Below are 828,752 nucleotides of genomic sequence, written 5' to 3'. Positions count from 1 at the left end.
TTTTCCGCAGATATAAACAATATCCTTGTTTAGCTCACTGACTAAACCTTAGAAACAAACTACAAATCTCGTGAGATGCACGAAAACGCATGGAAAAAATTGGGAGGATGCTTAAGCTTCGCCTTTAAGAGTGGAACGTGATACTATTCAAAGATACCTGGCTGCTACTCACACTTCCCGGCAAATGCAGCTGATGTAACCGTAAAGCTCAGACCAGGCGTACGCTTACGGGCGCGCATAAGCTCGCGTCCGCGTGCCCACGCATGCGCAGACGCTGCGGCACGGTTCGGACTTGTCAAAACGTGGCGCGATATCGGTAAACAGCGCCTCTCTGTTATCGCGCGCTTGTGCTGCCCCGCTTCGGCGCGCCTGGCTACGTAGCTGCGATGTGCTACATTCAACTCTCACTGAAGCAGATTTATATCATGCAAGAAAGCGCTTCTTCTTTCATTTTTGTGCTCATCTAACAGCTATAAAACTATAATAATTACGTTTTTAGATATCGACGCATTTTGAAAGGGTTCTGAAACACTATCATTAACAAAGTAGGAAGTGGCATCTGCCAAGGCGTCTATGAGTCAGCCAAGTAACGGCGCGCTGTCGCGCGTCTTTGTGGATGCAAACCGCCATTCCTCGCGAGCCGCGACAGGCGCAAGGCGCGTAGACGCGATCTCGCGCGCGTCCGCAAGCGCACGCGCGGTCTGGGCTTAACGGTTACCGGGAAACGCTGTTGCTGAACGCTACACACGAAGGCGAGCTTTCTGGTAGAAACGACACGCGATACGGCGGAGACGAGCGCCGTCTCGAGGGTGTGCAAGGGAACGGGCGCGCCGCTCCATGGCCTCCGTAATTGGCTGGCGTGTGCGTGCCGGCTGACGCGTGCAAATCTCGGTGGCCATAGCTGCTCTATAAACGGTAGACATGCTGCAAAGGGGCTGCATGTTTGAGTTTCCGCGTAATAGAACTATCTTTCCTGGTATCTTCAAATTCCAATCCGACACTATCCTGCCTGTAGGTGGTGTTTAGGTTGCATTTTACGATTTTTCTGGCGCATCTTACTCTGATAAATTCAATTAGTTCAGTAACGGCCCAGCTACACGCGGGCGGCTAGGGTGGTTGTGGTCCGGAATGATTTTTCGCGACGCGACGTCCGAAGCCGATATTGGGTTTTTGGCGACACAAGGCCCTTAACGCTGTCGCGTTAGAACGATGGTTTAGTAATGATCTGCGACAATTGCGTTTAAAATAGCTAAGTGAAAGTTTTGCAAAGCAATGAGCTTAAATGTTTCCATATTTTCGAGAAATTTCAAGTGCGCGTCTTGTGCTGTTGTTTTAGGAGTCTGGGAAACATCTCGATTAGCGGCAGTATGACACCCTGGAATGCTTTGAGGAGTAACATTCCATGAAGGCTGTGTTGAACCTACACAGAATGAACAGTTATTGCTCACCACTCAGATCATTGCTTCACACGTGGAATAAATATAAACACAGTGCCCCACATAGTTTACCGAAGATACCGAAGGAAACAACTAAATGCCGTGTATAACCATAACATTTCGGAGAAAGCGAGTATTCTTCAACTCTTTCCAGAGCACATAAGCAACCTACACAGTTCAAACATTCCGTAGACGTCTCCAAATTGTGGCCATAATTTTTCCTGTTTTCGCTTCTTCCTGGGAACAAGTGATGATGTTGCTCTATTTAGAAACACTCTGAAAATGAAAACTGTCAGAAGTGACATATGCCTTTCAAAAAAATTCAAGTATGAGTTCTATTGGTATGGCGCTGCGCGATCACGATGCACGATCGACTAAGGCCGATGCACGATCAACGATGCACGACAGACTAAGGCCATTTTCCCGAATATATTTACGATAACTCGTGATTAAGCAATGAAATTGGAGAGGTATAGCTGTAAGAGATTTGATTATAATTATGATGGCGATAAGATACTTAGACAGCAACACTGTGGAGGCTACCTCTAGACAGAGATTCAACAGTTCCAGCATTTCATAATCGAACGATTTTATGCCGTAAGACACACCAGTCGCTGGGCGCGGCTGATTAGGGTGCTTTATCCTTACCGCACCCTCGCCCGCAGGATAAGTATCGGCAAGCTGACTGAGTGAGCAGATAAACGGCATATCCATCACCCCCCCCCCCCCCATTTTGACAGTGAGAAGGTAAGTCCCCCATTCCCTGTCCCCCGCTCCTAGTAAATACGCCAATGCCTGAAGGGAACAGAATTCAAGCGGTCAGCTCTTTGTATTGTACGCGCTGAGAAGCAAAGAAATATCGTGGGTACGTCGACGAAAACCGAAACATATACAATTTTGTGCAACATTATGATCCATTCACACCTGCGTATATGTGCCAAAGGCTCAAGTGATAACAGACCAACATAATGCGAAGGCAAGAAAGTGTGATCATATCCATCAACATTAAATCTAACAGCTTTGATACATCAGATGCGCAGTGAGGTGACAAGACAACAGATGTATATTCTAGAGCAGGCCTCACAGGGAATTTCTAAGCTGTTAGCTTGAACGCCTTGGTTGCTCTTTTTAGTGTTCTTTTTATATAGCGAAGTCTCTTTGCCCTGGAAGAAATTAAGTCGACATGTGAAGACCACTTTAGGTTGAAAAAGAAGCGTTACTCGAAGATACTTGAACTCGTTGACACAAGTAAAAGTCTTGATTAGTGCAGGTGAACTTCAAGGGCTGTTGTTTGTTCAAGAAGGTCATGGATACTGCTTTATGGAAGCTAATTTCCATTTGCAAAGGTGTTTCTGCAGAAGAAATGGAACACGTCATTCAGCATCTCCTGGTCATCGATGCTAGTAATGCTAGAGAAGAAGTCACAGTCATCTGCATACAAGCGGAGCCTTATAGCAGTGTTAGTAACAACGTTCACAATATCATTAATGTAAGTATTAAGTAAAAGTGGTCTAGAACGAGGCTTTGCGGGACGCCGGATGAAACACAAACTGGAGATGAGTGCGCTCGATTAAATGAAACAATCTGGGACCGCAGATGCAAGTAGTGCCTTATCTAGCAAAGCAAAAGTTTTAAATGTATACCTCAGGGAATTGTGTGAAGTTTCATAAGTAGCTTGCAGTACTATACCATGTAGAGCCCTTTAGATAATTCAATAAAACTGGCGTCAATCTGCTCACGAATATCAAGTGCACGTGCAACATCGTGAGAGAATTGGATTAGTTGCGCAAGCGTAGAGAAACCTGATCTAAAACCATGCTGGTGGTGTGAAAGGCTGTTATCATCCGGACATTGAATAATACGCTTGTGAATTATATGTTCTAGTAGTCTACAAAGAGATAAAAACGAAATTGGTTTATAATTGCAAATTGTTTACGTGTTTCCAGATTTGTGTACTGGTACAACCTGAACAACTTTCCAGACATGAGGAACATTTTACGAACAAATTTCTGGAAGATGATAGTCAGATACCGCACCAGTATTCCAGAATAACTATTCCAGAATATTCCAGAATAACCAGAATAACCAGAATAACTATTCAGGAACATTTTTTTATGATATTGAAGGACCTGAACATTTTCTAGGGTCAATATTTCAAAAGTATGAATAATATTGTTATATTCAATAAAAAAAAAAGGTTTAAAATAAGCATTGAACACTACCGATCATGAAAACATTTAGAGCAAGACTGTCCATTAACAACCATAGAAGTTGAGTAGAGGACAGAGGGGGAACTATTGTTCTCCTCATCTTGCAGGGGTTTTCTTTTAGGAATGCCATCAGAATATTGTTGTAGTAGAATTCGTTTTTCTCGGCAACCACTTCATCAAATTTGGTGAGGTTTGTTGCATTTAAAGGAAACATTTAAAATCTAGTGACTGTTTGTTTCGAATTTTTAGTTAGGTCGTTAATTTTTATAAAAAATTGACAAAAAGACGAAAATTTTCAGAAAAGGATGCTATCAAGTTTACAACTCTGTGATTCAGCAACAAAAAATGATACCACAATTCTTTGAATTGCATGCAATAGTGTATCAAAAGCACACAAAATTGATATGTTACGCACGAATATAAAAAATTGTAACATGGAAATACAGCTTTTGCAGAATCCTCGTAAACAACGCAACAAATTCACGCAAGATATAAAATCACATATCGAATTCGTCCGCCTTCACTGATCTAATTGGTTCCGTTTACAGAACCACGATATCTTTTCTTGATGCAGAGCTCTTAATTTGTAAATTTGTTACTTCTATATTTTTCAAACTTTCGAATTTTTGAAAATTCTTGCAAAGAAATTGAGGCCCTAAACCGAAATTCCACTCCAACGGTCCCTAGAATTTTGCTTTCTTTCTCAAATACAACATATTTCTTTAAAATCGGTCTAGGGGTTACCTCAGAAAAATAATTTTTTGTTTTACATGTATTTGAATAGGCCGCGCCGGAATTGGGCGAGAGTTAAAGCTTCCTCTGAAGAATATTTCTTAATGATGGCAGCAGCGAGATTTGTCCGGCTTTCTGCGAGCGCGAGGCTAACTGTATGTACAATGGGTGCTTCAGATGTTGCTTTACAAGCTTTCTTTTTGGGAATGAACTTATACATACACTCATTGACAATGTTGTGAAACATTTTAACTAAAAAGGTAAAACTTGAGTCATCACCCAAAAACAAACTCCTCATATTATGATGCAAGCAGGGCGACAATGGAACTTTCGACAGTACGAGAAAAATTGTGAACAGTATTACAAGTTGACTTATTTGGCGCCAGAGCAAGAATAGAGGTGGCTTTAGGCACCCGCTGGGGAGTGATGATCCTGCTAGCAGAAAAATCTGACAACTTCGGTTGTGTTATTCTGCTAAGCCGTGTTCGACGGCTAAACGTCTCGAATTATTTTGTTCTCTATCGACAAATGACATAGGAAGCGGCTTTTCTATAAGATTGTCCTGCTTTTAGGATTTCACGTACAGGTATAAAACAAGACTGGTTCGCACTGTGGGATATGTAATGGGAAAACACAGGAATGCCAAGAAGACAACACTAACCATCCCCGCTAAGGCAACTCGACTTCGTATCTCCAAACCTTCGTAACTCCAACTTATCCATCTCATATAAATGTTTATAAATGTCGTTCTGAAAGTTACCGCTGAATCCCTTTGACCAAAAATCCTGTTGCCCTTCCTGGTAAACCTCCCTCAGGCACTAAAAAAAATTACCGACGATTACGTTACTTCCTAATGCGAAATTTGAGCGCAGCAAATAAGCTGTTTCACCTTTTCGATAGATTGAGGCAAAGAAATCGAGCAACACATGTATGCGCTATCACAGAATTTTTTTTTATTTTTCACACGTATTCCTTTAACAAAGACTCCACTAACAGTTCTTGACAGTCATGAAGGAAGCTTTGTGGTCGGAGAAATAGACTGATATATGTTCGACTTGGTACACCAATGCTTGATTCTCAAAGACGAGATCTATACAAGTGCCTCGCGAGGTTGTCACAGCCGTGGGACGCGTTACGAGCGAGAGGAACGGGATGTTCTCCCGCATAAGTGTTAGGAAATTGCTGTTTGTCTTTATGTCAAGCCGCCACCGATCTGGCTCTCTGATTGCCACCGCACAGGGCGAACGGCAGCGGCAATTTCGGCTCGGGCGGTGCACATATACAGATCCGCCGCCACCGATCTGGCTCTCTGATTGCCACCGCACAGGGGTTGCATTGGAGGAGGAGCGAAGAAAGGAATTAAGTTCGAGCCGGCGCTTTGACAACCGGAGACTCGCAGGAAGAGGGGGGAGGGGGGCGGCGTGTACACCCAGCGGCAAACGATGGGGGCAGAAGCGCGCGCAGCAAGCGGACAACACGATAAAGGGAGGAGGGAAGAGATAGCAGCGACTGACTGATGCAACTGAAGAGCACCCTATCCGCCACACAAGAACAGGGGGGGGGACCCTTTCCTCCTCTTTCTGCATGGCGGCGACGGTGTTCTATGCAGTCACGTTATCTTGACTCTCTAGCGGCGACAGCGGCATCCAGCGGTATCAGTCGGTCGCTGCTAGCGCTGGGGGGATGAAAGGGGGGCGGAGCTGGTTACGAGGCCGACGACAACGCCGACGACGACGCGAAACCCAGGAACGGACGCCAAAGAGCTGCGCTCTAAAATATCAATAATAAGCTTGGCCTCTGTAGCCCCGCCTCAGCCTCACCTGGCGCACAATGAGAGCAACTTATATTCAGCCTTCAGTGATTGACTCCAGATGGCACCGGAAGCATGGTTCCTAATAAGATCCCTCAGTGAAAAACAATAGCGCCGTTCTTTGAACTCTGTCGCCCTGGTGCCGGCTCTGCGCAAAATGCTGTCGGTCGTTCTCCCTCACCTAGAGGTGAGCGCCGTGTCGGCAGGCCCCGCACACTCTCAAGTTCAAGGGATCGCCACAGAGGGCGAAAAATCAACTGCGGCGCATTCCAGCAGCAAGCGCGCAAGTGGAGCTGCTATAATTTGGTCAATACCTTAATTTTGTATTTTTTCTGCTAGGGGCGCTCAACGCAGCTAAGTATCTTTTCTGTAAATGCTCATATAGTAACCGACAAACATAATTAACGTGTCATTTTTTACAAAATAAGCAGACAATTGTTTTTATTGGACATACGTTATTAAAGCCTGTGCTTTATCACTTGAATAAAGGTTTTTGAGACGTCACTGACGTGTGATGAGCAGCAGCCCACTAGTATCGATTGCAATCCGTGCCTTTTATCGATTCAAATTGTACAGCGGTTATATTTGCGAACGGGGTGGTCGTTTCCTTTGAGCAGCATCACGCGGGTTCGTTTTAATTAGATAACAATATCTAAGCTACTTTATCTAAGCGTAATGACGTGTTGCTTGAAAAAAATGTGCTAGCTAGCGTGAAAACTCGTCGCTCGAACCCAGCACTCTGTTTGCAAACTACCCAAGAAAACGGATTAACCTTGCAGCCTCTGGGTGTGGCAACGGTGAGTGAAAAAAAAACACTGCTTCGCATTTTCAACTTCGAATTTTTTCGCGTGCGGGGCAGATAAAATAGATTATTGTCATTTTTTTTTCAAAGTAGAAACGAATGACGAATTTCGTGCTCTTCAAAGGCAACTCAAACAAGGCTCTTTTTATTTTGCCACGTTGCTAAAATTCCTAACACGGAGTACAGTATGAAAAATATATAGTTTTCGCTCTGTCTGCATGAATAGTATACTGCGATAAATTCACTGAACATTAGGGCAAATATATTTCCGATGATACAGTTGGATTAATAGCATTTGATACATAATAATATTACTGTGTTTATTACGTAGTATGTGGCGAAAAATTTCATCTAATCCAGGCTTCACTAACACAGCCCGCACAAGAACACCATTGAAAGAAATGCACACTCAAACCAGTCAAGTATTTGTGTGCTTTTCTGTCGTACAGCGTTTGTGCACTGTTAGTCATACACGAATCACAAACTCACCCACGCTTCCACCATAGTAATTGAGGCTCTTTCTTCTTTGCGTCCAGCATCCAAGACGCTACTCATATTTGTTCACCCCTTTGGACTCTATTCTCTCGACGTACAAGTAAACAGTGAATGTGTCACCACGGAGCCAGAATCGTTGCAAGGTATGTTTCTGAACACTTCAACTAGAATCGTAATTTGTTCATTTATTCGACTAACTTTTGTTCCACCATTTTTGCCTTGCAGGTTTGTCATGACTTCACGATTCCTCTTTTCAGGAAGAAGGACTAAAGAGAGATTATTGGTTTTCAAGCTGCCCACGCCAAGCCATAAGGAGCTCAATGGCCACCGTAATCACAACAGTTCCTCTTGAACTGCGTGCCTCACCATGATATCTTTGCAATTTTACCAGATAGAGGGCTGTGAGCCCTATCAGGAAAGCAGCAGTCTACAGTTTTGTATCGTACCAAAGCGGAATGCTAAAATTTGATATACAGGCGTACTTGCTTTTAAGGGCGCTTTATGACAATCGGAGAAGTAACATTTTCAGTGCGAACTTGTTTTTTTTCTCGTCGTTATAGTCATGACGACGAGAATAGAAAGAATGTGCAAGCTCCTACTTGCTAATGCACAAACTCTGTCATCTGCTATTTGCAAGTCAGGTTGACGGGCGTTACCCCCTCATAGCTCCCTCATAGCTTTAATTTCTTACACGAAACTGCAAATAATGTTAAAACCTTCAAAACCGCTCAGTGAAATTTTCAGGAAATGATGGTTAATGTTGACTGGAACTCTGGCAGTCAATCTTCACTTTATATTTCTTTTTTTTTATTTAAGGTACCCTCAGGGCCATATGCAATTAAAGAGGGGAGTGGTTACAAAGCAATAGGGTAAAACAAGCGAACAAGAGCAGCGAGTTCTGGCAATGCAGTGATTCTCCTGATTATACATTGTTAGCTAATGTTTTGCAAGAAAAGTTTGTTGTGGCAGATGGCTACGATTCTTGAGGGAAGGTAGTTCCATTCCGGAGATGTACGGAAGATGAAAGATTGAAAGATCTCCTGTAACAGGACTCAATTCCTACCTTACTGCAATGATCGATGCTGTTTGACATGTACTTGAGGCCGCGGTATGAAATCGTCGTGAAGGTGTGGTATGATGGTAAATTTTACGAAATAGCGAAACGCGGTCGACTGCGGCGATTAGCTAGGGGAATAAGCGCTGTTTAGTTTCATTGAGGTTATACTCGCGGTACGGTTATAATTAGAAAGAATGAAACGAGCAGAGTTATTTTGTACTAATTAAAGTGAAGGAATAACATTAACGCGACTGGGATGCCACATTGCGGATGTGTATTCAAGTTTCGAGTTTATTAAGACTCTTGTAAAGGTGTAATTTTAAAGTAGACAATGCTTTGGAAAAGTTGCGCCGTAAGTACCCAATCATGTAAATAGCATTGTTAATTACGTACTATATATTGGTCCACTTTAAGTTATTTGTAATGTGTATAGCAATGTATTTATAGGACATCAAGAAACCCAAGGAAACGTTCTTAAGATGGAGAGTGTTAGGATTAGAATTAGATCTGGATATATGCATTATTTTTCATTTGTTAACTACAAAAAGCTCATGTAGAGTTGGCATGCAATCAGTAACTAGGCTAGCCCTGCACCGAAAGCGATGGCTAGAAAAGGCAACTTCACACAACTGGCCTACTCCACACTCCTCAACCATGACAAAGTAATAAAAACAATTTTTCTTTCATTTCAAACAGCAGATGCCATTGCTGAGGAACGTGTGTGCACAAAAAGTTTTTGAAATATACTCGAAGTTTGGCTTAACATTCAGCCAATGAACAGTGGACGAGCAAAGGAAGCCTCAGCGTTGGAAGATGTCTTCGTAACGGCCCTCACAAATATGTTTGATTGTTGAAATGTCGACTACAGATTGAGGCTTCACTTGCTCACCTCTGTTACCCAACTGAAGTCCTCGTCTCCATGTAACCTTCTTGCATTGTTTGAACACACAAACCGTAAATTGCATTTTCCAAGGATCCGTGAGCATTCATTGAGCATACGTGTATGTTTATTTAGTGTCCTTGTTTATACACAATATTTGCAGAGGTCTTTTCAAGCACTATTGTCTCAATAACGTTCCTCGCTCTCCTACGAGTACTCCACCTGTGACAAAACCTTTACTCCTGCATCTGAACACTAAATGTGCAGCAGAAATATCAAGAATAGACTACGTAATGCCAAATTTAGTACACGTTTTCTTTTTCCCTCTACACTTCGTGCCTATAGCCAATGTGTTATGAAAGCAATGCAACATTGCAACTCGAGCTTATCTTGCTGACCATACATCTTTGCCGAGCACGTCTTCTGTTTCTTCCTTTAATTGAGCTGATATTGTCGAAGGCACACAAGGTACATATAGCATGAAACACGTCAAACAGCACTGTACGCAATACAAGTACGAGTGCAGTGGAGCACAAATATCATTCTCTGAAGCTTCGCTCTCCTTGCTTTAGAGGCACGGCAAACACGATGAGAAAACTTCGCTCGATTTCAACTTTGAATTCCATTAAACAGATTATTATCTCTATTTCTGTATGTTGTAAAATCAGTTACTGACAGCATTAGCTCCACCTGACCTGTACGAAAATTGTGGGCGTGTACTGCTTCATACACCCGACTGACAATAAACAATCTAAGCTTACTTGTCTGACGTGTTTTTTGCCAGTTGAGGCCTCTCCGTCACCTGGCGATAAAGATATCTGTAGTCATTTTAGAGTACCATACACACGAACACCGCCCCGAAAGTGGTAACAAAATGCCCAAAACCAGCGAGCGAGCAGCGCAACGAGCCCCACCAACCGCTTTTGTAGCGGCCATATTGCAAACTACGTAATGATGATAATATTAGTTTTGATTTTGCCAGCACCATCTCTCGGTCGCATACTATAGTTCACAACGCCACCGCTACTCTTACTTCCGTTGCACTGTGGAAGGTACAGTTGCACTTCTCTAAGTTTATACAGGTGTTCTGTGGTGTCGGTTTCGACGGGCGGTGGCGTGGTGGTCGTTTCTAGTCGGCGGCGGCTCACGGCCATTTTTCGTTGGTGGCGGCGGCGCCGGCGGCGTGGAAACCGAAACCACAAATTTAAGAAGCCATTTCGCTACATCATTCTTTGCTAAACTGGTTGAAATTCTGGTCTTTTCATACTACGCGCTGAGAGGACCGAATACACAGGTGCTGAAAGTGAAAGACGTAGAAAACGATTTGCAAGTCTTCTGCTCTTCAGCCCACATATTTAAAAGAAATTGGGCACATATCTAAAAGCGTCTGTATTGAATGTGTTTTTATATTCCTTTCTCCACTAATATGCAGAGCCTTGCTGTTGCGTTGTAGTCGCAATCGTTTTCATTTTTTGCTATGCCACGGTTTATATGAGATATTTTTGCACTGAGCAAAGAGTCAGTGAATTCATCTAGAATTGCTAAGCCAGCAGCGACGCCCGCGACACTTTCTAGAAATGCTAACCTTGCTTCCACTTGTTCTCAATGAGATAGTGCTTACACGATATGCTTCATGTTTAAAAAAACGATCCCTTCTATGACCAACGTTTGCTGGGTTCAGCCCTTAAGCTGTCAACCACTCACCAGATGTTATAACGTACCTTGCAGACTGCACAATAAGTGAAATCATTTGTTCTGAATATTAGTCACCCTTTGCTTATGCAACTTTTCTTACAACGTCCTTTTCCCTGAGAAAAAAAGAATCAAAATACTTTTTTTTTTGTGCAGCAGCTGAACATTTTTTTTCAGCGGAGACATGTTATGATGCTCCAATTTGTTAACTCGTCCTCACCAAATTTAATGAACGAAGTGTGAATTAGTAGAAATTAAGGCATTGATTGGATGCACAATTATTTCCGAAAGAAAAAAGTTCTTTGCTATCCTGCACGTTGAAACTGTTTTATAGTTCAGCGCAGCTATCGGTTCAGCTGCATTAATTTTTATATGAATGCTACAGAGAAAGAGCACCACACAGCAGACATGTCAAAATATTTTTTTGGATGTAGAAATGCATAAAAAAACTCTTTTGGATGGAACGGTCGGAATAATGCGATAACTTCCAATTGGAATCTTAAACACATCGGGGCCAGAAATTTATATCTTGCTATATGTTGCATCCCTCGCGTTGATGCCGCTATCAGACATATCGCCGATTCTACTTGCAACTACAGTGCCCGCAACCCTCAAGCCGTGATTCAGACGTTCCGAGGCTGCCGTTTCTTCTCGTTGCACCATATTACGCTTTTGGAGAAGTTTCGGAAACCCTCTTTGCGCTGAGTTGTGACGACACGCATGCGCAGACGCGGGAAGAGCAGGGTTACTTGTTTGATATGTGCTATTCATTGCTCCTCTGCTTGACATGAATCTATGCTTGAGACAGGCAAAAGAATTAAGCAAAGCAACACAAAATCTCAACCGAAGCTGAATCGACTTATGACATTTTTTACTGGTCGCACTGGAGCAGGATTTTTGTCTCCACGGCGGCGAATCCAAATTTCACAGGTCGACCTGGAGTGGCTTCGCGCTTTCCGCTGGTCGTTTCGGATGAACCCGCTCCATGCCGGATCGCCCTCACTTGCTGCGCTGCCGACGCGCTGAGTCGGGTGGAAATAGGACGAGAAGAGTACGTCACTTTCGCCCGCTGTGGGACGGCGATTTTGGTGGCCATGGAAACGCACAAATCAGAAGTCAGTTTGTGTGACGTGTGCGCACAGAGTTCCTGTACGACCCACCGCGGAGCATTTCGCTCTCCGCTGGCAGATTCGGATTGGTGAAACGCGAGCATTCGCTCCAGGATTTTGGCGACCGCTTCAGATCGTCCAGTGAAAAACACAAATAATAAAGACATCTTTAAACCTATTTAAATACCGCGCCGATCTCGGCGACAAGAAACATCGGTGGCAAGGCGCCGATCAGTACATATGCGTCGATTTGCGTCGGCGGCGGCGGCGGCGCGCACGACCTCTCGGCGCACACCTCCACCCTCACCGCACTTCGAGCTGGTCGCCTGCTCCTTCCTGTTGAAGTACCGGCGTCACGTGACACGCATGGTTTTGATTTCATTGTTTCTTTTTTTTTCCTCCCGGAAGGATAGCGCTCGCTTTCTTAAATGGCTCTCTATCGCGATTTCTGCTGCAGCTGCCTGCATACACGTCGGCGGGTACCGCGTGCCAGAGGGTAGAACACCGAGAACCTGCTCCCCCTCACCCTAAAACATAATTTATGTGTTATTGTGCCGCCTGCCCAGCCCTCCTTCTCCTGCTCACCCCTCACCCTGACCGGTCCAGTGCGTGCAACCCCGAAAAAGATTTCTGGCTACGCCAGTGGCCGCGTGCAATGCCTCCAACTCCGTCCTTGCGCTTCGTTCCGGAGCGCACGTTCACCCGGCCCGCAGAGTGAGGAGGAGAAACGTTGAGCCCGGAGAAGCCACAAGGGCGGCGGGGCCCCAGCGACAATTCTTACTCGGCGGTACAACCGCACAACCTAGAAGATTGGCAGCTCACATAGCTGTATGTCGTAATTCAGATAAAAAAGACCACTTCAATCTAGTATCCAGCATAATTTCTGCCACAGGCGTCACGTGTATGTGAACTTTTTGGGTGATGGCAACTGGTCAAGAGAGAGAGAATGAAGAGGAAAGGCAGGGAGGTTTACCAGATATAAGTCTCTGGTTTGCTGCCCTACACTGGGGATGGGGATAGGTGTTAGAAAGATGACAGAGAGGAAAACGCTAAAAAAAGTAAAAAAGAAACGCACACATGGAGACACACACACACACAAAAGGCGTTCCAGTTAAAGGCGTTCGCAAAGGCCGGTAGATCCCAAAAAGCGCAATAGCGCTTTTACGGCCTTATGTGACGTTAGCTTCCTTCGATGTTGTAGAATTCTTTTTTCGGATAGCGGTTGGTCGTCCAGTTGGTCAAGTTCGTGGCGAAGGCATTCCCTCTGTGGGCCGTACTGCGAGCAGGCGCACGAAATATGGCCAACTGATTCTTCATGGCCACAGTGGTCACAGATTGGGGTGTCTGTCATCCCTATGAGGAACGCATAGGCTTTGGTAAAGGCAACGCCCAACCACAGTCGATGCAAAAGTGTGGCGTCTCCACGGCGAAGCTGTGATGGCGCTCGAAGACTTAATGTTGGATCAAGTGAGTACAGTCGCGCAATTGTTAAAAGGGGGTCATTCCATTGTGACATGGTGTACTGCCGAGCAAGCAGGCGGAGTTTCGGTGCTGCGTCAGTTCTGGAAAGTGGAATTGGTACGTGGTGCTCCTCAGTATTAGCTGAACGGGCAGCTTTATCGGCCCGTTCATTGCCGATAATCCCGCAGTGGCTTGGAAGCCATTGGAAAGTTATTTTATGGCCTGCATCACTTATATGGTGTAACGTCTCTGTAATGTGAAAATTAGCTGTTCGTGCGGTCCACGTCGTAAAGGTGACAGTAGCGACTGCAGTGCCGCCTTAGAATCACAGAATATCGGCCACTTGTGTGGATGTTCCTTACCAATGTATTGGAGGGCACTAAACATCGCTGCGAGCTCTGCTGCCGTCGACGCTGTCGTGTGAGTCGTCTTAAATTTGATTGTTGCGACTGTCGCTGGTATCACGATTGCCGCCGCGGAGCTGTTTGGCAAGACAGATCCATCAGCGTAGATATGTGCAGAATCACGGTAGTTCTCTTACAGAAATAGTAGCGTGAGCTGTTTAAGCGCTGGTGTTGATAGATCAGTTTTTTTCGTGATGCCAGGTATTGTGAGATTGATTTTAGGCTGAGCGAGGCACCATGCAGGAACTGAAGGTCTCGCAGCCGGAGTGAAACAAGTTGACAATGATTCATCATGTGCGGTAATTGTTTGGCTGAAAGATGTGCGAGGTCTGTCCGCTGGTAGAGAGGCTAAGTGGTGACGAAGAGTCCTGGTTAGATGCCTTAGATGGGTCCTGAGCACTTCGATTTCAATGTGGGTCTTCACAAAGTGGTCTCTAGCCATTGCTATCGTAGCCGCTGTTGATGCACTCTGAGGTAAGCCTAGACAGATCCGGAGCGCTTGAGCTTGAACACTTCGTATTATACGTAGATTCGTTTTACCTGTGTTGGTTATTGCTGGCAAGCTGTATCGCAGAAAGCCTAGAAAAAGCACCCTGTACAGTTGTAACATGTCACTTGTGGACATTCCCCAAGTCTTGCCGGTGAAAAACTTGAACAGGTGGCAGATGCCTGTCAACCGTTCTTTTCACGTATGATACGTGAGGGCTCCATGATAAGTCCCTGTCGATTATGACGCCTAGAAACTTGTGCGATTGGACATGTGGTATTATTTGGCCATTTATCATTACGCCGTAGTTTGTCATGGGTTTGAGCGTAAATGGCACTAGTGCGCATTTCTCGGTGGAAATTTCCAGGCCTCGATTACGGAGGTAGATAGCAGTTTGGGTGGCGGCTCTCGGAATTCTCGCTCGCAACTGTAGGCGTGTTACTGCAGACGTCCATATGCAGATGTCATCCGCGTACATTGATAACCTGACTGTACTTGGCACGTGCTCAAGGAGAGCAATTAGATTTAGGTTAAATAACACAGGGCTCAGTACGCCGCCTTGGGGGACGCCACGGCAGCTATAATGTTGAGAAGTATGGCCTTCCTTGGTGCTTACGAAAAAGGATCGCATGGAGAGATAGCTCCGTATCCATTGAAACATCCGACCACCCACTCCTACGTCTGTGAGAGCAGAGAGGATGGTTTCATGCGTAACGTTGTCATAAGCCCCTTTGACGTCGATGAACAAAGAAGCGCAGAGACACTTACTTCATTTCTCATGCTGAATGTAGATGACCAGGTCGACGACGTTATCGATCGATGATTGACCACCGGGTATGACAGGATTGACACCGATCGATGGCATCCGGGTATGTGTTGTGGTACTCCAAGTGCCACTGCAGACGTCCTAGGACCATCCTCTCCATTACTTTGCTCACACAGCTTGCCAAAGCAATCGGGCGATATGACGAGGGTTCCAACGACGACTCGCCAGTCTTCAGCAGTGGAACAAGGCGACTTGTCTTCCAGCTCGTTGGTAGCGCACCATCTCTCCAAGATTCATTGTACAGCTCAAGGACAGCACCTCTCGCTCGCTCACCCAGATGACACAGAGCTCGGTAGGAAATTTCATCAGGTCCTGGCGCTGATGGACGGCCACACCAAGCTAATGCTGCCTTGATTTCATGGATTGAGAATGGTAGATCCATGCGGTGATCACCTGGTGGCGGACTCGAAGGCGTTGGAATGTTGGGAGGTGTTAGTTGGCCAGATAATCTGGCGCAGAAATCCACTGCCACGTCAATCTCCGGTCTGTTTTGAGAGAGGGCAAGAGCCTTGAATGGGAACCGATGTACGGGGAATGTCCGCAGACCGCGCACCATTCTCCGTAGTTAGGATAAAGGCTTGCGTGGATCTAGCGACTCACAGAAGGCAGTCCAACGTTGCGATTCGAGCTTGTTGAAGCGGCGCTGGATCTTCTTTTGCGTGCGGCTGGCGGTCCGTAGATCGTCCATTGTCTTCGTACGTCGGTATCTTCGTTCAGCACGTCGTCAGATTGCTCGAAGTCGTTCTAGTTCCACATAAAATTCCGCGAGTTTCGAAGAGCATGTGAGAGTGCGCGTAGTGTCTTGTTCCGCGCTCCTGATTGCCTCTTCCAGGTCGAAGGATGGATTGGCGTCGCATTGTTCTTCCATCACAGACTTAAATTTAGACCAGTCCACTCTTTGGATTGTATCCCGTATTTCGGAAGGGGGCAATCCTCTGATCTTGACGTACGTGGGGATATGGTCGCTCCCGTGCGTCTCTATGTCCGCAAACCACCCAACACGTCTGACACGGCTTCGTGAGACAAGAGCCAAGTCAAGACAGCTGCTGTATGTGGAGCCACGTAGAAACGTAGGGTTTCCATCATTCAGCAGCCAAAGTTCATTACTGGACGAGAATGACACCACTGCTCTGTGTCTCCCGTTGACCTTCGAACTTCCCCAGAGTGTATGATGGGCATTGAAATCTCCAATAATGACCCAGGGACCGGGAGTTGAGGATAGGATGTCTCGAAGTCTTTTGTGACCAAATCGACATGACGGAGATAGGTAGTCGCCCACAGAAGTAAGCGTAAAGCTCTTTTTCCTTACTGTTAGGCATATATATTGATTATCGTCGTTAGGTGGCACAGGATGATGAATGTAAGTGAGGTCACGGAGAATAAACACCAAAACCTTACTGTTTTCATCAACAGTTGACGACATAAACGATTCATATCCAGAAAGCCTGATCGGGTTGGATAAGTTCCGCTCGCAAATGACGATAATGGGAAACATATTGGCATACACGAAGCGACGGAAATCCGAAATGCGCGCTTTGAGTCCGCGGGCATTCCACTGAAAAATAGCTGCTTGTCGGACCTCATCCCTGAAATACAGTGGCTGGGGAGCCATGATCTACTCAAGCGTTGCCAGCACCGGACTCAGAGCGTCCAGTACTTGAAGTGCACTTCTGGCAGACGGTGTGTGCATGTTGCTTAGTAACACGCGAATGGCATTCATTAAAGGCCTAATAAGTGCTATCACTTGCTCATCTGTTTTCCGCGACTTCTCGGATACAGCACCTTGCTGTACTGGGGGCGGCTTCTTCTGCGGCTCTTCTGCCAGTCGTGAACGCGGAAATGGCGGCCACTCCTTTGTAGAGAGATCTGGCAGTTTTCTGCCTTCCAACATCGGTGTTTGGGGTGCTTGAAACTTCCGCTGATGGTGCTGCTTGGCGAGTTGACATTTCTGGAAAAGTTGATATTCTCCGTCGTGAGGTCCTTCCATGGTGACGTCTTCTTCGCCGCACTTTCACCGCGGCCTCTTTGTGGATAGAGTTGTCTCTCACCATGTGTTTAAGAATGGTGGTCGCTTTCTTGATCTGGGGACAGTCTTTGGAAGAGGCGCCGTGATCACCCTGACAGGACACTTCAACGTGGTTGCGCTGCTGTTGCCTTCCCAGTGGGGTTCGGCGCATCGAGGGCACACGGCGGAATTTCTGCAAACACCCTGCACATGGCCAATCTTCTGACAATTGAAGCATTGCATTGGTCTTGGACTAAATGGTCGAACCTGGTGGTGAAAGTGGCCAACCTTCACGTAGGATGGAAGGCAGTCACCTTTGAACGTTATCCTCACGCAACGTGTGTTACGAGGCGACCAACATGCACAATGACGTTGTGTTCACTTGCTGGTTTTATGAGAACTGGGAGGTCTGCGTTAGGTATTTCATTAATCAATGTCATAGATGACTCCTGTTACTGTGGCACCATTCGCTGGCACGATGGAGCAGACTTCGATGTTACCCAGCTGCGTTGCATGTTCTAGTATGTTCAGCGCACTCCGGTTCATCACATCGATTGCCAGGATGTTTCGCTTAGCGTTTATCCTGACATCCTTGATCTCGTTCGGCACGGTGTTCTCTAGAAATACGGAGAGTGTGTGCCTATTGAGGACGCGTAGCTTGTGAGTGGCGTTCTGTGGCACAAACAGGATGGAGTGAGGCCGTCGTTTAGGTGCAGTTTTCACAGTGTTCGAGCTGTATGCCGAAGATGCGTTGAGAATTCTCCGTTTGGTCTTGCGGTACTGGACAAGTCGAAAACTTTCTTCCGAGGACTCGTCACCTGATGCGGAGTACAGCTCTGAGTCCTCGCTATCACTCGATGTATTTCCTTGCTTCCTCGAACCGATGTCCGCAGGTGAACGGGCACCGTGATGGTCCTCGGGGTGGTGTACATCCATCACCGCGATGCAGGGGCGGTAGACCCCACAAGTGCAGCGAGAAGTCCAGAAAAGCTAAGAGACGGGCGAGATGTGTTCCACAAGAGAAGCACTTCGTCTTCCTCCAAATAACTGGTCCAAGAAACTGGTCAATATACCCACACAAGGTACCTGAATGCATCAATGCTGCCTTCAGAAAGAATGTTCCGTATCCGCCGCCAAAGCCTCTGAGTGGTGGAGCTGGCTAACACTCTCAGAGTTAGTTCTAGTAGACAAACATAAAATACCCCAGAGAGGATGGGAGAGAGGCGCCGCGGTAGCTGAATTGGTAAGAGCATCGCACACGTAATGCGAAGACGTGGATTCGTATCCCACCTGCGGCTGTTTTTTTTTTCATACACTTTCATTTCGATAATTTTTTCACGCCTTTAATTCGATTATTATGTAAAAGTAATTTCCCCTATGCTGTCCTTGGTGGTTTTGTTTGTTGGCTTCTTATGATATGACTAATAACAATCGGGCCCCTTGGCTTCCATTCTTCTAGTTCATAGCCTAAGGTTAGTTCATAACAATCACAATTACTAGCTTGATGTTGGTAAATACAAAGACCTTGCTCTTTAAGAGTCGTATGTATTACCAGAAATTCGTTCAAAATAATTTACGAAGTTACATCGCTAACTTCATGAAGCTCCTAATTACGATTCACCAGCAAGATCATCCTAAATATAGGTGGCAACACCTTCAGGTTGATTTCGGGGTATCATTCCATGGAATAACATTTCTGCCTTTGATCGATGCGTACTGAAAATGACCGGAAGTAATCCACATGTAATCAGCCGCATTAATAACCACCACCAAAGTGTTTCACATGCTATTTACAAGATTCGGGCTTCTGGAGGGAGTCGTCATGGACAACAGCAGCCAGTACGCTACTAGCTAATTTAACAACTGCGCGCATCGTAATGGGGCTGAAAAATCTTTTACATCGCCAAGTTATCCTGAGACAAATGGCGCAGATGAGAGCTTTTTAGGCACGCTCAAGGGATAAGTCAATGTAAGCCTGAGAGCAGAAACGGCCGCAGACGACGCGTGTAACAAATCATTTGCCCGCTTGTAGAAGGATACCTCACCTTAAAGGCGGCTGCACTCCAGCTAAACTTATGACTGCAGGGGAATCACTCACGAGCTACGGCCTTCTGCTACAGTCAGTGACAGACGCAGTGAAGAAGAGCACCCGCTACGGCCTCTAATGAATGTCGTGTTAACAAAGGTGACAGTCTGCGTAAGGGGCTATAGAACCAACAATAAGAGTACAGTTATAAGGTACGAGAGCAGCGCATAATTAGAAGCAATATCTACTAAGTACATAGTAACCTAGCGCTAGTACCAACTTAGCACTTGAGCTGAATGATTCAAAATGTAATGGCGTTACTTCGGACGAGGACCAAAATCAGACGTCCCGGTCTGCTCTCAGCTTTTTATTACGCTCGTCACAAGAATCGCTGTTACGTTCTGAATCGATAATGGACGTCGGTAAGGCGGGAGCATGTGGAAACGCGACATAGAACAGGTCCAGCAAGAGAGTGGTTGAAGCCATAAGGATTCAGAAGAAAAGGAGACACAAAGTTCGCAAGCACAAAAATAGCGAAGCGACAACTATCATACAAGAACTATCATACAACTGTCTAACAGAAGACAAACGAGCCCGCTTTCGAAACGATGGCACCGCAAAAAGGAAAGCCCCAGCTAAGCGCGAGAATCCAAACCTAACCCAGCAGCGCCTTCCCCGCGAGTCGAGTTACGAAAGCTAAACGCAAACTAGACCAGCTCCGCAAATGTTTGAAGTGCTAGCCACCTGCGCGTTTCACCTCGGGAGGAGCGTATACTGCGCGATATATTAAGCATAGGAACGTATGAAAGTAAGAAAGACATGCGAAAACATCGTCTGCGCGGGCCGCGCTGAAGCTCACTTCAACCAGACATGCAGCTCGAGGACGGGCGAGAAGCAGGATGAATCAGGGTGGAGCCAAGTGAATAGCGGGCCCCCATCAGAATGTTTATCCTGAAGTAAACCCAGCTCCCAACTCCATCCAGCTCTTTGCAACGTAGTAGGCATATTCACAAGCCTCGTGCATACGTTAATCTTTCACCTTAGTGCTGAAAACTCCTCCAAAGTTTTCTACCAACCCAGTATGGTAATTAGGGAATCACTGCTTTGAAACTAACGCATTATCACCACGAAGCATTAATAACAGATTTATTCTACTGCAGTCGGTTTTCCGGCTGCCTTTATTTATTCAAGTGTCCACGGAATTACCGTTGAGTGCGTCGTGTTCAGTTCAACTGATGTTAAAACACTTTGCACAAGCTCTATTCTACGCGTATATAGAAAACTGGTTGCACGCGAGAGGCGGCGCAGGAAAAGTATGGGCGCACAATCAGAACAATGATCATCTTTTATCTCGTTAAGTGTAGCACATCATTATAATTACAGAATGAGGTATCAGATCATAACACTGTGAGGGGACTTCCTCTTAAGTAATTGAAAAACCAATAACAGTATTACGCAACAGAGTAGAAATAAGCAAACAAAGGGAAAGGAAACAGTAACACTTCTATATTGAATTGTACAACATAACTTCGCTAACACAAAAAAATGTTACAAAGTGATGCTAGTTAAAAAAGGATAACACAAAATAGTATATACGAGTATTATTGTGCACAGGAAGATAGGAGAACGGAACAAACAAGATAACAGAATATGAGTAACTACCACTAGGATGTACGTAGCTCACTTAAGAATCAAGCAGATATATTTTTGGCAAGAGAAAGAAAAAGAATGGGGTATATCTAAAACAATAACTATCAATAAGAAGAGCATACTTGCGTTTTAAAAATAGGTACTCACGAGGATTGTATAACTTAAGTCGGGAGATAATAACGAAATGATATGCTAGAAAAGGAGGCTGTCTGTCTGCCATAATTATTTCGTATTAAGTGTAAGAGAAAATTACGATTGAGAGAAAATATTGAGTTATTGTTCACAATCAAACTCAACTCAACTTGAAATGTTACGTGATGTTTATACAAGATGATGACGATATTAAGTTAACACAGTAGACCAGTTGGTAATATTTGGTAATCGCGATGTAGCTGATAAGCACGTGAATGAAATGTAGTAAAGGTAATAATCCTAGTTTCCTGACTTTGTATGTGCTCAAACTTGGCTATGTTGGTAGGATAAGTACTGCCCCCGTGCAGCAACTAAAATGACCTGCGAATAAATACAAAATAAAGGATGAGCAATGACGAAGTACTCAAATAATTTCGAGTTTTTACCAGTACTTTTATTCCACGAGCCGCTTTACTCCTTAAGTTGGCGATGTCAGTAGTATACGCTAAATGCAAATCGAGTATGAGGCCGAGAAACGAACCATGGTTAATTTGGCGAATGGAGAGTGATTTAAGGTTAATTGCCCGGGTATATGAAATATGTTTATCGGCAGAATAAGAAATCATGAATGTAGTTTGGAGCGGCTAAATTAAAGCAAGTTACACCAGCACCATGCTAATATATTATTTAGATCGGCGTTTAGTCCTGTTGCAAGAGAAGTGGGTGACCGATCAGCAGCAAGTATAGTAGTGTAATTAGCGTAAAGGAATGGTTCATAATGAGTTTGTAAGTTAATTACATTTATTGCGGTCCCAACAATAGCGATAGAAATAAGTTTATCAAACACGCCAGGACAGCTAAGCAATTCTTATGAGTTGGTAATGCGAAAGCATTAATCTCTAATTGAGCGCCGCTGAACTGCCTTACGAGTTGCGAACTCGCGGGCAAGCAAGCGCGTTGAGACGCTTGGCCAACGCCACCTAGATAGCACAAGGCCGGCACACTTCGATCCGTGACGTCATGCTACCTTGTCCGACTGGCATAGAGTATAATGGGACAAGCCCGAGTAAGTCGCGGTGATTTCTACGTCACCGCTTTAGTCACGCCGGGCTTGGCAATGGATATTTCCGTCCAAGTAGCATGACGTCATAAAGCAGAGTGCACGGGTCTGCTGTCCCGTTCGCTTGGCGCGTTTCCGTTTGGCCTTACCTAGGCGCATTTAGAACGTCGGCGAGAGCTTGCGCTGACAAGGAACGCGCCGATAACACGGGCTTCCGAGAGTGCAAGCGAGGGCGACGTGGAGCAGCGGCGATGCCCTCTCTCCTCACGCAACACCCCGCGCGATACTGCCACAGCTGCTGTGCCCTCTCCGCCGCTCTGCTCAGCCCTGGCGTGCTCGTAAAGCGGCGTCGCAGCCTGTGGGAATTTAAGTGCCGTTTTTCGCTTGTCCAGACGACAAACGCCGGTTTTTTCGGTGAATGGGCCATTTGATACTTTCGCATCAAAAGAATCTCATGATCTGTGGTGTTACCACATGAGTTACCGCTCGTCCTGTATGCTTCCACTCTGTATCCGTGTCACTTTGCGCTACAATCGAAGAGCATGTTAATCGCCTTTATCGGTGGCACGTTCTATTTCCTTTAGTTAAGGAGACTCAGAGGTTTAAGCGGCACTTAGTCTTCTGGAGCAGCTTTCGGAGTAGAAAAAAATCGCAGTTTGTAGCAGAACTATATTGTCACGTAGTAATGACGGTAAAGAACACAGTAACAAGACACTGAATTGACGAAACTAAGTTTTTATGGGGCGAACCTGTGCCCACAGAAATAGGCTCCACTCAAAGTACAACGATAGCAGCTAGTGCAGTCTTCAATCGTCGAAACTCTGATCTGCGGGTCAAGCGCGTCGGCTTCATACATGAGTCTTCGAACGTTCCAGAGTAATTGCTGGCGTCCGGGGATCTTCCAGAAACTACCAAAATACTACAGAATTTGCGTCGCGCATACAATCAGATTACACAAGCTGCAGCGACAACAGACAACAGATATAACCGTCGATAACATTCGAGAAAGTTCCGATACAAGCAGGCGCATCGGCGTCCAGCGATAACATTTGTTAGACGGTGAAAAGCGGTCATCCGAAAAAGATAACGAAGCGCACGTGTCAATATGCTTTTGTAACAGGAAAAATTGTTGTTTGGAGCAAGAAAACAATTCAAATTTTTAGTTTAGTGTTTGCAACCAAACGTCACGCATTACGTACATAAAGAAATAGCGTTGTCGTCGCTGCACATGCTTTGAAAGTTATCGCGTTTCTGCGGTCTACGTGCGCTATGATAACGTACGTTATTCGGAGACTTTAAAGTTCGAATGTTTACGTACGCTAAGAAACAGCGTTGTCGAACATGGCGGCACCCATGACTCCTGCGTCAGCTTAAATTCTGGTGATAGCTGCGCTCTGACTCTTGTTGATGGCCAGTAACTATTGAAATGAGCTTTCGCTTTCTCTAAACTCACCCGAAAGGTTAGTTATGAGCACAGAGCGCGTCCAATTTCTGAGATCGTTCGGTGATTCTGGCGCCCGTAGGCCTAAGGAGACGCGTCGACAAAGCAACACAAGGATGATTGCTAATGGATTGTCTAGGCTTGAATACGTTTAGCACAAGGCACCAGACGGCGCCCTGTTTTATAACATATTCCTAACGTTTGCCTTCCCGTACGGCAAACTAAATGCATTGAAAGGACGCGCACCACAACGTCCCGCAAAGGTGATTACGTTTAATGTACGTAAGGCGACAAACGGTATTCTACAACTGTCTAATGGTTTGCAACAGTTACGTGTACAGCTCTGGTGCAAAGTGAAAGCTGTGCATGCAGTTACCGAAAAATATGCTATACAAGTTGGTACTTCTTCAAAACCTGCACGCAATATGTCGTATATGCTAAGATGGAAAATTTTTACTCGCACTTGCTGTTTTATATTTAGATGAAGATAAACCAAAATTTAACCTGAATTCAGTGTTAATTCTGCATTTACATAGAGTTCATTCCCCCCAAGCTGTCTTTTTCTTCGTTATCTCTTTCGTGTACTAAACGTTTCACCTGTTAAAGCATTCAGTATCCTTAACTCATGTCCAGAAGCTGAATACCTGCAGCCACCGAATCCTTATGACATATAATCTGTGTATGGTATTCACAACAACACATCTGCCCTGCTTCAAGGCGCTGACGCACTTTCTGGTCAGCGCTCCTGCGATATTATTAAGCAATTGGGCGGCTGTAGTACGTCGACACTGTATATTACCACGATTCAAATTACTACCTGAGTGCGTTAGTAAGGGTTCAGAAGCACGAATCATTAGCGCAAATGGAGATGGAACAGAAACAAGGGCGCTATACATTCGTTGTCGTCCTCGCAGGCATAGATGGAACTGCAGCTCTGTTGTGTAGTTTGTGCGTCCGTGTCGACTGACCTGTCTCATTTTAGCTGTTTTTTTTTTCATGTCTCGGCTGCCCAGTCGTAATAAAACGCGCCGTACGCACATGTGGAAACCGCTAAGCGATCGCCAAAAAGGCGTATCGAGCAACTGGGCACTCAGAATAGCGCGTCACCATAATTGCATAAAATGATTCCTAAACTACACACAGCACATGTCAGCCACTAATCAAACGCGTGTGTTGCGATGCGACTGCAAATATCTAGCACTATAGGAACGAAAAGTCATGTGCCACGGAAGTGCACACAGCAACAAGTGGGAGTCAATAAATGTAAAACAAAAGGAGTGTATTTATTGCACTCCTTTCTGTCCCGAAAAGGCCATGTATAGGCTCTGTTGCAATACGTACGTCGCGGATGTATTTTGCGTACCTGCTCCGATTATCCGGACTTTCCTACGGCGTTGCCGTGTTGTCCATACACAGTGGCGGATCCAGAAAGGGAGGGAGGTCTCAGGCCCTGCCTGAAGGATGCTCATATATACTTTAGTGTCGACAAAGTCGAATGTGCAATTCCGTTCCCCTCGCCCCGACTCGTCCTTGCGGCTACTCTGGAACCACCCCTGCTCGTAGAAACAATACATAACAACGGCGCGGACATGTTCCGCGCACTCGATGTCGCAAATGCGGCGGTTGTGATCAAAGTTGCCGCCGCTCCCGTTGTCACCCTAACATTCACTGTAATTTAAGCGAATTCGTCACTTTCAGAATTCCACACGGCTGCTGCTGAGGCATTTTCGTCGACTCCGCACCAAACCGCAACTTTCACCGCAGGGTGCTGACGAAGCGGCACTGTTTAGGTCTAGAGGCATGTGGACGTGAAAAGTCGCCGCCGACCGGTTCCCGTAGTGGCGGGCGGCAAGCTGTCACGCAGTGGTCGCCGCCTGTATGTACCAGAGACCTCTTCGGCAAACCGACCTGGGATCACGCGTCACAGTTCGAACTGGCGGCCGAAGTGGCGGAGATTGGGTACGCGGACGGACCGCCCGGAACTACACCGCGAACTCGCCTATACCATAGAGTAACATCGTAAACGACAAGAGTGGACACTCTAGCCGTTTCGCGGCCCAGCCATGGTGTTTCGCTGATTCCGCTAGGTGGCAGAGCACATCAAGAAAAATGTGGCTGTGGCTGCGGCTGCGGCTAGCAGCTTGACAGGCGGCACTACCCAACACGTGCGAAGCCTAGTCAGGACCTCTTTCTGTAAAATGCGCCCGAGGATCGTTGTTGGGTTCCTCTGCCAGCGTCTGGCATTACTGCTTGGTCGCCGTTTCATGCTAAGGCCACAGGAAGTTCTTCTGCACCTTGGTAAAGACTTATTCGTATTTCGTTATGTCACTGTTAGCCGCATTAACGAGTGGCGGCGGCCTTGAAGCCATAAAACAGCTGCTGTCCATTTGCTACGCTGGCTTTCATTGCGCACTCATTGTTTTTGACGCGCAGCAATGAGCGGTGATGCTAGCGATAACCGCGACGCGGCAGCGTCCGAGCTGCGAGGCACGTTCGATACAATGATGAAGTTAGAAAATAAAATGGTTCGTTAAGGAACGCGGCCTATGAACAGATGCCGTTCGGTGCAGAGAGCTTCCTGTTACGCGCAACGGCGTCTCAAAAAGTAGGGTGCTCCACTTTTGCAAAAGAAATGTAGCTATTTCTACAGCGGTACTTGTGCAATATTTGCAGTGTTGCAATAATGGGCACTCTGTTAACCTCTGTAGCGGGCTATATGTGCGCTCGGGCATTGTTAGTTGTTTTGCATGGGGTGAAATACGTGTTTTCATGTTTTAATTGTGTATCGAGTCCTTAACTTAAAAAAATTATTTCTTAGCATTTATAACAGCGCTTCCTTGACCTTAAATCAGAAAAATATCCATACGACGAAGGAACGCAGTATATCTATTCTAAAGCTTTGAAAGCTTCATCAGTATTGCTTATACGAAAGAACGTAGCGTCTACATTCAATTGCTTTGAAGCCTCTTGTATTGTTTACCTTCTGCCTGTCATTCCACATATTGCAGGAATCTCCACTATTTCCTCAAAATACATTCTACAGCCAAAGGATATCATGCATATTCAAGGGCAAATTTCGAAGCATCGGAAGACGATTGCAAGGTTTCGAAGACTGCAGGTGAAGACTCCTAACACAAAGTGCTTAATTGCAGCTGTTTAATGACGGACGCACTGGCTTACACATTCGAGATGAGGATGTCCGTGCGTGCCCAATTATTTTTGCAGCCATTTTATTTTGGCACGCAACCATTCACATAATTTGCTCCTTAATTCACCTTCCTTCGCAGAAGTACAAGAAAAAGCGTAATATTTTTTGTCTTCTAAAACAATCCCATTTTATGCAAATTAATTGCTGGCGTGTCTGTGCAGTTTTTGCTTGTTTGTTTTTTCATTATAAGGATAGTTGCAACGCGTCTTGTATGTGTTTTGCTTGTGTAAAGTTATTGCCACCACGCCATTACTTTCCGACTATTCTCTAATATACCGGTGTCACACGACCACTTTCGATCGCGATCAAGCCCGATCCAGATCTAAATTCTCGACTGCGATTGGCTCCCTCGCCCAGCTTGCGCAAAGGAACCAATCGCGACCGAGAAAATCAAATCGGATCGGGCTTGATCGCGATTAAAAGTGCGCCGTGTGACACCCGTATTACTTGCATTTCGCAGTTTCTTCCAGTTTTCAATAATAATAATAATATTTGGGGTTTTACGTGCCAAAACCACTGTCTGATTATAAGGCACGCCGTAGTGGAGGACTCCGGAAATTTTGACCACCTGGGGTTCTTTAACGTGCACCTAAATCTAAGCACACAGGTGTTTTCGCATTTCGCCCCCATCGAAATGCGGCCGCCGTGGCCGGGATTTGATCCCGCGACCTCGTGCTCAGCAGCCCAACACCATAGCCACTTCCAGTTTTCCAGTTTTTACAATCTTGCCGCAATAAATTGTTGCCTGCTATTTTCGTGTTCTTGGTTGTGCAGCAAGTTGATTTGTATTTAAAGAACATAGCACATTTATTTACGATACTCCCTTTGGCGTGAGTTACTAGACGTACAATACCACAAGCGATAAAGTTCTACTTCCTCAACAGTTCGCATGATTGGTGCGCTAATTTACAGCTTGAAGCAGCAAATATAAATTTAAATGAAACTAGCATAGACTGAAACACCTTTGCGCGCTCGTGATCGCGCACCATATAAACAGCGGCTCAAGCGCCTGCATGAAGCCACTCGATTAAAGCAACGCTAAGAGTCACAAGAAACAATAAAAAAATAAACGAAACTGAAATCATGGCGTCCGAGATTTGCCGGCGTGCGGCTACTATCTTGGAGGTTGATGCGTTTCGCCGATTCCGCTAGGTGCGCTGAGAGCCAAAGTCGGCCGCAGACGCCTAAGGGAGTGTCCACTCTTTACGTTTACTACATTACTCTATGCAGCTACTATGTGCTTTTGCGCTTACTGAACACAATGGTGTAGGCACAAAGACCAAAACTAACGAAGTTGCGCGCACTGCACAGACCGTGACGACACGTGACGTACATCAGGCTTCGCGACGGCCTAGGGACGGGCGAACGTGAGATGCCCCTAGTAAGGTTTTCTCTTCTCTCTTCCTCCGCCGGGTTCTTCTTTTTTTGTTTTTTCGTTCGTTTTTGGCTCTTCTTAAGCCGCTGCACTGTTCTCTGGTTAGGTATTCCGGGACTAAAGATGCTGGATGCCAATAATTTGAACTGAATTTATTTACGGACAGACATTAGCGGGGGTTACACTGAGTATATAGTAAACAAGGACAGAAGGTTCACATTAACGAATGCGGCTGATCAAAGGCCTCGGGACAGTCCGTCGTTCCGATCGGGCACATGACGAGATCGGTCCGTTGTCTCTCAAGTCTACGACCACACTGGAAGCTTTCAGTATATACTAAACAAAGTAAACGAGTGAATACTAACGCATGCGGCTGAGCAAAGGCCTCAGGGCAGTCCGTCGCTACGATCGGGCACTTGACGAGATCAGTCCGTTGTCTCTCAAGTCTCAGACCACACTGGAACCTCTCAGTATTGTAATGAAGAAGAAGAGCACAAGGACAAGGCCAGCCAGGTCGTCTGTTCCGTGTTCCGGGCCAGCCGGATCGCCAGTGCATAGCACGAGCGTGAGTCGTTGGGGCAACCAGCTGTTCCGGCTCTGCGTGACCTACCTTCTCGATTACCAACAGACACTACCAACTGAACTGTTCAATACACTTCATTACAATGGGTGGAGGTGCTGTGTATTCAAGAACATCTACACCCTGGAACTCCAGTCTCGGACTCTGCCTCCCGTCATGCCTGACTCTCACCAGCCGACGTCGCCGCCACTCTCCGTTGTCTGCTCTGGCGCTGTCCCGCAACGCCATCTAGCGGTTTTCAGCGGTAGGGATGAGCAGGACGTCAATGACTGATTGTCTGCATACGAACGGGTGAGCTTGCACAATCGATGGGACGATACCGCCAAGTTAAATGCCGTCATCTTCTACCTTGCGGGAGTGGCTCACCTGTGGTTTAAAAATCACGAAGCCGACTTTCAGTCCTGGTCCGCGTTCAAGGCCAGTTTCGCTGAAGTTTTCGGTCGCCCCGCCGTCCACAAGTTGCGCGCCGAGCAGGGGTTACGAGAGCGAGCGCAACAACCTGGTGAAACATTCACCTGTTATATCGAAGAGGTTCTTGACCTATGCAGACGTGTCGATGCTTCTATGCCCGAAAATGAGAAATTGAAGCACATTTTGAAGGGCATCGCAGATGACATTTTGCAGATGTTGATCCCCAGGAGTCCGCGCACCGTAGCAGAGCTCATAAACTTGTGCCAAAGCTACGACGAGTTGAGGAGGCAGCGCGATTTGACCAGGCGCCCCTCAGTGGCTGACGAAGCCCTCTCTTCCATGACAGTCTCCCCTGATCGCTCCCCCCTGCTCACACAAATCCAAGCTTTCGTGCGGGAGGAAATTGCACGTCAGCTTTCTCTACTGCCCTTCGCTGAGCTACCTCAACAGCAGCCGCTGCCGTCACAGCCTCCTACACAGCTCGCCCCTACGCTCCGGCGGGTTATTGAAGAGCAAGTTGCTGAGGCTCTACCTATGCAGCATCAGCAGTACCCTGTCGCCGCGCCACCTACTTACGCATCCGTCGCCGCGCAGCCTCCTCGTCAACCACTCGGTGCGCTACATCCACGGCCGCTACCACCCGTTCATCATCCCGTTCATCGACCTGCTCCTGCGTTTGCTAATCCTTGGCGCACACAAGACAACAGGCCCATATGTTATGCCTGCGGTGTTCCCGGCTATATTGCACGACTCTGCCGCCGCCGCATGCTGCACTCTGATGGGTTGGTGCAGTCGCCTCCCTACGCCGCCGTGCAGCCTTTCCACGACACTTACTTTAGTCGGCAATCGAACAGGCCACCAGCCGAGCGCCCGGTCCTTACACGTCGTTCGCCTTTCCCGCGTCGCCGCTCGTTATCCCGCATGCGTCGGCGCCCTTCACCCGCAAGAGGAAAACTAAGCGTCGCAGTTCAGGAGGCAGGAACTGCGTCGCCATTGATCTGTACAAGTCCTCCATTGTCGCCTTCGAACATTGTCGACCTTACTGTTGACGGCGTCCCTACCGTTGCGCTAATTGATACTGGAACAGCCATGTCTGTCCTGAACAAACGCCTCTCTCGCGCCTTACGAAAAGTTACGACGCCACTTTCTGGGTTTTCTATTCGCACACAGCAAGCGCCCAGCTAATTCAGCCTTCAGCAGCATGTACAGCTAGAGTTTTTATTGAGGGCGTTCTCTATATTGTGGAGTTTGTGGTTCTGCAGTCCTGCTCTCACGACGTGATACTAGGGTGAGACTTTCTTTCGCGAAATAACGCCGTCATCAATTGTGCACGTGCTGAAGTCGAATTATCGCCTCTGTGTGACGTGCCCCTCGTCGGCGCCCCTTCTCTTCCCGCTAAGCTAGTTCTTCGAGAAGACATCGCCATACCGCCGTACTCGTCTGCCGTTGTTCCCGTCTTCTGTGGCGCTATCTGTGAAGGCACTGTCCTCTTCACTCCTTCGGAACTCTTCATGACCCGCGAAGACGTTCCCCTCCCTTTCGCCACGCTTGACATTTCAGCCGGTCTCAGCGCCATCGTTGTCTGCAATCCGCTTCCTACAGCCCTGACGGCTCTTTGCGGCAAAGCACTTGGCCAGGTTCAGCCTCTTGATGACATGTTTATAACCGACGTGCCAGATGCTTCGTATGCAGAGCTCACTGACTTCTGTGCACTTTCCACTTCTGCTTCGCCATCACCTGACTTATTCACACCTTTCATTGCCGATAGCCTTACTTCCGAACAGCGCTCCCAGCTTCTTCACCTGCTTGCCCAGTTCCGTTCTTCTTTTGATGTCGCTCAGCCTATTCTGGGTCGCACGTCAACCGTCAGCCACCAAATCGACACTGGCTCCAACGCGCCATTGCGGCAGCGCCCGTACCGCGTATCCGCCAAGGAGCGTCAGGTGATCAGTGAGCACGTGGATGACATGATTCAGCGCGGCGTCATTCCACCTTCCAATAGCCGGTGGGCATCACCGGTGGTTCTCGTCACAAAAAAAGATGGTTCTATTCGGTTCTGCGTCGCTTATCGCCGTCTTAATAAGATAACGCGAAAAGACGTCTACCCTCTACCACGCATTTACAACGCTCTGGACAGCGTGCAAGGCGCTGAATTTTTTTTCTTCGTTGGATTTACGCTAGGGCTACTGGCAGGTCTCGATGTCAGCAGTTGATCGCCCCCAAACTGCATTCATTACTCCAGATGGTTTATACGAATTTAATGTGATGTCATTTGGCCTATGCAATGCGCCTGCTACGTTTGAACGAATGATGGGCAATATCTTGCGCGGTCTAAAATGGAGCACGTGTTTATGCTACCTCGACGACATCGTTGTGTTCGCCCCTGATTTCAGCACGCATCTTCTTCGCCTTAGGCAAGTGTTGACGTCCTTGACCAACGCAGGCCTGCAACTGAACCTGAAAAAGTGCCAGTTCGCCGCGCGCAAGCTCACGATTCCAGGTCACGTCGTACCACAAGACGGCATTTGCCCCGACCCATCAAAACTTCGCGCTGTGGCAGAGTTTCATAAACCTAAGACACTCAAAGAACTCCGCGCCTTCATCGGCCTCTGTTCTTACTTCAGACGCTTTGTTCGCAATTTTGCCTCAATAATATCACCTCTGACACAACTCTGATAGGTCGTTGACACACACAAAAGTGGCGCCAACGACCTATCCTCCTGGTCTCCAGCATGCGACACCGCGTTCGTGACCTTACGCCGTCTCCTGACGTCTCCGCCTATACTGCGACACTGCGACCCCACCGTCCCAACTGAAGTTCATACCGATGCCATTGGTATTGGCCTTGGCGCTGTTCTTGCGCAGCGCAAGCCTGGCTACTCCGAGTACGTCGTTGCTTACGCCAGCCGTGCGCTGACCAAAGCTGGACGCAATTACAGCGTCACAGAAAAAGAATACTTGGCCATCGTTTGGGCACTCGGGAAGTTTCGCCCTTATTTATACGGCAGACCTTTCAATGTGGTTACTGACCATCACGCCCTTTGTTGGTTATCCTCTTTAAATGATCCATCTGGGCGCCTTGTCCGCTGGGCTCTGCGCATTCAAGAATACGACATGCACATCATCTACTGCTGAGGTCTCAAGCACACTGACGCTGAAGCTCTGTCCCGCTCTCCGCTGCCAGCCGACCGGGCCTCCCTCTCCACCATTCAGGCGGTATCCTCGGTCGACATCGACACCTTCGCATCAGAACAGCGCAAGAATCCTTGGGTGGCCTCTCTTTTGGATCGCCTTTCTGGCTCGCCTGCATCTCCCAATTCCGGCTCCCTGCGTCGCCAGGCTGCCCATTTTGCTGTACGGGATAAACTCTTGTAAAGACGCAACTACCAGCCCGATGGTCGCAAGTGGCTACTGGTTATCCCAAAGACTTTGCGTTCCGACATATGCGCGTCTTTCCATACTGACCCACAACGTGCACACGCAGGCGTTTTGAAGACGTATGAGCGCCTGCGACAACGTTACTTCTGGCGGGGAATGTTTACTTTTGTCCAAAAGTTTGTCCGCTCGTGCCCACAATTCCAACGCCGCAAATCTCCGCCTCATCCGGCCCACGGTTTATTACAGCCGCTTCCGTGCCCTGCTCGTGCCTTCGACCGTGTGGGAATTGACCTGTACGGGCCGTTACCGCTAACACCCGCTGGCAAACGATGGATTATTGTCGCAGTTGATCACCTTACACGCTATGCTGAAACCGCTGCTCTACATGCAGCGACCGCCAGTGACGTTGCATCCTTTCTGCTCCATCGTTTCATTCTTCGTCATGGCCCACCTCGGGAGCTGCTGAGTGTAGAGGCCGTGTGTTTTTGTCACAGGTGGTTGAAGCTCTGCTTGCTCAATGCCGCATAGTTCACCGGACCACCACGGCGTACCATCCTCAAACTAACGGGCTTACGGAGCGTTTCAATCGCACCCTTGGTAATATTCTCGCCATGTACGTTTCATCGGAGCATACAAACTGGGACATCATCCTCCCATTTGTCACGTACGCATATAATACGGCTACACAAAGTACTACAGGATTTTCTCCATACTTTCTTCTCTACGGTCGCGATCCTTCCCATACCATCGATACGGTTTTGCCTTATACACCAGACACGTCAGAGTGTGCTCCCGTTTGAGCCGTCGCCCGATACGCCGAGGGATGCCGTCAATTAGCCCGAAAGTTCACCTCCGACGACCAACAACGACAAAAAGCCAATCGTGATGGCGACGCTACGAATCCGAACTTCGCTCCCGGCACACTTGTCTTGTTGTCCGTGCCTCCTACGACGCCTGGACTTTCGACAAAACTTCTCTCGCAGTATGATGGACCATACCGCATCGTCGAACGCACCTCTCCGGTCAACTATGTCATAAAGCCGCTTACACCGACATCCGACAAGCGCCGCCGTGGACGGGATGTTGTTCACCGCCTGAAACAATTCTATGACCCGCTCGTCTCCACGTCGCAAGTCGCCAGGATGGCTCCGCTTTGCACCGGGGGTAATTGTAATGAAGAAGAAGAGCACAAGGACAAGGGTAGCCAGATCGTCTGTTCTGTGCCTGCAGTGGAACCAGTGGGCCAGCCGGATCGCCAGTGCTTAGCACGAGCGTGAGCCGTTCGGGCAACCAGCTGTTCCTGCTCTGCGTGACCTGCCTTCTCGTTTACGAACAGACGCTACCAACTGAACTGTTCAATACACTTCATTACAGTATATACTAAACAAGGTAAACGAGTTCATACTAACGAGTGCGGTTGAGCAAAGGCCTCGGAGCAGTCTGTCGGTCCAATCGGGCACTTGACGAGATCGGTCAGTCGTCTCTCAAGTCTCAGACCACACTGCCCGCTCAGCTGCGCACATTCTAACCCCCAGCCGCGAGACCATGTGTCCGGGCTGCGTAACTCGCACCGGCGGGGGCCACCGATCGGACCACCCGCGCCGCCTCGGCCCGACCCAAACACTCCCCAAAGACTCCCTTCTCCAGGTGCCGCTACACGGCTCGCGGCGCGATTTATGGCGCTCGCCAAAACCAGTGCGCGAGAAATCCTGCCGCTCCCTTTTTCGCCGATCAGCGTCCGGCCATCGCCTTCCCAAAGCAGGCGTTCTCTGGAAGCGGCCCGGGTGCGAGCCAACAACAGAACACTGCAATGCAACAGATACACAAACACAGAGTGGATACCACAGAAGTCAACCAAGAACACACTTCAACCAAACAAAAAGGATGTACACATGAGCTTAACCAAGGCGAACATTCACAACGACCTTACACCCCCTGTGTGCGCGACCACCACGTTATTTTAACTAGAGCCGTTTCTTCGCAGTATCGGTGTTTTCTTCGTACCTCTGGCGTTGTAAAATACGACGAAATTTATTTTTACCGCAATAGTTTCCTTCTTTTTTGTTTGTCTGCTCGATTATTCGGAGCAAGTGCGCGTCGGCCTAGGGGGGGCGCAATACCTGCGATAAACGAGCATTAGGCGCAGTTTGTAGCAGCATTTCCTTCACAGCGCATTTCGGCGCAATTGGGGCTGCGCTGGCATCACTGGGGACTATGCACTCTAACATATTCCACGCTTATTCTCACGCTAAACTTCAAGTTGAAGCGTGATGCGCATGTAAATGAGGTGCGGATGACCTTCCAAGCACCTCGTGACCGAAACTAAGCGTGACATTCCTTTATGTAAGCGTGAGGGCAAGACTGCCTGCCATGGTTCTTTCTTGTGCGAGCCTGAGCGAGCCGCGTACGCGTGAAAAACGCACAACTCACGTTTAATGTCCCGCGGAGCGCTCTCGCGGGAACTTTCCATCGCGCTTATAAATATCCGAATAGGGGATCAATGGTATATCACGTGATCTGAGCGGTGCGTGGGCGAGGGAGAACAACGCCCTGCTTCTCACTACCCTGCGGGGAATGCGAAACATTTCTTGCGGAGGCTGTGGGAGACCGTGGTGTTTTGAAGACTGCGCTCGGCCATTTTTGGTGTGGATTTTCTGGCGGACGGCCACGTCGACGTTCGTTCGTTGCAGCACAGAGCTTCCGGTCTAATTGTCAAAGTTGGTGTGTATCGCCATGTTCACTTCTACAGACATTCATGGCGTACGAGGCGGGTGGTGTACGCATGCATCATGCAATGTGCCGAGTTTACGAGAGAGACTCCACCATGGTCTGACGACTGCAGAGCAGCATTATCATATGGATAATGAATATGTTGTGGTCCCTCGCCTTCTATTCATGGACAATTGAAATACAGAGGTACGAACATTAGTTATGGTCCGGTTTTTTTAAATTGCGGCTAACTGCCAATTTGTCATGATTTCGTGCATGTGCTAGTATGATGTGCGGTGTCAAATTTGCTGTAACGGTACATTTATTGGAAAACGATAACCTTTTACGCGAGCAGCAGCGCTGATAGAAATAAAGAGCAGTCATCTTCGTGCTTTCTTAACAAGTTTTAACACCGGGCTGTTGAATTCCTCTGAATTGTTCAGTTTATTGTGCTAAAGTACAAAGTTGACCGTTCTCTCTGTGCCCGCTGCTATTTCCGCTCGGGTAAGTGTGTTGTGCTGGGCGTGGCCACTCTGCATTTTGCACCGTGCTTCTTCTCATGATTTAGAACTCTGTTAGTGGCGCATCAATGTGGTATGCCGTGTATGCCGTGTACTTGCCAGGCATGGCGCCCATAATATACCACTGCCTATAAAGTGAAAATTCATAATTTTATTAGGTATTTGTCGACTGACTGTAAGTAACCTGCATCTCCGAAGCGCTGCATGCGAGGTTGCAACCACACGTGTTACTTAATTTGCAACCTCAATTGCGCTCGGAATTAGGATACCTATGTAGTGTAGCTCCGCATATTTTACATCTTGTTCCTTGAAAGAGAGAAAGTGTGATTGTTCAATGAACATGAATATACTGTGCCCGTTGCAGCTCTTGATTTCCAGCTGCGAACCCGTATATGTCCGCAGAGAGAGTTCACGTGGGATAAATTCACGTACAATGACATTATTGTCAAAATTTTCATCGCCATTGGGTTGGGAATGAACGGTAACTACATTTTTCTGGGTCATTTTTGCTTAGGTATTAAAAGGTTTTATTGAAAGCGTTGCCAGTTGTGTTCGAATTTTTAAACGTTATTTTTATGAAGAGCATGATGGAATAAAATGAGTTGCAGCTATGTGTCTTGCATAAATGCGTCTTGCACATTGTTTTATTTTTCACGTCACATTTCAAAGCGAATAAAGGTTTGGAAGTAGGACTGATGAAAATGAGCAAAAATTGAAAAGCTTCTGATCTCATCAAAAATAGTGAAATTTTCTAAGACGTCACTTTAGACGCGTGCTTGCGACCCAGGCTTGCAATGAGTGCTCTAATTACTGCAGTAATTTGATTATCTTTCCCATATCGCTTACTTCTAAGAACTTCCAAACCGCAACATTTTAAGAGCAGTCAGTAGGAGAAATGTCAGAAGTGCGATCAGTCTTAAAGCAGTGAAAAAGCAAGCCGTCTTCGTTACCACATTTAGTCTAAAAGAAACATGCTTTCACCTCTAAAGTGTTATACGTTGGGTATTAAGGCATTGTTTTTTTTTAGATAGCGAAGTGACCTTATAAGACCATGCATTGTCTAGGGGAAACAAGGCTCCTTATCTGCGGCTGTGAGCAGGAATGCACTGAGATCATGATGACAATTCCCTAGAAAAGGTACTAGTGATGTGCGTATACCTTTATTGTAGGTGATATGTAACATATTCGGCGGCATATAGCCAATTTTTTTGCAACCAACTTAAAGCCAAGAACAAGCAAAGAAATATCCTGGGCGCAAACAAGGTTAGGACGATTTGTTCATTGCGTTGCGCATTTAAATTAAACTCATATAAGCACTTACGCTTTCTCAGTGATGTCAAAACGATTTAGCTCCGTAAGTTTTGGTCTTAAGCCTGTACGTTTCACTGTGTCATATTTTCTGGGAATGAATATCATGAATAAAATATTTACCTCAGGAAGAAATGTGTGTGTCATGCTTTTTTAGCTGCCTAGAATATTCGGCTTTCTTAGAGAAAGAGGTCAGTGAAAAAAAAAATTCAGTGATAAAGTATTTTGGGCCAACAATCGGAGAAAGAGTGCAATGGCATGATGATTTTAATGCAGGAAATCCTGTCCTGACGTTTCTATCCCACACAAGGCTTGCTGTATTCGAACGGGCGGCGCCTCAGAGCACGGTTGAGAGGGCATTCGTCCTTTTGTGCAAGAAAATGTCGAGGGGCTTCTTCACGTTTTACATTCCTTGGCATTGTTTAAATGTGCCAAGGCTTTGCAAAGCCCCTTCTTAGTGGATTAGCTTCAGTGTCACCGGCGGGAGCATCTTGCGGAATCTCTCTGCAGTGTAAGTACTTAGCTTCTACTTCGCCGGCGTGCTGCCACTGTCATAGCGTCTTGGTTCGTTACAGTCTGCGCCGTCGAAGCAGAAATTAAAGGGGACTGCGAAGAACTTGGTGAGCAGAGGTCGCTTCAGAGAAGCGACCCAAGCGCCTAAGCCTACAAGGGCCGGTGCTTCTTCGTTGCTTCCAGCGCATGCATAGTAGGGGCTAGGGGGGATAGCTCCTCACTCCATCCCCTTGCCCCCTCGAGAACTCTCTCCAAGTGTGGATATTCGTCACGCCATAATAAGCGTGGGAACAGGTGTCCTTATCACGTCTGCTAAGCTTGAGGAGGGGTTGCTGATCACTCCTAGCAGGCGTGATCGGTAAGCGTGGAGAAATATCAGGCTTAGATTAAGCGTGTAAAAAAACTTAAAACGCACGCTTCGATAAGCGTGGATTTTTTTAGAGTGTAGTGCAAGGTCAGTGGAGTAGCCGGTTCTGACCATGAGTCCATTAGACGACGATATATTGTATTTAGATAAATACCAATTTAATAGCTTTTTCATACGTTTCTTCCTTTCTATCACCTTACTGAAAAGGGGCAATGTAGAAATCGGTCGGTAATTAGACGTGCAGGTTCGATCGTCCCTATGTATCGGGATTACTGTTGCCTTTCTTTATTTGCTCTGGAAATGTTGCTGCCCTCAATATGACATTTATGATATGTGAAAGAGGGACATATATAAGATGCGACATACCTTTTACATTAGCGCAATGAATTTCATGAACACCTGCATTGGTTGCCTTTAGATGATGGATTACAAGAACTTCATTCGGGTCTGCAGTAAAGAAAGGCAACACGATTGTGCGCAACGCTGGCATCATTCTTGAAGTGTGACCACATGACTCGACGTGTTGCTGCATACGAACCCGGTCAATGCGTTGGGATATCTGAAGGATTAGTAAGTCAGAAACGAAAATAATTGGCTTATTTAGTGGTTGTTTTGTTAGTGCTTAAATTCAGGACAAAATGGCCGACGAGCCTGGCCCTGTAAGCTTACAAAAGGAGGTGGTATACTGCATTCCGCACTATTGTGGCAAATGTTTCGTCCGCCATACTGGTCGATGTGTTAATGCCGGTTTGAGGGAGCATCGAGCATATGTGCAGGATTTTGTAGCGGGGGCTCACTTGGCTGACCTTTGCAAAAGGTTCCCGTGAACTCCAGCGTATATAGGCACTTGTATACTCTGAAGTTTCAAGGCTCAAAAAGACAGGGAAATGTTTGAGGCATTTTGTATAAAAAAAGGAGAAGGTCGCATTAGCACCGCGTCACTTAATACGACAAGAAAAGAAGAGAAATATCTGTGCAATAAGTATCGAAGTCCACAGGTATGAAGAGCGTAGAAGTTGCTATAGCATGGTTAGCATGCTATAGCATGTGTCTTCAATATTGCGCAGATCGGGAGTTTCACTAGTGATGTGATCGAGACATGATGATTTGCTTTGGTGCTGACAAAGTGCGATGTTTTGTTTCTAATGTTTCTGCGCAGCAACTGCTGCTCGTGTAATTTTTCCGCAGTAAAGCTCAGTTGAAGTTAGGCGACTGTCCTGGAGTGATTTCCTTGAGTGTCTTGTCTTCAAAACGCGCCGTTATAACCATGTTCCATCATGCCCTACCTGTATATACAGTGAGAGGAAAGCACATGTCGCCTTCAAAAAGACAAGTCCACTAGTCGAAACGTTGGTTCCCACTTTGAACTTGTTCTCATTTTGCTCATTATTCCTTTAAACGAGCATTACTGAATTTAGAGTCGCAGTAGTTTCTTTCAGCTTGCTTACACGATTTGTTAAGCGTGTTGCAGTAAATGCTATAGAGTGTTTTCAATCTACGATTCAACGGACGCTTTTTGCCCTTTTTGTAGAAGTTATCCTTTCTGCGCATGCATTTCAATAAATTGTTAATCAGCCAAGGGCAGTGAGTAGCTTAAAAATATTGTGAGGCTGCAGTACTGTACAAGATTGGTTTATACGCCGCCACCGTGCGGAAGAAAATTCGTCCAACGCAGCGTTGCTATTTCAGTTATTTTTTATGGAAGACAACTCTAAAGGGGCAACACGGTCAATTAACTCTTCTTGTTTGTTATGTACTGTTATCTCACACGAGTGAATAACCTTTGCGAAAACGCACTGAAAGCTGAAGACTATTCGAAATGATCGCTAACGTTGAGTTTAAGAAACCGGCAGTTGTCAGGTGAAATGAAACAATAAAATATCCGGACCATCAGGGTGCTAGAAAAGCAGGGAACGCATTCAGTAGGGAGTGTTACTAATGGCTCTAATACATATCCTAAGAAACATTTACTATATTCAGTGGAATTTGGATCATGGTCACCACGGATATATATTTCGATATCGACCACAATTACGATATTCTTGTTTTCAAGTGATAGGATATTAAGAAGTGCGTTGAGATCAGCGCAATACTCTTAATGCAAAGCCACGTCTCTAATGAAAAAAAAAAGTTACGAACGAACCACTGCGAATCCTGCCCTGCTTATCCTTATTCGCTATCATTAGCATTTCTGCTGGCGGATGAACTCTTCTGCAACTGTTGCCTTTTCTCCCCCGTCTTGTCGCGTCCCCCATCATTGAATTTTCGGCTGCACTTTCCATTGGCCTTCTGATCTTTGCGGCACAAGCTGTCGTAACATCGGGGCCCTTCCTTATATATTTAATATTGCATTTCATTTTACGATCCCCTTTTAAGGGAAGACCTTAATTGGCTCGTTGCAATGGCTCATACGCGAAAAAATATGCGCCTGGCTCTGTGACAATAAAGAAACGTGACGAGTGGTACAAAAGTATCATCAAGAGCAGGGGTTCATACCCGAAAAAATTGCATAATCTGGAATGGCTCATACCCCTGTAAGCAAGCAAAGATACAATGGCTGAACAATGAATGACGAAACGAAAGAGAGAACGAACCAAAGAACTAAAAAGAGACAAAAAGGAAAGAAAGAATAAATGAAAGAGAGAGAAAATTCGGAAAAAAGAGAGAATAAAAAAAGAGTGAAAGACCCTTTAGATAGTCCATCAGGTGCTCGCTTGTGTCGTTGAGCAGATTGACCTACAGTGCAATACGTTTACTTCATACTGCACCTGATTATGTCGTGCAACCCGTCCGATTGAACAACTTAATGCATTACCAGCTGTGCAGCAGGCTTTTTTGCCTTCACGTGTTACAGGAGTGTGACATGCTGCCAATTATTTTTACCATGCGTCAAGCTTAGTGGCCGATCGTTACAACATACGGCCCTTGCCCTCGAATTGACACGTCTCGCTAGGCCGCCACTTCTGGCTTTCTTGCGCTACACCACTTGGCGGATGTCGGCAACGATACTGGATCTCCTCTGTAGATGCTTCCTGGTGCTCACGATTTATATCCTACTATAGCGTGTTCTTAAAGGTCCGCTGAAAAGAAACACCTAAATGAGTTCTGACTTACCCAACAATACATAAACACTTCATTTTCGTGAATTTCCTGTAATAAGTAAATTATTAGCAGAGTAAAATGAAGGCGACAGTTCAAATATTAGATTTACACGCGAAAACCCCAGTGGCAGCAGACCAGGGTGTCGCCAAGAATTTCGAAGCGTTATTTTCTCCTTTTTTTGCACTATCGGCATTTTGGCCCTCAAAATGTTTGGTAAACTTACCGAGCTGAGTTTTTGGCTAATTCTGAGTAAATTAGACAGCATGTCTGCCAGTAAAAAATTGCCCGAGGAGACGCCGTCAAAATGCATAACGGCACGGTGCACAGGTTCAAGGTATTTCGGTTTTCTGAATTTTTTTGGGTGTGTGTTTCCTCTAGAATTGCAATGTACTAATAGAGCTTCAAGTAATTTTCTCGTTGGTGTTAATTTAATGTTACACATTCGCCAGTTTTATTGAACGTGCTAATGTCAGATGTGAAAGTGTGGCTCGCACCGATAATGTGGGCTTCTTGGTGGACGCCCTGATCGCTGCAAATTATAGTAAGAGACTCGATATAGCTTTGGCATTTTAACTAGCTTGTTTAATTCTTGCGTTTACTGCGGACATTTATGCTTGAAGACAGTCGTACTCTAAGACTGCTTCTTTTTTTCCCCTGTACTCTACAAGGCTCGCTTTCTTTAAACATATTCGTCCCCTAACCTGCCGCTCTGTGTGGCTAATTTCACATTATGATGCGGGAAATTTGGCTGTAATATTGCGGGCTTCTCACGGCTCGTCGCGAATTGCGCGCCGCTCTGAAAGCACTGCCAAGCCACTAACAGAAACATTAACAAAGGGGGTTAACCGAGGGGCCCGATTTTTATTAGTCATACCATAAGAAGCCAACAAACTCTGACACCAAGGACAACATAGGGGAAATTACTTGTGCTTAATAAATGGAATGAAGAAACGATAAATTAATGGAAATTAAAGCGGATGAAAAAACTTGCCGCAGGTGGGAACCGAACCCACAACCTTCGCATTTCGCGTGCGATGCTCTACCAATTGAGCTACCGCGGCGCCGTTTCCCCATCCACTTTCTTGAGTATTTATTTGTCCTAGCAGAACCCTGGGAGTGTTAGCCAGCGCCACCACTCACAGACCTTGGCGGCGGACGTGAAACGTCCTTTTCGCCGCAGGCGTCACGAGAACGTGTTTTTTGGTAGAGGCAACTGGTCAATAAACCCAAACATGCTACCTGAAATCGTTTCTTTATTTCATTTATTAAGCGAAAGTAATTTCCCCTATGTTGTCCTTGGTGTCAGAGTTTGTTGGCTTCTTATGATATAACAGACACATTGCCACTCACGCGTGGCAAGAAGAAAAAAAAACTATATTGCCGACAAGCTAAATCATTGCGGGCCGTGCCGGCGTTATGAAATTACTGCATCAGAATGCAAAATTAACGGCGATACATCACAAATTTCTTGATAACCTTTTCTGAACACTATCCTTGACAAAAAACAAAAAAAAAAGAATTTGCCTTATACATGTAGATTTAGGCTGCCTTGAAGTTTAGAATGTAAATATGAATTTTAAGGATAAAAGAAAACAATTAAAACTTGAAAAATCAGTTTCAATACATTAGGCACTTACTAGCCGCATTTTCCAATGCCTGATATATACCTTCCAGGGAGCAAACAACATCTGTACGAACAATGTTTACGCCACGTGGGAAGAAAATTAGAGGCCCTAATAGCAGCACTGCTGCACTTCTTACGTGCGATACTGCTCCTAGAACATGCGTTCCTTACTATTATTCTGTTGCTTGGCGACAGCGAAACAACAGTGAAAGTTTAACGTGGACGGCAGTCTCAGTGACGCCGTGTGCAGAATAAACATAATTTGCTGCCGGTGTCTCCTTGTGTTTGCTAACTCGCTCTTCTTTCAGCTGCTTTCTGTGTGAAATGCAGCCCACGAGCACAAGCCAGCACCTCACGAACTGCATCAAGGAAGGAATAGCCAATGCGCGGTTGCCTAGGCAATAAAACTTTCAACCTTCTGGTGCCTGTCGTAGAGGGTCAGCCGTTCCCCACTCGAGCAGTTCCTCTCGCGGTGAGTTTGTGAGCGTCCACCGCCAGAAATGCCAAGATTACATCTGTTCCAGGCATGGAGACGACGAGCTCCCTAAGGTGTTTTTTTTTTCTTATCATCATCTCACAGATATTCTAGATGTCATCACTTGAGGATAGAATTAAAGCGACGTTTGGCAGTTCCGTGCTAAGGGTTTTTACTCATTAGACGCGTACTTTGCCGCTGAGATAGCACACACCTCGGAGGTTAAATCGAGCTGTTTGGTGTTTAACAGCGCCTCTAATCGCAGTGCACGCATTTTATTAAACGTCCAGAAGTAGAAGCCATCAAAATAGTTGTGTTCTGCATTGCTCTTAGATCACATAACTATTCAGAAAACCGTTTCCTGCGGCGTTAGTTAGGCACAGTACAGGTGTGCGTCTCAAGCGATTCGTTTTTCCTACGGTGCAGCGCGTGGGCCATCGTGGCTATCGTCGCCAGTCAGGAGGGTGCGGCTAGCCGTTACTTCTGAAGTTTTCACTACACACGCGTATCGACATTGGTATTCTTTGCAACTGATAATTCTGCGGGCAGGGCAAATATGCAGCTTTCCGCTAAATAAAAGGGAAGCAGGGCGTTACCTTTCCTTGGGCAACTGCTTCCTGTTACCGCGTTGTTTTGTGCTCGCGTAATGTAATCGTGCGCACCCGTCGCGGCACCCATACGCTCACTGAAAGCCGAACTGTTGGACTGGAGAGCACTGCAAAACAGGTACTGCGAGATTGATAATGCGACTGCGTCGACAGCAGCGCATAGAGTATCTTTTCCCACTTGTAGTTCGCGATACGCGGCCCAGATTTGGTGTTGGCATACTGAAGTGCAGACTAGACAAGGTCGGCCAGGCGGCACTGCTGCCCGGTTGATAAAAGCACCCTCTTATTAAGATACTAAATAAGCGGAACCTCTCTTAAAGGGAACTCTCCTAGATATACGTAGCATTAGGTGGCGGTCGGCGTGGTGCGGAATGTGTTATGCGTAGTAACCATTTGTGTGGGGGCTATGCTGTTGTAGTATGCGTTATTTATGTATATATGTGTGGGGATTACGAGCATACAGATGGACATAATTACATTGCCCAATATATATATATATATATATATATATATATATATATATATATATATATATATATATATATATATATATATATATATATATATTCCGCCTCAAGCTGATCACCACATAATGCTGAGTTTATATTCGCCTATTTCTGGTAAGGGAGCTTCTGCTTAATTTGTTTGCCTTTGCCTGGCGTGATATTGGGGGCTGGCTGGCTGGCTGGCTGGATGGATGGATGGATGGATGGATGGATGGATGGATGGATGGATGGATGGATGGATGGATGGATGTTATGAGCGTCCCCTTTGGAAGAGAGAGGTGGGTTGTGCCACAAAGCTCTTGTTTTTGTACTGTCTAATGTCCTACCTAAGTTAAAGAAGAAAAAAAAAAACACTATGAACTCCCACAACCAAATTTTCTGACCCCCTATTGCGAACTTAGCTTTTGTACGTCGCCGTATTTTGTCGTTTCCCTACTTTTCGTCCACCAATCGTCCAATCACATTTTACTAATGCCTATTGCTCACATGTTTACTTTTCCACTGCTCTCGCTGAACCCAAGGGCTTCAAGGAGGTGCCTAAATTGACCGTTGGGTAGACGTCTTCACATTCTAATAAAAGATACTCCATAGTTTCCCTAGCTTTACCGCAGCCAGCACATGCTTCTTCTTCCTTCTTAGATCTTGCATTATAGGTGCGTGTTCTAAGGCATCCTCGTCACACTTCGAAAAGTAATGAGCTTCCCTTTGACTTATCATAAATCGTTTCTTTCCTGATTTCGTTTTTTCCTCTTAAGTATAGTTATTCACGGCAGGTTTTTTTTTTCATTGCCGCCACCCACGAGAATATTTCAGCCTCTCTGACTTTCCACTTGACGTTCTTTGTTGCTGTGTTGCCCACTTTACAGGCCGCATATTTGCTGGTAAGCTTCCTAGTTCTTTTCCTCCAATGTGAATCAATATGGATAGAATTGAACATGCTCTCAGGAACGGAGGAAGCCTAAAAGCAGTGAAGAGGAAACTAGGAATTGGCAAGAATCAGATGTATGCGTTAAGAGACAAAGCCGGCAATATCATTTCTAATATGGATGAGATAGTTCAAGTGGCTGAGGGGTTCTATAGAGATTTATACAGTACCAGTGGCACCCACGACGATAATGGAAGAGAGAATAGTCTAGGGGAATTCGAAATCCCTCAGGTAACGCCGGAAGAAGTAAAGAAAGCCTTGGGAGCTATGCAAAGGGGGAAGGCAGCTGGGCAGGATCAGGTAACAGAAGATTTGTTGAAGGATGGAGGGCAGATTGTTCTAGAGGAACTAGCCACCCTGTATACGCAATGCCTCATGACTTCGAGCGTACCGGAATCTTGGAAAAACGCTAACATAATCCTAATCCATAAGAAAGAGGAAGCCAAAGACTAGAAAAATTATAGACCGATCAGCTTACTGTCCGTTGCTCACAAAGTATTTACTAAGGTAATTGCAAATAGAATCAGGAACACCTTAGACTTCCGTCAACCAAAGGACCAGATAGGATTCCGTAAAGGCTGCTCAAAAATAGACCACATTTACATTATCACTTGAAGGTTGTCGACAACGGGAGCTAAAAAGATTTGACGCTTTAAAAAAAAAGGGCATGTCATTCTCCGAATCCCTCCACAGGGCATGAATGGAGTAAAGGATACATTATTTTACACTATTTTGTGAAGTTTACCCTATTTTTAAGCACAATATCAAGTAATCCCATATAAGCAATATAAAGGTTCCCATAGAAAGGTATATGTTAGCATAAATCATATTAGACATAGTATATGACAGTGAAGTTTTGTGCGATGTTGGATCCATTGTGAATCGGAATCCGAATTTTATTATCGATGAATTATTGAATTTTAGCATGGCAAATCAGTTCTGCCGAATTCCTCAAGTTGGAGAAAGTATCTTGAAAGGGAAAAATTGTCATCCGCCCGAACGTGGCACGAAACTACAAAGGAAACCCGTATGGGTTTCCTTTGTAGTTTCGTGCCACATTCGGGTGGATGACAATTTTTCCCTTTCAAGACACTTCCATCTTGAAGGCGTAGCGCAAGACGACAGAAAGTAGGAAACACACTGGACGGCGCTGAACTCGCAAGTAACTTTATTAGAAGGCACACACAAACTTAAGTACTACGACCAATACCCACGTGCTCTCCCATCGACGGCCTTATTATCAGTGCACAGGCAAAAAAGCAAAACCATGTAATCTAATGATACACTATGAAGCGGTTTAAAAAAGCGTTCCGCACATAGCAATCAGACTACCTGGGATATTGCTGGAGGCCTACCATATCAGGAAAAAAGAATCACGTTGTGTAAGCATGGCTTCATTGCATTTGCATGACGGTCAGTTTGCATTTTTAAACTACTTCATAGTGTAGAATTAGATTAGAGGCTTTTGCTGTTTCGCCTGCGCATGCACTGATAACGACGCCATTGATGGGAGAGCACGTGGATATAGCTCGTAGTACGTAAATTTGTGTATGGCTTCAAGTAAAATTAGTTCTGTGCTCAGCGCTGTCCTGTGTGCTTCCTGCCTTTTGTCTTCGTCGTCTTGCGCTGCGCCGTCAAGATATTCAGCCCGCACAAACTTGCCCAAATGTCGATTCCTATACTTCATCCAGCTTGCGGGATTCAGGAGAATTGAGTTGCCATAACCAGTGTTCCTGTGCTTGGAGTTGTCAATTAACTGGCCCTCGGGATGCGACCTGCTAGCCTCCTGGTTAGCTCTTATAGAAGAGCAACTGCCCCGAATAGGCTTTGGTCCCGGGTTCGTATCTCCGACCAGGACGAATGCTTCCTCAACTGCGAAACGTTATTTCTAAAAAAAAAGAAACCGTATGGGTTTCCTTTATAGCCTCGTGCTACATACGCGTGGATGACAATTTTTCCCGTTCATCAAAGTCAACATATGACATACAGAAAAAGATATCGTATAATCATACAGCCGAAAAATGAGCCTCTTGCTTACCGTAATTGGTTTGGACTTGTGGCAAGATGAAGTTATTGGTGGAAGCAAACTTAGTAATATTTTTATTCCCTAGAGATGACGCAGAAATGGAAGTAAAGACGGTATGGTGAGTTACAACTTTAAAAACAAAACAGAAGAAGGTTAAATTTAATCAGTACATTAACGGAACGCATGCCATTAGAGTGCCGCAATGGAATTTCTCTGAAATCGCAAAGACATAGAGCTAGTGTTCTAATGGCCTAATTTCGTAGCGTATGAAGTGCAGTGAGTGTTGTAATTCTTCCCCCCCGCAACTTATGCGGCAACTGATATGACAGTGAACGAAGTCTTAATGTAAATACATATCACATCTCCCCAGACCAAAGTTTGATGGCTTTTTTGCAGGGATAAACACATTCACCACAACGACACGTACGTTATAACATCGCTATTGTTTATTTAGCGTTCACACTAAAACGAGGCACAAAGCTAATTACAGCCACCGACGACGCAGCGTGCGGGTCGATAAGCATTACGAACAGAAAGCGTCTTCCCAGGTGACTAGGTTCGTTCGCTGTGACCTTCCAGCGTCTGAACAAGTGGGTTTCGCGTGATCAGCAGTCGGCATCCGCCGCGATTTTTCAAGGGCTGAACAGCGTCGTTGTTATTAACGCGCTGATTGCCAATGCGGCGGCCAGCGCGCAAGCACCTGCAAGAGAGAAAAGCGCCATGCCGTAAACAGAAAGATTAGCCGTCTCTTATTGGTGACGCACTTCCGGGGCGCTTGAGGCATCGAGCTCAAGCTAGTAAGCTGGGTGTCCAATTACAACACGCTCTGCGAAAGAAAAGCCCAAATGACAACACTTGGCGTCGGTCGTCCCAAGTCACTGGGGACGCGCCTCGATTGTCAAAGAAAGTGTGAAGCGATGCAAACACGTGGGTGATAACCGAAGGCCCGCTTGAAATGGAGGCCCTACGCGTCTGCTATTCGACTGAAGTGTGAAGGTGCGACAGGCTTTTCAGTTTATTTCTGAGGGGCTGGTGGCTGCATCGGGAGGCCACAAGTGACACAGAAGAACGTTTCAGAGGACTCTAACGAAATTGAGCCATGGCACATTATGAACTCTGGTATTTAACGTACAACTGGGAAACCGCAGACTTTCGTAAGGACCAAGTACTCCAATCGACTTACGACTCTTTAACGTTCAGTTTGGCTTTTCAAACAATGAAACACAAAAACGAGAAGAAAAAAAGTGTGTAGGAAAAAGAAGCGCTGAAATATTTTGTCGAGTCAGCATAAAAAACATTTAGTTGAAGGGTTCGTTGCCGGTGCACTCCGCAAAGAGCATCTCCGGCCATTACAAAGATGTCGCGGTATAATCTTAGATCGCAAGAAAGCCCAAGTATTTCAACATTGAGGCAGCCTAAATAGCGTGGTGCAGGTGGCGAACAGGCCAGCGGAAGCTTAGCGGATGACGAACTAGAAGAGAACGAAGCATAGTGAATCCGGTAATTTGAACGGAAAACTACTTTCACGAAGATAAAGAACACTCTTCCTAATGATGAACGTCCGCCCAACTAGCCCCGTTCACTGCTTTACTCTTCCTAACTTACAAAAAGAAGGTATATCTGGCCAAAGCAGGCTTGTACCTGCAGCTAGGCAACCAAATCGGTGCTTGGAAACGAATCATTGCGAATAAATTTCGCTGCTCTTTTTGCGTGTACAGGCCCATTGATGCGCTCAAACACAGTCCTTGAGCCACGCGTGTTTAAAGTAATGTGTCCGTCTTCAGTAATCGTTTCTGGATTTTCTCTTTTACAAGAGTTCCTATCTTTATGCTAATAGCTGCCGCGGTGACTGCTCCGGGGAGCAAAGTAACGAACCGCATCACCAGAGTCAGCGGTCATACAATGATACGATTTCAGCTTTCTAACAATTCAGCGTGCCGCGTGCAGATGTCATTACCTTTTGATAAGCAACAAAAGCTCTATCTCCGAGAATACTATCAATGAGCGCGAAACCTGCCATTATATCTTTATACACGGTAAGCGCATGAGTGCCACGGGCATTCCAATACTACTGCGACGCTTTTCTTTAAAAGCAACCAAGAATAAAAAACAACATAATGTATTTGCAACTCTAGATGGTTTTGTCAAAGTCAAACTCAACACAGCGCCGTTACCTTCACATAAAGAAGCCCTAATTACAATATTTCTTTCGAAACAATTATTTCATGTTCTTTGAGCTGCACAAGCATCGCCGACACAAGCTTTGTGGAGTTGTTGACTGAACATAAACCTTTGTATTAACGTGACATGACCCATATTGCGTTAAGGTAGTTTTCTAGATTATAAGGCGGAAATATCAACACACTCATATCAATGAAGAACAAAGGCAAGAACGTCAAGCACGTATAGCGGCATCAAACTCTTGAAATGCTTAGAGAGGCGGGTGCAGGCACACTGGTAAAAGGCATTTTTACGTCAGCGCGATAAACAATGCGTTCAAGCAAAATAATACCGCGCAAGAGTTAACATTGTAAATGTAACTTATTGTCTTGGATGACCGACGATTGTTCACTCTATACCTCTTGACAAGTACATCGCAAATGAGCATCCAATGTAGCCAGAGCGCACGAACAAAACTGAAAACAGACCGCTAAAAATGATCGAGAGCGACAATAGCGCTGTGAAAATGTTACAATATTGCAGCATCCAATATTCAAAGCCCTGAGGCGATGGAAATGTGCCTTTCAAGTATTGAATGCGTAAGTATTTTATGCCTAGCCAACAAGGACACCCGTCCGCCCGTCAGGTAAGACGAATTGCTATTAATAAATTAACCTACATAACAAAGTTAATACGAAACGAAAAACATTGGCGGCGGTGAGTTTAGAAACTACGATCAGCCGTGTGTCTTACCCACTGGGCCAAACACCCACGCATGCAGAAGGTGAAGTTATATGAAGTATGTGAATGTGATATACCGGTGGTACAAAACAAATGTCATAGGAGAACACTTTCTAAGAAGGCTTTTTTGAAAGATTTGGCAATGGAGGAATAATACCCATCTCTCGGACCACATGTACAGCCACCTTTGGGCAGTGTATTCATCCGGAAAATTCTGATTTTTGCGAAATTTTTATGCCAAACCCGCCACATCCTCGATTCGTTTCAGTGGTTGCGGGATCCGCCTTCCGTTGGGACATTTCTTCACCAACCGAGCTGTCACCGATATCTGAAGGTTGATGCGCTTCAGGTCGCGCAAACCACACAAAGAATCAAGGAGTTGATAAGGTATGTTGAATGGCTAAATGGGTTTCATCTCGGTTGATAACGTTTCGACGCAGATGAATACGGTACTAAAAAGCGATAAGTGCTTATAATGATCGGAGCAATTCTGATAAGGTTAATAATTCTAACAATAAACTTCAGTTTCTAGTTTGCGCTCCTATAGTGTTTCTTTCTGGTACCTTGTTTTTTGCGTAATTTTTGATCGGTAAGGTTATAAACACCAATAAGGGTCAGCTCAAGTCCAATAAGGTTGATAATTAAGGACTGATAAGAGATGATAAGAACCGCATCACGTCCAAAAGGTTGATAAGGGCAAAGCCTTGATAAAGCTCGGATTGAGTTCGATAAGGTTGATAACTGTTAAGGGATGACAAGGGTCAGATCTTGTCCTATAAGGTTGATAACCACCGATAAGGGTTGACGAGGGTTGATATTGTTCGGACCAAGTTTCATAACATTGATGATCACTAATCACACCGGGCTACGTGTAGATGAGCGAATGGTAGAATGCTTATGTATACTTAGGCAATTCCCAGAGGAGTTTCTGTGTGAATTTTTAAAACTAGCTTTCAATGCTCGTCATCTTAGGGCTAACTAGGGACAACATTCGAGGACACAGGAAGCTGCCATTTCTTAAACGTTGCTCACTGCGAGAAGCGCGGATGAAGGCGCCGATTTGCTATTTTTTTCTTGACCAACCAGGCAAGAAACAGCGCCAAGTGCTATAATGAAGAAGTAAAACCATAAAATGAGCCCTTCCTACAAGATTTGAAGAACAGAGAAGCGGTAAGAGCAGAACTTTCTCTACAAATTTAAGAGAAAGGAACAGTTTCCTGCACTTACGATTTTCGGAAGCAGCGTTTGTGCAGTCGCAGACTTTGCACCCGCCTTCCTCCACCACGAAGTTCCCGCAACTGCACTCTATGGACTCCGGGCAGCTGGCGGACGCCTTTGCAACGGTGGCCTGGACGCCTGCGATGCGGAATTTGCGCACTTTTCACTGCACTTATAGATTACAGTCACGCGATAGAGGCCCATAATTTTGGGTCCTTCCAAGTCAAATAAACCAGTGTTCTTTCGTACATCACAGATATAGCTGATGAAAATTCCACATGTTTGTTGAAGTCCAAACCACTTTCTCCGCACTTACAATTTTTGCCGAAATTATTCTGCCATTTTCGCGACAACTTATTTCGTTCCGCAGCTGAGCAATAAAGGCTCAATGAAGATTTCTTTCGAAAGCACATTATATGATCAAGTCCTTCAAATGGTGTTTGTGGCAACAAAATGAATTGGTGTGACATAGCCCAATGAAATAGCCCATTTTTCAAATGTTCGAATACATCGAGTGCTTTTGGTACCAGCAAAGTCGACTAAAATTGTAAAGTTCGATGTTTTTCTTGTAACGCACGAAAATCCAGAAAAAATTTAGAAAACGAATGATAGCCTAGTTTACAAAGTATAGCCGAAAAATATTTGAAGCTTTGAAGGTTAAGCCGATCACCTGAAAGAAAAAACTCAGAAGCTGTTTTTTTTTTTGCAAGAAGCTTTGTGTTCAATGTCAAGAAAGTAGATTTGGCGTTGGGCATAAAAATATATATGGTACATCAATAGATAGCTGTACATGTCTGCTATACATGTCAGAATTTACATGTGTAGATATCGCCCTCTGCCACTCAAGCTCTTCCAAAATAACTCACTCCTGTTTAATGTAACGCAAATGGTTTCTTGTGCCTAAATATATTTGCCGGAATACTTTTAGGAGCACTTGTTTTTTAATATCTATCCTCAGTGACAAAACTACCTGTGCAAAAAATTTAAATTATTGTTGATGTCTACGGTTGCGAATACTATTCTCCAGTAGTGAGGCATTGCTACTGTAGATAAATTGTATTTGTGAAATGTTTCAAAAGAGGCAGAAAATTTTAAATATTCAAGGTTAGAAGATATATAATTCTAAGAACAGTATACTAACACTGTGTGGTATGCGCGGAACACAAACTTTACCTTATAATTAAATAGTGACTGAGAAAGTTTTTGACAATATAAAACGCAGTTTAGCAAGTGAGTCACCTGCTCTGTGTCTATTAAGACTGCTTCAGTGCATAATTTCTGCCTCAGTTTGAAGGAAACCACAATTTTTATGAAACTTGTGTTATTTCGAAGTATATTTTTCTCGCTATACATATAATTTTAGTGTGGACAGCGTGCCCTGACAAAATGCTGCATGCCAATATTTCCTGTAAACCAATTTTTTTTCTAACGATACGTCTTAGAAACAGAGATGTTGTTCTTCTGTTTTATGGAAGAAAAAAAAATAAGCTAAAATTTTTATGGAGCATATTTATCTTTAGCAGTGTCTGAAAGTTATGGACCTGAAATATTTGCTGTCATAAATTTAACAATTGGTTTATAAATATTTCTATAACAGGCGGCTTAGCCCCTCAGTGCAACATCTAAAGACAGATGGACATCGACTACCTTCATTGCGTTAAGTACCCATGGTGTTTCATTGAAAAATTATTTGAGCACATTATGCTCGACCATGACCGGGGTAGTTGGAGAAGTATGGGAGAGGCCTTTGCCCTGCAGTGAGCGTAACCAGGCTGATGATGATGATGATATTCGACCATCACATGTTTGAAATGATCCACTTGCATGCACTGCCCATTTTTTCTCCTCATTATCCTATGCGTGTTTCTATTTTGTTCCAGCAAGTATATTTTGTCAAGATTAATCGCAAATTGCTGTGCTGCAACGAACCTGATTGCCATGTTTTCACTGCATTAATCTGTTGTTTATATTTCTCACTGCCCACTATGCTGTCTGTTATTTGAGTTGTCGTCCAGTCACCACTTGTTTTCACAGCATCAAGTTGCGTTGTTATTTTTTTTTTCATTGCTCACAGACCGCTTTGCTGCTGAAGTGGTGGAGATGTTGGCCGTCCTGGTGAAAGAAAAAACACACTTTTTAGAAGGGCCGGTAAGAAATGCTTTTGATTTTATATTTTACTCTGGTGTGCTTACATATTTTGAATGTTATTACAGGATGTTTACCCGGCACTTATAAGCAAGGATTCAGAAGAAGGAAGAATCTTGTATGCAACATTAGAAGGGCTTCAACTAAAAGTCCTTGATTTGATAGGAGTATTTGTTCTCCTCGTGGAACGTTACTGGATTTTAAATGTCAAGTACACTGAAAAGAACAAAAATGTTTTCGCGTTCGTTGAGCAGTTCTGTGGTTTGGCATCATCAAGACCGGCAACACTTGTTACCGTACAGGCAATTTCTGGCATTAAGAAGGTGCAGGAGTGATTCGAAGCAATAAAATTCAATTCTACAGTTCCTGAAATGTCTGCTTGCTTCCTCTACTACATTGCAACGAGAAACCTGATATGTCTACGTCAATGCACCATTCCTGCGTTTTGCGTGTGCATGAGATCCTGATAACATGCTTGGACCTAGTGATATTTACTAGCCTAATGTGGCAGTGATATTACTTAGCTAATTAATACTTTCAGCTACTAAAAATGGTAGTGCTTTTAACTAGCCAGTTAGTATTTGGGTTAGTGTTACTTACCAGGTAGTTAGTACTTTCAACTGTCCTAAAAGATAGTGCTTCTAACTAGCCAGTCAGTATTAATTACTAGCTATTTAGTACCTTCAAATACCTTAAATGTCAGTGATTCTAACTAACCAGTTAGTGCTACTTATTAGCTAGTTAGTACTTTCAACTACCTTAAAGGGTAGTGCTCCCAACTCTCCAGTTATTGTCATTTACCTGCTAGTTAGTACTTTCAACCACCCTAAAAGGCAGTGCTTTGAATTAACGAGTTCGCATTGATATTAGTGTTGCTTACTAGGTTAAGGAGGTTAGGTTAGTGTTTAATACTACCTTCAGGAGGTAGTGGTTTTCACTACCACCACTTTTACTACCAGCATTTACTAACTTGGTAGTGTTTTGGGGAAAAGTAAATTGTTAGTATTTGGTTAGTGGTCATGCTTTCCCTTTTTTAAGAATGTAAGCCACAACGTGAAGCAGTGTTTTGTACAAATGCCCTGTCCACCACAGAGCTCTTGTTCTTTAGCTCCTGCGCTCTACAAAGGACTACGGATTCGCTGGCCGCCGAGACGCGTCATGCATCATAAATCGGACGACTCAGAAGCTTAGCTTAGAAGCAAGGCTTGCTACACTTCACTTCTTCGCGGACCATCTTTCAGCGCAAGAAAGGGCGCTTTCTCGCATTAAACTGCATTTGAGAGCACTTGAGGAAGCGAATTCACGTCCCTCTTGCGCAAGCTAGCACTGGTGTGCGTGATATTTCACATCGGTCACTTAGCCAGTTAGACATTGGCACACTTGCGTCGGAAAGGCTCAGAAACTGTGTGTTGTGGTGAAACCTCCGTGCGTGCTGCGGAGAAGCATCGCGACGCCGTCTAGTATGCACTCGGCTAATAGCGGCTGTTGCATTCGAGGTTCAGGTGCAAATTATTATCTGTTTTGCTCACCGTCTTACTTTTTTCGGTTGTTAGACAGATAACAGAAAAGAGGCTTCACATAAGACAGCACAAACCGATGCAACCACAAATTTGCACTTGTCTTCGCAAGCCAGACTTACCCACCGTGGTTGCTAGGTGGCTATGGTGTTGGGCTGCTGAGCACGAGGTCACGGGATCGAATCCCGGCCACGGCGACCGCATTTATATGGAGGCGAAAACACCCATGTGCTTAGATTTAGGTGCATGTTAAAGAACCCCAGGTGGTCAAAATTTCCGGAGTCCTGCACTGCGTCGTGCCTCATAATCAGAAAGTGGTTTTGTTACGCAAAACCCCATAAGTTTAAGCCAGAATTTTTGTATTCTTACAAATGACGAGATGTTTCAATCAAGAGGCTTCTCGAACCAGTGCTAACAAAGTGAATGAAGTGCAATACAGAGTGGAAGGGAGTGATTGCAACAAATACAACGCTTAGGTCGGCAAGCTGACATGCTATCTACTCACTCGGATTTAAATTTTGCGGTTTATCGTCCGGAAACAGCAAACGCGTTGGAGACGTCGCGGTGCGTTCGCGGCTTCGAATTGAGTTTGGGGAAGTGAAGATTTTTTTTTTTAACAATTAGGCAGCCGAAGCATGGCACAAGCGAGTCTTTGCATTCTGGCTACAATGGAGCCTGCTGTGGCCGCGCATCGAACACGCGATCTCGTGTTACTCAGCAGAATGTCGCAGCCACCGGGCAATGGCTATCTGAGAATCACCCGGAACCGCGAGGCTGGCTGCACTTGTGTGCCACGAAGTTCGAGTGCGTGCGCGCATGAGCCTGCAGTGAGTCTTAGTAACGCGGATATCATGCGCATCTGAATGAGTTCCAGTAAACGTGATTTGCTGGTGTATCCCACGTTCTTCAGAGTCCGGGGTACTGGATGGCAGCCTGAATGCGCGTGATTCAGAGCGCATCGAAATTTTTATCTACGAGCAGTGCCCACAAAAGAATGTAGCCTGATAATTATGCCAAAGATTCCTAACAAAGGTGAAGGAGCAATTAGGGAGCCTGGTTTTGCGATAAGTGTTGTCGGCAAATTTTTTGTTAGATGTGTGCACAGCAATGATCTATTAGTTGATTCGTCTCCACATTCAGGGTGATTCAAATCATCTGTTCATTCTTCTTTAGCACCCTTCTGGCGAAAACTGAAAACTATTAGGCAGACCGAGCCGCGATAATTGCAGGCATGCCACGTACAGCTTTTATAGCACGCGATTCCTATAAAGCTTGCGCGGCCTACAGGTACATTGAAGGATGAAGGAAACTCCGCGAAATGTGCTTCTTTCAGACCTCGATACAGACCAATGAAGCATAAAGAACCGTATTGGGCATATGCACGTCCTTATCCTGGGGGACCAGAAAAAAAGGCATTGCTAGATAACCTACGGGCGAACACGGGATAAAAAGATAGTTAATGGTTCTGCCATAAAGATAAACTATGTTGTAAAACCTCTTCAGTTTCAGTCCACCAAGAAATGTGCCTTTCTAGGGAATATTTCACAACATTCACGCTGACGCAAACAAGTAGGAAGTTGACGTATCCAAGATGAAAAAATTAAGGGAAAGCCCCGTGTAGACAGGCAAGGCCTTCACTAATCTTTGAAGTGCCAAGGCAGTCATTCATTCATTGCCTTGGAGCTTATACGAAGTGCAAGCAGGAGTAAAGCCGCTCGATGAAAACGCACAAAGTGACGTCTGTCGCGTGCGCCGGAATTCGCGGCAGGGAGCCTAGTTCCTCCAATCGCCACCGCGACGCCACCAGTCGGGGCAGGAGGCGGCAGAGTGGCAGCGATGTCACGACGCGAACACGGTCTGGGGCAGGTTTTGCCAGTGTGCAACGTCCACACAGCCGATAAATAGAGCTCGCTAAGCTCGCAATCAATAGAGATATGCTAGAACTTGACGGGACTGCCTTAGAGAAGTCGTTTACCTACCCCAAAATTTTCATTTAGCAGCCCTGGACACATACTATTTGCGACCGGCAGCGTGGGGAAATCAATAATAATAAAACCTTGCCTAGTATGTATGCTTATAACGGGTGAGCCTAATATTCCAGATAAAATGCCATGGAAGCCCTTTGATAGAATGATTTAAAGGCTCTTCACAATTTGTAAGCATATTTTATCGTCGCTCTTGTGTTCGAATTTGCTTCCACAATGTAGCGCTTTTGTGAGCTGGCAGGAAAGCTATCTACATTTAATTTAAAAACATCCCAATATATACATCTGTGACCACTGTATAGAAAACTTGATTCCAGACCGAATGAACAAGAGAGAGCCCTTGGTTCCCCAGAGAACTATTCCAGATAAAACGTCGGCTAAAGTGTTGCAGGAAAATAAAGTGCACTGACGACAAGGTGCTTAAAGAACTCAAAAGTGCCTTTGAGTGTAAAATGTCATGAGGCCCGCGAACGGTATTTCGCTGAAATACTTGGGCGTTTTGCATCAGAAAGCCTGCTTGGCGCACAAGGGCCATCGACGAATCCAGCAGGTGGCGTTGGGCACGACTTTCGCTACAGACAGCTGGCAAATTGCGCAAACATTTAATTACCACTTTCAAAGTGTGTTTTCAAAGCCGCACAACGATTGTGATGTCGCTCCCACAATAGATGGATCAAGCGGTCGGTCGAGAAGTCCCTCCAAGCGGCCGCTGCTTCTTCGGTGAGATACTATTTCCTGTTTTCTTCGAAGAATCAGTGCTGTGTTGAGACTTCGCTGTTGTCCAGAGACAACAGACATCCCGTGGGATACGTATGTGCTAAAGATCACGCACAATATCGCGTGGTTTTGCTGCGCTCCACAGCGCATCTGCGCCTACCACGGCGGTAGGCAGCAAAGAACACCGGCACGAGCCATATGTCCGACAGCGCGTTCCTAGGCGCATGAGTGCCGCAAAATCGGCACCGCACTCGGAAGTGCCACAACACGCGCCTAATGTCATCAAGCCGGCGACGCTAGTTTTCAACGCTGCCCTACCTTCCAGCGCACCTTCAGGGAATATGGCTGAGACAAGCGAAAGTGAAGCCAAGAAACCACGGTTTGACGACGACAGGACATCTACCTATGAGCTAAGTGAAGATGAAAACATAGACTGCGATGAAACGCCGTTCTCCGTGGCAACGTGTAAAAAGAAGCGACCTGAGGGAATTCAAGTGGTTTTTCGACCCTCACAGGAAGGACGAAACTTCTGGCAAGTGAATCCAAACCGCGCTGCGTCGGAAATTGTCTCCGCGGCAAAGGAAAAGGTACAGTCATTCCGCGTGAATAGAGATGGAAGTTTCTCTGCCAACGTTACTTCAGTCTAATCTGGAAGACATCTACTGTCGATGAGCGAAGTGGCTGGTTTGGGAGTCAAGCCATTGATTCCAGCATCTTATACCAAGAATGTTGGCAAGATACACCATGTGCCAGTTGAGTATACGGAAGAACAACTGGTTGACTTCCTGAAGGATTTTGGCGTGACATCTGCCCGTCGTCAGGCGCGCTACAATCGCCAAGAAGGCGGAGCGGTCGAATCACGCCCTCTGAGAACCGTCATCCTCCATTTCAGAGAAGACAAACCAATGCCACAACGAGTGCATTTAGGTTTCACGAGTCATCCCGTAGAAGAATATCATGGCCCTGCTCTGAAATGCTACAAATGCCAGATATTTGGACATTTATCGAAGAATTGCCGCAGTCCACGTAGCTGCAAGACATGCCCAGAAGACCACAACCATTCAGAGTGCAAGTCTGTGTGTCAGCCAAAGTGGGCCAACTGTAGCAGAAACCATACAGCAGAGCTGCCTCAAGGTTACGCAGACATGAGTTTAAATATGGAAGGCTGCCTCCTCGTAATGCGCCCCCACCCAACCTTGATGCTGTAAGGTGCGCGCCTCCAACTTCCAACAAAGAAAAAGAGCAAGGGGTCAATATGAATTATTCTGCAGCTCTAAAGCACTCAGGTCGACAACGTTCTGACAGCGAGCGATACGGTCCACCTTCAGAGAATGCTACTCACGTTGCCCAGGCTTCGAGTGAAATTCGCCGACCTTCTAAGCAACGCCCTCTGCAATTGACACAGCAACCTCATCTAACATCTGAGCGACTACCTCAGCAATCGCCTCAACCAAACCAGTCATCCCAGCGACCATCTCAGTCAGCTCTTCAGCGACCTGCTTCGAGCACACATGGAGCTTCAGCGTCGTTTGGTGATTACGCGTCTTTACCCGTGGCACAGATGATCCTGCCCGTGCTATTCACAGCTCTGCGTGCAATTCTCAGTGCCATTCCACACGCAAACAACCTTCCAGAGGTAAAAGCACTGCTTTCTATGGAATCGTTGGTGCTTCCACAACCACCAACAGCTCCACTGCACGCTTACAATGAATAATCGTTATAACAATGTTTTCATATTTCAGTGGAATGCTAATAGCCTTCGAAATAAGTCAGCTGATTTTCGCAAACTACTAGCGCAACATAACTTTCCTGTTTTATGTATACAGGAGGCAGGCGTACGAGATGGCTTTCGTCTTTCAAACTATGTCATATATAAATCATCGCGCATTGCTGGAAGTAGGAGAGCGATGTTATGGGTGAGAAAATACCTGCCGTGCTATTTAATACAGTCGAGTGATTTAAATATACCGGAGTTCGTAGCATGCAAGACATCTTTTAGTAATACAAAATGTCACACTGATCAGTCTTTATCTGCAATGTTCTAGCAAAATATCAGTAGACAGCTTGGTGAATGTGTTTGGTATCGCAAACTCACATGTGCTGGTTTGTGGGGACTTCAACGCACACAACGTCATCTGGGGCAGTGAATATAATGATTCCCGTGGAAGCATTATAGAGTCTGCTGCAGAAAAAAAAGTAATCTGATCGTGCTAAATGACAGCTCTCCAACGTTCTTGCAGGGGTTTCGTTATTCAAGCTGTATAGATGTTACGCTCTGCTCACAAGGCCTTCTTTACAGCCTTGAATGGTCAACGGACTTAGAAACGCACGGTAGTGATAATTTTCCGATCCTCGTAAATTATCGCCTTATACGGAGTGACGGGACCCGGCGCTGATCAAAATATACTAATTGGCAAAGTTTTCGTCACCATTTAAGTAACTCATCTGGTGAAAGTCCGAACTTTCAAAGTTTTGCAAATATATTGTGTCAGTCTTACAAGATCTGCACAAAGCAAGTCATTGTTCCAAAGGAATACGCTGCAGTCGACGTGGAATATGAATGTCTAAGAGCAATTAGAAGACGTGCGGAACGGGCCTACCGCCGCAGTGGAAAGCTGGATGACTACAAGATGGCATAGAAAGTTCAGTCAACTTCGCGCAGGCGCTTACAAAAATTAGGTACGAGAAGCTGGCGAGAATACTGCGCGTCGTTGACTCCGTTTGCTCCAGTTCCCAGAATATGGTAAGTTGTCCGATCTTTTAGTGGTCCAGTTACCCAGAGCCATCCCTTCCGAGCCCTTGGCGTAACTCGAAGCACTCCGGAAACATCTGTTGCTGACAAATTCTGTCAACTTATATCCAGATCAGGAATTCCGTTTACTTGCCCACAATTTTCAATTTCGACAACACTAGCAGAACAGAAGGTTCGTGCGTGCTTTATGTCACAACATCCTCAACTTGATTGTGAGTTGAGTTTAAATCAGTTGAAATGTGCTCTTTTGTCATGCCGTACAAAGACAAGCGCAGGCTCAGATGGTGTTACGTATGTGATGTTAAAGAACCTAGGTCCAGTAGAAAGAATGGCTCTTTTGGAGCTACTTAATAATATCTGGATAAAAGAGAACCTTCTAGTTTCATAGAAATTAGCACGGGTAATTCCAGTACTAAAACCAAGAAAGACTCTGCTTTGTCTTGACTCCTATCGACTCGCCAGTCTCACAAGCTGTTTTTCCAAACTAATGGAGATGATAGACAGTCGACTGCAATGGTGGTGTGAACACACAAATGTGTTTTCCAAGTACATGACCGGTTTTCGACAAAATCGGTCTACAATGGATGCAATATTAGACATTGCCACATGCGTAGAACATGAAGGAATTTGCGGAAATGTTACAGTAGTAGTATTCTTAGACATTCAAAGAGCATTCGACACTGTAAGCCACATACACGTCCTTGCTGGTATGTTAGAGCTTGGCCTACACGGTCGAACACAGCGATGGGCATCAAATTTCTTGAAAGATAGAAAAATACTTATGAAAACAATCGAAGGAGCGAGTAATTATCACCGCATCACGCAGGGCGTTCCGCAGGGCAGTATTCTCAGTCCGTTTTTATTCAAGTGTGTAATCGCAGTCTTGCCACAAAAACTCCCGTCTGGTCTACAGTATTCTCTGTACGCAGATGACATCTGCATATGGGCCTCTGGATATCATACACAATAGATTCCAACAACGCTGCAAGAGGGTCCTGATAATATCGACACCTTTTTATAAGAAAGAGGCATGAATCTTTTATACGCAAAGACAGCCGTACTTCCTTTCACTAGACGACAGCTGAATAATTTCCAACTTAAGCTTAATGGGCAAACTTTGATGTTTCTGAAAGAGCATAAATTCCTCGGAGTTATTCTTCACCGCCAGCTAACAAGGGCATCACACATCCGTGCAATTGAAAAGCAGAGAATTCAGTAATAAACGTACTTCGGCGTCTCGCTGGCACAACGTTGGGGGGGGTGGGGTCAGTCTCTTCAGTACTACAAGTTCATAACGCACTCATAAAACTAAAAATTGCTTACTTATTGCTTACCTATTCACCATGGTTTATCGCAAACTTCTGAGGAACATCTTCAACGTTTACTGGCAAGAGGGCTGCGAGTGTGTCTTGGGGTTCCGCAGGCTACCTCGAGTTCTTTAGTAATTTCTGAAGCTAGTCACTCACCATTTTGAGTCATACGAACGCTTGAAACATGCCGACATATTTATCGCATCTTAACCCAACACGCGAAGCATCCTTAAACCTCGCGCTTACCGAAAGAACCAAAAACAAAATTCACGATGTTGTTCGAGAATATATAGCACTATTACCAAGATTTGAATTGTGCAAAGTGGATGTTAGTTACCGTCCCTGGATGTTAACATGTCCTAAAACAGAATTATTGGTTGACGGAATTATATCTAACAGAGACATGTTCATAGTAGCCGCACAACTACTGGCACTCTTCCAAATTTACTCATTATATCCGCAGTACATCCACGCATATACAGATGGTTCGTGTCATAAAAATTCCTTGACTTCAGCATTCGTCATTCCGCATTTAGCGCTAGAGCAAGCATTCAATTACCCCGAGAGATATCTTCCACCGTGGCAGAACTGATTGCAATGCTATGTGCTTTGCGTTTCAAAACATCAGAAAAACATTCTCAAAATTGGTTATCTTTAGCGATTCGCAAGCCGCTCTCACATTACTACAGAGCAATAAGAAAAATTATTTGAACACTTTGCTATTGTATGAGACGCTCAACAAACTTACAAAAGCAAGCGCAATGAACCATGTAATTGCATTTCAGTGGATACCTGGGCTATTCCTGGTAATACTGCAACGGACGCAGCTGCGAATCGGGCACACAATAACGCAGAGACAACCAATCTTCCCCTATTGCGTAGTGAAGTCCGTCTGATTTGGAGACAGATTTCTTGTCGCCTCAGCAAAACTACCTGGTTTGATCAGCAAACTAAAAACTCGCAGTTATACTTTATAGAGCGATGTATAAACTTATCAATGCCGGAAAATCTAAGATACTACAGAAAATTTGAAACATTGGTACACCGCCTGCGTCTTGGTCTTGCATTTACGAAACTCTTCTTCTACAGGATAAAACGTGTCTAGTCCGCAGCGTTCTTGTGGCCATCCACACGAAGATGTGCATCATCATCTCCTCAAGTGCACGAAATACGATGCACAAAGAAGGGTACTGCAAACAAATTTGTTGATATTAGACAGAAGACCATTCACTCTAAAAAAGATACTTGGCCCATGGCCACCTACGGGCCATCAAAAAAGCACTTCTTGCTCTGAACAAGTTTTTAGAAGACACCAACATTTTGGGAAAATATTAGGTTTCAGATGATCCGAATACGCTAAATGATTAATATAAATGTTGTTCGTGGTTCATAATTGGTTTATGTAGTGATTGCCACTTTTACGCAATATGTATAATTCTGTTCTGTACTTGCAGTGTAGTACATGTGTTGTGTTTTGGCTGTGCAAAATAACTGACTTGATATATGCGTACGTGTACTGAATTAGTGCACGAAACTTTGCGACTCATGTAGTGTTGGACTGTATGTTTTTTATTCATCAAGCGTTCTACTGAGTGTCATATCTTGTGTCGCTATTCTCCCTTTTTACGCAAATTCGTTTCCTTTGCCAAGTGACAAGGAGTAGCCGGTGCCACCATAAAGGCACCAACCTCTCCTAATATTCATTTGAATAAAAAAAAGCGGTCTGTCGATAACCTTGGAGGGTGTAGTTCAACTACGCTTTTACGGTTAGACGCAAAGGAGTCAACAGATCCAGATGAAATTCAAGTTATTTTTATTAAGAGATACGTACAGCTGGTAGGCAAATATCGTCTCATAATATTTATTAAGTTCTTCAAAACTGGTAAAGTACAAGAAGATTGGCTCCTGCCTCATGTTCTGCTCTTTAATAAGGGTAGTCCGGTAGAAATGACAAATTATCGACCAATTTCACTTACGTGTATTTCTTGCAAGGTGTTAGCGTATATTCTGGTGAAATAGACAAATAACTTTTTGGATAAACACAATCTCATACACAATGCGCAGCATGGTTTCCGACGAGGCTTTTCTACTAACACGCAGTTAAAGCAACCATTCATGAATTTGCAAAAGTTCTAAAAGTCAATGGTCAGGTGGTGTACATAATATTTTTTTGGCTTCTCCAAAGCTTTTCATAGGGAGTTTCACAATAGACTAATCCTGAAGATGAAAAAAATTGGCAAACCTTCCGAAATAATAAACTGGGTTATATCTAATTTGACTAGTAAAAAATGATATGTAGGTATAGACGAATCGTGCTCTGGAAATTTAGATGTTTGCTTGGAAGTACCCCAAGGATATGTAATACGAACAGTCCTGTTTTACATATATATCAATGATATGGCAGACTCTGCCAAATCAACTGTTTCAGCTAAATTTTTTGTCGACGACTGCGTCATTTCTGAAACCTTAAATACTGTTTCTGATCAACTTGAGTTAAACGTGAATCTAAAATTACTAGCAGAATGGTGGGCTAAGTGGAATCTGATTATTAATTTTGTATAAAGAACTGTAATGATATGTCTTCCTTATGAAAGAAACAAATTGTTGTTTTCGTATAACGTGAACTGCAACATGACCATACCAGTAGAGGAATAACGGTATTTAGAGATTACGATTATATCCAGGCTTAAACGGACCGCGCACATTGATAACGTATGCTCTTGAGCTCATAAAAAATTTGGCTTGCTAAAACACAATTTTGGAAGATCATTAGACGAACTAAGAAAAAAGGCGTACAAAGCCGTAGTAAGACCTTCTCTCGAGTACGCAAGTATTGTGTGGGACCCTCATACAACGGTATATATAGAAAGGACAGAAAACATTTCAAAGAATAGCGGCTCGTTTTATATATAAGCGCTATAAACGGCGGCACTCTCCGTGTGCTATGTTGCAGGAAGCAAAGCTGGAATGCTTAAAAAACGCAGAAAATTTCCTAGAATTAAGTTTCCTAGCCGCTTATATTTTTCAAAACTAGGCATTGATCCCCAAGAATACATAACTAAATAATCATTTGAAAACTCCCTTGAGAGGTATCAATATTTTATTGTACTTACTTTTGCTTGCACGTATGTTTGTAACTATTCATTTTTTTTTCAATACAATCACAGGGTGGACTGCATTGCCCCATGATTCTCTTCTCCTTGGCCCTGATAGGCGATTTGGACCATCAGAATGCAATGTCTGCGATGTGCTATGTTGTTAACATTGAGCGTCGATTCTTTTGTTTTAGATTTTTTCTTATGGGTGAAATATCTCGTTCAATGTTATATAAGTATGCATTGTCCCTTTTTAATATCTTTTTCGTCAATTACGCGTTCTTTTTTCAAGGTCGAATAGTTTTGGCCTTTTTGTATTCTGCCTCTCCCGCTTGGACTGTGTTCGGTCCGCATTATGTGATAAATAAAAAAAAAATCAGCGTCTAAGCACTTCGTACAGATTGTTAAGAAGCGAAGCTGAAACGTGCGGCCCCGGTTTTTATCACCGGGTCAATCCCATCGGTTCATTAAACGATGGCTTGATAAGCTAACGGATCCTCGGGAGGCAGTTGCTGTTTGCGCTCGGCTTCACGAGCCTGTTCTTGAGCCCGGGCTGCAGCATCGGAACGGCGTAGACGAGCTCGTTCCCTGTTCTTTTCGCAGCGTTGCTGATCGAAAGGTGCCTGCTCTTCAAGAGTATGTATAACGCGTGGCGAACTCATTTCTGAGCCGGACAGAAACTGCGGCGCACCTACTCGGCTGCGACGGAGAGCAGCGACGTCACTACTGGCGCAGCTAATCGCATGCCTCTTTCTTTCTTTTTTTCGTGCATGCGCATGGGATTGCGCCGTAGGAGTTTTCGGCGTACATGCGGCGGATGGATGGACGAATCGGCTAGCGATGTACAGCTTCGCTGTAATGAATGAATGAATGAATGAATGAATGAATGAATGAATGAATGAATGAATGAATGAATGAATGAATACTTCTAATCTACAAATTTATTTATGTTTTTCCTTGCGTATTTTTATTAAGGCATGCTGAACAATTGAGCTAGCTAGGAGGCGTTCTTAAACAGAAGGCACCAATCGGTGTCTGTACAAACGAATACTGGAAAGGAAAGGGCACACTGCCAAGAGCTTAACTTTGAAACAGAATAAATAAATAGACACCTGCCTATAGCAATTAATCTTTGCACATGGTGTACACAGCGTCCGTGCAGGCTATCATCACGCAATGAAGAGAATGCTTGTTTTCCTCGGTGAACGGTGCCATTATTGAGCAAAACTCCACCCTTTCTACCACAAGGGTTTGATTTCTTTGTTACAGTAATGTTCTATTTGTTTCTGCAGCAAAAAGGGCAAGCCACGGGCTGTTCTCGCGGCGCGGCGATTCAATGAAAACGTCTGCGGGGCTCGTGTCCTCAAAAGAGCCAAACAAAGAAACCACACGAAGATAATTGACACCTTTTTCCCACATAAGGGTTTAAATTATTTTACAGTGCAGGGGAGGAATCCACCTGGCTTCTTTTCCCACCTGAACCCAGTCTACGAATGTTGACCAGTCACGCTTGCCGCCGTTCTGGTCGGACGGAATCTCTTGGTAGCTCAAGTCAGGATTTTTTATTGCGTTGGACGGACACGGTACACAGCGGTTTCATGTAATACTCACATATGGCAGAAGGTGAAGGATTCAGCGTGAATGCCGCAGTTGTAAAAACGATCGTGCATTGTGCACTGCGCGTTTTAAAGCGAAGCTTTCTATGTCTCACTGATTTGTCGGTGAGCGCCGAAAACGCACTGCAGGAAAGCCAACTTACACCTCTGCGTGGAACACTATACAGTTTACATTCGCACTACCGCGCAATCGTCGACTGGCTGGCTGGTCAGTGCGTGATAAGGGCGCGAAGCGATGAGCTCAACAAGAGCAGCGTATGCGCACAAAGTTCACTGGAAGCACAAGTTGCCTCTGCTAGTCATGACACCACCCCTGTCGTGATTAACTGAGCTTCCCTGCTCATCGGAGACAGCAAGTGCGCGTTAACACAGACTCGTCTTAGGATCTGGAAAAAAAAAATCTAAGCCCCTTTCTTAAGGAAAGGTGGTTGAACGCCAGGCCACCCAGACGAGCTGTATATATCTGCATTGCATTACGCGGCTCACGCAAACCATTCCAGGCTGTCACCATGGATAGGCCGCAGGTTCAGCGCACGGCAGAAGAACAACATGCCGCGCACGAACGTAAGCACGAGCGCGATCGAGCCCGTAAGGCCGTTCCCGTGTTTCGGCAACTGCATGCAGAAGCCATGTAGAAGACTTCTGTGCAGTCGAGATGCCTACTAGTCTTGTGATCGTCAGCGTGTATATCGGACCGAGCAGGTCTCGCTGTGACGCGGAAACGATGAAGACCTTCAAGCCACATAGTACGCCCATCTTGGTGTGCGGTGACATTAACATCCATGTGGCGAAAGAGCACGGCAAACGGATCGAGAGTTTCATGCTAGATCGCTACTTGTTGAAACTGAAGACACTACAGAGACCCACGACGCCACATTGTTCCTGAATTGATCTCACGTTTGCAAGCAGGCTGTGTCACGTTATGATGACAGAGCCTCTGACCGTCTACCACAGCGATCACAAGGCAATACTGTGCAAATGTAGAGTAGTCCGTGAAAGTGTGAGTGTGCGCGCGTAATCAACGGCTGTAAGATTAAAAATAAAGGCTTTGCAACTTAACGAAATGTGTTTTCATTCAACTTCAATGTTGAAAAAATACAATCCTAAAGAGGCAATCAAATAACATATGCACGGCATTTCTTGGGTTCGTTGCGTGGTCGCTGGCTTTGACTTTGATTCAGTTTGCATTGGGGGAGAGCTTTGCGTTCAACCATCATTATCGAAGAAAGGGGCTTTGATTTTTGTATATCGGCACTGCGCGCAGCGTTTCAGAAGCGCTGTTCCGACTACGAGCGCCAACGCAGGTGTAACTGCGCTCCCACCCGTGCTCGTGCCCGCCGGCGCGACGCAACACACCGGAACTTGCGCGTTTTTATCAAACGGCCATGGTGGGAGTTTCCACAGTAGCAAAAAAAAATTATAATAAATTGCGAAATGGGACATTGCACACTTTGTTGGTTTCAATAACCGGATTCGCGAACTAAATTTATAACTCCGGAAGCTACGCAGCTTGAAACGGAGATATGAAACGGAAATTCGATGTTATAACGTGTCCGCTTGATAAGCGGGGACGTAAAGTTAAATACAGGGAAAAAAAAAACACTGACGGGAGCAATTGAATGAACAGTGTTTGTCTGGTACTTTCTTCCTTCGTCCACCTGCTTTTTCATGCCAAGTTTTTTTGTGCGCTGACTAACCGGAATCCATTCGAATTTACACATTTTCCGCTATAGCAAGTAATGAAAAATACCCAATGAAATGAACAGGAACATCGCGGAAAGGCCGTGCAATTTTCCCACAGTGGATTCAGAACCAATCACTACGTTCGCAAACTTCCCTCCCAAAACTCGACTATTGCGCTGAATAAAAGAACGGTAAGAAAAAAACGGGAACAATGGTAACTCATATTGTCAACGACGCTATTTTTAATTTATTGCGTTACCCACAGCGCCCAAAGGGCGTTATAGAGGTACATGGGGGCTGGGTACATGTGTTTACAGAAATCACACTACCGTGTGCCACAACGTAATTAGATCAATCAGAATATTTAAAAAATTAAATCACACTGCAGGTTATTCTGAGAGGTGGTCAATAACTGAGCACTTCAATGACAATGCCGTAAACAACATTATTACAACAGGTAGAAAAGAAAGAAACAAATTCTATAATGTTCAGTAAATTCATTTAGATTAACCTGTGTCTACTACAGGAACCAAGATTGCGCCCGAAGGTACTTATAGGAAGTTACGTCCTCTAGTAATGCGCCATTAACTTTACACGCAAGAAGTTCAGCTGTAGTGTAACGGCGAGAAAATGTCATACTCTTACATTTATTAGTTGACTTATTTAGATTCTACGTAATAAAGTTTCTTCTGAAATGAAAATACAATATTTACCGGCGCATATGCATAATTTATGAAAAGACAGGAAAGTCTCGAAAAGAGCCATTTGTATTATGAAGTGCGACAAGGAATTCTAGGCCTCCTACTCAGAACAACGGCTTACGCTGGAATTATTGAAAGAGCAGGTGCGCCGATCATACTGCATGGCAGAACGTATTTTATAAGGCGGCAGACTAATGTGAAACAGCACTCATTCACGAAAAACTTGAAGAATTCGGTCCCATAGATGAGTAAAGTCATACAACAACTTTTTGGTGCCGGCAATACGATGCGTTTGTGTAGCTGTGGCAGGTTGGATGGTTCGAAGCCAAGCTAACGACAAGATTTTAGCTTCTCGTTGTTGCCTACGGGGCCACTGGAGAGTGATGAGTACGACATGTGAGCAAGGCAGCGAGAGTCTGATTTTGACCTGATAAGTGTGCGTGGCACATGTGAAAGAGTACAACGACAGTGAAGGAATTACAGCGATCAGCGTCTTCACCCCGACGCAACTACGCGAGCCGCAGTGGCGTCACACGAATGAGGAATAAAGTATACACTTGAGTCAGCTGGTGCAGCACAGTTCAGATTCGGTAGGATCAGCGGACAACTAAAAAAAAGAGAAAAAAATGAACGAGGGAACCGCAACTTTGCGCTGACTGACAACCGTGCGAGTTTGTCCTCTTCTCACCCGCCGTGGTGTCGTAGTGGCTTAGCCGTTCCACTGCTACGCCCGTCCGTGCGGAATCAAATTCCCGGCCTTAGCGGCAAAATTTCCATGGAGGCGAAATGAAAAAACAAAAACAAAACACCCGTGCACCGAGCAGGCTAAGGAAGCACAGGTCAAATTTAATGTGCAGTCCACCACGGCGTGGCCTATAATCAGACAGTGGTTCTGGTATGTAAAACTTCGGCACTTAAATTATTTTTTCGCTTGCCTTGACATCTAGAAAGCCGCTAAAAAAGAAAAAAAAGAAAGGAACCTCTCCTTTTTTACTCGTCAATTTCTCTGCAAGAAGCAATAGAATCATGGGGTTGTCAATCAGGGCATTGTGTTTCTCCCTTTTGTGCATTTCACGTGCACGGTCTTGGAAAATCTCAACTTAACGGGGAAGTTTACGCAATGTAGCGCAGTCAATGAAAAGCCGCGCGATTCATACGAGATCACAGCTTTCGAATCTGGGGCATTATAACCCAGGTTGTTGGTAATTCATACGAGATCACAGCTTTTGAATCTGGGGCATTATAACCCAGGTTGTTGGTAATTCATACGAGATCACAGCTTTCGAATCTGGCGCATTATAACCAAGGTTGTTGGTAATTCATATGAGATCACAGCTTTCGAATCTAGGGCATTATAACCCAGGTTGTTGGTAATTCATACGAGATCACAGTTTTCGAACCTGGGGCCTTATAACCCAGGTTGTTGGTAATACATACGAGATCACAGCTTTCGAATCTGGGGCATTATAACCCAGGTTGTTGGTAATTCATACGAGATCACAGCTTTCGAATCTGGGGTATTATAACACAGGTTGTTGGTAATTCATACGAGATCACAGCTTTCCAATCTGGGGCATTATAACCCAGGTTGTTGGTAATTCATACGAGATCACAGCTTTCGAGTCTGGGGCATTATAACCCAGGTTGTTGGTAATTCACACGAGATCACAGCTTTCGAATCTGGGGCATTATAGCCCAGGTTGTTGGTAATTCATACGAGATCACAGCTTTCGAATCTGGGGCGGTATAACCCAGGTTGTTGGTAATTCATACGAGATCCCAGATTTCTAATCTGGGGCATTGTAACCGAGGTTGTTGGTAATTCATACGAGATCACAGCTTTCGAATCTGGGGCATTATAACCCAGGTTGTTGGCAATCCATACGAGATCACAGCTTTCGAATCTGGGGCATTATAACCCAGGTTGTTGGTAATTCATACGGGATCACAGCTTTAGAATCTGGGGCATTATAAACCAGGTTGTTGGCAATTCATACGAGATCACAGCTTTCGAATCTGGGCAAATATAGCCCAGGTTGTTGGTGATTCATACGAGATCACAGCTTTCGAATCTGGGTCATTATAACCCAGGTTGTTGGTAATTCATACGAGATCACAGCTTTCGAATCTGGGGCATTATAACCGAGGCTGTTGGTAATTCATACGACATCGCTGCTTTCGAATCTGGGGCATTAAAAAAACCCAGGTTGTTGGTAATTCATACGAGATCACAGCTTTCGAATCTGGGGCATTACAACCCAGGTTGTTGGTAATTCATACGAGATCGCAGCTTTCGAATGCAGGACAACACAACGCAGGTTGTTGATAGTTAATCTACTCGACAACAATATTTTTCATATGTAAGGCTTAGTGGAAAACAAACGCTTGCAGCGGACTGCGGGATTTTTCAGACAAAGTGTATTTTCGTCAGTTACCACCACCACCACTGTTACGTATCGGGTATATTTCTAGCTTCTAAACGTGGGCCGATCCCAGAGACAGAGCAGCCTAAAAATGTGGGCTACTACGAACATCGGTCGCCGTGATATTCCATATATATATATATATATATATATATATATATATACACACAAACACACTCAGGGTGTTGGAAGTGAGACTTTCCGGGTTTCTAAAAAAATGCAGAGGAGTACACAGAAGCCATTCTTCTACCTAGGTTATGCGGCCAGGCCGTCGCAAACTGTGACGATAATTGTCGTAATGTCAGTATTTCATTAATTTTGATAATTAACTTATTTACTGCAGTTAGCACGTATATTTATACTGAAAACTCAGAGGCGGTCCTATTTGCTGACTATTCCGTTTTGTACAATATTTGTAACGCGCAAGTTTCCCGAGTTATGCACGTCTGAAATTTCAGCCCAAGCCGTGTAATTACGCATGCGAGGCCATTCCCTAGTGTGACGCAGCTATTGCGTATGGCGCTCCATCTGACAAGAATGTGAGGTGATAGGCGACGGTGATTACTTTTCGTTCTCGGCCAACGTTCCCGTTATTGGCCAGCGAAATCGAAGAATGCCTGTGCAGGCAACTTGAGACGAACCCTGTTTCTTTGAGGAATTGCTAGTAGAGGGGGTGACAAGACGCAGTGCTGCTTAATACTTCTTATGCACTCAGCTGCAGTGATACTGTTCCGAGTTCCTCTATAATAATGGAAGCTTTGTTTCCAGAATGATTGAAATTCCCCCTTTACTGCACCTTGTTGCGTTTACGCAATATTCCAATGAACGGCGTCGAAAACAGAGGCAAAGTCCGTTTGGAGCTGCCTGTACATGTTGTTGCATTTCCGCAACATTCCACTAAAAAACGCGCCGCCTTGTGCTGCCCCATCTGTGCTTATCCCTCTCATCTTCTACCAAAACAAACGTGGCCGAGGGTGCGCGCGCCCGCGAGCCGTGATACAGGTAAGTTTTGAGAATTTTAATTGTAGTTCTCCATGAGACAAAGCGAAAGAAAAACTCTTACGCTAAGCTCCACGTGATCCTGACTCTGTAGATTAAAAAAAACATTGTTCTGTAGGAATAGTTTGTTCCTGGCGACGGAACGCGGCTATGTTGCGCAAATGCAACCAACATGTTTATGGTTTATTTTCTTCTTAAAAGTGAAATGGCTCCTAAACGCTTTCATGGCCGAGCAATTCCTTCCGATAGTGAAGGCAGCGATCTTTCCGGGAGTGACGACAACCGTGAGTGTAAGTCCGTTTTGATTCAATATGTGTGCAAGATGTTTTCTGGTCCAATTTCCTTTTTTTTTTCAAAAGGATGCGGAGTATCCGTACGCTGACGTGTCGCGTTGTCACGGGCGTGCCCTTACACGTTTGCTTCTATGTTCTAAATTCCGATGATAACACGAAAACACTGCATTCTTTCCTGGCTGCACGGGAATCGACATGACGTACTGGAGAAAGTGCGGGAAGCCCCTGTGCTGCACAAGCAAGTACAATTGCTTCTTTTTGTTCCGCAGTAAAACATAAGCGCGCCAATGCTTGTCACGTGCAAATAAACATATGAGTATGAATGGCACTAAGTCCATCTTGAACCTTCAACTTTTTATTTATTTGCACGTTGTTGCAAATACGCAACATACACATTTTCTGCAGATTCAAACCACAGCAATTCGCTAAATTTTGTTGCCATGGGAGTACAGCTACTGTTATGCTTGCCTACAACTCCATGAATAATATTATGAGGAAACAAAAAATTGTGCAGTAAAGGGCTAATTCAATCTCACAACATAAAACGACAGCTGCCATACAGCAGACCATTAACTGCTGTAGCGCGGGTAACAACAGACGCAGCAAGTGCGAGTAATGGAAACGTTTATTGAAGATAGCGTGGCTGCTTTTATTCCGTACGAATCAGTAGGTGCATGCGCACTTCGTGAAGCGATAGGCGGGCTTGCAATGACGCGATACGGCATTAACCACTAACCTTTCCAGGGCGCCTTGCACATGCGTAAAGAGAACTTACCATCCTGCATTGTCAGCGCTTAGGAAACGCGGGTTCATGGACCGTATTCTCTATGTCAGCTTTGTAAAATTAGTACGCATCTACCTGTCCTCATCACAGAGCATAAAATTGTGCCAACGTAGTCAAATTTATATTTATTTACTTACACACAGCTCTGATTCCGGCATTAATTCGGAAGAAGAGGGAATACAAGAACACCAGCAACAAAAACCAAACAAGTACACTGTAAATCTATGGCCTACATACAAACAAAACATACAAGCATTTCAGAAATTTGCTTCAAATTTACCATTGCTTATACAATATTAGTTTCGAGTGTTATGAAATCTTACTCAATTTAGGATTGTGACAATCGCCAAGAAACCAATGGTTCAAAAACGTTCCAAATGCTTGCCTTCCGCCACAACACACCCCATGAACCACTTTTGCGTCGAGTCGACAACTCTGCGCTGCATTTCCGGGTAGATGTTTATACAAGCGCTAACTATTCTCATCTTCATGTCGTTGACACGGGTGGGCTGAACTGCGTAAACGCAATCTTTCACGTAGCCCCACAAAAAGAAATCCAGTGGAAAGAGATCAGAGGATCTCGGCGGCCAAAACATATCTGCTTCGCGTCCAATTCACTGCCGTGGACAGGTACAGCTAACCAGTTCTTTTCAGTGGAGGAGAAATGTGGTGGGGCCCCTTAATGCTGGAACCAAACTTGCCGCAGTTCGTTGAGAGGGATACTCAAGGCAAGTTTATCGACGACACCAGCAGGAATTTCGTGCCCATGGTTCTTTCCATCGAGGTTCCCTTCGAAGTGAGGGCCAATGATTCTGTCCCCAAGTATGCCACACCATACATTAGGCCCCTGCAAATTCGATTGTTGTGTTGCCGCAGCCAGTCAGGATTTCCTTGCGGCCAGTAGTTAGCATTGTGAACGTTCACTGTGCCGTTCCTGCAAAATCAAGCCTCATCAGTCCAAATCACTCTTTGTACGAAATCCTTTTCTTGGTCAATCTTTATTAGGGCGCAATTACGAAAATCTGCCTGTTTTTCAAAGTCTGCCTCACTTAGGTCCTGATGAAGACTCACAAGGTATGGATGAAATTTCTGCTTTTTTAGAACGTTGTGCACTCTTTCCACGCTTTTCACGCATTGTTTAGACACCTGTCTGATGCGTGCATTTGGCACTGCATGCATGCAGGCAAGGACGCCAATTTCAAAGTCCACATCAATGATGCTCTTCTTGGATGTATTTTTTGGTGAACTAAGCCTGTTGTGCGAAAACATCTGAAAATGCTAAAAAATGTTGCTTTGGTTGGAACTCGCCCATTCGGATGGCGAGACGCGTACAGACTCATTGCTAATGAAGCATTGCCATTAATCTCCGCCATTGATATCACTACATCATTTTTTCTGCTGTAGAATATCACCTCGACCCAGACGAAGCAGCCATTTTTCAACGCAGAAGGTCCCCAACGCAGGACATCCTTCTTCCAACGGCCCAGCTTAGTAGAGGCAATCAGTGACAAAGGTAAAGACACATAATGGAAGCTCAGGGGTTCATGCACTCGATGCACTTGCAAGGCGATGCCTGATCTGTTCGGCACTTTCGCAAAACCGCGAAGAACTAAAAAAATCGTCAGCGATACAACATTGAAGTGCACTACTCACGCTAATTCACAGTCGTCCTTCTATTTCACAGCAGTTGTTCAGGTGTCGGCAATGCAGGGCCCTCAAATCACACACTCCGGACAGGTACTGTCGGTCAAAAAATTGGAGGACGCTTAAGCTTCGCCTTCAAGAGTGGAACGCGACAGCGTTCGCTTCGACTCGCCAGGGGTTGTAAGACATTGCGCTACGGCGCAGCGATCACAGATGAGGCGCTCTACATCGGACTTTGCACCCACCAATCACGCGGTGAGCGCCGAGCAACGCAGCGTTCGGCGAGGCAACGAAACGTGCGCCTGAGCAAGCGGAACGAACCAAAGAACTAGGTGTCTCGCAGGGAGAAACGATCTACGCGAGCGAAACGTCGTGATCGCCACGGAAAGCCGGGCCGCGACGCGCCATGAAGGCCGACGCGATCATGGGGCTGGCGCCTCGATGGGACCGTCCTCTATCTCGCTTGGGAGCACCACGCAGACGCATGACTCCTCGGAAGCAGCTCGGCACACATCGCAGGGGACGCTTTCCCACCAGACGCGCTACAGCTCAGCGATCACGTCAGAGGCGTCCCGCATCGGACGCTGCACCTAGGAATCGCGCTGTGAGCGGAAAGAGGAGCCACGTCGCCAAAGCACGACGGTTCGAGTGACGAGTGAAGTTTAGAAGGGGAGAGGGCGAGAAAAAGTATTAAACGCAAGGGTAGTGGGGCATCCTCGCACCGGTCCCCGCACGGCCCGAAGGGGAGAAGCGGGCGAGTGGCGCGCCACGTGTCGGGGCAGCGCCGCACATTGCGAGGAGGGGGTCTTCTGTGTTTGCCGCAAGATGACTCTGCGTGTGCGCAGAGCACAGAAGAAATGTAGTGGAAACGTACTTCGCTACTCGTGTAACTGCGACTTCTGTAAGTTACATGCTCATAATTACCGATATACACCGCAGCATAACTTTCTACGGCACGTTTCTAAGGCAACACCGCATTCACTAGAGGTGCTTTTGTACCGCTTTGAAGCGTCGAACTCGTGGCTAAGTGGTAGCGTCTCCGTCTCACACTCAGGAGAGCCTGGTTCGATTCCCACCCGGCCCATCTTGCAAGTTGTTTTTAATTCATGAAGTGTCTCCCGGGATTTATCGCTCACGGCCAAACGCCACCGACGACACCCGCGCCGGCAGTAAAGCTTGGTGCCTGCAAGCGCGCGCCACCGTAGCCGCCGTTGCGGCTCCTTGTGTTCTAATATCGAGCAGCGGTAGACGCTAGCGAAATGCACTAATATGAGAGGTATGGTGAATATAGGCAAAAACAACATTAAGAACGAGCCTTCGTTCCTTCTCAGTGCCGCGGTTTGATGTCCCGCGGCCGTCCACAACTGTTCGACAGCGCCATGTGCTAAACTACCGGCGATGCACAGTCCCCTTCGTCGCGACCGTCAGCCGCAGAGAAACCCAACGGCGCACTAGAAATTTATCAAGCGTGACAAGACCCCGCGCGAGAGTGAGGGCGAAGTCTGGCGTCACTAGGGGCACTGTCGCCGTCAGCGCGCGGAGCTAGGGTGCCTCGATGCGCGCGCCCTCTCGGAGGGTGGAGTCATTCTGTGAAGGGGTCAGTGCCGCCTTCCGACCGCCGGCCGCGGTTGCGCTCCCCACATTTCATTACGGCCGGTCGACAGAGACACGTGCACGGTGTTTTCTGGTCCGAAATGCCCGGGTGTTGCGTGCGCCAGTGCACGAACCCCTCACGGAATGAATGGAAGAAGCACTGACTTCATTTGAGTGCAGCATTTTTCACCGTATTGGTGGCTTTCTTGTGAAAGGAATTTTGAAAAAAGAAACGAGAAACTGCGAGTAGTGCAGGGCTGCAATGCTGGGCTCGACGAGCCATGAGCATGCATATTTAACTGCGCTAAAAGAGTATGTTCATGATGGTAAGAACTTATGTTATCCGAGCGGTGAAGTTATGAGCATCTCACATCCTGCAAAGAGCACTTTGAAGGAATCACGTCCTGGACTGACAACCTGTTCACCCTGAAGTCTCTTCTAAAGGCTGTGACAGAATATTCAATCAAGAAGGCTCAGTGCAGTCTGGAGGCAGGCCAACGACACAAGGATTCTCTGGAACACATGCTGATATCAGGTTATGCAAGAAGAGGCTACGCATTCACTTGCGCCAGCTCGAAGCTGCGAGAATTAGTGGGAATGGAAGCAAGACATGCGCTGCAGTTAATTTGCAGTGAGTTTTAGCGCTTGTTGTTTTTAAAATCCTCAATGTCCAACGCGGAGCGAGATAGCAGCGCCCCGGTGTGGCCCCGCAGCCGCTCCGGCCACCTGTGCCGTGGTCCGTTTACTTTTTTGGCCGACAGTACATACAGCGTCCCTGGAACACCACTGGCGACTAAGGTGTTGCACGGCAGCTGTCACCTTTGTTTCATCCTTAGCGCTTGCATGACTTCGAGCCTCCGAAATGCAAAAATAAATAAATAAATAAAACCAAAGCCTGTATCGTAATCCTGCACTTGATTGCTTTGACAGTATGTGTACGGCTGCACCTTGCTTTGTCACCAACTCTGCAAGTCATCACTTCAAAAAAGAACTCGGCCAAGCCTCCACGCAAAGTCATCCGTCGGTTTCGCAGGCATGAATGAAAACGGTGGCCAAGAACGTAAACCAATCACCACCGCTTGTCACCACGCATTCCGGTCAGACGGATACACAACAGCGGCGTCACACTTGGGAGAGGCCTCATAGCGGGCGGGGCCGTCTCGCATGGGTAATTATATGGCTTGGGCTGAAATTTCATACCTACATATCTCGGGACACAGGCCGGTTACTAAAATTGTACAAAATAGAATAGTCACCAAATGGCACCGCCTCTGAGTTTTCAGTATAAATGGCCATGCTAACTGCAGTAAATAATAGTTGATTACCCAAGTTAATTAAATACTGACGTTACGACGACAATTATCCTCATACGCGCCGTGGTTGCCCAGTGGCGATGGTGTTGGGCTGCTGAGCACGAGTTCGCGGCATCGAATCCCGGCAACGGCAGCCGCATTTCGATGGGGACGAAATGCGAAAACACCCGTGTACTTAGATTTAAGTGCACATTAAAGAACCCCAGGGAGTCAAAACTTCCCGAGTCCTCCAATATGGTGTGCCTCATAATCAGAAAGTAATTTTGGCACGTAAAAGCCCATAGTCTTTAAGTATCCTCACAGTTTCCGACCGCGTGGCCGCATAAGCTAGCTATGCAGGGTGTTGAAAGTTAAACTTTCCGGGTTTTTAAACAAACATTCGAAGAGGCGTACACAGAAGCCATTTGATACCTAGGTTATGCGGCCAGACGGTTGCAAACTGTGCGGATAATCCGCCTTTTCCATTTTCCTGTGCTGCCCTCTGCCGCACGCCGCTGAAAACGTTTTGGAAGGGTCACGGGGCTTTCGCCTGTTGATTTGTGCACCTGCGCGCACGTTGCCTGCGCGTCGGTTGCGCGTTTCGTGGATCGCGAATCATTATTAATGGCTTCTTCGGGGCAGCATGTCGTTCCTGGAAGCCATGTAGCGCTCACCAACTACTGGGTGAGCAGGCCTGAGTGCGCTGTTCCGCGAACAGTGCGGTCGATAAAATCACGCCGAGTTCCGTTAGGCAACACGGCTGCCTTGGAATTTGTCACTGATTTCTGCACTTGCACATCGCTTTTTGTATTCTCTTCACACATTATTTAGACATTTCGCTTATTCAAGAAGTCTTCGAGTGCAGCCTTCTGCGTCGGATTTATTAAAGCGGTGCACTTGTTTACATCGACATCTACAGCCGCAGATCGTTGTTATCATCAAATATTGTGGAAAACGTGCATCACTGATATGAAATAGCGTCAAAACGTAGCAAAACATGCATATCTGCGCATATGCGCCGTGTTGTTACACCCCGAGATGAGTCAATATGAGCGGGCGAACTACTTAAACAACGGCGACTGTGATCGAGATACCTATATTACGGGCGATTAATTAACTCATTCATGCTTTTCTTTCACTCCATCATACTTACAATTTTAGAGTGCCATGAGCGTTATTAGCGAAAACTGTGCTCGCATAAGTGCTCATTTGTAGGCCGTGTTGTTCTCACGAAAACGCGCGGATGCCATCGCTCACATTGCGCTGGTATAACTGAGCGAGGCGGTTGTTTATGCTGCTGTATACCGAATACACAGTCTCTTGTTTGCCGCTAGACGCAGAGGCAAACAGTGCATCTCTGAAATTGAGAAATGTGTTGGCAAAGCAACACGTACAGGCCCACCCATATACGTGGCGAATGCGACCGACAGCCTACAAGTACGGTGACGTACTAATGTTGGCACAGCGCTGTGTCGCCACTTACCGCTTATTGTGTACGCGCCATGCGAAGAGAAATGTGGTTGATTTCGAATCGCTAAGGCCAGAACTGAACTATGAAAGCAGTTTCATTAGACCTAAGCGCTCGCAGTTCAGTTCCGGTCCACCGGTAGCGGTTGCACGAATTCGACGGCGCCAGGCTTAGCCTTCGCTGAACAGGATCGACATTGGCTCAAACTTCATGGGTACGGCTTGAGAGGGTTAAAACTTGTGTAGTTCAACTTGGCAGGCGTGTTTGACTCATTTTGAGCACGATTAATTATATATACAAGCGAAGACGCTGTCGCTGTTGTGTTGTCGGTTCGACGGCCGATCGCGCTGGGTTCCGTCGCATTAACGATGGTCGTCACGCTGATTTTGCCGATGCCGTTGGCAAGAAAGCCCGTCGCAGTAAAACTCGCGCTCGTCGGTTGGGTCGTTGTCGACCTGGTATGATCAAATGGTATCAGTGACGGACAATAGTCGGTCGATCATTGGAGTGAGCGTCTTGTTGGTCTCGTATCGGCCCAGAATTTGCCGCGCCTTACGAGTACGTGCAGTCAGGCACGCGCTGCCATCGCCAGCAAGCGAGGACCGACGCTGCAAGATTTCACGGGTTTTTTGGTTAAATTTGCTAGCCATCCGTTACCTGACTCACGGTGCTGTCCGGACAACTCGGACGATGCCCTGGCCGCTTTCTCTTATAAAGTGGAGTTGCAGTCTTACGCGACGCACGTTTTCGGCCCCGTACCGACGTCGCGCTACCAGTAGAGTTTCAACGCGACTGGTACACGGCACGAGTGTTTGCAGCGGCGCGCGTCCCAGCGCTTTATTTTTCTGAGGCGGGGGGGGGGGGGGGGGGGGCGGCGGTGGGTTGGCGCGCGCCCCCGCGCGCGACCCTTCCAAAACGTTTCGCGACTAATCCGCTAGGGCAGGGCGCATGCGCCGTCGCGCCATGAAAGAGGCGGATTGTCGACGTAATGCCAGTATTTAAATAAATTCGATAACTATACTTTTATTTACTGCAGTTAGCATGTATATTTATACTGAAAACTCAGAGGCAGTGCCATTTGGTGGCTACTTCATTTTGTAGAATTTTAGTAACCGGCCTTTGTTCCGAGATTTGTACGTATGAAATTTCAGCCCAAGCCATCTAATTACGCATGCAAGATGGCACCACCCGCTATGAGGCCCCTCCCAAGTGTGACGCAGCTGTTGCGTATGACGATCCGTCTGACAAGTATGCGGGGTGACAGGCGGCGGTGATTACTTTTCGTTCTTGGCCACCATTTTCATTCGTGGCTAGCGAAACCGAAGGATGACTTTGCGCGGCGGCTTAGCCGAGCTCCTTTTTTTAAGGAATGACTTGCAGTGTTGGCGACAAGGCGCGGCGCAGCCGTACACGTACTGTCGAAGCAATCAAGTGCAGGATTACGTTTCTGGCCTTTGTTTTATTTATTTATTTTTGCATTTTGGAGGCTCAAAGTTAAAGTTCAGGGGTATTATGCGCTAAAACCACTTTCTGATTATGAGGCACGCCGTAGTGGAGGACTACGGAAATTTCGACCACCTGGGGTTCTTTAACGTGCACCTAAATCTAAGTACACGGTGTTTTCGCATTTCGCTCCTGTCGAAATGCGGCCGCCATGGCTTGGATTCGATCCCGCGACCTCGTGCTCAGCAGCCCAACGCCATAGCCACTGAGGAACCACGGCTGTTGGAGGGTCAAAGTCATACAAGCACTAAGCAGGAAACAAAGGTGGCAAATGCCGGGCAGCACCTTAGTTGCCAGTGGTGTTCCAGGGACGCTCTATATATCTGTCCGAAGTGTGTGATTTGAGCGCTCTGCATCGACGATATGTATACCTAGAAGGAGGACTGAACTAACGTCCACACGTGCAAATTTAGTCATGTCCACCAGGGAAGCAAGGCGAAACACGTAGCCAACGGAATGTAGGGGAGAGGGGTGACATATCAGCAAGAAAATGCGAGGGGTCGCAGGTGCCAGGAAAGTGTTCGTTTGGTCTTGCCCTGGCAGCCGCGTTCCTCGCGTGTTTCTTGTTAACATGTGACCCCTCTCCCCTAGATTCCATTGGCTACGTCTTTCGCCTTTCTTCCCTCGGGGACATGATTGAATGTGCACGTGTGGAGTTGCGGCTTCTTCACAGACTCTACCTGGTTCGCTTTCCTTCTGTTTTGTTTTTCATAATGCTACTGTATGTACGCGCAAGTTTGCATTAGCGCTTGTTTTCGTTTACTTAGGCATGAGCCAATGAACGTGTTGGTATTCATGCCTTCACTAAATGTACGCATATTTTGCGGTCATATACTACTTTTTATTAATGCCACTGCTTGTACGCGCATACTTGTAAAGTTTGTATTAATGTTTATGTTGTTTCTTTTTCGCTTCTTTCTAGTTTTTACGGAGAAAAATGTGAAAAATTAACTATGTGTGCTTGCAATCCACTCTTAATGAAGACCGCACCCCGGCCGAAACGTCAGAAAAGTTGTGGAATTTTCGCTACGTGATTCTAATCTTTGAACTATTTCTATGGCGGTTCCTGCTATCCTATGCAACACTGATATATATATATATATATATATATATATATATATATATATATATATATATATATATATATATATATATATTGACGCGGAAGATGAAGAAGCGTAGGAACCGGGGCTGAGGGGAAGAGAAGAAGGAAGTTAGAATAAAAGGTAGACAAGATGGACGCCAGTTCCACAGCAATATTTCCGTCTATTCTGTCCTTTCACTAGGAACACTACATTATTTTGGCGCAGTCGACAACTGACTCCAACATGTGGGTGACATTTTTCCTTGAGGAGACCTCTGCAGAGAAGATAATCTTTTCGACATACCAAGCTCAAGATGAACGAGCGGTGGAACTACCTCGCGAGCTCGACTCGCCAGAACTCGTGAACCTGGTTTTAGAGAAGGCTTCCATGAACACTGCTGAACTACGTCGGAAGGGTGCTGTGAAAGTTAACTTGCGTCTGGCGATCTTGGACGAATTAGTTCTTCAACCGATGCGTCGAAAGGACTCTGGATCACAGTCGTCGGCGGAAGAGGTGAGCCTCGTTTTGAAAGCTCTTCGGCTACAACAAGAACAGATTTCGCAACAAAAGCAACTGGTGACATCACTTATAAGCTCTCTAAACGCTGAGAAGCCGGTGACTAATTTTGTAGAAGCCGATGCGTTCGACGGCATGCCTTCAAGTCCAGAAAGTTGGCTGGAATTCTATGACAATGCCGATGGGTAGAACAACTGGCACTCTAATGAGGACAAGATTACTAACATGCGTCGTTACTTAAGAGGTGTTGCACGGAAGTGGTATGATTTTCACATTATTGAAGAGGCTGGCAACTCTTGGAACCAGTGGAAGGAAAAATTCTTGACGACATTCCGAAGCAGCCCAGTGCAAAAATGGGACGCTGCGCTTAATTTCAAATTCAAGCAGGGCTCCCTCGTCGAGTATTTCTTTGAAAAACGTCGCCTTTTAAAGCTGGCCGAGCCTATGCTTCCTCCTTCTGCCGTTGTAGCACTAATAATGCACGGACTGCACGCGCAAGTCCTGAGGCAAGTGCAAATACGATCACTTAAATCTATGGATGGTCTCCTGGAGTGCCTTCACGACATACCATCTACTTGAGAAGAAAATATATGCACTAGCTCAAGCAGTCACTTGAGACGGTCCGGCGCGGATTGGTCAAGCCGTAATCAGCGAGAACCGAGCCGCCTTGCAGGCGGCCCAGAGAACTTTGGTTGGCGCGCTTCCAGAGGTCGGGTAAATGACGTCGACAGCGACCCCGTTCCCCTACTTTCGGACGCTCAAGGGTCTCCGACGACAAAAAACTAATAAACAAGGGTGATCAGTCCGACCCGATGACCACAACTGAGACTGTTTATTTAACTTGCTCTAGCCTACTTCACATTCCTGTCAAAGTGGGAAACAGACATATGATGGCTTTGGTTGACAGCGGTGCTTCTGTGTCTATAATAAATGCCAAGCTGGTAGATTCAAGTCACCTGCATAGTGGAAGAGTACTATGGGTGCAAGGTTACGATGGAAAAGTGGCGATGCATAATCGGTGGGCCTCAGTAAACATCGATATCCAAGGTCATGAAATAGAGAGTGAAGTACTGGTGATAGACGGGGTGACGTATTCTGCTATCCAGACCAGATATAAAGAAACTAAACATCAGCGTATACTGGGACGATGCGGTTTTAGTGGAAGGGCTATCAAGGGAAGAGAGAAAGCAGGATAGAAAAGATAACCTGCGAGTTCTCAAGTGCGCGGAGGATATTGGAACGACCTATCCTGAACTGGTATGCATAGGAAGCTATGCATACCAGTTGCCTATGCATACACAAGGTGCCTTTCGAACTAAGTGACAAGACCGTCATCCGGAAATCACCTTATAACATGTCAAGAGAGCGCAAGATATGGTTGAAGAAGGAAATGCAGGAGATGCTAGACGCCGATATAATCCGGCCTTCGGTGTCACCCTTCGCCTTTCCCATAACTTTTGCGCCGAAGGAAGATGTAACTTTCAGACTGTGCACAGATTACAGGGTTCTCAATCACCAGACAGAACTTATACCATTTCCCGTGCCGAAGATAGACACGATTATAGATGAGACAGGTGGCTGCCGAAGTTTTTCACGGATTGACTTGTGCAAAGGTTTCTGGCAGATCCCGCTAACCGAAGAAACAAAAATGTGCACTGCTTTTATCACGCCTTACGACCTGTATGAGTACAACCGGCTTCCTTTCGGCTGGAAAAACTCGCCAGCATGGGTTCAGAAGATTATGAACGAAGTCCTGAAGCCTTTCCTAGGTGTCTTTTGTAACGTGTACATAGACGATATTATTGTCTTCTCCAAAACAGAGGCTGAGCATCAGGAACACCTGTCCCATGTATTAAATGTCTTGAGCTAGGCACACCTCAAGGTTAATTTTAAGAAAAGTGCGTTCTTTCAAAGAAAGTTGTGTTTCTTGGAAGAGTCTTTGATGGAATTACCAAAAGCACGAAACAAGAGTCCGTCGAGAGGATATCCCAACCGGTAAAACCATATGGCGTCCACTCATTGCGTGTGTTTTTGGGATTAGCAGGACATTTCAGAGCCTTCATAAAAGACTTTGCCATAAAAACAAGATGCCTCACGCGCCTAACGCAGAAAGAAGTTAAATTTGAGTGGGATGAGGAATGTGAATTTGAATGAGGATGAGTCTACCGTGATCTGGTGCACAGAATCTCTGCTGACCCTATTCTACGCATACCAGATTTTACTTTACCCTTTGAACTGAATACCGACGCCTCAGACTATGGGACAGGTGCAGTCCTGTACCAGAAATGTCCAGAAGCATCCGGCCGAGAAAAGCGACACGTAGTAAGTGACTACAGCTACACCCTCAAACCACCTGAAGTCAACTACACCACTACCGAAAAGGAAGCTCTTGCATTCCTTAAAGCAATTCAGTACTTCCGTACGTACCTAGAAGGTGCGAAGTTTACTTTGTTCACCGATCACCAGGCCCTCACTCATCTCTTGAATATGACCCAACCTAAGGACGTATCGCCAGATGGGTGAATTACTTGCAGCAGTTCGATTTCACGATCTCCCACAGACCTGGACCCCTTTTGACTGATGCAGATGCATTGTCTAGACTGATGATACAGGCCAACAAAGAACAATCGGAAGAAATCAATGAAGTTAAATTGTGGCAAGGCACTGAACAACTGATTTTTGTGGAAGGTCGCTATCAAGTACCGCCAACGCTGGTTTCCAGGGTGCTTTATTTGTAACACAACAGCCCAGAATCTGGAGGACACTACGGATTTTGGCGCACCTACAACAAGCTAGTCAAGAGATTTACGTGGCCTCACATGAAAGAAGACGTCAATCATTACGTTCGTTCATGCCACATTTGTCAAGTCAACAAAGTGAAATATAAGCAGCCTACGGACGCCATGATAATACCTTCCCACTCGAACGTGCCCTTTGTAGTTATACATCTGGATTTTGCCGAGCTAAGTAAGAGACGAGAAGGAGTCCGAAAAACGCAAGCTTTTCTTCTGGCCATAGATGAATGCACCAGGATGGTCGCGGCACGGGCAGGAAAAGAAGATGCGAATAGTGTCATTGCGCTCCTCCAACGGGATATGTTTAGGACAACCAGGACGATCGTATGTGACAACAGTCCAGCGTTCATGGGTGAAAAACTAGCAAGATGGGCTCGAGACCACAACATATCAATTAAATTCTTTGCGCCATACCATCCCGCGGCGAATGGGCTTGCAGAGCGTGCTATACGAGATATGAAACAATACATCAGGATGTAGGATAGTTTCCCTGGTGGATGGAAGCGCTCTTTAGGAGCAGCTGTAAGGCATCACAATCGCTCCTACACCAGTGGCTTGGGATGCAGCTCGTAGTTCGCTTCTTCAGGAGAAACTCCTATTCTTCAGGCGGACCGTGAACTAGGGCTGTAAGAAAATCTCAAGATCGTCGAGGACAGGAAACATAAATCGCAGGAGGAGAGGTACCGTGAACGAATGAAAAAAAAATTTTTGACAAGAGACATTGCTCAGATATCCCAGACATTCAAGTCACCGACCTCATTCTAGTTAGGAAAGGAGTAAGAGAATCCAGTGCAAAATTTTATGGTCCTTACTCTGTGACAAAGACAGCCACTCAGAAAGGAATACTGAAGACTGTGTGGTACATTGGTGAACGTGGCTCAGTTGAATGTGCTTCGATTGGAAATGTTTTCAAGTATTACCCCAGGAGGGGTTTGCAAAAGAAACCTGGAAGGGTGAAGCGGTATGAGCCTTCGAATAGAAGATGAAGAAGCGCAGGAAGTGGAGTTGAGGGGAAGAGAAGGAAGTTAGAATAAAAGGTAGACAAGATGGACGCCAGTTCCACAGCAATACATTCCGTCAATTGTGTCCTTTAACTAGGAACGCTATATATATATATATATATATATATATATATATATATATATATATATATATATATATATATATTATAGGTGAAAAATAGAAAGCCAACAGACAATGGCACGCAACACACCATAGGAAATTATTTGTAGCGCCTATGTGAATTAACAAATGATAAATTAAAGTGGAAGAAAAATAAGCTGGCCGTGGATGGGACACGCATTACGCGTGAAATGCTCTTACGAAATAGCTACTGAGGCACCGCTGACCCCATCAACTTTTCAGGGTATTTATGTCTATCTCGTAAAAGTAACCCTGGGAGTATTGGCCAGAGCTACCACTCACGACCGCGGCACTGGTGGCGCTGGCTAACACTCCGAAGGTTATATATGGGAATTTTATTTATGCCTATATATATATATATATATATATATATACATAGGCATAAATAAAATATTACGATGGAAGGATTGAAGCGCAGCACCCCTAGCACGCTGTAGTAGATGGAGTACATAAACATTTGCCGCATGCAAGGCGGCGCGTTGAGGCTCTTGGTGCGTTTCATGGCATTTCATGGCAATATGAGCACTTCATGCGATACTTTGGCCGTCGTCGATATGTCGACATAACAATACCCACTTCTTTAGTTTTCTGAAAAACATTACTCACACTAACTGTACACCTTCCATTTGCGTCAGAACTTGAACGCCAGCTGAGAAAATACGCCCACGAGCGTTCGTGTTCCCATTGCACAGACAGGTGCACAGAAGCGACTCTATTGTAAGACCTTAGAATAGAGAGTTTTAGTTTGCTGTAGCGAACTGTAACACAGCTAGGCAGACCCTGCATGGGTTTCTCACACGCAGTAGTCATGGTAGTACCCATAAGTGCGGCGTTTCTATAGCAAAGCAGCGCGTCTCTCACATCGCGCCAACATGCGTTCCCGTGGTAATTGTCCGGAACGCCAGCAGACAATATCCAGCGACACGCTAATAGCAGTGAAGCAAGGAGGGCGCACATAAGGTACAAGAACACTCTGTGGTCCAGACGCAAGAACAACGTACAGCTGCGTTTGCGGCGCACGCTGCAGCTACGCGCCGGGAGCGCCCAGACGCGGCATGAGGAAACAGGAGTCCGTGAAGGAATGCCTTAGAACACACTTTTCCAGGAGTTTTCTTGCTGCCATTGGTCCGTGAAGGCGAAAGTGAACCACCAAACAATACTCGGTCCGCCAAATGTGTCTCGCCTTCCGGACGCCGCAGCTCTGTCCGAGGGTGACGCATTGTTAGCTTCACGAAGTGATTCGTCGCAGTGGAGGAGGACAGGCTAGAAGGTCACTACCCCCGTTGGCCCATCGTAACAGGAGTGACGCGATAACGTACGGTGCGTAGTGACTCCGTCGCTATACCCCCCCCCCCCCATCCCCCGACCCCAACCCTTCCCGGAAGACTGTCGTTCATCGACTTGTACAGGAGGTTGCACCGCCTTACTACTTTTTTTAAAAATTCGTCTGAAACATTTTTTAGTTTTTTTACGGATTCACAAAAACATTCTGCGGAGTGTAAGACGCGTGAATCCTGTTTTCTTTTTTTTTGGGGGGGGGGGAAGGGGGCGGGATTCTTTGCTTTAGCGAAATAGCAGCAATAATTTTCACATTTTATGTCACTGATAGCTGAGACGGCCTAGAAGGCAACATTGATGCCTTTAGGTAGCGTGTGTGGGTTTATTGACCAGTTGCCTTCACCCAAAAAGATCACGTTCTCGTGACGCCTGCGGCATAAAGGACGTTCCACGTTCGACGCCAAGGTCTATGAGTGGTCGTGCTGGCTAAGACTCCCAGGGTTCTACTAGGACACATAAATACCCTAGAAAGTGGATGGGAAAACGGCGCCGCGGTAGCTCAATTAGTAGAGCATCACACGCGAAATCCGAAGGTTGTGGGTTCGGTTCCCACCTGCGGCAAGTAGTTTTTTCATCCACTTTCATTTCGAATAATTTATCGTTTCTTTATTTCATTTATTAAGTTAAGCACAAGTAATTTCCAGTACGTTGTCCTTGGTGTCAGTGTTTGTTGGCTTCTTATGATATAGCTTAGACGGTTTGATTAAATGGCGATTAACAAAAGTTATCGATGCGTTCCGCACTTTATAAAAGGAGAGTCGCTTTCTTTTGCAAGCATCAACAAGCGAACGGCATTCTTTACCTTATTATCGCCAATAGAATATAGTTCGCATATTTGTGAACCTTATTACACATGCATTTTGCCTCTTTTCTCTCGTGCACTTCAGTTTCTCTAGCTTTTGGTGCGCTTGCTGCCTTTTGCAGTTATTGTTTTGTATCCTCTCTGCATGTTTCAGTTCTTCGTTTTAACGTTTCTCTCCCGATCTCAAACACATCAGCGAAGCGTTGTCGAAGATTTCCACCAAAATTAGGACCGCGGATGGCGCCTTTGTTGTTTAATTGGAACAGTGTAAGTCAGGCAGAGCCAACTACAAAAATTAACAACTGTTCTTTTTTTTTCCGTATTAACCATTTCATGACTGAAGCTGCTGTCGTGCAGCCAGATGACACCACGTGCAAGGTAATCGTGCCGTACAGTTAAGATTTCTTTTCTTATACTTGCAGCTTAGAAACGGGACTCTTACCAAAGCAGGTCAAGTTGCATCCACCCATGGTGCGGAAGTTGTTGTCGTTGCCGCCGCATCCGTGGTAGTTGAACCGCACGCACTCCTCTTTCTGCACGTCGTAGTAGAAGCGGATTTCCTGTAGCTTGGCAGCTGCGCCGTCACCGCTGGAGGGGTCGCAGAAGCCCTCTTCTAGAGGCAAGTGGCAAAGTCCTGAGTGGCAGGCAAGGCATCCCGGAACGAGAAGAACGTGGAATAGCAGATTACTTCAGAGCGCTCGACAGGGAAATTGTCTGTTAGGCGGCGCTTCTTACAATTTTGAGATACCCATGCACTCGTGAGCTTATCGGGGGATGAGCCATGGGCTGCAATCATAACAATAAAAATCATACTCGTGCAAACGGCTTCTATCTGTCGCTTCCTGAAGCACGTTGAAGGTGTCAGCAGGTCGAGTATTGTACCGTTATATTCTGTATTCGCGCAGATCCACATAACAGAACGTTCGTTCATAAACTCATGACACAAAGTTTCGTTAGGAAATAGAAGTGTCATCATCGACATTGAATGCGGCTTCCAGCAAGACGGACTTTAAAAATAAACGCAACACGTACTTCCACTGCTCTATACGAATACAGTTTGCGTGCCTGAAACCTGAACTGACTTCAAGTAGGTCCTTCAGCGAGCTACTTCAATGGCACTTTGTATATGATCAAGTATTAAACAGTCGTGTTGCTGTCCCTTTTAAACTGGCACGCACTTCGAAGCACACGTCTGGATTACGCACTACGACAATACTAGGTACACGCTTAGGTGGCTATGTTTGAGCAGAGCTGTAATATTGGGCGGAGTTGGTTCATGTTGATTTTGAGCGCCCTTGTGCCATTGGATGCTGTAGCGAAATTTGCAATGCTTTCTCTCAGGAAAGGCGTAATATGCCTGGCCTTACTGTCAAAGTTTTTCAAGTGCATTTGTGAATAACAACCGTCATCACTGCACTCCTGTGACAGCTACCGAAACACGTCGCGCGTAGTGATAGTGCATAGTGAGGAAATAGTTGCGAAAATAAAAGAATACACTGCTAATAAACCAGCACAGGTGACGCTCTGACAAGGAAGGTATGTTATGTTGTCAGCACAGATATTCTGCGGCTTCTTTTGTATTTCAATCAGTTTTGCACATCAGTCAAACAGACGCCACCAAGCCACCGCTATAGCTAGGATCAGCCCCATGGCACAGTAGGTGATAAAAAAAACGTGAGTGGATAAACATTTAAAAAATGGTAACCAATACTGCTATGAAACAAAAGCAAAGCCGCCGCCGGTTTCACGATGCACTTCGGCGACAACAAATGCTTCATAACCGCCAATGAGTCCTCCCTGTTGTAATCACAGCCGGCCGGCGGCCGTTATGTTTGCGAAGCAGTTCAGCCTAGAAGTAGCTTTTTGATCTGTAAATCAGAGGCCGCGTTTGGTTATTCCTTACAAAGGGTCTGATGTCCCAAAATAACAGTGCGGCTATGAAGGACGCCATAACGAAGGGCTCCAGATTCATTTTGAGCGCGTGGGAGTGGAGTTTAGCGTTGTTGGTGCGCGCGCACATGTAAGGACCTTGTAGCGTGGCCAAAAGAGACGCGCGGCTCAACAAGACGGCGGAGGAGAGTAATAGCCGTCGGGCGGTGGGGAGCCGCGGTTTAAGGAAAGGGCGTGAGGGGGGTGACTGCGACGCGGGGCTTCCGCCATTCGGTTCACCGAAGCAGTGCCGTGGCTTTCAACTCAACCCATTGCCGCTGGACAGCACCGATTCCGAGACATTCCGCGACCCTACCGGATTCTCCACGTGCGTGGAAGTGTTTTGTGCGGGGGACTGTGTCTTGCGAAGTTGTGAGACAAGAGAACCAGCGCAATGCACGGTATTTATGGCAAAGGCCTCTAGACATTGGAACTCCAGGTAGTGTCATCCTGGTGGCCCGTTGTGTGCACACTGCTCGCACCGAAGTGTGATTGGACGAACGATGGGGCGGGGATGACGTTGGGGACGTGTTTAAGTAAGTGCAGTGTCGTTGAAAGGGGGATTCGGTGGACATTCGGCTAAGAGAAAAAATATAAAAAATTATGACATCATTGTAACTTTTGACTCGTAGCTTTTCGTTGTCTGTGTAAATAGTTTCCATTTCATCAGTTTCCTGCATAAAGAGTTAGCCCCTTGAAATCAGCGTCCCAGCCTTGCATACAGTAATCTGATTCGCGACATCCACAACATCTTCAAGTTTACTTCAGTGACGTTGAGGCGATTATCCCCTGTGGAGTTCTTAAAAGTGCAGAGAAATCTAAGCACACAAGCATTTTAGTATTTCACCTCCATTCAGAATGCGCCAGCCGCTCACGGGAGTCAAACGCGCTACCTCGTGCCCAGCAGCAAGGCGCCATAGCCCCTCAGTCTTAACGACCTGCTTCATTTTTTCATTTACTTAATTAAGTGAAATTGTATGGTTTTACGTGCAAGACCAGGATACGATTATGATGCCGGCTGCAGTGGGGGACTCCGGAATAATTTTGACCCCCTCGGATTGTTTCATGTGCACCGAATGCACGGTAAACACGCGCTTTTTGCATTTAATCCAATCTAAATGCGGCCACCGCTGCCGGGATTTGATCCCGCGCTCTCGGGCTTTGCAGCGTGACGCCAAAGATAACACCGCAGCAGGTTCATTTTCCCCCCTTCGTCATTAGTTCTGATGACGCCGTGCCGCCGCTATGGCTGGAAGTGGCTACTATAAGTTGGACACATAACATGACAGGAAATAAAATGAAACACTACAAACTAAGGGTGTCATGTTCGAACGACGACGCTCCACAGGCCTGATCAGGTTGCCTTGACCTGCTGGCCCTGGCACCATGTAACCTCAACACAACGATCGTAAGCGTTACAAGCGATTATAAGATCAAAAGGCTCGAGTGTTGAAGTAGACTAATAAAACCTACTTTTTCGAGGAAAATAAAAACAAATTTTTGCCCTGTGGACCTCGCCTAACGAACGTTTTAAGTGGGAATAGGCATGAGTGACATGAATAAAAGGAACACAACAAAGGAAGACAAATTACAAAAATTATCACTGGCACCCAATGTGCTACACGAAAACGGCGTATGGGGCAGCCATATGTCGGACGTGAAAAGTTCTTATATAAAGCCCAGCAGAGTTGAAATGTGCTCTTCAGCGAGATAATTGTATGCTTATGTAATGGGAACAGCGTCTTAGAGACTAGTAGTAGTAGAAAAACTTTATTAAATACAGAACCTGAAGGGGCTCCTACCTAAGTCCCTCAGAGGAGTTAGGGAGGTGAAAAACGGAGTTTGTCCGGCAGGGTGGTGCCCCTATTCCAAGGCCGCACTGGAACGGTCCATCCGCTCAGCTCGTTGTATCAGTCGTAGCTGATCTTCCAGGGCTGGGTAATAAAGCAACGCCTCCCATTCGTTCTATGTGCCGTTTGTTTCGTGTCCTTCTCCGTGTTCTGCACACTCAGACGTCATGTGAAAGAGTGTTGGTGTTTCTCCACACCACGGTCACATATCTCTATATGCCATGGGGTAGATCAGATGGAGAGAGTGTAGATATATGTAGGGGTTCGTCTGTAATGTTCGGAACACGGATACCGCGGCAGCGTTGAGTTTGCCGGGCGGGGGTAAATAGATTTTTCTATTTTCTCTATAGTAAATAAAGGGTTTCCTTTGTAGCAATTGCTACGAATGGGTGGATGTCTGATTTTCCCTTTATTCATTACTTCTCTCCACCTTACGGGTTTCCGCAGAACTACTACGTCAAACTCTTGCCTTTGCTTCGCGTTGTCGACAAATTCGACTTCGCCCTGCCTTCTGCTAGCCGCCTGGTTAGCTCAGATGGTAGAGCGGCTGCCCCGGAAAGGCGGTGGTCCCGGGTTCGAGTCCCGGACCAGGACGAATTTTTCTTCCACTATGAGGCTTTTCTTTCAAGGAACCCGTATGGGTTTCCTTTGTAGCAATTGCTACGAATGGGTGGATGTCTGATTTTCCCTTTATTCATTACTTCTCTCCACATTACGGGTTTCCGCAGAACTACTACGACATTCTCTATAGTATATCAGAATTGTTGCGTAGCAAGGGTCTAGAGGTGTTGGGTCTTCTATCGCCGGGTACGGGGGTTGCCCGGTGATTTTGTAAAGCCTCCAGCCGCCTCTTCCGCATGCAGGTTCCCGGTGACGCCCTCGTGCCGCGGTGCCCATGTCACAGTTCGGATGTATCCAACCGCGGGGTCCCATGCAGTCCCGACAACTATCGCCTGTGCTCCAATTTTGCCCCTGAGATTTTGCCCCAGCCCACTTTTATTGCGAGGGCAATTGCAACCTTTTCCGCTTCAGTTGTAGAGGCGCGAGCTATTGAAGCGCCGGCTGCAGTTTTCCCTCCACGGTCCGTGACCACTGCCACCACCCTCCTTGCATCTGTGTGATAAGGCGTAGCGTCAGTGAACCTCGCCGTACCGTTATATTTTTGTGATTTTGTCAATGTATTCTGCCTTAGCCTTTCTTCTCCTAGAATGCAGGGTAGGATTCATGTTCTTTGGTATTGGGGATACCGTCTACCATTCTCTAAGCCCCTTAGTTTCATGATGGTTGTGTATTAGGGCACCGCGCTCTAACATGCATAAGACATCGCTGCCTCTTGGAGTCTAGAGCGGACGATTTCGTTGTGCTCGTAGCTGTTCTTCGGTTAATTCTTAAATCATGTTGTGTAGGCCAAGCGCCAGTAGCTTGTCGTTTGACGTATTCCGAGGTAATTTTAGGTCTGTATTGTAGGCCATTCGTATTATTTGGTTTGCTTTTTCTTTCTGTTGCTTGTTCATATTATGATAGGGAAGTCAGTATATGTTGTGACTGATTACGAGACCTTTCACCATACGGAGGGTACCTTGTTATCCCCATACGGTTGTTTTTTATTCGGGCGATCATGGGTGAGATCTGTTGTACCGTTGTTTTGAGTCTATTGAGTGTGCACGCATCTCTGGTTACCTTGCAGGCACATACCCAGTATTCTTATGGTATGGTATGGTATGATGAACTTTATTTAATGTCCTGAAGATCAACCCTTAGGTTGACGCAGGCGGCTCCCACGTCGGGACAGTAAGGTTTAACTTTACCGCCGTATCATGGGCCTTCTGGACGGCCTGTACTTGATCGAAAAGACCTCCACTGTGTAGGACTCGCTGCCACCAGTCTCTCTCCTTGTCACAGTCTGTGAAAGTCACAGGACACTGCCAAAGCATGTGATCCAGAGTAATGATGCCATTACCCTTCTCGCAATTGATTGGTATCTCTCTTTCAGGATATATCTTGTTAATAAAGTTTGGACTTGGATAAGTTCCTGTTTGCAACAATCTCAGAGTCACCGCTTGAGCTCTATTGAGCTTAGCGTGTGGCACTGGGAATTCCCTTCTGTTGATGTAATAATGCCTCGTGATTTCATTATATGTTAGTAATTGGTCCCTGTTCTCCTCCTGTATATTATTAAGGTTCTGGTCGCGTAGTGCACGGATAGTAAGTCCTCGTGCAGCTGCGTTAGCCATCTCGTTTAAATTCTTCCGAGATGGATCGACAGACCCCATGTGCGCAGGAAACCAGCGGATTTCGATCTCTTGGCTGTCCAACTCACCGATCAGCTGGGCAGCCCTTTTGGTTACAAAGCCATTGGTAAAGTGTCTAATAGCCATCTTAGAGTCACTGTAAATCTTCGTCCACTTATTATTCCTTAAAGCCAATGCTATCGCTACTTGTTCCGCGACTGTCGTGTCTTTAGTCATGATTGTAATAGCATCCCGAGTGAGACCATCTGCATCTACTACTACTGCCGTAAAGGCTTTCTTTCCTCTGACCCACGCAGCATCTACAAATGCCGCATGTTCTCTGTCGTGTTCTATCTCTTGCAGGAGAGCTTTGGCCCTTGCCTTTCGTCTTTCCAGGTTGTGCACCGGGTGCATATTTCTGGGGAAAGGAGTCGTCTTGATTACCTTTATTATGCTATCTTTTAGTTCTACTGTGCCTTCACCTGAAATTTTGGATTCGGTTGGGCACCATCCTACCTCTTCTAGTATTGCTCTACCTGGCCTTGTTCCAGAGAGCCTCTCTCTGTGGGCAATTTGCTGAGCTTCAATTATCTCGGCTATTGTGTTGTGGAGCCCGAGTTTCATTAATTTGTTATCCGGAGTGTTAATCGGTAACCCCACTGTTGTTTTGACTAGCCGTTTAATTAATCTGTTCAACTTGTTTATCTCTGTCTGTGTCCAAGTGAGCATCCCAGCTACATATGAGAAGTGACACAAGGCGAAAGCGTGGACCAGTCTCATGGCGCTCTCCTCTCTCAGCCCTCTGTGTCTGTTAGTGATTCTCCTTAGCAGTCTTATTACCTCCAAAGTCTTGCTTGTGATGTGTCGTATTGTTCTTCCATTTGCCCCGTTTGCCTCCAGGAATAACCCTAAGACTCTAATGGATTCTACTTGCTTAATAGATTCGCCTGCCTTCGTGGTCAGTACTAACCTGGGTTCTTCCTCGGGAACGTATCCCCTCGGTTTTCTACCCCTTCTTCTGTTCTTGAGTACAAGGAGTTCAGACTTATTAGCAGAGCATTTGAGTCCCATGCCTTCTAAAATAGACTCTACCTCATAAATGCTCTTCTGAAGTCTACTTTCCGCATGTCCCATACTTCCTTCAGCGGTCCATATAGTCACATCGTCTGCATAAATGGTAAAGTGAATGCCCTCTATCCCTTTTAGTCCCTTTGCCACTTTTGACATGGCCAGGTTGAAAAGCATAGGTGACAAGACCGACCCTTGTGGCGTCCCTCTGTCACCGAGATCCATCTTCTTTGATTTAATATCCCCGAATCTAAGGTGAGCTGAACGATTGCCAAGAAAGGTTTTGACCACTTCGTAGAGTTTTCTCCCCAATCCCAGTTCGGAAATCACTTCAAGTATTGCTCTATGCTTAATTCTGTCAAAAGCTTTTTCGACATCTAACCCCAAGAGAGCTCGAGTGTTTTTTGGTTTAGCTAATAGCAGTTGATGTTTGATTAACAACATGGCATCTTGTGTGGACAAGCCTGATCTGAAACCAATCAGATTGTACGGTAGGATGTCATTGTCCTCCACATATTTCGTTAACCTGTTCAATATGACATGCTCCATTGTCTTCCCTAGACATGATGTTAACGAAATTGGCCTCAGATTATCCAAGTTGAGTTGCTTGCCCGGCTTTGGTATTAAGATAGGACTGGCCGTCCTCCATTCTTCTGGATATACCCCATTTTTCCATAGGTCATTAATGTATGTGGTCAGATATTTTATTGAATCGTCGTCCAAATTCTTAAGCAATCTGTTAGAGATGCCATCCGGGCCAGCTGCTGACCTACTATTCAGATCATACAGTGCCGTGCGTACCTCACTTTCGGTGAATTCCTGATCCATATATTTGCATTCTACCCCTAAGTAATCGGGATAACTCACATCCTGATCTTCTTTCCTGAGTGGTGCCTTTCTCTGGAATGATTTTTATTGTAAAGTTGGTAACTACAGACTTTTCCGTTGAGCATTGGAGTCCCAGTACTATCGTGCACTCTTCTGTTGTGCTAGCTGCCTGTTGTAGCATTTTTTTCTCGGCTAGGCTGACTGTAGTTTTAGATACGGTTATGCCGTCTGCATATATCGTATGTTGTAGACCGGCGATTTCTTGGCTTCCTTACAAGGCTTGTTATGGCAATATTGAAAAGTGTGGGTGAAATTGCTACCCCTTGTGATGTTCCTTTGTTTAGTGGTCAAATGGTGTTGGATTCACAACCTCCCATCTTCATTAATGCAGTTCTCTGATTAGGAAAACTCGGGGCGTATTGAAATATTCTCTGTTCACAGTTAGTTTCCTCCATCCCTTCAAATATTCCTTTGTGACTGATGCTAACGAAGGCTCCTGTTATGTCAACGACCACGATGACATTTTCCCCCAACTTTGAGATGTCCTACAGTACTTCTTTTAAGAGTGGGAGGATATTTTATATTGCAAGGTGCGGGCGAGAGCCAAATTTTGGGCATCAGCCCATGGTTCTCAAGATGATTTAGGAGCCTGGTTTTGACCAGTCTTTCAAAGGTCTTTTCTAAGCAGGACCTGAGAGCAATCGGTCTCAGATGGTCTATTCTTCGCTTTTTTTTCGTGGGTGAGGCACCATGGGACCACAATCGCACGTTTCCATTGTCGTGGCACAGTACCTTCAAGCCACGTTTGTTTGTGTATTTTATGAGAGCAGCAATGGGGCTTCATTATTTACGTTTCTGATCATACCGTTCGTGATTCGATCGGCACCCGCAGCCATGTTCTTTTTCTATAAAGATGAGTGTTCTGACTTCTGACTCTGTGAAAGGAATGTCTAGCTCTGATTGTGGTGATCCTTTATACCTTCCTTCGTATGAAGGTATCGTCCCGTCTTACGCAAAACATTTTTTTTTATTTATTGCTTCAGTGACATCTTTTGTACCAGAGTATGCGTTTATTAATCTCTCGATGGCTTTACTTTTTTCACTTTTCGTTTTTGTTGCGTCAATCATGGCTTTAAGTATGTTCGATGTTTTGGCCCAGCCAGGGCTCCGTTGAGTGAATCACAGAATCTGGCCGAATTGGTAGAGGCTAGTTGATTCGCGTATTCTTTTGCACACTGGGTGACATCTTCGATATTTGCTTTTGCTTTGCTGCTATGCCTCTCCCTTTTCCATCTTTCTGTAAGGGTTCTCCTTGCTTCGCAGAGATGTTATACGTGGGAGTCGACCTCAGGGACCTGGCTTGATCTTGTTATTTCGTTTGTATACCTTTCAACTTATTTCATCAGACCATTGATTTAAATTTGCTATGCCTGTGGCGGTTATCCTTTCTTCCAATAATTTTCTAAACGCATGCCAGTCCGTTATTCTGGTTTTATTTTATGACACCTGGGGACCAGAGACAAAGCAGGGTATTGGACTACTCGACACCTTCACAATTTTGCACATGGTTAGAGCCGGACTTGTGTCATTGCATTTGCTGTTGCCTATTCTTTTTAGGATTGTTGGATCTGTTAGGAGTGCCGTGGCTGTGACTTCTATTATTTAGCAGTGTCCTTCTCTTCGGCATCCCGCATTAGTTATCCTCAACTTGGATTTTTTGCATTAATGTCGCCCACTACAATTAACGAGTTGTGTTTCGTTAGTTTTACTGTGTCTCCGAAGAGTTGCTTGAAGGTTATCTTCCTTATTTAGTTGGTCTATATATGTTTAATACGAACTCATTGTTCTTGTCTTTACATAACATTTCTGTAATGGTATGTGGGATTTCAATTCCTCCTATAGGTTTATGCTCTATTGCCGTTATGGATTTATGAACAAATGTCGCTGCTTTTCATTTACTGTTTATTGAAGTCTTCCCCGTGAGTACCGTAACCCTGTAATCTTGGCTTCACACCAACCTCTTGTTTGGCTCTGATCGCTGGTGGCCTCTGTAGCTTGGCCACTAGCTGTACAAGCTGTTCCTTCTTCTGTCGGGATGCCCAGCAGTTCCATTGCCATATGTCGCACTCTTATGTAGTTTTCGCTGGTCGGTTAGGCATTTTCGATGGTTTCTTGTGTCATGTTCATTAGGCCCTGCCTGTTGTATGCTTTCCCTGCTCTTTCGCTTATGTGGCTACCATTGGTGTCATTTCTCAACACCTTTGTGAATTCTATTTGTTGCACTTGGATTTTAATTTCCACAGCTTCTACTTTTCTACCTATCTGCGCCACGACTTGTTCGACGGCTGAGGGAACTATATATTTTCGGGGTTGTTTCAGAATCGATATCTTGACTACAGTGTCTTCGATCAATCTTGATGCGTTCTGTTGCTGCCCTGCCAGGGAGGTTTGAGTGGTGCTCTTGCGGTTGTTGCTGCTGCTTTTGTTGGCTTCTAAGTTGCTTATTTTCCCTTTCTAGATCACCCATCCTTGCGCACATTAACTCTAATTATCGCTCTAGTAGTGAGAGCTGTGTGTGTAGTTGTTTGCATTTAGTGTGGAGGAGGTTGGAAGGCTGCTGCTGCCCAGCTTACCATATTTTTCTTCTGTTGTTGTTGTTGCTGCTGCGATGTCTTCTTGCTCTTCTTATTCTTGTTCTTCATGTTATCTTGTTGCCATTGTTGGGCTATCACAGGGTTCTTTCCTCGGTTGCCATCGCTTGAGTTGGAGCGGTCCCCGGAGTTGGATCTGGATCTTAATCTAGAGTGGGATATGGATCGGGATCTAGAGCATGATGCCGCGTCGGTCCCCTCCGATAGGTCGATTGCCTTTCGATCCGTACTGAACCATCGCCACTTAAGAATGCCATTGGACTGCTGGCCGTACTGATGTTTCGGTTGCTGTTGCTGTGGTTTGCCTCAATGGGGGATCCGCTTAAGTGTCTTGGTGCATTTCACTGCCTGTTTTGGGATGACCCCCCCCCCCCCGTATACAGTCACTGTACACATTCACCGTGGATGTCGGACAGACGTCTGTTCTGTGTCCCTTGCTTTTACAAAGCTTACACTAGTGCCTCATGGGTTAATAAGGTACACATCGCGCCTCACCGCCATAGTATAATACATGAAATGCGGCACAATCGATCCGTCAAAGGTTATCATTGCCGTCTAAGATTATCCCAACATGCGCATGTGGACGATTTTGATGCCTTGGATGAGCAAGGTTAGGCTGTTTAGAAGTTCCTCTTCCAGAGTTTCACGTTCGCTAAGGGCACCCGAAGGGTACCCTTAGCGTACCCTTCTGGTGTAGAAATGGAAGTATTCACAGGTTGGGGGGGTCTGCTGTTGTGGAATTCCAGCGCCTTGATTTTCAGTACCTTCTCTGCAACTTGCTCGTAAGGAGTACTTGCGATGATGATGTTGGATCCATTGTGGAGAGGCATCAGGAGTTTGTCACCTCCGCACGTTTCGGGACTTCACTTGCACATTCAACCGCTCTTGCTACTTCATATATTTTTAAATCTCACAACGCGAGCCCTGGTTTGGGCCGTATTATAATATTCATATCGTTCTTGAGTAGCGGCGCCGCTTGTGAGCGTCAGCGGTCTTTTGGCGGACCTGTTGCATCGCGCCTGCTGCAGCGCTCCTTCACAGATGTTCCATTACTGCCGCAGGCGTTCTCGCTACCTCCGCGGGCTTCGTCGGCCACCGACGCCAAGTTTATCATTGTTCTTGCGTTAGGCATAGTGATACCGCCCGTTAAAAATCACTGGCCTGCCTGACTTCTTTGAGGGTCCGCGCTTGCTTCCTTAATAGTTTTCGCTCTCTTAACGATATAGCGAGCTTCCACTGACCTTTTATGGATTCGTCGCTGTCTGCCTATGACGTTTCATATTCTTCGCTCACGTCGCTGTTGGCTGACTAGGATCAAAAGCATAGTAAGATGGACGGAATTCGGGTGCCTCTTATTTTCTGGCAACGCTGGTTTTGAAGCTAAGCCTGCAGTCCTTTTTGAACGTGCCTATGTGCCTCGGTCTCACTGAGTTTGTGGCAAACAATCTTTTATATCAGGAAGCGCGCCCACCAACATTACCCAATTTGAGGTGGGCGAAAATCCAATTGTTTTAATTACGAATAGTAATAATCAACTACCGAACAGCCAAACGCAGATTTATTTTTGCATAGTAAGGTATAACGCCTTTCCGAAACGCCTATAACGCCTGTCGAAAAATAATACGGCAGACTTCATGTCACACAAGGTATCGACGGTAATGCTATTAGCATTAAAGCAATGTAGCCACACATGATATTGCTGAAGTCACGTTTACTTAAAATAATTAGCGGTTATTCTATGAGTTACGTTGCTTTCGCCGCATGCGGCATTCACTGTCCTCGGTATCGCTGCACTTTGCTATGGCGCTCGCTTGCCAAGGCCACCCATGGGCATGAAGGCATGACGACGACTGTATGATAAAGGCGCAATGCACATGGCGACGACAAAATGACGAAAAACGAATGAAATCGACGGAACGACAAAGGCATTATGATCACAACGGCATAGAGACAAATACATGAATAATAACTGCACTGACATTGCCAGAGATGTTGCAAATGAATCCTTGAACGCTACGCATTGTCAAGGAAAGTAAAATATGTATTTTTTCATTAAAAGATATACTCGTATGTCCCAAAAGTTGTTCCAGAAATAACTGATATCAATGATTCCATGTTGTTTGTGTATTCATTAAGAAAAGAAAATACCACACTAACTTTAGAACCATATCAATTTGAAACCAGTAAAGTTGTGCATGCCGCTGATATGAAAAATGTAAAGGTCACAAAATGAACAAGTTGAGAACAAACATTTTAATGAAACCTTGCCATTGAAGAACCTTGCTTACATTTTTGTAGATATACAACAGCCAGGAAAAAATCTTAATGACGCTGCCCTTTGTTCCAATGCATTGCACAGGAGCAGCTGTCACCGGTGGTGTATTGTAATTGCACCGAAATTATAGTCGCAACAGAGAGCACATATAAAAAGCAAGAGTTCTGCCAAATATACGAGGGCTAGTCAAATGAAAGTGAGCCAGTGCAAATATATGACTGATGGGGTACATTATTTAAAGTAGCCTCCATGAGCATTTAGACATTTGTCCCACTGACAAACGAGTTGCTTCATTCCCGTCTCATAAAACTCCTTGGGTTGCTGCTTCAGAAAGTCTGTGACTCTTTCACGTCATCGTCCACCATGAATCTAGTTCCCTTGAGCTGTTTCTTCTATTGCCCCAAAATGTGGAAGTCACAAGGCGACAGGTCTGGGCTCTATGGCGGGTGTTGCAGCATTTCCCACTTGTACTTTGCCCTTTTTATGTCAACCACATCAGCGACGCGGAGACGGGCATTGTCGTGGAGCAAGATGAGCCCATTCGTTGATTTCGCACGTCGGTTGTTCTTGATTGCGACAGGCAGTCGATCCGGCGTTTCACAATATCGTAAATGATTGATAGTCTCTCCAGGTTTAGCAAATTCGATCACTAATGGCCCCTGACGATAGAAAAAAAAGTAAGCAACACCTTTGCGGCAAAAATGACGGCCTTTGATTTTTCGGGGAGGTGGTGAATTGGAATGTTTGCACTGTGCACTTTGCCGTCGTGTTTCAGGCTCGTAGTAGTGGCACCATGATTCGTCCCCAGTCCCAATTGCAGACAAGAAGTCGTCACCCTCATTGTGATACCGGATCAGATGAGTCAAGGCTGTGCTGAACCTGTCAGTCATCTGGCAGTGGTTAAAAATTTTGGACATCTATTGCGCACACAAGAGCCGATAACCGTGATGTTCATTAATTGTGGTATAAACCGAACCGCGACTGACGTTCACACACTTTGCCAATTCATCGATGCTTATCCTCCGTTCTTGTCTAATCCGCTCATGAACATTTGCAATTGTGTTGGGGGTGATTGAACAGCCGATTTGGTGCGGTCTTCGATCGTCTTTGCAACTTTCACATCCTTCTTTGAACCGTTTGCGCCGACGCTTCAGAGTGGCCAATGAAATGCAATGTTCACCGTAAATGAGATATGCCTGTGTGCTACGTGCAGGCCCCGCAGAGAATGAACTGAACAGTTATTGCTCGGGGTGGGTTGGCTCACTTTCATTTGACTCGCCCTCGTACATTAGAAATCCGAAGTTACAATGGAATATACGATTGTGAAGATACAGACTGATAAAGGTCAAAAAAGTGTCACTGGAAACAAAGTTCACTGCATGCATACACAAACCCTCGCAACAAGCTATTTAAATATACCTATAGGTCTCCAATACATCTACGTATCTAAGCAATTCGCAACTACGGTGTCGATTATAAGAAAGCTAGAGGAGAGATGCTGGTAGAATTCGTGGAAATGAATAAGCTGCGAATAATGAATGCCTTCTTCGGGAAGCGTAGCAACAAAAAGTGGACCTGCAATAGCCGTAATTGTGCAACAAAAAATGAAGTAGATTCCATACTTTCTACTGATCCCAGCATACTGAAGGATGTTGTAGTGTTAAAGTGCAGTGATCATATATGTGGGTGAGGTCTAGGATTTACTTCAATTTGATGAGATAAAGAGTAAAATTGGTCAGACAGAAACAGGCCAACCTAGACGAAGTAAGGATCAGAGGAGGCCAATTCAGGCTGCTGCTTCCAAAGAAATATGCAGCCTTAGAACAGGGAGATGAAGATGACACAGAGGTAATGAATGAAACTGTAACTAGGATCGCTTCACAGGCAGCAATTGAAGTGGGAGGTAAGGCAACTAAGGCAACTAGCAGGCAAGCTCTCCCAAGTAAGAAAGGACCTAGTAAAGAAACGACAAAGAATGAAAGCGTCCCACTCAAGAGATAAAATAGAATTCGCGGAACTGTCAACACTGATGAACAAAGAGAAAATAAGAGATATTCGAAATTACAACGTGAGAAAGGCTGAGGAAGCCGTAAAAAATGGACGCAGCATGAAATTGGTGAGAAGGAAACTTGGCACAGGACAAACCAAGATGTTTGCACTGAAAAATAAGCAGGGTAATATCATCGGCAATCTCGAAGGTATGGTAAAAGCAGCGGAAGAATTCTATACTATACGAAGCAGTAATTAACAGGTTGCAGAGACTACTGCTATAACTAGCGATGAGGTTAGAAAGGCCTTGAAAGAAATGAAACGGCGAAAAGTGCCACGAGTAGATGGAATAACAGTCGATTTAGTCAAAGATGGAGGAGAAATAATGATTGAAAAACTTGCGGCTTTCTTTACGAAGTCTCTATCGGCTTCAAGGGTCCCAAACAACTGGAAGAATGGAAGCATTATACTAATCCACAGAAGGAGAGACGTTAAAGAATTGAAAAATTATAGGCCCATTAGCTTGCTGCCAGTATTATATAAAATATTCACCAAGATAATTTCCAATAGAATAAAAGCAGCCGTTCAGTCAACCAAGAGAACAGGTTGGCTTCAGGAAGGGATACTCTACAATGGATCACGTCTATGTCTCAATCAGGTAAGCGAGAAATGTGCAGAGCGCAGTGAACCTCTTCATATGGTTTTCAAAGATTATGAAAAGGCATTTGATTCATTAGAGATACCAGCAGTCCTAGAGGCATTACGCATTGAAGGAGTAAAGGAGGCTTACGTGAATATCTAGCAAAATATCTACAAAAATTCCTCAGCTACCTTAATTCTCCACGAGAAAAGTTGGAAGATACCTAAAAAGAAAGGAGTCAGACAGACACAATCTCTCCAATATTATTCACTACGTGCTTGGAAGAAGTATTCACGCAATTAAACTGGGAAAGCTTAGGAGTAAGGATCAACGGTGAATACCTCAGCAACCTTCCGTTTGCAGATGACATTGTCCTGTTCAGAAACACTGGAGACGAGTTACAACAAATGAATAACAGAGAAAGTGTAAGAGTGGGGTTGAATATTATTATGCAGAAGACAAAGATTATGATGAATAGCCGAGCAAGGAAACTAGAGTTCAGAATCGCCACTCAACCTGCAGAGTCCGTGAAGGAGTACGTTTACATAGGTTAGTTACTCACAGGGAACCCTGATCATGAGAAGGAAATTTACAGAAGAATAAAAATGGGTTGTAGCGCATGCGACAGACATTTTCAGCTCCTGACTGGAAGCTTACCATTACCAATGCAAAGAAAGGTGTACAGTCAGTACATTTTACCGGTGCTAACATGTGGGGCAGAAACTTGGAGACTGACAAAGAAGCTCGAGAACAAGGACCGCACAAGGAGCGATGGAACGAAGAATGTTAGGCGTAACGTTAAGAGACAGAAATAGAGCGGTTTGGATCAGAGACCAAATGGTATAGCCCACATTCTTATTTACATTAAGAGAAAAAAAACGCAGCTGGGAACGTCATGCAGTGCGCAGGTTAGGTAACCGGTGGACCATAAGGGTTACAAAATGGATGCCAAGAGATGGGAAGCGCAGTCGAGGACGGCAGAAGACTAGGCGGGACGATGAAATTAGGAAATTCGGGGACGCTAGTTGGAATCGGCTGACGTAGGACAGACGCAATTGGAAATCGCAGGGAGAGGCCTTCGTCCTGCAGTGGACATAAAGTAGACTGATGATGATGATGATCTAAGAAAGATGCACTGTATATAATGAGTCAAACAAGGCAAATAAACATGTTGCGCAATCACATATTAACAGATCACAGAATACCTAAGGCATGCCCCCCGCCCCTTCGCTCCCTCTAGTCCCCCTGATGTATCGCGCGCGAAGAAAGGCTACGCGTTTCCTCCCCGCTTGCGCAACAAGACTTGCGCAACAACAAGACGCAACAATCCCTTGCGCAAACAAGACTGAGCCACCATCGTCGGCTCACCCTAATTACCACCTCCCTCTACGCTTTCACTCGCACATACAGCATGCGGCACGCGGTCACGAAGTTATAGCATAGGACTTTATACGGAATATGAGGGCGACGGCGACGGCAGGAATGCGCCTGGAGTGTCTATATAATTGTTATCGCAATAATATAATAAGAGTATCCGGCGAGTGAAGCGCGCGGAGGCCCATTACTTTCCTGAAAAGTAACAAAACCGAACTTTCACCATGCGACAATTCGCTGCGCTGCAAGAATATCTTTCTTCTTTTGTGGGGCGGGGGCACCGAAATGAAAAAAAAAAGAAACACGCGAAGGGAAGCGTGTTGGCCACGTTCGAATACCTACTTTAGGTACCTAATGTGGCTGCTGAAGGAATATCGAAGAAAAATATGAGACGCTTCGTCCACAGAGAACCACACCCATACTGCTCGGTATCCTACACCGGCGAGACAAGACTTTCCAGGGAGGTTGCGCTCAAGCGAACGCGTTGCAAACCGACGAGTCCCCACAGTGGTGGCGGCGAGCGACCATTGTTTCTTTTTTCTTGTCTGCAAGCCAGAAAGCGTCCAAAACTCTGCCAGGTGAAACTCCACTCGGTGAGAGAAAAACTAATGCGCACCGAAGTGCGCTGCTCGGTCGTCGGAGCAGCACGAGAAAAACCATTGTGCTCTGGCTGGCTCTGGCAGCCCACGGGTATCGAGAACAAGAAAATTGGAGAGGCTCAATGTGTCCTCGCGAATAAAAGATAGAGTAGAAAAATAAATGAGAATGTAGTTACCTCCGCTGGGTTTAGTATCTTGACGTGGATTCCTTGCGCACGTGAAAAAAGTGTTGATTTTATTTTCTGTGATATGATGCCACGAATGAACCACCACAACGCTTGGTCACATCGAACCTCCCTGTGTGCTTTGTCAGCTAGTCTGATAGTATGTTGATTTGGTTTGTCTCATTGTATGGTCCGATATACGACTTTAGAAAAGTCAATGCAGTTTGGCGTCAAATGTTTATAACATTAAACTCACAAAGTTCCGGAATTGAAAATCGAAAGCACGACTTTGGGAATGTGAATGCACCTTTCGCATCAAAAGTTTACGAGAACCTTATGCCAATAAAGTTTCGGAATTGAAATCCATGCGCTCCGTACATTTCGCGGCCTCAGCGAGATGCCGCGACGAGCCAGCTCGCCATCAAAACGTCCTTGAAACTTTTTGCTGGGATGGAGCTCCTTGCGTTATGTGACTCCCGGTGCATGGGCGTTCCTAAGAAATCCAGCCCGAGTTCGCCATTTTCGCACCGAAATGTCTTTTCGAGAGCGAAAAGAGACATTCTAGACAAAATCCAGAATGATTTCCGGCGCCGGGGTTGTTTTGGTAGGCGGCGCATGACAGCACGAAAAAATTTCGCCTCACTCCCCTCACATTTATGGTGCCGGCTCTTGGTTGCCCAATGTAAAGATCTTGCATAGTAGAAAAATACGTAGGCAATGGCGTATGTGCTAATGGGTACGTACAACGGGGTGTGTGCCTGAATAGAGAAGCACAACCAGAGGAAAAAAAGCGAAGTTGGACACGAAAAGAGCCGAGTGTGGAGGAAAAAGTAAAGCAAAATGCGACCAAAACGTGCATTGAGGGTGAAAGGGGTGGAGGCTCGGAAAAAAACTTGTGTCCCGCAGAACAAGGACGTATTCGTCAAGCTGCAAAGAACGGTGCAGAACTCGAGTATCCGTTATCGAGTAAATACGAAGCTGAATAACGACGCTTCGCGGCGATGAACAGTGATAAACGTGACGATTATATAGATTACAAGCGTGAGGCATCGAGACGTTGAACGATATTTTTTTGCGTCTGGTATTTCTGGACGCACGCACCGATGCTCACCGTTTTGCCAAAGAAACAACGCGATCAACTAGAAAATAATCCGGAAGAGGCGATGCGCGACTGCGTTCGGTGCGTGACACGGCACTCGTGCAACCCTGTGGCACTACTCGAAGTCGCATCGCCGATTAAAGGGCACTGACATACTTGCGATGCGTTTAAATGTCACTAGACATTGCTTTATAAGTAGTAGAATTGATGTGAAGGGGGTGGGGGTGCAAAAGGGCAGCAGATACATGTGTCCCACATAATAAATATGCAGGGCGTTCGCGTCGCGTTGATAGCCGTGCCGCCCATATAGATCAAAATATTTGGTTCATTATGTTACTTTTTCGTGATCGTACTAGCGTTTCATAGACATTACACTTCACGTTCGCCATCAGCGTTTCATTTGTGTAAATTATTTCGCGTTTGCGTCCCTTTTCTCAAAAATTTCAATATTTAGTGTTACATGTCGACAAAGTTTGCTTTACATATTCGTGAACATCCACAAAAGCTTTGTTTATCAATCATTCCCAAACATGAGCGAAATCTGTGAATGCTTAGTACCGTATAAATCTGAATATAAGTCAACATATTTTAGAGAAAAAAAGTTCACCGACGATTACGATACTGCCTAATGCGAAATTTGAGCACAGTTGCATACGTGTTTTCATTTCGCGATATATTCGCTGGAGCGGACAATCTTCCTCATGCGGCGCGTTGCAAACGGAGCGAAGTGTGGCGCGACAGCCTCGCTAATCGGGAGATGGCGAAAACCTGCACGTGGGTGACGCGCAGTCATGATTCACAGCAGGCGCCGCAGACAATCCTCCGCTCATGCAGCCCTTTATATATATATATATATATATATATATATATATATATATATATATATATATATATATATATATATATATATATATGGTAGCGATGGGGGACATCACCGGTGAAGAGACGACGCGCGCTACTCTGGCGCCATCTCGTAGCCATCGTCGCTGCAAAGCCGGTCTTGCGCGTCACTATGCTTTTCTTACGGTTTCGCCATACCGTCCTCCTCTTCTTTCCTCCTCGCACACTCTTCGCTATCGCCGTCTTTCATCCGCGCTGGGCGTTCGCTCTTTCTTTCTTCGCTGTGCACGTTCGCTCGGTCACGACTACACCGGCTAAAGTTACCCTCGTCTTATTGGCGCCATTTAGCACAACGTTAGTCGTCCTCTGCAACCTATGACATGCATGTTGGCGAACGCATAGCTAAAGCCGTATTCGTATACAAATGTGATTGCTGGCATTTTTATTTTACTTGAGGCTGTGTCTTTTTTTGTGTGCGTTATTCTGTCGATTTCTTGTGTGATGTTTTTTTTTTGTTTAATGAGCAATGAGTAACGGTACGGGGAGACAGTTTTAAGCGGCGTCGACTTCGCCGAACCAAACGCCAACATGACAGGTCAGCGCTAATTCGGCGGTCCTGAAAAAAAAAAGAAAGAAAGGCTCGCGATATTGCCGACAGAAAAAGGAAACCCTTCAGCATGTGACCCAGGTCACTTCAGGGACGTCCTGCAAAGCATCCACAAGTTCAAGACGCACTTGTGGACTTTGTGCAGGAGCTTCGAGCGCACTCGCTAACAGTGAATGTGCCTTTGTGAAAAGAAGCTGGTTTCTGTGATGCTTTGTGTTATTTATTTTAATCTCTTTTTTTCACTTCAAAGCAGGGGTCGGCCTTTCTTGCCACTTGACCTATATTCATATTCCAGTTTCTACGGTACTCAATTGTTTTTATGCTATGCTTCTTGGCCTGTCGATGTGCCAACATTACACTATTTTATCTTTTAATTGTAAGGAAATGTGACACAGTTGTGGGCACAACTGGAGGTAAAACTTAAATATAGTTAGTCTTATGAAGTTAACTCTAAAGTTGTGCGTCATTAAGTTGGGTCAGAGGAAGTCGCTTGATAAACCGCGTGTACCCGTAAAGTGTTATACCATTATCCCGTATATCTTTGCACTCGTTCCACGCACAGGCCTTAGTTTTGTATCGTTGTGCAGAGCACAGAAGCCGTTACACAATCATGCATTTGTAGTATACACGAATGACACCATTGTCGTGTCACACGTGTATATAAATATGCTCGAAATAAACCAAGTATAGCATACCCAATTAAACCAAGCAGGCTAGGCGACTATTTGTCATCGCCCCATTTCAAAGGGGAAGCCAATAAATAATCATCATCAGCAGCAACAGCGCGACGCAACGACGCTAAATTTAACGCCTCGCTCAGCTTTCACAGAGGCACAGCTCGGCAGCACATTTGCCGTTCCAAGCGGGAGTGTTCGCCCGTTTGAGAGCAGCTCACTATGTGCCATAATAAGCACAATTTATCAAACACAAATCAGTGCTCATCACGAGTTATGGGTCAAACAAGTGCGCATTTTCTTTTCAGAAATTTCGCGCTTGCTCGATTATGGCGCGTCCGCGTTGTACGCGCAGGGTCTAGAAATGGCTTGGAGAGACTCGGACAGCAAGACAGAGGGATGTCAATTCCACGCCCGCCATTTCTGACCACGGCGGGCTGACTAAGAATAGGGAGCGAGCACGATGGCAATAATACACCGTAGGAGCCCCGCTAGGTGCCCAATAACGTATAAAATTATTCCAATCGGTTTTTACTACAGTTTATAGCAGGTCACCTTTGTTTGATTTCAAAGCTAATAGCAGTGCCTGGGTTTACAGGTTTTTCTTATATGATTGGCTGACAAGAACCGATGAGCACGCGGAAATGGAGAAGGTTTCGATGGGGCCGAGGTAGCTCAGTGAAAGTAGGTAAATGGATGAGAAGGGAGGTGCCGGCGTCTGGGAATGGGCCGCTCTCCCTTGCTTAGCTTGCGGTGGCTGCTCGAAAATCGCGGAGGTGTGCAACGGAAAGTAAAAACGAAGTCCTTCAAACAGTTCCTAAGCGAAAAAAAAAATCTCAGTGCACTTCCACTCTGTTAAGAAGGATGACTGGCGAAGCTGTGTATGTGGGCCCCTCCTTAATTGCGAACTGCACATTCGCCGCGGGTCGGCCCGGCATTGCACTATCTTCGGCATCAGCCCACGTATGGGGAGTGCTTAACGCCTGCTTCGCCTCCGCCGCGGGTCGGGCCGGTATTGCACTATCTTCGGGATCGGCCTACGTATGGTGAGTATGTAACGCCTGCTTCACCGCCGCCACGGGTCGGCCTGGCATTGCACTATCTTCGGGATCCGCCCTCGTATAGGGAGGGCTTAACGCCTGCTTCACCTCCACCGCGGGTCGGCCCGGCATTGCACTATCTTCGGCATCAGCCCACGTATGGGGAGTGCTTAACGCCTGCTTCGCCTCCGCCGCGGGTCGGGCCGGTATTGCACTATCTTCGGGATCGGCCTACGTATGGTGAGTATGTAACGCCTGCTTCACCGCCGCCACGGGTCGGCCTGGCATTGCACTATCTTCGGGATCCGCCCTCGTATAGGGAGGGCTTAACGCCTGCTTCACCTCCACCGCGGGTCGGCCCGGCATTGCACTATCTTCGGCATCAGCCCACGTATGGGGAGTGCTTAACGCCTGCTTCGCCTCCGCCGCGGGTCGGGCCGGTATTGCACTATCTTCGGGATCGGCCTACGTATGGTGAGTATGTAACGCCTGCTTCACCGCCGCCACGGGTCGGCCTGGCATTGCACTATCTTCGGGATCCGCCCTCGTATAGGGAGGGCTTAACGCCTGCTTCACCTCCACCGCGGGTCGGCCCGGCATTGCACTATCTCCGGGATCGGCCCACGTGTCGTTGTTTACAACGACACGAAAATTTGCAGAGATAAATTCATTCTCGCCAGCAGCTCCGAGAAGCCAGTGCAAGAGCGATCGGTGGCCAGACGTCTTTTACTCCTTTCAGAATGGGGCAGTCTCCGGGTATTTCGAGGAGGAGGAGGAAATAACTTCATTGTGTGCCCTGTGAGTTGGTGGGGAGGGCCAGAGCGCCCGCCTAGGTGACTTTCGAAAAAAGCAAAACTTTCTTGGCATACTAATGGATCTTTAATGCGTACACGTCACTTTGACGTGGTGAGTGTTCGCGGTTTTCTGATGTCGCGTGACAGAAATGCGAAGCGGGCGCCGCGAGAAATGTTTTGACCAATAGCGAAGGGCTTATAGTGCAAAATGTATGGAACCACAAATAATTACGTTTTTTGTTCAGTCTAATCATGTGTAATCAATGTGCACAACACCTCATATCGTATGGGCAGTTTTCGCGCTTTTCGTGAGGTCGCGGGACAACCAGCCGGAGCCGAGGTAGCTCCGAAATGTTTTCGGCCAATCGTGGAGAGCTGTTGGCTGAAATCGAATGAAAACTGTTTTACGTGATAGAGCCCAAGCTTGAGCACGGAAGGTTTCGACTGCCTGAATATATGACTTGCACTTTACTCGGGTATCACAGTGAAGGGGCAAGAAGCCACTACTCGATCATGCATGTGTAGCAGCATGCGTCACGTGATCGGAGCTAAATTTAGCCGCACACGCGGCCGTACGTTTGTCCATCTGAGCAGTACTGGTCGCCTTTGAGACAGCTCACTATGCCACAGTCGGCATAGCCTATCGAACTCAAACTGGTGCTCATCAGGAGTTATAAGGCCTACAAATGTGCAATTGGTCGCAACAAAGCCTTTGACTTTCGGATCTCATTTTGTATTCTACTTATGTAAAAAATTGTAACCACTATCTGGAGCAACATAACACCATTGTGTTTCAAATTGAAAACAAAAGCGAGCAAAGGCTGAATAGGATTCTCACGTGATGATACCGTCTGATGGTTTATAATTCCGCAGGGAATTCGGGAGCCGTTTTCGCAAAGCGTCACTATCAACAATGCGGTCTAGCAGTTCGGTGACACTGACACACAATGACTAAAGAGTAGCCAGAGCATAATTTCGAAAGCACTTATTTGGGGACAAGATTTCCTGGGCGTTTTTTTTTTCTTCTACTTTAAGATAGAATCCGTCACCCGGCCTCGAGAAACGCGAGAAAAGATGAAAGGCACACCACTACGCTACGCACCCGCTATGGCACAATTTGAATGACCCGCGGAGGAGACTCTTCATATTGTGAGCGCCATGCTGAATAAAATATTCGGGAGGCCTCCCCGTGATAATATCGATGCTTTTTCTCACGAAGTGTACACAACGCGTCGATAGCTCGGCCGAAACAATACCGCTGACGCTCCGAAACCGCTGGCGCAAGACTGTGCGAACAATCATCTCGTCACTGGTCCACAGATTACAGTGCCCCAAGGGTTTGAAGCTGTACATGGAAAACTCAAGTTTCGATGAAATTTTCAAGCATTTATCTGCGAAAACCATAACTTTCACCGAGCGAGTGTAACTTTTCTCACATTGCGATTTGAAATGATAATGGTGTTGTACTTTCTAGTCTAACTATATTGATGCTCGGCGCGGTATCATGACGTGTACGCTAATTGTTATTGTGAATCACAGATGCACGAAAAAAGAGCGAAATTTTCAGCCCAATAAAATAACTAGCAAATCATCGTCGCTGTAACAGAGCTGCTCTTCATTAATGACTGTTATGCCTCAAGCTGAAGAGAGAGTCACAAGGTAGGAACTAAATGAATTCAGAGTAAACACTGGGAAGCATGCGTGTGCCGTACCCAAATACCATTGCCGATTTAAAATGAGGATTCATCACTGGTTACTTCATATTACGCTTGTGTTGGCTGCCGTGCAACCTGGCAGCACTGAAGAAACTATCACTGCAACAATTAAATACTTCTATCACTGTCTACTTTCTTTCACCTCCATGGAGAACAAGATTACAACTTCTTCACCTCTTGTTGTCACGGATGCTAGCAGTGAATTTAATATGTGAATGGACATTCCGATGGTGGATACTATAGAAAACGCTACATAGACGGCGTAGCGACAATGGCGAGGTGACGATATTGTGTGCTTCCCAAGCATGCTCACTGACCATGCATGAAATAATTTTTCTTCATCAAACGCAACAGCGTACTTGAAAATCTCGCCGCCGCGACCCACGCAATGTTCGGCGCGCGTGACAAGCGGCATTGAGCAATGGTCAATGCAGTCGCTGTCTTCCGATCATTCACCGCATTCGTGCCAACACACAGCAGTCAAGAGTGCCAATTGTTAACTGGCTGCAAGAGGGCAAGTGACGCGGGGAAAACGTTGGAATCAATGCGCTCGTCTCGCATTCCGCGTCAGACCACAGAGTGGTGCGAATGAACTCGACCAGACGCGGTCCCTGCAGAAAAAAGAATGCCAGATGTTTTGTCCTCATCGTATTTGCTCTGTTGTCTTCGCAGACCACTGAGTACCGCAAGGAAAGGTGCCTCTCAGAGAAAATTGCCTGGATTGGGACACATTTGTCAGAGACCGTGGCACGAGACAGGTCCCCACTGCTTTTCTCTTTCTGCGATGGCCTTCGATCTCCTTCGACTGCGACCCTGCGCGTTCATTTGGCGTGATGTAAGGCAAACAAAACAAAGGCAGGACTGGTTTGCCGGGACGTTAATGACCGATTCTGTGATTGACGATGGAAGCTAACGGAATGCGGCATGATCGTGAACGAATTGTGGGTCTGTGTTCGCTCGGGTCAAGGACCTGGGTAGTGACTGAGCCACCAAGTTTTTCTTGATTCATTGCGTGTATTCACAAATGCATACGCTTTCTCCCCTATTGCCCACGTGCAATGACAAGCAGAGATAACTGTGAGTAATATTTCACAAGACTGAACGTCTCCTCTGATCTACGCACCGACTTCTTTCTATTCGTCGCTCGGCAGCATAAAACATAGTCAAAACAAGTAAACTTTCATAAAGTGAAGGTTTCTTTGCCTTTCCCTATTACTTTGAGGAAACAGTCTTGCCGAGTAGACAACGGGAGGCACTGTTTATATGCCACTGGTATGTGCCGCATAGACAACTTCGGTCGCTGGGCAAGTGGAATAGTTCACGTGAGACTGGGTGAGTGCCCATTCTTAGCAAATGTCCCATTGGACAAAATGAAACTAGAGAGCGCTCTGAGCGTGAAACACTGAGCGAGAAAGAGATGGAAAGAGATAGAATAATGGGGAAAGGCAGGTATATTAACCAAAAGAGAAAAACCGGTTCCTTATCCTACACTGGCGAACTGGGGAGGTAAAACGATAAAATAGGGCGTGAGAAAGAAAGGCACGGAGAAGATACACACGATCACAGCCGGTCACTATCACCGCAGGCTAACAAAGCAGAGTATCACTTGTAGAACAACGAACACCATATCAAGCTAGAGCCACTTGTGCAAGCCTGTTATCACTAAAAACTGCAACAGTGTGCTTTCTTAAGTGAAGAAGTCAGCAGCAGAACCAGTGAAGTACACAGCAAAAAGTGAACGCAAGTGGACCAGACTGTGCACTGAGCGAGGAGTGTTGAGTTGCAGAGAAGCGAAGTTGTCACCAAAGTAGCTGAATTTACAGGACATGAGCGAACTATAAAGAAGCTACAAAGAAGTGAAAAAGACAGAAACAGAAAATTGAAAAAGTTGGCTACAGAGAACTGAATAAGTGTGCAGAAAGGAAGGAAGGAAGGAAAAAGTGGAGAAGGAAAGGCAGGGAGGTTAACCAGTTTAGCTTAACTGGTTTGCTACCCTACGCATGGGAGCGGGATGGGGGGGATGAAAGATGGGGAAGGGAGAGAGAGAGAGCAGATAGCACAGCACACACACATCGTCCGTTAGAGTCCATCACTCTGGCGTGGTACGTGATGTCACTGTCACAGCCGCTTGTCCAATCCCGTCTCTTACAAAAACCGAAGTAGTCCCTTCGTTGCCTTCAGCTGCGATGTCTTCTGTCGGCGGCATGTGAAAATCGTGTCGAGGGACAATGGTCTAGCGTCAAGGTGCACTACAACGGATGCCAGGGACCGTCGCTGAACATTATATTCAGGACAGTCGCACAGAATGTGTTCCAGCGTCTCCTCGCAAAGACAGGCATTGCAGAGAGCGTTGTCGGCCATTGCAATGCGAAATAAGTAAGTTTTCGTGAAAGCCACCCCTAGCCATAAGCGATAAAGCATTGTCGCCTCTCTTCGGTGGAGTCCAGTTGGCATATAGAGATGCATCAAAGAGGGCAGGCGGTATTGACGGTTGCTCCGGTTGGTCTGGCTGTTTGGTGTGCACCATAGAGACAGCGTGATCTCCTGTGCAAGCACTCGAAGTCTGCTAGCTGCGTCGGATCGTGAAAGTGTTATGGCCACTTCTCGTGCGTCTTCAAGAGCTGCCCGAGCGGCATTATCGGCGTATTCGTTTCCTTGGCAGCCACTAAAACGTCACGTCGTGTCCTTTCTCCTGTGATGTATCGAGTAGCATCTAATATCGAATACGAGCTGTTCGAATGGCCCGTGACGCAGAGCTGATAGCACAGTTTGTAGGGCTGCCTTTGAGTCGCTGAAGATTGACCATTGTCGAGGTGGCTCCCGATTGACGAAACAAAGTGCAGCGCGAAGAGCAGCTAGTTCAGCAGACGTCGATGTTGTTGGGTGGTCAGTCCTAAAGCTGATGGTAATAGCTATTGCTCGGACAACCATAGCACCAGACGAACAGTGGATATTCGTGGAACCATTAGTATAAATGTGTTCACTGTCCGCGTACCTCTCTTGCAGAAGAACCAGACACAGTTGTTTCAGCACAGGCGACGACAGTTCAGACTTCTTCCCGATTCCTGGTAGTACACTGAGATGGTCGGTGGGGCTGATAAGACACCAAGGGGGTATCGATGGTTTAGATGCAGCGGTGAAGCCCGAGGGAAGTTTGTCGTTGGACTTGACGATAGTTTTAGAGAATGATGCTTGGTGCCTTTCTGAAGGTAGTGTCGCAAGGTGGTGATAGGGGGCACGTGTAAAATGTCTGATTTGCGTTCTCAGGGCATCCACCGTAATGTGAGTTTGCATTGGATGGTCCCGAGCAATCGCAAGAGTTGCCTCTGTTGACGTGCATTTGGGCAAACCAAGGCAGACTCTGAGTGCTTGAGCTTGTGCTGCCTGCAGAACACGAATATTTGTCTTGCAGGTGTTGTTCAGTACAGGTAGAGTATACCTTAAAACCGAGAAAGAGAGTTCTGTAGAGTTTAAGCATTGCGTCTACTGACATCCCCCACGTCTTTCCTGTCAAGTATTTAAACTGGGAAGTTGCTGTCAGGCGCCGTTTCATGCAGGCCACGTGCGGGCTCCGACAGAGATCTGGGTCAATAATTACGCCAAGAATCCTGTGAGTTCGGACATAGGAAATGGTCCGCCCTTTGATTGAGATGACATAAGGCGTCATCGGTTTGCGAGTAAATGCCACTAGTGCGCATTTTTCTGGTGATATGCTGAGACCCTGTTTACACAAGTAATTCGCTGTCAAAGTAGCCGCTCTTTGAAACCGCGCACGTATCTGAGCACGTGTGACTGCCGAAGTCGAGACACAGATGTCGTCAGCGTATATTGAAATTTTGATGGTAGTTGGCAAGTATTCAGCAAGTCCAACAAGAGTGAGGTTGAATAGCGTCGGGCTGAGAGCACCGCCTTGAGGAACGCACCTGCTGGTATAGCGTCGCGTAGTTGGGCCATCATCAATTAACACATACAATGATCTTGCAGATAGGTAACTTGCAATCCACAAGAAGACTCGACCACCTAGGCCAACCGTCGCAAGAGCGTCGAGAATGGCCTCATGTAATACGTTATCGTATGCCCCTTTCACATCTAAGAATAAAGCTGCAGATAAACGCTTACGGGACCTTTCGTGCTGGACATATGAAACGAGATCAACTACATTGTCGATGGAAGAGCGGTCACGTCAGAAACTAGTCATGGAAATCGGATAAATCTTGTAGTATTCAACGTACCATTCCAGGCGGCTAAAGATCATCCGTTCCGTTATCTTTCCTACACAGCTGGCCAGCGCTATTGGGCGGTAAGAGGTGAGCTCTAGTGGGGATTTGCCCTGTTTTAGGAGTGGCACCAGGCGGCTTACTGTCCATTCGTCAGGAACATTTCGCTCCTGCCATGAGGAGTTGTAAAAGCTCAACAATTCTATCCGTGCGGATTTTCCGAGATAGCACAAGGCAGGGTATGATATACCATCTGGACCCGGAGATGATGAGCGCCTGCAGAGAGCTAGTGCCGCTTCGAGCTCCTCCATTCTAAAAGCAAGCTAGGTCAATGCGGTAATCAAGGGAATGGGGGACGTCAGCTCGCGCTGGAGGATCTGGACGAGTCGCTTGATCTGCGATCCGCGCATAAAAGTCTTCTGCGACATCGATGTCTTGCCGCTCTTGAAAAAGCGCTAGCGCCTTGAATGAAAAACGCCGTTCCGGAAGGCAACGCAGACCTTGCACCGTTTTCCAAATGTGAGACAGTGGCTTGCGGGGCTCGAGTATCTGGCAAAACGTTGCCCAACGTTCCGACGCTTATCTATCCATAATTTTTTTATTTTTATTTTTTATTTATAAATACTGCGATCTTAAACAAGATCTTAGCAGCGTGGTACACGAGTAAGTTCACAAAACAAAATAAATACAAAAATGGGGAATTGCACTAAAAAAATTCGTCATACAAGCGCTTCACACAAGCGCAAAAAACAGGCGCAAAAAACAGGCGCGAAAGAACAGGCGCAAAAAAAAACAGGTGCAAAAACAAGCGCTTCACCGTTACTTCAGCGATCTTTCGCAATCATACAGTCAAACAGTGCTATCACTAACAATCTCAGCAAGTGCAAAAAAAAAAAAAGTTATAGATATGTTTCGAAAAGTGATAATGAGTCCTGTGTTACAGTTTTATCGGCCAGCTTATTCTAATCTACTATAGTTCTCGGAAAAAAGGAGTACTTGAAGCAGCTGACACGTGTTGTAAATGAAGTTACAGCTAGTGAGTGTCGCTGTCTGGTAGCGTAACCTGTTGCATAGGTGATAATGTGAGACGTGTCGATGTTGTAGTGACCATTTATTAGTTGGAAAAAGAATTTTAGACGACATGCACGATTTCTGTCACCTATAGAAGGCAAGCCGCTCCGAGATAAAAGGCTAGTAATAGAACTACGCCCACATGTATTGTAGATTGTAGATGAATCAGACAGCTTTTTTCTGTATGCTTTCTAGCTTTCCAATATCGCTTTTAGTGAACGGGTCCCATATAACTATGGCATATTCTAAAACGGGGCGGATTAGTGTTTTGTATGCCAATAGACGTACTGTGGGTGTGGAGGATTTTAATACGCGTCTTAGAAAAAACAACTTGCGGCGACAATTTGCTATTACTGTGTCAAGGTGCTTTGACCAGGAAATATCCTTTGTTATGTACAAGCCAAGGTACTTATATTGCGCTACCTCTGACAAAAAAGCGTTTTCTGTGCCATAGCGATATACCAGTGGCTATTTTTTAAAGTTATCCGCATATATACTGTCTTTTCGAAATTAATGCACATTTGCCATTGTCTACACCACTCAACTACCTTATTAAAGTCCTGTTTAACCTAAGTTGGTCTTCCGTTGTTATTTCATCGTATAGAACGCAGTCGTCAGCGTAAAGCCTGATTTTACCAGAGAGGTTAGTGACAATATCGTTTATATATAACAAAAAGAAAACGGGGCCAAGAACGGATCCCTGAGGGACACCAGAATTGACAGCAGCTATATCAGAGGTTGTTTTATTTACAGTAACAAACTGATGGCGGTTTGTAAGGTAGGCTTTAATCCATGCTAGTATTTTATCGTTTTTAAGCACAGCTCCTAGCTTATGAAGCAATTTAACATGAGACACCCTATCAAATGCCTTGCTGAAATCCATGAATATCGCGTCTGTTTGTTTCCCTTTGTTTACAGTGTTAGCAAAGTCATGTATGATTTCAACTAGCTGAGTAGTAGTCGAAAGGCCACTTCTAAAACCATGCTGCATGTTTGTGAAAACGTTATGTTCGTCTAGAAAACCAGTTATATGTTTATGAATTATATGTTCTAAGAGCTTACAAGATGTTGATGTTAATGAAATCAGTCTGTAATTTTTGATGCGAGATTTATCCCCCAATTTATGTAAAGGTTTTATTCTAGCAATTTTCCAGTCTTCCGGTAATGATCCCTCGTTGATTGACTTCGCAAATAGAATGTACAGATATTTTGCACACCATTCAGCATAACACTTTAGAAAATACGACGGTTAATCTTCTTTTGCATCCTCCTGGCTGCCCTAAGGTCATGGATTGATTTTGTACGCCTGTATCGATGTTCCGCCCGGCGACGAAGTGCTCGAAGTCGCTCTAATTCTATGTCGAAGTCATTTCGCGTGGAAAAGATCGTCATCATGCGAGTGGCATTTTGAATCGTAATTTTAATCGTTTGCTCTAACACAGAGGGTAGGCCCTCGCGGCAGGCATCTTCCATCTCAGATTTGAAGTTGGCTCATTGAGTCGACGGAATGGTATTCCGTCGGGCTGATCTGGACGACAAGCCTTTGATGTTCAGATAGGTGGGAATGGGGTCACTCCCATGTGTCTCAATGTCTGGAAACCACTTCACACATCTGGCGAGAAAGTTGGAGACGAAAGCAAGGTCGAGGTAGCTGCCGTATGTCACGCCTCGAAGAAAGGTGGGGCTACCATCGTTCAGGTGAGTAAGGCCATAGTTGTAGGCAATGCTTCCTGATCTTCGTCCTCTTGCATTTGTCCTTGTACTTCTCTATGCTGGATGGTGTGCATTGAAATATCCTATGATCACCCATGGGGCGGGACAAACAATCAAGATATCCACAAATCTTTTGGTATCGAAACTGCTGGAAGGCGATATATACACGCCTATGAGAGTAAACAAGAGCTTGTTCTTTTTAACTGAGATGCATATGTATTGATTGTCGTAGTGGGGCGCAATTGGTTGGAAAACGTAGGTGAGTTCACGACGAACAAAAATGACGATTTTGCTGCACGCGCCATTTGTTGAATACATGATAAATTCGTACCCCGACAGCCTTATTGGTTTCGTTAAGTTGGGCTCACAAATGACGATGAGTGGAAACACACTGGTGTACCCAAATTGACGAAAATCTGAAATTCGTGATTTTAGCCCTCTGGCGTTCCACTGGATGACCGACGCTGCCTTGACTTCTTTCCGGAAGGATGGGGTATGGGAAGCCATCTTTCTAGTTGAGGGATGCAAGCACTGGGCTTAAGGCGTCCAGCACTTTAAGTGCGCTTCGAGCAGACGGTATCCCTGTCCACTAAAAGTGCTCGAATGGCCTCCATGAGAGAACGTAGCACCGAGATGACTTGACGGTCTGTTTTAGGTGAATCATCCATGGCCGGAGAAGGATTCGGTGGGGCCCCGACCTTCTGAGGTTCCTTAGCAAGGGAGCGGCTCGGTAACGTAGGCCATTCCTCTAAAGAAAGAGTCTTTTCTGCGTCCTTCATGGAAGTGGTGGGCCTTTTCACTGCGCAACTAACCGGCACCGCAGTGGAGTGGGTAATGTCACTTCGCGCACGCACCTTCTTCGAAGACGTACGATGGTGCCGACGTCGACGCCGACGCCGGACTACTTAGGCTGCCTCCCTGTGGGCCGAATTGTCTCTGGACATTTGCTTGAGAACCGCGCGCTCCTTCTTGATGCGGGGACAGTCTTTCGATGAGGCCGCGTGAGGGTCGCTACAGTTGGCGCACCTCAGACCTGTGGCGCCGCAGGTCTCTTCTGTATGAGGTTCAGCGCAACGGGGACACATTAGAGAGTTGGTACACACGCCCTTGGCGTACGTGTCTTAGCCTGAAACACTGATGGCATTGAAGTGGCTTCTGGATGAATGGTCGAACCGGATGTCGGAAATGTCCGACTTTAACGTGGTATGGTATACGATCTCCCTTGAAAATTAATTTTACGGAGCGCGTATTCCCAAGGCAGCGCACTTGCGTAATGATCGTGCCCTCGTTTGCCGGTTTGATGAGGCTAGGTAGGTCCTCATTGGGAATGGCATTGCCAATGTCGTAAATCACACCTGCTATGGATGTATCGTCGATCGGGATAAAGGGGCGCATTTTGATTCCGCCTAGCTCCATGATTTCTTGAAGTTTTGCAAGCGCACTCGCGTTGTACACGTCTATTTGCTGTACACGTCTATTATTGCGTGGATTTATTCTTATGTCTTTAATTTGATCCGGCCCCGCACATTCCATAAAAATGGATAAGGCTTGCCTGTTCAGCAATCGTAGGTTGCTTGACGGTTCTTCCGGCATAAAGATGATGACGTGGGGCCAGCGCGCAGGCCTTGACTTCATAGTCGTTGTGCTCGCAGGAGTTGAGGGCGCTCTGTTGACGATTTTTCTCCTCGCCCTCTTATCCGGACGGGTATGAAGCCGTCGTCGGATGAGTCGTCTTCCGACATAGAGTACAGATCGGTGTCTTCGGGGTCACTGGGGGAGCCAACTCACTTTCTTGCGGTTGACGGCCGTGATGACTTCTGGCCAGGTGGGACTCTGGCATGCTCCGCGTCCATGGCTGCAAGACGGGGAGACGAGGCACGACGAAAGGCGGAAATTTTACCAAAAATTCACAGAGGACAGAAACAAGACTTCTACCAAGAAGACACTTCGTCGTCTTCCTCCAGTGTGCAGAAAGAATTCAAGTGAGCCAATGGGAATAGATCTGTCACTCAGCGAGGGACATTGTGGGACAAAAAAAAAGGAACAAGTCGGTAACAAAAGCAGCCATACGTGCAGGAAGAAATAGCGAGAAAGCTAGGCCTAAACAAGTGAAGAAGTGACCAAAACAAAATTGAAGAAATTGGCTACAGAAAACTGAAAAAGAAGTGAAGAGAAAGAAGTAATGGGAGCCCAAATTCAAAAATTTCGTCTGACTTCATTCTCTTTAGCTAATCGAACATTCTCAATAGTGCTTCTTTTTAGACTCACATAATTTTTTTGTTAAATCATGCGATTCTTGGCCAATGCCCCACAGTGAGTATGAGCCAGTCTCAAAAATAAACAAACATACAAACAAATAAATAAATAAACAAATGGGACCAGACAGGGCGCTGAGCGTTCTGCTACACAAAAGTCAAGAACACTGCATCGCATATGCGCTAGTAGCGCTACATTTGCGTATATTCGCGTAATTTTGTAGAAACAGTTCTGTCATTACCATTATGGTTGCTTAACGTTTGCTTTATATTGAGCAAACGTTAAAAACAGCTTCGCTCAACAATAATTTCTGCATAAGCGTGGGGATCCGTCGAACTTTAGACCATGTTATTTAGCGAAGGGGGCTGCAATTTTCTCCTCGATTGCGCAGAGAATACGTCTTTTCTCCCACGGCATAAGCAGGTGGCGACAGGCATAGGCAGTTATACGCCATTGACTGCATAAGTAATTATATGTTTAACTTAAATTTTTAATTTGAATGCCAGGATTTTACGTATCAAATCCAAGATGTAAATAAGAGTCACGCCGGAGCCAGGGGCTACTGATTAATTGAGAGCATGCTGGAGTTCATCAACGTGCCACTATGTTCGGTACACGAGCACGTTTTGCACTTGTGCCCACGGAGAAATGCGGCCGCCGAGGCTGGGAATAAATCCGTGACCTGATGCTTAACAGCTAACGCCACAGCCACTAAACCACCACGGCAGGTCGTTTAATTTCAGCGATTTATCTTCATACTTGTACTCATTAAAGATCTGACATACATTCTGGGGCTGAAGCCCGTCATTTTTTGAAAGCATGTGCATTTAGCTGCAAGTACAAGCCAGTATCCAGCTCTCACGCCTGATGTTTCGAGAAATGCTATGGCGTTCGATCCAAATCAGATAGAGGTGCGCAGGAAGATTCTTGCCTCCGATGGTAGAACAAGGAATGTCGCTCGAGCCAACATTTCAACGAAGGCCCCCTTGTCGAGACTATGGCTACAACGACGTTTTTTGCTCGGCCACTGCTTATCATTGGCGTTCGATGTATCACTTTCCTAAGATATAAGCGTTCATAGCGCACTGCTGAGACGACACTGCCGGTAATGCCGGCATTTTTCGTGATAGACTTTAACGACAAATATCATGAAAGTGGTAGTGCTTGGGGATACCTGCTAAATGGACCTGCCTTCTTTTTTTGCCACTGACCTCATTCATTTGCATGTCTCTGACATGCACCTTAAATATAAGTGATTAAAAGTGTTACCTGCATTGTTAGTAAGTGACTTTCGCATTGACCTTCGGAACCGCGAGTAACACGTCGCTCCTGAAAGAGCTTTATCTCCTACTTATTACCACTGACGTGCTGGTAGAAAGGCCGCTGCCAAAAAACATTGCACTATACGTATGTACGAAAGTTATACGTACTCAAACACCATGGCGCAGCTACGCTCGTACGACGGCTGTGCTGGTCTAGAAATTCACACATTTAGCTGTGAACAATGCAGTACGCGAACGAAACATTAAAACTATACTTCTAGAAGTTTCCAAACGGCACGCCTCTGGAAAGTAATCGTACAGCGATCATGAGCCGCACGTCGTCAGCGGTGTCGCGCGCGGTTGTTTCTCTTTTACTTAGCTGCTTATGGACGCTAACAACTATCCGTCGAAGAAATATTGGCTTTGTTATGTACCGTCGTTCAGGCAAGATAATCAATAGCCAGCCTCTCGTGAACTCTGCACGAGGCACTGAAAGGCGCGAATCGGCCGTCATAAACGGTAACTCATGAGAATTACTCATGCTGGGCACGCACGCGAGGTTGAGGCGACAGCTATTCTCAGATCTGCTGCACCAGCAGTGTTTCGCGTAAAGTCGGAAAGCGATGTCCAATGCCACAGAACTTAAATAGCGAGACGTTTCATGCAAACAGTCGCGCGTCGTTACAGGATGCAAATTCGTTATGTTTACGCGTGTTACCCCGGTGCTAGGTGCAGTGCATCGCTTTTGCGTGCTTTTATTGGGTCGCGAATAACTTGTCTGCTTATATATGTCGTGCCACCAACTTGCCTGTTGTCCAGCGGTCACCTACACAACGTAACGAGGAGTTGTCGCTACAGAGGCAAATCCCACGTTCGCGGCTCTACGTCAACTTCACGAGTGATTGCTTCGTGGACAATTTCAAGACAAAGCGCTATATACTTCGTTGACATGCTCACCCATGCAAATAAAGGCGTCACGTGATCGAAATTTCGTAAGGTTGCACACGGCGGTATATTGGGACGTTGCATTTACGACTCTAAGAGCTTAACATCGCACCTTGACTGTAATAAAACACGCGAAACTAACGGAAAGAAACAAGTTTGCCGGTCTTGCGTGCAACGAGCTTAAGCGGCGTCTGGTGCTTCCTTTTTTTACGTCTCTTTCACCTGCTTAATGCGTACATCAATCTTTCACTCAAATCTTTCAATATATGCGACTGTGGCAGGCAGATAGGCTCTTTCCGCTGTTTAGTGGTATGTCAGGTAGACGCAGGCACTTTGCTATATTAAGTGCCGCAATTCAATAGATTCACTCATTATATGATCAATTGCTCACTCGAAGAGCGCGCTGAAATCACGATCGCTAAGTTGAGCATATCTGAAGTTAGGCCTGCTTAGCATAAATACAGCACTCTTTCGAGATATCCGTCGTGAAGATATCGCTCCAAATTCATTGGCGTTCAAGTTAACAGTTTTCCCAAAATGCCACTCAGGCAGCTAGTACGACCCTAATTGCAAAGTCAATATGCATGCTAAGCAGAATGACTATATAAATCTCTGAGGACATGTTAGAGTTAGGATTTCTGTTACGCAGACATGACTTTCACACTCCTCGACTTCAATTCCGAATTCGCAACACGTGTCCTAAAGCGAATGTGGAAAAACTGAGTTATTATGAAATACCTATAATTGCCAATCGAACCACTGCGCATTCGTGTATTTAACTTATAAGGCCTGATTCCGCTATAGCATGCGATCATGCTTGAAATTTGTTCGAAGTACCAAGAAAATTCACAACATCTACAACAGGCCCAGGTTGATGAATAGGGGTGATACATCTATAACTACCACATCACACTTTGCCCGCATTATGCAGAACGAACGAAAAAAAAAAGACAGTTCCTCAGGTCATTCCTCCATAGTGTGCCCTCGATAACATCACGGATGAATTCCATGGATAACTCCGTGGAATGGCCAAGCAGCAATTCCCGGAACGTTTCCCGTTGCACGGTGCGTAGTTTTCAAACTTGTTCTCGATTTGCGGAACTAAATGGCGCGGCACAACATGGCGTTTCCTCGAGTAGCAGCGAGAGTGTCCCTAAAGAGTCGTCTGTGGTCGGCTTCCTCAGTGGCTTCTCAATTGCACCGGCGAATCCTTTCACTTACCTCTGTCCATTACGAGTGTGCCGTCTTCAGCGATGTGGGCTGAAAAAAAAAGCAAATATAAATAAAAGCAAGAAAAATAAAATACAGGAACCATTTAATAAATGCAGTAACACCCCGTGTTATACGTTGCAAGGGCACCTCGAATGAAACTGAAACGACAGACAATGGTTGGTACTTAGACAGGTATTGCCGGTACTTTACCGAAACAGTACCATGCACAGCGGTCAATGCGATAAGCGCTTCCTCGCGACTTGCCTGGCGCTTTTTTATTCCTTTGTGAGGTTAGTTTTTGCTTTCTCGAGTCCCATTTGGGATCGCAGCAGGCCAAATCACGTACGCGCAGTTAGCAACGGCAGAAAAAACCACTAACCGCATCTAACGCAGTGCATGAACGCGCCGAGAACCAGACCAAAGTATCTCCACAGAACACGAAATTGCGTGGGGCGCTGAGGCAGTGGCGTCGAATAGGTACGCGGAGATAAGAGATACTTGTTCGATCTTCCTCGGAACACCCCAAGAAGCTTCAAGTCTTTCAAGAAGCGTGCCAGGAGGTTACCGCTTCTGTGCAGTAGAGACCAAGTAGCGAATCTCTTTCAACGAAACGAGAGAGTGTGCGTTGCCGTTTAGATACTACGGTGTGGATGCCAGTGCGTAATGGTGCCTCATCGCTTTCGACTTTCCGAAACGAAAATGCTACTCAGAGAAGCCTATAAGAATTTGCAACAAACGTTCCCTCCTCCTTTTTTAATATTTGTACTCCTTCTGCAAGGGAAGAATTGTTCTGAGTACATTGCGTTTAAGGTGTTTCAAGTCATACCAAGAATGTAGCTCCAAAGAACGTTATATGGGCCAGGTCTTTTGGCGTCGGTGAGATCAGTAAACAACACTCTCAATTCGTTTTGGATTTCCCTGGTTCAAACTGAACTTCTTGTTATATATAGAAGGCATTCGGGTTTCTTTCCTTGGATGAAAAATACTTTTGATGAGGCAAACAACTTCACCAGTACTTCCAGGGAAATTTTATCACATTTTCCGAACAGGGTTGTGCCTATCGTCGTTTAAGTTTCCCGAAAGAGCCAGGAATTTTGACTGTCCGCATTAAAGCAACAGACGTCTACGAAGCGGACCGACAGTTCATTGAGGGAGAAATCATACGCGATGCGCGAAGGAGATCAGCCTGTTGTTGTCAGAGCCTACGTGCGAATTGTTTTTTTTTGTCATAGAACTTTAATTGGAGGCTGCAGGCACATACGGGACATCAGATATTTTTGTTATTTTCTCAACTTGCCCTACTAAAGGGAACATTGTCATCCACCCAAATGTAACACAAGGCTACAAAGGCAACTCATACAAGTTTCTCAGAAAGACAACGTTGCAGTTGAGGAAAAATCTGCCCTGGTCCTAGATCAGGGATCGAGGACACGGGGTGCTATGCAGGATGCGCCGAGTTTGGGAAAACTCGGGATCTTCCCGAGCTCTCGCGACGCCCCAAGGTGAAATAAAATAGCGCCAAGACAGAGTTTGTCCCTCGGCACACCTTCAGTTTCAATGGTTCATCTAGATTCAATCAGAGTGGCTATCATCCCTCGGGCGTTGCTTATTGGCGGTCGACAAAGTGGAGGCTCACGTGATCATACCATCGGTGCCTTCTTTCACTTGTTCGTAGTTCCACCGAGTGTTTTACATGCACAAGAATGTTACGCAATAAATGCCTTTAGGACGATATTATGTGTCATAAATATTGTTATGTGCCCTAAATATTATTAGTGCGCGAAAGAGAGCCTATATGGCTACGATGCGTCAAGAAAGTGGCGCCGACGATGGATCACGCAACCAACACAGTGAAGGAGACAGGAACAAACTGCACATAAGTATATTTCTACTGTTCCATATTTATCATAACATTATTGCACAGATTATGTCACTTTCATAGTAACCAACTGGTGATAAAGTGTAGGGACAGCTTGCGGAGCTTCTCAACGAACGTGGCGCCGCAAGGAAGAGTGCGACAAGTTGGCGACAGTACTGGTCCGAGCTTGTCGTACAAATTAAACGGGATGCAGTCGTTGTGTAAAAAGCTGTCACGTAAGTTACACTACTATTATAGCCATTTAAGAAAAAAGACGTTTCTCTTATCGGTCTGCGTTATGCTCACAATCAAATGTCACCTTATTCGTTACTTAATTAAATGTTGACCAACTTAGAGTTGCGGCGCCGTGGTGTCACAGCAGCTTTCATTAGTTTTTAGTCATGTTAAATCCACTTCAGTAAACAACTGACCACAGTTGTTTTCATGAGTAATATTTTAATTTGGAAATTTTAAGCGTACAGCTTTCTTATAGACGTTTTCACCTGAATTTCAGTGGCAGAGGAGGTGGAAAGCTACGAGGGCTTGGAGGGAGGGCGCTGTCATTGATTGGCCGTAAATGTGCCGTGGGCTTGGGGCCTTCACTGTTGCTTGGGGACCCCAACACCGCTGAGCGCAGCACTGCGTATGCAGTTTACTTGTATTCGTTTAATCTCTATCATGAAAGTGCGATCGTTAGAGTGGATATAATCTTCCATTTCCACTCGACTACAGCGAATGCCATATTCTCCATAAGCTCCATTAGCCCTCACCCGTAGAGTGTTACGTCTCAACACCACAAAGGCGTTCATTGGACGTCTGCCACAAGACAAACCGCCACCTGTCGATCAGCACCTATATAGACGTCAACGCAGCGTGGGCACCGGCTGTTGAAGACTTCCACGAAAGGCCCTCACCCCGCTCTTTACCTGGCAGCTTGAGCGAAGGACGAAAAGGAGCGGAACAACGATGACGACTTGAGAGGCGCAGGTTGCTTTCTTGCCACATATTCCAAACCAGTCTCCTCGGAGGCGCAATTACTGCGGTTTATTGCGAGCGTAGGCGTGGTTAGACGATTACGATTTGCTGCTCCACGGTCTTCAGATTGCCTAGTCAACCCGCCTAGGGAAGACGACGATATTAAAAGCGAAGACTTTTGGAGAGTGAGGACAGAGGGTCCTAATCGGAACTCGGACATTTCACTTGCTCCTCAATAGAGTGGGCTTCTGTATTGGAGCCCTGTAACTAAGCGAATAAAGCCTTTTGCTCCATTTTCTAGAAGCTCATGTGGCAATCGATAGGCTTGGTGGATTCCTTGCCCTAACACCACGTTAGCCGCACCAAGAGCTTGCACATAACTGAATAACATACAGCACAGTTTAGAATTGTCATACTTCAAATGGGTTTGCTTTGTTACCTTTATTTAGGCGACCTATATATTTATTTTACCCTTGTTCTGCAGGAGTTCCATCCCACGGCCAGCCAGATGGACCCCCCAATGTTCCCACCCCGTTGCAGCAGTAAACTTGCGGCGCGTCATTGGCATTTTGTGCGCGAATTGTGCAGAAATTACATATATCGCTTTATTCATGCGCAGCTTACCATTTTTCTTTTTATGAGCGAACTCAACTGTACTAGCCGATCCATTATTGCTTGAGTGCATTCTTGCTCTCTGTAACTAAACATAAACAATAAGCCTAAATACATCGTACTATGTCGTACTGCATATCCATGGTAACCAGTAACAAGCATGCGCATAACTTGCTATACCGTGTTGTTTGAATTCCTTGTTCGTTTTCTCGTCTTTGTACACCAGAGTGCCTCACACTAACACAACGGCAAAAAGCTGCCCGGCAGGCTCGCAGACACCGCCAAAGGTAGGTATTCTCCAGACAGTTGCTGCAGACCAGAATAGGCTGGCCGACGAAGTGGAGCGTCCGCTGGCTCACACGTTGCCGAGATGCGATGATTTCCACCAGCGGCCAATTTTGAGGAGGCCGATAGTGCGATTGCTAGTGCCTCGTCGTTACGGCACAATTATGACTATTGCCTACGTCGACTTTAATGCGGATCTCGGCGCTATAAGCATTGTCGGACTAAGGTAGTGGACCATTGAATGGGGGGGGAGGGACTAAGAGAAAAGTAGTGTATGCCACCGATGGAAGAGTGACAAGTGTAAAGCGTCACGAAGGAAAGTACTTATGTCGCCACTTCAGAACCTTTGTCACTGCGAAAGAAAGTGGCACATTTCTAACGCCACGACAGAGAGTGTCTGTCTTCACTATAGATAGTTGCTGTCGCGACGTCAGAATCGCTGCGGCGATAGGAAGTTGTTGCGACTTGAGAACTCTTGTTGTCACGGCAGAACCTTTCTGGTGCAAGTTCAGAACTCTTGGTCATCGCGACGGAATGTTTTTGTCGCGACGTCAGAATTTCTGTCGTAACGTCAGAAATGTCTATCGCAACAACAGAAACGTCAGGAAGCTTCTGTCGTACGGCAGAAATTTCTCTTGTCGCTAGAGAAATTTCTGTTCTCTTTATCAACCGGGTAGAAGGGGGAAAGAGAATGGCGTTAATATTTACGAAGCCAGAAAACATAGCACTTACGTACTACCCTATGTGGTGTATGCAATGAGAGGGCTGTTGCATCTGAACTTAAAACAATAAGACATCTGAAAACACTATTGAAAGTGTCCAGCGAAACTGCTCATTAGTTGCAAAATCTGGACGAAACTTTCGAGCAAGGGAAACAGAAGGCATATCCGCATATCGGCACAGTCTAGAAGTAGTTCAGTGCCTTCTGCTCTATGCAGCTAGTGTCACCGCTTTTATAGAATACGGCATATGTGACCCAGTTTATACTACGTCTTACAGGCGTCTTTCATTTTAGTTTCGTTCGTCTGCGAAAAAAAGAACTGTTCTATTGCAGCTACGGAGTGTACAGTATTTCATTTGTGCTGTGTTTCGGGACGTGGGAAAGCGACGTCTCCTGCGGCGAGCAACATGATCGTTGACATATTTGTAGCGCTAGCAAAAAATAGACAAGAAACAAATAGCAAGATGACTACAACATAACGGCTGCAGAGCAACTGCACTTGATGTTAGGCTACCGTTATTTTTTTCATGTTGTCAGTGCGTTTTCTAGCACTGTAACTATGTCACAATGCTCAAACCAACTAGCCCAGCTTTCTACCTCAGCAGCTTAACTTCCTCGCTGAAAACGGACACTTATGTTGCGGCAGAAGTACACAAAGAAGGAGGAGGAGTACAAGAAGCAAGGAAAGGTAGGAAGGTCACCCAGACGCACATCCGGTTTGCTACTTTACATGGGGGAAGGGATTTAAGGGATAACAAGAAAGGAGAGGGCGGGAAGAAGGTACTGTCGCTGTGAACGCATGCGGTTGTCCATTATTTCACGCCTACAATTGGTCAGCATAACCAGGTGGGCTTGTTGGTTGAACCTAATAGAAGGCTACAGCGCGAGAACGGACAGAGACAAAGGAGGAACACAACGTACACAAAGTACATGGCTTAGGAAACACCAGAACTATGTTAACACTGTTTACTGTCCTCTAGGCGTGCAATGTCGAGACTGTGGGTACAAACCTGTCTTCTATAAATGCAAGACTGTATTTAAGATCAAATCAAGCCTTATTAGAAAAATTATCGAAGCCACCGAAATTTTACGAGCATGAAATTACTGTTTCAGTTGTCCATCGATAGCCTCGTGTGAAAAAGAGCTCACCTTCCTAGATTGAAATGCCAGGGTGCAATAGCGTTATGAACATGTTCTCTGCGCATGTGTAATCTTGTAGTTTTTTTTTGCCAAGTGTTCATTGTAAAATTATTTGTGCACAGGCAAAATAAAAATTTTTGTTGAAAGTCGGCGTTGCGTCTGTGTACTTTGTGTGCCTCTTTTGTCACCGTCGGCTCCCGCACTGTAGCCATCTGCTGCAATCGGTCACTGAGGTGAGCCAATTTCATGACATGAATCGTAGCAAGACATGAATCGCCCGCATTGCTTTGGAAGCCTGCAACGCGTAGGGCCACGGTCTGAGAATCTTTATCTCTGAAAATGATCTGCTGTCTAATCGATTTCATAAAGGTTTCATTGGTTTCATAAAATTGATGTTATAAAGATCAGAAAAACACAAGTGCTCCATCGCCTCTTCACACCTGCATGAGTCACAAATAGGTTTGTCCGACATCGCATTATGTAATGAGTAGGCTTTCGTAAGAGCAACCCCTAGCCAGAGGCGGCACAGTAATGTTGCATCACGGCAGGGGAAGTGTGATGGAATCTGTAGCTTCAACGTAGGATCAAGCCGGTGGAGTCGACAGTCAGACAAAATGCGGCTGTTCCGCAAAGCTCGAGTCCTGGATTCAGCATATAAACGACGACCACTCGTAGCATCTGTCCTGGACAAGGGTGTAGGAACCCACAGGGTGTCTTTATGGGCTGACCGGGCAGCATCATCAACAAGCATACTACCGACGATGCCACATTGCCCCAGAAGCCATCGAGAGATGATGTCATGACCGTTTATGAGGGCTTGGTGGAGAACATGTCTAGTCTCAAAGACCAGTTGCTCATGGGTCTCGAGCCATAAGGCGTTGACTGCAGACCCTGAAGGGCTGCCTCGGAGTCAGAAAAAATGACTCACTTTCGAAGTTTTGCTTGTGCGGTGTAATTAACAGGCGGTACGTAGTGTGGTAATTTCTGTTGCTGTGGAGGACCTTATGTGGGACACTTTGAACTTCATTGTGACTTGTATGGCAGGGGTGACAACAGCATCTGTGAGGCTGGCGGCTCACGCAGATCCATTGGTCTAAATATACGTTTTTGTTCCTGTTCCTTGTTCAGTAAAGTTCATGTGCCTTGTCAATGTCTACGTGGACTATTGTAGAGCCACTGTGAAATGACGGGTCTTCTTCGTAATTCCCGGGATTGTGAGGTGTACTTGTGGCTCTCCTGGGCACCACATGAGTAACAATAGCCTTGCTGCTGTTGTAAAGCCCGACGAAAGGGAGCCTTGTTGTGTCGCGACAGGTTTGGAAAATGCGACTTCACGTCCTCGCGCCGACAAAGCAAGCAATATCGTGACTGGGGACGTGACACAGAAGTCGAGTGTGTGCTCTCAGGTTGTTAACTGTGATGTATGTTGGAATCAAGTCGTATATAGCAATCATGATTGTTGCATAAGTCGAAATGCATCGTGGTAGTTCAAGACACGTGCGCAGACCTTGGTCTTGCAAAATTTCGAGCATGTGAATACTTATTTTGAGTGTGCTCGCTAAAACCTGCAAGCTGTACCGTAGAAAGCCCAGCAACTGTGTTCTGCACAGCTGCAGCATGGAGCATACAGACGTGCTCCTTATTTTTCCGCACAGGAACTTTAATATATGTACAACCGAAATTAGTCTCCGCTTCAAGTAATTGCAGCGAGGGCTGCATGCAAGGTCCCTGTCAATAATCACACCTAAAAAGGGTGTGACCTCCTCGTACTTCTCGTGACTTCTCGTATGCGATTACATGGCTATTGAGAGAAACAGAGTACGGTGTCATTGGTTTGCGCGTAAAAACGATTCACGCTAATTTTTCAATACACGCACTAAGGCCTTGTTTGCGGAGATACGAAAGAGTTAGGGTGGCTGCCCGCTGAATCCTTGCGCGCACTTGAAGACGAGTCACTGCAGAAGACCAAAGAAAAATATCATCAGCTCACATTGACAGGTGAATTGTCTTGCGTAAAATTTCAGCAAAGCCGACCATAATTAGGTTAAAGAGAATAAGACTCTATAGCCCGCCCTGTGACATGCCACCGTTTGTAGCATAGCTGGCAGTGAAGCAATCTTCACTATGCACAAAGAAGGACCTTGTCAAATAATCGCGAATCCGCTGAAACATTCGGCCAATGATTCGAACTGCCTCCAAGGACTCGAGATCCCTTCATCTTTGGCATTGTCGTGCGCCCCTTTCACATCAAGAGACAGCGCCACCGATATGCACTTAAGGCATTTTTGTTATTGGGTGAACGCTGTGAGGCCAGTAACTTTGTCTATTGATTCTATGCTTCGCTGAATGCCTGTCATGAAGTCAGGGTACACATTGTGGCATTTAAAGTACCATTCTAGGTGCGTAAGAATCCCCCCCCCCCCACTTTGTCCATAACTTTCCGAACGAAACTTGCCAGGGCGATAGAGTGACAAGATGTCAGGTTAAATTACTTCTTTCCTAGTTTAAATAGAGCTACAACGCGACTTGTCTACCATTGCTGAGGAACAATGCTGTCATACCATAAGCCGTTGTAGTAATTCAGCAGCTCTTGCCTGGCCACTTGTCCAAGATGGGCTAGAGCAGCACAGGTGATGGCGTCGTGTCCGGGTGAACATGAGCGTCGGGGAGCAGTCAAAGAGGCATCGAGTAAAGTAAATAGAATAAAGTATAGTAAGTACTATAGTAGTATAGTATACTATACTATATACTATAGTATATACTATAGTATATAGTATATACTATACTATAGTATACTATATATACTATAGTATAGTATAGTACTATAGTAAATAGAATTTCCATTTCTGGGACGGATTACACAAGGACGATACTCATCTTCAGCGTTGGGGCTGACACACAAGCCAGCGATCCGCGCACAAAAATCATTCGCCATCTCAAGTTGCGTCCGGCAGTGATGTACGGCTAAGGCCATGAAAAAATGTCACTGCTGCGGAGACGAGTGCAGGTCACGAACAGTCATCGAGATGTGTGACAGTTGTTTACGAGCGCCCATTGATCCACACAAGTACTTTCAACGGTCTTCCTGCAATTTGTGCAAACGGCGCTGTATTTCCTTCTGTGTTCTCTGTGCCATTCTCAGGTGACCAACTACCTTCGTGCGCCTGTATCTGCTTTCAGCTCGTCGTCGAAGTGCAGTTAGTCTCCCCAGTTCTACGTCGAATTGAGAACCGTTCGCTGTCAACGTTAGAAGGCATCAAGCTTCTCTAATTGCCTCCTCTGCGATTGCTTCTTGCAGGCTAAGACCAAGGTCTTCCCTGCATGCATTTTCCATGCGCAGCTTAAATTTACGTCAGTCGATTCTGCGTACTGCATTCGATGAGGATTAATTGTTTAGCCCCCTGAGCAGCAAGTAAGTAGGAATATGGTCACTCCCATGCGTTTCTATGTCTGAAAACCAATAAAGCTGCGGACTGATGCATCGTGATAGCAAAGTAAAATCGAGGCAACAGCTGTACTTAAGGCCTTGCAGGTACGTAGGACTGCCATAATTCATGACACAAAGGCCGGGATCAGAGGCGCATGACACTAGATTCCTGCCCCTGGAATTGATTTCTGAGCTACCCTTGAGGAAATTATGTCCGTTGAAATCTTCCATTATAATCAAAGAACCACTGGTCTGTAACAATATGTATCGCAGTCTACCGCGCTCAAATCGTCCTGACGGGGATATGTAGACACCAATAAGTGCGAATGAAACTTGATTTTTTCTTACACGCAGGCATAAATATTGACTGTTATCATGTGGTTGTACTGCGTGGTGAGCGCACTATAATCCATACGGCTCTAAACGACGACTGCGCTGCGTTCCTCGCACGTCGAAGGAAGAAGTGGTTCGCACCCTGACAGTTTAATGGGAGTCCGTACGTTGGGTCCGCCAACAACGATTATGGTAATCATATTTGTGAAAATATATTGACAGAAGGATGAGATGCAGGACCTCAATCCCCTGGTGTTCCGCTCTCAAATCGAAGCTTGTGTGACCTCCGTGCGAAATCACAGTATTGGACTAGCCATGGTATCTATTCAAGACTTTCAAGTACTGGATTTAGGGCATCTGTAGAGCACTTGTATTTAGAACCCCTGTAGTACACTCTGAGCAGACGGTGTCTCTAGCTTTCTTGGAGCACGGGAATGGCGTTCGTCAGTGATCGAAGCATCACGAGAACTTGTTTGTCCTGTCCAGGCAGTTTATCGGTGGGAGGCACAGAATTCGGGGTTGCCGTCGTGCGCAGCGAATTTCCTGGTAATTGTGACTTTGAAAAACTCGGCCAAGCTGCATCAGTAGCAGCCTTCCTTCTTTTTTTCACTATTCTGGGGCGGAATAACTAAGTGAACGCACGAACAAATTTTGGTGAAAGATAAATTTTACGAAAAAAGGCATTCGCAAAGCTAAACCTCTTCCTAACATCAGCAATCATCCGATCCCCACTGCTACAATGATAAGTGCTGTAGTCGAAAAAAAGGTGTGTATGTAATGGTAGCCCAGGTGCGAACTGCAGTATTTGGGCATGTAGTAAGCATAAGCCGATTGACAAAACGTAAACAACCATTGCAGCTGTCGACGTACGACAAACTTTTATGATAGGAGGGTAGCATTCTTAATTACATAAGTATGGTTATCTGTGCCGCTCAAGCTGACGCGGGTAAGCGTCGGAATGCCCTGGTGTGGACAATTGACCAGAGGCCACAACTGATAGAGGAGGATGGCACGTGCTTATCTATTTGTAGCGCGCTCTGATTTGTCATCTCAAAGTGCATTGAGAAGTTTTAGTGCATAATTATGTCGGGCATGTACTTCTGTGGAAGTCAGTAAGATTAATGCTTTGCTGCGAACTTCTGCTTATTGTCGGGTAGGTTGCATTTATCTGCGCAATAGGCTGACTTTTCATACTCGTCATGGTACTCTATTGGGCGGTAGCAAATAGAACTCTGGTATCCGTCCCTGATAACCATCAAGTTTGTGATTGGTGCACTGTGAGCGCATCTATCGTTTATTTTATCTAGCTTCAGCTTCGTTTCGCGCATACGGCGGCGGCTGATCTTTCAAGGAACTTTTGAAGCTATAATTCTCGATGCGAGATGAAGCAACGAAAGAGCGCATAAACATGTCTAAATATAAAAACTTGTTGCTGCTGTATAATTCGTTGTCGTCTTCCGTGCTCTTAGCCTCAGCCTTCTATTATATTGCTCATATTTGCAATTCTGCATTAAGTCGAAGCGACGTGTTGTCTGTGCTCACGGTTTCGCTCATCCTGTAGCCTGCGGTGTGAGCGAACGTATGCGTATCACGGGCGCCCATCATGTCTAGGATATCAAACGAGTCGTTTCGATGTCATATAAGAAAAGATATGGCGAATAAGATCACGTACCCCCGCTGATACGAAAATCATGTGAACTGCTCAAACAAGCCTGATGCCGTGAAGTATAACACACCTCACGAACGGAAAGAACGATCATCGTATGAGTCCTCTTGTAGCCAATCGTGTTAAAGGAAAAAGTACGAATATTCTTTGCTGTGAGTAATAACTTTTCTGTGAACAAATGCTGTCAGGTTTGCCTATAGACCTTCATTCTAATAGACAATAAACATCAATACCGCCATGAATCGCCGTGCAAGAGGTGAGCAAGGTGTCGTTGTAAAGCGGACTGCGATCCGATATGTAGAATGTTACAGCATGCCAAACCTTCATTGCTCCGAATTGTTAACGTGCGTTCGGTGTAAAAAGAACTACAGCCTGCAGGGTACCACCTCATATCGAGGCAATTATGCGTGCTCGTGAGACATATATTTCCCTTTTTCTCAATTGCTATTTATTTAGCAATGGACTGAAGATGCGCACTAGCAGTATTTAGGAATGTGCATATAAGTCCCATGAATTTACCCGCCGCGGTGGCTTAGCGGCTATGGTGTCGCGCTACTAAACACAGGTCGGAGGATCAAATCCCAGCCGTGGATTTCGCATTTATATTGGGGTGAAATGCAAAACGACCGTGTACTGTCAATTTGCGGGTACGTTAGAGGCCACCTGGAGGTCAAACATTAGCCGCAGTCCCCCACTACGGCGTGCCTCATAATGAAATCAAGGTTTTGGCAGGTAAAAACCCCAGAATTCATTCAAGTTTAACGAATTTAGTGAGGCTTCAGTTTTGTCGTGTCCAGAGACTCGAGGAAAACAGATACACACACACGCACATTTATATACACAACCACACTAACGCGTATCACAAAGTGCAGCATAACGCAAATGAAACTGCCACTACACACAGCCAGTCACCGGGCACCAGGCCATGGGAAGATCAGACGACAAAGAAAAGCGACAGCAAACGGCAGCCACCGTCGTACTATGATTGGCTGGAGATGTTCATTCTAATCTCCATACCAACATCCAACCTGGACGAAATGCCGTCAATCACGTGTTTCCGTCACTTCTTGGGATGTTTTTACATATTTTCCTCCTCTCACTTAAGCAAGCCTTCACAGGTCTTTGTGAATTCAGCGCACGAAGTTTCTTCCGGCCGGTGACGGTCTTGCGGTGCTGAGCGCCTGCGGCGCAGTAGTCAAGTCAACATGACGGCTTGAAAAAGTCGGCCATCGTGGCCTGCTATCGCAAAGTGAACAATGCGAAGCCTGCACGACGCTAAGCGCGGTCACTAAGACACGTCATCTAAGAAAGATAAACATGTGCGTCACTCGAATTATGCTGTCTTTTTGTGCTCTGCCGGCGGCGCAGAGTTCTATCACTTAATTCAGTGCGTTTGGATGAAGCTACGACATCTGTGTGCATTTAGCGGTGCAAGTGGATATCGAATTGATTGTGCTGAAGGACTGAACGAACTTCACATCAAGGTCGTAGTGTTTGCAGCATTCAGCCGACAACTAAAAAATTCTTTCATTTATGTGGAACTGCCATATACACGTTCAGTCACAGGGCACGTACCTGCAAGTCCTCAGACTCGCCTCGACTCAGCTTCAGTGATAGTTCCGTCTTCACGTATTTTACATATGCCTAAAAAAAGTGCCAAAATAGTTATGAAGAAATGGGTCAGGCAAGGAGGCACAATCTCTCCAATGATATTTACTGCATGCATCGAAAAAGTACACAAGCTGTTAGACTTGAAAAGATTATGCGTAACTATGAACGGTGAATGTCTGAACAACTTTCAGCTTCCTGATGATATTCTCCTGTTCAGCAACGCTTGGAACACTTTGCAGCAATTCAGGGAGGACTTTAACTCAGAAAGTGTAAGAGTAGGTTGAAGATAATTGCGCAAAAGAGAAAGTAATGCTGAATAGACTGTCAAGCGAACGAGAATTCATGATTGGTACTCACGCTGTAGAATCTTTGCAGGAGTATGTTTATCTCGCTCAATTACCCAAAGGGGATCATGATCACGAGAAAGAAATTCACAGAAGAATGAAAGTAGGTAGGAGCGCATACGGCCAGCATTCCAATTCGTGACCGGAAGCTCATTCCTGTTGTTGAAAAGGGTACAATCATTGCTTTCTTCCAGTACTATCATATGGAACAGAAACTTGGAGGCTAACAAAGAAGCTTGATAACTAGTTAAGGACCGATCAACACAAGCGATAGAAGGAAAAAAAAGGAGCAGTTTGGTCCGAGAGGTGAAGCACCGATTTCGATAGCAAATTGGTAGAGAGCTATATGAAGTAAGGATAGTAGTTTTTTCGGCCTCATAAGCTTGTAAACATTCCATTACTAACTAAACAATCATGGTGTTACGAATGCACACAAAAACATGAGCACATCTTACTCTATGACCGCGGAAACTGGCTCTCAAAACGCTGGAGTGAGAAAGCGCGGCACCAGCAGCGAGTGAATTGACCTTCGTGCTGCTTCTCGCTTCAATTTGAACTAGGTAAGCGGCGAAAACACAGTGCACGCAAAGCTATCAGCACTCGGCCCCCACCGCAGATCGCTTTTAAGATAGGGGCCGTGCGGCCGCGCATACGCAGCAGCCGTCGGTGTAGATCGCCCCCCCCCCTCCTCGGGTGCCTTGCGCGCGACGGAAGACAGCGCGCTTCCTCCCCGCTTTCCTCCCATGCGCGCGGGAGATTGATCCGCTATCGTCAGCTCGCGCTCGCAAGCTTTCACTTGTATTTACAGCATACGGTACGCGGCGACGATGTTCTACCTTTGGACTTTATACGGACCATCAAGGCGATACCGACGCCGACGGCAGAAATACGCCCGGGGTGACCATATAATTGATATAGCAATAATGCAATGTTAGGCGTAACGTTAACAGACAGGAAGAGAGCGGTGTGGGTCAGAGAACAAACGTGGGTAGCAGTAGTTAACATTAAGAGCGAAAATTGTAGCTTTGCAGGTGATATAATTCGTAGGGCAGATAATCGGTGGTCCACTACAAATACATAGTGGATGCTAAGGGAAAGGAAGCGCTGTCGACGTCGATAGAAAATTAGTTGTGACGAAGAAATTAGCAAAATTGTAGCACATACTGGTATCAGCTAGCGCGGGTCAGGGACAATTATAGATCGCTGGGAGAGGCCTTCGTGACGTAGTGAACATACAGATACGCTGATGACATTTTAAAACCTCCAAAATTTATCCGCAATTTTACCGCACTTTTTCCATTGAGGCACAGTTTCCTTTGTACTGCGAGTTCGCATTCGTATGTTTACAGAACGGCATCGGGCGACGCTTGGTTACCACCATCACCCCTACCTTGGAATCGTACTATATACAGTATGCGCAGATGAAGAAATTGCGGTCACTGACGTAGTCAAGGTGAAAATAATACAGAGACGTTTCGGGACCCGTACGGGTTCCTTGATCACACTAAAAGCGGGCAAGGAATTTTGATTACGACGTCTTGCCCGTAGTTAGCTCTGTAGGAAATGTAGTCAAGAGATCGACGATCTTTCGTCGAACTCTTGACTATATAGTATGTGCAGTGACTGCTCTGAACAAAGTGCGTCAGTGTCGCAAGATCGACGACTTGAACCGATTTGATCCAAAACCAGCTCGAACGTTGAACAGTGATGTGCTTTGCGTGTGGTGCTGTGCCGTATTATGACGTGCACTTGAGCCTCTGTTCTTCATCATCATCATCATCAGCCTGGTTACGCCCACTGCAGGGCAAAGGCCTCTCCCATACTTTTCCAACAACCCCGGTCATGTACTAATTGTGGCCATGCCGTCCCTGCAAACTTCTTAATCTCATCCGCCCACCTAACTTTCTGCCGCCCCCTGCTACGCTTCCCTTCCCTTGGGATCCAGTCCGTAACCCTTAATGACCATCGGTTATCTTCCCTCCTCATTACATGTCCTGCCCATGCCCATTTCTTTTTCTTGATTTCAACTAAGATGTCATTAACTCGCGTTTGTTCCCTCACCCAATCTGCTCTTTTCTTATCCCTTAACGTTACACCTATCATTCTTCTTTCCATAGCTCGTTGTGTCGTCCTCAATTTCAGTAGAACCCTTTTCGTAAGCCTCCAGGTTTCTGCTCCGTAGGTGAGTACTGGCAAGACACAGCTATTATATACTTTTCTCTTGAGGGATAACGGCAACCTGCTGTTCATGATTTGGGACTGCCTGCCAAACGCACTCCAGCCCATTCTTATTCTTCTGATTATTTCCGTCTCATGATCCGGATCCGCCGTCACTACCTGCCCTAAGTAGATGTATTCCCTTACGACTTCCAGTGCCTCGCTGCCTAATGTAAATTGCTGTTCTCTCCCGAGACTGTTAAGCATTACTTTAGTTTTCTGCATATTAATTTTTAGACCCACTCTTCTGCTTTGCCTTTCCAGGTCAGTGAGCATGCATTGCAATTGGTCCCCTGAGTTACTAAGCAAGGCAATATCATCAGCGAATCGCAAGTTACTAAGGTATTCTCCATTAACTTTTATCCCCAATTGTTCCCAATCCAGGTCTCTGAATACCTCCTGTAAACACGCTGTGAATAGCATTGGAGATATCGTATCTCCCTGCCTGACGCCTTTCTTTATTTGGATTTTGTTGCTTGCTTTATGGAGGACTACGGTGGCTGTGGAGCCGCTATAGATATCTTCCAGTATTTTTACATATGGCTCATCTACACCCTGATTCCGTAATGCCTCCATGACTGCTGAGGTTTCGACTGAATCAAACGCTTTCTCGTAATCAATGAAAGCTATATATAAGGGTTGGTTATATTCTGCACATTTCTCTATCACTTGATTGATAGTGTGAATATGGTCTATTGTTGAGTAGCCTTTACGGAATCCTGCCTGGTCCTTTGGTTGACAGAAGTCTAAGGTGTTTCTGATTCTATTTGCAATTACCTTAGTAAATACTTTGTAGGCAACGGACAGTAAGCTGATCGGTCTATAATTTTTCAAGTCTTTGGCGTCCCCTTTCTTATGGATTAGGATTATGTTAGCGTTCTTCCAAGATTCCGGTACGCTCGAGGTCATGAGGCATTGCGTATACAGGGTGGCCAGTTTCTCTAGAACAATCTGTCCACCATCCTTCAACAAATCTGCTGTTACCTGATCCTCCCCAGCTGCCTTCCCCCTTTGCATATCTCCTAAGGCTTTCTTTACTTCTTCCGGCGTTACCTTCGGGATTTCGAATTCCTCTAGCCTATTTTCTCTTCCATTATCGTCGTGGGTGCCACTGGTACTGTATAAATCTCTATAGAACTCCTCAGCCACTTGAACTATCTCATCCATATTAGTAATGATATTGCCGGCTTTGTCTCTTAACGCATACATCTGATTCTTGCCAATTCCTAGTTTCTTCTTCACTGTTTTTTTTAGGCTTCCTCCGCTCCTGAGAGCATGTTCAATTCTATCCATATTATACTTCCTTATGTCAGCTGTCTTACGCTTGTTGATTAATTTCGAAAGTTCTGCCAGTTCTATTCTAGCTGTAGGGTTACATGCTTTCATACATTGGCGTTTCTTGATCAGATCTTTCGTCTCCTGCGATAGTTTGCTGGTATCCTGCCTAGCGGAGTTACCACCGACTTCCATTGCACACTCCTTAATGATGCCCACAAGATTGTCGTTCATTGCTTCAACACTAAGGTCCTCTTCCTGAGTTAAAGCTGAATACCTGTTCTGTAGCTTGATCTGGAATTCCTCTATTTTCCCTCTTACCGCTAACTCATTGATCGGCTTCTTATGTACCAGTTTCTTCCGTTCCCTCCTCAGGTCTAGGCTAATTCGAGTTCTTAACATCCTGTGGTCACTGCAGCGCACCTTGCCGAGCACGTCCACATCTTGTATGATGCCAGGGTTAGCGCAGAGTATGAAGTCTATTTCATTTCTAGTCTCGCCGTTCGGGCTCCTCCACGTCCACTTTCGGCTATCCCGCTTGCGGAAGAAGGTATTCATTATCCTCATATTATGCTGTTCCGCAAACTCTACTAATAACTCTCCCCTGCTATTCCTAGTGCCTATGCCATATTCCCCCACTGCCTTGTCTCCAGCCTGCTTCTTGCCTACCTTGGCATTAAAATCGCCCATTAGTATAGTGTATTTAGTTTTCACTCTACCCACCGCCGATTCCACGTCTTCATAGAAGCTTTCGACTTCCTGGTCATCATGACTGGATGTAGGGGCGTAGACCTGTACAATCTTCATTTTGTACCTCTTATTAAGTTTCACAACAAGACCTGCCACCCTCTCGTTAATGCTATAGAATTCCTGTATGTTACCAGCTATATTCTTATTAACCAGGAATCCGACTCCTAGTTCTCTTCTATCCGCTAAACCCCGGTAGCACAGGACGTGCCCGCTATTTAGTACTGTATATGCTTCTTTTGGCCTCCTAACTTCACTGAGCCCTATTATATCCCATTTACTGCCCTCTAATTCCTCCAATAGCACTGCTAGACTCGCCTCACTAGATAACGTTCTAGCGTTAAACGTTGCGAGGTTCATATTCCAATGGCGGCCTGTCCGGAGCCAGTGATTCTTAGCACCCTCTGCTGCGTCGCAGGTCTGACCGCCGCCGTGGTCAGTTGCTTCGCAGCTGCTGGGGACTGAGGGCCGGGGTTTGATTGTTGTGTTCATAGGAGGTTGTGGCCAAGTACTGCACCAGGGTGGCCAATCCTGCTCTGGTGAGGGAGTGCGTTACCGGTTCTGGTCACCGGGATCAGGCCACACTCCAGGCCTGTTTGTGCAATTTTATCAACACGCGGATTTCTTTTTTTTTTTAATCCGGTGGAAAATTGCCGGCACCGGGATTCGAACCACGGACCTCTTGCACGCGAGGCGGGTGTTCTACCTCTACGCCACCGCTGCAGCTTATGAGGCTGTTAAGTTTCTGGCAACGCTGACGCTGTGCATCGTGGTGATGACTGATTGGCCATGACTTTTACGATGTGCCACTTGGGCTATGACAGACAGTATAGTTAGGGCCTGACATCTTCAACCTATGATTTATTACCGGTCTCAAAAATTGAAGTGTACGCGCATTTGTGCATTTACTGTCTGTCGGAATGCGGCAGCCTGAACCTGCAAAACAAACTCTTGACTTGTTGCCAGATATTATCGTGTTTTATCAGCTGCAGGCAAGCCAGAAGGGGCAAACGGTGATGCAATGTAAAAGTTTGATAGGCAGCGAAATTTGCATTTGCGCAGGCTACGAAGTGAAGTTTTCTCTCACAATTGGGGAGTGTCCGTAGCGACGGCTTCTTTAGACAGTTCTTTTTTAGGGTTGCTTTCATAGCTCTCCGTGCCCTTGACAGGGATTGAATTCAAAGGGATGGATTGTTTTGTTGGCGTTGGCGCTAGACGACATCGTCGACTAGCCCCTTAGACGGCACCGGCTGCCGAGGGAGCTGATGTTAGGCCTATGCGCGGCACTAGAACCGCATCTGGATCCGTGTACACCGCGATCACATAGCATACCAATTAAGCTTCGGGTGCTCGTGACCTTACTTTGAGGCCACATCAAAAATTTATTATACAGTTTGCTTTTATTTTTCTCTCCGTGGTGGTGGTGGCGTTGCTATACCGGCAGGGTTAGCCTGGCAGACCTAAGCAGGAATTGCTCCGTTTGAGCGTTTCTTTCTGCGCCAAATATGTCACCATGTGCCCATCAGTACGAATGCAAACACATGGGAAAAGTATTATTCTGCCGAAAAAATGTACTTATCTGCTGTTCGCAGCGCCAAGCACACCTTTTTTTGCATCGACTTACCGAAAACGCTCAGAGATAACCCCAAGAAATTCTGGGAAGTAATAAACCCCCCTAAAGCTCGCGCCATAACTCTTGCTGACGATTCTGGAGATATCATGACTGATACCGACTGCGCCATTTAGTTCAACAATGCCTTCGCTTCAGTTTTTACTAAATATACTAGTTCTCCCCTACCATTAATGTCTAGTAACATAGCATCTGTAATGCCACCCATCTCGTTATCCGTAGATGGTACCTCCAAAGTAATACATAACCTCAAACTACCTTCATCGGTATCGCCGGTATTAACTCGAAACTGTTAAAGAATACTAAGTATATCTCAGCTGCATTTTTTGTCTTATTTTCTCAGTCACTTTCAGCAGGTTGCATCCCTTATGACTTGAAAGTAGGAAAGGTCACTCCTATCTAGAAGGGAGGCAACAGGAATAACCCACTAAATTATCGCCTTATCTTCTTAACGAATCTTCCATGTAAGATAATGGAGCACGTCATGTACTCACTCATCATGGACCAATTAGACGCCAACGATTTTTTTCATCCTGCACAGCATGAATTTCGCAAGCGATTTCCTTGCGAGACCCAACTAGCCCTTTTCCTTCACGACCTTCATGCGAATCTTGACTGTAATCAGCAAAGTGATGTTAGCTTCCTCAAATATGAAAACGCTTTTGATAAAGTCCCTCACCGTCACTTATTACATAAGGTTTCGTTCTTGAATTTAGATATGGATGTATTAAAATGGCTAGAAACGTTCCTCACTAATAGCGAACAATTCGTTACTATCAACGACCAGTCCTCCGTCAACCTTCCGGTATCTTCAGGTGTCCCTCAGGGGTCTGTTCTTTGACCACTTCACTTTTAATATACATCAATGACTTACCCCTTCATGTAACTTGCAAAATTCGGATATCACTGATGACTGCGTGATTTATCATACCATTAACAATGACACTGATGGAGATCATTTGCAACAAAATCTCAACCATGTACAGTCTTGGTGTGCCCATTGGCTAATGACTCTTAATCCAAAAAAAATGTGAACATATGTCATTTACTCGTAGTCGTACATCCTTCTTGCCTTCTTACACAATAGCCAACAATCGGATTGAAACAGCAAAATCATTCAAGTACCTAGGCGTCTTAATTTCCTGTGATCTTAACTGGGGCACGCATATCAACAGCATAGCATCATCGGCGAACAAAACAATCGGCTTTATGAGGCTCCACTTGCGTCATGCGCCTCAGGATGTCAGACTTGTGGCGTACAAATCCCTTATCAGGCCTAAAGTCGAGTATGCGTCGCCAGTCTGGAACCCATATCAAAATTATCTCGTTAACGCACTTGAGCGCTTCCAAAATCGTGCAGTAAGATACATTCATTCATCCTATTCATAGGACGTAAGCATATCATCCTTAAAAGAGAAATCTGAGTTAGAGTCACTCTCGCACCGCCGTAAGATAGCCAGCGTTGGTCTTTTTCATAAGTTTTCCTACAGTTCACTTAATCGTGTGGCATACATCATTCCACCCGCAAGAATATCGCAACGCGCTCGTCATCCGATCCAAGTTTTAAAACCACGCTCACACACAACTACTTTCTGTGCTTCTTTTTTGTCTCGAACAGCAACTGATTGGAACGCCCTTCCCCACCATGTCGTATATACAAATAATCACCATGTCTTCATTGCTGAGGTTGCTTCAATTTTGTCAAATTAATTACCTTTTGTACAAATTCATCATCTACCGTACGTTTCTGATTGTATGCAATGTATCTACCTTTCTTCAAATGTTCCACTAATTACCGAAGTGAATTGTCCATTGCCACTCTTTCTTCTTTTCGGCCAAAATAACTGTTGCTTTTTTCTTCTAATTGACAATTTGTCACGAGTATGTACTTGTTCATACAGGGTATCTACCACTTTTCAAATGCTTCGTTTGTTATCACGTTGAATTGTTATTGAAAGATGTACCCCACCCCTTATGTAACACCCCTGATAAAGGGGTCTTTAAGGAAATAAACTAACCTGACCTGATCAGTCCTGTCTCTCGCAGAAATGTGAGAAGAATGCGTGCGAGTTCCACTGCCCTTCTTTTGACGCCAGTTCGGTGAACGGGCGAGCGCGGTTGCGCTTGTCGGCGCTGTTGCAGGCGCCCGGAAAATGAAGCTCTCGGAAAGGGCGTGTGCAGTGATTTGCTGTAAGAATATAGCCTCAACTACAGACGCGTGATGTGCGATCTTGCTATCAGTTGACCGCCCTTCTTTTATTCCTTGTCTTTTAATTCGACCATTGTTTCATGCTTGTTCTCACAACGCCGCAAGTTAAATGAGCTGCCACTTCTGTTGCACAGTTATCTTAGCGTAAGAATTTTAGGCAAATAAATTGCGTGCGCGCAGCTTAGTGAATTCCACCCCTTGTTCCCATCAGACGCGAACTGTCCGGGCGGCAAGGGGGGAGGAGTACAGGGCCTACGACGGACGCGGTAGAGGCATTGAGTTTGCTTAACAAACTTCCGCGACGATATCACCGCTTTCTGATGGTTTTGGCATCTTCCTGACTAGATGAATGGTCTCTCACGATTTATTTTAAAACAGCCAGCTTCTCTTTAACATTTGGGGGCTCCTTTTATGAAGCTTCATAGGATCCATGACAATTCGAGCATTTAAGAACAGTGGCCCTGCTCTCATCCGTGGATTGGTGTTCAGCGCCGCGAGAACAATGCTTTATTCTTGCATACGCTTCTTAGTGATCCAGCTTCTTGCAGTTGAGGCACTGTCGTGGCTTCGGTACGAGAAGTCACACAGGATGTTGAAAATGGCCCACCTTTATATTTGAAGGTAGGAAGTCTCCCTTGAGCAATATCTGTAAATAACATGAGTTGTCCAGGGGGCTAACACTCGCGATGACAGGAGCTTCACTGGCTGGCTTTACAAGAACTTCCAAGTCGGAGCTGGGAATGACGGCATCGAGATCGCAGATGACACCGGTGATGACGCCGGAGTCCAGTGGATGTGGGAACAGACATTAATTTCATCCAGGTAGGTGACGTTGCGGAAGTTATTCAGCCCGGCTGCATGCGGGACATCAATCACCAGAGCGTTCTTACGTGTATTCACTTTGATGTCGGTAATTTCATTCGGCAGCAGTACCTCCCGTAGCATCGAAAGCGTTTGCCAGTAGACGCGTTACATGTTCCCGTTGCGCACAGCAGGAACAAAAGTATGGCGTTGGTCACAGGCCTCCATTGCGGTGGTTCATTCATTGTGCTCGATGACGAAGAACTACTGTTGTTACGTGTCTACGGCTTGCGGCTCGCAAGTTCGAAGTCGTCGTCGGAGGCCGCTTCGCTGCTCAATGTGTAGGAACGGGTGTCCTCGCTGTTAGAGTCGCTGTGAGGACCCGCCGTGGTTGCTCAGTGGCTATGGTGTTGGGCTGCTGAGCACGACGTCGCGGGATCGAATCCCGGCCACGGTGGCCGCATTTCGATGGGGGCGAAATGCGCAAACACCCGTGTGCTTAAATTCAGGTGCGCGTTAAAGAACCCCAGGTGGTCGAAATTTCCGGAGTCCTCCACTACGGCGTGCCTCATAATCAGAAAGTGGATTTGGCACGTAAAACCCCATAATGTAATGTAATGTAATGTAGAGTCGCTGTGAGGGCCGGTACGCTTTCTTAACGCGGCCACCGCTGGTGTCGCCGGGTCTGGCAGACGTCCGAGGTGGTCCGCGTCCATCGCACACCAACATTGAAGCGACGTCTCAGAGGTACAAATATAATTCCGCAAAAAAAGGCAAGCGATACTTACACAACGCTCTGCCAAGCAGATATTTACACACTAAAAGTCCTTGAATTTTTAAGGGGGCTGCTCTATTCCATGTATGAGCTTTCTTACACTTAAACGGTAACATCCTATTGTCGATGGGGAGAAATGAATGTTTCTTTTTTAGAAAATCTCTCAGGCAAGTAAACATGACGATAGCTGCGACAGCAGACACGAAAACTTTGCGAAATGAATTGTAATAGCTATCGCTGTCAAAATCGGCTATGATTTATTTCTGCGCGTACCAGGTTGTCACAATCAATACAAAAACAACTATACAACTACGGCGTCCTTCATCACAGCTATTGTTTGACCTGGCTATCGTCAACAGTAAATAGTAACGGTTGTAGTAATGAGACAAACCAGCATCCTTAGGGTGCAAAAATCTTAATTGTGCAAAGTCATCTGCAATCGCAAATTCCGGGCGAGGCCTTAAGCAATGTCTATAATCAAGCAGATGGTCCTTATTTTCGATGATCTAACGAAAGCCAGCACACTAAGCGTGCCGTGCGCAGAGTAAAAATCCACGCGAAATTGGAAGTGGACGCCCTGGTTCAGAATGGCATATTTATACGCAAGAAAAATTGGGACGAAAACATTTCGGCGATTTGTGATCGCCAGTGCGACGAACGGAGCAGCCTGCTCAAAAACGATAAAACAACACAAACGCTACCCCCGAACAAGAAAACGCGAAGGCACGCGGAGACGCGCAGTTCTTGTTCTGGTCTCATTCTCACTTGTGCCGATTTCACGCTTCAGGTGCTGCTTTGCTCCTTCTGGTTATGCAACCGCGTATGCATTGAGGCGTTTCTGCAGCTTCAAAAAAAAAAAATAAGAGAGAGAGAGAGAGAGAAACGCACAGGGGCTGCGGTACACGCTAACGGGAAGGGCAGGTACTAATAAATAAACGATACTTCCTGCTCGCTCGCCCCACCGCGCACACTCAAAACTGAAAAGACAAAGTGGCTCACAGCGGCAGTGACGATTGCACTGGGCGCTGGTGTAGAAGTTGTTTCCGTTGCCCAAACAGCCTCCGAAGATGAACGGCAGGCAGCGGTCCTGGCTTTTGTCGTAGTAGAAGCGGCGCAGGTACGCGTAGCACGGTCCGGGGTCCTGGGGCTGCGAGCACACGTCTGACCCAGCAGTCCACGATGAATGCACACAGCGGAACAGACGCACCATACGAGCAGAAACATTAGGCAAACATCACAAGGTGACGACGAAACATCTGCCTGAGTGCGCACAACGCGCTATGAGAGATCTGGGGCCGCATTCACAAAGCTTTCCGTTTGTAAGTGCTATTTTTCATTGGCTGATCGCCTTCGCTAATAATATGTCCTACATCACTATTCGCTGGCACGAACGATTTTAGCGTAAGAACATTTCGTGAATACCAGCCCTGGGGCCCTACAACGTAAAACTATTCCAATATGTTCTTAGTCCAATCTCGTTACATCAAATTTGCGTAACCGCCGACGCAAGCATCAGGCGATGACCCGCAGGGTTGCTTGAACAGCCCAATCAAGCGCTCTCTCAGTTTATAGGAGCTGTGTTTTCTTTGCTTTCAAAACGAATAACATTGCCTACATTGAGTGGTTTTTCGTCTGTAATTGGCTGCCAGGAGACACGGAGCACGCTCAAGTATAGAGGGTTTCGATGGAGCCGAGCTAGCGCACTCAAGATATATAACCGGATGAAGAGGGTGGTGCGGGCGTCTGCGATTGGTCCGATTTCCCTTACCTATAGATTGCGGTGGCTTGTCTAAAATCACGGCGGCGTGCAACAGAAGGCTGAGAATGCCACTAAAACGGAGCCTCCGCAAGGAAGAGTAGGTAGAGCGAATTCGTAAGCATGCTGAAAGTGCGCGAAAACGTTACGCGGCCACGCATAAAATTTTATTACACGCAAGTAAACACATGCTCTCCGGCAGGTTCGAGTTGCCAGCGCCTGAGCGATAGGCGGCAGCCATGTTTTATTCCTTTCGGAACGGGTTAACCTGCAGCTATTCAGAAAAAAAAAGAATCATTTTTGTTCGGCATATTAATGCATCTTAACGCATACACGCCACTTTGACGAGGTGAGTTTTCGCGGTTTGGTGACGTCGCCCGACAGACAGGTGAAGTGGGTGCAGCCTGAAAATTTTTGACCAAGAGCAGCGGGCTAAAGATGAAAAGGCGTCGAATGAGAAATAACTTTTTCTTTTGTTCGGTCCAATCACGCATAATCGGTGTGTACACGTCATATCAGATGGAGAGCTATCGCGGTTTTCGTGACGTCGCGTGACAGACAGGCGAAGTGGGGGTGGTCCAAAAAGTTATTGACCAATCACGGAGGGCTGATTACAGAATAGAAATAGAAAAGTTTGGCATAGCTTTACGTTGTAGCGCCGCTGATCCCTTTAATGCACAGACAAAAGGTGTAGACTCGAACAATGTGCCTCCCACAGCGGACAGGAGCTGAAGCCTGGTCGCGCTTTTATGGGCGAACGCGGTCTTTTAATGGTGGAATGGAGACTCACAAGTTCAAAATTCTTCTCGAGGTAGATTCTAAATGATTAGTGGTACATATCGCAAGCCGTGAGATTGCTTCAGCACGCCTAATAATAATATTTGGGGTTTTACGTGCCAAAACCACTTTCTGATTATGAGGCACGCCGTAGTGGAGGACTCCGGAAATTTTGACTACCTGGGGTTCTTTAACGTGCACCTAAATCTAAGCACACGGGTGTTTTCGCATTTCGCCCCCATCGAAATGCGGCCGCCGTGGCCGGGATTCGATCCCGCGACCTCGTGCTCAGCAGCCCAACACCATAGCCACTGAGCAACCACGGCGGGTTTCAGCACGCCTAATGTTTCACTGATACGTGCGCCAAGTTCAGGCTATGGCGCCGTTCGGAGTTTGCATACCTTTGGACAAAACAGCAACAGAGAAAAGAGACCGATAACAAAGGAGAAGGTTATGAACGCTAGATGAATGTTTAACGATGCCGAAAAATAACGACCATGCCGAACTTGCGAAAAAGTTTATTAAAAGAGACTCGAGTATTTGCATGATTTTACGAAAAAAGCAAGATGATACACGCAACATTAAGGTAAGCTCGTTTCTAATTTCAGTTGTTATCATTTGAGTTGTGAGATGTGAGGCGCCCCTGTCTATATGTCACCGCCGCGGCCGGGAGCGAACCCGCTATCTCGAGCTGAAGAGCGCAACACTATAGCCACTAAGCCACCGCGGCGGTCAATCGGTGCCCCTCGGCGTGATGAAATGCTGGTTTACTTAGCGTCATTTATACCTAGGCCATCTCCTCCTACAGACACCTAGTTTTCGGGGAGAAAAACTGGCTACCTTGAGGTGCACCGTGACATATACGTATCTGCTCGATACGTGCACCGACCTTCACAGCGCGCCTTGCACGAATCCAGTTCGACGAAGTTGTTCTCGTTTCCGTCGCAGCCGCCGTATTCAAAGGTCTCGCACAGCCCCGTCTGTGAGTTGTAGTAGTACCGCTCCTGCGTGTCGTTGTTGCAGCGTCCAGGGTCCACAGGCAGGCGGCAAGGGTCTGCGAAGGCATCCGCATTAAGTATCGTGGATTTTCAAAAGCCATATTTATTTCACACTTCTTAGGCGCCCGAGAAAAGCTGTAAGAGTTTTTAGCCATCTTGGCTGCTATTAGGGTACTAAAGATATTCCCACATGCTCAAGAAATTGACGCCTGCACTAATAAAGAGCCATGTCTCAGGCATATTAGGTGATTTTGTTTACCATTAAGCCACCGATATCTACAAAGAAGGTTTACATTTATATATCGTGTACTTCATTGTAGCAGTATTGCCAAAAGAAGTCGCAAGGCATATTAAAAGATAACTGTGACTGCACAATGGTGCCTTTTGGATATTTTTAACAACGTATGGAAACTTATGCAACTACATCTATCTCCAAAAAGACGTGATTGAGACACTTGTAGCAAAATGAACGAATTATTTTACTAAAGTCTCTGAAGCACTATATACTTTTAGTATTCTTTATCATTTTTAGCTAAGCCAAGTGTCATTGGTTATCCACCTCGGCGCAGTAAATGTACGAAGTTCTCAGTGTCTCCAGTAGACGAAAAAAACGTTTCGATTCCTCCCTAAGTGGCGGCAAACAAGTTAAGCGTCTTCGACGTGATTATTCTCGTATTGTGCTCTGTTTTGCATTATCATAATCATGCATTTAAGTGTTACATTTATAGCGAGGAACACAAATACAGGTCCCTAGGAATCGATTTCTTAGGCACCTGGCACCGAAGCTGGCGCACAAAGTCAGGAAGGACCGGCAGTTATGCTTATGCCTCGCAAGTGTTTATTAGAGATCCGCTGAAATTTTGTCACTTTTGCGTGATTTGTTTCTTTATAAATTGATTTTCTTCTTGTTTTCATTTTTCCTTTCTTCATATCGCTTCAATCGCCCAGGCATAAAGTACCATGCCGGGCCCATAGCAGTGATGACATCTTGAACATTTATTAAAACATATCTGATGTGTCTACACGTCGCGGTAATAGCGCAGTTCTTATACATTACCGATGTTATAAAATTTCATTTGACATTGCTATATCATAAACCTTTGCTCATACATAGCAGTGTATGAGCATGTTTTGTTTTGTTATGTTTTGTTATGTTATGTTCTATTTTGTTATGAGCAGTTATGTTTTCACAACTGAAATCTTGTGATATCTTTAAAAAATTATTTGGAATTTTTATTATGTCTGAAACGCAGTTGCTTTTTTTGTGTGGCCTCCTTCCTATATGAGATGAATTACAGCTTTAAGCGAGCTGTGTAGCCCCGGTCAACGACGTATCGCCAGTTGGCTCCAGGGTCCGAATGTGCCATCTGCCGCAAGTGAACATTGTTGGAGAAGTATTTCCCGTGTTTGTACTGAGCATGATCGAAGTTGCCAGTGTGGCGTTACTCCATTTGCGTGTTATTGCCTTCCATAGTTCATCGCGTCCCTGCAATGAAGCTTTCGCAAATTCAAGGCAGTGAAACTATGTGTCTTTAATCCTTACGCCTGTCCTGTCATCCAGTGTTGCGCTAGTTCTCGCTGCAAGGTGAGCTCTATGTTCAGCGGCTGTCGTCCATTCGGCACAGCGTGCTACGGCAGAACTCTTTCGGACAGAGGACGCATGCATCGGGCGGGCAGAAAGCGATACGTTCCCGACGTCGACGGACCTCAGTGAGCGACTGCTGCTCCAGTATGCACCTCCGCACGAAGCGACGCCCTTAGAGCTTTCTTTTTTTTTTCACCCATTAACCCACATCTCCTGTCGCAGGTAGCAAACCGGACGTGCGCCCTTGTTGATCTCTCTGCCTTTCCTTCCACTTTTGTCGCTCTATCTCTTTCTTTCGCGTCACTGGGGCTGTGGGTAGACGACAAGGAAGCTCAGTCAAGCACAATGGGCGGTACGCCCATTGCTTTTACCTACACTAGTGCGACAAAAGTTGTGGCAGGTGAAGCTGACAGTTTTGGGAGATAAAGTGTTTTCTGCGCAATATAATCCACCTGCAAAAGCATAGCGTAGCAACACTCGTAGAATTCGTAAAAGCAAACAGTTGTATGCACGAGGGTCGTCAACGCGGTTTGCTACTTCGTAGGCAGAATAATTTTTCTCTATGTAAACCATTATATGCTTCTACCTCTACACAACGACGGGGTGCACAGAAATGGTTATTTTATGTCAATGGAGTAATCTCAATGGGACGCAAATGCACCTACGTTAAAAAAAAAAAACATTACTTTTTGTGTCAACGTTCACGTATGCGCCCTAGTCGTCTGCACTAAAACTTTCACTGACTATTACGATACATGGGGCCCTAGAACGCAAAACGATTCCAATATGTTTTTATTCCTATCTTCTGACGTCAAATTGCGTAACCGCCTACGCAAGCATCGGGCGGTCACCCGCAGGGTTGTCTCAACACACCAACCAAACGCTTGCCTCGTTCATAGGAGGTCGCTTTTGTTTGCTTGAAAAACGAATAACATTGCTTCTGCGCATAGCAGTGATGACACTGCTATCTTACCTTATCTTATCTATTCGGCTCACAGGAGGCGAGGAGCACGCTCAAGTGGAGAGGGATTCGATAGGGCCGAGCCACTGAACTTAATATCGATAACCGGATGAAGAGGGCGGTGCCGGCCTCTGTGATTGGTCCGCTTTACCTTACTTAGCTTACGGTGGCTCGTCAACAATCGCGACAGCATGCAACGGAAGCTTAAGAATGACGCTAAAACGGATCCTCAGCAAAGAATAGTTGGTAGAACAAGGTCGTAAACGTGCCGAAATTGCTCCAAACGTTATATGGCCACGCAAAGAGTTTTATTACACGCAAATAAATCTATCCTCTCCGGCAGGCGCGAGTAGCCAGTGCCTGAGCGATCCGCGGCAGCCATCTTCTATTCCGAGCAATAAAACAGCGCTAAACGACACGACGAGTGAAGGGACACAGACAACAGCGCTGTTGTCTGTGTCCCTTCACTCGTCGTGTTGTTTAGCGCTGTTTTATTGCTCGTAATCAAGAACCAACCAGCCCAAATGCGTACTCTTTTGCAGTTTATCTTTTATTTCTTTCGGACCGGGGAAGCCTGCGGCTATTCAGAAGAACATTCAGTTTTGTTCGGCATATTCGGCGGCAGCAGCAGCGGCAGGGAAACACCGAATCTAAGCCTGTGCTCTGCTTTTTGCAGTCGGGACCGTCGACCTTGGCATATCGTCACATCGAGGCGCATGCGGAAGAGCTTCCGCACCGCCCTGGCCTGTGCACAAGAAGCTGAAGTTTGGACTGCCTACACGCATCTGTGGCGCTCGTCATCAGCATGGCGTAGCGGCATTCGGCGGCAGCAGCAGCGGCAGGGAAACACCGAATCTAAGCCTGTGCTCTGCTTTTTGCAGGTTGGTACCTTTCTGTACGGCTGTCTTCTGAGTATATACTATTGCTGCTGCTGCCGCTGCCATTAGACTACTACCAGTGCTTATGTGTTACATGTCTGCCTCTATGCCCTTCCTTCTTGTTGTATTTTTGTAGAAATGTATTAAGTTGCATACGTAGCAATGACAACGAAAGAAATTTGTTGCTTTTCCTGCGGGGCCGAGTTTGAACCTGCTGAGGCAGTGATAGTATGCGCAGACTGCGAGCACCAATTTCACGTGGGAGATTGCTCTGGCCTCACAGAAAAGCAGTACAAGAGCAAATCAGCGTCTGCTAGACAAAAATGGTCGTGTCTCACCTGTAAGGGCTCGAAGAACGCGAAAGAGGGCCAAAAAGTTGCAACCAGTGACGATGAGATTACGGACATCAGATCCCTGTTGCTCAGCATTAACCGAAAGCTTGACGAACTTATGCCCCTTAAAGAAACAGTATCCAAAATTGAAGAATCAGTTCAAATGATGTTGAGAAATACGACGAAGTTCTTGAACGGGTGGCCACACAAGAGCGGGAAACAAAGGAACTTCGGAAAAGAGTTGACATGCTAAAAAAAGAATCCAAAGACACAGCTGGTGAGACTGTTCAAGTACAACTGGAGCTACATGAACTGGAATGGAGGAATCGAAGGCAAAATTTAGAATTTCATGGAATTCCTGTCTCTGAGCAAGAAAATCTTCTAAACAAAGTGAACAGTGTTGCTAACATGATGGAGGTTCCCGAACTTACGGAACTAGACGTTAGTGCCATACATCGCCTTCTAGCAAGGCCTGGCAAGATCCCCGGAGTGATCGTTAGGTTCACAAGGCAAATGGCACGAGATCAGTGGTTTGTGCACAGACATAAATTGAAGGAAAGTAACTCCAGTATCTTTGTACTAGAAAACTTGACCAGTCACAACAGGCACTTGCTTGGTATGGTGAAAGAATGGGCCAAAGAAAAAGGGTACCGTTACGCGTGGCACCGAAATGGCAAGGTATTTCTGAGGCGGGCAGATGGCGACCGAGCACTTGTGATACGAAATGCACATGACCTTCCCGCTTAGTTTGTGCTTTGATGATTGCACATTGCTTTGTTAAATGTCCAGTATGACACAACACAGATATTTTCTTCCGCAAGAATTAGATGCAGCTGGTATAACTGAACATAAAAATTCCTTGAAATGTCTGCACTTGAATGCGCGCTCGCTCTGCACTAAACTAACAGATATCGTGGATTTCATCTCCGGTTTTTCCTTTTTGTTCGACGCCGTCATGGTCACGGAGACGTGGTTCAAAGATGACCGCGACGAACTTACCTTGGCTCCTTATCACTGTTATTTTTTAAATCGTCCAAATCGTCGAGGGGGCGGTGTTATGTTGCTATTGAAAGATGCAATGAATTGCGAATTGCTTCCATCGTTCTGTAGTGTATGTGACGACTTCGAAATACTTACGGCACGTGCTGGCAAATACGTGTTCTCTGTTTGTTATAGGCCCCCAAATGGCAGCCTTCCTAGCTTTTTCTGTTTCTATGAGCAGTTTCTCCGTTTTGTTTCCGAGAATAACTTGTTCTTGATATCTGGTGGTGATTTTAACATAGATCTGTCTGTAAATTCCACGTACCAGAAAGAAATGATCACTATAATAACGTCATATGGTTTTGAAAATCTGATTGCTTCGCCAACCCGAATTACAGACAGCAGTGAAACTCTACTCGACTTATTCATAACAAATATGCAAAACGACAGCATAACCGCCGGTGTGCTATCATACGACATAAGCGACCACCTTCCAATATTTATTATGATACCTAAACATAGTTTTCGAGACAGGAGGGATGTGAGATGCTTCACTTATCAGCCAATCACAGCAGCCAACCTTGAAGCTTTTAGAACTCAGATGTTAACCTGTGACCTGGAAGTTATCGGTCAAATCGAGAACGCTGAAGAGGCATATACAAAGTTCATAGATATAATTTCTGGTATATACAAGTACCACTTTCCTGAAAAAAGAATTACCTCAGGCAAAAAAATTCGTAAACCTTGGATAACGCCTGAACTGCTTGCAAAAATACATCGCAAAAACGAATTGTATCATAAATTTATTCAAAATAAGGACCCAGATACACTGAAACAATTCAAAACTTATGGAAATAAACTGAACAAAGAAATAAAACTAAGTAGAGTGCGACACATTCAGTCTGAATTTGAGTGCTCTGCACCAAAACCTGACTTCTTATGGAAAAGTTTAAATACTGTCCTTAATCGTAATAAATCGCATTCTCGTATAGAAAAACTGAGCATAAATGGCAATGAGATATCTGGCATCCCTCTCGCCACTATGTTTAATGATCACTTTGTTAGCAACAATCAAAACAGTTCATCTAGGACATTGCTTAAGTTGAAGCCTGTAGCTAGCCCCTTCTCATTATTTCTTGAGCCTGTCTCTGAACATGAAGTTTTCTCTGCTTTCACGTCACTGCGAAATAGTTCCTCGTGTGATTATGAAGGCATGCAAATTAGACCGATAAAGTACGTGTTAGATATTGTCACACCGTACCTTACATATATTATTAATTTATGTCTATCCAGTGCAACTTTTCCGAAAAGAATGCAAATCGCTAAAGTGAGTGTTTTATTTAAAAAGGGAGACAGAAATGATATCCAAAATTATAGGCCTATATCCATATTGCCCATATTTTCTAAGGGCCTGGAAAAAATCTTACATCGCCAATTTAATAATTTTTTCGAGAAGAACAATATAATATCACCTGCCCAATTCGGCTTCAGAAAGCTTAAGTCCACCGAATATGCACTGTTGGAACAAAAGGAATTCATCTTATCCCAGTTCGAAGAAAGAAGGCTTGTGCTTGGCGTCTATGTGGATTTTAGCAAAGCATTTGATAATATTCACCATTTAACATTGATTGAAAAACTTCATAGCTATGGCATTCGAGGTCATTCTTTAGCACTAATTAAATCTTACCTAGCAAGCAGACAGCAATTTGTTCAGATAGATATGCATTGTTCAAGTATGAAGCCTATTTCAAAAGGAGTTCCGCAGGGAAGTGTCTTGGGGCCCCTTCTTTTTAACGCCTATATCAATGATGTAACTAATATTTACCTAAACGCGAAATATGTCCTGTATGCTGATGACGCCAGTATATTTGTTTCAGGAACAAACTGTACAGATATAGAATATGAAACGAACCTCATGCTCTCTAAGCTGAGGGACTGGTCAATAATAAACCAATTAGAAATAAATACAAACAAAACCAAAGCTGTGCTCTTTAGGCCTAAAAATAAGCCAGTGAATTCAAATATTAACATTATGTACGGAGAAAAAACGATAGAAATGGTTACTAGTATGAGAACTCTCGGCGTAACGTTTTCGAGTAATATGCTCTGGGACGAACACATTGACGCAGTCACAATCCAGTTATCTAGGGTCATTGGCATGACGTGGAAATGTAAATCACTATTGCCGTTTAAAGTTAAACTTCTCATTTATAACTCACTTTTTTATTCGTACCTCTATTATTGCTTATTGGTATGGGGTACAACTACCTTTGTTAATTTGCATAAACTACTTGTCTTGCAAAAGAAGTTTGTTCGGCTACTCTTCAATGTCCCCTACAACTCCCATACTATAAACTTATTTCAGGAAGCCAACATAATTTCTGTGTTAAGGTTATACCAGTACACGTTAACAACTGCATTTAGGCGGGAAGCAAAACTGAACTGCTCCTTTCTACGAGAACTTTCTAACCTTGAACTTAATGACAAATTTTATGTTACCCGTCATAAAGAGATATGGCGGGTGGTCACACCCAGAACAAATTACTTAAGGGAAAAGCTGTCACACACAATGCCAAAGCTTCTAAATAAATATAATAATCTAGGCGTTGATATCACCCAAATAACGGCCCAACAACTGAGAGACTTGTATATGCATGATTTTTAAATTACTGGTTGAGTGTACATCCTCTCGGCTAGTATGTATATAAAGTGTGTATATATGCTTCTGTATATGTGTGTGTGTGTAGGTGTGCATACGAGTGTGTATGCATATACGGGTATATGAATGCATGTGTATGTGTATATATATGTGTGTATATAATGTTCAGCGGCGTATTCTTGTCTCATTTGTATTCACCACGAGAACCACACAAGCTACCCTAAGTATTTTTGGTTTTGTCACCAGTGGCTCTGTATGGATATGGGTGTGCATGTGTAAATGCGAGTATGTGGGTTCATGAGAGTATATATGAGTATGTGTATATGTATGTATACATATGTATATGTGTATGTGTATATATGTATGTATGATGCATATGTGCTTGCATGTATGCTGTTGCCGAATATTCTGTAGAGGGGGCTGCGGGCCTCGTCAAGCTGCTTACTGTAGCAGCTTTTACTTGCAGCCTCCTCCATCAAGTAGATGGAAATAAAGCTATTCTATTCTATTCTATATTAATGCATCTTTATCGCGCACACGTCACTTTGACGCGGTGAGTTTGTGCGGTTTTGTGACGTCGCGTGACAGGCAGGTGAAGTGGGTGCAACCCGAAAACTTTTTACGAATAGCCGAGGGCTAATGGCGAAAAGGGGTCGAATCAGAAATAACTGTTCTTTTTTCTGTCAAATCATGCATAACCAGTGTGAACACATCATATCAGATGGGCAGCTATCGCGGTTTTCTTGAGGTCGCGTGACAGACAGGTGAAGTGGGCGTGGTCGAAAAACGTTTTTGACCAATCGTGGAGGGCTGATAGCACAAACGGAATAGAAACGTTTGGAATAGTTTTACGTTTTATTTAAATCATTTAGTAAATATTGCTGATTCCTTTGAAATAATTGTGCATACAGACGACGCAAACGTATTCTTCGCCTTGAGAGAGCTACATCCACTCGAAACGAATGTAAACCATTAATTGTAAGCTATTTCACGCTGGCTAATGGTCAATCGGATACAAATGAATACAGAAACGACCGCATACATCATACTTCATACAGTTCACAAAGTGATTACCGCATTGAAAATTACATTTGAAGGAGGGTCTATTACTTGAGTTAACACACAGAGATTTCTTGGCACAACGTTTGAAGAGCACCTATCTTGGAATGTATAAGAATAGTTTAGTAGTAGGACTTGCAAAGTGTGTGGGTATCTTTACAAAGCGGCTGTTTTCATTCCTGTGTGAATTATGCACTGTTTTACTTCAAGTTTAAAATTAAAATTAAATTATGGGGTTTTACGTGCCAAAACCACTTTCTGATTATGAGGCACGCCGTAGTGGAGGACTCCGGAAATTTCGACCACCTGGGGTTTCTTTAACGTGCACCTAAATCTAAGTACAATAGTGTATTCGCCCCCATCGGAATGCGGCCGCCGTGGCCGGGATTCGATCCGGCTATCTCGTGCTCAGCAGCCCAACACCATAGTCACTGAGCAACCACGGCGGGTTTTCCTTCAAATTGTGCTATGGAAATTTAGTATGGGGAAAGACAACACAAGGTAATTGCAATAAATTACTGGTATTCCAAAACGAATACTTCGCTGCTATGATCGATATAAAAGGAACCCCCGGAACCTCAGAACGCCACCTTCATTTTTGAAACATGATATCTGCAGCGCTGAACATGTATTTCATTACCAGTTAGTTGAATTTGTGCATCATGAAAAATCATACATAAATAGCAGCATTAATATATCGTCTTAACCCCTGTAAGAACAAAAATCACACACGTCAATAACACGGACAAAGTATGGAAAACAATGCTTGATATATCAAATAACGTCGCTTATGAATAAACTCGAAACAGATTTCGACTTGGAAGTTAGTCCAAACCTCTTTATGAAACAGCTAAAGAAAGTTTATTGAAAAATGCGTAAGCTTTCACTTCATCCGATTAAAATAAAATTTATTTCCTTGTACAGTATGTATTTCTTTTTGTATTATCTAGCAAGACGTACTGTTAAATTGACTATTAACACTGTGTGTACGAAGCTCTACTAATTCTCACAAATTGCGAACTTCTTACTATGTATGTAAAATACCACATTTTCGTATAGCCAGTGCACATGCCTCTGTTAGGTAATGGTGCCTTTAGCTTCTGTACTTTTCTTGGAAAAAATTTATGATAAATGAAGCATCTGTGGCGGAACCCACAAAGCTGCGCTATTCGCACACAATTTCTTAGCCAAAACGTTCTTACGTCAAGATAAGGCTGCAACCGAAGTGGAAGCAAATTAAGCTTACGGCGTCGTACGACAGCAAGCAGGAAGCAAAGCTCGGACTAAACGACAAGAAGTGAAAGAAGTGCGTTCAAGTGATAGCACGATCACACATCGTGCATCTGTAGGTGAAGCTCCATTCTTACCGCAAATCACTGCACACCCCTATTCGACAGCTCCTTCCTCCCGGCATCTGCTACAGCGCGGACAAGCGCAACCTTGCGCGCCGACTCACCGCACCGCCGTCAAAAGAATGGCAGTGGAAGTGTCACGTATTATTATATTTTCTTCCAGAGACAGGACTGATGGGCACATGGTGAATGGTGACATATTTGGCCCTCAGGTGGAGCAATTGCCACCGACGTATATGGCAACATGACCACCACCACCACCACTTAGAGAGCGACTATGTGTCTTTATTTCGACACTAATTATGGACATGAAAAATAAAAGCTCCATGCCTTACCATGTCATACCTTACCATACTGTAACGATATATACTTCATATGGGCTCATTGCAAGGAGCCCAGCACCCGTACGTCCATTGGTATGGTATTGTGAGCGAGCAACACATGGTTGCCGGTGCGGTTCCAATGCTGTGCATGCATAGACCCAGTATCAGCTCCCTCGGCTGCCGGTACTGTCCATAAGGTGCTGGTCGGCGACGTCGTGGACCGCCAACCGACGACGCCTTCCCTTCGCGTGCGACCCATGTCAAGGGCACTAAGAGCCATGAACGCAGCTTTAAGTAAGAAATGCAGAAATAATCTGTGGCTACCGACGCTACCAAATTATGACAGAAAACTTCACTACGTAACATCCACACCTACAAGCTTCGCTGCCTATGAAACTTGACATCGTATCGGCGTTCGTCGCATCTTCTTGGATTCTCTTCAACGGACAAAACACGATGATGCCCCACACCAGGTCAACAGTTTGTTTTGCAAATTCAGACGGTCGCATTCCGATGAGTAGTAATGCCGAAATGTAGTAATACACCTACACACTACACAACCTAGACCAATGTTCATCGCACATGTAAATTTTGGACACCAGTAATAAATCATAAGTTAATGACGTCAGGGACTAGAGCCCCTAAACACGCTGGCTGTCATAGCGCAAGTGCCACCTCATAGAAGGCACGGCGAATCGGTCAATATCCCCACAATGATCAGCACCCAACGTTTCCATAAATTTACGAGCCTCAAAAGAACACACGTCCAAGTGAACGTCAGTATACTGCACAGCACCGTGCATAAGGCGCATCGCGGTTTACCATTCTAGCTGGTTTCGGATCAAACCAGGTCATATCGTTTATTTTCCCACAATGACACACTTTGTTCGTAGCGGTCACTGCAGATATATTACGTGGCCAACGTAGGCGTGATGTTATTCAAGCGGCGCCCGATAACGTTCTCTAAACATGCGAAAGCGGCTCCGCAGCTAGTACGAAGGGAACTGCGATCTCAAGAGCAACCGTCCGTTAATTTTCCAGCGATTTTAGGATGTTGTAAGACGTCATCACCGTATTTTTATGTTTACTTCAGGACAACAGCCTCTCCAGGCGATCTCTAATTACCCCTGACCTGCGCTAGTTGCCTCCAAGCTATACCTGCAAATTTCCTTATTTCATCACCCCACCTAATTTTCTGGCGCCCCCGACAGCCCTTGCTTTCCCCTACAACCCACTCTGCATTTCCAATGGACCGCTGATTATCTGCCTTACGAACTGCATGAATCACGTGGCCTGCCCAGCTGCAATTTTTCCTCTTAATTTAAACTACGACTACCCCGTTTTCTCTGTGAACCACACCGCTGTCTTCCTTTCTCTTAGTGTTAGGCCTAACAATTTTAGTTCTATTGCTTGTTGGAGCGGCCCTTAACTCATTCTCAAGATTCATTGTTCACCCCTAAATTATCGCCCCGTATCATAATACTTGAAGAATGGAATGATTTTACACTTTTTTTTCCAACCAAATGTGGAAAAATTTGAGAAAAGGCCACGATTTGATATTACCAGTCGCATGCGCTCCGACCCATTTTTATTGTGCAAATGTCCGTCTCATGATCATTGTTACCTGTGAGTAACTGACCTAGATAATCTTACTACTGCCCACACTCTATAGGCTGACTGCAGATCATGAAGTTTTGTTCGCTTGAGGGGTTACTGAACATTATCTTTGTTTTCTGTACATTAGTCTTCAACCTACTCTTACACTATCTTGGTTTAGCTCGTCAATCAATTGTTGCAAAGTGTCCCCAGCGTTGCTGAACAGGACAATGCTATTGATCGGCAGGCTGATGATGCATGACCCGCCGTGGTTGCTCAGTGGCTATGGTGTTGGGCTGCTGAGCACGCGGTCGCAGGATCCAATCCCGGCCACGGCGGCCACATTTCGATGGGGGCGAAATGCGAAAAAACCCGTGTGCTTAGATTTAGGTGCACGTTAAAGAACCCCAGGTGGTCAAAATTTCCGGAGTCCTCCAGTACGGCGTGCCTCATAATCAGAAAGTGGTTTTGGCACGTAAAACCCCAAATATTACTATTATTGATGATGGATAGGATATTCGCCATTGATCGTCACTCGTAATCTTTTCCAGTCCAACAGCTTTTATATTGCTTCTAAATATCCAGTGAATATAATTGGAGACAATGTATCTCCTTGCCTGGCCGCTTCCTCGATAAGTATTTTTTTCTGGCGTATAATTAAAGCATGTGAAGCAGAAACTATCCTTGACGCAGAGTCGAAGCGAGTCTGAATAGTTGGGCATAAGTGCACTGCGGCTGAACGTAAATATGTAAGTTACACATACAGGATATAGTTGTGCTCAAAGCCGAATGCTACAAGCACCACGGCCTTCATGTTAGGTTTTTTCAGTCCTTCAGTACAATACATATAACATGCACTTGCACCTCTAATTACACACAAATGTCGTAGCTTCGTCCAAACGCGAATAATTATGTGATCGAACGGCGCGCTGCCGGTAGAGCGCGCAAGGCAGCATAATTCGAGAGACGCAAACTCAGACCTTGCTGATACGAGGCATGTCGGTTACTGTGCTTAGCGTCGATTGTGCACGATTCACACATGGTTCACTTTGCCATACCAGGCCACTGTGGCCGCCTTTCTCATGCCGTAACGTTGACCTAACTTTTGCGTAGCATCCGCGGAGCACCGCAAGATTGTATTCTTGCATTCTTGCATTGAATTCACGGAATTCATTGAATCCTTGCACCGCTATTCAAATTCTTGCATTGAATTCACAAACCTTTATTATGGCGCGTTCACACTGAGAAATTGGGCGTCTGGAGCGGCGCCCAGTTCGCCTGAACCAAGTTCAGCGGCGGCGAGATCCGCTGGAACAGCCCCTTCCGCGCGGATCGCTCCCGGACCGATTTTTGCGGCAGCTGCTGCCGGATTCCCTCACCGCGAACCAATCCGAGCGCGTCTCAGCAATTCGAAAGATGGCGGCCAAGCTCGACGCGCTCGTCATATCGCAGTCTTCGAACTTATCGCGACATCGGAAATGCTCATCGAATCGGTGCGTAACCGCCCCGTTCTTTTCGACAAGTACCACGGGAAGCACAAGGTATAAGCGACCTGACAAAGTGGCGTGACCAAGCTAAGCGCGCTCTTGCAACGCAGGGCGAACCCACCAACCCTGTTGGCGGCGTCTCTTGGGCGAATGCTTCTGCGCGTCACGCTTCGACGGAAAGGTGCTCACCAACAGGGCTAGCAGTACTGCCTCTTCTTGCTCAGGGTTCATCATTGCCTGGAGACGCGCAAAACTAACACACGAACTCGACGCGGGCGGAGACAACTGCGCAATTTCGAGCCGCGCGAACATCCGGGATTGCCCGCGCTCGCTTGGAGGTTAGCACATTATAGGGCAGATGGCACTGTATCTCGTTCCGGCGGCGCGCTGTGCAAGCAGCGTGAACGACGCGATTTTCGGCGGCAGAATTCCATTCGCTGTAGACGCCGGATTCCTCAGTGCGGACGTGCCATTAAGCGTTTCTTAAGTGAGAGAATAAAACTATAGAAAGAGCATTGCACGAAGCGACTGAAAGACGTGAGTGACGTCATTGCGGCAAGGACTGATGTTAGTCTGCGATTTAGAATAAGCCTCTCAAGCCAATAATAAGACTCCAGTGGCTGTCGTCTGCTGTTGCTTTTCTTTGTAGTCTGTTCTTCCCATGCCTTTTGCCTGTTACAGGATTTGTGCGTGCAAAACAAAAACTTTGTGGCGTCTTTATAAGCGTAATGTTGCGCGCTTCTTTTTTACCAAAAGAAAGGTCTCTCCAGTAACGCTCGTTCACACATGCGCTTCGTTCGTGAGGTATATCTTATTTCATAGCGTCACTCTTGTTTGAGCAGTCCACATGATTTTGGTATCAATGGTGGTGAGTAATTGTATTCGCCATTGCTTTATTTTAATCTGTTATATCGTTGACGTCCCGCTTCATATCATTGACGGGATTTCCATTCGACGTAGGCATTCATTCGCTCAAACCTTAGGCCACCGGACAAGCTAAACCGTGTGCACAGACACTACGTTGCTTAGACTTCGTGCTGAATAGAAATTGAGCTATACAATACAAGGGGCTGAGACTAACAGCACAGAATTGTGCAACAGTAAGATGTTTTGATAATTGGAAACGTTTAAACTGTTTTTATTGTTTCATCTCGCATGGAGAATTGTAGCCTCAAAAGCTTTGGAAAGAATAGCCATCCACAGTCCGATGAGCAAAAGAAAGCTCAAAGTAAAAAAAAGTGCTAGAAGTGCTCCAAAACACATCAGTAACAAACACGACGGTTTTCAGAGACGGCCACTAGACTTCTATTTGCTAACACCCAATAGATTGTCACAAGGAGTGTGAAAAATCAGGCTACTGCGCACATACAGAAACACAGCCTATCAGACATTAAGCAGAAGTTCTAAACACAGCAAGAATGTTGCAGGCTTCTAGAGCAGTGCACGGCCAAGACAGTTATGCACTGAAATCATCCAATGCACTTTTAGATGACAAATGAGAGCGTGCCACAAAATATAAGTACATATCATACTCGGCTATCAGTTGTAGCCTCTGGCCAATCGGCCGCAACAGCGCGTGCCAACGCTTACTTTGCATCCTTTCGAGCGGCGCAGATAGACATAAATATGTTCGTAACACTGTTATCCCCCGATCGTCGAAATTTCTTCTGATGTCGGCTGCGACGGCTGTTGTGGTTTTACGAATTGACTTACACTTACTAGTGGCCAAAAACTGAAGTTTCCACCTGCGCTATGCTTGCATACACGACTTTTTTAGACGATAGCCATCGTCTTTGGGTGGGGGTATATCAAGCTTGCTGATCCAACGAACAGTTCTAGCTTTATGAATACACTTCTTTCGTAAAAAATTTCTTATGCCAAAATTTGCTCTTAAGTTCGCTTAGTGAATTCCCACCCTCACTCAGATTCTTCAGAAAGAAAGCGCGAAGACGGGAACGCGTGATCGCATTTCTAGCGGCGGCGCGGCCGTATGCAAAGTAACGCGTGCACAATGGGTCCGGAGCCCACGCCAGCGTTGTTTCAGCGCATGCCCGGTCGCCGCCAGCACTTCGCTTTCCTCCTCCGCTTTCTGCCTCATGGTTCCGATGCACCCTCCTCTCCGCTTTCCTCCTCGGGCCCCTTCACTCTCGCCGCTTTTTATGCGAAGCATATTACTAGAGCTCAAGCTAGCTCCTCAGGCGCGGCGGTGTCGCCTTCAATGACCTTTGACCCCATGCCATACCACGTGGCACCGTGACGTCACGACAGAGGAGAAACGGGGCTCCAACTCGCGCCGTCGCTCGCGGCGTCGCCTTCAAGGCTGACCACGTGACACCGTGACGTCACGACAGAGGAGAAACGGGGCTCCAACTCGCGCCGTCGCTCGCGGCGTCGCGGCGGTATATAAGCAGCTGCGCTTGTTTCTAGGTGGCTTTGGCTCAACTCTTGCAAGATGGGCTGGGTGGGAATCGAACCAGGGTCTCTGGAGTGTGAGACGGAGACGCTACCACTGAGCCAGGAGTGCGATGCTTCAAAGCGGTACAAAAGCGCCTCTAGTGAATGCGGTGTTGCCTTAGAAACGAGCTGTTTCTAAGGCTCAGGCGTGCGTCGCTTGCTCAGGCGCACATTTCGTTGCCGCGCCGAACACTGCGTTGCTCGACGCTCACCGCGTCCAATGCGGGGTGCGTAGTCGCTGCGCCGTAGCCCATTGTCTTACACCCCTTGGCGGGTCGACGGGAACGCTGTCACGTTCCACTCTTGAAGGCGAAGCAGAGTAACGCATGAGTTGTTTCTTCGTCTAGCCGAACCAAATATAGCCAAGCAACAGCAGTTCACCAGGCTAAACAGTGGTTCAACAACTAAAATAAAGGCTAGTATGCTTCGGATCCTGGGCTTAACCTTAGCTAAGCCACAGCCATTTTTTTTTTTCATTCCACGCTGCGCGCCGCATTTGCTTTGAACTTTTGATGTGCCCGTTCGCTCGGTCACGCCGGGAACGCTGACGCTCGCTACAGGGACGGGCGCCCAAGAGCTGCGTTCGACGCAATTTTTCTTGAAACTAATGTTTTCCAGTAGAAAACTGAAGCACAAGGTATGTGTGTCTATGTCTACACAGACACACATACACACACCTTCAGACCGAGTGCTGTGTCTGTGTATCTGTCTTTTTCTACATCCTCGTTCAGTCGCGCTTATACACTCTACCATGCATTCGGTCCAACTAGCCCGCCAACGTGTTTTAACTAGGTATATAAAATTATCAAAGGTGTGAGAAATTGTTTGAAGGAAAATAAAATGCCTCCTTTGCCATCATGCCATAGTTACAACGCTGATAAGCGTAGATTGCTCGTAATTAATAAGCTACGGTATGAAAAATTTCAACATCAATCCCTTCAATCTTAAACAAATGTACACCCTTTCAGGTGTATATCTGCCACACAACAATAATCGTCATCTGTCTTGCTGCGTTTCCTTTCTTGAAAACGTTGGGCTCGCTACTTTCCTGTCGAGAATGCTATGTGATGCTGATAACGCGCATTGCGTTCGTGACTTGAAAGTACCGGGCTTACAACGTTAAATAAAGGAAATGCGGACAATACAGATGACGATTATTGTTGTGTGACAAAGTACGACCCAAAGAGTGTAAATTTATTTTAAAGTGTAGTCTCACTTTGGCTACACCGGCTCCATTATTAGGTCATGGCTGTGTCGATTGGTTGAAGTCTGCTTCCATGAGTTCGACAATGTTGCATGTTTTGCTTTGTTTGCTTGTTTGTAAAGTTTGTCACGGGACTGGCTAACAGGAATTTTTAAGCAAAATGGGCAGGTGCAGGTCGGCGACTAGTCATACTTTGAGGAAAGTAACTGTGCTTTTACTGCAAGTTAAACAGCCCGAAAATACGAAGACAAAGATCCGTTGTTACAATTTTGACCGGGTGAGGTGGGGCTTCAGCGCAAAAATCAGGAAACGACGACGAAGCCAGGCATTGTGATGATGAAAAAAGTAGAAAAGTTTGTATTCACTTCATTGGAACATGGATGTGACTCTCATCTCAGTATCGAGCGGCTCTCATTAACCCAGGGGGCCAGCACGGCTTTATATAACTCCTGGTGGTCCTGTGGTTGCTGAGGTCTTCTTCGGCAGCCTGTGGAAGTATTAGTGCTTTTATCGTTCATCCTTTTGTTTCAGCTCGGGGAAAACGAGGTGACGCTGTCTTGACCTTCGGTTTGTCTTTCTTCATCCATCCTTTTGTGTCGGCTCGGGGAGAACGGGTAGACGCTGTTTCGGAGAAGAGTGCAATTATGTTGACATGAGGACGCCCGTTTGAACGCTTCTCATACTTGACAGGTCGAGATCCAGGCTTACCGTAACAGCCTTTTCTGGGACGAGGCATAACATCTTTTCGTGGGAACGTACGCCTGAATGTCTGTCACATTTGAGAAGTCGATCATAACAACGTACACGGTACATCCGGGCATGCATTCATCGGTTTAGTGCTGTTTGTTGCGAGATAGCACTTTGCTTTGAGTTACAGGCAACCAACTTTCGCCGGAGAAACCTTAAGCGTCCATTGGTATATGATAGGGTGCACGCAGGGACACAGTTCTGCGCAAGTTGGCACCCGACGTAAATGCTCGATCCCAAAGCCCAAGTTCGCGCCGAAATAGAAGGCGTTGTGAGCGCTGTCGATATGCGCCTACGGGACAGAACGCTAAGGATTTGTTGAATGAAATGCGCGGTTGAAAAAAAAATATCATAGGTTTGGAGCAATGGCTTCCGCAAGGTTCAGCAAAGACTGCTGATCTACAGAAGGATATAAATCAACAAGGCTTGCTAGATCAGCAACGACGAGCACTGAAAGGGCTGAAGTTGCAGTAGTACAAGATACACTTGGTATTAATAGCCATGAAGCACAGGTAGCAATGGCTGCCTAAGAAAGGAAGCAGCGGGTTAGGCAGTCACAAATTCATAAATAGAAGGAAAAATCTGACAAATAACAAAAAACCTACCTTCGCACTCAGCGAGACAGTCTTCATGCGAAGCGAAGTTATTCTTGTTGCCGTCGCAACCAGTATACGTGAACACGTCGCAGAACCCGGATGTGACGTTGTAGAAATAGCGCGGAATCTTCTCATTGCAGCTTCCTTCCTTCAGCGGAAGCTTACACACGCCTGTTGTACAGAAAGAAAGAAATAAGGTGGGTAAGTGATCATAATGCCAGGGCACCTGTCCTCGGTATAGTACACAACTAAGAGAATATGAATCCTCGGCTTTAGGACGCATCTATAACGGCAAATATTACACAAACATTAACGCACATAATTAAAACATATGTGGGTGTAGGCGCACTAATGATGACAATTCAAAGAGTTGCTTCATTAGCTTCTGGCCAGCTTGCGGGCTTCGTGACAGCTAGGCCACGTACAGTTAGTTATCTGATCAACTCTAGAGGAAGAGCTCCCTATAGCGACCGTGTATTAAAATTGGCAACATTAACTGGCAATGTTGCTACTCTGTGCATGTACGCTGGCGCATACGACGAGATGCGGTCCAGATGAGACGCGCAATCAACGCGTTTTCGAGCCTCCCTCAGTATGGTGGCGCCATGTAATTCAGGTGCCTGCAAACGCATGCTTTCGCGCACCGTACATTTTCCATCAAAGGTGTACGTATAGCCATTGGATATCAAAGGTATACGGAATGAACTTTAGACATTGCGCATACGCACGTTCTACGTGTAACTTCTTGTTTTTGCATCATTCCTCAATTATATTTACCTCTTAAGAAAATCAAACCGCCGTGGTTGCTCAGTGGCTATGGTTTTGGGCAGCTGAGCACGAGGTCGCGGGATGGAATCCCAGCCACGGCGGCCGCATTTCGATGGCGGCGAAATGCGAAAACACCCGTCTACTTAGACTTAGGTGCACTTTAAAGAAGCCCAGGTGGTCGAAATATCCGGAGTCCTCCGCTACGGCATGCCTCATAAACAGAAAGTGGTTTTGGCACGTAAAACTGCATAATTTATTTTTTTCTTAAGGAAATCAGAGGTAATAATACCACGGTCCCTTTGCGATTGCCACTTTTGTTGCAATAGCAATTATATGAGCTTCGTAGCGCATTTCTGCCGTCAGCGTGGGTGTCGGCGTAGGTTCAGCATAAAGTCCACGAGCGAGAACACCGGCACCGCGCGCCCTACGCTATATCCGCGAGTGAAAACTTGCGAGGGCAACAGTCGATCGCGGCCGAATATCGCCCCCGCGAAAGGTACGAATGCGAAGGGGAAGCGCGCCGTCTTCTACCGCGCGTGAGGCACCCAACGTTGCGAGGCGCCGGCAGGAGGGGAGAGAGAAAGAGGGGCGTTTTCTCCGGCAGCAACTGCTCATGTGGCGGCTGCGCGTGGCAGCGCGGCCGTATCTTGAGAGCAATCTGCGTTAGGGACAGCGTCTAGGTGCGTCGGCGGCTCGTAGCTTTGAGCATGCTACGTGTTCTCGGCGCTCGCTCTGAGTAGAAGCGATAGACAGCACGAATGTCACTTCGTTAGCTGCTGCTGACGCGTTTCCTCACGCCAGCGATTTGTCAGCGAGTGTCCGCAGTCATCGAGTGTGATGTGTTCATGTTTGCTGTGCGTGCTGACACCAAGCTTATTCATTTATTTAGCAAGCGAATATTTACGAATGTTTACGAATGTTTAAAAGTAGTATACTTACTTCGTATGCCCGTTTGCTAATTTGCTATTGCAATGGATGCTTCGCCTTTCGGGCGAAACTGCGTTTTTTTTTTTCACTAAGCTTTTCCTCTACAGTCTGTATAGTAACACTGTGCTACGGCTTATAAGAAGGCCCGGCGTATGCTTGCGGCCCATCATGTCTCATTGTCAATGAGTGGCATGCCCAGAGCAAAAATATAGTCTCTTTTGTGGAGCCTACGTCCATGTTAAGTACCTCTCACCATCCCTGGTGCATTGCGCAGAAACTAAAATGCCATCTGGTTCTGTCGGATGCTCCACCTTAATACTATGACATAATCTGTGCAGCAGCTGCCTACGCATGTAAACCGATGATCTGGTGACATGTTAAGCTGAACCATCTCAACTTCCTCGGTGGCGATACAGCTTAAATTTATGGATGTGCATTAAAAAAAAAAAAACATACACTGTCACACCGACGAAGCCTCCTCAACTGAACATCATGCGTGTGGCTTTTCAGATCGTTCATCATAAAAGAAATTAACGCATGGGTCTCCGTTCTGCCACTCCAAAGTTGCCCCTCAGAAGTCTAATAGAACAGATTTTACAAACGCCAGAAACGTAGCTAAACTTTGTACTTAGACAGAATTGAAGCAAGCATCCGCCATGGACGAGCAATATAATTTGCAGTAAAATTCATCGCCTCATTACGATCCCTAATGAAATCTTAAAAATAACAACGTACAAGGAGGAGCAAATGTTACGAACGAAAGGAGATTGGCAGTTTCACCTGAAGGGGTGAAGCATTGTCAGCGATACCAAGCTTTAGCGTCGTCCTTGAACTCGTTGTACTGTGTTCTAACTATGCGCGGGTACGACACGCCGGCGCCAGGCACCACACAAGTCAACTTTTGCGGGGCAGAAGGAACAGCACCTCGGCAAGGTACCAGGCGTCTCACAACGCTGACGTGATGAGGAGCGCCTCCAGTGGCGTTGCAGGCGGCCCACATCGATGGTGAAGGAGTTGAGACTGATGGAAAACCGTCGGCGTTAAATCGGTGCTCGGCGAAACATTGGAGAACATTCACTTGACGCTCATTGGCCGTTCTGCCTCCACAAGTGCGCATACGGAGTGGCCCAGCAGAGATGCGAGCGTGCTTAATTCGCTTGTGCACAACGCTGACGCCAGCAGCCGAAGGCAGAACGCGGCCCTGGCTGCGCCACGGAGGTGACTAAGGGTAACACGAGTGGAGCGTTTACTTTGTTTCGTCGCTTTTGAAGCAAAACGCGCCCCGCACCTCTGGTTCCTGTGCCACGGATGCCCAGCCGATGCGGGACGCACGGCAAAGGTGGCGGCGGTCGTGCCGGCGGCTTGAATGTCCCTCGATCGCCCCCATTGATTGCTATCGCAGAAAAAGAAGCATTCAACGATTCACAGAATACGGCTATCTTGGAATTGAAAAATAAAATAAGAAGTAAAAGTAAACTGCGTGTAGTACGAGACCCAGAGGAGTAGTTAAATTAAGTCCTCCAGGCAGTGGTTGTACATGCAGTGGTTTTCAGAGTGGGTTCGATTACTCAGCGATGTTTCCACTATACGCAACACGGAACTACTACTCTTATGGTACTTTGCATTTCTGATTATTAAGCCAAAACGGTTCTTCCAGCAAATAGCAACAGAGGTTTAGGAAGCGCAAAGCAGATCAATGTTAAGTGGTCGTGCGCGACGTGTAATAAGATCTCGGTGCGTGTTCTAGCGCGTTTCCCTTGAAAGCCCGGTCTTCTAAATCTGGCTAATATTTGCTAATGTCAAGCTTCCATGCGAAGAGGAAGAACTTTAAGGTTTGGATTTTGTTTAACAGATGTGCATTAACGGAAATTCCATCTAGCCTTACAACTGCGGCATCGCAGTTCATTTTAAAGCAATATTTATGGTCATACGATATATACATATAACATACGTTCGCACCGTTCGTAATAACCAAGTAAGCACAGGCGGTGGATTGCACAAAGTCGTACAGAAAAAATATGAGGGAGGAGGAGGGAAGGCTGTCCATTGAGGTATGAGCATTTCTCACGCACCATTGATTAATCAGACTAGTTTCCAGCGCAAAATAGACAGCGCTTTGATGTCGCCGCATTTCAAAAATAAGTGTTCTTATAGTTTTCTGGAAGCACTCGCCCCTTTTGCGCTTATCAATATGGAAGTCGCCAAAAATTATACTGCTTACAGAACATTTTGTCACCTCGTTGTGACGTATGAAGGCTTGCTACCCTGACATATTCCACTTGCTTTTCATTATGTTATTACCTGCGCTGCCATAAACCTCACCTGAGCTGTCGCTCCTTCGCGAGTGACAAAAAAAATTGCCATGAAGCCAGACAAGGAGAAATATAGACGTTCATTATGGTAGAAAAGCTGAGAGGACGGCCTGAATAAATGTTCTGATCTGCTGTTTAGCATTAAGGAAGGTAGACAAGAGCAAAAAGTGATAGAGGGAGCGATGTGTTCAGGATGAGGGTGGAGATGATGGTGAGCGAACTTGAACAGAAAGGGCTCTTCAACGTGTCAAATGTAGAGCGCTCTCGTGCGAGAGTTTGATGACAGCCTTTACAAATTCACGCTACAGAAATCTGGCCAAGGTCCCAATAGAATCTTTTCGGACAACGGTTGATTGCTAAACTTGAGCGAATCTCGTAGGAATGATAGTCTTCGTACAGCATGTTGCGGGTAAGTGCGCAAGACGTGTTCAGTTGTCTCAGGTTCCTCACAGTCCAGACTGTCTACACAGCCAATAGGGTGTAGGTATCGCCGAGTGAATGCCACATGTAGTCGTAACCTGTGAAGGAAGCTTGCATAACTTATTTTGATCGTGCGCGGTATTTTCAGTTGTATGTTCGGGTGAAGTTCATGAAGGCGTAGATGAAGGTGAGTCTGCAGAGCGCAGCATGTTCTAGTTTTTTTCGTATAATCATCTATAAAGTATATCATAATTGCCAGGTCAAGAAAACTGGATGGACACTTACGTGGCATTATTTTTGACTATCTTCGCCAATTCATCAGCCTGCTCATTTTCTTATAATTCACAGCACCCAGAAATTCATCTAAACGCTATAGGATGACATGTTCTCAAAGCGAAGTCGTGAAATTCTAAATCTCGAGCAGGGAGATAATAAGGGCATCGTTTATTGACAGAATCTTTCATTTGCAGCGCTGGTTTCGCGCCACAAAATGTAGTCCAGACTTGAGGCGACTGGTACGATATTGACGCGTGTACTTATATTTAACGGGCGACCACGTTTCGCCGCCTAACAAATGTTATCGCACAGCGCGGGACGCGTCTGCATGTATACGAAGTTTCTGGAAAGTTATCGATGCTTCTATCCGCTGTCTGTTGTCGCCGAACCTTGTGTTATCTGACTTCATCGCGTGACTCGAATGTTGTAGAACTTTGTGGAAGGCATGCGGGTCCCAACGATTAGTCTGGAACATTCGATGACTGCTGTATAAGCCGACGCACTTGACCCGCTGATTAGATTTTCGACGATCGCCGACCGTGTTCGCCGCTATCGTTGTGCTATAAGTGTAGCCTGTTTTTGTGGGCACAGGTTCGCCCAATAAAAGTTAGTTTTGCCTTTCACAGTATTTGCTACTGTGTTCTTCACGTCACCACCACGTGACCATATAAAACGGACTGCTTCACGGATGGCTACACTCTCCGCGCCCGTTGATGCAGTTTGGTGGTCGAGTCGCAAGCGCTTACAGGTCGTTAAATTTGGCATTAGGAATGCCCCTGTTGAAGTAATTAGAGAGGCTGATCTGTCAGTAGTATCCGTCGTTCTAAGCATATGCTTAGAAGCGGTATAATCTGTAGAAATATGGTATAGAGCAAATTGCCAAAAGCCACATGATGGTATACGTCACGTTATAGATCTCCCGGTTTGGAGAGGGGCACCACAGGTCTTGACAAAGGCCCTGCTGGTACACTCGCTATGCTGGCCGCCGTGAAACCTCAAGGAATAGTGAAGTCAATATGCAATAGAGATTCGGAAAAAGAGCTGCCTAGATATGAAATATGAATCGTCTAAAGCGGGTGACGTTCGTCTCGCCTCAACAGACGAAGATAGACTTCGATGTTCGCAAGAGCGGCGAACGTCTATTGGGCAGCCACGTGCTTCAGTAATCGTGCCCTAAGTTGAGGTAGAGCGTGGCAGACATACACATATTTGCAATGCTTGAGCTTGTAAGCTCGCCAATATTCGTTGGCAGGAAGGGTGAGTAATCGTCATGATCGGTAAGCTGCATCGTAGACCGCACTACTGCCGCAGCCGATCGCGCGCCTCTCTTTCTCGTTTTTTTTTCGCGTTGGCAGGAAAGGTGAGTGTTCGTCATGATCGGTAAGCTGTATCGCAGACCTCACTACTGCCGCAGCCAATCGCGCGCCTCTCTTTCTCTTCTTTTTTTTCGCGTCGGCAGGAAGGGTGAGTATTCGTCATGATCGGTCAGCTGTATCGTAGACCTCACTACTGCCGCAGCCAATCGCGCGCCTCTCTTTCTCATTTTCTTTCACGTTGGCAGGAAGGGTGAGTATTCGTCATGATCGGTCAGCTGTATCGTAGACCTCACTACTGCCGCAGCCAATTGCACGCCTCTCTTTCTCTTTTTTTCGCATTGGCAGGAAGTGTGAGTGTTCGCCATGAACGGTAAGCTGTATCGTAGACCTCACTACTACCGCAGCCAATCGCGCGCCTCTCTTCTTCTATCTTTTTTTCGCGTTGGCAGGAAGAGTGAGTATTCGTCATGATCGGTAAGCTGTATCGTAGAGCTCTCTTCTACCGCAGCCAATCGCGCCTCTATTTTTTTTTTCGCGTTGGCAGGAAGGGTGAGTGTTCGTCATGATCGGTAAGCTGTATCGTAGACCTCCTTACTGCCGCAGCCAGTCGCACGCCTCTATTTCTCTTTTTTTTCGCGTTGACAGGAAGGGTGAATGTTCATCATGATCGGTAAGCTGTATCGTAGACCTCACTACTGCCGCAGCCAATCGCGCGCCTCTCTTTTTCATTTTCTTTCACGTTGGCAGGAAGGGTGAGTATTCGTCATAATCGGTAAGCTGTATCGTAGACCTCACTACTGCCGCAGCCAATCGCACGCCTCTCTCTTTTTTTCGCATTGGCAGGAAGTGTGAGTGTTCGCCATGAACGGTAAGCTGTATCGTAGACCTCACTACTGCCGCAGCCAATCGCGCGCCTCTCTTTCTCTATTTTTTTTCGCGTTGGCAGGAAGAGTGAGTATTCGTCATGATCGGTAAGCTGTATCGTAGAGCTCTCTACTACCGCAGCCAATCGCGCCTGTCTTTTTTTTTGCGTTGGCAGGAAGGGCGAGTGTTCGTCATGATCGGTAAGCTGTATCGTAGACCTCCTTACTGCCGCAGCCAGTCGCACGCCTCTATTTCTCTTTTTTTTTCGCGTTGGGAAAGGAAGGGTGAATGTTCATCATGATCGGTAAGCTGTATCGTAGACCTCATTACTGCCGCAGCCAATCGCACGCCTCTCTTTCTCATTTTTTTTCGCGTTGGAAGGAAGGGTGATTATTTGTCATGAGCGGTAAGTTGTATTGTAGAGCTCACTACTGCCACAGCCAATCGCGCGTATCACTTTCCGTTTTTTTTTCGCACAGGCCCATGGGGTTGCGCCGGTAGAGTTTTTGGCATACAGGCGACAGAGGGACGGACGGACGAATCGGCTAGCCATACACAGCTTCGCTGTAAAATCTTGTTTCGTGATTGACAGTTCTACTGTACTGTGTTCTTCACCATCACCACAGTGACAATATCCATGCATTATATTGCGCGTAAACGCAAGCGCGGCAAATTTTGCTGTCGCTAATTGTAGTGCTCGAAGGCGGAAACCCTTTGACGTTGCAAACACTGAACGTTGCAGTCTCGCACGAAGTTGTGGTCGTGAAACACCTGAAGTCCATACGCGGATATCGCCAACGTATAAGCTCATTCTGACGAGTTCTTTTACTATAACAGCAAGTCCAATGAGGGTTACATTAAAGACCACGAGAATGACTACGGCTCTTGAGGAACGTCGCGGCCTACTTGATGGCGACTGGTCTTCCCATTCGTCGTCGTCATAGAGATGGTACGGCCTGTAAGGTAGTTCAAGGTCCATTGAAACATTGTAGATTTTATGCATTGCTCCTCATGCGCATCGATAATTGCCCTAGGAAGGTGTGTGCGTAAGTTCATGGAACTAATGGTCTTGACGAGAGCGGAAGGGTCTCTTGAGAAGTGCGACCTCTGTCCAGAGATGACGACGGGTTTTACAACAAAAAAAAAAAGGATCCTCTACTGACAGCGTAATCGACCTGGTTTCCGCTTTCGAACAAGAAAAGAAGCGTCGGCTCTTGTTGGGAGCACTTTTTGGACGTCGAAGGCGCATAATTTGTTACGTGACTTGAGGCTAGGTTAATCGCCCATCATATCTTATTGATTTACCTTGACTTAATGGCGAAACTCACCCATGGAATGCCTTGAGATGATGGCGCGCAGTAAGATGCATCATGAAAATACGAGCCATACGATTTGGATCCTCCAGCTATGTGTAAGGAAAAGCAGCAGCCATCTTTAGCTGAACAAACATATTTTCTTCTAGTCATTTCTTGTCGTCTTAGACAGGGCTTTACCCGATCGTGCATGTTTTTGATTGAGAAGCACCTGTCGACGAAATCGTGTGTACAGCATGTGATTCAGACTTGTACGTGACAAATTACAGTTAGTTAATTACTTGTAGTCAGTTATGTTTCTGGTAATTTTACATTTCTTTGCTGAGTCAGGCTCAATGTAATTTAATTATTTTTGCAGTAGTGAATTACTCGCAGCCAGTTACATTTTGACGAAACGAGCTTTCACAGGCGATGCAGCTTTGAGCGGAACAACAGAGTCCCAAGAGATGAAACCATTAACACTGTTTACCTATGTTCATGGCTTCATGACTGAATCACCCCAATATGGTATGCTTGCACATTTGCACACTTCTCTTGAAAGTCCGACGTCTGAGCTTTGCTCTTTTAATAAATTTATCTCCCTCTCTCCTAGAAGCTCTTATAGGCGCCCTTCATGGGCGGTAAGAGCTACTGCTCAATTGCTGGCTTAGTGCAGTCTATCACTTCTCTTAGACAGAAGTTGTTCGCCGTACAACTCGCACGTTTATATTGGTTCGATAATACGTGACTCACATACACCTATATTTCTGACTGTAACGCAGTAAGAGTATTTCTGGAGATGGATAACACGCATCATCGTGATGAATCACAATACAGATTTGGCCACTTCTTCAAGGAATGTGAAGGTTTCCTGCCGTCAGTTTCAATTATTCATTGAATTCTATATGACTAACAAAAGACGAGCACCGAGAGGGGGTCCACCAGATGTTGGCTATTAAATTAAAGCGGCGCTTCTGCGGCCACTTCGGACCTTCACGATCACCGAGCGCAATTGTTCAATTTTTCACTGGCCCTCCCGAGTCTTGCCTTAGATCTAGCAACATTGAAGCGCTGCGCTTCATAGACAATCTATAGACCCGAACATCACCCCATTAAGCAAGCACAACCTTGTGAGAAAGGTGTTCGTATGTTACTACACAGCCCTTTTGTACACGCATTGAGCGAGTTTTCAGTGTCTTGGAAGATGTTCGCACAGGAAAACCAAGGAACATTACCACCTAAACTTTTGACATACAATTATTAGTGAATATATGAATGAATTAGTGAATTAGTGTGGAGGGCTGCAAAGGACGCATCGAAAGAGCCAGACCAGCTCGTTCTTTTACTACATTTGTGCAACGGTAACAAAAGTAGTGAGGAAAGTAAGGTTAATGTAATCGAAAACGTTCTAATATTTGTTCACTTACTTTCGTGGGGCAGTAAAGAGTAGCCGTAATCGATTACATGTTTGAAATAAGTGATTGTAGTTGTAATTGGTAACATTGTTCTGCAACGTGTACAAATCTGATGTCATTACACAATAGTAATTGCAGGCTGCCACTGCAAACCACGATTCTTCATGGCTGATATCGAACCTGCGTTTACCGCCTGTTGCCAATGTGGTGTTGTATGAAGGATTATAATTTTTTTGCTCAAAATGCAACTGATAACTGCCCCAGAGCGTAAGTGACTACTGAAACAAAGTTATTGAGTCACGACTATGTCCAAAAAATATAATTTAAAAGTTGATATTCGGCACAAACAGTAACTGACTAGTGATAAATGTCCGCCTTTAACCCGGTGCACGCAAAACTTTATGCGCACATGGGAAAGTTCTGGTGACCACCATACGACATTTGAACCTATCCGCAGCAGTTACCTCACGCCCGTACACATGTAGAACGCTTAAAGATTCAACGAAAACAAATTTGTCGACGCCGATACGTATGGCTGTGCTTTCTTGTCAGTACGGGCAAGGCCTTAGGAAATGCAAACGGTTAGCATCGGAAGCGGGTTACACAGCTTCTGCTAATTTTTAGCTGCAAGGACAAGTTTGAGAAACGGTCGTTGCTTTAACAAGTAGGGTCTAAGTTTTTATGCATTTGTTAACTTTATTTTTGCATATATAAAGCTATCAAAAAGCAGAGTTACTCATACGAGCTTTCTGATAGGCATTATAACGATAGATCACTTGTTCAATTTGAGTCGGGGATTACGGAACCAGCGAGGAATAAAAGCATTGATGTGGTAGATGTCGATCGTGCACATCGAAACAACGTCCGGATCACAAGTCCTTGTTTCTCTTGTTGAGATAGCAATCGTATGGACACTGCAAGCGCATGTCGGACGTCGGCGTAGCCGTGATGTTCCGTAAAAGTACAAGCGGGAGAACACCGTCGCCACGTGCCGTATGCTGCATGTGTGAATAAAGGCGTGCGATGGTGAGCCGACGATGGTGGCTCAATCTCGCACGCGCAAAGCAGGAAAACGGGGAGGTAGCGCGACCTCTTCGATCGCGCACAAAGCACCGGGGCAGGGGAGGGTGGGGGGGGGGGGGGTGTCCTAGTCAGGCGGCGGCTGCGTATGCCGCGGCCACGTGTGTCCTATATTGAAAGCAATCTACGCTGGGTCAGAGTGCGCCAAGTGCTCATAGTTGCCTGTGCGCTGTGTTCACGCCGCTTAGTTCGCGCTGAAGCAAAAGGCAGCAAGAATGCCAATTGGCTCGCTACTGCAGCCACGCTTCCTCGCTGGCGCATTCTGACAGCGAGTGTGCGCGGTCATTGAGTGAGATGTGTTGATGTTTGCTTGTGCGCGCGTGACACCGTGCTTCTTAATTTAGGTTAGTAAGCGAAAGTTTGTAAGTTAATATGGCCCATAAAACTACTATCCTTACTTGGCATAGCTGCCTAGTAATTTTCCATCGCAATCGATCCTATGCCTTTCCGGTGAAACTAGGACTTTTTCTTTGTTCCATGGGATTGTTTTTCGCTGCGCAACCACCTCAGATAATAAGCAACAACACATCTCAGTACCGTGATCAAGTGCACGAAGCTCGTATTCGAACCTCCATTACGTACGAACTACTCAATGAATACGGATGCCCAAAACAGTTTCTTGTGTCTGTCCGTCCAAACTATCGTTAAGCCCATGACTACTACCACGGTCGTCATTATCCCGTCGCCGTTGTCGTGAAGCCACATCATCAGCTAAAAATAAAGCTTTACTGCAAACCGTCCCCGAGGTTCAAGCTCAAGCGCCTGCGGCCGCGTGTAGTCTGGATCCCCACACGCCCACCACTGCGCTACTGCTCAGCCTGGCTCTCGGTAATGTGTGTCTCGCGTATTTTTTTTAGTGGCTCTCTTTTGTTTGTGATGTATTCACATCAATTCGCGTGCTGTCACGCAAGAACAGTAGGTGCTGGGTATTGCGCACGACGTATTTTGTGAGATTTCCGTAGTATAAAAACATTATAGGTTATTACGTGCCAAAAGCATGACATGATTGTGAGGCACGCCTTAGTCGGGGACTTGGAAAATGTTGACTGTTTTTGATGCAAAAGCATCAAATGGCTCTTTGAGTAAAAAAAGCCGGCGAGTAACACTGGAACTGCAGCTGAATTTCTATTGGCTGCGACGCCACGCCACGCGCACGGCTCGACGGAGCAGAGCGGGTGACAGACTTGCTGGCGCGCACGTGTTGCGTCAGGGCACCTTTGCCAGGCAACGTCACCATCGCTCTCGGAAGCCTGTGTTATCCGCACGTTCCTTGTCCGCCCTAACCCTCGCTTGCGTTCTAACTTCGTATCGGTAATAGCTATAAAGATAAATAATGTATGAAAATAAAATAAACGTAAAAGGGAAAAAAGTTGGTGGTAACGAGTTTAGAACCTACGGACCCTATGCTCAGAAGCCGAGTGTCTTACCCACTGGGCTAAACCACGCCTGCTCAAGGAGGCGGTGCCTGTGCACTCTGTTTTATGACATCATGCTACCTGGACCGAAATTTTGGCGTCACCCTCTAGTTGCGCCGGGTTTGGCAATGGAAATTTCAGTTCAGGTACCATGATGTGATGTAGCAGAGTACACATGCCTGCCAAGGTCGATCCAAATAGATCGCGAAGCTTCGGAAGAAAAGTGGTTCGGAAGAAATTGTCGCCGGCATCAGCAAGGGTGGTTACGGGAGCAGCAGTTGAAGCGCGATTATGCTTGGAGGGAACCAACATTGGGGAAAAAAAGTCGTTTTTTTAATTAAAGTGAGGCACAGATACATTCAACGAAAAATAAATTCTTAGATAATATTGACGCGTGTATTCTATGCAGACGACGACGACGACGACGACGGTTGGAGCACTAACGGACTCCGCCTAGTGGGTCAGAGTGGGATTGGGTGATGACAAAGAAGACGTGTCTCTGCGCTGTTTGGTTTTGAACAGGTTATCCCGTTGTTCTTGAACGTCTCCCTGTCTTCTGTCCGCGTTGTACTGAGACATTGGTGGAGGTGCTGGGTAGTGAGTTCGCCTGATGCTCCGGAGTCCTTCTGGGAGTCGTTCATGTAGCCCGGAGGCATTGTCACCAGTTACGACACCCGTGCATCGCTTTAGTCGCCTACTGCTAGGCCTTGCCCCGGAGTTTTCCCCTCTTCAACCACCTCTCTTCGGCAGCACCACACATCTCGTAATGGCCGAAACCAGCTCACCGCAAGCACCCCAAAGCGGCCGGTTTCCCAGTCCACAACACGTAACCGTTCTGCATCCACTGGTTCCCGATCGCTATCGCGGTGCAGCCTTCGAAGACATTGAAGACTGGCTTGACAAGTATGAACGCGTCGCACAGATTAACCAGTGGACTGAGCAGCAAAAGCTTTCCCACGTCTATTTAGCCCTTGACGACAATGGCCGTACTTGGTACAAGAACCATGAAGCTAGCCTGACGACGTGGAATGACTTTCGGCAGAGGATCACGGATACTTTTGCAAGTGCCGACCGACGCGACCGCGCCCAGCAGATGATGGAGCTACGGGTGCAACAACCTAATGAGTCGGTCACAATGTTCGCCGAGGACATGGCTCGCCTCTTTCGTAGAGCCGATCCGAACATGACCGAAGATAGGAAGTTGCGCTACCTCTTGCGAGGTTTAAAAGAGCAGTTGTTCCCGGGGCTTGTGCGGAATCCAGCAGTCACCGTCGCTGACTTTATCAAAGAGGCTACGGCTATCGAGCGGGCCCTTCATCAACGGTGCAGACTGTCCACCAGCAATGCAATCAATGCCGCCGTAGGGACTGCCGAGTATCAGAATTCCTTCCGTGAATTGATCTGAGGGCTTGTGAGAGAGGAAGTGCGAAAGATTCTGACACCGACGTTGGATAGATCTGTAGCATCAATCGCCGAAGTGGTGCGTGACGAAATCAGGCAGGCGTTCCCGGCAGCCGATTTTCAAGATCACCAGCGTCCCATGACTTACGCCGCCGCTGTCCGATGTCTACCACCCGTCACAACCACACCGCCGTACCACCAGCCTCCAACAGCCGCTCCTTGGTCGCCGCCCAAAGAGGATGCTTCGAGGCGCGCACCCGTAATGCCGCTACAGTCACACCAGCAGCCGTCGTTCGCCGCCCCTTAGTCAACGCCGCAAAATGACGCTACACGATGGCCGCAACTTCGGAGAACCGACGTATGGCGCACTGTCGATAGGCGCCCACTCTGTTTTCACTGCGGAGGCGCCGGCCACATTTCGCGTCATTGCTGGCATCGTGACACACCATTTCGACCTCTTCGTCCGTGGTCCTATGGTCGACGTGCAAATGAGGACGCCATGCTACGCCGCGACGACGCTGCTCTTCAGGGACCCCCAATAGCGCACCCGAATGACGAATCCGTGCCCAATGATTGGTCCGATTTCAGCCATCGGTCGCGCTCTCCAACCCCTCCACGTCAGATGGCTTCATCTACTGGACGTACTTTTGCGGAGCTCCGAGGACGAAGGTCGCCCAGCCCCCGTCGGGGAAACTGAAGGCGGCGACCTCTGGGGGCAAGGTTGCAGGCCCGCCGCAAAACACAAAAAATCCCCCAACATTCTCGCTGCAGAACGACGTGAAGCCGATAAACATTCAAGAAATGGTGAGCGCCGACATTGATGTTTTCGTGGATGGGCAGCCGGCGACAGCGTTAGTCGACACTGGTGCCGACTTCTCCATAATGAGTCAGGAACTCGTCCTCCGCCTGAAGAAAGTAAAGACGCCATGGACGGGACCTTACATAATGACGGCAGGCGGCCAATTACAGATGCCTACTGGAAGATGTACATTCTTCTTTTGTGGCCGCTTTCATCGTCCTTCCTGTATGCTGCAAAGATTTGATTATTGGAATGGACTTCCTAAAAGAATATGGCGCCTTAGTTAACATCCCGGAACGGATGGTGACGCTTTATAAGAGCTCCGGTTTAGTCCATTGCTTATCGCCGCAACACAACTCCTTTCGTCTAACAGAAGATGACGTCGTCATCCCCCCTCGATCGTGTGCCCTTGTTTCGGTAGCATGTGACATACCGTTTTGTTGCGAAGGAGTTGCCGACAAAATAACCACGTTGTTGTTTACTCACGGTATCTCCGTCGCACGAGGAATCGTGAATGTCACCGACGGGCGCACAAACCTGTTGCTAACAAATTTTAGCACAGAGCGACGGCACCTTCCCAAGGGCACGGCTGTGGCTTATTTTGACGGCGTTGCGGATGTTCGTGGCTGCTGTTCACTACTCGAAGAAGCGCCTATGCAAGACCCGGCTCCTGCACTTGACGTCAGCACTGCTTTGTCGCAGCACGAACGAGAGCGGCTTCTGACGCTATTGGCCAAGTTCAACGACTGCTTTGCGTCGGCGTCCAGCGTCGGTCGGACGCCTCTAACAAAGCACCGGATAATTACAGAGAATACAGCAAGACCAATTCACCATAATCCATATCGTGTGGCTCCTAGAGAACGTGAAGCCATACAACAAGTGACAAAAATGCTTGAAGATGATGTGGTCCAACCATCAACGAGTCCCTGGGCATCTCCTGTAGTTCTGGTCAAGAAAAAAGACGGAAGCTTGCATTTCTGTGTGGACTACCGAAAGCTAAATAAGGTGACAAAGAAAGACGTATACCCGCATCCCCGTATATATGATTCACTCGGCAGGCTTTGACAGGCACGTTACTTCTCTTCAATGGACTTAATAAGCGGATATTGGCTAATAGAAGCAGACCTGAGAGACCGTGAAAAAACTGCTTTCGTGACGCCAGATGGCCTATACGAATTTAAAGTCTTGCCTTTCGGCTTGTGTTCTGCCCCTGCTACGTTCCAACGCCTCATGGACACTGTACTTTCGGGTCTGAAGTGGAAAACCTGCTTAGTGTATCTCGACGACGTCATCGTCCAGTGTACAGTGTAATGCAAGTACAGTGTAATGCGATGCATCTCTTGAAGCGTGTAGAAAGGCACGCTCGTAAAGTTCACCTTACGCCCTCCTTCACACGCTGGGCTGTTTTGCTTCTCCACGTTTGTCTGAATTTGGTGACGCGGGTAGCTTCATTGTTTCTCATACCCCTGAAACACGGGAAAAAGTGCTTTGCAGTGAACCTTTTTTGTTATTTTGAAGCAACTTTTGCAGAAAGGAGTTGCGCCGATGACACTGGGCACAGAACTAAGTTCTTTAGGTGGTTCCTCAGATAAACGTTGTAAAAAATCCACTGCTTGTTAGAGCAGCAAGAGAAAAAAGCTGCGTATGTTTATTAGAGTTAGCGATTGCAAAACAAAAAGAAAAACAGTTTTTTCCACCGTTGATGGCTTAGAATGCGCATATTCGTTTATTTTGTTCATGTTTTTGCGTTCTTAGCAGCAATTTAAATTGGCCCAGCAACTATAGACAGTCGGTGTTTTGCTGTGCACGCTGTTTATTATGGTGCTGCCATCGCACTGCCCAAGTTTCTGCCGTCCTTTTTCACGTTTGTTTTGTGATACGAACGACGTGATGCTAGCGTTTGAGAGCATAGCTAGAGTGAATGTTCGCTGTTCCGACAAATCGCGTAACCGCTAAAAATTGGAACACTTTCGCAAGGTGAAAAAAGAAAGTATTTATGGGGCACCGTAGATTTGTGACATTCCTTCTATCGAGGAGTTGCGCGCGCTGAGAGTGAGAGTAACTCCCTTTCCGTTCGAAAAGTAGATGCACGATCTCCTTTCCCGCAAAAGAACTTTGCCGTAAGGGAGATGCTCCTTTGTTATGTGTCACTGCCCTCGAACGCCTTCCTGGTAGATGTCCCCTTACCTAAAGGACTTTAGTGTAGCCGTGTGCCAGGGGCATTAACCTGTTCAGTCAAAAGTAGTGAGTTATAACCGCTAGAAAATTGCTTACTTTAGTTGTTTTCGTGCGACTGCGCAGGCCGACGGCCTTGACGTCCGAGGATAGGACCAGCACTCTACACATAAAGCTTTCGTCGGCCTCCGAAGAAAGTACGTTCTGTACAGGGGTGCGATTTCAACACCTGTACGGCTGGCCTTTTCCTACATGGCTTTCCAGACCGAAAGCTCGAAACGGCACTCGCTCACGCGAAGATGGAAGCGTCAATGTCGAAACAAGAAGCTCGTCAAACGCATCGCGATACTCAACAAACAGATCGCTGAATACGCAACCAAGCTGTGTCGAGAGAACGGGATGAGTACGTGCGACGGGCTCCAGAGAAAGCTGTCGGCGTGCAAGACCTGGTGCCTGCTCAGACACCTGATCGACCCGTTGAGCAGCAAGACCGCAACAAACCGTAACCTCACCAAAGTTCTGAACGCTTACGATGGCAACGGCCAAAGGCTCATTGAAGACCTCAAGGCGATCTACCTCAAGACGGAGAGAAGGCGATTTCCGATACCGGAGGAGTACGTGGGACCGGAAAATCCGGCATTGGATGGACCGTTCACCATCACGGAGTTATTACCAACCATAGACGAAAGTAATAAGACGAGCGCACCCGGAACGCACGCCATTACATACAAGCTGCTCAACAACATGAGCGATGCGGCGGCACGCGGGCTGCTGGGTCACATCAACAGCACCCGGGAAAGCTCGCAGTTGCCCGCAGAATGGAAAGAGGCCGAGGTACGGTTCATACCGAAACCGGGCAAACCTCTGACGATCGAGAACATGCGCCCGATCTCGCTCACATCCTGTGTGGGCAAGGTCATGGAACGCATGGTTCTCAGAAGACTTCAAGCACACCTGGACGAGACGTGTCAGATGCCTGCGACCATGTACGGCTTCCGCCAGCACCTGAGCACCCTAGACGTCCTGATCCAATTACACGAACTAGTGATTAAGAGAGCAACGAGGCACGCGCGCCGGGCAATACTGGCTTTGGACCTCAAGGGGGCCTTCGACAACGTGTCCCACGCCAGCGTGCTCGAGAACCTGCGCAAGACGGGGTATGGTCCCAAGACCTACGGCTATATTAAAGATTTCCTAACCAATAGAACGGCGACTATCCGGATAGGAGAGGAACGGTCCGAGCCTGTGAAGCTCGGAGACAGGGGTACCCCACAGGTGTCGGTCCTGTCGCCTCTGCTTTTCAACCTGGCCCTTCTGCCCCTGACCGAACTACTCGATCAGATCGAAGGCGTGGACCACGCGTTCTATGCCGACGATATAACGGTGTGGCCAAACCGCGTGGGCTCCGATGGCTGGGCGGAGGAAGCCCTGCAGAGAGCTGTAACGACCGTCCACGAGTATGCCACGACCTGCGACCTGAGCTGCGCTCCACAGAAATCGGAGCTGCTCATGGTACAGCCGGGAAGACCAAAGAAAGAGCCGCCGCCAAACATAATTATCACCATCGACGGCACAGAGATCAAGCCAAAGCAGATCCGGATACTGGGCCTGCTGTTGCGCAGCGATGACAACGCGCACGCAGCCGTCAACAAAATCAAGGCTACATCAGAGCAGGTCCTGAGCATGATCCGGAGAGTCCCCAAGTGGAACAGAGGGATCAAAGAAGAAGACGCACTGCGCCTGCTGCAGGAAGTCGTCGTGTCACGCGTAACGTACTCGGCCCCGTACCTCCAGCTTACGAAGGTGAACCGCGAGACGCTGAAAACGACAATAAGGAAAGCAGTCAAACTCGCCATGGGCATCCCAGTCTTCTCGTCAACGCAGAAGCTGCTGGACATGGGTGCCCACAACACGGTGGAAGAGCTGGTGGAAGCACACCTATCCCACTAGAGGGCAAGGCTGAGCCGGAAAGAGCACGGCCGGGCCGTCCTACGCAAGATAGGATGGCAAACTGAACAGTAACCGACAACGGAGCCGCTCCCCATAACCTGGAGAGACATTATTAAGACCAGGCCCCTCGCCCGGAACATGCAGCCGGGCAGGGACGATGAGAGACGCTCTGCGCGGGCCAAGGCACTGGCTCGACAGCTGGAAGAGGACCCCGAGGTTCTCTACGCGGACGCCTCGCTTCCTAAGCACGGCACCAGAGCAACGGCGGTCGTCGCCACCATTGATAAACTGGTCACAGGCGCGTCGATATGGTCGACGAATTCAGCCGTAGCAGAAGAAGTGGCTGTGGCCCTCGCACTCGCACAACCGGGAGTGAGGACCGTGGTCACAGACTCCAAGACCGCCTACGCAAGCCACCGCAATCACCGGGACGGGCCGTTGAGCTCCATGTGGGTCCCGGCTCACTCGCAAGTGGAAGGCAACGCACTCGCCGACCACTATGCCCGAGAACTGTCAATCCGGGCCGAGGACGAGCCAGAGCTACTGCACGCCGTGACAAATTACAAAGACATCACCCAAATGTACAGAAGCGGCAGATGTTGGCTTCCCCGTCCGCATCCGCAACTCAACCGAAGGCAGCAAACGATTGCGCGACGCACGCAAGCGCGGCCGCTAGCGTATCCCGTGCTCTTGCACAAGATGTTCCCAATACAGCATGACACTTCATGCCCGTTTTGCAGATGATCAGAAGGCACTCTAGCACACATCCTTGCAGAGTACATTAAGCTGTAGAACCCCCCACCATCCCTACCCCCCACCCTCCCCAGGCCCAACCCCCACCCCCTCCCGATCGATGGGAGACCTTGTTGTCCAGCCCCGACCTACCGACCCAGCTCGCGCTGGTGGCTAGGGGCCAGGAACTGTTGGACGCATATGGGACCTGAGAATAAGGTTCCACCCCATCTGATGCAAGCGCGCACCAACCTTTGCTAAGGGCTCAATAAAAGTTAATTCTAACTCTCTCGAAACGCCCATCAAGTCGAATGGTGGGGCATTTCAATATACAGCTCTATTGGCAGGCCACCACAACAAATTTTGCGCCTTTGAGAAGAAAATCACGTCACTTCTGCTTCTAATGGAAATGGCACCACATCATTATTATTTCCGCCGGAAGTGTTCCCTCGTCACAACGATGGCGCACTTGCGACTTGGGGTTTGAAGATGTGAAATTCACTTTGCTCGTGGAGGAGTAAGGGAACGTGAGGCTGGGCCCGATATTCAGGACGTTTAATGAACACGTTTATATTTACATATTTACAAAAAAATTCAAAGCAATACAGAAAAACTTCATGACGAAGTTGTAGCAGCCCGTGACTCCCGCCGTCCGTTGATCATTTTATGCCCTGCGTGGTTATTGTTCAGTCACTTCCCCCAGTCCGTCCTCGGGAGACCGATGACGTCAGGTCCCACCAATCCGGAGGTCGGTTGCCCTTTCCCTCCAAAGGTAGCTAGGTCGGAAACGCACGCACATCATTGGGCACAAACAGGGAAACGGGGGAACGTACGCTGACTCCGATCGTACACTGACTCCGTCCCAGCCGTGGACACGCCAGTTTGGGCGGGTGACAGGTGATAACTGTATCATTGCACTGGTCGCGTCTCCGGCGTGGACGCGCCAATTTCTGCGGCTGACAAGTGATGGCTGTATCCTTGCTAATTACCCAAATCTCTCCTGACCGAGGTACTCCCGCGCTGTTCATAAATCAACCGTTTTGAGAACCATTTTGACGAGGCCGTCGGCCCGTACCCCATAATCGCGCGAGCCGTGACGAGAGGGTGTCGCGGGGTGAACGAGCGAACAGCGCTAAGCCCCGTGAACTGCCGATAAATCGCCATGTGTTGAACGTATGGGCTTCTATAAAAGCTTTGCTACCAGGTATATTTACCTCGCACCTGCCATCTAGAAGGAGTTGCGCGTGGTCCGTACCTCTGTCTCTCGCCCCTCCCCGACGACTAGGGTTAGCTACTGCGTGCGCCTGCCAGCCTTCGTGGCCGCTAACTCGTCGCTACTCGGTCCCTCGTCGCGCAGAACGTCGTTGGTATGCGGCGTTGGCACCGTATGCTGCTGCTGCTTGCTGGCTCGGGGATCACGTACCGCTATGGAGTCTGAAGCATCCGCATTGTCGGCGGCCTGAACTTCGGCAGTAGAGAAACGTGTCCGTCCACGCCTGTACACCGCAGATGAAGCAAGGGAGTAGAAGAATACAGCAAAGCGAGCGAAGAGGCGGAGGCACGTCATGCGATGCCCTTTCCCCTCACGCACCAGCTGGCGCGCAATCGCAGAAGCAGGCAGTCCGTTTCGCCCGATCTGCTTCGTCGAAGTTTGCATGTGCCGGCCGAGTTCATCAAGCGCCGCTTGCTCGCGCGTTAGTCATCGCCTTCTCCCACACTTGGGTGCGATGCCGCTCATCATGACAGCGTTCCCAGACAGCCGTCGCGCTCGTGCCACTGCTCGCGTGTTACTTGTCGCCTTCTTCCACACCTGGCTGTCATGCCGCTCATCATGCCAGCGTTCCCATACTTCCCTTCCCTCTGCGAAGGTGTTGACAGCAGTGACCCACTGCCAGTCGGTGATGTGATTTCCGTCTCAAATTTTTTGCCTCAAGCTATTGCGAAATGAAAACACGTAGCGAGAGAGACATAAGCTTTATTATGCCCTTGACGTGGTCCAACTACGCTCAGACTACGCATTATGGAGTGTCATAATCGTCGGAATTTTTTTTTTCATCTTATCGCCATGTCTTAAGAGGAAGCGTTAGTTCGGCCCCAACTTACAGGCCACCTATCAAGTACGTGTAAAACACAGAAAGTTTTTTTGGGGAATAACCACTATGCAAACTTTAGGGAAATGTTGCATTTGAGAGAGAAAGTTAAAATCTAGTGAGTGTATGGAGTGGAAATTCGCCTTAGGGCAGAATTGTTTCAATGAAACTCTCAACAGATACGTAATTGTGAGAATAACAGGAGCAGGAAGTTTACAGATTGATACCTCTGCATCTAGAAGAGATATGCCAGTTCTGTAAGTTGCACCCATTAGAGCTTCCAAAGGTCTCAAATTTCATATGTCATTTTGTACGTTACGTCAAATTTGTAACATTATTTACAAGGGTTTTGTGAATGGCGTACCCACAAATTAGTGGTCCATTTGAAAGGCTTGTATAATATATCAACTTCGTCCGATTTAGATGCACTATTAGGTGCAATTCACTGAATCCTAATATCTTTTTCAGTGCGGAGTTACATAATTGGAAACTTGATAGTTTCGTTTTCTAGAAATTTTACATTTTCGCCAATTTCTAAAGAAATTGACGACCTAATTCAAGAACTCTCAAGCAACAGTAACTAGATTTTAACGTTTTCATTTAAATGCAACAAACCTCATCAAATTTGTTGCAGTAGTTGCGGAGGAGAAGAATTTCCCTTTTCCCGTTTATATAGGAGGCGCCGAAACAAAGCTTTCTCTTAAAGACAGAAGTGAAGCCTTTGCGATAAATACTGCTTGAGCGAAAGAGGCGAGACGAAAAAAGGAAGGACGTCTTTTTAATAAACTTTCGACAGTAGAGCGTGTCGCTCTTTTGAGGAAGATATTCCCCCAATGCACATAGAATTATTTGCTGCGTAGCAGAACATTTCTATAATCGCGACCAGCCGCCACGATAACCCTTAAGGATTCCACGTTTGTGGTTTGTGGTATTAACAACTCAAACACGCATTGATATGGCGTCGATTTCGTCAGCGATTTCGAAGATGTTATTTTGAACTGTTACATTATTTCTTTTTTGATTCATTGGAACTATCCGCGGCAATACTTCGAAGTACAGTTGTTTAATTTGCGCTCGTAACTCTCACCATTTGAAATCCAAACGCCGCACACGCCAGAAAAATAAAACACCCCCAGAACAAGCGTTTACGCAATCAGCAGCAGGCGGAACAAAGGATGTCTTTCGCTCGGGGCCGCAACAACAGATCCCTCGTCGAAACGTTGAAGCTCCAGCAGAAGCCACCCTTTGTTTGACCACTGTTGTTTACTTGTACTTCGATGGACCTGTGAATATCTTCAAGATTAGCCGCGTTTGAGCATATCCGTGCAAAGCGCCCACCTAGGAATGCGTAGGCTAAGTCACTCCATTGAATCTAATCAATCACACAATGCCTCAATATTGTCAAAGCTATAAAGATGTGCCTTGATCATGATCTAGCTTAGACCTTTAGTTTGTATAATTAACTGCGCTTGTTTAGATAGCTACCGCTAAGAGTAAGAAATGCCCCGATTAAAACTTAACAAAAGTAAGCTCAATTTTGTTTTATAAAATTTTGGCCTAGCTTGTGTTCTGTATATGAACTTTCAAAAAGGCGAAATTTTACATACAAACTGCAAAAAGTCTTGTCTTACTAGTTCTAACATTCTACAGGACAAGCGTAGCATGTCGCTCGTATGTAAAAGATACGACGCCTAATGCGGGGGGAAATGGTAACGCTAGCAGTAGGGTTTACAATTTCCTCATGTTTATGTTGAATTCGCTGTATTCATCAGTTCAAATATACATTATACACTTTTGAAGAATCAATAGACTAGCGGTGCTCGGCACCGTTCGAATAGCTACATTTTTTCCTAACAACCAAACTTTTAGTTCTACTCGCGTGATTAGGAAAATTAAAACAGCCACTGTCATTCGGGACATTTTGATCATCGCTACTTACCGTGAGACGGGCAGTGGCACCTGGGCACACCAAGGCTTGACATTTGCTTTACGCAAGTCATCGGGCACGACACAGGGAGCTTAACAGTGATGTACTCTGCATGCCAAAAAGACCAGAGTAAAAGAGTCCGTAAAGTGTTCCGGCACTGAGTAGATTTTAAACAGCACATTCGTTAAATTTAACTGCCTACTGCTGTCACAGTTAGGTATCGAAAGTAATAGGCGGAAGCCACAATAGTCAGTGTATGAAAACTTCCAAGTTATATCCGCCAGATATGCTTAGCACTCTAACGTTTCCTAAAAATGCATTCCGGTCAAATACCTTGAGCTTTCCCCAATCCCCGTGCATGAATAAATGCTCACACCAAAGACATAAGTTCAAGGAAAATACTGGGACCGATCAACCGTGGTAGAACATAGAATGCTGCTGGAGGCAACGTTCCAATAAAGGCACTAGACAATAGGGCTCCCGCCTTAACGTTGCTGTCCTGACGTTGCTGCTCTGACGAAGACAGGTGCTCGTCTCGAAACGGGGCTTCGGCAGCAGTATTTCTTCGGCCTCTGTGAATCACGCGAATATAGGGTATTTCTCAATGTATGAACAAACGAGAAAAACAAAAAGTGCTGTTGCTACGCAATGCGGAATCGACGTTCATGAAGCGTTGTAAACGACTACAACGTACGCTACATATCGAATTGCTTGTAACTTAGTTTATTGGTTTCACTGGGCCGCCGATACTAAATATTTTTGTCACTCTTTGCACATGCTCTGTGGTGCTTCTTCACATCTTTTTTAGATTCCACTCGCGCTTTCTTGATCGAGTATCACATGTTTGCACGGCGCATCGCCTCTATGACTCCGGGTCTAGCGTGCATACCGCGCACAAGGAAATATGTCAGATAATATCTCGTCTTACATATAGCACCAGCGTCCAGAATGTTTCTTCTTAGTAGGACAGGATGGCGCAAAAATCACGCCGTGATGACTGCATTGTGGGCGCGTTCCACTTTGTGGCTGACTATCTTCCGTTTATGGAACGGGGTCTCACGAATTTCCTCTTTTAATATTTTCGATGCCTTAAGGCAGCCCTTTTCGAAATAGAAAAAAGAATTACAAAAACTGGCATCCGGGACGAAATTTTTGTGTCACGCCTCAAAAGCGACGCCAAATCAATGAAACTATCACGCGGGCAACGAAGACATTTGAACACTTAACAAACCCGATTCTCATCAAATGACCACTCCATGAAGTCGATTTTTTGCGTCATTTACCCTTGAACGCCATCACAGCCTGGTAACCATCGCACACTTGTTGAAATCACAAACGACGACAGCTCCCCGTTTAGTCAGCTGTAGCAGCTGCTGAACCAACGTGTATTTTGTTTGACGCAAAACGGAAGCAAAACTCTGGAAACGAACAACATCCCAACTTTGCAGCAACTACTGATTCGTTTGGCGTCACCAAAAGAAGAGCCGGTAAGTGCGACCGACCGAATTCGACAAAGAGTCCAGTGTTGGGACCCCCTCATAATCGCGGGCATGTTCTGCGTTTTCTGTTTGCTCCCTACGACGTAACAACTTCTTTAATGCACGCAGGACCAACGTTGAAGTCACTGTTGCGTTTACACAGACCCTGGACGCGAGGCCCCACCATCGCCCAATTGAGACGACAGATGCGAAAATCTCCCTGAGTGCGGCTGACAATTACCTAAAGTTTGTGCGTTTGAGCTTTGGAAGCTTCTTTCAATAGATAATGAGTGCAACCGAGCGATTGTATTGTCGGCCCTTCAGCAAGAATGTCTGCCAAATTGAGAATACTTCCATTTGTGGGTCGTGTTGGCATGATGGGGCGTATTGGTATTCCATCCAAACTGTCTATCGACGACTGGGCTGGTTGTTTTCAATAGGCGTCCTGACGGCATGGGCGCAGTGCTCACTCATGGCACATTCGGGTGGTCATTTCAGAGTACTCTAGGAGCGCTACAGGGGTAATGTAAAACCGCAACTAAGCATTAATGCTAGCGTAAGCGGGCTCCACTTACAATAAGAAAGCGGGATCATCACTTCCATACCCGGTCATTCTTGTAATGCAACTGTAACTCTGTTGTTCACCACATTTATAGCACGGGCAATCAATGCAGAGCGCTCTCAAACGACCACTTATAGATTCCATTAATTCGACTGTCATCACACAAAGCGTCGATGATGTAATTTGCATCTGTTGGAAAGTTTAGACAATAATACTTTACTGCAATGTACTACATACATTGCCAGCAACTCACTGTAGTCGTATGATCTAGGCATCTTAGCGACACACAGGTGAACCGAGGTACTGACGTATAAAGCTTCACATCAACATGAAGGTCAATGCCAGTGCAAGGTACTTAGAACTCATGACCGCAGTGGCCAATTCTGATTTAATCTAGCCAGCTTAGCTCTGACACCTCTGAAATAGCTTCCGTGTTTACATTACAATAATGCATAACAATAGTATGTCGATAAAATGTGCCACTTTGCTTTGAGTAGTGCGTATCAGCGCATATAGGCCCTCGTGTGAAGCGATACCCTTTGTCCGCGTATCTATTCAGGTATGCCTAAACTTATTCATGTATAGAAAGCGTTAGAATTAGTACAAATTTTACGCATACACAAATTTAACGTCATATGTTTTGGTGAGACGGCAGCCGGTTGAAAATATTTTTGTCACGCTAAGTGCCCTACGAAGAAAACCTCTTTACCGCGAAATGCACCTGCTTTAGTTTTTCACGCAATAAATCGCCATTTCTTGCGCCCCCAGCGGGCTTTATCAGTTTATTGTCGTCACTTCTGGCACGATGCGCCATGGCTTCGTGCACATGTGAGCTTTTACTAGCCGCCTCCTCTAGTTGTTCCACTTAAGTTGGCACTTACAGGACCAAAATTTCTGTTAAAAAGCAACACGGCACTGTCCAGAGGTGACAAGTGTACAAAAGGACAACAGATTATTCGTAATTCAATCGCACTCGTAATTTCTGGCGAAGCAGTTACGTCTACCCTAAAGATACACTTCTAACGCCGCATGCTTACATTTTAACAGAGCTAATGAAACTATGCTAGATTATAATTTGTTTCTACGTACAGAAGCGGTTACTCGCAAACAGCGCCAGCAGAAAAGATGTACCCCGTGACACAGAAACTCACGTATTTCCGTTTTGTTTCGTACCCAGACCGCATTGTGTCATATTCTCTTTTTCTTCTGCGACCCGTACAACACTGACACATACCGTACTTTCGCGATTCTAAGCACCCCCCCCCCCCTGACTCTAAGCACCCCCTCTATTTTCGCGAAAAAATTCGGAAAAAAGTTTGCATGCGAATCTAAGCCGCCCGCTATTTGTTAGGAAGCGCGCGTAGCGAAGGCCGCCAAGCGCGCTCGCTTGCTCACTCTGTCATCGAGCCTCAGCCGTCGGAGTCCCGAGGTGGCACGGCGTCCGCGGCGCGAGTACGCCGTACAGCCGGACTGTACGGATGTATGGCGAAAGCTGCAGAAAGCGTCCCCATCAACCATCTCAAATTGGATTTCGGACGCTTGGAAGCGGGTCCAAGTGGACGTTGTGGTCAAATCATTTAAGAACTACTCGACCACAAACCACTTCAACGGAAGGGAAGAGGACCTGCTGTGGGATACCGAGAGCGGCGGTTCAAGTGGTGCGACGAACTCGAGTGGCAGTGATAGTAACTGAGCATTCGACACAAGCGGTGGGTTCACTGTGTGCACCGATTTTTCTTTTGAATATTTGCAAAATAATATGTTATTTCTCGCACCCGTCTCGTCGTGATGTCGCAGCGAAAAGAGGGAGGGGGGGGGGGGAGTCATTCTAGATTTTCGGAATCTAAGCACCCCCCTCCTCACTTTGGGCATCGCGATCGTGAAACAAAGGAGGTGATTAGAATCGAGTAAATACGGTACTATGCGCACACTACTCCCGCCTACACAGAGAAATGTGAGCAAAAGAAGACCAGTGCTTCGTGCCCTGACATCGGCGTTCAGGTGCACTCGGCATCGGATCCGCGCTTCTTTTACGCTCTGTCAAGCTGGTCGGTGTACCGGCCGTGGCATATTACTGTGAGCGTAAAACAGCACAAAAGAGCCAGCTGAATGTCACATAGCGTTGCACGTCAGAACGCGCTGTGATTCGTGCGTCTCGGCGTGGCTGTGCACACAGCTTTCAAGACACATCACTAGCATTTGCGGTCACAGTTATATAAGCTTAGTTTCAAAATACAGAAGACACCGTTGTTAAAGTGATAGAACTGCAGCCTTGAGGGTTTGGGAGAAAAAAAATAGTATCATATCAATCATACGTCGGCTGCTATCATTCGAAAGTGCAATGACATTTCTGTCATTCCCGTTAGAGGAGAAGGCGCCATGTTTTCATTTGCATTTTAACGTACTCTGACAAGACTGCCGACGCTTTCCTCGGTGACTTTAGCACCTTTAGCTTTTTTTTTTCTTCTTTGGTAGCAGCATGAACGCATTACATATTCCTGTATTCTTTTCTCAATCGGACTTCTGTGCTGTGTTGAATACATAAAACGGTGCTGTTACACAATAACTCTGAAATACCCGCTAGCAACCGTGTCCGATCGCATTCGTCTTCACACTGTTTCACACTGTTTAACAACTAGTATTTACATCAACTCAATTTTTTTTAGTTTTCTTGTATAATCAAAGTTGCTTAAGCTACCTCCAGAGAAAATACAGATTTCGTTAGGCATCATTTCCTGAATCTCTCCAACAATTTATTTACTTCCTGAATAACAAATGCGACATGGCACCCTAGCTGGACGTTATAATATTCCTAGTTTACTCTCAAAAAATAAATAACTCTAAGCAAGTTTGCAGGTAGATCGAGGCGTGATAACTTAATTTTTCATGGTCTAATGGACGCTAAGGAAACCTGGAGCGAAGCAGAACGTAAAATGTCAACCGCGATAAAAAGAAGTGTTCGAATCCTTCAGCACCGACTCGGTTGATGGCACGCACCGTTTCGGTTCGTTTTCACCGAGAAAATGCCGTCTCATCATACTCAACTTTGCGAGGCTCAAGGTCAAACAAAACATTCTTTCACTTCGCAGCCAGCTGAAACAACAGAACAGTTCAGTGAGCGAGTACTTCTCCCCCAGCACCCGCATCAAACGAAAAGAACTAATCGAATTTGGCAGTATTCAACCAGATTTACCTCAGTTCACATTGCGCTATAACAGATTGTTCACGCATAACAAATGCTTAACTACAGCATTGACCTCGACCGCGTTCAAGAGGTGAATATACGTGGCTTCCACTTACCAGGAATTAGTGACCACATCTTATTCTATATCATAATTAACGCTCCTTTCCCTAAAAGGTCCAAACACCGAAATAGGAAACGCCCCTATCAGAAAGTTTACTTCGTAGCAACAAACGTGGAACTCTGTCATTTATACGATGATGTTGTTTAAAATTTTGATGATCGTTCAGTCCAATCGAACTGGGACTTCCTTGCACGTACAGTTTAATGATTAACTGATAAATACATTCTTAACCACACAATTACTTCAAATGCACAATAGGCATGGTACTGCGGTCATCTAAAATGCTTATCCAAGCGGAATAAGCTATTCTATCACTTAGTGAAGCCATATCCTACTGGCGCGCGCTGGGCAACTTATAAATCCGCTTCAGATGTCTATATAGCAGCTCTAAAAACGGCTAAAGATAACTACTTGTCTAGCACACTACCTGAAAAAAAATCAAATCTTAAGAATTTCTGACAAGTATTAAATCGAAAACTAGCAATGCAATTTCATTAAACCATTAATCTGTAAGTTCTGTTTCCGACAACATATGCGCAACCATATTTAATAATTCATTTACAGGTCAATTTTCGAAAGTTCGTCATGTTGAACTTCCTATGGCATACCAACACGAATACTGACCAATGCATCCTGTGCTTGTTGAGGTACATGAAATTAACAAGTTACCAGAATGTTCACCGTAACATTGATCAACTGGCTACGACTGCATTAACGGCAAATTCATTAAAAGTACTATCCTCTTCAGTTCCATAATACTAACAAACATTTTCCAACAATCCCTTAACTCATGTGAGTTTCCAAATAAATGGAAAATTGGAAACGTGTTCCACTCTATAAATCTAGCCCCAGAAACTCACCTCTTCATTATCGGCACACATCCCTTACAAGCAGTTGCTATCATTTATTAGAGGATGTAGTTTTCACAAATCTGCCTAGCTTTATAGAGTCTAACTCATATTGTACTAACGCACAGCATGGTTTTCGAAAATCATATTCCTGAGAAACTCAACTAGTATCTTCATCACTCATCAGCTACATTGTATCCTGGATTGCTCATAACACGCTGACAGTATCTTATTAGATATTAGTAAAGCATTTCATAAAGTATGCCATAAACAACCACTTTTTAGCTAAGCTCACTAAACATTGACCCTAACCTTCTAAAATGGATAGAGCATTTCCTTAGTACCCACTTCCAATTCCTTACTGCTAATGGTCGCAACTCGCCACTCGCTGAAGTCCAATCGGGTGTACCACAAAGGTCTGTGCTGCGGATAATATTATTTCTTATCTCCATTAATTATCTGACCACTAATAATCTTCTAACATACACCTTTTGGCAGATGATTGTGTTACCTGCCGGCAAATTAACAACACTGAAGATACTATAACACTCCAAGCTGATGTGGATAATACAGATGAGTGGTGCGGGAAGTGGTTATTGAAATGAAATAACAAATACAAAATAATGCGTGTACCCAGATCTAATTCTACTCCTAGCACCTATCAACGTAACAGTGTTCCCATAGATTTCGTCATGTTACATAAATAGTAGACTTGAACTCACTTTGTCCTCACAAATAGCCGTCGCATTCTTTTTACGCAATTCCTCTCGACTATTACGGCTTTACAAGGCAAAAAAGGCAATGCTGAAGCGCATAGCTCACATATGTATCATGCTGGGTCACCAAGCGCAGTGATCGCTGTGCTGAGCAGCGCCATTGGCCTCGTACAGGAGGCTAGCGTAGACATACAGGAGGCTAGCGCAGACATATCATAGTGAGTTCAAGTCTACTAGATTTGAAATGCGTGAGAACGATGTCGGTGTATCCCAAACATTTCATAACGCCTGGTACTTAGATGTTTCGGGGTTGCCTTAAGTTGGCTGTACAAGAGTATGCGCTCTTATGTCTTAGTTCTTGCGACGAGCGATCAGACCGTGAGCACATTTTCTATTTCTTGGCAATACACAGATGCCAGTTCTCTTCGTTGAATTAAAATCTATACACCCAAAATATATCACAGCAGATACACACATCGCGGATGACGATGCGCGTCACATATTTGCTCCCCTAAGAGATATTTACGCGCACTGTAGTGACCGATGCACCGAAAGGCAACACATTGACTCCCCGACGACCTTGTATGAACAGACATTGCGTGAATTTCACAAAGTACGAGTTAAAACATCTGCAAGTCCTTTTGCAGCCCGCGACAGCAATACTTTCAAGCAGAACCTCGTCGGATCGCAGAAGCTAGATAGGAGGAAAGGCTCGCCGCGCGCTCTTCCCTCTTCGACCGATGAAAAGGTCCATGGTCTGGGACGCATCTCTAGCGGTGATGTTTTACTTGCGAACCGCACGAAGGCGCGGAATATGTACTATGAAATTGTAATTATTATCCACGGTTGCCTATATCAACCCTAGCGAACAGGCTATAGGGTGGGACGTCACCAAAGGTCATGTTAACTTGAGCGAACAGCCCGTACACCGATTATGGTAAGGTGTAACATGAACTAAAAAAGTAACCGATACTGTAAAAGTCTTATTGAACCAGGATTACTTGCCGTCTATAGATTGACTATAGACAATCCACCAGGCCACCGAGAGTACCATGGTCACGAACTTGCCCTTTCTGTACAGGCCGCCCCATTGTGGATCTTTGCCCCACCGTTGGTCTGGTTGGGCCATGCCGAGGCGCTCACGCTGCCTCTCACGGACCAGCAGGACTACCTGACCCTTCCACCGGCAGTCAATAGTGTCAACTACGCTCTGCCACCGGCCACTGCGCAAGCGCGCATGCTCGGTTGGGCTCCTGGCGCCACCACCAGCACGGACTATTCTGCACACCCATTTAAACCACTGCTGCTCTGTTCTCAGTCGGCGCACGCCACCTCGAGAACCAAGGTCATGAACTTGCCCTTTCTGCTACAGGTTAGTCACGTCGGCAATGCCGCTTGTACCCTTACGTGTGGCCCTTTTTCATTCGCGGTGTCGTGCTCCCTGGTTCATTTGAGTGTCGCCAAAGACTACCGTCCGTGTTATGCTGTCTGTACACTCTAAAAACTAGGAAGGGTATCGCAGGAGTGAAGCTGCCGGTTCACTCTTCAAAGCGTCGTTTTACTCTCGCAAAATGTCGAGGAGAGTGAAATGCATTGTTCACTCTGTCAGCAAGGAGAGAGTGAAATGTGCTTTTCACTCTCCCCTTCAGAGAGAGAGAGTGAAAAGACTCTTGCGACAATAGAAAAGAGAGACTCTTGCGGCAATAGAAAACAAAACGTAGCGTAATCTTCTGCTTCAACTGTAGGTGGCTGGCCCCGAACACGGCAATGTATCATTCATGCACGCTGAGCAAAGAACACATCGTTTTGCTTCTAAGAGAACAGGCCGCCGCAGTTCAAAGGAACGCGTAGCGAGCGCTCTACTTTTTCACTCGGATGGCTCCACCGCGCGCGCGCGCGCTCAAGGTCGCGGAACAACACAGCACCGGAGAAAGGTGAACCGTCCAGCGAGCAAAGGCCAGCCGAGGGAGATCGTGTTTCAGCCATCTCGCGCCGCCACGAAAACACGACAGTCGTTCGTCATGCCTTGGATATAACAACAAATCCTCCACGGTAAGTGAATTCTAACTTAGGTGCACATTCTCCGTATATCTCATGCTATCGCCAGGAAGTCGTCGCTGCGCTTAGCCGACGCGATTGACAAAGGACTAGGCGTACGCGCTGTCTCTCGATGTCAATCGAAAAAGCCAGTCGTTGCGATAACTGCATGTGATTTTATCACTTTGCCGTTGTCCGTAAGAGCTTTAAAAATCGCAAACGCTGCCAGAACTATGGTATGTTCAATAAGACGCCAGGCGAGAGGACGCTTAAAATGGTTAGTTCACCAGCCCGTGATTCCGAGCCTATGCGGAGCGTGATTAGCGTGCGTTTTGTGTGTTTGAATTTATTCAGTTTGGCAGTCTACTGTGTACGGAACGCTGTTGAACTAAGGAATCACATAACAGAAGGCGTCATTTTGCTGGCAGCATGCTTTTTTTTTTATAAATAAACCGCGCGCTTGACGGTGTCTCGCGCAGGGGGAATCTGCGACCACTGAAGTTACGTGCAGCACCAGTGCTAGTTAGAAACTTTGCCGCAGGCATTCAGCTGCATGCTGCAAGAGGTCAGTTGGGCGCGTTATCTTGAACTTACTGAAAACGCATGAGGAATCCATGTTTTATTCTGAAAAAAGTATAAACCCCATATAAGCGATCTTGCGCGCGGCAGCTACAAGCGACGCGACGGAGATGGCTGTCGCGTTCGCTCGTCGCCTACAAGTCGTACTCCGTGCGAGCGACGATTTTGAGCGACGCCTCCCCGGTTTTGCCGGCATGAGGGCTGCAGTCACGCGTGACGCGTGCTTTAGTAATTTACGTTGATGGATTTTACTATAAAAAGTAGCATAAAATATTTCCGGAGGTCTTGCAGTACGTCCTTATCCTTGCACGTATAAAAATTGAATCATTTGCTCGTTCCGCGCGACAATCGGTAGTATTTGAGCGATGTATGTACATCCAGTTCCGGCTTCGCGCTATTGGCTAGTCGCTCATAGCACTTCTGGGCGACGAGCGACGATTTTTAGATTTCCAGAACCGAGCCACCTGTTCAAGCGACGGCCCGTTTTGTCGCTCGAAGCCGTCGCTCGTCGCCGTCGCGCACTAAATCTCTCTCACTGTGTTTATCCCTAAGACTGAACTGTTTTTGCTCATGTTGAAATGGTGTGATTATAGGTCTGGTTTTGTCTCCTGTTGCGGTTTTCGTGCACGGTGTGAAACTGAAAGGATGCTTATGTCTACGAACTCGGTGAATTGTCGAGCAGCTAGTTACGCATCGGCATCGAATATAACGGCTGCTGTGTGGAATTACAATTGCAGGGGCGCTTTGCATACGCTTATTGTTTTGGACATGCCTGTGCATTTGCTAATATGAGTTGGCGTGTCAGAGTTATGTCATATGAACAGCTAAATCAGCCTTCCTCTGGGGGTTACAAGCGTAATGTGTGCATTTTGCTATAGCATGGCAGATCAAGATGTGCTTATCGCTTGAATATTTTTAGTAGAGAAATAAAATATCAAAATAAAATGTTGCTTTAATTCCGTGTTACCAGTCTGTCGTACACAGAACAATAGGTTGGTGTAATAAACTAATAACTGCGGTTTAACTGCAACTTTTAGTAGCCCACAGGAATCTAAAATGCTAGATTTCAAACTGCAGCAGTAGTCGGGTCTGTCAAAAATGAACTCCACTGCGCACCTCATGCATGAAAATAAGTTCATGCCTTTTAGTAAGCTTAGATGCAGGCCGCAGTGAACTTGTTAGTATTGAAATGTGGGTAAGCTTGCCATAACAAGCCTTGTTGCTCTTTTTTATAGGCACATCCATATATCCATTGAGCTGAAGGACAATATTTTCATCCCTACTGAGCATCATGTTTGCAGCTATAATCCTAAAATTATGGCTTCAGCAGTGGCACAACCAGGGATGGTGCTGGGGGGGGGGGGCACACTGGGCACGTGCTTAGGATGTGTCACAAGTGGTGTTTGCGATACACCAGACTCATGACAGACCTATGACGTCTGAAAATGACCAATATTCTATTCATTAGCAGGAGTATTCTAACATTCATGAAAAACAAGGATGAACTGTGGTTTATTTGTTTTTTTGCTTAAATCTAAAAATTGAAGTTAGTTTAGCAGTTGACTGTTGCAGTCATTTGGATGTTTTGCATGCATTTCACTAGGAAGACTAAGAGCTAAGACTTTTTTATTGCCATGGCGTTGACTGTCTTGATGTTGTTTTGCACCATGCCCTTGTGTTGACTTTTGCATACGATATTTTTCAGGCACCCGCTTTATATAACGCAAGAAGGCAGCTGCAAGGACACGAGGATGTGAAAGAGCCAGTGCAGCGCGACTTCACGTAGTGCAGAGGAGCCAATGCCAAAAAATCAAAATACATTGGCATGTTATTTGGACAAGAAAACTATTATGTGGGTATATTGGGTGTACCATTTGACCAAATGTCAACAAAATCAAGATACAGTATGTTACACGAAGATGAAAATTCTCACGTGCTCCAGGCAGTCATCTAAACATGGCATATTTATGTAATGTCTCTGATTGGAAAGTCAAATCAAGTATGCTCTCTGGAGACAAACACATAGCAGCAAGTGTCATTGAAAAGTTAAAAATGTGTTTTAAGAAAGCTGATTAGTTCTGAGAAGTGACTGCTTTTTGTCTTGCCTCTCAACAGATATATCCATGTGATAAAAAAATAGTGGTACAGTGAAATTGCATATTTGCTTAGCGACATGATACATACTTGCAATGAGCATGGTGCCTGTGTTTACTATAAAAAGCAACAGCCCATGCTTGGTTAGGTTAGGCCCACTACAACATGCAGGCATGGGTGATTGGCGCTTTTTTTATTTCTGTGTCGTGAGGTTTATTGACGTGCGTATAGGTGCAATGGCACGCAGTATGGCTAGTACAAAAAAGGGGGGGGGCAGATATATGTAGCTCACTGTACACGACACAGGGCAAAGGAAATCCGTGTTCAGCAACTATGTTAAATGCCATGTACGTAAATTTTACAACGCTACTCGTTCGAAGCGCGCACAGGTGCATATTGAAGAAAAGTTTCCAGGGTAGATAATTTAGTTCGTAATTTACACTAATTTTGCTCTAACCAAGAGACATAATAATTTGAATATACTGCATGGAAAAACCTAGAGCGAATTAAATTGTGTGTCAGCTTCGTGTGTATACATATAGTCTTTCCTATGCATTAGGTTTTTTGCGTAATGCATTAACAGTTGAGAGCCTATCTTATGATGTGTACTCTGTTTACATTACAGTTGTTTATTAGTTTACTCGTTTGTTTTGCGACTGATGAAATGCCGGCATATATATATTTTCAACATTTGACATAACCCTGTATGTTTTGCAGGGACAACCCAGGACGTGCATTTCTCAGCACCCAGTCAACTGCCAAAAGTGACTCAAACACAGGCCACCAGTAAGTGGACATCAGTTGCAATTTCACATTATCCAGTTGGCGGCTGCCTTGTACGGAGGCTTTTTTTTTAATGAGATGGTGATGTCGTTCTAATGTACATTTTGACCACAAAGGTGCGATCATGTCTCACAGAGGCATATATGGTTGCTATTCTCTGCGAGGGACGTGTTCTCGTGTTCGTGAAGCATTTGTGTTTGGCAGTATTGTCGCCCAATGAGTCGGATATAAACACTAACTCGCCACTGCCGGCAAGTAGTTGCGAGAAACGCATTATGACACTGTAAAGTTATTTCATTAATTCGAAGGAAAGTTTTGCAGCAGGAAAAAAGGTTGCTATTCCAGGTAAACATGTCTTTTTCTCACAAGTTATTTAGCCAAACTGTGGATGCATGAAATTCGTGACTTATGAATAGATTTTAATTTATTCTTTAGTAATGCTTCCAAAAGAGACTAGAAATAGCATGTGACTACCTCTGCAATCAGCAGACCATACATTTACAGTCATAAGTGGCAGTTCCATGCAGTCTCGCACTTTATATTACCTTTCCTTTCAGCAACATTGGAACTGGTGGCTGCGTTTTCAGAAGGAGAAGTGCACTTGACACTGTATATGTATGTGTGAATTCGGTTTTCTTTGTATGTGTCGGCTCACTGACAAACAGTGCAAAAATCTGTTGTACCATGAGCCTGACGACGCCTTCTGCTGCTAGAAATGCGGCACTTCGTATTTTATAGTACTGCATGACATTTAAATCAAAGCTACCACATAAAATGATCAAGAAAACTAACCGCTGTTATAGCTGTTTTCCTCAAAGAACGCTTGTCCTTTATGGGCTGTGTTAATCTGAGCTCTCCACCGATGTTTCCGTAGTATTATCCCTTAGTGAGTGAGAGATTGGGGGCAATTAATCGTGTTAGTGTTTAAGTGGTGTCCTAATTATGTGCATTTGTTCCAACAAAGTTGTCTAGATTACTTTATTGTGTAGTGTAAAGCTTATGAAACCATCAGCAACTACTGCGTTGCTAACACGCATATGGATTTGTCACTATACAGGTGAAACTCGGCTGTACCACTGCAGTGCTGCGGAAATTGCCTTCACCAGCGGCTTTGCAACAGCTGTTTCGTAGCATGTCGGTATGTGTTAATTTATAATTATGTTGGGATGGGCTAGTATTATGGACCACTGCTACTCTGTATTGTGACAGATCCATATGATAAGGGATGTAATGGGCACAGCGAAAACCTTTGAATTTTTTACTATGGTACATAAACAGGCTCTCCTTTTCGTCACTGGAGCAGGATAGAAGGGCATGCAGGCACTCCTGAATGTACATATATTTCAAAACATGAGACACACACACACACACACACACACACACACACACACACACACACACACACACACACACACACACACACACACACACACACACACACACACACACAATTAAACTAAAGGCAGGGACGTTCCATCTTTCATCTTGAATTGAATTGTGCAGCGCAAAAATACAACACAGACCACAGAGAAGCACACATGCTAACAGGTTTGATACACACGTTAGTTCAACAGATTTGATACTTCAAGTGTGCTATTTTACACAAGGGGGAAGGGAAAGGGGAGAAAATCTGAAAAAAAAGTGGAGTGGAAAAAAAGGAATCATGCCAAAAAGCATGAGAAGCATCGCGCAGCCAGGTTCACCAGCAGGACAACCTTACGTATAGTTTGTTTCAATCAACTCAGATCACATGCAGCCATTGCTGCAATCAAGTTGTTTCCTCATGTCATATGAGGGAATGATGTGGGCCCAAAAAACTGTTTAGAGCTGAAGGATTATGTTCCATTCTAGCCTCATTGCCTGCTTTTTTATCATATTGTTATGTGGTGGAGGTGCTGGGTACTTCGACCAAGACGACGGAGCTGCTGCAGCAAGCACCACGCCGGAGCCGACGCCTCGCTCAACTGCCCGCAATACCACTTGAGATCCCGATGTCCCACAGCGGTGACCAACAGCCTTCTCTGGCAGCTCCAGTTCGAACAACCGGCGCCTGGATGCATCAGATGGAGCCCCGCCCTTTCTCAGGCAAATTCGGCGAGGACGTGGAGGAATGGCTCACCCACTACAAGCGTGTGAGCAAGTACAACGGCTGGAACTCCACGGCTCAGCTCGACAATGTGGTTCTGTTCCTCACAGACACTGCGCTAGTGTGGTTCGAGAACCATGAAGATATCTGCACAACGTGGGACAGCTTCGTTACTCACCTTACTGAGTGCTTCGGCGATTCCACCACGAAAAGGAAGTGGGCGGAGCAGACATTGCTTCAGCGCGCTCAAGTCCCAGGTGAGACCTGTACTACGTACATTGAGGCAATCCTGAAGCTTTGCAGAACGGTCAATCCTCGAATGTCCGAAGAGGACAAGGTTGGACACCTTCTTAAAGGCATAGCCGAGGATGTGTACAATTATTTAATCGGAAAGGAGAGTCTCGCCTCGGTCGCCGACCTCATCAAGCATTGCCGCACATTTGAGGCCTTGAAGCTGCGCCGTATCACGCCTAAGTTCGGCAGGTTAGCAAATGTGACAACGGTGGCAAGCGTTGAAGACAATGACAACTACAGTTTTCAACTAGACCTTGCGGCAACTATAAGGCAAATTGTTCGCGAAGAACTTGAAAGACACACCAAAGGGGCGGATGCCGACCAGCTTGGGTGGGTTCCCAACCAACCTCAAGAACATGCATCTGCTGTGTCCGCATTGTCCGCCATGCCAGGCGTTGCAGAGTGTCGAGTAGATCAGCTGCGACAGCACCGACGTACCTTTCCCGACGACGTGACGCACGATCAACGAACTCGTGCAGCTACCACCACGAATCGGAATTCGGAAGGTCGCATTTATTATTCGCAGCGTCCCAGGATTGACCCCGAGGTTTACAACGTCGATCGCGCATCGCCTGTGTGTTACAGCTGTGGCGCCTCGGGACACATTGCTCGTTTTTGTCGCCGGCGCCGACAGACAAGATATGGCCCACCACCAACTTGGCCTACTTTTGAACGTGACAGTTATGACGACCGTTGGCCGACAGACCCTGATATTGCAACCATCACAGGCGCGCCACCCCGGAATACCTTCCGTCATTATAGTAGAAGGAGTGGCTCGCCAGCTTCAGACCGTAGCCTGACGCCCCCAACCAGTCGCCAACGCCGTTCACCGTCACCACGGCGACGTACTGCGTCACCACCGCCGTCGGGAAACTAGCCGGCGCGACCGATGGAGGTAAGGTCGCCGGACAGTCTGCGTCTCTGCGAAATACTCCTCTGCCTATTATGATGGTGAAGAACAAAGTGCGTGTGTTAATTGATAGTATACCTGCAACAGCATTAGTTGATACTGGTGCTAGCGTTTCCGTCATGAGTGTGACATTCAAAGAGAGGCTGGGTCGGAAAGTTATGTTCCCGTGGAATGGTGGTGTGACGTTTCGTGGTGTCAGTGGAGAGTGCCTAGTTCCCCTTGGTATTTGTGTTGCAAGTGTTTTGTTCGGAGCAGAAGATCTTATAACAGAATTTCTCGTACTACCGCGGTGCACTCACGACGTGATTCTCGGGATTGACTTTCTTCAGGATTGTGGTGCATCCGTTAACTGTGGCACAGGCGAAATTACTTTGAATAGCGCGCTTCTCGCCACCCTTGCCGACACATCCTTACCAGTGAAAAACTATTGTGTTGTTTCGAAAGATTTGCTGGTACCACCTTGGTCGCTGTCACGTATCCCTGTCAACTTCGCTGCTGCCGACCTTTCATCGTTTGACGCGCAAGTCCAGCCACTTACGTCGAGCTGCGCAAAGAAAGATGTACTCGTACCACGCTCTGTCGTGAGAGTAGTGAATGGCGTCTCAAATTTGTGGGCTTTCAATTGTTCTTGCGTCCCTGCTGTTCTTCCGCGTGATATGAAGCTCGCTGAATTTGACGAGATTACTTACAGCTCCATTACAGTTCTAAGCGAGGAGGAGCAGTCTCGTACTAGCGATCCTCACCAAAGCACTTCTGAAGAGCAGATCCTATGGATGATCAACAAGGCGCTGCCCTCACATGAGCGCCGCGTTCTCGCGGAAGTTTTGTGGGCACATCTTTCTGTATTCGATTTCGCACAAGGCGACAAGCAGGCTTCACTCCCTCGTTCTCGTGCTCGCCACAGAATTGACACCGGATCTGCGCATCCCATTCGGCAAAAGCCTTACCGCGTTTCTGCAACAGAGAGGACAGTTATTGCTGAACAGGTGAAAGACATGCTGCGGAAAAGTGTTGTTCAAGAGTCCTCTAGTCCGTGGGCAGCACCAGTAATCTTAGTAAAGAAGAAGGATGGATCGTGGCGGTTTTGCGTTGATTACAGGAAACTGAATGCAGTCACCAAAAAGGATGTGTATCCACTTCCTAGAATTGATGATGTCATCGATTGTTTACATTCCGCTGCCTACTTTTCATCACTGGATTTGCGATCAGGGTATTGGCAGATACCCATGCACCCAGACGATAAGGAGAAAACGGCCTTCGTGACACCAGATGGTCTTTATGAATTTAACGTTATGCCGTTCGGCCTTTGTAACGCGCCAGCAACATTCGAACGATTCATGGATACTATCCTCCGAGGACTTAAATGGGAAATTTGTTTGTGCTACCTCGATGATGTGGTGATTTTTGGCAGCACATTGAGTGAACATAACAGCCGTCTCAGTCTTGTTCTGGATTGTGTCAAACAAGCCGGCTTGATCCTAAATTCCAAGAAATGTCGTTTCGGGGAAACGGAGACGTTAGTACTTGGGCATCTGGTCGACAAAAACGGTGTGAGGCCAGATCCACGGAAGATTGAGGCAGTCAGCTCCTTCGAAGCACCGAAGTCAGTGCGGGAGTTGAGGAGTTTCTTGGGCCTGTGCTCGTATTTTCGGCGCTTCATCCCAAGGTTCGCCGACGTGGTGTACCCCCTAACATGTCTTCTCCAAAAAGCCGTCCCCTTCAACTGGACATCGGCTTGCGACGACGCGTTCCGCCAGCTAAAATTTCTACTAACGTCAGGGCCCGTATTGCGTCACTTCGATGCATCCGCACCTACGGAAGTGCACGCTGATGCCAGTGGCATCGGCATCGGTGCCGTACTAGTGCAACGTCAAGACGGACCTGAACACGTTGTGGCTTATGCTAGTCGCTCTTTGACTAAGGCGGAACGCAATTACACTGTGACCGAGCAAGAATGCTTGGCAGCTGTTTTCGCTGTCCACAAATTTCGGCCCTATATCTACGGACGCCCGTTCACTATCGTTACTGACCACCATGCGTTATGCTGGTTGGTGAATCTCCGTGACCCGAGTGGACGACTGGCACGTTGGGCTCTTCGACTGCAGGAGTACGACTTCGTTATTTTCTACAAGTCCGGGCGTCGCCACGCAGATGCGGACTGTCTCTCCCGCCTTCCTCTGACGACGACGGAGTGTGACGCCGACAATTTTGATAACTGTTTTGCTCCCATTTCTTCTACATTCCCAGACTCGACGACTTTCAAAGCAGAGCAGGAAAATGATATTAGTTCGGAACCTCTATTTGTAGCCGCATCGCGTCCTGGAGCAACTGGCCGATTTTGTGTCCGCGACGGCCTGCTTTACAAGACCAATTATTCAGCTAAAGGCGCACGCTTCCTTCTGGTGGTGCCGCAGAGTCTGCGAACGGACATACTGAGAGCCATGCACGACGATGTGACCTCTGGCCATCTAGGATTCATCAGAACTTTGAACCGGACTCAGGAGCGTTTTTACTGGCCCAAAATGCGGGACACAGTCAAGCACTACGTCGCCAGTTGTGACCAATGTCAACGCTACAAACGCCCTACGACCGCTCCGCCAGGTCTTCTCCAACCTCTGCCGCCGCCTCGCCTGCCATTTGAACAAGTGGGTATCGATCTTCTGGGCCCATTTCCCCGATCATCTAACGACAACCGATGGGTGATCGTATGTGTCGACCATCTGACCCGTTACGCGGAAACGGCGGCCGTACCATCTTCAACAGCTGTGTCCGTTGCAACGTTTTTGCTTCGATTCATTATTCTTCGACATGGTCCCCCCCGTGTCATCATTAGCGATCGCGGTCGTCAGTTTGTTGCGGACGCCGTAGAAGAGCTGCTTCGTCTCTGCAGTTCACAGTTCCGTCATTCAACGCCTTATCACCCTCAGACAAATGGGCTTGTAGAACGTACGAACAGAACTCTAACTAACATGCTGGCCATGTACGTATCTTCCGATCACAAGGACTGGGATGACGTACTCCCCTTCATCACCTATGCTTATAATACTGCAAAGCATGAGACGACCGATTACAGTCCTTTTTATCTCCTTTACGCACGTTCACCGCTAAGCTGCATTGACACTATACTACCGTTTGACTTTCACAGCGAGTACTCTGTTGCCAAGACGCTTTGTCTTGCCGAAGAAGCCCGGCGTATCGCTCGCCTTCGTACTGTGGCATCGCAACACCGATCGAAAGTGCGCTATGACAGCCGACACCAGTCTGTCTCGTACGCTAAAGGAGACTTTGTGTGGTTGTGGACTCCGGAACGTAAACGTGGCTTATGCGAAAAGTTTTTACCCCAGTACACGGGCCCATTCGTCATTGTAGATCGCTTGAGTGACTTGACGTACGTGGTGGCACGCTTGACGTCCGCTGGTCGTCGGTCTAGCCGGACCCAGTTAGTACATGTTGCCCGTCTTAAGCGGTTTCACCCTGCGCTTTCCGAGTGATTTGGACTTGCCCAGCGGGCTTCGTCTGGCAACCGGGGATTGCTACGGCATGAGCCGGGCGAGCAGAAGAGGAAGAAGACGTTAGCGTGTGCAGCCTCGGGACGCCATCTTGACTTCACCATCAATCTCGTCCCTTAAATAAAGCCGGTTTAACATTAACCGTAACAATATTGTTATCAGCTGCTTATGTTAGGGACAAAAAGTAAGAGTACGAACTGTTTCCCGATTCGCCATTCCACACAACATGTCTTTGTGACTATATATACATGCAGATGATCCATAGTTGAAAAATATTCAGTACAGTAGAATCTCACTACAAGATGCACTTGGTTGTAAGAGACATCTGAAAATGGTTTGGTTGGTTTTCCGATGTTTGCCAGTTAACAATACTGTATACAAGAGACACCTTTGTTACTAAGGATGACTTTTTAAGTATTCACTACTTCGAAGGCACACAACCCAGACATATTCACTTTGTGCACCTTGTGTGCTCCGAAGGGCGTAAAGATCACGCAATCCTTACACAAGTCAATCGCGCATGTCTCTTTTAGCATGAACCAGGAAAGGAGGGCAACGAGGACAGTGCAGGGCAGAAAGTGTCGGCAGTTGAAGCTGACGAGCGTCTAAGAGCACCTCAAAGGTACTGCGAGCAACAAGGCTTGCAAAGTGAAGTGTTCAAATTCCAGAAGTTGGGAAGGAAGCTAACACAATCTACAGTCACTAAAAAGCTGTGAATGTCTTCTTTAAAGGGCCTCTAAACCACCGAGGTTGAAATTTAGCTGCGGTGTTGCAGTTCTACACAATAAGGCAATGAACAGGTAGCCACGAGAATTTTTCGAAACGGTGCAGTAATAGTGGAGCTACGTGTGTTTGATTATCGAAAAGTAGTCCCCACTCATTTTACTCTTTCATCGGGTACACGCCATATGGACAGTGTCGTCTTTTCCTTGCCTAGTACACCTCCAAATGTTACGGGACAGGCCAACACCAACGAGCTCTGTTGCTGCCGCACTGGCCCGTCGTCCTGCGAGGAGTGGCGCTAATACAACGGAACTGTATGGTGACTCGTGTTGAAGAGCCTCATAGGGAGACCCTTCTGTTGGCGTTTCTGTTCTTTGCCCCCATTGGCTGCCCACAATGGCATCGCGCGCAACGCGACGAGGAAGAAGGAGTGTATGTATTTGCTTGCAGGCCTTGCCGGAAGTCGTACACTTTCGTTCGACCAATCGACAGCACCGGAAACTGGTGACATCATCAGAGACAGCCTGGTGACGTCAGGACAAACTGGGAGGTGCAGGATAGGTCCAGAGAGGCGCACGGGGTCATTTTCTTCATATTGTGGTGCTCCGGCAGTGCTACGCACTCTGGCATTTGGCTTCGTCGATCGTGACGGCATTCTGATTTCGATACGCGTGTTTACTTGAAATGTTCAAAAAATGTCGAGAAGTGGTTTAGGGGCCCTTTAAGCCACCCTGAGCATTTATTCCTTCAGATATATCAAAACATACTTTAGTGATGATGCATAATAAAGTGATCTAGTCTGGCTCCTCAGTGTCTTAAAATTTTTTGTTTCGAGAGACATGTTTCCCGTGCCTCTTGAATATCTTCTGATGAGGCTTTACTGTAATATACACAAACAATTGTGTAACTCCTCCTGCAAGTATTATTCATTAAGCCCGGTCACTTATGTGCAAAGCTTGTGGTTAAGTCTTGATGTCCGTACTTTTTAGAGCTATGTTTATTAATTCATGCTGTTCTTATTGGTTCTTCGATGCAGGAGACAATGCCTACGAAATTATTGGCCCTGATCATGAGAGCCCTCAAGGGGCAAACAACATCTCTGTTGCAGAAGTGAGCCCGATACCACTTGGAAGTTACCATGACAGATGACACGGCAGCAATAGATACAGAGACTGCCATGTCTACTGCAGCTGCAACAGTGTACGAGGCAAGCAGCAGCGCGTCATCATCAGCAGCAGTGTCAGAAGGAACCACACCAGGCCTGGTAGAGCAACATGTGTGCTATCACTGACTTTTTTTGTAGTGGATACAACTCATTTGCTCAACATACAAAAGCTTTTCACCACGACTGTGAGCCAGTGTTATTGTGCAGCAAGTGCAAGACTAAGTTAGGTGTTATAACACAGTACAAGCATCACTTTAGTATATGCAAATGCAAACATATTACAGTTGTTGCCTCCCCAGCCAGCCCACATAGTGACAATGTGAAACACATGGTGGGACACACCTCTCTCCCATTACAAGATAGTAGAGACTGTCAGTGTTGTTGCTAGATTGACTGGTCTTTGTCGGCAACTAGAAGGACAACACAGGTGTCATAAGATTGTTGTTGATGTTGTTGTTGAAGAGGTAAAAAAGAAGTTTGATGCAGCTGAAGTGCCAACTGATATTGAGCAAATCAAAAGCAACCACCTGAGAAAGCAACACTATCGAAATTTGGGTATCTATGTGCCGCCAACTCTGGTAAGAATGGCATAGGATGGAAGTGTGATGAAAATCACACAGACACTGCTGTTGCATCACTGGCCACAGTGAGCAGCGACTTGTAGGGCAAGAGAGTCAACTGAAACTAACATTATGATATAGTGTCATGCTCCCATGTGACCACTTTTCAAGCTATTTTCCAAGATACAGCTCAACCTCCAGAAACGAGACTGCAACTTGTCTGTAAAAAAGCTTTCGCAAAAAATTATTCATAACACTATTAACATAGCAGTATCTTTATTTTTGTGTCGGTTCGAGGTTCCCGGCTGTCCATTAATGCAAAAATTCAGGAAAAAAAGAACATGTGTCGTACTTACACCTTTTTAACAAGTACGAGGGGGACAGAACTTTTCTAGTCATGCATCTTCATCATACTGTCAAGTTTTTAAATGCCTTTTATAATTATTATTACCGGTTATATCTGAGTGCATTGTATGCATGTAGCAGGTGTAAAATCAGGTCAGTTGGATCAGATGCCTTATCTGCAAGCGAGCCCTATATTCAAGAAATTTGAATTAAAATAGTTACGTTAGAGACGCAGTCTTTCAGCACTTTATTGCCTGTGGTTTAAGCATTGCTCAATACTTTTGTGGGTGGCAATTTCAACCGGCACAGCACTGCGCTTTGCCACAGTCACATTTGTCTTCAAAGCGGTGTTTACCATTTGTGTTGATCTGTTTGTGTATGCATAGAGCAAGTTTTTAATTTATATTTTTCTGCATTCTTGTGCTTGCACTAAGCTTGTATAAGGCAGTTACAAAATGTGCGTCACTATAACGAACTGTTCTGTTGAGCTTACACTTGCAAATAATCGTGTTCAGATGGCCGCACTTCTATGCGGGTGCACCGCTAGCTTTGTGTATGTTCTCATGTTTGTATAAAGCTTATATAAGCTAGTTAGAAAATGTATGTCACTAAGCATTGTGATATTCTTTAAAGAACTGCTTGGTTGGTTTTACACTTGTGAATTAGTATTGAGGCGGTGGTATTCCCATGTATACCCACTGCTAGCTTTCTGTGTCCTCACGTGTTTGTATTAAGTTTCTACAAGGGAGTTACAGCATGTACGTCACTAAGAGCTGTGATATTTTTTAAAGAACTGCTTTGTTGGTTTTACACCTGTGAGTAATAGTACTCGGGTGGCACTAGTCATGTGTAGGTACACAGGGACCATTTGTATACATTATGCTCATGTAAAGCAGTTACAAAGTGTATGTCACTAATTACTGTGATATTTGTTGAATTGCTGTGATGGTTTTACACATGTGAATAATAGTGGTCAGGACACAGTACTTGCGGTGTATAGTTGAATTTATACACTGCCAGGACATGGGCTGTATACGTACCAAAAGAAATGTATGTCATTATATTGTTGTGATTATTACTGTTTGGATTTTATTAAACTGTAATAAAATTGTTTCTTGTATCTATTGAGGTATGGCAATTTGTCATGCAACCAAACTGAGGACCTGAACTTGTGCATACAAATAAACAGCTAATTTAAGAGTATACTGCTCATATTCTGCTAAACCAGTTTAACAAATCTTGTACTACAATGCTGGAAAAATGACAGAGCTGACTCGGATGTACAGAAAAAGTTCTGCTCTGGCTGAAGGACTGCCCCACACTGGAGTTCGTAATGTTGCGTTTATTGGAGTAGAACAGAAAGTGCACTTCTATTAAAAATGCGACAGTCGGTGCAGAAACATAAGGCAGACGAGCGGATGTGGCACATTTTTTTCAGGGCCCTCCGTGCCTACTACTGCATTTCTAGTCTTCCTGTGCTCTGCGTATAAGCCCCTGTTCAGCCAAGGTTTTTACTCCATGACAGTTGTTGTACTGGGTTCGTAGCAATATTGAAGAAAAAAATTCAATGGTTTTCAAGGACTTTCGAGGCCCTGACACAGTAACTTCAAGAACCTCGTGCAATGTGTGTAGTAGTTTGGACAGGCAATAACTTGTTCAAGAACACCGTTAACTTTAATGCAAACAAAAGAAAACAAAACAAATCGCATTTCAGTGATTTCAAACATTTGAAAGACTGCTAATTTGCCTTTCACCGCCCACTACTAAACGCACACAAGGAAGCATTTCAAGAAAGCGCTCAAAGTTTTTCTGCAATAGCACAATTAACTACTTGGACCTGCAACATTTGCAGTTTTTGAATACTGTTTGGTTTGACAGTGTATGTGATGTCATCTGTTGCCTCAGCTTTTTTTCACCATCAAATAAGCAATAGTCATTTCTAATTTCTTTTTATTGTGTCTGTCGCTCTCAATTTACTCTTCACGGCTTCTCTTTGAATGCCTCAACTGTTGAGCTTCTTGCTTCTGCTCCTCCAAGCACATTTGTCGCCGGTTCCATGTGCATAAAACTGGTATCTGCAGCTCCTTTGTAATTTCAACTTTAACGATGTCGCTTTCCTTCTATTACCTCCAGAGACAATTTTCTGTGACATGCGAAAGAGTGTCACAGAAGGGGAAAAAGCGCTTGGCAATGTCTGCTAAGTCTAGCCAAGTGTACAAGTTTAAGGACTTTCCAGTACTTCTAAAAATTCAAGGGTTTTCAGTGCCTTGAAAATGGCATTTTAGAAATAAAGGATTTTCAAGGCTCGCTACAAACCCTGGATTCTAGCACCTAAATAATTTTACAAGCTTATTTTGGCATGGAGTTAGGAAATTCATGCTTTCTAGCTAACGCTGCACTATCTCTGTACAGTGAAGCCACGAGAGCGCAACTATTTTGGAGTAAAGAAAAATACTGAAAGCTTTTAATACCACTCTTCTTTTTACTATGGAGCTTCGTATTGCCTAGTTAAGTTTACGAATGTGCCTGGTTTTGGCGGGCGTTTCTTCGACATTTTCTGGAAGAAGCAGATGTCTAGCCCCCGTATTCAGAAATGTATCTTAATACAAAGCTCATGCTTGACTTGATATAAACGACGCCTGGTGCGAACGTCCCCCAAGACGCTCACTGCCTTTCTTTTGGTGCGTTCACGACTTGCGTCGTTTAGATCAAGTCAAGCATGGGCTTCAAGTTCTGATGCATTTCTGCATATGGGGGTAAGCGTGCACAATTCCGGGCAACGCACTGTGCCATTGACACTGAGAGAAAACGGGGAAAACAGAGTTAACCACTTATGCTCCTAAACTTTCGCGTACCTGTGGTGTGCGTGTATCGTGGAAGAAGAAACAGCGCAAACACAAGGACGAAAAAAAGCATCAACCACACCAGCGCTTCGTGGTGTGGCATGTTTTTGCGTCGTCCTTGTGTTGCGCTGTTTCTTCTAAAATGCTCAACCAACTAGCCGGGAACTCCATCCTCTGCATATATAAATTGAACACACGCATGAGTGTAGATGGTCTTCGAAGCTTTTAGAACGAGCACTGCCACAGGATACGAGCAGTGCACGCGTAACAAGTGGACACATTAGTCATTTAAACATGCGTGCCAATGCATTTGACGCGGCTATTGGCATAAGCAGTCTCCAAATGCTGGAATGCATGCGCTTCAAAACGCTAACGATCCGCTGCTAATGCAGGACAACAGCTCACAGCGGACTGAACCAAACTCTAAACTAATGCACTTGAAAAGAACGCCTACACGGCAGCGTGAGGCACGTCGAAATGCCTGGTACTGGCGTCGCAGTTGCTCACCAGTATACGCGCGAATTAAATTCACATACGTGGATGGTTGGCGCAATACTTTGTATCCGCGTATTTTGGAGAACATATAATGCATGGACTGGAAAAGCACTCGATCATGAGCTGAACGGCACATTTGTTATTTTCCTGCGGTGACGACAAGCCGTGAATAGTTCTCACGTTGTCGTCTACGTTGTCTTCCTTCGTTAGTCGTAGCAAGGAATGGAAATGATGCAAACGCACACGTATTCCAGTACACAACAGCACAGCACACTGCAGAGAAACCGCACCCACCACAGCCGATTCATCAAATACGTTTGGTATATATATAACCTCTAAAAGAATGCGACTGGGCGTGGCGGTGCTGTGGTGTAATGGTTATGATGTGTGTTTTGAATTGTACAAATGCGAGTGTACGCGGGTTCGAATTCACATGATGTATAGGGCATCGTGATTCTTCATAAGTACGTGATTCCCTTGACAATTGTATTCTAATTAGATTGTGTGACTCCTGATTGTGAAATTTGCGAAGATATTTGCAGATTAAGTGTTAATTCGCTTTTTTTTCTCCTCAGTGGCGTTCGTGACGCATACACATAGGCCGCTTCAGAGCAGTCACGCCTCACGGTAGGCAGCAAATAGCCAGGAAAAAATGACTTTAAAATCCTGCATAACTTTGCTCACGCCTATTCTGAAGGCCGCTTGGAATCGGGCCAGTGTCTCTGAGCAGCCGCCTAGGGAACAGTATATCAGCGGCCCTAATTTGATCTGATTTCCTGCCTGCATGCGTGACCAGGACTTGGCTAAGAGGGTATTGGGAAGAGTACTAGCACTCTGTTCTGAAGGAGTACAAGCACACTGTTTGGGGGAGTAGAAGTACTCGGTCTGGCGGTGTACTATTAACCCTGCGGGGAGAGTATTCGCACTCTGCGGAAGAGTACTAGCACTCCCTGTGGGAAGAGTATTATCACTCTGCGGAAGAGTACTAGCAATCCCTTGCGGTGGAGTAACAAAACTCTGTCAGGAGGAGTTGACCTACTCTCTCTCAAAGAGGGTCGATCTACTCTCGAAAAGAGAGTGAAATATGGGACAAGCAGCTACTCCCTCAAAGATAGTGCCCGGTACTCCCTTAGTTTTTAGAGTGTACCAAACTTTTCATATCGTGTGTGCTCTGCTTCTACTGGCGGGCGATGCTGAGTTAAATCCCGGCCCTGATACTAATGACATATCCAATTTCCTTGAATATATAGCTCAAACGTTTTCCCGTTTACAACAGTCTCAGAACGCTGCACTAACTGAATTTTCCTTAATACGCTCTACCCAATCAAATATGGCAAACCTGGTTAGCGGATTATCGTCCCGGGTCGATATCCTTGAAAGGACTGTCGAAAACATGCAATCAACTGACTCACCTTCTGCTTCTACTATTGCTGCTTGTACTCGTCCCATTATTGTTAAGTTCGCTAAGTTAAGGATAAAATCATTGTCCTTTCTGCTGCTTGGAAGTTAAAACGCACGAATTTTTCGTGTACTTGAAGATTACTCCGCACGCGTACGCGTTGACCTGCAAATTTTTTTTTCGTATGGACCGCGTACCAAATCGTAAATCAAAATTGTTTTCGATAAGCTCATAATCTGCAGCAAGAAGTTCGTTTCCAACGCTGAACTAGACGCAGTAGCTCGAAACATCGCAATAGCTACAAAGACGTGCCCCCTAGGCCTGCACCCCCATGTCAGGGTAAGATTAATCCCAATACTTTCCATAATCTATCCACTATGCTAACTAACGCCCGCAGCTACATGCCTAAAAAAAGAAACACAGGAAGCCATTATTACTGGTAACAATACTGCTTGCAGCCGATGCTGCAGCCCGGGCACAAAAACAGGCTTGTGCAGCCGAGCGCAAGCAGCAACTGCGTACCGAGGATACGGCAGTATACCAAACCGTTGTTTAATAAACCGTCGTGATTAACCCCGTGATAAACACCGGGCAGCGTGTTTCAGCTTCGCAGGTTAACCATCTGTACGGAGTGCTTGGGCGGTGATCTTGTAAAACAAACCAATCTTAAATTTTACCACCAGGATCTGTTAAATATTCTTCGTGATAACCCACGAAAGTTCTGGAACATACTAAGAAACAACTCTGCTACTTCGGAACACATCCCCATACTCAACCCAGCTGGATCTCAAGTCCCCGATCATCAAGGCGGCAGTGCCATTAACTCTTTTTTTTTGTTCGAGTTTCCCTCGGGAACCTAACCAAGTAATACCTCCCTTACCGCTCTTCAACCTCTCGCAGATGCCACTCATAACAATTACAGCCGAGGGTGCAGCCAAACTTATTGGTGGCCTGAAGACTTCAAGCACGCCTGGCCCCGATAACATACCCGGTAAACTCATAAAAGGAACCAAATCCATTTCAAGTGCCATTTTGTAAATTACTTTCGATCAATCGATTACTACAAGCTCGATTCCCAAAGAGTGGAAGATCAGTCATGTCGTTCCGATATAAAAATCTGGCAGCCATTCCGATCCATCAAATTATAGCACCACTTCTCTGAGATGCATAGCTTGTAAACGCTTAGAACATATGTTATATACTTCCATGCAGCTAACTTTCCATTTAGATAACCACACGTTCTACATATAATCCACAAGTTTATATGTAGCTCTCAGAAGCGAAACAACAGCATTTACTGTATTCCCTAAATTCGTTGGTCCTCTCATCCACAGATACATAACGCTACCGAAGCGTTACAATATCAACCAAACTCACCTGGTTTGACCACATTTTACAGCTAGCGGCTGGCCGTTCAAAATTGCTTAGTTTAATCAAAAGGCCCCTATCAATGTCACCCGCACCTATTCGCAAGCTTGCCTATGAAACTTTGATCTGCACTAAACTCGAATATGCGTCCCCAGTTTAGAACCCCCATCAGACTTGCTTGATTAACGCATTAGAACCTGTACAGAATCGGACTGTGCGATTTTTAAGTTCGAAATACGATTCGCACACAAGTATCATTAGGAATATATCTGCTCCTAACATCCAGGCCTTATCAACTCGCCGCTCGATTGCACAAGTGTGCCTTTTTCACAATCTCCACTACAATTTTCCCCAGCTGCATACAACACTTCGCTTCCCTCCTAAGCGCACTTCCCGTCGACTTTTCAGCAGCCTAAGTGTACAGCGTCTTCCTGGCACTACAACCGCATTTCATAAATGCTTCCTCCCCATCACGATACAGCACTGGAACGAGCTGTCATATTCAATGGTTGATGGATGCGATGGCTCAAAATTTAGGCAGCTACTGACTGCCCATTTTCAAACCTAATCACCTTATTCACACTTGCGCCATATTTTATTTTTCGCTGTTCTACGTTTTCCTTTTATTTATTTATTTTTATTGCCATTAAAGTCCACATCACTTTTGTTATCATGACTACTATGCATTTCTGTTTTTGTCCCCCCCCTCCCCCCTTTGTGCAATACTCCGAAAGGGACCTTTAATGCTTAATATATGATGATGATGATGAAGTTGTTATTCTCGACCCAACCCATGTGCGTTGTAATCAAGCAGAGGTATTGTTGGATAATGCGAAGCTAGTTTATATATAAGCTACTGGGGTTGTATACTGCTGAGATCGCTTTAAAGGGCAGCCGAAGCACTTTTAAAAAAAAGTGAACTTTCAGCAAATTATTAAAGTTTATGGCCCCCTGAATACGAAAATCATAGTTTAACAAGCCAGAAATCAGCGCTACGCGCTTTATTTAGCAAAAACAAGCCGCTGCCTCCGTAGGAGACGCCGCCCGTCGGTTGACGGGCTCTGATGGCGAACACGATCGTGACGTCGTCATGGGTGTCGGCGGCATGCATGATTTGATGAGAGCTCACGTGACCCCTCTATTGAGGTCAACCTCGCGCGCCGTCTTTCACCGCTACGCTTGGCGCGCGAGGGTGGGGGGGCGGAGACTCGACGAAAATTTAAACGGCGTTTGCAGCACTGCTACGTGCACAATCGAGAAAATAACTTCAGGGTGTTGAACTATACTGTGTAAGCCTTCGAAATCACCGTAACTTCGAATTCTAAAACCTCTTCAGCTTCCCTTTAAAGGGCCCCTCACCAGGCGCCATAGCAAATTTCGCTTATATGCTGGAAGTTGTCACGTGTCCTATGGGGAGCATTATGCTGCAAAAATTTTTGAAATCGGCTCATTAATAGCAGAGATAGAAATGTTTCGGTGACGCGAAACCATGATTTCAGAAGGCGAGCTCCACTGCATAGCGACACGCTCTCTCCACTCGCCCGTCTAGCCTCCGCAAGCGAAATTCCGTTCCTGCGGTCTCCCATACCGGACCCCGAGGATAGCATGACGCATACGTCACGGGCCCCGCCTTCATTTTGTTTTCTCCTAACTTTTTTTTTTTTTTTTTGCGCCGCTGCGCATTTCCGCTGACGGCGGTGCGCGTGAGCTGTTATTGTTTCGCGCAGCGCATGATTTTGCGCCCTGTATTTTCGGCCGCGTATTTTCCGCTTTGCGGAAAATACGCGGCCGCTTGGCTGGATCGCGCACGGACCGATTTGCTCCGCGCGGACAAGTTGGCCACTTTGACCGAAGCCAATCAGAACCCGACACGGCAGAAGCGCTGGTGAACGAATGTAAACAAATGTCTTTCTCTGAGCTTTTCGCTTCTGTTCTTGAAAAGCGTCAAAACGGCAAGTTGGGCCAGTTGGTTGGGATTCATAGTAAGGTTTGCTACAGCGCAACACAAGACAAGGACGAAAGAAGGTATAAAACGATGACACGGCGCCGTGTCGTCGCTTTATACCTTCTTTTGACCTTGTCTTGTGTTGGGCTGTAACAAATCTTGAAATGCGACTAGACAAGCGGCTAGTAAAATGCCAATGATCTCGTCTTCTTCGTCTGAGATCATCCTTTTGCAGAAGTAGATAGCGGACGGGAGCGTGCCAGCCCACGACGAACAAATTTCGAAAGCGCGCGTACCAACCCAAAGTGCCGCGAGATGGCGGCACGTCCCTGAAATTGCTAAAGAAATTGCGAGATGCCCCGCCTTCCCGGCGGCGCGGGAAGCCAGACAACCCGGCTGGTCTGAACAGGCGCGGCCGCTCGCCACCTCGCCGCTTTGAAAATCCGCTTGTCCGCGTAGACGCTCCGCTTTCGGTGTGTGCCTTTAGAGGTAACTCAGAACGGGTGGCCGCGCCACGACGGGCGCCCCGCGAAGTATTGCGGCACAAGCGCAACCACGCGCCGGAGGCGGAGTTAGCTGCGCGTCGTCTGCTACGCTTCCTTACTTCGCCGCGAGCGGCGAAACCTAGATTGCGCGCGCGCTTTGGAGTACACAAACCCTGTAGCAATGGTGCGTCAACAGGTAGTATTCTAAATGAGTTATCAAAGCACGCAGCCATGCTGTACACCTAACATTTTAACTGTACATTTTACTTCTAAAATGTTCCTTTTGTCACAGAGGGTCGATTTCAGAAGTAAAAAAAGAATCACAAGAGAAACAAGGCATATTTATAAATCTATGCTTCAGATTTATTGTATGGTAAATACGAGGAAGCCCAGACAACGGCTGCAAATGAAGCTTCGATGAAGGTCTCCTTCCTTACGAGCAACTTGGCTACAGTCGTTCGTACCAGAGTGCACGTGGCGAAGTGGGAGGAACCGTAGCAGACGACGCGCAGCTCACTCCACCTCTGGCGCTGATTGCGCTTGTGCCACAATAGTTCTCGCGGCGCCCGCTTGTGGTTCGAGGAGCGCGGCCACGCGCGCCGTGTTACGTTGAACAGTGGCCGCTCCTGTACATCTCTCTTGCTTCGGTGCGAAGTAAAACAAAAAACACGCAGACATTCCAGTTGCGTGTTTTATTATTTCTGTAAACTTCGATTCCTCAATTCCACCAACATATCACACAAATAACAAATGTTGCCTTGAATATTTCTCGAAGTCACGTGTCACCACGAGCAACGTCACACTGCAGACCCGACTACGTAGGCGTCACCGTCCGACTTGGAGCGCGGTCGCCGCGAGAGAAAGCGAAAACGGCATTCGGATTGAAATTTCGGACCTCTCCGTGGTGCGTAGCGATGTAATTCTTTGCAAACACGATCGTTAGCGCGCATTCTATGCTCTGCACTTGTCAGCTCAATATGGCCAGACCTGGTGAGGGGCCCTTTAAAGCTTTTTTGTAGACTTAACTGCACGGGTTATCCCAACTATCATGCACCAAGATTTAAATATATGCAAATGCCACATAGCCCAACAGAACCAAGGTAATGAGGCTTGCCGTCGCTTGGATACTCATATTATTTTTTTTTGCTTTCCGCCTAATTACACAGTTAGTCTTAATGATTCAACAGTTGACATAATATAACTACATGAAAAGTGTCAATGAGAAAATTGTAGAGCAACATGAAAACCTCCCAATACAGCTTTCTCTTGCTTAAAGGGAAGCTGAAACGGTTTTCAATTTCAATGAATCGCTGGGATTGGGAAGAACAGACCTAATAATTTACGGTTCCGAAATTTTTTTTCGTTTTGTTAATATAAGGGGCGGAAATCGCTTTCTAAATCACCCGCGCGGACACGCCCCCATCGCTTCCCGGAGCGCCGGGTGAGGTTGTTGCCAGAGGAGAGAACCGGCGAGAGCGACGTCATGGGCGGAGACCGAGCCCACCGAGCTGCGCGCCGGCGTGCTGACATGTGCTGGCATGCCTCTTTCCGTCCTGCGCTTTACTGAACGACGCTACGAGAGATCTGCCGCCGCCGCCACTCACGTTTGTTTTGCGATTTTCGTAAACTGTTCTTTCTTTCTGTGCTGCGTGAGTGCCTACAGCCAAGGGCGCCCAAGATGCCCTCGTTCTGTGCAGCATTCGGCTGCGCGGACACAGGCGGGCGAGACGATGTGGTGTTTCACAAATTCCCGAAGGAAAAGCAGCTTGCAGCGCAGTGGGTACGTGCGGTGAGGAGAGATAAGTTCGTGCCGACGAAATCAACTGTGCTGTGCTCGGACCATTTCCGCGACAGTGACTATCATCGGAGCTGGACAACGATGCGGGCAATCGGTATTCCAGTTAAATCGGCGCGACTGAAGCCCGGCGTTCTTCCGTCTATATTCTGCTACAAGAGAAACACCTCGCCACCTCCAAAAGCGGCCTTCGCCAAGAGGAGAAAGCGTGAGGTAAGGGTTTTAATGTGCACACGGGCAATTTTTTACCAGATGATCACCTTAGTGTCGAACAAACGGTCTACGAGGAAGGGAGGTGGAGGCACCGCCGGGAATATGCACCTACGTGCAAAGTGCTTGCCGTTTTCATCCTGTTTTGCCTCTCCGCTTTGTCACGGAACACTGTACTACAGCTGTTTGTTCGGCGCTGTTCTGATACGGTGAAATAACTGGCCGGGGGTACGCTTGCGCATTCAGTGATATTTGTTATTCGTCCTACCTCGCGGTGCCCGCAGATTTAGCTGTTCAGCATTCGTGTTCAAATCGCACGACATGAGGCGTTACGGTAATATTTTCATGCTCGCGTTAGAGTAGTTGAACTCGGCGTGTAAAAACTTCGTTCCGTAGATTTATACTTATACGGCTGCTAACACGTTCTTTAAAAAAATTTTTCTTTTCGGTATTTTTTAATTGCAGCCCGTCGCGGTAGCTTCACGTGCATGCTCGCGCGAGCAAACGCCGCTGGCACGCTGCGAAGCATAGACGGAAACGCGCGCAGTAATAAATTTTGGTGACCGGACTTCGAGCGTAGCTTCCACAGCGTTGCACCTGAGGTATCAAATGGAGTGTAGGCTTGCCTAGTGACATTCGACGTACGGTTCAGTTATCGTGTTTACCACACGGCGGTGCTAAAACTGCCTAATATCTTTATGTCAACAGTAGCATGGAGCACGCATACCGATTCTTGATCGAGCCACACTCGCAAAGTCGTCGAACCATAGTATGAATATTGCACATATAATACCTCTGGTCATCTCTGGATGTGTATGATAAGCAACTTCCATGACTGTACCTCCCAGCACTGCATGTGCGCGCTTTGAAACGCGGCACTTATGTTCGCGATCGTGTATCAACGCTGAAAAAACCACGGGACTTTAGACAAGCAGCGGCAAGGTGCTTGAGATCGCGGAATTGCACCCGTGTTTAGAATCTAATGGGAAGTTAGTGCTTCGGCATTCTTCCAGCAGCATGTTCCCAGTGACACTTTAGCGCATTTTTTCTCCCGTCATTGCAACGTGCAGCTACATGAAAAAAAAAAACATACGTACCAGCTAAGATTTCCAGCGCGCGAGAAGGTGCACACATCGCTCTCGCTGTTGGCACACTCAACATTGCCGTTGCCGCCATCGTTTTCCGTATCGACTGTGGGTTCAAACATGTACGGGGAAAATACAAGCTGTCGGAGACAGCGAGAATGTTCCATCTTACAACTCAGCTATGAAGTCAGAACAGCAGAACCGCGTGCTACCAGAGAGAAAGGAATGGAGCTACGCTCTGAAACGGAGACATGCGGCGGCGGCGACCGGCGACTACCGCCAACGACGTCACAGCGGCCCCGACCAATCACAGGCAACAGCGGCGTTCGCGCGATGCCCTGAGGCGCTGGTGCGCGTTTTCTTGAAAAAAACAGCCGCTTGCGTTTGTTTCCGCCCTTTTTGAACCAGATATTCGTGTTCAGGGGACTCAAAACTGTACAATGCCGCAGAGAACTCATTTTTTTTCGAAAAGTGTTTCAGCTTCCCTTTAATAGGTGCTACACAAATGTGTTTTTTCAGGGCATGAAAGAAGCCCGTGAATACACGCAAAGTGTCTCGTTCGGCCAGTCGCACGACAATCTCGCGTGTATTCGAGGGCTTCTTTCACACACGGAGAAACACATTTATATAGCTCGTATTTAGCAACAGAATGCTTCACCGGGAGCTTTTTATGTGTTATACAATTTTCTCAGTGTCATTTTTCATTTGATTATAATATTTGACTTAATAAGACTAATTATGCAATTAGGCAGAATGTAAAATGTAATATGAGTATCTCCAAGCGACGGCAAACATTTACCTTGGTTCTGTCCAGCTACGTGGCATTTGCATATTTTTTAAATCTTCTTGCATAATAGTTGGGACACCCTGTATACATAGTGTATACCTCCGCATTTCTGGATCACCTTAATGGCCTCTGCAGTCGCTCTCGGCAATCCCAAAATAGCCTTCACAGTTGCCATACCATGACTTTTGCGACACTAAATAAATCAAAATGCCGATCCAATCGTGATAATAGAAGTTATGAATGCCAACTTCAGCGAGAAACGGATTTCAAGTAGGCACCAAGCTAACAGCATAGAGATGCGTAATGTCTGTAGCTGACAACGCAGAATTTGCCAGTGTGCGGTCAACCGATGTCGCGCATGTGGCGTGCGCATTGTGTCGTCCGATTTTCACACACGTTTCACGTTTTGGTCATATGTCGGCTGCGTCACTAACATCGGGGGATTTTTCGTAGGCTGACGTCCTGCGCTATACTCTCATCGAAGGTTCTTGTTCAGTTAAGGTAGTGCCAAATTCTTTGAACCCACCTAGTGCTTAGGAGGTGGTATGCGTCGTCATTACTATATTGACTGATGTGAGATATCACCGGAACAGACAAATGTGCAAAACGTGTGTGCAGGAATCCTTTTTTGGCGGTACGCTGCAAGATATGCAAAAAATGCGCTGTATCACTCATCGTCGCTGGCGATAGTACAAGGGCCTGATACGCCGTCTAACGGCTTTTACAAACAGTGCATTCATCCAAGTGTGCCCTCCAGCTCCATACGATAGCCCACAGCTCTATACGAAGCCCCATAAGCCCCCACCCTGGCTACGCCCCTGCCCGTGACGTATGCGTCACGCGATCCTCGAGGTCCGGTATGGGAAAAGGCAGGGAAGGAATTTCGCTTGCGTAGCCTAGACGGGGCGAGTGGAGAGAGGGTCTCGCTCTGCAGTGGAGCTCGCCTCCTGAAATCATGGGTTCGAGTCACTGAAAGATTTCTATCTTGGCTATTAATCAGCCGATTTGAAAAAACTTTTGCTACAGCACGCTTCCTACGGGACACGTAACAACTTCCAGAGTATAACAAAAATTTTCAATGGCGCCTGGTGAGGGGCCCTTTAAGGCGACTTGCGGATTTCTGCGTTGATTTACTGGGTAAATAAATAACGCAGTGACTTGCGGGAGAACCAAGCAGTAGGCTTAGGAACCCTTGATAAATATTGAAAGACCACGAGCGAAAATGATTCGCCACGACATGCGTGCGAATACTTCAGCCGTTGTGTAAGTCCACGTAATAATAATAATAATAATCATCATCATCAGCCTGTCTACGCCCACTGCAGGACAAAGGTCTCCCCCATACCTCTCCAACTATACCCCGGTCATGTGCTAATTGTGGCCATGTTGTCCCTACAAACTTCTTAATCTCATCCGCCGAACTAATTTTCTGTCACCCCCTGCTACGCTTCCCTTCCCTTGGAATTCAGTCCGTAACCCGTAATAACCATCGGTTATCTTCTTTCCCCCTTACACGTCCTGCCCATGCCCATTTCTTTTTCTTGATTTAAACTAAGATGTCATTAACTCGCGTCTGTTCCCTCACCCAATCTGCTCTTTTCTTATCCCTTAACGTTACACCCATCATTCTTCTTTCCATAGCTCGTTGCGTCGTCCTCAATTTAAGTAGAACCCTTTTCGTAAGCCTCCAGGTTTCTTCCCCGTAGGTGAGTACTGGTAAGACGCAGCTGTTACACACTTTTCTCTTGAGGGATAATGGCAACCTGCTGCTCATGATCCGAGAATGCCTGCCAAACGCACCCTAGCCCATTCTTATTCTTCTGATTATTTCAGGCTCATGATCCGGATCCGCGGTCACTACCTGTCGTAAGTAGATGTATTCCCTTACCACTTCCAGTGCCTCGCTACCTATCGTGAACTGCTGTTCTCTTGCGAGACTGTTAAACATTGCTTTAGTTTTATGTAGGTAATAGTTTGCTGTATAGCAGCCGGCACGGAACCCGTACTCGACAGCTGTTAGTCCCCCCGTTTTTCTTGCTGAACCACGCGTGAACCGGCAGCAAGCGGCGCCAAAACAACAATAAAAAAAACGAAAGGAGCTTAGCGCTGGAATGATGTATAAACATGGCAGCCATGACTTTACAATATCCTCCAAGTTCCCACTTTACCCAGCCTTCGAGATTGCCTACATAGCTTTCTAGCAGCAATGAGCTTTGGGTGGGTTATCGTCAACCTGCGTTCCCGAATTTCGTCAGTGTTGACGTGTCCTTGGGACTAGGAAGTCCTTAAGACAAAAATAGCCCAAATATATCTATGTAGCCAACTCGGAATTTTCGACGCCAACCTGTATAAAAAGTAGCCCAATTTGGCTATGATAGCCCAATCTGGCAACCCTGACATATGATTATTAATGCGTAAGCGCAGATGAGAAGCAGCAGGTACACATGCATAATATACATTGAACATTTTTTCGCTGTCAGATGTAAGAAAAAATTTAAACTAACCTGTACATAGCAGATAGGTAACATATTTTATTCAAGCGAATGCATTGCGCGCGACTCTATTATTTCTGAAATGTAAATGCACGCAAATGCTCACGCAGCCTTACCTAAAGATTCACGGCTACACGCATATTATATTTTTCGTCTGCTTCCATTCGCATGCATGCTTTTCTATTTACGGTTCCCTATGTATGTTCCCATATGCATACTGGATGCAATAATTTTTTATAGACATTTTAAGTAGACTGCTTATTAACAACTCCCAGCGGGGAGTGTTTATAGATAAGCAAAATAAATTGTCTGCAAAATATAGCTGGTAAGATGCGGTCTACATAGCTGGTATATAGCGTATCCGAGCTATTTAAGTCAAGCTAGTGAATGAAAATAAAGGATTGAAAAAAATACGGTGCCAGATATGCTATTATAAAAACAGCTACAGGTCGTACCTCTGGCGGCCAAACACCATAGGTTTAAAGTGGTATGTTATTGCGTTGTATTTTTTAAATATTATTTTGCGTTGAGCAGCTTCGCTTAACTTAGGTGAGACACCCTGTATTGATAAGGGACGACAAAAATTGTAAGGTTAAAGTCTATAGATTTGCTATAGACTGGTCTACAGGAACTGTCTATACGCCGTTTGTGGACCACAATATATAAAGAGTGTAAGGCCATAAGTCCATAGGCAGGTTATACACTGGTCTATAGGAATAGTCTACACTCTACGGACATTTGCCTGCAGATATTTCATAGACCACAGTCTGCAAAAGTAGACCTATATTAGCCTATACACTTTTGTCTACAGACACTGTGGAGACATTTGTCGACAAAAATTATTTTTCATTAATCTATAGACCGTCTATAGCCAAACTATAGACTCAGACATTTTGTAGACTAGTCTGCAATAAGTGTAAGGCCATAACCTTAGACTGCCTATAGAAGAGTCTAAAGAAATATATATAGAAATTCTATTGACTTCATACACACATGTCTATCAACATTTTATAGACTTTCTACAAAAATTTTTGTAAGGGCAGTTACAGTCAACTATCGCACTCTAGTTAGTTGCCTAACATAGCGTCGTAGTTCGTATTGCAAGAAGTGCCTGCCACTTCACGTAACTCATCTGACGCGATATAATGGGATAACTACCTTGATTCGTCGCAGTATGTGGCGGCTACGGCATTCCGCTGCTAAGCTCGAGGTTGCGTGTGCAACCTCGGCTGCGGCGCCAGGCTTTCGATGGAGGCAAATGCAAAAACAATCGTGGACTCGGTTTCGCGTTAAAGCAGCCCACTCGGTCAAAATTAATTCGAAATCCTCCACTACGATCTGCCTCATAATGAGATAGTGATTTCGGCACGTAAAAACCCAGAATTTGTTTTTAATTAACTAATTATAGCTCAGAAGAACTTTAAGAACCTCAGACGAACTTGAAAGCTATTTTCATAAAGTATATTATGTTATGAAGTATTATTATGTTTCAGCGCGCGCCCGGTCCTTTTCAATGTCTGGTGTCTTTGTTACTGTATTATTAGTGTTCTATTTTAATGTCTTCAACGGTCTCGCTAAGTTGCCTCATTAAGCCACAGCGGAGCGGCGGGCAATTTTGCCGTTTCAGTTATGCGTTGCGCCGTTGAGCGGACCTTTCGTAGTTGCAACGCCCTCTGGTCAAATTCCGGGTAGCGAGACAAAATAAAAAATCCCACTGGTCACCTTGATAAAGTAAAAGGAATATGTGTAACTTATGTCGGTGAAGTAGATGGACGGGCGCTTGTAGAGCGTTACCGGTTCATTTTATCGAGTGGAAATTAAAGCGTCCACTTTCGCAACGCCAGGGGATAACCAGCGAGCTTGCATTCCGCATCCGATCCAGTCCTTTCTGACGCCAACGCGCTGCACAGCGCGCACCGGATTTCGCAGCACCTCCTCCGACCTGCGAGGTCTTGAAATGGGTCGGCACTTTCAGCTTCTTTCAGCAAACATAGATCTGCGTTTATGCGAAATCGCGTTCGTGACGTGCGCTGCGCAGACGAACATCATGGCGTGGTTGAAGTGGACGGCATGGTCCACAACATCTCGCTGGAGGCAACCATCTGGGAAAGAATGAGGCAAGCGAGGCGCCTCAATGCGCGCGCGAGAGAGGGCGCGCTTATCGATCGCCCTCGCTAGCGAAAGAGGGAGGCGACGCTCCGCGCTCTGCTTAAGCAGCTTATAATGGGACGGTGTTTTTCGCTCCGCTAGCCCGCTTGCGGCTAAGCGGACTGCTCATGCGCATTTGCACTTCAGCTACAATCAGCTGCTGAGCGGAGCGTGAAAACGCTGAATTAAAACTCTCCATCGCAAATAATTCCGCGCTTTTTGTGGTGATGTTTGTTTTCACTCCTGCAGAAATGTCCATATCGACGGCATCAGTCTGGTTCCGTAAGGGCGCGCACGAAATGGGGAAAGACATAGTCGATCTTTATTAGTATAAATTTACTTATTTAGAGAACAATGAAAAAGTAACTCCCATAGCGAGAACAGGCTTCGTTGACCAGAGAGGGTGCAATAACAGCCTGGCAGCTCCAGCTCCCGGTGAAGTCAGGCGCGGCGTCTGCTCGGTCATTTCATTTTTATCGCCAAAGATGGACTGTATTTTGTTCTAAAGGAACTAGAGACTGATCAAAGCAGACTTTTAAACTTTTTCAGCACCAAAAAGGCTGAAATATTAGAAAATACTCTGAAATCCGTGATGTCACACTGCCGTACCTGCTCTGGGGTTTCGGCGCGAAACTAAACAATGCAACCTTAGCCATCTTTCGCTCTTCTTCTCTCACTGCGATGCTAACTAAAATTCTTTTTATTGCATGCTTTACGAGTGCAAACGATTTCAGTGCTTCTATATTAGTGAACTCATCCAATGTCTGCACAACTAAGTCGCTCTTGAATTAAAATACAGTTTTCGAACGCCGGTGGTAGCGATGAGCAAACACGCCAGCCACGCGAGCTCCTTCGCAGAGAGTTCGCCGCCTGCGAGTTGAAATCGCATCACTGATTCACTGCTGTGCCCAGTGTTTCATAATTATACACAAGAGAGACTGCGGGGACGGATTTCTAATTGATAAGCACATAGCGTGCGACATGGATGAATTGTTCAGCCTTATTAAAATAGTACCAATCGTCATATTAAAGCTAAATAAGACATATACATTGAAAGTACTGCAAGCCTACGCTCCAATGTCCAGTCATGATGCCGAAGAAATGGAACAGTTCTGTGAGGATGTTGAATTAGCAATGAGAAATGTGCAAACTTATTGTCCCGTAGTCATTGGCAACTTCAATTCGAAACTGCGACAAAGCGGGCGAGCGAGCAGACAATTAGCAACTATGGCATCGACTCCAGGTATATTGAAGGAGAGATGTTGGTCGAATTCGAGGAAATTAATTGAGTCTCAATAATGAATACTTCTTCAGCAAGCGCAGTAACAGTAAGTGGACCAGAAAAAGCGCTAACGTGCAGGCAAGAAGTGAAATAGATGTTATACTCTGTGCAAATACCGGCATAGTACGGGATGTAGAAGTGTTAAGATGGGGTAAATGGGCACTACTGATGGGTGCTACTGATCATAGGTTAGTGAGGTCTAGGATTGATCTCCATCTCAAGAGAGCAAACTCAAGATCAATGAAGAGGAAACAAACTATCGATGCCGTCAGTAGAAGCAGATGAACTTAATTTCGTGCCCATAAACAAAATATGACGCTTTAGAAACAGGGGATAATGACTAAGTAGAGGTAATGAATGAAGCCGTAACTATGCTGATTTCAGAAGCCGCAAATAAATTGGGAAGGCACAAAGCATGCAAGTAGTTAATGTCTCCTAGGTAACAAAATACCTAATAAAACACGACAAAGCTACAAGGTGTCCAGCTCAATAGATCAGATTAGATAAACTGAACTATGGAAGCTAAAATTAAATTATGGGTTTCACGTGCCAAAACCACGATCTGATAATGAGGAACATCGTAGTGTGCGACTCCGGAATAACTTGGACCACGTGGGATTCCTTAACGTGCAACTAACTCTAGTAAACGGGTGCTTTCGCATTTCGCCTCCATAGAAATGGGGCCGCCGTGGCCGGGATTCGATTCAGCGACCTCATACTTAACTACCCAACACTTTAGCAATCAAACAACCACGGCGAGTGAATTGTGAAACTTGATATACAAGAACGAAATAAGTGATATTTGAAACTATAACGCCGGAAGCATTGAGGAATCAGTAAAAACGGGGACAGGATGAAATGAGTGAGAACGAAACTTGGCATAAGAAAGCGCTAGATGTATGCAGGGAAACATAATCAATGTAATTTCCTTCAGCAACTTCAATGACGCAGTAAAGGCAGCATAGCACTTCTATGCTGACCTCTACAGTACCCAGGGCAGCCACGCAACCTTAACGGTAAGTAGTGACAAACAAGATTCAGAGGCTCCATCTGTAGCTAGAAATAAGTTAGAAGGGCTTTGCACAACAGGTTCTGGGGAAAAGCGGCAGGAGAAGAGGGAATAACAGCCTATTTATTCAGCGACGGAGGATATATTATGCTTGAAAAGCTTGCGGCTCCTTATGCGAAATACCTCACGACTTCAAGTGTAAAAGAGAGCTGGGAGAATGCCAACATTATACTTATACATAAGAAGGGAGACGTTAAAGAATTGAAGAATTATAGACCCATTAGATTACTTTGAATACTGCGTAAAAAGTTCACCAAAGACGTTTAAAATAAAATCAGGACAACACGTCATTTCAATCACCCGAGAGAACAGGCTGGCTTAATGAAGGAGTATACGACAACGGAGAACATTCATGTGATCAGTCATGTAATTGAGAAATATGCGGAGTACAACCAACATATCTATATGAATTTCATAGACTACCAAAAGCCATTGGATTCAGTAGAGATACCAGCAGTCATCCAGGCATTGCGTAATCAAGTTGTACAAGAAGCATACATGAATATCTTGGTAAATCTTTATAAAGACTCGACGGCTTCCTTAATTCTCCACAAGAAATGCAAAGAATACTGATCGAGAAAGAGTTCAGGCAAGGGGACACAATCTCTCGAATTGTATTCACTGCATCAGCGGCGAATATTTCAGCAACCTACGGCTTGCAGATGACAGTGTCCTGTTCAGCAACGTTAGGTCTGAATTGCGACAAATGATTCAGGGCCTTACCCGAGATAGTTAAAAGTGTACGGTTGAAGATATACATGCAGAAGATAAAGGTTTAATACGCGGCCAGAGAACAACAACTCGTGATTGTCAGTTAGCCTCTAGAATATGTACAAGAGTACAGTCTATCTGTCAATTACTCAGTATGAACCCTGATCATGAGAACGAAATTTACAGAATAAAAATGGATTCAAGCATATACGGCAGGTATTAGCAAATCTGACTGGCAGCTTAATGCTATCCTTGAAATGTGTACTGTGTACAATAATTGTGTTCTACCTGGATTAACATATGGCGCACAAGTACAGATACAGGAAAGAAAAGCTTACAATGAAATTAAAGAGCACGCAACGACCGATGGAACGAAAATTGTTAGGCGTAACGTGAGGACATAGGAAGACAGGAAGACAACGGTGTTGATTAGAGTGCAAATGCGGTAGCTGATACTCTAGTTGACATTAGAGGACAAAATAGAGCTGGACGGACCATGTAATGCCTACGGCAGATGACTGGGGGCATGTTAGAGTTCCGGAATGTGTGCCTAGGAAAGGGAGTGCAGTCGAGGACAGCAGTGGGTTAGGTGGTGTGACGAAATGTATAAATTTTCAAGCATAGTTTTGCATCAGCTAGTGCAAGGCAGGTCTATTTGGAGAACGCCGAGAGATGCCTTTATCCTGCAGTGGACTTAAAAGAAGAAGAAGAAGAAAAATATGACGATGATGATGACGACGACGACGATGATACATTTTTCCTAGTCATGTTATTTCAGTTTGTCGTGTCAGAAAGAAATTGCAATGGCTTTTTGTGTCGCCGTCAGCCAAGGCCAAGGTAACTAGCAGGGCTGAGACAATAAAATTGTACTCCATCCGAATGTGTATTTCCAATAGCCTTTTTAAAACTAATAAAAACGTTTGGTGTCATCCCTGTGCTCTGTTTTGTTTTGTTCTTGTATGCAGATGAGGGGCGTGCATCAGACCTGTTGCTGTCGGCCCAGGCAGGAAGTATCGGTAGCTAGCCCGCAACGTAGGTGCAAAGCATACTGATAGTAAAATAGTTTATTCAGTAATTCCCACTTTGTACTGCAGGCTCCTTAAAGCCCGGTTGCTTTTTTTCTCTGGGCAGGGGACAAACATACGACAGAAGTGCAATCTGACTTCCCTGTTTATTAACCGTCACGAAGAGGGGACATATTTCTAGAGACAGGATATTTGACAAGTCAATGTGTATTCATGTGCACAAAGAATTACCACGGTACACCACAAATTAAACCTAGTTATCATTCCCGTGCGCATCCAAGCACTATGCAACATGTTCAAACAGAAATAAAAGGAAACGAACAAAATGTGAAACAAAGTACTGACTAATGCAAGGGTTGGGTAAATATGCTATAAATTGGTAATGCCCTTGTAGCACGACACAACGCGAGGAGAGCAGGCCACTGAGGACAGCGAAATCGACGAGCAAGCACAAGTGGCCATTTACGCTAAGAAAAGACGGCGACAAGTACTCGCTGCCCAAACAGGTATGGCAAACTAAACTGCATTGTTGGGAAAAGATGAGAGTTTCGTACATCACAGCCGTACGAAACTAATATGGTGTTCATTATGCTAAAGTTCCTGCGGTTAGCGTTTTCTGAGCCATTGAATTCTCTGCAATTCTTAATAATGGCTAAATGATTTCGTGGTTTCCTGTCCAACTGCTATGGTCATACAAAATTCAAGTCTTTTCTAGCCAAGCTAAATGGTGGCTTATGCCAGTAGTGTTATTATTGAGGTCTATTCAATTAATTCAACCATGTTTCTTTGCACCTTCTCCACCTGTGTATGGCGCAGAGCACCTTGGTCCTTGATTGTCCTAGGCACAAGAGTGCGCCCTACAGTGCTTGTCGTCGACTGCATGAGGTGCAAGGCAAGGCGCTGCCACAACGCTGTGTACCCTTTAACATTCCATAGAGTGGGAGCAGCAGAAGTCATGCCATCGTCGAAATACGATAGAACACTAAATATTATTCAAGTGTGACTAACAAGAAGGTCATTGCAAGGTAGTATGAACAGACAAGGCACCAACCGCTTAGCCAATGGTGAACGCTTCAAATAAATAAAAAGCAATCAACCGCGTAAAAAAAAATCCACAACATGCGTCTTATGGTGTGAGGCGGGTGGGTACGTAGAAGTAGGTGAAGCGAACAACAACTTAACAGACAGAACACTTTGTTTTAACATATGAGAATGTAAAAAAAGAAAAATAAAGAAGTCAATCTAACGATTATATTTGCAGTTGTGACTGATTAGACAAAAATGAGTTGTGAGTCAAAAGAATAGGCATGTCTTGATATGAACGTACTTTGATGTTTCTTCGCTATTTTTTTAGGAATCTGAGGCCTACAAGGTATGGGGCTGGAGCTTCTGACAGTCAGCGAGGAGAACGAGTTCATCCTTCGGCTAAAGGAAATTAAACTTCAGCACCGGAAGCTCGAGTATGATGAAAAGCGGCTGGCCTTGGAAGAAAAAAAAAGGTCTCACTATCTGACTAAAAACTGCAAAAACTAGAAACTCAATGTCAGCAAAACAATGAAAAGATGCTTGAGAACATAAGTCGTATGATCGAGCAGCATGAAAGCAAAACGCTGAGCCTTGTCAAACAGCACAGCTGATAAGTTTGGCAAGTAGGTGTGGGATTATCTTTCAATAAGGCTCCGCAGAAAGACACGAATGAGGTGTCTTTGTGTCATTCCGTGTCTGTCTTTCTGGGGAGCCGTTAAAAAGAAATGAAGAAATAAAGTACGTTCACTGTGTTGAAGAAACACGAGTCAGCGTTGTGGCCTGAAATAATTATTTAGCAGCAGGGTTCAACTCCCAAATATTGTGAGACCTGTGAACCGTACATGCAGGTGCGACAGTTCTCAAGGACAGCACCAACTTTGTACATACGTGAAGCATTTTGCCGGTGCAATTTCTGATCTTATAGAAAATCCGTAAGAGCAAACAGCCTGCTATCTTTCCGAAGGCCCATTCATCTGCTTGCCTTTAAATGCTCATATTTTTGTGAAAGGCGCACTGCTGCGCGGTAGGGCTAGACCTGCCATTATGTTTCAGCAGCTGAGGTCGCAAGGGGTAGGCAGCATCACCGCACAGGCGAAGACATCGCTGTTTCACAAGTTTCTCAAGCTTTCGGTAAGTCTTCCTCCTTCGGAGGATACCTGTAGTGATAGGAGCACAGAGAAACACTTTACTAACTGAAATTACTTCCGTTAGCTTTTAGCAAATTCTTGCAACGTGTGTCTGTAGGTAGGTTGCCATTAAGTGTGTACACATGTTGAGGAGACTGCTTTCTGCATATTTTTTAGATGCACATTTATTCATGCAAGAAGGCTAGGCTTAAGGTATACTATAAATATTTTAACAGAGTTCTCCCCATTACCGAACAATCAGATTTACATATTTCCACTGCTCTTTAGTGAATGAATAGTCTTTCATGGGCATTATTCCTCATGTAAATGTGATATACCCGAAACATGTACAATTACAAAGCGAACCAGTTTATGACACTAGTTCTAATTTGGACATGTCGCTATTTTAACATGTTGGCCTTCCTAATATTTATAATGCCACCTTTTCGCAGTCACACTATATTATTACTATGTGGTACAATGCCTATTTATCTCACAGACCACCTGTACATACAAAACCAAGCCATTATAATACTCGCATTCAATTATTATATTATTATAACAGCAGTGCCTCTTCGGTACGTCACAGCGTTAGTATACTCTCAATTACTGATCTGTTGAAATATCATCTCGCAACTATGCTGTTCATATCAGTGAATCATCTTTACACCACGACGCGTATTTTGCACTGTTCTTAATACCACTCCCACTACATTTGTCAGAAAATAAATGCTGGTCATAACCTAGTACACTTGAAAACATTGTTTAAAATTTCGTTTATGATATGGTTAATTGGTTTTGTAATTTTTGATTATTTTGTGTTCATTTTGTCGTTATGACACAATGTTCACAGCTATCTTGCAATTACTTTAGCATTAGATAACATTTCCCCAGACAGCCTTGTGTTCTCAGACCTGTTTTAGTATATTTTTTTCATTGTTATTTTCTGCTGTGAATCTAAAAAGCTTAACCTGCGTTTGGTCTGCAGTTAGAGTTATTCACAAACGGATCGCTTGTTGTTTCCTCAAGCAACACGAAAAGTTTGTCTTGTCTCGTATAGGTGTGACTGTATACTTGTTTGTCTAAGTCACCTTATGCAGCAATTAACTGTGTATATTGACAGTCATCAATACCGGGAACTTGGCCGCATCATGACGACTGCCCATGTATGGGTCTTTCAACAGGCAGATAATCCTATTGGGGCACATGAAGGCCTGATATTTCAGCGCGTGAAACCGTTTGTGCCCAGACAAGAACAGCTTGTGGTCCTTTGATGGTCGGCAAATGGCCCACGCTGTACCATCGATGAAGCTCCAGCAGCCTCTTTGGAATACAAGACCAGCAAGTAAACATTGCGTGAATAAACCACACATTGAGACAGTACCGAGAACGTACCTGGGGAAAGTTTTCCAAACTAGCGAGCTCCAACCAGAAGTGGTTATTTACGTTGTGCAGAAGGTAGTCAAAAGCACTCTCAAAGTACCGCATTTGTCGCTGGCGAAATCACCGAGTAACGTCGTCCGAAGAGTGGCTCCAGTTCACGCAGCCCGTTCAGATATTCCAGACGCCGCAGAGTTAGGTAAATACTCTCATCTCCTGGAATTTTAACGCACTGCGGTGTCGACACAACTTCCGGCAGTAGTAGTGCACTCTGCAGCCTTCGCACATGGTGTTTTTTCCAAAGGAAAGTTTGTGCGGATTGGCCCGCTGTCCATCCTATGTTTAGGTAGCCTGAGAGCGGGTCTGGTTGCGTGTATTCGAGCACTTCGAGGCACAGCAAATCTTCCTATTTCCGACCACTTCAACCGTGGACATAAGTCAAGGGTCATGTAGTAAACTTTTCAATGGCATCGCGTGTCGCGCGAGCGCGAATCGCTTAACAAGATGGTACAGATTCCACAAAAACGTCGCTACTACATGGGCACCTGTCACCAACGCTTTAAACAGGCCTTGGACTGGATCCGGAAAGCATTCCGTGACGATCACGAAGTCGAGGATTTATTTTTCGCACTGGAAACTACACCACTCAGGCCTTAAAAGCACATGCCTACATGTTATAGAAGCAAATAAGTTATATATATATATATATATATATATATATATATATATATATATATATATATATATATATATATATATATATATAGTATATACGTGTTTCGCTTCGTAAAAATCACATAGAGTGATGTTATTTTTATTTCACTACGCAGTATTTAGTCCGAGGGCACTGCAAGAACGAAGGGCCCGCTCCGCTAAGCTAAATGCATAGCTAAAGCGTGAAACTCGCGCGCGGCTCCACTATGGCTTCGCGCGGCAACTCGAAGCAGAGCGGACCGTAAGGACGCTCCACTAAAACACTCTAGTGTTTTCGTGATGCTTATCGTTATTGCAGGGGGTAGAACTCGCTGAAGTTTCTACCATTCTCGTTGTATATTCACTCCACTTCCCTATAGAGCCACACAGATGAACTTATTCTGTGTGTCAATTTTGGGGTTTCAGTTAACTTGTATGACTATTTTTGCGTGTTAATTGTGGCGCCGGTATGCTGTTCTGATGCGGGAAGGCCTACCTGACCGATTGGCAGGGTATTTTATTTCTTCGCTGTCCGTGTTTGCAAGTACTACAGTGTACAATTTGGTTGGTGCAAGGTATGTGCAACTTGGGCCAAGAGTGCGTGCTTCCGCAATTTGTCAGCTAGGAAGCGGAAGAACGCAATCGCCGTCCGAAGATGCCATAAGCGCTGTCTCCTAGTTATTTGCAAACTTCATGAGCGTAGTCCGTCAGCGCGCGTGCGCCCTATATACAGGCTGATCATTCTTAAGCTTTATTGTTTTTTCATATCGCCTCTTTCAGATGCCATAATGCTTGTCCTTGAACTTGATTCTTAAACGACGCGTAAATTACTTGCATGACAACCCGAAACACGTATTTAGCTAATTAACAAAATTCACAAATGCCTTTGTAATTAATTACCTTACGGCACATATTTGCAGTTCTTGAATTGTATCGGGCGAGATTGCCAGGTGTATTCATCCGGAATGAATTTCCAAGGGGACACCAGTTTGAAGGTATGCGCCATCAAACTCACCGCAAAAATGTATCGTTGGTCTACTAACTTTTTTAACAAAATGCTCTTTTATGCAATAAAGCACAAAATAAATGGAACACCCACGTATTTGGTCTCGCACTTTGGAAAATAATACCTCGAAACTGGTATAATCCTGGCCATTCATTTAAAGTGCATGCGTCCTGCCAACTCAGGCTACAATTAGTAAATTGCAACATGCGCCGTGAAGTAATTGATCTAGAAGTAAAGAAGTGAATTTTCGCTAATTAGTTGAGTATGTGTTTGGATTTCGCGTGCTAGTAATTTTGGCCTTTTCGGATAAAGGTAGGTTGAGCCTAGGTACGTAATGTGCAGATATTTCGCAAGAAACGCAGCTTAATTGTCCGGACTACAATCGTAGGAATCATTAGGAGCGCAACAGTCGTAACACATGCGCGCGTATTTGTTGGAAGGCCCGCCGCTACATTTACGTTTCGTACAGATACGACAGTTACGACGTGGCCAACAAGCGCCGCAGTTTGCCTTTTAAATTTCCCGTGACGCAACTTCCGGCATCCCGAGTTAGAGCAACAGCCATGACTGCGTATGCTATGTGCGTTGTTCGAGCTCTAATGCTGCCCGTATTTGGTGCCTTCGCTTAGAGTTTTTTTTTTCGTAGTATCGCCATGTTGAAATCAATTAAGACGCAACTGGCCAGCTCACGTTTTGATTTGCATGTGTTAATAAGCATAACACATACAACTTACAATGTGCACTACCGGCATTGTTAACGATCTTAACGCAAGTAACGCGCGATATGGGCTTTACAACAGGTGCGCGCTTTGCTAACGTTATGACCGCAGGCTGAGCATACCTTAATCCAGCTTAACGGTAAGAATTATGCTACCTGCCACAGGCCATTTTTAAAAGTTCCGTAAAACTTAAAAAATAGCACCCTGAGCGTGCAGATGCCCGGTAAGCTTCTTATAAAGTGATTGTATCGCCGCATAAAATCAATAGTGACGTTTTAATGTTTCTAATCGCATTACTGCGTTTGAATAATTCCGGCACATTCGACGCGCGACTACAGCTTATGTCGTCATATCAAGGTAGGTTTACTGTACTTAAGCCGATTAGCAAATGGTTATTACATAAGGATGTTACAAGCATCCAAGTGCTAAGGTGAGCTTATCTGCGGTGGTTCTAGCGCACCGCTAAATATACATAAAACGAGCCCACCAACGAAGCGCAAATTGAATGCCAGGGATTACGACAGTTTAATTTGGAATGTGATAGCAGAACACGAGATTTGTTTGTAGCGCTAACAAGCATGTAAAAGGTGAACTTAATGAGAGCAGCATTCCGGGCAAGTTGGTAATCCATTACTTAATGATTTTGCGCGAAAAAAGCTTCCCGTCTCTGGCTCTCACAGAAAAAGAACTAAGTTTCTTGGAGGCGGCATCACATGACTCGTAACTATGTTACATGAATTCGCACTTCATTTTCTTATAAGCGCATGCGCGGTCCACACTGCTTCCCATGTATAAAATCGACGCAGTGGCACAATAAACTTAGTTGAAAGTTTGCGTTTGGTGTGTCGTCTTCGCTCACGTCCGTGTCGTGTTTTGTCGCGCAATATCATTTAGGTAATGTAAAAGGTGTAATAAAACATACGTTTCGATAATTTTCGATGAGCGAGAATCTGAGGGCCGCGCTGAAACTTAAGAGGCATTTCGAAATGCATATGCTGCCGTAGGAATCTTAGATTCAGACATTGTCCACTTCTAAGTAATCAAGACAACCTTCAAAGGAGATCAACAGAAAGTGCCGGAGTTGATGTCGCAAGAGGCATAAACGCGCCACGATAGATATACGACCCGACAGTTATGCTCATTCCGGTATGTGTGGGACCCATGCGAAAATTCATCTAGTAATATTTTGTCATGTTTAGTCATGTTAAATCCATTAGATAGAATGTCCATGGCGAGACTGAGTAGCAGCATTCAAGTGTACGATGCGCCAACGTCCTTCCCCTCCCCCTCCCTTCCACTTCCCTCCCTCTCGCATGGCGCATGGATGCTCGAAACCAAGGTTGCTCAATTACCGTTGTCACGGCGCAGCATTGTTCGAGTAGGCGAAGCACCGATCAACGGGCGCCAAAAGGTCGCGGGAGGAGGAACCGGCGAGCAAGGCGAGTATTGCCGGCCACTCGGGCAAGCGGTGGAAAATGTTGAAGGCCTGTGCAGAGATTCTTTAGAGCGCAGCTCTTTGGCGCCCGTTCCTGCGTTTCGCGGCGCCGTCGTGCCTAGCCGTAACGAAGGGCGTCATCCACGCTCTTCTGTAGCTGCTGCTGTTGTCATCTCTCGCACGCGACGCGAGTCTTGCTGTCCCCTTGTCCTCGAAAGCCGGATCGCGCGTTCTCGCCTATGATCTCGCCCCCTTCCTCCGCGCGGCGCCGTTGCGGTGACTCCAGGCCACTACCATCCACTCCGCCCTTCTCCCGCTGTCGCGGCACTGCCCCGATGCCGGCGGCGGGCGCTCCCTGCCCCCTTGCGCGTCACCCGCGGCTCTCCGCTCCTCCGGCTCCACGTCGCGTGGCTGTACGGATCTGAACCGTATCTCTCGCTTCTCCGTTTTGCGGGGCACATTCCTCGGTGGCATTAGTCGCCTCTGGTAATGCCGCTGCGGTGACTCGAAAAACAGTTATGGCGTTTCGTCCCCTTACTTCTACTTACCACCCCAGCCTTGCGCGCCCACAGTGAGGTCTCTCTGTGAGTGAATGAGTGTGTGACCTCTACTCAATACCCCTCTTTTCCAACCATTTCCTCATCCCACCTCAGAAGAAATATTAAATAATAATTGGTAATCTACACCCGCCCCCCTCTCCGCGGCGGTGACTATACGTTGGCTCGATGGCACGTCACCTGAGCGCCCGCTCGATAGCGGCGGATCGCGGTGCGTTCTGCCCAAACCAAAACGCAGAACCGCCTCCGCTCCGCGCTGTGCGTTCTGTATGCGGTTGCCTGTTGTTGAAATAAGGCAGCAGCTGCGCTCAAGGATCGCATTACCAAGAAGCGTAATCGTCGGCCATTTTTTTTGTTCTTCGCGCGGCCTTGACGCCTCCTGTGCATTCTCTGCCCCACAAGTGAATTGAGAAGGTTGCTAAGGCTATAGGGGTTACGAATACCCCGACATATGTGGCATCTCTGTGCAATAGTGTCCCTGAATTGCTAACCGTGTATGTATTGCCATAGGGTATACGCGCCGTATGGCCGGCTGCCGCTGTTTCTTCTGTGTTTGTCAACGCACAATAGAGGTCCGCCACGGACTCTAGGGTGTGTGTGTGTGTGTGTCTGTGTGGTGCAATGCAAGAGCGCGACCGCTAATAGCAGGGAGGAATGACCTGTTCCCCAGCGACTAACTAAAAGAGGACGTGACTAAGACCTTCGGATGAGTCGTGACACAAATGGGTGAACTTGATTTGATCGTCACCAATATCTGCCGTTCCCCGACCCAGGAAGCTAGCGAAAGGGGAAGTAATTCAAACGCAGCTTTCGGTCCATGCTAGTCAGTCTAGAATGTGAGCCTATAATCGGCTGAGAAGTGTCGAGGGGCTACTGCCGTGCAGAATCGCCTTGGCCGCGTAGCCGCGTCTGAACTCCGAGTGACTAGTTGACGTAAGAGAATACAAACCAACATCTGCCACGAAGCTCATGGTAGTTCCCCTCAAGTTAGCTGAATCTGCTCGAGAGAAGTCGTCAGATCTAGACTCCTAGGAAACCGAGCACAGCAATCGAATCCACCGCAACAAGATCTGCTCGCCAGCGTTCTTCGGGAAAGCTCTGCAGCCGACTCCACTGTTTATTTATTTATTTATTTATTTATTTATTTATTTATTTATTTATTTATTTATTTATTTATTTATTATTATAAATCCCTCAATCGCCGAAGCTTTAAAGAGGGGAGTGGGGTTCAAATTGAAAAAGCAATTGAAAATTCAGAAAAACAAGGTGGCCACATTATACAACTATTAAGAAAAACAAGAACACTGGGAAGCATTAATTATAATACACAGTAAAGATGGTCTGACATTAAGCAAGTATAGTGTCGAGTAAACCGAAAGGAAAAAGAAAAGAAAGACACCCGCGTTTAACATTATGCCAGATGCGTACATAATGTAAGATGCCCAGTGAATGTGCACCATGCGAACAGATCTATATCTTTATTGGAGATGCATATGCTACGTATTGGAACAAGAAAATAAATATGTCAGGTGTTAATATCGCAAGCAAACTAATCAAACAAGCATTTTGAAAAAAAGCGTACTGTCGGTGACAGATGCCATAGAAGTCGGCAGTTGGTTCCAGTCTATAGTTGTGCGTGGCATGAAAAAAAAATCGAGAAAGTCTTCGTATTGCAGCGGATGCAGCCTACTTTATTTTATGGACTTCCTGCTGCTGTCCACCCATGCGTATGTAACCATTTTTATTTTTAATTCTGCTTTAGTGGTTCATTGTTAAATGTATTCTTGTGCAGCGTTAGTATTTATATTCACTGTTAATTTCAAGTTGTATTTCTTTTGTCGTACTCATTGGTTTCTATTAAGTGCATGTGCTTTAGTGTTTTTGTGCCATTAATTTTATTTTTGTATCGTTGTCAGTCGATAAATATTGTTTCTTTTTTTCTTTCTCCCGTCTATGACCCTTTTACTGTGTTCGCTTGGGTATGGAACGACCAACCGGCTTGTATACCCGTTGGCGACTTCGCGCCGACGGCGAACGGGTGACAAGCCGTGACAACCGTACCGACACACCTAATATGGTATGTTGTGCATAACATCGGAAGTTCGACTTGCCCTGCACCTCTCCTTCACCCGCCCCGGCTGAAAAAAAAGAAACCATAAATCTCCGTATTCTGAGATTTCGCCTGAAGTACGGGTTGAAACGGTGGAAATTATCGAGGAGCCAGACGTTAGAATTCACCTTAGGGCCAGGCCTAGAAGTTAGCCGGTGACAGTGCATATATAACCATTCTGGCATATGCAATTGATTTGAATTCAAGCGGCTGGCTAAGGCATCGGGTCGCTTCCGAATTCAAAAGTTCTTTAGATCTAGGTACAATAATGCGGCTTAATTTACTCATTGCAAATGAACGGATAGGTGGGCTAGTTCGTAATGCGTTGTTATAAAAACTTTGAGCGCCATAAACACGCAGGAGGTAGAAAAAGAAACCCACACCACACGCACTCGCTCGCAACATCAAACATCAGTTGTGAATGAGCACGTGTGGTGTGTGCTGGTTTTCTACGTGCTGTGTGTTTACAGCGCTCAAAGTTTTTATAATATTTTAATTTACTCCGAAGAATTTACTCACCTTCTAGCGCCACCAGAAGTGCGTTAAACATATTGCAATTGGTGTATATTGAGCATTCTATATGTGGTCTATATAGCATTCTATATATATATTCTATATGTCGTCACAGGCGTTTACGCTGTACTATGTGCTAGTTCAGTGATAAGCGATTCAAACGCGATATTCGCACAGCACACCGCACGACAGCCGACGCTTTTTGCGTCACTGGTGACTGCTGGGTGAGAGTCGAGGAACGAAATGCAGTAACCATGCACCACAAGCGCTACCGCCCTCATCGTACAGCACGATGCGTCAGCTCGGCTACCCCAACGTCACCCCGCGCACGGCAAGCACCGACAGCCATGCTCTCCGAGTATCGTTTAGCTCACTGAGCAGTCTGTATTCTAGAAGTACGTATATAGAGCAAAATATGTGTGCGTTAGTGCTTTTTCTTCTGTTTTCTGAGCAAGCGGTGGGTTTGTGAACTAGTATACTGCAAGCCTGGAAAGCCCAGGATCATCATATAAATATGTTTCAAACCGTTATAGCTAGACTTGTGTATCTAGGAAGCCTATAAACATTAGAAGGTCACGCTTGGCACCGCGCACTGCTTTGGCCAAGCGATCAAGTTCACATGGCACTTATTCGAATGATCTTTGCAAACAGGTGATTAGCGACCTATCCTGAATACGTGCTCAACTGTGTCCTCTTTCTGTGTTTCTTGAGTAGGAACTTCAGCATTTCGTTATGTGTATACGCTACATGTAGCATGTAACACAGCGGAACAGAGACTCCTTACGGCACTGGTGCACCCACTGTTTTTCGCATAGCGATGCTTTAAAATTTACCTAGCCGCTTTGACAAAGAACGAAGGCAGGAACGTCCGGACTGCTAGTTCTGCACTTCTCTGTTAGCACCTAATGCCCACATCGCGGTTTATACATACCGTGACTGGCACTCTCGGCAGACAAATCGCACGATGCTGGTGGGGTACACGGACAATACATATTCATACAACGTTGCCCAAAATAATATTCAAACACGCACCACGTGCGGAATTCGCGGCGGCACGGCTAGATGGCGCAGCGTGTCCAGAGGGAAGCGCGAGAGAGGAGCCGACTGCGGTGCACGCCTCACATACATCATGCGTTTAGGCGACTGCAATACAGTGCGTCGCTAAATTGTTTCAATGCTAAACGCGTTAACATCGACATTCGTCGCGCGATGAGGTGTGCTGGAATTTATTTTTTCTTTGTTGGTGATAAGGTTACCATAGATTTAGCCAATATACCGCATTCCTTGCTTTGTCCTACAGATTCCATAATCGTTGATTGCGTTGGCCCATCAACCGCTCAATTAATTATCAGCGTTTCCTCTTCCTATTACTTAATTTTCACATGGTGAGTTACAAGCAAAATGCTAAAATGTACTGCTCTGTTTCGATCTGTTGTTCTACCTAAGCTGCTTACTCTGCCGTCGCCGTGCTCACCGCTTCGACAGACTAGACAACGGCGCAGGTGGTTTCAGTGCATAAAACAGGTAATGAGCCTTGTCGTGAGAACTACCGCTGTATCTCGTTGATGTGTATTGTACGCAAACCTTTAAAACACATAATATATTCCGCCTCATCGATTTCCTGGAAAGCAATTCGTTGTTCCATGCTTGCCAGCATGGTTCTGAAAAAAAAAAAACATTTCCATGCGCTTCTCAACTTGTTTGTTCCGCTAACAATGTGTTCTCCACCTTAGTTGAAGGGTTTGATGCCTACTGCATTTTTTTTACATTTAGACTCAGCATGTCATGATCTAGTTATTTATAACCTTGGTCAGCTTAATATGATCGAAATGTGTTGTCGTAGATTAGGACATTTTTTTCCAATCGTACTCCGTATGTTACCACTAATGATTTTCATTGACCTCGTCACCCGGAGTGCAACAAGGATCAGTCTCGGAGCGGTTGCTTAATTTATATTGACGATCTCTCGAAATATGTAACTTCATCACCAATTAATATGCTTGTGGGTGACTATGTAATATGCGGAAAAACTGCTAACCCTGATGATTTATGTAAACTGCAAGGGGCTATCCACAACATGTAACTGTTGTGAAACAATTGACTAATAAAGCTTACCGCTAACAAGCATAAATTGATGCGCACATAACGTACACTCAGCAAAGGCGATCAGCGTGAATGGATACTCATAAACGCATTTCTATCGTCAGTTGACACTGAAAAAATACCTTGGTCTACATATCATTATGCATGCGCCACTAAACATGCATGCTAATTATGTTACTGCTAAAGCATAGGCACGTTGGGATATCTCCGCCGTAGTTTTTTCCACTCTACTCCCCTTCTGATAACGAGCGTCCTCATCGTGGTCGTTTACTGCCATTTGTTTGGGCTAGTAGTGCATGGCTGCAGCTTGCACCACGATAACTGGGACAGTGTGCTTACCATGACGGCCAGCCTCCTGAAGAGGGAGCAATGTTTCGGGTATGGAAGAACAGTATGTCCGAGCAGAGAAAAGTTGGCGCGAAGTAGTGTTGACGGTAACATGGCCATAACATTATTTTCGCGTTTCTCTAATATTCAGTACGATGTCCCAGTGCGTTTTTCTGTCTATGCGGCGCTCATTTCGCTGGCATCATTTCGTTCCTCTGGCTCCTATTTGGTATTCACCGGCCTGCGCATGCCACCTTACCTAGAGCTGGTTTCATAGTGCCGTCTGGAGCTAGACATTCACAGGCGAAGCACGACTCGGAAGCCTCCCTGCTCTGGCAGCCGCCTGGACACTGCTCCGGGGTGGGGAGACAACTGGCCTCCTTCAGCGGGCCGTCTGGGCACGGAACGAGGTCATGAAAAGAAGCAACAGCCTGTGTTAACGACTAAATGCAAAAGCACGAACTTATTTTAGTACCTTCCGATTCACTGGGATGCAGAGCAAATGAACGCTGCGCCTTCAAACGGAGAGTAGCCTTGAAATTCTAGGCAGTGCAACTCATTGCTACAAGAACAAGGTCAAAATATCGCGTGCATTCTATCTTTAATGTCCTATGAACCGCACAAATATTCACTTCTTCCACAATACACGTGGTAGACTTTAAAATGAAAAATTAATCTTGAGATCCAATGCACATGTTTGAATTATTGTCAAAGGAAACTTTCGTAAAACCTGTTAATTAAACACTACAAAATAAAAAAGAAGTACGACGCTCACAGTTATCTTTATTGTCATTATTTCCAACGATTAATCCCATACAAAGTTTCTGTTTATGCATTGCACAGGTCGCAATATTAACGTCACACGATGTTCAAGTTCACGCCTTACACCGTCCACAAGCTATGCCGAAATGCAAACAGCAGTTCATGTTAATGCACACTGGGATGTCGATGCTGAGATGAAACAACGATAGAGGCCACCTGTGATGTTTGCCGGGGGAAGAATGGTGATGAGAGTTGTATGGACAAAGAGAAGTACGACGCGGAAGCTAGGGGTAACGTTGACTACTATTCGCGTGTTTTATTCCCCCGTCACTGGTCTAATGAAAACAGGCGCTCTCACACGTGCGACGCCACGTGACGTACACATGCGCAAATAATTTCAATGGTCACCAAGGTAGAGCTTTGGACTAGTGGCTGCTGCATAAGGAACGATTTTCCCAGCGCATTAGACAAGGACGGCAGAATAGAGACCCATATCTCTCTCTGTGCGTGTAGATTCTGGCATCCTTGTCATATACACTGGGAAAAAGAGCGTGCATAACATAGAAATAGTTGACGTTAGAACGAGAGAAGTATGCGTGCGATTGTGGCCTGATGAAGAGAACAACAGAATATATTGTGGTTCATCGCACTGATTTGCTGCGAGACCTAATTTTGATACCTAATTTTGATATATATATATATATATATATATATATATAGGAGGTTTCTTCAAAGTTCAGCACGCAGGACCCGACGTATCATACGCAGGAAAGAGACGACGAATTTTCGGAAGACTTATTTACTGAATTTTTTTGGCCGCTGGACCAGCCTTCGTCAGAGTACACTGTATTCTGATGAAGGCTGGTCCAGCAGCCGAAATTGTTCAGGCAATAAGTATTCCTAAAAGTTGGTCGTCCCTTTCCTGCGTGTATATATATATGGACGACGAACTTTTAGGGAGACTTATTGCCTGAACAATTTCAGCTGGTGGGCCAGATATATATATATATATATATATATATATATATATATTCGGCCGTACAACAACAACCACGATCAGCAAAGTCCATGAAGGGTTTTCTAAGACAGCGCCCCTTTAAGAATACCAATGTAGGAAGTATATTGGGTTATTCACTACACGAGCGATTACACTTTTGTCTCACTCTAAACACAACAATCATATGGCGCCATTGTGTAACAACTTTCACATATTACCATTTGATTGTCTACATGAACAGAGTATAACATTGTGTGCCTATAATGTCCTAAATTACAATCGCTATTTTAATATTTCAATGTTTCATTCTTTATTACGCGAAACGTGTTACAGCTAGTGTTGCGGCTCAGGGTAGCGCTTATGCCAGGAATCCACCTGGCACAGGAATGAGTACGTCCGGTAGTAGGAATGAAGAAAAAGGGGTTTATTTTACTTTATTTACACTTGCTCCAGATACGGAAGCCAACACCATGTAGGAGCCTATGAAATGTCTCAGTTGACATCAGAACACGTCAGCACACCTCCGCTGCACGGAAGATATCCGCTTTTGAAACCAGTCGTCTTCCCTAGGAAACTCGACTCAAGAATCTTATGACTATATCGCGGCCAATAGCAGTCGTCCAATCGGTCGCAATATCCCTCCCATGATGGCGAACTGTTCCGCCGGATTCCGCCTCCTATGTTGCACCTTCGCACCCGCATATGGCGCAAGGGTGTAGCAATCTGGGAATCCGAGGCTGATGCTGTTCCCTAGGTAGCTTTTAACGTTTGGCCCTTTCACCAAGTACTTCAGCCTGTCAGGGTCAGGTTAAGGCAGAGTGATCTTCACGGTAGTCGGCACCTCGAAGTGAGCTCCTTTGTTCGCGCGTCACAGTCTATGTCGGGTATGGCATCGTCTGGGCGCGCGCTAATGAAAGGACTGCCTCTTGGGAAACGGCAAGAAGTGTTCTAGAAATGATGGCTGATGACACACTGCAGCTTGAGGTCCGAGCCTTCACTTGGTTGCGGTCTAGTACCTGGGAATACACAAGCACACGAAACTCTGGTCGGCGTGCCCAAGCGAGACGACCACCGGGCGGCATGATACCCGCATCGCTTTACAAAGTTCTACCCCTCTCTCTGTCTCGCTTTTCTTTTTGTCGTGGTCAGCCCTCGGCAAGGCAGAAATTAGTTGCCCTATCTCAGTAACAACGACAGTGATACGCACAGAGCACTTTTTCTTTAATTCACCCTGAGTTCGTTGCTTAATACTTCCGGCTCAGACCATCTGCATTCTTACTGTGGCTCCCTTTCCTATGCTTGATCCCGTAGTGCTGTTCCTGCAAAATGACACTCCATCTCAGCAGTCTTCGTTTTTTTTTCTTCGACATTTGCTTTAGCCATGCCAGAGGGCAATGGTCTCTCTAGGCAGTGAATTTCGTGCCTTGAATGTAGCATCCTAGCTTTTGTATGGCCCGTAGTATGCACAAACATTCTTTCTTAGAGGTACTGAACACGTCTTCTCGCGGTGTCAGTTTTGGACTGAGGTGTAGCACGGGATGGCGTTGAGCCGTGCTCCCGCAAGGGTAGCAGGAGATATCACGAAACTTTCCTTTCTCACAATGAACCACTGCTCGGCAGCACCGGATGCTCTTAACCGCTTTCGTTAAGTTGGGCAAGGGCGACACCAAGACAACGGTTGCTGGCGTCACACTAGAGAATTAATTTGCTGCAAGAGTCTGGCGAGACAAGCACAGTCCATGAAGACAAGGTTTTCCTCTCAAAACAGTCCACATATTCAGAATAAGGCTCCGTAAATCTTCCACATTCGTGCGACTCATGCACTAAGATTTTCTTTGTCGTGTGCGCAAGGCACCCGCACTAAAGAAATAACAAAAAAATGTTGCTTAAAATAACACGAAGATTCTAGCTGATTTCTAAATACTTCCACGTACGCTCTAAGCGGTGCTCGAAACGCTGCCGTCTTATGAATACACATGCCAGGCACGTACCAACGCTTTGCTTCTCTGTGTCTGCGCAAGACAAGGCTTAATGGAACGGTACAAACACTTTATAAGATTGCGCTATTAAACAACGGCTCCTCCAAATAACGCGTCTCACTTTTCAAAGAAAAAATATCGTGAAAACTTCCGAAAAGTTAACTGATACTCAATCGTGCCACTACAGGCTTCTAACAAGTAACCTAAGCTTCAAGTTGCAAGGTTATCTAAAAAAAAATGAAGCCTATGTGCTTAAAAAGAAAGAACGGCACATGGTGAAAACAAAGTTTCCAAAAAATTTATGCGCGCGAACCATCTCTTTCACAATGTCAGTGAGCTCCTACAACAACCAATATAAACACAGTGCAACACTTGCTCATCGGAACCACCTATAGTTTCGCATATCTCAAAACGTTTAACCAAACTCTAAAAATAAACAAACAGACAAACTGTTGTTTCCACAAAACCCAGTATCGCCGTTCTTCATTACGAATAGCCGACGATTGCGTCATCTCTATAAGCTGTACTCGAGGCGGGCGCGGTCTGCAAGCACTTCTTGTCCATCTTGTCAACCAGGGAATAGAAAGGGCACGTAGGTCATTCCCTTCACTGCAGACTCCCGACACTTTACGTACTGCCAGCATGCAGTCTAGGCTCTGCACTACAAGTTCACTGCCTGGTATGACCACTTCACGTCGCCTTGTCGCCGCGGTCTCCTGTGTCCTGCAGGTCACACCTAGAAAGGAACTCAACGAGGGGGAACATAATTGCCCACTGGCGTTTGTCCTCCTCCGCGCCGAATGTCTCCTTATTTTCGTGCTCTTTTGGCGGCTCGGACGAGCTCTGACTGGAAGCATTCCAAAGGACAAACGCACCTTTCCAATTATTTCACTGCGCTCCCCAGAGGTTTTGATGGCTTTCGCTCTATACAGCCGCATTGCCTTCTCTGCCAAATTCCCGACTCCGCGACAGCTGTTTCTCTTAGCCCGCTTTCTCGAGCTCATTTCTGAGCTCCTTTTTTTTCCCTTCCCTTTGGCGGCTGCTCAGCCAGATCCTCTTCCTGATTTTTTGTCGGGGCAATCGGAAAGATTTCCTCCTTATGCTTAACTATGTCTCCGGAGCCAGCTGTTTTATCCGCTTTCTCTACACTTTGTTCAGCGTCGTAACTCAGCGCCTTACCCTGTTCCTAAACTTCTTTCATGGAATTTGGAAAGACTTCCTACTCCGGCTTAACTACGTCTCCGGAGCTAGCAGTTTTTTTCTTTGCGCTTTGTTGATCGTCCTAACTTAGCTGCTGAGCTAGCTTGTGTGTTTCGGACGCCGTGAAAGCCATGACCTGGGCTTCAGCAAATGTGCACCCGCTTTTATTGAGTAGCGGCTAAGAGTTGTTCGAGAAAAGGTAAGGGTAGCCTACCGGTAGCCCGTCAGATACTGCTGCTACTGTCTGGGTACTGCTACTGTCTGGGTGTACTATCTGGGTGTCTCAAGGCAAAGTTATCACGCGGAATTCGGAAAAGACACCAGCTTTGCGCATAATGTGTGAGGAGGACCTGGCGCAAGTTGTTTAACAGGTCGTCACGGTGCAAAAATGGTTTTCTTAGTTGTGATCCTGCATGCCATTTTCCTTTATTTTTCTTATCACTTTGTTCAACAGGATAACATAATCCCGTCCTTCTGTAGAATGTTATATGTGTCTAAACCTATTCCTTCATATTACACAGCTTTTTGTGTTACCAATGCCCCTACTTGTTATCTACATTATGCAACTGAACATTTGTATAAAACCTTCAATATTGCTGTGTACTGGATTAGTGCCTTATACCACTTCTCTGTTGTTTTTGCTAGTTCTTCTAACATTGTACAACGAAACTATGGATTCGTAACGATTCAGCAACATCTCTTTCTGAGTACGTTTACACTTCTCAAAGGCTGCTGTTTTGTCATACTTGCTATTATTAATTTTTGTATACATATGTTATCACCACTGTCTACTACTGGATTCAAATAGAATGGGTTCTAGTTCATCGGAACTAAATTTACGCATTGTAGACCAGCGCATATCACCCATAGCTGTGCTTCAGATTAATATGCAGTCTGCTCGCTGCAAGGACAACCTGTTTATTCTTCTTGATGAGTTTAAATTTGATGTCTCCATAGTTATGCTAACAGAAACTTGGTGCCGTGATGACTCGGACGTTATTAATATCGAAGGTTATAATCCAGTTCATTTAGATAGGAAAATAAGGACAGGGGGTGGCGTATGCATGTATGTTAAAGATGATATGAGATACGAATGGCTTAACGAGTGGTCTCAATGCACGGATGATATTGAAATTGTATGTCTTAAAGTGGAAAACTGTGTGTTTGTTGCAGTATACAGACCACCTGATGGCAGCATAAACAATTTTATACAGTTTTTAGATAACATATTGTTACGAAGACTTGCGAAGAAATGGTTTTATTTACAGGCGATGGATGGAGGATCGCAGCGTGATCGTAGCGCAGGCCGGCCTCTCAAACTCTTCGTTCTCTTTGTCTTCTCTCTTCTTGTCCGCGCCTTTCGTATCGGTTACATTTCCCCGCACGCAGACGAAGCCCGTGGGGCGAGTCAGGATGGACAAGCAGGGTAGAAAGGCTTCAGGCGAGCAATATGAGTCAGCTGAGTTCTGCTTGATCGCCGACCATTGCACAGGAGGCGAGCTATGATGTAAGTGAGTTCGCTCAGGCGGTTCACGACTAAAAATGGGCCTGAATATTGTGACAAGAACTTTTGGCACAATCCACGCTTGCGTTGCGGTGTCCAAAGAAGAACCAGTCACCTTTTTCCAACGATACTTGTACGTGACGGTCGTCGTATCGCTCTTCCGAACGACTTTGCGAGGCCAGAGTACGAAGACGAGCCATTCGACGGGCTTCTTCGGCGAGACACAAAGTCTTTGATACAGAATCGTCACTGTGCAGTACGAAGGGTAAGAAAGTGTCCAGAGGGCTTCGCGGTAACCTTGCATACAGGAGATAAAATGGGCTATAGTTCGTGGTTTCGTGTTTCGCCGTGTTGTATGCGTAAGTGATGAATGGAAGCACGTCGTCCCAGTTCTTATGATTGGAGGAGACGTACATGGCAAGCATGTTGGTCAGCGTTCTGTTCGTCCTTTCAACGAGGCCATCGGTCTGTGGATGATACGGCTTGGAATGACGGAACTGTGAAGTGCACAAACGAAGTAACTCTTCAATGGCATCAGCAGTGAACTGGCGACCACGGTCGCTGATGATGACACGTGGTGGGCCATGATGAAGGACCACGGAACGCAGCAGGAAGACCGCCACGCAAGCAGCGGTAAAAGACGGTATAGTTGCAGTTTCTGCATACCGTGTAAGATGGTCTACGTAGACAATTATCCAACGGTTCTTGTTGTTAGATAACGGGAATGGGCCCAAAAGGTCAATGCATACTTGCTCAAACGGTGTACTGAGCGGTGTCAATGGCCGAAGGGGACCCGGAGCTGCGGTGGTCGGTCGCTTCTGACGTTGGCACGTTTCGCAACTAGCGGCATAACGCTTGGTTGTTTCGGACTTCTTGGGCCAGTAAAAGCGCTTCTGAGTGCGGTGCAGCGTTCGTACGAAGCCGAAATGGCCGGAGGTCACATCGTCATGCATGGCGCGTAGAACGGCGGAGCGGAGACTCTCGGGGACAACAAGCAGAAAACGCACTCCATGCCCGGAGTAATTAGTTTTGTAGAGCAATTTATCACGGACAGTAAAGCGAGCGCTGCCTTTAGAAGTACGGGCGGCGACAAAAAGCGGATCGAGGGTAACATCCTTCTGTTGTTCTCGCTGAAAGTCTGCCGCGTCAGGGAACGTAGAAGTAACAGCAGCGAGACAGTCGTCAAAATTCTCAGTATCGCAGTCGGTAGTTCCAAGAGGAATCCGAGAGAGGCAGTCTGCGTTAGCGTGACGACGGCCACTCTTGTACGATGCCACAAAGTCGTATTCCTGGAGGCGCAGCGCCCAACGTGCGAGACCACCAGAGGGATCACGCAAACCGACCAGCCAGCATATAGAATGGTGGTCGGTGATAATCTTGAATGGTCTACCGTAAAGATAACACCGAAACTTTTGTATGGCAAAAACGGCTGCCAGGCATTCCTGTTCCGTAACCGTATAATTGCGTTAAGATTTGCTCAGGCAACGGCTGGCATATGCGACAACATATTCTGCGCCACTGTGGCGTTGTACAAGCACCGCTCCTATCCCGATTCCACTAGCATCAGTGTGAACTTCAGTCGGGCAAGATGGATCGAAGTGACGCAAGAGGGGTGCTGCCGTTAGTATGAACTTCAGTTGAGAGAATGATGAGTCACACTCTGGCGTCCAATTGAAGGATGCCTTTTGTCGCAAAACACTTGTCAACGGGTAAACGATGTCGGCAAACCGGGGAACAAAACGACGACAATACGCACATAGGCCAATGAATCAGCGGAGTTCTCGTGCTGACTGCGGTGGCTTGAAGGAGCTCACCGCTTCAATCTTATGAGGATCGGGTCTGACGCCATCCTTGTCGACTAAGTGTCCCAGGACCAGTGTTTGACGTTCGCCGAACCGACACTTTTTTGAGTTTAGAACCAGTCGAGCTTTCTCAATGCAGTCGAGAAAGAGCTGAGGTGTTCGTTATGTTCTTCAAACGTGCGGCCAAAGATTACAACATCATCGAGGTAACACATGCATATCTCCCACTTTAGACCACGTAGTACTGTGTCCATGAATCTTTCAAAGGTGGCAGGAGCACTGCAAAAGCCAAAAGGCATAACGTTAAATTCGAATAGGCCATCTGGAGTCACGAAAGCGGTCTTTTCCTTGTCGGCAGGGTCCATAGGTATTTGCCAATACCCCGATCGCAAATCAAGTGTTGGAAAATAAGAAGCAGCGTGTAAGCAATCAATGACGTCATCGATTCGCGGTAGTGGATATATATCCTTCTTATTCACTGCGTTTAGATGTCTGTAGTCCACGCAGAATCTCCAGGAGCCATCTTTTTTTCGCACAAGGATTACTGGGGCTGCCCATGGACTAGACGACTCTTGAACAGCACAAACACCAAGGGGTTGAAGCCGCTAGCCGCCTACTCCACGAAAGGTAATACCGTCGTTCCAAGAAAACATAACTTTGTGGCCTAGACGGTTTTTGAAAGCGAGGCTCATCACAGACACAGTCGCCCCAGTATCAACTAACGCCATGGTCGGTATTCCGTCAATCGAGACATTCTTTGTTTTTGAACATCACAACAGGCAGAGATATTTCTTGCCAAGACCGTCCGGCGACCAAACCTCCATTGGCCGCGGATGCTAGTTTCCCAGTGGCGGTGACGAGGAACGGCGCCGAGGGGACGGAGTGCGACGGGGACGGTTACTTGGTGGCGTCAAACTTCGCTCAGAAGCTGGCGAACCACTGCGTCTGGTCGCGTGTGAGAAGTGGTCCATTGAAAGCAAGTCGGTCGTCCGCAAGTCATATGAATTACGGGTTCTGGGTGGCGAGAACATCGGTGGTGTCCTTCGTGGTTGACGGTCTTGGCGACAATACCAAGCTATTGGCCTGGAGCTCTACCACTGAAAAGCTGGCGCCACCGTCGGCGTGATGTGCTAGGAGGGATCACGTGGACATAGCGGCCGCGTCGGCTGCTTCGGGAGCGCCGAAGCGAGCTGAAAACGAGTTAAAATCCCCTCGTGCGCTGCGTCCTCATTTAGTGACGAAATTTTCCCGCTTCGAGTGTCTCCTTTACAACGCTTGAAACCACTACAATAGGTAGTGGCTGCCTTTGAGGCGCGCAACATAATAGGCTACTGCTCGGTGCCGCAGGGCTGGACGCACGTAACGGAGGCCGGTGTCAGCCTTATTCACACGTCCTCAGGACAAGAAGCTGCGTGAAGCTTGGCTCGCGAAACTTAAAACCCGCAAACAGTCGTCGGCTACAACTCGGGTATGTAGCAAGCACAGACGCAAGGAAGATTTCTACTACGGCGCCCGGTCTGCGATGTTCTGAAAACGCGCACTGAGGCGCTCGCCCGAGCCCGCTGCCCGACTAATGTCATGACGGTGTGATCTATGAATTTGTCGATGCTATAGATACTGGCAAGTTCAGTGGAGTGGAAAGGCAGCGGTAAGAAGCACATTTAAAAAAAGCATGGCATATGGTAATGTTTATGTTATGAATTAATGCACTGGATACAAAAAAGGAGCAGCGGGAAATTGCACGTTGAGAGCACCGATAAACATACAGTGCGACGCAACTCGAGAAATAATATTGCAAGGTCAAAGAATTTAGAAGAAAAAAAAATTGAATCATCGCGACGGCACATTACAGTCCCCGTAGGCATCGAAGTCTCTACAATGAAATTATTTTTGAACAGCTCTGATAGCGCCCACGTAACAATGGTTGCTTCTATACTGTCAAATGCTCATATTCTGCGGCCTAACGCTCATGGCATGATGCGAAAAGGCGCGCGCGGAGAAAGCGAGACATTGCGCGGACAAGCATGCAGACGCGCAGTCGGTCGCTGCGAATCTGCGCGATCGCTGCATTGAGGCTTCGTTCTATTATGCTCCATATAGTTATACAAACACTATAAGAACATATTTCACATAGTTTGCTCTCAGCGTTTACCTACCTTTCACGCAAGAAGCCGGTTCGGGAGACCCCATCGCGGCTACCGCGCTCAGTGGCGTTCACGTATTCGGTAAAGAGATAGCGTCTGTAAACGATTGTGTGCTTTCAGTTCGCCCAAAATTATTATTTAGGCAGTAAAAAACTTCTCTCGTTTCGAAAGTACTTACAGAAATGTCCGGGAGAGCCCGCGCGTGGTTTTTTCAGTGAGCGCTGACAGCAAAACCTATGAGGAGCGCGCCGCGTGATCCCTCATACTACGCCAGCGAGGCGCTTCCGATAGATAGCGACACCGTAACTCCTCGCCGCCAATATGGCCTGTGGAACCGCAGTTGTAGCACACGGGAGGGTCGCGGTTCACAGCGTCTTCCTCGAAACGAATGGCAGACGGCTGCGGGCGGCGAGAAAGTTCGTGGTCATGTGGATAACGTGTCTCTGCTGCTTGCTGAAATCCGTTATATCGTTCATAAGTCACGTCGTGGTAGTAGGGTCGGTGCTGTTCTTGTCGCGGTCTGACAGAAGTCACAGGGCCTCGGGGGTAAAAAGGCGGCTGCTCTCGTTGTGGCCGAGCGTCGTAAGTAGGGCCTCTGTCGTAGAGACGTAGCTGCTGTCGGGGCGCGAGTTCATCATCCTCAGTGCCCCTAGCCGCAGGATACGGGGAGAAGGATGCCACGTTTGGCTCGAAATCTGGTGATAGGCGGAAGCTATGAGTGCCTGGATGTGTCACTTGCGCATGCAGGCTGGGCTCTTCCTGTTTTGTCGTATCGTTGATGCCAGATCGAGGGGCTGGTTGCTGTCCACGCTTGCAACTGTCGTCACATTGGCTAGCCTGCCAAACATCGACGTGATGCGCCTCGTCTTCAGTTGCTCGAAAGTACGACAGTGCCGAATGATGTCAGCGACGGAAGCCAGGTTGTCCATTGCGATGAGGAAATTATAAACGTCTTCGAAAATTCCTTTCAGGATGTGCCCAACTTTGTCTTCCTCAGACATTCCAGAGTCTACCATCCTACACAGTTTTATTACCGCCTCATGTAGGTCGTGCAGGTTTCGCCTAACACTTGCGCACGTTGCAGTAGCGTCTGTTCTGCCCTTTTCTTTTTCGTCGCGGAGTCGCCGAATCGCTCTTTTATTTCGGAAACAAACCTTTCCCATGTTGTAAACGTTTCCTCGTGATTGTCGAACCACAACAACGCAGTATCCGTTAGAAAGAACACGACGTTCGAAAGCTGAGAAGCGCTGTTCCACTTGTTGGCGGCACTCACCTGGTGATAATGGATGAGCCATTCCTCGACGTCTTGGTCCGATCATCCGCGAAGGGACGCGCATCTCTCAGTTGTAGAACAGAACTGGTCGGCGCAGCTGTTGGAATGGGCCGTTGTTCGTCTGCGTCGTGGGACATATTCAACTCCGGTAGATTCGGTGGGAGTCCAGCAAGGTGACGGCTCCGTCGAAGAACTGCTTCAGCCTCCGTCTTCGGGTGTCGATTACCCCGCACCTTCCACCACAACTGTTACGAAGAGTTGCGAAGAAATGGTTTTATTTACAGGCGATGGATGATGATCGCAGCGTGATCGTAGCGCAGCCCGGCCTCTCAACCTCTTCGTTCTCTTCGTATTCTCTTCTCTCTTCTTGTCCGCGCCTTTCGTATCCGTTACAATATTTTCCTTCGTTAATGACAATGGATATAAACTCGTGTTGGGAGGCGACTTGAATATTGATATGTTAGCAAGCACAGGTAAGCAAAAGTATCATTCGGCGCTTCTTGATTCCCACTTTTTATCGAATGTTATTGTCACTCCTACTCGTATTACTGACTCGAGTGCAACATTAATAGACCTGTTCATAACAAACTTTCCCTTTGATTCCGTATTTTCTGGCACTATGTCTGGCACTTTCTGGCACTATCAGTGATCATCCACCTATGTATTTTATTTGTACACCAATTCCACTGCACACTTAGACAGGCTGCTTCCCGTATATATCATAGAGCTGTAAATTTAAACTCTCTTTCGCGCTTTCGTGATGAAATTGCGCACACGCAATGGGATGACTTATTGTTTTTCTCCTGTGCTGACTTAGCTTACAACTTTATCTGAACGATCATTTCAGTCTATAATAAATATTTCCCACTTCAGGTTTTTAAAAAACCAAAACGTGCCCGCAAACCTTGGATAACCACTGAGATCCTAAAAATCATGAAGGAAAATGATAGGCTTTTTCATGCATTCCTAGTTAACCGAAATCAAGATGCTTTGAGGATGTTTAAAAAATGTAGAAATTTGATCATTAAATTACAACGGCAAGCAAAGCGAAATTACTATTATAACATGTTCGAAGGCGTGCGCAGATATCAAACAAATGTGGAATAAATTACACTTCATCTTAACTCTAGGTAGAGGAAGAACTAGTTTAGAAGAACTTGTAGTTAATAATAGAGTTGTCAAAGGCAAAGAGTTAGCCGACAAATTTAACGAATACTTTGCATCTGTAACTGAGAGCTCACATCAAGATAGTGCCTTTCATTACTTACCCGTGCCGCTCAAGGAATCAATATTTTTTTACCGAACTGATGAAAACGAAGTATTAAGGGTAATTAAAAACTTTAAGATGAGTAAGAGAGAGGACGTAAATGGTCTAAAAATCGAGCCAATTAAATATGTTATTGATCTACTTAGCCCGTGTGTGACACATATTTATAACCTTTCCTTACAAACTGGTATTTTCCCAGAGAATATGAAGAATGCTAAGGTGACGGTAATACACAAAAGTGGAGATAAAAAGATTCTCGGGAATCATAGTCCTATTTCAATCCTTCCCCTATTCTCCAAAGGACTTGAAAAAATTATTCATCTTAGACTGTCAGATTTTTTTTACAAACATTCCATCATAACTAAATCGCAATACGGATTTAGATCAGGTTTTTCAACAGAAAGTGTTCTACTGTTTCAAAAAGAATTGATACTTGAGAATATTGAAGCAAAAAAATTCACACTCGGCATATTTTTAGATATGTCCAAAGCCTTTGACAAAACATCCATGAAACATTAATAGGAAAGCTGAAGTGTTATGGAGTTCGTGGTGTTGCCCTAAATCTAATTCAAAACTACTTAACAAACAGAAATCAATGTGTATCGATAAGCAGAACACTGTCTTCTTTCTATGCAACCTATTAAATATGGAGTTCCCCAAGGCAGCGTATTGGGCCCGCTTTTGTTTAATATATTTCTTAAGGATATTGTAAATGTTGACCATTCAGTCCAATACCTAATCTATGGTGACAATAGAAGTCTTTTCTTTTCAGGAACAAATATACATGATCTTGTGAATCTAGCTAACTTGACATTAGAAAAAATATGCAGCTGGACACTTAGCAATTCTTTACAAATTAACTGCTCAAAAACTAAAGCTAGTCTTTTTCGCTCTAAATCTCCACTTTATGAGCTCTCTTATACTTACAATCTCATGTTGAATAATATTAAAATTGAATTTTCTTCTACAGTAAAATCTCTAGGTGTTATTTTTCACGAATATATGAAATGGGATCACCATACGGTACATTTACAAAACAAACTTTGCAAGGTCCTGCACGTACTGAGAAAATGTCAGCGTGTATTGCCACTTATTCAAAAGCTTTCGATATTTAAGGCACTTTTCTCATCACATCTGCGCTAATGTAACTTAATTTGGGGTAACGCAACACAGCAATCCACAAATAATCTTATTATCCTACAAAAAAGGCCCTACGTTCTGTTGCAAACCTACCATTTAATGCACATACTTCAGAACTATTCGTCAAATATAATGTAATTAAATTAAATGTGCTATATGAATACACTTTATTAGTTTCGTTTAGATCCGATAGCGTAATAGATCGCGGTTATATACACAGTGTAGCCAACCTGCAACTAAATCCTTCTTCGCGCCTAAACAGACACACGGAAAAATTGTATGTGCCACGGCCGCGCACAAATTATGGCTTTCAAACATTAAGTTATTGCTTGCCAAAAATATTAAATAAATTCCAGATTTCTTATGAAAACGTTCGCACACTCTCCAAGACTTCTGTTTTAAGCATGCTCTGTTAAATATGTTCAGTTAAATCTCACTTTTTGTAAAATATGTCTTCTGTGCATATCATGTTTTCTCATTAGACACCGACGTTGAAATGTAGTTCTCTTTTATTGCCATGCTGCCTTAGTGAACCGGGGACGTGGGGCCAGATAAGCTGTTTCTTATGCAGCTTTTTTTCCCTCGTTCCAACCACTCATGTGAAACTCCATGTATGTGGTAAATAAATGAACTTGAACTTAAACTGTCTCGATATCGCCGAAAGGTCCTTCAATCTGTACCTTTGCCATTGGTAGGCGCGCTGAGTCTTCGCCGACGGCCTACCTTATCCAGGCGCATTCGAACCCGTAGTCTTCACTTTTCAGATGCTTCGAACAGACGAGGTCAATGGTGGCCGCGAAGTCCTTCAGTACCCGACACTCTTTGTCATTCATTTACCATTAGATCCGTTATGCATGGCTTTAGATTATTGACGTTACAAGAGTGAGTGCTTATACAAGCGAATACTGGCATTTTATATGCGAAGTTCCGGCGAGGTGACCCGTTTCCTTACAGTTATAACATGCTAGCTGAAGTCTGGATTAGATCGCTTCCGAACGATATCCTGGTTCCTTTCTACCACTTTCAGGTGATTTCGCTATTTCTTCGACGCGCGCTGAACTGAGACTAGCGTCGTCTCATTCCTTTTGTGTGTGTGTGTGGTTTTCTGCCCTCGAGGGTAAGATTTTTGGCTGTGGGGACGGCTTTTGATAGTGATACGCGTTACTGTTCTGTGGCCCAAAGCCATGGCTTGCCACTTACTCATCGGCCAGCTGTGCTGCACCCATTGCAGACACACCTCCCTGCCTGTCCTTAACCCAAAGGGACACTTCATCTGTTAGGGTCTCGTAAAACTACTCTAAGTAGATTAGGTCTGTGAGTTTACTGACGTTATGCGCCCCTGTTCCTTTCACCCGCTCTGAAAAATTATCGTTCAGGCTACACGAAAACTGAACAAAGTTTTCATTCGGCCTCTTTCTCTGCTGTGGAAATCTACTCCAAAATTTCACTGTGGAAAGCCTGCATTTTGCGAGGGAACGCGAATTCAGGGAACTGTACACGCCTGCCTCGGCTACGCTCAGTCGTGCCACGACTTGCGAGGCTTCTCTCGGCAGCAACACAAGCAACAATTCCGCCATGTGTATTGCTGAAATGATTGCTTCTCACAAATTCGTTCAAAATTAATCAGGTACAGACTCATCGCCTCTTTTGTACGGCTGATGCAAACTCTTCATTATCACGCTTTCCGTTTGTGGCGGCGCCGCATCGGCACTGCGCGCTAGTCTCGCCTGCTGCAACTTTATTTTCTCGAGCTAAATTTTTGCCTGGCTTCTCTTTTCTTCCTTCTCGCTCGCACTCATTTCCTTCTCGCACTACTTCTCTTCCGCTCTTTCCTCTGGCGCTCCTTCTCCTCCTACCTTTTTTTCCTCTCGCGACATACCTTTTCCGAGGCATCCGTGAGCTCGTCCTTCTAGAAACACACTTCGTCATTCGCAATACAAACTTCAGGCTTCTTCAACTTATGGTTAATCTATACCGAGCTCTGCTGGAAAAAGCAGCAGCTCTTGTTGTTTTCACAGTGTGATATCCATGCTTTTCTGAGTACCTACTACAACTTCCCCTGTATTGACCGCACACCTGTGGAGACCAATCGGAGCTAACTGCCCGATAGAACCCTGTCCTTATCGTCCGGCAAAACCTAGCAGTCACCCAACCTCGAGCTTGCAAAGGTCGTGTCTCCCGCAACAATGTTCTCAGGTGCGCCCATCCCAGACAGTTAGGAGTGCCTTCTGCTACTCTTTCTTCAAATTTCCTCGACTCGTTCAAGTCTTCACGCCGTTACTACGACAGTTGCGCCTGCCTGAGCCACGAAGAGGAACTCTGTTGATCCTGGACCCACAGAAGTCACTCTTCCATCCGCAGCTTAACTTGAGCTTGCGAAGGTCGTGTCTCCCGTAGCCACGTTCTGAGGTCCGCCGATCACAGATCGTAAGGAGTGCCTTCTTAATCTCACCTCCGTCAACCAGATTTTTGCGGCTCGGGGTAGTGCTTATGCCAAGAATCCACCCGGCACAGGGATGAGCACATCCAGTAATAGGAATGAACGAAAAATGGTTTATTCTACATTATTTACAGTGCCTCCAGATACAGAATTCCACTTCATGTAGGAGCACATTAAACCTCTGAGTTCACATCAGGACACGTCAGCACACCTCCACTGCACCGAAGGCCTAGATCTCCACATTTAAAATCATCCGTCATCCCTAGGATCGTAGGCTAGAGAATCTGATGACTATATCTCGGCCCATCACAATCACCGTATCGGTCACAATATCCCTCCCATGATGTCGAACCGTTCCGCCGCACTCCGCCTCCTATGTTACATCTTCGCACCCGAATATGGCGCAAGCGTGTAGCATTCTGGGAATCTCAGGCCTACGCTGTTTCCGCAGTAGCCTTCGACGTTCGCCCCTTTCATCAATTAATTCAGCTTGTTAGGGTCAGGTTCAAGTAGAGTCATCTTCGCGGTAGTTGGCACCTCGAAGTGAGCTCCTTTGTTTGCGAGTCAGTCTGTCGGGCCCCGGTGTCGTCTGGGCACGCGCTGACGAAAGGATTGCCTCGTGGGCAATGTCCAAAGAATTCTCATCGCCGTATTAAGACGTAACACGGTATTTTGCTGCATGATATAACGCACGCCGTGTACCCAATGTTTCAGGCATGAAAAGTGGAATAAGCTGCCAGTTGAAGTCAGCAGTTCCTCGAACTTACAACATGATGTCCAACAATACTACACCCCCCCAAACGTATATACGTCACAATAAATGTTTTCCGGGTTGTTCTTCCTTGTTGTTCACAAGCTGTACTTCACTGCACTGCCAAAATTCAAACTATCTTGTTTTCATTGCTATTTTGATAGCCATTTTAAGACATTCACATGTATTGTACTGTTATTACGTAAGACTAATGAATCTAATATTGCGGTATGCCTTGGGATACTATTAATTGCTGAATTATATTGAACTCTTCAAACGCTGCAAACTGTATAATTTAGTTTAGTATTTCAATCATGGTAATGTGTGTAATTCAAAGTAATAAGGCAACTAGTTATTGTTCATCTTAGAATTGCGTTAGCTACACGCCCGAGTAGGATGTTTGCTGCTGTCAATTGTTTATGCATTCACTATATTGAGGACGCTATCTTAGAAGAACTTGAATTTCATTGTTTCTGTAATTAACTTCCCTGTGTGTATTACTTTTTGTAACGTTTCACGGAACGCTAGGCTTCAGCTGGACTTTATTTATTGGAGCTCTGACTAGCCTTGTCGGGGGTGAGTGTTGTGGTTTCGGCAGTCAAACATAACATAGGTCGCTCTGGCTAGCCTGTGCTATCAGTGCGCCTAGAAAACGGCAGCTGGTCTACTTTACTGGCGTGTCACAGCGCAGGCACAGGTTCCAGAGGGGCCCTCGCCGTACCTTCAAGGTAAGAGTGGATAGTTCGTGAGGCGTTCAAGGAAGGCGAGCTGAAAGAACCGAATAATGGGTCATTTTACATATTTACTGGAAACGTTTACAGGTTCAAGGCTTTCCTTGAGGAATAATTTAGGGTGTGCTATATGTATGCTATAACTCCAGCGTTGTGCGTAAAATCAAACAGTGTTCTGTTGGACTTGTTGTGCACCCAGCGATCATAGCTGATCGGGGCACTGTAGCGTAAGCCAGCTTAAAGTAGGAGACGGAAGCCCTCCGTCAGCAAGCCGGGACACGTCCTCCATAGGCATCTGTTCCCGTTACTGGAAGATGACAGTATGGGCATGTTGTAACCAACGGAAGCTGCTACGAGTCGCATACAGATGTGACAGACGGTGTAAGGGCCACCCGAGCTCGAAGCATCCTAAGCACAATTTCTCCCGCCCTAGTTAAATGACGGGGGAGCGAGCAGACACGGTGAGATAAGGGCGTATGTGTTACACCTGAGATAATGTTTAGAGGTGCAGGGTTAGGTGAGGGGTTGAGATAGAAGTAGAAATGACGGAAGTGTTTGGGTAGGAGGCCTGTGCGACAGCTCGTCAGCAGCAATGTTGTGGGGATTCCGAGCACGGCCATGAATCCGGTGTACCTCGACGCACGGTCCTGCATTGCAATTCAGGGTTTGCAAAACGTGCCACAGATTTCCATTGCTCTGTGAATCTTGAGTTTTTGAACGCCGGCTAAGGAGTCAGCTAAAATATCAGTTTTCTGATTGTAGGTAGCCTAAAGGTAGCATCTTGCACATCATTGTGGATGGCTTGATGTTCTCTTTCTACAGTGCATGAAGTGAATCTGAACTGTAATGAAGCCGTACGAGTATCAAAAGTATTTTTTTTGAAAACGTCAATGCTTCGAACAGCGCTTATCACTGAGAATTCGACAATTTGTTCACATTTACCAACTCTATTTGAAAGAAAATAGTTTTTTTTTCGCGATACAATAGCGTCCAATCTGTTAATGGAGAGGCACATTTATAAATGAGTATCTCGATTTCAACATTTCGGAAGCTTCTTATCGCGCTGCACACTGTCCACTAATATTTACACTTTCCTTTACAAAAATTTGCATTACCCATCATTATTTATGTGAGTAACTTTTATTTTGTAACATAAGAAGCCAACAGACAACAAGGACCACACCAGGGAAATTACTTGTACTTACTAATTGAAATAAAGAGAATATAAATTAACGTAATTGAAAGTGCATTAAAAAACTTCCCGCAGTGGGGAACGATCCTACGTCTTCGCATTACGCGTGCGATGTTCTGCCAATTGAGCTACCACCGGCGCCGTTTTCCCATCCACTTTCTGGAGTATTTATGTGTTAGTGCTACGACTAACCCTCGGAGTGTTAGCCGGCGCCATCACTCAGAAACCTTGGCGGCTTGGTTGCCGGATTCGAGACCCTCCTTATGTATGAAGAAGAAGAAAGGTGGTTAACCAAGGGGCCTGATTTTTATTAATCAGATGATAAGAAGCCAACGAAGACACTGAGTACACTACAGTGAAAGTTACTTGTACTTACTACTAGAAATAAAGAAATTATAAATTTTAGAATGATTTATAAATAATTTATTTACAACAATTATAATAATTTATTTACAATGTCTTTATTTTAATTAATAAGCACAAGTAATTTCTCCTGTGTTGTCCTTGGCGCCTTTGTTTGCTGGTATCTTGTGATATGATAATTAAAAAGCGGGCCCCTCGGTTACTCCTTTATTGTCGTTTTATTCCGTTAGAAATTCGTCGTTACCAATACCTTCTCAGTGATGTCACTCCCGGTGCTCCCCAAGATAGTGTTTATCTCTGTCCTCTAGTTATGTCATTTCGTATTTATGTAATCTCATATCGCTTTTAACATACGACTCTTAGCAGGTGATTGCGCAATCAATCGTAAATTTCATTAGCCAGCAGATCATTATGCTCTTCAACAGGGCCTCGGTCTCATACCTAAATAGCGCTCCTGCTGGCAAATCGCTACTGGTAAATGTGAACGAATGAATTTCAAATTAAATTATAATAAATTATGTGGTTTTACGTGCCAAAACCACTTTCCGATTGTGAGACACGCCGTAGTGGAGGACTCCGGAAATTTTAACCACCTGGGGTTCTTTAACGTGCACCTAAATCGAAGCAGTCGGGTGTTTTCGCATTTCGCCCTCATCGAAATGCGGCCGCCGTGGCCAGGATTCGATCCCGCGGCCTCGTGCTGAGCAGCCCAACACCAACAACGGCGGGTACTAATGAATTTAACCCGCAAGGAATAATTTTCAGTTTTCAGTAATGTTCAGAGCCATGCAACTGGCGCAACATCCTACAGTTAAGCTGGCGTGCATGTATCAGTGTAACTTTCATGGAGACGCCATACCAATAAAATATCTACAACAGCATCCCGCACACTAGGGTATCTAAAATGCAACATTCATAAAACACGCCGTTCGACCCTATGACTCGCATGCTCAGGACTCATTAGTCCGCAACTAGAACATGCGTCACCCGTTTGTTCACATTACCAGGCCCTTGAATCTGTTCAGAATCATGCTGAAAGTTTTACTGCTAGACACTGCGGCCAAAAGTCTAGTATTGCAAACATTAAATCATCACTAGCACTGCCTTCCTTGTAATAACTTAGAGCGATCGCTTTTAATGCGATTAGCGTTCTTGGGCTACTTCACGCAGTTTCTGCCTCTCGGATAATCGGGGTATCTAACCATTTCTCCGGCCACCGAAATAAAAAAAGAAAGCCCTTACGAGTCCTACCATGCTGGGGGGAGCCGAGCCCACGGTCCAGGGTTCCTCGAGTGCAGTGGCCCAATGCCTTAGTTATCTGCATCGCGAATGCATTGGGTGTCGCTCTTCAATTAATCTCTTCCATACCAACTTGAGTTACGTGCTGCTGGGTGTGCGGCAAGTGGGGCAGGAATTTCCAGCGTTCGCACGCGCCGGCACACAGTGGCACTCAGAGGCCACGCGCGCACTTCTCGGCAGAAGTGCTAAACGGTAAAGTGTGTCCAGAGAAAAGCGCGAGAGCGGAGCGCAGATGCAGTACACGCATCATACATGGCGCATCTCTCAGTGTTTCCGCGCACCGGCGCGTCATACACTTCGGAGGCCACATGCGAGCTTCGCAGCGGCGCCACCAGATGCCGACGCGAATCCAAACGGAAGTGCTACCGAAGATCCTACCTGGAGTACGCGGCTCGTGCGCACCGACGCGCCACCGATGCAACCTCGGAGACCACACAAAGGACTTCGCATGGACTTGACGCGCTTCAGCCAGATGAAGCAGCTGGTTTGAAGTGGCGAGAGAGGAGCCCAGTTGCCGTACACGCCTCATACACGACGCGTTTCTGCGGTGGCAATATGTCGTGTCACTACATTGCTTCAGTGCTCATTGCGTTACCGCCGACAGTCGTCGTAAGATGGGCTCCGCCGGAATTTGTTTTCTGCTTACTTCATAAAAGCCACTCAGCGCCCCTCCAACGATATTCCCCCTCTTCCTTCCGCTATGAGGATCTCGCTCGTTTGCACAACTGTCATAGCTTCAAAGGCATTTTCGAACGCACCAACGCTTTCTATTGATGAGCCCAACCGCATTCCCTTGAACTGTGGAATGGGCTTCCTGATAACATAATTACCATTCTTGATCCTATGTTTCAGCACGAACTAGCTCCCATATTTTCCTGACTATCAGTTTTCTAGTTATTTTCAGTTTTTGCTTGTTTACCACGTACTTGGCCCACCCTAACTGCCGTGTAACTTCCAACTTTTGAACATGTGCAGCAAATAATTTCTTGCGTGTCGGCACGAGTGGTATTTCTTGTATCTACATTTTCACCTTGACTAACTACCACGCGATTTCCCCGTATCTCCACATGCATATTATTGCATACCACGCCCTGGCGAGGCAATAGCCGTGCTCTCGTACCCTCCCCTGTAACCCCTGTCCTTGTAGATAAGGTGGCTTCAAAAAATAGCGCTTCGCGCCAGGTACGGGACTCACTTCTGTTTGCATAACCATGGAATAAACGATTCCATTCAGTCAGCGTGGTTTCTTCGTCGTGAACAGAATATATGTGAAAACGCTTTGCTAAGGTGTGACAGTTTTTGTAACTTTCTAAATGCGTAACGCTTTTAATTGTACACTTCTCCCCACACCCGCTCCAACCACCATCATGAAAAATTTCTACTGGAGCATGTCACGCTCGGTAATAAATAATAAAATAATTAATTAATTATTTAACTAGGCAAAGTGAGCGGGATGATCGGTGCAGGTGATGTGACTCAATTGTCGCCTGGCAACTGAGTGCGTAAGTTACAATCACCATTCCCCGAGAAACATATCAGTAATAGATAAAAGTTTTATGAAAGCTGTTTATAGAAGTGAGCATTAGACTACACCAAACTCTGCTTCAAAAATGGAACCCTGTCTGCATGCGCAGACTTGTTGGTCGCCACCACTAAACTACTGCTTACCATGCAATCTTCAATGGATGCATAAACCATATCAGAATCATTTCTACTAAGTATAGCTGACAAAGTGGTCTAATGGGTGTTCTTTCTTACCCATTTCAGTTGCCAGGCAGCTGCAAATAATGCAGCCATCTTCCTCACGGCGTTGGCAGCAGTGAGGACAGGCGAGGCCGCACGCCGATAGCTTGGGGCACTGAGTTGCTTCGGGTTCCGCTGGTTGAACTGCAACAGGCGTTGAAACAGAAAGTGACCCGGTAACTGTGCATATATATTTGCGTTACTCCTCTTATTTTGTCGCTATTCTGAACCTTCCAGAATAATCTGTTGTTTGTCCTTTACACCCTTTCTCGCGAAGCCTGCATGCACGCTGTCCTAAGATATGAGCCGTTGCAGTTTTAGCGAAGCAGACCTCTGCACAGAGGCACTTTTTTCTGTACTATCCACATCGGAGTGCGACAACCGCGGCTAAGCAAGAAAGAAAAGGTGAATTCAGCCCTTATGTGGAAATCGGTGTTCAGTCGAAGGGTTGGGTGATGTTTGCGCAAACGGCAAAGTAAATGTTATGGAAACGTTATGCTAAAAACCAAAATGCTTGCAGAAAATGATGTGTATTTAGTGTTATTTTACGCAAATAATATATTAACGACGCAAGGGATGTGCAATGTTTAAGCAAACGTAAAGTGGTAAAGCTAATGTAATGTATAACAAAATGTTTAGGTGCAGGCGCGGCCTCCATTTAAGGGCGACAAAAATACTGATTAAATGCGCATAGGCACTACGACGATGGCTTATAGGGCCAACTTTTTGTGCAATTCTCTATTGCCGACTTCTGGCCTCTGGTATTGAGTAGTGGGCATTGATGGCAATGGGATGAGAACGGCATAATGACGATGGAACTATCACCATGGATCTACGACGGCCTGACAAAGGCGTTACGACTTCACATAAACATCTATTGGCGACGAAGGAGTGACGAGACAATGGAATGACGTCATTTGGACTGAGACAAACGACTGAGCGACGATGAAAAACGTGAGTGACGGCGGAACAATGACGATGAAACGATGTCTACAGAATGACTAGCGCTGCCTGACAATGATGGCATAAGGACGACTGTATTATCACGAATACATCCCGAGGCATCTGAAGAAGGAATGACGATGAATCAGCAAGAACAATAGAACGATTACACTTGAGTGAGGACGACTGAGTCACGACAACAGAGTTAGTAAGGATGACATATTGACGCCAACGGAACGACGACAATAGAGCCATGACGGAAGTGACGACGACAGGGTAATGACGAGAGTCTGAAGACTGCGGTACGGTAACAATGTAATTCCGAAGCCCTGCATACCACAGCATGGGCACGACGAAATGATGGCGATAGAATGACGATGACTGAGTGACGACGAAAGAGTGAGTACGATTACACACTGACAACGGCGGAACAGTTACGATAGAACCTCGATGGGAATGGTGAGGACAGTGACGACAACACACTGAAGACGGCCGGACGATGATAGAAGCCACGAAAGCTCCAGTACCACATCATGACCACGACGGACTGACGGTAGCAACATGACACTGACGGAATGACGACGACTGCATGATTACTATTGGGTGATGCTTGCACGACGACTGCACGACGACGTGAAGGTGACTGAATGATAGTGGCGCGACGACGACGAAGTGACGAAGACTGCATGGGACGACCAAAAGACCCCAAAGAAATGACGCAAAGGGAATGATGACGACAGGGTTATGACGACAGTGTATATTGGGTATTTGTTCTGCGCTATAACTGAACGACGAAGAAATGGCCGCTATGACGTGGCGACGAAACTGTTTTTGTGTTAGAGATTATGTTGGCGCTTGCGTAATCATCTATAGCCCAGGCCACTTGGCCTTGCAATATATACGATGCTGGTCCCGGCTATACGCGGGACGGCAATCATGGAAGTCAACAGCCTGCACTGAGAAGCCAGCGCCCGATAGAGGGCCAGTGACATATAAACAGTGAGCATAGTTGTATAATTGGCAATAGACAACAGGAGCTTGAACCCGAAATCTGGGTAGCCGCAGAAAGCTTCGCTTTAATAGACATGCTCACTGGCGCACCGCTCTAGCCACTGAGCCGTCGGTGCAGCGTTTTAGGTCGGTAAGTTGGAGCTGTCCCTTTCTCCGGGACACTTAATCCTGGAACTATGAAAATGCTATTTTCTTTTAGAGCCGTGAAGGACGATTATGTTCTATGTTTCAAAATACCGTTACGACGTGATGGCTTGCTTCGCAGTGCTGACGACCAAAAATACTTGAAATACGTTGCCGCAGAAACCATCTCACGATGAATGTCGAGGTTAATGCGATTAACATTGTAAGAAAGAAGAGACAATGTATTGCCACCACAGCGTGGCGTCATATATAAGGGATGTCTGTAGCCTCTCTCGCGCCTCCCTCCGGCTATGCTTGGTCATTCAGCTGAACGTTTGCGAAGTGCACGGGTGATATTTATGTGAATATACATACAGAGAAGTTTGAATATATATGACGCGGGTGCGATTGCGCCCAGCGCCAGATAAATTTGAAATGATGTTTTTTTTTGCATTGAGGCCGAACATACTCCGTGGCTCATGACATTGAACAGGGTCATTGAAGAGCGGCGCGTACCCTGAGGGACACGCCCAGTTACCCAATTGGAGTCAAGACGGTTCACTGAAGAGCGATGCGTGCCCAGTCGCACGCTCCAAGTGACCCAAGTCGATGTCAAGGAGGTTTGTGGAAGTACGCCACGTTATTGGCGGCAGATAAACAGAAAGACAAGTTGGCAGGAAACGGGATAAATGATGAGCGTCACATATCCAGTTTCACATTCGCTGTGACTCAAGATGTGCCGGCTGTTGACTTCAAAACCGGTTCCCTCTGCACAGCAGCCTGATTTTTATTTGTTTAAGAGAATGTCAACCCCACGGGAGTTTTTGCAGCAGTGGGTGAACACACTTTGACAGATATATGTGCAATACAGAGTAGTTGGGAACAAATAAAGAAACTCAAATAATATCAATAAGTAAAAGAGAGAACTGCCTTCTCAGCAAACTCAATAAACTTAGGAAACGTTGTCTGTTCAGTGACATACGGGTTCAGTTCATTCCATTCTCGTGCAGCTTGCTGGAAGTACGAGAACAAGAACGCGTTATTATTGCAGGAAAACTCTTCTGGTATGTTTGGGTGCATCTGTCGTGTCTGGAGAGTGAATCTAAAGTTTGTAAAGTCTGAATAGTTCAGCTTAAATTAGTTGTGGAGTAGCATATACAAAAACTTCAAACGCTGTAGTTTCGCTCGGCTTCCCAGAGCGTGAAGGCCTGCACATTGTGAGAGCTCAGTTGGTGAATCGGTACGCTTGTAGCGGTTATAAAACAGTGACATCTGATATTGATGACGATGCTTTATCCATTAGAATACGGACTTCATATGGACCCAAGTTGGCAGGAAAACAGTTACAGACAGACATATACAGGGAGGTAGATAGACAGACCACCCCAGAAAAGTGGTGAAGCACACTAATAACGATAATCCCACTGAAATGTGCGACAGGGAAAAGACATTTCTGGAGCAGGGGAACGGCTGCACCCACAAGCCTCTAAACTTTCTTTAGCTCTGGCTCCATCACACTACACTGCGACTATATTTAAGCGCGGAGTTATAGTAAGGCACAGATTCCACGACGCTGAGTTCCATCATTATATATATGCAATAGAATTTTCTTCGTCATCCTCGAAAGCTTCAAAGGTTTAGTGCATACCAAGGCAGTCCGGTCACGTGACCCAGAGTCGCTTACGGTCACTGACGTAGTTCACTGTAGAGATTTAGATGGATCTTAAACTTCAGATTGGGATGAAGAGAACTCAGTTGACCTGTAACTCATCGTACACAAATTTCCTGAAGGTGTATTTTGAGGCTTTCTTCAAAGCGAGCGTAAGAGCAACGTCGTAGTAAGCAAACGAGTAGCTCGGTTGGTAAGTAGAGTGTTGGAAACAAACCCACCGGGAAAACAAATTCGGGGCGTATGTCCTCAAGACGCACTTTCACTATTAAATTTAAAGTCTGGAGTGCGTGGTGCGAACTATCGTTTTCATTATTGGCAGGATAGCCGCTTTTAATGGAGACCACAGTTTCAGGTTATTTAGGAGAGACGAGTTATGCTCATAAATGATGCCAGTGGAAATACATAATTCAGATGACATTCCTATGAGGCCGAAGTCCGACCGAAATATTATTTAACGTCTTTGAGAACTTCATGAATTATCCGTTAAGGTGATGCAATTCTGCCGCAGCTTTTACTTTTTACAAATACCCATTCCTTACTTATATCTTCTGTGAATAACGATATACGTTAAAAAAAATCAAACGGGACAGTTGCTGTTCACAAAGGGAAAAATCGCATGCCGCGCATATCTATTAGACGGCCCTTCACTGTTCTTTGAAAGTCATCCCAACAGAAGACAGTATTCACAAGTGCGCTCAGCAAACGTTCGTTTTGTTGAGACTCTTGGAACTCTTAAGCGATGCATTGAAACAAGAATGTTCTGAAGATTAACTGCTTTCTACATTAGGTGAAATTGAACAGTAGAAAGTCCATACGTAACTACAAACACGCGGTTACGGGCTCACAGGAAATCTGCGCATGTATTTCTTGCAAAGATGTTTTCGTTACGTAATAGCACTGGTATCTTAGTGGTGAAGTCTCTTCCACCAACGCGGAAGCTTGCGTGCGATTCCCCATCACCACTTTATTTTACAGCGAAACCTTGTTTGGCAACCCTTGTGCCAAGCCGTGGCGTTACGGAAAGGACTGAAGTATATATGGACGGACAGAACAAACTATAGTTTCCAGCTTTTAACCGCTGTCGCAGTCGCTGTCACAACTTCCGCTTGCTGTTAACACCAAAATGAAGTACAAATTTGACTTGCATTTTTTTTCATTTAACAACTACATACAACAACAACAAATGATTGAGGACCTTAACACAGAGAGTGGGGTTGAAAATTCATTTGCAGAAAACAAAGCTAATGATCAAGAGCCTGACATGGAAACAAGAGTTCAGGATCGCCAGTAAGCCTCTAGAGTCTGTAAAGGAATACTTTTACCCAGGTCAATTACTCACAGAAGACCCTGATTCTGGGTAGGAAATTTACAGAAGTATAAAAATCGGTTGGAGCGCATACGGCAGACATTGCCAGATCCTGACTGGAAGCTTACGATTATCACCAAAAAAGAAATGTGTACAATCAGTGCATCCTACCTGTGCTAGAATATGGGGCAGTAGCTTGGAAACTGACAAAGAAGCTCGAGAACAAGTTAAGCACCGCGTAAACAGCGAGGTAACGAATAATGTTCGGCGTAAAGTTAAGAGACAGGAAGAGATCGACGTGGATCAGAGAGCAAACGGGGATAACCGATATTCTAATTGAAGAGAAAAAATGGAGCTGGTCAGGTCATGTAATGCGTAGGTTAGATAACCGGTGAACCACTAGGGTTACAGAATGGGTGCCATGAGACAGAAAGCGCAGTCGAGGACGGCAGAAGATTAGGTGGGGTGATGAAATGGACAGGGGTAAATTGGAGATCGCAGGGAAAGGCCTTTGTGCTGCAGTGGACATAAAATAGACTGCGGCTGATAATGATGATGACAGCCATTTACGTATGCTCCCCACATCATAAACCCAGCTCTAGAAGTGCGAGCCGATGTGTATTTGCTAAGGGAAAAGAGCTAGGGTTCAATGCGTACTTTGGTCGCACATCCATTCGATGTCATATTTGTTGAAATATTAAGTATTCTTATACTATTCCACATCTCAGGCATCCCAATTCTTTCTTTGAAGTCCTCGGGCAGGCTGTACACTGCACTTTATTTGTAAGTCTTGAGTAAGATTGAAATGGCATTAACTTAAAAGTTTGTTAGAACTCAGCTAACAAAATCATACCATTCTGCTACGCTTTCTTGCCCCATGGTGTACAAATATCACAAAAAGCTGCTCAAGCGTTCATTGGGGAAGCTTGCTTAAGAGAATTGCTTGATCCTGCAGAACCCAAACACAGTTCTACGTCAACAAAATTGGAGAAATTGACTATATTTGCTTATTGGCCACAGATAGTTCATTTTTGAAAAAGACAAAAAACTATTTTTTTCAGTGAAATCATAATTACGGTATCAATTATTTCAACAGTTTTTTGTTTTCTGAATAGCCATTGCCAAAACTACACAGCAGCGTATCAATGACGTATCAATGGCTTTGCATTACATTTTTCGCGCTTCATTGAGCATTTCTGAGGCATCAAACTCAGTGCAACATACATGATAGCTTAGAAATTAGAGTTAAGGCGGAAAGTGCGAACATGGGATAAAGTGTAAATATTCATGTTTCTAAGTGACTGCAAATTTCGCATGTGTACTTACCGCGTGCTTCTTCCAGTGGCTTTTCGCACTTGTCCAAACATTCCTGTTGTGTTAAGAAGTGGTTGTCATTGGCTCCGCAACCAGTGAATGAGAAATTTTTGCAACTCCGTGAATGTCGGTCGTAGTAGTATATCATCTGCTGGTCAGAACAGAATCCCGCCTTGGGGTCGAGGAAGCACATTTCTTTGCCTAAACATGCATAAAAAAGTCTATTTATAACACAACGCAAAGTATGAACTACATAAGGACCAAGCACAGTTTGCATTGACGCAGGCGCATGAACAACTTCACACGATAATTTGCCGACTGCATATATACTTCAATGAGCTTAACTGTGCGAAAGCTACACACATCTTCTTCATCTAAGTTCGCTAGTGTATGACCGCATTCCACGTTGTGCACCGAAATTGAGCCGAAGATACACGCACTGGAGACTCTGTACCTCCGAACAGTCGTCGAATTACCAGTGTGCCAGGCAGCGCGATAACTTCAAATTAAAAAGAAAAAAGAAAAGCCTGGGCCGTGCGTCTGCATGTTTCGTTGCCAATGACAACTAAACGAGACGGAACAATGGCGCCGTAGCATTGTACACGCAATCGCTTAGCAAGGAGCTGCAGTTCGCCGGAAGCTGGTTAGCGATTCAGATACCAAGCAATAATGAAAACGGAATGTCCACCACAAGTTGCTTTTCGCAATCCTACTAGCACCGGCATGTCTGCAGGTCATTATTGACATCCTCCATGTTGCTTGGCTGTGGGGGTGAACGGAAATGTCTTCGAATCTTTAAAGGGGTAGGGGGGCACCGAATCGCGTTTTCTAATGGGTAGATTATCCGCACATAAAATAGCTGTTAGAACGATGGGCTACGCATGCTACGATATGGCGCACGAGAGATGGTTTAGTCGACAGGAATTGTAGACAAAAAGTTTTCCCAATAATAGGAAGTGTATGAGAGATGCTTTTTTATCAAGCAGCGAAGGATCCTAACTTTCGAGTACTGACGGCTCAGCGGCAAGCAGAGGTCCTCGCTGCTCGCGTAATCACCTTATTCGGAAAACAAACGTATTATATAGGATAGACGCTAACTTTTAGCCTCATAAAGTGTCGTCACTGAGTAGATTCGTGCTCTCTATTGAACGTTTCTAAAACTGGCAGGCTAACTGCGCCATCCTCAATTTAACGAGCATGTGCGGAACATTATTCGCGTCAGCTTCCAGCATATTGCCGTCAGCTTTAAACAAAGGCGGGACATCGTGAGTTTACGCCAAGTACGATTCAATGCATGGATGTGCTAAGAAGCCACGGTAGTTAACCCTTGCCAACAGCTTGAGAAGCTTTTTCATCAGGGTTGTCATCTTATTAGCTTTTGATCATGCGTCTACAACCAAACTTAGGCCGGGCTTTGGGCTCTTTCGCTGCAGAGTGTGCAACAATATTAATATTTCGTTCGCAACCGTTAGGACCTAGCAAAACTCGCCATACGAGCTTAAGCGCTCGTAAGGTCAGTCCCGTTCTCAACACCAGTCGTCATCAGTTTCTGAAAGCATTCGTTGCTCGCGCATCTGAGGAAGCTTCGCAGGGTCTGGCGGCGCAAATGATACTTCTCCGCTGGAGGACATGCCTGGATGGTAGAGCCCGCGACTACTGCGTGCTTCGTTCTGTCTGGCCACTGTGGCTGTTTGATGGCGTTGCCATTGCTAGCGCGCGCGTGCTCTGTCACTTCGTACTTTCCATATTTGGCGGGCTTTCAGTCTTCGACGAAAATATTATAAACACGCGGTGGGTAGCATTCCAGAAACATATACTTTTGAGCTCTATTACGATTCTCTACAACCCCTTGATTGACACTTACAAGTAGAACAACAATCGAAAAGTCAGCTAATTGCTTTTGAACATTCTGTTGGATGTCAGGGAATGAAAATTATTACAAGTTTCCCAATGTGAATCTGAACAACGTACACTCGGTCTTATTCGTGCAAAAAATCTGTTTTAACTCGGTGAATGATAGCTGGGACACCTCGTACAATTATCTTCGCATTGAATTTGAGCGCATCCCCTCTGATATGGAAGTGACGTGTGTTAGGCTACGATGGTTACAAGGATTCAACGCACTTGACCAAAGTGCTGAACCAATAGGCAGAGAAAAAGGGACACATACTGACATTTATTCATCACCTAGTACTCTAGATTTCATATTGCCGTTCGAAGAGTGAGGTGTCAGTAGTAATGCTATCATGATAGGAGAGGGCGAGTCCCATGACCCTCTGCACCCTTACAATACAAAGGCAAAACATAATAGAATAGCACTTTGGCAAGTTTGTCCATGTTCATGTTTGAGGGTCACCTCAAAGCTTGAAATGCAGGAAGAGATGTGTACGCACAGAAAGAATGACCTGTTGTTTATATATATATATATATATATATATATATATATATATATATATATATATATATGCGTTCCTCGTAGTACAATCAAATTTCAACTTGTAATATAAACAAAAGAACAGTGGTCGTGCTTGCAATTATTTCGCTTCACCTTATACTGCTTGTCCGCGACATTCGCGCTCTGTGCTGCCTTTTGAATCGTGGAGTCAAAATTGCGTCTCGGCTCGTTATCGTATAAATTGGCAGCTCTATTATCAAGAGCATCTGGCCGTAACTTTGACGGCAGGCTGTCATTTTGTAAGGCGTACACCATGACATACTACACGCGGCCCGATGATCTTTCGTCCTTTACTGACGGCGATAGAAACTTCTTGTGGGTATGACGCAGCTGGCTTGTGAAAAATGATAAAGAAGACCGCTAAACTAATGGGTAGTTTTACGGTGTTGCATGTATGTAATCTACTCATCAATACCGACTTCAATTGATGTTTTACTTTCTTGATTTTTTTCTTTTGTAGTGAGCTTACACGCAGCCTCGCTTACCTGAGGGAACTTCTGTCAAGCTTGGATCTTCTGCAGATGGCAAAGGGCATGCTTCTGCGCAAAGAAAGAAAAAAAGAAAGAAATAAAGAAAGAAATATAATAGAATATACCATAGCGGTTCCCACGACGTGAAAATTATCCAAAAAACGAACACATATATATTGTCTTTGTGCACGGGCACTTATTCCGCGATGTCATGCCTTCGCGCCAACAGTTTTTCTTGAGGCCGGCCAAGCGCACCAAGGCACGGACGGCAAAAAGAAGACAGGCAAGGCGCTGTCGGTGTCTTTGGGTGCTTGACCTGCTTTAACGAAAATGATGCCCTACCGACTAGCTCGGATCAAGACCCGTGTTCAGTACATTTTTTTTCATTACCGAAGCAAGGATAATAAGATGAAACGGGCGAGCCTTAAGTGTTCTGTTTCTTTTTGTGAGGGATTGTTATTTCTATGTAGAGTGCATGATTTTTTTCTTTCCTGCGCCACACGCCAACGAAATGGCAGTGGCCTTGTGCACACTGCGACATGCTCCTGACTTACATAACCAATATTATGCAATACCTCTGTTTTGTTCTTTTAACAGTGTGTGAAGTGGCGTTAGAAAGAAAAATGGCGCATATTAAAGATGCAATATTCAGCAATCTTAATGATCACTGTGCTTGTTTATGTGAAGCTTGCTGAGCGAGAAGTCCTTTTTCATGCATGTGCGACACATGTATAATTGACGCTTCGTGTTCTGCTCAACATTCAGTGGAAAATATAGATGAAACTTTGATTGGAATGAAAGTTTATGGATCCAAAGGACTGCACCAAACAAGCAAACAAATGTAGGCAGTATGATGTACGGAGTCGTAATGGGGTTGGGCGTTCTGCGTTCTGCAGAAGGGGATGGGCACTAGGGCACAGAAATGACTTAGACAAGTACCCGAAATGCATTTATGAATGCATTAGAAAGCTTCATGCTTAATTTACGTCAGGGTTAGCAGGGGTCTTACGGTTTCATTTTGCCATCGTGCTCGTTACCTATTAGAAGTGAGCCTGTTTGTTTTGCAGTGGGTTGTAAGGGCACTAGGCTAGGAAAATGTCCCTCCTACTGGTGGCGCCCCTTGTGTCTTTCCCACTCGTAGATGGTTGCTGCGCTCAATCTCCTGCGTTTGCGCTCCCCATGAACACGGACACTTTCCTCCGTGGTCAAAGGGGTTGGGTGACCTATGTTGCTGAACGAGTCCCTCCACACAATTTCTGAGCACTATGTGTCGAACACGAGGGTGCCATAGCCGATCAAGCATGAGATTTCTACAAGAAATTGAACAACTGCATGCCTTATAGCTCCCGATGAGCGAACACCTCCTATATACTTCACAAGGCGTGCGCTTAAAATTCTGACGTCACAGCCCGCCGGCCGACAGCGTAACTCCTGCGGCAACGACGTCAGTCTGCTTGCTTCCAACGGCGTCACTTCGCTTGGCTGTTAGGGTTCGTTGCTGCCGCTGAAAACGTGGTGTCTTTCTTGTGTCTTGTGTTGGAATTGCGCTGTGTCCGTAGCATCGACCGTGGATATATTTTCACTTCTTTTGACTTTTAGGGTTCGTTGCTGCCGCTGAAAACGTGGTGTCTTTCTTGTGTGTAGTGCTGCGTCCGTAGCGTCTACTGTGGATATTTGTTCGCATCCTCATGTGTGATGGCACGCACGATGCCGAACAAGTGTTAAGTGACGGTACGGACCGGCAATTTCAATATTGGGAAAAAGTTGCAACCTTTTCTTTCCCCAAAGATAAGGACACGCAAAAGAAGTGGATGCGTGCCATTCCCCGAATTTCACATCAACCGCATATATACAGGCAAAACTTTTTCAGTGGTACTCATGCTGCTGTATTTTCTCAGCGCGCATTTTTGTTTACAGGTGAATATAATTAGTGTTCGTGCAGTTAGCAAACGATACAAACCGTTGCAAACTTATCGCAATTCGTGACATCGCTACTTTTGTTATAAATGTTTTTCTGTTTGCAAGTGAACGTTTTTCTGAAATGCATAATTTTATATGTTCAGGTATTGCGTAGCAGTTAGCCTGTGCAGGCTTTTTGTGTTTATTTGTGTATAGGGATCTCCATAGCAGTTAGCCAGTTTGCTAGCGAAATGTGCGACTAGCATACTTTTGAGCATCCTTTGCAAGCAGAGGAATGGCATTGGACAGGTTTCAAAGGAGGAGAACACCAAAAAAGGCAAGCTTGTATCTTTACTGAGAAATGAATATTGGTGAGTGCACTGAGTGCATTGTCTTGCAAGGCTAAATTGCACATTTCATTTATTTTGGTTGTTGAAACAGAATCATTGTGAATTTGATGTAGTTACTGCTTTTTTCTGAGCCGTTTGTGTTGTCTGTATTGTGTGCTCTTGGGGGCAAGTAAAAGCTGTGCTTATTGTGCGCCTTCGAGTGCCCTCATATATTAACTGTATATAGACTGTTTTTTCTTCTCTGCTCTCGGAATTAATGCACACTATTTGAAAACTACTATGCAGGGGTATAGCGTTTAAAGATTGAATGCATTTGAGTGTTACTCTGGGAAATTGATAACTGAACGTCGTGCACTAAAGAATCACTATGTATCTCATTTATATACCGTATACTTGTGAATGTTTTGGATATGTTCAAATCCTCACTTCCTCTCTGAAAATCCGTGTATGTATGGCTTAAAGAATAAAGTAATTTGAAGTGAATCTGGTATACAGGAACATTAGGTTTCAGGGCACTCATTCCACGGTGCTAAATTTGCAAATTGTGCCATTCTGAACAATCCTATTGCTCTGTGATGATGTTATTGACCCTAAATCATTGTGAATAATCGAAATAAACGTTACGCAATGCGATTGTGATACGAGTACATTATTACGCGTGGGCTGATTATACCGATAGTTAACAATGTCACTTTTAAGAGACAACTCAGTGAACGCCACCCGGTTTCAATCAAGTAGCGAACAATGTCTTAATCCTGCTGACAGCCTCTCCAGCTTTCATAATAGCCCCAGCCGCACTCAGGCACCCTCCGTGCAAGTGTATTGTTTTATCGAATGCTAGTGCGGAACACAACTCGGATATTCAATTGCTTGTAAAGAGAAAAAATAATGTTTATGAAACCGGATGGTATCACGCGTTCAATGCATGACTCACCGTGCACGAGCGGGAGCGAGCCGACCGGTACGGCGTGACGTAGCCTACATCATCTCACATGACACGCAGGCCTGAAAACCTGTTTGGGAGATGTTGGATGAGCGCAGGTTTCAGTTTCGTGGATCATACATACTATGGCTGACTAAGCTCTCGGAGATACGACCGCTCCCGCTCGGATTCACAAACCTCATTTCGAACTATGCCTCTCTGAATGCCGAGAGAGCGGCTAAATTGAGCTCCTATTGCGTCATAGGCGGCGGAAAAATGGCACTATCTCCTGACGCGACACATGCATTCGGTTTGATTTCGTTTTCTTTTTTTGAAGACCCCGTAGTTGGGGTATCACATAAGGTGTTACATGCATTATTGAGTAATGGTTTCTTCTACACAAGAATATCAATGTACGGCGCATAGGTATGCGGTTGCAAAGATAGAGGCGATCACAGTATAACATGTTTTTGTGACATGTGGTTTCAGTAAATGACCCGCTATGACCAAAGTGAAAGTCGTTCCACGTCATAACCTTAGCAACTCAAAACATTACACGAAGAATCTCCTTTCAGAGTTGCCCGAATGATGCGTATACATTTGTTACTAATCACCTGCTGTTTCGTCGTCGAATGCTCCTGTTTTTGGCATAATTGCGAGAAACACCCTGAAAGAATCTTAAAACGGAGAAGCGCGGTTGCAACACCGAAGTGTTAACTGAGACCAGCATGATACGACGAAAAAGATGCGAGTAGCAGGAACGCTCATTCAGGTTATAGACAACTTCCGGAGGATTTGGACGTGGGATGAAATGACCTAGATTTTCGAAATGAAGCAAATATATACAACATTAATTATGTGCACTGCATTTTGTTTGGCCCTTCTTGTTGCATTTCTTCTTTATCTTCAAGTTGGATGATGGAGCGTTTGGCTGATGCCGCTGCTTCGTGAAGGTGAGCAATGGCCGATGCGTGCGTAGTACGTGACGTAAGTGAACAGTGTCACGTTTTGTAGACGTAGTCGGGACCCTAGGAGTCGCAGTGCAGAGCTAGAACAAGAAGAAGACCAGCGAAGCAGGCTTCTAGAACAGAACTGCCCATGCTGTGCTTATGCATCGAGCACACGCGCGAAGCATTCAACATGATGCGAGCGGGAACTTTAGTCCTCGAGTGGATGAGAAGCACTGAATCGGCGACGGCTTGTTTAGCAGCCCTGAGAGCAGCTTGGGCTTCGGGAGACCAGAGAATTGCAGATGAGCAGCTCTCCGTTGCACGAAGGAGGTCAGTCCGTGGGTGCAGAAGTTCGGCGCAGTGCGCAATAGAGCGGCAAGAGAAATTCACTACGCCCAGGAATTCAAGCAGCTGGCGCAGGATAGTGGGTGCTGGGAACACTTGCACGGCCTGGAACTGGGAGGGCAACGAACGGATTCCTAGCGCCGAGATTTGGTGACGCAGGAATTCGATCTCGGAAGATCCAAAGACGCATATCTGCGGGTTGACAACCAAGTCAAATTGTTGAATGCGTTCAAAGAGTTCCCGGAAGTGACACTCATTATCTTGCGGAGTGGAACTCGCGACGAGGATGTCGTCCATGTAGGAAAGTATGGCGGGAGGCCACGCGTTACCTCAGCAATGAATCTTTGGAACGTTTGAACTGGGTTTCAAAGCCCAAAGGTGATGCGCACATACTCGAACCAACCGAACGGTGTAGTAATGGCCCTTTTCGGTATATCGGCAGGCTCAAAGGGGATTTGGTGATACGCCTTGACAAGGTACACTGTCGTAAAGATCTCGCATCCTTCCAAGTGGCCAATGAAATCTTGGATTTTTCGAAGGAGATAGCTATCGTCGACCGTGTGAGCGTTGAACGACCGGTAGTCGCTGAACGGACGGCAGTCACCGGTCCTTTCTTGGGCACAAGATAGAGTGGAGAGGCCCAACTGCTGGACGTATGAGGAATAATGCGGAGCTGGGACACGTGATCGAATTTCCATTTAGCAATGGCCAGACGCTCACCGGAAAGGCGGCGTGGACGAACTGTGAACGGTAGACCACGCTATACAATGTGGTGGATTAACGCTGTGGTTGGACGATGGTTTATGTTGTAGGGCGTCGTGACCCCAGGAAAGCCTTCCAGGATCCTAGCGTACGGGTACGGCGGCTTCAGCGTGCGGATCACATCAGGGGATCACGTCAAGAGCGGCAGGCCACGACAAGCCATAAAAATGGTTCTTGTCCACGGTTCTTAACATCGTAACATTTTGGTGTCTAAATAAAGTGAACTAAATGGAATTGAATGCCAGTGTGGGCTACCGCCGACAGAACGCCACGAATGGAGGGGCGCGTCTTGCCGCCATTAAGACCATGGCGGCACAGGCTAACGTCAAGGTCGAAACAGGGTTAAGAAGTCGGAGCAGAGGATGGGCTTATTGACGTCGGCTACGATGAAGACCTACCACAACGTGCGCCATGGCCAAGGTCGAGTGTTAGGGACCACAGACCAAACGTGGCAATGGAGGCAGAGTTCGCCGCACGGATCGCAAGCCCAGGTGACTTAGAAGTGCGGTGACACTTTGAGAACAGCAGTTCGCTGGCCTAGGCACCCGTGTCTACGAGGAACTGCAGGCCGGAAACGCGATTCATGACTAAGAAAAGGTGGCAGCGTTGTAAGGCCAGATCACATGCCGCCACCAGTGATCTCTCGATGCGTTTCCCGGCCAGCTGCATGAGGACTTGCACTGGCGGGCGTGCTGCTGGAAAGTGTGATGATACCAGCAAATAGGCGAGCTTCAAGAGCTGCGCGAGCGGGGACAGCCCGAGGAAGACGAGTGGCAACTAGGACGTGAGGAGAACTCGCGCTGATTATAATAGAATGTCCGCAAGGCGTCGATGGCAACGGCGAGCTGGTCGATCCGGGACTCTAAGCGGGACATGACTGAGGACTTTGGTATTGAAGAGAGGGCAGCGACCGAAGGAGAAGTCGCGTCTTGGACTCGATCGGCGAGCTGGGCGAGGCGGTCATGGATCAAGTCCCCTGCAGCGGCTAAAGCAAGGTGAGCGGAGTGCGGCAAGCGATGCAAGAATATCTCCCTCTACAACGCACCGTTCGAGTCGACGTTGTTTGTGCCCAGGAGCTGCCGCATGCTCTTAAGCTGCTCGGATGTGAGTAGGTGCTGCAGGTGCGCGCTCTCAGACGCCATGGTGCGATCTAGAGTCATCTTCTTGATTTGTTCGTGCGCGGCATCACCCATAGGTGCCGCGATCACGTCCCCTACCTCCTGAGCCACCTCACGAGAGAGGTCGGAAAATAAGTGGCAAAACCGAGAAGTCTCCGAGGTGACGTGGTGCAGATCGAAGGCGGCTGGGCGAAGCAAACCTGTCGGTTATTGAGCAAGAACGTGTGCAGGTGGAGCTGGAGAGCTGCGACGTCCCGTGGACACGAAGTAGTGTCAGACAGAAGGTTGTGTGTGGGCGGTAGATTGCTGCGGTCGGTCATTTTTTAGGCCGGAGTCACCACTGTCGGGAACCGAGGGATCGCAGCGGAGCGCCAGAACAAGAGAAATAGCGATAAAGGCTTCTAGAACAAAAGTGGCCGTGTCGTGCTTGAGCATCGAGCACGCGCTGCCCACCTTTATTTTTCATGTCTATCGCAGCCGGCCCATTGGCGACGGCTGAGCGTCTCCGTGTTGCAAGGTCGGTGGGCGCAATAACCTCGTATGTAGAGAAGGTCTATGACAATGCCGCCTCTCGATGCGAACCATTATAAACTGTGATTAACCGTACTCCGGCAGCAGATGCGTATGGCGCAGCCGCGCGGACCCTGTCTTGAAAGCTATGTGCGCCGCGGACTCAGTGCGCCGAGTGTTGACAGCTTCGGGTGCTCTGTTTTCGCGCCGCTTCGTTGGCGTGGAAACTCGAGGCAGCACGAAGGTCAATTCACTCGTTGCTGTGGGCTCTATCTTGAAAACGATCGTCTTACGTGATGGATGGACGGGTTTCCTCGTTGCGTAAACACAGATATGCTTACGCATTCAAAGCTCACTTGAGCATACAGACCGCAAGAGGCGGCTCGCGGCGGTCCGCGGTGGGAAAGTCGGCGCACCGGCACTGGCCTTCGGTGCGGTGTGCATCGCTGTACACAGCGCTTTACTTTTTAAAAATAGATTTCAGGTTGAAGCTGCGACTTTATTACAGCAGGTACGTCAGCCCGTACAGAAACTCGGCACGGACTAACTAAGAAACTTGCGGCACGCAAGTTTGCTGCTTAGTTGCAAGTTTCACACCTAAATATAAAGATAATGTGTCATACTTAGTGTCCGACATGAACAGTTCAGGGAGATATGCGGGTCAAAAATTAACATTTCCTTTTTAAAAAATAGGTTTTCATATCTTGGTTGCAAAATTACCCTCAAACAGCCCATCTTCGTGAGTAAAAAAATAAAGGCAGTTTACCAACCAGGAGACTGCGAGAAATTATACTACGCGAGTCACCGTAGCTGTAGGGGCTTCATTTTCCATTCAGGTTTGACTGATCAGGCTCACAACCAAAAGTACTGCAGAGATGATAAGCTTTCCTGATCTAACAACAAGCGAATACTAGCCCTGGCTGAGTCGGCAGCGGCTCATTTTCCCCTTTTCACCAGTGCTCAGGCCAAGGCTATGCTTCGTACATATGAAATGCTGACAAGCGAAAAACCGTTGCCGGCTGATGCTAAACTTGTCTAGCGTCAGCCGACCGCAGTCTACGCCTGCCAACGTTCTGCCCACGAATCCGTCAAATTCTTTGTGGCGTCCCATAGGCCTTTCACGTCCTAGGCCCCCATCCTATTAAATCATCAGCTATCATTGCTACGGGATATACGATCTGCAACAGTCCATTTCATACTCGTAATTTTAGTCGCATCTGGTAGTTGGGTTTGTTGAAAGTATCATGTACACAACTGTACTACTGCCTTCTTGCCCTCTTCACGTTTTCGAACGTAATCATCGAGAAATCGGAGCTGTCATAACCAACTAACCACTGGGAAGGTAGTAGGAAGTGATTGCCCTAAAATTAAACTCGCCTTCACTCGACAGACTTCCTACACTTGAGACGTAGACAGAAACGTCGCCACTTCACTGAACAGATAAGTGCACTTCAGTTGCAATCCTCCCCATTCCTCCGCTAATGTTTCGCAAACAAGCAATCTGAACGTCCTTCAGAAGACACTAGAGCACAGTAGACACGTGTTTCTCAAGCGGACTTGCGTCGTCACTGATTATTTTGCTAGCGGCGCTTGCGTGATGTTCGGTCTCAAAATGCCTTTATATTCCACGCTTCCCGGGTCTCAGCCAATTGCTGCAACTTAGCACTCGTGTGTCTCAGTATTCTTTCGCCGTCCTCGTCTGGTTGTGTGCTTGAAGATTCCTCATGTTTAATTAATACGCCGAAACAGCCGCCCTTTTTTGAATCGGACTACCCTCTCAGCCAACACCGAGGAGTGTTAAAGAAGCACAGTGTCCTCTTCAGTAGAGGAGCAGGCTATCTTAAGCTCGGATAATCGATGAAGGGCTCCCAGTTCAGGCGCTATAATGAATACGGGAGCGAGTTTATGCAAAGAGCCGTGTCGTTTTTCGAGGTCGCTTTGTAATTGATTACGCTACCACCCCTACACTTTGTACAATACTAAAATTTAAGTGAAGGCATACTGCTTTGTGGATGGGATAGTTGTTATTGCACAAGTTTGAGGCAGTCATGGTTTCGGACACTTGAGAGTATTTCTTGATGCCGCTGCACGTGAATACCAAGAACGCGGCGGGATTACAGTCGAGTGTTCCACTGGCTGGTAGTACAAAGTGACTAGTAGTGCTTCAGGAAACACAGAATCAAATGTAGTAATACAGGAAAAATCTGCTAAGTGACTTCCAGGCATCGGTTTTTTGATAAGCAGCAGGCATTTAAGAGTGAATCAAGATCAGTTATTATGAAAATCAGACTAAATAACTTTTTTACCGAAAGAGTCGCGTGATCGCTGCTAATGTGCTACATGAAGCCGAGTCATCTGAAGAGTGTTCATAGGTACTTCCATGCAGGTAAAAATTTGACGCTGAGCAGATTTCTGCGGAATAATGTATTGCGATAGTAGACGCCACTGAGCGAAGTAACTGTGTCAGCCCCACCATCGCGCGAGCATGAGCGAGCGCCTTGATCAAACCGACATCTCCTTCGGCTCACTTTGCAAGCTTCAATGTTGAGTCACACCAATAAATGCGCATACAATATGCACTGCTCTCTAGTTTGCCTAGTGTAAAAATTATCAGCCATTCCACTCTGTGAAGGGGAATTACCAGCGAAACTCTGAAGCAAACGACAAAGAGGTGACACAACTTTGAACAAAGGTGCGAACATATTGTCTTGATCGGTGGTCATCGTCAGACAAGGTACGCACATACATTTATTTTACAGCGAAGCTGTATACCTCTGCCGTCCAAGGAAATTTTCGTGTCATTGTGGTAAGCAAAAAAAAAATCCCCATACGTGGGCCGATACCGTAGATAGTGCAATGCCGGGCCGACCCGCCGTGGAGGTGAAACAGGCATTAAGCACTCCCCATACGTAGGCCGATCCCGAAGATTGTGCAATACTGGCCTGACCCGCGGCGGAGGTGAAGTAGGCTTTCTTTAAGTACTCCCCATACGTGGGCCGATCCCTAGGCTAGTGCAATGCCGTGCCGACCCGCGGCGGAGGTGCAGTTCGCCATAAAGGGCCCACATACATAGCTTCGCTGGTCATCCTTCTTCACAGAGTGGAAGGGCACTGAGATTTTTTTATACACCCGCGTTCATTCGTGTTATACATTCGTTGTATACATTCGTGCCACATTGGCTGGAGGCATTATATTCCGCCAAGGGTTATTCAAGTGGTAGGAACAATTTCAGCGTCGACGAAAAATTCCTAAGGTTAATTGCACCGTAGTGCCAGCACCTACAACCCTAGAAAATTGTTAAAAAATATGCTAGAAAGCGCGCCATGCTGCGCTAAGCTCACTTTTGACGTTAAACAAACTTACCACCGGCCTGGCGCTCTTTGGCCACATTTGGCCGTTGCGCCACAAAACACCACATTCATAATCACGTTAAACAAAGACAAAAATTTCGCTGGTCTACCGAAAAACTCGCTGAATTGGTAACACTGAAAGGCAAAACTTGGACAATCAGCGTTGGGCGCAACGCATTGCTCAATTACAATCGATATATGACTGTTAGTTAGCAGCCCATAAAGGCCATTTCAAATGTTATCACCGTAAGCTGATGCTTGTAAAATAACAATGCAACTCTGTACTAACTTAAGGATTGAACTTGCACGACATGGTAAATAATAACCTGAAATTTTGGACAGCTACTACTTCACGTCTTAAAATTTGCCATTCTTTCAAGAAGAAAGCGTACGCGTACGTACGACTTATGTAATTTGAGAGGTCATTGCGCTGATTCATTGCATAGAAAATTGTCCATCGGTGGCATAATTGTTTTTCTTTTCGCAGTTGGCTTCCAGACTAATTCCTTATGCAAGACCTTCAAAAAGAGCTGTTGGCAGGGCTTTTATTTTTCTGCAGACTAGCTTCTGCAATAAAAACATTGGCAGAAATGTGTGCGTTGTTTTCCCTCAGATCAAACTTCCCTCCAGGGCGAAGAACAATAGCCTTATCAGGGGAATGATTTCATCATTCCAGTGAAATACAGGCCGGCGTTGTTTTTTTCTTTGCTTTCTTGCGAGGAAATCATGGTATGCAAAGATTACAGCGAGGCAGAATTGGAAGAAAGACACCCTCTTATCTGGAGTATTTATGGGAGCGAGGAGAAACTCGGTCCCTAGGCAGTGGTTAGATCCAATATAACGTCTGCCTAATGCCGCACGAATACCGAAGATAAACACGCGTAGAAGTTAAAAATGTCACTAACTTTCGGACGCCTCATTAAGTAATTAGTCGATGTATTGCTAGCAGCGGCAAAGTGCGGGATTTCGCTCATGCAGACTTCGCGCCAGACTATTAGCTAGCTGTTGCTATACGCCTGAGATATTGACAGAGCAGTTCACACAATAAGAGGACGGTGTAATGCGTCTTCCGGGAAACCAACCGCCACCCTGCCTTCCATACTGTGGTATGCAGAGACGCCTACTATACGTCCACAGACAGCCTAAGATTGCTGCAGTAAATGCAGTGTTGTCCAAGACAAAATATAATTGTGTAAATGGCATTAGTCAGGTACATTTGTTGATACACCTCACTTCGTTAGCAATGCTAACTATTTTCAAAGTGGCGGACCACCTCTATCAACAGCTTTGTCTATGGTACCTGAAGATACAGAGAGCTTTTACACACACACACACACACGCGCGCGCGTGTGTGTGTGTTTCGACTACGTGCGATAAATAACAGAGTTGACAAAACACATTTCACTTTCGATCACGGTAGTTCAAGATTAATAATACGTAACATACAAACGCATGAGTACCGTGGAAGGACACGGTCGGAGGTCCGAAGTAAAAACTGTCCGGTATTTCTCATGTCGAAATGCAGTCAGGGGTTTAAAGTAGAAAGGAGACAGTGGCGGGTTGCTGAATAATAAATATAAAGCAACATAAAATGTATCCGCGAATATTTCAGGAAGAGATAACAACAAATAGAGGTTGTTTGAAGAAAGAAAGCATCAGCAGAAACTTGCTAAAACGATAAATTACCTAATAAGTAAATTTTTTAGGTGTGGGCAAAATCAGTGCAATTTGTAAATGATAACATGTTCCAAATGACGCACAGAGAAATGTTGCTGTCACTCTAGCTTCCCTTTGTAACCAGTGCACTTTGGATATACCTTAAAGGATTCATCCAGTGTTTTACGCAGGGTTAACTCGCCGGCGAAGTTTCAACACTAGCAGTGCCTTTCTCGTACCTCATGATGATGAATGTGGTGTTTTGTGGCGCAAGGGCCAAATGTGGCCAAAGAGCGCCAGGCCGGTGGTAATGCGTTCACAATGGAGCTATGAATAACGAAGGGCAGATGTTACGGTGGCTGTAAAGAGGCCAAAAAGAAAGTCGTTCTAAAGTGCATAAAACCTATACAAGATAAAACTATGCCGATGGTTAATGGACTGTACAATGGACGCGAAATACACATTGTGAGATAATGATGATTTAGTGAAATATCTCACAGATACACTTTTTGCAATAAGGACTACTGCCTTAACTTCCTTGGGATGCAAGGGCCTGTAGGCATGTGCTATGCAAGACTACCATCACAGCGGCATCCTCTAGAAAGAGGATGTGCTATGAATTTCTGGGGCTAAAAACTTGCAAGTCAACATCGTTCAAGAAACCCAGAACTGCGTTGGTGTCAAAGAACGGTTCTTCATCAAGAAACATTGCTGGATGGAGAGGGGTGGGCTGGCGATATACAAGGGGAAAATGACTCTTTCTCTCAGCTTCGGCTTCCCGACTGTTACGTTTCGCCTACAACGCGCGGTATAGCCGGCGCGGATGCAACGGACGCCGGGGCTTCGTTCAAAGCGGCGGACATTTTGGCCCGTTCGGCGCCGCTGCTACGCCTCCCCGCCAAGCGCGTCCAGGCATGTTCCAATGCCACGTGTCTTCGTGTGTGCGTGTGTGTGTGTGTGCATGTTGGTGCCCACGCTTGTCAAAGCGCGGCAGCCGGGGAGAGGAGCTCCCCCAACTGTGAAGCGAGGAGGTCTGATCGGCGCCGGCCCGGCGGATGCGTCACCTACTCGTCTCAACGTGCCCGAGCGGCGCATCACGTGCCCCTCTGACGAGGCGTTCCTTCTTGCCCTCAACTGCGAGAGTATAAAAGCAGCTCCCCCGGACGCCAAGAGAGAGGCTCCGATTTCTTCTGTTGAGTTACGTGCTCTCCCGTGTCTCCACTTCGGTCGACCTGACCGCCCGCTCTTTTGCGATGCTAGAATAAACAAGTTGTTCTGTTACCAGTCGACTCATGCTTTGCCGGGACCTTCGGATGCTTCCAGTTGTGCCCCAGGCCTCCAGGCCAACGCTACCCTTGGGGCTTGCGACCCATTTGCAACAACGGGTGTCAGCACTGAGATTACAACAACTCGTGCCAGCGGTGCGATTCCAACAACTGTCTGCCAGCGGTGAGATCGCGACAACGGAGGCCAGCGGCGAAGATACGCGGTTGACTGTATGCTGAGCAGCACAACGACCATCCGGGAGCAGTGCAACGAGCCCTGTGTGATGACTGGTTGCCTGCAGCGGAACGACTGCGCTGAATTCTTGGCTGCGAGGTTTGGTGAGTGCGGGACTTTCTTCTTCTGAGTTTTGCCAGGCTTTTGTTAGTGTCAGAAACAGAGCTGGTAATTGTGGTTGTCGTTGCTGCCGGGTTAGTTTGCGGCAAGACAATAGTAGGCAGTAGAGAAAGCAGCATTCAGAGCAGCCATGGATTTGAAGTCGTTGCGCAAACCGAAATTGCTGGAGCTTGCAAGAGAGTTGGGTCTGGATGTCTCAGACAAACTCAGAAAAGCAGAACTGCTGAGGGCTATTCTTGAGTTAGAGGCTGAGGATGACGAGCTGTCGGAATGCCTTGAGACCATTGAGGAGAGGGAGACGGCAAAAAGACAGGAGCGCGAACTTAAAGAGCAAAAATAGAAGCAGGAGCGCGAACTTAAAGAACAGAAAGAGAAAGATGAGCGCGAACGAAAAGAACAGAAAGAGAAAGATGAGCGCGAACGAAAAGAACAAAAAGAGAAAGAAAGAGAGGAGCGCGACCGTCAACACGCTTTGGAAATGAAGCGTCTCGAGGTAGAGATGGAACGCGCTCGTAATGGAAGTCAGGCACACGGTGCAGGAGAACGAGTATCGTTCAAAATGACTGACCTGATGCGGCCGCTTAAGCTTGGAGAGGACATTGGTTTGTTCCTGGTTAACTTTGAGCGAACGTGCGAGAAGCAGGGGTTCTCTCGGGAAACGTGGCCACAGCGCTTGCTCACTTTGTTACCCGGCGAGGCGGCCGACGTAGTCACTCGCTTGAAGAGAGAGGAGGCAGAGGATTTGGACAAAGTGAAATCGAGTCTGCTAAAAAAGTATAGGCTGTCAGCGGAGGCGTTCCGTCGGAAGTTTCGGGAAAATGAGAAAGGCAGAAGTGAGTCATATACAGAGTTTGCGTACAGGCTTATGTCAAACATGCAGTAGTGGCTCAAAGAAGAGAAAGCGTTTGGTGACCACGAGAAAGTTCTGCAGTGTTTCGGGCTAGAACAGTTTTATAGTCGGTTACCTGAGAACGTGCGGTACTGGGTCTTGGATAGGCCAGACGTTAGTACAGTGGCTAAAGCCGCTGATCTAGCCGAGGAGTTTGTGACGCGTCGGGCTCGCGGAGCTAAGGACGGTCAAAAGGGTGAATATGGCTCCAAGTTTGAGAGGCTGAAGTTCACACCCATGAGAGCAAAGGGGAACACACGTAGTGCGGATGCGAGTGAAAGCAGTCCGACCGAACCTAAGGAGACGGCGGCAGCCGAAGCCGAACGCAGAAAGCGGTTCGAGACGAGGCAAGCGCGCGTGTGTTATACGTGCCAGAAGCCGGGTCACTTTTCGGCGCAGTGTCCGGAAACAAAAACAAAAGTCGTGTTTTTGTCATTATGCAGCACTGACGAGAACATGAAGCTTCTCGAGCCTTACATGCGAGACCTCCTCGTGAACGGGAAAGAGTGCCGAGTGCTTCGCGATTCCGCAGCTACAATGGATGTAGTTCACCCCTCTTACGTAGAACCCGATATGTTCACGGGCGAGTGTGCATGGATCAAGCAAGCCGTGGAAGCTCATAGCGTGTGTCTGCCCGTAGCAAAAGTGCTTATTGAAGGACCTTTCGGAGCACTTGAGACGGAGGCCGCAGTGTCATCTATGCTGCCCCCCCCCCAGTACCCGTACCTATTTTCGAACAGGTCCGATCACCTCCTGCGCGAGAAGGGGCTTTTGTTTGGTGAGGCTAGCGTTCAGGCCTTAACCAGATCGAAGGTTCGGGAGCTCGCTGCAAAGGCGGTAGTTGCGGGGCCGACGTTGTCGAACACTGAGAAAGGGTCAGAGGCGCAGCAAGCTGATATTCAGAGCACGCCCGAACTGTATAAAATTGAGCCTGTAGCGTTGAAGGCACCAGATACCGGAGAGGAAATGCCCGATAAAGGAAAGTTAGAAGAGCTATCTGCAGATTTGCTCATCGCGCCTACGTCAGACGGACTTAATAGGTTGCTAAAAGTCAGCCGGTCGGCTTTGATAGCCGAGCAAAAAAAGGATGGCAGCCTAGAAAACATACGCTGCATTGTCAAGGAAGGTATCGCCAAGAAAAATGCTCGTTTTGTGGAAAGAGGTGGGGTCCTGTACCGGAAGTATCTAGACCGCAGGGGAGTGGAGTTCGATCAGCTGATCGTGCCTCAGTGCTACCGTCAGGATCTGTTGCGCTTGTCGCATGGGGGTTCGTGGTCCGGACACCTAGGAGTTAAGAAAACTAAGGACCGTCTCTTGCAAGAGTATTATTGGCCAGGGTGTTTTCGGGACGCAGACCACTTCGTGAGGACATGTGACACCTGTCAGCGGGTGGGCAAACCAGGGGACAAATCGAGGGCGCCGTTGAGATTGGTACCTATCATTACGGAGCCTTTTAGACGGCTCGTTATTGATACAGTGGGACCTCTGCCGGTAACAACCACGGGGTACAGACACATTTTGACTGTGGTCTGCCCAGCGACAAAGTTCCCTGAAGCAGTGCCGCGTAAAGAACTCAGCTCAGTTGAGATAGTCAATGCACTACTGTCCATATTTGCGCGAGTTGGTTTTGCTGTGGAAATCCAGTCAGATCAGGACACAGTGTATACTAGCGCTTTGACGACAACTTTTCTCGAAAGGTGTGGGGTAAAGCTGTTACACAGCTCAGTGTACCACCCACAGTCGAATTCCGTTGAGAAGCTCCACTCCGTCATGAAGCGCGTGTTGAGAGCATTGTGGTTTGAACAACCAACTGACTGGGAGCTGTGTCTGCCTGGGGTGAAGTTTGCAATAAGGACCGCGCCGCATGCGGCTACGGTGTTTTCGCCAGCTGAGCTAGTGTACGGTCGCTCGCTGCGATCTCCGCTTCGCATGCTTCGAGACGGATCACTGCCCTCTCCAATGACTGCAGAACATCTCTTCCACAAATGGCCGCCTCCTGCACTGGAGCCTCGCTTTGCAACAATATTCCTTTGAGGTGCGTTACAAAAAGGGGAGTCTCAACGGTAATGCCGATGGCTTATGTCGAGGCCCCTAACGTGGGAATCAGCCTCAAAATTGTTTGTTATTGATGTTTTTCTTCCTGAGGCAGGATTTTTTAACATATTGCTTTTGTTTAGTGTTTAAAAGTGATGACGTGCTTTCTAGTGCAATTTTCCAATTTGTGAACGCGTTCTGAGTGCTGCTAGACTACTGTAAGGAACTAGGCAGTGGTATAAAAGGGGAAAGAGCCTGGCAGGGCTTAGTGAGGGTTGTGTCGTGCTTGCTGACTGAGTGGTTGAGTTTCGGCGTAGTTCTAACGCTAGCTGGGGACGAGAAACAAAAATGACAACTCTCCCGAAGTCACTTTGCAGTGTCCTGTGTGAACCTGAACGTGAGAACGAGGCCTTCTCGGTGCGCTGCGCTCAAGAAACGCCGAGGGACGACCGACTTCGGTTGCGAGCATCGTCGAGCGACATCCCTCCGGACAGCGGATGCAGTCCCCTGACCATCGGGATCTCCTTCCCCCGGCGGGGCGGTCTGTTACGTTTCGCCTACAACGCGCGGTATAGCCGGCGCGGATGCAACGGACGCCGGGGCTTCGTTCAAAGCGGCGGACATTTTGGCCCGTTCGGCGCCGCTGCTACGCCTCCGCGCCAAGCGCGTCCAGGCATGTTCCAATGCCACGTGTCTTCGTGTGTGCGTGTGTGTGTGTGCATGTTGGTGCCCACGCTTGTCAAAGCGCGGCAGCCGGGGAGAGGAGCTCCCCCAACTGTGAAGCGAGGAGGTCTGAGCGGCGCCGGCCCGGCGGATGCGTCACCTACTCGTCTCAACGTGCCCGAGCGGCGCATCACGTGCCCCTCTGACGAGGCGTTCCTTCTTGCCCTCAACTGCGAGAGTATAAAAGCAGCTCCCCCGGACGCCAAGAGAGAGGCTCCGATTTCTTCTGTTGAGTTACGTGCTCTCCCGTGTCTCCACTTCGGTCGACCTGACCACCCGCTCTTTTGCGATGCTAGAATAAACAAGTTGTTCTGTTACCAGTCGACTCATGCTTTGCCGGGACCTTCGGATGCTTCCAGTTGTGCCCCAGGCCTCCAGGCCAACGCTACCCTTGGGGCTTGCGACCCATTTGCAACAACGGGTGTCAGCACTGAGATTACAACTACTCGTGCCAGCGGTGCGATTCCAACACGACACTCCAGGAGGACGTGGAGAACGGTCAGCCTCTCACCACTTCTACCACACGTTGGAGGCTGATTTCCGGTCAGTAAAAAATTGTGGGTGTCATAGGTGTGTCCTATCCTGAGTCGACAGAGCAGGACATCAGTTCGTCGTGTTTTCGTTTTCGGGGGCCAGAAACCTAACTTTGGCTTAATCAAGTGAATCTTATTCGTAGTTTCCATGTCCCACAAGCGTTGCCGGTCACTTCGCAGATTCTTACGTAAGAGACGCTTCAGATCTGTGACAAGGACAGCAGTCGAGGAATAATAGCTTGCGAGGTGATTGATGTAGCCATTGCGTCAGCTAGTGCATTCCCCTCGATGCCTCTATGGCCAGGTACCCAGCATATAATGACATGCTGGTTAGATATATACGCTCTACAGAGAATGGAATAGAGCTCAGTAAGTACGGGGTTTTTGTGTTTACAGATTGGCTTCAAGGATTTTACGACGCTTAAGGAGTCTGTAAATATAATTGTTTTTTGAAAATTTGATTTTCTGATATGTCTCACAGCCGACAATAGTGCATGGGCCTCAGCCGTAAATATACTTGTTTCAGGGTGCAGTACACCGGATTCCGAGAAGGATGGACGAATGGCTGCGTAGAACACCCCGGCATGCCACTTAGAAGCGTCTGTGTAAAACTCTGTGCAAGAGTACTTGTACTGGGGCTCCAAGAAATGCATTTTGATATGTGTCTCTGGAGCATGTTTAGTGATCTCTACAAAGGATGTGTCACACTCTATCAGCTGCCACTGCCATGGCGCCAGCAGTTTCACTGGAGCCATAAGACAATGTTCATGCACCGGAACACCCATTTCCACACTGAGGTTCCTTGCGCGCAAAGAGAACGCTCTTCTCGCTGCAGGTCGGTTATTGAAGAATATGGCATCGGTCATATCGTTTATGCACGGATAAGAGGGGTATTCGCGGTTAGAATTTACTTTGAGAAAATATGTAAAACTGCTATATGATCTCTGAAAATGGAGTGACCATACATTTGCTTCTGCATAAAGGCTTTGTACGGGGCTTGGCCTGAAGGCTCCGGTCGCGAGGCGGATTCCTAAATGATGGACAGGATCCAACATCTTTAAAGCACTTGGTGTAGCGGACTAATATACTATAGAGCCGTAGTCAAGACGTGAGCTGACAAGACACCTATACAAGTTTAAAAGACATTTCCTGTCACTGCCCCATGTTGTACTCGATATAAGTTTCAAAAGTTCATTGTTTTGAGGCACTTAGCCTTCAAGTATTCAATATGCGGGATAAATGTCAGTTTCGAATCCAGTATGATGCAGAGAAACTTGTGCTCGGCGCTTACAGGCAATCTGCTACCAGAGAGCTCAATAGCAGGACGTGGTGCTATTCCTCTCTTATTCGTGAAAAGAACGCAGGTACTTTTCTGTGGGCTCAACCTGACACCGTTTTCGTCAGCGCATTTTGCCACTTTATTTAAGGCATGCTGGACATGTCGTTCGCAGATAAGTTGCATGATTTAAAACCTAGCTGCACACCATCTACATATACAGAGTATGACATCGTTCGTGGGATAGCCATGCCCAAAAATTCATTTTCACAATAATGAGTGTGCAGCTTAGCACGCCACCTTGTGGAACTTTCCTGGGTGGGAGACCTTGACAAGGCATGGACCACCCTAACCCGAAATGTGCCGTTAGAAAGGTAACTTTCAATGATACTTAACATACTCCCGCGGATACCCATAGCGGAAAGGTCTCGAATAATGCCGAAGCGACATGTGGTGTCCTATGCTTTCTCCAAATCAAGAAATACAGAGAGAAAAAACTGTTTGTGTATGAAGGCATCCCTTATATTTGCCTCAATGTGGACGAGGTGGTCTGCGGTTGATCTGCCTTCTATGAAACCACACTGGTAAGGATATAGTAGTCTATGGCTCTCAAGGATATAGATTAGGCGCCTGTTTATCATCTTTTCAAAGAGTTTGCAGAAACAGCTTGTCAAAACGATAGACCTGTAACTACTAGGTAAGGACAGGTCCTTACCTTGTTTGAGTATGGGTATTATTACAGCTTCTTTCCAAGAGGATGGAATATACCCAGCGGCCCACATGACAATAAAACGTTAGAGGAGTGTTTTCTGTGTTTCACGATGCAGGTACTTGGTCATTTCATAAATGATACGGTCACCACCTGGTGCTGAGCTGTTGCAACAAGCAAGAGAAGTTTTGAGCTCAGCTAAACTGAAGGGGCGGTTGAAATCTTCATTTTGGGCACATTTCCGATCAAGGCGCTCTCGCTCTGCGCCTTGTACCTCATGACAACAATGCATGTACTATGGTCATCCGAAAATTACGACATTCGGTGAAATTGCTATTCGTTTGGGTTTGATAAGACGTGCTGTCAATGCGATGAGCAGGTGAGTTGGCGTTGTCGTTTTGCTTCCGGCGAACAGATTAGCCTTCACACTTGGCATGTATGCATGCCCGCTTGGAGTCGTCCATGTATAACGCAGAAACTGTGATGACCTTCCTTGCTCTTACTCGTCTGAAGCGCCTAAGCAGGTGGTTTTTTACATAGGACGGGGTGGTTACTAAGCATCGGACAAATCATGTCACGTTTGTTATATACTTTGTATATAGTGTACTAGAACAACGACGGTTGGAGAGCCTGCAAGTATTAGGATTTTAAAGAGCCGCTAATAGCGGCAACGATGGGAAATAGTGAATCATCCGCCTTGACTTCGTTGTTTTGCATGATATACTAACATACAAGTGCGAGGCACGTTTCCATCAATGAACACATTGCGGTGTCATGCAAAATAGACGTTTTTTTGAGCGTAGAGTCAACGAGAGGAGGTGAAGTGTTTTTTTGTCGGTCGTTGCTATTACTGAGATCTATGGTTGTCATCGAGTAGATACAGGGCCATGAAAATTCAACTATCAGTCATTTTAACAAAAAAAGAAAAGACTGCGCTCGCTATGCAAATGATACTTTCGCAGGTCGATTACGTTTATGCGCTTTGGCGCACACAATTTTAGCGAACAATTGGGTACAGTAGCAATTACGTAAATCGTAACTATTCGTAATTCATTCCTAAAGTTTGTTACTGTGATTTATATTAATATTCAAAACTGGAAAAGAATTGCAATCGAATACAACCGCATTTTGTTTCACAACTCTGCAGAGTTTGCGTTCCGAGAAATTAGTTATCATATTTAACCATTAGTACGCTTATTTTTCACTCAGAAGTGAGAGTCTGGATAAAAAGACGCAGCAGATCCTGGGTCAGAGCGGGACGCAAGTCTTGTTTCCTGGTCTGAGAGCACGACGCGACGCGTTTGTTATCAGCTCTCCTGGGCTACTATACTGGCGTGCATGATGTCCAGGTGCGTCACATGGCGGAGGGGTGAGGGCCGAATCCAGCCTTTCTCGTGGCGAATCCAGCCCCCGAATGCGGAAATAGTGCAGTGAGCTTCTAATGCGATGGTGACTATCTGGGAACGCAATAACGCAAGTATGTATCGTGCAGACTACACATGCGCTGCACGTAGAAGCTTGCATCGACTGACAGCATGAACGTTACGGCAACACGTGTCTGTGATCTGTGAATGCCGACGATTATATATACTCTGGGCGGCTCTTGAATGAGCGTTCTTTTCCTTCTACGGGTCCGTCTGAACGATACAGAGTCTCTAACATTAACACATTCTATAATCGTAAAAGTTAATAGTTATTATACAAATTTTGGGTAATTAAGGATTTGCTGACATTACTTAATTCTTCGTAAGAATTGTTTGCCGAAGCACATAAACCACCTGCACAAACAGCATTTGCTTAGCTAGCGTACACCTTTCAATAAAATTGCGGATAAATTTTCTGCGGGAACCCTTTTAGTAGCGCTCTAAAAATTAACTATTGCTGGCACCAAGATTTTCATACGAACAAATAAAGCGCGAGTTGGCAGGTGGCTTTCCACATAGCAACCAGAGCATCATAAGTTAGCTCCTACATGCGCCAAAGGTAACGGGAAGGGGGCAGGCATGTCGCTGTGGGCGTAGCTTATCCTTCCGCGGCAAACAGCCGTCTTTGTGGGACACCCATAGCCCCCTGAGGGACCGTGAATACCGCCGTGACCTCAAGACCACCACCCTGTGTCGACTTGGGAAACGAAGAGACGGGAGACTTGGAGCAGGCGAAGAAACGAAGACGTTTAGCATTAATTTACAAGCTATAGTCGGGAAATAACATTCATAGCGGAAAATATAGCTCACGATAGCGACGGAATAGCCTTCAGAGACCACCAGACCAGCCACGGCCACTGGTGGCGAGCATGACGACTTCTACCAATAGACCGGTCCGGTCTTAATTGTCCTTGCAGACGCAGGTTTGCTGCTCTATCGTCGCCTCGAAGAAGGCATGGCGTGGCGTCACCCGCGTCCCATTCCTTCTCGTTAGGAAACAATATCCTTGAAGATTGATACCCCTTCACCGTTTCATCTCGTGCGAGGCATCTTCGAGTCATTAGTATTGGGTATTGGCTGGGTGTTTCTCCCCGACTTGCGTATAAAACGGTGCAGCTAGAAGAAATGCGGGAAGCTCAAGTCACTGAGATTCAACCCCGCACTCACAAACGCACCTCGACTCGACCCTTCACTTGAAATGCTCCTCGAGGACTCTTTTTCATTTCACTCGAATCACGCCTCAAGTGAAGCTCAAATGTTTCACTCGATTCTCAAGGTAGCCCCGCAGCTACCTTGAATTGCTCCTTGAGTGCAGTTAGTTCGTGAACATGGCTGCCTTGTGATCTGTTGCGCGCCTCATCGGCTTTTTCCGATGAACGCCAATTGCCTCCGTAGCTTTTCTTTCGTTATCGACACTGCGCATTTCCTAGGGAATCGTTTTAGGAACCGGTGCAATCCTCTGGAGCGCTTCGGCAGCGGAGTAATTCTGCAGAGGCGCTGTGACAGATCGGCCGTCTTGTCAAAAAGACCGCCAGCTAGTGCAGTGATGTATCGACTTATTCTGTGCATGAGCCAGTTGATGATCTGCACACGGGCGTTCTTTGTGCGATTCCTCCAAAACTACTATCGGTCCCATTGCATTCACGTGTTTCTCGCGGCTGATCGTACAAAGCCATATGAGTTCAAGCACGGCGCAATACTTTCCAACTGCGGTGGACTTCGAACCGCTGAAGGGAAAGCAACTGCGAAGATTCGCACCATGAAATCGTGTATCGCCTGTGTTTTTGGATTGCTGGAAGCGCATTTGGCTGCCCGAGCGCTGGCATTTGCCCCGAATGCGTGGTTTGTGCTCGGGCAGATCGTCACTGACTACCCTATAATCCACGGACGGCCAAGCACACCGCAGCAGGGGGAGGTTCTCATAGAGCGAGCAGGTGAGACAATTTATATTTTTGCAGTTTTGATTAGTTTCATGCCGCCACTTGAGCAAGAGAAAAGGAAACAGTGACCTCTAAGTTTGTGTGGTAAATGTGTAATCGGTGGCATTTAAAGTCATAAGCAAAGATTACATGAGCCTTGCTTGAAAATGTTCAGCTTAATTAGCTTATCATGCCTATGAACATCCGAGCACAACAAGTACGTGACCAACCACAAAAGGGCATTCAGAATGATAAATGCACGTACACAGAGTGATGGGAATGTTTCATTTGAATACAAAACACAGGATAACAATACAACATAGTATAGCTCTTGTACATCGCAGTTTTTATTGTGATAAAAAAAACTGTAGCTTTGCAGTGACAGCTCCTAATGCAGACAATGCTAGCAAGTGGCAGCAGATATGTCTGATACATTTCTTGCAAGCATTCCAGCCATTAGTGGGTGCTTTTTGTAGGTGTTAAACCCTTGTATATCTGGCTGCGCAAGCGCCAGATGAGCTTAAAATGTTTCATTGCAAATATTAATGAAAACAGTATACGCTCGTTAATGTAAAAGAAATCGTGTTCTGGAACATACACAAAAGCAATCCTAAACCAATGTATTTAGTACGAGAAGTAAACTGAAAAAAAAACACAGTAGCTAAGCTACTTTTGGTATGCTTTAGCATGATTTTGTGTTTATCACCGAACCCTTCTCTCATGCAGGAACGAGGCTGCCAACACAAGCACGCAGAGGAACCGCCTTTCCAAGTGTGCTGTGCGGGCTGCGCTTGCATTAGTGTGCAAGTGAACAGCTCCAGTTAATGTGTGCTTCTGCACAACAGTAGTCGTCTCACTATTCTGGCTAAGGCGTCCATTTCCTTTCTGACGTCTTACCAGCTTGAATATCACCACTAAAAGCAGTTTGACTGCATGCATCTGAATTCACACACACCTTGTAGCTGAAGTCCTCGTATGTTTTATTGACGTTTCTTTTCTTCACCCATTTTGTAATAAAGCACTACGTACCCCTTAATCATTTCTAATGAATACAAGTACCAATATCTAATACAATAAATTAACATAATCTCGTCTCTCTGTGTTCTTACAGGATTGCAAAAACAGCGTGAACTCTGATCCTACAAATAGAAGCAGTACTAGTACTACTGAAAAAGATATTCCAGAATAGAACATAATCCGTGTTCTAGACAGTAGCCTGTCGGGTGTAGGCACCCGACCGTATGCAGCAGTAAACCAATGTAGAAAATATGCTGTTTCGGCTCTGGTTCTAGCTTCAGCTTAAGATTAATTATGAAGGCTGGAACCATAAATTTCTTCCATTGCATGCGGGTGACAGTGGGCGTGCATGGTGCTTGCAGAAGTTCAGCAATTGACCGATGAACAAAACGCGGGGTAGGAGTAGTGTAGGATCCCCCAAAACGCCAAATTATAATGCAGACTGTCACAATGGCGATGCTGAAAATACAGTATAGAGCGCATTACTACCATTCTTTATGAAAAAGTGAGATCAGCAATCAAAATTAGGGTATATTTATTGATGTACTCTTGCTCATGCTAAATCTGCCTGAGCATACCACTAAATAATAAAGTGCTAGCTGTAAATGTTACCGAATGACTGTATCAGAAATTGTGGGCAGTAAAAAAAGCCCACATCTCAACCGTAACACATTATGCGCAACTAATATTCACACATCCTAACTCATAACACCTCATAACGTCATAACTACGCTCCTCAAAGCAAGAATATGTGGCTGTTGAAGAAGAATAAGATATGAATTTGATTTCATAATGGCATGGCTGTTTCATGTCTGTGGATATAAGCAACAAGGTGACCATTTTGCCATTTTATCAACTCCGCCAGACGTAACATCAATATTATTATACGGTTTATGTAAACAAGCACAGACTAATTAGCGGGGAGATTAGTCAAGTACTTTGACAGCACCAATGCTCTTTCAGGGAAGCAAGATGGTGCAATTCCGACAGGCAAGCACGATGAGTTTAGGTCTGCCACAAGGATCACTCTGCAGCATAGACGATAATTTTTTTTATCAGCTGGTACTTTCAAGGTATAGATCCTGCAACAGAATGCCAAAAATGTTATATACACAGGGCGTTCGTGTGACAAGTTGAGTGCAGCCAACGAACTAAATCTAAAAATGTAGCACAAGTAAAAAAATTTGGCCGTTGCGTGAACTTGAAAGCACTGTTTACGAAACCTGTATCAGGTGCTGCCACATAGCACATTAGGAAAGGTAAGGCGAAAGAAGACTATTGCTGGGAATGAACTATTGATAAGGGAATTTCGGAATGTAAAAACATTCGTTAGCGTATATGCGAAGGGAGGAAACATTGGAAATACAGGCATCATTCACCGTATGAACTACAATTTGATCAAACCGACCAACAACCACGGCTTGTAAAACAAAGAAAAGCAAACAAAAGCCCTTTTTTTTCAACTTGCCGGGGCTAAACACTCCACCATATACATTCTATGCTAAAATATTCGAGCACGAGTTGTTGAGCAAAAGCGCAATTGAGCACACCATGGTAGAGGTGGTTACCGGGAAAAAGCAGAAGGAAATCACTTTTCTGATCAACGTGTACAGTAGCCCGTCACACGGAAAGCAGAAATTCAAACCATTGTTACACAAAGCGTGCAACGTCGCGGGGCCCGACAACAGGCTGGTAATCTGCGGGGACTTTAACGCGCCGAATCAAGCCTGGGGTTACCCCAAAACATTGGCAAAGGGCAGGGACTTAATGCAAGATGCTACCGACTTGGGACTAAATCTAATCACCGACCCAGCATACCCTACAAGAATCGGCAACTCTATCACCCGAGACACAACGCCCGATCTCACTTTCGTCAGGGGTAACGGTAGCGGTATGGCGTGCTTTGAATGGCGAAACACGGGCCACGAATTGGGCAGTGACCATTACATTGTGGAGGCCGCTGTTCCGCTCGGTGGTAACGAAGAAGTCGGCAGAAGCTTTCCGAAACATAGATTTACTGATTGGGATGCGTTTCGAGGATTGTTACCCGAGGAGCAGACCGAAATTACAGACATTTAGGAGTGGACCACCGAGATTGTAAACAAGGTAGAAAAGGCCACCAAGGAAGTCGAGATGGACGAGCGTGTCCACAGGGTCGACAGCCGCCTGGCTCACGTCATCGCAGCCAAGCAGTACATCCTGTCAAGGTGGAAGACACAGCGGACAAACAGAAAGCTACGCAAGAAGGTCGCCGAACTCAACCGCGAAATCGAGTCCCACAACAGAGTGCTATGCACTCAGCAATGGAATGAGGTTTGTAACGCAGCGGACGGCCAAATGCACTGCGGCAAGACGTGGAGTATGCTGAGGCATCTTTTGGATGCGACCACGACCAAGTCTCATCAGCACCAAAACCTGGCCAAGATCATCCACAGGGCGCTGACCGAGCACGGGGAAGACGAGGTGAAGGAACGCCTCGACGACAAGTACCTGCGGGTCACTTTTACAGAAACGCCCCCGGACTACCTAGGCGAAGTAAACGAGTGGCTAGATCGAGATATTCAAGTATGGGAAGTAAGGGTTGCCCTGCACGATTTCAACAGCAACTCCGCCGCTGGTCCCGACCGCGTTACGAACAGAGCGCTAAAAAATCTTAACGAAGCGGCCATCGAGAACCTCACGGCATATTTCAACACTTGCTGGTGAGCCGGGTCGCTACCCTGGCAGTGGAAAGCCGCCAAGACCATCTTGATTCCCAAGCCGGGAAAGCCACTCAACATTGAGAGCCTCCGGCCGATATCGCGTACGTCCTGTGTGGGCAAAGCGTTGGAGCATGTACTCATGAACAGGTGGCAGAGGTACCTGGAAGATTCGGGACTCTACCCAAACACGGTCATCGGGTTCCGAAACGAGCTCGAAACTCAGGACGCCATGATACAACTGAAAAATGAAATCCTCGATGACACTACCAACACAAAAGACAAGCGAGCCATCTTGGGTTTGGACCTGCAGAGCGGTTTTGACAAAGTGAGACACTCTGCGATCCTGGCCCAGGTGTCATGGCTAAACATGGGAAAGAGAACATATGTGTACATCAAGGATTTTTTGACGGAGCAGACTACCGAAATCATCGCCGGTGACCTGCGGCTCTAAAAGAAGAAGCTCGGCAGTGTCGGGACCCCCCAGGGCTCGGTCAGCTCGCCATTGCTTTTCAACTTTCCAATGGCAGGGGTGGCCGAGCGCCTCTGGCGAGTCGCGCGGCTCCGACACACCATCTATGCCGACGACGTAACGCTCTGGGCCCCAGGAGGAAGCGACGGACACACCGAGAATACATTGCAAGAGGCGGTTGACGCTATCGAGGAGCAGCTGGACGGGTCTGTGCTCGTCTGCTCTCCAAGCAAGTCTGAGCTGTTCGTGATTCCTCCGAAAAGAGCAACTAGGAAGACGAAAGGCAACGAACCTGCGAGAGAGCAAGAGACAATAAAGATCAAGACGAGCAGCGGTCACACGATCCCGGTTGTGCAGAAGATCCGAGTGCTGGGGATGCTGATTGAGCGCAAACCAGTCAAAGGCGAGACGGTCAACCGTCTCGCGTCGAAAGTCACCACGGCCATCCGCCTCATCAAGAGGGTGTCACCCGGAACTGCAGGCATGAAGGAAGAAAGCCTCACCCGGCTAGTGGAATCCTTCGCTATAAGCCACGTTACATACATTGCTGCTTTCTACAACTGGAGGCAGTGCGAGCGAAATAAGATCAATGAGCTCATACGGAAAGCGTACAAGGCTGCACTCGGACTTCTCGACTGCACAAGCACCGACAAGTTCCTGGCCCTGGGAGTGCATAACACCCTGGAGGAAATCGCCGAGGCGCAGAGGACCACTCACCTCGCGCGGCTATCGGAAACAAGATCGGGCAGACAAGTGCTGCGTGACCTAGGCCTGGGGCCAAAGGAAAAGGGACCCGAAAATACAGAAGTGCCTATACCGGACGCAATTAGTAGACGGCTACGGGTATGTCCGGTGCCAAGAAACATGAACCCTGAGTTCCACAAAGAGCGGCCGGTAGCGAGGGCCAAGGCGCTCATCGATTTCCATGCCAAAGACAGGGGTGCCGTGTTTGTGGACGCGGCAGAGTATCCACATGACAGAAAGGCATTCGCCGCTGCAGTCGTCGGGGCATAGACCAGTGCAACGAGAACAGCGGCGAGTGTGCGGGCTCGAGGGGCGCATCCAGCGGAGGAGGCGGCCATTGTCCTGGCCATCGCCGACCCCGAGTGCACGACTGTGCTCTGTGATTCTAGGACGGCAGTGAGAAATTACGCCAGAGCAAGGGTGTGTGGTGAAGCCGCGCGTGTCGCGTGCAGTCGATCTCGCGAGTGAAAATCGGTGTGTCGTGATAAAGTGGTTTCCGGCACACGTGCGCAGTGATGTGTCGGATCGCGGCAACGCAAACCACAGCGAGACGGCGAACGCGGCGGCGCGAGGACTAACCAACCATGCCGCTGCTACTGCCGTCGGCCCGCCGTGGTGGTGGGAAACCAAGGACAAAATTACTTCCTACAACGAAATTGTGAAGTGGTACAGACTAGAGCGAAGGACTATGCCGCCACCTCATCCGGGCTTGACCCGTAAGCAACGGGTTTTATATCGACAACTTCAAACGGCGTCGTTATTCACCCCGGTGCTGATGAGGCACGTGTGTCCAAGTATATATGTAAGTGACCTGTGTTGTGTGTGCCGAAAGGAAAGAGCCACTGCAGCTCACACTCTTTGGGACTGTGCTAAGAATCCGCACGAAGCTGCAACGATAACAAGGATCCCGCCGCGGCTCGAGGCCGCAACGAGGTGCTATGATCAAGATGTCCAAGCCCTGGCCGTCCAGCAGATCTCTGCGGTCCTCAAAAGGCAACGACCGAGCGAAACCGGCAGGAGGCTGCCACCCACGCGCCGCGAAGACGTCATGGCCGCGTCACGGTGACGCCCCCCTAACAGGGGAAGGCTAACCATTCTGCAGACATTCATAACAAAGTTTCTTCTTCTTCACTCGATACTAAAATTCTCACTGGGCAGAGGCACCGAGCGGCATCTTCTGCAATTCTGTTTTAAAAAAGCGGAACGGATAACAGATCATCATGCCGAATCTCCCACAATCTCAAATTTGCGAACAAAAAAGGTTTCACGCAGGCTTATTTCGCTTCGAATGATATGCGTGAGGTGATAATGCTAGCAGCATGATCAACTTAACTGGAGCCAGTCATGCTTGGACACATTGGAAAAGTTTTATCGACAATGCGGCGGCAACTTCACGAAAACATCAAGGCAAGGTGCTTCCTTGCAAAAAAGAAAACTCTCACTTACGCATATTTTGCGTCCTGTTGTCGCTTTCAAAAAGATTTCAGGAAGCTTTCAGAAAGTTTTCAGCCGCACTCGGTCTTGAAGGTAAACAAAGTTGCCTATCGGTCGTTCCCTCCGTTGTCTCATTCGAAGTCAATCCAGCCCGGTCACAAAACACACACGAATACTATCACCCATAATAACCACAATCAATATGCACAATGTGAACTACAAATTAAGCGCATGGAAACAAATAGTACAAGACAAATTCGGCCTCAAATTTTCTCGTTTCTCAGCCATGCGCCATGCTCTCAACTATTGAGGTGCGATGGTAGCGGGACCTCAAAGATAGCTCCCGCTTGATCGATCAGTCTAACGCTCACAGTTGCAGCTTTGCCCTGCTAAAGTTGCGCGTTTAATGGAGTTTCCTACAACATACTAGAGGGAACTCTGGCGCTCCAGTCGTTGACCCACCATGGGAGTGATGAAAAGTACGTGGATTTGTCCGATCTTCGTGCTTGTGAATTCAGGCATTCTTGTGGCTTTGTATATTAAGCGTTATATGCCTTAATTGTAATTTTCAGAGCAATCTGTATTCTTCGAACTGTAGATGACGCTGCGAACAGGAAAAAGCCAAGGAGAAAAAAAAATGAAAGCCGGGCCTGTGACGTATGTGTCATGCGATGCTGGAGGTCCGGTATCGGAGAACGCAGGGAAGGAATTTCGCTTGAAGGAGGCTAGACGGGGCGAGTGGAGAGAGCGTCCTGCTTGGCAGTGGAGCCCGCCTGCTGAACTCATGGGTTCGCGGCACTGAAATATTTCTATTTCGGTTACCAATCAGCCAATTTGAATATTTCTTGCGGCCGAACGCTGCCTAGAGGACATGTAACAACTTGCAGCATATAACCAAAATTTGCCATGAGGCCTGGTGAGGGGCCCTTTAAGTTTCCAAGAGGGGTTGTATAAGCAATTCGCTTGCTACGTTGTGGGCAGCTGTACATTGGACAAACCGAGCATTGCGTGAATGACCGTTTAGGGGAACATGCGCAAAAAAATAAAGAAAAGAAATGCCGACGATTACGTTACTTCCTAATGCGAAAGTTGAGTGTAACTCTTCAGCTATTTCGGGTTTGCGGTATACTGAGGCAAATAATTCGAGAAAAACAAGTGTGGACAGTTACAGACAACTTCTAATTCTTCGCGCATATTCCTTCTTCAAGAAACACTCCACTCCCAGTTCTTGATTATCATGAAGAAAGCTTTGTGGTCGGTGAAATAGACGGATATATGCTCGGCTTGCTGCACCAATGCTTAGTTCGGCGTGGCGCACCTGTGGATTCTGGCGGCGACGGCGCTAGGCCTCTGCTCGGGCAGCTCGTTTAACAGCAGCGGCCAACGAAGGCTTCTTCTGGTTGCCTCGCTCATGGCTCAGAAAAAACTGGCTAGAATGAGCTATCTATACAGGCAGACGTATGATATTATAATATAAATCGTTTGTGAGCGTCGGACAATCCCTCTCGTGCGGAACATTTCGCACCAGCCGCCGCAAACGGGGGGCGTAGCTTGGCGCAACTGCCTCGCTTGTCGGGAGGTCGCGGGAGGCAGCGCGTAGGCGGATAGGAACGTTGCGCGGTGAAGAAATGGCAGCGACTGACTGACGCCGCTGACGCTGCTAGCATAGAGAAAGAAATATAACAAGAGGGAACACTCGGTGAAAGGTGGCAACAGGAAATACGTCACGTCATAGCATTAACGCCGACGGTTTGCTACCGCGAGCATCGAAAAAAAAAAGAATGTGAAATGAGATTAACAGAAATAGATTTATATTTTTATTCGACTCTGCAGGCATTTTCAATAAAGTTGCTCTCTCTCTCTCTTCCAGGTAAACGTAAAAATATCTGCGTATAAATTAAATGAAAGTTTGCGGCTTACTTCCGTTGCCTAGCGACAGGCGAATCGGCTAATGACGAGCCAGATGCATCCGTCATTCGTCAGACACACCGCCGAAGCGAGAGAGACCGGACGCACATCTGAGCGTCGGCCTGTTCGGTCACCCGTCTGCCTGTTTTTCTATTTTTGCATTTAGCCTGGTTTGGTGGGCTCCCGGCGAATTCTTGTGATCCTTCTGAACTTCGACATGACACCACTGCACGACTGGACTACGGCAAGCTGAGAAACCTTGTTGGACAGTCCTGTAACGCATTTCAGGCAATATGGCTTACGGCACGGCACCTAGGCTAGACTCGTGACGCAGTTAATGAAAAACAGCGCAGCCGTTGTGGCGCACTTAATGAATCGTACTGGGAGATGTTTGCGGCGCTTTCTATGAGCCCCAACATTATTTTAACTTATTTCGGTAGCTTATGAGCATGGTGGGCCCACAGGGTGCTTTGACGCAGTTTCGTGTGGACTGAATCTTACTGCGACAAGTTTTGGTGCTTTCTCTCACCCCCAAGATTATTGTAAATAATTTCGTTACTTTTTCGGGGAGTTTTCAAGCGCAGTGGGAGCGCCTGGCGCTGTGACGGGGTTAGTGAAAAGAAGATCGACCGTGATGCGCAGTTAAGTTTCGCGCTTTAATGCACCGACATGTTCATGGCGCTTTCTCTGACGCCCAACATTGTTGAACATTATTTTCGGTGCTTTTTTTTTTGTTACTTATGAGGCACGCTCGCCGCGCCTGTCGTGACGCAGCGAAGAGCAGCTCGGCCATGGTGACAGTTAGTTTAGCGCATACTGAATCCTACTGCGACAAGTTTATGACAAATTTTATGGCCCCGCAACAATTTGTCTTCTTTCAGTACTCACGCTTGTCGAAAACGCGACGAGCGTTTTCGCAAGAGTGATAGCACGGCAGCGTGTTCCTTGCGCCGGCAGAACGCGCAAAAGATAACGCCAAGGAGATCAAACGCCAGGAACTTGTAACTTGAAAATTCTTTCTTCCGAACGACTCAAGACAGGATTTGCACCCACGCATTTGTCTTGAGTGCGAGTAGAAGGAATTCTGTGAGGGTCCAGCATGGTCTGGTTGAGAGCGTGTGCTGTGGCCAACTGTGTATTCGAAGCGTACTATCACGCCGGTTGTAGCCAAGTTCTGGAAACGTGTAGTAGCCCGTGTATTCGTGGTATTAAAGTGCAGGAAATAAGGCCTGGAAAATGGGAATGCTTGGAAATAGAATGCTTTCATGGTACGTACGGTATTGTTTGGGATGAGTCGGGTATTTTATACGTCATGTATGTAAACGCAAACTGCTTTTGTTTGTAATGCCACGCATTCACCACTTTCGCTCGCTTCGCCTTACACGCATTATTCTTGCATGTTAATACCAAAATGACACTTGCTTGTAATTTTGGTTTTTCAGCTGACGTCGTCTGGTGGAGCTTCCTACGGGAACTGCTGCTGCTTACCTGCTGCCACAACGTTGCATGAATGGACGAAAATCCCGCAACGAGCATTTATATCGAATAAAGCAAACATTTCCTAATTTCAAAAGGCGTCTTGCGTCTTTATGAAATTGCACGTGGCAGGTATTCGATCGAGGCTTGTAAAGGTAGTTCGCAATCAATTTTACTTAATAAACGATTTCGCGCGAATACCACGCGCGGTCGAGCTGTAGAAACAATAAAAAAAATACAGTGCAGCCGGCGTGACGCGTACCAGCTAGCATTCAAAACGCGCGAGCAAAATACTGAAACCGGAAGTGTGGTTCAGGTATTCACGCCGGAGGCTTGGTGCGCTGCAGTCAATTGGGCCGCTGGGCTCTATGGGAGTGTCCGCTCTTGTATTCCCTTGTTCATGCTGCTTGCAAGTCAACAGAAGGTGGCTCTGCGTTTCGGCTTGGGAAGCGCGCACCGTGATCCGCTGATACCGAGCCTGCGCTTCGGCAACCGGAGAACACCTCGCGCGGTCGCCGCCATGGAGGAGGGTGAGGGGGGAGGGGTAGACGCAGTGGCAAACGGCGGCGGCTAGGCGTTGCGGCTTGGGCAGCGGCCCATTATCGATATCAGCAGCCACCGAGGCGGCGCTCCTCCTTCCTCCATACGGCGCCCTGCTTGCTGCCGCACAGTGGAGGCATTGGAGGAGGAGGAGTGAAGAGAGCAAGGCTCGCACCGTGTGTAAGGGATGACGCCAGGAGCGCGCGCAGCTAGAGCAGCACGCTGGCCCCGGCTATGGAGCTGGTTACGGCGAGGCACAACGGCGAAGCGACACGCAGTAACGGGCGCCAAAGAGCTGCGCTCTAAAAGGAGGATAAGGGATCATGTTACCGCGTGGTGGCTGTGATGCTCGATTTTCCGATACCACCATTCTGGGCAGGAGTGGCGACACATGCACCGGAGGCCTTTTTGAAACGAAAAGCTTCACTACGCTAGCCAACACCGTGCTTCGCGCGAGCCGGTGTATGTCGGAGTGCGAGTGACGTCACGCACGGCGCAGGTGGCCGCCGCCGACTTCGTCGCCTGACCTTTCGCCGCTGCCGCGCGTGACATCACGCGCGGCGCAGGTGGCCACTGCCGCGCGCTATGCGTCATCGTTTGATGTTCGCCGCAAGCGCGTGTTTATCGCGGAGGCCGACTATATAGCGCTTGCCAGAGAATAGGCGTGCACATTCGACATGTAAGGAGAAGAGAGTGATACTACCGATACACAAGTGCCACTACGGGAGTTGGCTGAAAAGGAGTGAAGAAATGAAAGCCTGAAAGCTCAACGAGCGTCCGAGACACCCGAACAACGAGAAGAACGTCTCGCTAAACGATGCAGCAAAGCCGAGTCTGAAACGCCAGAAGTACGACAGGCACGTCTCACTAAACGGCGTGAAAAGGAAGCTGAACAGCGACGTTCGGCCATGTCAGCTGAGGTTAGCCAAGATGGTGAAAGTTCCAGAATTGCTGAGCAGTTGCGAAGGAAGAATGAAAAAGCTAGAGCCGAACGAGCTAGTGAAACACCCGAGCAACGAGAGGAGCAACCTTTTACCGCTTCGAGATATCCAGGCTTAACCTTAGCTAAGCCCCAGCAAATTTTTTATCAAGATGAACACAGATAGCAGTATAAATGGCACTTTTATCTCAATAACTGATGCTGATTTTGACTTCCTGTGCAGCCGCCTTTGATGTACACGTGCCTGTTCTTAAGGACGACGGATTTGTGCGACCATCTGTGACTATTAATGCAATTTCTGTAAAACCACACGCATCACCGAACTTGCCGCAATTTCCTACTTTCCTTCCCTCCTCTCTCTCCCTGTGATCTTTGTTTTCCCCTTTCCCATTCCCCCGGTGTAGGGTAGCCAACCGGACGTTATCCTGGTTAACCTCCCTGCCTTCTACTTTTTTCTTTCCTCCTCCTGTTCTTTTTTCTTTGTACGCGCATGCGTGACAAGAGAACATACATGTACGATTCTATCCTTCCATTAAATAGTTGTAAGTACCACTTGTCTTTGTTCACCTTTCTTGTCTTTGTGGTTTTTACTGCGCTAAGTTACTAGTTCAATTATGGAAAACAAACTAACCCAACAATCAACTCTTCATATACGTGCAATTTAAATGGCATTGGCTCTAGTCAGGCCCTTGCGGAACCCCATATTTAAATGGCCGTAGAGCACCATCTGTGTCGCCAAATTTAACCATCGGTTCTCTGTCACTGAAGTAGTTTATCTTTAGAGTTTGAAATTGTCCACGAAAACTCAGTTTTTCAAGTTTTTCAAACATTGTATGGTCAATCGTGTCGGAAGTATTCCTCAAACTGAGGAAAACCCCAAACACCACCTTCTTTTTATCGAGCAACGTATTGAAGAAATCACTAAAGTTTTCGAACAAAGAGGCAGTTCCCCGACTGCGTCGAAAGTCGTGTAGTGATTCGGAAAGTATTTAATATTTATCACAATACAGACAGCCTACACTGGTAAACTGCTTTTTTTTTACACACAAGCAAGTGATGAAAGAATGGCTACTGACCTATAGTTATATACTGTTCCTTTTTTTACAGCTTTTTTAAACTGGTATATAAAGGAATACCTTGAGTGCATTAGAAATTCTTCCAGTTTCCAGAATATTTGCGTTAATATCAATGAGAAGGTTTTTAACTTTATTGAAATTGTTTACTATATCCTAAATGCGGATGCCGTCGTAACCTGGCGCTCTGGTGAGAGAAACTGCTCTAAACAAATTATGCACTTCTATATCCGTCATTTCAGTCGTGTAGGCTGAGTGTACGCTTGAACGCAATTTTCGTCGGCCACCGGCTTTGGTCCCGTAATCTCTAAACACTTCCAACAATACACTTGTTAAATTCATCGTTTAATTATATCTCATCTCTCCCTGGAAAATATCGCCTATGCTGCGTTTGTGTCGTCTTCCTAAGAATTCACTTCCCGGGATTTCGTTAGATTTCCCTTTACAATGAGAAAGCTTTCTTATATAACATCTGTTTCTCATTACCGTTATCATTGCTATCAATTTATTTCTCGTTTGTCTGAATTTCTGCTTAAATAGTAAGTCTGTTTCATTAGTTTTACTTCATAAATTATCTTTCTCAATGTTTGGTCCCAAAAGTTCTTGATTTACCCATGCTTTGTTGTTCTTCCTTGACTCTTTTGTACTCCTACTTCGATTTAGCATAAAAACCATTACTCCTGAATACAAGTTTTTTAACAAGCCTGCATAAGATCTGCACGATATTCCAATTATTTTTAATATAAAACTTAATTGGCTAATTACTTAAAATTGTTATCTTTTTAGTGTGCTCGACGCGTCTTGCTGATATTCTCTAGGAGCTTAAGAGCAAAAGGGGGAGTTCGGTAGTTCATGTAGAGTGCAGAGCATACAACTGCTGCTCACTTCGCACAAATTTTGTGACTAATGGAATGGTAACGCAATAGAGAACGAATAAGGATTAGGTGGTGAGCCGATATTAGAATAGTGTTGGCCGAAGTTACAAAGATGTCATTGGAGATCCCTGCGAATGGTTTTGGTATCGCAGAGAATGCAACTATGATGATTATGATGATGATACACTATTGAAAAGAGCGTGCTACCCAAAATTATTTGTATTGTTTCTCAAAAACACCACGAAGGCGTTTATCTATCTACGCACTTCCGTGACGTGCTCTGACTATTCCAGGGTGTGCACTTCGATTCGGCTGCCTGCAGGTATTGTGCTATCCTTGCGACCAATGGCTGTGGCGAAAAATAAATCCGAAACAAACATTCCAGAAGGCGGCCCAAGTTTTTCGGTAATGCTGCGAAATATTGATCTCTGTATAATTGTGCGTGTGTATGTGTGCGTACATGGATGTGTGTCTGCGTGTGTGCATGGACTCGACGATATTAGGACAAAGCGAGAATAACGAATTTCCTATGCGCATACATGCCACATCTACTTGTTCTTTGTGGGTCACATCGTGCGCTAAAAACACAAAGAAAAGAAGAGAAATGGGTAACAGATTTTTACGGCAATTTATGCACGCAAAATATTACGTGTAAGTTGGCAACTTTGTATGTCAAATCTAGACATAGAATACTGAGACGACGGCCGGCGTAACGCAAGGATCTTATTCCAATGGGAATCCCTTTTCTCGCTTCATCAGTGGTCACATTGGCACTCGGCCTACTTGGACAACAGGATCCGCCGACCATGAATGGTGAGGCATAAAAGTAGCGTAGAATCGAGCGGAAGGAATCATTAAAGAAGTGCGGCGGATAATTCGCAAGTACCTAGGGCCAGTATAACGTACACATTTCTTCCAATCGATTAGGCGCCCCTGCTATCATCCGTTGGTCACAGCCGGCCGATCCCGTTCATAATGAAGGCGAAACGCAGCTCTGACCAGTGATGAAGAGCGAGAAGGCATTACAATGGCACAGAATCGATATAATAGCGTCACGTAGTAGGGACGGTGAAGAGAGCAGGAAAACTTAGAATGACGAAACTAGCGTTTTATTGGGCGAATCTGTGCGCTCACGAATTCCGTTCACGATCTTGACATGGCTCAATGCCGCCACATAGCGCCAAACACAAATCGGCCGCAGACAAGCTGCTGCACTAGCCGGCGGACAACTTTCTGACGCATAGAAGGGAAAGCTACGGGAGCGCAGCTTTTGCGTGTGTTTCGCTGCGCCAGGTAGTTAGCAACGGTTTACACCACTGCTCGTTCCTTAGATCAAAACGCGGAAAAGAAAATCACAAATATGAGTTCCATTGAACGCCCAACGGTGCATTTTGTCCTATTGTGCTGTTGCAAATAAGATGCTTAGGTTTCCTCTTCTGCAGCTTAAACTGACGCGGCATGGGAATGTGTATTTTTTTTCTTTTTTTTCTTCAGGAGAGCTCTTATTTCTGCGCGATTCGCCTCCGTACCTTTCCATTCATTGCATAGCAAAGTCGCACGCGATTACAGCGACACTAATAGTTACAGCTCAGTCATATCAGCGAGCGCTTCGGTAGTCACAGCGCAGAGGAAGCTGCAACACGGTGTAGCCTGGTGTGGGAGGTGTAGGCCTTCTGCTGAGGTGATGACGCAGTTTTCGCACATGGTTTGTCGTTCGCGAAGGCTTAGCCTGTGACGCCTCGACGCCTACGGAGTGCCGCTTGAACATGCATACTGCTTCGCTTGCGATGGCACAAAAAAAAAAAACTGGGGCAACGAGAGACTATGGCAACGACAAAGAAAGGCAGCGACGTGCACGTGCGAATCTCGCTTTGGTCCGGCGACAGACAGGCCAGGTGAACAAGAACACATTTGGCGCGTTAGCGGCACACGCTGTCCACTGTGCCACTCGCATTCCTGAAGCTGAGCGCGTCGGAACTCAACGGGCTGCCCAAGACACTACGCAGCTGGACCAAAATATCGCACCTTCACTGAAGCGACTTGGCAGCAGGACGCCGCGCGCCAAGCAAACCTGCAACACAGTCGCCGACCCGCAAATCGTGCGCCTTTCGCAGCAACGAACCATGAGCTGACCAAGTCATTCACTAACAACGCGTTTGCCTTGTACGGTCTGCGAAACGCCTGTGGTCTATGGCGGATTTGCTCAGTGCTCCGGTGCGTGCGATGAACACCTTCTGTGAAGACACCTTTGACTTTCGTTTTCTGCCGATTCCTATGAAAAAGGGGAGAAGCCGTAATTTTTTTATGCTTTTAGTTTCGAGAAGCTAGAGTCATGTCTTGCAACACTCGCGTCCCCCTCTAATCTTTAGCTTTGCCCTCGGTTTGGCTAACCAGCCACCAATCACGCGCCATTAAGCTTTTGGGGAAATCGTGAGCGGGAAAGCTGTGCGTGCCACATATATGAACTAACCAATCAACCAATAAATAAATAAATAAATAAATAAATAAATAAATAAATAAATAAATATAATGCTATTATAGTTCCCGGGAACAGGAACGTATCGTTTTTAGTGGTAAACTTAAAAGGTTATACGCAAGACACAATGTACAAAGAAGGCAAATGCGGTAGACAAAAACAATGCGAGATAGAGAAAAAAAAATACGGTAAAAAAAGAACGATGAGGCGGGCGTAAAAGGGAATTAATTATGCAACGTCATTATCCACACATGCACAGAACACAGGGAAGGAACTCTGAAATATGTCAACAGATGTAGAATACTTATATATATTTTATGAAATCGGTGGCATATAATAATGACTACTGCAGCAAGAATAATAATCATAACAGTAATTATAGTAACAAAAAGTCGCAGTTTCGACCGACAAGGGAAGTTTCACTTGTGATAGCAAATTAGTAGACAACTAAAGCAGTTTTATGGGCTGTATAAGCAGGTAAACATTCTATTACTGCCTAAATTAACAAGCATGGTGTCACGCGCCAGCTGGCAAACGTACAGGCATACCACTCGATGAGCGCGTACACTCGCTGTCGAAACGCTGGCTTGAGGAATAGCGGCAGCGAGCGAATTGACCTTCGTGCTGCCTTTCGCTTCAACGCGAACTAAGCAGCGAGAACACATTGCGCACGAAACTATGAACTCTTGGCGCCCCTAGACTCCCTGTACTCACCGCAGATCGCTTTCAAGAGCCCCGCAACCGCGCTCAGTCGCACCATACGCAGCTGTCGCAGGAGGGGGACCCTTCCTACCCCCCCCCCTCCTTCCCCGGTGCTTTGCGCGCGCGAGGTCAAGCCAGTGTCATCGGCTCATCCTGCGCACTTTCACTTTCACCTACAACAATCGGCGCGCGGCCGCTGTGTTATCGTACTTGCACTTTATACGACACATCACGGTGACGCCGACGGCGAAAACGAGCCTGGAGTGGCCATATTATTGCTATAATAATAATAATAATAATAATAATAATAATAATAATAATAATAATAATAATAATAATAATAATAATAATAATAATAATAATAATAATAATAATAATATGCACCACTGAATTTCCGGTATGGGTCCCCAGTTTCAAAAAGCGAGATCGAAGCAGGACTGGAATATCAATTCTGCACATCGGTCGAACACCTGGAAGACCTACAGCCAGAAGATGGTTTGGCTCTTCGTAGCGTTCTTCAGAAGAACAATTTCAGTTGTCTATAGTTCCATTATTTCTCAATGTTTTTAGGTGTTCTGGCACGAAAACGCTTCTTTGACAGTCACTTCTCCGTAGATAGACTTCTTTCGCCGTACATATCACGCATCACACACAGCTGAAACTGTTTGATTATGCTAAGGCAACGCTCACGCACAACTCACCGTCAAACTCGTGCGGCTCGAGCACTGAGCTGGGGACACACACGTCGTCCAGGTGGTGCGTGATCTCCCTCGAGGTGTCCTCCTCAAGTGCGTGCCTTGCCAGCACGCTCACGTGAGTGGCGTCGGGCGCGCAGACGGACAAGTGCTGCGCCCCTTCCCCGTGCTGCCCGCAGCGGTGGAGAATGGCGTAGCTCCCGTAGTCCGTCGCAACCACGGCCAGCGTCTCTGCGTCGACGCGTAAAAACTCGTAAATTCAATGCTTAAGGATGCTCAACGGCAAATTCAACAAGGCGTAGGTGACGCTTCGCTAATCAAGCCATCAGATAGCGTAAGAATGGACGAGTAAAGAGATTAACGAGCTTGTAATCCTAATGCCTACCTTATCACTACTATCATGCGCCAAGATTTAAAAATATGCAAATGTCCCGTAGGTGGACAGAAGCGAGGTAATCTCGTTGGCTGTCGCTTGAACATACTCAGAATATCTTTTTATTCAACCTAAATACATAATAAGTCTTCATTAATTAATCAACTTCACAAATATTGTAATTAGATTAAAAGTGTCAATGAGAAAATATTAGAGCAACATGAGAAACTCCCGATACTGCTTTCTGTTGCCCAATACGTGCTACATAAAAGTATTTTTCCGAGCGTAACGGACCCCTGAAACCATGAAAATTCGGACAAATTTTGTAGACCCGTATGGTACAGCTAATTTTAATCACTCGCACCACAATTTTTGTGAAGCGTCTCATATTAAGAGAGCTACGGACGATTACAAGTTACCCTCCTCCATAGCCATGCATTTCCTTCTCAACTCGTTCGCCGAGGGATCGGGGCTAAGCTCCACCTTCACTGGCCCTGCGTCACGATGGCACGTCGTGTCGTCTACTTACGTTTCTCGAGGAGCGAGCGCGCGAAGCCTCTCTAACCTCTCCGACAGCTGCTTGGCAGTCGACCCCAAGCGACAGCTACCGAAGCAGCGTGCGTTGCGAGCGTTCTGTCGCAGCGCCAAACGTGTCTGGTATTCCGGTAACCACAGGTGAGCTGGGCATATCGACGGATGGGTGGAGACATAAACTCACGCTGCTGAAGGAACATTACCGTAGGCGTACGTGAGCTGCCTGATCGGTCTGCACGGTCCAGCCATCCCATGGCGCATAACCAGCCAAACAAAGAGCTAATTTTGCTCCAACCAAGTGTAAAACATTTGAAACATTTACAATAACAACGTGTTAACTATTCTGCTCCTGCGTAAAATTTACACAAGCAGCAAAGAAGAATACACTTCGTTACTGCTGGTGTGTGCGGTTGAGCTCTGTGCCACCAGGTGGCTGCAGAGCTTTTACGTTTTCGCTTCTGCTCGTCCTGTGAAACAGCACGGTCAAACCGCCACGCCGTGTCTCCTTGCGCTTGTATTCACCTGAACACCGGACTCGCGAAACGCTGTTGTGGTAGTAATCTTACGGTGTAAAGAGAGGGGGGGGGGTGCGCAAACGCAAGAGGGGGGTGCGCAAACGGCGGCCGGATAGCGACAGTCCGATGTGCTGCCGCCACTCCGCTCCTCTGCTTCCTTGCAGAGGGACACGATGTCGCAGCTTGACATATTGTGAGTCGCTATGTTTGCAGCTCTGAACTCAACAAAGTTGAATCATGGTGTTCGCCAAAAGACTGAGACCGAGTCTGACCGCAGAGCTCTGGTCAAAACGGAGTACGTTGTAACACAAGCAGACGATAGTTGCTGTGTGCCAGATGTGCTTAAGTGTAGTGAGAAACCGTTCTTGTGTATTTTGTTTCTGTTACTGTCTTTTTATAGAAACAAATTAACTAACATTCCAACTATTACGAACAACATTTGTAAAAAATATTGATGACCCGCCCTCGGCAGCCAAACGGATAGCTCGCCCTGCTAACGTCATTGGGGCAAATGACGTCAAATGGGTAGGGGCGGCTTAAACTCAGCCGAGCGACGTGCTGTTATCGGCAGCGATGTAAATTTTTAACACCTTATCATAAATTGCACGCTTTACGAGGAGCCGTTAGATGCCTCGTTAATCATCAGAAGGATTTACTCCAACGGCTCAATACGTTTGTACAAAGTCGTCGAAATCGTTTCAGGGTCCCCTTACTTAAGCCCTCGAATACATGCGAAGTGCCTCGAGAGGCCGCTCGCACGGAAATTTTGCGTTTTTTCACACTCAGAAAAGACCCTTTATGTAGCACGTACTGAGCACCAAAAAGCTGTATCGGGAGTGTTTCATGTTGCCCTACAATTTCATCATTGACACTTTTCATCTACCTATAAATTTGAGAAGTTGATTAGTTAATTAAGACTAATGTAATTAGGCTGAATACAATGTATTATCTGAGTATCTTCAAGCAACGGCAAACAACATTACCTTGATTGTGTCTACTTACGCGGCATTTGCATATATTTAATTCATGGTGAAATAGATGGGACATCCTTTGTATAAAAGACGGATAAAGCGGCTGCGGGATGCATGGGCGTCCAGAATTCCCCGGAGCACGCGTCGCAAAAGCGCTGCCTGGAGCATTATGCTCTCATACAGAAAATAAAGACACAATGAAATTCCATTTATTATTATTATTATTATTATTATTATTATTATTATTATTATTATTATTATTATTATTATTATTATTATTACTATTATTATTATTTTTATTATTATTATTATTATTATTATTATTATTATTATTATTATTATTAGTCGGCGGCAATTCCTTGCCACAAACTGACGTTTGTCTCTGCCCAGGAAATTCGAATGACCATGCGTCGTCCAGCCCGGTTCATACAGCCATCTTCCGCCAGCGTCCAAGTGCGATAATCGTGGTATCAAGCCTGCTCAGCAAGATTGCTACCCCCCCCCCCCCCGCCCCCGACAGGCCAGGGCACCAGAGGGGCGCTAATCGTCTCACCGTCACCTATAAATGCACGGACTGATCCACAGCCTTCTGCAGTCGGCGGCAATTCTTTGCCACAAACTGACGTTTGTCTCTGCTCAGCTGAGCTAAGGCTCGTAACTGAATTGTTTAGTTTCTGCGTGCCGCCGACTGCTCTAGAGGGTCTATTTTGTGCATTAGGGTTTGTGTAGCCTCCTGCGACAGCGCCGTGCCAATGTCGTCCAGTGCAGATTGCTCTCATCCTCTTCCTGATGATGGCCGTTTCATGTGTTGCAAGGAGTGCAAAAAAAACCTTTCTTTTGCGCTCATCATGTTCAGGAATCGCACAATCAACGTTCATTTCGATGGGTTTGTCCAAACGTGACACATGGAAATTTCATTGTCGACAGGGAAAAACTGACCCTCGGCTACAGATGCATCTGTTACTCTTGAACTTGATGCTATGCAAAGCCAAATAGGAGCTATAAATAAAAAGCTGGACGGTCTCTCTTCCCTTACATCTGATATCAATTCATTGTTATCACGTCCTGCTAAAATCGATCAGGTTTTCGGCTGATGTCGACTGTTGATACGCTCCAGTCTTCCATGAATGAGATTCAAAATTCAGTTACATTCATGTCAACAAATTACGGCGATTTTCCGGTTAGAATAGAAGCAAGTGAAAAGAAATCAGAAAAGCCAACTCGGAGGTTTCATCACTCACGCTCAAAGTGCCGGAGCAAGAGATCAAGATCCAGTCTTTGAAAACTGAAATGAACAACCAGGAGCAGCACAGTCGCCGTTTAAACCTCGAAATCCACGGCCTTCCTGCTGCACCTAATGAGGACTTGCGCACTGCTGCGGCGAATCTTACCAAAAATTTGACCATCAAAGACTTCGACAGCTCTGGCATTCTTGCCATCCATCGCTTACCGAGCAAAAAGAAAGATAAAAGTCCAGTCATTCTGCTTAAATTTGCTTCTGTATCTGTGAAGGAAACTTGGGTGGCTTGTCGCCACTTATGGAAAACTGATATTGACCACAAGCTTTATTTTAATGAGCACCTTACAGCAGCAGACCGGGAACTGTTCTGGTTTGCCAGGAAAAAGGGAAAGGAAAAGAAATATAAGTATGTTTGGACCAAGGACGGAAACGTGTTTGCTAAGAAGGAGGAGGGTGGGCCTCTTTAATCCGTGTGAACGACGTGAATGATCTGTTGCGCTTAACGTAATTGTTTCAAAGCGGTCTATCATTCACTACGGCGATCTTTTTCAAAACAATCTCATGGCTCTGTGTGAGAGTTTGGTTGACTTTTAAGCACTCGGTCGTCAGTTTACCTTTCCACCAACAGTTACCACAGTTCATGTTAATATCCGCAGTTTGCGAAAGCATTGGGACAGATTTTGTACTTGCGTGGATAGTACTTTACATAATGTGGACGTTTTTGTTCTTACTCAACTAAATATATGCTCGCCGAGATTAACCTTTCCACTCTTACAGGATTCGTTTCCTTTTGGTTCACTCGAGACACTCAAAGAGGTGGGGGGATAGCAATTTTCGTACAGGATACTTGGAGTGTGGAACAGGTAGTGGCTGATTTTTTTAGTGCGGATTATTTGGCACTGAACATTTGAAACCAACTTAGCCATATGTCACTCTTGGCAATATATAGACGTCCCTCAAGTAACCTGTCCTTGTTTCTCAATGAGCTGGAGGCACATTTACAAAGGACGACGTTAGGACGACAAAGGACGAATTTCAATATACATATTGTTAATCCAACTGTAACCTCGGTATGCGATTAATTAGATATCATTGCAAAACATGGCCTTGAAACTATTGATATTCCAACTAGGGAAGAATTACTTCTCAATAATTTAGTAAAGTCTTGTATTAACCACTTCAACATCCACACGGAGTCTGCTTCAGTTCATGGTGCAGTGTTACAACAGAAAGTTGCCGACCATTACTTCATAGCTTGTCAGTTACGCTTTCCTTCTCGGTCGTTATCATGTTCTAGCCCCAACACTTGCCACGCTGTTACGGATACGGCTACTTTTGATAAACTGGTCGCCTTGTTCGACTGGCCAGGCCTGCTTGAAAATACCGACAGGTTCGAGCTATATAATGAATTTTCACGTTCGATGGACATTATTTATAAATCCAGTGAAAGGACAATTTAGGTTCGCCAACGCCGCCCGAACGAGCCCTCGATGAACAGTGTGATATTATCCGCTGTCAAAGAAAAAGACCTGCTTTGGCAACGGTGCAGACGTTCGCCTAGTGATTGCATTCTGCGTACACAATTTAAAACTTCTCGAAATAAAGTAAATGCCCTTATCCGTGCAGCCAAGCGTTCGTACAACAGAAACCGCTTTTATGATTCTCGTAGAAATCCTCAGAAAACGTGGTCTCTGATAAATGAGGTGAGAGGATTACCTTGAAGTTCGGCTAAAGATATTCAGAATCACTTTGATTCAGATTTATCAACAGTCGTTGACAATTTTAACCAATTTTTCTCTTAGTTCTCTGGTGTGTCTAAGCAATCATGTTATACTGGCAGCACTACTACTCCTGTAATTAAATCCGCTTTCCTACCCACTATCACGGAAGAAGAGCTTTACTCGTTATTCGGCAGCTTCGGCCAGCATCAATCACCAGGCATCGATAAAATTCGCATGTTTGTTCTTCACAGGAACTTCGGCGTCCTGAAGAATGTCTTGCTAGAAATCCTAAACGGGATAATTACAAGCGGAAGTATTCCTACGCGGTTAAAAACGACCGTAGTTCGACCGCTTGTAAAAGCTTGTGATGCTAAGTGTGTGCATAATTATCGCCCCATTTCTATCCTGCCTAGTTTAGCAAAAGTTCTAGAAAAGCATATATTCTTAGTAATGAACAGCTTTATTAACAAAGGGGGGTGGGGGGTTCTCCGACTGTCAATACAGTTTTATTAAAGAAAGGGGCGCTCAGGCTTTATTAGAAGGATTGAGTGACCATTTATTTTCTTCACTTGAAAAAAATCTTGTACGTTGCGCACTTTCTTTAGATGTGGCAAAGGCCTTTGACACGGTTTGCCATTCCATTATGCTAGAGAAACTCTACAAATTAGGTTTTCGAGGACCTTTTTTCCGATTGTTACACAATTTCCTTACAGATCGCTCCAAGATTGTTTCCATTTCAGACATTTGCAGTTCCCGTGTTTTTCTGAAGGCCGGTGTGCCACAAGGTTCCATACTATCTCCCTTACTTTTTAATGTATACGTTGAGTACATGTGCTATCTGTCTGCAAGTCATTTCAATATGCCAACGACACTGCACTTCTAGCCACACATGTGAATTTTCCAGACGCATTCTCAATGCTTAAAGATGACGTCTGGAAATTAATGGATTATTTTGGTGCAAATGTATTCGATATCAATCATTCTAAATCAAAGTTGGTTTGCTTCCATAGCCCACTCAAGCGTGTTTCACTTTCTTCTTCACTATCTGCACAGCTCTGGATGTATTAATTGTTCCTGCCCTCCAATAAATTTTTTCGGACTCTGAAGTATTTGGGCATATGGTTTGATTCTGGTCGTACTTTTTCTACTCCCTTATCTTACATAACCCGCCGTGGTTGCTCAGTGGCTATGGTGTTGGGCTGCTGAGCACGAGGTCGCGGGATCGAATCCCGGCCACGGCGGCCGCATTTCGATGGGGGCGAAATGCGAAAACACCCGTGTGCTTAGATTTAGGCGCACGTTAAAGAACCCCAGGTGGTCAAAATTTCCGGAGTCCTCCACTACGGCGTGCCTCATAATCAGAAAGTGGTTTTGGCACGTAAAACCCCAAATATTATTATTATTATTATCTTACATATGCGCAAGACTTCGTAAAATCGTCTGTTTACTGTACCGCATCAAAGTGTTTTTACCCTTGTCTCTTGGGAAACTTTTGATCCACTCATTAGCCTACAGTGTGCTCAGATAGGGGATAGCAACATTCGTACATTGTTCTCGTACCTGGCATCAACGTGTAAATAGGTTGCTAAAGTGTATGTTAAAAAGTGTTCTTTATGACGTATACAGACCACAAGAGCTGAACCTTTTTCAGATGCTAAAAATGCCGAACAGGCGCTCACTGTTTGTTCAAACACTGCTACTGAAACAACGTCTGGACGGACACCTTTAAAATCCCCACTGTGCCTTGTCGTCCTTTACGTCGTGCACCTGCTTTTTCAGTTCCTCACACACGTACCAGATTTGGCAGATATACTCAAGCCTTTTATGTTCCAGCTATATTCAATGCTCTTCCTTCTGAAATTCCTTCCTGTAAGTGTGTACGCGACAATCGCAAAAATTTAAAGGCATTGTACAGGGAGTGATTATAGGCGTCATATCTTTATTTTTCCTGTCATTGTGAAACGGTGTCTTCGCTCTCTGGTCGTTCTTTTGTATTCTTTTTTGTTTTCTGTGGTTCTTTCTTTTCGGCCTTTTACTTTATCGCTCGCTACCTTAGTTTACAATGTGGTTTTTATTTTATTTTCTTCGAAAAGAAAGAAAGACAAGTCACTTTTTCTGGTTGAGTCTTGTTACTGACTGCCAGGTTTCGCGTGACAAGCCACCGTGATGGCTTAGGCGAACCCGATTTATGTACTTGTACTCGCAGATTTGATAATAAATTATTATTATTATTATTATTATTATTATTATTATTATTATTATTATTATTATTATTATTATTATTATTATTATTATTATTTGATGTACCTTACATGCTCGTAAGGCATTGTGTAAGGGCGGGCGAAAAATTCCAACACTGCATGCACAACCAGATGAAATAAGTACAATATATGGTAAATAAAATTTGTGCACAATAATAGCAGTAATGAAGAGGAGACTAAGCAAAACCGAAATAACGACAAGAAATATGGTACATAGCTTAAAGCACACGATAACATAAAAAAGCTCATGGCGCATGAATAAGTGCGCAGTTCATCAAGCGTGTTATAGCAAATATATATTTAAAAAAAGGGGGGGACAACGTAATTAACTTCAATATATGAACTGAACCATGAATATCAAACGTGAATAAACATGAGCTGCAACATGAATATGAAACATGCTAAACGTCGGCTTCAGTGTAATCTGTAACAAGTTGGTGATGGAATGTATCAGGATTAGATATATATAGAGATGCGACGCTGTCTGGTAGATTATTCCATAATCTGATGGCTCGTGAAAGTGCTGATGACTTAAAAGCTAAAGTGTCACCATAGATGCGTGTAAGACTCAAGCGATTGTGCAATCTTCTGGACGTGCGGCATGGGACATCGAGATGAAAGGAAAGCGATCTAATGGAGTGTACATACTTGTGAAATACTGTTAGTAGAGCGATGTCACGGCGTACGCCCAACGACTGGAGAAAAAGATAAGTTTTAATCTGAGTGACGCTTGAATGGTAGTTATAGTTTATTGCGATGAATCGTGCGGCCATATTTTGGATAGATTATAAAGTGGTGATCATGTTGTTATAAGGAGACCAAACGGAGAAAGCAAACTCCAGTTGAGGGCGAACAAAAGTAAGGTAGACTCGTTTGCGAATATTAGCAGGGGAATTTCTGAGGTTGCGGCGTACGTACCCTAAAGACTTAGAGACGACGGCGCATATGAATGTGATATGAAATGACCATGAAAGATCTGATGAAAGGTTAACACCGAGATATTTGTAATGGTAGAGGTGAGACAGTAAGTAATCTTTAATATGGTATGTATAACAATAATTGTTACATTTGCGGCTGAATGAGATTACCTTGCATTTCCATACGTTAAAGGTGATTAACCACGTTTTGCACCACTCTCTAATAAGGGGAAGATCGGATTGGTGTGCCACGTGGTCATTAGGGCGGTGGGTCAATGGGGCACATGACACAATCGTCCGCGAAAATTCGCATACAGGAGGAAATGTTAGTAGGTAAATCCCCCATTGATATAAATAAGAAATAAAAATGGACTGACTATTCTGCCCTGCGGCACACCTGAGGTAAGAGGTAACGGAGGTAACTGTAACACACGAACAATTTCTTATTTATGTTGCAAGCATGTTAGTGGAGTGGATACAATGATTGGAGCTTCACGCACGCTTTCGCAGCACCTTTACTCTACGCAACGACGACCGTTCCTTGAAGACGTTTATTTTACAGAGGTCATGAGCCACACCTCGAACTTGGTGGAAAAACAAAGTTTGCATATGGTAAAAGCTGCTGTTAACATTTCAACCAAATTTTGCAGTTGTGCGCTGCGTGTGGAGCTAGCAAGCGAAGCTCCAAGTCGGATGTTTTTTCGCATACCCTCTTTTCAGCACAAAACTTCTCACTCCTTTCGGGGCAGCCATATTTCACCATATAGAAAATTACCATACGCCGCTGTCGTTCGCTAAACCCTGACATCAATCAAGAAGTGCGCTATACGCAGCCGACTATCGCCTGCTAACACTCGGTCGCGCCCACCCGTGTAGAATGAAACTTTGGCCACACTGCTTATCAGTTTCCTAGCCGGCTGTGGTCTCGCTAATTTCATTTAGTTTCTAGCACTAAACTGGCCTCGAAAGCTCGTACCACACGCACGCTAGCCAGCGCGCGATCATTTCTGGCGGCTTCTGGCGTGACACCTTGCCAGACTTCGTTTCGTAGCAAGCTATTGCGCAAAATGCGCAATTGGGTGTGCCTACTATGCGTCCGTCAAGGTGGTGCAGGACATTGCTGATCCGCACCACGTAGCACGGCCAGATTGGAGCACATGATCGAGCGCGAGCGCTTCAGCCCTGTCGTGCACATAGTCAGCCACTACAGTTGCGTGTAGCTGCATTTGCAGGGTACGGTGGATACCGCGGCCGCCGCGGGGTGCGGCGACGAGCGCGCTCACTGACCTGCTATGGTTCACTGAGGACAACAGCGTGCTATGATTGGTATCTGGGGGTCACGTGACTCAAGGCCCGAGCACCAACGTCTGCCGTGCAGATCACCTGCTTACCGAGTTGCACACCCTCGAGGTGCGCAGCCATCATGCTCGAAACTCCTTACGTTAGGAATCCTTTCAAAGCGAGTCTGGAGTGCGGCGTCCATCGCGTAACCGATGCGGGTGCTACTGATTTGTACTCGCACGCGTGAACATAAAGATAATGTTTGTTCGACCCTGGGGAATTGTGCGATCGTCGTAAATGTAAGTGCGAAAGAAATCCGCTACTCATGTCACTCGTTGCGAGAATAGCCACCCGTAGCAATTTAGTACACTGTAGCACAGCAAAGGGATGACACACCGTGAACTCATCCGTAAGCTGAAGACAGCGTCTGTGTTTCGAGCGTTGTAGGCGACAAAATAGGAAGTAGTGGCGTCTATGTGAACGTCTAAACTCTAACCGGTCACTGGTTCTATCCTCCACGGAATCAGGCAAGGAAACAATAACTGCCAGCTAACTATTCTTACTGGAACAAATATATGGCTTGTTCACTTACGAAGGGACAATCAGGACATAAGCCCAGCCTTTTCTATAGATGTAGAAGACTTTTTTTCCTCCATTCTGCATAACGATCTGTTCGTTGCGTTCAGGATATACATCGAAGCAAATGACATAATTTTCTGCCAGAACGCAAGTGGTATCTCGGTGGTAGATTATTCAACGCTGTTAGAAACTTACCTTATTAGTAATTTTATCAGCTTTGACAGAAATCTTCTTCTGTAGAAACGTGGAATCTGCATCGGGTCGTGCATTGTGCCAATTTTGTTGCAACATCTTTTCTAGCTGCAATTGACACGGCGCTTGATGAGGCGTTTGAGGGTAGCGCGTATTTAAACGTTTTGAACGTTTCTATATACATGGATGACCTTTTAATTGTTTTTAAAGGCAAGACACTATAACTACTTGTGACAGCATTTTAACCGTGCTCGGAAAACTTGGTAAATATGTTTCTTTTACCCACGAATTTTCACTTGAGAATTGCCAGCAATTTTCGCACCTAAGCATTTCCTTTGCGTGCTGTCATGCAGTCCTTTGCGGTCATGCGTGCTTACAGAATTTCCCTCGGGCACACAAGGGCTTGGCGGCATATGACTGCTCCTAGAACGAGATTGTAAAACGGTGAGTCGCTATGGTCTGTTTAGAATCGGCTCTGCGGAAGTGGTGCGTGCAGAGGATGCAGCTTGCATTTCCCTTATGAAAATGACTGTTGAAAAGTTGTTGGCATATTGTTGACGAATTGTTGACTCAATAGCCTTTCAACAATACCTCAACAATTATTGAAACCACAGGCAATAATTCAACAGTAAAGTTGTTGGGCAGTTCACAACAAAAAAGTCGTTGACTAAATTCTGTTGGTATATTGTTGAATAGTATTGAGTATTATTGAGCCATTGTTGAGCAGTTTTCAACAGTAAAGTCATTGACTAAATTCTCTTGATATATTGTTGAATAGTATTGAGTATTATTGAGCCATTGTTGAGTAGTTTCCAACAATAAATCCGTTGACTAAATTCTGTTGATATATTGTTGAATAGTATTGAGTATTATTGAGCCAATATTGAGTAGTTTTCAACTATAAAGTCGTTGACTAAATTCTCTTGACATATTGTTGAATAGTATTGACTATTGAACCATTGTTGAGTAGTTTCCAACAATAAAGTCGTTGACTAAATGCTGTTAACTTATTGTTGAATAAAATTGAGTCACGAGCAATATTGAGTTTCGAAGTACATGTGAAACACACGCACATATGTATGTGTGCGTCTTTTGCACATATATGTTGCTTTACTGATCACTTGATCACCATTGCATATATACAGGGTGTTGTTTCACGTTACTTGAACCATAGACGTATATACACGTGTTTCAGCTAACTTTACTCAGAGTTTAAAAATATGCCGATGCACCATAAGACGATGCGACCAAATGCATGTTGCTCACTCTTGTACGTGTCACGCTATTCTTGTATTTTTCCTAAGTAGCTAATTAGTCAAGAAAATTAGCCATTCTGAAGGAACAAAGTTAGGCGAAAAATTCGAATTAGAAAGCTCTAGAGCACTTTGCAAAACGTCCTATTAGGCAATTTCTCACTTTCTATCTATTAAGTGTTAGTGTTTTTCAGCTTACTGCGGATGCCCGTGAAATACAAAAAATATCACCTGACATATCCGCTTGCGCGCCGTGCTTGCAGCGCTCCCAAACGAGCATACCATCGAGCAGGGTGTATTGCCCCTTAAAAGGCGACAGGGCAGTGACGAAGGCGTTGGCTGTGGTATTGACGCCAGCGACGTGCTTCCCTCGCTGCGGTTCATGATGGCGATAAGCAGACAGGTGTTCACACCGGTTAAATGGTATGTTTTCGTTTGTGCGCAGAAGGCTTAGGAGCAGTGCAATCACGACGCAGGCGGGCATATGTCACGTGGTGCTTTTTCTATTTCGCGAGCATCCGCAGTCAGCTGAAAAACAATAATACTTAACAGATAGAAAGACAGAAACTGTTTATTCGGACGTGTTGCCAACAGCTCTGCAACTTTCTAATTGGAATTTCTTTCCTAACTTCCTTGCTTCAGAAGTTGGTTAATTATGCTTGACTAATTAGCTAATTAAGCAAAAATACTCAAATAGCGCGACACGCTACATACCAAAGGGAGCAACATGCATTTAGTCGCGTCGTCATAGAGTTTATACACTCGGCCTAAAGTTAGCAGAAACACCCTGCATATATATATATATATATATATATATATATATATATATATATATATATATATATATATATATGCAGTTTGAGAAGACAGACGTCCCTACAAGCAGTGACAAACAACCGATGATTGGACACATCCTGCATTTCCATCGGCGTCCATTATAAGGGGCCAGTGCCCTGGCTGTGTGTTAGGAAACGGCATTGCATGCCTCCAGGTTAAATATGGTCAAGGTGGCGGAGAACGTTAACAAAATTCAAGACTGGCGTTTGACGTGCCAAAACCACGCTTTGATTATGAGCCGCACCGTAGTAAGAAATGCCATATTTATTTTTGCTATCTGGGGTCCTTTAACCTGCACCGAACGCACAGTACACGGTCGTTTTTGCATTTCACCCCAATCGAAATGCAGCCGCCGCGGCCGGCATTAGATCCCAAGCACTCGGGTTAGTAGAGCAACACCTCCGCCACTATGCCACCACGGTGGGTGCGGCGGAGAAAGGAGTGAACATCGTTTTTACAGAGTGCATTTCGCTTACCCGTTAGCGCGCTATACAGAACGAAACGAAAAGCTTGGCCGATATGTACGACATGGTGCTCATATTTCACATGGAGGCCAAATTCTTTTCTGTGACCTAGACGGGGTGCTGGCGAATGTGTTCGGAGTCTGCTCGGCCACCAAGCACAATCTGCGCTGCTATACGTTCTCGGTGACAAATCGCACAGCGCAGGAGCACACGCACAAATGTTTAAAGAATGGGACGACAGACCGCCTGCAGTTTGCCATGACGTCGAAATAAGAAGCACAAACAGCGACGTTTCTGTACTTTTCTGGTCAATAGTTCAGTTCGTATTGTTGCGGCACGCATTACTTTTTTTTTTTTAATCCAAACGACGAAAACTGTGCGCGCACAAATTAGCGCGGCGTTTGTGACGTTTGAATTTGGCGCTTTTTCCCGCGCATTCCATTAGCTCCGGCCGGTGCACTGCGTTACTGCGCTAAAGAAAGTAGTTCATCAAAGAAGCGAAGCAAAAACTTTTATACACTTGCAAACCGCAACAATTGTTTAGTAATAACATGAAATTACATAATTTGTTATCCAATAGTACAATTTATGATAATATAAGCGTGTATTTGTATGAGTGTACATGTATGATTGCGCGTTTGCGCTGTTGATGCTGGGCGCATTCCGGCGAGTTCGTGCACGCCGTTTGCGTGAGAGTTTCCTGCGTTTTCTGTGTTCTTTGTGTGCTTCGCTGTGACATCTTTGGAATGTTCCTGCGTGTTGCTCGCTTTTTATGGACTTGTTGCCTCGAAGATCGCCATGATCGCCTCCGACTCAGCGACATCAAGGGTGAGTGAGTGTTTCGAATTCCCCTTGTTCGTCCATTGCGACGCGGTGAACGGAAGCGGGGAAATGATTTCAGCGCTTGTGCGTGTCTTCCGCGCGCCTCTTTTCTAGTTTTCATTCCTAGTACTATCCTTCCGTTGCGAGAATGGGTTGTACAGCACTAGATTTGTGGTAGATAACGTGGAGTTTTGTCCTGGTTTAACTTTACACTCCGCTTGTGGTGGCGTAAGGCAGCTATGTGGTGCCACCTAAAACAGGGCATGTTGTACGCCATGATTTCTGATACGGTGTTCGAGCACCGATTGAGTTAGCCTTATTAATGAGCGCAAAACAATGCGACGTGAAACCATCCGATCTGTACTGTAATCGAAGATATTTCGTTTGCGCCACGCTAGTACAAGGCGTGTGAGCGAGCTTTCAGCAAAAAAAGGGGGGGGGGGTGCGGTGGGATTGGCGAAAGTGTATTCTGTTGCGCTGTTCCCTTCAGGATCGAGTGACTCCGCGGTGCTTCAAAGCTACTATCTGACACGCCGTGCGGCCGATGTTCGCGCGATCGGAAAACACAGAGGAGGCTGTCGCGCAATAATAATAAAGAATTTCAAGGGTGTACACGCGATACGTGAGATACAATAGGGGTGATGCCACAGAGTGCTGCGAAATCATAGAGTTATACGCCTTGCCAACCGCGTGTGTTTTGTTTTCCCCCAGGTCGCGCGCATTCAACTTTCTTTTATCATCTCCGTTCGACGCCATCTAGTGCTTCGCCCAAACGGCTTCGCGTAGGCGCTCTTCGCATTCACGGAAAGGCAGATTTCATGGCACTTCAGTAACTGATTTAACAATAGTTTTAAAATCAGTAAAGGAACGAGATGCCTGGCATATCTGCGTTGTCGTCCCACTGTGTTTCGAGGCGGCATGTATACGTTATCGGCAACATAAACATCAATAATTAGCATTGTTTCTTGTGACCATAGAAGTAGCTAGTTATGTCGAAAAGCTATTTTTGCTTTTAATCAGAGCACTATAGAGTGAACAGATTGAAAGGGGAGCGCATCGTTGTGAACTAAATCACGACACTTTGCCACAAGCTTGGAATAATGCTTTGTCGAAAGAGCAGTTTTGTGAAATTCTTTCTTTGAGAGTAAGCAAAACTTCAGTAGCATCAGGTAGACGGGGAGTAAAAGAATGTTACACTGGTTTTATATGAAGGAGCTGCCTCTTATATGTGGCCATAACAGTTAAGTAGATGCGTGGAAATAATGTTTGAAGTAACTAGAGGAATTTGAAATAAATTTTTTGACAAGCTCACACTGCCATTGGCAAGAGCGGCCACTTTAGTGTATTCAATGACTAGTCATTTGTATCCGTCCATTTATGTCAGCCTAATGGTCCATGTAGCTCTTTTGATTGTCGCTTTTGCTGCATCGTGGCTTCACGTTTTAATAGTGACATCTTTTTTCAGATTCAAAATGAGCTGGGAGAGGCCCCAGCTGGAACGGTAAAAGTGAATTCTTTGGCCATCCATTCTGTAGCGTCACGATGATCAAATACAGTGATACCGTGAAAATGTATTGCAGGAAGCAGAAAAAACAACAACATTGCTGATGCAACTGCAACGCATTTGCTCCAGTGATCAATTGGCGCAGAGTGCCTTCATTAGGAGACATGGTGCCTTTAAGCACTCAGCTTAAAGACTTTGCAACTGCACCGGGACTGGGAGTGAATTTCAGTGCCACTTGTGAACATATTAAACGCAGAATGTGCCTTTTTCAGTGTATATGCCTGATATGAGAGGGGCGTTCAGAAACTTAGTGTGGACATTAGTGGTCTGCATGAGTGCACATCTTTCTAGTTTTACCAGAACGAAGGTATTATGACCTATGTCATACAGCAGTGCACAGCTAGAGGTATCAAACCAGAACAGCAGCACCCCTTGAGAAATTTGGCTGAAAAAATGAGCAGTGATCGAGGCTTTCTACATTGCAAGGGCCAAATTCCAAAAAAGGTTGATGTCGAGCTGGACGGTGTGAAGTGCCGGTCACCACATGCTGTAGCCAGCATGGCATTTTTAATCTCCTTGGCATTATGTCTCGTTAAGATACAGAAATTGCATCACTGCTCATAAAGAAATTGGAAATTGGGAGGTTGAGGGGAAGTGGAAGGGCTCCCCTCTGGAGCAGCCAGTGCATGCCCTTTGCTATACTGATAATCCTACCTTAATGAGAACCAGTGATGCATGTTAACCTATTACGCAGCCAAGTGCATTCCTTGTTTTGTATTAAGGGGACACTAATGACACCTTAAATGAATTTAAAATAAAGCATCGTCTTAAATAACTACTTCTGTAACTTTCTTGGTAGTTGTTTGATTATTAGAGAAAATAAAGCTCAAAGTTCAATTTTCTGAGTATCGCCCCAAAATCTTTGTGCTGACACCTCATTGTCACATCATGGATTCCAAGTATTCTTTCAAACTTGGGCTGTATTGGTTCTGTAAAAGTTCTTGGCGCTTTTTATTTTGGGTTTTTGGAATACGATGAAGAACATCTTTATTTGTAAAAAAAATTGCTACACCTCAACAGACATCATCAAAATCCATGACGTCACAGCAAGCGGGTGTGGTAACTTCAAAGCAGCACTGCCACCAATCTTTCCTCTTGCTGCTTTTACAGTTTACTCAGCCTCTTGTCACGGTATGAGTGAATCTCTTGAATTGTAGGAAGGTCATGTACAGATACATCTAAAATAAGTTTTCTTTAGTGCTTTCATGCTGTAGTTGCTTAGGGGTGTTGGCACAGCTCCGCTAAGCACGAGGTCACAGGATCAAACAACCGCATTTTGATGGAGGTGAAATACAAAACTGCCCAGGTACCTTGCAGCCTGATTTGGTAAAAATTAGTCCAGAGTTCCCCACTAAGGCGTGCCTAAACATCAGATTGTCGTTTTGGCACTTAAAACGCCAGAATTTAATTCATTTAATTTTGCTTTAGTGTTCCTTTAAGCTGTAGAATTCATGATCTTTGCAAGAACTCATGCTCAAAGTATTCTCCATAAAGATTAAATAAACAGTAGATATAAGTGTCTATTTATATTTTGAATTGTGGTGATACGTGATGACTATTAGAACGGTGGTACAACAAGACAGACAGAATTGTAATACAATGTATGACGGCACGATGATGCACATCGAGGAAATGACTGAGTCTCCCTAGAGGTCCCTGATATGGACATCAACTGACTCCACAAACTTCTGAGTTCACTCCGTGATCTTGTGCAGCCTGTGCTTTGCGAGTCGATTAATTTAATTGAGGTGGTGGTTGGCACATACTGACCTTGCAGCTTATGTACATTTCATACAGTGGAGTGGAATCTCACATATTGCTTCTGCAGCACAGCAAGCTAACGTGACGTGTAGTGGTAATCTTAGTAATGATCGACAATCATGTCCCTCTTTGAGCTCCTAATGCTGCTTGCCAACACAAGCAGCAGCAGTTGCCCAAGATAGCGGGAAGGAGATTCATTGAAAAGTGGCATATGCTCAAGGTCGCATACCCAGTCACCCAAGCTGTTCCAACGGTTGATTTTGAACTCTTCCCTCAACATAGCCCAATCTCCCCATTAGACCATGGACTACCTATTGACACAAATGGATGGGAAAATAGAGACAAACACCTGAAAATATGAAGTATCCTAAAAATGGTAATCACAATAAATAGTACTAGATGTGCATTAGCGCAAGCTCTTGGGCCAGTTGGTGCATGATAAACTTGAAAAAGGGGGGTACCAGCAAAACAAAGGACGCGCACACACGTAAAAGGCGTTAGACAGGGACGGACGCTGGTCCGTCCCAACGTCCGTCCGTGTCTAATGCCGTTTCCTTGTGTGTGTGTCATTTGTGTTTCGCTGGTACTCCCCTTTTTCAAGTACTAGATGTTTGGATACTTTGGTTTGTGCTGGATTGTTTTTCTGAAACATGTGGCGTCCAGACAGCATAAGAAGCTTGTAAGAAGTCAAGTTTAGCAATCTAGATTTGCAACAGGTACTTTTGTAATTTATTTGCAGTAGGGCTGTTGTGTGAATGTGCTTGAAAGGCTTAAAACTGTTTTGCTAACATTTACTTAAACATGCAGGTTCACATAGGTTGAAGGAGTGCACATTGAGAAGGTTATCCTGGCACAGCTTGCCATGGCCTGCCATGGTGGACCAGGAAAGTTTGCAACGGCCTTGCTTCACCATGTGTTCACAGAGGAGGAGCTCATGGGCCATTTGGGCTTTGGAAATAACACCAAGGGGCAAAAAAGGCTCTTGACCCCACCAGGGTCAGTGCTGTTATAGGCAAGTACCATATATCCTTTCTGGTTGCATTTTTACATTCACATTTTTTTCTAAGATTATGAACTTGCCATTGGCATAACAAACGACTTTCAAGTAGCCCGTGTGTGCAGTTGTGTGCAACAATAGCCTACTATTTGGAATGACTGTTCATACGATCTTAAGTGCGTAATGCCGCCATACTCAAATGCTTCTTATATTTAAAAGCTGCCTTCACTGCTGAAAGTTTTTAGTGGCTCCACCACATAAAATGAGCTGCATTTGCGCATTAGCAGTGTTACTTGGCTGTCATTGCAAGGAATAGTTGTCTGTGAAGCACGCTCCAAATCTATTGGCATGGAGGACATGTTTAGTTAGCCTGAAAATGTTATTCTAATACGCGAATTGCGGAGAAGGTATGCTCAAGTGTGGTTACTGCTCAGCTCGAGCAGGAGCATGTTCACCAAATTGCAGAAGTCAAAACAGCTCTCCAGGTTCTGAGATGTGAAACAGTAGTTTCACCAATTTTAACTGACCACATCGAATTAAGGTTGCTCCTATATTGAAGGAGGTCCATGTGATGCCAGACAGCAGCCTTTTAGCAGAGGGAACCTGAGTGGTGTGGCAATTTTCTTTTGGTTGTTTCAATCAAAGAAACAACAGGGACAGAGTTGCAAGCATTGCTGTCAACAGTACTACGTTTAGTGGGCGCTTACTCATTCTAAGCACTTAACCTATGACTCGTATTTATTAATGCACACTTTATCACTTTGTATTCTAAGATATGAAAAAAATATTTATGTGGCTTTTCCCCATATACTTCAATAAATCGAGAATAGGATCTTGGGGCCTAATGTATAAAGCTTCTTACAGACCATCGGACATGTTCACTACTCCCATTCTGAAATTGTTAGAATTGATTCCTGCTTCCTTACTTCACCTACCTGTTAACAGGGTTATTATGAACCATTGCCAAGTAGATTATGGGCTTAAATTAATCAAAAAGATGAATGGGCTTTTCTGTCACTTTTGTTTAGCCCGTTGAGGATCACATTTTGGGGAGAAATATGCCTCTCTAATTTAGGAGTTATATATTTTTTGTGGTGTGCAAATGCTCAAAACTTTCGAATTGAATAGTGTCCTATTCAATTTAGTCTTTGAGTGGTCACTATTTGTAAGTGCGAGTATTCTAATATTTCGAAACACCAATAAAACATGAAATTGGAGCCAAAGTACGGTAAATTTTCACCTCCAATAACATAGCGTAGACATAAAACGTAAGAACTTGTAATAGCAGACCAGGCTACGTTACTTCAGTAGCTGTACTTTAGAGGCTTTACAGCAATCATTTATGCTTACTGAAGAGTCCTGTGCATGTGAAGAAACTTTCTGCTGCTCCATTTGTGCTTTTAATAAACAGCTTTTCATAACATAACAATGACAGAAACTTGCTAACTTTAATAATACTAGGATGTGAGCCTCATCTTACATTAATTGTGATATCAGCTGTTCATTATTCAGAAGCTATCCATTATTTGATTTGCTTCTAGCATTTTTCGGTTCAGCCTCAAAAATCACTTTTCGCGCACCCTTAATATTTTTATTGCAGATTTAAGTTCTTCAGAGTGACATTCCGAGAAAATAAACTGGTAAATAATATTTTTAAATAACAATAAAGTGGCAGTACCATTTCAGTATTTGCAGTTTTACATGTTTTATTTTTTTATGCAGGATAAAGCAGCATAATTTTTTTTGTGTAATGAAACTTACAAAAAACTTGTGGCAACACTCCCAAATTACTGCAATGACAGACACCAAGGAGCTAGGTGAAAAATCAGTTTTGGAGAAACCCAAGGAGTGACACCACTATAAGAATATTTTCTAGAAGTCTCAGAAGGTTGCAGCACCTCCAGTGGGATGCTAGGCAACACTTTATTCTGAAAAGGCAAATTTTTTTCAGAACGTTCCATCACAACCACAGATGTACGGCAGTGAACCCTAAAAGGGTTAAAGAAGTCAGTCCTATGGCATATGGCTCTTAAAAGACGGCATTTCTTCGTCTCTGTCACATTCTGCATGTGTCATGCTAAGCAGCTTGGTGCACTACACGGAATCCTCATTATAACAGTAATTCAGTCGTCGAGGCAGAAAACATACTTCACTGTAAGCAGTGTCTTCTTTAATGTAGAAAGTCTTAAGTCATTGTAAGGCGAGAAGTACATTCCGATTGCATGTGAACTCAGGAAACCTAACATCAAATGAAGCTACACTCAGTTGTAGTGACATGACAGTATTGTATTTGGAGCATGGAAAAGCACAGTGAAGTGCAGCAAATTTTAATTATGAAAGTTATAAGAAATAATTTTAGTTGTCAGTTCAGGTTTATTTATGAACGACATGAATTTGTTTCACCATTTCGTTTCTCAGCAAGCAAAGCTCACATCTTTGACATTGAGGATATTCATAAAGTTATTTTGCTACAGTGTTTTGTTCCTCTTTGCCCTTTCCTGCATTTGACACTTAGTGGAGTCCTGTGCCGCACTGAATAAATTCAAATGGTCATGCTGTAAAGCTGTACCCGTGGAAAGTTGGAATAAAGCAATACAAATACATAAATCAATTTCGTTATAACGAGGGCAGATTGCATGCCATTCTTTTGCATGTGCAAGTTGCTTTTTAAAACTTGTTCTGGCTTCTTGTTTTTGCAGGCTTCACGTGCCGCAAATTGCCTGGTACCAACATGCCCTATGTAAAGAACTGTGGCCTCGCTTCTCGCATGGGACCAATAACCTCTCAAGAGCCCAAGTTGGACAGCTCAAACCAAAACACAAGTGTTGTGCTTTTGTAACTCTCGACATTTTTATGTTCTGTGTTAGTCTCCTGAAGGGCCCAATTTGGATTTCTCAAATGAGCTTACAAATGTTGTGCCTTTCTATGCCTTCACATTTTTATGTTAATTTTATTTATGTTAATTGTGCTAGTCTCCTGAGAAGTCCACATTGGATTGCTCAATCCAGAATACAAGTGCTGTGCTTTGTTATAGTTCACTACATTTTTATGTTAGTTTTTGATATGGTTCTAGTAAGGAAAGTGTTTCCTTATTAATATATTTTTTAAGTATCTTAAGCCATTTCATGCCAAACCACCCAATTTTGTCAAGAACTGTTCCATTATGGCAAACCATTTCAAGTTTGCTTGATTTTGAGTAGGTACAATGAGGAAATTTGCTTTCGTACATACACTTGAGTCATTCCAGGGCAACCAACCAACGTTTTTTTGACCATCACAGATATAGTTGAAGCTCCAAACTCTTGCTCCCCATTTATTTTCCCTCGGAAAAAATTTTTTGAACTTTGGCAAAAAATTTATTGTTCTTGCCCAGCTAAGCTAGAAGGCACTGATACACGTTTCTTCTGAAAGGGAAATTGTATGATCCAAATATTCAGATGGTGTTCATGTCAAGAGACTGAAGTGGTGTGAGTGCCAAAATTTGCAAAGTTTGAATTTTCTTCTAACGTAGGGAAATACAGAAGGCACAAAATAAATATAAAATCAGACTGGTTGACTTGGGAAGCTGCAAAATATTTCAAGCCTTGGAGGTTCAGTTGATCAGCTAAAAAACTGTAAAGTTCAAATTTTTTGCAAAAAGCTTCGTGTTGAAAGTAAAAAATTAGCTTTGGTGGTTGGCACAAAAGTATATGTCGCCCATCGTTACACAGCCCTACATGTCTGCTATACATGTGACAAGTAACAAAAAGGTATTATTCTTTAAGTGCGATAAATTATTTTTTATAATCTTCATTTGTGGATCACACATACAGCATAAATATAGCATAAATATATGAAGCCATGTCATCTAGTAAGGAAATATTGTTAATATAATTAGCCACAAGAACTATTCAACAAACTGACTGCCTTTTTTATCATTGCGAAGGCAGGTGACGTCAAGCGCTGCAGCTGCAGTCTCAATTCGTATTTTTTTTAACATGAACGCAAGAAGTGGTTGCCAATGGTGTCTGACCACATCAGACTAAACACGGCACATGTGACTTTTATAGATGACCATGTTCCGGCTCTGAAACAGTGGTAGCAAACAACACCACAAGAATTTGTTCGTACTCATGTAGGTTTTCAGTCCTAATTATGAAGGTGTTTTCTACTTGCATCATCATTGGGCTTCAGGGAGCAGGGCACAAAGTGTCCTGCTCCCTCTATGTTGCATTGCACTGCGACATGCCCTTTAAAATGCTTTGTATAAACATTATCAGCGCTCTTTCTGGATTTACTGTCTACATAATAGCTGATATTTCTTTTTGTAAACTGCACGAACCATATCTTTTAGCACTGCAGGATTCCCTCACGTATTTAATACGTACGATGTCTGTTAGAAAAGTATTTGACCTTTTTTTGCAAACACCTGATGAATATGTAACAAGTGCGTTTTCATCAGCCACCCTTGAACCTTTGTGCGCATGCACGAATTTTTTCCTGTCTGCCAATAGCGTGACTTGCTGGGACGCAGCATTTGAATGAGGTAGTACACAGTGCTCTCGTCGGTTTTTTATTGCAAGGAAAATGGCGGAGTGACTGGAGCAGTGCTACGGCATCAAATTTTGCCAGAAACTGGGCGACAGCCAAGTGGAAACCATTCCGAAGATTCAGACTGCTTTTGGTGACTGCTATGAGCAGCACACAGATTAAGGAGTGGTACAACCAGTTTAAAGACGGCCACGCATCGGTGGAGAGCGAGCCACGCTCCAGTCGGCCATCAACATGCCGAAATGACCAGGTCATTGCCGAAGTGAACCCCGTGGTGATGCGGGACTGTCGTGTGACTATCCAAGAAATTGTGGAAGAGGTGGGCATCAGCACATTTTATCCACATTCCATTATCACTGAAGATTTGGCCATGAAGAGAGTTACACCGAAATTCGTTCCCAAGCTGCTCATGGTGGAGCTAAAGCAACTTCGTGTTGAAGTCTCACAGACATGCTGGATTCCACAAACAGTGACCCCAACTTCATGAACACCATAATCACTGGTGACAAGTCTTGGGGGTATGTTTACGACCCGGAAACCAAATCCCAGTCATTACAGTGGAAGCATTCCACGTCACCCAAAGACCGCTAAGTGCGCATCAATGTTAAAGTGTTGCTGACTGCTTTCTTTGACTCCCGCAGTGGTACACCACGGGTACGCACCACAGGGTCAAACAATCACTAAAGACTACTACAGGGATGTCCTCCATGGTCTATGTGATGCTGTGTGGCGCAAGATACCGAAGTTGTCAACAGGAAATTGGCGCATCCATGACGACAATGCTTTTCTCGCACTTGATTCAGACTTTTTTGGCGAATAACCAGACTCCTGTAGTTCGACAGGCTCCTTACTCTCCTGATGTGGCCGCCTGCGACTTCTGGCTGTTTCCCAAAATCAAGAGGCCATTGAAAGAAGCGCGATTTCAGACAAGAGAAGACATTATGGCTGCAACGACAGCTGAGCTAAACTCCGTTCGGAAAGAGGCCTTCTCGGAATGCTTCTAACAATGGCAGCACTGCTGGGAGAAGTGACTGGAGTCCCAAGGTGACTACTTTGAGGGTGATTAGGTTTCCAACGCTCCAGTTATGCCAGTTTTTTTTTCTTCAGACAAAGGTCAGATACTTTTCTAACAGACCTCGTATTGATAGTTTATGTGCAATGGCTGTATGGTTTACCTGGCCCACACCAAACACAAGCCTCGTTGCGTTAGAGCATGTGGCCCTTGGCAATAAAATGCAGACCCTAACACCGCTTCTCTGTCATCTGTGTGGAGACAAAGCCAGCTTTGTCGTGTGCATTCCCAGCCGGCAAGCTGTGCGCACATCCGAGAAAAGTCGGGGCTGACAAAATTTCAAAAAAGAATTTCTCGCATTTAAGAATAATGCCTTCTTTAACTTAACACATGCATAGCAGACATGTAGAGCTATCCAATAATGTATCATTTTTTGGCCAACTACGAAAGCTGTTTTTTCCTTCAACATGAAGCTTCTTGCAAAACATTAGAATTTTTTTTTTACAGGCGATCAGCTGAACCTTCAAAGCTGCACATATTTTTTTGCTATACTATGTCACCTGGGCTACCATTCTGTATTTAAGTTCTGTCCTGTGAATTTTTCGTTACGAAAAAAAATCTAACGGATTGCAATTTGACTCATTTTTTGCCGGTGCCAAAAGCAATTGAAGTATTCAAATATTTGAAAAATTGTCTATTTTGGCAGTTGCATCACTTCACCGTATTTCCACACACACCATTTGAAGGCCTCTATCAATACAATGTGCATTTGAAAAAGAATGTTGATTGATGTCCTCTAGCTCAGCTGAGCAGGAAAACTAAACTGTCACCAAAATGCTACAAAATATCTGGCAAAAATTAATAAAAGTGGGTAACGAGTTTTGAACTCTATAAACACATGGCAATGTTTCAGCTATATGTGTGGTGTCAAAAAAACACTGGTCGATTTGGCATGGAATCGCACACTGCAAGTGCATCTGTGCCATTGTCAGAGTTCAGTAAAAACTGCGTTTTACATAGCTTTGTAAACATGGTTTATTGCTATCTAAAATACATGAGTAAAAATTAATAGGTATAAGTCGGCTTAAATTTAAAATGCAACAAGAAATCTCCGGTAATGGCAATGATGTGCCTTTCATGCTTGCATGAAACCATATCTTTTTCTGAATTCTTTCATTGTTTTTTTGTGACAGTGAATAAAAGTGAACTCACAAAAGGAGTAACTTTGTTTTATTCCAGCACATCACTAATAGTTTTTTTTTCATATAAAAATCTGAAGTAGTTAATATGAATAAGTTGCTTGATATGGAATGACCTGCGCAGGAACGTTATCATGGCAGAAAACGCAACTGTATCATGCAACAGCAATGCAGCATAATAAACTGCTCCCATAAGCATCGCTTATTGTGATTGCCATATTTCAGAAGTATGTAAGGTTTACTGAAATTGGCACACACCATTCAACCAACAAATAAGGATTGTACAGTGGTCCTTTTTCAGTTTTACAGATTTTTTAAAAGTTGTCTGTGCCAGGTAGCATAATTTTTGTTCTTGAGCTGGATTATTCAGAGGTGGACATTACTAGCACAAGAAATGGAAACATTAAACTGATTCTCATAAATTTATTAATTCACTTAAACATCACGGCACATATTTCAGTTTGCAAATTGTAGCCAGTGAGGTTGAAAGACATATTCACTTGAAATTAATTTCCAGGATGACACCAGTTGCGAGATTTTTTCAGAAATGTGAGACAAATACATGGGCATTCCGGTTACTTTTGTGCTTCAATGCATAACAGTGCGTTTTGTTAACAAAAAAGTGCTACAGCAGTGCATTTCTACAGCCAGTTTGATGGCATGTGTCTCGTTACTGGTGTCATTCTGGAAGTTCGTTCTTAGTGCATACACCTTGTAAAATTACCGTCTACAATTCGTAAAAACTTTATTAGGAACTGAGTTTTTCTTAATCAGCTGACTATGGTGTCTTGATTTCTCATGCAAGTAATGTTTGGCACTCTGTATCTAGAATTATGTTAGCTGCAACAGTCCGTGCTTAATAAATTCCATGAAACTTAAAGATAACCACCCTGCATATCGGGTCTCATTTGATTGCTGTGGGCTCAAGCAAATCGTGCCATGGTAATAGTACCACTGGCTCCCTAATAGAGAAAGCAAGTACCTTTTTTGAGTGCTCTTATTGACAGTCATATCAGTCTGCTTCTACATTTATTTATTTAGGTATTTATTTTTTAAAATTTATTTCTTTTGGGAAATGTGTTTTACTTGAGGGCCACACAGACTACACCTTCAGTATTCAATTTTGTTATGGTGTCAAGCTGCAGGAAGTTTGTACTGTGCAATAGTTTTTAAGAAGTTTCTGATGTTCTCAAACTACAAATGGTTGTACATTTACACAGATGTTTGGTTACAAATAAACAGTTCACCTAGAAAAATGGTTTTTGTCTGCATCAGTTGAGCACTCTTGATTTTGTGGAGGACCATTCACTCTGACAATTCAAAAATGTGGCATAACAGTACTGCTAGCAGTTTTGCAATATGTTTTATTACAGGCAATCTAGGAGCATGTTTTGAGCCCAGGGTGACAGAGGCCTGCGATACAAAATGGCTGTATTTAAATTTTATCCCTATCCTCTCACAGCAAACATACCAACGTGACATCAAAGGTAATTATATGCAACATAGCTCAGCAGTATTTTAAGGTAAGTGCAGGTTTAAACTGCTAAATACCCACTGGGGCATAAAGGGATTTCAACATAATTTGTGTTGATGTTCAACAGATCTGCAACAATTCTTCCATGGGCTTTCAATATTGACGAACAACACATTTCAACAATACGTCAATGGGCTTTCAATTTTGAGACTAAACACATCTTCAACAATGCTTCAATGGGCTTTCAACATTGACAAACAACACATTTCAACAATACCTCAATGGGCTTTCAATTTTGAGCTTCAACAATGCTTCAATGGGCTTTCAACATTGACAAACAACACATTTCAACAATACGTCAATTGGGTTTCAACATTGACAAACAACACGTCTTCAACAATGCTTCAATGGGCTTTCAGCATTGAAGTACACCATAGTTTCAACGATATGCCAATGACCTTTCAAATTGAGAGGCCACAATGATGTTTCGAGTGAATGTCGCGGGCCAATTATCAACACTTGTCAACAATTTCCTCAATGATGTTTCAACAATTCCCCAATGATCTTTCAAGGTCATTTGTTGATGTTGAACAATGATACGTCAATAACCTTTCAACAATTTTTTTTGTAAGGGTTGACAATCCGATTTCCCGTATTAAGACCGTATTAAGACGGCAGGGTTCTCTAAGTCGATGGTAACGCCAGCGGTGGAAATCCTCCTGCACAAGGCAAAAGGCTTTAGGAGCAAAGCAAGGGTGAGGACGACCACTAAGGCCATAAGACCTGAAGTGGCACCTTATGTTCAAAGGGTCGCTCGCAAACTAAGGAAAGTGGCAGGCAGGTACGCCGTCCCCATTGTCTTTTCAGCGCCTTTTAAGCTTGCGCCGTTCTGTGCATTAAGCTTGGGCCGTTCTGAACATTCTGGGCGATGCCAGAATGTTCGAGCGAGGTAACATGAACAAAAGTAGGAAATGGTCCACTCGCCTGCGCACTGCAAAGACTGCCCTTGCAAAACGTTTCCCGGAGATAAGGATTCTGGGGAGAAGCCACGACCAGACTACACGCGAACTGAAGGAGCCACATCATATAAGAAAGGCCAAGACTGCGTTAGCGATACCTCCATTAGGCGGTTTCACTCGGATGTAGGTTTTAACGCGACAGCGTTAAGGAGCTCGTGTCGCAGAAAAGCTGGTGTCGTCGGCGTCGGCGGCGTTGGCCGTGAGCGATAAATCTCAGCAGGCACTTCATGAATAAACAACAACTTGCAAGATGGGCTGGGTGGGAATCGAACCAGGGTCTCCGGAGTGTGAGACGGAGACGATACCACTGAGCCACGAGTTCGATGCTTCAAATCGGTACAAAAGCGCCTCTAGTGAACGCGATGTTGCCTTAGAAACTAGCTGTTTCTAAGGCTCAGGCGTGCGTCGCTTGCTCAGGCGCACATTTCGTTGTCGCGCCGAACGCTGCGTTGCTCGACGCTCACCGCGTCCGATGCGGGACGCGTAGTCGCTGCGCCGTAGCCCATTGTATTACACCCCTTGGCGGGTCGACGGGAACGCTGTCGCGTTCCACTCTTGAAGGCGAAGCTTAAGCGTCCTCCAATTTTTTTCTTATAAGTGGTTGCCCCAAAAGGCTGATGAGTGGACTTCTTGATACGTTCTGTGCATGGCGTACTTATCTATATATGGCTGCGTGTTGGCGTGAATTAGTTGAAAGTTGCCGTCCATGTCGGCGCTTTGTGTTTTTCTTACTATTTCTTCACCTTTTATTAAAAGCAAATATGACATGCAGTAAACACCAACTAGGCGTAACTGAAGTTCGTCTGAACATAAGCTGATTACAGGGGAAAAGGAGGCATCACATTTTGTATGCTGTTGGTAATTGTTTCAAACTTTCGATTATTTATTTATGTGTTGCCATTGTTAGATTTGGCATATTCGCCGAAGTGCGGACGGCGAGGTCATTCTGGCACCGATGTGACACATTCCACCGTGTCAATATCGGTGCTGAGATGCGGACAGTGAAACTAAATTAGAGGTCGGCGTGAGAACGAGACGACGAAGGTTTTCGCAGACCTCCAGCGAAAGACGCCAGGACCTGGAGAAGCTTTACCTTTTGACGAACTTGGCCCATTGGCCTATCCCCGGTAGTCAGTGAAACACTGGGTCTGGTATGCTTTGGTATCAGCTGGTATCAGCTTCGGAGTGGTGCGTGGGCTTTTTGTCAACTTTCTCTTTCTCGGAGGCGGTGTGCAGCTACGATACAAACCACCCGGCTGTTTGCTTGCGACATTACCTGCTTCCCTAAAGAGTGATGCAAGGAAGACGGAGGGTATTTATGAGACATCGTGAGTGTGTGGAGACCAGTGTTTGGGAGTTACCACTCCGGAATTGGAATGACTCCGGAATCATTCCATATTTTCGCGACCCCGGAGTGGAATGGAATGGCGACAACGCTTGGAGGAATGGAATGGAAATACAATTACGTCTTTCTCGAAAATAGAGCACTTTTACGTCTTCGTGTTCTTTTATGTCAAAATATGCCGAAGGACCAACCAGCCCACGTTCAAACATTAGTGAGTCAGTGCCTCAGATTCAACAATAAAGCATTATACAGAAAATGGCTTGGCCGCCCACAAGAGCGGTATAATTATAAGCAACGCGCATACTACAATTCTGTCCTTATAGAATGAGTCGCTCCAAAGTTTTTCTCGATTCTTCGCGCAACCACGGCTCTAGCCTTCACATGCGTCGTGCAAAACTACGGCGGCTGTATACTCACCCCCGCGGCTCTATGCCGTTCACATCCATCGTGCGAAACTACGGCGGTGGCATACTCAGCCCGCCCGGCTGCCTGCTGAATCCCCACCCTTCACATCTTTGTTTCTGCTTTTGTCGCCATCGGCGACTCAGAGGCATATTCAAAAAAGCGCTTCTCTAAGTTGTGATACGTATTGACGCTAGTGCGATGCTTGTGTTCACAGCAAGCTTTCACATCCAAGATTGTGCGCCGTGTCACCTAGTATTCCCACCTCCCAAGCATTTTGCAATACTGTCTCCCCTGTCTAGACACACGGATGCCTTTGCCCGAAACCCTCCTCTCCAGCCTTCTATTGCAAATAAAGATCGCTTCCATAACGCATTGCCACACTGGCTCCTGCACCCAGCGTCTCTCTCACGCAGTAAGTTCTCCAACATGGCACATTGGCAACAATTTTTTTTAAATTTACCTGTGAAGAAAACAAGCTGCAGCTCTGCTTCGAAACTATACATGCCATGGTCGAAGTTTCGTCTAATTTGATTCGGCACCTAAAAAGAAAGCACGAACCTCAGTAGACGCAACAAGAGAAAGGGCTGGCAAGCCAGCCGAAGATAACGTCGGCCTTCACCGCTGGGTGCAGCACTCTGACTGTTCATAGAAAGGCTGCTCTTGAGGACGCCAAAAGCAGCATGATTTGCACTGACATGGAGGCCTTTCGTGTGGTCGAGAGGGAGGGATTCAAACAATTCGTAACGGTAAGTTTACAATATCATAAGCTGCCTTTCATCAAAGTAACTGTTTTTTATTTTTTCAGATTCAGGTCGCTCTCCCGAGCTACAATTTGTTATCGCGGGATGACCTCCGAGAGAAGTTCCTGCCAGGGAAAGTATCAGTGCCGCCGACCAAAATACCATCGTCCTTGGCGGGATAGGAGTGCGTCTGCATCGCACTAGACGTGTGGGCGCCGCGGTCTACGGAGTGATTCCTGGCTGCCGAAGCAAAATTCGTCGACAGCGACTTCACGGCTCACACGTATCTCCTCAGTTTCACTCGTCTGACGTCACACAGCTGCTCGGATCCTTTCCCAGTATGACGCAGCGTTGCTGCAGTGGAAGATCGCTGACAATGTGAAATATCTATTTTCGTTCAATTTCGCCACCGTTAACTGCTTTTATTTTATTTTCCCTGTCCTTCGCGTGGTGACAGCTAACGCTTCATCAATGATCAAGGCATTTGCATTTACAGGGTTGGAGACTGAAGGGGACGATGGCAGTGACAATTTCCATGACTTCCCGGAAAGCTTAACGAAGGAGCTTTTAAGCGAGTTCCATCAGTTGGATCAATTTCGATTAGGCTGCGCCGCCCACAGCCTGCAGCTTGCCGTAAAAGATGCCATTCGGCAGGTATGCGCTGTAAAATAACACATTGATGAAACGAATATGTTATTTAATTGCGCATACTTGACAAAGGGCGTCATAAGATGAAACCAATTTGGTTCCAACTTTTGTGCATTAATACGTCATTCTTTTTTTTTACTATATTCATGAACAATTGTTTGGGCGAAACTGCTAAATAATTTGCCACGAATGATTGGACAAAGAATGCATGAATACAATTGCAGTTTCAAAATATAAAGGGCAGACGGCTGTGCTTATTACAGTTTCGGTGCTTTAAAGGTTTATGATGGAACTACTCCAAGCTCATGTTTAGCCTAATTTTCGAGCGTGCCTCGCTTTTTCACCTTGGGTATTCGCAGTGCATTTGCGGCCATGGCCGAGGTAACGAATTCTGTTTGCAATCAAATAGTGGCTGCGTGTCATTTTTCTGCCTCAGGCCTCGCACCAATCTTACGTGACTTCGAGGTCAGCTCTCACCACGTCAATAAACTGTTCTGAAATACCTCCAAAGACAAACAAAAACAAAACTGGCACATCATGTAAAGAACGCCCACGGTGTCCCGATGTTACATTTTAAAAGATTTGGATTTGGTAAATTCCTCGTTCAAGTTATTTTTGTCTTTCTGTATTTTCTGCCCCTTGCTATTTTTCTCCTTTCGTGATCTCCCTCTCCTTTTTTGGATTACGCGTTCCTTCTCCACCCGGAAAAATAAAATCCTGCGTATGTCCTTCCTTCTAGTAGAAATAGCTGTGCCCGTGACCACAGTTGCCTGGCAGATAAGACCAGTCAGCGAGGAAGCAGTGTGCCTCTAGCATGGTTATTTGAATTACGAAACCTCTTTCATTAATACCAGCCGTAGCACCGTAGCCATGGAACTACGGGCATGACATTTATTCCTAATGAACAGGAAGGCACACCCTTCCTGTTCCAGGTACATTAATGTACACTCAATTTATCGCAGGGCTGGGGAAAACGACTGTATCTGCCCCTAATTGATTTTATCTAATGCAATCCTGAAGAGTGTCAGTGTGTCGTCGAGCGCAACAGCCATAGGATTAGATATGTCACCTTTCTCTTTCTAAGACTCTATTGCATTGCATGTTTGCCGTTTGCGCTACATGTACTTGCAGTCGCAATATTCACTAATTGTCATCCACGCTTTATTTTAGGACCCGAATGCCGAGGAAATTGTGCAAAAATGCGACGCCATCGTTGTATCTATACGGAAGAGCACCACCGACACGAAAGTAGTGTTGAATGTAGCCGGTCTGTAATTAGGGGGGGTCTCACAACGCGACGAAGTGGAGCTCGCAGCTGCGAATGATGAGAAAGCTCGTTACCACTTTTTCGAGTCATCCAGGCCTGACAGAAATCCGCACGCGTCCAATAAGTCTGTACTTGTCTGAAAATGAACTGAAGCTGGCGAAAGACTTGATTGAGCTTTTCTCCTTTGTAGAGGAAACCACAGAGTTGCAGAAAAGACACGAGACAGCCGGGCTTTCGCTTCTGGCGTTGCGAAATATTGAAGTTTCCCTAGCGGAAATCATAAGCACATGCACACTTCCTTGTAAAGAGGTGGCTGAAGGCCTACAGCGTAGCCTGGAGAAGCGTTTCGCAAGTACGTTGAGTGACTCTGCTTTTTTTTTATTGGACCCACGGTTTAAGTCGTGTTGTAGTTCAGCTGCAACAGCCCAGGAGATGCCTTCTGTTGTGCTGGGGAGGAGGCCTCTTTTATTAGGGAAGGACAGCACCAGCACCGTCACGAATGCAGACCCTGAAGCAGGGCCAAGCAGACTGATGTTGAAAAACATCAGGCAACATGAAAATTCCCACCAAGACAAATATATGCCTGGATCCATTGCAGGGAAAATTTGTCTTTACCTCACAGAGGGAACTTGCGCAGACACGGTTAAGCCCCTGACTTATTGGAAAGCGAACGTTGGCAGCTTTATCCTTGCTTTCTTGCCTCGCAAGAACAGTTTTCACTGTGAATGCGACGTCAGGTGACGTGAAACGCATGTTTTTTACGGCATCCCTGATAATGACATTAAAGCGAATTCGGCTGTCAAGCACCTCTTTCGATCAGCTCATGTTTGTGAAGCGCAACACATAGGTAGAAGGCAATTGTTATATCTAACATTTTTTTTTGTTTCTAGAACTAACCATTGAAGCAGCCGTCATTTACACTTCGGGTTTTAAAAACTAAACGGCGAATCGCTCACTTAGCTCATCACATTTCGTTGCAAAATTTCAATGAATAAAACCAACATAAAGCTTTTTTTTTTGCGCACTGTACTGCTTGCCTACCTTTATTGCAGCATTTAAAAATCACGAGGACACCTAAGAAAAATACGTTATGTCCTAATTTTAGCATTAAATCGTTTAAGCTTAAACAGTATTGAAACATCACAAGCCGTAAAACATGCTGACCATGCAAATGCTATAGGTAGCGGGAGACTTAACTGCCCTTATTGAAATCAGTAGTCTGGTTGTACAGCACGAGATATGTCACTTAAATACTATCCCTCGACCTTGATAACGTGTTTTGCGTATTTTTGCAGGTCTTAACGCGTCTGATGACATCATACTTATGGTGACTTCATCGGTAACTCGATAAATCTACCAAGATGCCTCTCCTACGTTGAAGAATTACAGGAATGGAATTCAACTGCCCGACCATTCCCGGAGTGGGAATGGGCTAAGCTTTTCGAGTCCGAGGAATTGAAAGGAATAAAATTGCGGCAAATTCCAATTCCACGGAATGGAATTGGAATGCACTACATTAAGCGAGAAACAGCGATGACCCCTATGTTCGTCTTAAATGGAGCAACTTTCCGCCTTCATTCAAAGGAGAAACGGTTTCCCCCTTCTAAAACCAACACGTCCGACTCCAGGCAAGCGAAACGAAGCGCCCGATGCGACTAGCCCTACCAACTGTGCTAGTTCGCAGCAGAAACACAGCGTACATGTCATAAGCATAGTGTACGTTACTGATATTACCAAAAAAAAGAAATATCGCTTATCTTTTTTTTGGCACACACAAGGAACCAAATGCAAGTACGAATGCATATTAATAACGCGTGCAGAGCCTCGCTTTAACCACTGAATAAGCGCGAAAAGGAATGCAATCGGTAAAGGCATTGCTAGAACATGGCGGTGTTGAACTTACGTAAAGATAGGGATATCCATACATCAATTTATGTGTGCTCAGCGCACTGAGGCTTAAACAATATGAGGCTTCAAGCGCATAGTTATTGCGCGGCCTGATAGATGGTGCTAAAATCTGTCAAAAAAAAGCCGACGTTCTATTTTGCATTTTCAGTACGGTAAGGTCACGAAAGAGCAACAATTTCACACACACAATATGCACAACAAAACAACACGGAGCAGTTTCCTACATACTATACACAACATAGCAACCACAACACATAAACACACAGCACATACAAAAACACTGATGGCGCTGCCTACATCCATGTGTCTTGGAACCTTCTTATATAGCCATCATGTTTCGATCTGCAATGCAGTGCCAGCGAATGACTGTTATACGTAATTCAGCAATAAATTTCTACAGAATAGTTGTTTGGGTATAATCACCTGATAGGCATGCCAAATCCACAGACCTATTAATATAAAACCGCATTATATTGACTGCTTTTAACTAGGGACTTTCAATTATCAACACGGTGGGGACGGCGATCTAAGGGCTCATTCACACTTGCAAGTCGCAGAGGTCGTGCGACCGTCAGTCGCCGGCGACCAGGCAACGGCCCGACAACACCGACGTTCATACTTGCAAGGTCCACCTCTGCGACCTGCGGGCCGCCTTCTCGTTCGAAACGAGCTCTCTCGGGAAGGACACCGTTCGCGCGGTTGCGGGCGTTTTGTGTGCTGTGACCGCGTCTCCCGCATTCTAGCTGCTGTTCGCTATGTATTAGGACAGCCTGAGTGAAGAGGAAGTTGTCGTGGCGCTTTTGATGTGCACCGCGGCCGCATGGGCACTTCCAGCACGTGGGCAATGACAACCGGATGCACAAAGTCTCGAGCGCTACTTGCGGGGCATCGCTGATTGGTTTAGCGGTTTGCGACTCGCAGTCGCAGGGCTGCAAAATCGAGCAGCGTGTGACTGTCGCTTATCGACCAAGGCGAACATTTGCGACTGTCGCGTTGAGACCACAACGGTCGCACGACCTCTGCGACTCCCAAGTGTAAATGGGCCCTAAGCCTTTCACTTCGAAGCCGTAGCGGATGGCGCTTCAAGAACTGCTGACGTTTACAAAATGCATTCTTTTGAGATCGCTTCAAAGCTTTCTCGCCTAATTTCATGCAGAAATAGCAAACAATCTGCTAATAGCGGCGTCCGTATACGGACGCCGCTATTAGCAGATTAGCAGTGGCGTATACGCCACTGCAAAGCAGGTACGCGCGAGCTCGCGCGCGGTGTGGCGCCGGCTGCCAGCGGCCGGACTTGGGGCCGTGAGTATGGTGCAGGGATGAATCTTACCGGGCGCTGAAGCCACCGCTTTCGAGCTAGTATTCGAAATCATGTTTTGCCTTCCTGTCCACAGACCAAAAGTATTCGACTACGTCGAGGGCGCCGTTCGCTGCTACACGCTGAGCAGCTGCGTGTGATTTGTAAGGATATAGCGGTTGGATGAGAGCGGAATGTAAATACTAGCATAGAATCCAAGCAGGCTATGATACAAGTTACTCGCCGCGATGTCAGGGTGCTACTTCATACGAGAACTCAGCGGGATTGGCGTGACTGGCCCCGCTCCCCATTGACGATACCAGAAGGCTAACTGCTGGTGTCTGTCGTGTTATATCCATCTCCAGGAGGGTCTTAGTAATGAAGATTGTTCCGATACAGTATACTAGACTACAACTACTATAACCATAGCGTAAATGGAGTGGCTGACACGTAACCGTCGCAACAAGTGCCCGGCAAAGATAGCTCCGACTTTGAAGTATGCCGTCTCTCTCCGAGCGCCTCTGCTGTAAAGCTGTCTCTGCGCGGTGCTAGCCGTGCTTTCTGCTAGATAGAGGACAGTTTCGCTCCGAACCGACGTTCGAGTTTGACAGTGCCCCGCAGCTTTCTAGAATCCCGGCGCGCGAAACAGTGAACAATGGTGCCGTCACAATGTGTGTCCCATTAGCGTGGTCTCCCGTTCATATTCGTTCGTCCCGTACCCTTGTGTCTTTCATTAGGCTTTGCGTACTTCGTAGTTTCAATTGTCAGTCTGCATGCTATCTCTGAGAGTGTTTCCTTTTCTTTACAGACGGCGGAAGCAGTATGTCCTAAGTGGCCACGGGGATGTCACTAAAAGCTTTCTTTCACATTTAGTTTCTGGATACTTTTTGATTGTACGTTTGCTTTTACTGCGCCTTTTAGGAAATACATCTTCTATTGTCGGTCGGCGCTTCCCGTCTGTGTAGTGTCCTGCGCGCTGCTCGATGCATCCCGGAGAAGCCGCCGCTAGCGGGCGGAGACGCAGACGAACCGGCACGCAAGTGACGATAGATATGTATATCTGGTTGCATAGTACGCTCATGCGCCTCCTTGCTTTGGCAGCACGGTTTGTGTTCCATCTGTGAATTCGGAGGCTCAGCTTGCGGCATTATTGCGCTGACACCGCTCGGCTACGTGGCGATGGCGCCAGCAAACGTATTTTGCTTTCGCTTCGAAGCCGTGGAGGATGGCGCTTCAAAACGATCACAAATGCATATATTTGATATAGCTTAACCTTCTCCTCAACCTAATTTCACGCATCAAAGCAATAAAGGCTGGCTGCTATTTGTGGCGTCTAGGCCGAGATGCCTGAGTACGAGCTAGTCTCGCTGTGCGTCAGCAGCCGAACGCTACTTTCGAGTTATTCTCGCATCGCAGCTCCCCTTCGGGCTAGAGGTTTGACACTGACGGTCGCTTGTCATGAAAGGTTTACACCTCAGGTTATGCTACTTAGCATTAGTTTCCGTCGAAAAGAAGTTATTGTAGTCGTTGTTCGAGTCACCGGGGGCGGCGACGCAAGATACGCAACCAAGGGAGAAACGTTCATCCCCTTTTGATTGCCGCGAGAGGGCGCGACATGTGAAGTGCGTGTGAAGGAGGAACTCACCAGCCTGAAGGAGGAAAGCGGCTGGTTCTTCCTTTTTCGCTTCCTTTTTTTGAAAGCGTGGAATGGCGACGTCCATTCCGCAACACTGGTAGAGACTGCTCTCCCAGAATGAAGTAGTCCGCTCTGACGCGTAGTCTGTAGCAGCGTGCTACGTTCACTGTGCTCGACGTCCCTGTCTGTACGAGTATCTTGCGCCGTTCCTGTAAATAAGTTTTCGCCTTTTCCCCTATGTGAATAAACTCTCTACTATATTGCTCCCATCTCAAAACCTCGCACTCATAAAAAGTTAGCAACTCTCGTCTTGAAAGTTCGGACGACCTTGTGGGCCCTCTTAGCCTCCATGTGACGCCCCGGTATAGCGTAGGCCAGGTACCAGTTTCGAGACGCACCGGTGGCGTAGGCTAGACAGCGACCCTCTGTGTGACTAGAGTCACCGATACCACGACTCCGAAGTCGTACAATTGGTGGGTATTGGTGATATTGACCTCACGAACCTTGGGACGCGGCGACCAACCGGTACTCCAGTCAACTAGGAGGTGACTTGGGAATAACCAGCTCTTGCAACTGACTGGATCTACGGAGAATGACCCGTGACATGGTGCTGCTCCCGTGGGTGAGCGTTTGGTTTTGCTTGTAAGACTTGGCAGGCTTCAATTTCTCTGCGTTAATAGTTTTGAATCGCTGGTGATCGTTTATTTGTCTTATTTGGGTGGGTATCGCAGCAAGTATTGTTTGACAGCAGTGCCAAGTCTTAATGTAGCGACTATGGTCCCAATGTGTTTCGACTGCTCACCTGTTGTGGTTGTGCGAAGAGCTAGATGTTGTAGTAGAAGAGGACTTTAGGGAAGCCGAGATGCGGAAAACTATTGTACAATTTGAAAATCATCGAACCTCTAGGTAACAGAATTTTAAACAAACGATATAAACAGGAAGCAAGTAGGCAGATCACGTAGAAATTAGGCAGGAACAGGAAGAAACTACGCACAAACAGCAAATTATTTCGCAAGCAAAAGTTAGGGCGGAAAAAAGGGAAGTAACGAGGCAGTGAATGTCACCATTAGACAAAAAATATTGAAGTTGTAACAGGCAATGGAACAAGAACAACACCTGCTTGAGAAATCTGTAAGTAGAATGCAACGAAAGTGGGAGGAAGTCTCTTTCATGTTCTGGTCGAGAGCCGAAGTGAGAAGTAGTACCTGTGAGGTTAGAAGCACGTTCATAGATGAGCTGAAAGTGTAAGCTGCTAACGATGCCTTAAGGGTAACCGAGGGTTTTGAAGACTGTAGTGAGCGCGACGAAGTGCTGTGCCAACAGAGCACTGTAGAGACCGTTAGACCAGTTGTGAATAAATTGGCACAGTAACCGTCTGTGCGCGTCTCAGGTATTGTTAACGAGGTCGTTAACGAAGTACAGATCACTGCAAAACCGAGAGACACTTACCCATGCCGAGTCAGGGCTGCGTGCGGAAGCTCAGTGCAAGCTGCACAATGCAGTTGAGCGCAGTTCACAGGAGTGGAATCTGCGTAGCTCAAAGGCAGACAACTGTATTGTTCAGGGATCGGGGAAGTTGACCGCCGGTCTAGGTAGCCAACAGAGCGGTGATTTAGGTACAAGTCATTCAGAGTGTGCGGGTGAGACAGCGATCGAGACTGGCAATCTATGTTCCGATGCACATCGTGAGCTCGACGACGAGTAAGTGGGAAGTTCGCAGGAGTAAGAGTTGCATAGCTCAAGTAAAGACTGCTGCACAGTTCCTGAGTCGGTTAAGTTGTCCGCCAGTACAAGCAAATATAGGAAAGCTTTATTAGAAAACCAGTCAGACTGTTGGGGCTAAAAGACATAGATCTGGACCGGTGAGATAGGTAACGGACAGCACGAGGCGCGAGCAGATGGCTCTAAAGTGAGAAACGCCGGAGAACAAAGTGTCGTAAAGGTCGGCAGGTGGTGAAGAATGTAGCGCAGCCAAAAACGGCAAGTGTCAAAAAGGCATGACGCAAAGAAAGGAAAGGGGTGCTCGCCGCATGCGACGTGTTCATTTGTAACGCGTCCGAGCCACAGGACAAGAAGAGACAGAGAAGCCAGCCCTACATGAATGCAGACAAAAGGCACGGGCTAATTATGCACCCAGTCATTGCAGCATTATTTGCGAAAGCGCGCAAGGTGTCGGGTTGAGACGAGGTGGTAGAGAGAGGCGACGCGGTCAGAGGAAGTCATTATGAAAGCGTGTTGCCAGGACGCAGATTGGACTGCAACGTCTGGAAAGAGCTGATGGACTGTCAGGCCCTTTGTTGTTCTTGGATAGCAAGGTTAGCTATGAGAGCGCGACAGACTGGAGCACGGCTCAAAAGTATGAGACCGTCGTAAGATAATCGGAAGGATAGACAGAAGGAAAGATTTTGTAGAAGCAAACACTTTTTGTTTGTTTATTCTTAAACATTTGAGAAGTTTCGCGACTTGAGACTAGAGTTTCATAAGTAAGTTATGAGCTTTGTTTAGGTTTTCGTCTCAGTAGCTCTGAAGTTTGAAAGATGTGTTTTGCGTTAAGCTTTAGTGTTGCGAAGTGTTCGCGAATGAGTAGTTAGAACTTTTTTAATTTTTTTCGTGAGTGACCTGAAACGTCAAGGTTATTTGTCAGAGGCCTATAGTAACGCAAGTGTCTGTCGGTTAACTGTTGTTAAAAGTGTACGTTTTCCTTTTGATGGGCCCCTCACCAGGTCTGACCATATTGAGCTGACAAGCTCCGTGCATAAAATGCGCGCTAACGATCGTGTCTGCTAAGTATTACATCGCTACGCGCCGCGGAAAGAGCTGAAATTCCAAACCGAACGCCGTACGCCTTTCTCGTAGCGGGCGCCGCGCTCCCAGCCGGAGGGTCGACGTACGAAGCACTGCTGTGAGGTCGCACGTAGTGACACGCGACTTCGAGAATTATTCAAGGCAACACCCGTTATTTGTGTAATCTGTTGCTTCAGTAGACTAAAGTGTAGAGAAAGAATAAAACACACACGCCGATGTCGGTATCTTTTTGTTTTACTCTGCACCACACCAAGAGAGACGCACTTACGTTTTGTCTGCTTGTTCCCACTTCGTGCAGTCGCGCGCGCAGACAAGGAAAGTATGTAATTTTCGGGATCGTGCTATGAATCGCTTGTGTCTGCCTCAGTATTAGCGCAGCACTGAGTTATACCGCTAGTCAGATGTTCTCGTGCGCAGTGCGCAAACTCGTGGGCTGCGCGAAACCAGAGAAATGCAACAGCTCGTGCGCGATGCCATCAGCGGAATTGTGCCGCGCAGCAAAAGAGCGAGGAAAAAAATGAAGGCGGGGCCCACGACGTAAGCGTCACGCGATCCATGGGTTCCGGTATGGGAGAACGCAGGGAAGGAATTTCGCTTGCATAGCCTAGACGGGGCAAGTAGAGAGAGTGTCTTCCTGGCAGTGGCCCTCGCCTCCTGAAATAATGGGTCGCAGCACTGATTTCTGTCTCGGCTATTAGCGATGCAATTCGAAAAAAAGGTTGCGGCGGACCGCTGCCTATATATATATATATATATATATATATATATATATATATATATATATATATATATATATATATATATATATATATTGTTGCGTTTCGCCTGCGACGCGCGGTTTTGCCGGCGCGACTGCGGCGGGGCGGCAGACATTTTGGCCCGTTCGGCGTCGCCGCAACGCTCCCCGCCAGGCGTTTCCAGGCGTTTCCAGGCATGTTCCGATGCCACGTGTCTTCATGTGCGTGTGTGAGTGTATGCGCCATTGTGCCCGAACGGCGGCGATGCGACAGCAGGGGGTCACCCTCTCCTTCCAGTCATTGTGCCCGACCAGAGGCGCTACGAGAGCCGAAGTTACCTTCTCCTCCCAGTCTTTGTGCCCGACCGGCGGCGCTACGACAGTGTGCGTCACCATTAGCCCATTGTACAATCACGTGCTCGTCTATTGAGGGGTTCCTTCTTGCCCTCAACTGCGAGAGTATAAAAACAGCTGCCCCCGGACGCCAAAAGGAGGGCTCCGATTTCTTCTGTTGAGTAAAGTGCTCTCCCGTCTCTCTACTTCGGTCAACCTGACCGCCAACTCTTTGCGATGTTAAAATAAACAAGTTGTTTTGTTGTTACCAGTCGACTCATGCTTTGCCGGGACCTTCGGATGCTTCCAGTTGTACCCCAGGCCGCCAGGCCAACGCTACCCTTGGGGCTTGCGACCCAGGTACAACCACGGGCGTCAGCGCCGAGTTCCCAACAACCGATGCCATCGGTGGGATCCAAACAACTGGTGGCAGCGGTGGGATCGCGACAACGGAGGCCAGCAGCGAAGATATGCAGTTGACTGTATGCTGAGCAGCTCAACGACGATCCGGGAGCAGTGCAACGAGCCCTGTGTGATGACTGGTTGCCTGCAGCGGAACGACTGCGCTGGACTCTTGGCTGCGAGGTTTGGTGAGTGCGGGACTTTCTTCTTCTGAGCTTTGCCAGGCTTTTGTTAGTGTCAGAAACAGAGCTGGTAATTGTGGTTGTCGTTGCTGCCGGGTTAGTTTGCGGCAAGACAATAGTAAGCAGTAGAGAAAGCAGCATTCAGAGCAGCCATGGATTTGAAGTCGTTGCGCAAACCGAAATTGTTGGAGCTTGCAAGAGAGTTGGGTCTGGATGTCTCAGACAAACTAAGAAAACCTGAACTGCTAAAGGCTATTCTTGAGTTAGAGGCTGAGGATGACGAGCTGTCGGAATGCCTTGAGACTATTGAGGAGAGGGAGACTGCAAAAAGACAGGAGCGCGAACTTAGAGAGCAAAAAGAAAAAGAAGAGCGTGAACGTAAAGAACAGAAAGAAAAAGAAGAGCGTGAACGTAAAGAACAGAAAGAGCGAGAGCAACAAGAGAAAAAAGAAGAGCGCGACCGTCAACACGCGTTGGAAATGAAGCGTCTCGAGATAGAGATGGAACGCGCTCGTAATGGAAGTCAGGCACACGGTGCAGGAGAACGCGTATTGTTCAAAATGACTGACCTGATGCGGCCGTTTAAGCTTGGAGAGGACATTGGTTTGTTCCTGGTTAACTTTGAGCGAACGTGCGAGAAGCAGGGGTTCTCTCGGGAAACGTGGCCACAGCGCTTGCTCACTTTGTTACCCGGCGAGGCGGCCGATGTAGTCGCTCGCTTGAATAGAGAGGAGGCAGAGGATTTCGACACAGTGAAATCGAGTCTTCTAAAAAAGTACCGGCTGTCTGCGGAGGCGTTCCGTCGGAAGTTTCGGGAAAATGAGAAAGGCAAAAGTGAGTCATATACAGAGTTTGCGTATAGGCTTATGTCAAACATGCAGGAGTGGCTCAAAGAAGAGAAAGCGTTTGGTGACCACGATAAAGTTCTGCAGTGTTTCGGGCTAGAACAGTTTTATAGTCGGTTACCGGAGAACGTGCGATACTGGGTCTTGGATAGGCCAGACGTTTCTACGGTGGCTAAAGCCGCTGAGCTAGCCGAGGAGTTTGTGACGCGTCGGGCTCGCGGAGCTAAGGACGGTCAAAAGGGTGAATTTGGCTCGAAGTTTAAGAGGCCGAAGTTCACGCCCATGAGATTAAAGGGGGACACGCGTAGTGCGGATGCGAGTGAAAGCAGTCCGACAGAACGTAAGGAGACGGCGGCAGCCAAGCGCAGAAAGCGGTTCGAGATGAGGCGAGCGCGCGTGTGTTATACGTGCCAGAAGCCGGGTCACTTTTCGGCGCAGTGTCCGGAAACAACACCAAAAGTTGTGTTTTTTTCATTAGGCAGCACTGACGAGAACATGAAGCTTCTCGAGCCTTACATGCGAGACCTCCTCGTGAACGGGAAAGAGTGCCGAGTGCTTCGCGATTCCGCAGCTACGATGGATGTAGTTCACCCGTCTTATGTAGAACCCCATATGTTCACGGGCGAGTGCGCATGGATCAAGCAAGCCGTGGAAGCTCATAGCGTGTGTCTGCCAGTAGCAAAGGTGCTTATTGAAGGACCTTTCGGAGCGCTTGAGACGGAGGCGGCAGTGTCATCTATGCTGCCCCCCCAGTACCCGTACCTATTTTCAAACAGGTCCGATCACCTCCTGCGCGAGAAGGGGCTTTTGTTTGGTGAAGCTAGTGTTCAGGCCTTAACCAGATCGAAGGTTCGGGAGCTCGCTGCAAAGGCGGTAATTGCGGGGCCGACGTTATAAAACAACGAAAAGGGGTCAGAGGCGCAGCAAGCTGATATTCAGAGCACGCCCGAACTGAATAAAATTGAGTCTGTAGCGTTGAAGGCGCCAGATACTGGAGAGGAAATGCCCGATAAGGGAAAGTTAGAAGAGCTATCTACAGATTTGCTCATCGCGCCTACGTCAGACGGACTTGATAGGTTGCTAAAAGTCAGCCGGTCGGCTTTGATAGCCGAGCAAAAAAAGGATGGCAGCCTGGAAAACGTGCGCTGCAATGTCAAAGAAGGTATCGCCAGGAAAACTGCGCGTTTTGTGGAAAGAGGTGGAGTCCTGTACCGGAAGTATCTAGACCGCCGAGGAGTGGAGTTCGATCAGCTGATCGTGCCTCAATGCTATCGTCAGGATCTGTTGCGCTTGTCACACGGGGGTTCGTGGTCCGGACACCTAGGAGTTAAGAAAACTAAGGACCGTCTCTTGCAAGAGTACTATTGGCCAGGGTGTTTTCGGGACGCAGACCACTTCGTGAGGTCATGTGGCACCTGTCAGCGGGTGGGCAAACCAGGGGACAAATCGAGGGCGCCGTTGAAATTGGTACCTATCATTACGGAGCCTTTTAGACGGCTCGTTATTGATACAGTGGGACCTCTGCCGGTAACAGCCACGGGGTACAGACACATTTTGACTGTGATCTGCCCAGCGACAAAGTTCCCTGAAGCAGTGCCGCTTAAAGAACTCAGCTCAGTTGAGATAGTCAATGCACTACTGTCCATATTTGCGCGAGTTGGTTTTCCTGCGGAAATCCAATCAGATCAGGGCACAGTGTTTACTAGCGCTTTGACGACAACTTTTCTCGAAAGGTGTGGGGTAAAGCTGCTACACAGCTCAGTGTACCACCCACAGTCGAATTCCGTTGAGAAGCTCCACTCCGTCATGAAGCGCGTGTTGAGAGCGTTGTGTTTTGAACATCGAACTGACTGGGAGCTGTGTCTGCCTGGGGTGATGTTTGCTTTAAGGACCGCGCCGCATGCGGCTACGGGGTTTTCGCCAGCTGAACTGGTGTACGGTCGCTCGCTTCGATCTCCGCTTCGCATGCTTCGAGAATCGTGGGAAGGTAGGGGCGACGACCCAGTCGTGGTGGAGTACGTACTTAAGCTCCTCGAACGCTTAAGAAGGGCACAGGAGTTGTCAGGTGAAGCAATGACAAAGGCCCAGCAGAGGGCCAAGGTTTATTATGATCGGACAGCCAGGGCCCGTCGTTTTGAGGTGGGCGATGAGGTCATGATATTGCGCACATCGCTAAACAACAAACTAGACGTGCAGTGGGAGGGCCCAGCACGAATTGTTCAGAAACTGTCGGACGTTAACTACGTGGTAAGTCTGCCAGGAAAGCGGAAAGCACAGCAAGTTTACCACTGTAATCTGCTCAAACCTTATAGACAAAGGGAAGCAGTGGTGTGCATGATGGTAAACGTTCCTGAAGAGCTTCCGGTCGAGCTTCCGGGACTAGGCTCAGCGACGAACAGGGAAGACACCGGTCAAGTCATTAGTGACCTTATCAGTAAAGCACCGCTGTCACCCGAGCAGAAAACCGAACTACACCAGCTATTACAAGAGTTTCAAGGTCTGTTCTCTGAGAGGCCTGGTAGGACTTCTGTACTTACTCATGATATAGAACTTACCTCCCCAGAGCCAGTACGATCCAAGGCGTATCGGGTGTCACCCCGCCAGAGCGATATTATGGAGGCTGAGGTAAAGAAAATGCTACAGCTCGGTGTTATTGAGGCAGGTGAGAGTGATTATACCTCCCCTTTGATTTTAGTTGAGGTACCGGGCAAGGAACCTCGTCCTTGCGTCGACTACCGCAGGCTTAATTCCATCACTAAGGATCAAATTTATCCGATCCCTAACATCGAGGAGCGCCTTGAGAAAGTTAGTAGCGCTCAGTTTATTTCCACCCTAGATCTTGTCAGGGGTTATTGGCAGGTTCCACTTACAGAAGAGGCTAGTAGGTATGCGGCGTTCATTTCACCAATGGGAACATTCCGTCCTAAAGTGTTGAGTTTTGGTTTGAAGAACGCGCCATACTGTTTTTCAAGCCTCATGGATAAAGTGTTGCGGGGACAGCAAGAATTCGCTTTACCGTATCTAGACGACGTAGCGATATTCTCCGCATCCTGGTCTGAGCATATGGCACACTTGCGGGCAGTGCTAACCCGCCTGCGCGAAGCGGGCTTGACAGTAAAGGCTCCTAAGTGCCAGTTAGCACAGGCCGAGGTTGTCTACCTCGGTCACGTGATTGGTCAGGGTCGTCGCCGCCCCTCTGAAATAAAAGTGGCCGCTGTGCGAGACTTTCCGCAACCGCGCACAAAGACCGCTATTCGGTCGTTCTTAGGTGTCGCCGGCTACTATCAGAGGTACATCCCCAGGTACTCTGATATCGCGGCTCCCCTGACGGATGCTCTAAGAAAGTCAGAGCCTCAAACAGTCGTCTGGGACGAGACAAAGGAAAGAGCTTTTAGCGCCCTAAAGAGTGCCCTAACAAACCAGCCTGTGCTACGATCGCCAGACTATACAAAAGGGTTCATTGTTCAGTGCGATGCTAGTGAGCGAGGCATGGGCGTTGTACTGTGCCAACGGGAAAAGGGAGAAGTAGAACACCCCGTCCTGTATGCTAGTCGTAAGCTGACCAGTCGTGAGCAGGCGTATAGCGCCACCGAGAAAGAGTGTGCATGTCTCGTGTGGGCCGTTCAGAAATTGTCATGCTATCTAGCCGGCTCGAGGTTTATCATTGAGACGGATCACTGCCCTCTCCAATGGCTGCAGACCATCCCTCCCAAAAATGGCCGCCTCCTGCGCTGGAGCCTCGCTTTACAACAATATTCCTTTGAGGTGCGTTACAAAAAGGGGAGTCTCAACGGTAACGCCGATGGCTTAAGTCGAAGCCCCTAACGTAGGAATCAGCCTCAAAATTGTTTGTTACTGATGTTTTTCTTCCTGAGGCAGGATTTTTTTTAACATATTGCTTTTGTTTAGTGTTTCAAAGTGATGATATGCTTTCTAGTGCAATTTTCCAATTTGTGGACGCGTTCTGAGTGATGCTAGACTACTGTAAGGAACTAGGCAATGGTATAAAAAGGGGAAAGAGCCTGGCAGGGCTTAGTGAGGGTTGTGCCGTGCTTGCTGACTGAGCGGTTGAGTTTCAGCGTAGTTCTAACGCTTGCCGGGAACGAGAACAAAAATGTGAACTCTCCCGAAGTCACTTTGCAGTGTCCCGTGCGAACCTGAACGAGAGAACGAGGCCTTCTCTGTGCGCTGCGCTCAAGAAACGTCGAGGGACGCCCGACTTCGGTTATGAGCATCATCGAGCGACATCCCTCCGGACAGCGGATGCAGTCCCCTGTCCATCGGGATCTCCTTCCCCCGGCGGGGCGGTCTGTTGCGTTTCGCCTGCGACGCGCGGTTTTGCCGGCGCGACTGCGGCGGGGCGGCAGACATTTTGGCCCGTTCGGCGTCGCCGCAACGCTCCCCGCCAGGCGTTTCCAGGCGTTTCCAGGCATGTTCCGATGCCACGTGTCTTCATGTGCGTGTGTGAGTGTATGTGCCATTGTGCCCGAACGGCGGCGATGCGACAGCAGGGGGTCACCCTCTCCTTCCAGTCATTGTGCCCGACCAGAGGCGCTACGAGAGCCGAAGTTACCTTCTCCTCCCAGTCTTTGTGCCCGACCGGCGGCGCTACGACAGTGTGCGTCACCATTAGCCCATTGTACAATCACGTGCTCGTCTATTGAGGGGTTCCTTCTTGCCCTCAACTGCGAGAGTATAAAAACAGCTGCCCCCGGACGCCAAAAGGAGGGCTCCGATTTCTTCTGTTGAGTAAAGTGCTCTCCCGTCTCTCTACTTCGGTCAACCTGACCGCCAACTCTTTGCGATGTTAAAATAAACAAGTTGTTTTGTTGTTACCAGTCGACTCATGCTTTGCCGGGACCTTCGGATGCTTCCAGTTGTACCCCAGGCCGCCAGGCCAACGCTACCCTTGGGGCTTGCGACCCAGGTACAACCACGGGCGTCAGCGCCGAGTTCCCAACAACCGATGCCATCGGTGGGATCCAAACAATATATATATATATATATATATATATATATATATATATATATATATATATATAGGGCCACGCAACAAGTTCCAGTGTATAACCGGATTTTGCTATGTGGCATGGTTAGGGGCCCTTTAAGGTTACGCACGTTAGTTTTCAGTAACTGCATAACTTACACTGAGAAACTTTCGTACAATTACATTAGCACGCGTCCTGTGCGGACGGAAAGCAGCAGAATGTTCGTGGCTTGGTCGATCGTTTGTATTGAGGGTGGCAGCGTATGAGTTTTCTTGAAGCGTGCGTGGAAGTAGTTAATATCAGACGCGTTGTTTTTAAGGTTCTTGTGAGTGCGTAAGCTACGCAAGTTTCGTTTTGTTGTTCTTTTAATGCGTGTCCTGCATGGATGGAAATGAAAGAAACATGTGTAAGCATTATGAAACGTACGCCTGGGACGCAGGTATGCATCGAGTTTCGACCACGATACAAGAGGGACATCCATTACGTATCCGCAGAGTTGACGAGGTTGTTTGGTAGCACCAGTACGTGCGATTAGCCCAGCGGGATAGGGCATGAACAGGCTGTTCGTAGTGTTAGGCTGCATGAGGTGTTCTGAAGCATTTGTCATTTAGAGCCTTCGGTTTAGTTGTAGGTGCACCGTTGCTCTCGTGTAGCGTGACAATCGGGCTTGGTTGAATTCAAAAGGAACAGCAGCGCTCACTTTGGTAGCACCGAAATTTTGGGGTAGAAAGTTTCAGTGCCCAGTTGTGCAGGTTATATCGTACCTTTAGTATGAAGCCTGGTAAGTCAACAGCTGCTTCCGGGCTTTTGCGCGCAGTATGGTACTGTGCTGTCAGGATCGACCATTCCGTGCCGCTCGTTGTAAGATGCTTAGAAGGAATCCGAGTTTGCACTTGTTGCAGAGAGCCAAGCCATCTTCCTGGTCACCAGCCGTTCTCATCCTGCCCAGTGTTTGTCCGTGCCGGAAGGAAAGTCGGCATTTTCCGTACCGCGGAGTGGATGTTAGATTGGGCGTATTCGCCGAAGAGTGGAGCCCGGGGTCATTGCGGTACCAAGGTCAAACTACATTCCACCGAGTCAACGTGGACACTGGGGTGCTGGCACTGAAGCTAAATCAGAGGCGTGAGAACGAGACGACGGAGGTTTTACCAGAAATTCCGCGAAAGACGCCAGAGCCAGAAAAAGCTTTACGGTTTGGCGAGCTTGGGCCATTGAACTCTGCCCGGTAGTCAGTGAAACACTGGGTCTGGTATGCGTGCTTCCCCCTTTCCAGGATCAGCTTGGGGGCGGCGCGTGTGCTTTGTGTCAACCTTCTACTTCTCGGAGGTGGTGTGTGGCGCCGATGCGAACCACAAGACTGGTTTATTGGGACATTACCCGTTTCGCTTAAGAGTGCTCCAAGGAAGACGGAGGGTATTTATGAGCCGTCCTGATTGCGTAGAGTGCTCTCCCAGACTGATGGTAGTCAGCTCTGACATGTAGTCTGTAACTGAGTGCTACGTGCCATGCGCTCGATGTTCGTGCCAGTACAAATGTCATAAAAAAGTTAGCAACTATCGTCGTGAAAGTTCGGACGACGGCGTAGGCCTTCTTAGCCTCGGTGTGACGCCGCAGTAGCTTAGGCCAACTACCCTTTCGTGACGTACCGGTGGCGTAGACCAGACAGCGACGCTTAGTGTGACGCCAGACTCTGTGACCACGACCCCTGAATCCCAACATCATGCAATACGGTGCGTCTGTTTGCTTGTACGCATCGCACTCTTTATGTATCGCTAGTTTATTGGTGTGTTTGCTATTTTAACTAACCAGGACAACTGATTGTATTTAACCATTGCCTGTATTTAATGATTTGAATTTGTTATAAGTATTATATATAGAAACGGACACACCAGAAGGAAGCTAGTCACTCAATAAGTTTATAAGCGCCGTCTGATTAGAATGTAATGTGAATACTTCACTTATTTATGTGTGATGAGTTAAAGGAATACGTGTTAAATAAAGGGCGTACCGTGCGTTTATTATTGCAGCTTGAAAACGCACGTGATAGCAGTCTATAACGCCGTTATTTTCAGCGATTACCCGAAGTTATACATACTCGTATAGCAGATCCTCATAGCAAATTCCGTTATGCGAAATGTGCGCAATTAGAAACTAATAAAAAGAAAAGTCCCAGTTTGATAGTCTCGTGTAATTGGAATTCTCACTATTCCTGCAACTGTAACAGTTGTAGGCGTGCAGTACTCGCAAGTCTCATATGCGAAAATATTTTTTTGCTAACGTGTCGAAAACAGCCGCCGCAATGACGATATCCATAACTGTATTTTCTACGCGTTAAAATGTTCACAATCCTTCTACACCAAGGCTGAACAAGTAAAAACCAGCGATGGCCGTAACCAAGTTCTCTGGAGCGGCGCGGGCCGCCCTTTATGTGACGGCGATGCAGCTTTTGCTTGACGAAACGTACTCGATTTTTAGTAATCTTTCTGCTGCACCAAGAACGCCTCGATATCTCAGGGCTATCACTGGAGACTTGGTCAGAGTCGTCAAAGAAAACATCTGCGCTCAAAGACGTAGGCTCTTCGAAGATTTCAAGGCATTATTAGCCATGTTTCTATATACTGTGGTTATCAATGAATGAATAGAATTTATTGATAGGAAAGACAGAGAGGTCGACCTGAGCTAGTGTGCTCTAGTCTGCTACTCTGCACTGGAAAAGAGGGAAGGGGAGTGAAAGTATTGGGATGGATGATGATGATAAGAGAAGTGGTGAGTGCTTAAGTACATGAGACAGTTGCCTCGCTAGAGCCTCTCGTCGAGCTTGGTGTCCTGCAGGAACTTCAACAATACTTTTGTTGCACGCATTGAAATTGCAGTGTCGGGCCATGGGCCGAGGATAGCTTCCTCCGACAGTAGTTGTCTGCCAACGCTGGCTAGGAAACTGTCTAACGTCCTTCGCTCCAGCATATATGTTTGGCAGTCGCACAGTACGTGTTGCAGTGTTTCGGGCATCTGGCAGTGTTCACAATCAGGGCTGTTCCATTGGCCAATGAGGTGTGCGTAGCGACGGGTGAAAGCAACGCCGAGCCGAATCCTGTGTAGCAATGATGTTTTGCTCCGTGTAAGCTTCGGGGGCAAACAGAATTTACCGTCTGGGTCAATCGTATGTAGACGTCTGTGAATGTTATCAGAGTGGGCTCTGTAAGCCTTTGTAAGGTCCTGCATGAGTGCCTTGATCATGGAGCTGGTGTCGTGTCGCGAGTAAGCAATCCGTACTTCATCAGAGGAAGAGGAGGCCGATCTTGCCTCACTGTCAGCAAGTTCATTACCAGAAACACCACAATGGCTAGGCACCCATTAAAAGGTGATCACGTGACAACTTAACTCGGCACTGTGATGAAGTTCGACGATTTCCAGCACGAGCAGATTGTATGGTCCTTTCTTTAAAAAGTATTTTAGCGCCTGTAGCGCTGATTTGGCATCGCACAGTATCGTCCATTTATGGGGTGTTTGCGTTCTCATAAAACGGACAGCCTCCCGTATTCCCGCAAGTTCCGCAGCCGTAGATGTCGATTTGTGGTCTAATCGAAATCGTTGAGTAATACCAAGTTGTGGGATGACAAATGCGGCCGTTGTGGCAGATGGTGTGACCGAACCATCGGTATACACTTGTACAGTCCCACTATATAATGTAAATATATGGGACAGGGTGAGCTGCTTCAAGCCAATGGAGGAAACGTGAGATTTCTTCATAATTCCGCGTATCTGAAGCCTCACTAGTGGTCTTGGCAATGTCCATGGAGGTGTCGTGGGAATGTCGGTGGCCTGGAATCTTGCAGGTATAATGCTTGCGTGACATGCAATAGCTTTAGAAAAAGCACAGTCAAGGTTGGTGCTTGGAAGTGTTGACAGTGGATGGTGTGAGTGTCTGGTTAGCAGGCGAAGATAGGTTCGCACAGGTTCACAAGACCTGTATATGTCGATAGGACAAGCCCGTGCTTGCGCTATTGTGCCCTTAGTTGACGTGCAGCGTGGCAAGCCAAGACATATCCGCAGTGCTTGTGCCTGAAGGCTCTCCAGCGTGTGTATACAAGATGACCCCGTGTTAGATAATACAGGCGTGCTGTAGCGTATGTAGCCCACAAAAAGTGCCTGGTGCCCTTGGAGCAAACTTCGCTCAGAGGTGCCCCATCTCAGTCCTGATATTACACGAAGAACGTGTATGAAGTTGGTCAGTTTAGCACTAAGCACAGTAACATGTTTGGTCCAAGAAAGACTGCGGTCTATTATCACGCCAAGATATTTCTGGTGGGTGACTAAAGGGAGCACCGTTCCGTCGACAGTGCTTATCAATGTTCCTATAAAAGCTAAAAGGCATGCAAAGGAAACATCTCCTGCTTGCTCATCAATGTTCCTATATAAGCAAGCAGGAGATGTTTCCTTTGCATGCCTTTTAGCTCCGGTGAACGTAATAGACCGACGATTCACTGCATTGTGTACTGAAAACCTTCCAACGTCACCGAGATTGGATTGTGCAATAGGTGGTCGCTTTGCATTATCTTCGAATAGCATGAGAGGCTCGACCCGTGTTGAAGATTTCTTCAGGCACACAAGCTTTATTCCCGCGAATCGAAAAAGGCGCGATGCTAGAAATTACTGAAAAAGGCGCCATTACGAGTTCATGTTTAGGTGCGATACTGACAGAAAACATTGTGGTTTTAAATGCTAAAACAAACGACATGTGGATCCTCAGTCTGCATCTTAGTACCGATATGAATCTGAATCGCAGTATGATGTACTGATCAGTCTGCCAAACCTTTATTGCTTTATTATGAGCTCTTTAACATGTGTGTCGATGAACAGCAGTATATTATCTGCATGAACCTAGCAGAAAATACACGAGACGTCGTTGATGCCAATGTTACGAGGCATAAAAAGCCTTGGCTGACGTGTATTCGATGCGCCGGAAGCGGGAGAATGTTAGTCAGGATTGAAATGTAAGGCGAACATACCAGACAAAGAATCTTTTCCCGAGCCGTACTGTGCGGCATTATTCAGTCCAAGCTTATTGGGAAAGCGCATGTTCTACTCAAGTATGGACACTGCGCCAATAATGCGGTCTTCGCGTCCGTAACTCGAGGAATACGTGCGCTGGTCACTGTCTTTCTTATCTGCGCTCATGACAACCTACCTTTCCACTCATTTTCTCTTTTGTGCCTGATGCCACCAATGGTTAATGTCCTGGTTTATGTTTGGAAACAAAGTTATTGTTTTTCTGATTATACGGATATTTTATGGTCACAGTGTTATCACAGAAAAGAAATCTGAACTCTCTTGGGGGCCGCGTAGATCTCTTCGCGAACCGCGTCTTGTGAAGCCCTTCTGTACACATATACATTTTTGGTGTTGCTAAAGCCTTGTAGCTTCGGGCAGTGTCCATCACCACGGTCTTTCTTGATATTGGTATTTGACCTCTGGTACCTTTGTCAGACGGCCAAAGTTAGTGTCACTTTGAACGAGCCCACTTCGCCGTCAGTTTCCTTCGCACGCTGTCACACGAAAAGGCTTAATTACGCTCGCTTGAAAGCGTACTCAGCGGCGAGCGCATTCATCTGTATCTAAGCATGTAGCCTGGATAAAATGGATTAAATTCCGGAATTTGAATCGCCAAAATCACAATCTTGTTTCGAGGCACGCCTTGGTTAGGAGCGAGGCTAAAATTCGAACAACTTGGGTTTTTTAACGTGCTACCAACGCGCGGTAGATGTGCGTTTTTGCATTCCGCTCCCATTGGAATGCGGCCACCACGGCTGAGATCGAGTCTACGGCCTCGAGCTCAGCAACGCAAAGAAATAGCCACTGGGCTTGCGCAGCGGTAGCCTGGAAAGCAATGCTTGAAAAATAATTAAAAGTGGTAGTGAGTGTAGCGTTGGGCGATAAGGGGCTCAGCAGTGCGGACGCGCTCCGCATGGGTTCCTACGTTTTCGACAATTTTTCTGGATGCGTCGCTTTATTTATTGGAACTGTGGCACTGACACATTGGTAAGCGAGGTGGAACCGGAGGATATTATGTTTATGAGTGGCACCTAGAATTACTGTCATATTTTGCCGTTTCAGGGTTTCACGCCGCGCTAACGGAGCTAACCCTACAATGGTAAGCGGCCGGCCGAGTTCACGTGACCCGAGATCAGCGGCCCGTGACCTGTGGCTCGTGAGCCGCCGCTCGCTCTTTTCGAAGGCTACTCGTGGCCGTCGCTGAATAATGGCTGTCGCATGCGACACAGCACCTGCGCTAGAACTGAGCCCAGAAAACAACGGCATGAAGATGCAAATCGAGACGTTACACGAGCCGCAACAACTGCAAGCGGAATGTACATATGACAACAGCAGCACAGAGGCAATAAACATCCAAGAAAAAACGGCACGTGCGGCATAGGAGCGCAAAGAAGACTCGGGCGCATATAAAAGTCGCAACCGAGGAAGCATATGAACAACGTACGCAGCGAGCCGGAGCAACAAGCCTACCGCGGGAAACATTCCACATTATTGAAAACCAAGACTACCGCCTTTGCCAGTGGGCGACATGAGGATTATCTACAGGACGAAGACGATATTACATCTTTCCAAGTGGACACTGGTGGCAGTGAGACATGCCATTGACCGGGCTAGCAATTTGTCTCAAAGCGACTTCAATCACAGCCACCGGATTCAAGTGAAACACGTCGGAAACATCATCATTGCAAGTATAGAAAACAAGGAAATAGCGTGCAATATGCTCCTGCAGGCCCTGCTTGGAGGGCGATTTACGAAGTTAAACGAAATGTCAAAGCATCAGAGGGCGCCAGCAAAGGCGTAATCTACAACATTCCGCCAGGCACGAGCGATGAACTGCAACAAGGGCTATGAGCATGCGCAAGATACACGGTCCTCGCAGCACGCACGCTGGGAAGATCTTCAATGGCCTTTATATACTTCGTTGGACACCACGTCCCAAAGATCATACATCAGTGATGTGACTACCGCTGCGCACCATACAGGATATCTGTGCGATACTGTCGATCTTGCGGAGAACTCGGGCACCGGCGACATATCTTGCCGAAACGCCTTATCAATTTCTGCCATAGATTCGGGATAGAAAATGTGTCAGCAACTCCATGAGACAGCAAGGAAGGAGTAAGGAGTGCTGACATAAACTCAAACCAAATACACCACAGTAAAAAGTCAAACTGCAATAGGAAAACAAGATCCAAGAGCACCAACGCAGATGGAGGTCAAATTCATATTCCGACTTCCCGGAACTACCTGAATCACATAGTGCTACAAAGGATCCAGAAGTGATTCCAAATCAAGAGGCGGACGTGCAGACGCAAGACCCCAGGCAAGATTACGGTCTTGATCCCGTGCTTCAAACCCACAAAGCTAGTCACGTATGAATACGCTGCAGTAGCAAAGACACGAGCACAAGAACCCACGGAAACGGAACAAGATCTGCGAGCACAATTCCAAAATCAGCAAGAAGTCAGTGACAAGCTGATGCAAAGAACAAGACACCCCCTATTATGCCTTAAAACCTCAAGGAATCCAAACATCGAACGGCCCCTTACGGAAAAAAAATCCAGGAAATATTAACAATGGAGGTGCGAGAGCAGATACAGGAGGCCATGTGCACTTTTGCCAAGGAGATAACTCACTGCTCAGCTGATCCACATCAACGTTGCCCTCAAAGAACTCAGCAACTTCATGTCCTACGCCAAGCCGAACCACGTAACGAAAGCCGCATTAGAAAGCATACTTAACAACACCGGCCCGGGTCACCAGAAAACACGTAGACCTCCACAACATGGCCAGACCAGTTCATGACCCGGAGTTAAGGCAGCGATATCGAAAAAAATTGCAAGTAATACCAAGAGAAAATTCCCGCAACTACCAATGAAGCTGTGGCTATGGAACTGTCGCTCTATCCGAACCAAAAGAACAAACCACTAGTAATTAACCAAACAGGGTCAATCAGATATCATCGCTATCCAATAAACGTATTATACCAATCTCCGCATAAAGGGATACGATGCACGCATGGATCGCCGAGAACAGGCATCCTAACAAAAAAAATTCACGTGGAAGATCACGTAATGCTGGGAACAACCGCAGAACACACCCTCGTGGAAGTGCAACTTGAAAAGAACACACATTGAAGTCTACACGTCGTATGCTTATATAGCGCACCCAGGGATCCGCCATCTAACTTTGGGAACTTCATCACGGAAGCTAGAAGGCTCCCCAATGGTTTAAATTCGTAATAATGGAGGATTTTAATACCCCCACACAGTAAGGGGTTTCCAGCACATGACGAGAAACGGAGCGCGAATGAACAACACAGCGCAACAGAATCACCTAACCCCCTGGAATGATCCCACACTAACGACTCGAACAGACAACATTGCAATCCAGTCATACAAATCCCGACCACACCCTCGTAACAGGAATCTCGAAGCCCGAATCGAAACGACTAGATCTCAGCAGCAACCACCACATCCTCTAGCTTGAAATCCTCCACCATAAGAACCCGAGCAGAACGGGAGCGGCAAGGTTGATGGACTGCTAGGCAGTCCGAGATCATGACATACAATAAAGTAGTGAAAATATTAAACAGTGGTTCACCGAAGTGGTCAAGATGGCGGAGAAGTACAATAAAGGCATTCAACTCGCAATGGACTCGCCGTCAGTAGGCTCTCTTACATCTTTGGGAGGCCAGAAGAATACTACTGAGACGGTAGAAAAAGATTAAACATAGCCGTAAACGGAAGTAACGGTTCGCTTACATAACAAAACAAACAGAAGAATAAGAAGCCCACATATAGCAGGCAGAACTGGCCTAAGCTGTGCGACCAACTTCAAGATAAACTCAGCACAAAGAAGACCTGGCATATACTGCGGACCCTTTTAGCTACCACGAAAACCGAGACCCAAGAAAGGCATGACCTCAAGAAAATCATTCACTACCATACATGAACTGAGTGACAAGTTTTGGAAGAATTCAAGCGTAATCTTGTCGGGGGCAACCCCTTCCAAAGCCAGCAATCCACTACCGTACAAAGGCGAACCGTAACTCTGCCCCCCCCCCCCCCGTCGACAGCCCTATCGCGCTTCCTGAGCTCCACACCGCCCTTGCCAAATCCACGCGTAACACGTCAGAAGGAAAGATCAAGGTGACCAACGGGATCCTACGAAACGTCGCAGACAAGGCCATAAATGAACTTCTCGGCTACATGAATAACTGCTGCGAAAAAGGCGACCTCCAGGCAATACGGAATCACGCAGAATTCATTATGATACCAAAACCCACAAAGCCACTATAATTCAGCAACCTACGGTCCATCTGCATCACTTCTTCCGCCGATAGCTCTATGAACACAAGGTCCAAGATCGCCTCACCCCGTACCTCAAGACTCAGGACTCATGCCTGACACTACATTTGGCTTCCAACAGCTGCTCTGGGCACAAGATATACTCCCACAGTTCAAGGAAGAACTCTTTCTCTACCTAGAACACCACAGAAAGTTCTCTATTTTAGCAACAGATGCCAGAGGAGCATTTGATAATAAGAAGCATGAAGTAATACGCCAGGATTTCCAGCACAAACTGTGCAATCTGGACCTGCCAATACGTACTGGGCTCCTTCGCAAATCGCACGGCTAAAGTGGGTACTGGCTACCTCCAAAGCGGCAAATTCGAAATGCCAAACAAAGACACTTCATAAGGGACAGTCATTACACGTTTGTTGTTCAATCTCGCCATGATTAAGTATCCTCAAATACTCACTGACCTCCAAGGCTTAAACCATGCAATATACGCCGACAGCATAACCTAATGGACAAAAGCATCCACAACCGATCAATAATAAACTGCCCTCGAAAGGGCAATCGTGCACTGAACCGTAACTCGCAAAATGCGGTCTGCAGTGCGCCCCCGAAAAATCAGAGCTACATATACTCATGGAAAGTACCCGGGGAAGACCACAAGCCCACGTCTCTCCAGATCCCAAAGTCACACGCAATGGAGTCGATATCCCACAAGGTGACTCCCTCCGCATCGTTGGCCTCGCAATACATAAAGCCGGACCTGGCAATGTTACACTTGTGAAGCTACAGAAGAATCGCTCATCTCATTAGGCTCAAAACCACCCTAAGAGCAAGAAAGTACCCAAATAATCCAAACCCTCCTCATGGGCCAGATGACATATGGCCTCCCGTATCTACAAATGAAGAACGCTGAAATTTAAAAACTCAATGTCATCATTAGAAAAGCAATCAGTAACGCACTAGGGCTTCCCAGTACGGCCAGTACCACGACACTCCTTAAACTTGGCTTCCATAACACCTGGGAAGAAATGAGTGAAGCGCACATGACCTGCCAGTTGGAACGCCTTAAGCTGACTTAAAAAATCAGACAAGTACATCGCAAACTCACATACAGAGAAAACTTCATAGAAGACCAAGACGCGAAAGCCCAAATACCGCCACTTCTTCGAGACCTGATCTCGGTCGCCCCAATAATTCGCTACATGCATGCAGCACACCAGAAAGACAGAAGACAAGCGAGAATTCAAGCGCTAAGCTAGAAACACTCAAATAACCTAAACACCATCATACCTTGCTGGTGAAGCAGCGCACTGACACGGACACAGTGAAGAGAAACGGGAAAAGACGACACTCGCTGCACTCGCAACTATTTCATTTCAGAACACATACTTCATATTTTTATACCTGCGCACCCTCAGGCGTCAAAGAAAATCAAGGCAATATTAAAGGCATTTTTTAAAAATCATTTGCCCGCGCATACTCGGGCGTCAAAGATATGGCACCTATCTATCATGGTGTGGCAATCCTATCATAATTTGTTGCAATCCTAACAACCATTTTTATTACACTTTTTTTTCTTTTTAGTGTACTTCCAAAAAGGCAACCTCAACATGGCTTAGATGTACAGATGGCTGACTGATACAACCCTCTCCCATCTTGTGAATATGAAAGGCTTCGATTATTTCCCTGGTTAGTTGGTCCTTATGGTGTGATAAAACTGTGGTATCATTGTAAAGCGGCCATCACCCATGTTGCGAGCAGTGCCCCTGAATGTGGGAATGAATGTTTCCGCCCAGTGACCTTTTGTGCTCCAAAAGTCTCGTGTTTACACACCGACCCGTTTGGCCGATGTATACTTTTTCACACGATGTATACTTTGGCGTGAAGAACGATTTACGGTTTCTGACTTCTGATAAGGAAGGTTGTTTTGTAGTCGTGCCTGAAGGCCTCTTCCAAGAGAAGGCGATGGCAGCGGTCAGAAAGAACTTCGTACGTGTCGACGTAAAAGCTAAAAAGGTGAGGGATAAAGCAGTCACATTACTGGCAAGCAACAATTTTGAGCGACTTGCTTCAGCAGTTAAGCGCTCGTGCAACCTACACCTCGAATTGTTTTTCGCGGCAAAAACACATAAGGTTGACGTTCCATTCAGAGCCATAGTATCAGGAAGGGACTCGTGGCAGTTGGTTGTCTCTTCATTTCTTCAAAACCACCTTAATGGCTTGATAGTTACCGATCCGTTCGTTTTACCAAACTGAAACGTTAGTAACGTACTTAAGCACGTCTAACACTGGACGATGTGAATTCTTCAGCATAGATGTACAGGATCTATATTACAATATTCCGCATGGTCCCTTATTATCGAGTGTTAGGCATTGTATAACGGAAGAGAACGACGAGATGGAATTTGTCAGCAAATGTGGCGTATCAGTTAATACTTTTCGTGAACTATTAACCTTTTACCTTGAGTCCACCTTTGTAATGTGGAACAATTTTATGTACAGACAAAAGTCCGGTATATGTATAGGCTCAAAAGTAACTCCGGTACTTAGCACAATTTTTTTAGGTAGCATAGACAAAGCGATAGACGCAAACCTTAAAGACCTAGCGGTAAAAGTGTTCCGCTTTGTGGACGATTTTTTGGTTATAGTCGAACATGGTGTTTTGGACGTAAGAGTGAATGAAGTCTTAAAAGTGTTCAAGGACAACAGCCAAGGACTGGCTTTCACTGTTGAGTTGCCGAAGAATGCCGAATGCCATGTTGAATGCCGAAGAAAAACATTTCACCGCGAACATTGCGAACTCGGACGTGATTTCGCGACAACATCCATGCACCGGAAGTCACATAACGCAAGCAGCCCCATCCGAGCACAAAGTTTTGAGGGCGTTTTGATGGCGAACGGGCTCGCCGCGGCATCTCGCGGAGGCCGCGGAGTCTACGGAGCACATAGATGTCAATTCCGAAACTTTATGGGTTTAATGTTCTCAGACTTTTGATGTGAAAGGTGCATTGGCATTTCCAAAGTTGCACTTTCGGTTTTCAATTGCGGAACTTTGTTGGTTTAATGCTGTTATAAACATTTGACGCCAAAAGTGTCTTGACTTTTCTAAAGTGGTACATTAGAACATGCAACAAGGCAAGCCAAATCAACGCACTATCGGACAACTTGAAGCACGCGGCGAGTTCCGAGGAGACGAAGCGTTGTGGTGCTTCATTTGTGCCGCCATCTCACACAGAAAAATATCAACATTTTTTGACCTACTCCGAAGCATCCATGTCAAGACATTTCACAGAACTTTACACCTCGCTGATCCGGCTGCCTGGCGCAAGACGACGGAACACAGGGGTCCGCTTTACGCTTCGCCCCGGCCTACAAGCGAGCGGTTTTGTACAAAATTTATTTATTCAGGGTTGGTTAGCCCGAGCAAGGCTCCCGGGTATCGGTGCGTCGGCAATCACGAAGCAACTCGTTGAAGGGGGATAACAAAGCATTTAACCATACACAAAATTGATCAAGGACAATAAGGGAACAAAGAATTCAAAGTAGGAACGAACAAAATTGGCGAAAAGCACACACAATTCCAAACGCGACCATAACACACAATAATCAGGCAGGGTTACAACAAAAGCAAACAAATGAGTTTAGAGGCAAACGACTCATTGAGAGTTAACAGAAAAGAAGAAGAGGACAAGCCGGCGGACAGACCATATCGGAGCGCGGCGAAGAACGGGGACGGCTCGGGTGGCAGTCGTTGCGGCGATGGTTCGAAGGCGGCGGGCCCGGTGCGATGAAGCTCGCGCCTCGCCCGCAGGAATTCGGTCCCGCACGCCGCAAAGTTTCACACAACCTTCTTCGCTGCCTGTTTCTAACAGACTGTGTCCCTTCCCACCGAACTGCCAACGAGCCGGCGGAAGACGCTAGTCAAAGACAGTGCTATGCCCAGCGGTTATTTACGGGCGTTCTCCTCGGCGCCACCCAAGACAGCATGCGCTCTGTCGATTTATAGCCCGGCCATCTCCGCGATCCCGACCAGCGGAAGCGACCGAAAAGTGGACACAGGGCGCACAACTCTCTTCACCGTGCGCACTGCCTGCTCCACTCTGGCAACCTTACACCGCGGCCAAGCCCTGACTCCATCGAAGGGGACAGCGAAGCCGCCTCCGAAGAACAGCCGCTTGCGCGGCTTACAAAGGCGACCGTCTCCAGATGCCCCTCGACCCTGGGCAGTCCTCTCCGCCCTCTCTCGCGGCCTCCTCCCGTAGCTTCTGAACGGGATGCCCGAAAAACGCACTCTAAAGGAATATATATATATAACATGGTTGGCGCCGGTCTGTGACACTGCTCCCCGCTCAAGAATATTACAGCGTAATATTTTACTAACCACAAGCCAGCGACAAATCACACACAATAACAACAGGAAGCCTGTGAGCGTCGAACGTCAGAACAGGAATGTACTCTCAAAACTAGTGTAGAATATACGGACGCACAAGTGGATATGCACACTTCACGGTTGCATTGTCAAAAAAAAAAGTCCAATCCCAATGGCATGAGGATCTGAACCCAGTCTCATGGGCACTGTCCGTTCTCTGGCGCTGTCAGCTGGCGCGCATCCACTGCACTCGCGAAGTCCACAGTATTGTCCATAATAAGAAGCACATGATATCGCACGACACAAAGACAGCAAGCACATCGTATTATATCATACCTACACCAAGCTAGACCTAATGCCTCCATACAGAACACATGGAATAACATAATAAAGAACACTGCATGAGGTCGTCAGTGGCATGGATACATAGAAGCCCTGACGTTGAAAAAATTACCGACGATTACGTTACTTCCTAATGCGAAATTTGAGCGCAGCAAATAAGCTGTTTCACCTTTTGGATAGATTGAGGCAAAGAAATCGAGCAACACATGTATGCGCTATCACATAATTTTTTTTTTATTTTTCACACGTATTCCTTTAACAAAGACTCCACTAACAGTTCTTGACAGTCATGAAGGAAGCTTTGTGGTCGGAGAAATAGACTGATATATGTTCGACTTGGTACACCAATGCTTGATTCTCAAAGACGAGATCTATACAAGTGCCTCGCGAGGTTGTCACAGCCGGGGGGGAAGCAGAGGCTAAGCGCCGCCGCCGAGAAGACCCTGCCGTTCGCGCCGCCGAAGCGGAGGCTCATCGCCGCCGTCGAGAGCAACCAGCAGTAAGCGAGGCTGAAGCAGAAGCTCATCGCCGCCGCCGAGAAGACCCTGCAGTTCGCGCCGTCGAAGCGGAGGCTCATCGCCGCCGTCGAGAGCAACCAGCAGTAAGCGGAAGCGGAGGGGGGCGGCGTGTACACCCAGCGGCAAACGATGGGGGCAGAAGCGCGCGCAGCAAGCGGACAACACGATAAAGGGAGGAGGGAAGAGATAGCAGCGACTGACTGATGCCGCTGACGGCGATAGTGAGTCAACCCCAGCTATCCGCCACACAAGAACAGGGGGGGGGGGACCCTTTCCTCCTCTTTCTGCATGGCGGCGACGGTGTTCTATGCAGTCACGTTATCTTGACTCTCTAGCGGCGTCAGCGGCATCCAGCGGTATCAGTCGGTCGCTGCTAGCGCTGGGGGGATGAAAGGGGGGCGGAGCTGGTTACGAGCCCGACGACGACGCCGACGACGACGCGAAACCCAGGAACGGACGCCAAAGAGCTGCGCTCTAAAAATACACATCATTATACAGTGATAACAACACGCCTCGGCGAATTAGTCTAGCCGACTCACATAGTCTGCTCCGACGTTGTCACTGCCCTTGATGTATTCAACCCGAAAGGCGTACTCTTTGAGCTTGAGGCTCTAGCGAAAGACCCTGTGGTTCCTTGACTTTGTCTCATGAATGAACTTTAGTGGCTGATGAGGCTACAGCGAAAGACCCTGTGGTTCCTTGACTTTGTCTCATGAATGAACTTTAGTGGCTGATGGTCGCACTGAACGAGAAAATTCCTTCCATACAAGAAAACTTGGAATTTCTCAATTCCCGACACAAGAGCCCGTGCCTCCTTTTCCACGGTTGAGTAGGATACCTCTCGCGGTAGCAGTTTGCGGCTCGCGTAAGCTACTGGGTGGAGCACATGATCATGCTCTTGAAGTAGGACGGCTCCGAGCCCCCGGTCTGAAGGATTAGTCCTCAAAACGAACCGCCTCTCAAAATCTGGAAGTTTGAGAATGGGGGCAATTGTCAATAAGCGTTTTAGCTTGATTTCTTCCTGGTCGGAGCTCCAGTTAACGGCCGTGGGCTGGCCCTTTCGGGTCAGGTCAGATAGCGGACATGTCAAAGTTGCATAACCCGGAATAAAATCTCGATAATATCCAGTTAGCTCAAGGAACGAACGGACCTGTTTTTTTTTGTCCCTGGTCGTGGGGCGTTTTGGATCTTCTCGAGTGTGGCAGTAAAGGGTGACATTTCTCCGGCCTTGATCTGGTGGACCAGAAAAGAGACTTCGCTCACTCCAATCTCACATTTAGCAGGTTTAACGGTCAACCCTGCCTCCTTGATCCGCTTAACCACCTCGCGAAGGACTTCGCAGTGCTTTTCCCATGTCGTGCTCGCGATAAGGACGTCGTCGTAGTAGTATGCGACGTCCGCTAATCCCGAAAGGATGCTCCGCATCAACTTAGTGAAGACCGCAGGGGCGGTCTTTATGCCAAATGGCATGTAGCAGAACTGAAAATGTCCGTTACCGGAGGTGAAAGCTGTCTTTGCTTTAGAGTTAGCCGGAAGAGGGACTTGCCAATACCCCTTGGCAAAGTCTAACTTAGAAAAAAAATGTTTGCACCCTACAGTAGCAAGCAGCTCGTCTGAGCGAGGAATGGGCTCGACGTCATCTACCAAAGCCTGATTCAGCCGTCGGAAGTCGATGCATAGTCGGTGCGTGCCATCAGGCTTTCGCACAGCTACTACCGGAGAGTTATATGCCGACTCAGACCGCTCGATGATTTCAAGCTGCAGCATGCTGGAAATCTCCTTCTCTATGACCTCTCTGATTGCGAAGGGCAGAGGATACTGTTTGACGTTTACAGGTTGCTCGGTCCGCAGTTCGAGCTTGCATTCGGCTAGCTTGGTTCGACCTGGACGAACTGATAATATTTACCCAAACTCTTCAAGAAGCTGCCGGGCTTCTCCCCTTTGTTCCTTCGTCAGCTTCTTTCCAATGCTGACGTCGTGAAAGGTCTGTGACTCGTAGTCCTGTGGCACTTCCATTTCACTTGTATCTTCTTCCTCAGTGGACACCACAGCGCCCACTGCGGCCATGCTCGGGTTCTCCTCTCGACGATGATACTCTTTGAGCATATTTATATGCAAAACCTTGGTGGTGTGCTCGAGATCAACTTCATAGTCAACGTCTCCCTTTTTGCTGCGCACCACCTGACCTAGTCGATCGAAGCATGCCCGCAATGTTGGGTCCAGTTTCTGCTCCTTGATTAGGTCTTCCCGGCTTACGTTGTCTGAATTCTCCGACAACCGAAGGCCCCTTAACGGTCTTTTCTCAAGGGCTTGCGATCTCGTCACTACGGCGTTTGCCTGGTCACTATCCGAGTCTGCGATAGCCGACCGCTCGTTTCCAGCAATGTCGCACTCCTGCTCAGCGCTAACACTCCTTGAAGGTTGTACTTCTTTCGAGGAGGGCACAGTCGCGGCCATCGTCTCCAATCTCCAGTCGAGATCCGGATCGGCGGCATTTCTAGCTCCTTCAACGTTGCCGAGTACCAGGTCATAAAGGGGATCCTTCATACACTTCGCCCGAAGGCGGCCCTTGAAATAAGGTGTGTCCACGCTGATCCAAGCCTCTGGAAGCAGGAGAACCGACCGATCGAGGAGGTACACGGGAGAATTGGATCCTATGAGAACACCATCCTTGACCAGACTCCTTCTTACTATCACTGTGTTGCATCCTCTGTCTCTAAGCACCCGAACCCTTTGGTTACCAACCACCCCGGTGAATGCTGTAAGTTTCTCATTGACATTTACGGGCTTATCTACCAGGCCCGCGCCAACGACCGGGACCTTTTCCCCATTCTTCAGCTCAATGTATCCGTTCTCAGTGCATAACGATGCTGATTCATCCGCCGTGCCTTTTGGCTTGTTTGTACCCTTCTGCCAACACATCCAACTAGTGTGGCCGCCTTTGCCACATTTGAAACATTTCAGAGGTTGGTTGCTGCCCTCCGCTCTGCCCATGCGACAGTTTTCGGTTCGATGGCCGGTACGAGAGCAAAGGAAGCATTTCTGCACTTCCTGCTCCATCGCCTTCACAGCTTAGTGACTACTGTCTTTCCTTTCAGGTCTTTGTTCCGCATCTGTTGTAGCTGACGGCTATTTCCTTGCAGCTGGACGTCTTGCGAAATTCGGCCATCCATGCGCGTCTACGTAATGCTCCGCTCTTTCTATCATTTCTTGAAGAGTAGCATCTTTCTTTCTCTTTTAGGAAGAATTCCAGTGGTGCCGGTCTGCTTGAAAGGTACTGGTCGTTCACCATCAGCTCGAACAGATCATTGTATTCCTTCTTGGTGTTGGACAGCTCGACCCACCGCTCAAGGAAATTCGTGAGCCGAGTAACAAACTGGGAGCACGTTTTCCAGTTCATAGGGTATGCACCCTTAAACTTTGCTTTAAACTCTTCCTCGGTCATTCTAAAACGTAGCATCAATGCTTGCTTTAACTTTTCATAATCCGTGCAATCTGGCGCGGACATCCTACTGAAACGCTTCGCCCCGGCCTACAAGCGAGAGGTTTTGTACAACATTTATTCAAGGTTGGTCAACCCGAGCAAAGCGCCCGGGTATCGGTGCGTCGGCAATCACGAAGCAACTCGTTGACGGGGGATAACAAAGCACTCAATCATACACAAAACTGATCAAGGACAATAAGGGAACAAAGAATTCAAAGTAGGGACGAACAAAATTGGCGAAAAGCACACACAATTCGACACGCGACCATAACACACAATAATCGGGCAGGGTTACAACAAAAGCAAACAAATGAGTTTAGACGCACACGAGTCATTGAGAGTTAACAGAAAAGAAGAAGAGTGCAAGCCGGCGGACAGACCATATCGGAGCGCGGCGAAGAACGGGGACGGCTCGGGTGGCAGTCGTTGCGGCAATGGCCCGAAGGCGGCGGGCCCGGTGCGATGAAGCGCGCGCCTCGCCCGCAGGAATTCGGCCCCGCACGCCGCAAAGACTCACACAACCTTCTTCGCTGCCTGTTTCTAACCGACTGTGTCCCTTCCCACCGAACTGCTAACGAGACGGCGGAAGACGCTGGTCAAAGACAGTGCTATGCCCGGTGCGATGAAGCGCGCGCCTCGCCCGCAGGAATTCGGTCCCGCACGCCGCAAAGGCTCACACAACCTTCTTCGCTGCCTGTTTCCAACCGACTGTGTCCCTTCCCACCGAACTGCTAACGAGACGGCGGAAGACGCTGGTCAAAGACAGTGCTATGCCCAGCGGTTATTTACGTGCGTTCTCCTCGGCGCCACCGAAGACAGCATGCGCTCTGTCGATTTATGGCCCGGCCATCTCCGCGATCCCGACCAGCGGAAGCGACCGAACAGTGGACAAAGGGCGCACAACTCTCTTCACCGTGCGCTCTGCCTGCTCCACTCTGGTAACCTTACACCGCGGCCAAGCCCCGACTCCGTCGAAGGGGACAGCTAAGCCGCCTCCGAAGAACAGCCACTTGCGCGGCTCCAAATCCGACCGTCTCCAGACGCCCCTCGACCCTGGGCAGTCCTCTCCGCCCTCTCTCGCGGCCTCCTTCCGTAGCTTCTGTACGGGATGCCCGAAAAACGTACTCAAAAGAAATATATATATATATATATATATATATATATATATATATATATATATATATATATATATATATATATATATATTACATGGTTGGCGCCGGTCTCTGACAAGACACTAAAGCCAGCAAAGGCAGCTACGTTCTCGTTTATTTTTCCTACTTTAACATTTATTCAAGAGGACACATTGAGCCTCTTCTTTTCTTTTTGTTTCTTTTCTTTCTTTCTTTTTTGTTCTCGCTACCCTACGTGCAGGCTGCCAGAGCCAGCCAGAGCGCATGCGTTTTTCGCGTGTGGCCCCGACCACCGCGCGGCGCACTTCGGTGCGCGTTCGGTTTTCTCTGGCAGAGTGGATTTTCGCCTAGCCCAGTTTTGGACGCTTTTTGGCTAGCAGACGAGAAAATGAAACAATGGTTGCTCGCCGCCATCACTGTGGGCACTCGACGGATTGCACCGCGTTCGCTTCAGAGCAACATCTCCGGAAAGTCTTGTCTAGCCGGTGCAGGATACCGAGCAGTATGCGTAAGGTTTGCGGTGGAGCAAGCGTCTCACGTTTTATTCCATATTCCTTCGGTAGCCACATTAGGGGCCCCAAGTAGGCATTGGATTGTACCCAAAATACTTTCCTTAGCGTTTTTTTTTCATTTCGGTGCCCACGCCCCATAAAAGGAATAAGAAGACATTGTTGTGGCGCAGTGAATTGTCGAATGGTGAAAGTTTGATTTTGTTACTTCTTTTGTGGAAAGGAAAGCAATGAGCCACGGGACGCTTCGCTTACCGGATGCTCTTATTATATTATCAATTATGCGGATACTAGCGGCGCATTTCTGCCGTCGCCGTCGCCCTCACGTTCCGCATAAAGTCCAAGGGCGATAACATCGAGACCGCGCGCCGCATGCTGTATGTGCTAGTGAAAGCGTAGGGGCGGGGGGGGGGTGGCATGGGTGGGCCGACGATGGTGGCTCAGTCTTGTGTGCGCACCGGAGAAAAGCGGAGAGGAAGGGCGCCGCCTTCCGTCGTGGGCGATACATCGGGGGAGTAGATGGAATGGGGGCGGGATCTAGGCTTCCGTGAATCTGTGATTTCGTAACGTGTTTATTTGCCTTATTTGATGGATTATATACAGTGAACTTTTCTTAGATACGTAGATTTATCGCAGACTTATACGTATATTTAAATAACTTGTTGCGAGGTTTTGTGTATACGTGCAGCGAACTTGGTTTCCAGTGACACTTTTTTGCCCTTTATCAACCTTCATCTTCCAATTTGTATATTCCATTGAATCTTAGAATTTCTAATGTACGAGGGTGAGTCAAATGAAAGTGAGTCTACCCACCCCGCGCAATAATGGCTCGGTTCATTATCTGTGGAGCATGCGCGTAGCACACATGCATCTCTCATTTACAAAAGTGACACGCAGGTGTGAGGATAAATGTTCTTTAATGCTCTCATACACAGAGTTGAACATGGTTGCGTGACGTAATGGACGCTCCAGAAGTTTTGCAGCGTAGTGTCTTGAGGTTTTTGACAGTTGAAGGCGTTTCCTAAAAAGAAATTTGTCGTCGTATTGCTGCCGTGTACCTAGAACATTGCACTTCATTGGCCACTGTGAAGAGTTGGAGCAAACGGTCCAAAAAAGGACGTGAAAGTTGCAAAGACGATCAAAGACCGGGCCAAAGCCACCGTGCAATCACCCCCAACAAAATTGCAAAGGTTGATTAGCTGATGAGACAAGAACGGAGGATAAGCATCGATGAACCAGCTGAGCGTCTGAACATCAATCACGGTTCCGTTCACGCCATATTTCATGAACATCTCGGTTATCGGCTCTTGTGTACGCAATCGATGCCCAAGATTTTGAACCACCGCCAGAAGACGGAGAAGTTCAGCGCTGCCTTGACTCATGTGATCAGGTATCACAATGAGGGTGACGACTTCTTGTCTACAGTTGTGATCAGAGACGAACCATGGTGCCACTACTACGAGCCTGAAACACGACGGCAAACCTTACAGTGGAAACAGAATTCACCACCCTCAAGAAAACAAAGGCCTTCATTTCCGCCGGAAAGCTGTTGACTTTTTTGTTCGTCAGGGGCCATTACTGATAGAATTTGCTAAATCTTGAGAGACTATCAATTCTTTCCGATGTTGTGAAGCGTGGGATCGGTTACGTGTCGTAATCAAGAACAAATGATGTGGAAAATTGACGAATGGTATCATCTCGTTCCACAACAATGCCCGTCCCCACGTCGCTGATGTGGTTAATGTAAAACTGGCGAAGTTCAAGTGGCAAACACTGCAATATCCGTCATACAGCTCAGACCTGTCGCCTTGCGACTTCCACATTTTGGGGCAACTGAAAAAAAAAACAGCTCAAGGGAACCGGATTCTTGTCAGACGATGGCGTGAAAGAATCAGTTGCAGACTTTTTGGAGCAGCAAGCCAAGGAGTTTTATGAGACGGGAATCACGCGACTCGTGAGTCATTGGGACAAATGTCTAATTGCTCATGGAGACTACTTTTAAATAAAGTATTCCGTTTTCATACATTCGCATTGGACCACTTTCATTTGACTTGCCCTCGTATATTTTGGAGAACTCCTGCTTTTCATACGCGCTCTTTGTTGCGAGAAAAATTTCGGTGCAATTACTCACGGTACAGGACCGGTGACATCTGCTCCTGCGTAATACATCGGAGCGAATGACAGCGTCATTGAGATTTTTCACTGGCCGTTGCATGTGTACAAGGATGTAAACAAGGTTGTTGAATGACAAAGTTTCATTTATATATTTGTCCTCACCTTGTTCACTGCATGGGCTTTACATTTTTCATATCAGCGGCATGCAATGCTTTGCTGGTTTCGAACTGATATAGTTCTAAAGTTCGTGTGATAATTTCTTTACTTAGACAAAAGCATGGAAGCATTACTATCAGTTACTTTGGGTAGAAATTTGGCTCATAACAGTATATTCTTTTATAAAAAAATAATTATTTTACTTGTTTCGACAGTGCGTAGCGTTGAAGATAATGTATTTGAACCGTCGACAAATTGTTTAAGAGGAAGCTTTAGCTCGGGCCGAACTCCGACGCGATCTATTCAGATACATGGAAAATGCAGAAACGCTTTTGTGAGATAACCCCTGGATCGCTTTTAATGAAATTTGTTGCATTTGAGATAGAAAGTTCAATTCTAGTGTCTGTTGGACGCAGAATTTTGATTTAAGGCCTGAATTTTGTTATATTCTGAAAAATGCGAAATTTCGGAAAATATAGAAGCACGATATTTACAAACTAATAGATCTGCATCAATAACAGATATCGAGGTTCTGTAAACGGCATATACTATAACAGTCAAAACGGACAAATTTGGTATGTCAGTTTGTATCTTACGTGAATTGGTTGCGTTGTGCACAATGGTTTTGCAAAAGCCGCATTTCCATAATACTAAATTTTTTGGGATTCATGTGTAACATATGAATTTTGTCCGCTATAGATGTACTATTAGTTGCATTTCACAGAATTGTCATATCATTTTTTATTGTTGAGTTACAGAGTTCTAAACTTGATAGTCTCATTTTCTGAAAATTTGGGACTTTTGCAAATTCTTAATATTGAGTTGACAATCTAAATGAAAAATTTGAAAAAAAAACAGTCACTATCATTTAAGCTTTTCGTTTAAATGCAACAAACCTCGTCAAATTTGGTGCAGTAGTTGCCGAGAAAAACGAATTGTTGTTTTACATGTATTTTCATAGGAGCATCCGAACTAAAGCTTCCTCTTGAGAAGGAGGCCGAACTACAACGTGAGGCCCCCCGAACGAAATTTCTGGCTACGCCATTGCCCAGTAGATACGACTTAGTGCCTTAAGTGGCGTAATTTTACTGCTAAGCATTGCATTCGGGGTGAAAGAAAAGTCGTGTTGGCTCATTTTACCTGCTCTTTGATTGAGGAATAGGCCTTTCTGCTAATGCTATCTGTGTGCTGCTGCAAAAGCCGACTACCTTCTTTTCCCCTTGCCACCGTCACTCAAATTGTGGCCAAGTGCAAAATAATGTGATAATGTGTATATCAGTTTTTAGTACAATGTTATTTTTGTTCTGCCACGTCTTTTCCATTTTTTTGAGTAGTAATGAACATGTCACGCATTTCACATACGTTCGTGCAGGTTTATAAGTAAGCCCTTGTTTTGTTTTTTTGGTATGGCGTTCAATAAAACAATCTTAGAATTTTATTCTATCTTTTACGTATTTTGCGCGTCATGATTTTTGTCATTACCAGTGAATTTTTCCTTTGTGTAGATGTCATGACTATGTCATACACGTCGTCCAGTTTTGTGCAATATCTTAATTAGTGCATATATCAGAAGCTCGTCTACATTTTGGTCTTGAGGGCGTTATATGAAAATATTTTTTTTTATATTTGTGTGTGCATGAAACGGCCTTCGCGTTCTGGACAACATTCATTTGGGCTAGATGGTGCATACTTGAATTAGGAAGGAACAGCGCCAACTAAGACGATCACGAAAGGGAGAACGGCAGAGGACCAGCCCCAACTTCAACTTTTTTTGTTATTTCACTGTCTGTGAACTTTTGTATTTAGTACTCATGTATATGTCATGCACCTTTCCCTTTTGTTCATTTTTTGAACGGGGTATCACACAACGTTATAAGAAAGATCTTCGTTTTGGGAAACGAACACAATAAAGCGAGAGCAAAGATCTGTTGTGCTGGAAGTGTAACTTTTTTATGTCCCTGCACATGCTGCTATAAGTATGGGCAAGAGTGCCAACGCATAGCCCACGGCGCACGACGCGCCAGCTCGCAAGTAATGCCAATGCGTGGCGTAGCGCGCGCATTGGCACTGCTTGCTAGCTGGCTTGTGGTGCTACGTAGCACGCGGTTAGCAGAGCACGGATCAGCCTGAGAGGGAAGTTGCAGGCCGAAGGGTGCAGAATGTGTTCCACCGCCGAGTAAGGGAGTTTATGCTGTCGGTAGATGCTGACGAGGGGTTTTCGCGCTGCCGCGGTAGCCGTGCGCTCCCGTTGCCTAGATAGAGGGCGAGGGCTTTCAGAAGCCGGCGCGCGGTCCGTGTCACTTTCTCACCCCCACTGGGCTTAGCTGCTGCTAGCGCCTACTGGCCTTGGGAGCCGCTGCTGCTTTCTCAGTCTCTCGTCGCGCAGGGCGACGGTGGCATGCGGCCCTATCACTGCAGGCTGCTGCTTCTTGACACTATGGAGTCTGAAGCACTTACATTGTCGACGGCCGCAACGAGCACTAACGCAAACACTACTGTCAGCACAAAACTCGAAGGACCGCTGAGCGGCGTTCAATTGGACAATAATGTTATCCCACTCACCACTCATCAGAAGTGCTTAGCTGTCCTCAGATTTTTCCACCTCTTCCTTTTCAATGCAGCGCCGACATTAATTGGGAAAACACTTTTCTTGTGATTTCAATTGTTTCTAAGCGTGTCCCTGCCATTTGCAATAGAAACCGCCACTCGCACTCTGCCAACGAAGGCCGTGGCGCTTATTAGGCGCGAAAACTTCAACTCTCAGCGCTTCACTTCTAAAATCTGAACGCATTGCTTGGGCGCTTTGTGCAAAGCCGTTTCCTGACTTTCCCAAGATGACTAATGTGTTGTTTTCCTGCAAATAATGTGTACAACAGCAAATATTTAATGTGATGGCTAATTTACTGATCAAGAGTGGCAACAATTCAAATTGACATTTTCCTTTACCGCACCGCAGAAGTGACACTCGCTGCAGCGAAGTGCGCTTCCTCAAGTTGTCACTAAATGTGCCTTTGCGACAGCTGTCTTACTGATGCTTACGGTGAAGATGACCTATTTATGAAGTGCGGATGCCACCACGCTCATGACAACTAATGAGGCGAAGGAAATTCTGGTCAAAAAAGTACATATATTAAGTGGAACACTGCAAGCGCGGAAATACTCTCTGAATCACAGAGGCATACATCTTGTAAACAGCGTATGTATGTACTGCCATCGCAGGAGCCCCCAATTGCAGATTAGTAATAACATTGTCGCACCTCCATCTTCTACATCTCGCAAGTCATTATGTTCAGCAGCAGACACTTTGGATCAAATCCTAGAAAAAAAATTATGAAGCAACCACAGTGGTCTGTAATAGCGCTTCGACGCCCTATAAAGACTGTCTGTGTAGAACTACCAGAGCGCCGAAATCGACATCGCTCGTGCCCTCAAGCTGCAAACGAATAGAAGCTGGCGTCACATACGTTTTGTACTATTTTTCACTGGTTATCTCGGAATACTAGTACAGCGCAAACAACACGTAGACAGGGAAACGCTTCCAGTCAGTGCCAGTGTCTCCGAGTTCATGTACTCTTCTCCGAGACCTGTACAGTTTCCGCTACGCTGGTATTCAGAGACGGTATTGCAGTGTTCCGGAACCGCAATGTTGTTTAACCACTCTGAATGAACTGAGACATACTCTACCTCGAACGGGCTGTCCGAAAAAGTCATACTCGAGCTGAAATTTTCCCACTGGTAGAACTTTGTGGACTTTTCCAACTATGGCCGGAATGCAGGTTTCACTCCTGCAAGAAACAGATAAAAATAAAATTACACAATTATAGCATTGCGCAGCAATATCTGGTTAATTGACTGCTTCTATTGGATTGTTCTCGTAGAATGTTCCTTATTTTTTTTTCCATTTGGCGTTTCGTGGAATAGCCTCGGGATAGAAGCGGCCTTGGTGAAACAAAAAACTTTGCAACGTACGAGTTCTATTTTTATCGCTTTTTTTCAACATTGCACTGATGAAAAAGTTTATCACGTGCAAACCTATTTTTACAGATCAAGGGGATGAAAGGAAACATACTGTGTGACAGAAGCATCAAACAGGACCCAGAGATAGTTCCACCAGCACCTTGTGTTCATCATAAAGAGCGTGAGGTTCATGTACGTACGTCCCTCAGGTCGCACCCTTGTGTCACTAGAGTGGTATTCCTGTGACTGGAGCTGAGCCTAATCGCTGTAGAGGACTGCTCTGGGCAAGGGGAGATTTAGTATAAGCTCAGCAAAAGTGGATGTGCCCTCTCAGAAACAAAAGCCACTGCCTCGTCCGAAGGAAAATCTGGCAGCCTTGCGTGATAATTAGCCTCGAGCGGCTTTGTAACCCCTCTGGCGCGAATTCCCATTAAATGCGGAGCATCAAACGAAGGCAGTCGACAGAAATGCTATGTGGTAGCGCTTGCCGTGAGCTTCGGAGTCTAAACAGGTTACCATTAGAATATTAACCACGCAAGTTTAACTATAAGGCATCATAGAGCCAAGATAGCTCGGCTCGGTTTTTGAGGAACTATCAGACATAACGTGTGATTTTATTCAGGCTAGCGAGTTTGGAAGGACTGGCGTCGCATGCGCAGCTCTGAGGCTTGTCTTCTGCATGTGCTTTCCTGAGGGACGTAGTATACAGTAAGGAACGAGCAAGGCAGATCATAAGGAAATAGCAAGTCATAGACGGTTCTGCCGCATAAGCGACAATGTTTTACTGAGACTTTATTAATGGCCCCATGCATTAATGACAAATCTAATGGTTGACCATCAATAGGTCCCTCATTCTATCGAACTGCCGTGGAACGTAAGCGTATATTACGACAGAGCTAAAATTTACAGGAGTTATTTCTACATACATCTCCGATGCTCATTCAGTTGCACGTCGCCGAGCGGATGACCACCGAGAGAGGGCAACAGGGGTCTCGCGTGCCTCATGCCACGCATTTCTGGGCATGCCAGGCAACTGTGCCGTCACGTATTTGGGAGAGTAATTTAAAAACTCCACAATGTAGCACACATTTCGCTCATTATAAGCACTTTAACGGAGCACGAGAAAGAAATCTAATCTCCTAGGTATTGTGCCTGCAGCAGGCTTCTTTTTAAAGAAATTCCTGTAAAAGTATAATAAAGCTACGATTTGATTGCAATCCTTCACTCTACACAATCTATGAGTGGTCGAGGCTTGAGGGGTAGGGGGTGGGAGGGGGTTCTGCGGCAAGACTATATCGTATAGCGGTGAATTGGGCTGGTCGTACTCGCGGAGTTATGTAGTCCTCCCCAACTCTTTATTTCTCCTTTTGCTGGTCACTTACGAGTAGGGTTGCGCCGGGCGCTGGTCGTTGTAGGTTGGCTTGTTTGGCTGTCAGGCATTGTTTTTTGCTCAGCTCTTAACGCGCAGATAATCTTTGGGAATTATAGGGCGCGTTAAGCGATCATGACACGCCGGGTGCTCGTGACAACTGACGCTGCATGCGGCACAGAGCATTTCGCCTTCCTGCGGGAAATTGCGACTTTCCAAATGTGAGCTCGAGATCAGAGCGATCAACGGAGCATTAAGGCAGCGCCTCGAGAATCTGTAGCCTATATCGCGCTAAGTGATGCTGGAGTGCAAAGTTTCAACTGGCTAATTTTCCAGAATTTTTTTTTGCACTTCCTAAAACGCGTACCGTACGTTGATCGCACTCGGCATCGACTGAAACGGACCAAAAAGTATATTTTGTACCAACCGAAACGCATTAAAATGAACATCAAGGTGCCATATATTTCGCAGATTTTTCCTCAGATCATTTTACTTTGAGTGCGCAATTCGGTACTCCAATTTACCCATGTTTCTAGACTGGCTAGTAAGGGTGTTCAAGTAGTGGAATTTCAGAAGCAAACAGAATGAGCATATTCCAGAGAACAACCAGTGAATGTTTAACGGAATATGAAACATTTTTATACTTTTTACGGCAACAAGAAACACGAAGTTTGCGTGGAGTCTGTTTGGTAAAAGAAAACAAGACCTGATTCATGTAAACCGACACACGTATGTAATGCCGGTCACAAATACACGTCCGGAAAGCTCAGCAGTTGGTAAATAATTGACAGCTGCTTTCAGTTACTTGGAGCACAATGGCAACGGCAGCAACGAAGAAACAAAGGTAGGATCCATGTACACTGTCGCGTTTGCGAAAACAGACAAGTGCGATACTAGAACACAGCACATTGTTTTCAAGGGACGGGAACTTGGTGAAACTGGCCAAATAGTTAGGCGAAGCCAATCGGTATGTAGGCTGCACAAATAATGACTGGAAATCACTGAAGCCAAGTTGCATGCCGGGTACGATCACATAGCATCTGCAGCCCTGCGCAAGACCCACGACTCTCCTGCACCGGCATTATTCAGAAAAGTCATCACGTTCATCATTCTGCCTCAATCGGACTATAAGTGGTTTTATCCCGTATACATTAAAAAAGGAACATTCGACAACATCGCATAGCGAATTTTTCTATCGAATACGATTCCAACAAGAGAGACTCTTCGACTCGAATTCGAAATATAGAATATGCGGCGCCCCCCTCCCCGCTTTGCTGATCCTACAGCTTAATTTGCGATGCTTCCTAGAGTGCAAGCGCTCTGAACAAACTCTATACCGTTTATACTGTGGAAACGTACATTAATACCATTTCAGGCATAAAAAAGGCGGTGGAACCATAAAGAAGGAGATTCAACAAGAGCGGACACTCCCATATAGCCCAGCGGCCGAATTGGTTGTAGCACACCAAGCGGATGGGATTAACACCTCCCGGTTTCGATTTGAACGCCAGCTTGTACACGCCAGGCCGGCACCGCTGATGAGCGCGGCGTTTATTTTTATTTATTTCTTCGCTTCTAGCCAAGTCAAGTCAAGTCAATTTATTTCAGCATTTCTTTTGTACAAGAACAGAAGAATGCTAGGACAGGCACAAAAAGCTGCTAAGCTGCAGCTTGACTGGGTGCTGTCCCAATTATTTGGCAGAAACAAGAGACAGAAAAGTACATTTGAGTGAAAAAAAAATTTACAGATTTTAAATGGCCACACAAAAAAGAAAAATGGGAAGAAAAGACACCAAAGCACATCATACAAAATACTCAAAGATCTGTAGGGACTGCTCTGTTATAGTATGTCACTGAAAAAATCTCTAATGAACAGTAGTCCACAGAACAGCAGTCTCCAGGAAACGCTAAGCACATGACGTAAAATAATTAGAAACCTCTCTACAAGGAAATTGAAAAAAAGCACAACATAATATTTCAATTCGATGTAATAGTCTAATCATACAAATCAACGAACAGTCAATATGTATTTAAGAGCACCAGCGATTTATCAGAAAAGTTTTCCATTTTTCGCGGGTTAGGTTATCCATATCGATATTGTCATTTTCCAGCTCACCTAAAGGGTAGCTATGCGCGATTTTACCTTTTCTTCCGTGACATGTTCTTGAAAAGGGAGTCAGCCAAATGCTTCTATTTCTGAGTGTATAGGGCATGTCGGATGGTTTTGTTAAAGCGCATAATGCAAGAAAGGTGGTTTAGTTTTGCTTAAGACTCTTCTTGTATTTTAATAGTGAAGTCATAGAGTAGTTAAAATGGAAGTGTGCCATATTTTAGAAACAAATCCTTTGTATGCGCATCGTGTACTACTTTCGCTATATGACGCAGTGCCCTTTTCTGTAGAGTACACATTTTCTGAATGTTCCTACATGAAGTATACCCCCCTTATAAGAGTACACTAGTTAATGTGAGTGGCAAAGAGAGCGTTATAAAACAATAATTTAATCTTGTCCGTCAGAACATGACGCCTAGAAAGCACACCGCACGCTCGTGATAGACTGAGCATCCCAGCTTAAGTGTTTTATCCTTACTCACAACAGCTATTTTTTCACTCCCTAGGTACAGGTCAAGCGAATGGTTAACTGTTTTTAACAAGGTGTGAATAAAACTGATTTTGTTTTTTTGTATTAATTTCAAGTGAATTTGCTATACTCCAGGTGTGCATTCTTTTTAAGTGTTGAGTTTGCTAAGCGGGCCATAAACTACGCCCGGCCTTGGCGTGGGATCGTTTTATTATTTAGTAAGAATGATTGCGAACGATATTTACAAGCCTCCACCGAATCTGTGTCACGTGCAATTTCATAAAGAAAGCGCAAGATGTCTTCTGAAATGATGAAATGTTTATTTTACTCTATATAAATGCTCGTTCCGGGCTTCTTGTGCATTCATCCGAAGTTGTGGCACCAGGTAAGCAGCAGTCGTTGCCGTACGAAGCTCCACCGGATGCCATCAGCTGAAAAAAAGTAAATTACAAGCATGTGTCATTTTGGTATATTGACCTAACAGGAATATTGCGTGTAGAGACGAAACGTGCGTAAGTGGTGAATGAGCCGCATTACAGATAAATTCACTCTAACACACATGTCGTAGGAAATAGGCTCCTCCCAAACAATGCCATAAAATCTGAAAAAACATCCGACTTTCAAGCATCCCTCCCTTCCCGGGCATTATTTCCTGCACTTTATAAGGACAAATACACAGGTGACTGCGCGTTTCCTAAACAACTTGGCCTCAGTCGACGCGATGGTACGCCAAGTACACAGAGGAGGCCACAACACACGTTCGCAGCCAGACCATGTTATATGTTCGTAGAATGCCTTCCAGTCACACTCAAGACAAATTTGTGGGCGGAAAACCTGTTTTCAGTCGCTAAGCAGACAGAAATGTCACGTTCTTGAACTCCTCGGCGTTATCTTTTGTGCGATCTTCCGGCGCAAGCAACACACCCGTGTTGTCACTCTCGGCAATCGCTCGTGGCGTTTCTACAAGCGTGAGTACCGAAATAAGCTACATGTTGTTGCAGGGCCATAAAAAGCGTCACAAAGTTGTCCTGCTATATAAAATTCAGTACACGCAAAACTAACTCACCGCGGCCAGTTTGCTTTTTTTTTTGCTAACAGCTTCACAACCCCGGGCGCGGCGGGCATGCCTCAATAGTTTCCCAAAAAGTTACGAAATGAATTACAACAATTTTCGGGGTCAGAGAATGCGTCACGAACTTCTCCCAGTAAGATTCAGTAAACGCGAATGTAAATGCGGCACACAGCCGAGCTGCTTTTCGCTAAGTGCGCCACTACGCCGAGCGCGGCCATTGTGCTTGAAAAGTACCCCCAAAATTTACCAAATTAGTTACAATAATGTCTGGGGTTAGAGAAAGCACCAAAACTTGTCCCGGTAAGATTCAGTAGACGCGATACTACGTCACACGGCTGAGGTGCTTTTCGTCAAAAAGCCAGGTGCGGCAAGCGTGCCTAAAAAACTACCGAAATAAGTTATAATAATGCTTGGGCTCATAGAAAGCGTCGCAAACATCTCCCAGTACGAGTTATTAACTCAAATTAACTCAATTTAACTAGGCCTGGATGGCGGAGCTGTTTTTCGATAATTGCGTCACTATATAGGTTGAGTTTTCTGCAGTAAGCTTAAATGTGCTTGAAGTGCGTCGCAGAGTGTCAAACAAAATTCCTCACCTTGCTGTAGTCCCGTAGTGTAGCGGTGCCGTGTCGAAATGCGGACGGAACGCAAGAAAATGCCGGGAGCCCGACAAACGGGCTACATCCATAAGACGGGTCGCCGAGCAGGCGAGCTTCACATTCGTAGCCGGCCTCGCTCGCTTCGGTGGCATGTCTGGCGAATGACGCATGCATATGGCGCGTCTGGCGTGCCCCTAGCTTGTTTCTAGGTGATGCAAGAAACATAGGCCGCGAAGTATCAGGTTATTTATACGGAAAACTTTTTAGTTTTAACGGGAAGGAATAAACATAAAAAATCAAACGTTGTCTCTGAGTTCATTTCACATTCTTTCTTGTCCGACGCTCGCGTCAACTAGCCGATAGGGTTGACACTAGGCGTGACGTGTTTCCTGTTGCCAGTTGTCGCCGAGTGTCCCCTCTTGTTGAATTTCTTTCTCTACGGTGGAATTGTCATCATCATCTCCAATATAGGCAACATTGTTACTATTGCACGAAGTGCAAAGTGACCACGTGCATGGTTGCGCCGATGGATCGGCCAGGTGCGCTAATTCAGCTGCTGCACAGTTCGTCCCGGCTAAACCAAGCGAGATAGATTTGAAAACATGTCATTTCACATAGACGATGACCGCCGAGTTTGCAGTAGTGCGTGCGACACCTGAGTCCATCAATGAGCACACGCCGAAGCAATGGTCTGTCATTTTCGATTGTAAGGCAGCCCTCCAGAGCTTACTGTCTGGGTAACGGCATGAATCTCATAAAGAAGTTTCTCATGGACATCATATAAAGACACCATCGGGCAGTTGAGGAAAGACACGACGTCGTATTTAATTGACTGGCAAGTCAACGCGGTGCCGTAGAAGATGGTGAAAGTGGTGTAGTCACTCCATCTGCTCATGACCGTGTCGACTGCATTGCTATCCAGATGTCAAGGGCAGCTACAAGGGAAAGTTCAGCGCTCTTTCACAAGAGCTTACATTACATAAAAATATAATTCAGCTGACTACAAATGAGCGCCTTAATTCCCTGGTTTGCCACTTAATGTATGCCTTATGTAGCCTTATGCGCCTAATGTAGCCTTATGCGTAGCTCACTATAGCGTGACAAAACTCTTATTTGTCGTCTATGACATGCAGCAGAATTTAAAATTCCTACACCTTCCTTACTGCAGTAGCCAGAAGTCCTTATTGCGAGGTTTGTGGGAACAAAGAAACGATTGCACACCTTTGTGAAAGTTCTCGTTTGAGTACACTAAGAATAGCTCTCTGGGCCGCGCTTCAAAGGTAGGCCACGATCAGCTTATGTCAAGGGAAATCCTTGCACAATGATCCCACCTGATATCAGGTCATCTTGCTTCAAAATCAGTACTGTGTTTTTTAAACGTATCTGCATTGTACTCATCTGCATTGCAATGCGTGTACATTTTAGATGAGCTTTAAATGTATCTGCCCACTGTAACTGTTGTGAAGCGCCTTCTCCGTGTATGTGCGGACAGGTTATTTTCACATATACTATTTTCTCCTTATTTTTTCTAGTCTTTGCTCTTCCTATGCAGTAGACAGCCGCCAACAAGACAGCTATGTTGGTGGACCCCTCTGCCTTGCATCCCTTATGTTTCTTTTATTTTTGCCTCCTTTATGACGTTTTCGAGTGATCTTTTCAGGGCATTCGGGAAGAATTACAGGAGATGCCTAAGGCGGAAGCCCAACATGGTTCCAAAAGTGAACCAGTTCATGTGTATAACGAAGCCGCATTATCATTGTTACAGTGCGATTATCCTCAAAGTACACTTTGATTGCTGCCTTCAAACGAATTCATTGCACTGCTACAGTGCTTCATTACACAATATTAAACATCATTTTAATTAAAGTCACTGTCATATAATGGCTTAACTTGACAAAGCTTCACTTATGTTGCGTTTCAAGCTGCCCAGCAGAAGATGCTTTCGGTTGTAAACCGCATCACCTACAGCCGATATAAACAGCGTCCGACCACCTGAGCGCGGAAATTTTGTTTTTGTCACTGTGAACAGTTTTGAAGGGGAAGGTACAATGTAGACAAAGTCAACGGAAACCCTGCAAAATCAATACGTTCACAAATAACCTACGCTTAAAAAACCGATTGTGTTTCAAAGCTCTCAATCCTGTAGAACCTAGCGGACGCCTTAAGTGACCTTCTCAGACGTGACTACCAATGTCTACCTGCAGTGGATAAATTTCTGCTGAGAGAATTGAAAAAATTTGCGGTAATCTGATACACTATTCCGGCTGTTCTGATACTATGCTATTCCCTCCATATTGGCTTGCTTAGGTCCATCTGTATAAAACTCACTAAAGGACTTGTAGTTTTCTTGTAAGGCTCTGATTTCTTGAATTGTGGGCTCTCGAAGTGTCTGCTTTTTCTTATTCTGGGCAAGAGTGACATCGGAAAACCATGAGCAACCTTTGCATGAGTCTAGTCTTCGTGGCTTATCAGCTATAGAATGGGCCTCCACAGGGATGGCCTGTTCGAGGCAATTCTTTTTCAAACCAAAGAGTCAGCCGTTCGAGTGGATATCGCCTGTTTAAGTATTGCTCTCGAGTTTCACACACGTGACTATGGCGTTCCATATATGGTCAGATGAGCATTTTATTCTCAGAACGCATGCCGCCATAAGTAGCTGTCTTCTGTATACTAGAGGGGCTCGTCGCACTCAACGTACATATTGGGAATGGGTGATACTGAGGGCGCCACACGTTAGGCATATTCCATGGTTATGTGTAAGGCCAACTGTCTTTAAATACGACTGTCTGGCAGCTCTGTATAGTGGGCATTCGTAATAAACTATATTGCGCCCGAGTGATCGATATGTGTGTAGAAGACATCTTCCATGAGAGCCCCAATGCTTTATGAACAGAACCTTCAGCACGTTCAGAGCCCTGTTTGCTGTGAATTTTGTATAATTATTGTGCGGTCGGACATGTAGTTTTTTGTCGAGTATGACAGCTGGAAATTTGTATTCATGATAAGCCGCGCACAGCTACACCCAGGACCCTCATATTCTAGGGTGCATGGTGTCGCAAGCAACCAAACACTTGCGTACGCAGACACCCCTGCGGATGATTCCTTATAGCACTGTTTTATACAGTCTCTTAATATAACTGTAGCCTGAGGAATAGTTTCTTTTGCTGCATCAAGCATGCAGGAAGAGAACCTATCGTTTAATTAATCTGTACTTAAAAGTGAGTCAAATACATTTTCCAAGGACGCGCTTTTTGCAAACTGAGGCCAGTCAGCCAACTGCATTTTCCAGTATTGTCGTTTACGAGGTAACGTAGCCAATAGGGACAAAAACTCAATAAAAGCGGGTTGATGGTTACCTGCCATAAGGACCGTCATAAACATCGCATTTAAAATCAGTAAAAATAGATAACGAACAGATAGACAAATCCGGGCAGCTCAGTTTTACCGTGCTAGGTGAAATATGGGTTGGTGTACCTGCATTTAAACCAGAGACATCATTTGCTAAGATAAAGTCTTCAATAATTCTTGCTCTGGCGTCTGCTCCGTCGCTACCGCAGAGAGTACTGTGCGCGTTGAAATCACCCACTGATATGAAAGGTTCAGTAAAGTTTCGTTCGTTCTCCGTCCTCGCTTCACCGTTGGAACTTGAAGCTTCTCGGACGATGATCGGCAGTTGTTGATCAAACGCAGGCAGGAAGCGATGAGATCAGATGTACAAGAAATATTTATAGGTAAACTTTTCTATATACATGGCAGGTAAAACAAATACATTACAAACTTGAACAATAGAGAAACAAAGTCTCACTCTTCGACTGTCTCAATGACTGTTAGAGCCCAGACTCGTTTTAACGTACATAGTACGGAGGCTCACTGATCTATCAGCAATCCTGATTTCAGCCAAGTCTGAGGGACAGCATGTCGTCCCGATTTTTATAGCCCAATTACACAAAGAAAAAAAAAGGCGGTAGGGCCGTTGGCCCGTCCCACAGGTTCAGTTGCCAATCAGAGTCAACCGTTTGTTAAGCCACAACCCACAGGGATGGGCTTACTCTTCAAAATAAACATATTGGAAAACAAAGCTATTGTCCTTCTTCCCTAAAACTCCGATGCCCTCTCATTTCTCCGTAGTTAGTGACGGGGTCAGCAAAACACGCCAGGCCCGAACAAGTTATCGCTAGACCGTTTCAAATCCCAACGGCGTCTAGGCCGCAAATGTCTCGGAAGCAGGGGCATCGATACCACGTAGTGCGGCCGTACTCAAAGTTTGTCCGCGTGGGAGACTGATGGCCCTCCTTGTCCTTCAAACTTGTTGTCTAGAAGACAACGTTCTCCGAGTGCGCGTTTCCAAGACGCCGTCGTCCGAATGCACTCTTTACGTGTGCACCGCATTCCTACAGCGTGCACTGTAAGCTGGCCTTCGACACCACACCGGCAGCCGCACCCAACAACAAGGCTGGCGATTGCGTTCCGGACGCGTAGAAGATTAGGTCCCTGCTCACTGCATGCGGAACGGGGTCAGCGTTGCTAAGCCCTTCTTAACCTCGGCGGCGCCTCCAATTAGTCAGGCACTCGGGAGCCACAGCCACAATACCTTGTACAGCGGTCCCTTTCAAGGCTGGTCTGTGTGGACTCGTGTGACCGTCGGCGGACTGCCAACACCGTGCGCACAATGCCGACTTCCCGGAATCGGCACTCGCCCACCTGACACCTGCCGCGACGCGTCACCCAACACCGCGCGGTGCCTGTGACCCCACATAACACAGCAACTGTCGCCCGGTTGACACGGGGGCAAGTGAACCCCCTCTCTATGCACAAAGCACGTGGCTGATTCGTGACACTTAAGAACCCGAACAATCAGAGCGACCTTACAGGTTCCGTTAGTTGAATGTGGTTTTCGAGCTGTCTAACGTAGAATCGTATGTATTGAGATATTCAAACAGAGCAGATGGTTATGGTTTTAAAAGATACAATTGTTAGAGCTACGGCTTTAAGATTGGCATTTGTATTCACTTTTAGAGTGGCAGTCCCACTTTGCAGGACAAGCGCGACTTCGCCACAGAATCTATAAGCTTCTGTACGGTCTCTACGGGTAACCGCGTGAGGTTTTAAAATATTGTTACCCATGAAGAAAACGAAGACCGGTGAACGTGCTTGTGGTCCCGAGTGGGGGAAGGAAGAAGAGAACGACGCTGAGTTGATCAACCAGCTGGCCCCTCTTGCGCTCACCTTCGCGACTTCAAGTAAACGGTCCCCTTCATCCGTGAGGGTTATAAACGGCCTCCTTCGCGCGTAACAAAGTGGTGGAGGTGCGGGGTACCGCTCACAACAACGGAACCGTCACTGCTGCAGCTTCGTCGAAGCCGTCGACTTGCCGGCCTCCCGCCATCAGCCGTGACCGTCTTCGACATGCCAGAAGGAGCCACTCCGAGGGCAGCGCCTAGCAGTCCACTGCCATACTACCGAGTTCCACCCACCTTCGGAGGCAAAGCGGGGGAAGATGCCGACGAGTAGCTCGTCCACTACAAATGAGTGAGCAAATCCAACGGGAGGGATGCAACCGCTCAGCTCACCAATGTGGTGTTCTCCCTGATCGATACCGCCCTCGTGTGGTACGAGAACCACGAGAACACGCTTACGACGTGGGAACATTTTGTGTTTTGGGGACTCAGTCACCAAAAAGAAGCGTGCGGAGCAGACACTGTTGCAACGGGCGCAGCTACCAGGTGAGACATACACAACATATATCGAAGTGTTAAAGCTGTGCAAGGTGGTCAGTGCTCGCATGTCGGAAGAAGATAAAGTTGGGCATTCGCTGAAAGGAGTGGCTGAGGATGTGTACAATTTTCTAATTGGAAAGGAGAGCCTCAGTTCTGTGTCCGACGTCATTCGGCACTGCAGAACTTTTGAAACGCTCAAGATGCGTCGGACTGCGCCAAAGTTTGGTCGGTTGGCGAACGTTGCGACGGTTGCCAGAGGGGACACGAGTCCTTGCCTCGACCTTCCTTCGACCATCCGACAGATTTTCCGCGAGGAACTTTCCCGCTGCGAAGAGTTGTTGCATTCAACTGTTGACCACCATAGCGTGTACACGTCACGTGAGGCTATGACGGCGCCACATTCGGCCCCTTGGCAACCGATGGTTACCGCAGCAGCCGTAGAGTACAGCGCAGCCCCACAGTCGAGGATGACAACACGCCCGCCGACTCCGCGCTATGACCAACGCGCTCAGCGCACGCCTTCTAGACACCCGATTTTCGTCGGGACACACGCCGTGAACCAACCCACTACACGCGGGAAAATGATAATATCCGCTTCATCGACGAATAACCAAGGTTTCGACCTCTCCCGGTGTGTTATTTCTGCGGTTTCCCGGGTCATATATCGCGGTTTTGCAACCAGCGTATGACCACGTGGTATGGCCAGCTGGTTGATCGACTCAGCGTCGTTCTCTTCTTCCTTCCCCCAGTCGGCACCGCAAGCACGTTCACCGGTCTTCGTTTTCTTCATGCGTAACAATATAATTTTGCGGGCGCTACATTAGTTTCTTGGAGTCACAAGGCCACCGGGCCAAACGAAGTGAGAATATCTTTTACGTCTCCCAGATTGTGTAAAAGCCCATGAAAATTCCAATGTGTAATCAATGCCAAATTTATAGGGTTATTTTAAAGATATAGAAATTCTGAATTTGGAAATAGCCAATGGCAATTAGTATTCAAGTTCACGTGCGCTTTCCTGATAATGTGACCGGATCCCGATCGCCTTTTCGTCGGCCAGGGAGGAAGGGAGGAGAGAAGAGCTGTTTTGGAGTCTTGCTGCAAGGAGCAGGCTCTCCTATATCATCTGCGTCCACAGGACACTTCCATCAAGTCAGCACCAATAGGCTGCTCCTCATAGCATTTCGTGTACAGGCCTGCTTGTTAGTATCAGGCGCGTCCTTGAGTGCCGTCACTGAAACGTGCACAGCTTCTGTGCTGCAGTGGTTGCTACCAGGGTGAGCGGAAGCACCTGGGCTTTGCACTGGAGCTGAGTGTGGGTGTCTGCTGTCTTTGTGTTTGGGGGTTGGATAGCTGACCCCATGTCATTGAGCTCCGCCTCGGTGCCACCCAATGTCATTTGTGGCGCCCGCCCTATCTTCCCAGCTTCAGCAAAGGTTTCGTGAAGTGCAAAGGTAACACGCTTTGTCACTTCCTGACATGTTGTGTTTTCCTTGACTTTCAGCGTGATTATTTCTTTTTTTATTCCATGATTACGTTCTGTACAGGATGCAGAAGAGGCGGCACGAAGCCCTTCACAGTTAGCGCACCGAAGCTGTCCTGCGCACTGATCTTCACTCTGATCTGCTAGATTGCACCTGGCGCAAGAAGGATTGTGAGCCGCTTCCATATCTTTGACGCCGGAACCAATGCAATGTAATCGGTACACAATGGTTGAGCACGGAAATAGAGGTATGTCGCATGTACAACCACTGGCAGAGTTCAGGAATTAGGTGGTAGAACTACACGTTTGGCTCTCGTTTCGACATTTTTGTTTCGCGTCTGTATTACTCGCGCCGATCTTACTGCTTGTTTTTGAAAAGCTTCTTTAATCTGAGTGTCTGCGCATTTCAGAAGTTCATTACTTGAAATGACTCCTCTCGCATAGCTTAATGTCCGGTTGTAGCCTGTGGACATTTTCTTTGCTTTGTAGTTATTTCCTACGCATTCGATCATTGCCTTTGCAAGAGCAAGTGGGTACATCTCATTTATTTTTTTCTCGTTTTCAGACGTGATCAGGCAAAAACTTTGTGAAGATATTCTCGCACTGGCTTGTTTGAGTGACTTGTTTCAGCGACTTGTTTCTGGCACATCGAGACACGAAATTGTGCTGTCGACTGGACAGACTAGGAGCAGCAAGAATATTCCTGTATGTTGACGACTACTTGGCTTTATTAGACTCTGACAAATGTTTGCTTGCCACGGCGACGCCCGCTGTTTGCTCTGCTTTTAATGAACTCCTCAGGCCACTTCTTGTAACGACTGAAGCAACCGTTCACAGTACTATCAGGTTCTTGGATCTAACCTTCATATGTGCTAGTAAACAAGTGGTTCAGTATTACAAGCTGAGAAGCAATGACCCATCCTTGCATACTCATCAGCTCTTTCAAAGCAGCTCAAGCGAGGTATCATCAATTTGTGTTTCAAAAACGCGCCTTTGACGCCCTGCCCGCACTTCGTTTCCACGAGTTTTGAGTACGAAGTCTCCCATCTGTGAAACGCCAGTTACCAGTTGCATGTATTCTTCGATGTGGTAGGCAGCATTTTAAAGAAAAGTAAGTGGAAAATTCACAATGACACTGACCAAGTGACGTTGGTCAGTATCAGTTGCTGCATTATCTTCTATATGAACTTTCTACGCACGATTGGGAAAACTCCTTTTCATGCATGCTATTCAATCACCACATGCTATCGATCAGCCAGTGATCGTTTGAAGATTTATCTTTATGGAGGAACCGGCGACAGGTAAGATTGTTGTCAATATTTCCAACCGCATCCAATAACCCCACTTAGATCAAGACAGTACTATTCGTGCATTGATGCTTTCGCCAAAAAGCACCAACACTAATTAGTCTCGAGCTTCTGTGCGAAAACTCCTTGGCCCATGGAAAAAAAACAGGACGTCTTTTGAGGTGATGTCAAACATAGCATATCAGGATACAAGCATTTACGCCGAGTTTTATAAGGTGAAGTACGATGAAACATCTTAGGGCAACGTTTCTTAGTTAGACTTCATTCATGCTATTGGCACGTGTACTTGTTTGTCTTTATCGGGTGACACGTTTCACCGCCTAACAAATGTTATGGCACAGCGCAGCACGCGTCTGCATGTAGCGGAGGTTTGTGAAATGTTGTCGATGGTTCAATCCGCTGTCTGGGACCGAGCCTTGTGTGATCTTATTGCATGTGTGCGCGACGCGAATAATGTAGAACTTTGTGGAGGGCACGCGGGCCCCAGCGATTGCTCTGGAGCATTCGACGACAGATGTATAAAAGCCGACGCGCTTGACCCGTTGAGCCGATTTTCGACGATCGCCGTGTGTGTTAGCCGCTATCGTTATTCTTTGAGTGTAGCCTGCTTTTGAGGGTACAAGTTGGCCCAATAAATCGCTAGTTTCTTTATTCACAATTTCGCTGCCTTCTTCACCGTCACTGCTACGTGGCATCTGGTGGAGGTGCTATACGTTCACGTACCGGACGCCCCCGACAAGCCGTAATCTAAGACCGGACCGCAAAGACAACACCAACTTCGTCCAGGAGCATCGAGCAAGCCGCCGGCTACAGCAGCTGCCCCCGAAACACGGACTTTTACCAGAGACGACCAAGATGATCGTGCAAGAAAATCGTCCAGAGACGACCAAGAAGACAGTCCCAATGGCAGCCGCAGCAGCCCCAATAGTTCTGCAGCAGCCCAGGGAGCCACCGACGTTCGGCTGTTCCACATTTGAGGACCCGGAAAACAGGCTGGAGACGTATGAGAGGGTCGCTACGTTTGACAGCTCGAACAGCGACGACAAGCTGCGAAATGTCTATTTTGCAGTGTAACATGCGGCTAGGACGTGGTTCGAGAATGGAAAAACCACCTTAACGACGTGGAACCTATTCCGAACCGGCTTCCTGCAAATATTCAGAAGCGTCGTGCGTAAAGAGCGTGCCCAAGCGCCACTGGAAACTAGAGTACAGCTTCCCAATGAGAGCATAAAGATGTTCACGGAGGAGATGGCCCGTCTTTTCCGGCACGCCGACCCGGAAATGTCGGGGGAGAAAAAAGTTCGCTTCCTGATACAGGGCGCCAAGCAAGAACTTTTCGCTGGACTGATTCCCAACTCGCCGAAGACCGTAGCTGAGTTTTCTGCAGAGGCATCGACGATCGAGAAAACTGGAAATGCGCACCCAGCAATATAACCGCCAGGTGCTCACGCCACAGTGTGCCATCCAAGGACTGGGTTCCGACAACCTTCAAGAGACCATCATGGCCATTGTGCGCAAAGAACTGCGCAAGGTCTTGGCTTCGTCGCAACCTGAAGTTGCCTCCATCTCCGACATCGTGAAAGATGAGGCTCTGCGATCGCTTACCGTTCCTAAGGTACAACCTCAATTACCGAAGCCCGAGCCACAAGCGATCACCTACGCCTCCGTCGCACGCCGTCAAGGTCCCCCTCCGTGACCAAGCCAGGGCCCTGTAACGCCGCAATTCCATCGTCCGCCGCTGCCGCGGCCAGCACACCCGCCCAGCGCACCTACGCGAGGAAGACGGACATTTGGCGAGCCCCCGACCACTGCCCGCTCTGCTATCGCTGCAGAGAAGCCGGCGATGTGTACGCCGATGCCCATACCGCGACTTGGGACTGAGAGGGTTCGCCGTCAACGCGCCGCGTCCACAGCTTGGGGAGTGCCCATGTGACATCGCCGATTGCCTAGCCGCCGCTCAGTGGAAATCTCGACGACCGTCCCGTTCGCCGTCACCAGACCGCAACAACGATCACACACTGGCCCAGCCCGAGGACAGTCCGTCAGGCCTTATCTGGAACGCTAAAAGCAGCAACCGATGCAGGTGCGGTTGCTGTTCGTTGAACTGACGAAGATCATCCGGCACCGACGAAGACGCCGAAGAAACTATCTCGACGACATAACAACGACGACACACCGCCGTCCCAAGGAAGCCTGGCAGCAAAGAATACGCCGATGTAAGACAACCTGACGACGCGACGTTCCAGCCACAGATCAACGCGATGCAGCCGTGATCCGATGCCAAGCCCTAACTGTAACGCAAGACGAAGAAACACCGATCTCAACGTGCTCCTTGACGACCATGCAGTCACCGCCTTAGTAGACACAGGAGCCGATTACTCCGTCATGAGTGGACCCATCGCGGCCCAGTTGAAAAAAGTTAAGACTGCATGGGAAAGCCCTCAAATTCGGACAGCTCGAGGACACCTCATAACGCCGACTTGTATATGCGCGACAAGAATTAGCGCTCATGACCGGACTTACCCTGCCACCTTCGTTATCCTCCAACAGTGTTCACGAGACGTCATTCTCGGCATGTACTTCCTGAACCAACACGGTGCAGTCATCGACTTGAAGTGGAAATCGATAAAGGTGTCGGAAGATAAAGCGTTACCGTCGGAGAGCTCTCGGGGTCAAGTGAGCATTCCACCGCGCTGCAGCATTATCCTTTCCGTCGGCACCGAAACACCTGCCGAGGTAGAAGGCGTCATCGAGGGTGACCAACGTCTACTACTCGACCGTGAAATTTGTGTCGCAAGAGGGATCGCTGAACTGCACTGAGGAAAAACGAAGGTATTGCTGACAAACTTCAGCCAGTAGTTCAAGCACGTCAACAAAGGCGTGACAATCCCTAACATAGAGGAAATTGTGGTAACCAGCAATGCGTTTGTCCTCTAGGATTCAGCTGCATCTACCCTGACGACCATATTTCTCGAACCAGACTTCGAAATAAATCCAAGTCTCCCCATGAGTAAGCAGCAACAGATCAGAAGTCTTCTACGACGATACGAAGAGTATTTTTCGACGTTATCGAGGATTCGACAAACACCAGACGCAAAGCATCGCATAATAACTGAAGAGTGCGCTCGACCACTCCGCCAGAGCCCTTACCGAGTTTCGACGAGAGAATGTGACGCTATTAAGCAACAAGTCGACGAAATGCTGCGCGACGACATCATGCAGCCGTCGAAAAGCCCGTGGGCATCTGTGTAAGCTTGGTGAAAAAAAAGGACGGAACCCTGCGTTTCTGCGTCGTTTATCGTCGACTTAACAAGATCACGAAGAAGGACGTATACCCCCTCCCACGGATAGACCACGCATTGGATCGGCTCTGCAACGATAAATACTTCTCATCGATGGCCCTCAAGTCTGGCTACTGGCGAATAAAAGCCGACGAGAAAGATCGCGAAAAGACCGCCTTCATCACGCCAGACGGCCTCTACGATTTCAAGGTCATGCCATTCGGAATGTACTCGGCTCCTGCAACGTTTCAGCGCGTCATGGACGCGGTGTTAGCAGGATTGAAGTGGCACACGTGTCTTGTTTACTTGGATGACGTCGTTGTCCTCGTCGGAAATTTTGTCGGTCACCTCAAGCGGCTTCCGACAATATTAGAGACCATCAAGTCATCAGGGCCACTCCGAAGCCGGCAAAGTGCCGCTTCACTTACGATGAGCTTCTGTTCCTAGCCCACATAATCAGCAAAACTGGAGTCCGCCCCACCCGAAGAAGACAGCTGCCACAGAAAAGTTCCCGCAGCCCATCGACAAGAAGCCAGTGCGTAGATTTCTTGGCATGTGTGCCTACTACAGGCGATTTGTCAAGGACTTTTCACGCATCGCTGAGCCGCTGACAAAGCTAACTAAATGTCACGTCGAGTTCATGTGGGAAACGCCGCAGACCAACGCATTTCAAGAACTCAAATGACGCATGCAGTCGCCGCGGGTATTTGCACACTTCGACAAGAACGCCGATACCGAAATCCACACTGACGCCAGTAGCCTAGGCCTCGGTGCCGCCCTAGTTGAGAGGAACTAGTTGACATGGTCTTGAACGGGTGGTATCTTATGCTGGCCGGTCGCTGTCAAAAGCGGAAGGCAATTATTCTACGACTGAAAAAGATTGCCTCGCCATCATTGCAGCTACAGCAAAATTCCGTCCTTTCCTATATAGCAGGCCATTCAAAGTAGTAAGCGACCATAACGCGTTGTGTTGGCTAGCTAACTTAAGCGACCCTTCAGGACGGCTGGCGCGGGGGAGCCTCAGACTGCAAGAATATGACGTCACGGTAATCGACAAGACCGGACGAAAACTCTCTCAAGCCGACTGCCTATGACGCGCCCCAATCGATCTCCCGCCGCAAGATGACGAGTACTATATAACGCCTTCTTCAGAATAATAAGCGCGGAAGACTTCACTAAACAGCAACGAGCAGACCCGGAGCTAAAAGGCTTCGTCGAGTATTTGGAATGGAACACCGACTTTGTCCCTTGGGCATACAAGCGCCGATTGTCTTCGTTTACGCTACAAAACAACCTGCTCGTCAAGAAGAACTTCTGACCAGTCCACGCCAACAACCTCCTTGTTCCGTCAGCGCTGCGTCCCGAAATTCTGCGCGCCTTACATGACGAGCCAATCGCTGGGCCCTTCGGAATCTCCCGGACGCTGTCGAGGATACAGGAAAGGTGTTACTGGCCGCGTCTGACCACCCACGTCGCCCGTTACGTTAAGGCATGCCGAGACTGTCAGCGACGCAAGACAGCACCAACAGGGCCAGCAGGATTACTACAGCCGATCGAACCTCCTTGCCGACCATTTCAGCCGATCCGGAGGGATTTGTTGGGACCGTTTCCGACGTCGACATTCGGAAATAAGTGGATCGTTGTGGCGACGGACTATCTCACCCGATTCGCTGTAACGAAAGCTCTACCCAAAGGCAGCGCTGCCGAAGTGCGGAAATTTTTCGTCGAGAGCATCCTGCTGCGACATGGCGCCCCAGAAGTCCTCATCACCGACAGAGGAACGGCCTTTACAGCGGAGCTCACCCAATCCATTCTGCAATACAGCCAGACAAGCCACAGGAGCACAACTGCCTACCAGCCGCAGACGAATGGTCTTACGGAGCGCTAGAATAACAGCCTCGCCGACATGCTATCAATGTACGTCGACGTCGAACACAAGACCTGGGATGTCGTTCTGCCGTACGTAACCTTCGGTTAGAACACGGCGGTGCAAGAAACAACACAGTTCACGCCGTTTAAGCTGGTTTACGGCAGGAACCCGACGACGACGCTTGACGCCATGCTGCCGCACGTCACTGACGAAGAGAATCTTGACATCGCTACCTATCTCCAGCGCGCCGAAGAAGCCCGACAGCTCGCCCGCCTACGGATCAAGAACAAGCAGCGTACCGACAGCCGATACTACAACCTCCGACGACGCTTCGTCGAGTACCAGCCCGCAACCGTGTTTGGGTTGGGACCCCGATACGCCGACGAGGCCTGAGTGAGAGACTATTGCGACGCCATTTCGAACCCTACAAGGTCATCCGACGTATTCGCGCACTGGACTAAGGGGTCGTGCCAGACGGCATTTCGCATTCACAGCGGCGCCGCGCATGATCTGCAGTGGTCCACGTGATGCGTCTTAAACCCTGCTACGCACGCTGACGAACTTCTTTAGTTCGTTTTCTTTGTTATGGGTGTTTTTCTTTATTATTTTCGTTTGTTTGCAGCATCGGGTCGATGCTTTTTAAGAGGGGGGTATTTACACATGTACTTGTTTGTCTTTATCGGTCGACATGTTTCACTGCCTAACAAATGTTATCGCATTATCCCAGTTTTGCTGCCTGCTTCACCGTCACTGCTACATGACACTATTGTAGGCGCCGATTACGGAGGGGGGGGGGGTGTTGGGTGGCTGTGGGACCCGCGCTCCTCCGGAGTTTTTCGGGGGAGCTAAGCCCCCCTCCCCACCGACGATGCCGACGATACCGCTGCCGGAAGTAGGCCCGCAGTTTTGCTCACGTTTTCTTACGTGGGAAATGGGAAACAATACTTGCTTTTTGCAGCACCTAATTTGAAACAACGTAACATTCACCAGTCAAATATTGGTATTTTATTGCACGTTTAGTTTGCTCTTTCGAGTTTTCACACACCCGAGACCGTCGCACGTTTTGCGCATAGATCAAACACAATATGACACCCATGCCTTCTGGTGAGTGTTCATCGCTTGCTGTCCCGCCAATCAACTCCCCTGAGAGGCTGTTGACTAACTTTAGCAACTAAAGACTGTTGAAGCACAGAAAAAAAGTTTTTCCAGCGTCTGCGCGGAAACCAAGCGAGTCGTTCTGGAAATCACAACCATCGACACGTACAAACGAGCGAGTGAACTGACTGCTGTGCCGGCTCTACCGACGGCAGCTTCGGTGGCGCGTCGCCATACGGCTGCTTCGGAGCTCCGACGCAGGCTGCGATGCTGGCTGTTGAGAACTTGGTACATATCATATGTGAATAAACACTGATTCGCGCCGAGTTATTGTATTTGCCTTGACTAGAGAAGTTCTGCGAGGTTGGCGAAACCGAAACCGGTGCAGAGCACGCCCGGACTACATTGCGTACGAATATGGTCATGTGCAGAAGCTCCGCCCCAGTAGCTTTCGCTTCCTAGTCAAAAAAGATTGTCCGCGAGTATAGTTGCAAACAAGCTGCGACAGTTGTTGTCTTAGCGTAGATAAAGTGTACGGATGCTTTTTCTTTTGCTACAAAGACTATCACAACAAAAGCGATTTGACAACGTCAGTGCAAAAGCTTAAAGGTGCGTTTTCTTTTGTCCCAGTCACCATGTCTTTCTCTATTGAGCAGAAAATAAACATGATCCTTGTCTTGGGATCTGCAAATGGCAACAAGAGGAAGGCCACAAATATATAAGTCCTGGAAGTGCGGCGGTAGACCAAACTCATCGACTATCCTCAGAAATTATGAAAAGCTGAGACAAACCGGCAGCTTCAAGAAACAGCGGCGGAGGACTCATTCTTTGAGTCCTAGCCTACGCACGGATATTCTAGCATTTATGGCATCAAACCCTCATGCTAGCGTGTAGGACGTGGCCGCCCAAGTACCAATTTCCAAGTCATCAGTTTGGAGGATTCTAAATGACGGCCTTTCACCCGTACCACCTCAACCAGCACCAATGCTTGGAAGACAGGGACGTGCAGAATCGTCTAGATTTCTCGAATTGGGTTCTCATAAAAGCCGATCAGTCACAAGAGTTTTTGAGGAACATCATGTGCACAGATGATGCCCACTTTCGCAGAAACGTCTACGTAAATTTGCATAATGCACACTGCTGGAGGGACTCCAATCTACACTTGGTAAAGGGCAATAGGCACCAGTACCAGTGGTCGGTGAATGTGTGGTTCGTAATTTCCGCCGGTGCTATAACCGGTCCCATCTTCCTTGATCACACACTGACTGGACAGCGTTACATGAACGAAATCATTCAAGGAAGGGGGAATGAGTTTCTCAACAATGTACCACTGTTACGTCTTCCAATTCTGTGGTATCGGCAAAATGGGGCACCCATACACAGCAGCAGCTCAGCCCGAAACTGGCTGGATGCGACTTTTCATGCGCAATAGATTGGAAGGCACGGGCCTGTAAATTGGCCGCCTAGGTCACCTGAGCTCTCTCTACTCGATTTCTTTTTCTGGAGTTATGTGAAAGATCAAGCTTATATGAAGAAAACAGATGTCATTTTAGTTGAAGGCAAGGATAAGGGATGTCTGCCATAGAATTCCGGCGTCGGTCATCAAGAAAGCCACTGAAGATGCGATATAACGGACACAGTACTCCGTAACTGCAGAAGATGATAACCATTCCATTCAGTAAAGATGAAATGGCAGCGAAAGCTTACGACAGCCAAAGCTCTCAAACCAAAAGCAAAGTGCTTTCGCTGCCAGTCCACCTTCACAAAGTAGAATGGTTGTCATTTTTTGAGTTGCCAGTGCGGCGTCGTTGCTCGTTCGGAGGTGCCCGGGCTCGCGATTATCGTTTTCGTTCAGCATCGCAAGAACGTTCTTCGTCGGTCGTCACATCGTGCCGGCGCCGTTTACATCTCGTTGCTGTTCCCTCCGGCGCTCCTCGTACGCATGTTGCATTCGGGTGTACGAACCATACGTTCCGGCCTGATCGATAACGCAGCTGTGTTTAGCACCAATACCTCTCCTGCTTATATACTGCGATAACCTTGACGTCATGCTATTGTTCACGGCGAGCGTTATAATCTGTTCCCTATTTTTACATGTGCACCCGTATGGGTGTGTTAGAAATTGCAAAGTCCTTTTCTGTTGCCGGAGGCCGAAAAATCTGCGGAAGATTAGTCACACACAGCTTTTGCAGTAAAAAAGAGACCTATTCGAACACGGGATCTAGGCTGGTGTTTAGTGGAGCTTACGAATTCATAGATAATAAGGTCACTGAAGTCTGGCGTTTTTTGTTTTGTCTTGTTTTTTGCATTTTGTGCTGACATCCTCATTGCCCATTCGGCTCATTTAGAAGTTGAATATTTACTTTCTTGAAAGCATCGGTTCTGCCTTTTCTCTACACGTTGGTGGCTTCCCCATGTGTTTATTTCTCTTTTATTTTTTGACAGGAACTTGTTTTTGCAGAACGTATACACTTCCATATAAAATAAAACGGTAACTTTAATTTGGCTTTGGTCCGAAGCAAGTCTCTGGCGCGAAATCTAGCTTTGCGCACACTCTTTCGATGGGGTGTGAGAAAACTGGATTTTGAAACATTCTATGAATATTACAGTGTTTTTTTAATTTCGCGCGTGGTCAGAGCGGCTCTTCGGCCGCATTATCAAGGGACTTCTGTTACGAATGTGACCAGTCGGCCGTGAGAGACGGATAATAAATGCGACGTAGAAATGTGAGGAAGGAATAGCTGCGAAGCCGCTAAACCTGCTTTTGGTGCTCCTTCCGTGCAAATATCAAGGTGATGCGCTGTCTCTTCGGGTTTGCGACAAGCAATGCAGTTGCATTCAATCAGCTTATTTGAGCACGCTGCTTTATGATGTGGGTGGGAGCACACTCACATGGTATTTTTCATACTTCGTGAGGTTTCTTTGCCAGTCGGAAAAAATTGTACGCAATTAGTACATCGCTGAAAACAACGCAGTCAGATGTCATTTTGTAGTGGTTACAAACGCCTCATTGACACTTCAAAATTAGGATAGTACTTATCGAGTTAGATAATTGCAATTACCGAATGAAATCTCATTCACGAAATAATTACTGGCGACTACTCCGCTGTACTGGAAACATTATGCACTAGGTTTTCTTCGAGTAACGCAACTGCTCTTTCTTTAAGTCTTCGTGCATGATAGTTGGGGAACATTGTGCAGTTCACTCAGTAACCTAAATGAGGGCAAGCCAAATTCACTCGAAATAAGAATCGACAACAGCTATGCGCAGCAGCGCTTATACCCGGACTCGCAGAAAAAGAAAAAAGAAAGCGATTGGGAGGCTGCAGATTCGCCGGAAAGGCGAAGCAGTATTAGTGATAATAAAGTATAAAACAATTTCACGAAGGAAGATTCCACCGCCGAGAGACGCCAGATTCTTGGTGGTGAGCTGTCTTTAAATTGAACTGTCTCCTAGTGTTAGGTTTCGCGCATACTTTCTTTGAGGTTACATGAAGTTCCTTCAAGTGCAACTGTTATTGAAAGTTATATATAGAGGGTGTCCCACCTAACTTTAGCCAGAGTTTAAAAATTTGCAAATGTTACGCAGCTGGACGGAACAAAGGTAATGTTGTTTGCCGTCGCTTGGAGATACTCAAACTATCTTTTTTCATTCTGCCTAATTAGATAATTAGTAAGTAATGACTGTTTCCTACTATGAGGTCTTGCATATACTCGTACATATATATATATATATATATATGTATATATATATATATATATATATATATATATATATATATATATATATATATACACACATGGGGTTCAGCACGCTAGTCGGGACCCAGCTCCCCCTCCCGTCCCTGCACAAATGAAAACGCTCCGCCTATGCATAGTCTGTAGTCGTTTCGGTGCCTATAGAATGGTGAACAGGACATGATGCGTCGCAGGTCGAAGGCAGCTTCATACGGCACATTTTTCTAATAGTGCGTAACTGATTTTTCAAGGCTTCACCACACCGTTATAGTTTGTTCTCTTGAGTCTCAGTGAAACCGACCACCATTTAGTAGTCCTGATGTGTCAGAGCAGAGACGTCACGATGCATCTTTCTTCGCTACCTTGAGAAAGTACACCGAACCATTTCCTCGGTCCCGTATTATTTCTGCCATTTTTATATGTATTTAGATAACGTTTATCAGTCCTTTTGGATTGCAGGAAGTTCTTATTCATGCGAAAATTGTTATTATCGACGACCACCTATTGATTGTAAGCCCGTGCCGGGTACACAGCATTGTGCGTAAGATTTCCGTGCTGACGACGCCAGAGAAATGGCGAGTTCCGGCGCTGCTTCAGGTGCGACGACTACTTCGTCTCCATAAATCGCCGAAACAGTGATTTATAACTGCGGACGGTATTTTCTTGACGACTTCAATTATATTTCTATTAAAGGGTGATTTAGGGTTCACAGCTACGTGGCACTCTAATTTTGTACCATTTTCACATCGTTTTTCTTTCTTTTTTTTTGGATTTCACTGGCTTTCAGCACATGATTAAAGCAGCTCTCACTTGAAAAACCAACAAAAACAGCAAATTCATCCATCGTACTGTAGAGAGTTCCAACTCTGATGGGAACGATGCGAGACAGCAGGCTTCATGAAATTAAAATGAAAAAAGAAACTGGCGATTTCAATCAAGTTGAAGGTGACCGAGACTTGCAACAAGATGCAGAAAATAGTCTATAAATAACGGAACAAACTATGCAAATGATATATACTACACATTCTCAATTACCACGTTTTGTGATATAGTCGGTTCTTAATTGCACTTTCATATGACAACCTTCTCATTCCTTCAGTTACAATAAATATAATCTTTTCTTGTTTGCTTTATCTTCCATTATAGCAATGGCTTTCACTGGCAGCTCATCGTATGAAATACGTGCTTGTGTTCCGAAATCCTCGCGCGTGTTTTCACGACAGCTTTCCACAGCGTTTTACCAATCACTTCTAGAGAAGCAAGAGTAAAGAGGAAGTGCTGGCGGCCTAGATAATAAAAAAGTGGAAGGTTTGCTCTCCTGAAGGTTATGTCACCGGCGGATGACATGTCCTCCGGCAGTTTCTTCGCCATTTCTTTCCAGAGGCGTATAAGTCTGCATATAATCAGGAATGCAAAGGCGCAATACGGCCACGTACAAGGACAAGAAAAAACTGATTGGTATTTACCCAAAAACAGATTTAATTAAAAAGAGGCATAGCGATTAAAAAGACGAAAGTTCTCTTCTGTTTCGCCTTCTTTTCCTATGATTTCACCCCCAGTGTGTTCGTTTACACTGTTCCCGGTCCAATAGTCGCGCTTCCCCTTCCCGCTCCCTTTTATTCCCATCAAATCTCACCGACTCCTTTATATCCCTCAAGCACGTGTCACATATACGCGCGTTAAACAAAAAAATTGTTCATTTTTGCACACTCTCTTGAATTTCCGCATGGAAAATTACGCCATTAATCTTTTCTTTTCGCTCAGAGGCTCTCCCGGTATGCGGCCTCGTTCAAGCGGCCACCTTGCAGAGTATGAAGGGAGCCACTGTTCTAGGCGGGGAAATAAAAGTATAACGAAAGGCACATTTATGCCTAGTTCTCGCAGTGTTCTTTCTTGGTCTGCGATAAACAGGCGCCGTGATTTACAGCGCACGTGGTCGATCTCACGCCAGGCTGCTGGCACCTCGCGAGTCGGGCGCAGTGAGCCCGGCCAGTGCGCGCTCTTCTTATCGCAGCTGACAACGGCTCAAGACGCTTATGGTGCGTTCCGCGTAACCGTAATAACAGGGCGCGATGGTTACAACATCCGCACCACACTGCCGTTCCTTTAAACTTTGTATTCCTTCAGCTCTTTGAACCCTTCTCACTTTGTGAACACTTCCTCGGACACCGAGTTTGCCTTACGTTCCTACATGCGCTTTCCCCTAACTACGCTCCCCTCGGCCGTTTCCACATCAATAATTCTTGTGTTCACGGCCTGCCGGACAGCTGAAGGCTCTTCTTGCGTTCAGCCTATTTCCTCGTTTACTTGCATTAAAAAGGGATCATTTAAAAGTAAAAAAAAAAGCCGAATATTACTCATGGCCTGCTGGTGCGCCCGCCGCGCCTGAGAGGAAAGGGGCATGTGTAAATGGATGGTAGAACGCTGAGGCGTGCTGGCAGCAGCTTGTGAACCTATAATGGGCATAAAAATGAACTAATATTTCAACAGACTCCTTAGAATATGCGATAGGCATGAGACGCAGCTAAAATGTAACACTCGGAGCATTATGCAGAGCCGTGAATGACTGGTGAAAAATATGAGACAGCAAGCATACTATTTTTTATCCCCCACTACGTACGTGGACCACCGCTGTCGTTAAAAACTCGAAAAATTAGCGCGAAAAATCCCCGTCATACGAACCACTAGTCCCTACAGCCTGTTGATTACTGCTGTTGTGTCAAATAGGCTGAGTGATAAATCGCTTCCAGAGAACAGGTTCAATGGTAGGCTTCGGTGCCTCAATTTGGGAGTCTTCCTTGAGAAAGCGCTCTTCTCCCGGATCAGTTATTGGTGTGTTCAGGACGCAAATGTGCACCGAAAGGAGAAGGAGGCTAGTGGCACGACTTCGGGAATGTTTTAAATAAATTGCGTGCTTACCAAAGACATCAACTGAAAGAACAGCAGATGTGCTCTGTTATGCCGAGAAGAATGCTCTTACGGCGCGTACTTGGTCAAAATCTCGAGTTGCTAAATACCTGAGACAAAGACTGAGGCCTTCAGTCGTAGAATTACTTTATTTATGTGGAAAAAGGGAAGCAGGGAAACAATGGGAAGTCGCAAGCCGCAAGTGCCTTTGACTGGCTGGTAGAACACATGACCTGCTACACCTCATACACATCAAGTCAACATTTGGGTGGGCTTATATTTAAGCGTTGATGCATCATTAAGGAGTGTGCAATAGAAGTCGGTGGTAACTTCCTTAGACAGGACACCAGTAAGCTATCGCAGGAGATGAAAGATCTGATCAAGAAACGCCAATGTATGAAAGCCTCTAACCCTAGAGCTAGAATAGAACTGGCAGAACTTTGAAAGTTAATCAACAAGCGTAAGATAGCTGACATAAGGAAGTATAATATGTATGGAATCGAACATGCTCTCTGGAATGGAGAAAGCCTAAAAGCAGTGAAGAAGAAACTAGGAATTGGCAAGAATCAGATGTATGCCTTAAGAGACAAAGCCGGCAATATCATTACTAATGTGGGTGAGATAGTTCAAGTGGCTGAGGAGTTCTATAGAGATTTATACACTACTAATGGCACCCACGACGATAATGGAAGAGATGATAGTCTAGAGGAATTTGAAATCCCAAAAGTAACGCCGGAAGCAGTAAAGAAAGCCTTGGGAGCTATGCAAAGGGGGCAGGTAGCTGGAGAGGATCAGCTAAAAGCAGTTTTGTTGAAGAATGGTGGGCAGATTGTTCTAGAAAAACTGGCCACCCTGTATACGCAATGCCTCATGACCTCTAGCGTACCGGAATCTGGAAAGAACTCTAACATAATCCTAATCCATAAGTAAGGGGACACCAAAGATTTGAAAAATTATACACCGATCAGCTTACTGTCTGTTGCCTACAAAGTATTTACTAAGGTAATCGCAAATAGAATCAGGAACACCTTACAGTTCTGTCAATCAAACGACCAGGCAGGATTCCGTAAAGGCTACTCAACAATAGACCATATTCACACTATCAATCAGGTGATAGAAAAATGCGCGGAATATAACCAACCCTTATATATAGCTTTCATTGATTACGAGAAAGCGTTTAATTCAGTCGAAACCTCAGCAGTCATGGAGGCATTACGGAATCAGGGTGTATACGAGCCGTATGTAAAATACTGAAATATATCTGTGGCGGCGCCACAGCCACCGTAGTCCTCCATAAAGAAAGCAACAAAATACCAATGAAGAAAGGCGTCAGGCAGGGAGATACGATCTCTCCAATGCTATTCACAGCGTGTTTACAAGAGGTATTCAGAGACCTGGATTGGAAAGAATTGGGGTAAGAGTTATTGGAGAATACCTTAGAAACTTAGTAACTCACTGACCTGGAGAGGCAAAGCAGAAGAGTTGGTCTAAAAATTAATATGCAGAAAACTAAAGTAATGCTTAACAGTCTCGGGAGAGAACAGCAATTTACGATAGGCAGCGAGGCACTGGAAGTCGTAAGGGAATACATCTACTTAGGGCAGGTAGTGACGGCGGATCCGGATCATGAGACGGAAATAATCAGAAGAATAAGAATGGACTGTGGGGCGTTTGGCAGGCATTCTCAGATAATGAATACCAGGTTACCATTATCCCTCAAGAGAAAAATGTATAACAGCCGTGTCTTACCAGTACGCACGTACGGGGCAGAAACCGGGAGGCTTATGAAAAGGGTTCTACTTAAATTGAGGACGACGCAACGAGCTATGGAAAGAAGAATGATGGGTGTAACGTTAAGGGATAAGAAAAGAGCAGATTAGGTGAGGGAACAAACGCGAGTTAATGACAGCTTAGTTAAAATCAAGAAAAAGAAATGGGGCGGAGGGGCGTGGGCAGGACATGTAATGAGGAGGGAAGATAATCGATGGTCATTAAGTGTTAGGGACTGGATTCTAAGGGAAGGGAAGCGTAGCAGGGGGCGGCAGAAGGTTAGGTGGGCGGATGACATTAAGAAGTTTGCAGGCACGACATGGCCACAATTAGTACATGACCGCGGTAGTTGGAGAAGTATGGGAGAGGCCTTTGCCCTGCAGTGGGCGTAACCAGGCTGATGATGATGATGATATTTAACCGTTGTTTAACCATATTATCACAGACGAATGACAAAAGCGAATACACCAGTCATGTCTCTCCATGTCGCCTTGAAAATTTACGGTCACCTTACATGGAGAACACGGAGATAATTATTATTCCGGTAGAGAAGCCGGCTGGAGGCAACGACCGTGCTACTTAAGTTCCTTCAATTATCATCACCCCATTGGAATCAGAGTCTGACGAAGGAAACTCAGACCTTGAGCTCTCCACTTATTATTCTTCTGCTTCAGCCAAGCCCATGATCCTCGTCCTTTTCTAAACCTCATAACTCGACATCATCCGCTTCTGCCATCCAATGCGATTCCCTTGTCTTAGTGCCCATCGTGCAAATCTTATATAACGCCGGTTATTTGTGGTGCGCCAAGCAGTGATCTACTGTACTTCTCTTCAACTTGTAATACCAACTTGCCCACGCTTTGTCTCCAATCCAGATCTCTCGTATATAATACATCTCTCGTAAATAATTTTATCGCTCAGTTCGCGGTATTCAGTTTTAATTTGTTATCGCATAAAAAGCTTCACACGCGCAAGTGATAGTACTGCTACCAGCTTCTGTCCACGAATACTCACCCGGATCGAGCTGCGCTAAAGGTGAACGTGTTGGTGTCGAAGTCGAAGCGCCAAGCACCCCTCTGCAGTAGAACTGGGCCGTGCTTGCTCTTGAGAATCTCCCTCCAGTCGCCGGAAAACTGCACAGAGGGAAATGAGAGGGCGTATGCAGACACCGATTCCGAGAGATACTGGCGCATTTTACTAGCCTCAAGAGACACCCTTCTGCGAGCTATATTTGCGGCGCTTCGTTTAGTAATTAGCCGGGCAAGAGGGATGCCTTGGAAGAACAATTTTCCTGAGATTGTATTCATTTAAGGCGTGCCGAGTGGCCGATCCCGGAAACCGCGGGCCTTGCGGGTTCGTACATTCCAATGTCGCCGAGCAAGAAGAAAGCAAGCACAAAGAATCCTAGCGAAGCCCGGTCCATGTATTGTTTGCGTGTGCGTCTTTGTGAAATGAGAGAAATCGAAGGGGCAATTTTTTTTATTGGTAACAACCACATGAAGCCAACGCATAACACATAAGTCCTATTATACCACATAAGTTCATGCCCCATTAGTCTGAATGCACGCTGTTGGCTGTTGTTAGCACGTAGCTGCATATACCGGGTGCCGCAACTATCGTGCACCAAGATTTTTAAAAAAATATTCAAATGCCACATAGCTGAACAGAACCAAGGCAGTGTTGTTTGCCGTCGCTTGGGGATATTCAGAGTACTTTTTGCATTCCGGCTAATATCATAATTAGTTCTCATTATTAATTCAACATATCAAATATAATAATTGCATAGAAATTGTCAATCACATAGTAATAGAGAAACATGAAAAACTCCCAATACAGCTTTCTGTTTCTCAATACGCGCTACATTAAACTGTTTTTCCGATCGTGAAAGAAGACCACGAATACACGCAATATTGCCGCGCGCGGCAATTTTGCGTACAACTATGTGTACATTTCTGTTTACAGTTATGTTTCGCACAGTTATGTTTACTTTCATCCTGATCAACGTTTAATCTTGTGCAATGTTTACGGTTACGCACCGAACTGGTCAGGATTTCAATTTCATATTTTTTTTTATATTTATGCACTACAGCGCCCACAAGCCATGCAGAAATGAAAACTTTGAACCAGGCAGATAGACACTGCGAGACGTATATATAGAGATGTCACAAGGACGAAGAGGAGGAAAGAACTTTATTGGGTCCTGAGGAACCCCTTCCCACCCACTCTTGGTTTAGTGGTCGGCAGGGGTCGCGGGCCGCACCCACGTTGGGACGGGAAGCCCGTGAGCCTCCGCCCTTTCGTGAGCCCTCTGGACGGCCCGGAGCTGGGTCTGGTGGTCGTCGCTTCGCAGGGCGTCCATCCAGTCTTCTTCTTTGCTGAACACGGTGCCGCTTAACGCGGAGCATTGCCAAAGCATGTGCGATAGCGAGCAGTACGATTCGCCGCAATCCTGACATTGCGGCTCTACGTCCGATGAATAAAGGCTCATTCTGCCTCTCGAGGGGAACGACCTTGTTTGCAACATTCTGAATATAGATGACTGTGGTCTAGTAAGTTTAGCGTGGGGAAGCGGGAAGGTCCTCCTCGACAGCTGATAATGCGTGGTTATTTCGTTGAAGGTGAGCAGCGGGTCTCGGTGCTCCCCTCCCTCCCCGCCACCTCGCTCGCCACGATCGCCGCGGTGCGTGAAGGACGAAGACGATATATGAAACTTCTGGGATTTAAGATTTACTACAATAATGTTGCACATTTCAGCAAGTAGAAAATAAGCAGCATGATAGAGATTTGCAAAGGTAAAAACTTTCAGGCGGACACCCTATAAGGAGGCAAATGCACTGCACTTTAGGGATTCGCACTATTTTAGGGTTTCTATACATTTTGTGTTCAGAGTGGCATGCACATACTCATTCCAAAAGTCGCGCCAACAATGAGCACATACCCAGTGGCAAAGGTGGACAAGCTCACCAGTTCCCACCTCATGAGGTGAAACTCAACCTCAATTTCCTGCGAGTGGTAGAAATTCTTTCAATGCGGTCAACAATGCTGAGCTCAACCTCATGCGTGAGTTTGAGGTTGAGTGAGGTCGCAAGTTCAGTGAGGTCGATTGCAGGGCTCAATTTTTTCGGCAGCTGCTTGCCTGAGCGAATGAGTCCGCCATATTAGCTCGATCCTCTCCCGATGTCAATTTTTTAGAATAGGTACTAGGTACTACTACAGATACTATGGGCGCTATAACCTAAAGCTATTCCAAAATTTTCTATTCCAATCCTGCAATCAGCCCACAGCAATTAGTCAAAAACTTTTTTGGACCACCCCCACTTCACCTGTCTGTCACGCGACGTCACGAAAACCGCGATAGCTCCCCATCTTATATGACGTGTACACACTGCTTATGCATAATTTCACGGAACAAAACAATAATAGTTATTTCTGATTCGACGCCTTTTTGTCATTAGCCCTCGACTATTGGTCAAAAATTTTCGGGCTGCACCCACTTTACCTGCCTCTCACACGACGTCACAAAACCGCAAAATCTTACCGCGTCCAATTGACACGTACGCGTTAAAGATGCATTAATATGCCGAACAAAACTGAATTTTCTTCTGAATAGCTCCAGGTTGCCCTGTTCCGAAAGGAATAAAAGACGGCTGCCGCCGATCGCTCCGGCAATGGCTACTCGCCCCTGCTGGAGAACATGGGTTTATTTGCGTGTAATGAAACTTTTTGCGTGGCCATGTAACGTTTTTGAGAACTTTCGGCACGTTTAGACCTCGTTCTGCCAACTCTTCCTTGCTGAGGATCCGTTTTAGCGTCATTCTGAAGCTTCCGTTGCATGCCGCTTCGATTGTCGACGAGCCACCGCAAGCTAAGTAAGGAAAAGCCGACCAATCGCAGACACCGGCACCACCTTCTACATCCGGTTATCGATATTCAGTGCAGTGGCTCGGCCGCATCGAATCCCTCTTCACTTGAGCATGCTCCTCGCCTCTTGTGAGCCAATTAGATAAGAGAAGCCGCTCGGTGCAGACAATGTTATTCGCTTTTCGAGCAAACAAAAGTGACCTCCTATGAACGAGGGGAGCATTTGATTGATATTTTCAGACAACCCTGCGGGTGACCACCCGATGCTTGCGTCGGCGGTTACGCAAATATGACGTCAGGTGATTGGAATAAAAACATATTGGAATAGTTTTAGGTTATACGGTCCTATATCTCTGAGGCATGCAACACAACAGGTTTTCCAGCAATGCACATATCAACCTGACTTATTTATCTTAAACGCTTCCCCAATCTCCCGTGCCGCCTCGTCTTTGCACTTAGAGATCACTCTGGTATAAGAGAACACCGAGGTGCAGGCGCATTTATTACGATGCAACGGAAGGTTAGAACACGGCTGGCCCCTGAGAGAAACATTATGGTCTGTCACTATATAATTTAAACAGCACCCGGTTTGACCAGCGTAACTCTTGGTAATTCAAACATTTCTCGCATGATATGGGAATGTCAGTCGAAGACGCCTGTCTCATACGGCACTTTTCTTTCACGGCGCTTAATATTGCGCCCATGCGGCTTTCGCATGCCACCATCGGCCATGCTGTCCATGACACCTCACAGCTCACCCGGCTTGCTCTTTGCCAAAGAAACATATGGGCACATCCCATGCACTCTAGGAATGGATATACACGTAGCTTTCGTGAGCTAATGAGGAGAAATGCGCACAAAGACAAGAAACGCAGATTTCAGTGACTTCATGGTAGACCGTGCTAGCAAAGCATAACTTGTATTTAGTTTCAAAACGCGTTGAATCACAAGACAGCCAGCTTGACCTTGTAGAAACGCGCCAATGCGCCAGAGTATGATGAGAGATCTGAAGCGAATTTCCGCAATGAATGCATCCTGTTACGTTTCGCCTACGACACGCGGTATAGCCGGCGCGGATGCAACGGACGCCGGGGCTTCATTCAAAGCGGCGGACATTTTGGCCCGTTCAGCGCTGCCGTAACGCTTCCTGCCAAGCGCGTCCAGGCATGTTTCAATGCCACGTGTCTTCGTGTGTGCGTGTGAGTGTGTGTGCATGTTGGTGCCCACGCTAAAGCGCGGCAGCCGGGGAGGGGAGCTCCCCAACTGTGAAGCGAGGAGGTCTGTCCGGTGCCGGCCCGGCGGATGCGTCACTTCTTGTCTCAACGTGTCTCTCAGCGTGTCCGTGCCCCGCCGTCACGGGCGCCTCTCCTCAGCCGTTCCTTCTTGCCCTCGACTCCGAGAGTATAAAAGCAGCTGCCCCGGACGCCGAGAGAGGCTCCGATTTTTTCCGTCGAGTAACGTGCTCTCCCGTCTCTCCACTTCGGTCGACCTGACCGGCCGCTCTTTTGCTATGCTATAATAAACAAGTTGTTCTGTTAGCAATCGACTCATCCTTTGCCAGGACCTTCGGATGCTTCCAGCTGTGCCCCAGGCCGCCAGGCCAACGCTACCCTTGGGGCTTGCGACCCATATGCAACAATCCCGTAACCTTCTGCCTTCATAAAGTGAAGTCTTTGTTTTTCAAACCATGGAAGTTCGGGTTGCTACATGCAAAAAAGCGGTCATAGACCATTAGAAGGCATCTGATAGCCCAAAGAAAAGGACCGGCTGCATCAAAAAACGCCCTTCACAGTATAGCAGCGCTGATACACTCCATGATAGAGGTTAAAAAACTATATGAAGCCCGTCAAATTTCAATAGACGCAACGTGACAGCGCACAAAGAGATAAGGGAAAACACGCGGAAGGCGGGAGGTGGAACTTCAAGAGGATGAGAAGAACGAGAACAAGGTGAAAGCCGAAGCCAACGTGTATATAAAGTATGTAAAGGTACAGTATATAAAGGTACTGTTCTTCTATAGGGAAGACGGGGATAACGCTGGCGGGCGAGGCAACGAACCGACGGTGTAGAAATGAAAAGAGAATTGCGCTATTCAATGACGGTGGAGGAACATGAGGTAGCTTCATGTGTCAGCTCGTTGACGTGCCAATGTAGGTTTATTTTTTCGTGGAAGGGGTCAGGACGGGGGGACGAGAGGGGGGGGGGGGTCATCTGCTCTGTTGAATGTCAGTGAACCGTCGCTTTTTCTGAAAAAGAGAATAAAACGACAGAAAATTGTTCTCGTGGAAAAAAAAATTGCAGAAACATATAAATACCTAAAAAAGAAAGGAACAAAACTAAGCAATTCGATTAGCAACAGAAATAACTAGGTGCTGTTTTCTATAGTCAGAAATTTAGCATCGCGAATAGACTCTAAAACTCATTTTCAAACGTTTACACCTAGCTACTGGTTGAAGTCTTCAACTTATGAATGAGGTATGATTCTCTGTATTTCTGTCTCGCGCAGAACGGAAATTTGACTGTAGGTTGTAGAATTTAATTTCATCAAACATATGACCCGGTTGGCTGAAATTCTCGGCGGCGGCTTTGGGAAGATTTTCAGCTGTGTCCGCGCGATGTCCGTGTAACTTGACGTTCATTGATTGTAGAATTTCGCCGATATATTGTTTCTTAGCTAAGGAACATTCAAGAATATAAATTATATCGGAACTAGTGCAAGTAGAGCTAGTTTTCACTTCGTGTGTACAGCTATTTGCGGTGATATTAATTGTCAAGTCACTTTGCAGGTGCCTGCAGGTTTTGCACCTGGGTCGAGAACATGCTTTTATTACGGGTGAATGATGTTGGCTGACTTGTGCGTGCACTAACATGTCTTTAAGATTTCTGTTGCGGTGATAGGTCACCCTTGTTACCACAGGGAACGCTTTTCTCAGAAGTTCGTTACTTGTAAATTTTGGGTGGTATTTTCATATGATGTTTACGTTTGGGAGGGCATTGTAATGTTTTGTTATAAAGGCTGGTGGTCTCTCTGATTTTGGTGTAGGCTCTTAGCCAACTCAGACTGCCTCTACCGTCTTCACGCGACGTCGTAAGCCTTGCCGAGAGGAACTTGCCTATAGTTTCTTTCTGCTAGCGTTGCTTTAGGGTCATTTAGGTGGTGGATATAATCGTTCTTTTCCATACAGATTCTACTTATTCGCTTCGCTTGTGCGACTAAAGTTCCTCGCTTGCGGTGTTGCGGGTAACGTCTGGTGTAGTCTAAATATTGCTGGCTATCCGTAAGCTTCCGCTATAGTGTCGTTCTCAATTTTATTTTCTAAGCAGGCCGTTGCGTCGAAGAGGTTGATTTGACTAGGAGAGTGGTGACCAGCAAATTTAATACTAGGGTGAAGGCGGTTGGTTAGTGCGCTTGTGGCGTGTTCTGATATTATAAATATGATGACGGCGTGACCTACAAAGGTCTGAGGTTTTAAAGAGTATAATTTTATCAGGATTTCTTCAAGCTGTCTCATGAAAATTTGGGTATACGTGTGAGCGAAAGACATTCCCATGCCAGTGTCGAAAGTTCGCAGGTAGTGAATAGAACCGAATTAGAAATGTTGAGCGTGAGAACTAACTTAAGGGGTGAGGGGTAAACTTGAGGAGCTTGTGCTTGAAAATTGACTACGGTGGACTTCGATACGGCTTCAATTCCTTCACTCATCGGTATGTTAGTGCAAAGGGCAGAAGCATCCAAAGTGACTAGAATAACTCGGTCAGAAAGGATTTGGCTGGTGTTAATGCAGTCTATAATTCAAAGGGTTCTTTCTAACGAATTCGATTTCAACCGTTTTCACCATAGCATTAAATTTACTGCCCATCACTCTCCTAGTGAAATCAACTTCCTCGACAAGATGGTCTGCACAGAAAATGGAAAACGCAGAACGCCAAACTCAAAACCGTCTCTCGTGGAGAATTTAGTGGAGCTTTTAGGCATGTAGAAACCTGTGGGCTGATTTTCGGCGCCATGAGGTGGCCTCGCCGCTTAGAGGGTTGTCTGACTGAGCTATCTCGGTTGCTATAGTCAGCAGTTCAACCCCCCCCCCCTTTTTTTTTTGAAAAGTGCCATTGAAAGTTCTATTTGTAGCTATGTGACTAAAGAGGTGGTGTGGAGCAGAGGTAGAACATCGAGCCACAACATCCTCCAGTTCACTACACCTTCAGGTTTGGAAAGGCGCTTAACACTGGCAAAAAATAAAATAAAATGGCGAAAGCCTGTGGGGCTATACTAGTCGAGGTGCGGCAAAATTAGGCAGGCCCACTAAGCTTCAACAAAAGGCACTCCCTCTCCGGAATAGGAATTGGCCTACCTGATGCAGTATTCGGACCTACCTCCTTCATTACTCCTACAATTAACCCATGGCGCTCGGTCCCCAGCAGCGGCTCAGCACCTGACCAAGACGGCGGTCAGACAGACGACGCGGCAGAGGTTGTTAAGCCTCTCTGGACCCGGACAGGCCGCCACTGGAAACTGAACTAGGCCACGTTGAACACGCGAACGCTTTCTAGTCAAGCTAGCTTAGCAGGAGTATTTGAGGAACTATCATGCATGTGGCGCTAGTGAGGTCAGAGGAACTAGTGACTTATTAGTGGCTTATACAGTGCTCACTAACGGCCACATCCTCTGCTACAGAGGACTTGCTGGTAAGAAACAATACTGGGTACGATTCCTGATCCAAAAGGACACAGCGGGCAACATTCACAAATTCTACAGCAGCAGTAATAAAGCTAAACAGGAGGCATATACTAAAATAGTACAAGCATGCTTTCCAACCTCCAGTCTCGATGATAAAGAAATAGAACAGTTTAACGAAGATATTCAACTAGCGATGAGACAAGTGAAAACGCAGTATACTGTAGTCATGGGCGACTTCAATGCAAAAATGGGGAAAAAACAGGATGGCGAACAAGCAATTGAAAACTATGACATCCACTCTAGGAACACTAGAGGAGAGATGCTAGTAGAATTCGCGCAAAGGAGTAAGCTCCGAATAAGGAATACCTTCTTCGAGAAGCGTAGCAACAGGAAGTGAACCTGAAAAAGCCCTAATAGCGACACAAGAAATAAAATATATTTCACACACTCTGCCGATCCCAGCATAGTGCAGGATGTAGAAGTGTTAGGTAGGGTAAAGTGCAGTGATCATAGGTTAGTGAGGACTAGGATTCGCCGCAATTTGAAAAGAAAAAGGGTAAAATTCATCAAGAAGAAACAGGCCGACCTAAACGCAGTCAGGATAAAAGCGGACAATTTCAGGCTGCTGCTTGCAAACAAATATACAGCTTTAGAAAATGCAGATCAAGATGACATAGAGGTCATGAATAAAACCGCCATTACCCGGGTTTCAGAAGCAGCAACTGAAGTGGGAGGTAACGCACCAAGGCAACCTGCATGTAAGCTCTCGAAAATTATAAAGGACCAACGCAAAAAACGACAACGCATAAAGGTGTCCAACTCAAGAGATCAGATAGAATTCGCGGAACTGTCAATACCGTTCGACAAGGAGAAAGTAAGGGATATTGAAAATTATAACATGGGGAAGACTGAGGAAGGAGTAAAAAATGGATGCAACATGAAATAGGTGCTAAGAAAACTTGGCACAGCACAAGCCAAGATGTATGCACTAAAAGATAAGCAGAGTGACATCATCAGCAATTTTGAAGATATAGTAAAAGCAGCGCAAGAACTCTATACTGACCTGCACACTACCCATAGCAGTTACGCTACCGCCATTCATAGTAATGAACAGGATACAGAGGCTCCCTCTAAATCTAGCGACGAAGTTAGAAAGGCCTCGCAAGACATGACCCGGGGAAAAGCAGCAGGAGAAGATGGAATAACAGTCGACACAATCAAAGATGGAGGAGGTATCATGCCTGAAAATCTTGCGGCCCTTTATACGAAATCTCTCACGACTCCAACCGTTCCAGAGAACTGGAAGAATGCCAGCATTACACTAATCCACAAAAAGGGAAACATTAAAGAATTGAAAAATTGCAGGCCCATTAGATTACTTTCAATATTGTATAACGTATTCATCAAAATATTTTTCATTAGGTTAAGAGCAACGCTTGACTTGTGTGAACCAAGAGGACAGGTTGGCTTCAGGAAGGGATACTCTAGAATGGATCACATCCATGTGATGGATCAGGCAATCCAGAAACCTGCAGAGTAAAACCGACTTCTCTATAAAGCTTTCATAGATTCTGAAAAGGCATCTGACTCAGTAGAGATACGAGCTGTCTTAGAGGCATTACGTAATCAAAGAGTACAGGAGGCATGCGTAAATACAGGGTGTTTCAGCGAACACTTTCAAAAATCTTTAAAAGTTGCCAGGGGCCGAAATAACAATTCTAGTTGGTCTACTCTAAACGGCGGACAATACTTGCACAACAAATTTATAACTATTTAGATTACAGCCCATATTACAATTTACAAATTCTAGCCGTTGAGTTCGCAAGGCACTTGGAACGAACTTTCATGATGACACCAGTTTGGAGATATAAGTTCCCGAACTTTGCGGAATATTCACTGGAAGGCATTGGCCTTCCAGTTAATTTGTTAACAAAACGTCGTTTGATGCACTGAAGCACACAAGTAACTGGAACGCGAATGCATTTCTCCGCAAAGTTCGGGAACATCGCAACTCGTGTCGTCCTGAGAATTCGCTCCAGGTGTATCCTCCTTGTAAAGCCCACTGCCAGAATTAGTAGATTGCAATATGAGTCAGAATTAGCTAAAACGTTAATTAGGGAATTCTTATTAATTATTCGATTTTGCATTTCAATTTTTTGTGCAAGTAGTGTCCACCGCTTCGAGTAGACCAGCTCATGAAGTAGAATTGAGCTATTTGCCACAGGCAACCTTTAAGAAATTTTGAAAGTGTTCGCTGAAACACCCTTTATCTTAGAAACCATCTACAGATTGCACAGCTGCCTTGGTTCTCTACAAAAAGTATAAAGACACCTATAAAGAAAGGGGTCAGACAAAGAGACACGATCTCTACAATGCTGTTCACTGCGTGCTTGGAAGAAGTATTCAAGCTATTAAACTGGAAAAGCTTAGGAGTGAGGATCAATGGTGAATATCAAAGCAACCTTCCATTTGCAGATGACATTGTCCTGTTCAGCAACGCTGCGGACGAACTACAACAAAAATTGAGGATCTTCACAGAGAAAGTGTAAAATTGGGGTTGAGGATTAATATGGTAAAGACCAAGGTAGCGTCTAATAGACTGGCAAGGGGAAAAGAGTTCAAGATCGCCAGTCAGCCTCTTGAATCTGCGAAGGAGTACGTTCATCTAGCTCACTTACTCAGAGGGGGCCCTGATCAAGAGCAGACAATTTACAGAATAAAATTGGATTGGAGCGCAAACGGAAGACATTGTGAGATCCCAACTGGAAGCTTACCATTATCATTGAAAAGAAAGGTGTACAATCAGTGCATTCTGCTGCTGCTAAGATATGGGGCAGAAACTTGGAGGTTGAAAAAGAAGCTCGAGAATAAGTTTAGAACCACGCAAAGAGCGATGGAACGAAAGATGTTAGGCGCAACTCAAAGAGAATGGAATAGAACGGTGTGGATCAGAGAGCAAGCAGGGACAGCCATTGTTTTACCTGACAGTAAGATAAAAAATTACCGACGATTACGTTACTTCCTAATGCGAAATTTGAGCGCAGCAAATAAGCTGTTTCACCTTTTGGATAGATTGAGGCAAAGAAATCGAGCAACACATGTATGCGCTATCACATAATTTTTTTTTTATTTTTCACACGTATTCCTTAACAAAGACTCCACTAACAGTTCTTGACAGTCATGAAGGAAGCTTTGCGGTCGGAGAAATAGACTGATATATGTTCGACTTGGTACACCAATGCTTGATTCTCAAAGACGAGATCTATACAAGTGCCTCGCGAGGTTGTCACAGCCGTGGGGGAAGCAGAGGCTAAGCGCCGCCGCCGAGAAGACCCTGCCGTTCGCGCCGCCGAAGCGGAGGCTCATCGCCGCCGTCGAGAGCAAGCAGCAGTAAGCGAGGCTGAAGCAGAAGCTCATCGCCGCCGCCGAGAAGACCCTGCAGTTCGCGCCGCCGAAGCGGAGGCTCATCGCCGCCGTCGAGAGCAACCAGCAGTAAAAGGGAAGCGGAGGGGGGCGGCGTGTACACCCAGCGGCAAACGATGGGGGCAGAAGCGCGCGCAGCAAGCGGACAACACGATAAAGGGAGGAGGGAAGAGATAGCAGCGACTGACTGATGCCGCTGACGGCGATAGTGAGTCAACCCCAGCTATCCGCCACACAAGAACAGGGGGGGGGGGACCCTTTCCTCCTCTTTCTGCATGGCGGCGACGGTGTTCTATGCATCACGTTATCTTGACTCTCTAGCGGCGTCAGCGGCATCCAGCGGTATCAGTCGGTCGCTGCTAGCGCTGGGGGGATGAAAGGGGGGCGGAGCTGGTTACGAGGCCGACGACGACGCCGACGACGACGACGACGCCAAACCCAGGAACGGACGCCAAAGAGCTGCGCTCTAAAAATGGAGCTGGCGGGGGGGGGGGGGCATGTAATGCACAGGATGGGTAACCGGTGGACCACTGGGGTTACACAATGGGTGTCAAGAGAAGTGCAGTCAAAGACGGCAGGTGGCGCGATGAGATAAGGAAATTCGCCGGCACAAGTTGGAATCTGTTGGCGCAGCACAGGGGTAATTGTACATCGCAGGGAGAGGCCTTCGTCCTGTAGTGGACAAGAATAGGCTGATGATGATGCCGGTGATCATAAAAGCTCAAGTCCGCTGAGCAAGAACTTCGTACATTGGCGAACACCGAAAGTCTTTTTGCTGCAGATGAAAAATTTTGATTTTTTTGCGTAAAGTTGCCATAAAGAAAAAAATACGTAGTTTCAGTTTTTCAGAAAGGAAACATGCACAAAGCGAACGTGCACCTGCGACACTAGAGAGTGATTTCAGTAGTATATCAACGTGACACGCCCGGTTCAAGAACAAAGAGCACCGAGTATTCTGGCTCGCAATTTAATTATTGTAGTTTAGTATGGGCGACCGTAATACAAACGAACATGAATAAAGCAATTACATCACAAAAGGCGATTCTCCAGCACACTGCTAGTATCAATATCGAATCGACCACAAAATCCTAGTCACAGATATGCCAAGTTTCAGTGGTAGATTGATACTACGTGTATCGTGTTTTACGGATAAATTATTTTGCAAAAGAAGGATTAAGAGATTTTCTTACATCGATAGCGACTCTGCAACGCCATGAAATATCATAAAAATCTCCGAAACCCTGATTCTTGGTTTGTGCCACGTTTTCGCACTGAATACAAATTGCAGTCCATTAAACACAAAATGCCGGAAGTCCTCAATAATTATGTTCACACTACTGCTTAGTCTTGCAGAGCATTGAAGATGTATTTGCTTCACTTATGAGCATATACGTATATTCATGTATAACGATGCTTATGGTATGACCACGTTTTATGTTTTTTTATGAGTATGAGATATGGCTGAATGTTGTCTGTTTCTGTATGGCATGTCAGTTATTTTTTCAAGAGGCTTGTATGCGCAAAAATTCTAATATAATCGTTTTTAACTTTGTTCGTGACTTTAGTACGTTTTGAACTGCTTTAGTTTGTTTTGTGTTCTTATGTACGTTGCAAGTGTAGTAGCTGTTATCGCGCTGTCATGCACGATGGCTCCTGGGTGCAGTCAAGCTGCTTACGGCAGTTTTTAGCCAAGGAGGACGTTTCTATTGTATACTAGACGAATAAATGATGTTCAGTTCAACTGCAATAAATGCTTGTCCACACTGTCATTCAGGTCGCCGTTAAAAATTATAGGTTCATGTATTTTCCGTTTTTGTTTACCGCCCCATATAAAACGCCTTAGTTTTCTTCAAGTTACTCTTCAAAGAATATTAATTTGTCCAACTGAAAGCGTCCGTACTGCACTTTTTAAGCTTTTCTAGTAATTTCGCTTGCATCGGTCCTTTTAGAGCCTTGTCCTATGGGATCTCCTTGTGTATCTTCATTTGTATATTATGCATTACGCTTGATAACTCAATAAAACATGAAACACGAAGCATGGTGCTCAAAACCAGAAACAAATATGCTTCTGCCGTCAGCATAAAGTGAAAACGACGAATCAGTGTTAACTTGAACAATATCGTTATTACATACGGTAAAAAAGAATCGGTCCCAATACATTACCTTGAGGTAAACCCTACATAATAGGTTTGTAAGAACAGAAATAGTTTGTTCATGAAAGGCGACACACTGTATTCTGCTGGTGAGAAAGCAACGAGAACGTTGAGTAGCTACATGAAATCTACAATAATAATATAAGTTATGAAGCAATACTCAGGGCATCACAAGCTTTACCGTAGTCAACGGAGATACCAAGCGTAAGTATTTGTCTCCTATATTTGTAATTATTAGTTCTTCTCGTTCCGGCGGAGCAGTCTGCGTAAGTTTACCTTGCTTAAACCCATGTTGACTCTAAGAAATTATAAAATACTTAATAAAAAATTCTTAGTGCGTATCAATATAGCCTTTCCTAACCCCTTCGCAAGTAATGGTACAACAGCGATTGACCTGTACTTATGGACATAACTGTTCCCTCTGCCTTTTACGCATCACTCAATCTTTTGCAATATTCAGAGAACCGGGAAATTAACGAGTTGATAAAATTAGATTGAAATCATTGGAGGCCCCTCCTGAAGATAAACATAATTGCATGCCCAATAATGGATTCTATCTGAAAGTCAACAACATCTTTCGCATGTGCTTTCAGAAACTAATAAATATACGGTCATAAGCTATTGTATGGTTCACTTCTTTTTCATTTCAATTCAGCTTTATTCGACATCTGCCAGCTGTTTGGAGCATGGACAATAAGCGTGAAAAGGCTTGACTAGGTTCAGGCAACATAGCATGGCATACAGTGGCATTCATTACTTACATGGAGAGGAATAAAATCAATATGCAGGAAATGCAAAAACTTCAGAAAAATACAAAACAATGCATACAAGTGGTAAATATGTGCGTAAAGAAAATCCATCAACATATACAAATATCTTGTGGGAAACTCACTGGATCAAAAACGAGAAAAAAATAATAGAGAAAACACAAGTAATGGTACAACAAAACATTAAACAATGGAGAGTTATATTGACAAGTGCACTTGCTTATCTTTATCGGGCGACCACGTTTCACCGCCTAACAATTGTTACAATTGCTCTGCGTTGTGCGAGAACATTTAAATGTTATCGCACAACGCAGAACGCGCCCGCATGTATCGGAAGTTTCTGGAATGTTATCGATGGCTCCATCCAATGTCTGTCACCGAACCCTCTGTAATCTGATTGCACGTATGCGCGACGCAAATAGTGTAGAACTTTGTGGAAGACACGCGGGCCCCATGGATTACTCTGGAACATTCGACGACTGATGTATAAAAGCCGACGCGCTTGACCCACTGATCAGATTTTCGGCGATCGCCGACCGCGCTCGCCGTTTTCGTTGAGCATTGAGTGTAGCCTATTTTTTTCTGGGCACAGGTACGCCCAATAAAGTTAGTTTCGCCATTCACAGTTTTGTTGCTGTGTCCTGAACCGTCACTACCACGTGACAATATACAGGCTCGTGATGTGCATTTTATTTCACAGTATGCCGCTTGTTTGACCAGTCCCAATTATTATCATATCAATGGTGTACATGATTGTATGCGCAACATATTTTTTTTATTAGTGACCGTGTCAATTTGGCACTTCATATTTGAAACACCATTGCCGTTCGTCGTTCGCTCACATCGTAGGCCACAGGATGAACAATATCTTGGGTATAGACACTTTGTGGCTTCGACTTAGTACCGTATTGAAGCTATGAGCAATTGTATAATAGAAGGCTGACGCTAACAACAGGGAAGACTACAGCGAATTGTACACCAACAAGTTTTGGTAACCAGAAACACAGAGGTCTGTTTTCGTCATTTCTTCTTGAATGGAGCATTACTACCTTGAAAGCGGTGGGAAAAGTATTAATCCCCAGCACTAAGAGCGAGAGGAAGCTCGAACTAGAAAAGACAACAACCTATCGACGTGTCCAAACACATAATTGGCAAAATTGATAGGTGTCAGCGACAGACACCACCCTTCTATTTGCTACCACCCAACAGAGTGTCATGAAGAGTAGGAAAATTCAAGCTTTGCGCGCATAGAGGGTCCCAGCCTACCAGACAAGACAAAAGTTCGCAGTAAAGCATGTTAGTGCCTCCCGCATCCGCAAACGCCCAATACATTAATGCAGGAAAACTGTTGAATGCAGAGCGCGCCACGAAGATATAAGCATGCGCCATACTCGGCTATCAGTCGCGGCCTTTGGACAATCGGCCACAACAGCGCGTTCTAACGCATACCTGCGTCAGCTTCAGTGGCGCAGATATGCAAAAATATCTGCGTAAGACCGCTATCCCCATATCGTAGAAATCTGTTATTACGTCGTCAACTGCGATGACCCTTGAGGTTTGTGAATCGACTTACGCTTACTATTTGCGCAAGTACTGAAGTTCGCATCTGTGCCACCATTAAATACATGCTTTCTTTCGGCTACAGCGCTCGCCTTTACATCGGCGGGCATCACAAGTTTACTGATCTTAAAAACAGTTTTAGCTTCGTGAATACGCTTTTTTTTGTAAAATTTTTCTTACATCAAAATTTGTTCCTAAGTTCGCTTAGTGAATTCCGCCTCGTGTGTTTCCTTTCACCTTAACGACGACTCCGAATTGAAAGACAAATCGTAACATGCAGCTGCATAGAAAAGAAAATTCTTTACGAGTACGCACGAAGAGCGAATAAGCATGCATTATCTGGACAGCGAGAAGCCAAGTTATGATAAATTGAAATATCGACCTGCATCACACAATGATGTAATAATAATAATAATAATAATAATAATAATAATAATAATAATAATAATAATAATAATAATAATAATAATGAATTGGTGCAAAAATAGATGTTCCTTAACAGCTACCTTGAATGAGACTGGTACAAAGAGAATACGGCTCATAGTGATCTACGCAGCACTTTCGAAGTCACAAAGCCACGAGTGCAGGGCAGGGCGTCGGCCACCAGATGGAGCCGCTTAAAAAAGCGTAATAAAAATTTAACTATAGGGCTTTACGTGCCAAAACCACGATCTGCTTGTAAGGCACGACATAGTGGGCGACTCTGATTTAATGGTTAACACCCGTGGTTCTTTACCGTGCAGCCAATGCATAGTGCACGGGTGTGTGATTTTCTTTCACGTATCTATCACCCATCGAAACGCAGCCGCCGCGGCCTTGATTCAGTCCCGCGCCCTCGTGCTTAGTAGCGCCACGCCAAAATCACTATGCTAGCCCAGCCGGTATGCGCAGATCCGCCCCAAAGCCGACGCATTGACAGCAGTAGCAAGGTTTAACACTGCTGTTCAACTCTTTTGGCAGAGTTCTAACTGCGGGTGCGGCATGTTGGTGCGACGTAACACGAAATGTAATTACTACTGGGCAGGAGGAACAGCGCCCAGGGTAGCAGGCGTCTCACAATGAAAGCGCCGCCTAGTGCCGTTGCAGGCGTCACACCTCTATTTATTTTATAAACGTAAGGGGGAGAGAGATAGAATTCCCTCGTATAGACCATTGACCATTACATCGGTAATATACCGCTTAGCAATGCAGGCAACCAAATTAAATGTGCAAGCATGGGCAGAGAATAATGGCATTTTGGAAGAACTTTAGAATGGCTTCAGAAGAGCTGGCGCTTTGATGATAACTTATTTGCGTTTCCTCAGTGTATTGAAATATCAAGAGTAGAAAACAGACCGTGATATGCGGCCTTTCTAGGCATTACAGGGGCGTATGACAACGCAGACCGCAACACTTTGCGGGATATTCTGGAAGCGGAAGGCTTAGGTGACGATTGTCTACAGCTTTTGAGAGAGATTTACCAAGAAAAGACCGTTTGCGTTGAATGAGAAGCGATAAGGAGCGAGGAGAAAGTTGGTATCAACAACGGACTGAGGCAGGGCTGCCCTTTATCCCCAGTGCTGTTTATGATGTACATGGTGAGGATGGAGAGGTCGCTGCAAGGAAGTAATATAGGCTCATCTCTCATACAAACAGGCGGCTACAGTAGTAGAGCAGCAGCTTCCAGGTTTGTTTTGAGAACGACATTTTGTTCCTAGTAAACAAGCAAATTTATTTGTACGTCTGGCTAGAATATCTGTGCACAGGAAGGCGAAAATTTAGCTATTAAATTTAGTGTTCGAAAATCACGTGTTATGGTATGCAACGAAAATAGCGAACAGACCGTGGCAATACACGGCCACAAAATACATCCGGTAAAAGAATATAAATAACTTTGTATATGGATGAACGAAGGCAATAGATATATGGAAACACAAGAAAAAACAATGACAGTGAAGGGGAAGAGAAAAGCAGCAATAATGAAGCACAGAGCGCTATGGGGATACAATAGGTACCAGGTGCTCCAGGGTATGTGAAAAGGTGTAATAGTTCTAGGACATATTTTTGGAAATGCGGTTGTTAGCTTGAACTCAGGGGTACAATCAGGACTCGATGGCAACGAAAGGTCAGTGGGACGCCTCGCATTTGGCGCTCACGGGAAGACTACAAATGAATCTCTGCAGGGTGATATGGGTTGGACCAGTTTTGAAGTGAGGGAAGCTCACAGTAGAATCGATTATGTGGAATGATTGAGGAATATGGAAGAAAGTAAATGGGCTGGCAGAGTGTTCCCGTATTTGTACAGGAAAAACATAGGTTCACAGTAGAGGAAAAGAACTAGGAAGCTTACCAGCAAGTATGCTGCCTGTAAGGTGAGCAAAACAGTAAAAAAGAACGTCAAACGGAAAGTCAGAGAGGCTGAAATAATCTCATGGGTGGCGACAATGGAAAAGAAACCGGCTATGAGTAACTACTTAAGAGGAAAAAACGAGATCAGGAAAGAAACAATTTATGATAACTCAAAGGGAAGCTCATTACTTTTCGAAGCGAGATCAGGATGCCTTGGAACAGGCACCTATAAAGCGAGATATAAGAAGGAAGAAGAAGCATGTTTTATTAGAATGTGAAGATATCTGCCCATCGGTCGATTTCGGCACCACTGGACTCCTGAAAGCGCCTGGCTTTGGCGAGAGCAGGGGGAAAGTAAACATGTCCACAATGGAGATTAGTAAGAGGCGATTGGAAGATTGGTGGAAGGAAAGTAGTAAAATGACAAAAAAACGGAGACGTAACAAAGTAAGTTCACAATTAAGGGTCAGAAAATATTGTAATGGGATTTCATCGTGCGCTTTTTTCCTTTTTATTTTTTTTATTTTTTGACCTAGGTAGGACATTACCCAGCGTAATAGCAAGAGCTTGGTGGCGCAACCCACCGCCCCGTTCCAAAGGGGACGCTCATAACATGCATTCATCCATCCTCGATGGCACACGAGATGAAACTGACGAGGAAACTTCGGCATTAGTCAGCATCGATTGATTACGGTTGATAAAGCTATCTTGATGTTTCCTGCTCAGACCAGAGCATAGCCACAGCAGGTCAGCAGGAGCGCTCTAATGTGGTTATACTGTAAATGCATACAACTTTTCTGCCAGCAGGGGGAGACAGCACGGAGCCCTTTCTCCGCCAATGAGGCTATTGAACGTTGGCGGTGCGTTGCCTTCGCCGTTTTTTGCAATCAAACGCACTGCGCGTCTCCGAAGCTCCGCTAAGTCCCCGTGCGCGAGCGGCGCATGCGCCGTCGAGGCGACATACGAGGAGAGCGGCGGCGGCGCCGGTGACGCCAATATGGCTCCAGCGTCTGTATAGTTTCGATCGCAATAAAAAGTGCGCAAGCGCTTGATGAGAAGAAACGAAATAGATGGATAACGATACTGATTTGGGTGAGTTTAAATAAGCTTATGGCGCGATTTTAGAGCGCAGCTCTTAGGCGCTCGTTCCTGCGTTTCGCGTCGGCGTCATCTGCCGGCGTCTTCTCTGAGCAAACGAACACGACCTAGCCAACGAGCACAGCTAAGGATCAAAGAGTGAATGTGGAGTGCAGTGGGGGAATGGAAAGACCCCGATAGAGAAGAGATTGCGAGGAGGAAAGCGGAAGAGGAGGGTATGACGAAAGCGTGAGAAGAAAAGTGTAGTGCCCGCAAGACGGGCTCTGCGGTTACGAACGATACGAGATGGCGCCAGACTGGCGCGCCGTCGTCTGTTCACCGATGGCGTGCGGCGAGCGCGCCGACCGATATATACGCGCCGACCATATTGAAATAGAGGGCTGCATGAGCGGAGGTCTGTCTGTGGCAGCTGCTGTGAATTGCGCCCACGCGTCATCCACGCGCTGACTGTCGCAATCACCCGAAAGAAACGGTCAAAGGAAGTTGCGCCACAATTCCCTCCGTTTGCATTGCGCCGCACGAGACAGATTTTCCCCGTTAGCCAATATATCGCTAAATAAAACGCGTATAGAGCGGCGCTCAAATTTCCCGTCAGGGAGCATAGTAATCGCCGGTGATTTTTTGCAGCGCGAAACCCTGAACTGCGGAAAGAAAAGAAAAAGAGCGAAGGGTTAGCGAAAGGACAAACATTAGCGCCCTGTTTGTCCGTCGTTTGATAACCTTCTTTGTTTTTTTCTTTTTCTTGCTGAACTTAAGTGCTTCACACTGCAGAAACCACGAAAGGAAATAGTGTTGGCTTTCTGGCATAGTGGGGGCTTTAGAGCAACCCTCTTCTGAGCTTGTTTCCTCATTTCGTTGGATATTATACGAGATACGTCTTGGATGCAAATTCCACACAGAGTTAACATTACTCTGCGCGTTAGGCTAGAGAAAACACCTAGTGAGACATAGAATATGATTCAGCAAGCTTGATGTTTATTTTACCCAATGGTACAAGCGACAGTTGTATATCAGTGGTAAGGATACTGGGGGGAGGGGGGGAGTTGCATCACGGCATCTTGGCGGGCGACAGCACGTGCAACGAGCGCGAGGAGGCAGATTGTCCGCGCCAGCCAATATATCACGACATGAAAACGCGTAAGGAGCTGCGCTCAAATTTCGCATTAGGGTGTATCGTAATCGTCGGAGAACTTTTATTTTTTCGTCACAAATACCAGAAACCATGTGCGGCAACATTCTGAAAGAAATGGAATCTTGCAATAACGGTAGAATGACCGTCGCGACAGATGTTAGGTCATAGGATAAGCCATGTACGAAGCGCGATGGGATCCACCTTGGCCTCCCTGACGTAGGTTGCTCCGTGATTGGAGTCACACGTACCAGTTGGTTTTGTAGTTCAGTTTTTTCTTAAAGAAACGGTCAAAGCCGCAGCATTGAAGCAATAAATAATATAAGGGTGCTACAGCGCTATATTGTACGTTGTGGTGTACGAGATAATAATGCCCCTTAGAGAAAGCACGACCTCGTTATCGTCATCATCAGTCGCTCGTCCGAGAAGCAGCACTGCTTCCGGCTTCCGGTCGCATTTGCATACATGTGTTCAGGTGTGACCAAAGTTCAGGTTTTGGCAGGCGTGTTCGTCCTGACCACGTCACGTCACAGCGGCTATGTCAGCGATGTGCCTATACAAGACCTCCTAAAAGTTATTGAGAGGCCGACGACAGTGGCCAAGCGATGCTGTGGGCCCAAGTGCTTGAACTTTTTGACTGTGTCGGACGACGAGGTCTTCGAAGGCTATGCGTGAAGTGGAATAAATATTGGTTTTCTGCACCCAATGAGACTGCTGGTTGAAATTGTTTTACTGAAACTTAGGACATTTATTTGGTAAGTACACGAGTGTGCAACTTACCGACATAATGTAGCGCGAAGGCACAATTACAACGAAGAGACACAGATACACCTCTCAGGCGCTGCTAACAACTTTATTCGAATGACAGCGAGAAGAGTATATATATATACTGTTCCCAACACGCAGGCCACTACCAAGGGCGATTATCAGGGCTGGCAAGATCATTTGGTAGATCGGTAAGCAGACACCAATTAGCCCAACTACAAGTCCTTTTACAGAATCAGTGTACACAGATACACAATCGAGCTTCCTAATGCCAACGGAGTTATCATCATCATCATCATCATCATCATCATCATCATCATCATCATCCTCTTTCGTTCACTGCATGACGAACTGCAGGACGAACCCGAGAACCGAGTGATCCACCGCTTAGAGTCGTGAAAAATAGTTTCTTCAATTCAGTCCAGTACAACCAGGGTTTTAGGCACGTGGCGTCTCCCTGTGATCTCCAATTACACCTGTCTTGCGCCAACCAATTCCAACTAGCGCCCACGAATTTCCGAATTTCATCGCTCCACCTAGTCTTCTGTGGTCCTCGATAGCATGTGCCTTCTCTTGGTACCCATACTGTAACCCTAATGGTCCAACGGTTATCTAACCGGCGCATTACATGACCTGCCCAGCTCCTTTTTTTTCTCTTGATGTCAATTAGAATACCATCTATACCGTTTTCTCTCTGATCCAAACCGCTCTCTTTCTGTCTCTTAACGTTATGCCTAGCAATATTCGTTCCATCGCTCTTCGCGCGGTCCTTAACTTGTTCTCAAGCATCTTTTCCAGTCTCCAGTCTCTGCCACATATGTAAACACTGGTAAAATGCACTGATTGTACACCTTCCTTTTCAGTGATAATGCCAAGCTTCCAGTCAGCAGCTGGCAATGTATGCCGTATGCGATCCAACCCATCTTTATTCTTCTGTGAATTACCTTCTCGTCATCAGGGTTCTCTGTGATTAATTGACCAACGTAAACGTACTCCTTCACAGACTGTAGAGGCCGACTGGCGATACTGAACTCTTGTTCCTTTGCTCATCTAGTTATCATTATTTTTGTCTTCAGCATCTTAATTTTCAATCCCATTCGTTCACTCTCTCTGTTAAGGTCCTCCATCATTTATTGTAACTCGTCTGCATCGTTGCTGAATAGAACAATGCCATCGGCAAACTGAAGGCAGCTGAGATATTCGCCGTCGATCTTTACTCCTAAGCCTTCCCACTTTAATAGCTTGAATACTTCTTCCAAGCACGCAGTGAATAGCATTGGAGAGATCGTGTCTCCCTGTCTAACCCCTTTTTTTATAGGCATCTTGCTGCTTTTATTCTGAAGAATTACGGTAGCTGTAGAACCTCCGTAGATACTTTCCAAGGTATTTACGTAAGCGTTCTGCACTCCTTGATTACGTAATGCAGCTATGACTGTTGGAATCTCTACTGAATCAAATGCCTTTTCGTAATCTATGAAAGGCATACAGAAAGGCTTATTATATTCTGCAGATTTCTCGATAACCTTATTAATGAGAAGCGATCTCACTCTCATCTCATCTCTTCTTTTACGAAAAAGCGTTTGATTCAGTCGAAACCTCAGCAGTCATGGAGGCATTACGGAATCAGGGTGTAGACGAGCCATATGTAAAAATACTGAAAGATATCCATAGCGGCTCCACAGCCACCGTAGTCCTCTATAAAGAAAGCAACAAACTCCCAATAAGTAAAGACGTCAGGCAGGGAGATACGATCTCTCCAATGCTATTCACAGCGTGTTTACAGGAGGTATTCAGAGACCTGGAGTGGGAATAATTGGGGATAAGAGTTAATGGAGAATACCTTAGTAACTTGCGATTCGCTGATGATATTGCCTTGCTTAGTAACTCAGGGGACCAATTGCAATGCATGCTCACTGACCTGGAGAAGCATAGCAGAAGGGTGGGCCTAAAAATTAATCTGCAGAAAACTAAAGTAATGTTTAACAGTCTCAGAAGAGAACAGCAGTTTACGATAGGTAGCGAGGCACTGGAAGTGGTAAGGGAATACATCTACTTAGGGCAGGTAGTGACCGCGGATACGGATCATGACGCTGAAATAATCAGAAGAATAAGAATGGGCTGGGATGCGTTTGACAGGCATTCTCAGATCATGAGCAGCAGGTTGCGATTATCCCTCAAGAGAAAAGTGTATAACAGTTGTGTCTTACCAGTACTCACGTACGGGGCAGACACCGGGAGGCTTACGAAAAGGGTTTTACTTAAATTGAGGACAACGCAACGGGCTATGGAAAGAAGAATTATGGGTGTAACGTTGAGGGTTAAGAAAGAAGCAGATTGGGTGAGGGAACAAACGCGAGTTAATGACATCATAGTTGAAATCAAGAAAAAGAAATGGGGCAAGGGCAGGACATGTAATGAGGAGGGAAGATAACCGATGGTCATTAAGGGTTACGGACTGGATTGCAAGGGAAGCGAAGCGTAGCAGGGTGCGGCAGAACGTTAGGTGGGCGCATGGGATTAAGAAATTTGCAAGAACAACATGGCAACAATTAGTACATGACCGGGGTAGTTGGAGAAGTATGGCAGAGGCCTTTGCCCTGCAGTGGGCGTAACCAGGCTGAAGATGATGATTATAATTAATGACATGGATGTGATGCATTGTAGAATAACCCTTCCTGAAGCGAGCCTGTTTCCTTGGTTGACTAAAGTCCAGTGTTGCTCTTATTCTATTGGAGATTATTTTGATAAATATTTTATATAATGCTAGGAGTAAGCTAATGGGCCTATAATTTTTCAAATCTATAACGTCTCGATTTTTGTGGATTAGTTTAATGTTTGCATTCTTCCAGTTCCCTGGAACCCTTGTAGTCGATAGAAACTTGGTATGAAGAGCCGCCAGTTTTCCAAGCATTATGTCTCCTCCATCTTTGATTAAATCGACTATTCTTCCATCTTCTCCTGACACTTCCTCGTTTCATGTCTTGCAAGGCCCTTCTGACCTCATCGCTAGTTATCGGAGGAGTTTATGTATCCTGTTCATTACAGTTTCTAATTGAGGTATCCTGACTCCTCTGGGTACTGTACACATCAGTATAGAATTTGTCCGCTGCTTTTACTAGATCTTTGAGATTGCTGATGATATTACTTTGTTTATCTTTCAGTGCATTTACCTTGGGTTGTCCTATGCCAAGTTTTTTTGTCACTGATTTCAGGCTGCGTCCATTTCTTACGGCTTCTTCAGTCTTTCTCACGTCATAGTTTCGAATATCACTTATTTTCGCCTTGATCAGTTTTGATACTTCCGCGAATTCTATCTAATCTCTTGAGTTGGACACTTTCATTTTTTGTCATATCTCTATTAGGTTCTGTGTTACTTTGGAGAGCTTGCCTACTTGTTGCCTTGGTGCCTTGCCTTTCACTTCAATTGCTACCTCTAAAGCCAACCTAGTTACGGTTTCATTATTAGCTCTATGTCATCATCTCCCTATTCTAAGGCTAAATATTTGTTTGCAAGTACCAGCCTGAATTTCTCTGCTTTTACCCTTACTGCCTCTAGGTTGACCTGACCTGTTCTTCTCGACCAATTTTGTTGTTTCACTCTTCAAGTTGAGGTGAATCCTAGCCCTCACTAACCTATGATTACTGCACTTTACCCTAGCTATCACTTCTATATCCTGCACTATGCTGGGATCAGCATAAAGTATGAAGTCAATTTCATTTCTTCTTTCAGTATTAGGGATTTTCCCGTCCACTTTCTGTTGCTACGCTTCCTGAAAAAGGTGTTCATTATGCGAAGCCTATTCATTTCTGCGAATTCTAGCAGCAAGTCTCCTCTAGTGTTCCTAGAATCGACGCGGTAGTTGCGAATTGCTTGTTCACCAGCTTGCTTTTTCCCCACTTTTTCATTGAAGTCACCCATTACTACAGCCCACTGAGTTCGCACTTTTTTCATTGCTAATTCAACATTTTCCTAAGCCTGATCTACTTCCTCATCATCGTGACTGGATGTTCGAGCGTGGGCTTGTACTACGTTTAATCTATACCTCTTATTATGTTTGATTACGACTACAGCTACCCTCTCATTAATGCTGTAGAATTCGTCAATGTTGGCCGCTATGACCTTATGAATTAGGAATCCTACCCCGTGTTGCTGTTTATCTAGGAGACCTCTATAGCAGAGGGTATGTCCGTTATTCAGGAATGTATAAGCCTCACCAGTTCTTATAATCTCACTAAGGCCGATCATATCCCAAACAATGTCTGATAGCTCCTCAAAGAGTCCTGCTAAGCTAGCCTCACTGGAGAAGCTTCGTGTGTTAAGCATTGCAAGGGTCAGTTTCCACTGGCGTGTTAATACACCGGTTTATACACCTGTTTATACACCAAGATAGACGTTTTTATACACCGGTGCGACTTATATACCTTTTTTTTTTACAGTACTAGCGAAAACTATGGAGCGTGACTTATACAAAGGTGTGACTTTTGGTCCAGTAAATATGTCTTTAGGAATAGCTATGCAGATTGATTGACGTATAATAATTGAAGAATGTGCTGTTTGGAGTTCAAAGTGTCGTGTTTAGTAACAATGCGGATGACGCACAACAAATGATTGAGAGGATAGACACCGCATGACTTTCACGAGCGTAAATTGATAGGCGAAACGTTAAGACAGTACAACCGTAGAATGAATTAGAAAGCAAACGGGCGTAGTACCTTTGTTCGCTGAGATTAAGCGAAATAAGTGTAGCATAATGGTCACATATACTGCAAAGAGATGCTAGCCACTGGTCTATCATATTAAAAGAATGTGCGCCAAGGAGGGGTACGCTGTCGACAATAATAAATGATTAAATGGTGCCATGAATTTTGAGAATCTCCAGGCATCAAAAAGAGTCAGATGAAACAAGACAGGGTTAATTAGACATTGCTGGAAGTGTCCGTTGTCCTACAGAGCACTTCATATTAGCTTATGATTAACAATCACTGAGTGATGTTCACTGAAATGACTACACTCTATTGGAAATTAATATTAACGTTTTTATGAGCACGTTTACGCCCAATGTTAACATTAATTAAAATTTAATTATGGGGCTTTACCTGCCAAAACCACTTCCTGATTATGAGGCACGCCGTAGTGGTGGACTCCGGAAATTTCGACCACCTGGGGTTCTTTAACGTGCACCTAAATCTAAGTACACGCGTGTTTTCGCCCCCATCGAAATGCGGCCGCCATGACCGGGATTCGATCCCGCATCCTCGTGCTCAGCAGCCCAACACTATAGCCACTGAGCAATCACGGCGGGTCCGGCCAATGTTGGCAAAGTGTGTATGTGCAATAGCAGATAGAAGGAGCATTTGCGGATGTTCTAAAAAGCAGTACTTGTGCAGCCTTGTACTGCCAAAGTGGTGAACCCAAATGGCGAAGTCCCAATCCACCGACATCGAACACCTGTACTTCTATGTAACTGCGTTGCCAGTTCTCCATGCGTGTAATGGAACAAAGCATCACGCAAGAACGTACAAAGGGAGGGCCGGAAAAAAAAGACAAGACTTTGTCCTTTTCTCTACCTTCTGTCAGTGTCGTATTTTTGTGTGTGTATGTGTAGCCGTTGTCTGAACTATTCCAACCATGAATATGCGTGCCAATACACCCAATATTCAGTGCGATGAGGACCAACTATCAAATTTTCATCGAAAATACGTTGATCAAAATCACGACGTTATAGAGGAAAGAACACATGAATACAAGAAAAAAATGCCATGCTCAGCGCTGACTTCATACACAGCACCCTTCTGCATACGCACCGTTCATAAACGATTCAAGCTATACTCACTACTTCGGAATGAACGACAATATTGCGGCGTATATTCTGCCCTTTCCCTCCCGCTGCTTATCTTCCTTGTTGCCAGTGATCGCCTTCGCCAAGATGTCTTGTTAACACACTTTTAATTCAATGCGAGACGCGCTCGCTATGTCAGATAACGTCGTCTGCGTTAAGTCACAAACGGAGAAGATAAAGTATCACCGCCTAATTAGATTGTACGATCGCCGCAAATGCCAGTAGTACATATCCGGATCGACAGGAGCACAAAAGACGGCTCCGGAACTTACGATAAGCGCACATATTTTCCCAGTGTGTCTTATGCGATTGTATCCGACTATCTACGACAGCACGGTTACACTGAACTAAAACCAACGAAGTTCATTTGGAGGGGACAGGTTCCGCTCGACAATCATTTTAATTTAGATTTAAACTAGTAAAAAGACCAGGGACAGAGGAGAGACGTGACACACACAAAACCAGTTGCAGTGTGTGACACATCTTTCCTTTTTCCTTCGTCTTTGGATTGGTTTCATTCTCCAGAATACGTACCAACTAACCCAGATGGCAACTCTTGGGAAACATTTCTCCTTCCTTTAACCTTACGTCATTTCCCGCCAGTCAGCCAGCCAACCTTACCATCCAAATCCACGAAATGGTCTTAAGAGGTCAAAGTAAAGTTAGCAGTATCAGATATGAATACCTTTCTTTCGTCCTTACAGTAAAGTCTGAAAAGTACTGCTAAATAAACAAGATTTGCCACGATTGCAGACTACTGGTGGTAAAAATTACTGAAGACACCACCACTACGGTGTGTTCCATAATCATATCGTGCTCTTGGCACGTGAAACTCCAGAATTTAACTGAATTTAGCGAATGATCGCTATAGGCACGCGGCACCGGAGGAAGAGCCTGGACTGTCGCGATTACTGGCAGATGTTGCATTTTCGAAGTGTACGTCTTTGGAGTTGGTGCTACTAACCAATGCATATGGCGCTCTGCGGAGAACTTTAATCGTAACTTGGGTAGGCTAAGCCGCCCCGTAGTAAATGTATTCGCCCACTTTGAAAGGCAAAACGTGACAACTATTGCTCAGAAATGTGCAGTGACGTTCAAGTGAAGCAGTGCTCAAGCAATGTTGAGAACTGATTCTGTAGAAATTCGGCTGGTCGATGACTTGGTTCGGTAAGTCCGTGATAGGCTGCATCACATTGGAGGTTCTGAACACAGTCTACCAAGATGAAGCGTCTGATTTGGTTATTTGTTCACTTCTTTGTTTTTGTTTGTTCGTTTGATTGGTTGATTAGATGGTAGGTTCTTATTTTGTTTTGGAGGTGCAATAACACGCAGGTGATGAAAGGAACTTGTGCACAGCAACAGGGATACGCGCACACGCACGCCTGCCAGCGTCAAACAATCACTCGCAATGCTGCGAATGCTATCGGTCCTTGAGACGTACGATCAGGTGGTTCGCACAGAGTAAGCCGAATGCGTCTCGCCTTGATCCCAACGGCCAAGACGATTCTAATTTGCGCGGTCCTCTTTTCAAAACTAGAGAGCTGTACACGCACGACACAACCACGTAGGAAAACACGTAGGCGGTTGCACATGGCTCCAAGCACCGAGTGCCGTGACGGGGACATGCTGGTCGCAATTTCCAATCTCCGAACAGATGTTTACTTTCGAGAAAAAGCTTTCGAAGGGCCCACCCCGATTCTCAAGAACAATAAAGCAGAGAGTTTTTCTACACGGCAGTAATTGGTCCCGAGCCGACAGCGCGTCCCGGCGCTTTATACGTTTCTGACGCGAGGGCGGGTAGATTGCCGTCAGATTATTTCGCTTCACTGACTTCTATTTATCGATAACTACCTACCGCAAGACTAACCATAGCCACACAGTATCTTATATGCGATGTGAGCTGGGTAGGTCACGAAACGATTCATGTGTGTGTGTGTCTTTTTTCTTGCTTAAACCGGTCGCTACTAGGATTCTCTTCGTTCGTTGGTTTACACGAGCGGCCAGATTTTTTCATAGGAGAAAACACTTCTGCGATGGCGTGTATAATAGCTCCGTCCTCTGTGCGAAGCGTCGGGGGCGTATGGAATCGCGCTGTTCGCCAAGGCTTTCGTCACTGGAGCTTTCACAGCAAATCCGCTCCAGCAACAGGATCTTGACGCTGTTTTCGAAAGGGCGCCGGAAAAAGCCACCCAAAATAATCTCCTTACTCGGCAGAATAATATTAAATCGAGTTTCTGCTCGCACGCTGTGAATCGTTATATTTCAGATCAGGGTGCAGAAAGGCGATAGCAAGGTTAACGAACTGCACGTCCTGTTTGCTTCACCGCACGTTGGGAAAGATTCTATTTATATAATTATTTACCTATATTTATTTATTGGTATGCACAAAGGGCCCCTGCGCGTATTACATACGGGGGAACGGCAAGCAGGAGGCGTTGGGTTCACAACCTCGTTATCACAATTATCAAAATCACAAAATGATTCCGTGGAACATCAACATAAAAAAAGTAATACAATATAATAGAATACAATACAATAGATAGCACAAGTGTGACAAGTTCAAAATTTAACAACTATCCCTTGAACGGGTGAATCAATCCTAACCGCACAGAGTTATACGTCGCTTGGTGATTTGTTCAAATGGTAAGTTCGAAGAAACAGTGGTGTCTGCGAAGCAAGTTAGTACGCGCGAACATGGGCTGTACTTTAAATAAGTGACCCAAGCATGAAGAAATCAGATGGGCTCATCTGACATCGGATTTCGAAAATGGCGAATTGCTTTGCCGAAGCTTGTGGAAGTGGGTGAGCAGTGCGATACGACTCTGAGCTTCTGGATTGCAGGCAGTTTCTATGTGGTTTTGACATAAGTTACACTATGGAAGCGTTAACATTTTGCAGTCATAAAGCGGGCTCCTTTATTTTTGGACGGCCTCAAGATTGTTAATTAGGTATAGCTGACTAGAACCAAAAAAGTGCAGCGTCTGATCTGGTAATTATTTTCTTGCCTAGTAAATTAAGACAGAGGTGCCTAGAGGTAAGACAGCAACACATTCATAGTCTAGCACTCTTAGTAATCTGCCTGTATAAAGCACGATCATCCGCATATAGTCTGAGGTGATTATTCACGTCGTTAACAAAAAATGAAACAAGATTTACCCAGACAGAGGACCTGGCGGAACGCCTGATTTTACCTTTATTACTGAGCTAGGATAAAGTGTTACAAATACAGACTGGTAGCGATTGGAGAAAAGCTAGCAGTGCAATTTGGAACTTCATGGTTAATGCTTAGGGCGGCAAGCTTCATAGCTAGGCGGTGATGGGAAACTTTGCCAAAGGCTCGTGCGAAGACTTGTAAGAAGAATTAAAGCGTCTGGCGGCGAAAGTACTGCCAGGCCGTTTGGGCGAAGTTCTCATTTGCCACATGCACGGTCCTTCGAGGTTATAGGCAGACTGCAGACGTGATAGGGACTAAAATCCGGCTGACGTTTGCTAATCTTCTATATTAAACGTCTATACTAAATCATCGTCATGAGCATTATCAGCGGCGTATTTGATGTTCACGCCACAAGAAGAGGGCTTTCCCTCGCGTTCCCCTATTTACGCCCGTCTTGCGTCAGTTGACTGTGTCCCATGCCGGCAAATTTCCTAAGGTCGTCGCACAGCCTAATTCTCTGCCGTCCTCTATTGTGGTTACCTTTCCTTGTTACCCGTTTTGTAACTGTATAGACCACCGGTCACCAGTTACGGCGTGCTTAGGGGAAGAATCACCTTCACTTCTCAGTAAATTTGCTTAATCCCTATAATTTTTTTAAGAAACAGGATCCTTGTTTATCTTATGTCGAACAAGTCTATCTGATGAGGAATTATGAGGAATTAATTACATCTACGGAAAGGTGGAATCAAGTGTCGTACAATATCTCGTCCGTAATTATAACAGATGCAAGACGCCACCCACCTGGCGGATTGACAGCTTTTCAAGCTCCCAACAGCTGCCTGTCCAGAGGTGCATCACGCTGTGATTACCTCCCTGAAATCACGAGTTCGACGAAAACGCGTCTGGTCCGGATTGCGCATGGTCAAAGGTAAAACAGACGCCACCAAAAACATAAAAAAGAGGTTCCGGCTCACCTACGGGAGCCGAGACACGAAGAAACACGATGAAAGCTAACTTTGATCACCTCCTTGATCAATCTTTTCATGTCCTCCGAGTCAGTCCCCGAAACTTTGGCATATTATTTCACAGTTCCTATTACAGCTACATGACACGGTGCCACAAAGCCATTAAAGGGGCCCTGCAGCACCTTTTATCGATGTCTAGAAATGGATTAGAATTAGGCTATTTTAGAAATACTCAGCCGCAAGAAGTAGTTTAGTGTGTTCAGCAGAAGCGAAGTTATTGGCAATCAAACAGCGGTTTACTGGTGCTTCCGTTCCTTCTTCAGTGAATTGCATTGCGAAGGCCACGGCGGAGCGGGGCGTGCCCACGACGCGCCGCGTACTGAACGTCACTGTGGCGCGAAGTTCAAATTTCATTTTGGATGTTCCCGCAGACGCCACCATTTCCGATCCCGGCGCTTATGACGCGGCAAACGCGGCTGTCCGCAGCGAGCCGTAGGCGCTAAGCCAGTGGATGCATCGCGGCACCTCGCCGAGGCCGCGGTATCTGCGCTACGTAGCAGGCCGCAGCTACGTGCAACTGCAGTGCGTATGCACAGCTGTTGACGTTGTGCCCGACAGGGCTTGACTGCACGCTCGCGCACACATGCTCCCATCTGGCCATGCTACTTGGTACGGAGTGGCTTTGTCCTGCACCTGCTTGTACAACGGATAACAGCCACATTGAACTTGCGCATTTTGAAGCGCTATCAACGCGAAGTCTGCATGATGTGTTTAGCTAGGAGCGGCCAGCAGCGTGTGCTCACTCGTCCTGGAGCTCAAATTAAGTCATATTTAGAACCGCAGGCGAACGTGTAAACGTAACAGTCCACTGTGATCGTTTTCTACAAGTTCGCGTATGAATATGTGCTGATACCTAAACCTATTGTTGCGTCGTCAGCCTGCATCTAGAGTCTGTGCATGAGTACGTCAAAAACTCAAAGGGGACCCTGATCTTGGGAAGAAAACTTACATACGAATCGAAATGGGTTGGAGCACATACGGCGGTTTACAATTGAAAGTTTACAACTGCACTCTGGCTATGCTAACGCATGGGTCATGAGTGAGTGAGTGAAGAAACTTTTATTGCAGGTCCGGCGAGGACGCGAACTCGTCGCGCACCCGGCTAGTCCCACGTCGGGACCGGCAGGTCTAGCCCACCGGCCCGGTCGCGGGCACGCCGGACAGCCAGGATTTGCTTTTCTAGAGCGGGGCTACGCAGAAGCAAGTCCCACTCCTCCTTGATGAACACATGGGTCATAAACTTGGAGGTTAGCGAAGAAGCTCAAGAACAAGTTAGTAACCGCGCAAAGGGCAATGGAACCAAACAAAATTGTTAGTCGTAACGTTAATATACAGGAACTAGTGTAGATCAGAGGTGACACGGAGATAGCCGATATCTTAGTATTGAGCTTCTGGAGATGGGCAGGCCACGTAATGCGTAGGGAGGATAAGCGGCGGGCCATTAGACTTACAGAATGGTTTCCAAGGGAAGGAAAGCCCTGTCGAGGGTGGCCGAAAATTAGCTGGAGTGATGAAATTAGGAAATTAGCAGGCGCAAGCTGGAATCAGCTAGCGCGAGACACGGGTAATTGGAGACCGTTGGGAGATGCCTTCATCCTGCAGCGGACATAAAATTAGGCTGATGATGATTGCGTTTTGTCGCAAGGCGCGCCGGACTCCTGTGCAGGTCATTTTGAGCACACACGGATATTCTCGCCGAGTACATATTTGAGTTGACGAGCACAAGTGATGTTCAAGTACACCTATACAGCACTTCCCCAACGAAGTCTTATGAGACGCTTTAACATCCATCGATAACTTGGTGTCGTGCTCATAAGCTATAGGCTAGCGAACAGGTGCGACAGCAATGCGTGTTACTTCTTTTGCCTGTATTAATTTTATATATGATCGTTCTGACACCTAAACCTATTGTCTTATTGCCACACATCCAATACAAACATTTATTTGTGGCATATAGACACCCAACGCATGGGCCATCATGATCTCTAAAGCGTCCTTCAGCAGAGAGCGTGGGCCGAATTCACAAGCGTTTTCTTGCACAAGTGCTCTTTGCCACTGGCTGGCTGGCTTCGCTAATAATATGTCAAGCACGAGAATTGACTGCAATTTGTATGCAATGAAATTGTACCGTAAGAGTTTATTGTGAATACGAGCCCGGATACGTGCACGTCAAGAAGACGCCTGCAAAATGCCCCCAAGGCTTCTTAACCATCAAGGTTAAGTGAAACGATACGCCGGCGCTGTGGTGCGGCGTCCGAACGACATAATTTTGAGGAAGATCGTGCCCGAGCGTTTGTTGCAGGAGAATTCATATTTCCTCGCCCTTCAGGCTTTTACATGCGCCACTGGATCGCAAACCAAGGATGAAACATGTGCGCAAGTTGAGACTACGAAGCGGACAAGGAGACGGTGGCAAGAAAGTCGGCGCTGACGCCTCGGGCCAGAGCCGTACTGTGGCTTTCGTTACCATGGGCCTGAGCGAGAACGCGCAAAAATGCTTCACATTGCGTTGAACATGATATGACGAATTATTCCAAGCAAGATTTCACCGTTTCAGCCAAAAAGAAATAACAAAAGATAACCTAAACTGCAGGCAGTGCCACAATAAATGTGCAAGCCTTCATTTACATTTTACAAGACCCACGGATGAATGCTGTATCTAAATTCAAATCTAAGCTCGAATGCAGCGTCCGTGTTCAGAAAAAGTTCTTACGCAAAAAGTGTTCGTGCCAGCCAATAGTGATGTAGGCGATAATATTAGCGAAGGCGGTCAACCAATAAAGAACAGCTCTCACAAACGAAAAGCTTTGTGAATTCAGCCCCAGATTGCTCAGCGGCAGAGAGCTAACCAGGCCATTCGCGTGGTCTTGAAAGAACACGTACACAACCATGACTCGTTAAGAAAAGAACAGATACGAAGTCTCATTTGCGGAATTGTGGGCTTCACGAGGCTGCCCTTCTTCAGAAAAGGATATCAATGCGGCAGGCACATTTTGCGTGTGCCCGACTCTGTGATCCTGGCGTATTATATCCGGTGCATGTGCTGCAACATGTTCGGTCGGAAACCAAAGCGCGAGAAGTCATGATAAGCGACAAGCCGTGCGTGCTGCATAGATGGCACTACAAATTGCGACTTGTCTGCGGAAAAGTGCTCGTGCTATTGTCGCGATGCTTCGGCAGCCGCGGCAACACGATACTAGTGAGGGTAGATCTCGGAACAAACAGCGCGTCAATGTCAGGACGACTTGTCGCGCTCTCGAAACGTATGGATGCATTTAGTGACGAATATAGCGGCAAAACAAAGCTAATTGTACAGACGGAAGTCAAGCAAAAAAGTGTATATCTTTGACATGACTGACTCCATTTCATGTTCAAGTTCATTTATTTACCACATACATGGAGTTTCACACAAGTGGTTGGAACGAGAGAAAAAAAGCTGCATTAAACACAGCTTGACTGGCCCCACGTCCCCGGTTCGCTAAGGCAGCATGGCAATAAAAGAAAATTACATTTCAACGTCGGCGTCTAATGAGAAAACACGATATGCACACAAGACATATTTAAAAGACATATGCACAAGTGGGCCCCCAATTTTACGAAGGTAGCGAGCAGGCATGGCGTTCCGCTCGTTGTTAGAGTTCCTAGAAAGCTCGGATGCCTTTGCTCGTGGATAGAAAAAGGAAAGGAAAAAGGAAAAGAAAGAGGCTGCGGAACTAAGCATGGGCGACAGTGCATGAAATGCGCCGTAGGGGTAGTCTATGGAATTCCCCTCTCCTATGATTGTTCCTGTATAGGACGCTGAGCGCTGCGTAAATGAGTGGATCAGGGAACAAGAACGAAACGTTGACCAAAATAAACAAGGTCCTAATATACCAAAGCATCTTAGAAACTGCACTTCGTGTTCTTGTGAGGCATACTCTTGTGATGCGAGGATTATGGCCAGCAGCACAAATACGAAAGCTACGGAAATATTGGAAGCATTTTATATCAGCAAAAAAGGTAGCCTTTGTGTAAGTGAAGCATCGTTATTATTGTATAAGCCGAAGAAGAAGTTTAGTGAAAGGTCCTTATCTTGCTGCACCTGATGCTTGAGTGTGCTTGTCGCGCGGCCGATGACTGAGGGCATAGATGTACGTGTCTTCTGTACAGTCTTAGTCAATGCCGGTTTAAAGCAACGAATACAGGGCGCCAAGTAGATCACAATTTCGACGCTTTTAAATGGCTCTCTCCAAGCGGCCTACTGCGTTTACGGCCTATTTTATGCGGCTCTTCCACATGCAGTCCCCATTTAAATGGCCCCACCCGTTGCAGAGAAAGGCCGCTTGGAAAACGTCACGAATAACGCCAAATCGCTATGCGGTATTTAAGATCAATCTGTCCGGCTTACTAGGCGGCTGAAATTATGTGGTACAACGGGAATTTTGCATGAAAAAACATTTATGGACAGGTACCGCACAGAGTCCATTTGCACGAGGTTTCATCCACATAGCTTACAGGCATATTATAGAGAACCGATAACACTTATGAAACAAACACACATTGCACAAACATGGACACACTAGGAATCGAACTCGGGTACATCGCGTGACAACCGAGCACCCGAACTACACCACGTCACTACGCTGACACGATGTAGTCGCGTACCTATTTGTACATACATATGTGCTTCCGAGGCGGCCGCTTTGTCTTTTTCACGTCGGTGATCCTGCGTGGTATACATATAGTTTAACTGTTGCCGATGCTTGTGTGGTGATAGTAAATGTCCCTTTAATGAGTAGCAGTATATGACTACCGCTTTCAACAGCTGCCATGTGCGGCCGAACGGCTATAAGGGATAAGATTACGTAGCATGGGAGATGCGTGAAAAATGCTTCGCCAGGCGAACGTTTTTCTTCCGTGTTTTGTCTTTATTCGCTATGCTGGGGATTGTTCGCTGCAGTCACTGTTTCACGCGGAACTTGGCTTTGTCTGAGAAACTTTCAACCTCGTTCACAGGGTTCAGTAAAATATGATGCGCCGCCAACGCGCACACCTGCAAATGTAGGTAACTGCATGTACTTGCTTCAAAGTTGCGCAGCCTCGACGGTATAACGACAACATGGCTCCGCTATTCTAAGACGTGAAATAAGCTGGCGAGATTTCGCCCACACGTCTGTAAGTCTGTTGAACCGACATATATTTCCATCCACTTTCGCTGCTCGCAACAGGGATTCCCCGTCCTTAAGACTGAGAGATATAGCTTTTGTGAGTACGAGAAAAATGCTATCGAACCGTGCCTTTTACGCCGCTTCGTTGTAGTTATTAATTCAGTGTTTATTGTGAAGCAGCAACACGCGTCAGTATCTCCGTTCGTGAGCCCAACGTAACTGTATTGCAAATGCCGGAAGCTTCACTCCTTCGCACACGCTAGCTTGTTTTCATCTGTTTACCTGCCGGGCGCATGTGACGTGAAATGTGACATGTGAAAAGAAAGAAAGGTGGGAAAGAAATCGAGGCATGGTTAAAGAATTTATATTGTGGGACTTAGCATCCAGAGACTGTTGTTGATTACGAAGGAGGCAGTGATGGAGAGCTCACGATAAATTGTGGCCACTTGGAGGTATTTGGAGGTATTTCCGTCAAAATGCGACAGGCGAGGCCGAAGCGATAATGCCACCGGGTTAACGCGGCGAGTGTCGTCAAAAGAACTGTTCAGCTGTTTGAAAACGTTTAACAAGTCGATGGCCCCGATTCAAAACGAACCTGGAATAACCAAGAGCTGCGCATTTTGTCTGGTGCTGCATTTCTATGACCAGCACCACCGCAATGAGCACTTTCTGCTGTCTGGAATGCAAGTAATTCTCCGAAAGACGAGCCGTATACATGCACAAATTACTTCATGCCTATAAAGACAAAAAAAAACGTGCCTACTGTATTAAAAGTGGACGCGCTGTATTAAGCGGACACGACGGTATTGTGCGGAGTGTCAGGCAAAGTAAGGCGTCCCAGGAAGTGGTTGCAAACAGGTGAGATGTACTGCACACTCGCATATTTGAAGCAGAGATTGAATTAGGGTTCAGGGGGGTATCGTGTACATTAGTTGAGTGTCTCTGGCTTCGCTATATTGACTGCGCCCATATACACTCATTAAAAGCATAAGTTTTGTTCTACCACCTGAAGTATGCTTTAGCGCAATGTCCAGTTCATCTGCGTACGCAATCTGTGTAGGCAATCTAATTTAGGCAGGTTCATGCAGACTTAGAACAAAATTGTCAAAGGGGAATGATTTATTTACAGTACAAGAAAGAGCACAGCATAGTTTCATTGCAGGTTCTTAACATAGAACGAGGACTTATGAACCAAGCGCTAACAGTAAAAAATAAAAGACAAATTGCAACAGGAAATACAAAAGCAGAAAGGCAGTGTTTGCGCCAAGAGCTTTCAATATGTGAATCTAGCATAACGCATGAAATTGCATTATCTTCATGAGGTTGTAACTAACAAAAGTTGGGCTCATCAGTTCATCGCTTTCTTGTTCACTAAAAGAAGTTTGTTTATAACCAAAATTATGTAAAATAGCATATAAGTACAATATCAGGAAGAGAACAGACATGCATCGCAAACTTAGTGTAAGGTTCCATTTTCTGTACATAGGTTATCTCATGAGAAACAGCGAAGTGCTCGTAGCTAATGAAAAGATGGCTATACATGACGAGCGTGAAAAAGAAAGCATGAAAGTGCTGCAAGAAAATTATGTATTCCAATTGAAGAAGTTTGAAGAATTGAAGAACAAGCAACATAAATAAAATGTGTCCTGTGGAGCACGTTGTGGATTGTTGTCTGACCTGGCCGACCTGTCATCGTCGTCACACTCGCAGGCAGCCTGTCGCAACTTTCGGGCAGGAAAAATAAGCAACAACGTACTAATTAACATCAAGAAACAATAAATCCCTGAAACGTACAATGTCTGGACGCCGGGATACGAATCCTTGGTGGGAAACTAAGCGGCTCACACCGCCTCCCGATAACATATACGCCTGGCAACCCAACCAGGACATCGTCTACCGTTCGACCCAGACGAAATGATACAACGAAAATACTACAACAATCTAGAACATTACAAGAACAGGAGGGAACATCCGCCGCCACACATCAAGCTTAGCAGAGAAGAAGCCGTCATAATAAGCCGACTTCAGGTGGGCAATTACTTCCACGGCACTTTACTACAAACAATGTACCTTCCAACATTTATAACAGACTACCAATTCTGCAATACATCAAACACCCTTTACCACATAGTTTGGCGATGTAAAGAGAAGCCTCGGACAATGCCTATCCAAGCAGCAACAGAAGACCAGTGGGAGGCACAGCTGACAAGCCCAAAACCTGAGGACCAACTTCGGCTAGTGAACAGGCCCAGGCTGTCAGCCCAGGATCACGACTACCTGGAATAGGGTGCCCGCCCACCTGCGCGCATCAACAGTTTGGTCTCCGAAATAAAGTTTATTCACTCACTCACTCTTGCGGAGCCCACTCTGTATACAGTCGCAGTATTTGGGTGAACGCAGAGAGATGCAACTGAAGTTTTTTATGTATACATTGTCAATAAGAGCAGAACAGCCTTTTCAAAAGTGTGTTTCATTTTGACATAATTGCTTTGTCATCACAAACACATCAGATATCTTTCGTATATGTTCCGAGTTATCTGTCCTCATGACTACTGGACCTCTAGGTGATCGTCGTACATGGAAGGAAAAATAAATTCCACTGAATGTTAGACAATTCCGGAAAGTGTTTCACCTTGGCCCTGCTAGGGCTATGTTTTGTTCAATAGTTGTTCAAGGCCAACATAGTAGTGACCTTGCACTGAACAGGTCACAATGTTCACCGTAAACTTCTGAGGCTGCGATATAACGATAACGAGAGGCAGCAGGCAGAATCTTGCTGTGGACCGACCGGGCGACTTTGGCACGGGCGCAGTGAATGACGGCACTGTGGCACTACAGAAAGTTACATCCCAGAATGACATCGTGGGAGCAGCAAGGCAGTACAAGGAACTTAATTATGTAAAGTACGTCCTGAATAAAGATCCTAGTGGTACATGCGGCTGAAGGTTCGATGTATTCCGTGGTGACAGTGCGAAGTACAAGGCCAGGAAGGGATGTGGTGACCTGGCTGATTTTCCGGCGAGAGAGTCTCACGTATGACAGAAACAAGTGCGAATATAGCGGCTGCTTGAAGCTGGACATCTGTAAAGTTTTGCGGCGATAGCGAAGGTCTTGGATATTTAGGCAAGTCTGGCAAGCGCTAGCGCGAGGAAAGCAGCAACACCGATTCTTTTGTCTTTGTCGTCCTGACTTTAGAAGTCATGTGGCCGCAGTGATGCTTTGGCTATCTTCTTCATTACAATAGCTATAAGTTCAATTCGGAAAAATGCATCTACACTCGAAAGAAATAGAGTTAAAAGAAACTTGCCTGTGGTTCCTCTAAAATAAAACCTGTAGCAGAACTTCGTCCGAACCTTCCTCAAAGTGAGAGAATGACGCATTTTCGTTGCACAAGTACCGATGTTACTGCAAACGATGTACAGCGATTTCTTCATGCTTTACCAAAACCAGCGTGCTCACACATTGGAGCTTACGGAAATGCGGTGAATGCAATGAATTACTGCCAAAGAATGCAATGAGACGGTGGTAGAAAACGTAAACATGCAGTAGAGTGTTAGCGACCGAACGAACACAAGCAGTTGCTCCACGACGTCAGATTACCAGCAAAGACACCTGCAGCTTCTTCGCATATTCACGTTCCACGGAGCACCGCTTTGGGGACGCGGAGCGATGGCGCGCTTTCCATGTTTCAGCGCTTACCGAAACGACAGTCGAGGCAGGGACGCAGTCATGGAAGCTTTCCGTCGTGCGACCAGCTACCCCCCACTACCCTTTCCCAATCTTTCCTGTGTGCCTTGCTCTGCCCGGCGGGCAAACACGAGAGAGAACCAAGCTTAATCAAGTTTGCGGAGCGCCGGCGCCTCGTGCCGAGATTCACCAGCCTCATTCTCTTCGCCGCTGTGGAAACACAGGCGAACAAACTTATCATTTCGTCGGCGAGCCGTCGAGAAGATCGGCAAGCTGTGCGATGGAACGCCTGCCATCGCGCGCCAGGCGGCCGAGTGGTGGCAGCAGACGAGACCAGCGCTGCGGACGCGCTCGTTGTTTTGCGCGCTGCCACTCAGGCTAATTGCGGCGCCCTCGCTACCAGAGGCGCGGGAGGGGAAGCGAAGGCGAACCGCTGTAGGGAAGCCTGGCTCCAGCTCCCACACTACGTAACCACCGAGCGGAAGGCGGGATGTGACAGCCAAGGAAATGACGCTGCTGTGGCGTAGCTCGCGTACTGAAGCCGAGGTATTACAATCATCATCATCATCATCATCATCATCATCATCATCAGCCTGGTTACGCCCACTGCAGGGCCAAGACCTCTCCCATACTTCTCCAACAACCCCGGTGACGTACTTATTGTGGCCATGTCGTCCCTGCAAACTTCTTAATCTCATCCGCCCACCTAGCTTCCTGCCGACCCCTGCTACGCTTCCCTTCCCTTGGAATCCAGTCCGTAACCCTTAATGACCATCGGTTATCTTCCCTCCTCATTGCATGTCCGGCCCATGCCCATTTCTTTTTCTTGATTTCAACTAAGATATCATTAACTCGCGTTTGTTCCCTCACCCAATCTGCTCTTTTCTTATCCCTTAACGTTACACCCATCATTCTTCTTTCCATAGCCCGTTGCGTCGTCCACAATTTAAGTAGAACCCTTTTCGTAAGCCTCCAGGTTTCTGCCCCGTACGTGAGTACTGGTAAGACACAGCTGTTATACATTTTTCTCTTGAGGGATAATGGCAACCTGCTATTCATGATCTGATAATGCCTGCCAAATGCCCCACAGCCCATTCTTATTCTTCTGATTATTTCAGCCTCATGATCCGGATCCGCGGTCACTACCTGCCCTAAGTACACGTATTTTCTTATCACTTCCAGTGCCTCGCTAGCTATCGTAACCTGCTGTTCTTTTCCGAGGCTGTTAAACATTAATTTAGTTTTCTGCAGATTAATTTTTAGACCCACTCTTCTGCTTTGCCTCTCCAGGTCAGTGAGCATGCATTGCAATTGGTCCCCTGAGTTACTAAGCGAGGCAATATCATCAGCGAATCGCAAGTTACTAAGGTATTCTCCATTAACTTTTATCCCCAATTCTTCCCAATCCAGGTCTCTGGGGATAAAAGTTAACGAAGAATACAATGGTATTACAACGGCGGAGTGTAAATGGTGGGAGTAGAGACGCCTAACTGGAACTCAAGCGAATGACGCAAACATTCGTCAGTGAACAAGGCAGGCGCCGACTCATGACGGTTTTGACACGTTGTCTATTAACAGCCATCTCCGCCTTGGGATGTGAAAAGGAATTGGCAGTAAAAGGGTTAGTGTGGGTCGTTGATTAAGCTTCATACGCAAACTTCAGTTGAACGAGAAATAAAATGGCACGTATGGTGGAAATAAGTGTCGACGCTACAGCAGACAAGGTCAACGTTACATGCTCATTCAAATGATTCGATCTTTACACGTTGGCTATATTGGTGTATTTGTATCTTTCTATATTTAATGTTCATTATTCACCCTTTAGCATCTTATTTCTTTCGCATTTCGCGTACATTTGCGACAACCTTGTCTTTTTTAGCGTCGACCTATGATTGACCTACACGTTTTTTTTTACCAAGCAGGATGATGGGGTGATCCTAGAAATAGGGCAGTCTACGGTGCAATGTGGTTAATTTGCTGCGCTGCTACATAAAACTTAATATTCATGGGAATCTTTGGTATTAGCGGCCTTAGGCTACTCCACACAATTTACAGGGTCTGTCTGTCTGTCTGTCTGTCTGTCTGTCTGTCTGTCTGTCTGTCTGTCTGTCTGTCTGTCTGTCTGTCTGTCTGTCTGTCCATTTTACGAACTTTAGGCACTAGTAATCTGTGGTCTAATGGTGAGAGTACAGGGCTGCTGGGCTGAGCGAACTGGGTCCAAAACTAATAGTCGGGCCAACTCGGCTCACTGTGTACGTGAATTGGGTAGGTGCCGGTCATCCGATGGCCAACATGTGTGACGGCGTATGTGCCAATGCTTATACGCCATCTTCAATGAGGCTCCTTCTCCCCAACTTGGATCACTGGTTACGTCCAACTAGGTATTTTATTTATCTATTTATTTAGAAATACCTCACAGGCCTCTACATAAGCACTGAAAGAGGGGAGCATATAGTACAGGTCAATTATACTTGAAGACAAATCTGCTACAGAAAATAGGCATAGAAGCAAACTATCACACAATAAAAAAAATGGCATGACAAACCATGAAAAAAAGAAAACTCAAAACAGCAAAGCACAACAAAAAGCACTGGAAATAGGAAGTTTATCGCTTTTGGTATTAATAACGGTTATTTCAGTACACAATTTCCACTTTCGTAAAGTAATAGAAAAAATAGCACACACGGCAATTGAGAGAAGGCGATGCCACATTACCGGCATAACAAAAGTGTTTGCAATATTTTCATAAATAATGATAATAATAAAACGATAGCAACTACATTACAAACACTACGAAAGTTTTGAATGACGCGTAATCGGAATTCCTAACAACAACTAAGTCCGGTTTGTCAAGAAAAAAAGATGGAAAGAGAAAACTAAAGGAAGGAAAACTAGTACTAATGAGTAGAAAAACGTTTCGTTTGGTTATTATGCAAGGCGTCACGTAAGTGTAAGTGTAAGAGTAATTGAAGCAATATCATCTGAGAGGCTGTTCCAGATGTGCATAGCACGTGGCAGTGGTGAGTTGAAGTTGTGCAGTCTGTGCAATCTGAAGACTTGGCGTTGCAAAAACGGCAGGGATGAACCGTCAGAGTGAATCATCTTACGTAATAATGATAGAAAGGCAATATCCCGAAGACTGCTCAAGGACTGTAACGATAGTTACATTTTGCCTAGAGGTATGAGAGGTATGATTGACTGAGCACTGTAATTACAGTAAACAAAATGACTTACCCCATTTTGAATTCTTTCCAATGCTTCAATAAGGTATTTTTTATGTGCGAACCAGAGTGGAGAGAGGTACTCAAGCTAGGGTTGAACGGATGTTAAATAAGCCAGTTTACGCAAGGCAGCAGGCGCACTGCGCAAGTTCTGGCAAAAAAATCTTAATGATCCGGATGGATTGGCAAAGACACACGTGAAGTTCTCAGACCATGGTAAGTTCGGTGTGAGCTGCCACCGCCTAGATACTTATATTCTGTAATCGGTGATAGAAGGCTGTTGTTGATGTGGTAGAAAACCTGCGATATGATACTTTTACCGGTGACGGACATTCTTTTACCACGTTTTTAAATTTAGAGTCATGTGTTATTCCTTATGATGTTCGAGAACCCGTTGGAGTACTAGATGATCATCACTTATATTCATAGCACTATTGATTACGCAATCATCCATTAATATTCGGATGCAAGGAGATAGGTTTTTCAGAGGGTCGTTAATATAGATTCAAAGAAAAGGCGCAGTTTTGGCCGAAAGGCGAAGCATTCATAGTGATAGCGAATTAGTAGACAGCCATACGAAGATAGTAGTTTTATCGGTTGCGTAAGCATGTAAACATTTGCCTAAGAACTAAATTAATAAGCATGGTGTCATGCGCGCACAAGAAAACATGAACGAAACTTACTCGATGACTGCGTACACTCGCTGTCAAAAGGCTGAGGTGAGGGAGCGCGGCAACATCAGCGAGAGAGTCGACCTTCGTGATGTCTCTCGCTTGATCGCGAACTGATCGGGGAGAATTCGTTTTCTTCGTTATTTTTTCTGTTAAGAAAGTTTGACAATCTGTTTACGAAAGAATAAGGTTACAGCAAGCTCAGTGCAGGGAGTCGAGAGCCTCGAAAAGCACAGTGGTTAAGAATCTTTGGAATAATTTTTGTCATATACACAGGAATCATTTAGGCATATAGTTTGTCTCACGCAATGCTTCAGATTATTTCTATTGAGGCGAACTCTACTGAAAGTGGTGCAGCTAATAAAACCCCGCCCTCCTTTACAGCCATGGCCTCGCCTTGAATTGATATATCAGGCTACTTGGGTACTTCACTCTGTCGTGACACGAACGTTGTCTAATTGCAGCGAGTATCAACGATTGCGTTCCCACGTGTCTTTGTAGAACCAGCTAGTTCTGGCATGTTATTTATCGCTACCTGGCTGATGACTGCATAGAAGTTAAGACCTTGCCTTTACAGGTCTATCATTTTTAACGACTTCACAATGTGGCCTCATAGCAGTAATATCCCTGTACCGACCTATCGCGGCGCAAATGAAAACATGCACGTGTATATTCCTGACAAGCAACAGCACGGCAGGTGCATTTGAGCGCAACAGCTTTAGCGTAGGAACTATAAAGAATACAGGTCCCACTGTAAATCATCAGTGTCAGGACAGCACTCAATCGAGGCACCGTAATTTTTATCGATGAGCCGTCAAACTAGGCTCCGTTACAAACAGTCATGCTATGAGCGTACGAGCTATCGCAAGTTAGCTGAGGAAAGACATAGTTTGCACAGCGGAAACATAGATGAAACATACCACCATAGATCGCCGTTGGCAGGCTACACCTTCCGTGGAGAAGGCACGAATGTGATTAGTTGCTCAAAGTCTTTCCGGCAACGCTGAGAGCGCCAGACAGCATTCTCAGCTGGAGCAGAGCTGGCTCTGAAGTATGCTCCAGCACTCCCAAACAGCAAGACAAATGCGGATAGTTTCATTGTGCGCACTGCAACAATTTAGGGCAACCAACCGGGCACGTCCTTGCTTAACCTCCCTCCCTTTCCGTGTTTGTTTCGCTCTCTCTGCAACAATTGAAAGGACCAGTGCAAAAATTATATTAGTTTAAAACGCTCATGTCTAGCAGGTTTGATTCGGTAGCTGGGCTGTGGTGCTAACTTTCAGCGTCATGCGTTTCGCCCGAACGCACTCAATGGAGCATGTCCAACGTAGCACGTATATTACTGATGCGTGGTACAAGAACACTAAGTCTTAATATCATCGCATCACTGCTGAAGCCACAACACTGCAGTTGGCGGCGCGAAGAGGAAAGCAAAAAACTCGAACCATACACTCCCTATGTTCATATGCTCCTCGCCATAGAAAAGACAGAGAGTTGAGAAACGGATCAAAACAATTCTAAGCAGACTTCTGGCGAACGAATCGTGACCACGAGACTGGCATCGAGGATACTGTTTGGTGATGCTAGTGCAGACTGTCCCCTCGACAAGCCCGTGCAAAACAGCATTCGTGAGGCACAAAGAATAATATGCATCATCCTAAACTTCACCAGACAGAAGGCTAATGAATAATCTGTCATGCCGACATCAACGGGAATAAGGCAATGTGAGTTACAACTCGGTCGTGCTAGGCTGACTAGTAATGTAGCGAACAGAGCAAAATGTCGAGAGATCCGCGGGAAATGTATGGAAATGTACTGTAGGATGCGGAAAGCCTGACTGTTTTGGAAGAGAGGACAATAGGTTGGTTGGCTGTAACGTTTTAAAACATCGAGGAGATTAGGAACGCCGAAACGAGCGTCTCCATGTGCGCCTATGGTTTCTGAAGGGCCAACACCACATTTTTTTTTATCATGCCAGAGTTATAGTGGTTGTGTATGCACCTCATGTAACGCGCAAGATAGTTTAATTTGCATATGAAAAATAACTATGTAAACGAACGCCACATAAAAACAGAACTGGGCTAGACAGCCCCGTGAGCTGCTTCTCCAGGCGTCAATAATGTTGTTGGAGCCGGTAGTTCTTTAGAATGATGGTAGTGGTGAACACCCTTGAGTATTCTTTACGGCACTGAAGATACAAAAATTATGCAGATCTAACGCAAGTTTTGGAATCTATGTGAAGCGAAGCTTTCGCGAAGCGGGTAATGAAATGCTTAAATAATTTGATTTGGCGCCTTCGGCATAATGAAAAGCGGCGTGCACAAGTGCTCTCATATACCCGTGTTACGCAATGTGAGCAATTTATATATGCTTGTATGTCTTCCTTTCTTCTCATCTATTTGAAATCTACTGGCTCCTTCTTGGACAGTTCCGTGTTGTGGGTATGCGTCATAGTTTGGAAACTGTAATCATAAAAAACACGCGGCAATCATATCAATTAGCTAGTTGGCATTCGCAAAATAGATGTGTCCTGTTTAATGGCCAACTCGCCCTTGTGTGTGCGTGCCAAAGTATTGAAATCATTACCATTATAATCAGCATGTGGACACAATTCTTGTACGATCCCCCTCCGCGGGCATATGCCAAATTCGTCATCATCATCAGCTTGGTTACGCTCGCTGCAGGGCAAAGGCCTCTCCCATACTTCTCCAACTATCCCGGTCATGTACTAATTGTCGCCATGTTGTCCCAGCAAACCTTTTAATCTCATCCACCCACCTAACTTTCTGCCGCCCCCTGCTACGCTTCCCTTCCCTTCGAATCCAGTCCGCAACGCCAATGACCATCGGTTATCTTCCCTCCTCATTACATGTCCTGCCCATGCCCAATTATTTTTCTTGATTTCAACTAACATGTCATTAACTCGCGCTTGCTCCCTCATCCAATCTGCTCTTTTCTTATCCCTTAACGTTACACCCATCATTCTTCTTTCCATAGCTCGTTGCGTCAGAGTATAGATGATTGTGCCAAAGTATAGATGATATAATCCTTCTCAATACGGGGCGATCACCTCAATGAGCTGCTTGGCGTTCACACAATATGCACCACACGTCACGTGTCCAATCCCCCCTTCTTTGTGAGTGTCGAAATAAAGAAATTGTCTTAATCAACACGCGTACACCCGTCTTGGCCGATCTCCCATTGCGGGTACGTGTCGTAGTGTGGAAATCATTATCATCATCAACATGCAGTCATCATCCTAAAAAAGCTAGTTGGCGTTGGCACGGTATGTACCGCCTGCTCCTCGGCCGAACCCCGTTGTGCACATGTGGCACATTATGAAAATTATAAATCGTAATAAACATCTGCACACGCTTCTTGGCCAATTCCCCGTTGCGGGGATGTACCAGCATGGACATCATGATCATCATAATAAACACGCAGTGATCACGTGACAGACATAGCTGAAGTTGGCAAGAGAGAAGTGTACGTGTGGTCCTTGCCTAGTTCCTCAGGTTGATATCCAAGAAAGCTCGAACTATAGGGTGAGTGCTGTCACGATAAATGTAGCGAGATACCTATTTCCACACCTACAGATGCGCTCAACCCAGCCCACCTGCACTAATCGGCCTGAAAATATTATTTGAAAAGGAATATTTCATCTAACCTAGTAGTTTGGTCATAGTTTTGTTTGCGACAGTGTCATTGGGGGTGTTTATACTTGAAGAATATTTCTCAATTTGTTTCTAACAGTGAAGTTTTCAAATGAATGTTTGTACTGTGTATCACGAAAAGAAAAACCTATGCAGAGATTTGATATCTGTTTTTCCAGCCACCACTTTACCGCGAAGAATACTGACCCGTGAGCGTTATATGCTTCTTTCTCCATCTACAAAAACATTCATTTTTAAATTACGTTCTGCAACCTTGCCTCTCCAGACCTGGCTGCGTTCAAGAGACATAGTCATGACGTCCATTAATTGTCACTTGTGTGATGTACCTGAAACAATTCAACATTGTTTTGTAAGCTGCAGGCATGCTATTTTATTTGGGCATGTGCTTCAATGAACTTTTCACAAAGGCTTAAACCAAAATTCTCATTCCGTGCGATATCTGGTGCTGGCCAGTTTAGAGGATGTACCATTTGACATGTTTTTACTCATTGGAATGCATAGCCTGTGCAAAACACGCATGTTAGGTCAAAATTCGCAACCCATAATTTCATGATCAGCTTACTCATGATCACTTTACTCAAATGATCGTCCAACTCATAGTTCTATACGAACATGAGTTTCGTCCAGACTGGCATTTTGTATTGGTAAGGTGCTTATCTTTACCCCATTTTATACGCTGCAAGAGAGCTTCACAGCCTCGCTCGTACCATCACGTTCAGTTACTGGCATACATCACAGAACTCTAACTGTCCTTTTACAGCCATGACCGATCACTGCAAATGAAATTACCAGCAAACCTTTCATGACGTGACGCAACGCTGCTGTGTCGGCTGTGGGTAGGAGTAGCATTTACTAACTCCTACCGCTATTGTATTCGAATGGCGGACTCACCGATGTGCGCAAAGTGCAAGTGCGAATAGACCATCAGTCATCTTCTGTGCCACTGTTCTCGTTTTGATAACCAACGCCAGATTCTCCACTGTGCCTTGAATAGACTGGACAATAGGCCATTCACAGATGCAAAAATCTTGGGAGTCTGGCTGCACAGTTCATTAGCCCCGAAAATCCACTTGAGCGGTTCTTCCCAACCTGAACGCAACATACTTGAGTGCCCGGCTATAGACATCCTGCACCTAACTTACTGCATGGGAAAGTGCGATATAGACTCATGTTTTCTCTCTCTTTCACTCCCCCATCCCCTTGCCCACATGTCGGGTAGAAAACTGGACTAAGTCTAGTTAACCTCCCTGCCTTTCTTTCCTCCCTTCTCTCTTTCTTTTAGTGTTTCTTGTGAAGATGGACCACACCCTAAAGCGCGTTTGAAGAATGAAGAGAAATTCTATGGTGTTCCGTGTATATGTGGCTTCGTCACTTTGATATTGCGAGAGATTTCTTAGCTAGTTTATGTGATTTTTTTCCCGCAGGAGTCATGCGTGTGCGAAATAAAGACCACAAAAGAATAAAAAGTGGTTATGGCCAAATGAAGCATCAGGATACTGCGCTGGGCGGCCGAAATTCGAATCCACCCGCCGGACGCGCTTAATCTTTTTAAGTCAATGCCAAGCTAGTAGACGAGAACCAGACTAGCAACTGACTGAAAGATACCGACTGACCCAGGCGAAACCAAGGAATGGTCAGCAAATAAAGCTTCGCTTTACAAGTTCATCGGTGGCTCTAGCAGCTGAAATTATTAGTGTTTACAACTACGTCAGCTGTCTATTGCTAACGTTATTATACTGCGAGTTGCAATATTTTGATTTGATAGTACTTCATTCATGCCAGCACGGAAACGCCCAAACACAGCTTCCTGTGCCTTAACAAGACGCTCCTGAATTGCCTTTTTTATTTCGGTCAATCGCCAAGCTCGTAGTGGGTTGCGGAACTGTTACAGTAACCAGCAACTAAACGTTCACGTGCGCTGCTGCATTCAAAGAGCGGTCGGTTGTGGGAAAAATAATGGCACAATGTGGCCACATTCCTCGACTTGGCGATCACGTGCTTCATCTTTCGCCACCGCAAAGTTTACTTTCGTTTCGTTTTTATTGTTGCTAACGAACTGATTTCGTCAGCCAATTCGGACATTACGTTCTCAGCCCAGTCAATAGGTAAAAGAGAAAATGATGATTTAAACACGTAAACGTGCTTGTTTGGCCCTGAACGCGGGAAAAGAAACTACTGAAATGCCCTCTCAGAACTTTATTCAGAACCCACTGTAGAAATCGAATCAGACTGCAATTTGTCTCTTACTTCTTGATAGCTTCGGCGCTACTGCATACGCTTCATTAGCTATTCTGTTTTTACAAATTGCTCCCATCAAACGGGTTGTGCATATGAGCTTGTGTCCTCAAAAGACGTTTGCCTATTACATCGTTTTCTGCATCCAGATGTTGTAATATTTTTGCACTGATAATTGTTCCTGCCATCCACATCTGGAACAGCATGGCCAGCAGACAGATTATGTGTCAGCTCTTCCAAGTTAATTAAAATGTCCCGTTTCTTGACAGGATGTGTCAGTAGCTGAAATAATTTTAGAACATGATGAAAACAGCAAGATATATCTGGCCAATGCACTTCAGTCCTGTTTATTACTAGTTCGACCAATACAAGGGCCCCATAACGTAAAACTGTTCCAGTCTGTTCTTTATTACAATCTCTTGACATCAAATTTACGCAACTTGTGACGTAAGAATCGGGCGATAATCCGTAGCGTGGTCTCAACTGTCCAATCAAACGCTCACCTCATTTATGGGAGGTCAGTTTTGCTTGTTTTCAAAGCGAATAGCATTACTATAGAGAACCAACGCTGGCAATGATGTGACGCGCCTAAAAGTGACACGTGTCGCCGCCATACGAGTTGGCTGAAAGACCCGTAGTAGGACAGGGCTGCTCGGCTAAGCTGAAACGTACGGGGAACGTCCCGCGAGGTGACAGCGGCTGTCTCTGTTTTTTTCCCTCTGCGTTTTTTCTGCAATATTTACAGAATCAAACATCGAGTTTACAAGCGCTGTCGAAGGCAACAGATCGGGAAATGTCAGTCGGGGGCAGACTAGCGAAGCGAACGAGTTGTAACACCGAAGTAACAAGCTCTTGTGTTCAGCTCCACAGCACGATGGACCAGGGTTTAGCTAGTCCATGGTGCTGGATCAGCTGTTGCTGACTCTTCGCGCGCCACATCCTGATGGGCAAGGGGCGGGCAAGGCAGTGTCGAATCAGCTGTCACTGGCTCCTCGTGCCGGAGACACATTTCTGTGAAGTCAAATAGGTCAGCTTGATCAGGCCCCTGGGGAATTGCATAATGAATGATTGGAGTCAGAATAAAAAAATATACGTAACACACTTCGCCAACTTGTAGACATGTAGATTTACACATGTTTAACTTACGTAATTACCTGTTTTGCAGAGGCATTGCAGCAGAAAGCCCTGACCGTTAGAAACCTGAACAAAAAGAAGCAACAATATATTCATATCAGCAACCAATGTCCCTAAGTGTTCAGAAACAAATAAAACATTAAAGTTGACAAAAAGAAGCCCTCAAGCAGCCACATATTCCGGACTTGTCTGATGCTCCTGAGTTTGTGGGCGTAGCTGTATGTGTGTCAGGTATTCAGCTAAGCTCTGCACAACCACTGACTGCTCCTGATGGCGTGCCAGACCGAACCCGCGCAATCCATCTGCAGAAGTCAACAATTATTTGATGTTAGAGTAATTAAATAATTAAGCAAATGTTTTGTCATAGAACTGTAAGAAATGGAGCACAAGCGCGATGTGAATGATCAAGCAACGCGTTTGAAAGAGCGAAACAAGTTTAGAAATAAAAATAAAAGCTCTAGCACCTGTGCACCCTCGTATATGTAGCGTCATGTGAACGTCGACTGCACGGCGTGTCCACAGCCGTGTAACGCCGAGGAGTGGCGGGATTGGCCACAGTATGCGCGGGCGCGCAAGACGATTTCGAGTTAGAATGTATTCTGCTGCGTTGTTTGCTTCACCGGTACAACACCGCTGACACACCGTGCGATCTACGTTCGCGCGATATTGTTAAAAAACAGCAAAAGTGCTAGTTTTTTTGAACCGGTAACAGCAAGTACATTGAAAGCAACAGACGTGCAGAGTTTTAGGAATGTAAATGAAGCAAAATTGCTACGTAGCATCAAATGCGCAGCAATAGGCCTGCAGCCGACGTGATGTTAGATTAATATATCTTCGCCAACGCATCGAGCGCGTAGCTCGTAGTGAATGGCTCTGTATAAGAAAAACTTACCTGTTGTATCTCTCCACGGCTCCCATGGAATCACAGGGAGTACTGTGGTGGTATTCGGGTGGAAAGATGGACGGCACGTGAAGGGCGGGTGGTGCATGATGTCGCCCTTCTTATTTCCAACGAAACGCTGTCTACATATTCTGGTGTTCGGTGTTGGTTGCCCCTGTTGGCCGTCTGGCCTGCGCACACAGTAAACCGTGCGTTAGCTGACGTACTACTAACAAAGAGACGCTCGTCAAGGCAGAATAAATTATTGCGCGCACGGAGAAGCATGGGTGTGGTTTCACTTACCGCACTCGTCTGACCGCCTGGATCCAACGTTGCCCTTACTCTTTCTCATGCGGCCTCGGCAGGAATGTTATTGTCGTATCCCTCTTCGTTGTGGCACTTGTATACGCACCAATACCTGCGCTCTCTGCATTATTCTGGGCGCCCTTCCCCGGAGTCAATCGCGATAGTCATCGCCGGTCTACTATAAGATTGCGAAATGGTTACCAGGGCGCCGCCAAACGTCAACCAAAACTCCAGCGCTGGCCTCCTATACCAGACAGGCTTTTCTTATCTACTTGGCTGATCAGAAGCGAGCAGCATGTAAGAGTGGAGAGGGTTTTGGTGGGCCGAGAAAGAGAGAAAGAGAAAGGGAGTTTAAAGACAGGGAGGTTAACCAGAGATTATCTCCGGTTGGCTACTCTGTACCTGGGGAGGGGTAAAGGGATGCGATATGTGAGAGAGCGAAAAAGAATTTTAAGGAAACCATACGCGCGCACAAACAGACATACACACGATACACAACTGTTTCTGTGGCCACTGTCACGCAGTCTGCGAAGGCGTTCCTAGTGTTACGCAGCGTCACCATCTAATCCTACGTCACACAGCGTACAATCACAGTTTGTTACAAAGTCTCGTGTATTTTAAGTAACGCCGCAGCGCCTTCATAGCGGATTACGGTGATGTTCGCGTAGGCCAGTTTCCAAGGATGTTATTTTCCGTTATTGGGCGCTTGTCCAGTTGGTCTAGGGCGGCTGAGAGGGCTGCTCTTTGCGTGTTGAAAGGTGGGCCGAGCTAGCGCAGTGAATGTACATAACCTGATGAGCAAGGTAATGCCGGAGTCTGTGATTGGCCCGCTTCCCCTTCCTTAGCTTGGGGGGGCTGGTCCAAAAACGCTGAGGCGTGCAATGCAAGGTTAAAACACCGCAAAAACGGATCTTCCGTGAACGAGAGTTGGCAGAGTGATGTTCTATATGTAGAGCGCCCACCTAGGCTGCGGGAGGTTGTGGGTTCGATTTCCAACGCCACCGGGCACCCTCAGGTGCCCGGCGGCGTTGGAAATCGAATGGGCACGAGTGTACCTCGGTCAGACGTTCCGCTTTCTTCAGGAGCGATATGCTTGGGAAAGAAGCCCGCGCTCTAAATTCCCGTCTAAACCCTCGTGAGCAAAAAAAGTGATACGAGGGGCGTTCAATAAAGATTTCCCCTGACTCACTTCTACTTATTGCAGGATGCTGAACCTGCGCATGTGTAATGAAATAAGTCACTATAGGTCACGTGCCAATGTGCAACTCTGAACTAATAACCGTCTTTCTTTTACAGGTGCTGAAATGGTGTGAGATGTGATAATGCATGCAGTGGAATACAGAGCAGTCATCAAGTTCCTGTACTTCAAAGGCCGCACTTCAAGGGAGACGTTCGATGAGATAAAAGAGGTTTATGGGGAGGATTCCCCATCATATGATGTAGTGAAGAACTGGCATCGTCAATTCAGCATGGGTCAGACTTCGGTGGAAACGGCTCCGATTTCAGGGCGACCCGGCTCCGCTATCGATGAACACACTATCCAGCAAGTAGAGGCCGCCATTTTGGAAAATCGCCGCGTAACCGTTCGAGACCTACCCCAAAATGTCAAGATTAGCGTGGGGTCCGCGGAAAAAATCATTCAGGACCATCTTCATATGCGTAAGGTATCCGCTCGCTAGGTTCCCCGGCTGCTCACACCTTTCCAAAAGCAGGGACGAGTCGAATGCTCCCAGGCTCTTTTGACCATGTGCTATGGAAGCCAGGAGGACATTTTCAACAGACTGATTACACAGGATGAAAGCTGTGTCCGTCACTATGATCCGGAGACTAAAGTCCAGTCGATGCAATGGAAGCACTTGGACTCACCGGTTCCAAAGAAGGCACGCGCCCAACCCTCGGCGGGCAAGGTCATGCTCACAGTCTTTTGGGACCAGCACCAGGGGCGTAGCTAGGGGGGAGGGGGCTTATGGGGCTTCAGCCCCCCCCCCCGAAATTTTTGCGTGCTGTTTATGCACCGTCGACCAAAGCAACCCCCGGCGCCGGAAATCATTCTGGGTTTTCTCTAGAATGTCTTTTTCACCCTCGAAAGGACATTTCACCGGGAACATTGCGAACTCTCGTTGGATTTCGCGGTAGCGCCCATGCAACGGGAGGCGCGCTAACGCAAGCAGCCCCATCTGAGCACGAAGTTTGAAGGGCGTTTTGATGGCGAGCGGGCTTGCCGCGGAATCACGTGGAGACCGCGGAATCCACGGAGCGCATGGATTTCAATTCCGAATCTTGATGGGCATAAAGTTCTAGTAATGTTTTGATGTGAAAGGTGCATTGGCATTTCCAAAGTTGTGCTTCAGATATTCAATTGCGGAGGTTTGCGGGGCTAAATGTTGTTATAAACATTTGACGCCAAAGGTGCATTGACTTTTCTAAAGTCGTACATCGGCACACACAACGAGAAAAGCCAAATCAACACACTATCAGACAAGTTCACAAAGCACGCAGAGAGGTCTGATAAGACAAAGCGCTGTGGTGGTTCATTTGTGCCGTCATGTCGCATAAAAAAATATAAACATTTTTTTTCACCTACGCCAAAGCATCCATGCCAAGACACTAAAGCCAGCCAGGGTAACTACGTTCTTGTTTATTTTTTTCTACTTTGACTTCTATTCGCGAGGACACATTGAGCCTCTTCATTTTTTTTTTGTTGTAGCTACCCTACCCGCGCTGCCAGAGCCTGCCAGATCTGCCTGAGCCAGCCAGAGCGCATGCTTTTTTGTCGTGTTGCCCCGATCACCGCGCGGCGCACTTTAATTACAAATTATTGAAAACCAAAGGCGGCGCGTTTGGTTTTCTTTTTCGTCTGGCAGAGTTTTGGACGCCTTCTGGCTAGCAGACGAGAAAAAGAAACAATAGTCGCTCACCGTCATCAGTGTGAGGACTCGACGGATTGCACCGCGTTCGCTTGAGCACAAGGTCTCCGGAAAGTCTTGTCTCGCAGATGCAGGATACCGAGCACTATGCGTATGGTTCTAGGTGGACCAAGCGTCTCACGTTTTCTTCGATATTCATTTGGTAACCACATTAGGTGCCCAAAGTAGGCATTGGATTTTGGCCAACTTACACTCCTTTGCGTTCTTTTTTTCTCATTTCAGAGCCCCACAAAAGGGGAACAAATACATTGTTGGGGTGCATCGAATTGTCGCATGGTGAAAGTTCGATTTTGTTACTTCTTCTTTTGCGGAAAGTAATCGGCCACGGGACGCTTCATTTTTCGGTTACTCTTATATTATTGTGATAGCAACTATATGGACACTCCAGGCGTATTCCTGCTGTGACCGTCGCACTCATGTTTCGTATGAAGTCCAAGGGCGATAACTTCGTGACCGCGCGACGCATGCTGTATGTGCGATTCAAAGCGTAGGAGGGCGGAGTGGAATGGGTGAGCCGACGATGGTGGCTGAGTCTTATGTGCGCAAAGGAGAAAAGCGGGGAACAAGCGCGACGCCTTCCGTCGCGCGCTATACATCGGTGGGAGTCGATGGAATGGGGGGCGGGATCTAGGATTCTGTGAATCTGTGATTGCGCAACATGTTTATTTGCCTTGTTTCACACAATATATACAGGGATTTTTCTTAGATACGCAGATTTGTTGGAGACTTATACGTATATTTAAATATCTTGTTCTAAGGTTTTGTGTATATGTGCAGTGAAGTTTCTTTCCAGTGACACTTTTTTTCCCTTTATCTAGTATTTGTATATTCCATTGCATCTTTGCATTTATAATGAGCGAGGGCGAGTCAAGTGAAAGTAAGCCTACCCATCCCGGGCAATAATGGTTCGGTTCTTTATCTGCGAGGTATGCGCGTAGCACACAGGCATCCCTCATTTACAAAAGTGACACGCAGGTGTGAGGGTAAATGTTCAATAATGCTCCCATACGCTGGGTTGAACATGGTTGCGTGACGTAATGGACTCTTCAGAGGTTGAGCAGCGTCGTGCCGTGAGGTTTGTGACAGCTGAATTTGTTTCTCAAAAAGAAATTAGTCGCCGTATGGCTACCGTGTATGTTTAACATTGCATTTTATTGGCCACTGTGAAGCGTTGGCGTAAACGGTTGAGAGAAGAAAGTGAAAGTTGCAAGAAAGGTCCAAAACCGGGCCAAAGCCAACGTGCAATCACCCCCAACACAATTGCGGAGGTTGATGAGCTGATTAGACAATAACGGAGGATAAGCATCGATGGACTGGCAGAGCGTGTGAACAAGAGTCGTGGTTCGGTTCACACCATAATTCATAAACATCTCGGTCATGGGCCCTTGTGTGCGCAGTGGATGCCCAAGATTTTGAACCACCGCCAGAAGACGGAATGGTTCTGCGCTGCCTTGACTAATATGATCCGGTATCACAATGAGCGTGACGACTTCTTGTCTGCAATTGTGATCGGGGACGAACCATGGTGCCACTACTCGAGCCTGAAACACGATGGCGAAGCTTACAGTGGAAAAATTCTAATTCACCACCCACAAAGAAAGCAAAGGCCGTCATTTCCGACGGAATGGTTTTGTTGACTTTTTTTTTCTCGATCGTCAATTGCCATTACTGGTAGAATTTGCTAAACCCGGAGAGACTATCAATCGTTTCCCATATTGTGAAACGCCGGATCGCCTGCGTGTTGCAATCAAGAACAAACGACGTGGAAAATTGTCGAATGGGGTCATCTTGTTCCACGAGCTGGCTATGGTGTTGGGCTGCTGAGCACGAGGTCGCGGGATTGAATCCCGGCCACGGCGGCCGCATTTCGATGCGGGCGAAATGCGAAAACACCCGTGTACTTAGATTTAGGCGCACGTTAAAGAACCCCAGATGGTCGAAATTTCTGGAGTCCTCCACTACGGCGTGCCTCATAATCAGAAAGTGGTTTTGGCCCGAGAAGCTCCATAATTTAATTTTTAGTTGTCCCACGACAATGCCGATCCCCACGTCGCTGATGTGGTTAATACAACACTGGTGTTGCGTTTCGCCTGCGACACGTGGTTTTGCCGGCGCGACTGCGGCGGGGCGGCAGACATTTTGGCCCGATCGTCGTCGCCACAACGCTCATCGGCAGGTGTTTCCAGGCGCGACTGCGGCGATGCGACCGCAAAGGATCACCCTCGCATTCCAGTCATTGTGCCAGAACCAGGCGCTGCGAAAGCAGGGATCATCCTCTCATTACAGTCATTGTGCCCGACCGGCAGCGCTACAACAGGGTGCTACGAGATCGTGCTCGACATGGTGCTACGGCATCGCTACAACAGGGTGCTACGAGATCGTGCTCGACATGGTGCTACGGCATCGCTACAACAGGGTGCTACGAGATCGTGCTCGACATGGTGCTACGGCAGCGCTACGACAGTGTGCGTCACCATTAGCCCATTGTACATTCACGTGCTCGTCTTTTGAGGGGTTGCTTCTTGCCCTCAACTGCGAGAGTATAAAACAGCTGCCCCCGGACGCCAAAAGGAGGGCTCCGATTTCTTCTGTTGAGTGAAGTGCTCTCCCGTCTCTCTTCGGTCGTCCTGACCGCCAACTCTTTGCGATGTTAAAATAAACAAGTTGTTTCGTTGTTACCAGTCGACTCATGCTTTGCCGGGACCTTCGGATGCTTCCAGTGGTACCCCAGGCCGCCAGGCCAACGCTACCCTTGGGGCTTGCGACCCAGGTACAACCACGGGCGTCAGCGCCGAGTTCCCAACAGATCGTACCAGCGGTGCGATCAAAACATCTGGTTGGCAGCGGTGAGATCGCCTCCGACTTCAAACAACTGTCTGCCAGCGGTGAGATCGCGACAACGGAGGCCAGCAGCGAAGAGATGCAGTTGACTGTATGCTGAGCAGCTCAACGACGATCCGGGAGCAGTGCAACGAGCCCTGTGTGACGACTGGTTGCCTGCAGCGGAACGACTGCGCGGAACTCTTGACTGCGAGGTTTGGTGAGTGCGGGACTTTCTTCTTCTGAGCTTTGCCAGGCTTTTGTTAGTGTCAGAAACAGAGCTGGTAATTGTGGTTGTCGTTGCTGCCGGGTTAGTTTGCGGCAAGACAATAGTAAGCAGTAGAGAAAGCAGCATTCAGAGCAGCCATGGATTTGAAGTCGTTGCGCAAACCGAAATTGTTGGAGCTTGCAAGAGAGTTGGGTCTGGATGTCTCAGACAAACTAAGAAAACCTGAACTGCTAAAGGCTATTCTTGAGTTAGAGGCTGAGGATGACGAGCTGTCGGAATGCCTTGAGACCATTGAAGAGAGGGAGACTGCAAAGAGACAGGAGCGCGAACTTAAAGAGCAAAAAGAAAAAGAAGAGCGCGAACTTAAAGAACAGAAAGAAAAACAAGAGCGTGACCGTCAACACGCTTTGGAAATGAAGCGTCTTGAGGTAGAGATGGAACGCGCTCGTAATGGAAGTCAGGCACACGGTGCAGGAGAACGCGTATTGTTCAAAATGACTGACCTGATGCGGCCGTTTAAGCTTGGAGAGGACATTGGTTTGTTCCTGGTTAACTTTGAGCGAACGTGCGAGAAGCAGGGGTTCTCTCGGGAAACGTGGCCACAGCGCTTGCTCACTTTGTTACCCGGCGAGGCGGCCGACGTAGTCGCTCGCTTGGATAGAGAGGAGGCAGAGGACTTCGACACAGTGAAATCGAGTCTTCTAAAAAAGTACCGGCTGTCTGCGGAGGCGTTCCGTCGGAAGTTTCGGGAAAATGAGAAAGGCAAAAGTGAGTCATATACAGAGTTTGCGTATAGGCTTATGTCGAACATGCAGGAGTGGCTCAAAGAAGAGAAAGCGTTTGGTGACCACGATAAAGTTCTGCAGTGTTTCGGGCTAGAACAGTTTTATAGTCGGTTACCGGAGAACGTGCGATACTGGGTCTTGGATAGGCCAGACGTTTGTACGGTGGCTAAAGCCGCTGAGCTAGCCGAGGAGTTTGTGACGCGTCGGGCTCGCGGAGCTAAGGACGGTCAAAAGGGTGAATTTGGCTCGAAGTTTGAGAGGCCGAAGTTCACACCCATAAGAGCAAAGGGGGACACGCGTAGTGCGGATGCGAGCGAAAGCAGTCCGACCAAACGTAAAGAGACGGCGGCAGCCAAACGCAGAAAGCGGTTCGAGATGAGGCGAGCGCGCTTGTGTTATACGCGCCAGAAGCCGGGTCACTTTTCGGCGCAGTGTCCGGAAACAACACCAAAAGTTGTGTTTTTTTCAATAGGCAGCACTGACGAGAACATGAAGCTTCTCGAGCCTTACATGCGAGACCTCCTCGTGAACGGGAAAGAGTGCCGAGTGCTTCGCGATTCCGCAGCTACGATGGATGTAGTTCACCCGTCTTACGTAGAACCCCATATGTTCACGGGCGAGTGCGCATGGATCAAGCAAGCCGTGGAAGCTCATAGCGTGTGTCTGCCGGTAGCAAAAGTGCTTATTGAAGGACCTTTCGGAGCGCTTGAGACGGAGGCGGCAGTGTCATCTATGCTGCCACCCCAGTACCCGTACCTATTTTCAAACAGGTCCGATCACCTCCTGCGCGAGAAGGGGCTTTTGTTTGGTGAAGCTAGTGTTCTGGCCTTAACCAGATCGAAGGTTCGGGAGCTCGCTGCAAAGGCGGTAGTTGCGGGGCCGACGTTATCAAACAACGAAAAAGGGTCAGAGGCGCAGCAAGCTGATATTCAGAGCACGCCCGAACTGAATAAACTTGAGTCTGTAACGTTAAAGGCGCCAGATACTGGAGAGGAAACGCCCGACGCGGGAAAGTTAGAAGAGCTATCTACTGATTTGCTCATCCCGCCTACGTCAGACGGACTTGACAGGTTGCTAAAAGTCAGCCGGTCGGCTTTGATAGCCGAGCAAAAAAAGGATGGCAGCCTGGAAAACGTGCGCTGCAATGTCAAAGAAGGTATCGCCAGGAAAACTACGCGTTTTGTGGAAAGAGGTGGAGTCCTGTACCGGAAGTATCTAGACCGCAGAGGAGTGGAGTTCGATCAGCTGATCGTTCCTCAATGCTATCGTCAGGATCTGTTGCGCTTGTCGCATGGGGGTTCGTGGTCCGGACACCTAGGAGTTAAGAAAACTAAGGACCGTCTCTTGCAAGAGTACTATTGGCCAGGGTGTTTTCGGGACGCAGACCATTTCGTGAGGACATGTGACACTTGTCAGCGGGTGGGCAAACCAGGGGACAAATCGAGGGCGCCGTTGAAATTGGTACCTATCATTACGGAGCCTTTTAGACGGCTCGTTATTGATACTGTGGGACCTCTGCCGGTAACAGCCACGGGGTACAGACACATTTTGACTGTGATCTGCCCAGCGACAAAGTTCCCTGAAGCGGTGCCGCTTAAAGAACTCAGCTCAGTTGAGATAGTTAATGCACTACTGTCCATATTTGCGCGAGTTGGTTTCCCTGCGGAAATCCAATCAGATCAGGGCACAGTGTTTACTAGCGCTTTGACGACAACTTTTCTCGAAAGGTGTGGGGTAAAGCTGTTACACAGCTCAGTGTACCACCCACAGTCGAATTCCGTTGAGAAGCTCCACTCCGTCATGAAGCGCGTGTTGAGAGCGTTGTGTTTTGAACATCGAACTGACTGGGAGCTGTGTCTGCCTGGGGTGATGTTTGCTTTAAGGACCGCGCCGCATGCGGCTACGGGGTTTTCGCCAGCTGAACTGGTGTACGGTCGCTCGCTTCGATCTCCGCTTCGCATGCTTCGAGAATCATGGGAAGGCAGGGGCGACGACCCAGTCGTGGTGGAGTACGTGCTTAAGCTCCTCGAACGCTTAAGAAGGGCACAGGAGTTGTCAGGTGAAGCAATGACAAAGGCCCAGCAGAGGGCCAAGGTTTATTATGATCGGACAGCCAGGGCCCGTCGTTTTGAGGTTGGCGATGAGGTCATGATATTGCGCACATCGCTAAACAACAAACTAGACGTGCAGTGGGAGGGCCCAGCACGAATTGTTCAGAAACTGTCGGACGTTAACTACGTGGTAAGTCTGCCAGGAAAGCGGAAAGCACAGCAAGTTTACCACTGTAATCTGCTCAAACCCTATAAACAACGCGAAGCAGTGGTGTGCATGATGGTAAACGTTCCTGAAGAGCTTCCGGTCGAGCTTCCGGGACTAGGCTCAGTGACGAACAGGGAAGACACCGGTCAAGTCATTAGTGACCTTATCAGTAAAGCACCGCTGTCGCCCGAGCAGAAAACCGAACTACACCAGCTATTACAAGAGTTTCAAGGTCTGTTCTCTGAGAGGCCTGGTAGGACTTCTGTACTTACTCATGATATAGAACTTACCTCCACAGAGCCAGTACGATCCAAGGCGTATCGGGTGTCACCCCGCCAGAGCGATATTATGGAGGCTGAGGTAAAGAAAATGCTACAGCTCGGTGTTATTGAGGCAGGTGAGAGTGATTATACCTCCCCTTTGATTTTAGTTGAGGTACCGGGCAAGGAACCTCGTCCTTGCGTCGACTACCGCAGGCTTAATTCCATCACTAAGGATCAAATTTATCCGATCCCTAACATCGAGGAGCGCCTTGAGAAAGTTAGTAGCGCTCAGTTTATTTCCACCCTAGATCTTATCAGGGGTTATTGGCAGGTTCCACTTACAGAAGAGGCTAGTAGGTATGCGGCGTTCATTTCACCAATGGGAACATTCCGTCCTAAAGTGTTGAGTTTTGGTTTGAAGAACGCGCCATACTGTTTTTCAAGTCTCATGGATAAAGTGTTGCGGGGACAGCAAGAATTCGCTTTACCGTATCTAGACGACGTAGCGATATTCTCCGCATCCTGGTCTGAGCATATGACACACTTGCGGGCAGTGCTAACCCGCCTGCGCGAAGCAGGCTTGACAGTAAAGGCTCCTAAGTGCCAGTTAGCACAGGCCGAGGTTGTCTACCTCGGTCACGTGATTGGTCAGGGTCGTCGCCGCCCCTCTGAAATAAAAGTGGCCGCTGTGCGAGACTTTCCGCAACCGCGCACCAAGACCGATATTCGGTCGTTCTTGGGTGTCGCCGGCTACTATCAGAGGTACATCCCTAGGTACTCTGATATCGCGGCTCCCCTGACGGATGCTCTAAGAAAGACAGAGCCTCAAACAGTCGTCTGGGACGAGACAAAGGAAAGAGCTTTTAGCGCCCTAAAGAGTGCCCTAACAAGCCAGCCTGTGCTACGATCGCCAGACTATACAAAAGGGTTCATTGTTCAGTGCGATGCTAGTGAGCGAGGCATGGGCGTTGTACTGTGCCAACGGGAAAATGGAGAAGTAGAACACCCCGTCCTGTATGCTAGTCGTAAGCTGACCAGTCGTGAGCAGGCGTATAGCGCCACCGAGAAAGAGTGTGCGTGTCTCGTGTGGGCCGTTCAGAAATTGTCATGCTATCTAGCCGGCTCGAGGTTTATCATTGAGACGGATCACTGCCCTCTCCAATGGCTGCAGACCATCTCTCCCAAAAATGGCCGCCTCCTGCGCTGGAGCCTCGCTTTACAACAATATTCCTTTGAGGTGCGTTACAAAAAGGGGAGTCTCAACGGTAACGCCGATGGCTTAAGTCGAAGCCCCTAACGTAGGAATCAGCCTCAAAATTGTTTGTTACTGATGTTTTTCTTCCTGAGGCAGGATTTTTTTTTAACATATTGCTTTTGTTTAGTGTTTCAAAGTGATGATATGCTTTCTAGTGCAATTTTTCAATTTGTGGACGCGTTCTGAGTGATGCTAGACTACTGTAAGGAACTAGGCAGTGGTATAAAAAGGGGGAAGAGCCTGGCAGGGCTTAGTGAGGGTTGTGCCGTGCTTGCTGACTGAGCGGTTGAGTTTCAGCGTAGTTCTAACGCTTGCCGGGAACGAGAACAAAAATGTGAACTCTCCCGAAGTCACTTTGCAGTGTCCCGTGCGAACCTGAACTAGAGAACGAGGCCTTCTCTGTGCGCTGCGCTCAAGAAACGTCGAGGGACGCCCGACTTCGGTTATGAGCATCATCGAGCGACATCCCTCCGGACAGCGGATGCAGTCCCCTGTCCATCGGGATCTCCTTCCCCCGGCGGGGCGGTCTGTTGCGTTTCGCCTGCGACACGTGGTTTTGCCGGCGCGACTGCGGCGGGGCGGCAGACATTTTGGCCCGATCGTCGTCGCCACAACGCTCATCGGCAGGTGTTTCCAGGCGCGACTGCGGCGATGCGACCGCAAAGGATCACCCTCGCATTCCAGTCATTGTGCCAGAACCAGGCGCTGCGAAAGCAGGGATCATCCTCTCATTACAGTCATTGTGCCCGACCGGCAGCGCTACAACAGGGTGCTACGAGATCGTGCTCGACATGGTGCTACGGCATCGCTACAACAGGGTGCTACGAGATCGTGCTCGACATGGTGCTACGGCATCGCTACAACAGGGTGCTACGAGATCGTGCTCGACATGGTGCTACGGCAGCGCTACGACAGTGTGCGTCACCATTAGCCCATTGTACATTCACGTGCTCGTCTTTTGAGGGGTTCCTTCTTGCCCTCAACTGCGAGAGTATAAAAACAGCTGCCCCCGGACGCCAAAAGGAGGGCTCCGATTTCTTCTGTTGAGTGAAGTGCTCTCCCGTCTCTCTTCGGTCGTCCTGACCGCCAACTCTTTGCGATGTTAAAATAAACAAGTTGTTTCGTTGTTACCAGTCGACTCATGCTTTGCCGGGACCTTCGGATGCTTCCAGTTGTACCCCAGGCCGCCAGGCCAACGCTACCCTTGGGGCTTGCGACCCAGGTACAACCACGGGCGTCAGCGCCGAGTTCCCAACAGATCGTACCAGCGGTGCGATCAAAACACTGGCAAAGTTCAAATGGGAAACGCTGCAACATTCAACATTTTGGGACAAATGAAGAAACAGCTCAAGGGAAACAAACGTCATCGTGTCGGACGATGACGTGAAAGAATCAACTGCAGACTTTTTGAAGCAGCATCCCAACGAGTTTATGAGACGGGAATCACGCCACTCGTTACTCAATGGGACAAATGTCTAAATGTTCACGGAGACTACTTTTATATAAAGTACCCCGTTTGTCATATATTCGCATTGGCTCACTTCCATTTGACTCACCCTCGTATATTTTGCACAACGGCTTTGTATACGTGCTCTCTGTTGGGACAATAATTTCGGTGCAATTACTCATGATACACGACGGATGACAGCTGCTCCTGCGTAATACAGTTCGAATAAATGACAGCCTCATTGAGCTTTTCACTGCCCGTTGCATATGTACAAAAATGTAAACAAGGTTCTTGAATGACTAAGTTTCATGAACATATTTGTCCTCAACTTGTTCATTTCGTGGCCTTTACATTTTTCGTATCAGTGGCATGCACTGCTTCGCTGTTTCGAACTGATATAGTTCTAAAGTTCTTGTTATATTTTCTTTACTTATTAAATAGTCAGAAACATGGAAACATTGATATCTTATTTTGGGCACAATTTTTGGCACATACGAGTATATTTTTTTACTGAAAAAAAAACACATGTTTTACTTGTTTTGACAGTGCGTAGCGTTCAAGAATTCGTTTGCAGCATCTTTGGCAATGGTAATGCTGTTATTATTCGTGTATTTGATCTCTCGACAAATTGTTTAAGAGGAAGCTTTAGCTCGGGATCAACTCCGACGCGGCCTATTCAAATACATGTAAAACGCAAAAACGCTTTCCTGATATAACCATAACCCTTACCCGCCGTGGTTGCTTATTGGCTATGTTGTTGGGTTGCTAAGCACGAGGTCGCGGGATCGAATCCCGGCTACGGCGGCCGTATTTCGATGGGGGCGAAATGCGAAAACACCGATGTACTTATATTTAGGTGCACGTCAAAGAGCCCCAGGTGGTCGAAATTTCCGGACTCTCCCACTTCGGCGTGCCTCATAATCAGAAAGCGGCTTTGGCACGTAAAACCCCATAATTTTTAGATAACCCCTGGATCGCTTTAAATGAAATTTGTTGCAAATTCTTGTACCTGTTGGAACCGAAATTTCGATATAGGGCCTGAATTTTGCTTAAAATATCTTGAAAAATTCGAAAATGTGAAAAAAAGATAGAAGCACGACTTTTACAAATTAATAGCTCTGCATCAAGAACAGACATAGTGGTTCTGTAGACGGACTCTATTATAAGACCTAAAGAGGACAAATTCGGTATGCCGGTTTGTATCTTACGTGAATTGGTTACGTGGTGTACAAGGGTTCAACAAAAGCCGTATTTCCATAATACTAAATTTTTTTAGATCCATGTGTAACATATCAATTTTGTCCGCTGCAGATGTACTATTATGCGATTCACAGAATTGTGGTATTATTTTTGACTGTTGAGTTACAAAGTTTTAAATGCGATAGTTTCGTTTTCTGGAAATTTGCGATTTTTGCCACTTTTTAATAAAGAATGGAATAAAGAAAGAAATGCAAAATTCGAAACCAGCAGTCAGTAGCATTCGTTTTTCTTTTAAATGCAACAAACCTAATCAAATTTGGTGCTGTGGTTGCCAATAAAAACGAATTCACCTTCTACATCTATTTAGATAGGAGCACCCGAGCTTAAGCGTCCACTTAAGGAGGAGGCCAAGCTGCAACGTGAGCCCCCCCCCCCCCCCGAATGAAATTTCTGGCTACGCCACTGACCAGCACGGAGCAGTCTTGATGGATTTCCTAGCAAAGGGTGCCACGATTACTGGGCCATACTATGCTTTACTGCTGCGGAAATTGTGGGAGGACATCAAAAGCAAGAGATGTGGCATGCTCACCAAAGGTGTCCGCCTTCTGCAAGACAATGCCCCGGTTCACAACCCCCATGTTGCCCAGATGGAAGCACACTGCTGCGGCTTTGAAATTCTACCGCATCCCCCTTATTCACCCGACCTCGCACCATCGGACTTCCACCTCTTCCCAACAATGAAGTCATATTAGAAGGGCAAGCACTTTCCAGATGATGAGGCTCTGATTTCTGAAGTCACAGCACGGCTTTTGGGGCAACCTGTCGACTTCTGCAAGCGAGGTGTTTACAGTTGCATAAGAAGATGCAAAAAGTGTGTGTCCCTGGATGGCACCTATGTAGAGAAGGAATAATAAATCTGCAAAGTTTCGTTGCTCTCCGTCCACAGGAAGTGGGTCAGGGGAAATCTTTTTTGAACGCCCCTCGTATTTGGGCTAATCCGGTGGCGCCCATTTCCCATGTGGCGCCCCAATTGCCCCTAATGACATGAGGACACCTTCGGGTAAGAGACAAACGGCCCTTTCCAAACGTTGAGGTCCCATAATGGCCGAGCACCAGGCCGAAAACGCGATTGTACCTATTTTACCAGCAGGTACACGGCGTGAGCACTTGCTTCCCACAGCCGCGGCGGATCCTCTTCAACAAGGCCACCTTTGGTTAGACAAGAGGTGCCCAGAGACAACTCTTAAATGTCTATTTGGCAATATTTCGATACGTGAACGCTAACGAAAATCCGAGCACCAGGTGAGGGAACATCTCTACTTATTAAAAGAAAAAAAACTGCATTTCCGGAGGCATCGGGATTTGAACTCGGTACCTACCCCGCATACGAGGTGGATGCTCTACCGCTAGGCGATCGCTTGGGTGAAAATCAATGTGAAAGCTTTCCAACAGGTGAAGCTCCCAAAGATAGCAAGCCGAGTGTATTATAATTAGCGTTGTCTCCTACGGAATTGCCTCATTTCTTTGTTTGCTCAATGCGTGCCGCTCAAACAATGAAAGAGGGTGCTCTAAACGGTAGCCACACATTTCGGAGTCACCGAAAAATAGGAAAGGAAGGAGAAAAAAGGGGATGAACCAAGACTTTAACGCGTTTCAGTTTGATTGACAGAATAGCTATCCAAAAACGGGGAAGGCTAAAACGGTCCCAAGTGTCTGTGTCGGAAGTGTCGTGGCGCAAGATTGACGTGTTTGTGAGAGCACAATAGTGACGCCAGACATTGCTGTGATGGATGGGACGATCAATCACGACGTCAGTATGCACAGTGGCCACCTTCCAAGCAGGAACGGCTCGCTAGAAGCCGGGTTCGTTCTGGTTTCAGCACTGTTGAGTCCATTGTTTGCTTCAAATTCACTCGGCGAATATCAAAGTTATGAGCGTGACTCGGAAACTTCAGATTTCATATATAGGGTTTGCGCAAAACGAGAATAAAGTAAAAACGGGCGCCAACGTTTCGACAAGTGGACTTGTCGAAACGTTGGCTCCCGTTTTTACATTGTTCTCGTTTCCTTCGTCGGCTTGAATTTTCATCTCGCACCCTCCCCGTGCTTTTCCTATATTTTGGGCTTGTCATGCAAGCTAAGCGTTTTTGCTTTGTCTTAGAAGCCGCTGCGGGACCAGCAAGTAGCGACATTCCACGGGTAATAATTCCCCACAGCGCAAACGCTCTACGAATGGAAATGCTTCTTAGGTATTCGTAGACCGTTTTCCTATAATATAGCATAAGTCAACCTCACTTGTGATTTTACACAGTCCTGCAAAGTATTCCTTTTCTTTTTTTTTTTTCGCGGGCACTGACGAGCTAAACAATGAGAACACACTTCTTCTCAATGCCAGGATACCTTATATTTTAGCTGTGCAAAAAGCAACGAGCAGAGCAACCCACAGGTAGATAGATTGTTTAAAGGGATCACGCAGGCCGCAAGCTCACGTCTTGCGGTTGCTGCAGTTACTGAAGGACGATTGACGGAAAGCCCACTGAGGAAGTGCATAACGTCGCGGAAGTACCGTCGATGCACAATTCAAATATACAAAACAATGATTCAGTTACATTTTCCACAAGTCATTTGCGGCAAAGCTGGACGTTCTCATACTTGCCAAAAATTAGAGTGTCTCTTATCTCTCTTAAGAGGTGAACGGCGAAAGCCTACTCTTCCTCCTTTATCATTCGCCTTTTTCTCTTTACCTCTTCTTTTTCTCTTCTTTCTTTTAGTCATTACTGCTCACTACTAAGCATTTTTAGTCATTTGTAATGAATTGTGGTCATTACAAGCCGTTGTTAGACATGTTGGCCATATCATCGTCATCAGTAGTCATTACAAGTAATTTCAGTAATTATTAGTCATTACTGGTCATTACTAAGCATTTTTAGTCACTTCTAACCAATTGTAGTCGTTACACGTTGTCGTTGGACATACTGATCCTTTCATAGTCATTACTAGTCATTACAAGTCATTTGTTATTATTCATTCTTGCTTACTAGTAAGCATCTTTAGTAACTTGTATTTAATTAAGGTCATTACGAGCTGTTGTTAGACATATTTGTCATTTCGCAGTCATTAGTAGTAATTAGAAGTCATTAGTAGTCACTTTAGTTATTACTACTCATTACTAGACATTTCTAGGCATTTCAATTAATTGTGGTCCTTACAAGCCGTCATTGACATTATGGTCATTTCGGAGTCATCAGTAGTCGTTACAATCATTAGTAGCCATTATTATCCTTACCTAGTGATTAATAACCTCTACCAAACTCTACCAAACTCTATCATAACATTATCATTCACTAACTGTCACTATCAATGATTTTTCGTTCTTTAATACGTCTTTAATCTGTCTTCTATAGCGTGATGATGTTACGGCGGACATCCCGGCGGTCAGGTCTGCGGACACAGACATCACCATGAGCCTACAAAGTGAATAAGTTAATAAGTGAATTCCTACATCACCTGCTAATGCATGTTTCCTTTAACAATGGACGTAGCTCTGTGCATGTCTTGGCGCTTCTAATGACATCTTATTGCGTTCTTTTTTTTTCTGGAGGGGGGGGGGGGGGGGGACAAAAACTCACGGCTATGCATTGACCATGCGCAGTGATATAAGTTCTCCTCGTGTTGACTGGCTTCGCCAGCGCACAGAACGTTGGTCGCTCCATAAGACATCGTCAGGAACGTGACATTAGGCACAGTTAGACGTGTCCGTGAGAGCTAACAAGCGAGTATGGCCTCAGGGTGCGCTTTCGTATGCGATCGCTCCATGCGTGTCGAACTTTTTCAGCGGTTCTGTGCTATTTATTCATAACAGCAACCCTTTAAAGCTACGTACTATAGCTGAGCCCCCTCTCAGTCCCCATGGTGCCGAAAGTTCACATGCGTAACCGGCATTCAAAATTTGCCATCGGCGTGTTCACCGCGTCGTTATCACGCCATCGCTTTCATGAGTGGCGTACACCTGAGCACCGACAAATGCGCAAATCTCCTTTGTAGGATGATTTTTCTTAAATAGCGTCTTATTTTGTTGACTTTAAATATGGCGAAGATTTATATCGGATAAGCAAGTGCAATTCTCTTAAGGCCCACTGGACATTTCTGACCCATGGCTGTTTCTACGCGATGTTATCAAAGTGTGTGCTGCGGACTAAACCGCATTTTGTAACCAGCGCAGGGCCGGTATAGTATAAAAGTTCATTTCGATGGATTCTGTACCTTTCTTATTATATGCACCTCTGAGTAGTGGCTGATTTTGGTGATGAAAGTAGGTGGAGAGTCGTTGAAATCCCGCTCGTAGCCCTGAGTAAATGTAATCACTAGATTATCCCAGCCCAGTATTCAAACAAACGTTCTTAGGCTGCATCTGTTCGTAATAAAAAGTTCTTGACAATTGTGAGAAGGGACGTGTTTTTAGCGCAGGCGGCCATGTCGCTGTCAAACAAGACTCCCCCCCTCTCCCCCCCAAATACCGGAGGCTCAGATGTGAATGGTGGAAGGAATGAAGAGTTAATGTCAACATAGGCTGGTTTCACGCGGTTGCACGACACTGTCTCACCATTGCCGAGAACGTCAATATTCAAGGTTTTCTCTAAACGCGCAACCACGCGAAAGGGACCTTCATAGGAAGGAGTCAATGGTGGTTTGATAGAGTCGCGCCGCAGAAAGACTTGCATGGTTATGTCCATTGTCGCGAAACTAAACACAGGCTGCCCGCGGGCGATACGTGGCAGGGTAGGTCGAAGGTGGTCGAGCTAGGAATGCAGCCTTCTGAATGCTGAGCGGCCACTGGCGCAGTGCCTTGCTGGGTGCCGAAAATCTGGCCTGGAACGCGGATTGGTGCCCCATAGAGCATCTAGGCTGCGAGGTCATCCTCGATTGTTGTTCGCAGCCCCAGCAGCAGTAGCAGTTGGCTTTCCATCCAGTGCTGTCTGTAGAGCGTGGCGGTGGATAACGCCTTCAGTTGTCGGTGGAGACGCTCGACCATGCCGTTGGACTGTGGGTGGTAAGCCATAGTTTTATTAAGGCACGTGCCGCACAGTCTAGCCAGGGTATAAAAAAGCGAGCTTTGGAGTAGTGGGCGCCAGTCAGTAGCTATGCCCAAAGAGCAACCGTACCGCGACACCCACGTGGCAACAAATGCTTCTGCCACTGTTTCGGCCGCGGTGCCTTGTGGAGCCGTCGCCTCAGGCCACCTTGAGTACTGGTCGACACACGTGAGGAGGTACCTGAAACAATGGTTGGACGGAAGAGGCCCCGCCATGTCTAAATGCACGTGATCAAAACGGCTGTCTGGTGGTCGAAATGGCTGCACTGCTGAACGCGTTTGCCCGGTCACTTTCAGGGCTTTACCGGCTTGGCAGCTTGCCCAACTTCGAACATCTTTGCTGAACCCTGGCCAGACGAAGCTCTCTGTTATATGCCTCTGTGTCGCTCTGATTCCGGCATCACTAATCCCGTGCAGTGAAACGAATAGTGGGCCGTCCAAACTAATGGGCACTGAGCCGGCGAGGAGTTGCCTACGATGTGTCGCCCGCGACCAATGTTGTGTAGGGAAGCGGCACCTCCGCAAGCTGGAGCGACGAGCCTTTTTCCCGCAATTGGCACAGCTCGGAGTCGTTTTGCTGGACGGAGGATAGAGCTACCAAATCCACAAGACAGCAGGCACAGCGCCGATCCGCGACAGAGAGTCAGCTGACAGACTTTCGGTACCACAGATATGGCGGATGTCCGTACAAAATTCGGTGACGAAGCAATGTTGCCGAAGCTCACGTTCTGAATACGAGGGATTTTTATTATTGAAAACGAAGGCTAACAGATTGTGCTCGCTCAGAATGTAAAAGCTACAGCCTTTAAGAAAAAAAAACGGAAAACCTTGACAGCACAATAGATGGCCAATATTTCCCTCCCGAAGATTCTGTAGCGAAATGCTGTTGATTTGAGGCGAGTTAAGAAAAAGCCCAGCGAACTCCAATCTGTGTCATCGTGTTGCTGCAGTACTGCACTCACTGCCATAGTCGATGCGTCTACCATAAATGGAGATGGGGCGTCGGGCAACAAATGAATCAGCAACACTGTAGTCGCCAACCCCGTTTTGGTTTCCTGATTGGTACTCAAGCACCAGTGGAAGGTAGGCGTATTTTTAGAGTCGCGACGAAGTAGGTCAGTACGCTGCAGAAGAACTTGCGCACAGGATGGTTTGAAGCGCCTTTGAAAATTTGGGAACGCCATAAACTCGCGCAACTTTTGCAAAGAGGTTGGAAAGTGGAAGTCATCGATTACCCGCACATGTGATTCCATTGCCTTGATGTTCTGCGGTAGAGTGCAATGGCCAAGAAAATGCAGGGCTTCAACTCCGAAACTGCATTTCTGGGGCTTTAAGGTCAGGCCGTGTTCATTTAGTCTCTCAAAAAGAACGCGAAGGTGCTATTCGTGCGCTTCGTCTGTGCGACTTGGAACGAGAATGTCGTCAAGGTAGGCGAAAATGAATAGGAGTGTGCACGTAGCTTCGTCCATGAACCTTTGAAAAGTTCGCGCCACACTTTTCAACCCTTAAGCCATACGGATAAACTCAAGTGGGCCCCATGGAGTAGTGGTTGGTTTCTTCTAAGTGTCGCTGGGTTCCACAGGAATTTTGTCGTACGTGCTCATCAAATCGATCTTGCTGAATATTTTGCTTCCAGCTAGACGAGCACTGAAGTCATGTATGTGGGTAAACGAATACTGATCCGGAGTAGTCAAGGCACTCAAAGCTGAGAAATGGCCATAAAGCGGCCAGTTACCACTGTCCTGCTTTGGAACCAGATGGAGAGGTGAAGACCAATTGCTGGAGGAAAGAGGAATTACGCCGAGCTGAAGCATGCGTTCGAGCTCACGGCGGGCTTCTTCCAGCCTCCGCCCACAGAGCCTCCGTGGCCGGCCGGCGACACGTGGGCCGGTGGCGGTGATATGTTGCGTCACTTTGTGTTTCACGGGAAGCGCATAGTTTCGGAGCTTCATGAGTTGCTGGTACTCAGCAAGTATCTTGTCGCACGTTGAGATCGGCGGAAACGTACGTATGCCAGATGAGGTGAGGTTGGACTGCAGGCCAACCTCACCAACAACCAACCTCGCCACCACCACCAACCTGGCCAAGAGGTCGGCGATCAAAACACCCATCTGTGCAAGCGCCGGAGTCCGATGTCTACCGTTATTGACTGCAGCCCATACGACGCGATGGAAGTGTTGTTCATTGGGTGGAGCTTCGGTGTAGACTCTCCGCGCTGGTGATCTGCGGCCGTGGCGGGAACGATAAACAGCTCGGATCCAGTGTCGACAGAAAGGCGCGGACACGTGATGCGGTCGACTACGAATAGGCGGCTTCCGCGGATGCCGATGTCATCAGTCGCAGTTAGTGACTGGCCAGTGCGCTTTCCGTCCACGAAAGGGGCTAGGTGCAGCGAGTTTCTTGTTCGCGAAAGCGATGGTGGTACCAGCACTACTGCCGCGGCGAGTCTCTAGCTGCGCTGCGAGGCTGTGAAGGCGAATGGTTGGTCGCTAGTGTTGCCACCCGTCGTCAGCTCCTCCAGTGCACTGGTTATGCGGTCGACTGTTTCTTTCAGGCGCGACAGTCGGTCTCCTGGCTCTGAGACTCTCGCAGCGGCGATAGGTAGCTGTGCCGCAGACGAGCTGTTGCATATGCGGTCAGCGAGTGCAGCTCGCTGATCGAGACTTGTCTCGTCGGAACGAGCCAGTACCAAGGGTGCGGACAGTTGGAAGAGTTGCAAGAACAGGTTGCGCAATATTGGAAGCTGGCTCTCCTTTGCAGAGTGCTCACCTAGTACCTAACGCAAGCGGTGCGGGAGTTGTGATGGTTGTTCGTCGCCGAGTTCCTCGGAGAGGAGCTATTGGAGCCTACACTGTGCGATGGCTCGAGGCGCTGCAGGACCGTGCGTTTCAGGTCGCCATATGCTGTGGCAGAAGGCGTACCCGTCAGGAAGTCGTTTATGGCATTCGCGATGTCGGAGGGCAGCGCGGCGACGATGTGCACGTACTTTACTGTTTGTGAAGTGATGCGCCGCAGTTAAAAACGGTTCTCTACTTGCATAAACCAAACTCGGGGATTCTTGAGCCAAAACTTGGGAAGCTGAAGCTCTGCGCCAATTATAGGAGACGTAATCGTGACGTCGTCTCTGACAGCAGGAGTAAGAGCCGCATCGGCCATGGATAGTGTTCGAAAATAAAAACGCGAATGTCCTGGGTCACCACTTCTTGGAAGCTCCGTTTGGCGGAGGCCAGGAATACACGTTTTGACAGCTTAAGAACGGAGAGTCAACTGGCTTTATTCAAAAGTAAGAGCAGGTTTTGCCGAGTGGCTGTGGTGGCGCCCCCACAAGGCCGCCGCTTTTGTTTTCAAGACAAAGCAGGGGGCAATGACCCCCACCGTGAGGTAAACTAGATTTCCGGAGCAAAGAGCAATGACCTACACGGCGAGGTACGGCGAATTGAAGGACGGTTGCTAGAAAGTCAACCACAAATGGTACCTACTTAGGGCTTCCGAATTTCCTCATTCGTTAGATGCTGCCACTTATGACCCAGAATTGCGGGACAACATGAATAGGAAATTATGGCGTTAGACACTCGAGAACAGCCTACGAAGTATGAGAGGCCCCAGCGAATAGTTCATGAATGATATGGACACCATGGTGTTCATTAACGTGTACGAAACAACACTGAACTTGAGCTTCAGCCCACCGACCCCTTTCGGAATGCGGTTGCCGCAACCTAGAATCATACCTGTGGCATCGCCCCTCAACAGCAGAGCGCCAAAGCCACTGGGCCAAGCACCAACGTTGCCCCAGATCAGCGAGCTAGCCTGAGGCAAAAAAAGATTGCCGCCGTAGTACGAACCCTTGCTCGACAAGGCTAGCAAAACCAAGTTAAAGTCAACAGGCACGAGGACAGCTGCAGTGACGCCTGTATCGATCGTGCTGCAAGAACGGAGGGAGCGAGCGGTTTCCCGCGGATATTTGTCTGGCGACCCGGAAACCTGACTGTAAATATTAGAAGCATAATTAAATGTTCATCGAAGTCGTTCGTGGTATTCGCTCTTCACCGTTCAAGTCCCGACTAGCTAACGATTTAACTGGCGAGTACTATACGCAAACTTCTTCAGCATATCATATACAAGTAAAAAATTATTTTGAAATAACATTCTTTACAAATAGCTGCACGGTTTTCGAAAGGGTTGCTCATGTGACACAAAACCTTCGGGATTCATTCACGAACTTCACACATCACTTGATCGTGGCAACCTGGTTGATGCAGTCTTCCTCAACTACTCGAAATGATTTCACAGCGTTTGTTTTTTGTTTCTTTCTTTATTTCCTTAAAGACAGCACACATGGGGAGGTATTACATGGAGCATAGAGTTCGTCACAGAATGTTTCTGATAAAACTAGCTGAACTTAAGATCGACGCTAAAGTAGGAGGGCGAACCAGAATGTTTTTGCCCCTATTTTGTTTTAGCCAAGGTACGGCTGTAAACCCAAAGTCAACATGTCTATTCCTAGCGGTGGATCTTTCTTAAACCGGCGCTGGCTTATCTGCCGGTAGCTCCACAACACGGTCCTGCTGTCAGTTAAAGATGGCCGTAGTGCTTGACAGGTCCACGGCGTACGAGCAGAGAAGTGTGATTCGTTTTCTGTGGAGCAAAAGATGAACGCCCCTCGAAATGCACAGCCCGCGTATGGGCAAAGGTGTCTCACTTTGAGAAAATGTGATGTGGTGGTCTTACGAGTCCGCAAAGGGCTGTACACTCTTTCTGAAAACAGCAGTAAGCTTTTGTAAATATGGCAGTGGTACAGACCTTGTAGTAATCCAGGTCTTCAACAGTACTGGCTGGCTTGGGCACGCACACAAGGCCTTCTGTAAACAAAAAAATACAAATAGCACTTTAAGCTCATTTTCAGCGAAGATCACAGATGCTGAGTAGGCATTTTAATCGAAAATCAGAAGTGGCGCTTGCCTATCTATCAAGGAAACGATTTGGTTGTTCTCCAGACACAAAAGAAAGCCAACAGGGAAAACTTGACGAGGAACTTCACTAAGTTAACTTGACCAGTTATTCATGGTCATAGTTTATTTATTTATTTGCAATATCTTACAGCGCCATTACGGCTTTGCAGCGGAGGCGGCAGTAAAAGTTGGGACATCTGGCACTATTGTAGAGGACGAGAAAAATACGGAGAAGGCCCGCACTACACAAGCGTCGACTATTAACGGGTGTTTTTTTTTTATTAACGGCACGATGTTCTTTGATCACAACAAATATTCCTATTCGCATCACTTTTGAAATGGAGCGGCGACTAGTAGTCTCGGAATGACCACTGCAGATATTTATTCAGATTACCTTACAGGCCCATTTAAGGGCATTGATTAAGCGGGGCTGCAGTAATTACATGACAAAAATAGCAAAGTGCAACATCGCTATACAATATTAGTGCGCAACGAATTCAGGTTATCACGGAATGTTTCACGATTGGAGATAGATGCAATGTGATCCCGGGAGACTGTTCCAATGTACAATATCTCTTGGTAGTGGTGATGAGCTAAATGCCTGCGTTTGACCATGAATGCGCATGGAACTAAGTGCTTTGTCAATGCGACGAGATGTGCGCACAGGAGCATGAAGCGGCAAACATTGAAATTTATTGCTATAAATGTACGTGTGAAACAGACATACAACAGCAATGATGCGGCGATCTTCTAATGACTGAAATGCAAGGTCTTGTTTTATTCGGGTAATGCTCGAATGATAGTCGTAGTTACCAGACATGTATCTGGCTGCCCTATTCTGAACGGCTTCCAACATACGGATTTGTTAATCTTGATATGCTGACCATGTGGATGAAGCGTACGCTAGGTGTGGGCAAACATAAGTAAGATATGCTAGTTTTTGTACATTAGATGGCGCGTTACGCAATTTCTACTCAGTTAACCGTGAGATTGAGAAGCTTTGGATGAGACAGTTGCTACATGTGTTGCCCAGGATAAGTCCGATGAAAGATAAACGCCGAGATATTTGTACGATGGAGCAGCCGAAACTACGGTATTATTAATCGAATAGTGGAACACTGAGTTAGTGCGCTTTCGACTAAACGAGATTAAGTTGCATTTGGAGGCGTTAAGGGACATCTTTCAAGTTACGTGCCATCTATAGGTTAGTTCAAGGTCATTTTGGAGAGTAAGATGATCATTTAAACATTTAATATTGCGATAGATGACGCAGTCGTCAGCGAACAACCTGAGGATGAAAGAATAACAGGCAAGTCGTTGATGAATATAAAAAGAAGTAATAGATCTAGCACAACGCTTTGTGGGACACCGGACGTGACGTCACGAAGGTTAGACGAAATGTTGCTGACTACTGGAAATCGCTGACGCATAGACAAGAAGTTACGTAGCCAAGAGAGTGTTAATGAATCAATACAAAGAGCACAGACAATTTGGAAATTAAATCGCAATGAGGTACACTGTCGAACGCCTTCGCCAAATAAAAAAAAGCAGACAATCAGTTTGACCGTTAGTGTTCATGTTAAAGTGAAGGTCAGTCGTGAATTCAAATAACTGAGTGTTACATGAGTAGCCTTCTCTGAAGCCATGGTGATTATAGAAAAAAAGTTATTTGATTCAAGGTGACCGCAGATATGAAAATCTATAATGTGTTCAAGTAATTTGCAGCATATGCATGTTAATGAAACGAGTCGATAATTACAGGGCGAGTGCTTTGCACCAGATTTAAATAGAGCAACTACCTTACGGATTTTCCAGTCCTTAGGCAGCTCACCTGATGACACAGACTGGCTAAAGAGGAGACACAGAAAACGACTGGAACTATCAGTAGTATTCTTCAGTATTTTAAAGTTGATGTGATTAATGCCAGATGATGTAGAAACTTTAAGATTCCTGATGAGGTTCGCGATACCTTTGGCAGTGATGGTGATTGGAGCCATGAAAGGGAGGGTTGTTCAGGAACAAATGGCCCATTGGAACAATTTTCTTATGTAAGAACAGACGCGAAATATGCGTTGAAAGCAACCGCAGAATCTTCATCAGGAAGTGGAGATTGTTTTGAATCATCTATTGTACTGCGACTAGTAGACTTATTGTAGGGAGAAATTATTTGCCAGAATTTTTTAGGATTATTTTTAATAAGTGACGGCAAGTCCTTCGAGTTATATTTCTTCTGGGTTGCGCCGAATGCTGCACAGTAAACTTGCCAGCAATCCTTGTACTTATCGCAGTAGGGGGTAGCATTCTTAAGTTTTGCAGTATTGTACAAATGTTTCTTCTTATTTTTAATGTTCTAACTTGTTTAGTAAACCAAGAGTTTTTATCGTTCGGCATAGAGATTAGTGGCACGTACTTGTCAACTAATTCTGATATTTTTTACTTTAAAAGAACCCAATTCTCATTCACGGTCCGCGAGGCATGCGACGGCAGAAAAGGTTCGTCATGAAAAGCTTCTAGTTCGGTGTTAAATCTATCGTAATTACCCCGGTTGTAATCCCGAATAGTTTTATTCGCTGAACCGGTAAAACTAAAGGTTTAAGCTAAACGTTTGAGCTTTTTAAAGTTAAAAATTTCAGTCGCTTATATTAAATGAGCGCAACTTCAGAATTTCCTTGTGTCACTAGATTGTTCGAATGCAAATCTCATTACCATTGATAGTCATGATGAGATCAGTTCTGCCATAAATGTTTTACTTTGTTTTTTTTATTTGGGTACATCGCGAACACGGGGCCATGACAAGAAGCAATATAGTGATGCTGATAATGATTTATTGAAAACCCATACGAAGCGGAGTGCTTGCAAATAGCCACCTAGCCTGCTTGAGTTAATCAGATCCTATACATGCTTTTCATTCAAGCATTTTTTCAGACATTCATTGAAGTTTTTTTTCTTCATCAGAACTCTCCTATCTACCTTGTACCCCTGCCTATGCATGTAGCGGATCTGGTCGTATCAATTACTCCCCTGTTTTTTTCCCACCAATAAACACCAGTTGCTTACCTCGACTGCCGAGAAGTTAATGTGTCCATTCACGTTAAATGCAAACGCTTCTGGAAGGTTTTTACGTTGCCTACGGGCCTAAATGGGTGAATCCATTCGCATTCCTTTAGGATGTGCTGAGTGGTCTCCAGATTTTGCCTGCAGTAAGCACACGCCTCTTCTTACGAATATTTGCTCATGTATGTTAGTAAATTATGCAGCGGCAAATTATTTCCGCCTCGCTGTATAGCTGGTATGCGAAGACGACAGGTGTCTCATGATCATATCTTTCCTTACAAAAAGATCTGTATTATCTATAAAAAGTATCTTGAATATGTGCGTTCGAAATCGTGCAATAAAATGCGTTATTGATGAGAAAGCATCAAATGGCCAATTGAGCGAAAAAACGATGCATGCAGCCAAACTGCCTAAGAGCTGCGCTATTAAAGGAGAAGAAAATTCGAAAGGAAAAGCGTCGGAGCAAGCGAGCTTCGAACGTATCATCCAACGCCCAGAAGCCGAGTGCCTTACCCACTGGGCTAAACCAGCGCCTCATAGATAGCAAGCCTGTTCACTCTGGTTTATGACATCACGCTACTTAGACCGAAATTCCCACTGCCAAGCCGGCCTGGTGAAAGCGGTGACGTCAAAATCCCCATGGCTTATTTGGGGACGTCCCCATTAGGTTCTATGGGGGTCGGCCAAGGCAGCATGACGTCGCGGATCGAAGTGTACCGGCCTGCTGCTATCGCGGAGGCATTAGCCGAGCGTCTCAACGCGCTCGCATGCTCGAGAGGAATACGTAACTCGTACGACCACTCAGGTGCGTTCAATCGGACATTGATGATTTCGCATTCACAAGAAGCCTGGAAAAGGCGGCACGAGAAGATGGAATAATAGTCGATATAATTAAAGATGGAGCAGATATCATGCCTGAAAACTTGCGGCCCTTTATACGCAGTCCCTCACGAGTTGAAATGTACCAGAACTATAAGAATACCAACAGTATGCTAATTCCCAAGAAGAGAGGCGTTAAAGAATTAAAAAATTATAGCGCTTATTAGCTTGCTTTCGGTAGTGTATAAAACATTCACGAAGATAATTTCCAATAGAATAAGGGCAATAGCTGACTACATTCAACCAAGAGAATAGGCTGGCTTCAGGAAAGCATATTCTACAATGGATCACATCCATGTCATCAATGAGGTAATCGAAAAAACCTCAGTGTCCTTCCACTCTGTGAAGAAGGATAACCAGCGAAGCTGTGTATGTGGACTCCTTAATGGCAACTGCAGCTCCGCCGCGGGTCGGCCCGGCATCGCACTATCTCCGGGATCGGCCCACGTAAGGGGAGTGCTTAACGCCTGCTTCACCTTCACCGCCGGTCAGTCAAAATTGCGCAATCTTCGGGATCGGCCCACGTATGGGGAGTACTTAACGCTTGCTTCACCTCCTCCGCAAGTCGAGCCGGCACTGCACGATCTTCGGGATTGGCCCCCGTATAGGCAGTGCTTAATGCCTGCCTCACCTCCGCCGCCGGGTCGGTCCGATATTGCACGATCTTCAGGATCGGCAGATGTATGGGGAGTTTTCTGCTTACCACGTCAACAACACGAAAATTTGTTTGGACGGTAAAGGTATACAGCTTTGCTCTAAAATCTGCACGTTACCACCAACATCTCTATTAATTATGTCGAACCAACTAGCCCAACGCTGACTTTTCCTAAATTTCCCCCATATCACTTTCAGAGATAATTATAAGGCATTTGATTCAATAAAGATATCAGAAGTCATAGAGGAACTACGTAAACAAGGAGTATATGACGCATACACAAAAAATTACCGACGATTACGTTACTTCCTAATGCGAAGTTTGAGCGCAGCAAATAAGCTGTTTCACCTTTTCGATAGATTGAGGCAAAGAAATCGAGCAACACATGTATGCGCTATCACAGAATTTTTTTTTATTTTTCACACGTATTCCTTTAACAAAGACTCCACTAACAGTTCTTGACAGTCATGAAGGAAGCTTTGTGGTCGGAGAAATAGACTGATATATGTTCGACTTGGTACACCAATGCTTGATTCTCAAAGACGAGATGTATACAAGTGCCTCGCGAGGTTGTCACAGCCGTGGGACGCGTTACGAGCGAGAGTAACGGGATGTTCTCCCGCATAAGTGTTAGGAAATTGCTGTTTGTCTTTATGTCAAGCCGCCACCGATCTGGCTCTCTGATTGCCACCGCACAGGGCGAACGGCAGCGGCAATTTCGGCTCGGGCGGTGCACATATACAGATCCGCCGCCACCGATCTGGCTCTCTGATTGCCACCGCACAGGGGTTGCATTGGAGGAGGAGCGAAGAAAGGAATTAAGTTCGAGCCGGCGCTTTGACAACCGGAGACTCGCAGGAAGAGGGGGGAGGGGGGCGGCGTGTACACCCAGCGGCAAACGATGGGGGCAGAAGCGCGCGCAGCAAGCGGACAACACGATAAAGGGAGGAGGGAAGAGATAGCAGCGACTGACTGATGCCGCTGACGCCGATAGTGAGTCAACCCCAGCTGCGGAGTTGGTTTCAGGGACAACGAATAACCGGCGCGTCGGCAACTGAAGAGCACCCTATCCGCCACACAAGAACAGGGGGGGGGACCCTTTCCTCCTCTTTCTGCATGGCGGCGACGGTGTTCTATGCAGTCACGTTATCTTGACTCTCTAGCGGCGTCAGCGGCATCCAGCGGTATCAGTCGGTCGCTGCTAGCGCTGGGGGGATGAAAGGGGGGCGGAGCTGGTTACGAGGCCGACGACGACGACGACGCGAAACCCAGGAACGGACGCCAAAGAGCTGCGCTCTAATATCTTTGGTAAAATCTACGAAGATTCCACAGCTACCTTGGTTCTCCACAAGTAGGAAGTTACCTATCAAGAAAGGGGTGGGGCAAGGAGGCGCAATCTCTCTAATGCTTTTCACTGAATGCTTGGGAGAAGTGCTCTAGCTTTTAAACTGGCAAGGCTTAGGAGTGAGGGTCAACGGCGAATATCTCAGCAACCTTCGATTTGCAGATATCGTCCTGTTCAGCAAAACTGGGGACGAATTACAAAAAAACGATAGAGGACATTAACAGATAAAGTGTAAGAGCGGGGTTGAAGATAGATATGCACAAGACAAAAATAATTCAACAGCCTGACAAGGGAACAAGAGTTTAGGATTGGCAGTCAGCCTTTAGAGTCTGTAAAGGAGTAGGCTTATCCAGCTCAATTACTCCCAAGATCAAGGTCAAGAGAAGGAAATTTACAGAAGTATAAAACTTGGTTCTAGTGCATAGGACAGGCATTGCCACACTGTCACAGGGCGCTTACCACATTGAAAACAAAGGTGTACAATCACTCTATTCTGCCGGTGCTAACATATGGAGCATAAACTTGGAGGTTGACAAAGAAGCTCGAAAACAAGACCGCGGAAAGAGCGATGGAAAGAAGAATTTTAGGGGTAACGTTAAGAGACAGGAAGAGATTGGTGTGGATTAGAAACCAAACGCTGATAGCAGTGGTATTCGAATTGACATTAAGAGAAAAAATAGAGCTTGGTAGGCCATGTAACGCGTAGGATGGATAACCGGTGGACCATTAGAGTTACAGAATGGGTGCTATTGTGCCTGACAATCCACCGAGAACAAAGGATGCTCCACCGGCGACATGCGGCTGTCACGGGGGCCGTTCACGCCTCACCATTCACTTCAAGACAACAACGCCGCCCTCCGGCTACCGCAAAGGCCGGTCTCCCGATCCTGACAGCAGAACCCACCAATTGATGACAGGGTCATTGTTAAGGATTCCCGCGGAAAGGACGTCAACGGTGAGTTCATAGTTTGCCACGTGGTTCCTCGTATTCGGCGTCAGTGGGTTGCTGAGGTTGGGCAACAGTGGAAGCGATAGGGAACGGGAAGTGAGGTGGTGAACGTTTGCGCGTTTGTGATTGGCCAGTGAATTCCTTCGACGAGGGAAAGACGGAAATAAATGGCATAAAATGCGGATCCGGATGGCTGTGTAAAGAAGAGATGCTGGGACATGCAAAGACTCTAGCATGCGGTGTGCGCCGAAAGTTGGAGCCGTGTTTGTAAAACTGAACCATGTACCCCTTTTGAATATAATCCTTTTTCTGTCCTCTTAAACGTCGCTCGGAGCCCTTAATTCACCCGGCACCTGGCACGGCACCATCCATTTAACCTTCGTTGGCCGCACGGACCCCCAACTTCACAACAGTGCCAATAGAAGGGAAGTGCAGTCGAGGACGGCAGAAATTTAGCTGGATTGATGAAATTGGAAAATATGGAGGCGCCAGTGGAAATCAGTTGGCGCAGGGAAGCGGTAATTGGAGATTGCAGGGAGATTCCTTCATCTTGTTGTGTACACAAGAAAGGGTGATGGTGATGACTATTCGCAAGTCATCAGCAGTGCTTAGTGTACTCAGATTTTTGTCTAAACACAAAACACAGCTTCTACAGAAGAACGTTGTGAAGCTAGTGCCGAAAATACTTGAAGCTCAAACAAGCTATTTTCCTTGTCCACGAATCAATGTCACATAGCTAAGAAATCGGCGGAGGTAGACCGATGATACTCGCGTACACTGGAGATATGCAGCGTTATAGTTACGTCCAGTAAGCACAGTGGTATACTATGACGGAAATGTTCAGTCATCGCTGGCACGGCTGGTTCTTGTCCCTACGGACAGACGTACTACATTATCCCAACATGGTGTGTAGTCTGTAGAAGGGTCACTCGATGGAACGTCGCATGGTGCAACTTGAAAACACGGTGAGGTACACGGTGTCTCTAGACTTGGTCAGGTTTGAAGTGAGAGTGAGAACAGTTTAATGACGCCGGTAGAAAAACATTGTGCACGTAGTCTTGTAGGACGCTATTGGGCTATTTAAAGGGCTCTAACTGGTTGGTCGCTTCGTAACAACCTTATTGGTAGTCCTGCAGAGAATTCGCCGACGGGGCTTTCGCGTGGGGTCCAATAAGAAAAACAATTTTAGCTGTATCGTTTCAATCACTTCTTAGAATAAGAAAAAAATGCGGCAGAATCCATCTCACAATGACTGCCAAGTTAATGCGGTAGCACTGAATCAATATATGCACACCACGCAATGCCACAGTCTAAAGCAGTTATGTATGAGGCATCTACTGTAGTGGGGACTCATCTTCAAGCTTGTTTCATGATGATGAATGACCTATTGGCGTACCTTTGAAAGTAGTCACCTAGCCAGCTTGAGTTAATGAGGTATGTTATACATGTTTTTCATTATAGCACTTTTGTATACATCTTCATCCTTTTAGAGTGCCGCTCTTAGGCGCCGGTTCCTGCGTTGAGCGTCGGCGTGCCTCGTCGGCCGAATGAACGAGAGGCGAAGCGGGGAATAACAGAAGGCAATAGGGAAGAGAGCGCGAGGATGAAAGTGGAGGAGGAGGCTACACTGAAAGCATGAGACGGAAAGTGGGGTAGGAGAATATGGCGGAAGGGTGAGGAGAAAAGCAAAAGACTGCGATAGCCAAGAGAGCACGAGAAGCCACCTCGAAGCACCACCAGTTGGCGCTTACGTCAACACAGCTAAGGGAAGGGGAAGGCTTAGGTGACGATCGTCTACATCTTTTGAAAGATATTTACCAAGAAAATACCATTTGCCTTGAATGCGAAGGGATGAGGAGCGAGAAGGGAGTTGATATCAACAAGGGAGTCAGGCAGGGGTGCCCTTTATCCTCCCTGCTGTTTATGATGAATATGGTGAGGGTAGAGAGGGCACTAGAAGAAAGTAATATCGGGTTTAATATCTCATCGCAACAAGGGGGCACCGTAATACAGCATCAGCTTCCAGGTTTCTTTTATGCGGACTACATTGTGTTGCTATCTAACAAGCAAAGTGATTCGCAACGTTTAGCAAATATCTGTGGACAAGAAGGCGAGAATTTAGCTCTTAAATTTAGTGTTCGAAAATCACGTGTTATGGTATGCAACGAAAATAACGCACAGACCGTGGCAATACAGGGCCACAAGATAACTCCGGTAAAAGAATATAAATAACTTGGTATATGGATGAACGAAGGTAATAGATATATGGAAACACAAGAAAAAAACAATAACAGTGAAGGGGCAGAGAAAAGCAGCAATAATGAAGCACAGAGCGCTATGGGGATACAATACGTACGAGGTGCTCCGGGGTATGTAGAAACGTGCTATGGTTCTAGGACTTACTTTTGGAAATGCGGTTTTTTGCTTGAAATCAGGGGTACAATCAGCACTCGATGGGAACCGAAGGTCAGTGGGTCGCCTCGCATTTGGCGGTCGCGGGTCGCGAGAAGACTACATATCAAGCTGTGCAGGTGATACGGGCTGGACCAATATTGAAGTGAGGGAAGCTCACAGTAGAATTGATTATGAAGAATGACTGAGAAATATGGAAGAAAATAAATGGGCTCAGAGAGTGTTGAGGTATCTCTACCGGAAAAACATTCATTCCCATTGGAAGAAAAGAACTAGGAAGCTTACCAGCAAATGTGCGGCCTGTAGGCTGAGCAACACAGCAACAAAGAACGTGAAGCGGAAAGCCAGAGAGGCTGAAGTAATCTCATGGGCGGCGGCAATGAAAAATAAACCTGCCATGAGTAACTACTTAAGAGGAGAAAACGAAATCAGGAAAGAAACAATTTATGATAACTCAAAGGGAAGCTCATTACTTTTCGAAGCGAGATCAGGAAACCGTAGAACACGAACCTATTAAGCGAGATATAAGAAGCAAGAAGAAGCATGTGGTTGCTGCGGCAAAGCTAGGCAAACGATGGAGCATGTTTTATTAGAATGTGAAGACATCTGCCCAGCGGTAGATGTAGGCACCACTGGCCTCCTTGAAGCCCTTGGGTTCAGCGAAAGCAAGGGGGAAAGTAAACATGTCCGCAATAGAGATTAGTAAGAGGTGATTGGTGGAAGTAGCGAAACGACAAAAAAAAAACGGAGACGTACAAAAGCGAAGTTCACAACAGGGGCTCAGAAAATTTGCTTGTGGCAGTTCATCGTTTTTTTTTCTTGTTTTTTTTAAGCCAAGCAGTACATTAGGCAGTATAATAGCAAGAGCTCGGTGACGCAACCTACCACCGCGTTCCACAGGGAACGCTCATAACGTCCATCCATCCACGACAGCGGCGCCTCCAGCCGTCCGGGGGAAAGAAAAAAATCCAGAAAACTCGCCTTCGTGCACATCGTTGCTACAAGCGTTTCCCGGTAAAGATTACGGTTGCATAAGCAGCAGTTGGCCGGGAAGCGGGCACTGCGTGGCCGGTCTGTATATAGCGCCGCTCGTCGCGACTTTGCCAGCCGGTGCTGTGGTCGGGGCGACGCCTCACTACAGCGAGAATGAAAACACGTATAGCGCTGCGCTGAAATTTAACATTAGGGAATATTGCAATCGTCAGTGACTTTTTCTTCCTCAAAACATCTGTATCCACCTTGTACTTCCGGCTATGTGTGTAAAGGAACTGGTCTTATCCTTGCGCGTAGCGCAGCGGGGTGTGAAAGACGGTGAGAGTGAAGAGAGCGCGCGGTGTAAAGCGGAGGAGCGCAGTATGGCAAAAGGGTGAGGAGGAAAGCGGAGTGCTGCACAACACGCGCTTGGCAGACGGCGAGCAACATGGAAACACAGCGCTGGCGTGGGCTTCGTACCAATTGCACATGCTCTACTTCGATTGCGTCGCCGCCACTGGAGAATGCGCTCCGCCCGAGCCACGCCGTTCCCGTATTCACCCATTCTTTCTGAACAACGACTGACGCAATCGGTAGAAATGCTTCGTCAGCCGCTGTTGCTAAACAAGCTGCCTAAGCAAAGGCTCAGTGCTGCTTCCAAGAGGACCCAGTCGTTCAAAATCAAATTATTTCTGACTATATATAGCTAAGCCAGAAAACCTAAGCAGTTGCGCTCAAAATTCACGTTAGGTTGTATCGACTATTTCTCCACCAGTACTCTAAACGAATCTTGCATATCTTGACTCCTGACCGGTTGGTGCTCCCGTCCACTCTACATCCAAGTGCTTCTGGAAGTTGCATTCCAAACGAGCGTCACAACGAGTGAATCCCTCCACATTCTATTTGGATGTGCTGAGCGTTATCCGGATTTTCGCTACACCATACACACGGCTTATCTAATTGCGAATATGTGCTCCGATGTGTTTTTGTTCTAAGTCAACCAGATCAAGTCTGAAATAGCAGCAAGGCACCACCCTTTGTTTTAACGTACATATTTTCTCTTCTACTTTCTTCTTATTCTTGTAAATCTCCGTGTTCTTCTTCGTTTCAATTCTTTGCATCGATATCGCTGTGTCCGTTTCTCTCACTTCTTTGCCGATGAGTATTGGGTGTCTATTTACACGGCCTCTGTACTCCGTTGGCACACTCTTGGCATATTGCTCCATCCTGTGTCCATCGTTTTCAGGTACAGGTACTTGAGCACTTTAGCCGCCCATTTACTTATTTTATCCCTGTTCCTGATTCTTTCTTCAAAACTAATTTTGCTCTGCGCTTGTCTGTCTTGACATGAGGGCTAAACCATGTCAGCCTGCACTGCTTTATTTGTGGTTTTGCCGTGCGCCCTCAAAACCTATCGGCCTACAGATCTTTGGTTAGCTTCCAGCCCCGACAAGATATCTGAGCTTAAGAACAGAGCGGCGTTTCCGAATGTTATCGCTGGCAATATTACTGTTTTCCAGATTCCACGTGCCGCCTCATATTCACTGCGGCACCAAGTCGGCGTCAAAGTGTTTCTTCCCTAAGAACACTCGGTGCCATCAAGCGCCGCCTCCGCGAAGCCTGGGGTGGCATCTGAAGTGCATAACGCAGCGCTTCGTGCTGAGAAACGCGTTATGTGGCAACCAGGCTCCTCTTTTGTGCTTATTTTCGGAAATGTAGTGCAATCTAGTCGCACTGCCGATAAGCGCGAGCGTGGCCTCCGAAACGAGAAGCGTGGCGCGCCGTTGCCTGCGAACGCTGCGAACGTAATCATTGACTCAAGTTGGTGAGAGGTTCATCCAACAGCGGTACATATCCAAAGCATTCGTGGCGCAACTCATTTTTCGCGTAAGCCTTCGCGATAAGCCTTCGCGTAAAAGGCGTTCATTGAAATGCGGCGCTTACACAGTTCATCTGTGAGACAGCTTTAGAGTGCGTCAGGTTGCTGTGCCTGCGGAACGCTTGCAAAATGGGGTTGATTCCACTCAGCATGGGATAAATTTTAAGTATCTTTTTTTTTTCGTTGTAGAGCGGCACATTCCCAGCGGCACATACCTAGGTAATCAACTTGTCGTCAAAGACGTTCATTGAAGAGCGGCACACGCCTGCTGCCACATAGACAGTAATCCAAGTTGGAATTGAAGAGATTCATTGAAGACCAACACAGAACGAGTGGCACACACCCAGTGCTCCAGGTCTGAGTCAAAGAGTTTCTTCGAACAGCGGTTGCTTCCCAGTCCTCAATCTACAGTGACCCATGTCGGAGTGAAAAAATCTTCGCTCATGAGAGGAGCATATGCACCCATTAGCACATGCTCATTGACACAAGTTGACCCGATGGTCAGTTTAGAACCACGTTACCTCAATATAGCAGCCTGATGTGCTAACCATTCGACCACAGACTACCCAGTGACCCATGCAGGCGGTAAAAAAGATACAAACGTACAAACATGCATAGGTAGGTACAAACATACATACACGTATAGATAGCCCTCGGAAAGTACGTGAAGTACCCTATGAGAACGCATTAAAAAAGCTAATTTGACCTCTCAAGAGTCGTGGAAAATAGGAAAAGACGCAAGAACGAAAGACGGGTGGCGACGGTGCGTGGAAGTTTCCGAGCGATCTCGTCGTCACGTCATGGATTTTGACGCGTCTCCTCAGGTTCAGTTTTTTTCTATCGCTAAATATGGACTACATTGTATCCCAGCAGAACCAAGAAGGCTGTTATTAGCGATATTTATACACTAGTTAAAGAAACACAAAGGAAACGCGAAGACACACGGTTGTGAGTCTTCCGTGAAAAGTTGTAGTTGAAGTAGGGTCGGCGGATATTGGAGGTACACAAGTATGTTCCACGCACATGTATAAGAACGAGACAGCGACAGTAGTTGATGTGCTGTAACCAATCATGGCGTATGCGAGTGTTTGCATAGCAACGCTGACGCGCACTCGCTCTTAGCAATACACCGGGTGTGACCCGCCACGGTGGTTTAGCCGTTATGGTGCTTCACTGTTAAGCACGTGGTCGCGTGATCGAATGCCGGCCGCGGCGCCCGCATTTCTATGGGGCGAAATGCAAAAATACCTGTGTCCCGTGAATTGTGGGCACGTTAATGAACCCCAGGCGGTCAAAATTAATGCGCAGTCCCCCACTACGACGTGCCTCATAATCGTGTCGTGGTATTGGCACGTAAAACCTCAGAATTTAAATTTGTTGCTTTCAATGGTCGGGGATCCAGCACCTCAACAAAAGGGAGCTGTTAGACGAGAAAACCAACTGCCTCTTCGATAGGCTGTATCCGGCGGATAAATACATCCGGTGCATTTTGATATTGCGTTAGAAATAAGTCTTCGTGAGCGAAATCGGTAAAAACGCTCAATGTGAATTTCTTCACTTTAGCGACCTAAAACACAGTTATGAGAGATATCAAAAGGAAGGGACAGGTTGGTTGCGAGTGTGTAGGCCTCTGGCTGATTATTTAAGTGTTACCTTTTTATAGTACGCTGTTCCGTTTCGGGTTATAGTCACCGTCCGCAGACCTCCCCTCTTATTACTCAGCCAGCCTCTATTCTCCCCTCAACCGCCGGGGTTGCTTAGCAGCTGTGATGTTGGACTGCTAAGCACGAGGCCTCGTGATCGAATCTCGGCTATGGCAGGCGCATTTCGATAGGGGTGAAATGTACCTCCCTCTAAGTACCTCTAAGTACCTCCCATGGGAGGTACCTAGAGTGAGGTGCAAGTTAAAGAACCGCTGGTGGAAAATTCCGCTGGTGGAAATTATTCCGTAATACCTCACTACGGCGTGCCTGAAGATCAAATCGCGGTTTCGGCATGTAAAACCCCATCATTTCATTTTTTTACTCTCTCCTCTTATTGACGGAAGCGCACGTGATGACACATGCGCTTGAACAAACTAGAGGGAACAGTTCGGTAACGTGACACTCAGCTTATTTCTCTGGAACACCACCAACTTCTGTTGCCCTGCGCGTAGTTTGTTCACGCTTTATGTTAACGGTGTAGAAAGACGACTTGAAAACCTTGAATTAGGTTTTTTCTCACATCCATAGTGGGCAACAGGTGAAATATTATGTCTGCGGACGACATAGCGTAGCTAGTGGAGCATACAAGACATTTACAGAGACTTGCGAATATTTATGGTAATGCGGCGACAAATCTGTCTTAAGTTTACCACAGAGAATTCGGGAATTGTGGTCTCTAATGAAAGGCCAGCAATGACATGCTATCAATTCAACAGCAAGTCAGACCCATAGTCAAGCAATATATATATAATATGTTGTATGCATAAACGAAAGAAGGACCTACTCAAGTATCCATAAACATATGCTATGAATGAGGGGGAAGCGTAATGCAGAAATAATGAAGTATAGAGCAGTTTCGGGCCGCAATAAATATGAGGTGGTGCGTGGAATCTGAAAAGGAGTAACGGCGCCAGCGCTCACATTCGCAGACGAAATTTTGCGCTTGAATTCACAAATATAGTCGAGGTTGGAGGTTAATATATCAGTGGTTGGTATGACGGCTGGCAGCGGGGGCCCACGATAAAAAGACAAACGAGGCAGTGCAAAGTGAAATGGGCTGAGTTTCCTTTTGAAGTCAGCGAACATCGAGAAGAGTAAAATTAGTTTTGAAGAACGTGAAAGGAACGTGGATCAAAGGAAATGGCTGGCTAAAGTGCACTAGTATCTGTACCTGAAAAGCGTGCACGTAGCATGGAGAAAGAAGTGAAGGAAGTTGGCAGCCAAGAGTGTTATAGACAACGAGCTGTTCAGAAAGAATGCGACAGAAAGAGAGACAGTGGAGTGGATAGAAAAGAGGGAAACAAAAAAAATACCATGTAGATTTACAAGAATGGCAAGAAAGTACTTAGAAAGGAAAATCTGTATGATAACACAAAGAGCACTGCCTTGCCAATTGAGGCTCTAGCTGGCTACCTATGAGCAAAAACATGGTGGCACTGATCATCGCGACAAGATCAGGTATGTGCCTGCTGCAGCAAGCATACATCTGCATGCCGTAACGCAACGCGATGGTATTCACCATGCGACACCCGCAGGTAATGTACACCTCTAGAAGCGGTTCGATTAAAGTGAACTAAAGTATCAACTGGTGATCAGTCGAATTAAGACGAGAAGGTTAGAGTATTGGCGAAAAAAAAAGCATGGAAGAAATTGACGGGACCGCATTTATTACAGACAGAGGTAACTGTACAAGGTAAATATAGAAGTTTTGACGAAGAGATAAAAGATGGAAACACAGACAAAATGGTAGACAAATTTATTTATTTTTATTAATTAATTATTACCCTCAGGGCCAAATGCAATAAAGAGGGCAGTGGGTTGCAGGAAATGAGAAAAGAGACAAATATAAGCCGTTAGAAGGTAAGGTTTAAGTACAAAGGCTTCTGATTATGCAGTTGTAGCATGAGTTAACGTCATGATAAATTGGTAGCAACCTAGGATAGTAAAGCGCTAAATACAGAAGTACTTAGGTTACAACCACACATCCAACAACAACAAGATGCTTCAATTGCACAATGTGAGCTAGAACTTCTCAAAATCTTAGGTCAGCGTAAATGGATACGACTTTAGCAGGAAGATGGTTCCATTTCGTGAATGACCGCAGAAAATATGACTGCAAAAAAGTTTTAGTGTGACATGATTCAAGACCAACTTTATAACGCTGGTCGATTCGAGGCGATACGTATTGTGGCTGAAAGATGAAATCGTTGAGGAGTGTTGAACGATGGTATAATTTATGAAAATGTACTAAACGTGCAAATTTAGGACGAGAAGAAAGTGCGGTAAGCGCAAGGTTGCTTTTCATGGCAGGCACACGTGCAGTTATGTTGTAATTACGTAAGATCAAACGAACTGAATTATTTTGCACGAGTTCTAAAGCATTTAAGTAGCTTCCGACTGGCAGGATACCAAACAGTGCATGGATGTTCAAGTTTCGGACGCATAAAGGCAACATAAAGAAGCATTTTTAGGGATGAAGGGGCAATTGCATGGTTATGGCGTAGGTAGCCAAGCATGCGGTTAGCATTGCGAATTAGGTAGTCGGTATGAACATCCCGATATAAATTATCAGAGATATACACACCTAGGTATTTATAAGAGTGAACTAATTGCAAGGGAACATTATTTAGGCAATATGTATACATGCGGTTCGTTATTCGGGATACCCGCATCACCTTACATTTGCCAACATTTAGATCCATAAGCCCACGCTTGCACCAGTTTGCTACACTAATCAGATCAGGCTGGAGGTGGTTAGCATCCTCTGCATTACGTATTTCATGAAATATAACACAATCATCAGCAAATAAGTGAATGTTAGGTGATAGTGACGAAGGGAGGTCGGTAATATAAATGAGAAACAAAAGCGGCCCGAGTACTCAACCTTGAGGTAGACCGGAAGTTACGCTTCGAAAGGGGGGTTATGGCTGTTGGTAGTGACATAATTTAACGGATACGAAAGGCAGGTACAAAAGAAAGAGTACACGAGGAGAACTAAGAGTTTTGAGAAGCCGGACTCCACTACGATCCCGCTCCGATCATCGTCTATCTCCTGTAAATAAAACCACCTCTTCACGACTCTTCGTAACAGTTGTGGTCGGCAGCCCCAGTAACCCTGGTCCGTAAAAATCATGGCTCCTGGAGATTGTGCGTGGAGAACAGATGCCTAAACGCAGAGAAGAAGAAGGCTGTCTATCCGCAACCGCGAATCCATGATGTCATTGATTGCTTACACGTTGCTTCTAACTTCTCAACACTTGATTTGCGATCGGGGTATTCGCAAATACCAATGGACCCTGCCGACAAGAAAAAGACCGCTTTCCGGACTCCAGATGGCCTATTCGAATTTAATGTATGCCTTTTGGCCTTTGCAATGTTCCTGCCACCTTCGAAAGGTTCATGGACACAGTACTATGTGGTCTAAATTGCGAGATATGCACGTGTTACCTCGATGATGTTGTGATCTTTGGACGCCCGCTTAAAGAACATAACCAACGCCTCAGCGTTGTTCTCGACTGGATCGAGAAAGTTGGACTGGTTCATAACTAAAAAAATATCGGTTTGGCGAATGCCAAACACTGGTCCTGGGACACATAGTCGACAAGGATGGCGTCACACCCGATCCTCGTACGATTGAAGCGGTGAGCTTCTTCATACTACCGCAGTCAGCACGAATACTTCGCTCATTCATTGGCCTATGTTCGTATTTTCGTCGTTTTGTTGCCCGGTTTTCGGACATCGTTTACCCGTTGACAAGTACATTGCGACAAGATGCGGTTTTCAAGTGGACACCAGAGTGTGACGCATTATTCTCTCAACTGAAGTTTATACTAACGTCAGCACTCTTCTTGCTACACTTCGATCCATCTTATCAGACTGAAGTTCCCACTGATGCTAGTGGAATCGGGATAGGAGCGGTGCTTGTACAACATAAAGGTGGCGCAGAACACGTCGCATATGCCAGCCGTTGCCCAAGCAAATCTGAACGCAATTATACGGTTACGGAACAGGAATGCCTGGCAGCCGTTTTCACCATACAAAAGTTTCGATGTTATCTTTACGGTAGAGCATTCAAGATTATCACCGACCACCTTTCTTTATGCTGGCTGGTCGGTTTGCGTGATCCCTCTGGTGGTCTCGCACGTTGGGCGCTGCGCCGCCAGGAATACGACTTTGTGGTATCGTACAAGAGTGGCCGTTGTCGCCCTGACGCAGACTGCCTCTCTCGATTGCGACTACGGACTGCGATGCTGAGAATTTTCACGACTTCCTCGCTGCTGTTACTCCTACGTTCCCTGACGTAGCAGACTTTCAGCGACAAGAACGGAATGATCTTACCCTCAATCCACTTTTTGTCCCCGCCCGTACTTCTCAAGGCAGCGGTCGCTTTACGTTCCCTTATAAGTTGCTCGACAAAACTAATTACTCCGGGCATAGAGTGCGTTTTCTGCTTGTTGTCCCAAGAGTCTCCGCTCCGACGTTCTTAGCGCCATGCATGACGATGCGACATCTGACCATTTCGGCTTCGTACGAACGCTACAACGCACTCAGGGGCGCTTTTATTGGCCCAAGATATACAAACAACCAAGCGCTATGTCGGTAGTTGTGAAACATGCCAACGTCACAAGCGACCGACCACCGAAGCCCCGGGTCCCCTTCTGCCATCAACACCGCCCGGTACGCCGTTCGAGCAAGTAGGCATTTTCCTTTTGGATCCATTCCCGTTATCTAATAAGAACCGTTAGATAATTGTCTTCGTAGACCATCTTACACGGTATGCAGAAATTGCAGCCATACCCTCTTCCACCGCTGCTTGCGTGGTGGTCTTCCTGCTACGTTCCGTGGACCTTCGTCATGGCCACCACGTGTCATCATCAGCGACCGTAGTCGCCAGTTCACTGCTGATGCCACTGAAGAGTTACTTCGTTAGTGCACTTCACAGTTCCGTCATTCCACGCCGTATCATCCGCAGACCAATGGCCTCGTTGAAAGGACAAAGACAACTCCGACCAACATGCTTGCCATGTACGTCTCTTCCAATCGTAAGAACTGTCTGAGACGACGTGCTGCCCTTCATCGCTTACCAATACAACACGGCGAAACACGAAACCACGAACAATAGCCATTTTATCTCCTGTATGCAAGGTCACCGCGAAGTCCTCTGGACACTTTCTCACCCTTCGTTCTGCACAATGGCGATTCTGTATTGAAGACTTTGTGTCTCGCCGAAGAGGCCTGTCGAATAGCTCGTGTTCGTACTCTGGCCTCGCTAAAGGCTGTTTCACATGGCGCGATTAGGGCGAAAAAAATCATTCTGCCGCGCACGTCGCAGAGCGATTTTCGCTCACAGCTTTCACATGCGTTTGCGGCAGCGTGATATCCGTCACAGCAATGCGCAAGGTTGCCTCTTGCTTACAAATTATCCATGCCTGCATCGTTAAATGAAAACAACATGGAAACTAGTCAAATATTCGAATTTTCCAATTTTTATTCGATAATAGAATAGGTACACCATTTTTAACGTTTAAAAGGGTTGAGACTTAACGACAGCTTGAAGGTACAGTGAGTGAGGCGCTGCACAACACCGCAAGTATGAGTGCACGGCTTGTGCGGCGGCGGTGGGGTGGTTCCGTTTTGTACACTCTAGTTTCGTTGTTACTATGGAAGCCGCAACTTCTTTCCCCGGATGAGTATTTGCTTTTGCAGAAGAACAAACTACTGCTGTGTGTGCATGTATATAAGCAGCTGGCGCGATTTGTAGGGATGAAGAGGTTGACAACGGCGGCAATCAAGTGGGTACGTGCCTTATGTTGAAGCGGCGTCCTTCTCCCGATCTGGATAGCGTGCAGCTTCTCCTTTCAAACGAATTGTGTAAGCGAAAGAAAAAAAAAATGTATGAAGCTCCTAATCCACAAACGCTGGTGGGTACGCCCTAAACATAGCTAGAACTGACGCGCGACATTGCTCCACAGAGCTACCAACGCGCGGTGAAACACACATTGCTCCTCCCACATCGCGCCGATCGCTGCGACTGAGCGACGGCGCAAAAAAGCGACGGCGATTGGATTGTTGGAATCCAATCGCGGAGAGCCCACGACGTCGCGGCGGTCGCTGCGCGACGGAATTCGCTTTGTCGCTGACTGAAAATCGCGCCATGTGAAACAGCCTTAAGTAGTTCGAAAGAGAGATACGACGACCGTCACGTACAAGCATCGTTCGAAAAAGGTGACTTGGTCCTTCTTTGGACAGCGCAAACAAGCGAGGATTGTGTAAAAAGCTCTTGTCACGATACTCAGGCCCATTTGTAGTTGTGGACCGCCTGAGCGAACTCACGCAATACCTGGCCTCCTGTGCAATGGTCGGCGATCAAGCAGAACTGAGCTGACTTATATTGCTCGCCTGCAGCCTTTCTGCCCTGCGTGTCCATCCTGACTCGCCCCACGGGCGTCGTCTGCTTGCGGGGAAATGTAACGGATACGAAAGGCAGGTACAAAAGAAAGAAGTGTAGACGAGGAGAACGAAGAGTTTTTAAAGGTCGGACTGCGCTACGATCACGCTACGATCATCGTCCATCTCCTGTAAATAAATCCATCTCTTCACAACTCTTCGTAATAAGATTAAGATAGATTAGATTAGAAGCATTCAATCCATTTCAGGATGTTAGTGTCAAGGTTCAGCTGACTTAGTTTATAAAGCAGAAGTTCATGACAGACCTTATCAAATGCTTTGGCGAAGTCTAAAAAAATTCAACCTGCAAATGACGAACGATCGATAATACGGTGCAATTTGTACGTAAAGATTGCAAGCTGAGTTTCACATGAGAATACTTTTCTAAATACATGCCTGACTGGTGTGAAAAATACATTGGATTCTAGGAAGTTCACAATATGTTTCAAGAATATATGTTCGAGCAATTTACAGAAAGTGCTTGAGAGTGAGATGGGGCGATAATTAGCTCTTAAATTTTTGTTACCCGATTTATGCAGTGGAACCACCTTCCCGATTTTACATTGGCTAGGTTAAGTAGATGTATCCAGTGATTGCTGAACAAGTTTTGATTGTATAATTCAACAACAGGCGTTAGTATATTTAAGAAATTTTGAGTTAATAAAGTCGTAACCAGGCGATGAGTGCCGTATCTGGGAATCAATTAGTTTCGCAACGCCAGCCGTATGCACGATCACTGGAGGCATAACTACATAATCGTACTAGCGAGTGGAAGGTAAGCGGTCATTGTAGGGGACAGAAAAATTTTGCGGAAATGCGCCATTAAGGGCGGCAGCGCACTGTTTTTTAGGTATAAGGATGGCCAATGGGTCTTCCAGCATTAGGTGCTGATCATGCAAGGGGTTGATTACAGCCCAAAACTTTTTAAGATTATTCTTTAACATTGGTGGAAGTAGGTGTGATAGAAAGTTAGATTTGGCACTCCTTGTTGCTGTTACGTACGTGTTGAATGCGGACTTATAAGCAGGCCAGCGTGCGGCAGTTGACGAGTGTTTTGCGGAGCGATATAGGCGTTTTTTGCGGTTAGATAGGCGCTTAAGATGGGCATTGTACCAAGGAACATCAGAATTGGAGGTAATGATGCGGGATTGAACGTACTCTTCTGTTAGTTGCTGAACTTCAGCGGCGAACATGTCCCAATTGTGCTGAAGCGAACGATTTTCAGAATTCGGTACGAAAAGTGTCGAGAAATGCAGTTAATTCATTACTTATGGCGGTAAAGTTAGCGTTTTTGTAAATATGTATAGTTTTTCTGATTTTATTTGGTTTGCCGGTTAAAGCGTTATCTGAAAATGCAAGTAGGCAGTGATCGCTTATACCAGGTAGGTATGTAATCTCCGAGCTTGTATCAGGGTGGGATGTCAAAACCAGGTCAAGGGTGCTTGCAGAATAGAAGGTACACGTGCATGTTGTGTTACAAGTTGTGACAACGAAAAACTGCGCAGAATCCCAAAAACTCCTTCGATTGTGCCGAAAAGGGAGAGAATGAAGAAGGCTGATCGTTCCAGTTTATGTTTGGGAAATTAAAATCGCCAAGAAGTAAGATGAGATATGAAGAAAAACGCGTGAGAATAAGGTTTATACTGTCGTTTAGGTCATGGAAAAACGTAGTTTGTGCTGAGGGTGAGCGATAGCACACGCCTATGATGAATTTTTTGTGACCAAGAGGTACGGAAATCCAGACAGCCTCTAGATCATCGCTTGTACAGACAAGAGAACACGGAATGTCATTTGAAATTGCCAAAAGGGCGCCACCTCCTCTGCACGCAATAAGATCGCAGTGATAAACACGACACTGCACAGCACCGTGAGACTCCTGCGTCAGTGACATGCGCAGGTAACCATGTTTCAGTAAGCGCAATGATTTTTGGTGAACATGTGTCAATTGCAGAAGATAAAGAATCGTAATGTTGGATGTGCCTCTGATGTTAGAATATAAAACTGAAACTTGAGCAGATGAAGAAAATAAATCTATGCGCCTCGCGCTTTCCTAGATCGGAGGACGTGGCGGAACAGAATATGCACGCGATATATTATGATTACGTTGCTTGAGTTCTTCAATTTGATCTGAATTGGCGCTGTAAATCTATGATTTTCCGTTCGGGATTAACGTATCATATCGCAATTTTAAAGGTTCAGGATAGGCTTGGCTCTTACCGAATGCAATCAGTTTTCTTCGGGTGGTTCGTGTAGCAACCGGAAAATCTTCGCTTAGATTGACATTCTTATGCTTGAATTGGCTGCACATACACAATAGTTTTTCTTTGGTTTTGAAGTTCGCGAACTTCGCAATAACAGGACGGGATTTATTAGGCGCATACGAACCTAGGCGGGGCGCACATTGGATTGCGTCTCCAGGAATTGGGTCGGTAATACTACTAATTAATGTGCTTATATTCGACTCTGTTTGTTGCCATGTCTCATCATTACCAGGGAGACCATGGAAAATTAAACTGTCGCGGCGCGACCGATCTTCCAATTCATTTAAACGAGACTCAAAAAGAATATTCCGAATGCTAACTTCGTCAATTGTCAAGCAGGCAACTTCATCAAGCAGGCTAGGTGACTATTTGTGAACACCCCGTTTCGAAGATGCTAGTAAATCATCATCATCATCCACAACAACAACAGGAATTGCGGCAGCAGTATTGTGAGATATTTGATGCGGCGCAGTCGTTTGCCTGGCCATTGTTTTCGTGAGGCGGTGGTGGCGCAGTCATTTGCCACCGCGTCGCGTTAAACGAGTATGCTCTTTAACAGGGTTGGGTGCCCCATTCCGTTCCGGGAAATCGGAACTTGCCGCAATTCCGTTCCTTTGAACTCGTCGGAATGAAAAAACTTGGCCAGTTCCCATTCCGGGAATGGCCGGCCAGAGGGATCAATTCCATTTTTCTAATTCGTCAACTTAGGAAAGGCATCTTGGTAGTTTTATCAAGTTACCGATAAACACAGCGTAAAGCTTATGGCATCACACGCGTTAAGAACTGCAGAAATACGCAAAACAGGTTACCAAGGTCCCGCTATATAGCTTGGTGACATATCTCGTGCAGTACAACCACCCTACTAATTCCTATCGGACCAGTTCTTACGCTACCTATAGTATTTGCGTCGTCAGCATGTTTTAATGGCTTGTGATCTTTTAATGTTGTTTAAGCTTAAATATGTTAATGCTAAAATGACGACATAGCGTATTCTTACTTTGGTGTCCTCGTGATTTTTAAATGCTGCAATAAAGGTAGACAAGCAATGCAAGGTGCAAAATAAGCTTTATTTTGGGTTTATTGATAGAAATTTTGCAACGAAATGTCACAAGCTCAATGAGCGCTTCGCCGTTTAGTTTTGAGAACCCGAAGTGTAAAGGACGGCCGCTCTGACGCTTAGTTCTAAAAAGAAAAAAAAACTGGGATAAAACAATTGTCTTTTACGTATGTGTTGTGCTTCACAAACATGAGCTGCTCGAAAGAGGTGCTTAAGTGCCGATTTCACTTCGCTGTCATTATGAGGGACGCCGTAGAAAACATGCGTTCCACGTAGGCTGGCGTAGCATTCACAATGAAAACCGCCCTTGCGAGGCGGGAAAGCGAGGGAAAGCTGCTAGCGTTCACTTTCCAATAAGTCAGGGGCTTAACCGTGTCTGCGCCCGTTCCTTCTGTAAGTTAAAGAGAAATTTCCCTGCAATGGATCCAGGCATATTGTCTTAGTGGGCATTTTCATGTTGCCTGATGTTTTTCAACAGCAGTCTGCTTGGCCCCGCTTCAAGGTCTGCATTCGCGACGGTGCTGGCGCTGTCCTTCCTTAACAATGAGGCCCGGTCCTCAGCACAGCAGAACGCATCTGCTCGGCTGTTGCAGCTGAACACCAAGAAGACTTAAACTGTGGGTCTAGGAAGGCACCAATAAAAAAAAAACAGCCAGTCCAAGTGCTTGCGAACCGCTTATCCAGGCTATGCCGTAGGCCCTTAGCCACCTCTTTGCGAAGTAATGTGCCTTTGCTTAAGATTTAGGGCGCTTGCTTAGGACGCTTGAATATTTCGCAATGCGGGAAGCGAAACGCCGGCTGTCTCGTGCCTTTTCTTCAGCAACTCCGTGGCTTCCTCTACAGGGAAGAGAAGCTCAATCAAGTCTGTCGCCAGCTTCAGTTCATTTTCAGACAGTTTAGCCTTCTTGGACGCGTGCAGAGTGTCTGCCAGGCATGGATGACTCAAAAAAGTGGTAACGAGCTTTCGCGTCATTCGCAGCTGCGAGCTCCATTTCGTCGCGTTGTGAGATTCCAAATGCAGACCGGCCACATTAAACAATTCCTCCGTGTCGGCGGTGCCCTTGCCTACAGATGCAACGATGGCGCCGCATTTTTGTATGACTTCCTGATCATTTGGGTCCTAAAATAAAGCGAGGATGACAATTAGTAAATATTGCCACTGCATGTACAGGTAGCGCAGACAGCAAACATGCAATGCAATAAAGTTTCAGAAAGAGGATGATGACGTGTGTAATCGTACGGTATTGCACTCGATGCCACACTGACGCTCTTCAAGATAGCATTAGACCAACTAAAGCGAGGACAGACAAAGCCGTTTCCTCCAGCCCTACGATAAATTGAGTGCACAGTAATGCATAGTCAGCACCTTCCTAGTCTTTAGGAGTAAATGTGGTGCCCGTAGTGCCATGGCTACGGCTCTACGACTGGTATTATCTCAAAGAAATGAGCTTCGTAATTCAAATAAACATACTAGCAGCAGACTACCGCCTCGCTGACTAGTCTTATACGTCAGGCACCTGTGCTTACGGGCAGATCGATTTGTACTAGAATGATTTCATTTTCTCGGGCGGGGGGGTGGGAGGTGCTGTAATCCAAAAAGAATGAGACGGAGATCGCAAAAAGAGAAAAATAGCAAGGAGCGCAACATACAATAAGATGAAAATAGCTTGAACAAAGAATCAACAAAATCTAAATCTTGTGAAGTGTAACTTCAGGACACCGAGGACGTTTTTTTACATGATGTGCTAGTTTTGTTTTTGTGTTTAAAGGTATTTCAGAACGGTTGATTGACGTGGTGAGAGCAGACCTCAAAGTCGCATAAGCTTGGTCCTGGCCTGCGGCAGAAAAATTATCCGCAGCCACTATTTGATAGGAAGCAAAGTTTGTGACCTCGGCCATGGCAGCAAATGCACCACGAATCCCCCAAGGTGAAAAAGCTAAGCACGCCCGCAAATTCCGCTAAACATGAGCTGGGGCTAGCTGCATAATAAAACTTTAAAGCCCCGAAACTGTAGTAAGCACATTTGTCTGCGACTGCAATTACTATATTCATACATTCGTTGTGCATGCGTTCATGGCAAATTATTTAACAAAGCTTGGCCCAAACAACTGTTCATGAAAATAGTAACATATGAACGACGTATCAGTGCACATGAGATGAAACGACAATGTTATTTAATAGCACATACCTGCCGAATAGCGTATTTTACCGCAAGCTACCGGCTGTGGGCGTTGCAGCCAAATATAAATTGCTCCAACTCATGGAACTCGCTTACAAGCTCCTTGATTAAGCGTTACCGGCAGACGTCAGAATTGTCATCATCATCGTCCTCCTCATTGCCCCAGCCGGTAAATGCAAATGCCTTTATCATTGATGAAGCGTTATTTGTCACCACGCGAATCACCTGGAAAATGAAATAAAACCAGTTAAAAGGTGCAAAATTGTACATAAATACATATTTCACTTTGTCAGCGATGCTCTATGCAGCAATGCTGCGTCATACTCGAAGGGGATCCGAGCATCTGTGTGGCTCCCCGTCAGGCGAGTGAAACTAAGGAGGTACGTGTGAGCCTTGAAGTCGCTGTTCACGAATATTGTTTCCACAGCCAGAAAGCCCTCCGTAGATGGCGACGTCCACACGTCTAGTGCGCTACAGCCGTACTCCGCTCCCGCCAAAGACGATGATATTGTGTTCTGCAGCACTGATACTTTCCCAGGCAGAAACTTCCCTCTGAGGTCATTCCGCGATCGCAGCTCGTAGACCGGAACGGCGACCTGAAGCTGAAAGAACACCAAGCAGTTACTTTGATGAAAGACGGCGTATAGTATTGTCAAACTTACCATTACGAAATGGTTGAATCGCTCCTTCTCAACCACACGAAAGGGATCCATGTCAGTGCAAATCATGTTGATTATGGCGTCGTCAAGAGCAGCCTTTCAATGAACAGCAAAGCTTGCAGCGTGCAGCTTGTTTGTTTTCTTCGCGGGCAATTTCGAAAAATTGTTGCCAATGTGCCATGTTGGAGGACTTGCTGCGTGAGAGAGGCGCTGGGCGCAGAAGCCAATGTGCTAGGGCGTTATGGAAGCGCTTTTTATTTGCAATAGAAGGATGGGGAGGAGGGTTTCGGGCCAAGGCGTCCGTGTGTCTAGGCAGGGGAGACAGTATTGGAAAAGGCTGGGGGGGGGGGGGGCGGAAGTACGAGGTGAGACGGCACTCAGGCTGGTATGCGGAACCTTGCAGTCAAGACGCATGACAACTTAGAGAAGCGCTTTTTTGAATATGTGTCCGAGTCGCCGACGGCGACAGAAGCAGAACCACAAAATTGAAGGGTGGGGATCCAGCTGGCGGCCTGGGCGTAGGCGCCGCCGAGGTAAACAAAAAAACATCACAAGGCGTAAGAGGGTGGGGGGGGTGAGTCTGCCGCCGCTATAGTACCGCACGACGGATACCAACGGCATAGAACCGTGGTTACGCGAAGAATCAAGACAAACTTCGGAGAAACTCAGTCTATAAGGACAGAATTGTAGTTAGCGCGTTGCTTATAAATGTACCGTGTATGCTTGTAATCAGCAAGTAATGCAAGCAAGTATGCTTGTAATCAGCAATTGTGAGGCTCTGACTTACTAATGTTTGAACGTGGGCTGGTTGGTTCTTGGGCATGTCTTGACAAAAAACAGCGCGTAGACGACAAAGCGATCCATTTTCGAAAAAAAAGGCGTCATGCCATTCCGATTCTATTCCCGGCTAAAGGAGCTTAATTCCATTCTCATTCCATTCCGGGGTCGCGAAAATGTGCAATGATTCCGGAGTCAGTCCAATTCCGGAGTGGTAACTCCGCAGGATTGGTGTTTACCGCAGCTCCGGCGGCGGTCGTCCGCTCGGAGCACTCCGGCGTGCCCGGCTGCGCTAATGTATGCTTATTGTGTGCTGGTTGGCCGCTCTGACCCTCTGGCAACGTGAGCGTGAGGCGCATTGCCCTAACCTAATGTAGCGCGCCGGTGGCGCCACTGCGCAGGAAGTGCAGGGAGCGCCCGCGTAAACACACGAGCGCGACATTGACAAATGGTGTCGTCGGAGCAGGTATACTCGTGGACAGCTTTCTGTGGCTATGAAGCGAAAGCTACAGAGGCAAAGCGCGCGCAAGTGAGTGTGATTCTGAAAAGAGCCCAGGGTTCTAATCCATGAGAGGTTAGGCTAAAGAAGAGGAAACATAAACACCTAATAGCAGCAGTTAAGTAATACAGAACACACCAATGAGTGTAAAAGTTACTTATTTTGAGACTTCTACCTTCCGCGTCTGCGCAAACCCGAAGCCGTCGCACATGGAAGCTGCGTCGGTTCGGCGCCCGTTCTGAGCAGCAAAAGTGCTGTCAAGCGCTGCCGGACTGCTTGGCGCGGTAACACGTGTGCAACAGCCACGCGACTGCAGCTTTCACGTCACAGCCACAGACTGTTGTCGACGAGTACAACTTCAAGGCCCTCGGTTGCGAGGTGCTCTAAAAGCATCGCTGATGATCCTTGTGCCTTTAGTAGCCACCTTCGTTTCGATATGGTGCAACTATGCCTTGCTGCATGTAAACTAACTACAGTGACACATGAAAACGCCAAGAACGCAACCGAACAAACACGCACGACGCTCCAAAACTCCCGACGGCGAAAATGTGCGCTGCCGCTGTCATTTGTCGGGAACCATGGCAACCCACGGCGCTTAGTATCGCGTGACACTCCTCGCGGCCAGATGCTCTCATCTCACTTCGAAGTCAGGGCGGTTGGGAGTGCTCGGAGATGGAGACTGGACGCTCCGAAAGAACCGTCCGAACGTAGTGCTAGCGCATGACTTCTACCGCCCGAACGCGTGGCCACATTTTAGAGCCCTCTAGAGCACTCGAAAACGACCGTCCGAATAAGTCATTAGAAAGCCATGAAAAACTCAAGCATCGGATAGGAGCGCATAAAGCCAGAGTGCCATAATACATCCCTAAAAGTGAACTTTCATGAAGGAGGGACTTACAGACTCCCAAGCGAGGCTGAGCTCGAGTTCGGGCGCGAGAACGCCCTAGCCGACACCACAGCTAGCGGTTAAACATTCCCCTTGAACACTCCTAACCATCATGGAACTTTATTTATTAGAGTTGAATCTCGATTTAACGATGTGATGACCCCGTTCGAATTATTTCGCTCAATTTCGAGAAAGGAATTTTTATATTTTTCGAAATGTTATACTGTAACGTAGCGACACGCAAAGCTACCGCGGCATTGTATTTGCCGCTAATTCAGCCAGCTGTCGCATAAATCGCGAAATAACGAAAGCAACCACCGCCGCCCCAACCGAGGCGTAGTCTAGTCGGCTGTTCCGTGCATGGGCGCGGCGTGCGGCCTCGTCAAAATAAAGCTAGGGCCGCGACCATAGCACCTAGATGTTTTAAAGCGACAGAGCTTTAGAGCGCACACTCGAAGAACCCGTCTGTGTCAAAATTAGAAAGAAATCACCGCTTTTACAATGGAGCTGTTAGAACCTCATTAGGTGTCTCATTGCGTCGGCAGCTTTGCCGAGCTGGAGGCGAGTGAGGTATTGCGGTATTGAAGAGGTGTACTCATGAGTGTTGTTTTTTTACGCCTGCTGAAGGCAAGCGTCGGTGGTCGAATAGGTAGAGTATCAGGCTCATGTTCTAAAGGTGCGAAGTTGAAGTCCGGCCGTAGGAGGACAATTTTATTTCTTCTTATACATACATACACACACACACACACACACACACACACACACACACACACACACACACAAAGACACACACACACACACACACACACACACATATATATATATATATATATATATATATATATATATATATATATATATATATATATATATATATATATATATATATATATATATATATATATATATATATATATATATATATATATATATATATATATATATATATATATATATATACGCCGAACGTCAGGTCGAGGAACTTCCCTGAGGAAACGATATCACTGCTAGCGCAACGAACATATTATTACGCAGTCTAGCACGCCGTCTTCTAGTTTTTGTATGTACTGCTTCAAAAACTGCACACAGCGCTTGCACTAGGAGAACGAAAAAGGCACGAAATCTCTGGTATCTATGTAACAGAGATTCTATACGACACCTGCCTCTCCATGTATATATATGCACATACACGGTGTCCCAGCTAAGTTGGACCAAGATTTTAAATATACTCAAGAGCTCTAGAGATATCGTACCGACTGCATAGTAGCCGTAGTCGTATGTACTTACGACCAGTATAATTTTAATCACGAAGTATCACGTAATTAATTACTTTTGATCAGTGAACCTTTTAATTATTGCTTGAATCGCAAACATATCAATTGCAATGTTGTTGGGCACCTCAAATAACCTCCGAATCAAGCATTTGGTTAGTGCTCAGCTTTGCCTCGTTGGTTTTTCCGAGAAAAACAAAAGCGCGTGAAACATCCAAAATACGAAATAGATACGCGCTCGCGCGCCGATGCTGAAGCGCTCCCAAGCTAATAGCCACGGATACACGGCTTTGGTAGCGGCGGCAGCTCGATACAGGGCTTCACGCCATGTGATGGTCGCGGCATCAAGAGAACACGCCGCTGACGCATTGATAAGCGTTGCGGAGCCTTGTACGTTACGGCGATAAAAGAATGTAGCCGTATATATTTCAATGCTAGCTTGTAGGCGCCTGAGTAGCGGAGTAGCGAAGATGACACCATTTACAAGATATGCACCGTCAAACTCGTGGTGAAAAGGCACTATCGTTCCACTTACTTTCGCAAAAAACATCGTTTTATGCATTGAAGCACAAAACTACCTAGAACGACGATGCATTTCTCCGCGAAGGAGGGAAATTAATATGTCGAAACTGGTGTCATCCTGACAATTCGTTCCAAGTGGAACCGCCGTGCTAACTCCCCCGGCTAGAATTTGTAAATTTGAATACTTGCCATAAGGTAACTCTTGCCAGTATATAGATATATTGCATAACATAGCATATAATTGTATGTACAGCCTAATATATGTAATATGTATAATAATTCATAATTATATATTATATTATATATTCAGCGTGTTTCCGCGAACACTAAAAAATATTTAAAGGTTGCCTAATGCAGATATCAGAATTCTAGTTTATGAGCTGGGCTACTCCGCGAGACGGACATTACTTGCACAAATCTCTCTCTCTCTCTCTCTCTACAAACGTATATATATATATATATATATATATATCATCAGCCTGGTTACGCCCACTGCACGGCAAAGGCCTCACCCATACTTCTCCAACTACCCCGGTCATGTACTAATTGTAGCCATGTTGTCCCTGCAAACTTCTTAATCTCATCAGCCCGCCTAACTTTCTACCGCCCCCTGCTACGCTTCCCTTCCCTTGGAATCCAGTCCGTGACCCTTAATGACCATTGGTTATCTTACCTCCTCATTACATGTCCTGCCCATGCCCCTTTTTTTTCATGATTTCAACTAAGATATCATTAACTCGCGTTTGTTCCCTCACCCAATCTGCTCTTTTCCTATCCCTTAACGTTACACCCATCATTCTTCTTTCCATAGCTCATTGCGTATTATTTCTGTCTCATGATCCGGATCCGCAGTCACTGCCTGCTATAAGTAGATGCCCTTGCCACTTTCAGTGCCTCGCTACCTATCGTAAACTGCTGTTCTCTTCCGACACTGTTAAACCTTACTTTAGTTTTCTGCAGAGTAATTTTTAGACCCACACTTCTCCTTTGCCTCTCCAGGTCAGTGAGCATGCATTGTGATTGGTCCCCTGAATAACTAAGCAAGACAATGTCATCAGCGAATCGCAAGTTACTAAGGTATTCTCCATTAACTCTTATCCCAAATTCTTCCCAATCCAGGTCTCTGAATACCTCCTGTAAACACGCTGTGAATAGCATTGGAGAGATCGTATCTCCCTGCCTGACGGCCTTCTTTATTGGGATTTTGTTGCTTTCTTTATCGAGGACTACGCTGGCTGCGGAGCCGCTGTAAACATCTTTGAGTATTTTTACATACGACTCGTGTACACCCTGATTCCAAAATGACTCCGTGACTGCTGGGGTTTTGACTGAATCAAACGCTTTCTCGTAATCAATGAAAGCTATATATAAGGGTTGGTTATATTCCGCACATCTTTTTATCACCTGATTGATAGTGTGAATATGGTCTATTGTTGAGTAGCCTTTACGGAATCCTGTCTGGTCCTTTGCTTGACATAAGTCTAAGGTGGTCCTGATTTTATTTGCGATTACATTAGTAAATAGTTTGTAGGCAACGGACAGTAAGCTGATCGGTTTATAATTCTCTAGTCTTTCGCGTCCCTTTTCTTTTCTATTAGGATTATGTTAGTGTTCTTCCAAGATTTCGGTAGCGCGAGGTCATGAGGCATTGCGTATACAGGGTAGCCAGTTTCTCTATAACAATCTTCCCACCATCCTTCAACAAATCTGCTGTTACCTGGTCCTCCCCAGCTGCCTTCCTCCTTTGCATAGCTCCCAAGGCTTTCTTTACTCCTTCCGGCGTTACTTGTGCGATTTCAAGTTCCTCTAGACTATTCTCTCTTCCATTGCCGTTGTGGGTGCCACTGGTACTGTATAAACCTCTATAGAACTCCTTAGCCCCTTGAACTATTTCACCCATATTAGTAATGATATTGCCGGCTTTGTCTCTTAACGCATACATCTGATTCTTGCCAATCCTTAGTTTCTTCTTCACTGCTTTTCGGCTTCCTCCGTTCCTGAGAGTATGTTGAATTCTATCCATATTATACTTCCTTATGCCAGCTGTCTTAAGCTTGCGGATTAACTTCGAAGGTTCTGCCAGTTCTAGCTGTAGGGTTAGAGGCTGTCATACATTGGCGCTTCTTCATGAGATCTTTCGTCTCCTGCGATAGCTTACTGATATCCTGTCTAACGGCGTTACCACCGACTTCTATTGCACACTCCTTAATCATGCCCACAAGATTGTCGTTCATTGCTTCAACACTAAGGTCCTCTTCCTGAGTTAAAGCCGAATACCTGTTCTGTAGTTTGATCTGGGATTTCTCTATTTCCGCTCTTACCGCGACCTCATTGATCGGCTTCTCATGTAGCAGTTTCTTTCATTCCCTCCTCATGTTTAGGCTAATTCGAGTTCTTACCATCCTATGATCACTGCAGCGCACCTTGCCGAGCACGTTCACATCTTGTATGATGACAGGGTTAGCACAGAGTACAAAGTGTATTTCATTTCTAGTCTCGCTGTTCGGTCTCCTCCACGTCCACTTTCGGCTATCCCGCTTGCGGAGGAAGGTATTCATTACCCGCATATTATTCTATTCCGTAAAGTCTACTACTAGCTCTCCCCTGCTATTCCTAGTGCCTATGCCATATTCCCCCACTGACTTGTCTCCAGCCTGCTTCTTGCCCACCTTGGCATTGAAGTCGCCCATCAGTATAGTGTATTTTGTTTTCACTTTACCCATCGCCGATTCCACGTCTTCATAGAAGCTTTCGACTTCCTGGTCACCATGACTGGATGTAGGGACGTAGACCTGTACGACCTTCATTTTGTACCTCTTAGTAAGTGTCACAAGAACACCTGCCACCCTCTCGTTAATGCTATAGAATTCCTGTGTGTTACCAGCTATATTCTTATTAATCAGGAATCCAACTCCTAGTCCTCGTCTTTCCGCTAAGCCCCGGTAGCACAGGACGTGCCCGCTTTTTAGCACTGTACATGCTTCTTTTGGGCTCCTAACTTCACTCAGACCTATTATATCCCATTTACTGCCCTGTAATTCCTGCAATGGCACTGCTAGACTCGCCTCACTAGATAACGTTCTAGCGTTAAACGTTGCCAGGTTCAAATTCCAACTGCGGCCTGTCTCATATATATATGATTTGCCACAATTTAATTAGAGCATAATTAGTGATTGTTTGTTAATTAGGCGAGTTTGCATTTCAACTTCTGCAAGTGATGTCCACGTCTTCCAGCAGACAAGCTCATGAAGTAGATTTCTATCTGCCGCAGACAAGGAGCAAAACGAGAACAACGTAAAAGCGGCAGCCAACGTTTCGACACGTGGACTTGTCTTGTTCAAGGCGACATATGCGAAAAAGACGAGACCACTTGCCGAAACTTTGTCTGCCACTTTTACTTTTTGCGTTTTGCTCATCGTCTTGAATTTCCATGTCCCGCCTTGCCAGTGTTTTCTATCTGGCACAGAAAATAAAAAACAAATGTTTGAAAGCGTTTGCTGAAACACCCTGCATACCCGTGTCCCCGATATCTTGCGCCCGACTTTAAAAATATGCAAGTGCCACGTAGCTGTACGGAAGCAAGGTAATCTTGTTTGCACGCCGCTTGGAGCAAGTCAGACAGCTTTTTATTGTGCCTAATTACAGAATTACATAGTGTTAAATAATCAACCTTTAAGATATGTTGAGACCAAAAATGCCACTGAGAACGTTCTACATCGTCCTGAAAAATTCCAAATTCAGCTTTCTATGCCTAATTCGAGCTAAATAAAAGCTTTTTTTCCTATCTTGAAACAAAGCCCGCGTATCCCGAAAATGGGCGGCGCGACTAGAATAAATTTCTGAATAAATATAATTATTCTGCAAATCATTATTTATAAAAAGAATGCCTGCTGAGCCAAGTGGCACTTCACTTAACGCTACGGTGGACTTCACTCAGATCACAACGCTTTCCTCACGTTTAATGCATCGCGCAATAGGCAAGGTTACGTATTCGCGGCATCGTTTTGCACAAGGCATGCATAACCAAACACTTGCTTATCAAGAAAATCTTAGAGCAAGCAGCTCCTCCAGAAGCACGCTACATCCAATTTCCAGAGGATCTATTGAATGCTTCGTTTATATACCTACCGGCTAACCGTTGAGACCGGCATCATAAATAAAACTTTGTTTGAATACACGAAAGAGAATACTCGGATCAATAAGCTGCAAGTGTGCCTAACCTGATAACGCGATTGGGCCCAGGCCACAGAAAGCGCTTGATGCCTGCAGTTAGATGCACTTGGTATGCATTATCGAAGATGATCGTCTATGACTGAGAAGTTCCTTACTATATATATATATATATATATATATATATACAAACTATCAGAATATAACAAGATGCTCGTAGTGAAACGGAGGCAGTCGCACAAACATCATTGCTACGGGCTTAGACAGACGTATACAGGTATGGCATGATCCAATAGCTTCATTTGTAGCAGAAGCCAATCTTCCTCAGACACCTTGCATAAAAAACAAGGGAATCGAGGGCGCCTTAGATTAGTGCGGCTACAAGCATATATACGAGTGCAAAGATCAAGGGTGTGCATCCTCTACTTCACAGCCAGCGCGCAATACACCGGAATTATCGAAATCCTGCACCAGTGAGCACGTTGACTGTTCTTGTAATCACTACCCCGCGTCGCAATTCTAGATGGCCCCTCTGTCTTCCGGCTAACGCGATAGTACGCGTTGTGAGAGGTTTCCCGCAGAGATGACATTCATTCGATACCGGCTATCAAACCGGGCACGCCGAAGCTCTGACAAATGGGCAATCAAAAACAAATAAACCAAGAAACAAAGCAGCAAGGAGAAGTTGCACGTACTTTTAACGTGCGCTGCTCCATTACTTTCATGATTTGCGGAGTTACGGTAACGTATTTCTACAAACAATACCATTAGGTGTATTCACGGTAGCCTGCCACAGAAACAGCTGGAAGACGCCGCAGGGGTCATTGGGTATCAATGCAACGGATGAGACAGAGTAAAATCGTAAACACATACGTACTATGACCTTCCTGTTTGTTGGATACATGAAACCAATTTCTGCAGTTGTTCACTACATTTAGTGTTTGAATTGTCGTCTATATGCCTTAATCACACAGCGTAAAAGCAGCATTTGCCAAAGCTTGCCAGCTTCTTATTTTCTGTCAGTTTCTTGGACTACTAGAAAAATTGGGCACACTGCGGTCGTGCAACTTTGTTTTCCCATCATACCACGCTGTGCTCAAAGTGCAAGCTGACATTATGATGCACTGTTGACGGGCTATAATTTTATTTTTGCATGATAACCTGACATGGGATAACGTGGCATCTGTACTTTTCATGCCGCCTCTGTCGCTCCACCACCCACCCCACAAAACATATTGCAGAAAGTACAAAAAGAAAGATTCATTCGAAACTCTAATTTTCGCGTGGCCCTTATTCATGAAGTAAACAAGATAAAATCTCGTGGAGTACGTACATTTTAAATCTAAATTTAAAATTAAATTCTGTCGTTTTACGGGCCAGAACCACGATACAGTTATGAGGCAGGACATTGTTGGGCACACTCATGGCGACCATCTGCGGTTCATCAATCTGCAGCCGAATGTACGGTACACGGGCGTATTTGCATTGGCAACGAAATACGACCGCCGAGGCCGGTATCTGGTACCGCACCCTCGGGCTTAGTAGCGCACCGCCAAAGCCAGAACGCCACCTTGGCGGGGATGTGAACTCTAAATGCAAAAGAGCTGGTCATTTAGCTTCACCATATGTGGATAGCGTGCGCGTTTTTTTTTACATCAAACAGCTAAAAAAGCCTATAATATTTACTTGCATCACGTCACTACATAAGAATTATACTTGTACCCGGCGGACATCATTTTTCAGGACAAACAACATCAATACATTGCCTAATAAAACTAATAATAATTCACATTAGTTACAATAGTAGCGCATGTTTAGAGTTAGGTTGAAGTAAATTGTTATAAGAAGTATTTTCACGGGTTCCTACATTTCAAGATGGCCACGTAGACCAAAGGCTCCAGCAAGCGGTTTTTCCGAGTGAAACAATCGCTTCTGTTGTCGAATGACTTATTCGTGAAGTAAGGTCAGGTGCGGGGAGCAGGCGAGCTCAGAATGAACGGCCAAGTAAGCCTTTGGTGGTGCCTTATTCGCACAAGCTCTCCCACCGCTTGAAGAAAGTGGCCGGAAAGTGCGGCGTTCCCACAGTCTAATTATCCGCCACTGAGGAACTGGCACGCATGTGACGCGCAGTGAACTGCGCACGCGCTTCGTAAAAGCGCGCAAAAAAGCATGTTGCGCCCCCTGTAAGCTGCCAGAAGGAGGTGGTTCACCGCATTCCGCTCTCCTGTGGCAAATGTTACGTTGGCCAGACTGGTCGTCGTGTTAACGACCGTTTGAGGGAGCATCATGCAAATGTGCAGGCTTTCGTAGCGGGGGGTCACTTGGCTGACCATTGCAAATGGTGCCCGGGTGCTCCAGTGTACAGAGAAACTTGTATACTCAAAAGTTTCAAGGCTCTAGAAGAAGAAACTTTATGGAAGAATAGTCCGGCAGTTCTTGCTGCGGTGGCCTCAGGAGGCGGCTCGAAGTCCTTCGACTCGGGCGGTATCTTCGGCTTGCCGGACGGTCCACAGCTGGTCCGCCAGCTCAAAACGAGAAGGAATTGTTTGAGGCATTTTTTATAAAAAAGAAGGAGAAGGTTGCATTAGCACCGCGGTGCCTAATTTATCGAGAAAAGAAGAGATATATTTGCACAGTAAATATCGAAGTCGGCGGATATGAAGAGCTGAGAGTGTGTTATAGCGTGGTTAGAAATGTGTATTTAATCTTGCGCAGATCCGGACTTCAAGTAGCGAAGTGGGACCTGATGATCGATTTTCGTGATGACAAAGTGCACTGTGGCAATGTTGTTTCTAGTATTTCTGCGCAGCAACGGCTGCTCGTGTAATTTTTACGCAGTAAAGCTCAGTTGAAGTTCGGCGACTGTCCTGTGCGCATTCTTTCTGTGTCCTGTCCTCAAATACGCGCCGTTATAAGCCATGTCCCCATCGAGCCAGCAACCAACTAGCCCACCTAGGTATGGTAATCAAAATAACTCGCGTCAAAAATATACTGCACCAATTTACCTGATTACGCAGGCGACATCGCGATGCGCGGCCCTCCGTCCAACCCCCACGTGACATACGAGCGTGGTCGAAAACGAAACTGCCGCCGCAGTCCCCTCTTCGCAAGGACTGATTCGCACTGGCGCTTTGAGCCACTCTGTTTTGGGCGCGCAGCCGCTTCAGCAGCGCGGCCGAGGCACACGGTTTTATCGCGCGTTATTAGTGAAGCGTTATATCGCTCTGCGAGACCACGAGCGGCGTTTCGAGCCAGGAGCCACGTTCCACCATGCCGCGTGGGTAGTCACGCAAACTCCACGAATAATTTACCGCAAATCATTTCGATCTGCATGCCCATTTCCAAATGTAAAAACACGAAAGCAGACGGTTATGGCGATAGCATTCAACTTTCCAATGTAAACTGCTAAACCATGTAATTAGGCTCATTATAGTGAATCGACTGCTGTGTTTTTTTAGCAGATGACGGTCCGCTTGGGAATTCATCTGTGTTGACGTGATTCGAGTAAATTTAAAGGCTGTTAAAAGAAGCGTTTGAAGTAGAAAAAAGAAAAACCAGACTGTAGACGGAATATAAACCACAGTGAGAGTATTCACAGTCAAAGTCACAGTCAGAGTATTCCTTGAAAAACGCAATATCCACAAAGTTTCTGACACTGGACGTATTGGAAATTAGTGCGCGTTAAACCTTCGTTTGAATTGACGGTCCCGTGGTTTGCGGTACTATGCGTTTTGACGACCTGGAAGGACATTCGACTGGAGACGAGACACAAAAACAAAATGAAAAACGGGACCGATCACTGATGCTCCATGAAGCTCAAAAGTCAAATAAAAAAAGCATCTGAATTAATAAAATATTGGCACACAAATGCATGCCGCCACTCGATTTGTGGGCTGAATTAACGACTTTGAGAAGTTTGTAATAGCGCTCGCATGCTCTCACAACTCATCGTCAATGAACTGCTGTCTTTTCTGGTTGAAGCAACTCTGGTTATGGGCAAGGTTGCCCATGCAGATGACCTCTGCACACATGTGCGCGAAAAAACAATAAAAGAAAAATGTGGAGCGTGAAGACCGCTTCGTCTGAAACCCTAGAATTTTTAGTGAAACGATGCACAAGGCAGAGAAGCCGGAGACGCTCTGTGGTGCGCAACCACAATTAACAGGCAATGCCGCACCCTAGAATTTTTAGTGAAACGATGCACAAGGCAGAGAAACGTGCTGTCGCTGCAGTACAGCCTTTGGCTTCACTGCAGCGACAGTACGTCTTCTCAACTGTAGCTGACGGAATTTCTCCAGTAGAAAAACGTCTGAGAGACCTGCTGCAGCAATATCAGCACCGAACCGAAAAATATAACGCAACGCTCCAACGGCAACAGAAATCTTACGCTAGTCGTTGTAAGTTTTTGGGTTGGTTGAGAGACGGGTAGCTGAAGATGCCCGAGAGAAGTCTACCTCTGCCGTTCACGTAATGTATCTGCTCCTGCTGCTCATTCTCACTTTCGTCATTGACAGTTCCCACAGTCCAGATGATGCGCACACGTTATTGTAGTGGATAATTGAATGTACGCGTCTGTGGTGCCAAACATTAGGATAAACATCGTGTTTATATCTTCGAAAATAAAAAATAAAATTGCAGAGCAAGACACAGCGATTGCCCTTCAGGCCGACGGCATCTCTGGCCATGGCATTGCGCGTTTATAAAAGTATAATTAGAAATAACTACTTTCTTTATTCATTAATTCAAGACATTCCTTACAGAAATGCCTTCGGGGACGAGACAAAAGGTAGTGAACGTGTTTGACTGCGTCGCCACACCATTGGCAGCTGCAGTCACACGACCACATAATGCAATGACAAAAAAAGAAATGCGGCAGTATGAAACATGGTAAAATTTAGACATCACAAAAAAAATCCTTCCTTTTTTGACATCAATAACATATAAATACAGGTACATACAGGTACATACAGGTATATGATTCTGGTATGTCAAAACAGCAGTCGTCCAGGTACAGAACATAGATCGATTGGATTTTCACAATGAAAGCAATGACTCGCAGATTAAACAGAAGCTAACTAAAATCAGTCCGGCACTATCTTTAGTTTCTATTAAGAAAATATTTCCTTAGATTTCTTCTCAGTTTCTGCACCAATGTAGCTGTAACGATTTCTTGAGTTATTTTCAGACATTCGTTTAGTAGATCTGGTATTATAAAGCTTAGTTTTTGATGGCCAGATTTCGTACGGGAACATTGCCTAGGTATTAAATTCTTTCGTAGGTAGTATGGACCAGGTTTGGCTTGATATTTGGTTTGGAATGTTGTAGTTGTTCGGTGCTAGTGCGAAATTTCTAAGGCCGATATATATATATATATATATGTATGTATATACATAGTTTATGAATAGTCAAAATTTTATTTGATTTAAAAAAAGGGTGTAGCGTAAGGGTAAGTCGTTGTGGGCCATGCTGACATAACCAGGATTGAATAAGTGCGTAGTATTCTGCCTTTTCACCGCAGACGGGAGATGGCACCTTACTTTATTTCAAATTCCAACAGCTTTCCCCAGCTTACTACGGAGCTTGTCAACGTGACGCGTCCATGAAATGTTTTCTTGAAATGCCCACCCCAGAAATCTAACTGATAGAGATTGTTCAATGGTAACGTTCTGAAATTTTAAATCCAATCTTATAGTCTTGTGGGTTCCTCGCGGCCGGAAGAGTAAGTATTTCGTTTTACTGATGTTTAATCGGGGTCTATTAGATTGAAGCCACAAATCCAGACCGGTTAGCCACTCGTTAGCTTGATGAAATACCTCTTTTACATCAGCGCCTCAGAAGAATACATTCGTGTTGTGTGCAAATAAAATTAACTTCCTATCTTTGTTTATGTTTACAATATCATTATTGTATAATAAAAATAACGTCGGCCCAAGTAATGATCACTGTGGTACACCAAATCTTACAAATCCTCTTCAGAGTTTACGCCATTCATGCATGTAAATTGAGCTCTCGAAGTAGCTTTTTATCGAAGACCAAGCGTCGCCGCGTATTCCATAGCTTTGCCACGTATTCCATATTCCGCACTAGGGACTTTCACAATTCGTGTGAAAGCCTCAACTACGGTATTGAAGCCAGTGTTTCACAGTGTTTCTCGGCGTTTCTAAACATCTCTGTGTTTGGCTCATCCGGCTCTGGAGTGCACAATCGGGACTGGGCAAGAGTTCGATATCGGCGGCGATACTAAGCAAAATATTGTTTCCGTACGCACTTTGATGGGGCTTAGGCAGAAGGTGAGGAGTTGGGCTGAAAATAATGGCGACATAACGATGTCGCAACGACGACGGTATGCCGGAGAATACCGACGGACGGACAGTGTGTCGCCAGCATCGGCCTTATATTCCTCTCCTACCAAAAAAGAAAAACAGAACAACTGAAGGGAATACCTTTTTCCTTATAAAGTTTGCAACGATGTAACCGGTCCGCAATGCGGGATCAGATTTCAGTGACTTGAAGAGCACTAGTTTGTAAGGTAAATATCAGGTGACCCCTAGAAGATATGGGTGCTGAAGCGGAAAGACTTCAGTCCCGATACGGATTTCTCTTGCTCAACACGTTCTACGTAAAAGTGTTTTTCAGAGCGTGAAAGAAGCCCGCGAATATGCTCAAAATTTGCCGCGCGACTGGCCGCTCGAGGCGCTTTGTATTTATTTATGTATTCGCGGGCTTCTTTCACGCTTGGAAAAACATTTTTATGTAGCCCGTAATGAGAAAGAGAAATCTCTATTTTCAGTTTTTCATGTTGCTCTTCAAATTTCTCATGGACACTTTTGATCTAAATATAATATTTGATTTGAGTAAATAATTCGGCCTAATTTTAAAGTTAGGCGGAATGCAAAAAATAATCAAAGTATCTCCAAGCGACTGCAGACATCACATTGCTACTACCCAGCTACGTGGTATTTGCATATTTTTAAACCTTGGTGCCTGATAGTTAGGATACCCTGTACACTAGACCCCTAAGGACACACCTAAATATTACGTACAGTGCCCATTCTAAGCCTTTCCTGACAGCCTCGATATGCTGGTGACGATGACGTCGAGCAGACCACATGCAAAGTCTTCCCCATCCGGCTTGTAGCCTCTGACGAGTGGCTGGCCTCCTCGCTGCGTCAGGTAGAACGTCACCCACATGTCCCAGTTTTGTTACGATCGGCCAGGAGTGGTAGTGACCTTCTAGCCTCTCCTAACCCGCTGCTAGGAATCGGGTCATGAAGCCAACAATTTGTCTCCCTCGGACAGACTACCGGCGCCGCAAGCGAGACGCGTTTGGCGGACCGAGTATTGTTAAGTGGTTCGCTGTCACCTTCACGGACCGATTGGAGCAAGCAAACACATGGAAAAGCGTTACGCCACGGACTCCAGTAATCATCATGGTCTTTTTACAGACGCGGTGCCTAATTGCGGAGCTAGCTCAGGAACCAAGACATGCCAACTTGAGTCAAGCGTGACAACCCCTGTCTACGATGCCCCACTGCGTTCGGTGTGATGAGTGAAACAAAAGTGCAAGAGCGAGTGTGTCAACCCTCGCCCTGAATAATGAGTCCTTCGACTACTTTGGACGTTCCGATTGGACGAAGGTTGGACGGCAGGGAGGACAGGCGGGGTTTTAAGCAACCGTTTTCGGCTACTGTGTGTGCTTTGTTTTCAGTCGTACTAGACTGATGAAATGTAACGTTTTCCACCCTTCCTGTAAATACTGTAAATAAATCCCCTACTCCTCGTTCTCGATGAGAACAAGTTCCTCCCGTGGATGAGTTGGACGACGGCCTGGAACAGCTACCCTTTATTACATGCCCGACCCCAATTACATGCCCAACCCCAACAGTCCGTAGCCGACTGCGCCAAAATGTTGAAGACCCCGAAAGCTGGGAGCCTTCGAGCATTTATTAAGATAGCTTAATCGCCATTCGTATTCTTCTTCTTGCGTGCACTTATGACCCGTAACCACGAAATGTGGGGGGCGGGGCGGCATTGGGCTTGCTTCGCAATGGAAACATAACATATTCGATCTCTCAATTTTATCTTCATGTTCTTTTCTTGACAGCCTTGTCATCCGCCTCGATCTTCATCCGCTTCCCTTCCTGACTAGGGAATTTTTTAACTGTCCTTTTCTTTTGCTTCCCTTGGTGGGTACAAATGATGTAGCAGGAAAAACGTACGTCACTGGGAGGTTACCTCAACTCTTGTTCACCTCTCCCATCAAGTGTATTGCCTGCACGGGCCCTGACGCAACAAATGTGACGGCAGACAATGTATTCAGCTTTTATTTAGACAGACAAGTAATTAAATTGTACAGCTGTACGAGGCAAAACCCATACCTGATTATGAGGCACGCATCGGCTTTAATGAGATTAGAAGAACTGGTGAGGCTTATAAATTGCTCTATAACGGACGTGTCCTCTGCTATACAGGTCTCCCAGATATGAAGCAATACGGGGGAGGATTCCTAATCCATAGGGACATAGCGGGCAAGATTGACGAATTCTACAGTATTGATGAGACGGTAGCTGTAGTCGTAATCAAACTTAATAAGAGGTGTACATTAAAGTTACTACAAGCCTACGCTCCAACATCCAGTCACGATGATGAGGAAGTAGATCCGTTTGATGAAGACGTTTAAGTAGCGAAAAGTGGAAACTCAGTATGCTGTAGTAATGGGCGACTTCAATGCAAAAGTGGAGAAAAAGCAGGCTCGTGAACAAGCAATTGGCAACTACGGCGTCGATTCTAGGAATGCCAAAGGAGAGATGTTGGTATAATTCGCAGAAAGGAATAAGCTTCAGATAATGAACACCTTTTTCAGGAAGTGCAGCAACAGAAAGTGGACCTGCAAAAGCCGTAATGGTGAAACAAGAAATGATATTGTCTTCATACTTTCTGCTGATCCCAGCATAGTACAGAATGTAAAAGTTATAGGTAGGGTAAAGTGCAGTGATCATAGGTTGGTGAAGGCTAGGATTCACCTCAATTTGAAGAGAGAATGATCAAAATTGGTGAAGTAGGAACAGGTCAACGTAGAGGCAGTAAGGGTAAAAAGCAGACAAATTCACACTGGAACTTGCAAACAAATATGCAGCCTTAGAACAGAGAGATGATGATGACATAGAGCTAATGAATGAAACCGTAACTAGGCTGGCTTCAGAAGCTGCAATTAAAGTGGGAGGCAAGGCACCAAGCCAACCAGTAGGCAAGCTCTCCCAAGTAACAAAGGACCTAATACAGAAACCACAAAGAATAAATGTGCCCCACTCAAGAGAAAAGATAGATTTCGCGAAACTGCCAAAACTGATGAACAAGGCGAAAATAAGTGATATTCGCAACTATAACGTGAGAAAGACTGAAGAAGCCGTAAAGAATGGACGCAGCTTGAAATTATTGAAAAAGAAACTAGGCATAGGACAAGCCAAGATTTATGCACTGAGAGATAAGCAGGGTAATATCAGCCATCTCGAAGATATAGTAAAAAAGCGCAAGAATTCTATACTAACCTGTACAATACCCAGAGGAGCCAAGATACCTCCATTAGAAACAGTAATGAACAGGATACAGATAGTCCTCCTATAAGTAGCGATGAGGTCAGAAGGGTGTAGTGTCGTAGTGGGACACTAGGTGCCCTTAGTTGCATAACTATCAAAGTCCATAAAGAGATGGCACCACTGTTGCCCGGATATATATATATATATATATGAGTGCTCGCATGAATAAAGGCGTCTTGCGTCTGGTGTGATATGGGTTGACATCTGTCCCGTTCTTCTGCTGACCAACTCTACAATTTGGCGACGAGGATGGGATCCGTTGCACTTTCGCCGCCACCGCCGCTATTCCTCGCCACCCGGGGCACTCCAGCCATTCTATGGCCCCGCTGGATACGCCTCTTCGAGAATTTTCTTCTCGCGTCTGGAGCTGCCGACCTGCCTGCGCTCCGCCGCCGAGCTCTTTTGCTACACTGCTTGGGGCCGGAAGGACAACGCATTTTCGATGCACTCCCATAGCCAACGGCGCCGAACGAAGCTGCTTCAGCCGCGCTCTCCGAGCAAGACGCCACAGCGACGAGTTCCCCAGACGCATACGACGTGGCCCGCGAGACGCTGGCTCGACATTTCGCCGACACGCGCAACGTTCGGCTGCAACGCAACCACTTCCGCGAACGCCGTCAGCTACACGGTGAGTCCATCTCTGACTTCGCCCTCGAGCTTCGAGAACTGGCTGCCTCTTGCAATTTCGGCGAGCAAGCAAACGAAAACATGTGCGAGCAGTTCATCACTGGCGTTGCATCTCCGCAGTTACGTTCACGATTGTTACTGGAAGCAGACGCCCTGACTTTCGACCATGCCGTCGCAATTGCGCTACTTCGTGAGTGAGCTCAGCTCGAGTCTGAAGCCTTTGCTAACCCCATTAAGCGCATCATACAACAGCCACGCCAACATGACGCTTTTGGAATGGCCAGACAAGATAACCGGCGTTTCAGCGACAGTGACACGCGCGTCCCAAGTCAAGCCCGCGTTCGTCATGCTCTCCCGCCAACTTCAGACACGGCCACCGCCGTTGTTCCGTGCAGCGGAATTTCAGATGTCTGCGGTAATTGCGGCACAGCAGGTTGCGAGCCGTCTGTGTGCCCCGCTCGCAGTAAGACCTGCTTCGCATGCGGCCGCCGTGGTCACTTCATGCAAGTCTGCCGTAGCGGCCGCAGCGCACGAGGACGACGCCCGGCTCGCATCCGCGAAGTAGTTTCTGAACAGGACACGTCACACGCCATCAGCATTCTCACTGTTTACGAAGATAAGCCCACGGGTGTCTACATTGAAGTGGCAGTCACGCCAATCAACTCCAAATCACAACCGCGCGTTGTGAAGTTCTTCTTGGTCGACACTGGATCCGCTGTGTCAATTATACGGGAACAAGAATTCCGAAGCGTGTTCGAAGACAGCATACAACTGACCAGCTGTAAACTTACTTTGTTGGACTTCCAACGCCGGAAGATTCCTGTGCTGGGACAATTTAAAGCCGGAATCTCGTACAAGGAAAAAACGGCCGTTATAGCAATTCATGTCGCACCCGGAGGGACTTCTCTTCTTGGTCTGCACGCTGTGCAAGCTCTAGAACAAGATATTGTGGGTGCACAGCTACGTTGCCTGCACACGGCTGCCGAAGAAGGTTCAGATGCCATGCTGGAAGGAGCAGCTAATACGGCACAGGAACAGCACAGCCCGCTAAGTCTACCAAAGTTCGGTATGCCAGCTTTGCTATGGGCAAAATTTTGCCATTTGTTCTCACCAGGCCTTGGACTTGCCAAGAATATTCAGCACAAGGTCAAGATAAAGTCGTCAGCCTCTCCAGTCATGCAGAAGCTCAGACGTTTGGCACTTTCTCTGCGCAAGCCGGTTAGCGACCAGCTTGAGCGTCTTCTTTCTGATGATTGAAAGGGTTAACGCTTCCGAGTGGGTTTCTCCTATCGTTGTAGTCCGCAAGAAGGACGACAGTATCCGCCTCTGCGTTGACTTGAGAGAACCTAACAAAGCAATTGTAGTCGACAGCTTTCCCTTGCCCCATACGGAAGAGCTTCTACACTCTCTGAATGGAGCACGCCACTTTTCAAAGCTCGATTTAGCTTCTGCCTATTACCAGGTGCTGCTTCACCCAGATAGCAGAGACCTCACTGCTTTCATTACGCACAATGGCCTTTTTCGTTTCAAAAGGGTGTGCTTCGGACTGGCATCAGCCCCAGCTGCGTTTCAACACCTCATGACAACGGTCCTGCGAGGCTGCAAATGGGTACTGTGCTACCTAGACGACATCATTATCTTTGGCAGGACTCAAAAAGAGCACTTGAGAAATCTGGAGCAAGTTCTTCAACGAATCTCTGAAGGTGGACTTAAGCTCAATGAGAAATGCGTGTTTAATGCATCGGAGTTACCATTTCTTGGGCATCGCGTGAGCTCGGAAGGAATAGCTCCCCTTCAAGCCAAGGTTGATGCCATTGTTCACGCTGCCACCCCCACAGACACAAGCATACTGCGTTCAATTTTGGGCTTGGTTGAGTACTATGCTAAGTTTATTCCGCACCTGGCTGAAGAGGTAGAGCCTATGCGTAGGTTGCTTCGTAAAGATGTACATTTTGAATGGGATGACGCTGCCGAAAAGAGCTTCGCAAGGGTAAAGAAGCTCCTAGCATCGCACAAGCTACAGCAAATGTTCGACCCGACGCTCCCTGTTATTGTGGCCACAGATGCGTCTGCTTATGGCCTGGGAGCAGTACTACAACAGACTCACGGCCCACACGCTCGGACTGTTGCTTTCGCATCCCGAACTCTGACAGAAACGGAGCGGAAGTACTCAGCGGGAGAGCAGGAGGCCCTGGCGTGTCTGTGGGCGTGCGAGAGATCGCACATTTATCCCTAGGGACAACCATTTACGTTGGTAACGGACCATCAAGCCCTAGTATCTCTACTTTCGACACAAAGCACAGGACAGCGACCACTTCGCATCACAAGGTGGACCGCTCGTTTGCTTCGTTACAATTTCACAGTTCAGTACACACGTGGAGAATACAACAAGGTAGCAGAATCTTTGTCCCGGCTACCTGTTCCAGACACAGAAGATGGCCTTCAGATTGAAGAGGAAGTTGTGTCTCTGGTCACACCTTCAGTTCATGTCAATGACGTTCGACTTGCTACAGCCGGGGATTGCAAACTCCAGGAGGTTGCTCATTTTGTTCAGACATCATGGCCAGCGAAGAAATCTTTGACTGCTGAACTGACTCCTTACTATGAGGTCCGGGAGGAATTGTCAGTAGCAGATGGTCTGCTTATGCGCTCGGAGCGTATTGTGGTTCTATCCAAGCTCACTGCTACATTTATTCAGCTTGCCCATGAATCGCACCCGGGAATTGTGAAGGCCAAGCAACGTCTTCGTGAAAAGTACTGGTGGCCAGTTATGGACAAACATGAAGAGACTGCCATCCGAAACTGCACGGTCTGTCAGTCGGCAGACAAAAGTGCTAAGAGCTATCCCACTCCACTACAGCCACTGGCCCTTCCAGATAAACCTTGGAGCAAGATAGCTATTGATATTGTGGGCCCATTTGAGCGTGCTCTAGCCGACTGCCGTTTCGTTATATCGGTTGTTGATTATTTTTCCAAATGGCCAGAAGTTGCTTTCTGCAGGGATGTGTCTTCCACTAAATTGGTGGACTCCCTCCTGTCAATATTTGCACGGGAAGGCTACCCCGACGAACTGGTCTCGGATCATGGACCACAATTTACATCCCGAGAATTCGAGTCCTTTCTTCAAGACAGGGGCATCAAGCACAGCTTCTCGGCTGTGTATCACCCACAGGCAAATCGACAGGTGGAAAGGTTCAACCGTGTGCTCAAATCTTATATTCAGTTGGCCTTGCTAGAGCAGCGACCAGTGAAGAACACTGTTACAGAGCACTTGGGGATCTTCAGACTTACTCCTCACAGTACCACTGGCCTTTCCCCTGCAGTGCTTCTGCATGGCCGGCACATCAGGACATCCTTGGACGTCATCGGACATCCCACCTCTAACTTTGTCTCGGATCCCACTCCGGAGATGTCCTCACTTCGGAAGAGGTTGAAAGAGCACCAGCGCAAAAACAAAGTGTACGCTGACCGACGAAGAGCAGCCCGAGTACCGCATTTCCAAGTTGGGACGTATGTGCGCGTTAAGAAACCAATTCCTGGTCCGAAAGGTACTTCCAGCTTTGGACCTCCAATGAAGATCCTTAAGCGCATAGGGCGTAGGTCTTTCTGCCTGGAAGACGGTCGAACTTGGAATGCCTCATAGCTGACTGCAGTCCCAATGGGAGCATCGCCACAACATGTGGTGCAGTGGGATGACGACTACCAAACTGCGCCTCTACACGGAGCACAAGCCTCTTCGCTGCCAAGTCCACGGACACCTGGCAGAACCTCTGGACAGTTGGAGCTATCCCCGTCAATAGCTTCAGAAGATGGTGACAGTGCTTCCGTTGTCATCGAAACTGCTGGCGAGCCCCAGCGTTTCGCCGGTCCACAAGAGACAGAAGGCCACCTGCAAGGTTTCAGGACTATGTGCTTGGATATAAACATTGACTAGCTTTGTGAATATGTCTGTATTAAGGAAGGGGTAGATGTAGTGTCGTAGGACGACACTAGGTGCCCTTAGTTACATAACTATCAAAGCCCATAAAGAGGTGGCACCACTGTTGCCCGGATATATATATGAGTGCTCGCAGGAATAAAGGGTTCTTGCGTCTGGTGTGACATGGGTTAACATCTGTCTCGTTCTTCTGCTGACCAACACTACAAAGGGCCTTGCAAGAGATGAAACGAGGAATAGCTACAGGAGAAGATGGAATAACAGTCCATTTAATCAAAGATGGAGGTGACATATTGCTTGGAAAACTGGCGGTTCTTTATACGAAGTGTCGATCGACTGCAAGCGTCCCAGAAAACTGGAAGAATTCAAACATTATACTAATTCACAAAAAGGGAGACGCTAAAGAATTGAAAAATTATAGGCCCACTAGCTTACTTCCAGCATTATATAAAATATTTGCCAAAATAATCTCCAACAGAATCATGGCAACACCGGACTTTAGTCAACCAAGGAAACAGGCTGGCTCCAGGAAGGGATACTCTACAATTGATCACATCCATATTATTAAAAGTGCTATTGAGAAGTCCGCAGAGTACAGTGAGCATCTCTTTATGGTTTTCATAGTTTACGAAAAGCCATTTGATTCAGTAGAGATACCAGCAGTCATAGAGGCATTACGTCATCAAGGAGTACAGAACGATTACATAAATACGTTGGAAAACATCTACAGAGGTTCTACAGCTACCTTAATTCTACACAAGAAAAGCAGGAAGATACTTATAAAGAAAGGGTTGGAAAACATCCGCAGAGGTTCTACAGCTACCTTAATTCTGCACAAGAAAAGCAGGAAGATACCTATAAAGAAAGGGGTCAGACAGGAAGACACAATCTTTCCAATGCTATTCACTGCGTGCTTGGAAGAAGTATTCAAGCTATTAAACTGGGAAGGATTAGGAGTAAGGACCGACGGCGAATATCTCAACAACCTTCGGTTTGCCGATGACATTGTTCTATTCAGCAACAATTCAGACGAGTTGCAACAAATAAATGAGGAGCTTAGCGGAGAGAGTGTAAGAATGGGGCTGAAGATTGTTATGTAGAAGACATAGATAATGATGAATAGCCGGGCAAAGAACAAGAGTTTATGATCGCCAGTCGGCCTCTTGGGTCTGTAAAGGAGTACGTGTACCTAGGGTAATTACTCACAGGGGACCCTGATCATGGGAACGAAATTTGCAGAATAAAAATGGGTCGGAGCGCATACGACAGACACTGTCAGCTCCTGACTAGAAGCTTACCAATTAACATTGAAAAGAAAGATGTACAATCAGTGCATTTTACCGGCGCTAACTTATGAGGCAGAAACTTGGAGAGTGAGAAAGCTTGAGAACAGGTTAAGGACCGCGCAAAGGGCGATGGAACGAAGATTGCTAGGCATAACGTTAAGAGACAGAAAGAAAGCGGTTTGGATCAGATAGCAAGCGGGTAGAGCCGATATTCTAATTGACATCAAGAGAAAGAAATGGAGCTGGGCAGGTCATGTAATGCGCCGGTTAGATAATCGTTGAACCATTGGGGTTACAGAATGGTTGGCAAGAGAAGGGAAACGCAGTCGAAGACGGCAGAAGAATAGGTGGCGCGATGAAATTGGGATATTCTTGAGCGCTAGTTGGAATCGGTTGGCGCAGGACCGGGGTAATTGGAGATCGCAGGGAGAGGCGTTCGCCCTGCAGTGAGCATAAGACAGGCTGATTATTATTATTATTATTAATATTATTGTTAGTAGTAGTAGTAGTAGTAGTAGTAGTAGTAGTAGTAGTAGTAGTAGTAGTAGTAGTAGTCGGAGACTCCGGAATAATTGTTACCGCCGTGCATTTGTGCATCCACTGCACTGTACACGAGTGCTTTTGCCTTCCGCCCCCATCGGAAGGAAGCCGCTGCGGCTGGCATAAAGAATTCAACTGACAGTCTTATCAAGGAGCTATAGAATCGTCTTCTGGCGTGATAATCAATTATCTTGCATTATTGACGGTATTTTGGCTATTTCCTACAATTTATAAAGCTTGCGCAAAGCGAAGAAATTACATGCACTCTGACTGCGAAATCACAGGTGCACTAAAAAGAACGTATGCACTGCAATACACCTTCAATGCTTCATAGTGAGAAGTCCACTTATCTATCTTACGATCGAAGGGAAATACATGTCGCGCACATCAGTATGAAACTTTAACTGGCCGAGTTGCTTTTTGTTTTCTCTTCTACTCCAGTGTAAAAGCGAAAAAAAAAACAAAAAGAACGCACATTATTAAGCAGTAATATACATTAAGAAACATCGCTTTTTTTTGACACGGCGTCGAAGCATCAAACGTTGTCTAGTTGTTGGAAGGGAAGGTAACGGATTTTCGTCGTAGTGGTGCTGCTCTCAGTAATCTAGGGCCCTGAAATAACTTGGAGAATTCTTCTGTAATAAATTACTTTACTATAGAACATGTTGCTTCGCTTAGTTCATATGGAGCCGTACCTTTACTCTCGTGATTCATATTAAAAAGCTAGTACAAATGCGTCGGATTTTAGGCATCATCCAACTGCTGTTGTATGCGACTCAGCAACAATTAAATCAAAATTTCACCGACTCGACCATGGGAAGCAAGAAAAACAGAGCTATAAACTGTTTTTTTTTTCTTACGATGCGCTAACCTAACGTGGTAGGTTGGACTGAAGTATGCTGAGACGATTTGGCGAACCAATCAAACTAAGGATCGACTTTAACGATTTCAAGCCCCACGCGACCACGACAGCGCCTTGAAGGACCCCTCGCTTTGGAATAATTTTCTCCACCTGACAATGCTTAGTACACGAACTTCCTTGCGGCCGCACCGAAATGCGGCCGCAGTGGCGGGGATGGAAGACGGGACCTCGAGCCAAATTCCAGAGCTTCTTGAAGGTGCGTGCGCTCACCATTGGCCAACCACCTTCGCTAATAATGAGAACAACATTCGGTTTGGTTAGAGTGTGCTATTACGATCGATTCTAGCGTAAGAGTATTTTGTGAATACGAGCCGGAAAAAAAAAAGCAAAAGCAGACCGGCGCCACTCCTGTAAATTGGGCACCCGCGCAAGACCACGCCAACGGTAGTCCTGAGGTCCAGACTGGTGCTTCGCGTGTTATTCAGCCGAGCGTGGCGCTGCCAGCGACCAAGGAGTTGATACTGAACCTGCGGCTGTCCAGCGCCGATACGTGCTTTCTGACAAGACGCTCCCTCTCCGAACGTCGTAGCAGATCGCTCCTCGTCAACGTCAAGAGCAGAACAATTGCCGCAGCCTCACTCGCACGTAGACGTCGTGTTCTCTCGTCAACGCTGATTATACTGGTTACGTTAGTTGCCCCTATTCCATCTTAAAACAAGAAACGGGCGTAAAAATGCAACGAAACAGAAAATGATACAGAAGCTTCAAGATGGGAAGATTGTTGGCGATTTCCAGGATATTTTTTTTTCACTTGGGTTGCCACGCGGTCTAACGTCATAATGGAGGTAAATTTAAGCATGCACGCCCGTTTCATAGAGATGCTGCAACAGTGACTAATAAAATGTGTTGTCCATAGTCCAGTTTCGTGGCCTTCAACGTGATCGCTGTTCGATTTCACAACGTTAAGAATACTTTCGCTAATTGTCTGTGTCCCAGGACACGTCCAAAGTATATGGCGGGCATCCGCTTCTGACGCAGAAGCGGAGCACTTCGGACACTGGACAACGTCTTCGTACGCCTGACCCCAAGCACGAGTGCAAGGGCCACCCCGGTCTGAAGTCTACCGAGAGAGACTTCCTCCACCCGAGAAAGGTTGTGGGGAAGGGAGTATACACGCCGGGGGGATGAGAGCCCGCCTGTCACGCAGGGTGACGGATCTTCGAGCACTGAAAACAGAGCGGGGGTCGGAGTGAAGAGAAAGAGGAGGGGCTACGGGTGTCGAGAAAGAGTGTGCGATGCGGTCGACTAGGTGACTGTTATGGTGATGCTGAATGTGCCTGCACCCATTGGATAGTTAGATTCACACGCGTAGAATTGTGAATATTGTGTACATCCTCAGAAATACGCTATGTTTTCGTTACTTGTTTGAGATGCGTAAATAAGCACCGAGGCTGTCAGTATAGATTTCGGCTTCGTTGCTGTTAGGCAAGTTGACAATGGTTTCTATCTCAGCGTCTATAGCGTGCAGTTCAAATAAAACGTGACAGGCCTTTTAGCATACACTAACGAGTATGAAGGCGAAAGCTTGCGCGCTCACGAGATTTTCATTACATTCCTTGACTGATTGATTCTAATGCGTTGTTCCTTCCTATTACTTATTTTCGCCTACCAAAGCTCGTGGGTTCGAGTGCCTTAATTAAAGCTATCCTAGTTAAGTTGTCTTAATTCGCCCTAATTAATACCAAACGTCGCGGGTTCCACTCCCACCAAAAGGTCGTGGATTCGACAGCCCTAAATAACTATATCTTAATTACCGCGCCTTAATTAACATCGCCCTAATTAAAACCAAAAGTAGCGGGTTCGACTCTCGTCATTCGCGATGTCGATTGGAATGCAACTTGCACATATGGCCGGTGGGCCCACATCTCCAAGTGGGTTCGACTCTCACCAGAGGTCCTGGGTTCGAGCGCCTTAATGAACTCTCTATTTTAATTCGCTGTGCCTTAATTAACCCCCCAGCCTGATGTTCACGCTTCTTCGTCTCAGTTTCACGCTTTCTCATAAAGGAATTGGTGGCCTAATTCGTCCTAACACCAAAGGTCGTATGTTCGACCCCCCCCCTCCCCCCAATGGTCGAGAGTTCGACTCCCTATGAATTTTGGTGCGAGAACGCCGGACAGCGTAACGCCGCACATCAGATTTTTCGTCCTGTGAGCCGTCTAAGGCTTCCGTCTAAGGGGTGCGAAAATTCATTTGCATAGCTGCGAGTGTCTTGGCTCTCGTAGTATGTCGGATTTCAAAGGGCTATTTGTACTCCTTTTGAGTTAACAATCCCGTCCGTGTACATCCAGTAGCGTCCGTAGGTACAGTCGGTTCGGTTGTTGCAAACGGTTGAACCCGCCGGGGAAGCTTTGTCGTCTTGTTATTGGTGAGGGATGTATACCTCCGTGGTGGAAGATTGCGCAAGTTCTTAGTCATGGCACCATCTAAATAGATATAGGAATGAAGCGACACAAATGTCGGTATGTGGCATCTTTCGAGCTTTCTTGCTTGCTGTCGCTGCTCAAAGAGCTCAGAAATGGGGCGACGCTGTGCGGGCTCTTGAAGCATCGGTGTATAGGTGTTACACGAGGGAGGGCCGTAACTGCTCGCATGGCACTTCTGTTAATAACCTCAAGTTTGTCCCACTGTTGAGCAGTCTGTTGTAGGAACTGCGCTTGATATATAATGCGAGGATGCAGGACGGAGCGCAAGAGGCATCGGGTCACGTCAGTGCGAGCCTCACTACACCGTGCCGCAATTCCGCTAATCAGGGGCCGATCACAAAGGTTTTCATTCGTAAGTGCTGTTTTTCGTTGGCTGATCGCCTTCGCTAATAACACGTCCTACATAACTATTGGCTGACACGAACGCTTTTAGCGTAGAAACGTTTTGTAAATACGGGCCCAGGTGAACTGTCTCTGGTGATATTTGGCTCATCTTCTTGGTCCACATCACGCTACACACAGACTGGCGAATTCCCAGGCCAAGAACCCGCAGCTCTTCACTGTCAGGAACCTGCGCAAAACCAACCTTAAGATGGAAGTCGCTTTCGCAAACTGACTTTCTGCCCAGTTTTTTGGCAATGTGTACGTAGCGAGATTTCTGTGCCGATATCTGGAGTCCGGCGGACTGCACGTATTCGTGTAACACATCAAGACCTCTCTGCAGTTGTTTACATTTTTTTCTCACGGTCTCTGTGAGTAGACCACAGTGTGACATCATCGCTATAAATAAGAAACCTTGTATTATAAATGTCCTGTAGTTGATATACTAGAGGCATGAAGGCAATAATAAATAATAGCGGTGTCACAACGGAGCCTTGTGGTACCCCGAGGTTTGACGTAAAAGAACCAAATTCCTGCCCGTCTACACGTATAGAAAAATTTCGGCGGGTTAAGAACGAGCCTACTATTTTCTTCACTTGAAGCAGCAAGTCGAGCACGCCCATTCGTAGAACGGTCTCATGCTTTACACTATCGTACGCTTTGACTATTTCAGTAGCCACCACAGTGCGCACCAAATGACTGTAAGGTGAGACGTACGGAACATCATCTTTCAGTACAGCTAGGCCATCTTCCGTACGCAAGTACGGGCTAAAAACGATCTGAGCTGGATGGTGTTTATTGTTGTGTTCGAGCCACCATGATTAGCCGTGAGTAGCCAGCATTCGCTCAAACTATTTGCAGATCATTGGTGTCGACGAAATTGGCCGGAGAGGTTCAAAGCTCGTTGGCGGCTTTCCTGGTTTAGGTATGGGCACCACTACGGAGTGTTTCGACTAAGGTGGGAGCGATCCATCGATCCATAGGCTATTCATAACCTGGTGTAAAGTGTCCATGGCATCACCTTCCAAGTTCTTAAAACGCTCATGCGGGGCAGGGTCACGTCCAGGCACAGAATGATGCTTTGTGCCTGGAATCGCAGCGAGTATCTCGGCTTTTGTGAAAGGCCTCGTAAAAACCAAAGTACCATCTGCATCAAATAAAAGAGGATTCGCTGGGGGTTGCTGGTTTATAGACAAAACGCTGACGGCTGCTTCCTTGGGAAAATCTTCCTGCATAAGGTTGCGAGGCAATTGGATTCCTGACGACGGGTCTGCATATTACGCACCGTGCTCCATGGCCCAAAAATCACGCCATAATTTCTTGTTTCCTGCTCTGGAGTCCAGGTGCTCACACGAATCACGTCAGTGGTTTTGTGGCAGTTATTTTTCATAATTTTCGTACTTTTCGCCGAGCACGCGCGGTGACTAGGTTAGCCAAAGCGCGGGCTTCGTGTTGCAAAGGGTTACGATTATGCAGATGTCCTGCCTGGCGGCACTGCACCCATAGGTTGAGAGCGTTTAGGTAAGGGGTCGGTTGGTCCTCATTTGCTGTCATAGAGACCATTGAGTCGTGCTAGATTGTAAGGTGGAGCTGGCAGTCGTTGCATTAAATGTTTTTGCGCTGTTATTGCCACGGACCTTGCCCCAATCGGTTTCCCGCCTTTTGCGACGAAGTTTCTTCATGTATGTAGTATGCATGCCAATCAATACGGGTGAGTGGGGCTGTGCCACACTGCGTGCCTATCATCGAGGCAACGTGCCCTCACCCCCCCCCCTCTCCCCATTCTTCTGAAGTGGTTGCCCTTAGGCTGGGCTTCAAACATCCACTGACCACCTTCAAATGTCCAAGAAACTGCCGACCCTTTTTCGTGAGTCGAACTCAAGAATCCGGGGGCACAGAGCACCCCGACGAATCCTCTGGCAGCCTTCAAAATTCCATAGAACTGCTGACCATTTGCCGTGGAGACCGGCAGTAGGCAGCTTGGACTTCTCCCACGACGAAACAGAAGCGCGACACGGTTGACGTAAGCACCGTGCCCGCCTTGTTCCTGCCGTTTGCAGCGTATGCTGGATGAGCGGGCGGGGGTCTCTGACGACCGCTGTCAAACGCGATACGCTCAAATTTCGCAATTCCGAGTATCGTAATCACCAGCTAACATTTTTTGGCACCAATTTAATGGAACAACGCTATGAATAGTCCTGCGCATGCTCGAACGCGGGCACTTTGCGAGGATCGTAGCTAAGATCTGTCTTCAGCAGCTGAATGGTATATTAAATAATGTGCCACAATGGCATCTCGTATTTATGATCATGAAAGCCACATGTTGCAAATTAATCAAGAAAGCCTAAGCTTGAGGGTGGCACCTGCATCCCTCGACGAAATCACAGGGGGAGCATGCCTTCAAGGCATTGAGTGCAGCTTGGTCTGTGGTTGCCCTGAAGAATTACAGCTTGCCCATGTGTTTGACTGTAAACTAGCCAAGGTCTCTGGTTGAAAGGACGCTACGTATAACCCTTTTTTACAACTATCTGTGAAGCCCGTTCTCGTAGAGACGAACGACACCTCAGTAAGCTATATCCACAGTACTTCTTCCAATGAACCCGTGACAGCGACAGCACCGCCGGTGTGACGCCTTGACTATGTGAGAATCCTACAAATCCGCGTCCCTGGTCTACTTTACGCGATTCAGACGCGTGATGCCCAATGCAAAGTAGAGGAACTTACACTGGCCTCATGTGTGCATGAAAGTGGGCCCTAACGACAATGCGGCATTGTGCGCGAAGATACAAAAAAAGCCGAGGTAGTGCGCATTTTACAAAATGCCGAGGGAATGGGTCTAACTCAATCGGTTACTCAGGCAGGGCAAATTTCTTCTAGTCCCGAAAAGTTTTCGTAATTTCACTGTGGGTTTAATTAAAGAACTTCAACGCCAAACGCACTCGTGTTGTCGTTCCTAAGTGGAGAAGTGCGGTCAACCTATTTGAAATACTGTAACGGTGGTTACAGGACCTTTCCGAAGAGAGCCTTCGTAGTCGAAATTACTGCTTCTGGTCTTTTTTAAACGAACGATTATTGAATTTCCCGCCTATTAATACAAAACCTGGAACAACTCTAGACAGCATGTCAATATATATTTTATCTTTTGTTTTCATCGCACTCCGAAACGCATTCAAAATGTTTATCTAAAAGCATAATGCGAAGCCTCTTGCCTTTGAATGTGTAGGATAAAATCGTAATAGGTAATTTCGATGATTAGGACCATTTTTATAGTATAATACGCTGCATGGAAGCTGGGCAGTTCTGCCCAGGCTTATACGAAGCGCCGTACCACAGCGGCCTCAAGACGACCTCGCAGCTGCACTCTAAGAACAGTTTACACCCTTTGGTGTGCCCCTTCTGCCACACAACGATAATCGTCATCTGCCTTGATGTGTTTCCTTTCTTTAACGCTGCGAGCCCGGAACTTTCCAGTAACGAACGGCACGCGCGTTCTCAGAAGGGGCACTCCAAAGGGTGTAAACTGTTTTATGCTGATAACGCGCATGCCGTTCGTTACTGGAAACTACCGGGTTCGCAGCGTTAAAGAAAGGAAACGCATCAAGGCAGATGATGATTATCGTTGTGTGGCAGAAGGGGAACACCAAAGGGTGTAAACTGCATGTTCTTAGAGTGTGGCAGAACGAACACTCTAAGAACAGTTTACACCCTTTGGCGTGCCCCTTCTGCCACACAACGATAATCGTCCTCTGCCTTAATGCATTTCCTTTCTTTAAAGCTGCGAGCCCGGTACTTTCCGGTAACGAACGGCACGCGCGTTATCAGCATGATAGCATTGCGGAGAGGAAATGCTATCATGTTGTCACTCGCTATCACTCGTACCCAGGAATTTTGGACATACCTTTAGTTTCTTTATTTCGCCACCACGTGGCGTATTGACCTTAAAGATTTGAAGTTCGCGCCGTGACGTATGCCATGATGAACAACTAAAGAAAACATAATAAAAGGAAGAACACACTCAGACTGTTGCTTTACCTCGGCACTTGGAAACGAGCGCGCTTATGCATCAGCTTTATCTTGAAGAACGTGTTACTTGCTCGACTGGCAATGAATCGACGATTTTGCTACACACCTTGCCAGACAGCTCGTCGGCATTCCGGGTGGGATGTCTGACCCAGATAACGGTTTACGCAAAGCTTCCGTAGGGTTTACTCTCTTCATTGTTTTTTTCCTTATTATTTGAGCACCACTGAGGCCGCGGGTTTCCGTATAGTCAGCGTTATCTTTCATGGGCTTCCTATAGAACCGGTGTGATGGAATAAGAGGAAGCTTTAGCTCGGGCCTTTCTTCGATGCCGCCTGCTCAAATACATGTAAAACACATAAACGATTTTATGAAAAAATCGCTTAACCGCTCAGCCGATCTGGAATTGTTGCTATCAAGAGAGAACGTTGTGCTGTTATCGGTTCTCTGATCTGACTCAACACTCATGTGCGCAGGCTGTGACGTCATGGAGCAAAAGGGATAAAAAGCGGCTGTCTAATAAACACGGGGCTTTTTGGGTTCGTGGCTACATAGGAGTGGCGTCAGTCTTTTGCTTGCATCATCGCTCCGGCAGCGGACACGACAAACATTAGCTCACAGTCATCGCTGCAATAATAATCTTGAGCTAGGCCATGCCATCACTATAATCATCATCATCATCATCAGCCTGGTTACGCCCACTGCAGGGCAAAGGCCTCTCCCATACTTCTCCAACTAATCCAGTCATGTATAATTGTGGCCATGTTGTCCCTGCAAACTTCTTAATCTCATCCGCCCACCTAACTTTCTGCCGCCCTCTGCTGCGCTTCCCTTCCCTTGGAATCCATTCCGTAACTCTTAATGACCATCTGTTATCTTCCCTCCTCATTACGTGTCCTGCCCATGCCCCCCATTTCTTTTTCTTGATTTCAACTAAGATATCATTAACTCGCGTTTGTTCCCTCACCCAATCTGCTCTTTTATTATCCCTTAACGTTACACCTATCATTCTTCTTTCCATAGCTCGTTGCGTCGTCCTCAGTTTAAGTAGAAGCCTTTTCGTAAGCCTCCAGATTTCTGCCCCGTACGTGAGTACTGGTAAGACACAGCTGTTATAAACTTTTCTCTTGAGGGATAATGGCAACCTGCTGTTCATGATCTGAGAATGCCTGCCAAACGCACCCCAGCCCATTTTATTATTCTGATTATTTCAGTCTCATGATCCGGATCCGCAGTAACTACCTGTCCTAAGTAGATGTATTCCCTCACCACTTCCAGTGCCTCACTACCTATCGTAAACTGCTGTTCTCTTCCGAGACTGTTAAACATTAGTTTTCTGCAGATTAATATTTAGACCCACCCTTCGGCTTTGCCTCTCCAGGTCAGTGAGCATGCACTGCAGTTGGTCCCCTAAGTTACTAAGCAAGGCAATATCATCAGCGAATCGCAAGTTACTAAGGTATTCTCCATTAACTCTTATCCCCAATTCTCCCCAATCCAGGTCTCTGAATACCTCCTGTAAACACGCTGTGAATAGCATTTGAGAGATCATATCTCCCTGCCTGACGCCTTTCTTTATTGGGATTTTGTTGCTTTCTTTATGGAGGACTACGGTGGCTGTGGAGGCGCTATAGATATCTTTCAGTATTTTTACATACGACTCGTCTACACCCTGATTCCGCAATGCCTCCATGACTGCTGAGGTTTCGACTGAATCAAACGCTTTCTCGCAATCAATGACAGCTATATATAAAGATTTGTTATATTCTGCACATTTTTCTATCACCTGATTGATAGTGTGAATATGGTCTATTGTTGAGTAGCCTTTACGGAATCCTGCCTGGTCCTTTGGTTGACTGAAGTCTAAGGTGTTCCTGATTCTATTTGCAATTACCTTAGTAAATACTTTGTAGGCAACGGACAGTAAGCTCATCAGTCTATAATTTTTCAAGTCTTTGACGTCCCCTTTCTTATGGATTAGGATTACGTTAGCGTTTTTCTAAGATTCCGGTACGCTCGAAGTCATGAGGCATGGCGTATACAGGGTGGCCAGTTTCTCTAGAACAATGTGCCCATCATCCTTCAACAAATCTGCTGTGACCTGATCCTCCCCAGCTGCCTTCCCCCTTTGCATAACTCCCAAAGGCTTTCTTTACTTCTTCCGGTGTTACCTGTGGGATTTCGAATTCCTCTAGACTACTCTCTCTTCCATTATCATCGTGGGTGCCACTGGTACTGTATAAATCTCTATAGAACTCCTCAGCCACTTGAACTATCTCATACATATTAGTAATGATATTGCCGGCTTTGTCTCTTAACGCATCCATCTGATTCTTGCCAATTCCTAGTTTTTTCTTCACTGCTTTTAGGCTTCCTCCGTTCCTGAGAGCATGTTCAATTCTATCCATATTCTACGTCCTTATGTCAGCTGTCTTAGGCTTGTTCAATAACTTCGAAAGTTCTGCCAGTTCTATTTTAGCTGTAGGGTTAGAGGCTTTCACACATTGGCGTTTCTTGATCAGATCTTTCGTCTCCTGCGATAGCTTACTGGTATCCTGTCTAACGGAGTTACCACCGACTTCTATTGCACACTCCTTAATGATGCCCACAAGATTGTCGTTCATTGCTTCAACACTAAGGTCCTCTTACTGAGTTAAAGCCGAATACCTGTTCTGTAGCTTGATCTGGAATTCCCCTATTTTTTCTCTTACCGCTAACTCATTGATCGGCTTCTTATATACCAGTTTCTTCCGTTCCCTTCTCATGTCTAGGCTAATTCGAGTTCTTACCATCCTGTGGTCACTGCAGCGCACCTTTCTGAGCACGTCCACATCTTGTATGATGCCAGGGTTAGCGCAGAGTATGAAGTCTATTTCATTTCTAATCTCTACATTCAGGCTCCTCCACGTCCACTTTCGGCTGTCCCGATTGCGGAAGAAGGTATTCATTATCCGTATATTATTCTATCAGAAATCGGTAAAGCTGCAAAAAGAATAGAAGTACGAAATTTACAAATCTGTTAGTTCGTATCAAAAACTGATATCGCAGCTCTATAAACTGCATCCGTTAGAACACCTCAATCGGACAAATTTGATGTATGAATTTATAACTTATGTGATGTTGTTACAATGCTTGTAAAGAACTTTCGAATGCCATATTCAGGAGTCAGTGGTGTATTTCAGGGTGGCATACTATATATCATTTTTGTCCGCATTAGCGAAATATTAGGTGCAGCTTAAAAAAATTTTGATATCTTATTTAGTAGCGCAGGTAGAGAGTCATATACTTCAAGTATGGATTTCTGAAATTTCGAATTTTTTTTAGAATGTAAGAAAGTGGCAGCTAAATACATATTCGCTTTCCGAAATCTAACTTTAAGTGTTTCTTTTAAGTTCAACAAAACTTATGAATTGCGGTGCAGTGGTTGTCAGAAGAACCATTGCTCATTTCCCATGTAGGAGCTAAAGCTTACCGTTAAGTTCGGTTTAGAATAATAGTTTTGCTGAGAGAAGAAGCAAGACGGGTAGCGCATTTAGGTTATGGCGGCCGCACTTCGCTGGGGGCGAAATGCGAAGACACCCGTTTACTTAGATTGAGGTGTACGTTAAACAAACTCAGGTGGTTGAAATTTTCCGAATTCCCGCACTACACCGTGCCTCATGATCAGATAGTTGTTTTGGCACGTAAAACGCTACAATATTTATTTTTTTTTAATTTACAAAATGTACGCTCATTTACAGTAATTGACAAAGCCAAGCATACAACAGGCTAGTCATTGAAGCGGTCACTTTTTCAAACCTAAGCTCGTGCTCATCTTCCTCAGCGTTGTGCAAAGCTTCGCAACATATTTCCACTTGGGGTGGATGTGCCGTCCCACTGCTGTTTAGGCAGAAAAGGACTGGTAGCGTTTTAGGCGGCTGACTTGAAGACGTGATGGGAAGTCTGGATGGAGCGAGTAGTCGGTGCGACCGCAGACACCTCGTAGGTGACGTCGGTTTCCTGACAGAGGACCCGGTAAGGTCCGTAGTAACGGGACATCAGTTTTTTCGATTGGCCAAAGCGGTGGGTGAGAGATTACAGAGAGACAAGATCACCGGGAATATCATCGGCGTCCCAGCGACAACTGTCACAAATGCTTTTCCGCTTGTTCTGAGAAGTAAAAAGGCGACGGTGACCAACTTCGCGTTTTTCTTGGGCTCGAGCTATGACATCACTTGTATACTGAGACACGGACTCTTGAGTGGTAGGCAGCATTGTATTAAAAAGCAATACTGGATCTCGGCTGTACAAGTGATAACATGGCGAGCAACCTGCAGTGTCGTGGCGTGATGAATTGTACGCGAATGCGACAAGATAGAGAGCAGTATCCTAATCACGATGGTTATCAGAAACGCACATGGAAAGCTTGGTCGTTATTGTTCGAATAAGCAGCTCCATAAGAACATTCGTCTGACGATGGTATGCTGTACTAACTTTATGTTTGGTAGAACAGGAGCGGAGCAAGTAGTCCACAACTATAGAGAGGAAGGAGCGACTCCTGTTGGTAAGAAGTCGACGAGGAGCGCTGTGGTGAGCAATGATGTTGTGCAACAGGAAGTAGGCTATGCCTGTTGGAAGGGGTTTGGTGAACGCGAACAAAGCTGTATAACCAGTTGCGACGCCAATCCACTTTTTCCATCAGTCAGATATGGGGAAAGGTGCCAAGAGGTCTACACCAACGCGATAGAAGGGTTCGGTAAGAACGCCAAATGATGGGAGTAAACTAGCAGTGAGCACAGGTGGCTTCTCCTGGCGTCGAGATAACTCGCAAAAAGCGACGTAGCGGCGGACAGATCGGTACAGGCCAAGCCGAAAGAATCGTCGCTGGACGCGGTCGCACGTACTGATTCCCTGAGGTGAGCAAAAGTTGGTAGATCGTGCAGCTTGGAAAGAACAGTGGTGCGAACATGCCGGGGAATGACCAGCACCATCTCAGATCCACTAGGGTACATGTCGCGCCGATATAGAGTGCCGTGCTGGAATAGTGATATGCCAAGAGAAGGATCACATCACCTAGATGTGAACTTGTCCATGATACCACGTATGCTTGGATGTCCGCACTGTGCGGTAGCGAGGTCAGCGAAGCAAATAGCTAAAATACAGAAGCAGAAATATTGGTGGCAGGAACATCACGAGCATCGTCTGGGTGGCGGTACAAGCAGTTGGCATCTTGTTGTAAACTCGTACAGGCCACTGTGTACGAGTATTCCTGTAGGCGTAGCGTCCAGTGACCTGGCCCAGTGACTGCCCTCGCGAAGAAGAGCTCGTAGGGAAATGTAGGTGTCCGCTCGGTTGACGGAATAGACAGACTGAATACCAAGGTTCGCCAGTACCTGTGTCGGGTTTTTCGCAACCCAGCAGAAAGGCGAACATCCGATGACGGGCCGATATGTATCAAGTACCGGCGCGTTGGTCACATTTCCCGCCACTGCCGCAACACCTGGACGTCATGCCGATATCAGTCTGCGCTCCAACCTTACCGCCACTCGCCAGGTACTTGCCTATTACCGCAAGATTCCACAGAGCCATACAAGGTACTCTACGCGGGCATCCTCATCTACACGGCAGAGTCGTTCACCTTCACCACGACGACCCCTGTCTCGCTCACCCACTATTTGCCGTTCTCCGTCCCCCATGTACCTACACTCTACGTGAAACTGAATGGTGAATTTTTAGAGCGAACAGTTATTACGAATACAAGCTCTTGACAACATTGAAATCAGAAATACGCAGAGGAGGTACCCTCTTACATACGTTGGCCGATTTGCAACCAAATCCGGCCAGTCGCCTCACCCGACATACAGAGAATTGGTATGTACCATGTCCTCGTACTAATTATGGACTGCAAACATTACATTTCTGCCTCCCGAGTTTACTGAACAAATGGAAATTAACAATTGAAAGTTTACGTAATTTGTCCAATACTGATATACTACATAGAATGTCCTGAAAGTCCTATTCATGTAATATCAGGTCACTTTTGTGATGGTTAATTAATGTCATGCAATTATCTCTTGCGTTGTTGTTTAATGTTTTTTTATATATTTCCGAGTTTTATTTCGCTTTTGCTGTGACGGCCCACATGTGTGTTCTTTTTGTATTGTCGCTCTCCGCTGCTTGTAATTTTGTAATGAAATGTTGTTTTCAGGGTTATGGGGCCAGTCAAGCTGTTAAATGCAGCTTTTTTCCCATCACACCTAACCACGTCCATGTGCACTTTCATGTACCTGCCATGTGGTTGAATAAACTCAAACTCAAACTCAAAGAAGGCCACGAATGCACGTAAAGTGCCTCGAGCGGCCAGTCTCGCGGCAATTTTGCGTGCATTTGTGGGCTTCTTTCACCCTCGCAGAAACACTTTTATGTAGCACGTATTTAGCACGAGAAAGCTGTATCGGGAGTTTTAATGTTGCTCAACAATTTTCTCATTGACACTTTTTGTATAATTATAATGTTTTAGAAGTTGATTAATTAATACAAATTATCTAGTTGGGTGGAATATCTGAGTATCTCCAAGCGACGGCAAACAACACTACCTTTGTTCGGTCCAGCTACGTTGCATTTACATATTTTTGATGTTCAGCTCGTCATCATACACCAGTCCGGGGACCTTCTGTTGCGCGATTTTTCAATTACTCATGCAAGATAAATCAGACCCTAATTTACTCTTTTCCCGTTCAATTAACTCTGTTTATTACACATGCTCCTGTAAGAGCTAAGAACAAATATTTTGCAATTAAGTGCTCTCTGAAAGCGTAATTGACGCGGAAAAAGATCGTGGGTAACATCGACCTGATCGTGTCCAGCCTTTTGAGATATTGTCATGAATGGTACTGCTCCGTGAGACTGTTCCTTGCGGCCAGAAGACTGAGAATTTATATTCACATTGTTTTTTCAAAGGCAAGCAGTTTAAACTTGAAACGCCAATGTAGCAACTAACGTGCGCTGCTGAAAGCTTGCTTGGTCACAGAAACAATACACGATTGAATGATAGTGCAGATTTAGCGCGTCATTGCCCTAAATGCATTGCGCTGGCGCCGACGTAAGCAAGATAACGAAGGGGAACCACTTTGCAGCTTCTTACGGGGCCGTGCCAGCTAAGCGCGGCGGTATGACGTCAATGGCGCTATGTTTTTGTCGGTTTCGCTTTCAGAAAGAGATAATGCTACAAATGCAGTGTCATTCATTCTTGTCTCGTGGATTTCACTGCGGGTTTTAGTGGTCTCCACATGGCGTTTGTTTCAAAGAGTAGGTGTAAGCAGGAAAATGTTCGCTCACACCCGCATACGCACAAACACCCTCTCTCTCTCCCTCTCTCTCTCTCTCTCTCTCTCTCTCTCTCTCTCTCTCTGTCTCACACACACACACACGCACTCTTTCTCTCTCCCTCGCACAAACGCACACTCTCTTCCTCACACACACGCACACATACTCTCTTCATCGCACGCACAGATATCCATGTGTATACAAAAGCGCACACTTTTGTCCCCAGGCATGCATGCTGAAATACGGACAGGCACCGTCGCACGCGTGCACATTCACACGCCGCCATGCATGCACGGCAAGCACGCAAGCGCACACACATGCCACTAACACGCGCGCACACGTTCACGCACGCCCAGATGAAGGCATGCGCACAAGCCGCGAACGCTCACACACGCATACACGCACTCACGTGCATGCATATGCAAATACGGAGACACTAGCACGCGCACACTCTCTCTCTCCTTCGCGCATACACATTCTCTCTGTCTCCCCCGCACTCAAACGCAATCTCCTTCACACGCAAGTATTCTCTTTCAATCCGTCGTACACGCGTGCACACACACACACACACACACACACACACACACACACACACACACACACACACACACACACACACACACACACACACACACAATACGCACACAATACACACAATGATTCATGCGCACACAAACACGCGCACATTTGTTCGCACTCGTGCATGCTGAAGCTCGAAAACACACGTTGGCACGCATACACATTCAAACGCGCCCACGCATGCACCGCATGCGCGCGCACACGCGCACGCACACGCACACACGCCGCGAACGCTCACAAGCACTCGTGCGCATGCAAAAGCAAATACGGAGGCACACGCCCGCCCACACATACACAGAGCGCACACGCGCATAAAACCATAGCCAGGAACGCTCAAGACATGCACACGCATAACCACTCTCTATCATCTCGCATCTCGGCTGCCTCTCAGGAACCTGCGCGTGCTAACGGGCTGCATAACACTCCCTCTATACCACTGCCGTCTCCAATGCGAACTCTAATAAATTGCTTCATGGTTTAAAGTTGGCGCTTCTTCAAGTCAATGTGCCCTCTGCCGGGAGGGTGCAAAACGATTTCCTCCTGTCGTGGGACTCCACCGCCCCTGTCTGACCTGCTCTAACGGCTTGAACGCACCATCAATGTTCCAACTAAGTGCCAAAATGTATATCTCGTTAGAAGGGACTACCATCTTCTTGTAGTCAGTTGAAACTTTTCGACCCTCGGTCGATATTCTGAAATATAACCTTGAAAAAAAAAATTCCCATTGAGTTACATTTGTGCGTTGCTGTGAAGTTCCGAAGGAGAACGTCCAGAATTCCTGGACATGCGTGACTTCCTTTTACGCAACAGTTCCAGCTGCTGTGACGGCAGCGCTACCTGTGCGTCCAAGTCAACAGTATCTTGCTGTTCAGCTACCATGGCCTTGTTCAAAGTGTTCCCAGCAGGGCGAGAAACTGATTCGCCCTTTTTAGACATGAAATTTGTTAGAAGGAATGTTTCTCCTGTTTTCAGAAATAATTATATTCGGTTTTTGTGAAAGAAACCACCGATGTCCCCAAAAAGCGGAGTCAGCGCCAAAAAGCTTTCACGACGACGGTAGGCGACGATGGTTATGCGCGTTACGCCAAGACGTGCTCTGCACTAATGACTCTCTCTGCAGCAGGTACACAACAGTGAGGGAAGGGCGAAAGCAAAGAATAAGCTGCTACTCATTGATAAAGTGCTCCAACTAATAGCGAATCGGCTCTAACCTTATCTTTTACGGTATGTCAGGTTTGCATATGAAAAGACGCCTCGGAGTATGGAAGTAGTATTATACATCGCTGATAATTAGATGTCACTATTTAAAAAAAATGCACTTCAAGATGGTTACAGTGAATGCCGTGATCAGTGCAACAAATAACTGGGTGGATCGCATGCTCATTGAGAGGAATTAGAGTTAGGTAAACTTTCATTCATGTTCGCGCAAATATTTGTGCAAACGTTATACAAACGTAGCGCTAATAAAACAAATATTTGTTCAATATATCACGAACGGAATGTTAATTTATGAAAACATAACGCTACCTAATAATGGAAATGTCGTGCAGTGTTTATTTAGTCATAGCGCCATCACGCAAACGTAACGTAATGACACAAGGATATCGATGCAGCTGCTTCCACCAACTATGGCGACATGGTTTGTGCTGCGTCTGCTGCCGATTCTTGAGTCACTTCTCTGTAGCCGACTTAATTACGTACCTCTTGTTGTGCTTGCCTTTTCGGACACACACACACACACACACACATCCGACGTCCGAGCATTACGGTAGCCGAGGAGTCCCTCAAGGCGGAGTGCTTAGCCCGACTCTTTTCAATCTCACCCTCTGTGGATTAGTTGACAACCTGCCAAGCACCGTACGACTTTCCATCTATGCGGACGACATCTGCATTTGGACATCAAGTGTGACACGACTTCAGCTTCGCGCTCGGCTTCAGAAGGCTGCCACAATGACATCTTGCTATCTTCGTGAACAAGGACTTGAAATTTCATGCGGAGAGTGCGCAATGGTGGCATTCACGAGGAAGCCAATGTCTGGTTACGGTGTATCTATTAACGGACAACTTATACCATACAGCAGAAGTCACAGATTCTTGGGAGTCGTAATTGACAGAGACCTGTCTTGGACTCCGCACGTCAATTACGTGAAAAAGCGGCTGACTGCTATCTGTCACCTGTTCAGGTTCCTTGCAGGAAAAAGTTGGGGGGTATCTGTACGCGCTATGTTACAGCTGTACATGGCGTTGTTCGTTGGATTCCTGCGATACAGCCTGCCTGCAATATCCAACACCTGCAAGTCTAACCTGCATACGACACAGAGTATTCAAGCCCAAGCCCTTAAGATATGACTTGGCTTACCACGCAGTGCATCAACGGCTGAAACCATTGCCCTTGCGCAGGATTACCCAATCACGACGCACATTACCGTTGAGACAATGCGTATGCATCTCAGGCATTATGCTAGGACCCCTTCCCACCACTTGGCGAGCCTCACTGCTGCAAGGCCCTGCTCGACATTTAGCGGCATTGTCAGTGCACATCGTGCGTCGTTTACTTCAGGGTACGCACCTGCGGCCAAGCCAGCGTTTCCTCCGGGGTGTTTGAGCCGTCCACAAGTACATCTAATGATTCCAGGAGTACAGAAGACAGATCTACTGGCCTCTGCTCTAAAACAGTTGACCTTACTTCTTTTGCATGAAAAGTACAGCAACCACGTGCACATCTATACCGATGGATCAACTACGTCTTGCAGTTGCGGCGGTGCCGTGGTGGTACCAACGCGAGGAATGACACTGCGCTTCAAGACATCGCATGTCATGACCTCAACGGCGGCAGAACTAACGGCCCTGCGTCGAACACTGGAATTCATTGAATCTGAAAGAGCTAGAAAATGGGCTGTGTTCTGTGATTCAAAACCGGCATTACAGTGCACGCAGTCAGTTCTCCGACACGGATGCCATGACCAACTGACATACGAAATCGCGAAACTTTACCATCATGTCCAACAAAAAGGTCACGAGGTCGTTTTTCAATGGTTACCTGGCCATTGTGGAATCAGTGGCAATGATTCCGCCCACAACACTGCTCGCACAGCACATCATGAAGAGCAGAGCCTTCCATTTCCGCTTTCGAGGACAGACGCCGCTAGGCAACTTCGACACCTGGCACGTAGTCTCACACTGACCGAGTGGAACTCGCCAAACTTACGACTTACACGACTGCATCGACTAAACCCCTCCCTGCAACTCCGGCCTCCACTCGGACTTCCTCGACGTGAAGCTACGCTTCTCTGTCGCCTTTGGTTAGGAGTTGCCTTCACAAAGCCATACTCTGCATTAATTGGAGTGACTGACAGTGGAGTATGCGAGGTCTGTGGCACGAAAGAAAACATCGACCACCTGCTGTGCCACTGTCCACGATACACCCCTGAGAGACAAGAACTTGCCAAAGCATTTCAAAAACTGGACAATCGGCCGCTTTCTGTGCAGGTGCTGCTGGAACACCGCCCCCATCGCCCGTCGGCCCATAGAGCGGTGAAGGCACTTTTGTGCTTCTTAAGGACGACGGCTTGAGCGACCATCTGTGACTATTAATGCAATTTCTGTAAGGCCACACACGTCAGCGAACTCACTGCAATTTCCTTCGTTCCTTCCCTCCTCTCTCTCCTTGTTATCTTTGTTTTCCCCCTTTCCCATTACCCCGGTGTAGGGTAGCCAACCGGACGTGATTCTGGTTAACCTCCCTGCCTTCTTCTTATCTCTTTCCCTTCCCCCACACACATATATATTATCAAATCGAGTGTACCTTGTTATAAACTGTACCATATGCCAAGCTATGGCTCTCCGTAGGCCTGTGAGGTCTTTCTATATATATATATATATTTGTAACCAATCACACCTACCCTTTTTGGTGCGCATATCCGGCGTTACAGGCCCGGTGGGCCAAATGCCTGTCTGCACGGCCAGACAGAACCCACAAAGCGGGGTGGAAGAGGGAAATGAAGTTTTGCATTACACATAATTCACCAAGACGACTTGATGGGGAAGTGGGGAAGTTAGCAGATTTCTGTTAGAAAAGGTTTTTTTTTACTGTACAACCTTACATATATATATATATATATATATATATATATATATATATATATATATATATATATATATATATATATATATATATATATATATATATATATATATATATATATATATATGCTTCGACACGGTACGCGCATACATATATATTCACGACGCTGATCGGGACATCGACCTGCACCCTCTGGGCACACAGCCGAAGCAAATGTGAGACATTCACTTGCGCAATGCCGCACACGTCAGACATTCATTCGCGTAACGAACACGTCCTCGCGAGTCTTCCCAAATCTGTGCGTGCACAGATTTGGGAACACTCGCCAAACAAAAAAAAAAAAAACAAGGCCTGCAACCTCATGCGGCGCCGAACCGCGAGACTAGAGTCCGAATAAAACATGAGGCACAGCATGTCGAACTACGTTAGGTAGCCTCGGGTAATCTGAAGCTCGCGGCGGTACATGAGCTCCTCGGGGCTGAGTCCACTGGCCCTACTTCTCTTCGTTGTGCCTCGCTTCTAACAATGCGAGAAACATTGGGGGATGGAGCGGGGCAGTTTCCCAAACCAGCTTCTCCCCTTTTCCTTCACCCAAACAGGCGGCTCCCAATACAACTATATCGCTCATTCATTGTTGTAACTGCGCACTTTGCGAATTGTTTTCTGTTTCACCTTCGGCGTGAAAAAAAGGGAAATGTCAGCACGTTTCGTTTTCTCCGTTCCATGCCCTCGGGTGTGCGAAGGGGGGGCGGGGGGGGCGGAGATAGCGCTTCGCGAATGCCGCGGTGCTCGTGCTCGGATTTCAGGGAGGCGCGCACGACGATTTCAACAGAGAAGCTTCGGCACGTAAACAATCTATTTCCCTCCCTCGTCCTTCAAAAAGTGTGTTTTTGCTATTTTGGTATTATAATTACATGACCAACCGAGAAAAAATAATCATGGGGTTTTGCGTGCGAAAAACACTTTCTGATTATGAGACACGCCGTAATGGAGGACACCGGAAATTTGACCACCTGGGGTTCTTTAACGCGCACCTAAATCTCAGTACATGTGTGTTTTCGCATTTCGCCCTCATCGAAATGCGGCCGCTTTGGCCGGGATTCAATCCCGCAACTTCGTGCTTAGCAGCCCAACCACATAGCCACTAAGCAACCACGGCGGGTTCTGTGAAGGAACAGCACGTCAAGGAAAAAAATAGAAAAAAAAATGGAACTCGCATCCAGGCGTAATGAAGTACATTACAGGCAGGAGATTTTTTTTCTAGTCCACGCAATCTCACAGCCGTGCCATATGTTTGCACCACCGAACACAGCAGACAGGGCTCAAACTGAGAAAGAACTTGACCTTCTCTCATACAAAATAAAGTTATGGCAAATCCAATGCGGGCAAGCATCGCACGTAATTGCAAACAATATTCTGTTCCAACTTCGTCCCTCCTGTTGTGGTGAATCCCACATGCAAACTACATCAGCTTGCTTAGAAGGTAGGCTGGTTTTGTTGAAGTTCATTGGTTATTGGTATTACTCCTTACGCTTAGTCATTCTAAAAATGCGCACCAACACCGTTTCGTTTCTTATGCTTGGTTGGGAATTCTGAAAGCTACACCTGACCGATTTATCTTAGAAACGTTCTGAAAGTGCCGGAATTCTGTAACCGCACATTGCCACCAGCGAGATATAACTAAAGAATCAGAAATATTTGCTTCAAGACCACGTGAGTATCTAACAAGGGAATGAGTAAAGGCAAGGCGCGAAAGACCAGGACTGAAGAAGGACAAAAACGACAGGTCCGGCGCCTTGTGTCCTTCTTCAGTCCTGGTCTTTTGCGCCTTGCCTTTAATCATTCAAGCATGAACTAAGTAGCCCAAGCAATAGTTTTACCTAACAACGGGAAGGGGCATTTTGTTTATTCGACTTTAATTATCTACAACTTTGTTCGGGTAATCTTCGACAAGCAGGCGCCTTTGCAGCATATATTGCTGTTTATATATCTAGGAACTTCCACAAGCAATCTTTGTTCAGGTGGGTAGTACTTCATTACTGCCCATACCACTTGCTTATGGTACAGTGTCGAAAACGAGTCTTCATCGCCATTTACTGTCGTTTGAACACATAATCATTTCCTTCTTGTTTGAATTCGCAAGAAGTGTGCGCGCGGCGAGCTCTGATTTGCGCCTCTTCCTTGTAGAAAATATTGGCAACCCAGGAAGAAAAGCTTTTTCAAGGAGTTCAGAACGTATTGAATAGTTAATATTTTCTACATTTAATTTTTATATGTACATACACCTCACTCAACTTCCGACCGCTGTTAATCAACATTTTATCGCGATATAAATTATATGGACACTCCAGGTGCATTTCTGCAGTCGGAGTCACCGTGAGGTTCCCTATAAAGTAGAAGGCCGCTAACGCCGTATCCTCGCGGCAACTGCGCACGTGGCGGCTTCACGCGGTCGCGCGGCCGTATCTTGAGAACGATATGCGTTGGAGGAAGAATCCAGGTACACCCGTGAGCAAAAGTATACGGACCACAATGTCGCCGAAAAATGGAATTTCTTCGTAATTAAGACGCTTCAACGGAAACTTACGAGTGCACTGGAAAATTCATAGTGCCAAGTTTGGATTCCAGTCTTTTATTTCAAGATGCACTCACAGACAGAGAAGATAAGTAGTTTTATCGCGCAATCCCTGGTCCGTATACTTTTGCTCATGAGTGTACGTCGGCGGCTCGTTGCTTTGTGCGTGCTGTATGCCGTCGGCGCTTGCTTTGCGTTGAAGCGTAGACAGCAGGAATGTCACTTCGCTCGGTGCTGCTGCCACGTTTCCTCAAGCCAGCGTTTTGAGAACGAGTGTCCGCAGTCATCAAATGTGATGTGTTCATGTTTGCTGTGCGCGCTGTCCCCACGCTTGTTAATTTAGTTATCGGGCGAATGTTTAAAACTTGATACGGTCGAAAAAGTACTATCCTTACTTCGTATTGCTGTGTGCTAATTTGCTATCGCAATCCATGCTCCGCCTTTCGGGCGAAGCTGCGTCTTTTTAAATGCGGCAGCATTCCTATGCCTACCCAACTAGTAAGCCCGCCCGTCCGTCCGTCATATAAGACAATCGCTTTCAAGGTAAGGCCCGCAGAAGCCAGCGAATTCACCTTTGTGCTGTCTCTCACTTCAACGCGAACTAATCGGCGAGAACACAGCGCACAGAAAGCTATCAGCGCTCGGTGAACTCTGTCCTCATCGCAGATTGCTGTCAGGGTAGGACCCGCGCGGGCGCGCCATACGCGGCCGCCGCCGGAGTACGTTTGATCGCGGTTGATAATCGTTCTCATGCAGAGGAGGCAGCGTCATCGACCGCATCTACCTACAAAGTCTACCAAACGTGACACTGCTCATCTGCACACGAAGCATCGGCATCACCCAAACACACCATCATATAAGATGAGTGAACATTGCTGCTACTCGTTTCTTCTTCTACGTGTCATCCTACGTGAATTAACATTTAGGTGTTCAAACCGCACTTCTCCGCTTCACGATTCCTTGGCGGTGTTTCTCGCTTTTATACCACACAGTAGCACACGACGACGAAACGACAGGTAATTTGCAGCAAATGCCCACGCATCATTTAGATCACTTTCACAGGATTTAATGAGTCTAATTTTTTTTACCGGCATGACTGTTTACGCGCGATACTCAACACAGCTGCTCGCTTGGATCAGCCGCAATATGACACGTAAACGGTGTATTGGGGTTACGGCCAAAATGAGCTCAAATACCAATGACGCAGTTGTAACACGCGTCGGATACTGAATAAGGTTTCTAAAGTGGCTGCATTAAAGCACAGTTAACGTTTGGCTTTGTTCTGCCGCGCTTCTACCCACACCCATTTCGTCAGCTAAGTACGATACACGATTTGCAGAGTTAAAATAAAAGAGAGCACGTTCAACAGTGTAATTTTTTGAAGTGTGATTAGCTAGGTAATTAGTCACGTGCAATTATGCCAAATTTTGAATATTGGTTCAGGGCGAACGAGTATTTGAAGAGCTGTAGAGCGTGCTCAGAAACACATAATAATGCTCTTTCTGTGACCTTAACTTTTGCCGCTGATTACGGATGCATACATGAGTTTTCCACAAAAATTACGAGATATTTCTGGCGCTACGATCGTTGAGGTACCATGGGAATAATGTTTGTTACAAGGATTTGTCCGATATTCGTGCTTGTCGCGCCAGCATGTTCTTGTAACGTTAATTACCACGCTTTATCTTACAATTTAAAAGCCCTCGTACCTGTCTGAACACGGCAAGACAATTATCTGCGCATATTCGTAATTCTTCCGAATTGTGGAACTTATAGCGCAATACGTTGTTGCGAATGACCAATGTTGGAAAATTACAATATTGTTTGAAAGGAGGAGGACGAAGTTGAGGCGAATCCACGCACTAATCATCAGTCTGGTGCTGCTTGAAGCACTAAGCTTGCACTCACGTAGACACTGGCGCTAGTGCTCCCCCTGCTGTTTGTAGGAAACTTTATGGAAGCAGACAAGCTCTTCCGCTTTCGGCAGGCATGGTGCTTTGTTTTTTGCGGGAACGATTGACAGCTCTGCAGTCCAGACGGGCAAGCCAGCAGGGACATCATTCCCCTATCTTTTTTTTTTCTTCATAATTCGCAAGGTTTCTTTAGAGCCAAAAAAACGGACCACGTAAATGTTAAAAGTGTCCTCATGGTTCCGTCTCTTAATTAACTTAAAAAATTGGGTGCCAGTGAAACGCAAAGGATGCACACACGAGGAAAAACCGTTGGACACGGACGGATGTTGGACTAGTCGACTGTACTTTATTGGAATTCACATTGCCACCCATAACCTCCGACGCATATGCATCTTCAACTCCTCCCAAGACATGTGCATTGATAGCACCTCGAAAAGTACATTGCCGCACGAAAACAGCCGACGCATGCGTCCTTATACTCCTCACAAGACCCGTGCTTCAATGTCAGTTTCTAATCACCATTTACCTACCCGATAGGTATGCACGTTACTTGTTGGTTAAACACAGACATATCACCGACACAGTTTTACTTCTCATTTCCAATGTTTCTAAGACTTCCAGCTCGTATCTAGTCATACCCCTCCCTAGAATGGTCACATGACCAAACAGTGGCACACTTATTATTTCTTTTCTTGCAGCCACGGCAATGAACTGCCAAATTGCTTCACTGGTCTTCGCTTAAGGATCCGTTATGTTCTTGCAGGCGCTCACTAGCACACCTACCTGTCTGGCCTATATAGACTTTACCACAAGCCAACAGAATGCCGTAAACAACAGCAGTCTTGCACTTGATGAAGGGTGTCACGTGCTTAATTTTACAGGCCCCTCTCTTTGTGCCCTCGTCTCCAATCCTCACGCGCATGCTAGCCAGTTTGCAAGGTGCGGAAAATACAACGCTCACACCTTGCCTTTCCGCCACCTTAATGATGAGGGAGATTTTATGAATTTGTGGAATTACTTCTAGCTTTAAAAGAAAGAAAGATGTTAATTTTTTCCCAGGTTATTAAACACAAGTAACAATCACTTGTCGGACCTGTAGCCGAAGGCTAGTTGAAGGTCCTATAAAAAAATATAAAGGAAACCCTAGCATAGCAGGAATAAAAAAAAAGAGCAACAGTAACTGCATATACAAAGGTGTTTTTTGTTGATTCACAAGTCAATTAAAAGGAAGTGAATACATCAGAGTACCAAATAACAGCGTAAGGGGCACAGTTCAAATACAGGTGAATACATATCGCAATGTAAAGATGTGTACTATGATGTCAATTTCTTTTACGAATCCCACAAAAAATTTAGACAATATCGATTAGTACTGAACTGGTTGATAAAGCATACAATTGATGAAATTCAATACGTACATAATGAGAAAAATCAGGGCAATAAGACATTTCAATGAATAACAAAACAACACAATCGCGTCATACTAATTACGTGGAATAATCAGAAAATAGTCTAACAAATATAATTCTGCTTGCTTTGTGCAGATATATCAAGAAATTTATCATTTACTCTGTCTTTAACAAAGAAAGAAAATATTGTTTCAGGGCACTAGGGAAGTTCGACGAATTAATGACTCCCGCTGGGTGTCCGTTCCAGGTTTTAATGCCTGTGAACTGCAGCATACGCTCTCCATATATATTGCTACGCGGTGCGAGATTAAAATGACCTGCAGTTACATTTCTTGTACATCGCGAAGACGAGTAAAATATGGATCACCTGAACGGGTGGTTGAATCTAAGGACCTTATAAACAAACAATTAAATGCTCTGCTGACCGAAATAGTCAAGTGTTAATATGCGATATTCGTGGAATAATGGGACAGTGTGATCGTAATTCTTAGAATGAGACATAATTCTAATTGGGCGTTTTTGGAGCCTAATAATCGGATTTAATATGGTTTTATACGCCCATCCCCACGAGTCAATGCAATACTTTAAGTGACTTTCAATAAAAGCAGAATACATAAGTCGTAAAACTGAGTTGTCAAAGTACTCGCAGGCTAGAATTAAGCCGTAGTAACCAGATGACAATCTAGAGTAGACACTGTTTATGTGATCTTCTCATTGCAGGTGCTTATCAAAAATTACCCCAAGTTATTTGTAAGAACTTGTCTGATCCAATGGGATGCTATTTATATATATGTTTAAAAGTGTAGTATCTACAATTTTGAAGCGTGACTGAAAAACAATATATATTTGTTTTCTTTGGGTTAATTGTTAATTTGTTAGCCAAGAACCAGTCGGAAATTCTATTTAATTCTACATTTACAGTTGCTCTACAGTTGCTTTCTTCGCTCTGATGTCGGCGGATTCTGGCCTGCAAGGCCCTTCGCTTTCTGTAATCCGGCTTAAGCAACAGCCCTAATGACCGAGAGAAAGAAACCTGCAGCGAGCAACCACTCAACCTGCTATTTCAGGCTACACGCAGTGCAGTGTCAGCCGCTCTTCTGCTGGTACCCCCCTTCTTCAAGTTCATCATGCAGCAACTGGGCCAAGAGCTTGCGCTAATGCATCTTATTTCAAATTCCTGAATTACTGTTGTATACATTCGCAGACACACATGGCCGGTATAATTCATCACGCCAATAATCGCAGATATATTGCATCCCCCTCATAAGGCAATCTTTACTAATGTCATATAACCTTGCACGGACTTCGACTGCATAAATAGCGAGAAGCGAAGCGTGCTTTTGGCGGCAATAAAATCCTAGCAAGTCAACGTTAAACGATTCTTATACACACCACGCGTGAAATAATTCATGGTTTATAGACAGCCTGACTTAGAAAATGAAGGTACGAATGAAGGAATTCTGGGATTTTACGAGCGAAAACCACGATCTGATTATAAAGCAGGACGTAGTAGGGGGCTCCGGATGAACTTTGAACCCCAGGGGACCTTTAACGTGCACCCAATGCACGGGACACGGGTGTGCTTGTAGCTCGGCCCCATCAAAATGCGGCCGCCTCAGCCGCGATTTGATCCCGCGACCTCTAGCTTTGCAGCGCAACACCATAGTCACTAAGCTACCGTGGCGGGCAAAATAAGGGTTGTTACTGGACTTATTTATATCATAAAGCTGGGCGGAACAAAAATAAAAAAAATCAAGGTAATGGAATATGCGTAAATGGGGGAAGACTTCGAGAGAAAACAGAAAACGCGGTTATCTGCATGCGCAGTACCGTGCAACAAAGAACATTTTCTGAAGACTGCCAAAAGTGCTCTGCTTATATAGGCCACCATAATAATACACCCTTATAGTAAAGTGCACCAGAAGATTATCGAGTTCCCGGTCAAGCATCACGTAAGTAAATATAGGTTGACGGCACTGCGATCTAAGTGTATCGTTGCGTAAACGCGCTCCAGGCTCGTGAAACGTACTTTTGCCGTGGCAACCAAGGCTTGTATTCGATAAAAAATCGGGGCTTTTGAGGCTAAACGTATATAAAATTACCCAGAGGAGGTCCTTCGGTAAAAGTGCGTGTAACGAAAACACGTTATTGCATTACGCCTTTATCTTTGCGACCGTACACATCCACATGCCTTACTTTCGTATCGCTGCGTAGAGCAATAAAGACAATACTCAATAATGCATGCGTCGCTTGAGCGTATGCCGCTGCTGCAACGCCCCTCAAGACATATTTGGAGCTATTTCGCCTGTCGCTTGCCGTTCACAGAGGCATAGCTGGGCAGTACGTTTGTCGATCTGAGCGGAAGTGGTCGCCTTCGAGAGAGGTCGCTCAGCCACAGTAGGTAAGATCCATCATACTCAAACCTGTGCTCATCAGCAATTATAAAGCCTACAAGCGGGCAATTTGTTGCAGAAATTTGGCGCTTGCCCGCTTAGGGCCCCGCTACGTTGAACACTTGCAGTCGGGAAATGGCGCTAAGAGACTCGGTCAGAATGATTGAGGGTTACCCAATCACTGCTGTTAGCATGGAGCATGTAAGTGTTTTCTGTAAGGTGAAGTTGTCGGGTAACCAAGTTGTCGTCGGGGGCGTTTACAGGCCACCCGGGACTCATCCGGATTTCTTATTAGAGTTGTATGATTACCTAGACAGTTATCAAAATCGAAATGTTATAATGCCGGGGACTTCAACTTATCTCATATTGACTGGTATTCAATGTCATGTGGCTCAATGGACACTAAACGTTCTGAAGCCTTGCTAGATATATTACTAGCGCACAACCTTAGCCAAACTGTTTACCTGCCTACAAGGATTACAGATTCAGCGACTTCAATTCTCGATCTTATATTATGCTCTGCTAGCATTTCTGACTATAAAGTTGAAGTGAACGAAGGGATCTCTGCGCACAAAATAGTGTACTTCACATGCGCGCTTCCTACTCGATCACAGTTACGTACTGCCAAGTATATAGCTGTTAAAAATTATGTTTCTACATTATTGCAATTGTGCATTATTTGGAAGAAGCACTTGTACAGCTCGATACTGACGATGACGTGAATTCTTTGTGGAACAAGTTTAAGTCGTTGTGCCACTTTTGTATCAGAAAATTCATTCCAGATAAAACAAAAAACACTCGCAGACAGAATCCCTGGATAAACAGAGACGTCATTCGTCTCAAACGTAAAGTAAAACGATAAAGAAAATCTAAGGATTACGACAGGACAATTGTTAGCAAGATGGCAAATGACTTGGCTCTAAAACTGACAGAGGCAAGGAAACATTATTTTACGGAAACACTTGGTCAATTTGCCTCTCAGAACTCCCCAAAATTTTGGCAATTCCTATCTAACAAACATTCCCCGCTTTCGTGGGAAATATGCGATGGTGAAGTAACAATTAAAGATGCAAAGAAAATAGCTGAAGCGTTTAATGCGTTTTTCGAAAGTGTTTATTCCACTTTAAGCAATAGTGTTGCCGAGAGGCAGATATTTGACAGCCCAGACGTGATTAGCGTAACTATTGAGGGTGTGACCGAGCTTCTTCTACGGTTAGACGCAAAGAAAGCTACAGGGCCAGATAACATTCCCCGTGCTTTTCTTAAAAGATATTCGGAAGTATTAGCTCAATTTTTGGTCATTATTTTTACTAAATCTTTAGCCTGTGGTACTGTTCCCGACGACAGGCGATGACACGAGTAATACCAGTTTTTAAGAAAGGTCTCCGATCTTCTGTAAGTAATTACAGACCAGTATCAGTCACTTGTTGGGGCTGCAAAACTTTAAAACACATCATAGTCACTTACCTGAATAATTTTTTGGAGAGAAATAATATACTCGCGGCTCATCAGCATGGCTTTAGACAAGGTTACTCCACAACCACACAGTTAGTAGTCACTGTCCATGAGCTCGCTTTCGTGCTTTATGGGGGCGGTCAAGTTGACGCTATTTTCTTTGATTATTCTAAGGCTTTTGACACAGTCCCTCATTCGAAACTAATATATAAAATGAAACTTCTCTGAATACCCCTACAGATCATAAACTGGGTAAATTCATACCTGACTGGCCGTAAGCAGTATGTGGAAATAAATGGATCATGCTCCCGGCTTTTGGGGGTAACTTCAGGCGTACCTTAGGGATCGGTGCTCGGTCCAGTACTGTTTAATATTTATATTAATGACCTAGTTAAAATTGTGGAATCACCTGTTCGTGTCAAACCATTTGCAGAAGATTGTACTATATTTAGCAACATTCGAACTGTCTCTGATCAGCTCTTTCTGGAAGAAACCTTGGATAGGTTGGCAGAGTGGTGCAATGAATGGGATATGGTTATTAATTATGACAAAACAGTGCATATGTGTATTACAAATAAGTTAAGAAACCTAGAATACTTGTACAAAATAAAGGATAAGATTAGGAAAGTAGAAAGCTGCAAATACTTGGGGATAACTTTAACTTCACCTCTATCCTGGGTGCCTCACATGGACAATATAACCTGTGCAGCCTGAAAAAGATTAGGATTTCTAAAGTTTAAATTAGGTCACTCCATATCCTCATTAAGATTAAAAGCCTATAAAACGTAGGTTAAGCTTCTCTTAGAATATTCGAGTATCGTTTCGGATCCTCACACAGTGGTAGGTATTTGAAAAACTAGAAAGAATTCAAAGGTTAGCCGCGCGCTTCATTTATAAGTGCTTCAAACGACGTGATTCCCCAACGAGTATGCTGGAAGCTGCAAACTTGGAACCACTAACTGATCGAAGAAAAACTGCCAGATTAAATTTCTTTCGCCAGCTTTGTTACGGGAAACTAGGAATACAACCGTGTGACTATATTATTGTATATATCTGTATGTTTGCTTTTTTTGTATTTGCTCACGTAGCCCCCTCCTGCTTGGACAGATGTCCGCAGTATTGAGAAAATAAAAATAAAATAAAAACTCTTGACCATGGAGAAGTATCCACATCTCCATCGGGAGCGCAAGAGCAGAAGAAATTTGACGCTTGCCCGCTTAGGGCGCCGCTACGTTGAACATTCGCAGTCGGGAAATGGCGCGAAGAGACTCGGTCAGAATGATTGAGGGTTACCCAATCAATCTTGACCATGGAGGGGTATGCAGATCTACATCGGGAGCGCAAGAGCAGGAGAAATTTGACGCTTGCCCGCTTAGGGCCCCGCTACGTTGAACACTTGCAGTCCGGAAATGGCGCAAAGAGACTCGGCCAGAATGATTGAGGGTTACCCAATCACTCTTGACCATGGAGGACTATGCACATCTCCATCGGCAGCGCAAGAGCAGGAGAAATTTGACGCTTGCCCGCTTAGGGCCCCGCTACGTTGAACACTTGCAGTCCGGAAATGGCGCGAAGAGGCTCGGTCAGGTTGATTGAGGTTTACCCAGTCACTCTTGACCATGGAGGAGTATGCATATCTCCATCAGGAGCGCAAGAGCAGGAGTAATTTGACGCTTGCCCGCTTAGGGCCCCGCTACGTTGAACACTCGCAGTCCGGAAATGGCACGAAGAGACACGGTCAGAATGATTGAGGGTTAACCAATCACTCTTGACCATGGAGGAGTATACCAATCTCCATCGGAAGCGCAAGAGCAGGAGAAATTTGACGCTTGCCCGCTTAGGGCCCCGCTACGTTGAACACTTGCAGTCCGGAAATGGCGCGAAGAGGCTCGGTCAGGTTGATTGAGGTTTACCCAGTCACTCTTGACCATGGAGGAGTATGCATATCTCCATCGGAAGCGCAAGAGAAGGAGAAATTTGACGCTTGCCCGCTTAGGGCCCCGCTACGTTGAACACTCGCAGTCCGGAAATGGCGCAAAGAGACTCGGCCAGAATGATTGAGGGTTACCCAATCACTCTTGACCATGGAGGACTATGCACATCTCCATCGGCAGCGCAAGAGCAGGAGAAATTTCACGCTTGCCCGCTTAGGGCCCCGCTACGTTGAACACTCGCAGTCCGGAAATGGCACGAAGAGACACGGTCAGAATGATTGAGGGTTACCCAATCACTCTTGACCATGGAGGAGTATGCCAATCTTCATCAGGAGCGCAAGAGCAGGAGTAATTTGACGCTTGCCCGCTTAGGGCCCCGCTACGTTGAACACTCGCAGTCTGGAAATGGCACGAAGAGACACGGTCAGAATGATTGAGGGTTACCCAATCACTCTTGACCATGGAGGAGTATGCCAATCTCCATCGGAAGCGCAAGAGCAGGAGAAATTTGACGCTTGCCCGCTTAGGGCCCCGCTACGTTGAACACTCGCAGTCCGGAAATGGCGCAAAGAGACTCGGCCAGAATGATTGAGGGTTACCCAATCACTCTTGACCATGGAGGACTATGCACATCTCCATCGGCAGCGCAAGAGCAGGCGAAATTTGACGCTTGCCCGCTTAGGGCCCCGCTACGTTGAACACTCGCAGTCCGGAAATGGCGCGAAGAGGCTCGGTCAGGTTGATTGAGGTTTACCCAGTGACTCTTGACCATGGAGGAGTATGCATATCTCCATCAGGAGCGCAAGAGCAGGAGTAATTTGACGCTTGCCCGCGTAGGGCCCCGCTACGTTGAACACTCGCAGTCCGGAAATGGCACGAAGAGACTCGGTCAGAATGATTGAGGGTTACCCAATCACTCTTGACCATGGAGGAGTATGCCAATCTCCATCGGGAGCGCAAGAGCAGGAGAAATTTGACGCTTGCCCGCTTAGGGCCCCGCTACGTTGAACACTCGCAGTCCGGAAATGGCACGAAGAGACACGGTCAGAATGATTGAGGGTTACCCAATCACTCTTGACCATGGAGGAGTATGCCAACCTCCATCGGAAGCGCAAGAGCAGGAGAAATTTGACGCTTGCCCGCTTAGGGCCCCGCTACGTTGAACACTCGCAGTCCGGAAATGGCGCGAAGAGGCTCGGTCAGGTTGATTGAGGTTTACCCAGTCACTCTTGACCATGGAGGAGTATGCATATCTCCATCAGGAGCGCAAGAGCAGGAGTAATTTGACGCTTGCCCGCTTAGGGCCCCGCTACGTTGAACACTCGCAGTCCGGAAATGGCACGAAGAGACACGGTCAGAATGATTGAGGGTTACCCAATCACTCTTGACCATGGAGGAGTATGCCAATCTCCATCGGAAGCGCAAGAGCAGGAGAAATTTGACGCTTGCCCGCTTAGGGCCCCGCTACGTTGAACACTCGCAGTCCGGAAATGGCACGAAGAGACTCGGTCAGAATGATTGAGGGTTACCCAATCACTCTTGACCATGGAGGAGTATGCCAATCTCCATCGGGAGCGCAAGAGCAGGAGAAATTTGACGCTTGCCCGCTTAGGGCCCCGCTACGTTGAACACTTGCAGTCCGGAAATGGCGCGAAGAGGCTCTGTCAGGTTGATTGAGGTTTACCCAGTGACTCTTGACCATGGAGGAGTATGCATATCTCCATCAGGAGCGCAAGAGCAGGAGTAATTTGACGCTTGCCCGCTTAGGGCCCCGCTACGTTGAACACTCGCAGTCCGGAAATGGCACGAAGAGACACGGTCAGAATGATTGAGGGTTACCCAATCACTCTTAACCATGGAGGAGTATGCCAATCTCATCGGAAGCGCAAGAGCAGGAGAAATTTGACGCTTGCCCGCTTAGGGCCCCGCTACGTTGAACACTTGCAGTCCGGAAATGGCGCGAAGAGGCTCGGTCAGGTTGATTGAGGTTTACCCAGTGACTCTTGACCATGGAGGAGTATGCATATCTCCATCAGGAGCGCAAGAGCAGGAGTAATTTGACGCTTGCCCGCTTAGGGCCCCGCTACGTTGAACACTCGCAGTCCGGAAATGGCACGAAGAGACTCGGTCAGAATGATTGAGGGTTACCCAATCACTCTTGACCATGGAGGAGTATGCCAATCTCCATCGGGAGCGCAAGAGCAGGAGAAATTTGACGCTTGCCCGCTTAGGGCCCCGCTACGTTGAACACTCGCAGTCCGGAAATGGCACGAAGAGACACGGTCAGAATGATTGAGGGTTACCCAATCACTCTTGACCATGGAGGAGTATGCATATCTCCATCAGGAGCGCAAGAGCAGGAGTAATTTGACGCTTGCCCGCTTAGGGCCCCGCTACGTTGTACACTCGCAGTCCGGAAATGGCACGAAGAGACACGGTCAGAATGATTGAGGGTTACCCAATCACTCTTGGCCATGGAGGAGTATGCCAATCTCCATCGGAAGCGCAAGAGCAGGAGAAATTTGACGCTTGCCCGCTTAGGGCCCCGCTACGTTGAACACTTGCAGTCCGGAAATGGCGCAAAGAGACTCGGCCAGAATGATTGAGGGTTACCCAATCACTCTTGACCATGGAGGTCTATGCATATCTCCATCGGAAGCGCAAGAGCAGGAGAAATTTGACGCTTGCCCGCTTAGGGCCCCGCTACGTTGAACACTCGCAGTCCGGAAATGGCGCAAAGAGACTCGGCCAGAATGATTGAGGGTTACCCAATCACTCTTGACCATGGAGGACTATGCACATCTCCATCGGCAGCGCAAGAGCAGGCGAAATTTGACGCTTGCCCGCTTAGGGCCCCGCTACGTTGAACACTCGCAGTCCGGAAATGGCGCGAAGACGCTCGGTCAGGTTGATTGAGGTTTACCCAGTCACTCTTGACCATGGAGGAGTATGCATATCTCCATCAGGAGCGCAAGAGCAGGAGTAATTTGACGCTTGCCCGCTTAGGGCCCCGCTACGTTGAACACTCGCAGTCCGGAAATGGCACGAAGAGACTCGGTCAGAATGATTGAGGGTTACCCAATCACTCTTGACCATGGAGGTGTATGCCAATCTCCATCGGGAGCGCAAGAGCAGGAGAAATTTGACGCTTGCCCGCTTAGGGCCCCGCTACGTTGAACACTCGCAGTCCGGAAATGGCACGAAGAGACACGGTCAGAATGATTGAGGGTTACCCAATCACTCTTGACCATGGAGGAGTATGCCAATCTCCATCGGAAGCGCAAGAGCAGGAGAAATTTGACGCTTGCCCGCTTAGGGCCCCGCTACGTTGAACACTCGCAGTCCGGAAATGGCGCGAAGAGGCTCGGTCAGGTTGATTGAGGTTTACCCAGTCACTCTTGACCATGGAGGAGTATGCATATCTCCTTCAGGAGCGCAAGAGCAGGAGTAATTTGACGCTTGCCCGCTTAGGGCCCCGCTACGTTGAACACTCGCAGTCCGGAAATGGCACGAAGAGACTCGGTCAGAATGATTGAGGGTTACCCAGTGACTCTTGACCATGGAGGAGTATGCATATCTCCATCAGGAGCGCAAGAGCAGGAGTAATTTGACGCTTGCCCGCTTAGGGCCCCGCTACGTTGAACACTCGCAGTCCGGAAATGGCGCAAAGAGACTCGGCCAGAATGATTGAGGGTTACCCAATCACTCTTGACCATGGAGGACTATGCACATCTCCATCGGCAGCGCAAGAGCAGGCGAAATTTGACGCTTGCCCGCTTAGGGCCCCGCTACGTTGAACACTCGCAGTCCGGAAATGGCGCGAAGAGGCTCGGTCAGGTTGATTGAGGTTTACCCAGTGACTCTTGACCATGGAGGAGTATGCATATCTCCATCAGGAGCGCAAGAGCAGGAGTAATTTGACGCTTGCCCGCTTAGGGCCCCGCTACGTTGAACACTCGCAGTCCGGAAATGGCACGAAGAGACTCGGTCAGAATGATTGAGGGTTACCCAATCACTCTTGACCATGGAGGAGTATGCCAATCTCCATCGGGAGCGCAAGAGCAGGAGAAATTTGACGCTTGCCCGCTTAGGGCCCCGCTACGTTGAACACTCACAGTCCGGAAATGGCACGAAGAGACACGGTCAGAATGATTGAGGGTTACCCAATCACTCTTGACCATGGAGGAGTATGCCAACCTCCATCGGAAGCGCAAGAGCAGGAGAAATTTGACGCTTGCCCGCTTAGGGCCCCGCTACGTTGAACACTCGCAGTCCGGAAATGGCGCGAAGAGGCTCGGTCAGGTTGATTGAGGTTTACCCAGTCACTCTTGACCATGGAGGAGTATGCATATCTCCATCAGGAGCGCAAGAGCAGGAGTAAGTTGACGCTTGCCCGCTTAGGGCCCCGCTACGTTGAACACTCGCAGTCCGGAAATGGCACGAAGAGACACGGTCAGAATGATTGAGGGTTACCCAATCACTCTTGACCATGGAGGAGTATGCCAATCTCCATCGGAAGCGCAAGAGCAGGAGAAATTTGACGCTTGCCCGCTTAGGGCCCCGCTACGTTGAACACTCGCAGTCCGGAAATGGCACGAAGAGACTCGGTCAGAATGATTGAGGGTTACCCAATCACTCTTGACCATGGAGGAGTATGCCAATCTCCATCGGGAGCGCAAGAGCAGGAGAAATTTGACGCTTGCCCGCTTAGGGCCCCGCTACGTTGAACACTTGCAGTCCGGAAATGGCGCGAAGAGGCTCGGTCAGGTTGATTGAGGTTTACCCAGTGACTCTTGACCATGGAGGAGTATGCATATCTCCATCAGGAGCGCAAGAGCAGGAGTAATTTGACGCTTGCCCGCTTAGGGCCCCGCTACGTTGAACACTCGCAGTCCGGAAATGGCACGAAGAGACACGGTCAGAATGATTGAGGGTTACCCAATCACTCTTGACCATGGAGGAGTATGCCAATCTCCATCGGAAGCGCAAGAGCAGGAGAAATTTGACGCTTGCCCGCTTAGGGCCCCGCTACGTTGAACACTTGCAGTCCGGAAATGGCGCGAACAGGCTTGGTCAGGTTGATTGAGGTTTACCCAGTGACTCTTGACCATGGAGGAGTATGCATATCTCCATCAGGAGCGCAAGAGCAGGAGTAATTTGACGCTTGCCCGCTTAGGGCCCCGCTACGTTGAACACTCGCAGTCCGGAAATGGCACGAAGAGACTCGGTCAGAATGATTGAGGGTTACCCAATCACTCTTGACCATGGAGGAGTATGCCAATCTCCATCGGGAGCGCAAGAGCAGGAGAAATTTGACGCTTGCCCGCTTAGGGCCCCGCTATGTTGAACACTCGCAGTCCGGAAATGGCACGAAGAGACACGGTCAGAATGATTGAGGGTTACCCAATCACTCTTGACCATGGAGGAGTATGCATATCTCCATCAGGAGCGCAAGAGCAGGAGTAATTTGACGCTTGCCCGCTTAGGGCCCCGCTACGTTGAACACTCGCAGTCCGGAAATGGCACGAAGAGACTCGGTCAGAATGATTGAGGGTTACCCAATCACTCTTGACCATGGAGGAGTATGCCAATCTCCATCGGGAGCGCAAGAGCAGGAGAAATTTGACGCTTGCCCGCTTAGGGCCCCGCTACGTTGAACACTCGTAGTCCGGAAATGGCACGAAGAGACACGGTCAGAATGATTGAGGGTTACCCAATCACTCTTGACCATGGAGGAGTATGCCAATCTCCATCGGAAGCGCAAGTGCAGGAGAAATTTGACGCTTGCCCGCTTAGGGCCCCGCTACGTTGAACACTCGCAGTCCGGAAATGGCGCGAAGAGGCTCGGTCAGGTTTATTGAGGTTTACCCAGTCACTCTTGACCATGGAGGAGTATGCATATCTCCATCAGGAGCGCAAGAGCAGGAGTAATTTGACGCTTGCCCGCTTAGGGCCCCGCTACGTTGAACACTCGCAGTCCGGAAATGGCACGAAGAGACACGGTCAGAATGATTGAGGGTTACCCAATCACTCTTGACCATGGAAGAGTATGCCAATCTCCATCGGAAGCGCAAGAGCAGGAGAAATTTGACGCTTGCCCGCTTAGGGCCCCGCTACGTTGAACACTTGCAGTCCGGAAATGGCGCAAACAGACTCGGCCAGAATGATTGAGGGTTACCCAATCACTCTTGACCATGGAGGACTATGCATATCTCCATCGGAAGCGCAAGAGCAGGAGAAATTTGACGCTTGCCCGCTTAGGGCCCCGCTACGTTGAACACTCGCAGTCCGGAAATGGCGCAAAGAGACTCGGCCAGAATGATTGAGGGTTACCCAATCACTCTTGACCATGGAGGACTATGCACATCTCCATCGGCAGCGCAAGAGCAGGCGAAATTTGACGCTTGCCCGCTTAGGGCCCCGCTACGTTGAACACTCGCAGTCCGGAAATGGCGCGAAGAGGCTCGGTCAGGTTGATTGAGGTTTACCCAGTCACTCTTGACCATGGAGGAGTATGCATATCTCCATCAGGAGCGCAAGAGCAGGAGTAATTTGACGCTTGCCCGCTTAGGGCCCCGCTACGTTGAACACTCGCAGTCCGGAAATGGCACGAAGAGACACGGTCAGAATGATTGAGGGTTACCCAATCACTCTTGACCATGGAGGAGTATGCCAATCTCCATCGGAAGCGCTAGAGCAGGAGAAATTTGACGCTTGCCCGCTTAGGGCCCCGCTACGTTGAACACTCGCAGTCCGGAAATGGCACGAAGAGACTCGGTCAGCATGATTGAGGGTTACCCAGTCACTCTTGACCATGGAGGAGTATGCCAATCTCCATCGGGAGCGCACGAGCAGGAGAAATTTGACGCTTGCCCGCTTAGGGCCCCGCTACGTTGAACACTCGCAGTCCGGAAATGGCACGAAGAGACACGGTCAGAATGATTGAGGGTTACCCAATCACTCTTGACCATGGAGGAGTATGCCAATCTCCATCGGAAGCGCAAGAGCAGGAGAAATTTGACGCTTGCCCGCTTAGGGCCCCGCTACGTTGAACACTTGCAGTCTGGAAATGGCGCGAAGAGGCTCGGTCAGGTTGAATGAGGTTTACCCAGTCACTCTTGACCATGGAGGAGTATGCATATCTCCATCAGGAGCGCAAGAGCAGGAGTAATTTGACGCTTGCCCGCTTAGGGCCCCGCTACGTTGAACACTCGCAGTCCGGAAATGGCACGGAGAGACACGGTCAGAATGATTGAGGGTTACCCAATCACTCTTGACCATGGAGGAGTATGCCAATCTCCATCGGAAGCGCAAGAGCAGGAGAAATTTGACGCTTGCCCGCTTAGGGCCCCGCTACGTTGAACACTTGCAGTCCGGAAATGGCGCGAAGAGGCTCGGTCAGGTTGATTGAGGTTTACCCAGTCACTCTTGACCATGGAGGAGTATGCATATCTCCATCGGAAGCGCAAGAGCAGGAGAAATTTGACGCTTGCCCGCTTAGGGCCCCGCTACGTTGAACACTCGCAGTCCGGAAATGGCGCAAAGAGACTCGGCCAGAATGATTGAGGGTTACCCAATCACTCTTGACCATGGAGGACTATGCACATCTCCATCGGCAGCGCAAGAGCAGGCGAAATTTGACGCTTGCCCGCTTAGGGCCCCGCTACGTTGAACACTCGCAGTCCGGAAATGGCACGAAGAGACACGGTCAGAATGATGGAGGGTTACCCAATCACTCTTGACCATGGAGGAGTATGCCAATCTCCATCGGAAGCGCAAGAGCAGGAGAAATTTGACGCTTGCCCGCTTAGGGCCCCGCTACGTTGAACACTTGCAGTCCGGAAATGGCGCAAAGAGACTCGGCCAGAATGATTGAGGGTTACCCAATCACTCTTGACCATGGAGGACTATGCATATCTCCATCGGAAGCGCAAGAGCAGGAGAAATTTGACGCTTGCCCGCTTAGGGCCCCGCTACGTTGAACACTCGCAGTCCGGAAATGGCGCAAAGAGACTCGGCCAGAATGATTGAGGGTTACCCAATCACTCTTGACCATGGAGGACTATGCACATCTCCATCGGCAGCGCAAGAGCAGGCGAAATTTGACGCTTGCCCGCTTAGGGCCCCGCTACGTTGAACACTCGCAGTCCGGAAATGGCGCGAAGAGGCTCGGTCAGGTTGATTGAGGTTTACCCAGTCACTCTTGACCATGGAGGAGTATGCATATCTCCATCAGGAGCGCAAGAGCAGGAGTAATTTGACGCTTGCCCGCTTAGGGCCCCGCTACGTTGAACACTCGCAGTCCGGAAATGGCACGAAGAGACTCGGTCAGAATGATTGAGGGTTACCCAATCACTCTTGACCATGGAGGTGTATGCCAATCTCCATCGGGAGCGCAAGAGCAGGAGAAATTTGACGCTTGCCCGCTTAGGGCCCCGCTACGTTGAACACTCGCAGTCCGGAAATGGCACGAAGAGACACGGTCAGAATGATTGAGGGTTACCCAATCACTCTTGACCATGGAGGAGTATGCCAATCTCCATCGGAAGCGCAAGAGCAGGAGAAATTTGACGCTTGCCCGCTTAGGGCCCCGCTACGTTGAACACTCGCAGTCCGGAAATGGCGCGAAGAGGCTCGGTCAGGTTGATTGAGGTTTACCCAGTCACTCTTGACCATGGAGGAGTATGCATATCTCCATCAGGAGCGCAAGAGCAGGAGTAATTTGACGCTTGCCCGCTTAGGGCCCCGCTACGTTGAACACTCGCAGTCCGGAAATGGCACGAAGAGACTCGGTCAGAATGATTGAGGGTTACCCAATCACTCTTGACCATGGAGGAGTATGCCAATCTCCATCGGGAGCGCAAGAGCAGGAGAAATTTGACGCTTGCCCGCTTAGGGCCCCGCTACGTTGAACACTCGCAGTCCGGAAATGGCACGAAGAGACACGGTCAGAATGATTGAGGGTTACCCAATCACTCTTGACCATGGAGGAGTATGCCAATCTCCATCGGAAGCGCTAGAGCAGGAGAAATTTGACGCTTGCCCGCTTAGGGCCCCGCTACGTTGAACACTCGCAGTCCGGAAATGGCACGAAGAGACTCGGTCAGCATGATTGAGGGTTACCCAGTCACTCTTGACCATGGAGGAGTATGCCAATCTCCATCGGGAGCGCACGAGCAGGAGAAATTTGACGCTTGCCCGCTTAGGGCCCCGCTACGTTGAACACTCGCAGTCCGGAAATGGCACGAAGAGACACGGTCAGAATGATTGAGGGTTACCCAATCACTCTTGACCATGGAGGAGTATGCCAATCTCCATCGGAAGCGCAAGAGCAGGAGAAATTTGACGCTTGCCCGCTTAGGGCCCCGCTACGTTGAACACTTGCAGTCCGGAAATGGCGCGAAGAGGCTCGGTCAGGTTGATTGAGGTTTACCCAGTCACTCTTGACCATGGAGGAGTATGCATATCTCCATCAGGAGCGCAAGAGCAGGAGTAATTTGACGCTTGCCCGCTTAGGGCCCCGCTACGTTGAACACTCGCAGTCCGGAAATGGCACGGAGAGACACGGTCAGTATGATTGAGGGTTACCCAATCACTCTTGACCATGGAGGAGTATGCCAATCTCCATCGGAAGCGCAAGAGCAGGAGAAATTTGACGCTTGCCCGCTTAGGGCCCCGCTACGTTGAACACTTGCAGTCCGGAAATGGCGCGAAGAGGCTCGGTCAGGTTGATTGAGGTTTACCCAGTCACTCTTGACCATGGAGGAGTATGCATATCTCCATCGGAAGCGCAAGAGCAGGAGAAATTTGACGCTTGCCCGCTTAGGGCCCCGCTACATTGAACACTCGCGGTCCGGAAATGGCGCGAAGAGGCTCGGTCACGTTGATTGAGGTTTACCCAGTCACTCTTGACCATGGAGGAGTATGCATATCTCCATCAGGAGCGCAAGAGCAGGAGTAATTTGACGCTTGCCCGCTTAGGGCCCCGCTACGTTGAACACTCGCAGTCCGGAAATGGCACGAAGAGACTCGGTCAGAATGATTGAGGGTTACCCAATCACTCTTGACCATGGAGGAGTATGCCAATCTCCATCGGGAGCGCAAGAGCAGGAGAAATTTGACGCTTGCCCGCTTAGGGCCCCGCTACGTTGAACACTCGCAGTCCGGAAATGGCACGAAGAGACACGGTCAGAATGATTGAGGGTTACCCAATCACTCTTGACCATGGAGGAGTATGCCAATCTCCATCGGAAGCGCTAGAGCAGGAGAAATTTGACGCTTGCCCGCTTAGGGCCCCGCTACGTTGAACACTCGCAGTCCGGAAATGGCACGAAGAGACTCGGTCAGCATGATTGAGGGTTACCCAGTCACTCTTGACCATGGAGGAGTATGCCAATCTCCATCGGGAGCGCACGAGCAGGAGAAATTTGACGCTTGCCCGCTTAGGGCCCCGCTACGTTGAACACTCGCAGTCCGGAAATGGCACGAAGAGACTCGGTCAGAATGATTGAGGGTTACCCAGTCACTCTTGACCATGGAGGAGTATGCCAATCTCCATCGGGAGCGCAAGAGCAGGAGAAATTTGACGCTTGCCCGCTTAGGGCCCCGCTACGTTGAACACTCGCAGTCCGGAAATGGCACGAAGAGACACGGTCAGAATGATTGAGGGTTACCCAATCACTCTCGACCATGGAGGAGTATGCCAATCTCCATCGGAAGCGCAAGAGCAGGAGAAATTTGACGCTTGCCCGCTTAGGGCCCCGCTACGTTGAACACTCGCAGTCCGGAAATGGCACGAAGAGACTCGGTCAGAATGATCGAGGGTTACCCACTCACTCTTGACCATGGAGGAGTATGCCAATCTCCATCGGGAGCGCAAGAGCAGGAGATTGAGGCAAGCGCAGGAGTCCCAGCCATCTACGAGTGCGGCGGGCTCGAAAGGCACAGGGTGGTCGCGGGCACGACGAGCAGCCCGGGTAATGTAAGCGGGCCCACTACCTATAGGAAACGAGAACGAATGCTAAATTACACCGTAAGACCCCCCATCTATAGCTGTTACATAAGTTAGACATATGTTTTATCTTTGTAATGCGTGAAAATACATGCAACTTGCGCATTAGGTTACGTCTTTTTCTTACCGTTATGCCCATACACTCGCTAACGCGTTTCACGTGCGTGATTGCCCGTGCGTTCGCGATACAGCCTACCCTGATACAACGTGCCAGCTTCCTGCAAAACGTATTAAATAAAACGGAGCAGCTGGTAACGTTAAACCAACAGAGGAATCAAATGGTTTTATTTGATATTCGTGCTTACGGTTCCCATCATCATTCTGACGTTGTTGATTACGTTTTTCAGAATACTAAGCACTGACACTTTTATAAACACTGCAATAAAATTCCTTTCAGCACACATGTGCAATCCTGGGTAAATGCGACGTTCATAAATAGTAAGATGCCAAGTCACGAAGCCGCTTGTTGCCGGAAGGACGAAGCTTAGGCAAATACATGTACTATCAGTCCCATGCTGGATGAACCGCCATGCTCCCAGCTCCCTTGAACACAAACGCCTAATTTTTGTAGTATTTTTTTTTCAGTAAACACTGCTAGGGGCGACCATTTAATGGATTTCAAGCGAAACTTTCATCGCCTGCCCTCCCAGTTTTCATGTGGCTACTGTATGCTGCTGGGTCGGTGCGGATCTCGCGTGACATAATCGTATACATATAGCTCCACCTTGTCCGTGACTCAACGCAGTCACCCACATGTTGTGTTCTCTCAAGGTGTATGCTCTCTGCTTCGTAAAAAAAAATTATTTTAGTTACCTATTTTTTTCGCCAGCACTTTTTTTAGAGCCACAGGTCCTTCCAACATGTATTTACAGTTTCCAATACTTCAGAGACTAACATGATTTGTAGTCCCGTTCAGTCGGATGAAGGGCAGGCCGGTGCCGCGAGAGTTCACAACCAGAATGGAGCGCGAAATGTGAAGTTTCCCAAAAAACTATTAACCTGCACTTGAATTCTCGCAGCTCGATCTCTGTATTGCTAATCAATGATTTGTTGGGGATGATACGAAATGTTGCAGTAGCCTATGCTATGAACTTCCCTCTATTTAACAAAACACTAGAGGTACGTGTTTTTTCTGACATTATCATGCGCCTGCGTTTAGTAACTGAGCGAACGTTAGACAGTCGTCCCCTCAGTAACAGTCCACGAAGTAGCCTGTTAATTTATTACTGGAAGCCGCGAAAATCTGCAGTGGCGAAGACATTCTGTAAACAAGGAGAGCTTGAAACTTTTCCCTATTTCCAGCCCGACACTAAGTTCCCTATCGTGTTGCCTACCGTTCCGATTAGTTCAGTGCCCGATTACTGCACCGAAGCAGTATGAAACTGTCAAGCAGCGCATTAACGTTGATACCGCGGATGTGAGAATATTTTTTCGCTCTTCAGTTGTTCCGCTCCCAGGAACGCTCGGGAACTGAGTAAAACTGTTAAAACTAAATAAATTCGATATTTGCTAGCCAAGCTGTGTAGCAACCATAGCCAATAAAGTTACAAAAATTCAGCAGATACAGTTGAGACTGCTCGCGTGTGGGAATGCGAAAGCATTATAGTCCCTTTGGTCCCTTTGGTACAATGTTTTTTTTTTCGCGTGTTCCTCGTCCGCGCAAGCTCTCGCCTGTCTTCTAATTGCTCTGCGGTAAGGTCGAATGAAAACGCGTCGAGCGTCCCAATGCGCTCGCTTTCCCGTGAGGAGCTGATAACTCGAAGGACCGCTCAGCGCCATCCAATAGGAAATGAATGCTTTTTACTCGACTATTGTGCGCAAAAAAAAAAAGACATCGGCGTAAGAGAAGAAAACTACCACACGCCTTTTATGTCCGTGTCTTTTTTTTTTTGCGCAATAATACTTGAGTAATGGATTACCAACTTGCCCGGAATGCTGCTCTCATTAAGAATGCTTTTTAGTTTGTACACTCATGACGTGGCACCACCTGCTCCCTATTGGTTACGCAGTCACGTGACCAACGACGCACGTACTAGGCACACCTTTAGTCAGCGGAAACCATGGAGCCGCCGTGGCGTCGGGGAAGCGTGCTCGTCTTGCACCCATGTTGGCTGGGTTGAACTCCCACCCAGATCAAAATCTACCGAACTTTCTTTTCAAAGCCATCAATTTACACTATTTAGAGTGACGTCTCTGAGAAATTTCACGTCATTCCGAGCATTTCCTGTCGTGTTTTTACTGTTTGTCCTGTCGCACATTTTAAGGCGACAGCCTGAAGTCGCTGGTTGCGCGATGGCCATGAAAAAAAAAAAAGGCGGCGTCTAGTCCAGTGGTACAAAAAACAACAACGCAATAAGCAGCATGTGACCTTCTCCGTGCCAGCAGCGGGTGGTGAGGGGAACGAGTGACGCGCGCAGTGAGGAAAACAGCTGTTGCGTCGCTGACGTCAAGCGGCGGTGGCGGCGATTGTGGCGACAGTCGACTGCGAAGCGACAGAGAGGGCGATGGAGGACGCTCGCCTTGCCGATTGCACGGTATGCCTCGGAAGTACCTACGCTACGGCCTCGGATGCTCACCAAGCGAGAATTCAGGCACGACGTGCGAAGCGGGGTAGCAAGGAGTTCATCCGTGAGTGTTGAGAGGATGCAACGTAATTGCCTTCACTCTGTGTTACACATTTGTAGCACTTACTGGCGACAAGCATGCTGCACCTTTAGATAGTGCATTAAATGCTCGCACGGGTCGATGAGGTGGTCTAGTTAAAGCGTCAAACTGCAGCTCGTTATGTCTTGCAACAAAGCTGAGCCCTCCGATCCTATAACTTAATGCGTCACGAAGTGTGGAGTAGTATTTCAACTTCACTTGCTACAGGAGCATAAAATGTTGCCGAGCATTTTGGTACCATCATAGGCTCACGCCGCCGACTACAACGCCAGATTTTCGCGTAATGGGACATATTATGCTTTCGCATTAAAACGTGGAGCACTTACAACCGTTTTGAATTTAGGAGCAGTCGAAGATTTCAGGGCAGGTGAGTAATAATTGCGTGCATCGCAAAATAAGGGAGATGAGAATCACGATAATCCGCAACAAAATAAAGGCGAGTTGGAGGAACAATGTATTCACGATGACCACAGCGAGAAGCGCACGTACCTATACAAATGATTGCATCAACACGTTAGTGTCAAACCCAAGCACTCGCCGGGGACTAGAACTCTCATGGCCTTCATGACGCTAAGGTATAGGAACGATTCGATAACGGTCACATGGCCGCTGCCCGTCGATCGCTGACCGCTGCGATCGGATGAAAGCATGTCGTCACCTTCGAATTAAGCGCTGTTAAGCGTTTTGTAGTATCACGCAGTAGAACGAACTGTGGCTCTCCACTAAGTAAGCACAACATAGCTACATTTCTTGCTCGTTTTCTTTTTGTATACGTTGTGTCTAGCAATACAAAATTCATTAGGGCATCTAAACGTCCAAGTAAATAATATTTTTCATCTTGCTTTTAGTAATATCATTTGTTAAGATATGCTAATAATTTACTATTTGTACTAAAATTGTTATAAATCAATCAATCAATCAATGGTTTGCTACTATTGTAACTCTGAAGCAGCTGCATCGCATTGGTCGCGTATTAAATTTGTAATGTTTATGCTGACTGTAGAATTGCCTTTCAGAGGCCAAGTGCATCGTCAGGCAAAGCTGTATGCACTTAGCTCCGGTGACCCCCGACATTTTTGTAGATGTTCGGCTAAACCACTGCTTTGTTCTATTAGATTCTACGCGACATCATCGTGCAACGCGCTTCAGTTGTGCATGGATGGCATATTCCCGATTGGCGCGTGCACCTAGTCGTCATTAGATGTCATTTCATGACACCCATTTGTCAGTGGCATTTTTCTTGACTTTGTGATCTTGCACTTGGGTTTTCCGTTGCTTAGCGCAAGTGCTGATCGATTCATGCATACATTTCTGGTGGGCTTATTCCACACTAATTGGATGTCACTTTGTACGGCGCCAGGATTTTTCTTATGAGGTACCTCTTCCTCCCTTCTGTACCAAACCAACTGAGCGCCCACCTCAGCGCCGCCAGACTAAGGGCAAGGAAAAAAAAGAAAAGGAGCGCAGTTTTCTTTCTCGGATGTGTTGTTTACTACAAGTGCGAGGCGCTTCACACGAAATCGAAAATTGTACAGCGATAAAAATATCGGCGAACACGGTGAAAGCTTCTCACCAAGCGCCGCTCAAGCCGCCCTATTAACCACGGCAAGGTTCAGTTGATCCGCAAAGAGCCAGCGGGCTCTCTGAACAACGCCGATGCTAATGCTACTTGCCTGACTTTTCTATATGCATCAGATATTCTTCGCCGTAAATGTGGTTGCGCATTTTGGTGGAGAGACTGTTGTCCCTCTCTTTCCCAATAGCTCTGACAAGAAAGTCACGCCGGCGAAATGACTTGCCTAGAAATCTGTGGCAAAGCTGGGCCACCGTGCTTCACCTGTTGGATGGATCGATGGAAGAATGCTATGAGCGTCCCCTTTAAAACGGGGTGGTGGGTTGCGCCACCAAGCTCTTATTATTATACTGCCTAATGTCCTACCTAGGCTAACAAAGAAAAAAATTTAAATAAAAAAAACGCACGATAAGCTCCATTACCCAATTTTCTGATCCCCTATTGTGAACTTTGTTTTGTACGTCTCCGTTTCTTGTCGTTTCCCTACTTCCACCGAATTTCGAATCGCCTCTTACTAATCTATGTTGCGCACATGTTTACTTTCCCCCTACACTTGCTGAATCGAAGGGCTTCAAGGAGGCCAGTGGTGCCTAAATCAACCGCTGGGAAGATATCTTCACATTCTGATAAAACATGCTACATTGTTTCCCTAACATTACCGCAGCAAGCACATGCTTCTTCCTTCTTATATGTCGCTTTATATGTGCGTGTTCTAAGGCATCCCAATCTCGCTTCGAAAAAGTAATGAGCTTCCCTATGAGTTATTATAAATCGTTTCTTTCGTGATTTCGTTTTTTCCTCTTAAGTAGTTACTCATGGCAGGCTTCTTTTACATTGCCCCTAACCACAAGATTATTTCAGCCTCTCTGACATTCCGCTTGACTTTCTTTGTTGCTGTCTTGCTCACCATACAGGTCACATACTTGCTGGTAACCTTCATAGTTCTTTCTTCCACTGTGAATCAATCGTTTTCCTGTACAAATACACGAACGCTCTCCCAGCCCATTTACTTTCTTCCAGATTCCTCAGTTGTTCTTCACAATCGATTTTATTGTGAGGTTCCCTCACTTCAAAATTTGTCCAGCCCATATCACCTTGCACAGGTTCATTTGTAATCTTCCCGTGAGCGCCCGATGCGAGGCGTCCCATTGACATTTGGTTGTCATCGAGTCCTGATTGTACCTCGGATTTCGAGCAAACATCCGCATTTACAAAGCTAAGTCCTGGAATAATTACACCTTTTGACATACCCCGGAGCACCTCGTACCTATTGTATCCCCATAGCGATTTATTTCATTATGGCCGCATTTCTCTTTGGCTTCTTCTGTTACTCTTTTTCCTGTGTTTCCATATATCTGTTGCCTTCTTTGGTCCATGTGCCAAGATATTTATGTTCTTTTAAGCGAGGTATTTCCTGGTGTTCTATTGAGACTGTCTGTTCACTGTTTTCACTGAATACCGTATCAGCTCGTTTTTTAACAATAAATTTCAGATCTAAATTCTCGCCTTCTGAAGAACGATTCTGAAGAACGCTCCTCAAGAGCGGGAGTGTCATCTAAACAAGAAGTTGTGGGGAATCAACATTTTAAGCGGCCATTGCGGGCTGTATGCCCGACTCTGTTGGGAATATGCGACATATCAGCGCAAATAGGCAAGGAATCCTTTTTTATTTCCGCGGCCACCTCCTTTATTTTTTTTCTTGAATAGAGAACTGCATTTGATATATGACAGCGACCGAGTAGTGCGTCCATAATTGTTGATTATTCTTCGCAGAATTTAACGCTGACTATCTAACTTATTTAATTGCTTGAAGAAATTACAAGAAAACTAGACATTTCTTCTGTGGCGATTGGTCAAAAAAGAACTGGTTGGAATGATGTCCATATATCGGTTCACTTACAGGGGGCTAGATTGAAGTCGTCTAGTTGATTCAATCTTAGTCTAGCATGTGAATCGAATGCCGATGGAGCCTACATGTAACGATTATTCATGTGTGGTTGAAGGGCGGTGAAGCTTCTTTAATTTTGCCTACAGAACATTCTTATTCCGAAGTAGAAACAAGAAGCTCTCTTGCAGTACTTGTTTTCGTAGCTGTACCCAAGATACGGTACAATAAATGCTAGGCCTTTCGAAACATGAAACGTTTTAGTGATCTGCATATCACTGCGCAAATAATAATAATAATAATAATAATAATAATAATAATAATAATAATAATAATAATAATAATAATAATAATAATAATAATAATAATAAAAAACCATGAGCAACCTGGATAACCACCGCATGTTTGTACAGTGTGTGGGCTCTGTTTTCTACATGATGCCGTCGAACTGCATCGGTAACTGCGTGGATAACTGTTCCGGTAATCCCCACAACTAGCCCGCGGCGTACCATGATGTCTTCCACTGACATGTGGGCCTAATACCAGCTAATGTTGATGCAGGAATAAACTAAGCTCCGAAAGCGTACGTAATAAATAGATGTCCAAATATTTTATTTTTATGCAGTGCATTTCGCCGCTGCACGATCATTCACGTGAACAGTAGTTTACAAATTAGGCCACTGAATTTTTGTATACTTGAAGCGTCAAAATGCGTACACTTGCGCAGGTTCGAGAAGTGCACGTGCTCTGACTGTTGTCGTGTACCAGGCACGCCACATCCTGCTGTCGTCGTACCGTCGTCGTTATTCCAGCATCGTTGCCCATTGTCGTCATGGCGTCGTTGTCACATCGTAGTTGTGATTCCATAATTAGCATGTGATCGCCATTGCTTTCTCTTCATACAGTGGTCGTCATCACACTGCTGTCGTCATTTAAGCGTCGTTAGCCCGCTGTCATTATGGCATCGTAGTTATTCCACTGTTGTTATGCCACCGTCATTTCGTCGTCTTCATATAGTGATCATGCCGTCATGTTCATGCCGCCATTGTCATGCCGTCGTGATCCTTCCATTGTCGTCATTCGGTCGTCTGAAACTGTGCATCAGCCTGATCTGGTGTTTTCGGCATGCAGTCGTGAGCGGTGTTGTGGATTAAAAAAATATATTAGAATAAAATTGGGGACATTTGTTGTTCATAAAATAGACGTGACGCAACAATGTTGTGTCGGCTGCGAGTAGGAGTAGCCTCCACTCATACACCCATCACATCGGAATTTCTGACTCACTCATGTGCGCTAAATGTAGGTGTGAAGACACCAACGGTCATCTCTTGTGCTGGTGTTCTGGCTTCGATAAACACCGCCAGACTCTCTAGTGTGCCTTGAATAGACTCAGCAATCGGCCACTTACAGAAGCGAAGCTCTTGGGAGCCTGGCCTCACAAGTCATCAGCCCATCTCCAGCATATCCGCAAAGCTTGTATCTCTCTCTCTGTCTGAGTCCAGAAAGCCACTAGACCTCTTGTACAATACCTGAAGGCGACAGACTTGAGCCTTCGACTTTGAATACGCTACACTTGGCTTTGTGCTTTGAAAGTGTGATCGACACCCATGTTATCAGTCTCCCTTTCTTTCACTCTCCCCCCCTTTCCTGCTAGGGTAGAAAACTGGACAAAGTATTGTTAACCTCTCTGCCTTTACCTTCCTGCCTTATCTCTCCTGCACGATATTAAAAGCGTACGGGATGCATTGTACGTATCGCCGTAAGTTGCATAGCACTTCATTAACCGCTTCCCTAGAGCGTCGCTTCACATAGATTCTAACAGTAACGTTGGGTCTGCATATTTTTTTAAATATCTGCACTGTTCTCTCGTGTACAGTTTGCCGTGCGTGCGTGCGTGCGTGCGTGTGTGTGTGGGGAGGGGCTCCCCTGTAGCTAATCTTCCTATACTATCGTAGTGGATAAGCAACAACAGCTAGCAGCGGTACACCGTAGCGTTCATGAAAGGAAGTACACCGAAAATAGTTCGCGACTGTTGTTCTGCAACAGCATACACCCCTCATGGTGTATATTTTCCTTGGAGTGTGCTACGAGCTTTGTGCTGCTGAGTTCGAGGTCACGGGTTCGATCCTGGCGGCACTTCGATGGCGGCGAAATGAAAAACTTCTCGTATACTTAGATTCAGGTTTGCGTTAATGAACCCCGGGTAGTCAAAATATATCCGGAGTCCCCCATCACGGCGTGCCTCGTAATGGGATCGTTGTCTTGGCACGTAAAACTCAATAATATTTTATGTGCTTTCAGAATACGGGCGATCTGTGATTAATTCAAATACGTGTGGCTTTAAGCGTGGGTGGGTGTTTTTCTTTTTTCTCCCGTGAATGAGTGAACTGAGATCACACACACACGCATATATATATATATATATATATATATATATATATATATATATAGACACGCAGTACAGCTTTTAATGAATTTCTTTTTTATCTGATGCACTTCGGCTCGCATGCACACGACCTGCATGAAGTAATTTTCGCGTAATCGGCTGTAAACTCGATCTTTTTGTCGATTCAGCCTTCATTCGTTGTTTCAAACCACTGAGGCAGAAACGCTCAGCGACTAATTAGGCTCGCGCCTGATGTTGCTTTCATTGCTGGTATGCGGGCAGGTGATAAGCTACACAGCGGCACCTGCGTGGATTCAGTGTGCATACAATCTGCGATGAGTTTGTCAGCAGATGAACTTTTCTGGAATATCTCGCCTGAAAGAAGCTGCACTCTGCCCACGCTGACTCTGTCATTTCATTTTGGCGCAGGACTCGGTGGAAGCAAGCCGGTTTGTAGCTTCTAGTTTTGATATCTTTTTGTTTTGTTTCTGCTAATCACAGGGACCATATTTATGGAGAACACAATACTAAAACCTGGACAAACACAGGGTTTTCATATCTTTACATTTCAACAAAAAGAAAATATTGTGGATCAATTGGGACGTTATTATTGCGTTCATCCCTTGCATTGTCAAACACTGAAAATGCACGTAATATTTTACATGCTTTCCAAAGGAATGCTGCAATAAAAACAGCATGAATGTTTCTGAGTTCTTTCCTTCCCACATCGTTATAGGCACGGATGCGACGGTTCGACCGTGCATTTCATAGAACCAGTTCCCCGTCGAGAGGCCTAGGAAGAATTTACAAACTGGACTTGGTGCACATCGCTAAAGCCAGAGGATAAAAAACACACGCCACCGTTAGTTTCAGAAACTCACTCTGAAGAGTGCAGACGTGATTACTAGACTGTCGTTGAACGATCTGCTGTTTCTTGAAAGTGTTCCACCCTACTTGCATTTTAATTGAAACAGAGTCCTCCACTTGCTTCCGATGCAAAATTGAAAGCGTTTGAAGCAAAAGAGAACGTCTTTTTTCAACGTCTTCATAGTGAAAGCCGGGTTACTAGAAGCCCTCGTAATAAGTTGCGCTACATAACGCTCTATATACGTCGCATTTTGTTTTGTTTTCTTACTTCTGAACTGAGCTCGAACTGAATTGAATGTTTGGGCCTTTTCCATTTTTTTTCATCGAGGTTCGTGCCTGCAGAAATACTTGAGCAAAGGTAAAGAGGTAAATTTGATACCGCTTCTCTCTAGCTCTCTGGACACCGGTTAGCTGTTGATTGAAATATCTCTCATGAGCATCACTGAAACGAGAGGACAGAAAATCGATTTCACCCTTGATTGCAGAAAGCCGCACTGACGGGTGCAGCAGACTGTTGTTGAACGAGCTGCTGCCGCTTCGAAGTGTTCCACACTATTTCAGTTACATTTACCAGGTAGTCATGCACTTGCTTCCAACGCGAACTTCGAATTGTTGACTTTAACGAAAGGCCAACGACTCCTTTTTTAGATGTCTTAGTGATAACTGAGTTTCTTATAGTCCTCGTGACAAATCGCTCTGCATAAAGGCGCATATACGTTGCATTTTATGTATTCTTTCATTACTTCCAACTGAACCGTTGGAAAGGTGAGAGACTCTCTTACCTTAATTGTAGTTAAGGTGAAAAAATCGCTGACGCGGAAAGAAGTGTCGGCGAATCTCTTGGCTTAACCAATAATGTTTTCGCTATTGTAATCCCACCTCTTATGCAATACCCCGGTGTGGGGTCTTTAAGGAAAGAAAGAAAGAAAGAAAGAAGGAAACTGTGTTTTCGTCATCTTGCGTACAGATTAGTACCTGCACAACTACTTCAGGAAACCCAAAGGCTAGAAAATGTATCCGGCTTCTGTGTAGCTGTGCGGGTACCAGTTAGCCGTGGACAGAATTGTCCGTCGTGGTACTGTCATCCTATTATATGAGCTTGCATAACGCATTCGAAAATGAAAACACTGAAGTCAAACAAACAGCTAGAAGTTTAATCCAGAAGTACATGTTGCTGGGCTCGTCGGTTCATATTGCTGAGTAGACCATAAATATGATCGCTTTGGCGCAAACCAGGAAGCACGTAAGGGAACAAGTGGCACTCCCCTTGTTCCCTTCAGTCCTTGCTTGTTTGCGCCAAAGCGATCATATTTAAGGTCTACTCAGTAATATTAACCGACTAGCCCAGCAACATCTACTTCTAAATTACATTTCTTCTACAGTGGGCCCTATGGCGCTCCCCTTGTTCCCGTCCGTCCTTCCTTGTATGCGCCAAAGCGATCAGATTTATGGTCTACTCAGCTAGAAGTTCGGTCAGAATTTTTTCTTCATCGCCGAAGTCAGAGGCGACAATCTGACCCCGGTATTCTAGAACCCTCTTGCACTCAGCTCTGACCTCGATTCGAGAAAGTTGACGGTAGTGGAGCCCCTCGTGAGAAGTGGCTGCTGCGTTTCATGGACAGTGCATAAGGGTTGAGGATGAACGTAGTGTGGCGAAATTAAATTGGAGTCCCCCACTACGGCATGCCCGATAAGAATATCGTAATTTTAATGCGTAAGGTCACAGAATTTAAGTGAAGCTAACTTTAGTGCTCGCGTCAAGCTGACGTAACTGCCCGAGTACATAAAATTGGCGGAATCTCCAGAATAGAGTGCTTATCATTCGGGCTTTCTGCATGAACGCTCATAGGACAATCGCGTTAAGCGCCGGCCCCGAGATCAGCTCTTCGCTCGATGGTTGGCGGCTATGTTCACGCTCAGACGAAAGGAGTAAAATCATGCGCACTGTTCTTGTTTTTTGTTTTCGCATTCGTTGTCACGCCGCACAGTCTTCACTTCGACGTGGCGCCTGCTAACGGCGGCCGCTCCTCGCAACTGTGACTTGAAGAGGTTAAAGGTGCTTCGCCACGCGAACCCGCTTTGAATTACTGCTGCGTTATTTTATCGCATCCGTTCCAGCATGTTGCACAGTAATTTTCGCAAAAAGAGGTGTACGGTTTGCATCCCAAAGGTATATGCAATTGCCACTTTTTCTTTGGCGATTCTCACCAGTACACAAAAGAACCTGCTCAAGCTCGACGCCAAACTTTGCTTCGAATGGCACAGTCTTCCTCGTGAGAGGAATCCACAGAGGTCGCCTTTAAACGAGCTCCACGTGTTGCTTGTATACTGAGACTGGCAGCGCCTTGCATTTTATGTGCTGCCCTTTCAAGTCTGCCCCGAGTTCCTCTTAGTTATAGCAAGTTCCCGTTCCACAGAATTGCCGAAGCATTTTCGCTTGAATTATTCTTTAAATCTCGTTGATAAGACAGGAAACAAAAGGGAAGTACCCGAACCGAGTTTCCTCGCATGATCGCATCAAAAGAGTTGTTTCAACCTTAATAAGCCTGATGCCTCTCCTTTGTTACTTCGGAAGTCTTACGAAATTACTCGTGTTAGCATTTAAAATAGACTTCCAGGAGCCGAGATTGTTGCAGCCCTTGCAACATGGGCCGTTGGCGAGACATAGTGCAAAAAAAAAAAAAAACAATCAAGAAAGCGCTGTTGCCCCCTGCCTTGTCTTCAGACATTTTCTTCCATGCAGCGTGGCTCAGACAGTGGCTCAGTCTTGGCTCGTTTGTGGATGAGTGGAAAATCCCGTCGACGTTGTTTCTACAGTGGCCTTTCTCATAAGCCTTACATGACTGTAAACATTGAAGGGGACAATCCTAATCCGGGGGAATCGGTTCGCCCTTCGAAGCATTTGTTCCTTGGTTGGCCAATGAAATGTTCATTTTTTTCAGTGGCACTCTTGTTTTTGTATGCGTTGTTCCACGAAATTTCTGCTGACTTGCATAATAATATCGCATACTTAAGAAGGCCTCGTTACAGCATGCTTCCAGTTTCTTTGATATCGTAACCGTTGTCGAGCGCAGTAGACGCATTATGGATGATGTTGCCCGCAATCCGCGAACTGCGTGCCTCCTCAGCTGCGCTATTACTGAAGTGCACTGCAACGCAAGAAGCCGCGGACAAAGGGAACTCGAGACGCCATTATTTTATTCATATTACTGAAGATATGTCGATATAATTTCCACATTTCGAATGTCATGAATGCACGAGCGAAGCGTCACTTGTAGTTTGGAGATCAATTTGCACACTTCGCTGCTTTCTTTCGTGCGGTGGACCTCTGAATGAACCGTCATTTAACTTCAGTGCTTGTGGCGTCCTTCGGTGTTTTGCATCACGTCCGCTTCAGCCGCCGTGGTAGCGTAGTGCCGCTAACGTTGCTGCGCCGGTAACCCCGTGGCCCCGGGTTCAAATGCAGGCCGCAGCGCCCTCGTTTCGGCGGGAGCGAAAGGCAAAAACTCCCATGTATTGGCTGCACGTTAAAAAATCCCAGGCGGTCAAAATTTATCCAGAGTCCCCTGCTATGGCGTTCCTCCTGATGATGTCACGGTTTTGGCACGTAAAAACCCCACTTGTACTCTTCTTACAAACAACGAGAACAAAGAGACGCCGAAGTCACAAATCTCTTTCACAATTCGAAATTCGCACATAAGTGTGTTTTACCATTGGCCAGCCGGCTTCGCTCATTATATGTCGAGCTACACGATTGGAAACAAAACTATTGTAGCGCATCAGACACGGACGAAGAACATAGATGCACTACGTAGATAGATGGCTGCCCTATCAGTGCTCGAGAGCCACGATAACCATCAAATAGATACGCGTGTCCTCAGTTGAAACCATTACATTTTGGTTAGATGTTAGAAATGGTTCATACTTGACAATTAGGTGCGCTAACTCTGACAAGGATGGAGAAATAAGGTTCATAATTAGCTTCTAGTTGCAGCCAGACATGCACGGCTTTTTACCGGGTCAACTTGGCGATTGTTTTATGTGCTTGTTATTTTCTCGAATAAACATTTATTCGAGAATCAGCGTTTGTGCTCTGAACCTTATTTCTTAAAGCGAAGCTGAAAGCTTTTCCAGAAAAAATGAGTGAAGAGCAGTACGTCGTGGTTTTCAACTCTCTGAATTCGAATATCGCATCGAAATTGAGCGAAAGAAAGCGCAAAAATATTTTATTTCGACGAAAAGTGCCGCAGCAGACACGCCCAGCTCGCGCGCCTCGTTTTCGCCTGTGATTGGTCGGGCGCCTCATGACGTCAAAAATGGTGTTCGTCCGGACCGACTGCTGCCGCTACACACGAAGCACGGTTCAAGATAGTTTGGTGGTGTTTTGCTGAGACGGTCATAGAAAATTTCGAGAGCTTACGTTTCTCTGAGGAGTTCGGCGTTAAGTCCAAACTCCACGAGAGCGATTTTGCGCGCGATGGTGACGGGCGACGGCTTCGAGCGACAAAACGGGCCGTCGCTTGAACAGATCGCTCGGTGTTGTCGCTCGATCGCTCGTTTCTAGAAATCTAGAACTCGTCGCTCGTCGTCCGGAAATGCTATGAGCGACTAGCCAATAGTGCGAAGCCGAAACTGGATGTACATAACTCAAATACTACTGTTTGTCGCACGGAACGAGCAAACTATTGAATTTTACACGTGCAAAAATAAGAACCTAGTGCAAGACCTTCAGAAATATTTTATGCTCTTTCTTCAGTAAAACACATCAACTTTAATTGATAAAGCATGCGTCACGCTAGTTTCGGCGCGTATATGGCTGCCCTCATACCGGGAAGTCGTCGTTCAAGGCCGTCGCTCGCGTGGAGTTCGGTTTGCAGGCGACGAGTGAACGCGACAGACATCGCCTCGCTTGTCGCGCTGTCGTTGTCGCGTGCAAGATCACTTGTAAGGGGTTGATACTTTACTCCCTACATGTACGAGCCGAGTGTGAAGAGCCGGCCTCTCCAAGAAGCAAAACATGCTGGGGCAAGCACTGCTTTCCACGCGAACGAAGGCGAAGTGTTAGCATCTCCTTGTGTTGGAAATGTTCTTTGGCGAGTATGTTTTTTGCTAAGCTGCATTCAGCGTTCCAGTGAGTACGTTTCCGGGCAAACAACTGTAGTGTTATGTTCCTGCATGCCTCCTCGTAGAACGTAAGCGGTGATGCGATCTTCGGCATTTGTGCGCTGCCCCAAAGCTGTCGGCAATCTACACAGACGGTTTAATCGCGGGAAAAGTTTACCGGCTGCTGTAGCACGTGTAGTATAGAACCTTTATCAGCGCGCCATCCGCACGCTACTCGTAACCGGCGAATTCCGTCAGCTACGTGAGATGGTCGGTTTCTGTATGTGTGCGAGAGAAGGGGGAGCGCAGTGTCGTGGCGTGAGCAGGCTTTCCAACACATGCAAACTTTACGCTTGCACTGCGTTATGGTAGCTGCATGCAGGCTGTTTCACAACACACGCGCGAATAGAAAATTAGCGGCGCTTGGCGATGAAACCTGCGTGAATGGTGGGAGATAAACATGCACCTTTCGTTGAGCGTGCTAAATTTTTTTTAGAAGAACCGAAAGCACGCATTATTGATAAACTCCGGTAGTAATCGTCACGGAAGTGGTTAGAGCCCAACACTGTTGTTCTTGAGCGCTTGAAGTTGTTTCGCTTCACAGCAGCCTCCCACTTAGCTGAAAGCTTCTTGTCTTGCAGGAACTAATGGAACATCGAAACATCGTCGCGGCCGCTGGTGTTCGTGCAAGCGTCGGCTGCACAGAACGCCGGCATGATCGGCCTACAAGTTCAATTGATGCTGCGCACGTCAACTAGCAGTCGTATATACACACAAACAAAGGAATGTAGGCTCGAGCGAAGCAGATTAGGACGGCACGCACGCAGAAATAAGCCCGGTCAGACACGGTCGCGGCCACTGCGAAGGAGCGGAACACCAGTGTTGACGTCACTACACCGCGGTTTCCGGTCTCCGCTCGCATCGTTAGCGTCAGCAATAGCGCGCGGCGCTCGACGGGGGCGCAGCTACAGCGCAATTTTAAGCGACGATTGCGCCGCTCCTCAGTGAAAAATCCCCTCCTAAATTTTACCTTCATGGTTTATAAGGTTCCCGCATCCGTATATGAGCGTCTTATTGAATTCGAAAGACTCTTCAGCTTCCCTTTAATCCTCATCGTTGTTAACGCTGTTGTTTCACTGCTCTTACAACTGGATACCACCAAAACCTTGGCGAGGATCATCATCATCATCATCATCATCGTCATCATCATCAGTCTATTTTATGTACACTGCAGGACGAAGACCTCTCTCCGCGATCTCCAATTACCCCTGTCCTTCGCCTACCGATTTCAACATGCGTCTGCGAATTTCTTAATTTTATCGCGCCACTTAGCCTTCTGCCGTCCTCAATAACGCTTCCCTTCTCTTGGCACACATTCTCTTCCATTAATTGTCAACTGGTTATCTAACCTACGCATTACATGACCGGTCCAGCTTCATTTTTTTTCTCCCTATGTCAATTAGAATATCGGATATACCCGTTTAAGCTTTGATCCAAACCGCTCTATTTCTGTCTCTTAACGTTATGCCTAGCATTCTTCGTCCCATCACTCTTTGCGCTGTGCTTAACTTGTTCTCAAGCTTCTTTTTGTCTCCAAGTTTCTGCCGCATGTTTCACCCCCGGTAAAAGGCACTGATTGTACACCTTCCTTTTGAGTGATAATAGTAAGCTACTAGTCAGACGCTGACAATGTGTGCCGTATGCGCTCCAATCGGTTTTTATTTTTCTGTGAATTTCGTTTTCATGATCAGGGTTCCCTGTGAGTAATATACCTAGGTAAACGTACTCCGTCACAGACTCTAGAGGCTGATTGGCGATCCAGAACTGCTGTTCCCTTGCCAATCTATTCATCATTATCTTTGTCTTCTGCATAATAATGTTCAACCACAGTCTTACACTCTCTCTCTGTTAAAGTCTTCAATCATTTGTTGTAACTACTCTCTAGTCTTGCTAAACAGGACAATGTCGTCTGCAAACTGAAGGTTGTTGAGGTATTCGCCGTTGATCCTCACTCCTAAGCCTTCCAAGTTTAATAGCTTGAATACTTCTTGCAAGCACGCAACGAATAGCATTGGAGAGATTATGCCTCCTTGTCTGACCGCTTTCTTGATAGGAATCTTCCTACTTTTCTTGTGGAGAATTATGGTAGCTGTAGAACCTCTGCAGATATTTTCCAGGGTATTTACGTAAGCGTTCTGTACTCCTTGATTACGTAATGCCTCTGTGACTGGTGGTATATCTACTGAATCAAATGCCTTTTCATAATCAATGAAATTCATATAGAGAGGCTGATTGTTCTCTGCGGATTTCTCGATTATCTGAATAATGACATGGATGCGACTCATTGTAGAGTATGCCTTCCTGAAATCTGCCTGTTGTGTTGGTTGACAAAAGCCCAGTGTTGCCGTTATTCTGTTAGAGGCTATCTTGGCAAATATTTTATGTAATACTAGAAGTAAGCTAATGGGCCAATATTTTTAATTATTTAATTTCGATCTTTTTGTGAAATAGTATAATGTTTGAATTCTTCAAGTTCTCTGGGACCCTTGAAGTCGATAGACACTTCGTATAGAGAGCCGCCAGTTTACCATGCATTATGCCTTCTCCATCTTTGAATAAATCGACTGTTATTCCATTTTCTCTTGCCCCTTTTCCTCGTTTCATGTCTTGCAAGGCCATTCTAACCTCATCTCTAGTTATAGGAGGAATTTCTCTACCTTCACAATCATTTCGAATGGAGCTCTCCTGAGTCCTCTGGGTACTGTACAGGTCAGTATAAAATTCTTTCGCTGCATTTATTGTACCTTCGAGATTGCTGATGATATTACCCTGCTTATCTTTCAGTGCATACATCTTGGTTTGTCCTATGCCAAGCTTCTCACTGATTTCAGGCTGCGTCCATTTTTTACGGCTTCTTCAGTCGTTCTCACGTTATACTATCAAAAATCACTTATTTTCGCATTGTTCATCAGTTTTGACAGTTCCGCGAACTCTATCTGATCACTTGAGTTGGACACTTTCATTACTGGTCGTTTCTTTATTAGATCATTTACTTGGGAGAGCTTGCCTGCTGGTGGCCTTAGTACCTTACCTCCCACTTCAATTGCTGCGTCTGAATACACCCTAGTTACGGTTTGATTCATTACCTCTGTGCCATTTTCATCTCTCTGTTCTAAGGCGGCATCTATGTTTGCAAATAGAAGCCTGAATTGGTCTGCTTTTACCCTTACTGCATCTAGGCTGGCCTGTTTCTTCCTGACGAATTTTACTCTTTCTCTCTTCAAATTGAGGTGAATCGTAAACGTCACCAACCTATGATCACTGCACTTTACCTAACACTGCAGCATCCATCACTATGATGGGATCGGCAGAAAGTACGAAATCTGTTTCATTTTTTTTTGTTTCAGCATTAGGGTATTTCCAGGTTCACTTTCTGTTGCTATGCTTCCTGAAGAAAGTGTTCAATATTCGCAGCTTATTCCTTTTCGCGAATTCTACCAGGATCTCTCCTCTAACTTTCCTAGAATCGACGCCGTAGTTGCCAATCGCTTGTTCACCAGCCTGCTTTTTCCGCACTTTTGCATTGAAGTCGCCCAATACTACAGCATACTGAGTTTGCGCTTGTGTCATCGTTAATTCAACATCTCAGTAAAACTTATCTACTTCATCATCATCCTGACTGGATGTTGGAGCATAGGCTTTTACTACCTTTAGTCTATACCTCATATTAAGTTTGATTACGACTACTGCTACCCTCTCATTAATGTCGTAGAATTCGTCTATGTTGCCCGCTGTGCGCTTATGGATTAGGAATCGCACCCCGTATTGCTTCTTATCTAGGAGACCTCTGTAGCAGAGGACATGGCCGTTAGTCAGTACTGTATAAGCCTACCAGTTCTTCTAATCTCACTAAGGCTAATGATATCCCAAACAATGCCTGGTAGTTGTTTTTTTTTTCTCGAATAAACATTTATTGGAGAGTCCACGTTTGTGCTGTGAACCCTATTTCTCCATCCCCTTCATTGTTTGCGCTGATGTGTTGCCTTGTTAATTCGTGGGAAAAGCGCCATCATGTGCTCGAGTAAATACCAAGCGCTCTGCTAACTCTACTTTAACAGTCAAGAAATACTTAAATCTGCGAATAAAATTATTGAAACGTCGTCTAGACTTGTTCGATTGACAATGTAGGAGCAAATAAAGATGAATGTCGCCTCTCGTGTGCTTTTATGCTTAGCGCTGCCTCCCCTTTTTTGTGGGTCAATGTTTACGAAACCGTTAATGGCTTTCAAAGCCTATTTCTAAAGCTTCACATGTGCAAATAGCCACGGGGTTTTCCACAAAACTGCTCGTGAGAGCTGCGCAGCACTTTCTCTGGTTGCAGTAGCTTCGAAATACGAACTTCTCCTAATTAATGCGCGCATTTCCTTCTTTTTAAACTCTCAAGTGCACCTTCGATGCCTGCATGAGTAACTTCTAAGTTCTTGCCCTATGCGTAACGACAATTTGTATATTTGTTTGTATACGAGAAGTGGCAAATACGCAACTTCCGTGGAAACTTGTTGAGAGCCAACAACTTTGAAATTTAAGTATAATAATGAAAAGCTTACGTGCTCTATTGGTTAACATTTTTTATTTTATCTGCCTGCTGGTCCTTTGACGACAGCCAACACCTCTCCGACGTGCTTCACCTAACGCTACTTTCATAATTTGTTGCACCTCCTCTAGTTCGCTTGAACATGACGAACGGATTAGAGCTAGGTGGATACTAGAATTCATGATAGTGTGCGGCAAAAAAGAAAATCAAATGTGCCGAACTCGTCCCACGATGACTGTCGGTGGTATTGCTATTAGCGTTCAAGAAGTGTAGTAACACTATGGGCGCGATCGGATATCTTTGTTGGAACAGAACTGCTTCAGTCGCTGCAACGTGACAAAGTGGGCGGCCCTCAAAATTTCTGAGAACGAGAGGGAGAGAGCAGCCAATCGGCAACCGGTGTACTCTTGGAAGTTGATGCGCCTTGTTTGCCATTTGCTTGGGTACAATATGCTACAAAAAAAATATATTTTTCGCCTTCAAATGAATAATGGTTTTGTTCTGAAGCTTAACCACGTTTTGGAATAAAATAATAACGAATGCTACAATTTATTACTGTTAGTTTTTCTACATGGTGATTAGGTGGTGTCACGCATAGCGAAAAAAATATAAAACGACGGGAACAGTGGAGCACTTTTCAAGGAGCAACAACTTATTGTCGCCCAGCAATGTTCGACTGGGCCCCTAGGTCTCGGCGCGTCAGAACAAGTAGTTCAAGCCACTGTTTGTTTCGAGAAACGAAAGTGATGGAGGCACTCGCTTTCTGCCATATCTTGAAACGCACTTCGCGCCTCCAACCGCTCTGCTTTCTCCTCGAGCAAAGCCTACGCAACGACCGAAGCTGCCATTGCAAGCGCCATTTTCTCACATTAGACTATGAATTGGATCCGAACGTGCCATTCCGTAACCGCAGCCGTCGTTTGGACTCAATTCACTAGACGTGACTAGTGAGTGAGTGAGTGAAAGAACTTTATTGGAGGTCCGGCGAGGACGCGAACTTGTCGCGCACTCGGCTAGTCCCACGTCGGGACCGGCAGGTGTAGTCCACTGGCCCGGTTGTGGGCACGCCGGACAGCCAGGATTTGCTTGTCTAGAGCAGGGCTACGCCGAAGCGAGTCCCACTCCTTGTGGAACTTGGGGCATGTCGACCCGCACTCTCAGATCATGTGTGCTAGAGTGTAGGTCTGCCCACAGGACCGGCAGGCGTTTTCGCGATATACGTCGGGGTAAATTTCGTGTAGAAGCGAGAGCCACGGATATGAGCTGGTCTGTAAGAGACTAAGAGAAACGGCTTGCGCCCTATTCAACTTGGGGTGAGGGGTTGCAAACGCCCTTCTAGACATGTGGAAGAATTTCATAACCTCGTTGTGAGTAGCGGGAGCGCCCCTGTGGCCGTAGGGAGGAGGGGAGCCGGCACTCTTTACAGTGGAAGCGCTGTCATAAGGTCACGCACAGCCTCGTGAGCAGACTCATTTAGGTTCGCGGGAGCACCCTCGACCGGCCCTGCGTGAGCAGGAAACCAGTGGATCGAAGGATGCGTGAGAGCATATCTACCCGAGACGCTAAAAAGACGAGCAGCTTGCTTGGCGAAGTAACCTTTCTGAAAAGCCCTAACTGCCGTTTTGCAATTGCTATAGATCTCGGACCCAGGATCGTCTAGCTGGGCTAGGGCGAAGGCGTCTTGCTCGGCGACTCCGGGGTCTGTAGTGCGAATCGAGGCGCTATTGGAAATCTTGCCGGTGGAGTCTACCACGACGACGGCAAAGGTCTTCCCATCGCTGTACTCCGGGGCGTCGACGAAGCTTGATCTAAAGTCTTGCTGCTTGATCTGTTTGAGGATCGCTGCTGCTCTGGCCTTGCGTCTGCCTTCGTTGTGGACGGGAAGGACGCTTCGGAGCACAGGGGCCACACCCAACTTGTCTGGAATGCACCTAGGGATCCTGGTACTAACGGTCCGGAATCCCGCATGGTGGTAATCGAGCTCTTCGAGGATGCGTTTACCTGCCACTGTGGTTTTCAAGTGAGTGAGTTGGCGCACGTTTTTGGGCTTCGGCAGCCTCCTCGGTGGTGTTATGTACTCCCAGCTTGAGGAGATCCTGGGTATGGGTCCTCATGGTTAGCCCGAGAGCCCTCTTGACTATTTTGCTGATGAGAGCGTTGAGCTTGTCTCGCTACGCTCTGAGCCAATTGTGCACAGAAATCGTGTACGAGATGTGGCATAGTACGAAGGCGTTGATAAGCCCGAGGAGATTGTTTTCCTTCGTTCCTCGCTGCCGGTTTGCGAGGCGGAAAGCGTTGTACGTTTTTGCGATTATCTTGCGGAGAGCCCTTCCGTTCCCGCCGTTGAATTCGACAAACATGCCCAGGATACGAATGACGTCGATCCTGGGTATCAACCCCTCGTCACAAGTGCGAAGATTGATGCTCATTTCGGAGACTGGCTTCCCATCTTTGAGCCTGCCTCCCTTCTCTTTTCTCTAAAGCAGCAGCTTCGACTTGGCGGGGGAGCATCGAAGTCCGGTGAGGCGGAGATACCCCTCGATCACGTCGATCGCCTCCTGAATGGCTTCTTCGACTCTGCCCTCGCAGCGGGCGAAGCACCATATGGTGATGTCGTCGGCGTAGATGGTGCGCTTGACCCCCTCGACGAGTGCCAACCTGTAGGAAAGACCAATCATACTGAGGGTAAACAGTGTGGGGGAGATGACGGCTTCCTGAGGAGTGCCCCGTTCTCCGAGGGGCACATCTTCGAAGCGAAAGTCTCCATTGCGGCGCTTGGCCATTTTGTCCCCTAGAAGAGAGCTGACGTAGCTGTGGAATCTGGAACCGAGACTCAGATCCGAAATAGTCGAGACATTGAAGGTGTGGAGCACGTTGTCGAAAGCCTTCGCGAGATCCAGAACGAGCAGAGCCTTGACGTCTCTGGAAGAGCCTTCCACGATCTGATGCTTCATTAGTTTCATGGCATCCTGCATCGAGAGTCCGGCGCGGAAGCCGATCATGTTCTACGTGTAAACCTCGTTGTCTTCAAAGTACCCGCTGAGCCTGTTGAGGAGGACGCGCTACACGTGACTTGTGATGCTGGTCTCGTAGCGAGCGCGTGATCGCTCGAACGGGACACCTCTCGCAGCGTTCTACTCATACCAGACGACGTGCTCGGTTTCAAAATGATTGTCAGCAGTGTGTCGTCATTTTGACGTCACCAAAAGCGTGGCCGCGCCTCGTGGCTGACGACGTTGGGGCAGCCTAGGCCAATCGCGTAAGGCGAAACTGTACGCCTGTTCCGAACAACAATTACAGATCGCGTCCCATATTGGTGAAGTGATGTTTATTCATAATTGGCAGTGTTCATTCTGAGCCTTCTGTTGCTTCGGCTATATGCGACATGTACTGTTTCCGGTATCGGCCCACTTTGCTTGTGGCATGCAGTCACCCATGAGCATGACGGCATGATGACGACTGTATGACGACGACCCAGGGATAACGATGAAATGGCGAATAGGGCATGAGGTCGATGAAACGAACAGGAGACATGACAACGATGGCTTGACGACGGTGATATGACTACGAAATGATTTTGATGGTTTAACGAGAAAAACCTGACGGCGGCGGCATGAGGACAATGGAATGTGGAGTGCACGACATGTCGATAATGTCGAGTGACTATTGAACGACCATAATGGCATCACGATAGTGCTGTGACAACGAATGCATGCATGTCCACGACTGTATGTCGACGATGGTATGACAACTGAATGTTGACAATGGGGTGACGATGAGTGTATTATGATGATGGCGTCACGACGACACTATCACTAAGGCTGTATGACGACGTGGCATGACGACAAGGCGAGGCTACGACAACATGACAACAGCCAAACAACGAGGTTGGACTGTGGACGATGGAACGACCACGACGGCCTCACGACAATGTTATGACAAGGAATGCATGTCGACGATGGCTGGACGACGATGGCATGACGAGAGTCGGATTACATAGGTGGAATGAGGACGGCGCAACGACCACGGCGGCATCAGGGTCACTAGCACAAACCTAGTGGCGAAAACTACTATTCAACTTGGGGCACTGAGTCAGCGTAGAAGGCGCGATGAGAGTCAGATGACGAAGCTCGAACAAGGGAATGACCACGACGGTATCACTACCACGAGAACCTGCCTAGTGGTCCAACTTGGTCCTCTGGATCGGCGTAAGGTAGATTGATTGATTTATTTATTTGCTTTGTCACAGCACAGTGTAACAGGAGGCGGCGGCAAACGCCCATCAAGTGACGGCTGGAGGGACCCTCCGCCCCCTTTGTGAACAATTGCAGCAGCTGAAGGACATAACAAAATTACAGCACGTTCTATTAACGTGACACATTGTTTTACGTAAAGATCAAGACATAAAGGAAAACTGAAAACATAGTTTATACATAGCTTATACAACGAAGAAAACTGCTCCAATTTTTTGCACTTAAATAAATTGCTACATAGATTATACAACAAAAAGATCCGCTAATTCTGTGACACTTAAATGAGACACATCTGCACCTTTGCTAGTGTAATTATTTAGAATTCGCGGAAAAGTACATCGAAGCATCTGAAAGCCATAATTAGTACCAAAGTAAGGAATGTTCCACATTTCTGTATTTCTGGTTTCATAGGCCTTTTCCTTTAAGTAAAGATTCGCCATCTCCTTGAACAAAATAGGTCATTTGATTGATAATCTTTACCTTTATATCTTTATATTATCTGGACTTTGATTATCCTATATTTTTTTAAATAGTGGGTCGCTAGGTGCTAGAACTATAGCGTTTCGCTATCAGCCTGAGCATTTTCTTCTGTACTGTCAGTGATTTCGTTTAGTTTGTTTCTGTAGCTGCTCCCCAATCCAAATAGCAGTAGTTGAGATAAGAACTGAACAGCGATTTGTATATCGCTAACCTCACCGAGTTGGCTATAAGGTAACGGATACGGCTTAATATTGCAGTTATCCGACTTAATTTTATCTGATTATTGACGCGGTCATTCCATTGCAAAGAACTGGAGAACTGTATCCCAAGTACTTTCACTGACTTCACTATTTCTATATCTGAGCGTCTAAATAGAAGGTTATTCTGGAAAGTCACTTGTTGACCTTTCGAACGAAAAACTACGCCTTTGTTTTAGTAGCATTTATTTTGAACTTATTGTTACTTGTCCAGTTGTCTAACTTCTGTAAGCGTCCATAGCTTTACTAGAAACAATAATATCTGATGCTGAGGTGACCAATGTAATTGTGTCATCTGCATAGATAATAAACTTAACTTCTGGGGAGATATGGACTATGTCTATAATATATAATAATAAATAATAAATGACCAAGAATGCTTCCCTGTGGTACACCTGAAATTATCTTCTTCTTATCTGATACAAAATCATTTACAGAAACAAATTGATATCTATGCACCAGATAGCATTTAAGTAACACGAGTGGGAGCCCGCGAATGGCTTATAGGTTTAATTTTTCAAATAAAATGCCTTGGTGAATGTAGTAAAATGCTTGTGTGAAATCTACAAAAATTCCGACTACATTATTTTTTTTCTTCGAACTGTTGTAGTATGTATTGTTTTTGATCCAGTGGGGCGAGTTCTGTAGACTTATGTTTTTGGAAGCCATATTGTGATTTTGTCAGGACATATCTGGTGCAAGAACAGGATAAGCGACTAAAATTTTTTTGAAACCTTTAGAAAATACGGGGAGAATAGATATCCGTCGATAATTTGCAACGTTATGCTTGTTCCCGTTTTTGTAGAGAGCTATTACGCGTGCCGTTTGCATTTTCGAAGGAAAAACGCCTGTCGAAATACAGAGATTGAATATGTGTGTTAGTGCGGAACTAATCTGACCAATGACAAATTTCACTGGTTTTACAGACAGACAGACAGACAGACAGACAGACAGACAGACAGACAGACAGACAGACAGACAGACAGACAGACAGACAGACAGACAGACAGACAGACAGACAGACAGACAGACAGACCGATTAGAAAAGAGTGAAGTTGGTAAATGCTGTTCACTGTGAAAAAAATTCGGCAGAACCCATTTTACGATGTCTGTCAATGGTATTGGGATGAGAATTCGAGCAATGGAGTGACACGTCATATTGCCGCATTCACGTTTACTTAAAACCTGTAGCGGTCATTCTGAGATTTGCGTCGCTTCGGCTATATGCGACATGCACTGTCTCCGGTATTAGCCCACTTTGCCTATGGCACTCATTTCCAAGATCACCCATGAGAATGTCGGCAAGACAACGGCTGTGTGACGATGATGACGCAGTGTCAACAATGTAATGAGAAACATAGTGGGACAGAACCAAGGTGATTTTGTTGGCCGTTGCTTGGAGATACTCAGATTTTTTTTTCATGCCGCCCAATTCGATAATGTCTTAATTAATTAGTAAACTTCTTGAATATCATAATTAGATTAAAAGTGTCGGTGAGAAAATTGTACAGCAACTTGAAAATCTATCTATACAGCTTTCTGTTGCTCGATACGCGCTACATAAAGGAGTTTTTCCTAGGGTGGAGGAAGCGCCGAATACACGCAAAGCGTCTCGAGCGGCCAGTCGCGCGCGGCAATGTTGCTTGTATTTGCGGTCTTCATTCACGCTCTGAAAAGCACTTTTATGTAGCACGTTCTGTGCACCAGAAAGCTGTATCGGGAGTTTCTCATGTGCTATATCATTTTCTCTTTCACACTTTTAATCTAATTGTGATATTTGAGAAGCTGATTAATTAATTCGCACTAATTATCTAATTAGACGGAATGACAAAAGAAATAATCTGAGTATCTCCAAACGACGGCAAACAACATTACCTTACCACTGTCCAGCTACGTGGCATTTGTATATTTGCAAATACGTAAAATTTGCTAATTTCATCTTAGAAATTCCCTCTTGCAAATTTGCTAATTTGCATTTGCGAGAGGGAACTCAAACACTAGCGTCTGAGTTCCCTATTGTAATTGTTGAATTAAATTCTATGGTTATTGCATGCGCGATACCAAAGAATGTAAGGACTTTTCGCTACCATCGCTGCACTTTTTTTTAATCGCTGAATTTTTTTTTCCTGTGAGGACGCACCAGGAAAAATCCCGACCAACCAGAGGCTAGCACTTTTGCTGTTGTTCAGATTAGTGAGATCGTCCTGTTGGAATGCGATTTCTGCTAGCGTTAGCTGAAAATGAAGGCGTGCCGAAACATTCGTGCCTTTCCGCGACAATCAAAAACGCTTCCTTGATCTCCCTGACCTCCTTGTTACCACCTCATGCAAGAAAATCGGTCTCGCGAAAGATCGGTGTGCATGAGCATCCCTTGCAGTGTGCATCAAGATGACCTGCTCGCTGCGATTGTTGCCGTGCATATCGCTGTTCGCGGAGCCGTCCGTTGAAGCAGCGTCCCGTCTGACCGATGTATTGCTTGCCGCAAGAGAGCGGAATACGGTGCACCACATTTTCAGCACCTTGCACGAATAAGTCTTCGTGCTTCACGTTACATTCTACGTTCTCCGCGCGATTATCGTTTCCTGCCGGGCCGAATCCCTTAAGCTCGTGTCGCGCGGGAAACAGGACAGTGACGCCATGCCTTTCACTGCAAGCTATGCTCGTGCGCACCGGTGTTCCGTGAAACCGAGTTGCTTGAACGCGACGGTAGCAAGGATATCGGGGAGATCAAAGAAGCACGTTTCATTATCGCGGAAACAGACGAATGCATCAGCATACCCTCATTACAGCTCACAAAAGCAGAAATCGCAATCCTGCAGGATGACCCACAGTAATCTGCCTTATGTGTAACTGGCTCACGGAGACTTCGTAAGTTCTGGTTTATTTCGGTTTTCTTGGCCTTTGTCCTTGTGCTTTCGGCCTTCTCCATTCCCTTCACATATTCTTAACCTTTATATGACATGTCAGAAGATACGAACAAACCAGTCTCGAGTTTGCGCACCATCGGTTGTCGTCGTCTTTGTTCCCGTCTTCGTCATTAAGCGCAGAGCGTAAGAAGAAACTGCGAACAGCCACCAACTAGCCCAATTCACTGCCATTTTGACGAACTTCATTGGATTGGAATGAAAGTCGCCGCTACATGTAGAAGCGAAATAGCGGTGTTACCTCAGGCTTAAGTAGCCCACACCATTCAAGAGTTCCATTTCGTGTTCCCTAACGATCTTGAACAGTTCAGCGGTGATAGCTTTCGACGCCCTTTATATTGCATGCGGGACACGTCTACAACTCCTGCACGATCAAATGTACGGCTTGCGAATCGTGCAATCTTCCTTGCGCCGATGCGGCATGTTAATCCAAATGGTTTTTCCTCCTTTTTGTGTGACCTAGAACACGTGGCGTAGTTGAAGGAGAAGGAATGCACCTCGCATAGAAGGGGAAAACTAGACGCAAGAGCAAGACTATTTTCGTTTTAGAGAGTGCTGATTCCAAAGTGAAGTGCGAAGCAAGAAAAAGAAGAGGTAACGAAAACGCGCCGTCGCATTCAATAAGTTCAATCTCGTTTCTTCAAGAAAAACGACGTGACGTCGTTTCTTTTTTTCTTTTCTTCTTATCCTCCCTCTTTTTTGGTTGTGGCTTCTTTAGTGTATACAGAAGGGATATTGAGGGAAAAAGTGTGAGCTACGGAGTCTGCCCGTCTTCATGATCTGCGATGGAATAGTACACTCTTAAACAAATGTACAGCCGTCAGCCCGCTTAACACGAACGCTCCGCAGGGTGGCCTGGACCAGGTTGGACTGACGCCAGCGCCACAAAGTGGCGTGCTCTGTTATCTCGTTATGTTTGCAGCGGCTCACGATAGCTGGAGCGCAGCTCGATTTGACTGCTCGTCTAGTTTTCTGCTTGTGCCTGACCAGCGGCGAGAGTGGCGAGAGTGCGCTCACTGAACATGTCCCTTCCGCCACGTTTCGCTCGTGGCTGCGGTCTCACACGCGTCCAGAAAACACGTGGCGGTTTGCTTATATCGGCAAAGCTAAATGTCGGGTCACAGCTCCCGCTCCTTTCGTGTTTGGCCTCAAAGCTGGCGCTTTAAGGAAATGGTAAATAAAAAAAGGAGAGCAATTGCAGGTTTGGGGCTCTTGTAAAGGTTGGACAATAAGTAAATCTGCAAATCCGGTGGCATAGTTGTTCATGTTCATTTGTTATATTCTCTGACAGCGCGCATCGGAGTGCTCTCGCAGGTTAGTGTCTGGCTTCCTGTTTAGTCCACGATGCACTGAAGATCCACGGTCGGGGCGCAAGAGCTGCGTGTGTCCTGAACAACACAGACGCGTGGATGCGATTCCGATGAAACTTTTAATGTCTAGCTATTGGCGAAAAGCGCTAGGTGCCATCTTGTCGGATAAGAAACTGGCTTTTTAGATAACTAGAAAGACTCTGGGGGGCCATAGATGCAATGTACCGAAAGGTAGCATCCTATAGCTTATAAGTGCAGATAAGGTAACTCGACGTTTCCGTCGCATCTTGGTGACTTACACAGCGGGTTCCCGATCTAATTCACAGTGTCATGCTTGACTCTTTGCAATGCGCGTTTCCTATATGGTTTTTTCGCTTGTTTTCAAAAAGGCACACTGCAGTTAGTGTATTAAATGACTGTATGTTCCTGTCGAAAAAGATTGCTAAAGACTGCTTACGTATGGGAATGCGAAAACATGTCATTTAGGGAAGACATACAGGTTTGGTTACGGTTTGCGAATTTAGTTTATTAAATGCGATGTATTTCTTGGCGAACACGTGCCACTTTGACAGTATCTATCTATGTATCTAGCCGCCTACGTCTTGGTGCTCACATGGTCGTTTCGTTAATTGGTAGGCTCCCCGCGCACTGTTTCGCATAAAATCGATTCCCACAGGGCATGGGATCTGCCTGCTTTTTGAGGCGGTCAGTCTTTATTTTTTCGAATTTTAAGCACTACCCACACACACAGACACGCGTGTATGACATCACCCGGAACGTTGTACGACGGATGGTTGCGTCACAATTTTGGTGTGAATGGCACCTGCGAGAGCACTCGAGCGAGAGCGCTCCGATGCGCACTGTCAGAGAATATAAGAAATCAAGAACATGAACAGCTATGCCACCGGATTGGCAGATTTATTTATTGTCCTAGCTTTACAAACGACAAATAACCTGCATTTGCTCTCCTTTTCCTTTGAGGCCAAACCCGAAAGGCGCGCGAGCTGTCGCCCGCCATTGCGCTTTGCCGATATCAGCAAACTGCAACGTGTTTTCTGGACGCGCGTGAGACCGCAGCCACGAGGAAAATGTAGCGGGACGGGCATGGACCCGCCGGTCAGGCACAAGCGAAAGACAAGACGAGCAGTCGATTCGAGCTGCGCTACAGCTATCGTAAGCCGCCGCAAACATGCCGAGATAACAGAGCACAACAGTTCGCGGCGCTGGTGTCAGTCCAAGCCGGTCTAGGCCACGCTGCGCAGCGTTCGTGTTAAGCGTTCTGACGGCTGTACACCCTTTGGAGTGTATATTTGCCGCACAACGATTATAGTAATCCGTCTTGCTTCCGTTTCCTTTCTTTAAAACACTGCGCTCCCTACTTTCCTGTCGAGAATGCTCTATCATGCTGATAACGCGCATGCCGTTCGTGACTTGGGAGTACAAGGCTCGCAGCGTGAAAGAAAGGCAATACGGACAATTCAGATGATGATTATTTTTGTTTGGAAAGATAGGACCCAAAGGGTGTAATTCTCCTTAAGAGTGTATTAGTGGTTGACAATGCTGTAAAGCTTTTCAACCAAGACAGGGACGTCTGTTGTGTTTAAGGGCAGAAAAAAAATCGGCCGAGTAATTTTGCGTTTTTTTTTCTTTTTACGGCTTGAATAAAATCGCAAATTTCCCCCGTTCTTCGCCTTAGGATGGCTGCTTAGTCTCGCTAAAGGTGTCTGGTTCCCAAGCGCCACAACGCGTGTCCCATATGAATCGCTTTTTCCCTGCACTTAGGGCAGACTCCCACTTGAGACAAAAACGTGTGCACAGCCCCTTGTGTGTTTCCATTGGCACACTTGAGGATCTGATATCAAAGTGCCCTGCCAACGGTGGTCCTCTTGAAGCCAACATGAAGCACCGCTAGATGGCGTTCACGTGCCGGGGCAGGGAAGAAAAAAAAAAGAACCAGACAGCTCGCCTCGGCGCAAGCGTTTCCCCGGTAAAGAAAACGGTTGCATAAGCTGCAGTCGGCGGAATGCGGCAACTGTGTCACCGGTATATATATACCGCCGCCCATCACCGCTCTGCCAATCCGTGCGGTGATCGGTGCGATTCCTGAATATATTGCGAAAGGAAAACACGTATAGAGCTGCGTTCAAATTTCGCATTAGGGAGTATCGTAATCATCAGCGAGTTTTTTTTTTCGTTTTTGCTGCAGCACACGCATGCCTGGTCTTGTTGCGAATATTTGTTGCCGTATGTTTCTGTCCTTAGGCAACCAGTTCGAGCCTCAAAGAGCGAGAGATTGCCCTTTGTGTCATCGTACGCATTTTCCCTTCAAAATTTTTTATTCACATTCTTGTAAATATCCGTGGTCTTTTGTCTCCATTCTTTGCTTCGAATTCACTGTCTCTATTTCTCTCACTTTCTTTTTGTTGACTCCTGGTTGTCTATTTACACTTTCAATTACCCTGTGCTTGGTTGCAAACTTTCTTGACCTTTTCCATTCTGTACATCCAGTGCACTGTCTTTGTTTCTCTCACTTCCGTTTTGATTAATCCTGGTTGTCTATTTGAACTTTCAGTTACCTTGGTTGCCTACTTGGATACCTTGGTTGCCTACTTGGTATTCTACTTGGTTGCCAACTATCTTAACCTTTTCCATACTGTATCCCCGCTTTCCGAATACAGATACTTCTGAACTTCATCCGCCCATTTATTTTCATCCTAGTCCTCGAGCCTTTCTTGATAAATGATTTTGCTCAGCGCTTCTAATAATAATGGGGTTTTACGTGCCAAAACCACTTTCTGATTATGAGGCACGCCATCTGCGCTTCTCTGATTTCAAAAGAGGCCCGGCCCATGTGATCCAGCACAGCTTCACTTGTGTATTTAACCAACCCGCCTGCCAATATTTAGTAAACTTCCAAATTTCGTCAACATGCTGCGTGAGTCGACCATTTACAGCATACGCACCATCACAGATTCGCGTTGAAACGCGGGCTCACCGAGCTACTGAAATCACTGGCTGTGACTGTATTGCTTTCTCCATAATGCGTTCGCTGTACGCATTTTGCGCTGGGAGAACTAGAAGGGAAACGATAATGCGTTCAGTACCGCTGTGTAGCACGTATGAGTTTGCGAACACCTTTTTGTGATGTACTTGCTTTTGGAACAGCGCTACAGATACTGTTAACGAAAGTTCAGTGGTACTGACCAGTGCTTGCTCCATGCTAGACTCGGTCAGTCACGAGAAAGAAAAAAAAATATACATCTCAGTGTCCCGGAGGTGTTACCTTATCCAACGGTTAGCAAAGGTATAATTTCAAAAAAAAAAGTATAGTGCCACTTCTCACGTCTTATGTGCACATGTAGCCCTCTGTTGCAGAGGAAAGGTGCATATGGCCGTTCCGGAAAAGAAAGCAGCGAGCGAGAATACGAGTGGCCTTCTGTAGCAGGCCGTGATTTAAAATCTTCTCTTTGCTCTTGTGACTTGTGAACGTGTTGCCGCATTTAATTGGGAAAAGTGATCTTTCCTGGAGGATTGCACCGCGTTGCTCCGCGCCTTAGGTAGATTTGCTTTTCGCATTACGTAAGCAGCTTTTGTTCGATATTTTCAAAAACCCCGTTGCGCTGTCCGTTCTGCTAAGTTATTAACTTCCTTTCTTGCTCAAGAGTTATGCGAAGTCGGCGGACCACGATATCAAGTTTTATTGTCGCCGTTGGCGCGAAACTATGACCGCTGCGTGTATTTACGAGTTATACCACGTGTGTCAAGGGCAAGCGCTTCGCTCAAGAGATAGAAATAAGATTAATCGAAGCTCCCCTTGATGGGACGCGCCTAGAAGTGCATAAGTATGTTAGAAACGCAAAGTCTACAATGTCACGCTCTCGCTAAGGATCGTGCCAGTGTCAGTAAAGTGTAAAATGGAAATAAGAGGCTGTCTGTTGTTGCGCTTATTCGTGTCAGGGACGCAAGTGCAATTTTTGCCATGTAAAACTAGCTTTCTGTTACGAGCTGAACAGCAAAACTTAATACTGCAGGGAGTCATCTCACTTTGCTGCGCGGTAGCGTTCTCGTTTGCGTCAGCAATGGGAAACCGGTGTTCCGGTTTCCCTTTTGTTGCGAGTGTCATAGGGCTGTATTGCTTCCGACCGCTTTACTCGTGAAAATAATCTTACTCGTGCAACACACATGTGCCACTTTTTTCCGACGTGTGCGCGTGTTACGAGACGGGGCTGAATGCCGCGCCAGACGGAAATTTCTCGCGTGCGGCCATTTAGTCTGTCGCCGGGAGATAGTGTGTGACTTTGGACAACATGTGCGGGAGGAAACAGTTCCTGACAGCATGCCTTGTTTCTTTTCTTGCGTGCGACCACCATGTGCGAGACGATTAAAATGTTTAAAAAAATAAAGACAAAAAAGTCAATATTTCGTAAAGTACTGATTGTATATTCATGTCATTCTTTTTCGGAAATGACGGAAAGGCCTGCATTTGTTTCTGATATACAAAACGGAATAAAAAAAGTTCTTGACAGAATAGTTATATTTGGCACGCACAGGCGGCACTTCAGCTGTGGCGGCAGGAATCACGAACGTAGATTTATTGGAGGTAGCGACACACGAGGAAGGAGCAGAATTCGACGAGTATGAGTTAAGACCGACAAAGTATAAAGACAGTAAAACTTGTTACATAAACATGCAGGGTGTTCGCAAGCAGGAAAAAAATGGCTCTAAATTTAAACGCAGCTGATTGACAAAGCTATTAGTGTGTACGTCTCGATCGCAAAGCATCTACGAGATTCTGGGCAGCCACCTCTTATTGGAAGTTTTGTATGGGAGAGGTATGAATTGGAACACGATTAAAGAGACATGTAAGGAGCATTTATGGATTAGCGACACTTAGCAAGGAACAAAAAAAGACGTGGCTTGGAGTAGCTTGCGTATTGACAAGTAGGGACAGCACAGATAGAAATAAAGATTTGATTGATTGCATTTGAAGCGATGTTATTTAGTTCGAGAAATCAGGCCAGGTGGTATTAGTACGAGATGAGAATGTGAACATTGAGGATGTAGACGGATATACTGATTACGACGTTTCTGTAGTGCAGGATCTGTGCGATCAACAGAGTAGCTAACAGAAAGAATAAGTGTCATGGACAGGTAATGTGGGAACGCGGAAACAGGTAGTCACGTATCGACTTCACCGTAGTTTCAGAAATGGTCTACGAACGAGTAGACCAAATGATGATACAGGAACATGGAATATATAGCCTGGGTAGCAATCATAAAAGTTTAACTTTAAAATTTGGGAAAATTTAATACAAAGCATGAAGCAATAGCATCAGAATTTCTGAAAACGAAAGAAAAGCAAATGACAGAGATGGCAAGAAACATGGAGACAAAATGGAAGCGTTTTCTACAAAAGCCTGGGTATATAGTGAACTGGTAGGCGTCACGCAGCAGGAAATAAGACACACTGCAAAAAGGTTGGGGGACTGGAAGTGGAAACTACCTCAGTGATAGAACAAGAAAATAAAGCAAGAATAACATAATCAGCCGTGAAGGGATTATCGAAAAGCCAAAAAGTTGGGATTACACGAGGAAGAGGTGCTCCTTAGACGGAACAAACATCGAGAAAAGAAAAGGATGGCGAATGAGTTAGTGTAAGAGAAAGGTAAATGTACAAGTGAATGATGTGTGCACAAAGTTCGCAAAACAGACAAACGCGCACCGCAAAAAAAGACTCTGGAACCATCTAAGAGCACTCCGATCGCCAAATAAAAATTCACAAACGGCTATGACGGATGGAGATGGTAACACATTGGAAGGAGACGAGGCCCAGACCTGGTCTCACTGGTGTGCGCTGAGCAGCAGGGCCTCCCACTGCTGCCGGTTTGCAATTTTGCGGCCCTCGAAAGGGGCCGCCTTAGAGCATGCCCTACCCTTGAGAGTTTTTATCTCTGGCATGTATTTGAGGAAAAAGCACACTTAAGCTGTGTGCTTAAGTTGTGTTGCGCACTAGCCTGAGAATGTTTCTTTAGACCAGTTAAGTTTTTTGTGGGATAGATGAGACGCTATGGACCAGTTACACTATGCGATAAATAGGCCATCATTACAGTGACAAAATAAGTGCGTCCAGTAGCAAACGTACTGAGCACAATACTTCCGGAAGCTGATATAGCATGCGTAATGTGGCGAAATGAATCACGAGCGCAGCGAAGCTATGTATAGGGGCATAAAAAGGCTACTATAGACATTTTTTTCTCGTTTTCAGCTCGTATGATGGGAACCGAGTCTTCACCAGACGGGTGTGCGAACGCTGGCAGACGACGCCTTGACGCTACACAAAAACCTCCATTGTGCGTTTCGGATTGTTCATTCACTTACACATTCCACGCACTGTGGGAGATGGGTTACGCCAAGCTTTCATTTTCATTTTTCTTTTCATAGTTCGCACTATGCCCGGTAGTGATCGTAGAAGAGCGCACCCTTTCCCTTCTTTCGTGACATTGCGAAGGTCTCAAATCCGGCAACATTCGTGCCTTCGGGTAGCATGTCTGGGTTTATTGACCAGTTGCCGTCACCCAAATAGACCGCCTACTCGTGGCGCCTGGGGCAGATAGGATGTTCCACGTCCGCCGCATAGGTTTTTGAGCAGTGGCGCTGGCTAACACTACCAGGGTTGGTTGTAGTAGTGAAACATATATACCCCAGAAAGTATACTGGAAAACGGTGCCGCGGTAGCTCAATTGGTAAGTGGATCGCACGCGTGATGCGAAGACGTGGGTTCGTATCCCACCTGCGGCCGGTTGTTTTTCATCCACTTTGATTTCCATTAATTTATCATCTCTTTAATTCAATTAGTATTTCAAAGTATTTTCCCTATGTTGTCCTTGGTGTCTGTGTTCGTTGGCTTCTTATGATATGTATGGCTTCACACTTTCCAAATGTTGGGCGTATATGTGTCTGTGGAAGCAGGTTTCATCAATGTATATAGAAACGACCGTATTATACTCCTGCCACACTAACAACGGACACAAACAATAGATTTTATCCCTGACGTCTGCAAATGCTCTTATATATCATAGAAGTAGGCAAATTAGGCTTCGCTTTAAAGCCAAAGCAAAACTTAGTAGCGCAATGTTACTCTAAGCATATGAAAACTGCTAGTACAAGAGAAGGCTGAGAAATACTTCAAAAAGCGGCCTATCATATGGCACCATAAGAGACATTTATGAATGGAAGTTACAAGAATATACAGCTTAAGATCGAGGCGAAAAAGTGAATAAAACACTACAGTTCTCAATCTGAGGCGAATTGCAATGGCTTATTCACTGAGAACCAAGAAACATGTAGAGCTGAAACTCTTGGAATATAAATTCCAGCCCAATAATAATGCTTCGTGTGGCCGGACCTTATTGCGAGACGGCACGTCATGTTCGCGATCAATTTAGGCCACTCAGTGGCGTTATTTCTTTTTTTTTTCATAGAAGCAGTAATAAACAACAACACCTGAAGAGATGAGTGCGCTCTGGACGTGCGTGAAGAAACTGACATTTGCTAATAATAATGATACACTTTATCATCATCTACAGCTAGTCCAGATAACACTGAAGCCATTTCATCACTAGTGTATGTTCTTTGAGCATCGGAAAGTTGATAACGGCCAACGCGAGGCTCTTGTATCGACAGAGACTGCCTTGTGGTTGGGTTCAGTATGGAAATTTATTCCAATTAGCTAGTGCTATCTCTGACGCTTCGTTGCCCACAGTTGGCTCCATTAGACGCCAGACTAGCGATAGGACGAAGTAAGGTGGCTTCCTTCGTGCAATATTACAAGAGCGATGGCTCGCGCAGAAATGCGCTTGCACCATCTCAAAGTGCGCCTTCGTTGCACTCGACAAGACGGCTCGCACTTGCGATGGTAGTTTCGCACTTTCACACATGTCTCCGCCGATTACTTCGTCACCGCCCGTAACGCAAGCAACATATACCAAGAAACATTCGCCGCTGTTCCGTCATTTCGGATACGATGAACTAAGCATCTAGGTGGGTCCTGCAGCTGTATCTTAGCGAGTAACACTTCTTGGTGGGATTGTCGGTGATCCCATTAAGGGGCCGAAAGGTTAAGAACGACGGAGAATAATAACTCTATTTCCGGAACACGCGAGTTATTGCGCCAGAACACGTCAAGGCGTCTTCAGTTTTTTGACATGAAATAAAACCTAGTTTTATGGTGTGAACCTGCAGCTATGCTAATTATTCATTTAGTGGTGTAATCGCGACCAACTCGTGATGTTTATGTAAGAGCAGAAAGGTTGGATTATTGTAAACAAAAAACGCAACAATATAGCGCAATTTAAAAGGTGAGCCGAAGTGTTTGCCTGAAGTATTACCAAGTGAATCACCATTTCCGAATTCTCAGTTAACTCATAGCTTTCCCTCTGTTCCCGTCATTCCTGCGTACGCCAGATTTTTTTGTCATTTGAATTGATGTTACTCGCATAAATTGTGACGACAAACTAGTGTTTTGATGCTTGGGACAGCCGGCGCTTCGCTGCCTGTTGTTCTCGTAACCAGGCTCTGACAATTTAATAACGAAACAAACGAAGATGCAACCACCCACGTCTAAGTCTGAATGCAAAAAAACCTGTCCAGTTCGCATTAACCCATACAGACAAATAGTTTACGTGTATTTTCTTCGAAATCACGTGCAGTAAGACAATTTCCACAAATCGAATGTCTTCTGGGAGCACGTTACTCGACAGTATGCGGCTTTCTTACCACGGGCGTTATTTGAGAGGAGTGGAGAGAACTGTCCGTCGTTTTGCAATGACATTTGGCAACGCTTCAAGCGGTAGCAACTATATTTAGTTCGCATGGAGTTTTTAGCTGCGCGCCCAAATAACTCTATACAAGCGATTTTTGCATTCCGCCGCCAAGGAAATGTGGCCATCGCGGCGGCAAGTCGAACACAAGCCACCATCATCAGCATCAACAGAACGTCATCGCCACGTAGCTTCAGCTGCGGGTGCAGTCAGCGTAGGGATAGAGTCGGCAAGCCATGTTGGGAACTGAGGAACGTGTGGACTTCGGCGACTTGGCGAATCACTCTTCCACTTGCAACAAAGAAAGCCCGCTTAAACGTAGTTAAGGGAGCACTGTGTGTAACGAAGCGCTTTGTGTCGAGAAGAAGCCTCACGACTACACGGGAGAATGACGGAACCCGTCTACACGCGGCATGGTTACGAACTATACGAGGACGACCAGGACTTGACGATCGACGATGACTCGCCTATCAGACGTTGAAGGAATAGACGCCACTATACACCAGGTGTTTGGCCGTATACTTGCACAGAACTAGCCAGAACTTGAATACTGTGGCTGCTAAATACGGCGTCCCTGTGGGTCTTCTCCTTTTTTAGCCACCAACAAAACAAAACAATTGCGTGCCCGTGCCACGAATACTGCGAGACAAGGGCGGATGAAAAAATAATAATAATAAACACGCCAAGCCTTTTGTACTCTGTACGGTGGGTGTTGCCTACGGGATAACGTATCGAACGCCCCGCCGTTAAAATGACCGCCTGAGAGAGCTCTTAAACAATTCAAATAAATTGAAAAATACACACCGACCATAGCGCGCATTGCAAGTATGTTCATATGAGCCGTGCATTTCGCGCGGTAATATTCCAGACAGGAATGTGGCAATAAAACATCACGTGAACGCATGGAAGCATCTTTTATGCAAAGAGACGTCCTTCGTGTGTCTGTGACAGATTACTTCATATTCCGCAGAGATGCACTTACTTGAAGCCAATCTGTCGCCATTATCGGTATAAAGATAAATTATCGCGTTCACGCAGCGAGCGTGCTGCGTTGCGTGGACACGAAAACTGCACCCATGTTCCGTCGTTTCCATGATTAAATCAGTCGGTAGTTGTCGCTTGACGTGTGTGTCTCGTTCCCTTCATATGTATTTTTTTTTTGCACCCAATAACATTGTTTAGCAAATCCTACCAGCATCCCCATGGAGAAGACCTTTTTATGTTTATGTAAGAGATGGTGTGCCCGTTCTTCGATCTTTTCATTATGTAACGAATCAGCAGAGGTTGAAGAATTTCAGTGGTCGGGGCGCCCGAACTAAGCCGAGCTGAAGGTGATGCTCTTTTGTGAGAACCTACAGAATAAAAGCCTTCCTCCAGAGTAATGAAAAACCGTTGTCTTTCCAGGAGGGTTCATCGCAGCATAAACAGAAGCTCCATGTCTTCTCTCATTTTTACAGGCACGTGTCTCCTGCACCTGTTGTATGGTGATACCAAGTGGTGGTAGTGCAAGAGACGGCCACGCTGAGAAATTGCCGGCCTCGATCGCCAGCACCCATATACTGAAGTGAAATTAAAATAATATTGCAACTTAGATTACATGATCTATGCATAATAAGACGCTTGCTGAAAGCAATTGGTTGGCAATCGATAAACCAATTTAACAGTAAACACAGATGTCTTGCATTATGGTACTCTTGTTGGCACTTTCCCCACAGAATTTGTGCATGATTCTTAGCTTGAGTTGAAAATTGATCTAAAAACGCCACACTAAGAAGTTTTGCATCAATTTTATTCCTTCATACAATATGCAACAGCGCATAAAATCTTTAAAACTGTTGATATTACAAAAATGCAGCAATATTTATACTAATCATTTTATAAATGTTAATAAACATATATTTCACGACTATGTACAATAGCTGACACTGACAACTTGACATATTGCAATAAGCACTAACATAAAGCTTGCCATAAAGGAAACGCGATGACAAAATATGCAGCATAGGTAGCTGTATTTTGTTACGGCAAAGAGATTGCATGAATGATGAGGACAAGGAAGGAAGCAGTACAGGTGATACCTACACCCAGCTACACACAGGCAGCTGTAACAATACACATGGTGCATAAAGAGCCAAAAGATGCGAAGTGAAAGACGTGAGGAAGGCTTCTTTTACTCAACACAAATCATCCTGTAAGAGTAGATTATGTACCAGCTGTAATCTAGCCTCTGTAAATACACAAGTAAGTTAAACTAGGTGCCACATTTACACATCACTCATATAAAGTTCTTGTGATTTTACTTGTGCTAATCTTTAACTTAGCGAGCATGACTGGCTTACGTAATGCTTTCCTATGGCTTGGCACTGAAACAAGTGTTTCTATAAACAATGGAGGTATGGAAGGTTGAGCGACACATAACTCCAGCTTAATTCTTTTGCCTTCGTTTTTATGGTTATTTACCACAGAAGTCTTGTACCGACAAACACAACCACACAATGCACTGAGGGTAACCAAATGTGAATACCTGTTCTTGATTTCTACGTTTCTCTGGTGTTCCCTTAAGGTAACATTGGCGCAAAGGCTTGACTTCCCATTGTATGCATTCCCACGCAACAGAAGCCGATGATAAGTCACATTAATGGTGTGTGAAATAAAACATCTTCTGTGCTTAACTTTCCACTGTCGCTCCAATCTAGAGTGACTTTTTGCTTTGTTGTGTACTGTAGCGTAAGTGCTACGCAGTTCACTTGGTGCCGAAAACAACTCTCATACCGTAGTGGGATGTCACTTTTTTTCCAAATTCTAAGCGAACCTTTGGTTATAAGGGGTATAAGGGTTATAAGGGTGTGCCTTTATGCTCTTGTTGAAATTTAACTTTAGCCACATTGCTACTTTCTTGCAGGTGCAGACAGGCTATTGCACCAATGCTAGGTGAAGAAAACACCAGAGCAGGGTAGAAAGCAAGAACAGATAGTCATAATTTGGGTGCCGACCGTGCATTGCGTGGATATGTTTCAATACACGGCAAAACCACGTGCTAGATAAGCATTATATCACACGAAAGAATTAAATTGGAAGCATACCAAATTAGTAACTGGGAAATTTAGGTGTAAATAAACTTTCGTTACAGTGATGAAACGGTTTTTAGAATACACGTCAAAAAAACTAAGTCACTCATGCTCACAAAGGAAACAAAACAAAAACAAGCATGATCCCAACAGCTTCGCACTTGCAACATAAAAATAAGGAACCTCCCATAACTGATTAATGCATTTAGTGAGGATAAATTACGTCTGGCATATAATCTGCTATAATATAATAATCGCATTTTCTTGAAACACGTATGTTCAATAATTAGAGGCAGTCACCGCTGAAACACCCAGTAGAAAACACAAAGCAAATATATGGAGTCAAAATATATATTTCCAACAAAGTGATAGTCAATCCTGAATTTAAGAGAGCTGCTTCTTTTCCCCCTGTTAGTGTGCCAATGGCAATGGCACAGAAACAAAAGCTTTAGTATTACACTTCTGGCGAGTGCAGAACACTTCACAGTGTTTAACAGCAGCCCAAGGGAAGACAGCACAGAGTCAGTATGACAAGAGGACTTCCCTTCAACTTTGTGTCGCTAGGTTGTAGGTCACTATAGCAAGGGACACGTTTTGCTTATTGAAACTTACTTGAATATTTTAACAATTATTTGTACTAGAGGTTTGAAAAGTGATCCAATTGGAGAGTTCCTCATTCAGATTTCATGTGTGTCAGTCGTTTTTGTTTAGCTGCTACATTTCTTTTGTTATGTCCTACAAAACTGCCAAATATATAGTGAACTTTGCGGACACTTTCTTTTCTATTAAATTTTCACAAAAAGTATTGTGCTGTAGCTAACTTAGGTTTTGTAGACTACAAAGCACTGATATCTATACAAACAGCAAGTAAAATGACTAGAAGTATGCAAGTAAGGATTAGTGCATTTCAATGTTTTTTTTTCGCAATCACATGAGAACAACCATATGCATTTATAATTGTGCTGTACTAACGAAATTCGGCATACATTCTCTTCAAGATATGTTGAATGTTGATATCTACATGAAATTGCAATAACTATAAAAATTATTTAAATTGTCTTTTTTTGCATAGTTCATGTTGTAGATGCTGTTTGGATAGATATGGCCACTTTGCGATCTACAACGAGTTGAAAAAGACACAACACGAATCTTTTTGGGAAAATTTATACACAAAAAAGTGCCCGAAAAAATATTTTGCCACTGTGTAGGACATAGCTAAAAAAATCTAGCAGCTACAGAAAAATCAATGACATATTTCAAATCTACATCGAACACTCTATGAATGGCAGTATTTTCGAATATATTGTACAAATTATAGAAAAAAGATGTTTCAAGAAGCCTTTCCCCTTAATGACTGCCTTAGTGGCTGCCAATGTATTCTACCAAATCTTTAGAAAATGCCTTCAAGCATACCATAGGGAGTTTCAGAAACAGCACACCCACGCATCTGCCTAAAAAGCCCCACGCCGGCTTGCAGTCATTTTTGCATTCTGATGTATGCCACCGTTTCCATCTCTTAACATTGGGTGCGCAAAAGCTAAAACATCCTATTAATGGTGAACTTTTAGCCACCAAAGAGGCTGCATGCAAGTGGGTGCTCTCAAATGTCGTGTGACAAACAAATATTTGTTCTCACATCAATGAAACCAGCCACAAAACATACCGCAAATTTGGAAATGAATGCACAAAGAACCTTGCCGATTGTCCCATTAGTGTCACGAACAAGATATTTTGGTCCTTATAATTCCTAGTTTAATCCACTTCCTTTTAGTAAATGGACTCTGACCTAGAATATTCAATGTAGGAGACTCACCCAGGCCTAAGAACCAATATTTACATCTGAAATAAAGACATTCATCCTACCTACCGCCTCATGTCGGTGCTACATCATCAGAAGAAGCTTGTGTCTATGGATAAATTGTCTGTAAAATTATTTTTGCATGACCTGTATTCTTACTCTAGTACTAATAAATCCTGAAAATTAGGAAGTAGATTTGCCACTCAAAGCACTGCTGTAAATCTTTGTGTTTGAGAAATGCAATACTAATAAGCTATAACACAAACAATGTGTGAATAATATCTACGATGCCTTTGACATTCGCCAGTGTGGCAAATCTATTTGCCACATTGACGAATACCAAGGGTATCACAGGTTTCATGTTTCAAACCTTGTGCGCCAGTGCCACTTAAAGGAAGTCAATTACCAGACTTACGATCGGCAGACAGGTTTCTCCAGTTTAATATTGTTTTCTTTTTTGTGCTCCTATATCTTTGCCTTTTTCAAAAATAACGGGTGCCTGAAAAAATACTCTATTTTGCTCTTAAATTTTTCCTGCACCAGAGCCCGTATTATGTTACATTTCTTGAACATATTGCAGTTCTGTAGATTTTTAAAGGAACAAAAAATGCTGTAAGTCTGCATTTTAGCCTTATGAATAATACGAATTAGGAACCTATCGACTACATACAACACTACAAAACGAGACATAAAGACGCATATACGCAATAATATCTTGACTCGATGCTGATAATTCTGAAGGATATGAACCATTAAAAACTAGGAACTAAAGACACATGATTTATAATAACAGGGGTATTTGCTAAGAATCCTAATAGATAAATAGACTGTCATGCCCAGCGAACACTCAACTCCTATATTCACTCATGCTTAGATAAGTGTTCACAGGTGGTGATGCTGCTGGGATAGGTGGAAGCTGAGATACAGCTGCGAAATAGGTGAAACATGTAGAGGGTCACCAAAGGTTGCTCAGCAGGTTGCCTTGACCTCTGGACACATTTGGCATTGATGCCTTGACCCTGGTTATGCGTCGTTCCCAAGAGACATGTACCGAGTGTGTGGTACGGCTTAGGTAAAATTTCGAGGCAACCTGAAAAACACAAGCCCATATTTATAAGCACCAAATCTTATACGCTATAGAAAAATCTGAAGCTTACAATCTACACATAGCAGATAACGAAAACAGACAAAAGTCACCAGACTTAAGGTAAATAAATAAGCAAAAGTGTAAATGAATGTGAAGAGCTGCTTATTGGATGGAATGCTTGTAATTTTGTTTTTTGTGGATAAATAATTGTATGTTAACATAATGTCAAGTGTACATTAATTGGCACTCCGTGTTCCGCATTCATATCAGAATCAGAATTGATTTTATTGTGATGATTAGAAAGATTACGAGATGTTAATATAAAGAAAGAGGTCCCGAAGTCAAAGACTGCAATGGGACCTCCTTTACAAAGTAAACGTAAGAGAACACAAATTAGAGCAGTTTCAACAAATCATTAACATGAAAGAACTACAGGTTTTAGTATGAATAGCATAACTGAGGTTTGCATGTGCATAAATGTCATATAAAAAGCACAACAACATAATCCCATTGACGACTATTAAAGTAACAGCGTAAGTGACGTGACATACACAACACATATATGTATGGCAAGGACATCAAAAAGAAAGCTCAAGGTATGACAATGAAAATGAAATGAAGGCACCTTGAAAGAATGGTTGCGATACGAACTAGGCATCAAAATTCGAGAGAATGTATTCTTTAAGTTGTTTCTTGAATTCGTGAATTTTAAGTGTTTTTATATCTAATAGTAGTGTTTTCCCGAATGCGATAGATGAAAAATGGACGCTCTGCTTGCCATAATTAGTATGTATTTCGGGTACAATGAAGTTCCTGTTTATTGCAAACCTGGTAATATTAGTATTTATTGGAGAAAATTGCGGTATCAACATATCGCATCATGTGCAACTAATTTGACGGAACAGAAAGGTACCTAGGTTAAATTTACGGAGTTGTGTGACTGAAAGAATGTAATCAGTTTGTTAAAGATATGGGGCATTGTGGTTATATGGGCTAAATGTAATTATCCTAATCGCCGGATTCTGAAGGATTTGCAGTGAGTTTAAATGGGTTACATGTTTCCCCAGAAAGTAACGCGGTAGTTAATGTGCAAATGAATAAATGAAAAGTATAATGATAGTAATATTTGATGGTTAAATATGTTTCGTGCCTTTAGAAGTACCCTGATCCCGTAGATAATCTTCTGTGTTACTTTGGTTATTTGTTCAATAAATTTAAGATTTCTGTCTACTTCTGTCATAAGATGATTACAGGAAAAACTTGCAGGGATAGGAGTGGTGTCAAGAAAGATAGGGGGAATGGAGTGAAGCATTCGTTGGTGGGAATGAATACAAAAAATTTTGTAAGCTATTCCATGCCATCTGTCCAAATCTGGCACACGACCACTTCGGATTGCTTTTTTGAAAAACTACAGGCCCTTCAATATAGGACAAATGTTAATTTCATGAAATACTTCCATGAAAAAATTTTTTACTGACATAAAGCACTATGTGAATTTTCTGAACTATGCGTCATAAAAGGAATAGCCAAAAAATAGGTTTCTTCATTATGAGAGCAGAACAAGTTTTTCAGGGGAATAAAGAAAGCCCTTACACTAAAAATTGGACTGCTCATTAGCCATTGTGAAGTTTATTATTGGCCGTGAAAGATGGATAAAATGGCCTATTTTATTTTGAGAGAACTGGCTTTCAGCAAAAGCTGTAAATTTATGTAATCGAAGGGCTCAGTACTTGTACTGTGGGGAAAAAATGGTCTCAGAAAGATATATTATGCAGCAGTGCAAAGAGATGAGGATGAACTTTCAAAAAAGTCAGGTTTGGCATATGTTTATCCGCATATTTACCATTGAAGCAGTTCTCTCAAAAATATGCCAAATACCACTTCTGAGGGCATATTGTATTGTTTTTAAATTGGCAGAGCTTTATCAACGTAGTTTTTGTCTTAAGCAAGAAAATAATTGTACACGTGGTCTCCCACTGGTCTCAAAGTATGCATCGTGGTTCATCTAATTCACATAGCCTCTTGGTGGCTGACAAAATGCATGGACTTGAGCATTCCTGCACTGAAGCAGGGAGTCTAAACTGCTTACAAGTTAATTCTTTCATTGCTTAGTGGCTTAAGCCACTTCAGTCGAGAAGATGTTGCTGAATTACGTGTATTTACCTGCATCTTGCTGTCTGCTATCGGCCTGGTTGGCACTGTCACCAAGGCTGCCAACTCTCTAGTGGACGTAGTCGGGACAAGGTAGTGGTGGGAAGCAGGGGCAGGAGTCGCCAGGTTGTACCTGCTACAAATTTGCAGAAATGTTCATATTCCTACCATGTCGAAATTTACAACTGCAGCAGTTTTCTGCGCAAAATGGCTACCAATACAAATAAAGGTAAACAGTTAGGTCCTACAACAGAAATAGAATCCCAACAAAAACAAAAGGGCACTTATGGTTATGAAAATGCAAGCAATGGCAAAAAAGAATGCGCAAGCGATCTGTGCATGGAAGCTCGGCTGAAACCTGAGATCATACCATCAAGTAATCTCCCAGTCAACTGCAAGCCTGCCATCATAAAATGTCATTGTATATTTTTTACATGTGTTACTTTAAGCTGCATTGATACAAGGTCAACATCTCTTGATACACGTAAATCCCCAAGCTAACTCATTTACGAATTCCTATCGTCGTTAATGCAACAAAGTGCAATCTGAGAATGAAGCTGGCCAACTGGGTAGTGAAAAATAACCATGTGGTTCTCTACATCTTATTCTTGTTTTTCTGTCTTTTTCTTTCTTTAGCAGTAGAATACATAACTACTTTCACATTCTTGACACTTCACCCTGCTAATTTTTATTACATAATGCATAACCCTTCAGCAAGAGCAATAATGCTTCCTTTTAACAGTAAATAGTGATAGAGCAAGGAATTTCGCTGGAGCCAACAGTTTGACAAGAGGACTTGTCTCCTCCTCCTTGTTGAAACATTGCCTCCAGAGATGATCCTTGTTATACGGCTCTTCATCATTTCAAGCCTCTGTCTCCCTGCGCACACCTGTCCTTTCAATATTTTGTGAATAAAATTATAGTAGCAGAGCATTATTAAATATAGCTGACGAGAAATTTGGGCTTGGCGGTAGATGACGACAGAGTAAATGCGCAAACTGAGACAGGGACAAAGAGGGTTGTGTGTGTTTTCTCCTCCAGCCACACCTCGTCTTCGCACGATTAATCTGTCTCTATGTAAACGTATTACCCTTTGCACGATAATACTAGAATGAATAAAGGCAGGAATCAGGGCACAAAAATTACAACAAATACAAAAAATTACAACAAATACCATATATGCTAATGAAATATGCGGAAGACCCTGCTACGATTTGTCTCCCCCATACCATGCTGGATAAGATGGCTACTTCCTGGGGATGTTTCCACTTCTTGAATACCTAAAAGAAAATACATTTCAAAATTACAAAAATATACAGGACAACAGCAGTAGAGGAGGTGATGACACAACATTGTTTCATACAAGGAGGAAAACTGATCTCTAATACATGGAAGACAAAATTTCTTTGATTAAATTGATCGAAGAATACGCCACACTTAATTTCATTCAACACTGTCAGAGTTTCTTGGTATAAAAAACTGGTATTTCTGCATGGAGACAGTAAAATAATAAATAGCCTTCTACTTTTACAACAACATATCTTACAGCGATGAAGCCAACCACAGCTGTATATACATGTATTGTTATATGCACAGTATAACAACCAAGGCAGGATTAACTTGGGTTCATATGCAGCCTACTGGGAGGAACAACTCTGCAACAAACTCACTTCTGCTAGCCAAATATAAACACTAACTTAAAAATGCAATTATAAGGACTCCTCTTTCCATAGAACACAGGACAAAAAATGGAAAATCCAGTAGTATTAGAAATTCAGAATGAACGAAAGAAATTCAGAATTTAGTTTTTTTAAATAGTGAGAACAGTGAAAATAAAGATTACGTTAAACATAATGTAATAACTATCGGCTTAGATTCTTAGTTAATGTGTTTCTGACTTGCAGCCAACTACGCATTAAACTTTTGTTTCAACACCGTGCCAGTGCGTTGTGCCTGTTACGTTTGTGCATACAGCCGCTTTACCGCTGCGAAAATATCTGTGGTGCCACATCGCCCGACACTCCATACACCATTGTAGTGCTTTTATTATTCCTGGTAATATACTTGAAGAGCTAGTGAATCTTCAAGATACACAAGCTGTCTTCAACGTTCTCGACGCCCTGTCTTCGCCAGCGAAAGTCACACTGGTGCTACTCTTGTGTCTACACTTGAAGTTACGCAGTACTTAATACTCTGCGGGTTTTTCAAACCGACAGGCCGGTTGCCACTGGGATCGTTAAGAACGGTGTTTCTCATGGCAGTACAGCGTTCTTATAACTTCAGATGCTCTCCTGAGGCTTCGATCTGCCAGTAGTTTTCGCGCACACATACGCGTGCACATGCCCAAGAAACGTCCGTGAACTGCCAATAGAAGCGTCGCGCAAAATGCATCCAAACCGGAAGGGCCAAGTACGCGCGTCTTGGAAACTCGAGCAAAAGCTGAAATGCTCACCTGAGATATTAAGCGAAATATGGCACAGGTCACTCCCCGCTGGTAGGCTTTCGTATGCATCTCGCCGTCTTTGTGCGTTGCGTTCTCTCATATCACAATGATAGGCGCAGTACAAACAGCAACACTCCGAGTGCTCGTTACGATCCGGCGAGCTGCACTTGCTCGATGTCGGCAAAGGCGAAATCGGTACCACACTGCTACTGGTTGTCCTCCTCGTCGCAATCACATAGCAGGGAAAGAAGTTGCCCCCGTAACTCGCCGTAACATCCGGTTGCAGTAGCCCAAAAAGGTGCTATCAGATCCATTCGACAACGTACTTGCGCATGATACAACCACAGATACAACGCACAAGGTAAATGTGCCTGGTAACGAAGCTTCCACAGGAGCCCATACGTTCAAAACATGGCGGTTCATCGCCGGTTCATGGGGCTTAGCGCCATCTGTATGTGGAGGGAACACTTCCGGCGGAAGAAAAAATAATGTGACGCCATATCCGTTTAAAATAAAAGTGACGTCGTTTTGTTTCCAAAGGCGCGAAATTTATTTTGTTGGCCTGCCTTTCAAGCTATATATTCAAATGCCCCGCCATTCTATCGAGCTTTCAGCGCGGAAAGCGATGCAGGAAAAGGCCAGCCGTACGGGTGTCGAAATTGCATCCCTGAATAAAACATACTTTCTTTGGAGGCCGACGAAAGCTTTAGGTGTAGAGTGCTGGTCCTATTGCCGGACGCCAAGCCCGTCTGCCAGCGCAGTCGCACGAAAACAACTACACAATTATCCGGTGGTCGTAACTCACTAATTTTCACTGAACAGGTTAAGAAGCGATGAAGCTACCCGCGTCACCAAATTCAGACCAACTTCGACAAGCAAAAAAGCACAACGTGTGAGAGGGCTTGGTGGCTGCTTAGTGTCGTCACCTACAAACCCGCTACTTCTTGCTATGCAGATGTTACCCGCCGTCCTTGTCCATCTGCTCCTTGCTGCCGGTGTGACTACTTCTGCTGACACATCGCCGGCCTGTGGATTGCTGTGCTACGACTCCGCTCCGCCCACTATCCAGCTGACAACCGTCAACGTATCAAGCTTGAACCCGCCGCTATCTGCTTTCCTGTCGCCACTGCCACTGTGCCTGGCCCTGGATGGTGGATCGTCAGCGCCGTCGTCACCAACATCAGCTGCGTTGCCAACTATAAATAAGCTGCAACTGTCAGCCGCGCTTCGTGGGCTTGGTGGCTGCTTAGTGTCGTCACCTACAAACCCGCTACTTCTTTCTATGCAGGTTGGTGTATCAGAATCACTTTTTTCTAAGAAGACAAGTAATTACTTCTTGCTGCAGCTACCGAGCCCACGTTGCTGCTGTGCGACCGTTATTGAGTGTGCTGGTGTTGTTCAGTTGTTGTTGCTTTTGTTATCGGGTGACGTAGAGTCAAACCCCGGCCCTGATCCTATTCTCGTGGAACTACAAAAACTTTCCGCGGGCCAGTCAACGCTAATAAGCGAAGTGCAGGGTCTAAAGAACCAGCTATTCACAACAGAGCAAGCCCTATCTGACTAAACTAAGAGAATGGCCGACATTGAAAAACATTACCATTCTCTGCCATCCCTCCAAGCCGAATTAGAACTTATCAAAGATAACACCGTTCATACTGCACGCCTAACCGACGATATTGAAGCACGTTTGGATGACGCCGAAAATAGGTCACGACGTAACAATCTAATTTTCTACGGCCTTCCAGACGCCAAGCCATCTGAATCGTATGCCGAATCTGAGAAAATAATCATTCAACATTGCAGGGACCATTTAGGTATAGATATTCACCCTAAAGAAATCGACCGTGCGCATCGCTTAGGCCGCCACACAGACGGGAGATGTAGGCCGATAATAGCGAAATTCGCGTTCCACAAAATAAAAGACTCTATCCTTTCAAGTGGACGTAAATTGAAGGGAACACCCTATAGTATAGGTGAGGATTTCTCACGCAAGGTTCAGAACGCCAGAAGTCATTTGGTCAAATTTGCAAGACAGAAATCTGTTCCATTTTCTCTGCGCTACAAAACGCTTCACATCGGGTCGAAACGGTATCTTTTCAATGAAACCTCAAGAACAGTACAAGAAATCCAGTAGCAATCACATCAGCGTCAAGCAGTTATCACCAGTTTTCACCCTAGATCAAAAGCTAACCTTTCTTTTTCCGTAATCTTCACTAACATTCGAAGTTTCATACCCAAACGTGAGCACCTGTCCTATCTTGCCAAGTCTTCTGATAGCAATATTCTGATACTAACCGAAACGTGGCTATCAAGTGATGTTGCCGACGCAGAAGTACTAGCCGATCTACCGAATTTCAATGTGTATCGGAATGACCGCAAAGGCACTCGCGGGGGCGGTGTTCTCATTGCAGCCAGTAAACAATTACCGTGTTCTGAAGTTAACATTGACTCCGACTTGGAAATATTATGGCTACTAATCCAAGCTTCACCACAATCTGTATTATTGGGTGTTTGCTATAGGCCCCCATATAACAATCCTAACTTTTCCCGCGCACTTAATAATAATCTAAACCAACTCACCTTGACCTATCCTAAAGCCGATCTCGTTCTTTTTGGTGATTTTAATTTTCCTGGTATTAATTGGAGCGAAGAAACTGCAACGGCTAACACAGCTGAAGCCAGAGACTTTCTTAATGTTTGCCTTGATTATAACCTAACGCAATTAATAACTCAGCCAACGCGTGTAACTTGCGATTCCGCTAACATTTTGGATTTAATACTGACGACCCATCCCAATAGCATGTCTTCGATTAACTATCTGCATGAAATTAGTGACCATAAAGTTATTCACGTAGATTTCAGTTTTTGCCCTACTACCAATCCCTCGCACAAGAAAACTATAACATTATACAATAGGGGAAATTATGAGGCCATAAACAACGAACTTTGCACATTTTTTCCCACATATGAGGCCAATTTTTATCACTGTTCCGTTCAGGAAAACTGGCTTACTTTTAAGCAGAAACTAACCGAGCTAATACGCCTGTTCATCCCTAAAACTACCATCCGTGTAAACAGCCAAAAGCCATGGTTTAACAAAATTTTGCACCGCCTAGACAACAAGAAAAAACGTTTATTCCGGAATGCCAAACTAAAAGGTGGCGCCCAAAACTGGGAGAAGTATTACGTAGCAGAAAAAGCTTATCTCACGGGAATCCGTAACGCCAAATTCACTTTCTTTAACAACGATTTGCCTAATATGTTAACTAATAACCCACGCAAGTTTTGGCAGATTATTAACCCCCAAGCAGCAGCTTCTACCACTCTTACTAACGACTCTGGAGAGGTTATTTCAGCAGCTGAATGTGCCGATGCTTTTAACAAGGCCTTTTCAACTGTCTTTACTAAAGAGGTTGACACTTGCTTACCCATGTTTTCATGTCTTATCACGTCTTCGATGCCTGAAATTAGCTTTTCTGTTCATGGTATATCATCCCTCATCGAAAAGACCAAGTTATCATTGGCATCTGGACTGGACGAAATTAACGCTAAAGTGTTAAAAAATATAGGTCACATTGCTTCCGCTTATCTTGTCTTATTATTTTCGCAATCCATTTCTACAGGTATCATCCCAGATGACTGGAAAGTGGGAAAGGTCGTTGCCATCTTCAAATCCGGTAACAAAAACTCACCTCTGAACTACCGACCAATTTCCTTGACTAGCGTACCTTGCAAACTCATGGAACACGTCATTTACTCTTACATCATGAATTTCCTCGACTCTCATAACTTCTTTCACCATTCTCAACATGGGTTTCGTAAGGGTTTCTCTTGCGAAACCCAGCTTGCCATCTTTGTTCATGACCTTCATGCTAACCTTGATGTTAACGTACAAACTGACTCCTTATTTCTTGACTTCGCGAAAGCTTTTGATAAAGTACCCCATAAACGCCTAATTTTAAAATTGTCCTTCTTAAACTTGCACCCGAATGTACTAAATTGGATAAAAGAATTCTTGACTAACCGTTCACAAGTAGTGTTTACAAACAACAAATTATCCAGCCCACTTCCAGTCTCATCGGGGGTGCCTCAAGGCTCTGTCCTCGGCCCTCTTCTGTTCCTAATATACATTAACGACCTTCATTTGCATGTATCTTCTAATATCCGCATGTTTGCTGACGACTGCGTTATCTACCGAACCATTACTAGTCCATCTGACCATATCATCCTACAACAAGATCTCGACCACATACTACAATGGTGTGATGACTGGCTAATGTCCCTAAACCCTACTAAATGCAAGCTCATTCCCTTCACTCGTCGTAAAATTCCTCTTCACTTCACTTATAACATAGCTAACATCCCTGTTGAATCAGTAACCACTTATAAATACCTTGGAGTTACCTTATCTAACAATATGTCTTGGAACACGCACATTGCTAAAGTCACGTCATCAGCTAACAGAACTTTGGGTTTTTTAAAACGGCATTTACGTAACGCTCCGAGACACGTAAAACTACTTGCTTATAAATCATTAGTGAGGGCTAAGTTGGAGTACGCATCTCCCATCTGGAACCCACCCGAAGTAGGTCTCACTAATACCCTAGAATCCGTTCAAAATCGTGCTGCTAGATTCATTCATGCTTCGTATTCATATGAGATCAGTGCTTCATCCCTCAAAGCCGAGTGTAATTTATCACCTTTATCCTGTCGCCGACGCATTGCAACCCTCTCTCTATTTCACAAGTTCTTTCACTCGCCGCTTAATTGCGCTCCTCACATTATCCCTGCAGCTCACATATCTCACCGCACTGGTCATTCCTTGCAAGTTTCTCGCCCACGTGCCCGCACTAAAACATTTTCTGCTTCATTTTTTCCCAGAGCAGCAAAAGACTGGAACGGCCTTTCTCGAAACATCGCCATTATCACCTGCCCATCAAGCTTCATGCATAGCATATCAAATATAACATCGCACTGATCGGTATCAACAATATTCTGTCTAACAAAAAAAAAAAAAAAACCCACCCCTTATGTAATACCCCCTCGGGGGTCTTTAAGGAAATAAAAATGAAATGAAATGAAATGAAACTTTACGAGCGCGGCTTTCTGCACATTCCAAGAGTTGCATTGCATTGCGGGGGATAGCGGCGTCAACAGCACCTGTAACGATGGGCGCTGAAAAGAAATGTATTTATAAATAATAATAAAAGTAAATAAACTTGTATTTTCTTAACTCGTCACGAATATATAAAGTTGACCAGTAATAAATATTGTTTTCATTGAATGAATCTAACTGTGTCTCGCTTTTTTGTTTCCCAATGTTTGTTCCCTCCAAACATAGTCGCGCTTCAATCGCTGCTCCTATTATCACCCTTGCTGATGTCGGTGACAATTTGTAATGAACCGCTTTTCGCCCGAAGCTTCGTGACCTATTTGGATCGACCTTGCAACGCAGCTGCAAAATGCCGTGATGGTTTAGATGGCTTCGGCTTTGGATCATTTTGGAAGCGCATAACACTGTCCCTAGTTTCGGTTTGCTTTCCTCGCGTTGTAAAAAAGTGTTTTGCTCACTGATAATATTGTGTCGCGCAAATAATGTTCACAAATGAGGCAACCATAAATTTAAACTTGTGCCTTGCATTAACAGCTACGTTCACTTCGCAGAAACAAAATTTACTCGTCCGAGTGGGGTTACATTTGAAATGTCTATCGATGGGCTTTTGGAACGCGCTCGAAGTATGAAGACGCGGCGTAATTGTGCTTAATTTGCTTAACTATAAGGGTCCGGCTGCTCTCGATCTCTGTCAAATGCAGTTTTGTCTGATTTAAGGTAGAACTATAATGACGCCCATGTTACAGAATAATCTAATGCACCTCAAAATGCCAGAAGTCCTGCATTTCCTGCACAAGTTCTTGCGTCTGTGTGCCGCTGTCACCAACTGCTACCGCAGTCATTTGGCGGAGATTTAGCTACACATTTTTTAGGAATATCATTCACTGCTCTAACACAGCGTAGACAAGCAACGTCGTTTGTTCCTCATCAAATTATCACGTTTATTACTACAGCAATTGTATGAGCGGCGCAATATATCTGTCGGCGTAGCCGTGAGCTTACGTATAAAGTCCAAGTGCGATAAGATCTGATCCCGCGCCGTTGGCTCTGCGCGTGAAAGGAAATGTTCGAGGGTAAGTCGAGATGCATAGTAGCTGGGTGGGCGCCCCATGCAACGTGATAGGAGGTAACGTGATAAAACGTGCTCAAGCCGGGAAGCCGGGGAAAGGGAGACGCTGGTTTAGCCCGCTTCTCCTCCTTTAGCCGTTGCTCTAGCCCGGTCTTGCGCCGCCCTCGCCCTGTCTTGGAGCTAATCTCCGATGGGTGCAAAAGTGGGGGGGGGGGGGCGCCTAGACAGCGCAATTTCAAGTTTAGGAAAAGCGCTGAAGAAAGAGGCAGCAGAAGCGTGCGGTCCCCTATGTTTGCGCCCTTCCCGCCAACGCAGTGACTGCGAGTGTTCGCTGTGTTTGAGCGAGATCTGTCCACGTGTACAAGTGTGCGCGTGATCCCGAGCTTGCTAAATTAATTAGCAAGCGAATGTTTCGTGCAATTTATGCATCCGATGAAATTACAAACCTTGCTTGGTGTAGTTGTCCAATACATTGCTATGGCTATCAAAGCTTTGCCTTTCGGGCGAAGCTGCTACATTTTTGTTTTTATATTTCTAAAGCGGTTGAAAAGTAGTGTTGCGCGCGCTAATGTTCCTCTCTGGTCGCGGAACGCAAGGCACCGCGGTAGCCCAGTGGCTTTGGTGTTGCGCTGCTGAGCTTGAGGTCACGGGTTCAAGCGCGGCGGCCGCATTCCAATGGGGGTAGAATGCAAAAACGCTCGTATACTGTGCATTCCGTGCACGTTAAATAATCTGAGCTGCTGAAAATGAATATTCATTTCCCCATTACCGTGTGCTTCATAATAATATTTTGGTTTTGGAATTTAAATCTTCAAAATCTAATTTTACGCCGCGGAATTACATTTACGGGCGACACTGTTGAGTGCGTCTACTGAACTTATCTCGTTGCTGTGCTCGGTTTAGTAGCCAATACTTCTTTCAGATTTAATTATGATCAGAATCCAGCGTGACAACTCCAGGTCTTCCTTACCACAAAAAACCAGTTATGCGATATCAACAGACATGGTCAAGGAAAATCAACATTTAGACTTAGAAGTCATTGCAGAAGATGACAAGAACGAGAGAGTGAGAAACTGTATTGAAACCAGGACAAAAACCCTAAGAGTCGGCCTAAACCAGAAGCAAGCATAAAACCAAAAGATGTTATCTGGTAATTGTCCTGTGAAAAAATGTTCCAAAAGTCAGGGGCACTCATACTTCAACGCGTTGTTATCACTGGCTTTACTCAACAAGAAAATATAATAAAAAACATAGACGTTTCGCCACCTATGCGGGTGACATCGTCACTACGCTAATGGCAACAAATGAGAAAATACATCCTATTTATGTATGATACCGCCATTAAGACCCGGCAGGGGGCCACGGTTAGAATTGCATGCGGACTGATTGCGGCGCATAAACCATGATTCCACAAATTTTCTTGGGCCCCATCGGTGTTCCCGTGCCAACGTGGTTACATTATCAAAATCGAACATGCGTCCTTTAGTTAAACAATGATCCACCAGTTCCATCTTTGCACGTGTGGCATGGGTGGCTTTCGTAGGTTCCCTTAAGTGTTCCTTGAGTCGAGTGCGACGTCGCCACCCCGTCTCGCCAATGTAGCTGGCACCACAGTCCGAGCAGTCAACCTTGTAGACAACACCAATTTGTTCGTCCGGTGTTGTGCGGTCCTTTGGCTTCGGGAACACGTCTGACTATGTGTGCGAGGGTTTGAACACAGTTCGAACACCCAGAGGCCGTAAAGCGCTGCGCACTGCGTCTGATACACCGCGGACATACGTAATGCACGCAAAAGAAGCCGGCCTTTCGGCCTTGCTCTCGCGGGGTCTCTGCACGCGGCGTGCCGTATCATTGATAAAGCGCTGGAGGTAACTCCGTTTATGCAAAAGAGCGGTAACAATAGGTAATTCTTGCTCCCTCAAAGTTTGCGTTCACGACAGTGCATCGCAACGAGGCAGGAGAGTACGTACCACGGTATGTTTGTGTTCTGTAGGGTGGTGAGAGTCAAAACTCAGCACACTCCCGCTATCGCAAGATAGCGGGACTGTGCTCGGCTACATTGGCGAGGCGGGGCGGCGACGTCGCACTCGACTCAAGGAACACTTAAGGGAAGCTACAAAAACCACCCATGCCACACGTGCAAAGATGGAACTGGTGGATCATTGTTCGACAAATGGACACATGTTCGATTTTGATAATGTAACCACGTTAGCAGGGGAACACCGATGGAGCCCAAGAAAATTTGTGGAATCATGGTTTATCCGCCGCAATCAATCCGCATGCAATTCTAACCCTGGTCCCCTGCCGGATGTTAACGGCAGTATCATACATAAATAGGGTGAATTTTCTCATTTGTTGCAATTAGCGTAGTGACGATGTCACCCGCATAGGTGGCGAAACGTCTATGTTTTTTATTATATTTTCTTGTTGAGTAAAGCCAGTGACAACAACACGTTGCAGTAATTCTCCTGTATTATAATCTTTCTCTCGCCAAGACTATCTCGAGTTACTAAGACGCGATCTTTCATGACGACAATTCACAAGCCATTGTAGTCAACTGACTCATTCAGGAGGGTTGGGCATTATTTTGTGAGTCTATTCACGCAAAAAGGAGTCTTTTTGCGTGAGTCTTTTTTCCGTGTTTTTTTTCTTAGAGTGTAGAAGAAATTCGCCCTATGCTGTTCACGGTTTCATTGTATCTTGGCTTCATATGATTGTGACTAACAAAAATCGGACACCTTGGTTGCACTTCTCCCTTATTACATACCGTGAGTCTCGACTCAGGCAGCTTTGATGCCACTACGTAAAACACTAGGGTTTATTACGTACGCCTGCGGTAGAAATGATGTTCCGACGCCTACCACCATCACTGTGAGTGGTGGCGCTAACCGATTCTGTGCCTTACATTTAGTGCACGTATAATAACGAAGTGGACGCGAAAAAGCGCCGCGGTAGGTATATTGGTAAGAGCATCGCGCGCGTATTGTGAACACGCCGGGTTTTGATACGAGCTCGGGTAAGTTGCTTTTTCGTCCACTTTCCCGTCCCCTTACTTTAGCATTTCTAGATTTCAATTAAAAGTAAGTCATCACGTGCTTTTTCGGTGTCATTGGCTGCTGGCGTCATATGAATGTGACAAGCTAGTAAGACAGTGTTTCAAACTACACTGAGAAAAACGCCTGCAGGCGGCTGACATCATGGCAAGTCGTCGCAATTTGTTCTGCGACAGCTCATCCACCGTAATACTGGATGTTTCAGGCTGTATTTCATCGCGTGTATGACATTATCCTACTACGTCTCCAAATTCTTGGCTACAAAGCAAAAACAAGGAATTTTGAACCTCACCCCACTCCTTCAATTCAAGAACGTTTTCTATTAAACTCTTGCCCAACAGCGAGAAGATGTCGTTGCCTTTTCCAGTCGAATCCTTCAATATCTAAAACTGCTCTTGTGAAACCCGTACCTTATCTTTTTTTGTACTGACATGCTGTGCATGTCGTTCTAAGATAGCGGTACTTTCATTAAAGTAGGACGGGCTTATACATTTCTAGGGAAGAAAATGTTACTAAAAGCTGAATGGGAGTGTTATTTGAAGCTTGGAAGTTTCAACGCGAAGTTGTTGTGCGGATGTTCTTCTCGCGGTGCGTGACATGTACGTGAGAAGCGTACAAGGAGGCGGTATTCCTGATCGATCACTCTCGCGTCGCGGAGATTGTTTTCAGAGTGCGTCTATTGTTTGAGTCGGTGGACGCGGATTCGAAGTAAGGCATGACGCATCTCCTCGTTGGTGTTACTTTCAGGTTGGATACCAATTAAGTGCATCGGCAGCTTGCTCGTCGCACAAGCCAGATATCACGTCACGCATTACGTCACCCGTAAGTGGAGGAATCCCCAAGATTCATCGAACACGAATGCCGTGCGTCAACTCGAGCGCAGTTGCTTCTCTAACGCGACAACTACTGATGAACCTTGACGTAACAATATACAGTGTGTCCGAGCTAACGTTAGCCAGAGTTTAAAGATATGCGAATGCCACGTAGCTGGACAGAAGAAAGGTGATGTTGTTTGCCGTCTCTTGGAGATAATCAATTTTGTTGCATTCCGCGTAATTGTATAATTAGCCTTAAATAATAATCAACTTCTCAAATATTAGAATAAATGAAAAGTGTCCATGAGAAAATTGTAGAGCAACATGAAAACTCCCGATAGAGCTATTTTTTGCTCAATGTGTCCTACATGAAAGTGTTTTTTTTTTTCGAGCGCGGAAGAAGCCCGAAAATGCACGCAAAATTGACGCGCGACTGGCCGCTCGAGGCACTTTGCGTGTATTCGCTGTCTCCTTTCACACTATTAAAAACACTTTCATGTAGCACGTATTGAGCAACGAAAAGCTCTATCGGCAGTTTTTCATGTTGCTCTGCAATTTTCTAACTGACTCTTTTCTTTTAATTATGAGGTAATATAATTTCATTAATTCGAGAAGCGCGCGTCCTCTCCGACGTGTTCTCTTCGTATTCGTCATTAGCGCGTTTTTATGAAAACTGTCAAGATGAAGCAACTCGCCCAAACCAAGGTATTGTTGCAACGAATTTCCAGTGTTAACCAGTTCCGAGAAATCGATTCCCGAAGCGTGGGACGAAATACATGCGCGTTGCAGGAACTTTTGTGCTTCAATAATCAACACATGACAGAGGATTTCGTTAAAAATGTCATTGGAACGACATAGAATCTACGACGAGGATTAAAAAAAAAAACTAAATTCTGCGGTTTTTCCTCTTACAACAAGCCCAAATATCTACACTGATGAACTTTAAATTCCGCGTTTTTACGTGCCGAACGCGCGATCTGGTTGTGAGTCGCACCGTAGTAAGGGCCTCCGGGTTAATTTCGAACACCTGGAGTTCTTACACGTGCATCCAATGCACGGTACGCGGGCGTTTTTTGCATTTTGGCGCCATCGAAATGCGGCCGCCGCGGGCGGGATTTACGGAAAGGTTGATGGCGTGCATCTACAAAATTGCGTCATTCTGGAAGTTCATTCCAAGTGGATGTGTCTTGTAAACTGAGCGGCCACGACTCGAAAATTCTCATACGTGCCCTAAAGTTAAGATAATTAAGAAGCCGATTAGTGAATTGTTCGTATTTAGTTGAGAATGTATTTAAATTAATCTTGAAAATAATGTCCGCCTCCCTGAATAATCCAACGTATGGAATAGAATTATGCTATCTGCAACAGGCGATTTTAAGAATTCCGTAAAACTTAACAATGATCAGCCCGTATGCGGTGCATATGTGAAGAGGGTAATAAAGTGCTGTAAAAATAAATGCCATGCCTTGAATTGTGTTTATTTTCTTAATATGCAACATTTGATGCAATGTTCATGTTTCCGCACAGCGCAAGTCACATAGAGAAGTAGAATACTTATTGAAATATAATTACGGTTTTTGTAAGTCTTGTCTCAGGCAAGGAATGCTTTGGTTTAAAAGAATGACTTTGCCCAGTTGCTATAAGGTGCGCTTGTTGCTCGAGACGACTCGCTCGCAATTAACCAATGCACTTCTTGACAAAAAAGAAAAAACAACAACATCAGAATGATTGTAAGCGGTGTCTAAATTCCTGCGAACACATTGAGGATCCTCCAGAATGAAGAGCCCCAACGCGCCAATACTGAAGTCCATGCGCCAAAGCATGCGTCCATTCGTAACCAGCAATATGTTGAGTAAATGGGGTTTCCGGACGGCCCTCTAAATGATCCAGCAGCAGCCAAACGAAAGAGATGTCCGATATTTTTTAAGCACTCGTTTGGCTCGATTCTAGCTGCACCAAAAATCCACGCAGATTGCACGTGCGCGGTGAAAGCTGAATACTACGACAAGAGTTATTAACCATTACAGCTAGTATATCACGGCAAGAATTCATCTGTCCCCATTCCCGTCCGCACGGGAACACCCGCGCTAATTTGGCGCCGAACATTCGAACGAAAGAAAGAAAGCGCCATTGGCGCACACTACTGCGGGTGCACCTCCTCTCGCAGGAGACATTTGTACTTTAGCAAAAGGAGCCGACGCCCATTCTCGATAGGGCACGGACGGCCACCACCAAGCTGCGCCTGTAAGCTTATCTCGATACGGCACTAGGCCAAAGCGTGAGAAAGGCTTCGCTGAAGCCCTGCCCACGCTTGTACGTGCTGTAGATGCAAATGATCTCCCTCCCTATTTGTAATGACCTCAGAAACAGTTTTCCGCCACGTGCGCACTGCCTACCTGCCGGTGTCGTCGTCGGAGCAGGTAGCACTCCGAGGCCCGTCAGCGCGGCGACAAGGAAACACGACAATGAAGGCCTGCAGCGTGAGCGTCTCGGCGCCATGGCGTCGTCAAGCCTCTCCGTCGTCCGCCTGTCGCTCACGATCACCGCAAACAGGCACACGCAGTGTGGCCGGCGTTCAGCACTCACTCGACAACCGTGCGAAGCCTACTGGGCGAGGGCGCTTGAGCGAAGCGAACTACGCGCTCTGCACGTTGCGAGTCGCGCAGCAGCTCGGACCATTGGCGGGCGAAACGAGACACGCAGCGGTTCCTGTTATCGGGCTCTCTTTGCGGCGCTTGTCTGTCTTTGTTTGCACCCCTGTGTATGTCTGTGTGTGTGCGTACTCCGAAGGCACCTTACTGAGTGCGCAGGATTGCTCGCTAGGTTTGCCCTCTTCGCTTGCCGGCCTCTCCTCCCATCTCGCCCTTACTCGCTTTTGTCTTCGGCGCGAGAAGCCGCCGTCGCTGGACTCTGACCCGCGGCTGGAAAGCTCGGGCAATCAGTGGCGCGCCGTATTTTACCGCGGCGTCGCGCGGGCGCTGGAGTCCCAGTTCCGGTCTCGGCTTCGCGCTGTGCGGTGACGTGTTCGCGGAGCGCTCCGGTGATAACGTTCGGTCATCTGCGTGCCTGCGTGATGACTATGAATTGTAGAGCGCACGATCAGGATAGGCGGTTCACTCAAGACTTGATGAAAGATCGGACCTTGTAGTAAGCAGTCATCGCTTGGTCGCAACACAGGACAATAAGGACCGCGATTATGTAATGTTTCTATGCCATTGCCATTCCTTTTCGCGCTTCGTCAGTGGTAGGAACGGCGCTCCACCGAAGATCTCAGCGGGATCAACTGACTAAAAGGTGGATACAATCATAGGAAGGAATCGCTATATTACCCCTTCCCAGTATACCAATGGAAAATGATAATGAATACGAACGGGCAGGCATCAAAGAGACCTATCAAAGCGAAAGCCAAGAACGTGACCGTAGCAAATCACAGCGTTATACGTGCACAGGTTTGAGGTCCTAGGCCGAGGAAAAGTGTTTGTTTCTATATTTTTTACATATCGTAACGCAATGATCGGTTTTATATTTGAAGATCGGTGTCTGTTATACAAGAGGTTGTCCGGCGATCAGCTGTGAGATAAAACGCTTCCATACGACTACACACACAAGACATACGAAACGTTCACTGCAGGTAAACGTAATATCTGCGAGCGTCTACTCTTAGAAGGCAGAGAGAAAAATTTGTTGCAAAGGATCTCTGGCGCGAATAAATCCAGCTGTACGGGCGCCTAGGGTATTACAGCAGCTGTCTATCACGCGCACTGATTGACTGTCAGTGACGGACTAGGTAGTTAACGAGCGTTGCCAATATTTAGTAGGCAACAACAGATAAGTTTCTCCGTAGGAACGATAGAGAGGAAGCTTCCTACCTAACTTCACCGAAATGCAAAGTGAAACCATGAACTAATTTTAAGTATATGCAAAAGGGATGATCTTATGCGTGACGGTGTCTAACAAGGTTCAATGTTACTAGGACGTTCGCCGATGACGGGAGACATCCAGCAGATTGTAGATAAGCCTGTGACAAATGCGGACGGAACCTTTCAGCATGTTTCATGTTCTTTTTTTGGGGGGGTGGAGGGGGGATGCCGCAGCATATATCCGTAGAAAAATATGGACGTAGCTAGACTTCTAGACGCTTTCGCTTCTGCGGCCAGCACAGGAAACGGAAGTCGACCGCTGGTGGACGCACGTATTAAAAGGTAACTGTGGAACATTTGGTAAATACATAACGAGGAGACAATTAGGACTTATAATAAATGAACCTGTTGAACTTAAACTTAATATTCCACCGTTCATAGGCACGAATAGCAGCTCGTCAACAGCCAAGACGGAGATGAAGCAGTCAAGTAAGAAGAACGAGCTTAGTGCTAAATGTAAACCGTATTACATTTTATTGAAGACAAATAATTATTCTGAACACCCCGGTTTCCGTGCATTGCAGGTAGCTTTAGAAAGTGGACACAAACATAAGTGTTTGCAAAGGGGAAGGCAGCAAGAAAGCTCTGCGCTCAACTATACAGATAATTCCATCGGGCAGCTCCATAAAAGAAAGTTCAGCGTGCGTGCATCGCACTTTCGAAAGCGCACTTGCGGCAGAGCATAGAAAACTCGGAGCACGCAGACATTGTGCAAGGCATGTAGGTAACCATTAGAAACGCTCATATTCTTTCAACTGGCATTCGCCGTCATTTCCCATTCGTTGCTTGGGCGCTGAGTAAGTAGTTCTATATTGTGCGAAGTCTGTATAGGCGATGTGTGAGATTACAGCATTCAAATACAGAACACCCTACGAGAACATTGGTTCAACATCAAGCAAGCATAGCAATAAACCGCAAACAGTCAAAATGCATTACAAACTATCACAAAGCAATCTGTACACATCGCAAGTGCTACAAAAATGTCAAGCATAGTAGCTAGGCGACGAAAACCCCTGTTAGTCTGCACGCTATTTCTCTGACTCCTTGATCGCCCAGTGCCCTGAAGTTTTGCACTGAACTAAGGGAGTCGGTCCATCCAGCGTGAAGCTGCATGAAAGATGCAGTGCATGAAAGAGGCAACAGCTAGTCTCAGTTTCCCGTCGTTGTATTCTGTAGGTGTTAGATATCTGCGCCGAGCCCATATTTTCGCTCATTAATACAAGGCACGGGAGAGGCCGCGGTAGATAATAAAGATAGGGCGAGCATTTTGTATGCTCCTCAGTTTCAGCACCTCGGTTCATGACTAGTGTAAGTGCCCGTATTTCTACTTAGTTTTTTTTTTAAACAGTAAACGCTATACATCAGAAGGGGGATGATGTTGGCTCTGCAGGCGGATCCATCCTTGCAAAACATGCCGACAACTGCTCCATCCAAACTTCTCTTTTAGAAATGTTCGTCACTGTTAAAATGCGTAGCACGAAATAGGTGAACAAAACGATGTGCACAGCGAGGCAGAACAGGGCACAAGCCCCCAGCTTGTGATCCCACCCGTGCATTATGCCCCGTCGTGCCGCCCATTCCCCGATATGACGCCCTGAAATGAACCTGCTAAGGGTCATCAATCATTGGCTAGGTCCACATCACTTAAGAAGTTCAGGAGAAGTCGAGACCCTTCCGACCTGTATTTCTGGTGCAAACGAGAAAACATCATGTCGTTCACGCAAACATGTGGAGTGTTTAGGTGCTGGAGTGCATCAGAAACTTGCCCTTTGTAACAAGTCCAGCACGCTTCGACAAATAGTGTTCAACATCATCTAAAGTCTTAGAAGTCGCACATTACATAGATGCGGCGAGTCCGTTCCTCTAGAACCATGACGGAGAAGCTCTGACCCCGTGCAGAGGCCATGGAGGAGCGAGACATGCGGCCTGCTTAGTCTCCTTTTCACAGCTGGCTTATGAGTTATGTAATAATAATGTTGTATAATAATACAAACCATTCATCGCCACATTCCAGGAACTTGCAGTAGGTAGGTAGGTTCCTGTCTAGCGTCGCTTGAGATTTATTCAATTAAATAAATTCATGTGTCTCATCGTTAGGCGATGCTTTGCCCTAAAACCCGACGTTTTAAAACTTAAGCCGCGATCACACGCCTACTTCCCTTGTGCCAAAGCGAAATAGCTGTTTCAGGTGCTGGGTCCCGCGGCGCTTACCATTTGCTCGCATTGTTCCCTCGTGAAAGCTAGCGCTTTGAGACGCGATTAAGGCCTTATTCACACAGGTGTCGTGCGCACCATCTCGCCCCTGTCACGGCAGTGGCATCCGTCAGGAAAGAACGTTTCCTTGCTAGTGCCTCATCAAAAACGGGACGCCAGCGACGTTGAGAGCATCGGTAAACGTCGCCGGCGTCCGCTTTGTGATTTTCAAGTAGAAACCGTCGAAGAAACGTTTTTTTTTTCCTCACAGATGCCGACAGCACGACGAGACGGGAGGATAGAAGCTGTTTGAATGGGGCCTTAGACTTACAGTCAACAGTCCTTTCTTCGTGGCAACTAATGCTTTTGCAGGCCACGGCATCGGAACTGTGGGGTTTCCAAGCTCATTTATTGTGCTTACGTAGGCTTTGTTGGCGACCTTGGGTTCTCTGTCGTTCATTCAATCGCAGCACTTTGCTAGACCTCCGAAATATGACGGTCCTGAAGAAAACGAAGGTTTCGCACTGGACGCGCGGCCAGTCTTCGAGTCCGCTATCGGATATACCGCCAGCTTTGGATGCCACTGCATTTTCTTGCTGGAAATTTGGAGCCTTATCTACTGAAATCACAGTATTTAGCGCGCCCATTTCGTCGGCACTTCGGGCCACGGCGCCGCAACTGTGGGGTTGCCGCGCTCTAGTTATTGCATCTATGCAGGTCAGTTTGAATTATGCATGCTCTTATTGTGGCAATGATGTGCTCGTATTAGAGGAGCCATGGCCACTAGATTCAATGAAGCGTTTTTGAGACTGTGTTACGCATCTCTGGCGCCTCGTGCTAGTCGGTGGTGACGTCGAGGCAAACGCGGGTCTCATGAGAAAACTGCTAAAAAAACTTGATTTTATATTTAGCACTGTTCAAAGACTGGATTCTAATTGTATTTGGTTTCTTGAATGTGCTAATAAAGTGCTACTAATTCATATTGGCTTAAAAGGTGACTTCTAAAAGCTAAGTAGACGTTGTCAGGATTCGGGGCTCACTCCCATCGCTCGTGATCCGTTGTCAAGATTGGAGTCCGGCATGAATTAGAAGGTAGCTGGCCCATGCCGTCGTCCAACTTATCCCCGCTGAGGACGTTGATGAAGGGAAGGACTGCTTCTCATCGAGAACGAGGAATATGGGTTTATTTACAGTATTTATATCAGTCTTTCATGACAGTTTGAGAAAGTACATCAGTATAACATGGCTGTTTGAGAAAGTACATCAGTCTAACATGACTGCTCGAGAGAAAGTGTCTCGAGCATCCGCACAACAGCAGTTTTTAAACACTCGGTCCTCCCGCGAACAAGGTGACGCGAACGTTCGTTTAGTCATCGCAAACTAGCCGCCTCTCCGCAGGACGGTTTACACACACACATGTTCATGGTCTGAAACCGACACCACACGAATTTCATAGAACTCGGAGCCGTTCCGGGTAGCGCGTTGTCTTGCGTCTTGGTCGGTGCGTGGGAAGGAGTGTCCGTTGGCGTTCCCGCGGCAGCTCCCCCGCCCGTAGGGGATCAGGGGCGCAATAACGTAAAACTATTCCAAACTTTTCTATTCCAATTCTGCTATCAGCCATCCACGATTGGTCAAAAACTTTTTTCGACCACTCCCACTGCACCTGTCTGTCACGCGACGTCACGAAAACCGCGATACCTCCCCATCTGATGTTATGTGTACAGACTGATTATGCATGATTTGACAGAAAAAAGAAAAACATATGTTTCTGATTCGACCCCTTTTCGCCATTATCCCTCGGCTATTGGTAAAAAGTTTTCGGGCTGCACCCACTTCACCTGCCTGTCACGCGACGTCTCAAAACCGCAAAAACTCACCGCGTCAAAGTGACGTGTACGCGCTAAAGATGCATTATTATGCCGAACAAAACTGAATTTGCTTCGGAATAGCCGCATGCTGCCCCGTTCCGAAAGGAATAGAAGATGGCTGCTGCCGATCACTCAGACGCTGGCTACTCGCACCTGCCGGAGAGCATGGGTGTACTTGCATATAATAACGCTTCTTGCGTGGCCGTGTAACGTTTTCGAGCACTTTCAGCACGTTTACTCCCTCATTCTGCAAACTCTTCTTTGCTGAGGGTCCGTTTTAGCGTCATTCTTGAGCTTCCGTTGCATGCCGCCGCGATTTTCGACCAGCCACCGCAAGCTAAGTATGGGAAAGCCGACCAATCGTAGCCGCCGGCACCACCCTCTTCATCCGGTTATCGACTTTGAGTGCAGTGGCTCGGCGCCATCGAATCCCTCTCCACTTGAGCCTTCTGCTCGCCTCTTGTCAGCCAATTAGATACGACAAGCCGCTCAGTGTAGGCAACGTTATTCGTTTTTCAAGCAAACAAAAGTGACCTCCTATGAACGAGGAGAGCGTTTGATTGGTCTGTTTAGACAACCCTGCGGGTGACCGCCGGGTGCTTGCGTTGGTGGTTACGCAAATTTGACGTCAGGAGATTGGAATAGAAACATATTCGAATAGTTTCACGTTATAGGGCCCCAGGTCCGCTTTGTCGTGTTGCGCACAAAGCCTGCTTCGTCGAACTCCTTCAGTCACAACGCATCCTAGCTGAAGCGACGGAGATTGTAGGATGCGCGTATTGATATCGACATAAAGTCGACTTAGTCACGCCGTGGCTAGCGGTTGGCGGCGATGGTCCCAGGATGTTGCCTCAACAGTCGCAACTGGTTGGCAAAACTTTGCACTGCAGCTGGCCGTTCTTAACAGCGCCTCCATGGCCCGGAAAATCTCGACTGTCTAGCGCTGACAACCGCTGGGCAGAAAGAGAACGGCTGGTGGCCAGGGGGTGATGTCTTGGCTCGCAGTAACCACTTGTGCAATGATGTCACCGCCCCAAAACATCCAACAAGGACAGGCAACTGCAAAACGAACCTCACAACACGGCTCTGCGCCGAGATGACGTACCTTGGCTCTCACTTTAGACCCGCTAGGCTTTTAAAAAAAAACATAAGTGCAGAAACAAAAACAAAATGATGCATTTCGCTATGCCAATTTCTGAAGCGATTTCGTGCTGACAAATTCAGCAATCATGGAGGGAATCCTGCTAAATGAGCGGAGATCTTCTTCGCTTAAAAAAATTAACACTAGTAACCCTAAAATTTAGGCGGGACCCTCAAATGCAGAGTTCAAATTAGCCTGCTCAAACCATACGCATTGCTATGCAACTTTCCCTTTTTATATCTAACGGAGAAGTTGTACTCTTGGAGAGTGAGGCTCCATCGGAGCAAGAGGCCATTTTTGTGTGACATTAGATTGAGCCACGTCAGAGGACAGTGGTCGGTCTCGAAGATGAACTTCGCTCCGTACAAGTAACACGACAACTTCTGGGCGGCCCAAACTAAACAAGCGCATTCCTTCTCTGAAGCGCTGTAGGCTTCTTCTCTTACATTTAGTTTACGGCTGGCATAGAGGATAGGACGTTTCTCGTTATCGTCGCCGACTTAAGTACCACGCCCATACCTCTGTCGCTTGCATCGCATTGAACTATGAATTCCTTTGTGTAGTCTGGCGCGCGAAGCACAGGACGAGAAACCAATAGCGTTTTCAAACTTTGGAAAGTGTACTCTTTGTCCTTATCCCAGTGTACGTTACTCGGTGCTCCCTTTCGGAGGACGTCCGTTAATGGACTTGCCATTTGCGAGTAATTCGGAATGTACCGTTGATAGTACCCCACAAGTTCCAAAAATGAACGAAGGTCTGTTTTCGTGCGCGGCTGAGAAAATTCTCCAATGGTAGCTATTTTCAGCTCGGCCGGCCGTCTCATGCCCTGGCCGACAACATGGCCCAGGCAAGTAACCTGCGAACAACCAAACCTACACTTTTCCGCTTTCATCGTTAAGCCGGCTTCCCTCAACCGTGAGAACACCTGTTTGAGGTGCGATACGTGTTGTTACCAGCTGTCCGAAAAAAGTGCTACATCATCAAGATATGGCAAGGCGAACTCGTGCAAGTCCTTTAGGACAATATCCATTAACTTAGAGAAGCTAAACGGCGCGTTCGTCAGCCCGAAGCTGAGTGCGAGCGGGCAAAAAGTGCCTACAGGTGAAATAAATGCGTCATAGCGGCTGGCGCTTTCTGAAAGGGGAACTTGCCAGTACGCCCGCACGACATCTATAGTTGAAATGTATTTTGCAGCGCTACCTCTTTCAATTCGTTGCTCAATCTTGGGTATCGGGTACAGCTGATCCCTAGTGATGGCATTTAACTTCATCTAGTCAACACACGGACGAGGGTCCTTGTTAGGGGTCTCTACCAGTATCTCAGATGACCTGTAACTCTCAGCAGGCTCAATAACTCTCAACTCTAGCATGCGCTGCATCTCTGCCTCTATAATCTCTCTCTGTCTTGGAGACACCCTGTAAGAATTTGATCTTACTGGTTCGGTTGATGTCAGCTCAATTTCATGCGTTATTAGTTCGGTTCTACCCGGCCGATCGCTGAATCTGTCGAGATATTCCTCTAACACCTCTTTTAGCTCATCTAGCTGCTCGGGTCTTAGAGCGTGCGAGCTTACCGAGTGTTCTACTACTTTTTCTAGGCCGATTTCAGAGTTGGAGGTCGCCCCATACTCCTTAAACTACATCCTACATCCTACTCTTTGATGGTATAGTTAATGACTCCACTCCGCTCTACATACGGCTTCATCAAATTACAGTGATATATCCTCACTTCCTTCCTGCGACCGGGCATTTTCAGAGTATAGTTAGTATCTGAAAGTTTGTGCAACACTTTAACGGGCCCGTCCCAGTGAACTTCAAGCTTGTTCTTTCTTCAAGGTTTGACGATCATTACCTGGTCTATAACCTGGATATACCTGGATATACCTGGATATAATATACCTTGATATAATAGGGCTCAGTGAGGTTAGGAGGACAAAAGAAGCATATACAGTGCTAAAAAGCGGGCACGTACTGTGCTACCGGGGCTTGGCGGAGAGACGAGAACGAGGAGTCGGATTCCTGATTAATAAGGAAATAGCTGGTAACATGCAGGAATTCTATAGCATTAACGAGAGGGTGGCAGGTCTCGTTGTGAAACTTAATAAGAGGTACAAATTGAAGGTGGTACAAGTCTATGCCCCTACATGCAGTCATGATGACCAGGAAGTCGAAAGCTTTTATGAAGACGTGGAATCGGCGATGGGTAAAGTCAAAACAAAATACACTATACTGATGGACGACTTCAATGCCAGGGTAGGCAAGAAGCAGGCTGGAGACAAGTCAGTGGGGGAATACGGCATAGGCTCTAGGAATAGCAGAGGGGAGTTATTAGTAGAGTTTGCCGAACAGAATAATATGCGGATAATGAATACTTTTTTCCGCAAGCGGGTTAGCCGAAAGTGGACGTGGTGGAGCCCGAATGGTGAGACTAGAAATGAAATCGACTTCATACCCTGCGCGAACCCTGGCATCATACAAGATGTAGACGTGCTCGGCGAGGTACGCTGCAGTGACCATAGGATGGTATGAACCCGAATTAGCCTAGACTTGAGGAGGGAACGGAAGAAACTGGTACGCAAGAAGCCAATCAATGAGTTAGCGGTAAGAGGGAAACTAGAGGAATTCCGGATCAAGCTACAGAACAGGTATTCGGCTTTAACTCAGGAAGATGACCTTAGTGTTGAAGCAATGAACGACAATCTCATGGGCATCATTAAGGAGTGCGCAAGAGAAGTCGGTGGAAACGCCGTTAGACAGGAAACCAGTAAGCTATCGCAGGAGACGAAAGATCTGATCAAGAAACGCCAATGTATGAAAGCCTCTAACCCTACAGCTAGAATAGAACTGGCAGAACTTTCTAAGCTAATCAACAAGCGTAAGACTGCGGACATCAGGAACTATAATATGGATAGAATTGAACAGGCTCTCAGGAACGGAGGAAGCCTAAAAACAGTGAAGAAGAAACTAGGAATAGGCAAGAATCAGATGTGTGCGTCAAGAGACAAAGCCGGCAATATCGTTACTAATATGGATGAGATAGTTCACGTGGCTGAGGAGTTCTATAGAGATTTATACAGTACCAGTGGCACCCACAACGATAGTGGAAGAGAGAATAGCTTAGAGGAATTCGAAATCCCACAGGTAACGCCAGAAGAAGTAAAGAAAGCCTTAGGAGCTATGCAAAGGGGGAAGGCAGCTGGGAAGGATCAGGTAACAGCAGATTTGTTGAAGGATGGTGGTCAGATTGTTCTAGAGAAACTGGCCACCCTGTATACGCAATGCCTCATAACCTCGAGCGTACCGGAATCTTGGAAGAACGCTAACATAATCCTAATCCCTAAGAAAGGGGACGCGAAAGACTTGAAAAATTATAGACCAATCAGCTTACTCTGCGTTGCCTACCATGTATTTACTAAGGTAATCGCAAATAGAATCAGGAACACCTTAGACTTCTGTCAACCAAAGGACCAGGCAGGATTCCGTAAAGGCTACTCAACAATAGACCATATTCACACTATCAATCAAGTGATAGAGAAATGTGCAGAATATAACCAACCCTTATATATAGCTTTCATGGATTACGAGAAAGCGTTTGATTCAGTCGAAACCTCAGCAGTCATGGAGGCATTACGGAATCAGGGTGTAGATGAGCCATATGTAAAAATACTGAAAGATATCTATAGCGGCTCCACAGCCACCGTAGTCCTCCACAATGAAAGCAACAAAATCCCAATAAAGAAAGGCGTCAGACAGGGAGATACGATCTCTCCAATTTTATTCACAGCATGTTTACAGGAGGTATTCAGAGACCTGGAGTGGGAAGAATTGGGGATAAAAGTTGATGGAGAATACCTTAGCAACTTGGGATTCGCTGATGATATTGCCTTGCTTAGTAACTCAGGAGACCAATTGCAATGCATGCTCACTGACCTGGAGAGGCAAAGCAGAAGGGTGGGTCTGAAAATTAATCTGCAGAAAACTAAAGTAATGTTTAACAGTCTCGGAAGAGAACAGCAGTTTACGATAGGTAGCGAGGCACTGGAAGTGGTAAGGGAATACATCTACTTAGGGCAGGTAGTGACCATGGATCCGGATCATGAGACTGAAATAACCAGAAGAATAAGAATGGGCTGGGGTGCGTTTGGCAGGCATTCGCAAATCATGAACAGCAGGTTGCCACTATCCCTTAAAAGGAAAGTGTATAACAGCTGTGCGTTACCAGTACTCACATATGGGGCAGAAACCTGGAAGCTTACGAAAAGGGTTCTGCTGAAATTGAGGACGACGCAACGAGCTATGGAAAGAAGAAAGATGGGTGTAACGTTAAGGGATAAGAAAAGAGCAGATTGGGTGAGACAACAAACGCAGGTAAATGACATCTTAGTTGAAATCAAGAAAAAGAAATGGGCATGGGCCGGGCATGTAATGAGGAGGGAAGATAACCGATGGTCATTAAAGGTTACGGACTAGATTCCAAGGGAAGGGAAGCGTAGCAGGGGGCGGCAGAAAGTTAGGTGGGCGGATGACATTAAGACGTTTGCAGGGGCAACATGGCCACAATTAGTACATGACCGGAGTAGTTGGGGAAGTATGGGAGAGGCCTTTGCCCTGCAGTGGGCGTAACTAGGCTGATGATGATGATGATGACCTGGTCTCCGGCATTAAACGTACGAAGCATCGCATTCTTGTCGTAATAGCATTTGGCGTTCTTTTGAGCTACTCCCATGTTCTTTTCGACTAGTTCTTGGGTTGCGCTTAGCCGTTCGAGCAAATCTAGCTCGTACTGAACCACTGTTGGACTCTCTCCTCTTTCTTCCCACATCTCTCTGAACATTCTCAGTGGAGAACGGAGTCTCCTACCATACACTAGTTCTGCTGGCGAGAACCTTGTCCCTTCATGTGGAACCGTTCGCAAAGCAAACAAAGTTGCCGGCAGACTTTTCTCCCAGTCCTCCTTGTGCTCGTAACAGAGCGCACGCAAAACTCGCTTAAGCACCGAATGCCATCTGTCTACAATGTTTGACTGAGGGTGATAGACAGAACTGTGTATTAACTTTACCCCGCACTTTTGCAAGAATGTGGAAGCCAGTGCGCTCGTGAATACTGACCCTTGATCTGCCTGAATTTCGGCTGGAAACCCAACTCGTGCAAACACTGTCAAAAGCGCGTCTACTACTTCGGTGGAGCTGAGCTCTTTCAGAGGGATTGCTTCTGGAAACTTTATAGCCGGACATAGCATGTTAAACAAATACCTGTAGCCCGATTTTGTTTTTGGAAGAGGCCCTACCGTGTCTATTACAAGTCGTCTGAAAGGCTCTGTTATTCAGGGCACTACCTTCAGTGGAGCTTTCCATGTCTCTCCTGGTTTACCAGAATGCTGTCAGGCGTCGCATGATCTTACAAAGTTTTCTGCGTCTTTGAAACAGCCAGGCCAGTAGTATTCAATAAGCAATCTTTCCTTTGATTTGTTTATGCCTACGTGGCCGGACCACCCATTTCCATGACAGAGACTCAAAAGGTCCTCCCTATACTTAGTAGGTACGACTAACTGATCTAAAATCCTACCCTTTCGATCTCTGTAGTGCCGATACAACAAACCTCCTTTCTCATGTATCGTCACGTTGCGCCTAGCAATGCCTTCTTTGGCTGTGTCATGTAATTTAGCTAAGCTCTCATCATTCTTTTGCTCGGCTGCCAAGGACTCTCTATCCACACGTAAGAGCTGACCAAAGTTCTTTGAGGCCGGTGATAATAACGACCCTGTCTCACTTGTGAGTGCGTCAGCTTGCTCTTCGTGCAGGCTTGAACTTTGACACTCTAGTGCTACGCTCTCATTGAACTGGTCAGCTGGGAGGCTTTCCTCAACTGCTTTTTTCATCAATCGTGCCTAGCTCGGATTCGGTTATTGCAGTTATCTCCTTTGCTCCTTCCGCTGGAGCAGCTTGTGGATTTTCGGCCGAAAGCAACGCGATTTTACGAGCTTGGCCTCGCGTCAATGCCTGTACTACGCCCTCTCCCAGTTGAAGCCCTTTTTCATGCAGTAACTGATTTGAACGATTCGAAAAGATGTAAGGGTACTGCAGTGACAAAAATTTGGAAACTGTAGCCTCAGTCTCTAGCTCCCCGAATGGTCCACTGATTTTGACTTTGGCCATGGGCAGACACACACTGTGTTCTTCTACAGCCTGTTTGATCCATGCTACTTCTCCGGCGAAGTCACCTATACTGTCACGTAAGACGGATGGACAATGTCCATCGTGGCGGCACTGTCTCTTAGCACTCGGCATGGTTTGTCATTAACTTGCAGGTCGTGAAGATATGGACTTAAAAGTTCCATATTCTGGTCTTTTTCCTCTACGAAGGAGAAAACTACGCTAGGCTTCCCGCAGTGTACAGCTATAGGTCCCAGTTTGTGGCATTTGTAACAGCGAATTGCTCTAAAAGATTCGGACTTTCTTTTCTGTTCTTTTTGTGCGGTTTCTCCGTTAAGTTTCTCCTCGCTCTTTTCTGCGGGCTTTTCCTCCACGTCTACAGGCTCCGATCGTCTAGTCTGCGAGCCCTTTTTGAACGGAAAGGGTTTCCGCGGTCCCTTTCGACCGTCCCAGTTTCCGTCCTCGGCTTTCTACGCGTTGCGTACTCTTCGGCTAATTCAGCCGCCCTTTCCACAGTGTTTGCATTCCCTCTGTCTTGCACCCACAGTTTCACAGCTTGGGGGATGCTTTGTAAAACTGCTCTAGACACACGCATTCAATGATCATGTCTCTGCTGTCGTACACTTCTGCGCTTTTCAGCCACTCGACTAGGTTGCCCTTTAAGCTATATGCAAACTCCGGATATCCCTCGCTATCTTTCTTGCCTGTGCTCCTAAACCTTTGTCGAAAAGCTTCGGCTGAAAGGCGGTGTTTCTTCAGGAGACTAGCTTTAACTTTTGCGTAATCATATGCATCCTGTGCACTCAGTCTGGCGATTACTTCCGCCGCCTCACACAGCAACATAGACAGCAAGCGCTGTGGCCATGTCCTCGGGCCGAAGTTCATCTTTTCGCAAGTCCTTTCAAAATTGCTTAGGAACAAGCCTATGTCGGTCCCGACCTCAAATGGCTTTAATAGCCTGTCCATGCGGTACGATTCTGCCTCACTTGATCGTCCCAGCGCCCTTCACTTCCTTGAGACAACTCCAAACGTTTGCTTTCAAGTTCAAGTTGCATTTTTCTTAACTCGCGATCTTTATCGCGTTCCTCTCTCTCTCTTTCCCGTTCTTCTCTGTCCCGTACTTCTCTGTCCAGTTCTTCTCTTTCTCTTTCCCGTTTCTCTGTCTTTTTGAGAAGTTCCAATACCATTTCAATTTCTTCCTCACTGGCCTGATTGGAAATTAGCTCCAATAATTCCGATTTTAGCATTTCCTTGCGTACATCTAGGCCCAGATCCTCACCAACAATCAACAACTCGTCTCTCAGCAGTTTCCTTAACTCCATGATTGCGGCTTTACTGCCTTGATCCTGCTCTCTAAATCTAGTTAGGAAAACACAACCTAGCTAACACTCAACAATCTAGCTTCTCTACTGTTCTAAACAGAACAACCACAAAATGAAGCCTAGAGAGTCAAAGCAAGAACCAAGCACTCACCGCAGTCACAGCACCACGTCGCAAAGTCCATCTCACCGCTGTCAGCCAGTTGTCAGGATTGGGAGCTCAATCCCATCGCTCGTGATCTGTTGTCAAGATTGGAGTCCGACATGAATTCGAAGGTAGCTGGCCCATGCCGTCATCCGACTTATCCACGCTGAGGACGTTAATGAAGAGAAGGACTGCTTCTCATCAAGAACGAGGAATATGGGTTTATTAACACTATTTATATCAGTCTAACATGACTGAGAAAGTACATCAGTCTAACATGACTGCTCGAGAGAAACTGTCTCGAGCATCTGCACAACAGCAGTTTTTAAACACTCGGTCCTCCCGCGAACAAGGTGACGCGAACGTTCGTTTAGTCATCGCAAACTAGCCGCCTTTCCGCAGGACAGTTTACACACACACATGCATACACACACGTGTTCATGGTCCGAAACCGACACCACACGAATTTCATAGAACTCGGAGCCGTTCCGGGTAGCGCGTTGTCTTGCGTCTTGGTAGGTGCGTGGGAAGGAGTGTCCGTCGGCGTTCCCGCGGCAGCCCCCCGCCCGTAGGAGATCAGGTCCGCTTGGTCGTGTTGCGCACAAAGCCTGCTTCGTCGAACTCCTTCAGTCACAACGCATCCTAGCTGAAGCGACGGAGAGTGGAGGATGCGCGTATTGATACCGACACAAAGTCGACTTAGTCATGTCGTGGCTAGAGGTTGGCGGCGATGCTCCCGGGATGTTGCCTCCACAGTCGCAACTGCTTGGCAAAACTTTGCACTGCAGCTGGCCGTTCTTAACAACGTGTGTATGACCTTGAAACTAAAATTCAATCTGCAGTTTCTGAGACGCTGCTACTGAACAATGAGAAAAGGTTCTCCCAATTGCAAGAACAGCTTCATGATTATGAGCCCAAGATAAATGCCGCAGAGGTTTCTGCGCACTTTGCTACAAACCTCATAGTGAGCAGTTTCAAAATAGAAGATAAAGTCGGTGCCTTAGAGAAGCACTCCCGCAGATAAAGTTCGTTATTCTACGGCCTATGTGACTCGGAAATGACAGTGAAATGGCAGATTTCTGAGCATTTGATTCGCGGATTTTGTGATAACCAGCTTTTCTTAAAGGGACACTAAAGGTTAATATTAAGCCAACGTGGACTGTTGAAATACCATCCCAGAAACCTCGAAACGCTTGTTTCGTGCGAAGAAGAGACTTATTTTAAGAGAAAATTCATTCTGAAGCGTTCGCGTACCTCTAGCGCAGTTCAAATCACCCGCCTTCCGATCGAGGAGTATTGACGTCATCATGGTCTCATGGTGACGTTGCGCCTTCGGTGAGTAAAGCGGCTCCCGCAGACGGCGCTATGGCTTTTCTGCGCAAAACGCAAACGCGCGGCCGCAAACAGAGCCAAGACAGAGCCAACAGCAGCGCGAAAGCGGGACTATGGTGGCTAGCGGAAGGGAAAGCGCGCGACGATAAGCTGGTTCTTTATTTTATGACGCTAACTTCGACGCTCGTTGCAATGGATGACCTTGACAACGACACATTAGCTCGCGATGCTGGGCTCGAGTTCAGCGATTTAAGCACTGATGAACGTGACCTGCTGTTGAGGGCTCGCGGTGCCGGCGTCGTTGCGTACTACTACGACGACGGCCTGCTTTGAAAGGCACTTCACGCGACTTCAGTAAGTCGGCGTTGAACTCGTAATCCTCTGGACGAAAGTGCAGCGAGCACACTAAGTGATTTTTCGGTTCTTTGTCAGCGCGCTGTGGCAGAGGTACGGCACTTAACCACTTCGAACGGAGAGGTTCCCTCGTTGGCACACAGTGATAAGTAACGTTGGATTCGTCGCTGCATCTGCCCTTGGCCAAGTTCCGCGGACCGTTCGCGCATCCCACGACATCACATGGACGTGGCATTCTCGCTGCTCGTTCCAAATGCAAGTTTCGCGAGCCAGCAGGACCACCGCACCACAACGCGATAAAGAAACAACTGAAACTGCAAAGCGTGCGCGGCGCAAAGTCGAGCGCGCACAGTCGAGCGAAAACGAAACCTTTCGATCACCCATACCACTCAAGGGTAACGTCAAAATGTTATGTTTTTTTAGAATCGAATAGAAGTAGACAAGTAGCATTTTCTTCCGTCTTATAATCTAATGAAGTTATTTTTAAAACGAGTAGTTGAGTACTAGTGCCATAAATTATGATGATGTGAATTTCGTCATCGGGCTAGTACCGGAATGTCGCTGGGGGGTCTCAAATCGTGTCGTGCATTTACCTCAATTTCTCGGTTACTAAAGCTCTGTTCGCGATTATATTGACGCCTTAGACGTTCTAGAGCATTGCTTTATCACTTTAACGTGACTTTCTGGTAACCTTTAGTGTCCATTTAATGTCTTCAATATCGAGAACTCATAGACTATGTAATTTTTCTAGCGGAAGCGACCGATTATTGCAAAGTTCTTCAACTACAAAGAAGCCGAGGCAAAATTACATCGTGCTTACAAACTAAAAAAGTAAACCATGCAAGATATCCCGCGACTAGTCTGAAACCATGCAAAATAAACGACCGTAACATACTGCACTTTTACAAAACAATAGGAAAAGAAGGTGATCGTGCGCGAATAGTTTGCAACAATGTGTTTGTTAATAACGAGGTTCATGTGTGGGAGAGCAACCAGAAATGCGCGACGCGTGTGAATGACCAAGCTGCAGAATGACGAGTTCCACATATTCGCGCGAACTTTCGTTCCGCTGGAACATTTTCACGTCAACATGACTCACAAGACCGCATTTCATTCCCCGTAGACCAACAAAAACAGTCCCGCTCTCATCCATCATTGATTCTTGTTCGGCATCGCTAGAAATACTGACCAAGACATGGCTTAAGGATACTGTGCCTGATACGTTCATTATAAAAAACTAAAAATGAGAAAATATGTTAACGTCACACGGATTCTGCTTGGCATTTATTTAGAGTGTGTATGGGTGTCGATTAAGCATAAGGGTGGCCTAATAATTATCGGCGCTTTTTATCGACCTCCTGTCATGGACAACGCATTTTCACGCGAATGCTAACGGCTTCTTGGAATCATTAGTTATCGTCTTTATAATTCTACTTTGCTACTATTCAGTGGTTTGAATTTTCCCGATATTGATAGGTTCAACCTTTCCGTAACCGTCGGCCTACCTATCAGAGTCTCACAGTATTCTATACTTGGGTCTCGACTTTTCTTTTAGGCTGCTTATGACCCGTCCTACACGATACCCTGACTACACCCGCTAATATTTTAGATCTAGCAATAACCAATAACTCTGATGTATCCATCGACGCAACTCATCAAAGCCGGTTATCTGATCGCGATATCCTAACAGGTAGACTTGCCATTTCCCTTCACAAACGTTTGTGCTCCGATAAGTACATCCGATACTGCAATAGAGCTGTTTTTGACCGCCTGAACCCTGCGCTATAAGCTTTTTCTATTAATTTCCTGGATAACTACTGATCGTACACTACTGAAGACAACTGCACAATGTTAAAAACAATCTCACTAACTTAATTGATTGCTCCATCCGGTTGATGGAAGTAACGTGCACTGCCACAGCTACATAGTTTAACATAAAGCTCCAGTGCCTTATCAATAAAAGAAAGGCGTTTTTTAGGAGAGCTGACAAGGATCGTCTCTCAGATTCCTGACACCGTTATGAGATCGGCGATAAAGAATACCACTCATTGTAAAAATCATGGGAAAATAACTACTTTGTTCATGACTTATCTTCCATGATCCTCAACAATCCTCAACGCTTTTGGTGCGCAATAAATCCTCGTAGTTATCCTGACATCACACTCGTTATTGAGCATGGTGAAACAGTTCGAAACTCAGGATGTACTGAGCTGTTGAATAATGAATTTTCATCCGTATTTACACATAAAAACACCACGTCATCACCGCCTCTCGATTATCTAATGATCAAATTGATGGCTGAAATAATTCTTAGGGAGGCCGGAATTTCTTCATAACTAAATAAGCTAAAAACTTCATCATCCTTTGATCACACAGGAGTTATTAATAAGGTGTTAAAAAACCATTCGCCAAGCTTATTACCTATATTGTGTGCCTTCTTCTCTCGGTCCCTATCTACTAACTCTATTTCACAGGAACAGTAAGTGGCACAAGTCATCCCCATTTTTAAGTCCTGTGGCCGCACACAACCACTAAACTATCGCCTCATCTCCCTAACAAAATCTATTTGCAAACCACTTGAACACGTCTTATATACTGAAATCATCAACTACTTGGAAAACCACAAAATTATTTCTGAATGCCAGCATGCCTTTCGTCGGGGTTTTCCATGGGAAACACCGATAGCGGGCTGTTTAAAATACTTATCACCGCATTCACAAATCAAACTTATGCTTGCGCTTACGACTGAAGTCACTGAACCACCCTTAACGCGTTTCAAGAATCAACCTTGCACTTATCGCAGATCTTTTCTCGTACTTATCGCGGTGATAAGTAACGCTTCGTTAAGGTAGCCTCTGGCCTATCTTAACGCTCCCTCGTAACCAAACAGAATGGCGGGGATGGGCGACAACTTCGCAGAGTTTGTTGACTGTGTGAACCGCTATGATGAAATTTTCGGCGGGTCAGACTTTGCCTACGTGTCACCACCGCGGTGAGTGCTCAGGGATCGCCTAAATCCCATGTAGCTGTACGATGACTTCGAATTTTTGTGGCGCTATCATTATAAATGCCGTGGAGCAGCTGCTCGCTATGCCGCCTCTGCGGGAAAACACCGCTGGACGTGGGTTCCCTATGCTGCCTCTCCTGCAGCGGCTCTTCACACTTCGCTTGTATGTCACCGGCACGTTTCAAAAACGTTACCGCCAGCCTGGTGAATGTTTTACAGACGACGGTGTCGCGGGTCATCGACGCCGTATATACTATGATTGCCAGGAGCCGATTTAAACTCCCTGCCGCTTCAGAAGTGAGCGACATGATGGGAACATTTTACAAGAATGACGTTTCCCGGTGTCAGGTGATGCACTGACTGTGCCCGTGTACAAATTAAGAGCCCCGGTGGAGACTATGCTGAGGTGTACCGCTACTGGAACAGATATTTTTCGATAAATGTTCAGGTGACTGCCCGTTTCCAGAATTACAGCGGTGGCTTGATACCGAAACGCAAACAGAATCGGTACAGAGGGCCGCGGTAGTAGGACTTTGTAAATGTAAAAGACGTAACGCCAAGTTACTTACCCTTATAGTTTATACCGCGGTTTCACACCACCAGTCTACATCTGTGCTACGCAGTTGTGGAAGCTTCGAATTTGCTGCCACGTTAACCTGTGTCTCCACCATCGTCTCGGCCCTCATCGAAATGCAAATACCGCGGCCACCACTTGAGCCAGCGACGTCGTCCTCAGCATCGGAATAGCGTAGTTCCTATAAAATCGCGGCGCCACAAGTGACAACCCTGTATGTTTTGATCCTGTATAATCTCGATTGTCCATACCTTTTTGGACATCACTAGCAATTCTGTGACACTTGAAAATTTTATCACCGAAGAAAGTAATCTGTGGATTAATTTAATGATGACAAGCACACCTGAAAATTCGTTAGGAGTATATGATCGCTAAAGTCAGCTTTGTCGGAATACGGCGATAATTGCGCCATGTATTTTGGTGAAGCATATACTATAAAGAGTAAAAAGGTAACACGCGTTCCTTAATTAGACAAGTTCGCACGGAGTTAAGGCGACGGCTGGGCTCTTATCATCCAGCAACGCGATGCGACAAGCGGTTGGCTACATCCGAAATTGAGCACGTTGTAGCCTAATCAACTTGGGCTTTGATTTTCGAAGAATTCGTATCGAGCAGAATCGTATAGTTTATATTCGACTGCATAACCCCACCACAGAGCTACACTATTCCAAGAATACAAGTTTTGGAGTAGCTTTTTTCTTTCGTTTAGCCCTCTGGCTTCATGACATGCTTCAACAAGTGTATTCTTGCATTTTGCACAACAAACATGAGCGTTTTTGTAGAGCTTTACTTATTTACTTACGAGTAAAAAAAAGTCAATAACAAGTGTATCAGTTAAGAATACGATGTCGCCATAAAATGCTCACATCTGCAGAATTTTCTCCATGTATAATTAGGGGCGCTATAACGTAAAGCTGTTCCAAATTTTTCTATTCCAATTCTGTTATCAGCCCTCCTCGATTGGTCAAAAACTTTCTTGAGTCATCCCCACTTCGCCTGTCTGTCACGCGACGTCACGAAAACCGCGATAGGTCCTAATTTCATATGACGTGCACAAACTGTTTATGCATGATTCAACCGAACAGAAGAAAAAAAATTAATTCTGATTCGACGCCTTTTCGCCATTAATCCTCTGCTATTGGTCAAAAGGTTTCACGTTGCACCCAATTCACTTGTCTGTCACTCAAAGTCACAAAACCCCGAAAAATCAATATGTCACAGTGACGTCAAAGATGCATTAATATGCCGAACAACACTGGATTTTTTTTTTCAAAACAGCCGGCGACTGCCCCATTCCGAAAGGAATAGAAGATGGCTACCGCCGATCGCTCAGGCACTGGCTATTCGCACCTGCCGGAGAGCATGTGTTTATTTCCGTATAACAAAACTTTATTCGTGACCGTATAACGTTATCGAGCCCTTTCGGCAGGTATGCGACGTCGCTCTGCCAGCTCTTCTTTGCTGAGGACCCGTTTTAGCAGCATTTTAAACTGTCCGTTGCACGCTGCCGCGATTTTAGACAAGCCACCGCAAGCTAAGTAAGGGAAAGCAGACCAATCGCGGCCAGCCGGCGCCTCCCTCTTCATATGGTTATCTATATTCAGGGCGCTGGTTCAGCGCCATCGAAACCCTCTCCACTGCTCAATGTAGCCAATATTATTCGTTTTGAAAAGCAAACAAAGTGACCGGCTATAAACGAGGAGAGCGTTTGACTGGGCTATTCCGACAATGCTGCGGGTCCCCACCCGATGCTTGCGTCGACGGTTACGTAAATTGGACGTCAGGGGATTGGAATAAAAACATATTGGAGTAGTTTTATGCTATAGGGCCCTACATTTTGGATACCGCCTTTATTAACGACAGATGCTGTTTGGCGGGAAATCACGGGGCCTGACCTACAATTTCACGATGTAGTGGCCAGCTGGCCAGGGTCTACCAATGACAGCAGCCATGCCCAATTACTGTACCAGACTGGTGCCGTCCCCAGCATTCTTCTTGGAGAAATTGGCCACTCATGCAGGCCACACTTCATGGCTCCTCTCCAGATCATGCCCAAGGCAGCCCAGAATACAGGCAAGCTAATTAATTTCTATGAAGCAATGTTTCATAATATCAATTTTATTTTCTGGAAAAAAGTGTCCAGTAAAATTTTTAAAGGCTTCTTGCAGGGAAAGCAACGTATGTAGGCATGAAAAATAAGACAACAGTCAACAGAAAATTGAACCACTTGTTATTTTTTCATATTAAAGAGAGTATTCCAATTAATTCAAAGACGTAGGCAGCTGTTTCATGACCTACATGACACGCATGCCATGACCGTTTATTTATGTTCGTCATACACCCTTATCACGTTATGTCAATTTTTGTACACACCAAGTTAATGAAACGAGCATGAGAGCACCGAGACCTAGGTGGCTGTTTCATGACCTACATGACACAATATCATGATATTCATGTCGTGACTGATCATTGATGCTCGTCATATACTCTTGTAGTGCTATGCCAATTTGAGGATATACCAAGACGTAGGCAGCTGCTTAACGACCTAGATAATACGCATGTCATGACATTCATATCATGACCAATCATTTATGCTCATCTACACTCTTACCATGCTATGCCGATTTTGGTACATACGAAGTTATCGAAACGACCATGAGAGCGCCAAGACGTAGGCGGCTATTTTATGACAAACGTGATACTCGAGTCATGATATTCATGTCATGACCAATCATTTATGTTCATCTCTACTCTTGTCATACTATGCCAATTTTGGTACATACCAAGTTAACGAAACCACCCACGACGTAGGTGGCTAGATAGATACTGCCAAAGTGGCAAACATTGCCGAGAAATGCATCGCATTTGTAAACTGGTGGTAGTTCAATGGCTATGGTGTTGGGCTGCTGAGCTTGATGACGTATTCGATCCAAACTATGGCGTGGAATGCATAAACCCCCATGTACTTTGATTTAGGGTCATGTTAGAAACCTAAGCTGGTCAAAATTTGTGGAGACCTCCACTGTTGCGGCCTCAGAATCAGATTGTGGTTGCGGTATGAAATGCGCTACAATGATTTTTTTTGTTTCACGTTCATTGCCTCATTCATTTTGTTTGTGTAGAAGTTTCATCTTGAGTTCAATGAGGGCTTTTTCGCCTTCAAGCCTACCGGTATTTGTTCGTATTCTGGCTACCTCTTCTGTAATTTTTCATTGTGATCCTCACGACCGAGCTTCATGCAAAGTTCATAGTCCTCACGAGTGAGCTTCATGCGAAGCAAGTGCTCCTTACTCTTTTGCCGAGAATCTTTTGTAACGGTAGCAAGCAGAACACCCAGCTCGCTTCTTACTGCACCATTCCTTGAGCAGGGGGTCCGGCTTGAATTGGCGAGTTGTTAGCACAGGAGAGGGCAGGACTGCAGCTGGGCGAGACTCTAGTGGGGTCCTCTGTAGCTCATGCCTAACTAGCAGAGTAGCTTCACCATTTTGTGGTGCTGAACGCTGCATATCCGCAGCGTTTTCTTTTGATCCTACGGCTTCGTCCTGGCATTGTGTTAAGTCACACTGCCAGAAAGCATCATACTGCATGTCAGCATCTGAAAAGTTCTTGCAATCAGAGTTGACATTAATATCGATTCCACAGTACTTGCATATCTTACGAGCCACATTTACTAATTTTACCATTGCGTAGTGAGCTATACCCGCATATTTAATTCGAAAGCAATAAATTCCCCATGTAGCGGGAAATCTGACGTCCGTCCATCGTTAACTTCTGATAACATCGAAACCCACGTGACCAAGTGATGATGTCACGTTCCCGGCGTTGGACCTACTGTGACTCACACTAATGTCACTATGAACAGCCACGCCGCCGGATGGACGCCGTGGCTGGTCCGACCATAACGCTGGCCCAATCCCAAAATTCACTTGGCCCGCCAAAATTGACTTTGCCCAATTCGAAAATTGAGTCGAATCACGTTCAAAACCGACATGGCCCACTCCCAAAATTGAGTTGGGCCACCCCCAAAATTTGGGTGGCCGACGCTCAAGATTGACGTGGCCCTCTTCAAGCACTGACCAAGTGAAAAGTATCGTGCAGAAGAGTCAGAATGCTTTCGCATTGAACCACGCAAGGAGAGGTAAGTACCTATGTAAAATTTTGCCTTCCTGCATTATGTACCAGTTTTCTTTGCACACAATACTGCACTCTGCTTGCGGTTCGGACATACTAAAGTATGTACATGACACAATGTAAGCCCACAAGGAGACAACAATACAGTGCGTGCCTGCTGGTGCGTCCGGCTGAAGCAGGATGATAGAAATGTTGCATTGAGGTGTTTGCATACGAGCCGCTCGTGCTCATACTGGGAATCATTGCCTATTTTATGTGCTATGAAAATATTTAGCTAGACAAATAGTGTCTCTGCCGACAGTCAATGATGGCATTTGTTTGAATCACGACCAGGCTTTTGTGTATGTTGGTTGATAACGGTACAAAATACAGAGGCAAATATGGGCACTATTGCATCAGAAAATAGGCGCTTAAAAAACAAAGGAAAGGTTTGACTGATAGCAAGTCTATCTGCTATTCCACTTGTATGACGACACAAATCAGTCGGCATGACAGAGGAGGTGAACTTTCTACGTCAGGTATTGCGATGAAACGCATACGCAGCAGTATGCCCTTGCTTTCCGGAAGATATTTTTTCTTCATTTTTGCTTCTGTTTTTCGTACTCTCCTTCAAACCGTCAGTTGATAGTCCAGCACCTTTCTGTCTTCTTGCTTCCTTTCCTAGTTTATTTTTTCTGGAAATTCTTATAATGTACTTAGCGACAAGTGAAATACATATGTGTTTGGCACATAAAACCCATTAATTTGATTTTTTTATTTAAATACATATATGACCACAAACATGCAGCATATGCGCCCATAAAACGTACGCAGCTAATCTATCAATTGTCTGTAGAGGACACAGAAGAGATGATATTGCATGATCAATTTATATTATCCTTCACAAGGTCTGGTCCTTCTCGAACGTTGCGTGGCAACATCAGGATGTCTCTTCCGGATGCAGACAGTGCAAGAGCCTATTGACCTTTATGTCAGCTCATTGCACACGCACGTTTGGTGACCCTAACCACACCACTTTAAAAAAGAAGCATTTTATGTTTGCAACAGTGACATGAAAATAGTGAAGTAATGCACAATCGCAACTGTCAAAACCAGTCTTGGAAGCCGCCAAGAAAGATGCAACAAGTGCATCATTCCTCGTTATTGCCTCCATTATGATAAAACAGAAACAAAACACTTTCTACACTACTTCAACCTCATCGTGATGATGGGCAAAAGTAACGTCAGCATTCTGATGTTCAAAGTATCTTAGTTTCTTGCAGTACTGCTGTGTCAAATGTAGAATACAGAACGAGTTGTTCATTATCCACCTGGAATGCCTCATCTGGTGCCTTTGCGTATTATCAAATCTTGTTTCCTAAATAATTAGCCCTGATCTAATATTTCAGATTAACTCATACTCAGCGTCCGCATCACTGCTGTGTGCCGGATGTAAAGAAGCCAGCAGTGCTGCTACAGCTAGCGTGGACCCTGTGCCAAACACAGTGCGGTCGCTATCGACTGGGTTTGCGAGGCGTCTGGCCATGTGGGATGCCACTTCGCCAACCCTCTGCAGCTCCTCGCTCATGTGGCTATCCGCCGGGCTGTCACCACCCTAGAGAGGGTGGTGACAGCCCGAAAGGACGAAAATTTAACGATCACTAAAAATTCAGTCCTGCCTCTTCAGTTCTATTGTTTTGAAAATACGGCCAGACACATCACGATGTAGCTGCCTTACGTCCTTTTGAGTCCTGTTAGCCCAGCACAAACTGCAGACACAGGTTGCCGTGTGCACACGCACACAGCACCCTGCACATGCAAATTAAAAGCATTTGTGCCGAAATTGTGCATGCTGCTGGTATTTCATTACAGCAAACAGCAAGCCTATACGCAAAGCTAGACCACAGTGTTCGGCCAAACACTGCACTTGCATGCTTTACAAACCAAAAAGGAATCATTACTTTCATAGCAAGACATCCTTTCAGATGGCAACGCAAGCCTTGAAGACATCAAAACATGAGTAAAATTACCAGTCGTGCAAGTGTGTCGTGGAAATCTGACAAGCGCACGCCCCTCGAATACCTGTGTTTGCCTAAACGTTACATTCAACCAAGTTTAATGCAAGGTTATTTCTGGTGTTCAATTTGAACATCCTCGCCGCTGTTCCGTATCCACGCACACACGTGTCACAAGCAGTTTTTGACGGCGCACAAAACCAGCAGCCAGAGATCGCTTCCCGTGTTTTCATCAAGTCTATATAGATGCATACATTTTCTTCCAGAAGCAAGTTGCAGCAGTCTCTGCGCATAAGTAATAATAGAGAACTCTTCTGTTTTGAATCTTTCACGGGTTTCATTAGCATTCGCGCCGCACCCCGTCTCTTTAAGGTTATCCCAACATTTTTTAGCAGCTTCTGCGTTGGTGGCTGCACATTTTGTGGGCTGTTAAATACTTTTGCGAGCTTGTCGCACACCTTACTTGTTTGAATGGACACTATGTCACTTGTCTCGCATTCCCGCACACCGCAGTATCTATTCGCAAAAACCATGAAAAAGCTGAGCTCTTCCTCTGTGAAATTTACCTTGGGCCGCGCCTTTGGCTCCACCTCGTACGGGATAGAAAGAAAAAACACTAAAGACTATTTAAATATATAAAGTAATGAAAATAAGTAAAATTAAGCACAACTACATAAAAATAAAAAAGGACACATATGAAGTAAAAACAATAAGGCACAACACGGTGGAGGAAAGTAAAATATAACGTGGTGAAAACCAAATGCGAGGCGAAACGCCGGTATTAAAAACGTGCGCGGCGTCGACTGGGGAAGTCGGGTTACACAAGCCTGGCCATAAACCAAATGGCAGATAAACCAAAAACGGCGAGCTCTTTATCACGTTATATCAAGCATTTGTAGATTGTTTGTGTAGAATAGCTTGTGTGCCCACCTTTGTAGATTTTTTAAATAAATGTAGTTATATCTTGTCAAAGTAAATATTTCGTAGCAGAAGTTTATCTTGCCTCGCTCCAAGGTAAAACACGGAACGAGTGAAGGGCACCTTTCGTAAGGCTCACTTATGGCACGTTAAGGTGCGTTTTCAAAACGCACCTTGCTCTTTCCATGCACTTTACTTTTCTCGTCCTTTCGTAAGTGGCCTTATCACGATAAGTTAGGTATGTTTTGTGGATTCGGCTGCTATGCTCAATTATAACCCATGGATTAACAGTTGATGCTATATTTTTCGATTTTTCAAAGGCGTTTGATCGTGTTGCTCATCGCAGGTTACTACTGATGACCGCGAACCTTAACATACACCCAACCCATATACCAATTACCGTGTAACTAATGATAAATAAACCCTTTTTCCTTCATTCCCACTACTGTAGGTATTGCTGGTGTTAACCGCGTAAAAAGTAGACCGGACACTAGACGAGAAGACGACACCACAAGCGCTCACTTTCAACAACAATTATGTGAAAGAAACACGGCATCTTAAACCATTTCCACACGTGTCGGAGTCACCTGAATGCGCATCATGTCAAACAAGCACTTTTTCTTTTTTTTTGCACTCAAGATAGTGGGTGTACTTGCAAAAGCTCAGGTTCTTTTTTTGTCAGTAACAAGTAGGGCGTGCTAACGTATTGATCACGAAGTGTGGCCCAATCTTGGCTGCCTCAATTATCTCCCGAACCAGCTGGTCATTGTGTTTTTTTCAGCACTTCACAGCGTCTGAGGGTCACACGCTTTAGAGGGCCAATCCGTGACATGGATACCTGGTTTCCTGTTAGCCGGCTAAACGCAAAGTTCATGTTCATTTAGCCCTTCGTTCGTACATTTAGACGTTTGCCCTATATACTTTTTTCCACATTTCAAAGGTATTGAATACACCACGGCTTCTGTGCTATCCACAAAACGATTCTGGTGATTTATCGTGCACCCTTGCTGCTATTGGCTCTCCTGCACTGACACGTCGCCAAAGGCTTTTCAGTTTTTCCGGGGCAGAAAGCACTACACTGACTCCAGCTTTGCGCCCAATCTTTTTCAAGCAAGGAGATAAGTTGTGCACGTATGGCAGGGCCAAGGTCCTTCGCTTTTCTTTCATTTTCGTCTCTTCGCCACCTTGTTCGCCATGGGAACGCTCTAGATTTAGGTTCTTGCCCATTTGTACCGCAATATACACAGGAAGGTGCGACGGGTAACCAGCCCTAGTAAGGCGGTCAACCTGCCATCGAAAACTTTGTTCCATCGCGTGGTAGCATGATTTTTTAAGCGCATTTGTTAGACAAAGGTTTGCAATGGCTCTCATCGCCAGTTTTAAGGCACTGATTGGAATGGCAGTGGCGCCTTGTCGCGTCTGGGTTCATAGGCCCAGCAGACTTTCCCACTGGGGAGCTCGAGTATGAGATCAAGGAATCTGAAAGACCCTTGCGTGAGGACCTCGTGGGTAAAAGCAAGCGGCTGAAGCGCATGACTATAAAGCACGTTACTTCCTCCGAAACTGCGAGATCTGAATTCGCGCCACAGCCATCAGGAAGAACTAAGTAATCGTCAACATAACGAAGGACTTTCCGGACGCTTGTTCTGGATAGGGCATTCTGAAGTAATCTATCTCTCCGGGCAAAATACAAATCACTAAGTGCTGGCGCAATACATGACCTTATACAGACGCCGTGTTTCTGAAGGTTCACATGCCCCTCCCACATAACATGAGTGGACTTCAAATATAGAGAAAGGAGTTCCAGGAGCCCAAGGAGAGGGGGCTTCGCAGCAATGCCAAAAGACGGTTGACAATATAAAGCGTTAGAGGCGATAAGTTCAGTTTTTAACAGTCATGAAAAGTCTGTTCTGCAAAAAGCAAAGTCAGCTGCAAAGAAGCTATGCGGAAACCTCAAGCTCGACCACCTTGTGCTAGGCAACGAAACTAGCAAAAAATCATCCCTTCACATGTTTTTCAGTGTAAAAACGCATAAACCTGAGTGGCCCCTGCGGGTTACAGTATCGGAGAAGGGCATATGGCAGAAAAAGATTGCCCGGTTTTTTCAGGAAAAACTATAACTACTAACTGTTGACGATCCTCTCCAGGCGAAATCCTCAGACGATGCAATAAGGTTTTTAAAAGACAACTCTAGTACTGACTTTAACGTCTACAGAGCATGCTGCAAATATTTATATTATTCGATCCCCCAAGATGAGATTTTGGAGAGCGTGGAAAAATGTATAGATGCACACGGTGCTGGTCGCTTTTCAAAATGCCTGCGGGGTTTCGACTGGTGGGTTTCTGGAACTCCTTTCTGTTTATTTCAAGTCCACTCATGTTATGTGGCAGAGGAATGTGTACCTCCAGATACACGGCGTCTGTATAGGGTCATGTATTGGGCCAGCACTTCGTGATTTGTGTGTTGTCCAGAAAGATAGATTAATTCAGAATGCCCTAACCAGAACAAGCGTCCGGAATGTCTTTCGGTATGTTGACGATCAGTTAGGTCTGTGTGATGGCTGTGGCTCGAATTGAGATGACGCAGTTTCAGAGGAAGTAACGTGCTTTTGTCATGCGCTTCCGCCGCTTGCTGTTACCCACGAGGTCCCCACGCAAGGGTCTTTGAGATTGCTTGTTGTCAGACTCGAGCTCTCCAGGGGGAAGGTCTGCTGGGCCTATGAACCCAGAGGCGACAAGGCACCACCACCATTCCAATCAGCGCCTTCAAAACTGGCAAGGAGAGCCGTTGCAAACCTTTGTCTAGCAAATGCGCTTAAAAAATCATGCCTCCACGCGATGGAAATAAGTTTTGATCGGCCGGTTGACCGCGTTACTAGGGATGGTTACCCCTCGCATCTTCTTGTGTCTGTTGCGGAACAAATGAGCAAGGCCCTAAAACTCGAGCGTGGCCATGGAGAGCCAGGTGGCGAGAAGCCAAAAATGAAAGAAAAGCGACGGACCGTGGCCCTGCCATATATGCACAACTTATCTCACCGCTTGAAAATGATCGGGCGCAAAGCTGGAGTTAATGTAGTGTTTACTTCCCCGGAAAAACTGAAAAGCCTCTGCCGACGCGTCAATGCAGAAGAGCCGATAAAGCAGCAAGGGTGCACGATAAATCACGAGAGCCGTTTTGTGGATTGCACAGAAGCCTTGGTAAATTCAATACATTTGAAATGTGGAAAAAAGTAAATAGGGCAAACTTCAAGATGCACAAACGAATGACTAAAGGAACATGAACTTTACGTTGAGTAGGCTAACAGGAATCTAGGTATCCATGTCAGGGATTGCCCCTCTAAAGCTTGCGCCGTAGAATTCAGCCGTTGTGAAGTGCTGAAAAAACACAATGAGCAGTTGATTTGGGAGATAATTGAGGCAGCCAAGATTGCCTCACTTCGTGATCAATGCGTTAGCACGCCGTACTTGTTACTCACAAAAAAAAAAGAACATGAGCTTTTGCCTCTACACCCACTATCTTGAGTGCAAAAAAGAAAGAAAAAAGTGTGTGTTTCGCATGATGTGCAATTGCGGGACTGCGACACATGTGGGCAATAGTATAAGAAGCCGTTTCTTTCAAATAAACGTTGTTGAAAGTCAGCGCTTGTGGTGTCGTCTTCTTGTCTCATGTTCGGTCTACGTTTTGCGCTGTTAACACTAGGATGGAAAACAAACAAGCCCAAGCTGCTATTCTAGCGAAATACATGTACGTATTCGTCGATGGGCTTCATGGATTCCTTGCCCTAACGCCACCTCGAGACGGAACAGTAGCCAGAAATGTAATGACGGTGCGACAGACCAACAATTATCAGTTTTTCATGAGAAAAATAGACGAAGAAGTGAAAAATACCTTTAGTTTTATGATGCACTGGAGGTGAAGGAAAATAACAGTACGAAAAACTAGCGTTACCACATAATTTTGTGTCATAATTTATCATAAAGATTAGCTGGCGTTCTTCGAAAAATTTCTGTTTTGCAGTCACTTCTGGCGCCAAGGCACGGTGGTATTCGACCTGAGCTATCAAGGTAATAATTGCTTGGGGTGGGATTACGACACCGTCTATTGACTTTTGTCTCGCGCAGCACGCACAGGCATAACTTTGAATATTAGTAATTGCCTGTTGTTCAAAGAGAGCTGTTTTAATGATCCGACCCTCACAGGGCTGTAAATCACATTGAGTAGAGGGGGGCGGCATAAGGCCGCGACCAGTATAGCGCACGCACACTCACACATGCTCTTATATATATATATATATATAAGCCGGAATAAGCAAAGAATAAAATCCAACTGCAAGAAGTCTAGTGAAGCAAACATTCTCTATAATGAAACAAATTTTTATGGCTGTTCTGCAAATAAATATATTATTCTGAGTGTATTTCGAGCATTTATTTACTGTGCCGATTCCAAGCCGTAAAATAAGTTGCAACTATTGAAACGGCCGGTTTTCTTTCTGAAAAGAATAACTTGGCAGCTAATGCGTTAAGTATATGTGAACTCAAATGAACTAAGTCTAGCTGCAACACAGAACATTGCTTGTGTTCCTTCATTGGCAACCTCAGGAATTACAACAATATATTTAATAGCTTCGCCACTACTTACATACTAATGCGTCCAAAATGCATGTACTTTTGGTATAACACATCCCTCATAATGCACAACTAAATGAATGCGAATGCAACCTTGAGAAACCACAGTGAAGATTCACTCACTTACGAGCAGGTAGCTTGACGCTCAGGTGGCTCATGAAGCAGTATTCTGCGCCAAGAATCTTAGTCGAACAAGGGTGGTGACCAGGTGGTGACCAGGGGCGTAGCCAGGAGGGGGGGGGGGAGCTTATGGGGCTTCAGCCCCCGCCCCCGAAATTTTTTCGTGCTCTCCATGCGCCGTCGGCCAAAACAACCCCCGGCACCGGAAATCATCCTCGATTTTATCGAAAATGTCCTTTTCACGCTCGAAAAAAACATTTTAGCGCGAAAATTGCGAAATCGGGCTGGATTTCGCGGCAACACCCATGCACCGGGAGTCACATATCGTAACGCAAGGAGCTCCATCCGAGCACAAAGTTCCAAAGGCGTGGCGGGTGGGCTCGTAGCGGCATCTCGCTGAGGCCGCGGAATCCGGGGAGCGCTTGGATTTCAATTCTGACACTTTATGGCTATAAAATTCTAACTTCTGATGCGAACGGTGCATTGACATTTCCAAAGTCGTGCTTTAGATTTTCAATTCCGCAACTTTGTGGGTATAATGTTGTTATAAACATATGACACCAAAGGTGCATTGACTTTTCTAGTCTTGGATCGGAACATACAACGAGACAAGCCAAATCAACACACTATCAGACAAACTGACAAAACACGCAGCGAGGTCCGATGAGACGAAGTGTTGTGGTGGTTCATTTGTGCCATCATGTCGCATAAAAAATATCAATTTTTTTTTTCACCTCCGCCAAAGCATCCATGTCAAGACACTAAAGCCAGCCAGGGTAACTACGCTCTTATTTATTTTTTCTACTTTAACATTTATTCATGAGGACACATTGAGCCTCTTACATTTTTTTTATTCTCGCTACCCTATCCGCGGGCTGCCAGAGCCAGCTAGAGCGCATGCGTTTTCCTTGTGTTGCCCCGACCACCGCGCGGCGTGCTTCGGTGCGCGTGTGGTATTCTCTGGCCGGGTGAATTTTTACCTGGCAGCGTTTTGGACGCCTTCTGGCAAGCAGACGAGAAAAAGAAACAATGGTCACTCACCGCCATCACTGTGAAGACTCGACGGATTACACCGTGTTCACTTGAGCGCAACCTCTCCGGAAAGACTTGTCTCGCCGGTGTAAAATACCGAGCACTATGCGTATGGTTCTCGGTAGACCAAGTGTCTCACGTTTTCTTCGATATTCATTCGGTAGCCACATTAGTTGCCCAAAATAGGCATGGGATTGTGGCCAACATACTCTCCCTTGCGGTTTTTTTTTTCATTTCGGTGCCCCCGCCCCACAAAAGGAAAAAAAATGCATTGTTGCGGCGCAGCGAATTGTCGCATGGTGACAGTTTGTTACTTCTTTTGCGGAAAGTAATCGGCCACGGCACGCTCCGGTTGCCGGATACTATTATGATACTATTCTGATAGTAATTATATGGACACTCCAGGCGCATTCCTGCTGTCACCGTCTCCCTCATGTTTCCTGTGAAGTCTAAGGGCAATAACGTTGTGACCGCGCGCGCATGCTCTATGTGCGAGTGAAACAGTAGGGGAGGTGGAATGGGTGAGCCAACGATGGTGGCTCAGTCTTGTGTGCGCAAAGGAGAAAAGCGGGGAGCAAGCGTGCCGCCTTCCGTCGCGCGCGACACATCGGAGGGAGTGGAAGGAATGGGACCGGGATCTAGGATTCTGTGAATCTGTGATTGCGCAACATGTTTATTTGCCTTGTTTGACGCATTATATACAGTGACTTTTTCTTAGATACGTAATTTATTGGAGATATATACGCATACTTAATTATCTTGTTGCTAGGTTTTGTGTATACGTGCAGTGAACTTTCTTTCCAGTGGCAGTCTTTTGCCTTTTACCAAGCATTTGTATATTCCATTGTATCTTCGCATTTCTAATGAACGAGGGCGAGTTAAATGAAAGAGCCTATCCACCCCGCGCAATAATGGTTCGGTTCACCATATGCGAGGCATGCGCGTATCACACAGGCATCTTTCATTTACAAAAGTGACACGCAGATGTGAGGGTAAATGTTGTTTAATGCTCCCATACACTGGATTGAGCACGATTGCGTGACGTAAAGGACACTTGAGAAGTTGAGCAGCGGGGTGCCATGAGGTTTATGACAGCTGAAGGTGTTTCCCAAAAAGAAATTAGTCGCCGTATGGCTGCCGTGTACGTTGAACATTGCTTTCATTGACCACTGTGAAGCGTTGGAGCAAACGTTTGAAAAAAGACGTGAAAGTTGCAAAGACGATCCAAGACCGGGCCATAGCCATCGCCCAATCACCCTCAACACAAGTACAAAAGTTGATGAGCTGATGAAACAAGAACGGAGGATAAGCATCGATGGACTGGCAGAGCGTGTGACCAACAGTCGCGGTTCGGTTCACACCATAATTCATAAACATCTCGGTCATGGGCCCTTGTGTGCGTAATGGATACCCAAGATTTTGAACACCGCCAGAAGAAGGTTCTGCGCTGCCTTGACTCAACCGATCCGGTATCACAATGAGGGTGACGACTTCTTGTCTGCAATTGTGATTGGGGGCGAACCATGGCGTCGCTACTACGAGCCAGAAACACGACGGCCAAGCTTACAGTGGAAACATTCTAATTCAACGCCCCCAAAGAAAGCAAGGGCCATCATGGGAAACGTGTTGTTTACTATTTTTTTGCGATCGTCAGGGGCCAGTGCTGATAGAATGTTCTAAAGCCGGAGAGGCTGCGTGTCGCAATCCAGAACAAACGACGTGGAAAATTGACGAAGGGGGTAATCTTGTTCCACAACCTGGCTATAGTGGTGGGCTGCTGAGAACTAGGCCGCCGAATCGAATCCCGGCCACGGCGGTCGCGCTTCGATGGGGGCTAGTCAGCTAGTCCAATCAGCTAGTCTAAGGTTACCTAATTGAACAAAATCATTGTAAAATTTGTGACAAAATGTCAGAAGTATTTATTTCATTCAAGAGAAATGGTTACATAATAATGTTTGCACATTTTAAAAGTAAAAAGGAAGATGAGTAAAACCGTACCAATACCAAAGACATAAGCACCGAATAATGGCACAGGCTTGTTCAATTAAATTTTAAGCAGAACAGTTTTTTTTAAATAACCTCACTACGAACTATCACATGTTTTCATTCGAAAAGCACTGCATCTTATTATAAAGCACAAAAATAACCGGTCACATAAGCAAGAACAACTCTGAGTGTGTCTTTAACACAAGGATAAAAAAGTGGGCGAGTTGGTACAGTAACATGATCTTGGATTGTAGCGCGAAGTGACACGGGCACAGACTAGAAGCAGACAGGATGAGCACTAACTCTCAGCTAAATTTTTATTGAAACGACGAACACACACACACACACACACACACACACACACATTATATATATATATATATATATATATATATATATATATATATATATATATATATATATATATATATATATATATATATATTTATATATATATATATATATAGGTGACTGCAAAAAACCGCAGCACATCATGACTATTGAATACATAGTAGTAACATGAAGACGACAAACAAAAGCTATCAGCCATCAACTGCATGGCAAATCTGAGTGCAAGCTATTCTCTTATCAAGTATACCTGTAGGCATTGCGACCAATGTGCTCCCAAGATGTACGAGGCATTAGTCATTGCAGAGTTGTAAGGACATGGTAATCCTAGGATGATTATGTTCTTGAGGCTTTTTTCCCCACTTTCCATCTTTTGAAACGTGTATACTTTAGTCATGAAAACAAAAATGCTACAACTGGCGTGTGATAACTTTTGCATGTTATTTCCTAGCAGCTCATTGAAACGAGCCACGATGACAAATTTAAATGCTGTTACCTCATCAGACATTCAAATTTCTTAAACACAAACAAAACCAGATAGGCATTAGAGTGAGCATCACTTAAATACATTACACTGGTTTAAAGTTATTGCACCACTTTGTGCCAGGTAAAAACGTTAGAAACACAAAAAATGTTAAGATTCTACGGCCAACCGTGAAAACTAAATAAAAAAATCATTAAGCTTTCTTAAACGGGTACAGGAGCTTTACAACTGGCCGTCTTGGTGATGGACACGCAGATAGATGAGCAGCCATTCCACTGAGACGAGAATGTTGAGGGCTTCGCATGGAAATCTGTGAGACGCTGCAGAGTAGTTCTTGGTCCACGTGAAGGAGGTTGCTTGCATACACGTCTGGGCCACCATACTGAATGCATGGTGTTACCGGAACCTTTTCCCCCTGCATTGCGGTAAAAAAGCATGGTTAAGTTTATACGATATTTAATATGCAAAAAAAAGAGGTGAGGCATGCAGACAGGACACGAGAGTAGAGAAGTGAACACGAACGCGAAAAACATGAAAAATTTCATTAAATTGTTTTATTAGATAAAAATTTTTATACTATGTCATTCATTATGAGGCTTCATAACCGCAACACATTTAATATATAAGCAGGTAGAATTATCGGTTTGGTCAGTTTGTACAAGCTCGTTTGAGGCAAGAAATCGAGTTTCACAAACACAACCTCAACATTCTTGATTGAAAAAGGAACACCTCACATGACATGCAGTCCTGTGAGTAGGAATTGCACAGTTCAAGAAAAACAAATCAAAACTCACAGACCGATCCTGAAAAAGGAATTAGCACCTGCTACTGCAAAAAGCGAACTAATTGATAGGTTTTAGCAGCACAAGGGCATCTTTGGCCAATGAGCGCCGTCTATACTGCAAAAGATAAACTTAGTGCATCTTTACAAAGCAAATATATAAAGATGACTAATGCCTCTCTGCACTACAGTTGCTTTGCTCTAGCGTGAAGTCATTTTAATGCATGCACACGTACATACACATGCTACATCCTAGTGTAACAGCTGCAGAATTAAAATTCGGCAGCAACAAAGTCGCAACCTTTAACCACTGATCTCAAGCTGTACTAGTGACTGGAGGTAGTACCAATATCGCCAATGACGAGTTGCACTCTTTCTGCCCGATGTTATGCTGCTCTTATGTCAAAGATGAGTTACAGTCGGCATTGAGGGAAAGCTGCCCTCAAGAGCAGCTCTTTTTGTGTTATTTCTAACCAGAGACCAATGAATTAATATATTTTTAGAATGAGAATGACACCTAAAAATGGAGCACGTAAAAAATTTGCTACATTTTTCCGGAATTAACTTGGGGGTTAACGGCTAAAGCGGCAATCCAGACACTAGAACAAGTTTCGACATGTTTGCTACCAGTGAATGCTAGAAAATATGTTGGCATTTTGTAGTTTTGTCCAACAATGCAAAAGGGATTCTTAATAACTGAGGAAATAAATGGAAAAGTATCATGAAGTATATTTCGTGAATGTAATGCAGAATCACTCAACTTCTGTTACTATATAATCTCCACTTGATTAACCTGCACTTTCTGAACTAGTTCAGGAGGTGCTGCATTTCACTACTCATTCCACCAGTTCAACGTGGCAGCAACTGCACGTTGTGATTTGTTTTACTTAGTGCAGGCTTTGTACAGGGCGAGTTCACAGCATTCCCTGCACTTGGCCGAAAGGTAGTGCATGTTTACGCAGCAGGTGTGGTGCCGCTTCTGCACGAGCGAGGCGCAGAAATCAGAGTTTCATACAATAATTACTAGAGGGAACTCTGACGTTAGTCTCCACAGGAGATCAAACAAGAACGGCTGTACCAGCATGGAAATTATGGGAAGTACATGGATTTGCCTAAACTTCGTCTGTTTGACTTCAAACGGCTTTGTGACTTTGTAAACTAGTCATTTTCAACAATATACTGTGTAATAAATAAATAAACATTAAAATCGTCCGACGACAGGATTCAAACACAGGAACTCTAGAACAGAAGTCTGATATTGAAACCATTAAGCCACGGAGGCATGTATCGACACGCGAGTGTAACGCCCTGATGAATTTATCGCGGTCATACCAGTGCCCTGAGACGCTTGGCGCCCTTCGATTTGGCTACCTGGACAAGCTCAATCGTTGCAAATAATAGCAATTGTGCGTGTTGGCGCCGTCTTCTGCACTTCGAAGAGTATAGACTGCGCTGAAATTTACGAGAATAAGGTTTATATAGCGTATAATATACGAAGCCACAAGAACGTCTGAATTCACAAGCACGAATATCAGACAAATCCATGTGCTTCCCATCATTCCCATGGTGGTACGACTGCAGCGCCAGAGTTCCCTCTAGTAATTACTGTAAGAAACTCTATGGCATAAAAAACCGAAGTTCCTCGCATTTTGTTCTGGAGTAATAAATTAAGTTTTGCTAATCCCATAAATCTTACTGGTCATTAATTCCAAGCTTTAGTGCAGTCACATGTCTAGTAGGCAATTGTGGTATTTTGCATAAACATTGAAAAGGCAACTGTGATGAATGTTCACTCTGGTAAATTGTTTATGATCGAGTAGCATAGACTACTGAAGCAATCTCTGGAAGGCAAGTGAAGTAATTTTCTTATTAGCAGCCTTTAAACAGCATTCGAGCATATGACACATGCACCTCAGATATGCAGATAATATTTCCTTGACTCAGCAAGAAGCGATGCTTCATGTTCCACGAGGCTTTTTCTATCAAAGCAGTATTGCTGCTCTCTAAAAACAATGCCAATGCAGATGATCCAAATATTTTTCAGGGGCAACAGTTATGCCTGAAATCATGCTAGATTAGTTTTTTTTAAACACATGCTCAGACCATGTTAGAAGTGCTTCTTAATATCCTCCTATTTATTAGACTAGTCATATATCTGTACACAAAGGCTACTAATTAGGTTCCATGCTATATCATATTAACAAAAACTTCACTGAGTAATACACATGCTATGATAAGATTTGAGACCACATTAAGATGCTGAACAAGGTGAATTCATTATTTTTAAAATGAAGCTCCTGTTCTTCCAAACGAGAAGAAAGGATACTGAGGGTCAAAATTTTTCTGAATCACAGCTGGAAGATGCCAGGGAAGGCACGTGGAAACTTATTTTTAATTTTCTATTTAAATGTAGAAATGATAAAGCGAAATGAAAATGGTAAAAAAACAACCAGGCATGGGGGGAGAACGAACCTACAGCCTTTGCATTAGGCATGCGATGCACTAACCACTGTGCCACCGAGGCAGCATTCAACCGTCCACAATGGCCCCTCAGATTGTCGACGCTCGAACACGGCCGTAGTACCACAGTGGTTAGTATATCACATGCGTAATGTGAAGGTTATGGGTCCGTTCCCCACCCACAGGTGGATATCTTTTAATCCACTTTAACTTACCTAGAATTTATCATTTCTATACTTCATATAAAAAACTTAAAAGATGTTCCTGTAGGCTTTCCTTGGCCTCATTATCTGCTGGCTTCTTCCAGTTCTGTTACTTCCAACACTTATACATATTCTAATCTGGTAAGTAAACAGTTCTGCATGATGCTGGAATGCAATATAAAACATTATTGCAGGGCCGTGTTATGTAGAATGCCTTACATTGCCCAGGCAAGGTGTATTTATGTCAATCTGAAAAAAAAAAACAATTCCCACTCTAGGCAGAAATGCTGTGTACTGCTGTGTGCAACAGGATTTAACGAAAACAATTTGTTCAGAAATAAAGCCACCAAAGAACGAGGAAATATGAAAACTAGATGAAAATTTGTGCAGTTGCATGTTAAAAATTTAGCACAGCAACAGATGAAGACATAATGAAGGAAGCGCGTGGATGGTTTATTTTGGACACACGAGGCAATATACTTGAAAGATGCATATGAGCTTACACGTGGAGAAATATTTTTTATGTAGCAGCTAAACTACGAACAGGCCTAGAACACACTGATACAAGGTGTCGAGCATGTAAATCTTATCATGCCCTTAAGTCAAAGAAACATGGCTGTTTCTCATGATTCGCTACACATGGCTAGCTCACACAACTTAGCCACTTCTATATATGCCTTGTAATTACCAGGTGGTCTGTATGACATGTGCAAGCTTTAAATATGTACAAGCGCCACGTAGCTGGACAGCACCAAGGTAATGTCGTTTGCCATCGTTTTAAGGAAGTGAAACCAATTCTTGCATTTTTCCTAATTAGGTAATTAGTTAATAACGATTACTTAACTGCTCAAATATTATATTCAAAGCAAAAGTGTCAGTGCGAAAATTGTAGAGCATCCTGAAAAATTCCCAATCCAGCTTTCTACTGCTCAATAGGTGCAACAAATTTTTCTTTCAAGCTTCAAAGAAGCCAGTGAACACATGCAAGAAGTGCCGTGCAACTAACCGCTCGTGCACCTGAACACCATTTGGCTCCTCCTTTCATGCTGGAAAAAAAAACTTCTTGAAAAGAATATTTTAGCAATTGATTAATTATTATTGACTATGTTTTAGGCAAAATGCATGAAATAGTGTGACTGCCACCTCCATTTTCGGCGACATGAATTGATTCCATTTTCATGTCCAAATCCAGCTATACATGGTGCGTGTTTTGAGCTGGTTCTGTAATTTAGGCTGGTTTTGACTAATTGAAGCTTCGCACTTTAATAATGGAGTCAGGTTAAAAAGAAATTGGTACATAAACGGTCGCTGTCAGTACTCCATACTCCTTTAACTTAGTGCAAAGTGCTTGTGAGCCAAGAAGTTGGTAGTTCTAAGCAGTATTTCTCATTTTGACCTGGTGTTATAGCCCACTTACTATGATGCCATGCTGCTCAGTCATGCTGGTCCCAGCTTCAATCTAGGCCATGGCAGCTGCCCTCCAATGAGGGTAAAATGCAATAACGCTTATGCACTTAGATTCAGGTGTAGATTAAAGAAGGCCAGGTTCCCAAAACTTCAGGTTGTGACTTTGGAATATAAAAGCCCATAATTTAATTTTAAAATCTAAATGTGCTTTATTAGGAGCAGGGGCATCATCTTGAGCTTTTACTGCACTGCCATGGCACCAAGAAGCTCCAAGTAAATAAAAACAATTTCTTAGACAATGTACATATCTTGCAAACATTTACAAACACTTCTCTGCATGCACCTCTGTTGCTGTTATATTTACATCCGTATGCCAAGGCGGGTTATGATGTTAGAACATGTTTCGAACTTGTTTTTTTTTACCGCTTTAAAGTTATTGGTTACTTTGCATCTCATTGTGTCGAACGCACATTTCAGTGCATCAATTTCTTCAGAAAGTGCACTCCTCTTTATTTATTTGTGCATGCAAAAAGGGTTCAGAAGAACTGCTTTCTGAAGGTCTGTATAACAAAAAAAAACATTTCTATGTAGGCTGCACAAAGATCAAGGATTGGTTTTTAAATATGTTATTTAGTTATTAAAAAAAGAGGCAGCTGTCAGTATTCTGTTCCAAAGTAAAAATTTCCCCTATCTGTCTCTGCTTCAGTTTCCGATGTTGATGGTCCATTCGGGGGCACTCAACTGATAGGCTGCACTTTGGCGATGTCGGATGTGCTGTCACCAGACCCAAGGTCGATCGACATCCTCACCAAAAGTCGAGTCCAAACGCTATAAAAGAAATATATCATTTTGCTATCAGTTTTGTCATCTTGCGTGTTTCACACACGGCCGTCAGTGGAATATTTCGTCACTTGGATACTGAAAGAAATTCAAGCATATTCTGGCAGCCAAGCTGATGATGATGATGTTGGTGTTTTATGGCGCAAGGGCCAGGTTTGGCCAAAGAGCGCCACGACAAGTGGTAATGTTGACGATGTATTATGGAAGATGTACCCTGGCTGTAAACTGGCCTAAAATATGTCGCTGTAAAGTGCGTAAAATCTACGTGCTATAAAATTATGGCGATGACTAATCACGAATACTATGAACATTAAAATCCATCGTGGAAGAATGATGCAAAATAGAAAATATATAGGATGGTAAAATTACTTGGAGCACTGCTGCCTCGCCAGAGCCCTTGAAACACAAGGGCCTAGAGGCATGTGCTATACAAAAGAGCTATCACAGCGGCATCCTCTGAAGAGAGGACGGCAGCCAAGCTGAATACACAGTAAATGGAGAACATTAAAGAGCAAATGCAGTTGTCACATTAGATTGATCAAGTACAGCAGAAATGGAAAATAAATCAGTGATACTGTGTCTGTTGGCTTTGAATGCAAGAAACGTAAAAAAAGGAACATGCAGCCACGCCACTTTGAATTTCCCGCGTTTGCTACACCTCACAAGTTTGGCATCGTCCGGTACTCGGGGATAGTAACCGCTTAAAATCAAGATGAACGAGCGTCGGCACAAATTAACAGGATACTTAACCGGGCAATATTGGCGCATAAAACAACTCACGTAGCGAAGCTACTGGCAATTACCCGATGACGCATCTGCGGGCGGTGCGGTTCGGGCGAATTCAAAAAGGAATGAGAGTTTCACTTGTTTCACGCCTATTAAGCTAAGACAGAATTTGAGCTTCTTACTAAACTATACTGGATATTTACGCTCCGAATAAAACGCAGGAAATTTTTTTACGTCACATTGCGTACGTATGAAGGTGAGGAAATTGCTTTTATTGTATTCTGCCAAGGCGGCATGTAGCAGCTACCACTCTCATGCAACAAAAGCATAAAAGTGGTACTCGTGACACCGTAAACAAACATATACAGCGCCAACGTTACGCCTCTTGGAGTTGGAACTAAGCACGATCAAGCCATTTTTCTAGCCTTCATAACGCCATGAACACGACCAAACATCGAGCGAAACAACTCTCTGCTCTCGAAAATTATTACCGCTTCCATTTATATACCTATCGCTGCCACAAGCAAAAGTCAATGGGCTAGCTGTCCACAAGCCGCAGATTAGACTGACAGCAACATATTACGGTAACGTAAAACAATTTCCACGCTAACTTAGCAGCCGCGGTGTGCTCTAAGTGCCAAAGTTCTCGTTTGCCGCTCGAAATTCACACCATGATGACGGGCACTGCATCTTTCACATAAAATAGTGCACGCTTTGCTCCGGAGCTCAATAGGAGGGCGAAACGCATTTGCACGTACCTGAAATCCGTATGCCGGAAACCCGTCGACGCTTCCGAGAACGGGGCGCACAGCACCCGTACAGCACCCACGGCGGCTTACAGTCGTACGGCGGCACAGCACCCGTACGGCGGCTTGACTTGGACGTGAGGCACTTCTATCAAACGTTTCACATGCGACATGTTTCACACCGATTGCGCGAACACCAGAAAATGACGCAGGCCGCATTGCGACGCCGAGCAGACGTGCATCCACCGATGAGCTGTGTGCGCGGATTGCAGAGAACAAAACCATACAATACGTTAGGCGCGAGAAGATGGCGGCTCTCGTTGCGGAGACGAAGCGGACGAAGCAATCATAGAGTTACTATACTGACTCTAGAGGACAAGCTACCCATAGGGCCCATGCATTGAAATCGGGAACCGCAAGAGCGCCGCCATGTTGCTACGCGCCGAGGTTGCCAGCTCCTGAGACGCTTGCTAGACTTGGTGACAGTAGTCAGTTTTAATCCGGCAACAGTAGCAGCGTAGCAGCATGGCGTCTCGCTTGTACTGTCGTGATGTGTGCGTGCAGCCGTGTGTTTGGGCTTTATAAGTTGGTTCTTTATTCTATCTTGCGGGATGGTGCGGGTGTGGTCCATGTTGGCCGTACAGGTGGCAGTTATGCAACCGAGGGATGATCCTGTTGAAGTTTCCGGTGGTATGCGGTTTTCAGCGGTCACGCCTGTTGCAGGAGTGTCACTCGACGAGGTTACGAGCTCGAAGCTGTGGTCAGATTCCTCGTTGGCGTTCCGTAATTCTCTTCGCACGGGCGCGGTATTTTGCAAAAGCCGCTTCCGCGATCTATCGTCGCGACGATAGATCGGGCTTTTTTATTATTATAAGCACTGATCCAGTTGGGGTAGGGCACATGTAACCTACAAACGGAAGTCTCAGGAGAGCACCTAAGATTATAATAAAGCAGGCGGCGCAGGAACTCCAGGGCACCCAAGGGACAGTGGGGGGTCAAAGCTCGAAGCAGAGCGGTATGTAGGTTGGGGCCGCCGAGGCAGGTGTGTGCCAGGGAGTGTTCGCACGGACAGCTCCCCTGGCACGCGCAGCAGATCCTCGCAAGGTCGAAATACCTTAAAGGCACCTGCGCCCATGATCTTTCTTTTGCCTCGATGCAGTGTGCACGATTAAAGAGAATAATATGGAGGGCATCCGGTGCAGTCGCGAATGCGTCATGACAAATGTAGCTCGCGTCGCCTGGCGTGTGCAGTAATATCAGAGTTGGTTGTGTGAACTTTATGCATGATACGTTTTGTTACGGTACCTTAACGCAATGGGTCTAGAGGACGGTGTTGGTACATTTTTTCGTACCGCCCTAATCCTATACCCCCCACTACAAACACACACACATACCCCCCCCCCTTTTTTTTATGTATACATACAATTCCTTGCCATGACGGATCACAGCCTCCTTTACTTTTGAACAATAGAGGAGGCTATGGACGGATTGAACAGTTCAAGTTGTCAACTTGTCAATAACTGTCATAGGAATTGCTGTAATAAACACAATTCCACGATCGGATTGTTTATTCTCATTTTTTGTTGTAACACTGAGGACTACATAGAACTTTATTTTGTATATGTGAGAGAAGCATGTGGATATCACGAGCTTAAGCCAATGTGCGATACACAGACAAAGCAGCTGCTACAACATGAACTGCATTGAGGGCCACACAACACATACGTAATTAAAGGTGCAAAATATAGGGGGAAGCTTCAAAATACGCTCTGTAGTGTAAAGTGTAACAAAGCAAAGTGTAACATAGATTGTATGTGTACAATAAATGTTCAAAAATACAATGCATCAATGTCCCATTTGCCTTCAAGTTTATTATCAAGTTCAAGTTTACTGAAGTTTATTATGAGCATATGTACAACAGGAATCTACTGACACACCCGTAGTCAAGGTGGCTGTTCGAGGTGTGCTGGCTGCCTCAGTGTAAGAAAAAGAAATTGGGTGAATGTCAACACCAGTGCCACTGCTTCTTGCCTCTGACCTGCACGTGCCTCCACGGCATCTTTGTGCACAAGTGTGCTGGCGTGGCGAGGCGTAGGAGTCATCCGAGAGAAAGAGTATCGTTTACATGGAGAAGTGGCTGTTCACATTGCCTGCCGCTTTCCCTCAAATTTTTCCTTGGCGACTAGGGTGACACACCCGCCGTCAAGGTGGCTGTTCGAGGTGTGCTGGCTGCCTAAACGAAAGAAATTAGATGAATGTCGATACCAGTGCTATTGCTTCTTACCTGCATTTGCCTCCACGGCCTCTTGGCTTGCGGAGTCTGTATGAGGGAGCTGCTGTGACTAGGCGTAGGCATTGTCTAAGCAAAAAGAAAAGGCCATTCAAATGGGAAATTATTGAAATCAATGCAGTTATGTCTGCTTCTTGCACTCTTCTTGCCCAAAAATTTTCAAACATAGTGTCCAGTACACACCAGGACTTTGACTGCTTCTGCTTTTTACCTGCAGGTGTTGCTGCGAGATCCTTAATATGGCTGCGTGCGGCATTGTAACACTTGGTGGAGGCATTTCAAGTGGTAGCCAAAAATATAAAGAATCATCCTTGTCTGCACGAATGCTTTCAATTTCTAAATGCAGTGGTAACTATCACTATTAGTGCAAGGCCCCCCACATCTATGCGGCAAGTTCCATAGCTCGAAACTGAATTTTTCCTTTAGTGTTTAAAGGAAATAATAAACAAGGCGTCTTAAATAAAAAACAAGGCGTCTGATATGTCCACATTAGATGTGATGTGTTTGTTTTTATTTATCCCAGTGTGAAGAGAGCATCATTAAATTGTTTTTTTATTTTTGCTTGTCTTGTTTTTTGGTTTATTTCTGAATTTATCAAGCACCAGTCTCATGATGCCAAAATGACTTATGTAATGGCAATCAGCTTTTGTTTTGCAGAAAAACAACGCATTTCCTGACCCATTGTTTGACATCCCCTCACTCGCATAATTTTGCAGAGTATTCTATCTATATTGACTTGCTTGACCTCCATTAAAGAGTCTTGCATTTTCAAATACGACTCTTTCCTTAAAACCATTCGACACTTCTCATAATTTCTGTACCTTGGGCTTCGATACTCTGCATTCACCATTTTTGCTTGTTTCTGACTAAAAATGTCTGTTTTAATTTAGAGCTTAAATTTTACCTTTGGAACACACGGAAGGGCTTGCCATTGCATATCTGCATAAAAGGGAAACATGTTTCATTAAACATTTGCAAAATGCAATTGAAGATTGATGAATGCAGCTTGCAGTGTGATATGACTGAATGAGCCATAGAAGTAACTCATCTCACTCGGTAAATTAAAGCACATATTAGTGTGATGTGCAAGATACGTTACACTAACGTGGTGGGTTCTCTTGCTTATACAGCAAAATAATCGGTGCGCGAGAAAAAAATTATTTTTGCATCCCCCTTGTACACACTGATTTAAGGAGAATGAGCTGTAGCTGTCCGCATGATCTACTTATTTTACCTGCGAGTATGGTCAACAAAAATGTGTCCCAGCTGCTTAGTGGTACTCGGGATTATGTCAGTATTGCATATGTGCCTGTTGTAAATAATTGTAAACTGGAAATAATTGAATTTTGAGAATGCTCGCAGGGATCTGATGTGCATATCTTAAGTTTATGGATACATGTAAAAGACTCAGCATCAAGTGCAAGTGAACGTTCCCGCAGGCCCGGAGTCAATCATGCAAATAGATTCGCTGCACAAATTTGTGACCAGAAAAGATATTCCACATGAAATGGCATGCAAGGAAGTGCTGAAAATATTGCACAGTTAATAAAACGCCTACGCTATAATATGTGGGTTGATGCACTCGTTATGCAAAACGGAGGTGAGGCGTGCAGACAGGACCCAAGAGTAGAGTATTTACAAGCAAACAACACGAGCGCCGCCCACTTCTCTACTCTTGTGTCCTGTCTGCACGCCTCACCTCTGTTTTGCATAATGAATCCTTACCAAGTAGCTGAGCTTTCTGCCGTTCTAAGTCTCGATGCACTCGATTTCGTCCGCATTAGGCACTCGCCTCTTGATTACTTCGTGGCACAGAAATACTCGGCATCAGGCTGTTTGTCTGCTGTGGCCTTTGTAGAAGCATGATTGTTCAAAGTGCAACAATTAAACAGATTCTTTGAGTTGCTTGCGGCTTCGCCAGTACAATTCCGGTGCGCTGGTCCGCCGGTCCAGCAATTTCTTACTGAAGGGAAACCTGCAAATAAAAACACCGCTCCGCATGCAGAAAAATGCTCTACTGTGACGCTTCTCAAACGATTGTGATGCACCACAAGAGCTGCCTACTCGCGTGATATTCTCAACAAGGAGATACATTTGTTTACCTACATGTGAAGGTATATGCCAGAGCACTTCGGGGCTTCGGTGGCACACAAGGCACGAGTGTGTGTGCCATAGCGTCCGATGTCGACGCGCGATCGCATGTCAAACCTAAACTGTACGAAACTACTACGCATCCAAAAAACAGATTCGAAACCGAAATTCGCGTCATCCTTTATTGCAAGAATGCGTACGTCGTGATTTACATAAGTCGCGGACTTAGCGATCGCTTTCTGTAAACTTAATATTAACGTACCACCTTCATAAAGCCATCAGGTATGCGTCTTTAGATGAGAAAGCATAAGGTGACCTGTACTTGCTTTCAGCTCTTTCAATAGTAATTGCGCTGGCCACATTGACGAGTAGCAACAGGGCGGCGCCCTAGAGGTTCCCACTTTTCCGGCCCAGCTTTTCCTCTAGAGTCGTTCTACTAACTCTATGGAAGCAATGACGCGCGAATGAATGTTGCCAACTGTTGGTTCCGCGTTATGCCGGCGGTGGTGGCTTTAGTGGCGTGTGTTGCGGTTGTCTAAATTTTTATTTCTTTTCCCCAAACAGTATAGCTAAGATCAGTTATTTGTTTTAATTTTTAACTGTGTCGTTTGGCATTATCTTTGTCTTTTTATGCTATTAAGCGGCCAATTATGGCCTCCCAGGTTCGCGCGCGCCAGCTTCGCGCGCAAATCCCAGAGGCCATAAGACAACTCGTTAAAAAATGCCGTTCTTGACGTTAACGTTTCATCATCGTTTCTTCAACTGAGATAGGTAGTGTCCCTTTTCCCGGGGTTGGAAGGGGGCGATCAAGACGGCATCGCTCAGCGGGGGGCGGGGGAGTGGGTTGGTGGTGGTTCTTATCGCGAAATTCGCGAACCCTGCGATTTTTTTTTATAACGTAAGCATTTCTATACTTATCCAACAAGAAAAACCATCCGTCCGTCAGTCCCTACCGCACGATATCTTTCAAAATAGAACCCGCAGCAGCGAGTGAATTCACCTTCGTGCTAGCTCTCGCTTCAACGCGACCGAAGCGGCGAGAACACTGCGCTCACGAAGCTCTCAGCTCATGCCGCACTATGCGCTTTTCGCAGATCACTTTCAAGATAGGTGTACGCGCGGCTGTTTTCAAAGCGAAGTAAACGGTGAGAACACAGCGCGTGAAGTTTTCAGCAGTGGACACACTCTGTCCACAATGCAGTTCGCTTTCAAGATACGGTTCGCGCGGCCGTGCCACAAACAGCCGCCGCCGGAGAACGGTTGATAATGGTTCGACGCGGATGAGGAGGGCTAAAGAGCGATAACAGCTCAAAACGAACGGAACGTCACCAGCGCGCCTGGCCCCGCCACCTGCAGTACTTTGCTTGCGCCGCCGACCAGAGCAGCTCGTGTCGCCGCAGCGCTGTCGCTTATACTTGTCGGATCAAGTCTCATAACATTGATAACGACATGGACTGCGTGTAGATGAGGAAGAGTCACAATGCTTACGCACACTTAGACAAATCCGAGAGGAGTTCCTGCGTGATTTTTTTTACCGGAAATGTGCAGTCAGCGGTGGGACCCAGAGTTGACAATGCCTGTAAGAGGGGTGCCAAGCTTCTTTTTTTTTGTGAGAGTCTTGCCCAGCTCCCAAAGATCTGCTCAAGCTAAGACGGCTGTATGTGTTTTTTTATTGTCGCATGCCCTCGAACCGCCACAATCCTACAGTGCAATGGCATTAGAGCAGTATTCACGTCCAAAGGGAAATGCAGCCGGTAATTGGGCTGCCTAAGGTTTGCGGCCCGGCGGCAGCTGCCCTCCCGTCCCCCGTTTCCGTTGACAAGTTAGGGGGAGGGGTCTAGAGCAATCTAACACCCCCCTCCCCACAGTGGCGTAGCCAGAAAAGTTTTTCGTGTGAGAGGGGGGGTCCCAATTGACCGTGGAGAAGGGAAGGAGCGGGGCCATTGCCATAGCAGCAAAAATTTTACTGTTAGTGAGCGTTACAAGTGCCCGGCATGCCCCAATTGGCTACGCCGCTACTAGCCCCCCCCCCCCCCCTCTCCCGCAATCGACGCAAATCGAGCTATCAGAACGTGCATGACACGCATGCATGACATAACATGAATGACATGCCGCGAAGCTAGCATGGATGTCGTCACATCATCATCAGCAGCTTATTTTGACGTCCATCGCAGGACGAAAGCTTCTCCAGCGATCTCCAATACCCCTGTATTGTGCTAACTGGTTCCACGTGTCTTCAAGTTTCCCAATTCCATCACGTCCAAATTATTCTCTGCCGTCCTCGACTGTGCTTGCCTTCCCTTAGCACCCATTCTGCAACTCCAATAGACCAGCAGTTCTCTCCCTTACGCCTTGCAATGTCTGCCCAGCACGACTTCTTCCTCTTAATGTCAACCAGAATATCAGCTATCCCCGTTCGCTCTCTAATCCATATCGCTGTCTTCCAGTCTATTATCGTCATGTCTAATAATTTTCATTCCATCGCGCGTTGCGTGGTCCTAAACGTCTTCCCAAGCTTCTTTGGTAACTTCCAAGTTTCGGCCCCCTACGTTAGTAGCGGTAGAAAGAAATGGTTAGCAGTAAGCTCCCTGGTCATGACTTAGTAATGCCTGCCGTAAGCTCTCCAGCTAATTTTTTATTTTTGTTAACTTCCTTGATCAGAGGCCCCTGCGAGTAATTAACCTCAATAACCGTATTTCTGCGCAGGTTCTAGAGGCTGACTGCCGACCATGACATTCGTTCTCTCGCCAGGCTGCGGAACATTACTTTTCTCTTCTGCATACTAACTCTCAATCAGACTCTTACACTTTCTTCGACAAGGTCCTCAAACGTTTGTTGCAAATAGTCTGCAGCGTTGCTGAGTATGCCAATGTCATCTGCATACCGTAAGTTGGTGAGCTATTTACCGTTAGCCCTCACTCCTAACCATTCCCAGTCTAACTGGTTGCACCCCTTTAAGTATTCAGTGATAGCATTGTAGATATTTTGCCACTGAAGCCTTTTGCAGATATCTGGCTATGCAAAGTCTGCGCGTTTGTGTCATCCGCTCGATATCAACATTCGTGGGAAACTTCATTTTTGACCACTATTCGGAGCCAGTGGGCTGCTGCCTAGATGCCCCGATCTAATCATTCCAGCTACCTGATTCAAGCGCAGGTAGCGCGCGTTTCATGTATAGCCAATATCAACGCCTTAACTGGCAGTGTTCATTTATCATATACTGTAAGCTTGTTCACTTACTACCTTATACTTAGGGTGTAAATTAGAAAGACTGGGGTGTTCCAAGGGTGTTTTCTTGTTGAACACCCTTTTCCGTTAAAAAAGGGTGTTTCAAGGGTGTTTACAAGGGTGAAAATATGAATACACCCGCATTACACCCATAAGGTTGTGAAAATTTTGAGAGTGTACAGCTGAGATTTGTCGCCTTGCGACTTTCACATTTTGGGACAAATAAACAAACAGCTCAAGGGAAAAAGATTCGTGTCGGACGATGACGTGAAAGAGCCCGTTTCAGATTTGTTGAAGCAGCAACCTAAGGAGTTTTATGAGATGGGAATCACCCGACTCGTTATTCAACCGGACAAATGTCTAAATGCTCATGGAGACTACTTTTAAATAAAGTACCCCGTTTGTCATATATTTGCATTGGCTCACTTTCATTTGACTCGCCCTCGAATATTTTGCAGAACGGCTTTATATAGGTGGTCTCTGTTGGGGCAATAATTTCGGTGCAATTACTCACGATACATGACCGGTGACAGCTGCTCCTGCGTAATACATTGGAATAAATGACAGCGTCACTGAGATTTTCCACTTGCCGTTGCATATGCACAAAAATATAAACAAGATTCTTGAATGAAAAAGCTTAATTAACATATTTCTCCTCAACTTGTTCATTTCATGGCCTATACATTTTTCATATCAGTGCCGTGCACTGCTTTGCTGGTTTCGAACTGATATAGGGCTGAGGATCGTGTGATATTTTCTTTACTTATTAAACAGACAAAAACATGGAAGCATTGATATCAGTTATTTTGAGCACAATTTCTGTCACCTACGAGTCTATCTTCTTATGAAAAAATACATCTATTACTTGTTTCGCAGTCCGTAGCGTTCAAGAATTCGTTTGCAGCATCTTTAGAAATGGCAATGGAGTTATTATTCATGTATTTGATCTCTCGACAAATTGTTTAAGCGAAAGTTTTAGCTCGGGCCCAACTCTGACGCGGCCTATTCAAATAAATGTAAAACGCAGAAACGCTTTTCTGAGATAACCCCTGGATCACTTTTAATGGAATTTGTTGAATTTGAGAAGCTTAACTTCTAGTATCTGTTGGAAGCGGAAGTTTGATTTAGGGGCCCGAATTTTGTTTAAAATATTTTGAAAAATTTGAAAGTGCGAAAAAAAATAGACGCACGACGTTTACAAACTAATAGCTCTTCATCAAAAACAGATATCGCGGTTCTTCAAACGGCCTCTATTATGAATCGAAGCGGAAATATGGGTATGTCAATTTGTAGTTTACGTGAATTAGTTACGTAGTGCACAAGGGTTCTGCGAAAACCGTATTTCGATAATACTAAATTGGTTTGAGATTCATTTGTAACATATCAATTTTGTCCGCTGTAGGTGTACTACTGGACGCGATTCACAGAATTGTGATATTATTTTTCATTGTTGAGTTACAGAGCTTCAAACATGATAGTTTCGTTTTCTGAAAATTTGCCATTTTCGCCAATTTTTAATAAAATATTGACAGCCTAAATGAGAAATTCGAGACAAGAAGTGAGATAATTTAAGTTTTTTCCTTTAAATGAAACAAACATCGTCACATTTTGTGCAGTGGTTGCCGAGAAAAACGAGTTCTCCTTCCACATGTATTTATATAGTAGCACCCGAGCTAAAGCCTCTTAAGGAGGAGGCCAAGCTCCAAAGTGAGCCCCCCCCCCCCCCCCCCCGAACAAAATTTCTGGCTACGCCACTGGTGGTGACTGTCACGTGAAATGCTTCGGGGAAATGCATGCTGCAGTGCGACAATACCTGCTTCCTGTTTTTGCTCATGCCAAATCAATCGATTAATAGCGAATAAATTCATAATCGAGAATCGGAGAGTTAGAATTGCCCCGCACAAGGCACTATTTTTAATAATATCACACCAGCTCTTGCCGAGTAGCTTGCGCAGCGCTACAGTTGACTGCGCCGCAGGGTCGAGCCCCTGCGGCGCAGTCTCAAAGGGAATACCTCCCTGTGTGGGCCACGTGCTACTAGAACACGACAAAGATTGTTTGTGTCGCGGCATGCAACCTATTCAATCGCGTCGCAATTTCGCTGGTTTTGCGATGCTGGAGATGAGTCAACTGAAAGCAGAGACGAAAAATCATCACATGAAACAGAAGGCATAATCAGGGGGCCACCAATCGTTACGAGTTAGCACTAGTTATTACAGTGAGGGGGTTTGGGCGCCCTTCAACGGCGTCTTCACGGAGCTCGAACCAGATCGACCATCGGAGAGGGTCCAGCAGGGAAGACGGGATGTTTCAAAAGCAAATACCAGAAGTTTAATAGATTGTTAAAGGGCAGCGAGGCGCTCCAGGGGAAAATGTTCCAAAAATGGTCGGCGTGCGCGCTCCTTCACGCAAGTGCAGAGAAGATCTGTTCATGGCGTCTCACGGGCCTTCTTATACGCTACGCCATCTGGGTGACCACATTCTCTCGTGCATCCTGGTAGAGGGCCTTGTCAGCACACTGGTCAACCCACAAAGAGGAATACAGAGAAAAAACTACTCCCTGGCAATCCACAAAGAGGAATTCGGAGAAAGCCCACTCACTGGTGTTGAGGCAGGAAGCGTAGGTAACGTCGGGTCAACAGACTGGTCAACCCACACACGGGAATTCGGAGAGAAAGCACTCTCTGGCGCAGAAGGGGTAAACGTAGGTCAAGAGAGAGTAGGATTTGCACTGGTGCATAATACTGTCGCGAACACCCGAGGGACAAGTTTTTTCATGCTGACGAGTAGGCACGTGACGTGAATCTTTTCGTGACGAATAGGCACGTCGTGTCTCAGGCGCTTGGCATCCGTTGCCTTCATCGCCTCACAGAGAGAACCATAACAGCAGCTATCGTAAACGCAATCGTTTCAAATGCTAAGCCGGGTGCTGAGGACGCCAAAGTTGCTTTTTCTTTTGGCTGTTTCATTAACATATCGCAGTTCAGCAGAACCCCCATATCGCGGCTCTGCTGACCGCAAGGCGTTTTCTTCTATGCAAGTTCAAACTTCTGCGCGAAATTGCGCATATATGCAGTGAAAAGCAGTAATTAATATAACTAAATAATTACGGCACCCCGTTCAACTTTGCGATAATGATATTTTATTGCATATAACTGATAAGTGCTCCCACTCATTTGTGCGGAAGCGTTACTTGCTAACAGTAAATGTTACAAATCCGAGCTATGCATCTTGCGTATGCAGAGGGAATAATGCCATCGCTGCGATTCAGCCTTTTCTGTAGTCTGGATAGCAAGCAACCCAGGCGCTTCCGAGAAATCCAGATTCTTTCTTGGCGATAGCGAAAGCCTTGTCCAAGAAGGCCAACGTCTTGGTTGGAGGCTACGACATCCTCCGCAAGTACGTTGTATGCGAATTTTTTTCTGTTCACGTCATACACATGCTGCTTCATGCACTTTTCGAAATTGAATATTTCGTTGATGTAAACGTAATCGCAGTTTGCGCAGGGTATACCTATACCATGCCGAAAAACCATTCTACAGCGTGCCCTTCAGTTGTACTAGTTCATGTTCCAACGTGCAGGCAGGAACATATATGCGCCGTGTTAACTTCATAGGTTTAAAGAACACGTACCAAGGCCTCATTTTCAGGACATACTGAACGGCAGTTAACGCAAGGACACGCGGCCAAGCGAGGTTGCTTGCCTGCCTGAACGATGTTCTACGCAACGAATTAAAATTCCGGGGTAGCCGCACTCAATGTTCGCGGCGTACTCTGAGCGTCCTGATTAGAGCAAATTTTCTCGCTCGCTGTCAGATTTTGCTTTAATCGGAACTATGAGATATCTGACGTGACCTGCACTGATCACTTCCGAGAGAGCATAACCCCAAATTTTCAATCCTTCCATGCAATATCGTTGAGGCCTGCCACATCGCAAGTTATGCGCCCTCGAGCTAGCGCCACCCTTCCCTATGTCCTTTGAGTGAGCGAGGCCTTGGCACATCTCCTGAAAACCTATGAAGGCAATGTAGTCCACGTTTCCGGCCACTAGTTGCAGCATGAACTGGTAGAAACAAAGAAGATGCCGAAGAAGACATGTTTCGAAGTGTCGCATACACAATTCCCCGCGTGAATCGCATCAAGCTTTTCATCGGCGAAAGCAGGTATTTTGAAAGCGCTCGAAGCAATAAATCTACGATCTCAAAAAGAAGAATTAGAAATTAATCGGAAGTGAAAAAAGAATGTCCTTTACAGTGCACTTGCGCAGAACTTCACAGTCCGAACATGCCGCTAACCGACAGAAGGCTTCCATCATTTCCAAGGAAACTAGATTTGAAGTTAGTATCTCGGTGTTTTTCTATTGAGACTGCGGAAAAAAAACGATGAATCGCAGCGATGGCAATCTTCCGCCTGCATACGCAGGATGCCGTCGCTTCTGCCGTTATGTTGGGAACAAGGCTTCCATAGGGAAGCCGAAACGTCCAATTCTTACTGGCACGTTTTGATCGGCGCCCTTTATTTTTTCTTGTAACGTGAACCTCAGAACCAAGAGCAAGTATAAGCCAGATACAGCATTGAATTTGAATTTTATGATGTTGTTGTAAGGCATGCAAGTTAATGTGAGTAAACACTTGAAGATGGCAAAGATCTACTTCTTAATAATTCTTTTGATTTAAATTAGTATAGGACAGGTACATTTATCAGAAACCATGTGCAGCAATAAAAATTTAAAAATCTGCCTCAACAAACAGTTTATGAGTTACAACACTCACTGTGGAGATGGCAGACCGGTTAGCTGTGCGAGAACGCACTGGATTCGATTAGCTCAATGACCCTTCAGATCATTCAGCTTTATTAATGGCCGAAGTCACATCCTTCTTTGCATTACGGGGCTGCGACCGCCACCTGGTGTCAACCACAACTCCTCTTTGCCGTGGCCGCAGAGATAGCATGGCGCGGTTGGAGCAGCTTTAATGGAACGTAGCAAATGTGAGCAATTGCAGCAGCAATCAAACCACTGTGTGTGTCACGGTGTGTGCCACTGTGCGTGTGCTCTCATTGTAGTTTCTTTTATAGAACCAAATTTTTAATGATTGTTTATGGCAGATATCACAAGTAAGCTCTGCTCTAAATTACTCGACGAGGGGGCCCATGACATATTCGGAAATGAAAATTCCTAATTGAATAATTGACTTAAATACGCTAATTAACTTTCCATTCATTGCTTTATCGCACATATTTCAATCTACGAATTGTAGCTACTTAGCATGCAAGGAATATCGACGTGGAATAAATTCTGAGGATGGCACCGGTTTCCTGATATACGCTGTCAAACTAGCGGTAAAAATGCACTCTTGTTTAACCTAATTTTTAACAAAACGCTATTTCATGCATTGAAGCACAAACTCGAAAGTCAACGCATTTCATTGGACACTTGGAAACTTGTCTCGAAACTAACGTATTTTACAGTGCTGAAAATTTGATCTAAGTCGATATACCTTGCATATTCACTTGCTACATTCCGTAGGTTGAAATATGTGCTGCAAGGTAGTTAAAAAGTTAATTCGCGTAATTATGTCAATCATTCAATTAAGTATTTTTATTTCTCGTAGGAATGATGGCCGTCTCTTCGAGTAATGACTATCAAGGTTTAGAATCGTGCAATCCGCCCCAAGCAATTTTCAAAGATTTGGTGCAAGAAAAAAAAAGACGACATATATCGCAACACATATTCCGCCTTCGAACAAAACTGTGGCTTCGTGTCAACATAAATATGTTGCCTGATGAAATGCGGGCACTTGTAAGTTACCTTTCCCCATGTCGATGGCACAAGGGGAATAAGAAATGGCCCTTTCTGCATCGCAAATAATTAGTCTTGCGATAGCAATGCCCTGTCGTTATGTGCATCACAGGAAATAGCTCCCTCCCGCACCGTTCTGTTTACCCGCGCTTGAGGTTGCTGATGCAACTCAACAAATCTGGTATCACTTAACGCTACTTGCGAGGCAAACATGCCTCAATTTATGTAATCATTGAGACACCTCAGATGTTACCACTGGAGCATTGATTGAACAAGCGTTTACCGTGTGTCCCTCGACTATTGCCGCTACCGTTGCCGTCATCTACCAGCTGGTTTGCGCGCATTACCTGAACCGCGCCACGCGTGCGACTAGCGCAGCCTAGCGAGTGTGCACCACCAACGAGACTTCAGCCGGAGACCGTCGCGGCAACCGTATACATATAGAATGATGCATAGCGCTATGATGAACGATTGCAACAACCTTAGAATTGCAATTTAGGTTCCCATCCATTGAACAGCCTTGCAGGAAATTGCTATAGGACAGTAAGGCTTCACCGCCATTCCCATGAAGCGCTGATAAAATAAACGGAAAACTAGAAACCTACCAACAATTAACAGCCGCGTGGGAACGCAAAGCTGGCCTGGCGATATTTTTAACCGCCTAAATCAACAGGCTCACACCACGGCGACCGCAATTCGATGGAGGCTAAATGCGAAAAACACCCCTGTACTTAGATTTAGGTGCACGTTAAAAAACCCCAGCTGGTCCAAATTTCCGGAGTCCCTCACTACGGTATGCCTCATCATTACGTCGTTATTTTGGCACGTCAAACCCCAGCTTTTAATTTTTTTAACACGGACACAAGGAAGGGCCGTACAAAGGGACGTGCTGTACGTGCGTATGTGTGCAGCTCTGCAAAATTCACAGATAGACAAATGCCCGTCCGTAAGGTGACTAAGTGGCGGCGGTTAAACGGTACAGCATCTGTTTCATTCTGGCGTCACAGTAGAATTTTTTTAATGTTATAAGATATGGCCAGAAGAAAATCCGTCGATTAATGATTTCTTTAATGCAGAACACGATTTCCTATCATGAATTATCTTGCCCTGACTAATTCAAGGAATTACCATTAATTATCACTATCCTGCTATTAATGGTCCGCAAATACTTCTCTGTCCAATTGAATATGCGAAGTTTCTTGCATTAATAATCACACTCACAAGGCTTAAATAAGACTGGCGAGCGGCTTCTGGAAATCTCTGTCTTACATGCGTGCTAGGTATAAATAGCAACTTCGGTAATTGCCAAAGTTATATCACTCATCTTTACTAATTGAGCTTATGGTAAGCTGCTTGCATGAGATATATTTTCGTTAGCAGAGGTGGAATGGCCCAAAGACTGTAAGCAGAGCCCCATCCCCCCGCACTACCCTCCTCAAAGAAAGACAGAAAAAAAGAAAGAGAAAAGTCCTTTCAGGCCGAAGCGATCCTAATTGAAAAATGCAAGGAGCCGTTTGTCAGCTCGATGCAGCCACATGTTACGGTGGGACATGTTACGTCTGCCCTTCACATGGTGCTGTTGTACCAAAGCAATAAAAGCTCTTATAATGGTCGCCAGAGGACACGGGTTCCAATCCTAGCCGCGGAGACCGCGTTCCGATTGAGGGCGAAATGCAACAATGCCCGTGTGCTGTGGATTGGGTACAGATTATAGAGAGTCTAATGTCGTCAAATTAATCAGAAGTACCCCACTAAGGTGTACCTCATAATAATATCGCGGTTCTGGCACGTAAAACCCCAGATTTTCATTAACTTTATTTGCGAGTTCGACCAAAGTTTCGTTATTTTCAGCGCGCGACATTTAGCAGATTTGGATTCACAAATTTCTGTACGGATGCTGACGCGAATAAACGTAGATGAGCCACAGTCGGTGGGTCAAGTGGGTGGCGCCAAAGAAAGTTATGTACCAAGCGGCGTGCTGCCTAGAATACAACCATGAGCAAGCAGCCACAAATATCGCAATATTTTAGTAGGGCCGACCAGCAATCAGTAATTTTGAAGCGTCAGGGACTGTACAGCTCGTCCGAATGCGCAATACGCAGTTACCTCACCGTCACCAAACACAAACGAAAAAAACGAAACAGGTACGTCACGCGCAACCAGTACAATGCGAGCTGAAACTAAACCCGTTGCCGTAACAGCAAGCATGCGAATTAGCGCGAGAACGAAGGGGAGTCAGATTCGAGGTGAAAATATTTTGACCGAGGCTGCCGGCGCCACCCAGGTATTTAAGAACAATAAACATCTCCTTGCTCTCCTCAAAACTATTCAGCCTATTTTTTAAATTAGTTTCTGCAGCATTCAATGGACCCGCGGACCGGCGGGAGGCGCCGGCGTCTCCACCAATGGCCTATTTCGTCCTATCAGGCAGGCCGACGGCATCCGATAAGGGCCAGAGTTGAAGGGGCCAAAAATGGTCGCGAAAACACTCCGCATACAAAATCAATTCGCCCATAGCTAATGAATTTTTGACGCCCGATCAGTGGCGTAGCTAGGTGGTCTGGCACCCGGGGCCCTTAGCTCTTCTGTCACCCCCCCTCCCCTCGGGTGTAGTCGAGGAAGGCGAGGATATCGACAATTTTCGGGTGCCTTCAGACGTATATGACACCCCCCCCCCCCTACTGGCCCCGTGCACCCGGGGCCCACGGCCTCCCGGCCCCCCCTGTTGCTATGCCACTGCGCCCGATACAGCCGAGCGAGGGAAGAGGGCGCGACACGTGCACGTAGTGACCTTCAGGTGCGACGGCGTCGGCCGAGCGGGAGCACATGCCCACAGGCTTCCCCCGCATCGAGGAAACCAGAATATTCGTGGAATGAAAGACAAAGGGCCCAGGTAAACTATCTTCACGACACCTACCGCCTATGAAAAAGAGTGTCCCACATGTTATAAAGCGCTTAATATAAAAGAAAGGGTGCTCAAGAAATTAAACGTGTACATTATGGCTTCGTAAGAAAAATGGAAAATAACATAAAAACAAAACAACGAGCACGTTTTAATAAAATGGAAACCTGAGACATCATGTAAGACAAGAAAGTAACATTTAAGTTCATTCACGCACGCTACACAGGAAAATTAGCACTGAACCTTATGAACTTGCGCTGTAATACATATCAATGTCCGTGTCGTAAGCAGCGATTGTTCCAGGTTTGGCCAAGTTATGGAAGGTGCTCCAGTCAGAGTAAAGATCAGTCCCGGCGTTCGAGTTTTCTACGGCGCGCACTCTTTCGTTGGGCTCTGTCTTGCACACACGTTGATTACGCGAACCGCAATCGCGCACACCACCACTCAAATCGCACTTGCGCCACAGCATCACTTCGATCACACACTTTCTCTCGATGTCCGTCAATAGGCTCGTCGTCCGCTTCGTCATTATCGGAGCATTGTCTGGCGTGGCAATGTTTTAACCGCGCAACATTAATAACGTCGCGTGTTTTGCCAGTTCTATCAACTACCTCTCAGCTGTTCTCGCCGATTCACCTTACTAGACGGAAAGGTCCGTGGTATCGGTGAAGGACTTCTGTTCTCTTTCCCCAAGCTCTGAAGGGAGTCCGCAAATACACCAAGCACTCCCCCCCCCCTCCCCCTGCATGGTAGACCGCACTACGTCGTTTAGCGTCATAACTAAGTTTGTTCTTTACTTACTGACGCCTCTCCCCTCGGATCACTACTTCGTGAGCACGCTGCAGCCGGCAGGTCACTTTCCTGACATCCAGTGTGCAGCCGAAACCGTGTTCTGCACCCAGCGCTACATCTATAGGAAGTGTGGGCTCATGTCCGTGAAGAAGAAAGAACGTAGTGAACCCGGTGGTCTCATGGGTAGAAGAATTGTATGCAAAGAGCACTTACGGAAGAAATTCTTCCCATTCGCGATGGCGCGAAGAAACGTACATACTGAGTATATCGGCCAACGTGCGGTTGAAGCGCTCACAGAAGCCGTTGGCTTGAGGGTGTTACGCTGTAGTAGTCGCATGTTCGCTACCTACAAGTCAGAAAATTTCTTCAGTCAGGTTGGCGACAAAATGCTGTCCTCGATCAGTTATCACTTTTTATGGTGCCCCATGACGTAAGACAATTTGCTCGACGAAGGCTTTAGCAGCTTCTGCAGCGGTGGCCACTGTACACGCGACAGCCTCCACCCATTTCGTGTGGTAGTCAGTAACCACGATGATATAGCGGTTTTCCGATTTGCTTTTCGTGAAAGGGCCAAGATAATCCATGCCAACTTGTTGGGAAGGTCGACCTGCAGGTGGGATTGGCTGGAGAAAACAGGTCGGCTTTCAGGGTGGTAGCTTTCGAGTCTGACAGTCAGGGCAGGAGAGGACAAACTTGCTGACGTGGCAAAACATCTTTGGCGAGAAGTGCCTGCTGCGAATTTTCTCCCATGTGCACTTGACACCAAGGTGACCCACCGTGATGTCGTCATCGCAGTGCCTTATAACCTCCGATCTCAACCACTTCGGGACAACGAGTGCTGCGCGATTTTTTTGAAAGCCTTTCGCTGTTCTGTACAACACACCATCAACCAACCGAAAGCTCCGTGCAGTTCTTTTCGTTTTCCTGACAACGGGCGCACTCGGCTGCTCTAGGTGCTGTATCACTTTTTTCATCCATGAATTCTTCCTGTGCTTTTTCCAATGTCCTCATGATCCAGCACGAGCAACGGTAACGAGCTTTCTTCGCTTGCTGGTGCGGGATCGTGAGGAAGGCGAGAAAACTTGTCCGCATTTCCATTCTTGAGGCCAGGGCGATGTCGCAACGCTATGTCGAACTCCTGAAGCAACAGAGACCATCTCATAGGGCCACCATTCGGATTCCTCACTTTCATTAGCCAGGCCAGGCTAGCTTGGTCGGTCACTACTGTGGACTTAGCACCAAAAATGTACGGACGAAAGTGTCCGCACGCGTACACGACTGCGAGACATTCTTTCTCAGTTGTGCTGTAGTTCATCTCAGCCATATTAAGGTGTAGGCTTGCATATACAATGACTCTCTCGTGGGATCAGATTTTCTGAACAAGTACGGCACCAATTCCGTAATCACAGCCATAAGTGTGCACTTCTATTGCCTTCCCCGGTTCAAACTGACGCAAAAAGGGCGCCGTGATCAGCCTCTCTTTAAGGGATTGCATAGCCACGTCGCAGTCCACATCCCAGACAACAGGAACATCCTTTCTAGTGAGTTTAGTGAGTGGCCGAGAAATACGAGAAAATCATTGATAAATTGCCAATAGTAGTTGCAGATTCCGAGAAAGCTCTCTACACCTTTCTTTTTGTTTTTGGTGGGGAAAAATTTTCAATCATGGCCACCTTGTCTGGGTCTGGTCGGATGTTCTCGCCAGTGAGAATGTGACCAAGGTACTTAATTTCCTGTCGAACAAAGCTACACTTTTCCTGCTTCAGCAGCAAGTTCGCTGAGTCCAAAGCCGAGGAAACGCATTTCAGATCTTGCAAATGAGCGGTCATGTCCTTAGAGAAAATTACAAAGTCGTTCAAGTAAGCCAAGGATACCTTCCAAAGCAGAACATTGAGTACTTTGTTAATAATTCTCTGAAACGTGGCCGGGCCGTTACACAGACCAAAAGAAACAACATTGTACTCATACAAGCTCGGCCCACAGACAAACGCGGTCTTCAGCTTACATTTTGTTTGGATTTTCACTTGCCAATAGCCCGATGTAAGATCAAGTGTTGGGAAGTATTTTGAGCCCTGTAGCACGTCGAGAATGTCATCGATTCGTGGCAGTGGATGTACATCTTTCTTGGCAACTTCTACACTCTTCGGAAGTCGACACAAAAACGCCATGTCCCATTCGGCTTTCTTACGAGGACGACAGGCGATGACCAGGGACTGCGAGATTCCCTTAGTATCCCATCGCGCAACATTTCCTCTACTTGCTTCTCAATCAGGTTCCTTTCAAAAGGAGAGTGACGGTTGTGATGCTGATGAATTGGTCGAGAATCGCCTGTTTCAATAACGTGTTCTGTCACAGGCGTCTGCTGAATGTGGTAGTTATCGCCAGTGAATAGATGACGGAAGTTGTCAATGAGCGAAAGCAACTCAGCCCTTTCACACGGACGGAAGTGGTCCCCAGTGTCCACGTCAAAATCCCGAGAGACTTGCGTGTCTTCGGGTGCGATGACTGGCAGTTGTACATTGTGAATAGAAGTAGCCCATCCAAGCTTTGTTCCGCTGAGGAAGCTTACTGGTATAAGGGTTGTAGGTCGTAGGGAGGAACTTGGGAGGACAGGACAAGGCGAGCAGGATTTATTTACTGATTTTTACATTAGAACAAGATTTACATTCGACAGTCTAGCGTGGCTCCCAAATGGAGCACGCATGACGAAGCACACAACATGCGAGCACGAAGCTCCAAACACATTGCTTCTCGAGCACGAGCACGATAACAGAGCATACTCTAGCAGCCGATAAACAGCTGATTATAAACACTCCGTGCTCCCTAGATTCCTAGGTGAGAGAACCGTTCGATAAGTCATCGAAGCCGAGCCGCCCTTGAGCGGTATGGCTTACAGACAACGTACGCACAGCTTTCACAGCCCCCACCGAGGCCAGAGGGCTTTGCAGAGCTCGGGGCTTACGTCTTGACCAAAGGAGGCGCCTCTTATTCCCCAAGCTGACCCCCGCAGCGTGGCCGCCGGTTCTCCATTGTCTGGCGTCCTTAAGGGCGCGTGGGACGTTGCCGCCAGATACATTCCCTCGGGAACTGCTCCACTCACGGCAGACCCGGTCGGTGGTGGCGTGTTCAGTCACAAAGCCTGGTTCGTCGAACTTATCTCGGCAATCCCGCGACGGAGAGTTGCGGACGCGGCGTGTTGACCTCCGCACACAGTAGACTTAGCGGCGCCGTTGGGCTAGAGGATGACGGTGGCTTTCCAGGAAAACGCCAACCCTGCTGCTGCAGCTGGCTAAGAAACTTTGCATGTCGGCAGGCCATTCCTAACACTGGCGGCATGGTTGGAGTACCGATGCGAATCACACCTGTCCCATGGACGATCGTGGTCACGGTACGTGCAATGTGAAGTCCGTTTCTGAGCGTGCTGTTCGTTTCTATGAGATGGGCTCCGTCCCTTGCGATTTTTACTTGGACAGCGATTTCAGTGCGAGGTTCAATGCGAATATACTCGTGGCACCGCGCACTACGTACATCATTGTGCGCCAGGGTGCTCGAATATAAATGCCACTGAAAGGTTTCACCGTTTTCGGTTGGAGCTCACTCTTAGAGATATCTATAAGAAGTCGCAATGCTCGACAAAACGGCAGACCACCTAATAGCTCGTAGGTACAGTCCTGCACAATTAAAAACTTCTCGCGAATATGTGTGGAAGCGAAATAAATAGTTATTTCAACTTCACCTTGGGGGGAGAGCAAGCTTCCGCCGATTCCTCCGATGAAGACGTCTTTTCTTGATTTTGATGAAGCAGATATTTATTCAGTGAAATGTGACGAGATGACATTTGCCGAGAAGCCAGTATCAATCTCGAGTTTTTTGCACCATTTGCTTGTGTGGGTACTGCTAGAAGCTGACTATCTGACATAGTGCATACGGGACGGCCGGACTGACTCCCTAGGCCCGGCCGTTGTCGTTCCCCGAAGGGTTGGGCTACCCACCCTGATTATCGTTGGGCTCTCCCTGTTGGTTTCTGATATATCGAAACCACGTCCAACATTCGTGCGCGACGTGACCAATGCAACGGCATAGCTAGCATCGTGGCCGCCCGTCGTCGGCACGGGAATTTCTTGCTGGCCAAGGCACTGGAGGACGACGTACATCTTCTTCAATGGCCTTCAGGTGGTCAGAAAACAAGGCTATAGAGTCCGCGATCATCCTCAAGTCCCTATCATGGTCGGTGGCCTCTCGCGGACAATGGCGCTTTGCCGCAGCGCAGCTATATAAAGCGATACATGTCAGAGGCGCCTGCATTGTTGCTACAGTGGGTGTCACTCCGGCGGGAGGTGCCGAGGCGTGTGGTTACCACGAGTGCTGGCCGGTAGAGAAAAGGGTGCCGACCACTTCTGGTTGGTGCGCACGCGTCATCAAAGCAGCCTGATTAATACGCTGCAGAATTTGCAGGAAAGTAGAGCAACTCTCAGGGTTCGCCGTAATTATTTCCTCCTGCATGTCCGGACGCAGGCGGTGCATGAGGTGCCGTAACCGTTCCTCTTCCATCATAGATGGATCAATTTTGGCGCACAGTTACTCAATATAATAGTAATATTGTGCGGGAGACTCCGCTAGTAGCTCGGTCCGATTTTTGCAGCCGCAAATGTGCGATTTCCATTGAGTGGTGACTGGCGAAAGATGTTTTTAGGAACGTCGCCCACTCTTCCCATGAATTAGGGGCACCCGTTTAAATCTGAGTGGTGTGCCACTTTTTTGCGTTCCCATCCAATGCCAAATATAAAAATTTTGCTTTCGTCCCTTCATCCCAGTTGACGGAAAGAACTTGTTCGTAGCAAAGCAGCAACTCGGATATTGATTCTTCTGGCGTGCCTCTAAAGACTGGCGGTCCAACGAAAGGTCTAGCTTCAGGGAGGGGGGGGACATGGTAGCGAGAACAGTAGGGGTTTCGGTCATAGTCGAGTTGTTAGAGCTAGGTTCCTGAGGTTTGTTGCCACGTGTCATGACGTTAGAGCGTGGAGTTTCGCGTGGAGGGCAAGTCCAGATCCGCACGCACGGAGACAATGCGAGGTATCATTTGAATTACTGAAATGATATTGCGCAGCAAAAGAACGACCCGGATGTGAGAGGACGATACACCAAGCGCAAACTTTCAACTAAGTTTATTGTACCACTGACACCGATTTTATACATGCGAAGCAGTGTAGACCGCGCATGCGCTTACATGAAAAATGAACTGCGTATTCATGTAACATAGTTACAAGTCGTGTGATGCCGCGTCCAAGAAACCTATAGTTGTTTTTCTGTGAGAGCCAGAGAAGGAAAGCTAACACACTTATCACCCAATTTTGCGATCATCTGTGCTTCAGATATTTCTCGGATGAGCTGCGTACTGCCACGGGAAACAATCGCGCATTGGTCCTCAAGAGGTTTGCAGCCATGATCGCGACAACGAATTGCCAAGCAACTACCGGAGCCATTTTTTACATTGTTGCTGTGTTCGCGGAGCCGATCATTGAGGCAACGCCCAGTTTGTCCGATATATTGCTTCCTGGCACATGAAAGCGGAAGGTTGTAAACCACCCGGTGGACACACTCGACGACCTTTCTGCGGTTATGCTTTCTGCACTTATTGGAAGGAACGGCATTTGGATCCGTCAACCTGCAATGCCTGCCGAGCTTGTTGGGGGCACAAAAAACAACTCTTACATTCGCCCTTTGGGCTATCTTTTTCAAGTTATGGGATGTTCAGTGCATGTAAGATATAACACTTACCTTAGGGCGTATACCGGGATGGGCTTCGGCCACTGACTTCTGCGTGCTGGAACGCGCTTCTGTTAAAATGCGTTCCGCGACAGACACTAGCACCACTCTAGGATATCCAGCCAAGGACAAACGTCGAATTTGCTTTTCAAAGCTTACGTCCACTTCATGACAGCAAGATTTGCTAAGGGCATTCTTGAAGCACAAACTGATAATGGCCCGCTTAACAAGCTGAGAATGTGCGGACGAATACGGTAGAAGTGGCTTGTTGGCTCGCGGCTCATACGACCAACACTTGTGGCTCTCCTGAAAGCTCAGGCGAAGTTCAAGAAAACGAAGAGACCTACCTACCGGCATCTCACGAGTAATTTGAGGCGGAACTAAGCACTTATGAAACGTTTCTAACGCTTTCTTAGTTTCCAGAATGAAGGCTTCAGAAGAGCAGTCAATGAAAATTAAAAAAGTCATCAACGTATCTGAATATCTGGCCGACAAACAGGGCGTTGCCTCAATGAACGGCTCCGCGAACACAGCAACAATGTAAAAAATGGCTCAGGTGGTTTCTTGGCAATTCATTGTCGCGATCATGGCTGCAAACCTCTTGAGGACCAATGCATGATTGTTTCCCGTGGCAGTACGCAGCTCATCCGAGAAATATCTGAAGCGCAGATGATCGCAAAATTGGGTGATAAGTGTGTTGTTAGCTTTCCTTCTCTGGCTCTCACAGAAAAACAACTATAGGTTTCTTGGACGAAGCATCACACGACTTGTAAATATGTTAAATGAATGCGCAGTTCATTTTTCATGTAAGCGCATGCGCGGTCTACACTGCTTCACATGTATAAAATTGGTTTCAGTGGTACAATAAACTTAGTTGAAAGTTCGCGCTTGCTGAGTCGTCCTCTCACGTCATTGTCGTTCTTTTGTTGCGCAATATAATTTGAGTAATGGATTACCAACTTGCCCGGAATGCTGCACTCATTAATATCATTTGAATAATTAGGTTTCTTAACTTGACATTTACTTTAACTTGACACTGTACACACATTTACATACAAAACGATGTCATACCCGCCGTAGGCGGCCTGCCTGACAGGCCGGGTCTCCCATGGTGAAGCAGCGCTGTGTGTCTGCTGTCTCCTTGCTCTCCTCAAAACTACTCAGCACATTCCTTAAATGAGGTTTTGCAGCATTCAAGGGACCCAGAGACCGGCGGGAGGCGCCGGCATCTCCACCAATGGCCTATTTCGTCCAATCTGGCAGGCCGACAGCATCCAATAAGGGCCAGAGTTTAAGGGGCCAGAATCGGCAGCGAAAACACTCCGCATACAAAATCAATTCGTCCATAACTAATCAATTTTTGACCCCCGATACAGCTGAGTGAGGTACGAGGGCGCGACACGTGCACGTAGTGACCATCAGGTGCGGTGGCGTTGGCCGGACGGAAGCACATGCCCGAGGCGCCGCTGCGGTCATTTCCGCACAAATGCTTTCCCCGCATGGAGGAACCCACAAAATTCGCGGAATGAAAGAAAAAAGGCTCGCGGTATACTCTCTTTGCGACCACACTGTGCTGCGTACGCGAATGAGTGCGTCGTCTTTCGCGCAAATTCTGGTGCCGCTGTAGCGTCATTGTCGAATTTTTTCTTGCGTGGTGCTTTGTTACGACGTCTGAAGAATGGAAGAATCGGGTTACCTTGCGTCAAGTGGCTTTCACACAGCAACGACTTGAATGATTTCGTGGATGTAAGTTTGACTTTTGTGAGCCAAAGTGTGGATGGCGCTGCTTTCGGAGGTCCTGTGCATTAGTGGCTATTTTGTGTGCGTGATTGTTACTCCTAAGCACCAAAAACAATTTCTCGAACTAGGTTACAATATCCATTCAACGTTCTTGCACTGCTCAAGCTTTCTCGTAGAACAAAAATTGCAAGAGGATTGCGCGTTATTGAATATATTGATAACGAACGCTTTACACCAGTAGATAAGTAGAATATGAGAGATCATTGCTGCCTTATGTGCTCCCTGTATGCACGATGCGTCACAAGAAATGCCGCCACCAGCGTTGTCGCTGCTGCTTACCTGTCTGGTGATCCGGTATTGCGCAAGCGCTAATACGTTCAAGGGCATGGTGAAATGTCAGAGCGGTATTTGCGCCACCATGCGGAGGCTTCTCATTGACCTTCGTGTGATTAGATGGTGACCCGCTAGCAGGCGAATGAACGAATTCTCGGCTTTTACGTGCAAAAGTACGATTTTATTTTGAGACACGCCGCAGTGGGGAACTGCAGGTTAATTTGGACTACCAGGGGACTTTGAGCGAGCTCCCAAGGCACGGGCACGGGCATTTTTGCAATTAGTCGCCATCGAAATGGAGTCGCCGCGGCCGGGATTTGATAGCGCGACCTCGGGCTTAGCAGCGCAACGCCATAGGCACTAAGCCGCCGTGCCGAGTTCCGCTCGCTAGTCGGCAAGCAGAGCAGCGATTCCCGTCAATTACAAAAGCGAAAAGCAAAAACCGCTAACAGCGCAACGTGTAAAAACGTCTCATGTTAAAGGGACACTAAAGAGAAAGGTGATTTCTTCTGCATCAGTAACTTACCTTTCCATGACAACAAAAACACCACTCTTACCACGATAGGACGCTTGGTAAACCAGAAAAACCGCACTAACGAAAGACGAGTGGAGACGCCTCCTTGAAGTTCCCGCAGCTGCTCGCTGTGACGTCATGGATTTTAATTGCCTCTTCTAGGGCCTACTTAAATATGTAGCGGTACAGATTGAGTACATCATGTTGTAAAGGAACCAAATAGTAAACATGACAAGTTTCGCGAACCTTAACTCAGCCGACGCGGCCCAATGCCAAAAATACTTTCGAATTCCTGACGTCACACTCACGTGCCGGCATCAAGGTTTCGTCGCGAAATTCAAATACTGATACTTCGATCTTCATTTTCTCATCTAATAATCAAACCATTATTTTGAAATGACTGCCTGCAGAGTTCTCAAACAATGCTTTATTAGTCTCAACTGATTTATTGTTTCTCTTTAGCTTCCCTTTAAGCAGGAAATGCAGCCGCAATAGATTGTTTCGGAATGAAAATACTGTACTTTCAGCAAGAAAGACAAAAACTTTGAGATTCTAGCAGACATTTCATTCAAATCAAACAACCTTGTTTGTAGGTACTTGACAAATGTCCAAGCGAACATGTTTGTGCAAGCGCGTTTGCTGCTACATTGTACAGATTTATAATACGAAGCTGTGCGAATGTATCGAACTATCTTAAGAGAGAAATGGAAAATATGGTATCGGATACAATAATTCCTGTGGTATCTTGTATCACGGTACCAATTAAAGTATCTTTGCCCAGCCCCGAGCCTATCATGAATAATTAAGTGTCCTTAATATTCTTGTATGTACAGTCGGAATCAGACTCGTCTGGAGCAGTCGAGCAGGCGGCTGACGGCTGGACGATCGCCACCTCTCAGTTGCTGCAGGGTTCGAGGTATGTTGGATACGAGCGCCAAAAGCCTGCATGCGGTATGGCTGCTCGCGGCTATTTGCGTTATCAGCCTGTAGATTTTGTCACGAGTGATGCTGAACCGAATCTGCGCTTTTTCTTGGCCTGCTTCGGCGAGTGCAGCGGCCGCCGTTGCTGATACGAGAGCGAAAATGAAACGCGGTTCCCTCCCGTAATGCATTCGTATCTGATTGAAACCAAAAGATTGTCAGTGTTCGAAGTTATAAATTTTTGCTTTAGACCATACCAAAAGAGCATAGCAACTTGATGAGACACTTCAAGCAGCATATAGAATAAACGATGAAACAGCAGAAACAGTAAGAGAAGCTTTACCGTAGGGAACGCACATGAAGAGGCTGAAATTGTTTATTTGGCCTTTACCATACCGAATTTGACAAGTTTGGTGAATTAAAATGAAGCGAAAATTGATAACTGTAGGAAGCAGAGGTTATAAATAAAAATTTAGTTTTTTTAGAGATTGTAGCATCTGGGGACACTTATAAAACGAATGATAGTGCATCACACGGAGCTCCAAATTACACCACTAACTTGGGAATATAATTTTGGGGTACTCAGCTTTGTAACTATTTCAGATAGGTTATTTATTCTATACATCAAATTCATCCTCTTCGGATGCTCGAAATTACGGCATTTTGCAAAACAAAGAGATGTGTTAGGGTGCTGCGAGAAGCCAAGCATTACACATAATTTGATAATTTTCTGCACTTTCCAAAATTAGTTCAGAGAGTTCAATGATCTTATTGGAGTATGTTAGATGATTTTTGAAAGCATATAGGTGCTTCGGAGCTACTGAATGTGGATGTCCAGGTTTGCCCTTCGGTTAAGATTTGTTTTAAAGCAGCGTTATTCCAAACAAGCATCAATTTGCTGTCTTAAAAATTTATTCGACGGCTATTTCAATAAATTAAAGTAAATAGCTCGGCAGACATATATGAGGCCGTGTTTCAAGTGGGTATGACCCACATGATTTATTAAGCCTCTCATGAAAATAAACAAAAATAAAGTAACACGTTCACGCAATCTGATCAAGCGAAACTAAAGGAAGAATACATACGTGCACCACGGAAATCCACGAACTCAATAAACAACCTCGCCGTTCCATCACAGACGCGATCCTTGGAGGGAGGGAATCGTAGAGCGGATTGACGGACAGAACACGATAGCACTCCCACTCCGCTTGAATAGCTGTTCAGAGTTGGCCAGCTTTAGCTGTCGTTAAACCCACCCTTCTGCTCGAATTTTGCTTCATCAGGCCCCAAACATTCTTTGTTATGTTCAGGTCTGGGCTTCGTGCCGGCCAAGGAAACGTTGAGATGCATAAGTTGTCCATCAATTCTTTGACGCACCTGGCTGAGCTGCCCAGACACTTCGCCTTGCTTAAGCCAAGAAAGTCCATCGGGAAATGGTCCTTCGAGCACGTAAGGCATCAGGGTATATTGCAACATGTACATGTAGTCTTTGGACGTCATTCGACCTGTTACACAGTGATTTGGTTCAAGGCCTGCATAGCTGATGGCACCCCACACCTGGAACGCCACTGGAACGAATATTCCACATGTATCGTTCGTGAAACCTGCACCACAAATGGTAAATATCCTGTAGAACAAAACTGAAAGGCGAGGGCCCAAAATATTCGAACTCTGTCGGCAGCCAGCGGAGTAAACAAGGCTGTTATGCTCACACTAAAGAAGTGAACTCAATGTGGGACTATCGAGTGCACATCACGGGCTTTCCGTGTAGCTTGCGTGTTGCCTGTAGTCCGAGGTGAACGCCTTCAAAGCTTTTGTATTGTAGCGCGAGGTGATTATCTTGCTATATTCTAAGTGAAAAGTCACGCTATTTCTTATACAGATCCCGGCTTATGCCATGTGAATAGGCAGGACGTAATTCTGCCCACAAATTACGAGAGTGGCACGGCACGTTGGCATGCTAATAAGAGTGCATAAAATAAAAAAACTACTACGCTATAGACACAGACAAAATAATAGGGAGTTCAGGGGAAAAAGCAAGTGGCAACGCACCGCAGTTGCTCGAGCAAGAAAAATAATATAGTTTAAATTTATATCGTGCTGGTAAATAGAAAGCCGAAATTTCATCTATGGACCTTGTAGCATAACGCAAGCAAACACACTTCATCAAGATAACAGCACCTAATGCAATTTTTCCCAACTTACCGACACCTTTCCGGCCGCCAGACTCTTCGCTGAACGCCCCACCGGGTGCAAAATGGCGTTTCACCAGTGAAGACAACCACGCTGCAATTCTCGGGACTCCAGGACTCGCATGTGGAGGCAAGCTCAAGGCAAGCCCTTCTGTGCGATTTTTCCAGCAACGTCTCTTGGGACGCAGTCCTGCTGTGGATGCCAGCTTCATGGAGCCTCTGTCTTATCGTTGGCAGGCTGACACTTGTCAAGCCGAGCTCATTCCTGATCGCCTTAGCAGTTAAAAAGGGATCTGCTACTGATGGCGGCCACAACCAGCAGGTCTTCCACATGTGACGTGGCCCTTTCAGGGTGACCACGTGGAGCGTTTTCGTTGCGGCCTTCTTCACGGTGTTGTAATCGCGCCGCTGGCACGAGTTGTTGGGAACTCGGCGCTGACGCCCGTTGTTGCACCTGGGTCGCAAGCCCCAAGGGTAGCGTTGGCCTGGCGGCCTGGGGTACAACTGGAAGCATCCGAAGGTCCCGGCAAAGCATGAGTCGACTGGTAACAACAAAACAACTTGTTTATTCTAACATCGCAAAGAGTTGGCGGTCAGGTTGACCGAAGTAGAGAGACGGGAGTGCACTTTACTCAACAGAAGAAATCGGAGCCTCTTTGGCGTCCGGGTGCAGCTGCTTTTATACTCTCGCAGTTGAGGGCAAGAAGGAACCCCTCTATAGACGAGCACGTGACTGTGCCGCTCGGGCACAAAGGGATAAGGTGGCGCAGCCGTCGTGTCGGCGCCACTCGGGCACAATGGGAAGAGAAGGTGGCTCATACGTCGTGTCGGCGCCTGTCAGACCCCCTCGCTTCACAGTTGGGGGAGCTCCTCTCCCCGGCTGCCGCGCTTCGACAAGCGTGGGCACCAACATGCACATACACACACACACGCACATGAAGACACGTGGCATTGGAACTTGCCTGGACGCGCTTGGCGGGGAGGCGTAGCGGCGGCGCCGAACGGGCCAAAATGTCTGCCGCTTTGAACGAAGCCTCGGCGTCCGTTGCATCCGCGCCGGCTTTACCGCGCGTCGTAGGCGAAACGTAACAGACCGCCCCGCCGGGAGAAGGAGATCCCGATGGTCAGGGGACTGCATCCGCTGTCCGGAGGGATGTCGCTCGATGATGCTCATAACCGAAGTCGGGCGTCCCTCGACGTTTCTTGAGCGCAGCGCACAGAGAAGGCCTCGTTCTCTCGTTCAGGTTCGCACAGGACACTGCAAAGTGACTTCGGGAGAGTTCACATTTTTGTTCTCGTTCCCGGCAAGCGTTAGAACTACGCTGAAACTCAACCGCTCAGTCAGCAAGCATGGCACAACCCTCACTAAGCCCTGCCAGGCTCTTTCCCCTTCTATACCACTGCCTAGTTCCTTACAGTAGTCTAGCAGCACTCAGAACGCGTCCACAAATTGGAAAATTGCACTAGAAAGCACATCACCACTTTGAAACACTAAACAAAAGCAATATGTTAAAAGTCCTGCCTCAGGAAGAAAAACATCAGTAACAAACAATTTTGAGGCTGATTCCTACGTTAGGGGCTTCGACTTAAGCCATCGGCGTTACCGTTGAGACTCCCCTTTTTGTAACGCACCTCAAAGGAATATTGTTGCAAAGGGAGGCTCCAGCGCAGGAGGCGGCCATTTTTGGGAGAGATGGTCTGCAGCCATTGGAGAGGGCAGTGATCCGTCTCAATGATAAACCTCGAGCCGGCTAGATAGCATGACAATTTCTGAACGGCCCACACGAGACACGCACACTCTTTCTCGGTGGCGCTATACGCCTGCTCACGACTGGTCAGCTTACGACTAGCATACAAGACGGGGTGTTCTACTTCTCCATTTTCCCGTTGGCACAGTACAACGCCCATGCCTCGCTCACTAGCATCGCACTGAACAACAAACCCTTTTGTATAGTCTGGCGATCGTAGCACAGGCTGGCTTGTTAGGGCACTCTTTAGGGCGCTAAAAGCTCTTTCCTTTGTCTCGTCCCATACGACTGTTTGGGGCTCTGTTTTTCTTAGAGCATCCGTCAGGGGAGCCGCGATATCAGAGTACCTGGGGATGTACCTCTGATAGTAGCCGGCGACACCTAAGAACGACCGAATATCGGTCTTCGTGCGCGGTTGCGGGAAGTCTCGCACAGCGGCCACCTTTATTTCAGAGGGGCGGCGACGACCCCGACCAATCATGTGACCGAGGTAGACAACCTCGGCCTGTGCTAACTGGCACTTGGGAGCCTTGATTGTCAAGCCCGCTTCGCGCAGGCGAGTTAGCACTGCCCGCAAGTGTGCCATATGCTCAGACCAGGATGCGGAGAATATCGCTACGTCGTCTAGATACGGTAAAGCGAATTCTTGCTGTCCCCGCAACACTTTATCCATGAGGCTTGAAAAGCAGTATGGCGCATTCTTCAAACCAAAACTCAACACTTTAGGACGGAATGTTCCCATTGGGGAAATGAACGCCGCATACCTACTAGCCTCTTCTGTAAGTGGAACCTGCCAATAACCCCTGACAAGATCTAGGGTGGAAATAAACTGAGCGCTACTAACTTTCTCAAGGCGCTCCTCGATGTTAGGGATCGGATAAATTTGATCCTTAGTGATGGAATTAAGCCTGCGGTAGTCGACGCAAGGACGAGGTTCCTTGCCCGGTACCTCAACTAAAATCAAAGGGGAGGTATAATCACTCTCACCTGCCTCAATAACACCGAGCTGTAGCATTTTCTTTACCTCAGCCTCCATAATATCGTTCTGGCGGGGTGACACCCGATACGCCTTGGATCGTACTGGCTCTGGGGAGGTAAGTTCTATATCATGAGTAAGTACAGAAGTCCTACCAGGCCTCTCAGAGAACAGATCTTGAAACTCTTGTAAGAGCTGGTGTAGTTCGGTTTTCTGCTCAGGCGACAGCGATGCTCCACTGACTAAGTCACTAATGACCTGATCGGTGTCTTTCCTGTTCGTCACTGAGCTTAGTCCCGGAAGCTCGACCGGAAGCTCTTCGGGAACGTTTACCATCATGCACACTACTGCTTCCCTTTGTCTATAAGGTTTGAGCAGATCACAGCGGTAAACTTGCTGTGCTTTCCGCTTTCCTGGCAGACTCACCACGTAGTTGACGTCTGACAGTTTTTGAACAATCCGTGCTGGGCCCTCCCACTGCACGTCTAGTTTGTTGTTTAGCGATGTGCGCAATATCATGACCTCATCGCCCACCTCAAAACGACGGGCCCTGGCGGTCCGATCATAATAAACCTTGGCCCTCTGCTGGGCCTTTGCCATTGCTTCACCTGACAACTCCTGTGCCCTTCTTAAGCGTTCGAGGAGCTTAAGCACGTACTCCACCACGACTGGGTCGTCGCCCCTGCCTTCCCACGATTCTCGAAGCATGCGAAGCGGAGATCGCAGCGAGCGACCGTACACCAGCTCAGCTGGCGAAAACCCCGTAGCCGCATGCGGCGCGGTCCGTAATGCAAACATCACCCCAGGCAGACACAGCTCCCAGTCAGTTTGATGTTCAAAACACAATGCTCTCAACACGCGCTTCATGACGGAGTGGAGCTTCTCAACGGAATTCGACTGTGGGTGGTACACTGAGCTGTGTAACAGCTTTACCCCACACCTTTCGAGAAAAGTTGTCGTCAAAGCGCTAGTAAACACTGTGCCCTGATCTGATTGGATTTCCGCAGGAAAACCAACTCGCGCAAATATGGACAGTAGTGCATTGACTATCTCAACTGAGCTGAGTTCTTTAAGCGGCACTGCTTCAGGGAACTTTGCCGCTGGGCAGATCACAGTCAAAATGTGTCTGTACCCCGTGGCTGTTACCGGCAGAGGTCCCACTGTATCAATAACGAGCCGTCTAAAAGGCTCCGTAATGATAGGTACCAATCTCAACGGCGCCCTTGATTTGTCCCCTGGTTTGCCCACCCGCTGACAGGTGTCACATGTCCTCACGAAATGGTCTGCGTCCCGAAAACACCCTGGCCAATAGTACTCTTGCAAGAGACGGTCCTTAGTTTTCTTAACTCCTAGGTGTCCGGACCACGAACCCCCGTGCGACAAGCGCAACAGATCCTGACGATAGCATTGAGGCACGATCAGCTGATCGAACTCCACTCCTCTGCGGTCTAGATACTTCCGGTACAGGACTCCACCTCTTTCCACAAAACGCGCATTTTTCTTGGCGATACCTTCCTTGACAATGCAGCGTCCGTTTTCTAGGCTGCCATCCTTTTTTTGCTCGGCTATCAAAGCCGACCGGCTGACTTTTAGCAACCTATTAAGTCCATCTCACGTAGGCGCGATGAGCAAATCTGCAGATAGCTCTTCTAACTTTCCCGCATCGGGAATTTCCTCTCCAGTATCTGGTGCCTTTAACGTTACATACTCAAGTTTATTCAGTTCGGGCGTGCTCTGAATATCAGCTTGCTGCGCCTCTGACCCTTTCTCATTGTTCGATAACGTCGGCCCCGCAACTACCGCCTTTGCAGCGAGCTCCCGAACCTTCGATCTGGTTAAGGCCTGAACGCTAGCCTCACCAAACAAAAGCCCCTTCTCGCGCAGGAGGTGATCGGACCTGTTCGAAAATAGGTACGGGTACTGGGGGGGCAGCATAGATGACACTGCGGCCTCCGTCTCAAGCGCTCCGAATGGTCCTTCAATAAGCACTTTTGCTACGGGCAGACACACGCTATGAGCTTCCACGGCTTGCTTGAACCATGCGCACTCGCCTGTGAACATATCGGGTTCTACGTAGGAGGGGTGAACTACATCCATCGTAGCTGCGGAATCGCGAAGTACTCGGCACTCTTTCCCGTTCACGAGGAGGTCTCGCATGTAAGGCTCGAGGAGCTTCATGTTCTCGTCAGTGCTGCATAATGACAAAAACACAACTTTTGTTTTTGTTTCCGGACACTGCGCCGAAAAGTGACCCGGCTTCTGGCACGTATAACACACGCGCGCTTGCCTCATCTCGAACCGCTTTCTGCGTTCGGCTTCGGCTGCCGCCGTCTCTTTACGTTTGGTCGGACTGCTTTCACTCGCATCCTCACTACGCGTGTCCCCCTTTAATCTCATGGGCGTGAACCTCGGCCTCTCAAACTTCGAGCCAAATTCACCCTTTTGACCGTCCTTAGCTCCGCGATCCCGACGCGTCACAAACTCCTCGGCTAGCTCGGCGGCTTTAGCCACTGTACAAACGTCTGGCCTATCCAAGACCCAGTACCGCACGTTCTCAGGTAACCGACTATAAAACTGTTCCAGCCCGAAGCACTGCAGAACTTTATCGTGGTCACCAAACGCTTTCTCTTCTTTGAGCCACTCCTGCATGTTTGACATAAGCCTGTACGCAAACTCTGTATATGACTCACTTTTGCCTTTCTCATTTTCCCGAAACTTCCGACGGAACGCCTCCGCTGACAGCCTGTACTTTTTTAGCAGACTCGATTTCACTTTGTCGAAATCCTCTGCCTCTTCTCTATCCAAGCGAGCGACTACGTCGGCCGCCTCGCCGGGTAACAAAGTGAGCAAGCGCTGTGGCCACGTTTCCCGAGAGAACCCCTGCTTCTCGCACGTTCGCTCAAAGTTAACCAGGAACAAACCAATGTCCTCTCCAAGCTTAAACGGCCGCATCAGGTCAGTCATTTTGAACAATACGCGTTCTCCTGCACCGTGTGCCTGACTTCCATTACGAGCGCGTTCCATCTCTACCTCAAGACGCTTCATTTCCAAAGCGTGTTGACGGTCGCGCTCTTGTTGCTCTCGCTCTTTCTGTTCTTTACGTTCACGCTCTTCTTTTTCTTTCTGTTCTTTTCGTTCACGCTCATCTTTCTCTTTCTGTTCTTTAATTTCGCGCTCCTGTCTTTTTGACCTCTCCTCAATAGTCTCAAGGCATTCCGACAGCTCGTCATCCTCAGCTTCTAACTCAAGAATAGCCCTTAGCAGTTCTGGTTTTCTGAGTTTGTCTGAGACATCCAGACCCAACTCTCTTGCAAGCTCCAGCAATTTCGGTTTGCGCAACGACTTCAAATCCATGGCTGCTCTGAATGCTGCTTTCTCTACTGCCTACTATTGTCTTGCCGCAAACTAACCCGGCAGCAACGACAACCACAATTACCAGCTCTGTTTCTGACACTAACAAAAGCCTGGCAAAGCTCAGAAGAAGAAAGTCCCGCACTCACCAAACCTCGTAGCCAAGAATTCAGCGCAGTCGTTCCGCTGCAGGCAACCAGTCATCACACAGGGCTCGTTGCACTGCTCCCGGATGGTCGTTGAGCTGCTCAGCATACAGTCAACTGCATATCTTCGCTGCTGGCCTCCGTTGTCGCGATCCCACCGCTGCCACCAGTTGTTGTAATCGCGCCGCTGGCACGAGTTGTTGGGAACTCGGCGCTGACGCCCGTTGTTGCACCTGGGTCGCAAGCCCCAAGGGTAGCGTTGGCCTGGCGGCCTGGGGTACAACTGGAAGCATCCGAAGGTCCCGGCAAAGCATGAGTCGACTGGTAACAACAAAACAACTTGTTTATACTAACATCGCAAAGAGTTGGCGGTCAGGTTGACCGAAGTAGAGAGACGGGAGTGCACTTTACTCAACAGAAGAAATCGGAGCCTCTTTGGCGTCCGGGGGCAGCTGCTTTTATACTCTCGCAGTTGAGGGCAAGAAGGAACCCCTCTATAGACGAGCACGTGACTGTGCCGCTCGGGCACAAAGGGATAAGGTGGCGCAGCCGTCGTGTCGGCGCCACTCGGGCACAATGGGAAGAGAAGGTGGCTCATACGTCGTGTCGGCGCCTGTCAGACCCCCTCGCTTCACAGTTGGGGGAGCTCCTCTCCCCGGCTGCCGCGCTTCGACAAGCGTGGGCACCAACATGCACATACACACACACACGCACATGAAGACACGTGGCATTGGAACATGCCTGGACGCGCTTGGCGGGGAGGCGTAGCGGCGGCGCCGAACGGGCCAAAATGTCTGCCGCTTTGAACGAAGCCTCGGCGTCCGTTGCATCCGCGCCGGCTTTACCGCGCGTCGTAGGCGAAACGTAACAACGGTAAGCCCTTAAGACATGGCTCACAGTTCCCATCGGGCGATATGTCACATTACAAGTAGCTCTGCGGGACATTGTGCGTCCCATTATAGCCATCGCTCCCCGTTCTTCCCTGGTCAGCCGTGCAGCCATTGCAAAAAAGAGAGTTATAGTTCGAGTTAGTCGTTGTTTGCGTCTATCAGTGATAATTGGCGTTGACGTGACCATTTCCCGGGGTACAGATGAATTACTGCCATTCTTTACGTTGAATCACGTGTGGTTGTCACAGCTAACGCACGCATTCCGGCGCAAATTCGCGCTTATCACGAATGGCGACTGTTGCACATGCGACAGCAAGCAAAAAAAAAACAACTAAGATAACTTTGACTGTCTCTTATGAAGAAATTTGCCGGGCGATATCGCTGTTTGGCCGCGAGTGTGCATGCAGGCTTCTGGCGCTAGAATCCAAGCAGCTACTGAAAGGCGGCGCTCGTGCAGCCGTCAGCCGGCTGCTCCAGACAGGTCTGATTCCGACTGTACATATACAGCGACACTAACTATTGCGAACGCATTTCACACTTCATATATGACTCCAACATAATTAAAAATTGCGAGCTTGTCTGTGTAGCACTACATCTTGCACGCGCGTAAGGATTACGGAGGAAAACATGAAAACTCGAAAAACAGTTACAATGGGGAAGCAGCCTTTATTTATCTGTGAACTTACATGGTCCCAACGTTTAATTTCACGCCAGGGTGAGCGCACAGTATACCTTTCGAGCGCGTTGCGCAAACCTGACATGCCCATGCGAATGACATTTCGGGGTAACAATTCTCAGAAAAAGCTTACGGTCACCTTAGCATACGCTAAAGAGGATGAACCGCGAAAGCGTGCGCACTCACGAGACATTCATTAAATTATTTTGTCATTCTCATTCGGAAGCGTAGCAATTTGCTGTTTTCTCTTGTTTTTCTATATAATTGTTCTCTTTTTTGGTCAGCTAGACATCGACACTGGTACTGCCTAGTTACTGGCATGTTAAAACGATCTTGGCAAGCCTATGAAGACCAATAAGACACATAGGCACGCTGACTGAGTTTTCTTTAGCATTTTAATACAGGAAGGTTGCTACATGATATATGGTTTCTTCTACCTTCTTGCAGCGCAGGCAGAATGTGACGGACACGGAAAGGCAAATTAGGCAAACACACAGCACGAACTTTCAACAATACATTTATTTACAGTTCTCACAGGTGTACTTGGCTACTCATATTTAGGTGCATGTTAAACAACAGCGGGTTGTCCAAATTTTCGGAGTCCCGCACTACGGCACGCCTCGTAATCAGACCGTAATTTTTGCACGTAAAACCCCATAATTTAAATTTTTTTAGGCGTACCTGGTATACTCCTCGAAACGTCTTAAGACACGTTTACTTTGCTCGGCAAGTACGAACAACCACGCGCAGACAATTATGTGGCCACACTGATTAGTGGAGGGTGTTCCTTCAACGCGAAGAGAGATAATCAAGTTCTTTTATTGACAAGTAAATTGACGGCTTACTGGCGCATGCGCTTGAGTTTTGGTGCCATCACGCCGGTTGGTTGTCGGATTTTTCGACCCATGAGCTAATGATTTCGCCCTAAAAAGGCGCTTCCATGCGGTACTCACTTTTTTTTTTGTCGGGGGAACATAGGTATTGACGAGGCTGGATCCGCTTTCCGAGGCAAGTAAGCGACGCCACCTACTCCAAGGGTCAACAAGGCGCGTTAATTAAAGCATTGACACCGCAAAATGGAGAGAACGTGGACCGTTATCTTGTACGCGTTCAAGAAGCCGACGTTCGATTTCGTCTCACGCGATTGTCCTAGGCCGCGTCGATATCGCTTATATAAATTAAAAGAAACAATAATAAATAAATATAAATTAAAAAGAAACGAGGGCGCCTATCGACTTGACCGAGCAACTGGCGCCGCTTCCCGCCGTGAAAGGGTGAAAGATTCATGGGGCAGGTTGGGAGAGAAAACTTAACAGGCAGAGCGAGGACGAGCTCGCGCTACACCCTCTCTCAGGTGATTCGGTCATGCCATAGTTCGAGGCGTCGAGATGCAGCCAGGGCTGTCGGGCATGGGGGACAGGCAGAAAAATTCTAACCTCATCCTCCTTCCACGTCTGTCAGGCGCGATGCTGTTAGCACGGAGAAAGGAAGCTCAGGAAACGTACTTGAGGAGCGTGCCCACTCTGAAATGCGCAACGCTTGTTACCTAGCTCGGGAGCTCCCATATACATACATGACAACGGTTAAATGATGAAATCATTTATTTTTCTCGGCATTCGCTGCACTGATTTCGATGACGTTTGTTGCACTTAAAATGTAACATCTAGTATGTGCTGGAAGCAGCTGTTAATTTTGTACCGTCACTGTGCTTAGAAAAAAATTCACCGACGATTACCATACTCCCTAATGGTTATACTCACGCTGCGCTCCAGCGCGTTCGCTCTTTCGTCCTGCGCTGTGCTAGTTTGCCCGGTTATGCCGAAAATCCCAAGGGACGCCAACGCTCGACACTGGAACGGGCGCCTAGAGCTCCGCTCTAAACGTCTCAAAAATTGCAAAGTGTCAAGTTTACAGCTTTGCTTCATAGCAATGAAAAACGATATCGAACTTTCATAAACTGCACTTACTAACACATCTAAAGCGGACAAAATAGATTCCGTGCACGCAGCTTGGGAGGTACCGCTAATTAGCGAATGTGACTTTTGCAAAACGCTTCCAAACGTTGTGATACGTTTAAGTGGACTGCATACTTGTTTATATAGCAAATCTGTCGGCTTTACATACTGCAGTCTAGGTAAACACTAGCAGAACACGCCACTCACCCCAGACCTCGCCATGTATCGGCTGTATACGGCTGTACTGAGCTAATGACCAACCGAACTCAGTGCTGGTAACTGTAATATCGGTTTTGTACAGAGTTACGAATTTGTTAACTTCGCGCTTCTATTTATTCTGAAAAATATTTCATACAATACCAAAACAATACATATCAAACAACGTAACGTGGATAACAAGTGGATGTCGTCTGTCATACTCGCAGCAATAAAAGAAAAAGACTTACTGTGGGCCCAATGCAAGCGTGCCCCGAATTGTGCAGACTTACGGGCCCAATTTAAGCTGCTCAGAAACAAAGTTACTGCCATGATCCGCTCCGCAAAGCGAATACATTTTCGAGACAAATTTAAAGCCGCTAGTTACAGCAGTAAGAAAACGTGGTCGTTAATTAACAGCTTTAGAGGCACTAATACGCGAGCTGATATAATGAATTATTTTCCTTCCAATTTATCCAGCGGCAGACAGAATATTTCTGATGAGTTTAATAATCACTTCTCTCGTGTAATGAGAAACGAAACCTGCAGGTAGATTCTCGTACTTTGCGTCACAGCATTAGTGAATCGGCATATCTGCCTTCAATTTCTCAGGAAGAGCTGAGATCGATTATATTCAATTTAAAATGTAATAAATCTCCTGGAATTGACGGCATTTCCATTAATGAGTTGCGCAGAACATATGAATACATCCAAGAAGTTTTGCTAACACTACTTAATCGCATAATTTCAAGTGGTGAAATTCCTGTAAAACTGAAAACAGCGAAGGTTATACCTCTTTATAAAAGCGGTGCACGTAATAAAATTGAAAACTATCGCCCCATTTCAATTCTGCCTTCTATCGCTCAAATACTTGAAAAACACTTATTGTTAACAATGACAAGCTTTCTGGACGCCCACAGCATTTTGTCGCCTAGTCAGTATGGTTTCCGACCCGGCAAAAGCACTCAAATCCTTCTGGAAGATTTATCCGATCAGTTGAATATAGCTTTCGATAATAACAAAGTTGCTTGTGCGCTCCTTCTTGATTGTAGCAAGGCTTTTGACAGTGTTCATCATGGCCTGCTGTTAAATAAGCTTTTCTTGTTAGGATTTCGGGGTGCTTTCTCGTCGTTGTTAGCAAATTTCCTTCGGGGTAGGCGTCAGGTCGTCTCAGTTGGGGAAGTTCATAGTGCATTCTCTATTATTAATGCTGGAGTACCGCAGGGATCTATACTCAGCCCATTATTATTTAATATTTTTGTAAATGACCTCTCTAGCGTGATACCCGTTTCTCTTTATCAATACGCCGATGATACGATGATCGTAACTACCGCCCACAGCTACTATGATGCGATTGCTTCTTTACAGTCTGCTGCCACAAAAGCTATGGATTGGTTTCAAAACAACCTAATTACTATAAATGTATCTAAGACGCAATTAATCTGCTTCCATAATCCTTTAAGGAGGGTAGCCCTTGACTATCCTCTTGTTTTGCATTCTTCAGATTGTTCAGCTTGTTCTTGTAGACCTTTAAAGTACTCACCCGTTGTAAAATATCTTGGTTTATATCTTGATAGCGACCTTTCTTGGAACAGTCACCTTGCTTACGTTTGTAAAAAGCTTCGCGCCGTGTCCTGTTTACTGTACAATATAAGATACTACATGCCCTTATCAGTAAGGAAAACTATAACACATGCTTTAGGCTACAGTCTACTCCGGTATGGAATAACAATTTACGGGCACAGTGCTGTCCGCTGGCACAACAGAATAAATGCGATACTGCACTCCCTCTTAAAAAACATATCTTATGATCTGAACCTGAATGCGGACACAGACCGTTTCAAAGTACTTTCGATGCCGAATTTCAATGATCTTTTAATGCAAACGGTTGTTTTGAAACACTTCTGGTGCAGTCGATTCCTAGTTCCATACACAGCTTCCCGATGCTTAAGGCCCAGGGACCCCTTTTGGAGGCCACGTTGTTCCACAAGGTACGGCACTAGAGCTCGGGCCCATTATGTGCCCACCTACTTCAATAAATTACCGCACAGCACATTTTGTGCAAAAACGAAATATAAGTTAAAGAGACTACTAAGGCGTGTCTGTTCGTAAAGACGTACTTGTTCCATTTATTTACCGTTACTGCTTGTGTTTTATGCATGTGGTTGTGCCATTCCTTTGCACCATGACGGTCAGTCTGGTATATGGTTATGCATCATCTCACGGTAATTTTTGTTCACACGCATTGCTGTACTTCTGTGTTTCATTATGCTCAATGAAATTTCTTTTCATAGACACTATAAATTCTAATTACCTTTTTTGTGTTCTATACTTGAGTTCGCTGCTTATAACTGGCATATCAATGTACCGTATATGGTTTTGCTGCCTGCCAGGCACTGCCGCTCAAGCCTTCAAAGGCTTTGGCAGGCCTGTATGAATGTACTGATTTGATTATTGGCAATAAAAGTATTATTATTATTATTATTAAAAATGTAAATATACAAAGAATGCTCAATCAGAGCAAATTTCAAATACGTCGCCAATAAACTTTGCAGTATTAAAATTTCTAGAAGCGGTGCACTTCTTAAATCATCGTGCAAATAATTCGGCTGAAGGAACATGTCTAGATGAAATGCATGATAATGCTGCTCTACGCCCGAAGCGCGCATGAGTATATATAGGACTCATGTTACGTGTAGCTTTTCAACGCATATATAGGTAATTATTATAAAGAGAGATAGAATGAACGATTCAGTCTCACAACTTCGGGGTACACTAGCCTGAAAAGCAAAATTAGTATGGATTCAGCTTGCGATACTACAGTTTTTTTGCGTCTTGATTGAACATGTGATAGCGCAATTGTGATACAGCTCAATATGCAGATTTAGGTGGAAGCGAAAAATTTGCAAGTAAGGCGCTGGTGTGTAGGTTATACCGGCCCCGTGACAGAAAGGCCGATTGTGGCAGCAAAGTTGGCCACGTAGAAACCCGAGTTACTTCTCGCGATCTTCTGCGACAGGAATACATCATTGAACTCGCCTATCTATGGGTGATATAACATAAAGCTATTCCAAACTTTTCTATTTCAATTCTGCAATCAGCTCTCCGCGACTGGTCAAACACTTTTTTGAACCACCCCCACTTCGCCTGTCTGTCACGCGACGTCACGAAAACCACGATGGCTCTATCTGATATGACGCGTACACACTGATTATGCATCACTAAACCGAACAAAACGAAAATTGTTATTTCTGATTTGACGCCCTTTCACCATTAGTGTTCGGCTATTGGTCAAAAGTTTTCGGGCTGCACCCACTTCACCTGCCTGTCACGCGACGTCACAAAACGGCGAAAATTCATCACGCCGAAGTGACGTGTACGCGTTAAAGATGCATTAATAAGCCCCAAAAAGTTGCATTTTTTTCTTAATAGCCGCAGGCTGGCCCGTTCCGAAAGGAACAGAAGATGGCCGCCACCGATCGCTCAGGCACTGGCTGCTCGCACATGCCGAAGAGCATGGGTTTATTTCCATGCAATAAAATTTTTTGCGTGGCCGTATATCGTTTTCGAGCACTTTCGGCACGTTTACGACCTCGCTCTGCCAACTCTTCTTTGATGAGGATTCGTTTTAGCTGCATTCTAAACCTTCCGTTGAATGCCGCCATGATTTTCGACCAGTCACCTCAAGATAAGTAAGGGAAAGCGGACCAATCGTTGGCGCCAGCACCACCCTCATCATCCGGTTATCGATTTTCAGTTCACCGGCTCGGCCTAGCGAATCCCTCTCCACGTGAGCCTACTCCTCGCCTCTTGTCAGACAATTAGACAAGACAAGCCACTCACTGTAGGCAATGTTATTCGTTTTTAAAGCAAAAGAAAATGACCGCCTATAAACGAGGAGAGCGTTTTATTGGTCTGTTCACACAACCCTGCGGGTCACCGCCCGATCCTTGCGTCGGCGGTTACGCAAATTTGGGGCCCTAAACGTAAACCTATTCCAAACTTTTCTATTCCAATTTTGCAATCAGTCCCCCGCGATTGGTCGAAAACTTTTTTGGACCACTCCCACTTCACCTGTCTGTCACGTGACGTCACGAAAATCGCGATTGCTTCAAATCTGATATGACGTGTACACACTGATTGTGCATAATTTGACGTAAAACAAAAATTATTTTTGATTCGACGCCTTTTCGCCATTAGCCCTCGGCTATTGGTCAAAAGTTTTCGGGCTGCACCACTTCACCTGCCTCTCACGCGACGTCACAAAACCGCAAGCTCTTACCGCGTCAAGGTGACGTGCACGCGTTAAAAATACATTAATACGACGAACAAAACTGAATTTTGTTCTGAATAGCCGCAGGCTGCCCCGTTCCGAAACTAATAAAAGATTGCTGCCGCCGATCGCTCTGGCACTGGCTACTCGCCCCTGCCGAAGAGCATGGATTTATTTGCGTGTAATAAAACATTTTGCCTGGCCGCGTAACGTTTTCGAGAACTTTCGGCATGTTTACAACCTCGTTCCGCCAACTCCTCTTTGCTGAGGATCCGTTTTAGCCTCATTAATAAGCTTCCATTGCATGCCGCCGCGATTGTCGACGAGTCACCGCTAGCTAAGTAAGAGAAAGTGGACCAATCGCAGACGCCGGCACCACCCTCGTCATCCGGTTATCGATATTCAGTGCAGTGGTTCCGCCCCATCGAGTCACTCTCCACTTGAGCATGCTCCTCGCCTCTTGTGAGCCAATTAGATAAGAACAAGGCGCACAGTGCAGACAATGTTATTCGTCTTTCAAGCGAGAAAAAGTGACCTCCTATGAACGACGGGAGCATTTGATTGGTTTGTTCAGACAACGCTGCGCGTGACGGCCCGATGCTTGCGTCGGCGGTTACGCAAAGTTGACGCCTGGAGATTGGAATAAAACATATCGGAATAGTTTTAGGTTATACGGCCCTTGACGTCAGGAGATTGGAATAAAAACATATTGCAATAGTTTTAAGTTATAGGGCCTCTTCTGTCTCAAGTTAGCACTCATGATAAATTTCCACAGCGGCTCAGCGTACGTACACATTCTCTGTTACCCGCCACGGCAGTTCAGTGGCTATGGGATCGCGCTGTTGAGCTCGATGTCGTGGGTACGATAGCAGCGAGACACAAAAACGCTCTTGTACTTAGATTTAGGTGCACGTGCTTGTCACGGATCTCCTCTGGAGAACCCTCTGACCGAAAGAGTGGACTAGGCGACAGGTGTACCCACACAGACGCAGATTAAATACAACCTACGCGACAAAAACACTAGCATACAAACCTAACAAAACTAACACGAAATACAAAGGCTATCAGTACACACAACCGGGTAACACTGCTACTAGCGTTCTACTGTTAGTGCTCAGCGTTCGTGCTCACGTTTGGTTCGATGCGGATGTGGCGTGGTATGGGTCCCGTAGCTGGCGTCGAAGTGGCGTTCGACGTTCTAGAGCTGGCGACGCTGGCGGCGTCATTGGCTCCGTTGTACACGTTCCCGGTCGAAACGCCCGTGGAGGTGTTGCCGATGATGTTGGCGTTGGGGCACCACCCGGATGAGTGGCAAAAGCGCTGGAGACACCCCTGGCCGTAGCAGGTGGTAGTGTCCTCCGTGGACTTCCCGGAATGGGCTGAGGAACGGCAGGAAATCTGCGGTGCGAAGCCGTACAACGCGAGCTCACCGGAGCAGTAGCCGGCGCCGCTCTCTTCCGGCCGAACCGGCCCTGACCCGCCGAGCCTCCGCTGCTTTTCTTCCGCCCGTGCCTCGCCCTTCCTCGCCCTTTTATAGCCTTGACGTTAGTCCACGTAATCCTCTTCATCATCTTCTTCTTCTTCTCTTCTCCTCCACTCATCGCTTTCCACCTCACTGAGTACTTCTTCTTTATCTCATTTAGTCTTCGGTTAATCCGCGTCATCCTTAACGCCATCCTCGCCGTCTTCTTGAAACCTTTCTTCGTTTATAATTTTATTTTAGCCTCACTCTTATACGTGACAAGGGATTTTAGCCCCGCTCTTATATGTGACAAGGGCCCCCTCTCCCAAGAGTTTTTCGATGAAAAACTGCTCACGTCATCCTCATCTTCAAGCCATCCAGCCAACCGACTATCTTTTGTGCCAATTACGGACACAGCACACAACACAACACACCGCAGATGACCAGCACACACTAAAAGCATACCACTAACACATCACTGCCGTTGTCCATACTGTTTCCTTAATAAACATGTTAATGATCACAACACACCCCTTTGTATAATCAGGTAACAACCACAACAACACCAATAACAGGATACATCCCTGAAATACATAGCACAGCAGCAACAACAAGATACATCCCAGAGATACCTAGAACTGTTCAGTTGGCTCTACTCATGAAGTTCGCTCCAACGTTATCACTGCCTTTAATATATTCCACCTGAAATGAGTATTCTTGTAAGGCCAAACTCCATCTCATGACATTGCTATTGTTGATTTCGGCCTTGGTTAAGTATTCAAGTGGCTGATGATCCGTTTGAATTCTGAAATGTCTCCCATAAAGATAAATGTGAAATTTCTTTACCGCCCACACCACCGCCAAGCATTGCTTCTCAACAGTGGAATAGTTGCGTTCAGTAGCTGATAGCCTCTGACTTGCAAAAAATACCGGATGCAACACGTGATTTTCTTCTTGCAAGAGTACGGCTCCTAAAGCTCGGTCAGATGCACCAGTGCGCAGCACAAACTCTTTATCCTAATTCGGAGCAAGCAGAACGGGCGGTTTTTGCTATATGCCATTTTAATATCACGAAAGCGTTCTCATGTTCAGCAGTCCAATTCAGTTTATTGCTTGCCCCCTTCTTATTAAGTTCCACAAGCGAATAGGCTATGTGGGCATAATCGGGAGTAAAGTCCGTGTGGTAACCCGTTAAAATCAGGAACAACTGTACTTCTTTCTTGGTCGTCGGTGTCTGGGCTTGCTGTATTTTGACAAGGATGTCGTCTTTCGTCGCTATGCGGCCCATCCCCAGGTTGTGTCCGAGAAAAGAAATGGCTTCAAAGCCCTCCTCACATTTTTCCGGTTTTATGGTCCACCTGGCTTGTTGAATTCTATCAAATAACTTTTCCCGCGTAATTACATGCTCTTTCCATGTATCTGTTGCCACAAGGATGTCGTCAATATAATGTTCTACATTTTGCAGCCCCTCCAAAACCTTCGTCATCAGCTTCGTGAATATTGCGGACGCTCTCTTCAAACCAAAAGGCATGAATTTAAACTGGAATAAACCTGCCGAGCAAGAAAAGGCAGTCTTCTCTTTAGACGAACCTTCCATTGGTATTTGCCAATACCCTTTAGCTAAGTCAGATTTAGAGAAAAACGTTTTGTGAGCCACCTTAGCGAACACCACGTCCGCTCTTGGTATAGGTTCGGCATCAGGTACTATGATGCCATTTAGCCGACGAAAATCTACACACAGTCGGTTAGTACCAACGGGTTTTTTGACAACCACGAGAGGTGCATTGTATGCTGACCACGACGTCTGAATCACAAGCTCCAACATATCCCGCACCTCATTTTCAATGGACTTTTGAACTACTAGAGGCAGTGGATATTGTTTCACGCTGATTGGTCTACCTGAAGAGAGATCTAGTTTGCAACTTATGACATCTGTTTTTACCGGCACATCCGAAAACACATCCCCCTTGGTTTGAAGTAGGGCCTTTATCTGTGATCTTCTGTCTTCATTCAAATCGGGGTTTATTATCACCTTATCCCATCCTTCAGTTTTCTTTGCACTGCACGTGGGCACCTCGCCAACATCATCTAACTCTTCTGCCACTACCGCGCATGCTACCTTGGCGGCGCACCGTACGGGAACTTTTTCTTCATACTTTTTCAACAGGTTTGCGTGGGAAACTTTCTTGGTGTTATTTATCAATAACTCATAATCCACGCCGTTTTTCGTCGTCGTCACAAGGTGAGGGCATCAGTAGCTTATTATGATCCGTAGGTAGCAGGATGAGGACCCTGTCGCCCGGCTTCAGATTCCAGTGCGTGGCTTTCTTGTCATAGTAGCCCTTATAGCGTTCGCGCGCCCTTTCCAAGCCTTGATGTGCAAGCCTACATATCTCCTCCAACTTCTCCCTCAACTCAAGAACGTATGTGGAGGTTGTCTTGAGGTCTGAAGCGATCGCTTTATTGGCCCACAGCTCCTTGAGTATTGTAAGTGGACCTCTAACGGTTCTCCCATACAACATCTCGTAGGGCGAGAAACCAAGAGTCATTTGCGGCACTTCGCACAAAGGGAAAGAAGAGCTGGGAGATATCTATCCGGATCCTGAGGTATTTCCTGGCACATTTTCTTAGTCATACTTTTGGGGGTACCATTGAACCGCTCTACAAGCCCATTACACATAGGATGGTAAGGTGTTGTCAGTAACTGACTTACTGGCAAAAGGCGGTTAACCTCCTTCATTAGCTCCGCCTTGAAGTTCGAGCCCCAGTCGCTCAATATTTCCCTCGGGAACCCATAACGCGAGAACATCTCCACAAGACCCTCCGCCACTTGGATACTGTCAATAGTTTTCAATGGAATGGCGCCAGTATAACGAGTGGCCGTATTCACCAGAGTAAGCACATATCTATGGCCTCTGGCGGATACTGGAGAGATTGGCCTCACAATGTTAAAGGCCACTCTTTGAAATTGCAGGTCGATGACTGGCATTTCTCCCAAAGGTACGGGACGAACTCTACCCTTCGGAACTGTGCGCTGGCACACGTCACATGAGCGAACAAAGCGTTTCAGATCACTCTGGACACCTGGCCGGAAGAATTCCTCTGTGATTCTAGACGCTGTCTTTTGGACACCCTGGTGTCCAGCCATGATGGCGTCATGTCCTAAGCGTAACACTGTCTCTCTCATATCTTTCGGTAGCACAAGCTGTTGTTGGACCCGCCTTCCTGAGCTAAATACGCATTCCCTGTGCAGAAGACCGCTTACCAATAGATATTCGAATGACGTACGGCTCCTCTTCATTTCCACTTTTTCCCCGATTCTTTCGAAGCAGGTTTTATAGCTCGGGTCTTCTCTTTGCGTAGTTGCAATTTCACCCGGTGTTATGCTGAGACACATCGTAACGGGAATAGAGAGCGGACGCTGCGTTGCTCTGGCTGTCGCTTGAGCTCTTGTCTCCACTGCCGACGAGAAACTGACTGCCCCATCACGCGCCTGAGCCGTTGTGGGCCTTTCTTCCTTTGGGTGTTCTTCAACGTCGAGCATCCTCCACTCGGGATCGGGGTCCTCAACACTTCTTGCACCCGTAATGTTTCGCAAGATGAGATCATAGATGGGTTGCTCTACGCATTTTGCCACTACCTGTCTAGTATAATATGGCGTGGACACTAGAATCCTGGCTTCAGGAAGGTACCTTACTGTGCTGTGTTGGCTCCGCTGTCTCTTAGCACCAATACAGGACGGTCCCCAATTTGACCAACCACAACCGGCATTGCTACTTTTGACTTGGGTGCTCCACTCACCACCTCATTTCCCAGCGGCGTTTGTTTTTCTTTCAGCTGTGGAACTTCAGGTGGTGTGACAAGTTCAGCCCCAGAGTCGACAACGCATGCAGCTCGGTCTTGCGTTCTATACCGGCACTCATCCACAGTGTGTCCTCTCCTCTTACAACCCTGACACACAGCCTGTGTCTTTTGAGCAACGTTACTGGTCCGACAGGCAACTGCACGGTGTCCCACCTTGCCGCAGAGCAAACACCCTACTGGCGCCTTAGTTGCGCCGCCATATGCTCTTGGTTTTGTCGCATCTGTCTCTGGGACCTTCTTTGTCTCCTCCCTTCCCTTACTCATATTTCTCAGCCCCTGAGCCTCGAGGAATTGGTCTGCAGTGTCGGCAAACTCATCTGCAGTTCGTCGAACTCATCTCGGCAATCCCGCGACGGAGAGTTGCGGACGCGGCGTGTTCACCTCCGCACACAGTAGACTTAGCGGCGCAGTTGGGCTAGAGGATGACGGTAGCTTTCCAAGAAAACGCCAACGCTGCTGCTGCAGCTGGCTGAGAAACTTTGCATGTCGCCAGGCCATTCCTAACACTAGCGACATGGTTGGAGTACCGATGCGAATCACACCTATCTCATGGACGATCTTGGTCACGGTACGTGCAATGTGAAGTCCATTTCTGAGCGTGCTGTTCGGTTCTATGAGATGGACTCCGTCCCTTGCGATTTTTACTTGGAAAACCATTTCAGTGCGAGGTTCAATGCGAATATACTCGTGGCACCGCGCACTAAGTACATCATTGTGCGCCAGGGTGCTCGAATTTACATGCCACTGAAAAGTTTCACCGTTTTCGGTTGGAGCTCACTCTTAGAGATATATATATAAGAAGTCGCAATGCTCGACAAAACGGGACACCACCTAATAGCTCGTAGGGACAGTCCTGCACAATTAAAAACTTCTCGCGAATATGTGTGGACGCGAAATAAAGAGTTATTTCAACTTCACCTTGGGGGGAGAGCAAGCTTCCGCCGATTCCTCTGATGAAGATGTCTTTTCTTGATTTTGATGAAGCAGATATTTATTCAGTGAAATGTGACGAGATGACATTTGCCGAGAAGCCAGTATCAATCTCGAGTTTTTTTTGCACCATTTGCTTGTGTGGGTACTGCTAGAAGCTGAGTATCTGACATAGTGCATACGGGACGGCCGGACTGGCTTCCTAGGCCGGGCCGTTGTCGTTCCCCGAAGGGTTGGGCTACCCACCCTGATAATCGTTGGGCTCTCTCTGTTGGTTTCTGACATATCGAAACCACGTCCAGAATTCCTGCGCGACGTGACCAATGCGACGGCATAGCTAGCATCGTGGCCGCCCGTCGTCGGCACGGGAATTTCTTGCTGGCCAAGGCACTGGAGGACGACGTACATCTTCTTCAATGGCCTTCAGGTGGTCAGAAAACGTGGCTATAGAGTCCGCGATCATCCTCAAGTCCCCGTCGTGGTCGGTGGCCTCTCGCGGACAATGACGCTTTGCCGCAGCGCAGCTATATAAAGCGTTACATGTCAGAGGCGCCTGCATTGTTGCTACAGCGGGTGTCACTCCGGCGGGAGGTGCCGAGGCGTGTGGTTACCACGAGTGCTGGCCGGTAGAGAAAAGGGTGCCGATCGCTTCTGGTTGGTGCGCACGCGTCATCAAAGCAGCCTGATTAATACGCTGCAGAATTTGCAGGAAAGTAGAGCAACTCTCCCGGTTCGCCATAATTATTTCCTCCTGCATGTCCGGACGCAGGCGGTGCATGAGGTACCGTAACCGTTCCTCTTCCATCATAGATGGATCAATTTTGGCGCACAGTTACTCAATATAATAGTAATATTGTGCGGGAGACTCCGGTAGTAGCTGGGTCCGACTTTTGCAACCGCAAATGTGCGATTTTCATTGAGTGGTGACTGGCGAAAGATGTTTTTAGTAACGTCGCCCACTCTTCCTATGAATTAGGGGCACCCGTTAAAATCTGAGTGGTGCGCCACTTTTTTGCGTTCCCATCCAATGCCAAATATAAAAATTTTGCTTTCGTCCCTTCATCATAGTTGAGGGAGAGAACGTGTTCGTAGCAAAGCCGCAACTCGGATATTGATTCTTCTGGCGTGCCTCTAAAGACTGGCGGTCCAACGAAAGGTCTAGCTTAAGGGGGGGGGGGGGACATGGTAGCGAGAACAGTAGGGGTTCCGGTCATAGTCCAGTTGTTAGAGCTAGGTTCCTGAGGTTTGTTGCCACGTGTCATGACGTTAGAGCGTGGAGTTTCGCGTGGAGGGCAAATCCAGATCCGCACGCACGGAGACGGTGAGAGGTATCATTTGAATTACTGAAATGATATTGCGCAACAAAAGAACGACGCGGACGTGAGAGGACGATACACCAAGCGCAAACTTTTAACTAAGTTTATTGTACCACTTAAACCGATTTTATACATGTGAAGCAGTGTAGACCGCGCATGCGTTTACATGAAAAATGAGCTACGCGTTCATGTAACATAGTTACAAGTCGTATGATGCCGCGTCCAAGAAACCTATAGTTGTTTTTCTGTGAGAGCCAGAGAAGGAAAGCTAACACACTTATCACCCAATTTTGCGATCATCTGCGCTTCAGATATTTCTCGGATGAGCTGCGTACTGCCACGGGAAACAATCGTGCATTGGTCCTCAAGAGGTTTGCAGCCATGATCGCGACAATGGATTTCCAAGCAACTACCGGAGCCACTTTTTACATTGTTGCTGTGTTCGCGGAGCCGATCATTGAGGCAACGCCCAGTTGGTCCGATATATTGCTTCCCACATGAAAGCGGGAGGTTGTAAACCACCCGGTGGACACACTCGACGACCTTTTTGCGGTTATGCTTTCTGCACTTTTTGGAAGGAACGCATTTGGATCCGTCCACCTGCAAAGCCTGCCGAGTTTGTTGGCGGCACAAAAAACAACTCTTACATTCGCCCTTTGGGCTATCTTTTTCAAGTTATGGGATATTCCGTGCATGTAAGATATAACACTTACTTAGGGCGTATGCCGGGAGGGGCTTCGGCCACTGACTTCTGCGTGCTGGAACGCGCTTCTCTTAAAATGCGTTCCGCGACAGACACTAGCACTACTCTAGGATATCCAGCCAAGGACAAACGTCGAATTTGCTTTTCAAAGCTTACGTCCACTTCATGACAGCAAGACTTGCTAAGGGAATTCTTGAAGCACAAACTGATAATGGCCCGCTTAACAAGCTGAGAATGTGCGGACGAATACGGTAGAAGTGGCTTGTTGGCTCGCGGCTCATACGACCAACACGTGTGGCTCTCCTGAAAGCTCAGGCGAAGTTCAAGAAAACGAAGAGACCTATCTACTGGCATCTCATGAGTAGTTTGAGGCGGAACTAAGCGCTTATGAAACGTTTCTAACGCTTTCTTAGTTTCCAGAATGAAGGCTTCAGAAGAGCAGTCAATGAAAATTAAAGAAGTGATCAACGTATCTGAATATTTCACCGACAAACAGGGGGTTGCCTCAATGATCGGCTCCGCGAACACAGCAACAATGTAAAAAATGACTCCGGTGGTTTCTTGGCAATTCATTGTCGCGATCATGGCTGCAAACCTCTTGAGGACCAATGCACGATTGTGTCCCGTGGCAGTACGCAGCTCATCCGAGAAATATCTGAAGCGCAGATGATCGCAAAATTGGGTGATAAGTGTGTTGCTAGCTTTCCTTCTGTGGCTCTCACAGAAAAACAATAGGTTTCTTGGACGCCGCATCACACGACTTGTAACTATGTTACATGAATGCGCAGTTCATTTTTCATGTAAGCGCATGCGCGGTCTACACTGCTTCACATGTATAAAATTGGTTTCAGTGGTACAATAAACTTAGTTGAAAGTGTGCGCTTGCTGTGTCGTCCTCTCACGTCCCAGTCGTTCTTTTTTTGCGCAATATCATTTGAGTAATGGATTACCAACTTGCCCGGAATGCTGCACTCATTAATATCATTTGAATAATTAGGTTTCTTAACTTGACATTTACTTTACCTTGACACTGTACACATATTTTCTTACAAAGCAATGCCATACCCGCCGTAGGCGGCCTGCCTGACATGCCTGGTCTCCCATGGTGAAGTAGCGCTGTGTGTCTGCTGTCTCCTTGCTCTCCTCAAAACTACTAAGCAAATTCCTTAAATGAGTTTTTGCAGCATTCAAGGGACCCAGGGACCGGTGGCAGGCGCCGGCATCTCCACCAATGGTCTATTTCGTCCAATCAGGCAGGCCGACAGCATCCAATAAGGGCCAGAGTTTAAGGGGCCAAAAACGGCCGCGAAAACACTCCGCATACAAAATCAATTCGTCCATAACTAATCAATCTTTGACCCCCGATACAGCCCAGTGAGGGAAGAGCGCGCGACACGTGCCCGTAGTGACCATCAGGTGCGGTGGCGTTGGCCGGACGGAAGCACATGCCCGAGGCTCCGCTGCGGTCATTTCCGAACAAATGCTTCCCCCGCATGGAGGAACCCACAAAATTCGCGGAATGAAAGAAAAAAAAGGCTCGCGGTATACTCTCTTCGCGACCACACTGTGCTGCGTACGCCAATGAGTGCGTCGTCTTTCGCGCAAATTCTGGTGCCGCTGTAGCGTCATTGTCGAAGTTTTTCTTGCGTGGTGCTTTGTTACGACGTCTGAAGAATGGAAGAATCGGGTTACCTTGCGTCAAGTGCCTTTCACACAGCAACGATTTGAATGATTTCGTGGATGTAAGTTTGACTTTTGTGAGCCAAAGTGTGGGTGGCGCTGCTTTCGGGGGTCCTGTGCATTAGTGGCTATTTTGTGTGCGTGATTGTTACTCCTAAGCACCAAAAACAATTTCTGGAACTATGTTGCAATATCCATTCAACGTTCTTGCGCTGCTCAAGCTTTCTCGTAGAACAAAAATTGCAACAGGATTGCGCCTTATTGAATATATTGATAACGAACGCTTTACGCCAGTAGATAAGTAGAATATGAGAGATCATTGCTGCCTTATGTGCTCTCTGTATGCACCATGCGTCACAAGAAATGCCGCCACCACCGTTGTCGCTGCTGCTTACCTGTCCGGTGATCCGGTATTGCGCAAGCGGTATTACGTTCAAGGGCACACTCTTAAAATTTTCACACCCTTATGGGTGTAATGCGGGTGTATTAATCTTTTCACCCTTGTAAACACCCTTGAAACACCCTTTTTTAACGGAAAAGAGTGTTCAACAAGAAAACACCCTTGGAACACCCCAGTCTTTCTAATTTACACCCTAATTATAAGGGAGTAAGTGAACAAGCTTACAGTATATGATAAATGAACATTGCCAGTTAAGGCGTTGATATTGGCTATACATGAAACGCGCGCTACCTGCGCTTGAATTCGGTAGCTGGAATGATTAGATCGGGACATCTAGGCAGCAGCGCACTGGCTCCCAACAGTGGTCAAAAATGAAGTTTCCCACGAATGTTGATATCGAACGGATGACACTAACGCGCAGACTTTGCATAGCCAGATATCTGCAAAAGGCTTCATATGATCAATGGCAAAATATTTACAATGCTATCACTGAATGCTTAAAGGTTTGCAACCAGTTCGACTGGGAATGGTTAGGAGTGAGGGCTAACGGTAAATAGCTCACCAACTTACGGTTTGTAGATGACATTGGCATACTCAGCAACGCTGCAGACTATTTGCAACAAACGTTTGAGGACCTTGTCGAAGAAAGGGTAAGAGTCTGATTGAAAGTTAGTATGCAGAAGAGAAAAGTAATGTTCCGCAGCCTGGCGAGAGAACGAATGTCATGGTAGGCAGTCAGCCTCTAGAACCTGCGCAGAAATACATTTATTGAGGTTAATTACTCGCAGGGGCCTCTGATCAAGGAAATTAACAAAAATAAAAAATTAGCTGGAGAGCTTACGGCAGGCATTACTAAATCATGACCAGGGAGCTTACTGCTAACCATTGCTTTCTACCGTTACTAACGTATGGGGCCGAAACTTGGAAGTTACCAAAGAAGCTTGGGAAGACGTTGAGGACCGCGCAACGAGCGATGGAATGAAAATTATTAGGCATGACGATAATAGACTGGAAGACAGCGATGTGGATTAGAGAGCGGACGGGGATAGCTGATATTGTGGTTGACATTAAGAGGAAAAAGTCGTGCTGGGCAGACATTGCAATGCGTAAGGGCGAGAACTGCTGGTCTATTGGAGTTGCAGAATGGGTGCTAAGGGAAGGGAAGCACAGTCGAGGACGGCAGAGAATAATGTGGACGTGATGGAATTGGGAAACTTGAAGACACGTGGAACCAGTTAGCACAAGACAGGGGTATTGGAGATCGCTGGAGAAGCTTTCGTCCTGCGATGGACGTCAAAATAAGCTGATGATGATGATGTTGATGATGTGACGACATCCATGCTAGCTTCGCGGCATGTCATTCATGTTATGCCATGCATACGTGTCATGCACGTTCTGATAGCTCGATTTGCGTCGATTGCGGGGGGGGGGGGGGCTAGTAGCGGCGCAGCCAAGTAGGGCACGCCGGGCACTTGTAACGCTCACTAACAGTAAAATTATTGCTGCTATGGCAATGGCCCCGCTCCTTCCCCCTCCACGGTCAATTGGGACCCCCCCCCCCTCACGCGAAAAAATTTTCTGGCTACGCCACTGTGGGGAGGGAGGTGTAAGATTGCTCTAGACCCCTCCCCCTAACTTGTCAACAGAAACGGGGGACGGGAGGGCAGCTGCCGCCGGGCCGCAAACCTTAGGCAGCCCAATTACCGGCTGCATTTCCCTTTGGACGTGAATACTGCTCTAATGTCATTACACTGTAGGATTCGTGGCGGTTCGAGGGCATGCGACAACAGCAAAAAAAAAAAAGAAAAAAAAAACACATACAGCCATCACCAAGTCTTAGCTTGAGCCGATCTTTGGGAGCTGGGCAAGACTCTCACAAAAAAAAAAAAAAAAGTTTGGCACCCCTCTTACAGGCATTGTCAACTCTGGGTCCCCCCGCTGACTGCACGTTTCCGGTAAAAAAAAATCACACAGGAACTCCTCTCACATTTGTCTAAGTGCGCGTGAGCATTGTGACTCTTCCTCATCTACACGCAGTCCATGTCGTTATTAATGTTATGAGACTTGATCCGACAAGTATAAGCGACAGCGCTGCGGCGACACGAGCTGCTCTGGTCGGCGGCGCAAGCAAAGTACTGCAGGTGACGGGGCCAGGCGCGCTGGTGACGTTCCGTTCGTTTTGAGCCGGTATCGCTCTTTAGCCCTCCTCATCCGCATCGAACCATTATCAACCGTTCTCCGGCGGCGGCTGCTTGTGGCACGGCCGTGCGAACCGTAACTTGAAAGCGAACTGCATTGTGGACAGAGTGTGCCCACTGCTGAAAACTTCACGCGCTGTGTTCTCACCGTTTACTTCGCTTTGAAAACAGACGCGCGTACACCTATCTTGAGAGTGATCTGCGAAAAGCGCATAGTGCGGCATAAGCTGAAAGCTTCGCGAGCGCAGTGTTTTCGCCGCTTCGGTCGCGTTGAAGCGAGAGCTAGCACGTAGGTGAATTCACTCGCTGCTGCGGGTTCTATTTTGAAAGATATCGTGCGGTACGGACTGATGGACGGATGGTTTTTCTTGTTGGGTAAGTATAGAAATGCTTACGTTATAAAAAAAATCGCAGGGTTCGCGAATTTCGCGATAAGAACCAACACCAACCCCACTCCCCCGCCCCCCGCTGAGCGATGCCGTCTTGATCGCCCCCTCCCGACCCCGGGAAAAGGGACACTACCTGTCTATCTCAGTTGAAGAAACGATGATGAAACGTTAACGACAAGAACGGCATTTCCTGAGTTCTCTTATGGCCTCCGAGATTTGCGCGCGAAGCTGGCGCGCGCAAACCTGGGAGGCCATAATTGGCCGCTTAATAACATAAAAAGACAAAGATAATGACAAACGACACAGTTAAAAATTCAAAGAACTGATCTTAGCTATACTGTTTGGGGAAAAGGAATAAAAAATTAGACAGCCGCAACACACGCCACTAAAGCCGCCACCGCCGGCATAACGCGGAACCAACGGTTGGCAACGTTCATTCGCGCGTCATTGCTTCGTCCGCTTCGTCTCCGCTACGAGAGCCGCCATCTTCTCGCGCCTAACGTTTTGTATGGTTTTGTTCTCTGCAATCCGCGCACATAGCTCATCGGTGGGTGCACGTCTGCTCGGCGTCGCAATGCGGCCAGTGTCATTTTCTGGTGTTCGCGCAAGCGGTGTGAAACATGTCGCATGTGAAATGTTTGATAGAAGTGCCTCACGTCCAAGTCAAGCCGCCGTACGGGTGTGTATGGCTGTGCGCCCCGTTCTCGGAAGCGTCGACGGGTTTGCGGCATGCGGATTTCAGGTACGTGCAAATGCGTTTCGCCCTCCTATTGAGCTCCGGAACAAAGCGTGCAATATTTCATGTGAAAGATGCAGCGCCCGTCATCATTGTGTGAATTTCGAGCGGCAAACGAGAACTTTGGCACTTAGAGCACACCGCGGCTGCTAAGTCAGCGTGGAAATTGTTTTACGTTACCGTAATATGTTGCTGTCAGTCTAATCTGCGGCTTGTGGACAGCTAACCCATTGACTTTTTCTTGTGGCAGCGATAGGTATATAAATACAAGCGGTAACAATTTTCGAGAGCAGAGAGTTGTTTCGCTCGATGTTTGGTCGTGTTCATGGCGTTATGAAAGCTAGAAAACTAACTGGCTTGATCGTGCTTAGTTGCAACTCCAAGGGGCGTAACATTGGCGCTGTTTATGTTTGTTTTCGGTGTCACGAGTACCACTTTCATGCTTTTGTTGCATGAGAGTGGTAGCTGCTACATGCCGTCTGGGCAGAATACAATAAAAGCAATTCCCTCACTTTCATATGTATGCAATGTGACGTAACAAAATTTCCAGCGTTTTATTCGGAGTGTAAATATCCAGTATAGTTTGGTAAGAAACTCAAATTCTGTCTTAGCTTAGTAGGCGTGAAACAAGTGAAACTCTCATTCCTTTTTGAATTGTTCGCCCAAACCGCACCGCCCGGAGATGCGTCATCGGGTAATTGACAGTAGCTGCGCTACGTGAGTTATTTTATGCGCCAATATTGCCCGGTTAAGTATCCTGTTAATTTATGCTGACGCTCGTTCATCTTGATTTTAAGCGGTTACTATCCCCGAGTACCGGACGATGCCAAACTTGTGAGGTGTAGCTAACGCGGGAAATTCAATGTGGCGTGGCTGCAAGTTCCTGTTTTTACGTTTCTTGCATTCAAAGCCAACAGACACAGCATCACTGATTTATTTGCCATTTCTGCTGTACTTGATCAATCTAATGTGACAACTGCATTTGCTCTTTAATGTTCTCCATTTGCTGTGTATTCAGCTTGGCTGCCGTCCTCTCTTCAGAGGATGCCGCTGTGATAGCTCTTTCGTGTAGCACATGCTTCTAGGTCCTTGTGTTTCAAGGGCTCTGGCGAGGCAGCAGTGCTCCAAGTAATTTTACCATCCTATATATTTTATATTTTGCATCATTCTTCCATGATGGATTTTAATGTTCATAGTATTCGTCATTAGTCATCGCCATAATTTTATAGCACGTAGATTTTACGCACTTTACAGCGACAATTTTTAGGCCAGTTTACAGCCAAGTCGCATCTTCCATAATACATCGTCAACATTACCACTTGTCATGGCGCTCTTTGGCCAAACCTGGCCCTTGCGCCGTAAAACACCACACATCATCATCATCAGCTTGGCTGCCAGAAAATGCTTGAATTTCTTTCAGTATCCAAGTGACGAAATATTTCACTGACGGCCTTGTGTGAAACACGCAAGATGACAAAACTGATAGCAAAATGATGAGATATTTCTTTCATAGCGTTTGGACTCTACTTTTGGTGAGGATGTCGATCGACCTTGGGCCTGGTGATAGCACACCCGACATCGCCAAAGTGCAGCCTATCAGTTGAGTGCCCCCGAATGGACCATCAACATCGGAAAATGAAGCAGAGCCAGGTAGGGGCAATCTTTACTTTGGAACAGAATACTGACAGCTGCTTCCTTTTTTAAGAACTAAATAACATATTTACAAACCAATCCTTTCTCTTTGTGCAGCCTACTTAGAATTGTTTTTGCTTGTTATACAGACTTTCAGAAAGCAGTTCTTCTGAACCCTTTTTGCATGCACAAATAAATAAAGAGGAGTGCACTTTCTGAAGAAATTGATGCACTGAAATGTGCGTTCGACACACAATGAGATGCAAAATAAGCAACAACTTTAAAGCGGTAAAAAAAAAACAAGTTTGAAACATGTTCTAACATCATAACCCGCCTTGGCATACGGATCTAAATATAACAGCAACAGAGGTGCATGCAGAGAAGTGTTTGTAAATGTTTGCAAGATATGTACATTGTCTAAGAAATTGTTTTTATTTACTTGGAGCTTCTTGGTGCCATGGCAGTGCAGTAAAAGCTCAAAATGATGCCCCTGCTCCTAATAAAGCACCTTTAGATTTTAAAATTAAATTATGTGCTTTTACATTCCAAAGTCACAACCTGAAGTTTTGGGAACCTGGCCTTCTTTAATGTAACCTGAATCTAAGTGCATAAGCGTTATTGCATTTTACCCTCATTGGAGGGCAGCTGCCATGGCCTAGATGACTGAGCAGCATGGCATCATAGTAAGTGGGCTATAACACCAGGTCAAAATGAGAAATACTGCTTAGAACTACCAACTTCTTGGCTCACAAGCACTTCGCACTAAGTTAAAGGAGTATGGAGTACTGACAGCGACCGTTTATGTACCAATTTCTTTTTAGGCTGACTGCATTATTAGGGTGCGAAGCTTCAATTAGTCAAAACCAGCCTAAATTACAGAACCAGCTCAAAACACGCACCATGTATAGCTGGATTTGGACATGAAAATGGAGTCAATTCATGTCGCCTAAAATGGAGGTGGCAGTCACACTATTTCATGCATTTTGCCTAAAACATAGTCAATAATAATTAATTGATTTCTAAAATATTCTTTTCGAAAAGTTTTTTTCAAGCAAGAAAGGAGGAGCCGAACGGTGTTCAGGTGCACGAGCGGTTAGTTGCACGGCACTTGTTGCATGTGTTCACTGGCTTCTTTCAAGCCTGAAAAAAAATTTGTTGCACCTATTGAGCAGTAGAAAGCTGGATTGGGAATTTTTCAGGATGCTCTACAATTTTCGCACTGACACTTTTGCTTTGAATATAATTCAGCAGTTAAATAATCTTTAATAACTAATTACCTAATTAGGAAAAATGCAAGAATTGGTTTCACTTCCTCAAAACGATGGCAAACGACATTACCTTGGTGCTGTCCAGCTACGTGGCACTTGTACATATTTAAAGCTTGCACATGTCATACAGACCACCTGGTAATTACAAGGCATATATAGAAGTGGCTAAGTTGTGTGAGCCAGCCATGTGTAGCGAATCATGAGAAACAGCCATGTTTCTTTGACTTAAGGGCATGATAAGATTTACATGCTCGACACCTTGTATCAGTGTGTTCTAGGCCTGTTCGTAGTTTAGCTGCTACATAAACAATATTTCTCCACGTGTAAGCTCATATGCATCTTTCAAGTATATTGCCTCGTGTGTCCAAAATAAACCATCCTCGCGCTTCCTTCATTATGTCTTCATCTATTGCTGTGCTAAATTTTTAACATGCAACTGCACAAATTTTCATCTAGTTTTCATATTTCCTCGTTGTTTGGTGGCTTTATTTCTGAACAAGTTGTTTTCGTTAAACCCTGTTGCACACAGCAGTACACAGCATTTCTGCCTGGAGTGGGAATTGTTCTTTTTTTTTCAGATTGACATTAATACACCTTGCCTGGGCAATGTAAGGCATTCTACATAACACGGCCCCGCAATAATGTATTATATTGCATTCCAGCATCATGCAAAACTGTTTACTTACCAGATTAGAATATCTATAAGTGTTGGAAGTAACAGAACTGGAAGAAGCCAGCAGATAATGAGGCCAAGGAAAGCATACAGGAACATGTTTTAAGTTTTCTATATGAAGTATAGAAGTGATAAATTCTAGGTAAGTGAAAGTGGATTAAAAGATATCCAGCTGTGGGTGGGGAACGGACCCATAACCTTCACATTACGCATGTGATATACTAACCACTGGGGTACTACGGCCGTGTTCGAGTGTCGACAATCTGAGGGATTGTGGACGGTTGAATGCTGCCTCGGTGGCACAGTGGTTAGTGCATCGCATGCCTAATGCAAAGGCTGTAGGTTCGTTCTCCCCCCATGCCTGGTTGTTTTTGACCATTTTCATTTCCCTTTATCATTTCTACATTTAAATAGAAAATTACAAATAAGTTTCCACGTGCCTTCCCTGGCATCTTCCAGCTGTGACTCAGAAAAATTTTGACCCTCAGTAGCCTTTTTTCTCGTTTGGAAGAACAGGAGCTTCATTTTAAAATAATGAATTCACCTTGTTCAGCATCTCAATGTGGTCTCAAATCTTATCACAGCATATGTATTACGAAGTGAAGTTTTAAGATGATGATATAGCATGGGACCTAATTAGTAGCCTTTGTGTACAGATATATGACTAGTCTAATAAATAGGAGGATTTTAAGAGGCACTTCTAACATGGTCTGAGCATGTGTTTAAAAAAACTAATCTAGCATGATTTCAGGCATAACTGTTGCCCCTGAAAAATATTTGGATCATCTGCATTGGCATTGTTTTTAGAGAGCACCAATACTGCTTTGATAGAAGTAGCCTCGTGGAACATGAAGCATCGCTTCTTGCTGAGTCAAGGAAATATCTGCATATCTGAGGTGCATGTGTCATATGCTCGAATGCTGTTTAAAGGCTGCTAATAAGAAAATTACTTTATTTGCCTTCCAGAGATTGCTTCAGTAGTCTATGCTACTCGATCATAAACAATTTACCAGAGTGAACATTAATCACAGTTGGCTTTGCAATGTTTATGCAAAATACCACAATTGTCTACTAGATATGTGACTGCACTAAAACTTGGAATTAATGACCAGTAAGATTTATGGGACCAGCAAAACTTAGTTTATTACTCCAGAACAAAATGCGAGGAACTTCGGTTATTTCTGCCATAGAGTTTCTTACAGTAATTACTAGAAGGAGCTCTGGCGCTGCAGTCGTACCACCATGGGAATGACGGGAAGCACATGGATCTGTCTGATATTCGTGCTTGTGAATTCAGACGTTCTTGTGGCTTCGTATATTATACGCTATATAAATCTTATTGTCGTAAATTTCAGCGCAGTCTATACTCTTCGAAGTGCAGAAGACGGCGCCAACACGCACATTTGCTATTAATTGTAACGATTGAGCTTGTCCAGGTGGCCATATCGAAAGGCGCCAAGAGTCTCAAGGCACTGGTATGCCCGCGATAAATTCATCAGGGCGTTGCACTCGTTTGTCGTTACATGCATCCGTGGCTTAATGGTTTCAATATCAGACTTCTGTTCTAGAGTTCCTGTGTTTGAATCCTGTCGTCGGACGATTTTAATGCTTGTTTATTTGTTACACGGTATATTGTTGAAAATGACTAGTTTACAAAGTCACAAAGCCGTTTGAAGCCAAACAGACGAAGTTTAGGCAAATACATGTACTTCCCATAATTTCCATGCTGGTACAGCCGTTCTTGTTTGATCTCCTGTGGACACTAACGTCAGAGTTCCCTCTAGCAATTGCATGAAACTCTGATTTCTGCACCTCGCTCGTGCAGAAGCGGCACCACACCTGCTGCGTAAACATGCACTACCTTTCGGCCAAGTGCAGGGAATGCTGTGAACTCGCCCTGTACAAAGCCTGCACTAAGTAAAACAAATCACAACGTGCAGTTGCTGCCACGTTGAACTGGTGGAATGAGTAGTGAAATGCAGCACCTCCTGAACTAGTTCAGAAAGTGCAGGTTAATCAAGTGGAGATTATATAGTAGCAGAAGTTGAGTGATACTGCATTACATTCACGAAATATACTTCATGATACTTTTCCATTTATTTCCTCAGTTATTAAGAATCCCTTTTGCATTGTTAGACAAAACTACATAATGCCAACATATTTTCTAGCATTCACTGGTAGCAAACATGTCAAAACTTGTTCTATTTTCTGGATTGTCGCTTTAACCGTTAACCCCCAAGTTAATTCCGGAAGAATGTACCAAATTTTCCAAATTTCTTATGTACTCAATTTTTCGGTGTCATTCTCATTCTAAAAATATATTACTTCATTGGTCTCTGGTTAGAAATAACACAAAAATAAGAGCTGCTCTTGAGGGCAGCTTTCCCTCAATGCCGACTGTAACTCATCTTTGACAATAAGAGCAACATAACATTGGGCAGAAAGATTGCGACTCATCATTGGCGATATTGGTACTACCTCCGGTCACTACTAGAGCTTGGGATCAATGGTTAAAGATTGCGACTTTGTTGCTGCCCAATTTTAATTCTGCAGCTGTTACACTTGGGTGTAGCGTGTGTATGTACGTGTGCATGCATTAAAATGACTTCACGCTAGAGCAAAGCAACTGTAGTGAAGAGAGGCATTAGTCATCTTTATATATTTGCTTTGTAAAGATGCACTAGGTTTATCTTTTGCAGTATAGACTTGGCGCTCATTGGCCAAAGATGCCCTTGTGCTACTAAAACCTGTCAATTAATTCGCTTTTTGCAGTAGCAGCTGCTTATTCCTTTTTCAAGATCGGTCTGTGAGTTTTAATTTGTTTTTCTTGAACTGTGCAATTCCCACTCACAGGACTGCATGTCATCTGAGGTGTTCCTTTTTCAATCAAGAATGTTGAGGTTGTGTTTGTAAAACTTGATTTCTTGCCTCAAACGAGCTTGTACAAACTGACCAAGCTGATAATTCTACCTGATTATATATTAAATATGTTGCGGTTATGAACCCTCATAATGAATGACACATAGTATAAAAATTTTATCTAATAAAACAATTTAATAAAATTTTTCATGTTTTTCGCGTTCGTGTTCACTTCTCTACTCTCGTGTCCTGTCTGCATGCCTCACCTCTTCTTTTGCATATTAAATATCGTATAAACTTAGCCATGCTTTTTTACCACAGTGCAGGGGGAAAAGGTTCCGGTAACACCATGCATTCAGTATGGTGGCCCAGATGTGTATGCAAGCAACCTCCTTCATGTGGACCAAGAACTACTCTGCAGTGTCTCGCAGACTTCCATGCGAAGCCCTCAACATTCTCGTCTCAGTGGAATGGCTGCTCATCTATCTGCGTGTCCATCACCAAGACGGCCAGTTGTAAAGCTCCTGTACCCGTTTAAGAAAGCTTAATGATTTTTTTTATTTAGTTTTCACGGTTGGCCGTAGAATCTTAACATTTTTGATGTTTCTAACATTTTTACCTGGCACAAAGTGGTGCAATAACTTTAAACCAGTGTAATGTATTTAAGTGATGCTCGCTCTAACGCCTATCTGGTTTTGTTTGTGTTTTAAGAAATTTGAATGTCTGATGAGGTAACAGCATTTGAATTTCTCATCGTGGCTGTTTTCAATGAGCTCCTAGGAAATAAGACGCAAAACTTATCACACGCCAGTTGTAGCATTTTTGTTTTCATGACTGAAGTATACTAGTTTCAAAAGATGGAAAGTGGGGAAAAAAGCCTCAAGAACATAATCATCCTAGGATTGTCATGTCCTTAAAACTCTGCAATGACTAATGCCTCATGCATCTTGGGAGCACATTGGTCGCAATGCCTACAGGTATACTTGATAAGAGAATAGCTTGCACTCAGATTTGCCACGCAGTTGATGGCTGATGGCTTTTGTTTGTCGTCTTCATGTTACTACTATGTATTCAATATTCATTTAGATGTGCTGCGGTTTCTTGCAGTCACACACACACACACACACACACACACATATATATATATATATATATATGTGTGTGTGTGTGTGTGTGTGTGTGTGTGTGTGTGCGTTGCAATAAATATTTAGTTGAGAGTTAGCGCTCATCCTGTCTGCTTCTAGTCTGTGTCCGCGTCACTTCGCGCTACAATCCAAGATCATGTTACTGTACCAACTCGCCCAACTTTATGTCCTTGTGTTAAAGACACACTCAGACTTGTTCTTACTTATGTGACCGGTTATTTTTGTGCTTTATAATAAGATTCAGTGCTTTTTGAATGAAAACATGTGATAGTTCGTAGTGAGGTTATTTAAAAAAACTGTTCTGCTTAAAATTTAATTGAGCAAGCCTGTGCCATTATTCGGTGCTTATGTCTTTGTATTGGTATGGTTTTACTCCTTATCTTCCTTTTTTACTTTTAAAATGTGCAAATATTATTATGTAACCATTTCTCTTTAATAAAATAAATACTTTTCTTCTGACATTTTGTCAAATTTTACAATGATTTTGTTCGATTAGGTAACCTTAGACTAGTTGATTGTTATTCTGGTAGCTTAACTTACCATGCCTGTGGAATATTCAATGCAAGCACATGGTGAAAAATAAATTAAATTATTGGGTATAAGCAGGTCACTGGCAGTAAATGGAGCATACATATATTTCAGGAAATAGTGCGTGCTTATATATTGAACAGCATGCACAGCTACACATGCTGTTTTGTTCGTAAATGCTGAAACATTATTCGACGTGGAAGCACTTTGTTCTTTGCCTTTCAGTGCTACCTTTAAGTCATGTGTGAAAGTACTAGTAGAAGCATCCCGTGGAGATAAATGACAGTTTTGATGAATAGAGGTATAAAGTGTGTGCTTAAAACGGCAAAAAACTGCGTGACAGGCAAACGTATGCTTCTGTAGTACTGGACTTGTTACCGTCGCCAATCTATGCATTGCTCGCGCACTATTGCATTCAATATGAGCTACAACAACGAGCTATGGTGTCTTTCCCTCCTGGTCGAGCAGGTGTTGCGAAAATATTTGACCAAGAAAAGTGGAGGTTTTTAATTATTTCTGAAATGCATGTAACCATGCTTTTGGCTGTCTGCTGTTTCCACGGGGTTATAAGTACTGGTGCACCAAGGTGCGGGAGATCCTGTGTCCTTAGTGCAGCGCGCATTGTTATTGCGCTCTGCATCCTGCCGGCAGTGCAGAGGAGGATTACGAAAAGCATGGCGTGTGTGCCTTGCTGCAATGGCGAAACCTTAAATTGTTTGCCTGAAAGGGTCGCACGTTATGCTACCACATGACGGACCAGAAGCGCAATATGACGACGCCTCACAGATTCTGGCTCATACTGAACAAGGTAGTACCATAGCTAAGGCTAGGCAGCATTCACAACAGCTAGTCTGCCCATTAACTACATGGCTGTAGTGAACACTAAAATACTTGCAGGGATAACACCCTTTTGGAAGGGTGTTGTCCATGCTACACCCATATTGAAAGGGTGGTGTCTGTGTTACACCCCATATAGAAAGGGTGTTGTTTGTTTTACACCCATAGGCGAGGTGACGTCATATTAACACCCCTTCTGTTGTGGGGTGTTAATTTGCCCCCCTTTGCTTGGGGTGTAGCAATACACCCAAAAAGGGTGTCACCCATGGGACAAGTCATTTACACCCTTAAGGGTGTTAAAATTGTTTAGAGTGCATGGTGAAATGTCACAGCGGTATTTGCGCCATCATGCGGAGGCTTCTCATTGACCTTCGTGTGATTAGATGGTGACCCGCTAGCAGGCGAATGAACGAATTCTCGGCTTTTACGTGCAAAAGTACGATTTTATTTTGAGACACGCCGCAGTGGGGAACTGCAGGTTAATTTGGACTACCAGGGGACTTTGAGCGAGCTCCCAAGGCACGGGACACGGGCATTTTTGCAATTAGTCCCCATCGAAATGGAGTCGCCGCGGCCGGGATTTGATAGCGCGACCTCGGGCTTAGCAGCGCAACGCCATAGGCACTAAGCCACCGTGCCGAGTTCCGCTCGCTAGTCGGCAAGCAGAGCAGCGATTCCCGTCAATTACAAAAGCGAAAAGCAAAAACCGCTAACAGCGCAACGTGTAAAAACGTCTCATGTTAAAGGGACACTAAAGAGAAAGGTGATTTCTTCTGCATCAGTAACTTACCTTTCCATGACAACAAAAACACCACTCTTACCACGATAGGACGCTTGGTAAACCAGAAAAAGCGCACTAACGAAAGACGAGTGGAGACGCCTCCTTGAAGTTCCCGCAGCTGCCCGCTGTGACGTCATGGATTTTAATGGCCTCTTCTAGGGCCTACTTAAATATGTAGCGGTACAGATTGAGTACATCATGTTGTAAAGGAACCAAATAGTAAACATGGCAAGTTTCGGGAACCTTTACTCAGCCGAGGCGGCCCAATGCCAAAAATACTTTCGAATTCCTGACCTCACACTGACGTGCCGGCATCAAGGTTTCGTCGCGAAATTCAACTACTGATACTTCGGTCTTCATTTTCTCATATAATAATCAAACCATTATTTTGAAATGACTGCCTGCAGAGTTCTCAAACAATGCTTTATTAGTCTCAACTGATTTATTGTTTCTCTTTAGCTTCCCTTTAAGCAGGAAATGCAGCCGCAATAGATTGTTTCGGAATGAAAATACTGTACTTTCAGCAAGAAAGACAAAAACTTTGAGATTCTAGCAGACATTTCATTCAAATCAAACAACCTTGTTTGTAGGTACTTGACAAATGTCCAAGCGAACATGTTTGTGCAAGCGCGTTTGCTGCTACATTGTACAGATTTATAATACGAAGCTGTGCGAATGTATCGAACTATCTTAAGATAGAAATGGAAAATATGGTATCGGATACAATAATTCCGGTGGTATGTTGTATCACGGTACCAATTAAAGTATGTTTGCCTAGCCCCGAGCCTATCATGATTAATTAAGTATCCTAAATATTCTTGTATGTACAGTCGGAAACAGAGTCGTCTGGAGCAGTAGAGCAGGCGGCTGCACGATCGCCACCCCTCAGTAGCTGCAGGGTTCGAGGTATGTTGGATACGAGCGCCAAAAGCCTGCATGCGGTATGGCTGCTCGCGGCTATTTGCGTTATCAGCCTGTAGATTTTGCCACGAGGGATGCTGAACCGAATCTGTGCTTTTTCTTGACCTGCTTCGGCGAGTGCAGCGGCTGTCGCTGCTGATAAGAGAGCGAAAATGAAACGCGGTTCCCCCAATGCATTCGTATCTGATTGAAACCAAAAGATTTTCAGTGTTCGAAGTTATAAATTTTTGTTTTAGACGATACCAAAAGAGCATAGCAACTGGATGAGACACTTCAAGGAGCATACAGAATAAACGATGAAACTGCAGAAACAGTAAGAGAAGCTTTGCCTTAGGGAACGCACATGAAGAGGCTGAAATTGCTTATTTGGCCTTTACCATACCGAATTTGACAAGTTTGGTGAATTAAAATGAAGCGAAAATTTATAACTGTAGGAAGCAGAGGTTATAGATAAAAATTTAGTTTTTTTGGAGATTGTAGCATCTGGGGACACTTATAAAACGAATGATAGTGTATCACACGGAGCTCCAAATTACACCACTAACTTGGGAATTTAATTTTGGGGTACTGAGCTTTGCAACTATTTCAGATAGGTTATTTATTCTATACATAAAATTTATCCTCTTCCTATGCTCTAAATTACGGCATTTTGCAAAACAAAGAGATGTGTTAGGGTGCTGCGAGAAGCCAAGCATTACACATAATTTGATAATTTTCTGTACTTTACAAAATTAGTTCAGTGAGTTCAAAGATCTTATTGGAGTAAGTTAGATGATTTTTGAAAGCATATGGGTGTTTCGGAGCTACTGAATGTGAAAGCCCAGGTTTGCCTTTCGGCTAAGATTTGTTTTAAAGCAGCGTTATTTCAAACAAGCATCAATTTGCTGTCTTAAAAATTTATTCGACGGCTACTTCAAGAAATTAAAGTAAATAGCTCGGCAGACATATATGAGGCCGTGTTTCAAGTGGGTATGACCCACATGATTTATTAAGCCTCTCATGAAAATAAATAAAAATAAAGTTACACGTTCACTCAATCTGATCAAGCGAAACTAAAGAAAGAATACATAAGTGCACCACTGAAATCCACGAACTCAATAAACAACCTCGCCGTTCCATCACAGACGCGATCCTTGGAGGGAGGGAATGGTAGAGCGGATTGACGGACAGAAGACGATAGCACTCCCACTCCGCTTGAATAGCTGTTCAGAGTTGGCCAGCTTTAGCTGTCGTTAAACCCACCCTTCTGCTCGAATTTTGCTTCATCAGGCCCCAAACATTCTTTGTTATGTTCAGGTCTGGGCTTCGTGCCGGCCACTGAAACGTTGAGATGCATAAGTTGTCCATCAATTCTTTGACGCACCTGGCTGAGCTGCCGAGACACTTCGCCTTGCTTAAGCCAAGAAAGTCCATCGGGAAATGGTCCTTCGAGCACGTAAGGCATCAGGGTATATTGCAACATGTACATGTAGTCTTTGGACGTCATTCGACCTGTTACACAGTGATTTGGTTCAAGGCCTGCATAGCTGATGGCACCCCACACCTGGAACGCCACTGGAAGGAATATTCCACATGTATCGTTCGTGAAACCTGCACCACAAATGGTAAATATCCTGTAGAACAAAACTGAAAGGCGAGGGCCTAAAATATTCGAACTCTGTCGGCAGCCAGTGGAGTAAACAAGGCTGTTATGCTCACACTAAAGAAGTGAACTCAATGTGGGACTATCGAGTGCACATCACGGGCTTTCCGTGTAGCTTGCGTGTTGCCTGTAGTCCGAGGTGAACGCCTTCAAAGCTTTTGTATTGTAGCGCGAGGTGATTATCTTGCTATATTCTAAGTGAAAAGTCACGCTATTTCTTATACAGATCCCGGCTTATGCCATGTGAATAGGCAGGACGTAATTCTGCCCACAAATTACGAGAGTGGCACGGCACGTTGGCATGCTAATAAGAGTGCATAAAATAAAAAAACTACTACGCTATAGACACAGACAAAATAATAGGGAGTTCAGGGGAAAAAGCAAGTGGCAACGCACCGCAGTTGTTCGAGCAAGAAAAATAATATAGTTTAAATTTATATCGTACTGCTAAATAGAAAGCCGAAATTTCATCTATGGACCTTGTAGCATAACGCAAGCAAACACACTTCATCAAGATAGCAGCACCTAATGCAATTTTTCCCAACTTACCGACAACTTTCCGGCCGCCAGACTCTTCGCTGAACGCCCCACCGGGTGCAAAATGGCGTTTCACCAGTGAAGACAACCACGCGGCAATTCTCGGGACTCCAGGACTCGCATGTGGAGGCAAGCTCAAGGCGAGCCCTTCTGTGCGATTTTTCCAGCAACGTCTCTTGGGACGCAGCCCTGCTGTGGATGCCAGCTTCATGGAGCCTCTGTCTTATCGTTGGCAGGCTGACACTTGTCAAGCCGAGCTCATTCCTGATCGCCTTAGCAGTTAAAAAGGGATCTGCTACTCATGGCGGCCACAACCAGCAGGTCTTCCACATGTGACGTGGCCCTTTCAGGGTGACCACGTGGAGCGTTTTCGTTGCGACCTTCTTCACGGTAAGCCCTTAAGACATGGCTCACAGTTCCCGTCGGGCGATATGTCACATTACAAGTAGCTCTGCGGGACATTGTGCGTCCCATTATAGCCATCGCTCCCCGTTCTTCCATGGTCAGCCGTGCAGCCATCGCAAAAAAGAGTGTTATAGTTCGAGTTAGTCGTTGTTTGCGTCTATCAGTGATAATTGGCGTTGACGTGACCATTTCTCGGGGTCAGATGAATTACTGCCATTCTTTACGTTGAATCACGTGTGGTTGTCAGAGCTAACGCACGCATTCCGGCACAAATCCGCGCTTATCACGAATGGCGACTGTTGCACAAGCGACAGCAAGCAAAAAAAAAACAACTAAGATAACTTTGACTGTCTCTTATGAAGAAATTTGCCGCGCGATATCGCTGTTTGGCCGCGAGTGTGCATGCAGGCTTCTGGCGCTAGAATCCAAGCAGCTACTGAGAGGCGGCGCTCGTGCAGCCGTCAGCCGGCTGCTCGACTGCTCCAGACAGGTCTGATTCCGACTGTACATATACAGCGACACTAACTCTTCCGAACGCATTTCACGCTTCATATATGACTCCAACATAACTAAAAATTGCGAGCTTGTCTGTGTAGCACTACATCTTGCACGCGCGTAGGGATTACGGAGGAAAACATGAAAACTCGAAAAACAGTTACAATGGGGAAGCAGCCTTTATTTATCTGTGAAATTACATGTCCCAACGTTTAATTTCACGCCAGGGAGAGCGCAGAGTGTACCTTTCGAGCGCGTTGCGCAAACCTGACATGCCCATGCGAATGACATTTCGGGGTAACAATTCTCAGAAAAAGCTTGCGGTCACCTTAGCATACGCTAAAGAGGATGAACCGCGAAAGCGTGCGCACTCACGAGACATTCATTAAATTATTTTGTCATTCTCATTCGGAAGCGTAGCTATTTCCTGTTTCTTGTTTTCTCTTGTTTTTATATATAATTGTTCTCTTTTTTGGTCACCTAGACATCGACACTGGTACTGCCTGGTTACTGGCATGTTAAAACGATCTTGGCAAGCCTATGAAGACCAATAAGACACATACGCACGCTGACTGAGTTTTTTTTTAGCATTTAATACAGGAAGGTTGCTACATGATATATGGTTCCTTCTACTTTCTCTCAGCGCAGGCAGAATGAGAGGGACACGGAAAGGCAAATTAGGCAAACACACAGCACGAACTTTCAACAATACATTTATTTACAGTTCTCACAGGTGTACTTGGCTACTCATATTTAGGTGCATGTTAAACAACACCGAGTGGTCCAAATTTCGGAGTCCCGCACAACGGCACGCCTCGTAATCAGACCGTAATTTTTACACGTAAAACCCCATAATTTAAATTTTTTTAGGCGTACCTGGTATACTCCTCCAAACGTCTTAAGAGGAAGCTTTAGCTCGGGTGCTCCTATCCAAATACATGTAAAAGGAAAATTCGTTTTTCTTGGCAACCACTGCACCAAATTTCACGAGGTTTGTTGAATTTAAAAGAAAAACTTAAAATCTCGTGACTGTTGGTCTCGAATTTTTAAGCTAGGACGTCAATTTTTTATTAAAAATTGGCAAAAATTGAAAATTTTCAAGAAACGGAAATATCAAGTTTACAACTCTGTAACTCAACAACTAAAAATGATAATACAATTCTGTGAATTGCATCTAATAGTACATCTAAAGCGGACAAAATTGATACGTTACACATGAATATAAAAAAAATTTAGTAATAGGGAAATAATACTTTTGCAAAACCCTTGTAACCAACGTAACAAATTCACGTAAGATGTAAAATGACATATTGAATTTGTCCGCTTTGAATGATCTAATGGATGCCCTTTACAGAACCGCGATATCGGTTCTTGATGCAGAGCTATGACTTTGTAAACTTCGTGCTTCTATTTTTTTCAAACGGTCAAATATTTGAAAATTGTTTTAAGAAAATTCAAGCTCTAAATAGAAATTCTACTTCCAACAGTCACTAGAATTCAACTTTTTCTTTCAAATGCACCAAATTTCATTAAAATCGGTCCAGGGGTTATCTCATAAAAACCTTTTTGCGTTTTACATGTATTTGAATAGGCTGCGTCGGAGTTGGGCCCGAGCTAAAGCTTCCTCTTAAGCAACGTTTACTTTGCTCGGCAAGTACGAACAGCCACGCGCAGACAATTTTGTGGCCACACTGATTAGTGGAGGGTGTTCCTTCCACGCGAAGAGAGATAATCAAGTTCTTTTATTGACAAGTAAATTGACGGCTTACTGGCGCATGCGCTTGAGTTTTGGTGCCATCACGCCGGTTGGTTGTCGGATTTTTCGACCCATGAGCTAATGATTTCGCCCTAATAATGCGCTTTCATGCGGTACTCACATTTTTTTTTTTTGTCGGGGGAACATAGGTATTGACGAGGCTGGATCAGCTTTCCGAGTCAAGGAAGCGACGCCACCTGCTCCAAGGGTCAACAAGGCGCGTTAATTAAAGCATTGGCACCGCAAAATATAGAGAACGTGGACCGCTATCTTGTACGCGTTCAAGAAGCCGACGTTCGATTTCGTCTCACGCGATTGTCCTAGGCCGCGTCGATATCGCTTATATAAATTAAAAGAAACAATAATAAATAAATATAAATTAAAAGAAACGAAGGCGCCTACCGACATGACCGAGCAACTGGCGCCGCTTCCCGCCGTGAAAGGGTGAAAGATTCATGCGGCAGGTTGGGAGAGAAAACTTAACAGGCAGAGCGAGGACGAGCTCGCGCTACACCCTCTCTCCGGTGATTCGGTCGCGCCATAGTTCGAGGCGTCGAGATGCAGCCAGGGCTGTCGGGCATGGGGGACAGGCAGAAAAATTCTAACCTCATCCTCCTTCCACGTCTGTCAGGCGCGATGCTGTTAGCACGGAGAAAGGAAGCTCAGGAAACGTACTTGAGGAGCGTGCCCACTCTGAAATGCGCAGCGCTTGCTACCTAGCTCGGGAGCTCCCATATACATACATGAGAACGGTGAAATGATGAAATCATTTATTTTTCTCGGCATTCGCTGCACTGATTTCGAGCTTTAGAGGCACTAATACGCGAGCTGATATAATGAATTATTTTCCTTCCAATTTATCCAGCGGCAGACAGAATATTTCTGATGAGTTTAATAATCACTTCTCTCGTGTAATGAGAAACGCAAACCTGCAGGTAGATTCTTGTACTTTGCGTCACAGCATTAGTGAATCGGCATATCTGCCTTCAATTTCTCAGGAAGAGCTGAGATCGATTATATTCAATTTAAAATGTAATAAATCTCCTGGAATTGATGGCATTTCCATTAATGAGTTGCGCAGAACATATGAATACATCCAAGAAGTTTTGCTAACACTACTTAATCGCATAATTTCAAGTGGTGAAATTCCTGTAAAACTGAAAACAGCGAAGGTTATACCTCTTTATAAAAGCGGTGCACGTAATAAAATTGAAAACTATCGCCCCATTTCAATTCTGCCTTCTATCGCTCAAATACTTGAAAAACACTTATTGTTAACAATGACAAGCTTTCTGGACGCCCACAGCATTTTGTCGCCTAGTCAGTATGGTTTCCGACCCGGCAAAAGCACTCAAATCCTTCTGGAAGTTTTATACGATCAGTTGAATATAGCTTTCGATAATAACAAAGTTGCTTGTGCGCTCCTTCTTGATTGTAGCAAGGCTTTTGACAGTGTTCATCATGGCCTGCTGTTAAATAAGCTTTTCTTGTTAGGATTTCGGGGTGCTTTCTGGTCGTTGTTAGCAAATTTCCTTCGGGGTAGGCGTCAGGTCGTCTCAGTTGGGGAAGTTCATAGTGCATTCTCTATTATTAATGCTGGAGTTCCGCAGGGATCTATACTCAGCCCATTATTATTTAATATTTTTGTAAATGACCTCTCTAGAGTGATACCCGTTTCTCTTTATCAATACGCCGATGATACGATGATCGTAACTACCGCCCACAGCTACTATGATGCGATTGCTTCTTTACAGTCTGCTGCCACAAAAGCTATGGATTGGTTTCAAAACAACCTAATTACTATAAATGTATCTAAGACGCAATTAATCTGCTTCCATAATCCTTTAAGGAGGGTAGCCCTTGACTATCCTCTTGTTTTGCATTCTTCAGATTGTTCAGCTTGTTCTTGTAGACCTTTAAAGTACTCACCTGTTGTAAAATATCTTGGTTTATATCTTGATAGCGACCTTTCTTGGAACAGTCACCTTGCTTACGTTTGTAAAAAGCTTCGCGCCGTATCCTGTTTACTGTACAATATAAGATACTACATGCCCTTATCAGTAAGGAAAACTATAACACATGCTTTAGGCTACAGTCTACTCCGGTATGGAATAACAAATTACGGGCACTGTGCTGTCCGCTGGCACAACAGAATAAATGCGATACTGCACTCCCTCTTAAAAAACATATCTAATGATCTGAACCTGAATGCTGACACAGACCGTTTCAAAGTACTTTCGATGCCGAATTTCAATGATCTTTTAATGCAAACGGTTGTTTTGAAACACTTCTGGTGCAGTCAATTCCTAGTTCCATACACAGCTTCCCGATGCTTAAGGCCCAGGGACCCCTCTTGGAGGCCACGTTGTTCCACAAGGTACGGCACTAGAGTTCGGGCCCATTATGTGCCCACCTACTTCAATAAATTACCGCACAGCACATTTTGCGCAAAAACGAAATATAAGTTAAAGAGACTACTAAGGCGTGTCTGTTCGTAAAGACGTACTTGTTCCATTTATTTACCGTTACTGCTTGTGTTTTATGCATGTGGTTGTGCCATTCCTTTGCACCATGACGGTCAGTCTGGTATATGGTTATGCATCATCTCACGGTAATTTTTGTTCACACGCATTGCTGTACTTCTGTGTTTCATTATGCTCAATGAAATTTCTTTTCATAGACACTATAAATTCTAATTACCTTTCTTGGTGTTCTATACTTGAGTTCGCTGCTTATAACTGGCATATCAATGTACCGTATATGGTTTTGCTGCCTGCCAGGCACTGCCGCTCAAGCCTTCAAAGGCTTTGGCAGGCCTGTATGAATGTACTGATTTGATTATTGGCAATAAAAGTATTATTATTATTATTATTTAAAAAAATGTAAATATACAAAGAATGCTCAATCAGAGCAAATTTCAAATACTTCGCCAATAAACTTTGCAGTGTTAAAATTTCTAGAAGCGGTGCACTTCTTAAATCATCGTGCAAATAATTCGGCTGAAGGAACATGTCTAGATGAAATGCATGATAATGCTGCTCTACGCCCGAAGCGCGCATGAGTATATATAGGACTCATGTTACGTGTAGCTTTTCAACGCATATATAGGTAATTATTATTAAAGAGAGATAGAATGAACGATTCAGTCTCACAACTTCGGGGTACACTAGCCTGAAAAGCAAAATTAGTATGGATTCAGCTTGCGATACTACAGTTTTTTTGCGTCTTGATTGAACATGTGATAGCGCAATTGTGATACAGCTCAATATGCAGATTTAGGTGGAAGCGAAAAATTTGCAAGTAAGGCGCTGGTGTGTAGGTTATACCGGCACCGTGACAGAAACGCCGATGTGGCAGCAAAGTTGGCCACGTAGAAACCCGAGTTACTTCTCGCGATCTTCTGCGACAGGAATACATCATTGAACTCGCCTATCTATGGGTGATATAACATAAAGCTATTCCAAACTTTTCTATTTCAATTCTGCAATCAGCTTTCCGCGACTGGTCAAACACTTTTTTGAACCACCCCCACTTCGCCTGTCTGTCACGCGACGTCACGAAAACCGCGATGGCTCTATCTGATATGACGCGTACACACTGATTATGCATCACTAAACTGAACAAAACGAAAATTGTTATTTCTGATTTGACGCCCTTTCACCATTAGTGTTCGGCTATTGGTCAAAAGTTTTCGGGCTGCACCCACTTCACCTTCAATATATTCCACCTGAAATGAGTATTCTTGTAAGGCCTAACTCCATCTCATGACTTTACTATTGTTGATTTTGGCCTGGATTAAGTATTCAAGTGGCTGATGATCCGTTTGAATTCTGAAATATCTCCCATAAAGATAAATGTGAAATTTCTTTACCGCCCACACCAACACCAAGCATTGCTTCTCAATAGTGGAATAGTTGCGTTTAGTAGGCGATAGTCTCTTCCTTGCAAAAAATACCGGATGCAGCACGTGATTTTCTTCTTGCAAGAGTACGGCTCCTAAAGCTCGGTCAGATGCATCAGTGCGCAGCACAAACTCTTTATCCAAATTCGGAGCAAGCAGAACGGGCGGCTTTGCCATATGCCATTTTAACATCACGAAAGCGTTCTCATGTTCACCAGTCCAATTCAGTTTATTGCTTGCCCCCTTCTTAGTAAGTTCCACAAGCGGATCGGCTATGTGGGCACAATGGGGAATAAAGTCCTTGTAGCAACCCGTTAAACTCAGGAACGACTGTACTTCTTTTTTGATCGTCGGTGTCTGGGCTTGCTGTATTTTGACCAAGAAGTCGTCTTTTGTCGATAGGCGGCCCATCCCCAGCTTGTGTACGAGAAAAGAAATGGCTTCAAAGCCCTTCTCACATTTTCCCGGTTTTATGGTCAACCTGGCTTGTTGAATTCTATCAAATAACTTTTCCCGCGTAATTACATGCTCTTTCCATGTATCTGTTGCCACAAGGATGTCGTCAATATAATGTTCTACATTTTGAAGCCCCTCCAAAACATTCCTCATCAGCTTCGTGAATATTGCGGACGCTGTCTTCAAACCAAAAGGCATGAATTTGAACTGGAATAAACCTGCCGAGCAAGAAAAGGATGTCTTCTCTTTCGACAAACCTTCCATTGGTGTTTGCCAATACCCTTTAGCTAAGTCACACTTAGAGGAAAACCTTTTGTGAGCCACCTTAGCGAACACCACGTCCGCTCTTGGTACAGGTTCGGCATCGGGTACTATGACGCCATTTAGCAGACGAAAATCTACACATAGTCGGTTAGTACCATCGGGTTTTTTGACAACCACGAGAGGTGCATTGTATGCTGACCAAGACCTCTCAATCACATTAAGCTCGAGCATATCCCGCACCTGATTTTCAAAGGACTCTTGAACTACTAGAGGCAGTGGATATTGTTTCACGCTGACTGGTCTATCTGAAGAGAGATCTAGTTTGCAACTTATGACATCAGTTTTTCCCTGCACATCCGAAAACACATCCCCCTTGGTTTCAAGTAGGGCCTTTATCTGCGATCTTCTGTCTTCATTCAAATCTGGGTTTATTACCACCTTATTAAATCCTACAGTTTTCTTTCCACTGCACGTGGGCACCTCGGCAACATCATCTATCTTCTCTGCCACTACCGCGCATGCTATCTTGGCGTTAATCACAAGCGTAAGATAGCTGACATAAGAAAGTATAATATGGATACAATTGAACATGCTCTCAGGAACGGAGGAAGCCCAAAAGCAGTGAAGAAGAAACTAGGAATTGGGAAGAATCAGATGTATGCGTTAAGAGAGAAAGCCGGCAATATAATTACTAATGTGGATGAGATAGTTCAAGTGGCTGAGCAGTTCTATAGGGATTTATACAGTACCAGTTCGAAATCGAAATCGCACAGGTAACGCCGGAAGAAGTAAAGAAAGCATTGGGAGCTATGCAAAGGGGGAAGGCAGTTGGGAAGGATCAGGTAACAGCAGATTTGTTGAAGGATGGTGGGCAGATTGTTCTAGAGTAACTGGCTACTCTGTATACGCAATGCCTCATGACCTCGAGCGTACCGGAATCTTGGAAGAACGCTAACATAATCCTAATCCATAAGAAAGCGGACGCCAAAGACTTGGAAAATTATAGACCGATCAGCTTACTGTCACTTGCCTACAAACTATTTACTAAGGTAATCGCAAACAGAATCAGGAACACCTTAGACTTCTGTCAAGCAAAGGACCAGGCAGGATTCCGTAAAGGCTACTCAACAAAAGACCATATTCACACTATAAATCAGGTGATAGAGAAATGGGCGGAATATAGCCAACCCTTATATATAGCTTTCATTGATTACAAGAAAGCGTTTGATTCTGTCGAAACCTCAGCAGTCATGGAGGCATTACAGAATCAGGGTGTAGACGAGCCGTATGTATAAATACTGACAGATATCTATAGCGGTTCCACAGCCACTGTAGTCCTCCATAAAGAAAGCAACAAAATCCCAATAAAGAAAGGCGTCAGGCAGGGAGATACGATCTCTCCTATGCTATTCACAGCGTGTTTATAGGAGGTATTCAGAGACCTGGATTGGGAAGAATTGGGGATAAAAGTTAATGGAGAATACCTTAGTAACTTGCGATTCGCTGATGATATTGCCTTGCTTAGTAACTCAGGGGACCAATTGCACTGCATGCTCACTGACCTTGAGAGGCAAAGCAGAAGAGTGGGTCTAAAAATTAATCTGCAGAAAACTAAAGTAATGCTTAACAGTCTCGGGAGAGAACAGCAATTTACAATAGGCAGCGAGGCACTGGAAGTCGTAAGGGAATACATCTACTTAGGGCAGGTAGTGACGGCGGATCCGGATCATGAGACGGAAATAATCAGAAGAATAAGAATGGGCTGGGGTGCCTTTGGCAGGCATTCTCAGATCATGAACAGCAGGTTGCCATTATCCCTCAAGAGAAAAGTGTATAATAACTGTGTCTTACCAATACTCACCTACGGGGCAGAAACCTGGAGGCTTACGAAAAGGGTTCTACTTAAATTGAGGACGACGCAACAAGCTATGGAAAGAATAATGATGGGTGTAACGTTAAGGGATAAGAAAAGAGCAGATTGGGTGAGGGAAGAAACGCGAGTTAATGACATCTTAGTTGAAATCAAGAAAACGAAATGGGGGGGGGGCATGGGCAGGACATGTAATGAGGAGGGAAGATAACCGACGGTCATTAAGGGTTACGGACTGGATTCCAAGGGAAGGGAAGCGTAGCAGGGGGCGGCAGAAAGTTAGGTGGGCGGATGAGATTAAGAAGTCTCCAGGGACGACATGGCTACAATTAGTACGTGACCGGGGTTGTTGGAGAAGTATGGGAGAGGCCTTTGCCCTGCAGTGGGCGTAACCAGGCTGATGATGATGATGATGATGATGATGATGATGACCTTGACGGCGCACCATACGGGAATTCTTTCTTCGTACTTTCCAAATGTTTGCGTGGAAAACCTTCTTGGTGTTATTTATCAATAACTCATAATCCATGTCGTTTTTCGTCTGCGTCACAAAGCAAGGGCCCTTCAATTGCATCAGGAGCTTATTATGATCTGTGGGTAGCAGGATGAGGACCCTGTCGCCCGGCTTCAGATTCCTGTGCGTAGCTTTCTTGTCATAGTAGCCCTTATAGCGTTCGCGCGCCCTTTCCAAGCCTTGATGTGCAAGCCTACATATCTCCTCCAACTTCTCCCTCAACTCAAGAACGCATGTGGAGGTTGTCTTGAGATCTGACGCGATCGCTTTATTGGCCCACAGCTCCTTGGGTATTGTAAGTGGACCTCTAACGGTTCTCCCATACAACATCTCGTAGGGCGAGAAACCAAGACTCATTTGCGGCACTTCGCGGAAAGCAAAAAAAAAAGAGCTGGGATATATCCATCCCAATCCTGAGGTATTTCCTGGCACATTTTCTTAGTCATACTCTTTAGGGTACCATTGAACCGCTCTACAAGCCCATTACACATGGGATGGTAAGGCTTTGTCAGTAACTGCCTTACTGACAAAAGCCGGTTAACTTCCTTCATTAGCTCCGACTTGAAGTTCGAGCCCCGGTCACTCAAAATTTCCCTAGGGAACCCATAACGCGAGAGCATTACCACAAGGCCCTCCGCCACTTGGGTACTGTCAATAGTTTTCAATGGAATGGCGTCAGGACAACGAGTGGCCATATCCACCAGAGTAAGCACATATCTATGGCCTCTGGCGGATACTGGAGAGATTGGACCCACAATGTCAACGGCCACTCCTTCAAATGGTAGGTCGATGGCTGGCATCTTGCTCAAAGGTACGGCACCAACTCTACCCTTCGGAACTGTGCGCTGGCACACGTCAGATGAGCGAACAAAGCGTTTCACATCACTCTGGACACCTGGCCACAAGAGCTCCTCGGTGATTCTAGACGTCGTCTTTTATACACCCTGGTGTCCAGCCATAATGGCGTCATGTACTAAGCGTAACACTGTCTCTCTCATATCTTTCGGTAGCACCAGCTGTTGGACCCGCTTTCCTGAGCTAACTACGCATTCCCTGTGCAGAAGACCGCTTACCAATAGATTTTCGAGTGACGTACGGTTCGTCTTCATTTCCACTGTTCCCCCGATTCTTGCGAAGCAGGTTTTCTAGCTCGGGTCTTCTCTTTGCCTAGTTGCAACTTCACCCGGTGTTATGCTCAGACACATCGTAACGGGAATAGAGAGCGGACACTGCGTTGCTCTGGCTGTCGCTAGAGCTCTTGTCTCCACTGCCGACGAGAAACTGACTGCCCCATCATGCGACTGAGCTGTCGTGGGCCTTTCTACCTTTGGGTGTTCTTCAATGTCGAGCATCCTCCACTCGGGATCGGGGTCCTCGACACTTCTTGCACCCGTAATGTTTCCCAACATGAGATCGTAGATGGGTTGCTCTACGCATTTTGCCACTACCTGACCAGTATAATATGGCGTGGGCACTAGAATCCTTGCTTCAGGAAGGTACCTTACTGTGCTATCTGCAAGTGTGACGACCGACGTTTCCCCTGTAAGATCCTCGTCCTTCACCAGGCTTCTCCGAACCAAAACTGTGTTGGCTCCGCTGTCTCTAAGCACAAATAGAGTACGGTCCCTTATTTGCCCAACCACCACCGGCATTGCTGCTTTTGACTTGGTTGCTCCACTCACCACCTCATTTCCCAGCGGCGTTTGTTCTTATTTCAGCTGTGGAACTTCAGGTGGTGTGACAGGTTCAGCCCAAGGGTCGACAACGCATGCAGCTCGGTCTTGCCTTCTATACCGGCACTCATCCACAGTGTGTCCTCCCCTCTTACAACCCTGACACACCGCCTGTGTCTTTTGTGCCACGTTACTGGTCCGACAGTCAACTGCACGGTGTCCCACCTTGCCGCAGAGAAAACACCTTACTGGCGCCTTAGTTGCACCGTCATATGCTCTTGGTTTTGTCGCATCTGTCTCTGCGACCTTCTGTGTCTCCTCCCTTCCCTTACTCATATTTCTCAGCCCCTGAGCCTCGAGGAATTGGTCTGCAGTGTCGGCAAACTCTTGTAATGAACACAACGTCCTTTCTTTCAAGAATAGCGCCAGCTTTGAACTGCAACATGCTAAAAATTGCTCTGTGACCAGCTTGTCACGCACCCCTTCAAAACTCTTTTCGGTGTTGGACATATCGATCCAGCTATCGAAATAGTTGGTCAGCCTGCACGAAAACTGCTTAGCGGTTTCAGAATCTTCGGGCTTCGCGGTGCGAAATCTCTCCCGAAAACCTTCTGCCGTAAGCCTGAATCTTTGGAGGAGTGCCTTCTTAACTTTCTCGTAGTCCATGGGCTCAGCAGCCGGCATCCTTCCGAACACGTGTAGCGCCTCCCCGAGTAAGCACATACTCAAAGCCGTGGCCCATTCACTATGCTCCCAGCCTTGCCCTAAAGTTATCCGCTCGAATCGTTGCAGATACGCGTCCAAATTATCTCCATTGTCATCAAAAGGAGCATCAACTTTCTTGGACAAACTCTGGCCGGTCTAGGAGATTCGGTACCCGCTAAGGAACGCTGATCATTGTCCGTGATCCCCTCATAGCCTCGTGCGATATGCGCCTGTTTCCACAAAAGGAACTCCATCTCCCGTTCTATCCTTGTTTTCTTCTGTTCTTCTGCCTCGCGAGCTCTTCTAACCTCTCGCTCTTCTACTTCGCGAGCGTCTGCGCGTGCTTTCGCCCTTTCCTCTCTCTGCCTTTTTGCCTCTTCTTTCTCTTCGTCACAGAGACGCATCGCCTCTTCCTTGCTTAACCCTAGCTGGAGCGCAAGTTCTAGCGTTTTTGCCAAATCCATACTTTCTGCCGTCGAGAGATCGGAAAAATTTGAGACAAAGCAAAAAAAAAACAAGGAAATGAATCCTGGCAGGCTCGCCACTTATCTTTGTCGCGGATCTCCTCCGGAGAAGCCTCTAGCCCAAAAGTATGGACTAGGCGACAGGTGTGCCCACACAGACGCACATTTATTACAACCTACGTGACACAAACACTAGCACACAAACCTAACAAAACTAACACAAAATACAAAGGCTATCAGTACACGCAACCGGGTAACACTGCTACTAGCGTTCTACTGTTAGTGGTCGGCGTTCGTTCTCACGTTTGGTTCGTTGCGGTTGTGGCGTGGTATGGGTCCCGTAGCCGGCGTCGAAGCGGCGTTCGACGTTCTAGAGCTGGCGTCGCTGGCGGCGTCGTTGGCTGCGTCGTACATGCTCCCGGTCCAAACGCCCGTGGAGGTGTTGTCGATGATGTTGGCGTTGGGGCACTACCCGGATGAGTGGTAATGGCGCTGGAGACACCCCTGGCCGTAGCAGGTGGTAGCGTCCTCCGTGGACACCCCGGAACGGGCTCAGGAACGGCAGGAAATCTGCGGTGCGAAGCCGTAGAACGCGAGCACACCGGAGCAGTAGCCGGCGTCGCTCTCTTCCGGCCGAACCGTCCCAGACCCAACGAGCTTCCACTGCTTTTCTTCCCCCCGTGCCTCGCCCTTCCTCGCCCTTTTATAGCCTTGACGTTAGTCCGCGTAATCCTTCTCTTCGTCTTCTTCTCTGCTCCTCCAATCATCTCTTGCCACCTCACTGAGTATTTCTTGTTTATCTTCTTTAGTCTTCGGTTAATCCACGTCATCCTTAACGCCATCCTCGTCGTCTTCTTGAAACCTTTCTCCGTTTATAATTTCATTTTAGTCTCCCGCTTATATGTAACAGTGCCATTTGGTGCTTGAATGGATAAAACGACGTTTTGATAAGAATGCAACTGGAGCGCCAATGCAATTTTGAGCAAATTTAGGAAATTATTACCTCAAAATTTGTGCCATCCTGGGAATTCATTCCAAGTGGATCCGCCTTGCGAACTCCCCGGCTATAATTTGTAACTTTCAGTAAGGCCCACAAGGTAATTGGTTAAATACTTTAACAGTGAATTTTTGCTCATTAGTCGATCATGCATTTCAATTTTTTGTGCAAATATTGTCCGCCACTTCGAGTGGATAACCTCATGAACTAGAATTGTGCTATCCTGCCACAAGCAACCTTGAATAATTTTCGGAAATGTTCACCAAAACACTCCGTATATAAATGAGATGCGAAAAGTAGGGAAGTTGACTGGAAGATAGATATTCAATTTGCTACCCTGCACTAAGGAAGTGAAAAGGGGAGGCTGAAAGTACACACAGAGAAAGAGAAGAAAATTGAAAAAATGCAAGAACACTCAAAGAATCCCGGAAGTGTCACAGTCGTTCAACTCATCCGTTCTTGATAGAGGGTAGCGATGAGCCCTCCTAGCAGTTTCTTCGGAATATACGTTGCCCATGAGGCCGCAGTTGCCTGGAAGCCACTAAGAAGTGATGTCATGTCCTTTCTGGTCTAGTTGGTGATATGATTGTCTTATTTTCTGCACTAGTTATTCTTGTGGCCCACAAAGTACGGCTTGTAGCAGACGTTGCAGGGCAGCCTCGGAATCGGTAAGTATGCTCCGTCTTCGTGGTAGTTCTTCATAAATCATGCGGAGCGCTGTGGGAAGTGCAGCAAGCTCCACAGCAGTCGACGTTCTTTGAGAGAAGTTTTAAACTAAATGTTCACGACTTTGGCGGGGAAGATCACAGCTTCTGCAGGTTCGCCCATAGTTGTCAAGCAGTGAGCATATATCTGATGATGGGAATTGTATGCCTTGTCCAACATGAGTAAATATAGCTGCTTGAGAGATGGTGACGAGAATCGCGCTTTCGCTGGAATTCCTGATACAGAGAGCCGAACTATAAACTGGGGATATGTGCTTAGATTTACAATAATTAAAGAAGTTTAACACGGTCCGGCCGCGTTGTGCCAAAAAGCTTTTGCTTACTGTGATGTTATTAGGTTTGAGCTAATTGTGCAGTGTCAGTACTATTTCTTTAGCCTAAAAAATAGCAAACTTTGCGACAATAAGGCGACGCTAAGCGGGTGAAAATGCACGTAAACGATTTGACCACTGAAGTGAACCAGCCGGCTGAAATATTCAACATGTCAAGAACAACCGTAATCGCAGTTCACTTTAAGTTCAGTTTCCTCCCAGGTTTCTTGGGGTTCCATAAAAGACCAAGTTTTCCCGTCGGGATCCGCCGTCTAGCTCCATACAAACTGGGTACATAGAGCAAGAAAGACACAGGGACAAGCAGGAACACGGAACGAGCGCTTTTAGTCGTATCAACTGTTTTAGCTGTATCAACTGAGTCGTTTAGTCGAAATTCGAAGTAGTTGTTCTCGACAGTTAGTTTTTCTACTTGCTGGTCACTCACTAAGTTGATACAGGATTTTCGCCTACTTCTCTTCTAATTTTCCCAGGCGCTTTCGCATACTAGTAATTTCGGTCTGGGTACCTTAATGGCTCGTTTTGTTAGCTTCGCTATGTGGGAAGCTCAGTGTTACGTTCTGTACTTCGCTTAGAGCGGGTATGTACAAACTCACGGATATTCATTAGGATCGCACGAGCGGCGAGCGCACGTAGCATCTGCGCTTTATTGCGGCGATAAGCGGTGAGGTCGGCGGTGGCATGCACAAGGGCACAAAACATTGTCGGTAGCGAGCGTCGGTTTATAAAGCTATTCACTTCAGGAGTGCGCCCTCCCAGTCTTTGTCATCAGTGAAGCTCCGTCGTTCAAGTGCAGAACTAGGAGGGATCACATTGCGCGACACACTTGAGTCTGCAGCGAGTCGATCCGGCACGTGATTGCTCAGCGTTAAATTTTAGTGGCTTGCACTATCGCATTAGCCGAGCTCAGTATGTAGAGCTTCCTACAAAAACATGACTACATAGAATTGTGGCACTAGTGAGCACGGGAGCTGCAATCAATGCGTTTCAGCCAGCGTGATACTGATGGTTCATGCATGAATTTGCTTAAACGTCATCCTCCTGGCTTTAAACGGCCTCGTGACCTTGCAGATTGAATATTTTCAACAGAAGATTGCCTTAAAAACGAAGGCGAACATATGAATAAACGTAGGCAACATTTCCCGACGGCCGGATTCGAACAGAAGACCTTTGTCAACACGCCAACCATTGCAACAATTACGCCACGCCGCGCGTTGAAATGCTTTGCCCGTTTCAGTTTGGCCGCGGACGCGTGCCTTGACAGGTGCAACCACAGCAACGACTGGCGATTATGCATGTTTGCAAATTCTCATTGCCATCTTAATTTAGAAACATTCAGGCAAATAAAGGCGGATAAAGCACAGAAAACAAAGCCACAAGAAAGTCTGAAGCTACAAGGACGAAGATTTGCTAAATGCGTGGGCTAACCATCATTCCCAGAGTAGCTGAAGGGTCGCAATGCCAGTTCCCTCTAGTAATTTATTAGCAAACTCTCTGTCACCCTGCGCAAGCTCTTTTGAAAAGGCAATAGTTGCGATGGCAACGTGCAGCTGCCGCGCTCGCACGCTGAAGAGAACCCGCTAAATGTACTAGCAACAAAGTACACCAACATATTTTTGCATAAAATTAATTACCGATCACAAGAGTCGATCTCAGGATGTTTTACACAAATCGGCAATATCTGGTTGTCTAGATGCCCAGAAATAGCCGAAATTCTGTCTCCACCTCACTTTCTTTTTATTACTTACCATCTAGTTCCCCGAAGAAACAAGAAATTTGTCACACTAATTCGTAGGTTGTGTAGAGCATAACTAACAATGGGGCATAAAATTTTAAGACGAAATCGTTAACGACCCCGTGCCATAAACAATCCGACATCAGCGCCGGGCGTCGCTTGGCGAAAAATCATTCCGAACCCCAACGACGCAGGCCATCCGAGTGGCACAGAAGCGTTACTGAACTAATTGAATTCTTCGAAGTAGTATGCGTCAAAAAAAAAAAATCGTAAAGTACAACCTAAACACAATCTACGACAAAATAGCGTCGGATTGTGATTTGAGTATACAAAAAAACATCTTTCTGTTACGAGGGAGCTCACACAAACCCCTTTTCAAGCATTTCTATCATTCATAGGGCAGCCATGGCCTCCAAGATTTGGGCGTGCGCGCGCCATTTTCCGAGGTCACGGAGCGGCGCGTACGTTTCCTCGCAACACCGACAAATGGCGCTCGCCTACACCTCATCGCGTGCTGTTTCTACCAGAGAGAGAGAGAGAAAAAACATTTATTCGGACCATCGAGGTAGTTGCTCTTGAGGTCGAGTGGGTGGCGTCCTCATTCCAGGACTCCACTGGCCATGGCTGCTCGACGTACTTGCTGGACGAGAGCTTCTTGTCCCGCCAAGGTATCGCCGGTCAGCTGTACCTCCCACCGCTCAAATGACGTGCTAGGAGTCTTTAAGTGTTGAGGTTTGCCCTCGCACCCCCACGAGATGTGAAAGAGTGTAGGGCGTGTGTCGCCGCACCAGGGGCAGATGCCGCGATATGTATGTGGGAAAATTTTACTGTATCTGTGTAGGTTTGGAAATGTGTTGGTCTGTATAAGTCGGAGAGCTACGGCATCTTCAGTGCTGAGCTTTTTGTGAGGCGGAGGATAAATCCTGCGGTTGAGTCGCTGGATCTCGAGTCGGTCGCAGTTTTGGATGGCAGGGGCATGAAGGTAAAGGGTGGGGATTGATGAGACGATTGGTCTTGCCCCGCTCGGTTGATTAGCGCGCGAGCTAGGGCGTTCGCCCTTTCGTTCCCCTCCAGACCCGCGTGACCCGGCGTCCAGGTGATTTGATGGTATTCTTGCAGCCTCGGGCCTAGAATCTGAGCCGCCAGCAGCGGTGTTCGTCCGTTCGTAAAGTTATGGCAGGCCTGTTGCGAGTCGGTAACGACATGGACTTCCCTGCCTACCCTGTCTTCTTGCTTTATTACCAGCGCCGCGGCTATGGTCTCAGCCGCAGCTGGAGTCTCTGCCCTTACGGAGGCCGCGAGGGTCAAGGAGTTGTCTCTCCCGTTCACGGCGGCTACCGCGAAGAGGCCCCCTACAGGGTACGCTGCCACGTCCACGTACGTTACGTACGTGTCACCCTTGAATTGTCGGCGATGTCTGTCGACGCGAGCCTTGCGTCGTCCTTCATGGAGTTCATGACTCATGTGCTTCGGTATCGGGTTCGCCTTGATCTTGCCTCTGACCTCTGGCGGGAGTGATCGTTGCCCATCGAGGGCACGGAGCTCCGTTGCGGTTCCGGTCCGGTGGAGGATGGCTCTGCCCGCCGCCATGTTCTGTAGTCTGGCCTTTTGCGAAGCCATAACCGCGTCCGACAGCTCAGCGAAGGTGTTGTGGATCCCGAGGGCCGCTAACTTCTCGTTTGAGCTGGTGACAGGGAGACCCAGGGCCGTTTTGTACGCGCCTCTGATGATGGCATCGACTTGTTCTTGGTCGCGTTTGTTTAGCGAGTGATAGTGATACGGCATGCTATACGTTATTCTGCTGATCACCAGAGCCTGGACGAGGCGAATCGTGTCCTCTTCTCGCATGCCCTTGCGGCTTCTTGTAATTCGTTTTATAATCCGCGAGATCTGGTTGGTGGCAGACCTTAGGGTTTGGATGGTGTGGGAGGCTTTCACGTTGCTCTGGATCCAAAAACCCAGAATCCTAGTCTTATTGCCTTCCGTTATCTTCTGGCCCTCAAGATAGAGGTCGATAGGGCCGGGGGACTTGTAGATTCCTCCTCCGTGCAACCGGATCACTTCGGACTTTTCGGGCGCACAACGCATCCCGCTCGCTGCCGCAAATCTCTCCACGGCCGTCGCGGCCTCTTGAAGGGTCGCCTCTTTTCGCGCTAGGGAGCCCTTGGTGGCCCAGAGCGTGATGTCGTCTGCGTACAGGGCGTAACCTAGGTCGGGGATCTTCCGCAGCTCTTTGGTCAGCGCTAGCATCGCGACATTGAATAGAATCGGGGAGATTATCGCCCCTTGCGGTGTTCCTTTGTTCGGCACGTCGATCGTATCCGATCGAGTCTTGCCTATTCCGATGGTTGCCGTCCGGCCCGTCAGGAACGATTTAACGTAATTAAAGATGCGCTCCCCGCAGCTGATGTCGTTCAGTCCCTTGAGAATGGCCTCGTGGGAGATGTTATCGAAGGCCCCTTTTAGGTCGAGTGCGAGCAGGAGGTGTTCTCCTCCCTTCGGGATGCCCTTGAGAACTTCTTCCCTTAGGATTAGGAACGCATCTTGAGCAGAAAGTCCCCGCCTGAAGCCAAGCATGGTGTGCGGGAAGAGGTCACCGTCCTCTATGTAATGTTGGAGGCGGGTTTCGATGACCCTCTCGTACAGCTTGCCGAGGCACGAAGTCAGCGAGATGGGACACAGGGCGTCGATCGCGGGCTTCTTGCCGGGTTTGGGAATGGTCACGATTTCCGCGTGTTTCCACTCGTTCGGTACGTGGCCCTTGCTCCAGAGTTCCCCGTTTAGGTATTCGGTCAAGTCCTGGATGTGCATCGGGCTCAGGTTTCTAATCATGGCATTGGTAATTTTGTCAACTCCGGGAGCAGTGTTGCGCTGTGAGGCTCGTGCCGCGGCATACACCTCTTCCTCCGTGATTGGAGCGTCCAGTTCTGGTCTTAGTTTTCCTTCATATTTTAGGAGGCAGGGTTGTATGGGGTCGCTACCCAGGTATCTGGTTTTTGGGGTGTCAATCAGATCCTGGTCGTTTCCGGGGAACTTGTGAGCGATTTCTAGAAGCGTCCGACTGGTTGTCGATTTCGCCTTGTCGGGCTCGATCAGGCAACGTAGGATGGCCCACGTCTGCGCCGTACTCCGGGTACCCTTGACCGAGGTGCAAAACTGTACCCAATTTTGCCGCGTCAACTCGTTTGCGTAATTTCTGGCTTCGTCTGTTATTTTCTCGATTCGTAGACGTAGTTTCCGGTTTAACCGCTGTCGCTTCCACCGTTTGAGGAGGCGCTCAAGGGCTTCCCACAGGTGTAAGAGCCGGCGGTCGAGTTCAGGCGTCTCGACCATGCGCTGGATGGTTTTAGTGGTTTGGACGTGGGCGTCCTGTAGGTGCTGCATCCATTCCGCTATGTCCGTTATACCATTTTCGGGCGGGGGGTACTGCCTGAATGCCTCCCAGTCCGTAAGCCTAATTTCGCCAATTGTTCTCTTGAGTTTCGGCGTGCATACCGAGATGCTGAGGATATAGTGATCGCTGCCCAATGTTTCGCCCAGGTGCGCCCATGAGTATTCCCTTACGTTTTTGACAAATGACAGGTCCGGAAACGTGTCTCGACTTACACTGTTGCCTGCTCGGGTTTGTTGGAGGAGGTTGGTTATCAATTCGAGGCCCATTTGGTCAACCGCATCGAGGAGCGACCTTCGCTTTTGCGTGTCTTGTTGGTAGCCCCAAGTCGTGTGTTTAGCGTTCATGTCTCCCACAACTACCAGCTGCTTGCAGCCAGCGGCTCTCACGCTGTCGTAAATGATGTTGCGGAAGTCGTCTTTCTGAGCCCTCGGCGGACTGTACAAATTCAGGATGAAAGTGCTACGTCTACCCCTCTTTTGCGGGAGGACTACCACTAGCACCTGATTAATGTCATGATGTTGATAATGTTGTCCCACGGCCGTCCCCGTTTTGTGAACTAAAACCGCGACCTTCGGTGATCCCGCGTGTTTAATTACGTAGTAACCCCGTAGCCTGATCGGCTGGTTCCCGACCTCCTGAAGGCAGATGACGTCGGGGGTGTATAGGTGATTTTGGATGAAGAGTTGGAGTGAACTTGCCTTCTTGTTGAAAGAGCGACAATTCCACTGCCAGATCTCGAGGTGTTCGGGCGCGCTGCGTGTGGCGTTAGCCATTGCTGACGTTCATGTCACCGCCGTCGCAGTTGTCGGCGTCCCTGACGTCACCCGTGTTGTTTATGCGCCTGTACGCCTTGAAGCGTGGGTTGCTGCTCTCGTCGTCGACCTGCTTCTGCGAGCCAAACTCAACCTTGCGTATTCTTCTTTCAAGGTCCTCATGGCTTAGTGTGTTCTCCTTGACTTCATTGTTTAATTCGCCCATCTGGTAAAGTATCTGTTGTCATCATCATCATCATCAACCTGGTTACGCCCACTGCAGGGCAAAGGCCTCTCCCATACTTCTCCAACAACCCCGGTCATGTACTAATTGTGGCCATGCCGTCCCTGCAAACTTCTTAATCTCATCCGCCCACCTAACTTTCTGCCGCCCCCTGCTACGCTTCCCTTCCCTTGGGATCCAGTCCGTAACCCTTAATGACCATCGGTTATCTTCCCTCCTCATTACATGCCCTGCCCATGCCCATTTCTTTTTCTTGATTTCAACTAAGATGTCATTAACTCGCGTTTGTTCCCTCACCCAATCTGCTCTTTTCTTATCCCCTAACGTTACACCTATCATTCTTCTTTCCATAGCTCGTTGTGTCGTCCTCAATTTGAGTAGAACCCTTTTAGTAAGCCTCCAGGTTTCTGCCCCGTAGGTGAGTACTGGTAAGACACAGCTATTATATACTTTTCTCTTGAGGGATAATGGCAACCTGCTCTTCATGATTTGGGAGTGCCTGCCAAAGGCACCCCAGCCCATTCTTATTCTTCTGATTATTTCCGTCTCATGATCCGGATCCGCCGTCACTACCTGCCCTAAGTAGATGTATTCCCTTACGACTTCCAGTGCCTCGCTGCCTATTGTAAATTGCTGTTCTCTCCCGAGACTGTTAAGCATTACTTTAGTTTTCTGCAGATTAATTTTTAGACCCACTCTTCTGCTTTGCCTCTCCAGGTCAGTGAGCATGCAGTGCAATTGGTCCCCTGAGTTACTAAGCAAGGCAATATCATCAGCGAATCGCAAGTTACTAAGGTATTCTCCATTAACTTTTATCCCCAATTCTTCCCAATCCAGGTCTCTGAATACCTCCTGTAAACACGCTGTGAATAGCATTGGAGATATCGTATCTCCCTGCCTGACGCCTTTCTTTATTGGGATTTTGTTGCTTGCTTTATGGAGGACTACGGTGGCTGTGGAGCCGCTAAAGATATCTTCCAGTATTTTTACATATGGCTCATCTACATCCTGATTCCGTAATGCCTCCATGACTGCTGAGGTTTCGACTGAATCAAACGCTTTCTCGTAATCAATGAAACCTATATATAAGGGTTGGTTATATTCTGCGCGTTTCTCTATCACTTGATTGATAGTGTGAATATGGTCTATTGTTGAGTAGCCTTTACGGAATACTGCCTGGTCCTTTGGTTGACAGAAGTCTAAGGTGTTCCTGATTCTATTTGTAATTACCTAAGTAAATAGTTTGTAGGCAACGGACAATAAGCTGATCGGTCTATAATTTTTCAAGTCTTTGGCGTCCCCTTTCTTATGGATTAGGATTATGTTAGCGTTCTTCCAAGATTCCGGTACGCTCGAGGTCATGAGGCATTGCGTATACAGGGTGGCCAGTTTCTCTAGAACAATCTGTCCATCATCCTTCAACAAATCTGCTGTTACCTGATCCTCCCCAGCTGCCTGCCCCCTTTGCATATCTCCTAAGGCTTTCTTTACTTCTTCCGGCGTTACCTTCGGGATTTCGAATTCCTCTAGACTATTTTCTCTTGCATTATCGTCGTGGATGCCACTGGTACTGTATAAATCTCTATAGAACTCTTCAGCCACTTGAACTATCTCATCCATATTAGTAATGATATTGCCGGCTTTGTCTCTTAACGCATACATCTGATTCTTGCCAATTCCTAGTTTCTTCTTCACTGTTTTTAGGCTTCCTCCGTTCCTGAGAGCATGTTCAATTCTCTGCATATTATACTTCCTTATGTCAGCTGTCTTACGCTTGTTGATTAACTTCGAAAGTTCTGCAAGTTCTATTCTAGCTGTACGGTTAGATGCTTTCATACATTGGCGTTTCTTGATCAGATCTTTCGTCTCCTGCGATAGTTTGCTGGTATCCTGCCTAACGGAGTTACCACCGACTTCCATTGCACACTCCTTAATGATGCCCACAAGATTGTCGTTTATTTGTGTTCATAGGAGGTTGTAGCCAAGTACTGCACCAGGGTGGCCAATCCTGCTCTGGTGAGGGAGTGCGTTACCGGTTCTGGTCACCGGGATCAGACCACACTCCAGGCCTGTTTGTGCAATTTTATCAATACGCGGGTTTCTTTTTTTTAAATCCGGTGGAAAATTGCCGGCACCGGGATTCGAACCACGGACCTCTTGCACGCGAGGCGGGTGTTCTACCTCTACGCCACCGCTGCACAAGTATCTGTTGTATCGTAGCATAAATACCTTCGAGGGTGACTACACTTGACTGGACTGCCGCTGCCGAGGCCGCACCGGGGAGCGATGAGGGCCTGGTGGTTCTTGAGGGGGGAGGAATGGAGATGGCGGGCTCGTGGCCTATCGTTCCGCTTTGCGACCCTGCCTGTGTGTTGTTGCTGGTTTTGCTTAGCAACGCTTCTAAGCGTTGCATGCGTTGGTTTAGGTCGTTAACCTGAGCCTTGAGTTTTTTATTTTCTTCCCTGATGCGCGTACATTCTGGGGAGCATTTACTATTTTCACTGGTATTTTGAGCGGAGGAGATACTAGACTGATTCCGGCTCACCTTGTTGTTGTTGGCTTGGTTCTTCTTGCCCGATTGGTTCTTCTGTTTAGACGTGGATGTCGAGGTAGAAGGCTGCCGCTGCCCTTGCTTCTCTTCTAGCTTTGGCCACTCCGAGCGGAATAGGGACCTGGACCTGGACTGGGACCGGGATCGGGATCGGGATCGGGATCGGGATCGGTACATTGAACTGGACTGGGCCCGGGACCTTGAGCGGCTCGCCGAGGATTCCGAGCTGAACCACCGCAGGCGGCTTCGCCTTGGCCTTCCTCCATCATTGTCGTCGTCTGCCTTCCTCCTTCCGGGTGGAGGATGCTTTCTGGTGGTAGTGCTGTTGTTTTTTAGCTTTTGCTTGCACTCGCAAGATCCCGTGACGTGGGCTTCGTCGCAGACGGCGCACTTGAGCGAGCACTCGTGGTCGTCCGTCGGGTCGTGCGTCCCGCAAGCGAGACAGATTTTGATGTTCGGGGTAGGACAAACGTCCGATCGGTGTCCCACGCGCTGGCAAACATAACAGATTTGTTTGGTGGGCTTGTAGGGGTGGCACTCGGTCTCCCCTCCGTAGTAGTAGACGTATCGTGGAACTACGTGAGAGCTGAACGTGATCAAGGCCGTCTTGGTCTTTTCCAGCATGCGGGCCTGCACGATTTCCACGCCTTGGGTCCTAACCCTTAGGTGAGTCATAAGCTCCTCGGGCGGGGTATCCGGGTCGATTCCATGAATGACGCCCCGGGCCACTCCGTCTGCTGCCGCAACGTAAGAGTTGACTTCGTAAAGGTTGCCGCCCAGCACAATCCGCGTGATCTTGCGCGCAATATCCGCGACCTCCTGATCTGGGGTACTAACAATAATTATATTGGAACCGGGTCTCAAGCGCACGATGAAATGCGAATCGTCAACTTTCCCTCCGCAGGCGGCCGAGATGGCTTTTGATATTTGGTGGTTGCTGAAACTCTTCACCTGAAGGCCTTTCTTGGGTCGAATGATGATTTTGAAGTCGCTACGTGGCAGTGGGGGGAGTCGTCGCCTCTTCTTAAAAGAAGGCTTCTTTGATGCCCCAGCGCCTGCAGCTGCGTAGGATGATGATGATAACGCGGTGGCAGAGGAGGGTGATAGCGGAGAGATCACCCTGCCTGCCACGCAGACTTGCTCGCCTCTGGCGAGCTTCTTCTTCGTTCTTCGCTTGAGGTGTAATGACCAATTGGAATAAGGACATTCCGATGGCGTCCCTCGCGCAAGGTCCTCTTCCATAGTGGCAGGGTCGTCGTGGCGATCTTCCGGAATGTCTTGGAAGTCCATGGCGGTAGTGTCTTGCGACGAAGGCCCGGCGGCAGCTCGAACAATAGCACCGGGGGCGGGTGGGGCTGTAGCAACAGCTCCACCTCCACTCCATCCGGTAGAAGTAGAAGCGGCCGGCTGGGATCCAGCAATGTGCGCCATAGTGAGTATCGAGTAATCGTAGCAAGCGAGCGGCGGCAAAGGCGGCGGAGCGCCTCGCCTACCTCCGCGCTACTACGTACGGCTGCGTCAGGCTTAACACGGCAGCGCCACCCCGGAGAACTTCAATGTCCAAAAGCGCAAAATAATATGCACTCACGGTCTTCAAACTTCCCAAGGGGGTTCTGGATGACTTCACGAAGGTCGTCCGACAAAGACTTCGGTCCTCCGATGTGAATTTCTTAAAAGAATAATGAAAGTCGACAGAGGCCATGCGAAGCACGTCTACGCCGCTCGGCTCTTCTTCTTCTCCTGTTTCTACCAGAAAGCTCGCCCTCGTGCATAGCGTTCGGCGCCAGCATTTCCCGGCAAACATTACGGTAACATAAGCTGCAGTTGCCGGGAAGCGGGAGAAGCAGTCAGGGATCTTTCAATGCTATCGCATTCTACTCTTAAAGTTGAAGCTTAAGCGTCCTCCTAAGTTTTTTGAAGTTAAACCGAATTAATGAAGTGCGTTGAGGGAAAAAAAGAAGGAAGAAAACGTCTAAATAGGCCTCCATTTTCTCTCGCCTTTTAAAAAAAAGATTCGTCCTTTTTGTCCGTACCGTGTACCGAATAATTAGATCGCCATGTGTTTAATGTTTAGAAAGTTGTCTATACCATGCGTTTTATAAGTTGCAACTACGTGACAGCATTTTTACTCCTTGTCTCAGTTACTCTGTGGGAAACAAAGGCCTACATGTTCGAGCAGTAGCTTCGGTTCCTTCGTGTATAAGCGTTGTTCTGCCTAATATGAAAAGTATAGCGAAAATGAAAAATATTGGGGACTCCTTTTGCGACTGCTCTTTGTCTGGACACAGCCAACTTACTCCACCACTGCAGGGGCGTCATCGAGCCTTTATATTAGTCTGGTGTATCGGCCATGTACACAGGGAACATTTCAAATAGCTGGTGTATTCGGAGTGTAGTGCCAGAAGTAGTTTCCACAGACAAGCCTTGAACAGCTCACAGTGAGCGCTCTCACGTGCTTGCTACCTGAAGGTTCCATAGGAAAAATACAGACACAGCAGCACTGAAAACTCAAGCTCAACTCAATTAGTGACCAAGCAAAGGCAAAAAAAACAATATCCGAGCCACTTTGCTACCACAAAAACAATGAGCTCAGAATTTAACATAATTTTAATTTTGATTATATTATTAAAACTATGCAGGTTATAGGCACGACCATACATGGGACTAAAATAGGCCAAATTATTCGCCCTACAAATAAAATAATCCATATTTTTGCAGTACTAGATTTATTAGTACTGTGGGAGCATTTTGTGATATTTTCACAAAAAATCGGCAATGATTCTTCTATAAAACACCCTTAGAGTGCACCCATTGCTACTAGTTTTGCAATTTTTGTGTTTGAGATTTTATTGCGAAATAAATACTTAGTGCAGCTGCATATATGTTTTCTCTACATTGAAAAAAGTTAAGATTTCTTGGAAAATTTTACAGCTCCGTTATTTTATCTAAAATCACCCCACAATGCCATTAACTTAGGGGTCAGTGAGAGGAGGTTGCTGAGAAATGGATATTTGGCGATTTAAAAAAAAATACAGTGGCCGATATCAATCTACACTTCATTTGGCGTGTAGTTGTAATGCTGTAGAAGCAACAAAAAAAGCTTGAGGTGTAAAATATATTTCTCCTTACACGATAAGTCTTCAAATTTGTAAAATCAGCAAGTTGCGAGAATGCTCTTGACCTTTAGTGAATTTGGAATTTTATTTTCAGAAAGTCCGCGCTGCGCCTCAAAAACAAAGCATAGTTGGTTTCTACACACACATTCGTCGATGCCGTGAAAAAATCGCTTAGGACAGAAAATGGTGGGGACCTGCCCTGAATCAGTCCTTATCTAAACACGCCCTGTATTTGTGATGCAACAGAAGCGATTCAAGCCGCGCGATCATATCGAAAGAAAATATGCACAGAGCGGTAGGCAAGGCGCTCGAACACATGCGTGTCGGTAAAAGTCCACCGCCATTCAAGTACACTGGGCAATTTCAGCCGAGCAGGGTCACGTGTTGAGCTTGTTGAGCTTATTGAGCCGACTTTCTGAGATAGAGAAATCAAAGGGGCTGGAGAACTGGCTTCTAAAGTCTGGCGGCGTGATGTAATGTGCCCTCCTAGTTTATTGCCTGCTTCCATGACCTTAAAGCTTAGTTGACATTGTCTGTATGTCTTAAGTGCTTGCGACAGGAACAGTGGGCGTGTTTATTCTAACGATTCCTTTTCTTGCCCAATGTTTCTATTTGTGACTCCGACGTCACCACGCCACTGTTACCACTGGAAGGGGACACTCAGCACGATGCTTGTTATAACAATAGAGGATGAAAAAGAACCATGTAAAATACGCACCAAAGCAGTGATTCGCTAGGGCTACATATTTTCTTTGATAACATATGTTTTTGGATTTAAACAGGCTGCAAGCACACCTTGAGGGTCATTGTGGAAACTACAGGAGCATAGAAGGAATTTAGGACCGTTCTATAGAACTTACGCTTCCAGTCATAATTCACTTTAGGACCAGCATTCTATACTTTTTCTCTGTTTTTTTTACTGAGTAAAGCGTTAATTGCATACAGCTCTTGGATATAGTTTTCAGCCCTTGAGAACTAAACTGAATTTTAAGAGGCAACATATCCTGTAATGTTCACACTAGGGCACATTATGTTGCGCCTCTCATGCCAACGCGCATGTTTATACTCTCACACTCTCAGTTAACCCTGCCACTAACTATTATTTCACTTATTCCAGGAGACAAGCCGACCCAATATCACGGCTTTCCTGGCAAGCAATGATAAGGTTGGGAACAGTACATCGGCGTTTGGCAGCCCTTCAAATGCGCGCTGTTCGGGTTTTCAAGAGAGCAATGTATAGGGCTTCTGTGTGTTTCCTCGTTCGTATTCGGTGTGGCTTTAATACTTCAAGCAAGCGGGAAAAGGCGCGAAACCATGGAATGACACTTTCTCTTTAATGTTTACCCTCTGCCTACGTGTTAAGTGACCAGAGAAAAACTCAGTCACAACGTCGGCATTGTGACTTGCCTAGGAAGCTCCTAAAAGATCAGATGAGTTGAGAGACATTTCAAGTCGAGGTCGGGCTTCGTAACCGTTCTGCAGATGTATTTTGTTCAAGGAACGGAATAACCATCAAGGCACAATTTCTCTTTATTAAGCTAGCACCATGTCGATATATCGGCGGGCTATTGAACACTTAACACAGGATCATTACTCTGTACGTACTTCACCTCTTTTTTGTTACTCGTACGGCTGGTGAACATAGCGTTTTATTTAGCACCTCCTCAGTCAATCCTCCTGGCGAACGGCCGCGTTTGATAAGCCTCAAATGCGGCCTCTGAGGCTTTCTTTTGTCTACGGTTTACAGACTTCCAAGAGGCGGATCAGACAGCAGATGACCGATGTTCAATTTTTTTCTTTTCCGGAGAGATACGTGTGCCTCAGAGAACGCTTCACTGAACCCTCCTATCGATCTCTTATGCTCTCCGTATAGCTGGATGCAAAAAGGTAAATGAACTGTGTTCTGCTGCTGATGCGGTTGAAAGTAACCGTTCGCCGAGCTGCAGTTTAATGTGAAAACCTTCGAGTTGAATGTCTTCTTCATTGCGAGGCTTGAGAAATAGATGGCACTCATTGCACAGAATTGTAGCCCCCGCATATTTTAAATTGTAGTGCACTCACGAGGCCACTCCGGCACCGCATTGGCGGAACCATGAATGGATAGTGCTAATATTAAGAATTAAGAAAATCGAAGAAGCCGCTGATGTTGACTCTGCACGTTCGTTGCCCCGAACCGTTTGACGACTAGATCGTTTCATCTCAACTACGCGGTACATCGAAAAAATCTAAGTGGCGAGCACGACGATCTCCAACGACAGTCAGGTGCCTTTAGCGTAGAATCACGCCATTCGTTCTCAACGCGCTAGACCTGCTATTATGTGAGATACAAAACAGACGAAATCTAAAAAAAACATATATAGGGCGGAAAATATTGGCTGTGAGAGAAAACGCATTTTACCCTTAGTGGCTTTGGTGGGTGCTTTTATACACAACTGAAATAGTAGAAATAACACCAAAGGCGGCTGAATTTAAATTTCGACAGTTTTGAGGTGCAGCTTATTTTACCTACTGTCCCGACTTTCACGCGCATCGGTGATTTCTCGCCATCTAGGCATAGCAACGGGGCTTATATAGCATGGAATTAACCCTAAAAATAGTCGCATACAACGCCACTATTTATGCCGGTCACGTATTATGTCGGCTCGTAGCAATCTGTAAAGCACGCATACTTCTCAGAGTAAGAGCGCGCAATAGTCAGCGGCTTCTTCGATTTTCTTAATTCTTAATATTAGGACTATCCATTCATGGTCCGCTGGTCTGTGTCGCGGCTATGTATTACTGAGCATATGCTCACCGTCTTAGCCAATTTTCCAGAATGAATAAGTGTCACTTTGTGCAATGGGTACAGAAACCTTAAATGCATTTACATATGTATACTACTCCTCTCTGCATGCACCTGTCATCACCACGCTTCTCTCGACCAACATTGTTCATCGCATTTCTCCTCGTGACATTGCTGCGTAGATTTCTCACCTTGTGAATTCTCCACATTTGGCGTTTGAATTTCAGCATAGCTTGTGGGCAGTGAAATTGCATAAGCCAAATATTTCATGTTGTGAAATTTTTTAAATATTTAAATTTCATGGTTTTACATGCCGAAACAACGTTCTGATTACGAGGTTCGTACACCGTGCTGTAGCGCACTCCTGAATAATTTCGACCAGCTGGGGCATTTTGACGTACACCATATTGTAAACGAGCGTGTTTGCATTCCGCCCACCCACGACCTCGAGCTTTGAAGCATGACGCCATAGCCACTGCACAACCCCGGCGGCTCGATTAATGTTGCACAAATTCGAACGTTGCATGGCGCTTCGCGTTGTATAGGTTGAAAATAAAGATAATTGTACATGCATAAATAATTTGTGTTGCACCTAATCAACTGCTTCGCCAAAAAGTTTATTTCACATATGTCTTATGAAGGTGACCTTTTTAAGCTTTTTTCCTGCGGGTAGGAGGTACGTTTAATCTACAAAACTGCGTAACTGCTATCGACTACACAGGTGAGCACTGATGCAGAAACGCCACTCAAGCACAACTCTTGCAAATCATGGCACAAGATATATTATTCTCTGTTGGCTTCTTATGAGTGTGAGTAATGAAAATTCGTCCCTCCCTCAGTCGCACGTCTTCTAGCGCATTCTAATTATATATATGTATACTCACACACACACACACACACACACACACACACACACACACACACATATATATATATATATATATATATATATATATATATATATATATATATATATATATATATATATATATATATATATATATATATATATATTGTTGAAAGGTGTTGTGGAGTAATTACTGAAGCTCTCAGGTAGTCACACAGCTCAAGTGATTCAGGCACACTGATGATGATGATGATGATGATGATGATGATGATGATGATGATGATGATGATGATGATGATGGCGTCGTGTTATGGCTCATACCCACACTGGGGGATTGGCCAAGAATTGAGTGCTGAAACGTTCACCTATTCTTTTGAAGTGCTACTTATTCGATGCGAAAAAAAATATATATAAAGAAAGAGAGATAAAAAAAACATACAAAAACGAACAAATTACAAGACAAAAGTTAAAAAGTTATTCGTTTTGTTGACTGTTTGTAACTGCAAACGGCATCAAATACGTCCCTGTGGCTGACCCCTATAACTGACGCACCGAAAGATAGTATGATTTCTGGTGATAACATTAACCCTAATTTTGCGAGCGGAAGTTCTAGATGTCTTTTTCTTAACAATTTGTATCGTCGACATACCAAAAAATAATGATCTAGTGATTCTGTTTCTTGGCAGTATGGACACAGAGGCGATAGCGTCAGACCAGTCCTGTGTAAATATAGGTTTAATGGAGGGACACGGCAGCGTAATCTCGTGATCGCTACTTCTGATTGTCTTGATGGACACCACTGGATTTTCCACGGAAATCTGAGGTGCTGATATTCTGTCCATGTCGTTATTGATTCACTGACATCCCTATGAATTGAATATTTTCTATATCTGATTGCTGTTATGTGAGCCACTAAAGGAAGAACAGGCATTATAGGTCCACTCAGGGATGCTCGCGCTAATGCGTCTGCCATTTCATTTGAATGTAAGCCACAATGTCCAGGTACCCATAATAGTTTTAGAGAATTCAACTGTGGAGGAACTAATGTTAGAAACGTCTTTAGTGGTGGCGAATTGGGTGAAGCCGTAAGCGAAGTACAGACCGAAAGGGAATCTGTTATAATAACCGCACTTATTGAGTTCGACGGGAGTTTCCGAAGCGCTAAAAGAATTGCTAAAAGCTCGGCTTCAAAAACAGGTATGAAGTCTGGCAGTCTCAAGGAGAATGAGCAGCCAAGCGGAAGCGAGAAGATGCCTATGCCCACCTTTTCGTTGTTCACTGAAGCGTCTGTAGCTATTGTGTTATTTGTTTGCACGTGTGCTAGGTAATCTTACAACAGGTTATTTAAAAAAGTGGCAGATTGAAACTTAGAGTTTGGAGGGAAAATGTCATCAAAATCTATCTTAATATTCTGTTGTGATTCGGTTGACGGAATTACCTCTCGAATGTTCACATTCAGGCTATCTAATTGTTTTTGTACAAATATGATCTGTGGAGTGTGAGATCGAGGCCAATGAGCAAGGAAGAAGGAATTTGGATCATTAATGAATGCGTATTCAGATCGTCTAAGCGGCAAGCTGTAAAATTTCAGAAATGCTTGAACTGTTAAGATGCGAAATCTGCAGGGCAATGTTGGAAGGCGCGCTTCTTGGTAGATAACATTAATAGCCACAAACCTGGGGAGTCCCAGACACAGGCGTAGGGCCTCACGCTCCAAAAGAACCAGAGGCTTTATTTTATGAGCGGGGCCGCCTGAGAACAAGACACACCCAAATTCCAATATGGGGCGCATATACATTTTATAAATCATCAAAAGTGAATCCCTACGTAGTCCATATTTTCGGTTACTCATTCTGCGCAGAATACCTAAAGCACGTTGTGTCTTACCCGCTACACTCTCTATGTGTGGACTCCAGTTGAGTTTTCCATTATATGTGATTCCCAAATATTTTAGAGACTCAACCTGTGGAATGGGTTCTTGCTTATAAGTTATACAAATTGAAACCGGATCCATGACCGAGAACACTAAAATGGCGCTTTTGCTTACATTTAATGACATACAAATTGTCTGAAGCCATACTTCTAGCATGCTCACGTATCTTTGTAATTTTTGGTATAATGTGTTAATGTCAATGTCAGCAGCAAAGAATGCAGTGTCATCTGCATACACGTAAACGTGCACGTCCTGACAAGTGGGGATAGAGCTCATTAATATATTAAATAATATTGGGGATAGGACAGATCCTTGGGGAACACCGCGAGTTTGTCTGAATTTAGACGAAGAACACCCGCCCTTGAAGCAATAAAATTCTCTTGATCGCAAAAATTCTGCCACCCAGGCGGTTATATAATTGGGGAAATTACGACGCTGCAGAATATCCAATAGAATTGAATGTTCGACGCTGTCATAAGCTTTAGCTATATCTAATTTCATCAAAGCAGAATATTCTCTCCTCTTCCGGGCAAGTTGGATGCGGCTCTCTAAATCAGCATGGGCACACCATATTGAGCAATTAGCTCTAAAGCCTATTTGATTTGGACTTAATATTAAGTTATCCGTCATCCAGATAGTAATTCGGCAGTGTAATACTCTCTCTATGAGTTTGACCATATTAGAAGTAAGAGAAATAGGTCTGACGTTTTCTATGTTATAACCTAGTCCTTGTTTTTTAGGTATCGGGATTATTTTAGCTACTTTCCAATCGTAAGGTATCCAGGCTTTGTGTAAGGAATAGTTTATACCGTTTAGAAGGTCTCCAGAAGATAGATCAAATAAAATTTTTATCATGTGAACGGTAATTCTATCAGGACCAGGGGCTGACAAAGGTAAGTTTCTAATCACTTGAGCTAATTCAGGCAATGTAACTTCAGTATACGCTAAGGATGGGGCTACTTTTTGCAAATTATACGACATCGATGACGTGAATCTACTCTCCAAGCCTTTAGCAAGGTGTTCAAGAGATTTTCTCATTTCATCGGGAGACAGATTGACATAATCAATATTAGTTGGCGATGGCAGAATTTTAAGATATCTCATATATCTAAAGAACGATTTTTGTTTCTAGACTTAGAAAGGAAATCATAGTGTTTCTTATCATAATCCTCGTTAGCTTTAGTAACTGTACGTTTAAAGACAGCAGCATGAAACTTGTAATCAGACCAATTTTTGGGGCACTGGTTGTAGAGGAGCTGCTTCCAAGCTGCCTGTCGGCGTCGGTGGTCTCGCGTGCAGTCTGTATTCCACCAAGGGTTATAAGATGTTTGCTTTGCAGATGTAACACTGAATTCAGCCTTTTTGTATGTTATTTTAATTACCGCACAAAGTTTCATAGCCTTGGTGTCTTCCTGCTCTTTAGAATCTGAAGTCAAATGCACCTTAAGATCGGATTTAAATTTATTATAATCTACAAATACGCGCACCTGGGAGCACGATGGCATAATCGGGCAAGCAATTTCAACCATTATTGGAATGTGGTCACTGTTGGTTGCACAGTCCAAGGCTGTCCAGGATGAGTTAGTGAAGGACGAACTTACGAAACTTAAATCTAATGCAGAGCGGGACTGTTTACTAATATATGTAGGAATTCTAGAGTTCAGACAATACAGATTATTATCTATTGTCCAATCCCACAAGCGTTTCCCACATTGGTCAGTTCGAAAGCCCCAGCACGTGTGAGGGGAGTTGAAATCTCCAACCAGAATTTTGTCCTTACACCATGAAGTCACTGCTCAATTCAAACATCGAGTGTTCTGTACACCCGCCGGAAAGTATAAGTTTACTAAGGAGAAAGGTAGACACCCTGTTATAGTTATATCTAATGCGAAAATTTCACTTTCGGGAGACATATGTTTATATGAAATCTTTGCCTTAAGGTTAAGTCTGTTATTCATAAAGAAAGCTAAACTTCCGCCCTTCGATGGACGGTCCAGTCGGAAAGATCGATAGTTAGTCAGTTGGAAACATTGATGTACTGAAAGCCATGTTTCTTGCAAAGCAATAATATCCGGGGAGAATTTCGATGATAGATACAATAAATCTGTTGCTGCAGAGTAAATTGATCGGCAATTCCAATGAAGAATTTTGAGGAGACCTATGGTTGCGTTAGTATGGACTCAGTAATTTCCTTACCTAAAATGTTTTCCTTTAAGAAATCTTCCTTTGTAAGGCTGTCTTTCTGATACTTTTTGTCTTTGCTTGAGTTAGAGTCGTAGATTTTTTAGACAAAGAGGACCTACATCGTTTTAACGAGCGAGGATCCATGTCAATTTCCTCTGCGTCCTCTGTGTTATCGTTGGAGCATGTGCTTTGGGTCTGGTTAACATCGACAGGTGGGATTACAATTTGGGCATCTTGCGACGTGCAATTGGCGGTTACTTCCTCATTTGAAGTACGTGGACACTGAGTAGTTCGAGAAGTTGCTGTTGTTGTTCCGAGTATCTGCGCCATCTGGCTAGTTAGAATTTGTGTCAGGAACTCACAAAGGTTTCCAGCTAGGCGCTCCATAGATTTTTCCATTGCCCTTTCGATGGCATTAGCAATAGAAAGTGAAAGAGACGCATCCGTTGCTTTCACCTGGCGGGCTGTGACGCCGGCGTATCCCTGTGTCCTAGAATGAATTTCCGCTACGGCTTCTCTACGTGAGCAACGTCTTCGTTTTACTATTTCCAGAATTTCAATTTCCCGTGCCTTTGCTGAGCAATTAGAATAATCAGCAGAGTGCGCGTCATTGCAGAGGCAGCACCTTTCTTCCTTGCTTTTGCACTCGCTAGCATTGTGCTCTTCACCACAAATTCGTCACCTGGAAGCAGACCTACATCCTTTTAACGTGTGTCCGTAGCGCCAGCATTTCACACATAGGAGGGGACGAGGGGACAGAGGTTCCACTGTGTAGATTAGAGGCCATGCCTTTATCTCTGAAGGTCGAATTGTCCCTGCAAATGTGGCTATGATCGACTCAGTAGGGATCCTGTTTTTCTCGACCACACGTCCACACCGATAAACTGAAATTACACCCGCGGGTCAAAGCATCTCTAATACCTCTGCCGGTGTCATATTCACGTCGACGCCGCGGACAAGCCCTTTCACACATGCCAAGTGGGGAGGAATAAATGCGCTCACCGGATTGGCGGCAAACAGCGAACACTTTAACAGGTCTTGTACACAGGACTGGTCTGCCGAAAAGCAGAGGACTCCACCTCTGCCAAACTGGCGGACCTCGGTGATGTTCTGGAAATGGGCCGTCGCCGATCGCAATTCCACCTGAATCGCTTTTGGATTCTTCATCCGTATGACTCCGTTATTGGTTGGGACAAGAGCCACAGGAACTGATGTGATGCCGTTGCGTAGAAACAGATCCACAGGTAACTCCTGCGGAGGAATAGAAGCGGACCAGGGGAAGGCCCCTGGCCCTGGTGAAGAAAAGAACATCTGCGTGGTCTGATTAACCAATTAATAATGAGACTAGCAAAACTGTTGACAATCGATAAAAGTAGAAAAAGAAACAGCTACTCAATCCTTGGCCAAAACCCTGCGAGGCAAGAACAGTTCCACTGGAAGCCAGAGGAGAAGCGCGATCGAACTTGTTCCGTCCGCTTCCTTCTTCATCCACTGCTTCAACCAAACTCGTCGTCGTCTTCTTCCTCTTAGCAGTGCCTACTGCTCGTTCTTCACCAGTACAATTATCTCCTCGGGGAAAAGGAGCTGTCCCGGCTACCTACAGGCAGGATAGCACAGGTGGATCGAAGTAAGGTTTTAGCCGCTGAACGTGCACAATTTCGCGGCCTCGGCGGCTCCTATCCCAAGGTGACTCAAGGGCTTCTGTCAAATAGTTGACCGGAGACGTGTGGCTGACCACACAGTAGGGACTCAGGTACTTGGAAACGAGTTGAGGTGAAAGTCCAGGGCTGACCGCAGGAACCCAAAGCAAGACTAGTGAGTCAGGGGCATATGGTGCAGAAGAGGCAGGGATATCCCGACACTGCTTCCGTCGCTGCTGTTTCCCCGAAGTAAATATGCGGGCGAGCTTTCAGCATTCGTCCGCGTGTGCAGCAGGTTCGGACAGGGTAGTAGCCTCCGTTGTTGTCAGGACGATACGGGAGGATGGTATCCATAATGGATGGTGTGCGTAAAGAAGATAGAACTGGGGAAATCCCGTAGTGGTCTCTGTGGCGGTATTATAAGCACACGTCACGAAAGGTAGGACATGGTCCCAATTCGTCTGGTCAGATGCGACGTACATGGCTAACACGTCGCCAAGAGTGTGGTTAAAGCGCTCAGTCATCCCATTAGTTTGTGGGTGGTATGCAGTAGTACTACGGTAAATTACGTGGCATTCCTTGAGTACGGATTCTATAACGTCAGAGAAAGATACGGCCTCGGTCGCTCAGCAATTCTCTGGGAGTGTCATGGCGAAGTACGATGTTACGCATAAAGAACCAGGCAACAACACGCGCAGATGCGTTGGGCAAAGGCGAAGTTTCCGCGTAGCGTGGATGATGGTCTATCGGCACAATCACCCAGCGGTTGCTGTCTGAAGCACTACGAAGGGGCCCGTAACGATCAACTCCAATGCGATCAAAAGCGCCTCCTGGGCAAGGCAATGGTTGCAGTGGAGCAACTGAGGGACAAAACGTTTTTCAAGGCGTTGGCAAGCGAGGCAGGTGTGGACATATTGACGGACGAATCGGCACATCCCGCGCCAGCAATAACGGAGTCGCGGGCACGTATGTTTTTAGTACTCCTGCATGCGCGCATTGCGGGTCGTCATGAAAAGCGGCACATGTGTCCGAACGTAGGTGCCGAGGGACCACAAGTAACCATTTGCGGACGTCCGAAAGGTAGTTGCCCTGGCACAGGAGCCTGTCACAAACAAATGCCAACAGGTGTCACGAGCATTGCTTGGCGACACAATTCACGGCCAGGTGAGTGAGGGGATGGATGAGACAGAAAAACCAGCATAGAAACAATCCATTGATCCTTCTGCTGGTCCAAAAGCTTGTTCGTGGCGGTAAGGGAAGACTGGCAGATTAATATGTTCGGATAATTTGGCTGGTCTGACACAGGGATGCGAGACTGGGCATCCACGCCCGAATGTTTCTGGCCAGATCGGTACAGGACTTGGTATCGTGCTCTTGGAGGCGGAGCACCCATCGAGCGAGGCGACCTGAAGTATCTGTCAGGGACGACAGCCAGCAGAGAGCATGGTGGTCAGTTATGGCGTCGAATGGGCGGCCGCAGAGGTAAGGACGGAATTTAGTTATAGCCTAAATGATAGCCAAGTATTATTTTTCCGCAACGGAATAGTTGGTTTCCGCTTTCGTGAGAGCACGGCTGGTAAAGACTACGACGTATTCATCGAAGCTACTCTTTCGTTCTGCAAGAACAGCGCCAATGCCGGTGCCACTGGCATCCGTATGTATTTATGTCAGAGCAACTGGGTTGAAATGCCGGAGGATCGGGGATGTCGTTAGAAGGCGACGCATTGTCGCAAATGCGTCATCGCAAACTGGCGGCTACGCCGAGATTTCGTGGTTACCCGCGAGAAGCAGCGTCAAAGGCGCAGAATGATAGTGAAGTTGCGGACGAAACGGCTGAAGTATGAGCACAATCCGATGAAGCTGCGGAGTTGTTTTGTCGTCTTCGGTCCAGGGAATTCGGCGACGGCTTGGAGTTTGGCTGGATCTGGCAGCACACCATCTTTCGAAACAACGTGGCCAAGGATGACTAGCTACCGGGCGGCGAAGCGACACTTCTTCGAGTTGAGCTGGAGTCCAGCATGGGCGAGACAAGTGAGGACGCGTTCGAGTCGAATGAAGTGAGAAGTCCGGGGAAAAGATGACAATGTCATAGCGATAGCACAGGCATATGTGCCATTTGAGGCCCCGGAGGACGTTATCCATCATTCGTTCTAACGTGACAGGCGCATTGCACAGGCCAAAGGGCATTACGGTAAATTCATATAAGCCGTCAGGCGTAACAGATGCCGTTTTCCGGCTATCTACCTCAGCCACCGGGACTTGCCAATAACCGGATCGTAAGTGCAAGGACGAAGGCATTTGGAGGCATTCCAGTGCGTCGTTGATACGGGGAAGAGGACAGATATCTTTCCGGGTTATTTTGTTGAGTCCTCGATGGTCCACACGAGAACGAATTGTCCCATCTTTCTTTTTGACCAGAACTACTGGTAATGCCAGGGACTGTTCGAAGGCTGTATCACGCCGCGTTGGAGCATGTCTCCTACGTTTTAATCGATGACATGGCGCTCCGTCACGGATACACGGTATGGACACTGACGCAGCGGCGCATGGCGGCTGGTGTCGATGTGGTGAACGACTGTAGAAGTACGGCCTAAGCTTTTTTGTTGGAGGTTGAAAGAAGCACAAAATTGGTTAAGGAGGTCCACGAGCTGCGCGCGCTGATTCGGAGTGAGGTTGGGATCAATAGATCGAGCAACCATCCTGTCACATACCAGCTTAGCCGTGGAGACAAGAAGAGCCATGGCATCAACATGAAGAGGAGTCGAGTCATCAGGCACGTGATAGACATAGCTCGCGTCAAATTCGGCAGCAGAACCGAGGCACTCGCCATGGTGCAAGCGTGACGGACACGAAAACAGATTCAAAACGTAAAGTGCGCTGGAGCCCCGGTTAATGGGATGGAGAGAAAATGGAAGCAAGAAGGGATGACGGCGTGCAGCAAGATCAGACGGCGTGAATACAACTGTTGAATCGTAGAAAGCAGCACTGTAAATGGGCACAGGCGTAGAGGAGAAAGGAGGAATATCGGTGGCGGTGGCGACGAACACTCGAGGAGAAGATAGAGGCAAGTCTTCAGAAAGACTGCCGGAAAATGGAGTCAATGCTAGTTCTGCACGGGCACAATCACTAACTGCCTGATGAGATGAAAGGAAGTGCCATCCTAGAATGATGGCATGAGAGCAGCGGGAAAGAACAACAAACTCAATGTGCTAGAAACTATCTTGTATGGCGACACGGACGGTGCACGTTCATAAAGGTTCGACTGACTCGGCGCTTGCTGTACATAGCGAAATGGCAGAAAACAGCGTCCCGACTTTTCGGAGCGTACGGCGAAGCTGGTCGACAATCAAAGACACTGCGGCATCCGTATCGACAACCGCGTGAACGGCGATACCTTCTGTGTAGAATTTAATGACGTTCGCAGGGAATAAACGAGGGTTTGGGCAGTTCGATGACATCGCAGTTCTTGCCTCCGGAACTGCGCCTTTTAGCTTTCTTCCAAAGCTGGAGGGCGCCGCATGATTGGGGACGGTGAGCGTCAACGGGGAGGTAGATACCGACGGGTGCTAAAGCTTCCGGGAAGACAAGAGGAAACGAAGGGCGGTACTGGTGGAGCATACCGGGATTGGGAGTCAAGAGCAATCCCTTATGGTCTTGCAGTATCGGAAGTGTGCCAACTCCGCCGGCGGCGGAACCGTGCCACGTCACCAGCGAAGCCACACGCGTAGCAGATGGGCCGGTTGTCTTGCCTGCGCCATGGATTGTGAACAGAGGGCCCAGGTTGGCGTGCACGAAGCTGAGCCGGACGTAGGGGTTGTGGAAGCGCGCTGAAGCCGCTTCGGAGCGCGCAGTTCACAGCTGCAGAAGGCGATGCGTAGAATTAATTTGTGGGCGTGTAGTGCGCAGGTGCAGAGGGAGGTCTTGCACTGGAGACGACAGCATCGTACGTGAGCGTAACCGGCGCTGGAGGTGGCTGATTAGTCTAGGGGTAGGGCGGCACTGACTTGTTCGTGTATGACGCGTCGGAGTTCCGGAGACAAAGAGGAATCAGACGACTGGGTAGCAGGCAGAAGTGACAGTTGGCACGCGACTTCCTCGCGAATGAATTGTTTGATTTGATCGTAGACCGAGGACTTGCCGAGAGCAGCACTGGAGCTGCCGGTTAGGGCCGAAATCGCGCCGTCCGGCGCAACAGCTGCGCGCGTAGTAAAGCGTTACTTGCGGAGCTCGTCGTGGTTCTGGCACAGCGTAAGGACGTCGTCAACCATACGAAGATTTTTCGCCATGAGCATTTGGAAGGCGTGATCCTCTATACCTTTCAGGACATTCTTTATCTTTTCAGCTTCGGGCCTAGCGGGATTAATGCTCCAACAAAGGTCAACTCTATCTTCAATGTAGCGGGTGAAGTTTTCGCCCTTTTGCTGAGGGCGACCATACAAGCATTGTTCCGCTCGAAGCTTGCGCACAGCAGGGCGACCGAAGACTTCTTTGAAAGAATGCGTAAATGCCGTCCGGGTGGAAAGGGCGGATTCACGATTCCGGAACTAGAGGTTAGCGGCTCCAAAAAGATAGAAGATAACAGGAGTAAGTTTAGCTGTGTCATATCATTTGTCATGAGCACTCACGCGGTCGTATGACGAGAGCCAGTCCTCCACGTCATGGTCGTAGTTGCCGCTGAAGACAGGAGGATCTCGTTGGCGGAGAGAAACGGGGTAGACGATAGGTGATGCCTGGGGAGGAGTGGGCTGCGCGGTGTCCTCAGGCATGGCAGAAACGGGAGGGAGCCTTCCGCTGCGGAGTTCCAAGTCAGCAAAGGGCCCAGGAGCTCAACGAAATTGTCCAGAGGTGTTTTGGAGCAATTAATGAAGCTCCCATAGATGAAGCTCCCAATGAAGCTCCCACAGCTCGCAGCGAGAGGTCACGCAGCTCAGACGATCCAGGCACACGGCTTCAAGGAAACTCGTCGTCATCTCCTTCCTGCTCTTATCGGGAAGCGTACGCTGTTTCTCGTTGACCGGCGTGGGCAGTTTCGTGGTGCTCGAAAGCTGTGTGCTTGCGCTCCGCGATGTTTCACGCTTTTCAAGACTAACACAACAAGCCCTGTAAGGTTCTTCCAAGTGCCTATAGACAACAGGTGAGTGCGCAGACCCAAGAACATAAGACGAATGTACACGAGCACGGCCCTGTGCTAGTGTGTCCTCCATGAGTCTCCGGACGTCGTGGCGCCTCGATTGTGATAGACTTCCCTCTTACCGGTAGAGAAATCTGACAAACAGATGTTCCTCCTCATTGTCACCCGGTCTATGACTTGTGTTTTTCTATGCGAAGTCTCGTTCGGCAACTTCAGTAACTCGCCCAGCCTTCCGTTCCGCACTCAGTGCTTTTTCTGTGTGTCACCATTCTACTAACGTACAAACAGCTGAAAGATTACTGTTAGTGTTCATGTATTATCTCAAGAATTGCTGATGGGAAAACCACGCGAACAACTTTCATGTGTACGCATGATATGTATAGCTTTTTTCTGGAAAGCTTGAGCATTGCAAGTGTCCTATATGTAGATTCTTGCAGTTCGTGTTTATTAAACAAAGGAGTGCCCGTTAGGCATGACTCAGTGCCTTAAGTGACGTAATTTTGCTGCTGAGCATTGCATTCGTGGGGAAAGAAAAGTCGTGTTATAGGCTTATTTCACCTGGTTTTTGATTGAGCAATAGGCCTTTCTGCGCATGTTTTCTATGTGCTGCAGCAAAAGCTGACTGCCTTTTGCTCCCCTTTGCCACCTTTATTCAAGTTGTGGCCAAGTGCAAAATGAAATGATAGTGTGTAATTCCGTTTTTAGCACGATGTTAATTTTGTTGTACCATATCTTTTTCATTTTGTTCAGTAGTAATGAATATGTCACGCATTTCATATACATTTGTGCAGGTATATAAGTGAGTACTTGTTTTTTTGGTATGGCTGTCACTAAAACAATCTTAGCATTTTATGCTATCTTTTAGGTATTTTGTGCGTCATTGTTTTTGCCATTACCAGTAAATTTCCCTTTTTTGTCATGATTAAGTCACGATTATGTCATACACGTCGTCCAGTTTTGTGCAATATCTCAGTGAGTATATCAGAAGCTCTCAGTGCGCATATCAGAAACTCTTCTACACTTTGGTCTTTAGGGCATTAGATAAAAATCATTTTTATATGTGTGTACATAAAACGGCCTTCGCGTTTTATTTAGATTTATTTTTTTTATTTCACGGTCTATGAACTTTTGTGCTGTTTAGTAGTCATGTACATGTCATGCATTTTTCACCTTTGTTCATTTTCTGAGCGTGTATCATACCAAGTTATGCGAAAATCTTTTTTTGGGAAATAGAAGTCAATAAAACGAAACCAAACATTTGTTGTGTTGGAAGTGGAATTTACATATTTTCTGGCATTTGCTGGCATACCCAAAGTTTGGAAAAGACTGCGTGCGTGCAAATAGATGAAAAACCCAGTGCGCAACATGCGCCAGTTCGCAAACAATGCCAATGCCTGGCAAGCCGCTCGCGCGATAAATAATTATTTGCGCCGCGGACAGGCAAAAAGGAAGCAAAACTAAAGGTGCACGGGGCATGGTGATAAGTGGAAAGGGAGCGGAGCAGGTCCTCCTAATAAGAAGAAAAAGAAAAAGCAAAGAGCGCTTGGGCGAGGAGGCACCGCGTGGCTGCTGTTCCTGCTGCAATGACAACGTAAACAATTGTGTGCGCCGCCATTTTTCCCAAGTACCGCCCACTGCTAGGGCCGTAATGAAGGGGATCTTGGTGCTAGCGTGGAAAGAGCGTCTGCATTAAAACAGCCAATGGTAGCCATCCGGAGATTCACCCCTGGTGTTAGGCTACACTGGGGACAAGGGATCTTTACGTCCATTTTATTTCCATAAATAACAGGACTTTGCTGACGTTTCTGCCGGAGCCCTGCCGAAACGGCAGTCACGGCCTCTGCTTGGCTCACAGCTTATGGTGAACCAGCCCTCTCCGGGAGGCACTAGGGTAGTTCGATGGTGAAGTTGAAATATGCTGACGCGATCGTATAAGGAGGGCACCAAAATGGTGCGATATTTTAGATGATAAAAGTCGCGCGCCTGTATCAACGTTCGTTTTAGATCTGTGCCTAAGCTCTGGCAATATCCACGCGAGCTGGAGAAGCGCATGCACTCATACTTTCTAGCACACCGGTTTCAATTTGGCCAAATCGACTGCTCACGTCAGTGTTTTCTATCTCGTCCCTGTTCGTTTGCGCCATTATTCCTTGAACCTGGAGACACACACCTCAAGATGAGCGGTGACATTGACGGCAAGAAATAGCAGTAAGCGCCACCGAAAAATTTTCAAGCGCTTGCGAGGCTGTGTGTTAAGCCTCATTCACACAACCGTTAAACGTCCCCTCCTGTCACAGTCATGGCATTGGTTTTCATTGAGGGAGCGGGTTTCCGAGCTGTTCTCCCCTAAAAAAAAACTCCGTGCCCTTTTACTCTGTGAAGAAGAATGACCGGCAAAGCTGTGTATGTGGGCCCCTTAATGGCGAACTGCACCTCCGCCATGGGTCGGCCCGGCCTTGCACTATCTTCAGGATCGGCCCCCGTATGGGGAGTGCCTAACGCCAGCTTCACGTCCAACGTGGTCGGCCCGGTATTGCACTATCTTGGGGATCGCCCAACGTATGGGCAGTGCTTCACGCCTGCTTCACTTCCAACTTGGGTCGGTTCCGTACTGCACTGTCTTCGGTATCGGCCCCGGTATGGGGAGTGCTTAATGCCTGCTTCGCGTCGGCCGCTGGTCGGCCCGGTATTGCACTATCTTCGGGATCGGCCCACGCATGGGAAGTGTTAACACAAGCTTCGCTTCCACCGCTGCATGGCCCGGTATTGTACTATCTTCGGGATACGCCCACGTATGGAAGTGCTTAACGCCTGCTTCAGTTCCACTGCGGGTTGGCCCGACATTTTAATATCGTCGGGATTGGCCCACGTGTGGGAAGTGTTTAACGCCTGCGTCAACTCCCCCGAGGATCGGCGCAGCACTGCACTATCTTTCGGGTTTTTTTGTTGTCTAAACGCGGACACCACGGGCGCCTTGCGCTGGAGTTTGAGGTATAGTAGCGGCGCCTGGTGGCGGCGCGCGAAACGTTATCTGGGTAGTACCAGCTTGGGTAGTATTGAGCCCTGGCTATGGCGAAGCACGTTTCCAGCCTGAGTTTTGCGTGCATTCGCACTTTATTCTGCCTTGTTACGAGTGCGAAAAGGCTCGTCACTTCTCACACACCACGCGGCGAGCTAGCCGCAGCCTATAGTTTAACGAAAACAGACTCTCCGTGAGACGTAATGCTGGAAGAAAAAGGAAACGGCGACGCAGATCCGGAGGCCTAGCTCAGCCTCGAAAAAACATCACCGTCGTCACTTCTACGTCGTGGACTGCCATGAACAGGAAGACCTGAATCCCAACATCAGATTCTACCGTTTTCTTCAAGGACTCACGAATTGAAGCGTCGGGCGCACTGTATAGCTGCAGTTCTTCGCGCTCGGTAAGCGAAACTTCGCGCCATGCTGACTGTTTCACCCGTCTTGAAGCTTGCTTGATTATCTGCGTTCTAAAACTCGCTCTTTTGCACCTGAAGTCCCGGCGACAGACCGACATAGCAGCAGGCATGGCTAGTGATTAACAATTAACAATTCGACCGGTGCGAAGTGAAGTGACCCGGTGTGTGCAAATGAGCACAGATGGTCGGGCTGATTCGGTGACAATTCACGACCCCACTACGAGCAACACAGATTAGAGAGTTAAATGGGCTCATCCTCCCCCTCAAGCCAGCGCGTTGAGGCAGCGCAGCAAGGTAGTATTGATTACTACACATCGATGTTCGAGCGCTGTTACTAAAAGCTCCATCAATTAAGCGAGCAGCGCACGAGCTCGCTCTGCAGCGCGATTCGCACGTACGTTACTGCTAGCTCATGTGCATTGCATCAGCTATTTATCAATTGTTAATGGGACAGATGGCCGCTACTACAGTGCAGGCATAACTATTTGTCTAGCGGCATGCAGTCAACAAAGATTGCAGGAGGCCCGCCGTTTCGCGGCATGCCGAAAGACCGCAGCCGTCACGGCGCGTACCGTCGTGAGCTCGGGAATTCCGTACACATGATGTCTGCTTATCGCTGCTGTGAATTCATTTATAGCAAGCATTTCTTCGTGTTTGTGCTCCTGCATCTAGCAGCGTGCAACCCTCACCTGAAGTTCAACTTCGTACGCGAGTCGCTTCACTTGCTATTGACACCGCGCTAAAACTTCACCGCTTATTTCTTGAACGGCGTACACGTATTCGCCATTGCATAATTTATTGCCTTTACGCAGCGTACTACCCCTGAAAAAATATTCTACTCCCGATATTCGCTGCAAGCCGTGGTACAACAAAACCGATAGTGGCGGGTCCATATTGTAAACGTGCTTTCCGAAGCAGACGACCGAGCTTGGCACTACCCGTACAGCGAAGAGGGCGCTTTTTAGCACCATTTTAGCAGCACCCCCTGGGCAATGCAAGAGCCCCATAGTGAGGAAAGTAGCCCTTAACAGCTTTGCTGTAAAACGTGTCTTCGGCAAGTAAAGAAACGCTCTACGTTTCGCTTGCCAGCAGGATAGGGGAGCCCCGATCCTGCAACATGGACCAATCAGAAACTAGGAAGCCGTCACTAAATATAGCCACTTTATAACGCTGAAGTTGGCAACAGCAACGGCAGCTCCTTTTTACATCTGCGTTCCACGTGTTGCACATCGAGTACTGAGCTCTGCGTTTCAGTCGTATTGAAATGTGCGAAATCGACAATGCGGGAGGATGTTTCAACACCGAATTGTTGATTGAGTTAGTCAGGCCTTACAGGTTCCTGCATGTGAACAGAGAAGTATGCTGCTGTCGACGTCACCACCACCGTCGCCTATTCGTGCAGTGCGCTGTTGTGCCTGCTGTACGGTCTTACAGCGAAGCTGTATATGGCTAGCCGATTCGTCCGTCCATCTGTCGGTCATCTCCACGCCGAAAACTCCTCCGGTGCAACCTCATGCGCATGCGCGAAAAACAGAGAATGAGAGGCGCGCGATTCGCCTGCACCATCTAGATAGCACAAGGCCCATTTACTCCCATCCATGACGTCACGCTACCTGACCCAAAATTTCCATTGACATGGCTGGCGTGATGAAAGCGGTGACGCCAAAATCACTGTCGCCTACTCGGGAGCATCCCCATTATATTCTATGGCACTTGAGGCAGATAACATGACGTCATGAATCGGGGTGAAAAGGCCTTGCGCTATCTAGGTTGTGTTGGATTAGCTGCGCCAGCAGTGACGTCATTGCTCTCCGCCGCGGCCGATCGTGCGCGCAGCAGATTCTCGCCGCCTCCGAAATTGGTAGGCCACGCGTATACGTAGTCCTTAGGAGCAGGCAGCTTTCGATCAGCAACGCCACGAGCAGTACTGGGAACGAGCTCGTCTGCGCCGTGCCGATGCTGCAGCCCAGGCACAAGAATAGGCTTCCGCAGAGAATGCAGAGGAGCGCGAGCAGCAGCTGCTTACCGAGGATTGGGCAGCCTACCAAGCTGGCCTTTAATGAACCGCCGGGATTGGCCCAGTGATAAAAACAACGGGGCCGCATCAGCTTCAGTAGTTAACCGTCTGCACGGAGTGCTTGGGCGGTGATTTTTCTGATGTGACTGTGACGCGACCGAATATTTCACCCGAGTGTGAATGAGGCGTTACGGCGCTGCCGTTGGTACTCACAAGTTTCACTGCTGGTGGACCATAGGGGTCGTCCTGAACATGGACAGAGAAGTATCTCCACTCGGGGTCATGCTGCAGCGACGGTGAAGAAACACAATTACACGCACAGAGGTGATTAAAAAGTCAAACTTCTTATTGGGCTAACTTGTACTATGAGCGTCAATTGAAACAGGAACAGCGCCAATTCATCACTATTGGGAGTCGCCCAAATCCGGTTCAGACGCCGTGGTTGCTAAGTGGCTATGGTGGTGGGCTGCTGAGCACGAGGTCGCGGGGTCAAATCCCGGCCACGGTGGCCGCATTTCGATGGGGGCGAAAGCAGCCGTGTAATTTAGATTTAGGTGCACGTTAAAGTATCTCAGATGGTCGAAATTTCTGCAGTCCTCCACTACGGCGTGCCTCATAATCAGAAAGTGGTTTTGGCACGCAAAACCCCATAATTTTTTAAATCCGCTTTGACCACACTGCGCCTTGATGTTTCCCCTATATTGCGATACGCTCTTTTCTGATTCTCTTTTATTTCAAAACGAGAAAAGATAAGGGCGTAGTTAAAAATTAAATTATGGGTTTTTACGTGCCAAAACCACTTTCTGATTATGAGGCACGCCGTAGTGGAGGACTGCGGAAATTTCGACCACCTGGGTTTCTTTAACGTGCACCTAAATCTATGTACACAGGTGTTTTCGCATTTCGCCCCCATCGATATGCGGCCGCCGTGGTGAGGGCGTAGTAATGATGACGACACAAACTGTACCCCGCACACACTATTCGCGCTTCATTTGACGCCCATATATAGCACATACGGTTTCGCCGCACTGTGGGATGATACGCGAACTATGCTGCAGTGGTATAGGTGCCGTTCTTATTGATTTTTCCTTTTCTCGCTTTCACATAAAGCAGAACCCGAACAGAAGGGAAATACCACAGTATAGGCGGAGCATCATCACACAGTTCAGCCAAAGAGGATGTGTACGTCTGTCAATGTTGTTGACTTGATGATGCCCACTATACCATCAGGTATGTTTCAGCCGCGCGCTCTTCGCGTGCAGTGGAGCGCGCGGCTGAAGCACACCTGAAGGTATAGTGGGTGCCATCCAGTCAGCACTTCGCTTCCTTTCTGATAGTCGCGGACTGTGCGAGACAATGCATACGAAGCGCCCATTGACTTGAAGCATCGCCTTGGGCAGTTCGAGACTGTCAGACGCGGATATATCGAAGAGGATCAGTGGGACTCTTCAGTTATCAGTACCTGGCAGTCGCAGACTGCTTGGTACTGCTGCGCTTCATTCGATCTTGCTCAGATAGCATCGAACCTACAGCCACCAGTTAGAGAGTTGCCAGAATTACGTTCGTTTTTTCGTGAACCGGAAGTCGTGGTCTGTCCGCGGGTACTCGGAGCTGTCAGCAGATTTTTGGTCGAACCAGCGCAAGCAGCTAGCAGACGACGGCTGCCTGAAAAAGCGGCGCGCGGCGTACGCCGCCACGTTGTGAACGATAGTGTGTGTGCTTGGGCGTATCTTGCGCGTTCCAGGCGGTGAATATTGCGCGCTTCGCTATCGCGTCGGTTACATCGGAGCTTTGTGTGCCATCGTGCGAGATTTTCAATATCCGTGTAATTGTTGTAGCTTTATTGTTCGCATTCTTATTGCGCACGCATTATATGCCCCATTACGCGAAAATCCGGCGTTTCCGTCGGCGGCGGGACCGAAAGATGGTACCACGCCAGAAGTGCTCGTATTGACGTCAAATCTGTCAGCGTGTTCTATGTAAAGAAAGTAATTGATGGAATTGAAAAGAAAATTCGTGCATTTCGGTCTGGATGGGAATCGAGCCCGTGCCTCCGGCGAGCGAAACAAGCACGCTTCCCCGTCGCCACGGTGGCTCCGCGGTTATGGTTGACTAAAGTTATGCCTAATGTGCGCGTCATTGCACATGTCACGTGACTGCTTCCATCAGTGTCTCCAACATGTCATGTTCTCTTCGGATTTCATCAGTGCTGTGTCTATTGCGGTGCACTCTCGACGCGAGATCATGAGTGTATAAAATGAGGTGTGCCTAGTGCGTGCACCATTGCGCACATCACGTAGCGGCCTCCCACGCGTCACTCTTTCTTCGGATTTTATCGTTGCTCTGTCTACTGGGATGCATTCTGACGCGTATACCTCGGCGGCATCTGTGAAACTTGTGGTCGCCCATGGAAGCACGCCGAAGAACAGAAAAGGACCACAGAAAGAAACGCCGTCCAAGTTTACAACCTGCACGAAGTGAAAAAAAAATTTCCACAAAGGAACTACATGGTTTTCGCATTCCCACACGAAAGCTGTCTTAAAGGGACACTAAAGGTTAACATTAAGTCAACGTGGACTGTTCAAATACCTCTCCAGACTCCTCGAAACGCTTGTTTCATGCGAAAAAGAGACTTGTTTTAAGAGAAAATGCGTTCTATTGCGTCCGCGTACCTCTAGCGCAGTTCAACTCGCCCGCCCTCCGATCAAGGAGTGGCGACGTCATGGTCCCATAGTGACGTTGCGCGGTCGGTGAGTAAAACGGCACCCGCAGACGGCGCTATGGCTTTTCTGCGCAAAATGCAAACGCGCGGCCACGAACAGAGCCAAAACAGAGCCGACAGCAGCGCGAAAGCGGCACTATGGTGGCTAGCGGAACGGAAAGCGCGCGACGATAAGCTGGCTCTTTATTTTATGACGCGAACTTTGACGGTTGTTGCAATGGACGACCCTGACAACGACACATTGGCTCGCGATGCTGGGCTCGACTTCAGCGATTTAAGCACTGATGAACGTGACCTGCTGCTGAGGGCTCGCGCTGCCAGCGTCGTTGCGTACTACTACGATGGCAACTGCATGTCATGGCTGTACATATTCGCACATTTGTAGCTTTTCTTTCGTGAAAACCAAATGCCGCATTTACCGCCCCGGGCGTCTTCGACCTGCAGTTGTTCTTGCGCTTCGGAGAATGCAGGCAAGACCGATGGAACAGCGCTACGGGAAAGCATTGCTTTCAAAGGCACTCCACACGACTTCAGTAAGTAAACTCGTAATCCTCTGGACGAAAGTGCAGCGAGCACAGTATGCGATTCTTCGGCTCTTTGCCAAAAGGTACGGCACTTAACAACTTCGAAAGGAGAGGTTCACTCGCTGGCACGCAGTGATAAGTAACGTTGGTTTCGCCGCTGCAACTGCCCTTGGCCAAGTTCCGCGGACCATTCGCGCATTCCACGACATCACCTGGACGTGGCATTCTCGCTGCTAGTTCCAAATGCAAGTTCCGCGAGCCAGCAGGACCACCGCAGCACGACGCAATAACGAAACAACTCAAACTCCAAAGCGCGCGCGGCGCAGAGTCGAGCGAAAACGAAACCTTTTGACCACCCATACTACTGAAGGGTAACGTCAAAATGTTATTTTTTTTCTTACAAATGAAGAGAAGTAGACAAATAGCATTTTCTTCCGTCATATAACCTAATGAAATGATCTTTTTAATACGAGTAGTTGAGTACTAGTGACATAATTTGTGATGAGGAGTGCCTTCGTCATCGGGCTAGTACCGGAATGTCGCGGGGGGGTGTCAAATCGTGTCATGCATTTACCTCAATTTCTCAGTTACTAAAGCTCTGTTCGCGATTATAATGACGCCTTAGACGTTCTACACTGTAAAAAAAATTGCCTTACTTTACAGAAAATCTGCTGGTAATTTGTGACCGAACACTTTTCCGTAAATAAAGAACGGTCATTTCCGTAGAACGGACAACTGTAAAAGAGAGACTGTAATACAAGATACGAGTGCTTCTGTATCTAGAAAACGGAAGACTCTGTATTCTGAATCTGTACTATAACCGTTAAAGTACAGTGCTTCTCGTATTCAGAAAACTGAACACACTGTATTCTGAATCTGTACTGTGGCCGTTCAAATACAAGTGTTTGCCATATTCAGAAAACGAAAGATTCCGTATGCTGAATCTGTACTATATCCGTTAAAGTACAGGTGCTTCCCGTAGTTCGTCTTCCAGAGCACATCCATTGTTCAGAGAATGTGCCATCGCGGACAAAATTGCCCAGGACGCGCGAGACACCACCGAATTTTATTTCTGCACTATTTGCTGGGATCAGCCGTGCTAACATCTGCGTTCGGAATGTGCATATGTGACCCACTGTTTTCAGCGGTTTTGAACAGAAATTCAAATGTTCGCACTTCCAGGGTACTTTTTTCCACGATAGTACATCTCCTTTAATGCAAATGTCATGAAGGCAGCTCATAGCCGAAGCAGCAGGTCACCATTGAGAAAATTGCCTTGCCAACACATTGACATGGCTGCAGAGATAAAACACTTTTCACTTTGTGATACGAATGCAATGCATAGCATATAAACAAAAAGGTGCAACATTTTAGTCCTCAAGTTCTTAGATCACAGAAGCAACTTTATTTTCTTCAATCACTCGTCTTACACTTTATCCTGGTGAAAGTTGTTCTTGACCCCAAACGCCTTGCAAGAATAAACTTGCTGCTGTTATGAGGAACAAATAGTATTCGTAAATTTTCATCCTAAAGAAAGGGGCAAAAAAGTATAACCACAGAACACAACAAAGCAGTAACTTCTGTGTTAGAAAAACAAGTAAGTAGATCAACATTTTTGGAACAAGGGATGTTCCTGTAGCCAACATTTTGACATATGTACTTGTCATCAGAATACCAAATGTTTTCTTTGGCTGTGTTGTTTTGGATTGTGCATAGCTCACTGGCCCCTAGGCTCATTGGGGGGAGAAGAAGCTGGTGCATATAATAGGTCAAGAGAAGCCAAAGTGTTAAAATAAAGGCAGGAAGGGTGTGCTTAGCAGTGGTGATTGTGATGGAGCGGGTATGAGCACTGCTGTCAGTTCTTGCTAAGAGTAGGGGTGACCGAAACAGAAAACTATGTACACATTGTAAGCAGTCATTAATCCAGTAGACCTAATCTTCCCAAAAGTAAAAATAGGTATTAAGATAAACAGTTTAAACATTTGGAAAAAGTAAACGAAGAATTAAGGAATATAAATTTTGTATCAACATGCATGTGGTTAAGATCAGTGTAAATGTTAAATGAAGGCATATTATGAATACATATTTTGTTGAAAGCCGATGAAGAATAGTTATATTGACCAAATGTTAAAAATAGGGAGATTAAAATTAAACTGGGTATGACCATAAAACAGTGAAGAACAGCCCGTGGAAAAAAATGGCATGGACAATATGATAAGAAGGTGCAAGATTGCAAAACGTTGAGCGCTGTTCATATTCAAGCTGCTGTTGACGGCTTCAAGCTTCTGTCTTCCTGTGGAACCTTTGTCTTACTTGGACAAGGAAATGCGTCATTTTTTAAGCAAGTCTGTTCAAATGCTGTTCAAAGCTTCAGCATTATTATAAAGAAAGAAAATTTTATGGGCACTTCTCCTGGGTGGGCTTTCATTCAACAGTTATTTTCACAGTTGTAAACTCAAAATTTAATTGTCTAAATTGACCTTAGCTCCTGGCAAACCATTAGCTGGTCTTTTTTTCAACACCGATGCCTGCACATTATATATGTTGGCAGGAGCGCTAGCGAACTACATTATACTTGTTGCCACAACCAAAGTGAAAATTGGTAACGGTGAGCGAAAAAAGAACAGCATTCCACAATACTGATTTAAGTCATCTGGAAAAGCTGCTGAAGGTATTGTACGCCCCCCACCCCACCATACACACAGTTATATACCACACTGACTCTCATGGTGTCAACCATGTAATTATAACACTAGGCATCAAGTGAGGAGAATTAGGGGATAAGAGGGCAGAATTCTTTTTGTTAGAACATCAAATGTGCTTTACATAAATGCTACATTCCAACTAACAAAGGAGCAGCCGGTTTGTGAGATAGTGACCGATGCATACGAAAGCTATTGACATTCTGTGCAGCAGAATGTTGCCGATGAGGTGTTATGCGCACAAGTTCACTCTTTCACACAAAATGGCATCCTGCAGTCAAACCTTGTGCCAACATTAGAGTTGGAAAAACACCACAGTGGAAGGCAAAGAGTGCTAAATGTGTTGAAAATTACTAAAAATTACTCGATTATTCATTATCCTTACTGTTCGTTAAACATTCACAGACTGTTCCCTACTGGTGCTGTAAACAGGCACCGTGGTTTTACAGTCGTAGCAACAATGACCTGTGGCGCAGACAAGAAGAAATGCTTATGAAGTTTATGCAAGAGTATACCCTACAAATTACACCCCATTTCACATTCCAATGTGGTATAAGAGGAAGACGAAAAAAACTATTTTCTGGTGGAGGATGCGTACCCCAGAGTAGAAGAAACAAGTGTACCCTAACCATTGCTGTTGCCGATGCCTGTTTACTAGCAGTTACATATAATATGGCAGTTACAATTGTTTTTCCACAAGCACTGCAAGCTGCTGCCAGTTTACCAGTACACAGCTGTAATACATTTAGGGCAAGTTAAAGCTCTCTAATGGATTTATCTCATATGACACAATTGGAATGCAATATTCTGCAAATAAGTGAAGCGCGATGTGCCATCCCATACAATGAAACACTTTTGAAGAATCTGAATCACCACCTGGGCCGTGACGAGGTAAAGAGTGTGTTCTGTGTAATGTAGTGCACCTGTATAGCCTAAAGCTGTGGAGAATGAATTTAGTATCAGCTGTGAAGGTTTCTAATTTTAATTGAACACAGTAAAAACCTCCATGCAGTTTTGCAAAATGCAAACCCCTACCTTTTTATTGTTTAAAGGTAATGACACGTAGGGCTATAACATGTACATTATGGGCTTCGTTCCCAAACAATTAAAGTGAATAGCACCACCCTAAGTCTTATGTGCCTTCTGTCTCACATTTGCTGTCAAAAATTGTTAGTGTCGGATGCTGCGATCGGCAGAGAAACTGATTTCTGGAGCAATATAAAGTATTAAGTACTGTGATCTCAGTTCTTTCACTGCTTCGCGGCATTGAATCCCGACCACGGCGGCCGCATTTCGATGGGGGCGAAATGCGAAAACACCCGTGTACTTACAACCGCAGGTGGCCGAAATCTCCGGAGTCCTCCACTACAGCGTGCCTCATAATCAGAAAGTGATTTTGGTACGTAAAACCCCATAATTCAATTTTAGTTCTTTCACTGCTGTTTAAGCATTATTGGGTCTTAAATTAAAAAAAAGAGAAATAAATACATGTATATTTCACGTCGCAACCCTCATGAGGTATTTAGTAGTCTGGATTATCAAAGATTCCAGATGTACAACGCAGGACAGATTTTATTCCACTGAAAGAATGGCATCATGCCAATGATTCTTGCATTTGGTGCTACATTTATTCGTATTTAGTTCAGTTGGAATGTGTTTTCATTGTCAGTGATATCGCTTGACACGTTTATATTGATTGTTTTCCCAATTCAGGCAAATTCGTATTCGCAAATAACCTTGTATGACAGGAAGAACATGCTTAGGAGTATTTCTAACATTTGCAAGATATGAGGCTCCCGAATTCATATCTAAGCCTGGGGTGCACGCCGCCCTCTAATCTCATCAGCAAGTTTCTGGAACTCATCTCCAAGGTTTCTTATGATGAATGCAAAGTTGCTTGAACGGGAGAAACAGGGAATTTAAACAGGTGAATTATGCAGCAGAAGAATGATGTCAGCAAGAAGCAAGCATCAAGAAGCACTGTCACGCGATGTGCATAGACTATCAAACACAATAATTATTTAGGATGATTTAAAATTCTGCACTGGAAAGAAATGTCTTTTAATCTATATAAAGCTGTTTGATTATTCACTCTACTACCACCACATTCACTACAAACATTCATAATCATTGTCATATCTATGCCACATCATCCTGGCCAATATTCAAGCCTTCGTAAGCTCCATTTTTTTTACCCGCCGTGGTTGCTCAGTAGCTATGGTGTTGGGCTGCTGAGCACGAGGTCGCGGGATCGAACCTCGGCCACGGCGGCCGCATTTCAATGGGGGCGAAATGCGAAAACACCCGTGTGCTTCGATTTAGGTGCACGTTAAAGAACCCCAGGCGGTCGAAATTTCCGTAGTCCCCCACTACGGCGTGCCTCATAATCAGAAAGTGGTTTTGGCACGTAAACCCCCATAATTTAATTAATTTTAAGCTCCTTTTCATACAGCTAATTCTCTGCAGGAAAGAGGTGCCCGTATGGAGACCATATCATATAATTTTTACTCGTTTTTTTGATAAATGATAAGGGAAAAACTTTACACCAAAAATGCATTGAGCTTGAGCAAGTTCTATGTTTGAAGCTGTTGATTCTTTTTCCCTTTGCCATTTTTGACCCAACTGCTTAGCTAAGTAGACAAAAAAGCTGCAGGAGAAAGGTCGGGGTGGCAATTAGATTTGTGCCCCAAGGGACCTTTTCACGGTCACTGGAGGAACTGCCTGTAGCCTCGGCATCTTCCTTGAGGGCCATGGCCATTATAAGGATCCTTGTCTCCACAGGCTGCATAAAGAAGGATAATTTTCTGAGCTAAGTGCTTTTCTTAAAAGAACCCATTTAAGTTCTATTCGTGGCTTGGCGCCCCGAAATTGCCATGTGACAGGCCACTCAAGACACTTTACTTGTATTCGCAGGTTTTTTCCTTGGAAAAACACTTTTATGTAGCACACAATGAGTAACAGAAAAGTGTATCGGGAGGCTTTCATGTTGCTCTACAACTTTTCATTGGCACTTTTCATTTAATTGTTTGGGATGTTTATTACCTAATTAGGAATTATTAAGTAATTAGGAATTGCAGAATGCAAAAGATAATCACAGTATCTTCAAGTGATGGCAAACAACATTACCTTCGTTTTGTCAAGGTACATCGCATTTACATATTTCTAAATCTTGGTGCACGATAGTTAGGACACCCTGTAGATCAAAAAACAATATTACAATTTTCATAATCATCTCTTGCGTGTTACTGGTGGCTATGGCTGCTTCAAGTTATTCTTTCAGTAAGGTACAAGCTGTTTTGAAGTAAAATTGCTTTCCGTCAAGGGCGTGTAATCTAAAAAATCAAGCAAAAGTCAAGTTGTGTTCACTATTAAGATGTTTAACTAAGAAGCTGCTGGAAAAGAAAACAGGACACAACACCTAATCAACAATTCAAAATTTGAAAATCTCAACTGAACAAGAAACCAGTCTTTGAAAATGCAGAAAGAAGCCACCAGCTTACGTCGAGTACAGCCTTGCCATGTACTCCAAGTGAAGTTGTTACCGCAATGCTTGGGCACCATATGAACGTTACAATCAACAACTTTGAGCAGAATATTAACACCACTAAATGAACTGGCCGTTGAAGATTCTTGATCTGAAATCCTCAACAACTTGTTCTGGCGTTTATTCTGTCGAGCTCAGTCTGCATTCTCAAAAACTGGCTCTCGGCCATAATTTCTCTAAACGCAACATCAGCTTAAGTCTCAAGATAGGGTTGACCTGTAGATAAAGTGGATAATGCATGGCAAACATTATGAACATTCTTACATGTTAACAAGAGGGTTCACTCATGCAGCCATGAAATTATGTGATGCAGATACATGATATATTGAAGCGTGTGTTGTGAAGTGTTTCATGCTTCCAAGGCTTCTTCTCCACTTGTGAAAGCTGTCTCCACTAGCTAAATAGGCAATGAGAATAAAAAAAGAACTTCAACGTGCTAACAATACGTTGACCATTTGCAAGTAATCGGCAGTATTTTTGGCAGGCATGTTAGGGGAAGAAATGCCACACACCCGTGCAGACGAAGTGCTGCTGCAAAGTTGTGAAGCACCAACTTTCGGGACAAGGTCGCCCTCAGTCGAGGGCGCTTGATGTGCTGACCATCCCCTGTAGTAGAGATTAGTGGTGTGCACCCTTCTATACTGGCTTTCTTTTCTGGTCAGAACCTTAGCAACAGCTTCTACAATACTTTTTGAACCTGCAACATGTGCAGAGAAAGTCACATCACTGTGCGTTGATTGTATGGCTTTATTTTTCTACACATTCTATCAAATCATTAAAAAATACAGTTCGCACATTTTTACTACCGTATATAGACAGTCTAGTTGCTAGACATACAAAACGTTACCATCCCTCTGACAGAATGCAATAATAGAAGCATACACTGGAAAGCTACACTAAAATTTAAGTTTATGTGACACCGTTGAGCATACAGTATGCTTACTGTATGCTCTAGCCCTGTATCAAGTAAAAGACCTGAATAAGCGCATCACCGACTTAGAGACCCATTACCAGGCTCTCATGCCTCTACGCCAAAACATAGAAATACTGCAGACAACATCAACTGAAACAACTCGCTTGGTCACAGCGTTAGAGGCCCGTTTCGACGACGCCGAAAACCGATCTCGCCGCAATAACCTGATCTTCTACAGAATTACTGACCCCACTACAAATGAAACCTTTACTAAGTCTGAAGAATTAATAATTCAGATCTGCCATAATCATTTACAAACCGACATCAACCCCGCAGATATAGAACGGGCACATCGCTTAGGAAAACACACCAAAGATCGAAATAGTCCAATAATAGTAAAATTCGCACTTCGGAAGACGAAAGGCGCCCTTCTGTAGAAAGGCCGAATGCTGAAAGGAACTAATTGTAGTGTAGGTGAAGATTTCTCTCGCCTGACTGAGAAAGCACGGAAGGCCCTTTTGCATTTCGCCAAATCTAAATCCCTTGCATACTCTCTACGCTATAAAACCTTGTACATTGGTCCTAAACGATATGTTTTTGCCGAATCATCTAACACTGTAAAAGAAATTGTGTAGCAATCATCCCGTCCTCTACAAAAAAGAATCAACCAGAACTTGCACCTAGAAATGATCTTTCGTTTTTCGCAGTCCTTACTAACGCACGCAGTTATCTTCCGAAGCGCGAGCTTGTATCTAACATCATATCATCAACAGGCAGCAACCTGCTCATCTTAACAGAAACTTCGCTACACAATGACGTCACTGATACCGAAGTTTTGGCCGAGCTACTCGACTTCCATGTTTATTGAGCTGACCGCGTAGGCACAAGGGGCGGCGGCGTTCTTGTAGCAGTTCACCGGCATCTTTTGTGTTCATTTATTAACATCGCCTCAAAAATCGAAATACTATGGCTACTATATCACCCATCACCAATTACAGTGCTGCTGGGGGTTTGCTACAGGCCTCCCCATGCCACTCCTGAATTCTGTAGCGAGCTCAATAACAATTTAATACAAATTACGACCGGCTAGTCTAATGCTTCCATCCTACTTTACGGGGACTTTAATTTTCCAAACATAGACTGGAGCAACTTACCATATCCTTCAATAGTAGGTCCCCCAGGGAGAAGGTATTTTATCGAAATTTGTTTGAACTTTAATTTGACACAATTAGTTTTAGAACCAACGCGCGTCACACCAGAATCTGCAACCATTTTGGACCTAATCCTGACTAATAATCCCAGTACCGTCTCATCAATTACACACCTTCGAGGAATTAGTGACCATAATGTCTTTCATGCTACTTTCTCTTTTCCTTTAACACCAAGTAAGACACATAAGAAAACTATAAGGCTTTAAAAAGTGTGACATGACGCAATAAACCGCGAACTTGAGCTCTTCTTCCCCACGTTTGAAGCCGCGTATCGCAATCAGTCAATATTTGATAAGTGGTCGATGTTTAAGGATAAGTTAGCAGATTTGGCAAAAAATTAAATTCCTAATGTTCACATTCACCCCAGTAATCAAAAACCATGCTTTACTAACGCCTTAAAAAACTAGAACATAAAAAGAAACGTCTGTGCCGAGCGGCTAAAAATAACGGTAACTCGCATCGATGTGAAATCTACTACAAAGCTGAAAACGCAAATCTGATTGCTATCCGCAGCGCGAAGCGTTCCTTTTATGACACCAAACTCCCAAGTTTGCTACGTACTAACCAAGGACAATTTTGGCAAGTAATAAATCATCAACCTGTTCGCACTATTACGCTCACCAAAGTTAATTGTCAATCGTTTATGGTGTATTTCTACTTATTCTGAGTCATCAAACTGTACAATCAATGTTCCAAGTTTACACATTGTTGGCTTTTGATCGCCTATGTGATCCGTTTCCTACATACACATGCAGTAATCTCACTGTTATAAGGAAAAAGAGCTAGAAAAAGAAATGCCGTGATAATCTTCCACATTTGCTGAGGGCAGGAGCAATGGACAATAGCATGTGGTTGAAGCTACATAAATATTCAGTTTTTCCCACAGCTTAGTTCAGCAAGTAATAAAGAGGTACGCTGTGTGCCCCTGCATGACCAATAAAATCCGACTACTTGACACTGCACTAAGGCTGCTCCTTGGTACTGTTCAGCCGTTCGGATTTGGTTTTCTGATATACAGAACTGTTTAGGTACGAGTAGTTTACTTTGCGATAAAATGGAACTTGGAGCACTGGTCATTTGTACATAAATAATGCGACAGCAAATAGAACACAAGGATAGGAATATGGGTCTGTTAGAAAAAGTGCATACACATTATGATTATAATGTGATGTGATGCCACAATGAAACAGAAAGCAACGCATAAAAGTGGACGGCACTTCCACGCTACCAAGGTTATTGGACAGACTACTTCAGAAGTGCCCGCAACACAGTCAAACAAGGAAAAATCGCATTTTCTTGTGTTCAACACAATGCGTTCGCGGGCTAGTTGGTGCGAATCCATAAATACTTTGCTTAGCGCAAAACGACGGACACAAGAAAGAGCTCTCTCCCCCCCCCCCCCCCCAGCAGAAGGCGCTACTCTCAACTGACATCACTTTATTGCGTCACTCCTTTATAGATAGCAGAATCTAGAAGAACATGCGCAGTGAGCACCATGTGCAGGAATCACCAATATCCGATCACAAAAGGGCACTCATGCGACGGAATCGAAAAAACCATATTGAGCACTGCACAAGGTTAAAGAAGGCACACTAATGCACTGTGAACCCAATGACTGTATGAAGAAAGCTTCCCATAACTCTTGGGCGGTGGTATCACAGCACTTTTTCAAAATCGTAGTATCACGAAACATGGCGTTGCACTTCCATATTTTACAATCTTGAGCCAAATGGGAACCTGTGCCTGTCGGTATGGATCGCTCATGCTCGCCATGTTTCGTGATACTACGATTTTGAAAAAGAGCCGTGATACCACCACCGGGGAGTTATCGGAAGCTTTCTTCATACAGTCATAGGGGTTACAGTGCATTAGTGTGCCTTCTTTAACCTTGTACTGTGCTCAATATGGTTTTTTTGTATTCTGTCGCATTAGTGCGCTCTTGGGATCGGATGTTGGTGGTTCCAGCACATGGTGCTCACAGCGCATGTTCTTCTACGTTCTGCTGTCTATAAGAGTGACGCAACAAAGTGATGTCAGTTGGGAGTAGTGCCTTCTCCTGGTCGTCTTTCTTGTGCATGTCCGTTGTTTCGCACTAAACAAAGTAATTATGGGTTCTGTGTGTGTGTTTGAAGACAGCCCAACACGCAGTAGCGATTCCAGTATTGCTGCCCAGTGGTTTAGCTTGCCGCAGCTTGAAGTGCCACAAAATATAAGGAAAGAAAACTGCATTGTAATCTTGTTGCAAACAAGAATACAACGTGAAGTCAATTCTGAGGCCGGAAACTATCGCAAAAAATTTCACCACGCACCACTGTGCAGCAAAGTCAAATACATTTAGTGCAAATATCACACTATGATGGGACACAATTGTGGTAATCTGCAATAATATAAAAGGGTGCCTTAATGTTACAACAAAAGTTGACATTAACTAATAATAGCCCTGTAAATTTTAGCATGCAGGGGCACCACTTGGTTAAACAATAGTGATGTAATATCTATGTGTACAATTATTACCCACGCATTTCTGTCACTGTCCAAATGGCAGAAATGAATGGGTAATACTCGTATACATAGATATTACATCATTGTTGTTTAACCAAGTGCTTAAACTATGTCTGCCTCATATAAGATTAGAACTGAAACATAAATTATATATAGTCACCCTAACAGTAACACCTCATTTGAACTTCACAGTAAGTAGACGTCTGTTGATGCCAGCCTCCCCCAATGCTAAACCGTACTTCATGCTTTACAGAGAAATTATAGTGGTATCACTAAACTCTCAAGCTATTCAGGACTGCAGCATTGTAGAAGACATCTACAAATGTCCCATTTCATGTGTAAGAGCCTGAATTGCTTGCACATCTTAGCAAGTGGAAATTAGGATTACTTCTCCTTGTTTAGCATTTTTGCCTGCTAGACCACAATCCAATGCCATCAATATATTAACATTTTACCTTAAAGAACCTAATTTGGCTAATAGATTAACACCTTCGCATACTGCCACAGCTGCACTCTGTCATATGCGTTGCAATAATAAAGGAGTGCTTGCCCACCAGCACTCCAATGTCACTAACAATGATCGCCTACACAGCTAAGTAGATGGTCATGATTCAGGTAGCAAATAGCTAAGAGAAAAAAATCCACTCACTTTGAGAGCTACAATACTGCGATAACTTGAGAGAGATGAACCCATTGCAGGTAGGAGACCTCTTCTCAGCTCCAGCAGAACAACAGCAACATGCATTTCAGTAAAAGAAAAGGGTTAATTAGTAATGATAAGTTATCTTGATGTTGCTGAGTATCAGTACAATCTGACTTTCATGCATATCCATTCTCCGCTTTAGTAATACAACTGAATTATTAGTAAAATAGAGTCTATGATGATACCATTCGCTTCTCTTGTATGTCCAAATTTTTTGCACTGATACACCGTTTACTGCTTGCTGCACCAGGGAAACACAGTTGCACCAAGGAAACACAGCAGAGCAGCCAGAGCGAAGAATTTTTTTTGGTCACTACAATTAAAACGTGCACCCAAGGAAGAAAGTAACGATCACAGGTAGTAAGCCACTGCTATTGCCTCGAACGTTTCTTTCCGTATTCAAACAGAAGTTCTTGTATCGGATACAGTATGCTCTCAAACCAATACAAGTGTCAATACAAGTGCGCAACTGAACGCAGTTTTATTCTACGCTTTTAACGCGAGTGAGCAAGAGGTTAGAAGTGGCACACAGAAATTGCGATCGAGCTGGAATCGATCAGAAAAGATAAGGTGATCCTTTTCCCTATTCATGCGCCATTTTTGCCCTAAGACGTTGCATAGTGGTCTTTTGAAACAATACTTCTGTTCGCGACACCGGCTTACCACACATCATTTTAACACCTACGTTAGGCAAACCAAATAAGATTAAAATGGGCCTACCTTGTGAGCAAGTTACGAGCACGTGCAGACTGTTGAACACCCGTTGAGAGCAAGCAGGCTGTCGCGTGTCCAAGCGCATACGTGCACCCAAACACAGGACAACTTCTTCGATTCCGCAGCGTGCAGTTTTGTACACGAAGTGAAAGACGTTGAGCGCAAATATCCCCGCGCGATGACAGGAAATGGCGAGCGCACAAGCGTACACCACATGGCGACAAATTCGGAACATTGCCAATTCGAACGTGCCGAGACCCAAGGAGCGTAACCATCCATCGTTTCTGTTCTTCGCTCCCGATGCGTCAACCTCTCTTCCTTGGGGTTTTGCTCCACTCTTGAGTACAAATCAAGAGATATTTACGGCAAATTAACAACTTTTACAACACGACACAATAAATGCCGGCTGACTACACATCTGCAGGTTCGCCCACCACTCCTACAGTGTACTGGAACTCTGAAGGGCTCTGAAGGAATTCCTCGAGTTTCTCTCTCGTTGGGAGTCCCATGCAAAAGAATTGCCATTTGTTGGGCTTGTTGGTAAACTGACTTGGAAAGCACATTTAGCGCCAGCGAAAAGGACAGAAGGGAAACGACACCACAATGCGCTAACTACAACAACTTGATTTTCAGGAAACACTCGCCTATTTAACTATGCATGGGTTAAATAGGTGGGCGTTTCCTGAAAATTAAGTTGAAGTTAGCGCGTTGTGGTGTCGTCTCCCTTCTGTCCTTGTTCGCTGGCGCTAAATAAGATTTTCAATGCAAAAGGACATTGCGGCTTCTTGAGCCAGTCGACAGTAGATGGGCTCCATGTGACATTGTGCTGCATTTTGGCTCTGATACTTGGAAATAAAGGGTTTTAAATGTCTATTGACATCTAGACTAAGCCAATATAAGTTGTAGAACTTCTTGTGAGGTAGACGTGCGGATCCAACGATCACCCAATGGCGTCTCAATTTTTAATTGTTGTGAATTGCCGGTCATTTTATAACTTGGCGAAGGCAATGCAAACAGGGTACACAGAGGTCAGAAAGATTTGGCATCGCTACTTCACCCACCTGATAATTCTGACAAGGAAGGGGACGTTGCGTGACTTGATGAGTTAGTTGAAGCCGTAAATCTGACGCTGGTAGAGCAAGGCTAAACAGTACTCCGGCAGAGCACCTGGCCTATGTGGAGGAAAGGAGCGATGACCGCCTCATCCATTATATATGGCAGGGTATGTCGCGCAGAAATTTTTTGCTCGCAACAAATGTGAGGATTCCCCTATCTTCTTTTGCAGAGCTCTAGCGTCCGTAGTGGAGTTCAAAATTCACTAAATTTGGGACAGGGGAGGATTGCTGTATCCCTCAAAGTTGCTTTTTGAAGCACTAAAGTAGCTTGAGGGAATATATTTACAACCTTCTTCAGCAAAGAGGAGCTTTGCAACGACAGCATAGTTGATGTCATGATTCTAGTGAAAGCTTTAAATTTGGCTATGCCATAGGCTGCGAATTAAATGCTTATGATTTCATGTCAGCAGTTGGGCGTTTTTATGTCCTAAGAAGGCTGCACTTTTACGTTAAAGTCCTAATCAGTCAAGAGAAGCACGACGAAAAAGGAAATTGCACTTAACATTTAGCTATACTCGTCTTAGCAGGCTGGTGCAACATATGTATGCTGACCCTTCTTTGTCTTTTTTATCTGGATGCACAACTTATTCTGGTGCATTCGAAAAGCTAATTTTGTGAGTATAATTAAGGAATGAATTAAGGAATTCATTTGAGCATATTAATTACGCTGTATGTCTCCATCGTTGGGGATGGAATGTACTCGCACTGTTTTTCTGTGTTTTAGCATACTGTGTGTAGTTTTGCAGAGATCCCTTTTGCTTGGCGCCATTTCTACCTGTTTTATTCCTTTCATATAAGTGTAGGGTGTCGGTATGTCTTATACTCGCACATGAGCCTGACGTTCTGGAGCACTTAATGATGTAAATAAAAAAATCACGAATAAGCTGTGCAAATGTAGTTGCGGGGGCTTCGCGAAACAGAGCGAAAGCAGGGACAAATGTTTATCGCGAAAGAAGGTAAATGCCAAGCACCGAAACTTTTTGGCTTTGGGCTATGTACGTAGACATTGTTTGGCTTGTCTTCTACAACAGCGGCTGAAGAACTAAGTGCTTGACATTGGGTCGCAAATGCTGCGGCCGCTTTTTTATGAATGCGAACGGCAAAAGAAAACGTGTGCACCTGGAATCCAAGTTGGTTTAAATCAATTTGATGTCCTTTACTACGGCGTTATTTCCAGCCGAGATTTCCGTCCGAATAATTTCTGGTGAGGCGGCAGCGTGGCTCAAAACAAATTTAACAGCTTTACGCCACTACTTCGGTGTCTGCAAAACCTTTGCTGTCAGGTTAATAAATCCGTCTAATGGGTGTTGAGATGCGCTAGGAGTGCGCATATAATTCATCTATTATATGAAGTGAGTTTCGGGGATGCATCTTAACATCCGCCGAGCATTTGCACGTCTTATTTGACTGCGACAGAAAATGATTAACAAAATATTAGCATGAAGCGCTGGCGCTTCGCCGTACGTTCCGTACAGCCCATGTTCCTGCAGCGTCATCTTGTGCTATCTACATGAAGCGCCTCAGCGGCGAGCGCTTCCTGTACACACTGCCCCTATTCTAATACACTGTACCACTCCTAACGGATGGATGGATGGATGGATGGATGTTATGAGCGTCCTTTGGAACGGGGCGGTGGGTTGCGCCACCAAGCTCTTGTTACTCTACTGCCTAATAACCTACCTAGGTTAAACAATGAATAAAGAAAAAAAAACACTATGAACTACCACGCCCAAATTTTCTGATCCCTATTGCGAAGTGTGCTTTTGTACGTCTCCGTCTTTTGTCGTTTCCCTACTTTTCTTCCACCAATCCTCCAATCGCCTCTTACTAATGTCTATTGCAGACATGTTTGCTTTACCACTGCTCCCGCTGAACCCAAGGGCTTCAAGGAGGCCAGTGGTGCCTAAAACGACCGCTGGGTAGACGTCTTCACATTCTAATAAAACATGCTCTGTCGTTTCCCTAGCTTTACTGCAGCAAGCACATGCTTC

At 46.1% G+C, this 828,752-nt stretch overlaps 3 protein-coding genes and 2 long non-coding RNA genes across 11 annotated transcripts in view; 1 reads left to right on the top strand and 4 right to left on the bottom strand.

The window, feature by feature from the left end:
- Positions 1-23,869, bottom strand: part of LOC142567903 (uncharacterized) — a 50,991-nt gene extending 27,122 nt beyond the window's left edge. Inside the window, exon 1 of the mRNA XM_075677995.1 lies at positions 23,728-23,869. The gene's annotated coding sequence lies outside the window, so the exon portion shown is untranslated. The remainder of the gene's footprint in view (positions 1-23,727) is intronic.
- A 23,906-nt stretch (positions 23,870-47,775) lies between these two features.
- LOC142567938 (papilin-like) lies at positions 47,776-652,497 on the bottom strand. Of its 3 annotated transcripts, XM_075678025.1 has the most exons (17): positions 652,105-652,495; positions 498,878-498,936; positions 424,082-424,200; positions 394,011-394,111; positions 321,298-321,522; positions 281,267-281,320; positions 278,339-278,527; positions 271,974-272,102; positions 249,631-249,765; positions 193,255-193,350; positions 170,093-170,254; positions 151,761-151,925; positions 149,338-149,499; positions 125,722-125,760; positions 89,112-89,303; positions 51,480-51,608; positions 47,776-48,051 (listed from the first exon to the last, which is right to left on the bottom strand). In XM_075678025.1, the coding sequence occupies exons 1-17, from the start codon at positions 652,205-652,207 to the stop codon at positions 47,984-47,986; spliced, it is 2,127 nt and encodes a 708-aa protein (XP_075534140.1). In that variant the 5' UTR covers positions 652,208-652,495; the 3' UTR covers positions 47,776-47,983. The 3 variants fall into 3 exon arrangements, with proteins under 3 accessions (XP_075534140.1, XP_075534142.1, XP_075534141.1); XM_075678027.1 differs by lacking the exon at positions 89,112-89,303 and having other exon boundaries at positions 652,105-652,497; XM_075678026.1 differs by lacking the exon at positions 193,255-193,350 and having other exon boundaries at positions 652,105-652,496.
- Positions 204,130-214,385, top strand: LOC142567940 (uncharacterized). The gene is made up of 3 exons (XR_012825314.1): positions 204,130-205,647; positions 206,702-206,782; positions 214,203-214,385. It is a non-coding gene; the product is annotated as an uncharacterized LOC142567940 (long non-coding RNA).
- LOC142567941 (uncharacterized) lies at positions 631,963-639,003 on the bottom strand. Its single transcript, XR_012825315.1, has 3 exons — positions 638,445-639,003; positions 637,228-637,351; positions 631,963-635,067 (listed from the first exon to the last, which is right to left on the bottom strand). It is a non-coding gene; the product is annotated as an uncharacterized LOC142567941 (long non-coding RNA).
- A 44,187-nt stretch (positions 652,498-696,684) lies between the features above and the next one.
- Positions 696,685-699,089, bottom strand: LOC142567908 (uncharacterized). Of its 5 annotated transcripts, XR_012825297.1 has the most exons (5): positions 698,911-699,089; positions 698,530-698,779; positions 697,709-697,743; positions 696,799-696,873; positions 696,685-696,747 (listed from the first exon to the last, which is right to left on the bottom strand). XR_012825297.1 is itself a non-coding variant. In XM_075677999.1 (4 exons), exons 1-4 carry the CDS (start codon positions 699,071-699,073, stop codon positions 696,697-696,699), a joined length of 324 nt encoding a protein of 107 aa, XP_075534114.1. In that variant the 5' UTR covers positions 699,074-699,089; the 3' UTR covers positions 696,685-696,696. The 5 variants fall into 5 exon arrangements, 1 of the variants encoding a protein (XP_075534114.1); XR_012825296.1 differs by lacking the exon at positions 698,911-699,089 and having other exon boundaries at positions 698,530-698,899; XM_075677999.1 differs by lacking the exon at positions 698,530-698,779.
- Positions 699,090-828,752: the final 129,663 nt, after the last annotated feature.

This window comes from Dermacentor variabilis, unplaced genomic scaffold (genome assembly GCF_050947875.1).
Source record: "Dermacentor variabilis isolate Ectoservices unplaced genomic scaffold, ASM5094787v1 scaffold_15, whole genome shotgun sequence".
Taxonomy (NCBI): Eukaryota; Metazoa; Arthropoda; class Arachnida; order Ixodida; family Ixodidae; genus Dermacentor; species Dermacentor variabilis.
Note: the sequence above shows the minus strand (reverse complement) of the source record. Positions and strands in the feature narration are given on the sequence as shown.

Excerpts from the sequence above, each read along its gene's own strand:
- LOC142567938 (XM_075678025.1), bottom strand. The coding sequence starts at position 652,207 with ATGGCGCCGAGACGCTCACGCTGCAGGCCTTCATTGTCGTGTTTCCTT. Across the intron at positions 424,201-498,877 it reads AAGACCTGGATTACTACAAG|TTTTCCGGCGACTGGAGGGA; the intron begins GTCTGTACCACT and ends CCCTCTGTGCAG. Across the intron at positions 151,926-170,092 it reads CTGTCTCGCTGAGTGCGAAG|ACCCTTGCCGCCTGCCTGTG; the intron begins GTAGGTTTTTTG and ends ATGCCTTCGCAG.
- LOC142567908 (XM_075677999.1), bottom strand. The coding sequence starts at position 699,073 with ATGACGCGAATTTCGGTTTCGAATCTGTTTTTTGGATGCGTAGTAGTT. Across the intron at positions 697,744-698,910 it reads TCTGGCATATACCTTCACAT|ATATGCAATGGCAAGCCCTT; the intron begins GTAGGTAAACAA and ends CCTTTTATGCAG. Across the intron at positions 696,874-697,708 it reads CCCTTCCGTGTGTTCCAAAG|ACAATGCCTACGCCTAGTCA; the intron begins GTAAAATTTAAG and ends CTTTTTGCTTAG.